The sequence below is a fragment of the Macaca thibetana genome, chromosome 7 (assembly GCF_024542745.1).
Source record: "Macaca thibetana thibetana isolate TM-01 chromosome 7, ASM2454274v1, whole genome shotgun sequence".
Taxonomy (NCBI): Eukaryota; Metazoa; Chordata; class Mammalia; order Primates; family Cercopithecidae; genus Macaca; species Macaca thibetana.
Window position 1 is genome coordinate 161,191,545 of NC_065584.1, and position 1,153,433 is coordinate 162,344,977.

The 1,153,433-nt window shown below is 39.5% G+C and overlaps 7 protein-coding genes, 1 long non-coding RNA gene and 1 pseudogene across 45 annotated transcripts in view; 4 read left to right on the forward strand and 5 right to left on the reverse strand.

Moving 5' to 3' along the window:
• Window positions 1–2,210: 2,210 nt before the first annotated feature.
• ISL2 (ISL LIM homeobox 2) lies at window positions 2,211–7,919 on the forward strand. The gene is made up of 6 exons (XM_050799895.1): window positions 2,211–2,379; window positions 3,249–3,438; window positions 3,713–3,975; window positions 5,727–6,010; window positions 6,583–6,750; window positions 7,170–7,919. Exons 1-6 carry the CDS (start codon window positions 2,322–2,324, stop codon window positions 7,284–7,286), a joined length of 1,080 nt encoding a protein of 359 aa, XP_050655852.1. The 5' UTR covers window positions 2,211–2,321; the 3' UTR covers window positions 7,287–7,919.
• A 5,687-nt stretch (window positions 7,920–13,606) lies between these two features.
• SCAPER (S-phase cyclin A associated protein in the ER) lies at window positions 13,607–584,967 on the reverse strand. 11 transcript variants are annotated; one of them, XM_050799824.1, is made up of 33 exons: window positions 584,946–584,967; window positions 564,815–564,879; window positions 547,278–547,395; window positions 542,041–542,111; window positions 526,434–526,631; window positions 478,507–478,607; window positions 474,177–474,293; window positions 469,160–469,320; window positions 447,148–447,410; window positions 444,011–444,241; window positions 438,950–439,120; window positions 437,609–437,684; window positions 437,382–437,499; window positions 437,006–437,117; window positions 425,856–425,996; window positions 405,720–405,875; window positions 400,322–400,464; window positions 380,400–380,481; window positions 378,485–378,637; window positions 377,412–377,519; window positions 344,438–344,574; window positions 296,104–296,169; window positions 247,088–247,214; window positions 179,388–179,503; window positions 139,692–139,815; window positions 105,710–105,942; window positions 71,352–71,507; window positions 47,943–48,180; window positions 42,647–42,796; window positions 35,560–35,640; window positions 19,380–19,571; window positions 16,601–16,652; window positions 13,607–14,147 (listed from the first exon to the last, which is right to left on the reverse strand). In XM_050799824.1, exons 2-33 carry the CDS (start codon window positions 564,818–564,820, stop codon window positions 14,044–14,046), a joined length of 4,302 nt encoding a protein of 1,433 aa, XP_050655781.1. In that variant the 5' UTR covers window positions 564,821–564,879; window positions 584,946–584,967; the 3' UTR covers window positions 13,607–14,043. The 11 variants fall into 11 exon arrangements, with proteins under 11 accessions (XP_050655781.1, XP_050655780.1, XP_050655782.1 ...); XM_050799823.1 differs by lacking the exon at window positions 584,946–584,967 and adding an exon at window positions 584,840–584,898; XM_050799825.1 differs by lacking the exon at window positions 584,946–584,967 and adding an exon at window positions 584,507–584,646.
• Window positions 171,080–637,661, forward strand: RCN2 (reticulocalbin 2). Its single transcript, XM_050799899.1, has 8 exons — window positions 171,080–171,083; window positions 619,009–619,239; window positions 619,613–619,718; window positions 623,091–623,287; window positions 631,560–631,673; window positions 634,885–634,981; window positions 636,169–636,311; window positions 636,831–637,661. The coding sequence occupies exons 2-8, from the start codon at window positions 619,096–619,098 to the stop codon at window positions 636,981–636,983; spliced, it is 954 nt and encodes a 317-aa protein (XP_050655856.1). The 5' UTR covers window positions 171,080–171,083; window positions 619,009–619,095; the 3' UTR covers window positions 636,984–637,661.
• Window positions 637,662–667,235: 29,574 nt separating this feature from the next.
• On the reverse strand, window positions 667,236–668,694 carry LOC126960015 (keratin, type II cytoskeletal 8-like; annotated as a pseudogene).
• A 14,387-nt stretch (window positions 668,695–683,081) lies between these two features.
• PSTPIP1 (proline-serine-threonine phosphatase interacting protein 1) lies at window positions 683,082–725,315 on the forward strand. 3 transcript variants are annotated; one of them, XM_050799877.1, is made up of 15 exons: window positions 683,082–683,593; window positions 705,970–706,070; window positions 706,284–706,358; window positions 713,229–713,263; window positions 713,438–713,544; window positions 715,784–715,846; window positions 716,469–716,567; window positions 717,449–717,494; window positions 718,527–718,606; window positions 719,210–719,308; window positions 720,285–720,381; window positions 720,859–720,949; window positions 723,493–723,548; window positions 723,789–723,922; window positions 725,032–725,315. In XM_050799877.1, exons 1-15 carry the CDS (start codon window positions 683,558–683,560, stop codon window positions 725,161–725,163), a joined length of 1,251 nt encoding a protein of 416 aa, XP_050655834.1. In that variant the 5' UTR covers window positions 683,082–683,557; the 3' UTR covers window positions 725,164–725,315. The 3 variants fall into 3 exon arrangements, with proteins under 3 accessions (XP_050655834.1, XP_050655835.1, XP_050655836.1); XM_050799878.1 differs by having other exon boundaries at window positions 723,798–723,922; XM_050799879.1 differs by lacking the exon at window positions 705,970–706,070 and having other exon boundaries at window positions 683,527–683,593.
• Window positions 725,316–735,151: 9,836 nt separating this feature from the next.
• Window positions 735,152–760,710, reverse strand: TSPAN3 (tetraspanin 3). 2 transcript variants are annotated; one of them, XM_050800007.1, is made up of 7 exons: window positions 760,374–760,710; window positions 745,539–745,730; window positions 745,263–745,337; window positions 743,640–743,741; window positions 742,214–742,366; window positions 741,823–741,906; window positions 735,152–736,052 (listed from the first exon to the last, which is right to left on the reverse strand). In XM_050800007.1, exons 1-7 carry the CDS (start codon window positions 760,434–760,436, stop codon window positions 735,960–735,962), a joined length of 762 nt encoding a protein of 253 aa, XP_050655964.1. In that variant the 5' UTR covers window positions 760,437–760,710; the 3' UTR covers window positions 735,152–735,959. The 2 variants fall into 2 exon arrangements, with proteins under 2 accessions (XP_050655964.1, XP_050655965.1); XM_050800008.1 differs by lacking the exon at window positions 760,374–760,710 and having other exon boundaries at window positions 745,539–745,612; window positions 745,645–745,708.
• A 36,099-nt stretch (window positions 760,711–796,809) lies between these two features.
• PEAK1 (pseudopodium enriched atypical kinase 1) lies at window positions 796,810–1,100,380 on the reverse strand. 23 transcript variants are annotated; one of them, XM_050799937.1, is made up of 12 exons: window positions 1,099,629–1,099,798; window positions 1,038,577–1,038,639; window positions 992,106–992,215; window positions 986,786–986,835; window positions 961,100–961,181; window positions 953,944–954,034; window positions 935,254–935,309; window positions 932,755–932,914; window positions 859,389–862,638; window positions 840,858–841,051; window positions 821,520–822,265; window positions 796,810–803,974 (listed from the first exon to the last, which is right to left on the reverse strand). In XM_050799937.1, the coding sequence occupies exons 9-12, from the start codon at window positions 862,523–862,525 to the stop codon at window positions 802,811–802,813; spliced, it is 5,241 nt and encodes a 1,746-aa protein (XP_050655894.1). In that variant the 5' UTR covers window positions 862,526–862,638; window positions 932,755–932,914; window positions 935,254–935,309; window positions 953,944–954,034; window positions 961,100–961,181; window positions 986,786–986,835; window positions 992,106–992,215; window positions 1,038,577–1,038,639; window positions 1,099,629–1,099,798; the 3' UTR covers window positions 796,810–802,810. The 23 variants fall into 23 exon arrangements, with proteins under 23 accessions (XP_050655894.1, XP_050655887.1, XP_050655883.1 ...); XM_050799930.1 differs by having other exon boundaries at window positions 961,100–986,689; XM_050799926.1 differs by having other exon boundaries at window positions 961,100–986,712.
• A 129-nt stretch (window positions 1,100,381–1,100,509) lies between these two features.
• The window catches only part of HMG20A (high mobility group 20A), a 70,518-nt gene continuing 17,594 nt past the window's right edge, over window positions 1,100,510–1,153,433 (forward strand). Inside the window, exons 1-4 of one of the 3 annotated variants that reach the window (XM_050799999.1) lie at window positions 1,100,510–1,100,626; window positions 1,142,992–1,143,084; window positions 1,149,033–1,149,180; window positions 1,151,851–1,152,063. In XM_050799999.1, coding sequence (XP_050655956.1) covers window positions 1,142,996–1,143,084; window positions 1,149,033–1,149,180; window positions 1,151,851–1,152,063 — 450 coding nt within the window. In that variant the 5' untranslated portion in view covers window positions 1,100,510–1,100,626; window positions 1,142,992–1,142,995. Of the gene's footprint in view, window positions 1,100,627–1,128,423; window positions 1,128,604–1,136,200; window positions 1,142,465–1,142,991; window positions 1,143,085–1,149,032; window positions 1,149,181–1,151,850; window positions 1,152,064–1,153,433 lie in introns of those variants that run through there. The other 2 variants (XM_050800000.1, XM_050800001.1) reach the window with 2 other exon arrangements.
• Window positions 1,126,187–1,153,433, reverse strand: part of LOC126960079 (uncharacterized) — a 57,956-nt gene continuing 30,709 nt past the window's right edge. Inside the window, exons 2-3 of the long non-coding RNA XR_007727700.1 lie at window positions 1,127,127–1,127,234; window positions 1,126,187–1,126,263 (exon numbers count right to left, since the gene is read on the reverse strand). This is a non-coding gene — a long non-coding RNA (uncharacterized LOC126960079). The remainder of the gene's footprint in view (window positions 1,126,264–1,127,126; window positions 1,127,235–1,153,433) is intronic.

Here is a 1,153,433-nt window from a genome sequence, read left to right on the forward strand (position 1 = left end):
ACCTCCATTTTACAGATGAGGAAACTGAGGGAAGGAGAATTAAAATAAGATGCCCGAGGTCACACAGGTGGCCTGGCACAGCCTCAGGCATAGATACCCACCCCCTCACTCTTGTCCCCCATTTACATAAACACATTCCTTCAAACGCAGCATCCCCCAACCCCTGACCTGCCCGCACACACTCAGGGTGAGTGCTCTTTGGGGGACTGTTGACTGAAGAAGCAAGAAATGGCCTATTGGCTGAGGGGTGGTAAGCTGTAACAAGAGCCGGACCGGTGGCCGGGCGCGGTGGCTCAGGCCTGTAAATCCCAGCACTTTGGGAAGCCGAGGCGGGCGGATCACGAGGTCAGGAGTTCGAGACCAGTCTGACCAACATGGTGAAACCCGGTTTCTCCTAAAAATACAAAAATTAGCCGGGCGCGGTGGCGCTCGCCTGTAATCTCAGCTGTTCAGGAGGCTGAGGAAGGAGAATCGCTTGAACCCGGGAGGCGGAGGTTGCAGTGAGCTGAAATCGCACCGTTACACTCCAGTCTGGGCGACAGAGCGAGACTCTGTCGCAACAAGAAAAAAAAAAAGAGCCGGACCGGTGAGAAGACTAGACCTTCTAAAGGTAGAGGCGGAGGTCAAAAGCCTGACACTACTGTACGGGACTTAAAGCGCTCGGCCCAGCGCGGGGCCGGTGAGGAACGTTCACCGTGGACCATGGTCAAATAATGTTAGCGTGCACTCGGGGCTTCGCCCTGGCCCTCTGCAAAGCCTGGGCCTGCGATCTTGGCTACACCCGTTTCGAGGCCAACCAACGTCACGCTCTTAGTAGAACGGCTGTAGCGACTGCGCCCTCAGGCCCACAAGCCCGAAGGTCTGGGCCAGGGTCTGGAATGGCGGTGGAGACACTTTATCCGCAGGCGTTTCACCTTGCGCCCCACCCAGGCGCACACCAAGTTCTTGGTACTCCTTTTACTGGGAAAACAAGAACAGACACCATGGTTGGATAAATGTTATTTGTAATTAATGGGCCGGTCTTTGAACCCTTTCAAACAAAACCCACAGCGATTTCTTTGAAAGAAAGAATGCCTGGACTCTGCTCAGAACACTCAGATTTTCTCAGGACCAACGAGCCGCCGCCTCGCAGATAGCACTGTAAATTACCCAGCGTCTCACGTTCGTTTCTGATTATTTGCATTGCAGTGGGTTTGTGAAATGAAGCACAAGAGTTTAGAAAAATCTTTTATTTTGGAAATGGGACGCGCAATCGACCCCAGCAGTGTTCCTAGAAGGAGCTATGCCATTTGGGTGGGGGAAAAATGAGGGAGCGGGGGAGTCCATGTTACATTTAAAACAACAACAAATTAAAAGCAAAACAAAACAACAACAAAAAAAAGGAGGTGGAGGAGGAGGAGGTGGTGGTGGAGGAGAGAGAGGAGGGGCAGCAGCAGCGGCACTAGCAGCAAGGATGGAGTCAGTACCCGTCCCAGTCCCGGGTGAGCGCATTTGGATCTGGGTTCTGGCTCAACCCACTTAATGCCCTAATCGGAAGTTTTCTACAGGTTGTGCGGACAGGAAAGTTTAAATAGAGTTTATCAGAAGCCAGGTGGTCATTCTCTACCCTCTCTCTCTAGCTTGGACCCAAAGAACAAAGGCACATGAGAAGAGAAAGGTGACCAGCTGGACGATGACGGTCACGTCCAATTAGACCCTCTTGTCTTCGGCTCTCTCGTCTTGAGAGTGGGTTTAATTTTTTTTTTTTTTTTAATTTATATAAGAAGGAGCTCTTACAGGAGAGCCACCTCCACCCTCAGGTATCCATCACTCAGCTCCAGCGCGCCTGGGAAAACCGCCCCGAAAGTCCAAGAGGAAGCTCAGAGTTGTAACGGCCGCGGAGACAGCTAGGCGGTGACGCAAGGTCCAGTCCAGATTGCCAGACCCGGGGCGGGAGAGAGGATCCTTGTAGGTTTCGGAGGTGGGGGGGCTGCACTCCATTGTTCATTCCGGGCCAATCAGGGTTGGCCCACTTCCTCCCAGCCAATCTCCCTTCACCCCCAGCCTCCCACCCAACCCACCCCCCCCATCAGCCCCCGGTCCCCATCACCTCCCCCGCCTCCCCGGCAGTTCTGGGGAAGCTTCGTGACGCCACAGGTCCCGCCCCCAGCTCCGGCCCGGGGCGAGTGCGTGTTGACGTCATGCTGCGTGCGGGCCGGTGCGGAATCGCTCCCTCAACTCCGCGGGGCAGTAGGAGTTAGTTAGCAAAGAGCCGAGGCCGAACGCGCGACCCTCGTTCTTCTGCCCCTGGCCGCACACTTTGCGCACATCTCTTTTTCTGCATGGTGGATATTATTTTTCATTATCCTTTTCTGGGTGCTATGGGTGATCATTCCAAGAGTAAGTCTTTCTGTGTGTGTGTGGGGTGGGGTGTGTGTGTGTGCTTAATATGCAAAATTTCTAATGCAAAAAAATGTTTAGTGGATTCTACAAGTGGCTTCTGTTTGTCAGGATAGTTTAAGAGAGGAAAAACGAATGCATATCTCCTGCAGGACTGCTTATCTTTGGGAATCCTGTTGTTTTATTTTATAAGTAAACACTGTTTCTCAAGCCGGCTGGGATGACTTTGGGCTGCGAAATCTGCTTCTGTTTTGCGCAAAGGCAATTAGGTTTGATTTAGGGATGTGGGCCTTTTTTTTTTTTTTTTTTTTTTTTTTTTTTTTTTTTTTTTTTTTTGGTGGTTGGTTGTTTGCCTTTCGGTGTTTCAAAGCTAGGAAGCTTTCTCTCGCTTGCTCTGGGATATTTAAACTAAGAAATGTCTGGGAGGATGAGCCGGGACTGCCGAAAGACGATGTGTCTGTGTTGGGATAGGAGGCAGCCGCTGTGAGTGGGAGTGTGTGAGCGGAAATGCCGGGACAGCACCGTTAGGTGTTGATGTCCAGGCTACCGCAGTGCCTGTGTATTTACTCTCTTCTTAGTTTCGTGTTAGCGTTTAGTTTCAAGACACGTCGACAAAACGACTGTGATTAATGAATGTACTAGCGAAATATTTGGGGGTAGGGGACAGAAGAAACCTTAAGCAATCCAGAAGATACTGGTTTTTCGTTTCCAATGCTCTGGACCTTTAGAGAGCTCATCACTTTTCCTTATGGTCGCAAGTCTTGAAAGAAAGCGAGAGAGCGAGCGGGTTGGGTTGGGGCTGGAGTGGCCGAGGCCGGCCGGGATCCGGGCAGTCAGGCCTGACGCGGCCCCGCGCCCTTCCCCGGCAGAGAAGCCCGGGACGGCCATGTGCGTGGGCTGCGGGAGTCAGATCCACGACCAGTTTATCCTGCGGGTGTCGCCCGACCTCGAGTGGCACGCCGCCTGCCTCAAGTGCGCCGAGTGCAGCCAGTACCTGGACGAGACGTGCACGTGCTTCGTGAGAGACGGGAAGACCTACTGCAAGCGGGACTATGTGAGGTAAGGCCGGCGGGAACGCGGGCTGGGCCACCGCGCGCCGGGGCTGGGGATGGCGGCCTGCCCGCGCGCCCCGGCCCTGCCCGGTGAGAACGCCATCCTCATCCCGCATAGGTGCCGCAGCGCGCCCCCGGGCCCGGGAATGCCCGCAGGCGGGTCACCGCAGTCCCCTGGTGGGCCACAAACTGTCCTGGGCGCGCGCCGGGGCCGGTAGCAGCCGGGGAGATGAGGGCGGCCGCAGGCCCAGCGCTGACACCGCTGCGCCTTGGGCCCGCAGGCTGTTCGGCATCAAGTGCGCCAAGTGCCAGGTGGGCTTCAGCAGCAGCGACCTGGTGATGAGGGCGCGGGACAGCGTGTATCACATCGAGTGCTTCCGCTGCTCCGTGTGCAGCCGCCAGCTGCTGCCTGGGGACGAGTTCTCGCTGCGGGAGCACGAGCTGCTCTGCCGCGCAGACCACGGCCTCCTGCTCGAGCGCGCCGCTGCAGGCAGCCCGCGCAGCCCCGGCCCGCTCCCCGGCTCCCGCGGCCTGCATCTGCCAGGTAAGCGCGGGGCCTGCGCCGGGGTGAGCGGGGTGTGCTTGCGTGCTTGTGTCCCTAACGAGAAGTTGTCAGTTGTGTGTGGTTGGGTCTGCCGGGTTAGTGTTTTTCTGTATTAGTGCGGAACTGTGTGCTGGGAACAAGGTTGTGTGTGTTCTCGTGTGCCCGGGAGAAACTGCGCGTGCATATGAGTGAGCACGGGGAATTGTGCAGAATCGTGTTCTCCATGACCAGGAACATGCAGGGCACAGTGCTAGGAGCAGAATAGTGGATGACAACAGGGAATATTAAGTGGTGTCCGCCTTGGGGCTTGGATTAGGAATTTCTTGGAGGAATATGTGTTATTGTCAGAGGGGAAGGTTTGCTCAGGGGTATTTGTGTAAGTAACGCAGCTCCCAACTGGGAGCTGGGCAGGGGCTTGGTCAGCCAGGAGCCAAGAACCCAACAAAGAGGGGTTTTTGCCGTCTTGTTTTGAGGCCCAGTTTGACGAACAATTTAGCCAGGTTGTTCTGGGGAAGGGGGAGTGTTATCAATGCATATTGGACTCTCACTGGAATATTGTGGGTCCTAATCAGTAGCTGCCCAGAGATGGGGTCTGAGTGTATAATGGGCAGGTAGGGCTGAACAGAAACAGCGGTGCCTCCGCCCCAAGCAGGGCAGTTTCCCCCAGGTAGCCATAGGCCTGCAGCACAGATCCGCAGACCAGGCTGGGCCTCTCGGTGCTGTGTGGCCTTGCCCCACTCCTCCCCTCTCTGGATCTCCACTTCCTCCCTATAGAAAGAGGAAATTGGGCTGGATGGGCTTATTTATAAATATTTGTCCAGATCTAGAAATGCGTAGAGGGGAACATAAACCTAAATGGTGCAGTATAGATCCAAGGTGTGTAGGTCGGGAATGTAGAATGGAGATGTGAAATGGGAGGAAGCGGGTATTCAGTGCACCCCCATCTGGGATCTCGGAGAGGCTCCCCTTTGTTTGTTTCGGGCTTCAGGCTGCAGGCTCTGGAATCAGTCACTGTTTCCCCGGGATGGAGAGAACCTGGGGCCAAGCGAGGAGAGTGCCAGCGGCTGCTCACCAGCGTGGTGGGTGCGAGGCCACTGGGCTGGGGAACCTGGAGCCTTGAGGAAGGAGACCGGGGCGGAAGCCCAAGGGCGGGCAGGAAGGAACTGTTGCAGGCCCTGGAGGCCCGTCCATAACCCTGGATGAGTCTTCTACACATGTACCCTTCTACACATGTGCCCTGTCCAAATGGGCTCTGAAGGAGGGAAGGGCCCTCGTAGGCGCCCAGGATATGTGCACCTCCCACCCAGTCCCCTGAGCAGCACCTCGCCCCCGGTCCACGTCGTTCCCTTTCCCTCTCCAGAGTCCTGGGCGAGCCTCTTTCCTCTTCCTCTGAAACTCCGACTTCTTCCGGAGGGCTTCGCTCGTTCCGAGGGTCCTGTGACTGGAAGAGGCACATCCCTGAGCGGCCACTCACTCCCCGCAGCGGCCTGTCGCCGAGCTTCCTCGCCCTGCTTGAGCTCGGGAGAGATCGCTGCGGGGCAGTCCGGCCCGGGAGCGAGAGAAAGAACGAAAATGCACAGCTCTCTCCTCGTAAGGCGAACAGATGGAGAGGAAGAGGAACAATTAAACGAAATAAACAAAATAAAACAGAAACGAAATCGGGCCCCGGGGTCTCGGCCGCCCTGAGGTTGGGCTCCGGGCGGGTGGGTGGCGGCCCCTCGCTAACCTCTGGCCCCACCCTGTCCTGGCAGATGCTGGGTCGGGCCGGCAGCCCGCGTTGCGCCCGCACGTGCACAAGCAGACGGAGAAGACGACCCGCGTGCGGACTGTGCTGAACGAGAAGCAGCTGCACACTCTGCGGACCTGCTACGCCGCCAACCCGCGGCCCGACGCTCTCATGAAGGAGCAGCTGGTGGAGATGACCGGCCTGAGCCCGCGGGTCATCCGCGTCTGGTTCCAGAACAAGCGCTGCAAGGACAAGAAGAAATCCATTCTCATGAAGCAGCTGCAGCAGCAGCAGCACAGCGACAAGACGGTGAGCGGCCGCGGGGCCGAAGGCTCGAGTTGGGTGGGGCCTGCGCTTCCGACGCGGTATCTGTGTGCCCTTTTGTGGGCGAGCCCTGGGAGATCCAGGGAGAACTGGGCGCTCCAGATGGTGTATGTCTGTACCTTCAGAGCTAGGCTTCCCTTGGATTTGGGGCTTCCTATTTTGTCTGGGATCGGGGTTTCTCCTTGCCCCAGGTGCAGCCCCGCGTTGCGGGTCCCGGGCGCTGGCGGAGCCCGGGGCGGCATGGCTGTGCGCAGCGCCCGCCAGTCGGGCTGGTGGGTTGTGTCCCTCTGTCCGCAGCTGCAGAAGGGTGGGAGTGCAGGCCTTGCCTTTCCTCACCGGGTGGTTGGCTCCCAGCACCGAGGCTGACCTATCGTGGCAAGTTTGCAGCCCCCGCAGATCCCCAGTGGAGAAAGGGCTCTTCCGATGCGGTCGAGTGTGCACCTCCCCACAAAGTAATGCAGACCCTAAATCACTCAGGGCCTGGAGCTCCAGTCTCAAAGGTGGCACAAAAGGCCAGACCTAACTCGAGCACCCAAGGCCTTCTGCTTGCCCCACAGAGCCTTCAGGGACTGACCGGGACGCCCCTGGTGGCGGGCAGCCCCATCCGCCATGAGAACGCTGTGCAGGGCAGCGCAGTGGAGGTGCAGACGTACCAGCCGCCGTGGAAGGCGCTCAGCGAATTTGCCCTCCAGAGCGACCTGGACCAACCCGCCTTCCAGCAGCTGGTGAGGCCCTGCCCTATCCGCCCCGACCTCGGTACTCTGCGGGTTGGGGATTTAGCCACTTAGCCTGGCAGAGAGGGGAGGGGGTAGCCTTGGGCTGAGGGGCTGGGGACAGCCCTAGGCGGTGGGGGAGGGGGAACAGTGGCGGGCTCTGAAACCTCACCTCGGCCCATTACGCACCCTAAACCAGGTCTCCCTGGATTAAAGTGCGCACAAGAGAGGTCGCAGAATTAACCAACCCGCTCCCCCCGCCCTAATCCCGCCCTGCGTGCGCCTGGGGACCTGGCCTCCTTCTCCGCTGGGCTTGCTCTCAGCCGGCGACCGGTCCCCAAGGGACATTCCCCGACTCGGAGCACGCGGCCCTGGAGCACCAGCTCGGGTGCCTCTTCACCTGCCTCTTCCCGGTGTTTCCGCTGCCCCAGGTCTCCTTCTCCGAGTCCGGCTCCCTAGGCAACTCCTCCGGCAGCGACGTGACCTCCCTGTCCTCGCAGCTCCCGGACACCCCCAACAGTATGGTGCCGAGTCCCGTGGAGACGTGAGGGGGACCCCTCCCTGCCAGCCCGCGGACCTCGCATGCTCCCTGCATGAGACACCCATGCTCAGGCCATTCCAGTTCCGAAAGCTCTCTCGCCTTCGTGATTATTCTATTGTTATTTATGAGAGAGGACCGAGAGAAACGGTCTGGACAGCCCAAGGTGCCAGGATGCAACCTGCTTTCACCAGACGGCAGACCCGTGCTCCGAGGACTCTTTACTTTTTAAAAACCAGAATTTGGGATTTACCAGAGTTAGCTCTGCCCTCTCCTCTCCGCGTGGCCGCCGCTCTGTCCCTCCACGCCCCACCTGTATCCCCACCTCGGCCGGCCCCGAGCTCGCCCACGTGGACCCCCGCCCTGCCCCCGCTCCGCGCTCCCTGGCGTCTTCGCCTGGGCTCTAGCGGGGAAGAGGAAGGGGATAACTCAGAGGAACAGACACTCAAATTCCCAAAGCGCATGATTGCTGGGAAACAGTAGAAACCAGACTGGCCTTGAAAATGTTTTAAGTTATTCCACGGAGGACAGAGTGTGTGAGCCTTTGCCGAACAAACAAACGTAAGTTATTGTTATTTATTGTGAGAACAGCCAGTTCATAATGGGACTCGTATTTTGATCTTAATAAAAAATAATAACCCGGTGTGACGCCGCTCCCGTGTGCTGTTGGCGCGGCAGGAGTGCCGGAGGAGGCAAGTCCACAGGTCTGGCTGGCGTCGGCTGCCGGGGCTCCGCGTGCTGCGGGCGGGGCGGGCCGGGTGGGGATTGGGCGCGGTCGAGGGGTGGGCTGGGCGCATGCGCGCTGAGGACCTCGCAGAATCAGGCATGCCCCACTGGCGACCCCTGGGCAACTGGCGGCGGAGGCCCGCGGGCAGGAGGCGGGACTCATTTAGGCGGGAAACCTGCAGCGCTCGTGGCAGCTGAGCGCCGGACTCCGGCCTAGGGTCATGCCGGCAAGGGCGTGCCCCGCTCCTGGAACCGGCCTTGGCATGGCGCCTGCCGAGCTCCTAGCCCCACTCGCGTTCGGCGCTGCCGGCCCTCCCGGCGCTTCCTTCCCCGGCGGTCCGCGGCTCTGGGTGAGGCTCGAAGCCCCGCGCGCTGCCTCTGGCCCTGCGGCCCAGCAGCAAGGCCGACCTCGGCCAGACCGGGCGGCAGTGACGGGCCTTGCTGCGCGCTGTTCCCGGAGTGGATGCGCGACGTGATCAATCCGCGGCATTTATTAATTCCCCAGTCTAGACAGAGGCGGGGCCGGGCGGCGGCTGCTTATCTGCGTTTGGCATCACCTGCAAGCGATACACCGAGGGGCCGCAACGAGCCCCCGCTAAGAGGGCGGCTGCCGGGAAAATAAGTCCACCCAGAACCAGTCTGGCGTGTCCTTGGTTTATTTTCTTTCCAGACCGAAGTGGAGGGGGTCTGGGGTGGCCCGGGTGGGAGGGGGGCTGGGAATGGCCCCTGGATATGCCGTGCCCAGGTCACTTGGTGTGACATTTCAAACCCCTGCTACTTGTTTTCTTGAAAACCGGCTTTAGTGATCGCAGGAAATAACCGAGAGATACTGAATCTCCAGTAGGCCCCCGGGCAAGCGCGCACACACAAAAGCAAAAAACCCAAAAAGAAAGAAAGAAAGAAGAAGAAGAAAAAAAAAAACTCATGGAGGCTCAGGTTTTACTCTTCACAGATATTTAACCCTTTGGCAGCCTGGGACAGTTCTTTTCCAAGACCAGCCTTCACCGCTGTTGTAAGAACCTCTGGCGTTGAGTTGCCGTTTCCTGGTCCCCGAGTTAAGGGACCCACAAGCGTATCCTTTGTCCAAGGTTGTTTTTAAAGTGGGCAACGCCCTCACTGGGTAGGGGATGGTTGCCATTTTAGCTTAGGTAGAGGCTGGCACGGAAAACGTGTCTGGGGGGCCAGGTAGTCTTTAGAGAAGTAGGTGCCTTCTGTTAACCGTGGCTACTTGGATGGCCAGAGGCTACTGTGGGTTTTTCAGCAGCGCTTTTGGCAGAATTCCTTCACACTCCCACCACCTCACTTCCAGATGATAGAAGGCTTGCTGGCAATTACTGAAAGAAAATGGGAGGAGGTGGGAAAATGGAGCTGCATTTATATTTTACTTCCTGAATGTCAAGGTGACGCTAGCACAAATATTAAAGGGGACATTCCCCTTCTTTGGGATATAGGAAATGGTGCTGCAAACTTAGAGATAAGGCAAGAGATACGCAGAGTTAATGAGGACCAGCTTTACCTCTCAAGTGCCCAGAAATGGCTTTAATAATCAGGTCTGGGTTCTTTGAGGCTTCCTTCCTTTAACTTAGACCATTCCTTCCCAAACAAATACAGATTTCTTTTACCTTCTGGCTGGCCATTAGACAGGGGGCTAAAACTTCCACTAAATCTCACTTTCAAAAACTTCTGATTTATCCAGAATATTTGGGTTTTCTCATTTTTTATTAAAAAGGAAATAACAGGTTATTGAATAAAGAATTTCATTAATGGTTAGCTCTGAATTTTTGCTTTTGATAGATTGCAGTGTTTTAACGCTATGAATGGAACCGTCTAACATTAGTTATCTCTTTCCTCATCATCCATGAATCAAAAATCGAATTTCTCTTTTTGATATTTATATGATTGTGTCTTTTTTGAATACTGGGAAGTTACTTAGATAAAAGTGGTTATTGTGTGTTAAGATTCCTGCATCTCTCTGTATCACTGTATAAAACATTACAAGCTTTTCTCTCCCATAGTTGCTACCCACCTAAAGGGGTGCATCGTTTTCTCTCTGGGTTTCCAGGGAAAGGGTTCAACTCTGAAGCCTTATTACAATGGTCCCTAGTGAGGTGTCACATCTACGCTTGGTTAGTTACGTTAATAAATATCAGTTTTACTGGTTTCCAGGTCATCTTTAAACATCTTCTGTAATACAGTAGGGATTTCCCCGTAAATTAAATTACCTGTAACAATTACAAGTGTTGTATTTTATGCTTACTGAACTTTTAACATGAGATACCCAGTTGTGTAGTAAAAACTCAATTCAATAAAAGAGGCCATAGGTGGAAAGTGGGAGTTATTTAGCTAGATTCACTTTAGAATATGATTTTCTCAGAAGACTTAACTATTAATTTGGATAGCTCTATGCAATTGAGGCAGGAAAGGGATTCCCAGACATGGAAAGTTTATGGCTGTAAGTTTTTACACAAAATTTAATACATATTGAAAGACTGCATAATTCTGGGAAATTCAGTCCCTGTGGCAGTATTCCCAACAAACTTTAATATTTAATGGATTGTGGAACAGAAATCAGGCTTTATGTTTTGAATGTGGAATAACAAAGCTCAATTTTGTCAGCTGCAAATACAGCATTTAAATGGATATTGTCTAAGATCGTTCTCTAGAAAATTTGAGGTTCTACCTCTTCTGCCTAGGGGAGGACATAGATGGCCACACATTTAGTTAACTGTGCTTTCTCATGGGTGTTCACCAGAGAGAGCAAGAGAATTAGCCAAATAGCAGCATGCTAGAGAGAGAAACAATGGATGAGTATCTGCAGAGAAGCTCCCAGTGGAGTGGTGATAAAAGCAGGAAATTCAGAGTTTATTAAGCTGATGCGGGAAAGATTAGAGGCTTTTAAATCGGGGTCTGATGGATGTAAAAGTAAACTTTCTTGAAAATACTGGGATTCAGTGCAGTTATGAGGATTGAGTGGCCAAGTACAGACTGGCACCTTGTTGATGGAGACTGTGCATGAAAGATGCAGATGAATAGAGCTAGGTTGAGAGTAGTCATGAGAGCAAGGGCACAACCAGGAAATACTCCTTTGGGATCCAGATGTGGAGTTGGGTGGGGAGCGGCTCAATGTATAAAGCACATTCGGGGCCCCAGCAACAATCCTGCCAGAGAGGCGGGAGTGCGAGGTGAATCCAGCCATCTGCCTCGGTGCCTCCTGGTCCAGAAGGTCAGAGCCAGCGGGGCAGTGGGACAAGGCGTGAGCCCGGGGCCGGCAGGAGCTCAGGAAGGCCGGTTCCCCGTTGGGAAAGAGCGTGTTTAAGGCGTGGTTTGAGAGTAGCCAACTGGAGACCCCCGGGTTCGGGCGTGGGGGTAGGGAGCAGGGACGAGGAAGTGGAAGAACAGGGGATTGTGAGGAGTAATTTCTTCCCAGATTATCGAGACTCAAGACTTCCCAGAGCGTGGCAAAGAGCCCTGGAAGAAATAACCCAGGAAGGCCGCGGTTGGACCGAGGCTTCCCGGGGCCAGGTTCAGGGTTCGAGGTGCCAGCCGCGCGACTGCTGGAGTCTGGAGGGCGGGAGAGTGGCCGGGCCCAAAGCTGAGGCTCTGACGTCCAGTTGCGCGTCTGGGGCTGCGTGTTCCGCAGAGCTCCGGGGGAAGGGAGCCGCTGCCGCTGCCGCTGCCGCTGCGGGGAATTGGCTTGGGCAACGCCGCTGAGCGTTCGAACGTCGCTGCCCCCGGGCCTCGGCAGCCTCTCCTACCTGACTCAAATTCTGGGCTGTAAAGCCCGGGCGAAGTTGTCGCTTTCATGCCGAACACGCCCAGTCGCACCGTCAACTTCACAGTCTGGGCCCAGCAGAGGCCATTCGCCTCCGCCCAGCGGTCTCCGCTGCGGCCCCTCAGCCTCGGAAGAACCGGGGGCGGCCCTCGCCCCGGGAGAAAGCAACCTGTGGCGGCACTGCGTCCTCGCAAGCTGCAACGAGACGCGGCTGCGCTCACCTGGGCGTTGCGCTCCTTCGAGCCCCGGAGAGTTTAGAAGCCGGAAAAGCCCAGGGAGCTGGAGCTTAAATTGTCCGGGCCGGGCCAGGGCGCCCGAAAGCAGCGAACTCGAGACTCCCAGGAACCGCGTGCGCCGGGAGGCACCGGGGCGCTCCCGGGCTGGAGCCGCGCAGGCTCCCGGCTGGGTGGGGCCTGGGTTTGCTTCTCACTCCTCCTCCTCTCCGGGACGAGGGGGCAATGAGACCGTTCAATTAAATGTTTAATTGCGAATTCTGGTATGCTTTCTGGGAGGTTAGTCACAGCTGTCTCAATTATTTATGGCTTCTGGCAAATTTCCGACCAGATAAGTATATTCTATTGTGAAGCGTCTTGCAGGAAATCTTATAAATACTTGATGATTCTTTTCAGCTGCAAGGATGCTGCGTCCACGCCTCGAGAGCGCGGGGCCAGCGAGCTTTGGGAACTCCTGTTCCAGGTGTGGAAGGAGCCTGCGGCCGACACCTGCCTCCTTCCCCGGGGTCGCTCACTGGGCCCGCGGCAGCCCCCGCCCGGGAGGAGCATTGGGGGCGCCAGGGGCCACCCCTCGGCCTCGCAGGCGCGGAGCTCAGCCCGGCCCTGCGGCTCCGGGAGTTGCTGAGCACCCGCGGCCGGCGGCTGGAGTCCTGGGTCCCGCTCCCCGGTGCCCGGCGGCGGAGTCGCCACGCGAGGCGGGAGGGGTGGCCCTAGAGCCCGTCCCTCTGGCTTGGAGCTGCCGGTCCCCGCCCTCGAGCCGGAGCGCTGCGCTGGAGACCCGCAGGGTGGGGTATTGGCTGGGCTGAGCCCCGGAGACGCCAGGGTCCCGCGGCGGCTGGGGCGCCGATCGCATAAGGAGGAGCTCGCTTTTTTTTTTGTTTTTTGTTTTTTTAAACCAGACCTTTTAATTTTCTGTTTTCAAAGAAGTAAAATATAGCAAATATGTAACCCGGCAGCTCTGTGAGGCTTCAAATAAGAAGGGTCCAGAACACTAGGTGGGTAAGTTTGATTTTGAAAAACATAAAACTTCTGTATTTTCCAGTCCCTCCCCGCTCCGTAGTCTCCGAGTCGAATACATTTTCACATCTTTTTTTCCCAACCGGATCTTTTTTCTTGGTAATGTTTGATCATTATCTGACAGAAATTACTACTGATGTCACTCAGTGAACGGCTTAGCACTGACCGTGAGCTTAAGGTGGAGAAACGATGAGAACAAGACATGAAAAGGTCAACATCTCCAGGCAGACACTGAGCAGTGAACAGGAGTTGTGTGAAACTCATTCAGAACCATTTCGATCTTTTGTGTGACTTTTACTTCAGCGTTGCTTCATTTCACAACCATGAGAGAAAATACTCTAGGGTGATTCACTAGGACACATCTTTTTTATCACTAATTTTTACTTAGGAGAATAATTTCAGCTTGGCAATGCCAAGAGAGGTTCTCAGAATTATCTGCTAGGAGAGAGGTTCTCAGGCAGACCAATGAATACAATGCCCTAAGTTGATTTCAAATAGTCCCCAAACATATTATGTAGTCAGAATGTAAAAGTGTTGCAAATATCTTTACCGTAGACCTGTAAAAGTTAAATTTAGAGCAGGTAAACTTTAATTAAGTCTTTATTTAAGATACTTCAAGGGGTGGAGTTAACATTTTTCTTTCAGATTCATATTTCCTTAACATGAAAAGTCAACAATGAAAACAGAATAAGTTATTTTATTACAAGAACACAACAGACTTGCTAATTTTATGTCTACTTTCATCAATATTACAAATGCAAAGTATACATTATCATAAGATGAAAGTTATCAAACTCCAAGATATTTTGCATAAATGAAATACACTCAACTTGCAAAATTAGCAAGTAGAACATTCAAGTATCTACAGTCATTATAAATAGTGTAAAGTACATGCCATATCTACAGTGTGGTGAGAGTATAAACATGTGAAAATGAGTTTTTAAGGAACAATTAGAATGTTTGTTTGAACAATTTAAAATATTAACAAGGGTACTCAAATACAGAATCAACCAAAACATTTATTTTTTCTCTTTTTTCAAGAAAAACTGTCGAGCTTCTTCCCAGGCCTGCTGAGGAAATCTGTTAGCCAGCTCAAGATAGTCTTGGGAACCAAGGCATTTCCCTGAGGGGGAAAAAAAGAGAAAAAAGTGAAATAAAAGAGGGTTAAATTCTTTGAAGATTCATAAATTAAACTTATTTTGATATCTGAGTATAAAATGGAGATATCCACTTCAAATAAACCATGACACATTTTAGGTAAATAAGGTGATTGATCTATGTGTATCAATCTATCTGTAGTATAAAATATATGACATATTTTAACCACAATCCAGTTTGTGCTTTAACATATTCAGACATTAACTCTTACATAAATTACAAAAAAAGATGTTTTTGGACTCCACAATGAGAAAAAAATTAGCAACCAGGCAAGCACAGTGGTGCATGGCTGTAGTGCCAGCTATTTGGAAGGCTGCAGTAGGGGGACTGCTTAAGCCCAGGAGTTAGAGGCTATAGTTTGCTATGATCGCACCTGTGAGTAGTGACTGTACTCCAGGATAGGCAACATAGACCCTGTCTCAAAAAAAAAAAAAAAAAGGTGAACAAACTAAAATGACAGTCCTATATTCTATCCTTAAGTTAGCCATGAAAGGGGAAAACTTTATGTAAATGATGACGTTTTCTGAAAGTCTATTTAATTTAAAACATGAATGTAGTTTAAGTATATCTTTAAAATTATTCAAATCTGGCACTGCCTATCTAACAAAGCAGTAGGAATGAATGACAGGAGCTTTACTGGCCAGTGGCATAGGTAAAGTAAACAATTGCAGCTAGACAGGCAGTGGGTATTTGAAAACCAAAATTCTTCCTGGGCAATAAGAATGTGGTGTTACCAAGAGCTGCTTTTATACTTAAAGGTTTACCTGGACAATGAACTCAAAATATCTTGAGACATTTTATGGGGACTTAATCTAGGCAAAAGGGGAACAAATAATCCAAGTTGCAAACTGGCAACTTAGTGAGGCATCATCATTTAAAAAAAAAAAAAAGCAACATATTATGAGTTGTCATTAACATAGTGATGACCCTTTCTGAGCAAAGGAGAGACCAATTCCCTGTTTGCTGTTCTGTGAGTTAAGCCTACTGTAACTGGGGAAAGCATGAATAGCAGGGAAGATGGTCCCTTGGAAAAGAAAGAAGGTTCACTTCCACAGGCCTCAGTCCACCAAGCAGACAGAGGCGGCTTCTGGGACTGTGTCTTCCAGACCATGTAACAAATTGTGACTCATCTTTATGATCAGGAGAAAGAGTAAGAAAAAAATGCTTATACTTCTTAGTGGCAAACAAAACAAAACAAAACTGCTGTACAACTGAAAATAAATAGATTTTTCCAAGCATTTTAATTTATTCAAAATAAAATTGTAAGAATAGTAACACATTTTGCTGATTTCTCCCAAGTATCCGCCAGTAGTTAAACCAAACAGAACAAAACAAAACAAAAAGGGCTGTGACTGGGTCAGGGCAGAACTGAACTTGCAGACTAATTCTTGCTCAGACAAATGGTACCGACAAGGATGTTGACTTGAATTTCTGAAAAGTCGCATAGCCTTCTGTTTAACTTTTCTGGGTGCCTGAGTCAATAAAATGTCTTTTTTTTTTCTTCATGATATTGTAACAGCTTTAGTTATATTTTCTTTGCACTTTTCAACACCTGTCCACTGTACAGGACTTTTTTTCTGTGTGTGAAAGAGTCCAAGGTAACACCCCCAACCCCCACCAAGTAAGGGTTTCTTGGTGGGTACCCTAAAGGGTCCTGCTGGGAGTGTACCTCTAAATGGCCACTTTAAAGACTATCAAATTAATGGAAGAATTGAAGAAGATCTGGATTAGGGTCTCATTCATCAGAGATGCTGTCATAACCGCCAAAGAGCAACTTGTACTTCTCAATTACAGTCTGGGTAGCAGAATATTTAAAAAAGTAAAAATGCGGTAACAATTCTAAATCTCTGACTGATCACAGCAAACACCCCAGCAGGAATGCTATAGGAAAAAAAAAAAACTTGTAAATCTTTTGCCCTGGACTTTGCCAATTTGATGACTTTTTCTCCATGTAAAACAATTATTTTCAAAACAAAAGTTCAAGTACTCGAACTTAGGGGGAAATTGTGGGCTACTATTACTGATAACTTTATTCTGAACATGGAAAAGGAACCAGACCTATGTGATTTCAGCATTTATGCAAGTAATGTGGGCCAATATTAATGATCTGGCTCCTGTATTACAAAGCAGCTCTTTAGTGATTATTCACCATTTAATATATCTTGCATGAGATGATTATTATACAAAGATATTTGTGCTTTTCTTTTACTCCCATAGATTTCTATACATATTTGGAAGCATTCATGCTTCATGACAAAATTGATTTTTTTACTTACTGAAATATACTTGGTATCTGAATCTCAAATGTTAGGTTATGTATAAAATTGTACATACAATGTAAAAGTTCCAGAGGAAAGGATAAGAAAGATGTCCATTTGACTAACACACACATGAAATTTGATTTCAATAGAGACATACCTTTGGGTTGGTAAGGCTGGTTTTCTGCTTGACCTGGAGTCTGTGCCAAATCCTGTATGAGGAGAGAAAAGTGTTTTTCTATCAATGCTATGAACAGAGAATTTCACTGAGGGTGGTTTTAAATATACTTCTGATTCATGCAACCACTTTTGTATGAATATTTTGGGGCCCAAATATAAATGCTGAAGAAACTGATGTTATGTCGTCCAAGTTCTCATAAATTTAAACCAAACAGTAATGACTTACATCTTGCTAAATTATCACTAGGAGACAGCTTGCTGCCTACTTTGGAAATTATAACTTTTTATCTAATAAACTAGAATTTAAGCCAAATTTGCTATCTTAAAATATCAACAGATTTTGATCATTTTTTAAAAAGTACAAATATAAGAGCCCTATGTATTCTGCAGATAAATCTTAAAGTCTGGTAATTTTGCATGTAGATGGAAAATGAGAAATGTAAATATAATGTGTAAATCTTCAGAAACCTAAGACAATCCGCTCCCATTTTAATATCATTTTCTAGTAACTTAGTTATAATGTAACACATAGAGGCCTTGAGGAACCACTTTATAAACAAAAATCCTATCTATATCCATTCTCTTTAGCACAATTATTTATAGAAAGAAACTTGATTTAACTCCACAAGTCTAATATGCTATCTGAAATAAACTATATAAGAAATTTTTTTAGCATTTACAAAATTTGTGTGTTAAATACATAGTTTTTTTTTGTAATAAAGGTAGACTTAGTACTTTGATCAATATCAGATCAACACAAGAAATATATATATACTCTTTAGATCCTGATATCATTTGTATCATTATAAGTCATTGTCTATGCAGTTGAAAACATAAGGAACTAAGCTGATACAGAGGAAACTGGTTTCGCTCAAACATCACTGTCTTTGTTGAGGGCTCTCTGCCCACACCATAAAAAGCTGCACATCATCTCCCCGAAGTCCCTAGCTCCTTTTCCGGCCTTACTTTTCTCCACAGCACTTATTGCCACAGCACTTAGCATAGCATCTGACATACTATTTGTTTTACTAATTTTTTTTGTCTTTTGCTTGACTGTCCCCCACTTTAATCAAAGATCTGTGGAGGCAGGAATTTTTATCTGTTTTATTTGTTGCTGTATTTTGCAGTGCCTAGAGCAGTCAGTGCCCAGCACACTTTACATACTCAAACATTACCTGTTGAATAAAAGAATGAATAATCTGAATTTAGAAAGAGTACATTCTTAAAATTATCCATAATGTATTTGTATTTTCTTTTCTTTTCTTTTTTTTTTTGATGGAGTCTCGCTCTGTCACCCAGGTTGAAGTTCAGTGGTGCGATACTGGCTCACTGCAACCTCTACCTCCCAGGTTCAAGCAACTCTCCTGCCTCAGCCTCCCGAGTAGCTGGGATTACAGGTGCCTGCCACCACGGTCAGTTAGTTTTTGTATTTTTAGTAGAGATGGGTTTTACTATATTGGTCAGGCTTGTCTCAAACTTCTGACTTCAAGTGATCTGCCCATCCCGGCCTCCCAAAGTGCTGGGATTACAGATGTGAACCACCACACCCGGCCCATAATGTATTTTCTATTTAATTTACTCCTAAGGCTCTAAAAATATATGAAGAATCCTAAGTGTTGATATGATGTTATATACTATAAAATTTCTTAAGATATTAACTATAAGACAGTTTTTGAAATCCATATTTGTAGATCTGAATATCTAATTTAACTTTTTTCCAGAAAATAAAATGTAGATTCAAACAGAACAATTAAGCCGAAAACAAAACTTTTCTAACGTAATTGATCTAGTTGTGTTTATTAATTATCTAATACAGGATAGTTTGGAAAATGTAAACTTCAAAATGCTGTCTAAGATGAAGGCTCCAGGAACTCCTTGGCTATCCTCGAGTTCGCAGCCAGCTGGGCACTATCATATCCTTCTGACAGTGATAGATGTATATTCACCAGAATATGGAAGAATACTAATACAGAACTCTGCTTTCTGTTTCATTATTCTGAAGACCAGAAAGTACTATCTACTCATCACATGTGTGTCATGGAGCAAAAACACATCTTATGGTGGAACATTTGAAAGAAATGGGAGATTTTCAGTACATAATGCTCTACAATGACAAAAAATTTCACAGGATGAGTTAGTAGCAAATGTTAAAGCACAGTCAACTTGGTTTTTCAGTTGACTGAGTTAATTTAGATGTGGAAATAGTACTTTGCTATGGCACTAATTCTGATTCTAGCCCTACAGGATTTAACTGGATCAGAAAAATATAAGGCTGTACTTGAAAGTTGTTTTACATAAAAAAAAATCAATATAACAGGTTTTTATTTTACACATTATGTATATATGAAAATCATATTTATTTAAAAATGTATGACTAGTTTTAATTCATCTTTCTTCAGCAATTATTATCTATTTCCTATAGTTAGAATAAAAGCAAGATAAACACAATAGTTAAAGCCTTAAGGAAATCTGGCAGTCTTTTAAAAACATTTCCTGAGTACGGGTTACCAGTTCATTAACTGGAAAAATATCCTTTCCTTGAATTCCTCCAAGTAGAAATTGTATAACACCCAATTGCGGTTCCACTAATATTTCAGAAACTATGCTGATATTTTAAAAATTAATTTTAGAGCACATAAATATGTAAAGATTTTAAAAGGTAGTATGGAAAGCAAAAATAAACAGCTGGCTTACTTTTATGTTTCTGTTGCATTAGTTTACACATAAAGCTAGACAATTAGGTATAACGTAGAAGGTACCTGAATGAAAGTGGCCAGTAAAACACAGCTCATCTCTTGCTCCAGAATGATCTTGTTCTGATGATTGTTGTAACAAGCAGCGATAAGTGAAGGGAACAGTATTTTGATCAGCCGTGGGTCACTGAAATACTGGAAGGGCAATTGGCAGAGCTTCTGCAGCACTGTGGGGTGGCGGCCGGACTGCACTATCACCTGAAATGGAGGAGCAGCCCAGGTCAGCTGCCAAAACGCCCCGGTCTGTCCGTCACCCGCCTGCAACAGTGTCGACTAGAATCACGGAAAACATGCTGAAGGAGTGTAAAGAAAAAGACTCCTAACTCCATACCAGAGCTTAATTTAAGTGATACTTGAAAACAGCAGAAAAAAAAAAAATCTCATTTCCCAACTTAAGGAAAAGATCCTGAAAGTTTTGCACTCATTTAAAAGTTATTATAATCCATGATGAAAGGTGTAGTTGCCACGGAGTTAAGGACGCCTATGAAATGGATTCAGAATGCACACAGCTTTAACAAAGTGCTCCCCATGCCCCCTTAAAGCAGAGTAGTCATATTCCTTAAAACCTGCAAAGAGCTCACTCACAAGAAAGTAAGGCCCTGCCCACTGCAGTCTTCCCTTAACTTAGCTCACTGAATACACTCAATGCAGATAGATCTATTCTGTATGCAGGTAGGTCCAAGAAAGAAAAGCTAATTCTAAGGAAAATGGGAACAGTTTCAGAAAAAGTTACAGGCTCCAAAAGACCCTTTGTCCAATCTATACTTCTTATCTTTGTTTTCATCAGTGCCACTGAGTCTAAAAGGAGAACTGTTTAGATAAATGAGACTGTTGTCTTGAAGCAGTCTAAGTTTACAACTGTGTACATTTATAGAAATAGGGCAATGCAACGAATGGGCTTGCAGGGAAGCCCTCTTAGTTTACTCCCTAGGCCTCCATGATAAACTAAGAAAGGTCAAAATTAGCTCTGTTTCAAGTAACCTTGATTAGAGAGTTCTAATATGAAAGAGCTGGGTGACCCAAAGCCCACTTCGTGGTATAGGAGGAAGCTCCTAGAAGATTAGGAACACTGTAAACCTAAGGTCAGAACTGTAAATTGTACTTGGAAAAACAATTTTACAGGTACACACCCAGACAGGGCTACATTCAAATTAAAACCAGAAGGACAGAATGAAACAGCAGAGGCAGGAGAAACATAAATTACAGGGATTTACAAGTTTTCAAAGTACTTTTAACAATACTTTAAGAACACACTCTCAGATGATAATGCAGTTTAGTTTAAGAACAAAATCAACAAAGTAATAGTTCACATATTTTCGTTCAATAGCTAAAATGACATCAAAAGCCTTTAGAGACTGTTGATAGGGACTTGTTAATACCTCCAAATCCAGAAGGAATTTTAAAGACTTGCACTGTGTGACAATTCAGCACATGGCTATGTGCTGCCATTTCTGACTCTGGCTGAGAAGAATATGCCCTGTCATTTACTTTATTGATAAAAGCATTTACTTAAATCTTTATTTTAACTATTAGCTACAAATTTTGTAACACAGCCAAATGGTCACATTAGAATTTATGATGATATGATTATTAGAAGTCTTCTTTTTTTCCCCTCCTTGGACAAAAATTAAGAACAAGTTTTTTCTTTACAACTTCATTGTTAAAACGCTATTATTGGAAGATTTGCTAATTGAAAAGATATTATACTAGCCAGTCTGGCTGGCACAGGCACAATGTTAAAGACAACTCCTGGTTCCTGGCATATCAGCACAGAGCATGAAGAGCTTAAATGGAACTTACTCCATTTGGGCTCCTGAACCTCACTGGGGTGAGGCAGAGCCCCTTAGGGACCTGTTGGTTCCCTCAAGGAACAGAGCTAGTTATCAGCTGCTGTTTACAGAGATGACCGGCAGTGCAGTGAGATGACTTGCCAGAAGCCATTACTTTTAAATCCCTGGACTGCAGAAGATGCAAATGGATGTAGGCAGTTTGGTTACCTTGGAGTTCTAAGGAATTTTACCCAACCCTACCATCCCATGGCTTGGTTATGAGCCAGAATGGGACATCTAGTCTATGCTGTTTTTCCAACCACATTTTAGACATTGTGGAGACAGGATCAGGAGGTTCGGGAAGGGGCCAGCCCTCAGCACTAACACTCAGTAGGCTAATTCAGGTGGGCTTGTGGCACAGAGGGTGGCAGTCTGATGTCATGAGCACAGATGAACTGTCAGCTGAATTGGACTAAGCACTACCCTTTGCGGCAGGGGGCAGGGCTGGGAATGCAAACAGCCTGACCTTGATGATCAGGGTTTTGAGTAGGGTTGTCTTGAGAGGGTTGTCTGAGGGGCTTTTTGATAGATGGGGAAATGAGGGCAGGGCTCAGTTTTATTTCATTCCACCATTCACTCTTAGGCCTTAGGTGGTTAAAATGTCACTTGGACTGCTTGAGCTTTCCAAAGTCAGTAGAATCATCATGGGATATGAGAGTCTTGCTCAATGAACAAAATATGCCTAATTAAGAGACATCTCAGATTTACACTATGGTGTTCTCTTCATTTGCCTTACTGATGGAGCTGTTACTAAGTCAATAATTGTCGGTTTGTCACCTTTGTCCAGACAAAGGGCTGCCCATAAGTCCTAAGGCAGGCACCACCATGAGCCTGACCAGCCACCTACCTCACCTTTCAGAGTACACAAGGCCAACACAAACATAAAGGGGCTTTCTACAGAGACTCTTTCCAGAGCACTGCACCAACGGCAGAGAATGGACTACCTGTAGATTTCTTTGATGGCCACACCCATCAGCTAGAGAGAGCAAGTAAGGAGCATGCATGGCTTCAATAATAATGAGAAGCAGTCTTTCAAATATGATGTCCACCTTCAGATGCAGAGTAGGGCTCTGAGGAAATCAACGGAATTTCCAACAATATTCAGATCAAAAGACATTGAAATTGAACCTTGTTCTTGGATGTGATTCTTAAACAGGTGCTAACTAAAGAGCTAGGAGATCTGGGTTCTTGTATTTATTTACCAACTGGTTTTGTGACCCTGGGCAAATTGCTCCATTGCTCTGGATTTTAAGGTGGTGAATTTAAAAAGAAGTAACCTTTTTATTGATGACACACACACACACACACACACCCCTATGGCCACTCACCTACCTCGCTTAGGTGAATAGCTCAGTTTTCACAAAGTGTATACACTGGTGTCACCAAGTACCCAATTAAGAATGAGAATATGACCCAGAATGTTGGATCTTTAAATATATTATTTCTGACATACAAATGGCCAACAAGCATATGAAAAAATGCTTAACATCACTAATCATCAGATGAATGCAAAATAAAACCACAATGAGATACCATCTTACACCAATCACAATGGCTATTATTAAAAAGTCAAAGAATAACAGATGTTGGTGGGGATACAGAGAAAAGAGAATGCTTGTATGCTGTTGGTGGGAATGTAAATTAGTACAACTTCTATGGAAAACAGTAGGAGGTTTCTCAACCGAAAATAGAACTACCACCTGGATATCTACCCAAAGGAAAATAAATCATCATATAGAAAAGACACTCAAACACTTGTATGTTTATGACAGCACTATTCACAATAGCAAAGTGATGGACCAACCTAAATGTCCAACAGATGACTGGGTAAAGAAAGTGAAGTATGTATGTGCATATATAAATACACCATAAAATACTACTCAGCCATAAAACAACAACAACAAAAAAGAAATCATGTCTTTTGCAGCAACATGGATGGATCTGGAGGCCATTATCTTAAGCGAAATACTCAGAAAGTCAAATACCACATGTTTTTGCCTGTAAGTGGGAGCTAAATACTGTGTACACGTGAACATATAGAGTGAAAGAACAGAAATGGGAGGGAAAGGTGGGAAAGTGGTAGGGGAGTGAGGAATGAGAAATTACCTGATGGGTACAATATATACTATTCAGGTGACTGTTACACTGAAAGCCCAGACTTCATCACTATGCAATATGTCTGTGTAACAGTACACTTGTACCCCCTATTTTAAAAACACATGGGAGACATATAAAAATAAATCAGTAAATAAATATAATCTTTCTCACTGAAAATTATATTCCTACATTTTGAATTTGGGAGAAATCATATGGCAACTCTTTGACTAAACAGAAAACACGAGAGAGTACTTCAAGGCTTCCTTGGAGCTATTCCTGATCGTTCTCTGGAGAGAAGACAGTGGGTGCACAGCTCCTCTTTCGGTCTTCAAAGCAGGGGCTAGTGGGCACCTGGAAACCGTAGGTGAATTTTCGGTGGAGGGAAGAAGCTCATAGATTTAACACAAAACTATCTTAGTTGGCTTGGACTGCCATAACAATATACCACAGACTGGGCCACTTAAACAACAGAAACTTATTTTCCACAGTTCTGGAGGCTGCAAGTCTGAGATCAGGGAACCAGCATGGTGGGGTTGGTGAGGGCCTTCCTGGTTTGCAGCTGCCTTCTTGCTATGTGCTCACATGGTCTCTCCTTGGTGAGTGCATTTAGAGAGCGAGATCTCTTCTTTCCTTTTATAAGGCCATCAGTCATACTGGATTAGGGCACTGCATTTAATTACCTTCTAAAGGCCCTATCTCGAAATACAACTACATTGCAGGTTAGGGTTTTAACATATGAATTTTGGGAAAGTAGTTCATTCCATAGCACAATCCTCATCATTTCTCATCAACTTCAGCCGGAATTACGTTCCATTAGCAAGGCTACCATTTCTGGGGCCGGGCGCGGTGGCTCAAGCCTGTAATCCCAGCACTTTGGGAGGAAAAGACGGGCGGATCATGAGGTCAGGAGATCGAGACCATCCTGGCTAACACGGTAAAACCCCGTCTCTACTAAAAAATACAAAAACAAAAAACAAAAAAAACTAGCCAGGCGAGGTGGCGGGCGCCTATAGTCCCAGCTACTCGGGAGGCTGAGGCAGGAGAATGGCGTAAACCCGGGAGGCAGAGCTTGCAGTGATCTGAGATCCGGCCACTGCACTCTAGCCTGGGTGACAGAGCAAGACTCCGTCTCAAAAAAAAAAAAAAAAAAAAAAAAAAGCTACCATTTCTAAGCAGGTGCATTGCAGAGTCAGTTGAGTGGCTTTTCCTGGGCCAATTGTCTCTCAGTGGCCAAAAGCCATGAAGCTACAGCTCAAGAGTGCTGGTGTTAGGCAGCCCCGGGCTCTAGGTCTGGCTCTGCCCCCTGATCTGCTATAGTCACTTAACTAATTTGAGCCTTAGAGTCTTTACAAAATGAGGGTAGATGGCAGCCTTCAGGATTTAGATGAGGATCCAATGAGACAGTGTCTGTGACCGTAAAGTACAGAACAATGTTAGTTATGAGTGTTTGGTTAGCTGACCAGTTCTGCTGCTCTGAGTCTTCTCCTGCTAGACCTGACTTCCACACACTTTCAGGATCAGAATCCCCCTCCCTGTGTGAGGCTTCCTAAATGCTTTCCATCGTCTTGTCCCCCTCCCCCATCGCCCCAGCCCCATCTCTCCATAGGACTACTCTTCAGAACACAGGGTCTGGCAGAGGCAGGCCCTACTCTCTGGCTGGGACTCATCAGCAAGTTTCATGCCACCTGGGAAGCCATTGCTGAGGTCTCTCCCTGGCCTTGCCTGCATGGGAGAGAGCTGTGCAAACAGTGCTGGGGCTGCCAGCCAGGATCTTGCAGTGTCAGAGTAGGAAATGTATTCTGACAGCTCTGAAAAGAAAATCCAAAAAAAGCATGATCCAAGAAATACAGGTAAGTGGTACAAAGAAACAGTGACTTAACTTACTGTGCATGTCTGTTTTGAGGCTGTTGTGTTAGACTTGTCAACCTGAAAACAGAGCAGGAAGAGCCAAAGCTAATAGGCTGGTGTTGTGGACTCCTGATTGAGGGCAAGGATGAGCTTCCCTTGAAGCACTTAAGGAAATCCTTAAGCCCAGTAAGTCTTCCCAGGCAGCACAGCCAAAGGCAGCCTTTCTTTTTCAACCCAAAGACATGGCAGCGGCTATCACATAACTAAGTATATGTAGCTGAATCCCAAGTTCCAGAAGGGCAGGAACTATGTTTTTGGTATTGAATCCTCCATTGCTCTGCTGGGGGCGAGGCACAGAAGGAGGGCCTCAAAGTTACTGGAATGAATGAAATAAAGTGACAAGGGGCCCCTAGTTAACAGACTAATTGGTGCCTTGCCTTGGGGGAGAATCATACCACATCTCATCTCATGAAATACAGATGGCATTTTTTGGATTGAAGGCTTCAGTGGTGTCTACATTACCTTAGGTCTGCACATCAAGTCCCTGAAGAATATATTTTGTGATAAGCTGTCTCTCACCCTAAAAGAAAATTAGGATTAGAATCCTCAGGATCCTGGGCACCAACTCAGGGATCCCTGGTCTGGTTAAAAGAAGAGTTCTGGAGGCCAGGCGCGGTGGCTCAAGCCTGTAATCCCAGCGCTTTGGGAGGCCGAGACGGGCGGATCACGAGGTCAGGAGATCGAGACCATCCTGGCTAATACAGTGAAACCCCGTCTCTACTAAAAAATACAAAAAACTAGCCGGGCGAGGTGGCGGGCGCCTGTAGTCCCAGCTACTCGGGAGGCTGAGGCAGGAGAGTGGCATAAACCTGGGAGGCGGAGCTTGCAGTGAGCTGAGATCCGGCCACTGCACTCCAGCCCGGGTGGCAGAGCGAGACTCCATCTCAAAAAAAAAAAAAAAAAAAAAAAAAGAAGAGTTCTGGAAAAGCTCCTCCCACTTTTTCAGGTGTGGGCAACACTGGTGTTTCACTTGGTATGAAGGAATTCAAGGTCTTCCAGGACAATGCTTTGCCAAAACCTCAGTTAACACAGCAGAAAACCTCTTACTGGCAGAGACAGTACTTAGTAGGCTATAAAGCCCCTCTACCTACATTATCCAAGTCTCTAAACTCTGAAATGGGCAGACATGGATGACTATATTCTTACAATGGGGAAACTAACGCTCAGAAAGTTCAAGAGAGCTTGTCCCGGGTCCTTCAGCTAGTCATTGGCGGAGCTGGGCTTAGCAATCTTATTATTCTGAATGCCGGATTCTTCCTCACCTCAAAGGCCCATCTATGGCCGCTGGACTCATGAGGCCACTCCTTCCTGGGCAGAAGGGCTCTCTGTCACTAGGCCTGAACCCACTTCCATGACTGGCTGCCAGCCAGCTTCTTGCATGGCTCTGCCAGTCCGGATGAAGATGAGGATGACATACTGCCATTCAAATAGACAAACCAGCTGACACAGATTAACACAAAAGACTTTTTCCAAAAAACCTATACTCTTCTTGGCTTGGTATCAAATAACCAGTTCTTGGTTATGTGCTGGCTGTGCCAAGGGTTTGTCTCATATTATCAGATGTAAGAACTTGAAAGAGAGGAAGGGTTGTGATGGGGCTAGATTCTCAGGAGTGAACTGTTGGAACATGTGACTTCAAATTAGCACTGTCTTAGGATGGCCATTTATTTGGATGCCTCTGGAGCAGCCTTGACAAGTTTTGAGTGCCTTGCAAAACTTGTCTTATATTTTTGAAACAAATGCTATCATGTCAAATATATTTGTAATATTACTACTTGGTATTGTATGTAGAGTGTTACCCAAAATTTAACTTTTAAAAAAGAAAGGAAAGTGGAGGTGGGATAGTGAGTGGTCACGAATCTGGATTAAAAATGCAAATTCTCCTGGAAAGAGTTTGCAGATTTCACATTTGTAAAATGATAATTGTCACATTCACTCCATAAAATTCCAAGGAGTGGCTAGGAAGGCCCAAGGAGAGTCTATCACGTTGTATAAATGTAAAACAGCCTGATTCCCTCACCCAGAGGGACCTTTTCCTCCAACTGTGACCACATGGAATTCAGTCAAGAACCCGAAAGGGAGCAAGCAGGCCTCTGAGCAGAGAGATTAGTCCATTCATCAAATATTTGCTGAGCATCTACTCTAGCCAAGCATGGTGTGAGGCACTGGGAATGGAATACTGAACAAATCAGAGGCATTCTTGCCTTCACAGAGTGCCCAGTATTTCCACAAAATCCACGCCAGTTACTTACAAGAAAATCTTCCAAACTCCAACGCAATCTACCAAGTCACATTTCAGAAGCAAGTCTAACAGAAGTGGGCTTTCTGGCCTAGATTAGAATGAAATCAGCATTTAGAAAGGACACTGCTGGTTTAAGTAAATTGACAAGAGGAAGAAGCACCAGCTGACATTAGTAAGTGAAGGTGTGAGAATTAAAATTATTTTAAGCAGACATGAGAATTCAAAAAGTTGCCTAGAACCATTTGGTGTAAAAGTAAGTATCTCTACCCTTTTCAGTTGGTCTTGAGAGAGCATTACTGTATTGTAGTAAAATATCTTGTTATAACCAATTATCCTTACTTAGTATGCTGCACTTTAAAAATCTGCTTCCACATACATAATGATAATAACGTGCCTTAACATCGTAGTAGGAACTCATTTCTTAAGGCATCAAAAATACATAATGTATTCAGCATAATTGGTTTAAGATGAAAGGAGACGTCATAATATTGTAAAAGGGACTGGAAAGTTAATGTTAAACACTTTTTTTTTTTTTTAGATGGAGTGTCACTGTTCTCACCCAGGCTGGAGTGCAATGGCAATCTCTGTTCACTGCAACCTCCACCTCCCAGGTTCAAGCAATTCTCCTGCTTCAGTCTCCTGAGTAGCTGGGATTACAGATGCCTGCCACCATGCCCAGCTAATTTTGTATTTTTAGTAGAGACGGGGTTTCACCATGTTGGCCAGGCTGGTCTTGAACTCCTGACCTCTGGTGATCCACCCGCCTCAGCCTCCCAAAGTGCTGAGATTACAAGCATGGGCCATCGCGCTCAGCCCACATATTGTTTTTTAAAGGTAAATTTGGTCATTTGAAAAATTCACTTATATGGGAATAGTTTATTCCCTGCCCATACCAAACTATGACACTAAATAATAAAATACAATAAAAATTAAAATAAAGTAGTAGTTTCTTGCTCCCTCTTTTTTTTTTTGAGATGGAGTCTTGCTCTGTCGCCCAAGCTGGAGTGCAGTGGTGCGATCTCAGCTCACTGCAACCTCCGCCTGCCGGGTTCTAGCAATTTTCCTGCCTCAGCTTCCTGAGTAGCTGGGATTACAGGCACATGCCACCACGCCTGGCTAATTTTTGTATTCTTAGTAGAGATGGGGTTTCACCATGTTGGCCAGGCTGGTTTTGAACTCTTGACCTTGTGATGAACCCACCTCAGCCTCCCAAAGTGCTGGGATTACAGGTGTGAGCCATTGCGCCCGGCCCTTGCTCTCTCTCTCTATTATATAATCGACATACATAATAGATAAAATCATGATGTCCTATAGTAAAATTTCCAGCTCTCTAGAATTCATTATATTCAAGGAAACAACAGAAAATGGTCAAGTTCTGTTTTACCTACTTATACTCTGCCTCTTCTGGTTTTTCTAAGACCTAAGAGTGATCCTGCATTTTCTCCTTATTTAGGAGAACTCCATCAGTGGTTTTAGAAAGCTCTCCATATTGCGTTATTTTTATTAGTTGTTTTTTTCCCCACAGGGCCCTCTGGCAAGTTTCTAAACACTTACATCACTGGGACCCCAGCCCTGTGCCTGCCACGGACCAGAAGGCAGAACCACATACGGCCCTGCTCCAGATACCAGAGCAGTTGTTTAGGCAAAGACAGACTGCTATGAATCCCCAGTTTCAACAGTCTCAAGACTGTCTGCTCTGTAAGGATAGCCCCCTATATTCACTGCTGTACTCCTAGTATTTGGCATAGTGTCTAGCACAGTGCCTGGAAAACAACAGGTGTTCATTAACTATCTGGGGAATGAATGACTGAGGACCAAATCCCTACTCCAGGGAGCCTGTACCTACCACACCAGAGCTCTGGGCCTACCCATCCCGGGCCTTCAAGGACTCAGATAACACCATCTTTCTATGTGTGAGAACAGTTAGCTGGGTATTTTGGCCAGCACCCTATCTGGTCCAACAGCCAGTGCTACAGAGAGGAGGGGTAGGGTGGGGCAGAAGCAGATTCTTTCTGCTGGCTTTGTAAGCACCTGTCAAAACCTAAGGCCAAACCAGTTCCATTGGTTGGTGTGGTAGGGTGAGTGGTATATGGAGTCAGACAGAAATGTAAATAGTTAAATTTCACCAGGGCAAATTCTTTATGCCTAAGAATTCCTGTTTTACTTTTTCCCTTGTCAGAGACAAGGTGTCCCTAGCAGGGGCAAAAATAGGTGTCTAGACATCTAAATTCATTTAAAAAGACAGCAGAGAGAGTTTGTAAATCATTGGAACAAAGAATATTTTTCTAGCAGAGCAGAAACAAAGTAGTTGCTGCATTCCTCTCCACAAAACTGGTCCTGATACAATGCTATAGTAAAAAGGCAGCAGCTGCAGTGGCCAGGCTAGGCCAGTGCAAGAGCCAAGCATCTCTGTCCACATTGCTCTTGTCAAGTTTGTCACACCTGGAGACCAGGCCCAGGAGCAATATGACAAGAGGGTCCTTGAGGCCAATGACCTCTATGTGTCATAAAGAATATGGCATGCCCCAAACACACACCTTGCTTAATCTGATGCCTTGGGGTTAGGGTAGGGAGGGTACAGAAGTGGCTTTATTTCAAAATCTCAGGAGAAAAGTTTGAAGAGTCTATACATATACATGATCAAGTCAAAATCAGAGCAGAGAAACACAAAGAGTCCCTTGGCTAGCACTGCAAACAAATTGCTATCCTCCCAAATCTGCTTCTTCCATTAGATGATTTCCAAGCTGAGATTAAGTACAGCAACCTTGGCAGACCATATGGGAAGTAGCCCCTTCAAGCACCAGCCTTCTCCCTGGTGGTCCCAGGGATCCACTGCTCTCTAGCACCAGCAAAGTGTCAAGGAGGAGGAGGGATGAGAGAAAAGGAAGAAGGGAAAGAGGAAAGAAAGCCAGGATCACCAGAAGAAGCTAAAAAGCCAGTAGTTGGGGGATTGGCCTTTTACAGGCTTTGGAAACCAGGTGATCCTAGAGAAACAAGGGCTTTTCTCATGTGGTGAGGGGGTGAATGGCTGTTTTGCTGTGTCCCTCCAGGGAAACTGAGTGAGACGGCTCCTGACCAGCTGCTCTCTGCTTCCTATGGGAAAAGGCTGTGCTGGGTACCAACAGCAGAAGGATGCAAAAAAGGCTTTTCCCCTCCTCAAACATCATTCTATTCCTGCAGGGGAGAATAATGCTTCAGAACCAGGGACGCTTGTTTACAGCCCTGGGGCTTCGGTGTGGAAGTCTGATGCCCACCTACCATTCTCCACATTTGGGACTTTGGGACATAGTCTGAGCATATCATTCTCCTGCTTGTAACATTTAGGGGGTCCTTGTCTCCGAGGGGATCAATCCTCAAGTTCTTGGGTCCCTCCTGACCTGGACCCTGCCTGCCTCTTTAGTCTTAGCTCTTGTGTCTCCTACATCCTGAGCTCCAGTCAGAATAAACAGCTTGCAGTCCCCTGAACCTGCCAGGTCATTTTACATCTCAATACCTTTGCTAATGTTCCTTCCAATACCTAGAATGTCTTTCCTACCTTGCTACCTCCTAAGTATCTACTCCACTTACAGGTATCAGCTCAAACATCCACCTCCACTGTGAAACAGTTTCAAGAGGAACCTCTGGCATAGATCCAGGTTTGTTAATTATTTCCCCCAGCCCCGAGAATGTCAGCAACTTGAGGGCAGGGACTTTGTCTATTTTGCTTCCCACTGTATCCTGGATGTCTGGAACAGGGCCTGGCACCCTGCAGGCACTCAGTAAATGTCTGCCGAAGGAAGGAATCAATCTCAGCACTGAAGGCACTGCCCCTGGATGTGGATGTCATAAGGACAAGGTTTGGGTTGTGCTCATTTCTGCATCTCCTAGCACATGGTTCGACACAGTGTGGGCATTTTGTAAAAGTTGACGAATGAGAGAAGGAATGAGTGATGAATGTTCATAGGGACGAAAAGCTAACAATACTGGCATTTCTCCAAGAATGAGTTACCTTCCAGTCTTCTTTTCTGTGTTAGGGCTTCTTTTTCCTTCTTTCATATTGTCTATTCTGTGAGAAGAGTTACCTTTTAAGTGAAGCATATTTTAAATTCTGTTCAAACACAGCACAAGAAAGTTGGGCTAGATTTTCTCAAAGACTTGGCTAAGCTAAAAGTCATGGGCTCTACAGCTAATCAGGGATGATGGCAACAAGTGCTGCTTCCATTTTAATTTACATTTGGGAAAACCCTGTCTATAGAACACTAACCTTGTAAATTATACAGACTCACCATATCATCATAAATTTGAGAAACTATTTTGGATTTTTTTGTGTATATTTGTATTATCTGTGTCTCTTTTACCATTGGGGCTGAGGATGGGAGGAAGGTTGGTCACAGAAAGCCCTGGATAATATATCAGGAGGCCCGGTTCCAGTGACCTGGAGTAAGCCCTTCTCCTCTCTGGAAATGAGGGCAGTTGGAATAGATGATCTCTGAAGGCCTGTGAACCTGCAGACATAATATGATCCATAGCATATATAATTGCTATGGGCAATCATGATCCTATGCTGCCCATACCTGCATAGGTACGATATTTAAACATGGTAAAAAGAGAAGGTGCTTATAATACTTTTTTCTTACAAAGGAAAAAAGTCATCACATAAAATATGCCACCCCCAAATTCTCAATAAGTACCTATTCTGATTTTCTAATCTAGCTTATTTAAGAAAAGAGAACTGATTTCTTATACATTCTCTCTCTCTCTCTCTCTCTTTCTCTCTCTCCCTCCCCCTCCCCCCCCCCCCCCCCCCCTCCCTCCCTCCCTCCTGGAAAGACTATGCCCATTATAAACTAACGGGATATGTGCATGGAGGCACAGGGAGATGGGTAGATGAATGGACAGCATTTAATAATGCCTTAAAATTCAAAGGTTCTAAGTTGGGTTTGGACCTTTCCTGTGAGATCTGAGGACAAACGTGCCTTACCATGGAGCTTTTGGGCGGTATGAGAACAGCAGGGTTAATAAATGAAGCGCACGGGCTGATAGGTTTTCTGGTCATAACCTAATAGCTGCCAGAGAGCATGGATACTTTCCACAGAACATTTATGGGCTCTCCAGCACTAGTCTATGACAATTTTATTTAATCATAAAAATATAATAGTCATCAAATCTTTTTGGAGTTTCCAGTTTACTGCTTTCTCAAGAGAAATAAATGGTCTCTCAGATTTCTTCTGCTTTCATCTCTCTGTTCTAAGTATAGTAGGATAAGGTTCCAATTAAGGCCCATTAAATGTTCACATTGATTCATGTGAGCCATTTTCCAGTTTCTTTTCCTAACACAATCTCAATGCACCTCTGAGTTATCTCTGTGGTGTGTTTTCAGTTTAGCAGTTGCCCATACATAAAAGAATTATTTGGGTATGACGTCTCCTTCCCTCCCACTTCTATAGCCCAAGGTGCTGAGTGGAGATTCTCCTTCACTGTCTTCCAGACAAGAATAGGTTTATCACCTGTCAGGTATGTCCAGGTGAACCAGGCATGCCCCTTTGGGAAGGGGAGCTGGCAGGTGACCAGAACCAGACTGATACTCCAAAGTCCCCTTGGCAGCTGTGTCAAAACAGAGTTTTGAGTGGCAGCCCAGAGATTCTGAGGTGGGAGGATCCTCTGTACTTCTACAAGTTTTGGTCCACAGAGGAACCCTGTAGGCAGAGTTTTCTCACAGGTTCTCCACAGATGGGGAACCATGTTCTGATAGCTGGTCTGGTCATGACTTCCCAATTCATCTTATAATTATATATTCTTCCTCTATCAGAGCTGAAAGGCTTCTTCAGAGCACCCAGGCTAACTCTTTATACAGACAGGAAACTAAAGCTCAGAGAAGGGCAGTGACTTACCCAGGGTCAAACAGCTATAAAGCTGTAAAAGGATCCAACAGTCCTGACTGCTGTACCAATGTCTGTTCCATCGTGATGGGCTTTCTGTAACTTATGAGGGTCTTATATAAAACCTCCTATCTCAGAAGAGGTGTTCCCTGTGATTACAGCCTAAGCCTTTACAGTCTATCTCAGAGGGATTTTTATTATAAACGCCCCCTCCATGGCTGAAGACCAAGGCAAGCCCAGAAAAATTGTATTATTGGTCATGAATTAAACTTTGATAAAAGATTCCTTCTGGCCTCATTTTCTTGTGTTTATTTGATGCCCCAATAGAAGATTTTCAAGTGAGCAAAGGATAACTGAGGTTCGTGCACACTCCTGACCTAGCAGCAGCTCCTTGGGCTGGCTGCTGCCTACCTCAGGTGATGTCCTGGCAACACAGCCACTCAGGCAAGTCAGGAGTTTCTTTTGACGTCTCAAGAGGTTTGTGGAGTAAAAACTGTATCTAGTGTGAGCATGTGGCACTTTTAACTACCCTTGTGTGGAAAAATTCACCAAAACAATGAGGAAAATAGAAGGTATCTTTTATTTGGATTCTGTGAAGTTTAATGCAATTGGCCAAAATTGCTAATTGGCAAATTTCTCCATTCTTATGTCAGCCAGTTCACTCATCAGAAGTCTCAAAATAAATATTTAGGTATAAATTATTTTTAATTGAGAATTTTTGTTCTACTTTTGGAGAAAAAACCCCACATTTTTTTCTTTGGTGCTATAATATTGAGAGTAGCTTGGTTCCAAAATGGTTGCATTGCTGAAACTCAGGCTCTTCCTTAGACATGATGTATTTCTATTTTATGAAAGGAACGTATCCGTCACACAAAGAAAGAAAATATAGAAAGCTGAATGCTTGTGTGACAGCTAAAGAATAAGCTGCCAACTCTGGGAGAACAGAAAGGCCTTGGGTGCTGGAGTTTCCACTCTGAGCCCACCACCGCAGCCTCCATTCACGAACTGGGATGGGGCTAGGGGAGTTTACCAAGTGGGTGTGACCTAGGACTGACCATCTGCCTTTGAGGTAAAGAGTGAAATAAGAATGTTTGAGCAGGAATTAAGCCACCTCTAAAAGTTCTAAATGCTGGAATGGGATTCTGGGAAACTGCCACTCTTAACACACAATGACTCTAGGAAACCACTCCTTGTTTCTGTGCACAGGGAAACAACCGAGGTGAGTACAACAGATTCATTTTCGGAACTTGTAGTCAAATTAATGTTTGGGGTTTCTCACTAAGTCACTGAGTTACAAAAGAGCTGGAAAATGCATGGCATGCAGCTCAGGCAGAACCGAGTTTCACAAGCTTCGCTCTCCAACTTGCTTGCCTGTTCGGATCTGCCCAGAAGCTTTCAGGAGCCTTTGGCAGGGTGTGGTGCAGAGCAGACGGTTACATGATCAGCATGGACTTCACTAGAGAGAGCTCAATGCGGGAGGGGGACAAGGGGATCCTTCCTTTCAGGGATCGCAAGAACCTCCAACTCTGACAACTGCAATCTATGGGGCCTTTCCAAATGAAAAAGCCAGTTGCTAAATAAAATGAGTGAGCAAAGGTGCATATTCCCAATATAGTAATATGCAGGCAGTCAAATCATCTGTCATTTGAGTTAATTTAATTATCATACCACATTTAATTATCTAATACAAAATGTAAATAAAGTGACGGGTTGACAGCACATACTAATTATGTTCATTATAATAATTAAATGGGAAGGAATTTAGAGTCAAGAAAGTGCCATAAAATGCAGGGAATCTTTCGATTAAAACATTTTAATTAGAAACTGCAACCCTATAGGAAACAGAAGATTCATTCCATCAAGGATGGGACATCACTTTTATTATCCAGGTTTCTCTTCTCAAGTCATCCTTGGTATCATGGGGCTCAGTCTTTCCAGTTAATAGACTAAATGGTGGCAAATAAAAAGTGCCAATCCTTTATGCAAAGCAGTTACGTAATCAAACAGTAGGCTGCAGCAGGCTTTCAGGATGTCTTGTTTTATAAAGACACAAGCTGTTTTCCCAGTAGGAAATCTATGATCCCCTGTGGACAAACTGGCTCTGCAAATTAACACGACTTATGACTAATGATAAGGAAACATTAAATGAACTGAGCATCTAATTTCTCCTATGAATTTCCTCTGATTTACAGAAAGTGGCAATAGGCGAAACAGATTCCTTTCTTAAGTACAGAAGTGAGGTGGAAACTCACTGAACTGCCAGTGGCGAGGCTGGGCTCTGCCAATTCTTGCTTGACAATTCCTTTTCCTTCTCTGAGCCTCAGTTCTTCCTCCTACAATATGAGGGAGATGGACTAGGTATCTCTCAGAGCCCTTCTAGGATGAAGGCGCCATGAATCTATGACTGAAGAAGCTAACGCCAGTGCTGAAAACTAAACTTACCACATCCTCTTAGCAAATGCTCACTTAGCAAATTACTGGACTTCGTGGGGTCAGTAGAAGGGCAATTTAATAGAACTAGTTTTAAAAGTGAAAACAAACTAACAATTAACTTTTCAGTTATAGAAAACTTCCCAACTCTATTGGGATATGAGCAGTTATCACCTCGGCAAGCTTGTGGCTATTCCTATACCCTGCCCTTGCCCTGCAGCCTGACTGGCATGGAGCACAGCCATGAGCTGGTGAGCACAGCCTTTAGTGCAGGTAAAACAACTGTGGCTGAAGATGGCATCACAGAGCAAGGTACGTGACATCTCACCTGTAAGAAGTCTGCTTATAAGTATCTGTCATTGGGTTCCCTCTATTAATAGTGAGGAGCCAAAGTATACTGAGGTTTTAATGATAAGTTGCCACACAGTGGGCAGGCAGCTCATTAAGCTGTCTGCTGCAGATGGAATCTGGAGTAGGGTAAGAAAGGTCCGAAAAACCACAAAATAGCTTGGAGTCCCCATGAGATCAAAATGCTGCTCTGTGGTTCTAGTTTCAGCCTTTAAAATGTCACAGACTCATGGAACTTACAGGGGAGGTCATCTAGTATAATCCACTTATTTTTTGTTTACTTCATTGTGTAAAATATGTATAACATAATTTACCTTTTTTTTTTTTTTTTTTTAAAGACAGAGTCTTGCTCTGTCGCCCAGGCTGGAGTGCAGTGGTGCGAACTCGGCTCACTGCAACCTCTGCCTCCTGGGTTCAAGTGATTCTCCTGCCTCAGCCTCCCAAGTAGCTGGGATTACAGGCATGCACTACAGCACCTGGCTAATTTTTGTATTTTTAGTAGAGATGGGGTTTTGCCATGTTGGCCAGGTTGATCTCAAACTCCTGACCTCAAGTGATCTGCCTGCCTCGGCTGCCCAAAGTGCTGGGATTATAGACTTGAGCCACCACGCCTGGCCCCATTTCAACTATTTTTAACCCCACAATTCAGTGGCATTAAGTATATTTACAATATTATGCAATTATCACTGCTATCTACTTCCAGAACTAATTTGCTTCTTTGTAGAGTCAGTGATGCTTAAACCTCGAGAGGGGAAAGAATTTATCTATGATCACACAGCTAATGGCAGAGCTGGGGCTAGAACCCAGGCTTTCTATCTGCTAAACTGTGGTCCATTTCTACTCATAAAACATGTTCATTTACACTTTCCAAGATCTTTATGAGTCTCCCTGAATAAGGCATACAGATAGGCCCTAGAAGCTTTCCAGTCAGCATCTAAGGGGCAGAATGGCAGTTTCTCAAATGTACTGTCTTGGTGAACCTGCATCATCTTCTACATTCACCACCGCTAGCCAAGGTACACTTCAGTGGTCACGAGTGGATGGTACCTGGGACATGCCTGGCTTTCTTAAGCAATGTAAGATGAAATGAAAAGTACACTGAGTTGGGCTTTGCAAAACCTGGATGCTAGTCTTGATCGTTCATAAATAAATGATTTTCTGTGTCATTTCAGGGAGCTTACTTTATCTTTTAGAAGCCCAACTGCTCACCTGTCTGTGAGGTAAGAATAATTCCTGTACTTACGGCCCCACTAAAGTGCTACTGAGGCTCAAGAGACAAGAGATGGGAAGATAGTATAAAGAACTCTACAAATATAAGGTATTTCTACCTTATTTCTCTCTCTCTCTCTTTTTTTTTTTTTTTTTGTTGAAACGGAGTCTCGCTCTGTCACCCAGGCTGGAGTGCAGTGGTGTGATCTCAGCTCACCGCGACCTCCGCCTCCCAGGTTCATGCGGTCCTCCTGCCTCAGCCTTCCCAGTTGCTGGGATTACAGGCATGTGCCACCACGCCTGGCTCATTTCTGTATTTGTAGTAGAGATGGGGTTTCACCATATTGGCCAGGCTGGTCTTGAACTCCGGACCTCATGATCTGCCCACCCTGGCCTCTCAAAGTGCTAGGATTACAGGTGTGAGCCACCATGCCTGGCCTCTACCTTATAATATTTCTAATATATGGCCGGGCGTGGTGGCTCATGTCTGTAATCCCAGCACTTTGGGAGGCCAAGGTGGGCGGATCACCTGACGTTAGGAGTTTGAGACCAGCCTGACCAACATGGAGAAACCCCGTCTCTACTAAAAATACAAAATTAGCCAGGCGTGGTGGTGCACACCTGTAATCCCAACTACTCAGGAGGCTGAGGCAGGAGAATCGCTTGAACCTGGGAGGCGGAGGTTGTGGTGAGCCAAGATGGTGCCATTGCACTCCAGCCTGGGCAACAAGAATGAAACTCCATCTCAAAAATAAAATAAAATAAAAATTTCTAATATAAATATTATGCTTAGTAATATCATCTCCATAATGTGCAGTGTCTCAGCTTCTTACAATTACTATCTTTTCTATCAGCTTCTTACTTCTCTACTTTTTTTTTTTTTTTTTAAATCTTGTTCTTTCTTCTCATAGATTGTTGCATTTTAGCAACTGCCCCAGATCTAAAGTGACCTCTCTAATCTTCCCTCAAATCAGAAGTGGATGTCCAGTTTGGTATTCAATCCTTCTGGGAGGCAAGGTGTTGAAACACAGGGTCTGGCTTTTTTCACTTTTCTAATTTCTTCCTCAGCGTGAGCTTACCTCTCACCAATGATCTTCAAACCTCACTGTATCCTCTTCTTCTCCAACTGACAAGTGACAGGGTCTCAGTCTCTTCCTCCTCCTTGTATTGACCAGTGCTCTCTCCACCCATTTCATCTGCTTTTTTTCTCATCCCAGCATGCCCAGTCATCACCTTCCTACCATGTCCAAGTCAGGTCTTACATGCCATCTCCAAATATGAGTCCCCCATTCCTGATACCCCTTAACTCTGAGCCCAGAGATGCCAAAATTGTGTGTTTTATCTAAAGGAGAGAATTAATATGTGATCCAGCATCAGCAGAAAAACTGTCTGAAATCCCATGAAATTCTGAGTTCAGTAAGTTTATCATAATAGAGTTGGTTTAAGCAAAAAGTTTTAAACCATCCTTAATATGAAACGCATGGAAAGAGCTGAATTTTGTCCTGCAGAACTGCACACAGCAAAATATTATCACATATACAAATTACTCACCTCTTTCAAAGGCAGTAGGCAGTGTCTTCATATATAATAAACAATTTAAGTATAAAATAAGACATTTTTAGGTTAACCATGAATGTCCATACAAGATAAAGCCATATAGTTGTTAAAAATACTTAGCAAAGATTCTGATATAATGTTAAGTGCATAAAGCAGGACACAAGCATTTGTACAGTATGACCTCAGCCGTGTAAAATTACTCATAGAAAAGAGGCTGGAAGGGAATCTGCCAAAATGTTAACAGTGGCTATCTCAGATAGTGAGATCAGGAATAACTGTGATTCCCGTTTTTTTCTTTATACTTGAACTGTCTTTTTCTCTTCCCTTTCCTTTTCTTTTCCTTTCTCCTTCCTACCTTCTTCCTTTCCTTTTTCCTTTTCTTTTCTTCTTTCTTTGAGACAGAGTCTGGCTCTGTCTCCCAGGCTGGAGTGCAGTGGCGGGATCTCGGCTCACTCCAACCTCTGCCTCCCATATTCAAGCAGTTCTCCTGCCTCAGCCTCCTGAGTAGCTGGGATTTCAGGCGCCTGCCACCACGCCCAGCTAATTTTTGTATTTTTAGTAGAGACAGGGTTTCATAATGTTGGCCAGGCTGATCTCGAACTCCTGACCTCAGGTGATCCACCCGCCTTGGCCTCCCAAAGTGCTGGGATTACAGGCATAAGCCATTGTGCCCGGCTGCCCTTTTTCACAATAACTAAAATCAGAAAAATAAAATCAACTTTTAAGATAAAATAAAAAGCAATTTAATAGATTGAATGGATGCACGTGAAGAAAAAAAAATCTACACGGATGATTTCCCTCAACTTTCTTTCCTCTGAGCAGTCTGTAAGAGACCTGTGAGCCTACTAGGCTTGGTCCACAGAGAGGACAGAGCATCCCCATCAGGGAGTGCTTGAAAGGGAAGGACACTGCCTGTGCTGTAGAGGTAGGAGGGGAGAAAAAGCTGCCATCTACTCTCCTGGCAACAGGGTCTGTAAAAGGGGAACTTTTCTGGTATAATACTCTGGTAAGGATCCAAACTGTCTATATTTTAGCCATGGGAATCCTTCTAAAACAGACTGCTTATTCCTGCAGTGCGGTTCAGGGAATGACTGAACATACACTTTGCCTCCATGCTTACTTGAGGTATTAGAGGCATCAACAATCATCTAGGAAATACAGAGCAGGGCTCAGTGTCCCTTTGAACCCAGATGGCTATGACTTCTGAGTTCTTGGGCCTGCCTTATTATTTTTTTTTTTTCTTTTTTCTCCTTCTCAGGAAAGCAATTTCAGCTCTCATTGTGCAGTTTCTTGCCTTGTACTTGGCTCTACCACCACAACCATCTCTTTTATTCCTGCCCAGATCTAGTTTGCTGCAGGCTAGATAAACCTTGCAAACATACTTGTTAGAGATTTGCCTACAATACAAATTAGGAAGTTTAGAGTAAGGCTGGGCACGGTGGCTCACACCTGTAATCCCAGTACTTTGGGAGGCCAAGGTGGGTGGATCACGAGGTCAGGAGTTCCAGACCAGCCTGGCCAAGATGGTGAAACCCTGTCTATACTAAAAATACAAAAATTAGCTGGGCATGGTGGTGGGTGCCTGTAATCCCAGCTACTCAGGAGGCTGAGACAGGAGGATCGCTTGAACCCGGGAGGCAGAGGTTGCAGTGAGCCAAGATCACACCACTGCACTCTAGCCTGGGCGACAGAGTAAGGCTCTGTCTCAAAAAAAAAAAAAAAAAAAAATGAAAGTTTAGAGTAAGAGTTAAGGGGTTGTTCAGAGGCTTTTCTTTCTTAGCTACAATCTATACAATTAAGGTTGGCTGAGTAGGGAGCTTTTTCTTTTTTTTTTTTTTAAGATGGAGTTTTGCTCTTGTTGCCCAGGCTGGAGTACAATGGTGCAATCTCAGCTCATCGCAACTTCTGCCTCCTCCTGCCTCAGCCTCCGAGTAGCTGGGATTATAGGCATGCGTCACTATGCCGAGTTAATTTTGTATTTTTAGTAGAGACGGGGTTTCTCCATGTTGGTGAGTATGCGGCTGGTCTCAAACTCTCGACCTCAGGTGATCTGCCTGCCTTGGCCTCCAAAAGTGCAGGGATTATAGGTGTGAGCCACTGCGCCCGGCCAAGTAGGGGGCTTTAGATAAATGAGGTTGTCAGGAATTACTATTTGATATGCTAGTTATGCCATAATCCCGGCTTCAAAAATAAAGAGAAATAAGGTACTTTATTATTAGTAAAAAATCTATAACAGATTTTCCAACATCTTAAAAAAGCAGAAAGCAGGCCAGGTGTGGTGGCTCACACCTGTAATCCCAGCACTTTGGGAGGCCAAGGTGGGAGGACTGCTTGAGCCCAGGAGTTCAAGACTAGCCTAGGCAACATGGCAAAGCCCTGTCTCTACAAAAATTAGCTGGGTGTGATGGTACCCGCATGTGGACCCAGCTACTCAGGAGGCTGAGGTGGGAGGATCGCTTGAGCCCAGGGGGTCAAGGCTGCAGTGAGCCATGATCATGCCACTGCACTCCAGCCTGAATGACAGAGCAAGAACTTGTCTAAAAAAAAAAAAAAAAAAAAAAAAAAAAAAAAAAAGGCCGGGCGCGGTGGCTCACGCCTGTAATCCCAGCACTTTGGGAGGCCGAGGCGGGTGGATCACAAGGTCAGGAGATTGAGACCACAGTGAAACCCCGTCTCTACTAAAAATACAAAAAAAAAAAATGAGCCGGGCGCGGTGGCGGGCTCCTGTAGTCCCAGCTACTCGGGAGGCTGGGGCAGGAGAATGGCGTGAACCCAGGAGGCGGAGCTTGCAGTGAGCCAGGATCGCGCCACTGCACTCCAGCTTGGGCGACGGAGCCAGACTTCGTCTCAGAAAAAAAAAAAAAAAAAAAAAAAAAAAAAAGCAGAAACCTATTTACAAATGAAATCTTTAAAAAAAAAAAAATCTATGAAATATTGCTCAGAAACCAAATAATTAAAGTAGTTTAAAGCAAAACTACTATGAGTGACCCACGGGAGAGTCCTACCTTCTCAGCCTCCCACCAACACCAAAGGAAGATTCTAAGCACCTAGGCAGAAGCCAGGAGTCAAGAACAGTTTCATAGAACACCAGACTCTAATACTATATGAAAAGTGACCCAACTTGGAAGATGTAAGCTACCTTATCAAAACAAAAACCCTGATAGCTAGAGCAGCAGACTCCACGTGGTAAGGAAGTACATAGTAAAGAATCTACATGGTAAGAGAGTACATGCTTCTCTGTGGCTTAAGAATATTTTATTACAAATATTTTATTTTATAGCTCTAAGAGGAGGCCCTAATGCTAATCTAGTTCTTATCGAATCTATTTGAAGAGGGCCAGGTGTAGTGGCTCATGCCTGTAATCTCAGCACTTTGGGAGGCCAAGGCAGGCGGATCACCTGAGGTCAGGAGTTCAAGACCTGCCTGACCAACATGGTGAAACCCCATCTTTACTAAAAATACAAAAAATTAGCCAGGTGTGGTGGTGGGTGCCTGTAATCCCAGCTACTTGGGAGGCTGAGGCATTAGAATTGCTTGAACCTGGGAGGTGGAGGTTGCAGTGAGCTGAGATTGCACCACTGCATTCCAGCCTGGGTGACAGAGCGAGCCTCTGTCTCCAAAAGAAAAAAAAATCTATTTGAAGAGAAGGAGTTAGAGGCATATTCCTGGCGTCTGGTTAAAGGGCTTTACAGAGGACATTTGGGTTCCAGCCCATTAGCCTGCCTTTTCTCATTCTAATACGTCACACTCTCAGCACTGGGGGAATGTTCTAAGGAACTTTCCAGGGCCTCTTACCTGGTTATCTGGGTGGTTAACAGTGAAGTAGCCCACACAGACGATGACCTCATGAAGGAGGCTTTCACAGGAGACTTGGCTGCAGTGGCCCAGCAGGGAGCTGGCCATGTGCCGGAATGCAAGGGACAAGCCCTCTGCCCCTACAATAGACTGACAAAGACAAGGAGCAGTTAGAAGCCCTCAGCCCAGGGAGAGCCAGGGCTGCAAATCACAAAGCAAGACTGGCCCTGTGCATTTTCTGCCACGGTGCTGGAAAAACATGACATTTCTACAGTACTATACTTAACACTTCAGTTTAGGGGTTCTTTTTCTAATAAATGACAATAATAAATACAATGTTTACCTGAAAAGGGACAGTAGCAGACCAAACGCCTATACCACGTGGATCAAGACATTATCTACCTAAAGCACAGTTATTTATTCTATTTTTAATAACTTAATTTTTCTCATATACAAATATTCTTACTGTAGAAAATCTGGAAAAGCATAAAAAACCTAAAATTCACCTGTAAATCTACCACTTAGCTAAATTCCAACAATTTTTTTTCTGAAGGAGAAAATAGTTTCTTGTACACAGAGTTAAACATATATTTCTAATTATTTATGTTTAAACAAAAATTATAAATAACAACTAGTTATTATTCAAATAAGTAGCTCTATAAACCAAAGGCTCCCAACAGAATGTAAAAAAAAAAATACAAAAAATTCTCCTTAAAACCATGAAACCCCTCAGCTATGGGACTTCTGGGATCCTTTCTCCAGACAGGCAAAGGGCTGTCGGCGGTGGGCGACTCAAGAAGAGAGCCTGAGTCTGTGCAGCTCTATTTAATAAACATGTCAAACAGACAGAGCGACAGGAGGGCAAAGGGGAGAGGCGAAGCCCACAGAATACACTCGCAGCCCACACTGGAATGAAGCACCACTGCTGGCCTGTGGGAAAAGGCAGCGTTTTAAACTCATCTTTTGATTTGAGGTCTGAGTGGGCTTGAACCAGGTTGGATGCGTTGCAGCTTGGACGTTTCAATGAATTCACTTTACCTAACTGGGTGAAACAGAGCCATTTTAGTGAGCATTCTTGAAACAAAATTATTGCTAAATTTTAAGAGTGCCTTTTGTCTGTTTCACAGCCCCAAAACAAACAAAAAAATGTTCTTCAAGCCCCAAAGAGACTTCAGAAGGGCTTTGCTCCTTTAAATCAAGTAGTGACACTTTCTCAGCTCAGCCTTTATTTAATTAGTCACGTCCAGCATGCTGTGACCCAGTGCCCTCTGTTTAACCTTCACTGATAAGAGCAGGTCAAGGGGCATATAAGTTTGAATGTAAAAATTAAACCAATTTTTCAAGGAAACTATATTTCCTTTTTAGCCAGAATTAATTGCCAAGTCAGTACATTGATTTGTTTCCTGAGACCACCTTCAATTGTAAAAACTGTCAAACTGAATGCAATATACAATATCCCCAGTCTCAAGGCCACCCATGCCAATATGAATTCAGAGTGAAATCAGACTCTTTGCTGAAGAGAGAAAAATATTTTGACAGCCTTATTAGTATACAATGAAATGGAACCAGCTAGGAAAATACTCTAATGGATAACCTTTTATACTATTACATGATGGGTTCTCACACAAAATAAGCACACAGGTTTGTGGCTTTGAAGAGGGTGAAGGAGCACTGGGAATGCTGCATTCAGTTTCCAACCTTCTGACTCAGCATCTGCAAGACAGTTTAGGTAAATTCTTCTTCTCAGAAACTGAGTCAGTTCACATTTTCTGAGGGCCTACTATCTGCTAGTGAGCATAGCACTTTTATGCAATCATATTTAATCCTCAAATAGTCTTGTGAGGTAGGTGTTCTTAATCTCTATTTTACAGATGAGGAAATGGAGTCTTAAGTGTTCAAATAACTTGTCTAATGTCATACAATTTGAAGAGGTAATGTGATGGCTCAAAGTCAGGTCATTCTGACTCCAGATCCAGGGGTCTAATGAGGATGTCTCCCTGTAACAGCTCTGTATTCTTGTGATGCATTCAAACCCAAATCATCAACATGTCTTATATCATCTCGTCTAACTCTTCAGCAGGTCAGACAATTTATCTCACTTCAGTTTTTTTCTTCAGTTCCTGTGAGCCTCCCAGGCAATTCATAAATTATCTCTCAGATTTTTCTGAGGTCAGATCATGCTGAGATGTACACCTTCCTTCTTTCCACTTAAAATCTGTTTTCCTGTCCTTTACATACATAGTTCCTAAAACCTCACTTTTGACATGTAAGTTGTTTTGATGAACCAGAACATGAGTTTCTCTGACCATAACTATCACAAAAATAGTACTTTTCTGGAAAACTCATCCATTGCTATACAGTACAAATACTATGTATTTAATTTACTTAAGCTTACAGTCTTGATCACGTCCATCTACATCAATGGTGTCTATGTAGACAGATGTGTTGCTTTACAAAGCTGGTGAAGCCTATGTTTCCCTTCCCTTGAATATGGAAGGCTTATGACTGATTCAACCAATAAAGTATGGTTGATAAATAAGTGTATGACTTCTGAGGCTAAGTCATAAAAAGTCCTGTAGCTTTTGTTGGTTTATCTTGGAACACTTGCTTTCTGGAAGCTTCCTCTTAGGACACTCCCACTCAGAATCGAGACAGCATAGTGTTTTAAAAAGTCCAAGTCACATGGAGAAGCAGTAGGTAGATGCTCTGGCCACCAGTCCTACGTGAATCTTGTCTTTGAGTCATCCCAGGCATCAAACATAAGAGTAAAGAGCCTCCAGATGATTTTAGCTCTTAGCTATAGCCAAGACATCATGGAGCAGAGACAAGTAATTTCCACTGTGATAAGCCCCATCTGAATTCTGAACTCCTAGAATCTGTGATCAGAAATAAATGTTTCCCCTACTAAGTTCATCTGTTTGTTTTTAAATGCATAAAAGTAATTAAGAAAAAACACATAGTCACTGGTATATATTACAGGCCCCAATGCTAGAAATTCTGGGCATTTAGGTCCCCTCACATGCTGATGAGGAGTCAGAAAGAAACATGAAGGGTAAAGGCTACCTGGAAACTATAGCTAGGAAGAGAATGAGAAAGAGTAATGGCGAGACTGATAAAATAAAAGAAGAGAGGAGAGACAGGAGAGAGACAAAAAAGAAGAAAAAACAGGAAGGAAAGAACTGAGAAGGAAATATAGAGTTGCATGAAAAGAAGGAAGAAAAGGTACTGGAGAATTGTGAGAACCAGTCAAGAAAGGGCATTCCAAATGACAGCCAGGGCATTTGATTTTTAGAATAATTGTTTTTTATTTATTTTTTATTTATTTTGTTATTTCATTTCTTTTTATCCCTAGAGACACTGATTTGGAGAACAGTTGAACCCTCTTGAGCCACTCTCGTTTTATTCCTGCTGTTTTTGGCAAAAGTGGCTCAAGTGGGGATAAGTTTCAAGTCGGATATAGCAAGGATCTGGAAAGGAGAAATGTTTTTTTATTTTAGTTGGGCACCAAAGATTCCAGAAATAGGCTTTTGATTTTTCTTTTCCTTTTTTAATGAAATCACTTGACATTATTGCCCATTATTAAGCCCTTTAGGCTTAAAGGCCACTAGGGAGCAGGTCTGGTTGAAGTTCAATGGTGCTCCTTTGTGAGTGAGCCTGCACAGGCCACAAGTTCACAGGAGGAGAGGGGCAGGGAGCAGGGACCTGGGGCTCCCTGACAGAATGACTGACTGAACAGCTGACTTATCCTAGATGCTTGTTTATGATGTGGAGTCCCCTGTAGCAGTATAAATGTTGGTGAAGAAGACCCGTGAAACAGGAAGCTAAGAGACAGTTTTTAGATATTTGCTATTCCATAATCTATTAACAAAAGAAATCACTCCCTTTCGACACAGCTGATGGGTAGACTGGTAGACTCCATATCCTGAGCATGTAAAGTTAAGGTTCCCTGATTTCCAAACTGTTTCCAGACAGAATACAGTGGGCTTAGGTCTTCAAAAAACACAGATGTTATGTTCAACCCTGAGGCGAGAACCACTGACATTTTTTTGAAGCAGATATCTCTCATTTATATGTGACTGTAACCTCCCAGAACTCTTATGTATTGTGAAGTCAGTTACCACCTAAGGCTAGTTCAACTGCTCTGGAGACAGAAAAGCATTAACCCAAAGGAAGGGATTTCTGTTCTCATGACAGATAAACTAATTCTACAAAGTTGAAAGATACTAGATCCAATGATACAACTTAGTCACAAATTTCCTTTTTTGAACAAAATGACAGGAAGACATCAATTAAAGAACTGTACATTTGTCATCAGCTACAATATAGAAGTATTCCTTCCATCTCAGAATGGCAAAGTCCACTATTTTCATACATTTCTATCTCTATAACCTTTTTCCCTCTGAGCAAAGCAATTCATCTAAATTATGGGTTCATCATCTGCCAAGTTTGTTCCTTTTTTAATGAAATCACTTGACAGTTAATAAACTGAAAGAGAAAGTCTATTCCTTGGGGCTTGCTCTGTTCCAAAGGTTCAGTGTTTTTGAAAATTAAATTTCCTACATGAAAAAAAAAAATCTGTTTCCAGGCTGACAGTCTGGTGTTATAGCATAAAGCAATTCTTCTTTCTTTAGCTATAAAAACTTAATAGCTAAAGATGCAAATCCCTGTAAAGCTAGTTACACACTTTACCCTGAACACAAAATCAGTTAAACCATCCATAGAAAGTCATATCAATCAAAGAATTTATCTAAAAAGCTAGTTATATACTTTACATTGGACACAAAATCAGCTAAACCATCCATAGAAAGTCATATCAGTCAAATAATGTATCTAATTTTGGTTCTATTTACATAAGAAACCATTACTTTCCTTAATATTTAAAAGTTGATGAGATGATAATGTCCTGATCTAAAGAATTCCAGACAAAAGGTTTATAAATAGCAGCATGGCAAAGGATGAACATAGGCTTTGGAGTGGGAGAGTCACGGTTACTTGTCCTGGTTCATAAACATGTAACCGTGGGCAAATTTCTTAACTGTCAGCTTCTCTATCTGTAAAATGGGTATAACAATACTTTGCATGGTAGCTATGAGAATAAATGAGAATGCTAGATGTTATAGAGCATCTAATACAGTTCCCAGAAAATAGTAGCTTAATAAATTATAATATATATTATAATTCCATTTATTGTAGTTTATTCCTTATACCCCAATTCAGGAGAAGAACCTGACATCCTATCTACACGAAAATATTAACTCTCGATTGGTTAACATTGATATAAACCAATACTTGGTACCTGAAAAGCAGGCAGATGAAGAGCTGCAAAGCTGTTGAAGAAACGTAAACTCTGAATGGCTACTTGGGTGGTATTTTGGGTGTAATTCTCCTTGGGACTGGCAGTGCTAGGGTCCAAGATGGTGCCATGGAAGAGGACACAGTAGAGCATATGAAGAACTCCAGCCAGGTCGGTTGCCTGAAGAGCAGCTGTCAGCCCTGTGGGATCCTGGCGATTATTGTCAAATATGCTGTATGATCTGACAAAGAAACATTCAATTCTTTGAGAAAAACTACTTAAAGGATGTTAGCAATTTGTATAGGTTAAATGAAACAAGACAATCAGACCATTAAAAACAAACCATCTGAGTTGTGCAATATGGTAACAAAGAACTTCAAGGAATAAATCCCTCCCCACCAACCGCACTGTGGCTTTCTTTTTCTTCTGGAAGACCAGCCTGCTGCAGCAGTGTCAACTGAGCACTCTGCAGCCAGTGCTGAGGCTGCCAACCACCCTTCCCATACTTTGTAGCCTCACGTTGTTTAGTATCCTGGGTCTGGGCAAAGTGGACAGTCTGTGAAAGCTTTTGGGACTCAGAGGCCAAAAACACACTCCTAGCTTCCTTTCTGGATAAAGGCACTCTTCTTAGGGGAGGCAGCTATTAGGAAAGCATGAGGCCTCAAAAACCCAGTAATGTGTTGGTATACTGTGATAGGGAGATTCTTCAGCTGCTTCTGAAGCCCCTTTTCCAACATTGAGGAGTACAGGCGGGACAGGTTGTAGAAGCCAAAGCTCCAAGAACAAGCAAGTACTGGATTAGGTCTACACAAATCAGATGAAGTCAGTTTAGCTACCGTGGCAGGTAATGTTATAGAAGAGCAAGAAGAGACAATGGCAGTGGCAAATGAATTCCTAAAATCAATAGTAAAGCAGCAGGGGTATGCTAAATCTATCTCATCCTTGAACTAAGGTATTTTTTTATTATTATTTTTTGTTGTTGAGATGGAGTCTCGCTCTGTCGCCCAGGCTAGAGTGCAGTGGCGTGATCTCGGCTCACTACAAGCTCTGCCTCCCAGGTTCACGCCATCCTCCTGTCTCAGCCTCCCGAGCAGCTGGGACTACAGGCGCCCGCCACCACGCCCAGCTAATTTTTGCATTTTTAGTAAAGACGGGGTTTCACCGTGTTAGCCAGGATGGTCTCGATCTCCTGACCCTGTGATCCGCCCACCTAGGCCTCCCAAAGTGCTGGGATTACAGGGGTGAGCCACTGCGCCTGGCCGAACTAAGGTATTTTTTATTTTGCTTTTACTTTTATTTATTTTTTAAAAATTTCCCTTCTTTTCACAGGTGTTAAAAAAAAAAGTAAAACCACTCAATGTGAGGGTTGAACCCACTGACTCTGGGATTAAGAGTCCCACGCTCTACCAACTGAGCTAGTCAAGCAATTCTGAACTAAGGTATATGTGAATCATCTAGTGACTAAGAGCAGGCAGTTATAGTAAACATGGCTGCCAAGCATTCACCCTTTTAAACAAAAACTGTACAAAGATTTCTAAGGAATCACCTCTCCTTAACTCATAGCCAATATGCTTCACATAAATTTCCCTCCCTATTTACTCTGGCTCAAGGGTATCCAGGCCTACGGTTAAGCCACACATTTCTCTGGCTGTTGAGCATTACTCAGGGATGGCACATGCCACAATCAGAGCTAATGGGATAGAGGGAGATACTTTTGCTGAGACGCTTGGGAAGAAGTCATCACTTTTTCCTCTACTGGGTTTGAATCTGAGATGTAAGGTCTGGAGTTGCTAGAGCCACTTGTAACCACTGCACAAAACCGCAGGTCTCTTAGTGCTCTTTCTTCATGACACTGATTTTTCTCAGGAAGGCAAGTTACAAGTTTCTACTCAATGTCTTCCTTTAATGTGGCACGATCTACACAACACTGAGCAGGAGTGCTTTTATGTTTCTGGCATGGCATACTACCTTTCCCTACTTTTTAACACTGTGAGTTAGTGTTAAAAATCTGGGTTAGTGTATGTACAGGGGTGTGTGTGTGTGTATGTGTGTGTATATATACATGTATACACACACATATACATATATACACATATATATAGGTTGTCATTTGTCAATCCTTTCAGCTGGATGGGAGGTAGTCCTTGAAGAACTATGCTTACTTCATCATCTTTCCCAGAAGCACTCAAGAGGTGTCACTAATTAAACAAGAATTGAGAGGCGCTGACTGGTAAATTTCTAGTATCTTGTTTAGTTTTCTCAATTCATAACTTAGTTTTTCCAAAGGGATCATTTTATTCATTTTACTAGTTGCATCAAAGCAGTTGTATTCGTAACCACGGTACACATTTATTTCTTGAATGTGCACTATTTCTAATATTTCTAAGAATACAGCCAAGTGGCATGACATCTTCGTATACATTGTTCTCTACTCAAGAAAGAAGCTCTCTTATGAAATACTGTCATCTCATTTATATGGCAGGATCTGCCAAGTACATTCATATGTGTCACCTTATCTCATTCTTACTGGGTTTTCATAGTTGGTAGAGAAGTTATTCGTCCTCTCATTGTACACATGAGGCAAGTGAGACCTAGAGAAATAAGGTGAAGTGTTTTAGGTCATACAAATTTTTAGTGGCAAAAGCAGGAATATCACCCAGGGCTTTTGACTGTTTAGGGTCAGTGCTTTATCCATGGACCAAAACATCCAGGTCAAACAGAGGCTGACCTCCTCTTTCCTCTCGATGCCTTCTTTTAAGTCAAATTTTGTGATTAAGTAAATACTGTTAAGATATACAGAGACTATAACGCAATCTTGTATTGTCGAGGGGAGATATTTTTGTCTCACAGCACTCAATAAAAAGTTTAAGAAATGATATTTATTTGCTTATATGTATATCTGAACTGTTACACAAACTTCTGTTAGCTAATGTCAGCTGACCCTTACTTCCTTCCATTAAAGCCAAAAGAGTTAGGGGTCAGACCCTGACTAGAGACGTGAGTAGAGATTAATGTGTCTGAGTTTATTATATAGGTTCCAAAAAGGGGCCTGTGTTTGTTTAACACTGATTGCCTTTTAGAACCAGTGACAAGTCAGAAGATATTTCTCCCTAAAGCTGATTTCTAATAGGCTTTCAGAACCTTGAGGATGAGTGACATCATTGCTGGTGACAACAGTTTTACTGCTCTGTGATTCAGAATGGTGACTTCCCCTTTACTCTTGTGTTGCTTTTAAACTGATTATCAGTATATTCTAATACAGATATTCAGGAATATAGCTTTGTCATTTAAAACATTTTATAATACTTAGTCTTTCTGAGCATTTATTAAGTGACAAGAATTCACTGCTATTTCCTCTTCCAAAGAATACATACAAAAAATCTTAAGAAAAAAAAAAAAGTGAAGGTTATCAGAACATATTCTCTCCTGCACCATTATTTAGGAAAACACTAATCTGATAGATTATAAAGCAATACAGCCCAGTCTTTTGCAGATATTAGCCTAATGAAATAAAAATGGTAATTGAGGAAAATCTGTTAAATAAGCATTTAAGAACTTAGATGTGGAAATGGTTCAAAACGCATAAAATAGTGCTTCATGGAAAAGACCATTCATGTTGAAGAGTCCACAGGATATATGGGGGCAAGGGGAGGGTTTGACTGTCCCATTTGGCTTCCACAGGACTAATGTAGACCTGAAGGGACCGTAGAGAATGTTTACTTTTGATTTAGCTTGAAGTACAGATAATTTGTCCATGAGCAGGCCACTGGCTTCTGTTGGTCTTAACTGTCAGTTATAATCACTTTAAGCCTAAATGTTTATAAGAAAAAAGTAAAAGGCCTTATTCATATCAGCCATGGGTCACCAAGTTTTCTTTAACAAATACATAGAAGATGTGAAAAATAAGATCTGAAATTTTGCATAGTACATTCTGAGATCTTTGTAATTTTACCAGATTTTAAGGTGTTTTTGTTAGGTCTTCAGGACTAGAGATCTTAGTGAGACATTCATTGCTGTTCATCAAAAGCTAGATTCAATTAGGGAAAAGTAAAATTAGTTTTTCATTAATACTGCACAATGCCTGAAAACCCTACTTTACCTTAAAGGAGAGTACAGCTGGGCAAAAACAGCATGATTTGTGTGGGCATGAAGTGCTGTCCATTCCATCTTCATAAACCACTTATATACCAGGCCTTAGTTGGCCTAAAAAAGCAGCTGTGACAGTTCCAGACTCTATAATCCCTTTTCTTCTGTTTGTTTGCCCTCATTTCCATGGTCCCCAGATTTCCAGCTTGGTAACATTCACTCTGATCTTCAGTGCAGGTGATCTTCTAGATTGTTCTCTTAGCTTCTTGGATTTTGGCTTTGTTCTGGAATCCCTGAGGGATTTTCTGAGAACATCCCATTTTAGCCCTTAAACCCATAGACCTGCACTCAAAGATCTGCAGAGTGTTGGAGTGGGTGAGACTAAGTCATTGTCTCCCCCAATGATGGATGAGAACTTTACTGTTTAAGGAGAAGTAAATTATTTCTCAGCAGTATCCCAGTTTTTGGATATTATGTTCTGGGATATTCTGAGAAAGCCAAACCGTATCCAGTGACAACGTCATTCATCAGGGTTTAAGGTGAGCACAAACAGGCATGATATTCTGTCAGGTATTCTGTCTAAAAAACCAAAGTCCTGTGCTCCAGGAACTCTGAGCACCTGCGATGGGCAAGGTTAAGGAAGATCAAGCCCCTGTTCTAGAGGCGTTACAGTCTAACAGGGGCAGGTGAGTGTATCAGTTTCCTATTGCTGCTGGAATAATTACCACAAGGTAGTGGCTCAAAACAATAAAAAATGAAATATTTTACAGTTCTGAAGGCCAGAAATTCAAAACAGATCTCACTAGGCTAAAATCAAGTTGTCACAAGAGCTGTGTTCCTTTTGGAGGCTCCAGGGGAGAATCCATTGCCTTGCCTTTTCCACCTTCTAGAATATGCCTCAATTCTTTGGCTTATGGCCCCTTATTGCAGCTTCAAAGCCAGCAACAGAGTATCTTCAAATCTCTTTCTAACGCTGACTTTCTTGCCTCCCGTCTTTATTTATAAGGGCCCCCCTGAATTATCCAGGATAATCTCACCATCTAAAGATCCTTAACTTAATCATATCTGCAAGATCCCTTAAGCCAAGCAAGGTAATATTCACAGGTTCTGGAGATTCAAATATAGATACTGTTGTAGGAACTTTATTATGCCTACTCCAGAGAACCTAGTCAATCATGATTCATTCATTCAACAAATATTCACTGATGGCCAACTATGCGGCAAGCCCTGTTCTAAGAACTAGAGTTCAGCAATACAATCTATGACCTTTTTCTCATAAAGCTTACATTTTAGTGCAGGAAGATATAAACGAACAAATATACAATATGTAATGTATGGTGTGATACAGGAGCAAGGGACATGGCTAGGAAATGAAGAAGCAGGAATGTGTGTGAAGCTACTTTACATAGGGTGGTTGGGGAAGCCATTTCTAAGGCATTATTTAAGCAAAATTCTATAGAAAGTGAGGAAGAAAGCCATGTGGACACCTGGGGGAAGGGTGTTTCAGGTAAAAGAGCAGAAAATCCCAAGGCTTGGAGCCAGAAGTGTGCATGACATGTTCAAGAAACAGCAAGAAGGCCAGTGTGGCTAAAGCGAGTTGAGTACCGGGAAAAGTAATAGGAAATGAGGTCAGAGAGGAAGCAGAGAAGATCAGGTAGGGTCTTGGAAACCCTTATAAAACTTTTGGCCCGGCGTGGTGGCTCAAGCCTGTAATCCCAGCACTTTGGGAGGCCAAGACGGGCGGATCATGACGTCAGGAGATAGAGACCATCCTGGCTAACACGGTGAAACCCCGTCTCTACTAAAAAATACAAAAAAACTAGCTGGGCGAGGTGGCGGGCACCTGTAGTCCTGGCTACTCGGGAGGCTGAGGCAGGAGAATGGCGTAAACCCAGGAGACGGAGCTTGCAGTGAGCTGAGATCCGGCCACTGCACTCCAGCCTGGGCGACAGAGCGAGACTCTGTCTTGAAAAAAAACAAAAAAAACAAAAAAAACAAAAAAAACTTTTACTGAGTGATATAGGAAGCCACTGTAAGGTTTTGAGCACAGAAGTTATGTACTCTGACTTCATTTGAACAATGAGCACTGCATCTACTGGGTTGAAAACTCTTTAGAAGAGCCAAGGTAGAAGCAGGAAGACCAATTAGGAGATTGCTTTAATCATCCAAGTGAGAGATAATGGTGTATGAATCAGGATGGTAACCATGGATGTGGGAAGTGGTTGGATTCTGAAAATATTCAGAAGGGCAAGTCAACAGATTTCCTGATAAACTGGATGTGGGTGTGAGAAAGAGGAGTAAAAAATGGCTCAATGCTTTTTGGCCTGAGTAACTGGAAGACTGTGGTTGCCATTCATAGAAATGGGGAAGAAAGTGAAGAGAGCATGTCTCAGAAGGAAAACCAGGAATTCAGTTTTGAACTGGTTAAATGTGAGATGCCTATTATACATCACAGTGGAGACACTGGATTGGAAGTTGTGTGAAATAAGCTTCCCAAGAATAGGGATTTTTGTCTCTTTTGTTTCACAGATATATCCCCAGGGCTTAGAACAGTCTCACATACAGTAGCTATTCAATACATATGTGTTGAATGGCTGAATAAATACACAAGCCCAAATTCAGAGGAGGAGTCTGGGCTTGAGATATTTGGAAACCATCAACACAGAGATGGTATTTAAAACTAGAAACTCATTCTAGTGAGTCTAGAGTCTGAGGATTGATCCTTGGGATACCCCAAAGTTTAGAACCACGAGAGATGAAAAGAAACCAGCAAAAGAAACTAAAAAATAGTCACCAGTAGGGTAAGAAGAAAACCAGGACAGTATGGTACCCTAGAAGCAAAGTGAAGATAGCTTCAAGGAGGAGAAAGTAATCACAACAAGGTTTACCTACAAGGTTTAAACGTGAGGACTAAAAACAGGAGGAAATATATACAAATGACTTAAGTCTTATTTTTAGATTATAAAAACTAATTCCACATGCTTAAGATGGGAGGAGGGTAAGTAATAGGGAATGGAATACAGCTTGTCAACAATAAGACTTAGCAAATTAGGTGCTTAGCAGTTCAAATGAGAAAACAGCAGTGCTTGATTAACAAAGAATGTAAGTCAATTTTGACTAACAGGAGTACAATGTACACAACAAAGAAGGTTTAGTCCTGCTCCAGTGCACTATATGACTATTCTGGAAGTGCTGTGTCCAGCACTGGGTGCAGCTCTAATTCAGGACACAGAAGTATGAAAGTTCCCAAGTAAAGCAATCTGTGTGGTAAAAGCATCTGGAAATAATGTCACACAAGGAATATTTGAAGGAATTGAGAAGTTTAGCTCAGACCTGAAGGACACAAAGGCTATCTTCAAACTGAAGAAGTATTTATTTATGAACCCAGGGGAGACATGTTACTAGAAAGCATATATGAAATAAATCTATGGAAAATGTTCTAGGGCTAGGTGTGGTGGTACACGCCTATAGTCCCAGCTGCTTGGGAGGCTGAGGCAGGAGCATCACTGGAGCCAAGGAGTTCGAGGCTACAGTGAGCTATGATGGCCTCACTGCACTCCAGCCTGGGTAACACAGTGAGATCCTATTTCTGAAAAAAAAAAAAAAAAAAATTCAGTAATGAGAACACCCAAAAGTGAAGTGGGTTGTTTGGTGTGGTATGACATTCTTCTTCATCCTGAAAGAGGTACCTGGAAGGTCACACCACTGTAGTAGCAGAGGGCACTCAAGACTCAGCTGGACATGAGCCTAGATGATGTCTAAGATTCTGTTCAATTCTGGGATGTTACAACGGATATAAATCTACTTTGAAAATTATAGTGAGTCGGCTGGGCGTGGTGGCTCACGTCTGTAATCCTAGCATGTTGGGAGGCTGAGGCAAGCGGATCACAAAGTCAGGAGATTGACACCATTGTGGCCAAAATGGTGAAACCCTGTCTCTACTAAAAATACAAAAAAATTAGCTGGGTGTGGTGGCACACACCTGTAATCCCAGCTAGTCGGGAGGCTGAGACAGGAGAATGACTTGAAACCGGGAGGCGGAGGTTGCAGTGAGCTGAGATCACACCACTGCACTCTAGCCTGGCGACACAGTGAGACTATCTCTCAAAAAAAAAAAAAAAAAAAAAAAAAAATACGGTCAGTCTCTCTCTCACACAGACGCACACACATACAGCACACCCTCCCTCTCTAACCTTTTATGTTATATATACAGTAGATGTGGACAATAGCTTTTTTAATGCAAATCTAATTTGGAGCTCTGTTGAAGAAAATGGGGATGACTTAATGGAGAGCTGAGGGCAAGAGAAAAGTCAAGGTGGAATGTATGTATATGTAAGCACTCCAAGACAGTCAGGACATTTGGTTAGAGAACAGCAAAAATAGGCTGGGCGTGGTGGCTTACGCCTGTAATCCCAGAACTTTGGGAGGCTGAGGTGGGTGGATCATATGAGGTCAGGAGTTCAAGACCAGCCTGGCCAACATGGTGAAACCCTGTCTCTACTAAAAATACAAAAATTAATCAGGCATGGTGGCATATGCCTGTAATCCCAGCTACTAGGGAGGCTGAGGCAGGAGAATGTCTTGAACCCAGGAGGTGGAGGTTGCACTGAGCCAAGATTGCGTCACTGCACTCTGGCCTGGGGAACAGGGTGAGACTCCGTCTCAAAAAAAAAAAAAAAAAAAAGGAGAAAAAGAACAGTAAAAATATAGGGACAATTAACTAAAAAGTGAGAACATTAGGTAGGATGGGCTCATATACCTGGGATAATTTCCAGTTACTTGATTATGAGTTTCAGGTGAACTCAAAGAGGAACCCCCCCCTTCTTTTTTTTTTATTTTTTATTTTTTATTTATTTATTTTTTTTGAGACGGAGTCTCCTCTGTCGCCCAGGCTGGAGTGCAGTGGCCGGATCTCAGCTCACTGCAAGCTCCGCCTCCCGGGTTCCGGCCATTCTCCTGCCTCAGCCTCCCGAGTAGCTGGGACTACAGGCGCCTGCCACCTCGCCCGGCTAGTTTTTTGTATTTTTTAGTAGAGACGGGGTTTCACCGTATTAGCCAGGATGGTCTCGATCTCCTGATCTCGTGATCCGCCCGTCTCGGCCTCCCAAAGTGCTGGGATTACAGGCTTGAGCCACCGCGCCCGGCCTCTTTTTTTTTTTAAAAGGCAGGGTCTTGCTCTGTTGCCCAGGCTGCAGTGTGGTGGCACTGTAACCTTGAACTCGTAGGCTCAAGCAATCCTCCCATCTCAGCCTCCCAAGTAGCTGGGACTACACGCATGTGCTATTACACTTGTTTTTTAAATTTTTTGTAAGGTGAGGAAGATGAGGTCTTGCTATGTTGCCCAGGGTGGTCTCAAACTCCTAGCCTCAAGTGATCCTCCCACCTCACCTCTCAAAGTGTTGGGATTGCAGCTGTGAGCTACTGTGCCTGGCTAAAGAGGAACTCTTGAGAAGGGAACCTTCCTGAGAGGAGAAGTGATAGATGATGAAAATGGTATGGACAGTCTTGCTGTTTGGGATCAACAACCTGGAAGAGGCTGAAGAAAGAGCAAGACCAGAGGGCACCAATAGGAATGGAAGGTAAAGAACAAGGCCACTAAGAAGAAGAAACTGGACCCTGGCAAAGGTCTGAATGGAGACACAACAAAGTGGAAGAGTAAAGAGGCGACAGGCTCAGGACAATCTTAGGAAAACTAAAGGTGAATGGATGAAGGCGCAGGGAGGAGCCTATGAGGTTAGAAGGCAGGCAGCTCTGGATGACTGACAACATATGCTCCTAGATCTTGGAACTGCAGGCTAGGGCTACTGTCCAGTACTGCCTCTCAGATGGGACACTTTTGACCTCTCTAGCTTCAGTTTTCCCATACTGTAAACAGCAAAGGACCCTGTGCTGACACACTGGTTTGGCTAGTTGATACTTTCGGCCTCTCTTATTTTTACAATTTGGAAGTTGGGTTGAAGGAACTCTGCCAGAGGCTATGTTGTGTTGCCAAGTAAACGTAATTGCTTCTGCTGGGAGAGTAACTGGGAGGAGAAAACTGTCATATCAGGTGCTGCATTATGATTCCAGTATCCTCCTAAATGATCTTTCTGGCTACTTTCTTGCCTCTCTAATCCATTCTTCACAGAATAAACAGACGTTTTTTACTTTTTAAGACACTCTCCTGTTTAAAATCCTCCAGTGGCTTCCCTTCACACTTAAGAGAAGAATTCAGATTTCTCATCTTTCTGTCCTCATCTCCTGGCCTTTACTTATTGACTTCATCTTCTACCTCTTTCTTTCTGGCTCTTCACATTCCAATACATCACTTTCTCTGTTTCTGGAACATCCCACCTCAGGGTCTTGCCATTCTTCTCAACTAGAATACTCTTTGCTTGGGTCTTTACATGGCTGGCTCTGTCTTAGCTTATCTCCCCAGAGAGGCCTTTCCTGACTGCTTCATCTGCAGAAACCCTTGACCAAGACATTCAGCTATATTATCAGGCTTTATTTTCTCATGTCACTAGCTAAAATTATCTTATTTGTATATTGGTTGACTTTTTTCCCCCCATTAGACCGTAAATTTCATAAGAGTGGTGTCTTTTTGACAAATTGATCAAGGTATCTTGACAAGGTATGGCACATAGCACATACTCAGTAAATAGGTATGAGTAAATATTTGCCAAATAAATGGAAGGAAGAAAGAAAGAACTGATCTTAGCAAGGCATGCCGAAGGAATGAAGGCCTTGGATGCCTATTTCCTAACGCAGAGAAAGAAGAACATGAGATGTGGGCAGTTCTTCTTCTTAAGTATAGAATAGGCCCAGGAAACGGGATTCTGACATAGGCCAATGATTGTTTACTGGTATTTGCTAGCTCTGCCAATGAACAGCTGTTTCTCAAATTCTTATTTTGTTTTGTTTCAGGTGCTATGTGCCTGACAGGGAGCTGCTAGGATATTTAGCTTTTCTTTCTCTAGGTAAATCTTTTAACTCTAGACACAAGCCAGGTATATAAGGAAAGAGAAATAATGAACTGCATGTTGACAAATATCAAGTAAGTGGCATAAATAGTATGTTCCATCTGATATTTCAGAGGTAAACATCCCTTTGATGGAATCAAATAGGACTGGATTGGATTCTGGGAGAGAAAGGTCAAAGATGACTAAGGCTTTGGGTCTTAAAATCTATTCAGATTCCTGGAATCATGAGCAGAGTAAGGGAGTCAGGAGGGACAGCCAACTTTGGGTGAAAGCCAATGAGCTCAGGATCTAACATATTAAATATAAGTTCCTGGTAGAAATTGCCAGTAGGAATTCCAGGAGGAAATGTCTATCATGGCCTTGTTATGAATAGGGTTTGGGCCTTAACCTTACTTTCTGTGGCTTGATTTACCTTTCCTGCCTATCTCCTTTTCATTTTTAATTAAAAAAAAAAGATGTATATACTTCTATAAGCTATCTCAAGTTTTTGGAACAAAATGGGTTATAATGAATACATGAATATGTAAAAAACAGCATCTTAGACAAGAGATAAGAGTGACAGATGTTAGCCCCCATTTGCTTCTGTCATGTCCCACCCTGTGAGGGAAGAAGTAACACATTCATTTTTATATGTGAGCAACAGCTTTGAAAACCTAAAGAACCAGGGCTAGGCATGGTGGCTCACGCCTGCAATCCCAACACTTTGGGAGGCTGATGCAGGTAGATCACTTGAGCCCAGGAGTTTGAGACCAGCCTGGGCAACATAGGGAGAGCTTGTCTCTACCAAAAAAAAAAAAAAAAAAAAAAAAAATCAAAGAATTAGTGGAACGTAGCAGTGCATCCCCGTAGTCTCAGATACTTGGGCACCTGAGGTGGGAGGATAGACTGAGCCTGGAGGATTGAGGCGGCAGTGAGCCATGATCACTCTTTTGCACGCTGCCACAGGTCACAGAACTGAGAAAGCTGAAACTGAGCCCACATCTTTCTGACTTCCCAACCTGTGCTCTTCAATATAACATTATTCATAGTTTTCCTCTTAAGATCCTGCCTTCTCAGCCTCCTAGAGCCAGTGAGAATCTGACTGCAAATGTATCCTGGACACATTCTGTTCCCCTAAACCCTGCATGTTGAGGTTATCATCCCTTGTCCCCTGTGAGAATGGTAAGTCAGTAGAGACTGTCCTAAACTTTGGCCCTATGGGCTGGGATCCAGCCAGTTCCCTTTCTGCCTAGCACATAGTAAACACTCAAGGTGAAATGTACCAATGAAGTTGTCATCTTTCTGTCCCTTCAAATCAAGTAGGGCTTTATGTCAGCTGGGATGGATCTTTCAGAAGTCCCTCTATTAGCATTCTGCCATTGTGAGTACAGAGATAGTCCGGAAGTTCCTGCTTCTGTATTCTTCTCATTCTCCAGATCTGAAGGATATGGATAGTCACTCCTCCTTATCAGTCTAGAGGCTGTTTTAACTCCTTTGACAGTGTAAGCAGGACTCTTGAATGCTTGTAGGGAGATAGCCCACATGAAACACTCAGCTCAGGGTATATCAAAGGTGCTCAACAAATGTTACTTCTCTTAGTTCTACTTGCCTAGTCCTGTTACATTCACTTCATTGCCCAACTCCCAATACCAACAAACCTTTTGTCCAAAGACAGTAGCTAATGACAACAAAATATTTAGGAATGGGCTGACAGTATCAAATAAGAGACTGCAGAGAGAATAGAAGACAGCTGAAAACAGGAGACTGGGAACTCATTTATCTTTAGGGTAGGCTGGAAAGTAGCAGGCTATATTTTTCAAGTATAACCAGAGCAACATTTCTGGTCCCCTATGCTCTTCTAGAAACTTCATCCTCCCCAGGAAGAGGCAAAGTCTATTTCTCCTTTCCTTGAAGCTAGATGGGACTTCACGACTGCCTTGGTGAATAGAATCCAGTGCAAGTGATGCTGTGTGATTTCTGAGGCTGAGTCATAAAAGGTGATATGGTTTCCAGCTGCTCTCTCACTGCTAGGATGGTTGTTCTTGGAACACAGCCACTATGCTGTAAGGAAGCCAATTAAGCCTATGCAGAGACCCCACATGGAAAGACCCCCAGCTGACAGCCAGCATCAACTACAGATGTGTGAACAAGCACTCAGATGATTCCAACCACCAGCCTTCATGTCTTCTGAGGCCCCAGACATTGTGGAACAAAGATAACCCATCCTCGCTGTACCTTAAAAGAATTCCTGACTCACAGAATCTGTGAGATTAACAGATGGCTGTTTTACGCCACTAAATTTTAGGGTAATTTGTTGCACAGCCATTGTAACCAGAACAAGAAGAAAAGCAAAGGAATATATGAAGTACAGTGAGACCAGGGGAGTTCAGGAAGAAGAGTAGGTTCATATTAGTCTGCATGTTGCCAAGGAGCAAGTAGGCCTTACACTAATATGTAGCACTAGGGAAACAGATATTAGCTTGGTATAAGGAGAGATAGTTTAAGCATCAACAACTCAAGCTCCCCTTAGTAAGTAATGAGTTTCCTGTCACTGGAGGTGTTGAACAGAGACCGAGAAGCTTACTGAAAAGATTCAAGCCTGACTGGATGACCAGATAGGGGACTTTAAGTTTCCTTTCAATCCACAGAATGTGGCGGTAGATTAGATCTGGGGTATCAGGAGGATATTAGAGATGATGAGGTTTGGAGCTTGATGCCCAAGAGATTGGTGATACCATACATAAAAAAGAGTGTTTATGGGAGGGTGTTTCAAAACATTCTTCTTTCCATTCCTTTCGTCTCTTACCCGGACAACTGTTAATGCCCCTTCCACTTTCCACCTTCTAATAAATTCTTCACATGACACCTGACTAGTGCTCCCAAATAGCAGGTCACTTCCCTGCTCAAAGGCTTTAAAAATTCATTTTATGTTTTTAAAATTTTTGTGGGTACACAGTAGGTGTACATATTTATGGGATACATGAGATATTTTGATACAGGCATGCAATGAGTAATAGTCACATCATGGAAAATGGGGTTATCTGTCCCCTCAAGCATTTATCCTTTGTGTTACAAACTATCCAATTATATTCTTTTAGTTATTTTAAAATGTACAATTAAATTATTACTGACTATAGTCACCCTGTTGTGATATCAAATATGTAGTCTTATTCATTCTAATTCTTTTATTTTTTTGTACCCATTAACCATCCCCAGCTCTCCCCCACCCACCCACTACCCTTCCCAGCCTGTGGTACCCATCCTTCTACTCTCCATCTTGATGAGTTTGTTTTGATTTTTAGATCCCACAAATAAGTGAGAACACTTGATGTTTATCTCTCTGTGCTTAGTTTATTTTACTTAACATGATGACCTCTAATTTCATCCATGTTGTTGCAAATGATAGGATCTCATTCTTTTTTATGGCTGAATAGGACTTCATGGTGTATTATGAGTACATTTTCTATATCCATTCATCTCCTGATGGACACACAGGCTGCTTTCAAATCTTGTCTATTGGGAACAGTGCTGCAACAAACATGGGAGTGTGGATATCTCTTTGATATACTGATTTCCTTTCTTTTGGGTATATACCCAGCAGTGGGATTGCTGGATCGTATGGTAGCTCTATTTTTAGTTTTTGGAGGAATCTCCAAACTGTTCTCCATAGTGGTTGTATTAATTTACATTCCTACCAACAGTGTATGAGGGTTCCCCTTTTCTCCACATCCTTTCCAGCATTTGTTATTGAATGTCTTTTGGATAAAAGACATTTTAACGGGGGTGAGATGATATCTCTTTGTAGTTTTGATTTGCATTTCTCCAATGATCAGTGATGTTCGCCATATGCCTGTTTGCCATTTGTATGTCTTCTTTTAAGAAATGTCTCTTCAGATCTTTTGCCCATTTAAAAATCAGATTATTAGAGGTTTTCCTATAGAGTTGTTTGAATTCTTATATATTCTGGTTGTTAATCCCTTGTCCGATGGGTACTTTGCAAATATTTTCTCTCTTCTGTGGGTTGTCTCTTCACCTGATTGATTGTTTCCTTTGCTGTGCAGGAGCTTAACTTGATGTGACCCCACTTATACATTTTTGCTTTGGTTGCCTGTGCTTGTAGGGTACTATTCAAGAAAGTTTTGCCCAGTCCAATGTCCTTAAGAGTTTTCCCAATGTTTTCTTGTAGTAGTTTCATAGTTTTGAGGTCTTAAAATCTTTAATCCATTTCAATTTTTGTACATGGTAAGAGATAGGGGTCTAGTTTCATTCTTCTGCATATGGATGTCCAGTTTTCCCAGCATCATTTATTGAAGAGACTCTTCCCCAATTTATGCTCTTGGCACCTTTGTCGAAAGTGAGTTCACTGTAGATGTATGAATTTGTTTCTGGGTTTATTCTGTTCCAGTGGTCCACGTATCTGTTTTTATGCCAGTACCACGCTGTTTTGATTACTATAGCTTTGTATTATAAAGTCAGGTAATGTGATTTTTCCAAGTTTTGTTCTTTTTGCTTAGGATAGCTTTGGCTATTCTGGGTCTTCTGTGATTCTATATACATTTTAGGATTGTTTTTTCTATTTCTATGAAGAATGTCGTCAATATTTTGATAGGGATTGCATTGACTCTGAAGATTGCTTAGAATAGTATGGACATTTTAAACAATATTTCTTCTTCCAATCCATGAACATGGAATAGTTTTCTATTTATTATGTCTTCTTTAATCAATGTTTTATAGTTTTCATTGTAGAAATCTTTCACTTCTTTGGTTAATTTCTGCATATTTAACTTTATATATGGCTATTGTAAATGGGATTACATTTTTTGATTTTTTTTCAAGATTGTTGTTGGCATATAGAAATGCTACTGATTTTTGTACATTGATTTTGTATCCTGCAACTTTACTGAATTGGTTTATTGGTCCTAATAGTTTTTTGATGGAGTCTTTGGGTTTTTCCAAATATAAGATCGTATCATCTGTAAAAAAGGATAACTTGACTTTTTCCTTTCTGATTCGGATGCCTTTTCTTTCCTTTGTTTGATTGGTCTAGCTAGGACTTCTAGTATGATGTTGAGTAACAGTGGTGAAAGTGGGCATCCTTGTTGTGTTCCAGATCTTAGAGGAAAGGCTTTCCATTTTTCCTTATTCAGTATGCTACTAGCTGTGGGTCTGTCTATATATGGCTTTTATTCTGTTGAGGTATGTTTCTTCTCTACCCAATTTTTTGAGAGTTTTTTTTTTTTTAAATCATGAAGGGATGCTGAATTTCATCAAATGCTTTTTCAGCATGTCCTGAAATGATCATATAGTTTTTGTCCTTCATTCTGTTGATAATGATGTATCACATTGACTAATTTGCATATAATGAACCATCCTGGTATTGCTGGGATAAATCCCACATGATCACAATGAAAGATCTTTTTTGCTGAATTTGGTTTGCTAGTATTTTGTTGAGGATTTCTGCATTAATATTCATCAGGGATACTGGCCTTTAGTTTTCTTTTTTTGATGTTTCTGTGATTTCGACATCAGAGTAATAAATACTGGCCTTGTAGAAAGAGTTTGGAAGCATTCCCTCCTCCTCTATTTTTTGGAATAGTTTGAGTAGGATTAGTATTAGTTGTTCTTTAAATGTTTGGTAGAATTCATCAGTGAAGCCCTCTGGTCATGGGCTTTTCTTTATTGGGAGAATTTTATTATAGCTTCAATCTCATCACTTGCTATTGGTCTGTTTTGGTTTTGGATTTCTTCATCGTTCAATCTTGGTAGGTTGCATGGGTCTCAAAACTTATCCATTTCCTCTAGTCAAAGGGTTTTAATGACACTATTGCCATTACCACATCTCAGCAAATTATTTTATGTAGTTCACAAAGTCTTTTTATATTTATGATCCCATTTGAGCCTCATAAGGATCTGGGAGCATTAAAATACCATCATATATATTTCAAAGTTCAGTTAAGGTACTCTGTTCTTTGTATTTTTCTCCTTTATGTCTTTGTTATGCTATTTTCTTGGTCCACCTTTTTCTCAACTCTGCATGTTCTAATCTTTTCCATCTTTCGAGGGCCATGTTAAATTTTAGCTGCTCTAAAAACCAGCCATCCCCACAGAAAAGTAACAGTCATTTCTCCCTCCTCTGAACTCCATCAGTGATGATGGTGATAATAGTGGCCAACATTTATGAAGCATTTACTATGTACCAGGCAGCATGTTAAGTGCTTTTGTTATCTTCTATCCTCTTGATCACTCTCTGTCTTGTACTGTAGATAGCTGTATAGGCATCTTTTTCCCCCTACTAGCTTATAGAGTCCTTAGACAAAATTGATGTCTGAGCCATTACTGCTTTCTCCCAATCCTAGCACAGGGCCTGGCACAGAGCAAGTGCTACATAAATATTTGTTCAATGAATGAACAGGCAGGCGGGCAGAGTTAACGTTTACCTTTGTTTGAACAAATGGTTTTCAAGCACCCTTAAACGCTTGAAAAGCACTCATTTATAGCCACATAATAAATGGACTAAATCACAAATCATTCTTATCTTTTCATGACATAGGTTTCCAGAACTTTGGCTAGAACACATTTTGTTATTGTCATCTATGGATATGAAAATGAAAAACACAAATATATATAACATCAAACTTGTTTTTGTATACAAATATTCTTGAATTCGCAAGTCTTTTCCAACCAATCAGAATTATCCAGGTTTTATAAGTTCCTCTTTTCAGTGTAGTTGTAAGGATTGCAAACTCTTTTACTGTGGGTCCACTGCTTCCTGGCTTTGTTGCCATAGTTCCTAGCACAGTTAGGAATACTGTAAATCATTACTGATTAAGTTAACAGCCCATGTTGGTTTTAATTTATAATCACTCATTATTATGCTGATCCTATTAGTTCTGCTAAGGAGTCAGCACCTTAAGGGGGACCCAATGAGCCTCAACCAATTACAGCAATTGAGCTCCTGCCCTGAGATTTGAAAACCATCATTTTCTCTTTACTTGTAGGACCAAGAATAGACAACTGTTAATAGTAAAGGCCAAAGAAATAGGCATTTCATTTTTTTTGAGACGGAGTCTCGCATTGTCACCCAGGCTGGAGTGCAGTGGTGTGATCTTGGCTCGCTGCAACCTCCACCTCCTGGGTTCAAGCAATTCTCCTGCCTCAGCCTCCCAAGCAGCTGGGATTACAAGTGCCTGCTACCACTCTCGGCTAATTTTTGTATTTTTAGTAGAGATGGGGTTTCACCATGTTGCCAAGGCTGGTCTCGAACTTCTGACCTCAGGTGATAACGCCCGCCTCAGTCTCCCAAAGTGCTGGGATTACCTGAGCCACTACACCTGGCCAGAAATACCCATTTCTGAGAGTCCCATTACAGACTGTTGAATTTTGCTTAAGTGATTAATAATAATTTTTAACAATATTAAAATTCTGGAGCAATTCTGACATAAAATCAATCCTTTCATCAGAGGATCAGAATTTCAACTTTTACTTAAAGAAATTCAAGTTCATTTTTCAAAACTAAACCTGATACAAGTCATCAGCTATTGCTTTTCTATCACAAATTGAAGCAAAGACTAACAGCACAAATTCTGACGTCCAAAATGTGTTTTGGAAAACCTAGGTAAAAATTTGGCTGGGTGAGGTGGCTCAGGCCTGTAATCCTAACACTTTGGGACGCCGAGGTGGGTGGATCACCTGAGGTCAGGAGTTCGAGACCAGCCTGGCCAACATGGTGAAACCTCATCTCTACTAAAAATACAAAAATTAGCCAGGCATGGTGGCAAGCTCCTGTAATCCCGGCTATTTGGGAGGCTGAGGCAGGAGAATACATTGAACAAAGGAGGCAGAGGTTGCAGTGAGCTGAGATGGCACCACTGCACTCCAGCCTGGGCGACAGAGCGAGACTCTGTCTCAAAAAAAAAAAAAAAAAAAAAAAAAAAAAAAAGAAAAGAAAGAAAGAAGAAAACCTAGGTAAAAATTAGAAGATTAAGGGCACAACAGGAGAGTATTGCAAAGGCAGACTAGCAGTAATCACCATCACAAAGGCTGGGCCACCGGCAGACTGCAGTGTTTACTCAAAGCCCAGTGCTATCAATTAGTCCCCTTAATTATCTCAGGCTCTGCCATCACAAGAGGCAATTTTTGAAGCCCTCTCTAGCTCCTCTTCCTCTTTCATTCCTGTCACAAAAGGGCTATGAGGACAAAGCCTTCCTTGACTCTGGCTGTGGTTAGCTTCTGGTAGCCAAAATAGACATTACGTGAATTACTCCAATAAAGCAAAAACCACACTACCTTTCCTCTTGGACATGCCTATGACCTACAGCAGAAACTCTATTTAACGCATGCAACAAAATGCTTATCACTGTGATTTATAGTTTAGAAATATACTTTTCATGAAGAAATAAGCAGGAGAAAACAATCTGTAAATATCAGAAGTAAACGAATCTGAGGAGGTAGAAGAAACTCCCTGTATACCTGTGGTCTGGTGGTGTTCAGGAAATGTTGGGAGACTGAAGGCTGAGAGGAAGAACAACAATGAGGGGTCATTTTTCTCAGGTCTTTCAAAGAAGCAGCTTACACTGATATTGCAAAGAATTTCCTAGGTAAATTAAGCCAGGAAACCACCTGGACCTTCTTTCTAGAATAATCTGTTTTTGTAGTAAGTCCTAATAATAGAAGTTTGCTAAGCAATTGAGGTTAGAGAAGGAAATTATAATGGAGAAAAATAGATTAAGAATTCTTAAAAACGATCAAGAGTAAATCACTGTTTAAAATCCAGTTGTATGTGTACATAGAAGGAATATTTCATATACATAATAAAATAAATTATATAGTAATTAAAAATTTTAAATAAAATGTATCAGATGTGTAAACATAATTTATCGGATGTATAAATATATAATAAATATAAAATTTTGAGTGGTAGACAGTATAGTCTCCAAGTTTGAGAATATAAACAGTTTTTCTTAGTGGAAATATAAGTTTGGTCCTAGGCATGCCTAAAGATTATCCAAGTAGACCAAAGTTTATACATATACATATATGTATATGTATATGTATATGATAATCTTGTATCATATATAATAACCCTTATGCATGTCTAGGACCAAACTCATATTTCCACTATGAAAAACTGTTTATAAATATTTCCTTATTTGGAGACTGCTATCTACCATTCAAAATTTTATAGTTAGAAACCTGGGAGTCATTCTAGATGCTTCCCTTCCTTTCACCCCCCACACCATGAAACCCTATGCCATCTCCCCTACATTTGTTCTACTCCCTCGTAATGTATTTGCTCATCTCTATTTTCATTGACCTTACTGGCCCTCAACATGTCTCACTTGGATTATGCAAGAGCCTCTTTACTAATCCTTCTGCCTCTAGGCTTGTGCCATTCCAGTTATCTCTATGTTTCTTAGTAGGAGTGATCATTCTGTAACAGAAATTTGATCCTGTCCTCCCTTTCAAGCAACTTTAGCAGCCTTCGACAGCTCTAGTCTAGCTCTTGTAGCCCTTTGCACCTCCCAAGAACTAACATTTATGGAGCTCATTTAATATCTCATGTCCTGCTGCTCTCCCCAGTTGCCCAATTGCACAGCTACATCAAACTAAACATGACACTAAGTCTTGTATGTCCATATCTCTTGGTTTGGGCTGCCCTAAAAGCAGATCCTGAAAAAATAATATGGGTGCAAATAGATTATTGTGAGGATGAAGAGAAGAGAAACAGGGAAGGGAGAAAACTAAATCAAGGATGTGTTAAAGAACCGGTTATGGGCCAGGTGCGCCCAGCACTTTGGGAGGCCAAGGTGATGGAGCACTTGAGGTCAGGAGTTTGAGACCAGACTGGCCAACATGGTGAAACCCCATCTCTACTAAAAATACCAAAATTAGCCGGAGTGGTGGCCTGTGCCTGTAATCCCAGCTACTCAGCTGGCTGAGGCAGGAGAATTGCTTGAATATGGGAGGCAGAAGTTGCAGTGAGCCGAGATAGTGCCACTATACTCCAGTCTGGGCGACAGAATAAGATTCAGTCTCAAAAACAAAACAAACAAACAAACAAAAAACAGGTTAGGGCTGAGGATCCTGTGAGAATTGTACAGAATATACTCAGAATTGTACTACTGAACATTAGGGAGGTGGGGGTATTATCCACCAATTTATTGTTTGAGGGTCACTACTGGAGGCGTTAAAACTCCTCTGCATTCTAGCAAATAGCTCCTTGTGCAGAGAACGTCCTGAGGCAGAGAAATATAGAAAGCCATTGGCAGATGACCTCCAGGTGAACCAAAGGCACCAATAACATCTGGTATACCACATAATGTACATATCATGTCCTTTTTCTCAACTGATTTTTCCTTCCACTTGTCTTGGATTCTGCCTATGGATGCCTTTTTTGACCTCCTCTGTAAGTGCTTTACTTTCTCTTCTGTGCAAATTCTCTTCTGCTATAACTATTACTTTATAAGTCTGACCTCACACTAGACTCTTGGCTCCCTGAGGGTAGTATCTTTATTACCTACCTAACTTGGTGTTTGGCACAGGACAGATGCTCAGTGTCTTGAGAACAAGAGCATGACTGTGTGCATTAAAGAGAAGAAGATCCTATTTCCATGTTCCATATGTAATTGAGAAAATTTTCAAAGAAACGAAATATATGCTCCTACATCCTGAATCATATAAAGTCAAGTGGAAGGAGCACCAAGCTAGAAATCTCAGGTCCTGATTCAAGTCAGTTTGGCTCAGTTGCTTTTCCTACAAAAAACAAGTGATGGTGAATGACCTTTAGGTTTCTTTTAAATTCCATAGATTTCAAGTGACTGAATCTGTGTGAAAGTGAAAGCTGAAGCCCACAGACTGTACAGCAATCACATATGGAAACGCTTATGTTTGTGATATTGATCTGGATTCAAGAAAATACAGGTGACGCAGACTTGAGATGCTGGCAGGTTTGTAATGTAATGTTATGTGTTCAAGAAAAGACAAGGTCAGCACAGGTCTCCTGCCTGAGAGGAGACCTCCAGGGAGGGGCCTGGCCATTGCACAGTAACTAGCTGGGCAGCATGGTGGCCTCCAAGCTGGCAGATGCCACTGTTCCAGATGGACAGTGTTTGGTATGCCAGCCTCTGTGCAGCATGCTACTACTGGATCCTACTTAGGTCACAGACCCACAAACAGTCACTTCCTGAGCTCTCACTGAAGGTAGGCTTGGTCTACATTTCTTGATGGGAAGAGACTAACTTGGAACACTGAATACAGGCATGCTTGGCTTTGCTGACTTCTCTAGACAGTCTTAATTTTATTAGAATGTGACTGGTGGTGAGGGACTGGGTAAGAGTAAGGAAGGATAGGTGGGCTTAGGGGTCCTATGTATAATGAACTAAAAAATGTTGAGGATGTTCATTTCAGAATACAGTTTCCCTCTCTTAAAATGTTCTGAATATAGTTACTGGTATTCTGTGAACATTGAATGTAGATGGATAATATTTCCTTAAGAAGCTTGACTTTAGAAGCTTCAAATTGACAAATTCTTAAAAATACAAAACACATAATTAAAAAATAGGTAACACATATGTGCTGTTTAGAATTAATTATAAGAAATTTGATTGAATATCCTCAATATGCCTAAGGGATATGTCATATTCCTATCAGAAAAATGGAGGCACTATGATCAACAATTCTTACTTGGTGAGGGATGGGTTGGGGAGAAGAAAAGAAGACCCAGAGGGTTACTTGTGTCCTTTCTAGAGAATTATTGTTTCTGAGGACAGTCCACAGGGTGGGATGGGGTAGGATGGGATGGGGTAGTCTAAATAGCCAACCAGGCCAGTAGTAGTCCCTGGTACACTGGCTTTCACAATGCCCATGGGTCATGTGTGACTTCAGGGACCTATTGTTTTAGATGGCTCCCTTCCCTTATTCATGGAAGTACTCTAGAAGAAGGGACAGAGCGAAAATAAATAAACCTAGGAGACTATAACGGAAAGCACATGAATGATGGTAATGAGCACTTTCAGGCTATGCTCTGTAGGGCTGAGGGCTTGGCTTGTTCTGGTCTAGGCTTTGTTTCCTTCAATGACTGAAGGAGAATCACTGGACTCCTCTGGATCTCAGTGGAAGAGGGACTGGATGACCTCTTAGGTCTCTTCCAGCAATGATAGTCAAATTTATGACACCAACAAGAAAAAAAGACTGGCAAGAGTATGTGGCCCAGAAAAATGAGAAAGTAATATACATCTCAATATAGAAAGCCAATGATGGGGAAAGAACAAAGAGGAAAGATGGCCAAGATGACCACTTGAAATCCTATGAAATGACCCTAGAATGGGCAAAATTCAGGAGATGTTCCAAAAGTTGAGTCTAGATTGAGATCAAGTAGATGCCTTACCTTCCAGTGACAGCAAAGCACAATGTGCACATTGCATGTAAGAGTCCTGTGGCATGCTGCAGAAATGTGGCCATCTTGGGATTCTCATCCACTGGGCCTTGCACCGAGAGGAAGCAGGCACACAGTTTGTCAATCAGACCCATGTTCACCACGTAGCTAGATGTGGGGGAGAAATGCATGTTATCAATCTGAATAGGCCAGCAACATCTTCACCTTCAGTGATGAATCTTACAATACACAGGCTTGGACCCCTCAAACAAGCAGACACAACACAAGTTTGAGTAAAGCATCTCAAGTAAGAATTTCCTTAGATTTACTCCTGAATAATCAGCTCTTTCTGTAAGTATTTTTTTCTCTCTTCTTTCTTTTGGTTATTTGAATATTATTTTTCAAGAAAAAATGAATGAAAATGATTGTCTAGTCATTCTTACTGGTTTGAAGAGTCTAACAACAAGTGAAATGATTTATAATGACGTTTATGCTCTTTTATTTATTTATTTATTTTTTGAGACACAGTCTCGCTTTGTCGCCCCGGCTGGAGTGCAGTGGCCGGATCTCAGCTCACTGCAAGCTCCACCTCCCAGGTTTACGCCATTCTCCTGCCTCAGCCTCCCGAGTAGCTGGGACTACAGGCGCCCGCCACCTCGCCCGGCTAGTTTTTTGTATTTTTAGTAGAGACGGGGTTTCACTGTGTTAGCCAGGATGGTCTCGATCTCCTGACCTCGTGATCCGCCCGTCTCGGCCTCCCAAAGTGCTGGGATTACAGGCTTGAGCCACTGCGCCTGGCCCCTTTATGCTCTTAAAAAGCGTTCCTTTTTAAACTACTAGGGAGCCCCAATGCAAGATTTAGAAGATATAGTACAATGATTCAACCCAGACACCCTTGTTACTTTTTTTTCTTTTTTTAGAGACAGGGTCTCACTCTGTCACCCGGGCTGGAGTGCAGAGGCATGATCATAGCTCACTACAACTCTAACCTCCTGGGTTCAAGAGATCTTCCTGCCTCAGTCTCGAAAGTAGTTGGGACTACACCTGTGTACCACCACACCCAGTTAATTTTTTATTTTTTATTTGTAGAAATGGGGTTTTGCTATACTGACGAGGCTCTTCTTGAACTTCTGGCCTGAAGTGATCCTCCTGCCTTGGCCTCCCAAAGTGCTACAATTATAGGCATGGGCCACCATGCCTGGCCACAACTTAAACTTCTAAAGCCAGTTGTAGGTTCCCTATTTTTAAAGACTCCATCACCATTAACAGCATAACAAACAGTGAGAATCTAATTGCTTTTATTGAAAAGTACCAGTCCTGAGAGTTGACAATAACATTTAAGAAATAATTTCCATCTTTTCAGTACAAAAAACAGTTTTCTAGAGCTGTTTGTAAACTGGACTGACAATAGTAACTCTTTTATTAATCCACAGAGCAGCAATCATTGAAAAGAATATTTTAAGACTATAAAAGACCTTGTAGATAAATCAACCTTGGCCTGGAATTCAATGCTACTGCACTGACATGTATGAGAAGGGTAGGACTGCAAATATAGCAGTTCTGCAAATCAACATGTTAACTTTCAGAGATATACACAAAGGAATTGAGGTTTTGGTGTGTAAGTGCACTACAGGCCCCACCACTATTCATTTAACAACACAGGTTTTTGTAAAAGGAAGGAGAAACTGATGAGTAATTCATGTTTAGAGCCATTCCAAGTTTACTACTTTGAAGACACAAAATAATGCCTCCTTTCATCTTTTACATTAGAAAATGTATCTACCTGGGCTACTGAGCACTCCTACAGTTTTTTTTTTTTTTTTTTTTTTTTTTTTTTTTTTGAGACGGAGTCTCACGCTGTTGCCCAGGCTGGAGTGCAGTGGCGCGATCTCGGCTCACTGCAAGCTCCGCCTCCTGGGTTCACGCCATTCTCCTGCCTCAGCCTCCTGAGTAGCTAGGACTACAGGCGCTCGCCACCGCGCCCGGCTAATTTTTTGTATTTTTAGTAGAGACGGGGTTTCACTGTGGTCTCGATCTCCTGACCTTGTGATCCGCCCGCCTCGGCCTCCCAAAGTGCTGGGATTACAGGCTTGAGCCACCGCGCCCGGCCTTACTCCTACAGTTTTAAAATTGGGAAATATGAAATGATGACCACCAGACCTCTTCTAATAAAGGAAATTGATAGACTGATATATGTACACACTGAGAATCTTATTACAATCTGATTTAACAAAATTAGACTTTTAAAAACTCGCTTGTACATTTGCACAGAACTCTTCGATTTAGAAAGTGTTTTGTCTGTAGCCAGACATGGGGGATCACACCTGTAATCCCAGGACGTTAGGAGGCCGAGGCAGGTGGATCACTTGAGGTCAGGAGTTCCAGACCAGCCTGGCCAATATGGTGAAACCCTGTCTCTACTAAAAATACAAAAATTAGCCAGGCATGGTGGCTGGTACCTGTAGTCCCAGTTACTCAGGAGGCTGAGGCAGGAGAATCGCTTGAACCCAGGAAGTCAAAGTTGCAGTAAGCCAACATCATGCCACTGCACTCCAGCCTGGGCAACAAAGTGAGACTCCATCTGAAGAAAAAAAAATCAAGTGTTTTGACTGGGTACAGTAGCTTACAATTGTAATCCCTGCACTTTGGGAGGCTTAGGCAGGAGGACTGTTTGAGCCTAGAAGTTTGAGACTGGCCTGAGCAACATAGTGAGACCCTGTCTATACACACACGCACATACACACATTAGCAAACAAAATAGAATAAAGTGTTTTTCATCTTAATCATCCCAATGAATTATCCCAAGAATACCATTAGGGAGCAGACTGTGAAAGCTTTGGTTTTTATCTGCCCAGCACATTCTCCTCTCCTATTCCATATGGTCCTGGGGGCCTTGTTAAAGATGCTACCCTCTTGCTAATCCAGGAGTGAGCATGTGCTTCAGGACAGTCAAAGTACTCATCACCTTGGCCATAATGACTGGTTCCAGGATGAGTATATGACCTAGGGAGGACCACTCAACATCTTCTGTGGGATTAATATATGACCATAGGAAAAATCTCTTTCCACTGGGGATATCTAAACTAAAACGTGTAACTGTGGGGGTGCTGGTAGTTACCTTGTTACATGGAGAACATCTGCTTAGAGAATATAGCCAAGTAGAGATAAGTAGAACTGAAAGAAACAGAGCTGTAATGGCATATGGGGACGCATTCTGAGAACTGCATTATTAGGCAACTTTGTCATTGTGCAAATATCATAGAGTGTACTTATACAAACTTAGATAGTATAGCCTAACCTAGGCTATACGGAATAGCCTAATGTTCCCAAGCTACAAACATATACAATATGTTACTGCAGGGAACAATGCAGGCAACTGTAACACAATGGTAAGTATTTGTATATCTAAACATTGAAAGGGTACAGTAAAAATACAGTATTGTATTCTTACAGGACCACTATTGTATATGTGGTCTGTTGTTGACTGAAAAGTCATTATGCAGTGCATTACTATACTTAGACCTCGGCATCTACTTCAAACCTTGACCTTCCCAGGTACACAAGTCATTTTACTATGCTGTTTTACTTATGTTATTTCAAGCTAAGATTCTAAAATAGTTCTAACCAGAGTGAAAACTTGTTTTTTTCTGATTATAAGGGTAACATAGGCTCATCAAAGAAATTTATATAGTAAAGAAAAGCAGAAAAATAAGTAGAAAAAGTTGGCCATAATTTCACCTTTCAAAGACAATCCAGTTTGATAATTTTCCTTTCATGTTTTTCTATTTGATTCTTTCTCCACATGATTGACATTATACTGAATTTCATTCAATGACAATTTAGGCCCCTTCTATGTCATTAAAATATCTTGGTTAACCATTATATTTTAAATCTTTAAAAACCGTATTATTGAAAAGTTAACATAAACCTTAAAAAAATTGACAGAAGAGGATAACAAATACCCATGCATTCATCACACAGCCCTGACTACCATCAATCCATGGCCAATCCCATCTGTCCACACCCATCCTGCATAAAGTTTAAGAAAATCCAAGGCATATTTTTTCCTTTGTAAATGTTTCCATTTCTATCTCTAAAAAAAAAATCACTTAAAAAAACAAAACCACATCATTATCACATCTAAAAATCACCATTCCTTAATACCATCAAATAACTGGTGTTCAAATTTCTAAATGTACCATAAATGTCTTTTTTTTTAAAAAAATTAGAATCCAAACAAGAACCACACATTGTGACTGGTTAATATGACTTAAGTCTCTTTTTAATCTGTTAGCTACCCTCCACCTTTTTAAACCCCCTTTGAAAATGTATGTATTTGTTGATGAAACCTGGTTGTTCATCCTATACACTTTCCCACAAGTTGAATTTTACTGATTATATCCCTGTGGTGTCACAAAACATTTTTTTGAACTATTTATTTCCTGTAAAATGATCTAGGTTCTAGAGATCTGACTGGATACATAAACGTAATTTTTAATGATTGAATAATATTCTACCAGTGGAATATTTTTGCAACTTTTGGTTGTTTTCAATATTCCTTATTATAAACCATGCTGTGCCGAACATTTTGAGTAGAAATCCTTGCCAGATTTCAGACTATTTTCCACAAATGGAATTACTGAGTCAAAGGGCATGCATATTTTTAGGGCTCTTGACATAGATAGCCACATTATATTCAAGAAACATTAAATAAATTTATAGTCTCACCAGCACGGTATGAGAAAATCCAGTTCACTATGTGGAAGTTGGTATGACTATCCCCATTTGATAGACAAGGAGACTGATGCTCAAGGAGGGCAACGCATAAGCTCAAGCAAGACAGCTGGAACATTCTATGGTTTTCTGACTCCTGATAAGAGGGTCCTTTGCACTGAATTCACTGCTTTTCTGTGGCATTTTTTTGGTTCTTACTGAGGTCTAGCTTCAAAACCATGTAGTCTCAAGATGAAAATGGCTTAGCTAGGTTTCCCGTACTGACCTTGAAATAGCCAGAAAGGCAGAAAGACTACAAAATGAGTGAAGAGATAAAAAGCATTGTAAAGCCAAGGCAAACTAAAACAACCACTTGTTGAGTAGTTGGTCCTTTCTGAGTATCATCTCCTATGGTTACTGGGCCATCTATGGTGCCTACTAATGAGTCAGACTAATGTTTTTTTAAATTGCCTGTGTCTTGAAAATTACATGGACAATCTTTAAATCACTGGCTAAGAAGATGCTTATACTAAATGGCTCTAAAAGGTCAGTGTAGAGAAATTCATTTTGTCAACCTCACAGTTTTGAGCGAAGAATATGGAATTTTCTAATGAATACTGGGGTCAAAAGCAACATATCTTTTGCATTGTAACTATTAGGTTGAAATTATAATGCTAAGACTATTACCACACCCAGGATGAAAAGCTTTATGTAGAAAACTTCCTAGTCTTGGAACACACATCCTGGGAAAGAGACATGCTGCTGTAAATGCTACAGTAAATGGGTCTCTCCATTTGCTTTGCCATTTGAAATTTAAAATGAGTCCCTTTGCAGCTTTCTGTCATTGAACTTTACAAACAGAAAGGGATATTGAGAAACATATACATATATATGTGTGTGTGTGTGTGTATACAATGTTCACTATTTGGGTGATGGGTTCACTAAAAGCTGAAACTTCACTATTACGTAATATATCCATGTAACAAACCTGTATTATGTACCCCCTGAATCTATTAAAAAAACTAAAGTGAGTTATTGTTTCTTTGTCCATCCTTGTCTACCTATCCACTCTCACATTCCAACCAAAATGTTGCTTATTAGGGTTCTATCCCTGAACTAAATTTAGTAAATTCATGCAATTCCATGGTTTCAACTATCCTCAATATGTTAATAATAATTCCCAAATCTATCTCAAGGCCTACTTTTGTTTTGCTTTTAAAGACAGGGTCTCACTCTATTGCCCAGGCTGGAGTATAGTGATGCAATCATTGCTCACTGCTGGACTCAAGGGTCCTCCCACCTCAGCCTCCTTGAGTAGCTGGGACTACAGGTGCATGCAATCAGGCCTGGCTAGTTTTTTTTGTTTTTTGTTTTTGTTTTTTTTTTGTAGAGACAGGGTTTTGCCATGTTGCCTAGTCTGGTCATGAACTCCTGGACTCAAGCGAGCTGCCCTCCTCAGCCATCCAAAGTGCTGGGATTATAGGCATGAGCCACGGCATCCGGCCTACTTCTTTTCTGAACTTCTGTCTTAAAAGTACTAGTTTATATTTTCCCTTGGGGGTCCCAAGGCACCCCTATATTTGTATGTTCAAATAAAACCTCATTATCTCCTCTGAAATCTCCTTCTCCCACTATTCTTATCCAAATGGATGTCATTATTCACCTCACAGTAATACAAGAAATTTTAAGATAACCATTTGTAATCATGCATTCATCCACTCAATTATTTCTAAGTATGATGCTGATGCTAAACTTAAGGACCTCTTAACATTATAGCTGACACATAATTTCCACGTTACTATGATTAATTCTATAATAGAGGTATGTTCAAAGTATTACTACCATACAGCAGAAGTGCCAAATTTTGGCTTAATGGGTCAGGGTTAGCTTCTCAAAAGAGGTGGCATCTTCATATTTTTAAATGAATTCATCAGGTAGACAAGGCCCAAGGCTGAGGTAGATAGAAGCTAATTCTACCGCTAAAATAGTCCTAAATCTTTCTTGCTTCCACTGTAATTGTTACTGCTATAGTTTGGTCAAGATCACATCCTATCAGGCTAAGTTATTGTGTGATATTAGAAACAAGGCCTGACCTGAGTCTCAGCCTCTTTATATCTACCCCACTAGTAAAGTTGGTTCCTTCATATATGGCTAATGGCTAATGAATGTTTTCCTTCAGTTTAGAAGTGTTCTATTCTTGCTTTTTTTTTTTTTTTTCTATTGTACTTCTCCTGTTACCTTATTTGAGAAGATGAATTATTCACCATTTTAATTCTGTTGTCTATCCTTCACATCTCTTGTCTCCTTGCTAATCACATTTGTGATAACCTTTGTCCTTTCTGCTTTCATTGTGATTAATAATCAACTGCTTTCTCTTAAGATACATTCCAAATAATAAATGCACAAAACCTAAGTGTTTGGTTTGACAAGTTTTGAAGACTACATAAATCTAAATAACCATCAATAAAAACAAGATATGGAACATACTCATCATAACAGAAAGTTCCCTTGTTTTCTATCCAATCCTTTCCTCTCTCCATATAAAGGAAATCATTCCAAACGTTCTCTTTTATATCTGTCTCTGGCTAAGCATGATGTTTTTGAAATTTATTCATGTTGGTGCATGGGACAATAATTCCTTTCTTTTTATTGTTGATTAGTATCCCACTGTATGAACACAGGTTAAGCATGCCCAATCTGAAAATACAAAATCCTCCCAAACCCAAAACTGAGTATCAACATGATGTTCAAGAGAAATGCTCATTGGAGCACTTCAGATTTTGGATTTTCAGATTTGGGATGTTCAACTAGCAAGTATAATGCAAATACTCAAAATCCCCTCCCCACCCAAATCCAAAATCCAAAACACTCTGGTCTCAAGCATTTCAGATAAGGCATACTCAACCTGTATGCTATGATTTGTTTGTTCCTTCTCTTGTTGATGGATGTATATGTTATTTACAGTTTTTGGTTATTATAAATAAGACTGTTATGAAAATCCATGGGAAAGTCTTTTTGTGAACATGTGTTTTCATTTCTATCGGGTAAATACCTAACAGTAGAATTGTTGAGTCATAGAATAGATGTGTTTAAATTTACAAATTGCTAAAGAGTTCTTCGAAGTGGTCATTTCATTTCATTCTCCCAGAAACAATGTATCAGATCTCCAGTTGTTCCATATCCTTACCAACATCTGGTATCATCAGTCTTTTTTTATTTTAGTCATTTTATCGGATTTGAAATAGTACCTTGGTATAGTTTTAGTTTGCATTTCCCTGATAACTAACATACTGAACACCTTTCCATGTGCTAAGTAGCTATTTGTATATCTTTCCACGTGTTAAGTAGCTATTAAGTCTTATGGTCACAACTTTTGTGTTTAGATCTATGATCCATCTCAAATTAATTTTGTATATAACAAGAGGTTACTTTTCTCCTATATGGATATCCAGTTGTTCTAGTACCATTCATTAAAAGACCTTTCCTTTCCCTATTAAATTAATCTGATCCCTTGATCAGAAATCAACTGATGACAGGTTGCTAGAGGTTGTGGGGAAAGGAGGAATGAATGGATGGGGTTATATGATACTGTACTGATGAATACGTCATTATACATTTGCCAAAATCCATAAGATATTTAACACCAAGAGTGAACCTTAATGTAAACTATGGACTTTAGGGTGATAACGACATCAATGTAGGTTCGCTGACAGTAACAAATGTACCACTCTAATGAGGGCTACTGGAGGCTGTACATGTGTGTGGCCAAGGGTTTATGGAAATACTCGATAGTCTCCACTCAATTTTGCTGTGAACTTTAAAAACTGCTCTAAAAAATAGTGTATTTTTTTTCCAAAGCCTAATCAGCTCCCCCACCCCAAATAATTGGACCATATTTGTGTGTGTCTATTTCTGTGCACTCAATTGTTTTGACCTATTGATCAATCTTATACCAATACCAGACTGTCTTGATTAGCGTAACTCTATAGTAAGTCCCCAAATCAGGCAAGTCCTCTGACTTATTATTCTTTTTCAAAATTGTTTTGGCTGTGTTAGAGCCTTTTCCATAGACATCTTAGAGCTGACTTGTAAATTTATATCTAAAGCCTGCTGGGATTTTGATTAGGATCGCATAGAGTCTATAAATTAATTTGGGGAAAAATAATGTTTTAGCAGTATTGAGTCTTCTGATCCATTTACATATATCTCCATTTATTTAGGTCTTCAGTTTCTCTCAGTAATGCTTTGTAGAGGTGTTACTTTACTTTCATGAGATTTACTCAGAGGTATTTGATATTTTCTGATGCTTTTTATAAATGGTATTGTTTTTTAAATTTTGATTTCTATTTTCTGCTATACATAGTGATACAACTGATTTTTGCATAAGTTATATTTGTATATTCAAACTTTGCTTAAATCTTATTAGTTCTATTAAATAGTCTTTTTTTTCTTGGTAGATTACATAGTTTTCTATATGTGCAATCATGAGACTGCAAATAACAATAGTTTTATTTTGTCCTTTACAAACTTTATGCCTTTTCTTTTTCCACTTCTTACTGAACTAGCTAGAACTTTCAATACAATGCTGAATAGAAGTGATGAGGGTAAACAGTCTTTGTGTATTCTTAATCTTAAAGGAAAAGTGTTTATTATTATGGATGATTTAGCTGTTTTTGCCATCTATTCCTAATTTGCTGTTTATTTTATTACCATGAAGTGGTGTCACTTTTTTTTTTTCTTTCATTTTTTCTGCATCTACTAAGATGATCATAGTTTCCTTTTGTTGAGGTCAGTGCCAGGAGATAATCCTCAAAAAGTCTCACATTTTTGCATGTCTTGTGAGCAGATGAACTAACAGCTTTTGTTCTAGACTGTTTTCCAGAATGTTTGTATAGGGAATGGTCTTGGAAAATGGTCATGTCATCCTTTAAAGCAAAGGTCAGGTATGTTGGCTGTCCAGTAGAGTAAAGATAATGTCTACCTCCCAGGCAAATGTTGAACAGGTCTATTTTTAGGCCATTTTAAAGACTGGGGTTTCCTAAGATTGTGGGGGTTTCCTAAGCTGTGATGTAAACTCAATGCACATGCAACATCCATGTGGGCCCACCCTGTGTTGTTTCTGTGGGACCTGGGGGTAAGAAAAACTGATGAGAACATACAGTTCAAATTGCTTGCTGTCTGTGAGTAATAAGGTCCCTTGTCTCTGACTAGGAGTCATGTATCTTTTGCCAGCATCCATGAAACTGTGTGGGCTAACTTGTTAGCCTGCAAAAAGGGTAAAATCTGTGAACTTTCATGGTTCTTGATAAGTTTATATGGCAATTTCTAAATGTTAAAACTAATCTTGCATTCCTAGAATAAATCTCATATTGTCATGATCCTTTTATATATTGCTGAATTTAATTGCTAATATTTTGTTAACAATTACTACATTTATGTTCACGAGGAATGTGATCTGTAATTTTCTTTTTTGGAATATCTTTGTCAGATTTTGGTATTAAGGTTGTACCGGCATCATAAAACAGGCTGGCAAGTATTCCCACCTCTCCTTTGAGAGAGTTTGTGTATTATTGGTGTTTTTCTCCCTTAAGTGCTTTGTAGAATTTAGAAGTAAAGCCATCTGTACCGAGAGTTTTCTTTGTGGAAAGTTAAAGACAGCAGATTTCTGTTTTGGTGGAATAACATCAATTTACCATCCAAATAGCTCAGAAAACCTCAAGCAGAGTAAGTACAATGGGAACTACACTGAAGCTGATCATGTCAAACTGCTGAAACTCAAATATAAAGAAAAAATCTTGAATGCAGGTGGAGGAGAAAAAATACACAACCTACATGGAAAAATGAAAGCTGATTTCTCATAAGAAATGATGGAAGCCAGAAATGGTATCTTTAAAGTGCTTAAAGGAAAAAAAATTGTCAAGGATGGAGAAGACCAAACAGTTATGTGAGAAATTAATATTAAACAAACTAGACTTCAAAGCAAGGAGTATTTAACACGAATAAAGAGGAATAATAATAAAAGGGCCATCTGAAAGACATAACAGTCTAACAGAGTTTCAAAATACATGAAGCAGCTGCATCCATGTCCCTACAAAGGACACAAACTCATCCTTTTTTATGGCTGCATAGTATTCCATGGTGTATATGTGCCACATTTTCTTAATCCAGTCTGTCACTGATGGACATTTGGGTTGATTCCAAGTCTTTGCTATTGTGAATAGTGCCGCAATAAACATACGTGTGCATGTGCCTTTATAGCAGCATGATTTATAATCCTTTGGGTATATACCCAGTAATGGGATGGCTGGGTCATATGGTACATCTAGTTCTAGATCCTTGAGGAATCGCCATACTGTTTTCCATAATGGTTGAACTAGTTTACAATCCCACCAACAGTGTAAAAGTGTTCCTATTTCTCCACATCCTCTCCAGCACCTGTTGTTTCCTGACTTTTTAATGATTGCCATTCTAACTGGTGTGAGATGGTATCTCATTGTGGTTTTGATTTGCATTTCTCTGATGGCAGCTGGAAACCATCATTCTTAGCAAACTATCACAAGAACAGAAAACCAAACACCGCATGTTCTCACTCATAGGTGGGAACTGAACAATGAGATCACTTGGACTCGGGAAGGGGGACATCACACACCGGGGCCTATCATGGGGAGGGGGGGGGGGGGGAGAGATTGCATTGGGAGTTATACCTGATGTAAATGACGAGTTGATGGGTGCTGACGAGTTGATGGGTGCAGCACAGCAACATGGCACAAGTATACATATGTAACAAACCTGCACGTTATGCACATGTACCCTAGAACTTAAAGTATAATAATAATAAAAAATAAATTAAAAAAAAAAACATACATGAAGCAAAAATCATACAAATTAAATGGAGACAGATCCATAGTCACAGTTGGAGATTTTTAACACTCCTGTTTTGCTAATTGTTAAACCTAGAAAAAAATTAAGAACATAGAATTATGTTGTTCAGTATAGTAGTCATTAGCTTTATGTGTTTACTTAAGTTTATTTGATAGAATTTTCTCTTTCAGTCCTTTCAACGATTTTGTAAGCACCTAATTCTCTGTTTTATATCCTTTTCTCCTTAAAATAGCTACAATGGCTTCATTTTCTACAACTAAATCCAGACTGATACAATGACTGACAAACAATGCTCAACCTCACTAGTGATAAAGTCAGTGTGAATGAAGACGACAAAAACAAAACATTGCATAGCTATTAGACTGACAAAAACACTAGCAAGGATATGGCGAAATGGAAACTGAAATTTTTTTGATGATGGGAACTAAAATTTGTACAATTACTTTAAAGAACAATTTGGTGTTAAATTGTTGAATATCTTTATCAGATTTTGGTTTTAAGGTATCAACTTTTTTGGTATTTGGTATAAATTTTTGTCAGCAAATATTTAACAGTATTTTCTGATAGAAGTTGAATATGCATTTATTATATCATCCATAAATTACTCCTTTAGGTATATACCCTTGAGAAACTTTGTACAAGTATAGAAAAAGACTTTTATAAAGACATTTACTACCTCATTGCTTGAAATAGTCAAAAGGAATAAACTATTGCCCTGAGGTAGAAAATGGATAAATTTGGGAATTTATTCACACAATAGAATCTGAAGAGCAGTTAAAATGAATTAGCTAGATCTATAGAATCAACATAAATAAATATAAAAAGAGTTAAAACATGTTACATTTCATTGCATAAAAATAACAATTGGCAAAATAATATCATAGCATTTATGTAAATTTAAAAAACCATTAAAAGTAGAATATGTTGCTTATGGAGATAGATACACACACACATACACACATATAAAAAATACATGAAATGATATACACAAACTCTTAACAGCGATTTACCACTTGGGAGAGAGTAAGGGGAAAGGATAGGGAAGGGGAGGGGGAGGCAGTTGTATCTGCAACAGTTGGTTTCTTAACAACAACAAAAAAGATCTAACCTAAGACAAATATGGAAAATCTTATCAGTTAACAATTGTTGGTACACAGATAACTATAATCTTGTTTTGTGTATGTTGACAATATTTCATAATAAAATAATAGAAAATTTAAATATTAAAAATGGCAATAATGACTAAGGGTGAAAAAGCATTTGCAATAATAAGATGAAGGGTTAATGTTTTGAATATGTAAAGAATTTTTATAATTAAAACATTTCAGCACCTCCAATAGTAGAAAAACGGGTTACGTACATAAGGAAGCAACTTACAAAATTATAAAAATGGCCAGTGAACATTAAAAAATATTCCCCATCACTACCAATATAAAAGTTAAATATTGGCTGGGTGTGGTGGCTCAGGGCTGTAATCCCAGCACTTTGGAAGGCCGAAGCAGGTGGATCACTAGAGGTCAGGAGTTCAAGACCAGCCTGGCCAACGTGGTGAAACCCTGCCTCTACTAATAAATAAATAAATAGTACAAAAATTAGCCAGGCGAGATGGCACATGCCTGTAATCCCAGCTACTCAGAAGGCCGAGGCAGGAGAATCACTTGAACCTGGGAGGAGGAGGGTGCAGTGAGCTGAGATCACGCAACTGCACTCCAGCCTGGGCGGCAGAGCGAGACTCCATCTCAAAAAAAAACCCAAAAAAGTTAAATATATTCATCTCTCAGTTAGACTAAGGTTTAAAAAGAATGATGATACCCAATATTGTCTAGGTTGAGGGTACAAGGACACACTCATGGGTACTCTTTGTGTAGGTCAATCTGGCAATATGGATGAAAATTCTTAAGGTATATTTTCTGACCCAGAAATTCTACTTTTAAACATCTATCATAAGAAAGTAACCAATTGTATGAAAACAGAAAAAAAAGGAAAAGAGGAGCATACAAAGATGTTCTTCAGTGTTATATGAAAAAGTAAAAAACTAAAATACACTTATATGTGTAATAATAGGTTACCTGAAGCAAATCATTCCGTAGTAGTGAAATACTTGGTAAATCAGTAAAAATTAATTTGCAAGTTTCTATTGACTTGAAAAAGTGAATTAGAAAAGTATATGATGTGTTGGGTGTGGTGGCTTGCACCTGTAATCCCAGCTCCTCTGGAGGTTGAGGCAGAAGGACTGCTTAAGGCCAGGAGCTGAGTTACAGTGAACTATGATCATGCCACTGCACTCCAGCCTGGGTGACAGCACACACACCCTGTCTCTAAAAAAATAAAATAAAAAAAGCACATTATAAAACAGTATTTATAGGTATTATATTTAAATAAAATAACTACATATATATTCACTAAAAAACACAAACCCAGTAACTATCTTTGGGTGGTAGAATTAAAGATAGTCTGTGTGTGTTAAAAAAACAAAAACCAAAAAACTGGACTCTTCTGTGTTTTCCAAATTGTTTTTGTCATTGAGCACATAGTAATTTCATAATTAGAAAAAATAACTTATTTTAAAAGGTGGTGGTAGAGAGACAGATACACCATCTGCTGCTGCAAGACAGCTTGAACACCTGAAGTAAAGAAATAGCAATGGAGTGAGGGTAAGAGTTTTAAGAAATATTTACAAGGCAGGATCAATAGGTGCTGGAGGGTTAATCGGATATTGGGTTGATAAAAGACTGAGAGATCTAGCTTAAGTAACTTAATAGGACATCGCTGTCATTGATAAGGTCAGAGGACACAGGAAGAGGAGCTCCTTTGGGTGGACAGATAATGTATTAAGTTTTGAACTATGGAGTCTGAGGTATCTGTGGTACATCCTGGTGGCAAGGTATGTGGTCAGGGTCTGGTGGCCAGGAAAGTGCTAAGCTAAAATTTCTCCTTGAATACATAGATTCTAAAAGGCTGGTTGCTGGGCGTGGTGGCTCATGCCTGTGATTCCAGCACTTTGGGAGGCTGAGGTGGGCGGATCACGAGGTCAAAATATCTAGACCATCCTGGCCAACATGGTGAAACCCCATCTCTAATAAAAATACAAAAATTAGCTGGGCGTGGTGGCTTGCGCCTATAATCTCAGTTACTCGGGAGGCTGAGGCAGGAGAATGGCTTGCACCCGGGAGGTGGAGGTTTCAGTGAGCTGAGATCGCGCCACTGAACTCCACCCTGGTGACAGAGCAAGACTCTGTCTCAAGAAAAAAAAAAAAAATTCAGAGATTAATGTGGTCAAGGGGTGTCAGCAAGATGACCAATTAGAGTTGCCTGGTGGTTGTCCCCCTCCCGTCCAACAAGAAGTGACCAAAACAACAAGCAAACAACGATATTTTGACTGTAGTGACTGATGAAGTACACTGGAGAATACTAGAGGGGCAGCAAAATCCCTGTGGAACATGAAAGCCCAGGATACCACCACAGACAGGGGAGTAAGGTATCCTGCCTCTGCCACACTGTCTTCCCTGCTGGGATTAGCTCAGGGTCAGGGAGGACTTCTTACAGGGAAAAAGTAAGCTGGAGATTCCCAGCAGTCCTCATTGCCACCACAAATGCCAGCAAATCTTGCTACAGGTGAATTTCCCAGTACTCATAGGACCCAAATATAGTTTGGAGAGTAGCTGGGAATTTGTAAACCTGAACTCTCTCAGAGTAGGATCCCATGTTGAGCACTCCCCATCCCTGTAATCTAAGTTGTCACAGCACAGATCATCTTGGAACCAGACCCACTGGTAGAGTATGTCCTGCCCTGGGGGCCAGTAGCAACTGACTCTCTCCATCTCTGAGGCCCTGACATCATTTCACCATGTTCACATGGGTGCTTGCATCACTATAAGTGTAGTTGGCTGGATCCTAGGCCAGACAAAATTACTGAGATGCCAGTGTCTGAACCCAGGTGGCATCCCACCCACCAATGGAACAGGCAAGCCTGCACTGTGGTGAAGCCACCGAACAGCTGGCTGGCCTGCTGTGCCCACATCTGGCATGAGAGCTGGACCAGTGATGGCCCTGCCTCCCCGGAGAGACTACTGCATAGCCACATAGCTGGCCACACTTGCACATGCCTGAACCCAGCCTTGAAGTCAGCCTGGTTGTGGCTGCTGCCTTCCTGGAGAGTCTGCCAGATAGTGTCTCAGACCTCTGTACAAACATGTACCTGGCCCAGCAACCAGCCCAGTGCCACTGCCCATAGGCTATAATGTCTGTGATTGTTTCAAATTCCTGCAGCCTAGGCTACTGAGGCAATCACAGAGATTGCTAATGAGAATTACAGTTTAAGAAACTGTACAGAGACCTTGCTACTAAGTCCACCCAGAACCAAAGCCAACACACCATATCCAATCAACACCCTAGGACCCACCTACAGGAAAAGGTCTCACCATACGAAGCTTATGGCAGAAATAAGTCCTAAACTATCAATAATAACTCTGAATGTAAATGGATTAAATACTCTAATTAAAAGATTTAGAGTGGTTGAATGGATTAAAAAGGACCCAACTATAGGCTGGCTACAAACGATTTACCACATCATTAAAGATAAACATAGACTGAAAATGAAGGGATGGAAAACATAGGAAATAGGTTAAAGTGACTATTCCACCTGATGTTCATATATCAATGTAGAGACACAAAAACATAAAAAAGCAAGGAAATATGATACCTCCAAATGAATACAGCAAGTCTCCAACAATGTACCCAAAAGAAAAGGATATTTACAAAATGTCTAAAGAGAAGTTCAAAATAATGATCTTAAGGAGACTCAGTGAAATACAAGAGAACACAAACAATTTAATTAAATCAAGAAAATTCATGATATGAAAGAGAAGCTGAACAAAGAGATATCACAAAAAAGAACCAAACAGAAATCACAGAGCTGAAGATTCAATGAATAAAATGAAAAAAAAAAAAATACAACTGAGTGCTTCAACAATAGACTAGATCAAGTAGAAGAATTTCTGAACTTGAAGACAGGTCTTTTGAAATAACCCAGTCAGAGGAAAAAAAAAAGATACCAGAATAGAAAAGAAAGAAAAAACCCGTAAGACTTATTAGACATCATTAAGTGGACACATTTTTGCTTTATAGGTATGCTAGAGGGAGATGAGATGGAAAAAGGCACAAAAAACATATTTAATGAAATAATTGCTGAAAACTTCCCAAGTATTGGGAGAGACAACGACATCCAGATCCAGGAAGCTTAAAGGTCCCCAATTACATTCAACCATGAAGATCCTCTCCAAGGTACATCATAATCAAACTGTCAAAAGTTATTTGATAATTCTAAAAGCTGCAAGAGAAAAGCATCAAGTTACTCGCACATAGATGTTTACAGCAGCACAATTCACAACTGCATAAATATGGAACCAGCCCAAATGCCCATCAATCAACAAATGGAAAAAGAAATGTGGTATATATATATATACACACCACGGTATATATATACCATGGATGTATATATATGTATATGTATGTATATAGACACACTGAGTGTATATATATACACTCAGCGATAAAAAGAAATGAAATAACGGCATTTGCAGCAACCTGGACAGAAATAGACATCATTATTCTAAGTGAAGAAACTCAGGAATGGAAAACCAAACATCCTATGTTCTCACTTAGCGGGAGTTAAGCTATGAGGATGCAAAGGCATAAGAATGATACAATGGACTTTGGGGTCTCAGGGGAAAGGGTGGTGTCGGGGGTGAAGGATAAAACACTACAAATTGGGTACAATATACACTGCTTGGGTGATGGGTGCACCAAAATCTCAGAAATCACCATTAAAGAACTTATTCATGTAACCAAACACCACTTGTTCCCCCAAAAAACTATCAAAATAAAACAAAGATTAACAAAAAAAGAAAGAAAAGTATCAAGTCACATATAAGGGAATCTCCATTAGACTACCAAGTTATCACCAGATTTATCAGCAGAAACCTTGCAAGTCAGGAGATAACAGAAGGACAAGTTCAAAGTGCTGACTGCAAAAAAAAACCCCCAAAAACCGTCAGCCAAGAATACTTTATTCAGCAAAGCTATCCTTTAGATATGAAGTAGAAACAAAGACCTTTGCAGACAAGCAAAACCTAAGGGAATTTACGACCACTAGACCAGCCTTACAAGAAATGCTTAAAGAACTGCTATAGCCAGAAATTAAAGGACAATAATTAGAACCATGAAGATGTGTTTGTAATTATTGTTGTAAAAAATTGTTAAAAACAAACCAGCTATAATTAAAAGCTAAGAAACACACAACAGATAAAAAGTAAAATAAAACAGCAAAATATAAATTGACAGGAGGGGGGAAAAGTATTTTTATGTGACCAATGGTAAGTTGCTATCAGCTTAAGACAGTATATTACAACTGTAAGACTCTTTATGGTAGCCCCATGGTAACCACAAAGTAAGAAATTACAGCAGATACAAAAATGAAAAAGAGAAAGGAAACAGAGCTTAGTACCATAGAAAGTCACTAAATTGTAGAGGTAAACAAGAGGGGAAGAGCAGAACAAAGGATCTATTAAGAAAAAAACAAAAAACAGAAAACAATGATCAAAATGGCAAAAATAAGTCCTTACCAATAATAACTCTGAATGTAAACAGAGTAAATTATTTACAAGATTTAGTGTGGTTGAATGGATTAAAAACAGATCCAACTATATGCTGCCTACAAGAGACTCACCACATCATTAAAGATGAACAAACAAAATAAAGTAATGAAAAACATGCAAATGGAAACCAAATGTGAGCAGGAGTAGCCATCTTTATATCAGACAAAATAGACTTTAAGTAAAAAGTTGTAAGAGACAAAGTAGGTCATTATATAATGATAAAAAGATCAGTTCAACAAGAAGATACAACAACATATATGCACCTCATATATCTATGTATATGTAATAAATATATGTATACCTAACATTGGAACACTCAGATATACAAAGTAAATATTAATCATAAGTGAGAGATAAAATGCAATACAATAATAGTAGGGAACTTCAACATCCCACTTTCAACAATGGACAGATCATCAATATAGGAAATCAACAAAGAAACATCAAACTTAAACTGCACATTGACCAAATGGACCTAACAGACATCTACAGAACATTCCATCCAACAGCTGCAAAATATACATTCTTTTCAACTGCACATAGGGTATTCTCCAGGATGGATCATACGTTGGGTCACAAAACAAGTCTTAACAAATTTAAGAAGATAACGATCACATCAAGTGACCATAATTTTATAAAACTAGAAACCAACAACAAAAAAACTTTGAAAACTTTACAAACATATGGAACTTAATATGCTACTAAATAACCAGTGGGTCAAGGAAGAAATCAAAAGGGAAATTTTAAAAATTCCTTGAGACTAGTAAGAATTGAAACACATCATACCAAAATCTATGGGACACAGCAAAAGCAGTCCTAAGAGGGAAATTTACAGCAATAATGCCTACATCAAAAAAGAAGATAAACTTCTAATAACCTGACGATATACCTAAAGCAACTGAAAAAATAAGAAAGAAATAAACCCGAAATTGGTGGAAGGAAATAACACTCAGAGCACAAGCAAATGAAATAGAGATTAAAAATAATTATAGGCCGGGCACGGTGGCTCAAGCCTGTAATCCCAGCACTTTGGGAGGCTGAGACGGGCAGATCCCAAGGTCAGGAGATCGAGACCATCCTGGCTAACATGGTGAAACCCCGTCTCTACTAAAAAATGCAAAAAACTAGCCGGGTGAGGTGGCGGGTGCCTGTAGTCCCAGCTACTCGGGAGGCTGAGGCAGGAGAATGGCGTGAACCCGGGAGGCGGAGCTTGCAGTGAGCTGAGATTGTGCCACTGCACTCCAGCCTGGGCGACAGAGTGAGACTCCGTCTCAAAAAAAAAAAAAAAAAATAATAATAATAATTCAAAAGATCAACAAAATGAAGGGCTGTTTTTTTAAAAGGTAAAACTGACAAACTTTTAGCTAGACTAAGAATAAAAGAGAGAAAACACAAACAAAATCAGAAACGAAAAAGGAGACATAATCATTGATACCACAGAAATACAAAGGATCATAAGAGACTATTATGCACAACTATATACCAACACGTTTGACAACAGAATGAATAAATTCCTGCACACATGCAACATACCAAGATATAAACTATAAAAAGAAAATCTAAGCAGACCAAGAATGAGGGAGGAAATGAAATCAGTCATAAAAAAATCATCCATCAAAGAAAAGCCCAGGGCTGGGCGTGGTGGCTTACACCTGTAATCCCAGCACTTTGGGAGGCTGAGGCCAGTGGATCAACTGAGGATGGGAGTCCGCGACCAGCCTGACCAACATGGAGAAACACCATCTCTACTAAAAATACAAAATCAGCCGGGCCTGTGGTGCATGCCTGTAATCTCAGCTACTTGGGAGGCTGAGGCAGGAGAATCGCTTGAACCCAGGAGGTGGAGGTTGTGGTGAGCTGAGATCATGCCATTGCACTCCAGCCTGGGCAACAAGAATGAAACTGTCTCAAAAACCAACCAACCAACCAACCAACCAACCAACCAACCAGGATCTTGAAGTTTTCACTGCTGAATTCTGCCAAATATTTAGAGAACTAATACTAATTATCAGTCGGGTGCGGTGGCTCATGCTTGTAATCCCAGAACTTTGGGAGGCTGAGGCAGGTGGATCACCTGAGGTTAGGAGTTCGAGACCAGCCTGACCAACATGGAGAAAACCCGTCTCTATTAAAAATACAAAATTAGCCGAGTGTGGTGGTGCATGCCTGTAGTGCCAGCTACTCGGGAGGCTGAGGCAGGAGAATCGCTTGAACCTGGGAGGTGGAGGTTGTGGTGAGCCGAGATTGCGCCATTGCACTCCAGCCTGGGCAACAAGAGCAAAACTCTGTCTCAAAAAAAAAAAAAAAAAAAAAAAAAAAAAAAAAAGAACTAATACTAATTCTCAAACTAAACCTCTCAAAATTAAAGAGGAAGGAACTTATTTTATGAGGCCAGCATTTCTCTGATTTCAAAACCAGAGAAACATGTAATAAAAGAAAATTACAAGCCAATATACTTGATGAACACAGATGCAAAAATTCTCAACAAGATACTAACAAACTAAATTCAATAGCACATTAAAAAGATCATTCACTGTGATTAGTGGGACTCATCCCAGGGATGCAAGGATGGCTTAACATATGGAAATCAATAAATATGACACACCACATTAACAGAAAGAAAGACAAAAACCCTATGATCATTTCAAGAGACACAGAAAAACAATATGACAAAACTCAGCATTCCTTCATTGAAAAAACTCTCAACAAATTCAGTATACAAGGAACATACCTCAACACAACATAAGTCACTTAAGACAAACCCATAGCTAATGTCATAAGATTAGAAACGAGACAAGGAGGCCCACATTCACCCCTCTATTCAACACAGTACTGGAAGTCCTAGCAAGAACAATTAGTCAAGAGAAAGAAATAAAAGGCATTCAAATGGGAAAGAAGGAAGTCAATATGTCCCTGTTTACAGATGTCTTTTCCTTTTTTTTTTTTTTTTTCCAGAGATGGGGTCTATATTGCCTAGGCTGGTCTCAAACTCCTGGGCTCAAGATCCTCTTGCCTTAGTCTCCTGAGCTCCTGAGTAGCTGGGACTACAGATGCATACCACTATGCCTGGCACATGATCTTACATACAGAAAATCCTAAACACTCCACCAAAAAACTCTTTGAATAAATGAATTCAGCAAATTAGCAGGATACAAAAATCAACATACAAAAATCAGTGGTATTTCCATACATTAATAGTGAATGTCCTGAAAAAGAATCAAGGAGCAATTCCATTCACAATAGTAATAATAAAAATAAGATACCTAGGAATAAACTTAACAAGATAAAAGATCTCTACGTTGTAAACTATGAAAAGAATTTTTTTTATAAAGAAATAGAGGACACCAATAAATGGAAAAATAATCCTGTATTCATGGATTAGAATAATTAATATTGTTAAAATGGCCATATTACCCAAAGCAATCTACAGATTTAATGCAATCTCTATTGGAATACCAATGACATTCTTCACAGAAACAAAAACAATCCTAAAATTCACAGGGAACCAAAACAAAACAGAGCCTGAATAGCCAAAGCAATCCTGAGCAAAAAGAACAAAGCTGGAGGCATCACATTAATTGACTTCAAAATTAACTACAAAACTGTGTTCCCAAAACACCATGGTACTTGCATAAAAACAGGTACATAGACCAATGGAACAAAATAAAGAGTACAGAAATAAATGCATGCACTGATAACCAACTTATTTTTGGTAAAGCTGCCAAGAACATGCAATGGGGAAATAAGAGTCTCTTCAATAAATCGCGCTGGGATAATTGGGTATCTACATGCGGAAGAATGAGACTAGAACCCTACTTCTCACCAATACAAAAACCAACTCAAAATAACTTAAAAATGTCAATGTAAAACCTGAAACTATGAATGTACTAGAAGAAAACACAGAGGAAATGTTTCACAAGATTGAGTCAGGCAAGGATTTTAAAAACAAGATCTCAAAACCACAATTAACATACCAAAAATAGACAAAGCGGATTATATCAAACTAAAAAGATTTTACACAGCAAAGTTAACTAACAGAGTGAAAAGACAACCTGCAGAATGGGAGAAAATATCTGCAAACTATACACTGATAATGGGTTAATATCTAGAATATATACAAAACTTAAATAACTCAACAGTAAAAAACTAAACAACCCAATTCAAAAATGGACACAAGATCTTAACAGACTTTTCTCAGAAGACATACAAATAGCCAACAGGTATATGAAAAATTGCTCAACATCACTAATCATCAAGGAAATGCAAATTAGAACCACAATGACATACCAGTCCACTCCAGTTAGAATAGTTATTATCAAAAAGACAAAATAAGATGCTGGGTACAGTCACACATCCTTGTAATCCCAGCACTTTGGGAGGCTGAGGTGGGAGGACTGCTTGAGCCCAGGAATTCACAACCAGCCTGGACAACATAGTGAGACTTGTCTCTATTAAAAAAATTAAAAAATTAGTTGGTGGATCACCTGAGGTCAGGAGTTTGAGAGCAGCCTGGCCAACATGGTGAAATCCCATCTGTACTGAAAATACAAAAATTAGCCAGGTGTGGTACCAAGCATCTGTAATCCCAGCTATTTGGGAGCCTGAGGCAGGGGAATCACTTGAACCTGGGTGGCAGAGGTTGCAGTGAGCCGAGATTGCACCATTGCACTCCAGCCTGGGTAACATGAGCAAAACTCCATCTTAAAAAAAGAAAAAAAAGAAAATTAGCTGGGTGTAGTTGTTTGCACCTGTAGTCCCATCTACTTGAGAGACTGATTTGGGAGGATTACTTGACCCTGGGGGGTTGAGCTGCAGTGAGCCATAATTGTTCCCCTGCACTCCAGCCTGGGCAACAGTGTCTCAAAAAACAAAACAAAACAAAAAAGACAAAACAAACATTGGTGAGGATGTAGAGAAAAGGAAACACTTAAACACTGTTGGTGGGATTGTAAACTAGTATAGCCATCATGTAAAAAGTTTGGAAATAGAATTACTGTATGATCCAGCAATACCACTGTTGGCTATAAATCCAAAGAAATGAAATCAGCATGTCAAAGAAGTATCTACACTCCCATGTTTATTGCAGCACTATTCATAATAGTCAAGATATGGAGTCGACCTAAGTGTTCTTCAGTGGATTAAAGGATAAAGTGTGGTATACATACGTAATGGAATACTATTTAGCCATAAAAAAGAATGCAATCTTTCTTTTTTACAACATGGATGGACCTGGAGGTTTTTATGTTAAGTGAAATAAGCCAGGCACGAGGGCGGAGCAAGATGGCCGAATAGGAACAGCTCCAGTCTCCAACTCCCAGAGCGAGCGACACAGAAGACCAGTGATTTCTGCATTTTCAACTGAGCCTCTGCTGCTGACACCCAGGCAAACAGGGTCTGGAGTGGACCTCAAGCAATCTCCAACAGACCTACAGCTGAGGGTCCTGACTGTTAGAAGGAAAACTATCAAACAGGAAGGACACCTACACCAAAACCCCATCAGTATGTCACAATCATCATCATCAAAGACCAGAGGCAGATAAAACCACAAAGATGGGGAAAAAGCAGGGCAGAAAAGCTGGAATTTCAAAAAATAAGAGCGCATCTCCCCCGGCAAAGGAGCGCAGCTCATCGCCAGCAACGGATCAAAGCTTGACAGAGAATGACTTTGACGAGATGAGAGAAGAAGGCTTCAGTCCATCAAACTTCTCAGAGCTAAAGGAGGAATTACGTACCCAGCACAAAGAAACTAAAAATCTTGAAAAAAGAAGCGGAAGAATTGATGGCTAGAGTAATTAATGCAGAGAAGGTCATAAATGAAATGAAAGAGATGAAAACCATGACACGAGAAATACGTGACAAATGCACAAGCTTCAGTAACCGACTGGATCAACTGGAAGAAAGAGTATCAACGATTGAGGATCAAATGAACGAAATGAAGCGAGAAGAGAAACCAAAAGAAAAAAGAAGAAAAAGAAATGAACAAAGCCTGCAAGAAGTATGGGATTATGTAAAAAGACCAAATCTACGTCTGATTGGGGTGCCTGAAAGTGAGGGGGGAAATGGAACCAAGTTGGAAAACACTCTTCAGGATATCATCCAGGAGAACTTCCCCAACCTAGTAAGGCAGGCCAACATTCAAATCCAGGAAATACAGAGAACGCCACAAAGATACTCCTGGAGAGGAGCAACTCCAAGACACATAACTGCCAGATTCACCAAAGTTGAAATGAAGGAAAAAATCTTAAGGGCAGCCAGAGAGAAAGGTCGGGTTACCCACAAAGGGAAGCCCATCAGACTAACAGCAGATCTCTCGGCAGAAACTCTCCAAGCCAGAAGAGAGTGGGGGCCAATATTCAACATTCTTAAAGAAAAGAATTTTAAACCCAGAATTTCATATCCAGCCAAACTAAGTTTCATAAGTGAAGGAGAAATAAAATCCCTTACAGATGAGCAAATGCTTAGAGATTTTGTCACCACTAGGCCTGCCTTACAAGAGACCCTGAAGGAAGTACTAAACATGGAAAGAAACAACTGGTACCAGCCATTGCAAACACATGCCAAAATGTAAAGACCATTTAGGCTAGGAAGAAACTGCATCAACTAACGAGCAAAATAACCAGTTAATATCATAATGGCAGGATCAAGTTCACACATAACAATCTTAACCTTAAATGTAAATGGACTAAATGCTCCAATTAAAAGACACAGACTGGCAAACTGGATAAAGAGTCAAGACCCATCAGTCTGCTGTATTCAGGAGACCCATCTCACATGCAGAGACATACATAGGCTCAAAATAAAGGGATGGAGGAAGATTTACCAAGCAAATGGAGAACAAAAAAAAGCAGGGGTTGCAATACTAGTCTCTGATAAAACAGACTTTAAACCATCAAAGATCAAAAGAGACAAAGAAGGCCATTACATAATGGTAAAGGGATCAATTCAACAGGAAGAGCTAACTATCCTAAATATATATGCACCCAATACAGGAGCACCCAGATTCATAAGGCAAGTCCTTAGAGACTTACAAAGAGACTTAGACTCCCATACAATAGTAATGGGAGACTTCAACACTCCACTGTCAACATTAGACAGATCAACGAGACGGAAATCTTGTCCAGAAATTGAACTCATCTCTGCAGCAAGCAGACCTAATAGACATCTATAGAACTCTCCACCCCAAATCAACAGAATATACATTCTTCTCAGCACCACATCGCACTTACTCCAAAATTGACCACATAATTGGAAGTAAAGCACTCCTCAGCAAATGTGAAAGAACAGAAATTATAACAAACTGTCTCTCAGACGACAGTGCTATCAAACTAGAACTCAGGACTAAGAAACTCAATCAAAACCGCTCAACTACATGGAAACTGAACAACCTGCTCCTGAATGACTACTGGGTACATCACGAAATGAAGGCAGAAATAAAGATGTTCTTTGAAACCAATGAGAACAAAGATACAACATACCAGAATTTCTGGGACACATTTAAAGCACTGTGTAGAGGGAAATTTATAGCACTAAATGCCCACAAGAGAAAGCTGGAAAGACCTAAAATTGACACCCTAACATCACAATTAAAAGAACTAGAGAAGCAAGAGCGAACACATTCGAAAGCTAGCAGAAGGCAAGAAATCACTAAGATCAGAGCAGAACTGAAGGAGATAGAGACACAAAAAACCCTCCAAAAAATCAATGAATCCAGGAGTTGGTTTTTTGAAAAGATCAACAAAATTGACAGACCGCTAGCAAGACTAATAAAGAAGAAAAGAGAGAAGAATCAAATCGACGCAATAAAAAACGATAAAGGGGATATCACCACCGACCCCACAGAAATACAAACTACCATCAGAGAATACTATAAACACCTCTATGCAAATAAACTAGAAAACCTAGAAGAAATGGATAATTTCCTGGACACTTACACTCTTCCAAGACTAAACCAGGAAGAAGTTGAATCCCTGAATAGACCAACAGCAGGCTCTGAAATTGAGGCAATAATTAATAGCCTACCAACCAAAAAAAGTCCAGGACCAGATGGATTCACAGCTGAATTCTACCAGAGGTACAAGGAGGAGTTGGTACCATTCCTTCTGAAACTATTCCAATCCATAGGAAAAGAGGGAATCCTCCCTAACTCATTTTATGAGGCCAACATCATCCTGATACCAAAGCCTGGCAGAGACACAACTAAAAAAGAGAATTTTAGACCAATATCCCTGATGAACATCGATGCAAAAATCCTCAATAAAATACTGGCAAACCGGATTCAGCAACACATCAAAAAGCTTATCCACCATGATCAAGTGGGCTTCATCCCTGGGATGCAAGGCTGGTTCAACATTCGCAAATCAATAAACATAATCCAGCATATAAACAGAACCAAAGACAAGAACCACATGATTATCTCAATAGATGCAGAAAAGGCTTTTGACAAAATTCAACAGCCCTTCATGCTAAAAACGCTCAATAAATTCGGTATTGATGGAACGTACCTCAAAATAATAAGAGCTATTTATGACAAACCCACAGCCAATATCATACTGAATGGGCAAAAACTGGAAAAATTCCCTTTGAAAACTGGCACAAGACAGGGATGCCCTCTCTCACCACTCCTATTCAACATAGTGTTGGAAGTTCTGGCTAGGGCAATTAGGCAAGAGAAAGAAATCAAGGGTATTCAGTTAGGAAAAGAAAAAGTCAAATTGTCCCTGTTTGCAGATGACATGATTGTATATTTAGAAAACCCCATTGTCTCAGCCCAAAATCTCCTTAAGCTGATAAGCAACTTCAGCAAAGTCTCAGGATACAAAATTAATGTGCAAAAATCACAAGCATTCTTATACACCAGTAACAGACAAACAGAGAGCCAAATCATGAATGAACTCCCATTCACAATTGCTTCAAAGAGAATAAAATACCTAGGAATCCAACTTACAAGGGATGTAAAGGACCTCTTCAAGGAGAACTACAAACCACTGCTCAGTGAAATAAAAGAGGACACAAACAAATGGAAGAACATTCCATGCTCATGGATAGGAAGAATCAATATCGTGAAAATGGCCATACTGCCCAAGGTAATTTATAGATTCAATGCCATCCCCATCAAGCTACCAATGAGTTTCTTCACAGAATTGGAAAAAACTGCTTTAAAGTTCATATGGAACCAAAAAAGAGCCCGCATCTCCAAGACAATCCTAAGTCAAAAGAACAAAGTTGGAGGCATTACGCTACCTGACTTCAAACTATACTACAAGGCTACAGTAACCAAAACAGCATGGTACTGGTACCAAAAGAGAGATATAGACCAATGGAACAGAACAGAGTCCTCAGAAATAATACCACACATCTACAGCCATCTGATCTTTGACAAACCTCAGAAAAACAAGAAATGGGGAAAGGATTCCCTATTTAATAAATGGTGCTGGGAAAATTGGCTAGCCATAAGGAGAAAGCTGAAACTGGATCCTTTCCTTACTCCTTATACGAAAATTAATTCAAGATGGATTACAGACTTAAATGTTAGACCTAATACCATAAAAACCCTAGAGGAAAACCTAGGTAGTACCATTCAGGACATAGGCATGGGCAAAGACTTCATGTCTAAAACACCAAAAGCAACGGCAGCAAAAGCCAAAATTGACAAATGGGATCTCATTAAACTAAAGAGCTTCTGCACAGCAAAAGAAACTACCATCAGAGTGAACAGGCAACCTACAGAATGGGAGAAAATTTTTACAATCTGCTCATCTGACAAAGGGCTAATATCCAGAACCTACAAAGAACTCAAACAAATTTACAAGAAAAAAACAAACAACCCCATCAAAAAGTGGGCAAAGGATATGAACAGACATTTCTCAAAAGAAGACATTCATACAGCCAACAGACACATGAAAAAATGCTCATCAGAGAGCACTGGCCATCAGAGAAATGCAAATCAAAACCACAATGAGATACTATCTCACACCAGTTAGAATGGCGATCATTAAAAAGTCAGGAAACAACAGGTGCTGGAGAGGATGTGGAGAAACAGGAACTCTTTTACACTGTTGGTGGGATTGTAAACTAGTTCAGCCATTATGGAAAACAGTATGGCGATTCCTCAAGGATCTAGAACTAGATGTACCATATGACCCAGTCATCCCATTACTGGGTATATACCCAAAGGATTATAAATCATGCTGCTATAAAGACACATGCAACACATATGTTTATTGCGGCACTATTCACAATAGCAAAGACTTGGAATCAACCCAAATGTCCATCAGTGACAGATTGGATTAAGAAAATGTGGCACATATACACCATGGAATACTATGCAGCCATAAAAAAGGATGAGTTTGTGTCCTTTGTAGGGACATGGATGCAGCTGGAAACCATCATTCTTAGCAAACTATCACAAGAACAGAAAACCAAACACCGCATGTTCTCACTCATAGGTGGGAACTGAACAATGAGATCACTTGGACTCGGGAAGGGGAACATCACACACCGGGGCCTATCATGGGGAGGGGGGGAGAGGGGAGGGATTGCATTGGGAGTTATACCTGATGTAAATGACGAGTTGATGGGTGCTGACGAGTTGATGGGTGCAGCACAGCAACATGGCACAAGTATACATATGTAACAAACTTGCACGTTATGCACATGTACCCTAGAACTTAAAGTATAATAATAATAAAAAATAAATGAAAAAAAAAAAAAAAGAAATAAGCCAGGCACAAAAGGACAAATATTGCATGATCTCACTCAAGTGTGTAATCTAAAAAGAGAAGTTCAGGTTGGTATCACAGAAGCAAAGAGTACACCAGTGGTTACCAGAGGCTGAGGAGGGGGTGGGGGAAGAAGGGAGGAGGAAGAGAGGTTGGTCAATGGGTACAAGGCTACAATTAGATAGGAGGAATAAATCTTGGTGTTCTATTGCATAGTAGAGTAACTATGGTTAACAGTAAAGTGTTATATGTTACAAAATCCCTAGAAGAAAGGCCTCTGAACGTTCTTACCACAAACAAATGACAAATGTATGAGGTTATGAACACAATAGATACCCTGATTAGATTATATTATATATATATATATATATGAAAACATCAAAATGTACTCAGTAAGTTTGTACAGTTACTGATATGGTCTGGCAGTGTCCCCACCCAAATCTCATCTTGAATTCCCACGTATTGTGGGAGGGACCTGGTGGGAGCACTTGAATCATGGGGACAGGTCTTTCCCGTGCTGTTCTCATAATAGTGAATAAGTCTCATGACATCTGATGTTTTTTTATAAAAATGAGTTCACTTGCACAAACTCTCTTTGCCTGCTACCATCCACGTGAGTTGTGACTTGCTCCTCCTTGCCTTCCACCATGATTGTGAGGCCTCCCCAGCCATGTGGAAATGTAAATCCATTAAACCTCTTTTTCTTTCCAGTCTTGGTTATGTCTTTATCAGCAGGGTAAAAACGGACTAATACAGTAAATTGGTACCAATAGAGTGAGGCTCTGCTAAAAAGATACCTGAAAATGTTGGAAGTGACTTTGGAAATGGGTAGCAGGCAGAGGTTGGAACAGTCTGGAGGGCTCAGAAGAAGACAGGAAAACGTGGGAAAGTTTGGAACTTAAGAGACTTGTTGAATGGCTTTGACCAAAAATGCTGATAATGATAAGGACAATGAAATCCAGGCTGAGCTGGTCTCAGATGGCGATGAGGAAACTGTTGGGAACTGGAGCAAAGGTGACTCTTGCAAAGAGACTGGTGGCATTTTTCCCCCACCTTAGAGATTTGTGGAACTTTGAACTTGAGGGAGATGATTTAGGGTATCTGGCAGAAGACATTTCTAAGCAGCAAAGCATTCAAGAGGTGACTTGGGTGCTGTTAAAAGCATTCAATTTTAAAAGTGAAACAGAGCATGAAAGTTTGGAAAATTTGCAGCCTGACTATGTGATAGAAAAGAAAATCCCATTTTCTGAGGAGATATTCAAGCCAACTGCAGAAATTTGCATAAGTAACAAGGAACTGAATGTTAATCCCCAAGACAATGGGGAAAATGTCTCCAGGGCATGTCAGAGGTCTTCATGGCAGCCCCTCCCATCACAGGCCTGGAGGCCTAGGAGGAAAAGATGGTTTAGTGGGGCAGGCCCAGGGCCCCCCTGCTCTGTGTGGCCTAGGGACTTGGTACCCTGACTTCCACCCACTCTGGCCATGGCTAAAGGGGCCAAGATACAGCTTGGGCTGTTGCTTCAGAGGGTGGAAGCCCCAAGCCTTGGCAGCTTCCATGTGGTGTTGAGCCTGCAGGTGCACTGAAGTCAAGAATTGAAGTTTGGGAACCTCTGCCTAGATTTCACAGGATGTATGAAAATCCTTGGGTGCCCAGTTTGCGGCACGGGAGGGGCCGTCATGGAGAACCTCTGCTAGCACGGTGTGGAAGGGAAATGTGGGATCAGAGCCCCCACACAGAGTCCCTACTGTGGCACCACATAGTGGAGCTGTAACAAAAGGGCCACCGTCCTCCAGACCCTAGAACGGTAGATCCACTGACAGCTTGCACCACGTGCCTGGAAAAACTGCAGACACTCAATGCCAGCCCGTGAAAGCAGTCAAGAGAGGGGCTATACCCTGCAAAGCCACACAGGCAGAGCCGCCCAACATGATGGGAACCCACCTCTTGCAACAGCGTGACTTGGATGTGAGACATGGAGTCAAAAGAGATCATTTTGGAGCTTTAAGATCTGACGGCCCTGTTGGATTTTGGACTTGCATGGGGCCTGTAGCCCCTTTGTTTTGGCCAATTTCCCCTATTTGGAATGGGTATATTTGCCCAATGCCTGTACTCCAACTGTATCTAAGAAGTAACTAATTCGCTATGGATTTTATAGGCTCATAGGCAGAAGGGACTTGCCTTGTCTCAGATGAGACATTGTACTATGGACTTCTGAGTTAATGCTGAAATGAGTTAAGACTTTGGGGGACTGTTGGGAAGGCATGATTGGTTTTGAAATGTGAGGATATGAGATTTGGGAGGGGCTGGGGTGGAATGATATGGTTTGGCTGCCTCCCCACCCAAACCTCATCTTGAATTCCCATGAGCTTTGGGAGGGACCCGGTGGGAGGTAACTGAATCGTGGGGGCAGGTCTTTCCCATGCTGTTCTCGTGATAGTGAATAAGTCTCAAAAGATCTGATAGTTTTACAAAGAGGGGTTCCTCGTACAAGCTCTCTCTTTGCCTGCCACCATCCATGTAAGACATGTCTTACTCCTCCTTGTGTTCTGCCATGATTGTGAGGCCTCCCCAGCCATGTGGAACCCTCTTTTCTTCTCAGTCTTGGGTATGTCTTTAACGGTAGTGTGAAAACGGACTAATACAGTTACAATGTGCCAATTAAAAAAATAAATTAAAAGTGAAAGAAATTCAGATATTTAATAGTAAAATAAAATTAGTTGGATATGCTGTAAAAGTCTTTTTAAATTTTTGACACGGCCTTCTACAGTGTCTGGCACAAAATTAGTATGGGTGACCATACTTCGAATTGAAAAATATTTCCAAGAATGGCTTAGATGCAGAAACTTGACTTAAAAAAATAAAATAATAAGAATAAATACTGTAATGATCTCATGTCTCTTAGATATCTTCCTACCTCTTCTATGCCAGATAAGGGGAAGGAAGGGATAGATTTCAGAATCTGCTCCTGCTCTACTTCAGGGATACAGCCAGAGAACAGCTCCAACGACTGTACTGGAGCCCTTTCTACTCAACTTCACAACTGACAAAAATGTCCAGATTGTAACAGGGAGTGGAGTGAGACTTCCTGTCAGTTCATATCTGGGAAGGTGAGAAGGCAAATATGAAAATGATTAACAAAAAAAAATTGCTTTGTTTGCTACACTAGGCAGATGTGAAATATGGTTTGCAGTTTTACACACAGGCTTCACCAAGCCAACTAACAATGCATTATCTGTAAGAAAACAATATTCAACAACAGTGGTTCAAATCAGAGAAAGACTGGCATGGTATTTTTTGAAGCAGTATGGTTGTCAATCATCCTTTTTAAGTCACATGAGTTATTTGGTTTGGCAGATTACCATTGCTCCTTCCTAAAGGAGGAAGGTATTAGGGGAAAAATACCTCCTAAAGGAAGGTATAAAAAGAAGGATTTGGTATTTATAATAATATATGTGAAAAAGTATGTATTTCCCCCTGGAAAGCCCACTGGAATTGTAATGAAGCATTTGAATGGATCTTCTGCTTCATCACAGCTGAAGCACGTGGCTAAGTTGTCTGGATGACAAGAATGCAGGGTTGCTGCATCACAGGGTAGCCCAAGGGAGAATGCAGGGACAGAATGACATTCATCAGCAGAGAGGGCAAAGCTCTACAATAACCAAAAGGACATGGGGAATTGAATGGGATCAAGCAACTGAGAGAAAGGCCAGGGAGGCTAAAAGTCAAGTGCTGTAAGATAAATGGTTGCGGCCCAAAAGGCCTGGTGCTCTCCAGCAATAAATATACTTGAGGAAAGAGGACAGGCAGATAGAAGGGGTAAGTGAACAAAGTAATCAAGGGTAAGGAAGCTACTGAATGAAACAACTGTTCCCAAGAAAGCACTACAAGAAAGCAGAAGAAATTTATGAACTGTGAAAGAAGCAAATACAGAGGAGTCATTCTTGTTCTTCTGTTAAGCAACCATAAGCTTCAGAGAGCAACAAATTGCATGGATTTGGGGAACCAGAGATCAGTGCAGAACACAGAAGAGGTGCTGATAGGCAGAACAGGTAATTGATTAACACCAGATGAAACTCTGTTGGGAAGTAAAAAATTAACGAGGGTAAATGAGTTCAGATGCCAAAGTAGGAGTAAATTTCCCTGGAGAGAAGGTGACCTTAGAAGGAAACAGGGTTGACCTTGAACAGGTGTCAGAAATTGCCACATCTGTGTAGTGGAAAGCATACAGGTGTTGGGAGTCCAGCTAGCCATGAGTTCCAGTCTCAGTTCTCCTACCTACTTTTAATCTTATTTATTACATAACCTTGGGCTAAGCACTGAACACCTCTGAGCAATTTCCTCACCTACAAAGTTTGAGTTAGAAATCCTACAGTTACGGTGCTGCAAAGCCTCTACTATAATTACCTTACACTTACAGGAATTTTCTAGGGTTACTATACTACACTGTAGGTATAACCCTATAAGGTTAACCCTACTAGGTATAAGGTATTGTACTATAATGGGTACTCTGTAAATGGTAGCTATTATTGTTGTTTTAAGTCTGAACCGAATTTATAACCAGAGATGAACTGAGACAGGGGAGTTCTCAGAAATTCCTTCAGTTGGAGAGAGTTGACATCAAGAAAGTTGTAAAAGCTCTAACGGAACACATTCTAACATCACATATCCAAATATCAAGAAAAGCCAGGTGTGGTGACTCACACCTGTAATCCCAGCACTTTGGGAGACTGAGGCGGGCGGGTCATTTGCGGTCAGGAGTTTGAGACTAGCCTGGCAAACATGGTGAAACCTTATCCCTACTAAGAATACAAAAATTAGCCAGGCATGGTGGCATGTGCCTGTAATCCCAACTACTCAGGAGGCTGAGGCAGGAGAATTGCTTGAACCCAGGAGGCGGAAGTTGCCGTGAGCCAAGGTTGCGCCACTGCACTTCAGACTGGGTGATAGAAAACAAAAACAAAAACAAAACAACAACCAAGAATGATACCTGAGCTCTACTTATACTGCTTTTCATTAAAAGAATTTTCTTTCTCTCTACAAAACTGCTTTAAAAAATCCATTGTGCTCTTCTGTGTTTTCCAAATTGTGTTTATCATTGAGCATGTATTCCTTTTATAATTAGGAAAAAGAACTTATTTTTAAAAGGTGGGGGTGAGACAGACAGACATGCTGTCTGCTGCTGCAAAAGAGCCTAAATATCTGAAGTAAAGTATTAATAGCAGCAATGGAGTGAAGGTGATAAATCTGAGAAATGTTTACAAGGTATTTTTGGTATTCTCTACCAGGAATGTGTGAATGACATTGTGAGAACCACTGCCATAACATGGGCCTTGAGATTTAAATTATTTTAATATAGTTTTTTAACAAAGAACAAAGTTTTAAGAACTCTAGCAATTTTACCTGATAAGGTCCTGAACTCGATTGTTAAAAGCATCACCTTGTGAGGGTTTGTTTTTCATTTCCTGTGTTGGTATTTTGGGGGTAGCTGGCTGGCAGTTTCCATCTGGTCGACTGGCAATCAGGCAGCCCAAAACCACAGCACTGACTTTGAGAAGTCCCGTTGTCAAGCCTTCAAAAACTTGTTTATTTGTATTTCTTCCCAAAATAGTATTATTTTCATCTGGAACATAAACCTAGATGAAAAAAAGTACAGTAAATATGTTTCAATAAAACCACCAAAAATGGGCAGAGATAGTTTAGAACATTTCTGGAATCATAAGTAATTTTGACAATCTAAAATGTTCAGAGTGTTGGCTCTGAAATCAGACTGCAAATTCAATTCTGAGCTTTACCCTCAGTACCTGATGTCCCTGGATAAGGTTACTATTTCAAAATTCCAATTTCTCATCTATAAAACAAGGATAACGAGAGTACCTGTATCATATAATTTTTGTGATTATTAAATGAGCTAATACATATAAAATGCTTAGAATATGCACAGGCACACAGTGAGTATTCAATACTTACTTAATAAATTATATTAAAAATTTAAATGAACTCAGAAAAACTGATAAAATGACAGCACTGTTTCTTATCACAGTGTATTAAAAAATATCTAACCTGAATTCCTATATCAGGATGAAATTTGCATTTCCTACTACAAAATGGCAAAACAGTTCTTTCCCTATACATAATGTCACACTCAGCTCTCTTTGTGTATAGTTTACAAGTAACGTGGTTGTTGAACGTTGGAGCTTGGACCATGGCTCTGCAGTATATGATCTGAGACAAGTTCCTTGCTTTCTGTATCTCCCTAGCTCCCAGGACAACTCTGAAATTCAACTAAGAAGATGAATGGGAAAATATTTGGTAAAATATTAAATTCCACAAATGTACTTACTTGGTGACAACCAGTCTTTGCCTCATTTTCACTATTTATCTGTATCAGTTCTACCAAAGATAGAGGCATAAATGATCACTTGGATCCAAAAGGGGATCCTTAGAAAAAACAAGCAACTTATTGGCCAGAACTAGTCACACAAGTCCACCCAACCACAAAGGGAGCCAGGAGCTGTCATCCTATCATGTACTTGGAAAGAGAGAAAGAATCAGAACATCTGGTAAACAGCACTATCGACTGCAGAGTAATAGTTATTGTTTTTTCTATTATGACTATGCAGACATTCACAGCTAATCTACTTAATATTTACCCGTTTGTCTAAAATTTTTAGTTTTACTGAGATAATCATTTTTCCCTATATGTTGAATTTCCTATTTATGTGTCATCAATTAATTGTCTATCTTTCTGGTCAAAATGAAATTTCCTCTCAAGTTTATCTACATCAGGGATTGCTGATTCTTTTTCCTTCTCCAAAGGAGACATTCTTCCTGAAATCTGCCACCCTCCTTCTCTAACCTAGACTGGTAGCTCTCTAGGCTTACTACACAGCTCTAGGTTAGATGCCCTTATTTCTTGGATCACATGTCTTCCTTTTCTTTACATACAATTCTCTCATTTTGGTGTAGGGTCTATTCCATCATCTTCTTAAGAAAGAGTGCACAGGAAGAAACATTTTGAGATTCTGCACGTTTAAAAATATCTTTTATTATCCTTACATTTTATCTACAGTTTGGCTGGATATAGGATTCTTGGTTGGAACCCATATCCTTTAAGTTCTGAAGGATTGCTCCATTGTTTTCCACTTCAAGCATGGCTGTTTAGAAGTCTCTAATTCCTAATACTTCAGTACACATCCTGTAGAACTTTGAAACTCCAGAAACAGAATCTTCTTATGGCTGATTTCCTGTGCCTTGGTATAGATTTTATTTATTGTGTGAAAACTCAGTGGTCTTTTTAACTTGAAAGTTTTATGTTTCATTTCTGGGAAAATTTCTTGCATTATTTCTTTGCTAATTTCCTCCCACTTTCTCTGTTGGATTTTTTGTTTTGTTTTGTTTTGTTTTGGAGACACAGTCTTACTCTGTCATCCAGAAAGGAGTGCAATGGCACGATCTCACCTCTCTGCAACCTCTGCCTCCCGGGTTCAAGCGATTCTCCTGCCTCAGCCTCCCAAGTAGCTGGGATTACAGGTGTGTGCCACTACACCTGACTAATTTTTGTATTTTTAGTAGAGACGGGGTTTCACCATGTTGGCCAGGCTAGTCTTGAACTCCCGACTTCAGGTGATCCGCCCACCTTGGCCTCCCCAAATGCTGAGATTGCAGGCATGAGCCAATGCGCTTGGCCTTCTGATGGATTTTGAACCTAGACTGAGTTTCTAATTTAGAAAATATTTTTTCTCTTGTTTTTCATTGTTTTATGTTTTTTCCTACTTCTTTGGAGACTTCCTTAACTTATTTTCCAGTCCTACTAATTTTTTTGTTTCATCAATTATATTTTAATATTTCAAGAGTTCTTTTTGGCTTTCTATATGTTTTGGTAGTGTCTTGTTTTTATTTCATGGATGCAATATCTTCTCATCTTTGTGAAATTAGACTTTTTAAAAGATTTTCTTTTGTTTCTTCCATGGTCTCTGTTTCATTTGAGGTTTTCCTGTATTTCAGGTTGGAGGCTTTCCTCAAATATGTATTAATCTTGGGCTTTTTGTTCATATTTAAGACTGATGAATGAATGTATCAGTGTATCACAATCTGGATCTAATCAATCAGAAGCTGAATACAAACTTCTGCATGAGGGGTTTCAATTTGGGTGATTAGGTTGAGACTACACTTCTTTCTGCTCGGGGATCCCAGCTTTTAATATTTATAAGTCTATTCTCCCGGGACAGTTAATTTCATGATATAGAATGAAATCTTATATCCTCCACAAACCTGGAGTGTATAACATGGTGCCCATTTTCAGAGGTTCACTGGAGAAGCGGGCTTAGTGCCTTACTGTTCTGAGAATGAGTTTTCTCACTTTGTTTTTATATGGCTGTGCCTGGTGTCCCCATGTTCTATGTAACTTTGATTGAAACTGGTGTCTTTTCTGAGGGTTGGGCAATGACAGTCACTTGGCTATACATATAGTAGGTAGGTTCTAAGGCATCCAGGGCACCTAAACTGCCTTTTATTTAGACTTTCAACCAATTACCCTCTTTGCAGCCCCACTTGTGCCCTCATTTTCTGAGATAGCCAGTAACTCTAATTCTTGAGCCCTGCTGGGATTCTGTGGCACAAATTTTCTTCTGGCGTTCTGCTAATTTAGGCAACTGTCTTTCAATCATGTGCTTTCCAGATTGGGGGGAAAAAAACAAAGAAAAAACACTTGCTTTCCTTTCCTTCCTGTGCTCTTTCTTTGAGGGTTTATGACTTTCATCTATTTACTAGAATATTAGTAAGGCCTCTTGACAGAGAGAATGTAATTTATGTGTTCAACTGGCCACATTCTAAAATTAACTCAATAAATCCTCTAAAATACAACTTTCTTTTTCTTTTACACACTACAGAAAGAACATGAGTAATACATTTCTAGGTAATGTCAGAGTTCTTCATTCATCACAAATTTTCATATTCCTTTTTCTCCAACAACCTTGTACTGTTTTTCATCATGAAGTATTTCAAATAAAACACTATGTATGCATATTGTACTTAGCAATCTTTCATTTATCTAGAAGTTTTTTAATCCAGTAACTGGGACTTTTAAAAATACAGTTGAGAGTCAACAGGAAATAAAAAAGACTTCTGAGATAATAAAATTGATGTCATTGCTCATCTAACATTTGAGTACCTAACACATACATAACCAAGGGAGCAGACTGATGCTTTGCTCATCCTCAGGCTTTGGTTCAGACCCTAAAGACTCTAATTTTATAAAACTAACAAGATGTGGTTTCTTGGTTTATAGAAACAGAAGGAATAATATAAAAGAGAAAAATGGGCCGGGCACAGTGGCTCACGCCTGTAATCCCAGCACTTTGGGAGGCCGAGGTGGGTGGATCACGAGGTCAGGAGACAGAGATCATCCTGGCCAACATGGTGAAACCCTGTCTCTACTAAAAATACAAAAATTAGCTGGGCATGGTGGTGCGTGCCTGTAATCCCAGCTACTTGGGAGGCTGAGGCAAGAGAATTGCTTGAACCTGGGAGTCGGTGGTTGCATTGAGCTGACATCATGCCACTGGACTCCAGCCTGGTGACAGAGAGAGACTCCATCTCACAGAAAAAAAAAAAAAAAAAAAAATAGAGAAAAATGGTGACCATTTTACAGGTAGGCAGTAGCAAAATGTGATACTAGTTCCGGAAGAACAAGAAAAGACAGATATGAGAATACAAAAGGCATTGCGATCTGGGGACAGACTGAATCATCTTTATTTCCTATGAAATTAGGATTTACTACAAATCAGTGTTAACTGCTAATTCTCAAAATGACACCCTTAAGAGGTCAAGAAAAGGTTAAAATATGAGCCACACTTATGAGGGTAGTGGGGGAAGAATGAAAACTAATGTTTACTAAGTTTTCTACCAGGCCAGGTTCTTAATCATTTTCCTTATATTATCTCATTTAATTTTTACAGACTAGAAATCAAAGTTCAGAGACATCAAGCAACGTGTCCAAGTCTTACAACTACTGAATGGAACAGCTGGGAGTTGAACCCAATCTGCTAAGACTCTAAAGCCCATGTGGTTTCCCTTACCCCACAGTGACTCCCTCCCATTGGGCATCTCTTTTACTGAGAGTTGTGTAGAAGCTATGTCTGGGGGAGGATGTGAAAATGGGTCATGGGCTAAAACACTTCCTTACTGATGTCTCTTCCATTAAAAAACTAGGGGTTTCACATGAGCTTTACTCTTGGCCAAAAGATTAAGAATATAGGCTAGGCGTGGTGGCTCACACCTGTAATCCCAGCACTTTGGGAGGCCAAGGCAGTGGATCACGAGGTCAGGAGTTCAAGACCACCCTGGCCAACATTGTGAAACCCTGTATCTACTGAAAATACAAAAAATTAGCCAGGCATGGTGGCAGGTGCCTGTAATTCCAGCTACTTGGGAGGCTGAGGCAGGAGAACTGCTTGAATCTGAGAGGCGGAGGTTGCAGTGAGCCGAGATTGTGCCATCGCACTCCAGCCTGGATGACAGTGAGAGACTCTGTCTCAAAAAAAAAAAAAAAAAAAAAAAAATTAAGAATGTATTTATGGGCTGTTGGGATAGTTCTGGGTGAAACATACTAATCTCATTATTTAGAAACTGTAAATGGGGTTTGGGGACCAAATGCTACCTCCTCGTCTGCTCCAAGAAAATAAGCTCAATGTAAAGCAAATCAGATATATAGTTTTACACTATTCTTATATTCTCTGCCTATAGCTGACTGGCAACTTTGGATTTTCTGTCTCACTGGGGGCTTTGTGCTTAATTTTACAAACACCATTTTGTCAGTTGCTCATAAAGTAAACACAAATGGAGAAACTTCTATAACAATCTAGCAGTTATACAAAGAATCCTTGTGGCCCTGCAGAAGGCAAATATCCCTTGTCAGGTTTGCTGGACCAAATCCTAGGATCTCAGGCCCAGGTCTAAAGGCCTTTACTCTACTGAACGGTCCTACTTGGTCACCATGATCTCCTATTTTCTAACAGTCTCACTGAGTTTCACATCCAGTTCAAGCACCGAAACAAATTTTTTCATAGAAAATTTCATATTTTTCAAGTAGATTGGCCCTTTCATTGTTAAAAATAGTGTTTTTTTGCTTGCAACCTTTGGTAAAATATTTTTTGGTCTGTCTCAGAGGACATTTTATTCAAATGGTCCCAGAAATTCTCCTTGTCCCTTTGTATAGATTTTTCTTTTGCTGGGTTTAAGTTATTTTACAGGAATGTTGTAATAGAAAACCAATGCTTCATCTAGAAAAGAATTTCAAAACTGCCAGAATTAAGGTAAGGAGGGGCTCATCTTCAGTGAGACAAAATGATTTTTTTTTTTTTTTTAAAGATAGAGTCTTGCTCTGTCACCCAGGCTAGAGTGAAGTGGTGCAATCTCTGCTCACTGTATTCTCCACCTCCCTAGTTCAAGCAATTCTCGTGCTTCAGCCTCCCAAGAAGCCGGCATTACAGGTGTGTGCCATCAGGCCCAGCTAATATTTTAGTAGAGATGGGGTTTCGTCATGTTTGTCTCGAGCTCCTGGCCTCAAGCAATCCGCCCACCTCAGCCTCCCAAAGACCTTCTAGTCTTAAAAATGAGATTTGACAAAAAGAAACTTTAAGAAGGTATCTATACTGTAAATGACATTTTATTCAAAGCAGTATACTGCCCTGCTGTCTTTCATGTAGTTGGGTATCATTGTTACTTGCCAGAGGTAAAATAGCTCACTTGTGAGCAGCCTGCTCTTTTGGGACACCTTTAATACATGAAATACACACTTACGTGAGTTCTGATATCTGCTTATAGAGCAACACTTGAGTTTGAACTTACTTTCAGCACAGCTGCTGGGCCAAGGGCGTGTCCTTTGGGCAAGGTGTGCAAGCAGCCTCCTCCCTTCCCCCACTCTGCTCTATTACACACCTGACTTACCTGAGTCTGGAACACATTCCATTCTGGGGTGGGTGGTCTGTGGAGGAGCAGGGGAAGGTTACCTTCCCAGCACGCATCAGTGTTTGTAACTACCACTTGCTGGTATGTACCAAGCCTGGCCTGGGAAAGAGAGCTATGTAGCTTCTGGTCCTTCTGAATCTCTCATCCCTCAGGCAGAAATCTAAAACCATGCTTTCTTTTCAAATGGATGAAAGGTATTTCCTTTAGAATATTTCTTTAGAATACCCTAGAGTGGTCATTATCCTACTCTTATTATACAGTGATTTCATGTACATAATCTTATTGCAAAACTTCCCATTCCCCTCAAAAGATATTTGACCTTTTAAAAATCTGTAGATATTTCATACAGTTTCAGATATAGAAAAAATCTTAGAATCAAATCTTTTCATTTTATCTTTGGGGAAACCAAGGTCCAGAGGAGAAAAAGACTTCCTTGAGGATACAGAAATCATCAGGGCTGGAACAGATACTGGTGCCGATTCTCTAAACTTATTCCAAAATGAAACCCAATGTTTATAGGACCAAGCCCTGAATCAAAATGTTTTCAGCAAAGTTAAATTAAAAGTCATTATAACTTTTAAAAGTCAAGCATGTATTCTTTTTTCCCATTGCCAAAGCAGTTTCAAATACTTTCAACATTCTTGTTTGCAATACAGAAAGATGCTTTTTATTAGTAATATAAATCTATTGTTCTGTAATGTGATTCCATGAGAGAAAATTAAATTAGTAATTACTGGTCATTCTGTATAACTACTTTTTGTATTCTGAAGATAGGTTTACATATTTTCAAGCTGTACAGTGTATACAGAATGGTCAGAATATGAATTAGGTTCACTGAGAACCAATAAGAGATTGTTTAGAAAACTGTCAAGACAGTGTCAGAGTATAGAAAAAAAAGGCAAAAAATGTGCAAAGGCTCCAGCAGCAGACACAAGTTCTTACATTGTTGGCCTCATTTCCTATACCAAATGGTCATTAAACATGAAACAGTCTTTTTGCCATAGATATTTATAAAACGTGTATGCCCATGTTATATTATGCATAAAAACAGAACTGATGCTTGAAAATATAAAAGGAAATCACATAGAAGTGGCTAGTAGTTTTCCACTATTATCTTTTAAAATCCCCCCCCCTTTTGTTTTTTTCAGACGGAGTCTCACTCTGTCGTCCAGGCAGGAGTGCAGTGGCACAATCTTGGCTCACTGCAAGCTCCGCCTCCTGGGTTCACGCCATTCTCCTGCCTCAGCCTCCCGAGTAACTCGGACTACAGGCGACCGCCACCATGCCCGGCTAATTTTTTGTATTTTTAGTAGAGACGGGGTTTCCCCGTGTTAGCCAGGATGGTCTCGATCTCCTAACCTCATGATCCGTCCACCTCGGCCTCCCAAAGTGTTGGGATTACAGGCGCAAGCCACTGCGCCCAGCCTATTCTCCTTCTTTTAATGCCCCAAATAATGTTATGACAATATTAAAGACACTGCAATTAATCCTAAATATCATTACCTTTTCTAACGTATTTATGCCTTTGAGCCTATTTTAATGCAGCCAAAATCCTAACAAGATAAAATGTCAGCAAACTTTATAGTGTATGCCTTAGTGGTCACGATGCTTGCAAAACTCTTTGTTATACATGTTGAATCATATACTTCCTCTGCTCAACACATTCCCTGGTATCTCATTTCCTGCAAACTAAAAGCTCCAAATCTCATGATGCCCAAGGAAGTCCTTCTGATCTATCTTATACCTCCATTACTCTCCAAATTAATATACTCAGTCAGTCTGTCTCTTGCTCGCATTCTGATATTTCCTCTGTCTGGAATGCCCTTCCCCCAGGTAACCTCATGACTAATTTCTCCACTTCTTCTAGGTCTCTATTCAAATGTCATCTTATCCATAAGTTGTGCCAGAGTATCCTATTTAAAGTAACATTTCTCTCCCCAAACCTATCTTCCCTTTCTTACTTACTCAACTTTTTCTTCCAGTGCAATAGCTACCTCCTGACATACTGTACATTATTTCCTCTCTCTCTCTCAATCAGAATATAAGCTCTACAAGGGCAAGACTTTGTCTTGATCACTGCTACAATCCCAGTGCCTAGAACAACATGAGACATGTAGTAGATGTTCAATAAATATTTTTAAAATGCATGTAGACACTGATTTTCACTAAAAAATTCACCAAACCAATAACTGTGACATTTAGAAAGTCCAAGGTAAAGAGAAAACCAGCATTAAATATATATATATATATTTATATATACATACACACACACACACACACACACACACACATATATATATATATATAAATATATATATATATAGTATTTAGTCATCCTGGGCAAAGCTGTAAAGTGAATTAAAGGAAGAAAGGAATTTTGAGTGCAAAACCCTTCTCTATGCAATATCCTATGTGTTCACCTCTTACTCCTGTTTCAGTTATTGTAGTCTATGAGAGGTATCTTTTCTTTTCTCCACCCCCTAAAATAAGTTATGTGCCTCACTGTAATTCCCAAACACCTTGTACATGCTGTGCTTTACTGCAGCACTCATTACACTACATTTTAAATGTCTCTTACTGGTTTCTCCTACTAAACTGTGAGCTACAATTTGTCTCTGTAGTTCCAATGCCTAAATATTTGTCCAATGAAAGAATGAGTAGGTTTTAGAGGCATTTACAAAGCAGCTTTGGCGTGTTGGGAGCACTTTCCTGGGAGGCCTGAGTCTCTCTCATTCTATCTTAGCCACTGCTACCAGCATGACTTGTGTGTATCCAGTTCCTTATGTATAAAATGAGGACATTCAGCCTTAAGCAGTATTTACTGAGAGTCCACTGTAAGATGGCAAGCTAGGTCCCTTTATATATATATATCTCATTAAATGTTTATAGCTACCCTATAGTATATCTATTATTATGCCTACTATGCAAATGGGAAAACAGAGGCTCACAAAGGTTAAGCAACTTACACAAGATCTTGAAGTCAGCAAATAATGGAGCAGCTTCTCAAATTCAAAACATCTGACTCAATGTTAGGTGATATACCCTAACACCATTGTATCTTTCCTGATACAAGGATGGACTTGTTAATCTCTGAGACTTCTTTTAAGTCGCAGATTCTATGATTCTGTAGGTCTTTATTTATGATCATTAAGTTATTCAAGTAATCTATCTGGAATACAGGCAAAACCCAGGAAATAATTTAAAAAAACCAATGAAAAAGGTGGTGGGGCATGTGTATTGATGCAAATGAGAGGACAGATAAACAGCGAAAGTTGGGGTAAAAAAATAACACCACCACCGAGGGAATCACCATCTAATAATAATGCTAGATGGCAGGCCTCGAAGAATGGAGAAAATCAGAGACTCCCAGAGTTGGAAAGCCCCAAGGTGATTATCTAGTTCATCCTCCTAAACAGTGCAGGGGTTCCTTAATACAAGAGATCTTCAAAACATTTGTGAAAAATGTGTATTTTGGAAAAACTATGCATGGATTTCAATTATTTCTGTACCAAAATAAACTTATACTAACTTGTTATAACATGTCTGATGAGGCTCTAGTTGGAGGCACAAAGAAAGATAAGACATCAATTTGAGAAGATCTCCTATAAGAGCAAGATGAATTCTGCTAACATTGAAGCAAGAACAAACATCAAATTTATGGTGAAGCTTGGGTGGAAGAATTGTGAAATCACTGGTATTTAACAAAAAGTTTATGGGGACAATGGCCCAAGGAAATCAGCAGTTTACAAATGGATAACTTGTTTAGGGACATGATGTTGAAGATGAAGCCTGCACCAGCAGACCATCCACATCAATTTATAAGGAAAGAATTCATTTTGTGCTCTAATTGAAGGTGACTGATGATTAACAGCAGAAACAACAGCTAAAGGAGGAACTACATAACCAGAGCAAAGAAACTAAAAACCTTGAAAAAAGAATGGATGAATGGATAACTAGAATAATCAATGCAGAGAAGACCTTAAAAGAATTGATAGAGATGAAAACCATAACATGAGAACTACGTGACAAATGCACAAGCTTCAGTAACCGACTCGATCAACTGAAAGAAAGAGTATCAGCGATTGAAGATCAAATGAATGAAATGAAGTGAGAAGAGAAGTGTAGAGAAAAAAGAGTAAAAAGAAATGAACAAAGCCTCCAAGAAATATGGGATTATGTGAAAAGACCAAATCTGCGTCTGATTGGTGTGCCTGAAAGTGACGGGGAAAATGGAACCAAGTTGGAAAACACTCTTCAGGATATCATCCAGGAGAACTTCCCCAACCTAGTAAGGCAAGCCAACATTCAAATTCAGGAAATACAGAGAACGCCACAAAGATACTCCTTGAGAAGAGTAACTCCAAGAAACATAATTGTCAGATTCACCAAAGTTGAAATGAAGGGAAAAATGTTAAGGACAGCCAGAGAGAAAGGTCGGGTTACCCACAAAGGGAAGCCCATCAGACTAACAGCAGATCTCTCAGCAGAAACTCTACAAGCCAGAAGAGTGGGGGCCAGTATTCAACATTCTTAAAGAAAATAATTTTCAACCCAGAATTTCATACCCAGCCAAACTAAGTTTCATAAGTGAAGGAGAAATAAAATCCTTTACAGACAAGCAAATGCTTAGAGATTTTGTCACCACCAGCCCTGCCCTACAAGAGATCCTGAAGGAAGTACTAAACATGGAAAGGAACAACCGGTACCAGCCATTGCAAAAACATGTCAAAATGTAAAGTGCATCGATGCTAGGAAGAAACTGCATCAACTAGCGAGCAAAATAACCAGCTAATATCACAATGACAGGATCAAGTTCACACATAACAATATTAACCTTAAATGTAAATGCACTAAATGGTCGAATTAAAAGACACAGACTGGTAAATTGGATAAAGAGTCAAGACCCATCATTATGCTGTATTCAGGAGACCCATTTCACATGCAGAGACACACATAGGCTCAAAAAAAAGGGATAGAGGAAGATCTACCAAGCAAATGGAAAACAAACAAACAAACAAAAAAGCAGGGGTTGCAATCCTAGTCTCTGATAAAACAGACTTTAAACCATCAAAGATCAAAAGAGACAAAGAAGGCCATTACATAATGGTAAAGGGATCAATTCATCAGGAAAAGCTAACTATCCTAAATATATATGCACCCAATACAGGAGAACCCAGATTCATAAGGCAAGTCCTTAGAGACTTACAAAGAGACTTAGACTCCCATACAATAATAATGGGAAACTTTAACACCCCACTGTCAACATTAGACAGATCAACGAGACAGAAAGTTAAAAAGGATATCCAGGAATTGAACTCAACTCTGCACCAAGTGAATCTAATAGACATCTACAGAACTCTCCACCCCAAATCAACAGAATATACATTCTACTCAGCACCACATGCACTTATTCCAAAATTGACCACATAGTTGCAAGTAAAGCACTCCTCAGCAAATGTAAAAGAACAGAAATTATAACAAACTGTCTCTCAGACCACAGTGCAATCAAACTAGAACTCAGGACTAAGAAACTCAATCAAAACCACTCGACTACATGGAAACTGAACAACCTGCTCCTGAATGACTACTGGGTACATAACAAAATGAGGCAGAAATAAAGATGTTCTTGGAAACCAATGAGAACAAAGATACAACATACCAGAATCTCTGGGACACACTTAAAGCAGTGTATAGAGGGAAATTTATAGCACTAAATGCCCACAAGAGAAAGCTGGAAAGATATAAAATTGACACCCTAACATCACAATTAAAAGAACTAGAGAAGCAAGAGCAAATACATTCAAAAGCTAGCAGAAGGCAAGAAATCACTAAGATCAGAGCAGAACTGAAGGAGAGAGAGACACAAAAAACCCTCCAAAAAAATCAATGAATCCAGGAGCTGGTTTTTTGAAAAGATCAACAAAATTGATAGACTGCTAGCAAGACTAATAAAGAAGAAAAGAGAGAAGAATCAAATAGACACAATAAAAAACGATAAAGGGGATATCACCACCGACCCCACAGAAATACAAACTACCATCAGAGAATACTATAAACACCTCTACGCAAATAAACTAGAAAACCTAGAAGAAATGGATAATTTCCTGGACACTTACACTCTCCCAAGACTAAACCAGGAAGAAGTTGAATCCCTGAATAGACCAATATCAGGCTCCGAAATTGAGGCAATAATTAATAGCCTGCCAACCAAAAAAAGTCCAAGACCAGACGGATTCACAGCCGAATTCTACCAGAGGTATAAGGAGGAGTTGGTACCATTCCTTCTGAAACTATTCCAATCCATAGAAAAAGAGGGAATCCTCCCTAACTCATTTTATGAGGCCAACATCATCCTGATACCAAAGCCTGACAGAGAAACAACAAAAAAAGAGAATTTTAGACCAATATCCCCGATGAACATTGATGTAAAAATCCTCAATAAAATACTGGCAAACCGAATCCAACAGCACATCAAAAAGCTTATCCACCATGATCAAGTGGGCTTCATCCCTGGATGCAAGGCTCCTTCAACATATACAAATCAATAAACGTAATCCAGCATATAAACAGAACCAAAGACAAAAACCACATGATTATCTCAATAGATGCAGAAAAGGCCTTTGACAAAATTCAACAGCACTTCATGCTAAAAACTCTCAATAAATTCGGTATTGATGGAACGTATCTCAAAATAATAAGAGCTATTTATGACAAACCCACAGCCAATATCATACTGAATGGGCAAAAACTGGAAGCATTCCCTTTGAAAACTGGCACAAGACAGGGATGCCCTCTCTCACCACTCCTCTTCAACATAGTGTTGGAAGTTCTGGTCAGGGCAATTAGGCAGGAGAAAGAAATAAAGGGCATTCAATTAGGAAAAGACGAAGTCAAATTGTCCCTGTTTGCAGATGACATGATTGTGTATTTAGAAAACCCCATTGTCTCAGCCCAAAATCTCCTTAAGCTGACAAGCAACTTCAGCAAAGTCTCAGGATACAAAATCAATGTGTGAAAATCACAAGCGTTCCTATACTCCAATAACAGACAGAGAACCAAATCATAAGTGAACTCCCATTCACAATCGCTTCAAAGAGAATAAAATACCTAGGAATCCAACTTACAAGGGATGTAAAGGACCTCTTCAAGGAGAACTACAAACCACTGCTCAGTGAAATAAAAGAGGACACAAACAAATGGAAGAACATTCCATGCTCATGGATAGGAAGAATCAATATTGTGAAAATGGTCATACTGCCCAAGGTAATTTATAGATTCAATGCCATCTCCATTAAGCTACCAATGACTTTCTTCACAGAACTGGAAAAAACTGCTTTAAAGTTCATATGGAACCAAAAAAGACCCCGCATTGCCAAGACAATCCTAAGCCAAAAGAACAAAGCTGGAGGCATCACGCTACCTGACTTCAAACTATACTACAAGGCTACAGTAACCAAAACAGCATGGTACTGGTACCAAAACAGAGATATAGACCAATGGAACAGAACAGAGCACTCAGAAATAATACCACACATCTACAGCCATCTGATCTTTGACAAACCTGACAAAAACAAGAAATGGGGAAAGGATTCTCTATTTAATAAATGGTGCTGGGAAAACTGGCTAGCCATAAGTTGAAAGCTGAAACTGGATCCTTTCCTTACTCCTTATACAAAAATTAATTCAAGATGGATTAGAGACTTAAATGTTAGACCTAAAACCATAAAAACCCTAGAAGAACCCCGTCCCTACTAAAAAATACGAAAAACTAGCCAGGTGAGGTGGCGGGCGCCTGTAGTCCCAGCTACTCGGGAGGCTGAGGAAGGAGAATGGCATAAACCCTGGAGGCGGAGCTTGAAGTGAGCCGAGATCGCGCCACTGCACTCCAGGCTGGGTGACAGAGTGAGACTCTGTCTCAAAAAACAAAACAAAACAAAACAAAACAAAACCCTAGAAGAAAACCTAGGGAATACCATTCAGGACACAGGCATGGGCAAGGACTTCATGTGTAAAACACCAAAAGCAATGGCAGCAAAAGCCAAAATTGACAAATGGGATCTAATTAAACTAAAGAGCTTCTGCATAGCAAAAGAAACTACCATCAGAGTGAACAGGCAACCTATAGAAAGGGAGAAAATTTTTGCAATCTACTCATCTGACAAAGGGCTAATATCCAGAACCTATGAAGAACTCAAACAAATTTACAATAAAATAAAAACAACCCCATCAAAAAGTGGGCAAAGGAGATGAACAGACACTTCTCAAAAGAAGACATTCATACAGCCAACAAACACATGAAAAAATGCTCATCATGACTTGCCATCAGAGAAATGCAAATCAAAATCACAATGAGATACCATCTCATACCAGTTAGAATGGCAATCATTAAAAAATCAGGAAACAATAGGTGCTGGAGAGGATGTGGAGAAATAGAACACTTTCACACTGTTGGTGGGACTGTAAACTAGTTCAACCATTATGGAAAACAGTGTGGCAATTCCTCAAGGATCTAGAACTAGAAATACTATTTGACCCAGCCATCCCACTACTGGGGATATACCCAAAGGATTATAAGTCATGCTGCTATAAAGACACATGCACATGTATGTTTACTGTGGCACTATTCACAATAGCAAAGACTTGGAATCAACCCAAATGTCCATCAGTGACAGACTGGATTAAGAAAATGTGGCACCATATACACCATGGAATACTATGCAGCCATAAAAAAGGATGAGTTTGTGTCCTTTGTAGGGACATGGATGCAGCTGGAAACCATCATTCTTAGCAAACTATCACAAGAACAGAAAACTAAACACCGCATGTTCTCACTCATAGGTGGGAACTGAACAATGAGATCACTCGGACTCAGGAAGGGGAACATCACACACCGGGGCCTATCATGGGGAGGGGGGAGGGGGGAGGGATTGCATTGGGAGTTATACCTGATGTAAATGACGAGTTGATGGGTGCAGCACAGCAACATGGCACAAGTATACATATGTAACAAACCTGCACGTTATGCACATGTACCCTACAACTTAAAGTATAATAATAATAAATAAATTAAAAAAAAAAAAAAAAAAAAAAGAAAATGTGGCACATATACACCATGGAATACTATGCAGTCACAAAAAAGGATGAGTTCGTGTCCTTTGTAGGGACATGGATGCAGCTGGAAACCATCATTCTCAGCAAACTATCGCCAAGAACAGAAAACCAAATACCGCGTGTTCTCACTCAAAGGTGGGAATTGAACAATGAGATCACTTGGACACAGGAAGGGGATCATCACACACCGGGTCCTATTGTAGGGACGGTGGGGAGGGATAGCATTAGGAGATATACCTAATGTAAATGATGAGTTAATGGGTGCAGCACACCAACATGGCACATGTATACACATGTAACAAACCTGCACGTTGTGCACGTGTACCCTAGAACTTAAAGTATAATAATAATAATAATAAAAAGAAAGAACAGATACAAAATTCTATGGAGACAGCGCATTTCTTAAGCTCTCCGGCTTATTTATTCCCCTCAATAATTCAATTACTGTCTTTACATTGCTGCCTATTGGAAAGAGTATTTTTTTCCCTTCTAAATCTAGTACAATGAAGTAAAAGACGAAGTATATCCTTTACCTAGACTCACCAATTGACAACATTTTGCCACACTTGTAAAAGCATATATATATACATATATATATAGAGAGACGGAGTCTTGCTCTGTTGCCCAGGCTGGAGTACAGTAGCCAAATCTCGGCTCACCACAACCTCCACCTCCCTGGTTCAGGCGATTCTCATGCCTCAGCCTCCTGAGTAGCTGGGATTACAGGTGTGTGCCACTAAGCCCAGCTAATTTTTTGTATTTTTAGTAGAGACAGGGTTTTGTCATATTGCCCAGGCTGGTCTTGAACTCCTGGGCTCAGTGATCCAGCCACCTTGGCCTCCCAAAGTGTTGGGATTACATGCGTGAGCCACTGCACCTGGCCTGCAAAAACATATTTAAAAAATAAATTTTATTTTAAAATGCACCCATTTGAAGAGTACACTTCGATTAATTTTGACATATATGCACCTATGTAAGAACCATCATAATCAAGATACAGAACACTCTGATCATCTCCAAGTTTCCTTGTGCCCCTTTGAAGTCAATGTTCCCTTTCGCCCCTGTGTGTATAGGCAATCACTGATCTGCTTTGTATTATAAATGACTTTGCATTTTCTAGAATTTCAAATAACTGCAATCATACAGTAGGTAGATTTTTGAATCTGGCTTTCTGCAGTATGAATAATATTTCCATGAATTCTGAATAATTCATCCATGTTGTATCAATAGTTCACTCCTTTTTATTGCTAAATTCTCCGCTATGAATATACCTCAATTTATCAATTCACCTGTTCATGGACATGTGTGTTATTTAGGGATTTTACTTATGAATAAGGATGCTAAGATCACTCCTGTACAAGTCTTTTTGTAGAGAAATGTTTTTCATTTTTCTTGGAGAAATAGCTAGGAGTGGGATTGCTGGGATGTAGGGTAAGTGTATGTTTATAAGACACTGCCAAACTTAAAGCACACTTTATAAGACACAGGAGTTTGTTAAACTATATTGTCAAGGTTTAAGAGAAAGCAAGTTATCTTTCAACGAATACAGCTACATACTGAAGTGTGGTCTATGTTAAGACTTTTGTCACGGTCAGAAGCGTTAATGAGACCTAATATTGCTGCTTTTTCCTCTCTAAACAGACTGCTTTAACAGGTAAGAATGAACGGAACAAGAGCAGAGGCCAACCATAAAGAACCATTTCCCACATCTCATAAAACCCCAAGAGGAGTGGGAAAGGGCACAGAAACAGGAACTTAGCTGTGTGTATGACCTTAGAATGTCTGATATTACTATTTTCTTTCATTTACTTGAAAAGACAGTAAATGCTTCATGCCTTGCTATATCTAAATACAAACATGACAACACTGGGATGTAAGCTTAAAGAGGGTAGGCTGTGACTGCATTATTATAGGGTATTGGGAAAGGTCTAACCAGGGTCTATCTGTATTTGCCATTCTAATTTCTACACATACCCCCAGAGCTGATCCACTTCTCTTTTCCTCTCCATTTTATCTCCTTCCTTAACCTCCCTCTTCTCTCTGTCTCATTCTTCTTCTAGTTCCTACTCTTGTCTTCCTTTTAGTCCCACTCTTCCATTTTTTCTCATCTCTCTGCTTTCTGAGTATATGTACACATGTGTATTGTATGAATCTTACCCTTGTTAGGTTTCTTAATTTCAAGATTCTGTTCTCAGTCTTTCCAAATGGCAGTTACCAAGTCTTGTATTTCCAGGCTTGTTAGACACAAAGGAACAGAACTATTCCCTTGCATTGCTGATCCTGGTCTTTGTGCCTTTCAATTGTAGTAATCTTTCCCCTGAAGCTATACTGTGAACATTCTACACAAGACACCTGGGATACTACGGGTTCCCCACCTGGCTACTGGGATTGCCCACTTTCCTAAATCTCCATATTAAATGACATCAGTGTTGTGTTCAAATTGGCACAAAGTATACACTGAATAGCTGTCATCCCCTTTGAAGAATTTTCATAGTATGAGTTAGGTGTTTTACAAATTCCCCTGCAAGGATTTTAAATGTGTTTCAATGATAGAGCTAAACAGTCTACTATGAAAGCTTCACTTTCCTTTCACAAGAACAATCACTTTCCCATAAGGAAAACTTTTTAAGTTGAAGGCCGTATTTCAGCTCCAAGAAATAAGCCCTAGTTTTAAGTTTTTCTGTGTTTCAGCTATTGAGATCAATGTATGTAGCTGACGGAAATGACAAAACTCTTATCAACTCATTCCAGGTTTCCAAAACTTTTATTTCTGTATTTTGCTAAAATATTTGTGTGTTTTTATGTGCATATAGCCCCAAATATTAGAATAACTGCAAGTATAGTTCAAAGAACTTTTTTTTTTTTTTTTTTTTTTTTTTTTTTTTTTTTTTTTAGAGATAGAGTTGGCTGGGGTAGAATGCATTGGTGCAATTATAGCCTACTGCAACCTTTAACTCTTGGGCCCAAGTGATCCTTCTACCTCAACCCACTGAGTGGCTGGGACTACAGGTGTGTGCCACCAGGACCAGCTAAATTTTTAAAGAATGTTTGTAGTGATGGGGTCTTGCTATGTTGCCCAGGCTGGTCTCAAACTGCTGGCCTCCAGTGATTGTCCTGCCTCAGCCTCCTGAGTTGCTGGGATTACAGGTGAGAGCTACCGAACCCAGCTAAAAGGACCTTTTTCCCTGAACCTTGTGAGGATACTCACATGATGCCCCCTCACCACTAAATACTTTTGTGTATTTCCAATGAATGGACATTCTCCTACATTACAATATATTCATCAGTCAGGAAATTAACACTGATTCTTTGTCACCATCTAAACCTCAGAGCCCATTCAAAATTTGCCAGTTGTCCCATTAATGTCATCTAGAGCAAAAGGATCTGGTTCAGAATCGTGTTCTAACAGGTTGTCATGTCTCTTATTACTACCAGTCTAGAAAACTCCTCAGTGACTCCTTGAACTTTCATGATTTTTAGACATTTGAAGATTACAGGTTATTTTGAAGAATGTCCTAAAATTTGGGTATGTTGGATGTTTCCTCATAATTAGATTCAGATTATATTACCTTTGGCAGAAATATTACAGAAGCAATGCTGTGTTCTTTTCATTGCAGCCTATCATGTAGCAGACAGTTCTGATTTGTGCATAACTGATACTCTTTGATCATTTGGCAAGGTGGTGTGTGCCAGGTTTTCTCACTAGAAAGTTGCTCTTTTACTTTGTAATTAATAACAATTTTGTAGGAATATACTATACTTTTAAATTAGGCAAATATCCTGTTTCTCAACAAACATACATTCTTCTTGGGAAATGGGTATGGCACAAGAAAATAAATATTTCTCTCTCATTGGTAAAAAGTGGCAGAAAGATACTTGGAGAATGATCTGAGATACAGGTCTTCCTGCTTAAACTAACAGATCAGTTATTGTTTGTGTCTATTTAAAATACAGGGCATTATTTTCCAAAATGTAGTAGTATAATAAGTACATTATTTCCCCATATTTGAAACCGGAGAGACAAGCAAGCATCTACAGGGCAAGAGCTGAGGCTATGTCCTATTACCACTAACTTAGTATCCTTCACAAGTAGATCCCCACTTATGTCAGCAGCTAGAGCTCTCACCACTTAGCACTCATCCCCCTTCCTTTGACTTGGGTTATAAACCTTGCTAAGGATGATTTTTTTTTCTCATCGTTTTCCTAGATGATCACATTACTACTCATCCTTCAGGTCTCAGATATTAGTAATATTTAGATATTACTTTGTCTAGGAACTTTGACCCCTGAAAATCAGCACTGCCTTGACTCATCATAATCCTTAAATATACTGTATTTGACTGCTTGTTTGAGCTATCCACTGATCATGAATTCCAGGAACACTACAACTGTGTCTTTAATTTTTTAAGTAAAATTTAAATAATTTAATGGGAATAGTATCAATACATTTAATTTATTTTTGGCTCTTCAACTATCTCATTCCCCATCTCCCTAACCTAGTAACCACTATCATGATTTTGTGTTTATCATTCCCTTGCTTAAACAAAGATTTTATCACATAAATGTGTCCCTAGAGAATATAACATTTAGTTTTGCTTGCTTTCACATTTTGCAAAAATATCTCATTTTCATAATTCATTGAATTTACTAATATTTTCAGAATTTTGACATCTTGGTTCATTAGAGAGACTGGCCTGTAATTTTTTTTTTCTTGCACCATCTTTGTCTGGTTTTATTACCAAGGTTATAGTGGTCTCGAAAAAATGAACTGCGAAGAAATCACACGTTTTATCTTCCTGGCATAGTTTAATATTGAAATGATCTTGTTCCTGGAACATTTGCTGGAAGTTAGCTGTAGCATTATCTAGGCCTGGTGCTTTTTTTAATAGACAGATTTTAAATAACTAATTTATTTAACTGTTAAAAAATTATTCAGGCTTTCTATTTCTTCTTGAGTTGGTCTGGTGAGTTATATTTTTCTAGGAATTTAAATTCGTTAAAGCTTTCAAATGCACTGGTATAAAGCTGTTCAAAGTATTTTCTTAACTTTTCAATTCTTCCTCAACCTATAGTTAAATTTCCCATTTTATTCATTATTTGTGCCTCTTGTTTGTTCTTGATCAATTCTAATTTATGAAGCCTAAGTATTTAAGCTTATACCTTTTTTATGGTTTTGCTTTAACTGCATCCCAAACATTTTGATACGCAGTTTTTTCATTGCTATTTCCATTCCTCCAGCTTTACTGGGGTATAGTTGACAAGCAAAAATTGTATATACTTCAGGTGTACAACTCGATGTTTTGATTTCACTATTTTTCCATTTTAAGTTTTAAAAACTTGTGATTTACTCTATCGCTCTTGAGTTTATTATGGGAATCTCTAAATTTCTAAATGTATATATGGATCTTCATCTTCACTGGTTTCTACCTTAACTGCATTGTATTCAGAATGCACTAATTGTATAATACTTCTATTTAAAGGTATAAATTTTCCTCTAAGCACTGTTTTTTTTTAAGAGCTGGGGTCTCGCTATGTTGCCCAGGCTGGAAATCACAGGTATTATCATAATGCACCACAGCCTTGAACTCTTGGGCTCAAGCAATTCCATCTCAGCCTCCTGAAAAGCTGGAATTATAGGTGTACACCACCACATACCTAGTATTTTTTAGCTTTTAAAAATTTTATTTTTAATTTTTATTTTAAGTTCTGGGATACATGTGCTGAATGTGCAGGTTACATAGGTATACATATGCCATGGTGGTTTGCTGCACCTACCAACCCGTCATCAAGGTTTTAAGGCCCGCGTGCATTAGGTATTTGTTCTAATGCTCTCCCTCCCTTTGCCCCCCAACCCCTGACAGGCCCCGGCGTGTGATGTTCCCCCCCACCCCCGCCGTGTCCATGTAATCTCATTGTTCAGCTCCCACTTATGAGTGAGAACATGTGGTGTTTGGTTTTCTGTTCCTGTGTTAGTTTGCTGAAGATGATGGTTTCCAGCTTCATCCATGTCCCTGCAAAGGACATGAAACCATTCTGTTTTATGTCTGTGTAGTATTCCATGGTGTATATGTGCCACATTTTCTTTATCCATTCTATCACTGATGGGCATTTGGGTTGGTTCCAAGTCTTTGTTATTGTAAATAGTGCTGCAATAAACATACGTGTCCATGTGTCTTTACAGTAGAATGATTTATAATCCTTTGGGTATATACCCAATAATGGGATTGCTGGGTCAAGTGGTATTTTTGATTCTAGATCCTTGAGGAATTGCCACATTTTCGTCCACAATGGTTGAACTAATTTACACTCCCAACAGTGTAAAAGCGTTCCTATTTCTCCACATCCTCGCTAGCATCTGTTGTTTCCTGATGATATATTTTCATTGAAAATATTTTTCAGTTCAAAATATTTTCTCATGTCTTTGTGAATTTGTAGATACATAATATTGAGTTCTAACTTCATCCCACTGTCTTCAGAGAACATATTTTCTATTATTTCAAGCTCTTTACATGTATTAAAACTGTCTTATGATCCATCATATAGTGTATCTTGAACATCCTCAGTATGCTCAGAAAGAATGTGTGTATTCTACAGTTGCTAGGTGCAGTGATCTATAAATATCAATTAGGTCAAAGTGGTTGATAATGGTATTGTTCATGTCATGTATATCTTTATTGATTTTTTTGGTCTAGTTATTTTATCAGTTGCTGAAAGAGATCTGTTAAAATATCCATCTATGAGAATGGAAATTCTCATATGGAAACTGTTTCTTTCTTCCTTATATTCTGTCAATTTTTGCTTCATGTATTTTGTACTATACACATTTATGACTATTAGATCTTCCTGTTGATTTGATATCAATAGGCAATGCCTCTTTGCACCTACTAATACAGTGATATTAAATTCTACTTTGATATTAATATAGCTACTTATCTTCTTATGCTTACTATATATGTTTTATCCACTTACTTTCAACTTATATTTATATGGGTTCAGTCTTTGTATTTTAAATGCATCTCATGTAGATAGAGCACATGGTTAGTCTTTTTATCCATTCCAACAATTTCTATCTTGCAACCGGAGGGCTTTACACTTTTTTTTTTTTTTTTAAATACGGAGTCTCGCTCAGTCACCCAGGCTGGAGTGCAGTGGCACGATCTTGGCTCACTGCAACCTCTGCCTCCTGGGTTCAAGTGATTCTCCTGCCTCGGCCTCCTGAGTAGCTGGTACTACAGGTGCCTGCCACTACGCCCAGCTAATTTTTTTGTATTTTTTAGTAGAGATGGGGTTTCACCGTGTTAGATAGGATGGTCTCCATCTCCTGACCTTGTGATCCGTCAGCCTCCGCCTCCCAAAGTGCTGGGATTATAGGCATGAGCCATGGCACCCAGCTGGCTTTACACATTTAATTACTGACACCTTGGGTTTAGGTCTACTGTTTTATTATTTCTTTTCTGTTTGACCTCTCCGTGTTTTATTCTCTAATTCCTCTTTTCCTTTTTCTTTTGGAATATTTGAATATATTTTAGAATCCCATTTTAATTTACCATTGGCTTCTAAGTTATTTTGCTAGTGGTTGCTTGAAGGAGTTACAATACACAACCTTAACTTCTCACAGTCTCCTTAAGCTGGTATTGTAGCACTGTGGCTATACAATCTTTGTCTAGACTAATGTCCAGCAGAATTTCCCCTATGTTTTCTTCTAGCAGTTATATAATTTACCTCTTTTGTTTAGGTCTGTAATCCATTTTGAGTTGATTTTTGTACATGGGGAGAGATAGGGGTCTAGTCCCATTATTCTGCATGTGGTTATCCAGTTTTCCCAGCACTGCTTATTAAAGAGGGAGTCCATTCCCCAATGTATGTTCTTGGCATCTTGTCAAAAATCAGTTGGCTGTAAATAAGTGGATTTATTTCTGGGTTCTCTTTTCTGTTCCATCGATCTGTATGGCTGTTTTTATACCAACATCATGCTGTTTTGGTTACTACGGCCTTGTAATATATGATTTTTTTCTGTTTCTATGAAAAATGAAATTGGTGTTTTGATAGGGATTGCACTGAATCTGTAGGTTTCTTTAGGTAGTATAGTCACTTTATTACATTAATTATTCTGATCCACGAGCATGAATATCTTTCCTGGGTCCTCCTCAGTTTCTTTCTCAGTGTTTTGTACTTTTCCTTGCAGATGTCTTTCACCGTTTTAGCTGAATTTATTCTGAAGAATTTTATTTTTATAGCTGTTATAGATGGAATTTCGTTCTTAACTTTTCAGCTATTTCATCATTGGTGTATAGAAATGTTACTGACGTTTATAAGTTGATTTTGTATTCTTCAAATTTACTGAATTCATTTACCAGATCTAAGAGTTTTTGGTGGAGTTTGGGTTTTCCTAAATATAAGATCATGCCATCTGCAAATGGGGACAATTTAACTTCCTTTTCTGAGCTTCTTGAATCTGCATATTTGTCTTTCACTAAAACAGGAAAATATTTTAGCCATTATTTTTTACAAAAAAAATGTTCATGTCTCATTCTCTCTCTCTTCTCCTTTTGGATATCCAGTGATATGTATGTTACACTGTTTGATATTGTCTTATAAGTCTCTGAGGCTCTATTCCCTTTTAAATTATCTTTCCATTCTTCAGACTACATTAATTCCTATTGATGTAACTTCAAGTTTAATGACCCTTTCCTCTGTCATCTCCAACCTGCTGTCAAACCCATTTAGTGAATTTTTAAAAATATAAAACTTTTGTAAGCAATTTTAGGCTTCTCCTAACTTTCCTTAATGTTAATATCCTACACAACTACAGCACAATTACCAAAACCAGAATATTAACACTTGCTCAAAACAATGAATTTATCTACTGACCTTATAAGAGTTTTGCCAGTTTCCCCACTAATGTTCTTTTTTTCAGTCCAGGATCCAATCCAAGATTCCACAAAGAATTGTCATACCTCTTTAGTCTCCTCTAATCTGTTTTTCAGTCTTTATATTTGAAATAGCTGTGGTTAGTTATTCTGTAAAATGCCCCTCAATTTTTGGTCTGATGTTTTTTCACAATTTGATGGTGGTTATGCATTTTTGGCAAGCATATCATAGAAGTGATGCTGTGAGCTTGTAAACATATATTATTGTCAGAGGGTACTGATGTTGACATAGCAACATCAGTAGTAGTGATGTTAGTTTTGATAACTTGGTTAAAGTGATGTCTACCAAGGTTTTCACTGTGAAGCTACTATTCTCCCCCACCCTTGTTTTTTTTTTTTTTTTTTTTTTTTTTTAACAAAAAAAGATTATTTTGTGGGAAACTATTTTGAAATTATGCAAATATCCTCTTTCTCATCATACATTTGTCCACTAATTTTTGCACCCACCAATGATTCTCTCCTGCAATATTTATTACTTTGATTTTTGCCTAATGGTGATTTTTCTGTTTTTCAGAAACCATGACCTGGACCCTGGTCTTCTGAGTCCCTGACCAGGACTTCCGTTCCTATAAGTTAAAATGATGTGTCCTCATTTTCTTAAGCTGACAAATGAAACAAAGCAACAATTTTGTGACTTTAATTTTATAAGTTTAATAGTATTACTTTGGTAAGATATACTGAAAAACACTTAATTAAAAGATTTTATAACTTCTTGACATGTCATTGTAAATTATTTAACGAATACACTGATAAATTGTATGTATGTATTTTTGGGAACCAAGGAGATTGTTAATTGAAAAATGATATACTAACCTTAAAAATGAGCTGTCCGTTAAGTAAAATAATAGAAAGTTAGCTTAGGATTTAGGAGACCTGAATTTATATCCCAGTTACATTGGTAACAGGCTGTATAACTTGGGCAAGTATCCAACCCCACATATTTCCCATCCCTCTCCTCTTCTGAAGTCCATTATCCTCATCTATAAAATGAGTGGACTGAAATAGACTACACATTATGAAGACCTCCTCTCCAGTTTTGAAATTCTGTGTCAGTAAGACATATGGCACAGTAGACATAAACAGAGTTCACACTTTTATTGAAGGAAAAGGCAATGTGTCCTAGACATGCTGAGCAAGTACCATACTATATAGTGAGGAAAGAAGGGAACAGGATGCAACTGGAAGAGTACTGTTACCTGTAGTGTTGAGGGATTTTTGCTCCTATGTAATTAACTATGGAGTCTATGTTCTGGAAACTCAATATAAAGAAACAATGTGGTGAATGGAGAGTTCTAGGCCTTGCTGCTGTAAAGAAAATCAACAGGCATCTGGACGTCTCTGCACATGACTAAGTGAAAAACAATCCCCTTGTTGTAAGGTTGCACTTAGATTTCCTTTGTTTGTATCCAGGGCTTTCTTGTCACCTTCTGAAGAGCTCACCAGCAGCCTCTCAGATTCAACAGTATCATATCAATTATTTAAGGTTAGTACATCACTTTTCAATTAACAATCTCCTTGGCTCCCAAAAATACATACACACAATTTATCAGCGTATTCGTTAAATATTTCATAAAGAACAGGTCACTATGAATTAAAAATAAGACTGCTAATAAAATATTTAATGCCTTTTAAAATGCAATGAAACATCGAGAAATTGTAAATCTTTTAATTAAGTGCTTTTCAGTATATCTTACCAAAGTAATACTATTAAACTTATAAAATTAAAGTAACAAAATTGTTGCTTTGTTTCATTTGTCAACTTAAGAAAATGAGGACACATCAATTGAGCTTATAGGAAGGGAAGTCCTGGTCAGGGACTCAGAAGACCAGGGTCCAGGTCATGCTTCTGCCACTAGGTAGCTCTGTGATCCTTTTCCATATCTCAATTTGCTCATCAGTATATTGGACTGTTTAGATCTTTCCCAACATTAAAAGCTTATCTATCTATTTTCACAGCACTCAGTAGTACTTTCACTGGTCTTTTTTTTTTTTTTTTTTTGTAAAAAGACATAAATTTTCTTTATCATTTTTAGGTGCATATTACAATATTGTTAACTATATGCACATTGTTGTAAAATGGATCTCTAGAACTTTTTCGTCTCACGTGACTGAAACTCTAAACCTATTACACAACTCTGTTTCCCCCTCTCCTTGGTCCCTGGCAACCACCATTCTACTTTGTTTCTATGAGGTTGATTCTTTTAGATATGTCATTTAAGTAGAATCATGCAGTATTTCTCTTTGTAATTGGCTTATTTCACTTATAACGTCATCAAGGTTTATACATTACAGCATATGACAGAATTCCCTTCTTTTTAAAGGTAGATTAATATTCCATTGTTTGTACTGTTGTCCCTCACTATACACAGGGGATTGGTTCAGCGCTCTCTGTGTATACCCAAATCTGCATATTCTCAGTCCTGCAGTCAGCTCTGTGGAAGCTGCATATATGAAAAGTCAATCCTCCATATGTGTGGGTTTTTGTATCCCATGGATACTGCGTTTTTGATCCATGTTTGGTTGAAAAAAAATCTATGCATAAATAGACCCATGCAGTTCAAACTTGTGTTGTTTAAGGGTCAATTATATATGCCACATTTTCTTTATCCACTCATTTGTTGATGAATATTTAGGTGTTTCCACCTCTTGGCTCTTGTGAATAATGCTGAGGTGAACATGGCAGTGCAGATATCTAGTCAAGATCCCAATTTTAATTATTTTGAATAAATACCCAGAAGCAGGATTGACGAATCATATGGTAGTTCTGTTTTTTATTTATTTTTTTGAGGAACTTCTGTACTTTTTTCCTTAGTGGCTGCACCAAAAGTGCAAACGTTTCCAATTTCAACACACTCCCACCAATACTTATTTTCTGATTTGTTTTATAACAGCCATCCTAACAGGTATGAGGTGATATCTCATTGTGGTTTTGATTTGCATTTTCACAGTGATTAGTGATTTTGGTCATCTTTTCATATACCTGTTGTTCGTTTGTATATTTTCTTTGAAGAAATGTCTGTTTAAGCCCTTTGCTCATTTTTAATTGATTATCATATATTTTTGCTATTGAGTTGTAGTTCTTTACATATTTTGGATATTAACTTCTGACTTATTCCATTTGAGCTGCTATAAAAAAATACTGTTATAAACAACAAACAAAATTTATTTCTCACAGTTCAAGAAGTTAGGAAGTCCTGAGATCAAGATGCTGGCAGAAGTGGTGCTTTCTGGTTCATAGAAGGAGCTTTCCAGTTATGACCTCACCTGACAGAAGGGGTAAGGCAGCTCTCTGGGGCATCTTTTATAAGGGTTCTGATCCTATTCATGAGGGCTTTGCCCTCAAGATTGAATCACTTTTCAAAGGCCCCTCCTCCTAATTCCATCACAGTGGTGATTAGGTTTCAACATATGAATTCTGGGGACACAAACATTCAGCCCATAGCACCCTTTTATCAGACATGGTTTACAAATATTTTCCTTCATTCTGTACATTGCCTTTCTGCATTGTTTATTGTTTCCTCTGATGCGGAAGCTTTTTAGTTTAACATAGTGTCATTTATCTATTTTTGGCTTTTGTTGCCCCTGCTTTGGTGTCATATCCAATAAATCACTGTCAAGATCAATGTTATGAAGGTTTTCCCCTATGTTTTAATTTGGAGTTTAACAAAGTTCAAGTCTTACATTTAAGTGTTTAATCAGTTTTTAGTTTATTTTTGTGTATGGTGTAAGATAAGGGTCCAATATCATTCTTTTGCATGTGGATATCCAGTTTTCCCAACACAATTTATTGGAGACTATCTTTTTCCTGCTGTGTATTCCTGGCAATCTTGTCAAAGATCAGTTAATTGGCACTTTGAAAATATCCCTCCACTCCCTTCTGGCCTGCAGGGTTTCTGCTGAGAAATATGTTGATAGTCTTATGTCTGTTTCCTAGTAAACGACAAGTCACTTTTTTGTTTTCAAAATTCTCTTACTTCTTTGAGAGTTTGACAATTTTATTATAATGTGTCTTGGTGTGTGTTTCTTTATGTTGATCTTATTTAGGGTCCTTCAGGCTTCTTGAAACTGGATGCCCATTTTCTTTCCCAGATTTGGGAAGTTTTGGGCCATTATTTAAGTAAATTTTCTGCCCATTCCTTTCTGTCTTCTTCTTGTGAACTTTCCATAATGTGTATATGGGTTGGCTTGATGGTATGCCACAAATCCCTTAGGCTTTCATCACTCTTTCTCATTCTTTTTTCTTTTTTTTCCTCTGGGTGGATAACGTCAAATAACTTGTCTTGAGTTTGCTGTTTCTTCTGCTTCACTGAGTCTGCTGTTGAACCCCTATTGTGAATTTTTCAGTGCAGTTATTATATTCTTCAGTTCCAAAATTTGTTGGTTCTTTTTTTGTGTGTGTATTTTCTGTCTCTTTGTTGATATTCTCATTTTGCTCATACATTGTTACCTTTAGCTCACAGAGCATCTTTATGAGGGTTATTCTGAATCCTTTGTCAGGTAATTCATGTCTTTGTTTCTTTAGGGTTGGTTTGTGAAGATTTATTTTGCTCCTTTCTTTGGGCCACGTTTCCCTGTTTCTTCCTACGTCTTGAAAGCTTTGTTGGGATCTGTGCACTTGACAAAAAAAGCCACTTCTTCCAGTGTTTATGAACTGGGTTTTGTAGTGTGGAAAACCCTCACTAATCAGCTCAGCTAGGGGTTCCGGGGACCTCTGCAAACTTTGGTGGGGATACAACTTCTCTAGGCCTATGTATGCACTTTCTCAACTAGAGATGCTGGCTGCTTTCTTATTCAAGTGATCATAATCTCTTCCTTCTGCTGGTATCTATCTTTAGCACTGTGATATGGTTTGGATTTGTGTTCCTGCCCAGATGTCATGTTGAATTGTAACCTTCAATGTTGGAGGAAGGGCCTGGTGGGAGGTGATTGGATCACAAGGAAGATTTTCCCCTTGCTGTTCTTGTGATAGTGAGTTTTCACAAGATCGAGTTGTTTAAAAGTGTGTAGCATCTCCTCCTTCACTCTCTTCCTCCTTCTCCAGCCATGTAAAATGTACCTGCTTCCTCTTCGTCTTCTGCCATGATTGTAAGTTTCTCAAGGACTGTACAGCCTGCAGAACTGTGAATCAATTAAACCTCTTTTCTTTATAAATTACCCAGTCTCAGGTAGTTCTTTATAGCAGTGTGAAAATGGACTAATACACATTGTATGTTCTCTAGCTTTATGGCAGCAAGCCTCCCTGCTCTTTGTTCTTCTCACCAGCATCCAAAGTATGCTAGCCCCAAGTCAGGCAAGACAGATAGCAGTCTCTCAGGCAGACTTCCAAAAAGCTGGGATATTGTACACATGCTCCACTCTTCTCTCTCCCTCCCAGAGAAGCTGAGAGTTGGGTGTCTTTTTTTTCTTTCTTTTTTTAAAGACAGGATCTCACTCTGTTGCTGAGACTGGAGTGCAGTGGCACAATCATGGCACACTGTAGCTTTGAACCCCTGGGTTCAAAGTATTCAAGGTATGATCAAATTAAACTTCTTCCCCCACATCCTGGCTAACCCGGTGAAACCCCGTCTCTACTAAAAAATACAAAAAATTAGCCGGGCGAGGTGGCGGGCGCCTGTAGTCCCAGCTACTCGGGAGGCTAAGGCAGGAGAATGGCGTAAACCCGGGAGGCAGAGCTTGCAGTGAGCTGAGATCCGGCGGCTGCACTCCAGCCTGGGCGACAGAGTGAGACTCCGTCTCAAAAAAAAAAAAACAAAAAAAAAAACAAAAAACTTCTTCCCCCAAATATTCCCAATTCCCCCAAGTTAGAATGTATCATTCATTCATCAAATACTGAACAAACACCTATTATGTGCTAGGTACTCTACTAGGTTGTCTGAGCTACTTTGTAGCTCTGATAACATTATAGAACTTCTCACAGCTTCTTATAGTCATTAATATTTGCATATGCAATTTCTTTCTTCCTTAACTGTGGGCTTCTAGAGTGATGGAACTGTGTCCAATTCACCTCTATAACCCAGGCATCTGTACAATGTTTTGGAAATAGTAATTAAAATGAAATACAAGAGTGCCAAAACAAACTCCAAGTGGCTAGAAGAAAAACGTCTCCTAAACCATCTGGGTTTGTGAAACAACCAGAAAGACTGAAGTAGCTGATGATAATCAGTTGTCTTATAAATAACACCAGATCACAATTAATTAGCTTCTTTTATGCTTTTTTCTATTTTTGTTGGAAAATGTATTGATCACTATTTTTTCATCCCTTATTTCAAGGATACTAACAAGTCAGTGGTCCATATTTCAGTTACATGTAAATTAAAACTGGTTAGCAAGAAAAATGAAAATACATTCAAGTGATTTTCAGAAATATAAAAATCACCATCACCAACCACCCCAAACCAGGAAACACATCCTCCTTTACTCACTACCACAAACCCAGTCACAGCAACAATAAGAATCGACGGCGATAAAATAAAGAGCCCAAAAGGAACGAAAAAACTCAGAAAGTGCCATGTATAAGGAAAAAAAGGATAAAATGTGTTTGGCAAACTAATGTCCCAGGATCCCAGTTCCAAACTGAGCAAAATTGATGGGCAGAATAAACATAGAATGTGGTCAAATCCACTGAGAGATTAAAAGCTTTTCTGAAGTCAAGAAACCTTGGGTTACAATGAAGGTTATTCAAAGGGAACTAGGCTTTCAAAGAAGAAAATGATCAAGGTACTTACCAGCTCCAGGCCCACAGTTGGTACTTAATAAATGATAGCTATTATGAGGAGCTGAGAACTCACTCAAACGTCCCTCTTTCATGATGTCCCAGGGAGAATCACTGAATATCTTTCTCTGTGCTCCCAGAGTACTCTATACAGGCTGCCATCATATCATTTACTGTATGTACTAGGGTCCGAATGCTGTGTCCCTCCCAAATTCACATGTTGAAATATAATGCTTAATGTGATGATATCTGGAGACAGGGCCTGTGGGAGGTAATTTGGTCATAAGGATGGAATTCTCATGAACAGGATTAGTGCCCTTATAAAAAGAGGCCAGAGAATTAGCTTGCACTCTTTTCACCATCTGGGGATAAAGTGACAAGTCAGCAGTTTGAAACCTGGAAGAGGGCCCTCACCATAACCTGACTATGGTGGTACCTTGATCTTGAACTTCCAGACTACAGAATGTGAGAAATAAATTTCTGTTGTTTATAAGCCACTCAGTCTATGGTATTTTGTAATAGCAGCCTAGACTAAGACAATATGTCATCTATATTATGACACATGACATCTATATATATGCAGAACCAAGATTCTTTCTTTAAGTCTTCTTGTTCATTCCCTCACATTCCAAATGCCATTCTCTTTCATTACTTGTTCTGTTCAAAGTAATGTCTCTTCTTCCACCACCAACACAGAATAAGCTTCATGGAGTAAATTCTTCCAGATGATGCAGTATAAAATGATAGGAGAGCATGAAGTTTTTTTTTTTTTCATTCTTGTTTTGAAATAATATTAAGTAAACAAATATGTTGTAAAAATAGAGCATTCCTTTAACCCAGTGTCCCTTACTATTAACATCTTACAAAAACGTAGTATAATAATTGAAAGGAGGAAATTAACATTGAGCCGATAAAACAGACTGTTCTATAGATCTTACTTGAATTTCCAAGTTTTCCCATTGATGTCCTTTTTGTGGTCCAGGATCATACATTACATTTAATTGTTATGTCTCGTTACTCTCCTCCATTCTGTGACAGTTCCTCACTTTTTCCTTGTCTTTCATGATATTGACGTATTTGAAAAACATTAGTCAGTTATTGTGCAGAATGCCCCCAACTTGGGTTTGACACACCTAGCTCTGATTCTTGGCTTTCTGACTTAATATCTATGTAGCCTTGGGCAAGTCAACCTCTCTGGGACTCAAGTTTCCTCATCTGTGAAATGGAATAGTAATACTGACTTTAACAAGCTGTTTTCAAAATTAAATGAAGCAAATATATTAAAATGCCTGGGATATAAGGCCATACAAAAAATCTTTTCTCCTTGTGCTGCCTTTCAAATATTTCTGATAGAATTTTTTTTTTGCTAAAATATCTTACTCATATTTTAATGCCTTATTTTTTAGACAAAATCATATATAATGTAGCCTTTGATTGATGACTCACTATCATCACTATAAAAATCCATTGCTATATTGTGCAACAGTTCCAGATCTGTATTTTTGTTGCTTTCCCTTATTGCTATTCCCTCTCAATGTCAATATGTCTGACTGTAAGGGTTTCATAATTCCATTTCTGATTTTCAGCTTGCGATGTATCAAAATTCATTTATTCACCCACACATACAGACAATGATGTACTGAATCTACTAAGTGCCAGGTCCTATGTTAGCATCTTGGAGATAGTGATAACTTACTTCCTGTCCTCATCGATTTTATGGCTAGTGGGGGAAACTGAAAAGAAAATAGTTAGATACAGTTCAATGTGATCAATTCTATCAGAGATGTTAATACCTAAAATCACATAAGAAGTATACTTAACTTGAATTTGGGGGAAGAGTCAGGCTGGGGAAGATTTCATGAAGAAGGTAACATTAAGCCTTGGTTAAGGACTGCAAAATGCATAGGAATGAACGAGATAGAGGCAAAGGCTTGTAGTTTAAGGAAGAGTTATTAGAGCTGTGTGCTGAGTAAAAGTAAATCAGTTCTGAAAAATAAATCTCTTGTGTTATAAACTTGCAGATTGAGAGCTATTTTGTGCCGATACCTCAGGGACTTAGAAACTTCACCAGGAAACTCCTGGCGACTCCAGTTGACATACTTAAACCTTTGGCTGTTATATTGAGCTTACCTCTTTCAACATCTGTGAACTGAAGTAAAATTTAAGGTGACAATTGGCTGCTTGTTCCCATTTCAACAATATAACAAGTTTTCCCCTTTCTAACAGAGGAGTTTTCTTTTCTAAAATAATCTAAATATCCATCAAAAAGTCCTCTTAAACTGACCCTTTTAACTTAACCTGGCAAGAGAGGTTTTGAGGCTTTCCTAACATTCTTCCTTTCTACAGTACTCATTCCTGTGGCTTTAGAGGTTTGGCTTTGCATCCAACTGATTCCAAAGACCCAGTCTAACTATGTAAATCTGTAACCTTAGCAAGTGTTATAAGTCTATTATCCATTAAATATTGGAACTTAAAAGAATTCAGTGCAAAAATTTCAAATTATTAAGTTTGTCTGCCAGTCTCTATTCTCACAGTCATCTTCACTTTCTTCTTTTTTTTCCCCCATCTGGAGAGTAAATAAGTTGAATTCTTTCAGTTTTCTCCACAGGGACTATTTCTCAAACGTCAACTGCTTCTAACTCAAAGCAATAATATTACATACCGTCAACTGGTGTATCAGGAGGTCCATTAAGAAGGTAATCTTGTTACTAAACAGAACATCAGTGCAGTTTTCTGAACAGTTATTGCAGGTGAGGTTGTAAACATTGATTGCATTGCAGAGAGACCTAAAAGAAGGAGAAAAACACCACTTACAAAACCCGAGCAGCTCTTCTTTAAACAATTAAAAATACATAAAATGAATGGTACGAAAGCAACAGGCATGAGATGGAAATCACTCTAAAAAACCAAGCCAAATACTATTAGGTACAAGGCCCATCAGCTAGATATAAAAGCTTATAATTTTCACCCAAAGCCCAGTGTTCATTGGTACGTAATAACTCTTACTAATTTCTATTAGCTGCAGTTGCAGATAATGGAAATATATTTACTAGTCTATGACAGTTTCTGAATACTCTAAGACTAGATGTCATCCAGGAACTTTGGTTCTTCAAATAATACCCAGAAAAAAAAAAGGAAAAGGGCTCTATCAAAGTTTCTGTTGCCAGATCTCCTGCTCCAGGACAAGGAAGATCATGGAAGAAGAGAGCACCCATAAGGAGAAACCAGAGGCTCTCCATGTAAGATAAGACCCCAGAGTTCTAGGGAGTGGACACCACACTGCTTGGAGGCGGAACATGGATGAGTGCCTGAGCAGCTGAGGACATCTTTCCAAGAGCGTAAAAACTGGCCTGTGTGGGCCCAAACAGTTTAAGGTCAAACTGATCAAAGAAATGTTTTTCTCTAGGAGGCTTAAAATATGCTGAAAAAAACTATAAAGCACCCAGAGCCTGAGCAATGTGAAGAAGGGGCAAGAACAACCCCAGCCCAACCAAAGTCTGCCTGCTGCTGCATTCCTGCATCCTTGGCCTATGTCCTGCCGCATCACTGCCATGCCCAAGAAAAAGCTGAAGGGGATGCTAAAGGAGACAGAGTCAAAGTGAAGAACAAGCCAGAGAAGATCCGCAAGGTTGTTTGCTTAACCTGCTCCTCCAAAGCCAGAGCCCAACCCTAAAAAGGACCCCGCAAAGGAGAGAGAGGAGGTACCCAAAGGGAAAAAGGAAAATGCTGACACTGGCAGGGAGGGGAATAACCTTGCAGAAAATGAAGATGCCAAAACAGACCAGGCAGAGGAAACTGAAGGTGCTGGAGATGCCAAGTGAAGCGTGTGCATTTTTGGTGACTGTGTATTTCTGGCGACTGTATAGTTTGAAATACTATTTTTATCAAGTTTTTAAAAAATGCAAAATTTGTTTAACTTTTTTTCCTCCTGCCTCAGCTTCCCCAGTAGCTGGGATTACAGGCACCTGTCACCATGCCCAGCTAATTTTTGTATTTTTAGTAGAGATGGGGTTTCATCATGTTGGCCAGGCTGGTCTCAAGCTCCTAACCTCAGGTGATCCACCTGCCTCAGCTTCTTAAAGTGAGCCACCATGCCCGACCTTGATTTACTTTTTTAAAGCTATGTTGTTAGCACACAGAACACTTTACTGTTGTATTGTGGGAAAGGGTCATAGGTTACTAATAGAATGTCTCTGATGCTGGATTGATGTGGGGAAAACACCTTTCCCTTCCCATTTTGAGAGATTTCCTCTTGACTCCCAGGAGGAGGGATTCCATGACTCTGAGACATGTAGCCACCTTGGCACAAATCCCTTGTGGTATGAAAAAACAAATTGGTTGTTATGTCCTCTTCTCCCTCATCATCTTCAACACAGACTTAACTCCCTTAAACCCAAACTCTGTTGGGCCCTGACCCTCCAGTAATTGGTTACCAGTGTGTCAGGCAATTAGACTTTACAGTGGTGCCACTGAGATGGAGCACCCCAAAGAGTAGAGTTTCCACTTCTAGACTGTGGATTTTCATATTTTCAGATAAATTCTGCCATTTTTATTTCATTTCCTGGAAGTCAGGGTCAGTTCATGAAAAGCTGTTAAACAACATGCTAAATGTGAAATGTCAACCCTCACTCTAACCTTTCTGTTCAGAGCATCAAATGAAGATCTTATGGTGTTTTATAGTGGCTTTTTGATTTTGGTAGTCCATTGAAGAAGGGAGTTTGAAAGTTGTTGTACACTGTTAATGATTATCTGCCCATGTCCTGCCTGAAATACCCTGATTGTTTATGGAAAGTAACTTTAATAAAGCTGGATATAGTTTGGCTTGGAAAAAAAATAATATGTAATTGTTCAAAGAAACTTTTAGAGCAACAAGCTCAATGGGCACGACAGATTCCTGGATGTTTTGAATACTGTGACTAAAATCTCCATTGCTTGAGTGACCAATGTTTATTTTGGTCTGTCTGACTAAATAAATCTCCTGCTTAAGTTCTAGGTTAAAATGTATTGATTTAGTTCTGTACAACCCAGTCTCTAGGACAGTTCTTAAACATGTGATTCACAGAACAGCACTATTGGGAACTTGAATAAATACAAATTCTTAAGCTCTACCCCAGAGCTAGTAAATGGAAGCTCTGGGGATTTTAACAAGTTCTGCAGGTAATTCCGCTGCATATTCAAGTTAGAGAACCACTGCTCTAGGATAGGGGTTCTGTATCTTGACTAGGCATTAGGATCACCTGTAGTTTTATTTTATTTTATTTTTATTAGTTTTTGAGGCAGGTTCTCACTCTGTCACCCAGGCTGGAGTGAGGTAGAACAATCTTGGCTCACTGCAACCTCTGACTCCTGGGTTCAAGCTATTCTCCCATCTCAGCCTCCCAAGGAGCTGGGATTACAGGTGTGTGCCACCACACCCATCAAATTTTATATTTTTAGTAGAGACAGGTTTCCTCTTGTTGGCCAGGCTGGTCTCGAATTCCTGGCCTCATATGATCCACCCACCTCAGCCTCCCAAAGTGTTGAGATTACAGGCATGAGCCACCATGCCTGGTACCTGTAAATCTTCAAAAATATATGCTTGCCTGAATTCTTCCCTTGGTGATACTAGTTGGGAGATGGGGTAGGCTCCTGACATCTGAATGTTTCAAAACCTTTATGGGCAATTTTGATGTGCAGCCAGAGTTACTCGTTCATTCAACAAATATCTAACTTCCTATGATGTTCCAGGTATTGTGCTAGGTGGATAAGACAGGCAAGTTCTCTGTCCTTATGGAGCTGATGCTCTAGTGGGAGAGAGATGGTGAAGAGAGCCCTTGTTATACTTGTGATCATCTGTCTGATACAGCTGTATACTGCTTCACATAATTGATAGGTTCCTGAAAAAAGGGGACAGTAGAATATACTGGTTAAGACTACAGACACTGGAGTAAGATACTAGTTAGAATCCTACTTCTACCATTCAAGATTTTAGCAAGTTAGTTACTAATTTCACATAATAGCATCCATTTTTTCACCTATAAAACTGGAATATCTAAACTTTGTATGACTGTCGTGGGAATTAACTGAAGTAATAGATGTAAAGTACTTAGGACAGTACCTAGTACATGATTAAGTACTTAATAAATGGTAGCCCTTTTTAGGGCTATTAGTCTATTATTTGGGTTATTAATCTTATTCCTAACGAATAAGGTATAAATAATATGTTAATATATAGAATCAAATTAAAGCATGCTACAGATGCTTATTTCCAGGTTAGTAAAGCACAGTGCTTCCCAAATTTTTTTCATGGTATGCTGACATAAATGCTGAAAGGACTAAGTTGATGCGAGCCAGGAGGAGATTAATCTGTTTCCAGCCTTACCGAATTTCTCTGAGCAATGAAAAAAAAAAACCTTGACCCACATCTACCACATTTATGACATATCAGTTGGAGGTTCTATCTAGCAAATTCTTCACAGATGTCAACCAGCAACACTTCATTTATTTGATAACATGTATAAATTTTCAAGAGTATTTTTCTATTTAATTTAAAAATAATGTGTATTTATGCTGATAAAAATAGTTTTAAAAATAATTGTCATAAATTTGGGAAAGAGAACCACAAAGAAATAGTAAAATACTATCAAGAGAAAATTTGGTATTTGTACTTCTAGTCTTTCTTAATAAATTTTAAGAAAATTTATTTTCTTAAAATAAATTTATAAGAATTTATTTATTCTTATAAATTTATATTTTATCCCATTTTCCCATTTCTTAATTAATATGTAATAATGAACAGTTCTCCATGACATTTAATATTCTTCTATAACACTAGCTTTTAATTTTTTTTGTAAGGCAGAGTCTTGCTCTGTTGCCCAGGCTGGAGTGCAGTGGCATGATCCCAGCTCACTGCAACATCTGCCCACTGCAACCTCTGCCTCTTGGGTTCAAACAATTCTCCTGCCTCAATCTCCCGAGTAACTGGGATTACAGGCACATGCCACCACACCCAGCTAATTTTTGTTTTTATTGCCATGTTGGCCAGGCTGGTCTCGAACTCCTGACCTCAGGTGATCAACCTGCCTTGACCTCCCAAAGTGCTGGGATTACAGGAATGAGCCATCATGCCCTGCAGCTTTTAATTTTTAAGAAGAGCAGGGAAATGCTTTCTTCAAACAAAATCTTACTCAGAAGCTTGAACCAAAGAACAGATAAAATCAAGAGTTGCTCTGGCTGAAGCAGAAGCTGGGGACCCAGGGACCTCCCCTGCTCTCCCCTTTCAAAGACCCTTGAAAGCTTCCTTGGAGGCCTGGGGGTGTGTTCCCTTGAGATACAGTGAAAAACTGAGCTAAGATACAAGTAAAATTTAATTTGCTAATTTTTTGAATGGGTGAGGATGACCACAGTACAATTAAGCCAAAATAAAAAGAGTGGAAGATGGCCGAATAGGAACAGCTCCAGTCTCCAACTCCCAGCGCGAGCGACACAGAAGACCGGTGATTTCTGCATTTTCAACTGAGGTACTGGGTTCATCTCACTGGGGAGTGCCGGATGATCGGTGCTGGTCAGCTGCTGCAGCCCGACCAGCGAGAGCTGAAGCAGGGCGAGGCATCGCCTCACCTGGGAAGCGCAAGGGGGAAGGGAATCCCTTTTCCTAGCCAGGGGAACTGAGACACACAACACCTGGAAAATCGGGTAACTCCCACCCCAATACTGCGCTTTAAGCAAACAGGCACACCAGGAGATCATATCCCACACCTGGCCGGGAGGGTCTCACGTCCACGGAGCCTCCCTCATTGCTAGCACAGCAGTCTGTGATCTACCAGCAAGGCAGCAGCGAGGCTGGGGGAGGGGCGCCCGCCATTGCTGAGGCTTAAGTAGGTAAACAAAGCTGCTGGGAAGCTCGAACTGGGTGGAGCTCACAGCAGCTCAAGGAAACCTGCCTGTCTCTGTAGACTCCACCTCTGGGGACAGGGCACAGTAAACAATAACAAACACAGCAGAAGCCTCTGCAGACGCAAACGACTCTGTCTGACAGCTTTGAAGAGAGCAGTGGATCTCCCAACACGGAGGTTGAGATCTGAGAAGGGACAGACTCCCTGCTCAAGTGGGTCCCTGACCCCTGAGTAGCCTAACTGGGAGACATCCCCCACTAGGGGCAGTCTGACACCGCACACCTCACAGGGTGGAGTACACCCCTGAGAGGAAGCTTCCAAAGCAAGAATCAGACAGGTACACTCGCTGTTCAGAAATATTCTATCTTCTGCAGCCTCTGCTGCTGATACCCAGGCAAACAGGGTCTGGAGTGGACCTCAAGCAATCTCCAACAGACCTACAGCTGAGGGTCCTGACTGTTAGAAGGAAAACTATCAAACAGAAACGACACCTACACCAAAACCCCATCAGTACATCACCATCATCAAAGACCAGAGGCAGATAAAACCACAAAGATGGAGAAAAGGCAGGGCAGAAAAGCTGGAAATTCAAAAAATAAGAGTGCATCTCCCCCGGCAAAGGAGCGCAGCTCATCGCCAGCAACGGATCAAAGCTGGACGGAGAATGACTTTGATGAGATGAGAGAAGAAGGCTTCAGTCCATGAAATTTCTCAGAGCTAAAGGAGGAATTACGTACCCAGCGCAAAGAAACTAAAAATCTTGAAAAAAAAGTGGAAGAATTGATGGCTAGAGTAATTAATGCAGAGAAGGTCATAAACGAAATGAAAGAGATGAAAACCATGACACGAGAAATACGTGACAAATGCACAAGCTTCAGTAACCGACTCGATCAACTGGAAGAAAGAGTATCAGCGATTGAGGATCAAATGAATGAAATGAAGCGAGAAGAGAAACCAAAAGAAAAAAGAAGAAAAAGAAATGAACAAAGCCTGCAAGAAGTATGGGATTATGTAAAAAGACCAAATCTACATCTGATTGGGGTGCCTGAAAGTGAGGGGGAAAATGGAACCAAGTTGGAAAACACTCTTCAGGATATCATCCAGGAGAACTTCCCCAACCTAGTAGGGCAGGCCAACATTCAAATCCAGGAAATACAGAGAACGCCACAAAGATACTCCTGGAGAAGAGCAACTCCAAGACACACAATTGCCAGATTCACCAAAGTTGAAATGAAGGAAAAAATCTTAAGGGCAGCCAGAGAGAAAGGTCGGGTTACCCACAAAGGGAAGCCCATCAGACCAACAGCAGATCTCTCGGCAGAAACTCTCCAAGCCAGAAGAGAGTGGGGGCCAATATTCAACATTCTTAAAGAAAAGAATTTTAAACCCAGAATTTCATATCCAGCCAAACTAAGTTTCATAAGTGAAGGAGAAATAAAATCCTTTACAGATAAGCAAATGCTTAGAGATTTTGTCACCATTAGGCCTGCCTTACAAGAGACCCTGAAGGAAGCACTAAACATGGAAAGGAACAACCGGTACCAGCCATTACAAAAACATGCCAAAATGTAAAGACCATCGAGGCTAGGAAGAAACTGCATCAACTAACGAGCAAAATAACCAGTTAATATCATAATGGCAGGATCAAGTTCACACATAACAATCTTAACCTTAAATGTAAATGGACTAAATGCTCCAATTAAAAGACACAGACTGGCAAACTGGATAAAGAGTCAAGACCCATCAGTCTGCTGTATTCAGGAGACCCATCTCACACGCAGAGACATACATAGGCTCAAAATAAAGGGATGGAGGAAGATTTACCAAGCAAATGGAGAACAAAAAAAAAGCGGGGGTTGCAAAACTAGTCTCTGATAAAACAGACTTTAAACCATCAAAGATCAAAAGAGACAAAGAAGGCCATTACATAATGGTAAAGGGATCAATTCAACAGGAAGAGCTAACTATCCTAAAATATATATGCACCCAATACAGGAGCACCCAGATTCATAAGGCAAGTCCTTAGAGACTTACAAAGAGACTTAGACTCCCATACAATAATAATGGGAGACTTCAACACTCCACTGTCAACATTAGACAGATCAACGAGACAGAAAGTTAACAAGGATATCCAGGAATTGAACTCATCTCTGCAGCAAGCAGACCTAATAGACATCTATAGAACTCTCCACCCCAAATCAACAGAATATACATTCTTCTCAGCACCACATCGTACTTACTCCAAAATTGACCACGTAATTGGAAGTAAATCACTCCTCAGCAAATGTACAAGAACAGAAATTATAACAAACTGTCTCTCAGACCACAGTGCAATCAAACTAGAACTCAGGACTAAGAAACTCAATCAAAACCGCTCAACTACATGGAAACTGAACAACCTGCTCCTGAATGACTACTGGGTACATCACGAAATGAAGGCAGAAATAAAGATGTTCTTTGAAACCAATGAGAACAAAGATACAACATACCAGAATCTCTGGGACACATTTAAAGCAGTGTGTAGAGGGAAATTTATAGCACTAAATGCCCACAAGAGAAAGCAGGAAAGATCTAAAATTGACACCCTAACATCACAATTAAAAGAACTAGAGAAGCAAGAGCAAACACATTCGAAAGCTAGCAGAAGGCAAGAAATCACTAAGATCAGAGCAGAACTGAAGGAGATAGAGACACAAAAAACCCTCCAAAAAATCAATGAATCCAGGAGTTGGTTTTTTGAAAAGATCAACAAAATTGACAGACCACTAGCAAGACTAATAAAGAAGAAAAGAGAGAAGAATCAAATCGACGCAATTAAAAATGATAAAGGGGATATCACCACCGACCCCACAGAAATACAAACTACCATCAGAGAATACTATAAACACCTCTACGCAAATAAACTAGAAAACCTAGAAGAAATGGATAATTTCCTGGACACTTACACTCTTCCAAGACTAAACCAGGAAGAAGTTGAATCCCTGAATAGACCAACAGCAGGCTCTGAAATTGAGGCAATAATTAATAGCCTACCAACCAAAAAAAGTCCAGGACCAGATGGATTCACAGCTGAATTCTACCAGAGGTACAAGGAGGAGTTGGTACCATTCCTTCTGAAACTATTCCAATCCATAGAAAAAGAGGGAATCCTCCCTAACTCATTTTATGAGGCCAACATCATCCTGATACCAAAGCCTGGCAGAGACACAACAAAAAAAGAGAATTTTAGACCAATATCCCTGATGAACATCGATGCAAAAATCCTCAATAAAATACTGGCAAACCGGATTCAGCAACACATCAAAAAGCTTATCCACCATGATCAAGTGGGCTTCATCCCTGGGATGCAAGGCTGGTTCAACATTCGCAAATCAATAAACATAATCCAGCATATAAACAGAACCAAAGACAAGAACCACATGATTATCTCAATAGATGCAGAAAAGGCTTTTGACAAAATTCAACAGCCCTTCATGCTAAAAACGCTCAATAAATTCGGTATTGATGGAACGTACCTCAAAATAATAAGAGCTATTTATGACAAACCCACAGCCAATATCATACTGAATGGGCAAAAACTGGAAAAATTCCCTTTGAAAACTGGCACAAGACAGGGATGCCCTCTCTCACCACTCCTATTCAACATAGTGTTGGAAGTTCTGGCTAGGGCAATTAGGCAAGAGAAAGAAATCAAGGGTATTCAGTTAGGAAAAGAAAAAGTCAAATTGTCCCTGTTTGCAGATGACATGATTGTATATTTAGAAAACCCCATTGTCTCAGCCCAAAATCTCCTTAAGCTGATAAGCAACTTCAGCAAAGTCTCAGGATACAAAATTAATGTGCAAAAATCACAAGCATTCATATACACCAGTAACAGACAAACAGAGAGCCAAATCAGGAATGAACTTCCATTCACAATTGCTTCAAAGAGAATAAAATACCTAGGAATCCAACTTACAAGGGATGTAAAGGACCTCTTCAAGGAGAACTACAAACCACTGCTCAGTGAAATAAAAGAGGACACAAACAAATGGGAAGAACATACCATGCTCATGGATAGGAAGAATCAATATCGTGAAAATGGCCATACTGCCCAAGGTAATTTATAGATTCAATGCCATCCCCATCAAGCTACCAATGAGTTTCTTCACAGAATTGGAAAAAACTGCTTTAAAGTTCATATGGAACCAAAAAAGAGCCCGCATCTCCAAGACAATCCTAAGTCAAAAGAACAAAGCTGGAGGCATCACGCTACCTGACTTCAAACTATACTATAAGGCTACAGTAACCAAAACAGCATGGTACTGGTACCAAAACAGAGATATAGACCAATGGAACAGAACAGAGTCCTCAGAAATAATACCACACATCTACAGCCATCTGATCTTTGACAAACCTGACAAAAACAAGAAATGGGGGAAAGGATTCCCTATTTAATAAATGGTGCTGGGAAAATTGGCTAGCCATAAGGAGAAAGCTGAAACTGGATCCTTTCCTTACTCCTTACACGAAAATTAATTCAAGATGGATTACAGACTTAAATGTTAGACCTAATACCATAAAAATCCTAGAGGAAAACCTAGGTAGTACCATTCAGGACATAGGCATGGGCAAAGACTTCATGTCTAAAACACCAAAAGCAACAGCAGCAAAAGCCAAAATTGACAAATGGGATCTCATTAAACTAAAGAGCTTCTGCACAGCAAAAGAAACTACCATCAGAGTGAACAGGCAACCTACAGAATGGGAGAAAATTTTTGCAATCTACTCATCTGACAAAGGGCTAATATCCAGAACCTACAAAGAACTCAAACAAATTTACAAGAAAAAAACAAACAACCCCATCAAAAAGTGGGCAAAGGATATGAACAGACATTTCTCAAAAGAAGACATTCATACAGCCAACAGACACATGAAAAAATGCTCATCAGAGAGCACTGGCCATCAGAGAAATGCAAATCAAAACCACAATGAGATACCATCTCACACCAGTTAGAATGGCGAGCATTAAAAAGTCAGGAAACAACAGGTGCTGGAGAGGATGTGGAGAAATAGGAACACTTTTACACTGTTGGTGGGATTGTAAACTAGTTCAACCATTATGGAAAACAGTATGGCGATTCCTCAAGGATCTAGAACTAGATGTACCATATGACCCAGCCATCCCATTACTGGGTATATACCCAAAGGATTATAAATTATGCTGCTATAAAGACACATGCACACGTATGTTTATTGCAGCACTATTCACAATAGCAAAGACTTGGAATCAACCCAAATGTCCATCAGTGACAGATTGGATTAAGAAAATGTGGCACATATACACCATGGAATACTATGCAGCCATAAAAAAGGATGAGTTTGTGTCCTTTGTGGGGACATGGATGCAGCTGGAAACCATCATTCTTAGCAAACTATCACAAGAACAGAAAACCAAACACCGCATGTTCTCACTCATAGGTGGGAACTGAACAATGAGATCACTTGGACTCAGGAAGGGGAACATCACACACCGGGGCCTATCATGGGGAGGGGGTAGGGGGGAGGGGGGAGGGATTGCATTGGGAGTTATACCTGATGCAAATGACGAGTTGATGGGTGCTGACGAGTTGATGGGTGCAGCACAGCAACATGGCACAAGTATACATATGTAACAAACCTGCACGTTATGCACATGTACCCTACAACTTAAAGTATAATAATAAAAAATAAATTTAAAAATAAAAATAAATAAATAAATACATAAAAAGAGTGCACTATGAAAAGCTTTTCCCTCTTACTCATGTCTCCCAGCCTCATCTTAGAAATCATCATGGTTACTGGTTTACATATCCTTCCAGAGACAATCTGTACATATGAAAGCCTTTTATTCTCCCCTACACAAACAATATGCTACAAGATTTGGAGGTTGAATGTGAGTGAAAGACATCTTCCTGTGGCTCTTGGCTGTTACTAGCAAGGTTTGGAATATGAGGCTTTCCTGCAGCAGCATTCTGGGGTCCATTTTCCAGCTTCCTGGGGATCAAAAATCAGTGGGATAAGTTGTACTAATTTCTCATCTGTAGCTTCGGGTACACATTCTGTGGTTTATTGGGTGTAAGAGATAGTTGTTTGTGTGGCATTAGCCACACATTTCCTCCCTAACATGTGTTGGCCTCAGAAGGAGCAGCCCCCTTGTGAATTTGTTTGGTATTGTTTTAGGAGTCAATCTAGAAGTCTGACAACAATTTTCTTTCTCTCTCTCTCTCTTTCTTTTTTTTTTTTTTTTTTTTTTGACAGGGTGTTGTTCTGTCACCCAGGCTGGAGTGCAGTGGCATGATCATAGCTCACTACAGCCTCAAACTCCTAGGCTCAAGTGATGCTCCCACCTCAGCCTCCAGAGTAGCTGGGTCTACAGGTGCACACCACGACACCCAGCTAATTTTTCTTTTTCTTTTTTGTGGAGACAGGGTCTCACTATGTTGCCCAGGCTGGTCTTGACCTCCTGGCCTCAAGTGATCCTTCCTTCCACCTAGGCCACCCAAAGTGTTGGGATTATAGGCATTAACCAACATACCCAGCCTTCCAAGAATTTTCTAAGTACTTAATGTCTTATAATAAGTTCCTTCTTGGATTAAAATACTTAAACTGAGAAATATTGCATGGTCTTTAAAAGCTAAATAGTGTCTCATCCTGTGGACATAAAAATTTACTTCAATTAATCTCTTACTATTCTGTCCAATTTTCAATGTTACAAATAAAGTTGTTTTAATACAGTCAGAATTCTTAGTTTTAAGCCATGGTGTTGGTGGGGGGAAGCTCAGGTTGATTTAAATAGAAAGGAAATCAATTGACAGGCTACTTGTGTATATAAAAGAATCTGGAAAATTTAGGTGTTGAAGTTATACTTCCACAACTAATATCCAAAGAACACAACACCAAACTGGTCTGCTGGAAAAAAAAAAAACAAACACTGGGCACATATGAGACAGACTGAACTAACATTGTGACTTTGAACACTAGATATAGCTGCCTCAAACTCTCCAAAGAATACAGTTTGAGATGTCTTTGCTTCTTTACTTCATTGCCTTCAGAGTGAAAGTCTAGTGTGAGTATGGTGGATTGTAAAACCTTGGTCATATTCCTGTATCTTAGACACAATAAAGACTAGGAAGCAAATACTTGGCACTCTCAGGTTCTATAGCAGGAGAGCCATCTTACATGCTTGGGAATTCTGTAAATATAGGACAATGGCTGAGATGCTGTGCAGGTTAACAGCACAACCCTTGTTTACAACAGCTGCTGAACAAATCATTCTGTACCACTCTGCCTGCTTACCTAGGATAAATTTCCAATAATGACAATTTGAGTCAAAGAATATGAAAATGAAGCCTTTTGATAGATATTATCAATTTAAACTGTCCCCCAGAAAAAAATTTTAATCAATTTATACCCCCAGAAAAAGATTTTTTCCATGCTTTTACCAACGTTAAATAATATCATTAAAACAAATATTCACCAATTTGACAGCTAAATAAAACTAGTATTTTAAAGGTTATTTTTTTTTTATTATCAGTATGATTAGAGATTTTTCCCAGTGTTTATTTGCCATGTCTATTTATGTTTTCTTGCATTATCACGGTGTGCCTTCTACCCGTTTTCTATTGGGGTGTGTTTTCCTTATTTATTTATAAGGCTCTTTACTGATAATATAGATGTGAACCCTTTTGGTCATATTTTAAAAATAACTTTTCCAGTTTATTGCTATCAATTTTGTTTTTTAGGTTTTTTTGTCATAAGTAATTTTTACATTTTTATTTGATACAATCTGCCAAACTTTTCCTTTAGGACATCTGAGATTTCTGTCAGAAAGGCCATTCTACTTGAATATTATAAAGATATTCTTTTAAATTTACTTCTGGTGCTTTTATGAGCTTTGCCTTTGAATTCACAATATAAACTTGATTTGGGGATAAGGGAAAAAGACATTTACTTTATTATTTTTCTTTAAAATAAAGTTGCTACTTATCGTTATCTTTTTGTTAATTGTTCTAGTTTGCTATTTTAAAATTTGGGGAGGAGGTTTTTATCTTTTAAAAATAATTTATTAAGATTATCTCATTATAAATATGACAAATGGTTAATACATATTGTTAATATTTTTTCCAGCTTTTGTCTTCCATTTTGCTTATGCTATTTTAAAGTTTTTAAAAATATACTGAGACTAAATAATTCTATGTAGTCTAACAATTTTTGTAGTTTTCTTTTTCCTGCTTTTTCTTTTGTGTTTCAAAATTATTTCTCACTCTCACTATGAGATGAGGTAATTATTCATTTGTATCACCTTCTAAATTATTCATTTGTATTTATTTTCCTTGAATTATCACTGTGTATGGTAATTTTATGGTTTTCTAATTCACTGCTGATTCATTTAGAATTTATTTTGGTGTGTTGCGTGAGACAGGAGCCTAAATTTATTTTTCCCATGAAGAGGTATTAAATAAACTCTCCTTTCTCCACTGGTTTGAAATGCCATCTTTATCAGACTCTAATCGATAACTATCTATCTTCGTGTCTGTTTCACATTGTTTGTGTATTGTAGCTTTATGGTAGAGTTAATATATAAAATTGCAGATCTCTAAAGCCTTTAAAAATATTTTGAGGTATTAAGAATAATATGTGGAACATTACAACTGTATAGTTTATCCTATTTTTTCCCTTTGGGTTTGAACTATATTTATATAAACTTTATTTTTAATTTTTTTGTTTGTTTGTTTTATTCAATGGAATTCCTACTACTTGTTTCAAATCTTTTGTGGGTGATCATGAGGCATAAACAAACAACACATGGTATGGGACTAATGTCCTATTGCCCTCCGTGCTTTACATTATATAGAAAAGTCATTTATTGGTAAAGTGTGGAAAGTATATCTACATAATCTTATGCTCACAAAACTCTCCTGAGAAACTTTCACAAAGAAACCACTTTCTGATGAGGAAAATAAAGGAGGAGGGAACCGAAAAACTCAGGGTCAGGAAATACTTGTCCTTTCAGTAAAACTTGTTTGAAAGACAACCTCTATTTGAGGAGTACCTGTCTTAGAAAGATCACTCCTTTGAACCCAGCCTGGGTGGTCTACCCAAGCAGCTTTCCCTGTAATTTTAAACTCAAATGACCAGAAGCACTTTTTAACATCAAACAGAAAGCACCAGATTTTCAAAGTATCTTTTGAGAAGACATTAAAATCTTACTGTCCATCCTGTCAAAACTACACTGTGGTTGGGGGGGTTGAGATAAAGGCTTTCTGCTCCAAAAAATCATAAATATGTGAGTGAATTTTTGTGTAAGTCTTTTCACTGAAAATGTTTCCTCTGAAAAAAAAAACAGAGGATAGGAAAAGCATCATAAAATTGGGTCTTTTGACAATAAGTGCAGGACATATAGAAAAAGGACAGTAATAGAATACAAGTGTAGCACACACCTAAGACATTATGAAATAGTTAAACAGAAAAGCTCCAGGTGATTGCCATGTAGGAAGGTTTTATAATATAACTTAGAAAGTACATAGTTTATATCCTTGTGCAGTTTGCAGTGGTTAAGACTTAAAAAAAAAAAGAAAACCACTGTTCACCAAAATCTATTGTCATACACCTATGTCAAGAGAGCAACCATTTTTAAACAACAATTTCACAAAATCTACATGGGGGAGAGAGAATGGCTTTAAGTTCTGGCACAGTAAAATTCTGTGCCAAGTAGGGATAGCAAGTACTAGGATCACATAAATATGGCTGCAAAGAGAAACTTGGTGTTTTTATCAATTATCGTTTTGCCCTCAAGTAAGAACGGAATTGGCCTGATGGGGATAAATGTAAAAGGACAGATCCTCGCAAAACAAAGAAGATGATTAGCAGTGGATATAGTATTAGTTTGATGAGAACTCTCTAGATCGAACCAAACACCCAGACCTGGAGTTTTCCAATTCCTTAGGAAACGGAGAGACAAATGTTAACACCAGAGCCCCAATGCATATGTAATTTACTGAATATCTTTGGTTTGCACTAAGGATTTAATAAATAGCATACAGTTTATATGCATTTAGTCATTCTCAAATTATGCTTTGTCTTTATAAAGCTCCAAATTAGTTTCTTTAGATATTATTAAAAATAATTGTGTGAAACCAGGGAGCTCTAACTGTGCTTAGAAGTCTAAGGCCTTAAGCGGACCTAAGTCAGTGCCCCGCTCACAGAATGAGATGTGTAATCTAGGCCTGGCCCTCCAGGAATGGCCCACCTAAAAGCACATGCCAGTTCTAGACGCTGAAACTGAGACTTGGGTCAAACCACTGAAAACTATATTCTGTTACATAACCAGCCTAAGTTGCTTCTAGGCAAGATCCTTGTCTCATTCATTCTGTCGGGAGCCCTCATACTGTGCAGCACAGAGTCTGGCTGAGCACACAGATGTCTAATGAAGGGACAACTGTCTTCCTTGTTTCAAACATACAAGAATGTGCAACTGTGGAATATCTTAATACATTAATTAACCACATTCTCCACTATGTTTTTTTTTTTTTTTTTTTTTTTTTTTTTTGAGACGCAGTCTCGCTCTGTCACCCAGACTGGAGTGCAGTGGTGCGATCTCGGCTCACTATAAGCTCCGCCTCCCGGGTTCACGCCATTCTCCTGCCTCAGCCTCCCAAGTAGCTGGGACTACAGGCGCCCGCCACTACGCCTGGCTTTTTCGTATTTTTAATAGAGACAGGGTTTCACGATGTTAGCCAGGACGGTCTAGATCTCCTGACCTCGTGATCCACCCACCTCGGCCTCCCAAAGTGCTGGGATTACAGGCATGAGCCACCGCGTCCCTCCCACTATTCTACTTTTTAATGCTCATTTGATCATGAACATTTATTCTCAGCCAATCTGGTTTATTCTCATTTTTGTAGCTATCGAGAATAAAATCTGGACCCAACAGAGAGAACTGTGAAGTATCTAAAAGTTTTGAAGTGTATTTATAAAGAAGGAAAATTATTTTTGAACTTTGAAAATTAGATTGTGGCTAAATTGCTTTGGAAGGCAAGATTAAAACTTATAAAAGCTATTGTATTAAGCTTTTCACTGTAAGTGGTTTCGAGAGGAGACATAATCTACTGATTCTGTGTAAAAGCTGAATTACGATGGGATTTTATGACTGTTCATTTAACTACTGTTTATTGGGCACCTATTTATGTCTAGGCGCTATGCTAAGTGTAACAGGCAACAATGAAAAAAATTAGATACCTGTCCTGACCTCATATATGCTGCATATATGCATATATAATCTTTTTTGTTGTTGTTAAAAAACATTTTTAATGAAATAAAACACCGATACAGAAAATTACACAAAAGTATAGCTTAGTTAATTGTTATAAGGAAAACATCCTTGAAATCACCACTCAGGTCCAGAATTTTGTTACTAAGAAGCCCCAGACATACTTTTTCTCATTCCAATTATAGCCTCTTCTTCCCTGCAAAGTAGCTGCAATTCTGACATTTACAGTGATCACTTCCTTGCATTTTATTATGCTTTTATCACCTAAGTGTATATCTCCAGCACTGTGCATCCATGCTTAGTCTTACTTACTTTTAACAAAGTCTTTTAAAAATATGTCTGGATATGTCTTTTACATCTCTTTTAATCTGTGAAGTTCCCCCCATTCCTCTATTTTCCTTACAATTTTGCTGCCTGCATATACATGGTGAAATTCAATGTTTCTTTTTCTTTAGCATTTCCAGATAATTGGAAGTTGGATCCGGAGGCTTGATCAAACTCAGGTTTGACCTCTTTTGGCAAGACTATAGGTGGTAGAGCTCTTTAATCAGGAGGCACATAATATCTGAATGTCACTCTTTTTTTTCAGGTTAGCAGTCACTGATGATCAATACCTAGAGCCATGAATTCATCAAGGGTTCATTCTTCAAGGGGTACAAAACTGTGATATTCAAATTCTATTATTTTGTTTCAATTTGTTAGATGAAATAATTTATAAGGAGAAATTCCCTTCATATATTTGATTGCCTAGTGGTATAGTTCCACATAAATGTTTGAGATTTTCCTTTTATTTTTTCAGTTATCAACATACTGGGTTCCCTGTCATGCTTAGAAAGTGACAAGTTAGTTTTTTAGTTTTATTTTAAATATCACTAAAAACTCATGAATTATTAAAGAGCATCTATAAGAAACTATAGCTAATGTCATATTTAATGATGAAAAACCAGATCTTTTCCCCCCAAGATTGGGGACAAGGTTAAGCATGTCCTCTCTCACCACTCCTATATACAGTAAGAAAAGGAAATAAAAGATACACAGATTGGGAAGGAAGAAGTAAAACTTTACTTGTTTGAAGATGATATGATGGTCTATGTAGAAAGTTCCAAAGATTTGACAAAAAGCCTCCTGGAACGAATAAGCAATTAAAGCAAAGTTGTAGGTCACACCTTGATAAAAGTCAATTGCTATCCTACATATTAGCAATGACAAACTGGAATCTGCAATTAAAACATGGTATCATTTAAATTAGCACCAAAAAAAGAGAAATATTCAAGTATAAATCTAACAAATATGTATATACCCTCACTATTCTAGATGAGGGAAAACTATAAAACTCTGATGGAAGAAATTAAAGATCTAAATAAGTGGAAAGATATTCCATATTCATGGGTAGGAAGACTCAATAATGTTAAGATATCAGTTCTTCCTGACTTGGTCAATGCAGTCTCAATCAAAATCAAAGCTAGTTACTCCACTGATACTGATAAACTGATTTTAAAGTTTATATGGAGAGGCAAAAGATCCAAAATAGCCAACATAATATTAAATGAGAAGGATAAAGTTGGAAGACTGACTCTACGTGGCTACTAGTCTTACAATAAAGTTACACTAATCAAGAGAATGTGGTATTGGTGAAAAAATTTGACAAACAGATCAACGGAACAGAATAACGGAGACCAGAATTAGAAGCAAATACAGTCAACTGACTTTTGATAAAGGAGCAAAGGCAACCAAAGAACAGTCATTTCAACAAATGGTGCTGGAACAACTGGACACTCACATTCAAAAAAAAAAAAATCTAGATGATTTTATATTTTTCACAAAAATTAATTCAAGATGGATTATATATCTAAATGTAAATCATAAAACCATAAAACTTCTGGAGAATACAAAGGAGAAACTCAAAATGATCCTGAGTTTGGTAATGAGTTTTCATATACAATATCAAAAACACACTCCATGAAAGAACAAATTGATAAGCTGGAATTCATTACAGTAAAAAACACTGCTCTGTGAAAAGCACTGTTAAGAGAACAAAAAGATAAGCCACAAACTAGGAGAAAATACATGGAAAACACATATCTGATAAAGGAATTGGATCCAGAATATTCAAAGAACTCTTACAACTTAATATGAAGACAAAAAATCTAGTTAAAAAGTGGGCGAAAGATCTAATAGATATATCATCAAAGACACAGTATACAGACTGTAAATAATCATAGAAAAAGATGTTCAATGTTAATGTCATTGAAGGATTACAAATTAAAACAAGATGCCATTACACACCTATTAGGATGGCTAAAATTCAAAGTACTTGACATCAGAAATGCGGGTGAGTATGTGGAGGAACAGGAGCTCACATTCATTACTGGTGGGAATGCAGAACGACAAAGTCACACTGCAAGACAGTTTGGTAGTTTTTTATAAAGCTAAACATAGCCATCATATGATCCAGAATCACATTCCTACACATTTACTCCAATGACTTAAAAACTTATTATCTACACAAAAAAACTGCATGAGTGTTCACAGTTTTATTAATGATTGCCAAAACTTAGAAGCAACTAAGCTGTCCTTCAGTAGGTAAATAGATAAACAATCGATACACATTCACATAATGGATTATTATTCAGCAATAAAAAGAATTGAGCTATCAAGCCACAGACAGACATGAGGGAACCTTAAATGCATATTGCTAAGTGAATGAAGTCAGTCTAAAAAGGGTACATGTTGTGTAACTTCAACTGTGTGATATTCTGGAAATGGCAAAACTATATAGACAGTAAAAAGATCTGTGGCTGACCCCATAGAAATACAACCAGTAGAGAATATTATGAACACATCTATTTATATAAACTAGAAAATCTAGAAGAAATGAAAAATTTCCTGGATACATACACCCTCTCAAAACTGAACCAGGAAAAAATGGAATCCCTGAATAGAACAATAACAAGCTCTGAAACTGAGGCAGTAATAAGCAGCCTACCAACTAAAAAAAGCCCAGGACCAGATGGATGCACAGCTGAATTCTACCAGATGTACAAAGAAGAGCTGGTACTATTCCTATTGAAACTATTCCAAAAAGTTGAGGAGGAGAGACTCCTCCTTAACTCATTCTATGAGGCCAGCATCATCCTGATACCAAAATCTTCCAGAGATACAAGAAAGAAAGAAAACTTCAGGCCAATGTCCTTGATAAACATTGATACAAAAATCCTCAACAAAATACTGGCAAACCGAATCCAGCAGCACATCGACAAGCTTATCCACCACAATCAAGTAGGCTTCATCCCCAGGATGCAAGGTTGGTTCAACATAAGTATACCAATAAATGTGATTCATCACATAAACAGAACTAAAGACAAAAACTACGATAATCTCAATAGCTGCAGAAAAGGCTTTTGATAAAATTTAACATCCATTCATGTTAAAAACTCTCAATAAACTAGGTATTGAAGAAACATACCCCAAAATAATAAGAGCCATCTATGACAAACCCACAGCCATCATAGTGAATGGGCAAAAGCTGGGACCATTCCCCTTGAAAACTGGCACAAGACAAGGATGCCCTCTCTCACCACTCCTATTCAACACAGAACTGGAAGTCCTGGCCAGGGCAATCAGGCAAGAGAGAGAAGTAAAGGGCATTCAAATACAAAGAGTGGAAGTACCACTATTTCTATTTGCAGATGACATGATCCTACATCTAGAAAACCCCACAGTCTTAGCCCAAAAACTTCTTGAGCTGATAACTTCAGCGAAGTCTCAGGATACAAAAATCAATGTGCAAATATCACCAACATCAGTCAAACTGAGAGCCAAATCAGGAACATACTCCCATTCACAACTGCCACAAAAAGGATAAAATACTTAAGAATACAGCTAATTTGGGAGGTAAAAGATCTCTACAAGGAGAACTACAAAACACTGCTTAAAGAAACCAGAGATGACATGAACAAATGGAAAAATATTCCATGCTCATGTTTAAAATGGCCATACTGCCCAAAGCAATTTATAGATTCAATGCTATTCCCATTAAATTACCATTGGCATTCTTCACAGAACTATAAAAAACAATTTTAAAATTCACATGGAACCAAGAAAAGACTCTGAGTAGCCCAGGCAATCCTAAGCAAAGGGAACAAAGTTGGAGGCATCACTCTACTTAACTTCAAACTATACTACAGGGCCACAGCAACCAAAACAGCATGGTGCTGGTACAAAAACAGACACATAGACCAATGGTACAGAATAGAGAGTCCAGAAATAAGACTGCATGCCTACAACCATCTAATCTTCGACACACCTGAAAAAAACAAGCCATGAGGAAAAGATTCCCTATTCAATAAATGGTGCTGGTATAACTGGCTAGCCATATGCAGAAGACCGAAACTGGGCCCCTTCCTTACACCATATACAAAAATTAACTCAAGATGGATTAAAGACTTAAATGTAAAACCGAAAACTATTGGCTGGGCATGGTGGCTCACATCTGTAATCCCAGCACTTTGGGAGGCCAAGGTGGGCGGATGTCGAGGTCAGGAGAGTAAAACCATCCTGGCTAACATGATGAAATCCCTTCTCTACCAAAAATGCAAAAAATTAGCCGGGCGTGGTGGTGAGCACCTATAGTCCCAGCTACTTGGGAGGCTGAGGCAGGAGAATGGTGTGAACCCAGGAGGCAGAGCTTGCACTAAGCCGAGATCACGCCACTGCACTCCAGCCTGGGCCACAGAGCGAGACTGTGTCTCAAACAAACCAACAAACACACACACACACACACACACACACACACACACACCCAAAAACCGAAAAGTATAAAAAACCCTGAAGACAACCTAGGCAATACCATTCAGGACGTAGGCATGGGCAAAGATTTCATGATAAAGATGCCAAAAGCAATGGCAACAAAAGCAAAAATTGACAAATGGAATCTAATTAAACTAAAGAGCTTCTGCGCAGCAAAAGAAACTCAACAGAGTAAGCAGATAACCTACAGAATGGGAGAAAATTTTTGCAAACTATACGGTATCCGAAAAGGTCTAACATCCATCTATAAGGAACTTAAACAGATTTACAATAAAAAAAACAAACACCCCCATTAAAAAGTAGGGAAAGGACATAACACTTTTCTAAAGACGATATACATGCGGCCAACAATCATATGAAAGAAAGCTCTTCATCACTGATCAAATAAAATCACAATGAGATACCCACCAGTCAGAATGGCTATGATTAAAAGGTCAAGAAATAACAGAGGCTGGTGAGGTTGTGCAGAAAATGGAATGCCTATACACTGTTGGTGGGAGTGTAAATTAGTTCAGCCATTGCGAAAGATAGTGTGGCAATTCCTCAAAGACCTAAAGACAGAAATAACATTCAACCCAGCAGACCCACTACTGGATCTATACCCAAAGGAATATAAATTGGTCTATTACAAAGACACATGCATGCATATGTTCACTGCAGCACTATTCACAATAATAAAGACATGGAATCGACCTAAATGCCAATGATTGACTGAATAAAGAAAATTTGGTGCATATACACCATGGAATACTATGCAGCCATAAAAAAGAAGGAGATCATGTCCTTTGCAGGGATATGGATAGAGCTGGAGGCCATTACCTTAGCAAACTAACATAGGAACAGAAAATCAAGTACCACATATTCTCACTTGTAAGTGGCAGCTAAATAATAACACATTGACGCAGAGAGGGGAACAACACACACTGGGGTCTATTGGAGTGTGGAGGTTGGGAGGAAGGAGAGGATCAGGAAAAAAAACTAATGGGTACTAGGCCTAGCACCTGGGTGATGAAATAATTTGTACTACAAACCCCCATGACACAAGTTTACATACGTAATAAACCCACACATGTATACCTGAACTTAAAAGTTTAAAAAACAATCAGTGGCTTCCAGGGGTTGGGTGGGTGGAAAGGAACGAATATATTGAGCACAATGAAGTTTTGGGGTAGTAAAACTGTTCTGCATGATTCTAAAATGGTAGATTCACAACATTATGTATTTGTCAACCCCACAGAACTAGAAAAGGCAAAGAGTAAACCCTAATGTAAACTATGGACTTCAGTTAGTAACAACATATCAATATTGGTTCATCAACTGTAAAAATATACCACACCAATGCAAGATTTCAAGAATAGGTAAAACTGAGGACAGGATGGGAAGAGGAAATACATGGGAACTCAATTTCTGCCCAATTTTTCTGTAAATCTAAAACTAATAAAGTCTGTTAATTAAAAAAAAAATCTAGGATTTAGATTTATTTGATAGGCTTTAATCTCCTGCAGTTCTTTTTTTTTTTTTTTGAGATGGAGTCTCGCTTTGTCACCCCGGTTGGAGTGCAGTGGCAAGATCTTGGCTCGCTGCAAGCTCCGCCTCCCAGGTTCATGCCATTCTCCTGCCTCAGCCTCCCGAGTAGCTGGGACCACAGGCGCCTGTGACCACGCCCGGCTAATCTTTTGTATTTTTAGTAGAGACAGGGTTTCACCGTGTTGGCCAGGATGGTCTCAATCTTCTGACCTTGTGATTCGCCCGCCTTGAATCTCCTGCAATTCTTATTCATATCAGAGATCCATTTGTTCGTCTTAGGCCCTTAGTATCTTCATCCTTTGACTTAACTCTACTAATCTTTGAGAAATTTGCTCTAGTTGGGATAACAAGGTTTGAGAGTCATTTTCTGCTGCATATTTGGAAGCAGCCACTGATTTAATTTGATGGGAAATGATACTTCAAACCTATAACCTGGCCCTACGGATTCTCAATACTACTGGGGTGGTCACTGTTTCTAGACCTTTAGAATGAACAGATCTAGGAACCTCTCCCCATTCCCACTCTCCCACCCCCAAGATAAAATACCTTCTGAATTTGTAATAATATTTCAAATTCAAATTCTAGACTAAGGGAATTTTTTCTTTAATATCTTTTATACAGCTCAAGATAAAATACAGCCCAAGATAAATTCCTTCTGAATTTGTAATAATATTTCAAATTCAAACTCTAGACTAAGGGATTTTTTCTTTAATATCTTTTATATAACAGCTCTCCCTCTTTTCTTTCACATGGAGATCCTGGTGCTCAAGGGCATACAGGATGATAAAAATTGAATACCTACAATTATATAGAATATCTAATTTGCTTTATGCTATATTACAATACATAAGTTTCATAATGACAATATTAATAGTACTGCTACCAATAATGAATACTGAAAACAGTTGGAAATGTTTTGGCATATGTCATACTCAGTCTCCACTAATTTTTTTGTCATTATACTAGTTACATGGTCAGGACGTGCCATTTCATACTATACTCTCTCCTTCAATTTTCTTCAGTTTTAGAACTATAAATAACTACATGCTTTATGCTTACTAAAGTACTTATGTCAATGTATCTGTAGTCATTTGCTTGTCTGAAGCATGTTCTCTAGCAAGTTTCTTAGGAAGGGCTTGTGGGACCAATATTCCCTCAATTCTTGAATGTTGCATCCTGATAACAGTAAATTTTTCCCTTGTTTTTTTTTTTTTGAAACAGAGTCTTGCTCTTTTGCCCGGGCTGGAGTGAAGTGGCGGGATCTCAGTTCACTGCAACCTCCGCTCCCCGGGTTCAAGCGATTCTCCTGCCTCAGCCCCCCAAGTAGCTGAGACTACAGGCGCACATGACCACACCCAGATACTTTTTGTATTTTTAGTAGAGATGGGGTTTTGCCATGTTGGCCAGGCTGGTCTCGAACTCCTGACCTCAGGTGATCCACCCGTCTCGGCCTCTCAAAGTGCTAGGATTACAGGTGTAAGCCACTGCACCCAGCCATCTTGCCTTTTATAAGAAAGGGTCAGTTTTGTTGGATATGAAGTTCTTGGCACATACATTTTGAGAGTGTATTAAAAATGTTACTCAATTTTCTTGTAAGATAAAGCATTGCTATTAAAAAATCTGATATTACATTAATTTTCTTTCCCTTACAAATCATGCATGAGGTTGGTGCAAAAGTAATTGTAACAGAAAAAACCGCAATTACTTTTGCACCAACCTAATACTTTTGCTATGTAATTTTAAAAATTTAAGTACAAATTATACACAATTAACATTCACCCTTTTCTTAAAGAGTTTGAACAAATGCATTCAGTTGTGAAACCACCACAATAAAGATATAGTAGATCAATCATCTCCTTAAATTACCCTTACTGTCTTCTTTCTAGTCAACTCCTCTCTCAACTCGTTTTCTATTCCTGTAGTTTTGCCTTTTTTAGAATGTGATATACATGGAATCGTGCCACATGTAGCCATTAAGTCTGGCTTTTTTCACTTAGCACAACACATTTGAGATTCATCTATGTTGTTGCATGCATCAGTAGTCTGTCCCTCTTTTTAAAATTTTACATTTATTTTATTGTGGTAAAAACACTTAACATGAGATCTACCCACAGCATATTTTTAAGTGTATAATACAATATTGTTAACTTTAGGCACAGTGTTGTAAAATACATCTCTAGCATTTATTCATCTTTCATTACGGAAACGTTATGCCTGTTGATTAGCAACTCCCTATTTTCCCCTCTCCCCTGCTCCTGGCAACCATAGTCCTGCTCTCTGCTTCTGTGCATTTAAATATTTTAGATACCTCATATAAACAAAGTCATGGAGTATTTGTCCTTGTGTGACTGGCTTTTTTCACTCAACATAATGTCTTCATGGTTCAACCATTATGTCACATATTACAGGATTTCCTTCTCCCTTAAGGCTAAATAATATTGCATTGTATGTGTATACATTTTCTTTGTCTACTCATCTCAGTGTCAGTGGACATTCAGGTTGTTTCCCCCTCCTCACAACTGTAAACAGTGCTGTAATAAATACAGAAGTGGTAGTATCTCTTTGAGATTGTGATTTTAATTTTTTTGGATAAATACCCAAAAGTGGAAATGCTGGGTCATACAGTAGTTCTATTTTTAGTTCTTTTGAGGAATCTCCATACCGTTTTCTATAGTGGCTGTACCATTTTGGATTCCAACCAAGAGTGTACAAGGGTTCCAATTTCTCCAAATTTTTGTCAACACTTGTGTTTTGTTAATGACCATCCTAATGGGTGTGGGGTGCTATTTCATTGTGGTTTTGAATCGCATTCCTCTGACAGAGACATTTAGCATCTTTTCATATACCTGTTGGCCATTTATATGTCTTCTTTGGAGAAATATCTATTTAAGTCATTTGTTCATTTTTTAATTAAGTTAATATTTTTGTTACTGAGTTGTAAGAATTTCTTACATATTTTGAACTTAACCCCTTCTCTGATATGGTTTGCAAATATTTTCCCATTCTGTAGACTGCCTTTTCATTCTATCGACTGTTTCCTTTGATGTGCCAAAACTTTTTAGTTTAATGTGTTCCCATTTGTTTGTTTTTGCTTTTGTGGTTTGTGTTTGCTGTAATATCTATGAATTCATTGTCAAGATCAATATTATAAGGGTTTTCCCCTAAGTCGTCTTTCATTCATTTTAGAATTTCAGGTCTTATGTTTGAGTCTTCAATCCAATTTCAGTTGATTCTTGCGTTATAAGATAAGGGTCTAATTTCATTCTTTTGCATGTGAATATCCAGTTTTCTCAACACCATTTGTTGAAGACTATCCTTTCTGTGTTGTGTATTCTTGACAATCTTACCAAAGATCAGCTGACTCCATCTGACTTGGTCTGTTAATGATGTCTCTCCCTTTAAACCCCATTAAGGACTGGAAGAGGCAGAGAGAGCCCTAGAGCCCAGGCTTTGGTGGTCATTATGTTAAATCTTGTGCTGAAAATTTCTGGTGATTTAATGAATAAAGAATAATTTCTAGCTAAAAAAAAAACAAAAAAAAATCAGTTGACTATATATACACAGATTTTTGGACTCTCTGTTCTGTTCCATTGCTCTATATGCCTATCTTTATGCCAGTACAATACTGTTTCAATTACTCTAGCTTTATATATTTTAAAATCAGGAACTGTTATGACTCCAGCTTTGTTTTTCATTCTCAAGATTGCTGTTACATTTATTTCTGAATAGTATGTCACTGCATAGATGTACCACAGTTTGTTTATTCATTCACCAGTTGAAAAATATTTAGATCTTTTCCATTTTTGGGTGATTATGCATAAAACATCCATAAACATTCATTTATATTTATAAATGATATAAATACATACATAAAAATATATGTGAGAACATGTTTTATTCCTTTGAGGTTTAACTACCCAGGCGTGGGATTGCTGGATCATACACTAAGTATATGTTTATCTTTTTGAGATAGTTACATACTATTTCCAAAGTGGCTGTATCACTTTGCATTCCCACAAGTAGTATATGTAGTTCCAACTTCTCTGTGCATGCTCTCCAGCACTTGGTATTACTGGTTTTTTTTTTTTTTGAGACAATCTCGTTTGGTTGCTCAGGCTGGAGTGCAGTGGTGTGACCTCAACTCACTGCAACCCCCGCCTCCTGGGTTCAAGCAATTCTCGTGCCTCAGCCACCTGAGTAGGTAGGATTACAGGCGTTTGCCACCATGTCCGGCTAATTTTTGTATTTTTAGTAGAGACGGGGTTTCACTATGTTGGCCAGGCTGGTCTCGAACTGTTGGTCTCAAGTTACCTGCCTGTCTCGGCCTCCCAAAGTGCTGGGATTACAGGTGTTAGCCACTGTGCTTGGCTTGTTTGGTTTTTTAAACAATTCTAATTAATTGACATGTTGAAGTACCTCAGTGTAGTGTTAGTGTGTATTTCCTAATGATGTTGAGAATCTCTTCATGTGCTTACCTGGCATCTTTGTATCTCATTTGGTGAAGTGTCTATTCAAATCTTTTGCACATTTATTAACTGTTTTATTCTGTAATGTATCTACAGCAGCAACATAAAAATATACCTGACTGATGGAATTAATGAATATAATACTATCTTCCTTTCCCCAAAGAAGTAAAGAAATCACACTTCTCAGCTTAGAAAACATGTGGAAGGCTTATGATCTTTAAAATTTTAAGACGAGCAAAACAAGATCTCATTTACAAGCACAAATGATAATACTAGGCATATGTCCTAGTTCATCTCTACAGAAAGTAGAATTACTAGTAAATACATATTATTAAAACAATGAATTTTAAATTATAAAACAACATGGAGTCCTTATAAACAGAAAAAAATTGCTATTTAATTATGTTTATAAATTTATTTATTGTGGCAAGGGTGAAATTTTTTCCACTGGAGTCTGATTTTAGTTATGCTCATTGGGTCTCTTGTACCAAACATATTTTAAATGTAGAGTACTAATCAGAATAAAATATATTAAACAGAAATAGAGAAAAATAGTATTTGACATGAAAAATGTATTTGTAAGAAGTCCTACATGTGGACTTGCATATATGGAAATATTTTTAATATTATTGTTTCAGTGATAAAACCAGAGGATATTAAATTAGTACAAATAGACGAATAAGTCTTGGTTAATAAGAAAATATCCTCTCAGCAAGAAACTTGGGAACAGATAATAAGAAAATGTCCTCTCAGCAAAAAACCTGGGGACAGAAAATTTTAAAATGTAGAGAAAGAGTTAAAATCTCTTTAAAGAGATTATTCAGTTTTGACATTTTCGTGACCACAGAGAAGTTAGACTTGTAACACAATCTGAGAGTGGTTTTTTGTTGTTGTTGCAGAAGACAATGGGATGGATATTTAGATCAGAGTATGAGTTGTGGACGAAGGGGGAAAATTTCTCCTAGTGGCACTGGGATGACTAGTGTAAACCTACACTACCTACACTGCCTTCTCTGTCTTGTGGCTCATTCTTTGTGAGGCCAGAACACTTAGAGTGGGTGGGGATAATGGGGAGAACCACCATGCTGCAATAGCAAACCAGCTCCAGAGAGGGGTCTTTAAGGGGTGTTAACAATACTTCCTGACAATGGATCTTCACTGTGGGGATATAAATTATATGCATCCTAAACATGAGTTTGCCTCAAGTCAATATAATAATCACAAATGATTATTTCCCTGCACTTCATATCATAAAATATAACATTTTAATAACAACAAAATTAATGTTAAAATTAAACTATTTTCCTAATGATAATGTTGCTTCAGAGTAAGGAGTATGAAATCTTCAACTAGATGTATTATTTCAAGGGTTTTTACTTAATTGGTGAATGTGGTACAAATAGAATAGGCAATTTAATTATTCCACAGAGAATTCTAACTTTAGAAAGGAAATCATACATATTTTAAATATCAACCTAATTAGACTTTCTGTATTTCCTCAAATTAGCCTCTGACTGAGAAAGTGTTATGTTTCAAAGATTACAATAATACAGTTAAAAAAAGTAGGGTGAGCATCAAATTAGTTCATTAATTTTAAACTCTAGTGCTAGAGAATTATTTTCACTGTTAACATGAATTTGTTAATAACAAGACGACTATGACAAGTAAGTCTGTAGATATATTGTTAAGTAAGATCTGGCTATATAATTTTAAATTCACAATTAAACATGTTGCCTCTGGAGAAGACCCCAGGTGGTTTGCAGTGTTAAATAGCAGATTAAAGTTGACACGACTAATTTCTTTACTCTAATCTTATTAGTGGTACAACAGCTGTCAACTGTAACCATCTCTATAAAGCCTTTTGAGACATAAACAAAATGCCTCAATATGTCAAATGGAGAATAGTGTTTATCAATCACTATTGCTAATTAGCTTGCAAAATAATTTTTGCTTTTATTGTCTATTGGGGATAATTATTCACTTTTAGTAAACTTTTATCTAAAAATAGATATTTAAAATTTATTAAAATCATCCTGACTAGAAAAAAATAACTGTTTATTAACAATAGATTATAGTATAAATTTCACCCCAACTGGCAAATACTATTTTATTAGTGCTTACTAGGGGTCTATGATGTGGTAGACACAGGAAGTGATACATAGGTTCCAATTCCATGTCTTCAACTGTTACTTACAAGAAGTAAATTAACTATGATAAGTTCACTCGGTATTTGCTGGCTGATTTAAGCATTAAAAAGTGTTTATATACACAGAAATGTTGTATCTCATTTTTAGACTTCATTGCTGGATCTTATGTGAACATTTTGTCTCACACATACAAACAGCTACATGTGGTTTTTGGTTCACCTTTCTCTTCTGTTAGGTCAGTTCCTCTTTGGTCCCTAGTCTGCTAGGTGGGAAAAATGATTCCACAGATAATTTCCTATACCCACATCAATCAACCAGTACAAAAACACCCAAGTCAAAAATCCAAAACCAATCAACTAAACAATATCTCAATCCTCCAGCAACTCACAGGAATAACAGTATTTTTATATCAATGAAATTATATTTTACTTTTATTAAAATAGTGAAAGTTTCATGTTCACAAATCAGAAAGAAAAGTACAGCTATCATCACCCTGCAAACACTAACTTTGTAAGAGATCCAACCAAGAACGCTCATTGATGCAAACTTTGAACCAAATAGTACTTTTTGCTTACCCTTAAATAATTTGTTTTGTTGTGTAGTACAGAATATCTTATTGATTGGTCTCTTCTTAGCTATGATGTAAACTTTTTGAAGACAAAACTTATCACAGAAGAAATTCAACAAATACTGGCAGACTGATAATATTTCTCTCTGATGATAGCATGCAGGCAATAAGGTACAGAACGAAGACCAGAATGGGATGCTCAAACATAGCTCAGCTACACTGATGATGGAGGGTAAATCATTCAGTCTTTAAAACCTTTGGTTTCTTCATTTATATAGTGTGATAATGTTGTAAACATGCCAAATACTCTGTTAAATAAATGTAATATACCTGACAGCTCTACATGGAAATCAAATGCCTTACCATAGACAGGTTACATTAAAAAAAATCTCAACACTGTGGCTTTTATCAGAAAATATGAACCCAACACCTATCAGTGCAATTTTTTCTTAATACGTTCACTCTCTAGAAGTAGTATTGACACTGGTAAAACAACAACCCAATCTGGAATGAAGTTTTGCATTTCTCATTGGTGAGGGAGAGGGGAATAAGAGATGATGCAGACCAGGCACAGTGGCTTACGCCTGTAACCCCAGCACTTTGGGAGGATGAGGCAGGTGGATGACCTGAGGTCAGGAGTTCGAAACCAGCCTGGCCAACATGGGGAGACCCTATCTCTACTAAAAATACACAAATTAGCCGGGCATGATGGCATGTGCCTGTAATCCCAGCTCCTCAGGAGGCTGAGGCAGGAGAATGGCTTGAACCCAGGAGGCGGAGGTTGCAGTGAGCCAAGATTGTGCCATTGTACTCCACCCTGGGCAATGGAGCAAGTCTCAGTCTCAAAAAAAAAAAAAAAAAAAAAAAAAAAAAAAAAGACGATGCAATGCTCTGAAAATATGCATCTGGTACTTGACTATGTCATTCTTTGGGGTAGATAAATAATATGGAGATACTTCTTGGTTTTCCAGAGAGGAACAAAACTGCAACTCCAAAATAGCTTTGAAATGATATAAACCGATGATTTTCTTCATTCTGTTAAGCACTGTAAAATGACTTAACTAAGAAAAGACCATTTATATTTTTCAAATGCTGTGTTTTTTCCTCTTAGTAGTTGAAACTGCACTGTTAAATGTAAATAATAAAGGCATAATATAGTAAAGCTTTTTCTTGTAGCTGTAGGATTAAAGTTGTGAGCTGTATTATGCTGCCAGGATTTGAGAGGGAGAAAGAGAAAGAAAGCGAAAGAAAGAGAGAAAGACATACATACACACACACACACACACACACACACACACACACACACACACAGAGAGAGAGAGAGAGAAAGAGAGAGAGAGAGAGAGAGAGAGAGATGAAAGCTGAAGGGGGGGAAGGGAGAGAGGGAAGGAAAAAAAGAGGTCTCTGTGGGTATGCTCTTATAATCTCATGCCTTCTGAACACCTTAACCTCACTTTCATAATAGGCAACTGGCTTCTAATTTCAGGAAAATCATTGGTGAAATGATTAAGTTTCTCATTAACAACCTTCTTTTTTATTTATTAAAAAGCTGGACTATAGCCCATTATGATCAAGTCTGAGAGAGTAGGGTCTGAAGAAATACACTTTTCCATTGTTTGTAAATATAAGACAATGCTCTTGGGTTTCAAAGTAAGTGCTCATTATAAAGTTAATGATGAGATAACCAGTCTGGGACACTAAGTTTCCCCTACAAAGTAACATTTGAGAGTTATAAAGAATATGAGCAGTACTGTTATTTGTTCTTACAGAACTTGTATTTTTCTTAAAGAACTATACATAATATATTTTATTTTCTTTGATTCTGAAGATAAGCTCTTCACTGTAGGTATGTTCCTTTTAAATGTGTTTACCTTAGGACCTAGGGATAGTAAGTTTAATGAACGTCATTTTCTATATAGATCATCCAAAGTGAGGTCAACAGAAAAAAGGAAAGTTCAGTCAGTCCCAACTTGTAGTAACAGCATTTAACGTTCATAAAGAAATGTACCCTAGAGAGCTTGTAGAGTATACTTTCTCTCTTCACTCCTACTTTAAATGGTGGGCATTCATTCATTCTTTCTTGACGTGAAGAATTTTGAAAAACAACTATGAGGTCACAAGGAAGGCTCTATGGCAAAGTCAAATATTTTCAAGCCAATCTAGTGTTAAAATAATCTTTAATATTTGTATTTGAAAGTATCAGCTTCATTTGGTTGGAAGGAACAAAAATTTACTCAAAATATTTTAAGTAAAAAGAGCCATTTATTGTAAGGCTATTGGGAACTTTCACATGAGTCCAGGAGAAAATGAACAACCATACCTCAAGAGAGCTGGAACAATGCTAGCTCTGTGGACTAGACTGCTTTCATTTCCAGCCCCCTTCTGTCCCATGAAGCAGTTTTGGTCTCCTCTCTTTTTCCCAAAACGGCCTTCCTTAGTCCTGCAAAACTTGGAACGCACATAGTCCTATAATGGCCATCCCAGAAGTGAATCTACATGATTATTTAAATTCAAATACCCAGGAAAAAAAATGACTCAAAGTTCTGCAACTTCCCAACTGCAAATTCCTGAGAAAGAAACTTGACTGGGCCGGTTCAACTTTTTGTACTGGATTATAAATCCTATCTTGCTGGCTGGTCAGTAGATTGGTTGCTCTTGAGTCAGATGTCCTCTCTTTAGAATTTAGTCAGCTATGGCCATTGAGGGAAGCACCACATGGATGGCATAAAATATAGCTGACAAGGCATGGATGTAATGCCTAGAACAAGTAGTATTCATAAACCACTGAAAAAAAGAAGGACACAACAAATAGGAAGGGAGAAGGTGATTATGGCAGGCCAACAAGAAAGAAGAAAAGGTAACAAGGAAGGAAACTCATAGTAAAAACTGTGAGAGTCTGGATTATGTTGCAAACTGAAGACACAAAGGCAAAGACTTAATAGTAGATGAGTCCCAAAGAGAACAGCCAAGTGAGTCAAGAGACTGGATTAAGAAGTAAGCACACGAGGCCTGGCATCTCAGGAAACTAAGTTGACAGATATTGGCATATGTAACAAAACATTCCCTTAATGAAGAGTCTTCTGTTATATCACCAGGGTGGCTGTTCCACAAAGGTAACACAGTAGGCTACTACTAATAATATTTAGAGTTTAATATGTCTCATTTTCCATGACTGTAAGTTCCCTGAGGACAGGGTCTATTTCAAGTGGTTCCTAGGTATGGCAATCCCATTGCCATGCCCACAAGTGATCCAAAGAAGGAAAATGCTAGAAAATAGTTTCCTAGGAGTAAGGACTGGAAGTCCTAGATTATTTACCTGCTTCTGGAGCACAATGAGTTATCTCTTTTCTACTATAAGAGGAATTGTATCAGCCTCTACATAACACAAAGAGAGGGAAACAGAAGCCTTTGGGGACAAAACCTCAATGAGTAACGGGAGAGCAATTCTGAACATTCTCTCTGCTAATGTTCTCTCTGAACATTCTTTCTGAAAAGAATAAACACTCTTTTAAAGGGGTTATCATAGCTCTGAAAGGTTGTAGTCATACCCCAATGTGACTGCTTCCAACCCTCATCTGGCAGTGAGCCACATACATGGTTGCTGGTGATTGTGAGGAATAAACAAGGTAATACGTGCAGAGCATCTAGCACAGTGCTTGGCACCAAGCACACAATAAGTTAGTTTGTATCGCTTTACCAACTCAAAGGATCAGGTAAATGCAATATTGCCAAGTAAAGTCACAAGTTTTACTTTATTTTACTTTGGAGAATACATTTGATATCTTGTTGTAAATGATCTTCCTAGTGAACAAAGCTCCATTTCATATCATTCTAAATTTTTAAAAATTACATTTGATGAGTATTGCATGGCCTGAGTAGGATGGATTTACTATAGGCAGATAAAGGCATATACTATAAAGAAATAAAAAGCAACTTTACTGATCTATTTGATATGAAAAACCAGGCATACCTTATAAAAAAAGAATTATTTTTCCTGTTAGTTTAAAATGGGGCAATCTTATACCTACTGATGTGCTCTTATTCTAAAACTGTGATAAGGCCAATGACCTTATGAATACAGTTCTAGCATACTCTTTGGCCTTTTGAGTAAGTAACAGTCACAGATACACGACATTCAAAAACTCATGGAAGTTTAAAGACAGACTAAAAAAGTCATTGCCTAAAATCCATGTAACAGAGAAGAAGAAGAATAGGATGCTCAGACCTAGCCCAGCTAAACTGATGGAGGGTAAATCATTCAGTCTTTAAAACCTTTGGTTTCTTCATTTATATAGTGTGATAATGGTGCAAACATGCCAAATGCTCTGATTGTTAAATAAATGTAATATACCTGACAGCTCTATGTGGAAATCAAATGCCAAAATCAGAAGGGTCATATTTGGTAAAAATGAGATCAAATTGTAAGTCTACAGAGTCCAATATTTGAGGCAGTATGCCCTTTTAACGCATTGCTTTTATCTGTTGGAGAAAATTCATTCATATAGTCACACAATATTGACTATTGATGTCCTGTGATTTACAAATAATGTATTTACTATGTGTCATGATCCTAAGGACTTACAATCTACTTGGGAGAGGTGATAGTACAGCAGACGGAGTACTTGGCAATGCAGCACATAATAAAGTGCTAAACCGAACTATTCTCTAACCTGTTTGATATTTTTTTCAGCGATAAGATAAAGACACAAATGTTCTATAGATCAACTTTAGGGCTGACACAAAGTTAAGGAAAATTAAACTGAATAAGTGGCCACATCAGGATCTTGATAGACTGGGCTAAAACTTACCAAGATGAAGTCTGAATTTAGGGTGAAAAAAACAAATGCCCAAGTAAAATTAATAGATTACAACTTCTTAGAAGCCAAAGTGACAAAGACTTAAGGATTTAAAGCTCAGTAATTAGGCAGTATAATATGGAGTCAAAACAATAACTACAACAAAAAACACTGAAAATAACTAAGTGCTTTCTTTGTGCAGGGACTTAAACACGTGCACTTTTAATCCTCATAACAGTTCTGTAAGGTAGGTATTAGTCTTACCATTTAGTTGAGGCTCTGTTAAAACAAGTAGTTTGGCCCAAAGTCATATAGCTAATCAGTAAAAAGCAGAGTTAAGCCTGGATCTGACTCTACAGCCTATACATTTTTCACTATACCATGCTGTCTGCTTTGCTTTGTGTTGATGAATGTACTTCTATATAAAAAACTGTCCACAGGGACTATGAAGAGATAAGCAAGGCTGACAAAGAAGAAATAGGCACCTGATTAGTTCCCCAACAGAACAACCTAAAGTAGCTCACAGAGTTTACTATTTGACCCCTGGTCCTTGTGTAACTGTCAGAAATTATGAATCTTAAGTAAGTAAAAGGCCAGCTGGGGAAGACTCTTTTTGGTGGCCCAAGAGGTTTGCTGGTTGCCTGTGAATTACGAACATCTACTACTGCCTGGAAAGGGCTTGGAGATGTGGAAGGCCAGTTTAGTGCCACCTTTCACTTTAATTATCATTGCTACTATGTACATATACTATAAAAAGACAACACAAAGTTTTGGTACAGCTGCTTCTAGTCACAGCAGATTCATCTTCTTATTTACATAACATGGGCCATTCTTTACGCTCAAAGAAAGTGAAAACTCCTGTTTATTTTCAAATATTAAAAAGCTATGATGAACCACTATTATTAGTCTAGAGTTTTTAAAAGGCTAGAAGATGTCATTCATTTGTCTGTACTTGTTTTTGGCAATTTGTAGGTTTGGAAGGCCAAGGTGGGAGGATCATTTGAGGTCAGGGATTCAAGACCATCCTGGCTAACATGGTGAAACCCTGTCTCTACTAAAAATACAAAAAAATGAGCCGGGCATGGTGGCGTGTGCTTGTAATCCCAGCTACTTGGGAATCGCTTGAACCCAGGAGGCGGAAGTTGCAGTGAGCCGAGATGGCCCCACTGCACTCTAGCCTGGGTGACAGTGAAACCCTGTCCCAAAAAAAAAAAAAAAAAAAAAAAAAAAAAAAAGTTTGTAAGCAGAATAGCATTAGTCTTCCCCAAAGGAGATACAAACTGCCTTGTTTCAGGGCGATCTTTCTTGGAACTAAAGACAATTTTATTGGAGCACATTTGTTTAAATGATTGATTTTGTAATAACACATCCTGACCTAAACCCTTTCAGAGATAACTTGAAAATAATTAAAGCAGTTTTATGGCCTTTCCCTGGTTCTCATAAGAGCAAAACAACCTACTGCAGACTCAGAAAGGTTTCAAAAAGTCACACTTCCAGAAGCAGGTATAATTCTCAATTTCACGTTAAAAAAACAAAAAACAAAAAACAAAAAAAGCTTCTGGAAGCAAATATTCATTCACAGGAAGTTGCTTAGCAATAATCATAGAACAAACAAGACATGCAACTACTGAGGTACTATGTGGAGTAAAAAGAGATATGAACAGTACGGTAAGAAAAGAGGACAGGAAGCTGGTTTATCCACTAACAAAGAGCTCAGGGCTTCAGAAGCAGCGACACATAAGGTTTATAGCCATAAGACTCCAGGTTTCAACAGGGTAACTGTTATGAGACAGTGGCTTAAACTTATCAAATCCTCTATTTATCACTGAGAAAAATTAAACAGGATATTCTAAACTAGCCTCTTTAGGTAAATGCCATGAAATGCCACAGGAGGCAGGAAATAGCAGTAGCTAAGGTGGCAAAAGGTTCATGGAGTTGAGGGGTGGAAACCCACTAGGGATGGAAAGATTCTGGACAGGCTGAGAACAAAGGAGTGCCCAGGGACTATGGAAAGCCCAGGGCCTGGGCAGGGATTTGTGCAGGAGAGTAGTTGGAAGGAAAATGAGAAAGAATATTTTTTGAAGTAAGCCACTGACTCATGCCCACCAGTATGCTCTTATTCTACATTTAAATCTGAAGTGGTTACAAAATTCCCCTTGCTGTTCTTTGAGTAAACAGCATAACACTCTTATGGCTTTAATCCTTTAGCCCTGAAAACTGAAGCTGCTTTAGAAAGTAGAGTTATGGTATTGAGACTGTGCTCAGGATAAAAGAATCTTAGAGTTGATGCTGGATGCCCACAGCTCTGGGTGCTAGACTCACTCAATAAGTAGCACTTAGTTGAAAACACAAATCTATTGTGAATAGTGCCACAATAATCTATAAAAAATAAAAGATCTATAAAAAGTCTATAAAAAATAAAAAAGGATGAGTTCATGTCCTTTGTAGCGACATGGATGAAGCTGGAAACCATCATTCTGAGCAAACTATCGCAAGAACAGAAAACCAAACACCGCATGTTCTCACTCATAGGTGGGAACTGAACAATGACAACACTTGGACACAGGGTGGGGAACATCACACACTGGGGCCTATCGTAGGGTTAGGGGGAGGGATAGCATTAGGAGATATACCTAATGTAAATGATGAGTTAATGGGTGCAGCACACCAACATGGCACATGTATATATATGTAAAAAACCTGCATGATGTGCACATGTACCCTAGAACTTAAAGTATGAAAAAAAAAAAAAAAAAGAAAAGAAAACACAAATTTATTGGCCTAAAGTGAAATGAAGGAACAAACTCTTAATCCTGACCCTGTGGGTCAGCTAGTGCTGACCAGCTATGAGGCACTGGTCTGGACTCTCAAGATTCCACAGCTCCTTTGCAAAGGGAGTGTGCTAATTCTTGCTTAGGTCTTTGTAGGAACTGTGGACACCTCTTCTATTTCCTAAACAAGAGGCAGAGATAAGCACCAGAACAACATACTCTGTTACAATGACAATAGCAGCTTTTGGGAAACAGGCATTTAATCTAGGTTACCAACCAGAGAGCTTAGTGTCATGCATGTTGAAGCCTACCAGAAAACAAAACAAAACAAAAAACAAAAAACCTCTAGGTGAATTTAAGATGAACAATATAAATTATTAACAGTTATCAAAGCACTCTCCCAAAGAATCAGTATCATTTCCTTTCTTATTTCAAATATTTATTATGTTTCATTCCTTTCTTCCTTCCTCCCTGCCAATTAACATACAGTAAGTGAAGACAACCTGCCCAGCAACACCCTATAAATGAAGTCCATTTTGATAAGAAATAGCAACGCTTCTGGGTTATAAAAACCACTATGCATGCTATAACTTGCCTTATGGGGAGCTTTCTGCTCCACAGAAAGATTTCCTGACTTAAAGAATACCTATATCATTCTTCATTAATCTTTGTGAGTAGAGGAAAGGAATCCAAATCATCTTTGTCAAAAGCTTGTACTTAGAAATATCACATGTCAGGTAGCTAGCACTGTCTTAAACCAGGCAAGACTACTTTAAAAACTCTCATTTAACATTTATAATGTAACTTTACATTATAATATACAAATATACATTATAATAAAAGCTTAACAGTTTACAAAGAGCTCTGATATACATTATTTCAACTGGTCCCACAGTAGCACCACGAGGTGAATATGATTACATTTATTTTTCCAAATAAGGAAACAGATGCAATGAAATTAAGGCACTCACTGAAATTCTCTTAGCTAGTAGCCTGGCAGAGGTAAAACCAGAACCCAGCTTTGTCCTACTCCAAAGCCAATGCCATTTCTTTTTAATACAAATGCCTCTCTCAGAAAAAAAAAAGATAACATACTCTTGGAATTTTTTTTTCCTGTTGTATCCAATGGACAAATGAAGCATTCACTTTTTTTTTTTTTTTTTTTTTTGAGACAGGGTCTTGCTCTGTTGCCCAGACTGGAATACGGTGATGCAATCATGGTTCACAGCAGCCTTGACCTCCTGGGCTCAAGTGATCCTTCCTCTCTTAGTCTCCTGAGTAGCTGGGACTACAGGTGTGTGCCACTATGCCTGACTAAATTTGTTAATGTTTTGTAGAGACGGGGTCTCGCTACATTGCCCAGGCTATTCTCGAACTTCTGGCCTCAAGTGATTCTCCTGCCTTGACCTCCCAAAGTGCTGGGATTATAGATGTGAGCCATTGCACCCTGCCTAAATGAACTTTTATTAAAACCTCTTATTTAAACTCCGTAAATAAGTCTCCACAAAATACCCAGAAACTGCGCATGTTACAACCCAGGAATACAATACTTTTGAAATAACATTGCTGCTATACCCCAGGTGGCCAGGGACTTAAGAGAACAGGAAAGCAATTTACCGTTAAAGACCAACGTGCAATTCAGTTCCCAGCAATTTGGCTGGGACTCTAGGCTATGGCACTCTTCGCCTCTGACTCCTCTTCCTGTATGGTAGGAACTTGCTGAAATTTCACAGCTCAGACTTTTGTTAATGTACTTACTCACTTCTTTTTTCACATGTAACACAATGTTAGCTTACTGTAACTATTATTTATTTGTGCTCAATTTTTGGAAGCAGTTAGAATTGCTCAAGAGTTTATCAATTCTTCTTGATTTCTGATTAGAGCACATCACAGACCAAAGAGATTTCCTTTATAAGGCTTTTTAGGCTCAATTTGAGTTTTGCCAAGTGATGTTGAGCACCTCTGTTTTTCTCCCTAATGGGCAGTGTAAGCTTTTGCTATTCAACCCTGAATACACATACAATTTTCTTGTCGTTCTCCATATGGAAACCACAGGGCAGAAATGACTCACAAATGAAACGTAAAAAACAGATTAAGAAACTATACTTACTTAGGAGGAATTCTTAAAACTGTGTTCACATTTGTGGCTGGGACTACTACTTGAAGGATGTGTTCAAGGGCTGTTAATCCACCAGCAGCTTGAAATGCAATCTGATCTGCCACATTCTAGACAGAAATACAAACAGAAGTTAGCCCAATTTCCCAGGCATAAAACTATAACTAAAATGATATCTGTAGTCTGAAACATGCTGATGGTTCAACTATTCTACAAATATTATTTTATAAATATTTGTTGAATGCTACTCACTGCTAATTGTTTCAGTACTAGGAAATATAGGTCAAAAGGAGTGAGCATAAAAGACATAGTTGCTCTCCTCCATGAAGCTTAAAATTTGGTAGATGGCAAGCACCGGCAACCAAAGCAAAAAGGGACAAGTGGGATCACATCAAGTTAAAAAGCTTCTGCACAGCAAAGGAAACAATCAACCAAGCAAAGAGACAACTCACAGAATGGGAGAAATGGGAGAAAATATTTACAAACTATCTATCTGACAAGGGATTAACAACCAGAATATATAAGAGCTCAAACAACTGTAAAGGAAAAAAATCTAATAATCCGATTTTTAAAATGGGCAAAAAATCTGAATAGACATTTCTCAAGAGAAGACAAACAAATGGCAAAGAGGCAAAGGAAAAGGTGCTCAACATAACTGATCATCGTAAAAATGCAAATCAAAACTACAAACATACTATATGATCTAATTTATATGAAAATCTATGATAGACAACATAGTTGTCATCCCAGTTAAAATGGCTTTTATCCAAAGACAGGTAATAACAAATGCTGGTGACGACGTGGAGGAAACGGAACTCTCATACACTGTTGGTGGGAATGTAAATTAGTACAACCACTATGGAGAACAGTTTGGAGATTTTTCAAAAAACTAAAAACAGAGCTACCATATGACCCAGCAATTCCACTGGTAGGTATATGCCCGAAAGAAAGGAAATCCATATATCTAAGAGATATCTGCTTTCCCATATTTACTACAGCACCATTCACAATATAGCCAAGAACTGGAAGCAACTCCATCAGGAGATGAGTGGATAAAGAAAATGTAGTACATATACAGAATGGAGTACTATTCAGCCATAAAAAGGAATGAGATCCTGTCATTCGCAACAACATAGATGAAAGTGGAGGTCCTTATGTTAAGTGAAATGAACCAGGCGAAGTAAGACTTCACATGTGCTCATTTATTTGTGGGAGCTAAACATTAAAACAACTGAACTCATGGAGATAGAGAATGGAAGGATGGGTACCAGAGGCTGAGAAGGGTAGTGAGGGGACCGGGTAGTGGGGAAGGAAGTGAGGGTAGTTAATGGGTACAAAACAATAGTCAGAAAGAATAAGACCTAGTACTTGATAGCACAACAGGGTGAGTATACTCAATAATAATTTAATTGTTCATTTACAAATAACTAAAAGAATACAGTTGGATTGTTTGTAACACAAAAAAATGAATGCTTTAGGTGATGGATACCCCATTTACTCTGATGTGATTATTAAGCATTGTATGCCTATATCAAAATATCTCATGTAAACCATAAATATATAAACTATGTACCCACAAAAAGTAAAAATTAGAGAAAAAATGAGTGCCTAGAAGAACACTAATCAGATAGTTATAAATAAGGTGATTTTAATTATAAGTACCTTGAAAGATAAAAGGTTCTCTATGAGAATAATGGGGGAATCAACTATATAATGGGGAAAGGGTCAGGATAGGCTTCTCTGATAAAATTGAGGTTTTAAGACAAGTAAAAGAAAGGGGGAAGAAAAGAAGCACTCCGGGCAAAGGAAAAAAATTATATATAAATTTTTAGCAATACTTACTTAAAAATCACATCTTTATCACATTGTAATCTTAATTACCACCTAACAATATAGACTTCCACAAAGATTCCCTCTACTAGAATATTTGTCTTCAGCAATAAAAGATAATCTAATATCTAATCATTTTAGCTGTATCCTTTTAAAAAAACACCATTTCAGCTATTTTAGGAGAACATTAAGTAACAATTTTAGAACTAAACCTATGATTATTTCTATGCAATTTACGATCTGTATATAATCCTTGTGGGAAATAACATTTCCAAGTTATTTGCACTTCTTTGGCATGGGAAAGAGAAAAGTAATTCTATGCTACACTGTGTGTTTTTAAGCATAGGCAGAATCAATGCAACATATATGTAAAAAATAAGATAGCAACCTATTGTGCCTTGAATTGTGCCCCCCTCAAAATCCATATGTGGAGGTCCCAACCCCCAGTATTTCAGAATGTAACTGTATTTGAAGAGAAGATCTTTAAAGTGGTAACTAAGTTAAAAGTGAGGCTGTTAGAGTATGCTCTGGTCCAATATGACTGATGTTCTTATAAGAGGAGAAAAAGGCACCGGGGTTACACCTGCACAGTCAAGAAGCCACATGAGGACACAGCAAGAGGTGGCCATCCACTAGCCAAGGACAGAGAAGTCCAGGAGAAACCAGACCTGTTGACACCTTGATCTTGGACTTGCAGCATCTACAACTGAGGGAAAATCAATTTCTATTGTTTAACCAACCCAGTCGTTGGCACTTTGTTATGGCAACCCCAAGCAAACTAATACAACCCCTCTATTACATCACCGCCTTACATTTCTTCTAATAGTATTCCACAGCCTTGAAACTTTGAAATACTGAGGTTTTTTTGAAAAGCGAGTGGGGAGGAGATATTAGTATATATAAGCTCTGTCAAACATATTTGCCTGATTCTTCTGGTGTTCTGAGCATTAATGACATACCAATTATTGTCTCCAGTACATGTCTAGAGTTTAGCAGTGTTATCAAATGCTTATCTTAATCATTCAATTGCTGTTTGTGCACAATAAAATACATTTTGTGACTATAAGAAGTTCATTGTGACAGCTAGACAAGACTCATACATGTAAGATTAAAATTAACAATTTTGTTATTAATGGAAAAATATTTCTTTGCAAAGTTAAAACAATCAAAACCTCCAAAATCCAGGTACTTAATAGTTTATTTAATACTGTAATGCTGTCATTATTCCCTCTTTTTATGTTAGGATGTCAATATACTTAGAATAATAAGCTCTGCGTATTATCATATAATATACATAGAGAAGTGTACTAATCATAATTGTACAGCTCGATGAGTTAAAAAAAAAATTGAACACACTGTGTAACAACTCCAAAATTAAAATACAAAGCTTCATAGCATGCCATAGTATCCCTTGTGCCCATCCTATTCACTATCTCTTCCTTGTGCCAAAATGTAAAGGTTATCCCAACTTTTAAACTCATGAATTCATTTTGCCTTCTTTTCATATCTATATCACACTTTATCCAACTGTGTCTAGCTTTTTTTGGTTGATTGTTTATTTCTAAATTCATCCATGTTGCTGCCTGTAGCAGTATTTCATTCATTTTCTTTGCTGTATATTATTCCTTTGTGACTCTCTATATCCACTTATTTAAATGTTTCACTGCTGATTGACATTTAGCTTGTTTCTACTTTGACACTTTGGACAACGCTCCTTTAAACATTTGTGCACATGTATTTGGCACATGTGACATTCAGCTATGTTGGGCATATCTAGGAGTAGAACTGCTGGGTCACAGAGTATGCATAGGTTCAGTTTTAGTAGCTATGGCCAAACAGCTTTCTAAAATATTTCGAACAATATTGGCGGTATAATGTTAATTTCCGTTATTCCACATTCTCACTAAAATTGGTTTTACCGGTCTTTTTAACTTTGGTCATTGTAATGGGTGTGTACTGGCATTTTATTGAGGTTTTTATTTCCTGTTTCCTGATGACCAGGGAGATTGAACATCTTATGTTTACTGGCTGTTCGTGATTTTAAAAATTTAATTCAGGTATATTTTATAATTGGGTGAAAGGCTCAGATCTTAAATATACTGTTCAATCAAACTTGACAAATGCTTATCAAGACACAACCATTTCTATCACCCTAGAAAGTTCCCTCATGCTCCTTCCATGGTCAATCCTTCCTCTCTGAAGCAACCACTGATTTGTTTCATAGTACCATAAGTTAGTGTTGTCTATCATAGATTTTCATATAAATTAGATCATATAGTATGTATAAATATTTTCTGGATTTAATTTGGTAGGGACTGGCTATCCCACCAGTAGTTTTATACCAAGCCTAGGGAACTGTGGAAACATCTCAAGTGTAGGGAAAATGGTAGAGGGTCAAGATGGGGATGTAAACACATACATACACCTCCTTTCTTATATGTAAAACAAATAAGGATTCCAGATAAAATATTTTAAAACATTAAAAGTCATAACCATATTAAAAATAAATGAAACATCTCTGTGAAACAGGGATGGAGAAGCTCATAGTAATGCATAGGGCAAGGGTCCAATTTTTAGTAGATTCTCAAAAGAACATTTGCTCCTCTAGATTATCCTCTTTTCTTCAGCTTTCACACTGATCCAGCCTCCAAATTCTGGAAATTCTACTTCTGTTACAGTTCTTGCTTCTTCTCTCCATGCCTACTGTTAATAACCATGTCAGAACCATGTCTAGTTAGGCTCTCATGGTATCTTGTTTAAGGTATTATAACAATCTCCTAATTAGTATCTTTGGGTCCAAGTTTACCCTAACCAGCCCATTTTCTAGAGCACTGCTTCCCAAACTCTATAAAAAAAACCCAATTTTTTGTTTTTCACATTTTTACTCCATTATAGACTGACACTTTTGTGAAATACAGATGAAATACTGAACAAATGGGAAAAAATGTACTAAGTAGAAGGCCACATTTTAAAATACTGTGAAAATGACCACACTGCCAAAGGCACTCTAAGAATTCAATGCAATTCCCATCAAAATGCTATCATCATTCTTCACAGAACTAGAAAAAACAATCCTAAAATTCATATGGAACCAAAAAAGAGCCTGCATAGCCCAAGCAAGACTAAGCAAAAAGAACAAATCTGGAGGCATCACATTACCTGATTTCAAACTATACTACAAGGCCACAGTCACCAAAAGCGCAAGGTACTGGTATAAAAATGGACACATAGACCAATGGAACAGAACAGAGAACCCGGAAATAAACCCAAATACTTAACAGCCAACTGGTCTTCAACAAAGCAAACAAAAAACATAAAGTGGGGAAAGGACACCATATTCAACAAAAGGTGCTGGGAGAATTGGCTAGCCACATGTAGAAGAATGAAACTGGATCCTCATCTCTCACCTTATACAAAAATCAACTCAAGATGGATCAAGGACTTAAATCTAAGACCTGAAACTATAAAAATTCTAGAAGATAACATCGGAAAAACCCTTCTAGACATTGGTTTAGGCAAGGATTTCATGACCAAGAACCCAAAAGCAAATGCAATAAAAACAAAGATAAATAGCTGGAACTTAGTTAAACTAAAGAGCTTTTGCATGGCAAAAGGAACAGTCAGCAGAATAAAGAGACAACTCACAGAGTGGGAGAAAATCTTCACAATCTATACATTCAACAAAGGACTAATACCCAGAAACCACAAGGAACTCAAATTAGCAAGAAAAATTAGCAAACAACAACAACAACAAACAAACAAACAATCCCATCAAAACACAGGCTGAGGACATGAATAGACAATTCTCAAAAGAACATATACAAATGGCCAACAAACATATGTAAAAATGTTCAACATCACTAATGATCAGGGAAATGCAAATCAAAACCACAATGTGATACTACCTTACTCCAGCAAGAATGGCTATAAAAAAAAAAAAAAAAAAAAAAATGTTGGTGTGGATGCAGTGAAAAGGGAACACTTCTACATTGCTGGTGGGAATGTAAACTAGGAAAACAGTGTGGAGATTCCTTAAAGAACTAAAAGTAGAAGTACCATTTGATCCAGCAATTCCACTACTGGGCATCTAACCAGAGAAACAGAAGTCATTATAACAAAAAGATACTTGCTCACGCATGTTTATAGCAGCACAATTCGTGATTGCAAAAATGTGGAACCAACCCAAATGCCCATCAATCAACAAGTGGATAAAGAAACTGGTACGTGTGTGCGTGTGTGTGTATATATATATGTATGTCTGTGTGTATATATGTATGTGTGTATATATATGTGTGTGTGTGTGTATATACATATATATATATATGGAATACTACTCAGCCATTAAAAGGAATGAATTAATGGCATTTGCAGAAACCTGGATGGGATTGGAGACTATTATTTTAAGTGAAGTAACTCAGGAATGAAAAACCAAACATTGTATGTTCTCACCGATAAGTGGGAGCTAAGCTATGAGGATGCAAAGGCATAAGAATGACACGATGAACTCTGAGACTTGGGGGAAAGGGTAGGAAGAGGGTGAGGGATAAAAGACTACAAATTGGGTTCAATGTATACTGCTGGGGAGATGGGTGCACCAAAATCTCACAAATCACCCCTAAAGAACTTATTCATGTAATGAAATACCACCTGTTCCCCAAAAACCTATGGAAATAAAAATAAATAAATAAAATAGTAGATGCAAAAAGACAAAATTACTCTGTCAATTTGCAAAATTTACTCTTGATTTGTGTATATATCTCATTATGTTTCATAACAGTGGCCTGGCACTGGCTTATGGACTCCGTTTGAGTAGTCCTGCCCCGGATACACAATGAAGAAATACCCTAAAGAGTAAATGTCATTACATCACTCTTTGCTTAAAACACTCCAGGGACAACTTCTTCACAGTCTACAGAACAAGATCCATAAACCTTAGAATCATTCTTCAGAATCTGATCCCTCTCCAATAGCCTCCTTCCCTGCCAGGATCCTGCCTCTCTTGTAACTAAATTCCTTATATGACCCCTACTTTTTCATGCCTCTGTGCTTTTGCATAAACTGTTCCTTTTCAGGAAGGATGATCCTCTAGTTTTTCATCTTTGTATCTCCACTAAACTCTGAGCTTCCTGATGTCAGAGACCATGTCTGCTTCATCATCATATCCCAAAGACTTAGCACAGGGGACTGCACTTAGTAATTGCTCAACAGTGTTGCTGAATGAGAAGGACGGCTGACAAAGATACTCTTATTTTATATATATATATATATATATATATATTTCATCCATTTGTTTTTTGAGATGGAGTCTTGCTCTGTCGCCCAGGCTGGGGTGCAGTGGTGCGATCTTGGCTCATTGCAACCTCAGCCTCCCGGGTAGCTGGGATTACAGGCACCTGACAACATGCCCGGCTAATTTTTGTGTTTTTTTTTTTTAGTAGAGATGGGGATTCACCATGTTGGTCAGGCTGGTCTTGAACTCCTGACTTCAGGTGATCTACCTGCCTTGGCCTCCCAAAGTGCTGGAATTATAGGCGTGAGCCACAACGTCCGGCCCCATTATACATGGTTGTAACTGCGAAAACAGAAACAGTAATTTCTCTAGTATGACTGCAGGATGAAATCCTCCATTCTTGTTATTATGTTTGCCTTACAGAATAGTTTTTCACTGGAAAACAGCTTCATGACCAAAGAATGAGATTCAGTTTTCCAAGACTGGAGGACACGTTCACCCTGAACTTTCTTAACATCCATCAAGAAAGGAACTAAACTTTCCTCTCATATTCCATTTTAGTGTAAAGCCATTATGTACTGACATCTCTCAACTCAAAAACAGGGCATAGAGTACGTTAAGCCAAGCAGAAACACCGGCTGATCAGTGTGTCCACAGGGAAACCAAGCAGCACCACTGCTGTTCCTGCAGACCCCTCCACAATGGGAGGAAACTGGGTCAGCACTGCAGAATTGGAGGGGAAAAGGACTGAGTAAAAGCAGATCATTTTAATGTATACATCTATGCCTTAAAAAAAGCCTCCAAAAAAACCCTCAAAGCCTTTTCTGCAATGCCAACAACATGGATGCGACCTCTTGAAAAACCTGACACAAGCTCTAACAGATATTAAACAGGACCGAATAAGCCAATTTCAGGAAGATAAAGGCCATTCAGAGCCAACTTCTTACTAATGCACTACTGGAAACTGAAGTTTTAGTTTATTATTTGCAGCTTTTCAAAAAAAAAAAAAAGCAAAAAGTAAAATCAACTGTGAAATAAAGAAATCTCCCAAATCTCTGCCTGGAGCTAAGGAAGATTCTGGTTATGTTTACTTCTGGATTAGAGATGCAACAAGCCACCTCAGGACTCTCTTTCATGGAGCATGGCCAGTTGGAAACACTGCTCAGTATCATCCTAAGTTCTTCATGCCCCACATCAAGCCCTACTCATCCATCACCTCAGCCCTGCCTCACGGCCCCATTCTCTCTTATCTGCAAGCTCCTGAAGAGTGGTATCTGACTCATCTTTGCAGCCTCAGTCCTGGCACAGAGCAGGAATGGTAAACACCTGATAGATAAGTGATAGAACAAAAGAATGAACAAATGAAAGGACTTATTTCAGACAGTAAAAATTTATTTCCTGTGAGATATGATAGGTTAACACAATATAGAGGCATGTTAAATATAACAAGGAGAAATACTGCTCACTGGATCCCATTCCCTAACAGTTTATATATAAAGATGGATGAAACAATCCTGTGATATTAGAGTTGACTTCTTCATCTCATGGGGACAGAAAGGGAAAATCAAGCTGTCTCAATGATGAACCAACCAAATATTAAAACTAAGAGAGAAAAAACCTTCGCAAGCATGTAGCGTTAAAGACCTTATATGCAAATCCAAAAAGAAAATAATCCTCATACAAATCTAGGTGGACTTAAATAACACAGAAAGCTTCCCCATCTCTTGTTCCTCTCTTTTCATACCACACTAACTTCCTGTGCCAATCACTTGGCACTTCTTATACAGTTTTATTACATTTCTGGATGTATTACATTTCTGGATGCCTTAATGCCATAAGAAGAAGACTGGATGCTCTTCAGATACACCATTTTATACTTATCCCTATCCCTCTTAGCATCCAGAAAAAGTAAGTACACTAAAAATCCTTAACCATAATTATCTTCTCCATTCAAACTGCCACCTTTCCAACTTGTAGTGTTCAAATGCTCTCCCAATCCCTTAAGACCAAGATCAAATGCTGCTGCTTCTGTTAAGTCACTCAGATCCCCTCAACTAAAGTCAAAGCTCTCTGTATATTTTTTGTGTGTGGCCCTTACCACTTTCTACTTTATGCAAAGTTATTTGTGTCCATGTAGTAGATGGTAAAGCCTAAACTCTCCTGTGTCTGTGTTCCTACCCAGGGCCAAGCACAGGATGCACATACTGCAGGTATCAAGCAAAGTTTTTTTCAGTGACTGAAAATATCTCATTCTAGAAAGGTGAATTCCCTTTTAAACCCTTTTCCAATTCTCTGCATTCAGACATATGAAACTGGAAAAAACTTTCATAAAAAGCTTGGTAATTCTGATCTGATTGAGAAAAACATACCTTTAAAGATAAGACGTGTAGCTTCCCTTACGTACCTGGCATAATACCTTAAAAGCTCTGCCTTCCCCTGCTCTCACCCACTGTGAGACTGACAACTGACTAATAGGATTAGTGGCTCCATTCTAATAACCCCACTTAGCTAAAGGCCAGCAAAAAATGACAGTCTCAATCTGAATTACACAGCCAGGGAATCCATCCAATTATTAACTAGAGTAACTGTTATTACCTCTCCCAATCAAAGAAGAGGCAGCTGTTAATCTTTGGCGGCCTGCAAAGGCTAGTGGCCTTTGTACTTGACTTTTCTGTAGACAATAATTATGTTCTTTGTGATCAGGGAGGAAGGCCTTCAAAGCTTTTTAGACAGAGGTGGCAGATGGGGAAAACTGTTTGCGTGTTCATTAGCAGTATAGGCTAGATTTGTTCTGAGCATCTGTGGCACCTTAAGACCTGTTTAGAGAAAATACAAGTAGGTTTTGGCAAGTCCATAAATTTAGAACTCAGTAGCCTAATTTATAGAGATGAGAAGGTCCTGAAGTGAAAATTTTTATGATCGTTTTTCCCAATATGGAAAACTTTGTTAACATTTAAAAGACATCATTTCCACTTTTCTACTATCCTTGTCTGTTAATGTTAGTTTAAAAGAAGCAAGCACAATGAGATGATGCTCCTTATTCTGTGTTTCTCCCTTACAAGCTTCCTAACTGCTGGCTTCTTTATATTCCCATAATCTACATAAATATCTATGCTCAGCTTTTCAGCTATAGGCACTAACATGATAGCACTAGGTTTTGGGGTCAGGGATGTCACAAGAACAAAAACATATACTGTGGGAAGGTGATACCAAAAAGAGTAAAATTACAAGCTACAATTTGAAGGCTTAGGCGATACAGTAAGTGGGGCTGAGAGGCTAGAAAAGCTTTCTTAGTATCAGATGAACAATTCCTTTGTGATGCTAATTAGAAGTTGGACTCTTTGGAAGGCGCTCCCTGAGGGAGCTGAATTGTGCCATTTCTGACCCATTTGGACTAAGGAAGGAAAGAATAGAGTGAGTGAGAGAGGGTGGGTGCAGGAACTGAAGGACAGAAGCAGACCACAAGACCTGAGTGCTCCTTCTCTCTCTCTCTCTCTCTCTCTCTCTTTCTTTCTTATTATACTTTAAGTTCAGGGTACATGTACACAACGTGCAGGTTTGCCATATATGTACACATGTGCCATGTTGGTGTGCTGCACCCATTAATTCGTCATTTACATTAGGTAAATCTCCTAATGCTATCCCTCCCCACTCCCTCAACCCCACAACCAGCCCCGGTGTGTGATGTTCCCCTTCCTGGGTCCAAGTGTTCTCAGTGTTCAATTCCCACCTATGAGTGAGAACATGCAGTGTTTGGTTTTCTGTTCTTGCAATAGTTTGCTGAGAATGATGGTTTACAGCTGAATCCATGTCTCTACAAAGGACAAGTATTTTTATGGCTGCATAGTATTCCATGGTGTATATGTGCCACATTTTCTTAATCCAGTCTGTCACTGATGGACATTTGGGTTGGTTCCAAGTCTTTGCTATTGTGAATAGTACCTCAATAAACATACGTGTGTGTATGTCTTTATAGCAGCATGATTTATAATCCTTTAGGTATACACCCAATAATGGGATGACTGGGTCAAATGGTATTTCTAGTTCTAGATCCTTGAGGAATCACCACACTGTCTTCCACAATGGTTGAACTAGTTTACAGTCCCACCAACAGTGTAAAAGCGTTCCAATTTCTCCACATCCTCTCCAGCACCGGTTGTTTCGTGACTTTTTAATGATCGCCATTCTAACTGGTGTGAGATGGTATCTCATTGTGGTTTTGATTTGCATTTCTCTGATGGCCAGTTTATGATGAGCAAAAATCCTCAATAAAATACTGGCAAACCGAATCCAACAGCACATCAAAAAGCTTATCCACCATGATCAAGTGGGCTTCATCCCTGGATGCAAGGCTGGTTTGACATACACAAATCAGTAAACGTAATCCAGCATATAAACAGAACCAAAGACAAAAACCACATGATTATCTCAATAGATGCAGAAAAGGCCTTTGACAAAATTCAACAGCACTTCATGCTAAAAACTCTCAATAAATTCGGTATTGATGGAACGTGTCTCAAAATAATAAGAGCTATTTATGACAAACCCACAGCCAATATCATACTGAATGGGCAAAAACTGGAAAAATTCCCTTTGAAAACTGGCACACGACAGAGATGCCCTCTCTTACCACTTCTATTCAACATAGTGTTGGAAGTTCTGGTCAGGGCAATCAGGCAGGAGAAAGAAATAAAGGGCATTCAATTAGGAAAAGATGAAGTCAAATTGTCCCTGTTTGTAGATGACATGATTGTATACTTAGAAAACCCCATTGTCTCAGCCCAAAATCTCCTTAAGCTGATAAGCAACTTCAGCAAAGTCTCAGGATACAAAATCAATGTGTGAAAATCACAACTGTTCCTATACTCCAATAACAGACAAACAGAGAGCCAAATCATGAGTGAACTCCCATTCACAATAGCTTCAAAGAGAATAAAATACCTAGGAGTCCAACTTACAAGGGATGTGAAGGACCTCTCCAAGGAGAATTACAAACCACTGGTCAATGAAATAAAAGAGGACACAAACAAATGGAAGAATATTCCATGCTCATGGATAGGAAGAATCAATATCGTGAAAATGGCCACACTGTCCAAGGTAATTTATAGATTCAATGCCATCTCCATTAAGCTACCAATGACTTTCTTCACAGAATTGGACAAAACTACTTTAAAGTTCATATGGAATGAAAAAAGACCCTGCATTGCCAAGACAATCCTAAGCCAAAAGAACAAAGCTGGAAGCATCATGCTACCTGACTTCAAACTATACTACAAGGTTACAGTAACCAAAACAGCATGGTACTGGTACCAAAACAGAGATATAGACCAATGGAACAGAACAGAGCACTCAAAAATAATACCACACATCTACAGCCATCTGATCTTTGACAAACCTGAGAAAAACAAGAAATGGGGAAAGGATTCCCCATTTAATAAATGGTGCTGGGAAAACTGGCTAGTCATATGTAGAAAGCTGAAACTGGATCCCTTTCTTACACCTTATACGAAAATTAATTGAAGATGGATTAGAGACTTAAATGTTAGACCTAAAACCATAAAACGCCTAGAAGAAAACCTAGGCAATACCATTCAGGACATAGGCATGGGCAAGGACTTCATGTGTAAAACACCAAAAGCAATGGCAACAAAAGCCAAAATTGACAAATGGGGTCTAAAATTAAAGAGCTTCTGCACAGCGAAATAAACTACCATCAGAGTGAACAGGCAACCTACAGAATGGGAGAAAATTTTTGCAATCTACTCGTCTGATAAAGGGCTAATATCTAGAAATCCAGAACCTGCAAAGAACTCAAACAAATTTACAAGAAAAAAACAAACCCCATCAAAAAGTGGGTGAAGGATATGAACAGACTCTTCTCAAAATAAGACATTTATGCAGCCAACAGATATGAAAAAGTGCTCTTTCTTTTTCTTTTTAAACTGTACTGAGATAGATGACCAAAGATTAGTATGAAGAGTTCATTACTGCAATCCAACAAAGCTCATGATAGTTACTTTGATCTTCCTTACCCTCAAGTTCTCCAAAGCTGCCAAGTGGGAGGCACTGGGCCAGGACCAGCACTCATAGTCTAGTAAGCAGTAGACTTTCAAATAGATAAATGCCATACAGTGAGATAAATGTTATAAAGAGTGGATATAAAAAGATGATCATAGAAGAAATGATTCCTTTGAATAATTCTTTAGAACACAACTGGTGTCAATGTGGACAGTTTTCTAAGCTACTACGCTCTCACATTAGAAGACAAAGGACCTAAGTCAGGAATGTATATATGATGTTCCCTGTACAACTTCTTTATACGCCAACCATTTCCAACTTCCAGGTCTACCCACTACTTTACAGCAGAACCTCATGAGTCTTAACACAGCAGTTCCTTTATTCCTTGCCCCTGTATCTCAAGTATCCTGAATGTTTTAAAGTTTAAAGGTAAAAGAAATTTGGGACTATGAGAGTAAAGAAAATTTGCTTTGGGCAAATGGGTTATATGGACAAGAGCCAGTAACATGGACTACCTCTAATGGGTCCAGCAGCTCCTAGGAGGCAGGACCTTAGAGCTCAGACCCTTTTCTCAGAGGTGGCAATTTCTATTTTCTCCCCATCATAACACTTTTGCTTCTTTACTGATTTTTATATTTATTTGGTTGTAAACTAAATCATAATGATTACCGTATCTGTTTACTTCATTACAAACTAGATTGTGAGGTCTCTAACAGCTGGAATTATGTTTATATTGGGTCTAGCAAAAAGTAGGTATTCAATAAATATTTGCATCAAAGAACAAAGTTACAATTAATTTAATTTCTGGGGCTCTGACATCAGAAATTCCCTTAAGAGGAGAGAGAGCCCATCAATAAGAAAGAAAAGTCTCAGAAACCCACAGTCTTGGAAAAGTCAAGGTAAGGGTACAAGTAAGCTAGAACCTTTGGAAAACGTTACTGGTCCTTGTGTGTGCTGATAGAGAAGGCAGGCCCTTCTGTTACGCCTGCCTGAAGGGAAAGAGGGAAAGGAGAGACCAGAGATGCGGAGGCCAACCACTGTGCCTTTGTCAATCATCCTGCCTTACTCATCTTGGCATCAGTTTTTTTTGCGATATTCTTAGGGAAAGTAGTGACCCAGAACTCAGAACTTTCTTTAAAATATGTATTCTTTAAAAACTTTTTTTTTTTTTTTTTAAGATGGAGTCTTGCTCTGTCCCCCAGGCTGGAGTGCAGTGGCGCGATCTCGGCTCACTGCAAGTTCCACCTCCTGGGTTCATGCCATTCCTCAGCCTCCCGAGTAGCTGGGACTACAGGGGCCCACCACCACACCTGGCTAATTTTTTTGTATTTTTAGTAGAGACGGGGTTTCACCGTGTTAGCCAGGATGGTCTCGATCTCCTGACCTCATGATCCGCCCGCCTCTGCCTCCCAAAGTGCTGGGATTACAGGCTTGAGCCACCACGCTTGGCCTAAAAATTTTTTAAAATTATACTTTAAGTTCTGGGATACATGTGCAGAATGTGCAGGTTTGTTACACAGGTATACATGTGCCATGGTAGTTTGTTGCACCCATCAACCGGTCATCTACATTAGGTATTTCTCCTAATGCTATCCCTCCCCTAGCACCCCATCCCCTGACTGGCCCCAATGTGTGATGCTTCCCTCCCTGTGTTGATGTGTCTCATTGTTTAACTCCCACTTATGAGTGAAAACATGCAGTGTTTGGTTTTCTGTTCCTGTGTTACTTTACTGAGAATGATGGTTTCCAGTTTCGTCCATGTCCCTGTAAAGGACATGAACTCATCCTTTTTTATGGCTGCATAGTATTCCATGGTATATATGTGGCACATTTTCTTGATCCAGTCATTCATTGATAGACATTTGGATTGGTTCCAAGTCTTTGGTATTGTGAATAGTGTTGCAATAAACATACGTGTGCATGTGTCTTTAGAGTAGAATGATTTATAATCCTTTGGGTATATACCCAAATGAGATTGCTGGTGACCTAGAACTTTCTATATCCTGAGGGACAGAGGGGGAAAGCAATTCTTGAGAGTCAAAACAAATTTAAGGAGGAAACAGGAACCCAAATTTTACTTTTATCAAATTACCATCTTGGAGGGCTATTGAGAGCAACATTTCAAGGGCTTACCATGTAGCAGGCCATGGGCTATCTTCACATATAAGTCCTTACAACAATCCTGTGAGGTAGCACTCATCAGCCCCATTATACAGATATGAAGATCAGTCTTAGAACAATCAGTTACTTGCTCAAACGTACAAAGCTAGAGGTAGCAGAGCTGGGGACTGAGTCTAGGTTTATCTGATTTCTGAGTGTGTAATGGGTTTACACCAAGAATGTTGTGGGAAAATCTTGCATGTAACTGCAAGTATGTTTGACTTTTGGCACCCTTATCTCTAAATAGCCCAAATTTGTAAAATCTTGATTTACAAAGCCCAAGATTTTACTCTCTCTCTCTCTCTCTCTATATATATATATACTTTTAAAATATATTTTTAAAACTTTTTATTTTCAAGTAATTTTAGATTTACAGAAGGGTTTCAAGGATAGTAGAGATTTCCTATATGCCTTAGTCGAGCTTTCCTTTGTATTAACATCTTTTTTTTTTCTTTTTTTAAATATGGAGTCTTGCTGTGTCGCCCAGGCTGGAGTACAGTGGCACAATCTTGGCTCACTGCAACCTCCGCCTCCTGGGTTCACGCCATTCTCCTGCCTCAGTCTCCCAGGCAGCTGGGACTACAGGCATATGCCACTAAGCCCAGCTAATTTTTTTGTATTTTTAGTAGATATGGGGTTTCACCATATTGGCCAGACTGGTCTCGAACTCCTGACCTCAAGTGATCCACCCGCCTCGACCTCCCAAAGTGCTGGAATTACAGCGTGAGCCACCATGCCTGGCACATATTAACATCTTATATAACCATGGTATGTTTATCAAAACTAAGAAATTATATTGGTACTATTAACTAACCTACAGCCTTTATTTTGACTTTCTCAGTTTTTCTATTGATGTCCTCCTTTTTCTGTTCCAGGATTGAATCTAGCATACCACATTGCATTTAGCTTAATAGTATTTTAAAGATAAGTAAAGTTACTTTTAGGATTAGAGGAGAGATCCTGAGCTTTCTTATATTAGCTTTCACTAGCAGCCTAAAAAAAAATCTTGAAGTAATCCAGACTCAAAGAATGTAAAGGAATGTTAAGTTTGACTATCACAAGTAAATAAAAAAGGAAATGAAAGAGCTAACTAGATTCTAAGGGACTGAAATATGAGTAGTTCTTTTAACCAGCGGTGCAGTTCTTGAGATTGGCAGGAAATGGGAAGAAATGTGCACACAGCAGGAGGGAAGCAGGCCTTGGGCAAGGCGGGAAGAAATGTGGGAAAATGTGGGACAAGGGTTAGAAGAGACTCCAGGTGGCCCAAGATGGGCTCCCTGCAGCTCAAGCTCCAACTGGCCTTCAATAGTTCCTCAGCCAGGGCATCTTTCAGAACACCTTCCTTCTTGGATATCAGAACTGGAGCTCATCTCTGCAGGCTCTGCTTCCAACTTCAGCACAGATACTGCTTCACAGTCTTTATAGTAAGCCTTTTCCACTTGTGCTATGATAAGGTATTCATTGCAATATATATTTTTTTCTTTCCAAGAAGCAGCTGGGGTAAAAGTCTTTAGATGAGGCACAAGGAAAGTCAAGCACAGCTAATTTTAGAGATGATCCTATTAGAAGCACCGGGTCTGCTTAATTTAGTCTAAAGGAAACGAAGGGAAGGAAACAGCTAGTGATAGGCAGGGTCAGGGTTTTCTCAGATGGGTTATCTGGAGCCTGCTTTCTGGTTTAGACCCTCCTGTTCTCTAGCACCTAAAAGGTTTATGGGAGAAATATAGGAGGCAAAAACATTGCAAAATGTGTTCCTATCAGACTATCTGACACAAAATGTAGTGCAGCAAGGAAGAAGGTAAAGATGAACAGCCCTTCAGCATGGGGACTTCAAGGTACCCACGTTAATCTATACTTTGGTCATGGATGAACACTGTTTAACATTGTTGAGCTTCTGTTCTCCATCATAATGTCACAAATAATACCTTCTTATGTGGAGAACAGTGTGAAAACTTTTTTCAGAATATCTGCTAGTGAGAATAAGACCTTTACTAAAGGCGAACTGAAACATTTAAAAGGCTGCTCATTTAAGGCAAACAAAACTCACAGGAGTTGTTAAGCCTGGAGGACACCCGACCATTAAATAATTTTATGAAAAGGCAAACATAAAATCCCTTCCTATTCACAAGGAGCACTTTTAAGTTCATTTGAAGAGAAATGTGATGATCAATTTATATTTACACAATGCTTTTAATCTGAAATTTAAAATACACTTAGCTTTAAGTCAGCAGGCAAGTTTATATCCTCACTACATGGGCAAGTGATCATATAGAAAATAAATGTAAAGATCCTTAAAAAACTATACCTTTGAAAATATTATTTGTAAATATTAAATGGCATACAACATCAGGAGGCCTTTTTAGCAGGGAAAGGGGGAAGTAGGGATCTGAGAAAGATAGGCAGAAATGATATATTTTATCAGGGGAATCAGGCAGAAAGACCATTTAGGGTTGTTAACTTTGTGATATAAGTGATTTCAAAATAAGTCTTGTCCTAGCAGCTACAGTCCAGAACAATACTGTCCTCTAGACTATGAGCTCCTTATGGGCATGCACTGTGTATCCACTGTTCAGAGGCTACAACAACAGTGGCTAAGAGCATGGCCTATGAAATAATTCTGCCAGAGTTTGGATGTTAACTCCTTCTCTTACTAGCCACATAACATCAGGCAAACTGCTTATCCTCTTGATGCCTTGGTGTTCTTATTCATATAACAGGGCTAATACTTCCTATCTCAAGTGCTTGTTTAGATGACTGAATAATCTGAATAAATGTTAGTGATGATCATATTTAAATTCTGCCCCCTAAACTCCTCTTCTCTAGCTAAATATGTGTCTAATAAATTTTTATGAAACAAATGTTAGTTCCTATTCTAGAGAGATCTTGCTTTTTCTAAGGCTTCACATTTCATTTCTGTTTCATTCAATGCTAAGTGATACTCATAATAGTAGACCCTTAAAAGTTCTTGATGGACATATCCAGGGATCTTTGTAATATCTTAAAATTGTACTACAGTATAGTTTCTCTCATAAAACCTATATTTTGGCTAAGAGTCTAACTACTCACTCATGTTACTTCCTCAAAGGGGCCTTCCGTAACCTCTAGATTGTGTTTAGTCTTCCTACTATATCCATGAACAACTGTGTATTTCCTCAGTTATAATAGTCATCACTCTTTAATGTAATTATTTGGTTGTCTAGAAGGACAGAGCCTGTAACTATCTTTTTTTTTTGAGACAAAGTCTCACTCTGTCACCCAGGCTGGAGTGCAGTGGTGTGATCATAGATCACTGCAGCCTCCACCTCCTGGACTTAAGAGACCCTCCCACTTCAGCCTCTTGAGCAGCTGGGACTACAGGCATGCACCACCACACTTGGCTAGTTTTTGTATTTTTAGTAGAGACGGGGTTTTGCCATATTGCTCAGGCTGGGCTCGAACTCCTGGGCTTAAGTGACCCAACCACCTTGACCTCCCAAAGTCCTGGGATGACAGGCAGGAGCCACTGTAGCCAGCCTATAGCTGTCTTATCACTGGTGTTTTCCATGTGCTTGGTACATTTTAAAAAAATCACTAACATTTGTTGAACTCATACACCCAATCCCCCCCACACACAAACACACCCACGCCCACCAAGTACTCTCCTAAGTGCTGCCTTGCAAGAACTGTCTCATATCACAACAGCATGAGGTTCATACAATTACTATTCCCATTACATGGGGAAACTAAACCTCAGAGAAAATAAGTAGTTGGCTTATGATTATACAAATAGTAAGTGCTGATCAGGAAGTCAAACCCAGATATGTCTGACTCTAGAATCTGAGCTTTCAAACACCATAGTATATTGCCTACCTGCATGGTATACACTGAAAAACAAAATTGTTTAATTGAACTAAAATGTCTATAAAGTGAATGCAATTACATACAGGGTCAGTGTTGGGAAGTTTTCCTAGACAGATTATAGCACTACAGACATGATGAACTAGAAACTTTTAGATTAGAGATGACTCTATGCTACTCCTGAGAGAAAGGTTACTGAAGCTTTGAAAAGGGTCATTATTCAAGTAGCTAAGAATAAATGGTAAAAGACAGAAAATAAGTTCAGAATTCAGGAATTTTAGATTAGGAAGGAACGTGAAAATTATCTCATTTCTTTACGAAAATTAAATCCTATTAGATGAGACAAAGATATGCCTTGGAATATATTAAGATGGTCATTCTGGTTATCTGTATACTTACTAGCTTTTTATGGTACATTTAATAACTCACTGTCTTGGATTCATATATAAACAGGTTTTGTTAATATATCAATTCAGCAAACTAGTATCTAGCATATATAAGGAATGTGTAGTTGGTGCTTTAGAAGACCAAATCTAAGGTCAGGAAAACAAACAAACAAACAAACAAATAATTAGGCTCATGACTGTAATCCCAGCACTTTGTGAGGCTGGGGAGAGAGGATCTCTTGAGGCCAGGAGTTCGAGACCAATTTTCATTAGTTAATAAACTGAAGTGATAAGAACAGTTAGCCCTTCATAGCTGTACTTAGGTTATCCATTTGTGTCCCTGATGTTACCATTAGGTATCACAATAATACATAAATGATATACCTTATATAAAGTGTATACAAAGCTGTTAAAAATATTAACAAAATGTCTAATTAAAAAACACAACTTGTTGAAATACTGGCTTCTATATATTCCTCCCATAATTCCAAAATAGGGTAACTTAACTCTCATGAAGTACTAATGTCTCTAATAAAAGTGGCACACTGCTTTAAATAAATCTATTAAATTTGTTTTAAAAATCTATTAGATTTGTTTCTATGGCAATAGATGCAAAGATAGTAGACGAGTCTCTAAAAGCTTCCATCAGATGAACTCAGCAGTCCTATAGCACTGTGTCCCCACATACTAGGGTACCAGTTTGTTTATCACTGATCTTGAATATAAGGATGTTAATGCATTATTCAGAAATGCATTATACATTTTACTGCTTTTGTACAGAGAATTTAATTCAGAGAATGCTTTGTGCCAGCAAGAATTTAGTGTAAATTACACATAAAAAAGCACGTAATGTTTCTGACAAGTGATTTATACATTCCCATTCATCAAAATAGACTTAGTGTATAATGTTATTTCTCATTTACGTGGGGAATTCTATTCTGAAAAATCCAAAATGCATTGTTACTAACTTTAGTTTTCCAAAAATTGTAAAAACCTATGAATAATAATTTAGGTCAAATTATGAGACAGAGACAGAGAGAGAGCAAGTATCCCAGTATAATTTATTCCAATTTGAATTTGGTGCAGAGATACTTCTTCAATCACTATACAATGACTAATTCACCAGTAGGAAGTCAGTTACAAGATTGCTGATTTCAATTCTATCAATAAAGCAATGGTTCATCTTCAAATAATAAACTAATTTTAAAGTTTTATATTTTGAGGAAAAAGTAAAACTATGATACTCAAATTCTAATTCCGAAACTCATTAGCACATATAGCTGGTAGCAAGATGTGAAAAATATGGACTGTACAGAGATTGCTGAAATACATACATGCATGTGCAAAAGGCAAACTTAAGATTTTTACACTAAGACAGGGTAGGAAATAAGTATTTCAACCATAAAGTGTAAATTTTAACAAAACGTTGCAGGATGGGGACAATAGAGGAGTGACGACTAAGAGGTGCAGAATTTCTTTTTAGGGTAATTAAATGTTCTAAAATTGATTGTGGTCATGGTTGCACAGCTGTGACTATACTAAACGTCACTGAATTGAACAGTTTAAATGGGTGAATTGTATGGCATAAAATTATATCTAAATAAGAGCTGTTAAAAATATTAACAAAATGGTCTAAATTAAAAATACAACTTGTTGAAATACTGGTTTCCTACATATTCCTCCCATAATTCCAAAATAGATTAGCTTAATTCTCATGAAGTATTCATGTCTTTAATAAAAGTGGCATATTGCTTTAACCAATCATGATTCATAAAATTCAAATTAGAAGACAATTTTATAAAAATATTTTTACCTCATAAAGGGGTTCATACTCATTTAAACTAATTGGAGTTATAAAGTTTTAAATAATAGATGAGAAATATATATTTGCATAAAATGAGGAAGACTTGAAATCAGACAAAACTCCATGATTCTAAGTTTGGATATAAACTGCCACATTTTTCTTTCTCAAAGCAGCTAACACATTTCCAATATTGTGGCCACAGAAGTACTGAGCTACTGGTTCCCAGGTCAGTCACTGATTGTCCTTTATGTAAATCTGATAGAACCGACTAATAATCAACAAAGAGATTCGAATCTATTTGCTTTAGAAAAATGAGTAATAATATAAATAAACTTGAGAATCCAAATTCCAAAGGCAATTAAATTACATCTAGGGAATCATTTATTCATTCAATAAACATTTTTGGGCATCTACCCAATGCCAAACACTGAGGTGGGTCTGCTTTAGGAAGACAGTTAAACAATTAACCACAATTGCATAGTACATGTTGTAACAGGAGTACAACCAGAGGGCTCAGAGAGCACAGAAGAGTAATAACAGTTTACTTTTTTTGAAGAAAATACATACTTTATATATGAAAAATAACTACTGCAGCATGTTTCCATGTATGCTTGGAGAGGATGATATGCTTTCCACTTCAGCGTCCCAGTCAGTAAAAAAATGTGCATAAATCAACAACCACAAATCCCAATTGTTGTAACTTTGGTGACTTCACTTAACCTTTCCTACCTTAGTTTTTTCCTGCACACCATGAATTCCTGACTTTCCTAAGACTGAAATAACGGTTAGTACTGAAATAAGACTCTTATGTTAAACTATGATTTAAAGTTCCTTCAAAACACCAACACAATCAGCTTTACACAAATTTTCATTACCTTGATGGTCCAATTACTCAAATACTTTACTTACTTTACCAGCAAATTTGTAAAAATTCCATAGTTTTGCAAGACAACATGCAGCAGTAACATACTATAAAATGCTTTACTCTTACAGTGAAAACAAAACAAAAACAAAAATTCAGATATATGAATCAGCCATGCATGCAACATTTTAATGCTCTGTACAGATGGCACTAGTCTACCTGTGGAGAATGGGGAGCCATGGTAGAAGGCCTTGAGAAGACTAGTGTCTACATAATGAGACAAAAGTGATAAGTAGCTACAAGATAAGGCAAAATTTGGTAGGTGTCTGAAGAAAAGTGCAGACAAAGTGCTTCAGAGTTCAAAGAGAAGATCATCACTTCTTGGAAAATATTTTCATTTAAATTACTAGACATTTATGGATGATTCCATTGGAAACAAGATCAACATATATCTAAGTGAATATTTTTAAATATATTCACTTAATATTTACATCTTACTGCATATTTTTGTCTCTATATTTTTATGACACTCAGAAATAGAAAATAAGGACAGTCCCAAATTCTGCTCAGAAAAGTTCATTCTGTGCTTTAAGATGTTTAAGATAGCCATTACAGCTTCTGGAGCTGTGTTTTTTTGTTCTGTTTTTGTTGTTGTTGTTGTTTTGTTTTTTACCATTCATGTAAAGACTTACCAATACATCAGAGCGTATGCATGAAATGAAACAAGAGTTGAAACCTAATTTTGAAAGATCTAGGGAATAAATATGAATGGTAGGTTTACATACAGAAGATCTAAGTGACCTAACCATTCAAATAATCCATCATATGCCCCTTAAAATGAGAAAAATTAAACATAATTACTAACCATATTAAAACAGACTAAACTGATAATACATGATTGTTAGGCATAATTTATTTTTTGGTAAAGCTGGATTTTCTGTATGTATACTTAAAAAATATATAGGCATTCCTTTGTCTGGGTGCCTATTTTAATTAGCCACTGTTAGAATTTTATCCTGTTAAAGATTTTCACGGGTAGATCAAGTACTTTTATCTTTGCCTTTATGACATCATTAGCCTCATCCTATTATTTAACTGATTTTGAATTCTTGGTCTAGAACACAAACTTTTAATTATGATGTTTTTACTGCATAGTAATTTTGATTCATAGGATTAGTAACCTATTGAAAATCTTCACTCTCCTAAACTCGTATCTGTCATAAGGCCCTTAGCATACTTTAACTCCCAATTATATGCCATCCTACTACGTTATTGTTGTGGACTACAGTGTAAATTTTTTTTCTTTTTAAAATACAAATAAAAAAGTAATTTTATTTTAAAAATTTCAAATTTTATTTTAGATACAGGGGGAACATGTGTGGGTTATATGGGAACACTGCATGATGCTGAGGTTGAGCCCATCACCCAGCTAGTGAGCTCACTACCCAATAGGTAGTTTTTCAACTTTCTCCCCCTCCCTCACCTTCTAGTAGTTCCCATTGTCCACTGCTTCCATCATTATGTCCATGCGTGCTCAATGCTTAGCTTTCACTTATCAGTGAGAACATGTGGTATTTGGTTTTCTGTTCCTGCATTAGTTTGCTCAGGATTATGGCCTTCATGTTGTTGCAAAGGACATGATTTCATTCTTTTTTATGACTGTGCAGTATTCAATGGTGTATATTGTATACCACATTTTCTTTATTCAGTCTACCATGCGTAGGCACCTGGGTTGATTCCATGTCTTCACTATTGTGAATAGCACAGTGATGAATATAAGAGTGCATGTGTCTTTTTGGTATAATGATTTATTTTATTTTGGATATACACCCAAGTAATGGGATTGTTGGGTCAAATGGTAGATCTGTTTTAAGTTCTTCAAGAAATCTCCAGACTGCTTTCCACAGTGGCTGGACGAATTTACATTTCCACCAACAGAGTAGACCCTAGCATTCCCTTTTCTCTCAGCCTTGCCAGCATCTGTGGTTTTTTGACTTTAAAAAGTAGTTGAACATTGTCAATAATTAATAAAATACACTCATGTATTTTTACAATTTCTAGGCTCATCATTTTTATATATCCCATTCCTTCCCTCTGAGCTCATTTTCTTCTTTTTGAAGTATACCTTTTAATTACTTTTAGTGATGACCTGTGGTACTTAGATTTCCTTATCTTTGAATATCTGAAAATAGCTTCATTTTGCCTTCACTCTTGAGTGTTTTACTGTGCATAAAATTCTACACTATAGTTATGCATTTTGAACCTATTGCTGTACTGGTTTTTGGCAGCTCTTAATGCCAAGATGAAGTTTGTTACCAGTCTAACTGTACTTTTTACATAATCTGTCTCTACTCTTGTAGTTTGAAGTATTTTGTCTTCTCTTTGATCTTTTGCAGTTTAACTGTGATGTAAATTCATGCCTTTATTCAATTCTTGAAAATTATCAGGCGTTTCATGTCAAATAGTGCTAATTCTTTTCTTTCCATTCCCTTCATCCAGAACTCCAAATAAACATCAGTGGAGCCCCACAGTTTATACTCTATCATTCTGAACCATTCTTTCACACATTTTATCGGTTCTTCTGCTATTTTTAAGATATATTCCTTAATATTAATACTATGACCCAAGCTATTAATTCTATTTCCAGTCTAGGTTTTTTTCCCTGTCGTTTATTTTTAATTTCAAAGCTATATTTTTACTTCCTAGATTTCAGTTTTTAAATCACCTATGATTTCATTTTTGCCTCTTTTTTCATATTGACCTGTTGTTTTCATTTATCTCTTTGAGAATACTAAAAATATTTCCTGGAAAATCTTTTTCAAATAGCTTTTTTTTTTTTGAGATGGAGTTTTCTGCTCTTGTCACCCAGGCTGGAGTGCAGTCACGCGATCTCGACTCACTGCAACCTCTACCTCCCATGTTCAAGTGATTCTCCTGCCTCAGCCTCCCAAGTAGCTGGGATTACAGGTGCCCACCACCATGCCCAGTTAAATTTTTTTTGTATTTTTAGTAGAGACGGGGTTTCACCATGTTGGCCAGGCTGGACTCAAACTCCTGACCTCAGATGATCCACCTGCCTCAACCTCCCAAACTGGTGGGATTACAGGCAGAAGTCACCATGCCCAGCCCAGATAGTTTTATAAAATTAATTTCACTTGTAATTTTATCTGTTATAAATTCTTGTTCCATTTTTGAAAGTTATGTCATGGCTTTCTTAATATTTGACTTATACATGTTTGTAGTTTTGGTTTGCAGATGCATTTTGGGTGAGAGGCTTTTCGTTTCATTCTGTCTTTTCCTTCCTCTATTATTTAGCAGCTTCACAGTTGCTTTCCCTGGGCATCTAGGGCTCCAGGTCATATAAACGGCAATTCAGTTGTTGGAGTTCCAGCACTGACAATGAAGATATTGCAGAGGTAGTTACTGAGCTGGCAGGTGGCTTGGTTCAATTCTTGGTTGTGAAACTGGGTGCTCTCTCTTCTTCCCTAGGCTTAAAGCTTCCTACTAAGCTGCTGTAATCAGCAGCAGTTTTTATTCCACCTCCTTTTAGGAGAAGAAAAGACCCAAGCTCTGACTGTAGGTTGTGAATATAGCTGCTGTATGTGGCATTTAGCCCCCATTTAGTCCAATCCTAGTCACAACAGTCTGCCTCTGGACCAGGAGCACAACAGAATTATGAATGGCTTCTGCTAATTTTACTATTTTGTGTTTATATTCACTCTATTTCTAGTCCATAGAAATCCCAGTTTTGTTTTTGACAGCCTATGTCCTCTTAGTTCTGTTTACAATTTTTTATTTTTTATGTATTTGGAGCAGAAGGATGTGTCAATGTATAAACTTACTGTGTCAAGACAACCCAAAACTTTCGCCAACTATCTGGAAACCTCGTCTTTCCCATTGGCTTACACAACACTTCACTCTGATTTTCCCCACCACTCTAACATTTATCTTTGTCTTTGGAGGCTCTTCTCTTTTTGCCTTTAAATCAGGGGTCAACGAACTTTTTCTTAAAGAACTGGATAGTTAATAGTACAAGTTTTGCAGGCCAAGAAACAAAATCAAGGACTTTAGATAAAATGTAATCATTAATAAATGTAAAAGCCATTCTTAGTTGGTGGGCAACTGAAAACAGGCAGTGGGCCAGATTTGGTCCATGGGCTATAGTTTGCCAATCTCCACCTTAAATATGTTTTTCTTTTGTTTTTCTTATGTTTTTCTTTTTTGTCCTATCTTCTTCATTCTACAGATTATCACCTATTTCTACTGTTTCCTTTACTGTATCTAAGCTGATGACCCCCAAGCCTGTATCTCAAGTCTAGATCCCTCTTCTCAACCCCATACTTTTACAGATAACTTTCTACTAGGTATTTGGATGTCCCATAAGCACATCAACGTGTCCAGAGAGGAATTTGTTATTTTTCTTATAAGAAATTAAACTTGATCCTGAATGGCACCACCATCCATAGTCCATTTTTAGCTTCTTCCTTTTCCTCACTCTTCACAGCCAGTATTGATTTAGTCTCTTAAACACTTTTCAAATGCGTTTCTCCAGGTTCAAACAATCCCTATCATTGTCAGCTTACTTCGGGCTGCCACCATTTCACTAGAATATCCAAAATAGCTCCTTAGAGGCTTTTCTGCTATAGGTTTGCCTTCCTCCAATCTACTCACCACATTGCAGCCTGAAAGATCTTTCCAAAATGCAAATTTAATCACTTAATTCTTCCTTCAGTGGCTCCCACTGTCTTTATCTGACTCATCACTAACCAGTCCCTGATTATCTCTCTAGTCTCATCATTTACCATTCCCAACCTGGCTATGCTCTAGCCATTATGAATGACTGAAGTACCACACTTTCTTCTGTGCTTCTCTGGGTCTTAGCAAGTGCCATTCTCTGATTGAAACACTGTTAAAAACGTCCTACTCGTATCTGCCAAATATTACCTTCATTGTAACTTAAAAGTCATCTTTGATATTCGTTACTGGATTTATGTGCCCTTATAGAACTTTGTTGTTGTTTGAGACGGGGTCTTGCTCTGCTGCCCACGCAGGAGTGCAGTGGCACGATCTGAGCTCACTGCAACCTCTGCCTCTCAGGTTCAAACAATACTTGTGCCTCAGCCTCCCAAGTAGGATTACAAGCCTGTACCCTCACACCTGGCTAATTTTTTGATATGTTTAGGAGACACAGGGTTTTGCCCAGGCTGATCTCCAACTTCTGGCCTCAAGTGATCCGCCCGCCTTAGCCTCCCAAAGTGATGGAAGCATAGGTGTGAGCCACCATTCCCTGCCAGAACTTTGCATTTAACTTTTATTCACTGATTGATTCAACAAATGTTTAAGAACAGACAAAAATCTCTACTTTTACTTCTAGGAATATTCTAGTTGGGGGAGAAAGTCATTAGCAATATGGTAGTATGTTAGATAGTCAGATGTAGTCCTTATCACCCATTAGGATGACAAAGAAAAACAAGAGAAGGGGGCCTCTGGGCTGTGGAGGTAGAGGGAGATACAATTTTAAATAGCATGGTAAGAGAAGGCCTTCTGAGAAGTTGACATTTGAGTAAAGACCTGAAGGAAGTTAGGAAAAAGCCATGCAACTATCTTGAGAAAGAACTTTCAGGCAGAGAGAAGAGTAAGTGACAAGAGCCTAAGGCAGAAGAAAGCTGACATATCCGAAGAATGGCAAGGGCCATGAGGCTGGAGCAGTTAATGACGAGAGAAAGTAGTGAGAGAACAGGTCAGACATGCAAAGAGTGGGGCAAATCTAGAGCTTTCTAGGTGATCATAAGTACTTTAGCTTTACTCTGAGTATGATGAGGAGTCACTGGAGGGTACTGAGTAGGGAAGTGATGTGATCTGACTTATGGATTACTCTGGAGGTTGTATAAAGAGCAGAATCAAAGTACCAAGGATGGAAGCAAGAAGACCTGTCATTGTACAGCTTATTATATTTTAACCACCTCTTCACTTGACTGAAGCCAGATATTAGATTGAAGTGTCTTATAAGCAGGGTCTGACACATAGTTTAGGCATTCATATTGCTGGAAGAATGATCTACTTCCTAAGTTATATTTTGAACATGGTTTTTAGGAATGCAGGAATGTGCTCTAATAAGAACACACTGCATAATAGTGTTATGCCTTTTAGTGGAGAGATGAGATATCCTTCCAAAGTATTAGTAACAGGCAGAATACATCACAATAAAATATTCATCCATCAACTAAATTATCTGTTTGTTATAACTTAGCCTTATCTTTTAATGACCACATGACTCCTTGGTTTTCAATGAACAGATGAATCCAGCTCTCAGGCATCCAATTTACTTTTTGATTATTGTACCCTTTTGAAAGAGCAGTGTGCACAGTCACCCTGTAAACCATGTTCTGAACCTTTCAAGCCTAAATTATCTAAAATGTGGTCTGAAAATGAGAAAAACTTAAAGGCATCATGTACTGGCCTCCACTGTCCCAAACATCTGTTCCAGAGGCACTATGGGAAATTTATTAACCTCTTTGTGGTCCTACTTCGGACGGTCTTGTTCTTCCTACAGTTTTTCCAAACAACTGAATTTGATGAGTGTGTATCTGCACATGGTTTCTGAGTTTGCACCAGGGAAATGAGAGAACATCTGTTTCCTGTGAATGAGCTATGTCTCTGGAAATTATCACCATCATATATTAATTATGTACAGCACCATGGTTCACAAAACAATTTACAGTGCTGAGGAAGGAAAAAGGAAAGGGAAAGGAAAGGTAGAAAGGGAGAGACAGAGGGAGGGACGTATGTAGAGATTTTTAAAAATCCCCAAGACATATTTCTTATAATCAAAGAACTTTAAAGTTATATTTGTGTGTCTGTCTGTATATGTATATATATGTGTGTATATACATATATATGTATACATGTATATATGCATGTATATGTATATATTTAATCCAAACCACAAAGAGATTAAAAATAAGTTTAAAAAGCAGTTCTTGATTATATCGATAAAAAAATTATTTAATTGAATATAACAAAAATTTAGGGCAGAAGCTTATGAATCTCGAATAAAAAAGTTGATTATAAATCAGTTAACCTCCAAGAATACTGGTACTTCTTATGAATATGTATTAGCAAAAGTTGAGGACATAAAGGTCCTGAAGTAAAACCTGCTACAAGAATCTACTAAAGCTGGAAAACGAAATCAGAAAATCAAACCACTTGGGAAGAGATGCTTGTTTTCTTTACTGGTCTGGAAAAACACTCCCTACAAAAAGATATCTGGGACTGCAACATGACTCCTGGTTGTGGCTTCTGAGTATGTGTGAAGACAGTCTCAGTGCTCTCTCCTGAGGAAACTGGGGACAGTTACATCCTGACGGCTGCTCAAGCAAGAGGCAGCAAGATAGAATACCAACTTGCTTTAGTCGGTACATCATAGTAATTAACTGGTGACAAGCTATCTGTTTTCAAATCATGGTTTACCACTTATTTGCTGTGGGAGTGTGGACATGTGCCTCAGTTTCTTCATTTGTAAAATGAGCATAAGAAAAACAAAAGGGATGATGTGAGGATTAAATGTGTAAATATATGTTAAAAAAAAGAATGGTAACTGGCACAGTGTTAAGTATGATTATTAGCCTGCACTTATTTAATGAAATTGCCCAGAGATATTTTATTTCCCAGTGTCTTCTGACTCTGAGTAAAGGCGGCCTTGAGTATCCCACAGAGAGCTAGTGGTCTACTGAGCAGGCTTCAGTAAAGTCAATGAGTTGTGTGATTGGGTTGTGTCCATTCTTTCACTCAGCAGGTTCCTTGTCCCTTAGGCACCAGGGATTGGCAAAGAAGCACAGATCATCAAAATCCTGCTCTAGCAACAATACAGGTCTTCTCTGATAGAGATGATTAGAATATAAAGTCTCTCCTACTACCCACCAGGTATCCTTGCCCTCATGTCAACTTTTTTTTTAAGATTTTAAAATAGTAGACTTTATATATTTTTCCCCTTCTTTTCACAGGTGTTGATCATCTCAACGCTTACTGGCCCATGGAAAAACCCTAAAACCTACTGCTTCACAGATAATGAAATTGAGGCTGAATAGTTTTGTCATTCATCCAGGCACATCTGGGGCAAGAAGCTGAGGCTTATCATTTCTGTGGCAATGTTCTCCCTCATCATAGAGATGACTATGCTAATGGTAAGAATAAATATATAACTAATATTCAAACTCCTTTAACATTATCCTTCCCTTCTCTTTCCCTCTCTTCCCCTTCCCTTCCCTTCCTTTCCTTTCATTAGCTCTTTCTTGAGACAGAGTCTCGATACGTTGCCCAGGCTGGTCTGAAACTCCTGAGCACAGATGACCCTCCTGCCTCGGCCTCCCAAAGTGCTGGGATTATAGGAATGAACCACCATGCCAGGGCTACTTTCCTCTTTCTTTACCATACTTTCTCTCTTTCAAGACTGCATGCTAATGCTGACTTTTCACTTATCAATTTTTCTATCAGCATTAATTTTTTCAGAAAGTAATCTGAGGGCCTATATTTCTCACTGCAATCTTTATGGCATTAAGGATTAAATTCATCATAAATTTTTTTAAGAAAATTCACCTTAAATATGGTCTTGAAAAGAGCATGCACAGATAAGCAGAGGAAATGAGGGAGTATTACAGAGGTAACATCACAGGGAAATATAGAAAAGATAGATGGTGCAGGCACAATGCAGATGTCGCTTTGATTAACAAATGATGATGCCTTTTGGAGGTGGGAAGTGAAAGTAACAGCAAGGGAGGGCCATGAATGCTAGGGTTCTACAGCAAGAGAAAGACGTCCACAAATAATTTAACACTTATTTAGCCCTACTATATGCAGAACACTCTGCTTTGCACTAGTGACACAGGGTTAAATAATTACCTTTTAGAAACTACAGTTTTGTAGGCAAAACAATCAGGAAAATAAGTAACTATATTATGCAGTACAAATGATCAATTATTATGCAGCAATGATGTAGCTGGGCAAGGATGTTAAACAGTGAACTGGGAAAAGGCTTCCTAAAGGTAGAGATTACTGAGATTGAAGAGTAAGTAGGGGCTGGCTTTGGGGAGTATTTCAGAAAAGGAAATGGCATGTAGGCAGTAAAGAAGGAAGAGCATCGTTAAAAATCAATATGTCAATATTTACATACACTCATGTGCCACATAACGATGTTTCGGTCAACAATTGGCAGCATATACAACTGTGGTCCCATAAAATTATAACAGTGTATTTTTACTGTATCTTTTCTACGTTTAGATACGTTTAAATACATGAATACTTACCATTGTGTTACGAATGTCTGTAGTATTCAGTACAGTAACATGCCGTACAGGTTCGTACCCTAGGAGCAATAGGGTATACCATATAGCCTATGTGTGTAGCAGGCTATGCCATCGAGGTCTGTGTAAGTATACTCTACGATGTTTGCACAATGATGACACTGCCTAAGGACACACTTCTCAGAATGTCTCCCTATTGTTAAGCAATGCATGAGTGTACATATGTATGATCTATGGACATATCTTAAGCAATATTAAAATTATTACACATTTCCTTCACTCTTGCTCAGTAAATAATTGAGTAAATGCCTGAAATTGAAACAATCTTTAACTGGGTGTAAACCAGTCGACATGACCACTGTGCAAGTAAAGGGTTACTCCTCCTCTGTTTATCTGTCAGCACACTGTTCTGACCTAACTTGGTCAGATGATGCTAGGAAAGAATACCACCACAGAAAACACATTCTACATGTGAGTTTCCACATTTCACTATCAGAAGAGGATTATTAACCAAATTAGTAATATTACCATTTCCATTGCTGGAATGGTTTCTTCTCACCCTTCAGCCACTATGATTGTAATATATATATTTTTTGAAAAGATTAATTCAGAGTAATATATAGCAACTAGTATAAAAATTCTATGCTATTCATCTTCTCATGCTGCAATTGGTCACTATAGTGAGCAGGCCTGACAGTTTGCAGATTAAAATGTAAACACTGGGCTTGACTCAGTTCTGTTGAGGCCAGCCATTTCTGACAGTCTCTACAACGTGATAAACACCGTCTGTCTACAGTTCCCCTGTATTTGAAAGTTACGACAAACATTGTGCTGAAATGTAAACAACTGACATCATGACTAGTGAAGCAGTGGGCTGCAAATTTATCTAAAATCAAGAAAACAAAGATCTTGTTTGACACTAGATAAACCATTAGTGGTCACCAAGGGAGCAGCTTGGGGAGGTCATAAGTGTTGTCATCAGTCATCAAAAAATATGCACCAAAGATACTGTCACAATTTAGTTGAGGCAAGAGTAAGTAATATGAGAGGCAAAAGGATTGGAAGCCAGTAGAAAAAGGGTAACATTTTCTCTCTAAAGGACAGTTTTAAATTAGAGCACAAATAAAAATCTGTTAAATTTAGTTTCTGGTTTTTCAGTGATTTTACATGAAAGGGCATGGAATACAATTCGTAATTCTAATTTTCTATAAAATGTAATTAATCCCATTCTTTCATTTCCTCTATTCTATGGGAGAAAATTGTTATTACTCCTTTGTAGAGCTTTCCTGAAAAGTTATAAAAGTCCAATAGGATGAATAATTCTCTTGAAAACGTCAAGATATCTTTTAAATTAAGATGACACTGCAAATCAAACTATTATAATTACAAATTATAAGGTTAAATTAAATTATATTTATAAATTACAAGGTTATAATATTGCTGATTTTTTATGTTAGTCTATAAATGTTTATAATTCCTACATCTTTATTCCTGGGCTAACTATACTTAGAGCTTAAGATGACTTTTAACATAAAGAACAAATATATTTTTATTTCTAAACATATTAAAAATGTTTAAAAATGGAATGGAGGTCACTGCAACACATGGTAATAAATCTATTAAAAGTCAGAGTCCAAAACAAATGTATAGCTTAATGTATAGAGAAACATAGGTCTTAACTTGGGCCACAAAAACATGCTGGAGTTAGACACACTCAGTGGGTCTGTAAAAATGAATTTAACATTTATGATTACAGACTGACAATTTTTCATGCCCATGACACAATTTTATGCCCATGACACATTATCATCCTCTGCTAAGAATATAAGAAATTCTAATTTTGGCCAGGCACGGTGGCTCAAGCCCGTAATCCCAGCACTTTGGGAGGTCGAGTTGGGTGGATCACGAGGTCAGGAGATGGAGACCATCCTGGCTAACACGGTGAAACCCCGTTTCTACTAAAAAAATACAAAAAACTAGCCGGGCGAGGTGGCGAGCCCCTATAGTCCCAGCTACTCGGGAGGCTGAGGCAGAAGAATGGAGTAAACCCGGGAGGCGGAGCTTGCAGTGAGCTGAGATCCGGTCACTGCACTCCAGCCTGGGTGACAGAGCGAGACTCCGTCTCAAAAAAAAAAAAAAAAAAATTCTAATTTTAATCTTTACCGTAAAGGCCCTTGCAAACATGAAGCATCAGCACAGTTCATTCACATATTCCACATTCATTCATGGAAAATTTATGTTGCCCGGATGAGTCTCTAACCTACAGGTATTGCTGGCCTACAGAAATGCACTAAGATTTCACTAATGAAATCTTCATTCAGGCTCTAGGTTCTGCATAGTCTATATGGGCTGAAGGAGTCTTGTTAAGGTAGATCAGTCACTTATAAAGTGGCCATGAGTTTATGAATCATCTCAATACAAGTATGACAGAAGAGTCAAGAGACTTGGGTTCTGGTCTTAGTAGTCATAGTGTCTTAGGAAGGTCATCCAGCTCTGTGGGCCTGTATTATCCCATTTGCTTAAATGAGAGAGTTGGCTTAATAACTGTTCATGTTACTTAAATTTTAACATTCTACGGTTTTCTTCCAGTAATTTGTAGGGTTAACATATACTTACTGAGTAAAAATTTAAAACCATTCTGAAAGTATATGTCTTGAAAGGAATATACATTTCATATATTATAGAGACTACTTCTATATTTTGCAAGAATGTTTTAACTTCTTGTGTAAATATATGATGCTGAAATACTCAATATCTCATTTATGCAATAAACTTATAATATCCAATAAAAATGTTTAAAACTATTTTTGGCCAAGTGCGGTGGTGTGTGCCACTCAGCTACTTAGGAGGCTGAGGCAGGAGGCTCACTTCAGCTTAGGAGTTCACATCCAGTCTGGGCAACATAGAGAGACCTTGTCTTTAAACAAAAACACCCCAGTATTAAAATAATAAATATTGGGGGAAAAAAAAAAAACTTTTGAATCTCAGCTCTGCCACTTGCGGTGTGACCTTGGTCAAATTAGTTAATCTCTGTGTGTCTCACTATTCTTATTTTAAAAATGAGGATAACATTATACAGTTAATGGTAATGAGTTAATGAGACAATATTACAAAGTGTTACAAGAGAATAAATGCTAGGGTTTTTTGGTTATTGTTCACTGACAAAACATTTTCCAGCTTTAAAATGCTTTATCGATCATGCCTAGTTTTAGCAAGGATATGTAGAAATGAAATCTGACAAATTATGATGGGTATATACAATGGTATAGACAGTTCTTTTAGCTGATCTCCACTTTAGCCAAAATGTTGGATTAAGGGACATTTTCCATTCCTCTGTAAAACATGAAGACTGATGCCTGCAACCTAGTGAATGGTCTTGCCTCTAGATGTTAACGCTAATCATGAGTAGGTCCTACCTGTTCCCAAACAAGTTTATATGAATCAACTCTACAATAATTATGTAACTTAACTAAATGCCACGTAAACTAATGTTGTAAGTAAAAAAAAAAGTTTCAACTAAAAAACTAAGCTGAATGTTTTTGAAAGATTCAATAATAGCAACTGCTATGCAAAACTGGCAGCAAATTAGGTGTAGATAAAACAAGTAAAAGGACTAACGGGAAAATGTAAAATTCTAGAGGATTGATAACAAACTAGATTATTTTATGTGCTTGCTTCACTTACAAAAACCTCAAAGTGGAATTTGTAGACAATGTATTACAGGTACGTTTTGTGCAAGAAAATCTAAATGGAACTCCAAAGAAGAGAATCATTCACAAAGAAAAGCCTGGCTCCTACATCAGAATATTGGTGAAGAAATTTCCACTTAAAATGTTTTAAGTTAAAACACTTTAAGGTATTTAGTTATCATTTGTTATGATTTACTTGGTTTGGGTTTTGGGATTAACCAACCAACTACTGATCCAAATTATTTTGGCTACTTTTTAACACATCTGAAGTTTCTTAAAATCAAAAGTTCAATTCCACATTCAGTAAACCTATCCTGGAAAATAAGTCCAAGTCCATAATGGTATATGTACAGGGATGTCTACTGAAACATTGTTTGAAACAGCAAAATCTCTAAAAACAATTCAAAGAAATGTCAATTAATGGGAAAACAGTTAAATAAGTTATCGGTACAAGTATTCCATGGAATACTATTTAGTCTTTAAAAATAATTCCCAGGGTAAAGTAAAAGAAGAATTTCTTTTTCACTGCATTCTCTTTTGGATGGTTTAATTTTTTAAAAACCACATGTGGCCATGTTTTTTAAATTAAAAAATAAATCATGAAGTGGGAGGATTGCTTGAAGCCAGGTGTTCAAGACCAGCCTAGGCAACACAGCAAGACCCTGTCTCTACAAAAAAATAAAAATATTAGATGGGTGTGGTGATACATGCCTGTAGTCCTAGCTACTCAGGAGGCTGAGGCAGGAGAATTGCTTGAGCCCAGGAGTTCAAGGCTGCAGAGAGGTATGATTGTGCCACTGTGCTCCATCCTGGGCAACAAACCAAGACCCTGTCTCTAAAATAATTTTCTTTTACAAATCCAGCTAATCAAAAAAGGATTAGGTAGATCTTCATGTGTTGACATGAGATGTTCATATATACTACTTAGTGAAAATAAAAAACTATATATACACGTTTATATATATTTTTTTAATAAAAAATATGAGTGTATATGTATGTTTACAGAAATACGCATAGAAAAAATCTGGAAGAATACATTCTAAACTTAAAATTGTTATGTCTGAGGAGAGAAAAATGAGTTTTTAACTTCTTCTAATTTATACATTTCTGTATTGTCTAGTTTTTTTTTGTTTTTTTACAATGAACATGTATTATAGTAATACTAATTATTCTTTTCAAAAGGCCTTGTATACCTAAATGTAAACTACAGGATTAGTCCAATAAATTATAGTAGCCTTATATGATAAAATATCATGTGGTTTTTAAAATCATGTTTGTGGATAGGTGCGGTGGCTCACGCCTGTAATCCCAGCACTTTGGGAGGCTGAGGTGGGTGGATCACGAGGTCAGGAGTTCAAGACCAGCCTGGCCAAGACGGTGAAACCCCATCTCTACTAAAAATACAAAAATTAGCCGGGCGTGGTGATGGGCGCCTGTAATCCCAGCTACTCAGGCAGAGAATTCCTTGAACCCGGGAGGCAGAGGTTGCAGTGAGCCGAGATCATGCCACTGCATTCTAGCCTGGATGACAGAGCAAGACTACGTTTCAAAAAAAAAGAAAAAAAAAATCATGTTTGTGAGGAATAATGAGGAAATGTTTATAAGTTATGCATGGTATAACACAAATTAATAGAAAAATAAATGTTTTATTTAAAAATTATATATATATATAAATATACACATATACCTTTGAAATATTTGTAGTTGCAATTTAAAAAGTCTTAAGTGGAAATGAGCTGCTCTAATCAACTTTATATTTTCTGAGAACAATTTGGTATCTATCCTAGGCCATTAGCAGAGGAAAATCAATGCAACCAACTCATACATATTGGAGACCTGTATGGATTTGCTCCTTCTACCCTTCCCCCTACACGATGGTATATTTTTGCTCTCTTTAGGGAAATTCAATTAACAATATTAGTCTCTTACTCTGTCGGTGATGGTCACCATCAAGATTTTCCTCACCACCCAAAGACATGTAAGATGGGCTTACTGATTCCTTGACTTGCTAGTTAACAGGAGAATTACTGCCCACTTCTATAAATGACTCTATATGCTTCTTGTCATAAACACAGCGACAGCTCCTGAAATCAATCTTTCATGACCTTATTGATTAGGACACTTAGAAATAATGAGACTTCACTGGTGGCAGAGTAATGCCTAGAAAAAGAAAAAAATACTCCAATGAGGGCTTGCCTATTAACACTGCCAAATTTATCTTTCCATGGCCCTTTTCCTATTACAGACATTTACCTAGAAACATATATGATAAAAAGTTAATAATCAATTTTGTAGATCATCTGTTTATAAAAAATACTTGCTTGTAACATTTTTTTAAATTAACAAAATAAATTGATTTGAAAACAATTTTTGATCTTCCTAACCTGTCAGGTCAGAATGTAATTTCTAAATGAGGGGAACCCGAGTTTTTCTGAGAATAACTATAAGATAAAAGCTATTTTGGAAAAATCTGGACATTCTAAAAGAAGAAGCATTGAAAACTGTTCTACTCATCTGACTATTTTCTGCTTATATGACCGTATCAAATGATTTTAAAACTAGACAAAACTCTAGATCTAATTCAATCTACTTCTCATATTATAGATAAATTGTAGCCCAGAAAAGGGAAATGACTTGCCAAGTGTTATCAGGGCTGGGATTAGAATCCACAACTCTGGCTGGGTGCGGTGGCTCACACCTGTAATCTCAGCACTTTGGGAGGCCGAGGCGGGTGGATCATTTGAGGTCAGGAGCTCAAGACCAGCCTGACCAACATGGTGAAAGCCCATCTCTACCAAAAATACAAAAATTAGCTGGGTGTGGTGATGGGCACCTGTAATCCCAGCTACTTGGGAGGCTGATGCTGGAGAATCGCTTGAGCCTGGGAGGCAGAGGTTGCAACGAGCCGAGATCACGCCACTGAACTCCAGCCTGGGCGACAAGAGTGAGACTCCATCTCCATCTCAAAAAAAAAAAAACAAAAAATAAAAAATAAAGAATCCACAACCCCTACACAAGTTTTGGGATGAGATGATTTTACAACCTTCCTTAAAGAGAGAGGTGTAGGTACAGCTTAGCTGGTTAAAGAAAACGGAAGACTATATAAAAAAAATTTTGCTTCTTTTACTCTTTATATAAGTCTTGGGGTATCTAAGTCATGGTTATGAAACACAGCTGCGTTTTACTTGAAACACAGACTTATAGACATCATGTGCACCCTTTGTATGGTGCCAACTATGTCACAGGTGCTTGATTAATACAGGCATACCTCTGCAGAAAGTTTCCATGCTTAGTATTTTCCTCATAAAAATGCCTCTTGGTTTTTAATACCCAAACTTTACAGGACATACCTAGTCCTCAATACAAAGTTTTCCAGTTGTTTAGTATGCAGAAAAAAATATATATACCCCAAACTCAGTACATTATTTTAATTTTTAAAAATAATTATGATCCATAATAGTTGTATATCTCCATAGATTTTAAATAGTATGTATGTTGAATTACATTTCTAATACAGTTTGTAGAACGTCACAATCGCATGTAGACATTTTGAAAAAATGCACTGACTGTCAACAAAGGGGAGATGTAATATGTTACTGCATACAAAGCAAACCATTCACAACTGTATGAATTATTTTGATGCTTTAAGCATTTTATATCCTCATATGTATGCTTATTACTTATATGTGCATTTTATCGTGTTTTGGTACAGTTTAGGAAATTGGCTGTAGGTTTAAGGTTGACATGTAATGCATTTTTTTCTTATTTAAAATAACATGAAGTAGACTCTCAATTAGAATTCTCACACAGAATGGATTCATTTCAGGAATGAATGAATGATGGTAAGAGAAAGATTTTCAGTGTACACTCTGCACTTGCAACTGCTGGGCAAAGCACTGTGGTTTGCACTGTGGACAGAAGCTGCATGTCACCCCTAACTCCTACCAATGCTGAAATCTGGAAACTAGATATATCTGCTACCCTTACCAAAATGGATTTTTTGCAGTGTTTTGCTTCTTTACCTCCCTAGACTCTGAAACAAAATCTGGCATGGATGCTTCAAAGTGGAGGAACCTATATCATATGCCTGTGCCACAGCTGCAAGATAGGTTGGAAATAAGGTAGGGAATTCCCTAATGCCATGAATGCTGTGACCTCCAGCTCACGACCATGGCTTAGGCAATGATTTCTTAGATATGACACCAAAACCATCAGCGAGCAAAATGAAAAACAGATAAACTGACCTTTATCACCATTAAAACTTATATGCTTCAAACATATCATCAAGAAGTGAAAAGACAACCCAGACAATGGGAGGAAATATTTGCAGATAACATTTCTAAGGGAGTTATATATCCAGAACACAAAAAGGACACCTACAACTCAAATTTTTATAAAAACCAAGTTAAAAAATGGGTAATGGGTAAAAGATTTGAATAGATTTTTCCAAAGAAGATACATACATGGCTGAAATGTATATGAAAAGACATTCAATATCATTAGTCATTAGGGAAATGTAAATCAAAACTATGAGATACCATTTCACACCCACTAGGATGGCTGTATTTAAAAAGACAGTAACGAGGACGTAGAAAAATGGGAGTCTTCTTCATACACTGCTAATGAAAATGTAAAGTGATACAGGTGCTTAGGAAAAATCTGCCAGTTTCTTCAAAGTTTATACCATACAACTTGGCAATTCCATTCCTAGAAATGTACCCTGAAGAAGACATCTGTTCATATAAAAATTTGCACATGAGTATTTATGGCAGCATTATTAATAGCCAAAAGCATAAACAACTCAAATGTCTATCAACAAAATAAAATGTCTTATACAATGAAATACTACTGTCTATATACAGTGGACTATTATTCAGCAATAAAAAGTATCAGAATGCTGATACAAGCTATAATGTAGATGAGCCCTGAAATTTATCTAATGTGAAAGAAGCCAGTCACAAAAGACCACATATTGAATAACTTTATTCATATAAAATGTCCAGAATAGACAAATCTATACAGACCAAAAGTAGATTCATGGTTGCCCAGGATGGAGAGGTTAGTGGGAAATGGGGCATGACTGGCAATGGGTACAGGGTTTCTTTCTGGGGTGATGAAAATCTTCTAAAATTGATCGTGTTGATGGTTGCACAACTCTTTAAACATACCAAAAATCATAAATTGGATATTTTAAATAGTAACTTGTATGGTATATGAATTAGGTCTCTTTAAGGTTGATATATGGAAGATCCCAATTAGCCAAACACTCAGTGGTTTTAGTATACACTGATGGTTGTTATCTAGATTCATTACTTCATTACAGAATTTACAATATAGTGGTTTCATATCTTTATCAGTCCTTCTGAACTGATTAACATCAATTACTTCGCTACCCTGAAATACAATTTATATAAGCAAGGCATGATAAATACTTGGTTTCTTCCCGTAATTTACCAGTTTTTAGAATAACAACTTAGTATCCTAGTAACCTTCAATGGGGGCCAATGAGATTTTTTTCCTCTTAAATTATCATTATGAATTCATGAATTTTTATATCTTTAATGTGTTTGATGTAAAACTATAGTCATTATTCTTAATGCTCCAATGGTTATTGTGGGCAAATGCAACAACCCCTTTAGGGTAGCTCTTGTGTTCTTTTGACAATAACTCAGCACTTCATAACTTCCTTGTTAACTGGCACAAGCAAATATCTCAGGCTCATCCTGAACATTCTATGCTAGAGATGCAACTGTTTCTCCAACAACATTGGTTCATTTTAAGAAGAATATTTAGGGACCACAATATTGCTACTGGATTGCCTTATAAAGGTTTCTTTGATGCTATTATAGTGTACATGGTTAGAAAACAGACATATTTTAGAAGAGAAAAATATATCATCAATTCCACTTCTGGCCACTGAGAGTAACTGGGACCAGGCTAAGCTTCCTGATGTCAATAATGAGAACCCTGGATAAAACATATGAAACAACTATTTTTAGACATTAAAATAATAGGTATCTCAGGACTGTGATGCCTAGGAAAAGGGAAATAAATGATGGGAGCTTCATAATCACCCTGGCTTTTTGAAGACTACCGTGAAGGGAAGGAGATGCAAAGGACAATAGTCTCACTAAGTTGAGGAGACAGAAACAAGAGTTCAGGAAGGTGAAGTTAGATGGAGTATGTGGGACAGAATACCAGAAAAGATGGAGCAAAACAGAGAAATTAACTACAGAAATTTGCCTGGTGTTCTCTTTAACTCTATTGCTGATATTAAGTTATGCATGTGTGGATGAAACTCCATAAGACAAGGCAAAAAACTGACATAAAAAAAGACATCTCCCATGCCCTAAAAAAATATTCCCAGAGCTCACACAGAGCAGGGAGAAACTGGAGTCCTGATTAGCCAGGGTAAAGTCCTAGTTCAACATCCAGGACACACAGAAGAAACCCAAAAATATCTATGCCTTGATAGTAGGACTAAACTAGACCTAGATTAAAATTTCAAAACAAGTCCCTAAATGCTAGAGTACTGCTTACCAGCAGGTTTAGTACCCTTCCCAGGAAAAATCCACACAACAAGATACACCCCAGGGTAGTGGAAGTATGAAGTACAAATGTTGAAAATATAAGTCCAAGATGTTTTATGTTATTGACTATCAATCCTTTTTAAATTAAAAATATTATCAGATATTTCAAATATACGAAAAAGATAATATAACCAAAATCTATGTACCTACTGTCTACATCTAAAAATGTGTTTTCAGCTGTGCTTTTTAAAAAAGTTTTTTGTTGCCCAGCTGGTCTCGAACTCCTAGGCTCGAGGAATCCTCCCACCTTGACCTCTCAAAGTGCTGACATTATATGCATTAGCCATCATGTCCGGCAATGCTTTATTATTTTTAAAAAAGAAATAAAACAGAATAGGATTAATACCCCTGCCCCCACCCAATTTCCTACTTTTCACGGGGGTAAGGACTATCCAAAATTGGTATTTTTTCTTTTTGATGCTTTTATACTTTTCTCTCTCTCTCTCTGTCACATACAAATGCATTCTTTCTCTGCTAAGAAGTACAGCATTTCCTTAAGTATTTGCAAGTGTTACATAATGGTAGCACACTGTATGCAGACTTCTAGAACTTAAGTTTTACAACTTAAAAGTATTTGTCTTGTTTATCATCATATCCTCAGTATCTAGAAAGGTATCTGGCATACAGTGGATAGCTCATTAATGTTTTTTAAATAAATGAGTCAGTGACCTGTTCGATGGTATTCTATTCTATGACAATGCTACAAACTTACCCCCTTCCCTTCTGTCATTTTTCCACTGATGAACATTTAGGTTGTTTTCAGATTTCCGCTATTAAAATGATGATGCAACACACATCCTTGTACAGATCCCACTACATTCAACTACAAAATTTTCTCCAAAGTATAAGCCTAGAAATGGAAATTTTAGGGTCAAATAGGGAATGCACAGCTTCAACTTTACTAGAACTTGCTCTTCAAAGTGGGTTTTGATTTACACTCTCACCAGCAGTGTACAGGGTTCCCTTTCCCCATATGCTTTCCCATATTTAGTATTTTGAACTTTCAATTTTTGCCAAAGAAGTGGGAGTAAAATGTTCTTTTATTTAAATTCATAGATCTCCAATTATTAATGAGATTAAGTATCTATTGAAATATTTATTAGCCATGTGGATTTATTTTTCTGTGGCTTTTCCAGTTTTCTAATGAGCTGACTTAAAGATTTGTAGGATACTTTTGAATATATTTGTACTAACTCATTTGCCAGTTATATATGTTGTAAATATCTTCTTTATATTCTTTGGTATACAACTTTGTTTATGCTGCATTGCTTCCTGAAGATTTTTTTTAGTTTAATATGATCAATTACATTACCTTAATTAATAGTGATTTCGAGATCTTAAATTCTTTTCTACCTGGTATCATAAAATTTATTTCTTCTAAATTTTAAAAGTTCTGCTTTTTCACTTATAGGTATTTAACTCACTCTGGAGTTAATTTTTGTATATGGTGTGGTTATTCATTTGCTCACTTACTCTATCCATACATCCACTCATTGACTGATTGACGAGAAGGGTCATATATGTTGTATATAAATATATATATATATATGCGTACATAGGTCAAATCATTTGTGGGCTAATATTTTCTACTAATTGATCTATTTGTACTAATAAGAAACTTTTAATTACCAAAGCTTTAAAAAGTCTTGTTTATTTCTTCTTTAAAATTGGTTTGGTTATTCTCACTCACTTATTTTTTTGAACTTTTAGAATCATTTTGTAATATTCCATGAAAATGTCTATTGCTGTTTTGATTGGATTTTATTTATGATTTAATTTAATTTATGGGGACTTGACAGCTTTATTGTATTGAGTTTACCAAACTATGAGCATCCTGGATCTCCATTTCGTTAAATATTCTCTCAACAGAATTTTATAATTTTATTCATAAGATCTTATTTCTTTTAGCCCTTTTCCCATTTAGGAAAAAAAAAGTGCAGCTTGCTGCTAGCGCTCATTTAATTTTACATAAACAAGCTCTTTGAGGCTGAAGCAAATCAAACTGATTTTCAATGTGAAAATAAAATATAGAAACTGTTCATGGAGTTATTTCTTAACAGAACATTAGAATTGAATAATCAGAATTGCCTATTTTGAAAAAATCAGCTTCATCAAATGAATCTTGGGCCAACAACTGTTCAAGAATGATGTTACCATCACAAAAAAATAGAAATGCTACATTTTCTAGGATTTGACATTTTCAGCGATTAAGAATTACTATATTTGGTAGATGGAAATACCACTATGAAAAGAAGAATGCTATAAATAGAATGATGTCTTGTTTCCAAAGTTGATATATTAGAGCAACGTGAAAATAATAATAAAAGCAAGCTATTTCATGGCAAAGTTATCTTGGGGTAAATGCTACATCTGTGAGTGCCACTGGTGAATATTCTCAAGGCAAATGGGAAAAGGGTTAAAAGATTTATTCTTAAGCATAGTTTTTGTTGCTATTAAGGATGACATTAAGGAAACTAGAACCCTATCTCTCATCATATACAAAAATCAACTCAAAATGGATGAAAGATTTAAATACAAGATCTGAAATTATAAAACTACTAGAAAACATACGGGAAATGCCTCATGACATTAATGTAAGTAAGGATTTTTTGAAGAATATCTCAAAAACACAAGTAACAAAAGCAAAATCAGACAAAAAGACAACAAGCTAAAAAACTTCTGCATAACAAAGGAAACAGTTAATAGAGGAAGTGACAACCTAGAAAATGAAAGAAAATAGTTGCCAACTTTGCTTCTGACATGGGGTTAATAACCAGAATGTATAAGGAACTCAAATAACCCAACAGCTTAAAAAAAAAAAAGAAAAAAAAAACCAAATAACCCAATTTAAAAATGGACAAAAGACTTGAACAGACATTTCTTTTTTAACAAAAATTTATTTTAAGTTTCAGGGTACATGTGCAGGACATGGAAGTCTGTTACATAGGTAAGCGTGTGCCATGGTGGTTTGCTGCACCTATCAATGCATCAACTAGGCATTAAGCCCAGCATGCATTAGCTATTTATCATGATGCTCTCCCTCCCCCTGACCCCTGACACGCTCCACTGTATACTGTTCCCCTTCATGTGTCCATGTGTTCTCATTGTTCAGCTTCCACTTATAACTGAGAACATGCGGTGTTTGGTTTTCTGTGCCTGTGTTAGTTTGCTGATGATGATGGCTTCCAGTTCCATCCATGTCCCTGCAAAGACATGATCTCGTTCCTTTTTACGGCTGCATAGTATTACATGGTGTATAGGTACCACATTTTCTTTATCCAGTCTATCATTGATGGACATTTGGGTTGATTCCATGTCTTTTTTATTGCAAATAATGCTGCAATAAACATATGTGTGCATGTATCTTTGTAACAGAATGATTCATATTCCTTTGGGTATATTCCCAGTAATGGGATTGCTGGGTCAAATGGTATTTCTGGTTCTAGATCTCTAACGAATTTCCACACTGTCTTCCACAATGGTTGAGCTAATTTACATTTCCACCAACAGTATAAAAGCACTCCTGTTTCTCTATAGCCTCACCAGCATCTATTGTTTCTTGACTTTTTAATAATTGCCATTCTGACTGGTGTGAGATGTGACATTTCTCAAAAGATGACATACAATTGGCCAACAGGTATATAAAAAAAATTCTCAACATCACTAATCATCAGGGAAACGCAAGTCAAAACTACAAATAGATACATCCTCTGACCCCATCTAGAATGGCTATTATCAGAAACGCAAAAAATAACAAATGCTAACACAGATGTACAGAAATGGGAACACTTTTACACTGTTGGTAGGAATGTAAATTAGTACAGCCATTATGAAAATCAGTACGGAGGTTCTTCAAAAAATTAAAAATAGAACTACTGTAAGGCCCAGCAATCCTGCTAGTGGCTATTCATCCAAAGGAAATGAAATCAGTATGTAAAGAAATATTTTCGGAGATCGAGACCATCCTGGCTAACCCGGTGAAACCCCATCTCTACTAAAAACTACAAAAAAACTAGCCAGGCGAGGTGGCGGGCGCCTGTAGTCCCAGCTACTCGGGAGGCTGAGGCAGGAGAATGGCGTGAACCCGGGAGGCGGGGCTTGCAGTGAGCTGAGATCTGGCCACTGCACTCCAGCCTGGGTGACAGAGCAAGACTCCGTCTCAAAAAAAAAAAAAAAGAAAAAAAAAAGAAATATTTTCACTCCTATGTTTATTGCAGTACTATTCAAAATGGCCAAGATATGGAATCAACCTAAGGGTCCATCAAAGAACGGATGGATAAAAAAATGAGATGTATATACATAATGGAATACTATTCAGCCATAAAAAAGAATGAAATCTTGTCATTTATGGCATCATGGATACACTTGGAGGACATTATGTTAAGTGAAATATGCCAGGCACAGAAAGACAAATACTGTATGACCTCACCATTTGTGGAATCTAAAAAAAAAAACCAGATTTCACAGATGTACAGGGTAGAATACAGGTTACTGGGGAGGGTAGCAGAGAGGAGGGGATGAGAAGAGACTGGTCAATGGTTACAAAATTACAGTTAGATAGGAGGAATAAGTTCTGGTGTTCTATTGCACAGGAGGGTGACTATAGTTAACAATACTCTGTATATAAAAATTAGAAGATTTTGATTGTTCTCATCACAAAGAAACAAGAAATGTTTGAGGTGATGGATATGCTAACTACACTGATTTCATCAGTACACAATATATACATGTATTAAAATATCACACTGTACCCCCATAAAATGTGCAATTATTATGAGTCAATTATATAGAAAATACAACTTCAGCTAGACTTTGTCTCTCATGCCTACATGTCTGTTTCTTGGTCAGTTTCCACTGCTCCTCTTTCTTTGGTCTGGGAGGCCAAGATGGTTCTCCTGTAGCCTCCATAGCCCTGTGACCTGCAGGTTGTAAAGAACAGGAGAGGGAAGCTGGGCGCGGTGACTCATGCCTGTAACCCTAGCAGTTTGGGAGGCTGAGGTAAGAAAACTGTTTGAGCTCAGGAGTTCAGGATCAGCCTGGGCAACAAAAAAAGACCCTGTTTCTACAAATGTAAAAATGAACCGAGCATGGTAGCACATGCCTGTGGTCCCAGCTATTAGGTGGGCTGAGGCAGGAGGATCCCTTGAGCTCCAGAGTTTGAGGTTGCAGTAAGCTGATTGTGTCACTGCACTTCCACCTGGGCAAGAGAATGAGACCCTATCTCAAAACAAACAAAACAAAACAAGAGAGGAATTCAAGATGGACAACTAGACACACCCGGAAGGATAATTTTCCACTAAAGGAATGGACATCTGCAAGACTTGCACACTCCAAGCAGATCATCAGAGGGAAGGCATTGAGAGTGGATGGATGAAGGATGTGGACACTGGACTGAAGGGGGATAAGCTGAGAACCCTATGCAGGGTTGGCCAAACACTGGGACAGGCTCCTGGACCCCGCTGACTCCAGGGAAAAGGTGAGTTGAATAGGTGAGCACTGGCCCCCTCTTGCCATGGACCTTCAGAATCCTAGCTGCAGGAGAACTCATAACCCCCATGGACACCTGAGTTGGCAGGGACAGCTGCATAGAAAAGAAGCAGAGCAGGACTCCAGCCCATACGCAGCCTAGGGGTTTGGTGCAGGAACTGATGCAGTGCAGCATGGCCAGGGATGCCCATGCCTGCCCCCACCCCCACCCCCACTCCCAACCAGGAATGTCAAGCACTGCTAGATGGCTTTAGCCTTTGAGAGACTGTTTAACCTGAACAGAGCAGGGCAGACTTGCCCATGGTTAGTCCGATCACAGCGCTCCCACTACTTGCTAGCCTCTCCAGGGACCCCAGTCTGGCCATGCCTGCTTACTGGGCAAGCTTCCAATGCTCAACCAGAGTGCTTCCCATGGACCCTTATCATAGCTCCTTTGCTGGCAGACCACGTTTACCTGTTGGAGAGCTCTAGCAGATAGGTCCCCAGTCCACTGACAGTTTCCCTCCCATTGAAACTTCCCCTCTGCCACTTTGCTGGCATGTACTTACCCACAGCACTCCCCACCCCCCACTGCTTTGATGGCTATGGACACGGGTGGACCCTGTCTCCCCTCCCTGGATGGTGAACATATGTGCACACTCCTCCCCTGTCCAACCCAGCTGAGGCACGGGCAGTCCACCATGTAGAGCATGCTGCTGCATTGCAAGTACCTGTGCAGATGCCAGAACCCAGCCCCTGCTGGCGCTCCACCTGTGCCGCCTTAGTGTGTATACGGTGCCCCTGCCCCTACCAGCACAAGTACATACATAGATGCCAGCACCTGTCACCACATGGCCAACATGTGGACACCCGGCAATGTCACCACAGATGGCGGGAATGTATGCGTGGATGTTTCTGCCCTAGTCCCGCAGGTGTCCCCTATAGCAGATGCACGTGCATCTTGCTGTGCCACCACAGTTGCTGGCACACATGAATGAGCACAGATCTCGCTGATACTGCCCCTACAAAGCACTTTGGCACAACTCGATGGAGTACTGGGGCCAGAAGACTAGGGAATACCTAGGCCCCTCCAGCACAGCAGGTTCCTAACCTCAAGGGGATAGAGAACAAAGCCAAGGGCTTGGTCCCAGCCCCCAAGAGTAAGAGCACACAGCCATGGAGTCCTGAGCTAAGCCTTGGCCCTCTGAAATCTTCCAGAATCAAAGCTAGTTAACAGAACCCACATTATACCACAGTCAAATCCAAAGATCATCAAAAAAGATAAAAAAGATAAAAACAAAAAAACCTCATTCAAAGGAGCAACTTCAAAGATTAAAGGAACATCAGCCCACAGAGATTAGAAAGAACTAGTGCAAGAATTCTGGCAACTCAGGCTGGGCGCGGTGGCTCACGCCTGTAATCCCAGCACTTTGGGAGGCCGAGGCGGGCGGATCACAAGGTCAGGAGATTGAGACCACGGTGAAACCCCGTCTCTCCTAAAAATACAAAAAATTAGCTGGGCGCGGTGGCGGGCGCCTGTAGTCCCAGCTACTCAGGAGGCTGAGGCAGGAGAATGGCATAAACCCGGGAGGCGGAGCTTGCAGTGAGCCGAGATCGCGCCACTGCACTCCAGCCTGGGCGACAGAGCGAGACTCCGTCTCAAAAAAAAAAAAAAAAAAAAAAAAAGAATTCTGGCAACTCAAAAAGCCAGAGTGACTTCTTAACTACAAATGACTATACCAGTTACCTAGCAATGTTTTTTGACCAGGCTCAAATGGCTGAAATGACAGACATGGAATTCAGAATGTAGACAAGAATGAAGATCAAGATTTAGAAAAAAGTCAAAATCCAATCCAAGGAATCTAAGGAATATAATGAAACAATACAGGAGTTAAAAGATGAAATGGCCATTTTAAGAAAGAACCAAACTGATCTGATTGAGCTGAAAAACACACTACAAGAATTTCATAAGATAACCACCAAGTATTAACAGTACAATCGACCAAGCTGAGGAAACAATCTCAGAGCTTGGAGACTGGTTCTCCAAAATAACTCAATGAGACAAAAATAAAGAAAAACCATTAGAGAATGAACAAAACCTCTGAGAAATATGGGATTACATGAAGAGACTAAGTCTACAACTCGGTGACGTCCTTGAAAGAGAAGGAGAGAAAGCAAGCAACCTGGAAAACATACATTTGAGAATATCATCCATGAAAATTTCCCCAAACTCTCTAGATAGGAATAAAATTAAAATTCAGGAAATGCTGAGAACCACTATGAGACAGTATACAAGATGGCCATCCCTCACGTCACACAGTCATCAGATTCTCCAAGTGTAGTATAGTTTGAAGTTGGGTAGTATGATACCTCCAGCTTAAGTTCTTTCTACTTATCATTGCTTTGGCTATTTTTCATGTCTCCAAGGTAGGCATAAAAAAAAAAGAAAAAAGAAACAGAAAAGGCAGCTAGAGAAAAGGGGTAGGCCACTTACAAAGGGAATTACATCAGGGTAACAGTGAACCTTTCAGCAGAAATCCTACAAGGCAGAAGACATTGGAGGCCTATATTCAGCATTCCTTTTTTTTTTTTTTTTTTTTTTTTGAGACAGAGTCACCAGGCTGGAGTGCAGTGGTAGTGACATGATCTCGGCTCACTGCAACCTCTGCCTACCGGGTTCAAGTGATTCTCCTGCCTCACCCTCCTGATAGCTGGGATTACAGGCACATGCCAACATGCCCAGCTAATTTTTATATTTTTAGCAGAGACAGGGTTTGCCATGTTGGCCAGGTTGGTCTTGAACTCCTGACCTCAAGTGATCTGCCCGCCTTGGCCTCCCAAAGTGCTAGGATTACAGGTGTGAGCCACTGCACCCAGCCATATATTCAACATTCTTTAAAAAAACTACAGTGAAGAATTTCATATCCAGCCAAACTAAACTTCATAAGCCAAAGAGAAATAACATCCTTTTCAGACAAGCAAATTCTAAGGGAATTCGTTACCAGCAGAACTCCCCTACAAAAGGTCCTTACAGGAGTGCTAAATATAGAAAGGCCATTACCAGCCACCACAAAAACACACTTAAGTACACAGACATTAACACTACAAAGCAACTCCACAATTGAGTATGCATAATAACTATCTAACAACAAGATGACAGGATCAAATCTGCCCATATCAATATTAACTTTGAATGGAAATAGGCTACATGCCCCAATTAAAAGGCACAGAGGGGTAAGTTGGATAAAGAAGCATGACCCAACTGTATGCTGTCTTCAAGAGACTCATCTCACATGCAATGACACTCGTAGCCTCAAAGAAAAAAGATGGAGAAAAATCTACCAACCAAGCAAACAGAAAATAAAAAAAGCAGGGGTTGCTTTCTAATTTCAGACAAAGCAGAGTTTAAAGCAAAAATGAAAAAAAAAAAAAGACAAAGAAGGGCACACATAATAGTAAAGGAATCAATTCAACAAGAAGACTTAACTATCCTAAATATATATGCACCCAGATTCATGAAACAAATTCTTAGGAACCTAGAAAGAAACTTACATAATAATGGTGGGAGACTTCAACACACTGCACCACCAGTATTAGACAGATCATTGAGACAAAGAACTAACCAAGATGTTTGGGACTTGAATTCAACATTTGACCAAATGACCCTAATAGATATGAACAGAACTCTCCTCCCCCAAATAACAGAATATACATTCTTCTCATTTGCACATGGTACATACTAGAAAATCGACCACACAATCAGCCATGAAACAATTCTCAGCAAATTAAAAAATCCCAAAATCATACTGACCACACTCTCAGACCACAGTGCAATAAAAAGAGAAACGAATACTAGGAAGGTCACTGAAAACCATATACATAGTATATATGCTGCTGAAGAGACCACAGAAAACCATATAATCACAAGGAAATTAAACAACCTGTTCCTGAACAACTTCTGGCTAAACAATGAAAATAAGGTAGAAATGAAATTCTTTGAAACTAATGAGAACAAAGATATAACATACCAGAATCTGTGGAACACAGTTAAAGCAGTGTAAGAGGGAAGTTTATAGCATTAACCTACCACCACACCAGAATGAACTAGAAAAACAACAGCAAATCAACCCAAAAGCTAGGAGAAGACAAGAAATAACAAAATCAAAGCTGAACTGAATGGAATTGAAATGTGAAAAATCATACACAAGATCAGTAAATTCAGAAGTGGGTTCTTTAAAAGAAAAAATACAATTGATAGATCGCTACCTAGACTAATGAACAAAAAAAGAGATGATCCAAATAAATGCAATCTGAAATTGCAATGGGGACATTATCACTAACCCACAGATGTAAAAAAAACCCTCAGAAATTATTATGAACACCTCTATGCACTCAAACTAGGAAACCTAGAAGAAACCGATAAATTCCTGGAAACATACAACCTCCAAAGATGAACCAGGAAGAAACTGAAAGACTGAACAGACCAATAATGAGTTCTGAATCAGTAATAAGCCAAACCAAAAAAAGCCACAGCAATCAGGTGTGAGAAAGAAATAAAAGGCATCCAAATAGGAAGAGAGTAAGTCAAATTATCTCTGTTTGTAGACAATATGCTTCTATACCTAGAAAATACCACAGTCTCTGCCCAAAAGCTCCTATGTCTAATAACACCTTCAAGGAAGTGTCAGGATAAAAAAATCAATGTATAAAAACCAGAGGCATTTTTATACATCAACAACCAAGATGTAGAGCCAAATCAAGAGTGTAATCCATTCACAATAGCCACAAAAAATATAAAGAATCTAGGAGTATAGCTAAATAGGGAGGTGAAAAATTTCCACAAAGAAATTTATAAAACACTGCTGAAAGAAATCAGAAATGACACAAACAATGGAAAAACATTCCATGCTCATCCACAGGATGAATCAACATTAACATGGCCATAATGCCCAAAGAAGTTTACAGATTCAATGCTATTCCTATCGAAGTACCAATGACATTCTTCTCAGAATTAGAAAAAAACTATTTTAAAATTCATATGGAACCAAAAAAGAGCCCCAGTAGCCAAAGCAATGCTAAGCAAAAAGAACTAAGCTGGAGATATCACATTGCCCAACTTCAATCTACACTACAAGGCTATAGTAACTGATATAGTTTGGCTCTGTGTCCCCACCAAATCTCGTGTTGAATTGTAATCCCCAATGTTGGAGGTGTGGCCTTGTAGGAGGTGACTGGATCATGTGGGCTTCTTATGAATGGTTTGGCCCCAACCCTCTTGGTGCTGTCCTTGAGATAGTGAGTTCTTGTGAGATCTGGTTGTTTAAAAGTGTGTGGCACTCTCTCTCTCGGCTCCTGCTCTGGTCATGTGAAATGCCTGCTCCCCATTTGCCTTCCACCATGAATATAAGTTTCCTGAGGCCTCCCCAGAAGCTGAGCAGATGACAGACTCATGCTTCCAATTAAACCTCTTTTCTTTATCAGTTACCCAGTCTCAGGTATTTCTTTATAGCAATGTGAGAACAGACTAATATCATAACCAAAACAGCATGATACTGGTACAAAAACAGATACATAGACCAACTGAACAGAATAGAGAGCCCAGAAATAAAGCTGCTCATCTACAGCCATCTAATCTTTGACAAAGTCGATAATATCAAGCAATGGGTAAAGGATTCCTGTGCAATAAATGGTGCTGTGACAACTGGCTAGCCATATGCAGAAGATTGAAACTGGACGCCTTTCTTACCCCATATAAAAAAATCAACTCAAAATGGATTAAAGACTCAAATATGCCATCTCAAACTATAAAAACCCTAGTAGAAAACCTAGGACATACCCTTCTGGACACAGACCCTGGCAAAGATTTCATGGCTAAGACCACAAAATCAGTTGTAATAAAAACAAAAACTGACAAATGGGATCTAATTAAACTAAAGAACTTCTGCACAGCAAAAGAAACTATGAACAGAGTAAAAAGACCACCCACAGAATGGGAGATAATATTTGCAAACTATGCATCTAACAAAAGTATAATATCCAGGATCTATAAGGAACTTAATAAATTAACAAACAAAAAACAAAGAAAAAGTGGGCAAAGGACATGGACAGACACCTCTAAAAAGACAACATGTGGACAAGAAGCATGTGAAAAATGCTCAACACCACTAATCATTAGAGAAATCCAAAACAATGAGATACCATTGATCTCATTGATCCAAATCAATGAGTTACATGAGATACCATCTCATACTAGTCAGAATGGCTATTATTAAAAATTCAAAAATGAACCGATGCTGGTGAGGTTGTTGAGAAAAGCAAATGCTTATATACTGTTGGTGGGAAAGTAAGTTAGTTCAGTCACTGTGGAAAGCAGTTGTGATGCTTTCTCAAAGAACTTAAAACAGAACTACCATTTGACCCAGAAATCCCATTACTGGGTATATATCCAAAGGAATATAAATTGTTCTACCATAAAGACACATGCACATGTATGATCATCACAGCACTATTCACAATAGCAAAGACATGGACTCAATCCAGGTGCCCATTCATGGTGGACTGGATAAAGAAAATGTGATATATATATACACATACACACATACACACACACACCATGGAATATTATACAGCCATAAAAAGAATGAGATCGTGTCTGATATGATTAGGCTTTGTGTCTCCACCCAAATCTCATCTTGAATTGTAATACCCATAATCCCCACATGTCAAGGAAGAGGCCAGGTGGAGGTAATTGTGGAGGTAATTGAACCATAGAGGTGGTTTCCTCCAAGCTGTTCTTGTGATAGTGAGTTCTCATGAGATCTGATTTTTTTTTTTGGAGATGGAGATGCTCACATCTCAGCTCACTTCAACCTCCGCCTCCCAGGTTCAAGCAATTCTCCTACCTTAGCCTCCTGAGTAGCTGGGACTATAGGTGCCCACCACCACACCCGGCTTTTTTTTTTTTTTTTTTGGTATTTTTAGTAGAGACGGGGTTTCACCACATTGGCCAGGCTGGTCTCAAACTCCTGACCTCAAGTGATCCACTGCCTTGGCTTCCCAAAGTGCTGGGATTACAGTTGTGAGCCACTGCACCCGGCTGAGATCTGATGGTTTTATAAGGGGCTCTTTCACCTTCGCTCAGCACTTCTCCTTCCTGCCGCCTTGCAAATAAGGTGCCTTGCTTCCCCCTTGCCTTCTGCCATGATTGTAAGTTTCCTGAGGTCTCCCCAGCCATGAGGACCTGTGAGTCGATTAAACTTTCCTTTATAAATTGACCAATATCAGGCAGTTCTTTGTAGCAGTATAAAACAGACTAATACAATGTCCTTTACAGGAACATGGATGGAACTGGAGGCCATTATCCTAAGTGAACAAATGCAGGAAAAGAAAACCAAATACCACATGTTCTCATTTGTAAATATAAGTAAACATGAACACAAAGAAGACAGCAAAAGGTATCAAGGCCCACCTGAGGGTGGACCTTGGTAGGAGGTTGAGGACTGAAAAATTACCTATTGGATACTACGCTTATTACTTGGGTGATGAAATAACCTGTACACCAAATCCCCATGACACACAACTTACCTAAGTAACAAACCTGCATATATGCCCCTAAAACTAAAAGTTAAAGAAAAACAACAACTTGTATATGCATGTGTGTGTATATGTGTGTGTGTATGTTTACTACTTTGTAAAGAAAGTTAAAATAGTTATACTATTTTGACAGAAACATCAAATTCCCACACATCAAATATTTATGGTGTCATTCCCATTGAGTTTTTTTTTTATTTTTTTCTCTTATTAGCTTTCTGCTATGGTCTTAATGTTTGTGTGCCCCTCTCCAAATTTATGTGTAGAAACTTAATCCCCAGTGTGACAGCACTGGGTGTGGGTCCTGTGGGGAAGTAATTTAGGAGGTCTCCAATCTTGGGAACAGAATTAGTACCCTTGTGAAGGAGGCTTAAGAGAGTAATCCTATCCTACTTTTCAAAGGCAGAAACTGAAGCTTACAAAGGTTAATAAAACCTTGGTGAACTCACAGAGCCACTACATGATCTATTTGGAATTTGAATTCAGGCCCGTAACTACAAAGCCTGTACTCGCAACAGATGCATTCATTACATTGTTTCAACACTTGCTGACTGCATACTCATTGCCAGGAGTTTAACATGCAATATTTCATTTAATAGCCACACAATTCTTTGGGATGTGTCAGAATCTTACATTTTACTGATAAGATAAGGAAACTGACACCCAAAGAAATTAATTAACTTGTCCAGGGTCACACAATAACAAAACAATAAGTTCTAGTCCATGCTTTCAATATTGCTCTTAACTGCTTCCCTAAATACCTTCCCAATGATGATCCAAACCCAACCCACATCATTACTTTCAACAATCCTGTTTCTTCATAGTTCCTGGGAACGGAATAGAAAATAAGCTAGATGATTTACTAGAGTACAGATCTCCAAGTATCCATTTATGACTCTGTAATATCAGAGAAAAGGGATGCAGGGCTGGGGGATATACACCTAGTACTAGAAAGAAATACCTTCAAGACTTCTCAATTTTTTCCATGTGGCCCATGTTTATCATAACTAGAAAATAATGTGTTATATTAAGGAGAAAGGAGTTTTCTACCTGCATTAGTTAATACACAGGGTATCTGTCATGGAGTCTACTAATTTAAAAGAACTGAGCTGAACTGAAGACAGTTAGCATCAAGATCCATACATGGGCAATTTCTCTCTCATTTTTTTTAGTGTCGTTATTTCCGAGAACCTAGACTTACATAAATGTGGTTAAAAACAGTAAGTATTTACTCACTGCATGAGGCAATCAATCACTCAGGTGAGCTTAGAGTAGAATATAGCCAGAGAGTTAGCATGATGGAATACTACCAGGCTGTTATAAGCAGAAACCTCAATAAGCACATCTGCTTACTGAGAAATAAAATCACTCAATGTCACATGTTGGGCCAAAAGAGCCTCTTATAATGCATTTACTTAAAATTAAAATTAAATAATTAATGGTACTACTTCTGGCTCTCAAATATCATTTTCATGGTATTTCTTACCTATTGTAATAATTGACATGCCTGGTTGAAATTTTCTTTAAAAATTATTTTACCACAAGTATTTTATATACTACCTTTCTTCAAGAGATATTTTAAGTATCTTTTGCACAGGTATGGACAAAAACTTAGGAGTATAAACATTTCTACCTGCATTAGTTAATAGACAGGATATGTCATGGAGTCTACTAATTTAAAAGAACTGAGCTGAACTGAAGGCAGCTAGCATCAAGATCCATACTTGGACATGGATGTTTTTGTTCCCTGAAATGTTTGAATGAAACCGATACTTGAGGGAAGTGTGCTATTTTACCGCTTTGAGTAACTTTCCTTAGCACTGTTTTAGGGAGGGGTGGTTAATCACAGTGTGTAGGTACAATACAAGTATTAAAACTGGCCTTTTCAATAAACAACACTCAAGAAATTATGCATCTACAAGGGCAAGAAAAACAAAATGAAGTCTCTACCTCACTTTTTTTTTTTTTTTTTTAAGACAGAGTTTTGCTCTTTTTGCCCAGGCTGGAGTGTAATGGCGAAATCTTGGCTCACTGAAACCTTTGCTTCCCTGCAAACTTCGCCTCCCAGTATTACTTTTTTTTTTTTTTTTTTTTTTAATATGAGGCAGAGGCCAGGTGTGGTGGCTCATGCCTGTAATCCCAGCACTTTGGGAGGCCAAGGCAGGTGGATCACCGAGGTCAGGAGTTCGAAACCCACCTGGCCAACATGGTGATCCCCATCTCTACCAAAAGTACAAAAAATTAGCCGGGTATGGTGGTGGGTGCCTGTAATCCCCCAGATACTGTGGAGGCTGAGGCAGGAGAATCACTTGAACCCAGGAGGAGGAGGTTGCAGTGAGCTAAGATTGCACCATTGCACTATAGCCTGGGCAACAAGAGCAAAACTTCATCTCAAAAAAAAAAAAAAAAAAAAATTAATACCAAATGGACAAGAGACTAAAAATACAAGAATATCTTCTTAACTTTGCGATGGGATATTTTAAAAGGAGAGCAAAAACAATCTTTATAAAAGACAATATTGATAAATCTGACACACTAATATTAAGAAATTTTGTTCAAAGGAACCAAAAGACAATAAAAACACAGCTCAATAACAGGAGTAGATGTGTTTAATATATTTGAACAATCTCGGACTAGTGTCCAGAACACAAAGGAAATTCTAACAATCAGTAGAAAAATGTGTAAAAGATTTGAACAGGCATGTCACAAAAGAAGAATCCCAAATGGCCAATAAATATGAAAAGGTGCCTGAACCTATCTGCCAAAAGACAACTGTATGTTAAAATCTCAGCAAGATCTCACTGTCTACATACAGGAGTAGCAAAAATCAAAATGTCTGATAATAACAAGTGCTGGAAAGAAAGGAAGCAACAAGACTTTTATATACTGCTGGCAGAAATGCAAATTGGTACAATTTCTTTGGAAAACTGTTTAGCATTATCAAGAAAAGATAAAGAGAGGCATATGTTATGACCCAGGAACTCTGCTTGCTAGAGAAATTTTTGCACGAATACCAGGATACATGCTTACAGGCACATTTTTCATAAAAATAATCCAAATGTCCATCAACAGTGGAATGGATAAATACCACTGTGACAAATTCATACAATGGCACACTATATAGTAATGGAAACAAAACTGTACAACATAAATTCTCAAAAACATAAGTTTGATAGAAGGAAGCCATCAAAATATAGACAGTAGGATTCCATTTACATGAAGTTCAAAACTAGACATGTTTAACTAACAGATGGTGTTTAGAAACAGATCCTTAAGTGATAAAACCATAAAGAAAAGGAAGCCGTTTCTAAAAAGTCAAATTAATACTTTATCATAAAATGCAGAGAAATGAGTGTGATTAGCAAAATAAACAGGAGCAGACAAAAGCGTTCTGGAATGCTGACAATGCCCTATTTCTCAATTAGTAGTCACTGAGGTTTTTGCCTTCATAGTTTTCATTATTTTGTGCAAGTAAGTATCTGTGTACTGTATTACATAAGGCAAGGGGTTTCAAAGATACATTTTTAAATAGTCCAAAAATAGTTAGTTTATATAATCATAATAGAAAATACCACTGAACCCAGAGAAATACAAGCAACAATGGGAGAATATTATGAATACCTCTGTGCACATAAAGTAGAAAATCTAGAAGAAGTGGATAAATTCTTGGACACATACACCCTCCCAAGACTGAACCAGGAAGACACTGAATTCCTGAACAGACCAATAATGAGCTCTGAAATGCAAGCAGTAATAAATAGCCAACCAACCAAAAAAAGCCCAGGATCAGAAGGATTCACAGTTGAAGTCTATCAGGTATACAAAGAAGAGCTGGTACTATTCCTACTGAAACTATTCCAAAAAATTGAGATGGAGGGACTCCCCACTAACTCATTCTATGAGGTCAGCATTATCCTGATACCAAAACCTAGAAGAGATACAACAAAGAAAACTTCAGGCCAATATCCTTGAAGAACATCAATGCAAAATTCTCAACAAAATACTAGCAATCCAAATCTAGCAGCACATCAAAAAGCTTACCCACCATAATGAAGTAGGTCTCATCTCTGGGAAGGAAGGTTGGTAACCTACAGAATGGGAGAAAACTTTTGCAAACTATGCATCCAACAAAGGCCTAATACCCAGCATCTATAAGGAGTTCAAACAAATTTACAAGATAAAAACCAATAACCCCATTAAAAAGTGGGCAAAGGCCATGAACAGACACTTCTCTAAAGAAGACATACAGGTAGCCAACAATCATTTTTAAAAAGTTCCACATCATTGATCATTAGAGAAATGCAAATCAAAACCACAATAAGATATCATCTCACACAGTCAGAATGGCTATGATTAAAATGTTAAAAAATAACAGATGCTGGTGAGGTTGTGGAGAAAAAGGAATGCTTATACACTCAGTTTGATGAAGTTTGACTGCTGCACACAACTATCTAACCACCACCTAAAACAAAATACAGAACACTTTTTAATCACCCTAGAAATTTCCTTATGCCCCTTTCCAGTAAGTTATCCTTCTCTCAACACCTGCTTTTTGTTGTTTCTTTTTTAAAAATACAAACCATTTATAAGTTAAATCTGTCATATTCATGAAATAACAATTCAATTTTTCTTTATAGTAGTCTTCCAAGGGAGGCTAGCTGAAAAACGTCTGAAAAACGTCTTCATTTTACTTTGGGCTATATACTTGTCACCTTCTGACAAAACATGGGTGTCACGCCAGCTATATTCAGTTATGTATCAGTTGCAATGAGGAAACAACCATGTAAGCTGAGAACATAGTGAAGGGATCAAAATAAGAGATTCCTAGTATTGAATGCTTCCCATTTCTTCAGCTGAAGAATTCCAGCTGAAAATACAAGAAGCAGAACCATGGGGTTTGGAAGATGGGCAGTGTCTAGCAGGACCTGAACACAGTTTTCTGAATATAATTAGGTTGAAAAAGCTCTTAAGGCTTACTGATTTATCTCTCTGAGCCTAGACTATGTAACTATATGTTACACAGTCACAACAGTTGGCAAAAAGAGGAAAATGGTAGGGAAGAGTTTCTACCTTTCTACCTTATACAGGTATCTGTGAATGGAATTTTACAAGATAAGTTTTGAAAATACCAAAGCATGGCATGGTTTGCTATAGGTATTACAATGTAAATTGTGATTTCACATATCGCAATTCACTTCAAATCATCAATGCTGCCAGCTATGTTGTTTGCTTATTCAGATTCAAAAGAATCACAGCTGAATCTCTATTTAAATTTGGCAGGACTCTATAAAGTCAGGAAAGGCAATTGGACAAACTCCATGTCCAATCCATCTGCTTAAACTGTTTACTTATAGTAACAGCATACACATGTCTCATGTTACTGATAAACCACAGAAAAGCTTCTGGGATGCTGTTACTATCCAAACTTAAATGTAATGTTTATCATCACAAAGTAATGAGAAAAGTCAATGCAAATGCAGATCACATTGACTTGGACCAAATTTAACACAATGGTAAGAATAAGGAAAATGCTTTTGCATATGTAAGACTATTTTTTTAAACTCTTTTTTGAAATAATTGAATATTTCGTCAATAAAAGGGTCTTTTATTTGGAGCAATTTATTTTACCTTAAATTCTGAAAATTAATTTTATTGTTAAACATAAACATACAGAAAAGTCAGAAAAAATAGTAAACCTGTATTTTAATTTTACAGAATTTTAAGAATAATTTTAATTTGAACAATGTGTAACCAGTATCCAGTCAAGAAAAAGAAAACTAGAAGCATAGAGGAAGCCACCTATATGACTCTTTCTGACCACACATCTCAACCTTCTCTCTGAACAATCACGATCCTGATTTTTAGGAAATTTCTTTTTCTATTTTCTTTACAGTTTTACCACCTATGTGTTATTCCAAAACAATACAGGTCCTTTTGTCTTTTCTTGAACTTTATATGACTGGAATTGTAACAGTATATATATTTTTTGGTGACTTGTTTCACTAAAGAGAGTTTGTGAGATACATACTGTTATCCATAGATGTAGTTCACTCATTTTTATTGTTGAATAATAATCCATTATATGAACATACCATAATTTGTATCTCCAGCTATTGATGGATTCTTGCACTATTTTCCATATGTGGTGATTATAAACAATGCTGCCATTGAACATTTGTGTATATCTTGCCTGGTGGATATATGCATTGCTTTCCATGGAGTGTATGCCTAAAAGTGAAATATGATACACATGTCTACAAATTTAGTAGATAACAGTAGACTGTTTGCTACATGGTAGGCTCAACTTATGTTATCACGAACATTGTCTGTATGTTCCCATTGCTCTAGTTCTTTGCCAATACTTGGTATTTTCAATCTAATTTTTGTCATTCTGATAAGTGAATCACATTATCACATTGAATTTTTAATTTGAATTATCCTGATTATTAAAGAGGTTGACTATCTACACATTTATTTTTTAGCTATTTGGATTTCTTTCAGAATGCCTATTCTCTTGACCATTATCCTACTGGTTTAGTTTGTTTTTGCATCTCATTAATTTGTAGGAATTCCTTACATACTCTGGATGCCACTCTTTTGTTGATTATATATAAAAAAAAATTCTTCCCTTCTATTGCTTGTCTTGTTACTCTCTTCCTGGTGTCTTTTGATGAACAAAAGTTCTTATTTTCAATGCAGTCCAATTTATCAAGTTTCCCTTTACTGTTAATTTCTTTTGTGTCATTTTCTTGTCCAGGTAAAACTCCGAGGTAAAGAAGAGATTAATCTATATTATCTTCTAAAAATTAGTTTTTTCTTTTTATATTTAGATCCATCTGGAATTAATTTTTTGTTTATGATGTGAGATACAGGTAACTTTTTTTAAAAAACAAGGATATTCAATCATTATAGCCTTTATTCACTAAATAGAGCATACTTTCCCACAGTGTTCTGTGGTGCTTCCTTTTTCCATATGTGCATAGGCAAATACCTCACATTTCACGGATCAAGCATATATATACAAATGGTACTGTTTATGAATTCAATTATGTTCCATTCTTCTTTTTCTCCATCTTATCGCCAATAGTACACTATCCTAATTACTGTGGCTTTATAAAAAGTGTTTATACTTGGTAGAGCAAATCTTCCATATCGTTCCTCTCCCCCTGCGCCACAAGTCTCGCTCTGTTGCCCAGACTGGAGTGCAGTGGCATGATCTTGGCTCACTGCAACTTCTGACTCCTGGGTTTGAGTGATTCTCCTGTCTCAGTCTCCCAAGTAGCTGGGATTACAGGTGTCCACCACCACACCTGGTTAATTTTTTCTATTTTTAGTAGAAACGGGGTTTTGTCATGTTGGCCAGGCTGGTCTTGAACTCCTGTCATCAAGTGATCCGCCCGTCTCAGCCTCCCAAAGTCCTGGTCATATTGTTCTTTTTCAACAGGGTTTTGCACACTGTTTCATTGGATCTTTGAAATTCCGTATTTTACAATCTGCGCCTAAATATTGTTCTTTAGAAATTCTAAATAGTGTTTTGGAATTTCCAAAGAACAAAGTATTGGACTTTTAAATGAGATTTCACTGAATCTACAAATAAGCTTGGGCAGAAAAGAAAAATATACCATAGTGAGTTTTCCAATCCATAAACATTATAGATTTACTCCTAGATATTTAATATTTTGGTAATATACAAATATAATTGATTTTTATATACTGCCCATTGTCTAGTATCCTTGTTAATCTAACTTATTTGTGCTAATATTTATCTGTAAATTATTTTACATTTTTTATGTATATCATTTGCTAACAATGACTATTTTACTTTTTCTCTCAAATCTTACAACTTTTATTTATTTTTCCACTAGTTAGAACCCCCATTTTAAGCAGAAGTGTTGACAGCAAATATTCTCTTTTGTACACAATTTCAAAGGGAAATTTTTCAACATTTCACCAGTAAATATTATTTTGCTATAATTTTTTTGGTAGATTCAATTAGTCAGATTAAGGAAATTCCATTCTATTCCTGGTTTACTATGAATCTTTACCATTAATTGATGCTGAACTTACCAAACGCTTTTGCTGCGTCTTTTGAGATGATATTTTTTCTTTTCTTCTGTTAATATATCATAATTTTCCAATGTTAAAGCAAACTCAAGTATCTTGAATAAATCCAACTTTGTTGTGATATATTATCCTTATTAGATATTGCATGATTCAGTTTGCTAAAATTTTGTTTAGAAATTCTGACTCCACATTTATGAATGAGATTGGTTTACAATTTTACTTTCTTTAGTTTCGCTGTCACATTTGCAAATGTGGATTTCTTTTTATTTACCCTGCTTGGGCATAATTGGGCTTCTTGAATCTGTAAATTGATTTGTAAGTTTTGGAAAGTTCTAAATGATGATCACTTCAAATACTGTTTCTGCCCTATTTTCTTCTCTCTTTTCCTTTTGGAGCTCTAATTACACAGAAATTAGACATTTTCACCATATATTACATCCTTCTTATACTCTTCTCTTTATTTTCCATATCTTTTTCTCTCCATGCTCAGTCTGGATTCTTTCTTATGATCTATCTTCCAGTGCTTGGCTTATTCTACTGTTACCTCATCTATAATTTTTGTAACTTTTATTACTAAAATGTTCAGTTCTCAAATTCCAATTTTTTCTCAAATGTGCTATATATCTTTTAAAACAATTAATATTTATATCTTTGATCATGATAAGCATAGTTCTGGAGCCTCTGCAGGTCTGTTTCTATTGGTTTTTATGCATGTTGTCTTGTCCCTTTGTATGCTTAATTACCTTACTCTACCAAACACTACATTTGAAATTTATTTTGTTGAGATAATTTGAGACTTAGGTTGCTATTATCTTTCTCCAAAATAAATTTTCCAATTGCTTCTGTTAGCCACCTGGTGTATTAGCAATTTAGAATCATTTTAATCTTTTTTCAGTGATTTGGATTTTCCCAGCCACCTACATGATTTGAAACTGAGTTGTCTGTGTAATGACTGGTGTACTTCCTGTCCACCCTTTTTCCTTGTACAGTCCTTTAAGATCCCAAACCAAAACATGAGTTTTTTTTTTTGCCATAGTCCCTACCATTGATTGTCCTAGATGCCAATATTTTTTTTTTCTCATCAGTCCTGCAAACAGTCTCAAAGGAACTAATCAAACTCATGTCCACTTCTTTTGGATCATCAATGGTACCTAGTCCAAAAATGTCAAATTTCTGGATCTTGGTCCAGTAATTATTCATTACCCTGTTTGCAGTTCAGTTTTATTTCATATTTTATCTAGTTTTATTGTCATCAGTGGAAGGACAGTTCTGAATTACCTACTGTCACTACTGCTAAGTCCATTCCTATAGAAATTTTCAAGCTTGCCTTTTACTTCCTCAGAAGATAGCAAGCATAGTTTTGTAATCTGTGACTAGTAATAACAGAGCCTTGCAGTTCTAGTTTCTGCTTACTCATCACGACTTACTTACTTTTGGGCTTATCTTTTCACTATGGCTACTTGTCCTTGTAAAATTGTTTAACAGAAAGTATCTGAGGCCTAGAATGAAGGTGTCTTCTTCCAATGAGGATTTGTATTCTCTTCTAATTGATTCCTAAAGACACCACAAGTCAATCTAGGACAACTTTAAACTCAATTCACCATCTGAAATAATACAGGTGATGTGAATTTGAGCAGCAAATCTATGCCAGGTGTTGGACTATGGGTATAAATTCTGCATTGTGCCAAAGTGCTTTCTTCATAGTCCTGAGAGTGGGATGCAAAGGTTCATCATTATGTGATGGAGTAGGCTGATGTGGTCTTATCTTCATGAAAGGAAAATCGGAAAAATCTCCTATTAGACCTCATACTTAGGCAGCCCTTATACTTTTACTTTCATCACCTTACACGATGACGCCTGTAAACCACAACCCACATTTGCCAATCTGGCACGTTTTTTGGGGCAATTAAGTTATAAGCACAACTTTCTAAATTCTTGCTTTTTCCTTGGACTGGGAATTCTTTAATTTCTTCTTAGCTATTTGATGCTTTTAAGAAAACTGCTTTCTTCCCCACCCAGCATTTTCAGATATTTTTGTCGGAAGAGTTGGTACCAGTACCCTAGACCAAAGTATGTTAGTAAACAGAAGCGGCTTAAGATATTTTTAAAAGCATAACACATAAATAAAGCTTACACACTTTTAATTTCTGAATGAAATCAGAAAACCCAAAAAAACAGAAGGAACCTGAAATGCATAGTAAGTACAACAAAACCCAGGTCTCCTCAGTTTCCTGACCCCTTCCATGACAAGAGCATTTCTATACATCACAAGTTTAATCCATTAGGTCTAAAGTAGTTCTCCGAACTTTAGAAAAATTATCTAAAGAAACACTGTGTCAAGCGATAGTAGAAAGCATCCATGTTTTGAGGTCTAAATTAAGCAAATAAAGACCTCAAGATTCATCTCTCACCATTCCTCCATTAGTGCTTACACTTGCCCAAGTTCTACTGTCTTACCTTGTCTCTTCTAGACTGTCTTCAAATATCCTTCACTGGGTACCTGGCTTTGGCTCTAATGAGTTTGTTACTCCAGGCAGTTTTCCAAACAAAAAGGAATGGCTATTTACAATTCCTAGACTGAAATCATAAATATCATCAGCTGAATTACACTGAAATGTCAGTATTACTCTACAGAAGTCTTCATAACGTGAGTGTGTCTTGGCTAGGTAAAAAGGATTTCAGTTTAAAAGGAGCAAAAGGATCTTATTGTAGGTAAGTCTAAACTCTTAGGTGGTCCTGCAGTGTATACTCTGAGGACAGCTTTACAGCAAGGTTCCTGACACAGACCATTTAGACTGGGAGCCAGACAACATTTTTCTCCCCCAAATTATAAGAAACCAGAGGTATTTCAGTAAATTGCCCCTTTGTGAAGGAAATAACTTTAGGTGAATTTTGATACTGAATACCTTTCTTATATAGATCATTTTGCCTTTTCCTCAAAAGTTCTATTACTTTAACCTAAAACAATATTCATGAGATAAGATACGTGTAGCAGTGTCTTCAAGCAATTGCCTTTTAATTCAAAGTACTCTATCCTTTACAAAAATAATCAGTATATAATAATTTTAAAAAAGATCAGAGATTTTTCCCAAAGCACATTGAATCTTTAAATACTGCATTCTAGCAAATGTGTGACAACTACCAGTTTCTGAACCTCTGGTATCCTGAAAGGGATGTGTTACACACAAGAACTGACTTTACAGCTCTGTCCTATTCAGTGAATAGGCTGCTTTCGGTTTTTTCAGATGACTGTACTATCTGATGCCAAAATGTAGTTGAGCACTACCTTATAAAGTTGGACATTCATATGCCTGAGAACCCCACAATTCCACCATTGAGACATATGCCTTAGACTAGAGCAGTGATTCTCAAAATATGGTCCTTGGACTAGCAGCATCAATATCACTTAGGAACTTCTTAGGAATACAAATTCTCCAGACCCACCCTAAACCTACTTAATCAGAAATCTGGGGCAGGAGCCGGGGGCAGCAATCTGTGTTTTAACAAGTTCTCTAGGCAATTCTGATGCAGACGAAAGACTGAGACCCCCAACTTTAAAGAAATTCTTGTTTATTTACTCTGATACAAGAATGTTTGAGCAGCACTGTTTGCCCATGCTTGTGTGCACTCTCTCTCTCTCTCTCTCACATACATACACAAACTCTCTCTCTCTGAAATGTCCATTGTCAGAACAGATTTAAAAACTGTAGTATTAATACAACGAAGGACTTACTCTACAGCAGAGAAAAGCAATGAAAAACAGCTATAAGGCTAAAAACTTAGAACCATAATTTTGACTGAAAAAATAATTGCAGAAGTCTATCGTACAATATTTTATGAAGGTCAAAACTAACTAACGTTATTTGACAATACATTTACGTGATAAAGCAATAAAGCTATTTCTAAAAAACAATGATACACCTTTAATTCTGTACAGTATTCCCTTTAAAGGAATCAGGAATGGGGTGAGAAACGATCATATTGAGAACCACAAATGTAGTGGTAACAATCTTACTCCTAAATTGGGTGGTGAGTTCACAGCTGTTCACTGTATTTATGTTATTTTTATTACAATTTCTTTTGTATATATCAAATATAACATAATAACCTTTAAACCTAGAAAACAAAACAAAAAACCAAAAACTACAGCTAATAAATGAAAATAGCCATTACTTTAAATAGAAAATTAGAAACCACCTAAATATTATACTTTATGTAAAATGTGATATGTTCATTCCATTAAAGGTTTTTAAAGACATGATAAAGTATTTATGATAAAACAATGTAAAAAAGTCCAGTAAAATGTTTAGAAGAAGATACCATAAAATGTTATCAGTTGATATTACAGGAAGTTTTATTTCTTCTTTGTACATTTAACATTTTCCTATAGTGAATAATAAATACTTTAAAAATCACTGAGGATATTTAAACTATAATTGAGATATTTAATGATTCTAAGTCATTAAAGAAAACTGCCAAATCTGTTGGAATCAGGGGATATTGGTGTTTGTAGAAATTTGGTTGTGATTTATTAGGCTTTATAATTCAAAGTTTTCTATTTTCTGCTATAGAGTCATACATCTTTATTATTGTGATTCCTGACAAAATAATTTCAGTTTGTTTGTGTGGGAAAAATATGACTGAGGAAACCATGATCTAAAGAGGACTTCAATTTAAAAAACCTGAAAATAACTTCATTTAAACAACTGAAAAGAACAAAAGTAAAAAAAGAAAAGTACATCTATTATTAACTAGCTTTAAAAAACAGAAGAAAGGCATATACTGAGTCTGCCTTATAGCTCTATGTACTGTCATAGTGAGAAAGGATCACAAAGATTAAGGTTAAAAAATCAGAGATTAGTTACACACCTCTTTTTCCAGTATTCTAGTGATCTCTCCTAGGGTCCGATCCAAAGCAGACACTTTATTGTTCGCCCATGAGCCACTGTCTTGTACTTGCAGTTGTTTTAGAAGATCTTTGGCTAATCGCTGAAGCCTTTAATACCAAATGAAAGGAAAGAATGACATTAATGAATTAGACTATAATGCTTCATTTCCCAAAATACCTTGAAACACAAGTTACTTTGAGTATTGTATTTGAAAATGCTTCACAGAGCACCTGAGGGGAGAAAAAAGCAGACAACCAATAAAGCTGGTGTTATTTTATATTCATGACCACCAATCCACTCTTCATGGCACAAAACAGAACTAAAGGATAATATTATCAATCTACAGGTTTAGCTAGACCAATTGATGCCTTTAGTTTCTATAAAATTCTTAAATCGGAACAGAATTAGGAATCGGGAGAAGGTGAGAGGATGATAGCAGAGAAAATGCGTATAAGAACCTGAGCAGGTTTTTATACTTTGATTTAAAACTTCAAATAGGTTTGGATATTATTAGCTTTATAAACTCTCAGAAAGCTGAACTTCCAAATGTTTGTTTACAGGCAGTTTGGGGATTGTCTGCTACTGCTCATATCATTTACTTAGACGAGAACACTTATTTGCTTTCCACCAAGAAATACCACATTATACCTAGACTATAAGAGTCTTCATTCAGATCACTGTGTGCATTACTTCTTTCTGGCCCCTACCTGGTTTCATGCACCTCACTCTTGGAGCAAGCCTCCTCTGCTTTCCACTTATTTGCTTGAGAATCCACTAACAGATGCTCACCAGATCTCCCCACTTTTCCCCTATATATCATCCCCGTTGCCTTAAATTTTTATCTGTGGTAGATTTCACAGTACATCATTATAATCATTTTCTTGCAAATGTCCTACATTTCCTCTCTGTTGTTCTGTTTTTCACTCTTCTTAGACAAACCCCAGCAGTGGTAATAACGTTTGTTTAGCTCTTACTATGGGCCAGGCGCCATTCTCAATGTTTTGCAGGCATTAATTTCTTTAGCTGGATTAATGAAAACAACTGCCAGACTTTTCCATTTCTGAATCTGGCGGGTGTAGGGGTGTTGGGGGGAGTCAGACCATGCAAAATACTGGTAGGACTACTGATTCAAGATCTTACTAAATCTCTCTAGGGTGTTCATTCTCCCACTGTCCACAAAGATTTGCTTCATACATTCCCCACTCTCTTCAAAACTCCACCCTTTCCTTTCTCTCTCTTGCTTTCATAAGATGATCCTACATTTCAAAGAGAAAATAGAAGTTATTGGAACAAGAAAATTTTCACTTTGGGCCATAAAATCTACAAGCTTATCTGCATTTCACCCATCTTCTTCTTTGTTCCTCTTATTACAGTCATTCCTTCCAGGCAGGACTAATTTCACCACACAGGATGTATGCATGAGTTCTTTCTGGATCTCAAGCTCTCTCTTCTTCCTGTCTCAGGTCTTTCTGCAAATGTTCTTCATCTTTTCCTTCTGAAATGCTTCCTCCACTTCCACATTACCTAGAACATTACTATTTATCCCTCGGCTCTTAGCACAAACATTACTTTCTCTGATTTGATTATTTCTTCAAAGCACTCATCACAAGAGAATTAAAAATACTTACTGAACTAACTGTTTAATGTGTGCTTCTTCTGTGCAAAGCTTTACAAGGGAATTTCCTGAAGTGACAGAAATGTTCTATATTTGCACTGTCCAACATGGTGGCTAGAAGCTATTGTATTGAACAGTACAGAAGCAGAGTATTAACTTCATGAGAGAGGTGATCGCCTATCTCCTCACTGCTTTATCCTTATCATGTAACATGCTACTTTTACAGAAGTACACTCATTAGATATTTAATAAATTCATGTCCTACAGGGAAAACTTCTTCTTTACATTAATTTTAACAATATCCAGACCAGGGATGGTGGTTCATGCTTGTAATCCCAGCACTTTGGGAGGTCAAGGCAGGAGGTTCACTTGAAGCCAGGAATCTGAGATCAGCCTGGGTAACAAAGCAAGACCTAGTTTCTATAAAAAATAAATAATTAGCTGGCAATGGTGGCGTGCACCTGTAGTCCTAGCTACTCAGGAGGCTTAGGTGGGAGGACTGCTTAAGTTTCGGCATTCTAGACTGCAGTGAGCTTACACCACTGTGCTCCAGCCCAGGCAAGAGAGTGAGACCTCCATCTCTAAAAAGAAAAAAACCCAATAACTTCATAGGTTACAAAATACTTTCATGTACATGATCCTATTTAATCCTCTCAACAATGCTGTCAATTAGTATTAGCCCTATTTGAAAATGCAAAAACTGATGCAGAGCAAGATAGCCAAATGGAAGCCTTCACAGATGTCCTCCATACAAGAACACCAAATTGAACAACTATCCACATGAAAACATACCTTAAAATACTGCATGTTGGAATTGAACAATGAGATCACTTGGACGTAGGAAGGGGAACATCACACACCGGGTCCTATTTTGGGGAGGGGGGAGGGGGGAGGGATAGCATTAGGAGATATACCTAATGTAAATGACGAGTTAATGGGTGCAGCACACCAACATGGTACATGTATACATATGTAACAAACCTGCACGTTGTGCACATGTACCCTAGAACTTAAAGTATAAAAAAAAAAAAAGAACCAAAAGTTGCGTGAATCACCACAGTACCTGGTTTTAACTTCATATCACTGAAAAAGGCACTGAAGAGGTAGGAAAGACAGTTTTGAAATGCTGATGCCACTCCTCCCTCATCCCCCAGCAGTCACCCTGTGGTGCAGACAAAGAGTCTATGCACTTGGGAGACAGGAAGCACAGTGACAGAGGGACTTTGCATTGGAACTCAGTGCTAGCCTGTTACAGTGGAAAGCAACAGGACAGAATTCAGCTGGCCCCCACAGAGAGAGCATTTAGACTAGCCTTAGAGAGCAGGGAATTGCCCATCCTAGCAGTCGGAACTTGAGCTCCAGCAAGCCTTGTTACTGCAGGTTAAAGTGTTCTGGGGACCTAAATAAACTTGAAAGGAGGTTTAAGCCACAAGAACTGCAATTCCTGGGCAAGTCCTGGCGTTGTGCTGGGCTCGGAGTCAGTGAACTTGGGAAGAACGTGACCTATGAGACCAGCCAGGGCAGCCAAGGGAGTGTTTGCACCCACTGCCCCCAACCCCAGGCAGCTCACAACTCTGGTACAGATTCCTTCCCTATGCTTGAGTAAAGGGGAGGGAAGAGTAAAGAGGACTCTGTGCCAGGCACAGTGGCTCATACCTATAATCCCAGTGCTTTGGGAGGCTGAGGCAGGAGGATTGCTTGGGCCCAGGAGTTCGAGACCAGCCTGGGCAACATGGTGAAAGCCTGTCTCTACCAAAAAATACAAAAATTAGCTGGGTGTGGTGGCACACACTTGTAGTCCCACCTACTCGGGAGGCTGATGAGGCAGGATCGATTGAGTTTCAAAAGTCAAGGCGGCAGTGAGCTATGATTTCATGCTACTGTACTCTAGCCTGGGTGAAAAAGCAAGACCCTGTCTCGAAAAAAAAAAAAAAAAAAAAAAAGAGGACTTTGTCTTGCAACTTGGAAACCAGCTCAGCCATAGTAGGACAGAATAACTGGGCAGAATCCTGAGGCTCCCATTCCAGGCCCTAGCTCCTGGATGGTATTTTAAGACATATCCTGGGCAAAAATGGAATGGGCTACCTTAAAGGCAAAGACCCAGTCCTGGAAGGATTTGTCATCTGCTGACAAAAGAGTACTTGGGCCCTGACGAGTTAGCAGTGGTAGCCAGGAAGCACTCGCCAAGGGCCTTGGGTGAGACTCAGAGACATGATGGCTTCAGATGGGATACAGCACATTCCCAGCTGTGGTGGCTACGGGAGAGACTACTTCTGCTTGAGAAAAGGGGAGGGAAGAGTAAGGGAACTTTGTTTTGCAGCTTAGGTATCAGCTTGACCACAGTCAGGTAGAGCAATAAATGGGTTCTTGAGGTCCCTGATTCCCCAGGCCTTGGCTCTTGGATGGTATTTCTGAACCTGACCTGGGCCACAGGGGAGCCACTGTCTTGAATGGAAAGGCCCAGGTCAGGCAGCATACACCACAAACTGAATGAAGAGCCCTTGGGCTTGAGTGAACACTGGCAGTAGCCAGGGAGTACTCACCATGGGCCTGGGGTGGTAGCGGCCACAGAAAGAGACTCCTATGACTATAGAAAGGGGAGGGAAGAGTGGGAAGGACCTTGTCTTATGGTTTGGGTGTCAACTCAACGACAGTAGAACAGAGCACTAGGTTGATTCCTAATGTTTCTGACTCTAGGCCCTGGCTCCTGGATGGCACATCTGGACCTGCTCAGGTCAGGTAGAACTTGCTGCACTGAAGGGAGATACATAACCCTGGCCGGTTTTGCCACCTGCTGATTGTAGAGCCCTAGGGAGACTTCAGCAAACAAAGGTGGTAGCCAGGCAGTGGTTACTGCAAGCCTTGGGAGAGACACAGTAATCTGTGCTTCAGGTCTGACCTAGCACAGGCCCAGTGGTGGGGGCTACAGGGGTGCTTGTGTCAACCTTCATCCAGCTCCAAGTAGCTCAGCACAGAGAGAGAGACTCCATTTGTTTGGGAGAAAATAAGGGAAGAGAACAAGAATTTCTGCCTAGTTGTCCAGAAAATTCTGGATCTTATCCAAGACCACCAAGGCAGTACCTCTACGAGTCTATAAGAGTCATAGTGTTACTGGGCTTGGGGTTCCCCCAAATGCAGATATAACTGCGGTGGCCAATAACTTAGGTTTCAATACCCAAGTCCCTTTGGATACCTGGAAAGCATTCCCAAGAAGGACGGGGACAGACAAGCCTACACTGTGAAGACTACAATAAATACCTAACTCTTCAATGCCAGACACCTACAAACACCCAATACGATCTCACCTAATGAACTAAATAAGGCACCAGGGACCAATCCTGGAGAAACAGAGACAAGTGACCTTTCCGGCAGAGAATTCAAAATAGTTGTTTTGATGAAACTCAAAGAAATTCAAGATAACACACAGAAGGAATTCAGAATTCTATCAGATACATTTAGCGAAGAGATGAAAATAATTAAAAATAATCTTTGGGAGGCCAAGGCAGGCAGATCTACAAGGTCAGGAGATTGAGACTATCCTGGCTAACACGTTGAAACCCTGTCTTGACTAAAAATACAAAAAATTAGCTGGGTATGATGGCAGGCACCTACAATTCCAGCTAGTCAGTAGCTGAGGCAGGAGAATGGCGTGAACCCAGGAGGCGGAGCTTGCAGTGAGCCAAGGTCGCACCACTGCACTCCAGCCTGGATGACAGAGCAAGACCCCGTCTCAAAATAAATAAATAAATAAATAATAATCAACCAGAATCTCTGGAGGTGAAAAATGCAACTGACCTACTGAAGAATGTATCAGAGTCTCTTACCAGCAGAAATGATCAAGCAGAAGAAAGAATTAGTGACCCTGAAGACAGGCTATTTGAAAACAGTCAGAGGAGACAAAGAGAAGGTAGAGAGAAAGACCAGGCAGAAAGTTTACTCAAAGGGATAATAACAGAACTTGGGAAACCTAGAGAAAGATATCAATAATCAAGTACAAAAAAGTTACAGAACTAGATTTAACCCAAATAAGATTATATCAAGACATTTAATATGCAAACTCCCAAAGGTCAAGGATTTTAAAAAGCATTCTATAGAGGCCAGGCACAGTGACTCATGCCTGTAATTCCAGCACTTTGGGAGACCAAGGCAGGCAGATCACCTAAGGCCAGGAGTTCGAGACCAGTCTGGCCAACGTGGCAAAACCCCGTCTCTACTAAAAATACAAAAATTAGCTGGCATGGTGGCACACACCTGTAATCCCAGCTACTCAGGGAGCTGAGGCACGAGAATTGCTTGAACCTGGGAGGCAGAGGTTGCAGTAAGCTGAGATTGTACCACTGCACTCTAGCCTGGGTGACAAGTGAGGTTCTGTTTAAATAAATAAAATAGCATTCTAAAAGCAAGAAAAAAGAAATAACATAAAATGGAGCTCCAATATGGCTGTGGCAGCACACTTTTCAGTGGAAACTTTAAAGGCCAGGAGACAGTGGCATTTTGTTATTTATTTAAAGAGTTGAAGGAAAAAACCTTTTATTTGAGAATATTATATCCAGCAAAAATATCCTTCAAACATGAAGGAGAAATAAAGACTTCCCCAGAAAAACAAAAGCTGAGGAATTTCATCAACACAGGACCTTTCCTATATGAAATGCTAACAAATTATTCAACATGAAAGAAAAGGATGTTAATAAGCAATATGAAATCATCCGAAGGTGCAAAACTCACTGGTAATAGTAAGCACACAGAAAAACACAGACTATTATAACACTATAATTGTAGTATATAAACTATTCATATTGTGAGTAGAAAGACTAAAAGATGAACCAATAAAAAATAACTACGTTTTAAGATATAGTACAAAAAGTGAAAAAGCAGAGGGATGAAGTTAAAATGTAAAGTTTTTATTAGTTTTTCCTTTGCTTGTTATTTAGTTTTTTTATGCAATTGGTGTTAAGTTGTCATCAGTTTAAAATAATGGGTTATAAAATATCAATTGCAAGCTTCGTGGTAACCTCAAACCAAAAACCACACAACAGATTCATATAAATAAAAGCAAGAAATCAAAACACATTGCTAAAGAAAAATTACCTTCACTACGAGAAAGGAAGAAAAGAAGGAAAAGACCACAAAGTAACCAGAAAACAAATAACAAAATGGCATAAGTCCTTACTTATCAATAACTGGATGTAAATGGAATAAGCTCTTCAATCAAAAGACATGCAATGGCTGAATGGATTAAAACAAGAAGATCCAACTATTTGTTGCCTCCAAGAAACACACTTCTCCTATAAAGACACACAGACTGAAAATAAAGGGATGGAAAAACATATTACATGAAAATGGAAACCAAACAAGAGTACAAGTAGCTATACTTATATTAGAAAAAATACATTTCAAGACAAAACTATAGAGACAAATAATGTCATTATACAATAATAAAAGGGTCAATTCAGTAAAACAATATAATAATTATAAATATATATGCACTGAATACTGGAGCACAAAGATATGTAAAGCAAGTATGATTAGAACTAAAGAGAGAGACAGACCCCAATACAGTAACAGCTGGAGACTTCAGCGCCCCACTTTTAGCACTGGACAGATCATCCAGACAGAATATCAACAAAGAAACACTGGATTTAATCTAAACCATAAACAAAATGGACCTAATAGATATTTACAGAACATTTCATCCAATGGCTGAAGAATACACATTCTTCTCCTTAGCACATGGATCATTCTCATGAACAGATCAAGTGTTGGACCACAAAATAAGTCTTAAAAACTTCAAAAACCTGAAATTACATCAATAGTCTTCTCTGACAAAACTAGAATAAAACTAGAAATCAATAAGAGGAATTTTGGAAACTATACAAACACATGGAAATTAAACCACATGGTCCTGAATGACCAGTGGGTTAATGCAGAAGTTGATAAAAAAATCAATAATTTTCTTGAAACAGCTGTGTGTGGTGGCTGATGTCTGTAATCCTAGCACTTTGGGAGGCTAAGATAGAAGGACCCCTTGAAGCCAGGAGTTTGAGGCTAGTCTGAACAGGAAAGCAAGACCCCATCTCTACACATAAAAAAAAAATTCTTGAAAATATTATAATGGAAACATAATATAACAAGACCTATAGTGTTATATTATATTATAAGGATATAGTGAAAGCAGTACTAAGAGGAAAGTTTATACCTATAAGCATTTATACCAAAAAAGTAGAAAAACTTAAAATAAAAAACCTATAGCTACATCTTAAAGAGCTAGAAAAGCAAGAACAATCCAAACCCTAAATTAGTAGCAGAAAAGAAATTACAAAGATCAGAGCAGAAATGAATGGACTTGAAAGAAAATAATATAATCAGTGAAATAAGAAGTTTGTTTTTTGAAAAGACAAAATCAACAAACCTTTAGTCAGACTAAGAAGAAAAAGACCCAAATAAATAAAATCAGAGATGAAAAAAGAGACATTACAACCAAAACCACAGAAATTTAAAGGATCATTAGAGGCTACCATGAGCAACTACATGTCAATAAATTGGAAAGCCTAGCAGAAATAAGTAAATTCCTACACATATACAACCAACCAAGGCTGAACTACGAAGAAATCTAAAACCTGAAGAGACCAGTAACAACTAATGAGATTGAAGCCATAACAAAAAGTCTCCCAGAAAAAAAAAAAAAAGTCCAGGACCTGATGGCTTCACTGCTGAGTTTAACCAGATATTTAAAGAAGTAATATCAATCTTACTCAAACAATTCTAAAAAGTGGAGGAGAAGACAATATTTTCAAACTCATTCTAGGAGGTCAGTATTATCCTGATATCAAAACCAGACAAAGACACACAAAAAGAAAACTATAGGTCAATATCCCTGATGAACATTGATATAAAAATCCTCAACAAAATACAAGCAAATGGAATTCAACAACACATTAAAAAGATCATTCATCGTGACCAAATGAGATTTATCCCAAGGATGCAAGGATGGTTCAACATATGCAAAGCAATGTGATACATCATATCAACAGAATGAAGGACAAAAACAACATAATCATTTCAAAGGATGCTGAAAAAGCAAGACAGAGTCTCGCTCTGTTGCCCAGGCTGGAGTGCAGTGGTGTGACTCAGCTCACTACAACCTCCGCCTCCCAGGTTCAAGCCATTCTCGTACCTCAGCCTCCCGACTAGCTGGAACTACAGGCTCACACCACCATGCCCAGCTAAGCTTTTGTATTTTAGTAGAGAAGGGGTTTCACCATGTTGCCCAGGCTGGTCTCAAACTCCTGAGCTCAGGCAATCCACCTGCCACAGCCTCCCAACGTGCCAGGATTACAGGTGTGAGCCACCGTGCCTGGTCTGAAAAAGCATTTGATAAAATTCAGCGTTCATTCATGATAAAAACCTTCAAAAAACTGTATATAGAAGGAACATACCTCAACACAATAAAAAACATATATGACAGACACAGAGCTAGTATACTGAACAGAGAAATGCTAAAAGCCTCTCCTCTAAGAACTGAAACAAAACAAGGATACCTACTTTCACCACCGTTATTTAACATACTCCTGGAAGTCCTACCTAGACCAACTGGACAAGAGAAAGAAATGAAGGGCATCCAAATTGAAAAATAAAAAGTCAAATTATCCTTATTTGCAGATGATATGATCTTATGTTTGGAAAAACCTAAAGACTCCACCAAAAAACTATTAGAACTAATAAACAAATTCAGTAAAACTGCAGGATATAAAATCAACATATGAAAATCACTAGCATTTCCACATCCCGACAGCAAACAATCTGAAAAAGTCAAGAAACTAATCGTATTTACAATAGCTTCAAATAAAACAAAACACCTAGAAATTAACCAAAGAAATAAATGATCTCTACAATGAAAACTATACAACACTGATGTAAGAAACTGAAGAAGACACAAATAAATGGAAAGGTATTCCATGTTCATGGAATGAAAGAATATTGTTAAAATGTCTATACTATCTAAAGTAATCTACAGTTTCAATGTAATCTCTATCAAAATACCAATGAAATAAGTATTTTTCTATTTCACAGAAATTGAAAAAGCAATTCTAAAACTTATATGGAAGTACAAAGGATGCAAAATAGCCAAAGCTATTCTGAGCAAAAATAACAAAACAGAAGGAGTCACGCTATCTGACCTCAAAAGTATACTACAAAGCTATAGTAACCAAAACAGCATGGTACTTACATAAATACAGATACATAGTCCAGTGGAACAGAATAGAGAATGTGGAAACAAATCCTTACATCTATGGAGAACTCATTTTTGACAATGTCACGAAGAATATACATTGAGGAAAAGACAGTCTCAGGACAGTCCCTTCAATAAATGGTGCTGAAAAAACTGGATATCCATATTCAAAAGAATGAAACTAGTAACCTATCTCTTGTCATATACAAAAATCAAATCAAAGGGAATTAAAGACTTAAATCTAAGACTTCAAGCTATGAAACTATTACAAGAAAACACTAAAGAAATTCTCCAGTACATTGGACTGAGCAAAGATTTCTTGAGTGTAGGCCAGGTGCGGTGGCTCACTCCTGTAATCCCAGCACTTTGGGAGGCTAAGGCGGGCGGCTCACGAGGTCAGGAATTCGAGACCAGTCTGGTCAACATAATGAAACCCTGTCTCTACCAAAAATAAAAAAATTAGCCAGACATGGTGGCATGTGGATGTAGGCCCAGCTACTCAGGAGGCTGAGGCAAGAGATTTGCTTGAACCTGGAAGGTGAAGGTTACAGTGAGCCGAGATTGAGCCACTGCACTCCAGCCCGGGCAACAGAGTGAGACACCGACTCAAAAAAAAAAGAAAGGTGGGCGGAGCAAGATGGCCGAATAGGAACAGCTCCAGTCTCCAACTCCCAGCGCGAGCGACACAGAAGACCGGCGATTTCTGCATTTTCAACTGAGGTACTGGGTTCATCTCACTGGGGAGTGCCAGACGATCGGTGCTGGTCAGCTGCTGCAGCCCGACCAGCGAGAGCTGAAGCAGGGCGAGGCATTGCCTCACCTGGGAAGCGCAAGGGGGAAGGGAATCCCTTTTCCTAGCCAGGGGAACTGAGACACACAACACCTGGAAAATCGGGTAACTCCCACCCCAATACTGCGCTTTAAGCAAACAGGCACACCAGGAGATCATATCCCACACCTGGCCGGGAGGGTCCCACACCCACGGAGCCTCCCTTATTGCTAGCACAGCAGTCTGTGATCTACCAGCAAGGCAGCAGCGAGGCTGGGGGAGGGGCGCCCGCCATTGCTGAGGCTTAAGTAGGTAAACAAAGCTGCTGGGAAGCTCGAACTGGGTGGAGCTCACAGCAGCTCAAGGAAACCTGCCTGTCTCTGTAGACTCCACCTCTGGGGACAGGGCAATAACAAACGCAGCCGAAACCTCTGCAGACGCAAACGACTCTGTCTGACAGCTTTGAAGAGAGCAGTGGATCTCCCAACACGGAGGTTGAGATCTGAGAAGGGACAGACTCCCTGCTCAAGTGGGTCCCTGACCCCTGAGTAGCATAACTGGGAGTCATCCCCCACTAGGGGCAGTCTGACACCCCACACCTCACAGGGTGGAGTACACCCCTGAGAGGAAGCTTCCAAAGCAAGAATCAGACAGGTACACTCGCTGTTCAGAAATACTCTATCTTCTGCAGCCTCTGCTGCTGATACCCAGGCAAACAGGGTCTGGAGTGGACCTCAAGCAATCTCCAACAGACCTACAGCTGAGGGTCCTGACTGTTAGAAGGAAAACTATCAAACAGGAAGGACACCTACACCAAAACCCCATCAGTACATCACCATCATCAAAGACCAGAGGCAGATAAAACCACAAAGATGGGGAAAAAGCAGGGCAGAAAAGCTGGAAATTCAAAAAATAAGAGCGCATCTCCCCCGGCAAAGGAGCGCAGCTCATCGCCAGCAACGGATCAAAGCTGGACAGAGAATGACTTTGATGAGATGAGAGAAGAAGGCTTCAGTCCATCAAATTTCTCAGAGAGCTAAAGGAGGAATTACGTACCCAGCGCAAAGAAACTAAAAATCTTGAAAAAAAAGAGGAAGAATTGATGGCTAGAGTAATTAATGCAGAGAAGGTCATAAACAAAATGAAAGAGATGAAAACCATGACACGAGAAATACGTGACAAATGCACAGGCTTCAGTAACCGACTCGATCAACTGGAAGAAAGAGTATCTGCGATTGAGGATCAAATGAATGAAATGAAGCGAGAAGAGAAACCAAAAGAAAAAAGAAGAAAAAGAAATGAACAAAGCCTGCAAGAAGTATGGGATTATGTAAAAAGACCAAATCTACGTCTGATTGGGGTGCCTGAAAGTGAGGGGGAAAATGGAGCCAAGTTGGAAAACACTCTTCAGGATACCATCCAGGAGAACTTCCCCAACCTAGTCAGGCCAACATTCAAATCCAGGAAATACAGAGAACGCCACAAAGATACTCCTGGAGAAGAGCAACTCCAAGACACATAATTGCCAGATTCACCAAAGTTGAAATGAAGGAAAAAATCTTAAGGGCAGCCAGAGAGAAAGGTCGGGTTACCCACAAAGGGAAGCCCATCAGACTAACAGCAGATCTCTCGGCAGAAACTCTCCAAGCCAGAAGAGAGTGGGGGCCAATATTCAACATTCTTAAAGAAAAGAATTTTAAACCCAGAATTTCATATCCAGCCAAACTAAGTTTCATAAGTGAAGGAGAAATAAAATCCTTTACAGATAAGCAAATGCTTAGAGATTTTGTCACCACTAGGCCTGCCTTACAAGAGACCCTGAAGGAAGCACTAAACATGGAAAGGAACAACCAGTACCAGCCATTGCAAAAACATGCCAAAATGTAAAGACCATCAAGGCTAGGAAGAAACTGCATCAACTAACGAGCAAAATAACCAGTTAATATCATAATGGCAGGATCAAGTTCACACATAACAATCTTAACCTTAAATGTAAATGGACTAAATGCTCCAATTAAAAGACACAGACTGGCAAACTGGATAAAGAGTCAAGTCCCATCAGTCTGCTGTATTCAGAAGACCCATCTCACACGCAGAGACATACATAGGCTCAAAATAAAGGGATAGAGGAAGATTTACCAAGCAAATGGAGACCAAAAAAAAGCGGGGGTTGCAATACTAGTCTCTGATAAAACAGACTTTAAACCATCAAAGATCAAAAGAGACAAAGAAGGCCATTACATAATGGTAAAGGGATCAATTCAACAGGAAGAGCTAACTATCCTAAATATATATGCACCCAATACAGGAGCACCCAGATTCATAAGGCAAGTCCTTAGAGACTTACAAAGAGACTTAGACTCCCATACAATAATAATGGGAGACTTCAACACTCCACTGTCAACATTAGACAGATCAACGAGACAGAAAGTTAACAAGGATATCCAGGAATTGAACTCATCTCTGCAGCAAGCAGACCTAATAGACATCTATAGAACTCTCCACCCCAAATCAACAGAATATACATTCTTCTCAGCACCACATCGTACTTACTCCAAAATCGACCACGTAATTGGAAGTAAAGCACTCCTCAGCAAATGTACAAGAACAGAAATTATAACAAACTGTCTCTCAGACCACAGTGCAATCAAACTAGAACTCAGGACTAAGAAACTCAATCAAAACCGCTCAACTACATGGAAACTGAATAACCTGCTCCTGAATGACTACTGGGTACATCACGAAATGAAGGCACAAATAAAGATGTTCTTTGAAACCAATGAGAACAAAGATACAACATACCAGAATCTCTGGGACACATTTAAAGCAGTGTGTAGAGGGAAATTTATAGCACTAAATGCCCACAAGAGAAAGCAGGAACGATCTAAAATTGACACTCTAACATCGCAATTAAAAGAACTAGAGAAGCAAGAGCAAACACATTCGAAAGCTAGCAGAAGGCAAGAAATAACTAAGATCAGAGCAGAACTGAAGGAGATAGAGACACAAAAAACTCTCCAAAAAATCAATGAATCCAGGAGAGTTGGTTTTTTGAAAAGATCAACAAAATTGACAGACCACTAGCAAGACTAATAAAGAAGAAAAGAGAGAAGAATCAAATCGACGCAATTAAAAATGATAAAGGGGATATCACCACCGACCCCACAGAAATACAAACTACCATCAGAGAATACTATAAACACCTCTACGCAAATAAACTGGAAAATCTAGAAGAAATGGATAATTTCCTGGACACTTACACTCTTCCAAGACTAAACCAGGAAGAAGTTGAATACCTGAATAGACCAATAGCAGGCTCTGAAATTGAGGCAATAATTAATAGCCTACCAACCAAAAAAAGTCCAGGACCAGATGGATTCACAGCTGAATTCTACCAGAGGTACAAGGAGGAGTTGGTACCATTCCTTCTGAAACTATTCCAATCAATAGAAAAAGAGGGAATCCTCCCTAACTCATTTTATGAGGCCAACATCATCCTGATACCAAAGCCTGGCAGAGACACAACAAAAAAAAAGAGAATTTTAGACCAATATCCCTGATGAACATCGATGCAAAAATCCTCAATAAAATACTGGCAAACCGGATTCAGCAACACATCAAAAAGCTTATCCACCATGATCAAGTGGGCTTCATCCCTGGGATGCAAGGCTGGTTCAACATTCGCAAATCAATAAACATAATCCAGCATATAAACAGAACCAAAGACAAGAACCACATGATTATCTCAATAGATGCAGAAAGGGCCTTAGACAAAATTCAACAGCCCTTCATGCTAAAAACGCTCAATAAATTCGGTATTGATGGAACGTACCTCAAAATAATAAGAGCTATTTATGACAAACCCACAGCCAATATCATACTGAATGGGCAAAAACTGGAAAAATTCCCTTTGAAAACTGGCACAAGACAGGGATGCCCTCTCTCACCACTCCTATTCAACATAGTGTTGGAAGTTCTGGCTAGGGCAATTAGGCAAGAGAAAGAAATCAAGGGTATTCAGTTAGGAAAAGAAGAAGTCAAATTGTCCCTGTTAGCAGATGACATGATTGTATATTTAGAAAACCCCATTGTCTCAGCCCCAAATCTCCTTAAGCTGATAAGCAACTTCAGCAAAGTCTCAGGATACAAAATTAATGTGCAAAAATCACAAGCATTCATATACACCAGTAACAGACAAACAGAGAGCCAAATCAGGAATGAACTTCCATTCACAATTGCTTCAAAGAGAATAAAATACCTAGGAATCCAACTTACAAGGGATGTAAAGGACCTCTTCAAGGAGAACTACAAACCACTGCTCAGTGAAATAAAAGAGGACACAAACAAATGGAAGAACATACCATGCTCATGGATAGGAAGAATCAATATCGTGAAAATGGCCATACTGCCCAAGGAAATTTATAGATTCAATGCCATCCCCATCAAGCTACCAATGAGTTTCTTCACAGAATTGGAAAAAACTGCTTTAAAGTTCATATGGAACCAAAAAAGACCCCGCATCTCCAAGACAATCCTAAGTCAAAAGGACAAAGCTGGAGGCATCACGCTACCTGACTTCAAACTATACTACAAGGCTACAGTATCCAAAACAGCATGGTACTGGTACCAAAACAGAGATATAGACCAATGGAACAGAACAGAGTCCTCAGAAATAATACCACACATCTACAGCCATCTGATCTTTGACAAACCTGAGAGAAACAAGAAATGGGGAAAGGATTCCCTATTTAATAAATGGTGCTGGGAAAATTGGCTAGCCATAAGTAGAAAGCTGAAACTGGATCCTTTCCTTACTCCTTATGCGAAAATTAATTCAAGATGGATTAGAGCCTTAAATGTTAGACCTAATACCATAAAAATCCTAGAGGAAAACCTAGGTAGTACCATTCAGGACATAGGCATGGGCAAAGACTTCCTGTCTAAAACACCAAAAGCAACGGCAGCAAAAGCCAAAATTGACAAATGGGATCTCATTAAACTAAAGAGCTTCTGCACAGCAAAAGAAACTACCATCAGAGTGAACAGGCAACCTACAGAATGGGAGAAAATTTTTGCAATCTACTCATCTGACAAAGGGCTAATATCCAGAACCTACAAAGAACTCAACCAAGTTTACCAGAAAAAAACAAACAACCCCATCAAAAAGTGGGCAAAGGATATGAACAGACATTTCTCAAAAGAAGACATTCATACAGCCAACAGACACATGAAAAAATGCTCATCAGAGAGCACTGGCCATCAGAGAAATGCAAATCAAAACCACAATGAGATATCATCTCACACCAGTTAGAATGGCGATCATTAAAGTCAGGAAACAACAGGTGCTGGAGAGGATGTGGAGAAATAGGAACACTTTTACACTGTTGGTGGGATTGTAAACTAGTTCAACCATTATGGAAAACAGTATGGCGATTCCTCAAGGATCTAGAACTAGATGTACCATATGACCCAGCCATCCCATTACTGGGTATATACCCAAAGGATTATAAATTATGCTGCTATAAAGACACATGCACACGTATGTTTATTGCAGCACTATTCACAATAGCAAAGACTTGGAATCAACCCAAATGTCCATCAGTGACAGATTGGATTAAGAAAATGTGGCACATATACACCATGGAATACTATGCAGCCATAAAAAAGGATGAGTTTGCGTCCTTTGTAGGGACATGGATGCAGCTGGAAACCATCATTCTTAGCAAACTATCACAAGAACAGAAAACCAAACACCGCATGTTCTCACTCATAGGTGGGAACTGAACAATGAGATCACTTGGACTCAGGAAGGGGAACATCACACACCGGGGCCTATCATGGGGAGGGGGGAGGGGGGAGGGATTGCATTGGGAGTTATACCTGATGTAAATGACGAGTTGATGGGTGCAGCACACCAACATGGCACAAGTGTATATATGTAACAAACCTGCACGTTATGCACATGTACCCTACAACTTAAAGTATAATAATAATAAATAAATAAATAAATGAAAAAAAAATCTTGAGTGTAATCCCATAAGCATGGGCAACCAAAGCAAAAAATGGACAAATGGGATCACATCAAGTTAAAAAGCTTCTGCATAGCAGAGGAAAGAATCAACAAAGTGAAGAAACAACCCACAGAATGGGAGAAAATATTTACAAACTATCCATCTGACAACGGTGTAACAACCAGAATATATAAGAGCTCAAAGAACTCTGTGGGAAAAAAAAAAATCTAATAATCTAATTTAAAAATGGGCAAAAGATCTGAATAGACATTTCGCAAGAGAAGACATACAAATGGCACACAGGTGTATGAAAAGTGCTCAACATCACTGATAACAGAAAAATGCAAATCAAAACTACAATGAGATATCATCTCACCCCCGTTAAAATGGCTTTTATCCAAAAGGCAATAACAAATGCTGGTGAGGATGTGGAGAAAAGGGAACCCTCATGCACTATTGGTGGGAATGTACTATAAATTAGTAAAACCACTATGAAGAACAGTTCCGAGGTTTCTCAAAAAACTAGAAACAGAGCTACCATATGATCCAGCAACCCCACTGGTGGGTATATACCCAAAAGAAAAATCAGTATATCGAAGAGGTATCTGTTCTCCCATGTTTATTGCAGCACTATTCATAACAGCCAAGATTTGGAAGCAACCTAAGTGTCCACCAAGAGATAAACTGATAAAGAAAACGTGGTATATATACAGAATGGAATATATTCACCAATAAAACGGAATGAGATCTTAGCATCTGCAACAACACATGTGGAACTGGAGGTCATTATGTTAAATGAAATAAACCAGGTGAAGTAAGACAAACTTTCCTTGTTTTCACTTATGTTTGGGAGCTAAAAATTACAACAACTGAATTCATGGAGACAGAGAGTAGATTGACGGTCATCAGACGCTGGGAAGGGTAGTGGGGAAGTGGGAGTCATTAATAAGTACAAAAATATAGTTAGATAGAATGAATCAGATCTAGTATTTGATACCATAACAGAGTGACTAAGGTCAACAATTTATTGTAAGTAACTAAAGGAGTATAATTGGATTGTTTGTGACACAAAGAGAGGATAAATGCTTCAGGTGATGGACATCCCATTTACCCTGAAGTGATTATGCATTATATACCTGTATCAAAATATCTCATGTACCCATAAACATATATACCTACTATGTGCCCACAAAAATTAAAACTAAAAAAATGCAAAATCTAAGGCTCAAGATAGTTAGGTGACCTTCCCAAGGTCATACAGTTGGTAAAATGTACTATAGAACTTGAAACCTAAGCCTTTAATCTTCAAATCTTATGCTTTTGCGATCATACCATATTAGTCAATTTAATTTTTAATTTTTTTTTTTTTTTTGAAAAGACAGGGTCTCACTATGTTGCCCACACTGTTCTTGAACTCCTGGGCTCAAGTGATCCTCCTACCTCAGCCTCCCAAAGTGCTTGGTAATATTACAGGTGTGAGCCCACCATGCCCAGCCTCAATTTAAATAAGAAAGTTCTATTCACAAAAGATTATATTCCTAGAATACAATTTCAACTAAAAATTTATGTAAACGTTAAAATTTTTCAAAGAATACAACAACAAATGCAACTGAAAAAGGCACTGGTGAACTTCAGTTTAAGCCTCAGCTACTTACATGAAGCTTACTTTGATAAGTCAAAGAATAGAAATAAAAACTCTAAAATCAGAAGTACCTATACTTGAATTCTGGCTCCAGCACATACCATGTGTATAAACCCTGGGGAGGTTATTTAACTTCTCTGAATCTCAGTTTCTTCATCTTAAAAGTCAGGACAATATATATTTCCTTTCAGAGCTTTAGGAGGTTCGAAATGATTACTATGACAATCCTGACACCACACACTAAAGTAGACATTCAATAAATGGTCAACTATTACTACTATTCACTGATAGTATATCTCAATCTAACAAATGGAAAAATAGAATATTAAAAATAAAAAAAAAAGAGTAATGGCAGCATACTTCTTTTACCTTCCAATCAAATATGGGCTAGAGTGACATCCAATTAAAGTTACTGACCTTATGTGGAAGATGATTGGCAGTGAACTTCACTGTGTGATAGGTAAGTAGCCAATGTCTGCGTACCATGTAACTAAATATCCAGCCACAGCAACAGGTATATATGAATTTAGCACTATTCTTACCAAGAATGCTGACATTTGACTGAAAATCAGTACTGAGGGAGGCACAAGGACCATTTTAATTCACAGAATACAAGAGGCTTGTATTTCACCCTGAGGTAAATCAATTCTGATCCTATCCTTCAAGGAAGAATGCCAAATCAAAGTGATGCTTTGGTAATATGAGCTACACCCATCTCATTCCCTGCCTTCACAGATATACAACAAATAAAACAGTCCCTGTCAAGAAAAAAAGCACTAGATTTTAATTAATGCAATAAATAATTATAGAATGTCAGAGAAGTCAAGCTCTGAGAGCTATATTTTCCTCACAGTGCAAAAACATGAGCTGCTTAGAGAGTGCAGTTTTTAACACAGAAACTTTTATTTTGATTCCTTCTGGCAGATAATTTTTCTAGCATAAAAAGGAGAAGTGAAGGCATTGTAACTCCCAACCCAGGAATATGAGAAGTATCTGTCAGGTAAATGGCTTTGTGAATAATGCTGTAAGATCAAATATTTTCTTCTTAAAACTGGAACAAATTTCAGCAACTCTAAGCTCAAGTCTGTCATTGGTAAATGTGAAATGTAAAAGTATCTCTCCCAGGATTCCTAACTTTTACCTAACTTTTATCACAGTTAAGTCTGCTTGGGATGGTGGGGTGGTCCACTAGGATCATTTAGAAGATTTGTAAAAGTACAAGAAAAGATACTTGGTCCATTTAGGAACTAAGATTGTTCTTTAGCATAATGGATAGGAAGATATAAATTCATTAACTTTTCATCTCCTCTATTTGGAAGGTACATGGTCTAAATTTAGAGCTATTTTTAGACATTCATATCTGGAATTAATCAAATAAATTTAGGGCTATATTTAGTCATTCAGATCAGGAATTAGCCATTTCCCCAAGAAGTTCTTGTTTCTTTTACTGAGAAAAGGTATTTCAAACCACAAATCAATGAGCACTAGAGCTGCTCTTTGCTACTGAGTTGGGCATTCTTTTCATGCCTTGTCATTGAACAGAGCTAGAAAATAAATATATGTGTATATACACATGCATACATATATATGGGTATATAAATGCATGTGTGTGTATTACATATACAGTCACCCTTGGTATTTGTTTGGGGATGGTTTCACTATCCCCAGATGGATACCAAAATCAGATGCTGAAGTCTACTATACATCAGGGATATTGGTCTGTTCATCAGGGATATTTGTCTGTAGTTTTCTTTTTTGTTAGGTTCTTTCCTGGTTTTGATATTAGGGTGATACTGGCTTCACAGAATGATTTAGGGAGGATTCCCTCTTTCTCTATCTTGTGGAACATTGTCACTAGAATTGCTACCAATTCTTCTTTGAATGTCTGATAGAATTCAGCTGTGAATCTGTCTGGTCCTGGACTTTTCTGTTGTTGTTGGTAATTTTTAAAATCACCATTAAATCTCGCTGCTTGTTATTTGTCTGTTCAGCTTTCTAATTCTTCCTGATTTAAGCTAGGAGGGTTGTATCTTTTCAGAAATGTATCCATCTCCTCTAGGTTTTCTAGTTTATGAACGTAAAGGTGTTCATAGTACCCTTGAATGATCTTTTGTATTTCTGTGGTGTCAGTTGTAATATCTCCCGTTTTGTGATTGAGCTTATTTGGATCTTCCCAATCAATAGAATTAATGGTCTATTAATTTTATTTATCTTTTCAAAGAACCAGCGTTTTGTTTCATTTATCTGTTGTGTGTGTGTGTGTGTGTGTGTATATATATATATATATATATATTTTTTTTTTTTTTGGTTTCTATTTCATTTACTTCTCCTCTTATCTTGGTTATTTCTTTTCTTCTGCTGGGTTTGGGTTTGGTTTGTTCTTGCTTCTCTAGTTCATTGAGGTGTGTGATCTTAGATTGTCTATTTGTGCTCTTTTAGACTTTTTCATGAAGGCATTTAAGACTATGAACTTTCCTCTTTGCACCGCCTTTGCTGTATCCCAGAGGTTTTGATAGATTGTGTCACTGTTATTTTTCATTTCAAAGAATATTTTAATTTCCATCTTGATTTCATTGTTGATCCAATGATCATTCAGGAGCAGGTTATTTAATTTCCATGTATTTGTATGGTTTTGAACATTCCTTTTGGAGTTGATTTCCAATTTTATTCCACTGTGGTCTGAGAGAGTACATGATATAATTACAATTTTCTTAAATTTATTGAGACTTGTTTTGTGGCCTATCATATGGTCTATCTTGGAGAAAGTTCCATGCAACTGACCAATAGAATGTATATTCTGTGGCTGTTGGGTAGAAATATCTGTTAAGTCCCTTTGTTCTAGGGTATAGTTTAAATACATGGTTTCCTTGTTGACTTTCTGTCTTCATGACCTGTCTAGTGCTGTCAGTGGAGTAATGAAGTCCCCCACTATTACTGTGCTACTGTCTCTCTCATTTCTTAGGTGGTGGTAGTAGTAGTAGTAGTGGTAGTTTCATAAATTTGGGAACTCCAGGGTTAGGTGCATATATGTTTAGGATTGTGATATTTTCCTATTGTACGTCTTTCATCATTATATAATGTCCCTCTTTGTCTTTTTTAACCGCTGTTGCTTTGAAGTTTGTTTTGTCTGACGTAAGAATAGCCACTCCTGTTCGCTTTTGGTTTCCATTAGCATGGAATGTCTTTTTCTACCCCTTTACCTTAAGTTTATGTGAGTCCTTATGAGTTAGGTGAGTCTCTTGAAGGCAGCAATACTTGGTTAGTGAATTCTTACCCATTCTGCAATTCTGTATCTTTTGAGTGGAACATTTAGGCCATTTACATTCGACATGAGTATTGAGATGTGAGGTACTATCCATTTGTGCTGTTGGTTGCCTGTATAACTTGTTTGTCCTTTAAATTGTATTTTTGTTTTATAGGTCCTGTGAGATGTATGCTTTAAAGAGGTTCTGTTTTGATGTGTTTCTAGGATTTGTTGCAAGATTTAGAACTCCTTGGCCAGGTGCGGTGGCTCACGCCTATAATCCTAGCACTTTGGGAGGCTGAGGCGGGCAGATCACGAGGTCAGAGATCAAGACCATCCTGGCTAACATGGTGAAACCCTGTCTCTACTAAAAATACAAAAAATTAGCCGGGCATGGTGGCGGGCGCCTGTAGTCCCAGCTACTCAAGAGACTGAGACAGAAGAATGGCGTGAATCCGGGAGGCGGACCTTGCAGTGAGCTGAGATTGCGCCACTGCACTCCGGCCCGGGCAACAGAGTGAGACTCCATCTCAAAAAAAAAAAAAAAAAAAAAAAAATTTAGAGTTCCTTTTAGCAGTGCTTTTAGGGCTTGGTAGTGGCAAATTTTCTCAGCATGTTTGTCTGAAAAGGGCTGTATCTTTCCTTATTAAACTTAGTTTCACTGGAAACAAATTTTTTTTTTGGTTGAAAATATTTATGAATTTGTATTCATTTATTTCATTTTGCTAAAAATATTTATATGATTAGTAGTAGGAACATAGACTATTCACTAATCTACTCAGAAGCAAGGACGTATGGGTTATTTTTCTTTTTTTTATTATACTTTAAGTTCTAGGGTACATGTGCACAAGGTACAGGTTTGTTACATATGTATACATGTGCCATGTTGGTGTGCTGCACCCATTAACTCGTGATTTACATTAGGAAACAAAATTCTTGGCTCATAATTGTTTTGTTTAAGGAGGCTGAAGATAGGGCCCTAATCCCTTTTAGCTTGCAGGGTTTCTGCTAAGAAATCTGCTGTTAAAATGATAGATTGTCCTTTATAGTTTACCTGTTGCTTTTACCTCATAGCTCTTAAGATTCTTTTCTTCGTCTTGATTTTAGTTAACCTGATGACAATGTGCCTAGGCAATGATCTTTTTGTGTTGAATTTCCCAGGTATTCTTTGAGCTTCTTGTATTCGGATGTCTAGATCTGTAGCAAGGCTGGGGAAGTTTTCCTTGATTATTCCCCCAAATATGTCTTCCAAACTTTTAGACTTCTTGTCTTCCTCAGAATGTCAATTATTCTTAGGTTTGGTCATTTAACATAATCCCAAATTTCTTGGAGGCTTTGTTCATTTTTTAAGATTCTTTTTTCTTTGTCTTTGTTGACTTGGGTTAATTTTAAAACCTTGTCTTCAAGCTCTGAAGTTCTTTCTTCCGCTTGTTAAATCTATTGCTGACACTTCCCAGTACATTTTGCATTTCTCTGTGTCCTTTATTTCCTAAAGTTGTCATTGTTTTTTATTTATGCTATCTATTTCACTGAAGATTTTCCCCCACATATCTTCTATCTTTTTTTTATTTCCTTAAATTGGAGCTCACCTTTTTCAGATGCCTCCTTGATTAGCTTAATAATTGGCCTTCTGAATTCCTTTTCAGGCAAATCAAGGATTTCTTCTTGGTTTGGATTCATTGCTGGTGAGCTAGTGTGATTTTTTGGTGGGGGTGTTAAAGAACCTTGTTTTGCCATATTACCAGAATTGTTTTTCTGGTTCCTTTTCATTTGGGTAGGCTATGTCAGAGGGAAGATCTGGCACTCAAAGCTGCTGTTCAGATTCTTTTGTCCCATGGGCTTTTCCCTTGATGTAGTACTCTCCGTCTTTTCCCAGGGATGTGGCTTCCTGAGAGCTGAACTGTAATGACTGTTCTCTTCTGGATCTAGCCACACAGCAGGATTACCAGGCTCCAGGCTGGTACTGGGGGGGTGTCTGCACAGATATCTGTAATGTGAACTTTCTTCAGGTCTCTCAGCCGTGGATGCCAGCCGTGGAGATGGCAAGGGAATGAAATGGACTCTGTAAGGGTCCTTAGTTGTAGTCATTTAATACACTAGTTTTGTGTTGTTTGGCCTCCTGTCAGGAGGTAGCATTTTCAAGAGAGAATCAGCTGTAGTAGCAGGGGAGGATCTGGCAGTGAGTGGGGCCCAAGAACAGCCAACAGAATATGACCTTTGTCTTCAGCTACCAGGGTGGCTAGGGAAGAACCATCAGGTGGGGGCAGGGTTAGGCATGTCTAAACTCAGATTCTCCTTGGGTGGGGCTTGCTGCCACAATGCAGTTATGTTCCCAGGAGGATTATGGCTGTCTCTGCTGTGTCATACAGGTTGTCAGGGAAGTGGGGAAAAGCTGGCAGTCACAGGCTTTACCAAGCTCCCATGCAACCCAAAAGACTGGTGTCACTCCCACTGTGCCCTGGGACAGCACTAAGTTTGTTTCCAGGCAGTGGGCGAGCTGAGCTGAGAACGTGCCTGAGGCTACCAGCCTCCCCGCTGAGAAAGCAAGGAGGGCTTTCACACCTCCTTGCCTGTTGAGCCTGAACACCGGATTCATGCTCTCCCTCAAGTTCTGGCCAGGAGACTTCGCGTTTGGTTGGAATTGTTATAAAGTTCTGCTGGAGGTTTCCTTCTCCCTGTGGTCTTTTCCCAGTTTCTATGGCAGCCCTCTGGAAGGACCCTTGTGAGACAAGTCAAAAATGGCTTCCCTGGGGGACCAGAGAGCCCACAGGGGTTCTCCCGCAGCCTCCTCTACCCCTGTATTTCAAGCTGCTCTCTAAAATGACTCAGCTCTAGGTAAGGTCAAATCCTTCCCCCATGATCTGGAACTTCAGGTTCCCCTGTGTGTGTTTGGGGGTGGACCATCCTCCTTTCCCGCTTTCACAATTTGGGCACTCACTGTATTTGGACTGTCTCCCAGGTCCTGTAGGAGCAATCTACTTCCTTCAGAGGGTCTGTAGGTTCTCTCAGCTTTCCTGGTATATTCCTGCAGTAGTTCGTGGAGCAAAAGTTCACAATGCAAGTCTCCACACACTGCTCTGTCTATCCAAGTAGGACCTGCAATTTAGTCCTGCCTCCTATCTGCCATTTTCAAGAGTGTGACTAGATAGAATTTTATGTTGTAAGTTGGAAATGGAGGTTTGGGTGAAAATTAAGTCTGATTTTTAACTCATGAAGTAAAACACAAGTTTATATATTTGAATAAACAGCCTATGAAAACATGGAAAATGTATTTTTTTCAATAGCATCCTATTTGAGGGAAAGAGAACTGTCATAACTGTTGGCAGAGTATAAACATACTATAAAAACTGCAAGGTTCTATTAAAATCAGAATGCACATAGCCTTTGGCCCAAAATTTTTCATTTCTAAGCAAGAGTGGGTACATAATTTGCATGGCTATTATTAAAAAGACAAAAAAACAGATGTTGATGGGGATGCAGAGAAAAGGGAATACCTATAGAACGTTGGTGGGAATGTAAATAGTACAACCTCTATGGAAAACAGAATGAGTATTTCTCAAAGAACTACAAATGGAACTGCCATTTGATCCAGCAATACCACTACTGGATATCTACCCCAAGGAAAAGAAATCATCTTATCAAAAAGATAGCTGCACTTGTATGTTTATCACAGCACTATTCACAACAGGAAAGATAAGGAATCAACCTAAGCGTCCATCAACAGATGACTGGATGAAGAAAATGTGATACATACACACAAGGAAATACTATTCAGTCATTTAAAAAATGAAATCATGTATGTTTGCAGCAACATGGGTGGAAGTGAAGGCCATTATTTTAAGTGAAATAATTCAGAAACAGACAAATACTGCATCTTCTTTCTTGTAAGTGGGAGCTAAATAATGTGTACACATGGACATAAGAGTGTGGACAATGGACATAGAGGATAGACAATGAAGAATCATAACCGCAAGCAGGGTGGTGAATGATGAGAATGACTTAATGGGTATAATGAACATTATATCAGTGATAGATACACTAAAAGCCCAGACTACACCCCTATGAAATATATCTTTGTAACAAAATTGCACTTGTACCTCAACCCTTAAATTTATACAAAATAAGAAAAAGAAAAATGCAGGGTCCTTCATTCAAATGTATTAACAATTTCAAGATAGCACTAGTCTACAGTGTGGAACCCTTCTGAGCGCAGGGTTGCATGCCTAGGAGGCCAGTTTGGTTTTCTGCCCTGCAAAATTACATATATACAATGTCATATAAACAAAGTTCTTGTCTGTGGCAATAACAAAAACAATAGAAAGGGGAAAAACGTATATGGGCAACAATAGGGTAGTTGTTGAATATATTACAGAATATTCTTTATATATATATATATTTTCTGAGACAGGGTCTCACTCTGTTGCCCAGTTTAGAGTGCAGAGGTGCAATCATGGCTCACTGCAGCCTCAGCCTCTTGGGCTTAAGCAATTCTCCCACCTCAGCTTTCTGAATAGCTGGGATTACTGGCACATGTCACCATGTCTGGCTAATTTTTGCTTTTTTTTTCACATGCCCATAATCCCAGCACTTTGGGAGGCCAAAGTGGGTGGACTGCTTTAGCTCAGCAGTTTGAGACCAGTCTGGGCAACATGGCAAAATCCCATATCTACAAAAAATACAAAAATTATCTAGACAGGGTGGCACGTGCCTGTAGTCCCAGCTACTTGGGGGGCTGAGGTGGGTAGACTGCCTGAGCCTGGTAGCTTGAGGCTGTAGTGAGGTGAGATTGTACCATTGCACCCCACTCTGGGCAACAGAGTGAGACCATGTGTCTCAAAAAATGTGTATCTATCTATCTATCTATCTATCTATCTATCTATCTATCGATTATATATATATCTATGTTATATATATGCAGAGATGTATAAGTAATATATAGGTTATATAGGTTCTATATATAGGTATATAAAAATAGGTAATACTTAGGAATGAAATTAAAATATTTTAAAAATGGTATCTTAGAGGAAAGGAAAATATTTTAGAAATAAAGAGGCATTTCAGTTATGACTTTATGTAATTGTTAAAGCAGCGTTAGGCCAACTACAGCCCACAGCCCACTGCTCAAATAAAATGTTATTTGAACATGGTCACACAAATTCATTTATGTATTCTCTGTGACCCCCTTATGCTACAAAGATAGATAGTTGAATAAGTGAGACTCACAAAGCCTTAAATATAGACCCTCACTTTAGGCCCATAAACCCTAAAATGTTCACAACCTGGTCCTTTCTAAAAAAACGTTTGGTAACTGGCAAGATGGCCGAAAGGAACAGCTCCATTCTGCAGCTCCCAGCGAGATCAACGCAGAAGGCGGGTGATTTCTGCATTTCCAATAGATGTACCTGGTTCATCTCATTGGGACTGGTTAGACAGTGGGTACAGCCCATGGAGGGCGAGCCAAAGCAGGGTGGGGTGTTGCCTCACCCAGGAAGTACAAGCGTTTGGGGAACTCCCTCCCCTAGCCAAGAGAAGCCTTGAGGGACTGTGCCTTGAGGAATGGTGCACTCCAGCCCAGATACTATGCTTTTCCCAAGGTATTCGCAACCCGCAGACCAGGAGATTCCCTCGGGTGCCTATGACTCCAGGGCCCTGGGTTTCAAGCACAAAACTGGGTGGCCATTTGGGCAGACAGCGAGCTAGCTGCAGGAGTTTTTTTTTAATACCCCAGTGGCGCCTGGAACACCACTGAGACAGAACCATTCACTACCCTGGAAAGGCGGCCGAAGCCAGGGAGCCAAGTGGTCTTGCTCAGCAGATCCCACCCCCATAGAGGCCAACAAGCTAACATCCACTGGCTTGAAATTCTTGCTGCCAGCATAGCAGTCTGAAGTTGACCTGGGAAGCTTGAGCTTGGTGTGGGGAGAGGTGCCTGCCATTACTGAGGCTTGGGTAGGCAATTTTCCCTTCACAGCGTAAACAAAGCAACTGGGAAGATCGAGCTGGGTGGAGGCATCACAGCTCAGCAAAGCTCCTGTAGCCAGACTGCCTCTCTAGACTCCTCTCTGGGCAGGGCATATCTGAAAGAAAGGCAGCAGCCCCAGTCTGGGGCTTATAGATAAAACTCCCATCTCCCTGGGGCAGAGCACGTGGGGGAAGGGATGGCTGAGGGCACGGCTTCAGAAGACTTAAATGTTCCAGCCTGCTGGCTCTGAAGAGAGCAGCAGATCTCCTAGCACAGTGCTCGAGCTCAAATAAAGGACAAACTACGGTCTCAAGTGGGTCCCTGACCCCCGTGCCTCCTGACTGGGAGACACCTCCCAGCAGGGGTCAACAAACACCTCATACAGGAGAGTTCTGGCTGGTATCTGGTGGGTACCCCTCTGGGACAAAGCATTCAGGGGAAAAAACAGGCAGCAATCTTTGCTGTTCTGCAGCATCCACTGGTGATACCCAGGCAAACAGGGTCTGGAGTGGACCTTCAGCAAACTCCAGTAGACCTGAAGCAGAGGGTCCTGTTAGAAGAAAAACTAACAAACAGAAAGGAATATGATCAACAGTAGCAAAAAGGACATTCACACAGAAACCCCATCCGAAGGTAAGCAACACCAAAGACCAAAGGTAGATAAATCCAGGAAGATGAGGAAAAACCAGCGCAAAAAGGCTGAAAATTCCAAACACCAGAAGGCCTCTTCTCCTCCAAAGGATCACAACTCCTTGCCAGCAAGGGAATAAAACTGGATGGAGAATGAGTTTGACAAATTAACAGGCTTCAGAAGATGGGTAATAACAAATTCCTCTGAGCTAAAGGAGCATCTTATAACCGAACACAAGGAAGCTAAGAACCTTGAAAAAAGGTTAGAGGAATTGCTAACTAGAATAACCAGTTTAGAGAATAACATAAATGACCTGATGGAGCTGAAAAACACAGCACAAGAACTTCGTGAAGCATACACAAGTATCAATAGCTGAATCAATCAAGCGGAAGAAAGGACATCAGAGACTGAAGATCAACTAAATGATATAAAGCATGAAGACAAGATTAGAGAAAAAAAGCAATGAGAAAAGCCTCCAAGAAATATGGGAATATGTGAAAAGAACAAAACTACATTTGATTGGTGTGCCTGAAAGTGACAGAGAGAATGGAACCAAGTTGGAAAACACTCTTCAGGATATTATCCATGAAAACTTCCCCAACCTAGCAAGACAGGCCAACACTCAAACTCAGGAAATACAGAGAACGTCAGAAAGATACTCCTCTAGAAGAGCAACCCAAAGACACATAATCATCAGATTCACTAAGGTTGAAATGAAGGAAAAAAATGTTAAGGGCAGCCAGAGAGAAAGGTCAGGTTATCCACAAAGGGAAGCCCATCAGACTAACAGCAGATTTATCTGCAGAAACCCTACAAGCCATAAGAGAGTAGGGGCCAATATTCATTATTCTTAAAGAAAAGAATTTTCAACTCAGAATTTCATATCCAGTCAAATTAAGCTTCATAAGCAAAGGAGAAATAAAATCCTTTACGGACAAGCAAATGCTGAGCGATTTTGTCACCACCAGGCCTGCCTTATAAGAGCTCCTGAAGGAAGCACTAAATATGGAAAGGAAAAACTGGTACCAGCCACTGCAAAAACATATCAAACTGTAAAGACCATCAACACTATGAAGAAATTGAATCAACTAACCAGCAAAATAACCAGCTAGAATAATAATGATAGGATGAAATTCACACATAACAATATTAACCTTAAATGTAAATGGGCTAAATGCCCTAATTAAAAGACACAGACTGACAAATTGGATAGAGTCAAGAACCACTGGTGTGCTGTATTCAGGAGGCCCATCTCATGTGCAAAGACAAAAATAGGCACAAAATAAAGGGATGGAGGAAGATCTACCAAGCAAATTGCAAAAGAAAAGCAGGAGTTGCAATCCTAGTCTCTGATAAAACAGACTTATAGCCAACAAAGATCAAAAGAGACAAAGAAGGGCATTACACAATGGTAAAGGGATAAATGCAACAAGAAGAGCTAACTATCCTAAATATATATACAACCAATACAGGAGCACCCAGATTCATAAAGCAAGTTCTTAGAGACGTACAAAAAGACTTTGACTCCCACGCAATAATAGTGCGAGACTTTGACACCCCACTGTCAATATTAGATCAACGAGACAGAAAATTAACAAGGATATTCAGGACTTGAACTCGGCTCTGGACTAAGTGGAGCTAATAGACATCACAGAACCCTCCACCCCAAATCAACACAATATACATTCTTCTCAGTACCACATCACACTTATTCTAAAACTGAACACATAATTGGAAGTAAAACACTCATCAATGAATGCAAAAGAACAGAAATCATAACAGTTTCTCAGACCACAATGCAACCAAATTAGAACTCAGGATTAAGAAACTCACTCAAAACTGCACAACTACATGGAAACTGAAAAAACTGCTCCTGAATGAGTACTGGGTAAATAACAAAATTAAGGCAGAAATAAGTAAGTTCTTTGAAATCAATGGGAACAAATACAAAATGTACCAGAATCTCTGGGACACTGCCAAAGTAGTGTTTAGAGGGAAATTTATAGCACTAAATGCACACAGGAGAAAGCACGAAATATCTAAAATCAATACCCTAACATCACAATTAGAAGAATTAGAGAAGCAAGAGCAAACAAATTCAAAAGCTAGCAGAAGACAAGAAATAACTAGCATCAGAGCAGAACTGAAGGAGACAGACACACAAAAAACCCTTCAAAAAAAAAAAATCAGTGAATCCAGGAGCTGGTTTTTTAAAAAGATTAACAAAATAAATAGACTACTAGCCAGATGAATAAAGAAGAAAAGAGAGAATAATCAAATAGGCACAATAAAAAATGATAAAGAAGATATTACCACTTATCCCACAGAAATACAAACTGCCATCAGAGAATACTATAAACAACTCTATGCAAATAAACTAGAAAATCTAGAAGAAATGGATAAATTCCTGGACACATACACCCTCCCAAGACTAAAGCAGAAAGAAGAAGAAAACCTGAATATACCAATAAAAAGTTCTGAAATTGAGGCAGTAATAGCCTACCAACCAAAAAAAAAAAAAAAGCCCAGGACCAGACGGATTCAAAGCCAAATTCTACCAGAGGTACAAAGAGGAGCTGGTACCATTCCTTCTAAAACTACTTCAAACAATAGAAAAACAGGGACTCCTCCCTAACTCATTTTATGAGGCCAGCATCATCCTGATACCAAAACTAGGCAGAGACACAACAAAAAAACAAAATTTCAGGCCAATATCCCCGATGGACACCGATGGGAAAATCCTCAATAAAATACTAGCAAACTGAATCCAGCAGCCCATTAAAAAGCTTATCCATCATGATCAAGTCGGCTTCATCCCTGGAATGCAAGGTTGGTTCAACATACACAAATCAGTACTATCGATCACATAAACAGAACCAATGAGAAAAACCACAAGATTATCTCAATAGATGCAGAAAACGTCTTTGATAAAATTCAACACCCCTTCATGCTAAAAACTCTCAATAAACTAGGTATTGATGGGACGTATCTCAACATAATAAGAACTATTTATGACAAACCCACAGCCAAGATCATACTGAATGGGCAAAAGCTGAAAGCATTCCCTTTGAAAACCAGCAAAGACAAGGATGCCTTCTCTCACTACTCCTATTCAACATAGTATTGGAAGTTCTGGCCAGGACAATCAGGCAAGAGAAAGAAATAAAGGGTATTCAAATAGGAGGAGAGGAAGTCAAACTGTCTGTTTATAGATGACGTGACTGTATATTTAGAAAACCCCATTGTCTGAGCCCAAAATCTCCTTAAGCTGATAAGCAACTTCAGCAAAGTCTCAGGATACAAAATCAATGTGCAAAAATCACAAGCATTCCTATACACCAATAATGGACAGAGAATAAAATCATGAGTGAACTCCCATTCACAATTGCTACAAAGAGAATAAAATAAGTAGCAAAACAACTTACAAGGGATGTGAAGGACCTCTTCAAGGAGAACTACAAACCACTGCTCAAGGAAGTAAGAGAGGACACACACAAATGAAAAACATTCCATGCTCATGGATAGGAAGAATCAATATCATGAAAATGGCCATACTGCCAAAAGTAATTTATAGATTCAATGCTATCCCCATCAAGCTACCTATGACTTCCTTCACAGAATTAGAAAAAACTACTTTAAATTTCATATGGAACCAAAAAGGAGCCTGTATAGCCAAGAGAATCCTAAGCAAAAAGAACAAAGCTGGAGGCATCACGCTACCTGTCTTCAAACTATACTACAAGGCTACGGTAACCAAAACAGCATGGTACTGGTACCAAAACAGAGATATAGACCAATGGAACAGAACACAGCCCTCAGAAATAATGCCACACATCTACAACCATCTGATCTTTGACAAACCTGACAAAAACCAGAAAGAGGGAAAGGATTCCCTATTTAATTAATGGTGTTGAGAAAACTGGCTAGCCATATGCAGAAAACTGAAACTGGACCCCTTCCTTACACCTTATACAAAAATTAACTCATGATGGATTAAAGACTTAAATGTAAGGTCTAAAATCATAAAAGCCCTAGAAGAAAACCTAGGCAATACCATTCAGGCACAGGCATGGGCAAAGAATTCATGACTAAAATATCAAAAACTATGGCAATAGAAGACAAAATTGACAAAAATGAGATGTAATTAAACTAAAGAGCTTCTGCATAGCAAAAGAAACTATCATCAGAGTGAACAGGCAACCTACAGAATGGGAGAATGTTTTTGCTATCTATCCATCTGACAAAGGGCTAATATCCAGAATCTACAAGGAACTTAAATTTACAAGAAGAAAAAACAAACAACCCCTTCAAAAAGTGGGCAAAGATATATGAACAGACACTTCTCAAAAGAAGACATTTATGCGGCCAACAAACATATGATAAAAGGCTCATCATCAATGGTCATTAAAGAAATGCAAATCAAAACCAGAATGAGATACCATCTCATGCCAGTTAAAATGGCGATCATTAAAAAGTCAGGAAACAATGGATGCTGGAGAGGATGTGGAGAAATAGGAACACTTTTACACTGTTGGTGGCAGTGTAAATTAGTTCAACCATTGTGGAAGACAGGGTGGCGACTTCTCAAGGATCTAGAACTAGAAATGCCATTTGACTGAGCAATCCCATTACTGGGTATATACCCAAAGGATTATAAATCATTCTAATATAAAGACACATGCACACGTATGTTTATTGCAGCACTGTTCACAATAGCAAAGACTTGGAACCAACCCAAATGCCCATCAATTATAGACTGGATAAAGAAAATGTGGCATATATACATCGTGGAATACTATACAGCCACAAAAAAGGATGAGTTCATGTCCTTTACAGGGACATGGATGAAGCTGGAAACCGTCATTCTCAGCAAACTAACACAGGAACAGAAAACTAAACACCGTATGTTCTCACTTATGAGTGGGAGCTGAACAATGAGAATGCATGGACACAGGGAAGGAAACATCACACACTGTGGCCTGTTATGGGGTAAGGGGATAGAGGAGGGACAGCATTAGGAGAAATACCTAATATAGATGATGGGTTGATGGGTGCAGCTTGGCACATGTATACCTACGTAACAAACATGCATGTTCTGCACATGTATCCCAGAAATTAAAGTATAATTAAAAAAAAGAAAAACTTTTGCCAGCACCCAGTTTCTAGCAGTAATAAAATGAATATGTATTAAGCATAATGTTATCTGCTATATTTTTTAAAAATAATAAAAACATACACAAGTATATATTTACAATTCAATAATAAAAAAAGATAATTCACCAAAAATGGCAAAATATCTGAATAAACACTTGCCATATGAAGAAATAAATGGCCTACACATACATGAGCAGACATTCAACACCATTAGGATTATCATGGAAATTCTAAATAAAATTTTTAAATGCCACTACCTACCCACCTGAATGCCTAAAATTAAAAAGATTGACAACATCAAATATTACCAAGGATATGAAACAACAGGAACTCTCACACATTGTTGGAAGGAAGGTAAAATGGTAATAATACTTTGAAAAAAAGGTCTCATGGTTACTTATAAACCTAAACATACACATATCAAAGGACTTTGCATATTCATGCCTAGGTATTCACCCAAGAAAATGAAAACTTATATCCAAAATTTATTTCCAAAATGTAGAAAGAGCCCAAGTATCCATCATTAGTGGAATACACAAACAAATCAAGGCTACATTTACTCATAGGAGTACTGTCCAGTAATAAAAAGGAATGAATTGATAAACACAACATGGGTGAATCACAAAAACATGCTGAATGAAAGAAGGCTTATATAAAAGAGTACATACTATTTGATTACATTTATAGAAAGTTCTACAACAGACGATTCTCATCTGTGGTGAAAGACAAGCTCTACAACAGGCCATTCTAATCAATGATGAAAGAAAATCAGAATAGTGGTTACCTCTTGGGTGGGAGTAAAGGGTTTGACCAAGGATATATAATAACCTTCTGGGATGATGATACTGTGCAAATTTTGAGACACGTTTAAAATACTCAGTGTATGCATTTGTCAAAATTTATCAAATGTCACCCTTAAGATCTGTGCATTTTGTTACATGTAAATTTTATCTCAAAACAAACACACAAACAAGGATAAACAAATAATGAACTTCAGTTAATAACATGCATGTTGAAATACTGGGGGAAGAATACACTGATGTATGCAATTTACTTTCATGCATCAAAATCTGATGGATTGATAATGGATAAAGGGATGGAAAATGAATACATGTGATTAAGTATAGTAAATAATTACAGAATATATGTAGAGGATATATAAGTTTCCACAGTAAAATTCTTTCCAACTTTTCTGAATTCTTGAAAAATTTCATAATAAAATGCTAGAAAAAATACAGAAATATCTATAATGATATTACACACTTTGTACCAAACATATAACATACTTTTCAAAAAATAAGGAATAGTTACAATTAGTAAACTGTATTAAGGAAGAAGATCCCAAATTCCAAAGGCAGAAATCACTGAACAACATATACACTTAAAATTAAGCAAACCTACTAGAAAAATAGTATACTTGGAAAGTATATATATACACACACACACATACACACACACACATATATATATATATTTTTTAGATGAAGTCTCACTCTTGTCACCCAGGCTGGAGTGCAATGGCACGATCTCAGCCTACTGCAACCTCCACTTCCCAGGTTCAAGCAATTCTCCTGCCTCAGCCTCCCAAGTAGCTGGGATTACAGGCACTTGCCACCATGCCTGGCTAATTTTTGTACTTTTAGTAGAGACAGGGTTTCACCATAATGGCCATGCTGGTCTCGAACTCCTGACCTCAGGCGATCTGCCCACCTCGGCCTCCCAAAGTGCTGGGATTACAGGCGTGAGCCACCACGCCCCACCCAGAGAGTATTTTTTAAGAATATTTCTAAATAACTCTTGGATTCAAAATAAAATCAATACCAATTATGTGGAGATGAATAAAAACAAAAACACTCTCTACGAAAACACAATAAGATGGATAAAAGAAGAAATGAAGTCAAAGTGAAAACAAAATAGAAAACAAAAAGATCGAATCTATACATTTTAAAGCAATTTTTGGAAAGGACCAATAAAAAACCACCTCTGAAAAGTTTACTCAAAAAAAAAAAAAAACAACAGAAGAAATTTCTAATACTAGCAAGAAAAACCAAAGAAAAAAATATATTGAGAATTAAAGAAAATGTTAATGTGGATACACAGAATAGAAGTTGAAAATTATGCATTTTATTTAAAAAGTAATGGCAGTATATATATTCCAAAATAAGAACAATGGTGTTCCATCATGAATGGGCGATGGATGTTGTCAAATAAGTTTTTTCTCCATCTAACGTATGTATGTGAGTTTTCTTATTTAGCCTGGTTATTTGATGGTTTTAAATTAGCATTTTATATGATTACATATTCTCTCTTAGCACATCAATTACAGTCATATGCTGTATAAGATTGTTTCACTGACAGACTGCATATATGACAGTGGTCCCAAAAGATTATAATACTGTATTTTTAATGTATCTTTTCTATGTTTAGTTACGTTTAGATACACAAATATTTATCATTTTGTTACAATTGCCTATAGTATTCAGTACAGTAACATGGCATACAGGTTTGTAGCCTAAGAGCTATAGGCCATACCATATAGCTTAAGTGGATAGTAGGCTACACTATCTAGGTTTGTGTATGTATACTCTGATGTTCAAATAATGATGAAATTGCTTAAGGACACATTTCTCAGAACATATTTTCATTGTTAAGTGATGTATGACTGTATATTTCTTATTTCTACTTTCATAGTTGCAAACTAAGTTTGCAGTACACATTTATAATTATTCCAAGCCCAGTTTCAAATAACACTATACTGCTTCACAGGTAGTGCTGTGAAGTACCTTATAATAACAAAATATTCCTCATTCTGCCTTCTTATCCCTTCTATCATTGCTGTCATTCATTTCACTTAGAAATAAATATACAGTCATCCCTTGGTATATGTGTGAGATTGGTTCCAGGACCCCCATGTAAAGCAAAATCTGCACATATTCAAGTCCTGCAGTGGGCCCCTTGGAATCTGCAAATATGAAAAGTCAGCCCTCCATATCCATGAGTTTTATATCCTGAGAATACTGTATTTTCAATCCCTGTTTGGTTGAAAACATCTGCACATCATTGGGCTTGGGTAGTTCAAACTGATGCTGTTTAAGGGTCAACACATAAGCATACATAATAGAAAACATTGTTGCTATTATTGTTTTGAACAAACTGTTATCTGTTAAATTAATAAGAAAAATATGCTATTTTATCTATGTTTATTCATTCTTCAAAATTCTTCCTTTTGTTATACAGATCTGAGTTTCTGACCTGTATCATTTAACTTCTCTCTAAAGAACTTCTTTTAACATTTCCTGCAAGGCAAGTCTAATAGCAACAAATTCCCTCAATTTAGTTTATCTGAAAAAGTTTTTATTTCTTCATTTTTGAAGTATAACTTTGCACAGTGCAGAATTTTAGGTTGGTTTTTTTCCTAATCTTTGCTCCCATATAGGTACGGTGCTTCTTTTCCCTTTGGTGTCTTTCAGGATTTTTCATTTCTCTTTGATTTACTGCAATTTGAATATGATAACGCTCACAGGTAGAATTTTTTGTTTTTATTTTTTTGGGGAAGCATTTATCTTTCTTGGTGTTCTCCTATTCTCCAAACTTCCTGGATCTAGGATCTGGTGTCTGTCACTAATTTGGGGAAAATTCTCAGTCATCATTGTTTCAAATACTGCTTCTGTTCCTCCTCACTTTCTTTTCCCTTCTGATATCCCAACTACATGTATGTTATACCTTTTTGTAGTTGTCCCACGGTTTTAGATACTCTGTTCACTTTTTCCCCAGTCTTCTTTAAATTGCTTTTCACTTTTGGAAGTTACTATTCCTTCCATATAGTAACTTCCATATAGTATTCCTTGACATATCCTCAAGCTGAAATTATTTCCTCAGCTATCTGGTCTACTAATGAGCCTGTCAACAGCATTGTCCACTTCCGTTACCGTGTTTTTAAATTTTGGCATTTCTATTTTTATTGTTTCTTAGAATATTGGGCTGGGCACAATGGCTCTCACCTATAATCCCAGTGCCTTGGGAGGCTGAGGCAAGAGGACTGCTTGAGGCCAGGAGCTCAAGATCAGCCTGGGCAACAATATAGTGAGATCTTGTCTCTTTAAAAAAAAAAAAAAAAAAAAAAAAAAAAAAAAAAAAAACCTGGGCATGGTGGCATGTGCCTGTAGTCCTAACTCCTCAGGAGGCTGAGTTGGGAGTTGCCTGAGCCCAGGTGGCTGAGGTTACAGTAAGCTATGATCATGCCACTGCACTTCAGCCTGGGCAACAGAATGAGATGTTTGATTAAAAGGTCTCACTTAAAAAATTTTTATCTCCCAGCTTATATTATCTATGTGTCATTGCATGTTGTCCACTTTTTCCATTAATGCCCTAGCATACTATTCATAGTTGTTTAAATTTCTGATCCAGTAATTCCAACATTTTTGCTGTATTTGACTCTGAACCTGATGCTAGTTCAGTCTCCTCAAATTGCATTTTTTGCCTTTTAGTATATCCTGTCAGTTTTTTTTTTTTTTTTTTTTTTTTTTTGAGACGGAGTCTCGCTCTGCCGCCCATGCTGGAGTGCAGTGGCCGGATCTCAGCTCACTGCAAGCTCCGCCTCCCGGGTTCCCGCCATTCTCCTGCCTCAGCCTCCCCAGTAGCTGGGACTACAGGCGCCGCCACCTCGCCCGGCTAGTTTTTTTGTATTTTTTTAATAGAGTCAGTTTTTTGAAAGATGGACATGATGTACTGGGTAAATGGAACTATGGTAGTAAATAAGCCTTTAGTAAAATCATGGTAAGAGGTGAAAGCAGGGTAAATGTTCTATAATTCTATGATTAGATTTCACTCTTTTGGTGAGCCTATGCAGCTTGACTGTTACTTTAACCAGTGCTTCTCTTTTTTTTTCCCCTTATGTGGAAGAGCATGGCTAATGAACGTTTAAGAGTTGGGTTTTCCCATTTGACCAGGTAGAATTGGCTATGATAAAACCCCAGAAGGTTAGACTCTGGTGAAATAGCTTTTTCTTTCCTGAGGGCAGGGCTTGGTAAGAACGGAATGCTCTGACATAGTTTAAAATAATTACTTTTCCCCTCCCATGATGCCACTGTGGTGCTCAGTGGCCTACTCTACAGAGGACCCCAAGAGACTCTGCAACTGAGAAAACCAGTACCAGCATAGCCCTGTGTGCCCACTCCCAGCTTTCAACATCACTGACCCCACAGTTTATGTCTTCCCAAACCCCAGCTGAGTCACCCACCATCCTCTACACCCTAATGTCACCCCAGCCAGCACCACCACGCATGTCCCTCAAGAAATCCAGCATGACTATCACACAAGTCCACAATCAGCCCCAGACCTCATGCAAAATAGAAAGTTTTCCTGAAAGATTAGGAACAAGGCAAGGATGCCTACTAACACCATTGCTGTTGAGTACAGTTCTGGAACTCCTAACTGGAGCAATTAAGCAAGAAAAATAAATAAAATGCATCCAATTTGGGAAAGAAGTAAAATAACTGGATATGACAAAATCACACACAAAGAAAACCATAAAGTTTCCAGAAAAAAATCATGATAGTATTAATAAACAAATTCAGTAAAGTTAAAATCAACATACAAAAGTCACTAAGATTTCTATATATAAACAACAAACTATCTAAAAGGGAAACTGGAAAAACAATTCCATTTACATTAACAAGAAAAACAAAAAATTAGTAATTAAAAAGGTAAAAGACTTATATACTGAAAAGTATAAAACACTGATTAGGGAAATTTAAAAAGACATAAATAAATGGATAGATACCCCATGTTCATGAATTGGAAGAATTAATATTGTTAAATTGACCATAATACCCGAAGTGATCTACATATTCAGTGCAACCCCTATAAAATTCCAAAAGCATTTCTACAGAAATACAAATAACAATCCTAAAACGCAAATGGAACAACAATAGTCCCCAAATAGCTAAATCAATCTTGAGCAAAAAGAACAAAACTGGAGGCATCACACTTCCTGACTTTAAATTATATTACAAAACTAATCAAAACAGTATGATAGTGGCATAAAAATAGACCTACAGACCAATAGAATAGAATAGAGAATTCATAAATAAGTCCACACATTCACAGTCAATTGATCTTTGACAAGGGCACCAAGAACATGCAATGGAGAAAGAACAGTCTCTTCAACATGGTGCTAGGAAAACGGAGTATCCTTATGCAAAAAAATGAAATTGAACACCAGTCTCATACAATATACAAAAATCTCAAAACATAAAAAATGTAAGATTCGAAACTATAAAAGTCTTAGAAGAAAACATAAGAAAAAAATGAAAAAGAAATTGATAAATTTCTGGACACATACAGCTTCTCAAGACTGAACAAGAAAGAAATTGAATCTGTGAACAAACCAATAATGAGTTCTGAAATTGAGAGAGTAATAGCCTACCATCCAAAAAAAAAAAAAAAAAAAAAGCCCAGGACCAGAAGGATTCACAGCTGAAGTCTACCTGATGTACAAAGAAGAGCTGGTACTATTCCTATTGAAACTATTGCAAAAAACTGAGGAGGAGGGACTCTGCCTTAACAGATCCCATAAGGCCAGCATAATCTTGATGCCAAAACCTGGCAGATACAACAAAAAAAGAAAGCTTCAGGCAAACATCCATGATGAACACTGATGCAAAAATCCAAAATGAAATACTGGGTAAATGGAATCCAGTAGCACATCAAAAAGCTTATCCACCATGATCAAGTAGGCTTCAACCTCAGAATGCAAAGTTGGTTCAACAAAGCAAATCAATAAACATTATTCATCACATAAACAGAACTAAAGACAAAAACCACATGATTATCTCAATAGATGCAGAAATGGCTTTTGATAAAATTTAACATCCATTCATGTTAAAAACTCTCAATAAACTAGGTATTGAAGGAATATACCTCAAAATAATAAGAGCCATTTATAATAAACCCATAGTCAACATTGTATTAAACAGGCAAAACCTGGAAGCATATCCCTTGAAAGCCAGCACAAGACAAGAATGCCCTCTCTCACCACTCCTATTCAACATAGTACTGGAAGTTCTGGCTAGGGCAATCAGGGAAGAGAAAGAAATAAAGGGTATTCAAATAGGAATAGAGGAGAAACTCAAACTATCCTGTTTGCAGATGACACGATCCTGTATTTAGAAAATCCCAGTCTCAGCCCAAAAAGCTGCTGCTGCCTTTTTTTTTTTTTTTTTTTTTTTTTTTTTTTTTTTTTTTTTATAGACAGGGTTTCACTCTGGTTGCCCAGGCTGGAGTGCAGTAGTGCAATCTCGGCTCACTGCAGCCTCGACCTCCCAGGCTCAGGTGATTCTTCCACCTCAGCCTCCTGAGTAGCTAGAACTACAGGTGAAAGCCACCATGTCTGGCTAAGTTTTTTTGTATTTTTAGTAAAGACAGGGTTTTGCTATGTTGCCCAGGATGGTCTCGAACTGAACTCAAGCAATCCGCCTGTTGTGGCCTACCAGAGTGTTGTGATTACAGGCATGAACCACTGTGCCCAACCCTCCAAAAGTTTCTTGAGCTGAAAAACAGCTTCACCAAAGTCTCAGGATACAAACTCAATGTGCAAAAATCACTGGTATTCCTATACACCAACAGTCAAGCTGACAGTCAAATCAGGAACTAACTCCCATTCCATATTGCCACAGAAAGAATAAAATACCTAGGAATACAGCTAACTAAGAGGTAAAATATCTCTACAAGGAGAACTGCAAGCCACTGCTCAAAGAAATCAGAGATGACACAAAGAAATGGAAAAACGCTTCATGCCCATCCATAGGAAGACTCAGTATCATTAAAATGGCCATACTGCTCAAAGCAATTTATTCAATTCAAAGCTATTCCCATTAAACTACCATTGATATTCTTCACAGAACTAAAAAAAAAAAAAAAGCAAGCTATTTTAAAATTCATATGGAACCAAAAAAGAGCCCAAGTAGCCAAGGTAATCCTAAGCAAAAAGAGTAACATTGGAGGCATCATGCTACCTGACTTCAAACTATACTACAGGGGTACAGTAGCCAAAACAGCATGGTACTGGTATAATACAGATACACAGACCAATGGAACAGAATAGAGAGCCCAGAAATAAGGCCATACACCTACAACTATCTGATCTTCAACAAACCTGACAAAAGCAAGCAATGGGAAAAGGATTCCCTGTTCAATAAAAGGTGCAGGGATAACTGGCTAGCCATATGCAGAAGACTGAAACTGGACCTTTTCCTTATAGCATGTACAAAAATTAACTCAAGATGGATTACAGACTTAAATGTAAAACCCAAAAGTATAAATACCCTAGAAGACAACCTAGACAATACCATTTGGGACATAGGCATGGGCAAAGATTTCATGACAAAGATACCAAAAGCACTTGCAACAAAAGCAAACATTGACAAATGGTATCTCATTAAACTAAAGGGCTTCTGAACAGCAAAAGAAACTATCAACAGGGTAAACAGACAAACTACAGAATGGGAGAAAATTCTTGAAAACTATACATCCCACAAAATATCTGGCATATATAGGGAACTCAAATTTACAAGAAAAAAAAACCCGATTAAAAAGTGGGCAAAGGACATAAACAGACACTTTTCTAAAGAAGATATACATATGGCCAAAAATCATATGAAAAAAAGCTCCACATCACTGATCACTAGAGAAATGCAAATCAAAACCATAATGAGATACCATGTCATACCAATTAAAATGGCTATGATTTAAAAGTCAAAAAATCAAAGATGCTCACAAGGTTGCAGAGAAAAAGAAATGCTTACACACTGTTGGTGGGAGTGTAAATTAGTTCAGCCATTGTGGAAGACAGTGTGGTGATTCCTCAAAGGGCCTAAAGACACAAATACCATTCAACCCAGCAATCTCGTTACTGGATATATATCCAAAGGAATATAAATCATTCTATTATAAAGACATATGCACACACATATGTTCATCACCACACTATTCACAGTAACAAAGACATGGAATCAATTTAAATGCCCATGAATGATAGACTGGATAAAGAAAATGTGGTATGTATACACCATGGAATATAATACAGCCATAAAAAGGAATGAGATCATGTCCTATGCAGGGACATGGATGGTGCTGCAGGCCATTATCCTTAGCAAACTAACACAGGAAGAGAAAACCAAATATCCCATGTTCTCATTTATAAGTGGGAGCTAAAAGATAAGAACACATAGACACACAGAGGGGAACAACATACATTGGGGCCTGTTGGAGGATGGACGGTGGGAGGAGGGAGAAGACCAAGAAAAATAACTAAGGAGTACTAGGCTTAATACCTGGGTGATGAAATAGTCTGTACAACAAACCCCCACGACACAAGTTTACTACCTATGTAACAAACCTGCACTTGTAACCCTGAACTTAAAAGTGAAAAAACAAACAACAAAAACAAACAAACAAATGAAGACTCAATAGATTCACAAAGATAGATGTCATACAATGTGTATTCTCTGACCACAACAGGATGAAGTTAGAAATCTGTAACAAAAAAACCTGAAAAATTCACAAATTTGTGAAAAATAACACATTTTTACACAACCAATGAATCACAAAAGTAGTCAAAGAAAAATCAGAAAATACAGACAAATGAAAATGAAAGCACAACATATCAAAATGTATGGGACACAGTGAAAGAAGGGGGACATTTATAAGCATTTACATTTAACAAAGTAGAAGAAGAAAAATCTAAACCCAAAGCTAAACCCAAAGCTTTATTATTTCCTTCAGAAAGAATAATAAAGATTAGTACAGGGATAAATGAAACAGAATTTTATAATATAGAGAAAAATCAATGAACCAACAGCTGGCTCTTCCATAAGACAATTAAACTGACAAACCTTTAGCTAGATTGACTATGAAAAGAAACTAGTTGCTAAATTGAGAAATGAAAGTGGGCACATTACTACTGATTCTACATACATAAGAAGGATTCAAAGAGAGTACTATTAACAACTGTATGGCAATAAATTGGATAACCTACACAAAACAGACCACTTCCTAGAAACCCAAAATACGTCAAAATCTAATGATGAAGAAATATAAGACCTAAAAGATATATAATTAAGTCGATTAGTAATCAAAATCTCTCATTAAAGAAAAGCCTTGGACTTGATGGATTCACTAGTGAATTCTACCAAGCACTTAAAGAAGATGTAATAGCACGCTGAGTGGGGCAGATTGCTTGAGCCCAAGAGTTCGAAAGCAGCCTGGGCTACATGGTAAGACCCCATCCCTACAAAAAAATACAAAAATTATCCGAGTTGGTGGCACACTCCTGTAGTCCCAAGCTACTTGAGAGGCTGAAGTGGGAGGATCCCTTGAATCCAGGAGGCAGAGGTTACAGTGAGCTGAGATCGCGCCACTGCACTCCAGCTTGGCTACAGAGCAAGAGTTCATCTCAAAAACAAAAATGTGTGTATGTGTATATACATATATAGACACACACACAAATGAGGCCAGGCACGGTGGCTCATGCCTGTAATCCCAGCACTCTGGGACACCAAGGTAGGCGGATCACAAGGTCAGGAGATTGAGACCATCCTGGCTAACATGGTGAAACTCCATCTCTACTAAAAATACAAAAAATTAGCTGGGTGTGGTGGCACACACCTGTAATCCCAGCTACTTGAGAGGCTGAGGCAGGAGAATTGCTTGAACCCAGGAGCTGGGGGTTGCAGTGAGCTGAGATCCCACCATTGCACTCCAGCCTGAGCGACAGAGCGAGACTCTGTCTGAAAAAGAAAAGAGTATACAAATGTCCAAAAAGCACATGAAAAGATGTCCAACACCACTAATTGTTAGGTAAATGCAATCCGAAACTGCAATGAGATACTATCTCAACTATATGGATGGCTACCATCAAAAAAAGCATAAAATAACAAGTACTGATGAGGATGTGGAGATATTGTTACTCTTGTGCAGAGCTGATGAGAATGCAAAAAATGGTATAGCTACTGTGTGCTGGTTCCTCAACATATTAATATCAAAAATAGATCTGCCATATGATCTAGCAATTCCACTTCTGGGTATATACAGAAAAGAATGAAAAGCAGGGACTCAAAGAGATATTTGTATACCCATGTTCACAGCAGCATTATTCATAATTGCTAAATAGCGGAAGCAATCCAAATGCCTAACGATAGATTAATGGATAAGCAACACATATAGTGGAGTATTATTCTGCCCTAGCAAGGATGAATATTCTTATTCTTGGTGCAACATGGATAAATCTTGAGGATATCATGATAAATGAAATAAGCCTATCACAAAAAGACAAATACTGTATATTTACACTTATATGAGTTACCCAGAGTAGTCAATATCATAATAATAGAAAGTAGAATGGTGGTTGCCAAGTGCTAGGAACAGGAGGTATGGGAAATTATTGTTTAATGGGTATAGTTTTAGTTTTGTAAGGTAAAAATAGTTCTGGAGATGGATGATGTAATAGCTACACAACAATATGAATGTACTTAATATCACTAAACTGTGTTAATAATGAGTAAGATAGTAAATTTTGCTATATGTATTTCATCACCATTTTAAAAAATGAAAAAAACATACATTGGTAGCCATCTATGTCTCCTAGATATAGTATAGATATGAAGTATTGATTACTTAATTTGCTTTCCTTGTTGATATATACAGTTTTTGGGAAGATGTATACAGAAATTTGAATTTAAGTAGCATTACTATCCTTTAGGGCCTCTTATGATTTTAATGGAAAAAGCTCATACTGTATCAAAATTAAAAGTTTGCAATCATCATAAGCATTTCCTCACAGCATTAAAATGTCTATAAATATAATTTTTAAAAATCCAATTAAGTAGTTTGGAATTTCAAAAGTAAAACAAATTGGGCCCTTTTAACTTCCTTTTCCTTGTATTACCTGATCATATCCAATATTTTTTCCTACCGATGAATGATCTTGCTCATATTAATTTATACAAGGTATTTATATATAACATGAGCTCTGTATCATTTTTGTTGTAAATATTTCTACCCCTCTTTTTTTTTTTTATGGTATTTAACCAAGCATAAAGTTTTCACTTTGATAGAGTCAAATTCATCAGTCTTTTCTTCTCTGACTCCTGTGTCTAGAAGTTTATTTAGAAGGGACTTTGACATTTCCTCTGTTTTCTTCTAGTGCTTTTACAGTTTCATGTTTTTATCATTACATCTTTGATTAATCAGCAATTTAACTGCTAGAATAAGGAGTGAAAAGAGTATTCAACAACATTTACTGGCTAATCTTATCCTTTCCCTAATGACTTGGAATTCCACCTTTGTCATTGTATCAGTTATTACTTGCTGTGAAACAAACTGCCTCAAAACTCAGTGTCTTCAAACAACTATTTGCTCCGGGCAGTTTGATCTGGGCTCAGCTAGGTAATTCTTCTGGTCTCACCTAACGTAACCGGCTAGGTGCTAACTGGTCCTGGATGGCCTTGATCCCTTGTCTAGGGTTTTCAGAAGGGACAGCTGGGACAACTGAGCCTGTTCCTTCACGTGATTTCTCACTCACAAGGAGGCTGACCCAGGCTTCCTTACATGGCAGTTACCAAAGAATAAGAAAGTGCAGGTGAGAACAGAAACCATAGACCTATGAGGCTAAGGCTTGGAAGTCACATATCACTTCTACAGCTTTCAATGGGCTAAAACAAGTCACAGGTCCAGAAGTTCCAGAGGAAGGGAAACAGAGTCCACTTCTTGATAGGAGAAACAGCAAAGTTATACTGCAAAGGGGCATGTATTCAGAAAGGGCTCAACTTCTTCTGGCCATCTTTTGCAAATACTATATACCACAGTCATATATACTAAATTTCCTCAAGTATTTAGATGTATTTCTAGACTGTTTTAAAAATCTCTCCCAGCCGGGCGTTGACGGCTCATGCCTATAATCCCAGAACTTCGGGAGGCCAAGGCAGGCGGATCACTTGAGGTCAGGAGATCAAGACCAGTCTGGTCAACACTGGTGAAACCTTGTCTCTACTAAAAATACAAAAATTAGCTGGGTGTGGTGGCAGGCGCCTGTGATCCCAGCTACTAGGGAGGCTGAGGCACGAGAATCACTTGAACCCAGGAGGAAGAGGTTGAGACTCTTAGAGTGAGTCTCACTCTAAGACTCTTAGAGATAGAGTGAGACTCTGTCTTAAACAACAACAACAACAACAACAAAAACAACAACAAAAACAAAAGAACACTCTTCCAACAATTTGCATTTTTATTCATGTGTGACTGCAGCTTTAAAATTTTATTAAATATCCATTAGCTGAGTCCTAACTCATATTCCTTCTTTCAAAAATTTTTCTTAGAAATTCTCAGACGTTTCTACATTCTCTTTAGAATGATTTTAGATCTATGAAAAAAAGGTTGCTATTTTATAGGAATTACATTACATTTGTAGGAATATTTATAGCAAACTTACTGTCCTGTGTCTTTTATCCAAGAATAGGATCTGTCTTTCCATTTCCAAAAGTCTTTTATATCTCTTCTTAGCTTTTTAAGATTTTCTTTTAATAGATCCTTCACATTTTCTCTTAAGTTTACTCTTAAAGGTTGGGCATGGTGGCTCATGCCTATAATCCCAGCACTTTGGGAGGCTGAGGTGAGCGGACTGCCTGAGCGCAAGAGTTCGAGACCAAGCTGGGCAACAAGGTGAAACCCTGTCTCTACTAAAATACAAAAAATTAGCTGGGCATGGTGGCACAAATCTGTAGTCCCAGCTCCGTGGGAGGCTGAGGCACAAGAATTGCCTGAACCTGGGAGGTGTAGGTTGCAGTGAGCCTAGATCATGCCACTTCCCTCCAGACTGGGTGACAGAGCAAGACTCTGTCTTCAAAAAAAAATATGTTAAGTTTTCTCTTAAATAATTTACTTCTTTTTATTGCTACTGTAAATATATTTATATTTTCTAAGTGGTTATTGCAAAGAAAGCTATTAATTTTTGTATGCTAGATATGCTGTTGTGTAGCTTCAGGCCAGTTACCCTCTCTAGAGCTTAGTTTCCCTAATTAACCTCAAAGAATTATTGTCAGGAATGAGTTAGCACACATAGAGTCTAGCATAAGGTAATGGCTCAGTAAATGTTACCTATTATTGTTATTATATTAATTTGGTAATCCACCATCCTACTGAATTGATTTCTCTTGTTGCTTCTACTAGTTTTTCACTCCATTCTCCTGGACTTTGTGATGTACAGTATCTTCATAATCTTGATAATTTTCTTACTTCTTTAATGTTTTATACGTATTTATTTTTTTATTGCAATGCCTAATACTTTCAGAACAATAATAAATAAAAGCAGTAAGCTGATGGGTATCTTTTGACAGGCAAGACTATTTCTACTGTAAATGCAAATAATGGCTACATTAACATTCTATAGCATATGTACACCAACAAGTGGTTATGGATATTCCTCAACTTGGGGCACTTAAATTAAATTGTTTCTTGACTTTTTCACTGTTAAAGGTACCAGTAAAAGAGTCATCTATGCAAAATTAATGCAGGAACAGAAAACCAAACACCACATGTTCTCGCTTATAAAGGGGAGTTGAACAAGGAGAACACATAAACAGAGGGAGGGGAACAACACACGCTGGGGCCTGTCGAGGGGTGATGAGAGGAGGGAGAGCATTGAGACAAATAGCTAATGCATGCTGGGCTTAATACCGAGGTGATGGGTTGATAGGTGCAGCAAACCACCATGACACGTGTTTACCTATGAAACAAACCTGCACATCCTGCACATGTACTGCAGAACTTAAAATAAATATTTTTTTAAAAGAGTCATCTATGTATATAAATATCTGAGCACATTTTGCACTATTTCACTGAGCAGTCTTAGATCTGAATAAGACTTTCTAAACTGCTAATGCACACTGCTTTTCAACAAGACCATACTAGTCTGTACTCCCTTCAATAGTGTTTGTGAGTACTTTTCTTACTGCAGCTCTACTGACAGTATTTTTAAGAGAAGCAAAATGATGATGCCTTTGTTTACCTAGCTATTGTTTAATTACATTTACACCTCAATGGTGAAGTCTAAAGTCTCATCTAAAATCTCGTGAGAATTGGCATTAGAGAACGCTAATTCTCTTTACGGACTGGCCTGCGGAACAATCCCTAAAGAGATCTCCTCAGAGCAAGCACCAGCACAGCCTTGCTTTGCCAGAACCTGATCTGTTAGAACAGGGATTCTCAACCTTGGCACTATTAACATTCCTCTCATCCCCGCTCGACAGGCCCCAGCATGTGGTGTTCCCCTCCCTCTGTTTATGTGTTCTCCTTGTTCAACTCCCCAAGTGTGAATACATAGGGTTTGGTTTTCTGTTCCTGCATTAATTTTGCACAGATGACTCTTTTACTGGTACTTTTCACAGTGAAAAAGTCACTGCTCTCTCTGTGAGGGTTGTCTTATACACTGAATAATATATAGCAGAATCCTAGGCCTCCACCCACATGATGCTAGCAGCCTCAAGTTGTGCTCACAAGAACTGTGCCCAGGCGCGGCCAAATATCCTCAGCAAACTCTCCTCTAGTTAGATACTACTGTGTTAACACAATGTTGTTCTAGAAATCAGAAACAAAGAACCTAATTACAGACATAACATGATGGTTGAGATACACTTCTGTTATAGGCATAGACTGAAGAAAAGGAGAACTAAAATGTGGAATACTCACTTTGCTTTATAAGGTGAATCAGATCCAGAATTTTTGGTTTCCATTAAACTCTCATATTCCTTAGCCCTGAAGAGAAAAAAGGTTTTAACACAGTTATTTCACTGCTAATTTTTATAATAAAGCAAAATGTTGGCTGTATTTTTCCCCTATTAAATTTAACACTCAGCCTATTAAATTTGGTGACTGAAGTGGCTGACTACCTATGTACCTCAAGAGTTATACAATGAAAAGATAAATACAGGTAAAGAATAATACAAAAAACAGTCATTTAATTTTAGAAATAACTAAAAAGGCAGTGGAAATAACTTGACCAGATTCTCAAAGATTTGTTTTGTTTTTGTTTTTTATACTGACTAAATACCAAAGGTTCAGAAAATTTGAGATACTTCTCTGCCCCTTTCTAACTAGGCTCCAGCTTGCCTAAACTAGTAGGTGACAGTCATCAAGCTGGTCACTTATCTAAGACAGTTCTCACTATAGCAATCCATTAATGTTGACTTAATTTGTATACTTCTCTTTTTGGAGAAAAAAAAAGAGGAAAATGTCAATTTAAATGTTAACTGCTCATCCAAAGGATCCTGTTGTCAAAGAATTCATCCAGTGATCTATGAAAAAATTACCCACAACGTAAAACAATCTAGAGAGTAATGACAGGTGAAAAAAAAAATACTCCTACCTAAAAAAGTGAGAACGATGCAAATTACAATAGCTTTAATGAGGAAAAAAGCAAACTAGACAGGTGATTCTTTGGAATAAAGAAATATCTAAATGGGAATATGAAATTACACATTTTTTCAACTAAAGTATGCTGATTGCCATCAGCCTAAATATTACGATATTTATAAATATAAAGATTTTTACAAATATAAACATTTTGCATGTCAAAATGGAGAAATAACTACTTGATAGCTGCAAGTAATTGTGACCTCATCTGAAAGGTGGGAAAAGTAACAATTATGCATGCTGGAGTATGTTCCAAGCATTGTGCTGACTATTGTACATTCAACAGTATCACAAGTATCTAAAAATTCAATATGGTATTATCCCTATGATACGATTTCGATATTTGTCCCCTGCACATCTCATGTAGAAATGTGATCCCCAATGTTGGAGGTGGGGTCCAGTGAAAGGTGACTGGATCACAAGGGTGGATCTCTCATGAATAGCGAGGTGCCCTCCTTACAGGAATGAATAATAATGAGTTCATATGACATCCAATTGTTTAAGAGTGTGGCATCTCACCCTGTGAGCATTTTTGTATGTCTCTTGGTTGACTGTACGTCTTCTTTTGAGAAGTGTCTGTTCATGTCCTTTGCCCACCTTTCAATGGCTTTATTTGTTTTTTGCTTATTCAATTGTCTAAGTTCCTTATAGATTCTGGATATTAAACCTTTGGATGCATAGTTTCTAAAATATTTTCTCCCATTCTGTAGGTTATCTGTTCACTCTGTTAACAGTTTCTTTTGCTGTGCAGAAGCTCTTTAATTAGGTCTCGCTTGTCAGTTTTTGTGTTTATTGCAATTGCTTTTGAGGACTTAGTCATAAATTCATTGCCAAGGCCACTGTCCAGAATGGTATTCCCTAGGCTTTCCTCTAGGAATTTTATAGTTTAGAGGTCTTACCTTTAAATCTTTCATTCATCTTGAGTTAACTTTTGTGTATGATGAAATGTAGGGGTCTAATTTATTTATTCTGCATATGGCTAGCCAGTTATTTCAGCACCATTTATTAAATAAGGAGTCCTTTCTTCATTGCTTATTTTTGTCAACTTTACCAAAGATCAGATGGCTATAGATGTGCTGCATTATTTCTGGGTTCTCTATTCTGTTCCACTGGTCTTAAGTGTCTGGTTTTGTACCAGTACCATGTGCTGTCTTGGTTACTGTAGACTTATAGTATAGTTTGAAATTGGGTAATGTAATGCCTCCTGTTTTGCTCTTTTTGCTTAGGATTGCTTTGGCTCTTCAGGCTCTTTTATGGCTCCATATGCATTTTAGAATAGCTTTTCATAATTTTGTAAAAAATGATATTGATAAACAAAGACCATATGATCATCTCAATAGATGCAGAAGCAGCTTTCAATAAAATCCAACATCCCTTCATGATTAAAAAAAAAAAAAAAAAAAAAACCAACCCTCAACAGACTAAGAATTGAAGGAACATACCTCAAAATAATAAAAGTCATCTATGGCAACCCCATAGCCAATCCCATAGTGGATGAGCAAAAGCTGGAAGCATTTCCCTGAAGAACAGGAACATGACAAGGATGTCCACTCTCACCACTCCTACATATTGCAAGTCCTAGCCAGAGTAATCATCAAGAGAAATAAAAGGCATTCAAACAGGAAAATAAGTTGGAGGTGTCCAATCTTTTGGCTTCCCTGGCCACAGTGGAAGAAGAAGAACTGCTTTGGGCCACACATAGAATACACTGACAGTAACGATAGCTGATGAGCTTTAAAAAAAAAAAAAATCACAAAAAAAATCTCATAATGCTTTAAGAAAGTTTGCGAATTTGTGTTTGGCCGCACTCAAAGCCATCCTGGGCCACATGCGGCCTGCAGGATGTGCATTGCACAAGCTTGCTTTAGGTGTCTCCTGTCACTTCGCAGTTGAATGCCAGTATTCTCGGATGATCTGTTCAAAGTGTAATTATCTACTCACTATTTTGGTTCTTTGTCGTGGAGGAGGCACACACTAGATGCCTCTAGTCAACCATCCGGAAGCACATCCCATTTGATTCACTTTTAGCATTCAATTAAATATTTATTTCCAGAGTTTTGACTCTTCATAAACTATAGTATGGGGGGGATACAAAGAGGTATATACATAATGAGCATGTTCAAGAAACTTAGTCTGCAGAAGGAAGAAGATGACATAACAGCATAGAAAGACACATAATTCCAGCCATGTTCAGTGGCTTCCGACTGTAATCCTAGCACTTTGAGAGGCTGAGGCGGGTGGATCACTTGAGGTCAGGAGTTCGAGACCAACCTGGCCAATGTGGCAAAGCCCTGTCTCTACTAAAAATACAAAAATTAGCTGGGTGTGTGGCGCGTGCCTGTAATCCCAGCTAATTAGGTGGCTGAAACATGAGAATCATTTGAACCTGGGAGGCGGAGGTTGCAATGAGCCAAGAATTAGGGCACTGAAAACTTCAAGAGTCCGGAAGGCGGAGCAAGATGGCCGAATAGGAACAGCTCCAGTCTCCAACTCCCAGCGCGAGCGACACAGAAGACCGGCGATTTCTGCATTTTCAACTGAGGTACTGGGTTCATCTCACTGGGGAGTGCCGGATGATCGGTGCTGGTCAGCTGCTGCAGCCCGACCAGCGAGAGCTGAAGCAGGGCGAGGCATCGCCTCACCTGGGAAGCGCAAGGGGGAAGGGAATCCCTTTTCCTAGCCAGGGGAACTGAGACACACAACACCTGGAAAATCGGGTAACTCCCACCCCAATACTGCGCTTTAAGCAAACAGGCACACCAGGAGATCATATCCCACACCTGGCCGGGAGGGTCCCACACCCACGGAGCCTCCCTCATTGCTAGCACAGCAGTCTGTGATCTACCAGCAAAGCAGCAGCGAGGCTGGGGGAGGGGCGCCCGCCATTGCTGAGGCTTAAGTAGGTAAACAAAGCTGCTGGGAAGCTCGAACTGGGTGGAGCTCACAGCAGCTCAAGGAAACCTGCCTGTCTCTGTAGACTCCACCTCTGGGGACAGGGCAATAGCAAACACAGCCAAAACCTCTGCAGACGCAAACGACTCTGTCTGACAGCTTTGAAGAGAGCAGTGGATCTCCCAACATGGAGGTTGAGATCTGAGAAGGGACAGACTCCCTGCTCAAGTGGGTCCCTGACCCCTGAGTAGCCTAACTGGGAGACATCCCCCACTAGGGGCAGTCTGACACCCCACACCTCACAGGGTGGAGTACACCCCTGAGAGGAAGCTTCCAAAGCAAGAATCAGACAGGTACACTCGCTGTTCAGAAATATTCTATCTTCTGCAGCCTCTGCTGCTGATACCCAGGCAAACAGGGTCTGGAGTGGACCTCAAGCAATCTCCAACAGACCTACAGCTGAGGGTCCTGACTGTTAGAAGGAAAACTATCAAACAGGAAGGACACCTACACCAAAACCCCATCAGTACATCACCATCATCAAAGACCAGAGGCAGATAAAACCACAAAGATGGGGAAAAAGCAGGGCAGAAAAGCTGGAAATTCAAAAAATAAGACCTCATCTCCCCCGGGAAAGAAGCGCAGCTCATCGCCAGCAACGGATCAAAGCTGGACGGAGAATGACTTTGATGAGATGAGAGAAGAAGGCTTCAGTCCATGAAATTTCTCAGAGCTAAAGGAGGAATTACGTACCCAGCGCAAAGAAACTAAAAATCTTGAAAAAAAACTGGAAGAATTGATGGCTAGAGTAATTAATGCAGAGAAGGTCATAAACGAAATGAAAGAGATGAAAACCATGACACGAGAAATACGTGACAAATGCACAAGCTTCAGTAACCGACTCGATCAACTGGAAGAAAGAGTATCTGCGATTGAGGATCAAATGAATGAAATGAAGCGAGAAGAGAAACCAAAAGAAAAAAGAAGAAAAAGAAATGAACAAAGCCTGCAAGAAGTATGGGATTATGTAAAAAGACCAAATCTACGTCTGATTGGGGTGCCTGAAAGTGAGGGGGAAAATGGAACCAAGGTGGAAAACACTCTTCAGGATATCATCCAGGAGAACTTCCCCAACCTAGTAGGGCAGGCCAACATTCAAATCCAGGAAATACAGAGAACGCCACAAAGATACTCCTGGAGAAGAGCAACTCCAAGACACATAATTGCCAGATTCACCAAAGTTGAAATGAAGGAAAAAATCTTAAGGGCAGCCAGAGAGAAAGGTCGGGTTACCCACAAAGGGAAGCCCATCAGACTAACAGCAGATCTCTCGGCAGAAACTCTCCAAGCCAGAAGAGAGTGGGGGCCAATATTCAACATTCTTAAAGAAAAGAATTTTAAACCCAGAATTTCATATCCAGCCAAACTAAGTTTCATAAGTGAAGGAGAAATAAAATCCTTTACAGATAAGCAAATGCTTAGAGATTTTGTCACCACCAGGCCTGCCTTACAAGAGACCCTGAAGGAAGCACTAAACATGGAAAGGAACAACCGGTACCAGCCACTGCAAAAACATGCCAAAATGTAAAGACCATTTAGGCTAGGAAGAAACTGCATCAACTAACGAGCAAAATAACCAGTTAATATCATAATGGCAGGATCAAGTTCACACATAACAATCTTAACCTTAAATGTAAATGGACTAAATGCTCCAATTAAGAGACACAGACTGGCAAACTGGATAAAGAGTCAAGACCCATCAGTCTGCTGTATTCAGGAGACCCATCTCACACGCAGAGACATACATAGGCTCAAAATAAAGGGATGGAGGAAGATTTACCAAGCAAATGGAGAACAAAGAAAAGCGGGGGTTGCAATACTAGTCTCTGATAAAACAGACTTTAAACCATCAAAGATCAAAAGAGACAAAGAAGGCCATTACATAATGGTAAAGGGATCAATTCAACAGGAAGAGCTAACTATCCTAAATATATATGCACCCAATACAGGAGCACCCAGATTCATAAAGCAAGTCCTTAGAGACTTACAAAGAGACTTAGACTCCCATACAATAATAATGGGAGACTTCAACACTCCACTGTCAACATTAGACAGATCAACGAGACAGAAAGTTAACAAGGATATCCAGGAATTGAACTCATCTCTGCAGCAAGCAGACCTAATAGACATCTATAGAACTCTTCACCCCAAATCAACAGAATATACATTCTTCTCAGCACCACATCGTACTTACTCCAAAATCGACCACGTAATTGGAAGTAAAGCACTCCTCAGCAAATGTACAAGAACAGAAATTATAACAAACTGTCTCTCAGACCACAGTGCAATCAAACTAGAACTCAGGACTAAGAAACTCAATCAAAACCGCTCAACTACATGGAAACTGAATAACCTGCTCCTGAATGACTACTGGGTACATCACGAAATGAAGGCAGAAATAAAGATGTTCTTTGAAACCAATGAGAACAAAGATACAACATACCAGAATCTCTGGGACACATTTAAAGCAGTGTGTAGAGGGAAATTTATAGCACTAAATGCCCACAAGAGAAAGCAGGAAAGATCTAAAATTGACACTCTAACATCGCAATTAAAAGAACTAGAGAAGCAAGAGCAAACACATTCGAAAGCTAGCAGAAGGCAAGAAATAACTAAGATCAGAGCAGAACTGAAGGAGATAGAGACACAAAAAACTCTCCAAAAAATCAATGAATCCAGGAGTTGGTTTTTTGAAAAGATCAACAAAATTGACAGACCACTAGCAAGACTAATAAAGAAGAAAAGAGAGAAGAATCAAATCGACGCAATTAAAAATGATAAAGGGGATATCACCACCGACCCCACAGAAATACAAACTACCATCAGAGAATACTATAAACACCTCTACGCAAATAAACTGGAAAATCTAGAAGAAATGGATAATTTCCTGGACACTTACACTCTTCCAAGACTAAACCAGGAAGAAGTTGAATCCCTGAATAGACCAATAGCAGGCTCTGAAATTGAGGCAATAATTAATAGCCTACCAACCAAAAAAAGTCCAGGACCAGATGGATTCACAGCTGAATTCTACCAGAGGTATAAGGAGGAGTTGGTACCATTCCTTCTGAAACTATTCCAATCAATAGAAAAAGAGGGAATCCTCCCTAACTCATTTTATGAGGCCAACATCATCCTGATACCAAAGCCTGGCAGAAACACAACAAAAAAAGAGAATTTTAGACCAATATCCCTGATGAACATCGATGCAAAAATCCTCAATAAAATACTGGCAAACCGGATTCAGCAACACATCAAAAAGCTTATCCACCATGATCAAGTGGGCTTCATCCCTGGGATGCAAGGCTGGTTCAACATTCGCAAATCAATAAACATAATCCAGCATATAAACAGAACCAAAGACAAGAACCACATGATTATCTCAATAGATGCAGAAAAGGCTTTTGACAAAATTCAACAGCCCTTCATGCTAAAAACGCTCAGTAAATTCGGTATTGATGGAACATACCTCAAAATAATAAGAGCTATTTATGACAAACCCACAGCCAATATCATACTGAATGGGCAAAAACTGGAAAAATTCCCTTTGAAAACTGGCACAAGACAGGGATGCCCTCTCTCACCACTCCTATTCAACATAGTGTTGGAAGTTCTGGCTAGGGCAATTAGGCAAGAGAAAGAAATCAAGGGTATTCAGTTAGGAAAAGAAGAAGTCAAATTGTCCCTGTTTGCAGATGACATGATTGTATATTTAGAAAATCCCATTGTCTCAGCCCCAAATCTCCTTAAGCTGATAAGCAACTTCAGCAAAGTCTCAGGATACAAAATTAATGTGCAAAAATCACAAGCATTCTTATACACCAGTAACAGACAAACAGAGAGCCAAATCAGGAATGAACTTCCATTCACAATTGCTTCAAAGAGAATAAAATACCTAGGAATCCAACTTACAAGGGATGTAAAGGACCTCTTCAAGGAGAACTACAAACCACTGCTCAGTGAAATAAAAGAGGACACAAACAAATGGAAGAACATACCATGCTCATGGATAGGAAGAATCAATATCGTGAAAATGGCCATACTGCCCAAGGAAATTTATAGATTCAATGCCATCCCCATCAAGCTACCAATGAGTTTCTTCACAGAATTGGAAAAAACTGCTTTAAAGTTCATATGGAACCAAAAAAGACCCCGCATCTCCAAGACAATCCTAAGTCAAAAGGACAAAGCTGGAGGCATCACGCTACCTGACTTCAAACTATACTACAAGGCTACAGTATCCAAAACAGCATGGTACTGGTACCAAAACAGAGATATAGACCAATGGAACAGAACAGAGTCCTCAGAAATAATACCACACATCTACAGCCATCTGATCTTTGACAAACCTGAGAGAAACAAGAAATGGGGAAAGGATTCCCTATTTAATAAATGGTGCTGGGAAAATTGGCTAGCCATAAGTAGAAAGCTGAAACTGGATCCTTTCCTTACTCCTTATACAAAAATTAATTCAAGATGGATTAGAGCCTTAAATGTTAGACCTAATACCATAAAAATCCTAGAGGAAAACCTAGGTAGTACCATTCAGGACATAGGCATGGGCAAAGACTTCCTGTCTAAAACACCAAAAGCAACGGCAGCAAAAGCCAAAATTGACAAATGGGATCTCATTAAACTAAAGAGCTTCTGCACAGCAAAAGAAACTACCATCAGAGTGAACAGGCAACCTACAGAATGGGAGAAAATTTTTGCAATCTACTCATCTGACAAAGGGCTAATATCCAGAACCTACAAAGAACTCAAACAAATTTACAAGAAAAAAACAAACAACCCCATCAAAAAGTGGGCAAAGGATATGAACAGACATTTCTCAAAAGAAGACATTCATACAGCCAACAGACACATGAAAAAATGCTCATCAGAGAGCACTGGCCATCAGAGAAATGCAAATCAAAACCACAATGAGATACTATCTCACACCAGTTAGAATGGCGATCATTAAAAAGTCAGGAAACAACAGGTGCTGGAGAGGATGTGGAGAAATAGGAACACTTTTACACTGTTGGTGGGATTGTAAACTAGTTCAACCATTATGGAAAACAGTATGGCGATTCCTCAAGGATCTAGAACTAGATGTACCATATGACCCAGCCATCCCATTACTGGGTATATACCCAAAGGATTATAAATTATGCTGCTACAAAGACACATGCACACGTATGTTTATTGCAGCACTATTCACAATAGCAAAGACTTGGAATCAACCCAAATGTCCATCAGTGACAGATTGGATTAAGAAAATGTGGCACATATACACCATGGAATACTATGCAGCCATCAAAAAGGATGAGTTTTTGTCCTTTGTAGGAACATGGATGCAGCTGGAAACCATCATTCTTAGCAAACTATCACAAGAACAGAAAACCAAACACCGCATGTTCTCACTCATAGGTGGGAACTGAACAATGAGATCACTTGGACTCAGGAAGGGGAACATCACACACCGGGGCCTATCATGGGGAGGGGGGAGGGGGGGAGGGATTGCATTGGGAGTTATACCTGATGTAAATGACGAGTTGATGGGTGCAGCACAGCAACATGGCACAAGTATACATATGTAACAAACCTGCACGTTATGCACATGTACCCTACAACTTAAAGTATAATAATAATAAATAAATAAATAAATAAATAAATAAATAAGAATTACGGCACTGCACTCCAGCCTGGATAACAGAGAGAGACTCTGTCTCAAACAAAACAAACAAACAAACAAAAACATAATTCCATGGGGTAGAGTAAGTGACAGGTAAGTAATGTGATATGCTCATTTCCAGCTAAGTTTCCTGAAGGAAATGGAATGTGTACTCTCTTGAAAGTCAGAGGGTCTCTGAATACAAAAGACATGGCAGTACTACCAGAGAAAACTGAGTAAACAATGCTGAACATAAGAAAAAATACAAGTTATGCTTAGAACATTGTGGAGACCCATTTGTTCAGAGCAAAAGATTAAAATGTGAGAATAGCAAGAGATAAGGTTGAAAGAATCCTTTCAGATATACTGCCACAATTACAATCTGATGATTTGTTTTTTAGATGATTGTCTACTTTGGTAAGATTTAAAATTTTATTGGTGTAGTGTTGTACACTGCATTTACTCATTATTAATCTCAATATCATCTTGGTTATACTCCCTCTCAGTCATAATGTAGGATATATGTACGCTCCATTTTATTTTTTATTAGCTTTTTTGCAGGCTATTTTACAAATCTTCTTAAGAAATTAAATCTCTATTTTTTTATCTTTATAAAAAATAGTATATTGTAAGTGTCCCATGTGTATCTGTTAAATAAAACTAAGTAAATCCATCTATCTTGTTTTCCATGGGGGTGATAACAATATCATTCTAACTCCTTGAGTTATTTACATCATTTCTACATCAACTGACAACAAAATCATTTAAAGCAAAAATTTCATTCTGAGCAAAGCTTTGGTAACATCCTGTAAGTTTCATATTGTCATAAATTTCAAATAATCTATAGTTTTCACTTTGATTTACTCCTAACAATTCATATTGAAAATGTTTTCTTTTTGTCACCCTTGCTTCCAAAAAAATGTTTTATTCTATGATTTGAAAAAAATTTGGTCAGTTTCATGGAGATATGATTTTCATACAATAAAAATTTTTAAATTTGTGTATAATTCAATGAGTTTTCACTATTATGTACCCCAGTATAACCAAAATCACAATCATGATATGAAAGATTTCCACTACACCACAAAGTTCTCTTTTGTCTCTTTCTAGTCAATCTCTTCCCCTACTTCTTGCTCCTAGAAATCAGCCATCTGTTTTCTACCAGTAAGGCTTTCTAGAATATACAATTATTACAACCATACACCATATTGTCTCTAAATTAATTCATTTAGCATAAAGCTCTTGCCATTCATTTAAACTGTTGAATGTATCACTAGTTCATTTCTTTTAATTGCTTAATAATGTTCAACTGTTCGAACAGGCAACATACAGAATGGGAGAAAATTTTTGCAATCTACTCATCTGACAAAGGGCTAATATCCAGAATCTAAAGAACTCAAATAAACTTACAAGAAAAAGAAACAACTCCATCAAAAAGTGGGCAAAGGATATGAACAGATACTTCTTAAAAGAAGACATTTATGCAGCCAACAGACACATGAAAACATGCTCATCATCACTGGCCATCAGAGAAATGCACATCAAAACCACAGTGAGATACCATCTCACACCAGTTAGAATGGCCATCATTAAAATGTCAGGAAACAACAGGTGCTGGAGAGGATGCGGAGAAACAGGAACACTTTTACACTGCTGGTAGGACTGTAAACTAGTTCAACCACTGTGGAAGACAGTGTGGCAATGCCTCAAGAATCTAGAACTAGAAATACCATTTGACCCAGCCATCCCATTACTGGGTATATACCCAAAGGATTATAAATCATGCTGCTATAAAGACACATGCACACATATGTTTATTGTGGCACTATTCACAATAGCAAAGACTTGGAACCAACCCAAATGTCCATCGATGATAGATGGATTAAGAAACTGTGGCACATATACACCATGGAATACTATGCAGCCATAAAAAAAATGAGTTCATATCCTTTGTAGGGACATGGATTCAGCTGGAAACCATCATTCTCAGCAAACTATTGCAAGGACAAAAAAAACAATCACTGCATGTTCTCACTCATAGATGGAAATTGAACAATGAGACTACTTGGACACAGGAAGGGGGACATCACACACCAGAGCCTGTCATGGGGTGAGGGGGGGGGGAGGGTTAGCATTAGGAGATACACCTAATGTAAATGACGAGTTAATGGGTGCAGCACACCAACATGGCACATGTATACTTATGTAACAAACCTGCACATTATGCACACGTACCCTAGAACTTAAAGTATAATAAAAAAAGATTATAATTTCCCTCACTATTTATCCAGTGAAACAAGTAAACAAAGAGACAACATAGCACACAAAAAAATAATGTTCCACTGTTCAGACACCTGAAAATTTGTTTATCCACTCACAAGTTAGACATTTCACTTTTTTCCAGATTAGGATTACTATGAATAAAGCTACTACGAAAATTTGCAGACAAGTCCTTGGGTGAAAAATGTTTTCATTTGTCACAGATAAATTACCTAGGAGTGGGTCATGTAATAAGCATGTACTTAACTTTAAATGACCAAAGTATTTTCTGAACTTTAAATGAGCAAAGTATTTTCTGAAGTAATCATTCCAATTTGCATTTCTAACAGTAAAGTATGAAAGTTACAGTTGCTTTAGTCCTGGCCAATACTTGGTTTGGCCAATCTTTTTAATTTTAGAAATTCCTGTGGGTGTATAGTAGTATCTCACTGTGGTTCAATTTGCAATTTCCTAATAATGATTTAAACAACCTACTATGTGGGTATTTGCTGTTCGTACATCTTCTCTAGCTAAGTGTATTCCAATTTTTTGCTGTGTTAAAATCATTGTTTATTTTCAGAGGTGGTGGTGAGGTGGGGCTTTGATCTATTGTAATAAATTTCTAGTTTTATTGATTTATGCACAATGAATATATAATTTCCATTTCAGAATTAGAGGAATTAGAATTCTTGGTCTTTTGTGTTTTGTTGTTTGTTCATGTTTTATAAATGTTCCATGGAAATGTATTTTTTAAAATATGTATGGTCTACTGGCAGACATCAAAGCTTGGCAATAAACACCTGGACATATTTCTGGACTCTCAATTCTAATGGACTAGAATAGAATAGAATATAGATTAATAATTTATATGTCTATCCTTATGTTAAGGTAACAGTTAATTACTATAGGTTTGTAATAGTTTTGAAATTGAGTAATTCAGCCCTCTTCTTCTTTTTCAAGATTGTTTTGGCTACTAGGAGGTCTCTTGTAATTCTATGTAATTTTTTTTTTTTAATTTTAAGCTCTGGGGTACATGTGTAGGATGTGCAGGTTTGTTACATTGGTAAATGTGTGCCATGGTGGTTTGATGCACCTATCCATCCATCACCTAGGTATTAAACCCAGCATGCATTAGCTATTTTTCCTAATGCTCTCCCACCCCAAACCACACCCTCTGACAGGCCCCAGTGTGTGTTGCTCCCCTCCCTGTGTCCATGTGTTCTCATTGTTCAGCTCCCACTTATAACTGAGAGCATGTGGTATTTGGTTTTCTGTTCCTGTGTTAGTTTGCTGAGGATAATGGCTTCCAGGTCCATCCATGTCCCAGGAAAGAACATGATCTCATTCCTTTTTATGGCTGCATAGTATTCATTCCATGGTGTATATGTCCCACATTTTCTTTATCCAGTTTATCACTGATGGGTATTTGGTTTGATTCCATGTCTTTTTTATTGTGAATAGTGCTGTAATGAACATATGCATGCATGTACCTTTGTAACAGAATGATTTTTATTCCTTTGGGTATATACCCAGTAATGAGATTGCTGGGTAAAATGGTATTTCTGGTGCTAGATCTTTAAGAAATCACCACAGTCTTCCACAATGGTTGAACTAATTTGCATTTCCACCAACAATGTAAAAGCGTTCCTATTTCTCTACAACCTCACTAGCCTCTGTTGCTTCTTGACTTTTTAATAATTGCCATTCTGACATGAATCTCATTGTGGTTTTGATTTGCATTTCTCTAATGATCAATGACGTTGAGCTTTTCTTCATAGGTTTGTTGGCCGCATGAATGTCTTCTTTTGAGAAGTGTCTGCTTATGTCCTTGGCCCACTTTTTAATGGGGTTGTTTTTATTTCTTGTAGATTCTAGATATTAGGCCTTTATCAGATGCATAGATTGCAAAAATGTTCTACTCTGTAGGTTGCCTCTTTGCTCTGATAGTTTATTTTGCTGTGCAGAGGCTCTTTAGTTTAATTAGATCTCATTTGTCAATTTTTTCTTCTGTTGCACTTGCTTTTTCCAATTTCGTCATGTTTTGCCCATGCCTATGTCCCGAATGGTACCACCCTGGTTGTCTTCCAGAGTTTTTATAGTTTTGGGTTTTACATTTAAGTCTTTAATTTTTGTATATGGTATAAGGAAAAGGTCCAGTTTCAATCTTCTGCATATGGCTAGCCAATTATTCCATCACTATTCATTGAATAGGGAATCCTTTTCCCATTGCTTTTGTCATGTTTGTCAAAGATCAGATAGTTGTAGGTGTGTGGCCTTATTTCTGGGCTCTCTATTCTGTTCCATTGGTCAAGGTGTCTGTTTATGTACCAGTACCACACTGTTTTCGTTACTGTAGCCCTGTAATATAGTTTGAAGTTGGGTAGTGTGATGTCTCCAGCTTTGTTCTTTTAGCTTATGATTGTCTTGGCTATACAAGCTTTTTGGATCCATATGAATTTTAAAATATTTTATTCTAATTCTGTGACAAATGTCAATGATATTTTAATGGGAATAGCATTGAAATTACAAATTACTTTGAGTACTATGGCCATTTGAACAATACTGATTCTTCCTATTTGTGAACATTGAATGTTTTTCCATTTGTTTGTGTCTGCTCTGATTTCCTTGAGCAGTGGTCTGTAGTTATCCTTGAAGAGGTCCTTCACTTCCCTTGTTAGCTGTATTCCTAGGTATTTTATTCTCTTTGGAGAAATTGAGAGTTGCAGTTCATCCATGATTTGGCTCTCTGCTTGCCTAATGTTGGTGTATAGGAATGCTGGTGACTTTTGCATATTGATTTTGTATCCTGAGACTTTGCTGACATTGCTTATCAGCTTAAGAAGCTTTTGGGCTGAGACAATGGGATTTTCTAGATATAGGATCATGTCATCTGCAAACTAAGACACTCTGACTTCCTCTCTTCCTATTTGAATACACTTTATTTCTTTCTCTTGCCTGACGGCTCTGGCCGGAACTTCTAAAACTATGTGGTGAGAGAAGGCATCCTTGTCTTGGGCCAATTTTCAAGTGGAATGCTTCCAGCTTCTGCCCATTCAGTATGATATTGGCTGTGGGTATGTCATAAATGGTTCTTATTATTATGAAGTATGTTCCTTCAATACTTAGTTTATTGAGAGTTTTTGACATGAAGGAATGTTGAATTTTATCAAAGGCCGTTTCTGCATCTATTGAGATAATCATGTGGTTTTTGTCTTTAGATCTGTTTATGTGATGAATTATGTTTATTGATTTGCATATGTTGAAGCAGTCTTGCATCCCAGGGATGAAGTCAACTTGATCGTGGTGGATAAGCTTTTTCATGTGCTGCTGTATTCAGTTTGCCAGTATTTATTGAGAATAATCATCGCATTGGTGTTCATCAGCAATATTGGCTGAAGTTTTCTTTTTTTGTTGTATCTGTGCCAGGTTTTGGTATAAGGATGGTGCTAGCCTCATAGAATGAGTTAGGGAGGAGTCCCTCCCTTTCAATTTTTTGGAATAGTTTCAATAGGAATAGTACCAGTTCTTCTTTGTACTTCTAGTAGAATTCAGCTATAAATCCATCTGGTCTTGGGTTTTTTTGTTTGTTTGTTTGGTTGGTAGGCTATTTATCACCTGCCTCAATTTCAGAACTTGTTATTTGTCTATTTAGGGACTCAACTTCTTCCTGGTTCAGCCTTCAGAGGGCATTTGTGTCCAGGAATTTATCCATTACTTCTAGATTTTGTAGTTTGTTTGCATAGAGGTGTTTATAGTATTCTCTGATGGTGGGGTCTACACAGTATATAGTACCGTGGAAACACAGTATTCTCTATTTCTGTGGGGTCACTGGTGATATCCCATTTATCATTTTTTATTGTGTCTATTTGATTCTTCTCTATTTTCTTCTTTATTCATCTAGCTATCTATCTGCCTACTTCATCGGTTTTTCCAAAAAACCAGCCCCTGATTCACTGATTTTTTTGAAGGATTTTTTGCATCTCTGTCTCCTTCAGTTCTGCTCTGAGCTTAGTCATTTCTTTTCTTCTCCTAGCTTTGGGGTTTGTTTGCTCTTGGTTCTCTAGTTCTTTTCGTTGTGATGTTAGGGTGTTGATTTGAGATCTTTCTAGCTTTTTGATGTGAGTATTTAGCATTATAAATTTCCCTCTTAACACTGGTTTAGCTGTGTCCCAGAGATTCTGGCACGTTGTCTCTTTGTTCTCATTGGTTTCAAAGAATTTCTTAATTTCTGCCTTAATTTCATTATTTACCCAGCAGTCATTCAGGAGCAGGTTGTTCAATTTCCATGAAGTCATGTGGTTTTCAGTCAGTTTCTTAATCTTGAGTTCTAATTTGATTGCGCTGTGGTCTGAGAGACTGTTATTATTTCAGTTCTTTTGCATTTGCTGAAGAGTGATTTACTTCCAATTATGTGATCAATTTTACAGTAAGTGCAATGAGGCACCAAGAAGAATGTATATTCTGTTGTTTTGGGGTAGAGAATTCTGTAGATATCAGGTCCACTTGATCGAGAGCTGAGTTCAACTCCTGAACATTTTTGTTAATTTTCTGTCTTGATGATCTAATATTGACAGTGGAGTGCCAAAGTCGCCCACTATTATTGTGTGGGACTCTAAGTCTCTTTGTAGGTCTCTAAGAACTTGTTTTATGAATTTGGGTACTCCTATACTGGGTGCATAGACATTTAGGACAGTTAGCTCTTCTTGTTGAATTGACTCATTTATCATTACGTAATGCCCTTGTCTTTTTTGATTTTTGTTGGTTTAAAGTCTGTTTTGTCAGAAACTAAGATTGCAACCCCTGCTTTTTTGTTTTCCATTTGCTTGGTAAATTTTCCTCCATTCTTTTATTTTCAGTCTATGTGTGTCTTTGCATGTGAGATGGAGCTCTTGAATGCAGCACACTGATGGATCTTGACTCTTTATGAAGCTTGCCCTTCTGCGTCTTTTAATTTGGGCATTTAGCCCATTTACATTTAAGGTCAATATTGTTACATGTGGATTTTATCCCGTCATCATGATGCTTGCTGGCTATTTTGCAGACTTCTTTATGTAGTCGCTTCATGTCACTGGTCTGTGTACATCAGCATGTTTTTGTAGTGGCTGGTAACGTTTTTTCCTTTCGAAATTTAGTGCTTCCTTCAGGAGCTCCTGCAAGGCAGGTCTGGTGGTGACAAATTCCCTCAGCATTTGCTTGTCTGAAAAAGATTTTACTTCTCCTTCACTAATGAAGTTTAGTTTGGCCAGATATGAAATTTTAGGTTGGATGTTCTTTAAGAATGATGAACACTGACCACCAGTCTCTTCTGGTTTGTAGAATTTCTGCTGAGATGTCTGCTTTTAGTCTCATGGGCTTCCCTTTATAGGTGACTTGGCCTTTCTCTCTGGCTGCCCTTAACATATTTTCCTTTACTTTGACCTTGAAGGAGAATGTGATAGATTATGCATCTTGGGGTTGATCTTCTTGTGAAGCATCTTACTGGGGTTCTCTGGTTTTCACGAATTTGAATGTTGGCCTGTCTTGCTAGGTTGGAGTTCTCCAGGATGATATCCTAAAGTGTGTTTTCCAACTTGTTTCCATTCTCCCCATCTCTTTCAGTTATCCCTATCAGTCACAGGTTTGGCCTTTTAACATAATCCCAGAGTTCTCAGAGGTTTTGTTCATTCCTTTTTTTTCTTTATTCTCTAATCTTGTCTGCCTGCCTTATTTCAGGAGGACAGTCTTCAAGTTCTGATATCCTTTCTTCCCTTTGATCTATTGGGTGACTGATACTTGTGTTTGCATTGTGACATTCTCATGTTGTGTTTTTCAGCTCCATCAGGTCATTTACGTTCCTCTCTAAACTGGTTATTCTGGGTAACAGCCCCTGTAATGTTTTTTTGTTTGTTTGTTTGTTTTTTGAGACAGAGTCTCACTCTGTCGCCCAGGCTGGAGTGCAGTGGTACAATCTCAGCTCACTGCAACCTCCACCTCCTGGGTTCAAGCAATTCTCCCGCCTCAGCCTCCCGAGTAGCTGGGACTACAGGTGCCCGCCACCACACCTGGCTAATTTTTGTATTTTTAGTAGAGATGGGGTTTCAGTGTTAGCCAGATGGTCTCAATTTTCTGACCTTGTGATCCACCCACCTCGGTCTCCCAAAGTGCTGGGATTACAGGCATGAACCACTATACCCGGCCAGCTCCTGTAATGTTTTACCGTGATTCTTAGCTTCTTTGCAATGAGTTAGAACATACTCCTTTAGCTCAGCAAAGTTCATTATTACCGATCTTCTGAAGCCTACTTCTGTCAATTCATCTGTCTCAGTTTCAGCCCAGTTCTGTGCCCTTGCTGGAGATGTGTTATGATCATTTGGAGGAGAAGAGGCACTCTGGCTTTTTGAGTTTTCAGCATTTTTGCATTGATTCGTTCTCATTTTCATGGCTTTATCTACCTGTGATCTTTGAGGCTGCTTTTTTTTTTTTCTTTTTTTTTAATTATTATTATTATACTTTAAGTTCTAGGGTACATGTGCATAACGTGCAGGTTTGTTACATATGTATACTTGTGCCATGTTGCTGTGCTGCACCCATCAACTCGTCAGTACCCATCAACTCGTCATTTACATCAGGTATAACTCCCAATGCAATCCCTCCCCCCTCCCCCCTCCCCCCTCCTCATGATGTTCCCCTTCCTGAGTCCAAGTGATCTCATTGTTCAGTTCCCGCCTATGAGTGAGAACATGTGGTGTTTGGTTTTCTGTTCTTGTGATAGTTTGCTAAGAATGATGGTTTCCAGCTGCATCCATGTCCCTACAAAGGACACAAACTCATCCTTTTTTATGGCTGCATAGTATTCCATGGTGTTCAACCATTATGGAAAACAGTATGGCGATTCCTCAAGGATCTAGAACTAGATGTACCATATGACCCAGCCATCCCATTACTGGGTATATACCCAAAGGATTATAAATCATGCTGCTATAAAGACACATGCACACGTATGTTTATTGCGGCACTATTCACAATAGCAAAGACTTGGAATCAACCCAAATGTCCATCAGTGACAGACTGGATTTTTTTTTTTTTTTTTTTTTTTTGAGATGGAATCTTGCTCTGTCACCCAGGCTGGAGTGCAGTGGTGCAATCTCAGCTCACTGCAACCTCTGCCTCCCAGGTTCCAGTGATTCTCCTGTCTCAGCCTCCTGGGTAGCTGGGACTGCAGGGACGTGCCACCACACCCAGCTCAATTTTGTATTTTTAATAGACACAGGGTTTTACCACATTGGCCAGGCTGGTCTTGAACTCCTGACCTCAGGTGATCCGCCTGCCTTGGCCTCCCAAAGTGCTGGCTGGGATTACAGACATGAGCCAACGTGCCCGGCCTGCTGCTGACCTTTAAATGGAGTTTTTGTGGGGTCTTTTTCATTGATGATGTTGTTGCTCTTGCTTTCTATTTTTCTTTTCATAGTCAGGTCCCCCTTCTGTAGGGCTGCTGCCGTTTGCTGGGGATCTACTCCAGACCCTATTTCCCTGGGTCCCTCCTGCTCCTGGATATATCACCAGTGGATGCTGCAGAACAACAAAGATGGCAGCCTACTCCTTCCTCTGGGAGCTCTGACCCAGAGAGGCACCAACCTGACGCCAGCTGGAACACTCCTGTTATGAGGTGTCTGGTGAACCCTATTGGGACGTCTCACTCAGAAGAAACGGGATCAGGGACCTGCTTAAATAAGCAGTCTGGCTGCCCCTTGGCAGAGTAGGTGTGCTATGCTAAGGGGAATCCCCCTCATCTGGGCTGCCCTGACTCTCCAGAGCCAGCAGGCAGAAAAGATTAAGACTGCTGATCCACCATACCACAGGTGCCCCTCCTCCTAGGGGCTCCTCTCAGGATATCAGAGTTCTGTCCATAAATTCCTGGCTGGGGATGCTGAAATTCCCACAGGGAGGCCTTGCCTGGTGATGGGGAGTGAATTGGGGTCCTGCTTAAAGAAGCAGTCTGGTCACAAACTGTCCCAGCTGCTGTGCTGCACTGTGGGGAATTGCTGCCTGTCCAAAATGCCCAGTCTTACTGGCACCAGCAGCAGGGGAAAATGGCTGACTGGAGCCTCAGTGATGGTGGTCGCCCCTCTCTGCCCAGAACTTGATTAAGTCTTCTAAAGCATGAAACACAGAATGTCCTTCAATTTTTCAGGTCTTCTTTAAATTCTCTTAACAATGTTTGTAGTTGCCAATGTACAAGTCTTACACCACACTGGTTAAATTTCTTATTAATTACTTTATTCTTTTAGATGCCATTGCCAAATGTAATTGCTTTCTTAATTTCATTTTTTGATTGCTCATTGTTTGTATATAGAAATATGACCTATTTTTGTATGTTGATCTTGTTTCTTGAAACTTTGTCAAATTTGTTTATTAGCACAGTAAAATTGGGTGTGGATACTTTTGTGTGTGTGTGTGTATTATTAGGATACTGTAAGTACAGTAAGTCCTCAATGTAGTAGATAGGTTCTTGAAACTGCAATTTTAACAATGTATAGCAAAACTAATTTTAACATAGGCTAATTAATATTAACAAGAATAAGGTTGCTATGGCAGGTTTCTGGTCACAAAAACATCACCAAACTTCTAAATAAAGACTGAAACACTTCTAATATTAAACACTGAAGTAAATCTGAGCTCTATATTCATTTAAGAAAAATTAATGAAGGCAAGATAATTATTTACCCAATTATTCCAGTTCAGGGTCTCTGGAGCCTATCAAAGTCTATAGGCCAGAACCTATCCCAGCAGCTCAGGGTACAGGCCATAACCAATCCTAGACAGGACATCATTTCATCATGGGGTGCACTCAAATACATATCTACATTCACTCATACTCGTACAATTTAGACGTGCCAATTAACCTAATGTGCACATCTTTCAGATGTGGGAGGAAACCAGAGTACATGGAAAAAACCCATGCAGACACAGAGAATGTGGAAATTCCACATAGACAGTGGCCCTGGCCAGGAATTGATTATTTTTTTCATCATTAATGTTACAATGAAACAACATTATTTGAGGACCTGCTGTTTAAGATGTCATCTTAAAACAGAAATAGTTTCATATCTTCCTTGCCAATTTGGATACTTTTTACTAGTTTTTCTTGCCTACTTGCCAGTAGAAATTCTATTACAACAATGGCAAGAAGTGGCAAGAGTAGAGCTTCGTATCTTCTTCCTGATCTTAGAGGGAAAACTTTCATTCTTTCGCCATTGAGTATGGCTGTCAGCTGTGAGATTTTCCTAATTGTCCTTTACCAGATTAAGAAAGTTGCCTTCTATTCCTAGTTTGTTGGGTGTGTTTATTACAAAAGGTGGGATTTTGTTAAATACTTTTTCTGCATGAACTGAGTTGATCATGGTTTATGTTTCCCTTCATTCTATTAATATGATATATTATATTGTGTGACTTTTTTCTATGTCAACTACCCGAATTATGATATATAATCTTTTAAATATGCTGATGCATTCCTAAAATATTTTCTTGAGGAATATTGCATCTATATTCATAAGGGATATTGGTCTGAAGATTTTATTTCTTGTGTTGTCTTTATGTGGCATTAGTAGCAGTGTTATGCTGATTTCGTAAAATGAGTTAGGGCAGGTCTACTAGTGACAAACTAATTCAGTTACTGTTTATCAGGGAATGTATTAATTTCTCCTTCTTTTGTGAAGGACAGCTTTGCCAGACATAAAATTCTTGGTTAACAGGGCTGAAAAAAATTCTTTCAGTACACTGAATGTGTCATCTCATTGCCAAGTGGCCTCCATCGTTTCCGGTGAGAAATCAGTGATTAACCATACTAAGGATCCCTTCCTTATATGCTAAGTTTTTCTTCTCTTTTGCTTTCACAAAGCCCTTATTTCCCAGAGATATCTATTTCTGGCCTTTCTCTCTAAGCTTTTTGGTTAGTCTACTGTTTACCCCAACTGTTCTCCCTTTCCCTGGGAAATAGTGACTAAGTACATTTATCTTTAAATTAAAAAAAAAAAAAAAAAAATCCCCCAGGTGGCCTCCTCAGCCCTAGGAGAATTCTGAGTTAGGTAAAAATAAAAACAAATCATCTGACCCAGTGCTTCAGGTAGCCATCAGACAGGGCAAAACAGACAATTACAATTCTTTGAGAATATGGTCTGTTATGTTGCCTCCAAAAGTAGGTATCTGTACCAGGAATACAGACTGTTGTCTTCAAGGCTGCTGTTGAGGTGGAGAGTAGGAGATGAGACCAAGATAAGTTAAAATGACACAAAACTCTCTTACTGATATTCAGTTAATTTTACTTGATTAAGCATGTCCTTGATTTCAGTGGCCTTTTGATTACTTTCCAGCATTCCAAAAAAGTTGGTTCTCACTTAATTAACTACATTGTGGAGGTACGAACTTTGGTGGTTCCCTACCATACCATTTTAACTCACATAATTTAGGATTTCTGTTTTTTCAATAAGAAATCTTTATAATTACAATGAATAATGTTTAGCATTATTCCTGTCATTTTATTTAAAAAAAAACACAGTTTTGAGATAGAATTCATACACTATATAATCATCCATTTAAAATGTATAATATAATGTTTCTGAGTATATACACAAGACCATGCAGCCACTACCACCACCACCTAATTTTAGAACATTTTTCTCCTCCTGAATAAAACCCTGTACCCATTTACAGCCAATCCTGACTCCATTCCTTCTGATCCCATCTCTACACACCACTAATCTACTACCTCTATAAAATTTTTGTTTGAATATATCTTCAATTCTTGAGGATATATATCTAAGACCAGAATTACTGGATCATATGGAAATCCTACTTTTAACTTTTTGAAGAACTGCCAAACTGTTTTCCCAAGCAGATGCACCATTTTACATTCCCACTATCAAAATATAAAGGTTCCAATTTCTCCACATTCTTGTTACTGTCTTTTTAAATACACTCATCCAACCCGGAGCAGTGGCTCACACCTGTAACACTTTGGGCAGCCAAGAAGGGAGGGTCACTTGAGCCCAGTAGTTTGAGACCAGCCTGGGCAATACAGTGAGACCCCACCATCTCTATACACAATTTTTTTTTTAATTAGCCAGGTATGGTGGTGCATGCCTGTAGTCCTAGCTTCTTGGTAGGCTGAGGCAGGAGGATTGCTTAAGCCAAGTTGTTCAAGATTACAGTGAACTATGATGGCAACACTGCATACCAGCCTGCTTAACAGAGTAAAACCTATATATATATATATATATTCCACTCATTCTAGTTGTTGTAAAGCAGAATCCTATTATGGACTTGATTTAGACTTCCCTGATGACTAATTAGAATGAGTGTCTTTTTAAGAACATACTGCCCATTTGTATGTCTTCTTTGGAGAAATGTCTATTCCCTCTTTGGAGAAATGTCAATTCCTTTGTCCATTTGTTACTGAGTTGTATTTTTATTATTGAGCTGTAAGAATTATTTATATATTCTGGATATAAATCTTTCATTACCAGTATCTTTTACAAATATCTTCTCCCATTCTGTGGGTTGTCTTTTTGCTTTTTTGATGGGATCTTTTGAAGCACGTAATTTTAATTTTGATTTAATCCAATTTATGTTTTTGTTGCTTGCCATTTTGCTTTATGATTTCTGTTCAGTAAGGTCATCTTTTTCTTTTTCTTTAATTTCATTTATTGATCAAATCTTTTATGCTGTTTTCTTTAAGTTGCTCTCAACCAAGAGTTCACAATTTTAACAACCATAAATAACGACACTTTTATTTTTCCCTTTCTGATTCTTACATTTCCTCCTCAATCTTACCAAATTGACCACAACATCCAGTTTAGTATAAAATAGAAATGGCAGTGGCAGATATAGTCTGTCTTGTCTTAAAAGGGAATGCTATCAATAGTTCATCACTAAGTATGATATGTCCTCTAAGGTTTTGGTTGATATCTTTTACCAGATTGAGGAGGTTTCCCTCAATAATTTCACTCTGTTAAGAGGTTTTTCTGTTGAACAGATGTATTGGTTTTTCCAAATCTAATGAGAAAATTAGAATTTTTCTTCATAAATATTTTCTATTAATGTGGTGAATTATAACTCATTCATTTTCAAATAGTCAACCAATTTTATGTTCCAATAAATTCAAAATGATTTTCTTCAAGGACATAAACTATGTTGAGAATGACAAAATATTGGTCATTGCTATATTTTAAAAACAAGAACACTTATGTATTTGGCTATTTCCTTTGAAAATATTCCTAGTGTGGTTCTAAATTCTCGTACAGCATTTAATATATGATAAGCACTTTACATGAATTAATTTATTTAATTTTCATAATAAACCTGCAAGTTAGGTAACCATTTTACAGATGAGGAAACTGAGACACTAACAGGTTAAGAAGCTTGCTCAAGGTTACACGACATAGATGGATTTAAACCTAGTGTATTTAGATTTAGAGTCTAATAGAAAATGCCTGTCTTGTTTTTAAAAATAGAAAGGAAGAGTAAATAGGAGAAAAACATGGTTCTTTTGCCAGAAAGAGACACTTTATATGCTGGAATAAAGAGACTGATCACATACTGAAATTTCACTTTTAACAGAATTGAGTCAAACCTATACCCAAAGTATCTAAATATAAATTATTTTCAAATTCTTGCTTAACTAAATACTCTCTCAACATAAACAGGAACCTGGCTACCTGCTCACCCAGCAGGAACAAGAAAAGGAGGCACTGGGAGTCAAAGTAATTATCACCCAGCATAAACCAATATTTGCATTTGGTAACACCATATGGAATAAGATGCAGCATGATAAAACTGGAGAGCTAGGCAAGAAAGAAGGACAAGGAAAATGGGCAGCCTCTTTTGAGTTGATCATCATCACTGTCATCATCAATACTTTTAAATGACTTTGTTTAAATGAAGAACAACATGATGTCACTGAATATGGACACTAAAGACACAGACAGACTTGATTTTAATTCCACCAATTAATAGCTATGAAGTTTTAGTCAGGTTAGTTCTATGAACCTCAGTTTTGTCATGCCTAAAATAAGCAGGATGATGTTAACTTCCCAGAATTATGATAAGGAATCAATTAGAAAATAGTTGAAAAATATGCTACTCAGATAAAAATCAAACAAATGTTAGCTCTCTTTCCTGCTGAAATGTTATAAAGACCCAAATACAATCTATATTCAGATGTAAATGTACAAACATCATATACCAAGACTATACTTGATACCTTGATTATCCACATTTTCTTTATCTTCTAATCTATCCTAAATTTTCCTACACTTTATTTTTTGACTGTTAATAGTGATCATTTTAAAAACTTATTGATGCTACTTGTTCCACATACTTCAAGGCAGCTACATTACACATAATAGTTAGCAACTGGAAAGGATTACTCAGTAGTTTAAAACTAGTAGAAAGTTAAAAGTACAACTTTTATTTTTACTCTTTATCTTACTTTTTGAATAATCAACATATCATCAAAATATTAATATTACATTAAAATGTATCTTGATTACTTTTTTCCTCACAATTTCATCTACAGTACGCTGTAATATAAGCTTTTATCACTTCATACCTGGATTAGTAAAATAACCTGCTATTCACCATGTTCTCAACCTTCTATATTACCAGCAATGCACAGATGGCAAATTTTCCCAAATGACCAATTTCCTGATGTTATTTCTTTTATCATCTATAATATAATGGTTCCTTTCAAAGGGATCTGCATTCAAGACTCCTTATTTTGACCCTATTCTACTTTTTCAACTTTACATTCTTTAACATCATCACCTACATTGTATACGTTTGGACTTTTAGACTCCAGTTTGAGACATTTTGAGATTTTTTCTTTCCTAAGATTTTTGAGACATTTTTACCATTTAGGGTACTACCACTAGGAGGTAGTAGAGCTTGATTAACACCAGTACATATTCAAAAGGTAGGGTTAGGAGGAAATTATTCCTTTTACAAAAATAGGTTTCAATTAAAAAAGATAAGCAAACATTGAACAGTTTTACAAATTGATGTACTATCTACCAGTTGCTCTGGGATATCCCTTGTAGAGCTCGAACTGACTTACTATAGCCACAGGCACATCACCTATATCTGTGCCCCCTAGTTGAGTCAAGGATATCTGCCTACATGCTACATACTCTAGGGTCAGGGTCACCATCAATTTCTTCCTGTCTCCTTCCCTCACATCAGGACATCCACAGAACCTATTTCAGATTAGTTTCTCCAATCCATCTCCTTCCACATGCCTGTGCCAAACATTCTGGCATTTAACTTTGATCTTTACTGAATACTGTTCAATAAGGATCAAACTTGAACTACTGTTCAACTACTGTTGAACTACTTCCTCATATGAATAACTTACTTCATGTGAGGAAGTGTGGGTCTTTAGAAAGTCACCATCTGGCCAGTCATGGTGGCTCACGTCTGTAATCCCAGCACTTTGGGAGGCCAAGGTGGGTGCATCACTTGAGGTCAGGAGTTCAAGATCAGCCTGGCCAACATGGCGAAAACCCGTCTCTACTAAAAATACAAAAATTAGCCAGGTGTGGTGGCACGCACCTGTGGTCCCAGCTACTTGGGAGGATGTGGCAGGAGAATTGCTTGAATTTGGGAGGCAGAGGTTGCAGTGAGCTGAGACTGTGCCACTGCACTCCGGCCCAGGTGACAGGGCGAAACTCTGTCTTTAAAAAACAAACAAACAAAAAAAAGAAAGTCATTCTTTGTTAACCTAAACTATTCTCATTTGTAACATGAGGGAATTAAAAACTAGCTAAATTTTTAGGGTCTCCTAACTATAAGAGTTCATGATTTTAAATTCCTATAACAGTAGGCATATCACATTGTTAGTAAGAGCTTACCAAAATATAGATTCCTCCCCTAAAACCAAGTGAGTCAGAATCAATAGGCTGCAGGACCACGAATCTACCTTCTAAAAATGATTCCAGATGATTCTGATGCAGGATCTGATCTGATGAAGAACTACAGTTTGAAAATCACTACTATGTTTCATGATTTGATTCCTATCAAGACAATAATTATTATCAAGTCGAAGAATAATTAGTATTATTTGAGTTATTTCTCATAGACTACGCCAGCAGTTTTTAGAGTATGATCTGGCCCCTGGGGTCAGACAGAGTCTTTAAAAGGTATATAAGATCAAAACTTTTTCATTCTCATTCTCTTACAAGCACACAGTAGAGCTGAGGCAACATGGAATTTAATATTAAAACAGATTGAATACAGAAGCAGATGTGAGAATTCAGCTGTCTTTATTAAGCTGGACATTAATTTGCAAAAAGGTAAAATAATATGACTCTTCTCATTAATCTTTTTTTTGTTTTGGGAAAGTTGCTTATATAAAAATATGTTATTCCTGTGAACAAATAATGATTTTATAATATTTCTAAATGTTTGATAAATTTTCTAAAGATTTTCTTACTTTTCATTTCTAACATGATAAATGTTAATAAATATACCCATATAACAAGGGATATTTGAGGTCCTCAATAATTTTTACAAATGTAAAAACCTAAAAGTCTGAGAACTGCTTTCGTACATATAGTACACTCGAGTCCTCACTATTTTTTATGACCATAAAAACAAAAAAAAGTCTGAGAACTGCTTTACACATGTTATCAAAGCCTGTCTCAAAGAGCTTCAACAATTCCCCACAGTCCCCAGTATAAAACCTAAACAACTTACAGGCATCTGAGCACAGTCCTACTTGAAAAACTTTGTAATTGCCTTGCTCTATTTTATTTTTTTATACAGAGATATCACAGCTCCATTAAAGCAAAATATGCACATATATAAACAGAAGAAAATTGTTTTCCTAATTCCATTGCCAAATATACCCTCCCAGACACATACTCATGCTTCTGTTTTCTTTTAGTCTTTTTCTCTGTGCACAATGTGGATTTTTAACAGTAGCCTTATTCTATATAGTCAGCCCTCTGTAACCCTAGGTTCTGCATTCACACAGTCAACTAACAGTGGATTAAAAATATTTGTGGAAAAAAACTGGAATGTTGTGTCTGTATTTAAAACATACGTATTTTTTCCTTGTCATTATTCCCTAAACAATACAGTATAATAACTATTTACACAGCATATGCACTGCATTACATATTATAATTAATCTAGAGTTGATTCAAAATATATGGGAGGATGTGTGTAGGTTATATGCAAATAGTGCACCATTTTTCATCAGGGACTTGAACATCCCTGGATTTTGGTATCTGCAGGGGGTCCTAGAACCAAATGAGGGGTGACTATACATAAAATGTGTGATTTATCAATTTTCACCTTATACATCGTAAGCATATGCCCATTTTACATGAATTCTTCAGCAAATATTATGTGCTATAATTTACTTGATCATCTCTTTATTAATTACCTAAACTTTTATCCTAGTTTTGCTCTTATGAATACCAATACAATGGACACTCAGACTACTTTCATTTTGCTCATAATCATAAATATTGTATCTTAGCACAATACCTGAGGCATAGTTAGAGCTCAGTAAAGATCAGCCTTTTTTGTTTGTTTGTATTTATGCTTGTTATCATTGTCATTATTATAAACAGTCTTTCCTGACTGCCCCAGTCATACTGAAGTTTATCCTCCCTTGAATTAACCTAATACTTACTTGTATCTTTCTTTTGTTACTTTGGACACTGCCTCATAGAAGAGTTATTTACATACAACATTTACCTCTTTTAATATATTGCAAACTTGAGAAGGTTAGAAATTATGTTCTACACATTTTTGTATGCTGATAAGTATTTAAATGTGTTGAATGAATTCCTTAAGGTCACAAAGTAAATAACCAAATATTTTTTAAAAACACATGAATGGGCGTTAAAAATATTTAACAATTAGATTTAACATTAGATTTCACCTCAAAGTTCTGTCAGAATCCTATAATATTTGTTAAAACTTATGTCTTTCCCTGCCTCTCCTCTGTTCAACTTAGGTATCCTACTCCATGGTCAGGCTCTTTGGTCACTTCTAACACAAAAATTTACCCTATGTCAATTCTTGTACCCATGTAAATTTAACACAGACCCGTGTGTTTATCTATATCTAAATTTATATCTAAATATCCATGAAGGATTGCTTCCAGGATCCCCATGGATACCAAAATCTGCAAATGCTCAAGTCCCTTATATAAAAAGACATAGTACAGTTAGCCCTCCATATCTGCAGCCTCTGCATGTGGAACCCACAGATATTAAGGGTTAATTCTGACTGTAGATACACAAACACACACATGCCCCCCTCATTCTTTCATTCCTCTCCTTGCCCCATTTCAGAATACCTTCTCAAAAGTCAATTATGATTAAAGATAGGAAGTCTGTTAGCCTAGTGATTACCACTGGACACTTAAGCTGATGTCCAAGCTGCTAATACTGCAGGCAGAGGTCTAGCTATATACAGTGAAAAACTATGAATTCCCATGTTGCTCTTTCAGCTCTCTCTCCTCTCCTATTCCTACCCCCACACAAACTGCAGCTCAATGGCAATCTATTCCACAAATCTAGTTCCTTTATCTTCATCCTTCTGTACAAAAACCCAGTCCAATGATTAGAACTTTATTGCCTATCTTGCTTTTCTTAGTCCTCTTTGCCAAACTATGGATTCTTTCCACCTAAATTGCAGCAGCAAAGTTCTGACTCATAGCGTCTCCTTTTCCAAATTAAATCTGCCTATCAAAACTTTCAAACAACCACATATACTCTCACAGTTCTTCATCACATATAGGTTATACAAGTCCCTACTAATTAATTTTAGAACATATATCCAGTTTAAAATATATGCTAGTTCTGGCTTTGCTTGTAGAACATTTCCCTCATCCCACTGCTTGGAGAAAAATCAAGTATCTTCAGTTTTAATTCATCTTGAGTCAGGTCCTAAAAGCATTATCTTCACTACCTGTCTGTATCATGAAACCATTCATACTCAAGGCATGATCCTTGAGTATGAATTCCAATTTATGATAGTAATATGCAATTTGTTTCTGCCTTCTTAAGAGGCCAAAGAAATCTTAGTGATAAGAACCACAAAGCTCACAATCCAATCTCATCTAATTTTTCCACAAATTTTTACTGGACACCTACCATGTGCAGAAAACTGAAAACAAAAATCCTCGTGAAATTTATTTTCTAGTAGGAGAAAGATAATGTGTAAACACATAAACAGTTGAAATACACAGTACTATTTAGATGACAGTTAAATGTATTGGTAGAAAATTAAGTTGGGAAAAGAGAAGGTTGAAGAGGAGGTTATTATTTTCTTAAGGCCTTGACAATTTTTGCTTCCAGCCATGATTGAGTAACTAGTATCATATTGTCCTTTCTGTTACAAGCAACTTAGAAATTCTTAAATATATGAATTTTTTTCATGTATGGACAACTGTCAGCACAGGACTAGAATCCCTCAGAAAAAGAAAGCAAGTGAAATAAGTCCTATGATTGTCTCATCCTTTGTGCCTGAAGGCACTTTCCAGACAGCCACATAGCGGGGAAGGAAAGTAACCAAAAGAGAGCACACTTGTAAGTCTGAGCTAAAAAAAAGTTGGAATTTGTGGGGCAGAGTAGCAGAGTGAAAAGATGTATGCAGAGAAGGTCTACAAATCTTCAGAGAAGCCCCACTGAGTCTCTGGCCATATTAATCTGCTGAATGAGCAGGCAAGAATCTCTAAAACTGGGGAAAAAATAACTACCTAGGAACCGAAAGCTGAACAAGTACTGGAGCTTTCATAGAGCTGGGAAATGTTATATTTGAGGATACTCATTGAACATCCTAGTCATTCCGTACAGAGTTCACAAAGGACATACCTTAGAAGGAGGAACAACAGAGCCCTAGGATTAAAGATTACTCTACGTCAAACTAACAAAGTTTAAAACCACATTTTCAGAGACAAAAGCAAACCTACAAGTTTAAAAAATGCATTACAGAATTAAATTCTACATTCTCTTAAAGAAAACAATAAAACCCAGACATAGAGCAATGTAGCATTCATATTGTCCAATATATGAAAAAAATACTAATAACAAAATTACTAAGCATAAAAAGCAGAAAATCTAAGCCATACTCAGAGAAGAATCAGCCAAAAAGCAGGAAAAAGAAAGACAGATATAACGGACTTCAAGTCAATTCATAAACACATTAAGTGAAAACAAAAAAAAAAAAAAAAAAAAAAAAAAAAAAAACAGAAATCTCGAGAAACTGAAATTATAAAACCAAACAATGGAACTCCTGGAGATAGAAAATATAACACACGAAATAAAAAGTCACTGGATGATTTTAAAAGCAAATGAGATACAGTAGATAAAAACGACATAGAACTATCTAAACCAGAGAGAAAAAAGACTCACCTATGGGACAATACAAAATGTTCTGTATTAAGTACAACTGGAATCAGAAAATAGAAGAAAAACAGACGGGCAGAAAAAACTTTTTGAAGAAACAATGGCCAAAATTTTTCCAAATTTGGGGTAAAATATAAACTCACAGATTCAAAAAACTAAATGAATTATCAAGCAGAATAAACACAAAGAAAACCATACCAAGAAGAGTTCCTGACTTGCCTGGGCAACACAGTAATACAGGAGCTAGAAAGAAATTATTCAGGCAGATAGTAAGGATAAGAAAGTCCTCAGTAAGGTTTCCTTTTAATAAAAAAGCAGCCCCGAAATCCATTTCTTTTCTAATAAAAAGCAGCCTGACAAATAAAGCTGCAGGAGTAGATAAGCAAGCTGGAAGCTTGCATAGGTAAATGCCAGCAGCTGTGCCAACAGGGAAAAACGGCTACCTAGGGGCCAGGCACGTTCAACATGGAGGTTCCCTCTTCCCTTTTCTTTGTCACCAAGTGTGCAGTAAGGCAGGCCACATGGCGACAGCCAGGTAGAGACACAATCTGCATAATAAAAGATTAGGGTAGGATAGCCAGCTTCTTCATGCTATGCAAACAGCACACCTGGTCCAACCAAACTCTCACACCCTTTGTAAATGAGACACCACCTCCTCAAGCTTGTCAGTAAAACCCCATGCATTTCTCCATGAAACCAGAAGACCCACTGGAGTGCCCCTCTCTTTTTGCAGGAGAGAGCTATTTTCCTTTCTCTTTCTTTTGTCTATTAAACCTCTGCACTTAAACTCACTCCTTTGTGTGTGTTCATGTCCTTGGTTTTCTTGGCATGAGGCAACAAGTCTCGGGTATTTACCCCAGACAACGACGTCATTTCAATAGTCAGACTCAATCTCTAAAAACATTTAAAAAGTAGCTGAGCATGGTGGCATGCCTGTAGTACCAGCCACTCAGGAGGCTGGGGTGGGAGGATCACTTGAGCCTGAGAAGTTGAGGCTACAATGAGCTGGGATCATGCCACTGCATTCCGGCCTAGGGGACCGAGCGAGACAATCCCCCCGACCCCCATCCCCCCAGAAAACAAAAACCAGCAACAACAAACAAACCAGAAAACCATACCAAGGCACATTATAAAAACATTACTTAAAACCATGATATGGGGAAAAAATATATATATACTTATATATTTTTATATTTATATTAAATAGTTTATATTTATATCTTTACATATAAAATATATATAGCAGAAAAAAAAATAAGAAACATCAGATATAGTAAAAAAGAAAAAAAGAAATGTGTGTTCTCTGCTGATCAGAAACAACCAAAGCCATTTAAAAAAACAGAATAACATGTTTAAGAGATGAAAGAAAAAAAATCTACATCCATTAAAAATTTCATTCAAAAATAAAGGTTAAATAGATGTTCTCAGGCAAACAAATGCTAAGAAAACCTACTGCAGGTAGATCTGAACTATTAAAAACATTAAAGGAAGTTATTCACGTGAAAGAAAATGATACCACATAAAAATTCAGAACTACATGAAGCAGCAAAGAGCAAAACAAATGGTTTCTTAAATTATTTAAAAGATAACTGAAAGACTGGAACAAAATTAAAATGCAGGATTTGTAACATGAAGAAGTAAAATATACGATAACAGTAACACAAAAGGCAGAAGAAAGGAAGATGGACTCATATTGTTGTAAGGTTCTACAATAGTAATTGACGTACTATAATATTATTTGTAGGCATACTGTGATGGTTAAAAGATACATATTTGAAATCAAGCAAACACTAAAAATAAAAAGTGGTAGAGCTAATAAATCAATGAAGGGACATATGTCCAGACTAGGTGAAAAAAGGAGATTCAATTATATGATTATAATAGTTACACATTAAATATAACAAGACACAGTTCAAGTTTAAAGTGAAAAGAAAGGAAAAAGATATTATGCAAAAAACAAATTTTAAAAAACAGAAATAGTGCTGTTAAGATTACACAGAGTAGGTTTTAGGATAAAGAGAATTAGAATAAGATATGAAGAAGGAAAATTGATAATGGGAAAGGGAACAATTTGTCAAGAATATATACTTCTAAATTTGTATATATCTAATAACAAAGTTTCAAAATTTGAAGAAAAACTGGAAAAAGCCTGAAGGAAGAAAATTTTTAAAACATAATAAAGATTGAAAATGTGGACATTCTTTTTGAAGAAACAAATGGAACAATATCATATAGACAATATTACAGACAGAACATTACAAAATATTCTAACAGTACTAACCACATAGACCTAACTGACATAGAAAATACATCTATAATAAGCACAATGTAAGTGTATTTTAAGTAAATAAGCAATATTGATCAAGGCAAACCAGTTGCTGAGAAACACAACAAATCTTAGTATTTTTAAAGGGAATGAAATTACACACAGTATCTTCTCTGACCACAGAAAATTAAATCAGCACTTAAAAACAAAAAGATATCTGGAAAGTTCAAATGTTTGGAAATTCAGCAAAACACTTCTAAGTAATCAATAGGTCAAAGAAATTAAAAGTCAAATTATAAATATTTTGAACTATATCAAAATAAAACTACAACATATTAAAGTATGTTGAATGTAGGTTAAGTAGGTATTAGAGGGAAAGTGATAGCTATAACTACATATATTATAAAAAGAGAGCTTTCAAATCAATAATCTCAGAGGAAATCAGGAAAAACGAAAATATAAATATGAAGTAAAAACAAGTAAAAAAATAATAAAGACCATGAAATAAAAATGAACAAACAAAAATCAAATGCAGCAAAAATTCACTATTTCAAAAGGTTAACAAAATTGATAAATTCTTGGCCAGAGATTGGGGAGAACAAGGGAAGAAAAGACAAATTAAAATTTTCAGCAGTGAAAGAGAAGATATCACTAAAAATCATACAGGAATTAAAAGAAAAACAATGAAATTTTCTTCAATGCAAGCACACAATCTTCCTAACTCAATGCAAGCACAAGATTGAATTATTTTTCTTTCCTGATTGCTCTGGCTAGGACTTCTAGTACTGTGTGGAATAGGAGTAGTGAGAGTGGGCATACTTGTCATGTTTTAAAATTGCATTTTTTCAATGCAAGCACACAATTTCCTAATTCAGTCCAAGTACAAGATTGAATTAGGAAGAGACTGAAATCATGAATAAAGCAGTATTGACGTAGAAATTAAACTAGTAATAAAGAAACAACCAAACAAACAAACAAAACCCTTGACCAGATAGATTCACAGCCAAATTCTACCAGACATACAAAGAAGAAATGATACCAACCCTACTGAAACTATTCCAAAAAAAGCTGGAGATGAGGGACTTCTCCCTAACCCATTCTATGAAGCCAGAATCAGACTGACACCAGAATTTGGCAGAGGCACAATGGAAAAAAAAAAACTTCAGACTAACATCCTTCATGAGCACAGATGCAAAAATTCTCAACAAAATACTAGCAAATAAAATCCAGCAGCACATTAAAAAGTTAATACACCACAAATCAGGTAAGCTTTATTCCTGAGATGTAAGGCTGGTTCAACCAGCAACTCAATAAATGTGATTCACCACATAAACAGAATCAAAAGCAAAATCCATATAACCATCTAAATAGATGCAGAGGAAGCATTTGATAAAATCCAACATCCCTTCATGTGAAAACTTTCAACAGATTAGGCAACGAAGAAACATAACTAAAAATAAGGCCAGGCATGATGGCTCATGTGAGCCTGTAATCCCAGCACTCTGGAAGGCTGAGGCAGGCAGATCACTTGAGGTCAGGAGTTCGAGATGAGCCTGGCCAACACGGTGAACCCCGTGTCTCTGCTTTAAAAAAAAAAAAAATATATATATATATATATATATATATGGATATACACACACACACACATACACACACACAAACACACACAAATTAGCTGGGCATGGTGGGAGGTGCCTGTAATTCCAGCTACTGGGGAGGCTGAGGCAGGAGAATCACTTGGACCTGGGAGGCAAGGTTTCAGTGAGCCGAGATTGTGCCATTACACTCCAGCCTGGGCGACAGAGGGAGATACTGTCTCAGAAAAAATAATAATAATGATAATAATAATAAGAGCTACCTATGACACACCCACAGCCAACATCATACTGAAGGGGCAAAAGCTAGAACATTCTGCTTGGATCTGGAACAAGACAAGGACGCCCACTCTCATCACTCCTATCCAACATAGAACTAGGAAGTCATAGCCAGGGCAATCAGGAAAGAGAAAGAAATAAAAGGTATCCAAATAGGAAACAAAATCAAACTACCTCTCTTTGCTGACAATATGATTCTATACCTAGGAAATCATAAAGACTCTGCCAAAGGGCTCCTAGAATTGATAAATGACATTAGTAAAGTTTCAGAATACAAAATCAACAAACGGAAATCAGTAGTATTGCTATATACCAACAACATCCAGGCTGAGAGTAAAATCAAGAACACAATCCCACTGATAATAGCCACACAAAAAATGAAATACCTAAGAATACAGCTAACCAAGGAGGAGAAAGACTTCTAAAAGAACAACTACAAAACTGCTGGAAAAAAATACAGATTATACAAACAAATGGAAAAACATTCCATGCTCATGGATTGGAAGAGTCAATATGGTAAATATGGCTACACTGCCCAAAGCAATTTACAGATATAATGCTATTCCTATCAAATTGCCAATGTCATTCTTCACAAAATTAGAAAAAAATGATTCTAAAATTCATATGAAACCAAAAAAGAGCCCAAATAGCAAAAGCAATCCTAAGCAAAAGAATAAAGCTGGAGAATCACACTACCCAACTTCAAGCTATACTATAAAGCCACAGTAACCAAAACAACTTGGTATTGGTACAAAAACTGACACACAGGACAATTGAACAGAAAACTCAGAAATAAAGCCATCTATAACCATCTCATCTTCAACAAGGGAGATAAAAACAAGCAATTGGAAAAGGATTCCCCATTTGATAAATGGTGCTGGAATAACTGAATAGCCATATGCAGAAGATTGAAGCTGGACCCCTACTTTTCACCAGATACAAAATTGACTCAAATGAATTAAAGATTGAAAAGCAAGACCTCAAGCTACAAAAATTCTGGAAGACAACCTAGCAAATACTTTTCCCAACATCACCATTGGCAAATAATTTTGGCTAAGTCCCTAAAAGCAACTGCAACAAAAACAAGAATAAGCAACAAGTGGGACATAATGAAATCAAAGAGATTCTGCACATAAAAATAAACTATCAGCCGAGCCAAGATACAACAAACAGAATGGGAGAAGATATTCAGAAACTATGCATCCAACAAAGGCCTAATATCTAGAATCTATAGAGAACTTAAACAAATCAACAAAGAAAATAACCCATTAAAAACTAGACAAAAGACATGAACAGACACTTCTCAAAAGAAGATATATAAGTAGCCAAGAAACATGAAAAAATGCTCAGCATCACTAATCATCAGAGAAATGCAAATCAAAACCACAATGAGCCCAGCACTTTGGGAGGCCAAGGTGGGTTGATCACGAGATCAGGAGATCAAGATCATCCAGGCTAACACGGTGAAACCCTGTCTCTACTAAAAAATAGGAAAACAAAAAATTAGCCGGGCGCTGTGGCGGGCACCTGTAGTCCCAGCTACTCGGGAGGCTGAGGCAGCAGAATGGCATGAATCCGGGAGGTGGAGCTTGCAGCGAGTCGAGATCACGCCAATGCACTCTAGCCTAGGCAAGAGAGCGAGACACCATCTCAAAAAAACAAAACAAAACAAACAAAAAAACCCACAATGAGATACCATCTCATACCACTAACAATGGCTATTACCACAAAGTCAAATAACAACAGATTCTGGTGAGGCTACAGAGAAAAGAGAATGCTTACACAGTGTTCGTGGGAATGTAAATTAGTTCAACCACTGTGGAAAGCAGTCTGAAGATTCTCAAAGAACTCAAAACAGGGCTACCATTTGACCCAGCAATTCCATTATAGGGTATATAGCCCAAATAAAACAATCATTCTACAAAAAAGACACTTGCAGAAATCTGGAAGTGGTTGGCAAGGCCACCAGGCAGCAAATATGAGTGCAACAAGTCCCTGACTCAGGCATCCTGCTTCCCCTGGCCTGGCTCACCAGGTCCTACCAAGGTGGCTTACTCTTTTACGATTTTGGGTCTGGTTGTAGGAGGCCTGAATGTCGTTAGCAAACAAGGCTGGTTGAGTGAATCCACTTTACGCCATGATCAAACCTCCAAGGGCAGCAAAGAAGATAAAAGGAAAAAGGATAGCAACTTCAAAGATTAAAGAAACAACAGCTCACAGAGCTGAGAAAGAACTAGTGCTAGAACTATGGTAACTCAAAGCCAGAGTGTCTTCTTACCTCAAAACAACAGTACTAATTCTTAACAACAGCAATGATTCTTAACCAGGCTGAAATGACAGATACAGAATTCAGAAGATGGAAAGGAATGAAGATCATCGAGATTCAGGACAAAGCATGAACTGAATCCAATGATTCCAAGAAATACAACAAAATAATACAGGAGCTGAGAGACAAAACAGTCATTTTAAGAAAGAACCAAACTGATCTGATAGAGGCAAAAAAACTCACTTTGAGAATTTCATAATAAAATCTCAAGTATTAAGAGCAGAATCAACCAAGCTGAGGAAGAAAATCTCAGATCATGAAGACTAGTTTTCCAAATTAAATCAGACAAAAATAAAGAAAAAAGAAGAAGGAACAAAACCTCTGAGAAATATGGGGTTATGTAAAGAGACCAAATCTATGACTCACTGATGTCCCTGAAAGAGAAGGAGATAAAAAGCAAGCAACCTGGAAACATATTTGAGGACATCATCCATGAAAATTTCCCCAAACTCTAGAGAGAATAACATTCAAATTCAAGAAACTCAGAGAATCCCTGTGAGATACTACACAAGACAACTATGCAGAAGACATACAGTTATCAGACTCTCCAGGCTCAAAGTGAAAGGAGGAATTATCCATTTGTATGCATACAAAATTTCTTAAGAGAGAAGGGACAGTCCCCCACAAGTAACCTCATCAGGCTAACAGTGGATTTTTCAGCAGAAACACTACAAGGCAGAAGAGACTGGAGGTGTATATTCAGCATTATTAACAAAAATTCCAACCAAGAACTTTAAATCTAGAAAAACTAAGCCTCATAAGAGAAGGAGAAATAAGATCCTTTTTAGACAAGCAAATGTTAAGGGGATTCATTACCACAGACCTGCCTTTAAAAAGGTCCTTATATATAGTGGAAAGAGAAAAGACTGTTATGGCCCAAAAAAACAAACAAAGACACTTAAATATGTAGGCCACTAACACTATAAAGCAACTGCACAATCAAGTCTGCATAATAACCAGCTAACAACATGGCAGGATCAGATCTGCATGTATCAATATTAACTTTAAGTGTAAATGAGAATAATGCCCCCAATTAAAAGGTGGAGTGGCAAGGTGGATAAAGAAGCAAGACTCAACCATATGCTGTCTTCAATGGACCCATCTCACAACTAGTGATAGCCACAGGTTCAAAGTAAAGGGATGGAGAAAAATCTACAGAACAGGAAACAGAAAAAAGCAGGGGTTGTTATTGTAATTCCAGAAAAAAAAAAAAAAAAAGAATTTAAATCCACAACAAACCAGACAAAGAAGAGCATTACATAATAGTAAAGGATTCAATTCAACAGGAAGACCTAACTATATTAAACATGTATGCACCAAACACATGAGCACACAGATTCATAAAGCAAGTTCTGAGAAACTTATGAAAAGACTTAGATAACCACATAATAATAGTGGGAGACTTCAGTAATCCACTGACAGCATTAAACAGACTACTGAGGTAGAAAACTAACAATGATATTCGGTACCTGAACTTGACACTTCACTAAATGGACCTAATGACATCTAGAGAACTCTCCACCTCAAAACAACATAATAAAGATTCTTCTCATCTGCACAAGGCACATGGTCTAAAATCACCCACACAAGTGAGCCATAAAACAATTCTCAGCAAATTCAAAAACCCCAAATCATACCAACTACGATCTCAGACCACAGCACCACAAAAATAAGTACCAATTCCAAGAAGAGTGCTTAAAACCATACAATGAAATGGAAATTAAACAACCTGCTCCCAAATGACTTTGGAGTAAACAATAAAATTAAAGCAGAAATCAAGAAATTCTTTGAAACTAATGAGAAAAAAAGGTATGACATACCAGAATATCGGGGACACAGCTAAAGCAGTGTTAAGCAGGAAGTTTATAGTGCTAAACTACCACATCAAAATGTTAGAAAGATCTCAAATAAACAGCCTAACATAACACCCAAATGAAGTAGAGGAAGAGGAATCCAATCCCAAAGCTAGTGGAAGACAAGAAATAACCAAAATCAGAGCTCAACTGAAGAAAACTTAGATGAGAAAAAAACCATGCAAACGACCAATGAATCCAGGAGTTGATTTTTTTTTGACAAAGTAAGATTGATAGACCACTAGGCTAGACTAATAAAGAAAAAAAGACATAAGATCCAAATAAGCCAATCAGAAATGCCAAAGGGAACATTACTACCTGCCCTACAGAAATGTAAACCCTCAGAGACTATTACAAACACCTCTATGCATACAAACTAGAAAATCTATAAGAAATTGATAAATTCCTGGAAACATACAACCATTCAATATCGAATGAGGAAGAAATTGCAATTCTAAACAGCCCAATAACTAGGACTGTAACTGAATCAGTAATAAAAAGCCTATGAACCAAAAAAGCCCAGGACCAGATTTAGAGCCATATTCCACCAAATGTATAAAGAAAAGCTGCACTATTTTCAAAAAATAGTGCAGGAAAGACTCTTTAACTCATTCTATGAGCCAAGCATTATTCTGATATCAAAATCTGGCAGAGACACAACAATAACAAAAACAAAAAAAAAAAAAGAAAGAACGAAAGAAAAAAGAACACAGGCTCAAGTCTGTAATCCCAGCACTTTGGGAGGCCAAGATGGGCAGATCACGAGGTCAGGAGATCGAGACCATCCTGGCTAACATGGTGCAACCCCTTCTCTACTAAAAAAAAAAATACAAAAAAATAGCCGGGCGAGGTGGCGGGCTCCTCTAGTCCCAGCTATTCGGGAGGCTGAGGCAGGAGAATGGCGTAAACCCAGGAGGCGGAGCTTGCAGTGAGCTGAGATCCGGCCACTGTCATCCAGCCTGGGTGACAGAGCGAGACTCTGTCTCAAAAAAAAAAAAAAAAAAAAAAAAAAAAAAGAACACAGGCCATTATTCATGATGGACATGCATACAAAAATCCTCAAGAAAATACTAGCAAACCAAACCCAGCAACACTTCAAAAAACTAACTCACCATGATCAAATAGACTTTATCCCTGGGATGCAAGGTTGGTCAACAAACACAAATCAATAAATAGGATTCACCCATACACAAAACTAAAAACAAAAACCATATGATCATCTAAATATATGCAGGAAAGACTTTCAATAAAATTCAACATCCCTTCATGTTAAAAACCTTCAACAAACTAGGCAGAAAAGGAATATGCCTCAAAATAATTAGAACCGTATATGTCAAACACACAGCCAATATCATACTGAACAGGCAAAAGCTGGAAGCATTCCCCTTGAGAAATGGAACAAAACAGGTTTCCCACTATCACCACTCCTATTCAGCATAGTACTGGAAGTCCTAGCCAGAGCAATAAGGCAAAATAATGAACAAAAGGCATCCAAATAGGAAGAGAGGAAGTCAAACTATCTCTGTTTGCTGACGATATGATTCCATCCCTAGAAAACCCCATAGTTTCTACCCCCAAATTCCTAGATCTGATAAACAACTTCAGCACCATTTCAGGATATAAAATCAATGTACAAAAATCAGTGGCATTTCTACACACCAACATCCAAGCTGAGAGCCAATTCAAGAACGCAATCCCATTCACAAAAGCCACAAAAAGAATAAAATACCTAGAAATACAGCTAACCATGGAGTTGAAAGATGCCTACAAGAATTACTAAACATTGCTCAAAGAAATCAGAGATGACATAAAGAAAGGCAAAAATATTCCATGCTCATGGAGAGAATCTATTGTTAACATGGCCATACTGCTCAAAGCAATTTATAGATTCAATGCTATTCCCATCAAACTACCAATGATATTCTTAACAAAATTAGAAAAAACTATTTAAAAACTCATATGGAACCAAAAAGAGCCCCAGTAGCCAGAGCAATCCTATGTAAAAGAACAAAGCTGAAGACATCACATTACCCAACTTCAAACTATACTTTACAAGGCCATGAACCAGAACAGCATGGTACTGGTACAAAAACAGAAACATAGATGAATGGAACAGAAAGAGTGTGCAGAAAAAATGCCACACACTTGCAACCATCTCATCTTTGACAAAGTTGACAAGAACAAGCAGTGAGGAAAGGAATTTCTATTCATTAAATGGTGCTGGGGTAATTGGCTAGCCATATGCAGAAGCTAAAACTGAACCTCTTATTTACACCATTTACAATAATCAACTCAAGATGGATTAAGTAACTTAAATGTGAAACCTCAAATTATAAAAGCCCTAGAAGATAGCCTAGAAAATACCATTCTGGAAACAGGATCTGGTAAATATTTCATGATGAAGAAGCCAAAAACAATTGCAACCAAAAAAATTGACAAATGAGACCTATTTAAAATAAAGAGTTTCCACACAAGGAAAGAAAATATTAACAGAGTAAACAGACAACCTACGTACTGGGAGAAAATATTTGCAAACCATGAATCTGACAAAGGTTTAATATTCAGAATCTATAAGGAACTTAAAAACAAATTCACAAGCAAAAAACCAACCTCATTAAAAAGTGGCCAAAGGATATTACAGATACATTTTTTTTTTTTAAGTCAGGGTCTTGCTCTGTTGCTCAGGCTGGAGTACAGTGGTACAATCAGAGCTCACTGCAGTCTCGACCTCCCAGACTCAAATGATCCTCTTGCCTCAGCCTCTGGAGAAGCTGGGACCACAGGGGATGCCATCATGCACTGCTAACTTTTTCATTTTTTGTAGAAACAGGGTCTTGCTATATTGCCCAGGCTGATGTCAAACTCCTGGCCTAAAACAATCCTCTTGCCACAGCCTCCCAAAGCATTGGGATTACAGACGTGAGCCACCACACCCAACCTGAACAGACACATTTTTAGGAAGACAAACACATGGTCAACAAGCATATGAAAGAATGCTTAACATCACTATTCATTAGAGAAATGGAAATCAAAACCCTAATTAGATACCATCTTATACGAGTCAGAATGGCTATTATTTAAAAAGTCGAAAAATAATAGATGCTAGTGAGGCTGTGGAAAACAGGGAATGCTTATATAATACTGTTGATGGGAATGTAAATTATTCCATTATTGTGCAGAGCAGTCTGGAGATTTCTCAAAGAAAGTAAAACAGAACAACCATTTGACCCAGCAATTCCATTATTGGGTATATACCCATAGGAATATAAATCTTTCTACCACGAAGACACATGTATGTCTATGTTCATTGCAGCACTATTCATAATGGCAAAGACATGGAATCAACCTAAATGCCCACCAATGGGAGAGTAGACAAAGAAAATGCGGTACATATGTATCATGGAATAACAGGCACCTCTAAAAAAAGAATGAGGTTGTATGCTTTGCAGCAATATGGATGGAGCTGCAGGTCATTATTCTAAGCAAATTAATGCAGGAACAGAAAACCAAATACTACATGTTCTCATAAATGGGAGTGAAAATACTGAATACACATGGACACAAAGAACGAAACATCAGACACCGGGGCCTACTTGAGGGTGGAGGGTGCAAGGATGTTGAAGATCAAAAAACTACCTATCAGGTACTATGCTTATTACCTGGATGACAAAATAATCTATACAACAAATATCCTGTGACATACAATGAACTTGTGTAGTAAAGTTGCCCAAATACCCTTGAACCTAAAATAAAAATTTTAAAAAATAATAAACAAATAATTTAAAAGGTGTGCTCCCCCCCTTCTCTAGGGGGAAAAAAAAAGACATACACTCATGTGGTCATCAAGGCAGTATTTACAATAGCAAAAACATGGTTTTAGGTTGTCTATGGGAACATGGAACATCAATCTATGATGAAAACTCTCAAGAAACTAAGAACAGAAGAAAGCTTCCTTAATCTGATAAAGAACATTTAAAAAAAAATAAAAACAAAAACAAACTACAGCTAACATCATCCCTTAATGGTGAAAAACTGCTTTCTCCCTAAGATCAGGATGAAGGCTTCTGTTCTGTATTTTACTGAGGGTACAAGACAGTGTAGTATGATAATAAAAACAGTATACAAATTGGAAACTAAGAAATAAAACTTTTCACTCCCAGATACCATGCTCATGTACATTAAAAATCTTATAAATTTACCAAAAAAAACTTATTAGAGCTTATAAGTCAATTTGGCAATGTCCCGGGATATAAGGTTAATATGCAAAAATAAACCGTTTCTATAAACTAGCAAGAAACAAGTAAAAATGAAAACAAAATAACATTTTAAATGATATTCCATGTGTAACACTTATACACTAAAAATCACAAAACATTACTGAAATTTTATAAAGAAGCTCTAAGGAAATGCAGAGAATATACCATAATCACGAATTGGTAGACCCAATACAATACTATCACAATGTCAGTTATTACCAAGCTAAGCTATAGCTTCAATGCAATACTAATCAAAATCCCAACAGGCTTTCTTATTTCAGAAAGTAAAAAACTAACTTAAATGTAAAACCCAAAACTCAAAACCATAAAAACCCTAGAAGAAAACATAGGCAGTACTATTCAGGATACAGGGATGGGCAAAAATTTTAAGATGAAATCACCAAAAGCAATTGCAAAAAAAGCTAAAATTGACAAATGAGATCTAATTAAACTAAAGAGCTTCTGCATAGCAAAACAAACTATCTTAAGAGCAGACAGGCAACCTACAGAATGGGAGAAAAAATTTGCAATCTACCCATCTGACAAAGGTCTAATATCTAGAATTTACAAGAAACTTAAATTTACAAGAAGAAAAAACAATCTCATCAAAAAGTAGGCCAAGGACATGAACAGACACTTCTCAAAAGAAGACATTTATGTGGCCAACAAACATATATTAAAAAAAGGTCAATATCAGTGATCATTAGAGAAATGCAAATCAAAACCGCAATGAGATACCATCTCATGCCAGTCAGAATGACGATTATTAATAAGTCAAGAAAAAAACAATGCTGGCAAGGCTGTGAAGAAACAGGAACACTTTTACACTGTTGGTGGAAATGTAAATTAGTTCGACCATTGTGGAAGACAGTGTGGTGATTCCTCAAGGACCTAGAACCAGAAACACCATTTGATCTAGCAATCCCATTACTGGGTATACACCCAAAGTAATATAAATCATTGTATTATAAAGATACACGGACACATATGTTTGTAGCAGCACTATTCACAATAGCAAAGACATGGAACCAACCCAAATGCCCATCAATGATCAACTGAATAAAGAAAATGTGGTACATATACACCATGGAATACTATACAGTCATAAAAAGTAATAAGATCACGTCCTTTGCAGGGACATGGATGGAGCTAGAAGCCATCATCCTCAGCGAACTAATGCAGGAACTGAAAACCAAAGACCACATGTTCTCACTCACAAGTGGGAACTGAACAATGAGAACATATGGACACAGGGAGGGGAACAACACACACCGGGGCCTGTCAGGGTTCGAAAGGAGGGAGAGCATCAGGACAAATAGCTAATGCATGCTGGGCTTAATATCTAGGTGACGGGTTGATAGCTGCAGAAAACCACCATGGCACATGTTTACCTATGTAACAAACCTGCATGTTCTGCACGTGCATCCTGGGACTTACAGTAAAACAAAATTTTTAAAAAATAAAATCAATTACAACAACAACAAAAGAAAGTAAAAAACTGATCCTAATATTTACATAAAAATTGCAAAGTCCTGAGATGAGCAAAACAAGCTCAAAAAAGAAAATAAAGTTGAAGGACTTCTACATTATTTGAAGACTTTCTACAAAGCTAGAGAAATTAAGATAGTTTAAAGATAAACTTATCAATGAAATAGAACTGAACTGAGAATCCAGAAATATATTCAAACTAATAGGGCAGATTTATATTTTTATCAAGGTTTCAAAACAGAAAATTAGACATCAATGGAATGCGACAGAGTCCAGAACAGAATCACACATATATGATAAGATTTTTTAAAATCAAGGTGCTAAGGCATATGGAAAAGAAAAATATTTTCAAAAATGATAGTACAGCAGGCTATCTATAGAAAAATAAACCTGGACCTATACTTTATATCATGCCTACTAATTTATTTTAAATGGACTATAAGCCTAAATGCTAAAGCTAAAATTACAAATCTTTAGAAAAAAAAAATGATAGAGTATCTTTTGACCTTTGAGCAGGCAAAGATCTCTTAGGCATATCCAGAGAGCACTAGACATAAAAGAAAAATACTGATAAAGCAGATATTATTAAAATTAAAACTTTTGCTTATCAAAAGCTATTATAAAGAAAATGTATATGTAAGCTCCAGAATGAGAGAAAACACATCTCAGTACATATATCTGTCCAATAACTTGCAGTTAGAATATATAAATGACTAATAAAATGACAGGCCATTTTTTTAAATTGGGATACTTCATAAAGGAAAATATTGAACAGTTTTAAAGGATATGAAAAGATGATAAATATATGTGTTAGTCACTGGGGAAGTGCAAATGAGAACAACAATGAGATACCACTACATTCCCACTAGAACTAAACTAAAATTTAAAAAACTAATAATAACAAATATTGGCAAGAATGTGAAGGACCTGGAATTCTCAGATTGCTAATGGGAGTATAAAATGGCACAACCATTTTATGGTTTATGGAAAACAGTTTGACAATTCTACTTCTAAGTATTTACCGAAGAGAAATAAAAATATTTGTTCACCCAAAGACTTTAAAGGAGTTTTATTTATAAATGTCCCAGATTGGAAATCTAAATGTCTATCAGTAGAAAGTGGTATATCCATACAATGGATATAGTCAGCAATAAAAAGGGAAGAAATTACATATACACGTCAACACAGATAAATCTCAAAAACAGTATAATCAGTTAAAAAAAAAAGCCAGCTGCAAAAGAGTGGATGTCATTTATATAAATTTCTTGAACTGGAAAAAGTAATCTCCAATTATAGAAAGCATATCAGTGGTTGCCTCAGGCCAGGAGTGGTGGGAGACTGACTGCAAAGAGGAACAAAACACTTTATGGGGCAATGAAAATGTTCTAAATCTTGATAGGGGTATGGATTGTATGACTATCTAGATTTTTCAAAACTCAAAACAGTTTATTTTTGACATCGCCACATTGCACTTAAATAAATCATACATCAATGAAAAAAGTCAATAGATACAGTTAATATGCACAGAATGGACACAAATGGCAAAATATTAGAAGATAAAAGTATTTTTCCTATGGTTATTTACATTTTTAAGATTTTCCTTAAAAAACAAAGCATTAGTTACATTAAAAAATAAATAAATAAATAAGGTCCTCAAAAGCAGCTTCATTGATAAGGTGACATTTGATCAAAGACCTGAAGGAGGCGAGGAAGTCAACTGTATGGATGTATGTGAGAAGAGAAGAACCTTCTAGGAAGAGGAAACCTGAACTATAAAACCCTTGAGGTTTTGACAAGAGCAGTGACAGGCTCTCAGTTACATTTTAACAGGTCCGCTGTGGCTGCAGTGTTTAGAATATACAAGGGCAGAAACAAGGAGACTAGTCAGAAGGCTACTGTAACAATCCAGGTAAGAGATGATTGAAGCTCGGATCAGGGAAAGCAGTGAAGTTAGAGAAACGTCCTCAAATTCCGAATATGTTTAAAGCAAAGCTAACATTTGCAGTTAGATTGGATGTGAGGTGTTGGAGAAAGACAGATCAAGGATGACTTCAGTGGTTTTGGCCTAAGCAACTGGAATAAAGTATTCATTTGCTGATATAGAGAAGACTATGAAATGAGGTAGGTTTTTTGTGGCAAGAGGAAAGAGCAGGTTTGTTTTGGATATACTAAGTTTGAGTAAAGCTGAAGATATAAAATTGGTATCATTGGCAAGTAGAGGTATTTATAGCCACAGAACCAGGGTGATCACCAAGAGAATGTGAACATTAAAAATAGACAGGTTCAAAGAACAGGCCCTTAAAACATTCAAAAGTATCAGGAGGTCTGCAAGTTCTTAGCATAAACTAGAAACGAAGGTCAGTAATGCCCTAAAATACACCGTAAAACTATTCTGAGAAATCTGGACTAACTTCAAAAACTAAAATCAAAAAAGCCTTTTCTATTCTTTGATTAAATGGGCAGTCTGAAGTTATCACTGATTATGTAAGTTGAAATAGACACCTAGATCAATCATGATCTTAACACCGAAACTACTGCACTATTCACCATTATTGTACATTCTATATTCCTATAATCCCATGGGTCAAGCTTCTCCATCTTTGAGACACTTAGTAATAAAAGTATAAGGACATATTCAGAATAGTTGCCCTCGAACAGCAAAGGATTATCTACTAAAGAAGAGCTATCTCTGTGTCCTCCACCGGACTCATCCGTCATCAAATGACACTCAAAGCTTGTGAGGTAATGATGTACTACACAGCTGTCCGATCTTCAGATGACACTTTGGAGGTTGATGATAAACTACAGGTCTGACAACTCACTTTCCATTTTAAGATATTTCTTGAACTTTTTCTTGTTGTGACAGGCAACCAAATTGATTAAGCCTAGTCATGGGATTTGACACTACAGCCAGTAGACTTCTATTTGTTGATTGCTATTGATTTTCTTTGATACTTCATTTAAAAATCAATAGTTGGAAAGAAAAATAGGCTTGGTTTACACATACTTAAACATACTATTGTATGCTGGAGGAGGCACAAGTTTGGCAGAGCTTTGGCATCCAATTATAAGAAGAGCTCTTAACAGGTGAAAGCAAGGGCTTTAGATCGATATGCAGTTTTCTTTCTCAATCAAGGAAAGTGGCTATAAATTAGGCTCATCAGTGTTATTTCCAAGGCTTTCATGAAGCAAACAACTTTAAACTTTTTTTGTCTTCCTTGGATTTACATTAAAAGATACATCACTAAGAATTTTTCTTTTGTTTTTAAGGGTATTTAAAGTACCTGAAGTTCATCCGGGCTTTTATCTTTTTGGCTTTTTTTTTATTTTTTTGCCGCTCTTCTCCATCTTTCAAAGTCTCTGCTGGAGCTGTACTTTCAATCACAATGTCAATAATATACTTCTTCAAGGAAAGATGCTCCTGCAAGATAAATAAATAAAATAATAATAATGAGAATGATTTTTTAAATATAACATAGGATTGCTATAGACTACAGTGAGTATAAGACATTTGATAAAACTAAAAGTAATCTCTGTAATACACTGGTTTCTACAATTGTTTTGGAAAACGTTGAAGAAACTGTTTTAAGATTTTTACACCACTGACTTCACTTCAGTGCATATCAGTTGTGCCTAATACTAAGGATACATGGACATAATCCCTACCATGATATCACACAAGTAGAGTAGGAAAGGTAAAATACATACACAAAACTATAATGCCATCTATAATACCAAGTCAATCGGAGATTTAGAGTGCTGTAATAACTCAAAGACAGAAACAGGATCACTGTTCACTAGGGGGAAAGGGGGGGAAACTTCAGGAAGGAAGCACCATATTTGCTATCCCTTGAAGAAAGGATAAAATGTGAACATACAGATATTAGGTAAGTATGTGTTTGGGCTGGGAGTGGATAAGGTTGCAGAAAGGAAAAAGGAGGTCATCTCAGAAAACACATCCTAGAGATGAGAAAGTGGAATGTGGGTATCGACAGCATAGCTTTGGTTCAGCGAGAGCACAGTGTTTGGTCAAGTTCTCCTCCTTATCCATCTTAGATTTTATGGCCTATCACTATAATCATTCTGTTGCCTGAGCTCAATTCTTTTCCCCCTTTGTTCTTTCATACATGCATGGCAAAATCCCAACCCTAAATCCAACTCTCGCCCTATTCTGAGCCTATGTCTGAAGCAGATTAATGTGGCTATAATTACAAACTTTAAATTTATGAAATTACACCTCAAGTGGCCTCTAGTATTCCCAGGCAGTCAAGCAACCTTACATTAGTTAATCTACACACTCGCCTTGCTAAAAATTATTTTAGACTCTCTCCTTAAATCTCCAATATCCCTCATCTCCTAACCCCATCTCTCAGTTCATGATCATGTTTATTTGATTAAAGAAAATAGCATTATTCAGATGAGCTGCCACACACTCCCACAGCTAAATGTGTCAAACAATCTGTATATGTGCTTGTACACTCTCTTCCCTCCTGTTGTAATATATGAACACATGTTCCTATCTAAGAGCAAGTCCTCCAATATACACTGAATCCCAATCCTTGTCTTGCATTTTTATGGTTATTTCTCCTCTTATCCGGATAATCAGTTTTCCTGTTTCTATTTAAATCATCTCAAAAGGATTCTTGTTCAGATGTCTCCATTTGGCTACTACCCTTTTGTACCAAAATTTGTTGAAACAAAGTGTATTTTGCCTCTACTTTCTTCACTCCCATTCACTCCCAAACTCATTTTAGTCCAGCTTTTGCCCTTACCACCCTTACCAATCTGCAAATTTTCCTTGTCAAAGTCAATAACGCCAGTGGCCAGTGTTCAGTTCTTATCTTTTTCTTGCAACTTTAGTCCTATAGGTCATTTCCTCCTACCCGAGACTCCTCCTTCACTTGGTTTCCTGATATCACATTGTCCTTCTAACTCATTGGCTGCTCCTTCTAAGTCTTCTTTGCTGGGTCATTTTTCTCTTCTTGACCTCTAAATGTTAAAGCATCCCAGAGCTACACTCAGAGCTTTCTTCTTCTCTATCCAAACTCATTCATTTAATGCAGTAACTTGAAATATTATTCATACACAGAAAATTCTCAAATTTTTATCTCTAGTTCTGACCTCTCTCCTGAACTCTATTCACCTGCACAAAAATGTCTCCTCGAATTGCTTGAACCTGGGAGGCTGAGGTTGTGGGGAGCCGAGATCATGCCATTGCACTCCGCCCTGGGCAACAAGAGCGAGACTCGGTCTCAAAAAAAAAAAAAAAAGCTTCCTCGGCCAGGTACAGTGGCTCACACCTGTAATCCCAGCACTTTGGGAAGCCAAGGTGGGAGGATCACTTGAGGGCAGGAATTCGAGACCAGACTGGCCAACATGGTAGACTCCTGTCTCTACTAAAAATACAAAAATTCGCCAGGCATGGTGGTATATGCCTGTACATACCTGTAATCCCAGCTACCTGGGAGGCTGAGGCAGAAAAATCGCTTGAACCCAGGAGGCAAAGGTTGCAATGAGCCGAGATCACGCCACTGCAGTCCCGCCTGGGCAACAAAGCAAGACTGTCTTTAAAAAAAAAAAAGTCTCCTCAAAATCTCCAATTAGGTGGAACATTTCCACAATCAGCATTTCAAAAATAACATGTCTACAACAAAACTCTTATGTTCCTTATATACATCAAATTGTTCTTCTGAGAGTGTTCTCTATTTCAGTAAATGGTACCATCATTTGCATAATTGCTCACATCCAATACATGCGCAAATCCTATCAGTTCTCCTTTCATATATATCCCCAATTCAACCACTTCTCCCTAACACCCTCACCTGCTCTAAGTCACCATCAGCATTCATTTATATTACTGCAATAGCCTCTGGTCTCGCAGTTTCTAATTTGACCCCACAGGTCTTTTCTCTATAAAAATGGCCACTTATTTTTTTAAAACAACAGTCAAATCACATCATTCCTTTTATCAAAACTTACATTCTCATCACACTTAGGGTAAATCCAAATTGCTCACCATGACCTACAAGGCTGAGTCATTGATCTCTCTGATCTATCTCATCTACCATTCTCTTCTTTCTTCACTAAAACTACACCCACAGTGGTCCTCTTGTTCCCCACATTCATCAGAAACGTTACTGCCTCCGGGCTCTATATGTTTTTCCTTTAGCCAAGAATATTCTCTTGGGTATTTGCATGGTCTTGACCAAAATGAATGCTCAGTCTTAACATCCTCTATTATTTGCCATCTCCTTATTCTATGTTTCTTCACAGGACTTGTTTCACATCACTGCCTAATATTACATATTCATTTTCAATTTCCGTCCTCAAACATAAGTTTCCCAAGGGCAATGACTTTGTCGTTTTGTTCACTGATGTTTCTATGTTTAGAACTGTGCCTGGCACATGGCAAACACTCAGTAAGTATGTGTTAGATAAGTAAAAAGAGAGTTAATGTAATAACAACTAATAGTATTTTTCAGCCCTTATTACACAAGATACATTGAGCTAAGTACTTTATATAAAATCATTCATCTCGTCCTTACAACTATACTTAGAACATACTTAGAAGGTATATATTTTTATTATCCTCATTTTAACTATGAGAAAACTTGGACACAAAGTTAACTTTTTCAAAGTTAGAAGGCCAAAACCATGACTGAGTGACATTGCAGCTAGTAAAGTGACAGAGCCTAAATTTAAACCCAGACAGGGTGATTAGGGAATCCACATTCTTGACTACCTTAGAGATACGGCTGGAAGTAGGTTTGAGCTATAGAATTGTGCTCACTTTCCAAATTATGAACCTACCAACAAAAAACAAGCAACAACAAAAAACAAAAACCCCACAGTCAAACGAAGAAAATGTTCTTTCACTGTAGAAGCAATTATTTTCTTTGATAAACTAGGCCTATGGTATACTATACCTTTATACGGTAGCACTAACGCAAAGCAATGATTTAAGTAGTAAGTACACACATATAAAAAACTTAAAATAACCCAGGTTTTTCTTTTCAAAGAAAGAACACAGCGAGTGGCAGGGGGAGAAAACCCTCTTCTCATTATCTCCCAAAGACATATGGAACAAAGCAAGTCATATACGAAAGCACCATCCATACTACCATTTACTGAACACTTACTATGTGATTAGCAAAGGACTGGATCAAGTACATACATTATTTCCTATCATCTTCACAATTCCATAAAGCAGGTGGTAGTATGTGTACATTTCACAGATGGTTAACAAACACAGATGTTTACAGATGCAAACCTCAAAGAAGTTTGGTATAATGCTCATGGTCACAAAGCTCAAGATCAAAACCATGACTGACTTTACAAGATCAAGGTTTTTTACTACTCCATATTCCCTCCTGCCATGCTGCTCAGGCAGGCTAGTCTCCGACATGTTATTTGATCACTGCACTAAGGAAAAGAAATATTCTAAATGATATCTTCAGTTTTGTGAAAGGTCCAAATCATACTATTTTCAGTTGTATATAAATGTTATTTACATACCTAACAGAAACCACTAAGGAACTTATACAGAAATGCAGTCACTATGCAAAAACTTGGACTCTATCCAGAACTATCAAGAATCATACCTTTGTTATAGACAACACCTTTACACACATATTCACATACAAAACTACATACATCAGGCATTCATATTAATGTTAACATTTTTAAAATCTCAAACCAGAGACAAATGAGCATATGTTTTTGTTTGACTTAATAGTAAACTTTTTCTTAACACAAAAATGTGTTAATTATACAAAAAATACACAAATAAAAATTAAGATTAAAATATTTCTAATAACTAGAAAAAACTAATGTTTTGAAGTATATTCTTCTAGACATCATTCTTTGTACATATAGTTCTTTAAAAATAGGCTATCCCATTTATAAAATTTTTAAATTTGCTATATTTGATATAGATACATATTCTTTCCATTAAATAATATCCTACAACATAAGCTAATAGATGTAAGCTATTCCATTTCATGAATATACCTATTTTGCCTAATGCCTTATTGTTAGATATCTGGATAATTTTTAATTTTTCAATGTCATAAATAGTGCAACAAAATATTCCTATAACTCAAATTTAAACAAATAGTCAATTATTCCTTTATGATCAAATCACAGAAATGAAAAACCTGGGCAACAGATTACACATATTTTTAAGACTTTTGATAAGTACTCTCAAACTGAATAATCAAAATGGGAATTAATTTATGTCCCCACAAGTGGTTTGCCAGTATGTGGTGTTCCTGTTTTGTTTCTAAATCTGTTGATTAGTTAACTAAAATATTGGTATATTTTAGTCTGCGTTTTGTTTTCTGTGACTTTGGATGTTTCTTCTGTTCCTTTCTATAAACACATTTCAAGTCTTTACATACTAACTTTTAATGGTTTGCATTATGCTTTTGCTTTTTCTAAGAGAGAGATCACCTTTTGATGATAAAAGAGTAATAATCATCTATCTTTCTATTAAAATAACTACAGTGTTACACAGGAACAAAGTTTTGACATGGTTTCTGAAGATGGAAAGCACGTAAAAAGAAGGGTTTTCAACATTGAGGGAGTGGTTTAGTAAATTACGGTGTATTTCTATGAAGAAGTAATAGTCATTAAAATCCTTATTAAAGGTTGGGTGCGGGGGCTCATACCTGTAATCCCAGCACTTCCGGAGGCAAAGGTGGGTGGATCGCTTGAGCCCAGGAGTTCGAGATCAACCTGGGCAACATGGAAAAACCCCATCTCTACAAAATATCAGCAGGACATCATGGCGTGCACCTGTGGTCCCAGCTCCATGGGAGGCTGAGGCAGGAGGATCACATGAGTCCAGGAAGTTGAGGCCACAGTGAGCCATGACTGCACCACTGCACTCCAGTCTGGTAACAGATTGAGATTATAAAAGAAGATTCTGAGAAGATGGTGGCAGTGGTAGCAGAATTTTGAACTCACTGAATTTCCATATAAAAACATAAAGAGCAATTAGATATTAAAGCAAAACCCATGAAAAATACTTACAACCATACAAAGTGACAAGGTATTCCCACAACCCCCAAATAGAAGTGAGTGTGGACAAACTACCATCAGATAAGTAGCGTTTCAGTGTCTGCAAGAGAAATTAGAGGGAAACATCAGGATGAATAATGAATATCGGAATATAAGAACCCTAAAAAAGGAACAGTTATTCACTGGAGAGTTAACAGGCTAATTTGAGAACAGCCTTTGAAAGTGAGAGGGGCTCTGACCCTTCAAGAGGAGGTGAGTAAATGGTCCTTGCATTAAGAAGGTCTGATCTGACTAGTGGAGGGTAGCCCTTATGACTCTGGAAATAAGCTACCAGGGCTCCCTTCCAGGAGAGGGCTCTAATGGGAGAAACTGCTGGGGAAGAAATTTAAATTGGACAAACTAAGGATAATAGAGACAAAGAGGAAAACAATGCCTAGCTAAAAGCACAATAGGAAAACAGAACCAGGAAACCTCAGAACTCAAGCCACTACATTTTTCACAAAAATAGTATAAGAGGGATCTCTATGAAGTTAGAATGGCTACCCTAAAACATGTCCTTCTAAAAGTTTCATAAAACTAATTCCATGTAAAAATTAGCAAGAGAAAAGTATCAAGGTCAAATGCCAAAGTTATCAGAAGAAAACAAATAAGTAGAATAGCAACCTTACAAACAACAACAAATCATACCAAAAAAATGCATGCACAGGTCAAAAAATTAACTTTCTATTTCAAAATAAGCTGAAACACACACAAAAAATGATATAAGGCATGAGAGAACAACAGAAATCACTATCTTAAAAACTCAATAATTAGGTCTTAAAACTCAAAAAAAGATTGCAATGAAAGAAATCATTTAAGAAATAAAAACAAAACAGAAGATGTATAAGAGTAAATAAACACAACAAATAATGCCTCAAAACGTAAATAAAAAGGATACAATTTTTTCAATAAAAAAATTTGAAAGTGGAATAATTTACTTTCAATAAATAATTTGAAAGTAAGTGGAAATACTGAAGAGGAGCAAAGATGAGATCAAGATAATAGGAGTTCTTGATAAAGTAAACCAAAGCAAGAGAATAGATCAAATATTAAAAACCTTAATCCAATAAAACTTTCAAGAATATAAAAAGAATCACTTCTCGGCCTTTTGGCTAAGATCAAGTGAAGAATATAAATACTGAAAGAGTACACCATACACTCGAAAATACTGACCTAGAGAGGCTAATATTGACTTATCTTATTAAAATTTCTGGGCCTTAAATAAAAAGAAAATTTATTTCAGCATTTAGGGGGAAAAAGAACAAGTAACTTACAAGGAAAAAAACTGGATTATCATCAGACTTTTTGACAGCAACATTTTATGCCAAAAGAAAATAATGTATTTAGCATCATCAAGAAAGAAATATAAGCTAAAGATTTTCTATCTAGTAAAATTAACTTTCAAGCAAAATAAGCACAAATTATTACCAACATTTTAAAAACCTGGAGAATATTATTCTCATAAACCTTTCTGAGGAATCTACATGATTCCTCAGAACATGCCTCAGAAAAGAAAAATGACAGGAGAGACATGGACAAGGACTACTGGTGAACATTACATATACACTTACAGAACTGAGACTAAACTAGGTATAAAAGCTAAAGAATCCAGTGTATAATGCTGGTGTCTCAGATTTATCATCATGTTACTATTTTTAAAAGACGGGGAGAATGGGGAAAACATATGAAAAGAATTTTAAACTGTTCTCGGTAATTACACTGATGGTGGTACTATTAGTAATGTTATTCTCAGACTGTTGCATGTGTTGGGCAGGATAGAGTAAATGTGGTTATATTATAATTCTGTCATCTCCTCTGTCCTTGAGAACCTGATATTTGGTATGGAAGAAAAGAGATACAGGATGCAATACTGAAGAGGTTGAATAGACACACACCTATACACATATTTCATTTCTTCATTTTCTAATTCTGTTCACAATGATCAACCCATACTGCAATGAGCATCTCTTATTATGGTCTTGAAATATCATTTCCCAGTAAAAGTAAGCAGAGTTTCTTACCAAAATGGCTGATAATAAGTCTAACACCTTGTAAACTGGGTAGCAAGGCAACTATCAAATTCGACTGGGCTCATGTCAAAAGGACTTGAAAACAAACTCAAAAAGACTCTCACTGAAGAAAAGATGGCATAATTTGAGATTCAAACAGGAAAACTACAAAAAAAAATGACTGAAACCCATTAAAAATATTTAAATCTATCAGTTCATAATTTATCTATACACACACACACACACACACACCCCCCACATACACCAATCAGATAACTTTGGAGGATAACAGGAAACTAGTTTGTTATCTTGAAAACTGATAAATAATAAAAAATGTGTATTGACTCACATACACATATACAAACTGTACTCAGTAACCAAATAGTAGATGAGGAAACCATTTCTTTATAAATGTATTACAAATAATAAATGAAAATGAAATGCACAATTGGAATATCCCCATATCTATGAATTAGTGGATCTAGGTACTAAGTGTCAATAGCTGATACGTCAATACCACAAAAAGAAAAAACAATCAAACGATATGTTCATCTTGATGAAAGAACTCAACACCAATTACAGTCTTACCAAATGAATCAAACCTGAGTCTAAGACTCTAGGTTCATGTATCTACAAGGGAGGAAATAAAGAGGACAAAGAAAATATTGCACTGCACCAGATTCCATAGTAATAGAGCTTTAAAGCAAGTCACATAAGTCTTTTACTATGAACTGAATTTCCCAGTCCCTCTTGTAGCTTGAGGTGACGATGTGACTGAGTACACATTAATGGAAAATGAATGCATACTTGGTGTTTTAAGGTCCATTTACTCTTCCCTTTCTGCAAATTGCAACAGAAAAGAGCCTGTAACAACAGCTCTGATCATGAAGGGAGGGCATACCTGAGGAGATGGTAAAGACAGAAGATGGGTCCCTGAAAAAACATGTCACATAAAGCGACCCTGAAAACCTGGTCTGCTTACCTCAGAACTGTACTGTAAAAAATAAATTTCTTTGTTCTTAAAATCACTGTATTTTGGTGCTTTTATAGCAGCTTAGACCTTTCCCTAATACAATTATGCAGAAAAGTTTTATACATATTTTGTGTGTATTTACATGTATACATTAGCATGCATAAGGTAACATAAGAAAAGGCAAAAATTAAAATTTCTCACTAGATGATTGTGACAAGTTTTAAATTTCCTCTTTTATAATAAGCATGTATTACTTTCAGAAGCAGAAAGAAAATCTCCATAAAAAATAGCCATAATGAAATGTTATCTGGAATTGACTTCAAGATAGTAGTTACAGAGAGTGGATGGAATGTCAACGAGGCAGGATTTACCACAAGTTTATCACTGCAAGGTTGTATGATGAGTAACTGGAGGTTCATCATACTATTATGTATGTTTTAAATTCACCATAATAATTAGTTTACAAAATAGTCATTTTGTAGAGAAAAATAATATATACATATGAATCTTAAAATTCCATGTTTGGCTTGCCAAATAAATAAAATTAAAATATTTATATCTCTCAAGCGTGTAAGATCTGAACTTAAAACGAAATTAACACATTTGTGCACTATTCAAGCACTGAAAGCATATACTATACTGCAAGTTTGAAATTTGTTATAAGGATAGGAGAAAACAATCTTCTGCAGAAAAGTAAAATTAATAAGGACATGCTTTACTGAAAGAAGAGGTGATATATTTGTATTGACCTCGTCACTGTCTTGCCTGGTTCTCTTATGTCTGAGGCTATGGAACAGGACAAAATTTAACTGGCAATTACAGAAAGATGCAGAAGCTGAACCTTCTAAGTAACAATGCTGACAAAAAAGGGTTAGGCTCTGCTTTCTGGAGCTACTTTGAAATGAAGGTTCTAATGCCCTTCCCCTAATTCCATAGCAAAATCTGCTATGATACAAAGAACACTAGCAGGATCTATACACTAACCTGTAGGTTCTGAAATTACTCTTCCTGCTCTAGGTCCAGAATAAAAACACTTGATCGCTTCTGTACTTGGGCATGCAGCACTCTTCACTCTGTCCTCACGGGTGGGTAGTCCATTCCATGAAACTGGCTTTTTTTTTCTTTTTTTTGAGACGGAGTCCCACTCTGTCACCCAGGCTGGAGTGCAGTGGCCCGATCTCGGCTCACTACAACCTCCGCCTCCTGGGTTCAAGTGATTCTCCTGCCTCAGCCTCCAGAGTAGCTGGGATTACAGGCGCCCGCCACCACGCCTGGCTAATTTTTGTACTTTTTTATTTTTTTTGAGACGGAGTCTTGCTCTGTCCCCCAGGCTGGAGTGCAGGGGCGTGATCTCGGCCCACTGCAAGCTCCGCCTCCCGGGTTCACGCCATTCTCCTGCCTCAGCCTCCTGAGCAGCTGGGACTACAGGCGCCCGCCACCACGCCCGGCTGATTCTTTGTATTTTTAGTAGAGACAGGGTTTCACCGTGGTCTCGATCTCCTGACCTCGTGATCTGCCTGCCTCGACCTCCCAAAGTGCTGGGATTACAGGCGTGAGCCACCGCGTCCGGCCAATTTTTGTATTTTTAGTAGAGTCGGGGTTTCGCCATGTTAGCCAGGCTGGTCTCGAACTCCTTACCTCAGGTGATTCACCCGCCTCGGCCTCCCAAAGTGCTGGGATTACAGGCGTGAACCACTGCACCTGGCCGAAACTGGGTTTCTTAATTTCTTCTTCTCCCTACTCATTGCTCGAGATTCCTGCTGTGATTTGAGCTCTGCTCAGAACCTTAGAATGCAACCTTTGGATCCTGAGCCTTGATGGCATCCTTCCTTAACACCCCACTTCCTTCACCCAGCCTGCACTGGCTGGGATCAGGAAAAACCAGAAATTTTACCTCCTTTTACTTCAAATTCTATTCTCTTCAAGTCATCTACAGCTCTAGCCATCAAAAAGATGGAGGTCTTTGGATACTGGTATACATGCCTCTGTTCTATAGTCACATTTCATAACAATCTACCTTGCTAAACAGTCAACTAGTCTTATACCCCAGTCTATTTAATATTTAGTAAGTGCTCAGTCAAAAAAAGGTACTTTAAATAATTTTATTTCTGAACAATTACCATAATGAAAGAGATGTACAAAAAGATTTCTCTATAAAGATATTCACTGCAGTGAGATTTACAACAAAGTATCAGCAGTGGGAAATTAATTACATAAGTTTTGGCACATGTATTGAGATACTATATAAATTTAATTCTAAACAACATTAATTATATTAAAATTTTATTGTATAATGTTAAATAAAAATTCTGGATTCAAATCTATGCAATGCAGTTTATATATAAATGTATGAGTTTTATATATTTGGGCACAAAAAGCAGAAAATAATTAGATCAAAATGTTAATACAGCAGGCATTACTTTGCTTTTGCTTCAATCTTCTACAATATATATTAATATGTACTTTATTATAAAATTAATGTTATTAAGGAAATGGAAGGAAAAGCAGTATCTTTCAAGTAAAGAGGGTCAATTTGCATAAGGTTATAGTTGTTGTACAGTATCTGTTGTAAAGACATCCCTCATCTTTTTGTATCTACTCTCAAAGCTAATTATTATTATGTCCACAGGCACAAGCAAAAGCAAAGATATACCCTGTGAAACTCAGTAGTTAAGATTTACTTACTCATTTTCAAAATGTGAATCACAATAAAAATCTTCCCAAAAGGTGCCTGGATCTCCTTCCTTCCTAATATAATTTTTAAAATGCAACTTCTAGTCTCACTAAATCCTGCATAATACAATTCCTATCTCCAACTAAGAGAATCAGAAATTAGTCTTAGTTGACCATATTTCATACTGTTAATTCTAATTAAGCCTTAACAGAGACACTGTTTTTATTTTAGGTATAGAAAGCAGCTTGATGCAGTAGAAGCAGCACTAACCTGTGAGTCAAGAGATCCACACCAAGATAAAGTCTGCAACTCATAACAGACTGACTTCTCTAGGCATCAGTTTCCTAATTAGTAAAATTAAGGGATTACATAATAAATTCTAAAGTCCCCCTTCCCTAATATTCTAAAAATCAATGTAACAAGCCCAAAAGTTAATTATGGTGGCTAATTCCACATACACAATAAAATTTTAAGTCTAGTTTTTAAGTCACACCTGTAAAATTTTAAACAACACTGCTATAGTTTAAAATACTAATAATGTGTATAAAGAAATGAATACATATGCAGACATGATCTCATCAAAGTTTACACCCTTCTTATTCTTTTAATTACCTTTTATGGCATACTAGACCAAAGCTCTGGTTTTCCTAACACAATTTACTGTATTCTCTGAAATAATTCATACTCAGGTTTATGACCTTGAAAGTCTATCAGACTCCTCCTAAAGGTTTCCATATTTCCTATTTTTTAAGAGAGATGGGGAAAAAATACTGACCGATAGGTTCATGATCTTTGGAAAAAAATAAAAGTTCTAAAAACAGAATAGGCAGGAAATATAAATGACACAACATAGAATTTTATTAAGCTGCCATTTTTAGAGTTTTGTCAAGTGTTGCCTCAAACACATTCCATAAAACGTGGCACAATGAAGCAAATAATCTCCTTCCCATTATTTTAAAATATAGCAATAGAATTTAGAATATTTAAAGATATTTTTCTTCTGAGATCAAAAGGATTTAAATGAAAAAAAGGATCCAAAGCTTAATTACAGTAATATAAAATTTTTTATTAGAAAATCAGAGCTTTTTTTCAATAAAAATTCAATGTCTTAAGACACTTACTTCTTTACAGTTTATTTTCAAGACCAGGGTGGAAACCAAGTTACAAATCTAAATACATAAAAAATTAGTGCAATGGTTTTCACATGTCATTTGAAAAAACATTTTCCTCTCAGTCTCAGTCTACACTTTATGAACTTCGGAATCTAAAATCCAATTTTATCAGTTTATTGAAAAATCCATTTTTTTCTCACATTTAAAAATATTATTAAGTATACCACTGTTTTAAGCCTGCCCAGCATGACAACAAATAAGATAAATAGGAAGCATTTATAATATTCCCTCACTGCCTTCTACCCAAACTGGGAAGGGGTGAGGGACTGAAGGGTTAAAACTGGTACTTCTTGTTTCTCTGGATGATGAAGAGGGTGAGAGAAGTAAAAGGTGAGGAAGGTATAGGAGGGCAGGAAAGAGATCAAGGTATCTGGAAGAGAAAGAAGAAGGAAAACTGGCAGAACAAGACAGAGAAACAGATGAAAGAAGGGAAAAATAAAGGAACACTCATCTAAAAACAAAGGGCATTTTTAGACATCACTTCATCACATATTTCGTATAGCATCCCCATAGATACAGCATACTGAAGATAATAAGTTAGAGTTTTAGCTCAATTCACTAATATTTAATTCAAAACCTACTATGTATCAAGGGCTTATGCTAACTGCTTAAGTTAAGGAAGAATGATTCTCTGGGGACAGAGTTTTATTCAGACTAAGACCAAAGGAATCTGTAGTAAACTGTTCTTTTCATAGATGATCACTCATCCAAGAAAACATTCCAACAGATTATGTTCCAGAAAGTACACAGACGAACTCTTTAAAGCTGACTGTAATTACTAATGTCTTGGATGGCATTAGTCGTATCAAATAAAGTATCCATGGATAGTATTCAAACACTATTCAAAAATGAAGACAACAGAAAAATTACTTAATTCATATAAAAATGAGTGTGTTTAGAGATTCAAGAAACTGTGAAATTTGTCAGAGATGGGCTCACATGACATCATTTACCTATGTTTCCCTAGCACCTGGCCTAACAGAGATTACACAAGCAAGTGCTCAAGAAATGCTTTAAAAAATAAAAGAAGAAGACTGACAGTTCCATTATATTAAAGTTTAAAATTCTGTCAAACAGTAGATTTGAGAAATTCTGAAAATCTGAAATGCAATGCCTTTTTATCATTTATGCATCATTTATTATTTATGCATCATTTGTGACTGCATCACTTTAAACATATATGGCAATGACAACTTTTGAAAATAAGTATGTCATTTTAATTATACAAAAGATTCAACTCTGCTAAGGTCCCTTTCCACAGATACAGGATATACTTATATTTTTATCAGTGACAATTTATTTGTTATATTGTTTAAAGGGACAGATAAGAAAAAATAAAGCTAATGAAATACTGTGAAACAGACACCACGCAGAAGAGAAAAGCCATCCACTGATAAGGATGACAGTTCACCATCTGTCCCCCCGCCACTCAGTGACAATTACAAATACTCCATCAGTTTTCTGGTAGGTGGCAATGATGAATGAGGTAAAACCTTCTTTTGCAGATTCTGATGTTCCTTTCTGATCTAATCTGAGGTTTAACAGATGACTCAAAGGAAAGCCCACAGTTCAAAAAGGTTACTAATTTATCATGCTGTGAAGAATAAGGAAGGTCTGAGCTCAATATTGCAACAAGGAATGATTCAGTGGTACTGAACCATGCCTTTTAATGAAAGGTGTTTTCTCAGAATTCTCAGATTTCAAATACAGCAACGTGGCTAGTATCAGCTTCATCCTTAGAAAATATTTTAGTAATAGAGTAACAGTAATACCTTGTATCACAAATAATATCAATCTTTCAAACCAAGATCAAAGGGAAAATAATGCTCAGAACCAGAAGTCCTTAGTTTCAAGTAGCTTCCACACCCATAGGTGACAAGGGCTTGAGAGTGTCAGCAGCTTCATCACAGTGCTGTTAACTTCTACATACTGACCAAAAAAATACATGCAAATGTACAATACATAGGTTAAAAGTATAAGGTTAAAAGTACAATGACAGAAAATGATATACTATCCTAACACAACAGAAAAGAAAGCTGAAATGGCTATATTAATAATAGACCAGGTAAATTTCAGAGCAAAGAATATGCACAGGGATAAAGTAGGTCATTTCATGATAATAATAATACTACAGGGGCCAATTAAGAAAACCTAACAATCCTTAGCATTTGCTATACCTTGGATGTTTGTCCACTCCAAATTTCATATTAAAATTTGATCCCTAATGTTGGAGGTGGGGCATACTGGGAGGTTATTGGGTCATGGGGGTGGATGCCTTACGATTAGATAAAGGCCCTTCCTCAGTGGAGCGGTGAGTCCTTCCTCTATTAGTTCCCATGAGAGCTGCTGGTTAAAAAGAGCCTAGCACCTCCCTCTTCACTCTCTTGCTTCCTCTCTCACCATGTGATTTCTGCATGCACCAGCTCCTCTTCACTTTCTGCCATGAGCAGAAGCACCCTGAGGACTTCACTATGTGCTCAATCTTAAACCTTCCAGCTAGCAGAACTGTGAGCTAAAGAGATGTATTTTCTTTATAAATTAACCGGCCCCAGGTGTTCTTCTGAAGCAACACAAAAACATACTAAGACACATTTATACAGCTAATAATACAACTGAAAACTACATGAAGACAAACCCACAATTAAAATAAGAAATTTCAATATCCTCTCTCAAAAACTGGTGAGACAAGAGAAAATCAGCAAGGATACAGTAGATGAGCAAACTTTTGAGGTGATAAATTTGTTCACTATCTTGATCATGGTGATGGTTCCATGGTGTTATGTATATGTCAAAATTTATTAAATTATACACTTAAAAATCAGGGTAAAAATGTATGATAGTTATATCTCAAGGCTCTCCACTGTAACTACACATTTCTAAGAAAAATCTATTCCTAACCCTATAAATGAAAGAACTTACCCAATTTTTGAATTTTCTACAATAAGACACATTGTAAAATAAAATAATTATGCATAATATATTACAATACTATTAAATACTGTGTCCACTTAAAAAAAAATCCTCAACTAAAAGATAAATACCATAAGACTGGTTTAAAAGAAGAAACTCCAGGCACAAGCTATTTATAGGAGACCCATCTAAAACCAAAGGGGATACAAAACAGTGTAATGGCGAAGATGGCCAACTAGATGCAGCCAGGAGGAACATCTATCACCCAGTAACTGGGACATGGAGGTGACTGGCATACTCTGAGTAGACTGTCACGGGGAAGCAGCGAGTGTGAACAGAAGCAGAATGCAGATGCTGGGATGAAGAGGGAGGAAGCTGGAAACACCACATGGGGATACTGAGAACCCTGGCCATGGGGGTGGATGCCTTACGATTAGATAAAGGCCCTTCCTTGGTGGAGCGGTGAGTCCTGCCTCTATTAGTTCCCATGAGAGCTGCTGGTTAAAAAGAGCCTAGCACCTCCCTCTTCACTCTCTTGCTTCCTCTCTCACCATGTGATTTCTGCGTGCACCAGCTCCTCTTCACTTTCTGCCATTAGCGGAAGCAAGGACTAGTTCTTGGCACCCAGAATTCCTGGGGAAGGGGTGAGTTGAGGAGGTGAGGAGTGGCCTCTTCTCTCCACAGATCCCTGGAATCCTAGCAGCAGGAGACATCACAACCCCCAGAGACACTTATGCCAACAGGAAAAGCTGCTTAGAGGGGCGGTAGGGGCAAGACTCCAGTCTGTGTGAAGCCCAGAGGGTTTGGTGTGGGAAGGTCTGCAGTAGAACCTGGCAATGACTGACCATCCCCCAAGGCTCACCATGCTCCTTTAGGAGATTTTAGCCTTAGAGTGACTGTCAGACCTGGACAGGGCAGAGTGGTCTTGCCCATGAGACAGAGGCAGTCCCACCTGGGCACCGCCCTATATGCTAGCCTCTCCTGCAGCCCCAGATGACTGTGCCACTTGGAGCTCTGCCTCAGATGCCCAACCAGGGTGCTGCTGGGGCTCTTCATATGTTCTTTGTCAAAACACTTCACCTGACCATCAGAGAGCTCCATTAGACTGGGCCCTGCTGAAATGTACCAGCCTACCCACAACCTTCCCCAGGCACTTTGCCAGCATGCAGAAGCCCATTGCCACATACCCACAGCTGTGACAGTACACACACAGGCAGAACTCACCTCCCTTCCCTCCCCACCTTGCAGTGCACATGTGAGCAGACCGCTGTGCCACTGCTGCTGGCACAAGCACATCCCAATGATGCCCCCAGCTGACATGGAGGTACCCAGGTGTGCCATCATTGCCAGTTACAATGTGCACACAGACATTGGCGGCCCCGTGCCCATCAACACCCTGCCATTGCAAGCACGAGTGCAAACACAAATGCTGGAAACCCTGCCCCACCCCTGCTAACACAAGCACAAGCAGGAAGGCCACAGTCCAGCTCCCGCTGCTATGCCACCATAGCCAACATAAGCATACCCCAAAATACTGTGGCATTTGCTGACACATACAAGTGAGCATGAATCCCAAGGCACCACCTCGAAAAAGCACTTTGGCTGGCACCACCCATCAGAGTGTTGTGGCCAGTAGACCAGAAATACTTCAGCCCCTCCAGGAAAGCAGGTTCCTAACCTCAAGGGGCCAGAAAACAAAGCAGAGTGCTGGATACTAGCCCCCCAGAGTTACAGCATACAGCCTAGGGGTACTGAGTTGAGCTCTGGCCCCCTAAAATTTTCCAAATATGAAGTTAGCCAACTGAGACCACCTTGTAACACAACGAAACCCCAAGGGCACCAAATAATACTAAAAACAAAACGACCCCATCCAAAGCACAGCAACTTCAAAGACTGAAGGAACATCAGCCCACATACATGAGAAAGAACAAGATCTGTGGCAACTCAAAAAGCCTGAATGTCTTCTTACCTCAAAATTACCACATTAGTTCCCCGGGAATGGTTCTTAACCAGGTTGAAATGACTGAAATGACAGACACAGAATTCAGAATATGGATAGGAACGAAGACCGTTGAGATTCAGGAGAAAGTCAAAACCCAACCCAAGTATCTAAGAAATATGATGAAACAATACGCGAATTAAAAAATGAAGTGCTCATTTTATGAAAAAAAAAATTGATCTGATAGAGCCGAAAAACTCACTTCGAGAATCTCATAATACAATCACAAGTATTAACAGCAGAATTGACCAAGCTGAGGATAGAATCTCAGATCACAAACACTGGTTCTCCAAATTAACTCAGTCAAACAAAATAAAGAAAAAAGAATAAAGAAAAAAGACCAAAACCTCTGAGAAATATGGGATTATGTATTAAGACCAATCTACGATGCATTGGCATCCCTGAAAGACACAAAGAAAAAGCATGAAAATATGGAAAACACATCTGAGGGTATCATCCATGAAAATTTCCCTGATCATGCTAGAAAGGCCAACATTCAACTTCAAAAAACACAGAGAACCCTGCACAATACTATACAAAATGGCCATCCCCAAGACATACAGTCATCAGGTTCTCCAAGGTTGAAATGAAAGAAAAAAAAATGTTAAAGGCAGCTAGAAAGGCGGCACAGGTCACTTAAAAAAGGAATCACTATCAAGCTAACAGCAAACTGTTTAGTAGAAACCTTACGAGACAGAAGACATTGGGGGGCGGGGGTCAACATTCAGCATTCTTAAAGAAAAAGAAATTCCAACCAAGAATTCATACTGAAGAGTTGGGCGGGGTGGCTCATACCTATAACCCTAGCAACTCAGGAGGCTGAGGCAGGAGGATCGATTGAGGCCAGGAGTTGGAGTTCAGTCTTGTAATGGAGCAAGACCATGTTTCTAAAAATTAAAAAGAATTTCACATGCAGCCCAACTAAGCTTCAAAAGCAAAGGAGAAATAAGACCCTTTTCAGGCAAACGAATGCTAAGGGAATTCATTACCACAGACCTGCCTTCAAAGAGGTCCTTAAGGGAGTGCTAAATATGGATAGGAAAGATGGCTACCAGCCTCCACAAAAACACACAAGTATATAGACCATTGACACCATAAAGCAGTCACACAATCAGGTCTGCCTAATAACCAACTAACACCATGATAACAGGATCAAATCTGCACATACCAATATTAACTCTGAATGGGATAAATGTCCCAATTAAAAAGCACAGAGTGGCAAGTTAGATAAAAAAGCAAGACCCAATTACATGCTATCTTCAAGAGACCCATCTCATCTGCAATGACACCCATATGCTCAATGTAAAGGGATAGAGAAAAATCTACTGGAGGTGATGGACACCCCAATTACTCTGATTTGGTCATTACACATTGTATGCCTGTATCAAAACATCATGTGTACCCCATAATTATATGCAACTATTATATACCCATAGTAATTGAAAAATTAAAAATTAAATTTTAAGATATTAAAAACTTAAAAAAAAACTAAGGGAAGACTAAAAATAAAAGGATACTCAAACAGTATTATGACTAAGAAAGGGGTATAACTACAAATGAGGTAGAGACTTAAAAGGTACAAGAACGCTATCAATAACTACATGAAAATATTTTTAAAACAGTGTAAAAATAAATTCCTAGAAAACTCTTAACTTTGCAGAAGGGACTCAAAGGGAAATAAAATATTTAAATACGTTAGTAATTATTAATAATACTAAAGTGTTTAAGAATCTTCCAACCAAGAAAGGACAAGGACCAAATGAGTTTTACAGGGAATTTCTTTCAAAATTTCAAAGAAAAGACAATCCTGGTATTGTACAAATCTTCCAGAAAATAGACAAAAAAGAGTTTCTAACTTATTGTATGAGCATAATCCTGATAACCAAAGATGATGCAAAAAAGAAAAAATCATAAAACTCTATCACTCATAAATGTATATGCAATAGTAGTGAACAAAATATTAGCAAAGAATACACAAAAAAGATAATATACCAGTAATGAATTAGGGTTATTCCAGCTTAGCAAAAATAGTTTCATATTAGGAAATAAATATAAGTCACTATACTAAAAGACTAAACAACAAATAAATAAGCCAATATTTAGAAATTAGAAAAAGAAACTTCCTTAACTAAAAAGACTCGTTATTAAACACCTAAAGCAAACATCATTTTAAGTGAGAAAACTTTAGACTCATACTCTTTAAAATCAGATATGAGACAGAATGCCACCACTACATGTGTTCACCATGGTACTACAGATATGACCCAGTGTGATAAAAAAACAAAAGTAAATTTGAGTTATAAACAATGGAAATAAGCAATACAACCTTATTATTTGCAATGTGATTCTTTACATAGAAATCTCAATCTACAGACAAGTTACTGGAAATAAGAGTTTAACAAGAGGGTAAATATGAACTTGATATGCAAAATCATTTGCATTTCTATAGAGCAACAAAGTAACAGGTAAAAAATACCAGTAGGGGGAATTATAAAACCTTACTTATTAACAAATATTCTTAAAGGCCTAATTGAAATGTAATAATATGACATTCGCAAATAAGAAGAATATCAGGAAGATGTGAATTATTTCCCAAATGATCTGATTTAAAACAATTCTCGACAGTTTTTGATAGAACTTGACAATTCTGTAATGTATAAGGATGAGTAAAAGGACAAGAAGCCACAAGAAACATCTTGTTCTCCTGTGTATGAGAACAAGTTTATTAAGTAAGGTAACATGATAATGGAGCAGACAAACGAGCATAGGGAAGCCATAAACAGTTCATGCATGCATGAAAGGTAGCATAAAACAGAGGTGACATGTGAGATGGTGAAAGAAGAATCCAATAAAAGGAGCTGTAAAAAATAACTGAAAGTGGATTGAAGATTTAAATGTCAAAAACAAAACTTCAAAACACTTAATGGAAAATATAGGTGAAATACATCGTCAGAGAGGATTTTTGAAGCAGAACACAAAAAGTACTATCTATAAAAGACAATATTGGTAAATTTGATTGTTGAAATTAATATTTTTTGCTAACAGACATAAAAATATGAAAATCTAAGTTAAAAACTGTTACAGATATCTCCAATATATATATCTAATAAAAAATTAGTAACAATTTATGAAAAAAGCCTAAAAATAAAAAGCAAAAGTAAACAACCCAATAGAACCCAATAGAAAAGGGGAAGAACAGCCACAGACATTTTTTTTTTTTTTTGAGATGGAGTCTCCCACTCTCGCCCAGGCTGAAGTGCATTGGCACGATCTTGGCTCACTGCAAACTCCGCCTCCCGGGTTCATGCCATTCTCCTGTCTCAGCCTCCTGAGTAGCTGGGACTACAGGCACCCGCCAACACGCCCAGCTAATTTTTTTTTTTTGTATTTTTAGTAGAGATGGGGTCTCACCGTGTTAGCCAGGATGGAACCACAGACATTTTACAGAACAGGAAATACTTTCCTAAAACATGAAGTAATGCTTTATGTCATTAGTGATCATGTAAATAAAAATCAAGCCTATAATGAAATACCACTTTACACCTACTTGATTGGCAAATGTTAAAAACCCATATAATGCCAAGAGTTGTGGAGAATGTAAATCTACATCTTTTATACATCACTGGTAAGTGTGCAAACTGGTGCAATCAATTAGAAAAACAGTATGGGATCGTCTCTAAAATTGAACATTTATATACCATACTACTCAGCATTCCATCCTTAGGTATATACCCAAGGAAAACTCTTATACATGTACAAGTGGTATGTATAGGAATGTTAACACCAACACTACTTACAAACCAAAAACTTAAAAACAACACAAATACCAATCAACAGGATAGTAACAAATTGTGTATAATTACAAAACAGTACAGCAACCAAAACCAACAAACTAAAGCTCTTCATAGTAATTTGGATGAATATAAGCATTATAATATTGAAGGAAAAAGCACAAGTCCATAAAGATTATATACAGTGAGGTATTCTTCTTGTAAAGCAATAAACAACCAAAATAAAAGTATACATTTTAGGAATAGACCTACATGTAAAAAAAATCAAAATATAAATTATGAATGGGACAAGCGGGAAGAGGACCTATTAAGCAACATTAAACAAAACTAGGTTTACAATATTAATACCAGACAAAAATAATATTCAAGGAAAGAGGCATTAAATAGGAAAGACGGATGCTTCATACTCTTAAAAGGTAAACTTCACCAGTAAAAGAGATATAAAAAGTTATGACTGTGATGATAAATCTTTGGAATACATAAATAGCAAATACTGATTTTAAAAACACAAAGAGACGTGAAGAAATAACAATAATAGCATATTGGCATTCTTTCCATTTTGAGTAAAGGATTTAAATGAACAAAAACCAATCGGATAAAAAAGTAAGATTTACATGATAATTAAGACATTTGATCTAATAAATGTTATATATACCCAGAGAGAAAAGAGATTATTCTTAAAATTTTACAATATATTAAACTACAAAGAAAAATTAATAAACTCCTCATAGTGGAACCTATATAAACCATAATCTCTGACCAGAATCCAATGAAAGTAAAAATTAAAAATCAAAGAACAGTCCTCATATTGGCAACACATACTCTTTTTTTAATTATTATATTTTAAGTTCAGGGTACATGTGCAGAACATGCAGGCTTGTTACATAGGTATACACATGCCATGGTGCCTTGCTGTACCCATGAACCCGTGATCTATATTAAGTATTTCTCCTAATGCTATCCCTCCCCTAATCACCCCACCCCCCGACAGGTCCCAGTGTGTGATGTTCCCCTTCTTCTATCCACGTGTTCTCATTGTTCAACTCCCACTTATGAGTGAGAACATGCGGTCTTTGGTTTTCTGTTCTTGCAGTAGTTTGCTGAGAATGACGGTTTCCAGCTTCATCCATGTCCCTGCAAAGGACACGAACTCATCCTTTTTTATGGCGGCAAAATATTCCATGGTGTGTATTTGCCACCTTTTCTTTATCCAGTCTATCACTGATGAGCATTTGGGTCAGTTCCAAGTCTTTGCTATTGTGAACAGTGCCGCAATAAACATACATGTACATGTGTCTTTACAGTAGAATGTTTTATTATCCTTTGGGTATATACCCAGTAATGGGATTGCTGGGTCAAATGGTATTCCTAGTTCTAGATCCTTGAGGAATCACCACACTGTCTTCCACAATGGTTGAACTAATTTACACTCCTACCAACAGCGTAAAAGCACTCCTATTTCTCCACATCCTCTCCAACATCTGTTGTTTCCTGACTTTAATGATCGCCATTCTAACTGGCGTGAGATGGTATCTCATCGTGGTTTTGATTTGCAGTTCTCTAATGATCAGTGAAGATGAGCTTTTCTTCATATGTTTGTTGGCTGCATAAATGTCTTCTTTTGAGAAGTGTCTGTTCTTATCCTTTGCCCACTTTTTGATGGGGTTTTCTTCTCGTAAACTTGTTTAAGTTCTTTGTAGGTTTTGGATATTGGCCCTTTGTCAGATGGACAGATTGCAAAAATTTTCTCCCATTCTGTAGGTTGCTGATGATAATTTCTTTTGCTATGCAGAAGCTCTTTAGTTTAATTAGGTCCCATTTGTCAATTTTGGCTTTTGTTGCCATTGCTTTTGGTGTTTTAGTCATGAAATCTTTGCCCATGCCTATGTCCTAAATGGTATTGCCTAGGTTTTCTTCAAGGATTTTTATGGTTTTAGGTCTTATGTTTAAGTCTTTAATTCATCTTGAGCCAATTTTTGTATACAGTGTAAGGAAAGGGTCCAGTTTCAGTTTTCTGCATATGGCTAGCCAGTTTTCCCAACACCATTTATTAAATAGGAAATCCTTTCCCCATTTCTTGTTTTTCTGAGGTTTGTCAAAGATCAGATGGTTGTAGATGTGTGGTGTTATTTCTGAGGCCTCTGTTCTGTTCCATTGGTCTATATATCTGTTTTTGGTACTGGTACCATGCTGTTTTGGTTACTGTAGCCTTAAATGCCTTTTCTTTTTTTTTTTTTTTTTTTTTTTTCAGACGGAGCCTCACTCTGTCACCCCAGCTGGAGTGCAGTGGCAGGATCTCCGCTCACCGCAAGCTCCACCTCCCAGGTTCACACCATTCTCCTGCCTCAGACTCCAGAGTAGCTGGGACTACAGGTGCCCGCCACCATGCCCGACTAATTTCTTGTATTTTTAGTAGAGACGGGTTTCACCATGTTACCCAGGATGGTCTCTATCTCCCGACCTCGTGATTCGCCCACCTTGGCCTTTCAAAGTGCTGGGATTACAGGCGTGAGCCACCGCGCCCGACCCAAATGCTTCTTTCTTAAAAAGGAAAAAAAAATTAAATTCAAACTGTCTTCAATCAAAGGAAATATGTGGCATTAAATAACATGTCTTAAAACAAGAATAAAAACAAATTAATCATTCAATTGAGACGGGGTAGAGGGAAGGAAAGAGAAAGAGACTGAAAAAAGGTAGAAAGAAGAAAAATTTTAAAAACCATTAGCAAGTTTAAGGCAAAAAGAAAGTGTAAAATATTGAAATCAGAAAATAGAAAACAGATTTTAATGATTTCAAAGAGGCTTACTATGTGTATATACTTTTATTAAAATAAATTAGAAAATCTAATCTAAGAAAGTAATCTTCTAAGAAGATATCAATTATTGACTCAAGAAGATCTGGAAAATCTTAAAAGACAATGAACACAGAAGAAACTGATATGGTAGAGAAAAGCCTCCCCCTAAAAATGGCTTCTAAACCTGAGGGCCTAGAAGCAGTGACACCTCAGTTAATAATGAGCACCCCTTATATCTAGGTCTTGTTTTCTAAGTGTTATCCTTGAAAACAAAAAAAAACAAAGCTCCTTGGAGAAGTGGCTGATTCCAGGGCTAGAAAAGGAAGAATACCAGATAAGGCTGCGGCTTACAAGATTATAAAATGCCAGTAAAGAAGTGTTCAAAAAAAACTAAACAGGGCAATGTCAAAAAGACACAAAAACTGACTGAAAGAGTTCGTAATCACCAAATCTGGAACAGTATTAGCAATAAGATAATGTATACTAGAATATAACTCAAAGTAAAAAAATATATATCTGATATAAAAGATAAATAAATAAATAAGGAATATGGGCAAACCTTCCTTAACAGAAGGATTCCGAAAATTATATATAGATAGTCCTCCTCTGGAAGCTGAAACCTAATCCCTCCCACAGGTATCCCAATCCCTTGAAACCTGCTTCCAAGGTATGGAAAAGAAAAAATAGTCACTTCCCAGTGAAGAAACATTGCAAACACTACTGTGGCAAGAAATAAGTTATAATTGTATGTATCTTTGATATGATGTGCCTAAAGGACATTTCAACTCTATGGTATTCCCACCAAAAACATATAACCCAGGGTAATCATGAGAAAAAAATCTACAAACCTACTTCAGTCATCAGGCGAACCCAAATGAGAGATATTCTGCAAAATGCCTCACCCAGCACTCCTCAAAACTGACAGGGCCATGAAAAACAAGAAATTATAATAGTGATAGCCAGGGTCTGGAGGGAGGCAGGAATGGAAAGTTAATGTTTAATGGGCACAGATTTTCAGATGTTAAAGATGAAAAGAGTTCTGTGGATTAACAGTGGTGACGGTAGCATAACAATGTGAATGAACTTAATGACACTAAACTATAATATATACTTAAAAAGGGTTAAGATGGTAACTATCGCTTTGTATTTTACTTTGAAATCAGGGAGTGTAATGCCTCCAGCTTTGTTCTTTCTCAGGATTGCATTGGCTACTCAGATTTTTTTGTCATTCCATACAAATTTTAGGAGGTTTTTTCTACTTCTATTAAAAATGTCATTGAAATTTTGATGGGGATTACACTGAATCTATACATTGCTTTGGAGAGTATGGACACTTTAACAGTACTAATTCTTCCAATCCATGAACACAGGATATCTTCATTTATTTATATCTTCTTCAATTTCTCTCAGCAGTATCTTACAGTTTTCAGTGAAAAGACTTTTTACCTCCTTGGTTAAATTTATTCCAAAATATTCTACTTTTTGATGCTATTATGAATGAGATAATTTTATTAATTCCTTTTTCAGAAAGTTCATTGTTACTGTATAGAAACACAACTAAATTGCGGCAATCACTACACAGTGTTTGCATTAATATACAAATCATTATGTTGTACACACTGAATGTATACAATTGAATATACACAATTTTTGTCAACTATACCTTAATAAAGTTGGAAAAATAGTTAAGATGGCATATATTAAGTTTTGTGTATTTTACCACAGAAAACAAATTTTTCCCAAAAAACACATAGAGGAACATATAATTTTATAGATATATTAAACAAAACCTTTAAGGAAGAGACAATTTCTATTTTATGCAACATGTTCCCAGTAATAAAAACACAACAGGAAAATCTAGTCAGTTTATATATGAAGATGATACAATCTTGAGAAAGAAAAATAATAAGATATTTCAAAAACAAATTTAACTCTGTACTTTTAAAATCATGACCAAATTAAGTTAAATATTAATATAGACAAGCCATTAATATATCACATAAACAAATTGAAAAAAGAATTTTGCAATTTTGCCCAGAAAATACTTCTTGCTATAATTAAAGGAGAAAAGCAATCATAAGATGGAGAAAAAGTTCAACCCAAATTAATAACAATTTATTATTTTTAAGATCTTATAAAATTAGAGATAAAAAAGGACCTTCTTTAATATGATAAAACATATTTATAAAAACTATAAATCGATTAAATTAAAACTGCAAATTAGAAAGTAACAGGGTAAAACAAAGTCTTAATTTCATTCAGTTTAAAATGCCAAGTTACCAAACTAGCTACTAGTGTAACTCTAAGGTCACTTTGCACTCCGAATTTTACACCTTGACTAACACAGCTAAAAATCTGTTAAGAGTCAACTTAATTATTAATTCTTCTCTTTTGAGTTAATTCTAAAACTCTGAAAAGCAAGTTTGTATTCTTTCCTTTATAAAAATTATTTGTGGTCAGGCGTGGTGGTTCATACCTGTAATCCCAGCACTTTGGGAGGCCGAGGTGGGTGGATCACCTGAGGTCAAGAGTTTGAGACCAGCCTGGCTGACATGGTAAAACCCCACCTCCACTAAAAAAAATACAAAAATTAGCCAGTGTGGTGGCAGGCGCCTGTAGTCCCAGCTACCTGGGAGGCTGAGACAGGAGAATTGCTTGAACCCAGGAGGCAGAGGTTGCAGTGAGCCAAGATCAAGCAACTTCACTCCAGCCTGAGCGACGGACCAAGACTCCCATCTTGAAAAAAGAAAAAAAAAAAAAAAAAAAAAAAACGTTTACTTAAATATTTTTCCTCGACCTAATAAGTGGAATCTAAAAATTTTCCTTCAACTAAATAAAGAAGATCAATAAATCAGCCACAGATACAGAGCCACATATTCTCTGCATATCACAGTGTGAAAACTTAGACTATATAAATTAATAATCAGCTATATATGTGTGTGCATTATATACTGAATACATATACATTTACTTACACACACACACACACACATACCCCTATAAAAATTTTCCTATACTATTAAGGAGAAAAATCAAGTCAATGGAAGCTATGCCTTAAAAGAAAGGACAATATGTTTTAAAATCATTTCTCAAATTGTCTTAAACTTACTAACCCTACTGAGGTATTCGATGGGAAAAAAAACTGAAGATTTAATTTAAATTACTTCTAGTTTGCTCATTCGACTTGATTTCCTATTGAAAGGCAAATAAGATGTTTCATAATGTGATTATAAAATGATAGTGAACACTTCTTCTACAAAGGCAAGCAAAGTAAGGAAATAAATGGGTCTATATGGAATTATCTTTTATTTCCCAGACTATCATAATTCTGGGAAACATCTTGCCACTTCTTTTGATCTCATTGCCAGGCACACCCTGGCCGAAACAGTCAGCTTACCTTTCATTAAATACAGTGATGTCTTTATGTTTTTGCTAATTTAAAATTTCTTTATTTTCCTAATTTAAAATTTATTTTCTCTTCAATCACCTAGTTGGCATATATTGTCCACGGAAACTAATAATGCTATTTGTAAAATCACATATGGTTGTAAACATCCAATACATTACAGTTAATTTAAGATCCTTCAGGAAAGTCCTATTCATATCTTTCAGGAGTCAAATGAAAATTATTATTTTTTTCTATAAGTATACAGGGTAACTAAAAGAGTTTGTACAATTTACATGCGTTTGAAGCTAATGGAATCTCACAAACATAGAAATACACTGATTTAAAATGGAAAAAATATCTTTTAAAATTCATTCTACATATACAATTAAATGTACTTCAAGCAACTTCTAGAAAAGATCCTAGCAGCTTCTTTAGATAATGTGAAAACGGGACCACAAAGATATCAAATACTAAAAATAATACTTCATTGATTTATTTAGCAATGCATGTAAAAAGTTAAATTTTAGAATATATTTAAAACTAGTACCCATTTTTGACCTTTAAAAATCACCTTTTTAATCATTTGAATTCTAAGATGAATGAGAAAAAAAATCAAACATAAACGTCAAACATAGTCCCTTTTGTTAAGTCTCAAGAAACACTAGAAAAACTGCCCAAATTACAATAAAAACACAAAACAATAAAGCTTTCTTACTCAGCAGTGACCTATTATGTTGAACAGGCTTAAAACAAAATGTGTCAAAGATCAAGAGTAAGTTATCTGAGATGTTAAGTTCATAAGGTCAAAGGTACAATTTTATTAGGTCAGAGGTAATATAAATAAAATCTTACATGTCAAAGAAGAAAGGTCACAGAAAAGGTGTATATAATATAAAGACATCATAGATGACAAGTAATAACTTTAAGTAGAACAAGTATGTGTACTATAGATACCCTCTACTGATTAAAAAAATGAACTTCCATGATAGTAACAGAAAATAGCCTTTTTATATCACATAATTCATATGCTATATTATACATTTGTTTTCAGGAAGAAGAGGCTATAACCAAGAATAACGACATGAATTAAGTAAGAACTTTAAGAAAATTTAATTCATTCAAACTGAAACAGTACACAAAATGAACACATCATTCAAATCTCAAATCATAATAGCTAAACATAAGACTGCTATGGCTACAAAAATCAGATAATACTGCACATTTTTCTTCCAAAGTGTGTGAATCCTATTATTTGCTTCTAACCTTTTCTCATTGAAATAAAAACATGTGAAATTTATATTTCAGTTTACTTAATACCATATTCCAGAAAAAAATGATTTTTTGTAAATTAAATAATATTTTTAGCTGTTTTATTAATGGAAATTAACTACAAGTAATTTTTTTTTTGATATCGAGTCTCACTCTGTCACCCAGGCTGGAGTGCAATGGCATGAACTCGGCTCACTTGCAACCTCCACCTTCTGGGTTCAAGCAATTCTTCTACCTCAGCCTCCAAAGTAGCTGGGATTACAGGCGTACATCCACACCCAGCTAATTTTTGTATTTTTAGTAGAGACAGCGTTTCACCATGTCAGCCAGGCTGGTCTTGAACTCCTGACCTCAGGTGAGCCACCAGCCTCAGTCTCCCAAAATGCTGGGATTACAGGTATGAGTCACCGCGCCTGGCCGCAAATAATTTTTATAAAGGAAAGAACATCCTTTACAATGGGAATTATTACAAGTAATTGAGGCAATTAAGGTTTTTTTCAAAGTAGAGTACACAAATACGTGACTATAGTTCTAAACAGAAAACTCATGTAGAAAATGGGGGTAATCATAAAAGATTTAAGTAATAAAAAACTCCATACTATTCTCTCTTACAATACTTACACAATTTGAGTAAAAGGCAGAAAATTATCTGAGGTAAACTAGATTATTAGTTCCACATTCCATTTCACTTATATTAAAAGTACTCAGAATTTACAAAGGTGAAATTGAGAGGTCTACTCCAATGATACCTTCAAGCCACTCTGCATAAACTTTTCATTTCGATTCAACTCAATGGAAATTTATAAATAACCTTAACTATATGTCAAGCATTATATCAAACATGAATATGCAGGGCTCAAACACTGGAGACTTAATTCTAGCTACCGTGAACTGGCTTGTACTGGACTAATCTAACGCCAAAAGTTGCACAAAATACACAAAGCGACTATTTGAAAGGAACAAAAGCCAACACAGGACTTGAAAGACTATGATGCCTAAAAAAAGGCAAGCACATAAAATTAGCTGTACATTCATTCTGGATACTTCCTTCAGGGTTTATGCCAATTTCTGGCATGGGAGCATAGTGCCAGCAGAGTAGCAGTCTTAGTGAGCTGAGGAGACAGAATCTGGAGTTTAGAGTCATCAAAGTGGTTAAAACTTGAAAGGCAAAATTCTTCCAAGTTAAAAAATCACAAAAAAAGTGAGCTCAGACTGGGCTATCTTTTTTGGTTCTATATGAATTTTAGAATAGTTTTTTCTAATTCTGTGAAGAATGTCATTGGTAGTTTGATAGGAATAGCACTGAATCTGCAAATTGCTTTGGGCCGTATGCCCATGTTAACAATACTGACTCTTTCTATCCATGAGTGGGGAACATTTTTGCATTTGTTTGCGTTATCTCTGATATTTTTGAGCAGTATTTTGTAATTCTCATCTGTAGAGATCTTTCACCTCCCTGTTTTGTAGCTTTTTTTATTCTTTTTGTAGCTTTTTTATTCTTTTTGTAGCTAATTTGAATGAGACTGAGTTCTTGATTTGGCTCTCAGCTTTGATGTTGTTGCTGTGTAGAAACGCTACTGATTTTTGTACATTCGTTTTGTGTCCTGAAACCTCACTGAAGCTGTTTATCAGATCTAGGAGCTTTTGAGCAGACCCTTTGAGGTTTTCCAGGTATAGAACTGTACAATCTGCAAAGGGAGAGAGTTTCACTTTTTTCATGCTATTTGGATGCCTCTGATTCTTTCTCTTGCCTGATTGCTCTGGCTAGGCCTTCCAGTACTATGCTGAATAGGAGTGGTGAGAGTGGAAATCCTTGGGGAATGCTTCTAGTTTTTGCCCCTCCAGTATGACGTTGGCTGTGGGTTTGTCATAGATGGCTCTTATTGTTTTGAGCTATGTTCCTTCAATTCCTAGTTTGTTGAGGGTTTTTAACATGAAAGGATGTTCCTTTCATCTTTGAAATTGCTGTCCTTTGGATAAGGCTTTTTGTTTTTATATTCTTTGATGCCCTTAAGGGTTTGACTGTAGTATACACTGCGTTCAGTGAACTGGCTTTGTTTCTGGATGACTTCAGCAGTGCTGGACTGCATGGCCCAGGGGAATGAGACCAGGCCCATGGTTTGGAACCTCAAGGTTAAGCACTTGCTGCACTAGAGTGGCTAAGGTGTTCCCTGTCCGCTGGCAACAATACTTCAATGGCAGGCGCTGGCAAAATCACTTCATCAGCACAGTGGTATCAGGTCCAAGTGCACAGGCTAGCAGTCACAGGTTCCGCATGCATGCAATTGCACTTGGTAGGGTGTGAACACGTATTTGCACACTGGTGATGGCAGTGCAGTGGCAAGAGTCCATACCTGCACCAGTGCCAGTAGCAGCGTGGTGGCAAAGTCCATGCAGCTGCCAGAAAGTGGTGGGGAGAGGCTATGGGTAGCTGCGTGCCAGCAGGGGCCCATCTGCAGAAGCTCTCTGATGGTCAGGCAGGGTCTCGTGGGATAGGAGCTATGGTGGCAGCCACCTAGAAGCACCTCGTTTGGGCATCCAAGTCTGCACTGCAAGAAGGCATGGCCAGGCAGGGACCCTGGGAGATGCCATCAGACCAGGGTGCTCAGATCACACCAGCCCTGTTCCACTGTCAAGACAGCACTGCTGTGTGCAGATCTGACAGACAACAATGACCAAAGCCACCTAGGGGAACACAGTGAGACTTGGGGATTGAGCATCTCTGGCTGCCCTCCACAGCAGCTGTTCCTGTGTCAAACCCTCTGGGCTCTTCGCAAGCTGGACTCCAGTCCCTGCCACCTCTCCAAGCAATTCTCCCTGTCAGCTCAAATGTCCGTGGGAGTCATGGGGTCTCCTGCAGCTAGGATTCCAGAGGTCTGTGATGAGAATGGGTCACTCCTTGCTTAGTTAGCCACCTCTTCCTCAGGAGAGAGTCCTGGTGCTCTGCAAAGCCAGGCGGCATTCCCCACTTTCTCCTGCAGCTTCAGCTCAGGGTGGGCCTTCCCTCCCTCTAATCTCAATGCCTTCCTTAGAAGATCTGCTCGGAGCGTGCTAGCCTTCTTGATGGTCTGGTCTCTGGGTGGGAGAGATGCTCTTCCTGGCTGCATCTAGTCAGCCATCTTGGCTCTTCCTGTTTTCCCTTATTTTAACAAGTCGGTAAACCAAATACTATTCAACTACAGATGTGTTCCTGATGGTACATAGGAAGGCACTGACATAAAGCTAAGAAAAATAACTACAGCTTCACATAGACAATAGGGATCAATTTCACAGGCTTAAGTATGAATGTATGAAGTCAGGCACAAAAGAATACATACTGTATGATACCATTTATATGAAATTCAAGGATAGGCAAGAGTAATTAATGATGCAAAAATTCATAGTAGTTAACTTTTGGGGACACAACTAGGAGGGGGCATAAGAGGAACCCAAAGGGTACAACAAATGGTCTATATTATGATCTGGGTGGTTTTATATCAGTTTATACATATGTAAAAATTCATCAGCTATATACTTGAGATTTGTGTTCTTGACTAACGAATGCCATACCTAAAAAAAAAAAAAGTTAAATATACACATGCACCTACATAAAGGGACCTGCCCTCAAAGAACCCACAAAAACTTTTCCTGGATGGCTTAAGAGTTGCTTAACAAATATGAATTTCTTATTCTTGAGTAGTTTTAAAAATTTACTATAATAAACAGGACAGCAAATTCACAGATTATCTAGCTATGTCATCCAAGTTTCAAAAAGAGTTAAATGAAAAATATTCATATATATATTTATACAAATCTAAATTCCATGTTGACAATAATTATGTGTGAAGAAATAATGAATTTCCAAAAGCTTCTCAATGGTATACTGATGCAAAATTATCCTCTTAAGTGAAATTTATGTGGTTAACTGTTTTCGAAGAAATGTGGCATGTCACTGAGTAATTATTTTCCTGCATTATTAAAATATCAATATACCATAACCTTTCCTTATACTGAAATTATGTAAATAACAGCATTAAATTCTTGTTTCTATCTTTCTTGTTAAATTAATATATACACTAAAATAATGACACATTTGTACACTATATTATAGTAGCTATTAAGTGCTAAATTTAGTTTTAAATAATCATAGAAATAAATACAAACATGGAATTTTTTATAATAAAACAGCACATATTGGGTACTCAATAAACAACTGTAAATGAACAAAAATAAAGTTTACCACTTCTTCATCTGAAAGTTCACGCCCCTGGATGCTGCTATTCTCTCTCACAGCTTGCTGGTGTTTTCTCCCTTTAACATGGCTAAAAAGATATACCTCCGAAGAGATCTAAAAGCATAAAATCAAAGCAATGTAATCAATGTAACATTATATGAATTTTAAACACTACACATTCAGTCCAGTATATGATATGTGAGTTGAGATCCACCTAGTATTTACATATTAGTCTTAAAAATAGTTTCCTCAAACATAATTCTGAGAATCCTCTAGAAGACAAATGGTTAAAAAAAAGACTCAGGAGGCTGAGGCAGGAGAACCGGGAGGAACCCGGGAGGCGGAGGTTGCAGTGAGCCAAGATCGCGCCACTGCAATCCAGCCTGGGTGACAAAGCGATACTTGTCTCCAAAAAAAAAAAGACATGCTATAGTCAGCCTAAGAGGAAATTATTTCCTCTAAGTTTGAAGATTCAAGTCTCAGCAGTGAAAATGTTGTTTTCTTTTTTTAGACCTAATACCCCAAAAATACTGACTTGGGCTATCACATTAAGCAGGTAATCATCCATTTTAATAGTAACTATATTCTTTAGCACTTTTACTGCTATTCCGAAATGCTGATGTTTCATTCAGAATCATGAAAGAAATCCAGGTCACTCAGCAGATGCCTTAGCATGAGTTTTATTTTATTTTTTGAAACAGAGTCTTGCTTTGTCGCCCAGGCTGGAGTGCAGTGGCACAATCTTGGCTCACTGCAACCTCCGCCTCCTGGGTTCAAAGGATTCTCATGCCTCAGCCTCCTGAGTACCTGGGATTATAGACATGCACCGCCATGCCCAGCTAATTTTTTGTATTTTCAGTAGAGACGGGGTTTCACCATGTTGGCAAGGCTGGTTTTGAACTCCTGGCCTCAAATGATCCGCCCACCTTGGACTCCTAAAGTGCTGAAATTACAGGCGTGAGTTGCCACATCTCTCCTGCCTTAGCATAAGTTTTAAAAGACTGGAAGAATATATTTCCATGGTTTCATAAACTTTAGAAGTAAACTGTATCATTACAATATTGATAATAACAACTTACCAGCACATTGCAGAGAGAACACTGCTTCTTTCTTTCATAAGGGGTCAGTTTGGGGGCATAATCAGTATTTGCATGTCGCCCACTGCTTAGCTCAGCAGCTTTTTCTTTTCTTTGTTCAATCTGTTCCATGTGCCTTCGAATACTTTCATCATGCTGTAGATGAAGTCAAAGTGCAAGAATTTCAAAAATTATTCAAATTATGGTGAGAACTCGGAAAAATATATTTCCATTAAAACTTCAAAAATTATAGGAGAATGTCGTTTGTATGGCAACTTACACACTGAAGACAAAGCTTTACAGAAAGCCCTTTAATATCACCCACATGAACAGTAATGTTTATTAAAGTGTGCTCCAGGATAGATATTAATAGGTGTTTTACAGAACAGGTTCCATGGTCAAATAAATTTGAAAAACAGTAAACTAAATCTAAACAGGTTTTTAATGTAGAACTTTACAGAACTTCCAGTACATCACTGTGATCTATAACTCAATACACCTAGCTTTTAGTAGGCATCAACTTACAAATTATTTGCCAATAACATATTTTTGAGAACCACTTCCTGGAACCCACCATGGGAAATGTTAACCTATAGGTAAAGCACATGCTTATCCATACAGCAAGCAAGGCCCATCATGACCAATCCTATAACCTACTCCATTTTTATACCTCCAGTGACAATCCTGGGGGGAAAATACTATTTCAGACCTTTGTCCTTACACTCATCTATTTCAATATGGCTAGGATGGCATCCCACCTACCTATCTATTTTACTCATCCTCCTTTCAAGATCCAGCTCAGGAAGTGTTCTTTAAAAATCACTTCCCTGACCTCTGACACTCCTCATGTTAGACTAAGTGTCCTCTTCTGTGCTTCCACAGCATTTCATGTATGCCTCTCTCTATGTGGAAGTTATGTACTTAGTACCTGAGTTTAAAGTAAATGAAGAGTTTCTTAAAAATCAGAACGATGCCTTATCTCTGCATTCCCCTGCCTACCACAAGGCTCAATAAATACCTGCTACAATAAATTTAAATGAATGATAAATTTCTAGGACTATACAAATAGTAAAATACGGTCTTCTAACTTAAGGGTTTTACTATCCCTGTGAGGAGCCAGCATGTAAATAACTGTGACATAATATGAAACATTCATACTGTTAGAGACTGCCTACAGGTTGTAGTAATACTAAAAATTTTCTAGAAAGTATCAGTTTATCATAATCTCCCAAGCTATGATTATGCAATTCATAAGCACTGAAATCAAGTGAAGCAAATCATAAGAAACATCTTTTAATTTACTTTTGAGTGATTAAAACCTATGAATATAAGAAGCCTACCAGTAATGCCTTCAAGTCATTAACAAATTGCTGGCCGGGCGTGGTGGCTCAAGCCTGTAATCCCAGCACTTTGGGAGGCCGAGACGGGCGGATCATGAGATTAGGAGATCGAGACCATCCTGGCTAACACGGTGAAACCCCGTTTCTACTAAAAAATACAAAAAACTAGCCGGGCGATGTGGTGGGCGCCTGTAGTCTCAGCTACTCGGGAGGCTGAGGCAGGAGAATGGCGTAAACCCGGGAGGCGGAGCTTGCAGTGAGCTGAGATCCGGCCACTGCACTCCAGCCTGGGCGACAGAGCGAGACTCCGTCTCAAAAAAAAAAAAAAAAAAAATTACTTAGGAAAAACAGGAAATGTTAAATAAACTTCCTTAAATTTTTTTCCTCAATGGCTCTACCATATCAAAGTAAACTTAGTTTCCTGATATTGAGTTAGAATGATCATAGTGAAATCATATAAGCTTTGCTGTGCAAAGATTTAGAATACAAATTAATTCAATTTTTGCTCTACAAAATGTTGATCTCATGCTACACTGCAAGCCCTAAAATTTCAGTTTAAAAATATGTAATATCCTTACCTTGAGCTGAATTTTTTTCTGTAACTCTTCCATAGCTTCTTGTTGAGCAGCTGTGAGTGCTGCCAATCGTTCTTCCCTGTCTCTGTAAGAAGACAGTAAAAATTATAAACTCAACTGCTTAAAGTAACAAATCTCATGAGGCTCAAAAATACAATTAGGACACATAGGCTTATATAGTCTAAAGGGCTATTATTTTTTAAAAAAATATTCTTCTTAGAGTGCCTACTAAATCCCAGGTATATTGCTAATTAAACGTTTGGGAAACAATAGAGATTATCAGTTATGAAATGGACTTCAGGACCCAGGCATGGGTTTAAATATTAGCTCAAAGACTGTCATTTGAATATGGCTGTTGAAAACTATATTTATCTCTATTCCCTTCCAAAAACACAATTAAACCACAAAAAAGAATAGAAAAGGCATAAACTCACAAAAACAAAGAAGAGGAAATAATCACAAAAAATGGACATCAATATTTCAAAAGCTGAGAAGCAATCCTGAGAAAGCTGAAATCTAAGCTTTCAGAGGGAAACTAATAAGCAAGGTGACTCTACTAGCAAAATTCCATTAAGAGTTCAGAAATTGAAAAAAACTATTCACTTATGAAGGAAGGGATAAAGGTTGAGGATAAAAATAAGCAGACTCGGAAAGCCTTAAAATACAGCAGGTCTCCAAATCTCCCCACGCCAGCAGAAGATGAAGAGATTACTCCCTAGAGGGGCTGAACAAAAGGACCTGCATTCAGGACAGAAGGCAAATTGGAGGTGAGATAATACACTGAAAACAGGAAGTTTAAGTGAAAATCTACATACTGAAATGGTGAGACAAGTAGCATCCTTCTATTTTAATTCATACAGCATGCATAGCCAGCTTTCCTCACCACTCCCCTCATGTATCCCAGAATTTAAAGTATAATAAATTAGAATAAATAAATAAAAAGAAACAAACTGTTAACACACACACACACAATGTATAAATATATTTTCTCTTTTATTATCTTAGTTCTTTTAAAAATATAGAACTGTATAAAGAAATAATTTATAAGATTAATGTTTCATTTATGACATTTATATGTAAGATATGTGAAAATAGTAACGCAAGGGGAAGAATGAAAGAGGAGGCCAGAACTTTGGTACAAAGTTGTTCTATTTTAACAAAATTAATTTAGTTTTATCCTAAAGTAGAATATAAGTCAAGATGAATACTATAATCCAAAAAGCAACTATTAAAGTAACTAAAATAATATAATTTTTAAATAATGAAGAAAATAATACAACAAAAAGTGGTTTAATAAAAACAAAAGGTAAAGGAGAACAAAAAAGACTTGAGACATATAGAAAACAAGTATCAAAATGGCGGACATAAATTCAGTCATACCAAAAATTACATCAAATGAGAATTGACTAAACATTCCAATCAAAAGGCAGAAATTAGCAAACCAGATAGAAAAGTAAAACCCAACTATGTACAGCCTACAAGAGACAGATATGAGATACAAAAACACAAAAAGGATGAGGGTATAAGAACAGAAGACATACCATGTAAATAGTAGCTAATTTTTGTATTTTTAGTAGAGATGGGGTTTCACCATGTTGGCCAGGATGGTCTCGATCTCTTGACCTCATGATCCACCCACCTTGGCCTCCCAAAGTGCTGGGATTACAGACGTGAGCCACTGCGCCCGGCCAAGAACTTTATAATAAATGAGATCACTTAAGATGAAAAAGACAAATTCCTAGGAAGACATGAATTATCAAAGCTGATTCCAGCAGATATAGAAAAATCTCAATAGACCAAAAACAAGGGGAAAAAAACTTAACTGGTAATTTAAAATCTTCCCACAAAGAAAAACCCAAGCCCTGATGGCTTTACTGGTAAACTCACCCAAACATTTAGAAAGAAATAATACCAATCCTATGGAAATGGTTTCTCAAATAGAGCGGGAAAGAATACTTCCCCTTACATTCCGTAAGGCCAGAATCGCCATAACACAAAAGCCAGACGAAAACATCACAAGAAAACTACAGATAAATACCCCTCATGAACATGCCCTTGGCAAGAAGCCAACAACATATAAAAACTATTACATATCATGACAAAGCAGGAATTAACCCAGGAATACAAGGTTATTTTAATATGCAAAAATTAATGTAACATACCATATTAATAAAATAAAGAGTAAAACCCATAGTCATCTTAATGGACCCACAAAAAGAAGGATTTCACCAAATTCAAAGTCCATTCATGTTAAAAGCTCTCAACAAACTAGAAATAGAAAGAAACTTCCTCAATCTATAAACTTTATCAAAAATCTACAGCAAAGATCATACATAGTGGTGAAAGACCAAATGCTTTCCCACTAAGATTGAGGACAAAACAGGGACACCCAATATCACAACTTCCACTGAACATTAAATACAAGGAGTGAACCAGTGCAAGAGGGCAAAAAGAAAAAAAATAAATTAAAGGCATCCACATTAGAAATAAAGAACTAAAACAAACTTTATTCACAGATGCCATGAGCCTTTATGTATAAAAAGTACTAAAGAATAAAAATAATAATAATAAAAAAACTACCCAAACTAATACAGACAGTCCCCAACTTATAATCATTCAATTTACAGCTTTTTGACTTTATGATGAGTTTATAAGGACTTAACTCCATCATAAGTTGAGGAACATCTGTAAGCAAGTTTAACAAGGTCATAAAAAACACAGTTGTAGAATGAAATAAATTAAAATCTACTGTATTTCCATATACTAGCAAGAAAAATCCAAAAATGAACCAAAGAAAACAATTCCATTTACAGCAGCTTTAAAGAGTACTTAGGAATAAATTTTAAAAAGAATTGCAAGACCTATATGCAAAAAACTACAAAACCTTGTTGTCAGAAATTAAAGGAGATCTAAACAGAGAGAAACATCACATTCATGGACTGTAATATACAATAATGTAAAGATGTCAATCTCCCTAAACTGACCTATAGATTCAATACACTTCCTATCAGAATCCTGCAAGCTATCTTGCAGAAACTGATAAGCTGAACCTAAAATTTATATGGAAAGGCAACTTTGAAAAAGAACAATGAAGTTGGAGAATTTATACTAATTTCAAAATATGCTATAAAACTGTATAGTTTTATAAGACTAAACTAGGAAGAAGTTGAATCCCTGAATAGACCAATAACAGGCTCTGAAATTGAGGCAATAATTAATAGCCTACCAACCAAAAAAGTCCAGGACCAGACAGATTCACAGCCGAATTCTACTACAGGTACAAAGAGGAGCTGGTACCATTCCTTCTGAAACTATACCAATCAACAGAAAAAGAGGGAATCCTCCCTAACTCATTTTATGAGGCCAGCATCATCCTGATACCAAAGTCAGGCAGAGACACAACAAAAAAAGAGAATTTTAGACCAATCTCGATGAAGAACATTCATGCAAAAATCCTCAATAAAATACTGGCAAACCAAATCCAGCACTACATCAAAAAGCTTATTCACCACGATAAAGTGGGCTTCATCTCTGGGATGCAAGGCTGGTTCAACATACGCAAATCAATAAACGTAATCCAGCATATAAACAGAACCAAAAGATAAAAACCACATGATTATCTCAATAGATGCAGAAAAGGCCTTTGACAAAATTCAACAGCACTTCATGCTAAAAACGCTCAATAAATTCGATACTGATGGAACGTATCTCAAAATAATAAGAGCTATTTATGACAAACTCACAGCCAATATCTCACTGAATGAGTAAAAACTAGAAGCATTCCCTTTGAAAACTGGCACAAGACAGGGATGCCCTCTCTCACCACTCCTATTCAACATAGTGTTGGAAGTTGTGGCCAGGGCAATCAGGCAGGAGAAAGAAATAAAGGGTATTCAATTAGGAAAAGACAAATTCAAATTATCCCTGTTTGCAGATGACATGATTGTATATTTAGAAAACTCCATCGTCTCAGCCCAAAATCTCCTTAAGCTGATAAGCAACTTCAGCAAAGTCTCAGGATACAAAATCAATGTGTGAAAATCACAAGCATTCCTATACTCCAATAACAGACAAACAGAGTCAAATCATGAGTGAACTCCCATTCACAATTGCTTCAAAGAGAATAAAATACCTAGGAATCCAACTTATAGGGGATGTGAAGGACCTCTTCAAGGAAAACTACAAACCACTGCTCAACAAAATAAAAGAAGACACAAACAAGTGGATAAACATTCCATGCTCATGGATAGGAAGAATCAGTATTGTGAAACTGGACATACTGCCCAAAGTAATTTATAGATTCAATGCCATCCCCATCAAGCTACCAATGACTTTCTTCACAGAATTGGAAAAAACTGCTTTAAAGTTCATATGGAACCAAAAAAGACCCCGCATCTCCAAGACAATCCTAAGTCAAAAGAACAAAGCTGGAGGCATCACGCTACCTGACTTCAAACTGTACTACAAGGCTACAGTAACCAAAACAGCATAGTACTGGTACCAAAACAGAGATATTGACCAACAGAACAGAACGGAACCCTTAGAAATAATACCACACATCTACAAACATGTGATCTTTGACAAACCTGACAAAAACAAGAAATGGGGAAAGGATTTCCTATTTAATAAATGGTGCTGGGAAAACTGGCTAGCCATATGTAGAAAGCTGAAACTGGATCCCTTCCTTACACCTTATACAAAAATTAATTCAAGATGCATTAAAGACTTAAACATCAGACCTAAAACCATAAAAACCCTAGAAGAAAACCTAGGCAATACCATTCAGGACACAGGCATGGGCAAGGACTTCATGTCTAAAACACCAAAAGCAACAGCAACAAAAGCCAAATTGAGATGGGATCTAATTAAACTAAAGAGCTTCTGCATAGCAAAAGAAACTACCATCAGACTCAACAGACAACCTACAGAATGGGATACCCGTCAGACAAAGGGCTAATATCCAGAATCTACAAAGAACTCAAATGAATTTACAAGAAAAAATCAAACAACCCCATCGAAAAGTGGGCAAAGGATATGAACAGATACTTCTCAAAAGACGACATTTATGCAGTGAACAGACACATGAAAAAATGCACATCATCACTGGTCATCAGAGAAATGCACATCAAAACCACAATGAGATACCATCTCACACCAGTTAGAATGGCAATCATTAAAAAGTCAGGAAACAACAGGTGCTGGAGAGGATGTGGAGAAATAGGAACACTTTTACACTGTTGGTGGGACTGTAAACTAGTTCAACCATTGTGGAAGACAGTGTGGCGATTCCTCAAGGATCTAGAACTAGAAATACCATTTGAACCAGCAATCCCATTACTGGATATATACCCAAGCGGTTATAAGTCATGCTACTATAAAGACATATGCACATGTATGTTTATTCCGGCACTATTCACAATAGCAAAGACTTGGAACCAACCTAAATATCCATCAATGATAGACTGGATTAAGAAAATGTGGCACATATACACCATGGAATACTACACAGTCATAAAAAAGGATGAGTTCATATCCTTTGTAGGGACATGGATTCAGCTGGAAACAATCATTCTGAGCAAACTACCACAAGGACAGAAAACCAAACACCGCATGTTCTCACTCATAGCTGGGAACTGAACAATGAGAACACTTGGACACAGGGTGGGGAACATCACACACCAGGGCCTGTCATGGGGTAGAGGGAGGGGGGAGAGATAGCATTAGGAGATACACCTAATGTAAATGACCAGTTAATGGGTACAGCACACCAACATGGCACGTGTGTGTGTGTAACAAACCTGCACATTGTGCACATGTATCCTAGAAAAAAAATTTAAAAAAAGAAAAATCAATCAACTAATTACCATATTAACAGATTAAAGGAGAAATTTTATAGAATTATTTCCATATTTTAAAAAAAACACCAAAGCACTTGAAAAACTCAACATCCACCCAGTAGCATAACATCCCCCAGCTGAACTGCTGCTATACCCTACCACATAGGGCCAAGTTACTGCAGAAGTGTTGAATTCTAGATGCTAGTGCACCTTCCCCTTAAAACTGAACTGAAGTGGGTTCCCACTAATTGGAGACCTCACGCCTCTAGCACACAGAAACAGTTGACATCTCCCCCAGCCCACATACACTGCCGCCCCCGCCCCCCACCCCCCCCCCTGCCAATACCACTGGTGAGACATCACCTCACACTTCCAGGAGCTTTGAGCCTCTGGCATACCAAAGTAGTTGCACCCCCAGCACCACAGCTGATGCAGTACCCCCCCCCCCCCACCCCAGGGATCCAAAGACTCTACTGACCCAAGTAGTTATGCCTTCTGGGGCTGACCAGATATGGCAACTTGACTTCCAGGGATTCAGAACCACGACTGAGCTGTGTTCTAGGCCAAAGAGACACAGTGCCCCATCTACCGAAAACTGGACGAGTCCCCCTACATTCCAATCTGCTGAGGCACCCTACCTCTCCAAGGAGTGGTCATTGCTGCATTGTTTCCTACCCCAAAGGGCCCAAGATACAGCTGTATCTTGCCATTCCTGGGTCCTTGTTGCCACTGGACCCAGCCTCATAGAGCCTAGGCTATTATATCAAGCCAGGGTCCTAAGTGACCACTGTATACCATGCTCCTCATCACCCAGAGCCTGAGCTACCATGTTACACAGTTGGTTCTGGATGCCAAATGGTGACTCTTCACTGCTCCCCAGGGATTGAGTCTCCAGATACACCTTCTTCCCCAGAATCATGCCAGTGTCCCCTCCAAGGTCAGAAGCATGGCAACATCCCAGCCCCCTGGGCCCAAGCTGCTGGGGTATGCCCCACAGCAACAAACCCTGTGTAGTGGGAGAACTGAATCCACTCATGCCTTGGAGAGAGAACCTATGCCTGAAGTCCCAGGTGCTCCAGTAGTTTCACAGGACCCTAAGCCCAGGAATTTGGCTCCACAGCTGCTCTGAGCCCCTGTGCCCTGCAACCCAGTGCTGCTGTGGCTGCCTGTGTGCAATGTCAGACCTGTTACCAAAAGAGATCCCCTCAATGAAGATTCCCTACTTTGGGGAAAACAAGAACAGGAAGACCCCTACAACCTTTGCCCTAATAACCTCAGCAGCCATCATCACTGATACAGACTCCTACAGTCTAGACCACTGAGGCACTCACAGTGTGCACTCACATTGATCACAACTAAGAAGCTACATGACAACTACACCACTGCACCCACACAGAAGCAGAGCCACTGTGTCCTATACCCAAGCAGTATTCCCAGGCCCATCTTCAGGTGAAAGTCTTCCCCTTCCCACTCTGTAAAGTTGGAAAGATATGACTGCACTATCAGATGTACAAACAAGGCAGGGTCATAAGAAACATGAAAAGGCAAGGAAATATGAAACCACTAAAAAGAACACAGTAACTCTCCAGTAACTGACCCCAAAGAAACAGAAATCTACAAATTCTCTAAAAAGTAATTCAAAATAATGAACTAAGGAAACTCAGTGAAACATAAGAGAATAAAAACAGACCATTCGATGAAACTAGAAAACTAAACCATGATCTGAATGAGAAATTCAATAAAAGAGATACTTTTAAAAATCTAAATAAAAACCTTAGAACTGAAGAATTCAATGAAATAAAAAAATACCACAGAGGGTTCAACAGCAGACTACATCAAGCCTGAAGGCTTCTGAACTGACTCAGAAGAGAAGAAAAAGGAAAAAGAATGAAGAGAGCCTATGGGATACCACTAAGCAAACAAATATTCACATTGTAGGAATTCCAAAGAGGGAAAAAACAGAAAAGGCTTATATAAATAAAATAATTGGTAAAAAAAACTTCCTAAATCTTGGGACTTAGGAAGACACAGATATTTACATACAAGTCAATGAAACTCAAAGATCCTCAGATAAACTTTAGAAGGTTCTCTCCAAGGTACATTATAATCAAACTGTCAAAACTGAAAAGACAATGAAATAATTTTAAAAATAGCAAGAAAAAACTATCAAGTCACATATAAGGGGATGTCCATCAGAGTATCATTGAACTTTTCTGTAGAAACCTTGCAAGCCTGGGGAATGGGATGACATATTCAAGATGATGAAAGGGGGAAAAAAAAATCTGCCGGCTAAGAATACTATACCAAGGAAAACTATCCTTCAGAAATGAAGGAGAAATAAAGTCTTTCCCAGACAAATAAAGTTGAAGTAATTCACTGACACTAGACCTGTGTTACAAGAAATGCTTATTCAAGCAGAAAGAAAATTATAATAATTACCACCATGAATACATGTAAAGTATAAAACTCACTGGTAGACATAAATAGTTAGTCAAATCAGAATACTGTGAAACTGTAAGTGTGGTATGTAAGCCACACATATCTCTATTATGAAGGTTAAAAGTCAAAATAGTCAAAAGTAACAAAAACTACAATAAGTTTTTAAGGAATACATAATATAAAAAGGCAACTATTGTGACATCAAAAACATGACTTTTGGGGTGGACAGTAAAAGTCTAGTTTTTGTATGTGCCAGAAATTAACTTAAAACAGTTGATAACAGTTATCAACTTAAAACAGTTGATAACAACTTAACAGTTGTTAAGTATAACAGTATAAGATGTTTTGTATAAGCTCATAGTAACCACAAAACAAGAAACTATAGCAAATATACAAATAATAAAGAGATCATTATTTAATGATAAAGGGGTCAGTTCATCAATGGGACGTAACAATTGTAAACTTACATGCACCTAACATTGGAGCACTAAAACTATAAAGCAAATATTAACGAACATGAAGGGAAAAATAGATAGCAATATAATAATAGTAGGGGACTTCAATACCCCACTGTCAACAATAGATAAACTAGAGAGAAAATAAATACTAGACTTAATTGTACTTTGACCAAATGGACCTCATATACACAGGTAGAACATCCCATCAAAAGCAATACATTTTTTTCTAGTCCACATAAATCATTATCCAGGATAGACCATATGTTAAACCACAAAACAAGTCATCTTAACAAATTAAAGAAGATTCAAATTGTATCTATTGTTGTTTCAAATCACCATGATATAAAACTAGAAATCAATAAAAGAAGGAATCCTGAAAATTTCATAAATACATGGCTATTAAATAACATGCTCCTGAAAAAGTCATGAGTTAAAGAAGAAATCAAAAGGGAAATTAAAAAATATCTTGGGACAAACAACAATAGAAACACAACATAGCAAAATCTATGGGTTGCAGCAAAAGCAGTTCTAAGAGGGAAGTTTATAGCTTCTGCATAACAAAGAAAAAAATCAATAAAACATTAGCCTAAGGACTGGGGAAAATCTGTACAGCCCATATATCTAATAAAGAGTTAATATCCAAAATATATAAAGAACTAGGCCAGGCATAGTGGCTCATGCCTGTAATCCCAGCACTTTGGAAGGCAAAAGTGGGTGGATCACTTAAGGCCAGGGGTTCGAAAATCAGACAGGCATGATGGCACACACCTATAATCCCAGCTACTCAGGTGGCTGAAGCACAAGAATCACTGGAACCCAGGAAGTGGAGGTTGCAGTGAGCCAAAATCATGCCACTTCACTCCAGCCTGGACAAGAGAACAAGATTCTGCCTCAAAAAGAAAAAAAGCAAGGTAAAAACAAAACAAAACAAAAAACAAACAAAAAAAACAAAACCAAGCAAAACAGATATTAAAAAAAACCTCATAAACTCAATAGTAGAAAAACAAACTGATTTTAAAATGGGCAAAGAATCTGCCTAGACATTTCTCCAAAGAAGTCATAAAAAGAGTCAGTAGATATATAGAAAGGTGTTGAACATCATTAATCATCAAGGAAATGAACATTAAAACCATTATGAAATACTAACTCACAACCATTAGATGACTATTATCAAAAGGTCAAAAAACAAATGTTGGTGAGGGTATGGAGAAAAGGGAACTCTTTTACACTGTTGGTGAGAGTGTGGCTTGGTACAGCCATCTGGAAAACAGTGTGGAGGTTTCTAAAGAAATAGAACTACCATATGACCAGCTGATTCCTCTTCTGACAATACACCCAAAGGAAATGAAATCACCACTATATAAAGATATTTGCACTTCCATGTTTCCTACGGCATTATTCACAGTAGCCAAGATATGAAAGCAAACTAAGTGTCCATCAAAGAAACAATGATAAAGAAATTGTAGTATATATATCATTTAGCCCTAAAAGTAACAAGGCATTGCCATTTGCCACAACATGGATGAGCCTAGAGAACATTACCCTAAGTAAAATGAGCCAGACACAGAAAGAAAAATATTGCATGATCTCACTTATATGTGAAATCTTTTTAAAAATTCAATTATACAGAGATAGAAGACAAGATATTGGTTATCAGGGGTGTGCATAAGAGGGAGAGGGCAGAAACAGGGAGATGCAGATCAGAGGATACAAAACTGCAGATATGTAAGATGAACAAGTCTAGAGATCTAATGTACAACAAGAGGGCTACAGGTAATAAAACTGTACAGTATTGGGATTTGTGATGAATGAGATTTTAGTTGCCCTTGCCACTAAAACAAATAAAATGGGTAACTATCTGAGAAGATAGATATAGTAACCCTTTTACAATCAATATGTATTCTACAACAACATGATGTGTACCTTAAATAAACAACAAATAAAAACTATTTTTTAAAAAACCTAAGGCAGATATCCTTAATAGTTGTGGAAAGCATTCCTTATAAATAAGATGCACACTAACAAAACAAAAGGCATAGAGATGAGGAAGAAAACCCAAACTATATATTGGTAGATGATATGTTTACTTATGTAGAAAATGCTAAAAAAAAAATCTAAGATTAATTATTAGAATGGTTAACAGAACTTATCGAGATTGCTGGAAACAAAATTAATGGTATTTCTAAACACCAGCAACATACAAATTTAAAAAACACTTAAAGAGATTTTATTTATAATTGTGTAACCAGATAAAACAATAACTAAAAAAATCATAAAATGTGTACAAAAAATAAAATAGGAATAAACATAACAAGGATGAGAAAAACAGATGCAATGAAAACTACAAAACATTGTTGAAAGGAACTGAAGACACAAATAAATGGAAAGACATCATGTGTTCATGGACTGCAAAACTCACCACTGTTAAGATGTCCATATTGGCTGCCTCATCCTTTACAAGCAGCCCACCCTGAATTCTCTCTCTTAGCGTATACGTTTACAAAAAAAAAAAAAAAAGCCATACTTCCCAAAGCAATCTATAGATTCAATGCAATCCCTATCAAAATCCCAATGACTTATTTTTTACAAAAATTAAAAAATTCACATGAATCTCAAAGGATCCTCAAACCAAAACAATCTTGAAAAGAAAAAAGAGGCTCACATTTTCTGATTTCAAAATATGCTACAAAACTATAGTAATCAAAACAGTATGGGCTAGCATAAAGACAGACATGTACAGTCCAATGAAACAGAACAGAGAGCCAAGAAAGAGAGCCATCATATGTAAGTCAAATAATTTCGACAAGGATGATAAAAGCATTCAATAGAGAAAGGACAGTCTTTTCAACAAGAGGTGATGGGAAAACTGAGTATGTGCAAAAGAATGAAGTTGAATCCTTACCTTACACCATATACAAAAATTAACTAAAACTGTATCCAAGTTGTTGCATGTGAGATGCGTCTTTTGAAGGCAGTCTACAGTTGGGTCTTGCTTCTTCTTTTTTTTTTTTTTTTTTTAATTTATTTATTATTATTATACTTTAAGTTGTAGGGTACATGTGCATAACGTGCAGGTTTGTTACATATGTATACTTGTGCCATGTTGGTGTGCTGCACCCATCAACTCATCATTTACATCAGGTATAACTCCCAATGCAATCCCTCCCCCCCTTCCCCCTCCCCATGATAGGCCCCTGTGTGTGATGTTCCCCTTCCTGAGTCCAAGTGATCTTATTGTTCACTTCCCACCTATGAGTGAGAACATGCGGTGTTTGGTTTTCTGTTCTTGTGATAGTTTGCTAAGAATGATGGTTTCCAGCTGCATCCATGTCCCTACAAAGGACGCAAACTCATCCTTTTTGATGGCTGCATAGTATTCCATGGTGTATATGTGCCACATTTTCTTAATCCAATCTGTCACTGATGGACATTTGGGTTGATTCCAAGTCTTTGCTATTGTGAATAGTGCTGCAATAAATATACGTGTGCATGTGTCTTTATAGCAGCATGATTTATAATCTTTTGGGTATATACACAGTAATGGGATGGCTGGGTCATATGGTACATCTAGTTCTAGATCCTTGAGGAATCGCCATACTGTTTTCCATAATGGTTGAACTAGTTTACAATCCCACCAACAGTGTAAAAGTGTTCCTATTTCTCCACATCCTCTCCAGCACCTGTTCTTTACTGACTTTTTAATGATCGCCATTCTAACTGGTGTGAGATGGTATCTCATTGTGGTTTTGATTTGCATTTCTCTGATGGCCAGTGATGATGAGCATTTTTTCATGTGTCTGTTGGCTGTATGAATGTCTTCTTTTAAGAAGTGTCTGTTCATATGCTTTGCCCACTTTTTGATGGGGTTGTTTGCTTTTTTCTTGTAAATTTGTTTGAGTTCTTTGTAGGTTCTGGATATTAGCCCTTTGTCAGATGCGCAGATTGCAAAAATTTTCTCCCATTCAGTAGGTTGCCTGTTCACTCTGATGGTAGTTTCTTTTGCTGTGCAGAAGCTCTTTAGTTTAATTAGATCCCATTTGTCAATTTTGGCTTTTGTTGCCGTTGCTTTTGGTGTTTTAGACATGAAGTCCTTGCCCATGCCTATGTCCTGAATGGTATTACCTAGGTTTTCCTCTAGGATTTTTATGGTATTAGGTCTAACATTTAAGTCTGTAATCCATCTTGAATTAATTTTCGTGTAAGGAGTAAGGAAAGGATCCAGTTTCGGCTTTCTACTTATGGCTAGCCAATTTTCCCAGCACCATTTATTAAATAGGGAATCCTTTCCCCCATTTCTTGTTTTTGTCAGGTTTGTCAAAGATCAGATGGCTGTAGATGTGTGGTATTATTTCTGAGGACTCTGTTCTGTTCCATTGGTCTATATCTCTGTTTTGGTACCAGTACCATGCTGTTTTGGTTACTGTAGCCTTGTAGTATAGTTTGAAGTCAGGTAGCGTGATGCCTCCAGCTTTGTTCTTTTGACTTAGGATTGTCTTGGAGATGCGGGCTCTTTTTTGGTTCCATATGAACTTTAAAGCAGTTTTTTCCAATTCTGTGAAGAAACTCATTGGTAGCTTGATGGGGATGGCATTGAATCTATAAATTACCTTGGGCAGTATGGCCATTTTCACGATATTGATTCTTCCTATCCATGGGCATGGTATTTTCTTCCATTTGTTTGTGTCCTCTTTTATTTCACTGAGCAGTGGTTTGTAGTTCTCCTTGAAGAGGTCCTTTACATCCCTAGTAAGTTGGATTACTAGGTATTTCATTCTCTTTGAAGCAATTGTGAATGGGAGTTCATTCATGATTTGGCTCTCTGTTTGTCTGTTACTGGTGTATAAGAATGCTTGTGATTTTTGCACATTAATTTTGTATCCTGAGACTTTGCAGAAGTTGCTTATCAGCTTAAGGAGATTTTGGGCTGAGACAATGGGGTTTTCTAAATATACAATCATGTCATCTGCAAACAGGGACAATTTGACTTCTTCTTTTCCTAACTGAATACCCTTGATTTCTTTCTCTTGCCTGATTTCCCTAGCCAGAACTTCCAACACTATGTTGAATAGGAGTGGTGAGAGAGGGCATCCCTGTCTTGTGCCAGTTTTCAAAGGGAATGCTTCCAGTTTTTGCCCATTCAGTATGATATCGGCTGTGGGTTTGTCATAAATAGCTCTTATTATTTTGAGATACGTTCCATCAATACCGAATTTATTGAGCGTTTTTAGCATGAAGGGCTGTTGAATTGTGTCAAAGGCCTTTTCTGCATCTATTGAGATAATCATGTGGTTTTTGTCTTTGGTTCTGTTTATATGCTGGATTATGTTTATTGACTTGCGTATGTTGAACCAGCCTTGCATCCCAGGGATGAAGCCCACTTGATCATGGTGGATAAGCTTTTTGATGTGCTGCTGGATCCGGTTTGCCAGTATTTTATTGAGGATTTTTGCATCGATGTTCATCAGGAATATTGGTCTAAAATTCTCTTTTTTTGTTGTGTCTCTGCCAGGCTTTGGTATCCGGATGATGTTGGCCTCATAAAATGAGTTAGGGAGGATTCCCTCTTTTTCTATGGATTGGAATAGTTTCAGAAGGAATGGTACCAGCTCCTCCTTGTACCTCTGGTAGAATTCAGCTGTGAATCCATCTGGTCCTGGACTTTTTTTGGTTGGTAGGCTATTAATTATTGCCTCAATTTCAGAGCCTGCTATTGGTCTATTCAGGGATTCGGCTTCTTCCTGGTTTAGTCTTGGGAGAGTGTAAGCGTCCAGGAAATTATCCATTTCTTCTAGATTTTCTAGTTTATTTGTGTAGAGGTGTTTATAGTATTCTGATGGTAGTTTGTATTTCTGTGGAGTCGGTGGTGATAACCCCTTTCTCATTTTTTATTGCATCTATTTGATTCTTCTCTCTTTTCTTCTTTATTAGTCTTGCTAGCGGTCTGTCAATTTTGTTGATCTTTTCAAAAAACCAACTCCTGGATTCATTGATTTTTTGGAGGATTTTTTGTGTCTCTATCTCCTTCAGTTCTGCTCTGATCTTAAATTATTTCTTGCCTTCTGCTAGCTTTTGAATGCGTTTGCTCTTGCTTCTCTAGTTCTTTTAATTGTGATGTTAGAGTGTCAATTTTAGATCTTTCCAGCTTTCTCTTGTGGGCATTTAGTGCTATAAATTTCCCTTTACACACTGCTTTAAATGTGTCCCAGAGATTCCAGTATGTTGTATCTTTGTTCTCATTGGTTTCAAAGAACATCTTTATTTCTGCCTTCATTTCGTGATGTACCCAGTAGTCATTCAGGAGCAGGTTGTTCAGTTTCCATGTAGTTGAGTGGTTTTGATTGAGTTTCTTAGTCCTGAGTTCTAGTTTGATTGCACTGTGGTCTGAGAGACAGTTTGTTATAATTTCTGTTCTTGTACATTTGCTGAGGAGTGCTTTACTTCCAATTATGTGGTCAATTTTGGAATAAGTGTGATGTGGTGCTGAGTAGAATGTATATTCTGTTGATTTGGGGTGGAGAGTTCTGTAGATGTCTATTAGGTCTGCTTGCTGCAGAGATGAGTTCAATTCCTGGATATCCTTGTTAACTTTCGGTCTCCTTGATCTGTCTAATGTTGACAGTGGGGTGTTGAAGTCTCCCATTATTATTGTATGGGAGTCTAAGTCTCTTTGTAAGTTTTTAAGGACTTGCTTTATGAATCTGGGTGCTCCTGTATTGGGTGCATATATATTTAGGATAGTTAGCTCTTCTTGTTGAATTGATCCCTTTACCATTATGTAATGGCCTTGTCTCTTTTGATCTTTGGTTTAAAGTCTGTTTTATCAGACACTAGTATTGCAACCCCTGCTTTTTTTTGTTCTCCATTTGCTTGGTAGACCTTCCTCCATCCCTTTATTTTGAGCCTATGTATGTCTCTGCATGTCAGATGGGTCTCCTGAATACAGCAGACTGATGGGTCTTGACTCTTTATCCAGTTTGCCAGTCTGTGTCTTTTAATTGGACCATTTAGTCCATTTACATTGAAGGTTAAGATTGTTATGTGTGAACTTGATCCTGCCATTATGATATTAACTGGTTATTTTGCTCGTTAGTTGATGCAGTTTCTTCCTAGCCTCGATGATCTTTACATTTTGGCATGTTTTTGCAATGGCTGGTACCGGTTCTTCCTTTCCATGTTTAGTGCTTCCTTCAGGGTCTCTTGTAAGGCAGGCCTGGTGGTGACAAAATCTCTAAGCATTTGCTTATCTGTAAAGGATTTTATTTCTCCTTCACTTATGAAACTTAGTTTGGCTGGATATGAAAATTCTGGGTTGAAAATTCTTTTCTTTAAGAATGTTGAATATTGGCCCCCACTCTCTTCTGGCTTGGAGAGTTTCTGCCAAGAGATCTGCTGTTAGTCTGATGGGCTTCCCTTTGTGGGTAACCCGACCTTTCTCTCTGGCTGCCCTTAAGATTTTTTCCTTCATTTCAACTTTGGTGAATCTGGCAATTGTGTGTCTTGGAGTTGCTCTTCTCCAGGAGTATCTTTGTGGCGTTCTCTGTATTTCCTGAATTTGAATGTTGGCCTGCCCTACTAGGTTGGGGAAGTTCTCCTGGATGATATCCTGAAGAGTGTTTTCCAACTTGGTTCCATTTTCCCCCTCACTTTCCGGCACCCCAATCAGACGTAGATTTGGTCTTTTTACATAATCCCATACTTCTTGCAGGCTTTGTTCATTTCTTTTTCTTCTTTTTTCTTTAGGTTTCTCTTCTTGCTTCATTTCATTCATTTGATCCTCAATCGCTGATACTCTTTCTTCCAGTTGATCGAGTCGGTTACTGAAGCTTGTGCATTTGTCACGTATTTCTCATGTCATGGTTTTCATCTCTGTTCTTTCGTTTATGGCCTTCTCTGCATTAATTATTCTGGTTATCAATTCTTCCACTCTTTTTTCAAGATTTTTAGTTATTTTGCGCTGGGTGCGTAATTCCTCCTTTAGCGCTGAGAAGTTTGATGGACTGGAGCCTTCTTTCATCTAGTCAAAGTCATTCTCCGTCCAGCTTTGATTCGTTGCTGGCAATGAGCTGCGTTCCTTTGCAGGGGGAGATGCGCTCTTATTTTTTGAATTTCCAGCTTTTCTGCCCTGCTTTTTCCCCATCTTTGTGGTTTTATCTGCCTCTGGTCTTTGATGATGGTGACGTACTAATGGGGTTTTGGTGTGGGTGTCCTTCCTGTTTGTTAGTTTTCCTTCTAACAGTCAGGACCCTCAGCTGTCAGTCTGTTAGAGATTGCTTGAGGTCCACTCCACACCCTGTTTGCCTGGGTATCAGCAGCAGAGGCTGCAGAAGATAGAATATTGCTGAACGGCGAGTATACCTGTCTGATTCTTGCTTTGGAAGCTTCCTCTCAGGGATGTACTCCACCGTGTGAGGTGTGGGGTGTCGGTCTGCCCCTAGTGGGGGATGTCTCCCAGTTAGGCTACTCAGGGGTCAGGGACCCACTTGAGCAGGTAGTCTGTCCGTTCTCAGATCTCAACCTCCGTGTTGGGAGATCCACTACTCACTTCAAAGCTGTCAGACAGAGTCGTTTGCGTCTGCAGAGGTTTCAGCTGCTTTTTGTTGTTGTTGTTCCACTGCTCACTTCAAAGCTGTCAGACAGAGTCGTTTGCGTCTGCAGAGGTTTCAGCTGATTTTTGTTGTTGTTGTTGTTGTTGTTGTTTAGCTGTGCCCTGTCCCCAGAGGTGGAGTCTACAGAGACAGGCAGGACTCCTTGAGCTGCTGTGAGCTCCACCCAGTTGGAGCTTCCCAGCCGCTTTGTTTATCTACTTAAGCCTCAGCAATGGTGGGCGCCACTCCCCCAGCCTCGCTGCTGCCTTGCCCCGAGATCGCAGACTGCTGTGCGTGGGACCCTCCCAGCCAGGTGTGCGATATAGTCTCCTGGTGTGCCCGTTTGCTAAGATCTTTGGTAGAGCGCATTATTGGGGTGGGAGTTACCCGATTTTCCAGGTGTTGTGTGTCTCAGTTCCCCTGGCTAGGAAAAGGGATTCCCTTCCCCCTTGTGCTTCCCAGGTGAGGCGATGCTCTCACCTGCGTCAGCTCTCGCTGGTCCGGCTGCAGCAGCTGACCAGCCCTGATTGTCAGGCACTCCCTAGTGAGATAAACCCAGTACCTCAGTTGAAAATGCAGAAATCACCTGTCTTCTGTGTCGCTCGCGCTGGGAGTTGGAGACTGGAGCTGTTCCTATTCGGCCATCTTGCTCCGCCCCCCATGCCCATTCTATTCAGTCTTAAAAAGGAAGAAAATCCTGACACATGCTACAACATGGATGAAACTTGAAGACATTAGGATAAGTCACTAAAGGACAAATGCTGTACGATTCCACTTATATAAGATCCCTAAAGCAGTCAAATTCAGAGAAACATAAAGTAGCATGACGATTGTCTGAGGCAAATGGGAGTGTGGGGGTGCGGAATGGAGAGAATGGGGAGTTATTACTTATTAGATACAGCATTTCAGTCTCGGAAACTGAAAAAAATTTCTGGGTACAGATGGTAGTAATAGTTTCACAAAAATGTCTATGTACTTAATGCCACTGAACTGTAAACTTAAAAATGATTAAAATTATAAATTCCATGTTATTTATATTTTTTGCCACAATAAAAAAGTACACAAAAATCCTTTATAGAAAAAAAATTATATACCTGATATAAAGATGTTTTGAAAGACCTAAATCAGTAGAAAAACATTTAGTAGCATGCTCATAAATTAAAATATTCACCATAAAAATATCAATCTTAACACCTGAATTTAGAGAGACAATGCAATTCCAATCAAAATTTTATAGTTTCTTTTTAAATATAGAATTGAGCAAGCTGATTCTAAAACTAACACAGATGTGAAATAGGGCCAAGACAGTCCTAATAAAAAATAAGTTGAAGGATAGTTCAGACACCAACAATTATTATAAAGCTTTGATAACTAAGGCAGATGACAAAAAAGTGATCACTGGACCAGAACATAAGAGTCCACAAGCAGACCCACACATATATAAAAACTTGGCTTATGTTAGAAAGCCTTGCAGATCAGTAGGAAAAAAATGCATTTTTCAATAAAGCATGTTAGAATAATTAGGTATCCACATGGAGAAAATGAAGTAAGACTCCTACCTCAAAATACACAATAAAATCAATTGCAGATAGATAAAGACCATTAAAGATAAAACTATAAAATTTTGAAGAATGTCTTATGACTTAGGATAGAAAACAGTTTCATAAATAAGACCGAAAGGCATAAATTAGTTTGTTCAGTTCTACTACACTGCAGTCAAGAGTTACATTAATCAAAAGACATCACAAAAAAGAAAAAAGGTAAGACACAACCTATAGGTATATTTGCAATATATGTAACTGACAAAGACTTAGTATCTAGTAAAGATAATCCCTAAACATCAGTAAGATAAAAAAAAGACCCTAATACAGAAATGAACAAAAATTTGAATAAGCACTTTGCATTAAAAAACCCCGAATAGCTCATAAACATGTGAGAAGTTGCTCAGCCTAATTATTAATCAGGGACAAGTAGAAAAGTAAATTAAAACCACAAAGAGCTATCTTTTCACACCTACCAACTTCGCTATAATTTAGAAGTCACAAAATATCATGTCAGTAAGGTTCACACCAATAAAAGGGACTTAGGCTTGGCCAATTACATGTTTTTTCCTGTGTCTTTAAATCTTACACAAGTGATTAAAACTAAGGGATATTTGAAGGTCATACATTATAATCAGAGTGGCAACATGATTATTGGCAACCAGACTATTTTCATCAAAAAAAAAAAAAAAAAAAATCCACTGCTGTGGCTCTTGTGATCTAGCCTTTGATGTCTGACAGAACATTTCCAAACCTGGTCCTCTAACCTTCTATTACTTATGCCCTCAGCATCTTCCCCAAAAGTCCCTTTTGCTGAAGCTATCCAGAATCAAATTACATATTTTTTGATCTGAGTGTGGTGGTACACACCTGTAGTCCAAGCTACTCAGGAGGGTGAGATGGGAGGATCACTTGAGTCAGAGAGTTCAAGATCAACCTGCTCAACATCGCAAAACCTCATCTCAAAAAAAAACAAAAAACCCTACATGACAGTAAATGGCTTTAAGACCTCAACTTGAATACTCACTCAGTGCAAAATGTTCATCAAGATAGCAAATGAGGTACCTAGCTCTTTCCCGGGCTGCATCCTCACGGGCTTTTTCCTTTTCTTGCCTCTGTTGTTCAATTCGGGCTTCTTGTTCTTTCCTCTTCATTAACAATTCTTCTACACGGGCCTGCCGTTCTGCCTCTAGAGCTCTCTTGCGTTCCTAATGTTAGAAATATTTTTTCCAATATTAGAGTTATGTGTAAAATAAAAATGATTCAAAGTAATATACCTTTCACCAAACTTAGATGTTCAAGCCAAGTAGAAAGATGGGCTTGCCACTAGGTACTCTGCTTCTTAAAGTTTAAACAAATATCAAATAGCAATGATATCTGGTTTCTGAAAGTCATTTACCAGTGTTACACATAATTAAGAAAATAATTGCTTTTTGATGCAAACACTATGTTATATTTGTTTTGTGGGAACTTGTGATGGTTAATACTGAGTGTGAACTTGATTGGATTGAAGGATACAAAGTATTGATTCTGGGTGTGTCTGTGAGAGTGTTGCCAAACGAGATGAACACTTGAGTCAGTGAGCTAGGAAAGGCAGATCCACCCTTAATCTGGGTGGGCACAATCTAATCAGCTGCCAACAAGGCTAGAATATAAAGCAGGCAGAAAAACATGAAAACAGAGACTGGCCTAGCCTACCAGCCTACATCTTTTTCCTGTGCTGGATGCTTCCTGCCCTCAAACATCAGATTCCAAGTTCTTCAGTTTCGGAACTTGGACTGGCTCTCCTTACTCCTCAGTTTGCAGACACTGTCGTGGGACCTTGTGATTGTATGAGTTAATACTTAATAAACTCATATATATATATGTATACACACACACACATATATATCCTATTAGTTCTATACCTCTAGAGAACTCTAATACAGAACTTAATATATGTTTTCTGATTAATCACTTCTAAAGCCTTGTGTTAATATATGGCTATAGAAATACCTGAATATGATGAAAAAACCATAGTTAATAGATTTTATTTCTGAACTAAGCTTTCATGACGGAATTAAGACAGCTTGTGAGAAGAAGAGGTAACATAATAGAGCATAGAATGTATAAGAGTGGATATTGGGTCAGATTCCCTGGTTTTGTTTCCTTACCCCATTATTCACTAGCACAGTGACTCTGGGCTACTTAGTTACAATCTCTATGCCTTAGTTTTCTAGAAGATAAATAATAATATGCATTTCTTATGATATTATAAAGTACAGATGAGCTAATATATGAAAAGCACTTACCATAGAGCCTGGCATATATAAAATTCTCAATAATTATCATCATTATCATCATCAAGCCAGAAGATAAATCATCAAAACTGGGTAACTTCATGAAATATCTGTCACTAACATGTTCCTCATGTTATTGATATGTTTCTCTGAATCCATACCCATTCTCCAGACAGCACACACAACCTCTCGCTGGCCTCTCCTTTATAATTAATGGAATACATTGATCTAGGCTCTAGTACCTACTACTTACATAATTTTGGGCAAGGTACTTCACCTTAAAGAGCCTCAGTTGATTGTGAGATGTAAATTACTGATTACAGGTAAGTTCTCAGCATAGAGTTTAGCCATAGTAAGGGCTCAGTAAAGGACAGCAGAAAAAAAAAATAACGCAATTTCTGTTCAGGGAACACAGAAGAGAGATCTGAACATTTCCAATAGTTAACTGAGCTCACAATAGTAACTTCATCTCCACAACAAGCTCTATCTGCCCCAGAGAAAGAAAGTCTTTTAAAAATAGCCAAAAGGATCTCTATTTCCTTCTTTTTTTTGAGGGGGTGGGTAGTATAGGAAGAGGGTAAACTGGAAATTGGAAGGAAATGCCCTGATTTCAGGAGGACATAACAGGCACACTGCAGACTGTTGGAGTCATGCAATTAGATTTTAAAATATATCCTTTACTGTCTGAGCATATTATTCATGAAATAGTTGTAGCTATTTCTCATTACTAATTAAGAATATGTGGAAACTTGTTTGGCCAAAAACTCTCAAGACTAAAAATCAAATCTGGCACAGAAAATTTTCTCCATTAAAAAAAAGTGAACAAAAAAAATTCCTCTTATAGTCCAATTTTTCTGAAGTTTAAAAATTCCATATTATATCTGAAAACACATGCTTCACAATAAAATACAAAGAGCTTAGGCATTAAATACAAAGAATTAAAGCAGAATTTTTCATTTCATATTTTATTAATATAAGACCAAAGGCCTGAGGGAGGCAATTTTTTAAATCCTAAATTGATCTTATAAAATATATATTATGTAAAAATAATTACTTCAGGTATGTGCAATGTAGCCAAGTGTAGACTTGTAAACATAATGTCAACTTGCTGATCATTTTAATGGATATCAGACCAACTCCAACATTGTATGAAAAGAGATAACTGGATGTAAAAAGTTACCTAACCTATTAATTTTCATTTTTAATAACTTGAAAAGAGAATTGGTAGCCATACAGCTAATGAGTAAAATTACTAAAATTCAGTTACCATTTCCCAATCTGAAATTTCAATTCCATAAAGACAGGAAACTTTGTACCCCACAAAGCACCTTGCACAAGGTAGGGATTCCTAAATATCTGTTTAATAAATGAAGCATGACTTTATAAACTCACATACATTATGAATCTATATACCCACAAGGAAAGAACTAAAACCTACAGCAAAGGAATTAGAAATATAACTAATTCTTAAGCCTACAGAAGAACCTCTCAGACCCCTACATATCTTAGCCAGGGAGGTGTTTAAGGCAGCCTAAGAAAGGATTCCGTAGCTCCTCTTTATGCCTATAATTAGTAATATACATAACAATAACAGCAACCTGAGAACATATGATGGCAGCACTTGATATTTTACTTACAAGAAATGAGAATCACATTGCCTTTAATAGTCCATGGGAATGTTTCAAGAGTAAAAATAGGGCTGGGCGCGGTGGCTCACGCCTGTAATCCCAGCACTTTGGGAGGCCGAGGCGGGCGGATCACAAGGTTAGGAGATCGAGACCACGGTGAAACCCCGTCTCTACTAAAAATACAAAAAATTAGCCGGGCGCGGTTGTGGGCGCCTGTAGTCCCAGCAACTCGGGAGGCTGAGGCAGGAGAATGGCGTGAACCCGGGAGGCGGAGCTTGCAGTGAGCCGAGATCGCGCCACTGCACTCCAGCCTGGGCGACAGAGCGAGACTCCGTCTCAAAAAAAAAAAAAAAAGAGTAAAAATAAAATGTATGGAGGGTCTCTGAAATTCTGTATTAGGTTAGGATCTTACTATTATTGTATTTACAGAATACATGGCACTAGTGCCTGTACAGCATGTAATGACTACACATTTTTAAAATTTTAATGTTATATATGTTATCTACCGGTGGATTTTTCTATCTGTCTCAGTATATCTCAAGCATATGTAGACAGGTTTAAAATTTTTCATTGAAATTAAATCCATAGGAAATTTCAGCACTTTTAAAAACAAAAAAAAAAAATTCTGAAGAGCCAAAACAATTCTTAAAGTGTTGGTTGGTGGAGGAAATTCCCTACTAGTTTAGTAAACTGCTTTCCTTGAAGTTTTAATGAATGTTACAAACTGTGAACTGAGAATCAACATTTTTAAATGAAAGATAACTGTTATATTTCAAATCTGCAAAATGCAGAGAAAGGAATCAAAGATGTCTATTTTAAAATATACAATACTACTCATATATTTCCCCCAAAAAAACAGCTAAGAAGTTACCTTTTCCAGACAACTTTCCCTGATACTCTATTTCCACCAACTGAGCTAATTATTCCCTCCTCTGTAGTACCTTTGTACCTTGTACATACTCTAATTATACTCTTTCAAATTAAACTGTAATTTATTATTTGCTATAAAGACAAAAATGTCTTATTTATATGTCTGAATTATTAGTTATTAAAGTAACACATAATTTACAAACCATAATTATTTTTATCTGTCTGTATTTCTGTTTCCCTATAGACATTTATAGCATTTATCCTGTAGAGAAGCAGGATAAATAAACAGGATAAATAATGTTAACGATTCAAATTAAACATTCAAATTTTTTTTATTCATTTAAGAATATAAGTTAATAGATAAATAGCTTATAAATGATAAATACGAAAATTTTTACTGCTTCTTGGAAAGGAAAGGCTAGTTTCTCTAACGGGAGCATTCTGTGTTTTTAAACATGAAGCTAGCTTTGCATTGATTAAAATAGTACATTGGACTCAAATAAAATAGAGATGAGGATGAATATGGGAATACCTGTTAATGCCCACAAACAGCAAAAAGTGATCAATGAACTTAAAAATGTATTAATAATTTACTAAAATCACCGATAACAAGAAGCATGAAACACAACTCGTAATTTTTAAAAATACCTACAAAGCTTTTCATGACCTCCTCCCTAACTCTACATGTACTCCTTCCTCATATCCCCTTGTGCATGAAATGCCCTCCCATACAACTTATCATTTGTATGTTTCATTTTTGAAAACTTAGTAAACATGTCATCTCTACCTGGAAACTTTTCTGGACTTTTTCATGTTCCCTCTGCTCTCTATATAAATAAGGTGTTCTTCTTTGTGCTACTGACAATGCCTTTAGCACCGCATTTTTCCTAATCTTGTTTATGTACATACACGTCTCCCCACTGAGAACACAGATGTATACTTTTCATATCTTCGAGCCTAACACATGACTTGCAGTAACTCAATGAAATGATCACTGAAGGAACAAATAAACATTAGTCACAATAAATACAGCATGTGTGAATTTGTATTTAAATATTGCAAAATTTGTTCTCTACATAAAAAAATATGTCAGGCCTTTAAAGACTATGGGCAAGGCATTTTACTGAGGGAGATCTAAAATAGATTATAAACAGCAGGATAGTGTATGCTTTAACCTTTTCCCCATCTTGCAAATGTAGGGTTTGCTGCAGAGGTTAAAATCTAATTATGGTATCTGATGATACTAAAAAATAACAGATGCCCATTATCTTAGGCATAAAAATTAACCTAAATTTGCCTCCTCATAGGCAAAAAAATTGTTTGAGCCTATATATACTGATTCAAAAACAACCTTTGTTTTTATTGTTGGGACAGGACTATATTCCTGCCCAGCCTGATTAGAAAAGAATAGATAGTAATCTGTCCAAAACAGTTTAATCCTTCACCTAGATGAAGTTGACGATTCTATTGCTATGATTACAGTCTACTGATGAAAGAACTGATGACCGTAACTGAAGGATAACACACTATCTTTTAGAAATCAGACTTTATGTTTCTCGAGTGCTATATTGAACCATGCACCTTTGGGAACAAACACTAGATTACTCCATTTTGGGTCCTCAGCAACTAGCTTTAAGTCTAAAATATGACAGGTGCTCAATCAATGTTTGCTGAATAATATCCTACCTGCACAGCTTCATCACGTGCTTGCTTTTCTTCCTGTCTTCTCTGACGCTCTTCCTGTAGCTCATTAAGCCTCTGTTCATATTCCTTCAATTTTGATAAAACATCATGACGTTTATTCTGGGCTTCAAGGGTATTTATAAAGGCAATTTCATTTACCTTTAAAAAACAAAGAAGGTAAGGTTCAGATCAAGTTAACTCTAGGGCACATTACAAAAATAAGAAATCTCACAACAGTCAGGCTGGGCACAGTGGCTCACGCCTGTAATTCCAGCACTTTGGGAGGCCGAGAACGGCAGATCACCTGAGGTCAGGAATTCAAGACCAGCCTAGCCAATATGGTGAAACCCCATCTCTACTAAAAAAAAGAAATTAGCCGGGCATGGTGGCAGGCACCTGTAATCCCAGCTACTCGAGAGGCAGAGGCAGGAGAACTGCTGGAACCCAGGAGCCAGAGATTGCAGTGAGCCAAGATCGCACCACCGCACTCCAGCCTGGGTGACAGAGCAAGACTCTATATCAAAAAAAAGAAGAAGAAGAAATCTAACAACAGTCTTTATATAATAACTTGAACCAATGGTAAGGCATGGAACAAAAAAATGAGGTACTATGGGTCTTTTCTTTCAATATTTACCTCAAAATGGAAAATAATCCAGTGTGTATAAAAAATCCACAGGCCTTAGAAAGAAGTAATTTAGAGGTCTGCCACTGAAAATATTTTTAAGTGAAGAAACAATTCTAAATTCTTATAGAGACCATCTTACAAAGTTCTACTTAATAACATTGTAATTTGCCACTATACGAATTACACAAACATTGAAATAGGTATGCTCACATTATTCTAATGAGTTTGAGAGGACAAAATGTAAAATAAACAACAAATTACTTTTCTTCAACATATATTGAATGAGTGACAATTAGATACAAGGTACTGAACTATACATTGCATTCTTAACTTCACATATATTGATTCTTAATAGTCAAGTTTTGCTAGAAAGTACAGATATTATGAGTAAAGAAGAGCTAATGATAAAGTTCAAAAATCAGGTAGGATCAACCCTCTCATTCTTGAAAGCCAGAGGAAGGGCATGCTACAGTTAAAATGGTAGAGTGAAGTAGGAAAGCGAACACTAGAGACAACCGTCTTTGACAGCCACAGACTACAGGAATCCATGCTGGATGGAATAAAACCTATGTTAAGATATTTTATAAATCTCAGACAAGTTTGAATACAGATCCAACTAAGCTTTCCCAAATTCCATGCCATGATACCACTTTTATAAGCACTTTAATAAGCAGATTAAGCACAGAAACATCCTTCAAACTGTACTGAAAGTACTCAAAATACAAGATAGGCCAGGCGTGGTGGTTACACCTGTAATCCCAGCACTTTGGGAGGCTGAGGAGGGTGGATCGTGAGGTCAGGAGTGCAAGATTAGCCTGGTCAAGATGGTGAAACACATCTCTATTAAATATACAAAAATTAGCCGGACGTGGTGGCAGGCGCCTGTAATCCCAGCTACTCAGGAGGCTGAGGCAGAGAATTGCTTGAACCCGGGAGGTGGGTATTGCAGTGAGCCAAGATCGCGCCGCTGCACTCCAGCCTGGGCGACAGAGCAAGACTCCATCTCAATTAAAAACAAAAAACAAAAAACCCAAGATACACAAGTATGCTCAAAGAAAATTTATTCAGACTATATCAGAGCACACATATTAAACATAATCAAAATGAAAGAAAAAGTAATGGGTCCTAATGCGCTAAGCAAAATTTTTACAATAAAATAAAACTTACAAGGGAAAGAGTATGCAAAAGTCAGATTAAACAACACAATCTTGGCAGTGTGCAGTGGCTCATGCCTGTAATCCCAGCACTTTAGGAGGGAAGCGGGGGAGGACTGCTTGAGCCCGGGAGTTCAAGATCAGTCTGAGCAATGTAGAGTGACCATCTCTATTTTACATACATAGAGAGAGCAAGGTGTGGTGGCATGCAACTATAGTCCTGGTTACTTGGGAGGCTGAGGTGGGAGGATTGCTTGAACCCAGGAGTTGGAGGCTGCAGTGAGCCATGATCGCGCCACTAAACTCCAATTTGGGCAACAGAGTGAGACCCTGTCTCATTTAAAAGAACAGCAACAATTTGGAAGAAAATAATAACTTGTGGCCGGGTGCGGTGGCTCACACCTGTAATCCCAGTACTTTGGGAGGCCAAGACGGGCAGATTGCCTGAGCACAGGAGTTCGAGACCAGCCTGGGCAACATGATGAAACCCCGTCTCTACTAAAATACAAAAAAAAAAAAAATTAGCCGGGCGTGGCAGTGTGTGCCTGTAATCCCAGCTACTCCGGAGGCTGAGGGAGGAGAATCACTTGAACTTGGGAGATGCAGGTTGCAGTGAGCTAAGATTGTGCCACTGCACTCCAGCCTAGGCAATAGAGAGAGACTCTGCCTCAAAAAAAAAAAAGAAAGATAAGAAAATAACCTAAGAAACAGCAGAAAATTCATTACACAAACTTGGTAACACTGAAGAATTTGACAAAAACATGAATTTAAAGAACATTCCAAGACCCCCAGTGGATGCCTCAAATCACAGACAGTACCTATATAGTCAGCCCTCCATATCTGTGGGTTCTACATCCATGGATTCAACCAACTATAGATAAAAAATGTTTTTTTAATGGGTGACTGTGTTTGTACTGAACATGTACAGGCATACCTCAAAGATATTACAAATTTGGTTCCAGCCCACCACAATAAACTGAGTATCACAATAAAGGAAGTCACATGAATTATCAAATTTCCCAGTACATATAAAAGTTATTTTTACACGATACTATGGCCTATTAATTGTGCAACAGCATTATGTCTAAATAAACAATGCATACACCTTAATTCTAAAACACTTTTTCTAAAAAATGCTAATGAACATCTGAGCCATCAGCAAGTTATAATCTTTTTTTCTGGTGGAGAGTCTTGCCTTAATGTTGATGGCTGCTGACTGATCAGGGTGGTGGTTGCTGAAGGCTGAAGTGGCAATTTCTTAAAGTAAAGGCAATTTCTTAAAATAAGACAACAACAAAGTTTGCCACATTAATGGACTCTTCCTTTCCTCAAAGATTTCTCTGTACTATGTGATGCTGTTTGATAGTGTTTTACCCATAGTAGAGTTTCTTTCAAAATTGGAGTCAATGCCCTCAAAATCCTGCTATTGCTTTATCAATTAATTTTATGGACTATTCTAAATAATTCGTTATTTCAACAATGTTCACAGTGTGTTCACCAGGAGTAGATTCCATCTCAAGAAATCACATCATTTGCTCATTCTTAAGAAGTAACTTGGATATGAGGGCGATCTGGCTGCGACATCTGTCACCCCCTTGATCGCCAGGGTTGATTCAGTTGATCTGGCTGGCTAAGCGGGTGTCCCCTTACTCCCTCACCGCTCCAGGTGCGTCCCTCCCAAAGCTGCATGCTCGGTCAAAGAGGATGACCATCCCTGATAGAGGAGGACCGGTTTTTGGTCAAGGAATATGAGTAGCTGTGTTCCCCTGCTAGAATCTCCAAACAAGTTCTTCAAGAAGTAACTCCTCATTTATTTAATTTTTGTCATAAGACTGCAGCAATTCAGTCACATCTCCAGGCTCACTTCTAATTCTCATACTCTTGCTGTTTTTACCACATTTGCAGTTACTTCCTTAACTGTACTCTTGAACCACCAAAAATCATTTGTGAGAGTTGGAATCAATGTCTTTCAAATTTCTGTTAATGTTGATATTTTGACTTCCATGAATCACCAATGTTCTTAATACCATCTAAAATGGTGAGTCCTTTCCAGAAAGTCTTAATTTCCTTTGCCAAGATCCATCAGAGGAATCACTATCTATGGCAGCTATAGCTTTATAAAATGTATTTCTTAAAAACTAAGATTTGAAAGTTGAAATTACTCCTTGATCCATGGACTGCAGAAAGGATGTTACATTAGCAGACACGAAAACACCATTCATCTCCTTGTACTCTCTCCATCAGGGCTCTTAAGTAACCAGTGCAATGTCAGTAAGCAGTAAAATTGTTAGAAGAGTCTTCTTTTCTGAGTTGGAGGTCTCAACAGTAGACTTAAAATATTCAGTAAACAATGCTATAAACAGATGTGCTGTCATGCTGGCTTTGTTGTTCCATTTATAGAGTACAGACAGAATAGATTTAGCCTAATTCTTAAAGGGCCTAGGATTTTCAAAATGGTTAATGAGCACTGGCTTCAACTTGAAGTTGCCAGCTGCATTAGCTCCTAGTGAGTCAGCCTTGACTTTGAAGATTTGAAGTCAAGCTCTAAATTCTCTATAGCTATGAAAGTCCTAGATGGCATCTTCTTCCAAGAGAAGTTTGTTTCATCTGCACTGCAAATCTCTTGTTTGGTGCAGCACTCTTCATCAATTATCTTAGCTAGATCTTCCTTCAGCTTCTATGTCAGCATTTGTTGCCTTACCTTGCTCTTTTATGTTATTGAGATGGCTTCCTTCCTCAAACCTCCAGAATCAACCTCTACTAGCTTCAAACATTTCTTCTGCAGCTTCCATACCTTTCTCAGACTTCACAGAATTGGAGGTAGTCGGGATCTTACTCTGGATTAGACTTTGGCTTAACAGAATATTGCTGCTGGTTTGATCTTCTATCCAGACCACTCGAACTTTCCCCATACCAGCAATAAGCTGTTGTGCTTTCTTATCATTCATATGTTCACTGAAGTAACACATTTAATCTTTCTCAAAACTTTTCCTTTGCATTTACAACTTGACTGACTAGTACAAGAGGCCTAGCTTTCAGTTTATCCCAGCTTTATTTTGTTCTTTTTGTTTTTCAAGACTGGGTATCACTCTGTCACCCAGGCTGGAGTGCAGTGGCTCACTGCAGCCTCACACTCCTGAGCTCAAGTGACTCGTTCACTTCAGCCTACTGAGTGGCTGAGACGATAAGCATGCGCCACCACATCTGGCTAATTTTTTAAATGTTTTTGGTAAAGATGGGGTCTTGCTAAGTTGCACAGGCTCTAGCTCAGTTTTTGACAAGTCTTCCTCAATAAGCTTTATCATTTCTAGTTTTTTATTTAAAGTGAAAGATGTAAAACTCTTCACTTGAAGACTTAAGAGGCCACTGTGTGGTTATCAATTAATTAACCAATTAGCCTAATTTCAATACTGTTATGTCTCAGGAAATAAGGAGGACTAAGGATAAGAAATGGGGGAATGGCCAGGTCAGTGGAGCAGTCAGAACACATGAAACATTTATCAATTAAGTTTGCTGTCACATACGAGTGTAGCTCATGACAACCCAAAACAATTATAATGGTAACTCCAAAGATCACTTACCACAGATCACCATAATAAATATAATAATTGAAAAATCTAAAATATTATAAGAATCACCAAAGTATAACACAGAGACATGAAGTGAGCACATGTTGTTGGAAAAAATGGCAAAAATAAAGACTTGCTTGATGCAGGATTGACACAAACATTCAATTTTTAAAAACTCAGTATCTTTGAAGCCCAATAAAGTGAAGCAGAATAAAACAATGCATGCCTGTACAGACATTTTTTCTTGTCTTCAATCCCTAGATAATACAGTACAATAACTATTACACAGTATTTACATTGTATTCGGTATAAGTAATCCAGAGGTGATTTAAAGTATACAGGAAGATGTGCATAGGTTATATGCAAATACTATACCATTTTACTATACATGGGACTTGAGCAACCATGAATTTTTGTATCTTTCAAGAGGCCCTGAAACCAGTCCTCCACAGATACTGAGGGATGATGACGTACATTGTACAAATTTATTTTACCTTCTTCACAATGTCACAAATAGAAGATTCATTCTTACCACAGATTTCAGAACCTCAGCATAAGATTTCTTTCCTTTCCTTAGTAAGTTGAGAACTTTCATTCTTTCATTTAAAGGAAGCACTTTACAATTTCTGTCTGGCATATCCAAATTGCTAGCACCACTCTTCTTGTGCTTTGGGACCATTAAATAAAATAAGGGTTACTTGAACACAAGCACTATGATACCATGACACGCCATCTGATAACCAAGATGGCTACTAACACACTAATGATCAGATAGCATATACAGCATGGATATACTGGACAAAGGAATGATTTATGTCCGGGACATGACTATACAAGATTTCATCATGGTACTCACAACGGTACACAATCTGAAACTTATGAATTGTTTATTTCTAGATTTTCCATTTAGTATTTTTGGACTGTGATTGACTAGGGTAGCTGAAACCACAAAGACCAAAACTGCAATTAAGGGAGAACTACTGCCTTATTTGATAAAGGTGATTAGTGAGCTAAGGAAACAGAGCACAAAAGTAACACTATCACAGAATTACTTAAATTAGAAAACGCATGGAACAGAACAAGGATATTGTAAAAACCAACTCCAAATAATGGGCCAAGCACAGCTGCTCACATCTGTAATCCCAATGCTATGGGAGGCCAAAGCAGGAGGATCACTTGTGGCCAGGAGTTCGAGACCAGCCTGGGCAACATAGCAAGACCTCCATCTCTACAACAAATTTAAAAAATAAGTCAAATTTTGTGGCACATGCCTATAGTCCCAGCCACTCAAAAGGCTGACTCAGTAAGATCACTTGAGACCAGGAGTTCAAGGCTGTAGTGAACTATGATCATGCCACTGCACTCCAGCCTGGGTGACAGAGTGAGACCCTGTCTCTATTAAAACAAAGAAATTACTTCTAGAGGAAAAACTTTTGATAATCACAGTTATTGTAGATTTTTACAGTGAAGATGAATGGATAATAAGCCTTGAATATAGAGAACATAGCAAAATGATCTAATATAAAGATAAAGATAAATAGGATCTATGTAGTTAAGAAAGGCAACAGAAAATATTCCAACATAAAATACAGGAAATGTTTAAAGATTAAGAGAGCTTACATTACTTCATAAAACACTGACTCAGAACATCACCATCAAGAATATCCTTATTAAATCATAAAACATTAAGAAAGAATAATAATTTTTCAAGCTTCCATGCAGTAAATGTAAGTCACCTACAAGAAAGAAAAATCAGTGTGGATTCAGGCTTCCCTACAGAAATAATTAATACAATAATGTCTACGAAGTTCTGAAGGAGAGATACTGTGAATCATAAATATGATCTCGAACCAAGATATAATTCAGATAGAAATGCCACAGGCCTAAAATATGCAAGAACTCAAGGAACAGAGCATATATGAGCTTTTCCTAGAAAAAAAGTTTTTTTCTTAATAAAATCCAGCAAACCAAAAGACAAAACAACTCAAATGAAGAACTGGTAAACAATGAGTTGATTTATATATACAAGGAAAACTAAACTGAGGAACTTAAAGTTACAGAGGAAAATATAAATTTGATAAACTTTAACAAGAGAAAAATAATAAACCTATGAATAATTATTGTGGAAAGATTAGGATGATATACGAGTGATAATTTTCTCATCTCTTTTCAGCAAGGTTTCCCTAAAAATGTTCAGAAATTAAAATGAAATTGGATAAATACAACTCCAAACTCTCAATACGTTTCATAATATTACCTCAAAAAATTCATATGAGAATGAATTCTTCTTGTGATAAACAAATACGACAAACTCAAGAATTCCCTCAATTTTACTTCTACTTCATCTCCTTCCCTTAAAATGGAACTAAAATAAAGATTACTACATCTTACTAAGAAGTATCATATATAGAATAATTCTATTTTATGATTATCCATTCATGCAATCTGAATATAACAACAGGAAAATGTCTGAAACAGCGTCTACCTAATGTTAATGGTGGCTATCTCTGAGGATGGGATTGAGTTTCCTTTGCTATATTGCTTAAACTCTTCAAAATAAAAATGAATCACTTTTAAAATAAAAATACGGCCACTATTTTAAATACAACATAATATTAAAGAAATCTAGAGTAATGTATTTACACTTAGGCTTGAAGACCATGAAAAGTCCCTCAAGATTTTTGGACTGACAGGCATTACAATACCCTCCAAAAAGATTAATTTAGAGGGAGGAGGAGCAAAAGGGAAGAATATCAACTGTAAATATTTAGGAGGGAGATAAAAGTAAACCGGTGGAAGCCGCAATGGAAAATGCAGGTGCCTACAGAGTTAGAGAACTGCAGGTTCTCTAACTACATATGACCACATATGACTCCAAAGAAGATGTCAGAAAAAATTAGCTTATCTTTCTGGCTTATACACAAAAAGTTGTCAAAAAGAGATTAAAAAGAAAAGCGAAATGAAGTAAATGAATACAAGTTTTCCAAATCTAGGTGAATGGGTGACTAGCTATTATTATCATTATCTGAAATATGGACTTCAGTAAAGTTGGTTTGGGATAAAGGAGATGGTGAGCTGATGAGTTCCACTGGATACAAGCACCAAACAAGAGGCAACTGAGTCTACAGCTCAGTTGAAGGTAGGGCTAAAGATTCAGATTTAGAAATCACTGCAGAGAAGACAGCTGAAGCAATGGTAGTGACTGTGATACTAAAGAAGAAGAGTAAGTGAAGTGAAACTTCATTTTTCAGTTACATTTAACTGACAAAATAAAGAAGGGAAAACAGTGACGGATTGGTTAGAGAGTAGAGAGAAAATTAAGATAGTACAGAAGTTTTCTAGAAAAAGGTGCCTGATGGTGTTCATATGAAGTGACTCAGAAAAGTCTTTTAAACTCAGTGAAAACAGAAATATTCTCAAAGGTAAATACAGTTGCAGAAAGGGGAAAATGATATAAGGAATTAAGGAAGACGTGGGTGATGAGGTAGTAGAAACAAGCTCAGACCACTATTTCTCAGAAATTCGGGGATTTACAAAAAATACAAAATTGGTAATCTATACAACAGGTGTACAAAAGTAGGCAATCTCGAGTAATAAAGCAAAGGACAAGAATTTAACTGATAAAAAAATTCCAAGAGCAGCAAAGAGGACAAAAATAGGACCCACAGCACAAGCAATAAGAAACAGGTGTCTTTTCCTCAAAAAAAAAAAAAAAAAGAAAGAAAAATAAATGGTAATTATTACTAGACATGTTGCAACTGAAAATGAGTCAATAAGCCATTAAGAAACTAAAAATGAAAGTCAATATTAGACTATTAAATAATGGACTATGATCTAATATAAAATCAGGTTCTGAATAACTCAGGCTGCAATATTAATCACCATCAACTGAGTACTTGCTAATTTATTTTCAACCATCTACCTACCTAAGAAAGAACTAAAGGATTTGAAATGGCCATTAATTTACCCCAAGAACTCACAGAAAGCATACATGGAAAAAAATCATCTTGAGCATGTAACAGGTCTAAAATGGTACATGTTCTCAAGGAAAGTACTCGTATGGTAAAATTTAAATTTAAAAAAAATCACTGGATTATTAATACTTTTTGGTTAGTAACAGAACAACAGAAATACATGACAGACTTCAGAAAAAATTAAGTAGTAGAATATTTCTTCTATAATTCTAATGTTTTACTAAGTGCTTTTGTTATACCAAAGATGACATTAACTGCTTCACAACATGCATAATCTAACTTAATACTTACAGTAATTGAGATGTAGGTAAAATTATTCCCATTTTAAAGATGAACAAATAGGCTCAGAGAGGTAAAATAATACCTAAGGCTATTCAGCTACTAAGTGGTAGAGTGAGAACCTAAATTCAAATTTGTCTAACTCAAGAGACTTCAGTCTTCACTATGATAATAAAAAATACTTTTGAATAAGAAAAAAAAAATACAGTGCCTATTTTCTTTGTAGAAATGGAATACATGTCCAGACAGGATTTCAGTTTATTGAACTGAAAATGGTGACAATTAAGAGCACCAATAGGTGAGCAAGTGGTAGCAAGGTTTTAAAACAGTATTTCATATTAGCAAGAATTTTAGTACAGACTCTTAATTCACTTACCATTAATTATTCTGCCAAAAGGCTACTGGAACTGATAAGCTATTCTGGCAAGGATTCAGGATATAAAAATCAATGTACAAAAATCAGTAGCATTTCTATATACCAATAATGCCCAGGCAGAGAGTCAAATCAAGAACACAATAACATAAAATAGTCAAAGAAAATGGCATACCCAGGAAAATACAGCTAACCAAAGAGGTGGAAGAACTCAACAAGGAGAATGACAAAACACTGCTGAAAAAAATCAGAGATGACACAAACAGAAAAACATCCCATGCACTGTATTAGAAGAATCAGTATCATTAAAATGGCCATAAGCAATTTATAGATTTGATGCTATCCTATCAAACCACAATGGCATTCTTCACAAAATTAGAAAAAAAAAAAAAAAAAACTATTCTAAAATTCGTATGGAATCAAAAAAGAGCCCCAATAGCCAAAGCAATAGTAAGCAAAAGGAACAAAGCTTGAGGCATCACATTACTCGACTTCAAACTATGCCACAAGGCTACAGTAAACAGAACAGCATGGTACTGGTACAAAACAGACACACAGACCAATGGAACAGAACAGAAAATTCAGAAATAAAGCTGCACACCTCCAACCATCTAATCTCCAACAAGGCCAACAAAAACAAGCAATGGGAAAAGTACTCCTTCAATAAATGGTACTAGAATAACTGGTTAATTACATGCAGAATGACAAAACTAGACCCTTATTTTTAACTACATATAAAAATTGACTTAAGATGGATTAAAGATTTAAATGTAAGGCCTCAAACTATTAAAATCCTAGAAGAAAACCTAGGAAATACCCTTCTTGACATCTGCTTGACAAGGCAGTATCTCCAAAAGTAATTGGAACAAAAACAAAAGTTGACAAGTAGGCCCTAATTAAGCTAAAAATCTTCTGCACAGCCAAAGAAACATTCAACAGAGTAAACAGACAACCTACAGAATGGGAAACAATATTTGTAAACAATGTATCTAACACAGTCTAATATCCAGGATCTATAAGGAACTTAAATCAACAAGCAAAAAACAACCTCATTTTTAAAAATGAGCAAAAGACATGAACTGACATTTCTCAAAAGACATACAAGTGTCCAATTAACATGAAAAAATTCTTAGCATCACTAAGCATCAGATAAATACAAATCAAAATCACAATGAGATGCCATCTCACACCAGTCAGAATGGCTATCATTAAAAAGTTAAAAAACAAGAGATGCTGGCAAGGCTACAGAGAAGGGGAATGCTTATACACTGTTGGTGGGAATGTAAATTAGTTCAGCCACTGTGGAAGGCAGTATGGCAATTTCTCAAAGAACTTAAAACACAACTACCATTTGACCCAGCAATTCCATTACTGGGGATCTATCCATTGGAAAGCAAATTATTATACCAAAAAGACACATGCAGTCGTATGTTCACTGCCATGCTATTCACAATAGCAAAGACATGGAATCAACCCAGGAGTCCACTGATAGTGCCCATCAATAGACTGGATTAAAAAAATGTGGTGCATATACACCATGGAATACTATGCAACCAAAAAAGAATGAAACTGTATCCTTTGCAACAACATGGATGGAACTGAAGGTCATAATCCTAATTGAATTAATGCAACAGTAAACCAAAGGACAATTTTCTCATTTGTAAGTGGGAGCTAAACAATAAGCACATATGGACATAAACATGGGAACAATAGATACTGCAGACTACTAGAGGTGGAGAGGGAAGAGAGAGAAGGATTAAAAACTACTTATTGGCCTGTAATTCCAGCACTTTGGCAGTCTAACGTGGGTAGATCACCTGAGGTTAGGAGTTCAAGACCAGTCTGGCCAAAATGGTGAAACCTCATGTCTACTAAAAAAAAAGAAAAAAAATTAGCCAGGCATGGTGGCCTGTGCTTGTAATCACCGCTACTTGGGAGGCTGAGGCGGAAGAATCACTTGAACCCAGGAGGCAGCTGTGTCAGTGAGCCAAGATCGCGCCACTGCACTCCAGCCTGGGCAACAGAGCGAGACTCCATCTCAAAAAACGAAACAAAACAAAACAAACCTCATTACTATGCTCATTACTTGGGTGCAATATATCCATGGAACAAACCTGCACATGTACCCCGCGTATCCAAAATAGAAGTTGGAATTTTAAGAAAAAGAATTAAAAGTACTATAAATGGTAGCTGATATCCTCATGTAAAGATACCAGGGAGTTGACCATCCATCTCTATGGAAATTATTTAAACTGTGACAAACAATTAGGTTAATTTGCTTAAAAGAGTCACTTTGGCTTAATAAAATCATATTGAAAGTAAGTATATTAAGCAATTAGACAAGTCAAAATGTATATAAGTCATATGGTAAAATATCACAAAATGAGAATACTAAAGTAATAAGTACAGTGGTAAAATCAGAACCTTTGGAACCAGAAAGATCTGGATTTAATTCTGCCTTTATGATCATCAATAATCTACCTACAGACTGTTGCTCGAAAATAAACAGATACAAATACTAATAACACATACATCAGAAATTCCACTTCCAGCCATAAGTAACAGGATGAGATTTACCCTTGCACTTTAAACAACTAACAAAATTGGACAAATATATGAAATACCTAAATTCAATTAATGTAATACACCATATCAATAGAACAAGGACAAAAAATATAGTGTAACAGCAATAGATGGAGAAGAAGCATTTGACAAAATCCAATATCCCTTCATAATAAAAACATTCAACAAACGATGAATAAAAATGAACTTCCTTGACCCAATAAAGGACATATAGTTGTCCCTCAGTATCCATTGGAGATTGATTCCAGGATCCACTACGGATACCAAAATGCAGATGCTGAAGTCCCTTACAGTTGATGCTCTGCATTCACAGATTCAACCACCTGCTGATCAAGACTACTACGGATGTGTAGTCTCACTACTTCTATTCAACAATATACTATAGGTTCTAGCCAGAGCAATTAAACAAGAAAAAGAAATCAAAGACATCCAACTGGAAAGCAAAAGCAAAACTAACTATATTTGCAGATTATGTGATCTTGTTTATGAAAACTCCTAAAGAATTCACTAAAAAGCTATTAAAACTAATGAAGGAGTTCAAACAAGATTATAAGACATAAGATCAATACATAAAAATTGATTATATGTTACACATTTGCAATGAATAATCAAAAATGAAATTAAGATAACAATATCATTTATAATTGCATCCAAAAGAATACTTACGAATAAATTAAAGCAGTAAAATACTTGTATGTTGAAAACAAAACAATGCTGAAAGAAATTAAAGAAGACAAATAAATAGAAAGAAATTCCATGTTCATAAATTGGAAGACTAATATTAAGACGATAATACTACTCAAAGGGATATAAAGATACGTAATCCCTAACACAATGCCAATGGGCTTTTTTGCAGATATGAAAAACCAAACCTCAATTCACATAGAATTGCAAGGTGCATTTCATTGGTACATCATGTTCTGTGGGGATAGGGATAACAAAATTGGAGGACTCATGGTTCCATTTCAAAGCTTACTAAAAAGCTACAGTAATCAAAATAGTGTGGTATTGGCATAAAGACAGACATACAGACTGCTATGGTTTGGCTGTCTGTCCCTTCAAACCACATGTTGAAATATGTGATCTGGCCGGGCGTGGTTGCTCTCACCTGTAATCCCAGCACTTTGGGAGACCGAGGCGGGCAGATCACGAGGTCAAGAGATCAAGACCATCCTGGTCAAAATGGTGAAACCTTGTATCTACTAAAAATACAAACCTTAGCTGGTGTGGTGGCGTGCACCTGTACTCCCAGCTACTTGGTAGGCTGAGGCAGGAGAATCGCTTGAACCCAGGAGGTATAGGCTGCAGTGAGCCAAGATCACACCACTGCACTCTAGCCTGGCAACAGAGTGGGACTCCGTCTCAAAAAATATATATATATGTAATCAATATGTGAAACATTAATTGCCAATGTTGGAGGTAGAGGCCTATTGGGAAGTGTTTGGGTCATGGGAACAGATCCCTCATGAATAGATTAATGCCCTCAGGGGAAAGGGGTGAGCTCTGCTATATTAGTTCCTGCAAAAGTTCCCTCAAGAGCTGGTTGTTTATAAGAGTCTGGTACCTCCCTCCTCTCTTACTGCCTCCTCTTTCACCATGTGATCTGCACATGCTGACTCTCCTTCACCTTCTGCCATCACTGGAGTCAGCCTGAGGCCCTCACCAGAAGGAGATGATGGTGCCATGCTTCTTGTACAGCCTACAGAATAGTGAGCTAAATAAACCTCTTCTCTTTATAAATTACCCAGCCTCAAGTATTCCTTTATCACAACACAAATGGGCTGAGACAGACCAATGGGAGGGTTTGTCTCTTCAACAAATGGTGCTGGGAAATATGTATATTCTTATGCAAAAGAATTAAGTTGAACCCCTACCTCAGATCACACACAAAAATTAACTCAAAATGTTTTTATGATTTAAATATAAAAATCTAAAACCACAAAATCTCAGAAGAAAACAAAGAGGTAAATCTTCATGATCTTCGATTTGATAATTATTTCCTAGCACCAAAAACTAAGCAACAAAAAAAGATAAATAAATTGGAATTTGACATTAAAAATTTTTATTAAAAGAACATTATCAAGAAAGTGAAAAGACAACTTGCAAAATTAAAGAAAGTATTTGCAAATCACAAGTTTCATAAGGATCTAGTATCCAGAACATATAAAGAACTCTTATAACTAAACAACGAAAAGATGAACTGCCCAGGTAAAAAGTGAGCAAAGGATTTTGAACAGAGATTTTTTTCCAAGAAGATATACAAATGGCCAAAAAGTACATGAAAAGATGCTCAACAGTATTAGTCTTTGGGGAATAGATAAATTTCTTGAGTGACACAAATTATATAATAGAAACAGATATTAGGAATAGCTCTACGTAAATTAAAGAAATAAAACTTTTAGGCAAAAACCCTCCCACAAAGAAAACCAGATCCAGATAGCTTCCTTGGTGGATTTTACAAAAAAAAAAAAAAATTAAACAATAAATTGTACCAATTCTACACAAACAACTCTAAAGAAACTGAAGATAATGGAAGCCTTCCTAAATCACTTTACAAAGCCAGCATATCCTGTTACCAAAAACAAAGACATTAAAGAAAAAAAACTATAGAACACCCTCGGTCATGAACACTGATGCAAAAATTCCTAAAATTTTAGCAAATCAAATTCACCAATATATAAAAACGATAATATACTATGACTACATGAGGTTTATCCCAGAAATGCACAGTTGATTTAATATATGAAAATCAACCAGTGAAATTCATCATTAAAAAATTTTTTAAATTATATCTTAATTGACAAAACACCATGTGAACAATTTTAAAGTCCAATCATGGTAAAGATTTTCAGTAAACTAAGACTAGAAAGAAATTTCCTCAATTTGATAACAAACATCTATGAAACATCTATAGCTAATATCATACTTAATGGTGAAGAGTAAATGCTTTTCTCCTGAGACTGGGAACAAGGAAAGACGTCAGCTCTCTTCACAACTCTCAACACTGTAGTAGTCCCGGCCATTGCAATACAAGGAGATAAAAAATAAAAAACATACAGACTGGAAAGAAAGAAATAACAATAGACCTAATAAGTGAGTTTATTAGCAAGGTTGTAGAATACAAGGTACATATACAGAAATCAACTGCACTGCTATATATTAGCAATAAACAGAAAAAAAACCATTGAATATACCATCAAACATATGAACTATAGATAAATTTCACAAAATAGATGCAAAGGCAAGAATCTAAATAAGTTGAGATATATATCATGTTCATGGAAATGCTCAATATCATTAAGATGTCAATTCTCCCCCAAATTAATCTATAAATTCAATGCAAACCCATTTTAAACCCAGATAGGCTTTAAAAAACTCTTTGTAGAAATTCAAAAGCTGATCCTGTAATTTATATGGAATACAAAGGATCTAAAATAGCCAAAATAGCTCGGAAAAAAACAACAAAGCTTACGGACGTGTACTTTCTGATTTCAATTTATTATAAAGGTACAATAATCAAGATAGAGTGGTACTGGTATAAAAACAGGCACAGAGATAAAGGAAACAGAATCAAGTTAGAAAGAAAACTCACATATTCATGGCCAATTCATTTTCAACAATGTTATTAAAGCAATTCAATGTAAAAAGAACAGTCTTAAACAACTGGTGCTGGAACAGTACATACCCACATGAAAAAAAAATCTCAACCATAACTCATAATACACACAAGTACAAAACCTAAAAAATCAAATCAAAAAAATTTAGAAAACATGAATTAGACCTGTAACTAGTAAGGACATTGATCAGTAATTTAGTAATCTCCTAAGAAAATCCCTGGACCTTATGGCTTCATGGGTGAATTCTACCAAACACTTAAAGAACTAACACCAAACCTTCTCAAACTCCAAACAACTGAAGAGGAGGGAATACATCCTAACTCATTCTATGGGGCCAGCATTACCCTGATACCAAAACCAGACAGAAACTAAAAGGAAAAAACTATAGACCAATATCCTTTATCAATATTAACGCAAAAACTCTCAACAAAATACTAGCAAAGCATATTAAAAGAATTATACACCATGACCAAGTAGGATTTATTCCTGGAAGGGTTCGAAATACGGAAACTGACCAATGTTTAACATATTAACAGAATTAAAGAGGGAAAAAACATACAGTCTCAATTGATGCACAAGAAAACATTTGACAATTAAACATTTTTCATGACAAAAAACAACAAACTAGGAACAGAACAAACTCAAAAGCGATATATGAAAAAATCTCAACAAATATCATACTCAATGGTAAAAGACTGAGAGCTTTTACTCTGCTATTAGGAACAAGATAAAGATACCTGCTTTCACCACTTTTTTTTTACTGAGACGGAGTCTTGCTCTGTCACCCAGGCTGGAGTGCAGTGGCGCGATCTAGGCTCATTGCAAGCTCCACTTCCCGGGTTCACGCCATTCTCCTGCCTCAGCCTCCCAAGTAGCTGGGACTATAGGTGCCCACCACCACGCCCAGCTAATTTTTTGTATATTTAGTAGAGACGGGGTTTCACTGTGTCAGCCAGGATGGTCTCAATCTCCTGACCTCGTGATCTGCCCGCCTCGGCCTCCCAAAATGCTGTGATTACAGGTGTGAGCCACTGTGCCTGGCCGTTTTCACCGCTTCTATTTAAAGTAGCACTAGAAATTCAAGCCAGAAGAATTAGGAAAGTAAAAGAAATAGTGTCCAAATTTAGAAAATAGTAAGATTATCTTTGTTCACAGATGATATGAACTTATATGTAGAAAACACTTACAGATTCCACCAAACAAAAACTGTTAGAACTAATAAAAATTCAGTAAAGAAGCAGGATACAAAGTCAACATACAAAAATCAATTGCATTTCTATACACTAACAAGGAACAATCTGAAAAGGAGATTATGAAAACAATCCCATTAACAATAGCATCAAAAATAATAAAATACTTAGTAATTAACCAAGGAGGCAAAAGATACATACAATAAAAAGTACAAAACATTGTTGAAAAATTAAAGACAACACAAATAAATAAAAAATTATCCCATGATCATGAACCAGAACACTTAAAATTGTTAAGACATCAACAATACACAAAGTGATCTATAGATTCAATGCAATCTCTATCAAAATCCCAATGATGACTATGCAGGAACAGAAAAGTCCACCCTAAAATTCATATGGAATCTCAAGGGACCCCAAATAACCAAAACAATCTTTAAAAAGAACAACAAAATTGGATGACTCACACTTCCTAATTTCAAAACTTAAAACTACAAACATCAGAACAGTATAGTACTAGCACTAAAACAAACATACAGACCTATGGAATAGAACAGGGAGCTAAGAAATAGACCCTCACAGATATAGTCAAATGATTTTTGACAAGGATGCCAAGACAATTTAATGGACAAAGAACAGTCTTTTCAGCAAATGGCAATGGGAAAACTCGACAGTCACATGCAAAAGAATCAAGCTAAACCTTTACCTAACTCTATATGCTGAAATTAACTCAAAATGGATCAATTACCTAAACGTAAGATCTAAAGCTATAAAACTCTTAGAAGACACAGGATCAAAGTGTCACGACACTAGATTTTGCAATGACTTACTGGATATGACACCAAAGTCACAGGCAACAAAAGAAAAAACAGACAAACTGGACTTTGCGAAAATTAAAATATTTTGCGTGTCAAAAGATGTTACTGTCAAAGTAAAAATGCAACCCACAGAATGGGAGAAAACATTTGCAAATCATATCTTTGATTTAAAAACAAATTGATATCAAGAATATATGAAGAAGTCTTAAAACTCCACAACAAAAAAACAAACAACTCAATTCAAAAATGGGCAAATGACTTGAATAGACATTGCTCCAAAGAGGATATACAAATGGCCAATAAGCACATGAAAAGATGCTCAACACCACTAATCATTAGAGAAATGCAAATCAAAACTACAACGAGACACCAAATAACACACATTAGAATGACTACTATCACAAAAACAAAATGATGGAAGTTAGAGAGGATATGGAATAACTGGAACCCTTGTGCACTACTGATGGGAATGTAAAAATGTTGAACTACATGTAGAAAACAGCATGGTGATTCCTCAAAAAATTAAAAATAGAATTACCATAAGATCCAGACTTTCCAATTCTGGGTATATACCCAAAAGAATTCAAAGCAGGGACTCGAGAGTTATTTGTACATCCATATTTACAACAGCACTATTCACAATAGCTAAAGTGTAGTAATAACTCAAATGTCCATTGAGATATGAATGGATAAGCAAAATGTGGTATATACATACAATGGAAAATTACTCAGCCTGAAAAGGGATGGAAATTCTAACATATGCTATAACACTGAAGACCTAATGCTAAATGAAATAAGCCAGTCACAAAAAGATAAAATTATATCATATCATTCCATTTATAAGAGGCACTTAGAGTAGTCAAAATCATAGATCTAGAAAGTAGAATGATCATTGCCAGGGGCTGGTGGTGAGAATGAGGAGTTACTGTTTAATGAGCACAGAGTTTCAGTTTTACAAGATGAAAAAGACTAATGGAGATACATGGTGGTGATGACTGCATAACATGAATGCATTAAAACCACTGAACTGTATACTTAACAGATGATAAATATTACATTACGTTTTTCCCACAAAAAAAGGAAAAAAAATTAAGACTCTATACACATATTTTAAAAATTACTGAAATTAAAATGTGTAACTGTGTCAAGTGCTGGTCAGAATATAGCACAACTAGAACTCCCATTCACTACTGGTAGGAATGGAAAACCATGTGTAAAACTTAAACATGAACCTATTGTAAGATGCTATACTAATCCACTCCTAGGTTTTCATAAAATAAAAATGAAAGTACACATCTGCACAAAGACATATACATGAATTGCCACAGCAGCTATATTTGTAATAGAAAAAAACTGGAAAGAAAACACACGTCCATCAACAAGTGACTGGGTTAACAAATTACGGTATTTCCATACGTAAAGAAATGGAAGGAATGACTCAGCAATGAAAAGGAAGGAATTATTCACACACACAACAGGATGAAGTTCCAAGTAACTATTATGAGGGAAAGCCAGAGAAAAGAATAGATAATGTATGATTCCACACACATAAGTTCTAGAAAATGCAAACATTTATACTGATAGAAAGCAGATCAGTAATTAGATAATAGAGTTGAATGAAGGAATGAATTACAAAGAGGAATTGTATATTATGTTCATTGTACTGATAGTTTCAAGGATATAATACATGTCAAAACTCATCAAATGGAATAAATTACATATGTGCTGCTTATTATCTATCAATTATACCTTTGTATAATAAAATAATAATAGATGGCTCACAGAATTATCAAAGGGATAAAATATTGCACCTCGTAAGTTTTAAATGAGCCTGTAAAATGCTGTTATCCTAGAACAGAATAAACACTGGATAAACATTATCTTCCATTACTATTATATAACAATTGAAAAAAGTACTTGGGTAATTAAGTTAACATTTAAAGCTCTTATGATATACCTTAGCTTCTTCTTCTTGTGCTTTTTTCACAATTGCTTGTAATTGCACTTCTCGCTTAAACTCAGCATGAAGTAATTTTTCTTCCATCATCCTGCGTCGTTGATCTAGTAATTCTTCCTTCCACTTCCGGACATCCTTCTCCTGTGTATAGTGAATTATCACATCCTTAATTTCAATATATACAATCATTTAAATGAAGTACTAATAAATAAATGGCTTATGAAATATAAACTCTAAGTGTGGAAAAATGTGCAGCAACATGACTAACAATTAAGGACGAGAACTATGAGGCCAGACTACCTAAATTCATAATCTACATTGGCCACTTACTAGCTGCATAATCTAGACAACTTTTTTAGCCTATGTCTCAGTTTCCTTATCTATAAACAGCAAATAAAAATAATAATATTACCTCACAGGATTATTTGAAGGTTCATAAAACTCTCAGAACAGTGGCTTAGATATGCCTCTACAGAAATATTTGCATTATTCTTGTACCGTTATCATGAGTATGTTTAAAATGAATATAGTGTATATTTAACCTTATAAACGTTAACATCTCTATGATGTAACCCACATTCAAGAAAAATAAGTAATTTTATCCTAGAAACTGAAAAATGATATCTAACAAATCACATTATTTGCATAAGAAATATTCTCTGAAGGAACAGAGAGGGTTTCACCTACAAAAAAATATAGACATAATAATTGCTACTTTATGTTGTTTTAAGAAATTAACCCTTAAAATTTTAATTCCTTAAAACAACCTCAAACAGAAGAAGTAAAAGCTTGTTCTGTGCTCTAGGAAATAAGATTCAGCACCATGAAAATAAATTATAGAAAATCAGAAGATGGGTCAATATGAGTGGAAAAAACCTAAAATTTTATTTGAGTTGTTTCTCTCAATAATTGTGTTGAACCATCCAAAAAAGTATGATACAAAAATAGCACTACACGAAGAGCCAGATGACATGTCCTTAAAGCCTCAGCTCTGCAAATTATTGGTTGTGTAACACTGGAAACAACACTTAGCCTCTCCTAGATTGTTTTTACATCTATAAAATGAGGTTCAGCACCTGCCTTGTGTACATCATAGAGTTATTGTGGTGATGTGATGACATCACTCATGTGAAACAGTGTTGAAAACAATAATCCATCATACAAATGGAAGAAGAAAATTGCCATTAAAATTAATTTAAGAGATACCTACATTGATGAGAAAATAACCAGAACACATCTAAAGTCTTGTATACTTTCACTAATCAACGATTTTCTTGCATGAATACTTGGAGATCATGTTTAGATAAAAGAAAATATACTATAATTGTGCTGGTATTTAAAAACACAGTAAGAGAAGAATTGTGATTGTGTTAGAGCACTTCTCTTAAGCTAAAATTAAAATAATACATTGACTCTTGTAGAACTCCACAAGAGACTGCTTTTCATATCTAATCTATTCAGCTACATGACAAATTATTGAGATTCAAGTAAAAATAAAACTCAAATAATTTTCTTATAGTCCTAGTCAACTTTACACTGTACTCAACAGAATCTTGCACTACCTAATGTATTTTTATGAACATTCAAATTATGTGGTCCAACTATTTCTCCCAAATTTAAACTACACAGTAAAAGTAATCCAAATAATATGCTTAACCTATGACTATTTATACTCTTTTCTAATACCAGAAGGTAACAAAAGAGTTCACCTGTAATTACAATATAGTAGCCATACATCTTTCATCATGCTGTGTTAGGTACCTGTAGTATGGAGCCTCTGAGATGGTGCCTAGTGATCTAAGCCACCTGGTTTTAAGATCCTTATGTAATCTCCTCCCATATTGTATCAGAACTGTGACCAAAAGAATACAGCAAAAGCAATGCTATAAAACTCAGCACAACTTCCTTTTATTAACTCTCTAAGGTACTTTTTCCTTTCTCTCCCCGACTCTCTCTCTCTGATTTTCTATGGAGAAACCACTGGCCATGTCATGAAGACACTTGGGCTGTAGAAAGGTATACTTGGCAAGAAACTGAGGTTTCTGGCCCACAGCCAAAGGGGAACAAAAGCCAGCAAATAACCGCACAAATGAGTATGGAAGTGGATCCTCCAGACCCAGATGACTATGACCTGACTGATAGCTTGACTAAAAATTCATCAGGCTGGAAGCAGTGGCTCACGCCTGTTATCCCAGTACTTGGGAGGCAGATCACTTCCGGTCAGAAGTTCGAGACCAGTCTGGCCAACATGGTGAAATCTCGTCTCTACCAAAAATACAAAAAATTAGCCAGGTGTGGTGGCGCATGCCTGTAATCCCAGATCCTCAAGAGGCTGAGACAGGAGTATCACTTGAACTCGGGAGGTGGAGGCTGCAGTGAGCCGAGATTGTGCCATGGCACTCCAGCCTAGGCGACAGAGCCAGACTCCATCTCGAAAAAAAAAAAAAAAAAATCATCAGAGACCCAGAGCAAGAATGATGGCCAGGTATGATGGCTCACACCTGGAATTCCAGTGCTTTAGAAGGCCAAGGTAGAAGGATTGCTTGATGCCAGGAGTTCAAGACCAGTCTGGGCAACATGGCAAGACCCTGTCTCTACAAAAAAATTAAAAATTTAACCAGGCACGATGGCATGTGCCTGTAATCTTGTTTACTCAAGAGGTTGAGGCAGGAGGATGGCTTCAGCCCAGAAGTTCTAGGCTGCAGTGAGCTATGCTGCATCACCGCATCCCATCCTGGGTGACAGAGCAAGTCCCTGGCTCCAAATAAAACAATAAAAGAATCACTATGCAATTCCTGGTTGCCTTTTTCACAGAAATAGTGACCTGATAAATGTTTGCTGTTGTAAGCTAACTTTTTCCGTTATTTGTCATACAGCATAGATAACACAGTACTCAGTTATAAGAGTGACTGTATATTAAGCAACATCCATCCTAGCACTATGTTACTGTTTTACATACTGGCCTCATTTAAGCATCACAACAGGTTAATAACTACAATTGTCATTTTTCAGAAAAAGAAACTGAAATACAATAATGTTAAGTAACTTGCTCAGGGAATCATAGCTTATTATATGACAAAATCAGGATTTAAACTTGGTTGGCTATCTCCAGAGCCCATGTTATTTCCACTTACCACACTGATCAATAGTTATTCTGCTCTAAATACACAGACTCTCTTCTGCAAATATAATTAGTGCTTATCCAAACTTGATCATCTTTCCCTGATGTTGAAAATAATGGTTTTTCTCTTCTAATCAGTTTACATCCCATTACATTCATAGATTTTCTAATGAAGGAATATCTTTGAATTCCAAGAATAAACTCAAAGTTTCCTATGTTTTCAGGTATTTTGTTTTTTGTTAACTACAGTCATGATGCTGTACATTACATCATCAGAAATTATTAATCTTGCATAAGTCAAACTTTTGTACCCTTTGACCAATACCACTCTATCTCCCCTCTCTGCTTCTATGAATGTGACTTTTTCATATTCCACACAGAAGTGAGATCATGCAGCATTTCTGTGTCTCTTTTCACTTAGCTTAATATCTCTAGCTCCATCCACGTTGTCACAAATGTTAAAATTTCATTCTTTTTAAGGCTAGATAATATTGTTTTTATATATATATACACACATATATATATATGAACACACACACACAAAATATATACCATATTTTTTTCTTTCGTCAGCAGACACTCAGGTTGTTTCCACATCTTGGCTATTATGAATAATGTTACAGTGAACATGGGTGCACAGATATCTCTTCTTGATCCAGATTTCAATTCCTTTGTATATATACCCAGAAGAAGAACTGCTGATCATATGATAGGCTCTATTTTAATTTTTTGAGGAAATTCCATATTGCTTACTATAATGGTTATACAAATTTACATTCCTACCAACAGCATACAAGGATTCCATTTTCTCCACATCCTCCCCAATACGTGCCTCCTGTCATTTTGAGAATAGCCATCCTAACAAGCATCAGGTGATACTTCACTCAAGTCCAATTTCCATTTCCCTGATCATTATAGATGCCGAGGACCTTTCCATGTACCTGTTAGCCTTTTGGATTTCTCCTTTTGAGAAGTATCTCTTTAAGTCCTTTGCCCATTTTTGAGTCAGGCTGTTTTCTTGCCATTGAGTTGTGTGAGTACTTCAAATATTTTGGATATTAATGTCTTATTTGATATATTTTTTACAAATATTTTTCTCATTCCATAGCTGTCTTTTCATTTTGATAATTTTTTCATTTGCTGTACAGGTTTTTAATTTAATTCCACATGTCTAATTTTGCTTTTGTTGCCTGTGTTTTTCTGTCATATTCAAACAATTATCACCAAGATCAATGTCAAGGTTTTTCCGAAAGTTTTCTTCTAAAAGTTGTATGGTTTCAGATCCTATGTTTAAGCCTTTAATCCATTTTGGGTTGATTTTTGTGTATGGTGTAAGATAAGCGTCCAATTTCATTCTTTTGCATGTGGATACCCAGAATTCCCAACATCCTTTGTTGAAAAGATTATGCTTTCCCCATTGTAGGTTCTCAGCATCCTTGTCAAAGACCAGTTGCCCATAATTGCATAGGTTTATTTCTGGGTTTTCTATTAAGTTTCATTGGTCTGTGTGTATGTTTGTATGCTAGTGCCAAATTGTTTGATTACTATACTTTTATAACAAAATTTGAAGTTAGAAAGTATTATGACTATAGCCTTTGCTCTTCTTGCTGAAGATTACTTTCGATCTTTGGGGTCTTTTGGAGCTTCACATGGATTTTAGGACTGTTTCTCTATTTCTCTAAAAACAAATGGTTGGGGTTCTGATAGAGATTGCACTGAAACTGTAGATCACTTAAGGCTGTATGGACATTATAATAATATTAATACTTCTAATCCACGAACTCGGATGTCTATTTACTTGCTGCTTTAAATTTTTTTTTCATAAACTTATAATTTTCACTACACAAGTGATTCAACTCCCTGCTTAATTCCTAAGTATTTTATTCTTTTTGTTGCTAATATAAGGAAAACTGTATCCTTAATTTCTCTCTCATATAGATCATAGTGTATGAAAATCCCACTGATTCCTAAGCATGTTGATTTTGTATCTCTAAACATTACTGAATTCATATATTATTTCTCCAAGTTTTCTGTGGAATCTTTAAGGTTTTCCATATTTATGATGTTATCTACAAATAGATAATTTTACTTCTTTCCCTTCCCATATAATGCATTCATTTCTTCTTCTTGCCTGACTGCTTTTCCCAGTATTTCCAGTACTACGTTGGAGAGAAACGGTAAAAGTGGGGATACTTGCCTTTTACCAAATCTTAGAGAAAAAGCTTTCAGTTTTTCCCAATTATGATGTTAACTGTGGGTTGTTCATATATGGGCTGTCTTAGTCTGTTCTGTGCTGCTATAACAGAAAATCAGAAACTAGGTAATTTATTAAGAAAAGAAATGTATTTATCATATAATAGTTCTGGAGACTGGAAGTCCAATAACAAGGTGGTGGCATCTGATTAGGTTCTTCTTATGAAATCAACCCCGGAGGAAAGCAACAGGGTAAGAGAGGGCAAAGGGTGGCAGGGCCACTATGGGGAGCTAAATCCAACCTTTTATAAGGCACCCACTCCTGCAATAAGGACCCACTTCCACAATAATGGTATCAATCCATTCATAAGAGCAGAGCCAATATAACCTAATCTCCTCCTAAAGAACCCACCTCTTAATATGGTTACAATAGTAATTAAACTTCAATATGTGTTTTGGAGGGGATAAACATTAAAACAACAGCATTGGCCTATATTGTATTGAGAAAAGTTCCTTCTATACCTATTATGTTGAGAGTTTTTTTCATGAAAGGATATTGAACTTTGTCAAGTGTTTATCCTGCATCTATTGAGATATTAGTGTTTTTTTGTCTTTCACTGTATTAATACAGTATACTGCATTTATAGATTTTAGTATATTTCACTATACTTACATTCCAGAGATAAATCCCACTCAATCATGGTATGACTGTTAATATATTCTTGAATTTGGTTTGCTAGTATTTTAAAGAGGATTTCTGCATCTATGTTTATCTGGAATATTGGCCTGTAGTTCTCCCCTTTCTTGTGTTTCTGTCTAGATTTGGAATCAGAGTGATGCAGGTCTCATAACACAAGTTTGGGCGGTGTAAGAGACAGGAAAAACTAAATTGTTTTTCCTACTCTCACATACAACACAATAACAATTCTCTTCACCCAGATTTTTATGGGGTTTTTCTCATACTGACCACTTCCCTGACGCCACCTAGCTGTCATATAATTCAATCCAATTCTGACATTATCTACCTGGTCCCACAGATAAGGGCTCAGTCCCACAAGACTGCCCCCACAACTTCAGATGCTAATCACAAGTCCCAAGTTCTGACCCATACTTCTGACAAACCAGCTATAAATTTGGGATTCTCACAACTGTCTCCTCAAGTTTGATTCATTTGCTAGAGTGGCCCATAGAACTCAAGGAAACACTTTTACTTACTATTGCCAATTTATTACAAAGGAACTTTTAAAGGATGCAGATAAACAGCTAGATGGAAAAGACGCCTAGGGCAAAGTGTGAAGAAGGGACATGAAACTTACATGCCCTCTCCAGGTGTGCCACCTTTCAGGTACCTCCACATGTTTAACAACCCAGAAACTCCCCAAACTCTGTTCTTGGGATTTTTAATGGAAACTTCATTACAGAGGCATGATTTATTAAATCACTGGCTTTGGCAATCAACCGAACCTGGAGGTCCAAGTTCTGGTAGCCAGCACCAATTTTGAGGCTATCCAGGACACTACCAAGAGTAGCGTCATTACAACAAAAGATGCTCCTATCACTCAGCAAAGCCCAAGACATTTAGGAACTCTGTTTCAGATGCTCTTATCACTCAAGAAATTACAAAGATCACAGAAATTATCTGTTGGGAACCAGGGTCAAAGATAACATATTGGAAAAACAATATTATCCTAGTGCTTCTATCTACCAGAGTTTTAGGAGCTCTAAGTCAGGAACCAGGGGCAGAGACCAATATAATATTTCTTATTTCACAAAAGTGTTCCCTCTTCTATTTTTCAGAAAAGTTCAAGAAAGGCTGGTACTACTTCTCCTTTAAATGTTTCATAGAATTCATCAGTGAAGTCATCTGGCCCTAGGCTTTTTTTGTTGGTTTTTTGATTGAGTAATTCAATCTCCGTATTTGTTATTGGTCTGTTTAGGCTCTTTATTTCTTCTTGATTCAGTCATGTTGGGTTGTATATTTCTAGGAATTTATCCACTTCTTCCAAGGTTATCCAATCTGGTGCCATAAATTATTGATAACAGTTCTTTATGATCCTTTTTGTTTCTCTGTTATCCATTGTAATGACTCTACTTTCGTTTCTAATTTATCTAAGTCTTTTTTTTCTTAGACTAGCTAAGAGTTTGATTTTTTTTTATCTTTCCACAAAACCAAGCCTGTTTTGTTGATTTTTTCCCCATTGTTTTTCTCTTTTGCATTTAATTTTTTTGTACTCTAATCATTATTTCTTTCCATATAGTAACTTTGGGGTTAGTTTGTTTTTTCTTTTTCTAGTTCTGTGAGTTAGAAAACTAGGTTAAGTGAGATCTTTCTTCTCTTCTAATTTAGGCATGTATTACTATAATCTTCCCTCAGAGTCTTGTTTTGCTACATCTCACAAATTTTAGTGAGTTATATTTGTTTTCATTTGCTTCAAGGTATTATTTAAATTCCCCTTTATTTCCTCTTTTAGCAAATAGTTGTTCAACTGTATGTTTAGTTTTCACATTTTTGCTAATTTTCCCATTTTCTGTTATTGATTTCTAGATTCATTCCACCATGGTCTAAAAGATATTGGTATGATTTCCATCTTCTTAAATTTCTAAATACTAGTGTTGTGACCTAACACATGATCTATTCTGAAGAATGTTTCATGTGCACTTGAGAAGAATGAGTATTCTGCTGATTTGGAGGTAGAAAATCCTATATATATTTCTTAGGCACATTTAGTGTACAGTGTTTTAAGTCAGGTGTTTCATTATTGATTTTCTACCTGAATGTTCCAACCATTATTGACAGTGGAACACTGAAATCTCCTACTATTATTTTATTGCTACCATTTTCTCCCTTCAGATTTGTATTTGTTTTATATAAGATTGCTGGGTGCAAATATATTTAAATTGTTGTATCCTTCTGTTAAACTGACTCTTTTGTCATTATTTAATGGCCTTCTTCCTCTCTAGGGACAGTTCTTGTCCTAAAGTCTGTTTTGTCTAAGTTTAGCCACTTCTGCTCTCTTTTGGTTATAATTTACATGGAATAAGATATTCCTTCGTGTTCAGCCAAGTCTGTTCAAAGCAGCATATGGTTGGGTATTTTTTCTTTAATTCATTGAGTCACTCTATGCCCTTTGATTGGGGAGTTTAATCCATTTATACTTGAAGTAATTATTAACAGTAAGTAAAGATTTATTACTGCCATTTTGCTACTTATTTTCTGCTTGTTTTGCAGGCTTTTGTTCCTTACTCTATTGCTGTCTTCATTTGTTATTTGATTGTGGGGTTTTTTTTTCTAATGGTTTGGTTTGATTTCTCTTTAGCATTTGCGTATTTACAATAGGTTTGCCTTTGTGGTTACAATTGTCTACTTTAATTTGGTAACAACGTAAATTCAATGGCCTACAAAACTCTACACTTTTACCTACCCGTACACTATGTGTTTTTGAAGTCAGAGTTTACTACTTTTCATACTGTAAATCCAATATCAATTTTCTGTCATTATACTTATTTTTAATACCTTTTTGTCTTTTAAGTCCTCTCCCCCACCCTACCTTAGTAACAGGATGCTGCTCTGTTTCCCAGGCTGCAGTGCAATGGGGCAATCCTAGCTCACTGCAGCCTCAAACTCCCAGGTTCAAGTGATCCTTCTGCCTCGGTTTCACAGGTAGCTGAGACTACAGGTGCCTAACACCATAACTGATAATTTTTTTGTTCTTCCTTCTTTTTGTAGAGATGAGGTCTTGCTACATTGTTCAGGCTGGTGTGAGACACCTGGCCTCATGTGATCTTCCCACCCCAGCCTCCTAAAGCAGTGGGATTACAAGTGTGAGTCACCACACCCAGCCTTCTTTAAAGTTTTATATTGGGGTTGCAGTTATTTCTGTACCACCCTTAACAGTATTATGTTATTCTATATTTGACTGTACATTTACCCCTGAGCTTTACATACTTTCTTTCATACGTTTTTACATTGGTGTTTATCATTTTTCTATTCCATTTTAAGAACTCCATTAGCATTTCTTCTCAGGCAAGCCTAGTGATGACAAACTCCCTCAATTTTCATGTGTCTGGGAAAGACTTTATCTCCTTTCATTTTTAAGGATAGCTTTCCAGGGTATAATAATCATGGCTGGTCAGGTTTCCCCACCCCCCGCCCAGTACTTTGAATATATCATCCCATTATCTCCTAGCCTGGAATATACATGTTGAGAAATTCACTGATCATTTCGCGGGGGTAGAGGCCGGCTTCCCTTGTATGAGATGAGTTGCCTTTCTCAGGCAGCTTTCAAAATTCTATCTTTGAGTTTTGACAATTATAATAAGTCTTGATGTAGACTTCTTTAACTGTTGTGGGGTTCTCTGAGCCTGAGTCTGGATATCTCTTTTGCTCTCCATATTTAGGAAGTTTTGGGTTATTTCTTTTAAAAAAGAAAAAAGCTTTCTGCCTGCTTCTCTTCAATCCCTATAATGCATATATTCATTCAATTCTAGTGTCCCATAAGTTCCAAAGACTTTCTTCATTTTTTTCATTCTTTCTTTCCTCTTACTGGGTAATTCCAAATGACCTGTTTTCAAGTTCTCTTGATTATTTCTTCTGCTTCACTAAGTCTGCTGCTGAAGCTCTCTACTGCACTTTCTAGTTTCTTCAGCGTATTTTTCACCTCTAGAATTTCTGTTTGGTTCTTTCTCATGGCTTCACTTTCTTGATGTTCTCATTTTGTTTTTATGTTGTTTTCCTGATTTTGTTACATTATTTATCTGTGTTCTCTTACAGTTCACTGACCTTCAACAGTTATTTTGAATATTTTATCAGGGACTTCATGGATCTTCATTTGTTTGGATTGCTTGCTGGATATTTATTGTATTCTCTTGGTGGTGTCAAGTTTTCCTGATTTTTCATGTTCCTTGTATCCTTGCATTGCTGTCTGTGCACTTAAAGAAGTAGTCACATTCTCCAGTTTTTATGGACTGGCTTCAGAAAGGATAGCCAATTACTCAGATGGGAGCACTGCCTTGGGGGGAACGCAGGAGTATATTATTGCACTAAGCCTAGTGGCACACAGAGTGCCAAAGTGCAGGCAAGTACAACAACTCCTGGTTTATATGTATGCACTGGCGTGGCAGCTCAGGGAGCTACAGTTGGCAATATCAGTAACAGGGCAGTCCTCAGCTCCAAAAGCTACAGGGTGTAGGCAGTGGCTGCCAGCAGCACCTCTGTGTTAAGAAGTGAGCACCCCCGGGTAGGTGGGAGCCAAGGCAGGTGGTGGCAGAGGCCAGGTGGAGTTTGGTTGCAGGCATACATGTGGCAGTGGGGGCCATGGCCAGCTGTGGCCATGTGTGTGCATGGCTATTTGGCCTGCTGCATATGGACATGGATTGACAACAACTGTGGGACAGGGCGGTAGCTTGCATTCCTCCAGCTGAAGGGGTTGGCTGCAGACATATAAACAGAAGTAAAAACCAGAGCCAAGAGCAAGGACCAGGGCTGGCCATGGGCAAACACACTACAAACTGATAGTCTTAGGCTCCAAATTGTCTACCAGGTCATTCTGCTCTTTAGACAAACCTCTCCAAGGAAACCCTCCAATGAAAATGGCAAAAGACAAGTAGAGCTTTAATAATCCATGCTAACCCTGCAAAATATCAATTTACTAGATAATTTGAAAATGATGATTTGTTTATAGTTAACCTTCTTGGATTCAATAGATTAAAATGCCTTTGTTTCCTAGCAAATCTAATTATTTTATGGTTATTTTAGCTTCTCTCAGACCAGAAGTAGAGTTGAAAATAAGCCCACTAACTTCAGACTATCATAATTTCCTAAAAAATAAAAACTCACCCTTTCTAACAATTTCTGAAGCTTTAATGTTTTCTCTTCACGTAACTTTTCCCTTAGCTGCTGTGCTTTCATTTGTTTTTCTTCATGTTTCTTCTTAGATTCTGCAATTGTTCTATTAATACAAACAAATGGACAAGAGACATGAAATGTTTACATGATAAGGCCAGAAAAAGTGTTCTTTAGACTTCATAGTTCTTAAAGTATGCAAAACTAATTTTGGCCCAACACTTCAGGAAAGCTTTGTTACTTTTCAATGGATCTGAAACTGTCCTGAAGTAATGTGCCCAAAAATGCCATGTAGCATTTTTATTTAACAATCAAGAGTGGCTAGTTTTCTTCCTGTGAACCACTTCAAATTAATTTTCAAATGCCAGACCTTTTACGAGAGGGTGAAGAAAGTTTTTCATGCATGTGAATTCCATGCCCTGGAGGTCTAGCAGGTTCTTCTTCTACAATGTCCCCCCAGGATGTATTTTGGCGCCAAGACTCACGAGCTGTTTAGAAAAAAATACTATCATTGTTTAACCACATAGGTCTATAAAACATTTGAGAACAAACTTTTGAACACTGTACTAACACAGCCAATATGCATATACACAATACCTTCATAGTCTGCAAGGACATCGTTCCAGTCCATGGACATACCACAGAAAGATACACTCCCACTGCCCATGCTCGCCTAAAATGTAATAAGGGAAGCTGAAAATCAAATCTTTGAACACAATTACAACTTTAGAAAATGAACCACACATGAAAATTTCCTACCTATTGTTAATATATTCCATTAAACCAACAGTTAAAAACCAGGAAAACGGTACCTACCAGTACACTCATAATAATTACCAAGTTAAAATACACAGCCTATTCATATTAAGAGCCTAGCAGCCATTAACAGTAGAGACAAATGAAGTAAATTTAAGAAATATACTGGTCTTATCCTATTACTACATAAATGCTAACATATACAGACCAAATACTGAAGAACTGAAGATTGTTTGGCATTAAAATTTAATAAACCAATATGTAAAACATTTAAAGTTATTTTATTCTTTAACAAATTCCCATCATTAACATATATATCCTAAGCACTTAGTAAAGGAAGGTAGTGTATCATTTGCTCATTTATTTATTTATTTATTTATTTTTGAGATTGAGTCTCACTCTGTGGCCCAGGCTGGAGTGCAGTGGCATGATCTCAGCTCACTGCAACCTCCACCTCCCGGGTTCAAACTATTCTCCTGCCTCAGCCTCCCGAGTAGCTGGGACTATAGGAGCCCGCCACCACACCCGGCTAATTTTTGTATTTTTAATAGAGGCGGGGTTTCATCATATTGGCCAGGCTGGTCGCAAACTCCTGACCTTGTGATCCACCAGACTCGGCCTCCCAAAGTGCTGGGATTACAGGCGTGAGCCACCATGCCCAGCCTACTTTTTGCTAATAGAATACAAAAGTAAAATGCCTTAGCTTTGTCTTCACTCTCTATAAATTATAATTAGAGTAATGTTGAGTTCTTACTTTATGTCAGACTCAATTTTTTAACTGTTTTTAATAGAGCGGGGTTTTGCTATGTTGCCCAGGCTGGTCTCGAACTCCTGTCCTCAAGCAATCCTACTGCCTTGACCTCCCAAAGTGCTGAGATTACAGGCATACAGCACCACGACTGGCCTAGACTCAATTTCTTGACTGGTAAAATCACAGTAACAACTTCTAATTTGTCAACTGTATCATATATGAAAATACTTAGTAATGGTAAAGTGCTAACAAAAGATTTGCTATTGTTTATTATATAAGTCTAAATCATCCTGAGAATAATAGTTATGATTACTGAACATGATTTTTAAGTAACTAATTTTAAATAGGACTAGATGGACTCCAAGTCTTTCTGGCCCAGATAATTTTGTTTCTAAATATAAATTTTGAATAGTTATGTTAAAAAGTCTCACAGAAAAATCACTGTCGTTGTCAGTTTCAATGTTAATATCATTGTTTTCTTCAGCTTCAATTTCTCTAGTTAACTGTTCTTCTTCAGCAATAGCACTAGCAATGGCTTCTTCATTGGCCTTTTCTAGACGATCTGCTAGCTCTTCTTTTTTAGCAAGGACTTCTGCCATGGACTATAAAGTTAAAAACACATAAACAAAAAGAAAAATCATCACTTGACTGGAAAGTAATCATTTTTTATGTTATAACATGAACTCAACAGTATACATAAAATTGTACTGATCTAGAACCATAAAAGGTGGGGTTCTATATAAGCTCATCCACTTACTAGCTGTGTGCCTTAGAAGCTTCTAAAAACCAAGAATCTACTTGGTATTCCATAAAATGGAACAATAATCAATGATTTGCCTTATTTACCAGACAGCTATGTATGAGAAACTGTGAAGTTATTTATTTAACAGGTATTATTAATGACAAAGTGTGAATTTCATTTAAGTGCCAAAATTTAAAACAATTATAGATTGAATACACTCATTAAATGTAAAATCAAAATAGTATACTATAATGGGAACATGGAAAGAATATATGCTATACTGGTGATGATGCTTTCTGAACATATATACACCTAACTTTAAAAAATGCATTATAAATAACAAAAACACATGAAATTCATTAATTAATAAATCCTCATGAGAAGCTAAAAATGTATACTAGAAACCCTAAATCAAACACTGAAATAACAAAAAACGTGTGGTTAATAAGCCATCAAAGGTGATAAAATAAAATTATTAAAAAATTAAAAATGGAAGGAAGAACACAAGTCAAAGAGAAAACAAATAGTAAAATGGTGGATTTAAACAAACTATATCAATAATTATATTACATGTAAATGTAACATGTAATAGGCAGAGATTATCAAATTAGATAAAAAATAAGACTGAACTATATGTTTCCTAGAAGAAAATAAACAGATTACAAATAAAAGATCTATGCTAATTAAAAGAGAGCTGAAATATTAATATCAGACACAGATTTCAGAGCAAAAAATATCACGAGGAATAAAGAAGACCATTTTATAATAAATAAAAGGGTCAATCCATCAAGACAACAAAACAATACTAAATGTTTATAGACATAACAGAACTTCAAAATATATAAGGTAAAAACTTATTGAAATGCAAAAAAATATAAACCTAATGAGAATGTAAAATGATGCAACCAATCTGGAAAGCAGTCTGACAGTTGCTCAAAGAGTTAAACATAGAGTTCATATAACCCAACAGTTCCACTCCTACACATATATCCAGGAGAAATAAAAAATGTACCCACACAAAAAATTTTATGCAAATACTTAAAGCAGTGCTATTCATAATAGCACAGTGGAAACAACCTAAATGTCCGTCAACTGATGAATAAATAAAATGTGGTATATTCATTCAGTGGACTATACTATTTGATCACAAAAAAGAACAAAGTACTGAGACAAACTAAGATATGAATGAATCTCTAAAACATGCTAAGAAGCCAGTCACAAATAACCATATACTGCATTTCATTTCTATGAAATGTCTAAAATAGGCAAAATTATATATGGAGAAAGCAGTGTAGTGGTTGTCTATGGCATGTGTGGGTGGAGTGAAAGGGAGTAACTGCCAGTGGGCACTGGGTTTCCTTTTCAGAGTGATGAAAGAGTTCTAAAGCTGATTATAGTGATGGTTGTACAACTCTGTGAATATACTAAAAAACAACAGTAAACTTGAAACAGATGGATTGTATTATATGTAAATTATCATCTCAATAAAGTTGTTACAAAAGAAATAGATCCACAGTTACAGTCAGTGATCTCAGTACCCCTCTCTCAACTGACAGAAAAAGTAAACAAAAAACTAGTAAGGATATAGAAGACCTGAACAATACTACCAACAAAATTGATCTAAGTATTTTCTCAAAAGAAATAAAAACATATGTTCACACAAAGATATATACAAAAACGTTCGTGGCATCTTTATTCATTAAAAAAAAGATGTAATTCAAATGTCTCTGGGCAAGTGAATGAACAAACATTGTGTTACACGCATATAACAGAATACTAGCAAAGTCAATTAACAGAATGAAGTATTAATACACACAGCTACATGGATAAATCTCAAAATAAGTATGTTGAGTGAAAGAAACCAAGCAAAGCTTACACAACTCAATTTATATAAAACTGTCATCACAGTGAACAGGCAACCTACAGAATGGAGAAAATTTTTGCAATCTACCCATCTGACAAAGCGTTAATATTTAGAATCTATAAAGAACTTAAACATATTTACAAGAAAAAAAAACAAACAACCCGGCCGGGTGCAGGGGCTCACGCCTGTAATCCCAGCACTTTGGGAGGCCAAGGCAGGCGGATCACGAGGTCAGGAGATTGAGACCATCCTAGTTAATACGGTGAAAACCCATCTCTACTAAAAAATACAAAAAATTAGCCAAGCGTGGTGGCGGGCGCCTGTAGTCCCAGTTACTCGGGAGGGTGAGGCAGGAGAATGGTGTGAACCCAGGAGATGGAGCTTGCAGTGAGCCAAGACTGCGCCACTATACTCCAGCCTGGGCGACAGAGCGAGACTCCGTCAAGAAAGAAAAGAGAAGAGAAGAGAAGAGAGAGAAAGAGACCGGGAGAGAGAGAGAGAGAAAAGGAAGGAAGGAAGGAAGGAAGGAAGGAAGGAAGGAAGGAAGGAAGGAAGGAAGGAAGGGAGGGAGGGAGGGAGGGAGGGAGGGAGGGAGGGAGGGAGGGAGGGAGGAGGGGGAGGGAGGGAGGGAGGGAGGGAGGGAGGGAGGGAGGGAGGGAGGGAGGGAGGGAAAGAACGAACGAACGAACGAACCCCATCAAAAAGTGGGCAAAGGATATGAACAGACACTTCTTAAAAGAAGACATTTATGCAGCCAACAGACACATGAAAAAATGCTCATCATCACTGGCCATCAGAGAAATGCAAATTAAAACCACAATGAGATCCCATCTATCACACCAGTTAGAATGGCGATCATTAAAAACTCAGGAAACAAAAGATGCTGGAGAGGATGTGGAGAAATAGGAATGCTTTCACATTGTTGGTGGGAATGTAAATTAGTTCAACCATTGTAGACAGTGTGGTGATTCCTTAAGGATCTAGAACTAGAAATACCATTTGACCCAGCAATCCCATTACTGGGCATATACCCGAAGGATTATAAATCATGCTACTATAAAGACATACGCACACATATGTTTATTGTGGCACTATTCACAATAGCGAAGACTTAGAACCAACACAAATGTCCATCAATGATAGACTGGATTAACAAAATGTGGCACATATATACCATTGAATACTATGCAGCCATAAAAAAAGATGAGTTCATGCCCTTTGTAGGGACACGGATGAAGCTGGAAACCATCATTCTAAGCAAACTATCACAAGGACAGAAAACCAAACACCGCATGTTCTCACTCATAGGTGGGAGTTGAACAATGAGAACACATGGACACAGAGCGAGGAATATCACATACTGGGGCTGAGGGTGGGGGGCTGGGGGAGGGATAGCATTAGGAAAAATACCTAATGTAAATGACAAGTTGATGGGTTCAGCAAACCAACATGGCACATGTATACCTATGTAACAAACCCGTACGTTGTGCACATGTACCCTACAACTTACAGTATAATTTTAAAAAAAGAAAGAAAGAAAAGAAAAAACAGTTGTCTCATCACTACAGGAATTCTCTGTAACTCTCCACTGGAAACTAAACATTAAGGTGCTTATCACCTTATCACCTTTGGTTTGTCAAAACAAAACAAAAAGTATTCTTAAGACCTCTAAGAATACACTAATATTCACATTAAAGCAGAACTTATTTTCTTTTAAGTATGCAAGTTTGACCCTCAAAATAACCAAAAGGTTTTACGACTCTGCAAGTTTACATATGTGATGGAAATAAAAACAATGAGGTTAAGAATTTTTAATTCTTTCATGCTTATTTAAGTATGGGGGATAGATTTCCTCTTTTAAAATTTGATTCTACAGAATCAAACTGCAAAATATACAATTTGATATACAACTACTAAAACAAATGACCAAATTCCACCCCATACAATAAACTCACTACTTATTTGACCATAATTATGTTCAACATTTAGAAATGTTCATTACTAAAAGACAAGATGAAAATCAATTGTTCTACCTTATTAAAAGAATCTAAACATTTGTTTTTTATATTACTATAACTTTAATTTTCCTTTTTACCCTTAAACAACCCATATCAAGTTTCATCTCTATTGCTATTATCCCTATGAAATGTATAATTTTACCTAATACCATGTGTTGTTAAGATCTTTCAGTATAAGGCATCAAATTTTAGAAGAAATTATAGTGCACAGCAGCCTTTAAAAAATAAAAATTAAGTAATTTTTCACAGCTTTTTATATGTGCCTATTTCTTTGGAAAGTTAGTTTTTAAACAAAGTTAGCATGATTTATTCCAGATTATCCCCAGGTCAAGTATCTTAATACTAAAATGAGCAAAAGGAAGAGATGGGTAGAAATATGTTGTCATCCAAAACCATAAATCTATAAATAATCACAAATCAATGCATTTTTAGAGATTCTGGAATAGGGATGATAAATAAATCTCATCTCAAAGACGAACTCCAAGCAAATGGTAGTGGCTGTCTAAAGTACTCTGTTAAGAAAGTTTTTAAAACTAAGTCTAGCAGACACCATTTCCCATCTATCAGAATGCTAGCATGAAAGACTTTATTGTTACTAGTTTAGATTCTTAACTTTGGGCTAAAGAACATTTGATCAAATCACACACAAACCAAATGATTTTGAACAAGTCACTTAACTCTCAACAGTCTCACTTTCTTCCTCTAAAAAGCAAGAATCTTAACTATATCAAAAGTTTACCATAAGAATAAAATGTTAAAATGAAATAACATACATAAAAATGCTTTAAAAAGTATAAATCATACAAGTTATTATTATTGGGGTTTATGCCTCTTAAATATACTCAGAATTCTGATAAGTTGTTCTTACCAAGTTAGCAGCACTCACATTTGAAATATCTGAAGGGTCCATTTCATTTTCTATCCTTGCTTTCTCTGCTGGAAATTTTTCTTCATTTACTTGTAAAGGAGGTGTACCAGCTTGCAGCATAACTGAAACACACTCTGTATCAATGTGGACAGCAGGTATTTCAGAAGTTCGAACATAATTGTCTTGAATACTGCCAGAATTCTTCACATCATCCAATGTACTCACTGTGAACTAACAAAACGTAGAGAATGAATCAGAGATAATTTAAAAATACAAACTATTCCACTCTAGAAGAAGAGATGATTTTGCTTAACCTATGAAGAGGTACTTGATTGGATGACAGAAAATTTACTCATCTCTTTTGTATGTTTCAAGTGTAACAAAAGGACAGGGACCATTAAACACAAATTTTACTTGCATGCCTACTATGTACTGGGCACTGTCGAAAGTTTTCTAAGAAATTAAGCAATTTATATTGTAATTTTCTTGTAGTAGGCCAATTTGTGATGAGTATTTTACGTCCTTTGCAAAAGAAATCTAGTCACAAGTATGAGGCATTCACTGTATTATGCTCATACAACCAAAAGTATTACATAGTCTTTTGCAAAGACTGTCTAATATCGAATGAGGACATTCAGCACTTTTGAAAAAATCCTGAAACCAATTTTTACAAAAATATATTTGGAGGGCATTTTACAAAAAAAAATTTATATTATTCTCTTCAGATAATACTAACATGATCTCAAAGTATCTTTGTTAAAAATTCATATGGTACATGAACCCAATTCTCAGATCTGAAAGAGAAAAGCATGACCTAAGGGTGAAGATTGAAAGCATGTAGTGTCTCATTACGACATTCATACACCTTAGATTTAGATATCTTCCCTATTCCCCTTTAGGAATATTTAATAACAAACCAACAGAAATGTACATACAATATAAAAAAACAAATACTGGCGTAGGCTAAATACACATCCATTTTTTTAAAACCTTTCAATTTAGTAGAGTCAAGCCTTTATTTTTACTTTGGACAGAGAAGAGAAAGAACAGTACTGTGTTTTCCAATGATACTCCAAGTCAAAGAACTAAAATCTAAAATTATGAATTTAAAACTCACATCACTTCTTAAATAAACATTAGATAAACACTGCAGTGGCCATAAACCTCCCCCCAGTTTGATAAATTATTTATACAAATATCAAACTTGGCTAAGTCTCGTAAACTACTTTAAAAATTCTACTATTAGTCTGAACTTAAAGTGTCCCAAAGTGTTGATTTTAGCATAAGCATTATTTAAATTACATAACATTGTTTATATTGCTATCAACATTATTTATATGTTAGTCGCCATGGTTTATAATCTTCTTGGCAATATTTATATTAGCATTAGTTATGTGTACACTACTCAATCCCACCTATTAAAAAACTCAGTATCATTTATATAACAAAATCAAAGCTAAACTATGAAGTAAAGACATTAATATGCTAATTCCATCTTTAGAATGACAGTGGAGAAAACAAATATCATCAACTTGGCTGCCATCAGCAGTGAACTTTTATACTGAAAAATTTTAGCAACAGTTTTACTTGTTGAAAAGTTCTATGTACAGATTATTCCTGAAATCTCAATAGCATATAGGTTTATTCACTACACACAACTGCATAATTTTTAGACTAAGTTATATTTTTTAGCTAAACACAGCAAAAATGCTGTTTGTTAAGTATTATAAAAAGTAGTTTATTCACTAAGTATCTCTAAAGTAGCTTACAACACTAAAGAGTTTCTTAAAGTTACATCAAACAAATGTATACCAATTAATTCCTATGCATTTAGGACTCTTCCATATTGTGAGAAATTAAAAAGCACATAAAATACTGCCCAAAAAGGAATTTGCAATCTCACACAGGCATAAAACCAATACACATTAAAGAGTTTATAGATCAGAAACAATGTTAAGAGTCATTCTCATCAGTAAAGGAAGATAAGGAATTTGAGGAGCATTTCCAGTTGAAAAAAATCCTACAGGTAAAAAGAGAAAGAATTTCAAAAAGCAGATATTATTCTGGACCAAAAACATTACAACAATTTTACAACTGATCTATTTAGTTCCTGTAGTATGATATTTTTAAAAAAGCTCCTGTATTTTATTAGTCATTTTACATCAAATTACACCAACGGAACATGAACCTTCATATAAACAAATACCTAAAAGTATAAACTAGTACATCAAATAGGTAAAATAAACATCAACTCAACTCACAGAAGAAATACTGGGAATATTAACTTTAAGGAATTATATTAAATATTATCAGCAAATTACACTCAATTTTCAGTAAGTAGAATAAGTTCAAATTTTAACACAGCAAATGAGGCACAAAGACATCACCTTAACCAAGTACTCAAAGTTAATAACAAACCTAGCCAAACTGATATCACACGCCTCTAGATGTGACACTAAGGACAATCACTTTATTCCTATCAAAAATGCGTAAGCTAAATTGAACAATGTTCAATTTGAACATTGTTCAAACAGTGAACAAAGGACGATGTACAAAAAAAAAACCTACAACGTATTCTTCAAAACGATTAATGTCATGAAAGACAGACAGGCTGAGAAACTATATCCAATGAAAAATATTAAAGAAACATATCAAACGAACTGAGTAATTCCACACTGGATCCTGGAGGACATTCTATTTTTAAAAAATTATTGGGAAAACTAAAAAACTTTAAATATAGACTATAAATTAAATAATACATATATATCAAATTCTCTGAATTTTATAATTGTAATGTGGTTATATAAATTTATTTGTTCTTTGGAGATCCATGCTCTAGGATTTAAAGGTGAATGCTTATGATGTTTGCACATTACTCTCAAATGTTAAAGCATTTAACATGTGTGTATAATATGTAACAAGAGAAAAGAAAAAAATATGGTAAATATTAATTTGTGAATGTGCGTGAATGGTATGGGAGGATTTCATTGTTCTATTCTTGCCACTTTTCTATAGGTCTATAGACCTGAAATTTTCACAGTAAGTTAAAAAATAAAGTACAAAACTAAGACATTCCAGTACACATGTACACATACCCCTTTGAAAAAGATAGTAAAAGGATTTTCAGAATGTACTACCTGGGTTTTTTCGGCAAGAGGATGGTCACAAGAGTGTAATGAGTCTTTGGGATGAGATTCTATAGTATTAGAAGATCCATCTCCAACAAATTCACCTTTCTGTATGCTTTCATCAGGTAAAAGACATACATTTTCTTTATCACTATCATCCTTTGATCTTGCAGCTTCTGTTGCCAATGAAACTTTTGGCAACACTGCTATTGATCGAGAACGAATAGGCCTTCCTCTCTGAACAGTCTCCCATCCTTCAGCATCTTTCCGTTCTATGCAATTAAAGCAAAAAACAAATCAAGATTTATTTAGATGATAAAAATATTTGGAAACTCATAGAATAAAGACATTTCCAATTTAATTCCCAACAAATAATATACAAACATGACAGTATTGTACAAAATGTATATTTGTATATACATATTTAAATAAATGTGTGTATAATTATCCCTACTTCACAAATGACAAAACTGAAATTCAGATTAAGGCTGACCTAATGTCAGATAGTCAGTGAGTAATAATAAATATTTAAATAGTGAATACTATGTGTGAGCACTGTTTTAAGTGCTTTATACATAGTATCTCTTTTAATCTTCACAATAATAATATCAGTATTATCATACCCATTTAAGCAAGGAGGAAACTGAGACAAAGAGAAATTAAGTAATTTATCCCAGATCATGCACAGAGTAAAGGTAATGCCAAAATGCTAGTCTAGGTACATTGGTTCTGGTGTCCATCCTAATGGCTATATAAAAACTGTCTCTTCATCTTTCAGAATCCAAACATCTACCTCCAAAGTCCAAGTTCTTCCCTCTATCCCAGCACCCACCAACAGCATACCTTGACTTAAATAAACTGTTTTTAGGATCATTAAATTATAGGATATTAATTGATAGCACCCCAGAGGATCTAGTCCAACATTTCACCACATATACATGGAAACTAAGGTCCTACGTTCAAAGCCACACACCAAAATAGCCTAAAATAAATCACAAAAAAATAGCCTAAAATAAATAAGAATCTTTATCTAAAATATGACAACGTTGAGGTATAGTGGTGCTTACAGCCCCAATTTTAAATTTTTATTGGCTGATTACAGTCTTTCAAAACTAATATAAAGAATTCTAGTTCTGGCCAAAATGAAGTAACCATTCCTTCATTTTGGGCCCTCCATCTTACAATTAAAAACCCTAGTTAAAACACATTAAGCATAGGAAGACTCTAAGAGATAGACTACAGTAGACTGCCTTAGGATTTAGGGGACTTGAAAAGCAGCAAAGTGGTGAGTTCCCTGGGTTTCCTTACTGTCTCCTATATATTCCAGACAGGATGCTGCAACAGTCTCCAAAAACATCAACAGGCAAAGACAAAATAGGCATCAAGAAATGCCTCTTTTGCCAAGACAAAGCACAGAAAAAAGGGTGGCCTAACAAAACAGAAAATCTCTTTAGCAATACCCACTCGACTACAGCCAAACACCAGTGGAACCCCTGTTCCCCATAGTTTCAGTAGGCGTAAACTAGGAGCTTAACTTCCATCTCCTACCTAACACAAATAGATGGTACTCCAATTCCCCTATCCAAATAGCATCAGCAGGGCCCAGTGGTGAACAGAGCCTCCTCTCACTAGCTCTCACCCTCACCCAATATCAGCAGGGCCCTATAGAAAGCTGAGCTTCTGCTATCACCAGCATCAAGGAGGCAGAAAAAGTAGTTGGAGGCAGATTTGTTTGACACTGGGATTCCCCCTTTCCTTTTCCTTACGTCAGTAGAACCCAGCAGGAAGCTAGGATCCCACCCCAACCTACAGCAACAAGGTGGTATGAGTCAGTCCTGCTTCCACTTCTCCCCTCCTTAGTGTGAAGATGATCAAGCAGGGAACCGAGCTTACAAAACTAGTAGGAGGAAAGGAAGTGATACAAGTCGGTTTGATACTTTTTCTGCAAAGTTATCACAAGACCAAGAACAATCTCAGAATCTGTGAGACAATATTTGAGTCTCACAGACAATACTGAAAAAGTATTGAAAAAATAATGGCTGAAAAATTCCTAAATTTAGTGAAACAGAGAAAACTATGAATTCAAGAAAGTAAGTGAATCCCAAATATGATAAACCCAAAAAAGTCCATAGTAAGACACATCATAATTAAAGTTCTCAAAACTAAAGACAAAGAAAAATCATAATTAAACCTCTGAAAACTAAACACACAAAAAAAAATCTTGAAAGCAGTCAGAAGACGTATTACCTATAGAGAAACATCAATTCAAATCATAGCAGATTCCTCATCTGAAACAATGGAAGCCAAGAGGAAGTGGCACATTTAGCAAGGGACTGAAAGAACTGCCCATTGTGAATTTTATTAATATATGTGGTGAACATATCCTGCAGAATGAAAGGAAAATAAAGGCATTCACAGATAAAGGAAAAACTAAGGGAATAAATCACTAGCAAAACTACCTTTAATAAATGGCTAAAGAAAGTTCCCAAAAGAGAAATGAAATAATGAAAGAAGGTTTGAGGCCAGGCATGGTGGCGCACGCCTGTAATCCCAGCACCTTAGAGGCCAAGGCGGGTGGATTACCTGAGATCAGGAGTTCGCAACCAGCCTGACTAACATGGTGAAACCCCATCGCTACTAAATACAAAAAAATCAGCCAGGCGTGGTGGCGCATGCCTGTAATCCGAGCTACTTGGGAGCCTGAGACAGGAGAATCGCTTGTACCTGAGATGGGGAGGTTGCAGTAAGCCCAGATCACGCCATAGCACTCCAGCATGGGCAACAAGAGCAAAACTCCGTCTCAAAAAAGTATACAAATAAATAATAAAAGAAGGTTTGAAACTTCAAAAAGGAAAGAACATTGGAATGGTTAAAAATGGAAGTAAATACAGTTGCTCCTTAACTTACAATGTGGTCACTTCCTGATTAAACCCACAGTAAGTTGGAAATATAAAATCAAAAATGGATTTAATACACTTACCCTACCAAACATAACTAGCCTAGACTACCTTAAATACGCTGAGAACACTAACAACCTACAGTTGGGCAAAATCATCTAAAACAATGCTTATTTTATAATAGAGTGTTAATATAACTCACGTAATTTATTGAATACTATACTGATAGTGAAAAACACTTTCAGCTGTTGGGTAAGATTGCATGGCTACTCAAAATATGGTTTCTATTGAATGCATATTGCTATCACACCATCATAAAGTTGAAAAGTCATAAGTTGGGACTCATTTGTATAATTAGCCTTCTCATGAATTTTTGGATCATCTTTCATAGTAATGCAAAATTATATCATCAATTGAGGTAGTGCTCAATGTACACAGATAAAATATTTGAGATAATGATATTTTAAAAGTAGAGACAGTTAAGGAAACCAATTAAAAGGTAAGGTTTCTAAATGTCACTCACAGTGGGGTATGCCAGTATCAGTAGACTATGATAAATCAGATATGTATAATGTAATACCTAAAGTAACCACTAAGGAAACTATACAAATCAATATTGTTTAAAACACTATGAATAAATCAAAAGAGAATCAAAAAAATTTTCAAGTAACCCATAGACAGACAAGAAATGCAAAGCAGTTGAAAGAGAGAAAACAGAAATAATAAAGTGAACAGATTTATCAATAATTAACTTAAATGTAAATGTTCTAAATAAATAAATTAAATCACAGAGGCTGGGACTCTACAAACTCTTTAATTATTTAAACATATAAGTGTGTATATGTGTATATATGTATATACATACATATACATACATATATACATATACATACATATATACACATATATACACTTATATGTTATATATATACACACTTATATACGTATAGTTTAAGTATGTTTTTAAGTATTAGTTTAAGTATATTTTTAAGTATATATATATATATGTGTGGTCAAGCAGGGAGCTGAGCTTACAAAACTGGTACATAAGTATATACTTAGATATGTATATACTTAAAAATATACTTAAACTATATGTTATCTAACTCATCTAAATACAAAAACATAGGTAGGCTATAAGTAAATGAATAGAAAAGATATACCATGCAAACATTAAGAATCAGTAGAGGGTAAGAAATAGAGAATCCTGAACAAAGAAAATTACTAAAGACAAAAAATACATTGGAGGCCGGGCGTGGTGGCTCAAGCCTGTAATCCCAGCACTTTGGGAGGCCGAGACGGGCGGATCACAAGGTCAGGAGATTGAGACCATCCTGGCTAACACAGTGAAACCCCGTCTCTACTAAAAAAATACAAAAAACTAGTCGGGCGTGGTGGCGGGCGCCTGTAGTCCCAGCTACTCGGGAGGCTGAGGCAGGAGAATGGCGTAAACCCGGGAGGTGGAGCTTGCAGTGAGCCGAGATCCGGCCACTGCACTCCAGCCTGGGTGACAGAGCGAGACTCCGTCTCAAAAAAAAAAAAAAAATACATTGGATAATGATAAGAAGTATCATTCCATAATGAACACAAAACATTCCTAAATGTATAAATACCAAACAAATGAAACTCAAGATACACTGTGGAAAAACAGCAACTGACAGAACTATTGACAGAAAATCAGCAAATATATTAATATAAAAGAAATGAATAAGATCAACCAACAGAAAATGACATATATAGAAAAATCTATCCAACAACAGTAAAAAAAAAATTTCAAATGCTCACAGAACATTAACCATGATAAACCATATCTGTGGCATAAAATAAACTTCTGCAAGTATAAAATTACTGACATCACACAAAGTATGTTCACAATAGGAATGAAACAGGAACATTACTACAGATCTTCCAGCCATTTAAAGTATAAGAAAGGAATACTACAAACAACTTTATGCCAATAATTTCAATGACATGGAATAAATGGAGCAATCCCACAAAAACCACTAGCTACCAAAACTCAACAAAGATAAAACACACAATCTGAATAGCCCTGTAACTGTTAAAGAAACTCAATATGTAATTTAAAAGAAAGAGGTTTCTCTCAGCCCAGATGGTTTCTCTCACAAATTCTACTAAAAACTTTTTTAAAGATTCACACGAGTTCTATGGAAACTATTCCAGAAAATAGAAGAGAAGGGAACACATCCCAGGTTATCCAAAGCTAATATTGTTACCCTGCTTAAAAGAATTACACAGTACAAAAAAAAAAAAAATAAACCGACATACCAAAACCTCTCATAAACTTAGATGCAAACATTTTCAACAAAATAACAGTATATAAAATATACCAATATATAAACTGAATTATAAGCTATGAACAAGTGAAATTTATTTCAGATATGCCATCCCAGTTCACCATTCAAAAACCAATCAATGGGGGAGCTTCAACCAAAACAGGTGAATAGGAACAGCTCCGGTCTGGAGCTCCCAGCGTGATCAATGCAGAAGAAAGGATTTCTGCATTTCCAACTGAGGTACCTGGTTCATCTCACTGGGACTAGTTGGACAGTGGGTGCAGCCCACGAAAGGCAAGCTGAAGGAGGGCTGGGCATCGCCTCACCCAGGAAGCACAAGGGGTCGAGGGATTTCCCTTTCCTAGCCAAGGGAAGCCGTGACAGACTGCACCTGGAAAAATGGGACACCCGGACACTCCAACCCAAATACTGCGCTTTTCCCACGGTCTTAGAAACCGGAAGACCAGGAGATTCTCTCCCGTGCCTGGCTCAGCAGGTCCCACACCCATGGAGCCTTACTCACCACTAGCACAGCAGTCTGAGATCAACCTGCGAGGCTGCAGCTGGGCAGGGGGAGGGGCGTCTGCCATTGGTGAGGCTTGAGGAGGTAAACAAAGTGACCAGGAAGCTCGAACCAGGCGGAGCCCACTGCAGCTCAGCAAGGCCTACTACCTCTATAGACTCCACCTCTGTGGGCAGAGCATACCTGAACAAAAGGCAGCAGAAACTTCTGCAGACTTAGACCTCCCTTTTGACATCTCTGAAGAGAGTAGTGGCATTTGAGCTCAGAGGATGCACAGACTGCTTCCTCAAGTAGGTCCCTAACACCCAAGTAGCCTAATTGGGAGATACCTCCCTGTAGGGGCCGACAGACACCTCATGCAAGTGGGTGCCCCTCTGGGACAAAACTTCCAGAGAAAGGATCAGGCAGCAATGTTTGCTGTTCTACAATATTTGCTATTCCGCAGCCTCCACTGGTGACGCCCAGGCAAACAGGGTCTGGAGTGGACCTCCAGCGAACTCCAACAGACCTGCAGCTGAGGGACCTGACTGTTAGAAGGAAAACTAACAAACGGAAAGGAATAGCATCAACATCAACAAAAAGGACATCCACACCAAAACCTCATCTGTAGGTTACCAACATCAAAGACCAAAGGTAGATAAAACCACAAAGATGAGGAGAAACTAGAGGAGAAAAGCTGAAAATTCTAAAACCCAGGGTGCCTCTTCTTCTCCAAAGGATCGCGGCTCCTTGCCAGCAACAGAACAAAACTGGTTGGAGGATGACTTTGACGAGTTGACAAAAGTAGGATTCAGAAGGTCAGTAATAACAAACTTCTCCAAACTAAAGAGGCATGTTCTAACTCAACGCAAGGAAGCTAAAAACATTAAAAAAAGGTTAGATGAATGGCTAACTAGAATGAACAGTGGAGAGAAGACCTTAAATGACCTGATGGAACTGAAAACCATGGCAAGGGAATTTCATGATGCATGCACAAGCTTCAATAGCTGATTTGATCAAGTGGAAGAAAGGATATCAGTGACTGAAGATAAAATTAATGAAATGAAGTGAGAAGGCAAGATTAGAGAAAAAAGAGTAAAAAGAAACGAAGAAAGCATCCAAGGAATATGGAACTATGTGAAAAGACCCAATCTACATTTGACTGGTGTACCTGAAATGGATGGGGAGAATGGAAACAAGTTGGAAAACACTCTGCAGGATATTATCCAGAACTTCCCCAACCTAGCAAGGCAGGCCAACATTCAAATTCAGGAAATACAGAGAACACAACAAAGGTATTCCTCAAGAAGAGAAACCCCAAGAAACATAATTGTCAGATTCACCAAGGTTGAAATGAAGGAAAAAGTGTTAAGGGCAGCCAGAGACAAAGGTCGGGCTACCCGCAAAGGGAAGTCCATCAGACTAACAGTGGATCTCTCAACAGAAACCCTACAAGCCAGAAGATAGTGGGGGCCAATATTCAACATTCTTAAAGAAAAGATTTTTCAACCCAGATTTTCTTTCTTTTCTTTTTTTTATTATACTTTAAGTTCTAGGGTACATGTGCACAGCATGCAGGTTTGTTACATATGTATACATGTGCCATGTTGGTTTGTTGCAGCCATTTACATTAGGTATATCTCCTAATGCTATCCCTTCCCCCTCTCTCCACAATAGGACCTGGTGTGTGATGTTCCCCTTCCTGTGTCCAAGTGATCTCATTGTTCAATTCCCACCTATGAGTGAGAACATGTGGTGTTTGGTCTTCTGTTCTTGCGATAATTTGCTGAGAATGATGGTTTCCAGTTGCATCCATGTCCCTACAAAGGACACGAACTCATCCTTTTTTATGGCTGCATAGTATTCCATGGTGTATATGTGCCACATTTTCTTAATCCAGTCTGTCACTGATGGACATTTGGTCAACCCAGAATTTCATATCCAGCCAAATTAAGCTTCATTAGTGAAGGAGAAATAAAATCCTTTACACACAAGCAAATGCTGAGAGATTTTGTTACCACTAACCCTGCCTTACAAGAGCTCCTGAAGGAAGCACTAAACATGGAAAAGAACAAACGGTACCAGCCACTGCAAAAATATGCCAAGTGGTAAAGACCATTGATGCTAGGAAGGAACTGCATCTACTCACAGGCAAAACAACCAGTTAACATCATAATGACAGAATCAAACTGACACATAACAATATTAACCTTAAATGTAAATGGGCAAAATGCCCCAATTAAAAGGCACAGACTGGCAAATTGGATAAAGAGTCAAGACCCATCAGTGTGCTATATTCAGGGGACCCATTTCATGTGCAGAGACACACATAGGCTCAAAATAAAGGGATGGAGGAAGATCTACCAAGCAAATGGAAAGCAAAAAAAAAAAAAAAAAAACCAGGGGTTGCAATCGTAGTCTCTGATAAAACAGACTTTAAACTAACAAAGATCAAAAGAGACAAGGCGATTACATAATAGTAAAGGGATTGACTCAACAAAAAGAACTAACTATCCTAAATATATATGCACCCAATACAGGAGCACCCAGATTCATAAAGCAAGTCCTTAGAGACTTACAAAAAGACTTAGACACCCACACAATAATAATGGGAGACTTTAACACCCCACTGTCCATATTAGACAGATCAACAAGACAGAAGGTTAGCAAAGATATCCAGGACTTGAACTCAGCTCTGCACCAAGCAGACCTAATAGACATCTACAGAACTCACCACTCCAATTCAACAGAATATACACTGTTCTCAGCACCATATCGCACTCATTCTAAAACTGACCACATAATTGGAGGAAAAGCACTCCTCAGAAAATGTAAAAAAACAAAAAATCATAACAAACTCTCTCTCCGACCAGAGTGCAACCAAATTAGAACTCAGGACTAAGAAACTCACTCAAAAACGCACAACTACATGGAAACTGAACAACGTGCTCCTGAATGACTACTGGGTACATAACAAAATGAAGGCAGAAATAAAGATGTTCTTTGAAACCAAGCAGAACAAAGACACGATGTACTAGAATCTCTGGGACACATTTAAAGTAGTGTGTAAAGGGAAAGTTATAGCACTAAATGCCCACAAGAGAAAGCAAGAAAGATCTAAAATTGACACCTTAACATCACAATTAAAAGAACTAGAGAAGCAAGAGCAAACACATTCAAAAGCTAGCAGAAGGTAAGAAACAACTAAGATCAGAGCAGAGCTGAAGGAGATAGAGACACAAAAAAACCCTTCAAAAAAAATCAATGAATCCAGGAGCTAGTTTTTTGAAAAGAAAATTGATAGACCGCTAGCAAGACTAATAAAGAAGAAAAGAGAGAAGAACCAAATAGACACAATAAAAAATGATAAAGGGGATAGATATCACCACCGATCCCACAGAAATACAAACTACCACCAGAGAATACCAAAACACCTCTATGCAAATAAACTAGTAAACCTAGAAGAAATGGATAAATTTATGGACACATACACTCTCCCAAGACTAAATCAGGAAGAAGCTGAATCCCTGAATAGACCAATAGCAGGCTCTGAAATTGAGGCAATAATTAATAGCCTACCAACCAAAAAAAAACCCAGGACCAGACGGATTCACAAACGACTTCTACTAGAGGTACAAAGAGGAGATGGTATCATTCCTTTTGAAACTATTCCAATCAATAGAAAAAAAGGGAATCCTCCCTAATTCATTTTATGAGACCAGCATCATCCTGATACCAAAGCCTGGCAGAGACACAACAAAAAAAAAAAAAGAGAATTTTAGACCAATATCCCTGATTAACATTGATGCGAAAATCTTCAATAAAATACTGGCAAACCGAATCCAGAAGCACATCAAAAAGCTTATCCACCCAAAATCAAGTCAGCTTCATCCCTGGGATGCAAGGCTGGTTCAACATACGCAAATCAATAAACATAATCCAGCATATAAACAGAACCAAAGACAAAAACCACATGATTATCTCAATAGATGCAGAAAAGGCCTTTGACAAAATTCAACAGCACTTCATGCTAAAAATTCTCAATAAACTAGGTATTGATGGGACGTATCTCAAAATAATAAGAACTATTTATGACAAACCCACAGCCAATATCTCACTGAATGAGCAAAAACTGGAAGCATTCCCTTTGAAAACTGGCACAAGACAGGGATGCCCTCTCTCACCACTCCTCTTCAATATAGTGTTGGAAGTTCTGGCCAGGGCAATCAAGCAGGAGAAAGAAATAAAGGGTATTCAATTAGGAAAAGACAAAGTCAAATTGTCCCTGTTTGCAGATGACATGATTGTATATTTAAAAAAACCAATGTCTCCACCCAAAATCTCCTTAAGCTGATAAGCAACTTCAGCAAAGTCTCAGGATATAAAATCGATGTGCAAAAATCACAAGCATTCCTATACTCCAATAACAGACAAACAGAGAGCCAAATCATGAGTGAACTCCCATTCACAATTGCTTCAGAGAATAAAATACCTAGGAATCCAACTTACAAGGGATGCAAAGGACCTCTTCGAAGGAGAACTACAAACTGCTGCTCAACAAAATAAAGGAGGACACAAACAAATGGAAGAACATTCGATGCTCATGGATAGGAAGAATCAATATCATGAAAATGGATATACTGCCCAAAGTAATTTACAGATTCAATGCCATCCCCATCAAGCTACCATTGACTTTCTTCACAGAATTGGAAAAAACTACTTTAAAGGTCGTATGGAACCAAAAAAGAGCTCGCACTGTCAAGACAATCCTACACAAAAAGAACAAAGCTGGAGGCAACACACTATCCAACTTCAAACTATACTACAAGGCTGCAGTAACCAAAACAGCATGGTACTGTTACCAAAACAGATATATACACCAATGGAACCGAACAGAGCCCTAAGAAATAACACCACACATCTATAACCATCTGATCTTTGACAAACCTGACAAAAAAGAAATGGGGAAAGGATTCTCTATTTCATAAATGGTGCTGGGAAAACTGGCTCACCATATGTAGAAAGCTGAAACTGAATCCCTTCCTTACACCTCATATAAAAATTACTTCAAGAATGATTAAAGACTTAAATGTTACCTAAAACCATAAAAACCCTTGAAGAAAACTAGGCAATACCATTCAGGACATGGGCATGGGCAAAGACTTCACGACTAAAACACCAAAAGCAATGGCAACAAAAGCCAAAATTGACAAATGGGGTCTAATTAAACTAAAGAGTTTCTGCACAGCAGAACAAACTACCATCAGACTCAACAGACAACCTACAGAATGGGAGAAAATTTTTGCAATCTACCCATCTGACAAAGGGCTAATATTCAGAATCTACAAAGAACTTAAACAAATTTACAAGAAAAAAACAAGCCACCCCATCAAAAAGTGGGCAAAGGATATGAACACACACACTTCTCAAAAGAAAAAAATTATGCAGCCAAGAGACACATGAAAAAATGCTCATCATCACTGGTCACAGAGAAATGCAAATTAAAACCACATGAGATACCATCTCACACCAGTTAGAATGGCGATCATTAAAAAGTCAGGAAACAACAGATACTGGCGAGGACGTGGAGAAATAGGAATGCTTTTACATTGTTGGTGGGAGTGTAAATTAGTTCAACCATTGTGGAAGACAGTGTAGCAATTCCTCAAGGATCTAGAACTAGAAATACCATTTGACCCAGCAATCTCATTACTGGGTATATACCCAAAGGATTATAAATCATGCTACTATAAAGACATATGCAAACGTATGCTTATTCCAGCACTATTCACAATAGCAAAGACTTGGAACCAACCTAAATGTCCATCAATGATAGACTGGATTAAGAAAATGTGGCACATATACACCATAGAATACTATGCAGTCATAAAAAAGGATGAGTTCATGTCCTTCATGTCCTTTGTAGGGACATGGATGAAGCTGGAAACCATCATTCTTGGCAAACTATCACAAGGACAGAAAACCAAACACCGCATGTTCTCACTCATAGGTGGGAACTGAACAATGAGAACACTTGGACGCAGGGCGGGGAACATCACACACTAGGGCCTGTCGTGGGTGGGGGCTGGGGTTAAAATACCCAATGCAAATGACAAGTTGATGGGTGCAGCACACCAACATGGCACGTGTACACTTGTGTAACAAACCTGTACATTGTGCACATGTACCCTAGAACTTAAAGTATAATAATATTAAAAAAAAAAAAAATCAATGGGCTGGGGACGGTGGTTCATGACTGTAATCCCAGAACTTTGGGAGGCCCAGGCAGGCGGATCACAAGGTAAGGCGTTCGAGATCAGCCTGGCCAACATGGTGAAACCCCGTGTCTACTAAAGACACAAAAATTAGCTGGGCGTGGTGGCGCGTGCCTGTTATCCCAGCTACTGGGGAGGGTGAGGCAGGGGAATCACTTGAACCCAAGAGGCAGAAGTTGCAGTGAGCTGAGATCGCACCATTGCACTCCAGCCTGGGTGACAGGGCAAGACTCTGTCTCAAAAAAAAAAAAAAAAATCAATCAATGTAATTCACCACTGTCAATAGGCTAAACAACAAAAGTCATCAGATCATATCAACCGATACAGGAAAAGCATTTCACAAAATCCAACATCCACTCATAATAAAAATTTGCATTAAATCATAATAGAGGATAACTTTCTCAACTTGATAAAGAACATCCATAAAAATACCTACAGCTAACATAATACTTAGTGGTGCAAAATTGCTTTCCTCCCAGATCTGGAACAAGGGAAAGATGTCTCCTATTATCATGCTTATCCAATAGCTTGTTTGATATAGTACTGAGTATTCTAGACAGTGCCACAAAAAAAAAAAAAAAAAAAAATAGGAAAAAAGACATACAGACAGGAAAGGAAGAAATAAAACTGTCCCTATTTTTAGATGACATAATAGAAAATCCCAGAGAATATACACAAAAACTCCAAGAATTATATGGGTTCAGTAAAGTTGCAGGATATAAGACCAACATGCTAAATGTCCATTGCATTTCTATATACTAATAATAAATGTGTGGAAATTAAATTTAAAACTTCTAATCACAAAAAGAAAATGAAATAGTTATAAGTCCAACAAAAAAGTATAGAATGTCTATCTTGAAAATTATAACGTGCTGATGAAAGAAACAGAAGAAGGCCTAAAGAAATGGAGGGACATACCATGTTCACAGGCTGCAAGACTCAGCATAGTAAAAAGATACTCTCTCTAAATTGATTAACTCTCTCTAAATTGATCTATCATTATAATTGTTCTATAAAACTCCCAGTAACATTTTTGATATAAATAAGTTTATTCTAAATAGTAATCAGAAAGACAAAGGACCTAAAATAGCTAAAAACAATTTTTAAAAAGAAAAGAAGCAATCACTCTACCCAATATGAAGTCTTACCACACAGTTAATCAAATCAGTATAGAACCGATGGAACAACAAACATAGAGTCAATGAAACAGAATATAGAACCCAGAAATACACCCATGCTTATATGGTCAGCTAATTTTTTATAAAATTGCAAATGCAATTCAACAGAGAAAGAAAAAAGAATTTTTCTTTTATTTATTTATTTTTAGATAAGGTCTCACTCTCTCCCCCAGGCTGGAATGTGGCGATCCTCCAGAGCAGCTGGGACCACAAACACATGCCACCACACCCAGCTAACTTTTTATTTTTAGTAGGTCTCACTATGTTGCCCAGGCTGGACATGAACCTCTAGGCTCAAGCAATCCTCCTGGCTTGGCCTCCCAAAGTGCTGGGATTACAGGTGAGCCACCAAGCCTGACCAAGAATTTTCAACAAACTGGTAGAATAAATGGACATCCATAGGCAAAAAATGAACCTTGACTTAAAACTCACACTTTATACAAAAAATTAACTCAAAATGGATGAGATTTAGTAATAAAATTTTAAACTATAAAACTTTCAAGCAACATAAGAACCTTCAGAACCTATGGGTAGACAATGAATTCTTAGACTTGACGACGAAAGTATGATCTATTAAAAAAAAAACTAATCAATCGTACTTCATCAAAATTGAAATTTTTGCTGTGCAAAACACCCTGTGAAGAAAAGGACAGACTGGTAGAAAATACCAACACAACACGAGTGTCTAGAATACACAGAGAACTCTCAAAACTGAACTGTATTACTACAAACAGTTCAAGCAGAAAATAGGCAAAGACATGAACAAACATTTCACTGAAGAAGACATACAAAGGGCAAATAAACGCATCACATTCAACAGCATTAGTCATTAAAGAAATGCAAATTAAAACCACAATGCATGTATAAAAATAGGTAAAACAAAATTCTGTGGTAATACCAAAACACCACAGGGCTGTGGAGGATGTGGGGTTACAGGAGTGATAGCAAAAAGTGTATGGAATTTCTTTATGAGATGAAGAAAATGTTATAAAATTGACTGTGGTGATAGTTATACATTATGCGTGAATATACTAAAAACCAATGAATTATATACTTTAAACAGGTAAACTGTACGGTATGTGAATTGTATCTCAATAAAGCTGGTATAAAAAATGAACAGAAAAAAAGACAACTTTTGAGGTTTATTTTTGCAAAACTGAAAAGCTATATTACTACGAAAACAAAATAAATCTGTATATCATAGAACAGTGTGTCATACCATCACATGAGTCACTAAAGGTAAAAAGAAAAATTTAAAAGCAGCAGGTTTTGCTCTGTAGATTTTAACTCATCTTCCCTACAGAGCATACTCAATTATTCTTGGTACTCCAGTGTTAGGCTTTTCTTTATTTGTATATATTTCTCCATATTACTTAAAATGAACTCTGCTTGAGATACATACATTCATTATTATATAAATAAACATGAGTTTTTTCCAAAAAAAAAAAAAAAAAAAAGAAAAATTTATTTCCAGGAGAAAAGAAAACCCAAAATGCTCATTCCTGTAACTGGTATATTAATTCATTATCCTATTTTTAAAAATACAAAACGGTATGTTCGTATGTTGCATGTTTATTTTAAAATAAATATTATCAGACAGAAAGTGTAGTATTTTACTTCACAGATACAGACTTTGAAATTTCTAAGTATGTTTACATCTGTTTTGTAGATTTTTAAAGTTCTTTATTATGAAAGTTCTCAAATACACAATATAGAGAAAACAGTACAATGAACCCCATGTTCCAATAATCCGGCTTTAACAATTATCAACATTTTGTCCCTCTCTTTTTTCATTTTTTTTTTTTGAGACTGGTCTCGCTATGTTGCCCAGGCTAGTACCCATAGGCTCAAGCAATCCTCCCGCCTCAGCCTTCTGAGTAGTTGGGACTACAGAACTACAGCTACCCCGGCCCAATTTCTGACATTCTTTTTTCAATCCATTCCCCTTCCCCATTATTTTTTTCTGAAATAATTTAAAACAAATACATTTCTCTTGCAACTGTTTCGTATGTATCTTTATAAGAATATAAATAGGCATTTTCTTAAAAACATAACAATATTATGATACTGAAAAATAATGTCTTATATAATATCCAGTCTGTGTTCAATTTTCACCTGCTTAATATTATTAAAATTCAGCACATACAACACACTTATGCTTTATCCTTTAAATATATATAATGTAAATTAAAACAAAAATCATAAGATGAATCATACAGAAACCACACATACCAACAGGAAAAAACTAAATTATAAAATTAAGCGTTTAACAAAAGATCTTAGTTTCCAGTTAACTGGCTCACCCTCAGAAGCACTACGCCTACTCATTTTACTTTTTAAAGGAAAGAAAAACACCCTTATTTGAAAGTTTCCTTATAGAAAGAAATACTGCTTAAAATTGGACCTAATCCTTTAACCAATAAAATTGCCAACACAAACACTATCATATAATTTTTTTAATTGAAATAATATTTAAAGCAGTCAAGAGGGGAGTATATCAAACTAGGAATGGTCTCTTTAAAACTGAGAAATTAGTTATAGACAAATTATATTTTTAATAAACCTTTAGTGCAAACTATATTTAAGAAGTATTCCCATAATAAAGAATGTTTAAGAACAGCAAATCATGCAATTAAACTGTCAGAGAACTTTTAAATAATTAGAAGGTTAGGACAGAGTACACAAAACTAAAAATTACATTTCATTTCATAGTTTTTACACTTGTACAATTTTTAAAATTTTACAAATGTCATTAAGAACGTTATACTAAATTCAAGTCAATATAACCAGTAACTGATGTGCACCTGGAATAATCCCAATATTACTGTGAAATATTATTTTTATCACTGTATTTAATTCAATAATATTTTGTTTAAAATATTTACATCAATGTTCAAGAGATAATGTTTTAATTTCCTTGTTAGATTTTGATAGTAAAGTTACGCTTGCAACATTAAAACATGGTCCTCTTTTTTATCCTCAGGAAGAGTTTCTGTAAGATTCATGTTATTTTTACCTTAAAAGTTTGGAAGAAGTAACATGTGAAGCCATCTTGACCTGGAATGTTCTTCATGAAAAAATTTTTAGTTACAAACTCACACTTTTTAAAAACACTTCTAAGTTCTCTCCAAGTTTTTAGATTTCTTACAATGCAAATTTTAACTTGTGTTTTTCAAGGAATGTCAATCCTTTTGTAATTCCAAATTTAGTGTAAAATACTGGTCATAAAAATCCTCTTATCTTTTTAATATCTGTGGTATCTCTAGCAATATCCTCTATTTCATTCCTGGTATTCCTCCTTGTGTCTTCTTTTTCTTGATCAATACTGTATAACAATCACTTCTTAGTCTTTTGGCTAAGATCAAGTGCAGTAATATATAACTAGAGGTCTGTTAATTCTACTGGTCTATTTAAAAGAAAGACTTTTTGGCTTCTTTTATTTTCTCTATTCTCACCTATATAGTTTATTTTGTTCTATATTCTTTGGGTTTTACTTGCTTTTCTTTTCTAACTTCATGAGATGAACAAAGAGTGAATTTTAGCTTTTCTTCTTTCCCAGCGTGTACAACTGAGGCTAGAAATTTTCCTCAAAGGCTAGCTTTACCTTAATCTCACAAGTTTTTAAATGTTCACTTGTTATTCAAGTCACTTTTTCTAATTTTCACTGTGATATCATCTCTAACTCAATGAGTTATCTAAAAGCACATTCCAAAATTCCAAAAATTTGAGAATTATATAACTATATTATTTGTAATTGATTTTTAATTTAATCCCACTGTGTTCAGTAACAAACAGAATAATTTAAATCACCTGAAATTTGTTAAGACATGTCTAATGACCCAGCATGTTTCAATTTTGGTAAATGCTCCAGATGTGCTTGATTATATATTTGGACTTAAGAGTTATAGCCATGGCAAAGGACCTTGTGTTAAAATTTGACCTCTTCCTGCCAAAAACAACTATAAAAAATTAAACAGCATTGAAAAGCAGCCAATGTGGCAAGTTTAAAGGAAGTACAATTCCTGAGAAGAGAGAAGGACAATGAGATCAGATCCACATTCACCATAGTATTTTCTCCTAAAACACCTGGAATTCAGGGTAGCAAGGGAAGTGAGTCCTGGCAGAAACCAGCATTCCCAACCAACTGAAACAGGTATTAGAATTCAGAGAATCTAAAGCAACTGGAACTTCAGGGGAAAAAATCTTAGAGGGGGTGGGAAAGTACTGCAGGGTACTGAATCAAAAAAATCTTCATTTAATCTCTCCTTAAGAAGTCTGACAACTGCTAAAAAAACTTTGCATATACAGGGCAAGACTCCAAGAAACCCAGCAGAAAGCAGCAGGTGGGAAGCTAATGAGCTAAGGTGATATTGTAGCAACTGTACAGTGCTGAGGAAAAAATTTTAATTCAGGAATGCAGTGGTCTTGGCAAACACCCTAGGTTTTCATTTGAGACCCCAAAAGAAATAAGGACAAATTAAAACACATCAAACGCATCAAACTTAATAAAATCTCACACCAAACCAAAGGTCACCCAAGTCCTCCCAAAGGGAGATGGAGAACAAATGATTGGGGTTTTTTTGTCTCACAACATGACAGTGAATAAGCAGATCACACTCTCCTTTGGGAAGGGACTTGGGTGATCTGCTTGTTCTCTATCATCTTGCCAGACAAAAAAAAAAAAAAATCATTTTAGCTGGAGGCTCTATAATCTTTAATACACAGTGTTAAGATTGTGAGTGATGCTTTAAAAAAAAAGGTCAAATAATTGTAAAACTCCAAAAAAAAAAAAGATTTTAAAGTACACCCACAGGAAATTCAGATATAAAGGTAATACTGAGGCCTTTCATCCTCGCTTCTTCCTCCAACCCTCTTCTCCCATTGAACTTTCAAGCTTCCAGATTAAGAAAATTCACACTCAAGGAATACTTTCAAATCTGATATAGATCATGAGATATAGGTCTTCAAGGCTGATACTATAATTGAGTGAGTCATTGGCAGTCTTGGGAGACTCTGGCAATCTAAAGTTAGATTGTGGGCTCTGATAGGTTGTTTACAAAGATGGATGCCATCAATTTCTCCCATCCCAGTGCTTACATGCCACTCCTACTGTCGAGTGGTGGAGACTGTTCACTCTCCCCTTGAATCTCTGGTTGGCCCTGTGACTTCATACGTTCAACTGAATATGATAAGTGATGTCCTATAACTTCCCAACTGAGGACTTACAAGCCTTGTAGCTTTCATTCCTCCTTGTTGGAAGCCAGATGACATTTAAAGAAGCCCAAGAGAGATCACTGAATAATGAGAGACCATGTAAAGAGAAAGAGGCTTTAAGAAGAACTTGGGTTTCTTAGACAAAGCCAGTATCAAGACTTCAATCATGTGATGATATCATGTTGTGTACTTTAGTTTCAGCTCAACTGTCATAGCTGACACCATGTGGAGAAGAAAAGAGCCACTCCACTGAGCACTGCTCAGATTTCTGACTCAAACAATTATGTGGAAATAAAATGGTAACTGTTTTAAGTAGCTAAGTTTTGGGATTGCTACATAGAAATAGATATTAGGAATATTCAGTTGCGCCTCCTCTTTCTAGCACAGGATTCAGCTAGCTCACTCAGTATGTTTGCCAGTTACCACTATCTTTCTCCTTACTAACTTCCAAAAACTTGTTCATATTGTCTCTTCTCCTGTCTCTTTTTCCTTAAGTCCAATTTCTAAATCATTTTATACTACTTTAGCTGGGTTTGGGGTAGAGAACATTAAATGCATGTGGTCACTCTATCATCTTTAACTAGAATTATTTTTTATAACACAAAAATTACAAACTTCAGTTCTATAGCTACTGTTATTATACATTACTTGAAGTGTACACCTGTGATATCGCAAAATATATATTTGGTCTTCATCTCAGTCTCCTGGCATGCAACTCCTAAAACCTTTGGAAGTCCCAAAGTGATGTGTCTTTTTGTATGCTAATGAGTTGACTACTGGCTGGCAGCCCTTATGTGGCTTCAGGATGGGAGCTGGTCACTGGAAAAAATAAGGCAGTATCAGAACACTGAGACTTTCAGCCCCAAACTCCTCAGCCTTCAGGGAGGGAGAAAGGAAAAGAGCTGAAGTTTAGGTTGCTTGCCAATGGTTTAATCAATCATGCCTAGATAATGAAGTTTTATAAAAAAACTTTTTTAAAAACAGGGTCAGGGAATGTTTGGATAGCTGAACACCTGAAGGTTCCTAGAGGGTTGTGTGCCTGGAGAAGGCATGGAAGCTCTTCTTCCCTTTCCATTTAGCTTGCCCTATGCATCTCTTCATCTGTATCCTTAGTAATATCTTTTATAATAAACTGGTAAATGTGTTTCCCTGACATCTGTGAGCCACTCTAGCAAATCAATCAAATCCAAGAAGTAGGTAGTTGGAATCCTGATTTATAGCTAGCTGGTCAGAGCACAGGGAAAATAATCTGGGGCTTGTTACTGGTATCAAAAGTGGGAGGCAGTCTTGTGGTGTTGAGCCCTCAACCTGTGGGACCTGACACTATCTACAGCTCGACAGTGTCAAAATTAAATTGAATTCGAGGACAACCAGCTGGTGTCTGCTGCAGAACTGACTGATTGGTTGTTGGTGGGGAGAAATTCCCACATACTTCATGGTGATCAGAGGTCACAGAAGTCTTCTGTGTTGAATGCTGTGCCATGAGAGCAGAGGAAAAATAGGTTGCTTTTCCCACAGAATGGCATAACTCGCTGTGTGTAACACTGCACTGAAACCCCAAAACAGAAGACAAAATTGATCTAAAACAAAATTTCCCAATACATTAATAAGAGTTATCTTTAGTATAGATATAATCAAGATCTATTATTTCATCTCAACTAGGTGAGTTACTCATGAATAATCTGAAGTGGACTGCTTTAAACAAAACGGTGATATGTATTAATATCATGATTCCTTTAAGCTTTTTGCAATTTTGATTTGTACAACACATTTCTCTTAGAATCTTTCAAGATCCAGAAACTGAGTTTTATGACTGTATATTTTCCTACACTTTCCTAAGAGAACTCTTGCCTACAGTCAATTATCTACTACTAAGTCAGTATGAAGAGGGGCAATATATTGAAGTAAGCCAACACAACTTCCTGAGAAAAAAATGAAAACACACAAAACACATCCGTAACACAGAGACAGCAATGTCTTTTGTTATGTGCAATAAAACATTTCTTTCTGAACCAAAAGGCTCCAATGGCATCTTCTACTGAAGAAAACAGAAAGCAGTGTCTGAAGTTCTCTTGAATTCATGAAACAAAACTCATTATTACCTATTATCATTCTAAAATCCCAGCTTCTATGGATGTATAAAAATCCACTCGGGACTTCAAAAGATATTTACATAAAACATCTATATAATTATTATGAGATATTTTGTAATCTACTCATCTGACAAAGGGCTAATATCCAGAACCTATGAAGAACTCAGACAAATTTACAAGAAAAAAACAACTCCATCAAAAAGTGGGCAAAGGATATGAATGGACACTTCTCAAAAGAAGACATTCATACAGCCAACAGACACATGAAAAAATGTTCATCATCACTCACCATCAGAGAAATGCAAATCAAAACCACAATGAGATACCATCTCACACCAGTTAGAATGGTGATCATTAAAAAGTCAGGAAACAACAAGTGCTGGAGAGGGTGTGGAGAAATAAGAACACTTTTACACTGTTGTGGGACTGTAAACTAGTTCAACCATTATGGAAGACAGTGTGGCGATTCCTCAAGGATCTAGAACTAGAAATAGCATTTGACCCAGTGATCCCATTACTGGGTATATACCCAAAGGATTACAAATCACGCTGCTATAAAGACACAAGCACACATATGTTTATTGCGGCACTATTCACAGTGGCAGGAACTTGGAATCAACCTAAATGTCCATCAGTGACAGACTGGATTGAGAAAATGTGGCACATATACACCATGGAATACCATGCAGCCATAAAAAAGGATGAGTTCGTGTCCTTTGTAGGGACATGGATGCAGCTGGAAACCATCATTCTCAGCAAACTATCGCAAGAACAGAAGACCAAACACCGCATGTTCTCACTCATAGGTGGGAATTGAACAATGAGATCACTTGGACACAGGAAGGGGAACATCACACACTAGGGCCTATTGTGGGGAGGGGGGATGGGGGAGGGATAACATTAGGAGATATACCTAATGTAAATGACGAGTAATGGGTGCAGCACACCAATATGGCACATGTATACATATGTAACAAACCTGCATGTTGTGCACATGTACCCTAGAACTTAAAGTATAATAATAAAAAATAAATAAATAAATAAATAAATATTATTATGGGATAAAATTGTTCCAGGTAGGCCCTCATAATAATCCCTCTTCTAATTATTTGTTTTCCTTAATTATTCTGATGGTATAGAAAATGGATGTGTGAGCAAAGATAAACACAGAATATTATTTTGCAGTACAAAATAGCAATCAAGTATTAAACAGCTGAAGTAGTAAGTATGCTATTTAAAAGTGAATTCTGCCTAGACTAAACTACCCTTTGTTATTCCTACCTGAAGTCAAAAGAATGCTAAAGGATCTTATAAGGAATAAACAAAAGACCTCATTCTCCTTAAAGTTTACACACGGCAAACCTGAAACTAGAATAATCTCCATAAGCTATCTACAGTGCTGAAAAGTAGTTTTGCTCAGCTTTTAAGATAATTTTATGTTTTAATTATGGTAAATTAATATCACATATGTTGTATAAAAAGATAAATAGGACCAATTTTAAACAAAATAAATATCTCTATATATTCACCTATTTGCTACACAAAATGGCTAATTCAAAGTCACTTGCCATTTTTGCGTGAGGCCTTCTGCACTGTCATTGGTGGGCAAGACTGGGCGGGTGTTATGTCTGAAGAAGCAGTAGAGCCTGTATGATGAGCCTTTACCTTGTCAGCCCAACTGACACCTGTGGGAGCCAGACGAGGAGCTGGCACTGTGCCAGTTGAACCTCTATGGAGAAAAGTAAACACATTTAATAAATTAAATATAAAAGAAAAACTTCTGAATGCTAAATGTATTTAAAATTTAAATTATGCATATGAATATCCACATTTATAGAATAATAATCTGCCATGGCAATTTAAGGTAACTATATTTATACATTTATCTTGATCTAATACTTCATTAATTTTATATAGTATAACATATGGGAATAAACAGAAAAGAATAAGGATAAAAGCCCTCGTTGTTTAAAAGAAAAATTCACTTAAATGAGGAAGCTTTTAAAAAATTATGCATCGATACCTTAAAGTTTTTATTTTCACTTACATGTTTTAATAATACAAATATTGGCCAAGCGCAGTGGCTCACGCCTGTAGTCCCAGCACCCTGGAAGGCCAAGGCAGGTGGATCACTTGAGGCCAAGAGTTCAAAACTAGCCTGGCCAACATGGTGAAATCCTGTCTCTATTAAAAATACAAAAATTAGCTGGGCGCGGTGGTGTGCACCTGTAACCCCAGCTACTCAAGAGACTGAGGCATGAGAATTGCTTGAGCCCAGGAGGCGGAGGTTGTAGTGAGCCAAGATTATGCCACTGCACTCCAGCCTGGGAGACAGAGTGAAACTCCAAAAAAAAAAAGAAAAAGATATAAATATGCATTAATTTGTCAATCTTGATAAAGACACTACTAAAATAGGCTTTTTCTTTGTGTACATTTCTTACATGATCCACAAGCCTGATGATGCCTCACTGACAACATCTAAATTTGGTTCCTTTAAAGTGGTGTGAAAATTCAGTGATGTCTATTACATAATTTAATGCACAATTCTCCTTAACCTTAATAATATTTTCCCCAAATTTGTATAGTTGTCCTGTCTACTCCTTATTTGACAGCAACTTTAGCAGTTCCCTTTATCAAAGTTTCCAAAAATTTATCTTAGTTTTCACAACAACGATGACTCTTTTTACACTCATATTTTAATGGTCTACTTAATATTTAAATTATGAGTTAAAATAATGAAAACAATTCACATAAGCCAAGTTTGGTAACTAACAACACATTTGAAGTAAATATATAACTCAACCAGCAGGAGCCGAAGTGAGTAGATGTACAAAATGTAGCCTATGAGCCAAAATTGTTCCTCAAGCTGAAAGACACAGTGTGTTCTATAATGATAATGAAGACTGAATTAACCCAATGACACAGCTACGTGGAGATCAATATAAGAACTTTTACCACACATGAATTAAAGGCTTTGAGGGTTAAAATAAACCATACACTATACAGTACTCTGAACCACACACCAATGAAATGCATTACAGGGCAAGTATCCTTAAAATGGTGCTTGAATATATAAATATTTGTTTTCATTTGCATATCTTTTCCCTACTCCACTTTGGTTCAACTATTAAATGGTCCCAAAGCCCATCAACCTTTAAAGGCAATACTATCTAATAACAAAGGAACTTGAAAGCAAAATTTAGATTCTATTAAATAAACACTTCATCAGCTTTTACCAAGTGCCATACAGTGCTAGGCACTTAGAATAGAGAGATACAGCAGTAATCTTGCCTCAAGGAAGGTCCTAGTGTAAGTACAAAAAAATAGACATTAAAAGAAAAAGTGTAAGACACTGCAAAAACAATAAAACTGTATTCAAGGTTGAGCAGTACAAGAGGTGAAAGCTATTAACTGTGACATGAAGTTAGGAGACAAAAAGCAGTCAAGAAAGGTCAGGTTTTAACAGAGAAAAGAAAATGTCAGTTTTAACAGAGAAAAGAAAACATCAAGCAAACTACTTACCAACCCTTCCATTAAACATCAGATGTTAACATTCACTCTAAAGAAGTAGAGTCCAAAACAACTTAGTTTTAAAAACAATTTTTTTGTTTGTGCAAAACAAATGTGACAATTGTTTAAAATAATACAACTACTAGAGGTTGAAATACCATTTGAGGCAAACAAAGAGCTGACCAAAAAACTTAAAGGGAAAAGCTCAAGAATGAGACATCCATGGGGGACTTTGAGAAGTTCTAGCAAATTCCTGAAAATCAAGAAGGCCACACACATATGCAGGTTGTGTGCATACCTACGAAATACTTGAGAGGACCCTAATCTCTCACCTATGACTGGCCTTGAGAATCTAAGAAAGGAGGAACTGACAAGCAAAGGCAGAGTTATAAACTGCCAGAGCATTCAAAGTATGTCCCAACAGACACACAGAACTAGGTGAGAACTAAGAGATTTATTGGCTCAAGGTATTTAAGGAAACTTCTGTCAAATCATTAGTTGATGTTGACAAAACATACTGCTGAATAGTTGCATACAACATACATCAACATACACTCATACTGTATGTACCCATGAAACAAAGTGTACAGACGTCACAGAATGAGTTAAGTGTAGCACTAAACTAACAGTAACGACAACAGTCACAGTTACAATCCTGGAGAGGGTAGCTATCTGATCTCCAAAGCTGTCACATTTTATCATTTAAAATGCTTACTTTTCAACCAAAAAAAAAAAAAAATCAGAAGATGTGCCAATAAACAGGAAAGTATGGCCCATTCACAAGAAGAGCAGCAACAGGAAGCCCAGACACTGGACTTCCTACACAAAGACTTTAAATCAACTATTAACTACATTTAAAGAACATCAAAGTGGCCAGGCACAGTAGCTTGTACCTGTAATCCCACCACGTTGGGAGCCCAAGAAGGATGGATCACTCGAGGCCAGGAATTCGAGACCAGCCTAGCCAACATGGCAAAACCCTGTCTCTACTAAAAATACAAAAATTAGCTGGGCATGGTGGCACGCGCCTATAATTCCAGCTACTCAGGAGGCTGAGGCACGAGAATCGTTTGAACCCAGGAAGTGAACGTTTCAGTGAGCCGAGATCATGTCACTCTACTCCAGCCTGGGCAACACAGTGAGACTACATCTCCAAAAAAAAAAAAAAAAAAAAGAAGAAGAAGAAAAAGAAAAAGGAACAGATCCTCAAAGACCTAATGGGATAGCATCAAGAGTACAAACAAGTGTACAGTGGAATTTTCAAAGGAGAGAAGAGAGAGAAAGGGGCAGGAAAAAAAAACATTTAAAGGAATAATGGGCAAAAACTCCCCAAATTTGATTGAAAACATTAAATACATATCCAAGAGACTCAACACACTCCAAGTATGATAATCTCAGAAAGCCACACTTAGATATATCATAGTCAGAAGATCAAAAGCCAAAGACAGACAATCTTGAAAGAATCAAGAGAGAAGTGATGGATCACATTCAAGGATTCTCAATAACAGCTGATTTCTCATAAGAAACTATAGCAGCCAGAAGGCAGTAAGGAAACATAAAGTGCTGAAAGAAAGGATTGTTAACCAAGAATTCTACATACTACAAAACTACCCTTCAAAAACTGAAAGATAAATTAAGACAGACACTGAGAAAATCTGTTACTAACAGACCTACCCAACAAGAAATACTAAAGCGAGTCCAGGCTCAAACAAAAGGACAATAGATAGTAACTCGAATTCATACGAAGAAATGAAGATTCCAGTAAAGGACTAGAAAAGAAAACCATACAGGTAACCACAAAAGACAATATAAATGTAGTTTTTCTTTGTAACTCTTTTCTTCTCCTATCTGATTAAAGAGATAACGGCATAAAACAGTAATTTTTAAACTGTGTTGAGCTTGTAATATATAAATAATGTAATTTGTATGACAATAACACACTGTATGACATATATTAATATATAGATCTATTGCAAAGGAAATTGTTAATTCATGTTATAAAATATTTGGCATGAAATATGTGAGTTTTAATCTTTGGATTACTATTTATGATTGAATATATTACATGTCCTAAAAGCTAAACTATAATCTCCTGGATTTTTTTTTTTTTTTTTTTTTTTTTTTTTTGAGACAGAGTCTCACTCTGTTGCCCAGGCTGGAGTGCAGTGGCATGATCTTGGCTCACTTCAACCTCCACCCCCCCTGCCCCCAAGCAGCTGGGATTACAGGCACGTACCATGACACCGCCTAATTTTTGTATTTTTAGTAGAGATGGGGTTTCGCCATTTTTGCCAGGCTGGTCTTGAACTCCTGACCTCAAGTGATCCTCCCACCTGGGCTTCCCAAAGTGCTGGGATTACAGGTGTTTTTACTTTTTATTTAGACAATTTCAAACATATCCACAATGCAGGAAGACAGGTCCCTTGGTAAACCCAGCTCTTCCCTCTCTGGCTTGCAATTTTCAGAAAAAATGTACCAAGAATGCAACATCTTGAAATAAGAAGGAACTGACCACAACAGCTCAGGCTTTGTCCTTATCCCCGTAGAAGAGGACATCCTGCAACCCTTGCACTCAGTAACCTAAGTGACATCGGTGTATAAAATCCAGAGCAGGGTGCTTTTGGGGTCTTTTGGCTGTGGTAATAAATGGAGCTCATACAAATGAAACTCCATTCCCCTAGTTAGCTTTCCTGAGTCCCGGGGGACTATCTTGCCATGGATCCTAGGTTTCTGTTGATTCTTGCTGCCTATCTATGAGTAACAACGTTGCTTTACCTGACTTGTGCAAGTCAGCATATGACTCACCAAACTCCTCCTCTGGCAACTGGGCTTATGCAAAATCTTCCATCAGCTCTAGGAACCTTAGCAGAAATTGATGAGATGTTTAGAATCCTCCCCTGGGATTGCTAACCAACACACAGTGTTCCCCTCCTAAGTGTCAGAACCTGTATACAGTATTCTGCGTAACATATACATGGATATTTTTATAATAGAATATCAGAATCATAATACTATAACTAAGAAAATAATTTACTGTAATGCAAGTCTTAGTAGTTTTTTCTTCGTTCATCTCACCCAAAATTTAAGCTTCGTCGAGCATTTGATGTTACATTTATTCTATCTGTTGATGGACTTGGAATCACATGGCGTCCCGGAGACATCTTCTTTACTTCCCATGCCAATGATGTTGGTCTGCCAATTCAATATATAAACCAGATTAAATTAACAGAGAAAAGGGAGAAACAATCTTTTCTCTTAGTTGTTAGTGGGTGAAAAACTAATCCTACTTTTCAACAACAAAAAAAAATCAGAACATGTGCAAATTTTCCCCTAGAGCATTGATTACCAGAAAGTTATCATACTACCAGTGAGAAATCATAGTTGATAAATGGTTCAGGATTTTCTATCGACTGCAGCACAGCAACACTACTCCAATTACCTCAAAAAGGTCATGGAGTTACAGGGATATGAGATACATTACTTATGATTTATAAGCTTCCACAAGCCCAGCTAAAAAAATATTAAAAAGGCAATGATACTACTACTTCAATCTACTTGTCTCTGATGTCCTGGAGAGTTTGTGAAACACGTATCAAAAGAAAGAATATGGTAAGGGTTAAATGAAGAGTAGGAAAATATAAAATGTCCTTCCTCCACCTCTTAATCACTCATGAGAGTAGGATTTCACTGCTCTTTGCTGGGAAAGCTAAGAAAGATTTCACTGCTCTTTGCTGGGAAAGCTAAGACATGTAACTTAACGTCTACTCCTCCTTCATTGGCCCCACAACCAACTGGCTTACAGGATGCATAATATGCCCTCAATCAGATCCCCATAACTCCCATGGGTATCCCTGTGTCTTACTCTCCATTTCCTTTCAATCTTGCCAACTGTTGATATCTGCTTTTAAAAATTTCACTGGCAAATGGTATTTCACTGTCTTTGTTTTCTAAATTATATGTTTATTATCATTACTAGTGAAACTGAACTTTTTAACCAGTCATCTGAATTTCTTCATTTGGGATTCACATGTTGGTATCTTTCCCTCATTTTTTCCACTGGGATTGGCACCATTTTCTGATTAATTTGAAATAGTTTACTACAACTCTTATGGCTACAAATCCATTGGCATTGGTGATACAACTATTTTGCCTTTAATTTTTCCTCTGTATTTGGAAACATTTGTTTTCTTCCTATTTAATCAGTGTATCAATATTTTTCTTTGTAATGTCTGCCTTTGTCTTACAAAGTCCTCATATGCAAAACAAATATATAAATATTTACCTCTATTTTTTCTTTAAACATATACAACTACAGTTTTTACATTTAAATCTCAAGGCTAGCCAAAATAAATTTGGATGCATGATTTGAAGAATGCAAGATGGATAATGCCATCTACAGAGCATTTTAAGACTGCTTTCCATATACAGGTGCTGTCTCATGAGGCAACGAAGAGAAGTGCTGATAACTGGCAAAAGTAAAAGGGATGCTTCAGCCGGGCATGGTGGCCCATTCCTGTAATCCCAGAACTCTGGGAGGCCAAGGAGGACAGATCACTTGAGGTCAGGAGTTCGAGCCTAGCCTAGTCAACACGGTGAAACCCTGTGTCTACTAAAAATACAAAAATTAGCTGGGTGTGGTGGTGGGTGCCTGTAATCCCAGCTACTTGGGAAGCTGAGCCTTAAAAGTGGAAGGTGGAGGTTGTAGTGAGCCAAGATGGCACCACTGCACTCCAGCCTGGGTTACAGAGTAAGACTCTGTCTCCAAGGAAAAAAAAAAAAAGGATGCCTCAGGTATATTTTTGAACCACAGTGCCAAGAGAGGAATGGTAACCACTCTGTTAAGCTTGGGTTTGGCTTATGTATCTTTCCCAATACAATCCTCAAAACAGTCACTAATAGGTAATCGAATTTTGCAAGCACAAAAAGAATCTATTTTTTTAATGTATTGTTGATTACATTATAGACCTTCTTTGGATACAATAAACAAACTCAATCAAGTTAAATTTAAAAAATGAAAAGAAAAAGAAAATAAAGATTTATTGTAAGGATATAAACTGTACAAGGTCAAAGACATCCAAAAGTTGGGGGAGACTACAATTAGGGCTCGCAAGGATTAGGGCCGGTATAGGCTCTCAAAGGCCACATCATTTCTGTTTCTCTCTGTAAACCTATGCCCTTTTTTTTTCCCCAACCTGTTTTACTCTGCTTGTTGTCACAAGCGACAATATAACCACAAGTCCCAAATCAGCATGATGATCTCTTAGCTTGGTTCAACCCAGTGAAAGAATGAAACCCCAGATCCAATCACCTATTACCAAGGGTAAGGGTAAAATAGCTTAGTACAAACAAAGACATTTAGGCCTGACCCACCCAGGGACTGTGGATGAAGTAGGCACTAAAAAACTATCAAAAATTTTACTGTGAGAAACAAAAATGTTAAAAGGATCAACCTATCTTAGTTTCCCTAGATTTGGTTTCCCGGGAATCCAGCCCTTCTGGATTTCTGTCTTGGAATTCCTTTACCCTACTGGTTCTGCCTGCCTACTGTAGGGCTGACACATTACTATGAGACAAAAGATGCCTTTTTTACTGGATAGTTTCACCCACTAAGATTGAACCAAGATTAAATCCAAGGCAAAGAGGCAGGATAGGCCTATTCGCTCTGGAGGAGGGAAAAAAAAAAAGCAGCCTTGTAGCTCCATGTGACTTGGCAAGTTTACCAGAGTTTAGGAATTACTTAGATGTCTAAACTAAACTGCTATTTTGCCTTTGTACATAACCAAAATAATACTAAGTCCATCTGGTTATCTATCTCTGGAGTATCTAATACTCCTTACTGTTACTACCTTAATCTGAGTAGCCATTATCTCTAAACTACATTGCTGTATCTCAACCTTCCCACATGGCAGCCAAAATGATCTTTTAAAAACATAATTCTAATATGTCAATTCCCTACTTTAAAACCCTTTATTGGCTCAAAGTCAAATCTAAATCCCTTATTATTTCTACAGAGCTCTACACAATGTGGTCCTAGCCTAGCTCTGTAGGTTCATCTCATGCTACTCTCCCCTTGTTCTTTTCACTCCTGCCTTACTAAATTCCTTGATTACACTGTGCTCCCTTCCACTTCAAAGACATCACACATGCTGTTAGCATTATCTCGAATTACTCTTTTCTCTTTGTCTAACTCCTACTTAATAATTCTGTCCCAATTTAAATGTCACCTCCTCAGGTAAGCCTTCCTGGCTGGACTTAGCAAACTGGTTAAGGGTACTTTTTCTCATAGTCATAGAGAAAGCTGTATTTCTTCTTGATGACACTTGGCACATTTATACTTACTTAACATCAGTCTTTCCTATTAGAAATGCACTTAGTCCATCCAGGCTGCTACAACAAAATACCTTATGACTGGGTAATTTATAAACAACAATAAGAAATTTATTTCTCACAGTTCTGGATGCTGGGAAGTACAAAATCAAGGTGCCAGCAGATTCAATGTCTGATACGAACTCTGTTCCTTATAAAGATCATCTTTTAGCTGTGTCCTCACATGGTGGAGGCGTAATAGCTCCCACTTCTTTTATATGTCACTAATCCCATTCATTAATCCCATTCATGAGGGCTCCACCTTCCCAACTTAACTACCTCCTAAAGCCCCCACCTCTTAATACTATCACATTGGTGATTAAATTTCAACATATGAATTTTGGGAAGGCACATTCAGGCCATAGCACGTACTACATACTTCATGAGGGCAGGGACTGCATCTCTCCTCTTGACCACAAAGTCAGAGAGCTTGGCACACAGCACTCAGATACTATGTGGTGATTCCAAATGAATCTTTCTAAAGGAGCTTTGATCTCGTATTATTCCCCTAATCAAAAATCATCAATTTTCCTCATTGCCTAATACATTAAGAAGAAATACTGTATCTTTCCTTACTACCTGGACTTCGCACATGCCCTACGCTTACACAGCTGTTTAAATGTATTCCCTTCACTGAAATGGCCAACCAGCTGGTAAAATCCATCCCATCCTTCAAACAGTTCGAGATCCTCCTGAAATCTTCCCTGATCTATAATCCAAAATACATTTGTCCTTCTCTGAAGAACCATAATAGTCTTTTGCACTAAGTTCTATTTTTATCACACTCAGGCTATAGATTCCATGAGTAGTAAATGTGTCACATTCAACAAATCTCTGTACTGAATAAAGTGATAATACCCAATTAATACCCACTGATAAATATCCAATAAACATTTGTTATTTAATTGAATGAGAAATGCAGCACCTTTTAGATTTTTACAAGTTTCAAGTCAATATGAGGTTAACTTTACTGTCAGTTTCAATGATTGCTATTGAAACTGCTGAATGATAGGAATATTGAGACCAGAGAGCTCATTACCTGCTTTGAGCATCTGTCTTCTCTAGCTTTTCCTGAAGCTGAATCCAGTCAATCAATGCTTTGAAATCTCTTACATAGTTATCCAGCATCATTAGCACCTCCTAAAAGAAACAAACAAAAAAAAACATTAAATTCCACTCTGAGACTAAAACCTTTGAAGAAAAAAAGAGAGTGAACTTAAGAATTAGTTTTTACATTATACTGTTCAATGAAAAAGCTGCATAAGTTACTGATATAGGTTTTTTTTTCATTCTGTTTGGTAAGATAATAAGAAATATAACAGGTTGAAAGTCTAAAGACCAAGAAATGATATTCATGTTCCTTCTCAAAACCTCCCCCAATAGCCATCCTTTCAACCTTTTTATTATGAACTTTAATATACAGAAAAGTACACTAAATATAAATCCAGCTGCACACTTGCAGTCCCAGTCACTCCAGAGGCTGAGGCAGGAGAATTGCTTAAGCCCAGGAGTTCAAGACCAGCCTGGGCAAGATAATAAGATGCCATCTTTAAAGAATAATAATAATATTAAAAATTGGCAATGTTTTTCAAGGTTCGACCATCTGGTAGCATATATCAGTACTTCATTTCTTTTTATGGCTGAATGACTGCATGAATATAGTATATCTGTTTATTCATTTATCAGTTAATATTTGGGTTGTTTCTACTTTTTGTTTATTATGAAAACTGCTGTTATAAAAATTTGTATCCAGGTTTTTCTGTGAACATGTTTTCAATTCTCTTGAGTATATACCTAGAAGTGGATTTGCTGAGTCATATGATAACTCTTAACTACCAAACTTTTTTCCACAGCTGCTGCATCATTTTACATTCCCAGCAGCAATTTATGAGAGTTCCATATTCTTCACATCCTTGCCAAAACTTGCTGCTTTCTGACTTTTTTATTCTAGTCATCCTAAATGAGTGTGAAGTGCTATCATTGGGAGTTATGTGCATTTCTCTGATGACTAATAACTTTGTGCTTTTCATGTACATTAGACATTTGTTTACCTTTTTTTTTGTTTGTTTGTTCGTTTTTTTGAGACGGAGTCTTGCTCTGTCACCCAGGCTGGAATGCAGTGGCGTGCTCTCTCAGCATCTCGGCTCCCTGCAACCTCCACCTCCCAGGTTCAAGCGATTCTCCTGCCTCAGCCTCCCAAGTAGCTGGGATTACAGACAGGTGCTACCACCCCTGGCTAATTTTTTGTATTTTTAGTAGAGATGGAGTTTCACTGTGTTAGCCAGGATGGTCTCGATCTCCTGACCTCGTGATCCACCTGCTTCAGCCTCCCAAAGTGCTGGGATTACAGGTGTGAGAGCCACTGCACCCAGACGACATTTGTATATCTTAAAAGAAATGTCTATTCAAATCCTTTGCCCTTTTTTACTGAGTTATTTGTCCTTTTTATTGTTGAGCTGTAAAGTTCTTTAGACATTCTAGATATTAGACCTTCATCAACCATATGGTTGACAAATATCTTGTCCCATTATGTGGGTAATTTTTCCATTTGATAGTATCTTTTGACACACAAAAGTTTTTAATTTTGATAAAGCTCAATTTATTTTTTCTCTGGCTTTGGGTGTCATAGTCCGAGGTCACAAAGATGTGTATGTTTTCTTCAAAGAGTATTATACTTTCAGTTCTTACATTTAGGCTTTAAACTGTATTCAGTTAATTTTTGTATACAGTGTGAGGTAAAAATCCAAATTCGTTTGTTGCATACAGATATCCAGGTGTCCTAACACCATTGTTGAAAATACTATTCTTTCCCCCATCAAATGGTTCTGGCACTCATGTCAAAAATAAAATTCATACACAGATGTATGAATTTATTCCAAGGATTTAAAATCTATTTCATTGATCCATATATCTATCCTACTGCCAGTACCACAGAATTTGATTATTGTGGTTTTTTACTAAGTTTTAAATTCAGGGGGTCTAGGTCCTCAAACTTTGTTCTTTTTCAAGACTATTTTGGCTATCCTATATACTTGCATCCCCATATGAATTTAAGATCCACTTGTTCATTTCTGCCAAAAAGGGGGAAGGGAGCAATTGGAATGTTCATAGGTATTGCATTGAATCTGGGTATCACTTTGGGAAATACAGCCACCTTAACACTATGAAGTCTTCTGTTCATGAATTTTGAATATCTTTTCCTTTAATTAGGTTTCTCTTATTTCTTACAATGATTTTTCATAGTTTCTTTCAATTATATTTTATAGTTTGTGTGTACATCTTGTACTACTTTAGTTAAATTTATGCCTAAACATTTTATTGTTTTTGATGTTATTTTAATGTAACTGCTTTCTTAATTTCGTTTTTGGATTGTTTATTCCCAGTGTATAAAAATACAACTGATTTTTGAGTGTCCATCTTGTATCCTGTAATTTTGCTAAACTTGTTTATTAGCTCTAATAATTGGGGGGCAGGTGTCTTTTAGAGTTCTTTATATATAGAATCATGTCATCTGCAAGTACAGTTTTACTTCTTCCTTTCCATCTAGATGTTTTCTATTATGTTTTCTTGTCTAATTGCCCTGCCTAGAACCTTTAGTACAATATTGAGTGTAAGTGGCAAGACAAGACATCACTGTCTTGTTCCTGATCTTAGATGGGAAAGCTTTCAGTCTTTCACTATTAACCATGACATTAACTGTGGATTTTTCGTAGATACTCTTTATCAGATTAAGGAATTTCCCTATTGAATGTTTTTATCATGAAATGGTATTGGCTTTTGTCAAATGCCTTTTCTCCACCAACCGAGATAATCTGTGATCTTTTTCCATTCATTCTATTAATATATTCTATTATGTTTATTGATTTTCATATGCTCAACCCACTCTTACCTTCCTGGACTAAATCCCACTGGGTCATGATGTTACAGACCTTTTCATGTACTGCTAGATTTGGTTTGCTATTACTTTGTTGAGAATTTTTATGTCTGTATTTGTAAAAAATATTGCTTAACTAACATTATTTTTAACTTCAGTGTTTAGAAGAATTCACTGGAAAAATCACTAAAGTTGGGAATTATTTGGGGGATGGGTATTTTTAATTATAAACTCAGTTAATAGTTACAAAGTGACATAGGTTTTCAATTACTTATGTCCGTTTTTATTGTTTTTCTAAGAATTAATACTTTTTGTGTAAACTTTCATTGTACAAAAGGAATCCCAGTTCTCCCACTATATGTGGTCCAACTTCACAGATAGCATCCCAACTTCCATGAATCCAAACAGAGAATTTTAGATACCCAAATCACCTAGCTGACAGCAGAAGGGACTCAGTATTCTGAGTCTCCAGGGATCACAGAGAATAAAGAGGTGATTTTCAACGGGTGTGTGAGCACTTTCAGCAGCTACCTCCCTGGGTACAGAAAAGAGAAAACGGGCCAAAACTACTAGCCCCCAGTTTCTCCACAGAAAGGGTTTGTCTGCACACTTTTCCAGCTGCAGCCTGAGGGTTTGGGCTTATAACTAGCCTGCATCTGGAAGCCAGTGGAGCAGGTAAACAACAGGCCTCCAGAAGCCTCAAGGGGCTTATGGGTACCTCCTGCCCCTTCTCCCCTTCATCCCCACACCCACCCCCAGCCTTGCTCCAGCAATAAAACTAGGTCTGCAGATTTTCCCTGGAAGGAGTTTGCATGTACATGGCATGCCCCAACTTTTACAGCTCCCACCCAAAGGACTGGCACCTAAATCACCTAGCCCTGGGAGTTGAGGCTCTGCATTTGTGAATCTCCCTAAACTACAAAGAGCAAAGAGCTGCTTTTTAAACAGGTAGAGTTCCAGCAGACAGCCTCCCAAGGTCAGCACTGAGCTAAAAAGCAAAAACTCCTGACTCCCAGTTTCTCCCTAAAGGAGACTGACTACATACCTTAAAGTCCTGACTTCTCCAGCTGCTACCTGTAGATCAGGCATTACTTAGCCTCCATCTGGGAACTGAAACTGCAGGAAATTAGCAGTCTTCTGGGACCACAAATATGCATGTGGGGACTATCCACAACTTCACCTGCTGGCATGCTCCAGAGATAAAGCCAAGTCTCCAGTTAACCTGCCTATCTCCAAGAGAAGATAGATTAGGCATCTGTCAGGCCCCTGGGAGCAACAAAGTACAAAGCAATGGGTCAAATGACTGTGCAGTCTGAACAAGAATATGGCATCACTGCAGATCCTCTCCCCAGCTTAAACAAAATGAGAGAAAAACTCCAGCTCCTAGCTACTCCCTGAGAAACGAGAAACTGGAACACACATTTAATACCCCCAACTTTTCCAGCTGGATCTTGAGAGATGGATTTCTAACTTGCTTGTCTCAGGATACTAACAGGACTTGGCATACCCTAATCTGGGGGCCACTAAGAACAAAGACTGCAGTTTAGATCAGCACAAAGGTTTGAGAGGCACCTAGAATAACTAGCTGAACTGACAGGTAAGATCCATCTCCTACCCAAGGCCAGTATGACAAGACTAGGAAAGGCAGTTGCCTTACCTAATGCACAGAAACAAACACTAAGCGTCAAAGAAAATGAAGAAACAGGTATATAAGTTCCAAATAAAAGAGTAAGATAAACCTCCAGAAACTGATCCTAATTAACTGCCAATATGTGACTTATCACATAGAGAACTCAAAAGAACAGTCATAAAGAAGTTCATCAAGGTCTGAAGGAGTAATGCATAAAACTAGCTAAAAATTTCTGCCAAGGGACAGAAAATACAAAAAGTACCAAACAGAAATCATATAGCTGAAGAATATAATATTCAACTGAAAATTTTAATACAAGGGTTAAACGGCAGACTAGATTAAGCAGAAGAATAATCAGGAACTCTAAGACAGGTCATCAGAAATCATTTAAGATGAGGAACAAAAGGAAAAAATGAAAAAGAGTAAAGAAAGCTAAAGGGACTTACAGAGCAGCATCAAGCAGAACTAAATATGCATTATTGGAATTAGAAAAGAAGAAGAGAAAGTGACAGAAGGCTTATTCAAAGTAATGATGGTTGAAAACTTCCCAAACCTGGGAGAGGAACTAGAAATCAAAATCCAGAAAGCCCAAGTAACAAACTAGATGAATCCAGAGATATCTACACTGAGACACATTATAATCATATTGTCAAAAGTTAAAGGCAAAGACAGAATTATGAAAGCAGTAAAACAAAAGTTACTTATTACACACACAGAGGCCCCCATAACACTATCAGTAGATTTTTAGCAGAAACTTTGCAACCCATAAAGGCTGAAATGATAAATTCAAAGTACTGAACAAAAAAGAAAGTATCAACCAAAAAAACTATACCCAGAAAATCTGTCCTTCAAAAATAAATTAGTGATAAAGACTTTCAAAGACCAAAAAAAGCTGAGGGAGTTAATCACTACTATACCGGATTTACGAGAAAAGCTAAAAAGGTTGTTCACATTGAAATAAAAAGAAACTAAACACCAACATGAAAGCATAAGTAAGAAATTCACTGGAAAACGAAATATATAAAGAATAAAAGAACATTTTATGACTATAACAGTGGTGGGCATATCAATTATAATCCTATTATAAAAGATAAGAGATAAAATTATTAAAAATATTTATGGAGGGGCGGAGCAAGATGGCCGAATAGGAACAGCTTCAGTCTCCAGCTCCCAGCGCAAGCGACGCAGAAAACAGGTGATTTCTGCATTTTCAACTGAGGTACTGGGTTCAGCTCACTAGGGAGTGCCAGACAATCGGTGCTGGTCAGCTGCTGCAGCCCAACCAACGAGAGCTGAAGCAGGGCGAGGCATCGCCTCACCTGGGAAGTGGAAGGGGGAAGGGAATCCCTTTTCCTAGCCAGGGGAACTGAGACACACAACACCTGGAAAATCAGGTAACTCCCACCCCAATACTGCGCTTTACCAAGGGTCTTACCAAACGGGCACACTAGGAGATTATATCCTACACCTGGCCGGGAGGGACCCACGCCCACAGAGCCTCCCTCACTGCTAGCACAGCAGTCTGCCATCTAACCTCAAGGCAGCAGCGAGGCTGGGGGAGGGGCGCCCGCCATTGCTGAGGCTTAAGTAGGTAAACAAAGCCACCAGGAAGCTCGAACTGGTGGAGCCCACCACACCTCAAGGAAGCCTGCCTGTCGCTGTAGACTCCACCTCTGGGTGGAGTCTGACAGCTGTCTAACAGCTTTGAAGAGAGCAGTGGATCTCCCAGCACGGAGGTTGAGATCTGAGAACGGACAGATTGCCTGCTCAAGTGGGTCCCTGACCCCTGAGTAGCCTAACTGGGAGACATCCCCGACTAGGTGCAGACCAACACCTCACACCTCACACGGTGGGGTATACCCCTGAGAGGAAGCTTCCAAAGCAAGAATCAGACAGCAGCACTCGCTGTTCAGCAATATTTTGTCTTCTGCAACTCTGCTGCTGATACCCAGGCAAACAGGGTCTGGAGTGGACCTCAAGCAATCTCCAACAGACCTACAGCTGAGGGTCCTGACTGTTAGAAGGAAAACTTACAAACAGGAAGGACACACACACCAAAACCCCATCAGTATATCACCATCATCAAAGATCAGAGGCAGATAAAACCACAAAGATGGGGAAAAAGCAGGGCAGAAAAGCTGGAATTTCAAAAACTAAGAGCGTATCTCCCCCTCCAAAGGAACGCAGCTCATCGCCAGCAATGGATCAAAGCTGGACGGAGAATGACTTTGACAAGATGAGAGAAGAAGGCTTCAGTCCACCAAACTTCTCAGAGCTAAAGAAAGAATTACGTACCCAGTGCAAAGACACTAAAAATCTTGAAAAAAGAGTGGAAGAATTGATAACCAGAATAATTAATGCAGAGAAGGCCATAAACGAACTGACAGAAGTGAAAACCATGACACGAGAAATACGTGACAAATGCACAAGCTTCAGTAACCGACTCGATCAACTGGAAGAAAGAGTATCAGCGACTGAGGATCAAATGAATGAAAGAGAGCGAGAAGAGAAATCTAAAGAAAAAAGAAAAAGAAATGAACAAAGCCTGCAAGAAATATGGGATTATGTAAAAAGACCAAATCTACGTCTGATTGGGGTGCTGGAAAGTGAGGAGGAAAATGGAACCAAGTTGGAAAACACTCTTCAGGATATCATCCAGGAGAACTTCCCCAACCTAGTAGGGCAGGCCAACATTCAAATTCAGGAAATACAGAGAACGCCTCAAAGATACTCCTCGAGAAGAGCAACTTCAAGACACATAATTGCCAGATTCACCAAAGTTGAAATGAAGGAAAAAATCTTAAGGGCAGCCAGAGAGAAAGGTCGGGTTACCCACAAAGGGAAGCCCATCAGACTAACAGCAGATCTCTCGGCAGAAACTCTCCAAGCCAGAAGAGAGTGGGGGCCAATATTCAACATTCTTAAAGAAAAGAATTTTCAACCCAGAATTTCGTATCCAGCCAAACTAAGTTTCATAAGTGAAGGAGAAATAAAATCCTTTACAGATAAGCAAATGCGTAGAGATTTTGTCACCACTAGGCCTGCCTTACAAGAGACCCTGAAGGAAGCACTAAACGTGGAAAGGAACAACCGGTACCAGCCATTGCAAAAACATGCCAAAATGTAAAGACCATCGAGGCTAGGAAGAAACTGCATCAACTAACGAGCAAAATAACCAGTTAATATCATAATGGCAGGATCAAGTTCACACATAACAATCTTAACCTTAAATGTAAATGGACTAAATGCTCCAATTAAAAGACACAGACTGGCAAACTGGATAAAGAGTCAAGACCCATCAGTTTGCTGTATTCAGGAGACCCATTTGACATGCAGAGACACACATAGGCTCAAAATAAAGGGATGGAGGAAGATCTACCAAGCAAATGGAGAACAAAAAAAAGCAGGGGTTGCAATACTAGTCTCTGATAAAACAGACTTTAAAGCATCAAAGATCAAAAGAGACAAAGAAGGCCATTATATAATGGTAAAGGGATCAATTCAACAAGAAGAGCTAACTATCCTAAATATATATGCACCCAATACAGGAGCACCCAGATTCATACAGCAAGTCCTTAGAAACTTACAAAGAGACTTAGACTCCCACTCAATAATAATGGGAGACTTTAACACCCCACTGTCAATATTAAACAGATCAACAAGACAGAAAGCTAACAAGGATATCCAGGAATTGAAATCAGCTCTGCAGCAAGCAGACCTAATAGACATCTACAGAACTCTCCACCCCAAATCAACAGAATATACATTCTTCTCAGCACCACATCACACTTATTCCAAAACTGACCACATAGTTGGAAGTAAAGCACTCCTCAGCAAACATAAAAGAACAGAAATGATAACAAACTGTTTCTTAGACCTCAGTGCAATCAAACTAGAACTCAGGATTAAGAAATTCACTCAAAACCACTCAACTACATGGAAACTGAACAACCTGCTCCTGAATGACTACCGCGTAGATAATGAAATGAAGGCAGAAATAAAGATGTTCTTTGAAACCAATGAGAACAAAGACACAAAATACCAGAATCTCTGGGACACATTTAAAGCAGTGTGTAAAGGGAAATTTATACCACTAAATGCCCACAAGAGAAAACTGGAAAGATCTAAAATCTGCACCCTGACATCACAATTAAAAGAACTAGAGAAGCAAGAGCAAATACATTCAAAAGCTAGCAGAAGGCAAGAAATAACTAAGATCAGAGCAGAAGTGAAGGAGAGTGAGACACAAAAAAACCCTTCAAAAAATCAATGAATCTAGGAGCTGGTTTTTTTAGAATGTCAACAAAATTGATAGACCGCTAGCAAGACTAATAAAGAAGAAAAGAGAGAAGAATCAAATAGACACAATAAAAAAATGATAAAGGGGATATCACCACCGACCACACAGAAATACAAGCTACCATCAGAGAATACTATAACCACCTCTATGCAAATAAACTAGAAAATCTAGAAGAAATGGATAAATTCATGGACACATACACTCTCCCAAGACTAAACAAGGAAGAAGTTGAATCCCTGAATAGACCAATAACAGGCTCTGAAATTGAGGCAATAATTAATAGCCTACCAACCAAAAAAAGTCCAGGACCAGACAGATTCACAGCCGAATACTATCAGAGGTACAAGGAGGAGTTGGTACCATTCCTTCTGAAACTATTCCAATCAACAGAAAAAAAGGGAATCCTCCCTAACTCATTTTATGAGGCCAGCATCATCCTGATACCAAAGCCTGACAGAGACACAACAAAAAAAGAGAATTTTGAACCAATATCCCTGATGAACATCGATGCAAAAATCCTCAGTAAAATACTGGCAAACTGTATCCAGCAGCCCATCAAAAAGCTTATCCACCCAAATCAGCTTCATCCCTGGGATGCAAGGCTGGTTCAACATACACAAATCAATAAACATAATCCAGCATATAAACAGAACCAAAGATAAAAACCACATGATTATCTCAATAGATGCAGAAAGGGCCTTAGACAAAATTCAACAGCACTTCATGCTAAAAACTCTCAATAAATTCGGTACTGATGGAACGTATCTCAAAACAATAAGAGCTATTTATGACAAATCCACAGCCAAGATCATACTGAATGGGCAAAAACTGGAAGCGCTCCCTTTGAAAACTGGCACAAGACAGGGATGCCCTCTCTCACTGCTCCTATTCAACACAGTGTTGGAAGTTCTGGCCAGGGCAATCAGGCAGGAGAAAGAAATAAAGGGTATTCAGTTAGGAAAAGAAGAAGTCAAATTGTCCCTGTTTGCAGATGACATGATTGTATATTTAGAAAACTCCATCATCTCAGCCCAAAATCTCCTTAAGCTGATAAGAAACTTCAGCAAAGTCTCAGGATACAAAATCAATGTGCAAAAATCACAAGCATTCCTATACACCAATAACAGACAAACAGAGAGCCAAATCATGAGTGAACTCCCATTCACAATTGCTTCAGATAGAATACAATACCTAGGAATCCAACTTACAAGGGATGTGAAGGACCTCTTCAAGGAGAACTACAAACCACTACTCAACAAAATAAAAGAAGACACAAACAAATGGAAGAACGTTCCATGCTTATGGACAGAAAGAATCAATATCGTGAAAATGGCCATACTGCCCAAGGTAATTTGTAGATTTAATGCCATTCCCATTAAGCTACCAATGACTTTCTTCACAGAATTGGAATAAACTACTTTAAAGTCCATATGGAACCAAAAAAGAGCCTGCATTGCCAAGACTATCCTAATCAAAAAGAATAAGGCTGGAGGCATCACGCTACCTGACTTCAAACTATACTACAAGGCTACAGTAACCAAAACAGCATGGTACTGGTACCAAAACAGAGATATAGACCAAAGAAACAGAACAGAGCCCTAAGAAATAATACCACACATCTATAACATCTGATCTTTGACAAATCGGACAAAAACAAGAAATGGGGAAAGGATTCCCTATTTAATAAATGGTGCTGGGAAAACTGGCTAGCCATATGTAGAAAGCTGAAATTGGATCCCTTCCTTTCACCTTATACGAATATTAATTCAGGATGGATTAGAGACTTAAATGTTAGACCTAAAACCATAAAAACCCTAGAAGAAAACCTAGGCAATACCATTCGGCAAGGACTTCATGACTAAAACACCAAAAGAAATGGCAACAAAAGCCAAAACTGACAAATGAAATCTAATTAAACTAAAGAGCTTCTGCACAGCAAAATAAACTACCGTCAGAGTGAACAGGCAACCTACAGAATGGGAGAAAATTTTTGCAATCTACTTATCTGACAAAGGGCTAATACCCAGAACCTACAAAGAACTCAAACAAATTTACAAGAAAAGAAACAAACAACCCCATCAAAAAGTGGGCGAAGGATATGAACAGACACTTCTCAAAAGAAGACATTTATGCAGCCAACAGACACATGAAAAAATGCTCATCACTGGCCATCAGAGAAATGCACATCAAAACCACAATGAGATACCATCTCACACCAGTTAGAATGGCGATCATTAAAAAGTCAGGAAACAACAGGTGCTGGAGAGGATGTGGAGAAATAGGAACACTTTTACACTGTTGGTGGGACTGTAAACTAGTTCAACCATTGTGGATGACAGTGTGGCTATTCCTCAAGGATCTAGAACTAGAAATAGCATTTGACCCAGTGATCCCATTACTGGGTATATACCCAAAGGATTATAAATCATGCTGATATAAAGACACATGCACATATATGTTTATTGTGGCAATATTCACAATAGCAAAGACTTGGAATCAGCCTAAATGTCCATCAATAATAGACTGGATTAAGAAAATATGGCACATATACACCATGGAATACTATGCAGCCATAAAAAAGGATGAGTTTGTGTCCTTTGTAGGGACACGGATGAAGGTGGAAACCATCATTCTCAGCAAACTATCACAAGAACAGAAAACCAAACACCGCATGTTCTCAGTCATAGGTGGGAATTGAACAATGAGAACACTTGGACACAGGAAGGGGAATATCCCACACCAGGGCCTATCATAGGGTGGAGGTCGGGGGGAGGGATAGCATTAGGAGATATACCTAATGTAAATGACAAGTTAATGGGTACAGTACCCCAACATGGCACATATATACACATGTAACAAACCTGCACGTTGTGCACATGTACCCTAGAACTTAAAGTGTAATAGAAAAAATTTTTTAAAATAAATTAAATTAAATTAAATTAAAAATATATATATTTTAAGCGGCCGGGCGCGGTGGCTCAAGCCTGTAATCCCAGCACTTTGGGAGGCCGAGACGGGCGAATCACGAGTTCAGGAGATCGAGACCATCCTGGCTAACACGGTGAAACCCCGTCTCTACTAAAATACAAAAAAAATTAGCCGGGCGAGGTGGCGGGCGCCTGTAGTCCCAGCTACTCGGGAGGCTGAGGCAGGAGAATGGCGTGAACCCGGGAGGCGGGGCTTGCAGTGAGCTGAGATCCGGCCACTGCACTCCAGCCTGGTCAACAGAGCCAGACTCCGTCTCAAAAAAAAAAAAAAAATATATATATATATATATATATATATTTTACATAAGCACCCTGGTAACCACAAAGAAAATGCCTAAACAAGTTACACAAAAGAAAGAGAAAGGAATCAAAATCTAGCAATACAAAAAAAAAAACACACACACACATAAAAGAAGAGAACAAGTGAGAAAAAGGACAAAAATATCGTAAGACAAACACAAAACAGTTAATTAAAATGTAGTAATAAATCCTTATCAATAACTATTTTAAATGTAAACAAACTAAACTCCCTGATAAAAAAGATACAGTGTGACTGAATGGTTACAAAACAAGCTATATGCTATCTACAAGAAGCCCCTTAAGATTCAAAAACACAAAGAGACAAAGTGAAAAAGATGGAAAAAGGTATTGTAAGCAAATGGAAACCAAAAGAAAGTAGAAATGGCTAAATTATCAAAGTAGAATGTAAGGAAAAAACTGTCTCCAGAGAAATGAAGGTCCTTACATAACAATAAAAGGGTCAATTCAACAGGAAGACACAACAATTTTAAGTATATTTGCACCTAACATCAAAGCACTTAATAAAGCACATACTGATGGATCTGAAAGAAGAAATTGACTGCAATTCAATAATAGAAGACTTCAGTGTCTCACTTTCAATAATAGATAGAATTTACCAAAAAAAATCAAAAAGGAACACCACAAACCAAATAAACTTAACAAACATAGAATTAGCAGTAAAATACACATTTTTCTCACGTGCACACAGAACATTCTTCAGGACAGATCGCAAAACAAGTTAGGTCGCAAAAAAGTCTTAACAAATTAAAATCATACCAAGTATGTCTTCCAACCACAACTGAATAAAACTAGAAATCAATAATAGCAAGGAAAAAAAAGGCAGTGAGGAGTCAGAAATATGGAAATTAAATGAGACACTCTTGAACCACTGGGGCAAAAAAGAAACCAAAAGAAAATTTTTAAAATATCTTAAAAATAGATAAAAAGAGAACTTACAAAAACATGTGATGCGGCAAAGCAGTATAAAAAGGAGGTTTGTAGCTATAAGTACCTATATTGAAGAAGAAGAAATATCTCAAATAAACAACCTAACTTTACAACTCAAGAAATTAGGATAAAAACAAACTGGCCGGGCGCGGTGGCTCAAGCCTGTAATCCCAGCACTTTGGGAGGCCGAGACGGGCGAATCACAAGGTCAGGAGATCGAGACCATCCTGGCTAACCCGGTGAAACCCCGTCTCTACTAAAAAGTACAAAAAACCAGCCGGGCGAGGTGGCGGGCGCCTGTAGTCCCAGCTACTCGGGAGGCTGAGGCAGGAGAATGGCGTAAACCCGGGAGGCGGAGCTTGTAGTGAGCTGAGATCTGGCCACTGCACTCCAGCCTGGGCAACAGAGCGAGACTCCGTCTCAAAAAAAAAAAAAAAAAAAAAAAAAAACTAAACCCAAAGTTAGCAGAAGGAAGAAAATAATAAAGATAACAATAGAAATAAAGCAAATATAGAAAAACATCAATAGCCAGGCATGGTGGCTCACGCCTGTAATCCTAACACTTTGGGAGCCCGAGGCAGGCAGATCACTTGAGGTCAGAAGTTCGAGACCAACCTGGCCAACATGGTGAAACCATGTCTCTATTAAAAATACAAAAATTAGCCAGACGTGGTGGCAGGTACCTGTAATCCCAGCTACTCAGGAGGCTGAGGTGGGCGAATCACTTCAATCTGGGAGGCAGAAGTTGCAGTGAGCCAAGATTGTGCACCCCAGCCTGGGTAACAAAGCAAGACTCCGTCTCAAGAAAAAAATACAAAAAACAAAAATTAGCTGGACATGGTGCCATGCACCTGTAATTCCAGCTAGTCGGGAGGCTGAGCACGAGAATCACTTGAACCTAGGAGGCAGAGGTTGCAGTGAGCCACGACTGTGCCACTGCACTCCAGCCTGGGTGATGGAGTGAGACTCTGTCTAAAAAAAAAAAAAAAAAAAAAAAAGAAAGAAAAGAAAAAGAAAGGAAAACATCAATAAAACAAAGAGTTGGTTGTATTTTTTAAAATGGCAAAACCTTAGGGTGAAAAAAAAGAGATGACTCATCAGAAATGTAAAAAGGGACATTACAACAGATGCCTTGAAAATATAAAAGATCATAAGAGTTGATTATGAACAATTGTATACCAATACATATATAACCTAAAGGAAATGGATATGTTCCTAGAAACATACAACATGCGGAAGTTGAATTAAGAAGAAACAGAAAGCCTAAACATGCCAGTAACAAAATGACTGAAATAGTAATCAAAAACTTCCCAATGAAGAAAAGTCCAAACCAGGTATCTTCAGGGCCGAATTCTACCAAACATTCAAAAAAATTAGTATCAATCCTTCTTAAATACTTCCAGGAAAAAAAAAAAAAGTTAAGGGAAGAGTTTCAGTTTCATACCTGAGATCAATTTCATCCTGATATCAAAGTCAGAAAAAGATAACACAAAAAGTGATGAATATACACGCAAAACTTCTCAATACTAGGGAACCAAATTCAACAATACATCAAAAAGATAATATACCATAACCAAATGAGATTAATCCCTGAGCTGCAAGGATGGTTCAACACATGCAAATCAATCAATGAGATAGAACACATTAGCATGATGATAGGCAATAAAGCATATAATCATCTCAAAAGACGCAGAAAAAGCATCTGGCAGAGTTCAATATCCTTTCACCTAAAAAAAAAACTCAATAAAATAGGTATAGAAGGAAATTTCCTCAATATAGTTAGAAGTCATATATGAAAAACGAACAGCTAACATCATAATCAACAGTGATCAATATCAACATGATAAACACTTTTCATCTAAGATCTAGTACCAGGCAAGGATGCCCACTCTGCCACTTCTAGTCAATGTAGTACTGAAAGTACTAGCAAGAGCAATCAGACAAAAAAAAAAAAGAAACAAACAAAAGGCATTCAAGTCAGAAATAATGAAGTAAAATTATCCATGGTTGCAGATGAATTGATTTTATATGCAGGAAAATGCTACAGGTGTCACACACACCTGTAGCAGAACTTCTAAATGAAAAGTCTTAGCAAACTATCACAAGAACAGAAAACCAAACACCGCATGTTCTCACTCATAGGTGGGAACTGAACAATGAGATCACTCGGACTCAGGAAGGGGAACATCACACACCGGGGCCTATCATGGGGAGGGGGGAGGGGGGAGGGATTGCATTGGGAGTTATACCTGATGTAAATGACGAGTTGATGGGTGCAGCACAGCAACATGGCACAAGTATACATATGTAACAAACCTGCACGTTATGCACATGTACCCTACAACTTAAAGTATAATAATAATAAATAAATTTAAAAAAAAAAAAAAAAAAAAAAAAAAAAAAAAGAAAAGTAGCAGGATATAAAAATCAACATTCAAAAAATCTGCTGCATTTCTTTACATCAACAACCATCTATGTTAAAAATAAATTTTCAAAATCCTGTTTATAATAGCATCAAAAGAATCAAATACTTAGGAATAAATATAATATAACCAAGGAAGTGAAAGATCTGTACACTGAAAACTACACCACATTGATTAAAGAAACTGAAGATGCAAATAAACAGAAAGCTATTCCTTGTTTATGGGTTGTAAAAATTAATACTTTTAAAACATTCATACTGTCTGGGTGCAGTCACTCACATCTGTAATCCTAGCACTTTGGGAGGCCGAGGCAGGCAGATTACTTGAGGTCAGGAGTTCGAGATCGGCCTGGCCAACATGGTGAAACCCCGTCTCTACTAAAAATACAAAAATTAGCTGGGAGTGGTGCCGGGCGCCTATAATCCTAAATACCCGGGAGGCTGAGGCAGGAGAATCATTTCAACCCGGGAGGTGGAGGCTGAAGTGAGCCGAGATCGCGCCACTGCACTCCAGCCTGGGCGACAGAGCGAGACTCCGTCTCAAAAAAAAAAAAAAAGAATTCATACTATCCCAAGTGACATGCTCAATGCAATCACTACCAAATTGTACTGGCATTTTTCACAGAAATAGAAAAAACAATGCTAAAATTTATATGGAACTACAAAAAACTTTAAATAGCCAAAGCAATGTGGAGAGAGAAAAATTAAATTGGAGGCATCACATTTCCTGACTGTAAATTATACTACAAACCAACAGTAATCTAAACTGTAATGACAGGCATACAGACATGAAGACCAACAGAACAATGAAACATAACAGAAAGCCCGGAAATAAACCCAAGTATATATGGTCAACTAATTTTCAACAAGGCCACCAAGAAAACACAATGAGAAAAGGATAAACTCTTCAATAGTGTTGGGAAAACTGAATAACCACATGTAAAAGAAGGAAACTAGACCCTTATCTTACACCATACACAACAACAAACTCAAAATGGATTAAAGACGTAAACATGAGACCTGAAACTATAAAACTTCTAGAAGAAAACAAAAGGAAAAGTTCCTTATTAGTGACCTCAAAAATATTTTTTTTGGTATCACACCAAAAACTCATGCAACAAAAGCAAAAATATCCAAGTGAGACTACATCAAAATGAAAACTTTACTACAAATAAAAACATTTAACAGAATGAAAAAGCAGGCTACAGATTGAGAAAAATATTTGCAAACCCTGTATATGAAAGGGGTTAATATCCAAACTATATAAGGAACTCACACAATTCAGTAATAAGAAACAAATAACTGATTTAAAAATGGCCAAAGAACCTGAAGAAGCTTTTTTCCAAAGAAAACATAAAAATGGCTAACAAGCATAAGAAAAAGTGCTCAACGTCAATAATCATCATGGAAATGCAAATTAAAACCACAATAAGATACCACCTCACATCTGTTAAAACAGCTATTATCAAAAAGATAAGAGATAACAACTGTTGGCCAGGGTATGAAGAAAACCCTTGTACACTATTTGTGGAAATGTAAACTGGTACAACCATTATGGAAAACAGTATGAAAGTTTCTCAAAAAATTAAAAATACAACTACTGTATGACCCAAAAATCCCTCTTCTGAGTATATATCCAAAGAAAATGAAATCAGCACCTCATACAGACATCTGCACTCCTATATTTATTTGCAGCATTATTCACAACAGCCAAGATATGGAAACAACCTTAAGTGTCCATCAATGGATAAATGTGTAAAGAAACTGTGGTGTATATATACACACACACACATACAGTCAAGCATCACTTAACAACAGAGATTTACTGAGAAATGCATCATTAGGCAATTTCATCATTGTGCGACCATCAGAGTGTACTTACAAAAACCTGAATGGTATAGCCTACTACACACCTAAGTTATATGGTATGCCCTATTGCTCCTAGGCTACAAACCTGTAGAGCAGGAACCTGACCCGCACAACAGGAGGTGAGCAGTGGGCCAGTAAGCATTACCACCTGAGCTCCACTTCCTGTCAGATTAGGAGCAGCATTAGATTCTCACAGGAGTACAAACCCTATTGTGAGCTGCACATGTGAAGGATCTAGGTTGAGTGCTTCTTATGACAGTCTAATGCCTGATCATCTGAGGTGGACGAGTTTCTTCCTGAAACTATCCCTACCACACAGATCTCAGTCCGTTGAAACACTGTCTTCCACAAAACCGGTCTCTGTTGCCAAAAAGGTTGGGGACTACTGCTATACAGCATGTTACTATACTGAATACCACAGGAAAGAGTAACACAATGTTAAGTATTTGTGCATCTAAACACAGAAAATGTACAGTAAAAATATGTTGTAAAATATTTTTTAAATGATACACCTGTAGCATTTACCATGAATGGAGTTTACAGGACTGAAAGTTGCTCTGGGTAAGGGAGGGTGAGGGAGGAAGTAAAAGAGAGAATGGTGAGTGAAGGCCTAGGACATTACTGCACACTGCTTAGACTTCATAAACTATACATTTAGACTATACAAAATCCATACAAAAATTTTCTGTCTTCCTAATAAATTAACCTTAGCTTACTACAATCTTTTTACTTTATAAACCTTTTAGTATTTTTTAAACTCTGACATTTGTAATAACACTTAGCATAAAACACATACACATTGTACAATTGTACAAAAACATCTTTATAAGCTCCTTCTATAAGCTTTTTTCTATCTAACATTTTTTTCCTTTTTAACCTTTTTTGTTAAAAATGAAGACACAAACACACACATTAGCCCAGGCCTACACAGGATCAGGATCTTCCACCTCCGCATACTGTCCCAATGCAAGGTCTTCAAGAGCAAGAAAATAACATGTATGGAGCCATCGTCTCCTGATGACAATGGTTTATCCTGGAATACCACCTAAGGACCTATCAAAGGCTGTTTTACAGTTAACTTTCTTTTTGTAAGTAGAAGGAATACATTCTAAAATAACAATAAATAGTATAAAAATACATAAGCCAGTAACATAATTTATTATCATCAAGTACTGTGTACTGTACACAACTGTATGCACTATACTTGCATGCAACTGGTAGCATGATAGGGTTGTTTCTATCAGCATCATCACAAACACTGAGTAATATATTGTGCTGCAACATTAAGAGAGCCATATCACTAGGTGACAAGAATCTTTCAGGTCCATTATAATCTTACGAAACCACCATTGTATATGTGGTCAGCTGTTGACTGAAACACTGTTATGCAGCACATGACTGTACAATGAAATATTATTTCACCTTTAAAAAGGAGATCCTGACATTTGCAACAATATGAATAAACCTCGAGGACATCAAGGACATCATGCTAAGTGAAATAAGCCAGACCTAGAAAGAAAAATAGTGTATGATCTCATTTATACATATATATATAATCTAAACAAAGTCAAATAGGTAGAAAGAGAGGGATGATCAGTGGGTGGTTAACAAAGTCAGGGGGAGGAAGGAAATAGGGAGATGTAGATTAAAGGATAAAAACTTCTAATTAGGTAGAATAAACAGGTCTACAAATCTAATATACAGCATGAGGGCACTCATGAGGGCATTAATAATAATGTATTGTATACTAAAAATTCACTGAAAGAGTAGTTTTGGTACTCTTACCACACACAAAAAGGTAACTCTGTGAGGTGATAGATATGTTCATTTGCTAGACTGCATTAATCATTTCACTACATATATGTATGTTAAAACATGTTATAAATCTCAAATATATATAACAAATATATATGTAAATAAACAGAGTACTATTTACATTAACACCCCAAAATATGAAATACTTAGGTATAAATCTAACAAAATACGTATAAGATCTATATTAGGAAAACAACAAAACTCTGATAAAAAAATTTTAAAACTAAATAAATGGAAAGATAATCCATGGACAGGATGACTCAATATTGTCAAAATGTCAGTCACTTATTTCAAACCTGATTTATAAATTCAATGCAATCTCAATCAAAATCCCAGCAAGTTAAGCTGATTCTAAAGTTTATATGCAGAAGCAAAAGACTCAGTAGAGCCAATACAATTTTGAAGAACAAAGCTGGTAGACTAACACTACCCAATGTCAAGATATACTAAAAAGCTACAGTAATCAAGTGGGTGGTACTAGTATAAAACACCAATAGGTCAATGGAACAAAACAAAGAGCTCAGAAATAGACCCACATAAATACAATCAGCTGATCTTTGACTAAAGTACAAAGGCTAGAATAAATGGGACATCACATGCAAAAAATAATGAATCTACACACAGACCTTACAACTTCACAAAAATTAACTCAAATTGGATCCTAAACCTAAATGTAAAATACAAAACTATACAACTCCTAAAGTATAACTCACAGGGAAAAAACCTAGATGGTCTTGGATGCAATAATGAATTGTTAGATACAACACCAAAGGCATAATCCATGAATGAAAAAATTGATAAGCTGGACTTCATTAAAATCAAAAACTTCTGCTCTGTAAAAGACAATATTGAGAGAATAAGACAAGCCACAGACAGGGAGAAAATATTTGCAAAAGACATATAAGAGACACTGTTATCCAAAACACACAAAAAAACTCTTAAAACTCAACAATAAGAATCTGATTAAATAATAAGCCAAAGTCCTTAACAGACACTTCACCAAAGAAGATATACAAATGGAAAAAAAAATATGAAAACATGCTCCACATCATAAGTCATCAGGGAAATGCAGATTAAAATAACAATGAGATATTATTATACTCCTATTAGCATGACCAAAATCCAGAAAACTGACAACAGCAAATGCTGACGAGGATGTAGAGCAACGGGAACACTCTTTTATTGCAGTGGGAATGCATAATGGTACAGCTACTTTGGAAGACAGTCTGGCAGTTTCTTACAAAACTAAACCTTCTCTTACCATGTGATCCAGCAACTGTACTCCTAGTAAATACCCAAAGGCATTTAAAAACTTACATCCACACAAAAAGCTGCACACAGATGTGTACAGCAACTTTATTCATAATTGACAAAACTTGGAGGCCACCAAGATGTTCTTCAGTACGTGAATGAATAAATAAACTGTGGTACATCCAGAAAATGAAATATTGTTCATGGCTAAAAAGAATGATCTATCAAAGTATTTTAAAACATGGCGGAGGTCAAGTAAGGTGGCTCATGCCTATAATCCCAGCACTTTGGGAGGTGCGGAGAGATCACTTGAGCGCAGGAGTTCGAGACAAGCCTGAGGAACATGGCAAAACTCCATCTCTACAAAAAAATACAGAAAATTAGCCAGGCATAGTGGTGCATGCCTGCAGTCCCAGCTACTAGAGAGGCTGAGGTGGGGGAATCACTTGAGTCTGGGCAGTTGAGGCTGCAGTGAGCTCTGATCAAGCCACTACACTCCAGCCTGGGTGACAGGGCGAGACCTTGTCTCAAAACAAAACAAAACACCACAGTGGGGCCAGGCACAGTGGCTCACACCTGTAATCACAGCACTTTGGGAGGCCAAGGTAGCATGACTGCTTGAGCCCAGGAGTTGAAGACCAGCCTGGGCAACATAGTGAGACTTCATCCCTACTAAAAATTTTTTAAAAATTAGTCAGGCATGGTGCTACATGACTGTAGTCCCAGCTACTCAGGAGGCTGAGGTGGGAGAATTTCTTGAAACCAGGAATTTGAAGCCAGCTTGGGCAACACAGTAAGCCCTCATCTCTAAAAAAAAGTAATAAATAAAAATAGAGGTTACATACTGTACGATTCCAACTATACAACATTCTGAAAAAAGCAAAACTAGAGAGACTAAAAAGATTAGTGGCTGCTGGTGTTAGGGGTGGGGAACTAAGGAAGAATTAACAGGCAGAGCACAGGGGATTTTTGGGACAATGAAACTACTCTGTATATTATTATAATAGCAGATACATTTCATCATACATTGTGGTCCAAAATCATAAAATGTATAAGACCAAGAACTAACACAAATGTAAACGACAGACTTAGGAATGATAATGATTTGTCAACATAGGCTCATCAGTTTTAACAAATATACTACTCAGGTGTATGATATTGATAATGGAGGAGGCTATGCATGTATGGGGACAGGGGTTATATGAAAAATCTCTACCTTCCTCTTAATTTTGTTGTGAACCTAAACCTGGTCTTAAAAAAATAAAGTCATTAAAAAAGAAAGAGAAAGAAGGAAACATGTTTGAAAAAGTAAATGTTTAAAGTTTTACCAACATTTCTTAAGCAGCTAATACAAAGCTAAATATGTTAAGGCAACTCCGCACGATTTAAAACCAGTGTTCAATCATATGATGGGTTATCTGCCTTCTGTCACCAAATGTAACATTTCCACTGACACTGAACTTCCAAAGATAAATTTTAAATTGTCTAGATCTGACAGAAAATCATATTCAAATCAGCTTAACTAGGACAACAGATCATCTGTGCCTATTGCACCATTCACAATGATTACCAATTCTAATTGTCTCCTTTAAATGACCCCAAATTATATTATTGTGACAATACACTCTACACACTTGGCAAGGATAAATTTTTGGTACTGATCACTGATGCAAATAAATGGAAATTAAAATTTTATGGAAGAAAAGATTGTAAAAGCACAGGCCACTAAAATCTAATCACTCCATTCCTCAGAAGAAGAAATTGATATCAAATGCGACAGTGTATATGTATTGGTACAATAGCTAAAGTTGTCATTTAATTGCATTTTTAACACTTTAAAATGTATTTGCTTTATCAGTCTCATACCATTTTCACTTTGCCATAAAGATATACCAGTCTCACCTTACTATAAAGACAACTTTCCCATACTCTCAGAAAATGACAATCAGAAAATACCAACCAGCTATAAAAATGATCATTTATATTATAAATACATTATTTTTCAACAGCTTAGTCTGACTTTGTATTACAAAAACCTCAAAAATATTTTTCACTTATAAGTGTTTTTAAACATAGATACACTTTAGGCTGGGCGCGGTGGCTCACTCCTGTATCCAGCACTTTGGGAGGCCAAGGTGGGAGTATCACCTGAGGTCAGGAAATCGAGACCAGCCCGGCCAACATGGTGAAACTCCATCTCTACTAAAAATACAAAAAATCAGCCAAGCATGGTGGCAAGCTCCTATAATCCCAGCTACTCAGGAGGCTGAGGTATGATTATCACATGAACTTGGGAAGCAGAGGTTCCAGTGAGCCCAGATCACTCCAGCCTGGGCAACAAGAGCAAAACTCTATCTCAAAATAAAATACAATAAAATAAATAAATTAAAACAAAATAAATTAAAATACAATAAAATAAATACAAATAAAATAAAATAAACAAACATACATATACTTTGGAAATCAGACCCAAGACTAATAATGAATATATGCCAAATTATTCACAAATGAAACACAGTACCACCCTTACCTTAGTCATAAAAGTTACATTCTACTTTAAAACAATCTTCTGAACAAAGAAGTATTGTTTATTTCCTTTCAAAAGTAATCCTTGGTGCCAAAAAACTGGTAATAAAAGTCTTCAACAATCAGGAAAAGGACAAATTTAAAAATTTAGTTGGCTTCCTTCCCTCAATTCTACTAATATAATTCAAATTCTTTAATCAAATTCATTTGACTTAAATCACCTACATTAAGGTACAAAAAGACAACTCAGAATAATTTACTTCAGAAGTTTTCTACTGATTTCTTTTTGGGGAAAAAAAAAAAAAAAAAAACACCCTGAAGAACAAGAATATAAGCCGCTATACTTCTGAAACTTGTGGGCAAAGAGAAAGTATATTTGGTGAAATAGGCTTACACAGCCTATTTCAAGGAATGTTTAACTCAATCTTATCAAAAATGATCAGAGTGGTACTACGCAGCTGTAATCCAAGTCATGTTTTATGAACAAGGGAATACAAACAAGACAAGCAGCTGGAGCAACTTCATAGTCACTGATGCACATCTTTCTCCTCAAAGCTATGAAGGCCATTTTGTCAAGCAGGATGAAACAGAACAAAAGTGGCTCTGAAAGTAATGTTATAGGCATTCAGATAACTCCATATAGATGTACAGCTAAAATTACCAATTAGTTTACCAATTGGCTGCAACGGATTTGATTGGTTTGTAATTAATTCTAGTTACTGGCGCACAGAGCAGGAAGGTTGGCGCCACCCCTTTGTCCTCCTGACACACAATACTAGCGCACAGGCCCTAGGGCCCAGGACATCAATACAGCCCTCCAATTCAGCTACAGGAATTAGCACAGTGGAGTACTCCCATAGTGATGAAGGGCTAGAAACATGCACTGCCTGAGAAGTCAGTGACAAAAGGGAACCTTTATGAAAAAAAAAATGAGTTTTACCAAAATGAAAACAAGTTTCTTAAAACATTATTTTTTAAGAACATCTTATCTAGTTTTTTTAATGCTACTACCGGAATAAATAGTTCAACAGGGAAATCATCTAAAAGCAAAACATCAAGTAAACCAGTTGCAAAACTGTCAATATCATTCACAATCTTCTTCAGTTCTCACTCATTCTTTTAAATATCTCTCCTAAATTTTTAATATAATCCATCTGGAAAAAGAATACTTAATATTTTCACCAACCAAAAACTTATAAATTAAAATCTGCTAATGGAAGCCATTCTCCTTTATAATTTAATCCTTACCTGCATCTTTGTGAGTAAATAAAATTTGTAGTTGCCTGGATAGTGATACAAGTATTTTACTGCAATTCCTAACCAATTTTTATCTCAACTCACTTGCAAGTTGGCTTGACTAGATGCTTCTAATAGTATTTCCCACTAAGAAAAATCAGAGACCTACTGCCACTAAGAATAGATAAAAATGCTAAGTTTTAAGGCTCAAAATCAATACACTCAAATTCAAATCCCTCATAGATGCCTGCACAGTCACCTTCAAACAACTGCTTCAAGATCTTTCTTTTGCCTGGAATATTCTCCACAATACCAACTATATGCTTTTATTCAGCCTCAAGGATCTTCAGCCCTCACCTAGTCCAACCTCTTCATTTATGAACACAAAGGTTGAATACAATTTGGTAATTTTTTTTTTAAATCACACAACTAGCTTAGAGGACACACCAACACGACTGTTAACCGATGATAGCTCCTATTCTCCCTTTAAGAGCCAGCACCAATACCACATATACAAATTATTCTATGACCCTACAGCCAGAAGTTACCTCTCCTCCTATGGGCCATATCAAGTATAACAACTAATGTCAATGGATATTCAAGCTCATAAGTGCTATAAAAATGTAAGTCCTTTCTCTTTCAAACCATATGTGTCCATAGTAACACATCTCACTATCTAAGTTATTAGTCAAAAAAATTTTATTCTTAAAATATTTACCTTCACTGAGGCAACATGCATAGAGGAGCAAAAGGTATTCCAAAATCATAAACTGACTATCTTTTCTCCACAGAGATCAAATCTCAAATCACTTCAATAACCCAGAATAACGAAAAACAGAATTATAACCTTTAATACTACACCTAGTGGTCTGGGCACCAAGAAGATCTGTTTTCTTTTTTTTTTTTTAATTTGAGATGGAGTCTCGCTCTGTCGCCCAGGCTGGAGTGCAGTGGGGCGATCTTGGCTCACTGCAACCTCCACCTCCTGGGTTTAAGCGATTCTCTTGACTCAGCCTCCCAAGTAGCTGGGACTATAGATGCACACCACCACGCCTAGCTAATTTTTGTATTTTTTGTAGATATGGGGTTTCACCATATTGGTCAGGCTGGTCTCAAACTCCTGACCTTAGGTGATCCACCCACCTCGGCCTTCCAAAGTGCTGGGATTACAGGCGTGAGCCTCTGTGCCCGGCCACAAAAAGATCTATTTTCTATGTTGCAGTCATTATCTGATAAATTTCTATCATTTCAAAGCCATACTTAAGAAAGAATTTTTAATTAATAAATAGAATTATCTCAATAAAAACTGTAAATAACCCAAGGCGACATCCACAGAAAGAGCAGCATGGATGTTCCCTCCTAAAAGAAAATCTTTAAATAAATTATAAAAGAAAAAAACTGTGGCATCTAAATCAACATGTGTGTTTGATCTAAGGCATTTTTGTTATACTTCACCCAAAACAGCGCATGTTGTAATCTTCATTAAATGTGGTTGAATAAAATGTAAGTCCACTTGTGTTTCCAGTCCTTAGCTCTGAGGCTAACTCATTGGGTAATTTCTGACACATCATTTAGTTTTACAGCTTCCCATCAGTTAGATAAAAACGCTAGATTATATGATTTTTAAGATCACATTCAGATCTCCTGGCTTATTTATTATTCAGTTTCATATTCTGCTATATTTTGGTTTCTATTACCAATCACATACATGATTTTCATTCCTTTTTTTTCTGACAAAGCTAAGTTGTAATGTGTCTAAATTGTAATGAATTAGACAAAAAACAGTAAGGTGGAACTGGATTTCACCCTCCAGTTACTATTTTTCCACCAAATTAATTTGAACAAATGTCCACTTCCCAACATCCCATTTCTCTTTCTTTCCATTTCCTCTCTTTGTCTAAAATCTACAGATGACTGCTACTGAGATTAAGTCCAACAAAATCTCAGGGCTGAGGTTATTTCATCCTGTTGCATTATGCCAGTTCCCAAATGAGAGACACTAATTCATTTTTTAAAAATACGTCTCCACTTCGAATACCAAAGCCTGTGGATTGAGTCCTGAAGACTCAGCTTTCTCAAGCTCTTCTGTAGTGAGTATACAGGCGGCTTATAACGTAACCAAAAAAGTCAACTAAGACCATACAGTAGGAGGTTTTAAAAGCCAAAATGATTAGTCTACTATGGATTCAGAAGACTATAGAGACAGAATTTTTACAAGTTTTACAGCAGGAAAGTAATATGAAGGACTATAAAAAGAAAAAACTAGAGGAGGACATACCAAAAAGATAACACTTCACCGGAGAGTAATAAGGGTCTTCAAAAAGCAGTATCTTGACACTAGGAAAGAGGGAAGGAGTTTGTGAATGGAAAAAAAAATACAATGCAAAAGATGAATGGATAGGAACTTTGTAGTCAACACAATATAGAACACAGGTGACTAAAAGAATGGTAGTTCCATCAACAAAAATAAATAAATCAGGAAGAAATAGTTGAAAAATGAAAGTATGGTATAAAATGGTATAATACCTATGTCTAGAAACTAGGCTAACATAACTAGGGATTTATCCCAGTGCTATGGTTTGAATATTTGTCTCCTTAAAAACTCATGTTGAAATTTAATCCTCAACTGTGGCAGTATTAAGAGGTGGGGCCCTTAAGAGATAACTGGGCCATGAAGGCTCTGCTCTCACGAATGGTTTGATGGGTTAATGGATTAATGAGTTAGCATGGGAATGAGACTGGTGCACTTATAAGAGGAGGAAGAGAGGCCTGAGCTAGTAGGCTCAGCCCCCTCACCATGTGATGTCATATGTTGTCTTGGGACTCTGCAGAGAGTCCCCACCAGCAAGAAGGCCCAAACCAGATAAAGCCCCTCTATAACCATGAGAAATAAATTTCTCATCCTTATAATTATAAAGATAAGATTTATATATATTTATATAATATATAATTATTTTATAAATAATATTTATAAATATACATTATATTTATAAATTACCCAGGTTCTAGTATTCTGTTATAAGCAATAGAAAACAGACTGAGAAAACCAGACAAGTCAAATTTGACAAATCCAACAGTAGTTATGACATGATAATTACAGTCTCAAGTTATTCCATTATTCAAAATACCCAAAAGGAAAAAAATCAATGCTCTATCATACTGATGATAATGTATATGAAAACTAGATATAAGGAACAAAGATTTGTCAACCCAGAAATTGTCAATAAAGTGTCATGTTAAACAGAGTAAAAAATGACAGCTATCTATCTCTACAACTTAAAACACTCATAAGACAATGCTTTAGTAAATGTTACATATACAGAAGAAATTAATTATTTAACCAATCAAACAGTAAAATTTTACTGTGAAGACTACAATGCATGAAACACAACAGGGAATATGCGGAATAAGGCTAAGAAGAAAAGATACAGATACAGATGAAGAAAGGATGGCTATTAATGTAAGACAATGGTGAGGTAACAGAAGCCAACTCCCATAAATGCACAAGTGAACTCTTAGCCTTCTATCCTTGTCCTGAATCTCATGTTCTCTGTAACAAATTTCAATTCCTGAGCTAAAGTATAACAGGCAAACCAAAACAAAAAGATTATAACAGTAATATCAGACAAAACAGAATTCACAATGAAAAGCATTTAAGGGCCAAGCTGGATCAAATGATCCAGCAATCCCACTACTGGGTATTTACCCAAAGGAAACAAAGTCCATATATGAAAAAGACACATGTACACACATGTTTATAGCAGCACAATTCACAATTTCAAAAATATGAAACCAACCTAAATATCCATCAACAAGTGGACAACAAAAAACATGGTATATATATACCACGAAATACTACTCAGCCATAAAACAGAATGAAATAATGACCTTTGCAGCAATGTGGATGGAGTTGGAGGCCATTATTCTAAATGAAATAACTCAAGAATGGAAAATCAAATATTTTATGTTCTCATTTATAAGTGGAAGCTAAGCTGTGAGGATGTGCAATGGCATAAAGAATGATATAATGGATTTTGGGGACTTGGGAATGGTGGAAGGAGGCACGATACATACACTATCTGACAGATCAAGGAGATTAAGAAAACTAGTATTTGGAGGATCCAAGTATTAATTTCAAAAATATAAACATAAACCTAACACTTTCTATCTACAGAGAATCCATCTTACTCACTCCTTCATGTCCAAGGAGTATTTGTAAATACTTAGCATCACTATCAGGCTTCTCTTATAATCATTTCTTTCCCCATCAGCTTAGGTTCCATGGCCCATTACTCCAACTACTCTCTTACCCTCTTCAACTCCTTTTACTCTATTGAAATTCCAATGCATCTGCTTGAAGAATACTAGCCCAAGATTAATCCATATACCCACCATCTTTGTACCTTTTTAGCATATGACTGGCTGCTAAGGATCACTGGGGGAATTAAGAATCACATAACTATGAAGACTAACGTCAGTGCAACTGTGTATGTAGTCTCATGGCTTCACACACCCGTTCAACACCTATTTACTGGGCATTTCCTATGATCCAGTGCCAGTACCAAGTACTGAAGATGGAGGGGTAAACAATACACAGTGTTGTTTCTATCCTGATGGAGCTTAGTATCTAGAAAGGGAGACAGATATTAAACAACTAAATATATAATTATCTCATTTCAACTGTGATATATATTTCCAAAGAGAAGCATATACACTATAAGAGCATATCATAGTCTGAAACATAAGTTAGGCTCCCCTGGGAAAGTGACACTTAGGCTGAAACGTAAATTATGAATAAGAGTTAAGTAAAAGAAATGAGGGAGGTAAGAAGATGTTGGGCAAGAAGAAGGAGGAAAGAGTGTTCTGGGCAGAAAAATTAGAACATGGAAAGGCCAGGAAACATGCAAGGACATGATATGGTTACGGAACCAAAGGAAGTCTAATTTACATGAGGCAGAAGGGAGGGGACAAAAGTGGTGTGAAATGAAGAATTTATGGATCAAGTCACTCAAGATCCTTAATATCACCATGTTAAGGATTTTGATGTTCAGAGTAAAGAAAAACCTTCGAACAACTTCAAAGTAATGAGAGAGACATATTTGGTTTTTTTGTTTGTTTTTTGTGTTTTTTTTTTTTTTTGAGATGGAGTCTCGCTCTGTCGCCCAGACTGGAGTGCAGTGGTGCGATCTCAGCTCACTGACAGCTCCACCTCTCAGGTTCATGCCATTCTCCTGCCTCAGCCTCCCGAGTAGCTGGGACTACAGGCGCCTGCCACCATGCCCGGCTAATTTTTTGTATTTTTAGTAGAGACGGGGTTTTACCACGTTAGCCAGGAGTGTCTCGATCTCCTGACCTCATGATCCGCCTGCCTCAGCCTCCCAAAGATATTTGTCATTTTTAAAGTAGCAATCTGCCTGCAGTGTGGAGAATCTATTAGAAGGACGCAGGGAGTCCTGTTAGAAGGCTTCACTTGTAATCTAAGGATTTTATGAAGCTTGGACTAGGATGGTAGCAGTAGAGTGAGAGACATGAATGGACTGGAAAGATTTAGGAGGTAATTCTGAAAGGAATTAATCCATTGGATAGTGAGTGGTTTTGTGAGGTGAGGGGAGGAACCAAGGATGTCTCCCAGGTCTCAAGCACAAACACCTGGAGGTAGAAGTAGTATGTGCCATTCAAGGAAGAGAAACACATCAGGTTTGAGGTGGGATGGAGAGATCATGAACTTAGTTTTACCAGTTTAAAATGTTGTGAGAGAGGAGAAGAGTCAAAATGACCAACTAGATGTAGCCAGGAAGAAGAGCTTCACCCACCAAGAAAGATCAAAACATCAATTAGACTGGCACATTCCAAGCAGATCTTTGTAAAGAAGGCGTTGAGAGTGGACAGAGGGAGAACACAGACTCTGGGGCTGAAGGGGAAGGAAGCTGGGAACCCTGAACAGGGTTGTCAAGCACCATGACCCGTTCCTGGCCCAAAGTGGCTCCTAAGGAAGGGGTGAGTAAAACAGGCATGGAGTGGTCCACCCTCACCACAGACCTGCAGGAGCCCCTCATGACCTCCACAGGCATTTGAGATGGCAGGGAGAACTGCCCGGGGAGTTGGCAGAGAAAGAACTGCAAACTGCATGGAGCCCAGAGGGTTAGGCATGGGGACAGCTACTATGGAGCGTGGTCATGGGCTCCCATTCCCCAAGACTTGCCATACTCCTATAGAAAGGGCTTTGGCCTTTCTTAGCTGCCAGACCAGGAGAGAGCAGGGCTGTCTTGCCTGCAGTACAGGGCCAGTACGATCTAAATGCTCGCATTTGCTGGCCTCTTCCAGGGTCCCTCCCTGACCACACACACTCGCAACACAGCCACAGTGGCCCCACTGAAATGCTTCTCAGTGGCCACTACCATAACTCTTTCCCAGCCCCCACCCTCCCATAGGAGTGCTTTTGTAGACAGGACCCTGCCGGCACACACACACCCACAACATCCCCTTGCCAGGCTGCACGTGCATGAGGACCCACCACCACTATGCACACCCATAGGGCCCCCATTGTCCTGTTGGTGTACACCAACCCCTCTCCCTCAATCACCCCATTGGTGAGGACTCACCTATGGCACCCCCTACCACCCTACTGGTGCGCAATCACCTGTGGCTGCCCCACCACCACACTGGTACACACTCACCCACAATGCCCCCGCACCACCACCACAGCATACTCTCCCACAACCCCTTCCATCACCCCACCAGAGCATATTTGCTAGCAGCCCATCAGAACGTGGTTGTCAGCTGACTGAGATTACCTCAATCCCTCCAGTGCAGTAGGTGCTTGACCTCTAGGGGACAGAGAACAAAGCTGCAGGCCTAGTTCCAGCCCCCCAGGGTTGGAGTCCACAGCACAGGAGTGCTGTGCTGAGGCTTGGTGGCCTGAAAGCATTCAGAAATGAAGCCAACTGACTAAACCAAATTATATCACAGTCAAACCCTCAAAGGCATCAAAGAATATAAAAGCAAAAAGCTCTATCCAAAGAACAGCAACTTCACAAATTAAAAGAACATCAGCACACACAGATGAGAAACAGCCAGCATAAAAATTCTGGCAATTCTAAAACCAGAGTATCTTCTTATCTCCAAATAACTGCATTAGCTCCTCAGCAATGGTTCTTAAGCAGACTGAGATGGCTGAAATGAAAGACCTACAATTCAGAATTTGGATGGGAAGGAAACTCCACAAGATACAGGAGAAGGCTGAAAACCAAAGCAAGGTAAACAGTGAATCTACGAGTTGAAAGACAACATCACCATTTTAAGGAAGAACCAGACTGAACTTCTGGAAATGAAAAAGTCACTACAGGAATTTCACAATACAATTGGAAACATTAATAAGAGAATACATGAAGCTGAGGAGAGAATCTTAGAGCTCAAAGACTGCTCTTTCAAATCAATGCAGGCATATAAAGAAAAAGGAATTTTAAAAAATGAACAAAACCTCTGAGAAATATGTGATTATGTAAAGAGACCAAACCTCTAACACACTGGCATTCCTGAATGACTTGGAGATATAGCAAGCAATTTGGAAAACATATTTGAGGAATTATACGGTTGGATTGGTGTCTCCTCCCAAATCTCAAATTCAATTGTAATCCCCAGTGCTGGAGGGCCTAGTGGGAGATGACTGAATCATGGGGGTGAATCCTTTATGAACGGCTTAGCACCATCCCTTTGGTGCTGTCCTCATGATAAGAGTTTTCATGAGATCTGGTTGTTTAAAGTGTGTGGCACCTCCCCCTCGCTCTTGGTCCTGCTCCTGCCATGTAAGACGCCTGCTGTTCCTGTTTTGCCTTCTGCCATGAGTAAAAGCTCCCTGAGGCCTCCCCAGAAGCAGATGCTACATGCTTCCTGTATGGCCTGTGGAACCATTTGCCAATTAAATCTCTTTTCTTTATAAATTACCTGGTCTCAGGTATTTCTTCATAGCAGTGTAAGAATGAACTAACAAGCAGAAATTGTCCATTAAAATTTCCCCAACCTCACTAGACACATGAACATGCAAACTTAGGGAACAACTGCAAGATACTATATGACAAGCATCCCCCAGACACATAATTATCAGATTCTCCAAGGTCAATGCAAAAGAAAAAACCTTAAAGGCAGCTAGAGAGAAAGGGCAGGTCACCTACAAAGGAAAACTCATCAGGCTTACAGCAGACCTTTCAGCAGAAACCCTACAAGCCAGAAGAGATTGGGAGCTTATATTCAGTATCCTTAAATAAAATAAATTCCAACCAAGAATTTCATATCCAACCAAACTAAGCTTCATAAGCAAAGGAGAAAAAAAATCCTTTTGACACAAGCAAATGCTAAGGGAATTCATTACCATCAGACTTGCCTTAAAAGAGGTCCCTAAGAGAGTGCTAAACATGAAAATGAAAAAACAACACCAGCCACCATAAGGGCCCACTGACACAACAAAACAATTATATAATCAAGTCGACATAAGAATCAACCAGCTAATAACATGATGATAGGATTAATGCATCACATATCAATATTGACCTTGAATATAATATAAACATTCCACTTAAAAGGCACAGAGTGGTGAGCTGGATAAAGAAGCAAGACCCAGAAAAAAGTGGTGGGGGGCGGAGCAAGATGGCCGAATAGGAACAGCTCCAGTCTCCAACTCCCAGCGCGAGCGACACAGAAGACCGGTGATTTCTGCATTTTCAACTGAGGTACTGGGTTCATCTCACTGGGGAGTGCTGGACGATCGGTGCTGGTCAGCTGCTGCAGCCCGACCAGCGAGAGCTGAAGCAGGGCGAGGCATTGCCTCACCTGGGAAGCGCAAGGGGGAAGGGAATCCCTTTTCCTAGCCAGGGGAACTGAGACACACAACACCTGGAAAATTGGGTAACTCCCACCCCAATACTGCGCTTTAAGCAAACAGGCACACCAGGAGATCATATCCCACACCTGGCCGGGAGGGTCCCACACCCACGGAGCCTCCCTCATTGCTAGCACAGCAGTCTGTGATCTACCGGCAAGGCAGCAGCAAGGCTGGGGGAGGGGCGCCCGCCATTGCTGAGGCTTAAGTAGGTAAACAAAGCTGCTGGGAAGCTCGAACTGGGTGGAGCTCACAGCAGCTCAAGGAAACCTGCCTGTCTCTGTAGACTCCACCTCTGGGGACAGGGCAATAACAAACACAGCCGAAACCTCTGCAGACGCAAACGACTCTGTCTGACAGCTTTGAAGAGGGCAGTGGATCTCCCAACATGGAGGTTGAGATCTGAGAAGGGACAGACTCCCTGCTCAAGTGGGTCCCTGACCCCTGAGTAGCCTAACTGGGAGACATCCCCCACTAGGGGCAGTCTGACACCCCACACCTCACAGGGTGGAGTACACCCCTGAGAGGAAGCTTCCAAAGCAAGAATCAGACAGGTACACTCGCTGTTCAGAAATATTCTATCTTCTGCAGCCTCTGCTGCTGATACCCAGGCAAACAGGGTCTGGAGTGGACCTCAAGCAATCTCCAACAGACCTACAGCTGAGGGTCCTGACTGTTAGAAGGAAAACTATCAAACAGGAAGGACACCTATACCAAAACCCCATCAGTACATCACCATCATCAAAGACCAGAGGCAGATAAAACCACAAAGATGGGGAAAAAGCAGGGCAGAAAAGCTGGAAATTCAAAAAATAAGAGCGCATCTCCCCGGGCAAAGGAGCGCAGCTCATCGCCAGCAACGGATCAAAGCTGGACGGAGAATGACTTTGACGAGATGAGAGAAGAAGGCTTCAGTCCATCAAATTTCTCAGAGCTAAAGGAGGAATTACGTACCCAGCGCAAAGAAACTAAAAATCTTGAAAAAAAAGTGGAAGAATTGATGGCTAGAGTAATTAATGCAGAGAAGGTCATAAACGAAATGAAAGAGATGAAAACCATGACACGAGAAATACGTGACAAATGCACAAGCTTCAGTAACCGACTTGATCAACTGGAAGAAAGAGTATCTGCGATTGAGGATCAAATGAATGAAATGAAGCGAGAAGAGAAACCAAAAGAAAAAAGAAGAAAAAGAAATGAACAAAGCCTGCAAGAAGTATGGGATTATGTAAAAAGACCAAATCTACGTCTGATTGGGGTGCCTGAAAGTGAGGGGGAAAATGGAACCAAGTTGGAAAACACTCTTCAGGATATCATCCAGGAGAACTTCCCCAACCTAGTAGGGCAGGCCAACATTCAAATCCAGGAAATACAGTGAACGCCACAAAGATACTCCTCGAGAAGAGCAACTCCAAGACACATAATTGCCAGATTCACCAAAGTTGAAATGAAGGAAAAAATCTTAAGGGCAGCCAGAGAGAAAGGTCGGGTTACCCACAAAGGGAAGCCCATCAGACTAACAGCAGATCTCTTGGCAGAAACTCTCCAAGCCAGAAGAGAGTGGGGGCCAATATTCAACATTCTTAAAGAAAAGAATTTTCAACCCAGAATTTCATATCCAGCCAAACTAAGTTTCATAAGTGAAGGAGAAATAAAATCCTTTACAGATAAGCAAATGCGTAGAGATTTTGTCACCACTAGGCCTGCCTTACAAGAGACCCTGAAGGAAGCACTAAACATGGAAAGGAACAACCGGTACCAGCCATTGCAAAAACATGCCAAAATGTAAAGACCATCGAGGCTAGGAAGAAACTACATCAACTAACGAGCAAAATAACCAGTTAATACCATAATGGCAGGATCAAGTTCACACATAACAATCTTAACCTTAAATGTAAATGGACTAAATGGTCCAATTAAAAGACACAGACTGGCAAACTGGATAAAGAGTCAACACCCATCAGTCTGCTGTATTCAGGAGACCCATTTGACATGCGGAGACATACATAGGCTCAAAATAAAGGGATGGAGGAAGATTTACCAAGCAAATGGAGAACAAAAAAAGGCGGGGGTTGCAATACAAGTCTCTGATAAAACAGACTTTAAACCATCAAAGATCAAAAGAGACAAAGAAGGCCATTACATAATGGTAAAGGGATCAATTCAACAGGAAGAGCTAACTATCCTAAATATATATGCACCCAATACAGGAGCACCCAGATTCATAAAGCAAGTCCTTAGAGACTTACAAAGAGACTTAGACTCCCACACAATAATAATGGGAGACTTCAACACTCCACTGTCAACATTAGACAGATCAAGGAGACAGAAAGTTAACAAGGATATCCAGGAATTGAACTCATCTCTACAGCAAGCAGACCTAATAGACATCTATAGAACTCTCCACCCCAAATCAACAGAATATACATTCTTCTCAGCACCACATCGTACTTACTCCAAAATCGACCACATAATTGGAAGTAAAGCACTCCTCAGCAAATGTACAAGAACAGAAATTATAACAAACTGTCTCTCAGACCACAGTGCAATCAAACTAGAACTCAGGACTAAGAAACTCAATCAAAACCGCTCAACTACATGGAAACTGAACAACCTGCTCCTGAATGACTACTGGGTACATCACGAAATGAAGGCACAAATAAAGATGTTCTTTGAAACCAATGAGAACAAAGATACAACATACCAGAATCTCTGGGACACATTTAAAGCAGTGTGTAGAGGGAAATTTATAGCACTAAATGCCCACAAGAGAAAGCAGGAAAGATCTAAAATTGACACTCTAACATCGCAATTAAAAGAACTAGAGAAGCAAGAGCAAACACATTCGAAAGCTAGCAGAAGGCAAGAAATAACTAAGATCAGAGCAGAACTGAAGGAGATAGAGACACAAAAAACTCTCCAAAAAATCAATGAATCCAGGAGTTGGTTTTTTGAAAAGATCAACAAAATTGACAGACCACTAGCAAGACTAATAAAGAAGAAAAGAGAGAAGAATCAAATCGACGCAATTAAAAATGATAAAGGGGATATCACCACCGACCCCACAGAAATACAAAGTACCATCAGAGAATACTATAAACACCTCTACGCAAATAAACTGGAAAATCTAGAAGAAATGGATAATTTCCTGGACACTTACACTCTTCCAAGACTAAACCAGGAAGAAGTTGAATCCCTGAATAGACCAATAGCAGGCTCTGAAATTGAGGCAATAATTAATAGCCTACCAACCAAAAAAAGTCCAGGACCAGATGGATTCACAGCTGAATTCTACCAGAGGTACAAGGAGGAGTTGGTACCATTCCTTCTGAAACTATTCCAATCAATAGAAAAAGAGGGAATCCTCCCTAACTCATTTTATGAGGCCAACATCATCCTGATACCAAAGCCTGGCAGAGACACAACAAAAAAAGAGAATTTTAGACCAATATCCCTGATGAACATCGATGCAAAAATCCTCAATAAAATACTGGCAAACCGGATTCAGCAACACATCAAAAAGCTTATCCACCATGATCAAGTGGGCTTCATCCCTGGGATGCAAGGCTGGTTCAACATTCGCAAATCAATAAACATAATCCAGCATATAAACAGAACCAAAGACAAGAACCACATGATTATCTCAACAGATGCAGAAAAGGCTTTTGACAAAATTCAACAGCCCTTCCTGCTAAAAACGCTCAATAAATTCGGTATTGATGGAACGTACCTCAAAATAATAAGAGCTATTTATGACAAACCCACAGCCAATATCATACTGAATGGGCAAAAACTGGAAAAATTCCCTTTGAAAACTGGCACAAGACAGGGATGCCCTCTCTCACCACTCCTATTCAACATAGTGTTGGAAGTTCTGGCTAGGGCAATTAGGCAAGAGAAAGAAATCAAGGGTATTCAGTTAGGAAAAGAAGAAGTCAAACTGTCCCTGTTTGCAGATGACATGATTGTATATTTAGAAAACCCCATTGTCTTGCCCAAAATCTCCTTAAGCTGATAAGCAACTTCAGCAAAGTCTCAGGATACAAAATTAATGTGCAAAAATCACAAGCATTCTTATACACCAGTAACAGACAAACAGAGAGCCAAATCAGGAATGAACTTCCATTCACAATTGCTTCAAAGAGAATAAAATACCTAGGAATCCAACTTACAAGGGATGTAAAGGACCTCTTCAAGGAGAACTACAAACCACTGCTCAGTGAAATAAAAGAGGACACAAACAAATGGAAGAACATACCATGCTCATGGATAGGAAGAATCAATATCGTGAAAATGGCCATACTGCCCAAGGTAATTTATAGATTCAATGCCATCCCCATCAAGCTACCAATGAGTTTCTTCACAGAATTGGAAAAAACTGCTTTAAAGTTCATATGGAACCAAAAAAGACCCCGCATCTCCAAGACAATCCTAAGTCAAAAGAACAAAGCTGGAGGCATCACGCTACCTGACTTCAAACTATACTACAAGGCTACAGTATCCAAAACAGCATGGTACTGGTACCAAAACAGAGATATAGACCAATGGAACAGAACAGAGTCCTCAGAAATAATACCACACATCTACAGCCATCTGATCTTTGACAAACCTGAGAGAAACAAGAAATGGGGAAAGGATTCCTTATTTAATAAATGGTGCTGGGAAAATTGGCTAGCCATAAGTAGAAAGCTGAAACTGGATCCTTTCCTTACTCCTTATACGAAAATTAATTCAAGATGGATTAGAGACTTAAATGTTAGACCTAATACCATAAAAATCCTAGAGGAAAACCTAGGTAGTACCATTCAGGACATAGGCATGGGCAAAGACTTCATGTCTAAAACACCAAAAGCAACGGCAGCAAAAGCCAAATTGACAAATGGGATCTCATTAAATTAAAGAGCTTCTGCACAGCAAAAGAAACTACCATCAGAGTGAACAGGCAACCTACAGAATGGGAGAAAATTTTTGCAATCTACTCATCTGACAAAGGGCTAATATCCAGAACCTACAAAGAACTCAAACAAGTTTACCAGAAAAAAACAAACAACCCCATCAAAAAGTGGGCAAAGGATATGAACAGACATTTCTCAAAAGAAGACATTCATACAGCCAACAGACACATGAAAAAATGCTCATCATCACTGGCCATCAGAGAAATGCAAATCAAAACCACAATGAGATACCATCTCACACCAGTTAGAATGGCGATCATTAAAAAGTCAGGAAACAACAGGTGCTGGAGAGGATGTGGAGAAATAGGAACACTTTTACACTGTTGGTGGGATTGTAAACTAGTTCAACCATTATGGAAAACAGTATGGCGATTCCTCAAGGATCTAGAACTAGATGTACCATATGACCCAGCCATCCCATTACTGGGTATATACCCAAAGGATTATAAATTATGCTGCTATAAAGACACATGCACACGTATGTTTATTGCAGCACTATTCACAATAGCAAAGACTTGGAATCAACCCAAATGTCCATCAGTGACAGATTGGATTAAGAAAATGTGGCACATATACACCATGGAATACTATGCAGCCATCAAAAAGGATGAGTTTGCGTCCTTTGTAGGGACATGGATGCAGCTGGAAACCATCATTCTTAGCAAACTATCACAAGAACAGAAAACCAAACACCGCATGTTCTCACTCATAGGTGGGAACTGAACAATGAGATCACTTGGACTCAGGAAGGGGAACATCACACACAGGGGCCTATCATGGGGAGGGGGGAGGGGGGAGGGATTGCACTGGGAGTTATACCTGATGTAAATGATGAGTTGATGGGTGCAGCACACCAACATGGCACAAGTATACATATGTAACAAACCTGCACGTTATGCACATGTACCCTACAACTTAAAGTATAATAATAATAAATAAATTTAAAAAAAAAAAAAAAAGAAGCAAGACCCAACTGTAGACTGCCTTCAAAAGACGCATCTCACATGCAACAACAACCACAGACTCAAAGTAAAGGGATGCAGAAAGATTTATTAAGCAAACAGAAAACAAAAAAAGCAGGGGTTGCCATTATTTCAAACAGATTTTCAACCAAAAATAATCAAAAAGAACAAAGAAGAGTATTACATATTAATAAAGGATTCAATTAAACAAGAAGATTTAACCATCTTAAACATATATGTACCCAACATTAGAGCACCTAGATTCATGACATAAGTTCTCATAGACCTATGAAGAGACTTAGATAACCACACATAATAACAGGAGATTTCAACACCCTACTGACAGTGTTAGACAGATCAAGGTAGAAAATTAACAAAGATAATAAGGACCTAAATTGACACTTGACCAAATGGACTTAACAGCTATCTACAGAATACTTCACCCAATGACAAATGAATATAAATTCTTCTCATCTGCACATAGCACATACTCTAAGATGAACCACACACTCAGCCATAAAGCAATTCTCAATAAATTCAAAGGGAAATCATACCAACTACAGCCTCAGACCACAGTGCAATAAAAATAGAAATTTATAATAAGATCTCTCAAAAACATACAATTACATGGAAACTAAGCAAACTGCTAATGAATCACTTTTGGATAAGCAATGAAACTAAGATACAAATCAAAAAATTCTTTGAAACTAATAAAAACAAAGAAACAACATAAGAGAATCTCTTGGACACAGCTACAGCAGTGTTTAGAGGAAAGTTTATAGCACTAAATGCATACACCAATAAGTTAGAAAGATCTCAAATTAACAACATCATACCTAGAGGAAGTCAAAAAAAAAAAAAAAAAAAAAACACAGGGGCGGTGGCTCACGCCTGTAATCCCAGCACTTTGGGAGGCCAAGGCGAGCGGATCACAAGGTTAGGAGATCAAGACCACGGTGAAACCCCTTCTCTACTAAAACTACAAAAAAATTAGCCAGGCGTGGTGGCGGGCACCTGTAGTCCCAGCTACTCAGGAGGCTGAGGCAGGAGAACGGCGTGAACCCAGGAGGCGGAGCTTGCAGTGAGCCGAAATCGCACCACTGCACTTCAGCCTGGGGGACAGAGCAAGACTCCGTCTCAAAAAAAAAAAAAAAAAAACAAGGGCAAACCAACCCCAAAGCTAGCAAAAGAAAAGAAATAACCAAACTCAGAGCTGAACTCAACAACACTGATGGGCAAGGATACTTACCACCATACTAATAAGGAAGAGCTGAACTGAACAACGTTGAGACATGAAAATCCATACAAAAGATCAATGAAGAAAAGTTGGTTCTTAGAAAAAAATAAACAAAGTTGATAGACAGCTAGCTAGATTAATAAAGAAAAAAAGATCCAAATAAACACAATTGGCAATGACAAAGTTCACATTACCGCCAACCCCACAGAAATACAAAAAGTCCTCAGAGACTATTACAGACACCTCTGTGCATACCAACTGGAAAACCTAAAAGAAATGGATAAATTTTCGGAAACATACAACCTCCCAAGACTGAACCCAGAAGAAACTGAAATCCTGAACAAACCAATAATGAGTTCTGAAATGGAATCATTAAGAAAAAACCTAAAACCCAAAAAAATCCCTGAACCAAACAGATTCACAGCTGAATTCTATCAGATATACAAAGAAGAGCTAATAAAAATTCTACCAAAATTGCTCCCAAAAATTGAGAAAGAACTCCTCCCTAACTCATTCTATGAGGCCAGCATCATTCTAATACCAAAACCGGGAGGAGACGCAACATCCAAAGACTCCAAGAACTGATAAACAACTTCAGTAAAGTTTCAGGATACAAAATCAGTATACAAAAATCAGTAGCACTTCTATACACCAATAACGTCCAACCTGAGAACCAAATCAAGAACACAATCCCATTCACAATAGCCACACACACACACACACAAAAATGTCTAGGAATAAATTAAACCAGAAAAGCTCAGGCCAATGTCCCTGATGAACACAGATTAAAAAAAAAAAAAAAAAAAACACACACACACACACTCAACAATATACTAGCAAACAGAATCAAGCAGCACATCAAAAAGTTAATTCACTATGATGAAGTAGGCTTTATTCCTGAGATGTAAGGTTGGTTCACACATGCAAGTCAATAAATGTGATCCACCACATAAACAGAACTAAAAACAAAAGCCACATAAGCATCTCAACAGACCCAGAAAAGGCTTTCAATAAAATTCAACACCACTCCATGTTAAAAACCTTCAATAAACTAGGTATCAAAATAACATAACTGAAAATAATAAGAGGCTCCATGACACCATCACACCTAAAATAATACTGAATGGGCAAATGCTGAAACTATTCCCCTTGAAAACCAGAACAAAACAAGGATTCCCACCTCACCACTCCTATTCAATGCAGTAGTGGAAATCCTAGCCAGAGCAATCAGCTGAGAGAATAAAATAAAAGGCATCCAAATAGGAAGAGAGGAAGTCAAGCTGTCTCTGCAGACAATATGATTCTATACCTAGAAAACCTTATAGTCTCTGTCCAAAGGCTCTTAGAACTGATAACTTAAGTTTCAGGATACAAAATCAATGTACAAAAATCAGTAGCATTTCTATACACCAATAACATTCAACCTGAGAACCAAATCAAGAACACAATCCCATTCACATTAGGCACAAGAAAATAAATAAATAAATAAATCTAGAAATAAATTTCACCAGGGAAGTGAAAGAACTCTAAGAGAATTATAAAACAATGCTGAAAGAAATCAGAGATGACACAAACAAATGGAAACATATTCCATGCTCATGGATAGGAAGAATCAATACTGTTAAAATTGCTATACTGACCAAAGCAATTTACAGATTCAATGCCAAACTACCAACTACCAATTCCAAACTACCAACTACCAATGCCAATTCCTAACTACCAATGTCATTTTTCACAGAATTCAAAAAAAACTATTCTAAAATTCACAACCAAAAAAGAGCCCCAATAGCCAAAGCAATCCTAAGCAAAAAGTACAAAGCTGGAGGCAGAACACTACTTCACTTCAAACCATACTACAAGGTTATAGTAACAAAAATAGCATGGTACGAAAATCAGATACATAGAACAATGAAACTAGTTAGGGAACCCAGAAATAAAGCCACACACCTACAATCATCATATCTTCAAAAAGTCAACAATAACAAGCAATGAATAAAGGATTCCTTATTCAATAAATGGTACTGGTATAACTAGCTAGCCATATGCAGAAGACTGAAACTGGACCACTTCCTTTCACCATACATAAAAATCAACTGAAAATGGATTTAAAAAGTAATTGTAGGCCGGGCACGGTGGCTCACGCCTGTAATCCCTGCACTTTGGGAGGCCGAGGCGGGCAGATCATGAGGTCAGGAGATTGAGACCATCCTGGCTAACACGGTGAAACCCTGTCTCTGCTAAAAAATACAAAACATTAGCCAGGCGTGGTGGCAGGCACTTGTAGTCCCAGCTACTCAGGAGGCTGAGGCAGGAGAATGGCATGAACCTGGGAGGCAGAGCTTTCAATGAGCCGAGACCACGCCACTGCACTCCAGCCTGGACGACAGAGCGAGACACCGTCTCAAAAAAAAAAAAAACAAAAGTAATTGTAAACCCTCAAATTATAAAAACCATAGAAGAAAACCTAGACGATATCATTCTGGATGTATGTCTTGGCAACAATTTCATAACAAAATCCCCAAAGGCAATTGCAACAAAAACAAAAATAGACAAGTGGGACATAATTAAACATCTTCTGTACAGCAAAAGAAACAATTAACAAAGTAAACAGACAAGTACCAAATGGAAGAAAATATTCACAAACTATGCATCTGACAAAGATCCAATATCTAGAATCTATAAGGAATTTAAATCAACAAGCAAAACACAAACAGCCCCAATTAAAAAATGGGCAAAGGACATGAACAGACACTTCTCAAAGACATAACACAGTCAACAAGCATATAAAAAATGCTGTATCAGTCTGCTCTCACACTGCTAATAAAGACATACTTGAGACTGGGTAATTTATAAAGGAAAGAGGTTTAACTGACTCAGTTCAGCATAACTGGGGAGGCCTCAGGAAACTTATGATCATGGTGGAAGGGGAAGTAAACACGTCCTTCTTCCATGTGGCAGCAGCAAGGAGAAGTGCCAAGCAAAAGGGGGAAAAGCCCCTTATAAAACCATCAGATCTCATGATAACTAACTCACTATCACGAGAACAGAATGAGGGTAACAACCTCCATGATTAAATTATCTCCCACGACATGTGGGGATTATGGGAACTACAATTCAAGGTAAGATTTGGGTGGGGACAGAGCCAAACCATATCAAATGCTCAACATCACTATTCATCAGACAAATACAAATCAAAACCACAATGAGACACCATCTCACATCAGTCAGAAAAATTATACAACCCCATTTAAAACTGGGCAAAGTACACGAACAGACATTTGTCAAAAGAATGCATACATGGCCGGGCACAGTGGCTCATGCCTGTAATCCCAGCACTTTGGGAGGCCAACGCGGGCGGATCACGAGGTCAGGAGATCAAGACCACGGTAAAACCCCGTCTCTACTAAAAATACAAAAAATTAGCCGGGCGTGGTGGCGGGTGCCTGTAGTGCCAGCTACTCGGGAGGCTGAGGCAGGAGAATGGCGTGAACCTGGGAGGCGGATCTTGCAGTGAGCTGAGATTGTGTCACTGCACTACAGCGTGGGTGACAGAGCAAGACTCCGTCTCAAAAAAAAAAAAAATACATACACAAGCATACGAAAAAATGTTCAACATCACTAATCATTAGAGAAATGCAAATCAAAACCACACTGAGATCCCACATCATACCAGACAGAATGGCTATTGTTTAAGTCAAAAACAGATGCTGACAAGGTTGTGGAGAAAAGGGAATGCTTATACACTACTGTGGGAATGTAAATTTGTTCAGTCACCATGGAAAGCAGTTTGGAGATTTCTCAAAGAACTGAAAACAGAAATAATATTTGACCCAGCAATCCCATTATTGAGTATATACCCAAAGGAATATAAACTGCTCTACCAAAAAGATATATGCACACATATGTTCACTGCAGCACTATCCACAATAGCAAAGACATGGAATCAACCTAGATGCCCATCAATGGTAGACTGGATAAAGAAAATGTGGTACATATACACCATGGAATACTATGCAGACACAGGAAAAAACAAGATCATGTGCTTTGCAGGAACATGGATGCAGCAGGAGGCCATTATCCTAAGCAAACTAATGCAGTAATAGAAAACCAAGTACCAAGTTCTCTCTTATAAGTGGGAGCTAAAGATTGAGTACACATGGAAACAAATATGAGAATAAGAGACACTGGGGCCCAACTCCATCAGAGTTTTACATATACTCACCTAGCCAAGTGTCCCCAGAGGAAGCTCCTATGACTCTAACACCTTCATCTATGCCTATGCTCCTTCCCTCAAATAGATCATTAGATACACTCAGGTCTTCTTTACTTGATCACTGAGAACTATCCTAGAGTCTTCAAGCCCAGCTGGCACAGGTTACTCCGGCAAGTCTACTGTGCTATGAAATCTCTAAGCCAGATGCAGGTGCCAGTCTCTTTATCCAAAGGAGCCCCCAAGCCTCCAGAGACACACATCTAGTTCCCTCCAGATTGAAATGGGAAACAAGGAAAGGAAAATAAAATGTATTCCCAGCATGTTTTCTCCAAACTCTCTCAATACATTCCAGAGACACCAAAATCAGTCCACACAACAAACATTCAACCAGAGAAGAAGATGCCAATCTCCCCTTCCAGCAGCCACACCCACAAATTTCACAACCAACTCTTTCAACCCTTACCTCAAAATTTTGTGAGAACAAATGAGGGAATGGCCATCACTTCATTAACTAAGCACACTCCAAAAAGCAATTCCCCCAACCCACTCTAGCCTACCTTGCAAGAGAGCAAGGAAAATGTAGGGGTAATGCTTAGAGTAGAGTTTTGCTGCAATGTCAGTTCTTAGCAATTTATGTAGTAAAGTAGCCGATGTCATAAACAGGCACAACCTTCAAACTCAAAAAATCAGGAACGTAGCTTCTTTTGATTACAAAGTTAGCATGTACTCAGAAATCCCTGGCAAACAGGAAAGATACTTTTCACATCACGCTATACTTATGTGAATTACATAATGTGTTTTTTTTGTTGTTGTTGTTGTTGTTTTTGAGACGGAGTCTTGCTTTGTCACCCAGGCTGGAGTGCGATGGCACCATCTCGGCTCACTGCAAGCTCCGCCTCCCGGGTTCACGCCATTCTCCCGCCTCAGCCTCCGAGTAGCTGGGACTACAGGCGCCTGCCACCACGCCCGGCTAATTTTTTGTATTTTTTAGTAGAGATGGGGTTTCACCGTGTTAGCCAGGATCGTCTCGATCTCCTGACCTCGTGATCCGCCTGCCTAATGTGTTATTAACTGCATTTTACGTATGAGACACAGAACTGAACTGTGATTATTTTAACTAAGGTTAAAACATAAAAATCACAAATAGGAATAAATCTTTCAATGCATTAACAAAACAATGGCTGAATCCACTTACAAAATGAGGAAAAATTATTGAGTCATGTATCTCATAAAGATACTAACCAAATGAGATCATGGATGGCAGTGCCTTAATAATGAGAATAAAGCAAAACAAAACAAGAAAACTAGTTAGTATATACCCAGCATGTGCTTAGACCAAACGTTAAATTGTATCTTTTATACATCACTACCTGTAAGTCTTGGATAAGGAGAAGAGTTGAATATAAAAATACCTTTTAAACTCCTAGATTTCTCAGCATAAGCCTTTGAGCATCTTGGCACAGTACAAAGAATAGAAAACACATCTCTATTCCTCTCACTTTGTCAAAACTTTCTCCATTCTTTTAATCTACAACTTACACAAAAAATTTCTATTGCTATTAAGCTTTTATAAAGCTTGGAATAAGTGACAGAACCAGAAATAAAATCCACACTTTCTTGTGGCCAATTCTAGCTTCCTAAAACACAGTCGTGTCAGAGAAAGGTGCAAGAGTTTCTGCTTATCACAAAAAGACGTAATTGCAATTGGTCAATCTCACTTTACTCTAAAGAAGTATATATATTTTCAAGCAAATTTGATTTCAATCAGTCATTTGTTATTTTTAATAAAAAAAAAAAAAAAAGAAACTGCTGCTTTGATTAATCTCTAGGGGTAATCTAGAGCTATTCTAAGCCCAAATGCTCAGTTTACAAAGCATAACAGAAAACTAAGTCCAGTAGTGTCTTCTACTACAACATACTGACTCATTATACTCCAAGAATATGATTTTTAAACTTAAAAATATTTTTCTTTAAACATAAAAAGTGGCTGGGCATGGTGGCTCATGCCTATAATCCCACAGCTTCGGAATGCTGAGGTAGGAGGATTGCTTAAGCCCAGGAGTTCAAGACTAACCTGGGCAACATAGTGCGGCCTCATCGCTACAAAAATTTTTTAAAAATTAGCCAGGCATGGTGGCATATGTCTGTGGTCCCAGCTACTCAGGAGGCTGAGGGAGGAAGATTGCTTGAGCCCAGAAGGTCAAGGCTTCAGTGAGCCATGTTTGTACCCCCACACTCTAGCCTGGGTAACAGAAAAAGACCTGCCTCAAAAAAAAAAAAAAAAAAAAAAAGTTTTTACATGCTGATAGTAACAATATTTAAGTATAACAACCACACAACATATATTTAGATGGTTTCAACTAATGTTCATTTTGAAACCTGCTTTTGATAACCAATATTTTTAGCTAGTCTAAAACATATTTTGACTGTTTCCAATTTAAGAGAAAACATAGCTGCTGTCTCAATACGTAACTCTTCTTTAACCCCTCATATATTTCAAAGGTTAAATAATGAATTCCAGGGTTTTCAACCATATTCACCATAAAAACAGAAGTTCTCTCTTTAATATTTCTATAAACATGTATCCCTCTGGTTTTCCTCAAAATAGGTTTATTCAGTAAAAAGTAATATGGTATACAGTCTCTACTTACTAAAAGGCCAGGCTTTTTAGATAGAGACACTCTACACCATGTGTCTGTTTAATATCCTATTACGAACACAAGATTATTTAAAATTAGAAAACACACCTTACAATGACATCCCAATCCCACCCAGGATTGTTTATGGTTAGCCATCAATCTCACTTTTCCCTAACCAAAGTGAATTAGGAGAGTGATAAGTATCTCAATGGAAAGGGAGTAATGTCCAATTAGACATTAAACATGAAACCAAAGAATGTGAAATCTCACTAGTGCCATCTACAGCAACAATGGAGAATACAGATAAGAATTTTTAAAATAATACTGGATGTGTATCCAACCTTTTGATTCCCTGCCCAGAACTATGCATCAAGACAGCTGTCTACCAAATCCTTCACAGAATATAAAATATATAATTAGGTGATGCCAAAATAAAATCTGCAAAATCAAGAAAACCTGAAGCATAATGCTGATGTTAGTGTATGGATCAAAAGAACAACTTTTCATAAGAGGTAATTAAATAAAAAGCATACAGAATTTATTAAAACTAGAAAAAGTGAGATAAATGATCCAGTCAGGGCCAGGCACGGTGGCTCACGCCTATAATCCCAGCACTTTGGGAGGCCGAGGTGGGTGGATCACTTAAGGTCAGGAGTTCGAGACCAGCTTGACTAACACAGTGAAACCCCGTCTCTACTAAAAATACAAAAATAAGCCGGGTGTGGCGGCATGTGCCTGTAATCCCAGCTACTCAGGAGGCTAAGGCAGGAGAATCACTTGAACCTGGGAGGCAGAGGTTGTAGTGAGCCAAGATCATGCCACTACACTCCAGCCTGGGCAACAGAGCAAAAAAAGATCAAGTCAGATGTAGCAAAAATTCCCGAATCTGAATTCAAATGGATTACAAAGTCTCAAAGCAAACCTTACCTTACATTCGACCACACTCTGATCTGATTCGCAAGTTACATAGATTTCATCTACTGCTCGGCGAAGATTGTCAAAAAGAAATGCCCAGTATCGAGCTCTCAGATCAATCTTCCGAGGATGCCTTGTTTTAGTGGGACTTTTATCAAAGTGTTTATCTCCAGTCGTAGATGATGTTATTTTACAGTCCACTGCAGTACTCTGGTGAAGTAAAATAAAACATGAAAATAAATAAATAAAAGGGCTTCCAGGGATTGGATTTTTGTATAAAGATTCAATCAACTACAAACCAAAACTACTCCAGAAATAAAAAGCATCTGTACTGAACATGTATGGACTTTTTTCCTATCATTATTCTCTAAACAATACAGTATAACAACTACTTACACATAACATTTACATTGCATTAGGTATTATAAGCAATCTAAAGATTGTTTAAAGTCTATGGGAGGATATGCATAGGTTATATGCAAATACTACACCATTTTATATAAGGGACTTGAACATCCAAAGATTTTTATATCCATGGGAGATTGATATGGTTAGGCTTTCTGTCCCCACCCAAATCTCATCTTGAATTATATCTCCATAATCCCCACGTGTAAAGGGAGAGACCAGGTGGAGGTAACTGAATCATGGGGGCGGTTTCCCCCATACTGTTCTCATGATAGTGAGTTCTCACAAGATCTGATGGTTTCATAAGGTGATCTTCCTCGCTTCGCTGGGCAGTTCTTCCCGCCACCTTGTGAAGAAGGTGCCTTGGTTCCTCTTTGCCTTCTGCCATGATTGTATGAGTTTCCTGAGGCCTCCACAACCATGCTGAACTGTGAGTCAATTAAACCTCTTTGCTTTATAAATTACCCAGTCTCAGGCAGTTCTTTACAGCAGTATAAAAATGGACTAATATAGAGATCATGAAACCAATCCCCCGTGGATACTGAGGAATAACTGTATATTATAAATCAACTTAACATATCTCTTGACCTGCTTCATACACTTCTTAAAGTATGTATTATTACCTCCACTTTACAGATTAATAAATTGAGGTTCAGAGGCTGAGTTGTTCAAGGTTACATTGCCACAGGAGACCATCTTCTAGTTACAGCTCTACAATTATACTGCTGGTTTACCATTAGACTGTTGGCCGAGGCTCAGTGCTGACAGCTCTTTACCAGATATTCCAGACCACCTCATTTCTTTCTATATACCATTCAAAATTAAAATTAACTTAGGAAGTTTCCTAAATTATACTTCCTTCCCAAAGCTTTTTTCTACATTGATCAGCAAAGGACTAGCAGCTTCCTGTGAATCCAGACTCTAATCTTATGAAATTATCAAAACTATTGCCACTTATCCCCAGCTGTTTATGAATTTATCACACATCCATAAAATGTGGTATATATGTATAGCATTCATAATCATAAGTAATTAAAATCATAAATAACATTTTACCATCCTTCCTTATAATGTACAATGGGCAATAATGCTTTGGGGTTAAACTGTTTCTATCATTACGTGTGACTGCTCTATCCAAGGCTTTTATTTACAAAGATTCCAGAAGGGCAGAAAATATATTTTATAAAGGATTTTTGAAAACATAGTTATCATTTAATCATCACAACAAGCTGTAAAGACAGGACAAATATTATTATTCCTATTTTGTAGATGACAAAACTGAGGCTCAGACTGAATTTCTTGACAAAAGTCAAAAGAATGACAAAACTGAAACTAGAACTCAATCTTCCAATTTCTGCTCCAACGTTCACAGTGTTTGACATGCAGCTAGCAAATAGTAAGTGCCCAAATAATGTAAGATATGATTATCATAAGAAAAACAAAAAGGAGAAAAAATATGCCTATAGAAAAAATGTGCATAAACTAATGGCAATAATTGCCAACTTTGTGAAGAAAGGTAGACAAGACACATCAAATAACAGAGGCTACCCAGGCACAGTATTATACACATGTAGTCCTAACCACTCAGGAGGCTGAGGCAGGAGTATCACTTGAGCCCAGGAGTTTGAGAACAGACCAGGCAACACAGTGAGACCTTAAATCTCTCTTTTTTTAAAAAAAGAAAAAAAGAAAAAAAAAAAATTCATAGAGGCTGGTTAACTAGTAGAGAGTTTTAAAATATAGGGCTCTACTTACTACTGACAAAAATAACAGCAGTGATAACAACAATTGCGCCAGCATCTAACATTCATGATATACTATATGCCAAGCATTGCACCAAGTGATTTACATATACTTAATTTAATCACTGAAGCAATTTTATATTACAAGTACTACTATTATCTTCATTTTACAGAGGAGGAAACAGGTTTAGCTAAATTAAATTATACCCCAAAGCCTCACATTAATTTAAGTGACGAAGCCAGAATTCTTAATCAGGTAACTATACTACTACTATGGCTTACTATGTCTAACTGCTTCCCAAGACACTCAATAGATGACAAAACAATCCAAACTTGCAGGAGAAATTACACACAATTGGATTCCATGAGGTAACAGTGTTTTAATCAAGGATTTTTGAGAGAAAAAGACAGAAAGAGGGGGGGAAAAAAGGGCAGGCCAGGGAAAGAAGGAGGAAGAAATTGAGACTTCTGACTCATCCCTTTCTGAGAGACTCATCGGCTCCCCTAAGAATCTGAGAAAACCTATGGACCTATCCCCCAAAAAATGCACGTGTATGACATTCAACATACATTTTCTTCATGTTCACAGACTCCATCTTCAACCTCAGATTAAGAAGCTCTCCAAGAAAAGAGAGAAGACCCAAATAAATAAAATTAGAGATGAAAAAGGAGACACTACAACTGATACCATAGAAATTCAAAGGATCGTTGGTGGCTACTATGAGAAACTATATGCCAATAAATTGGAAAATCTAGAGAGAATGGATAAATTCCAAGACACATACAACCTATCAAAATTGAACCATAAAGAAATCCAAACCCTGCACACACCAATAACAAGTAACAAGATCAAAGCCATAATAAAAAGTCTTCCAGTAAAGAAAAGCTCAGGTCCTGAAGGCTTCGCTGCTAAATTTAACAAACGTTTAAAAAAGAACTAGTACCAATCCTACTCAAACTATTCCAAAAACAGAGGAGGGGGGAATACTTCCAAAATCATTCTATGAGGCCAGTATTATCCTGATAACAAAATCAGACAAAGACACATCATAAAAACAAAAATACAAGCCATTATCTTTGATGAACATTGATGCAAAAATCTTCAGCAAAATACTAGCAAACTGAACATGTTCAACATTTTCAACATTACATTAAAAAGATCATTCATCATGACCAAGTGTGACTTACCCCAGGGATGCATGGATGGTTTAACAATATGCAAATCAATCAATGTGATATTATACAACAAAACAAATAAAAATCACGCAATCATTCCAATGCATGCTGAAAAAGCATTTAACAAAATTCAACATCCCTTCATGATAAAAACCCTCAACTATTGGGCATAGAAGGAACATACCTCAACATAATAAAAGCCATATACGACAGACAAACAGCTAGTATCATACTGAATGTGGAAAAACTGAAAGCCTTTCCTTTAAGATCTGGAACATGAAATGGATACCTGCTTTCACCACTGTTATTCAAAAGAGTACGTACGGGAAGTCCTACTTAGAGCAGTCAGACATGAGAAAGAAATAACTGGAAAGGAAGAAGTCAAATTATCCTTGTTTGCAGATAATATGATCTTATATTTAGAAAAACCTAAAGACTCCACCAAAAACTATTAGAACTGATAAACAAATTCAGTAAAGTTGCAGGATACAAAATCAACACACAAAAACCAGTTGCATTTCTATATGCCAACAGTGAACAATCTGAAAAAAAAAAAAAAGGTAATTCCATTTACAGTAGACAGAAGTAAAATTAAATACCTAGGAATTAACCAAAGAAGTGAAAGATCTCTACAATGAAAACACTGATGAAAGAAATTGAAGAAGACACCAAAAAACAGAAAGATACTCCATGTTCATGAATTGGAAGACTAAATGTTATTAAAATGTACATACTATCCAAAGCAATCTATAGATTCAATACAATCCCTATCAAAATACCAATGACATTCTTCACAGAAATAGGGAAAAAAAAATCCTAAAATATATACGGAACCACAAAAAAAGCTAGAATACCCAAGGTTATCCTGAGCGAAAAGAACACAACTGTAGGAATCACATTACCTGACTTAAAGTTATACTATAGAACTATAGTAACTCAAACAGCATGATACTGGCATAAAAACAGACACACAGATCAATGGAACATAATAAAGAACCCAGAAAAAAATCCATACACCTGCAGTGATCTCATTTTCAGCAAAGGTGCCAGGAACATGCACCGGGAAAAAGACAGTCTCTTCAATAAATGGTGCTGGGAAAACTGGGTATCCATATGCAGAAGAATGAAATTTGACTTTCTCTCACCATATACAAACCTCAAATCAAAATGGATTAATGACTTAAATCTAAGATCTCAAACTATGAAACTGCTACAAGAAAACTTTGGGAAAATCTCCAGGACATTGGTCTGGGCAAAAAATTTCTTGAGTAATATACCCCATAAGCACAGGCAACGATGCAAAACTGGACAAATGGGATCACATCAAGTTAAAAAAAAAAAAAAACTTCTGCACAGCAAAGGAAACAATCAACAAAGTAAAGAGACAAACAACAGAATGGGAGAAAATATTTGCAAACTACCCATCTGAAAAGGGATTAATAACCAGAATATATAAGGAGCTAAAACAATTCAATAGGAAAAAAATCTCATAAACCAATTTTAAAATGGGCAAAAAATATAAACAAACACTTCTCAAGAGAAGACATACAAATGGCAAACAGGCATATGAAAAGGTGCTCAACATTACTGATCATCAGAGAAATGCAAATCAAAACTAAAATAAGCTATCATCTCACCCCAGTTAAAACGGTTTTTATCTAAAACACAGGCAATTAACAAATGCTGGAGAGGATGTGGAAAAAAATGGAACCCTGGTACATTGTTGGTGGGAATGTAAATTAGTATAACCAATATGGAGAACAGTTTAGAGGTTCCTCAAAAAAAAAAAATAAATAAAGCTATCATATGATCCAGCAAACCCACTGCTGGGTATATACACAAAAGAAAAGAAATCAGAATATCAAAAAGATTTGTACTCTCATGTTTGTTGCAGCACTGTTCAAAACAGCCAAGATGTGGAAGTAAGTGGCCATCACCAGATGAATGGATAAAGAAAATGTACATATACACAATGAAATGCTTGCTATTCAGCCATTTAAAAAAAAATGAGATCCTGTCATTTGCACTAATATGGATGGAACTGGAGGTCATTATGTAAATGAAATAAGCCAGGCACAGAAAGACAAACATCACGTGGTCTTACTTACTTGTGGTAGCTAAATACCACGAAAATTGAACTCAGAGAAAGTAGAAGGATAGTTACCAAAGTCTAGTAAGGGTAGCAGGGGAGTAGGGGGGAAGTGGGGATAGTTCATGGGTACAAAAAAATGGAAAGAATGGGTGCAGCAAACCACCATGGCACATGTATATACCTATGTAACAAACCTGCACATTTTGCACATGTATCCCAGAACTTAAAGTATAATAAATAAATAAATAGTAACAAATAAAAGGATAAAAATACAAAAAAAATGGAAAGAATGAATAAGACAAAGTACTGGGGAACACAACAGGCTGACTATAATTTAATTGTATAGTTTCAAATAACTAAAAGAGTGTAACTGGATTATAATTCAAAGGATAAATGCTTGAGCGGATGAATACCCCACTTTCCACGATGTGATTATTACACACTGCATGCCTGTATCAAATATCTCATGTACCCCATAAATATATAGACCCACTATGTACCCACAAAAATTAATTTTTTAAAGCAGTTCCTCAGCCAAGTGCAGTGGCTCACACTTGTAATCTCAGCACTTCGGGGGGCCAAGGTGAGAGGACTGCTTGAGCTTACAAGTTTGAGAACAGCCTGGGCAGCACAGCAAGACCCTATTTCCACAAAAAATGAAAAAGCTAACCAGGTATGGTGGCACACACCTGTAGTCTCAGCTACTCAGGAGGCTGAGGTGGAAGGACTGCTTGAGCCCAGGAATTCAAGGCTGCAGTGAGCTATGATCATGCCACTGTACTCCAGCCTGGGAAACAGAGCAAGACCCTGCCTCTAAAAACATTTTTTAATTATAATTTAAAAAGAAGCTCTCTCCCTGTATTTTGTAGGTTTTTGAAACGATCTGAAGTACAAAAATAAAGACTTTTTTTTTTTTTTCAAGATGGAGTCTCACTCTGTTGCCCATGCTAGAGTGCAATGGCATGATCTTGGCTCACTGCAATCTCCGGCTCCCAGGTTCAAGTGATTCTCCCACCTCAGCCTCCCGAGTAGCTGGGATTACAGTCACCATGCCTGGCTAATTTTTGTATTTTTGTAGAGATGGGGTTTTACCATGTTGGCCAGACTGGTCTTGAACTCCTCATCTCAGGTGACCCGCCCGCCTCAGCCTCCCAAAATGTTGGGATTACAGGTGTGAGCCACCGAACCTGGCCTAAAAGATTCCTTTTTTTTTTTTTTTTTTTTTTTTTGAGACAGAGTCTCGCTCTGTAGCCCAGGCTGGAGTGTACTGGCACAATCTCAGTTCAGTTCACTGCAAGTTCCACCTCCTGGGTTCACACCATTCTCCTGCCTCAGCCTCCCCAGTAGCTGGGACTACAGGCGTCTGCCACCACACCCAGCTAATATTTTTGTATTTTTAGTAGAGACAGGGTTTCACCGTGTTGGCCAGGATGGTCTCGATCTCCTGACCTTGTGATCCACCCACCTCGGCCTCCCAAAGTGCTGGGATTACAGGCGTGAGTCACCGCGCCCGGGCAAAGATTTCTTTTATGTCTACCCCTTCTGAGTTTCTTATATGTGTATAGTTTCTTATATGTGTATCGAAAGGAACATTAAATAATACACTTAATTTATCAGTGCATGTATCTTACTATATAATTTTTAAAATATAATATGTACTTAAAAATCTATCAACTGGTTTTTTAGTAATTTTTTTAGCACACCACAGCCACCATACAGACAGGAGTGCAGCCCCTCCTCCCTAGAACCCCCACCCCACTCTTCACTAGGCAGGGCCCATGGCTCATGAATGCAGAACAGTCGCCCTAGCCATGGCTGAGCATACCCACTGGTAGTGACACGGAGTTTCCCTGGGAAGAGGCTCCCAAAGGCATATGACAGCCCCTTGGCCACTGCCACAGTAATAGTGCTATTCCTCCTACCCTTGGACTAGGGGAGGACAGAAAGAGCCTAAGGGCTAAACTCAAACTTACAGTACATCACAGCTACTATACAGAGAGGAGACCAACCTCTCCTCCCTGTGAGCCTTCAACTCCCTGCTCCCCAACAAGCAGAACCCGAAGCTCATGCCAGCAGTGCAGCCACCCCATCCCAGTGACTGAACACCCTCGGTAACAGGGGTTCCACATTTCTTGGAGGTGGAGTCCTAGGGGTAACCAAAAACCTCTCTGCCACTACCTCTGCCATGGAATAGTACTTGCTACCCTCAGACTAACAAAGGAACCAAGACCCACAGTACCTTATCCATACCTTCGACAAACTGCAGTCAACCCAAGGAGACAAGGCCAGTCTGTCTCCCATGTGTCCCACCCACCCCCTGCTCATCAACAGACAGGGAACCCCCAGCTTGGGCCCACAGCACAGACCCTTCATCCTGTGATGCCACTGCTAAAGTCCCTTCCTCTACTGGCTCCAAGTTGGGGAGAAACATCACCCCAGAGCTGCAGGGGGCAGCCTGGGAGTGTCAAGTCACAATCCAAAAGCAGTGGGAGAGGAGCCCACACTTTGAGAGCATTGAGAGGGAGCAAGGTTACAACTGTGAAGAAACCACATGACCAAGGAAGAACCTATCAACTGACCAATACACTTAAGCACCATGTACTGGATCACATCCCAAAGCTTCAACACCAAAAATACACTGCTGTATTAGTCCATTCGCACACTGCTATGAAGAAATACCTGAGACAGGGTAACTTATAAAGGAAAGAGGTTTAATTGACTCACAGTTCCACATGGCTGGAGAGCCCTCAGGAAACTTACAATCATGGCAGAAGGCATAGGAGAAACAGGTACCTTCTTCACAGAGTGGCAGGACAGAGTGAGTGCCAGCAGGGAAAATATCAGACACTTATAAAACCATTAGGTCTCAAGAGATTCACTCACTATCACGAGAACAGCATGGGGGAAACCACCCCCATGATCCAATTACCTCCACCTGGTCCCATCCTTGACACGTGAGGATTATGGGGATTACAATTCAAAGTGAGATTTGGGTGGGGACACAGAGCCAAACCATATTGCTAACATACCCATCCCCATGAAATTAAACAAAAGAAGTCAGCAACAAATAAAAACCTTGCACAAAGCTTCCGTCCTATGAAAACATCAAGAAGTCCATTAATTACTCAAATTACACTGCAGTTAAAGGAACACCCACACTCAGAGAAAAGAAAGAACCAATGCAAGAGTTCCAGTAACTCAAATGACCAGAGTGTCATATGTCTTGAAATGACCACATCAGTTCTTTAATAAGGGTTCTTAACCAGGCTGAGCTGGTTGAAATGACAGAAATAGAATTCATAATATGAATAGGGCCTGTAATCCCAGCACTTTGGGAGGCTGAGGAGGGAGGGTCATCTGAGGTCAGGAGTTCAAGACCAGCCTGGCCAACACAGTGAAACACCATCTCCACAAAAATACAAAAATCAGCTAGGCATGATGGCGGGTACCTGTAATCCCAGCTACTTAGGAGGCTGAAGCAGGAGGATCACTTGAACCCAGGAGGTGAAGGTTGCAGTGAGCAGATTGCGCCATTGTACTCCAGCCTGGGCGAAAGAGCAAGACTCTGTCTCAAAAAAAAAAAAAAATATGGATAGGAACAAAGGTCATCAAGATTCAGGAGACAGGCAAAACCCAATCCAAGGAAACTAAGAATCACAATAGAACAATATAGGAGCTGAAAAATGAAATACCCAGTATAAAAAAGAACCTAACAGATCTAACAAGGCTAAAAAAACACACTATAAGAATTTCACAAGGCAATCACAAGTATTAACAGAATAGATCAAGCTGAGGAAAGAATCTCAGAACTTGAAGACTGGCTTTCTGAATTAAGACCGACAAAAATAAAGAAAAAGGAATGAACAAACCTCTGAGAAATGTGGGATTCTGTAAAGAAGTCAAACCTATGAATCACTGGCATCCCTGAAAAGGATGGGGAGTAAACAAACAACTTGAAAAAATACTTCAGGGTAGTATCCATGAAAACTTTCCCACCCTTGATAGAGAGGTCAGCAGTCAAATTCAGGAAATACAGAGAACCCCTGCAAAATTCTACACAAGAAGATCAACCCCCAAGACATGTAATCATCAGATTTTCCAAGATTGAAATGAAAGAAAAAATGTTAAAGGTAGCTTTAACAGAGAGAAAGGGCAGGTCACCTACAAAGGGAACCTCATAAAGCTAACATCAGACCTCTCAGCTACAAGTCAGAAGAGACAGGGGGCCTATATTCAACATTCTTAAAGAAAAAAATCTTCAACCAAGAATTTCATATCCAGCCAAACTTAACTTCCTAAGCAAAGGAGAAATAAGATCCTTTTCAGATAAGCAAACGTTGAGTTTATGACTACCAGACCTGCCTTACAAGAGACCTTGAAAGCAGCACAAAATATAGAAAAGAAGAACTGCTACCAAACACACTTAAATACACAGACCAGGGACACTATAAAGCAACCACACAAACAAGCCAGCATAGTAACCGGCTAACAACAACATGACAGGATCAAATCCACACATACCACTAATCTTGAATGTAAATGGGCTAAATGCCCCACTTAAAAGGCACAGAGTGTCAAGTTGGATTAAAAAAAAAAAAATAAGACCCAATGGTATGCTGTCTTCAAGAGACCTGTATCACACATAAAGACACACATAGGCTCAAAATAAAGGGATGGAGGGAAATCTACCAAGCAAATGGGAATCAGAAAAAAAGGAGTGGTTACAATCCTAACTTCAGACAAAATAGACTTTGAGCCAACAAAGATAAAAAAAAAATGACAAAAAAAGGACATTATGTAATGATAAAGGATTCAATTCAACAAGACCTAACTATACTAAATATATATGCACCCAACACAGGAGAAGCACCCAGATTCATAAAGCAAGTTCTTAGAGACCTACAAAGAGACTTAGACTCCCACACAAAAAGAGTGGAAGACCTCAATACTCCACTGGAAGTATCAGATCATCAAGACAGAAAATTAACAAAGATATTCAGGACCTGAACTCAACATTGTACCAAATGGATCTGATAGATCTCTACAGAACTCTCCAACCAAAAGCAACAGAATATACATTCTTCTCATTGCCACATGGCACATACTCTAAAATCGACCTCATAATTGAACATAAAACAATCCTCAACAAATGCAGAAAGAACTGAAATCATACCAAACACACTTTCAGACCACAATGTAATAAAAATAGAAGTCAAAACTAAGAAAATCACCCAAAACCATGCAACTACATGGAAATTAAACAACATGCACTTGAATGAATTCTGAGTAAATAATGAAATGAAGACTGAAATCAAGGAGTTCTTTGAAACTAATGAGAACAAAGATACAACATACCAGAATCTCTGGGATCCAACTAAGGCAATATTAAAAGGGAAATTCATAGCACTAAACACCCACATCAAAAAGTTGGAAAGATCTCAAATTAACAATCTAACATCACAAGTAAAAGAATTACAGAAGCAAGAGAAAATCAACCCCAAAACTAGCAAAAGACAAGATATAAACAAAATCAGAGATGAACCCAAGGAAATCAAGACATAAAAAACCATTCAAAAGATCAATAAATCCAGGAGTTGATTCTTTGAAAAAATTAATAAAACAGGCCACTAGCTAGACTAATAAAGAGGAAACGAGAGAATACCCAAATAAACACAACTGGAAATGTCATGTTACCCCTGACTCCACAGAAATAAAAATAACCATCAGAAACCACTATGAACACCTCTATGCATACATATTGGAAAACCTAGAAGAGATGGATAAATTCCTGGACACGTACTCCCTCCCAAGACTGAACCAGAAACAAACTGATTCTCTAAATGGAACAACAATAAACTCCGAAATTCAATCAGTAACAAGTAGCCTACCAACCAAAAAAAGCCCAGGACCAGAAGGATTAACAGCCAAATTCTACCAGATACACAAAGAAAAGCTGGTACTGTTCCTATTGAAACTATTCCAAAAAAATTGAGAAGAAAGAACTCCTCTCCAACTCATTCTATGAAGCCAGTATCATCCTGATACCAAAATCTGGCCAAGACACAACACAAAAAGAAACTTCACGCCAATATCTTTGATGAACATTGACACAAAAATCCTCAACAAAATACCTGCAAACCAAATTCAGCAGTACATTAAAAAGCTAATCCACCAAAATCAAGTAGGCTTCATCCCCGGGATATAAGGTTGCTTCAACATAGGCAAATCAATAAATGTGATTCATCACATAAACAGAACCAAAGAAAAAAAAACCACATTGTTATCTCAATGGATGCATAAAAAGCTTTCAATATAACAACATATCTTCATGTTAAAAACTCTCAATAAATTAGGTATTAAAGGAACATACCACAAAATAGTAAGAGCCATCTATGACAAAGCCACAGCCAACATCGTACTGAACAGAGAAAAGCTGGAAGCATTCCCCTTGAAAACTGGCACAAAACAAAGATGCCTTTTCTCACCTCTCCTATTCAATACAGTATTAGAAGTCCTGGCAAGAGCCATCAGGCAAGAGAAAGAAATAAAGGGCATCCAAATAGGAAGAGAGGAAGTCAAAATATCCATTTACAGATGACTTGATTCTATGTATCTAGAAAACCCATAGTCTCAGTACAAAAGCACCTTCAACTGATAAACAACTTCAGCAAAGTTTCAGGATACAAAATCACTGTACAAAAAGTCATTAGCATTCTTCCTGTAATCCCAGCACTTTGGGAGGCTGAGGCAGGCTGATCATGAGGTCAGGAAATCGAGACCATTCTGGCCAATGTGGTGAAACCCTGTCTCTACTAAAAATACAAAAATTAGCTGGGCGTGGTGGCATGCACCCGTAGTCCCAGCTACTCAGGAGGCTGAGGCAGAAGAATCGCTTGAACCCGGGAGGCGGAGGTTGTGGTGAGCAGAAATCGTGCCACTGCACTCCAGCCTGGCAACAAAGCGAGACTCCATCTCAAAACAAAAACAAAAACAAAAACAAAAAAGTCATTAGCATTCTTATACACAACAACAGCCAAGCCGAGAGTCAAATCAGGAATGCAATCCAATTCAAAATTGCGACAAAAAAGAATAAAATACCTAGAAATACAGCTAACCAGGGAGGAGAAACATCTCCACAACAAGAATTACAAAACACTGCTCAAAGAAATCAGAGATGACAAGAACAAATGGAAAAACATCCGATGCTCATGAGTAGGAAGAATCAATATCATGAAAACAGCCATACTACCCAAAGCAATTTACAGATTCAATGCTATTCCCATTAAACTACCAACGACATTCTTCACAGAATGAGAAAAAGCTATTTAAAATTCACGTGGAACCAAAAAAACGCCCAAATAGCCAAGGCAATCCTAAATTAAAAAAATAAAGCACTAGAGGAATGAATGCTACCCAACTTCAAACTATGCTATAAGGCTACAGTAACCAAAACAGCATGGTACTTGTACAAAAACAGACACAAAGATCAATGAAACAGAAGAGACAGCCCAAAAATAAGGCCACACACCTACAACTCTCTGATCTTTGACAAAGCTGACAAAAACAAGATATGGGGAAAGGACTCTCTATTCAATAAATGGTGTTGAGATAACTGGGTTGCCATATGCAGAAGACTGAAACTAGGCCCCTCCCTTACACCATATACAAATATCAACTCAAGATGGATTAAAGACTTAAATGTAAAACCCAAAACTATAAAAATCCTGGAAGACAACTGGCAATACCATCCTGGACACAGGAACATGCACAGGAAGATTTCTTGACAAAGACACCGAAAGCAATTGACACAAAAGCAAAATTTGACACACGGGATCTAATTAAACTTAAGAGATTCTGCACAGCGAAAAAAAAAGTAAACAACTTACAGAATGGGAGGAAATTTTTGCAAACTATGCATCTGACAAAGGTTTAATAAATATCTGGCATCTATAATAAATGTAAACAAATTTACAAGATAAAAACAAACAACCCCATTAAAAAGTAGGCAAAGAACACAAACTCTTTTCTAAAGAAATCATACATGCAGCCAATAAGTATATGAAAAAAAGCTCAGTATCACTGTTCACTAGGGAAATGCAAATCAAAATCACAATGAGATACCATTTCACACCAGTCAGAACGGCTATTACTAAAAAGTCGAAAAGCAACAGATCTTGGCAAGGTTGTGGAGATAAGATAATACTTATATGCTATTGCTGAGAGTGTAAATTAATTCGGCCATTATGGAAAGAAATATGGTGATTCCTCAAAGAGCTAAAAACAGAAATACCATTCAACCCATTACTGGGTATATTACCTGAGGAATATAAATCATTCTACCATAAAGACACATGCACATGAATGTTTACTGCAGCACTATTCACAACAGCAAAGACATGGAATCAACCTAAATGCCCATCAACAACAGATTGGATAAAGAAAATTTGGTATATATATATATGATGGAATACTATGTACCCATAAAAAAAGAACAAGATCATGTATTTTGCTGGAACATGGATGAAGCTAGAGACCATTATCCTTAGCAAACTATTGCAGAAACAGAAAACCAAATACTGCATGTCCTCACTTACGAGAGCTAAATTATAAGAACTCATGAACATAAAGAAGGGATCAACAAACAGACGGGCCTCCTTGAGGGTGGGAGGAAAAAGAGGAAGAGCAAAAATAACTATTGGGTACTAGGCTTAGTACATGCGTGATGAAATAATCTGTACAACAAACCCCCGTAAAACGAGTTTACCTATATAACAAACCTGCACATGTACCCCTGAACCTAAAATAAAGGTTAAAATACATATACATAGATAAGAAATATATACATGTATGTGTATATATGTGCATATATATGTATATATGTTATATGTGTATATTAAACCATATGTGTGTATATATTTTTAACCTTTTTTACAAATATATGCATATAAAATCATTGGTGCCTTTGTGTGTGGGGACGGGGGATTCTTCGTGAACTCACAATGATATCATGATTAGAAGTCCATGTTTTTCTCATATGAAATTTTATTTTACATAATACATACTATATACTTAAAAATATCAAAATAATTGTCCAAAAAATTAAAAATCAGCCAGGCACAGTGGTGTACGCCTCTGGTCCCAGCCACTCTGGAGGCTGAGGTGGGAGAATTACTTGAGCCCAGGAGGTCAAGTGATTCTGTGAGCTGTGATTGTGCCACTGTACTCAGCCTGGGCAACAGTGAGACCTTATCTCAAAAAATTAAATTAAATTAATAAAATAAAATAACAACACCTATGAAAAGTTCAGAGAAAATAACTATGGATTAAAAAACTAACTATAATTATGCTAAACACCTTCAAAAGATAAAGTAGGCTTGTGTTCTCCAAAATTTTATTACAGCAATTCAAAATTTTTGTATTCCAAATATCTTTACTATCCTACAACCTAAAGGCATCATTATATCAAGAAAGAAAATCATAAAAGAACTGGCAAACATGGAAGGCACAGCAGAGGAGTTAAGAGCATAAACTGTGGAAATTAACTGCCAAGGGCTGAACGTGGTGGTTCATGCCTGTAATCCCAGCACTTTGGGAGGCCAACAGGGGCGGATCACTTGAGGCCAGGAGTTTGGGACCAGCCTGGCCAACATGGTGAAACTCTGTCTCTACTAAAAATATAAAAATTAGCCAGGTGTGGTGACACATGACTGTAGTCCCAGGTACTAGGGTGGCTGAGGCACGAGAACTGCCTGAACCCAAGAGGAAGAGGGTTCAGTGAGCCAAGATCACACCACTGCACTCCAGCCTGGGCAACAGGGTGAGACTGTCTCAAAGAAAAAAATAAATAAATAAAAAGAAAAGAAATTAACTGCCTGGGTTCAAATGCTGGCTGTGTCATTTACTAGTAAGCTACATGCCTTCTCTCTGTCTCAGTTTCTTTTTGTAACAAAACTTCAATGTAAGTGAGGATAACTGTGATGCTTACATCAAAGGGTATGAGAACCAAATACATTAATATCTGTGAAGTATTTAGTACAAATCAGTCACACTGATTACTATACACATATTTGTTTTTAAAAAGTACATTAAATTTTTATTTAGATAAATAATATTCAAATCCTGCAAAATAAGATTTTCATAATTTATAATACATTCAGAAATTGAAATTAAAAGTAAATAAGTAAAAAAGTTATAGATGCTGTACCTGTTTAGTAGTTTTATGAGTGCCTTGAATTGTCCTCTTAGATTTTCCACCAGTTTGATATTTAGGTTTTCCTTCAAGGCAAGAAAAAAATAAATATGTAGATATATGGAATGATAGATAATATAAAATTGAACTATAGGTAATTAGATAATGTAAACCTAAACTACTCAAATCATTCAGGCATACTAACATTTAATCTCCTTCCAGAGACCACAGTATAGTACAGTCTGTTCATGGTCAATATAAACCAATATAATTAAAACAACAACCACAAAAAATTTCCAAAGTCCCAGAGACTGTTATTATTGAATATCTTTCTCTGAACAGGAATAAATCAACATCTTAAAGAAGTCAAATACTCTAACAACTTTTAAAAACAAAGTCCAGTTACTGGTACTCCTCAACTTATATACAAATCTGGAAATAGTTCTCTAAGTTCAAATTTCATTTCAACAATAAAATTAAGACTATATGTTTTCTATATAAAACCCCAATATTTTGTTTTAATTTATGATATATGAAATGCACAATTTCATTGTGAAAAGTGAGGTTTCAGTTCTTTGTATTTTCTCACTCATTCTTTTTATAAGAAAGACACTACTGTTTTGTAATTACTATTCTCAACAGCAATTCAAAACAGAAATAAAATTCTTCTTTTTTTTTTTTTTTACTTTTATTTTAGGTCCAGAGGCACATGTGCAGGTTTGTTATACAGACAAATTACGTTTCACAGGGGTTTGGTGCATAGATTATTTCATCACCCAGGTAATTAGCATAAGTAACTGATAAGTAGTTTTTCAATCTTCACTCTCCTCCCACTCTCTACCTTAAAGTAGACCCTGATGTCTTTTGCTCCCTTCTTCGTGTCCATGTGTATGTACTCAATGTTTAGTTCCCACTTATAAGTGAGAACGTGCAGTATTTGGTTTTCTGTTCTTGCATTAGTTCACTTAGGATAATGATCTCTAGCTCCATCCTTATTGCTGCAAAGAACATGATTTCATTCTTTTTATGGCTACATAGTAGTCCATCGTGTATATATGTACATTTTCTTTATCCAGTCTACCATTGATGGCCATTTAGGTTTATTCCATGTTTTTGCTATTGTAAGCAGTGCTGTGATGAACATACACATACATGTATCTTTATGGTAGAACAATTTATATTCTTTGAGTATACACCCAGTAATTAGATAGCTGGGTCAAATGGTAGTTCTGTTTTTAATTCTTTGAGCAATCACCAAAGTGCTTTCCACAATGGCCAAACTAATTTACATTCTCACCAGCAGTGTGTAAGTGTTCCTTTTTCTCTGCAACCTCTCCAGCATTTCAAAATCGGAATAAAATTCTATAAGGTATAACAGAATAATTTTCCTTTCTGCAAAATAATTTTGGGGCCAGGTCCCCTGAAGCAGTATAAATGAGCCATAACACACAGGTACCTAGCTATCAACTTATCCGACATAAGTGGGACACCCTCACCGTTCCACCAGGGGTGAAGGGAAAGAATGCTACAGTAACCTACAGAGCCCCATCCTTTAATTACATAAAACAATGTACCAGCAAGTTTTTTTAGAATATCCAGCAGAAAAACCAGCTTAGAATAAGCACAAGCTGTAATGTACCAGCAGGTTTTTAGAATATGCAGCAGAAAAACCAGCTTAGAAACAAAAATAATATGAAGCAGAGAACTTTTTTAAGTGGAATTATCCTCAGAAGCACTTAAGTATACATTGTAATCATAAAACAGAACAAGTTGCTATTAAAAACTTAGTTTTTAATCGCCTATATGTGGCAAAGCTTTAACAATATAAAATAATCCTTAACAAAAATTGTAAATGTTAATATTCTTCTTTTGTCATCATTACTACGGATATTGAGAAAGTTCTAATTATCTGTGCTTACAGTTTTTTGGTTTTTCTTTCTTTTTTAAGATGCAGTCTCTCACTCTGTGCCCCAGGACGGAGTGCAGTGGCGCGATCTGGGCTCACTGCAACCTCTGCCTCCCAGGTTCAAGCCTCACGAGCAGCTGGCATTACAGGTGCCCACTGCCATGCCCAGCTAATTGTTTTGTATTTTAGCAGAGACAAGGTTTCACCGTGTTGCCCAACCTGGTCTCGAACTCCTGAGCTCAGGCAATCTACCTGCCTTGACCTCCTAAAGTGCTAGGATTACAGATGTGAGCCACTGCGCCCAGCCTGTGCTTACAGTTGTATTATGTTACAATAGTCACAAATGAAGCTTTAAAATTGTACTGGCCAATTATTTATGTTCTTATATGAAAAATCAGATTATGTACACATGTTTATTATATTTTCTTTGTTTTTTGAATAGAAACAACTTTAATAGAAACACCTTTGAACTATTTTATGTTCAGAATAACCCATGGAAAATGAGATAATACAATTTCATATAAAAATATTTATAATACACAGCAACCACAAAATACTTTTTTTTACTTCTATAATAAATCATGTTGATATGTACTTTTATCAAAGAAATGAAGTAAGAGTAAGCTCCTTGTGAAAAGATTAGCTGTTAAGAAGTTGAATTGCAAAAGATAAATCCAATTTTCCCCTCTATTTGATAGTTTTTATGATTCAAAATAACTGCTCTCTAAAAAGAGCTAGGAAAACTAAGAAAGAAAAGCTACAGGGGAAGACAGGTCCAAGCAGGCATTTTAAAATACCATAATACCTCCATAATTAAAATAATATGGCACTCACACATGAATTAGGTAAACAGACTAGTAGAATGGAATACAATTACATATGGAAATTCACTCTACAGAAAAGGTGGAATCTCAAATAACTGGGGCAAAGATAAACTTCATAGTAAGTTATGCTGAGGCAACTTGTTAGCTATAAGGAAAAAGATAAAATTAGATCCATACCACACACTATGTGTAAGAATAAACTACAAATGGGTCAGAGGACCAAATGTAAAAAAGATAAAGATTTAAAACATTTTTTAAAGAAAATTTTTTTTTTTTTTTTTTTGAGACGGAGTCTCACGCTGTTGCCCAGGCTGGAGTGCAGTGGCGCGATCTCGGCTCACTGCAAGCTCCGCCTCCCGGGTTCCCGCCATTCTCCTGCCTCAGCCTCCTGAGTAGCTGGGACTACAGGCGCCCACCACCGCTACCGGCTAATTTTTTGTATTTTTAGTAGAGACGGGGTTTCACTGTGGTCTCGATCTCCTGACCTTGTGATCCGCCCGCCTCGGCCTCCCAAAGTGCTGGATTACAGGCTTGAGCCACCGCGCCCGGCCTTAAAGAAAATTTTAAATAAAATAAAGTGTAAAAATAAATTTAAAAGAATAAAACAGGTGAATTCTTGTTTAGCTTGAAACACTTTGTGTAAAGATGTAAACACCTTGTGTAAAATTCTTGTTTAGCTTGAAACACCTTGTGTAAAGAATGGAAACATGATTAGAACATGCCAAAAGGAACGGGAGCCAAGTTAAAGGGTCTCCCATTTGAAAAATCGAGAACAATCTGAGCATCAAAATAGAGTAATTGTACCCCATTAAATACCATAAGAAGCCACGAGTCCATACAAACTGAAAATATGAATACATACATACATATAAAAATAAAGAGGAGATGCTAAAGCTCTTCCTTATATTAGAAGGCTAACAAATGCAGAAGGAATGATGGAGTTAACAAATCACCACTTTGCAACCACCAGAGGTATAACATAAGCCAAGGATTATCAATAGAAGCTAAAAGTAGTGAGTGTACTGTTTCAACAAAAACAGGATATTTACACAGTTTCAAACTATCTTACCAAAAATTACTCATTAGTTACATAGGAAAAAATTAGTTGCCTGTAATCCCAGCACTTTGGGAGGCCGAGACGGGCGAATCACGAGGTCAGGAGATCGAGACCATCCTGGCTAACACGGTGAAACACCGTCTCTACTAAAAAATACAAAAACTAGCCGGGCGAGGTGGCGGGCACCTGTAGTCCCAGCTACTCGGGAGGCTGAGGCAGGAGAATGGCGTAAACCCAGGAGGCGGAGCTTGCAGTGAGCTGAGATCCGGCCACTGTACTCCAGCCTGGACGACAGAGCCAGACTCCGTCTCAAAAAAAAAAAAAAAAAAAAAAAAAATTAGTTACTTTACAGTAGAGAAATTTGGCAGACAACACTTAAAGCAACTGATTAAATTAATGAGACAGTTATCATGAACTTCCTCTGATAACTAAAAAGGACACATCATTTCTATAGAATTCCTACTAAAAACACATACCCGAATCTAGTCATGAAAAGATATCAGACAAACCTAACTATGAGGAGTATTCTACAAGCCCTCAGAAAATTTCAAAGTGAGGTCTCCTGAAGTGTATGCCAATCTCCTGACTTCTGTATCTCCATCCAATCTTCAACATCCCCAGAAACAGTTGCTTCACATTGCCTCTAGCCATTAAAGGGAGGGGGGAGATTTTATTTTTCTAGTTCAAATAATAATAATGAAAACTAAAGAAGTAACTTCTATTTTCTAAAGTATTACATTAAATTGCACCTAATTATGATACATATGATTTTTTAAAAATCTTTTTATTTTTATAAGAATTTAATAAAAGAAAAAACCTAAATGTCCATTTTCATACTGCTTATAAAGAACTGCCTGAAACTGGGTAATTTATAAAGGAAAGGGCTTTAATTGACTCATAGTTCAGCATGGCTGGGGAGGCCTCAGGAAACTTGCAATCATGGTGGAAGGAGAAGGGCAAGCAAGGCACCTTCTTTACAAGGCAGCAGGAAGGAGAAGTACCGAGTGTAGGGGAAAGAGCCTCTTATAAAATGATCACATTTCATGAGAACTCACTCACTGTCATGAGAACAGCATGGGGGAAACCGCCCCCATGATCCAATTACCTCCACATGGTCTCTCCCTTGACATGTGGGGATTATGGGGATTATAATTCAAGGTGAGATTTGGGTAGGGAGACAAAGTCTAATCATATCACTAAATCTCTTATCACTTTAAAAAGCCCTAATCTGCCAGTCATAACACAATAAACCCAATTTCAAATTTCACTATTACCTGAAAAAGCAAAACTAACTGTAAGGCTTTTATAAAGCCATGTGTGTATAAAAGCAACAAAAAATCATTTCTTATTTAACATACTAATCAGCCCCAAGAGGTCTAATTGCAAACGGTTTTCAGTCTATCTATTTAGGACTAAATACATCCTTTTTATTTACAAAAATGAAACTAATTTTTTAAATACATACCATCATCATCTTTGCTTTCTAGTGGAACACTCCAAGCTATTAGGTTTCTTGCTGTACGACCCTCCTCTGCAACTATTCTCCTTACTTTGTCATGACTATTGGAGCGCTGGAATGAAGCCTATGTATGGAAAAAATGGTACTTATTATATTATTAGATATTACATAAGTCAAAATATATAATATATTTAACAAAGTCATTAGTTCTCACATTTTTCTCAAAAAGAAAACACTTAAAACTAATTTGGGATTTGGTAGGTTGTTAAACAGAGAAGAGAAAGTCACAAGTCTTTTTTAGATCTAAAAACACTGAGTTTTGTAACTCTAAAAAATAAACAAATTATTTAAATAATAAATATAATCTAAGGTTTGAAAAGTGGCCTAAAGAGCACAAACACTGCTGTGGACTAATATCTGCACCATCCCTTACGCATCAACAAGTACAAGTGTGAAAGAGACCAGTTTTCACAAACATCCTATATATTTCCCCTAAAAGACCTCTTCAGCATAAAATATTTTGGAAAATCCTTTTTTTATTCCCTAAAGTAAGTCAACATTCAGTTTTTAGCTACATAATTTTATCTCCTAGTTATTAGGATTCAAATAATAATTGCTGTTAACAGGTAAATTTAAATTGCAATTTTTAAAACTCAAAATACTGCACAGAATATGTGTAATTTCTTGCTTGCTCTAGCCCCGCCTGGCCTAAAAACACGAGCCTACAGGTTCAGCCCCACCAACAACCTGTGCCAGCTGGGAGCCAGGTCCAGTAAAATAAAGGAAATTGCTTCCCCACTAATGAATGTCATATCAAAATAGTCTGTTTTCATAAGCCAAGTATCTGTGAGAAGAAAGAGATCATAAAGCACCCATATGAACACAAGGATACAGCCTGTTTATCTAATCCTTAAATCTGTGTGGGCAATCTGCCTCTTTGTGAAACAAGTTCACCACTGGGCCAGCCCAAAATCCCAGTCCAATTAGTAGGTGCCTCCATGCCCTTCTATAGTTCTTGCCAGCCTGGATTTTTAGATATCCTGGAATCCTAAGGCACAATACATTTAACAAGGTAATTACTATGTGCAAAAATATCAAGAGACTGAGGAGAATATAAAGAAATATAAAGTATTGTGCTTGTCCTCAAAGAGCTAACAATCCAAGCCAATGAAGCAAACATGTAAGAGTAAAAAATAATACATGAATTAACAAGTATAGTAGGTAGTCAGTCTCCAAAGATGCCCCTCTTGGCTCCAGTGAACCACACCTGCTGGTGTTCATGTCCTCATGTAATCCACTCCCCTTGAATATGCCTCTGTGACTTGCTTTCTGACCAATAAAATGAGGCAGAAAGGACACTGCATAACTTCTGAGACTAGGTCATTAGAAGCTTTGCAGCCTCCACCCAGTCTCTTAGAATGCGCCCTCTCTTAAAATCCAGCTGTCATTATCGGGGGAACTCAACCCGGATAATTCAACGTGGGTCCTTTTCTATTTTCCCTAAGTGTCAGCCGGTCTGTGAAATAAAGGGAAATAGTACAAAAGAGACAAATTTTGAAGCTGGGTGTCCGGGGGAGACATCACGTTGGCAGGTTCTGTGATCCCCCCAAGCCACAAAACCAGCAAGCGTTTATTAGTGATTTTCAAAAGGGGAGGGAGTGTACGAATAGGGTGTGGGTCACAGAGATCACATGCTTCACAAGGTAATAAAATATTATAAGGCAAATGGAGGCAGGGCGTGATCACAGGACCGGGGCGAAATTAAAATTGCTAATGAAGTTTTGGGGACACGTTGTCATTGATAACATCTTATCAGGAGACAGGGTTTGACAGCAGACAACCAACCGGTGGGACCAAAATTTATTAGGTGGGAATTTCCTCATCCTAATAGGCCTGGGAGCGCTATGGGAGACCGGGGTTTATTTCATCTCTTACCTACAACCGTAAAAAACAGATGTCCCCAGAGCGGCCACTTTAGAGATCTCCCCCTAGGAACGCATTCTCTTTCTCAGGGATGTTCCTTGCTGAGGAAAAGAATTCAGCAACATTTCTCCTATTTGCTTCTGAAAGAAGAGAAATATGGCTCTGTTCCGCCCAGCTCTCAGGCAGCCAGACCTAATGGTTATCTCCCTTGTTCCCTGAACATCGCTATTATCCTGTTCTTTTTTCAAGGTGCCCAGATTTCATACTGTTTAAACAATTTGTGCTGTTAACACAATCATCACAGGGTCCTGAGGCGACATACATCCTCAGCATACAAAGATGATGGGATTAAGAGATTAAAGACAGGCATAGGAAATCACAAGAGTATTGACTGGGGAAGTGATAAGTGTCCATGAAATCTTCACAATTTATGTTCAGAGACTGCAGTAAAGACAGGCGTAAGAAATTATAGAAGTATTAATTTGGGGAACTAATAAATGTCCATGAAATCTTCACAATTTACATTCTTCTGCCATGGCTTCAGCCAGTCCCTCCATTCAGGGTCCCTGACTTCCCGCAACAGTCATGCCATGAGAAGCCCAAGCCACAAGTAGAGAGACCACACACGGGCAGCACTCTGGTTGACAGGCCCTAGCTGAACTCCCAGAGGACAGCATCCTCTGCCCATTGTGTGAGTGAGCCATTTTGGACATTCCAGCCCAGCTGAGCCCCTAGAAAACTGCTGCCATGCCAGTACCCAAGCCAACATCACATCACAAAAACCACCCAGTCAACTCACAGAATGGGACAATAGGAACTAGATGAATGCACCCTAACACACAATACACACACCTGGAATTATCTGTATACAGATATTAAAAACCGTGAGTTTACACTGATTGATTTCAATCCTATGCCACAGGGCTCATTTCAGCCTTTCTCTTTGCTTGTTTGAAACTTCTTTCTCCAACATAAGATCCCAAGTTTTCATTATCTACAATCTATTTACTTATCTGTTCAATTCTAATATATACACAAAGTAGTTTCAGAATTGCTAACCCATACTCCTATGAGAAACACATTTACTAACTACATTACAGCATTTATGTATGGTTCTTATCTTTAACCTTACAATAAATTAATGTTTGCCAAAATCATGTAATTAGTTCTCATCTTCCCCTGGGAGTATGTTACTATTTGCCTTCCAGTTTGGATTCTCCCCACGTACTGGTTAATTTTTATTCTTTTGGGGAATATGTAAAGAAAAAGCACCACATTATTTTCAAATGAAGGAAATTAATGAGCAGCATCACTTCAGGGAAAGAAAAAAAGTCACTATAGTACACTCTAGAGCAAGGGTCAGCAAAGATTTTCTACAAAGGGCCAGATAATAAATATTTTTTTTACTTTAGGCTTTGCAGGCCATAAGATCTCTGTAACAACTACTCAATTTTGCCATTTTATGTGAAGCAGCATAGTCAATATGTAAACAAATAATGTGGCTGTATGGTAACAAGCCAACTGTGAGATAAACAGATACATATTACTCGTTATTCTGAAATAAATTCAAATTACTGAAAAGTTCTAAATTCACACAAAGAATATCAAACATACCCTCACACATTTTTTCCTGAAGCATTTGAGAACAATCTGCAGTTATATTCCTTGGCAGTAAATACTTCACTATGTATTTTATATATGTAAGGATACTCTCCTATATCACTATACCATAACTAACAAAATCAGGAGATTATCGCTGACACAGAATTATTATTTAAACTACAGCATTTAAATTTCACCAACCGTCCCATTAATCTCTTTGACAGTATAAAATAAAGTTGAGAAAAAGGTATAAGCCCAGTTCTCCCAGAAACTCTGCAAACCCCAAAAAGGATAAATTGTACAAAGAAAACCACACTTAAGCATTGCACAGAAAAACTGATAACATGAAACAAAGAAAAAAATCTTAAGAGTACAAAGGAGAGGGAAAAATCAACTCATTACCTTTAAAGCAATAGCAGTAAGACTGACAGCCTTGCATTGTCCAGGAAGCAATAAAAGTAATAATTTATAATAAACTCTAATAAATTGATAACTTATTGCCTATTTAGTGGTATAGTAGGGTCAAAATCCTGACTGAAAAAGGTTCAAAACAGAATGATGAGAAAAATGGAGAGAGTATTAAGATACTTTGAGTTTCGTCATAAAGGAGAATAAAGAAATAAACAGAATGGATTTTTAAGGTAAGTGATAGTATATCATACTTTCATACTGATTGGAATGATCCAGTACAGAGAGAAATTGTGTTACGATAGGAAAGAGAGAATGACAATAGGTGCTAAATCTGTGAGTGACAGGAATCAGGTTTCGGTACAAAAATGAGTAACTAACCAACTAATATCCAAACTACTAAAAAAAACAAAGATTACATTCTTCTACTCTAATTCTCTGTGATGAGAGTCTAATCCAGAACTTGTCACTTTTTACGTCTTTAACATAAACATCTGTACCCACATTCCTTCATTCCTCTGACCTTACCCTGAATATCCATGTGTCATCTACTTACCTGACTCATTAAGCTTTCACTGAAACTCACTGTCACTGTCCAAACCCCATTTAGTGTCCTCTAAATTTGCAAGTCACTTCTCTACTCATTCCCATACTTTCCAATCAACGTAACACCAGAAAACCTCCTCGTTTAGCTTAAGCACTTCTCCCATTAAGTATTAGTCAGTGCTATCTAACTTACACTGGCATCTATCATTTAGGTTACTTAACCTAAGCATTGTTCTAACCAAGAGTATCACAATTGTTTCCAGGCCAAATGAACAAGTATAAATAGGTGGCCTACTTTTCAGCTCTATTTCAGATAATTCCCTTACACAATCACCGAACATCCTGTGAGAGAGAGAGAGAAAGAGACAGAGTGAGAGTGTGTGTGGGGGGGGGGTCATAAAATTCACTATGCCATACATTATACTCTAAGTCAAGAGTCTTCACAAAATAATGAGTTTCCAAGAACTAAAATGGATAATCACAAAATAGCAATGTTGTAACACTAGACCAGAAAACTTCAAATCTAATATTCTGTACTTCCATAAACATTTCAGCTCCACTATCAATTTTACCAAGTTGGCTCTTTTGTATTTAGTATATATACATAGATACACATTCAAAGAAAAACCACTAGTTCAAGACTTTGATTTTATTCTTAGTTCCCATACTTAATAAGCAAAAACATCATAACTACTCATCTTACTACAAGATCTGATTGAAAATCATTTTTCATTTTAAAGCACAGATGCTTTTTGTAATATATGATGTATGGACTCCTTTCAGTAAAAACCCAAAAATTCTAATGATTTTTAGTAATCCAATTCTTATAAAAATGTCAGTAGTAATGTAAATAAAATAGTTTTAAGCATTTTAATATCAGTATCAGGGTCTGAAATGCAATAAATGGTTCTGAGATACTTCATAAAATAGATGTCTATTTCAAACAGTATTTTTTTTTTAACCTAGGTTATTTTCTCACAGGAGTCTTCAACAAAATATGTGTATTTTCATCCAAAGTCACAGTGTGCCACCTAGTGCTGTATGGAGATTTTACAGAGACCTGTACAAATACTTAATGTTTCGATTAAAAGTACCAGTCTTCAGTGAAAGTTTTTATGTTCAAATCTTACAGTACACAATCTAAGAAAGTAAGTGTTTAGAATAGTCACCAAAGAGGCTAGGTACTTCTAAGACTTGCTCCCAAATAAACTTCTTTCTCTTAGGTTTAAAATATCTAAATAATTTCAATTTTAACAACTTTTCCCACGATCTTGAAAAGGTTACAAGTACTATTTACTAAATATATATCTGTCTCCATAAAACTTTCTACTTTATACAACTTCTTCAAAATCCATTCATACCACTACCTGCCCATAAAATGAAATTCTTATATCTTTTTTCCAATGTTTTTCAGCTTTCTGAATAATTCAGAGAAGAACCTTTCTCTTAAATTCCCACTACTAAAGCCCTTAATACTTTGGGTAGTATGAAGATAAGATTACTAATCATGAAGCTTACCTGAGAAACCATATAATCAGTATAATTTCCCTAATATTACAGAATAAGCTGGAATCCTGTTCAGTAATTTATGATAACTTTATCAGTTTTTACCAATATTTCACACCATCTAAAGGTAAAACCATAGATGAACTAAGGATGGCTAAACTATTATAAGGGGGAAACAACCTCTCTCTTGTATGAGCTACTCTGTTCTGGAGCCTCTGTTAGAGCTCACTAGCCTATACCCTAAATAATATATCAAGTCTTATCGAGTCTATCTCCTAAACACAACTGGAGAATGTAAATCCACTACCATCACCCTAGTCCAAGCCATCATCATCTCAAATCTAAATTATTAATACTGTATCAGCCTCCATGACAGAGACTACAACATGCATCAAAACCACTTGCTTTCTTTCCTGTCACAAAGCTAGACAACACCTTCCAGTCTTTCTTGCAGACAGATGGCCATGTGACTTCTGCATGCTAGAATATAGGGGAAAATGAGGTAAGCTATGTCCAGATCTGATTTATTTTTTTTAAAGTCTCCTGCATCATCGGCTATGCTCTCTCCCTCAGTTCACCACTTACTGGCCAGATGCACAGGATCTAGCAGGACTCTCTAAAGAATGACAGAGTCAAAAGATAAAAAAAAAATTTAGTCCCATCAAAATGTGAAAGGTCACATGCTGAATACCTACACTGAACTATTAAGTGAACAAGAAATAAACTACTAATCTGTTGGTTCCCCTTCCAGTTATGAAACCATAAAAGGCATCCACATTGAAAAGGAAGAAGTCTAATTAGCCTCGTTTGCAGATGACATCTTTTACTTAGAAAAATATAAAGACAGTCAGGTGTGGTGGCTTACACCTGTAATCCCAGCACTTCGGGAGGCAGAGGCAGGGGAACTGCTTCAGCCCGGGAGCTCAAGGCTGCAGCGAGCTATGATCGCACCATTGCACTCTAGCCTGGGTGACAGAGTGAAACACTGTCTCAAAAAAAAAAAAAAAACCAAAAAACCTAAAGACTCCACCAAAATATGTTAGAACTAATTAACAAATTCAGTAAAGGTAGAGGATACAAAATCAAAATACAAAAACCAACAGTGAACAATTTAAAAAAGAAAATCAAGAAAGCAATCCCATTTACGACAGTTACAAACAACATAAAATATCTTGGAATCAATTTAAGCAAAAAAGGGAAAGATCTAGACTGATGAAAGAGAATGAGGCTATAAAAAATGGAAAGGTATTTCATGCTTATGAAATGGAAGAATACTGTTAAAACAACAATACTACCCAAAGCAATTACAGACTCAATGTAATCCCTTATCAAAATATCAATGACATTCTTTACAGAAATAGAAAAAAAAAAAATCCTAAAACTTATATGGAACACAAAATACCCCAAACAGCCAAACCTCAGCAAAAAGAATAAAGCTGGAGACATCCCAGTACCTGACTATAGTAACAAAATCAGCATGATACTGGCATAAAAACAAACACACAGACCAACGGAACAGAATAGAGAACCCAGAAATAAACATATGCATTTACAGCCAAGTAATCTTTGACAAAATTGACAGGAACATACACCAGGGAAAGAACACCCTATTCAATAAATGGTGCTGGAAAAACTGGATAACTTTATGCAAAAAAATAAAATTCCTATCTCTCACCATACCAAAAAATCAAATCAAAATGGATTAAAAACTTCAAGGTAAGACCTGAAACTATGAAACTACTAAAAGAAAACTTGTCTGGGTAAAGATAACTTGTCTAGGTAAAGACTTGTTTGTGTAAGATCTCAAAAGCACAGGCAACGAAAACAAAAACAGACAAATGAGACTATATTAACTAAAAGGATTCTGCACAACAAAGGAAATAATCAACAAAGAGACAATCCACAGAATGGAAGAAAATATTTGGAAACTACCCATCTAATAAAAGATTAATAACCAGAACATATGAGGAGCTCCAACAACTCACTAGCAAAACACAAATAATCCAAATTAAAAATGGGCAAAAGATCTAAATAGACATTTCTCAAAAGAAGGTATACAAAATGGCCAACAGATATATGAAAAAAGACTCATCACTAATCACCACAGAAATGCAAATCAAAACTACAATGAAATATCATCTCACCCAGTTAAAATGGTTTTTATCAAAAAGACAGGCAATAACATGCCACCGAGGATGTGGAAAAACAGTACACTACTAGTGGAAATGAAAATTAGTATGCCATTACAGAGAACAGTATGAAAGTTCCTCAAAAAAACTAAAAATAGACTCGACATATGATCCAGCAATTCCACTACTGGGTATATATCCAAAATAAAGGAAACTTTAATCAAAAAGATATCTGCACTCCCATGTTTACTGCATCACCATTCACATACATGGAATCAACCTAAGTGCCCATCAACAGATGAATAAAGAAAATGTATTACATATACAAAGTCGAATATCATTCAGCCATGAAAAAGAATAAAATCCTGTCATTTACAACAATATAGATGGAACTGGAGGTCATTAAGTTAAGTGAAAAAAGCCAAGCATAGAAAGAGAATTATCACATGTTCTCCCTATATGTTGGAGCTAAAAAAGTGGATCTCATGAAAATATTGAGTAGACTGGTAGTTACCCAAGGCCAGGAAAAGTAGTGGAGTGGGGTGGGAGGGGATAAAAAGTTGATTAACGGGTACAAATATATGGTTGGATAGAAAAAATAAGACCTGGTGTTAGATAGATCAGAGGGGTGACTATAGTTATAATTCTTTATTATGCATTTCAAAATAGCTAGAAGAGAATAATTTGAATATTTCCAGTGTAAAAAGACATATTTAGGTTGACAGATACAACCAAGTATACTAATTTGATCTTAACAAATGATATGAATGTAATCAATTATCACATGTACCCCCAAATTATGTACATCTCTTATGCAGCAATAAAATAAAATAAGTTATTACTGGGCATACTAGAAAACAAGTCCAAAGACTAAAAACCAAGAAAAAATACAAAAAATGAGAATATACCCACACATGAGCCAGGTAATAAAAGTTATCAGAAATAGATTTTAAAGTAACTCTAATTAATATGAACTGAAAATAAAAGGATTGAAATTTTCTGCAGAAAACTAGATACCTTAAAAAAATCAAGTAGAGGCCGGGCGCGGTGGCTCAAGCCTGTAATCCCAGCACTTTGGGAGGCCGAGACGGGCGGATCACGAGGTCAGGAGATTGAGACCATCCTGGCTAACACGGTGAAACCCGTCTCTACTAAAAAAATACAAAAAACTAGCCGCGCGAGGTGGCGGGCGCCTGTAGTCCCAGCTACTCTGGAGGCTGAGGCGGGAGAATGGCGTAAACCCAGGAGGCGGAGCTTGCGGTGAGCTGAGATCCGGCCACTGCACTCCAGCCCGGGCGACAGAGCGAGACTCTGTCTCAAAAAAAAAAAAAAAAGTAGAAATTACAAAACTGAAAAATGAAAAAACTGAAATTAAGAACTCAATGAATGGTTTAACAAGAAATTAGTGAATTAGACTAAAACATCCCAATGAAAACAGGAAAAAAAAATAGAAAAGAGCAAAAGAGACATAAGAAATTTTTAAAAAGATCAAACATAGAAGCAAAAACTGAAATCTGAGGAAAAGAGAAACAAAAATGGGATTAGAGCACATAAAGGCTAAGAACTTTCCAAAACTAACAAAAAAGATCATACCATGAATCAACAGGCACTATGAATAAAATTGTGATTTTTTTAATAAAAAAAGTAAAATAAAGAGACAAACGAAAGACATATTAGGGTAAAAAAGTACTGACAACCAAAACAAAAAAAGAAAGAAAACCTTAGAAGTAATCACAAGTAACCTCAAATTAATAAGAATAAAACTGACAAGTGACATTCTATAATAGAAACAATAAATGCAAGCCAATAAAATAATACCTTCAAAGTGAAAAAACTAAATAACTGCCACACAGAAATATGTCAAAATATCTATTTAAAAACTAATAAAAGGGCCGGGAGCCATGCCTCACGCCTGTAATCCCAGCACTTTGGGAGGCCGGGATATACTTTGTTTTTCGTATCTTTAAAATTTCATAAGATTATAGTACTTTCATATAGTTTGTATTTATACTCTTTTATTCATATTTTTACTGTTTTTTGGTGTTCATTTGCATGCAAACCTAGATTGTTATACTGCATTAGTTATAGTATAATAGTATAATATAGTATATATAGTACATAATGTAGTATAATAGTAGAATGTAGGTTTGCATGCAAACCTAGATTATTATACTATATTATTATACTAGATTAGAAAACTTTTTATACTAGAAAACAGTAATTTTCTTTCAGTACTTTAAAGGTGCTCCACTGTTTAATGACATTTATCATGTCTGTTGGAAAATCAGCTGAGTTTTTTTGTCACCCCTTTGAAGGTAATGAGCTCTTATTGTCTCTGTACACTCTTAAGATTTTCTTTGTTTCAGGTTTTCATCAGTTTTTCTGTGATATACTTATGTTTGGTTTTCTTTGTATTTATCCTGCTTAGGGGTTTGTAGAGCTTCTGGGAGAATTTGGCTGATACCTTTTGTCAGTTTTAAAGCCATTCTCTTTCAAATTTTTTTTCTGCTCCAATTTTTTTTTTGAGACGGAGTCTCGTTCTGTCACACAAGCTGGAGTGCAGTGGTGCGATTTCAGCTCACTGCAACCTCTGCCTCCTGTGAATATAAATTCAATGTTATATTGAAAGTCCTAGTCTGTGTAATAAGGTGAGAAAAAGAATAAAACAGGGAAATTACAAGCTGAACCTACAGCAGCTTGTTACACTAGAAAGTATAGAAATGCTCAAAGAATAACATGGACATACCAAATAAACTTGGCTGGGTACAGTGATTCACAACTGTAATTCCAACACTTTGGGAAGCTGAAGCAGGAGGACTGCTTGAGTCCAGGAGTTTAAGACCAGCCTGGGAAACATAGGGAGACCCCCCATCTCTACAAAAAATTTTAAAAATTGGCCCAGCTACTCAGGACACTGAGGCAGGAGGCTGGTTTGGGCCCAGGAAGTTGAGGTGGCAGTGAGCTGTAATTACACCACTGCACTCTTGCCTGGGTCACAGAGACCCTGTCTCAAAAAAAAAAAAAAAAAAATATCCAAGAGCCAGCTTAAAGTCACCCACTGGCTAATCTGGGACAATCTGAGTATCAAAATAAATAATGATAATGTCAGATTACATTAAATACAATTAAAAATCAGAGTTCAGATAACAGGAGAATGTAAGCTTTTTCCTCACAGATCTTTAACTAATGAGTAAATCATTAATGGATTCTAAACTAGTAAGTGACAGTTTGATAAGGTACTGTATATTTACACAGCCTCAAAGTGCCTCTCCACAAATTACTTACTAATATCAAAAGAGAAAACAGAAACTTTAAAGTAGAAAAGCTTGACACTACATTACACTAACAAAGTGATCAAAGTTAACAAGCAGGACGAATTCAAATCATATACCTCCTATGTGATGTATTGAGAAGGACACATCATCATTAATGTGATACTCTGCCTAAAATGCAAAACCTGAATCTAATCATGTGAAACATCACCTAAATTGAGGAGACATTCTTCAGAATAACTGTCCCGTAGTCTTCAAAAATAGCAGTCAAGAAAGAGAAAGGCTGAAGAATTGCTCCAGATTAAAGGAGAACAAACAGACCTGACAACTAAATGGATCAAGAAGAAAATAACTATAAAATACCTCATTCATATAATGACAAATTTTGAATATCCACTGTGGATTATATAATAATACAGCATGCATGTTAAATTTCCACATTTTGATCACTGAATTGTGGTCATATAAAAGAATGTCCTTAATTCTTAGTAAATATACATTGAAGTATTTAAGGATGAAGGAGTATGTTGGCTTCAAATACTCTCAAATGGTTCAGGGAGAAAAGTATATATTGATCTATGTGTGCAGGTAGATATGTGTATATGGATGGATGTATATTTACAGACACATGTGTGTTTCACACACCCAAAGAGAGAAAGGAAAGAATAAAACTAATGGGGCAAAATTAGCAATTGGTAAATCTAGCAAAAGGATATACAAGAATTCCTCATAGTCTTCTTACAACCTTTCTTAAATTTAAAATTATAATGAAATTAAAAGTTACCAAAAATGATACAGGGGAATATTTTCATGATTTTCAGGTAGAAAGAAATAATCAGGACACAAAAGGCACTAATCATAAAGGAAAAATTTAATAACCAAATTTCATTAAAATTAAGAACAGTTCCTATTCAAAAGACGGTATTAAAAAATGAAAACGCAAGCTACAAAGTAAGAGAAGTGCCAAAGGTGCCAAAGGTCTTAGACTCAAGATAAAGAACTCCTTAAATCAATTGCAAAAAAAGAAAGACACTGAGTCAAGGCCAGGCACGGTAGCTCACGCCAGTAATCCCAGGACTTTGGGAGGCCAAGGCAGGAGAATTATTTGAGCTCAGGAGTTTGAGACCAGCCTGGGCAACATAGTGAGACCCAGTCTCTATTTAAAAAAGAAAAAAAGAGAGGAAGAAGAAGACAGACACTGAGTCAAAAAAGAAGTCTACTGGGTCAATAAAAAAATGAAGAGGAAACTTGAGTACGCACTTCACAAATGATACCTAAATGGCCAATAATCAAATGAAAAAGTACTAAGAATCGGTCATCAAAATTACTAAAAAAAAATTTTTAATAAATAAATGATTATACTGTGTACTGGTGAGGATCTGGGGCAACTCCTCCCATACACTACTGACAGGAAACAAAACTGGCAGCACCACTTTGGAAATCTGGTATTATCTATAAACACATGACCTGGCCTCCAGTCTCATCTTATACTATTCTTTTCCTCCTTTGCCATGCTCCAATATCACTGACTTTCATTCAGTTCCCCATAAGCACCAAGCTCCATCCTAATTCAGGACATTTACACAGAATTATTTCTTCTATGTGGAATAATCTGCCCCTCTATAATGCACGTTTATTGGCTTCTTCCCTAGCATTCATTCTCTACATCCTCGTCTCCTAACTGTTTTTGTTGGGGTCCCTTGTGGTTCTAGATAAGCACATTTTGTCCCTAACTCCAGGGCGCAGCACAAGACCTTCCCTAAGTCAATCTGCTCACCTATCCACAACAACTGATCCAGAGGTGAGCATGTGACCTAAGGTGATCAAAATTGAGGATCTCAGATCTTTTACTGGAATGTTAAAGAAAAGACTCTCCTACTGGCCATATATTAGGGAATATACAGCTTTGAAAACTACTGCTAACCATCTAGGGATCATAAAGACAGCAAGTCTTAAAATAATGGCAACAGAACAGAAGCCAGAGTAAGTGGAGGAAAAGCAATCAAATTCTTGATGACACTGTTGAGCCATTGGATCAACTCTTATCTGAAGCCAACTCTACTTGCTACTGAAAGCATTCTTAGAAGAGTATTCCTCTTAGCCCAGCCAAAGCCTAATGATCTTTTGAATCCCAACTTAAATGTAACTTCCTAAGGCTAAGTTTTCTTCAACCCCAAGACTTGGCCAGGATTCCTTTTATATACTCAAACCAATTTGTACTCCTTTGTAATACTTAACCACAATTATATTTTAAATCATACACTTAATATGTTTATTCTGTCTTTCCATTAGACAGTAAGTTTCTGAAGGACTAGGTTTTGTTCACTACTCTATTCTGTCTAGGATGGCGCCTGGCACATAAATATGTCACGAATGAATGAACTGGCAGAATGATTTTTTTAAAAAATCAATAAACGAACATTATTGGGAAAGGAGGTGTTCTACATAAATTGATAACTGAAGTTTTCCCTGCTAAGCACAAATTCTTTTTGGTTTTACTATTTTGTATGAAAATCTCTAAACACATTTCCTTGACCTCTGCAACAGAGGCTACTAAAGAAAGCTACTCTTTTCTTGATAACTTCAGGTTATCACTATGAACACCAACTTCTATATGATACTATAATTTAATTATGCCTCAGGAGTTATAGAAATACCAAAGATAGTTGTCCTAAAATAAATGGGCACAGACAAAAGTGTTGTTAAAGATTTTTTAGTTCTTTACTTCCTGATGATTAAGTAGGACACAAAAGCTTAATTATTAATTATTTTCTCCTCTTCCCTAACAAGCTATTAGCTGTCAATTCTTATTTGCTAGGCTTATGGGAAATGTACTATTGCAGTTCTGAATAAGGAACTCAAGAATTCTGCAAGTACAGTGAATATACTTACAGTATGTGGACTATCTGTTGTGTATGATCACAGGCATTTTTCATTCACTTTCAGGTTTTTGGACATATTCCTTAGAGTCACAATTGGCAGATAAGAAAAGCTTTACTATATCTTACCTGCTAGAGTTTTAAAACAAAGATCAATAGGAAATAGTATGCAGCTATAAAAAGAAATTAAGATCTTTAACACTCTAGAATATATTGCTGAGTGAAAAAAAAAAAACCTCCCAAGATACTAAAATATATTGTCTTAGGTTCAAAAAAGAAAAACACATGTATATACATATAAATATACACATTCTTCTTTTTGAAAATATAAAGGATAAATCAAACATTAATAAAAATGATTACCCATGCACCCATTAAAATGACTACTATCAAAAAAACAGAAAATAAAAAATGTTGGCGAGGACGTGGAAAAATTGGAACACTTGTGCTCTGTTGGTGGGAATTTTACATGTTGCAGCCACTGCAGAAAACACTATGACAGTTCCTCCAAAAATTAAAAGTAGATTTACCATATTATCTAGAAGTTCCACTTCTGGTTATGTACCCAAAATAACTGAAAACAGTTCTTCACTATTTTATTTATTTATTTACTTTTTGGAGACAAGAGTCTTGCTCTGACACCCAGGCTAGAGTGCAGTTGTATGATCATGGCTCACTGCAACCTCTGCCTCCTGCATTCAAGCGATTCTCATGCCTCAGCCTCTCATGTAGCTGGGATTAAAGACGCATATCACCACGCCAGCTGATTTTTGTATTTTTAGTAGAGCCAGAGTTGGCAAAGTTGGTCTCAAACTCCTGACCTCAAGTGAGCCAACTGGCTTGGCCTTCCAAAGTGCTAGGATTACAGGTGTAAGTCATTGCGTCTGGCCTGAAAACAGTCTTGAAGAGATATTTGTACACCCATGTTCATAGCATCATCATTCACAATAGCTAAAAAGGGGAAACAGTCCAAGTGTCTGATGAATGGATAAGCAAAATGTAATATATACTGACAATAGAATATTAGTCAGTCTTAAAGAGGAAGGAAATTCTGACATATGCTACAATATGGATGAGTCTTGAAGACATTATGCTAAATGAAATAAGCCGAACACAAAAAGACAAATACTGGATGACTTCACTTATATGTGATACATAAAGCAGTCAAAATCTCAGACACAGCAAGTGGTACAGGAGCAGGGGGTAAGGGGAAATGGGAAATTATTGTTTAATGTATATAGAGTTTCAATATTGCAAGACAAGGAGTTCTGAAGATGAGTAATAGTGATAGCTGCATAACAATATGAATATACTTAATACCACTGAACTGTATACTTAAAAATGGTTCAGATGGTAAATGTCATGTTATTTGTATTAGCACAATTTAAATTTTAGAAATTACAATTAAAACAAATTTTAATGTTACCCACAAGGGAAGAAGAGAAAGAAGAGAGAAGAAAGTTTAATTTCTCTAAATGAACATTGTTTTATAGTTTGAATTTTGAACCATGTAAATGCTGCATATTAGGATGGTGGAATCTCTTTTGTCAAGATACTAAGATAGACCAGGCATAGTGGCTCATGCCTGTAATCCCAGCACTGTGGAAGAAGACCAACACAGGAGGATCACTTGAGGTCAGGAGTTCAAAACCAGCCTGGGCAACAAAGCAAGACCCTATCACTACAAAAATATAAAAAATAAAAAATCGGCCAACCGTGGTAGCATAGTTCCAAGCTACTTAGGAGGCTGAGGTGGGAGGACTGCTTGAGCCCAGGTGGTAAAAACTGCAGTGAGCTATGATTGTGCCACTGCACTCCAGACGAGGTGACAAAGAGAGACTCTGTCTCAAGAAGAAAAAAAAAAGATATTAAGAAAAAAAAAAAATCTGTCAACCTAGACTTCTATTCCCTCTAAGACCATCTTTCAAAATTAGGGTAGATTAAAAAAAAAGAAATCTTCTGGCAAACAAAAGCATAGTTTATGACCAAAAGACCCAAAAGCAGACCAACAGAAAATAACCCCAAATGACAAGATACGAAAAATCAAAACCTTAGAACTGAGGAAGAGTATGAAGTGGGGAGGGATGAGATAAGAGCACACAACAAATAGATGCTCTCCTGCTCTTTTTTTTTTCTTTTTTCTTTTTTTGAGACAGAGACTCACTCTGTCACCCAGGCTGGAGTGCAGTGGTGAGATCTTGGCTCATTGCAAGTTCCGCCTCCCGGGTTCACACCATTCTTCTGCCTCAGCCTCTCGAGTAGCTGGGCCTACAGGCGCCCGCCACCACGCCTGGCCAATTTTTTGTATTTTTAGCAGAGACGGGGTTTCACCGTGTTAGCCAGGATGGTCTTGATCTCCTGAGCTCGTGATCTGCCCATCTAGGCCTCCCAAAGTGCTGGGATTACAGGCATGAGCCACCACACCCAGCCCTTTCCTGCTCTTTCAACCAGAAGAAGGGGCTCTGCCCTGAGCCCCACACTTTAGAAGGTTGTACCTATCAAAAACACCAAAATCCAAAAGGGATCAGTAACTAATTGAGTGAACACAAATTAAGAGAGAGGGACTCACAAACTAAACTGGGTCCCCCTAGGCCAGACACAATAAGAGGAGAAGGAAGAAGGCAAATCAGCATCTGTGCTGGAAAAACCAGAGCAAGAATCTGCTTTTGATTAAGGTTAGTCACCCCAACTATCCCAAAGGAAGTATCCAGGCAGACTGGACTCCCTATATACCTACATTCCTTTCTCCTCCTCAATTTGAGTAGTTTAAGAAGATGTTTGGAATTGCCTGAAAAATGTTGAGTTAGAAAAGTAAAGTGTGGGGTACAGAAACCTGTTTTTCCCTGGCTCTCTGGGGAATTTCACATCAGTCCCCATACCAGATTCAAGACCTACCCTAGCCCAACTTCTACCCTACCTGACCCAGGGAGAGCAGATTCCTTTAAGACCCGGCTGGACCCTGGATAGGAGGCCAGGTCAGGCTGTTAGTATCCATTGATTGGTAACTATTTAATTTTAAGACATTTTAAAAGCTGGCTTCCATTTGTATTCCTAAGCTAGGTACCATAAGTGTTAGAGGCAAGCCTGAGGAGCAGCAGGGTTCCTGGGCTCTAAGGTTGAATAGTACATTCATAGTTGCTCACTTTATCACTGTGCTTTATGACAATGTGTTCCACAGGGTATCTTGAATGAAACAACTATTACATTAAAAAAGATAAAAGAAAGGAAGAAAAGAGAAAGGCAAAAAAACTAAGGCTAGTCTTTAAGCTATCACTTACCATCATTCTTTAAATTCTCTTCTATGCCAAGATCATTTATCACATAAACCCATGGAGTATGACTCCTACAATAAAAAAAATATATATGCTTAGTTATAACATTACCAGAAAACCATAATTATTCATAAAAAGATACAAATCTCATCCCCACACTTACATTAAACAACAACAACAAAAGAAAAACTGCTCCTTTATATTACCTGTTGGGGTATAATATAGCAGGCTTTAAATACTCCATGCTGAACAAGACCTCAATGCTCTCCAAAAAATAAAAATAAAATGGAAAAGGAACAGTATTAATTACATGGACATCCTAACCCAGAGGGGTTCCAAACTTTTTTACTACAACCCACAAACACATACACGTTTTATATCTTACCCAGTTCATACACGTTTAACTGAATTAAAAGTTTCGTAAAGTAACAGATGCACTCTAATATTTCCTTCTGTATTCTATTTCGGTTTTTAAATGCTGCTTTCACTGAACTGACTCACTAATGAGTCTCAACTCAGTATAGAAAACCCTTCGTAACTTCCCTTAAGAACATTCATAAACTAAGATTTTATCAGAATATCTTAATTAACAATTACATAAGGCTCTAAGTACAACAGCCCATACCTTTCAGGTAACCTATTTAATATGGCCAAACTTTTACTCAAAGAAATCCAAGTCAGGGAAACCAGACAGAACAGAAAGGGACTGGGAAATTGCTTAACAAGAAAAAAAAAAAAAAGACCTAACCCTGTATGAAGAGTCAGTGAACAAAAAAAAGAAAGTGGTAACTGGAACCAAACCTCCTTCTGGAAGAAAACCTAGATCATTTATCCTTTGTCAATAAAATATGCTCCTTTAAAATGCAGTACCAGTAAACATATGTCCAGAAAAAAACAAATGTTCACAGCAGCATTATTCATAACAGCTAAAAAGTAGAAACAACCCAAATACCCGTCAACTGATGAATGGATAAATAAAATGCATATTCACACAATGAATAAAAGGACATAAAAACGGATAAAAGACCCAAAAAAAGGAAGAAAGTGCTAATACATACTACAATACATGCTAAGTGAAAGAAGCCAGTTATAAAAGAACACAAATTGTATGATTCCACATATGTGAAATGTCCAGAACAGTCAAATCCATAATGTCAGAAAAGAGACATTGCTGAAGGCTGGGGGGTTAGGAGAAAATGAGAGTAACTGCTAATAAACACAGGGTTTCCTTAGTGGGTGATGAAAATGTTCTAAAAGTAATTATGGTGATGGCTGCAAAACTCTGTGAATATACTAAAAAACATTTTTAAATGGGGAAATTATATGGTATATGAATCATTTATCAGTAAAGCTATTCTATTTTTTTAAATGTACTACCTTTGCTCACAAACCTCCAACATCTCTCCATCTCACTCAGAGTAAAAGCCAAAGTCCTCACGGTAGCCTATCATGTCCAAAATTTTCCAATTCCATATACCCCTTCTCCCCAGCATTCATTGTACTCCAATCACACTGGCCTCCTTATGTTTCCCAGCATGCCAGACATATTCTGGCATTATGGGTTTACATGGGAGTTGGACCTCCCATGTGGAACACTCCCAATTCACTTTGCACAAATGTCACTCTCAATGAGGCCTTCCCATATAACATTCGTTAATTCATTCACTCATTTTAAGACAGGGCCTGGCTCTGTCGCCCAGACTGGAGTGCAATGGTGCAATCTTGGCTCACTGCAACCTCTGCCTCCCTGACTAAAGCCATCTTCCCACCTTAGCCTCCTGAGTAGCTGGGACTACAGGTGCACACCACCATGCCTGGGTACTTTTTTTATTTTTTGGCACAGACGGGGTTTCACCACATTGCCCAGGCTGGTCTCGAACTATTGGGCTTAAGCAATCCACCCACCTCAGTCTCCCAAAGTGCTGGGATTAAAGGCATGAGCCACCATGCACACCTGGCCCGATTTAAAATCATAACGCTACCAAACAAAGAAAAGCTGTGGGAGTTTGTCCCACCTTACAAAAAGGCTAAAAGAAGTTATTCAAGTTGAAACAAGAGAAGACTAACCATTCATTTGTTGATAGACACAAGTTGATTTCTTATCTTTACTACTGTGAATACACTGCAATAAACATATAAGTGCAGGTATCATTTTGGCATATTGATTTCCATTGGGTAGATACCCAGTAGTGGGATTGTTGGATCAAATGGTAATTCTATTTTTTAGTTTTTTAAGACATCCCCATAGTATTTTCCATAGAGGGTGTAATAATTCACATTCCCACAAAATTGTACATGAACCCTATAAATTTATACAAATTTTTTAAAAGGATGCTAACAATGTGAAAATGTATAAAAATAAAATTCACAGCTGGGCACGGTTGCTCACTCCTGTAATCCCAGCACATTGAGAGGCCGAGGTGGGCAGATCACCTGAGTTCAAGAGTTCAAGACCAGCCTGGGCAACAGGGAAAAATCCTGTCTCTACTCAAAATACAAAAATCAGCTGGGTGTGGTAGTGAGCTCCTGTAATCCCAGCTACTTGGGAGGCTGAGGCAGGAGAATTGCTTGAAACCAAGAGGCAGAGGTTGCAGTGAGCCAAGATCTCACCACTGCAATCCGGCCTGGGCAACAGAGTGAGACTCTCTCTGAAAAATAAATAAATAAAAATTAAAAAAATCAGATGCTGGCAAGGTTCTGGAGAAAAAGGAACACTTATACACTGTTGGTGGGAGTGTAAATTAAGTTCAGCCATTGAGGAAGATACTGTGGTGATTCCTCAAAGACCTAAAGACAGAAATATCATTCAATCCTATTACTGGGTATATACCCAAGGGAACATAAATCATTCTATTATAAAGACACATACACCTGTATGTTCATTACAGCACGATTCACAATAGCAAAGACATGGAATCAACCTAAATGCCCTCAATGACTGGATAAAGAAAATGTGGTACATATACAACAGGGAATATCATGGAGTCATAAAAAAGAATGAGATCATGTCATTTGCAGGTACATGAATGTAGCTAGAGGCCATTATCCATAGCCAACTAACACAGGAACAGAAAACCAAACACCGCATGTTCTCACTTATACGTGAGAGCTAAATGATGAGAACACATGGACACATAGAGGAGAACAGCATGCACTGGGGCCTTTTGGAGAGTAGAGGGTGGGAGGAGGGAGGGGATCAGGAAAAATAATTGATGGATACTAGGTTGAATACTTGGGTAGTGAAATAATCTCTACAACAAAGTCCCATGACACAAGTTTACCAACATAACAAACCTGCACTTGTACCCCTGAACTTAAAAGTTTTTTTAAAAAGTCAGAGTATGTTCCAAGATGGCCAAATAGGAACAGCTCCAGTCTGCAGCTTCCAATGTGATCAACACAGAAAACGGGTGATTTCTGCATTTCCAACTGAGGTACCTGGTTCATCTCGTTGGGACTGGTTGGACAGTAGGTACAGCCCACGGAGGGCGAGCCGAAGCAGGCCAGGGTGTTGCCTCACCTGGGAAGTGCAAGGGGTCAGGGATTTCCCCTTCCCAGCCAAGGAAAGCCGTGACAGACTGTACCTGGAAAATCGGTACACTCTCGCCCAAATACTGCGCTTTTCCCATGGTCTTAGCAACTCACAGACTAGGAGATTTTCTTCCATGCCTGGCTCAGCAGGTCCCACGCCCACGGAGCCTTGCTCACTGCTAGCGCAGCAGTCTGAGATCAACCTGCAAGGCTGCAGCCTAGTGGAGGAGGGCCATCCACCATTGCTGAGGCTTGAGTAGGTAAACAAAGCAGCCAGGAAGCTTGAACTAGGCAGAGCCCACCACAGCTCAGCAAGGCCTACTGACTATACAGACTCCACCTCTGTGGGCAGGGCATAGCTGAACAAAAAGCAGCAGACAGCTTCTGCAGACTTAAACATCCCTGTCTGATGGCTCTGAAGAAAGCAGTGGTTCTCCCAGCATGGCGTCTGAGCTCTGAGAACAGACAGGCTGCCTCCTGAAGTGGGTCCCTGACCCCCATGTAGCCTAACGGTGAGATCTCTCCCAGGAGGGGCCAACAGACACCTCATACAGGCAAGGGCCCCTTTGGGACGAAGATTTCAGAGGAAGCATCAGGCAGCAATATTTACTGTTCTGCAATATTTGCTGTTCTGTAGCCTCCACTGGTGATACCCAGGCACACAGGGTCTGGAGTGGACCTCCAGCAAACTCCAACAGACCTGCAGCTGAGGGACCTGACTGTTAGAAGGAAAACTAACAATCAAAAAGGAATAGCATCAACATCAACAAAAACAACATCCACACCAAAACCTCATCTGTAGGTTACCAACATCAAAGACCAGAGGCAGATGAAACCACAAAGATGGGGAGAAACAGAGCAGAAAAGCTGAAAATTGTTAAAAACCAGAGTGCCTCTTCTCCTCCAAAGCATCACAGCTCCTCACCAGCAACAGAACAAAGCTGGATGGAGAATGACAAGTTGACAGAAGCAGGCTTTAGAAGATCAGTAATAACAAACTTCTCCAAACTAAAGAAGCATGTTCTAACCCATTGCAAGGAAGCTAAAAACCTTGAAAAAAGGTTAGACGAATGGCTAACTAGAATGAACAGTGGAGAGAAGACCTTAAATGACCTGATGGAACTGAAAACCATGGCACGAGAACTTCGTGACGCATGCACAAGCTTCAATAGCCAATTCAATCAAGTGGAAGAAAAGATATCAGTGACTGAAGATCAAATTAACTAAATGAAGTGAGAAGATTGGACAAAAAAGAGTGAAAAAAACGAACAAAGCCTCCAAGAAATATGGACTATGTGAAAAGACCAAATCTATGTTTGATTGGTGCACCTGAAACTGATGGGGAGAATGGAATCAAGTTGGAAAACACTCTGCAGGGTATTATCCAGGAGAACTTCCCCAACCTAGCAAGGCAGGCCAACATTCAAATTCAGGAAATACAGAGAACACCACAAAGATACTCCTCGAGAAGAGAAACCCCAAGACACATAATTGTCAGATTCACAAAGGTTGAAATGAAGGAAAAAGTGTTAAGGGCAGCCAGAGAGAAAGGTCAGGTTACCCACAAAGGGAAGCCCATCAGACTAACAGCAGATCTCTTGGCAGAAACCCTACAAGGCAAAAGAGAGTATTTGACAATATTCAACATTCCTAAAGAATTTTCAACCCATAATTTCATATCCAGTGAAACTAAGCTTCTTAAGTAAAGGAGAAATCCTTTATAGACAAGCAAATGCTGAGAGATTTTGTTGCCATCAGGCCTGCCTTACAAGAGCTCCTGAAGGAAGCACTAAACATGGAAAAGACAACCGGTGCCAGCCACTGCAAAAACATGCCAAATGGTAAAGACCATCGATGCTATGAAGGAACTGCATCAATTAACGGGCAAAATAACCAGTTAACATCATAATGACAGGATCAAATTCACATATAACAATATTAACCTTAAATGTAAATGGGCTAAATGTCTCAATTAAAAGACACAGACTGGCAAACTGGACAAAGAGTCAAGACCCATCAGTGTGCTGTATTCAGGAGAGACATCTCATGTGCAGAGATACACACAGGTCAAACTAAAGTATGGAGGAAGGTCTACCAAGCAAATGGAAAGCAAAAAAAAGCAGGGGTTGCAATCCTAGTCTCTGATAAAACAGACTTTAAACCAACAAAGATCAAAAGACACAAAGGCCATTACATAATGGCAAAGGGATCAATTCAACAAGTAGAGCAGCTATCCTAAATATACATGCATCCAATACAGGAGCACCAAGATTCATAAAGCAAATCCTTAGAGACCTACAAAGAGACTTAGACTCCCACACAATAATAATGGGAGACCTTAACACCCTACTGTCAATATTAGACAGATTAACGAAACAGAAGGTTAACAAGGATATCCAGGACTTGAACTCAGCTCTGCACCAAGTGGACCTAATAGACATCTACAGAACTCTCCACCCCAAATCAATAGAATATTCTTCTCAACACATCGCACTTATCCTAAAATTGACCATATAATTGGAAATAAAGCACTCCTCAGCAAATATAAAACAAATCACAACAAACTATCTCTCAGACCACAGTGCAATCAACTTAGAACTCAGGACTAAGAAAATCACTCAAAACTACACAAATACAGGGAAACTGAACAATCTGCTCCTGAATGACTACTGGGTAAATAATGAAACGAAGGCAGAAATAATGATGTTCTTTGAAACCAATCAGAACAAAGACACAACATACCAGAATCTCTAGGACACATTTAAAGCAGTGGGTAGAGGGAAATTTATAGCACTAAATGCCCACAAGAGAAAGCAGCAAAGATCTAAAATCTGCACCCTAACATCACAATTAAAAGAACTAGAGAAGAGCAAATAAATTCAAAGGCTAGCAGAAGGCAAGAAATAAGTAAGATCAGAGCAGAGCTGAAGGAGATAGAGACGCAAAAAACCCTTCAAAAAAATCAATGAATCCAGGAGCTGTTTTTTTGAAAAGATCAACAAAATTGATAGACCACTAGCAAGACTAATAAAGAAGAAAAGAGAGAAGAATCAAATAGACACAATAAAAAATGATAAAGGGGATATCACCACAGAGCCCACAGAAACACAAACTACCATCAGAGAATACTATAAACACCTCTATGCAAATAAACTAGAAAATCCAGAACAAATGGATAAATTCCTGGACACATACACCCTCCTAAGACTAAACCAGGAAGAAGCTGAATCTCTGAATAGACCTTAACAGGCTCTGAAATTGAGGCAATAATTAAGAGCCTACCAACCAAAAAAAGCCCAGGACCAGATGGATTCACAGCCAAATTCTACCAGAGGTACAAATAGGAGCTGGTACCATACCTTCTGAAACTATTCCAATCAATAGAAAAAGAGGGAATCCTCCCTAACTCATTTTATGAGGCCAGCATCATCCTGATACCAAAGCCTGGCAGTGACACAACAAAAAAAGGGAATTTTAGACCAATATCCCTGATGAACATCGATGCAAAAATCCTCAGTAGAATACTGGCAAATTGAATCCATAGCACATCAAAAAGCTTATCCACCCACAATCAAGTCAGCTTCATCCCTGGGATGCAAGGCTGGTTCAACATATACAAATCAATAAACATAATCCATCACATAAACAGAATCAATGACAAAAACCACATGATTATCTCAATAGATGCAGAAAAGGCCTTAGACAAAATTCAACAGCCCTTCAAGCTAAAAACTCCCAATAAACTAGGTATTAATGGAACATATCTCAAAATAATAAGTTATTTATGACAAACCCACAGTCAAGATCATACTGAATGGGCAAAAACTGGAAGCATTCCCTTTGAAAATTGGCACAAGAAAAGGACGCCCTCTCTCACCACTCCTATTCAACACAGTGTTGGAAGTTCTGGCCAAGGCAATTAGGCAAGAGAAAGAAATAAAGGGTATTCAATTAGGAAAAGAGGAAGCCAAATTGTCCCTGTTTGCAGATAACACGACTATATACTTAAAACCCCATCATCCCAGCCCAAAATCTCCTTAAGCTGATAAGCAACTTCAGCAAAGTCTCAGGATATAAAATCAATGTGCAAAAATCACAAGCAATACACCAATAACAGAAAAACAGAGAGCCAAATCATGAGTGAACTCCCATTCACAATTGCTACAAAGAGAATAAAATACCTAGGAATCCAACTTTCAAGGGATGTAAAGAACCTCTTCAAGGAGAACTACAAACCACTACTCAACAAAATAAAAGAGGACACAAACAAACGGAATAATATTCCATGCTCATGGATAGGAAGAATCAATATCATGAAAATGGCCATACTGCCCAAAGTAATTTATAGACTCAATGCCATCCCCATCAAGTTACCAATGACTTTCTTCACAAAATTGGAAAAAACTACTTTAAAGTTCATACAGAACCAAAAAAGGGACCGCATTGCCAAGACAATCCTAAGTAAAAATGACAAAGGTGGAGACTTCACATTACCTGACTTCAAACTATGCTACAAGGCTACAGTAACCAAAACAGCATGGTAATGGTACCAAAACAGATATATAGACCAATGGAATAGAACAGAGGCCTCAGAAATAACACCACACATCTACAACCATCTGAACTTCAACTATCTGAACTTTGACAAACCTGACAAAAACAAGAAATGGGAAAAGGATTCCCTATTTAATAAATGGTGCAGGGAAAACTGGCTAGCCATATGTAGAAAGCTGAAACTGGATCCCTTCCTTATACAAAATTATACAAAAATTAATTCAAGATGGAATAAAGACTTAAATGTAAGACCTAAAACCATAAAAACTCTAGAAGAAAACCTAGGCAATACCATTCAGGACATATGCATGGGCAAAGACTTCATGACTAAAACACCAAAAGCAATGGCAACAAAAGCCAAAATTGACAAATGGGATCTAATTAAACTAAATAGCTCCTGCACGGCAAAAGAAACTACCATCAGAGTGAACAGGCAACCTACAGAATGGGAGAAAATTTTTGCAATCTATCCATCTGACTAAGGGCTAATATCCAGAATCTACAAAGAACTTAAACAAATTTACAAGAAAAAACAACTCCATCAAAAAGTGGGCAAGGGATATGAACAAACACTTCTCAAAAGAAGACATTTATGCAGCCAACAGACACATGAAGAAATGCTCATCATCACTGGCCATCAGAGAAATGCAAATCAAAACCACAATGAGACACCATCTCATGCTAGTTAGAATGGTCATCATTAAAAAGTCAGGAAACAGGCCGGGCGCGGTGGCTCAAGCCTGTAATCCCAGCACTTTGGGAGGCCAAGATGGGCGGATCACGAGGTCAGGAGATCGAGACCATCCTGGCTAACCCGGTGAAACCCCGTCTCTACTAAAAAAATACAAAAAACTAGCCGGCCATGGTGGCGGGCGCCTGTAGTCCCAGCTACTCGGGAGGCTGAGGCAGGAGAATGGTGTAAACCCGGGAGGCAGAGCTTGCAGTGAGCTGAGATCCAGCCACTGCACTCCAGCCTGGGCAACAAAGCGAGACTCCGTCTCAAAAAAAAAAAAAAAAGTCAGGAAACAACAGATGTTGGAGAGGATGTGGAGAAATAGGAATGCTTTTACACTGTTGGTGGGGGTGTCAATTAGTTCAACCATTGTGGAAGACAGTGTGGCAATTCCTCGACGATCTACAACTAGAAATACCATTTGACCCAGCAATCCCATTACTGGGTATATCCCCAAAGGATTATAAATCATGCTGCTATAAAGACACATGCACACATATGTTTACTGCAGCACTGTTCACAATAGCAAAGACTTGGAACCAACCCAAATGTCCATCAGTGATAGACTGGATTAAGAAAATGTGGCATATATGCATCATGGAATACTATGCAGCCATAAAAAAACGATGAGTTCATTTCCTTTGCAGGTACATGGATGAAGCTGGAGACCATTATTATCAGCAAACTATGACAAGGACAGAAAACCAAACACTGCATGTTCTCACTCATAGGTGGGAATTGAACAATAAGAACACTTGGACACAGGGTGGGGCCTGTCGTGGGGTGGAGGCTGGGGGAGGGATAGCATTAGGAGAGATACCTAATGTAAATGACAAGTTGATGGGTGCAGCAAACCAACATGGCACATGTATAGCTATGTAACAACCTGCACTTTGTGCACATGTACCCTAGAACTTAAACTATAATAATAATAAAAAAAAAAAGAAAGTCATTGCATAATGATAAAGGGACAATTCATCAAAAGGATATAACCACTGTAGATATGTATGCACCCAACACTGGAGCACCAAAATTTTAACGCCACTGAAGGGAAAAATAGACAGCAATACGTTAATAGTAGGGGACTTCAATATCCCACTTTCAACAAGGGATAGATCATCCAGACAAAAAAAAAAAAATCAACAAAGAAACAGTGAACTTGAACAATTCTGTAGGCCTAATGGACCTAACAGACATATGCAGAACATTCCAACCAACAGCAGCAGAATATACAAAACATTTTCAAGCACACACAATATTCCCTAGGATAGATCATATGTTAGGCCACAAAACTCAAGAAGTTCAAGAATTCAACAAATTCAAGAAGATTTAAATGATAAGTACCTTTTCTGACCACAATGGTATAAAGCTAGAAATAACAGGAAGAAAACTGAAAAATTCACAAATATGTGAAAATTAAACAACACACAACTAAACAATCAATGGGTCAAAGAAAAAAATCAAAAGGGAAATCAAAAAGTATCTGAAACAAGTGAAAATGGTAATACAACATAGCAAAACTTATGGGATACAATAAAAGCAGTTCTAAGGGGCAAGTTTATAGTGATAAAAGCCTACATAAAGACAGACAGGGCTGGGCACAGTGGCTCAGGCCTGTAATTCCAGCCCTTTGGGAGGCCGAGGTGGGCAGATCACCTGTGGTCAGGAGTTCAAGACCAGCCTGGCCAACATGGTGCAACCCCATTTCTACTAAAAATACAAAAAATTAGCTGGGTGCAGTGGCACGTGCCTGCAGTCCCAGGTACTTGTAAGGCTGAGACAGGAGAATCAATTGAACTTGGGAGGTGGAGGTTGCAGTGAGCTGAGATCACACCACTGCACTCCAGCGTGGGCGATAGAGTGAGACTTCAACTCAAAAAAAATGACACAGACAGACCTCAGCCTCGCATGATGTGAACACCTGTAATCTCAGCTAGTCAGGAGACTGTGGTGGGAGGATTGCTTGAGCTCAAGAGTTCGAGGCTGTAGTGTGCTATGATCATGCCTGAAACTAGTCTCTACATTCCAACCTGGGCAACATGGCAAGATCCCAACTATGAAAAGAAAAAAAGAGAAAGATGAAACAACTCAGATAAATAACCTAAGTTTACACCTCAAAGAACTAAAAAAAGAACAAAATAAATCTAAAGTCAGCATAAGGAAGGAAATAATAAGAGCAAAAATCAATGAAATAGAGACTAGAAAAACAGAAAAGATCAATGAAACTAAGAGTTGAAATGAAACTCTTATGAAAAAGATAAATGAAACTGAAAAACCTTTAGCTAGACTAAGAAAAAAGAAGACACAAACAAAATTATAAATGTAAGAGGAAACATTACAACTGATATTACAGAAATAAAGGGATCATAAAAGACTACTTTGAATAATTACATGCCAACAAATTGAATAACTTAGAGAAAATAAGTAAACTCCTAGAAATATACAACCTACCAAGACTGAATCATGAAGAAATAAAAAATCTGACCAGATCAATAACAAGTAAAAAGGCTGATTGTGTAATAAAAAACTCAGGAGAGAGAAGAACCTAGGACCTCATGGCTTCACTGGCAAATTCTACCAAACATTTAATGAAGAATTAATACCAATTCTTCTCAAACTCTTCCCAAAAACTGAAGAAAATATTTCCAAACTCATTTTACAAGGCCAACATTACCCTAATACCAAAGCCAGACATAAACACTAGAAGAAAAGAAAATTACAGGCCCATATCCCTGATGAATATAGATTCAAAAATCCTCCACAAAATACCAGCAAACCAATCCAACAGCTTATTGAAAGCATCATACACTATGATCAGGTAGGAATTATTTGTGGGTTGCAAGAATGGTTCAACATATGCAAATTAACATATCAGATACACCACATTAACAGAACAAAGAATGAAAATCATATGATCATCTCAATAAATGCAGAAAAAGCATCTGACAAAATTCAACATCCTTTCAAGATAAAAACTTTCAATAAATTAGGTACATAAGTAATGTCATAATAAAGATCATAGATGACAAGCCCACAGCTAACATTATACACAACAGTGAAAATTTAAAAGCTTTTCCTCTAAGATCAAGAACAAGACAAGAATGCCATCTCATCCAGTTCTATTCAATATAGTCCTGGAAATTCTAGCAAGGGCAATTAGTCAAGAAAAAAAAATAAAATAAAAGTACCCAAGTTAGGAAAAAAAGAAATGAAATTGTCTGTTTGCAGATGAGATGATCTTATATACGGAAAACCCTAAAGGTTCCACCAAAAACTATTAGAACTAATAAATTCAGTAAAGTTGTAGTATATAAAATCAAAATACAAAATGGAAAAATCAGTAGCTTTTCTACACACTAACAATGAACCATCCAAAAAAGAAATCAAAAAAAAAAACCCATTTAAAACAGCATGAAGGACATGAAAGACAATAAAAGGCTGGCCACAGTGGCTCACACCTGTAATCCCAGTACTTTGGGAGGCCAAGGCAGGCCAATCACTTGAGCCCAGGAATTCAAGATCAGCCTGGGCAATATGGCGAAACCCTGTCTCTACCAAAAATACGAAAACTGGCCAGGCATGGTTGGGTGTACCTGTAGTCCCAGATACTCAGGAAGTTGAGGTGGGAGGATAACCAGAGCCTGGGGAGGTCAAGGCTGCAGTGAGCTGTGATCATACCACTGCACTCCAGACTGGGTGACAGAATGACATCCTATTTTAGGATTGTTTATTTTATCGTTTATTTTAGCAACAAAAATAATAATAATAATATTAAAATACTTAGGATATAAATCTAACCAAGGAAGAGAAAGATCTATACACTGCAAACCATAAAACATTGATGACAAACTGAAAATAACACAAATAAAGAGAAAGACATCCCATGTTCATGAACTGGAAGAATTAACACTGTTAAAATATCCATACTACCCAAAGCAATCTACAAATTCAACATAATCCCTATCAAAATCTCCATGACGTTTCTCACAGAAATAGAAAAAACAATCCTAGACCTGGCACAGTGGTTCATACCTGTAACCCTATAATCCTAGCACTTTGGGAGGCCAACGCAGGCAGACCACTTGAGCTCAAGAGTTTGAGACCAGCCTGGGCAATGTGGAGAATACACTAAAATACAAAATAATACCAGAAATCCACCAAAAATACAAAAATACAAAAACATAGCCAGGCATAGTGGCACACACCTGTAGTCCCAGCTCCCTGGGAGGCTAAGGAAGGAGGCTCACTTGAACCCAGGAGATAGAGGCTGCAGTAAGCTATGATCGTGCTACTGCACTCCAGCCTGGGTGACAGAGTGAGACCTCATCTCTAAAAATATTAACTTTTTTTTTTAAAAAAGAGTAAGTTCTGAAGTCAGACACAAATACATATCCCAAGTCTGCCAATTACAAACTACACAGCCTTTAGACAAATTCTTTAACATTTTTGAATCTCAGGGTACACAGCTATAAAACAAGACTAAAAATATCTACTTTGTAGGGTTATTTTCAAAATCAAAGAAAGTAAACGTGAAGAAATATCTGATGGCAAACAACCAGTACTCAATACTTGGTAGCTGTGCACCAGAGGATTATGGGTAATTTTTTTGTTATTTTCAGATTTTCTGATATATGATTGCACTGCACTACAATTACAGCTTTAAAACCCTGTAATGATTTAAATTTAAAGTACTTCCAAATTACAGATTAAACTAGGCTCTCACTTAAAATTTTTCAGTCCAGAGTTCACAAACTCTTAATTACAGGCCTTTTCCTACAAAAAGGAAAAAGAAAGGTTAGTTCAAGATTAGCCGGGTACAGCAGCTCACACCTGTAATCCTAGCACTTTGGGAGGCTGAGGCGGGCAGGTTGCCTGAGCTCAGGAGTTCAAGACCAGCATGGACAACATGACAAAACTCCATCTCTACCAAAAATACAAAAACTTAGCTGGGTGTGGTGGTGCGCACCTGAAGTCCCAGGTACTGGGACGACTGAGGCATGAGAACTGCTTGAACCCAGGAGGCAAAGGTTGCAGTGAGCTGGCATCACACCACTGCACTCCAGCCCGGGTGACAGAGAGAGACTCTATCTCAAAAAAAAAAAAAGAAAAGACTGAGTTATTATTTCTTAAGTCCCACCAGATACTGATTAACTTCAAATCCTTACATCACCGCATCTTGTGCGTTCAATCAGGCATCTGACAGATTATTGTCTCTGCCTCTGAACTGAAATGCTTAACTTTGTTTTTAAATAAATTCCAGATATTTCCAGGTGCACTTAGGTAAACAGGTACTACAGTGTAAAAATAAACATCAGTAGGAGATGTATACTTCACACTAGATTACCACAAAGGATTTCTGGGGAGCAATTCACTTGATTATATGAATAAAAAGCCAACAGAGAGCAACCAAGAGGAAGAATAAGAACCCATGTCAGGTTAAATAGCATAACTATGTCAGGTTAAAAGGGTTATGTTCTCATTTCTCCAAAAAATGTATACGAATGGCTAATAAGCATATGAAAAGATGTTGAAATCACTAGTCATTAGGGAAATACATATCAAAGCCACAATGAGACGTAACTTGGGCGTACCCACCAAAATGTCTACAGTCAAACAGACAGACAAAACAACTGTTGGAGAAGATGTGGAGAAACTGGAATCCTCACACACTGCAATGGAAATGTAAACCAGTACCGCTGGTTTGGTAACAATCTGGCAGTTCCTCAAAAAGTAAAAGACAAGCCACCATATAACCCAGCAATTCTATTCCTAGGTTTATACTCAAGAGAAATGAAAACACAAGTCCACACAAAAACTTCTACAAGAATATTGACAGCAGCAATAGCCAAAAAGTAGAAAAAATGCAAGATGTTCACGAACTGATAAATGAATAAATAAAATGTGGTATATCCATATGATGGAATATTATTCGTCCATAAAAAGGAATGAAGGGCTGATACATGCTACAACATGGATGAACCTTGAAAACATTATGTTAAATGGAAGAAGTCAGACACAAAAGGCTTCATATTGTACAATTCCATTTATGCGAAATGTCCTGAATAGGCAAATCCATAAAGACAGCAAGTAGATTAGTGGGTGGCTAGAGCTGGAGATAAGATGGGGAAGTGGGGAGGGAGGCCAGAATGGAAAATAGCTGCTAATGCTTATGGGGTTTCACATTGGGGTACTGAAAATGTTCTAAAGTTGATTGCAGTAATGGATCCACAACTCTGTGAATACATTAAAATCACTGAAGTGTACATTTTAAATGGGTGGATTTTATGGTATATGAAGTCAATAAAGCTTTAAATTAAAAAAGAAAGCAAGCTATGTCCTAATCCAAAACGTCCAAAATTGCAATCATTCAGTTACTACCTTCATGATATTTGCCATAACTAAGTACCACCTATAAAACAATTTACATAATTTTCTTTCAATAAAATGACATTTACTCAAAAATCTGTAACACTATCTTAAATGTAAAATCAGTTAATACACAAGAAATATGGATATGGCAAAATACTGACAGGGGTACTCAAGTAAATGAAATTTGAGAAACTCGGGACTGCAAAAAAAACAGTGGCCAAGCAGAAAGTGCAGCACCCAAAAAATCAAAGACAAAAGGCAGTAAACAGGGAATGAACACTAGGTCTGGCTGAGCCCAAAGTGTCTGAACAAGTTCCTGCCTTATTCAGAACTGAAGTCTCACTTGTCTTATTCTGCCCTGCAATTCCGGAATATCTGTGGAGATGCCTAAGAATCCTAGAGATGGAAATGTAAAGATGGGCTCAAGTGCCAGGAAAGGTATATCTTTTCTTTATCCAAGTTTGGGTACACAGGTTGTAAAAGAGCAAGGAGTAAATGGCAGACCCAAAGCAGTGAGAAGCCTGCTGGTAGCCCTACTCCAAAATATAGGGGCCCATCTAACTGAAGCCAGGATAGTATATCTATGAATTATCCACATATTGGTCAATAAATTGTAGAAAAATTGAGGTTTGCAATCACAGTTCCTCTCCAGGGTTCACAAAGTCTGTCACCCATGTTTTTGCCTTTTCCAACGTTTAAGAAAATCTGAGTATTTGCCTTTCTGAGTCTGATACTTTAATGTTGTCGCAGGCATACTCAAAAACTACCAATAATTGTTCACATCTTTGCTAATCAGAAAATACATGTATTATGGTAAAAATGAGTAGTTTGTAGCCAGGTGTGGTGGCAGGCGCCTGTAGTCCCAGCTACTCGGGAGGCTGAGGCAGGAGAACCGCTGGAACCCGGGAGGCAGAGGTCGCAGTAAGCCGAGATCCCACCACTGCACTCCAGCCTGGGCGACAGAGCAAGACACCATCTCAAAAGAAAAAACAGTAATTTGAAGAGCAATATAGACATTTTATAATTCTAAGTTGTTTAATAAGATTTTCAATTCTGATTACTTCTATATATACTGCCATGAATATGTCAACCAAGTTATTTATTTTCTCTCATGAAAGTGGCATGCTCGATTGAAAATACTGAAACTCTCTCTCTTTTCCAATACTGTATTAAAAGCAGTCCTAATGCATACAAAAATCTTGACAAATTAAATACGATGTCTGAAACTTGCTTCAAAACAATTTAGTGGGGAGGTAACTTTTATGGAATAATACTGCCTATGTATAATGTATAGCTAATTTTTGAAATAGATTGATACATAGCAGTTCATCATACTATTCTCTTTTGTGTATGTTTCAAAACATAAAATGAACTTATTACTTTAAGAAGTTATCATTTTGGCAAAACTTCACGAAATCTTTAGTGTTTCATGTCACAGAAGAAAAAGTCTTTCCATAAATAATTTCTTTCTAATAATTTTCTTTGAGACAGAGTCTCGCTGTCTTGCTCAGGCTGCAGTACAGTGGCACGATCTTGGCTCACTGCAACCTCCACCTCCCAGATTCAAGCAATTCTCCTGCCTCAGCCTCCTGAGTAGCTGGGACTAGAGGCACATGCCAGCATGTCCAGCTAATTTTTTGTATTTTTAGTAGACATGGGGTTTCACCGTGTTAGCCAGAATGGTCTCGATCTCCTGACCTTGTGATCTGCCTGCCTCGGCCTCCCAAAGTGCTGGGAGTACAGGCGTGAGCCACCGTACCCGGCCTCTAATAATTTTTAAAGCTAGCTCCATCACTGGACTGCAGATCTTTTCACTCTTTGTATTTCACAAGACTCATAGCCAATCAGTGAAAGCCAAACATGTTTGTGAAAAAGGTTAGCTACAAATGCACCACGGAATACCATGCAGCCATAAAAAAGAACAAAATCAAGCCCTCTGCAGTAACACGGATGGAGCTGGAGACCACTGTCCTAAGTGACTTAACGTGAGAAAAGAAAACCAAATACTGTGTGTTCTCACTTATAAGTGGGAATTAAACAGTGAATACATGATGGTAAAAGTTGCGAACAACAGACACTAGGGATCACTAGACCAAGGGGGGCATGGGCTGAAAAACCACCTGTTGTCTACTGTGCTTATGGCCTGTGTGTGTGATGGGATAGTTGGGACCCCAAGCATCAGCATCAAACAATTTACCCATGTAACAAATCTACACATGTACCCTTTACCATATAATAAAAGTTGAATAAAAGTTGAATTTAAAAAAAAGTTACCATCCAGCAGAAACTGCAAACAGAATTTTATTAAGTTTTGCTATGCCAGCCATTTACAGTTTTCTCTTCTACAATTTCAGAAATGCCAATTACACAATGGATATCAGATTGTACCCTTAGAGAGAATTCTATTAAACTTCTCCCTAAATAATACCACCACTTTCTAAGTGTTTAAATAGCATTCACATGTGATTCCCAAAGAAGTTGTTTCTCCTTTAAAACTAATCTGGGCTGTGGTCAGAGATCAGCATGGCCAGAATGGCGAAACCCCATCTCTACTAAAAATACAAAAAAAATTAGCCGGGCATGGTAGTGAGCGCCTGTAGTCCCAGCTACTCAGGAAGCTGAGGCAGGAAAATCGCTTGAACCCAGGAGGTGGAGTTTGCAGTGAGCCAAGATCGCCCCACTGCACTCCAGCCTGGGTGACAGAGTGAGACTCGGTTTCAAGAAAAAAGAAAGTGAAAGAAATGACAGAATCTCAAGTCCCTTCATCTTACTTATCTTTAAAACATTCCTGCAGCTAATTGAAGAGATTAATGGCCTTACTATCAATCTTTTAGGAGTTCTTAAAATACCTATGAAGCACGAAGGACAAACATTTTTAAAGTCCGTTTAGAATACTTCATCCTTTGGACCCCAGTCACCAAAATTTATTCTAAAACACATTTGTACAATACTGCTGATTACATTTCCATGGTTGTTTGACCTGAACAACCAAGTGATTAACCATAATGCTATGGTCTGCATGTTTGTGTTCTTCAAAATTCGTGTTGAAATTCTAGTTTCCAAGGTCATATTAGGAGGTGGGGCCTTTGGGAGATGACTGTATTACAAGGGCAGGGTGTTAATGAATGGGATAAATGCCCTTATAAGAGGCCAGAGAGAGACCCCTTCACCCTTGCACCATGTAAGGAGACAGCTAGAGGGTGCCATCTATTAACCAGAAAGCAGACTATCACCAAACACTGAATCATCAGACATCTTGATCTAGGACTTCCTAGCCTCCAGAACTGCAAGAAATGAATTTCTGTTGTTTATAAGCCACTCGGTCTGAGGTATTTCGTTATACCAGACCCAAATGGACCAAAGACACATAGAGAATATTTGTAATGCAGCTCAAGGGAGTGTGAAGAAAGAAGGAAAAGAGCATTTGTTGAGGGCTTACCATGGGCCAGGAACAGTCCTAAATATTTAAAAACACCTAATTTATTACTATCAACAAATTTATGAGGTGGATATTATTCCTACTTTACAGATGAGAAAGGCTCAGAAAAATTAATTTGCCAAAAACAAGGGGTGGAGCTGAGATTCAAACTCAACTCAATCTGCCTTCAAAGCCATCAGATTACCTCTCCCACAAAGACAACCTTCCAAAACACATTAAAAATTGACTCTCTGATTGATAACAAATTATTTAGTGAATATCATTCTTCATTTCAAGTGGCATAAATCATCTGCAACCAACAAACTTTGAGGAAAAGTCATAGTTAACAGAAATAATAGAAGGGACAGAGCACCAGAATAGGCCAGAGTAGGACAGTAGTCAGACTACTAACCTTAGGTCAGAAAACTTAATACCAGATTTACCACTCACCAGCTGGTGATCTAAGGCAAATAATAACCTTTTGAGCCCCCGTTTTTCCATTCATAAAATAAGCATTACTCCTAGCCCACCCATCCTTCTACCACAGATTATTTAAGAAGATGAAAAGTTAATGATGAAATTAATCCATAAGCTAAGACAAACTATAATTCATATAAGGAATTAGTATCTGTTTGGTAAAATGACTATTAGTGAAGAGCTATTTTCACGGAAGATAACTTATCACAACTAGAATAAGAGATGCAGTCCACCAGCAACAGGAAGCTGCTCACAAACAGGTGGCCTCATCTCAGCGGGGGCCCCCTTAACAACAGCACATGTTGCTCTGAGGACCAGTTTTGTGTCTGCTTTCTAACAATCCCGTTCCTCCCTGCTGCCGTTCCCACGAACGAGACTGGAAAACGGTGTAGGGGAAGGCGCGAAGGAAGTGCTGGGAGAAGAGCAGCAACAGAGGCAGGAGGCTGGGTCCCACAACTCCCAGGTGCGAGGGGCTCTTCACTCCTCCAGGCCTCAGCTCACGCATCTGGAAGACGGAGAGGCCATTCCTGCCCTGTTTCCTGGGCAGAGCTAAGATCAGAGTACAGGGAAAGTACGGTAAACCCCGCTGAGAATGAAAGATGACGATGACGATCACCTGTCAAACGAAGGGCGGCTCCTCCAGGAGCCCCTCGCATTTAGACATTCCAGAAGCCTCGTCACCCGCGGCCGGGGCTGCCCCCAAGTGAGGTGACGCGGCAGCCCCCTACTCATCCCTCAGACCGCGTAGTGTGCGGGGTCTTACGTCCCTAACACCCCAGATGAGCCCGCAGAGGAGGCCCGGACGCGGCTCACTCCCGCCCCCGTCCCAAGGCCTCCGAGGCCGACCTCTGAGCCCTCCCCAGGCTACCGCGGCTCCCCTCCCCCAGCAACGATCCCTGCCCCGCTCCACCCGCACTCCCAGGTGAGGGGAGGGGGTGAAAGGGTGTACCCCGCCGCCATTTTGTCCCCTAGTCCCCGGAAGGCATTCAGACGGCCCGCGCCCCAGCCCGGACCCGCCCGGGTCTGCGCTACGCACGCCCCTCGCGGACACTCACCCCCCGGCCGCCCTGCGTAGCTCGAAGCGGCTCAGAGCGTCCCGCCGGGAAAGGGGCGGGACGGGGCGGGGCGGGGCAGGGAGGCCTGGGAGAGGCGGGGTGGCTTCTAGACGCACCACGTGATCTCAGCCGCTGCCGCGCCGCTCCCGGCTGCAAGAGCTGTGTAGTCCGCGCGCAGGCGCACGTCGGTTCGCGCCGTTGGGGCGCCCAGAGGGGAGTTCGGACAGTTGATTTGGTTCGATGTCCGGGCGCGGCTTTTCTGAAGCTGTTTCTTTTCCTAGGTTAAGCTTACACCGCCGCTTTTGGTCACACAGGTCCTTCTCGTACTCAATCTCTTCCCTCCGCCTGCCTTATCACCACAGTCAATCCACAGATTAAGGATTCAGAGGCGCGCCTCACAGAAATCTGTACTGGTGAAAGCACTTGGCAGGAACACGCCGGGCTGCGCTGAACACAACTAGGCCTCCTAGAGGCTTTATCAGGGCCTTTCTGTGTGCCAGGCTTGGAAGGTCGAAGTACAGAGACCTAACAAAATACGTTTCATCTACTTCAAAGACAAACGCATGATGAATTAAATACTTTAACATTTAAATTGGTCTAAACAAAATAGAAAAAGATTCAATGCAGACCGTAATTATCAAACGAATATTCCCTGTCCCTTTTCATCCAGCTGGGAAACAGCTCTTTGCACTTCCCTCTCCCTCCTCAGCCGCAGTAGGCCGGAAGTCCTGGACCCACAAGTCCTGTAGGGGCAGGAACCATATGGCTATGTTCTGGCTCCCTTCGTCTCTTGCCTTCTTAGGAAACTCGCTTTTTCATTTATTCAGCAAATGTGTATTGACCACATACTATGTATCAGATGGTATTCTAGATGCTTGGAGTTAATACGTGAGCAAAATAAACAGAAATCTCTAAAAAAGCCTCCGACTTCTTGGAGCAGGGTGAAACCAGGCAAGTGTTACATCAAGTTTAGCCAAAAGCTGAGTCCTTACATATTTTAAGTTCAGCCTGAAACTTTCTCCCTAAATAGTGAACTATAACCTAAATGGAGGTGTAAACAGACTGCAGCCTACTCTTGGGCCAATCACCAAGTTTTGGCCGAAGGCGGCCAGCTGTTCAAACCGTGTTCAAATAAGGTAAAGGTCTAGCTATAACCAATCCGGCTGTTTCCCTACCTCACTTTTCTTTCTCTGTCTATAGACCTTTCTCCACCATGTGGCTCTGCGGGAGTCTGTGTGAACCTACTCTGGCTCAGGAGGCTGCCTGATTCGGGAATAGTTCTTTGCTCAAACTCTGTTTAATTTGGCTAAGGTTTTGCTTTTAACACAAGAAATAGTAAACACAATAAATAAGTAAATTCTATAACATGCTAGGCACGACAGTAAACAAAATGAGCAGGATCAGGGGGATAGAGTAGGGAACGTACTACAATTCCATAAAAGGTGGTCAGGACCTCATTTCTTAACTATCCCCGCCTCCTTTCATACCCATAAGCATGTAAACAACCTGAAGTCTCTCCCGTCTTTAAATCTCTCACCCAACCTACCAGACTCCACTTCAACCTCTGCTTTCTTTCCTATAATACATTTATCCAATTATCTAAACAAGAGTGCCTCCAATTCTTCAACCACTACTCAAGTCTGGACTTACTGCACTCTGATTTCTGCCCCACCAACCCACTGAAACCATTCTTTCCAAAGTCACTAGGGGCCAGCCGCCGTGGCTCACGCCTGTAATCCCAGCACTTTGGGAGGCTGAGGCAGGTGGATCACCCGAGGTCAGGAGTTCGAGACCACCCTGGCCAAAAATGGTGAAACCCCGTGTTTACTAAAAATAAAAAATAAAAAAAAATAGCCAGGTGTGGTGGCGCACACCTATAGTCACAGCTACTTGGGAGGCTGAGGCATGAGAATCCCTTGAACCTGGGTAGCAGAGGTTTGCAGTGAGCTGAGATCATGCCACTGCACTCCAGCCTGGGTGACAGAGCGAGACTCTGTCTCAATTAAAAAAAAAAAAAGAAAAAAAACTTGGGCTGGGCCGCTGGCTCCCGCCTGTAATCCCAGCACTTTGGGAGGCCGAGGCAGGCAGATCACGAGGTCAGGAGATCAGACTATCCTGGCCAATATGGTGAAACCCCGTCTCTACTAAAAATACAAAAATTAGCTGAGTGTGGTGGCATGTGCCTGTAATCCCAGCTACTCAGGATTCTGAGGCAGCAGAATTGCTTGAACCAGGGAGACGGAGGTTGCAGTGAGCTGAGATCGCGCCACTACACTCCAGCCTGTCCAGAGAGTGAGACTCTGTCTCAGAAAAAAAAAGTTATAGGGATTTCCCTACTGTATATCTTATGGACATTATCATCATTACCTAATTTAATTTCTCTTCATGACACTCCTTCCTTCTGGAAATACTTTTCCTTGCCTTCCATTTTTACTCTCTTGGTAGCACTTCTCCATCTCTATCCACTCCCTCTCCATCTCTTTTAAAGTCTCTCTTCTTTCTTCCAGACTTTAAATATTGGTATCCCACAGGAATAGGTGTAAGCCTTCAATCTTTTCCTACTGGACACACTCTCTATGTGACCACTGCCTTTTACATAACTTTGATTAGCATCTATATGCTCTGCATTTCCCAGTATGTATCCCCAGCCCTGATTCCTGCTCCTGGGATCCAGGCCACATGGTTAACTACCTACTGGTCATCTCCACTCGAGTTATTAAAAATAATTATGACAAAAACCATTCCTCTTTCTTATATACATATAAAACAGCTTTATTGAGATATAACATACATACTATACAACTTTCTCACTTAAATTATACAAATCAGTGGTTTTTAGGATAGTCACGGAATTGTGCAATCATCACTGCATTTTCTTCACCCCAAAAAGAAACCCAGTACTCGCGTCTCCATTTTCCCTCAATTCCCTCAGCCATAGGCAACCACTAATCTACTTTCTGTGTGCATAGATTTGCCTATTCCGGACATCTCGTATAAAGGGAGTCATGAAATGTGGTATTTTGTAACTGACTTCTTTCAGTTTGCATATTTTCATGGTATGTTGCCGGGCACAGTGACTCACACCTGTAATCCCAGCACTTTGGGAGGCCAAGGCAGGCAGCTCACAGGGTCAGGAGATCGAGACCATCCTGGCTAACAAGGTGAAACCCCATCTCAACTAAAAAATAGAAAAAATTAGCCGGGCATGGTGGGCGCCTGTAGTCTTAGCTACTTGGGAGGCTGAGACAGGAGAATGGCGTGAACCCAGAAGGTGGAGCTTGCAGTGAGCCAAGATCACACCACTGCACTCCAGCCTGGGTGACAGAGAGAGACTCCGTCTAAAAAAAAAAAAAAAAAAAAAAAAAAGGTATGTCCACGTTGTAGCATGCATCAACACTTCATTCCTTTTTAAGGCTGAGTAATAGTCCATTGTATAGAATATATAATCACCTTTTATTTATCCATCAGTGGAAGGACATACAGACCATCTCTACTTTTTGACTATTATGAACAATGCTGCTATGCACATTCATTTACAAGTTTTTGTGGGGATATATATTTTCATTTCTTTTGGGTATATTCCTAGGAGTAGAATTGCTGGGCTACATAGTAACTGTATTTTAAAATTTTTCTGGAACTGCCAGATGATTTACCAAACCAGCTACACAATTTTATACTCCCACCAGCAGCATATAAGGGTTTCAGTTTCTCCACATCTTTTCCAACATTTATCATTGTCTGTCTTTTTTATTACAACCATCTGAGTGGATGTGAAGTGGTATCTCATTGTAGTTTTGATCTGCACTTCCCTGATAGCATATTTTCATGTGTTTGTTGGCCATTTGTATATGGTATTAGAGAAATGTCTATTGAAATCCTTTGCCAATTTTTTAATCAGGTTACCACTCATTGTCTTTTGCCACAAAATCTATTCCTATTAATGATATGCCAAACAGTCTGGTTCCCCTCCATGATATGCTGCTCCTTGGCCCCACTGATGGCAGACATGTAACTTGCTTCAGCCAATAAAATGTAAGCAGGAATGTCAGTTCCAAGCAGAAGTTTTAAGAGCCAGTTGTGGGTTCACCATATCTCTTTTCTGTCTGCCACAAGCAATTTGTTTTAGAAAGAAGCTATTCCATCAGCATAAATTCCACACTAGAGATGACATGGAGCAGAACCACAGCTGATCCCCAGTGGACATGTAGCATTTGCTATGGTTTGGCTGTGTCGCCACCCAAATATAATCTTGAATTATAATCCCCATAATCCCCACATATCTAGGGAGAGACCTGGTGGGAGGTGATGGGATCATGGGAGCGGTTTCCCCCGTGCTGTTCTCATGACAGTGAGTTCTCACTAGAGCTGATGGTTTTAAAAGGGCCTCTTGGCCGGGCGCGGTGGCTCAAGCCTGTAATCCCAGCACTTTGGGAGGCCGAGGCGGGCGGATCACAAGGTCAGGAGATCGAGACCACAGTGAAACCCCGTCTCTACTAAAAAAAAAAAATACAAAAAATTAGCCGGGCGCGGTGGCGGGCGCCTGTAGTCCCAGCTACTCAGGAGGCTGAGGCAGGAGAATGGCGGGAACCCGGGAGGCGGAGCTTGCAGTGAGCCGAGATCGCGCCACTGCACTCCAGCCTGGGCAACAGCGTGAGACTCCGTCTCAAAAAATAAATAAATAAATAAATAAAAATAAAAAAAAATAAAATAAAAGGGCCTCTTCCCCCTTTACTCCTCATTCATCTCTCTCTCACCTGCAGCCATATGAGATGTGACTCCTCCCCTTTCACCATAATTGTAACTTTCCTGAGGCTTCCCCAGCCATGCAGAACTGTGAGCCAATTAAACTTCCTTCCTTTATAAATTACCCAGCCTTGGGTGTTTGTTTATAGCAGTGTGAAAACAGACTAATACAGCATTTGTTTTTGTAAGCCACTCAGATGCTTGGGGACATTTGTTACTGCAGCATAACCTAGCCTGGCCTAGAGGACACACTTATCCTATGTGACTGGCTCCACTGTCCCTCCAGGCTCCTTGACATGGCCTATGAGGCCCTGAAGATCAGGCTTGTTGACCTATACAGCCTCATTTTTAGGCCATTCCCTCAACCACCCTATCCTCCAGACAAGATAAAATGCATTCAGGCCCTGGAATTTACTTCTTCCTCTCTCTTTCTCCCTCTCTCTAACCTGACTTTGCCCAAGTATTCATTATTACTGGATTAATATAATATTAATAGCTATATTTGCCTAAATATTTTCTATGCACAAGACATATGTGTGCATGCATGTGTACACACACATCTTGTGCATTGTTGTCAGATAAAATACATATGTGTGTGTATGTACACACATACGCACACACACATATATGTATATATTTGGTCTGACAGCAACCCTGAGAATTAGGTGCCATATCCCATTTTACAAATCAACAAAGACCCTAGATTTACTTTTCCTGGTGCTAGGAAGGGGTAGGGCCAGAATTTGAACCTAGGTCTATTTGATTCCAAAGCCCTTCTTTGAGTCATTATGCTATATTAAGAATTAAAAGTAATTGAATGTTATTAAGCATTTGCTATGTGGCAGGCATTATGCTAAATGGATATTAGCATGAACTTTTCCTGGATTATATTTAATGCATATTAAGAAATCCATGCACTCAAAGTATAGAATAGTGGTATCTCACAGCAGTTTAAGGCCCTGAATTTGGAGATAGATAACATAATATGCGACCTTGAGGAAATTACTAAAATTCTATAAACTTCACATTCATCATCTCTAAAATGGAGCAATAAAATACACCTCAAAGGGTTTTGTGAGTATTAATGAATCAATTTTTAGAAAGCACTTAGAAAGCCTTAGCATAAAGAGGTCAAATTATACCAACTATAATGTTTCTTTTGTCATCTAATCTCACAACAAACATATGAGGTGGGTACTACTGTATAACTACCCTCTTTTCTTCAGCTGCCCTGTCTTTTCCCACCTCCTGACTTCCACACCTGAGTCCCTCCAGAATGTCCCTGCTCCTTTTTGCTACCTGATCAACTCCTCCCCACCTCTAGGACTTGCCCCAGATATCCTTTCCTGCACTTTGGCAGCAGGCTTGGTTGCTTCTTCCTCTGGACTTACAAAACATTTTGTATGAACTTCAATAGTTAGACTTCTTGGAAAGCAAGAAACAAGAATCCACTTGGCCAGGCGTGGTGGCTCACACCTGTAATCCCAGCACTTTGGGAGGCCGAGGCAGGCGGATCACGAGGTCAGGAGATCGAGACCATCCTGACTAACATGGTGAAACCCCGTCTCTACTAAAAAATACAAAAAAATTAGCCGGGAGTGGTGGTAGGCACCTGTAATCCCAGCTACTTGGGAGGCTGAGGTAGGAGAATGGTATGAACCTGGGAGTGGAGCTTGCAGTGAGCAGAGATGGCGTCACTGCACTCCAGCCTGGGTGACAGAGCAAGACTCTGTCTCAAAAAAAAAAATATCTTCAACTGTTTACTATACCATGCCCAGCCCCAGACCCACTTCTAAAGTCAAATCTAGTGACTCAGGAGAGAAATGTAAGGTCTATTCCAAGAAAAATAAACTTATACACCAAAACCACTGCAAAAACATGTATTTTCACCAGCAGTAACCTGAAAAACATTTATGGGAGTAGATTCTAAGGGTGTTTTATAAGAAAAGATAGAATATGATAACAGACCAGGCTAAACTTACAATACGGATGTCCTTACCTGAGGTTCTCATTTTAATGTGCTAAATTGAGTGACTGGGCGGAGCACAGTGGCTGACCCCTGTAATCCCAGCACTTTGGGAGGCCAAGGTAGGCGGATGACCTGAGGTCAGGAGCTCAAGACCAGCCTGGCCAACATGTTGAAACCCCATCTCTACGAAAAATACAAAAATTAGCCAGGTGTAGTGGCACATGCCTATAATCCCAGCTACTCGGGAGGCTGAGTCAGGAGAATCACTTGAACCCAGGAGGCAGTGGAGGTTGCAGTGAGCCAAGATTGCGCCAATGCACTTCAGCCTGGGTGACACAGCAAGACTCCATCTCAAAAATAAATAAGTAAATAAAGCAAATGGAAGCATCTCTAATGGTTTGCTTGGATGACTGACTGAAACTAGGATTCAGTAGTGGCCTACATTAAATGAAGCTAAGCTGAGATGCCAGAACATCTCATATAATGTGGAAAAAGCAAAGGTTTGTTTTTCATTTTGTTTTGTTTTGTTTTTTTGAAACGGAGTCTCCCACTGTCGCCTAGGCTGGAGTGCAGTGGCACGATCTTGGCTCACTGCAAACTCCGCCTCCCAGGTTCAAGTGATTCTCCTACCTCAGCCTCCCAAATAGCTGGGATTACAGGCACCTGCCACCACGCCCAGCTAATTTGTTTTATTTTTAGTAGCGACAGGGTTTCACTGTGTTAACCAGGCAGGTCTCAAACTCCTGACCTAAAGATCTGCCTACCTCGGCCTCCCAAAGTGTTGGGATTACAGGAGTAAGCCACCATGCCCGGCACAAAGGGTTTTATTTAAAAAAAAAGTCAAACCATAGGGTCATATAGAAAAGGATCAAGGTTATGAGAAGGTTGGAGTTTATTTGTTATGTGTAACCTGTTCAACCACTTCCTGACTATGTTTCCTGGAAGGACCCAGAGGGCACTAAGACATTGAGAAAACATTAGTCAGAGAAGTGTAGGCATCCTCAAAAGTTCTGCAATGGCTGTCCTCTCTGGACTAAGGATGATTGAAACGATTATCTGATTTCTACGGGAGTGTTGGCATCGTGGCAGGGACCATGTAGTAATACTTAACCAACAGAGACAAGGAGGCACAATTACCATAATGGGCAGCAGGCAGTCAGAAACTTTTGACATTGAGAGATTTGTGGGGCTGCTAACTCAGGACAGGGTCCCTAGGAATACAATAGATGGGCAGCCTGCTGAAGTATTACTTGATATATGCAACTGGCAGAACTATAGGTCAAGTGAGCAGAAACCTGTCTTGAGTTGTCACAAAAGGAAATTGTAGCCTCTCATTTAGTTCCCACACCTAAACTGCTTCACATACTTAGGGTCCAGGGTTTGAAGCAGAAACTGAGTCCCCTTGAGGAAAGAAACTACAACACTGTCACAACTGTATACTATAAATATTTCTCCAAGCCTTTCCCAAAAGGACCTGTGGCTATCATCAGGATGAGTGTGCACTGAGGAAAGGGGCATACCTAGGTTTTGAAGGATTATTACACACTACTCTGAGTTTTTGCTAATCCTTGAGAACCCCTGGATAGATTGAGAGCTTTGGGTGGTCAAGTAGAAAATGAAATTTATAATCAAGTCCATCACTCAGAGGGCTCAATAGGTTCTGTAGACCCACTGTGAAGTTATTTGGACTAGCCATACTTGTCAACTGGCAAAATCCCTGCCTCAGCTCCCTGACCCATAAAGAGAGGACTCTTATGGTTAGGTAGAGCCAAGTAGAAGCCACTGGAACTGCTCTTCTCTAACAAAATGGTAAGCTAAAAACAATACCACATCCCTGTGGGAATTGCAGACATTAACTAGTGCCACCCTTAAAGATTTGATAGCTACAAGAGTAAGGATTCTCATCACACTTCTGCATAATTCCTGTGTTTGACTAGTGGCAAAACTAGATGGTGGCTTCACTTGCAGCTTCCAATTTAGATATGGTGTTGTTGCTGGAACAAATCAACATAGTCCTGATGTCTAGTATGTAGCTATTGATCTGGAAAATCATTTCCCCTCATATCAATTAGCAGGAAAAATCAGAAAGCAGCAAATTTTTACCTATCAGAAATAGCAATTCACCTTCACAGTCTTACTCCAGGGCTATGCCAGCTCTCAAACTCTGTGACTAGTCCACAGAGACCTTGGTCATCTAGACATCCCATAGAACATCATCATGTGATCCACCACATTGATGACATCGTGCTGATTGGCTTGGTGAACAAAAAGCAGCAAATATTCTAGATGCCTTAGTAAGGCACATGCATGCCAGAGACATAAAAATTCAGTGAAAGGAATGTTGGCATATCCCTGTTTAGCAGTGTTTTTCAACCAGGTGATTGTGTCCACTAGGGGACATTTTGCAGGAAATGTATAGAAACATTTTTAGTTGTCACAACTGAGGGTGGGCAAATTAGTGGCTACTGGAATCTTGCAGGTAGGGGCCAAGGATGCTGATAAACATCCTGCAAAGCACAGGATAGCTCCCCACAACTAAGAATTATCAAGCCTGAAATAACAAGATTGAGATCAAGAATCCCTACTATAACTTCTTGTGAGAGACAACTTTCTGTATCTTGCACATCCTAACACTAGGAAAGAGGCACATATACCAGATTTGGGTGTATTTCTCTGACCAACTTACTGATAACCCTTTTCTCCCAGAAAATTAAAGGGCTCTGTAGCAGGTCCAGGGTGCTACGCAAGCTATCTTGCTACTCAAGCCTAATAATTCAGAAAACCCAAAGCATCTATGGCAGGTAAGGATGCTGTATGGATCCCCTGGCAAAATAGGAGTCCAAAGCACAGACTCCCAGAGTTTCGACACAATGCTGTGCTCTTTTCTGCTGGAAGAGCACTGGATTCTAGTAAAGGCTAGGTCTTGATGACATCAAGATCAATGGGATCTGAGCTGGCCATCATGAACTGCCATAAGATTGGGTGTGCATACATAGCAACAATCCATCATCAATTAAAAGTGATACATAAAAGGTCAGGCTTTAGAAGATCAGGAGGACACAAGTAAGTTGCATAGGCAGGTGGCTCAGACTCTATGGCCTCAAAAGAAATTTCTTATAACCAGTTATCAGAGGGGGAAAAAAAACTTAAGGCTGATTTAAAGATGGATCTGTACAATATGTTGGCATCAGCTGGAAGCAGACTACTGCAGTATTACCATTCTGTTGAGAAGTGTCTCTGAACAAATGGTGAAAGGCAATCCTCTCAGTGGAGGAAACTTTGAGCATATATTAGGATGTCCACTTTACCTGGAAGGAGACAGGATTTTTGTATGAGGATTTTTGTGACCCATACGAATGCTTACAAAACAGCATCCACTGAATAGGCTCTCAATAATCAGATGGCAGGCCAGGCACGGTGGCTCATGCCTGTAATCCTAGCACTTTGGGAGGCCGATGCAGACAGATCACAAGGTCAGGAGATCAAGACTCTCCTTTCTAATATGGTGAAACCCTGTCTCTACTAAAAACACAAAAAATTAGCCGGGTGTGGTGGCACATGCCTGTAGTGCCAACTACTTGGGTGGCTGAGGCAGGAGAATCACTTGAACCCAGGAGGCGGAGGTTGCAGTGAGCCAAGATTGCGCCACTGCACTCCAGCCTGGGCAACAGAGGAAGACTCCGTCTCAAATCATCATCATCATCATCATCATCATCATCATCAGATGGGCAAGAAGATCCATTCTGTGGATGTTGGTCAGCTTCTTTATTCAGCTATACCAGTTGCTGTTCAGTAGGCCCATATGTAACTAACCATGGCAACAGGGATGGGGCTATCCATGTGATCAACAACATGGAATTCCCTCTCCAAGACAGAAAACACTGCCTGCCAACAACAGAAGCCAACAGTGAGCTCCTGAATGCACCATTCCTTGGGATTCAGGGGACATATTGATTATGTTGGACCTCTTCTGTCATGGAGGGGTAGAGATTTGTCCTCACTGGAGTAGACACTTTTTTAAACTTTCCCTATTCAAAATGGTTCTGCCAGCATCACCATCTGTGGACTTACGGAATGTCATGATGCTGTGATTCATTTTCTTGATATCCTATACACTGTTACTTCTCTCCAAAGATATCATTTGAAAGCAAGAGAAACTGGCTCATATTCTTGGAATTCACTAATTTTATCACATACCCCATCACCTGAGAACAAGCAACCCGTCAGACTGGTGGACTGGCCTACAAGCCATAATTAGAGCACCACCTGTGAGACAACACCCTGTGAGATCAAGTGCTGTCCTACAGGATGGAGTATATGCTTTGGACCAGTGACCAACAGATGGTGCTATTTCTCTTACAGCCCAAATATCCAGTTTCTGGAACCGATTACCCCTTATGACCCACTGACAAAGTGTATTTTCCTTTCTCCACGCCTAGAGACTCTTATGGTTTATAGATCTTGCTTCCTGTCTTAGTTTGGATTCTTGTCTTAAGACAAGGTGGGTGCAGATAGCTTATCTGGGATGTGATCCCACTAAGCACAAGCAGGAAAAGAGGAAAATGAGTCAGAGAAGGGAGAAAAGCCAATAAGGTGTGTAATGATGAGCAGGTGACTGCTGAGGGCAACTGAAGCTCAATCTCAGCAAGAACTCTCTGAAAAAATAGGACAGTTCCTTTAAGAGGATAGGAAGGCAAAGCATATACCCACCAACTCCAATTTACAGGATGCAATGCATTTTCCTTTGGCAGAGTACCAGAGAAAGCCCACATGAAGAGAGGAGAAATGAGGAAAAGCTGTCATTGTGTAGGAAACTCTCTATCACAGCTGCCAGTGAAGTCAGGTGGGCCAAGGGGACACAGAGAGAGGCATCTGCCTCAGCTGATACAGTTCCCAAGGGAGGTATGCTCTCATCTTGGGGGTACATAATAATGGTCCCATTGAGTGAGAAGTTGAAACTACCACCTGACTGTTTTGGGGTCCTCATGCCACTGAACCAACAGCGAAATGAGGAGTTATAATGGATGGAGTGATAAGTTCCAATTAACAGGGGAAATTTGGGTTGCTGCTACACAATGAGGGCAAGAAAGACCCTATCTAGAACCCAGTGGGAACCACTGGGGCACCATTTTATTCTTCTATTTCCAGTAGAAAATGTTAAAAGAAGAACCCAACAAAGGCAAGATCCAGTAAAGGCAAGACTCAATAAAGGCAAGACCACTAAGGACTCAGATCCTTTAAGAACAAGGATTTGGGTCACTACTCAGATGAAGGACCAGCCGAAGTGTTAACTAAGGACAATGGGAGCAGGGAGTGAGAGTGAAAGAAGGAACAGGTAAGTATCAACTGTACCCTTAGGACCAGTTGTAGAAATGACTATGCATATATTTGTTATGTATATATTAATATTAACCAATTATTTTTCCTCCTTCTTACTATTTTGTACAAAAAGATCAATAGTATTTCATTTTGCCAGTTAGTTCAGATATTACCAGACCATGAAAAGCCATAGTTTGATGGAGAAAACTATAAATTCACTAAACATCTTGGACTCTAAGATGGCAATGATGACTAATCTCCCTATTTGAGGAGACCATGAGGACCTCTTCATTTGTGTGAAGTATAATTACATTGTGTTAGACAGAAACATGAAGTTGTTGTAAGATAGGAGGTAAATATAGAAAAATAGTAAGGGTGTAGACTGGCTGGGCTCAGTGGTTCACACCTGTTGTCCCAGCACTTTGGGAGCCGAGGTGGGCAGATCGCTTGAGCCCAGGAGTTTGGGACCAGCCTGGGCAACATGGTTAAACCCCATCTCTACTAAAAGTACAAAAATTAATGGGGCATGGTGGCACATGCCTATAATACCAGCTACTCAGGAGGCTGAGGTGGGAGAATTGCTTGAGCCCAGATGGTGAGATTGCAGTGAGCCAAGATCGTGCCACTGCGTTCCAGCCTGAGCAGCAGAGTGAGACCCTGTCCAAAAGAGAAAAAAAAAAAAAAGATGTAAACTGTGATGCTTATTTGCCTGTTAGTTCTTGGATCCATTCCCTGATCTTCCCCTATGCTGGTCTAATTTCCAAGGAACTACATTTCCCAGGATCCCTTGACAAATGGCTTCCAGGTATGTTTGGCCAGTGAAAGACCCTGATAGAACACCAGAGTATGGAAGTAAGGAATGAATCATCAAGGCATTTCTCTCACTCCTTTCTCAGGCAGCATCTGCAGTAGTGGCTATGTTTCCTCCCTGTCTCCAGCTCTCACTAACCAGTTCCTTCCTTCATGATCGAAGCACTTGGCCATGATCCTAGCTCATGAGCAGTACCAGTTTCAGCCTCTGGTAACACTACCTCTTCCTGTTGTCCCTCTATCACTAGAAGTGGTAGCAGCCGTGTAATGTTGCTAATGTGTGACTTGTCTAATTGTCTACTATTTGACTTCTCAACCCTTCTATCAACTTGTATAAGTAAAACCCTGAACTAAAATCCCTCTGCTTTTCAGACCTAGGGTGGATTATGTTTTCTTGATAAACCTAACTGATACATAACCTAATGTTAGTTAATCCCATGCCCAGTCTGGTTCCCTATGGGTGTTTATAATCTGCTGGTGGCTGACTTGGCATAGTGACAGGGGTCTGAGCTGTAGTCATCATCTCAGTGGTGAATGCAGGCAGAATTAAGTACCAGAGGTGAAAGCTACAGCTATGGGTTGGATGTGAGGAGCACATGGTCCAAGCTACCTTTGGCCCTTTTAATTTGACAACCCTTTAGACCTGCACTATGCTACATTAAGCACTGACTACATGTGGCTACCAAGCAACTGAAACAAGGTTCATTTGAATTGAGATTTGCACTAGGTGTAAATTACACATCAGATTTCAAAGACTGACTATGAGCTGGGCGTGGTGGCTCACGCCTGTAATGCCAGCACTTTGGGAGGCCAACACAGGTGGATTGCTTGAGACCAGGAGTTCGAGACCAGCCTAGCCAACATGGTGAAACCCCGTTTCTACAAAAAAAAAATACAAAAATTAGCCGGACGTGGTGATGCATGCCTATAGTCCCAGCTACTCAGAAGGCTGAGGCAGGATAATCACTTGAACCTGGGAGTTGGAGGTTGCAGTGAGCCGAGATCTTGCCACTACTTTCCGGCCTTGGTGACAGAGTGAGACTCTGTCCCCCCCCCAAAAAAAAGACTGAGTATGGAAAAAAGGAAAATATTAAATATTACATTAGTAATTTTCATATCAATTACATGTTGATGATATTCTGAGTATATTAGGTTAAACAAACCATATCATTAAAATGAATTTCACCTTTTTTTTTACTTTTTTAATGTGGCTACTAGAATAATTAAAATTATATATGTGGCTCACATTGTATTTCTACTGGACTATACTGCTTTAGATGCCAAATGGCCTAAAAAAGTAGTAAAGATTGGTGACAAAAGGATTATGGTTGGCTGAATTGGCCCCAAAAGATATCCATATCTCTGAAACTTGTGATGCTATCTTATATTGTAACAAGAAATTTGTGGGTGTGATTAAGTTAAGAATCTTGAGATAGGGAGTAATTCTTAATTAGCCAGGTGGTCCTTAATTGTCAATCACAAGCAGGAGGCAGAGGGAGATTTGACAGAGAAGACAATGTGAGGACTGGAGCAGGCTTCAGATGTGAACAAAGGGGCCTTAATCAAGGCACACAGGGAATAACCCTGGAAGTGGAAAAGGCAAGGAAACCGACCCTTCCCTGGAGCTTCCAGAGGGAGTGCAGCCTGGCCAACACTTTGATTTCAGCCCAGTGAAACTGATTTCAGACTTCTGACATCCAGAACTGTAAGAAGGTAAATGTGTGTTGTTTTAAACCACTAAGTTTGTCATAAATTGTTACAGTAGCTGTAATTTGTTACAGTTTTTATTAGGAAACTAATAAAAGAACTAACATTTCTTTTTGTACTTTATGTACCTGCATTATACAAATGTTACCTAATTTCATCCTCCTAACAATACTATGAAGTAGGCATTTTGGAGACAAGGAAACCAAGATATAAAGATACTAAGGAACTTGCTCCAGGTGTTCTATTTAGTAAAGGGGAGAACCTGGATTCAAATTGAGGACCATGTCACTACAAAGCCCATGCTCTTTCCATTATGTTGCACATGTCCCTCATCTCTCTGGACCTTGGTTACCACACCTTTTCCCATTGCTCTGATCCTAGAAGTCACTGAGGTACCCGGCAAATGAGTCAGTATGTTACTGCCACTTCCAGAGGTGGAAAGGTGTAAACTGGCTATGTGACTGCCATTTTCTCAGGCAGGAAACTTCTCAAAGATCAGTGATTCTGGAGCAGTGGAACAACATGCACTTCATCCCATTCTCTGGAAGCACTAACTAAGTATCCTCTAGATTTAACCTCAAGGAGAAGAGGTGCAACCACCTCCATCCAAGGGGAGCATCTTGGTGTCAGAGAGGAGTTGAGGATTGCACATCAGTGTCTAGCTTCAGCAGCTTCATGAATAGAGATGCCATCATGGTATATAATGTGGATTAACTCAACCGCCAATCCACAAGGTGTCTTCCTGCACTGCAAAGACTGGAGAGTTGAAAAGTACACTTTCTGGACTTCTTTGTGACTAAGTTTCTGAATGCAAATTAGTCTTTGATAATATGATGAACTCATGAAATATGACAGGCAAAAGTGAGGTGAAGGAAAAACCCATTTTTAAATACTGTCTAGAAAATTTGCGAAAATGTGAGGGGTTTTTTGGGGGTTTTTTTGTTGTTGTTGTTTTGTTTTTTAAGACGGAGTCTCACTCTGTTGCCCAGGCTGGAGTGCAGTGGTGTGATCTCAGCTCACCACAACCTCTGCCTCCCAGGTTCAAGCGATTCTCCTTCCTCAGCCTCCCGAGTAGCTGGGACTACAGGCATGCACCACCATGCCAGGCTAATTTTTTTTATTTTTAGTAGAGATGGAGTTTCACTGTGTTGGCCAGGCTGGTCTCGAACTCCTGACTTCATGATCCGCCTGCCTCAGCCTCCCACAGTGCTGGGATTATAGGTGTGAGCCACCGCTCCTGGCCGAAAATGTGAGTTTTTTCTTCAGTGGGACTCCAGTGGCCATTTTCCTGCTTTCTGAGTGTGGAAAGGCAGTGCCAGCATCCATAATAGCAGTAGCAGCTGCTTATTCATTAGTTTCCTGACCTTTGGATCAAAGCTATGGTGGTATGTCTTGAATGGTTCAAATAATGACCTTGGAAGTAGGAATGTTTCTGAGTAGTCCAATTCTGTATTTTTCTGAGAATCATTTCTAGTGGTCCAACCTTGATCTTGCTGTGCTAGCCTAAGCATCAATTTCCTGCAATAAATCTATTCCTGTAAAAAAAAAAAAAAATCCTGGAATGGTTTCTACTTTCTGCATTGAACCTTGAATGACATTGCCTTCAATTGAAAAAAAGGTGTATGACAAGTTCAACTTAAATGTATTTTATTTAAATTGCCACTGAAGTGTGCAGATTGAGTTGTTCAACAAATATTTAATGAGTATCTACTATGTGTTAGTCACTGTGATAGTCAGTGAGGAAAGATGAGTGAAAAAGAGACATATATGCCCTTAGTTGGCTTAATTCAAATAGGAGAGGCAGACACACATAAGTAATCAGGAATAGAGAGTTATAAATACACCGGTAGACAGAGTACTCCATGTTTTAATGGTATATAACAGAGCTGTCTAACCCAGAGTTAGGGTCCAAAAGCATGTCTGCAGAGAGTGACACTTGAGACTTCGAATTAGTCAGAGTTCATAGAAGCTAATTCTGATTCATTTAAGAAGTAAACGAATTTGTTTAAATGATATAGGAGCTTGAATACGGAGTGGATTAGATAGATAATAGTATTATATCAGAGTTACATTTCCTAATTTAGATAATTGTATGGTGGTTATGGAAGAAAATATCCTTGTTTTTATGATATACACACCAAAGCATTTACAGGTATAGAACTACAGTGTTTGCAACTTACTCTCAAATGAATCAGAAAAAAAAATGTATCTTTGTGTGGGTATTGCAAGAATAATTAAGGATTCGCATATTCCCTTTATTTAGATGTACTAGTTGTTTACACTTTGCCCAAATTTGCTTTACCATATTCTCTCTTTATATGGTTCCTTGTATATATGATTCCTTGACTATTCTTGTAATTTTGCTCTCAAGTATGAAATTATACCAGAATTAAAAGTTGTCAAGAAACAAAGAAAAATGTAATTCCCAGTGATGGCAGCAGCAGTCCATCTGGAGCAGCCACTGCCATGAGGCAGGCTGTGCGTTCCTAGGAGCTGGCGGAGCACGAACAGGTGGGAGCCCCGCCCCCTTCCAAGTTGGAGGGGCGGGAGCCAGACCAGCTGCGGTTGCGGAACCGTGCATCTCCGCACTCTCAGGGACCGGGAAGCCCCCTTTCCCCGACAGGCTCGGAAGTGCCTGCTCTTGCTGGCTGGCTTCTCCCGGTGGCAGCGCCAGCTCTAATTTCAGAGCAAAGTTGAGGTTGAGTCCAGGCGCTGTCGTGACCTGGCTGGGTGTGCACACTCTTGGAGGAGCACTAACACATCAGCCTCCTACCGCCTCGGCAGGAGAAACACAGGAGGGAGGCCGAGGGCAGCGCAGGCCTGCAGGTCCCTTGGCACGAATAGCCTGGGCACTTTGGGCGCCATGGACGCCATGGACAGCAGGCTGATGGTGGCAGGAAGCAGACAGGCAGTCCCGATGAAGCCCCACCTTCAAGCCAGGGATGGCCTTAAGCCTGCGGGCCGGACTGTCAGTTCCGCAGACCAGAGTAAGAACTTACTGGGCTTTTTCCGGCCGCCCATGGACACCCATGGACCAATCAGCACACACTTCCTCCCATCTGAAGCCCATAGAAGCCCCTGAGTCAGCCGGACTCTGGCAAAGGACAGGACCACCTGCCTGCAGATGGTAGCAACCCGCTCCAGGTCTCCTCTCTGCTGAGGACTGCAGAGATGATGGGAAGACCTGCCTGCGAATTGGAGATACTAGGAGTTACCTACTGCAGGTCTTCTCTCTACTGAGAGCCAGACACTCGTTTTCTCTCTGCTGTGAGCTATGCTTGAGCTGGACCCCCATCTTTTCTCTGCTGGAAGCTACCCACTGCGGGGCTTCTCACCACTAAGGACTGGACACTCATCAGGATGACCCAGACCTGCCTGTGAAAAGGAAAGGAGCTGCTTGCTTCGGGTCTTCTGAGAACTGTTCTGTTGCCTCTCTGCCTTCAGTGAAGCTCCTCTCCATCTATGAGGTAGTCCATGAGGTCCATGGATGTGGGACAAGAACTCAGGACCCACCAAATGGTGGGACTGAAAGAGCTGTAACACAAACAGGGCTGAAACATGCCTCCTTACTCGCCATGTTGTGAAGGCGAGAAGAGCTTTGGCCCTTTGGGGAGCCTAGACCTAGGAGCTTTGGCCCTTTGGGGAGCCTGGACCTAAGGGTTCCCTGAGCCAGGGCTGTGACGCCCTCCTTGGGGTTCTGCTGTTCCTGGTGTCTCCAAGCTTCTGGGCGATACCGCGTTCCTCTCACCCAGACATGGGTGCCTGCAGTGGCAGCTGCATGCAGTACTTCTGGTCCAGCTGCAGCATGGCATGGAGCCGGCACCTGTGCTGGCACCTGGAGCTGCCTGCCCTGTTGCAGCCAGTGTGCCTGGCTGTGTTCAGTGGCTGGACCCGTGCTTGCTCACCCACACACAACCCTTGCTGCTCCGCCCCTGGCTCACATTTGGCAGGTGTGGGATCCGAGCCGGTAGTGCGAACCAAGTGCAGCCTGCCAGGCCAAGTTGGTAGAACAAGCCCAGCAGGAATGAGCCATAGGCAGAAATGAACCGCCAGCCACAGAGGTTTCTAGCTGGCTAAACGACACCCCAAGGATCCTGTGACACCAGAATTTCTAGGAGGGCTGGAGAATCAGTCTCAGTGAGCTCAGGACAATTCAACCAGAAACTATACCCAAAATTCCCACACCAGAATTGGTCCAGTGAAGGTAGCACTGCTACGGGAATTTGATCTTCCCGTGATGTTGGTGCTGTCTGAGAGCTCCTCTCAGTCGTCTTGTGTCTAACTCTGATTCAGAGAATTGGAAGATTGTATTCGGTTAGTGGTGGGTCCTAGATCATATACTCTAGATATAAGAAAGGCTAGGAGAGAGAGTATATGCCATTTTCAGCTTCTAGAGTGGGAGGCATACTTTAAGGTGGGGAGTTCTTCTAACATCAAAAAGAAAACAGATGCTAGATGGAACATAATTTGGCAATATTCACCAGAGTTTACTTCTTTGCTATGCATACCAACATTAACATAAACCCCTCTTCCCATAAGAAAGAAAAATTATTGCCAATTATCATAATGCTACTATTCCTTATAAAAGCACAATGTGCTCATCCCTTCTCTAAAAGGGTGATAAACTCATTGTCAGCTACATCCAGTTTATACAGAATCTCTGGGTGACACTCAGTCCTCTTCTGGTTGCATTATGATCCTATCTCAGTATTCTGTAACACATAAATGAAATTGTAAAATTAACCACCAGTTGCATGCCATGAAGAAAAGGGACAGAAAAAGGAAAGAAAAATTAGTTAAATATATATACATGACTGAACAATGCAGAAAATTAGAGAACCTTCAATCTTTATTTCTGCAAGTAGTCACGAGACTATAATTGGTATTTCTATTTTCCTTCCTCCACCACCCATTTCACGTTCTCTTTACCCAGAGCAGCTGGCCAGGCTTTATTACCTGATACAATGAACCAAATCTTCACTCCTAAAGGATCTGAGCTCTTGATGGTCTTGTCCACGTGAGGTTGTTGTTACTAGAGAACTTTGCCAGCAGACCTTGGCAGTACCAGGAGTCACCCCAAGGAGATCTGTGAGTTCCAGCCATAGTCCTTTTAGCCTCTGCTATTTATCAGCAACTTTATCTCCTCTTTTTTTTTTTTTCCTTTCTTTTTGAGATGGAGTCTTGCTTTGTCACCCAGACTGGAGTGCAGTGGTATGATCTCAGCTCACTGCAACCTCCTCCTCCTGGTTTCAAGTGATTCTCCTGTCTCAGCCTTTCAAGTAACTGGGATTACATGTGCATGCCACCACGTCTGGCTAATTTTTGTATTTTTAGTAGAGATGGGGTTTCACCATGTTAGCCAGGCTGGTCTCGAACTCCTGACCTCAGGTGATCTGCCAGCCTCAGCCTCCCAAAGTGCTGGGATTACAGGCATGAGCCACCACAACTGGCCCCTTATCTTCTCTTGATACTGAGGATTAATCATCTCAGCAAGTACCATTTCCGGCATGTTTTCCTGGTGACATGAGGAACTGTAGGTATCCAAGTGGCACTCTTAGTTTCCAATTTGGTGGGACTATAGTTGTGTCCCCTGGCAGAAGCATTCCTCCCATGCATACTAAGACCTCTAAATGAGCACGTTAAAGAGTTGTGTGGATGGCAAACAAAAAATTTGCCAGTTTGTGCTGTGCGCAAAAAGCTACTTTCTACTTCCATCTTGGATCCTGTATTTTTGCAATGAGAAAAAGACCACATATTTGTTGCTGACTTAAAGCATACAACATATCTTAGAATGGCATCCAAACTTGGAAAATCTCCCTGCCAACATTATTCCTGGGCTTCAGTAAACCATCCTACCTCTCTATATGGTCACTTGTTTCTGAGTGATGGGGTAAATGATAAGGCCAGTCAATTCCATAAGCATCATTCATTGCCTTAATTCTTTCACCATAAAGTGTGTGTTCTTTGTTAGAAGCAATGTTACATGGAATACCATGATGGTTAAGGGCGATGGATGGTGTTATGCTCAGGGGCATGGTGGGCAGGGATATTGAATGGTGCCATCAGACAGCAACCATCCAAACACTCCAATACATACCACTTTAATTCTAGGCATCCTACATTCCAATGCCCTTATTTTCATATAAGAGAATGGCTGTGAATTCATTAAATGCCTAAATTCAGCAACCCACAGGATCAAATTTTAAATTGGGATTTTAGCCACCTACAGATGTAGGAAGTTCATGGTTTTCAGTTCATACCATCAGTAAGAGACACTGCCCAACACAATTCACTGAAGGATCCCACAGGCTAGTGTATGGGTTGTGTTAATGAGCAATGGTTGTTTGCTTAAAGAAAAATGTGTGAAAAAACAAAAGATGAATTTAGTACTGGGTGCTAGAAAGAAAAAATACACATATAAAGTAAATTACTGGAAATAATTTCTTGGTAATTCCTCCAACTAAAAGTGTTTAAAATACCATATTTAAGTTTCATTTTTTGTTTTGTTTTTTTATTTGAGATGGAGTCTCGCTTTGTCACCCAGCCTGAAGTGCAGTGGCGTGATCTCGCCTCATTGCAACCTCCATCTCCTGGGTTCAAGAGATTCTCCTGCTTCAGCCTGAGTAGCTGGGATCACAGGTATGAGCCACCATGCCCGGTTAATCTTTGTATTTTTGATAGAGACAAGGTTTTACCATGTTGGCCAGGCTGGTCTGGAACTCCTGACCTCAAGTGATCTGCACACCTCAGCCTCCCAAAGTGCTGGGATTACAGGTGTGAGCCACTGTGCCTGGCCCCGTACTTAAGTTTCTAGCTACCAATCCAATCCTCTTGATGCCTGAGGAGCCCTCTGTTTAGTCTTCACCAAATGGTCATCCAGCTTGTGTTCAGAAATCTAAGACAACAGGAAATTCAACCTAACCTGAGGCCACTCTAATGGCTAAAAGTTCTTTGTGTTCAATGGAATTTTTTCTCATTGTAACTTATACCCTCGAAACTAATTTCAAATCTTGAAAAAAATCTTTTATATTTCATTGTTAATGAAGTTCCTACAGACACAATCTTCTGTATAAAAAGTGACTCACGGTCTACCAAAATGCCTTTAAAGTGTAAATATAGTCACTTATACCAAGATAAGCTGTGGTCTGATGTTCATGATTTTTATAAAAGTCGAAGTCGAGGAATTGTTTCATACAATAACTTAGGGTCTTGTGGTCTCTCACCTATTAAAAATCCATTGGATGTATAACCTCTTTCTTGCTTTGGAGAAGGCCTTGGGTATGAGTAGTTTATTTGGCAGGTGGTTTAAGTAGGTTTCAGAAACAGCGTGAGATGGGGATTTGTGTGCTTGTGATTTATCAAGGGTGTACTTGGGAGAGACAGGTAAGAGGGAGTGAAGCAGGAAAGGAAACAACGTATGCAAGAATGAGGTTCAGGTGAAATCCAGCTTCAGCCACATCTTACAGGAAGCTCTGGAGTATAAAGTGAATGGCAGAGCCCCTCTTGCATTGGACAAAGGAGTGGAATTTGTGTATTCCTGCCCCAGGCAGTTACTGGTCATGGTCCATGAAATGAGAGGTTAGTGTTACTCCCAGGAATCTCTAGCCCCAGAGACTTCAGACATAAATAGAAAATCATCTAGAGAAAGTTGTGGGTATGACCCATTACCCAAGGTATCTGTGGCAGGTGGGCATTGAAAACAAGAACCAGACTGAGGAAGGGGATCCAGAAGATCTGGGCAAGACATCAACAATGTCCACAAACGTCCACCTCTTGCACCATTCAGGTCCATGTGCTTTTCACATTAGGTTTACTCCACCCTGTTACAGCTTCTCTGGGATTCTGGTTGGTTATAATTTCTGGAACACTTAAGACAGGAAAGTTTGTGAGACAAATTACAAACCCCACTGCTGCAGTTCAACCCAAGGCCCTCACTGATATTTATCACCTCTCTCCACCACACTGTCAGGTAGTACTTCTGCCCATCTGCATGGTTTGTCGGGTGGGTTGCCTCAGACTCTTATCTCTGAGGAGCCTGAGCTCCTGATTACCATGCCACTCGCAGGCTCTGCTTGCTGAATTTTTCCATGTACAGTTAAAATTAGGCATGGGAGGACCAAGATGGTAGATTATCCAAATGCCAAATATATTTCTTCTGCCTGCACCCCTTACACAGCAGCAGCCCTACTTCCTTCTGATAATCAGAGTCAATTTCTCTGCAGAAGGTAACTCCTTTCCACTAGCACAAGGAACCCAAAGTGTCAAGGAAGCAGTTGTAGTATTAAATTTAGTGGTATCCTCTGTTGACTGGTAGAAGTATATCCTTTCCAGAAATCAGAATCTCCACAACTGCAAGACTTAAAATTGTGAGGACAGGCAGAACAAATTCTGGGTCTCCAAGAGTGATGAGAAGTGGGGCCACTCCCACTCCACTCTTTGATTCTCAGACCCGTATGTTGCACTGACTGGAAAGGCAGCACCATACAATGACTGTTGGTTTAAGGATAAAGGATAGTGACCTATCCTCACAACATGTCATTATAGCTAGATGTTCGCTCTTTACCAGGGCAAAATAGCATGCCAGGAGATACTTTTTAAATGGTATAGAGTTCTCTGCTACAGATGTCGTGGCCTTGCTCTAGAATCCAAATGGTCCATGCTATGCCTCTCCTATGGGACTTGCCAAATATTCCAGATGATGCCTTTTTTCTATCACAGAAACTCTAATATTGTAGGATCTTCCAGGTTATATGGTCCTAGTGGCAGGACTGCTTGTACTACAGTTGGATCTGCTATAGAACTCTGATTCTAGACCCCAATCAAAACTGGCAACTTTCTGCGTCTGATAAATGTGTAAAGCAGCATTCCCAAGTGTGAAATATGCTGCCTCCAAAACCTGAAAAGGCTTTCTAAATATTATGTTTATTTTTTCTTAGTGGGTATTTCTTTCCTAGTGGTAGATGGTGCAAGATACAAAAACTTGTCTTTTATCTTGGATAGATTGCCTCAGGCCACTGGACTCCTAAAAACTTTATAGATGTGTCAGGCTCTTATATTTTTGTAGATTTATCTTCCACACTCTGGACTGGATTGTCCTACCAAGGTATCCAAAGTAGACACCATTTATTATCCGTCCAGTATGGTTAACATGATATCACCAGTATAGTGGTCCAATGTGATGTTCCATGGTATGTCCATATGATTTGGGTCCCTTTAGATTAGAGCAACACTGAGTGTATAGTGTATATTGTATACTGTTCTCCATCCCATGTGAAAGAACTGCTTCTGGTCCCAGTTCCTAATGAGTAGTTAAAATAATGCATTCATCAAATCAATAGCTTTATATCATACACCAGCAACCATATTAATTTATTCTAGTAAAGATAGCACATCTAGCACAGCATCTGCAACTGGGACTACTACTTGATTAAGTTTGCAGTGGTCTACTGTCATCCACCATGATCCACTGAGTTAAAATTTTTTTTGTGTGAGATGTGGTTCATATACCATAAAAGTCACCATTTTTAAATTTAAAAAAATGTTTATTTTTCTTATATTGGTAAAATATATGTAACATAACTTTTACTATTTTAGCCATTTTTAAGTGAACAATTCAGTGTCATTAAGCACATTCCCACTGTTGTGTCACATTATGGCTATCCATTTCCAAAACTTTTCATCATCCAAGCAGAAATTCTGTCCTCATTAAACAATAACTACCCATCATCCCTCTCCCAGCCCTAGCCTACTTCTATTCTGCTTTCTGTCTCTGTGAATTTGAATATTCTGGGTACCTCATATAAGTGGAACCATACAATGTTTGTCTATTTGTGTGTGACTTATTTCACTTAGTGTAATGTCCTCAAGGCTCATCCATGTTGTGACATGTATCAGAATATTACTTGTTTTTAAGGCTGAATAATATTCCTTGTATATATATACCACATTTTGTTTATCTGTTCATCTGCTGATGGACATTTGGGTTGTTTCCACCTTTTGGCTATTATGAATAATACTGCTGTGAATATTTGTGTACAAGTATCTGTTTAGATCTCTGCTTTTAATTCTTTGGAGTGTATGTTTAGAAGAAGAGTCACTGAATTATATGGTAACTCTACATTTCACTTTTTAAGAAACTGTCAAACTATTCTCCATAGCGGTTGTACCATTTTCCATTCCCACCAGCAATGCAAAAGAGTTCCAATTTCTCCACATCCTTGCCCACGCTTATTCTTTATATATATATAAAATAATAACTTTATATTTATATTATTTATGTTATATTCTATACATATAAAATAACTGTTCTACTGAGTGTGAAACGATATCTCATTGTGGTTTTGATTTGCATTTTCCTAATGATAAGTAGCGATATTGAGCATCATCTTTCCATGTGCTTATTGGTCATTTCTTCTTTAAAGAAGTATATCATCTTTGTAGAAATGTCTATTTGGACTCTTTGCTCATTTTTGAATTGGGTTATTTTGGTTTCTTTGTTGTTGATTTGTAGGAATTCTTTATACATACTGAATATTAATCTCTTATCAGATATATGATTTGCAAGTATTTTCTCCTATTCTGTGAGTTGTCTTTTTAATTTCTAGACAGTGTTCTTTGAGTTACAGCAATTTTAAATTTTGATGAAATCAAATTTATCTTTTTTTCCTTTGGTTGCATGTGTTTTGCTGTTATATCTAAGAAACTGTTGCCTAATCCAAGCTCACAACAATTTCACTTATTTTTTCAGAGTCTTGTAGGTTTAGCTCTTACATTTAGGTCTTTGATCCATTTTGAGTTAATTTTTGTGTATGGTGTGAGCTAGAGATCCAAATTCATTGTTTTGGGTGGATTCATTCATGTGGATATCTACTTGTCTCAGCATTATTTGCCCAAAATACTATCTGTTCCCCAGTAAGTGGTCTTGGCAACTTTGTCAAAAAAATCAATCAAGCATAAAGATATGGATTTATTTCTAGACTCTCAATTCTAGTCTATTGAGTTAAACATCTATACTTATGCCAGTACCACATTGTCTTGACTACTGTGGATCCATTGGACTTTAGTAAAAGCTAGAAGAGTACATTAAGAGTGTATGTAGGCTGGGCGCAGTGGCTCATGCCTGTAATCCCAGCACTTTGGGAGGCTGAGGTGGGCGGATCATGAGGTCAGGAGATCGAGACCATCCTGGCCAACATGGTGTAACCCCATGTCTACTAAAAATACAAAAATTATCTGAGTGTGGTGGCATGCGCCTGTAGTCCCAGCTACTCGGGGGACTGAGCAGGAGAATCACTTGAACCAGGGAGGCAGAGGTTGCAGTGAGCCGAGATCGTGCCACTGCACTCCAGCCTGATGACAGAGCAAGACTCCATCTCAAAAAAAAAAAAAAAAAAAAAGTGTATATTAGGGACAACAACCTCCATATCCTTTAAATCTTTGAGATAGGTACTAATTTCCCCTACTTTTTTCATGAGCATGTATGAGAGTTCTAGTTGTTCAAATGCACTTGGTATTTTGCTCTTTTAAAGTTTAGCCATTCTGTGATTATGTAGTGGTATCTCATTAGAACTTTAATTTGCATTTTCCCTTTGACTAATGGGGATAAGCACCTTTTCATATGCTTACTGGACATTTGAAAGTCTTCTTCTGAAGGGTATTGTCTATTCTTACAGATTGTTGATTTGTGGAAATTCAATATATATTCTGATTGTGTCTTTTGTCAATTATATGTATTGCAAATATCCTCTCTGGATTCTTGGCAACCTTTTCCCTCTAGTATGTTTTGACAGACATTCCTAATTTTAATATTGTCAAATTTGTGAATTCTTTTCCTTATGTTTGTACTTTTGGTGTCTTGTTTAACAATCTTTGAGGCCGGACGCAGTGGCTCACGCCTGTAATCCCAGCACTTTGGGAGGCCTAGGCGGGCGGATCACCTGAGGATAGGAGTTCGAGACCAGCCTGACTAACATAGTGAAACCTCGTTTCTACTAAAAATACAAAAAATTAGCCGAGACTGGTGGCACGCGCCGGTAATCCCAGCTATTTGGGAGGCTGAGTCAGGAGAATCACTTGAACACGGGAGGCAGGGGTTGCAGTGAGCTGAGATCATGCCATAGTGCTTCAGCTTGGGCAACAAGGGTGAAACTCTATCTCCAAAAAAACAAAATCAAAAATGATAAAAAAACAATCTTTGCCTACCCCAAAGCCATAAAGATATTCTTCTTTTTTTTTTTTTTTGAGATGGAGTCAGGCTGGAGTTCAGTGGCGCCAGGCTAGAGTGCAGTGGTACGATCTCTGCTCACTGCAACCTCCGCCTCCCGGTTTCAAGTGATTCTCCTGCTTCAGCCTCCCGAGTAGCTGGGACTACAGGCACGTGCCACCACGACCAGCTAATTTTTTGTAGTTTTAGTAGAGACAGAGTTTCACCGTGTTAGCTAGGATGGTCTCGATCTCCTGACCTCGTAATCCGCCCACCTAGGCCTCCCGAAGTATTGGGATTACAGGTGTGAGCCACTGCACCTGGCCAGATAATTTTCTATGTTGACTTCTACAAGTTTTATTATTCTAATAACATTTAGATCTACAAATCACCTGGAATTTGTGTGTGTAAAGTAGGGATCAAAGTTTGTCTTTGCTTTAGTTTTTCCCATATGGTCATCTAATTGACCCAGTAACATTTACTGGAAATGCCGTCTTTAGCACACTCTTCTGAAGTTCCAACTTTGTTATAACTCAAGTGGGCCTATATGTGTGGGTTTGTTTCTTGACACTATTCAGTGTCTTAATGACTGTAACTGTGTAATGAGTCTAATATATGGTTGCATAAATCCTCCCACATTCTTTTTCTTCTTCAAGATTGAGCTGGCTGTTTTTGGTCCTTTTCATTTCCAGATGCATTTTAGAATCAGCCATCGATTCCACAAAACAAAACTGCTGGAACTTTGAAAGGGATTACATTTAGTATATACATCAATTTGGGGAGAATTCACATCTTCACAACATTGAATCTTCTAATCCTTGAACATAGTATATACTTTGGAGTTTAAAATGTCTTCTTTCATTTCTCTTTCAAAAGGTAACTTAGGAGAATATCGTCATAGCCTGGCAGGCAAAATGCCTTAAATATAAAACACCAACTTTCAAAATCATTTAAAACTTTCTATGTAGATAACTTGTACAACTTTCATTATACTCAATGGAATATATTTGATTTTTTGAAAGACTATTACGAATAGCATTGTTTTAAAATTTTACTTTCTAACTTAGATTGCTGGAATATAGAAGTTAAATTGATTGACCTTGTATCTAGTAATACTGGCAAACTTATTTAATTATGATAGATTATTTATAGATTCCTTTGGATTTTCTGGCATACAAAACAATGTCATTTGCAAATACTACCAGTTTTATTTTTTTCCTTTCCAATACTTACACCTTTTATTTCCCTTTATTATCTTCTTGCACTAGCAAGAATTGTATTTTTAGTACAATATTGACTAGAAGAGGAAAGAGTGAGCATCTTAGTCTCTTTACTTGCTCTAGTGGGGAAGCATTCAATATTTTACCTTTAGGTAAAATAGATTTGTAGATATTTTTTCTCAGATTAAGAAAGTGGCCGGGTGTGGTGGCTCATGCCTTTAATCCCAGGACTTTGGGAGGTTGAGGCAGGCAGATCACCTGAGGTCAGGAGTTTGAGACCAGCCTTGCCAACATGGTGAAACCCTGTCTCTACTAAAAATACAAAAATTAGCCAGACATGGTGGTGTGCACCTGTAATCCCAGCTAGTCAGGAGGCTGAGGCAGGAGAATTGCTTGAGCCCAGGAAGTGGAGGTAGCAGTCAGCTGAGATCGCACCACTGCACTCCAGCCTGGGTGACAGAGTGAGTCTCTGTCTCCAAAAAAAAAAAAAAAAAAAGAAAGAAAGAAAGAAAGAAAAAAGAGAGAAAAGGGTAAATATGTGGGAAACTCTAAATAAATTTTAATTGTATGAAATAATAATAATAAAATCTTCTAGGCAATAATAATATCAAACAAGGTAGAGTTTACAACAAAAACTCTACTAAAGATAAGAAAACACTTTGTAATGATTAAACTGCAGTCCATGAGGAAGATAAAACAATCATAAATGTGTAAGTCCTGAAAACATAGTCTCAAAATACATATGACAAAAATTGACAAAACTTAATGAAACAAATATACAATCAGAGCAGATTATAAAACATCTCTCAGTAACTGATATTGACAAGCAGAAAAAATATCAGTACAGTGAAGATCTATACTGCACAGTTAACAAATGTTACTAATTGACACATACAGAAAACTATAAACAACAACTTCAGAATATAGATTTTTCCCCCCATTGCACACGGATGGGAACCCTTTCAAAGAAGGCACAGGTAGCAGAAGTCTGAGGTCTGATCTCTCTAGTAGAATAAATAGCAGATACAATAAATGCACGTTTCCATGCCCCCTGTACATTTGCATTCTAATTCCACTATTGAGGGCCAGGTGGGAGTTTGTTTAGCTGGAGGATGTGGGATATCTCTCACTTTGGGTATAATGGGTAGACTCAGAGTAGAGACCAGGAGTTATATTTTGGAGGGGACCCAAAGGTCTAGCTTGCTATATTCAATTCCAAAATAGATTGCAGATTCCCAGGGTTCAGATGGATCCAGGGGAAGCAGTATTTGTGATAAGGGCTACATAAATGCCACCAAAAAAGGTAAGGAAAAGCATACCAGACAACAATTAATTGATACAGAGAAACTCCTGAGATGAAATGTGTGTATTTGCTGAGGATTTTTAAGGGATTCCCAAGCCTTCTAAGTCATTCTGGACAGTTTCTCTGCTTTTCTGAGCTATTTCATTGACAGTAGTAGCTTCCTTTAGATCCTATTTTTGCAAAAGGTGTATCTGCCTGCTATGGTTTGAATGTTTTTGGCCCCTCCAAAATTCACATTGAAACAGAATTCCTAATGTAATAGTATTAAGAGGTGCGGTCTTTAGGAAGTGATTGATTCAGAGCCTTCATGAAAAGGACCAGATGCCCTTATAAAATAACTTGACAGAGGGAGTTAGCCGTTTTTGCCCTTCCATCCCTTCTGCCCTGTGAGGACACAGTGTTCTTCCCCTCTGGAGGGTGCAGCAACAAGGTGCCATCTTGGAAGCAGAGAGCAGCCTTTGCCAGGCACGAATCCTGCCCATGCCTTGATCTTGGACTTTCCGGCTTCCAGAGCTGTGAGAAATAAATTTTTGTCCTTTATAAATTATAAATACAGAATTATAAATCTGTATTTATAAATAAATTTATAAATTATCCTGTCTCCAGTATTTTGTTCTGGAATGGACTAGGATACTGCCTTTAGAAGTGTATATACTGCACACAGAAAACCTCTAGAAAGTTATACCCCAATGTTAATAGCAGTTATTTACGAGAATGGGATTTGGGATCTTTTTTTCCTTTTTCTTATTTGCATATACTGGTTTTCCTAAAATAAACAAGTAAGCAAAAATGAACAAGTAAGCATGCATAACTTGTGTAACTCCTTTGTTTCTACACTGTCACCCAGGCTGGAGTGCAGTGGCGCAATCTCAGCTCACTGCCTCTTCCGCCTCGCAGGCTCAAGCCATCCTCCCACCCCAGCCTCCTGAGTAGCTAGGACTACAGGCACATGCCACTACACCCAGCTAATATGCTTTTTTGTATTTTGTTTTTATAGATCTGGGGTTTTGCCATGTTTCCCAGGCTGGTCTTGAACTCCTAGGCTCAAGCTATCTGCCTGCCTCAGCCTCCCAAAGTGCTGGGATTACAGGCAGGAACCACTGTGCCTGGCCAATTTTTAGTTTTATTTTTTAAAAAGAAATTAACCTCAAAATCCCATAAACTTGAGTTTGATCCTGAATCAAAAAACCAAAGCCCAAATCAATCACAATCCCCTGAACACCATCTGGTGATGCAGTTGCAATCAGAGCTGCATTTTCTCTTCCTCGGTGAGATCTGTGAATACCTAAGACTTGAATGCATGGTGTGACTATAAAGCCATGCCTGAGTTTTCTTAAAACACTCGAGAACTTACAAATTCAAGAAGTGCTGTCTTTCAAAGTCACTCCACTTGTTTCAGCTTTGGATTTCCTCCATGAAATTGTCTTCAGAGCTGGTTTAGTAATGGCAAAGTAAATCAATTTCATTATAATTCATAAGAAACGCTTGCTTAAGCCACAGTCTTATTCCTCTTTTCATGCCCTCTTTCTTAGTGTTCTTTATTTTTATTGCTAATGTGTTTGACTAAGACTTCAAGGTCCTATTGTTGAAAACCTGGGGAAAAGAGTATGGGAAGAGGTTCTGAGGCATAATAAAGCCTGGGGCTTGGGGAGGAGTACAGGGAGGGGGCTGGACAGTTTGAATGTTAGGCCCAAAGGTAAGGTGACCATAAAATTTATCACCCCATTCTGGTATACTTTTGAGTGTGAAATAGTCATGATTAATAATCATATCAGGTCAACCAAGATGTATGGTCACCCTATGTGTATAGGGAGCAAGTCAAGGAAGGCACTCTAATAGCTGTCCACTTGGGCTACCTTTAGGGCAAGAGATGCACCAGTACAACTGGCCAAGGGCCGTAAATGTGAATTGCCGGAAGTGGAGGATGGCTTCTGTTTGAGGATGGAGCTATCACTGGGACAGATCCATCTTTAATTTAGGGAAATCTTACTCAGTGAAAAACAGTTACATTGAATTTCTTGGAAGTACTTCTAATAGGTTATAAAGATTTTGTGACTACTTACACATTCAGCTACTCCTTGGAAATGAAAAGATTTTTAAGGTATTATAATACACCCACCCACCTACACATTTTCTTGTCACCTTTTGAGACTCCACCATACCCCTGGAATTCTCACATTTCCGTCTCCCCTCAAAAGACTGACAAAAGATTAAACAGCCAACAAAATCCCCCTAATTGCATGATCATTCAGTCTAAGTTGTTCTCCCATTCCCTGCCTTATAGTCTGTTCTTTTGTCTTGTGTTTTCCATCTGTGCAGTCTCATTGAGTTTGTTGGCTTTCCCACTTAAGTTGTTTATTGTGCCAAATCTCATTCATTCTGGTGGAAATCAGCCTGCAACACAAGGGTCCACGCCATATATATTAAGTATTGCTTTGTTTTTTAAGCCACTGCTTATTGTAACACACATCTTACCAAACTCAAAAAGCAAGAAATCAAATCTTTCTTTCAATAGTTTCAAAGTTAACTTTACTATCCATAATACATACTTCTAAAAGAATTCCAGAATAGCTGAATTCATACATTTCACAAAAATTTAGGAGAAATCACACAGTTCCCTACCTCGAGGCTCTCACAGCAAACAAATCCAAAAAAATGATCAACTGTATACTTAACATTTGTGTACTTTATGTAAATTATACCTCAATAAAAATATAAATAAAACCAATTTTGCTATGTGCTATGGGCTTTTATAGGTCAAGAAAATTGAACTTTGGAGTCTCATAACACTTTTTTTTCACACAGGTTACTTATTTTAGATATTTATTTTTCCCTGAGTAAAATGGATTAATCACAAGTAATGACATTGGATCAGTCTTGCCTCTTTTAAGCATAGGCCTTTACTGTAATCTGCTTCCAAACAATCCCAATAAAATCATGGATTTTAAGAGTCAAAAAGTTGCTCAGAGCCTTCTTCAGGGACTCTTAACTTTTTCTGCCACATGGATCCTTTGAAACTCTGATAAAAGCAAAGCTATAGATTTTCTCCCCAGAAATATACACATGCACAAAGATTTTGGGATAAACACACCACTGAAAACCATGCAGGGACCCACTTAGGAACCCAAAGATCTCAAATTAAGATCCACTGAGATAACACAATCCTTTTCCTCCAGATGAAAACAATAGACCCAAGGAGCAAAAGCAACCTGTTTAGGGGCTGAAGACAGAACCCAGACTTCTGATACTGTTTACTCCATTGTCTCTTCAGATATCATTAAGTTCCCTTGGCCCCCAAAACTCCCATCTGTGGATTTCCTGAGTTTAGAAGAACTTCCACAGTACCTTGTAGCCTACCTTTTGTAATTGGAGTCACACCGGAAGCTGGTCAAAGTTTACCTTTTACTTATTGGAGAACAACAGGTACAAAGCAGAGTTCCTTATATTAAATTGGGACATTTTTCTCTTTTTTTCCTTAAAATCCAAACGGAAGTGAAAATTAAAATCCAGCAATAAAGGGTTTTCTTTTTAGTTTAATGAAATCAACTCTAAAATTTGCTTTTATTTATACTCTGAAATTTAAAATTTTGTTCTTCGTTGATCTTTATAATATCGGAAAGATTGAACTTACACTTTGCTCTGTGACTCTTTCAATGTTCTGTGACCAAACAATACATTTCAATCCAACCCAGGAAATTTCTGCGACTTGTGCCCACTCAGTTTTGCAGTTTGGAACAGAATTCTTGCTCCCAATCCAGAGACTGAGAGAAATGAAAGAGGACCCAGAAAGCCTTTTCTTCTGTGTGAAAGGCCTGATCCTAAGTGGAGCAATCAATAAAGAAAAGGGCTCAAGCTGCAGCCTACAAATTCCTTAGAGTTTAATGTGTTCAGGATGAGGTGAAGAAATTACATAAACCCGTGAATAGACATGCAATAGAAGCCATGTGTATAGGCATTCTGTCCCTAAAGGTTTTGCTAGGTACTTACCAAGCTATTCCTTCTGTGCAATCATCTTTTGTTTCTGTACTTGCATGGATGAAAGCTGAACACTTATGTGCCAGCTATTGTTCTAAACCCAGGACATTATTTAATCTTCACGACAATTCTTTAAGGTAGTCTTATTACTATGCCCATTTTATAGATGAGCAAACAAGTTTTCAGGGGCCAAGAAATGAGCAAGGTTATGTAACTTGTAAATCACGAAACTGAGCATCAGATACAAGCATCTAGCTGCATTTCCTGAGTTTGTACGTCCTACTCTGATAAAATAAGTAAGTAGAGATACACTGAAGACTGGGAAAGAATACTGTTGGCCGATTCCTCAGGCAATTTTTTTCGATATTGTATTGTTGTCACAGAAACCTCCAGCCTCTCTCATTGATGGACAGTAGGAGCGACACATGGAGTGGACCAGGAGTTTATGGCAGGAACAAGGCTGACGGGAAGACAGGGCAGGAGTGGGGTGGAGGCGTGCTTTTCGAAGCGTGTCGGGGAAAAGAGAAGGCGCGGGTCGTGGGGGTCTCCCCTGTCTGCAGTCCCAGCATGGCTCCTGGAGCTCTCTGGGTGGCTGCTGACCCCGCATCGCGGCAGCCCGCCCCCAGCACCCCGCTGTCCAATCAGCGGCGCGGCCTGGCCCCGCCACTCGGCGCCGGCCATATAGGCCTCCTCCTGGCGCGCCTCCGCACCGCATTGGTGGACCGGCCCCCGGCACGTCCCTGGGCGTTGTGGCCACCACCGCAGGTTCCGCCTCTCGTTCCCTCCGCCTTCAACGTACGCCGCGCCTCCTCTCTGTAGCAGCCCGCGGAGCGTCGCAGCCGGTCGCGGCCCCCGCCCGCCTCCCTCCTCGCATCTCTCGGTGTCCTCCGCGGGCCGGCGCGATGCGGCTGGGCCCGAGGCCCGCGGCGTTGGGGCTGCTGCTGCTGTGCGCCGCGGCGGCCGGCGCCGGCAAGGCCGAGGAGCTGCACTACCCGCTGGGCGAGCGCCGCAGCGACTACGACCGCGAGGCGCTGCTGGGCGTCCAGGTGAGGCGGCCAGGCCGGTGCTGGGAGGGCCGCGCCTCGCACCGCCGCCGCCGCGGGCTTTGTCCCGGGACAAAGAGGGGCGGCCGGGCGAGGCCTGGCCAGGTGGACCTGACAATGGGGGCCGGGTGGCGCAGCTCTCGCTCTTTGGGGGTCCCGGGGCCTGGAAAGCCTGAGGAGATAGCACGGCCCAAGAGCTGGATCTCTTCTACCCTCAGATCATGGAGGGTGTGTAGGGAGTAGGGGCCTTGAAGTGCAGGTGCGGGTGACCCCGAAACCCTTTGGCAAGGGGGTCTTCTAGTAGCCCTGTTTTTCTCCACCATTTTGCCCCACTGATAGTAATGCTTGGCCCTCCTGTATGTCCTTTCCCCCAAAGGAAGATGTGGATGAGTATGTTAAACTCGGCCACGAAGAGCAGCAAAAAAGACTGCAGGCGATCATAAAGAAAATCGACTTGGACTCAGATGGCTTTCTCACTGAAAGTAAGGACTGCCCTACACAACTAACAATGGAGACAAACACAAACATGTTAAGCAGGGGTGTCTGCTGAATGTATAGATTGCTAATGTCCCAAATTGGAAGTCCTGTGAGAAGGAAAAAAGGGGCTGGGCGCGGTGGCTCAAGCCTGTAATCCCAGCACTTTGGGAGGCCGAGACGGGCGGATCACGAGGTCAGGAGATCAAGACCATCCTGGCTAACACGGTGAAACCCCGTCTCTACTAAAAAATACAAAAAACTAGCCGGGCGAGGTGGCGGGCGCCTGTAGTCCCAGCTACTCGGGAGGCTGAGGCAGGAGAATGGCGTACACTCGGGCGGCGGAGCTTGCAGTGAGCTGAGATCCGGCCACTGCACTCCAGCTTGGGCGACAGAGCGAGACCCCGTCTCAAAAAAAAAAAAAAAAAAAAAAAAAAAAAAAAAGGACATGGAGAATAGGTTTTACACCTGCAAATCTTTAGACCCTGAGAACCAAGTAAAACTCGGTGCTTTCTCCAGTTATATATAAACATCATGGACCCTATACTCTATGTGCAGGTCACACCTTGAGACACCCTCTTTCTCACATGACTTTTGTTAGTGTCAACAATATGATTTATTTTAGAGAAATATGCCCCAAAACTTTACTGCAGTAAATAATTTGCTCTTTTGATATATGCTTCATTTAAATTTTAGGAATTTGCTTCTTTTTGTAAGCAAGTAGAAAAAGACCTGTTGCCTGTGAATTACGTTTATTACAACATTATACCAAAATATTAGAGCTGGTAGGGGCCTTAGGATCATCTCGTCCACATCACTTTGTGGAGATGAAGAAATGAAGCACATGAATAAGTGCCTTCTACAAATAAGTGACAAAGCTAGGACTAGAATCCAGGTGTCCTGCTCTTATTTCAGGTTTTAATATCCTTCAGTTAAAAAAAAATCTGAGTGCTCTCAGGTAAATTCTCTAGTCAGAAATGAAATGTGCAGACTATTAAAAGAATGTGCTAAATAAATTGCTGTGCAATTGTCTCTCCCCATTGTTCAATTCAAATGATGTACCCTGTCAGCATTCCAAGTGGGTCCTCAGAAAAATTCAGGTTGTTACTGTGACTCTTAAGTTAGCTGTTTTTCTGTAACTCTAATTTAAACGCTGTTCATCATCAAGGAATGAAGTTGCTGGAGAAAAAAACTGGCAAATTTAAGTTGTGCTGTCAATGACATATTCACATTGGAACCCTCTGGAAGATTAAGGGCTTTTTTGTTCCACTTAATTAGACAATAATAGCAAAACCTTTGGACTCTGATTATCCAATCTAAGAATAAGTCAATCTTTGGTTATACTAGAGTAATCAAAGAACACAACACGTTGATTTGGAAGACTGCATGGTACCTGTCTGGTAAGACCTAGATATGTTCAAATATTTAATAGTAAGGTTTTAAGAAGTTTAAAGTTAGAAAAATTTTAGTCCAAATATTCATTATACAGATGAGAAGAAAAGTTTGAGATGGTAAACTACCCCCTAATGGCAAAGCTGAAGTGTGAACCCACATTTCTTTCTGATCCCTGTTCCATTCTGTTTTCTTCTATGCCATTATGATCTCTTTAAATAAACTAGAAGAAAGACTCATGGTGCTTACAAAAGGCTTCATTCTACTTGAGGACCCTTAAGATAATTTTGGCAATTTACTCTTTGAGGGCTAGGTCTGGAATCAGATGTTAAGAGGTAGCAAAACTCAGTAGGAACTTAGGCTTTGAAGCCAAACAGGTTTGAATCTGGACTCTGCTACTTACTAGTTATGAAGGCTTGGACTTTTCTGAACCTCAGTTTTCTCACCTGTATAATAGTGATGATTATAATTGCATTGTTTTGAAGATTAGAGGCAACAAGTATAGAGGGACCTGATAAATGGTATACTCATGCTGTCCTAACAAATACGTGTTCTTCCCTCCCTGTTTCCTTTAATGTAGTTTAGTAAATATTTCTATGAATAGATTTTTTTTTTTTTTGAGGCAGAGTCTTGGTCTTGTCACCCATGTTGGTGTGCAGTGGTGTGATCTTGGCTCACTACAACCTCTGCCACTCGGGTTCAAGTGATTCTCATGTCTCAGCCTCCCAAGTAGCTGGGATTACAGGCGCTGGCCACCATGCCCAGCTGATTTTTGTATTTTTAGTAGAGACGGGGTTTTACCCGAGATCAGGCTGGTCTTGAACTCCTGACATCAGGTGATCCGCCTGCCTCAGCCTCCCAAAGTGCTGGGATTACAGGTGTGAGCCACTGAGCCCAGCTGAATAGATTTTTTTTTTAAGTTGATTCAGAAGTGGACATTTGAGTTTTAGAAACTTTTTTCCCATGCCTTCAGGTACCAAGTTAAGACAGATAGCTGTTGCAGGAATGGCATAAATCACTACCCATAACTTTGTTAAAATTTCCTCCAGATGTTTTACGACATATATAAAGGTAATATACTGAAGCAGTGTTCTTAGTCACTTGAATACCTTTTCACAATTTAGGCCGTATCTACTTAACCATGTATTATTTTCTTAATATAGTTTTAATTCAACTCACATAAAATTTATTTTAAAGGAAGACTTTGTATCGCCTTCATAAATATAAAACACTATTTTTTATAATACATATTAAAATAAATAGCTATCAAAATATTTATGCTTCCTGAGAGATCTGTGGTAGTTAGCAAAGGTTTTCTGCAAGATTTTGGATAGGTTTTCTGCAAGATTTTTTTAAAGTAAAGTGCTATTTTGGCCAGTTGGTAATTCATTCAACAAATACTTACAGAGCCAGGAACTTTCTAGGCAGTTGATGTACATCAGTGAACAGAACATACCCAAACTTTTATGGAGCTTACATTATTTAGATCATATGTTATAGTATAGAAGCTCCAGCTGGGCACAGTGGCTCATGCCTGTAATCCCAGCACTTTGGGAGGCTGAGGCAGGTGGATCACGAGGTCAGGAGTTTGAGACCAGCCTGGCCAATATGGTGAAACCCCGTCTCTGCTAAAAATATAAAAAGTTAGCTGGGCGTGATGGTGTGCACCTGTAGTCCCAGCTACTCAGGAGGCTGAGGCAGGAGAATCGCTTGAACCGGGAGGCAGAGGCTGCAGTGAGCCGAGATCGCGCCACTGCATTCCAGCCTGGGTGAAAGAGCGAGACTCTGTCTCAAAAAAAAAAAAAAAAAAGCTCCATGAGCTCTTCTAAACAACCTTTTCTTTCCTACCCCATTTCTATTAATACAACTAGGCCAATTCTCAGTATTTGCAAACATCAAAGATTTTGCCTTTTCAGAGGTTTGGAAATCCTTACTCTTAAGTATCAGAATTAACGTCACATACGTTGTGTTCTGGGAAATTCTTATAGGTGAACTCAGTTCCTGGATTCAGATGTCTTTTAAGCATTATGCTATGCAAGAAGCAAAACAACAGTTTGTTGAATATGATAAAAACGGTGATGATACTGTGACATGGGATGAATATAACATTCAGATGTATGATCGTGTAATTGACTTTGATGAGAACACTGCTCTGGATGATGCAGAAGAGGAATCCTTTAGGAAGGTGAGTTCGTGTGCACAAGCTGTTCCTTTTGATCATGTCAGTTCACTTTACCTTCCTGCATGAATGAGCACAAGAGGGCCTGAGGTCGTAGGCTGGATTGTCTTGTTCTCTAGGAAATCACCTGTTCCACTTCAGCAGTCATTTTGATGACTTCCTTTCTGGCCAGATTTAGGACTCTTGTTCTAGATTACCTACATGATCCTTGTATCTTTTTTTCTTAGCTGCATCATTTAATTGTCCTCATTTCCAGAGTTGCTTTTTAAATGTGTTTTGAATGTGTATCTCAATATTTTAATATCATTGAACAATCAGTTTTATCTTTATTAAGAAGACCATTATGGCCCATTCCCATTTTTAAACATGTAGTTTTATATACTCACTTAAAAAAATCTATAGGTTCTACCTCTGTGGATTCAAGCAACTGAGGATCGTAAGTATCTAAAAAAGTAAGTATTAAAAAAAAAAAAACAGGCCGGGCGCGGTGGCTCAAGCCTGTAATCCCAGCACTTTGGGAGGCCGAGACGGGCGGATCACGAGGTCAGGAGATCGAGACCATCCTGGCTAACAGTGAAACCCCGTCTCTACTAAAAATACAAAAAACTAGCCGGGCGAGGTGGCGAGCGCCTGTAGTCCCAGCTACTCCGGAGGCTGAGGCAGGAGAATGGCGTAAACCCGGGAGGCGGAGCTTGCAGTGAGCTGAGATCCGGCCACTGCACTCCAGCCCGGGCTACAGAGCAAGACTCCGTCTCAAAAAAAAAAAAAAAAAAAAAAAAAAAACACTGTGTCTCTACTCAACATGTACAGACTTTTTTCTCTTGATTATCCTTAAATAATATAGTATAACAATGATTTATTTCTCATTTAAGTTGTAATTTGTATTATAAGTAATCTAGAGATGATTTAAAGGAGAGGTCCCCAATCTTTTTGGCACCAGGGACCAGTTTCATGGAAGACAATTTTTCCATAGGACAGTGTGTGGCAGAGGGGGCAGGAATGGTTTTAGGATGAAATCGTTCCACCTCAGATCATCAGGCATTAGGTTCTCATAAGGAATGCACAACCAAGATCCCTCACATGTACAGTTCACAATAGGGTTTGCACTCCTATGAAAATCTAATGCCACCCCTGATCTGACAGGAGGCAGAGTAGAGCTCAGACGGTAATGCCTACCACTCACCGCTGACTGTGTGGGCCAGTTCCTAAAAGGCCACGGACCAGTACCTGTCCGCGACCCAGGGATTGAGGGTCCCTGATTTAAAGTATTCAGGAAGATGTGTGTAGGCTATATGCAAATACTGCACCATTTTATATCAGGGACTTAAGCATTCTCAGATTTTGATAGGGAGGTCTTGGAACCAATTTCCCAGGAATGTGTGAGGGAGGACTGTGTAACAAATTGACCATTGTAACCATTTTAAAGTGTACAGTGCAGCAGTGTTAAGTACATTGATGGTGTTGTGCAACCAATCTCCCCAACTCTTTTCATCTTACAGAGCGAAAACTCTCTACCCATTAAACAATAACTCCCCATTCCCTCCTCCCACTAGCTCCTGGCAGCCACTATTCTACTTTCTGTCTCTGAATTTGTCTACTCTAGGTACCTCATCTAAGTAGACTCATACACTGTATTTGTCTCTTTGTAACTGCCTTATTTTTACTTAACATAGTGTCCTCAAGTTTCCATTTTGTAGCATGCATCAGAATTTCCTTCCTTTTTAAGGCAAAGTAATGTTCTGTTGTATGTACAGGTTGAATATCCCTAATTCCAAAATCAGAATGCTCCAAAATATGAAACTTTTGGAGCACTGACACGACACTCAAAAGAAATGCTCATTGAAGCATCTTGGATTTGGGATTTGCAGATCTCTATGGGATCCTGCTTTCCATTGTTTTGGGTACATACCCGGAAGTGATACTGCTGGATCATATGGTAATTCTATTTTTAATTTTTTGAGAAACCACAGTACCACTTTTCATAGTGAGTACACTCTTTAAAATTACTCCTTTTTTTTTTTTTTTTTGAGACAGTGTATCACTCTGTTGCCCAGGCTAAAGTGCGGTGGTGTAATCTTGGCTCACTGCCTCCTGGGCTCAAGCGATCCTCCCAACATAGCCCCTCAAGTAGCTGGGATTTCACACTGGAGCCACCACGCCCATCTAATTTTTGTATTTTTTTTGTAGAGATGGGGTTTTACCATCTTGCCCAGGCTAGTCTCAAACTCCTGAGGTCAAGCGATCTACCCACCTCAGCCTCCCAAAGTGCTAGGATTACAGGTGTGAGCCACTGCACCTAGCCCCAAATTACTCATTTTTTGAAAATTTATTATCACTATGAGTTCTAATGTGTCTCATGGTTTAATTTGTTGAAATATATGCTTCTTAATTAAGCAGAACTGAGGAAGACTAATTTTATTGGGGAATTAGTAGAAAATTTTTTCAAGACTTTTAGGAAGTCTATTAAACTAAAAGTATATCAACAGAAATGACTGTGAGCTTAAGGAATTGCTGTATCAAATACTTTTTTTTTGAAAACTAATTTTAAAGAATTAAAATATTTTTTATAGGTACATGATAGTTGTATTTACATACAGGGTACATGTAGTATTTTGATATCACACAAACATATAATGATCAAATCAGGGTAATTAGAGTATCACCAAGAATTTTTTAAAGATAGCTTTTAATGTGTAGAAAAAAGTAAAAATAAAATCAAACATGCTGTTGCAAACTGTCCCAAAACATTAGTCAAGGGTGCTTGGAAAATAGTCAAGGCTCTTCTGTTTCTTAACTTATCCTGTTATGGTATATATCTTTTAATTTTTATTGTGGCCATAATTTATCGTATTAAACAATATTGTGTAACAATGATTTACTCCTCATTTAAATTGTAATTTGTATTATAAGTAATCTAGAGATGATTTAAAATATTTGGGAAGATATGTGTAGGTTATATGCAAATACTATGCCACTTCATATCAGGGAATTGAGCATCCTTGGGTTTTGGTATCTGAGGGAGGTTCTGGAACCAATTTCTCACAAATATGGAGAGAGGAGTGTATAACAAATTTACTATTGTAACTGTTTTAAAGTGTACCATTCAGTAGTGCTAAGTACATTCACAGTGTTGTGCAGCTAATCCCCAGAACTCTTTTCGTCTTGCAAAGCTGAAACTCTGTACCTGTTAAACAATAACACCCCATTCCCTCCTTGGTAAATGCTTTCTAAATGTGCTATTTATTTAGAATCATATTGGCCACTTGAACTCTGTAAGCCACCACTAACTCTAAGTTGGTTAATTCTCTGCTAATAACTACACCATCAATGTGGAGGTTTGGGGCTCCATCCTCAGAGCCAGTCTGCTTAGCTTCACATTTAGCTCCAGCACTTCACAGTTGTGTAACTTTTGGTAAGTTATTAAACTTTCATGTGCCTCAGTTTCCTCATCTCCAAAAATGAGGATAATAATTCCCATTCAGGCCAGGTGTGGTGGCTCACACCTGTAATCTCAGCACTTCGGGAAGCCAAGGTGGGAGAATCACTTGAGCCCAGGAGTTCAAGAACAACTAGGCAATGTGGCAAGACACCATCTCTATGGATACATTTTCTCCTTAAAAATTAAATCCTAAGTAATCTAAAGCTGTATAGTTAGCAAATGCCTAAACAAAATTTAAAAATTAGATGGGCATGATGGTCCATGCCTGTGGTCCCAGCTATTTGGGAGGCTGAGGCAGGAAGATTGCTTGAGCCCAGGCAGTCAAGGCTGCAGTGAGCCATATTTATGCCACTACACTGCAGCCTAGGCAACAGAGAGACCCCGTTTCTAAAAAATAAATAAAAATTTCTACTTTATTTAGGATTATAATAGTGTGGATAAATAGTAATAAATGGTAGCAGTTGGAGGGATAAGCAGTTCTGTTTTGATTTAAAAGAATATTGTTGAAGAAAGCATTTACAGTTCACATAAATTTATATTTAATCAACTTTTTAAAACTTTATGCATTTGTTAACTATCACCTTTAGATTAGTTAGGATTTTCTTTTTTAAGGGGAAAATGTATCTTTTGTTTTTATTTGGGTCTTCATTCTATAGTGGACTAAAGTTAGTAAAACTCATTCTTTTTCTACTTGTAAATACTAAAGGAAAAACGAGTGGTGATAATGAGATTTGGGATCATCTGTCTATTAAGTATCCTCATTTACTATAGGAATTAACTTATCTTAAACCAACTTATCTAAAACCAAAGCATGGTATGGTATGATTTCCCTTCCTAGGAACAACAGAGAAGTTAAATACAGTATTTTAAAATCTTGCTGGAATTAGATTCTAATTGTGTTTTCTATTTTTATTTTTTTGTTACTCAAAAGACTTAATTACTCTCCCATTAAAAAATAAAAAGTGCGTGTTCCTGTATTCTTAGAAGGGGGTGATATAATAGATGGTGCTGAGAAGAAAATCTTCACTTTGAAGAGATACATGACTCATAAATTGTTTATGAACAGTTCTTTTAAAAGGTGTCTGGTTCTAATTCTGCATTCCCTACCAGCTACTTAGAACGTGTTGATTATAACACTCTTCTTTTAAAGGATGAATTAGATGAATCTTAACAGCCTAAAGGAATTGATCGATCCCTAAAATGAACACTTCAATGGGAGTCCTTTTGGTTATTTTTTGTTTTGACAGCCTAGGAATATGTCTGTATCTTCATGAAGTTCCAATCATATGTTTTTAGAATTTGCTATAAGTAACTTCCTGTGTGTATGTGTAGTCCCAGCTGCTCAGGAGGCTGAAGTAGGAGAATTGCTTGAGCCCAGGAATTTGAGGCCAGTCTGGATAACATAGTGAAACCTCGTCTCTTTAAAAAAAAATAACAATGTCCTAAAAACTGATGTGGAGTGTAAAGATGAACCCAGTGCATTATTTTTCAAAATAAAAAATAAAGGATGAGGAATCAATCAGTCTCAGTTATAGACTAAACACTATACCTTAAATAAAATAATCATAAAAAGTAATTGGATATGTGAATAAAATAAAGTTTTCTATACGAAAGTCTGTTAACAAAAGTCAGCTTGATATCTGAACTCTTCAACTTTTTTTTTTTTTTTTTTTTTTTTTTTTTTGAGATGGAGTCTCTCTCTGTCACCCAGGCTGGAGTGCAGTGGCACCATCTCAGCTCACTACAGTCTTAGCCTCCCAGGTTCAAGTGATTCTCCTGCCTCAGCCTCCTGAGTAGCTGGTACTATAGGCACATGCCACCATGCCTGGCTGATTTTTTTATTTTTTTTTGTAGAGACTGAGTTTCACCACGTTGTTCAGGCTGGTCTCAAACTCGTGACCTCAAGTGATCTGCCTGCCTTGGCCTCCCAAAGTGCTGAGATTACAGGCGTGAACCACCATGCCCAGTCTGAATTTTATCTTACATTTAGTAAGTTTTCATATAGAGAATAAAGAACCCTTTCAGGCTGTGAAATGCCTGAAGAAGCATTTCTTTATAATATAAAGAACAGTTATAGTCAACATAGGATAATTAAAGTTTGGGGACCCATCTGGCAAAAGTTCAAGTGTTTTTTGTTTTTGTTTTTGTTTTTGTTTTTTGAGACAGAGTCTTGCTTCTGTCACCCAGGCTGCAATCTTGGCTCACTGCAACCTCCGCCTCCCAGGTTCAAGCAATTCTCCTGCCTCAGCCTCCCAAGTAGCTGGGACTACAGGCGTGTGCCACCACGCCCAGCTAAGTTTTTAGTAGAGATGGGGTTTCACCACATTGGCCAGACTGGTCTTGAACTCTTGACCTCAGGTTATCTGCCCTCGGCCTCTCAAAGTGCTAGGATTACAGGCATGACTGCTGAATGTGCAAGTATAAGCAGTATTTATTTATGTACGATATAACCTTGCATATGGCTAATCAGAATTTTTAAGACCTAGTCGTTTGTTCTAGTATCGCACATTATATATTTCCTCATGTAGAATCATTAGTCTACCAAAAGATGGCAGTTTTGTTCCTCATAAGTTTCTGTTGTCATCTAAAAATAAATGATTATGGTAGCTTTTTTATTACTATACATAACACTTACCCTCTACTAGAATACAAGGTTTTTATATAGAAGAAAAAGAGTGTGGAAGTTTTATGAAACTGACCATCTTTTTTGTTATTTTTTTAGGAATTTGCCACTTTGTATAAAACAGTCTCTGTTTTTGGCTTCTTCGATTTAATGTGAGCTATTCTTATTTCGTGTTCTTCAAATGGCCATGAAATGTGAACCAGAGAAAGCTACTCCTTTCACTTTTTTTTTTTTTTTTAAAAGAAATCTCAGCTCGTTGAAAGAGATCCTTTCTTTCCATAGGCAAATTTGGCCAAATTTAGCTCTTCTCCTGGAACATGGACCTTTTTGCTCCAAAGTGAAGGGTTCTTTCATAAGGAAATCTAAGTACTTGGTATTTTGAATAATGGTTTATTCCAAAAGAATTTGATTGACTCAGCAGAATACCTCAAATTCTTGTTTGTCTGCTTTTTCCATGTTAAACCTGAACATAAAATACAAATTATTTGGTCTAGTTATTTAAAATTATGAAACATTAAGTTAAAAGGAGCTATTTGGAAACAAGTTATTATTTTTTTTCTGTCATGATTGGGTGAATATAACTGGCTTGTAGAGTCTAGATGTTAATAAAACAAATTCTTTAGGGAAAGAGGTGAGCCTCTCCGCTGTAAATCAGTAATTGTAAAAGAACTAGTGTTTAGGTAAATGACTGCTACCTGACCTTTATTATTCTAGAAAACTGGAAAGGGCATTTTTATTCAGTAGTGAAACACTTAAAAGCTTCTAAAATATTTGAAATTGTGCTTTAAAGAAATGCACAGTTTAATACATATCAGTTTATAGGAAGGAAAGGTATTCCCAGAAATTCTTAAAACAGAAATTACACAGGATTAGCAATGTAGCATTATTGGCTCCCAAGGCTCTTGGTTACAGAATTACCATTGAAAATTTTATCAAAAGCAGCCTTGTCCCTGATAGCTGCCGAATTATTTAGAAAAAGGGGGGCGGAGGGGAAGATGGGAGAGAAAGTAGAAAAGGATGTGTGTTTATTAAACTTCTACATGGGATCCATTTAAACTTTTGATGTATTTATATCTGAATATATAGAATTAACACTATAAAGAGCCTACTAAGACTAGACTTCCAGGCTGAGCATGGTGACTCATGCCTGTAGTCCCAGCATTTTGGGAGACTGAGGCAGGTGGAGAGCCTGAACTCAGGAGTTTGAGACCAACCTGGGCAACGTAGTGAAACCCCATCTCTATCAAAAATACAAAAAATTAGCTGGGTGTGGTGGCACACGCCTGCGGCCCCCACTACTTGGGAGGCTGGAGTGGGAGGATCACTTGAACCTGGGAGGTGGAGGTTTCAGTGAGCTGAGATTGCACCACTACTCCAACCTGGATGACGCAGTGAGACCTCATCTCCCCACCCAAAAAAAAAGGAAAAGATTTCCAAATATTAGGTACATATGCTAATATTATGAGATTCTCAACATAACAAGACTGTTTTTCTGAAACAATAATGTATTTTTGAAAAGTCACTTAGAGGACCAGAAACAATTTTTAAAAGCCCTACCAAGATTTAATATGTGGTATAAATTTATTGACTTTTGGGCATTCAAAAAAGTATTGAGATTAATTGTTAAAGTAGACTGTATAGTACTGTAGAAAGAATAGGGAGGATCCAAGTTCAGTAGTTTTGTTTGTTTTTTGAGTCAGGGTCTTGCTGTGGTGTGAAGGCTGGCCTTGAACTTCTGGGCTCATGCAGTCTTCCAAAGCGGCTGGAACTATAGGCGTGTGCCACTATGCCATGCTCAGTATTTTTAGCTGTATTTCTGACTTATCAAATCATTTAATCTGCTTTTCTATCAGTGATCACTAAATACTTAATACTTAAGGTTTATTAATTGTGTGGTAAGGATTCTCATCCCAATTGCTTATTAGAGATTTTTACCCCAGTTTGATAGATGGGAAACCAGAGAGGTTAAGCAGTTTGCGCTGACACCACAGCTAGTAAGTGGCATTGCTGGAATTCAGGTCTGGGTCTATATGACTCTAGAGCTTGTGAGTCTATCCTGCCTTTAATACATGTATTTGTGTAGCTTACCTTCAAAGGGATGATGTGAAGATAAATGAGATAATGGATTGGAATGTACTTTAAATTTCACAAAGTTTGTATTTTTCAAAGTATTTAAAATGATGTGGTATACTAATGAGAAATTTTAATTTTCAAAGCTTCACTTAAAGGACAAGAAGCGATTTGAAAAAGCTAACCAGGATTCAGGTCCCGGTTTGAGTCTTGAAGAATTTATTGCTTTTGAGCATCCTGAAGAAGTTGATTATATGACGGTAAGAAAGAAAGAAACATTTTTAAGAGAATTACTGAGTGACCAAAACTTTAAAAAAATATATTTTAAATATTTGTGGGTACATAGTAGGTGTGTATGTTTATGGGATACGTGAGATGTTTTGATACAGGCATGCAATGTGAACTAATCAAATCGTAGACAATGAGGTATGCATCCCCTCAAACTTTTATCTTTTGTGTTACTAACAATCCAGTGAACACTTAGTTATTTTTAAATGTATAATTAGTTATTACTGACTGTAGTCACCCTGTTATGCTGTCAACTAGTAGATCTTATTTATTCTTACTATTTTTTTTGTACTCATTAACTGTTCTTAGCGCCCCCTCCCCCAACACTTCCCAGTCTCTGGTAACCATCCTTCTACCCTCTATGTCCATGAGTTCAATTGTTTTGATTTTTAGATCCCACAAATGAGTGAGAACATGCGATGTTTGTCTTTCTGTGCCTGGCCTATTTCACTTAACATGATCTCCAGTTCCATCCATGTTGTTGCAGGATCTTTCTTTTTTATGACTGAACAGTTCTCCATTGTGTATATGTACATTTTCTTTATCCATTCATCTGTTGATGGACACTTGGGTTGCTTCCAAATCTTGGCTTTTGTGAACAGTGCTACAACAAACATCGAAGTGCAGATACCTCTTCGACATAGTGGTTTCCTTTCTTTTGGGTATATACCCAGCAGTGGGATTGCTGGATCATACGGTAGCTCTATTTTTAGTTTTTTGAGGAACCTCCAAACTGTTCTCCATAGTGGTTGTATGAATTTATGCTCCCAAGTGACCAAAACTTTAAAACTTGTTCATTAAGTTGTTAAAATAAATCGTATAATCAGAATTTTAAGAGATACACAGATTTAAAATGATCCTAATTCTCCGCACTTAAAATTAGGAGTGGTAAGGAGGCTTTCTGGTGGTGGCGAAGTTGCTTATTGGGAGGGAGAAGGTGAAGGACTGAATTTTAAAATCTTTGTACTATGTGTGAGCAGCAGGCTTCCTCAGGCTATTTTCTCTCTCATAACTATGTTACCTTCAGTGCCTTCCTTATCCTTTTGTAGCTTTCAGACTTTTTTTTGGTTTTTCAATGTTAGTAATACTAGGATTTCTGTTTAATTTACAGCATTACTTATGAAAGCTTTTGGTCTGGAAAAACGTCATGTTTGGATTCTTCTTCATAGGGTTGGTAGGGGTGCAGCTGCTTATAACTAGTAATGTTTTTGCAATTTTAAGCATAATGAGTCCTCTTGTCCCTTTAGTATTTAAAAGAAGTACCAGTTTTTCAAAACTTTTGTTGAATTGTAAGTTTAACTCAACAAATATTAACTGAGTCCTGATTGTGACTTGGCCAGGCTTGAAAGCATAAACCATCACGTTGGAAAATAAAGACTAATGTAACAAATAGCTTTTTAAAAAAGAGACTAAACATTTATATTGAAGTCTGTTGCATGACATCAGCCTCCAGCTACGTGGCGTGGTTCCCTGGATATTTCAAGGAGGGGAGATACAGCTTTTTGTTTAATGTGTCATGGTAGACCCTGCTGCCTTGCATAACAAGGCTACAGATACATTTTTCTCCATAGCTCAGTGGTAAGACACTGTTATTAATACTACTTCTCTTGCCATTGTGAAGCTTCTAATTTCTCATTGGCACAGAATACATGACCCAGTTTAAGAACAATGCTGGGTGTAATTTAAGTGCCAAAATTAAGTTGGGACAAGCTAATTGAGCCCAAAGAGTGACAGGCAAAGGATGGTAGATCTTGATTCTCTGGAGAATAAGGAACAATTGAAGACTAAAGAGGGGAATTACCAGTAAAAGCAATGAAATAATTTAGGCATTATGTAATATGGCCCAGAGTTCTATCTGGCAATGGAATGAAATAGATTTGGGCAACATTTTGAAGAAAGCATATGTAGGAATGTTGACTTACTAAATAAGTGTTAAGGGAAGGTAAGAGTCAGAGATGGGCCAGGCATGGTGGCTCACACCTGTAATCCCAGCACTTTGGGAGGCCAAGGCAGGAGGACCTCTTTAGGCTAGGAGTTCAAGACCAGCCTGGACAACATAGCAGACCTTGTCTCTACAAAAAAGTTAGCCAGGTTTGGTGGCATGCACCTGTGGTCCTAGCTACTTGGGAGACTGAGGTGAGAGGATCACTTGAGTCCGATAGTTTGAGCCTACAGAGCCACTATTATTGTGCCGCTGCTCTCTAGCCTGGGTGACAGAATGAGATCCTATCTTAAAAAAAAAAAAAAAAGGTTGGGGGTGCTAGGCAGGGTGGCTCAAGCCTGTAATCCCAGCACTTTGGGAGGCCGAGGCTGGCAGATCATCTGAGATTAGGAGTTCGAGATCAGCCCAGCCAACATGGCGAAACCCTGTCTCTACTAAAAATATAAAAATTAGCTGGGTATAGTGGCATACGTCTGTGGTCCCAGCTGCTTGGGAGGCTGAGACAGGAGAATTGCTTGAACCCAGGAGGCAGAGGTTGCAGTAAGCTGAGATCACACCATTGCACTCCAGCCTGGGCTACAGAACGAGACCCCATCTGAAAAAAAGAGATAGGAAGATATTGAGGAAAGTACTGAAACAGCTGGCCATTGAACAAGCGGTTGTTTGATAAGAAGCTTTGATAAGAGGGAGGAACAGGTTTGGGGGCAGTTTGGGATGGATAGGGCGAGGTTTGCTGAAGGGGAAGCAAGGAGGTTGAGGTATAATGGCAGGCTGGCACATTTTAGATCTGGAGGCAGAACAGCAGTTCTAAGGTAAGGGCTCTTTTAGAGTTGTCTATGGATTAGAGGGCAAATGGAGTTAGAGACAAGGGTAGTACAAGATGTCTTTCTTGAGAGGGAGAGATGTGTAGAAAATAGCCTGAGTGTAAAGCTGAGGTTGTTTATGAGAGTGAAAGTGGAGTTCTTCACAATATCAGAAGCTTAAGGATGTTGAATTTAAAGCTACATAGTACTCTAGGTTTTATTCTTGCTTCTAAATTCCAGTGTTTAGAAGGATTGTCTTGAAGACATGGACAACCAAAATGATTTTTCCTGTATAAGTACCTTACTAGCTGATTGCACCACTAGAACTCCAATAATTATCATTTATTTCTAAAAGTTCTGTAGTACGATTGAATCAGATGGCGGTGAGACTGAACATTTTGTACCTTTTTTTTTTCTTTTCTAATGAATGTGGAATAGGAATTTGTCATTCAAGAAGCTTTAGAAGAACATGACAAAAATGGTGATGGATTTGTTAGTTTGGAAGAATTTCTTGGTGATTACAGGTGGGATCCAAGTAAGTCACCTGGGAGAATGTGAAAGGTGAAAAGGAATTGAAGAAAGAGACAGCCTTGCTCATTGAAAGCTCTCTTCGACAGGAAATGTAATGAGGATCTGTGCCTGATCCTGCTTGTTTCATTAACTGTAATGCAAGTTCAACAAATGGATTTATAGCTTATCTGAGAACACTGTCTTGCTTACTTTTACTTCCATGTCTAGAGTCAAACATTTTTCTTCCTTTTCGAACAAATCTAATTTTATTATCAGTTTAAATGGGGAAGGAAGGAAGGTAGATTTTTTTTTTTTGAGACGGAGTCTTGCTCTGTCTCCCAGGCTGGAGTACAGTGGCCGGATCTCAGCTCACTGCAAGCTCCGCCTCCCAGGTTCACGCCATTCTCCTGCCCCAGCCTCCCGAGTAGCTGGGACTACAGGCATCTGCTACCTCGCCCGGCTAGTTTTTTGTATTTTTTAGTAGAGACGGGGTTTCACCGTGTTAGCCAGGATGGTCTCGATCTCCTGACCTCGTGATCCACCCGTCTCGGCCTCCCAAAGTGCTGGGATTACAGGCTTGAGCCACCGCGCCCGGCCGAAGGTAGATATTTTTAAACAAAATCCTGTGCTGTTGCAGGTGGATCTTAAAAGAGGTAGAAACATAAAATACTACAAATACTGATGTAAACACAGTATCAGAAGCTTAGTAGAAGGTGAATAAGTGTTTGAAGTTAAGAGTTCGCTTTTATATAAGCAGCTGTTTTTTCAGACTGTTGCTTAAAGACACCAAACAATGCCATTTTTAAATTGGTCACCAGTTTTACTTATTCTGATAGTCACTTTAAAATTACACATGGCATTACTTTGTGAAAATATGTAAGAAACTTTGTATAGAAACATGATATACAGTAAAACATTACCCAACCTCACATTTGGGAAAACTAGATATCAGAACAAAGAGCAGTTAACAAAATTACTAGTTTGTGTTAACATCCAGTGATTTTAAAACTGGGTTATTTAGACTTGTGTCACTTTTGAAAATTGCTATATATTTGTACTTATGCCAGGACTTTTCAGTTAAGTAGTTCTGTTTTATTGGGCTTTCTTTAGTAAACTTTAAATTCACTTCCTTTATTCTAGAGATATACCAAACTTTTTTTTGGATACATGTGATATTCTTGTGTATGTATATTTGTGTTTTTTTATATTAAGCTGCAAATGAAGATCCAGAATGGATACTTGTTGAGAAAGACAGATTCGTGAATGATTATGACAAAGATAACGATGGCAGGCTTGATCCCCAAGAGCTGTTACCTTGGGTAGTACCTAATAATCAGGGCATTGCACAAGAGGAGGTAAGTGTTACAGAACAACTGTTTCTCTCCACCCCCTCCTCCAGATTTGGTGCTGGGGTTTTGATAGGAAAAGAAGTTCAAAATCTTAAGCCAAAGAAAAAAGTAATGGAGTTATTTGGGATTGATGCATTGCTGTGTTTTGAATTTACAAAGTGTTTTAGATTGTCAGGGAGACAGAGAAGTTAAGATTGTGTCATGTATTAATTTGAGAGTACAGTGAATAGAATAATAGTTTGTATTTACTTACAGGGACTCAAAGTAGGTTATAATAATTTTTCCTTGCCTTGATATATCCTGGATTGGATTTGAGTAGAGAGAGACAGAACCCAGTAGAAATGAAGAAAGGAGATAATGGGAAAAGCAGTAGACAGACCTGGTTACATGTAACATTTTTAGATACTTAAACAATAATGAGTACTTGTACACCTGGATGATTTTGACAAGTCAGATCACATTAAATTGTGAACATCTTGCTGAAAATACTTATTACACTTGACACTTTTTTGTTTTGTTTTGAAGGCTCTTCATCTAATTGATGAAATGGATTTGAATGGTGACAAAAAGCTCTCTGAAGAAGAGATTCTGGAAAACCCGGACTTGTTTCTCACCAGTGAAGCCACAGATTATGGCAGACAGCTCCATGATGACTATTTCTATCATGATGAGCTTTAATCTCCGAGCCTGTCTCAGTAGAGTACTAGCTCCTTTTATAATTTGTTACCAGCTTTACTTTTGTGATAAAATGTTGATGTTGTATTTTACACTCTTAAGTCTTACCACAGTCAGAATTATCTTAATGTAGATTATAATTTTGGTTTTTTAGGAAAAAAAAACCCAAATACCTGATAATTTATTTCAAAACGTATTGAAGCAACAAAACATTAATATTGTGCCATATGACAACGAAGTCTTTCCTAAATACTCCATCCGTTTAGTACTGTATTGTGGAATATTTGAGTTCTATTTCCATACTTGAAAACATGGAGGATTTTAGAGTTGCCTGAACAATATTATTTAAGTAGTATGTGACTGAGCTATAAATTTTTGTTTTTGTTCTAAGTAGATTTAATTTGGGAACTGACAGGACAGTGTTTTTAGGTTTAGCATTTTGTTTAAAAACCTTTAAAGAAACCTTTAGAAGGACTTAGACCTCACGTATTAATGTTGAGAAGGTCTGCTTAATTTTAAAATGGTTTCTATAAAGGTTTTATTGTATGAAATAGAACTTTATATTTTTGCATATGTATAGATAGTAATTATATTTAATGTATAACTATAGCATTAAGGTGAGTGGAATTTGACATTGTCCAAATCTTTTTCATTTTTGAGTGATTAAAAATGAAATGTCCTATCTTTTTATATGTTTGTTTGCTTTTCTTTAATTTTTCAGATAAATATTGAATTTAGCACAGGTTTTGTGGTATTGTACATTATCTTGCCTCATCCATTCCTTTATGTGGGTGGTTCCCAAAACTGTCAGATTATTCTTGCTGCATTTTCTTTTTTTTGATAAGGCAATCATAATATTGAATGTGCAACTGACACATTTTAATTGGTCTTGTAGCAATTGTGGTTTTGCTGTTTGGGGCTGGAAATAATCTTGAGTAATGCAGGTTGGAATTACAAATATAGCTGGTCACATACCAACAGTAGAGCTCAATATCAGTTTCACTGAAATTAAAATCATACTTGATAAGCATGATAATCAATTTTAACCTAATTCAGTAGGTCAATTTATTTACCTTTGGTGGAGATGGGATAGGGAAAAGTAAAGGGAGGAGTTAATTTTCTTCTAGTTCTGATGTACAGAGATAGTTTTTCTTTTTCTTTCTTTTTTTTTTTGTTTTGAGACGGAGTCTCGCTCTGTCTCCCAGGCTGGGGTTACCAGGCGCCTGCCACCATGCCCGGCTAATTTTTTTGAATTTTTAGTAGAGACGGGCTTTCACTGTGTTAGTCAGGATGGTCTCGATCTCCTGACCTCGTGATCAGCCCGCCTCGGCCTCCCAAAGTGCTGGGATTACAGGTGTGAGCCACCGTGCCTGGCCTCTAGTTCTTTCATTCTTTAAATCACTTTTATTTGTGGGTGAAGAGATCAGCTATGCATTCTCTTAATCACTTTCCAGGCTAAAGTTGTCTCATATACAGCACACTTCGCATTCCGGGGGCTCAGCAAGTACCTATGACTTTGAGAAGACATGAAACTTTTTTGATAGAATCGACTGCACCTATATACCTCTCTACTGCTGCATCTTTGCTGATGTGAGGTGTGCTTGCAAATTGTAAGCTTTCACACCTTAATGAGTGCTTGCTTACTCAGTTATCTAAAGTAGTACATGGTTTTCATTTTAACCTACAATATATGTCTGGCTATAGCAGTTTAAGAATTACAGATTTACCACTATCACTCATCTGTCATTTGTCAGCCTCACTGAAGCTGGCATATTTGAAATCACCAGTTTGACTAGTGTGTTAACTCTTTGTTTTTCTCTCTAGCTTCTCCAAAATCTATGCCAGAATAGATCATCAGATATGGATTCTATTTCAATCCTTTGCAGAAATGCAGTATCTGTACTACTTTCCTTCCTAGCATAAAGAAAACTACACTTGCCAGCCCTCTTGTAGGTAGGCGATGGCTAGTTCTGACCAGCTAAACATGGGTGGAATTAGTGTGTGTCACTATCACACTATCTCATGACAAACCCCTTTCCTCTGCCACAGCACTGTGCAGGAGGCCTCAGCTGAAATGGTGGAGCCACAAAATCAAAGTGGCTTTGATCTTGAGTCTGTGTAGGTCAGCTGGATCCACAGTGGGCTTTGTATGATGAAAAAATAAGCTTTTAGTATGTTAAACCACTGAGATTTGGTTGTGCTTTTTTGTTTTTAGCCACAGCAGAGCCCATCCTGCCGTGACTGAGTGAAGATTTCGCATTTAACAATTGGCTTTTTATAAGCATGCAGAGAAAAAGAATCATCTGCTTGAACAGAGATGCTATATCTACTGCTGAGTCAAAATAGAAAACTTTCTTTTTAAGGCTTTTTTTTTGGATTTGAATTTTAAATAAGACTCTTTTAAAATAAAACTTTTATTTTGGTTTTAATATAATTAGGATAATTTGAATTTATCCTTGAGCATGAGAGTAAAAATAGTTTGAGACTTTCTGAATCATTGGCTGATTCTGCCTGAAGGACTTAATCACTTCCATTATTTGACTTCAGGTACAACTTCAGAGGGGAAAAGTTGATGGGATGTGCACATGTTGGCTCATCCGTAGTTCTGATTGGGCCAATTTGCAGGACAGAAAATGACTGTCTAGATTATGATATAAATTTAAAGGAAGCCAGGACATTTAGAGGAAAAGCCAGCATATCATGTTTGCCTTACTTAGTTCTTTCCTTTGCAGTTTTAAAAATAGGCTTTATTTTTTTAGTGCAGTTTTATGTTCACAGCAAAATTTTATGTTCACAGCAAAAAGTACTACAGAGTTTCAGTGTGTCCCCTGCCCTACATATGCACAGCCTCCCCCACTATCCTACATCCCACACCAGAGTGGTACATTTGTTAAAATCAATGAAACTATATTAACATATCATCATTATCACCCAAAGTGCATAGGTTGCATTAGGGTTCACTCTTGGTGCTACACATGCTCTGGGTTTGGACAAACGTATAATTACATATTCCCACCATTGTAGTGTCATAGAGTATTTCCACTGCCCTAAGGTCTTCTCTGCTCCACCTGTTCATCCCTCCCTTCCCTGTAACCCCTAGCAACACTGATCTTTTTACTGTTCATAATTTTTTAAATTGTAAAATATACATAACAAAATTCATCTTAACCATTTTTAATTGTACAGTTCGGTGGAATGGTATTAAATACACTCAAAATGTTGTGAAATTGTTACCACCTTCCATCTCCATGAACTTCATTTGTAAAACCGCAATTTATATCCATTAAACAATAACACCCCCTTTCCTCTTCCCTTCAGCACCTGGCAAACACCATTCTAGTTTGTTTGTTTGAGATGGAGTCTTGCTCTTGTTGCCCAGGCTGGCGTGCAATGGCGTGATCTTGGCTCACTGCAACCTCTGTCTCATGGGTTCAAGTGATTCTCCTGCCTCAGCCTCCCGACTAGCAGGGATTACAGGCGTGCACCACCATGCCCAGCTAATTTTTTATATTTAGTAGAGATGGGGTTTCACTATATTGGTGAAGCTGCTCTCTAACGCCTGACCTCAGGTGATCCACCTGCCTCAGCCTCCCAAAGTGCTGGAATTACAGGCATGAGCCACCATGTCTAGCCTCCCATTCTAGTTTTTTTCTTTCTTTCTTTTTTGAGACGGAGTCTCTCTCTTGTCATCCAGGCTGGAGTGCAGTGGCTCAATCTCGGCTCGCTGCAACCTCCACCTCCCAGGTTCAAGCGATTCTCCTGCCTCAGCCTCCCAAGTAGCTGGGATTATAGGTGCCTGCCACCATGCCCGGCTAATTTTTGTACTTTTAGTAGAGACAGGGTTTCGCCACGTTGGCAAGGCTGGTCTTGAATTCCTGACCTCAGGTGATCCACCCACCTCGGCCTCCCAAAGTGCTGAGATTACAGGCATGAGCCACTGTGCCTGTCCCCATTCTAGTTTTTGTCTTTATTAAAATAGACTCATATAGTGTTTGTCTTTTTGCATAATGTCCCCAAAGTTCACCCATATTGTTACCAGAATTTTCTTTTTCAGGCTGAATACTACTTTATTGTATATACCACATTTTGCTTATCTATTCACCTTTTGATGGACACAGGTTGCTTCCACTTTTTATTGTGAATAATGCTGCCATGAATATGGGTGTACAAATATTTCTTTGAGACCCTGCTTTCAGTTCTTTTGGATATATATTATACATAGAAGTGAGATTGCTGAATCACATAATTATTCTATATTTTATATGTGTGTGTGTGTGTGTGTGTATATATATATATATATTTTTTTTTTTTTTTTGAGATGGAGTCTCACTTTGTCACCCAGGCTGGAGTGCAGTGGCGCGATCTCAGCTCACTGCACGCACCGTCTCCCAGGTTCATGCCATTCTCCTGCCTCAGCCTCCTGAGTAGCTGAGACTACAGGCGCCCGCCACCGCGCCCAACTAATTTTTTGTATTTGTAGTAGAGACGGGTTTCACTGTGGTCTCGATCTCCTGACCTCATGATCTACCCACCTCATCCTCCCAAAATGCTGGGATTACAGGCATGAGCCACCGTGCCTGGCTAGTAATTCTATTTTTAATATTTTGAGGAACTGCCATGGTGTTTCCCATAGCAGCTGTGTCATTTTACATTTCCACCAATAGTGCACAAGAGTTCCAGTATCGTTACATCCCTATCAACGCTTGTTATTTTCTGTTTTTGTTTTGTTTTTTTAATAGTAGCCATCCTGATGGGTGAGACGTGGTATCTTATTGTGGCTTTGATTTGCATTTCCCTAATGGTCTGTCTGTACAGTTTTTCCTGTTCCAGAATATCATTCCTTTGCAATTTAAATGTGAGGATAAATTTATGCTATTGTTTCTCAAACGTTTTTGTGTTACAATACCTCCTTTTGCGTGAGAAATTTCAACTCAAACTTACAAGATCTTTTTCACTTAGGAAGATGATTTAGGAAAGCCACTTAGAGTAAAAGTTTTTAAACAACTGTAACAACTAATTTGCTTCACTGCAACATTTGAGTTTTGTCGAATAAATATTTGGCCAGATTTCCTGCCTGCTATAAAATTTTTTATAACTAGTAACCAATTACCTAAGGGCCTCCAGTGCAGCTACTAAAACGTCTCTGTTTTATTTGGGGGGAAAAAAAACAAAACCTCAATCCAAGCACAAAGAAAAACAAGTACTGCTAAATACCTAGAGTTTGCCCTATCTTTATCTCAAATTAACCAGTTAGTTCCTGAGCTGTAGAAAGAAAACCATTTGAGCTTATAAAACTATTTTAAAGTGATTACGGGGATTTTTAAAAATCTCATACCTTTCAATCATGATTTTTCATACCTTAAAGAAAAAAACCCTACTTTTGCTTTCTGTTCCATGGAGATATTTTTCTTCTAAGACCAGGTTCCAATGAGCAGAGGGCATCACCATTTTTCTCAGTTATTGTACCATTAGCAGTGATTGGTAACCTAAGTAGAGAGACTGTTCCATTACAATGACATACTAAAAGCATCAACTAAGATCTTTTTGTGCCAGCTGCTGGCCTGTCTGAATTAATGCTTTGTTGTTCCGTCTGCAACAAATGATGTCATGCAAGTGATTTATTTTGTAAGACTACTCTGTAATGAAAAACTTGATTGAAGTTAATTGTGGACTGCCTTCATGGTGGTAAGGAGGCTAGGCTGAGGCTGAGCTATGACTAAGCTACTTTACGGTTATTTTACCTCGCTGTCATATAGCAATTAGTTTTCAGCCCTTCCACTTTATTATGCCAAATGACTAGGCAAAACTCTCCTAAACTCCCAAACAACCCACCAAAGCAAAACAACTATTACTAGGAACTTAGAGAAGGAAAGAGGCAAGAATGATTTACTTTGATGCCACCTTCCTTCTGCTAAATTTAAAGACGTGAGAAAATCTAATTTATAAAATTTCATTTGGCAAAAAGAAAAGGTAAAAAGTTTATCTGGAAACCAATTGTCCTACATTAAAGTGAAAAAGGCCAGGCACAGTGGCTCATGCCTGCAATCCTAGCACTTTGGGAGGCTGAGGCAGGAGAATTGCTTGAGGATAGGAGTTCAAGACCAGCCTGGGTAACACGGGAAGACCTCATCTCCTCAAAAAAAATCAAAAATTAGCGGGACATGGTGGCTTGTGTCTGTAGTCCCACCTACTCAGGAGGCTGAGGTGGAAGGATTACTTGAGCCCAGGAGGTTGAGGCTGCAGTGAGCTGTGATGACAGCCTGGACAACAGAGTAAGACCCTGTCTCAGAAAGAAAAAAAGAAAAAGTAAGATCCTTGAGGGCTGCAACTGTTTCTTCATCACTGTATCTCCCCTGACCAGCATGTGATTAGGACATACTAGATAGTCATTGAATAAATTTACTAATGGAATGATACAAGATGAGAGAGAGCTGACACAATATCAGTTTATTTAGTGACTGTATTTTTTAATGTCTCTTTTAGTCTGTTCCTGTGATCTTCATATTCTTTATCTCTTTGGATATTTAAATATATCTTAAAATACTTTGGGATTATTCTGTTAATTCTTGTGGTGGTCCCATCTGTTAGTTCACTAACTCGCATGTGGTTCACACACTTCGACTGCATCTTAATGAGCTGTTTTCATGGGAGTCGGGTGTGTCCAAGACTGTGGAAGTGTCCTTGCGCAGCATGATTTCCAATTTACTTCTTTGTTAAGCCCTGTGGGTTTTGTCAGTTCTGGACAGGTTGAACAGGAGCTGGATTCCCCATGTAAGGACAAGTATGAATTAGGGGAGGCCCTTGTAAGTCCCATTTAGAAACATATGTGGGTGCAGTAGTTAAGACAGCGTGGTATGGTACTGGCATAAAGATAGGCATATAGATCAATGGATTCAAATTGAGAGTTCAGCAATAAAATCTCACATTTATAGACAAGGGTATCAAGAAAATTCAATGGGGAAAGAATAACCTCTTCAACAAATGATGCTGGAACAACTGGATAGCTACATGCAAAAGAATGAAACAAAAATATAGATAAATTGGACTTCATCAAAATTAAAAATTTTGTGCTTCAAAGACACCACCGAGAAAGTGAGAAGATAACCTATAGAATGAGAGAAAATATTTCCAAACCATATACTTGCTAAGTGATTTATATTTATATATCTAGAATATATAAACGTATAAGAATTCTTATAGCCCAAGAACTAAGAAACAAAACAACAAATCACCCAATTAAAATACGGGAAAATTATCTGAATAGATATGTATCCAAAGAAGATACACAAATGGCCAACCAACACATGAAAAGATGCTCATTAGGAAAATACAAATAAAAACCACACTGAAATACCACTTTGGATCCTTTTAAACATGTGTCTGTAATGAAAAAGCAGACAACAAGTGTTGAAGAGGATGTGGAGAAATTGGAACCCTCATACACTGCTGGTGGGAAGGCAAAATGATCCATTTGCTTTGGAAAACACAGTCTGGCAGTTCCTCAAAAAGTTAAATATAGAGTTACCATATGACCAAGCAATTCCACTCCCAGGTATATACCCAAGGGAAATGAAAACATATCCACACAGAAACATGTACAAGAATGTTCATAGCAGAACTATTCGTATTAGCCCCCAAAATGGAATCAATCTGTACTTTCATCAGGTGATAAATGGATAAAATAAAACGTGGTGTATTCAATGGAATATTCAATGGAATATTATTCAGCCATGAAAAGGAACAAAGTAGTGATACGTGCTACAACATGGATGAACCGTAAAAACATTATCCTAAGTGAAAGTAGCCAATCATAAAAGTCCACATATTGTATAATTCCATTTATGTGAAATGTAGAGACAAAGTAGATTAATGTTTGCCTGGAGCTGAGGATGGGGGTATGGAGTGTTGGCTAAGTACCTGATTTCTTTTTGGGGTGATGAAAATGTTCTAAAATTAGATTATGGTGATACTTGCGCAATACTCTGAGTGTACTAAAAACCACTGGATTGTGCACTTCATTTTTTAAATTTTTTTTTTAATTTTTATGGGTACATAGTAGGTATATATACTTATGAGTTACAAGAGATGTTTTGATACACTTATGCAATGTGAAATAAGCACATCATAGAGAATGGGGTATCAATCCCCTCAAGCATTTGTCCTTTAAGTTACAAACAATCCCCTTACACTCTTTTAAGTGTTTAAAGTTATTTTAAAATGTACAATGAAGTTATTATTGACTATAGTTACCCTGTTGTGCTCTCAAATAGTAAGTCTTAATCATTCTATTTTTTTTTTACTCAAATTGTGCACTGTAAATGGGTGAATTTTAAGGCAGGTGAATTCTATCATCATAAGCCCATTTTAAAAAGTAAAAACAGGCTGGGCGTGGTGGCTCACACCTGTAACCCCAGCACTTTGGGAAGCCGAGGCGGGCGGATCACAAAGTCAGGAGATCGAGACCATCCTGGCTATCGCGGTGAAACCCAGTCTCTACTAAAACAACACAAAAAATTAGCCGGGCGTAGTGGCGGGCGCCTGTAGTCCAAGCTACTTAGGAGGTTGAGGCAGGAGAATGGCGTGAACCCAGGAGGCGGAGCTTGCAGTGAGCTGAGATCACGTCACTGCACTCCAGCCTGGGTGACAGAGCCAGACTCCGTCTCAAAAAAAAAGAAAAAACGTAACTCACATGACTTTCCCACCAGAAAGCCACTCCTCAGAAGGCTTCACTAATCAGTGTGAGCCAAGAATAGTGATGACCACCTGAGAGAGAAGCACATCCTCACCAGAAATGGTCACCACCCCCCACCCCGCGGCTCCATCTGCCCCCCAGCAGACTACACAACTACCCCACCCCACTGCAATCCCCTGAAATTTAGTGCTCAATGAGAGCACCCTTGGGACATTTTGAAAGGATTTAAAGAGCAGGGTCGGCCAGGCGCAGTGGCTCACACCTGTAATCCCAGCACTTCGGGAGGCCGAGGCAGGCGGATCGCCTGAGGTCAGTAGTTTGAGAGCAGCCTGGCCAATATGGTGAAACGCCGTCTCTACTAAAGATGCAAAAATTAGCTGGGCGTGGTAGCACACGCTTGTAATCCCAGCTACTCAGGAGGCTGAAGCAGGAGAATTGCTTGAACCCAGGAGAGGAAGGTTGCAGTGAGCTGAGATCGCACCACTGCACTCCAGCCTGGGCTACAGAGCGAGACTCCGTCCCCCCCCAAAAAAAGCAGGATCAGGAATCCTAGGATGCTGCAATTTATGAGACAGTCTTGTACAATAACTAATTGTCCTCTGTCTTTCATGGTTTTAGAACATTCCAGTGGACATTCATGTAGATCAGCAGTCCCCAACCTTTTTGGCACCAGGGAGGAGTTTCGTGGAAGACAGTTTTTTCAGGGACCCAGTGTTGTGGGGATGGTTTCAGGATGATTCAAGTACATTACATTTATTGTGCTTTTATTTCTATTATTATTACATTGTCATATATAATGAAATAATTATGTTAATACAATTACCATAATGTAGACTCAGTGGGAGCCCTGAGTTTGTTTTCCTGCAACTAGATGGTCCCATCTGGGGGTGATGGGAGACAGTGACAGATCATCAGGCATTAGAGTCTCATAAGGAGCATACCACCTATATCCCTTGCATGTGCAGTTCACAGTAGGGTTTGAATCCTTGGAGAATCTAATGCCATCACTGATCTGACAGGAGACGGAGCTCAGGCAGTAATGACAGTGATGGGAAGCAGCTGTAAATACAGATGCAGCATCACTCCCTCACCCACCTGTCACTCAGCTCCTGATTCCTAACAGGCTGTGAACCAGTACTGGTCTGTGGCCCAGGGGTTGTGGACCCCTGATGGAGATGAAAGGCCTGCTTATGATCATTTGAGCCTAGAATTAAACTCTATTAACCCTAGAATTAAACTCTAAAAAAAAACTATTTTTATACAGTTTTCATGTACATAGCATTTCCAGAAATTCAGCTACTATGTAAATCAAAGGAATGTGATGCTTTGTTTTATTCAGAACATTCTCAAGAGTTATTTGCCATTTAGAAAACCAAGTCATAAATGACATTGCCACTGCCTGCATTTGTCCTTAGCCCATTTGCAGTGCAAACATGTGACCACAGTACTTCAATATGTCTGTGGTAAAGTCATATTCAAGTATTTACATATTGAAATAATACTCCTTTAATAAAAATTACTTTCCTTTTTTTCCTCCTTTCTATTCTAATTAGAGCATTACACTGTGTATCAGTAAGCCCCCACCCCCACCACCATTTCCACAACAGGAAATGGGGGGGTTCAATATTTGCAGAGTAGAGGGCAGGTTTAAGGGAACCAACTGGGCTTGGTGAGACACCCTGGGATAAGCAACAGCAGAAGTCCTTACTGCCCCTTGTCCTGAAGGGGCCTGGGACAGGTATGATGTTGGTGAAGCCCAGCCCCTCCTCCCCCTACCTCCATGAGCTGTGACCAGAGAGACAGGCCTGTATCTTGGTGGGTCAGGGAATAAATGCCCTCATCTCTTTCCTCCTCTGTTGCATCTCCTGTCTGTGCCTCCCACTGGCCTGCTGCACCATGAAGCTGGAGAGCTAGGGAGGTGGGCTGATGCAATCTGTGGAGGTAATCACAGGGCAGACCAGGCCATAGGAGGATACAGAATAGAGAGGGGAAGAGAAGTAAGCAGTACATATTGATCTTTCTAAATTTTTATATGTAGATAAGTTATACTACCCATGAATTTCATTTCAAGATTGTAAAGCAAATGCTACTACATAATTATAGCAAGGGAGCACTGAATCTCTTTAGGATTGACAATCACTGCCTAGAACCACCAGGGCCTCTAAGGGAAACCAGTTTTGAATAGAGACCAGTCAAAAATGAAGAAGACTGTGTCTTAAATACTGTGTTTTAAATAGTGAAATGAGGGAGCTATAGCCACAAAACGACAGGCAGGCAAAGGAATCTGACCAAGATATCCTTAAGGAACCAACTTCCCACTAGGAAAGATAGGCTTAACCTAATCACAGTTGGAGGACAATTATTTTTTAAATGTATCAGTTACACAAAATTGCGTGTATAACGTTAAAGAAAAATAATAATGCAGCCTGGATTTACTCATAGAATATATTATATTTAATATTATTAAGTTATGTACAATTATAATTTTAGGAGAAAGATAAGCAGTGAATCTGGTTCTAGCAGAGTGAGAAAGGAATTCTTTGATCATAGAAGTAAAGGTATAACAAGAAGCAAAATGAATGAGGCAGTCTCCACCGAATAGGCTTAGCTTTGGCAAAGATCACAGGGAGTCCTGGTTTCCCACTGCTGCCGTGCGCTGCGCGCTACCCCCTTTCCCATCACTCTTCCCACCCTTGCTCTTCATTTGTTGCCTAACTTACCCTCAATGAATGACAGTTCTTCTTGGTTTGTTTCTCATCCGTGCTGTAAGCTCCCTGACTTCTTTATGTTTCCTTCAGTTTCCGTCAGACATGTAATAGGGGCTACATGTCTTTTTTTTTTTTTGAGACCTGGTCTCACTCTGTCGCCCAGGCTGGAGTGCAGTGGTGCGATCTCGGCTCACTGCAAGTTCCACCTCCCGGGTTCACGCCATTCTCCTGCCTCAGCCTCCTGAGTAGCTGGGACTACAGGCGCCAGCCACCATGCCCAGCTAATTTTTTTGTATTTTTAGTAGAGACGGGGTTTCACAGTATTCTCCAGGATGGTCTCGATCTCCCGACGTCGTGATCAGCCCGCCTCAGCCTCCCAAAGCGCTGGGATTACAGGCGTGAGCCACTGCGCCCAGCCCATAAATGTCTTATATGCTTGATTATTTGTTCATTTTCCAATTTGTGAAGGTTTAATCAGTGATTCTCAAACTTGGGGCACATTAAAGACCATCTGGGGAGCTTTTCAAAAATATCGATGCCTGGCTCCTCTCCCTGGAGATTCTGATTCAGATGGTCCAAGGTGGCCCAGGTGATTCTATTAGGCGGCTAGGGTCGAAAGCTCGTTCTAGCTCAGGGCTTCTCAGCGGTGGCACTGTTGACATTTTGTGCAGAATAATTCTTCAAGAGGGGCGGGGAGGGCTGTCTTGTGCTTAGTAGTATCTTAGCATCCCTGGCCTCTACTCATGAGATGCTAGTATCTCCCTCCCCCAGCCAAGGTGTGCCAGACAAAAATGTCTCCAGACATTGCCCAAGTGTCCCAGGGGTGCAAAATCACCTTCTATTTAGAACCGTTGGTCTAGTTGCTCTGAGTTGCTTTAAGAGCCTGGTTTTAGGCCAGGCAGGGTGGCTCACGCTTGTAATCCCAGCACTTTGGAAGGCCGAGGTAGGCGAATCACCTGAGGTCGGGAGTTCGAGACCAGTCTGACCAACATGGAGAAAACCCGTCTCTACTTAAAATACAAAATTAGCCGGGCCTGGTGGTACATGCCTATAATCCCAGTTACTTGGGAATGCTGAGGCAGGAGAATAGCTTGAACCTGGGAGGTGGAGGTTGCGTTGAGCTGAGATCCCCTGGGCAACAACACAAAACTTCGTCTCCAAAAACAAAACAAAACAAAAAGCCTGGTTTTGAAAGCCCATCGTCTTGTTTTCTGTGTCTGCCTTCACAGGAAGCTGCAGAACAGTGTCTGGGAAAAGCACTGAGCTGATGTCAGAAGTTCTGACCGCCATTCAGTAGTGGGATGTTCAACATTAAAACTGTTGCCAGGTAGCTCTCTCATATTCCCTGGGTCTGTTTCCCCAGCAGAGAGCTAAGGAAGAGGTCAAACTAGTGGATCTTTCCATTTCTTTCCAGCTCTGACATTTTCTCTCTGCCTGCTTTCCCCTAGTAACCGGTTGGAATTGGAGTGTATTTTGCATTAGATACATTTATTGAAAATAATTTTATATTTCCCAGTTAATTAAGAATGAGTTAATTAAATTGCTTTATGTTTGTGACTTTATTGATTTTCCACCTCTACCTCAATAAGTTTCTTGTACACCCTCCCCCATGCCCAACCTCCCAGGGGACAAACTAAAAGTAAGGCCTGACATTGTTTTCATTCCTAAGTTACATAACCAATTTCAGTGTGGAATATGATTTAAACAGACAGGAAGAAACACTGCCTTTTTATGAGAGGAATTTAAAAGTGGAGATGATGAATTTAACAATTTAACTTTCAAAGACAAAAAAAGTCTGTAGGAATTTTTTAAAAAGTAGATGTTATTTTTAAAAAGGGTAAAGCTAGTACTAAATGAATTTAAATGAGCGATTTCCAGTTTGGGGTGTGTGACTTCAAATGAATCTGTGATAATCCAAAGAGACGCCCGCCCACCTGCCTTTCTTCCTTCAAACGTTGTTTATTGAGCTGTTCACAGGTGAAACATTGTGGTGCAGCAACGCATTGCCCATAGGTTACACTGTGAATGGAGCACCCAGGAGTTGTGCAAAATGGTGGTCCTGAAACACAAATGGCTGCCATGGGGGCCTTGCCCTTTAATAGCTAACTATCAAATCAGAGGAACAGACCTGTATACAACTACCTGTCAAGGAGACAGGTCCCTAAGACCTCCTAGTCAGTCCCAGTGAAGCCTTCCTTACTCTCCCAACCAGAAACCTTGGAGTCTTTGACTCCCCTCTTTCACTTCATGTCCAATCCAGCCACTTCTCGCCATCCCCACTGCCACTGCCTGGGTCATCTCTTGGCTGCATTAACATGATTGCCTCTTCCCCACCCTCCACCTGCTTCTCCATTATTCACTCTCTACAGTGCACCAGAGCATAGAACGCCTGCCACCCTTCCCCATTTCACTCAGGGTAAGAGCCAAAGTCCTTACAATAACTAAGAAGCCCTACAAGATAATCTCCTACTGTTTTCCCCTCATTTACTCCTCTCCCTCCACACTGGACACATTATAGTTCCTCAAGCACACCAAGTTTCTGCCTCAGGACTTTTGCAGGAGCTGTTGCCTTTCCCAAGAATGTTCCTCCCAGATAGCTGTAGGATGACTGCGTTACATCCCTTAGCTCTTGGTGAAAGTCATCTGCTCCACGCAGCTGCCCTTTACCACCCTATTTAATACTGCAAACTGCCACCCACATACTTAATCCCCAGCCCCTAAACCTGCCCTTGTTTTTTCCCCACAGCACACCACCTTCAAACACACTACATAATTTATTTATAATGTCTGTTTCCTTCCACTAGAATATAAGAAGATCCCGGGGGGCAGGTTTGTTTTCTTCTTTCATATTTCCAAGCACCTAGAACAGTTCCTGGAACATAATAGCTGCTCAAAAAAAACCACTTAGTGAATGAGTGGATGGATGGATGAATGAATGGTTGAAGCCCCTTGGTCTTCCACTATAATTTCACACTTCCACCACAACATTTATGGATCTTCACCCATAAACTGTGAAATCTGACCTTGGGCAAGTTCCTTAGCTTCTCTGGGTCTCTATTTTAATTACTGCTAATTGGGGTTAAGTTCCTGTATTTACCTAATGGGGTCATTGTGTGGATTAAATGAGTTCTTACCTGAAGAATAGTGACTGGCACAAAAAGTCCTCAATAAATGTTAGCTGTTATTACTGTTTTTTTAATTATTAGGTTGGTGCAAACATAATTGCAGATTTTACCATTTAAAAGTAATGGCAGAAACCATGATTCTTTTGCACCAACCTAATTAAAAAAAATATTTAGAGGCGGGGGTTTCCACTATGTTACGCAGGCTGGACTTGAACTTCTGGCCACAAGTGATCCACCCACCTCAGCCTCCAGAGTAGTTGGGATTTCAGACCAGCACCACTGCTCCTGACTCTATTACTGTTGTTCTTAAAGCTGTTGCCCAGGAACAGAATAGGGGCTTGATGTGTGCTGAGGGAAGAAACGAATGACTGAATGAGCTCCTGCCTGCCGGAGAGACTAGCAATGGCTAGAAGGGGGCTGGAATAGCAGGTCAGGTGTGCTGAGCTGGGAGTCTGGGCGAAGCAAAGCTGGGAAGGCAGGTCAGGCGGGGACGGAGGCTCTGTAGCACTCTCCAAGGAGGAGTTTGGATTTGATCCTGCGGGTTATGAGAGAGGAACTGGTGCCCAGATCTGCGTTTTGAGGAAAGTGTGTGGAGAACGGATTATTAGTAGGTGGGGAGATCAGTAGGAGGGTGTAGACGCCTCTGAAAGGGAATAATGGGCCCTTGGGTAGAGCAACTGTTGTGGGAACAGAGTGGGCACATTTTGGCGGCAGAACCATCAACAGGACTAGTCTGATATGCTTCATTAAAAAGCAAACCCTGTATCCACTCCTTCAGTGCAAGCTTAGGAAGCTGATCCACTTTTTATGCTCTACCAGGTAGCAAAAATAAGATTAATAATGAATGATATTGATTCATACCTACCATGAATTTCTAAATAAACTTTAATTTTTATTAATGGGCTCTTTGGGCTTATTAGTCAATAGAGAAGCCAACGGCTTTTCTCCTGGGAGAATGTTTAGACTAGAAAAAGAAAAGGAAATTCTTTCCTTGCTAGGTAATAATAGAAGGATGAGGCAAGCATGGCCAAAACACAAAGCAATGGAAAGCTCTGGAACCTGCTGTCATAAAACAATCCTCATCAAACCTCAGCAGGTACTGGCACAACTGCTTTTAAAGGTTAAAATAGGAAATACATACATTCTGGTTAAAGCCCATCTAAGTTCTGATAAGAGCTGATGATGGTTTGAAAACGTTGGCATTTTGGGATCTTGGCAAAGTGACTTTCTAGCGGGGGAGGGGGGAACAAAAAAACAGGGTCAGGGGAGGGGCAAAGCTTTGATAAGGCTGCAAGGTGAGATGAATTCAGCAACTGGAGTTAAGATGCCAAAAGATGAAGGCTCCTTGTCTGCATATATTGGCCACCAATTGACAGCTCTGCCCCTTGAACATAATTGCCTTCCCTCTTGGTCTGGGAAATTTCACAGTTTGTTGTCAGTCTTTGATACTCAGGTGGTGTTAAATATTTTAAAACTAACAGAAACCTCCAAATCCTAACATCTCTTTGCCCTGATGTCAACCCAGATCTGGCTTCTCTTTCTCCAGAGCTGTGATTGTTATTGTTACTTTAAAGTAGTTCTCATCCATTGGATGTCACATATCCTGAAAACCTGTGTTCTCAGAATTTTGAAATTTGCCTTTTTAAGGTCTCTAGGAAATGTCTGCAGGTATTTAACATACGCAGCTGTTTTAAATGCATGATGAGGGCATGACTATGCTTAGGTATTGCCACCTCCAAGACAAGAATGGCTGTTTTCTTGTCAATTCTTTCTTAAGTGGCCAAAATTGGATCCAAAGGAGAAGTTTCCTTTGCTCTCTAAGATAGAATGGTCAGCAAGGTAAGGTTAGATGTGTCGGCTGCTCTGCATCCAGCCCTGTGAGACTTGATTTGTGAGGTGGTGCTGCTGGTAAGGGAGGAAGCCCCTCAGGAAGAAGCCCAGGTAAGCCCAGGCAGCTGTGGATTGCGCAGGCCCAGGCACATGCTTTCCTACTGGGCACTTAGAAACAGTTCTGTGCCTTGCAACCTTGCCCTCTTTGGGGATATTTCTCCATGGCCATTGATAAGGTTTGGCTGCGTCCCTACCCAAATCTCATCTTGAATTATAGCTCCCAGAATCCCCACGTGCTGTGGAAGGAACCCAGTGGCAAGTAATTGAATCATGGGGGGTGGGTTTTTTCCTCTGGTCATCTAGTGATAGTGAATAAGTCTCACAAGATCCAGTGGTTTTATAAAGGGCAGTTCCCCTGCACACACTCTCTTGCCTGGCACCATGTAAGACGTGCCTTTGCTCCTCCTTTGCCTTCCACCATGATTGTGAGGCCTCCCCAGCCATGTGGAACTGTCAATCCATTAAACAAACCCCTTTTTCTTTATAAATTACCCAGTCTCTGGTATTTCTTCATAGCAGTATGAAAGTGGACTAATATAGCTGTGTACTCCAGTGGCTCTCAGAATGCAGTTCCAAGACCAGTAGCATCAGCATCACCTGGGAACAGATAGGAATTCAAATACCCAGGCCCCATCCAGACCTCTGGAATCAGAAACTCTCAAGCGAGCCCAGAAATCTGTGGGGTTTTTTGGTTGTTGTTGTTTGTTTGTTTTGAGATGGAGTTTCGCTCTTGTTGCCCAGGCTAGAGTGCAATGGCACAATCTCGGCTCACTGCAACCTCTGCCTCATGGGTTCAAGTGATTCTCCTGCCTCAGCCTCCCGAGTGGCTGTGATTACAGGCACATGCCACCACGCCTGGCTAATTTTGTATTTCACCAAGTTGGTCAGGCTGGTCTTGAACTTCTGACCTCAGGTGATCCGCCCATGTTGGCCTCCCAAAATGCTGGGATTACAAGTGTGAGCCACCGTGCCCGGCCTGAAATCTGTATTTTAACAAGTCATCTGGGGGATTCTCATGCACAGTCAGAACCATCGATTTCAACATGATTCTATTGGGATGGTTCATCAAATGGCTTTACTTGTAGTTTAGTCTTTATTCTTTGCTTCACAATTCTGTGCACCTGAAGTATCCTCATTGTAAGGCTGCTGTTACCCTGTCAGCAACAAGTGTGACCGGAGGGGAGGGTGGAGTGGGGAGTACTATGAAAGCCTAGGGAGAAAAATCTGAAACCTGTGGGGGGCGGGGGGAAGGTGGGGGAAGCTAGCCTTCAATCTTCACACCTTTAAAAGGGGCAAGAACTCACAAGTGAAAAACAACAACATTTACTCTAAAAAGAAAAGCAATTGCTATTTGGAAACAGTGGCAGAGCAAATTGAGGTGATAACCATAAAACATTTTTACTTCTGACAAGAGAGTCCCTTTAGGGCAGGCAATGGTCTGTTAAATATCAAAGGAGCAGACCAAAGACCTGAGGACACTTAATATGGAGAAGGGATGAGCTAGGGAGAGGGAAGGGATGTGGGCTCTGTCTCAAGGAGCCACAGCCCTGTCATGTGGAAGAGGACCAGGAACAGGAGGCATGCAGTGAGCCATGAAAAAACGGTTGGGGGCTCCTTTTGATAAACAGAGCTACCCAACAATTGGATGGCATCTTAGGAGTAAAAAGGAACTCCTGGCACTGGGAGTATGTAAGTCTGTATGGTTGTGTGACAGAGATGCCATAGTAAAGGCAATTTTTATATTAGGCAAGAAACTGCACCAGGGTCAATATTATTTTGCAGAGTTTAAAAACATGTTTTAAAGCAGAATTCTTTCTTCGAATGAGATAATACACTGTGGTACCACAATTTAAAACAATCAAAGCGGGGCCTCTTTGGTGATCCCTGGGATAGGGATCTGGAGCCCTCCCATGTGGACACCCCTTTGGAATATCCTGGGTGAGTATCAAGTCCTTTCTGACAGGGGCTCCTCTGATTCCGTGGTTCTTTGAGAACTTTCCAAATTGGAAATTCTGCTCCCCTCCCGGGCTTTTCCTGAGCTGCCCACACACTTCCTTGGATGTGGTGTCACCAAGGTGGAGATGTTTACGGGGAAGGGGAAAGACGTGAGTGTGTGCGCTGCTGCAGCCACATACCTCACATGCCCCTCTCCAGGGATGGCACACAGTGAGGGCTTTCCATGCTGGGGTCAAGGATCACAGTGGCAGCAGATGGTAGAGGCTGCAATTTGAGTTTAACTGAGCCTTTCACCACCTTTGGTGCAGACAGGAGAAAAGGCAGGGAGCCCCAAAGCCTGAGCCAATGGGAAGGGCATGGGTAGAATTGGTTTTGCCATGCTGGGGGAAACCCGTCTTGAAGGTAGCCTAGGAGACTGTCAGGGTCTGCCCTGGTGGTGGGATCTCAGAGATGAACCTGGGGGACTTCCCAGACTCTAAAGGACCCAAATGTGAGAAGGCCCATGGACTTGCCACAGAGGGGAGGGCCGCCAGCCAGGGCCTGCCTTTGTCTGCCCAATACTTGCTGGCTCTGAGTCTGTTTTTTCCAACAGAACCAGAACTTTGTCATAAAATTCTTGGACTACTTGAGTTTCTGGATTAGAAAGTCTCCTCCTCCCCCTACCCCCACAATGATGATAGCTCCAGTCTTTCTCATAAACACCTAACAAGAGTAAAATGTTTTCCCTTCAGAAGGATAACAGAAAGAATAACACCAAGGATATTTCATTATAGTGCAGCTGCTTCTCTGGTTGGCAAGAGGCACAGCTGTGACCTGGAGCTGTTTTTGTTTATTTGAAAGGAAAGGCAAGACAAGTATTCATTCATTCCACAAACATTTACTGAGCCCATAGAGCCACTGGGCTTCTGTTGGTCATTAGGGATATATATGTATGTATGTGTATGTGTATATAATATACCTATATATTATATATATGTGTGTGTGTGTATAAAATATATAAAACCAGGTCTTGCTCTCTTGCCCAGGCTGGAGTGCAGTGGTGCCATCTTAGCTCACTGCAGCCTTGAACTCCTGGGCTCAAGAGATCCTCCCACCTTAGCCTCCTAAGTAGCTGGAACTACAAGAGCAGCCACCACACCTGGCTAATTTTTAAATTTTTTTGTAGAGATGGGGTTTTGCTATGTCACCCAGGCTGATCTCAAACTCCTGAGCTCAAGTAATTCTCCAGATTGCGCCTTCCAAAGCACTGTGATTATAGGCATGAGTCACTGTGCCCAGTCACTGGGGATATAAGTCAGCCCCAGCTCTGAAGGTGTCATCAACAAGGAGGAGATGGACATAAGAAAATCACAGCCCAGGTTCTAAAGGCCTCATCTTCTTTAAAAAAAAAAAAGAAAGAAAGAAAGAAAGAAAAGAAAAAACAAAGAAAGAAAATCACAGCCTGGAAATCCATGAATTGACACTGATAAGTTCACACAGCCTACAGAGTTAGCCAGGTGAAGAAAAGAAGGACACCAAGCCTTCTAAGCAGAGAGTAGAGCATGTGTGGGCAGCCAGGGTCAGGAAAGTATGGGCTTTCTCCTGGGTGGAGGGGGCATAGGAGGTGCTAGGTAGAGAGGGCCAGAATGTTACGGGAAAGGGGTCCTGATCCAGACCCCCAGAGAGGGTTCTTGGATCTTGCACAAGAAATAATTCAGGGTAAGTCCGCAGTGCAAAGTAAAAGCAAGTTTATTAAGAAGGTAAAGTGGTGAAAGGACAGCTACTCCATAGACAGAGCAGGACGTTCCCGAAAGTAAGAGGAGGAATGCGTCCACCCTAGGTACAACGCTTGTATATATGGAGAGATGTGCTCTGCTACAAGGGTTTGTGATAAAGAATTAATTTTCTTAATTATGATATTTTGCAAGAATCAATAGTATTATCTTTAAAGCAAAATTAGGAATGCCTTTGTTCTCCAGATATCAGGATATCTGGACATTCCCAAGTCTGGGTCTGTTTAGTAAACATTATTATTTTTTTCCCTTAACTGTAAACATCTAGAGGTCAGGAATGCCTGACTTTCTGAGAATGCAGCCCAGCAATTCCTAGCCCCATTTTCCTAGCCCTCACTCAAAATGGAGGTGCTCTGGTTCAAATGCCTCTGACAAGAAGATAGACCAATATGAGGGGCCAGGCAGGGTCTGGTGGGGGCTGTCTGTTGAGTTGAGTTTGAACTCTATCCTATGAGTGATCAGAAGCTGTTGATGGGTTTTAAGTAGGGGAGAGTCTTGACCACATTGGTAATATAGAAAAACTCTGTGAAATAAGGATGTATAGAATTTGCATCTAAAATGAACTCGGATCAAAATACAAAAGGCAAGCCTGTCGCGGTGGCTCACATCTGTAATCCCAGTGCTTTGGGAGGCTGAGGTGGGTGGATCACTTGAGGCCAGGAATTGGAGACCAGCCTGGCCAACATGGTGAAACTCCATCTCTACTAAAAAAGTACAAAGATTAGCCGGGTGTGGTGGCGTGCGCCTGTAGTCCCAGCTACTCACAAGACTGAGCGGGGAGAATCACTTGAACCCAGGAGACTGAGGTTGCAGTGAGCCCAGATCAAGCCACTGCACTCCAGCCTAGGCAACAGAGCAAGACTCTCTCAAAACAAAACGTAACAAAAAAAGGCAATTAGTTGCAGGACTATTTGTAATGAGAAACAGCCCAAATGTCTGTCATTAAGCTGGCTGAATAAACTATCATACAGCCATGCCAAGAAGTACTAGGCAGCTGGAGAAAGGAGTGAAGACTGTTTCTATATAGAATATATTATTAAGAAAAGGAATGTGTGTCTCATAGTTCTCTAAGGAAGGCAGGGATGCAAATATATAAACGTATCAGTATATCTGCTTATATTTAAAAGCACACAAGCAATGGAAGGATAAAGCAATGAAAAGTGGCTACCTTTAGGAGGAGACAGGGAGCAGAATGGAAGACATAGGGATGGAAGCTGGGCTTATTTGAAGATAGCTTGTTTTGTACATGTGACTTTGGAACTGAGTATTTCATAAAAGTAAAAAAATTACATAAAAATGAAACCTAAAAAGAAGCTAATAAACATAATGTGCATCTGGTTGGTGGAGTCAGCACACAGATGAACTGTTCTAAACACAGTAATTTGACTGTACAACCCCAAAACGATATAGCTTGCAGACAAAAATAACTGCAAATGCACAAACAAAAATCTTAAATTGTTTTCAACAGTCACTTGGCTGATGGGAGACTTGGTATTGGTGTTCTGAGACTGTTGCGTGCAATGGGGAAAGAAGCAAATGAGAAATTATGTGAAATTTTAATTCTGGAATTCCTGGTGTTTTTGAGAAATGAGATTCTGGACATGGGAGAAAGGAGGTGCAGATGGAAGAAGGAAGAGGTTGTGCAAATACCCTATAGACCTAAATTTAATTGAAAGTATCAATATGAACTTATGATGTGCTTTATATTTATATTGAGAAAAAATGTATTTCCTAGTTCTGACCTCAGAAAATACCTAGGAACAATAAGCATTTCAGTAGCTATGAGCACCCCAATGCCTAGATTGTATTCTTGAAATATACCCAGTAAAAGAACTAGTGTTCCCTGAAAAAGTAATTGATTCCAGGTCTGAGACAGGAAATGGACAACAGGGGACTGGAACATTGGCCATATCAGATGGCAAGAAAGTTCTCTAGGACACCTAGGGTGGGGTCCAAAGGACTCAGGAGTCAACTTGAAGAGGCCCCTTCTGGCCAAAGATGGGACCATTTTTGCATCAATAAAGGTAAAAATTCCAAAGGATTGAAGCACATCAAATATGTTTAACTCCATGAGTTCATAATGATACTAAAACATATCTAATTGGTCACCTTTGGGGTATTCAGTGGTTCATAAACTGATAAAGAGAAATAATTGAGCATTTATGCTGCCTGTACTGTACAAACTACTACTGGGTAACCAAATAGTGGATAAGGAGACATTTCTCTTTATAGAAGTAATTCAGCTCATAAATCAAGAAGAAATGGTAGAATTAGAATATCACCATGTGGCAACCCCTAATTAACGGATAGTGGCACTGATCAGCAATATCTGCTAATATCACAAATTGAGATAACCGGACCTCATAGGCCTCCTATGAAGTACTCTTGCCAAAAATTGGACCTAAATCTGGATTCAAATGGCAATTTACAGGAAATACATGAGATAGAAGAAAATATTAAAGGACAAAATGGGTATGCAATCACTCATTCTATACTGTGGGAAGCTCTACAGGATAAATGATCTAGTTTCTTTCTCTTTTTTTTTTTTTTTCTTTTGAGACAGGGTCTCCTCCGTCACCCATGCTGGAGTGCAGTGGCATGATCACAGCTCACTACAGCCTTAACCTCCCAGACTCCAGTGATTCTCCTCCCTCAGCCCCCCTGAGGAGATGGGACTACAGGTGCACACCACCATACCTGGTGAATTTTTGGTTGTTTTTGGCAGAGATAGGGTTTTGCTATGTTGCCCTGGCTGGTCTCGAACTCCTGGGCTCAAGTGATCCACCCTCCTCGGCCTGTCAAAGTACTGGAATTACAGGTGTGAGCCACTGCACCAGGCCTAATTATCTAGTTTCTTAAACAAATAGGCTGTAAAGAAAAGCGAACAGAAATGTGGAGGAAACTCATAGTTAGAATCACAACCTGCAAAACTTATTTAGATCAAGATTCAAACAATCTAAACAAAATAAAAATATTTTTGGTGACATATAAAACACCATTAGAAATTTGAACAGTGGCTGGATATTTGATTACATTAAAATTATTGTTAACTGTTTTTAGGTGTGATGTTGTGGCTATGATTTTTTTCAAGAGTTTTAAAGGGAGAATACTTCTCAAAACTCTCTTCAAAATCATCCTACTTCACCAGTTTCCTCTCTGCTTAGAATAAGCTTGTTATTTCAAACTTAGGGCCAATGCAATGTGAAGATGAAAAATAATTTGAGGAGCAAAATATATCGTGGATATACATATGTAAAAATATAGCATGTATACTTACATTCCCAGTTAAGTATAGTATTCCTAAGTCAATTTATAGAATTTTCAAGCACATTTAAAAAATAGTACTGAATTATTGAAAATACCACCGAAATTCCTTCCAGCTATGTGACTATGCAAAAGTTCCAGATTAAAAAGTCCTTAACATAAGAGAGATGTTATGTAATCATCTCTGCCTATGAAGTTAGTGTCCAGATTTTAGACAAAAACCTTCACCTCATATCCTAAAAATAAGTATTTTAAGTCTTTTCCGTACAGGTGCCAGAGAGTCATGTGTTCGTTTTAACACCAGAGGCAATAACACAATGCTAAAAATAAGCACGTGTCTATGCATGTATTTTTAACGTACAGGAATGGCATTATGTATAATAATCTCACCTGGTTTCCTACTTTTCTCATTAAACACTTTGATTTTAAGATAGAGCCATTATATCCATAATGCGGGTACTTGCAGCACATCAACCCCACTTTCCTTATCTACTCCTAAGATAGATCCATTATATCCATAATCCGTGTGCTTGCAGCACATCAACCCCACTTTCCTTATCTACTCCCAGGCGGGTGGACTCTCCGGCTGCCCCTCACTCCCTCATCACAGGTACAGGAACAGAATTTCTGAGTCATAAGACTGATACGGACGTTTCAGTGTGGAAAACTGCTAGCACGGCAGATGCCAAAACCCCTTTCCTGTGCCTGAAAGAGACCTTCTGAAGGTATGAAGAGCAATAATGTCTCCCATCCCCCCTGTAGCTCCAGAAATAACTCTCGAAACAACAGGATTTGGTGTAGAAAGGTTACAGCTGAGAGGCCACCAGTCCCCACCCGTCTGCTCTGGGAGAAGTTATCTCGAGGTCCAGTTAAGCGGCCCAGCAACTCCGAAGGAGTCGCTGGAAAGTCCTGCACACCAAGCTTGCCCCTTCTCCGTAGCTCGGGGTAGGAAGCAGCCACCTCTTGTCTCAAGACTGAGAAGGCCTGGGGCAGGGCGGGGCAGGGCGGGGCAGGCAGAAGACTTTAGGAGGGACACCCTGGGATGAGGTGGTACCTCGATCTCTGCACCTGCCCCTGCACCTGCCCCTGCACCTGCCCCTGCACCTGGGGTGGGTCTGAGGGAAACAGCGTCACTAACTGTTGGACTGAAGTCACCACAGGAAGCTCAGCCTTCTTGGGCTAAATAAAATTCAGAAATGTCCAGGCTGGCTGTGACACCAGGCTCTTCAAGCCCTGACATAGGGGGTCTAGGGGGCTCTTACTGACTTCTGCTGCCCCACCTTCCTGGCCTCTAGGGGGCGCTGTTCCTCCAGCAGCCAAGAATCAGCCTGAACCAAGGGCAGCTGCCAGGTGACAGCTCAGAGCGGGGTGGGGATGGTAAAGACCATTCAGATAAAGGCTTGGGGAAGAACAATGGAAATTGTTCCAGGCAGTACCCAAACCTGGAAAACTCTTTTGGGGCACAGCTTGGGTATCTCCTGCCTTGATCCCAGTGCCATCTTTCTCCCCTGGCTCCAGGAGTTCTTCCTATTCGTCCAGATTTTCCAAATGCAGACCAAGAGGGATTGAGCTCTCCCCCACCCTGCCTGGCCCAGAAGTTCCATTTCCTACCTCCTTCTAGCAGGGGAGCAGGGGCCTTCTTTAGTGGCCCCCAGGATGGCCCTGTCTCAGAAAGACACAACCACGACATCTGTGTATAATAGACACCACCACACAGTAAGTAGTGGGAGGATGGGGTGCGGAAGGACTTTTATTTGTCCTTTAGGCCCTTAACCCGTGGCATGACTCTGATGGTTAAGGACAGTCTGGGACAAGTCCAGTGAAATCAGGGTAGGACAGTGAGGAGGTGAGTAGAATCCCATGGGGGTGTGAGTGCCTCTGAGGCAACCTAGAGCGGAGGTGGAAGGGGTGGCAGACCCTTAGGAAATAAGCATGACCCCCTGGCTGGGTAAGGGCATCCACTATGAGGGTAATAGTCACTCATTCATCCCACAACCGTTTTTGATGTCTGTATGTGCCAGGTACCATGCTAGTTGCAGGATATAATTGTGAACAAGTGATGTGTGGGTCTTAGTGTTGAAGAGCTGACATTGGAGGATATCAGAGACAAACAAGTAAGCAAATACAGCATTGTTAACTGCAGTAAGAATGAGGAGGACAGACACAGGCCCATATGGAGGGCTGGGTGGCTCCTGGCATCGGGGCCATATGTAGCTCGGCTTGGGATTCAGGGTCCTAACTCCAACTCTGGCAGGCTGGAGGAAGAGTCCCACATCCAGATGCAGTGGCACTTATGGGTCTGAAAGATATAAGCCCGGGTTTAGGGGCTGAGTGGTCCTGTATGCCAGGGGCCATGCCAGGCACTTCACCGTGTTAATGTGCTTCATCCAGAGAGGAAGCCGACCACCAGAAAGGCTTGTGAGATTGACTGCTGGATGCCTTCTTATTCTCCCCTTGGGTCAGGACTGACCCCCTGATGGGGTGAGGCTGAGGCTGGCCAGCAGGGAGGCCAAGCTGTTGGATCAGAGGAAGGCGATGTCAGACGCCAGCCCCTGTCACCCACCAGCTCTTCCCTTCCCACTGTCCCCGGCTGGCCCTGGCCCAGCCTCTACGGCATCCTCATCTTCCTCCCTGCCTCCAGCTCACCCTGCCCACGTATCCACTAGGGGCTGCCGTTGTTTCTCTGATTAGTTACTGTTTTGCTGCCAAATTAATGCTTCTAAACCATATTTTATAACAGCAGCCTTCATCTGCAGAGGATCTTTGAAAATACTTGGCTTGGCATTTAAAGTGGTTCAAAAATGTGGTCTTACTGAATTTTTACAGCTTTATTTCTCCTTTCAGAGGTGCATCCTGCATGTATATCAAACTGTGGGTGCTCATCCCTCCACCACACCTCTGCTCGGTTGTCTTTCTCTCCCTCAATCCCCCACCCCTAGCCCTCCTGCATCCCTCTGGGTAATGAAACAGCCCCTCATTCAGTCAGCCAGTCTTGCATTCAGCAGGCTCTGCAGGCTCCCACTCTGTGCCCGCCATTCCTGGGCAGCACTCGGAACCCCCCTGCTCTGACACCTCATCCACTTGTTTTGTGATCTTATTAATCTTCATTTATTAACTCCTGCATGAGACCTTATCCTTCTGTTCCTCTGAACTGTAATCCTTCAAGGGCAGAGGCTGCATCTTGCCCATTCCATGGCCTCATGGTTACCTGCCTGTGGCAGGGGTCAATAAATATGCCACATGACCTGGACAAACATGGGCTCTGGAAGGAAAGCACTGAATACTGGCCTGGGGGCTGGAACTCAGTCTCAGTTCTGCCACTTAAATGTTGGGTGGTCTCTGGAACATTACTATCTTTTTCTGGGCCCCAGGATCCCAGCTATAACATGCAGCTGCCATCCGTGTCCTGTTTACCTTACTAGGCTAAGGTGGGAGACTGTGCAGGTGCGGGCTGTTATTATAAGGGTTTTCCCTGTGGGTGGGGTGTGTACTGGAGTAGGGGGACATATTGTGTTTCTTGGTGCCTCTTGGCCATAAGACCTGAGCAAAACCAGCATGAAGCCCCTCCACAACCCTCAGATGCCAACCCAGGGGGTTAAGGCAGGGGGATGTGAGGCAATGGCCAGCAACCCCATGCACACCTGTTTATGTGAGTTGCAGATGAGTTACTCTTATGCTCCCAGGGCTTTCTCTCATTGTTGAGGAGGAACAGGAGCTCTTCTCCAGCCAGGTGAACGTGGCCTTGCTTGGCAAGCTTGCAGTCCTACATTCTGGTAGGTTCCAGGCTGCTTCCAGTAATTCAGGGAGGCTGGGGAGGGATGAGTTGGGACATTTTATTATTATGGACTATCTGAGTGGAAATGGATAGCTGAGCCCTCTGAGGACCCGCTGCATCATTACCCAGAGGGGAAACCAAGGCTCACACAGGAGAAGGGGCTTGTCCAAGGTCACTTCTGCAGTCTTGTCTCTAAGACAAGAATATGGATTTTGGAGACAGGGAGATTTGAATTCTGCCAGTTACTAGCTATAAGAGCTTGAGCAAATGTCAACCCCTGAGGCTTAGTTTCCGCAAATGTTAATGAGGAATCACAATTCTGATATTTTATTGCTATGAGGATTAGAGGAAATGATAGATGAAAAGCCTGCTCCTGAGAAGGACCTTCTTGTTTCTCAGGCAACAAAACTGCCAAAGGCTTTAGGAAAGAATCCTAGTGGGCCGTGGGTTGGGGGAACTCTGATTTCAAGGAAGTGAGTGGCTTGGGATCTGGCCCAGCCTTCCCGTCCTTTCCTTTCATCCATCTGCTCATTCATTCCACAGATGTGGATTGAGCATCCACTCAGGGCCAGATTCTGTCCTGGATGCTACTTTATCAAAGAGAACTAAGACCCAACTGCTCCCCACCTTAAATGCTCACAGTCCAGTGGAGAGAGAGAGAGAGAGACAAGGCAAAGAGACACTGTCAGAATAAAATTGCTGTTAGAGGTGTGTGCATGACACAGCGGGAACCCTGAGAAAGTGGAGCTCCTGAAGAGTCACGCTTCTTTTTTTTTTTTTTTTTTTTAACTGCAGAGCACTTTTTTATGGTTGAGACCTACCTTTCTGTATAATTTTATAACCTGCTATTTCTTCTTAATTTTTTTTTAGAAACTCACTATGCTGCCCAGGCTGGAGTGCAGTGGCTATTCACAGGTGCAGTCCCACTGATCAGCACGGGAGTTCTGACCTGCTCCATTTTGGATCTGGGCTGATTCACCCCTCCTTGGGCAACCTGGTGGTCCCCGGCTCCTGGGAGGTCACCTTATTGATATCAAACTTAGTGCAGACACCCAATCAGCACAGCACACTACAGCCCAGAACTCCTGAACTCAAGTGATCCTCCTGCCTCAGCCTCCCGAGTAGCTGGGACTACAGGCACACACCACATCCAGCTATTATTATTTTTAATTAACATGTAGTAATTGTACATATTTATGGGATACAGTGTGCTATTTCAATACATGTATATGATCCATAATGATCAAATCAGGGTAATTAGCATACCTATCACCTCAAACATTTATCATTTCTTTTTTTTTTTTTTGTGATGGAGTCTCATTCTGTCACCCAGGCTGGAGTGCAGTGGCACGATCTCAGCTCACTGTAACCTCTACCTCCAGGGCTCAAGTGATTCTCCTGCCTCAGCCTCCCAAGTGGCTGGAATTATAGGCACTCACCACCATGCCCAGTTAATTTTTTTATGTTTAGTAGAGACGGGGTTTCACCATGTTGGCCAGGCTGGTCTTGAACTCTTGAACTCAGTGATCTGCCTGCCTCAGCCTCCCAAAGTCCTGGGATTACAGGCATGAGCCACCACGTCCAGCCCATTTATCATTTCTTTGTGCTGGGAACATTTAAAATCCACTCTTCTAGCAATTTTTAAATATACATTAAATTGTTAATTATAGTCATCCTAGGGTATTATAGAATGCGAGAGCTTATTCCTCCTATCTAGTTGTGATTTTGTATCCTTTAACCTCTCACTATCCCCCACCCTTCCCAGGCTTTAGTAGCTGCTATTCTACTTTCTACTTCTATGAACTCAACTTTTTTAGCTCCCACATATGAGTGAGAACATGCGGTATTTTTCTTCCTGTCCTTGGCTTATTTCACTTAACATAATGTCCTCCATGCTCATCCATATTGCTGTGAATGTCAAGATTTCATTCTTTTTTCTGGCTGAATAGTATTCCACTGTGTATGTATACCAGATTTTCTTTATCCATTCATCCATTGATAGACACTTAGATTGATTTCATATCTTTGTTATTGTCAATAGTGCTGCAATAAACATGGGAGTGCAGATATCTCTTCAGTATACTGATTTCCTTTCCTTTGGGTGTATACCCTGTAGTGGGACTGTGGGATCACATGTTAGTTCTATTTTCAGATTTTTGAGGAAACTTTATACTGGTTTTCATAATGGCTGTATTAATTTACATTTCCATGAATAGCATATAAAACATCTCCTTTCTCCACATCCTCAGCCTTTGTTATATTTTGTCATTTTTATGGTAGTCATTCTAACTGGAATGGGATGATATCTCATCACCATTTTGATTTGCATTTTCCTGATGATTAGTGATGTCATACATTTTTTCATATACTTGTTGGCCATTTGTATGTCTTTGAGAGATGTCTATTCAGCTCATTTGCCCATTTTGAAATAAGATTTTTTTTTTTTGCTGTTGAGTTATTTGATTGAGTTCCTTGTGTATTCTTGATGTTAGTCTTTTGTCAGATGGATAGTTTGCAAATATTTTCTCCCATTCTGCAGGCTGTCTCTTCACTCTGTTGCTTGTCTCCTTTGCTGTACAGAAGCTTTTTAGTTTGATCTAATTCCATTTGTCTATTTTTTGCTTTTGTTGCCTGTGCATTTGAGGTCTCCATTAAATCTTTGCCCAGACCAATCCAATGTCCTGAAGTGTTTCCTATATGTTTTCTTCTAGTAGTTTTAGTTTTTTCTTTTCTTTTCTTTTTCTTTCTTTCCTTCCTTCCTTCCTTCCTTCCTTCCTTCCTTCCTTCCTTCCTTCCTTCCTTCCTTCCTTCCTTTCTTTTTCTTTCTTTCTTTCTTTCTTTCTTTCTTTCTTTCTTTCTTTCTTTCTTTCTTTCTTTCTTTCTTTCTTTCTTTTTGCATAGCTAGCTGAGGTTTTCTTTTGGAAAAAAAGATCAAATTGCTTTGTAGCTGGAGGCATCGCCAAGGGGGAGTACCCCAGCCAGTTAAGTCTCCCACCACAGGTGGGCTTTGGCTCCCCCACAGGCTCTGGGGCAGCCACAGGAGGGATAGGTTGGGCGGGGCTGCCATGGTCGTTCACTTGGGCAGGATGTCAGAGGACTTGGACACCAGCTTCCCATCGCAGGTCTCCATCTTCTTCACAACCATGGCGCTGGTGGAGCTGGTGTGGCTGAAGGAGCTGGAGCCCCAGCCAGATCCAAAGCTGGAGCCCAGGCCATAAGCTGAGGCTGGGGCTTGTGATGCCCTTGTAGCCTGAGCTCAGCCCATTGGCATAGCCACTGGTGGTCTTCGTATGGATACTCATGTTCTGCATCCCAGATGCCAGCCGGCTCTCCTCGCCCTCCAGCAGCTTCCTGTAAGTGGCGATCTCCATGTCCAGGGCCAGCTTGACGTTCATCAGCTCCTGGTACTCAGGCAGCTGCTGTGCCATGTCCTGCTTGGCCCACTGCAGGGCAGCCTCTGGCTCGGACAGCTTGGCATTGGCGTCCTTAACGGCCAGCTCCCTGTGCTGCTTGGCATCTGCGATGGCAGCCTCCAGGGAAGCCCTCTGGCCTTTGAGGCCCTCAATCTCAGCCTGGAGCCAGCTGATGTTCTGGTTCATCTCCGAGATCTCAGTCTTTGTGTGCTGCAGGTCATCCCCATGCTTCCCAGCCAGCATCTGCAGCTCCTCATCCTTGATCTGGTGCATGCTGTCAACCTCAGCCCTGCTGCGGTTGGTGATCTCCTCGTACTGTGCCTTGACCTCAGCTATGATGCTGTCCATGTCCAGGGAGCGGCTGTTGTCCATGGACAGCGCCACAGACCTGTCCGAGATCTAGGACTGCAGCTCCTGGATCTCCTATTCATACAGCTGCCTGAAGAAGTTGATCTCATCAGTCAGTGCTTCCAGGCCAGACTCCAGCTCTACCTTGTTTATGTAAGCTTCAACCACATCCTTCTTGATGAGGACAAATTCATTCTCCATCTCTGTACGCTTATTGATCTCATCCTCGTACTTGTTCTTGAAGTCCTCCACCAGCCCCTGATTGTTGCCAAGCCCTGCCAACAGCTTCAGCGTCTCCTGGCCCAGAGTATCCAGCTGCTGCCAAAGGTTGTTGATGTAGCTCTTGAACGTGTTGTCCACGTTGCTCCGAGCTGTATTGTGCTGCTGCAGGAGGCTCCACCTGGTCTCCAGCATCTTGTTCTGCTGCTCCAGGAACTGTACCTTATCGATGAAGGAGGCAAACTTTATGTTGAGGCTCTTGATCTGCTCCTTCCCCTGGGTGTGCGTGGTCTGGATGTTGGGGTCCACCTCCAGGTTAAGGGGGCTCAGCAGGCTCTGGCTGACCGTGACAGCAGTAATGCCTCCCATACCACTGGCCCCGCCACAGCCTCCGCCCAGGACACCCTGGAAGCTGCTGCTGCCCACTCAGGAGAAGCTCGAGGAGCTGATGTGGGCACTGGGCCCACTCGTGTAGGAGCAGCTGCTGAAGGCCTGGGGGTCAGAGATGGATGCCTTATAGGGCTTCTAGGTCACCCTGATGGACATGGTGAAGGCAGGCAGGCTGAACCAGGCAGGGATTCAAGAAGGAGCAGAGAAACTGCTTCTAGTTCCCTTCTAGTAGTTTTCTAGTTTGGGGTCTTACATTTAAGTTTTTCATCAATTTGGATTTAATTTTTTAATGATGACAGATAAAGATCTAGTTTCATTTTTCTGCATATAGATATCCAGTTTTCCCCACACCCATTTATTAAAGAGACTGTCCTTTCCCCCAAAGGACATTATTGGCACCGTCGTGGAAAATCAGTTGACTATAAATACGTGGATTTATTTCTGGGTTGTCTATTCGGTTCCGTTGGTCTATGTGTCTGTTTTTATGCCAGTACCATGCGGTTTTGGTTATTATAGCTTTTTTTAGTACATTTTGAAGTCCATTTTTTTAGTACATTTAAAGCTGGAAGTGTGATGCCTCCAGCTTTATCATTTTTGCTTAGGATTTATGTGGCTATTCAGTCTTTGTTAACCTGCTTTTTTTGTTGTTATAGATAGGGTCTCTGTAGCCTCCACCGCCCCTGCCTGCCACACTGTCCCCCCACCACCGCCGCCCTGGGCTTAAGTGATCCACCCACCTCAACTTCCCAAGTAGCTGCGTCTACAGGCACGCCACCACACAGGGTTGATTTTTGTATTTTTTTGTAGAGACTGGGTGTTCCATGTTGTCCAGGCTGGTCTCGAACTCCTGGGCTCAAGCAATAAGCCTGCCTCAGCCCCCTAAATTGCTGGGATTACAGGTGTGAGCCATCACACCCAGCCTAACCTGCTATTTTTATTTGGTATTATATAATAAACATTTGCCCTATAATATTATAAAACTCTTGGTAAACATTTTCAATGTCTGAGATGTATTTTCTGCAATGCAATGCCATAGTTTTTAGGTTTTTGGTTTTTGTTGTTTTTTTTTTTTTTTTTTTGAGGGGTGGTGGTCTCGTTCTATCACCCAGGCTGGAATGCAGTGGTGTGATCATGGCTCACTGCAGCCTTGACCTTCTGGGCTCAAGTGATCCTCCTACCTCAGCCTCTCAAGTAGCTGGAATCACAGGTGTGCAACAACACATCCAGCTAATTTTTTGATTTTTTTTTTTTTTTTTGAGACAAGGTCTTGCTACATTGGCCGGGCTGGTCTCAAACTCCTGGGCTGAAGTGGTCTGCCTGCATCAGCCTCTCAAAGTGCTGGGATTACAGGTGGAAGAAGTAGTCTTGGACATTTAGGTTGTTTTCAGGATTTTTCTTTGACAAATAATACTGTTACAAATATCTTTATACAGAATTGTTTCCCATGATTCTTATTTCCTTGGGGTAGATTTTTTAGTCATGGAAATTCTGGACACAGCGTCTGAACATTTAAAAATCTCTCAATAATCCCGTGATACTTATGGCCTGAGTGACTTCCTGAGATGGGTTTCTGGTGTCTCCAGTCGCAGTTATGGCCTCGTCCTTGCATCTGTGTGGAGATATGGGAGTTACAGAAGAAGAGAAGGTGGGCATGGAATGTTTTGAATCACATGGCTCTGGGGTTCTTACTAATCACATGGCTGTGGCCACATGGCCTCATCCTCCTGAGATTCATTTCCTCGTCTGTGTGATTGAGGTGATAATACTACCCTCAAGCAGTTTTGTGAGGACCAAGGCCAGTGAATGCGCAGCACACGGCTCAGGGCCGGGCACACAGAAGAGCACAGCAATTGTTTATCACGATAGCATGGCATCTCCTTGGTTGGGACTGGTATAAACGTTTGGTCTCTGGAAGTTGATGCTGCAGAGTGAGACCAACCAACCCAGGCATGTGTGTCCCTACATTGACCTAGCCAGGGCCCCCAGGATCCCTTCAGACAGATGGGCAGAAAGCAAAAACCAACACCAAGGTCCGAGACCAGAGAAGGTGAGCAAAGGGCTCTGAGGGCAGAACAGAGTGGGGAAGTGAGTGTCAGGCTGCCTGGGAGAGGAAAAAACGGGGACTGGGAAGAAGTGGGAGGGAGAGAGCTTGGTTGCGGGGAGGAGGAGTGGACAGGAAAGGTCAAGATCAGAGGATGAAGTCCAAAGGGAAAGGTTGGTTCAGTACCAGGACATAAGGTAAATCCAGTTACTAGGTGGCCAGAGGAATAGGCAGGAATGGATCCCAGGAAGTTCTGACACCCAATGCCTGATTCTATGACTAGCTCACTGTGTGACCCTGAACAAGAACCTCACCCTTACTGTGCACTGGTTTACTCATTTGCAGAAGTTCCTGGGTGTCCTTCCGTCTTGGACAACTTCTGGCCTGGCAGTGTCCTGAAGAGATTGATGATCCTCCATCTGGCCCTCCGCATAAGTTTAAAAATCTAGCAGCATAGTTCCTCTGCAGGAGACAGGAGACAAGTGTTGGTATAACCGAGTGTCTTGGAGCAATGGGAAGCCTTTTCCGGAGGATTATTGGAAGAAAATCCAGGGGAAGGGGGCTTGCTTAAAGAGAGTGACCACAGCCAGAGCAGAACAGGGTGTGGGTGAGAGGGGTGCAGAGGGGAGGGGGTGGGGTGGGAGGGGAGGTGGGGGTTGGACAGAGGGATCACGGGTGAGAGGAGTGCAGAGGTGGGAGGTGCCCAGTGGTGAGCCCCAAGGCAGGGCGAGAATTGTCCTGGGCTCCCTGCCATTCACACTGTCCCTTAATGAAGATTAGAAAATGTCGCCTGCTTTGGCTGATGAAGTCTCATGTTTATATCACTTGACTAGAAGAATAAGGTCTCATTTTCAGACTTCATTCGTTCCCTTGGCTGGATACCCTTGTGTTTCAGGCTGGGTTCTGCAGAAGCAGAAACACTGAGACAGAATTTGGGGCACATGATGTTTATTAGCAGTCAACAGCTGTGAAAGGAGGGGGAAGCAGGCTTGGGCAGAGGGAAGTTGACCTGTGCTGCAGCTCAGCAAAGTCTCAGCTAAACCAGCAGTGTTCATCAAAGCTGTCCAGCATCAGGTCTAAGTGGATGGGCCTCTATACTCCTGCCACCATCAGTCACCAGACGTGGGCTACCCCTGAAATGGCATAGCCTGAGGTGAGCTGGCCCTCAGCAGTGGTGGCAGGCTCTGCAGGAACCGAAAGCTGAGACTGTCTGATGGCCTCTCTCCCTGCAGCTGAGCAGCAGGTCCTTCCTTGAAGGGGGAATCTGGGCTGCACATCTCCATGTCTGTCACACTTTAAGCAGTGAACCACCCTCTCAATTGTACATGGCAGAGAGACAAACTTTAGAGAATACAAACATATGCTTTGGACAGATGCTTTGATAAATGTGGATAGGGAAAATAAAACAAGTCATTGTGTTTGTATTAAAGGAGTCCCAATTAGGAGAGTCAGATTCTCTGAGTCCATTGCTTCCTGATATTCTGGCCTGGCAGTTTTAAAATGTCTGGCTTGTCACATCTCACCACTTCCCTCCCCTCATGCTGTGCTAGCTCCTGGGCCTGGTAATATGCTTTCTGCTGCATGAAGGTGCTGCGTCATTCTTTCGTTCTGTTTAAAGCAAAGAGCATTGTTTCCCTTCTTTTCCTATTTCTGTGGGATTTGGCCATGAGGCCTTGAAGTCAGGAGTAGGAGGTAACCCGAAAGACATGGTACCTGAATCCTCAAGAGGAGGATGCATCTGGCTTCAAGGCCTTCAGTGCCCTGCTAGTGCTCTTAGCTTGAAGTCCAATTCCTCAGCCTGGGATGAAGTGCCTGATGAGCTGGGCTGCTTCTTCCCAGCCTGGCACAGAATGGGGGCTCAGTGAGTAAGAATGAGGAAAAATACCGGGCACAGTTGCTCACACCTGTAATCCCAGGACTTTGGGAGGCCAAGGCAGGTGGGTCACCTGAGGTCCGGAGTTTGAGACCAGCCTGACCAACACAGAGAAACCCCGTCTCTACTAAAAATTTAAAATTAGCCGGGCATGGTAGTATATTACATGCCTATAGTCCCAACTACTCCGGAGGCTGAGGCAGGAGAATCGTGTGAACCCAGGAGGTAGAGATTGCGGTGAGCCAAGATCGCACCATTGCACTCCAGCCTGGGCAACAAGAATGAAACTGTCTCAAAAAAAAAAAAAAAAAAAAAAGGAAAAATGCTTATTTCTGTTAATATGATAATAATAAAAGGACACATGTTTCTCTAGGCTCCACCAAACCATAGGTACTCATAGCGGCTCAGTACCAGCGATAAGCTAAAGTTGCTTGGCTCATCTGTTCATACAAAACCTCAAGTGTCGGTCAGGCGCAGTGGCTCACACCTGTAATCCCAGCACGTTGGGAGGCCGAGGCAGGTGGATCACTTGAGGTCAGGATTTCAAGGCCAGCCTGGCCACCATGGTGAAACCCCATCTCTACCAAAAATACAAAAATTTGCTGGGCGTGGTGGCGGGTGACTGTAGTCCCAGTTACTCAGGAGGCTGAGGCAGGACAATCACTTGATCCTGGGATGCAGAGGTTGCAGTGAGCTGAGATCGCGCCACTGCATTCTAGCCTGGGCGACACAGTAAGACTCCATCTCAAACAAACAAAACAAACCAAAAAAATCCTCAACCGTCTCCTCAAGGTCTACTCCAAACAATTTCTAGGAAATAAGAGGTAAAGAATAATGAGTTAAGAGCCAGAGTTCTGGACTCACCACTGAAAGGAACCAGGGATCCTTGGAGAAAAGTTGATTTGAGAACGAGGGGCAGGTAACTTACAAGATGAGCCTGAAAACTTGTGCCAGAAAGTAAAGAAGTGCTCAGTAAATGATGGGGCCATAACAGAAGGAAAGAGAACCCACCCTAAGGGGCTCGCAATGGTCAAATCTGGGATAATTTGAGCATCATAATAAATAATAATAGTAGCAGATTATAACTCATTGGATGACATAGAACTTACCAAACCCACACTAATATAATTAAATGGATAAATAATTGGGAGAAGGGAAAATTCTTTCTTATGGTATAATAAATGTAGATGGAATGATGGAGTTGGAGAATCACCAATGGATGCCAAAACCAGTGAGCGAAGATGCAAAGAGAAACGTGATCTATGTATTTACATAGTCTCAAAGGATTTCCCCACAAGATTCTTACAGATGACTAAGGGAAAAACAGTAACTTTAAGGTGGAGAAAACTGGTGGACACTACCTTAATCAAGTGATCAGAGTTAACAACACCAATAGTGGGACAAATTGACATCACGTGCCTCGTGTTATGATGCACTGAGAAAGATGCAGCATCACATATGTGGTATCTTTTGCCAAAAACACATCATCTGAGTCTAATCATGAGGAAAGCACTTGACACAAACCCAAATTGAGAGGCTTTCTATAAAACAACTGGCCTGCAATCTTCCAAAGTGTCAAGGTCACGAAAGTCAAGGAAAGACTGGAGAACTGTCGCAGAATTAAGGAGACCAAGAGAAAAAAACACAAACTTTTAAAGGACATTACAATTAATGAAATTGAATTTGAATATGGAATGCAAATCAGAAAATAGCATTATATTGATGTTAAATTTCTTCTTCTTTTTTTTTTTTTTTTGAGTCAGGGTCTCACTCTGTCACTCAGGCTGGAGTGCAGTGGCATGATCAAGGCTCACTGCAGCTTCCACCTCCCCAAGTCAAGCAATCCTCCCACTTCAGCCTCCCGAGTAGCTGGGACTTCAGGTGCATGCCACCATGCCTGGCTAATTGCTTGTAGAGATAGGATTTTGCCATGTTGCCCAGGCTGGTCTCGAACTCCTGAGCTCAAGCAATCTACCCACCTCAGCTCCCAAAGTGTTGGGATTACAGGTGTGAGCCACCGCACCTGGCCAATGATAAATTTCTTAATTTAAAAAATTATACTGTGGGAATTTTCTCATTCTTGGGAAATATATACTTGAAGAATTTAAGGGTGAAGGGATACCATGTCTGCAACTTACCCAACTAATAGAAAAAAAATCAATATGCATATATAAAAATAGAGAAACAATAATAAAGCAGTTGAGGTAAAATTTAAACAATCTGATGAATCTCGGTAAAATGGACAGGAGTTTTTGTACTCTTTTCTCTAAATTTAAAATTATACCAAAATAAAAATTTACAAAAAAAAGACAAAAGGAACATGAGAAAGCCTGCCTGTTCTAGATGACCCGAGGAGGTGCTACAAGGACGGCGCTCCGGAGGCAGCTAGAGAGCAAGTGCCTGCACCTTGAGGGTGTGGGCTCTCATGGGGCTGGGAAGTCTGTTTGCTACTCTGGCTTCCAGCCACTCCTCAGCTTGGCTCTATGATTTGAAGTTCTGGGAATGAGGCTTTTCCAGCTGGGCAGACAGGGCTGTCAGGAACAACACTGTCAGGTCTAAGGGTATAGTCATCACCCTGGTTGTGAGTCTACTGTGGGTGAACCTGGACTAAGGTGCCTTTTCATGCTATCAAACACTGGTATAGGCATGTATCTTCCTTCCTTCTTCCTTCCTTCCTTCCTTCCTTCCTTCCTTCCTTCCTTCCTTCCTTCCTTCCTTCCTTCCTTCCTTCGGACAAGTTCTCAGTCACCCAGGCTAAAGTACAGTGGCGCAATTATACACAGCTCACCGCAACCACAACCTTCTAGGCCCAAGTGATCCTGTCCCTCTGCCTCCCAGGTAGCTGAGGCTACAGGAACATGCCATCATGCCCAGTTCATTTTTTTTTTTTTTTGGTAGAGACAGGGTCTTGCTTTGTTGCCCAGGCTGGTCTCGGGCTCCTGAGCTCAAGCGATCCGCCCACATCGGCCTCCCAAAGTGCTGGGATTACAAGCGTGAGCTACCAGGCCTGGCTAGAATCTGGTTTAAGCTTGAAACAAGTAACCTGCTTAAATATGTAGGCTTATCATTTCTGTTTTCCAGATGAGGTAACTGAGTCTCAGTGAGGTGAAGCTGGAGCTCTTCCAACTCTGAGTCCAGGGGTCATCCACCCCCGCCCCCCCACCCCAAGTTCCACTCCTTGGACAGTCTGGGGCTTCCCTGCTTGGAGCCTGGGCACATGCTGCTTCCTTTGCCTGCACACAGGCCTATCACGTGTCTCTGCCTGTGGATTTTCTGGCCCAGCCAAGACTAAAGTTGGGGTCTCCTGCCTCTGAATCCTAGGTTTTCAGGGATAATTAAATACCAGTTGGACGGAAATCAAGCTTTGCCTTACTGTGAACAAGTCGTTTCCCACCTGAATTAAAACCAACCCAATAGGAGAGAGGATGCTAGAAACACATTTTTGAAGCTGTTTTGAGAGATAGCTGCCATAATGGAAACAAAACGAAACAGGCTAGAAAAGGGGTAGGGGGTGGGAGATGGTTATGCCTTTCCTTCCCTGTCAGTGAGATCATTCTACTGGTCCCCCTCTGGGCCCTGCCACCCCCACTTATTGGGCCTCAGTTTCCCCATTTGTAAAATGACAAAGTAAGGCAATAGCAGGAATTCTGCTCCAAGGTGTGTGACTGACTCACGAAACTTAAAATCTATGCAGACTCCCTGGCCCCCCCCAGTCAGTAGGCCAAGGTTGGGACTTGGCCTTTTGGTTTTTTTCTTTTTTTAAACAAAGTCCCACTTCTGTAGGCACGCTTTGTGCTGTTTGAGCACCTCCAGATGGTCCCTGCTGGCTCTTCCATCACTGCAGGCCTCCACCCTCTGACCGGTGAGCAGGTGGCAGTGGATTCCTGGGACTCACTGAGGCCCCTTCCCCATGCCCACCAGTTCCTGGGCCACTTCCCGAAGGGCCACTTTGCACCTCTTTGCTGTCTTTCAAGCATCCTGACCAGCACTCAGCTTCTGACGACTGATAATGCTTGGAAACTCAGAGTCACACTCTTGTGGCTGCAAATTAGCAAACCTGAAAGCTCCTCATCAATTCAGAAGAGCTGTGCGAGTGGGAAGAAGCCTTATCTTTTGCAACTGCTGTCCCTGGGGGCAAACTGAAAAACAGAAACTATATCACATCCTGAAGGCCAAAGGTCACACCCTTAGCCCCAGTGGAGGACTCTGGGGCAAGGATGTTTCCTGGAGTCAGAGGAGGGGAGCCTCCATCTGAGCGCGCCACATCCCCACCCCGCACGGGCTCTGTACTTCCTTCTCAGCGGGGACTTGCTTTTCCCTTCTTCCTCATCCTGTTTCTGCCCCAGGCCCTGGCCCCTCGCTACCAGCTCCACACTCTGGGGAGGAAAGACCCTTGTTAGTGATGGGACTCCGAAAAGTTAACTGACCTGTCTGAGCCTCAGGTTCCTTGTCTGTTGAATGGGGCCATATGCCTCACATTGTTCTTGGGAGGATTAAGTGATACATAAGACAGGTGAAGTGCTTACAACAGAGCCTGGTGTAGCACAGCCCTAGTAGGCTATTAGCGTTATTCTGGAACGCCCTTCCTGCCTCACAGGTGAGCTCTTTCCCATTAATCAAGACCCAGCTCCCCTCCTTTGGGAGGACTTCCCAGGCCAGGCTCCTCAACAGCCTCTCTCTGTTGTCTGCGCTCAGCACATTTTCCCTTCCTAGGCTACCTCCCTCACCACACTGGCCGGGGCTGAGCTTGTTCATTTCCATGTTCCCAGACAGGAAGGCTCAGTCGGTGCTGGTGGGTGTGCTTCAGTGGAGCTTGTTCCATTCTGGGACAGGGTAGGTGGGGTGGACAGAGGGTGCCCCAGGACAGTGGGCACGTGCCTCTGGCCACCTGGAGGGACCCTGCAGGTATTTCCCCCAGCAACAGTGAACCATCATGGCCAGGTGCTGGAACATCCCAGTTCACCCACAGGATGGGTGGACAACCCTACAGCCATGGGCAGCGTCATGACAGTGTGCCCACCGAGGTCTGAATGGCTAACTCATGAATGCCCTTCTGGCCATAGCTGATGGCAGGTTGAGGATTACTCCCGCAGGACAGATGCTCCCCTGCAGAAGGGAGAAGCATGCATCACTTGCCTACTCCTTGGACCAGTGGCAATGCTGTCTCCAAATGAAATTCATGGCAACAGCCTCCTGGCTCTTCGAATGTCACCAAAGAGCTTTCAGACCCTCCTTCTCTCCCTCTTCTTTCCAGCCCCTGCCCTTCTTCAGAAGGCTCGAAGCTCTCGCTTTAGATTCTTCCTGGATAACAAATTAGAATCTTAGGACTCTCAGAGTGCAGTCCTGCCCTCCAGCTTGGTGTCAGCCTCACCTCTGAGGGCTATTCCCTGACAATGTCTTCTCTTCCAGCTCCTGAGAACTTGGCTGAATTCCTTCAAAATGATGTTTATTCGGCCAGGTGCAGTGGCTCACACCTGTAATCCCAGCACTTTGGGAGGCCAAGGCAGGCAGATCACTTGAGGCCAGGAGTTTGAGACCAGCTTGGCCAACATGGTGAAACCCTGTCTCTACTAAAAATATAAAAATTAGCCAAGCATGATGGTGCATGGCTGTAATCCCAGCTACTCTGGAGGCTGAGGCCGGGAGAATTGCTTGAACCTGGGAGGCAGAGTTTGTAGTGAGCCAAGATTGCGTCACTGCATTCCAGCCTGGGCAACAGAGCGAGACTCTGACTCAAAAAAAAAAAAAAAAAGAAAAGAAAAGAAAAGAAAAAGAAAACAGGTGTTTATTTGCCTTCCATCTCGCCTGCATTTTGTCCATTTGTCCATCCATTTATTGGTCAGGGAAGGCTTTCCTGAAGAGGTGACATTTGATAAGAGGCCCAAGGGATAAGGAGTAGTTAGCTGGGCCAAGGCAGGATCTAGGATGGAACGGGAAGAAGCTTCCAGGCAGGGAGATCATGTGCGAAGAACCTGGAGTAGAAGAGAATGAGGCAGAATGGAGGAATTGAAAGAAGGTCCGGGAAGCAGTACCAGAAATTGACGGAAGCATAGTGTGAGTTGAAGTTTTGAAGAGTAGGCTGGGACCAAATTATGCAGGGTCTGTAGGCCATGTAAGGGCAATGGCCATTGTCCTGAGAGTAATGGAAAATCATGGCAAGGTGACAGTGGGACGCTGACATGAACAAATGTGGATCTGAAAATGTCACTCTGCTATGTGGAGAGCAGACAGGAATGAGCAGGGTTGGTTTCATAGATGTGCAACTTGTGTAAGGAAATTGCACTTGGGGTCTAATGCTCTGAGATTGCCATCTTGGAATTCTTAATCACATTATTTTTGAATTTGCTTTTCTTAAGTGCAGTCTGGTGGGACAATGAAGCATACATCAAGGACTTGGTGCTTTGGCTCCTGTGGTCCTGCTTCCAACTGCCTCCCCTGGACTGGTTCTCAGTCTCCTTCTCCACTTCTGCCTAGCAATCACTGCCACCCTCTGCCCCCAGCAGAGACCTGAGTGCAGGCATGGTGACAGTCAGGGTGAAGGGCACACCGGGTAGCATCTGAGGATTGGCCATGGCAGTGTGGCCCCTGCCCCAGGCTGGCAACACCATGGCAAATTCAACAGGTGACTCAGGGGGCTGAGCCTCTCACTCACTTCTGACCCAGGTCCCTAGTGCATCCCGGCCTGGACTTTGCAACACCCCTGGGAACTGCCTGTCCACTGTGGGTTGGTGAGGCAGGTCCATGGGAAATGGCAATGCCTGGCATGACTTCCTCAACCCCCGCTGGGGAATGCAGGACACAGGTCAGCGTGGTGGCTGGCAGGAGGAGAACTCCAAGCAACTGGTGAATTTCAAACAGAACTGAGTCAAGTCAGAGGGTGGGGCGGGGCATGTTGTCCCACAGATATTCCCGTGCCCAAGGGAGTGTAATGTTAAATAACAAATCAAAAACACCATTCCAGGTTGAGCGAGAGACTGCAGTAAAGAAATAAGTTTTATATATTAGTACCTTTAACCACAATTTTGTCCCTGCTTTTTAAGTAAGAGGTCTCACATTTTTATCTTCCACTGGCCCCATAAATTATGTAGCTGTCCAGGCAGTGAGCAATCAGTGTGATTAAGCCTGTGAAACTGGTGGAGGTCCTGTAAATATTGATCCTCCTTCTGTGGCAGCTGGTGTTACTGGTTTTGTTGTTTATGTGGCTCAGAGGAATGGATGAAGTGTCTTCAGGAGCTGAGTCCTGCCAGTTGGTGGTGGGGGCTGTGACAATAAATGTTATAAAACCTGATTTTGCATTTTATTCTTAATCCTTGGAGCTACTGCTTCTTGAATTCTTCAAGCAGATGTGTTCAAATATCATGCAAAACAGGCAGGGGCTTTGCCTGGGAGGTGGATGCCCCCACAGCCTGGCTTGAGGCACAATTGCACAGACCTCAAGGCAAATTGTTTTGAAGCAACTGGAACAGTCACTAAAAAGCGGTGATTTTCAGGACTGTATTCCTCTCTCCAGGGGCCTGGGCGTGGGTGTGGATGGGGCTGCTGGGAATAGGGGCCCCCTAGGACAGTACTCTTTTCTGAGGGGTACTCAGATGTGTCTCAGTCTTGCTCCTCCATCTCCCTGACATCCCACCAATCCACCCAAGCCCCACCCCACCTGCCCCAACCAGACCTCATTCCTGTCTAAGTCATCACAATATCTTCTTCTGGTCTCACCCGCTCTGAGCCACTCCTCATGGAAAAAGAACTTCCTGGAACCTGTCTGTCAGTCTCTGGGCCCCTCAGAGCAAAAACCAAGTTGGCCTCCCCTTGAGGCCCCAGGCCCAGCAGGACCCTGCAGGAGTTGGTGCTCAGCAGTGCTTGTGTGCCTGGGCTGAGGAGAAGGTTGTGGTGGTCACGTGGTTGGCTTTCAGAATCCATGGCTGTCCATTTGCAAGGCCAACCATGGGGAATTATGAGCACATGACCCACTTTGGGCCAAGGAGACACAGGGGAAGGTCTTCTGGGGAGCTGGGCAGAAGGGAGAGTGCAGGGGTTTTGGAGAAAATGAGACACAAGGGCAGGTGTCCTTTTCTTTCTCTGCTTGTGGCTGTGTCTGGGGTTGTAGACTAGAGCTGCTGCAGCTCCTTGGCCTCCAGCCCAAGGAGGAAGATCATAGATGCAGGAGAAACTCAGAGAGACTGAGCTGAAGCCCTCAAGTACCACAGCTGGAGGCTGCCCTGCCTCCAGCCCCTTTGTGTAGGTGACAGCACACATCCTCTGTGTCAGACCCTCTGGTTTATGTTCTTCGCAGCCAAAAGCATCCTCAACTGATGCAAATAACACAGTGACTGCAGAATAGCATGTGCTAAAGGCCCAAAGTGGGTCATGTGCTCATACTTCCCCATGGTTGGCCTTGCGAATGGGCAGCCTCTCATCCCAATAGCACCATCAGCCCCGGTGGCTTCTCTAGACTGTTTTTCTATCTATCAACTTGGGTGAGAGGGTCTCGAGGTAGAACTGGAGAAAGGAACAATGAAACCCATTTTGAATAGAGGGCTGTTGGTAAAAGACAACCGTGGAAGTTAAGAGCATGTGCTTTGACTTCCGACAGATCTCGGACCAAAGCCCAGCCCTCCGCTTATTGTCTGTTACTTGGGTGCATTACTTACACTCTTTAATCACTGGTTTGCTCATCTGTAAAGTGGGGATAATGACAGTGTAAGTGAGGCGGTCCATGTGAAAAGCGGAATGATGTACCCGGTGCTGGGTAAGTACTCCAAAGCCGAATTGGCTGTCTGGTCGCCCAGCCCGGGGAGCTGCAATAGGTAAGGGTGGAAGGGAGGGGAGGAGGAAGATTCTCTAGCAGAGAACTGCAGAGTCTCTCCAGGGGTTCCTCCCATTACTTCCTTCCCCAGTTGCTCCAGCCCATCACCAGCATGGCCCTCCATCCGGAGCTGCTCTGGCTGGACAAGTGCAATTGGGAAACGAAGGCCTCATGTGTGGGAGCCTTGAGGTTGGCTTTGAGGGGTGGGAGGATTTGCCAAGGTAAGGAAGATCAAGGAAAGCTTGCCAGAAGGGAGGCTGGGAACAGAGCAGGTGGGAGTGGGAAAGGTGCCTCTGGGGAGAGGGAAGAGGCCTGGCCGGAGCGGAAGCCTCTGGGAGGTGATGGGAAGGACACCTAGAGAGGCAGGGCAGGGAGCCCAGCTGTGAAATTTTCTGCCAATAAGAGGGCAGGAGACTTCTGTTAAGAGAGGGTCTCTACACTGCTCCAGACCTAGAGGCATCATCCCATCTGATGGATGGAGAAACTGAGCTCAGGGAGGCTGAGCCAGTGCTATCAGAGGTGGTGGTGCCATTGGGAGGGGAGGTGCAGCCTGCCTCACTCTATGGCCTACAAAGTTCAAGGGGATTTTTACACTATTAGTTATCTTCAGCTGCAAGTAACAAAAAACCTGACTAGGGTGCCTTACAGATTAAAGGTTAGCTCAAGTCCAAGGTTTCTGGAGGTGAGGGCCTTCTGGGGGCAGTCCCATTGCTCTGCAATTCTCCCCAGAGTGTTTCCTCTTGGGTGGCTATTTCAGAGCCTGGGTGTGCACCTCTCTCTAAACCCTGGGCATGCATAATGGGCACTTGGGAGCTCAGCTATTTCATCTGCAGCAACTCTCATCTACTTACCACCCCGTCAGCTGTAAGGCAGACATCAGTGAGGGTGGTGATCTGTGGACAATCCCTGACTCATCCCATTTTGCCAGCCTGCCCTGGGCTCAGGACTTCCTGCTGCATCTTCTGCTGAGGGGGCAGGGCCTGGCTCCTCAGGGCTGGGGTAGGGGTTCTAGTCCAGGGCTCTTCCTCAGGTGGTACCACACAGTGCCCCCAGCACCTGCACACCAAACTGGAAATTCCAGAAATATTCTTGACACCGTCTCCTTTCCAAAGACTGGGTGTGGCAGATGAGGAAGCTGAGGCTCAGCGAGTTGGAGAGTCTATTAAGGTCCCTCAGCCCTTGAAGGGTAGGGTCAAAATGAAAAAAAACTGGGCCTCAGGCTGGGTTTCCAAACACCCTACTCTGTACCTTGATAATACTGTTTCTCTCTCCGTCTATTCCCATTCACTGAGCCGGAAGTCTCCATCTTCAGAGGGGGGTTTTCTGCCCCAAACAGTGTCTAATCAGGAGACTTGAGGCGGTGGCGGTGGTGGGGGGTGGGGGGCAGTGCCGGGGCCTCAGGCTGTTCTCCCTCATCTTGCTGCCTGCTCACCTCACCTCTGTGTGCTCACAGCCCCCCAGAGCACAGCTGTGTCTGCCCCCAGACTGTGGGACCCTTGAGGGCAGGACCTGGTTCGGGTCCCGGAGCAGCCGGGTTTTGATGCATGACAGATGCCCTAGGCCTGGGTAAGCCCCTCAAGAATGGTTTGCTTGTGCGGGGTAGAGAGTCTGGCATCTCTGGGCCCAGCCTGGAAGGGCGCTGGGCTGGCTGGCCAGTGACACACCTGGGGTTCCTGGGCCCCTCCTGGCCACACTGTCGGTGGGCCTCAAGCTCCCTTAGCATATGACCTCTGGAATAGTGAGCCCGCGCCTCTGGAGGGGCAAGCAGAGGCAAGAGCAGGATGGCAGGTGGCAGGCGGGGCTGCACAGGGGAGCACAGCAACTCCACTTCCTGTGGGCGAGGGCCCCGCGCCCGCCCGGGGGGAGGTTGCACAAACCTTCCTGCGCAGGCCTCGGGCTGCCTGCCTGCCTGGCCTGAACTCCAGCCTGCCTCTTCCACTGGCCACTGCCTCCCACACAGGGCTGGCATCCCTGTTCCCTGCTCTGGGTCCCAGACTGTGTCCTCCATCACCGCAGGGTCGGCGAGGGGCTGGGCTGGACACCAGGGCCCGCCCTCCCATCACTGAGCTCCACTCCTTCCTCATTTTGCTGCCGATTCTAGCCCCAAACAAAACAGGTTGAGCCTTTTCCTCCCCTCGGCAGCTCCTCTCTGGCTCATGGCTGCCTTCTGAGTGCTGCAGACGGCGCCGGGCGGGAAGGGGGGCCTGGGCCAGCCCTGCCAGGACTGGGACGGTGCTGCTGGCGCCTGGCCCTCCATCAGGCCAGCCTGTGGCAGGAGAGCAAGCTTTGCCGCGGCAGACGCCTGAGGATGATGCCCCAGCTGCAGTTCAAAGATGCATTTTGGGTGAGTGAGGATGGTTGGGGGCACTGAACAAGTGGAGCGGGCAGAGCTAGGCTGAAATCTCCATGCAGGTGATGGGATGCGGCTCTGAGAGGGGAGCTTTCTCATAAAATAGTGGTTGATTCTTGGTCTTAATAGTCATGGAGGTGACCCGGGCCCCCACCCTTCTGGATTGGAAGGCAAGTGGACTCCATGAATGAGGGTCCTCCTTTCTGCTGCCCCAGCTGTATTCTCCTCTGGGAGACCTCTCCCCACAGCAGGAGCTCCTCAGCAGAGGGTAACACATGGGTGGGGGCTTGAGGAGGATGTGTGGGGCAGCAAAGGAGGGGTCACAGATTTAGAGACTAGACAAACTTGGGTTCAGGTCTTGGCTCTGTTACTTATAGGCTGGGCAAGTCATTTCTGTCTCTGAACCTCAGTCTCTCCATCTATATAATGGGGATAAATAAAAATCAACACACCAACTAAAGCATTGGATCAGCAAGGGGATCCAGTGCACTAAAGACCCCAGCCCCTTGCCTCACTCCAAATGGTAATTCTCTTTCCCTCACCCAGCCCCTTGTCCCTTGCAGACCTTAGGGATCCTTCAAGGAGGTAGCCAGGCGGGCAATTGCTTGCTTACTTTCTTAAATTCAACACAGGCTTAAATCAAGTCATTTCCCCCATGAAATAAGGGCGCCCAGCCAGTGGCAGAGGTAAAGTGACTTGGCCCGGGCCACGTAGCCTGCAGCCCAGCTTGGACCCCCGGATCATCTCAGCATTTTTCCAGCTGTCCTTCAACTCCCCCTCTGCCCCTCAGCTCCAGCTGTGCCCAGGGCTCTGGGGAAAAGCTGAGACCTCTCTGGTTGGAGCTGGGGAATATGGCTGTCCTGGGGTGCTGCCTCCAACCCCGAAGAGGACTCTCTGGCCCTCGGCTCAGCCGGCTGAGCCCCAGCCAACTGCCCTGCCCTCCCTGGGCCCTTTCCTGGGGCTGCAGCCAGGAGGATGAGAGCCACGGAGCCAGGCCTTCCTTCCCTTCCGGCCAGCTCCACTTGGGGCCTGTGGCCAGCGTGTGAATGTTCTGCTTCCTCTGCACTGACTGCACAGTAGGCAAAGGACCCCACATGGGGAGGGCACCTTGTGCCTTTCTGGGCCTCAGTTTCCCCATCTCTACAAAGACAGGGTGGGCGCAGCCCAGAGAATCGAATGGAGGCAGAGCTGCCTCAGCCCATCCGGAGGACCAGGCACCAGGATGCTCAGGGCCCAGGCTGGCAGCTGGAGCCCTGGGTGGTGGGGGTTGTGAGTCACCACCTTGCTGCCCTGCCTTGGTATGCAAAGTTGGGGGAAGGGGTAGGGCCTGGAAACCCAGTCCACTCTAGCCCAGGGCAGGCCAGGACCCCTTGACTATCTTATCACCGAGACCTCTGTCCAGGCCCAGAGCCTAGTGCAGAGCTGGGCAAGGAGCAGCCCCTATGGCAGGATCTGGGCACAGGTAGGGGTGGCGTATAAGGGATCAGGGTGTGGCAGCAGCAGCAGAAGCAAGCAGCCAGCGCCTGTGGAGCTTCCTGAGCGGCATCCTGCCCACACTCTGAGCTTGTCGCACCTCTGGGCTTCCTGGCCTCCAAGTGCCTGCTCTCCTCTGTGGCTGGCTCCCTGGGTCTGGGGTGGGCATATAGTTTCCCTAGGGAAGGCCAGAGCAGGAAGGGGAGAGAAGTAGCCAGTGGGAACCTTTCACACTGAGTCTGGGCCGACGCCCCGAAAGGTCACTGTACGCATCAAGGCATCACCTGCCCCAGGGCTCTGGATTCTAATACCTCTTCCTGATGCTCAGCCCATCCCAGTGCATAACAACTAACATTTGCTGAGCACAAAAGATGTGCCAGGCGCTGTTCCCAAGATGAATGCATATTCACTCATTCAATCCTTCAAACAGATGCTACTGTTCTCTCTCTTATTCAGATGAGGAAATTGAGGCACAGAGACATTAAGAGACTTGCGCAAGGTCACACTGCTGGGATTAAACCCTGGCAGGCTGGCTCCAGCACCTGTGTTGTCGCAGGATCCCTCTATCTTTCATATCACTGGATCTTTTGGCTTCGGGGTAAGAGGAAATCCTCTTATCTCCCAGAGGGGTAAGAAGATCAGAGAAGGTGGCTAGAACAATATTTTGAAGCTTCATTTGTAGACAAATCTGTAAAACAGAAAAGGCACACTACTCTGACCGCAGGTGTTATGTTAGGAACAGCCCAGCCAGCTTGGCCCTTGTCTGGGCCTTCCCCCACCCCAGCCCAAGGCACTGTCATTAAACCCTTCAGCCTGCCAGCACACTGTTTAGAAATGACTGGTTTTTAGGCCGGGTGCAGTGGTTCACGCCTGTAATCTCAGCACTCTGGGAGGCCAAGACAGATGGATCACTTGAAGTCAGGAGTTCAGGACCAACATGGCCAACATGATGAAACCCTGACTCTACTAAAAATACAAAAATTAGCCAGGCGTGGTGGCATGCTCCTGTAATCCCAGCTACTTGGGAGGCTGAGGCAAGAGAATGGCTTGAACCCAGGAGGCGGAGTTTGCAGTGAGCCGAGATTGCGCCACTGCACTCTGGTCTGGGTGACAGAGTTGACAGAGTGGAGGGACCCTACTTTGGCTAAACTAGAAAGATCATGTTTGAGATCACAGCCCTTCAGTTATCACCCATATCACCTCACCCATACAGAACACGGGGCGGAGGAGGGGAGCTAGCCCTGCTGTGTCTGGCTTTAGCTCACAGTAAGGGAGGAAGCAAAAGTGGTTTCTCAGGAGCCAAAGATGATTTCCCTAAGAGCTTTCCTTAAAGCTCATATACTACACTCCTAGGAGACGTCCCCTAGCTTTTACTCAGGTCCTGTGAACTCTAATTTCACCCACAATTTTAACGAACTTGGCATGGGGTCTTTTAGCCTATAGATGTAGCAATTGGTGGCAGTCTGCACAGTACCTGATACACAGTTGGTGATGGATAAATGTTGGTGGACCTGGACTATGAGAGGACATTTCACAGGCAGGGCAGTTAGCAGCCTGATTGTAAGGAAGGAGACAGAAACAGTCTGAAAAGCAGTTGTAATGGTACAGAAGTAGTGGGGACACTCAGCGTGGGTGCAGACACAGTCCTGTCCCTCGGTCGATCTGTTTTTGTAATTGTATCAGTGTGACCACACAGTATTTATTTATAGCCTGATTTTAGCTGCAGCTGAGTGTTCAGATGCATGCTGCTGTAGGAGTGAGGCAGGGCAGACCAGCCACAGGGGAGGGAAGGGATAATGTGATTTCTGTGATACATGCAGATGATAAAGAGCATCATCCCTTGGCAGGAAGTTTGTAAATGAGCCTCAGAGTGGGACCTGTCAGTGAGACAAGGTTGAGTCTGCAAATCCCAGCTGTCCGAGCGGAGAGGGCGTTAGACCTCATGTTGTCTAGCCTAGCACTGAGTCTAAGGAGCTGGGAAACCCAGAGAAGGAAGGGTCCTCCCCCTGCCCCCAGTTTGTCACAGCTCCACTCCCAGTAGGCGGCTGAACTATTGCAAGAAATGTCTGTCTGTATCCTCTGCACAGGGCTGATGAGTGGGGTACCAGCTGAGGATGTGTTCATAGAATAAATGAATGGACAGTGAATGTCTCCATGGTCCATCTCCCTTCCTGAACCCATTTTTTACTTCATTTCACTTTTTTTGGAGACAGAATCTTACTCTGTCGCCCAGGCTGGAGTGCAGTGGCACAATCTCAGCTCACTGCAACCTCCACCTCCTGGGTTCAAGCGATTCTCCTGTCTCAGCCTCCCGAGTAGCTGAGATTACAGGCGTGCGCCGCCACATCCGGTTAATTTTTGTATTTTTAGTAGAAGTGGGGTTTCACCATGTTGGCCTGGCTGGTCTCGAACTCCTGACCTCAGATGATCCACCCACCTCGGCCTCCCAAAGTGCTGGGATTACAGGCGTAAGCCACAGTGCCCAGCGCTTCATTTCACTTTTGTTATATTCTGCAAATATTTGGTGAGTAGGGCTCTCTACTAGGTGGTCCACCCTGGACCCCTGAGCTTCTTCACCCTGCAACATCTAATCAGATGAATGAGACTGTCTTGACCTGAAGGAAGCCATGGTCCAGTGCCAGGGCTGGAGGAATAACTGGGTCAGGCAAGGAGTGCTCTGAGAGGAGCAGCATCTCAACTGTGCCATCCCCTCACAGGACCCCCATCCCTCACAATATGTATGTCCATCTAATGGCCTTTGCAAAGATGTCATTAGATATTGTTTTAAGAGGGAAAATCTAGTTCTGGATCAGATTCTATTGAGATCCACATCCTATCCCTTTTAGGGTAGTTAAAAGGAAAAGTAAGGACCTGGGGAGGCTGGGCCACATGCACTACAGTGACTGTCACCCACCTTTTGGGTGGGAACCACCAAGGGGGTATGGGGACAATAGGCGTGAACTTTCCCCTTGACATGTGGGCGTCTCTCCCCTTTAAGGTTGGGCTCTGGCTCCATCTGGAAACCCCTGTGCCACACTGGGAGGAGCTGAGCCTCCCCAAGCCCATTTAACAGGTGACAGCATTGATGCTGGGTGGGGCAGTGACTCACCAGCTTCACACAGTGGGACTGGCCAGGCTGGTCCGCCCCTTCCCTATGTGGCACTCAGCCACTGGTGCCTTTTCCCTCCCCAGTTCTGAGACGCTGAGATGCCCATTTATGAGACTACAGAGAAGGGGACTGAGGGGCGCTACTTTGACCTGTCACAAAGCTGCCTGTCTCTACCCCCAGACTTGTCTACCATGGCCCAGGGGCATTAGGAGAGCCTGACATTTGCTGGGCACCTGTTCTGTCCTGGGCATTTAAAGATATGTGTGTGTGTGTGTGTGTGTATATATGTATAATTTAAAGTGTGTATGTGTGTGTGTATATATATATTTAAAGTGTGTATGTGTATATATATACTGTCTAAAGAAACAAAATCGACTAATATAAAATCCTAAAAGGAAAGTGGGGAAATGGAGAAAACTAGGAAAAGAAAAAGCACCTTTAGTCTAATCACACAACTGCTAAGATATTGCTGTGTTTGGGTGAGATTGCCTTACATAGGTGCAAGCATACTGTGTACACAATTTCGTATTTTCCCTCTCTTTTAAAAATTTTTTATTTTTGCAGAGGTGAGGTCTCCCTATGTTGCCTAGGCTGGTCTCAAACTCTTGGGCTCAAGCAATCCTCCTGCCTTGGTTTCCAGAGTGCTGGGATTACAGGCGTGAGCCACCATGCACGGCCCTCCCTCCTTTTTTTCTAGTATTCTAAATTTTATTTTAAATTGTAGTGAAATACACATAACATAAAATGTACCAGCTTACCCATTTTTTTGGTGTATGGTTCAGTAGCGCTAGTGTTCACAGTTTGCCACCCTCTCCTTTTTTTTAGCGTAACTCACTCCATCAGGAACACTTATGGGTGTGGACATGGGTTCCTCATTTTCGGCCACACCGATGTTCATGGCTGCACAATGCTCTAGCTTGTGAATTTGGTGACTATGCTGTGATTTTTTTGCCCAATCCCCCATGGTTGAACATTTAGGTTACTGACAATTATTTATTATTCTGGACAGTAACACCATGGGTAGATCTTTGACTCTAAAGGTTTTTCACTTGGGGATAATTTCTTTGGGCAGAGGAGGCTAATGGCTCTTTTCCAGGGGAGGAGGCATTTCTGGGTGAAAGAGTGGGGGCAGTTCTTTAGCCATGGGCACTAGCAGCCACTTTGGGATCCCCCATAGTCCTCTGGTTGGGCAGGAGCTTTTTCACACAGAAAGGAGGGACCCCAGAATGGCCTGGAAGGATCAGGGCCTGTGGGTGGGGCCCTGCTGGAAACTAGAGCCTGCTCTGACTTTGTGGAAGGCCTTGCAGCCCAGCAAACTGCTGTGGCTTTGAAGGCCCTGGACATCCTGCCTTTGCTGCCACCAAGTACCTTCTCAGCACCTGCCTGGCTGCATCTGTCAGAAGGAGTGAGGACGGAGGCTCTCCCTTTCCTGATTGGGAAAGCTCTTTAAGACCTGATGTTCCCTGTAAAAAGCAGAGAGTATCTAGCAGTGTGTCTGGTCAGCAACCCATTGTGAAAAGTGGGGAAATAAGCATTTATACTGGCACAGGCTTGTTGTATTGACAACAAAAATCTGTGGACGGATGCACAGGGAGCTCATTAAAGTGGTTGCCTGTTGTGAAAATGAGAGAAAAGAGATGGATGAGGGATGAGGCTGAGCGTCTGTGAATGTTTTCAGGATTGATGTTTTTATACTGTTTGATTTTTGAACCATATGAATGTATTAATTATTCAAAATTAAATCAAACAATTAAAAATGAAAAAGATGACATTTATTTCAAGTCCCATGAAGAATTTTTCCCTGAATCCCAGCTACTTACATCATCCCCTGAGAAGCAGCAATGCTGCCTGTTTGCTGAGTGCCTGTTCTGTGCCAGGCATGGTGCCATTCAGTCCACATGCTCCCAAACCCATCGTCAGTGTCTTCCTGACTCTGTGATGGGACCTAAGGCACGGCAGGATTAGGACCAGACCAGGGTCACCTGTGCAGGGTAGAGCAGGGACTCCCACCCAGGTCTGTCAAACTCTATTGCCCTCTGCCCCTGAATTCTAGAGAGTTTGTTCTTGCTTCTATTTTAATTTGTGTAGGATGAAAGGATGGCTCCCTACATATTAACATTGGTGTCTATGGATTTGGAAGTAGGATTCTCTCCATCCCCCATCTGATTTTCTGCAAGTCAATACAGAGTACCTGTGTCATTAAAAAGAAAATATTTAAAAAGAAAACTAAGTAATTCCTGCTTTCAAGACTGAATTGGTGTTTCTACGCCAAATTTGTGGTTTGCTAGCACGCCCTTTCCACACACTGTGCATACTTTGTGGTACATGGGCCTCTGGTGACCAAGAACTTGGTTCATCTGTGCCAGTTCCACAGGACATGTCTGGCTGCTCAGGTGTTAGAAGATTGCAGAAGTTTGTGGTCTTGCTTGCTCTGCTTTTGCGATGCCTGCAGATGGTCACTGCCAGGATTTGCTAGCTGCAGGGTTCTGGGTCGATTTGGTGTTCTTAATTCAATTTTATTCTTGATAAAAAACAAGATCTGCTTCTTGATGACCTGCTTTGTGCTCCAGTCCCCAGGAACCCACGTGCTTTTCCTGGCTGCTCCTGGCATCTACACAGAGCTAGGGCAGCCCCTGGGATGGAGAAGGAGGGCCTTTCTTTGGGCTTTGGAGGGTGGGTGAGGATTTGAGATGTCAGGAGGACAAACGGCACTCAAGGTGGGAGGCACGGCATGGGCAAAGGTGTGGAAGGGGGTTTGGAAGACAGTTTTCTGGCCCAGAGCATTGTGCAAGGTGACTGGTAGGAAGGGAAGGCACGAGCTGGATTATGAAAGGTCTCTGCCCTAAGTGGTGGCAGGGATACTTTCTTCTGCCTTTCTACACCCTCTCTGGTGGTGGCTGTTTCCTCTCGTGCAAAAGAAAACAGAGGCTGCAGGCTGTGAGTGGGATGCCCTTCCTCCTCACCCAGAGCCTGGCTGACGCTGCAAACCACACAATGGAGGGAACTTTGGGTGGAAACCAAGACTGCCTCTGCTTCCAGCTAGAGAGAATGATGCCCTGGGCCCTGGGCCGCCCACACCGGGACTCCCATTTGGGTTGGCTCTGGAAGGTTCCTCCCTCACAGACTCAGTAATGACCCATCCTCCAGGCTTAGAAGGAAATGGCTTCTTGAGAGGCCGAGGGGAGTGGATCACCTGAGGTCAGGCGTTCGAGACCAGCCTGGCCAGCATGGTGAAACCCTGTCTCTACTAAAAATACAAAAAATTAGTGGGGCATGGTGGCTCGTGCCTGTAACCCCAGCTACTCAGGAGGCTGAGGCAGGAGAATTGCTTGAACCCAGGAGGTGGAGGTTGTAGTGAGCTGAGGTTTCACAATTGCACTCTAGCCTGAGCAACAAGAACGAAACTCCGTCTCAAAAAAAAGAAGAAGGAAGCGGGCTTCTTTGAAGCCTCACCCAGCCCTCACCCACACTTGCTGGATGGCCTTGGAGAATCATTTTCCCTTTCTGAACCTCAGTTTCCTCATCTGTAGGATGTCAGGGTCATCATCACTTAAGATAAGGGCTTTGAGGATGGGGTGGCTCAGGGCAGTACTAAGGGACCACCTCCTCCTGCGGCTCAGGGCAGCGCTAAGGGACCACCTCCTCCTGCAGCTCAGGGCAGTGCTAAGGGACCACCTCCTCCTGCTCACCATAGTGGGGTAGCAGACCAGGAACAGGTCCCAGGGGACCCAGATTTATAATTGGATATGCACCTATAGGGTGAGCCTTATACATAGATCTTGCTGTTTCCAGAATGCCTCCTCCACTGATGTTCAGCATTGCATGTTATACTCCACCATTAGAGAATCATTCCTTTGGTTTCAAATAACAAGATGATCTATGTTATCTCACTGAATTCCAGCAATAGTCCTGTGAGGTCAGTATTCTTATTACTGTTTTACAGAGAGGAAACTGAGCCTCATGGAAGGGATGTGGGCCTGGGAGATGCCACAAGGATGGAATTTCGGACTGGGCTAGGCCTGGATGCCACCTTCCCAGGTCTGGGTCAGAGAGCCCTTTGCAGTTAATGGGAGGGTGTGGTGGTTTTCTGAGGCCTGGCACACTGAGCAATGGGTGATGGAGCAGGCAGGAGAGTGACAGCTCCTCCCACTTGTGTTGACAGGCCACCCACCATTGGGCAACAGGAAGTGCCAGCTGGAACCCTGGAGACCAGCAACCAGTGTGGGGATGCGGTGGTCAGATGGAACTCAGGGCTTCCCAGCTGTGGAAACAGGAACGGGAAACAGTCACACTGGGGAGGAAGTGAGGGGGTGATGGGCTGAGGCAAGAGCATGCCTGCATGGCTAGAGAGAGTGACCAAGGTTGAGAGTAGTTGGAGATAAGGTCAGAAATAGAACAGCGGCCAGGCGGGGTGACTCATGCCTGTAATCCCAGCACTTTGGGAGGCTGAGGCGGGAAGACCACTTGAACCCAGGAGTTCAAGACCAATCTGGGCAACATGGTGAAACCACTTCTCTAAAAAAAAAAAAAGAAAGAAAAAAAAGGTACAAAAATTAGCTGTACCTGGTGGTGCACACCTGTAGTCTCAGGTATTTGGGAAGCTGGAGTGGAAGGGTCACTTGAGGCCAGGAGTTGGAAACTGTAGTGACTGCATGATCGCACCACTGCACTCCAGCCCGGGCAAAAGAGCAAGACTGTCTCAAAAAAGAAAAAACAAAGAAAGAAAAGAAATGAAGCAGAGAGCCAGACTGTAGGACTGTCATTCTAAAAAATCCCAATGCCTAGGCCACACCCAGGTCAATTACATCCCGATTTCTGGGAGCAGGACCTGGACATCAGTATTTTTCAAAGTTCCCCAGTGCCTCCATGTAGAACTTTAGGTTGACAGGCGTCAACATAGATAATTGTGGTAATTAGTTACCATTGCTGGCCGAGCGTGGTGGCTCATGCCTATAATCCCAGCACTTTGGAAGGCCAAGGTGGGAGGATCACCTGAGGTCAGGAGTTCAAGACCAGCCTGGCCAACATGGTGAAACTGTCTCTACTAAAAATACAAAAAATGTAGCCAGGTGTGGTGGTGCGTGCCTGTAATCCCAGCTACTCGAGAGGCAGAGGCAGGAGAATTGCTTGAATCTGGGAGGCAGAGGTTGCAGTGAGCCAAGATTGTGCCACTGCACTCCAGCCTGGGGAATAAGAGCTCAATATCAAACAAAACAAAACAAAAATTACCGTTGCTGACAATGGGCATACATCTGGTTTGTACCATTTTCATGACCTCATTTGACTCACCTGAGTGAGCAGAGGTTAAAAGTTTTGGGAGTGGTGGTAATTATATGTAACATAAAATTGACCATTTTAACCATTTTTAAGTATTGATTCAGAGGCATTAAGAACATTCACTATTTCCTGAACTGCTTCATCATCCTGAACAGAAATTGTACCCATCAAACAATAACTCCCCACTCCTTCACCTCATACCTTGTTCTACCTCGATTCTACTTTCTAGCTCTATGGATTTGCCTATTCTAGTCATCTCCTATAAGTACAATCAGATAATATTTGTCCTTTTGTGTCTGGCTTATTTCAGTTAGCATAATGTCTTCAAGGCTCATCCATGTCATATCATGTGTCAGAATTTTCTTCCTCTTTATAACAAAATACTATTCCATTCTACACATATACTTTATTTTGTACATCCATTGATCCATCGATGGCCACTGGGCTGTTTCTTTGAGCTATTGTGAATAACACTGCCATGAACATCTGTGTACAAGTACCTGTTGAAACCCTGCTTTCAATTCTTTTATATATATACCTAGGAGTGGAATTGCTGGATCGTATGGTAATCCTTTATTTAACTTTTTGAATAACTGCCAAACAGTTTTACATTCCCATCGACAATGCAAAAGGGATCCAATTGCTTCATATCTTTGCCAACTCTTGTTAATTTCTATTTTTTTTTTAATCATAGCCACCTTAGGAGGCATGAAGTGGTATCTCATCGCAGTTTTGATTTACATTTCTCTAATAATTAATGATGTTGAGCATCTTTTCGTGTGTTCATTGGGCATTTGTATACCTCCTTTGGAGAAAGTCTATTTAAGACTTTTGCCCACTTTTGAATTGGTTGTCTTTTTATTGTTGAGCTGTAGGAGTTCTTTATATATTCTGGATACTCATCCTTTATCAGAGATATGATTTGTAAATATTTTCTCCCACTCCGGAGTGTCTTTTCACTCTTTTGATATTGTCTTTTGATGCACAAAAGTTTTTCATTTTGATGAATGCAATGTGTCTACTCTTTGTTTTGTTGCCTATGATTTTAATATCATATCTGAGAAATAATTGCCAAGTTAAATATCATGAAGTTTTTCCCTATGTTTTCCTTTTAAAATTTTGTAACTTTAGGTCTTACATTTAGGTGTTCAATTCATCTTGAGTTCATTTTTGCATATGGTATAAAGTAAGGGTCCAGCTTCATTCTTTTGCATGTGGATATCCAGTTTTCCCAACGCCATTTGTTGAAGTCTGTCCTTTTCTCATTGAATGGTCTTGGCACCCCTGTCAAAAATCAATTGACCATATATGTTAGGGTTCATTTCTGAGCTCACTATTTCCATTCTATTGGTTATATGTCTGTCCTTGTGACAGTACCACACTACTTCAATTACTGTAGCTTTGTAGTAAGCTTTGAAATCAAGAAGTGTGAGTCCTCCAACCTTATTCTTCTTTTTCAAGATTGTTTTGGCTCTTCGGGGGCCTGAGTAGAGCTGCTTTTGTTGTTCCCATTTTATAGGTGAGGAGACTGAGGTCTGGACCCTCCTAAGTTTGCCCAACCTGGACTGGCCACGAGTCCATGACAGACTCCTCATCATATTCCCACCGTAGGCACACATAGGGAGACACTTGCTTTAGAGGGCCCCTGGGTTGTGGGCTCCTCCCTGCGATTGCTCTGCCTTCCAGCTCCCCCAAGAAAGTCCATCTATGACGTCTCGACTTCCTTAAGGCCCACCAGCTCTCACTCTTCTTCAAGGAGGGTCTGGAGGGAAGGCCTGGAGGCTGGGTCACCAACTTCCTCAGTGGATCAAGAGAAGACCCTGCAAGGAATTAATGTCTGTCCCAGCCTCAGCTTGCCTGGACCTGAGGAGCCTTTAAAAATCAGGACTTTTGGCCCTGTGCAGTGGCTAATGCCTGTAATTCCAGCACTCTGGAAGGCTGAGGCAGGTGGATTGCTTGAGCCCAGGAGTTCAAGACTAGCCTAGGCAACATGGCAAAACCCAATCTCTATGAATAATACAAAAATTAGCTGGGGCATGGTGGTGCACACCTGTGGTCCCAGCTACTTGGGAGGCTGAAGTGGGAGGATCACTTGAGCCCAGGAGGTCGAGGTTGCAGTGAGCTGTAATCATGCCACTGCACTCCAGCCTGGGCAGTTGCCGCCCAGGCTAGAGTACAGGGGCGCGGTCTCAGCTCACTGCAAGCTCTGCCTCCCGGGTTCATGCCATTCTCCTGCCTCAGCCTCCCGAGTAGCTGGGACTACAGGTGCCCGCCACCATGCCTGGCTAATTTTTTGGATTTTTAGTAGAGACGGGGTTTCACTGCGTTAGCCAGGATGGTCTCGATCTCCTGACCTCGTGATCCACCCATCTCGTGCCTTGTGTGTCAGGCTGCAGAAATTTCATCCCAGGCCTCAGATAACTCCCAGTCCTCAAGGGAAGGAGCTTGTACTCAGGGTCCAGCCGTCTTTTTGTTTTGTTTTGTTTTGTTTGTTTTTCGAGACAGAGTCCTGCTCTCTTGTCCAGGCTGGAGTGCAATGGCACCGTGTCGGCTCACTGCAACCTCCATCTCCTGGGCTCAAGCAATTCTCCTGCCTCAGCCTCCCGAGTAGGTAGGATTACGGGCACCTGCCACCACACCCAGCTAATTTTTGTATTTTTAGTAGAGATGGGGTTTCATCGTGTTGGCCAGGCTGGTCTCGAACTCCTGACCTCAAGTAATCCACCCGCCTCGGTTTCCCAAAGTGCTGGGATTACAGGTGTGAGCCACTGCACCCGGCAGTCTTGATTTGAGTCCTACCTCTGTGTAGGCTGAGAGTAAAATGTTAAATAATGAATGGTCCCAGAGAGCACCAGACTCCTCACACAGCCCAGCTCCCCAGGCCTGGGGTAGGGGGAGCATCTGACTCTACTTAGAGCCATGTTTCTCCGCAACGTGGCTCTGTGCAACATGTCCACTGGCTGTGTTGGGCAGAGTAGAGCAATTTCCCAGGCTCCAACATAGAAGCCTTTACTTGGCAGGCGCCATCTTTGTCTCTCACTCTGACCTTAGAGCCCAATGGCCCGCTTTGATCCTACTACACTCATGCGTGGCCCTGGGGAACCCCTCAACTCTCTGAGCCTTGGTTCCTTGTCTGTAAACATTGTAGTAGTAAACCAACGTTAGAGGATTGCGAGTGGAGACGTGCAGGTTAACGGCCAAGCAAGGATAAGGAGCCCCGCATGCCGTCCCCTGCAGGTGCGGAGTCCAACTAGCCCCTAGGCACGGAAGGCCTCAGGCTCAGCTCCGAGGTCCTGAACCTGCTGAGGCTGGCAGAGGGGGCTAAAGGGCCTCTAGAGGCTGCAGGGGTCTCTCCCTGCCTTCAGGGAAGGGCATGGGCATAGGAGTGGGGCTCCCCTGAAGCTCTAGGGGCCCATCTCTGTCTCTTGAGCAAGTCCCAAGCCCAAGGGAGCCTGCCAGCCCTCACACCTACAGCAATTCACAGCCGCAAAGCAGGACACCCCATATCAGCCCTATAAGGGCTTAGGAGTCCACATATTCTCCCCAATTTACAGATGAAAAAATTGAGGCCATAGAGTGGGAGCCACTAGTCTAGAGAAGTGTCCCAGCTAGGATGAAACTCAGTTCTTGTAAACGCCCCTTCCCTGGGCTCCTCTCAGTTAACATGCATGAATCCTTTCGGCTGCCCTTCCAGGAGCCCAGTGAGCGTCAAGTGCCCTGCATGAGGCTCCTGCAGATGTTGTCCATTTAGTCCTCAGAGCCCCTGGAAGTGGATGATGCTCTCATCCCCATCTTACAGAGGAGGAATCTGGGCCCAGGAGGTTTGTGACTCATGCAGACTGTATGGAATGGGCCAGAACTAGAACCCAGTGCCTGAGCCCTGTCACGCCCCACTGCCTGGACTCGCTGTGGGCCTGTGCTCCCCTGGGACATCCCTGGCAGGTGTAGGTGGTGTGGGAGGGCAATGCCTGGGGACGGGGGTGTGCAACAACAGTGCCTGGACCACTGGTACCCCTGGCTGGTCACTCACAGGCAGGAACCCATGTAGCAAGGAGCCCTGCTCTTCCTGTGAAGACAGCTGGACCCCTCCTGGCTGGTTATAGGGTCAGTGCCTCCTCCAGGGCTCAGGGTCTCGGGTGGCTCAGCTCCATCCTCCCCTGCATCAGTCACCCCCAAGGGCCCACGGCCTCCCTTCCTCACTTGCCCTCACTGTCGGCCTCTGCCTCCTGCCTCACCCACTGCTGGATCCTAGTGAGCCCCCGACTGCCAAATCAGCTTGGCAAGGGCTGTGCACAGCTGTGTGACCTGGACGAGTCACTGTTATCCTCAGTTCCTCACCTGCCTGAAAGATGGGACAGTAACAGCACAGTACTGACTTGACAGGGTTCCTTGAGGATTGGAGGGCATCATGCGTGAGAGCCCCACCAGGCACCCTACCCACTTAATCCCTTCCCCTGAATCTGGAACCTGGTCCTGGTTCCTATGACCTCCTGGGAAGGTCCTGCCCCTTGCTGTGCATGACTTGGCTCTCCTCAGTCTAGCCTCAGGCCACCTTTACAGACACCTGCTCCATCTCCCTGCACCTGTCTCTGTTACCTTGAAGCAGGCTTGCACAGGAACAGCACTAGCACTGGACTTCCAGGCAGCTGAGCCTGAGGGGCGTGTCTCCATCTACCTCTGGCCATCTTGTGTTTGCTCCTTGCCTCCTCTCTCACTTTTCTTCTCTTTTCTTTTTCTTTTGAGACAGGGTCTTACTCTGTCACCCAGGCTGGAGTGCAATGGCATAATCTCGGCTCGTTGCAGCCTCTGCCTCCCAAGTTCAGGCGATTCTCCTGCCTCAGCCTCCAAGTAGCTGGGATTACTGGCGTGTGCCACCACACCCAGTTAATTTTGTATTTTTAGTAGAGACAGGGTTTCACTATGTTGACCAGGCTGGTCTCAAACTCCTGGGCTCAAGTGATCTACCCCCCTCAGCCTCCCAAAGTGCTGGGATTTCAGGTATGAGCCATCATGTCCAGCCCTCTCTCACTTTTCTGCATGTTTTGGTCTCATGACACAGGAGAAAGAAGTGGGAATTGGGCTGGCCCCATGAGAGTGCAGGAGGGAAGGAGGCAGGGGAACTGAGGTAGCGGGGCACTTTCCTGCCTCGTCATTGAAAAGGCCTATTTAAAAGAACAAAGCTTTCAAGCCAGACAGACCTTGGTCAAAAGCCAGACGCCCCATAACATTAGAGAGAGTCATCTCTCTTGTCGTCACCTTCCTCATCTTCATGACAGACAGCTGCCTCGTGATCAGTATTGCTGAGGGCAGGTGCCACACTCATGCGCAGTGTGTCCTTGTCCAGTGCCTGTATTGTCCCCTTAGTGGGACCCCTGGGAGTCCCTGGAAGCTCACAGGGCTCTGATGGGGCCCCTGTCAGCCATGGGCCTGTGGGCCTCCCAGCACAATGGAGCCCAGCCCAGGCATCTTCGGGGCCCGGCCAGCTGGGCTGCTCAGGTGAGGGGCTCTGTAAGGCCCAGTAGAGGCCATCAGACTGGGACTCGGAGGAGAACCGTGGCACTCTGGAAACTCATTTCTAATCTCAAGGTCCTGTCAGCCCAGGTGAACACAGAGTTACTCATCTGACAACATTAATGCACAATTGTTCTCTAAAAACTGTCTGTCTTTGCCTTCTTGGCCCTCTCTGTTCAACACTTACCCTGGGCCATCTCAGACAGCTGTAAGTCATCCTTGTCCCATATTTATTTGCTTATCCATGGATCCCAGCAGCACTTGGGTCAGGGAACCCCTAGACAGCAAGTCTCTAGTTTCACATCTGAGGCTTGAGTCCTCTCTGTGGAACCAGACCTGCTTACAGACTGTAGTGATGGGCGCTCTCCACCTGTCAAAGCACCCCGCCCTCTTTCCATACCTGCAGCCACTCGGGCTCCTGGGAAGCCTTTCCTTGTATTGACCAGGAGTTGGCCTCCCTGTCTCTGCCCCCATGAGTCCTGGCCTGGGCTGGGAAATGCCAGTCACTAGTGCTCCCTCTGCTCCTGATGCCCTCACAGAGATCTCCAGGTGAGACTGGAACCTCAGCAGTTCCCTCACAGCTTTGGCTTGGAACCCTCCTTCCCTCCCTATCACCTCCTCCCAAATACTCTGGGTAAGCAACTGCCTTGTTTACTGAGGGCTCTGGCCATCCATCCATCCATCCATCCATCCACCCACCCACCCATTCACCCATCCACCCACCCATCCATCCACCCACCCACCCATTCACCCATCCACCCATCCATCCATCCACCCATCCACCCATCCATCCATCCACCCGTCCATCCATCCATCCACCCACCCATTTACCCATCCACTCATCCACCCATCCACTCATCCACCCACCCATCTACCCATCCACCCATCCACCCATTCACCCATCCACCCACCCATCTACCCATCCACCCATCCACCCATTCACCCATCCCTCCATTTGTCCACCCGTCCACCAGTCCACCCATCCACCCACCCACCTATCCACCCATCCATCCATCCATCCATCCACCCACCTACCCATCTACCCGTCCACCCATCCACCGACCCATCTACCCATCCATCCATCCATCCATCCATCCATCCATCCATCCATCCATCCATATTGTACCTGAGTGGTTCTTTGCCTGCCTCAATTTGCCAACCAGTAATGGTAGAGAGGAGTCCCATTGTGGGGTACTAACTGTAGGGCAGTGGAATGAGTCTGGTTGCTACTCATTGACTTAGCATGCCTCAGTTTCCATATCTATACAATGGGGATGATAATTCCTGCCTCAGAGGACTGTTGTAAGAAGTAGAGGAGACCAGTATGTCTGGCTTCCTTAAAGGTGCTGGGTAATGGGTCACTGAATCTGCAAGCAAATGATCTGGTCCCCTCCATGGGGCATCTCAGGAAGCAGCAGTCATAAGGCCTTGTCCTCTTGAGGGCCTCACCGAGGCGCTTCTCCAGCCTGTCACTCAGGGTGTCTGTGAGCAGTGTGGTGTGTAGGCACCAGGTGCCAGGATCCAGTGGGGAACCTGAAAGACCCCCTCTGCCTCCATGGAGCTCAGCCCTTCCTACCCCAGGTTCTCAGTCCACAGAAGACAAGCAACAGGAAATAGGTGCTAGCAAACCCACAGTGTCAGCCACACCGGCTGCAGAAGTCACTGCTGGTATGAGGGAGGAGAGCACCCCAGCACCATGCGGCTCCACAACTGCCATCCAAAACAGCTGGGCCTGACTCCCGAGGCGTCTGAGATGACAGGACGGGCAGGGAATCTACACTCCCTGTTCTGTTTCTTCACCCACCAATAAAAGATAATCTTTTTAAAAGGTTTTTTTAAAAAGGAAGGACCTATCAACCCAAGAGCGTGTCAGCCATTAGAAAGATTTTCAGCAAGAATAGGAAGCCTTTTACCAGATGGTTTTTGAACTTGGTAGGGTGCAAGCAGAAACATTTTTCTTTCCTCTACCTTCCAAATCCGCTGCTAGGTCTTGCCTCCCCACCTGTGGGCCCATGCTGGAGCTTTCCTAGTCGTCTTCAGGTGTAACCCAATCCAGTCCAACCTAGTGTCACAATTTCACTCTGTCATTCAATGTAAAGCTCCCCAGTCCCCCGACTTTTATTGGAAGCCTCTGATGGGGAAAAGAGAACAGGGTCGGTTTCCTCCCTTGCCACGGGGTACCCACACTGCACTGCCAGCTGCCTCTGGGGTCTCCATGGGTGGGGTGGGGCACGGGGCCATGACTGTAAAGGGGAGAAACGTCTCATTGCCCTGGTATTCTTGTAACTGGTGACAGCGAATGCACACAGGCTCAGCCCTTTCTCTCCCTGGCACCTGGGCAGGTTTTTTGGTGACCCTGCCCCGCTACAGTCCCTAACCACTCCGTTCCCTACAGCCTTCCACTTCCAGCCCCTCCCACTGCACCCAAGAGTCTGCTCCACTCAGCTGCTCCTTAGGGTCCCTCTCTCCCTGTCAGGCTGTTCTCATGGACAGAATTACCAGGCAGCTCTTCCTGGCTACCTTCCACAGCCCCCACTTGGTTCCCAGGGAAGATTTCGGTGCCAATTCTTGGACATAGCAGATGGGAACTGGGACCAAAACCCAGGCGTCCCCCTCCAAGGTTGGAGGCTTAGCTGTCCTCTGATGGATGGTGTATTCTGGAGTGCCAGGCAAGCGAGCGTTTGAAAAAGGCTTTGCTCTGCTTTAAATGGACCCTCTGGTGGAGGAAGGTGCGTAAGGCGAGAGGGGAGGTGAGGAGGTGACTCACTTCTTCCAGCCTGGCCCCTGCTGAGGGAAGGTGTTTCTGGTGGGGGAGGTGGCGGACAGGCGGGTAGGGCTCGGGGAGCTGCTGCTCGCTGAACTGCCACTGGGTGACAGGCCCTGAGTGTGGGGCTTTGCAGAGAGGCGAAGTAATGGGAAGTTAACAGCCAAGATCGTGGCTTGGGATATCTGGGTTATATCCTGGCTGCATCCTGCAGGTCCCTGGGCAGACTGGGTAACCTCTCTGGGTTACCCTTTCCTCATCCATAAAATGGCAGTCATCATCCCTAGCCCAGTATCCGCCTTGTGGTGAGCCCTGATCTTGAGTCCACTGTTCTCACCTATGCACACCATTTCACTTGCTTCTCAGGACACCTCTCTGTGGTGAGAACTATTAGGCCCATTTTCACAGGGAAGGAAACAGGCTGAGAAGGGCCAGGGTCACGGGAGGTGTGAACCCACATCTAGTCGGTCAGACCCTTCTCAGCCTCTCAGACAGGCCCTAGGACCCTCTCTGAACTGTGGTCCATACTAACAGGACTGTGCCCTAGAGGGGTGGGCTGTCAGGGCCTGAAAAGGGGTTAGCCTCCTGCCCCCACTTCCACAATGAGGAAACTAGGTCCTGAGAAGTAAAGTGGCTTGCTTCAGGCCCTGATGTCTGTGGTCTCGCCCCTGCAGCCACCAAGAGTGTTATGGGCATGAAAAGGGGGAAGTGGTGGTAGGTACAGAGGGTGCTTCTCCACTCAACCGGTGGGGGTGTGGAGGGCCCTGGTCAGCTCACAGGCCTGGGCCATGGCTCACACCAACACCCACCAGAGAATGAAGCCAGTGGGCTATCTCTGGACAGAACAGGCCACCCAGGCCTTGGCCGCACTGCCTCAAGGCAGAGGCAGGAATATGTTTCCTCCCAAGAGCCTCCTCCTGGAGTTCTGGGATGCAGCCTGGAGCCGATGGCCACACACCATGGATGGCGAGGGCTGGGTCCCACATCTGGCTCAAGTGAGCCTCCCAGAGGAAGGGACTGTGCCCGCTCCCCACCTGGCACCCCTAGTCCAGGACAGGTTGTCCTGGGTGCCACATGGCTGGGCCGTGACCACTGGCTGTTCACTGGTTCTCCAGGGCTGCACTCCTCTGACCCAGCCTGGGCACCAGGCTACCCTCTGTGAATCCACAGTAACCAAATTATAGCCCAAAATACAGCTTTGATTTGAGGTGGAGATAATCTGAGTAATCATTTTCAAGAGTTATTTTTTTGAATCATGTTTGGACGTTCCAAAATAGAAAATGGTTCCTGGGCTGTCTATTAAATGGCTGATGTAGGTGTATGGTTTTGGGGACAGGTTGACCTGGGTTCAGATCCCAAACTCTGCCCTTTGCCCATTGTGTGGCTTTGGGCAGTCTCTTTCCCTGCTTGGGCCTCCTGTCCCCATCTTTGCCTCCCAGGATGTGTGTTATGGTCAGAAGATAACGCTATGATACCCTGTGATACCCTGGGTGCAGTGTGTGCCAGGTGGACTTGATAAATAGAGATTTCACAAAGGGCAGGGCCACAGGCAGCATTCAGATGATGGAGGTCGGACAGGAGGAGGGGAGAGGGAGGTAAGAGTGGGGGACAACTAGGGTAGGGCCCCTGGGGGTGATGCTGATGCTGGGCCTTGGGTGGCAGACCCACACGACTGATTAAGTTGTAGGATGGTGGGTTCATTCATTTCCTAAACACATCCTGAGCCTGACTCTCCCAGCTCAGAGCACTGAGTCAGACCCATGCCCTTGATGAGGTGGCAGGGGTGGGGGTGAAGGAGGAGGACGTGGGCTGGGGGAAGGGGTGCAGGGCTGGGAGCCATCGTGAGCAGCCCCTGGAGAGTCAGGCACTTCCTCGGAACCGCCCAGTCCTTGTGACAGTAGCTCACTCAGCCACAGCCCCTGCCAGCAGCCCAAAGCTCTGAGCGGGGGACTGGGCGGGATCCTGGAGCCTGCAGCCTCTGGGGGCTTGAGCACGGCGGTCGCAGCCTGCAGGGCCTCTCGCTGCTTTCTGACTCCTCCTGAATGGCCAACGTAGGTTCAACTTGCTTCTCTTTCCACTCTGGGGGCCTCCATAAGGACAAAAGAAGGGTTCCCTTGGCGTGAGGGCTGGGTGTGGGCTGGGCTCCAGGCGGCCACTCCAGAGGTATCAGGAATAAATGACAGGTCCCCTGAGAGTCCAGATTCTCGTCCTGACTCTGCAGCCTCAAGCAAGCCATTTCCCTCTCTGGCCTCCGTTTCCTGAGGAGTAAGGGGAGCCGCACAAGGTGGCTCCCGGTTCTGGGGTGGGGGGATCTGTGGCATTCTGACCTGAATGCTGGTATCCCTCCAGGCAGGGGCAGGAGGCTGAGGCCCCAGATTTGTTTTTCTTCCCAGCCGCCGGGGGCTCTGACCTGAGGGTCTGAAGCGAGGACAGAAGCTCAGGGATGGGAAGGGGAGGGCTACGGGCTGCAAGCAGCTGCCCACCATAAACCACAGAAATGGAAGCCTGGCCCAGGCTAGCCCAGTGACACCAACCTGGACATGGCCCAGGCTAGCCCAGTGACACCAACCTGGACATGGGGGTGGAGGCCTGCCTCTGAGGCTGGGGGCACAGCTTCTGGCCTTACAGGCTAGACACCCTGCTTGTTGCTCTGTGGGAGAGCTGAGCCTGGGCCAGGCCCTCCTCGGGAATTTCTAGGGATGTTTATGGAGGGGGTAGGAGCTTGGGGTCCTAAGTGTCCTATAGGCCAGGAGAGTCCACCCTTCTGAGCTTGCTGATGGTGGACTGCAGTTGGTGGGAAGCGGGGGTGCTGTTGGGGCAATTTATGCCATTGCTACCCCTCCCTGCTATTTCTGATTCTCCTTAGACCTTGGAGAATACCTTCTCCTTCCAGCACCTGACTCAAATGCCTCTTCCTGCAGAGAGCTCTCCTTGATTTTGACTCCATCCCTGCTCCCCTCACACCCCTAAGGTGGCGTTTGAGGGGAGACATGGGTCAGGGGAAGGAGCACCAGGCTTTACCTGAGTCATGTTAAGTGTGTGCGACCCTGGAGTGTGTGTGACCTTGGAGACTGTAATGTGTGTGGTCAGGGGAGCTGCGACTTCTTGCTCCAGTCTCTGAGGCTTTAGGGGTCCTCAGGGATAGAAAGGAAGACAGACTAGGTGCAGAATGTCAGGCCTGCCTTGGTTCAGTTGGTGACAAAAATCCTGTCTCCCCTGCACCTCAAGCTGCCCTGGAGTAAGCCCAGGAGAGCTTAGGGGGTTGTGGCGGGGAGCCTGGCCCTGGGACCCATTCCCCAGGCCTGGGAGTGTCCTGGGAGACCTCTGTTCCTTCATAGTCCTTAAAGACTGCCTCCCTCCCCCAACTCCTCACACCAGCTTCCCACACCAGCAGCTCAGACACACACCTGGAACCCACTGCACAGGGAGAAAGGAGAATTGGGTTGGCCAGAACGACAGCCAGGGCAAGCTGGGCAAGTGCCAGGCAGCAGAGGGTAGCTGTCCCTGGAGAGTTCTCTGAGGCTCCCCACCCCACCCCAGTCCAGAGGTGGATGTAGGGTGTGTTTGCGTGTGCTCTGGCCTTGACTGAAGTAACCCTCCATGACCATCTCCCTGGATCTGCATGAGGGGTGTTTCCTGAGCCCACAGAGAGCCCAGCGTGGCATCTGGCACACGGCTGGTGCCCAAGAAACTGCAATTGCTGTGATGGTCATGGAGACTGCACAGTGCTGAGGCAAAGGGCAGGGACTCCAGTCAGACACCCTGGGGTTCAAGGCCAGGCCAGCCACTTTGTAGCTGGGCCACTCTGGATGCGATCATGTGTCATCCACCTGCACCTCGGTTTCCCCACTTAGCTGAGATAGGGATATTGGAAGGGTGGCACCGTGAATGAGTGAATTTCAGGGCTGACTGTCATCAGGGGGACTTAAGGGTGGCCCTTCCCATCTGCTATCTCATGCTGATGTGTGTCTTGTCCTGTGAGCTCTGATGCCAGGCCCGGCACCTCCAGCCCTGTCAGCTGGGTGGGGTTCACTTATGTACCTATCACCTCCGCAGATGTGAGGGGACCTGTGTGCCTGTGTAAAGCCCGGTCTGGAGTCCCAAGAGCTTGCCCTGAGCAGGGGAGATAGAGGCAGGAGAGAGGCTGTTCCTGGAGATGGTGGGAGGGTCCCCACAGGGCTGTGCTTGGTGTTGCCTGGCCGTGGCCCTCATGTGTCCTTCTGTCCTGTGTCACAGTGCAGGGACTTCACAGCCCACACGGGCTACGAGGTGCTGCTGCAGCGGCTTCTGGATGGCAGGAAGATGTGCAAAGACATGGAGGAGCTACTGAGGCAGAGGTGAGCTGCTGGGCAGGCCACAGGGAGCACAGGGCAGGAGACAGGTGCCTTCCACTTAGCTCCTGGGGTAGTGGCCGAGGCCCCCATCCCAGCCAAGCCATGTCAGAACATGTCCTGCTTTAAAAAAACTCTCCTGTGTTCCCTCAAACCTGGGCCTCCCCCAAAGGGGGCAAGTCACTGATGATCTTTCAAATGCCCTTTTTTTTTTTGCAGGGCCCAGGCGGAGGAGCGGTACGGGAAGGAACTGGTGCAGATCGCACGGAAGGCAGGAGGCCAGACGGAGATCAAGTAAGAGCTCCCAGGCCCTTGGGCTCACTCCTCTCCTCTGCTGGCAGTTTCTGGGCCTTTAAATGAGGTTTAGGGCTCCCTGGCATGGGGGAGGCTGGGCAGAACCAGGGTAGGTCTGGATTGCTCATGAGGCGTCGGGACTCCTCCTTGGTGCCTGGTTATCGGGCATTCAGGGTGAGGCCAGGTTCTGTGCGGGAGGAAGCCCGAGAGTCTGAGTGCTGGAAAGGGTCTGGGCGGGGGAGACAGGAGGCCATCCATCCTCAGTCATTTGCAGTACAGCCTGCACCAGCCTGGGTGGCCTCCACTGAAGTCCTGAGGGGCAAGTGACAGGCCTCTCCACTGGTGGCCCAAGCCTCCTGCAGCACTGGCTCAGCATGGGCTTCAAAGATGGAGATGTAGCCAGAGACAGGGGTCCAGAAGGGGACACACCTGGGTTCCGGTGCCAGCTCCTCATCCCCCAGCTGTCTGACCATGGGCTGGCTGCTGACACACTCCGTGGCTCCATTTTCTCATCAGTGATGGGATAGTAACGCAGCCCTCCTCAAAGGAAGAAGTGGGCTCAGGGGCTTAGCTGAGGCCTGGTTAGAGGGCAGGCCATCAGGGGAGTGGCTCCGATGAAGCAGGGGTCTCCAGCCCCGCAGCGCTCTGCACGAAGACCGCTGGGGTGGGAGGAGGGGTGAGGAGATCAGGCTGAGTTCAGGACAGAACCACCCTAACAGTGGAGTGGAGGGGCTGCTCTGGGGAAGGCCCCGACTGTCCCCCTGGGTGAGGACAGAGCCAGGTCCAGGGGAAGACAGACCATCGGCCTCCAAGTTCTTGAAAGGTCTCTGCAGAGTCCTCCTGCCGAGGGGCCCTGAGACCTGACCTTGCAGCTGTTGTGGAACCCCTTCCCCTCCTGCCTGCTCCCCCGAAACAGGAACTGAATGTGCCATACTCTGAAGGTCCCCCAAAGACACCAGGCACCCTGGCGGCTCCTGCTTCCAACCAGGAGCCAGAGATCACAGGAAGGCTTAGATGTGGCATGAGCCATGTGTGAGGCCAGAAAGTGTGCACACAGCCCTGGGAGGACGGAGGGCTCCAGGGAGTCCTTAGAGCTCTGGTCCCAGCTCGGCCGATGTGAGCTGTGGGACTGAGGGCAAGTCGCCTAGCTTCTCCAAGTTTGTTTCTCATCTCCCACTCCAGTGAGCTGCTGTACAGATCAACACGAACATGGTCTGAGGGCCTCGCAAGGGAAGGGCTGAGGGCCGGGTGCAGACTGGGCACAGAGGAGGGCTCAGAACATGGTGAGGAGCGAATGGATGTATGCCTTCTGCAGGAAGCAGTGCCCAGAGCTCTCAGTCAGGTGGGGAGCAGCTGTGGGGGCCTGGCAGCACAACCAAGGGAGCCCCTCCTGGCCTCCTGGCCTCCCGGCCTCCCGGCCTCCAGGCCAACTGGAAGATAACTTTCCCAGAAAGAGAGGGTACCTCATGGGGAGAACTCAGAGACTCAGGAGAGGTGGAGAGGGTGGCCCCGGCAAAGCACGATGGGAGCCAGGCTGGAGTGAGTCTGTGTGATGCAGGCTCAGGGGATTGTGAGTCACAGGGGATTTACAGCAGGGAAGGAGAAGCTATTCACAAAGAAAATACAATGGGGGCGGGGGGCAGGGTGGGTCACGGGAAGGGGGAGGTACACAACATCTTGCTCCATTTGTAGAACTAGGAAGGGGCCAGGTGGAGGCGGCCCTGATTGCGCCGTGGTTATTCAAGGCCAGGTGGGACAGGGTCTGCCCTGACTTACCCTTGTGTGGCCCTGGATGATGCTCCCTGTCTGAGGCCAGGGTCTGTACCTGTGGAAGGGGATGGTCACTTGGAGAGGTGTTCTGGGCAGTCACAAGGACAAGCAGAGAGTGCCAAGCCACAGGGGTTCACTGCACACAGTGGGGCTGTCCATAGTGTTGCTGTTGACCCATGTGGCATGAAGTAGTGTTGGTGAGGCCATGCAGCTGTTCCTTACAGTGTAGGCCAAGCATCCATCTTCCATCCATTTAGACACCATTTAATTGAGGACCTACTATGTGTCATGCCCTGGATGGGTCAGGAGGATTCACTAATTTAAAATAAAATAAAATAAAATAAAATAAAATAAAATAAAATAAAATAAAATAAAATGAGGGCTTTGCCATTCCTTAGCCAGAGTCCAGCACACTGAGGGTGACTTCCTTCTCCTTCCTAGTCCTTTGCATTAGGGTCCATTTATGCATCTCCTCCAGGCCCATCTCCTCCAGGAAGCCCTCCCAGATATCCTGCCTTGCCTCACTGTCAGTCTTGGCTTAGACCCGGTTACCCCTACCCATGCCAACCTGAAGGGCTTTTGGTGGGGAAGTGTGAACAGGTGAACAGTGGCTGTGGACCTGTTTCCTCATCTTGGACTCCTTGGGGGTAGGGAGTGTTGGCCCTCAGGAAAGTTGGCCTGGCTCTTCAGCATGGGGGCTGGTGGCCCACCCTCCAGGGCCCATCTCTGAGTAGGGGAAGCTCCTGGCCTCCCTGAGGCCCACAGCTGTCCCCCAGGTCTGTGGGATGCTCATTCCCGGCCCCTTGGAGAACAGGCAGGGGGTTGGGGGATGGGAAGACTAGGAACAGGGTGCAGAACGAGGACAAAAGTCAGGTGGTTAAGTGACCCTATAAATAGCCTAGTGGCCCCTGAGGGCGGAACTGGCCAGCTTCCCCAGCCCCACTGCCTGAAGGTGTTGCATTTCTGCACAGTCCCCTGACTTCAAACCAGCCAGGAGCCACCCTCAGGCCTGGAGGCTCAGGCCACTGAAATTAACAGGAGGTTACATCTTAAGTGATTTTTGACATGTACCTCCTTCACATGTTAGCTCAGCAAACATCCATGGGGCAGTGGTAATGGAGGATGGACAAGTAAGACCCAGTCCCCAAACTCCAGCAATCCCCACCAGCGTGAAGGTGCATTTTAAAGACAGCATTAGGGCCAGGCGCTATGCCTCACGCCTATAATCCCAGCAATTTGGGAGGCCGACCTGAGGTCAGGAGTTCGAGACCAGCCTGGCCAACATGGTGAAACCCCATCTCTATCAAAAATGTAAAAATTAGTTGGGCATGTTGACGCGAGCCTGCAGCCCCAGCTACTTGGGAGGCTGAAGCAGGAGAATCACTTGAACCCAGAAGATGGAGGTTGCAGTGAGCCCAGGTCGCACCACTGCACTCCAACCTGGGCTGCAGAGTGAGACTCCGTCTTAAAAGAAAAAGACAGTGTTAGTATTTGCAGGGGGCTTACCAATATTGCTGACGTCATATGTCCAGTCCTGCAGAGACTTTGCCTGACTCTCCTTTCCAGCCTCTGGGCCTTTGCTCCTGCTGTCGCCCTGTTGCTCCCCTGTCCGGTCCCACCCATCCCTCAAGGCCTGCCTGAAATGCCACCTCCCTCAGAAAGCTGTCACCTCCACTCCCCTATTGCTCCTCCTGCATCAGGTAAGGTGCTGGGGGTGCTGCATGCCCCCGGAAGTTGCACAGGACAGGGGTTTGGGAAACAAAGGAAAATCAAGGCAAGGCCAGCTTCCTGTAAGTCTTCTGTGGTCACCAGTGAGCAGGCACAGCCCCCAAGGGGTGCAGGTCTGAATCCTCACGTCCCTGCCTCACCCTCACTTGCCACAAACCAAAAATGCTGTGGTTTTCCTGTCAGAGAGATTTTTAATTTTTTTTTCATGGTCTCTCTTCCTCTGAACTCAGAGAGAATGACGACATTGCTGAGGATATTGGCGGGAGACAGCCAGGCCCTGTTCCTGTCAGATGTCCCCTGATGCTGGCTCACTGTGGACACAGCCTCAGCACTGGGAGGCGAGAGGGCTACTCCTCTCAGCTGGTGGGCAGGCAGCAGGGACACAGTGGGGACAGAGCAGGAAACACACTGGAAATCTGGACTGTATATGAGCACAGAATTTCAGACTGAGTTTCCTGAGAGCTGAGTCAAAAAGGGCAATGGAATGAGTTACACATGAAGGCGCTGGTGACAGATGGCAGGAGATAGAGGCCTGTGCAGGACCCTGTCCTTGACATGCGATGGAGACGCAGTAGAGGCACTCAGGGAGATCTTGACAGTTTCCCTGCACAGATGGCGGGGAGGAAGTGGGAATTTCATGGGGCAGAGAATGACTTTATGCGGCCCCCAGACCTTCCACAACATCAGAGCTCAAGGCTGTTCACTTTGGGAGTTCTGGGGCAAAGCTGGGCTCCTCCTCTCATCAGAGAGCTGAGGCTGCCTCCTTGAAATTTTTTCTGGGGCCAAGAAAGGGAGGAGTGTTCTAGGCCTTGTTGTGTGAGCTGAACTAGGGTGGCCTGATGGTTCCAGCAATGGGGACAGGATACCTGGGGCAGGAAGGCCTGCAGCCCAGGTGACAGCAAGAGGGGGCCTGGAGGGACCAGAGCCTGCCTGCCCAGGTGCCCCAGACAGAGGCAGCACCAGCATCTATGCAGCCCCCAAGGCCTAGCCAGGTCATAGGGGCAAATGGGAGTTCAAGGTGAGCACAGACCGTCACTGTCAAGACTGTCCCAGGGGTGGGACAGAGGCCGAATGTCCACCTGGCAGTGCTGTGCATTCAGGCAGGCTCCCAGCTTTCAGGAGGGGGCTGGGAAAAGGCCCAGCAGCTGCCAGAACCTGTGATTCCTTACAGCACCCTGCAGACTGAGACCATGGACCAGGGTGGCCCACAGGTGGGTTTGGGGTTGAGAAAGTCTAGATTATGAGCCTGGGGACAATGAGGAGGAGAGCCGGAGAGCCAGGCATTGCCCCTGTCCTCAAGGGCTCATGGTTCAGCAGGGTGACAGACATCCACTGGGTCAGTCCAAAGTGACATCAGTGCTCAGAAAGGACAGGAGAGGATGCCAGGCAAAGATGCTGCAATGGAGATGAGCACATGCAAAGGCCCTGAGGCAAGACGGAGCCTGGCACCTGGAAGGAATGGGGGGAGGGGCAGAGAGCAGGGCTGACAGGTGGGAGGTGGAGGTGGTAGGGCAGGGGCTGCAGCGGTGGTGGCAGCTCGCGGGGGACAGGCATGAGATTTAGGAGATAAAATAGAAGGTGGAGGCAAGGAAGGGAGAGGACAGAGCCCGGGGTGACTCCTGGACTTCTGGTGTGTATAACTGGTGGACAGCAGTGTCTTTGCTGAGAGGGGAGCCCTGGGAGAGGAGAGGTTTGCAGGACAGGTGCTGAGTCCGGTTTTGGACATGCTGAATTTGAGGTATCTGTCAGATGTGAGGCCCAAAAGCTGAGGGCCGGGCAGTGGATGTGCAGGCCCTGGGCTCTGGGAGGGGCTGGGCATGCTGTGGTCATGAAGGAGGTGCGGCTGGAGGGTGGTGCGTGTGAGGGCTGGGTTGAGGGTGGGGGGACCACGCTGTGACTGGAGGCCTCTAACTGAAAGAAGGGGACTGAGCTGAGAGGCGAACTGACAGGAAGCAGAGGGATTGGAGGTGTCACTGCTGGTGAGGAGTCAGAGAAGAGTCCTAAGTCCCACAAGGGAAGGTGGGACCACCACACAGCCACCCCTCTCCTTCCTCCCCGTGGGTTCTGCCTCTTACTGTAGGGTGGCCACGGGTGCAGCTTCTTCACTCCTGTGACCCTTGGCTTCTCATCTGTGAAGTGGGATAAATAAAGGCACCTGTGCCAGCAGAGTTGCGAGGAGGTCTCGTCACTCAGGCCAGCAGTTCTGACGTCTGGATGGGCATCAGCAGTGCTTGGGGCCGGGCCCCAATCGGAAGCCTCAGACTCAGGAGGTCGGGGAGGAGCCTGAGAATCTGTATTTCTAACAGGCTCCGCGGATGCTGATGCTGCTGGTCTGTGGACCTCACTTTGGGATCCACGAGTTTAGGGCGAGGGGCCTGGCCCCCACAGATCTCCCCTAGACCTGGATCCCCACGCTCCTGCCAGGCTGCTGTTCCTCCTTGGCCTCTGCTTCCCCAGGTGTCTACTGAGAGGAGAAGTCCCCTGAGAAGCCTGCCTGGTGTGCTGCCAGCGCCACCCAGGGCTGTCCGGTGGGCGTCATGAGGTCATGTAGCCGCCAGGGGGCAGCCGAGCTGCTCCACAGAGAGGCTGAAGGGAGAGTCAGATAAATACTGGATGCCCAGGTGAATGTGAATTTCAGATAAACAACAAATACTTTAAAAATAAAAATGCGTTTTAAATACTACAAGGAGCATACTATATTCAAAAAGTGCTCGTTCATCTGAGATTCACATTGCACTCGCTGTCCTGTCTTTATGTGTTCATTCTGGCAGCCCCCACCCATCATTCCCTGCCTCCTATATGTGGTGCTGGGCCCTCCTCTCCCTCCCTCCCTGGCAGACAGTGCCCACCTCTCACCTCCTGCGCCCTACCCTGCTGGCCTCTCCCACGGCCATCCAACCTCCTCCAAACATTCCCTGGGCCACCTACTGAGAGCCCATCTGAACACTGTCCCCTCCCCTGCAGCCTCACCCTGGGGGCATTTGGTACTTGCAGAGGAGGAGAGAGGGCTGTGAGTGTGGGAGAGGAGTTCAGGGGAGGGAGGCAGGGTCCTGAAGACAATCCCCTCTTCTCTAAGAATGCAGCCAGGCGCACAGATGGTTGGGGGGTGGGGCATCAGTACCTCCTTCTGCCACATTGCAGGGGGTTGATCGCTTTAATTTGCAGAGAGCTTTGCCTTCCAGAAATCAGTTTGGGGCCCCAGTGGATGGTCACCATCTGGCTAAAGGGTCCCTTGGTTCTAGAGTGACCCAGGGTCTTCCCACCAAAATAAAAGTACTCCCCACCCCCCTCCCCGCCCCAGCCGGGGACGGCCTGGACTTCAGGTTCCCGCTGTGCTCTCCTCCTCCTGACCTGGACCCGTCTGTTTTGCAGCTCCCTGAGGGCCTCCTTTGACTCCTTGAAGCAGCGTAAGTCCCCCGCCCTGGGGCAATGGGATCTTTTGGGGCTGGTGGAGGGTTTGGGGGGACAGAAGATGAGGTGTTGGGGCTGGGGCTGGGCTGGCCCAGACAGGGGCGAGTTGTGGGTGGCTGAGGCCCATCAGATCTGACACTGGGGACCAGTATCCATGCTCTGCCCCCAAGAAATGGAGAATGTGGGCAGCTCACACATCCAACTGGCCCTGACCCTGCGTGAGGAGCTGCGGAGTCTCGAGGAGTTCCGTGAGAGGCAGAAGGAGCAGAGGAAGAAGGTGAGGCAGGTGTAGGAGGCAGGGGAGCTGCTCCCCCATTGCCAGCCTCTCAGTTGCTGTGGGGGTGGGGGGCTGACCCTCCTGGTAGAGTCAGTGGAGGGTGGCAGGGGGTGGTGGTGGGACAGTACCCCAGGCTTTGGGGCTTGAGGGTAACCTGAAGTGGGTGGGGAGGGCAGAGGCCTGGCCACTGACACCAAGGCCAACTCTTAGTCCCAGAGCCCTGTAGAGGGTCCTTCCCGCCGAGCTGCCTCACACCTAGGAGGATCCTACTACGGAAGACTCTAGAGGGTCTGTAGCGACTTGGTGGTGTCCAGAGGAGGCAGTCTAAGTTGTGGGGGTCACTGGAAACTGGTCTTGAGTCCAAGGATCGGGGCTGATTGTCCTCGAAAAAGGCAGACTTGCAGCCAGTCACCCCACAGGACTGCCAAGGCTGAGGGGTCAGACACAGACGGGTGGGAGAGTTGTGTGGCATTGCTTAGCATCCAAAGGTACTTCTCACCCATATGTAGGGCATGGCCATCCCGAGACAGAGTGACTGCATGAAAGTGAGGTCCCCATCATGGGAGCTGTGTAAGCACAGGCTGGCAGCTGCTTGTCAGGGAGGCTGCAGGGCTGGGGTTGGGGATGGGTTCCCTGGAGGGCAGGCAGGACGAAGGCTGGCTTGGAGGCTGGGCTTGGGCCTGTGAGGATGGGGGCTCAGCCTCTCAGGGCCGTAGTGATGAGGGTGGTGCCCTGCATAGGCTGGGAGGGCAGCACACAGACCCGCTTCTTGCTTGGGGAGGAAGGATCATTGTATACTGGCCGAAGAACTGAAAATGAAGACACAACTGAGCCTTCAAGGGGAGGAAGCTGTATCTGAGGCTGGGGCCAGGCTGGGCCTGGGTGTCCTGGCCATACCAATTCCCATCTCTGTGCCTCAGTTTCCCCCTCACAGGATGGGACACATATGTCTACCTCCCAAGTGCTGAGAACTCAGCCCAAGCCATGCTCCCCTCAGTCTCCAGACAGGGCTTCAGCTCTGGTTAGCGGTTCTGCTGGCAGAAATGTCACGTGGCTGCCTGTGCCACCTGCCCGTCTGCCAGCTGGGTTTTCAGGATTCTAAATGTGGGGTTCTGAGCAGACAGTGGGTCCCCAGAAGCCAGCCCAGGCTTGAGGTGCTGCAACAGACACCCTCTCTGAGTTGGGACCTGCCCACAGAGCCTGCAGAGAGCCTGCCAGGACAGAGGGACTGCAGCCCTGCTATTTTGAGCCATCCTGTGGCCAGAGGAGCTGCGCTGGCTGCAAAGGCTGTTTTGGACAGAGCACTCCTTCCCCAAGCGGCCAGGGCCCCGCAGGCAGAGTGCTGTCTTGTGGAGTGTGCCATGTGTGTCTGAGCCTCTGTGTGTGTGTGTGTGCCACAGAGCAAGGACACATGCTCACAGGAGTGTACACGTATGCCCACGCTCCCCTGCATATGCCTGTGAGCATGTGTCCTTGTCCAGCCCTGCTTGGGTGTTTTAGGGTGTGTGTGTGTGTGTGTGTGTGTGAGTGCCTGTGCCTCGCTGGTCTCCCAGCTGGCACAGAACCCCTCCCCTGAGACCCCAGGCACAAACTGGCTCAGTTCTCCTCCTACCTCATAACCCAGTCGCTTTCCTGCCTGTTTTGCCTTCTGTATCAGAACAGGAAGCCTGGGAGGTGAGGGGAGGCTTGGCCCCAGACCTTGGCACAGGGGCCCAGTAGCCACTGTGCCCGCCTGTGGCCTGAGGTTGTGTGTGGGTGACTGTGGGAGTGTGTACTTGTGAGTGGCATCTGTGGGTGTGCACAGGGATGCCTGTGATTATGCGTGTGCGCAGCTAGGGATGGGGCCGATGTGCCTCCGAGTTAACGTGGAGCTCTGCATGTATGTGTGTGTCATAGTGTGCATACATGTGTGAGCAACTATGATGCCTGCAGAGGCTCTGGGATGCAGGATGAACGACTGTGTGTGCACATGTGTGGGGCTGGGAACTCCCCAGCTGGAGATGAAGCTCTGGCCAAGGTCTGCAGCCAGGACCTCAGGGCACACCGATGCCCTGGGCTTGTCTTCCATTGTGAGGGTCATTGTGAAGCAGCAGACTCTGGGGGAGGGAGGGCAGCCTGTCACCCCCTCTCCAGAGCCAGGAGAGGTGCTGCGCCTCATCCCAGGGACACCCCGTCCTCTTGGCCTAGGGGAGCCTCCCGAGGCCGCTGCCCTCGGCTCAGAACCTCGTGTCCCCTGCAGTATGAGGCCGTCATGGACCGGGTCCAGAAGAGCAAGCTGTCGCTCTACAAGAAGGCCATGGAGGTGAGCGTCAGGGCCCGGGGCCGCGGCCTTCCCTCCAGGAGCTGAGAAGGGCTCAGGGTGCGATCCTGGGCTGTGGACCCAGGCAGGGCATTTGGAACAGGCTGGCCTCGGCCTTGGTCCTGCAGGGCGCACCAACCTACGGGGTGCTTGGGCCTGCGCTGGGCGCCATGGTCCCGTGGGGATGGGCCCGGGCCCTTTCCTTGGGTGCTCGTGAATGAAGGGTAGATGAAGTCGGCTGGGGACTCTAAGGGTGGAGTGAGGAGGGACCCCTGAGCTGGATGCTGCGAGACGCTGGGCAGGAAGGGAGAGGGGCTCCTAAGAGGGGCGTGGCGAGGGGCGTGGCGAGGGGCGTGCCCTCGCTGAGGAGCACAGCCCAGGAGGCGGGGCCCGGGACAGGCCGTGCTGTCCTCAGTGGAGAGGGCCTGGGAGCAGGACTGCCAGTACCCCCACACCTTCTCAATCTCCTTCCGGACCCCCAGATCCCTGTCCCTGGTGAGGATGCCCCCACTCCACCCACAACCCTCGCCAGGCAAAAAGGGAGGCTGGGCTCAGGGAGCCTCACTCCCGGGGCACACAGAGCAGGGCTGTGCAGCCCCCAAGTCACGCCCCTCCACACTCCCAGTCCAAGAAGACTTACGAGCAGAAGTGCCGGGATGCAGACGACGCCGAGCAGGCCTTCGAGCGCATTAGCGCCAACGGCCAACAGAAGCAGGTGGAGAAGGTGCGCTGGGCTGCTGGGCGGTGTGGGTTGCCCAGGGCTGGGGGCAGTGGAGGAGGCACGGAAGGGGTGCCGTAGATACCCCCAGGCAAGGTCTGCATGTGGGACACGCTAGCTGCTCAGCCCTCTCTGACCCCCAGTCTCCTCATCTGTGAAATGGGTTTCCTATAGAGAACCTCAGGGCATGGACAGGCAGGTCAGCTGGATCCCCTTTGCCACCATCAGGTGGCACTCAGGGACCCATTCCTCGGAGCAGGCCCACTGAGGCCCACGGGGCGATGAGAGCAGACGCCAACCCTCACACAACCTCGGAGAAGGGCTCAATAGGCCCATGTCACAGAGAGGAAACTGAGGCTCACAGTAAGTGACTTGTCTAAGGTCTCAGAGCCAGGAAGCTGCAGAGAAGGGACCCCCAACTCAGGTGGTCTAGAGCCCATGCTCCTGAGGCTGTGGCCCCTAGGCCAGAGTGGGGTTATCAGAGCTCCCAGAGCCCAGGAAACACATCACCCATTGCACAGACAGGAAGCCTGAGGCCCAGAGAGGGAAATGGCCCAAGGATGAGCTGGGGGCAGTCAGTCAGGGGCCAGGGCCCAAGTCCCAGCCAGGGCGCTCAGCGGTAGTTGCATCTCTCCTGTGGGTTGTGGTCCCACTCTTCACAGGCATCCTTCTGGGCTCGGTTCCTATCTTCATTCCCTTTCCATGGAGCTAGCCTGTGGTCCGCTGTGAGGGGAGGTTGCTGGTGGATGATGTTATCTGCCCACAGTTGGCTCCTGAACTCCCCCGCAGGGTGGCTGGGGAAGGTGTGACACTCACTTCAGGACTGCCGGGGTGGGCCCGGGCTCCTGGGGCAGGGTCTCAACGCTGCTTCCCCTCTGTTTCCTCAGAGTCAGAACAAAGCCAAGCAGTGCAAGGACTCAGCCGCTGAGGCAGGTATGTGGGCCCTGGCTGCCCCATCCGACCAGGGCAGAGGCCTGGGTGGTACTCCCCACACACACCTCTACACCCTGGGACACACACACTCCCACCTGGCTGCAGAGTCATGGGCGCGGCGCTCTCATTCCAGAAACATGCAGTCAAAGTACACGCTGTGCTCCCCCATTCACCGGCCATTCTTGGCACTTCATGTGTTCAGTCCTCACAGCTGCCCTCCGAGGTGGCTGCTGTTATTATTCCCTTTCTCAACAGATGAGGAAACAGAGGCACTAAAAGGTCCAGTACTTGCCCCAGGTTACAGCCAATAAGTGGTGGGGACTGCATTTGAACCCAGGCCATCGGGCTTCAGAGCCCAGGACTTGCATGGCACAGCCCCAGAAGACAGGGCCGCTATCTATTACATGCATGTGCGCACACACATTCAAGCTCGGGCACACGCACGTGTGCACATAGCCTTCTCTGGGCCTCTGTCCTTCACTTGATGCCCAAATCCTACCAACACCCTTGTCTCTGCTGGTGCCCCACCCACCCACCGGACACAGCGCCCACCCTCCTCCCTTCCCCTGGGAAGGCCTCTCCCTTGTGCTCTGTCTCTATCAGGACCCAGCTACTCTCTTGGCTGGGGGACAGGTGACCTCCAGAGATCTGGGCACAGAAGTTGTGACCCAAGCCTGTGGGACTCCACCCCTCCTCCAGCACCCTCTGAGCTGCCCTCTCTGAACCTCAGTTTCCCCTCTGGAAAGTGAAGTGGGGCGCCCAGAGATGCCCAGACGCCAATATTCTGGACTTGCATATATGAGGCTCCACTGCAGCCCTCAGGCAGCTCAGAGCACAGTTGGGGAGCAGAAGCAGTACCAGCATGGGTGGCCCTGACAGGCATTCAGATGAGGCTCCACCAGCTGCTAGGGCAGGTCCCACAGGGGAGGCGGGGCTCCCAGGGGGGAGGAGGCCTCCAGGATGGGACCCAGCAGGAGCCAGGGCTGGAGGAACTCGTGTCAGGGCCCTCCCTGAGGCTGCCTGCGCTTGCAGAGCGGGTATACAGGCAGAGCATCACGCAGCTGGAGAAGGTCCGAGCTGAGTGGGAGCAGGAACACCGGACCACCTGTGAGGTGAGTGGCCCACGGGGAGCCTCGCTTTCCCCAGCCGGGAAGTGGAAGACACCCATCCCTGCTCCAGCTGCTTCAAGGGGCCCAAGCGAGGCAGTGGGGGAAGGTACACGTTACTCAGTTACTCACTCATTTATTCAGCCTCCTGCTCACAGGCCTGTGCTGGGGCCTGGCCCTGGTGCTTGTCACCTGACCTTGAGTCCCGGGCCCCTTCATTGCAGGCAGGCATTCTTTCACCGTTTTTGTTGAAGCCAAAACTGAGACTTGGACAAAACCCACAGCCTCTCTGGGCGCTGCCGATGGACAGGGCCTGGGGGATAGGGCTCAGGACTCCTGTCCGAGGCTCCTCTCACTACCCCTCTGCCTCAGTGTGGTGCGGCCTGAAGGGAGGCTGGGGTAGGGACCCCCTGGGCAGTTCCACCTCCCTCCCTGAAGCCTCAGGGCTGGCCCAGAGTCGGGATGGGGACTCCAGGGCACTCTTCTTTGGATCGGGCTTCCAGCAGACAGGACTGGCCTGGTCACCTCTGGCTGAGCTGTGAACAGGGCTCAGCCTGGCCAGGCCCTGCAGCACCTCCTCACAGTTCATCTCCCTCCCACTGCCCCTAGGCCTTTCAGCTGCAAGAGTTTGACCGGCTGACCATTCTCCGCAATGCCCTGTGGGTGCACAGCAACCAGCTCTCCATGCAGTGTGTCAAGGATGATGAGGTGGGGACTGAGGGCCTTGGTGGGGTAAGGGAGGGCAGCCTCTAGGCAGCAAAGTGCCCAGGTCCGTCTGAGCCAGTCAACAAGCACCTGGTCCTTTGTGGTCCAAGCTTAGCCCCAGGGGTCTCAGGCCTCAGCAGCTCAGCCTTTGCCCCCAGAACCCCAGGACAGGAGATCAGTACCACAGGGCCAAGGCTTCTCTGCCTGGAAGATGGTGACTCTGTGGTTCCCCTGCCATCTGACTTCCTCCTCATGCCTCAGAGCCACACAGCACCTGCTCCCTCTGCCAGGGATGGGAGGGGAGGTGGACATAGCTCTCAGAGGCTGGCGGAAGCTGGAGGACCCTGGCTTCCTCTGCTTCCCACATCTCCAGGGTGTCCTGGTTCCCCTTACTGAGCCCAACCTGCTGGGTGGGTCCTCCTCAGCAGAGAGGGCCCCCCGCCAGGGGCCCTGAGCTCTGTTGATATAGCCCAGCGCATGGCTCTCCCGGGCAGCCCTGGCCCCCTTGCCTGCTGTGTTTTCTGCCTGACCCTCCTGTCCAGGGCTGTGGGGATCGATTTTCTTGTTGTTTTTGCCCAAGTGACTTGAGCCCCCTGCTGCCTCCTCGCCTCCTCGAGGTGGAAGGGTGAGCTCTGGATCCCCTCTCACTAGCCCCAAGACCTGGCTGTGCTGCATGCTCGCTCTGTGACCTTGAGCAAGTCACTCTCCTCTGAGTTTCCTCATCTATCCAATGGGAAAAGTGGGGTCTACCTCAGAGGACAGGTGTGAGTTAAGTCCCTTGCACAGGGCCTTGCGCATAGAAGGTGTTCAGGAAACAGGAAGCTGTCAGCCAGGGCTGTGACCCCTCAGGATCAAAGACCCTGAGCTGCGCACAATGTCCTGTGAGGAGGCCAGTGGGTGGGGGCCGCTGGCCAGAGTTCAGGCCCACAGAGGGGCAGAGTGGGCATCAGGCTGCAGCCTCTGCTCTTTCCTGCCCCAGCTCTACGAGGAAGTGCGGCTGACGCTGGAAGGCTGCAGCATAGACGCTGACATCGACGGCTTCATCCAGGCCAAGAGCACGGGCACCGAGCCCCCGGGTGAGGACCAGCCTGTGGACAGCACAGCCTCTGGGTGCACTGAGCCCCTGGGAAGGCCTGGCCCTGAGCCTCAAGTGCCAGGACAGGGCTGGGGTAGCTCATAGCTCCCTTTCAGGCAGAGGAGCCCTAGCCAGACCCAAGGGGTTGTGGGGGGTTGGGTCCCAGGCCTGCAGCCTCCTCTCAGGCAAAGCTAAGGGCACGATAGCACTCAGAGGAAGAGGTGGGGATGGGGATTGAGGTGAGGAGCTCCCACGGCCCCCACTCCCCGCCTGTTTGGTTCTGCTGGATCACGGGTCCAGAATATTAGGTCTTGGTGGTACCTACAGTGGGGTCTCTCATGGGAGCAAGACAGGCACCTCCCCAGGCACCAGGGTGGGCCAGGGCCAGATTGGGAACGTAGGGCCCCAGCTGAGTCTCTGGCAGGGCCAGAATGGGGTGTTGGGGGCTGCCCTGGGCCTCACAGCTTGCTGTCTGCAGCTCCGGTGCCCTACCAGAACTACTATGATCGGGAGGTCACCCCACTGGCCAGCAGCCCCAGCGTACAGCCATCCTGCGGCATGATAAAGAGGTGAGGCCCCAACAGACGGTGTGACAGCCTGAGGCTGGGCCAGGAAGTGGGTCAAGCCCCTCCTCTGCACCTGGCCCTTCCTCGTCCACTGAGCACCTACTATGTATCTGTATCTGGTGCCCAGTTAGGTGCTGGGTACCCTGTGGAGACAAGATACATTCAGTTCAGCCTATGGAGTCCTCAGCCCAAGGGACCCAGACACTAAGTGAATAATCACATCCCAATTATTCAGCAGGGGATGTGCTCTGAGCTCTGGGGAGGCCCCTATGCTGGCTTCCTTGTCCCTGGGGCCTCGCGTGAGCCTGGTGCCCTGTCGGGCTGCAGTGGCAACGCTGTCTGGCTGGAGCAGGACTGGGGCATCTGGAGAATTCTCCAGGCTTCTCCAGGGTCCCTTCCCTGGCCTGGCTGCAGTCAAGTGCCAAGGTCCTGGTGCCAGGCCTCAATGTGTGACCTGGGCAAGTCATTCGCACTCTCTAAGGCCAGGGCCCTGAGTGTTGGGGTCAGATTCAGAACCTAAGGACTCTCCTGGTTCAGGCCTTGAGTGACAATGGTGACAGCCCATTGGGAACACTATAGCCGGCTCAGGGAGCCCTCGTAGCCAGGCCTTTGAGGGAGGCCATGTGCCCTGTGTATGAGCATCCACAAGGGTCTGTGGGTTTCACGTGGCGCCTGTGCCCCCACTGCCATGCTGCCACTCCTCTCTCCAGCCAACCTTCAACCAAGAGGGCCCTGCCTCTGGGAGGTAGTGGACTGTGGGGAGGGGCTGATGCAGTTCCTGGCCCTTCGCAAGGACCGGCTCATTCCAGGGCCTCAGGAGCCCCTGGAGCTTCCTACTCCTGGGAGGCAGAGGCTCGTGGGAACCACCGGTGCTGAGAGCGGTACACACACACACCCCTTTGAGAATCTTGTGAAAGCAGTGGCCCCAGGGCGCAGCACATCCACAGCCTCACATGCTACAAAAGCTTGTGAGACTCAGGCTTCCCTGCACCTGGTGAGGACCTGGATCCCAGCAAAGGTGGTCATTTAAGCAACTGGACAAAAGAGCTCACCTGAGGCAGTATCAGGAAGGGGTGGCCCCAGAGAGGATGAGAGAGAGAGAGAGAGAGAGAGAGAGATGTCCTGCAGGGCGGAGGGAGGCCTGGCTGCTGGAGGGGGCTGGTCAGGCCTCTGGATGGGGCAGCTAGAAGCCAGGCAGGGCTGGGAAGAGGTGGGGGTCAGTGGCTGAGAGTCAGAAGTATAGACAGTCTGGGAAAAAGAGGTGTGGGGCAGGCAGCACAATGGCTCAGCAAGCCTTGCACACCTTTCCCCCTGCTCTGGCCGCTTCCTCCTCCCGTCCCCAGCCCCTGCTGGCTCTCACCCTGTCCTTTGCTGCCTGGGGCGCTGGTGCGTGTCTGCCCACCTCTGTTGGTGTCAGGCCCTCCCATGTGCTGGGTCCACGCATGTCCACCCTGTGCATGTGTGTGCACTCCTAGGGCCTTGGCCCTCGGCCCCTCATGTGGGAAAGGTCCCCCACATGCCACCTTGAATTGCAGGGCTGCCTCCCACAGGCCCCTGAGTCATGGCTCAGCCCCTCACCTGCATTCAAGGTCCCTCAGGGTCTGGTCCAGTCCCTATTTCAGTCCTGTCCCCCCCACACCCAAATTGGTCTGGTCCACTCCACAAACCCCACCTGTGCCGTGCCTCCTCCCCTGCACCTGAGTGCTCCCTCTCCTGGTCACCCGCAGTGCCTCGTTCCCCTTCTCTCCTAGGAAAGCTTCACTCACCTTTGAAGACTCAGCCCCACCCCACCAAGAAGGCTTCTGGCCTTGGAGGCAGTGTCAGCCTCTACTTGTTGAGCCCTCACTACTGCCCACTTCAGGGGGTGCCCCCAGCATCTGCCTCTTCTGTTTTATTTTCCTTTATTCAGTAAACCTTCACAACCCCAGCTCAGTCCAGGCCTAAGCCTGGCACGGGGCAGGGATAAAGTAGCCCAGCGCTATCCCAGAACTCCTGTGCACAGGGTGGCTGAGCTGGCCTGATCACTGCGGGCCCACAGGGAGGAGGGCTGGCTCGGCCCAGGCAGTGGAGGCCTCAGCAGGGCACGTGAGCCAGGCTTTGTGTGGCAGTGCACCCCCACCCCTACTGGCCGGGGAAGCTGCTAGGGCAAGCTAGAGCAGGGGTCTGGAGGGTAAGGACTGGGTGTCTTCCCACGAGGCCTCAGCATGGAGGTCCTAGAACCCCCAAAAGGGCCATGGGAGTCTTCCCACGAAGCTGCAGCTTTGGGGGTTCTAGGATCCCCCCAAAGGGCCCTGCAGGGAGCAGGTGCTGCAGAGGGCGCCAGTGGAGGGCACGGCTGGGGAAGGAGGAGCCACCGGGACCACCTTCTGGGGGCCCTCCTGCCTGAGGGGCACCTCATAAATCACATCCATGCCAGGAGGCTAGGGGCAGCCCCAGCCCTGGCAGAGCGTGTGCAGCTCTGAGACTTCTCCGTGTCTAAACCCTCCTCCCGGTGGCACCCTGAGTGTGGAGCGGGGGCACTCACCCTCTTTCCTCCCCATCCCCAGGTTCTCTGGACTGCTGCACGGAAGTCCCAAGACCACTTCGTTGGCAGCTTCTGCTGGTAAAGGGGGTCAGGAGGGGACTCCCAAACACACTGATCCAGGGGGGAAGGAAAGGTCTCCCACGTGGCACAGATGGGGCCACTGAGGCCCCTCAAGGAGAAAGGTGTGTCCCCCAAAAGCAAGTATGGAGAGCGGAAGGAAGAGGCAGGGTCCAGCATGGAGAAACCCTGTTCTAGCAGAACCTCCAGGGGCCAGTGTCCCCAGAAAGGGGAGGGGTCCATGCCTCACCCCGCTCTCAGCCTCCACAGAGACCCTGACCCCCACCCCTGAGCGGAATGAGGGTGTCTACGCAGCCATCGCAGTGCAGGAGATGCAGGGAAACCCAGCCTCACCAGCCCAGGAGTACCGGGCGCTCTACGACTATACAGCGCAGGTGAGGCCCCCACACCCTAAACCCACCTGTGCCACCTCCCCTGCACCTGAGCGCTCCCTCCCCCATTCAGTGCCTCGCATCCTCATCTCTCCTGGTGGTTTCACTCATCTTCCAGCATCCTCTCCTGCTCAGGAGGGCACATGTGCCCGAGAGTTATGTCCACACTAGCAAGGGCACCTGGGAGTGTGCTCGGGCATGAGCTCTGAGAACAGCACCCAGGGCTTGGGGGGCCTCAGCGTGCATGTACTGACTGGAAGCTGGTGTGCAGCAGGCCTGTGTCTGCCGGGGCCTGTACACAGCACACATGTGGGGCACATGGGCCTGTGCCGTCCACACAGGCCGGGCGCTGCGTGGTACACACGTGAGGGGAGCTGGCAGAGCCTGGGGTTGCCTGCAGGTCATAGCTTGAGGGCCAGGCTCTGCGCCTTTGGGTCAGGGCCCTGTCCTCTGTGGCCATGGGTGTGGAAAACTGTGGCCACAATCAGTCTTGCAATCGTGCCAGGATTGATTTTCTGATGTGCATAGGGTGAGGATGTACCAAGGCAGCCACAGGGCAGCTATGAGAGAAGGTCCACTCTGCTCCCTGCTTGAGGGAAGGGGTGCATACCCAGGCCTCACATCCACTGGACTAAGGCTAAGCACCCCCCATGGCCAGGCAGGCTGGGTGTGGGCTCCACTGACAAGGCCAGGGCTCGGGGAGGTAGGGAAGCCAGGTCAGGAGAGTGACGGGGTACTTGGATGGCAGTTGCTACCTGGGGCTGGAGACCACAAAGGGGAGGCTGTTAGGTAAGCTTGGGCGTGTGTCCTGGGCTTGGGGTGTGATGCATACACCTGGCCCCTGACATGCTCCAGTCACTGTGTCTCCAGAGTGGGAGAGGGGAGGTACGGGTGGGGAAGAAACCCAGGTTGGGGGAGGCCTATGATGACAAACTGGGGTGGATGGGAAGCCAGGTCCCTTGGGTTACCCCCATCCTGTGTCTCCAAGGGGCTGCCCCAGCAGGCAGGGACACAGCTCGGCATGCCGCATTTACTGCTGGGTGGGGGAACACCAGGCCACACCCCTCCCCGCAGGCCCTTCTAGCGTCATGTGCTTTCAATCTCTTGGCCAGAACCCGGATGAGCTGGACCTCTCCGCGGGAGACATCCTGGAGGTGATCCTGGAGGGGGAGGATGGCTGGTGGACCGTGGAGAGGAATGGGCAGCGTGGCTTCGTCCCTGGTTCCTACCTGGAGAAGCTTTGAAGAAGGGCCAGGAGCCCCCTCGGACCTGCCCTGCCAGTGGAGCCAGCAGTGCTCCCAGCACTGACCATGCCTTGCTGGGGCCCAGAACCAAGCGTCCCCAGCCCTGAGAGACATCCTGTCTCCCAGAGAATAAAGGAGTGCGTTCTCTTCTCCTTGGTGTGCTGGGGTCTTTCTCTCCTTCTCCTGCTCCAGGGTCCGAGTGCTCAGTTCAGAGGAGGTAAAGGAACAAGGGAAGGAGCCTGGACGGCGGAGCTCCCCAACTCAGCCAAGGCTTCAGCTATAGTTGGAGGAGAAGAGGCTTGGCCCCAGTTACTAGGAGCTCCCAGACCGCCAGGGAGACACATTCACACCTGGACAGAGGATACAGGGTTGCAGGAGGATGTGGCAGGGGCAAGAAGGGGTTCAGCAGGGCTGCAATGGGGAGAGCAGGCGTCTTGGGGACGGAGAGTTGAGCAGGTCCACAGCCGGGCAGCAAAGGCCAGAGCAGAGCAAGTGCGTGGGCAAAGGTGAGGTTGGGGGTACATCCAGGAATATTCTGAGGACTCAGTCTGGAAACAGGAAGCTAGTGATGGATCTGTTGGAGAGGCCATGGTGGAAGCCGAGGAAGGCAGGCTTGTGGCTTATGGGTGCCAAGTGGGGCCTGGGGAAGCCACTGTTGTCCGTGACACTCCTGTCAACATGGCAACCCTGGCCGAGCAGGGCTCCAGAGCCCAGGCAGAGAGGGGCACAGGGGGGCCTTCAGTCCTTTTCTCTTTTTGGTCCCAGGAACATAACTTCCACCACTAGCCAAGCCCTGCTCCAACCATGATAGGCTTCATCCATGCCAAAGGCATTTGGGAGTGGGTGTGGGGGAGAGGGCCCCTGGCCCTCAGTCTTGGGGGTGGCCAAGTCGGCCCACCCCACACCCGCCTGGGATCCCCACCCTGCCTCGGAGGCAGGCAGGTGCAGGACTGTAAGGGGTGGGAGGGGGGACACAGTGGTCCTCCTCTGCTGGGACCATGCTGACGAGCTGCTGCAGGGCACTGCTGTTACCCGCGGACTGTCTTTATCTGGATTGCGAACTGCTCGGCCTCTCCTCATCCATACCCTTTGAGGACTGCTCTCTACGGACACAGCTCTGTGCCAGGCCTAGGGAGGGCCGGATTTGCCCTCAAATCAGAGGAGCAAAGCCTCAGTCTGCTCCATGCAAGGAACTCTTGACCCAGTAAGGGGACCACACGGCCCAGAAAGTTTAAGAACTTTACAGGAAATGTCCCAGTGCACAGAGATGTCACCAAGGTTTCTGGGAAGAGGTGGCCCTGAACACGCAAAGGAGATAGGGGGACTCCTTTCTGCTCCTTCCTGCCTCTGGTAGCTCCACCATGAGAGAGAGAGAGAGAGAGAGAGTGTGTGTGTGTGTGTGTGTGTGTGTGTGTGTGTGTGTGTGTGTGTGGTGTGTGTGAGTGTGAGTGTGTGTGTGTGTGTGTGTGTGTGTGTGTGTGTGTGTGTGACAGAGAGAAGGGAGTGAGGTCACCCCTGGAATTGCACCTCCTGCTACGATGACTCCTGCACCTCCTGCACGATGCCTGCCCCGCCACCTCTGGGGAATGGGCATCCCAGTGGGCTTTAACATCTCTAGTGACAGGGAGCTCATCACTGTCATGAGGCTTCCCCACCAGTCCTGGCTCTGCCAGGCTGGCACCCAGCTGGCATACAGAGGCTCTCCCACATGCCCAGGCTGTCAAATGCCACCATGGCAGAAATGAGGCTTTTCACCAAGCTCTGCTCTAAGAAGAGGGCAAGAAGGGGCTCGCAGAAGGGGACTGCTCTGGTGTTTCACACGAATGCCCATCTTTATACCCTGATCTTTACTTGAGCAAAAAATTGGATTCAGTTAAGCAAGCATGAGACATGGTGAAGGCGGGGGAGGGAAAGCGCCCTTGGGTTGCCACCTCAGGTGCGTGGGCACCTCTCAAGTCTGCAGTGCAGTGAGAGGGCTGTTCTCCCACCAAAGTGTTATTCGTGCTGGGGCCAAGCAGACATGCAAAGGTACAGGCAGCGCCCAGGCTGCAGGTGCAGGGCCCTGGAAGCTGGGCTCCGGAGCTGGGGTCAGGCTAGCCGTCTGCTGAGCGTCACCCATCACTGCTTCCCACCAGAGGGTGTGTGGCAGACAGGGTGGGAAAAGGATTTGGTTCTCTGGAAAAATTCAGTGATGCTTAAATCCTTCCTGAAATGTCATTTTCCCTCCTAAAGCCATCTTGCGAAAGCCAACCAAACGCCCACTCCTGCTCTCATACATCCAAGGTTTCCCAATAGAGATGTTTGGAGAGAAAAATGTCATCTGGTGCTTGGTCTCATACTCTCCTGAAGGAGAGAGAAGTCCGTGAATAAAGCCTTGGATGTGAAAATGCTTGCCGGGGCCAAAAACATTGCCCAGGACACATGTCTGAAGCCCCACCAGGTCCAGCTGGGTCCCAGACCTGTCAGGTGGTCCAAGTAATTCAACCAGGATATTCTGATGACTTCTCTGTGACCTGCACTGTACCTAATGGTGGGGGCGTGGTGCTAAGATAAAGGGGGCCCTCAAAGAGGTCACTGAGCCCAGGAGGACAGACAGGCACCCACTAGGTCCTGAGATGTGAGGCAGTGAACGGGGTGAGTGGGCCCCGGGGGCTGGTGCAGGCCATCCAGCAGAGGGGAGGGTGGCTTGTCTGGGAAGCGGTGACTGGGCTGGGGAACAATTCTGGAAGAACACAGGGAGCAGATGAACTGGACTGGACTTGGTAACTTATGCGATGAGAGACAGGTAGGAAGAGAGGAAAGCGAGGAGGTCAGGAGTGACTTCGGAGCTGAGACTTGAAGATGGGCTTCTCCCTAGGTGGAGGAGCTGGAGGGGAGTGGTGCAGGAACAAAGCCTGGGCAAGGGCTGGGAGAGGCAGGACAGCCGCGTAGGCTTACCACTGGGACGGGCAGGGAAGGGAAAGGAAAGAATAGAAAGTCAGGTATCAATACTTTATTCCTTGAAGATGCCTTGTCATCCTGATTGAACATTCCATTCCACTGCAGACTTTTTTACAAACCTTTGGCCTAGATATTTATCATCATCTCTGACAGGTGCCGCAGTGTCTGTGGGCCCTGGAGGATGATGGGTAACAAGTGTTAGATAACAGAGCCTGTTCTCCAGTCATTCAGGTGGCTAAAGAATAGAACTGAAGGCAACTCTTGGGTCACAATTTATGCCAGGGGGAGAATGCCCACAAACGAATCCAAGTCAGATTCACTGCCTCTGCAGCTTTCTCCATTCTCCCTTCATCCCAGTTGGTTCAGCTGCTGGGAACCAACTGCATGGATGGATGGCCTTCCCAGCAGAGATGGTGCCAGATAAAGAGCGAGTTAGCGTGTAATTGGGTGTATAAATAACTGCAGCCTCTTCCTGACAGAGGGCCACTCAAAGACAGCACGAAGCAGGAGGACAAACATGGTCTCTGAATCAGAACATCAGGGCCTGAATCCAGGCTCACACTTCCCTGGGTGGTCTTGGGCAAGTCACAATTTCTCTGGGCCTGTTTCAGCATCAGTAAGATGGGTGCAATATGCCCCTATGCAAATTGCTATCCCCTAAGGTTCAAATTAGACAATAGTTAGGTGTGACTTATCAGCAAGGGATACCACTTTGAAGGAAAAGGCCCACAACCTCTGAATCTCGGCTACACTCAATAGCAGCTTTGAGCTTGGCATAGACACCCTCGCTCAGCACGCCCTCTGGGACAGCTGCGGTCATGTCAGTGAGTCCTTCACCGTTGTGACGAAAAGCAACTCACATTTGGCCAAACTGGAGGCACGTGCCACTGGTGTGCAACACCTAATTCCAACTGCTCTCTCACAGCCTTTCCTAGGCCAAGGAACCTCAGCATAAGGGTCACCTGCTTGCCTTGGTCTGGCTGTACCCGGGTGTCTGCCTATTTCTCCATCCTGGCATTTGAGCCATCACAAGCCCAGGACAAGGTAACACCAGCAAGTGGGCTCGCTGCCCTCAGCACCCTCATGGGGTTATCAGACTGTGCTCAGTAGAGCCCTCTTAGGGGCCAACGGGAGGAGAAAGGGGGCACCCACTCCACTTTGAGCTCTACTTGGAGAGTTTACATATTGCACGCGCAGTGGTTCTCAACCCAGCTAGCTGCTCAATGGAGTCACCTGAGCAGCTTTTCAAATGCTGATGTTTCAGTCCCACCTCAGACAAACTGAAACCAAATCCCTGCAAACTAAGCTTACACATAAATATTTGAAACATTCTCCTGGTGATTCTGATATGCAGCCGGAGCTGAGAAACCCCTGGCTAACAGGATATTCAGCTAAACATTTTAAAAAGTTTGAAAAACATTTGTGGCACCATAGTGATTTATCTCAGATGATGGTGGGGATGACAAACATCAGCAAGCAGGCTGGGCGTGGTGGCTCATGCCTGTAATCCCAGCACTTGGGGAGGCCAAGGTGGGTGGATCACGAGGTCAGGAGTTCGAGACCAGCCTGGCCAACACGGTGAAACCCCGTCTCTACTAAAAATACAAAAATTAGCCAGGGATGGTGTGCATACCTGTAATCCCAGCTACGTGGGAGGCTGAGACAGGAGAACTGCTTGAACCCAGGAGGTGGAGGTTGCAGTGAGCCAAGATTGTGCCACTGCATTCCAGCCTGGATGACAGGGCAAGACTGTCTCAGGAAAAAATAAAAAAGATCAGCAAGTCTCTTTTCTACCCTGTCATTTCTACATCTGTCTTACTTTCTTCATTGGATAAACTCAGGAGAGCAGGATTTATGTATGACTCCCCGACAACCAGCAATGCAGCAGCACCATCCAAAAAGGTATTCAGTAGATAGGAGATTTCTGCCAGGTCACTGTGTTACACCCTCAGGAGACCTCACAGACCTCACAGGCACTGCAACAGAAAGCCAGGTGCAACACACAAGTTATTTTCAAGAACTGCAAGGATGCACCCAAAAAGCAGGTGCTGTTACACACCAACACCAACCAACTAGGAAATAACTCAGGAAAACCACTGCATTCACAATAGCTACAGACATTAAGCTTCAGAGAAAAGTTTCCCAAGTAAACTCTGTTAAGATCCGAAAGAAAAAAACCCATTAACCAATCAAACCAGGCAGAGGACAGTAACAAAATTCAGAAGATACAAATAGCTGAAACACTTTTAAAAGCATCCTGGCCCTAGCTAACAGTCAAATAAATACATATTTTCATTTCTCAGACTGGAAGAAAAGATGAAAACTGATCATACAAAAAGTGTTGACAAGGGTGTAAAGCAATGCACATTTCACACACTGCTGGTGGCAGCAGAAACTGATATAATCTTTCTGGAGAGCAACCAGATGTATCCATGAAAATGTTTCAACATGACTTTTTTTTTTTTTTTTTTTTTTGAGACAGAGTCTTGCTCTGTTGCCCAGTCTGGAGTATAGTGGCATGATCTCGGCTCACTGCAACCTCTGCCTCCTGGGTTCACGCCATTCTCCTGCCTCAGTCTCCCAAGTAGCTGGGACTACAGGTGCACACCACCATGCCCTGCTAATAGAGATGGGTTTCACCATGTTGGCCAGGCTGGTTTTGAACTCCTGACCTCAAGTGATCCACCTGCCTCGACCTCCCAAAGTGCTAGGATTACAGGCGTGAGCCACCGCGCCCAGCCAAACGTGACTTTCGATCCAGAGTAAATCCGACTATCAAGAATCTACCCTTGGAGTTCATGTAAAAATACATGACACAGGGTGATGAATGTGCTTTGAAACTAGATACAGGCAGTGGTTCCACAGCATGGTGAATGTACTCAAGGCCACTTGTTTACTTTAAAATCGTTAATTTTATGCCATGTGAATTGCATCTCAATAAAAACTTTTAATTTTAAAAACTGTAAATGACTGCAGTGTGTGTATAGAGATGGTCACTATGGCGAGTAGTGGAGGCACTGGAGGCAGCCTGCAGGCCTGCCCTTTATACACCTTGGTTAATCATGGTACTAATGTACTCACACAGCTAACACAACGGAATGACAAATTCTACAGTCCGACATGGAAAAAGCACCAGACTATGTTGGGAAGACAGAGAGAGGACCTTGTAGGATAAAATTCCTATTAGCAAAAAGCAAAAACCAAAACTGACCACCAAGTCTGTTTCTGTGTACGTAGAGTCTGCAAACACACATGCCATTGCTGAACTTGCTTCCCTGTGGGTACTTTGTTCTTTATAGATGTCTGCATTGTTTACATTTTTAAAGCACCAATTACTTTTGTTTAAAAAAAATATAATTAAAAGAGGCAGTAAGACAAGCTCTGTCAATCTATAGGACAAGAAGCAAAGACACCCCAGTTGCAATAAGCGCACCTAGTGCCAAGGACCAGGGCTCCCGGGAGAAACACTGATCCAGGGCTGGCGCCCAGGGGCCCGGAACATCTTGTTAGATCAGAAATTAGGGGAGTGCTTCCAAAAATGCTGGGATATAGGAGGAACTCAAAGGGGCTCTCACTGGCCAAGTCTGCAACTATCTGAGGAACTCTTCTCCCACCCCTAAAGGTCAATGATGAAGTAGACTGTTGAAAAAACGGGAATCCATAGTGGATGTATGAAAACAAGTGAAGGAGGAGGGAGGGATGACCGGCAAATGAGGAAGGAGTGCTGGACTGCAGAAATGTCGCTTGGCAATCATCATAAAGACTGAATCAGGCCAGAATCAGCAACATTTCCTGAACCTGAGTGGGGAGGCGCGGATTCTGACGAGGAACAGGGTATGTACATGGAGACAGTGTGTCTCCAGAGATTTCTTATTAGTTGAAAAGAAAAAAACAGTAACTATGCTATGGAGAAAGTGGACACACCTCGGCCAGGTGTGCCAGGTATTCATTTATTGCCTCTTAGCTCCGAACTCCCCTGACCTTGCCCTTCCTTGTCACACTGAAGAGGGGACGCTGCAAACTCCTTTATCCTTTGCCAGCCTGACCCACAGTGGGCTCTCAAGGGGCCCACAAGGCTAGAGGAGGAAGATGGCCTTTTTCTTCTGTCTCCTTTGGTCTGGCATGGGTCCCAGCAGCATTCCCCACCGTGGCAGCTCTCTGCTCCCGTGGCTCGGCGGGGGGTACCTCCAGTGAGCTGATTCTCCAGCACGGGACAGGCAGCATATCCCAGGCAACCACAGCCACCCCTCGGAGGTCTCTCCCCCTTGGCGAATCTCCTCTGAGTTTCCAAGTTCCTTCTCTGTGTTCTCTTCCCTTAGCCCTAGGGGTGACAGCTGTTCTCTGCTAAGCTGCTTTAGAGCTTTTTTATCCCTTTTAGTAGTTAACTACCTTCTACACAGTTAATTATTTATATTAAAATCTTCCTGTTCACATTTCCTCCTTCTTGGACTAGATGATCAAAACGAACATCCCCACTGAGGGGCAGATGGACACTGTGTGCCTTAAGATGGGATGCCCTGAGAGGCATCCCACGTGATGCAGGTAGTGGTTCAGCCACCTGGAATGCAAAACCAAATCTAATGACAAGGAAATCGCAGACCAACGCAGATAAGCAGCACCACCTAAAACGAACTGTATCCTTACAAACTGTTCCTATCATCAGAGACAAAGCTATGGAAATGATCCAGATTAAAGAAGACCAAGGAGACATGACAACTCAGTTGATTACCTGATCCAGACCGGATCCAGCATCACAGAGGGAAAGGTGCTATCGAGGACACGATGTGGCCAATGGGAATATGAGTGGTGAGGTATTCTATCAGTGTTAGATGGATGCAATTTGACAACTGTACTGCAGTCGTCAGAGAGTATCTTCTTGTTGGTAAGTACTCACTGAGGTATTAGGGTTTTGTAAAAGGCCATGACGGGTGTGGAGGCAGCAGGAGGGAGGGAGAGGAAGAGACGGGTTTGGGGTGAGGGAGAGAGAATGCACACACATTTGAGAACACACATGACAGACAGAATGAGATGAAATGTTAATAGGTATATCTGGGCAAAGGATATTTGAGCCTCACGTGTACAGTTCTTATTCTTGCAACTTTTTTGTAGGTTTGAAATCATTTCCAAGTAAAATTAACTTTTTTAAAAGAGGCCATACGATATAGCAGTGGTCCTCAACCGGGGCTGTGTCCTGGACACACCCTAGACCACCTTAGAAGCTCTGGGAATCTGTAGTTCTCAAAGTGCCCCGGTGCTTCCAATGTGCAGCCACGGGCGGGAAACACCAGCCTAGTGGGTGAGCTCGCTCACTAAATTTCAGACATGACGAGCAGTGCTTTTGCCCTCTGAAGAATAAGCACTGGGTAATGCAAACTCCGAGCCTCAGTTGCACGGGGAAAGGCAGAGACAAGATGTTGAATTTGCATGGCCCTGGCCAACACAGACAACATTCCTCTTCTAGTGGTTCCCAGGCAAGGGAAAAAGGCATTTCCAGGACAACTGTGCCAGGAATTAAACATAATTTAAAGCTGGCAGGAGCCAGAATGGTTTCCCAGACCTCAGAGCTACCTCCCTACCCCCATCTTTTTGGTCTCACTGCTATTATGGCCAGTCTGGGTCCAGCTGGCAGAGCACAGAGGAGGAGGCTGCTCTCTCACCAGGCAAACTGAGGACTGAGTACCGGAAGGGTGTGGAAAATTATCCTCTTGGGCAAGTTCAAGGACAAGGCTACTGCTCGGCATATTTCTCAAAGCCATTTCCCACTCTAGAGGCCCCGTTCTGTCCTGTAGAAAGAGTGGAGGGCAACCAACATCACAGTCCAAATACTGCTCACCTCAGGGCCAGTCTGTGACAGGTTGGCACAGGACGGTTCATATTGAAAACTGGGGGGACCATGCTGGGGGGAGGTGGTAGTAGCGAAAGGTCACAAACATTCTTGCCCACTGTGCAACAGGCAGGGGCAAGAGGTGAGATGGGTCAGTAGCCACATGATTAATCCCTTGGGGCCTCTGAAATCACAAACGTTCTGGTAACTTCCACTTTGTGAAGAGGAGTTAATTTTTACTCCTCTCCTTTCCCGTGTCTTCTCCATTTTCAGGTGGGACAGATTTGCATATTTGGGCATCTCAAAACTGACCATGAGCTCACACCCCCAGATGTGTTCTCTAACTACTCCCTATCTCTGTGACTTTGTTTCCCCAGTTGACTGAGCCAGAAACCTGGGACTCATCCTAGATGAGTCTTCTCTTCTCCCTTCTCTGTCCCACGTCCAATCAGTGATCGAATTCCGCTACCGTCCTGCCTCCAAACAGAATCCACCGCTCACCACCACCCCCAACAGTGCCCTGCTGCCCACTGCTAAGCTCTCTCAACTGCTACGCCAGCCTAACTGAAGCCCAGTCACGCCAATTCATCCTGGCTCCAGCACGGCCGGCTTGCATCACCACCTTCTTCTCAGTTCACCTTCCAAATCAAACCTCTGAAGAGCTGCTTCCACCTACAAGTCAGGTCTCACCTCCATAGGATGTTCCATAAGACACTAGAGGACCTGGGTTTTCCTGCTTCTCCAACTTCTTTCCCCAGCCTTGTATTTTAAGCTCCCTGCACACACAATTTTGTTTCACACTCTTGTGTACCATCTTTCAACAAAGCCTATCCAGCCTCCAAGCTTGCGCATCTCTAGGAAGTCACCCCTGACCTCTCCGGGACTCCCCTTTGGACTCCCATTCTATTACTACCACCACTGCACCGTTTGAAAATTATCTGCTCCTATGTATGTCTCCTATACTAGGACTCCAAACTCCTTGAAGACAAGGACAGTATCGCCACTGTATCCCCAGTGCCTTGCACAAAGTAGAGTTCTATATTTCTAGGATATACTGGACTGAAAGCATTTGTGGTTTTTTGAATATCAAGGCCTTTAGAATCTGGCAACAGCTATAATGAAAACACATGCAAATCATGATGAACTATAGACAGCACCAACAAAGAAAACACGACACTGCTGCTCTGGAACTGAAATATCCCCAAAATAATGAAAAATGACATGTTGGGGGCTGATACAGAGTTTATTGAATTAGATTTTTCTATTTACAACTGAGATCACATCTACATACTATTTTGCTAGTCTACATGGGTACATTATTTCCAACAAGCTTAAGACTTACCATGAATGGGCTCATTCATACAAAAACACACTCACACTAATTCTTTTAAAACAGTAGTGCATACACTCTACTCCTCCTATAAAGCCAGCTTTGATTAAAAACCACTAGTTTCAAAGATCAGTCTCCGATTTTGAAGATGAACCAAGATATACATCGTATGATCCTAAAATCTTTTTTAGTCATTTTGTACAGCTGCTATCTTATTGGACTACAGTAAATATTTTTTAAAAGGACACTGATGAGGGGCACCATCTGGTGTTAACCTTAACCAGATAGCTGGTTTCCTCCTCCTTCCCCGAAAAACCTTTGGCCAAGAGTTCTCCACTGTGAAGACTGAAAGGACCTGGTGACATTTCGGCATCAGTCCTGTTACCACTTGGAGGTAACAGAAGCAGGCTCGTGTCCTCCTTTAATTCTACCACACTACATGACTTGTGATTGGTTCTGAAATTAGAACGTTCACCATCGTACTTAAAATTTTAGGGGCATGAAGAGTCAGCTAGAATAAGGAAAAAGGAAGTCGCAGGTAGGTAGGTAAGTAGGTGGGCACATGAAAAGCCAAGCTGCTCTGTCCAACACCAGTGTACATGTGCTTTAACTAAATGAACTTAGGAGGCCAACAGCAGCAGACCTGCTCAATTCACCTTCCAAATCAGAACAAGACCAAAAAGCTCAGGCTTGAGTTGTCAACTATGCATAGGTTCCACCAGTGATGAGGAGCTCATAAGCAGGATCTCTACTCCTTCTGCACAACACGATGCAGGCACACAGCATGCCCAGCAGCTGTTGAAAAAAAAACAATGGGGAAGAAAGGCTGAAAACCCTCTCATGGCAGGTGTGTATTTCTTTGTTGGTAATAGAGCTGTTTCGAAGTTCAATGACTTCAAATCATCAAAAAGGCAATAACAACAGTGACAGAAGGAATTTCTTATGAGTACATTATTTTTTAAAGAACTAAGTCCTAAGCTTCAGCTTCCCTCCCAGGAACTCTTTGTAAAGCCAGCAGGGAATCAAGTCTCTCTTATTTGGCATCCCCACTACTAGTCTAGCCAGTGCTCTCCAAAAGAACTTTCTGCAGCGATGGAGACATACCACATACGCACTGTCATGTGGCCTCATGTAGCTACTGAGCACCTGAAATATAGTTGCTGCAACTAAGGAGTTGTACTTCTTATCTTATTTAAATTAATTTAAATGTAGACACATGTGACTAGTGGCTACCATTCTCGACAGCAAAGGCCTGGGGAGTAGAATGAGCCAGAATGTGTGTGCTTAATGGGGGTCTTTTCAGGCCCTTCGGTTTTTGGAGCAATAGGCTTTACAACAATCCACAAAATTCACTATATGAATAGCCCTATGGTGGAAAACCAATTCTGATGCCAAAAAAATGTAGTTGGAAGATTTTTGTTTCCTTCACATTTACCATTTTTGAAATCCACAGTTCTGTGGTATTGTATACATATTATTTTTGAAAGGTCACTCTTCCTTCATCATTTTATTTTAATAAGTCCTAATCCTTCTGTGGTAGCATATTGGAGTAGTAATAAAGTCAAGCCATGTTATTTTGGATAAGCAAAACGATTAAGCTGGATTAAAGAGAAAGTGATTCTAGAATTTTTGACCTTCTCACAAAATACATTTTTTTGTGAGATAATTTGCTTTTTAACTTATCATTGATGGGGACAAGCCTCAGTTATCTGATTTTAAAAGACAGGGTCCTCTGTACATACGTGGCTCAATCTAGTTTCTGCAAAATGTACCCAATCCATAAACAGACTCTCCAAGTTTGAAGAGGAAGATTACTACTAAGACAAACATACACATAAGGATGTCCCCAATCTGAATTCTCCACGGTATAAAGTCACCCACTCCAATTTCTACCTTCACATTAACCTATATTCTGCCCATTTGGGATACACATTTCCTGCTCAAATCCATCAGTTTCACTACTTCACAATTTGCTGAGTGCTTACTAGTGCAAAGCACCTTAAACACACTTAAGAGGTGAATATTATTTAAAGTTTACTAAACAATTTAAGTCAATTCTAGACCGATGAAGTACCTAATTCCTAGAGAAACACGTTTCTGTTCTCTGTACATCAAAACATTGTTAGAACAGCTATAAACTCAAACGCAATTATGTTCCCAGGCAATATTAAATTGAGCAATAAAAATGCTAAGCTCAGAAATGACTAATTTGCTAGGGAAAAAAAAATCTCTCTTCCCACCCCCACCTCCCCACATTCCTTTCAATTGGTTAAATTTTATTATAGGAGTCAGCATTTTCAAAATGAGGTCTGAAATAAGTATTTCTTTCCCAATTTGTTTATTTCAATGAAATCAACTTGCATTGATTTTGAAACAATTAAATAAACTTGATAAAATTCTACTCATGCTTGGGAATCAGTCTGCTTAAGAACATTAAGCTCTACACAATAATTTCTTATCCTCACCATTAAGTATTACAGGCTCATTTCCAAAGGCCTGTTATACTGAAATTCCATTGATTTTTGAAATATTCCAACAGACTTAGAAACATTACACAAATATTTTATCTCCAACATTATCTCTTGCAATGAAATACTCTCTTGCAATATTCAAGGCATGAGAACTAAACTTCACTTAGCCCAAATATAACACCTAGCAACTGTAAAAATTGCAAGAAAATGACAAGCGGTGATTTAAAAAACTGACTGGCAAAGTAAAATGTTCTATGATATACCGTGCAGGTGGTGGTAGGGGGAAATAGGCATTCTTATACAAAAGTAAGAACTTTTGAACATTAGAAACACTCTTTTCTGAGAAAAAACTGGAAATACCTATCAAAATTCATTCATACATTCTGATACTGTAATTTCATGGTTATAAGTTTTTGCTATAAACAGCCCATTAATGTTGATTAAAGTATGCCTATAAAATGGAATACTATGCAGACATGAAATTAAAAAGACAGATCTATATCCAAATACACTAATTTGTTTTTAAGAAGGTACAAAAGGTTGCAAACTATATGAGTTCATTTATATAATATTTTGCAATGTTGGCCAGGGTGTGAGGGGAAGGAGAAGGAAGTTACTCATTTTAATGAATAACTGGTAATTAAGGAGGAGGAGGAGGAAAGGGCCCTCTCCACTGGCTTCACATGTGGCATAGAGACCAGGAAAAAAGCAACATGGCCTTGGGAAACAGTTCTCTACGAAGTCTGCTCTTGATTGTTCTATCTTGAGGACATGCCAACTTCATGAGACTCCAAAGTAAAGACTTAGAACATTTTCCCCTTATTGCCTTTGTAGAGAGAGAGCCTTACTCACAGCAGATACTCAGGAGCTTGACAAATCAAAACCCAGATTTTTGTCAATTATTACAACTAGACTCTTTAAATATAAAATTCATAACTGATCATGAGTTAAGAGAGTGGCTACTCTCAAAGAAGTGAAATATCCTGCTAATTAATAAGCAGGATATCAAAAATCAAAAATTTTTAAATCTCATTCTTTTATATCCAAAAGTCCTGTTATAATAATTAATTGGTATTTTTCAGGTTTTTCTTTCTTGGTCACTTTGGTCCTACCCAAATCTTGATTATTTAATGGACTAGAGCAAGAGTCACCAAACATTTTCTTAAAGGGCCATATCATATATATTTTAGGCTTTCCAAATCAAGACAAAAATCAATCTCTATTGTAACTACTCAACTCTGCCATCTTACCTCTCTATTTTATCCAGCTAAAGTGTCAATTAACTGTCAGGTTTCCTGACAAAATTTAGGAATTTAATCTTGTAATTGGAGGCAGAGTACAACAGAGGCAGGGGTCTTTAGTGTTGCCAGTGTGTGTGTGATGGTCATGTCACGCTATCCTTGCTCGCCCTAAATTTTGTGTCTAAACAAAGAGGGCCAAGACTGGAGAATCTCCAACCATCCTCTCCAGTTCTAAATTTCTATATTAGGATTCATGTACAAGCACAAAAGCTCACTGATCTTTCAGTTATTTCTGCCTTTGTTCAGGTTTTCCACACCCAGGGCACCAATCTATCAGATTTTGAATACCAAAAGCTTAGAATGTTTACAGGTACTCTTAAAAACAATTAGGGAAAATTCTTTTATTATTTCAGATAAATTTTCTCCCCTTAAAACCCAAGTTTTTAAAATGTTCAAAACCACTAGGTTTTGAGTCTGTGAAAGTTCTGAATCCCTAAACTTAAGCAGCCTTGCTGAACTGAAAAAAATCAAGCTTTATCAGCTTTTACTTAAGTCAGGGTGACTTAAGTATAAAACACGTATGGCAGTTATATTTAAATTAAGAGACTAGTTATATTTATTAGCCCCTATTGAAAAATTAATAAAGAAATATCTGGCAGGCTAAGCCGCTTAACTAGATGAGGGACATAGCTAAAGTGATTATTTTTATCAGTCTTCTACATACGTGTTGCATATTTCATGACCACAAGTACCATACAGTTCCAAAGCTTTTTCGCTGCATGCTAATACATGTGGCTTTATTTTATTTATTTTATTTTTTTTTATTTTTTTTTTTTTGAGACGGAGTCTCGCTCTGTCGCCCAGGCTGGAGTGCAGTGGCGCAATCTCGGCTCACTGCAAGCTCCGCCTCCTGGGTTTACACCATTCTCCTGCCTCAGCCTCCTGAGTAGCTGGGACAACAGGCGCCCGCCACCACGCCCGGCTAATTTTTTGTATTTTTAGTAGAGACGGGGTTTCACCGTGGTCTCGATCTCCTGACCTTGTGATCCGCCCGCCTCGGCCTCCCAAAGTGCTGGGATTACAGGCGTGAGCCACCGCGCCCGGCATACATGTGGCTTTATTACTGAACATAAAATCATTAAGAATACACAGATCAGAATTCTATTTGGGAAAAGAGACCTTCCTCATATTTCATTATTTTTAGCTAAATGAATGTGTTTGCATAAATAATCAAAATATGAAATAAAACCCTGCTGATCATCAGATTACTGCTATGCAGAGCTGCAAAGTAAATACTTAGAAGGGCAAAGACCATGGCAAATAAAGAGGTAGACTTTTTAATGAATCATTTCAGGGCTGTCTGAATATCAGCAAAGTAAACAATCATCCTTTCACCTTTCCCATTAAATACACTAGCTTCTGTTCAAATATACAAAGAGCAAGCAATTCAAGCAACTTACATTTAAACTAGCAATTACATTGGTTTTATCTAACAATTAAAAGATATCTACATTTTTCTTTTTTAAAACAAAAATTTTTTTTGGTAGAAATGGAGTCTCACTGCCCAGGCTGGTCTCAAACTTTTGACCTCATGGGATCCTACTGCCTCTGTCTCCCAAAGTGCTGGGATTACAGATGTAACCCATCACACCCGGCTCTTTTAGCTCTTGAAATAAGTTTCAGGCTTAAGAAAGCATAAGCTGAGGCTAGGCGCGTTGGCTCACGCCTGTAATCCCAGCACTTTGGGAGGCCGAGGCAGGTGGATCACCTGAGGTCAGGAGTTCAAGACCAACCTGGCCAACACAGTAAAAATCTATCTCCACTAAAAATACAAAAATTAGCTGGGCATGGTAGCGGGCACCTGTAATCCCAGCTACTTGGGAAGCTGAGGCAGGAAAATCACTGGAACCCAGGAGGCAGAGGTTGCAGTGAGCCGAGATCACACCACTGCACTATAGCCTAGGCGACAAGAGCAAAACTCTGTCTCAAAAAAAAAAAAATAAAGAAAGAAAAGCAGAGAAAGCATAAGCTGGGTGCAGTGGATCACACCTGTAAATCCCAGCACTTTAGGAGGCCAAGACAGGAGGACTGATTGAGGCCAGGAGTTTGAGACCAGCCTGGGCAACATAATGAGACCACATTTCTGCAAAAATAAATAAATAAATAAATAAAAATAAAAATAAAAATTAGTCGGGTGTGGTGGGCTGTGCTTGTAGTCCCAGCTACTCGAAAGGTTGAAGTAGGAGGATCACCTGAGCTCAGGAGTTCAAAGTTACAGTGAGCTATTATCATGTCACTGCACTCAAGCCTGGGTGACAGAGTGAGACCCTGTCTCTATCTTTAAAAGTTGTTGCATTTAGTGCAAGAGACCAGTGCTGTAGTACCAGTTCTTGATTTAGATATATGAATACATAAAACCCATGAGGACAGAAAAACAAGAACTAGAGGGAGAACTAGCATACAAAAAAACTGAATAAAGCTTTGTATTCCCAAACTGAAAGAAAGAAGTATAAGTTTTAAAAATTTTGTGACATTCTATTAAAATATCTTCCAATAATACACTATGACAACAGTTCATTTACGTTTTGAACAAGTCACTCACTAATCAAGAAAGACAGTAAGACAAGGAGTTCCCTCAACACATAGTCCCTCCCCATCCAGATTTCTGGTTTCTTTAGACCATTCCGGGTCTAGGTATATAGACAAGAAATGGGACACTGGAGGCCAGTACCTCAGTCACTTCCACATTACCTACATACACAAAGATTCACTGTGATGGGGATTAAAACCATGCAGGGCTGACATCAGAGAACCAACTCACTCTGATAGAACTCCTTGGCAAGCTGTGCTTACCTGAATAGCTGCAAATGCCAGTGCAGCCCAGATCACATGCATCATGATTTCTTGTAGCTTCTTCACAACTAGAGCCTCACACCCCTGTAACAAACACAGTCATCCTCATTAGAAGTCTTCTTTAAAAGTTAAAGCTGCAGATTCACAGGTTACTACCCACTGACAGAAAGGAAAATGACAGAAACTGAAAGAGGGGAAAAAAGATTCCATGATTGGTATAATTTACAGACATGTAATTAAAGCAAAAGACAATGCATTTTATAATTTACAATAAAACAATATGACATTAAAGACAAGCAAAAGGTGGCAGAAAAGAAGTCCCAGATGGTGATAAGACATGGTGAAAAACAGGTTAATCAGGCTAGACTCAAGTCTTGGCCAAGAGACTCACCTCAGCATAGAGGTCAGAAGGGTGGGCCAGGCTGCCATTACAATTGCTGGCAGTCTCTCTGCAGCAGCTAAGAGGGACACTCTGGTTTTTCGTTTCTTTGAACCAATCTGTATTTTCCCAGTCTGAGTAGTTGTGAATTCCACAACAATGCAGCTAGAAGAGAACAGGTATTATTCCTCACAAAACCCAAACACCTGAAGTTCCATGTACTACAGAGCTTTAAAATAAGCCACTCTAGACCAGTGATGTCCGATATAACTTTCTATAATAATGGAAAGTCTGCATGATCCAACATAGTAGCCACTAGCCACATGAAGCTCTACTGAGCACTTAAATTGTGGCTAGTGTGACTAGAAAACTGCCTTTTAAATTTCAATGTAAACAGCCAGACATGGCTAGTGGCTCCAGAACCCCCATACGAAAAGTACATTGCCAGGCCAGGCACAGTGGCTCACGCAAGTAATCCCAGCACTTTGGGAGGCCGAGATAGGCAGATCACCTGAGGTCAGGAGTTCAAGACCAGCCTGACCAACATGGAGAAATCCTATCTCTACTAAAAATACAAAATTAGCTGGGTGTGGTGGCGCATGCCTATAATCCCCGTTACTCAGGAGGCTGAGGCAGGAGAATCATTTGAACCCAGGAGGTGGAGGCTGCAGTGAGCCAAGATCATACCATTGCACTCTAGCCTAGGCAACAAGGGTAAAATTCTGCCGTCTCAAAAAAAAAAAAAAAAAGAAAAAAAAAAGAAAAGTTCATTGCCTGTAAGGCGTAGTTTCTAACTAAGGAAAAACTTCATGTCTTACATGTTAAATATCTGGTTCCAAGTTAAATATTATTTCCAATGACAAGTGTTTAAAATATTTTGTCTTAAAAATTTTGAGATTTGCTTTAAGATAATGAAGCAAAAAATAAGTGGGAGCAATTAAGACTGACAAAAAGTTGATATTATTGAGACAGGGTCGGGGTGCAAACATCTATTATACTATTCTTTCTACCTTCGTGTATATGAAACTGTCCATAACAACTTTTTTTTGACAGTTTGTCTGTTGTCTTTTCTGATCCTGTTTTCTAAAAGTATATATAGACCTCCCACCTCCCCTGGAGTCTATCTGGACTCTCACCTTTCCTGTGACACATACCTCTCTCCTGCATCATCACCCCTTTGGCTAAGTACTTTGGGAGAGTACAGACTGGGGTCAGGGAAGGGGAAGTCAGATGATAAAAAAAAGTTCAAGATGTTTCTTATCTGGGTAGGTGATGAAATAAACTTTTCAAGGGTGAAGGTTGGGGAAAAATATTGGTCACATCAGGATAGCCATGGATGTGAAGCGACATGGCTAATTTACACAGAAATCACAGTTAGTTTAATGTTGACCCAATAGTGATTGGTCCTCAAAAGCAAATCTGCCTCAAGAAAGCTCACCTGTCTCTGTACATAATCAATAGCCCGGCTAGCAGCGTCAGGGTTGGTTCCATTGTAGGTCTTATACACTTTCTGAATACTGCGATCAACCTCATTTTCCACCTGAATCAGAACAAAGAATTCAGTCCCTCAAAAACACTAGCAAAAGTAACATTAGTCAAGGCTCCTACTAAAATACTTACATAAAATGTTTGCAAGTTGCCAGATCTCTATGAATTTCTTGTAACGTTTTCTCCCTTCCTGCCTTCATCTTCATATAGATATAGATGAAGGCAGGAGGGAGAAAAGTGACAGGTAAAAATTCAGACATATACCACACAGATTAAAGCATTCAAAGAGAAGACTGTGTGCAAAATGGCAGGCTAACAATGTATCCAAAAGGGAGAACAGTTGAGGCTTGGGATAGATGTCCTAAATTATAAATGGACGCCTTCCTTTTACAAATAAGTTTCTCAGAAGACTACTCATTTTCCTGTCCTAAAGGAGGTAAAACAAAACAACTCTGAAGCTCCTGTAAGATACTTTTAGGACAAATGCCAACATTATTTCCATTTTATTTATTCTATGTTTAGAGTTGGTTAAATGTGCAAAAGTAATCAGGGTTAAAAACATCAGTCCTTAGAAGTGGCACTTAATGAAAAAGCTGCTGTTCAATGTATTGCAAAAAGGAGACAGGAAACAAGCTGCATAGCTTATTGCTGCCAGTTACTAAAATGGCAAGCAAGTATCATTTAGTAAAGTTTGCTTGTACCAGATCCTCCTTGCCCCTCTGAGGACTGGACTTATCTGGTAATTACAACAGTAATAAAATAAGTCCATAAAATTGATAACCAGATCATAGGTAGGGACATAATCCATTGCATTTTTTTTTTTTTTAGCACAGCTTTACAGTACCTTACGTATCAATGATCTGAAAATTAACTTGGCATATTATGTCCTTGACTTAAAACCATTAAGTTATAATGAGAATGAGTCTATTATGTCTTTACCATGCCTCTAAAATTATGCCCATATTAATTAATTTAAAGCAGCCTATTTAGCCTTAAGTGGTACTAGAGGTAGACAGCAAAATCAGGCAAAATAGAAAGGAAGGAATGGTGAAATGACTAAAAACAATGAAGGGCAAGAAAGGAGTGCTGGCCCCAGCTGCCTTGGTGTTCTAAGTTGGCAGGACCCCTTGTTCCTCAGGACAGGGGTGGAAGGTGGGATCACAACTCACAGCATCTTTTTCTATGTTCAGGACCAAGGCATTTTTTAAAGAGACAATGGAAAACGAAATCCTGAGTTTGGTTCTCTAAAGCAGAAATCAGAAAATTATGCCTCCCCTCATATAGGCAATCTATGTGCTGAGGAAATCTGAACAAACTTCTCAGCTAATTATTCATTTGCAGCTATAAATACCTATAATCAAGAACAATACATATACAATACTCTGCTATATTAAATGTGGTGAGGAGTCTTGATATGTAAATATATGGCAATTAACTTTAGATATTTAAAATACAGATTAAACAAGTGAGGCAAAAGAAATTGTTTACTCTGATAAAATGAATGTGTTCTATTTTAATTGAAACACTTAAACCACCTTTTAAGGCATTATGTGAATTACAGTAGACAACATACCTTTGCTCTGTAAACATATCCCAAAACCACTACAACAACTTCTGTGACAAAAACCAAGAGCAGGATGATGACAAACTGTAAGAAAACATTGTTTAAAATTATATACAAATGAAAAAATAACTTTAAATACACTCTTGATTAAAAAAACTTATCAGAGATAATTGCTAGAAGTTTAAATGCTAACTTTGTTCCAACTGTAAGAGCCAAAGAGTCTCAGGTTCAAGAATAGAGTAGCGTAGACTAAACACTCCCGCGTGTTCTGACAACACATCTTACCGTGGCAAGTCCACAGCGACTTTCCCGGATTGTGGCACAGCAGCCAATTAGCCCAATGATGAAAAGCAGGGCTCCTACAGCTATGATCACTACAGCAGGGATGAGCGTGTACACATCTTCAAAGAAGTGGTCATAGTCATCATAAGTGATGAAGACATAGGCTCCCACATAGCATAAAATGCCAGCTGCCCCCTGTAGAAAACAAAGTCAGTACTGGTCTCTAAGCACTGCTGGTAAAAATTTCCTATTATTGCTTAGTATGGTATAATTTAATGAGAGTTACCGTAACTGTTATAGACTTTTTTCAGTGAAGCTGAAAAGTCTTCTATGATTCCTTATTCAGAGCATTTCTATACTAAAGTTAAAAAGTTATCCACACTTCACCTACTTTTCAATAATTGATGGTTCAGCTAGGACCAAGAAACCATAACCAAAAAATAATGATGATGACACACACCTACACATTCCTAAAGGCTTACTGTAGCTCAATTCCACATCCAATACGGATCAGTATGGTGGCAGGGGGATCCTTGCTCACTGCAGTTACCCTCATTAAGTGGGGAAATGTGGTAGACATGACAGAGCTTGGATTTGAACTCAGGCAATCTGACTCCAGAATCTGCACTTCTAATCTCTATCTACCCCACCTCAGGGAAAAGAAAATAAACCAACTAGTGAGCATGATATCCACCCCACTTCCAAACATCTTGCTGTCCTAGAGACAGTGAAATGGCAAAGCTAGAGGGCTCAGTCATTAAAGAACATTATAAGCCCCTCTATTAATTATTTAGAATGGTGGTTCTCAAACTTTCAAGTATACAGGAATTGCCTGAGGATCTGAATAACATGCAGATTGATTCAGGAGATCTGGGGAGGACCCTGAGAGTCTGCATTTCTAACAAGTTCCCAGGTGATGCTGGTGCAGCTTCTTCTTGGAGCACACTTTGAGTAACAAGGTATTAAAGACCTAAAGGGAAAGTGAACACACAAAGGCATGCGATAGGTGTGCCTTATTTCAGCTGCTTCTCCAGGCTTCACTCTCCAGCTGCAGAGTCTTACTTTCTCCGCTATTGTCAATTTTGCTATCTTTGGGTACCAGCTCTGTGCTGACAGCCCAATGCCACTGGCTTATATGCAAACAAGCAAATGTAGTGTCAGAGTAAGTGTTAAAACATTTGGTTATCATTTGTATAAAAATAAGTTATCATTTATAGAGTACTTTGAAACTTTCACAAGAAGTATTTCATCATCCTTTTAAATTTAACATATAAATCATCTCCAAACTAGAAACAGCTGCCACAATGATATTGGAAATATCATTAACTTCTCTGAACCTGAAAACCCAGCTCATTTAAGTTTATGAAATTCAGTAAGCTTGGGGATCATCAGTATATTTTCTTACACTAGGCCATTAGGATCACTGTCAGATGAGGAAGAAGACTCCATTTATGTAAATTTGGGAAAGTAACTTGGTTTTTTAAAATGTAACATGAACTTTTTAAAGTGAGAAGACAACTAGAATAATGAAGGCAATTTTAAAAAACATCATTTTAAAACTCTCTTCCTCTGGCTTCCAAGAGGCCCCACTGCTGGTTTTCTTCCTACTTCCCCAGCTGATCACTTTTTCATTCTCTTCACGGACTCTGAGATGTTAGTGATCTCCAGGGTTCTGTCTTCAGCCTTATTCTTGAGTCATTCTCTGGGCTCTCTGTGGGCTATAGCAGCTATGGCTTCATTAGTCATTGTAGCTCACTACCTGAGCTATCATCTCAGACCTACACATTTCCATCTGCAAGTTCCAGAGACACGCCATCCTCAACCTGTCTCAAACCCTTTCTGCCTTCCTGCCCAGCCCATCTAATCTTCCCTTACATTCCTATCATAGCAAAAGGTACCAGACATCTAATTTTTCTGGTCAAACATCTGAGGATTAACTTTCCTTGCCCCACCTCTATAGCCCATCAATCACAAAACTTCAAGTTTACTTCCAAAACATTATTTGAATACTTCAACTCCTCTTCAACCCCACTGCAGTGCTTCTGTCTTAATTTGGGCCTATCCCCCTAAATCTTATTTATTGACTCTCCCTGCATCTTAATACATTCTTTATACTACCAGGGTTATTTTTATTAAAAATACAAACCAGATCGACCAGGCGCGGTGGCTCACGCCTGTAATCCCAGCACTTTGAGAGGCCAAGGCGGCCGCATCACAAGGTCAGGAGATCAAGAACATCCTGGCTAACACGGTGAAACCCCATTTCTACTAAAAATACAAAAAATTAGCCGGGCGTGGTGGCGGGCGCCTGTAGTCCCAGCTACTCGGGAGGCTGAGGCAGGAGAATGGTGTGAACCCAGGAGGCGGAGCTTGCAGTGAGCCGAGATCATGCCACTGCACTCCAGCCTGGGCAACAGAGCGAGACTCCGTCTCAAAAAAACAAAACAAAACAAAACAAAACAAAGAACAGACCAAGGCATAGCCTTACTTAAAATCAGGATGAGGCAAGTGAGTCCCCGATGAACCAAGCTGTTCCTCTCTTCAGCCTCAGATCTCATTACCCCTTGTGAACCATGAACAATATAGAACTGTTATACTGAAATGGACCATATATTCTTTCATTTCTTTGCCTCTGCTGTTCTCTCTAGAATGCTCTCTTCAAATGCCTGGGAACTCCTTGTCGCTCATTAAGGTGAAGCTTAAATGCTACCTCTTCCGTTTGGAAGCCATTCTTGACCATTTCAGGCTGGATCAGCTGCCCTTGGTGGACACACACATCTCCCAGTACATGGTTCTAACAGAATATTTATCAAAACGGTTGCAATTATAGCTATACCTGTCTCAACACACCTTGAGAGCACAAATTATACCCATCTGTCCTTCACCCTTGTATCATCTAGAACGGTGCTTGGCAGACAGCAGGTATCAGTTAAAATGTATTGAGTACACCTCATCTTACCCCTTTCCCTTGAAATCACCCTCCCAACTCTATCATAAGCTTTGGTTTGTATTTGCTTTGGTTTATATTTGTATTTGTTTGTATCTGGTTTCTCTTCAGTTCAATGCTTATAGCTTTTACTTCACTATTCAAACATTTGGCAACTTAATCCAGCTTGCTGAATTCTGATGGCCATTACATCTAGAATATATTAATATATCATAAATATCTGTCATAAATATAAATGCTGTACTTACAGCAAACTGTTCAAAGGTTCTCAGAGTTCACTGACATTATTTGCTTTTGGGGCATAGTACTAAAGAATGTACGTGAGCGCAAAAGTTGGCAGGGGGAAGAAGAGAAATAGCTTATTTTAATTTGGGTGCATTTATTACAGAAGTATGTCAACTACTTAACACTCTTACCAAATACCCCTTTTTATTGACTACTTGTGTGATATATATTCACATACATGTACACACACACATTTTGCTAAATAGTATCAGTCCTCAAGCTAAATTAGAAGCAATCCAAAGTGTAAATTAATCAAATTTTGTTATTTGTTTTCACTAGGCATTTCTCTATCCTTTAATGTTATAGCTTTTTTTACTCTAAAAGGCAGTATTTATTTCTTACAAGGCTTGAGTCAAAATGAATTCCATTCCTGAGCCTTCGGTACACTTACCAAAACTTCGCTAGTTTTAGCCTATGTAAATTTGAATGAAAATAAGAGAAAACTGGAGGACATATATACTTAACAATTAACCTGAAGCATAGTTCACTGATGAACTACTTGCATTTTAGACATAAAATGATGAGTTTTCAATCTAAAGAGGTTCCTATGAGACGCACACTTAGTGCTGCTTGGAGATGGGCCAAGGGAAACGTTTCCTCTGCTGCCACCGCCACTCCTCACTAAAAGAGGCACTCATCTGAAACTGAGACTACAAGAAAGCAGAAAAACCAAGAGAGACAACCAGACGTACAACAAATGCAATGGAGGGCTGTGAGGAGATGCCATTTGTAAAGCTGCCTCTTCTTTTCTGATAGACTCTAGAACAGTTTTTTTTTGCTCCCAGGCTGCAACCAGTCAACATCCAAGTCACACAACGAGATGAGAACACAACAAAGGTCAATTTGGCAACATATAGTGAAACGAACTTACTAGTTGCACACACCAAAGAGGAAACTGCACTGATTGCTGATATGAAACTATACACATCAAATTGCTTATAAATAGAGGATGTGTTTCCTAAATTGAAAACAGCTTCAAATTTTGCTTTTACTGAAATATGTATATGGTGCTTATATCTTAAGCTGTATAATGAACAATTATGAAATGACACTGGTTACTCTGAAAATATAGAAGAGGTATCCCAGTAGTTGCTGAAGACCTAAAAACAGCCAAAAGTAACTGCTGTAATGATACCCAACCGTCAATATGAAAAATACGCAAAAGAACATGGGAAACAGTATGGTAAATGGAAGAGAGGTTCTAAGAAATTCCTGACTAGTATGCATAGGGACTTTGTAGTCCCTCAGATTTTTAATGCAGAAATTGTGGCTATCAGAAAAGCTATATAAAACGTGAGCTTAAATTCTTCTTTTGAAGGGCCACGACGGGATTGAGATCTATCAAAGGATCTGAGCTTTGCCAATAAGGCAGCTGCAAAGGAGGGGTATGGGGAGGAGGGAGGTGCAACAGAAGAGGAGATGAAATGTAGAACTTGGAAGCAGCTGAACTGCTTTAGTCACCACTGAGAAAATCTGAGCCTATAAGGAGGATTTGTGCCAGGACAGTATACTAAAAATATTCATCCTTTTTACAAAGAAGTGAAAGGAAATTTAGGCAAAAGGCTGAGGTCTGAAATTACAGAAAGAATAATTTTTTAAAAACCATTCTTTATCTTTTAATAAGCCTATCCTCTAAATTAAGTCACAAAATTTTAAAACTTTAGGAGAGCCAATGCTTTTCCATTGAGCTGTTTCTCTAAAAAATAAAGCCATCTTGTTATAAAATTTTGCAAGTGTATGAGTTCCAAAAGTATGATACTTCATTTTATGCTTTTACCCTTCCTCTACATATGTGCAAATATGAAATCTCTTAAAGAGATTTCATTCTTATATGAGATTGCTTTTTCCATAGCTAAGAAACTATTTTTTTTTGGGGGGGGGGTAATTTTCAAATATTCTATGAAAGAGAAAAGTAGGTAAAATGTTAAAATCTGGGCCGGGCGCAGTGGCTCACACCTGTAATCACAGCACTTTGGGAGGCCAAGCTGGCAGATCATCTGAGGTTGGGAGTTCGAGACCAGCCTGACCAACAAGGAAAAACCCTGTTTCTACTAAAAATATGAAATTAGCTGGGCATGGTGGCACATGCCTGTAATCCCAGCTACTCAGGAAGGCTGAGGCAGGACAATCACTTGAACCCGGGAGGTGGAGGTTGCAGTGAGCTGAGATCGTACCACTGCACTCCAGCCTGGGCAACAAGAGCAAAACTTGATCTCAAAAAAAAAAAAAAGTTACAATCTGTAAAACTATTAAATTCCTTCATTTTCATCAACCACAGTGTAACTTGCCATTGGAATGTGGCAATAATAAAAATGAAACAGATTTGCTACAAGTGGGGAGATAAGGTAGCTCTGTTGCCAAAAGTATACCTATATGGAGATTTAGAAATGTGAAGGTGAAAGCATCCCACAGCACATTTTGGACGAAGCTGAAGCAAAGAATAGAAGTGAGTTTCTTGCAGTGGTATGTAGTAGACTTTGATGATGGTTCATGTCTAGAACTGGCAAGAATCAAGACAATGTAAAGACAAGGCACCATCTGGACTTTATTCACCTAAAAGCATAGTGCCTGACAAATTCTTGCTTGCCTGTGTGAACTGTTCCTTTGGAGCGATTTTTGCCAAAGAATCAATTAGTAAAGTAGAAGTGACTGGAGTGTTGAGAGAAAGGAAAAAAATCAAGAAGCAAAAGACTGAGCAAAAACTGTTGTACTCTAGACTTCGTAACAAAGCAGGTCTTAAAAGCAAAGGGGAAAAACAGGCAGGAATCCATCTTATGCATATGTCTTTTTAACATTTAATCTAGAGTTTCCTATACTGTCCTATTATTTTTCATATACCTCTTTTCTCTCCTGGGAAGAATCATTGGTAATTCCATAGAGTGGATTTCTGAAAGCTTCCCCAGACTCCACCCTTATGCTATTACAAGTATCTTAAAATCATCTTAAATCCTTTAGCATTCTACTTGCCGTAATGTATATTCTCTAATTCAACCAGGCTTTCTTTCACCTCCAACTTAATCTGACAGAATAGTTTATGGCACTAAACACAACTACTTCTTATGTAAGTCCACTACCAGTATATATCATTTACTCTCCTACCAATTCTCAAGGAAAAAAAAAGGCCAAAGACTCCAAATCCTCTTTCAGAAATTAAAGCTACTCTTACCAAGAATTCCTGAAGCTATTAAATAATATCATTTTCTACCTAACAAACTGATCAACAGTAAAGTTAAGGAGTATTCAAAGATGTGTGAGGGTGCAGAGAGAAGGGCCCTCAGACAGGCAGGAACACAAACTAATAGAGAATCATCTTTTTGGAAAGCAATCTGTCAATACATATCTGCCTCAGCATTGATGCCTATATACCTACTTATTCCACTTCCAGGAATCTATCCTTAAGAAAGTTAGTCAGAAACACAGATTTGTATAAAAGGTAATTAATCGAGATGTTATAATGAAATTGTGGCTGCAAAAATGAAAATTAAAAAGCCCAGGTATTCAGAGGTGTGTTTGCATTCAGCCCTGAAATTTTCTTAAAGCATCATTTAATAATATAATTGTGGTGTGATCGGGAAAAAACACATATACCACATATTAGAAACAAACCAAAATGCTAATATTGGTTGTCTCTCGGTGGTAGAACTATGGGTGATATCAGTTTGCTTTTTAAAATACTTTTTAGTGTCTTCTTTAAAATATATTACTTGAATAATTAGAATAATAGTTAAAATTATGTCTGAAATTGAGGCTTTGCTGTTCTCTCACCAATGAATTAATTCCTGGATGTGTCCTTAACCAACCAAACACGGACACCTCTTACATCCTAAATATTTTAGGCACCTCTGCCAATCTCTCCCACTTACCACTTTTCTCAGGTCTGTGTGGCTTTGACTCATCCTGTACATGTTTTCTGATTATCTAACACAATTTTCAATGTACATTATGTTCCTTTTCTCGTATTACTTTTCAAGGAGACAAGTTTTTTTTTTAAGTCCTACTTAAATTGGGGTGTAAAGTTTTGTGTTTTTTTAACTCACCACTACAGTAATGAGAAAATTATTTTATTTATTTATTTATTTTTGAGACAGGGTCTCGCTATGTTGCCCAGGCTGGCCTCAGACTCCTTCGCTCAGGGGATCCTCCCATTTCAGTCTTACTTGTAGCTAGGATTACAGGCATGTGCCACCATGCCTGGCTAAGAGTTTAAGTTTAAAGTTCTGACAAGCCACTGTTACCATCAACATCACTATTACTATTGCCATTATTCTTAAATAAGAAATATTTTAATCATTTTTACTGCTATTACTCTGATGATATGCCAAAGGTCATGCTCCTCAATTCTGCCTTATTTTCACCTTTTCTCTATTTGGTTTTTCATAATCATTATTAATCCAGCTTAACAAAGTTGTTCTATTTCATCCAATATCTACTGGCTGAACAACTCAAAAGTTCGGGTGGCAAAGAAACTGGAGATTAACCAATTGCCATTGCCAAACAGCATGGAAATTGGCTGTTTCCAGATGGTAGGGCTCCAGAGGTTATCTGAGAAGCATGAAATTTAAATATGTATTTTCTCTGAGACCCTCTGTTACCCCACCCTACTCTAACTGTAAAAAGAGTCCACTACAGCATCATAGGAGCCTGAGGAGCTTAACCTTTGTAATGCTAGAGTTCATCCATGCTTGGATTACGTGTTTAATCAATAGCAACAACAATGTAAGTTACAAAATGTCAACATATATTCTAGAACCCCTTCAGTAGATTAAAAACACACATAAAAAAGATAATTTTTCTTATCTATTAACTCTGCCTAACTACTAAAAGGAACACAGTGAGAAGAAGGAAGAGGAAGAAGATACGTTAACATTTTTCAATAAAGACTTACTTGAGACCAGCCATGAGAAAGATTTCTGGGGGAAAGGTGCACATAGAAATTTAATTCGATGAAAAGTCTACCCTCTCTCCCCATTAGTTGTCAGACTACAGGGACTGTGTTTACTCTATTTCTCAAAAACAGGTCAAAGGTAGATATTCAACATGCATTTACTCATGAATGATTCTTAGTACACCTGTTTGGTCTAAGTACAAACTTTATGGAATACATTTTCTGAAAAAAAATCAAACAAGCCTAACCTGAATTAGATCTTATGGAATAAAATTCATTAAATTATTTCAAAGCATGATAAATATCCTAGAAAGCTAATAACCCATTCCTTAAACTGCAACTACAGAGAGAGCCCCTGCTGATTCCAAGTTCTAAATGATTACTCAGGACCACAAGGCTTTTTGGTCAGTGGACAGGTGAGTAAGAATATAGTAAGAGTGGAGACATTCATTTCCTTAACTGTTGAAGACAAACTAAGACACATACACTTCCTATTATGTACTTGCTTCCTGACAAGTTAGATTTTCTTCTAGTGAATTGAAAACAACTATGAAAAAGCAAAGTTAGCTGAAGGTGTGTCCCATGACATATTCTTTGTCAGAGCAGTCATTCATAATAAGAGAAATACAGGAAGTAGAGAAACAAATTCCAGGATATCAGATGCAGGTTCCGGTTTGAAAATATCATATTACCACCTCAAAAGTGTAGGATGTGCTGGAAAACACAAAGTATGTACAAGATTTGTGACAAGGGAGAACCACACTTGAAATATTTCATTATAATGTTGTATTTTTTAAACAAAAGCATGATGGTATAAACCTCTTAGTAATTTGAACATAGCAAGTATACTTTTGCCTTACAGTCTATAGCCTGTTCCTTCAGTTCTGAATCCCCTCAATCTCCCAATCTCTTCCAAATCACCCAAGTCAGCAACTTCTTATACTCCAGATTTTTTTGCCAACATAAAGCACCACCCAATCACTTTATCACATCACCCTTTAATTCTCTGCATAACACATCTCTCTGATCATTTTTCTTCTTTATTTTTGTGTGTCTTGTTTCACCGGAAAGTAAGTTCTATAAGAATACAGATTTTTCACTGTCTTTTCATTGTTTATCAACAATATAAGCACAAAGCAGGTGCTCAAACATTAGTGTTATATTTGTTTAGCAAAGCAAATTTTCCTTAATTATATACATTCACAGACATAAGTTGTGATAAGTTTTATTTATTTATTTATTTATTGAGATGGAGGCTCTGTTGCTCATGCTGGAGTGTAGTGGCTCGATCTTGGCTCACTGCAAGCTCCGCCTCCCAGGTTCATGCCATTCTCCTGCCTCTCAGCCTCCCGAGTAGCTGGGACTACAGGTGCATGCCACCATGCCCGGCTAATTTTTTGTATTTTTAGTAGAGACGAGGTTTCACCATGTTAGCCAGGATGGTCTCCATCTGCTGACCTTGTGATCCGCCCGCCTCGGCTTCCCAAAGTGCTGGGATCACAAGCGTGAGCCACCGTGCCTGGCCGACAAGTTTTATTTTTAAAGGCAGGATAAGTTTTAAAGGTTCCATATGGCTTTCAAATACAATTTATATGTATAAAGTACTTCATATGAATGAATGATGGTTAGTGAAGGTGCCATGTTCCAAAGCTACTTCTAAAGCATTTATTTAAAAGGTATGTGACTTTTTTGTGGTACTTCCCCCCCTCTACAGGTGTCTCCACAGTGTTATACTATCACCTCTCAGATGAAAAGCAGCAACCTAAATAGATATTTAAGATTATAAATTCTATAAGCATGGACAAAGTTTTCTGTTCCAGTCCCTGTAATGCCTAAAATAAATATGAGCAAAATAGGTATTAGTCAATTAGCTTTTCTAATAGGGTTTTAAAAAAAAGTAATTTGTATAACATAGGACTCGATTAAATAATCAATTAATTTACCAGAATAAAAACTTAATGGTAGGAAGTACTGATTTAAACTTGTTTTAGGCGAGCCCTCTTTGGTCAAATTAAATGACTTACCAAATTAAAAATCCTATCTGACCTTGGTACAAAGGTACAGTTTACAGAATAGGCTAATGACTATTTAATACAATAGCCTTGGCTGGGCGTGGTGGCTCACGCCTGTAATTCTAGCATTTTGGGAGGCCGAGGCAGGCAGATCACGAGATCAGGAGTTCGAGACCAGCCTGGTCAATATGGTGAAATCCTGTCTCTATTAAAAAATATACAAAAATTAGCCGGGCATGGTGGCACACACCTGTAGTCCCAGCTACTCAGGAGGCTGAAGCAGGTAGACTGCTTGAACCCGGGAGATGGAGGTTGCAGTCAGCCGAGATCGTGCCACTGCACTCCAGCCTGGGCAACAGAGTGAGACTTCATCTCAAAAAAAAAAAAAAAAAAAAAAAAAAAAAAAAGCCTTTAAAATTTAGTCATTTACCTCAAACATTTCTAACCTTCTTCAATAAATCCTCATGGGTCCAGCATGAATACACTTACATTTAAAGCCTTATCACTCCATAAAAACAGAGATCCAAGTTGATACAAGTTGTACATCCTTTCACTTGTCCAATATTATCTTTCAAGCTACAAATCCTAATATTCTAGAATTTGGTGAGAAACTGTCTTGGACTGTTTTCTGTTACTTAGAACAGAATACCTGAAACTGGGTAATTTAAGAAATTTTTTACATAAATGGAGGCTGAGAAGTTCAAGGTCAAGGGGCCGTATCTGGTCAGAGCCTTCTGCAGAGTCCTGAGGTGGCCCAGGACATCACACATGGTAAGGGGGCTGAGCAAGCTGGCTCAGGTCTCTCTGCCTCTTCTTATAAGGCCACCAGTCCCATTCCCATGAAAACCCAATAATCCATTAATCCATGAATGGATTAATCCATTCATGAGGGTAGAGCCCTCATGACCCAATCACCCCTTAAAGGCCCCACCTCTCAATACGGCCACGTTGGGGATTCAGTTTCAACATGAATTTTAGAAAGGACAAACATTCTAACCATAGCAGGAGTTCCCTATTTCCATTAAAACAAATTTCAGGATTTTAGAAATGACTGTTTCCGCTTTCGGTTTGTGCCTTTCCACAGTAACATTATTACAGCATTGTTCCAAACTATCTACACCAAATCAACAGTAACGATTTTAGCTGTCAGATAATTTACAGCCTGAGTATTTCAGGTATATATCTATCTCCATGTCACAGCTCAATGAACAAACTGACAGCTGAATCAGGATATCAAGACATAAGAAAGTGTAGTTTAAAGGTCTTGCCAAAGCAATTAAACTTTGACCCTTGTTAACAATCAGCCATTACCATCTGACAGTTAAGAGCCAGTGCAACATAGTTTTTATTGCCTACAGTTGCCCAAGGGAACTCAGGTAAACAGTTGATATGCTCTATGGAGAGTGTGTTTATTCTTCCACTTATATATCTCAAGGCATTAAAAGGAGGGAGGGGCCACTATATAAGAATACATTTATTAAAACTGAAGAATGCATTACAAACTCCCAGGAAGAACCTTTTAACATTTTTGAATGTACTTCCTCATATAATGACTTAATTCAAAAGAAAACAAAGTGTCATGTAAATTCTGGTACAGTTTCTAATTTTAGCAATGTTAAAATCGGCATGCTTTAGAGAAGTGATTCTAACAAGTTTCTTCTCTTTACAAATCTTTTGAAATCACACTTTGTCCTAACACCACAGTCTCTGGAGTATGGGACGACCTGGGTTTGAACGCAGGCTGTACCACACCTTGGGTGTGCTTAGCTCAGTCAACCTTAATGTTCTCCTCTAAAATATACATAATATTCCCTGCTAGATGGGAAAGCTGTGAGGATACACCATGTAAAGTGTTTAGCACAGTGCCTGGGGTGTAGTAATTCAAATGTTAGTTGCCATCACCCATCATCATCAGATTCCCACAGTCCATAAACTAATACTTTCTTGGGAGACATACCTAATGCTGTTTCCTCATTAGTTACGTAGCACTGTGCTACATGTGCCCCCAGCGTATCTGCTTAACTTCCTTAACACAACTCACAAAAACTTTACTACCCTACTAACTAAGACAAAGGGTATTTTTACTAAACATTACCACTTCAGTCTTGGCAATAACCCACTATAAAAAGCACCACAGAAGTTCAAAATAACTTTCTTCACTGGAATAATAGTACATATACTTACACAACATCCAGAGATTCAGAGGAATCACTTAGAACTGACATTTGAGTAAATAAAAATCTAATTTAAAGAAAATGGTTCCTATAGTTCCAATATTTTGTTACACGAACAATTCCAGTCCCTGAGCTTGAATAACCTAAAATTCACCTAATATTCTTCAAAATCAAATAGTTATGGCCACAAATTCACAAGGAATTGTAAAGAGTACAGAGCCACATCTTTGCCTCTTAGGTAGCTTACTAGCTAACAAAGTGTTTCTCATTTGGGGACCCCTGAAAATTATTTTTCCTTTTAAAAAAGCCTGTAACTCTACTAAATAAATAAATAAATAAATAAGAATACACGGTGCTTGGTTCTCTGTTCCTGCATTAGTTTGCTGAGGACGATGGCTTCCTGCTCCATCCATGTCCCTGCAAAGGACATGATCTCATTCTTTTTTGTGGCTGCGTGGTGTCCCATAGTGTATATGTGCCACATTTTCTTTGTCCAGTCTACCATTGATGGCCATTTGGGTTGGCTCCATGTTTTTGCTGTTGTGAATGGTGCTGCAGTGAATATATGTGTGCATGTGTCTTTATAACAGAATGATTTACATTCCCTTGGGTATGTACCCAGTAGTGGGATTGCTAGGTCAAATGGTAGGAGAACGTCATATAATTTCTACATGCCAAGAAATAGTATTCTTCTTTTCATTTGTTTTCCAGTCGTTTAGAAATGTAAATACTATTCTCGGCTCTCAGGTTGTAGAAAAACAGGTAGCTAACAGTTTTGTGCTCTTGGACCAGAGACTGCTGACTCCTGGTTTACAACGAGATGCTATGAGAGTTAATGACTTAAGCATTGTAGAAAATATTTCTCTTTATGGAATAAAAAATGTTATGGATGCATAAGTAGCAGTAGGTATATAGATACGTATTAAATTAGCAAAAGATGCCCTTATAATGGTCAGATTCACAAATCATGCCACATCTTCAAGGAGGAGACTGGTACGACTTTTGCTAATGGAACTGGTTCTACACGTGCATTTCATTCTGCACAATAAACTCAAGAAACTGAAAAAATGAAACAAAATAAATAAATAAATAAATAAGCCTGTAACTCAAATTAAAGTATATGAAACACTGCTCTAATTGGAAAAGAAGAAATCACGAAAATCCCAGTGTCGCCTGGGTGGTTGCGAACAGGTACTACCTCTCAGTTAGGACTCTTCTCTTCACACACAAATGCCCTGAAGGACTTTGGCAATACAAGTGTGTAGTAAGTGCTTTTAAATATATAACCATCCTTTTATGAGACAGCTGTTTTATCCCTTGTTGGGGGGTTGGGGGAGGAGGAAAGATTCTTTCCAGAACAGGTGTGCATATGCGTGGGAGGGAGGAGCTGAATGGGGACCAGTGATGATGGGGAGGAGGAAGAGGCACAGAGTATGGTTAACTGGAATGTCAAGGAGTGCTTTGGCGACTCTGGACAGAGCAATCTGTCCAGGGCACTCAAGTGTTTAAGGAAATGACGAGTTTAGAGGGGCAAGGTGATTTGGGATCAGACTGAGAACTTCAGCTGCAAGACCGGGGGAAGGAGCTGAACCTTATTCTACCGCTGAAGCTTCTGTTTTCCTTATTTTTAGATCAAGTGATGTGATAGCAGAAACGTTTTAAAAGATTTATCCGGGTGCAAAGTCCAGATGGGCTGGAGGGTGGAAAGACGGATAGGAACAACATAGGTTACTATAAAAGTCCCTGGTGAGATAAGGACCCAAACTAAGATGACATCGTTATAAACATTCCTTTCTCCGAGGGCGCACCCCCTAAAAATTCATAAGCCACCTTTTATTGAAAGTAAACTAATCACTTTCAAAATCTTGTGACATCTCCATCATATATTTAACCAAGGCTTATAATCTCACGGTTTGGTCACCCCCATGACCAAAACAAATAGACCTATGTTCTTGGTCAATGGATTATTTAGCTCCTCAAGTTGAAACCCTTCATTTTCTGGGCTGGTGACAGCCAGCCGGTTCCCCACACACAAAGGGCGTTAAGTGGAACCCTCGCCCCGACTCCGCGGCGTCCCCGCGGATCTGCCCGCCTCCGGACGGCCACTCGTCTGCGGGGCCCCGACAAAGAGCGCGGAACCTGAGCCTCTGGGGAAGATCCTATTTCGAGCCTGACGTCCTGTTAAGAGTCTGCAATGAGCGCTCTCAGTCCAGCCGGCGACTCTAGGGGGAGACGGGGGCTCCTGGCACCGAGCCAGCCCGCGTGGGCCGAGCGCGAAGGCGCGGGCTGGAGGCCGTGGAGTCCCCGAGGGCCTCCCCTCGCCGTCCTCCGCGCCCGGGCTCCCGGCTTGGTCCGGCAGGGACCTCGCGAAGCGGCCTCAAACCCGGCCTTCCCCTCGCCTCAGCCGCCTGAGGGCTCGAGTGAGGCCCCCGCGCGCCCGCCCAGGCCCAGGCCCGGCTCGGCCCCCACGGGCGCCTTCGTCGCGGCCTCGCCCGGCCCCGCCGCCGGACCCTCGCCCTGCCCGGCCCCGCTCACCCAGAAGATGAGGTTGAGAAAGACCAGCACGGTCTTGGAGGAGGTGATGCCGCACTGGCCCATGGCGCCAGTGGCCCGCGAAGGCCCGGCCCGGAGAGCGGGGCTGCGCTCACCGAGAGAGCGGCAATGGCGGCGGCGCCTCCTCGCTCGGAACTGCACGGCCTGCGCGGCGCTCCCCGCAGCCCCTGCGCCGTCGCGCAGCCCCGACCCCAACTAGCGCCTCGCTCCTCCGCGCAGCCGCCGCAGTCCCCTCACGGCTCCCGCGCCGCTCCCTGGCAACCGAGTCCCGCCCCCCACAGCCGGCCGCTTCAGCCAATCACCTCTGCGGAGGCTGCAGTGAGGCCACGCCTCTTAAAGGAGCCAAGGCCTCAGCCCCTTTTATTGGCCTCTGGCCGCCCTTGGATGCAGATGCTCCGTGGGGAGGTTCTGGTGGACCAAACCCACTCTCCTCCTATGACTTACGTTTACTATGCCACCCTTACAGATGATTCAGAGTGATTCAGAGCCCTCCGAGTGCTATCTTTCTACCTAGCCCATTCTCCCCTAGGAAGGTTGGAAACATCTCTCCCTGACCAGAGATTCTCCTGATGGGGTTAAACTCTTGGCAGCACTGTTGGTGAGAAGTGCAAAGAACAACAACAAATACTTATGGAGAAACTTATTGTGCCAGGCGCTGGGCTAGCTCTCAGAAGAGTCAGAGAGGAGAAAAGGCTGGTGATGGCGTTGGCAAGGCAGACATGTTTGTGTGGGTGAGTGGTTGGGAACAAGGTCTATTCCAGGGTAGTAAGTTTTGGACCAAGATTCGCAACGATTACAGAAACATCTCTTTGCAGTGCAACATTTCACACTCTTCCCCCAATCTCGAATCCGTCATAGCAGTTAATTATTGCGTGCTTACCCGGTACCAGGCTCCATTAGTTCATTTAACCCCCACCACAACCCTGGATGGAAGGCACTATGGTTATCAGCCTCATTTTACTGATCAGGTAATTGAGGCTTAGAAAGGTTAAGAAGCTCGCCCAGAGCCACACATAGTAAGTGGTCTTGTGCAAAAACCACATCATCAGTCACACAATAAACTGCCTGTTTGCTTCTTTCCTGCCATTATAATCCTGCACTCCCTCCTTGACTGCGCCCTTAAGGATATCCATTTACTTGTCTTTAATCAGCTCACTCTCATGCAATACCCCCACTCATCACTTTTCCCAGGCACTCTCAGAAGTACCTGTTCATCTCAGCATCCTGTGCATTTACACCAAGCAGCAGCAACAGCCATTTATTCACTCATCAAACTTGCTGCAAGTGTCACCTCTGTGCCTCACTGTTGTCGGTGGTGGATATTCCACTGTGAGCAAGACACATCCTTCCTTCCATGGCTTACGTTCGTTCAGGCAGAGGAGGCAGACCATAAACAAACAGCAAGTGGGTATATGACATGAGGTAGTGTTAGGAAACAATTCAGAGGAAAGGAATAGAGTGATGAGAGGAGTCCTCCCTGAGGAGAGAACACTGGAGGGGACCCAAGGAAGGTGAGGGGAACAGCCCAGAGATGAGAACAGCAAGGACAAAGGCCCTGAGGCAGGAACATAATCACTGTGCTGTAGGAAGGGGAACACAGAGAGCCTAGTGTGCTGGAGGTCAGCAAGGCCAGACCACCAACAGCCTACTACGCCAGGCGCAAGGCTTTGAGCAGACCAGTAACACCATCTAAGTGTTTCAAGTGCCATTCTTGCAATACCATGTAGGTCCTAATTAAAATTGTTAAAAAGAAAGAAAAATGATGGGCTCTCAAATATGATTCCCTTTGAACGTCTGTTTTCTTGACGCCCCTACCCTCTGTAAATTTCTCTCTGCGCTTTGCTCTGACTGCTTTTCCCCCTTTTCCAAAATGTCTCCTTTGCATTTCTTCATCCTGTCCCTTCATTGTGTCCCTTCTCATTTCCCTGCGGAGGTCTCATCCTGTCCTTGTGCCTTCTTGAGTGGATCTCAGACCACCCCCTCCACATTAGAATCATCTGGGCCACACAGACAAACTCCAGCAGATTCTCTGGGGGTGAGCCTCAGGGAATCAGTTGTTTTTCAAAAACACCCCAGGTGATTCGAATATGCTATTGGGGCTGCAAACCACAGTTCTGAGTTTACAAGAATGGTCATGCCTCTCTTATCCTAAAAAGAAAAACCTCTCACTTAAAAAGTTCCTAAAGGAATAATCTCATCCAGTGCTTCTCAGACTTTGCCTTGCACACAGATTACCCGAGGATGCAGAGTCCAGGTGGTGGGGGTGCAGCTGGGCCCCTCTTTGTAGCAAGGGGCTGGACTTCTGCCCTTGACTCTTGCTTCCCACTCACGTTTTGTTGTTGTTGAGATGGAGTCTCACTCTGTTGCCCAGGCTGGAGTGCAGTGGTGCAATCTCCACTCTCTGCAATCTCCACCTCCCAGGTTCAAGCAATTCTCCTGCCTCAGCCTCCTGAGTAGCTGGAATTACAGGTGTCCACCACCATGCCTGGCTAATTTTTGTATTTTTAGGAGAGATGGGGTTTCACCTTGTTGGTCAGGCTGGTCTTGAACTCCTGACCTCGTGATCCGCCCGCCTCAGCCTCCCAAAGTGCTGGGATTACAGGCGTGAGCCATAGCGCCCGGCCTCACTTTTTGACTCACTGCCACGTGACACCCCTACAGTGCCACCGATATTGCTCTTGTCAATGTTACCAGTGACTTATCTGCTACCCCTCCTCTGAGGTGGCATACATCATGGTTAAGAGCACAGGTTCGGGGACCAGGTAGCCTAGCTGGGTCCTCGCTCTGTGCCTCAGTGTCCCCATCATAGGGAGAAAGTGATGATGACATTACTTCCCTAATTATCATGTGGTTGCTGTGAGAATTAAGTGCATTCATACACATAGAGCTGTCAGAAAAGTACCCGGCACACAGGTGCTTCGTAATCACTGGAGTTTAGTATTTCCAAGACCTAGCAGTATTTGGCTCCATTGACTTCTTCATACTCAGAACTCTCCCTTTCCTTAGCTTCCATAACACCATCGTCTCTTAGTTCACTGTCTGCCTTTGCAGCAGCACCTGTTCCTTGCACCCGTTGGATGTTGGTGTCTCCCAGAGTTCTGGCTCAGGTCTTTTGATTTTCTTAACCAACCTGGGCCAGCTAACCCAGAGCACTGGATTCCGTTGCTATCCACGTGCAGGACTTTCCTGAACCTACAGCTTCAGCCCAGGACTTTCTCTCTACCCGTGTATCTGACTGCCTGCTGCGTTGCTCCAGGTGGATTCATTGATTGATTCAACACATTTATTGGTTACCTACTCTGTGCCTGACCCTATGCCAGGTGCTGGGGGGTGGTTCTAGCAACATAGTGGTTAGACTTGGGTGTGCGATGGCCCCAGGGAGCTTGCAATCCAGAGCAGAGATTCAACACTAATTATGAAATTATTGATCTAATTGCAACTGGGATAAACAATACAAAGGAGACCCTCAGGTTGCTGTGCGAGTTTATAACAGGGACCATACCATAACCTCGTATGGGGTTAACTTATATGTGTGCCAGACCCGGCAGGTCCCAAACTGAACTCCTCATTTTCCCTCAACCTGCCTCTCCTCTACCTGTGTTCCTTAGCTTCATGAATAGTCCACCTATCCTTTAACCTGGGTCAAGACTTGGATATTATGACCCACAGTCTCCCTCACTGACCCCTTCTACCCACCAAGAGGATCCTTCTTACTGGAAAATTAGCCTTTCTGGGTAACTCTTGGAACTCCAAATTCCTACTGACCAGTGCTCAGAAAGTCTGATTTTACCTCCACTGACAAAGTTGCTAAGAAAGAGAGCAACTGAAGGCATGAAGTCCCTCCTAAGAAAACACAGAGCCACTCTGTCTCACTGCATCTGACAGTGGCACACCTGTCTGGGGATGATGGGAGGATGGAGCACTTGTGACTTCGCTTACTGACCCCTGGCCTATAACTTGCCCTAATAAACTCTGTTCTTCAGCCCGTACTGTGTGAAGTAAAATTCACTCTGATCCATGTTGTATGACACAAAGAGTCTATCTTTTACCAAAAAAGATAAGGTTTATTCATTTTCTTTCCATTGTAAAAGCAATGTCTGCTTGTGGTGGTTTGTCCCTTTCTTTTTTTTTTTTTTGAGACAGAGTCTCGCTCTGTCGCCCAGGCTGGAGTGCAGTGGCATGATCTCGGCTCACTGCAAGCTCCGCTTCCCAGGTTCACAGCATTCTCCTGCCTCAACCTCCCGATTAGCTGGGACTACAGGTGTCTGCCACCACGCCCAGCTAATTTTTGCATTTTTAGTAGAGACGGGGTTTCACCGTGTTAGCCAAAATGGTCTTGATCTCCTGACCTCGTGATCTGCCCACCTTGGCCTCCCAAAGTGCTGGGATTACAGGCATGAGCCACCACGCCCGGCCTGGTTTGTGCCTTTCTTAGATCAGCTCTGCAGTGTGATTTGGGCCATTGCAAATAATAATCATAATAACAATGCCTGCTCGTGGCCATTTGTCTTTTTTTGCATTATCCTGCGTTGGATTGCCCTACCTGTTTGGGAAGATCCCCATTGTATGAATTGTGGGGGCACCCAGACTGGAGCCTGACAGTCTTTCTCCCTGCACTCAGGCAGCTAGAACATGGCCATGTGATGGACGTTGGCAAGTCAGATGATCCTGCCCAGAAATCTGGACCTTCAGAGAGTGACGCAAAGACACAGGGACAGTAAAAGAGAGTGTTTACAGTGGCAATGCAGGCATTGAGTCTGGCAGCAGCGCCGGCTGTGTGTGCCGGGGTGGCAGTGCCGGCAGCAGCCTCCTAACCACACCATCCCTGTGGTTTGACCTTGGCTGAGATCCCTCCTGCTAAACCTTCCTCAGCTTTCAGCATTCCAAAGGATGCTGGAACTACCTAATGTTCTTACAATAAATCCTTTCCTGCTCAAGGTAGCTGGAGTCTATTTCTGTAATTTATCGTCAAGAATCCTGACGAATACAATGATTGTTATAGAAAAATCAGAAAATTCCAAAAAGTAGAAGAAAGAAAAATGTTCATTTCTCTACATCCAGAAAAAAAAAAACTATGAACAATTTCTCCCAGTCTTGTACTATGTACACATTTCAATATAATTGTAGTTATATGATTTTATAAAACTTTATATACTCTAACCTGATTGAAAAAGTGTTGTCTGCGTTCAAAGTTTACATATATCCATTATAGAAAATTTGAGTCTACAACGAGAACAACCTAGAGATAACTATTATTAATAATCTGGTGTATTTCCTTAAAACTTTTCTCTGCGTTTTTAGAGAATACACTGATTACTCTGAATTTTTATGCGTAGTTAACTGAGACATTTTAACAGTTCCTAGATAAAAGATGACACAAAGGGGTGATGGGGATGGGTAATACCTTCCATTTGCATCGTGTATTACTCTTTACCAATTAAAAAGCCTTAATAGATTCTGGCCTTTAAAGAGGCAGAAAATCATTATGCAAGTTTCTTGGCAGTGAAAATGTATATCGTGCTGCCCCTCACAACTCCACTTCTACTGACAAAATACAGAAGACCTTTTGTTCAGCTATTTTCCTGGCACCGTGTCCCAAGCTCTTTAAAAGTCTGTCTCTTATCGGCAAGTGCTGGAACACAATAGGAGTCATTATTGTTTTTTGTGTCATCAAACATGGCAAAGATGTGCATGAATTGTGGGATGAATTATGTAGCTTGGGAAACACTTTTCCAGGAACTGGGAAAGGAGTGGAACAGACACACAGCTGACAGGCTGAGTCAGTGGGGTGGCAAAGAGCGTGGGTCCTGGGACCAACTGCTGAGATTTCACTCTTGGTTCTTACTCCTCAGGTGATCTTAGCCAAGTTACTTTAGACTCTCCGGGCCTCAGTTTCCTCATCTGTAAAATGAGGACTAATATTTGCTGGTATAGAATGAGCACAGTGGCTCACCCGTATAATCCTAGTACTTTGGGAGGCCAAGGCGGGTGGATCACCTGAAGTCAGAAGTTCAAGACCAGCCTGACTAATATGATGAAACCCCATCTCTACTAAAAATACAAAAAAATTAGCCAGGCATGGTGGTGCATGCCTATAATCCCAGCTACTCAGGAGGCTGAGGTAGGAGAATCACTTGATCCTGGGAGGCGGAGGTTGCAGTGAGCCAAGAGGGTGCCACTGCACTCCAGCCTGGGTGACAAAAGTGAAACTCTGTCTCAAAAAAATATATATATGTGTGTATATATACGTATACACACACATATATACACATATGTAAACGTGTATATATACACATATATTCATATACATGTATGTATATACACATACACACATATACCTATATACACACATTTACACATATATACATATATACACACATATGCACATATATAATGTGTGTATATAGGTATATGTGTGTATATAATACACATTTACGTATATACACATATATATACAGACACACACACACATACATATATATATTTGTTAGTATGGCGGTCCTTCTTATCCTCAGGGGTAAGTTGCAAGCCCCCCAGTGGGTGCCTGAAGCCAAGGACAGTATGGAGCTCTATGTCTATTGTGTTTTTCATCTAATTACCAAGAGGGCTACTGAGTGACCAACGGGTGGGTGATGTATACAGCGAGGGTACCCTGGACAAAGGGAGGATTCACATCCTGGGCAGGAGGGTGAGAGATATAATCATGCTACTCTGAATGGTGCAAAATTTAAAACGTATTGTTTACTTTTGGAATTTTCCATTTTAACATTTTCAACCCGTGGTTTACCGTGGGTTTCTGAAACCATGGAAAGTACAACTGCGGATAAGAGAAGACTGCTGTATTTTCTTCAAAATGGGAGTGGTGATAAGAATACTACCGATTTCCACCGGGCGCAGCGGCCCACGCCTGTAATACCAGCACTTTGGGAGACCGAGGCGGGCGGATCACAAGGTCATGAGATCAAGACCATCCTGGCTAATACAGTGAAACCCCATCTCTACTGAGAATACAGAAAAAAAAAAAAAAGAAAATAGCAGGGCTAATGGTGGTGGGCGCCTCTAGTCCCAGCTACTCGGGAGACTGAGGCAGGAGAATGGCCTGAACCCGGGAGGCAGAGCTTGCAGTGAGCCGAGATTGCACCACTGCACTCCAGCCTGGGTGACAGAGCGAGACTCCATCTCAAAAAGAAAAAAAAAAAAAAACAAAAAGAATAATACCGATTTCACAGAGTGCATTTAATCCGAGAGGATTACATGAGAAAACAAATACAAAGTAGTCAGGTCTACTGCTCAGCAGCACATGACACAGAGGGCAGCCAGGTCACTGAGTTTGAGAAGCCTTAGAAGTCCTTTATGTCACAATTTGCCACTTCCTACTTTTTTTTTTTCTTTTTTTTTTCTGAGACAGAGTCTTGCTCTGTCACCCAGGCTGGAGTGCAATGGCGTGATCTTGGCTCACTGCAACCTCCGGCTCCCGGGTTCAAGCGATCCTTCTGCCTCAGCCTCCCGAGTAGCTGGGACTACAGGCATGCGCCACCATGCCCTGATAATTTTTTGTATTTTTAGTAGAGACGGGGTTTCACTGTGTTAGCCAGGATGGTCTCTATCTCCTGACCTCGGCCTCCCAAAGTGCTGGGATTACAGGCGTGAGGCACCTCACTCAGCTCCTACTTTTTTAAATTAAAATTCTTACTGGATGAATACATACACTCAGAAAAGTACACAAACCATAAATGCATGGATTCACTGTTACACAGTGAGAGCAATTGTGAAACCACCACCAAGATGAAGAAATAGAGAGTGGCCAGCACCCCAGAAACCTTCTCTCCTGGGCCCTTGCCATGGTTACTTCCCAGCAAGAGCCACCACTATCCTGACTCCTAACACCAGATCAGTTTTATCTGCTTTTGAACTTTTATGAATAAAATCTTACATATGAATGAATCACGAAGAGTCATGATCTTCTTTCTGTGTTTAGCATCGTTCACTCCACATCATGTTTACGGGATTCATGTATGTTGTTGCATGAAGTAGAAGTGTATTCATTTCTTGTGAATATTCGTATTCAATTGTATAATTATAGCACAATGAACTTATTTATTCTATAGTTGAGGGACATTTGGATTATTTGCAGTGTGTGTTTGTTTTTGTTTGTTTTTTGAGGCAGACTTTCGCTCTTGTTGCCCAGGCTGGAGTGCAATGGTGCAATCTCGGTTCACCTCAACTTCCATCTCCCGGGTTCTAGTGATTCTCCTGCCTCAGCCTCCCGAGTAGCTGGGATTATAGGCATGTGCCACTATGCCCAGCTAATTTTGTATTTTTAGTAGAGACGGGGTTTCACCATGTTGGCCAGGCTGGTCTCGAACTCCCGATCTCAGGTGATCTACCCCGCCCCCCAGCCTCCCAAAGTGCTGGGATTACAGGCGTGAGCCACCATGGCCAGCCAGTTGTTTGCAGTTTTTTAAGGCTATTTAGAGTAGTGCTGCTACGAATATTCTTGAGTCCTCTAATACATGAATGTGATATACCCTCTCACCCTTTATTTAGGTCTTCTTTAATTTCTCTCAGTAATGTAGTATGTAGTTTTATGTATCTTTTATTAGATTTATTTCTAGATATGTCTTGCTTTGATGTTATTGTAAATGGTCTCATTTTTAGAATTTCACTTTCTAATTGTTTGTAGCTATTAGTAGAAATACTACTGTTTTTGGCTGGGCGCAGTGGCTCACGCCTGTATTCCCAGCATTTTGGGAGGCCGAGGTGGGCGGATCACCTGAGGACAGGAGTTCGAGACGAGCCTGACCAACATGGCAAAACCCTGTCTCACTAAAAATACAAAAATTAGCTGGGTATGATGGTGGGCGCCTGTAATCCCAACTACTCAGGAGGCTGAGGCAGGAGAATCTCTTGAATCCAGGAGGAGGAGGTTGCAGTGAGCCGAGATCGTGCCATTGCACTCCAGCTTGGGTGACAGAGGAAGACTGTCTCAAAAAAAAAAAAAAAATTAAAATAAAGATATACTACTGTTTTTTTGTATATAGAGAGGATATCCAGAAACCTTGCTAAATTTTATTGATTCTAAGGGTTTGTATGTAGATTAAAAAAAAAAATTCTTTAGAGATGGAGTCTCACTATGTTGCCCAGGCTGGAGGACACTATTCACAGGCATGATTGTAGTGCACTGTAACCTTGAGCTCCTGGGCTCAAACGATCCTCCTGCCTCAGCTCCCAAGCATTGGGACTACAGGCACATGCCTCTGTGCCAGGCTTTATCTGTAGATTTAAAAAAAAAATTCCTATGTATATAATCATGCTGCCTATGCATAACAGCAACTTTATTTCTTTTTTTCCAATACATAAAACATAATATTGTTATTTTTTTTTCCTGCCCTATTGCACTGGTAATATCCAAGCACAATGTTGAATGTAAGTAGAAATAGCATGTCTTCTTGATTTATTTCTAATATCAGAAGAAAACATTCAATATTTCACCACTCAATGTGATGTTTGCTATAGGGCTTTTGCAATGCCTTTATAAGATTATTTTTAAAAATTACTTTGTTTGCTAAGAAGTTTTTTTATTTTTAAACCATGAATGAGTATTGAATTCTATCAAATACTTCTTCTGCAGAGTGAGACTCTGTCAAAAAAGAAAAAAAACAAAAAACAAAAATCCCTCCTTGCAGGGATATAGACACGTTCAACAGCATCTCAGCTGAACTGCCTACTAAAGCAAAAATTCTTCTGTAGAAAGACTACCTGACTTTAATGAATGGCCCTGTAACCTGAGGGGAGAAGGGAGAGGAAAGAAAGGCACTTTGGGGTCCCTTAAAAGAGGAGGTGACCGGCCAAGCATGTTGGCTCACGCCTGTAATCCCAACACCTTGAGGCCAAGGTGGGTTGATCACTTGAGGTCAGGAGTTCGAGACCAGCCTGGCCAACATGGTGAAACCCTGTCTCTACTAAAAATACAAAAAAAAAAAAAAAAAAAAAAAAAAAAATTATCTGGGCATGGTGATGAGTGCCTGTAATCCTAGCTGCTTGGGAGGCTGAGGCAGGAGAATTGCTTGAACCTGGGACACAGAGGTTCCAGTGAGCTGAGATTGTGCCACTGTGCTCCAGCCTGGGCAACAGAGTGAGACTCCATCTTGAAAAAGAAAAAGAAATGTGGAAGAAGGAGAAAAGAATAGATGGGAAGTGTTATTCCAAGAGGGAGGCCCAGGGAGCCCTAATGGCCAAGGTGGGGCACAAATCCACTGGGCACTGGGGATCAAGTAGAGGCAGGGGAGTGAAGGGCACTGCCCAGGGGCCAGGGAAGCCTGAAGCTTGGGTTGGAGACAGAGGCAGGGGCTAGAGACCCTTTCCCCACGTCACCAGTTGCCAGTGACTGTACCAGGGTCTAGGAATCCAGATACGGCTATTTGAGACATTGTGTGTCCACCAGAGCCCAGGGAGAGAGCTGAACTGTGCCTCCCACATGGCCCCGGATGTGCTGAGGGAAAGGGAAATTGCCTGTCCTGGGCCCACATCCCTGGGTGCTGCCCGAATGGAGGCCATGGGTGAGGGAGGAGCCTCAGGAGCAGGGAACAGAGGTGGGCCCAGCAGTACTGGGGACAGGTAGAGACGGGGGAGGTGCAAGGGAGGTTCTGACAATGTTTATGTTTTCACAGCTGCCAACTCGGGGTGGGGGAGCAATTGCTGGGTGAGAGAAAAATAAGCTGAGCAACCTGAGCTGGTTGAGAAACTTGTTTCTGAACCTCACAGGGAGGAGTAGGGGGAAGCTGAGGAGTTGCCCAGGCCAGCAGGCCTTGTAGAAGATAACGGTGATGGACTTTTATCCCTGCCATGACCAAGCCCTAGGCCAGGAGCCTCCTGACTCCTGCAGACACCAGTTGAAGCTTCCTCTACTCAGTTCTCCCCAACAGCAGACAGACCAGAAGCAGCTCTGGACACTGCTGCACTTTTGTCTTACATGAAGTCTCTGGGGCTCATCTCACCCTTTGGGGGGTCAGCTGGTTTCCAATGAATTGACCTTTTGCCTCAAGGGTTCCCAGAGAGACAGTCTCCTGCTTTGGGTTCCCACTTCACTTAGGTAGGGTTTATACAATGTAGGATCTTCTCTTTCTCCAGAGTTTCAACCCCAAGGCGAGGGAAGTCCCCTAGCAGCTGCTCTTCACCCTTGTCTGAGCACAGACCCATTCTCCTGTCACTCCTGTATGTCTCTCTTTCATCTCCCAGCTCCTGGAGAGCACCCACTCCCTCCCTCCCACATGTGACTTACAGTAGACTAGACTGTGCACCTCCAAGCATTGTTGTGGAGAGGAAAAGAAGACTTTTGGAATTTTGGAAATACTGAAATTCCCTAACAAAATTTCTCTTCAGCCTATGGTATCTCTAGTGCAAGGAGCCCAGGACATAATAATTTCAGTGGAATTTAAAATGCATCATTTCAGAGCCAGGCATGGTGGCTCACACCTCTAATTCCCAGCACTGTGGGAGGTGCAGGTGAGAGGATTGCTTGAGGGCAGAAGTTCAAGACTGTACCCTATCTCTACAAAACAAAACAAAAATACATCATTTCATGATATGGAAAGGTCTCTAGGATTGTTAAGTGAAAAAATGCAAGGCACAATGGATGCCTCTTTTTCAAGGAACACAAATAAATGCTCCCTTTGGGCAAGGAGGGTAGAGTAAGAAAATACATTGGGGCCGGGCACGGTGGCTCACACGTATAATCCCACCACTTTGGGAGGCCGAGGCAGGAGGATCACTTGAGGTCAGGAATTCAAGACCAGCCTGGCCAACATGGTGAAACCCCATCTCTACTAAAAATACAAAAATTAGCTGGGCGTGGTTTTAGCCGGGCGTGGTTGCATACGCCTTTAATCACAGCTACTGGGGAGGCTGCGGCAGGAGAATCGCTGAAATTCCCCAACAAAATCGAACCCGGGAGGTGGAGGCTGCAGTGAGCTGAGATCGCGCCACTGCACTCCAGCCTGGGTGACAGAGCGAGACTCTGTCTCAAAAAAAGAGAAGAAAAGAGAGAGAGAGAGAGAGAGAGAGAGAGAGAGAGAGAGAGAGAGAGAGAATATATTGGTATTTGCTTATATCTGCATCAAGAAATGCTGGAAAAGACAGACCAGAAATGAATAAACGTGGTTACCCACGGGGGACTAAAGAATAGGGTGTCTGGGAACTGGAGTGGGAATGAGACCTCCTACGGTATTCCTTTTCATTTGGCTTTGATTTGTGAACCATATAAGCATAACCCGTCATTTTAAAATAAAAATAAATTAATTCTATAATATCTAAATTGAAGGTCACAAAAACCCTCTCATGGGACTCCGTGGGGAAGTGTGTTAATGCACAGACACAGGGACTGCTAAGGCTCATGGGAATGGGAAACTTACAGGGCGGCGGCTGCCTCTGGGGACCTCCTTGCTCTGGTCGGTGCCTCTGCGCCTCTGCCAGCGGGCTCTGCATTTGCATCCGTCCCGGCTTCTCTCCGATCACTCAGGCTTGCCACCTACTCAGTCGGCTTTGCTCAGACTGGATTGGCTCTCCTGGATCGGGTGTGACCCAATCAGCTGCGGCCATGGGGACGTGGTTACTCTGGGCTCTGGGAGACCCTGGCACCCGTCTCCAGCTTCCTAGGCTGTGGGTGGAGACAGTTTCAAAGTAGAGGAGTTTGGACAGGAAGACAATCATAGACTTGCTTGATCCAGGCTGTTGCTGGATGCGTCACTCAAAGGTCGGAGTAAAGATCCAGCCTGCAATGGGGACCCCTAGACATGAGGGAGCAGATGGAAGGTTCTTGGGTGCCTGAAGGAGAAAGGCAAACCAGACGGCTGAGTCAGGCATCCATCCCAAATTGCTGTATGACCTGGCTTCTCCTCTTGGCCTCCGTTTCTCATTTGTGGAAAGGGGATTGGGCTGGATGATACTCCGAAGTCACGTCCATCTCTAAAGTGGGAGAAGCAAAGTTCAGCAAAAAAGCATTGAACTAGGAGTCCAGAGACCTGACTTCAGGTGCCTCTTCCCCGACTCCTAATTAGACCACTTGACCTCCATAAGCCTCAGTTTCCTCCACCAGAGCATGGGGATAACACTCCCTGCACACTACTATGAGAGTTTTCCCGTGCACCAAGCGTCCTGTCGACTGTCCTGTGGGTGTAGAATGGTGAATAGAAAGGCCATCACCCCTATGAAATGGGGATGTGATCCCCTTCCCTGCCCCCTGGTAGGATGACTATGGGCTCAGGTGAGGCAGTATTACTCTGGTGGAGGGATTGAGCACCGGACTGGGACACCAGAGAGCTGGGCTCTGTCATTTGCCAACTGTGTGACCCTGGCCTAGTGTTCTTCCTCTCTGGGCCTGCACTTTTTCTCTGTGGAGTGGGAATGACAAGTCCTGCCTGACAGGGTTGTAGTGAGAAGATGAGAAGGTGAGTGTGAGGGTTGTTGTGTGAACTGTGGAGTGCTTTGTGGTGACAGGAATGATGAATGGGACTGTACCCTGGTTCCCCAGTTCCCACTCTGGCAGCCCAAGCCAAAGGAGGATAAAGTGTGATGTTAATTAAGTTCAGTGACATCCCCCTCCAAAGCCCTGGGAGGGGTACTAGCAATGTATTTACATGGTTCTAATGTTTCTGTAAAACGTATAGGAGTAAAATGTTTCGACTGCAATCAGTGAAGATCACTGTCTCTTCCACTCCAACTTTGGTGTCATATTTCCACACATGTTGGATGGTTTGGAACGGCCATGGGCATTTTGGGGATCTGGCTAAAGGGAAGTTGAGTCAAAGACATATTTATTTGGCTTAGTGGGATCTATTTATGTGGCTTACAGTGTATAGTTATTACTAGCCATTCTGGTTTAGGAATGGTTTCCAGGAATACTCCTCTTATCCACCAATACTCACCATGCTGACTCACCCGTTATTGTGACATGATGCATGGCCAGACGCCATATTGAAATATGAATGTCACTCCCACATATTTCTTCCCAGTTTGTGGAAGAGAAACAAAGTTTGAAATGTACAAATCCAGAAGTTAGTCTGTAGAAAATTCTTATACTATCAGAACATGGGACTCATTTCTCATGCATGCCAGTCAAAATGAAAGTTCTCTCATGTCAGGATTATATGCACTAATGTAGCATACACCATGACACGTGTGCCACACATTAGTTTCTCTTTAATGAGATTCATGCAAAATAAAATTGATCCGAATTCCATTGTTAGGCCAGGCACAGTGGCTCATGCCTGTAATCCTAGCACTTTGGGAGGCCAAGGTGGGAGGATCACTTGAGCCCAGGAGTTTGAGACCTGCTTGAGCAACATGGTGAAACCCTCTCTCTACAAAAAATACAAAAATTAGCCAGGTGTGGTGGTGTGTGCCTATGGTCCCAGCTATCTGGGAAGCTGAGGTAGGAGGGTCGCTTGAGCCTGAAAGTCAAGGCTGTGGTGAGCCGTGATAGCACCACTGCACTCCAGCCTGGACAACAGAGAGCGAGCCTGTCTCAAAAAAAAAAAAAAAAAAAAAAAAAAAAAAGAAAAGAAAAAAAAAGAAATAGAGAAAGAAAAAGAAAATTCACTGCTTATAGTGAGTGCTTGAGTGTTACAGCAGTTCTACAAGCAGCAAGTACTTCTGTGTGTGAAGTTAGATGTTTTATGCACCCCAATATATGGAATCACATCTTGGTGTAACTGATGCATCTTGTCCTGATAAGGTCTGGCAGTTCCGGATGAAATGGCACATGAAATTGCCACGGACACAGCAAGACAGCCTGAAGAAAGAAGTGTTCCTGCAACAAAACTCCTACACATGCTCATCAATAAGTACAGTGTATGTAACTTAAGAGTAATTTTATTACACAATTATGTAGCTCAAAGCAATGTAGCAGCAATTTAAGAATGCATCTGAATTGTTCTCCTTAACGAGCACCATCAATTCAGAGTATTTAAGGTTGGTCCTCAACACAAGAAAACTTGAAAACCCTGAAATCTTACAACTCATTTATAAAAGAAATTTGATAAAGGTTTCCCTCAACTTGACAACAATCCTAAAAATGTACACGACTTTACCAGTAAGTCATGAAGCCAAAATAGATTTTTGTAAACTATCACTAATCAAGTAACAAATTAGTTAACCATACCACAGCAAGCAGTGAATTATCTTTCTATTCTCTCTATAGAAAATGGCAGCACAGGCCGGGCGCGGTGGCTCAAGCCTGTAATCCCAGCACTTTGGGAGGCCGAGACGGGCGGATCACTAGGTCAGGAGATCGAGACCATCCTGGCGAACACGGTGAAACCCCCTCTCTACTAAAAAATACAAAAAACTAGCCGGGCGAGGCGGCGGGCGCCTGTAGTCCCAGCCACTCGGGAGGCTGAGGCAGGAGAATGGCGTAAACCCGGGGGGCGGAGCTTGCAGTGAGCTGAGATCCGGCCACTGCACTCCAGCCCGGGCGACAGAGCCAGACTCCGTCTCAAAAAAAAAAAAAAAAAAAAAAAAAAAAAGAAAATGGCAGCACAAAAGTACTGTCATATGAAAAAGCAGCCAAAAGATATGTAGCAAAAATGAAGGGGAAAAAAAGGTACTACAAATGTTTATTAAGCACTGAATAAAAAATATACTGCTATGGGGGGGGATTTAATAATATTTGTAGTGTCAACTTTTCTGATTTGTAGGTTTTTTTTTTTTTTGTCTCATTCCAAGTAACTATTCATGTTTGTACCTAATATGGTCTTTTTAAAATTTTTTATTCATTTTTTATTTTTTTAGACGGGATCTTGCTTTGTCACCCAGGCTGGAGTGCAGTGATGTGATCTCAGCTCACTGCAACCTCGGTCTTCCCAGGTTCAAGCGCGATTCTCGTGCCTCAGGCTCCCGAGTAGCTGGGATTACAGGCATGCACCACCACATCCAGCTAATTTTTGTATTTTTAGTAGAGACAGGGTTTCACCATGTTGTTCAGGCTGGTCTCAAACTCCTGGCCTCAAGCGATCCACCCACCTTGACCTACCAAAATGCCGGGATTAGAGGCGTGAGCCACCACGCCCAGCTGTTAATTTTGTCTTTATGATTTTTATTATTTTCCTTAAGGAAGACCTTCAGGACCTGTACAAAGTTAGGGCCCACAAAACTTGCATCTGCTGTGGCCTGAGGGGCTTCAGTGATTCACACTCCACAAAAGACCCTTCCAATACCCCAGGCCCTCTTGCTCTCTCCTCTGGCTCCTGTGGGTGAGACACCCCCATCTCTCAACAGAGTGCACTGCAGCTGGCACTGCCATGGATCTGAGCCATGCCCAGCCCTAGGCCCCTGTGCAGGGGACAGCAGCAGTCACCTCCCCGGAGGAATGAGCCGGGCCTTGGGAGATCCCGCCCTCCCACACACTCTTGCAACCAGGCTTCCTAACACTGGCCTTGCTGCTCTCACACCTTCTCTGGCTGCTCAACTCCTCCAGGACAAAAATGGTTGGGCATTTAAGGCCCTTCTGGGTCTGGTTTTATTTTACATTGATAATAAGTTTTTTTGTTTTTATTTTTTGAGACACAGTTTTGTTCTTGTCGCCTAGGCTGGAGTGCAATGGTGTGATTTCAGCTCACTGCAACATCTGCCTCCCTGGTTCCAGCGATTCTCCTGCCTCAGCCTTTTCAGTAGCTGGGATTACAGGCGCGTGCCACCATGCCTGGCTAATTTTTGTATTTTCAGTAGAGATGGGGTTTCATCATGTTGACCAGTCTGGTCTTGAACTCCTGACCTCAAGTGAGCTACCTGCCTCAGCCTCCCAAAGTGCTGGGATTACGGGTGTGAGTCACCGCGACTGACTGAAGATAGGTTTTAAAAATTAGATTTTCTTTCAGAATAAAGCTGATAAACAAGAGAGCAATCTGGTGTCTGGCCACCACAGTAAATTCTTGACTTTTAAAAATATTGACACATAGTAATTGTACATATTTGTGGGGTACAGTGTGATGTTTCCATACACGCACACATTGTGTGATGACCAAATCAGGGTAGTTAGCATATCCATTACCTCCAACATTTATTATTTTTTGCACCACAGTAAATCTCTTAATGATTTCTATTTTCTTTTCAGTTGATTGGGAAGACAAACATGTTATTTGCAAATAGCCACATGGTCTATTCTTTACCAACATTTAGACTTCTGGATCAGTCAGAGGTTTTGTTCGTAAACAGCAGAAATCAACTCTACTTAAACTAACATGGGAAGGCTATTGGGAGAATCCAACTCTGGGAAGGCAAAATAACCAAGGTTTTATTAATTCCGCCTTCTTTCTGTGACTTAGCACTCCTCCCTCAGAAGGTGCAGCCTAACATCTGAAAATATCTTCACTTCTTTTCTCAGTTACTGATATGGCTTGCATGTTGCCTCCAAATCTCATGTCGAGATGTAATTTCCAGTGCTGGAGGTGGGGCCTGGTGGGAGATGTTTGGATCAAGGGGCAGATCCCCCATGGCTTGGTGCTGTCCTCGAGACAGTGAGTTCCAGGGAGATCTGGTTGTTGGTTCTTGCCACGTGAGATATTTGTTCCCTCTTTGCCTTCCACCATGAGCAAAAGCTCCCTGAGGCCTCCCCAGAAGCGGATGTCAGTGTTATGCTTCCTGTACAGCCTGCAGAACCATGAGTCAATTAAAACTTTTTTCTTTATAAATTTCCCACTCACAGGTATTTTGTAGCAGTGCAAGAACAGCCTAATACGGTTACTCCGTACAGCTCCAAGTCCAGTATTTCTGGGTGAGATCCATTCCTTCTCTAATTCTGTCCCACTCCTGTCTCAATATTCTGCAAACAATGTATACAATAGTGGATTAAAGGGAAAGACAAAATAAATGTATTAAAATATATAAATATACCCATGGCACTGCAAGGAAGAACATATAGGCTCTATATGGTTGTGGTTAGGATGTGTGACCTCCCTCCTCATTTATTCCATGTTTCCTTTGCCCTCTGCCCACACCTCGGGTGACAGGCATTCTTTACTGGTAGGGTGACCTAGACCATTATTCCTGAGGGGGCTAAGCCCTGGTGCCCTTGCCTAAATAGGTTTGTTGTACCTTCTTCCATGTTGACCACTGTATACAGCAGGACGAGCAGACAGGACAGAGGGTTCCTGGAGGTCAAACTCACTTCTTCATGCCCCCATTGCAGTGACCTCCCCATTACCTTTGAGAGTCTAAATCAATGCTGTCCAGTAGAACCTTCTGCAGGGACGGAAATGTTCCATAGCTGCTCTGGCTAATACGGTAGCCAGGAGCCACATGCGGATACAGATCACTTGAAAGGTGGCTAGTGTGTCTAAGGAACTGAACTTCTAATTTTGTTTAATTCAAGCTAATTTACATATAATAGCCATGTGTGGCTAGTGGCCACAGTATTGGGCAGCATGGATCTAAATCAGTCATTGAAGCCAAAGCCTTGACCCGTCTTTGGGCCTGTTCGTTCAGTACCATGGAGAGCCCGTAGTGGTGGACTGCCAGTATTAACTTCCTGTTTAGGCAGCCATTATGTTTTACTCACATTAAAGCTTTACTCCTTTGGATATCAAAACCTCAAAACCAGCAAGTGCAGAGCTGTGGGAACAAGTGCATTTATTGAAAAGGGGTTATTTGGCTTGATAGTGAAGGGCACCATTCCCACATCCATGCTTTGGTGCCAAGATTGCTGTGATCACTATAAATTGGATGCTGGTTGTGCTCACATACCAAATGCTGGAGGACAGTGTTCCAAACTCACAAAAATGTTGTCTACCAGGGTGCTGGGACTGATCCTTTTTTTTTTTTTTTTTTTTTTTTTTTGAGACAGAGTCTTGCTCTGTCGCCTAGGCTGGAGTGCAGTGGCACGATCTCAGCTCACTGCAACCTCTGCCTCCTGGGTTCAAGTCATTCTCCTGCCCCAGCCTCCCGAGTAGCTGGGTGTACAGGCGTGTACCACCATGCCTGGCTAATTGTTTGTGTTTTTAGTAGAGACAGGGTTTCGCCATGTTGCCCAGGTTGGTTTCAAACTCCTGAGCTCAGACAATCTGCCCACCTCAGCCTCCCAAAGTGTTAGCATTACAGGTGTGAGCCACTGCACCCAGCTGAGACTGATCCTTTAACAGTCCATTCTACTCTTCTATAGGGCCAGCTGCTCCTATATGTATGAAAAGACCAGTGAATCCCATGACTATCAACAGCTCCACTTCTTTGACTGTATACCTGATCCTTGGGCAGAAACAGTGTTGTATGGGTTGCTATGATGGAGTGGAGGACATTATTCAGTCCACTGATGGTGGTGTTGATGGAAACACAATAGAGGATGCATATTCAACTCCAATATGAGTAGTTATTCCAGTGACGTCAAGTTCGTGCCCCTCCACGATGGAAGGAGCCCCAGTAAAACTAACTTTCCATCAAGTAGCTAACTGGTCCTCCTCGCTGTGGTACAATATCAGATTTGCAGCACTGGTCTCTACTGCTGTTAGACCCTCATTGGGGCCAGTGGCTGCTTCAGTTTTGGAAAGGCCATTAGGTCCTTACTTGGATAGGTGGCTGCCGCCTCCAAAACTACTTTATTCCTGAGTGGACACAAGGGTGACTGAGGAAAGAGACTTAGAGACACTTACTCATCCACTGGGTGGGTCATCTTGCCCACCTAATTATTCAGAACTTGCTCCACAGTGAGGACATTTTGGAGACAATCCATGTGACACACAAATACTCATTGCCTCTGGGTCAGTTCTGGGCGATCCATGCACATTCTCTTCCCCAAACCAGCCTGTTTCCAATCTTCCATCTTGTTCTGGAGTCCTTGTTTGTCCAGCAAAACCATGACCTACTGCCCATGAGCCAGTGTAGATCTATATCTCAGGCCATCTGGCCTTTGGGGAAAGTGTTCAAGATGTAACACTCTAAATTCCGCTCCTGAGAGGATTTGTTCTCCACACTGTCTTTTGTGACCACTTCTGAGTGGGAGAGTAACACTGCAGCTGTGCACTTTTACTGGACCAGTTGGGGTAAACTCTACTCAATGATCTTCTTCTGTCAACTGGCCACAAGGAACACCCCTGAAGCCACAGATGTGGAGCATAGTTTGAGTGAGAGGAAGACAGGACAACAGTAGGTGAAATACCCCACAGCTGTGTTTGGGTGACAGGCCACCCATGTGCCCAAGTGAACACTGCTTGGTGCTTCCAGCGGCAACAATGGCAGTGTGCCCCAGCCTTCCTGCTTGGAACTGTAATTCCCATGTGTGTGTTTTGTGTATCAGATTTTGGTATGCCAGACTTGTGAAAGAGTGTTTTTCCATCTTTATGTTCTACATAGTTTAATAAGATAATCAGTGTGTTGAAAGTTTGTCAGATTTTGCCTTCAGTCATCTAGGTATATACGTGTTTTGGTCGATAGACCCTGAATGATCTTTTCAATTTCTTCTCTAGTAACTGCGCCACTCAGGTTTTGTTGTTGTTGTTATTGCTGTTGTTTTTTGAGACGGAGTCTTGCTCTGTCGCCCAGGCTGGAGTGCAGTGGCACAATCTCGGCTCACTGCAACGTCTGCCTCCCATGTTCAAGTGATTCTCCTGCCTCAGCCTCCTGTGTAGCTGGGACTACAGGAGGGATTACAGGAGCACACCATCACACCTGGCAAATTTTTGTATTTTTAGTAGAGACAGGGTTTCACCATGTTGGCCAGGTTGGTTGCGAACTCCTCACCTCAGGTGATCCACCCATCTTGGCCTCCCAAAGTGCTGGAATTACAGGCATGAGACACCGCGCCCGTCCACCACTCAGGTTTTTAATCTCTTATTGAGCCTATTTCGTAATTTACATATTTCTAGAAATATATCCATTTTTATCCATAATATCTGCTTTATCTACGTTTTCAAATTTTGGAATTTACACATATTATTTGCTTATAATCTACACAATTGCCTCTGTATTTGCGGTTGTGTAATCCCTCTTGTCTTTACTAATGATAAATATTTGTGTTTTCTCTTTTTTCTTAGATGTAATAGAGTCTAATCAAAGCTTAATTTGATCAGTTCTACTTTATTTTTCTAAATCATTAATTTATGTATTTTCGTGTTTTTGTTTCGTTTTGTTTTGAGACAGAGCCTCACTGTGTTGCCCAGGCTGGAGTGCCGTGATGCGACCTGGGTTCCCTGCAACCTCCACCTTCCGGGTTCAAGCGATTCTCCTGCCTCAGTCTCCCAAGTAGCTGGGATTATAGGCGCCCGCCACCACACCTGGCTAATTTTTTTATTTTTAGTAGCGATGGGGTTTCACCATCTTGGCCAGGCTGGTCTTGAACTCCTAATCTCGTGATCCACCTGCCTCGGCCTCCCAAAGTGCTGGGATTACAGGCATGAGCCACTGCGCCTGGCTTAATTTATATATTTTCTTTTGAAATTTCTTTTTCCTTTCTGAGAGTAGTTTATCGTACCTTTCCAGCTTCTTGAATTGAATATTCAGGGCATTCCACTCCCCCACCGCTCCCCCAAATTCTTACCATTGTCAATTTGAATGTAAGCTCTACAAAAAGAATCTCTCTTTCTTTCTGTTCAATCCCCAGCATCTAGAGCAGTGCTGGCCTATAATAGGCACTCAGAAAATATTTGTGGAATGAATGACTTTACACATAAGAGTTTAAGACTATGACCACTGCTCTGAGAAAATCTTTAGTCTTATTATCTAGTTTTTAATATTTCAGTTACTAACAATGATATTCTCATTATCAATAATAATTTCCGACAATCTGTGATTTTTTTTTTTTTTTTTGTAGAGATGGGGTGTCACCATGTTGCCCAGGCTGGTCTCAAACTCCTAGCCTCAAGTGATTCTCCAGCCTTGGCCTGAAGTGCTGGGATTACAAGTGTGAGCCACCATGCCTGGCCTCAATTTTTAACTTTTAATTTAACTTGAGCTGTGGAGAAATGTTTGAAAATTTGTAAGTGGTTAGACCTGGGGTGAAGGTATTATCTGTCTGTTGTTAATTTCTAGATTGATTACATTGTGATCAGGAAATGTGGTTCATTTAATATGATTTCTACTTTTTGGTTACTGAGTTTTTTGTGGACCTGGTATGTAGTCAGTTTTTGTCATTGTTCCATGAGAATTTGAAAAGAAAACAACTAGTCTGCTTTGAGAGTACACACAAAGCTTATTACATTTGATATTCAAACCTTCTCTTTACTCAATTTGAGTCTGAGAAAGTTATGATAAATCCTGCCACTGAGACAATCGCTGGGTAAAAGACCTCTTCATTTCACATCTTCTTGGCACACTGTATTTTATTTGAAAAAAAAAAAAAGTTCTTTATCTTGTTTAATGCATCTTGCCTTGAATTCTACTTTGTCTGATATAAGCATATCCTATCTTGTTTTCTTTATGTAAGCATTTGCCTGAGATATCTTAGCTAGGCCTTCCATGTGACTCTTGTTGTTTTGAGGGAGTATTTTGTAATTGGTATGTAGCTGGAGTTTTGTAAGTCTGCGTATGAGTGCATACAATAATATGTGGGTGCCTGCCCAGTATTAGGGTCTTTCTCATTAAATTGAGGTACTTAGCTAAGTCACAGCTATCCCGCAACAAGGACATGTTTGGCCTTCCTGCCATTTTATACGTTGTTTGTTATCATTCATTTTTGACTGACTTTTTCTAGTCTTTTTGGACTAGTTTTCTATAGGAAGATTGTATGGAGGGCCAGGTGTGATGGCTCACACCTGTAATCCCAGCACTTTCAGAGGCCAAGGTGGGAGGATCACTGGAGCCCAGGAGTTTCAGACCAGCCTGGCCAACATGGGGAAACCCCATCTCTACTAAAAACACAAAAATTAGCTGGGCGTGTGCGCCTGTAATCCTAGCTACTTGGGAGGCTGAGGCAAAAGAATTTCTTGAACCCTGGATGTGGAGGCTGCAGTGAGTCAAGATCGTGCCAGTGCACTCCAGCCTGGGCCACAGAGTGAGGCTCCATCTAAGATAGAAAGAAAGAAGGCAAGAAAGAAAGAAAGAAAGAGAGAGAGAGAGAGAGACAGAAAGAAAGAAAGAAAGAAAGAAAAAGAAAGAAAAAGAAAGAAAAGAAAGAAAGAAAGGAAGGAAGGAAGGAAGGAAGGAAGGAAGGAAAGGAAAGGAAAGGAAGAAAGAAAGAAAGAAAGAAGGCAAGAAAGAAAGAAAGAAGGCAAGAAAGAAGAGAAAGGATGGAGGGAGGGAAAAAAGAGGGAGGGAGGGAGGAAGAGAGGGAGGGAGGGAAGGAAGGAAGGAGGGAGGGAGGGAGAAAGGAAGGAAGGAAGGAAGGAAGGAAGGAAGGAAGGAAGGAAGGAAGGAAGGAAGGAAGGAAAAAAGATAATGAAAGATTATATGGAGGAGGAGCCAGAGGCCAAAGCAGTGAGTTGAGCTGGCGTGCAACTTACATTTGAGCTTTGTCTTGTGATACTTTCTGTGGTAGACTGAATAACGGCCCCAAGATATCAAGGCCTAATCCCTGGAACCTGTGAATGTTACCTTAAATGGCAAAGATTTTTGCATATATGCTTAAATTAAGGATCTTGAGATGGAGAAATTATTCTGGATTATCTGGTTGAGCCCTAAATGCAATCCTGAGTGTTCTAATGAGAAAGAGGCGGAAGCAGATTTGACACACACACAGGAGAGAGGAGGGCAATATGACCACTGAGGCAGAGATTGGAGTGGTGCGGACACAGGCTAAGGAGTGTTGGCAGCCCTTGGAAGTTGCAAGAGGGAAGGAGCAGATTCTCCCCTAAGCCTCTGGAGGGAGCCTCACTGCCAACACCTTGATTTTGACCCAGTAACACAGATTTGGGACTTCTGCTCTTTAGAACTGTGAGAGAATAAATAGCTGGTGTTTGTGGTAATTCGTTTCAGCAGTCACAGGAACTAATATACTTTCTAATCCACAATTTCCCCAGGGTGTGACTTCACCCCAGACTACCAGGGCGCCCAAGGTCAAGCCCCTACAATGTCCCAGGTTTGTGTGTGGTGGTTCAGTCTTTGCTTCTCTTTAGCCATCAAGACCAGCAGTGGCAGGGCTGCCAGTCACCCACCAGATGGTCATCCAGCTTCCTGCAAGGATGGCAACTTACGCCTTCCCGTTTTCAGCGCTCAGCCATGCCACACGGCCAAGCAGCATTCAGGAAAGTGCACAAGCCCATCCAAACACTCTACCTTTGCTGTTCCAACAGAGGGGCCTTTGGTTTTATCCTTCCTGGTCTCTAGGGGTGTATGGTCTTTCAGAATCCTCTCCAGATACTATACTATCTGGAAAGACTCGGATAGTAACCAATTGTTATAGTATCGATACATTATGTTTTGGTGTTATGAGTGTCCAAGTTTCATGCAAAAGAGAATTTCTCTCCTATTTCTCATTCTTGTTAAGGTTTTACTTGGTTTCATAGAGAAGAAAGGGGTGGAGACGCCTTCACTCCACTGTCTTTAATCACAAGTATCACTACTTTGGGGCAGAGCTTATTCTGTAGTTCATTAAATCTCAAGTTTTTCACTTTGACAGCCATGTTGGTCATTTCCAAATTCTCTTTCTCTTTCATTGCAGCCTGCTCCGTCAAGTTTTATCTGTGTGACATCCTCTCGAACCTCACAGTTAGTCTAATTGATTGTACTCATTCCTTTTCACGGGAGGCCATTTCTTCAGCTTTCTCAGCCTTGCCCTCTCTTTTGAGCTTCCCCTTCTCATTGATCTGGTGATTCATTGTAATAGCTAATGTTTTTGTTTCTCCTACTTACAAATAAAGATCTAGATCTTCATTCTCCAAAATAAATTTTACAAAATACTTGTTCCATTATATGTTAAAAGGGATTATATTTTAAAAGTACAGCTGGGCGTGCTGGTGTGCACCTGTAGTCCCAGCAACTCTGGAGGCACAGTGTCGTCAGCCCAAGAGTTTGAGGCCAGCCTGGGCAACACAGTGAAGCTCCATCTCTAAATAAATAAGGAAATACTAAATAAAAAGATTTAGAAGTTCAGTGGCTCAATTAGTGTGGGAAATGCTAAGTTAAACCAATTTTTTTTTTAAAGTTCCTAAAGAAGCAATATGAAATAATGGCGAGGATGTGGAGCAACAGTAACTCCCATACATTGCTTTGGAAAACAGTTCAGCAGTGTGCACACACTTGCAAATTCCATTTCTAGGTACACCTGCCTAGGAAAAAAATGAAACATCTGTTTACAACAAGACTAGCACACAAGTGTTCACAGCAGCTTTGCTCACAGTAAAAACTCGAAAAAATTAAATATTTACCAGTAGGAAAATAGATACACAAATTGCAATAAGTATAATCTTACCAGAAAATATGCTCAACAATGAAAAGTAACTACTGACACATAGCAACATGGAGGCATTGCACAGACACTACGGTGAGTGAAAGAAGCCAGACCCGAAGGGGCACATGTTTTGTGAGAATCCATTTCTGTGAAGCTTCAGAACAGGCAACATGAATCTATCATTATAGAAGGCATAACATGATTGCCTGTGGGGTGGACATGGGGAATTTCTGGAGTGATGAAATGTTCTACATATTGATGTGGGTGTGGGTTATACGGGTGTAATCTTTTGTCAAAATTCATTCTACTGAATGCTTAAGATCTGTAATGGCATGGAATGTAAATTATACAATAAAAGATGCTGCAAGATTTCTTAGAGCCCTTCACAAGCTAAGACATATTATGAATGTCAAGAAGGGGGCTGTAGCACACAGGGTTTCCTGATGTAATTGAACCCTTCTTGAAGGGATGTGGGCAGGAAGTGTTCGCTTTCTAAGTGCATGAACTGGGGGCGAATGGCCGGGGTGAGGACAGGAGCCTTAGGATCCCCTGTGCCTCAAGTCTGAGATGTCAGGGAGTGTGGCTGGCGCTGAGGCTGGGGCTGAGGGGTGGGGGGGGGGGAGTGCCAGGTCTCCACGCGCTGCTTCAGCGGAGTCCCGGCCATGCCACCTGCTTCCCTTCACCTGCCACTGCTGATGGTACCTCAGGGTGTCTTCGTAGGGACCAGGCTGTGACGGCAGTAGCAGCAGGCTATGGTAAAAGCTGCCACTACTGGGTCAAGACCCTCCCCTGCTTTCCCTCCATGGGGATTGTGGAGTCCTATACCCTTTGTCCCATGCAGACTGCCCAAACCCCTCGCAGACTCAGCACACGGTTCTAATCCAGTAAAGCCTGGGACAAAGGCCGGGATGGAAACAGCTCCTGAGGCCTCCCGCAGCCCCTTTGCTTAGCTCTGCTGCCCGGAGTTGGGGAGCTCCCTGGGCTCAGGCAGGGAAAGCAGCCCCCCGACTTGTCTAGCTGTGCAGCATCAATGGGCCTCTCATTTTGCTTGTTCTCATCCGCTTCTCTGCTTCTAGGAATCCCTCAAAATGACTGCTTTAGCAATGATACCCTTTTCTGTTTTCCAACACTGCTAAAGAGATGTTCTTATTTTTCTCTTTTGTCTGTCAATGCAATTGGGGCACAGCAGGCAATTTATGAATGAATCAGAATGATTGTGTATGGATGAGAGGATATGAGTGTGCGGGGTGTGAGCATTTGTGAATGCCTGTGCAGCCTGAGTCCAGGAAAGGGGAAGTGGCTTTGGGGAGCTTCGGGGGGCGGGTGGGCAGCCAGGTAGGCAGTTGACACTCTGCCTCATGAAAGGTCTTTGCTGCACACAGGAATGACATTGCTGTGTAGTGGGGCTGACAGATGCTCCACGGGAGATTAGGAAATAAGTCTGCATCTCCCCTGGGCCCTGATACCATCAGCGGTTAAGAGGCCTGTCTGATTTCATTACAAATCTCCCATTCCCGGGGCTTAGAGCGCAGCCTCCAGGCTTACAGGTGTGGGAGGACAGTGGGCCACAGCAAGGGCATTTTGCTTTTAATTGTGGCCATTAATCTGGCCCCAACAGCTGGTCTGTCCCGCAGGAGAAGGAGGGGGAAGGGTGACAGGAAGCCTATCAATTGGGAACCAGTTAACCCCACTGCTGTTTGCCTTCTAGCAGCAGGGAGAAGAGGGAAAAGCTTCTTAATCCTGCTTTCAGGGCTACTTTCCTGGCCTCCTTGAGAAGGATCTTGGTTTGCTTCCTCCACGGTTTTTTTTTTTTTTTTTTTTTTTTTGTGGGAGTCTCCTGGAGCCGGCACATGACAAGCTCCCAAACCATGTTCCATTTATTTTCCCAGAGACAGGGCCACTGTGGTGTGTAGTGACAGCTTGCCTAGTGCCAGCCTCTGCCCCAAAGTCAGGGTATGTTCCGGTGAGAAGGGTGGGGAGAGAATGTCCCGGGGGCTGGAGGAGCATCCGGAACAGCCTGATGAAGGGTAGGGCAGAGTGGGGGAGAGGTCCCAGAGCCAGACAGGGCAGAGCTAGAGAGAAGGCCAGTTGTGGTCACAAAATGGGAGAGGGACCAGATGTGTGTGTGTGTGTGCGCGCGCGCGCACGCACATGCGGTGGGGAGGGTGAATTTCTTCCCTTCTCTAGCCATCCACAGTCTTCAGCTGGAGCTACCCAGGGGAGGGCTCTGGCAGGCTCTGGGTGAGTCAGAGGCATGAGCCTGCTCTGGGAACTCTCCAGCATCAGAAAAGTGCCCAGTGGCAGAGAAGGGCAGAGTGGGGCCAGATACCCACAGGAAGCACCCAAAGGGCAGGGGGTGGGGAGAAGTCTGATGGGGTTGGGGAGGAGGTGGGCTAGACTGAGGCCTTGAAGGGTGACTATAGTCCTGCCAGGCAGAGATAGTGGAGGCATGTGGATGGGAAAGGATGTGCCTCTGGGGTTCCCAGCAAACTAGGGGTTTGCGGAGAAAGGGGGCCTACTGAAGAAAGAGGCTCTACAAGCAGTGAGCTTGATTCCTGGGTGGCAGGGCCTGGGGGTCAATTTCTGGGATTAGTGGCTGCCCCTGTGAAGACACTTTTCTGTGTCCCGTGTCCTCAAATCCCCTTGGCCTCAAGAGAACCAGGATCAAGGCCCAGGCAGCCTTCATCACAATAGCCATCAACTACCATGTGCCTGAAGTCCTACACATGTGGCTCCCTGGAGACTCCATGGCAGCCCTGGCAGGGGCTGATGCAGACCTGGTCAGTTCCTGAGGCCTGGAGAGGGAAGGGACTTGCCCAGGATCACACGGGAAGTCAGTGAGTTGGAACCAGGCCCTTCTTGCTATACTGTGGGGTCTGCAAAAAAGCAGCCCAGCCTGGACTCCTTGCCTCCTCCCACCAGACAGCAGGGGACCTGGGCATGAATGAGGACGGGATAAGCTACCAAGGACCAAGGCCCCTGTGCTCCTGGGGAATGACGTTTGGTGCTGGAAAGCCTTTTGATTTTTCAAAAGAAAACCTAGACTCTCGTTACCTGTTACAATGGATAATTTGGGGTAAAGAGTCAAGCAAGCCCTATTGGAATGTGGAGCACACATAAATTTGGGGTAGATCAGAGAGACCCTGGCTAGCCTGGGAGAGCTACCACTCTGCTACTTCCTCAGCGTAGTGATCTTGGGCATTAACTATCTCCACGCCCAGGGTTCCTCACTGGTGAAACGGAGTAGGAAAAGAAGCCCCCTTGCAGGGTTGTCCTGAAGATAAAGTTCACGTGTCACATGTAATGGTATCTGGCCTAAGGAAGCGGCTCAGTGTGAGCTGTCACTGCTATTGCAAATCTTGTCACCTCGCAGCACCATTCAGGGGAACACAAGCCATTTCGTTGCCAAAGAACCTAAGAGAGAGGACATCACCCTTCCTTCATCCTCACCTTCTCCCTCTTGGGGCCTCCTCTGGAGGCCTGACCCTCTGGGAAGCTGGGAACTGTTGATTCTACCTCCTAAGTATTTCTAGAGTCTGCCCCTGCTCTTCCATCTCCATGGCAGTGAGCTGGGCTGGGCGCCCAGCCTCTCTCCCCTGGTTCTTTCTATCCCTCATTTCCCACTCTGGTCTCTCCTCCACTTCTACAGCCTGAGACATTGTTCCTACAGTGCAAATCTGAGCATGTCCTGCCTCTGCTGAGGGCTTCCTGTGGCTCTTACATGTTTGCCAGGATGTGCCAGAATGAACTTGGCTTTGCATATACTGTTGTCTCTGTCTGGAATAACGTTCTTCACACTTTGTCCTCCTGGGGAACTCCTATTCATCCTTCAAAACTTAGTGCAGACTCATCCCCTCTCAGAAGGCTACCCAGACTGCCCTTCCTATCCACAAGTCAAGGTAACATGCCTGGCCCCTCACACTGTCTTCTATGTTGTATGGATCCCTGTTTTTTCCGGTTTACACAACATGGCTGTCACTATTTTGCAACCTCCTTGAGGACCTTGGACCTATCTCTACCCTCTCACATAGCCAAGAGTCTGGCTCATGTCAGTGCTGGCTGACCCAAACTGAATTTGTTACTAGTCAGAGATGCTGGGGGATGTAGGTGTTACTGTCCCAGGGCCACACTGTGCGGCCTTGGGCATGCCCTCTCTCTCTCTGGGCTGCGGCTGCAGCATCTCTACAATGAGGAAGCTGCCAGGGTCTGTTGGCTGTTCTGAGACTCAGTACCTGCCCAAGTCCTGCCTGCCTGCTCCAGGGATGGACGAAAAGCTCGGGAGTCTTGGTTGCCTTGCAGACCACATGCCTCTCAGGTCAGCCACACCTGTGGGAACCAACAGCATCATTCCCCAAGGTGACTAGTATCCTTGAGATAAAGGCATGTTTGTAGAACTTAAAACTTCTTTTCCCAAGAGAAATGGAGAAACCTCATTAAGCCAAGATGGAGAACTGGGTCACGCCCCAGTGATGCCAAGCAGAGGCTGCCACTTGGCTCTGTGAGCGAAGCAGGCTATTAAATTTCAGATATAAGAAATAATCTGCTCCTTGCATTCGCCTGATCACTTTATTAGCTGCAAAGATAAATTTAAGCCACAGACTCACAGCAAAAAGAAATAAGTCCACATTCACCTCCTAATTAAACTGAGAGAAGCCAGCTACATCCAAGGACACTCAGCCCACTCAATTAATTAACATTTATTACAATCACAAAACAATCTAATTCAATTAAAATGTTTCCACAAAAAGAGTTTAATGACTTTCCCCAAAATAAAGTACATTCAACTGAAGCATTTATTATGCAAGGCAGTGTCATAAGGCGAGCTGAAATGAGGGCTCTGATGTGGGCAGTGGGCTCCGAGGAAGGGTGAGGGCCTGGGCCAGCCCCTTCCTGAGGGAGGGAGGAGGTGCTTCTGGACACAGACACCCTCTAAATAGCACACTGGCCCAGAGCTGGAGGGGCTCCCGACAACTGCTTTCATTCTCACCCCCCACTTCCCATTGCAGCCCTGCCCCTCGTCAGTTTACCACTGTGCCTGACTCTCCCCCAGTAAAGGGTCCAGGTTGTGTAGGGAGGAAGGCAGGCTTGGATTCAGAGGCGTGGACCCATTTCTGCCTCTGATGTGCTATGTTGCCTTGGGCAGGTAGGAGGTGTTCAGAGAAATGACTGTTAACCAGGCTTTCTGAAATTCAGCCAGGAGATATTTGGAAAGCTGGAGAAATTGCCACTCAAAAGCTGCAAGCAGTTTTCTGACTCTTACGAGGCCGAGATTTGAATTCACAGTGCCTTTGTTCAGCAGAAATCCCCTGATGAGTCCTTGGTTATAAAAACAGAAAGTAAATATTCACTCAGAGTTTGCCTTTTTGATCTAACAATATTTGAGCACTTACTATTGCCTGGCAGTGGACTAAACACACTTGCTGGACTGTGTCCTTTAATCCTGACAATGACCCTCTGAGGTAGGAATCCCCTTCAAAACCAAGGCTCAGAGAGTGGCTGAGGACACAGTTTGTCAGAGGTGGAACCTGGAGCTAAATCTGGATTCAGGCAGAGAGGCCCCTTACAAGCTCAGGATAGCTGAAGGACCCTGGGGAGGAGGGGGTCTTGGAGTCACTGGACTTGGGTGGTCTTTCCTTTTGAAAAGTTCCCTGGTGACTCTGTCACTTTGACCTTGGAGATCTGAAATCTCTATTACCCACCACCACACTGACTACTGGGGTCAGCCCTTGCCCGACACCCCAGGACAGGATGAATCAAGCCCCTTTCCATCGAATTCAATTGCACCAACATTGACTGAACTGTATACACTGTCACCAACATGGAGTATAAGCTTTAAAAAAGCTTTGTTAATTTGATAGGTGGAAAATGAGATGCCAACAATATGATCTTAATTTAAAAAGAAAAAGGCAGAGTAAACAACAGTTGCAGGATATATAGTAAATGTTAATGGTGGTCATTTCTAGATGGTGACCTAGTGGGTCAATTTTACCTTCCACATTTTCTACTGTAAACAGGTATTATTTTTATAATCAATCAGAAAAAGCTGTTAAATTTTTTTTAGATATGCCATCTTAGGATTTTTCTCTTGTTTCTAGAAAGGTTAAACATTTGGGTTCGTCCATGACTTCTCTGTTCTCATCTATTAGTGTTTTATGTTCCTAATGATTTGTATCACCTCTTTATAACTCAGAATTTTAACCCTATATCTGTTGTATGTGTTGAAATCTTTTTCTTGGTTATTTACTTTTCATCCTACAGGAGCTCAGTGAAGGTCTGACAGGGAAAGGTGCTGGCCCTACAGGTAAGCTACAGATCTGACTGCTCAGCCTAGCCAACCCTCTCTTCTCACTCATACTGTCTGCCCACATCAGGAAGCACTCCTTGGCTACCCCAGTCTGTCACAGTTGGAGCAAACACCCATAGGCCTGGGCCTATCCACTGACACAAAAACAAGCCAATAGACAAAGACTTGTATGGTGGTGGGGACAACTGGCTTCAGGCCTAGGTTTGAATCTCAGCTCTGCCACTTACCAGCTATGCAGCTTTGGGCAAGTTTCTTACCCACTCTGAGTTTCCTCTTCTGTAAAATGGCTGTAGTAGAGATCAAATGAGGTAACGTGTGGGAAAGCCTGGACCAGGGCCTGGCCTAGTGGAGCGGCGAGGGGCGGTTCTCTTCCTCCTCTCTTCCTGCTAGTTGAGTCAGACACCAAGGACAGCAGGCAGAGCAGCTAAAGCCATGGCCTCCCTGGAGGAGCTCACAAGAAGGGACGTGCACACACACAGACACACACATACACCAGGCTAGGAGCTGAAGCTGGGCAGTGAGTTGGTGATTTCAGATGGATATCATCCCAAAAGCTTCTTGGCTGAATGGGGCCCTGAAGAACAGGGAGAAAAAGAACAGGAACGATGCGGACGCAGAGAATTTCAATGCATGTTTCCCAGGCCAGCCTGGAGAGTAGGGCTGCTGCAATGTCTGGTCAGCAATAAGCATGAGAGGTGGAGGACATAGACTCAGCAATTGGATTTTCTTCTCTGGACACCAAGAAGCCACTGATACTGGGGTGACAGCCAGAGAGTGAGGGAGGACTGTCCCTCACTCCAGGAAGCTGGGAGGTGGAGTTAGGCTGCTGGAGGACAAATCGTAGTTCCCTTACTAAGGATCTGGGGCAAACAAACCCTCTCTGGCTTGTTTTCACATGGGTAAAATGGGGATGATTCTAGAAACCAGCTCACCGGATTGTGAAGATAAAATTAAGCTGTTAAGCTAGTTCATGGGAAAGCACCCCCAGGCTGGCTTTCTGGAGACAGACTCCTTTACCCTGGAAGAGGAGCATCTCAGCTCCTCAAGGCATTCAACTTTGCCCCTCCCTGGGGGGCCTGGGGACTTTATCCCTCCACATTCTCTTTACCTGAGGTACATTTTGCTTCCCATCCCCCATCCCAGGGCAAAGATGAACCATAGGCTTGGAGGTGTTTGCTCTATCTTTGACTCCAGCTCAAGTGTGGGCTGGTGAGCAATGGGTGGTCCTGGTGGGGAAAACCCGAGTCCCTATACCCTCCACTTCCTGTATGAGAGTTACTTCTCTAGAGGACCCTGGTCCTCTTAATTGCAGATTCCTCAGAAGCCCTCACAGCATTATCACTTAGTTCTGGTTGCTTCCATGTACTTCCCAGACAGCAAGGGAGCCATTAATTGGGGTGTGTGTGTGTGTGTGTGTGTGTGTGCACATACCTGTACAGAGGTTTATCTGGGATCTCAAGGAAGTCAGTTTGTGTCCAAAAAGCCTATTTCCTTTTAGAGGTTTGCAAATTTCAGAGAACTGGATCTTGGCAACAAATTCCCTCCTATCCCCCCCCCCCCGCCCAGTGTGAAATCCAATTTTTAAGTTTCAGCTGTAATTGCCTTGAGCTGCTCTTAACAACAACTTGTGATCTGCCAACTGCAGTTCTTGGCTCCTATGGCACTAATGAAGTTCCTTCCCTTGTAGAACAGAGTGTGAGCTCACTTAAAAGGAAGCGTAATTTTCTAGGCCTTGGAGAGGAGGCAAAGAGCTCCTGGAGCAGAAGGTACACACTTACAACCCCAGGCAAAGGAGAGTTCCCCACACCAATTCTCTCCAGGCAGGAAAGAAATCAAGATTCTCTGTGGCTTAGGTTGAAAGACAACACCCTGCAGGCATGGAGCTGCCACAGGCCCCATCCCAATGTCGGTGGCCCATTGCCTCTGGACAACCCAGAGTCAGACAGGATGGTGTCACTGAGGACCACTAATGGAATCTTCAGGAATGAATCCCATGCTGGGTGACGTAATGGGGAAGGGGAATAGGATAATTTACCTCCAGGCTCTCCAGTTACACCAAAGGACAAAGTAATCCCACTGAAGAATAGAAACTCAATGTTTTTTTCTGGCCTTGTTCCACCTCACGTAGAGTCTGGCTTCGGTAATCCTGAACTGGTCCCACCATCCACTGGCCTGTATCCTTTCAGGGCTCCAGGTGTTCCTGGACCAAACTGGGAGTCAGGCTTCTTATTCTTGCAGCCCAATAACGAGATGCAGATGAACTGGGAGAGAAGGGATTTTTATTTCTGTAACCAGTTACAGGGAGAAGGCCTGGAAGTTATCGCCAGGTCAACTCAAAATTACCGTTTCCCAGATCTTATATACCTTCTAAGCTATATGTCTACGTGTAAGTGTTCATTAATCTAAAGACATAAGTGACTTTTTATTTATTTATTTATTTATTTATTTTTATTTATTTATTTATTTTTTGAGACGGAGTCTCAGGCTGTTGCCCAGGCTGGAGTGCAGTGGCGCGATCTCGGCTCACTGCAAGCTCCGCCTCCAGGGTTCCCGCCATTCTCCTGCCTCAGCCTCCTGAGTAGCTGGGACTGCAGGCGCCCGCCACCGCGCCCGGCTAATTTTTTGTATTTTTTTTAGTAGAGACGGGGTTTCACTGTGGTCTCGATCTCCTGACCTTGTGATCCGCCCGCCTCGGCCTCCCAAAGTGCTGGGATTACAGGCTTGAGCCACCGCGCCCGGCCTTATTTATTTATTTTTGAGACGGAGTCTCACTCGGTCGCCCAGGTTGGAGTGCAGTGGCGTGATCTCGGCTCACTGCAAACTCCGCCTCCTGGGTTCATGCCATTCTCCTGCCCCAGCCTCCCGAGTAGCTGGGACTACAGGTGCCTGCCAACACGCCCAGTTAATTTTTTGTATTTTTAGTAGAGACGGCGTTCCACCGTGTTAGCCAGGATGGTCTCCGTCTCTGACCTCGTGATTCCCCCGCCTTGGCCTCCCAAAGTGCTGGGATTACAGGTGTGAGCCACCACACCCAGCCAACTTCTTTTAGTGTATAACTAAGGTCTGAGTCTTTTTTTTTTTTTTTTTTGAGACGGAGTCTCGCTTTGTCACCCAGGCTAGAGTGCAGTGGCCCGATCTCAGCTCACTGCAAGCTCCGCCTCCCAGATTCACGCCATTCTCCTGCCTCGGCCTCCCACGTAGCTGGGACTACAGGCGCCCGCCACCTCGCCCGCCTAGTTTTTTGTATTTTTAGTAGAGACGGCGTTTCACCATGTTAGCCAGGATGGTCTCGATCTCCTGACCTTGTGATCCGCCCGTCTCGGCCTCCCAAAGTGCTGGGATTACAGGCTTGAGCCACCGCGCCCGGCCAGGTCTGAGTCTTGAAGACCTTCCTCTGGAGCCTCGGTAAGTTTACTTAATCTAAATGGGTCCAAGTGCTGGGGTGATTACCCTTATCTTGTCTCCTGCTAAATCACGGAGGTGTGGGGAGTTCCTTCAGACCCCCAATAAACTTGTTTAATCCTAAACAGGTCCTGTTAAGAATTCCTTTGTTATTTTGTCATGCTTCAAGGCCCAGGAAAGGTCTAGGCAAAACTCCCAGTGGGGCTTTTGTTACATTTCAGCTTTTGTATAAGGGCACTGGCCCCTTTAGCTTTTAATATTTAATGTAATCACTCAGTCAGTACTAAAGCAATTGTTATGGAGTCCTGCGTTAGTGAGATCTGGCCTGGCACACAAGGTGACCACTCAGGCCAGCAGAGTTTCACACAGCAGCCTGGTCCTGGGGCGTTCTGTTTATGTGACCTCCCAACCCCAACTGCCTACTTTTTTCTTTGCTTCCTTTCCCCCAGAAGCCAGTGTGTTGAGCTGACAACTAGAAGGGAAGTTCCCTAGGCTCTTCTCCAGCAAGCAGGCTACACAGCTGCAGCAGGCAGGGCCTGTGTCCCTGGGGATTGTCTAGTCAGTCTTGCCGTTGACCCTTCCTCCTGGGCCCAGGCAACACACAGGGAGCTTCTGGGTCCACACCAACATGGGTTCTGTTATGTTGCTCCTCAGCAACATAAACCTCAAGTCTGGCAGCCACTCTTCTGGGATATGCCTTAAAAACACCATCTGCAAATTCCAGAGTGCTTGCTAGTGGAAAAGACAGTGTCCACTGTAAAGGGTTTGGTGCTCTAAAATCTGCTCTAAATTTAGAATCTACATGTTTGCCTTTTCATCTATTCTCCTCTAATAATGCGGCAGTTGTTGCTACCACTGCTGACTCTTCCTGCTTAAGCCAGGCAGCCTCCTCTGTGCTGCTGAAGTGTCCACACATTAGCTTGTCTGCCTTTGTGAGGCCCCTGTGTATCACTGTGTGTCAAAGGCATGTGAATCTTGCAGATGATGCCCTGCCCCCGCTCACATTACCTGAACAGCTCTGATTTCCACGGAGAGGGTCAGCCAGAGCCATCTAACCAAGCCTCTCAACATGCAGTACAAACCCAGGAAGCCTGCAGGTGACTGCTCACCAGGGGGCGATCTCACACAGCAAACCTGCAGCCTCCTGAGGTCTGGGAAAAGCAGAATGCCTTTGCTTTCTCTTTGGGGCCTGATTTCCTCAGATTAGACAAGGAATAAAGAGAAATATAATCCACGTCAGCAAGGGATGAGGACCCAGAGTGCAGAAGGCACAGTGGCTGAAAGCCATCATTTCCTGCATTATGGACAGGGCACCTACCCTGGGGGGACAAGACATAACCATGTCTGCAACCAAACCCTCCTCAGCATGTCAGTGTGGAAGAGTCGCCGAAAGGACAAGCATTTGTCTGTTTTTTAGTGTGTATTAAAATGAATTTATTTACACAGTAACATGATGCCACAGAGTACACAGCAAAGTACCACAGCAAACCAAAGGGTGGCGCCACTGGTGGCAGAGGGGACCTTTCAATGATAGATTTATACAACTTTACAATATGTAAGTAGAGGGGTGAAGCTCTGGAAAGAGCAAAAACAAGATTTTCAAATATAGAGTGTGGGCAGGGCCAGAGAGAATTAAAGAGAGATTGGAATGAGGACTGTCATGATTCAAATCACTAAGTAGGATGAAATCTTGCTTCTGTATTTGCCTCATGCCAAAATGCCCTGCATATCCTCGACAGAAAATCCCAACCCAGTGTGTTCACACATCACACTCTTTAGCTCTAACTGGTAAAGGAAGGGATAACCAAGTAGTATTTGGAGCAAGTTCCTGAAGCGGTGTGGTTTAACCTTTCAAAAACGAACCCTATGTCTGGTTCAACATTCAAGTTATCACGAGTGCGGACACACACATACTATCCACACACTAACAGGCAAAGTGGGTTTTCTGTACTACAACAATATTCGTAGCAAAATATATGACTCTGTACTTCTGCTAGGTTAAAAAATTTCTGACCTCTTTTGATTCCCTGAAACTTTCTTGATTAAAAAAACAAGCAAAACAAAACCAACCAAACCATGGGGGTGGATGGGACACATTAAGATAAAAAGCTGGAATAAACCTGGAGACTTTCTGGAGTGGGAAACATGTAATGGGATGTTGGGAATGCAGGCCCTCGCAGCCCACCTAGGTGGGGAAAGCTTCTAGCAATGGGTGATGCAAAAATCTATTCTAATTTTAAACAGTTGCAGGGAAGGGGTGTTTAACAGCTGTATAGCACCTTGTACATTCTGGGCACTTATAGATATTAAATGATGGTGATGATGAATGGTAAACAACTCTGTAGGAAGGTTTATAAAAACAATTACAATTTGTTAAGAAGTTTCCCAAGAGTTCTTTAAACAAACCTATTAACTACCATATCCCTTAAAAAAAATCCTCCGTTCTCAGTATTATATTCATATGATGTTCTCAAGCTGAGGTTTGGATAATAGCCACAGTCATGTCAAGGGGAGATGGAAGAATTCCTTCTCCTGAAATACTGAGGAACTTCGTATCTGCCAGGGCTTTCATTATCATCATCATCATCATCTTCTTCTAATACACAAAATGGACTTTTTAAAAAGGTGCTTTTCTGAGGATGGATTTATCAGCTAAATGCCTTGACATGGAATGTATGTGAACTCCCCTCCCACGCCATCTGTCACAGCTCACCCTCATCATCTTAGAAGCATCGGATAAAAAGGCTTGATTTCTTTGGTATAATCTCTCCCAGGATCTTGCACTACAACTCTTCTGGCCTCCCTTACGGCAGCGTTTTTGGTCCACGGAATCCCCACTTTCGGCACTGTTGTAAGCACGGACAGCTGGACTTCAGTGCGCACTTCGGCAGGAGCAGCACTTGGATTTGTCTCGGCACAGCACTTTGGGCCTTTGAGAATATGAGCTTCAATGAGGTAAAACTAATAACCTGGTTTTGTGGGCAGCCATCCTGTTCACTCATTAGCCTGGAGCAGAATTTTCAATCCCTATTAACTAGTGACGGGAAAGAAAAACATGCCAGGGTTGGCCCAGGAAGTCCAGTTTTTCTTACCCCTCTCCAAGAATGTTCATACTATATTTACACATCTAGAATCATTTGAAATATAGTGTAGTATCCTAAATCCATCTCTATTTCTGGGACTAGCCTGTACTTTTTCAGATCACTGCTGGTAAAATCTAGGAGAAAATCCTAATTACAGTGAAATCTAGTGAAAACCCTAATTCCAGCAAAACCAAATGTCAGGTTACTTCCCAGAACCAAAGTATTCGTAACTCAAAATTGAGAAGCTTAGTAGGACCCAAAGATCTTTCCTGGAAATCTTTTTTTTTTTTTGAGATGAACTCTCACTCTTGTCTCCCAGGCTGGAGTGTGATGGCGCAATCTCGGCTCACTGCAACCTCCACCTCCTGGGTTCAAGCGATTCTCTTGCCTCAGCCTCCCGAGTAGCTGAGATTACAGGCACGCGCCATCACGCCCAGCTAATTTTTGCATTTTTAGTAGAGACGGGGTTTCACCATGTTGGCCAGGCTGGTCTTGATCTCCTGACCTCAGGTGATCCGCCCACCTCGGCCTCCTAAAGTGCTGGATTACAGGCGTGAGCCATTGCGCCTGGCCTGGGAACTTTATACTACTAGAAACTTTTAAGATATAATTTTCGGTAGTTTTACTCCCAGAAATATCATGAGTATTTCTAGAGCTTTAGCTCTCTTGGCTTAGACTTTCCCACGTTTACAAACTTATTCTGAGTTTGGAAGCAAAATTGACCCCCCCTTAATCTGACAATGGGAGGCTACTCCAACTGTTAAAATCCTAACCAATATGTTTTACTTCTAGCTCCTCAACAGCAGCAGGGTAGATAGGATGAGTGCTTGTGCCCTCACCCCAACCCATACCTCACCCAGTTCATCTTCTGAGGGCAAATCTTGAAACTCATTGCCATATTCCTGGCTTCCAGTTCTAGCTCAGCCTAGGGGTTGGTGATTCTTATGTTGTCGTTCCACAGGTTACAGTTACTCTTTTTCTCATCCTGCTGTTATTCTTCACGAATTGGCTTCTAGGCATCCCAGTAGCGTACATATACCAAAAGGGCTCACCTCAGCCAGCACAGGAGGCTTCTTGAAGTTCTAGTCCTCTTTGTGAAACATCCACTGAATCGCTTCCAAGACTAGGTTACCACTCTAACAAGGCACTCTGCTATACATTCAGTCTTGCTCTTGGCTACTTTAGCCACTGTTGTGTTTCTCTAGCACCCAAGTGTCACAGAGATTGTTCATGCTCATGTGGCTTAAGGAAAAGTTCCAATAGGAGCTTAATTGTTCAAACTCTCAATATAAATGGAAAACTCTATAGTATAGACTTCAATAGAAAACAATTTCCAATCAATATTGAAGGCAATAACTTCGTGTTACTTGAGAAAACGTAAAGTGCTATACTAGTCACAATTCAAACATATATATATGTATATATATAAAATGTGTGTGTGTATATGTGTCTACAGAGGGTAGGAATTCTTTCCAGTTGATGAACAAATTCAAAGTTCCTACCACAATTAAAACGAAAAATATTTGTGATGTTAAACTGACTGAATTTCATTTTTTTGGAAAAATATTCTGAAGACCAACTCATGTAGTACTTTTTGCCTAGAAATATAGTTTCTTTCTCTATTCTGCTCTAACCTGTAACACCCCCTTCCCTCTCTACCTCACATTCTTTGGCCATCACCCAGAGAAAAATTAATCTAGCCACCTGTCTCTGGGAAGCCTGAGGCTCTTCTCTGGCTAGTTTGTATTCATCTTTTGCCCTTAACAAATCTGAACATAAAAACAGTACTGAAAACATCTGATGTGAAGAGGTGCTTGGTTTACCAGTGCTGTAAGATAATGGTAGTGGAGGTGTCCATGCTTATTATACCATAGAGTTAAAGTAAAGACTGGATCCAAATCATAACAGAAAAAGAGCAAGAAAGAAAGAAAAAAAAAGATATGTAGAGACATAACAAATAGAGGGACCAGGGAACATTCTGCATTAAATATGTAACCTTATTAAATAGTCAACATTCAAATTTACATGGGCAAGGCACCACGAACGTGACATTGAGAAGGTATATCTCAATATGCAAGCCATTGCAAGGTAGGAGGTGGGGGAGGTTAAGGGAATATGCTGGCTGACATGGTCAGTGGTCTGTGTGCTGCCACTTCAGTGCATAATCAGGCAAGGAGTTATGTGCACATGGTCTATGCTAAGATGAACCAAACACCAACCTTCAAGGCAAGGAGCGGCTGTGCCAGAGGATACCAAGAGCGGACTGCTGGCCTGCAGCAGCATGCCCACTCCATGGCCATTCCTAGGAGCAGAGCCCTGCACTCTGGCTAGAAGAGGCAAGACTCTTTGTGGGCTAACCAGCCTTCCTCCCTGTGAATCCTATATTGCTGGCCAGGTGATAAGGACATTCTCCATATAGAGCCTCACATATTCCAATCACTTAAAAAAATAATAAGAGCACAATAAAATACATTATTCTCCTTTCCTGATCCTCTTTCATATACATGAATCACATGAAAGGCTGTTAAAAATGTTAAAAGTTTAGAAATTTCCAAGGCCACTAATGTGCTATGTAAGTAATACTGCACAATCAGTCTTGGCTTTAAGGAAACTCTGCACTGGTAGATGAGGGGCCTCAGGGCTCACTCACTCACTAGGCAGAGAGAACATGTCTGTCAACCCTGCCACAGGTTGCTTCTCTAGAGGCGTGGCCTCTACTTCCAGCATGCGTGTGCACGCACACATGGGCACACAAGTGTACACACACATTGTTCGAGTGACTCTTGGGATTTCAAGGTCAAAGTAAACACATACTCACAGTTTTGAATAAAACAAGCACAGGTGCACATGTGTATACACACACACACACACACACACACACACACACCCCAGTGGAAGGAACGCTCATCTCTTAGCGCAAATATGTGCCAAGGGAAGAAGGGGGAAGGTTTCTGTAGACTCGCTTCAGGTGAAGTTGCAACATAAACACTGTAATATACAGCTAAAAAAATACATACAAAAATTGCACATATATCCATAGGAGGGGAGCACAGGCTGCACACATGGTGAACAGCTCTCAATCACCCACCTCAGCAATCAGAATTCCCGTGAGCTGTCCTCCAGAGCCATTTTAGAGAGAGTCAGAAGGAGCAATGAGCCACTTACACTGGGAGGCAGTCTCTCTAAAAGAGGTCAACATTCTGAGGAGGTCAGCAGTCTCATCAGTGGCCTTCTTCCCCTCCCCTGCCTACGGCCATCCCAACAGCCCACCTCACTGTGCCCTGTAAGATCTTAGAGCTCCACCGACAGCTATTTCATTCAGGGCAATTGTTTACAGCATTTGCTAAACTAGTTAACACTGGCTACTGATAGAAGGGAGCTGGCCAATTACTGCTCAGGGGAAAACTGCAAATGCTGATAGTTCTGACAGTAATCAAAGGGTACTTTAAACTCTGTTCCCTGATGGCCCCTAGAGAATTGCACATGCAAGAAAATCATCTCCTCATGCCCTGCCAGCTATTTATAAGCTCTGAACTGCACTCCACCCTGCTGAGGCATTGGTGACACCACCTTGGGTCAGCTCTGTAATGGGCCACAAGTGGCTGATAAATCCAAACATCACTGGCAAGTGGGGACAGAGTAGAGAATCAGGCAGTGGCAGCAGAGGGGAGACTATTAGGGCTGTCCTCCATGCAGTGCACACACTTACAGATAATGGCAATGAAAATGGGTTGATGACCCAAGGATGGGATCTCTCCTTTTCTTTCTACTCTCTCCTGGAACAAAGGATATAGTCCCTGGTAACCAAAACTGGGCTGATGCTAAAGATGGCAGTTCTGCCTAGTAAGTCAGTTGTTGACACCTTAAAGGAAGAGTCTGTTGTCAGAGTCTACTGGGTCATGGTAGAGACTGGTTAGGTCTGTCTACTGCTAGTGAGAATAAATACTCGGTGCTAAAAAGATATCCAGAATTATAGAGGAAATGGACACAGCTCACTGGCTCACTGAGTTCATACCAAAGAAGCTGTCCCTTCAAGAATATGGATTTTCATTTTTACCTGCATTTTCTTCTATTAGGATAGAAGGTGTTTCAAAGGAAGGCAAACGCAAGTTTGTGCAGCTGAATTTCTGTAAAGTTAAGACAGACTCAGCTTCTCATTCAATTTGGAGCAGTGGATAACCTTTCTGAATGGACCTACTTGTTCATGGACAGGGATAGAGGTTTGTCTTTCTTCTTTCCTTGAATTTGGAGTGAGCACTAGGAAGGGGAAGTGCATGGGTGACATGAAGAAGGTGAAGATGTGGTAAAAGCAGCATCCAGGTACACATTAACGGTGCTGCAGAATTTTCACAATACAACTGAGGGAGTCTGTAGTGGCAAAAGCCAAATACTGAGCACAAAGCCAGTCCTCAAGGCTAATCCCACCTTCCCTGTCCAGGGACTTCTCAGCAAACTTGATCATGAGCAGTGTTCGCTTGATGTCTAGCCAGTTTTGGAGCAGGGTGTTCCTCTGCACTAGGCTAGGGCAGGCGGTGAAAGTCTGGAAGAGATCTTCGCGGGGGCCCCAGAGCAGACACTGGAGGATGCCTTTGGCGTCTGAAATGAGGATCCGCTCAGAAGGGTTGGGATTCAGGAGGCAGCTGGCCAGCTGCTGCAGACCCCGGGAGTAGGGGGAGCGGAGCGGGATGCGAGGCAGGTCTGCTTGTGTGTATTCCCTCTCCTTCAGCTCTGGGTTCTCATCAAAGGGGTTGGGTAGGTGCAGCATCTCATAGATAAGGATGCCTGTCTGGAACTCATCACACTTTTTATACTGGGTAGCTGTTATGATCTCTGGGGCAAGGCGAGACTGGTCCCGGAGGATCTCGGGGTCCACCAGATGGCTCTTCTGTTTGGCCTGAGAGAAGTTGCTCACTATAAGCCTAGTGGGATAAGATGAGGTGGGGCTGGGCTCCGCAGGCCCAAAGCCTTGGGCAGTGCCCCCAGGCTGGTAGTGGACAAGTAGCAGGTTCTCTAGGCGTAGATCGCAGTGAGTGACATGGTAGGGTTTGAGGTGCTCAAGACCAGAGCATAGCTGTAAGAGCAGCAGACACACCTGCCTCTCATACAAATCAGGGCTTTTCCCATGCTGGGCTAGAGAGTCTCGCACAAAATCAGCCACAGTGAGACATGGAACTTCCCTGGTGATGACTACAACATGGCTCCTCTGCTTCTTGCTCATGACTCCCTGGCTGTCTTTCTGGGATGATGCTGCTTCAGAGCAGGGCTTTGGGTTTTTCCCATCCGTTTCTCCTTTGGCTTCTTCTTCAGTCTCTTCCATGTCATCCTCTTCCTTTTCAGGGTCGTCAGGATCCTCCCAGGGAAGCAGACGGTTAGGGACTTCAGCAAGGAAGTGACCACAGTCCTGCTGAATGTTAAAATGGACAGCCAGACTCTGCCGGACAGCCAGGCTGTGATAATACTGCTGAGATTCTTTAGCTTTGCTCTTACAGATCTGAAAGATAATAAAACAATTTAAAACTCACACTCTCATAACCATGTTTATGATGTATCAGGAGGATTAACTAGAAGGTGACTGGTTAGGGACAAACGATCATATAGTAAAGTTGTTAGCAAGGCTTGCCCCATGTTAAGTGACAATAATAATGGTGGTAACCGTTTCTCATGGTTGTCTACACATTCCAGGCTGTGGTGAGCACTTTCTGTGTACCATTTTTAGTCCTCACATTAACCTTTCAAAGTAGATTAAGGATCTAAGAATTTTAAAAAGAAAAAAAGCCCAGGGTTATGTTTGCAAACCTAAGTTTGTGTAATGCCAAAGCCTGCTCTTTCCACTATAACCTTGCAACTCATCAGAACAACAATGAAATAATTTTTCACTTACTTCTGTAGAGGTTTGTAGCCCAGACTGATAGAGCAGGCCAACAGACTCATAATGGAGACCAGAATACCTTATTTCATCACCCATCACCCTTTGTGTCAACATCTCACAGGTTAGGAGAGGGATATAACATTGGCCAGGTAAACTGTGGGTTTTCCTAACTTTTCAGTGAATGTCATTGTGATGGTCACAACACTGGCACTCATGGATCACTGGTAGGGTTGAGAGAGTCACTGGTCTGACCTAGTCAGAACAAAACCATCATTTCAATGGCGGTTGTCTGAGTTTTATGCTTTCTCTTAACAGGCCTCATTTAACACCCGCTATTGAGGCAATAAGACCTTTCCTAAAGAACTTTATTAAGTGGTTATGGATCAAGGAAGAATTTTTTGATCAAAAAAAGTTAGCCAAGAGTTCTAAATACTGTGATGATTGTATTTCTACTCTAAGGGGTTATCAAACCAAAAAGTAAAACCACCCCCAAATGGGCTATCCTCATGCTATAGAGAGGCTGACAGTGGAAGACTCAAGTCTCTAATACTAGTTCATGGATCATAATAGTCTGGCCTGGAGTCTGCTCCACAGCCCTGTTAACTGAGGGTCATTCTCTGCTGTCCCTCCTCAGCAGGGGCACACTGCCACATATTACAAATATCAAAGGCTTCCAGCAACATGCACTCTCTGTAGTGTTTACACTGCGTGTTTATTACAATAATACAGAAAAGCAAATTTTAAAAAAGCAATTTTTAGTAATTTTTATTTAAAAAGAAAAATGTATACATTCTTAGGAGGATTCAGATGGGTCCCCAGTTCTGAGAAGCAGCACATTCTGATTTCCATTCAAATACATTAAAAAAACAAAAACAAAAAAAAATCAAAGGCAAGGGAGTCTCAAGGGAAAAAAGCATCTCTCTCTCTCTCTCTCTCTCTCTCATTCTCTAGTTTATCATATTTATTACAGTTAAAGAGGTTTGATGTCAGTGACCAGTGCCATGGAAATCAATCAATCAATCAATCAATCTATACCTGAGCACAATTTCCTTCAAGTCTTCTACTCTATCTAATTCAGTTTGAGGATATACAAAGTATTTCTTTTTTAAGCAAACTTCTGGTCTTGAACAGACGTCCCCAGCCTGAGTTCAAGTTCAAACATATATCTTTCAGAAAATATTATCTCTGGAAAGCTCTCGAAGTCTTAGTATATGCAGTATAATATATAATCCTATATGCTCATCAATCATAACATTTGTTATTTTTATAACTGCACTGTTGGCAATATTTCACATTTAAGTGTTACCAGGTATTTAAAAATTCTATACTAGTCATTGTTTAGTTGCACAGGAGTTGGATCCAGCACATGGCACCATGAACCCCATTGCCAGTTAAGTTTGCCGAATATTACATCGTCTTCTGGAATGAAAGTTCAAGGGTCTCAACTCTTCAATCTTTGAAAATGCTATCAAATACATCCAAATTTAGCTGGATCAGATTGGATGGTTAAACTCTAGCTGTTACATTATAAAAAAGGACACTCTCCAAGGGCTTGGGAGGCCTGGGATTTAGTTTTGCTACTAGCTGTATAACCTTGGGCATTTCACTAATTTCTCTGGGTCTCAGTCTCCCTATTAAAGGGGACAATATAAAGAACATTGAAATCTACTTCACAGGGCAGTTGTGAGGATTAATTGGGATCAAGCATATACAGTACACCTGTAAACTACAAAGTTGTACAAATGTAACACTGATAATGACTAAAACAGTTAACAACTTGCAAATGTCAAACTAAAGCAATCTTAGAGAATCCTAATTTTTTGAAACAATGAGCAAAACAGAAAAATAGATCTTTATTTTGAGTCCTGACAGCCACCTGCCATAGCAGTGAGGCTCTCTGATCACAGGTTTGATAGAGGACAGGCAAAAAGAAACTGCTAACATTCAGTAACTCCAAGCCAGGGTTAGCCTTGACAAACAAGTTAACACCAGCAGTATGTTAGAAACCAAGAGAGGGCAACCTAAAGCTACAAGAGAGAATTGTTTGGCCAAGTCTAGATTTAACTATGTCAAGTCAGGCTGAAAAACAATTTGTCACCTTGTAGTTTAACATTAGAAGCAGAGAAGGTATTCTAATTGTGACTTGTATTTGAATTGTGATATTCTAATTATATCTAGACATTCACACAGACACATACATTTTTATAAGGTCTTCCAGAGCTTTGTGAGTAGATAAGAGTGTGGATACTACAATAAGAATTTATGTGTAGCTTCACAGATCTACTTGAGATAAAGGATCAAAGTGATTTACGAAGAAGAAATGATAAATTGTTCCACTATTTTGGATGCTCTAAAGGAAAATGGTCTCCCTAGATAGCCAACCTGAGTGGGCAGCACTTTCTTATCTCTTCATTTTATAATACACAGACAGGTTGAAGAATAATGAGTCACTCTAGCTTTAAGAGCAAAGGCAAAAGGGAGAAGACTAGAGTGTAAAAGAGGAGGGAAAAAGAGTGATTTCAGTTGGTTCATAACCCTGAAAACAGTTACAACCCAAACACAGACCAATGGAGATTTCCATAATAGGACTGTCCTTGATGGGTATGTCATCAATCTTTATTATGGAGCCTGCAATGATGTTAATTTAGGTAGGAGTATTATATTATTCTAGGTACCACATTGTGGCCATTTTTCAAATATTAATAACTCCTTTAGTTAAAAAAAAAAAAAACTCAAAATGACCTGACTTCAGATAATAAATTTCTAGTTCAAAAGTTATTTCAGAAAACAAGCCATTTTTTTCAGAACAAATGGATAGGGTTCTTTCTGCCAAATTTTTTCCTTCTGCCCTTACCAGTATTTTCTATATCATGGATTAAAGTAACTTCTTCTTGGCTCTCATTTATCTTTCTTGAAAGGAATTCACATTCCTTCTTTATAAAGAGTAGCTGGCATGAACAGGAGGAATCTCAAGAAAGATTCTACTTGTTCACGCCAGCTACTCTTTAATCTATAAATGATTACTTCAGGACTCCTCCTAGGACCCCCAAAATTTAAAAATAGGAATAAAAATAAACTAGAACTGGAATGGTCCCCCATCTTCATTTAACATTCCCTTTTCTAATAGGAGAAAAATCACCTCATATTTGTCTTGGCTATGTTTGGGAAAATCTACTTAAAATGTGAATTTGGCAGATTCTGTGCTGTCTATATTTTCTGAAAGGAAAGAAAAATGCTATGAGAGACTGAGCCACAGTGACACTAGAGGGAGCTGCAATATCAACATCCAGGAGTCATTTACTTATAAACTGCAGCAGGAGAACAAAACCAGGCTGCTGAAGGTTGAATCTTCTTGTAAAATACACCCTAGGGCCTCTTTCTGGATAAGTTTTTGCTTCTGTGATGGTGGCAATACCAAATGCATGCCAAGGGAACTCCTCATGTGAAGAGCACAGGCAGGAAGAGAAGCCCATCCTGGGCACAGTAACCCTCGCCCATTTGCCGGCTCACAGGAAATGCCTGCTTGAGCTATTCTCCACAGGAGTCAGAGGGACATCAAAAGGGACAGCCAGCCAGCTGGTATACACATATGCACCAACATGAATAACCTACTGTTGCAAAAACAGAGGCTTGAAGGGAAACTGGGTGCTTGTCTGGGTTAATAAAGATCAGTGAGGACAGAGAAGGGAAAGGAAAAATATTAATTCATTATCAATTGAGCATTCAAACAAGTATCTCACGGCTCCTGAGCACTTCCTATCTGTAAGACACAGCACCCTGAAGCATTCTGACCAGATTCCTAAATACAGGGGTGGGGGCCCTCCAACCACTGATAAATCATCTGTTGGAAAACTGGGGGAGAGGGGAAACAACATACTGTCTTCCAGAATCAAAGACAAATTACCCTCTCCTGAGACCTTCTCAGACTCGGGTCAAAGAACCCAACATTTACAATCTTAGCAGGGAAACAGAACTTGAAAATGGTTCCTCATGCACAACCTGAAAAGTTTAATTCTAAACATACATTTCGGTTCAGGGGCTCATTTTCCATGTTGCTCATGACAACTGCCCTGCACATCTTTGAGGCAAATTTGTCATTAAAAAGCATTTATGTTTGTAATAATTTCAACCTAGACAGCTAACTTCTAAAAAGTAGACCATCAGGGGCTTTGACTGTAAAGTCCCATTAAAAACAGCTGGGGAGAAGATAGTGCTGTCTAACACTACCGAACCTTTCAGAATGCCCACGAAGCCTGGGACCTGTGAGGGGACATACCTCTTGATGCAATCTCAACAACAGATACTCTGTTTAAGGCAACTAAGTCAGAGGGCTGGGGGAAAGATGGACCTTTGCAAAACTGGATAATATGACCATGGAATTAATCTGTCATTGAATGGCATGGTGTTACCCATTCTTCTTCACTTGACCCTTTTTCCCAAAGGTTCCTTCAAGTGCTGGTGTTTGGAGGGTCTGCTCTCCATCCTAGTTTTTCATTGGCACACTCTCTTCGGCAAGCTTGCTCATGGCTTCAACCATCTCATATACAGTACTGACTTCCATATCTACATTTGTAATGTACACTTGTCTTTGGGCTTTAGACTCATCTATACAATGACCTGCTTGATTTCTTCCCATATATATCCTAATCCATAGATTACTTAAACTCAACATAACCAAACCTAAACTCTTCTTCCCACCAAACTCACTGGTCTCCCAGTACTCCCTCTCTTGATGAATGACTTTGTACCTGGATGAGAAATCAAATTCACTTTGGATTTCTCCTGCATCTTCACTCCCTATGGCTAATTAATTACCAACTCTTACTGATTTTTCTTGTAAATAACTTTCAAATTATCCTCTTTTCTCCATCTCTATTGCTGCCTTCATCACTTGCCTGGACAACCACAACTGGTTGTCCAACTGGTCTCCCTGCCTCTAATGTGATCCCCTCAAATACATCTTCCACATGGCTACAGAGCCATTAAAAAACAACAGTTGGTATTTCCCGCTTATTTAAATTTCCTAGCGGCTCCACTTTATCCTCATAGGAGAAAGTCCTGGCCTTGCCTCCCTTTCCAGTCCTACTTTCCACCTGTGTTCCATTTGCTCTTACTATATTGAGCTATCTGCAGCCAGCCACCCACTCTACCCTCCAGGTGTTCTCTCAGTTTGGGGCTCCTTGTCACCCCTCATTTGCCTGAGGGATTCCTACTTCTTTTAAAGCCCTTCTCAGGCATTACTTTTGCCAGAGAGAGTAAGTGCTAAATACCCTAAACCCCCTTTCTGTGTTACTTCTATATCTCGTACATATCTCTATTATTGCAGTTATCACATTTATCTTTAAAAAATTTTTGTTTTTTATAATTTTTTTCAACGTTTATTTTAGATTTGGGGGTACATGTGCAGGTTTGTTACCTGGGTATATCTCATGATGCTGAGGTTTGAGGTACGACTGATCCCATCACCCAGGTACTGAACACAGTACCCAACAGTTTTTCAACCCTTACCCCCTTTCCTCCCTTCTCCAACATTTTTTTGTCTATCTTACAAGCGGATAGTTGTATCTTTAGGGCCTAGCACAGAGCAAGGCACGTAGTACATATTCCATATGTCTGTAAAAGATTCTGAGAAAAGGCAACATCTGATCCAGTGCTGCCATAGGGCTTATATACTTGGAACAGGTAGAATGTATGAACAGCTTTTATGAAACAGATACAAGTTGGCAAGGTGATGGGGTGGGGGCAATGGCAGATAAATCTGAATAATAAACACTCATGAATGACTTGGCTACACAAACGAGTGAAATCTGATCAGTGAGGGTTGTCTGTTGAGTCCAGGCTGCCCTGGGGGCTCATTGATTTTGTACTGCACAAAACTATACAAAACAACATGGCCCTTTGTCATTCAATTCAATTTTCTCTCCTTTGCCCCAAAGAAAGCAATAATTACAAAATATAAGACTCTTCAAAAATATTCTACATTAGCTCTGATTTTTCCATTACAGGCTCAGTATGCCTTCAGCTTACTTCCAGTTTATCAGCAGGGAATCTCATTCCCATCTCACTCTATGCATTTTACAGTGCCTCAGTGAACCTTAAGAGATGGATGCTACAGAGAATGAATTGTGGAGGGACAAAAATGAGAAACATTAAAGATCACACACATTACACCATCTGTGCCATTTGGTCACATCACACAAAAGTACAACTGCAAATGGGAGAGAGCGCAGAATGAAACCCTGCAACTTCTAAATTGATATCCAGTATTTGGTATAATCTCACTCTAAGAATACAGGCTGATCACTGATTGACCTCAATTCCTTGATCTGCCTAGGAGGAGTATTGCGATACTTGCTGCTACAGAGCTCAGACCCATATACACTCAATGCTGTTACAGCTATATTCAAAATAGATTAAGTGTTTAATACATAAAATGCTGTGTGGGCCCAAAGTACTCAGGACCCCATGTTGTAGGAATCTGCTATGAGAACTGTCAGGCAGGCCAGGTAATTTACAGCCTGAATTGCTGCAAAAATGTTCACATACCCAAGAAAGTGATTTTGGATCCTAGAAGAGAAATTCAAGAAGGCAACTGTGTAAGATTTTACCATTTTATTTGTGAGTTGTACTCATCAAAGCTTTTCACTCTCCCACTCAGTATGTGTATCCAATGAAAATAACTTGTGTTCCTAAGCCAGTAATTTAGGCTGTCAGAATGATGCCCAGGATGTTCACACTAGAGAAACTGAGGCACAGAGTAGTCCTATAACCAGCTCAGGGCCCACATTAGGAATTCAATTAACTTGAATTCCAACTTGTGATTCTCAACTATATCCTCTCACCTCATTAATTAAAGTCATGCTCCCTTTTCCCACCAGGCAACTCATTTTGATTCCAGGTTTACAGAAACATCCAAAACCTCTCCTTCCTAAATCAGTTCCCAGTTGAGACTCAGGTGCTTCTGTATGCACTGAGCCTGAAATGAAATGGACACCAAACTAGGATGGCCATGAGTATGTGTAGTTGGCTGCTGATCAATCACTTTCTGTAAAGTTTCACTGTTAAAAATATTTACGTTGAATTATGAAAGTGGAAGTGGTCTCCCCTCTACTTTTTTCCTCACCACTAAGCCAGTAATTAATTGCCTGTGTATATAGTCTGAACTAGTTGTAAATTCCTACCTGTAATGCTTTTTTTATTTAGTATCTTGTTTTGTCAGGATCCACTCAAATGAGATAAACGGAGACTCTGGAGTCAAAAATGCAGTAAAAGATGCTGGTCTCCACAGTTCACCTCTACATTATTACAAGCTTTTAACAAGATTCTGGCATAGCTGGAAGAAAGGAAGCAGCCCCACTTTCGTAACAGGGAAGTGTACATCTTTATTGAGTTTTGTATGCTCTATCCTTGAGAACAAAGACTGGGACTACCTTAAAGATACCTACTATCCCAATTCTGGAAGAAAATAATTCAGAAACTTATACTTTTTGCTTATGTGAAATTTTTAGGATCCTCTTCAAAGTAACTGCATCCACATTTCCTCTGTGGTCTCACATGGTAGTACTTTTTATAAAATGATCTCATAAGTGCAGTGAAAAAAACAATACCTCAGTGATACTGAGCCATAATTTTGTCAACCGTCCATCTTGATTCTAAGCAAAAGGCTGTCATTTTTCCATTAAGAAACAACACTGAGACACAGTAAGGTCAGTTTACTGCCTCAGGTATGAAATAATAGGAGAGGTTCTACCTAGGAGTCAGGTTCTACCTAGGAGCCTGCCACAAAGCTGGTGTCCCCATGCAGAAGTGACTGTTCCTCGCTGGCCTTAGTTTCCCACTGTGTAGAACAGTGAAGGCCCTTCTAAAATTGGCTTTAGTCTACTATGAGGATATGAGGATTATGTGTTTGGTCAGTGCCTACCCAGATTCTTTGAAAGGGAAAAAGCAAGTTAGATTTTATTTAGAGGGCAGGGAAGTTAAGTTCAGGCTTAAATTTATGTTAAGTTTTACTTTCAGAGCAGGAATGGTTAAGTTAAGGGCTGGAGGCCAGCCAATATACAGCCCACAGAGACAGACAATGCAATCTGCTGGGTGGTGGCTCACCAAATGGGGAAGAGAGGATAAAAGAAGATATGGACAAGATGGAAAATGGGAGTTGAAAGTTAAATATTGTTTGGAAATCAATTTGGCTCTTCTTTCACCAAAACATTTATTTAAAAAGTAGGCTGTGCTCACTGCCTCCACAGCTTCCTCCTCCTATTCGCGCTTTAAACTGTGTCTAGCATTCACCCCCATTATTACCAACATTGCATTTTCTTGAGGCTTATAAGAGATTAAATTCTTGCCTTCTTCTGAGTCTTCATTCTGCACAAGCCCTCTGCAACCTTGGACTCTTTGGCCTGTAGGGCCCTGCCTTTTGCTACAGATTTTCCAGTTGCTCCTGCTTTGGGTCACTTAGATGTGTGGGCCTTTTCCCACTTTGCAGACTCTTCCATTACAATCTCATGTAGTCCCACAGTTTCAACTAAATCAAGTCTATGACCACATTTCTAGGCTTGAACTCTCTTCTGAGTACCAAACCCACATTTTTACCTGGATCCTGGGGTTCTCTCAACTTGGCTGCCCTATGGGCATATCCCATTGAGAACCCATTTTTCTGGCTTTTCTGATTCATATTTCAACTAATGGCATCACCATTCTCTTAGAGGTTGTTCTACCTTGAAATTTTAGCATCACTGCCCTAGTCCCATACTCACCAGACATGGTCAACTGCCTCCCTCAGCTCTTTAACCATCTGCCCCTTCTTTTCCTTTGCCTTATGTCAGGTCTCATTTTACCTGGACTACTGCAATAGCATAATGACTGGCTTCCTTGCTTCCAGTCCTTCTGACCTCTCTTACGATAGTTGTCATCCAAAATCTTATGTTATTTCTGTTTAAAAATACTTAGTGGCTTCCCACAAAACACAAAATAAAGTCTAACCTCTTAAGTTCGTCACTCAAATCTCTAAATTTGGTCTCTAATCTCTCCATAGCCTAATTTTCCACTATTCTCTCAATGTACTACATTTACCACAAAGAAGAGCAAAGTGGATACAAAAGGCCCTTTCTTATTGGCCCCAAGAGAAGTGCTAATAACTTATTTCATTCATTAATCTTCATTTATCTTTACATCTCTGTATACCACTCCGAACTTTCATTATAATCTGTTTTGTTTAAGAGCTATTATTTATGCCTTTGTCTTTCTCACTGGAATATAAGCTTCTTGAGGGCAAGGCCTTTTTTTATTCATATTTATTTCTGTAAACTACAACAAATATCACAATGTTTTATACAGTAAACACTTTTTGAAAGGTCAAGAAATATTTATTGAATGCCAACTATGTACATGATATTATAATAGATGCTAATGATGTAAGAATTAATAAGCCATGGTCCCCGCCATGTAGAAGGTCAGGTATAATAGTGGGGAGACGGGAGAGGAAGCATGTTCTTGTTTAATTATATAACTGTCTCATGATAATGCAATGGTTAAGAAATCCAGTAGGTATAGCGTGCAACATGTGCTCAGAAAATTAAAGAAGAAAATTCAGAGCTGGATTCTTTAAGAACACATAGGAGCTTTCCAAGTATGTGAAAAGGAAGGAATAACCAACTTTTACTAAATGCTTAACTTTGTGCCAAGTGATGCTCTCAGCACTGTGTGTGGGTGTGTGTGTATATATATCACTGTATACATATTAACTTCTGTGATTTTTTACAATGGTTTTAAGAAGACCTAAAATATTTTTTCCATTTTACAGATAAAGACACTGGATATAGAAAAGGAAAGTAATGGCCAAGGTAACAGCTAATATGTAGCTACAGCACAGATTTAAACCCAGGTCTGTCTGACTTAAAAGCCTAAATTCTTAGCCACTTTGTTAACAGTCCTCACATTTTGTACATAGGAACCACTTGGGGTACTTAGTACAAATGCAGTTTCCAAGGCTTTACTGCCAGCCATTCTGATTCTGTAGGTATGGAATACGGCCAAGGAAATGACATTTTTAATGAGGATCCCTCAGGTGATTCTGAAATAGGTCATAGCAGATCACAATGCAGAAATGCTTTATTGTATTATACTGTCTCCCAGGAGAAGAGCAGTCCAGAGAGAGGAACCAGAGTGTGCAAAAGCCGAGTAGCATTAAACAGGTGCTGTTTATGATTGGTACTAGAGAATGGGACTACAGAGATGAATAACTAAGGATACCTGTTTTAAAGAAGCTTCGTGTCAAATGATCCAAAATCTCTGATTCTTGTTTTTTTAATTGAAAAGACATTATGACATCATTTTATTACTAATCAAAATAACTGTTACTACCTTAGCACAGGAATTATTTGAGTATTACCATTTTGTAGGTCAATTTTCTTAAAGTTATGATCATGTTATTGGCATTCGACTACTTTCACGTGACATTTAAAAAATGTTTTTCATAATTTTATGTAGTCTTCATAATTACCACTTTTAGTAGGTACAAACATTCCATTGGACTTACATGCCATAATTTATTATATTGGTGTCTTAATATAAGGTACCTAGTTTGTTTCCAATTTTTGGAAGTACTTAAATTCTTGAAGCTGTTTGCAGCTTTCTCTCATAATTTTAAGGAAAAACAAAGATGTTTACATCTCTGAAGTAATGAGAAAGAATATCTAAGTGCAGAACCTATCTAAATATGCTCAAGCCAATGCCTAATGTTAAGAAAGAATAGTGAGTGATCTAGAAAATGTTGAGCAGTAATTTTCCATTATTGTTAATAACAATAATGCATTATTTTATATGTACTTTACAGTTTATAAAAGCAGTTTCACTATAGAAACACATGTACTATAACAATCATCTGAGGTAAGTAGGGCAGTTAATATACACTGATGTGAAAACCAAGAGAGGCGCATGACTTGCATAAAAATACACAGTGATATCTTCAGAACTTGGACCCAGGTCAGCTGACTCCAAAGCTCTTTATTCAGTGCTGTGATGCCTTTTCATTTAAGACCAACACAAATAATAAAGCTAATTATGTTGAATGAAGATTAGAATAAATATGAAAGATGAAAACCTTCAAATCCAGGAAAAGTCCTGAGTTAAAACCACTTGCTTTATAACAAAGACAAACATGACACCTTCTGTGGACAGAATTGTCTCTCTCCCCCACCTCTTCATATGTTGAAGCCCTAGCCTACAATGTTACTGTATTTTGGAGACAAGGCTAACAAGGAGGTAATTAAGTTAAAAGAGATCATAAGAGTGAGGCCATGATGTGACAGGATTAGTGTCCTTTTAAGAAGAGACACTGGGGTGTGCTTGCGCATGCTTCTTGTGTTTTTTCTCTCTCTCTTTCTCTCTGTCTCTCTTCCAGCCTCCATAACTGTGAGAAAATAAATTTATCCTTTTCAGTCTATGGTATTTTGTTATGGCAGCCTGAGCAGGATGAGATTTTGATACTGAGAAGTGGTGCGCTGTTGTAAAAATACTTTAAAAGGTAGACGCAGCTTTGGAATTGGGTAGAGGGTAGAAGAGTTTTGAGATGCATGTGAGAGAAAGCCCAGAAAACCATGAACAGACAGTTGCTAGAAATATGGATGTTAGGGGCGATTCTGATGAGGTCACTGATAGTAACAAGGAACATTATTGGAAACTGGAGGAAAGGCAATCCTTGTCATAAAGTGGCAAAGAATTTAGCAGGACTGTGTTTTGTGGAAGACAAAACTTGCAAGAGATGAAATTGAGATTTCTAAGCAAAGTGAAGGAGTGGCTTGGTTCCTCCTGACTGCTTATAGTAAAATGTGAAAGGAGAGAGATGAATTGAAAAAGGAATTGTTGAGCAAAAAGAAACCAGAATGTGAAGACTTAGAAAATTTGCAGTCTATCCATACTGTGAAAAAGGTGAGGCTGGGCGTGCTGGCTCATGCCTGTAATCCCAGTACTTGGGAGGCTGAGGCGGGTGGGTCATCTGAAGTCAGGAGATCGAGACTAGCCTGGCCAACACGGTGAAATCCTGTCTCTACTAAAAATACAAAAATCAGCAGGTGTAGTGGCAGACGCCTGTAATCCCAGCTACTTGGGAGGCTGAGGCAGGAGAATCACTTGAACCCGGGAGGCGGAGGTTGCAGTGAACTGAAATTGTGTCACTGCACTCCAGCCTGGGTGACAGAGTGAGATTCCATCTCGGGAAAAAAAAAAAAAAAAAAAAAGTGAATGCTTGTTCTAAGAGAATACCAAGGGTGTGGCTAAACAACTATTTGGTAAAGAGAAGATGGGTATGACTTATGGACTTAACCAGCCATCTCAACACAAGTCAGGGATAAGAATGGGATTATACCAGCAAAGACATTGCCAGTTTGAATTAAAAGGGAAAAAGTGGGACAAAAAAAAGGAAGGCTACTGAACTTGGATTCTACAGGACTAGCCCACAGAGCTATTTGGCTGCTAACATGTACTATTCTTCAAGGAAAGGGAAGAATGATCCTGAAAGTGATACAGAAACATCAGGGCTGCTTTTCCCACCAAAGGACCAGTAGGCAAGGCTGATCCATCCTCAGTTTCAAAGGGTGAAGTTGCCTCTTGAGATCTGGTAGGCCAGGATAACCATGACCAGTGCCTCAGTATTGGCCGCTATGTGGAGCCATGGTGGTGATGCTGCCACTCCAGTGGGCTTGCAGGGGACAGTATCAAATCAAAGAGGATTATTCTTGGGCTGAAGATTTAATAGAACTTGACTTGCCAGGTTTCAGAATTGCTTGGGATTTATCACTCCTTCCTTCCTTCTGATTTCTTCTTCTTGGAATGGGAATGTCAATCCTATGCCTGTTCACAGTTGTATTTTGTAAGCATGTAACTTATGGTTTCACAGGTTCACAACTGGAGAGCCTCAGGACAAATCATACCTTGATCTCACCCATATCTGATTTAGATGATATTTAGATGAGACTTTGGACTTTAGAATTTAGAGTTGATGCTGTCATAAATAAGACTTCTGGAGCTGTTGGGATGTGTTTTGCATGCTATAAGGACAGATATTCTGAGGCAGGGTGGGTTAGAGGTAGAGTTCTATGGGCTAAATTATGTGTTCCCCACCACCAATTCGTATGTTGGATCCTTAACCCCCAATGTGAGAGAGTACCCATAAAGAGGTAATTAAGGCTAAATTAGGTCATAAGCATGGAGCCCTGATACAATAGAACTGGTGTCCTTATAAGAGATACCAGTGCATAGCCTTTCCCTTGTACTCTCTTCCTTCCTCCCTCCCTCCCTCCTTGCCATGTGAGGACACAAAGAGAAGGTGGCTGTCTGTAAGCCAGGAAGAAAGCCCTCCCCAGAAAGCAAATAAGCTGGAACCATGAACTTGAATTTTTTAGCCTCCAGAAATGGGGAAAATAAATTTCTATTGTTTAAGCCATACAGAATATGATGTGTTGTTATGCAACCGGAGCAAACTAAAATAACATACAGTTAGTACTCTATGACTGCAGTGGATTTGGTATTTAAGGAGGAGGGGTGGTATCCTTTGGCTTTCAAATTGCTAAATTCTACCATTGATTTTTTTTTTTTTTTTTTTTTTTTTTGAGATGTTGTCCCACTCTGCTGCCCAGGCTGGAGTGCAGTGCCTCAGCTTACTGCAACCTCCACCTCCCGGGTTCAAGCAATTCTCATGCCTCAGCCTCCCGAGTAACTGGGATTACAGGTGCCCACGACAAGGACTGGCTATTTTTTTTTTTGTATTTTTAGTAGAGACGGGGTTTCACCATGTTGGCCAGGCTGGTCTCCATCTCCTGATCTCAGGTGATCTGCCTGCCTCAGTCTCCCAAAGGGTTGAGACTACAGGCGTGAGCCACCACGCCCGGCCTACCACTGACTTTTTGTTTGCAACATTTTAAAGAACTTTTAGTCTCTTCAAGAGACAGTTACACTCATTAGACTATTCTAAATTCCCTTAGTATGGGAAGGGAATTTAATAAGACAAACAAAAAAGTTGTTTGTGTGGGCCAACTGGTGGTGTCTTTTGCTTTTCTCTGCAAAGGCAGGGTTCACAGAGCCCTAATAGTTTATTCCTCTAAGGTTGTATAATCAATTGGGCACTTCTGGAAATACCACAGGGTCTTAAAAGAAACATTTATATTTAGCATTTAGTGTAAAATATCCTTTTCCAACCCTGCCAACAACTCCTACTATATAACCACTGGCCACCTGTTCTTTGGAGATTGGTTTGACATCATTATAAGCAAAGAAATCAATACCAGACCACTGATTTGGGAAAGAGACAAGATTGCAAGGCAATAACACATAAAGTTAGTCAAGCCCTACTTCTCAATTGTTTTGAAAGAACAGATAGTTCAATGTCCCTTTCTGAAACAGGTACTCATCCTGCACTGGTGATTTTGCAGCAATAAGGGCCCAAGATAGATAAGGCACCATAACCTCAATTTATATAACAGGTCTTAAGTGCCATGTAGAATCTCAAAATGCCTTTTTAAACTCATCAGTAATGTATTAACTTGAATCCAGATCCCCTCCTTACAGTTTATCCCTCAATTTAATTTAAAAAGTGTGGGCTGGAGCACACGATTACTCTGCCAGTGACATCAGTCAGTCAACTGGTGTAGATACTGTAACTGCAGAGGGCAGCTAGCTGAAGGTCTGTTTCAAACATACATTCTGTCTTGATAGGTAAGGCCAATCATTTACCTTATCCGTTAATTTGCTAAGATACCATCTGGTCTTTCTAAGCCAAATTAACATGTAAAAGTCATTTAGATATGTTAATTGCTTTTGAACCAGTGAATAGAATCAGTAAAAAGGGACTATGGGAATGGAGAACACTACCTTAAGTTTACACAGGGCTTTGTGTTTTTCAAAAACCTTTCACATGCATTATCTCACTTGATCCTACCCCCACTGTAAACATCTGAAAGGAGGAAACTGAGGCTCAAAGATCGTTGCTTTTGTAATGTAACCTAGGGAAGAAGGTAGTGGGTAGTGAATGAAATGAACACTTATTAGGGACATTTTGTTCTCTTTTAACCAAACAACAGTTCCATAAGATGGGTGCCATTATTGACAAAGCTACTAAGAGGCAGAACCAGGATCTGAACCCAAATCTTTTGGACTTCAAAGTCGACACTTTACTTATTATATTGATGAAACCTATGGCTTTCTGTTAGAGTGAATGTAACTGGGCAATAATTCTTGACATCAAGAGTTTAGCTGTCTTGAAGAAGTGGGTTTTCTGAAATAAGCAATCTACATGTAAGAAATTGGTAAGTGGCACAATGGACAAAATGCAGCTACGGAGTCAGAAATATTTGTGATTAAAACTCAGCTCTGGCAGGGCCTAGTGGCTCATGCCTGTAATCACAGCACATTGGGAGGCCGAGGTGGGCAGATTGAGACCATCTGGCCAACATGGTGAAACCCCATCTCTACTAAAAATACAAAAATCAGCCGGGCATGGTGGCCCATGCCTGTAGTCCCAGCTACTCGGGAGGCTGAGGCAGGAGAATCGCTTGAACCCAGGAGGCAGAGGCTGCAGTGAGCCAAGATCTCGCCACTGTACTTCAGCCTGGCAACAGAGGGAGACTCTGTCTCAAAAAACAAAACAAAACAAAACAAAACAAAGCAAAACAAAACAAAGCAAAACAAAACAACAACAAAAAACTCATTTCCACTACTTGCTAGATGTGTGATCCTAACCAAGTCAGCTTACTTCTTGGAGCTTCATTTTCCTCATATGTCAAATGGAGAAAAATATCTTAATCTCATAAAGTTGATGTGAAGATTAAATTACATAACAAAAATAAAGTTTCAGGCACATCAATAAACATTAGTTATCCTCCTCTATAAAAATGTTTCTCTAGGGAGCAAAGGAGTTACAGAGAAGAGGTAGACAAGCATTTCTTAGCTGGTAGAGAGTAAAGTCAGAAACATAAACCATGTATGGTGGCTCCTGCCTGTAATCCCAGCACTTTGGGAGGCCAAGGTGGGAGGATCACTAGAAGCCAGGAGTTTGAGACCAGCCTGGGCAACATAGTGAGACCACCATCTCTACCAAAAACAAAAAAATTAGTCATGTGGTAGTGCACAGCTGAGGCTGCAGTGAGCTATGATCATGCCACTGCACTCCAGCCTAAAAAAAAGACAGAAACATGCAGTGAAAGGTACATAACAGACCTCGTATTTATATGTAGCCCTTGCAAAAAGCAAAGCTCAAGGGTTACCTACTTTTTTTTGAATACAGGGTCTCACTTTGTTGCCCAGGCTATAGTGCAATGACCTGATCATGGCTCACTTCAGCCCTGACTTCCTGGGCTCAGGTGATCCTCCCACCTCAGCCTCCTGGGTGGCTGGGACTACAGGCATGAGCCACCACATGTGGCTAATTTTTTTCTATTTTTTTTTTTTGTCATGTTGCTGAGGCTGGTCTCGAACTCCCGGGCTCAAGCTATCCACCTGTTTCGGGATCCCAAAGTGCTGGGATTACAGCCGTGAACCACCACGCCTGGCCAGGTTACCTACTTTAAAAAGACTTCTTTGGCAGGGCACGGTGGCTCACGCCTGTAATCCCAGCACTTTGGGAGGCTGAGGTGGGTGGATCACCTGAGATCAGGAGTTCGAGACCAGCCTGGCCAATGTGGTGAAACCCCATCTCCACTAAAAATACAAAAATTAGCTGGGTGTGGTGGCAGGTGCCTATAATCCCAGCTACTCAGGAGGCTGAGGCAGGATAATCACTTGAACCTGGGAGGCGGAGATTACAGTGAGCTGAGATTGCACCATTGCACTCCAGCCTGGGCAACAAGAGCGAAACTCTGTCTCAAAAAAAAAAAAAAAAAAAAAAGACTTCTTTGACTTCTAGAGTTTGGGTTAAGGTACCTCCAAGATCCCATAGAATTCTTGTTTACCTCTATCTTTGCATGCAGTATACTGTTGTAATTCTGTTAAGTTACACATCTGTTTTCTCTAAATAATAAATAAGCCCCCTGCTTAATCCAGCATCTGGTAAGAGGTAGATGCTCAATAATTTGCTGAATGGAGGAATGAAGGAAAGAAAGGAGAAAAACAGAATGAATGCATCCCAATAACAATGTACTGGTTAAGACTTAACATGAGATTTATAATATTTTCTTACCTTGACTGCATAGTTATTAAGTGGATCTTTTGCATATGAAGCAGTATAGTAAACTGCATCACCTGCCTCACAACAGGGTTTATCGCTGGTTAGCCTGAAGTCTGACCAGCTGTCCACTCCAAAACGGAGCTGGTCTTTCTGCCCAGCCATGAAAAGGTCTTCGCATTTAACAGCCAGTTTCTTCAAGGCATCTGTATGAAGGCTTCGGATTTTACCCACTACTTCCTCCCGATTCTCAAGTCCTCGATAAAGTGCTTGTCTCTGTGGCTTCTGGATGCCTCGGCCCTGTCTGCAAGAGGGCCCACGCCGGCTAGAGAGGGATTCCATGCTGTTGGAAAATCTATCCTTAATACTGAGAGTGGTTAAGCTGGAAATGCTGTTTGCTGCTGAGGGGACAGGTCTCTCCTTGTGCAATGGCCTTTCCAAGGAGTCGTAAGACTCAATGTCCAGTCCTTTGAGTTCATAGCTGATGGAAGAACCAGCACTGCTGGCATCCCAGTTGGGGTCGATATCATAGGTGGGATTAGCCATGACACAAAGACTACTTTCCATGGATTTCTGGAGGTCCTTGGAGATTGGCTCTGTATTGGCTCTTATGATCATCTTCTTTGGCAGTGGGGGTGGTGTAGGTTGGGAAGCATTGGGTGCTTCTTGGTCTGTTTTCCCTCCAAAGGCAATGGCATCATCCACAGCTCCCTTGGGCTGTCGTGGCTGCTTGGGAGGTATCATGGCTGCTCTAGATTGCCCTGTATTGTTTTTAAAGCAATAAAAAGGAAAGAGTAAGTAAAGTTTTCAATCTCATTTTATAACTGAAACTTAAGCAGAAATGAGTGAGGTAACCATGGGAATGTAAGAATAAGTCAACTCTTTAGTTCAAAATGGGAAAAGAGAACAACCAAAGAACAAATACCTAAACATTGAAGTATCCAAGCCTTGGTGGGAACAATAAATATGCATAATATCTTGGCCCTGTCCAGGAACAGGGCACTGGTTTGGGTGATGAGTTTTTTTTCCAAAAAGGAAACCAGATTCTCCAGTCCTACCCTTCAGAGTGCTGTATTCACCACACCAGAATATTAAGGAATGACAGACACTCAAATATACTTGGATTGTGACAGAGTAGAGATGATAGCATTGTGGATAAAGAAAATACTTGGGAGCATTATTACAAACAGAATTGAAACTAGCAATGCGACCATTAGACAGGGGCTCAGAAGATAGTATTCTGTTCTTTTTATTCCAAAGTTACATTGTATTGTATATAGTACTTGTCAGATATATAACATTTTCCAACACATGAAAACAATTTCAAAAGCAATGATATTTATTTTACTATAGATATGGATTCTGACATTGCTTAAACTGGTCTACATATAAGATTCCTGTGATTGTAGTAAGGGGAATGGTGTATATGAGCAGTCAACTTCTGTTCTGAACACTAATTCCCAAACTCTTATGTGATTCTCTTTTATTTTGGTGGGCATATACATTGTGATTTGACAGATACAATCTTTCAACGTCTTTTATAAGTCCTAGTTAGAGAACAATTCATCTCTGCTTAGTTTCCAGCATTTATGATTAGAAAAAGATAAAACACATGTGTGTTTGAATACACCTTCAGGATTTATTGTATAATAGAGAGAAAACATTATTTTTTAAAGACAGAGAAATATACACAAAACTTCCATAAAGGCTATTAAAATTAGTCTTGTTATTAAAATGAGGTCTCTACTCAAGATTTCAGAGTTATAAGGCTCTGTTATGGGTTGAATTATATCCCCCCAAAAGGTATGTTGAAGTGCTAACCCCTGGTACCTATGAATGTGACCTGTCAGATGTTTTTGTAGATTTAATAGTTAAGATGAGGTCATTAGGATAGGCCCTAATCCAATATGACTGATGTCCTTATAAAAAGAAAAACCACGATGTGAAGACAGGGACAGAGAGGGAAAACACCACATGACATTGGAGGCAGAGTCTGGAGTGACACAGGTGCAGACTAAGGAATACGGAGGATTGATGGCCACTACCAGATGCCAGACAAAGGCAAGAAAGGAATCTACCCAGTGTTTTAGAGGGAACACAGACCTGCTGACACCTTGATTTCAGACTCCTAGCCTCCATAACTGTGACAGAATATATTTGTGTTGTTTTAAGACACCCATTTGTGGTACTTTTTCACAGCAGCCCTAGGAAACTCATACATTCTCCTACTGATGTTCATATAGAGTAGAAGGTGCTGGATGGTGCTGAGGATGATAATGAATAGGGGTGGTGGTTTTGTTTTGTTAAAATCATGTCCTTGTAGCATGTCAATGGTAAGCACCAATATAATCTGGGATTGTAATAGTAAGTGTTGCTTATGATAGGGATGAGTTCTGAGAGAGTTAGGCAATCTCATCATTATGCAAAAATCATAAAGAGTGTACTTACACGAACCTAGATGGTACAGCCTACTACACACCTAGGCTATATGGTATAGCCTACTGCTTGTAGGCTACAAACCTGTACAACATGGTACTGTACTGAATACTGTGGGTAACTGTAACACAATGCTAACTACTTGATATGGTTTGGTTGTGTCCCCACCCAAATCTCATCTTGAATTCCCACATGTTGTGGGAGGGACCCAGTGGGAGGTAATTGAGTCAGCACAGGTCTTTCCCATACTGTTCTTGTGAGAGAGAATAAGTCTCATGAGATCCGATGGTTTTAAAAAGAGGAGTTCCCCTGCACACGTTCTCTCTCTTTGCCTGCTGCCATCCACATACGGTGTGACTTGTCTTCCTTGCCCTCTGCCATGATTGTGAGGCCTCCTCAGCCATGTGGAACTGTAAGTCTAATAAACCTCTTTCTTTTGTAAATGGCCTGGTCTCGTGTATGTCTTTATCAGCACTGTGAAAATGGACTAATACAGTAAATTGGTACCAGTAGAGTGGGGTGTTGTTGAAAAGATACCCAAAAATGTGGAAGCAACTTTGGAACTAGGTAGCAGGCAGAGGTTGGAACAGTGTAGAGGGCTCAGAAGAAGACAGGAAAATGTGGAAAAGTTTGCAACTTCCTAGAGACTTGTTGAATGGCTTTGACAAAAGTGCTGATAGTGACATGAACAATAATGTTGAGGCTGAGGTTGTCTCAGATGGAGATGAGGAACTTGTTGTGAACTGGAGCAAAGGTGACTCTTGTTATGTTTTAGCAAAGAGACTGGCAGAAATTTGGCCCTGCCCTAGAGATTTGTGGAACTTTGAACTTGAGAGAGACGATTTAGGGTATCTGGTAGAAGAAATTCCTAAGCAGCAAAACATTCAAGAGGAGACCTAGGTGCTGTTAAAGGCATTCAGTTTTATAAGGGAAGCAGAGCATAAAAGTTCAGAAAATTTGGCTTGGTGTAGTAGCTCATGCCTGTAATCCCAGCACTTTGAGAGGCTGAGGCAGGTGGATCACTTGAGGTCAGGAGTTTGAGACCAGCCTGGCCAACATGGTGAAACCCTGTCTCTACTAAAAATGCAAAAATTAGCCGGGCGTGGTGGCAGACACCTTTAGTCCCAGCTACTCAGGAGGCTGAGGCAGGAGAATTGCCTGAACCTGGGAAGTGGAGGTTGCAGTGAGCCGAGATCATGCCACTGTACTCCAGTTGGTGACAGAGCGAGACTCCGTCTCCAAATAAATAAATTAATTTAATTAAATATAAAAATCAGAAAATTTGCAGCCTGACAATGCGATAGAAAAGAAAGTACCATTTTCTGAGGAGAAATTAATCCCCAAGACAATGGGAAATATTTCTCCAGGGCATGTCAAAGGTTTTCACGGCAGCCCCTCCCATCACAGGCCCGAAGGCCTAGGAGGAAAAAGTAGTTTCCTGGGTCAGGCCCAGGGTCCCTGTGCTGTGTGCAGCCTAGGGACTTGGTGCCCTGTATCTTGACCACTCCAGCCATTGCTGAAAGGGGCCAATATAGAGCTCAGGCTGTGGCTTCAGAGGGTGTAAGCCCCAAGCCTTGGCAGCTTCCATGTGGCATTGAGCCTGTGAGTGCACAGAGGTCAAGAATTGGGGTTTGGGAACCTCTGCCTAGGTTTCAGAGGATGTATGAAAATACTTGGATGCTGAGGCAGAAGTTGCTTGCAGGGGTCGGGCCCTCATGGAGAACCTCTGCTAGGGCAGTGTGAAAGGGAAATGTGGGCTCGGACCCCCCACACAGAGTCCCTACTGGGGCATTCCTAGTGGAGCTGTGAGAAGAGGGCCACTGTCCTGCAGATCCCAGAATGGTAGATCCACTGACAGCTTGCACCATGCATGTGGAAAAGCCACAGACACTCAATGCCAGCCCCTCAAAGTAGCTGGGAGGGAAGCTATACCCTGCAAAGCCACAGGGGTGGAGCTGCCCAAGACCATGGGAACCCACGTCTTGCATCAGCATGACCCAGATGCAAGGCATGGAGTTAAGGGAGATCACTTTGGAACTTTAAGATTTGACTGCCCCGCTGAATTTCAGACTTGTGTGGGGCATGTAGCCCCTTTGTTTTGGCCAATTTCTCCCATTTGGAATGGCTGTATTTACCCAGTGCCTGTACCTGCATTGTATCTAGGAAGTAACTAACTTGCTTTTGATTTTACAGGCTCATGGGTGGAAGGGACTTGCCTTGTCTCGGATGAGACTTTGGACTATGGACTTTTGAGTTAATGCTGAAATGAGTTAAGACTTTAGGGGACTGTCGGCCTGATAGGTTTTGAAATGTGAGGACAGAGATCTGGGAGGGGCAAAGGGTGGAATGATATGGTTTGGCTGTGTCCCCACCTAAATCTCATCTTGAATTCCCATGTGTTGTGGGAGGGACCTGGTGGGAGGTAATTGAATCACAGGGGCAAGTCTTTCCCATGCTGCTCTCATGATAGTGAGTAAGTCTCACAAGATTTTAAAAAGAGGCTTTTAAAAGAGGAGTTCCCCTGCACAAGCTCTCTCTTTGCCTGCTACCATTCACGTCAGATGTGACTTGCTCCTCCTTGCCTTCCTCCATGATTGTGAGGCCTCCCCAGCCATGTGGAACTGTAAGTCCAATGAATCTTCTTTTGTAAATTGCCCAGTCTTGGGTATGACTTTATCAGCAGTGTGAAAATGGACTAACACACTACTTGTGTATCTAAATGTAGAAAAGGTACAGTAAAAATACAGTATAAAAGATAAAAAAATGGTATGCTTGTATAGGGCACTTACCATGAAAGCAGCCTGCAGGACTGGAAGTAGCCCTGGGTGAGTCACTGAGTGAGTGGTGAGTGAATGTAAAGGCCTTGCATATTATTAGCATACACTACTGGAGACTTTATATATACTGTATACTTAGGCTATACTAAATTTATTTTAAAAATTTTGATTTTAATTATTATTAAGTTTAATTCATTATTGATGAATTAACCTTAGTTTGCTGTAACTTTTTAACTTTATAAACTTAAATTTTGTTTAACTTTTTGAGTCTTATAGTAACACTTAGCTTAAAACACATTGTACGCTGTTTAAAAATATTTTTTCTTTGGGCCAGGCACGGTGGCTTATGCCTGTAATCCCAGCACTTTCGGAGGCCAAGGAAGGCGGATCACTTGAGGTCAGGAGTTTGAGACCAGCCTGGCCAACATGACGAAACTCTGTCTCTACTAAAAATACAAAAATTAGCCAGGCATGGTGGTGCATGCCTATATTCCCAGCTACTCAGGAGGCTGAGGCAAGAGAATCACTTGAAACTGGGAGGCGGAGGTTGCAGTGAGCTGAGATTATACCACTGCACATTAGCCTGGGTGACAGAGCGAGACTCTGTCTCAAAAAAAAAAAAATTTTTTTTTTCTTTGTGTCTTTATGCTACAAATCTTTCTCTATTTAAACACATTTTATTTATTTTTATTTATAAAACTTTTTGTTAAAAACGAAGACACAAACACACATATTACTAGTCCTAACCCCTGGTACCTGTGAATGTGACCTTATTTGGAAATAAAGCCTTTGTAGATGCAATCAAGTTAAGATGAGGTCATTAGAGTGGGCCCTAATCCAGTATGACTGGTGTCCTTATAAGAAAAAACACCATGTGAAGACAGCGACAATGATGACAAAGGCCTACACAGGGTTAAGAATATCAATATCACGGTCTTCCATCTCCACATCCTGTCCCACTGGCAGGTTTTCAGGGGCAGTAACACACATGGAGCTGTCATCTCCTAAGATAACAATGCCTTCTTCTGGAATACCTCCTGCAGGACCTGCCTGAGTCTGTTTTACAGTTAACTTTTTAAAAATAAGTAGGAGTACACTTTAAAATTATGGTAATAGTACAGAAAATGCATAAACCAGTAACACAGTAGTTTATCACAAAGTATTATGTACTATACATAACTGTATGTGCTATACTTTTATATGACTGGCAGCGCAGTAGGTTTGTTTACACCAGCATCACCACAAACATGTGAGTAATGCCTTGCACTATGATGTTACAATGGCTGTCACTAGGTGACAGGAATTTTTCAGCTCCATCATAATCCTATGAGACCAGTGTTGTTTGTGCAGCCCACTGTTGACCAAAACATCATTATATAGCACATGACTATATCCATTTCCCATGCACACCATTTTCTTCAAGAATATCTGAGAATTTATATAAGCTACAGCAATATATACAGCAAACTCAATGACTTCTTTTCTCCACCCATGCCATGTAGTAATATTTTTATAAGGAATAGAACTATATTAAATATAAACAAACAACAACACACACATATACACATATATAATATACATATAATATATATTGTGTGTATATATATATTTAGAGGGAGGGACGGGGAGAGAGAGCAGGAGAGTAAGAGAAGAGAAAAAAATATGAGAATGCTAAGCTTCAAGACGGTCTGAGCTTTTGTTTTATTCATTGCTGTAATCTCTGTGCCAATAACAAGGTCTAGATAGAATCAATAATAACCATTTCTTGAATGAAGGAAAAAATATTTACTACTGAAAGAGAGAAAGTAGTAAAATTGTATAGATACCTATAATAATAAGGAAAGAAATTGAATTAGTATTTTAAAAAATTCACACAAAGAAAAACCCAGGACCAGATGGCTTCACTGATGAATTCTACCAAATGTTTAAAGAAGTATTAAGACCAATCTTTAGAAAACTTTTCCAAAAAATAGTACAGGAGAGGGAATGCTTCCCAACTTGAATTCAATGCAGCCAATATTACCTAAATACTAAAACTAGACAAAGACATAAAAAGAAAACTAGAGACTAATTTCTTTTACGAATACAGATGTGAAAATCTACACAATATGCTAGCAAACAAAATCCAGCAACATATAAAAAAAGATTATACACCACGACAAGGTGGGATTTATTCCAGAAATGCAAGGTTGGTTTAACATCTGAAAATCCATCAATGTAATATACCATGCCAACGGAATAAAGGGGAAAAAAAGTTCATATAATTACCCTTAATAGATGCAGAAAAAACGTTTGATAACATCAAACACCTTTCCATGATAATAACATTCAATGAACTAGAAACAGAAGAGAACATCCTCAGCCTGATAAAGGAAAGGGCATCTTTGTAAAAGAGCTAACATCATAGTTATTGATAAAAGACTGGAGTTTCCCCCATATCAGGAAGAAGATAAGGATTTGCATTCTTGCCATTTCTTTTTTTTCTTTTTCTTTTTCTTTTCTTTTCTTTCTTTCTTTCTTTCTTTTTTTTCAGACAGGATCTCGCTTTGTCACCCAGGCTGGAGTGCAGTGGCACAATCTTGGCTCACTGCAGCCTCGACCTCCCAGGCTGAAGTGATCCTTCCACCTCAGTCCTCCAAGTAGCCAGGACTACAGGCATGCACCACCATGCCCAGCTAATTTTTTGTATTTTTCATAGAGACAGGGTTTCACCATGTTGCCCAGGTTGGTCTCAAACTCCTGAGCTCAAGTGATCTGCCTGCCTTGGCCTCCCAAAGTGGTGGGATTACAGGTATGAGCCACTGCACCTTGCCCATTTCTATTCTACATTGTACAGGAGGTTCTAGTCAGGGATATTAGGAAAGAAAAAGAGATAAAGACATCCAGATTGGAAAGAGGAAAGTAAAACTCTCTTCATTCACAGATAATACAATCCTGTATATTGAGAAGCATAGGGAATCGACACACAAAAAAACTATTAGAATGAATATACCAGTTCAGCAAGGTTACAGGATACAAGATCAGCATACAAAAACCAATTCATTTCTATACATTATAAATGAATGATCCAAAATAAAATTAAGAAGACAATTCTATTTATGACACCATTAAAAAGGATAAAGTAACCAGAAATAAACCTAACAAAACTAGTTTAAGACTTGTACTTTGAAAACTATAAAGCATTGCTGAAACTAAAAAGCAAATGGAAAGACATCTTATGCTCATGGATCAGATACTTTATATTGTTAAAATGGAAATATTCTCTAAATTGATCTACAGATTTAATGTAATTCTTATCAAAATTCCAGCAGACTTCTTGCAGAAACTGGCAGGCTCATCCTAAAATTCATATGGAAATACAAGAAACCTAGAGTAGTCAAAGTCCTTAAAAAGAATAATACACTTTCCTATTCCAAGTTATTACAAAATTATAGTAATCAAGAGTATGTGGTACTGGCATAAGAATAGAAATATAGATGAATGAAATATATTTGAGAGTGCAGAAGTGAACCCTTATATTTAAGGTCAATTGATTTTTGACAAGATTGCCAAAACAATCCAACAGGGAAAGAACAGTTTCAAGCAAAATAATGAAATTGAATCCCTACCTCACACTATACACAAAACTTAACTAAAAATGTATGAAAAATTTAAATATAAGAGCTAAAACTAAAAAACTCCTAGAAAAAAAGTAGGAATAAATCTTTGCAACCTTGGGTTAGGCAATGGTTTCTTAGATATGATACCTAAAGTATAAGTAACAAGAGAAAAAGTAGATTGGAAGTCAATAAAAATTATAAACTTTTATGCCTCAAAGGACATCTTCAAGAAGGTAAAAAAGACAACTCACAGAATGGGAGAAAATATGTTCAAATTACATAACTGATAAGAGACTTACATTAAGAAAATATATGGAACTCTTTTGAAAAAGACAAATAACCCAAGTAAAAATGGGTAAAAGATTTGCATAGCTATTTCTTCGAAGAAAATATATAAATGGCCAGTCCATGTGGAAAGATGTTCAGCATCATCACTCATGAGGTAAATGCAAACTGAGACGTCATTTCACATCTACTAGGTTAGCTGTAATAAAACACACAGGCAAGTGTTGGTGAGGATGTGGAGAAATTCAATGTTTATACATTGCCAGTAGGAATCTAAAATGGTGCCACCACCTTGGAAAATATTTTGGTAGTTCCTCAAAAAGTTAAACATACAGTTACTATTTGACCCAGCACTTCGACTCCTGGGTATATACCCAAGACAACTGAAAACATGTCCACCAAAACTTAATATACAAATGTTCACAAGCGGCACATTTATAATAGCCAAAAAGTAGAAACAAACCAGATGTCCATCACCTGATGAATGGATAAATTAAATGTGGTATACAATTGACTATTATTCAGGCATAAGAGGAGTGAAGTACTGATGTATGCTACAACATGGAAAAACCTTGAAATTATACTAAGTGAGAGAAGTCAGTCAAAAATGACCACATATTATATGATTCCACTTATATGAAATTTCCAGAAATATATAAAGTCATAGAGACAGAAAGTAGACTAGCAGTTGTAAGGGGCTGGGGGAAGGGGAGAATGGACAGTGACTGCTAATGGATTTCTGTCTGGGATGATGAAAATGCTCTGAAATTAGACATCAGTGATGCTTGCAAAATTCTGTGAATATACTAAAATTAACTGAACTGCACACTTTAGGAGGGTGAATTTTATGGAATATAAATTATATCTCAATAAAGCAAATCAACAAGCCATTCTTAGAAACAACCATCAATTCAGTTTTCAGTCTTATCTTCTCATTCCTCTGTGCCCTTAACCAAGCACGTAGGGGCTTGGCATTTACTGAATGTTTCCTGTGATGGTGGGGTCTCCTTCCCAAAGCTGTTCCAGCCCTATTTTCTCTTGGCTAATGTGAGATGTCAGACCATGGTTTATTTACAAGATGACAGAAGTATGCTTTGTAATAAATCCTAATTTTTCAGTTGCTGACCTAGACCTTACAGAGATGAAGCACCACGGAGAAGGTTAGAAGCAGTGAATTGCACCAGCTCAGGCCCTATCATCCTTGCCAGACAACTGTGATAATCTCCTATTATTGCTGTCTCCAGTTTTACCTCCCTCACCACACAAGCCACCAGAGAGATGTTTTTCAAACACCAAAGCTGATCATGACACTTCTCTGCTTTAAAAAATTCTTTCCTAAAGATCAAGTTTAAATCTTCAAGCACAGAAAGTGAGCCTTTCATGATCTGGCCCTGGTATACCTGTTTCTCATCGCATTTCCTCTTATATCTTAAGGCAGAGCCACCAAACTACTTGCGGTTTCTCCAGCACTCTTGGCAATTTTATGCTTCCTTTGTGTCTTGTGTCTTTGCTCATGCTGATCCTCTTCCAAGAATAGTTTCCCACTCCTCTCATCTTTAAACATTCTGCTTCTGGGGAATATTTCTTACTCCACTCCCCAGAATTGACCTTTCTTGGGCCCTAAGATAGACCCTGTGAATATTTCTCTTTAAGCACTTACAACCCTCGACTTGTGTTCCTTCCTGAATGCCCTACTGGTTTGCTCATTGAGGGAACGGACTGTGTCTCATCTGTGTACCCAAGACCAAGCAAAGAATCTGGGCTGAGAGCAGAATGGAATACATAAAAAAACTAGAACATGAACCTATTCTTACCTGTTTCAATGTGGGCCCTATAAGAGGCTTTATGGGCAGCCATGTTCTACCCATTTCTCCAAATTAGAAGAAACAAAAATAATCACGGACATAAGATAAATGGAGAATTCCAAAAGTACCTTTTTTTCTTTTATAACCTCAGAACTGACAAAGGACAGAAGGTCTATCATCATCATCAGCTCTTTAATGCTTATCAGAGGAGGTGAAGAACGGCTGATCATGTGACTTTCTGCCAGCCAGAGAATAAAGTTCAAACTCCTCAGCAAGTTGGTCAAGGCTCTCTGTCTTATCTACCACTATTTCTCATCAACCCTTCCTACAAATCACTCATTTCCTGTTAATATGTTCCATGTTTTTATTTTTACATTTTTGCCTTAGCTTGGGTGTCTGTCCTTGGCCTAGCTCAAATGGCACTTACCAACTGAAGCCTTCCTTACTCTCTACTCCTCCACCTCAAACTGGAAGCCATCGCTTCTTCCTTTGTGTTCTCTTAGCATTTTTTGCTCTACTAGAGCATTTTTAGCCTTTTATAAAGTGTGTGTTTTTACATCCCCTCAGAACCTGATGTGATGTAAGGTACACAGCAGGTGTGAAATAAGTGGCTGGACTGAGGGACAGAGTCAACAGAGTTGGTCATCAATTCAAAATGGAAATGGACAGCCAAAGTAGCAAGGAAATAAAGGTAAGTAACGTGGCTTCTCTTCCCAAATAGCAGGATATGATCTCCTGGGAGCTAAGGAGATTTCCACATGAGAATCAGAAACTTATGCGTTCCAAATGAAACCACAAACATTCCACAGCCCATGTAAGTAGGTCAAGCCATTCTCCTAAGTCTAAAACTGGTTTGTGCTTTTAGTTTTTTTCCTCCAAGAAAGACAAGTTCTCCTAACTGAATTCCAATCATTTCGGCCAATGTTTTAAAAGCTTGGTATCTTAGTTGTTTTTATTTTAAACTTTTAATCCTGTACATTCCTCTCAAGCCCATGGGACCAGACACCAAGCTCAGCTTTCAGCAGGCCTAATATAACATCACATACTCCACATTTTTGTGGCATACCAGTGCTCTAAACAGAAAAAAAATAGATTGTGTTCTAAATCCTGCCTTGCTATATGCTAAAAAAATTCTTTTGGACAAATATGTTTGACTAAACCACACTCAAAACTTACTTTTCTCTTTTTCTGAACTTCCATAATCTACCTCTTTACTTTCTCCCCACTTAAAAATGTCTTCAGGCCGGGCGCGGTGGCTCATGCCTATAATCCCAGCACTTTGGGAGGTCAAAGTGGGCGGATTGCCTGAGCTCAGAAGTTGGAGACCACCCTGGGCAACATGATGAAATCACGTCTCTACTAAAATACAAAAAATTAGCCAGGTGTGGTGGCGTGTGCCTGTAGTCCCAGCTACTCGGGAGGCTGAGGCATGAAAGTCGCTTGAACCTGGGAGATGGAGGTTGCAGTGAGCCATGATCATGCCACTGCATTTCAGCTTGGGCTACAGAGTGAGACTCCATCTCAAAAAAAAAAAAAAAAAAAGTCTTCAGACTGACGGGCCCTATATCATGTTCTGGAAAGCAAACAAATGTTTGCCTGTGACCTGGTAGGTACTCATTACAGTCTTAGGGTGCTGGGGATAAAGAACACTAATAATGACCTGCTTGTGTAGGAGTAGCATGATTTCCTGGTTGATCTCTCTGCCTCCTGTCATCTCATAGGTAGCTCCTAGAATCTTTAAAAACAATCCTGATTGTGCCTCTATTCAAAATTCTTCAGTGGCTCTCCATTTGCTACAAGCAAAAGATATGCCTTTTGTGACCCTCTTCCAGACTCCTCCAAGAAGAGGCTTTCATTAAACCTTTAAATATCTGCATCACAGCAACTATCATGCTCCTAAGAGTCCAGTCCCATGTCTATCTCTCCCAAAGATCAGAAGTCCTTGAAAAATACATTAGTATTCCCAGCACTTAGCCTGGCACCAGGGAGATAGTTGGTGTTCAACAAATGTTTGCTGAATAAAAGCATTAAAGCCCAAATAAATAGAACTTATCTTCCTATTTAAACTGTAATTTCAATCTTCATCCCTAATTTTCTCCCCAGGGCTCAAAACAAGTAATACAGATGAGAAAGAGAAGGGAGAAGACAAAATAAGAGACCATCACCTCCACTAGTGCATAGCGGGGAATACGTAGAGTTTATAAACATAGATGCCACACACCATCACTGTGCAACAGCCTCGTCAAATGAACAGGGTCTCACATTGGCTGAACTTAGTGCTCAGAGCATCATCCCCCTCCAGCAGGCATCAGCAGCTTAGGAGGAAGGGGCCTAATCTACCCAGGCATTATTATTGTGCTGAGGCTTACCATAGTCAAATATAAGCAACAACTAGCAAATCACAGGGGATATCAACTTCATGCCAAACAATAAAATAAACCTGATTTCCAAAGACCACTTTGGGTTTAGCCTCAAATAAACAGATACAAAGACCATTTTAAAGAACGTCAGCGGTATAGCAGCTGGCTGACTTGATTTTTGTAAGTCCTCATTAGTGGAAACCTCTCCCAAAACAGAGATTATTTATTTGGGTGTAATTTATCTATGTAATTTAAATACTGCACTCTCTCAACTAATTCCAATATATGAAAAACTATTTTTAAATGGGAATGCAGCTAACTTCGGGACAGAGTGTATGATTTCTTTTTAAATAGAAATAATTACAATTTTAGGAAGTACAACTGCTCAAACAAATGTTCAAAGCTCTCAACCTCAGTTTTTTTTAAGCATCTAAATGATCTAAAACTGTGCAATTCTTTAGCCCTTGGTTCAGATCATTAGCTATGCAGTGTGTGGAATAATGTCTGCTCAATAATTATTTGTTGAGTAAATGAGTGAATGATAATGTAATCCTCAGAATAATTTTTTTTTAAAAGCTGGCATTTATAATGACATTATTCTATAATTACATCAAGGCCAGCAAAGTAATGACATTCTTTTAAGTATATCCACCCCTTAAAATTTAACACTAACAATCAATATTAATGCCAAAGGAAGTTCTGGAGACAGAAGACTTTTAAGTGTTTTTTTTTTTCAGTATTTGAAGGATAAAGCCTAAAGGAGATGCTCAAAGTAAGTAAAATGAGAAAATGTGCACAGTTTCTTGTGCTGATCTATAGAAAGGAAACAGAGGCATGGTTTACATAATTCCTTAATTAGGAAACCTATGGACGAAGCCTCATATTAGAAAAAGAAAAGCCAGCTGATTAATGGAGCACATAGACTTGAAATTTTCCTAGATGAACTTTCCTGAGCAGAGCCAGATTTTCCTAATCTGGTAATCTTCTAAAGTCAAATCCAAAAGTCATTTTTAGCTCGTTCACTCAAACACATTCTTAGTACCTACTGTGTGTTTTAGATAATGCACTAGGATGTTGGGATGCAGAAAGAGGAACAAGCCAAAAATCGGTTGAATAAAGGGGGATATTATAAGGAATGTAGAAGATATGAGTACTTGGTTACAAAGTGATTGAAGGAGAGCTATTTCATTACATGTTCCTGATTTTAGCAGACTGATAAAGCAAATATGCCACATTAAAAAAACAGTGATCTCTGTCTACTTTGAGATAAACATAGAAACAAAGGGAAAATGTTCGAGGTCTGATTCAAACAAATTTTATTACTTCTTTGGGAAATCATTTTGGGCGACAGATACCCTATAAAATTCAGCTTGGGGTCAGTTAAGGTGTTACAGATCCGAGTTCATTAAGTGATCTTATACTACCACCACCCAGAGTAAAATCACCATTCTGTGAGGGGCAACCTTCTTAAGTTGTCAAGTTGCATAAAGACCAATGTGATTTTTGTGCAACATAGAAGACAATATAAATCCCCCAAATAACACATTCTTTAAAGCAGTGCTGTTCAATAGAACTTTGTGTAACAATGGAAATGTTCTATATCGGCACTAATGCAGTAGCTACTATCTACATATGGCTACTAGGCACTTGAAATGTTGTTAGTGAGACTGAGGAAGTGAATTTTTATCTTTATAAATTTATATTTCAGAAGCCACATATGGCTAGTGGTGACTGTATTGAATCATAATTAATTCAGTTATGAACAAAATAAAGTTTGCATTATTTACATTAAGGACAAGAAGAATGACATCTAAATTAATCCTAGAGGTAGATGCCTAATGTAAAAAAGAAAAATATACGGGTTGCATAAGTCAGTAGCTCTTTGTGGGAATAGTTCAATCACAACTCCTACTGCACCACAGTGGAAGTAATAAGACGGCTGCGAGGGTAGAAAGGACTCACAGGAGATTCTGAAGGAGGGTAATCAAGGCCTATTCCAGTTGAGTTTTTTTTTTTTTTTTTTTTTAAATGGAGTTTTTAAAAACTATACAAGAAATGTGAGAATTACACAAATTGTCCATGTCCCTTTGTTTTGTTGTAATTGGCAGATCTTAAGGAACTGGATCTGCACAGCTATGTTGCTATTTGTCACCTCTCCTCTGTTCCCTGTTAGCTACCTTGGGGATCCTGTAGTCTGCTTTTCATTTCACATCTTTGGTCATGAGTTGTGTAGGAAGCCCACAATTTTTTAGATTTACATTTTGTTGTTCTGCTTATTTAAGCAATCTAATAACATTTTAAATCCTTTCCACTTTACATTTTCTGGCTACCATATCTAACATATTTAAAGGAGAAAGAAGCCAGGTATGGTGGCTCACCCTTGTAATCCCAGTGCTTTGGGAGGCCAAGGTTGGAGGATTGCTTGAGGCCAGGAGCTTGAGACCAGCCTGGGCAACATAGGGAGACTCTATCTCAACAAAAAATATTTAAAAATTAGCCGAGCATGTGGTACATTCTTGTAGACCCAGCTACTTGGGAGGCTGGGAAGGGAGGATCACTTGAGCCCAGGAGTTTGAGGCTGCAGTGAGCTATGATAGTGCCACTGCACTCCAGCCTGGGCAACAGAGAAAGACCCTGTCTCTAAAAAAATTTAAAATTTAAGATATATTTTTTTTTTAAAAGGAGAAAGCAGAGTATATTTTTGGGGAGAAATAAAGGAATTCACAACTAGTAAGGACTTATATGTACCAAGTACTTCTCTGCCACTAGCCCTACAAAGCAGATGTCACTACTCCTTCATTTTGGATGAGGAAATTGAAGCTCAGGGAAGTTAAATAGCCAGCCCACAATCATGCAGGTGGGCAATGACACAGCTGTGATAGAAACCTAAATCCCACTGATCCCCTCAAATCTATCTTTTTTCCTGCTATAGTACATTGCTTCCTAAATCTGCTTCACAGTGTAATTTTCAGAAACAAATTCCACAGTAAAAATGATGGTAAGCGTTGAATTTTTCTCCCTTAGTTTCTTCCACATCTGTCAATCCATCCACTGTCTTATTAAAGAAACAAAGAAAAGAAAAAAGAGAAAGTGATCTTTATGGACTGGTTCTGGAATATTTAAAAGGATCTAAAGCTATTGCATTAGGAGGTTTTGCTGTCTTTTAGTTTTTAAACACACCATTTTTTAAAGTTATCAAGTCTTTAAATCGTAAAACATTACTCAAAGGGGTAGTTTAAACCTGCATGCAAACGACTTGTTGAAAGTATTAAAAAAGGAAAGTTTCAAATGCCATCTAAAATACTTGTTCCATTAGGAAAAATAACAAAATAAAACCCCCTTATCTTACAACTATTGGAGTCAACTTTATTGCCTCTCCAACGAAGCAACTATGTATCATAATGTATCATACCCTATAGAGTCAAGTATATAGATACTTGAGCACTTAAGGAAAACTGGACAATATCTTATTGGCATCACTTTTTTTTTTTTTTTTTTTTTTTTTTTTTTTTTTTTTTTTTAAGACAGCGTCTCCCTTTGTCGGGCTGCAAAGTAGTGGAGCAATCTCGGCTCACTGTGTCCTTGACCTCCTGGGCTCAAGAGATAATCCCAACTCAGCCTCCCAAGTATCTGGGACCACAGGTACGTGCCTCCACACTCGGCTAATTTTTGTATTTTTTGTAGAGATGGGGTTTTGCCATGTTGCCTAGGCGAGTCTTGAATTCCTGAGCTCAAGTGATCTGCCCACCTTGGCATCCCAAAGTGCTGAGATTAGAGGCGTGAGCCACTGTGCCTGGCAGTATCACATACTTTTAAAAGGAAGGCAACAGGTAGAGAGAAAGCTATCTTTCTGATAGGGCATCTATAACCATTTTAAGTTTTTGAATGCAAAGTGATGACAATTTTTTTTTTAAGTCTTAAATTTTATGTCTGAAAGTAGATGACTTCTTTGAGAAAAAGGAAAATAGTAGGAGCCCTTCAGTATTTTACAAGAATTTCATGATTAAAGGCATTAAAGTCTAGTGGCTAAGATGGACTGGATACCAGCTGGTTCAACTCCTACTGGTTCTGTGACTTTGGGCAAGGCACTCTGCCTCACTTTCTTCATCTGAAAAATGGGGATAATAATTCTTAGGATGGTTGTGAGGATTAAATGAGCTAATATATGTAAGGCACTCAGAATATTCACAGAGGCAATGCTTTATTTTTTTTCTACCAGTCTTCATAACTGAGATGATGAAATAAAATAATTTTAACTAATGTCAGCTAATAAAAATTTATAGAGATGCCATCAAATATGGTACAACTAATAAAAATTAAATATTTTACTGAGGCTATCATGAAAGAAATTTTGGTTTAGTAAGAATGTCTAGAAGATATTATAATTCCTGATATATTATGTTGTCTGAGGGTATAAAGTAAACAGTAAATTTTCATTTTATAATATGCCTCACAAAATATCAAATAATGGGAAAAGTCCAATAAGCTATTTGATGATAAAATCTGTTCCAACTTGTAAACAGTATCCAAGATAGCAGTTTGGGTAAACTATAGTATGTTTCCCCTACTCCCAAATCACAGAAAGCTTCTGGAACTTAAAATGGAAGTCTTTTTCTTACAAAATGTATTTTCAACTGCATGTGGGTTGTTATGATTGAGTTTCCCAAAAAGAGATATTAAAGTATTATCGCCCACAGTGTTACCATAATCTTCTGGCCTTCTTAGGGACTCCTTTATTTCCAAATACACTAGCTAGTGTTAGAATTATTTTTCCTTACAATAACCTGACAAAGGAAAAGGACAAAGAAGAAAGGAGATGAGAAACGAGGTAAAAAATACTTCAATGATACATGCCACTGGTTTCCAAAGTCTAAGGATTGGTCAGTGGTTCATATGAATCTTGCTAGTGCTCTGCATATAGTAGTCCAGGCTACTCACCTCTCTCCTGACTTCATGGAAGAAGAGCACTGAGAAATCCTTATTCTGCCTCAGGCTTTGCTTTTCAGAAGGAAGGAAACTATGTGGCACTCAAGGGAGACAGGTAAGAAGTCATTGAGCATTCAAGGAAGAAGAGTAAAGATGATCAGAGAATTGAAGAATCTTTGCATTGGCCGGCGCCTCTGAAGTAATTTAGCTCAACCCTCTTTGCAGTGCATCATCCTCCTCACAACACCTCTGAGAGATGGTCCATCAGCCTCTGCCTAAATACCTCCAATGACAGGGATCTTTACTTTCTTGAGTCTGCTTGATCCAAGTCAGAAATCTGGGATACATTATAGACTCTTCACATCATCCAATCTTGTGTATTTTTCCTCTTAAATAGCTCTCAAATCTGTCTACTGTCCCCCCACCGCTCACTATCTTAGTTGAGGCCTCCCTTTCTCGTCCCTTTGTGTGGTCCTGCAAGAGTATCTAACTACCAAATTTCCTGCTACCAAATAATCCGCATTCGCATGGCAGCCTGCAGGGTGGATGTTTTAAAAAACAAATCTAATTGTGTTACTCCTCTGCTTAAAAACCTTTGATGGCTCACTATCACAAATAGCAAAAAGTCTAAGGTTTTAGCCTGAAAGGCATGATACTGGCTAACTCTCCACTTCACATTTCAGCAACACTAAATGTTTGTGGTGCCTACATGCATCTCCATGATTTTGCTCACATTGTTGCCTCTGATTGGAATATTCTTTCTTCCCTTTGTCAACTAGTTAAACCAGTTCAGGAATTATCTCCAGAAAGGTATCTTTTGACACCCTCCTCTGTGTAATATTAAAAATGTACCATGTATATCTCTGTCACTGTATTTATATTACACTGAAATAATTAACAAATTCACTTCTTTCCCTCTAGGTGAGTCCCTCAAAACAGTGTTAATAACCCTTAGCACTTGGCACACGGCTCATGGTTGCAGGTGTTTAATACATGCCTAGTAAACATCAGAACTTTTTTCTGATGTGACTTAAAATTTATAACTCCAATGGTCCAACTTCTGCTTCATGGAGCAATAAAAACCATCTCTCCAAGAAAACAGAACATTTGGCTAGTACATAAAAAGGTCAAGTTTAAATACTACTTATTGGACATTTGCACTTACCTAAGTTGCTGTATGTTGCACTACAAGGATTTGGGTCCATAGGATCTGAAATGTCTTCTTTTCCATCTTTCCTTTCCAGTTCAGGTAGGGACAATGCTGTTGTGACTGAAGTGCAGCCCCCGCCATCTTGCTTCCCAACAACAGTTCTTGGATCCCGAGGAGAAAAATCCTCTGTTACTTTGTGGGTCATGTGACTGAAACAAATCAGACCACTTGTCACACTGGTATTGAAAGATTCTACTAAAATTTAGATTTATGGAAGGCATATACTTCCCATAAATGTAAATAACTGGTCCTATAGTCACAGTAACGAGTCATAAGCCCCAATACACTTGTCTGAACACAAGGCAGTACTTCACCTAGGCAGATACTTCTATTTACCTTGATTCATACATATTGAGAACCCAATTTGATAGAGCAGGTATGGTAGCCTGCAAGAGAGTTTGAGAATAACAGTCAAGGAATGAAACATTTTATTTAGGTGGGAGGTGGTGATGTTGGTGGTAGAAGGAGCTGAATGTTTAACTGGTTAAAGACAAATATGCTCAAGTATTTAGTAAAGTATTTACCATACTTACTAATTACAGTACTCTAATACTATGGTAAATATCAAATACTTTACTACATAGTTTTAATTTATATATAGTATTTAGTACACACTTTAGTACACACTTTAGTGTGTACTAAATCAGGATCAGGAATAAAGTTGAGATTAAACTATCTATATAAGGAAGTTAAGCCATTATTTAGTAGGTACACTGAGGTCTTGTTGCCAAGAGAACAGAAGCATCAACCTTTGCCTGTCTGTGTGCAGCAGGAAAGGCAAATGGAAAAGAAAGTTCGCAGTCTAGTTAATCTCATTTATTAAAATGAATCTGAAGCATCCTCCTGGCCACATACCAGTATATGACCAATCTTGTTTTACCATTGCCTGCTCATATGCTTATAGCTACTTCTTCCCATCTTCCCCACTCCCCAGTCTGCTTGAAATGTGCCAATTCTGTTGCTGGTAAAGAAAACTGGCCTACTTAGAAAATCTCAATGGACTGGTCAATTAAATGAATTCATGCATCTTTAAAGTTTGCTGGGCCCACTGAAAAGTATTCCTAGTTATCACACATTCATTAGCTATTTTTCCTGGTTTCTTTATGAAAAAAAGAAAGAAGGAAAGGAAACATATATGATTACAGGTTATTTGTGGATTTTCAATTGGCAGTGAGTCATGGTGACATTTACTAGTTTCTTTAAAAGAGGCACTTTGTTTGATCATGTGCCATCAGAACATATATCGCCTGTGGATTTAAGGGAGTAGATCTAAAGGCAAAGGAGTACCCCCTTATCAATTTTTCATTATGGAAATTATGCATGTGCCTGGACAGAAAAATAAGCCTTGATGTCAGCTGGATATACAACTTCAAAAATATCCTTTCAAAGCTGGCAGAGCCAGAGGTCTCTCTATACTGGGAATAAGCAATGAGCTGGAAGTTCCATTAGGGGACCTGGCTCTTGGGGACAGTGGTGAGGCTGGAAGGAATCACTTTTCTAGCAGTCAAGAGAGTAGTACATATAAAGGAGGCCTCACACAGTAAAGCATACTGCCTCTTCTTGATGGGCTGCCCTCGGTCATTAACCCAAAAGAGGGGCTCCACACAAAGCTGGTTTCTCATAATATGGAGCACCATAAAATCAAAGTAACGTGGGTGCTCTATCTCCATGCATTAGCGAAGACAAAACAAAGTGACACTTCCAAGACATTCAGGCACCACTTAATGTCAAGAATGTATATTACTCAGTAGTTATCAACATGTTTCAAGGAAGGGAAAATGTTTTCTGGCAAAAGTTAATAGAAACCATTTTTAGTTTCAAAGCAATAAATATAAAGTCCCTTAAAAATATCAGCCCCCTGGCCAGGTTCGGTAGCTCACACCTGTAATCCCAGCACTTTGGGAGGCTGAGGTGGGCAGATCACAAGGTCAAGAGATCGAGACCATCCTGGCCAACATGGTAGCCCTGTCTCTACTGAAAACACAAAAATTAGCTGGGCATGGTGGTGCATGCCTGTAGTTCCAGCTACTCGGGAGGCTGAGGCAGGAGAATCGCTTGAACCCGGGAGGTGGAGGTTGCAGTGAGCTGAGATTGTGCCGCTGTACTCCAGCCTAGCAATAGAGTAAGACTCTGTCTCAAAACACAATCAGCCAACATGCTTGAAAGAAAAAAAAAATGTTAAAGCTCCAGACAGTTCTTGTTCTAAAGTCAGCTTCAGAGGTTTCCTGAATAGCTGTTTCTTGGCTCCTAATCTCTTCAGACTTACTCTTGCCTTTTTTCTGTCTCCATCTCCTGGTTATTACTAAAAGAAAGCATTCTTTCCATGTGTCAAAAAGGGTTGGTGAAGGGTTCAGAATCTATGATTCCAACCTCACTTGCCTGTTTTCATCCTAGGCAATGGGCTATTAACAACAAAGCTCAGTTACAGTGAAAACCACAGAAAGAGCTGCTGCTATTAACCTATGAGGAACTCCCTGGGTCTGTTGCACACGTGTACATATAACACAGCTCTGTACTCTGAAGGGCTTCACAAAATAAAAAACGAATACTTAAAAGCAAGAAATATTAGAAAACTCACCCACTGTGCTCACTAACACAATTCCCCATTAAATGAAATTTTCACAGGGTCTTCTCGAGTCTGTTAATCATGCTCTGAAACTCAGATAAACCAAAGATTCCACTGAGTTCTGGAGAGCTACAAGTTAGACAAATCATGAGAAAAGGCTTGAATTCTGTTCCTTAATATCACTCACTGCACCTTGACCCTTACCTTACTGGTTTGGTCTGGGAAATGTGCCAAATTACCTTTGGGGAACCAAGCAAAGTGAAAGCTAGTTTTCTTAACTCTTTCCAAACTAAGGCAGTACAGCCTATATTCCAGATAAAGATTGGTTTTCATGAGCACATTTTAAATAAGTGCACTGGTATTAATTAAATCACCAATTAAAGTAATTCTCAACTCTAAAGAACTATGCAAATAGAGTTGATAAAAGTAAAATCACATGGATTTGCAAATGGATGCTAAAATGTTTAATCTGCATTTACAGTGACTTCAGTCTCTAAAAGGAGTAAGAATATTAAAATGCATCAATGAGATGTCATGTCTTAATGCTTGAAGGAAGAATAGCTCTTTGTATGATTAAAATGATAAAAGAGGCCAGGTGCGGTGGCTCACGCCTGTAATCCCAGCACTCTGGGAGGCTGAGTGGATTACGAGGTCAGGAGTTCAACACCAGCCTGGCCAAGATAGTGAAACCCCATCTCTACTAAAAATACAAAAATTAGCTGGATGTGGTGGCAGGTGCCTATAATTCCAGCTACTCAGGAGGCTGAGGCAGAAGAACTGCTTGAACTTGGGGGGGCAGAGGTTGCAGTGAGCTGAGTTTGTGTCACTGCACTCCAGCCTGGGTGACAGAGTGAGATTCCATCTCAAAAAAAAAAAAAAAAAAAAAAAAAAAGATAAAAGAGAGACAGGGGAAAAGGGAGAGGTTCTCACAGTTCAAGGTTAGATATAATAACATACTATGACTAAAAAATAAAAAAAATTGAGAAAAGTATCAGAGAAGGTTGATTCAGCCACTATATATAAACAACATAAACCGACAAATCATTCAGGAAGAAAGAAAAAAGGAAAATCTCTGATTAATTTATCATTAGGCAAATTAATATAGTAAGGGAATTTAAGGCTGGGTGCGGTGGCTCATGCCTGTAATCCTAGCACTTTGGGAGGCCGAGGCAGGTGGATCACCTGAGGTCAGGAGTTCGAGACCAGTCTGGCCAACGTGGTGAAACCCTGTCTCTACTAAAAATACAAAACTTAGGTGGGCGTGGTGGCAGGCGCCTGTATTCCCAGGTATTGGGAAGCTGAGGCAGCAGAATCGCTTGAATCTGGAAGGCAGAGGTTGCAGTGAGCCAAGATTGCACCACTACACTCCAGCCTGGCAACAGAGAGAGACTCCATCTCAAAAAAAAAAAAAAAAAAAAAAAAAAAAGGTATTTACCATTGTTATGTTCCATATTTGGACATAAAATCAGAAAACTCAAATACTAAAATGACACTTCACAAATATCAGCTTTATATCCTAACAAAGTGTTTTAGGTGCTTTATAACCACCAACATTTCATTGGGAGATGTTTAATGTGATGGAGAAAACAATAAAACGGGAATTCGAACCTGGGTGCTGTTTCCTTATTGCTTTGATTTTCTGAACTTGATGGCATCAGGAAAGAGTTAGTGGAAAAAATAAAAATTTCCCCCAGTTCATCCATGAGTCAGATGGTAAACTATTTAGAATGAAAATTACGAGAAATCTGTGAGAATTTCTTATACACTATATGTTAGCACATGTCTTAAAATGGCAAATAATGACCAGTGTATCTAATTTTTTTCAGGTTAAGTACAATTTGATATTCATTACTATGAAACAGAATTGTTAAGTGACAAATGGCCCACTAAGAGGAAGTTATGGCTTTTATATTTCTGCTATTTTAATTTATGTTGAAACACCCCTATTTCTGTAATAACTATGGTGTTGATATCTAGGTCCTTGATCTTCAGGTTGGGTCAAACCTTGACTTGGCCTGCTCTTTGTCCTGAACCTTCAGCATTTCTTCTGTTTCAACAGACAGACAACATAGAAGACAACACATGTGTGACTATACTTTAAATTCTTCAACCAACTTTCCATTAATGACCGGTTTTTAATTGAGATTTGGGATGTCTGACCTGATACTTAAAAAACCATGTCATAATCTCCACAAAGACAAATCATTTTCTGAACATGCAGAATTAATATAAGGTGTTCAAAGGAAATAGTTACATTGTTACAGATTTGTGTTATATAAACGAATCCCTTGGAAGGTTAGATCTCATCAGCTGGCCATATTCATACCTAATTCAAAGCTGCAGAAGCTGTCTCCTATGGGAAGTTCACTTGGTTTACCCAGGTGGTAGGGATTAATCATTACACCATCAAATGAAATGAAATAATCCTTTTTTTTTTTTTTTCTGGCAAATTCATTTAAGACAGATTTTTGTAAAAATTCTATTAAATGTCTGAATGTATTTTTTAAAAAGGCAAATCAAATTCCACATTAGAACAGGTTAAAGGCCTTTAAGTATCCAAGTATTTCCACAATTTCAGTTCAATCCTATCTTCATATTCAACCACCTTCATTCAGCTTCAGAAGGGGCAATAAAGACTTCTAGAGACTACCTGCCTCTTGGGGCAAATGTTATTCTGAATTCTATTTGTTAGCTCTCTTCAGCAGGTACACATGTCTCTAGTTGCCCACGACAGCCAATAAGCAAATATGTGACTTTTAAAACCTCCTTTTACCCCTAAAAATCAGACTAAAGCACATTAGAAACAAAACGTCATGGTTTTGTTACTGGTTTCCAGAGCTGCATATTTCTGGGGTTGCTGGGGATAACAGAACTCTGCAGATGTGGGATCTACATTAACACATGAAAAGGAGAGTTCAAAGTTATCAAATCCCACACCTTCGTAATCTATTGAAAGGGAGAAAAAACAAAACAAAACACTCCCATTTCTTTTTGTGTCTCTACCTCTAGGACCTCCTACGAATATGACATTTCTTAATCCTTGGTTTCCAGGTCATCAATTTGATTTTGCCACACTTTCCAAACATTGACATTCTCAGGTAGAAAAGTGTGTGTCTACTGATCACTATCTAGTATCTCCAATTTCTGCTAAGCCTTCTGTAGTCTTTAACTGAAAACATTGAACTTCTTATCCTGAACTGAGATTAACCTTTATCTGATATCTGATGAGTTCCTGTTAATATTTCTAACATAGTCTGGTCAAACAAAGGTAGCTTTTACTGGTGTGAATGAAGTAGCTAGGTCTCGAGATGGGGAAGACTGGCAGCCATGTGCAAGGTCTTGAATGAACTCTAATTTTCTGAAATTGTACAGATCCACTTTATTTTTTAAAACAGACTCAAACAGCAAATTAAAAGTGTCTTTAAGGCACAAGATTGCAAGACAACAAAGCATATAAAACACAGGCCTCCGTAAATCACTGTCACTTTCACAATACTAAGAAAAATTACAGTTTCAAAATCCTATGAAATACAAAATCAGAATGGCATCTGTGCAAATTAACAGAAAAGATCAATAAATTTTGGAAAACAGCAATAAAATACAGTTGCCATTCTCAATAAGAATAACATTCTCAATAACAGAAGTAGCTCCTTAGCATCACCATTTTGGCCTTGACTCACTTCTAAAGAATGGGGTGAGATACGGATATGCATTTCCTGAGAAGGCAAGGTATTAGAAGAAAACACCCATAGCCTTCTCCAAGGGGACTAACCCAGGAAGGATGTGGAACGGCCTTTTTTTTTTTTTAATTTTGAGATGCAGTCTTGCTCTTGTCGCCCAGGGTGGAGTGCAATGGTGTGATCTCAGCTCACTGCAACTTCTGCCTCCCGGGTTCAAGCAATTTTCCTACCTCCGTTTCCCAAGCAGCTGGGATGACAGGTGCCCGCCACGCCTGGCTAATTTTTGTATTTTTAGTAGAGACGGGGTTTCACTGTGTTGGTCAGGCTGGTCTCGATATCCTGACCTAGATGATCCACCTACCTCAGCCTCCCAAAGTGTCGGGATTACAGGTGTGAGCCACCACGCCTGGCTTTTTTTTTCTTGAGACAGCGCTCTGTGGCCCAGGCTGGAGTGCAGTGGCATGATCTCAGCTCACTGCAACCTCCGCCTCCCGGGTTCAAGTGATTCTTCTGCCTCAGTCTCCCAAGTAGCTGGGACTACAGGTGCCTGCCACCATGCCTGGCTAATTATTTTGTGTTTTTAGTAGAGATGGGGTTTCGCCATGTTGGCCAGGCTGATCTCGAACTCCTGATCTCAGGTAATCTGCCTGCCTTAGCCACCCAAAGTACTTGGATTACAGGAGAGAGCCATTGCACCTGATCCTTGGAACAGCCTTGCTGGGGCCCTGGACTTTTTTCCCGAATGCCCAGAAGCAATGGAGAAGCAAGTCAGTACACCTTTTTTCACTTTCCTCTTATCTCCCTCTGCTCTTTGAGTCCGAGTAGGGAGATGCTGAGAAATGATTACATACACTTAACTCCAAAAAATGTTGCAGGCTGACTGAGGAAATGGATGTAGGGCAGGAATGGGACCTATGAGTACTCAGAATACACCTACTCAGCACCGCACAAGCTGTGCATTTTTCCACTTAATTCATGAAAACTCTTCAGGAGGTAGATACAATTATTCTCATTTTACAGATGAGGAAACTGAGATTGAAAGAGGTTAGATCAATTGCCTAAAATTACACGGGTACTAAGGTGGTGGCAGAGTCGGGATCTGAATAGATACCATGCAACTCTAACGTCCATGTTCCTTCCACCACACTGTTAAGATAAGGCAAGTTTGGCATACTGCAGAAACCCAGCAATACATACTTGATTGGGAAGATGAAGAAGTAAAACTGCTTCTACTTTTAGTTAGAAGAAAAAAACATAGCTTTTATTGAAAAGTAGGGTATTAATGATTACAAATGTATTTTACTTTTGAAAATCCTAAACAAACAAACCAAAAAAATTAATAATATACATTTCCAAAAAAATTTCTTTAAATAGAAGCTGCTCTAGCTATAGAATGACTGTGTTTCTAGATATTTGGCTTCCTAATAATAGTTGCTACCCCCACTATCTACATTTACCGAATGCTAGGCACTGTGCTTAAATATCTTCAAACAATAACACTCTGAGTAAGGCTTATTATTCCCATAACAGCAAATAATAATAGTGGCCAAAATTTACATAGTGCTTATTATGTGCCTGTTTTAAGCCATGCTTATCAGAAGTGGGGCTATTGACATTTTGGGCCAGGTGATTCTTTGTTGTGGAGCGCTATCCACATGGCAGGATTACAACAGCACTTCTTGCCTCTACCTGCTAAAGGCTGGACATTGGAACTAACCCCTGCCTCCCAGTTGTGACAACCAAAAAAAATCTCCAGACATTGTCAAATATGCCCCAGGGGGAAATTCCATCCCCCTTTAAGTCTCCCAACAACCTACTAGGCAGGCTATTTTCTGTGTTTTATAAATGAAGAAATTATAGCCCAGAGAGATTAAGTTACTTGCTTCAGGTAACACAGCTAGTAACTGGTGGAGCTGAGATTCAAACCCTGTAGCTTAGTTCTAGTGTTTGTCCTTTAAGCAGTTACATTATTTGCTTCTCAGTTTCTAGATGAGAAAACTGGTAAGCAGAGCTCAAGTAACTTGTCCAAGATGACACTAATATGTGATAAAAGCAGGATTCAAACCCACGTCTGGGTGCCTTCAAAGTCTATGTTCTAAAATATTATGCCAATGGCTATCAAACTTTCATGTACCTAAGAATTACCTGGGGAGCTTGTTAAAATTGCAGATTCTCAGCTCCCGTCTTTAGGGATTAATTTAACAGCTTTGGGGCATGGCCCAGGAATCTGCATTTATATACTCCAGGTGATGCAGTTGATCCCAGGAACACATACTGAGAAACTATTTTTCACTGCCTTCCTCCTCCAGAAAGAATAGAAGAATAAGTATACAAGCAGCAAGGTGTGAAAAGTGAGGAGAAAAATTTTAAGCAAAGGAGCATCATTCTTCAGAAGTGATATAAGCAGGAAAGGGGAAATAAAATAAATAGTCACAGATGAGAAATTCATAATGAACTATGAAAAAGCAGGGAGGGAATAATAATTTGGGACCATTCCTAACCCTCTGAGGTTTATTCTTAGTCAGTTTACTTCTCTGGGATTATATTACCTCCCAAAAGGAAAAGAAACAAAGCTGTCTGAAGACTACCCCATTCTGGTACATACAAACATAACCACACTGTATCATTCCATGATTACGATAAAGATATTTATCGGCTTTCTCTAAAACATGATTATTTAAAAATGTAACAGTGAGGACTTCATGAACTCGTCTTAACTTTAGGAAAAATGTATCAGCAAATGTAGATGTGATTTTTATAAATGCTGATGGTCCAGAAGTTTCTTTACAGCAAAATAACATGTGATCAGGAGAGAAAGCAGCTATTTTCAGCTTCTGTTTTCAATTATTTTTCTTTATGAGAAGTAGAAGTTTGATCTTGAGACCAGTTTCATCCTAAGCATGAAAAAACTTCGATAGGATTCTCTTAGTAAAAAGGAGAGGTAATGCAACATTTGTTTTCTTTTTCTTTTTTATTATACTTTAAGTTCTAGGGTACATGTGCACAATGTGCAGGTTTGTTACATATGTATACATGTGCCATGTAGGTTTGCTGCACCCATTAACTCATCATTTACATTAGGTATTTCTCCTAATGCTATCCCTCCCCCATTCCTCACCCCATGACAGGCCCCAGTGGGTTATGTTCCCTGCCCTGTGTCCAACTGTTCTCATTGTTCAATTCCCACCTATGAGTGAGAACATGCGGTGTTTGATTTTCTGTCCTTGCAATAGTTTGCTGAGAATGATGGTTTCCAGCTTCATCCATGCCTCTACAAAGGACATGAACTTAAGGGAGAGGTAACGCAAATTAAGATATAACTGGAGCATAAGCATTGAAACAACTGAAGCTTCTAACTGAATTTTCCAGAGAGAAGGACATGACATTTTACCACAGTCTAAGAAGTGTTGGGATTTTCATTTTCCATACCATATGTACACGCACATATGCACGAATGTGCACACACACACACACACACATATATATTAATAGGCCTATGTTGGTTACTATAGAGAGTACCAATCCTTTCCAGTATTTGGCTGGAATGGCTGTATGTCACTAGCATGCCTGACAACCACAGACAAATCTGGTATCATGGCTTAGTCCAGGGGTAAGTGAACTTCTGTAAAAGGCCACACGGTAAGTATTTTAGGCTTTGTGGGCCATATGGTCTCTACTGCAATTACTTAACCCTAGGGTACATATGGTGTAGCTTGTATGTACCATACATACCATACATTGTAGCTTGAAAACAGCCATAGACAACATGTAAAAGATGAGTGTGGCTATTTTCCAGTATAACTTCTTTTACAGAAACAGGTAACAAGTTGGATTTGGCCCATTGGCCGTAGTTTGCCAACTCCTGGATTATTGAGGAATACAGTTTAGTTATGTAAGGTCTTTGAGAAGATCCAAAAGGACTTGGAAGGGTAAAGAAAGGTTGATACAGATAAATAGTGTTCCTAAGTGTGCAAAGGTATGTCAAATCCAGTCTGTCTGTCCAAACCAGAAGCTGGGGTTTGGACAGAATCCCAGCTGTGCTAGACATAGTTGGATTCCTGAGATGATTATGGAAGTCCTAAAGAAATGACTTACATAGTATCCCAGATGTACATGCCTGGGGTCTTTGCTAATTAGGAGCATGAAATTCAGGGGTGGTAGATTTAGAAAGGTTAGCTAAAGGCCATTCAGGCAGCAAATGATATCCTTAACTTTAGCTGGAGTGTTACTTTTATTTTCTTAATGTCTAGATTAGATTTTTCTCATTAGAAAAAAACTGTTTGAATTACATTTTAATTTATATTTTAGAGATGGTGAGAAGGCGGCCTTGCTGTGTTGCCCAGGCTGAACTTCAACTTCTGGGCTCAAGTGATCCTCCTGCCTTGGCCTCCAAGTAGCTGGAACTACAGATGCACACTACCATGCCTGGGTGAACTGAAAATTTAAGCACATGTATGTGATTGGCAATAGATCTTGTCAACCAAGTATGAAAACAATTATTTACGTAAGAGTGAGACTAAATGTCTAAACTGGGCAAATTGTGTTTGGAGGTATTCTAACATTCAGGAACATAATTTGGACACAGAATTTATGCCTGAAAACTAAATTAACATGCAAGTAACTATGGCCCATTGGCCATAGTTTTAATCAATAACCAAGTGTTATTGGTTAAATAACACTAAAATAACCATGATTTTAGTCACTAACCAAGTGTTTACCACCACAGCTTATTGAAAGAACCACTAAAAATGGTATTTGTCAAGAAGGAAATTGAACCCAGAAGGTAGAAGTAAAATGAAGAGGGTACTTGGCCATTCTAAAGAGATTAGGTTACCAGAGGCAAGAGATTAGGCAGAGAGCTCAATCAGCAAATACATTAGTAAACAGGTTAGAGATGATGGTAGTTTGGACCAGGGTAGTAGAAGCAGAGATTGGAGAGAAGTAGATAATTTGGAATATATTTTGGAGGTTGAATCATCCAACATTTTGGATGTCGGGGGTAAAGGCAACAGAAGAATCAAAGATGACCCCTAGTTTTCTGGCTTGAGCAACTGAATGAATGGAGGGCCATTTACCAAGAAGGGAAGAGTTGTGATGGAACAGATTTGTAGGGGAAAATTAAGAGTTCTGTTTTGGATATGTTTCATTTGAAGTGGAGATATCAAGTGGAAAATTGCACATGATTCTTGGGGGAAGAGATCACGGATGAAGATAGTAGGGTCATCCGAATATTTATAGTTAAAAAATTTTTGATACATGATGATGTTTAGCCAGGGGTTAGCTACTAGGGTTTAAAGAACCCCTTTTTGGTATCTGATTATAATGGAAAAAAAAGAGTTGCTTCAAGATAATAGGGGGAAGTGAATAGGGGCAGAGACGGAACAAGATTGGTTATAAATTGGTAACTGTTGAAGTGTGGTTTTATAGTAAATGGTGGTTTACTATACTAGTCTATCTACTTTTGTACATGTTTAAAATTTTCAATCATAAAAATTTTAAAATAAAATGAAAAAAAAAAGAGAGGACCAATTTTAAGATAGTCCCAATTAAAAGGTAATCCAGTAGAACTGACTGCAAAGTCAATATTATAAACAAGGCACTTAGAAGAAAAGGAAGCCAGAATAACTAGAGGTTCATGAATAAGAGGATAAGATTAAGCCCAAAACGTTAAGATTAAAAGGTAGGCAGATGCCACATATGTAGGATCTTCTTCAGTGTGGGGAGTTGGGGGATATAACTAGATTTACATTTAAGAAAGAGTAGGCGGCTGTTCTCAGAATAGATTTCAGGGGGCAAGATATTAAGCAAGGATGATATTAAATTCTGGTTCCCTAGACATAGTTTTGTAATGAGGTCAACTCCTATTGCTAGATATATGCTGATGTTTTACAGATACTATATATTTAGCACTCAAAATACGTCTATAAGGTAGGTATTATTATTCTTATTGTATAGGTAGGGAAACTTTAGCTCAGAGAGATTATGTCAAAAGTTACAACTACTCAGGGGTAAGTCAGAATTCAAATCTTTGACTCCAGTGCTGGCATTCTTCCCACTATGCAGTATTATTCCCCAATGTGATGGGGAACCAAAGACTTGCAGAGATGGTAGGTAGGTATCATTTTAAAAACGATAGCTGGGAAATTCCTAACTGGTCACAGACCAGATTAACCACCAAATTAGTTTCTCTTAATCCAAACTAGCCACATAGAAATGATGTCTGGGTATACATTCTTGAACTAAAATTTGACCCACTAGTATCCCATCTTCTAGTCTATTTTCAATATTACTGCCAGAAAATATTTTATTTAAAAAATCATGCTACTTTCCTGCTTAAAAACTGTTTCCTCTACAAAATCTACAAGATAAAAGCCAAACATTTCAACATGTCATTTACAGCCTGTCTCAGCACTTCTCAAACTTTTTGGTCTCAGGATTGCTTTGCACTCTTAAAAACTGAGAATCACATGGACTCTTATTTGTACAGGTTATATCAATTGACGTTTATATGAGAAATTGGAACTGAGAACATTTGAAAATAATTAATTCATTTTTTTTTTAAAAACTTTTTTTGTGGCAACACGGATGGAACTGGAGGACATTATGCTAGGTGAAATAGTGCCAGGAACAAAAGTTAAACACCACATGTTCTCACTCATATGTGGAAGCTTAAAAAAAAGTAGATCTCATAGCAGTAAAAAGTAGAAGAGAGAATATGAGAGGCTGGAAAGATGGGGGAAGAAAAGGATAGGCAGAGATTTGTCAAAGGACACAAAATTACAGCTATATGGGAGAAATAAGTTCTAGTGTTCTATGGCACTGTAGGATGACTATAGTGAACAGTCATGGATATGCTAATTACCCTGATCTGCTGACTTTACATTATATGCATTGTAGCATCACTATGTACACCATAATTATGTGCATTAGGTATAATTTAAGTATTAAATAAAAATTTAAAAATAAGAAAATAAACCCAGTACATATTAACCTAAATAATATTTTCTCAAATCTTTTCAATATCTGGCTTAACAGAGGACAACTGAATTCCCTTATTTGCTTCTGCATTCAATCTGCTGTGATATGTTGCTTTGATTAAAGTATATGAAAAATATCTGGTCTCACCCAGATTCATAAGCAGAAAAAGGAGGAGTATTTTAATAGCTTTTTAGATAACTGTAGACATTCTTTGGTACCATACCAGAATTTGATAAGTGGTAGTTTCTTAAAGGTTAGTTGCAATGTGAAATCTGAAACCGTATCAATAAACTTTCTGTACTCAGTTGCATTAAAAGCCATTGATCTATCTTGCAGTTTGAATGGATTTTACTCATGTATAATTTTGTAATATGATGGATTGGGTTATTTGGAAATTATTGGTTTACTGAGTTAATGCAGATCCTCTAAATGTTGACATATTTCATTATATAATACTTTTAAAAGTTTGCAAATTCAACCACCAATCTCATCAGAAGAATGTTTAAGTATTAGAAAGCTGTTGAGGTCATGGTGGCAGACATAAGTTTTTAAAAATTCTAATTTCTGCTTGAAAACTTGGATTTTATATCACTGACAACAAATACAGTTACTTGTTTTCCTTGAAGTAATAGGTTTGTTATGTTCATTCTTGAGAAAATATCTGCCAAACACTCTCAGATTTGAATAACTACAGTTTGTCTGTCAGTTGTTCTTTCAAGGTAGTCCATGAAAAATGGGGCTAGTTCAGCTTCACAACTCAAACTATTTCACAAGTACTTTTGTTTGAGAAAACCATCATACTTTGTTACACAGCAGAAGTATTCTATGTGTACTTCCCATTTAATGACGCAGAATTTTTAGGAAGACAGGTACTCCAGGGTTCAGATTTAATTTACTACATCACCAAGGGCATTCTTACAGAGTCTCACCCTGTCACCCAGGTTGGAGTGCAGTGGCGTGATTATGGTTCACTGCAGTTCTTGACCTCCTGGGCTCAAGCGATCCTCCCATCTCAGCCTCCTGAGTACCTGGGATCACAGGCACACACCACTATGCCCAGCTAATTTTTAAAATTTTTAGTAGAGACAAGGTCTCTCACTATGTTATCCAGACTGGTCTCCTGAGCTTAGGTGATCCTCCCACCTTGGCCTCCCAAAGTGCTGGGATTACAGGCATGAGCCACTGTGTCTGGCCCACCAAGGATATTAAGTGAAACTCACTTGAAAACAACAACAACGACGACAACAAACCCTTCTAGTACAATATGGTGCCATGGCTTTGATTTATGCTAAGATGCAAGTAGTTTTAACCACTATTGTTTAAGCACCATCAGTGCAAATGTCAACACATAGAAAAAGACAAGCGTCTTTGTATTATTATAAAACTAGTAATGATGGCATGATCACTATTTGACCTTACACAGATCATACTTTAAGAACAAATGGACTATTTTTAAATTTTAATTAAAAAAATTTAAATTAACAAATAATAATTGTATATATTTATGGGGTACAATGTGATGTTCTGATATATGTATATACTGTAGAAAGATTATTTAATAAAGTTACTAGCAAATCTATGACCTTATCTATTTATCTTTTTTTTGTGGTGAGAACATTTAAAATCTACTTTTTTAGCAATTTTGAAATATGTAATATGTCATTATTAACTATGGTCACCATTTTGTACAACAGATCTTTAAAACTTACTCTTCCTGTCTAACTGGAACTTTGTACCCTTGGCAAACATCTCTCCTTTCCTCATCAACCCCACCTCACCCCAAAGCCTCTGGTTACCATCACTCTATTCTTTCCTTCTGAGTTTGAATGTTTTAGATACACTGGATTATTCATTATCCTTTTCTAGCCACATGTCCTGCTTCTGTTTGCCACCAACCTCACCTTTGTGACTTTGCATATATTGTTCCTTTGGCCTACAATGTCTTTCCCAACCAGCTGGCAAAATCCTATTTGTCTTTAAAGATCTGCTTTGGATTTTATTCCTGAGAAGTCTGCACTAAACTGATTTAATCACTCTGCATGTTGTTTTAGCATTTATCCATTGAGGGTAGAGGGCCTACTAACATTTTTAAGCACTCAATGTGTGCCAGACCCTGGGATAAGCTTTTTATATGTTTTCTAATAAAATGTTTAACTTACTTCTATGTGATAGATATCTTTATAACCTTATACACTGAAGGATCAGACAGACAGTTGAAGTCCAAACCAAGCCCATTATTTCAGGATAATGTTTCCCCCTATTTGTTCCAGGGCCTCATGGCAAATACATGGAACAGTTAAGGCACTCAATTTATATTTCCTAAACAGTTAAATAAATGGACGTAGTAACAATCTAATCCCATAATGAAAGGGTCTATAAAGTTCCTCATCTTTCAGAGCCTGAGGTCTGGCCTTTAGTACAGTATTTTTTCATTTTTCATTCTTCATTCCTTAGATACAGTTTACACTTGAAATATTCATTTACTTATGGAAAAACTGTATTTTCATTTCTTTCAGCAGTGTGCTCCCAGCCGTGGGATGGTAATTTAATGATCACACTGCCATCAAGCCTGAAACACAAATGTTGACATTTGATGGTAATGTTTTCCTTATCAAAGTTGCTCCAAGTAAATACCAATGGTGTATTCAAGTAAATGAGGCAATATTGAAAAAGCAAATGGTATATATTTTTCAATATGAATATTCATGTTTTAAACTTTTCAAAAAGTAAAAAAAAGCTGTCGAATACCTCTTTTTCTACTTAGTCTGGGACATTATGAAATGTGAAAATTCCAATGTGCCTTAAAGAAAAGCTTAATATCTCAATCACTGCTTTACTCAGACTATAGCATGTATCTTTAGAATGGTGGTGAGACCAGCAGTTCGAAGAGTGACCCAAGGGCCAGCAGCATCAGCATCACCCAGGAACTTACTAGATGTGCAAATTATCAGGACCCACCCCAGACCCACTGAATCAAAAACTCTAGGGGTGGGGCTCGGCAATCTGTGTCTTAACAGCCCTCTAGATGATTGTGGAACATGGTTAAATTTAAGAACCAATGGGCAAATGAACTGTGTTATTTGGATTCATGGATGTTAACTAGAAAAAATGGATAAATTTTGGAAGACCTGACTGGTGTTTGTATCACCTAATTGTGAAATAAAAGCTGTATAGTAAGGGGTCTGCCAAGCTCAGGGCCTGGGCTGCCCTCAAAACTGTATACCATGGCATGCAGCCAAAGGAGAGAGTCTCATTCCACAGAAAGAAGCCAGATCATTTCTTGACTGTGCCTTCTAAGATGTGGATAAATACCTACAGTGATAATTAATCAGGAATGACGCCATGTAAGAACTGACTACCATTCCCTCCTATATAACTCCAACCATTTGCTGTTTAAACTGCCCCTTTTCTAAATAAAACAGTCACCTGAAATACATGGTGCTTTTTTTTTTGAGATGGAGTTTCACTCTTTTCGCCCAGGCTGGAGTGCAATGGTGTGATCTTAGCTCACTGCAACCTTCACCTCCCGGTTCAAGTGATTCTCTTGCCTCAGCCTCCCAAGTAGCTAGGATTACAGGCGCCTGCCACCACACCCAGCTAATTTTGTATTTTTAGTAGACATGGGTTTCACCATGTTGGCAAGGCTGGTCTCCAGCTCCTGATCTCAGGTGATCGCCCGCCTTGGCCTCTCAAAGTGCTGGGATTACAGGTGTGAGCCACCACACCTGACCCTGAAATACATGTATTTTATTACTACTGGAGTACATTCTGTCATTGAATACCTTACCTTGGAATATAACATTCAACTACCAATGACAAGACTACTTTTTCTAGGACTATCATCCTAGTTGCTTTGTTACTACACGGATTGAAGGAAAACAGGGACTTGTTAGCATTTTGACAACAATTTGGAGGTATGTGAAAAGCTCATTTTAGTAAAGAATGTATATAAAACTTCCTAGCATTTTGCTAGGAAAAGTAAAAGCATTAAGTGTTCACTTCATTTTTTATTATACTTTTCTAAAGAAAAACGGGTAAATCTGCCCCATCCATCAGAATTTGCGATGTTTTGTCGGAAAGAAGGCCAGGCCAGGTAGAGGTTTACTTTAAGTCAGGAGGGAGAAGGACTCAGAATCAGATGAATGGAGTACTCAGGGCATATCCTTGTTTAAGAATAAAAAGGACAGGAAGTATAGGGAAATCATCCTATTTGTCACAAACTTGGGATAAAAGTTCCTTGTTTTTATTGGCAGTTAATTCATTTTGTTTACAATATAAATAAGAAAGAAAAACTTAGGCTTCCAAAAACATATGTGTTTATGTGAATGATTACAAGTGAGAATATAACAATTTTGACCGATCTTGTGTTTGTTAAGAATGCAACATTATAAGGAGGATACATGCTTTAGAATGAGACAGATTGAGGTTTGAATTCCAGCTCTGACAAGTACTAGCTTTGTGACTCTGTTCAATTGTTAACTTCCCAGGTTTTCAGTTTCCTTATCTGAAGAATATAGCAAATTTATAAGGATTTGAGATAAATATTAATATATACCTTACACAGAACAGGTGATCAATAAATAGCTACTAAGGTGTTAAAGAAAATGAATGCCTAGAGAACTGATTTGGGTATGCAATCTGTCTAGCTGAACCAAGGATTATAGTACTGGGTCTCAGTCTCAATACTCAACTTCTCCTATTTCACCCACATGCTAAATAACTATAAATTGCTTGCTTACCACCCTCCATTTTTTTCCACAACATTTGGAAGGACAGAAAGAGACAGCAATAAAAAAACAAACATTCCCTTAAAATAAGTAATGCATATAGAGATAACACCTTCATAAAAAACAAAAAGAATTGCTGGAAGAGTTTTATTTCATTTACAGTGAGGGAAAGAATAGTATTACCATTTATTCATTTGATCCTGTTTCTTCCTCACACTACCATCACATTTCAAAACAACATTTTATCGCTATTAAGGTGTTACGGATTTGCTTTTCTATGTTAAAGTTCCTCTGCATTCACCACAATGCAGTAGGCTATTTAAGCCAAAGATCCAGGACTATAAACCTTGTTCAGTACAATAAGCTCACTTTAATACTATTCTAATCTTGGAATGCAGTTATAAAGATAGATGATGGCCACAGAGTGCTACTTACAAACAGAAATGGCTCTTATGCAATCTTAAAAGATATAAAAAACTTAGCACCTGAGAATGTGTTAAAAAATTCCCATATTCTGCCAGTCTATTTTACATACCTGAGAATCTTTTTAGGAATCTGTGATGGAGAAGAATGACCCCTCTTCTTCTTCTCTGAGTCCTGTAGTAATGCATTCTCTGCTCTACCCTTCTCCATGACTGCTGCCTGGTCTGCCCCAGCCTTGCTCTGATCCACACTGAGCTGGCCTTGAGCAGGGTCACACCTGTACATGAAGACAATGGCTGGTTTCTCACTGGACTCTCCTTTTGCCTCTGTGAACCAGTGATGGCGCTGAACTGGAGGAGGAGGCAGCATGTGAATGACGGTGCCATCCAGGCCCACCAGTTTCCCTTTCTCTCGCTCTTTCTCTTTGTCATCCTCCTCATCTGTTTTCCGACGGCGGAAGAAGCTTTTAAATGATATCCAGCGCTTAGGCTTTGCATCAGCTGCCCGCCTGCTGCCTTCAGAGTGCAAAACTGATTCAGCTTCTGTTGACCTGGTAGGGCTGGTTGGCTTGGTCCAGTTGGTGAAATGCCTCTGCAAAAGGTTACTTGCATGGTAAGGAGAGGAAGTAGAGCGTGGTGGGGGAAAGGGAGGTGGTGGCTCACTCTGGGGGCTAGTCACTAATTTGGAGGGAGAAGGGGTGACTGGCTTTATGGATGGGTCTTTCTGTACTTTGGTGGTAAGACTGTCTGTGGTCTGAGGCGCTTCAGCCTCACCACTAGGCTGAGATGTAAAGAGAGATTTCGGCCGGACTGGCGTACTCTTAGGTGTACTCTTAGCAACATCAGCATCTGGAGGAATGGCATAAAGCTCTTCCACACTGCAAGCTTTAGGGCCAGATTGAGGTGTTTCTGGAGGAGACTGTGGGGGTTGGATTGAAGCCACGATCTGCGAAAGCACTGTGCTTGCTTTCTCTCTGGTGCTGCTGCTGCCCACCATCTGAGACTCCTGAGTGCCTTCTGTTTTGGCCACAGGCTCTTGAGTGGTTCTCTGGATCTTTGCTGGGGAGCTGTGACTGGAACTATAGCTCCTCTGTGGCGAAGACTGACCTCTGTTGAGACAGTTGTTAAACTCTTGAACCTTCTGAGCCACTGAGCCCCTTTTACGCTCTGTGCTGTTTGAAAACCCTTTAGTTTGAAGACAGTCAGTGGTTTTGCTAGTGGTGTTATCAGGCACTTCGCTTTCAGTTTCTATTTCTTCATAAGTATGGCTTATTACACTTGTGGTTTTTTCCTTCACTGAGAGTTCTCCACTTGTTCCCAGAAAACTTTTGTAGATAGCTAGATTGTCATATGCATTTGGATTGATAACAATGGGAACTTTGATAGCATTTTTGGAACTCCGAGCATAAGTTGGCTCATCATGAATGATAATTGGAAAAGGTGGCATACCAGCATTGTTATAACTATTGAATTTTATTTCAGACAAATTAGGTGACTTAACAGGGATGGTTTTAGAGGAAACGTTTGTAGCTGTGGGTGATGTAGGTGCTGATTTGTGACAGTTTTTCCTTGGAGGAACATTTGGTCCAGTTCCACTAGTAATTAGTTCCACTTTAGGTATCTTTTGTCGTGGACTGGTGCTAGAAGTCCATACTTCCTGGTATCGAATTGCACTGGATTTTTGGAAATGGGCACTTATTTGTCCTGGTGTCAATGAAGATGACGTAACTGGAGAGTTTGGAGTAGATGAGCTTTTTGTCTTGGGGCTGTTAACAGGGCCCTCGAGGTGCTCACTGGCCATGGCTGCTGACACATCCACGACAGTATATGGCTTGCACAATGGCTGTTCCAGATTCACAACTCGGTAGGGTTTTGCTTGCTCTTCTGTGGGGACAAGGTTTATGGTTACTGCTTGCCCAGCAACATCTGTAGAGGCTTTACTTTCTTCCTTCTCAGTTTGTACAGCAATCTTGCCATCCTTCTCTTCTAATCGGAGAGCAAGGACTGCTTTGTGGGTCTCTGGAACTTTTATTGAGCTTTTGGAAGCTTGTGATGAATCTTTATCCTGATTATTACTAGAGGGACTTTCATAATTGGGCTCAATTTCCTTCATGTCCTTAGAATCTCCTGGGTTACCAGGAGATATTCCCCCATTACAAATCTTCTGGGATAAACTACTGGCTGTCTCAGAACGTGATTCTTCTGTTAAAGAAGAATCTGGTGATGTGGAGTCAGATGACACCATGCTCTGAATGCTTCCTTGTCCATAAGAGACCACCGAATTTTCCTCATAACCATTTAGGATTTCATCATAGCTGTCATCATAGTCCACAGCACAGATTCTCTGCAGAGACTTGTTGCGCAGGGGGATGGTATTCCATTTTTTGTCCACAAAGAATCGAACAGGAGACAAAGTGTTTGCTCTGAAGTTGGCAAAGCGAGGTTGCCCTCTCATGCGAATCTCCATGGCCAACAGCTCTTCATCACTCTCATCCCAACTCTCGTGCTCCTCCTCCATGTTACTGAAAAGTGCATCCTCTTCACTCTCCTCGCCACTGGAAAACTCTGGGTAACAGAACCGGCCCCCTTCATTACTAATCACTTCCGTGCTCCCACTCAGAATAACACGCTTGCCCTGAGTATCCTTTATCCCACCTATCATGCAACTTGGTGGAAGCTTTCTTTCCAATGATCGTTTATAGCAATCATTTATTCTTCCCAAGAATGTTTCTCTGGAGTTTGTTTCATTTCCTCTTATCTGAGGGGCAGTATCTAAGCCTGCTATCTCCTTTAACACTTCAGTTAGTCCATTATTGTTATTTGACATCTTCTTTGCAGTATCATTATTGCCGTAAGGCTTAGGAACATGGCTAATTCCTTCGTCATCTTCATTATTATTGTTAAGTGGTTTCTGACTCGAGGCAGCTCTGTTTCGGTTCCACCCTATGATAACAGGTTTGTTCTCACAGTGTTCTTGGATGCCAAACTCACCACATATACTTTGCCCATCTGCCACTATCATAGTGGGCTTCACAGCTATAGTGGGTTTTTTAGCCACAGGAGGCCGGAAATTTCCGGTGTTCCTGATGCGGTGGTTATTACTGTGATTGGCGTTAGTTTTCACATTGCCATGGGTGATGGGTGCCTTCTCAGGGTCTGGGGGGAGCTGGTGCAAACTTTTAGGTTTAAAGCAATTCTTGCATTCACCAGGTTTCCAAACGTGTTCAGTAAAGGTGTTACAAGCAGACATTTTTAAAAACAGAACTTCACAGACAATGTTTTCTTTCAGTGCATGACAAAACTTTCATCTGTTAGTTTTCACTTCCCCTATGTGTTACAGCAGCTCTTCTAAGAATGATCAATCTGTGGAGGGGGAGAAAGAAGAAAAAAGTCTGAATGAAAAAGGCACTATGAGACTTACCATTATTAGTGACTTGAAAAAACTGACCCCACTCCTAAACTTTTCCTTAAATTAAAAGATTGAGAGCTAAACTAATTTGGGTACTTCATAATTTTCCTTTAGTTGATCAGCATATTGGAAAGTGAGCTTTTTAACCATAATTTTATGTACTCTTATCAAACCATACGTAATCTTCAGCTTGATGTCTCTGTTGTAATGATTCTGTGAAATGAATCATTACATCCCTCCCAGAAATGCCTTTGATACCACTCCTTCTGTTATCCACCATTTTCTCTAACACTTCCCAGGCCACTATAGGTTCCTCTTCTTCCACCTACCCTTGTACATTTTAGACATTTCACAGACTCCTCAAACTCAATGCATTGAAAATGAGGCCTCAGGGCTGGGTGCGGTGGCTCACGCCTGTAATCCCAGCATGTGGGGAGGCAGGCCAAGGTGGGAAGATCACTTGACCCTAGGAGTTCAAGACCAGCCTGGCTAACATGATAAAACCCCATCTCTAAAAAAAATATAAAAATTAGTTGGGTGTGGTAGCACACGCCTATAGTCCCCGATACTCAGGAAGCTGAGGCTGGAGGATTGTTTGAGCCTGGGAGGTAGAGGTTGCAGTGGGCAGATTGTGCCACAGTACTCCAGCCTGGGTGACAGAGTAAGACCTTGTCTCAAAAAAAAAAAATGCTGAAAAGGAAAGCAGGGGCCAGATCATGCAAGGCCTTTTAGGCTTTTAAAGATTACAGAGTTTATCCTAAGAGCAGTGGGAAGCCACTGAAGGGTTTGAATAGGGGAAACAACATAATCCAATTTGCATTTTAAAAAGACAGCTCTGACTAAAACCCATGATATTCTTAGGTATGTAAGTCCAACAAAATATGTGTAAAATCTAGAATCTATATGAGCAAAACTACAAAACACTGATAGATGAAGGGAGGAAGAAGGGGGAAAGGTAAGCAAATTATAGCCCAGAGGCCAAATGTAGCTCATTCCTGTTTTCATATCCCGAGGTTAAGGATGCTTTTTATGTTTTTAAATGGTTGGAAACAAATCAAATGGAGAATAATGTTTTGCAACAATTGAAAATTATATGAAATTCTAAATACAGTACCCACAAATAAAGCTCCATTGGAACGCCGGTCACACTCATTTGTTTACATACTCATTTGCCTATGGCTGCTTCTGTGCTACAATGGAGAGATAAGTAGCTATGACATGTGTGACACATAGACTGTATGCTTCACTTTTGCTGCTTTGTGGCACTCTACAAATTGCAGGATTTTCACTGGTGCATCTTCAGCTGTGTGAAATGACATTTTTCAAAGATAATACATAAAATTATGAAATACCTAAAATTTCATTACAGATATGCATTAATAGATGAACATTTGTAATCAATTTTGATGAGAGGAAGTACTAACTTTGAATCCCCATCCAGCAAAATGTTATCTTTCCCAAAATGGAATTTTATTCTTCTCACTAGCAAACCTCTGTTATAAAATATTGTACCTAATTATATTTTGCATTTTATCAAAAAAATTTGCAGAAAAAAAAATAATGATAAGAGAATGAAGACAAGCCCCAGAGTAGGAGAAATTCTGTGAAACATTCATATCTGACAAAGGACTTTGTATCTGGAATATATAAAGAACTTTCAAAACTCAATGAAAAGAAAAACCCAATAAAAAACGGGTAAAAGATCTGAGCAGACACTTAACCAAATATATACGATTTTTGATTTTTTTTTTTTTTTTGAGATAGGATCTCGCTCTGTCACCCGGTCTGGTGTGCAGTGGTATGATCACAGCTCACTGCAGCCTCAACCTCCCTGGCTCAATCAGGCCTCTCACCTCAGCCTCTGGAGTAGCTGGGACTATGGGCGCATGCCACTATGCCTGGCTAATTTTTCTATGTTTTTGTATAGATGGGGTTTCTCTATGTTGTCCAGGGTGGTCTCAAACTCCTGGGCTCAAGGGACCCACCTGCCTTGGCCTCCCCAAAGTGTTGTGATTATAGGCATGAGACACTGTGCCCGGCCAAAGATACATGGATTACATTCAAACAATATAAATATTGTAAATATAATTTACAATATTTACAATATTGTAGTAAATAAAATTTACAATATTTTAGTAAACATAATTAGCCATATGGAAATGCAAATTAAAACTACAATGTGCTACCACTACACGTTTATTAGAATGGTTAAAATAAAATTAAAACAAAAACATCTGATGCTAGCGAGGATGTGAAGCAATTGAAACTCTCATATATTGCTGGTGGGAATGTAAATGGTTCAGGTATTCTGAAAAACAGTTTTGCGGTTTCTTATAGAGTTAATCATAAACTTACCTTGGAGCCCAGCAATCCCACTCCTAGATTTACCCAAGATAAATAAAAACTTTTGTTTACACTAAAACAAATACACAAAGGTTTACAGCCAAAAGCTGGAAACAATCTAAATGTTAGGTGGCAGTGGTTACACAACTGCATACATTTGTCAAAACTCACAGAACCCGCCTGGCGCGGTGGCTCATGCCTGTAATCCCAGCACTGTGGGAGGCCGAGGTGGGTGAATCACTTGAGGCCAGGAGTTTGAGACTAGCCTGGCCAACATGGTGAAATCCTGTCTCTACCAAAAATACAAAAATTAGCCACGCATGGTGGTGTACGCCTGTAATCTTAGCTACTCAGGAGGCTGAGGTATGAGAATTGCTTGAACCTGGGTGGCGGAGGTTGCAATGCGCCAAGGTTGCATTGGGCCACTGCACCGCAGTCTGAGAGTCTGCCTCAAAAAACAAACAAACAACTCATAGAACCACACACTTAAAAAAGGTGAATTTTACTACATGTAAATTTACCCTCAATAAACCTGACTTTAAAAAGACAGCTCTGCTGCTATGTAGAAAATGGACTTGGGAAGAACAGGACAGGAGGCTTAAAGGACTGACATAGGCAAACTAAGATCTGATGAGGATCTAGACTAGGATGTGGTGTCAGGGAAGGCAGAGAAACACGCAGGAATGACTGGATTCTGAAGAGTAAAAGGTATTGAGGTTTTGGGTTTATGTATTCAAATGATTTGTGGAGCCATTTACTGAGATGACAACATTGGAGGAGGTGCAACTTTTGAAGGGAAGATTATGAGTCCATATTTTGTCACCCTGCATACAAGAGAGTATATGAATTTAGAAGCCTGAAACATGGATGGGAATTCTGTGGTTCTCATCTGCTTAGGAATTACTAGTATAGAGATATTTAGGCTGAAAAGAAAATAGTGAGCTAAGGAGGTGGCCTTGGTGGGTGAACCAGGGAGAAGGGGCTAATTCCTCTCCCCTAACTGAAAACTAACAGCCAAGGTGTGATGACACAGAAGCCAGATGAGGAAATGTCGTGAAGGAGAAAGACAATAACTATTTCAAATGCTGCTGAGAGGTAACAGAAAATGAGGACTTACATACATGCCCACTGGACTTGGCAATGTGAGCTCATCAGTGACCTTAGCATGAACTATTTGGTTCAGGTGGGGATGGAAACCAGACTGCAGTAAGTTGAAGAATGAGGTAACAGAGCAATCGTAGATAACTTTTGGAGAAGAGTAGGCAGGAAGGAGAAGCAAGAAGGAGCTAGGAGGATGGGGGTCCAGAAAGGATTTTCTTATTTTAAGATGGGAGGACCTAGATAATGCTGAATGGTAATATTGGGAAAAGATACAGGCCAGGATGAGAGGCTGAAAAAACAGGATAGAGGGAAGAATCACAATACTTAGAATGTTAAAACTGTGCAGGTTGCTAATTCAATTGTGTTTTATGGAAAAAGGAATTGAAGCCTAGAAGAGAAAGTGAGTTTCCTAAGGATGCACAGTAAATAAAAAAGACCCAGAACTGGGACTCAAGGCTACGACTATCTACAATATGTTTTGTTTTTACCTTTTTTGGTAGATATTTTTTTCTTTTGTTGTATATATCACTGTGGAAACTCAGAAAAGCATAAAGAAAACAGAAACCATATGTAAACCTATTATTCAGAAATAACTTCTATTAACAGTTTGGGGCAGTTCCTGTCAGTCACCAATAATTTAAATTAAAAAATTCCCTGTATACTTAGCACTGTGCAGCACTGAATACAAAAAAGAAAAAGGCATCTTGGCATAATATCTTGTTAACTAAGTTAAACAGACCTCTAATAAGAGTGGGATTAAGTTTTCTCTTTGTAAGTTCTACAATGTATTTGCTTTTTCAAAGACTAGCAGGTAATAGTAAAAATAATTCCCCACTTTGAGCAAAAGTGAGTTAATTCAGTCAAAAGATGGCTAAGTTGATTAGCAGCTATCACTTATCAACAGAATAGCCAAATGAGACTCACCAGGAAGACCATTTGATTATGTTAGTGTTGTGTGCACTAGAAACCCATCTTTCATATGACATTAGTTTACAAGTTTGTGTCCATCTGTATTCATCTGGTATAAAACTGAGACATGAACCAAGCAAACACCTTTAGCAAGCACCAGATGGAGCTGCTGTCTAAGCCACAAAACCTTAACTACGAGGGCTTCATTTTAAACACTAACTGTGTTTGGAGACAAAGAGGTGCACTTAAAGACACTGTCAAAACTATTTTAACCTACAACAGTTTCATAGAGGGGGAAGCTGTACCAGATGCAGGTCTGTCCAAAGAGAAATCCTTGGGTTTTACAGCCTTTGTGAAATGACTTCAATGGCAATCAATAACTAGCAGCTTTCCCTGCTCAACACCAACACTCCCCAAACGGGAAACTCCAGTCTCCAAAGTTATGCTTGAGAAATAAGAAATGTGTCTCCTGAGGCACTTACACAAGGAAATAAAACAGTCTATCCTGGTGTCTTCTATTTATTTGCCAGAACAGGTCTGATACAGAGCACCCAAATGGAATGTTTGATAAGAAAAGCTCATTTACCTCCACATTCCTCATAATCTCAAAGCAAATCTTCTAGATGAAATAGTCTATGGGAGAGTTTAATGGCTGAAGCTGCCCCTAGGAGATAGCCAGGATTCCATGATCTAAAATCCTATTTCATATTTGACAGTTTTCGGACCAAAGCTCTTCAGGCTATAGATGAAGCTATTCAAGAGTGGCCTATTTCACTTCAAGTCATGACAGCTTTTTAAGAACCTATTACTGTTTTTTATTCTCTGTACTGCCATACAATGACAATAATTAGTTTGCTTCTAGTCCAGCAGTTTCAGGCAGATTTGATACCAAAACAAACAAACAAAAAAAACCCCACAAAAATACAAAAAACAACAAACAAATCCACAATGGATTTCAGTCTTGAAATAAACTGGCCAGCAGAAAGAGCTGGAGCTCCTCAAGCTGGATTCAATTTCTGTTAGTGAAGAAAAGGCAAGTATGTAGGTGGGAGATTAAACACCATACATACAGCATTTCCTAAAGGCACCCAAGAAGCATCTGTTAATAATAAAGAAGGACGGAGAATGAACTGCTAAGCTCCTTCTCCAATTCTGTGACTCCTGAAGGCCATCATCTCTCTCCATAAAATCTGTCACATTGCCATGGAGGCAGAGTCAAGAATCCTCACTGCTGTATGTGGGCTTTTAAGGACACTCTCAGTGAGGATCTATTGCCTGTATGTCATCCCACATATTAGTCCATCTCCGGGATGGTAGGGGACAATTTACAAGTCAAGGTTCTCACTAGGCTTTTGTTATAGAACATGTGGGTCACTTAAAAAAAAGGAAAGGAAAATGTGACAACCATACTCACGTCACTGTTCCCAACCTTTCCTTCTTCCACAGTGAAAAATGCTGACCTGACACCTCAACCAGCTGCCAAACCCTTCAGTATATGACTAAAAGGGTGGGGAGAGGAAGTGAAAGCAAAGCTGCAGGAAGAAGTTTTGCAGAAGATAAAACACAGCTTAAATTTGGTACACAAATGGAAATTCCATGAGTAAAAGAGACTTTCTTGAGATCTGACCGAAAAAAAAAAAATTATTGTTCCTTGCTATCACAAGAACATGAGGTTCTCCTATCTAAAAAAGAAACCAAAGTAAAATCTGCTTAATTTTGGAAACTTAACGAAATCTCCAGAAGCCCATTCAGTTCCAATTGTTCTAACCACAACAGTTTTTCTAACAATTCACTGCGCCTGTCACATGGTAGTCATCTCAGAATAAGAATCATGTAACAACAAATGCACCGCTGCAAAGCAGCACCTCTCAGTTTCAACTCATTTTTAAATTCAAACTCTTTCATGATTCAGTTAACTACTACTAATAATTATTATAAACTTGGTAATATCTAGTTTTAAGATTAGAAGTTCCAAAATGTTCCCTGAATCCACTTTAGACCCCTACTTAAGAAGGTAAACATCAGAGAAGAGGTTAAAATATTATCTAATAACAGCCAAGACTCCATAGTACTTTATAGTTTTATTTTATTCATAAGCTTTTTCTTCTGCTTGGAATGTATTTCCTCTAACGCTGTTCCATTTGGTGAAACCCTATTTATCCTTCAAGATGCAGTTTAAATTTTACCTCTGTGATGAAGTTTTGCCTAACTCGATTATACCACATTGTTTTGTAATTATGTAAGTCCCCAGAAGGCAGGGCTAAGTGCTTCTCATCTCTATATCTCTTGAATTGTTTGGAATACATTAGATACTAAATAAATGCTTGCTGAGTAAGAATAATTCTAGTTAGCATTTACTACTAAGTACCAGGTCCTTTACCCATAAAAACTCATAATTCAGCCAGGTGTGGTGGCTCATACCTGTAACCACAACACTACACTTTGGGAGGCCAAGGCAGGCAGATCACCTGAGGTCAGGAGTTTGAGACCAGCCTGGCCAACATGGTGAAACTCTGTCCATACTAAAAATACAAAAATTAGCCAGCCATGGTGGTGCGCGCCTATAGTCCCAGCTACTCAGGAAGCTGAGGCAGGAGAATCACTTGAACCTGGGAGGTGGGAGGCTGCAGTGAGCTGAGATTGTGCCACTGCACTCCAGCCTAGGCAACAGAGCGAGACTCTATCTCAAAAAACAAAACAAAACAAACACCTCATAATTCTCACAAAACTCTATAATAGACATACTATTATTTGCCCTACTTTACTGATGAAGAAACTGAGATTTGCCCAAGGTCACATAGCTAGTAAATGGCAGAGCCAGGATAAATGCATGCAAGCATGTATGCATGCATAAATGGTATAGCTTCATGGCATCTGGAGGCTGCTTTAAACATAAACATGGCAGTATCTGAAAGAGAGTCCACACAGCAGCAGCAGCACTGTCCACCATAGTGGAATTCCACCATGAATGAAGAAGTGTAAGAAGTAGGCACACCCACACCTTCCCCTCCTCAGCTTTAAGATGGTCAGTCCAGGTGCTCACTGCAGAATAAGCCAGAAGGAAACAAACAGGTATAAACTTAGCTAGTAGGCTGTCTCAAAGTTCTGTTTTTTGTGCTTCAGAGTGTTGAGGAAGTAATATTACGAGACAAATTAAGCATGATCTTTCATCCAGCTCTCCAAGTCAGGAACCGCTCTGATTTGGAGGGCCACTGAAGTGGCTGGTTGAGAGTGAGTTGGTGAGATGTTGCTATCAGTCACCTTTCTCTTTTCCTCCTCTCCATTGCCCTCAACCTCACAGCCAACTGCCAAGTGAAGAAAGCTGGACTGCAGGCTAAATTAGGGAGTCACAGCTGATTGAGATATGAGAAGACAGGGAATAAAAAAGAGACAAAATAAGGGCAGAGCAAGATTCAAATAAGAGAAGGCGGGAAAAAGGAAATTGGGAAGGAAGGAGAAATAAGAAAATAGTTAATGATTCTAAGAAAAATCCCTCTTGAATGTTTATAGCCACATAATCAGAGTGAGCAATGTCATTTGCTACCACTCCACACTCATTTTTGGAGGCTTTATTGTCTTGTGTTACTTTATGTTTGGCAGGAGGTATTATTTTTCCAATTAAATGAAATTTTACCTTTCCCAGCTATAGAAAAGAGTGAACAATACATACTGTAAAACATTTATAATTTAGACTTTTAAAGGGAAAAAGTACTTCTAAATTAATGAAAGTCTGAATTACACAATACTTTGAAGAAATATTGCTTTTGAGGAAATACCATAATAAACTAGTCTTTCCTAGTGCAGGTATTTGGACCTGTTCTAATCAATAAGTTGGAATTATTTTTGTAACAGTTGTAAATACATAACTTAAAATGCAGTCAAAGAATACTTCTCACACTGGAATCTGGGATGTGTTTTCAAGGGTTTATGAGTTCTCCCAAAGAGCTGAATATTAAACTGAAAGTAAAGTTTACATCTAAAATAAACTAACGTAAACACAGGCAGGATCGTTGCAATGGCCATATTAACTAAGCACAGCAATATAATTTCCAGGACTACAAATACCTTTCTGTTTCTAATTTGAGCTGGCACCAAGCACACTACTTTAACTGTAAGAAGTAATGAGAAAAGAAAGAGGCTCACTTAATATATAGATGATACAGTTCTACCAAGTAAAGACCAAAATGACATCACGGTGCAACCACTGTGTATTTTACCAATCTTGAATTTTCAATACCCTAGAAAGAAATGTGGCGTAAGAAGAGAGCCAATGGTAATGAAAACTGCAAAATCTAGGGTGGCTGGCAGCCCCTTACCCACATAGTAAGCAGCAATTTAGTTTCAGCAAAACTTCGTCTATTGCATTAAATTGTTGTTAATTTGCATTTCATTAGTTTTGCAGGGTTTTTTTTGTGCTTAACTTTCACATTTGTTTTATAGCTAAATGACAAATAAAAGCATAAAGATTTATACCTAACTTTGTTTTTTGTATTTAAGAAAATAATAATAATATATGTCAACACTGAGAGAGTGCAGTTATTTTTTTAAGTTAAAAGAGGTCTATAAATTACTAAAGTTTGAAAAGTAGTGCTTAAAAGCAATATTCTCTTATGTCAGGTAAGCATTCCTCTTGTGATCTTATTCACATTACTAATTTGCTAAGAATATGTTAAAGGAGTATAATAACTATCTATCATCAACAAAGCTCTTGTGAAAATGAATTAAGATAAAATATACAAAGTGCCTAACTCGAAGGCTGATTCATAGTAAGCACTTAATAAATATTAGTTCTTTTCTCCTTTATTAAATCTCTATATCCAGCGGAGGCCAGGAAGGGGTATGATTCCTCTAATCCCCTCCACACATATCCACACCCCATCTTGACATACCAACTGGGCACTTGGGAAGCTATTTCTGTGGGAACACTGTTAACTCTGCTTAGGTTAGACTTCAGTTATCATGGATGATTTAACTGCAAGTTTTAGCTGGCTTGTAAACCTATTTAAGACTTATTGCTTCTACAGGGAAAACATACTCCAAGTTCTGAGCAAGTGACTTGCAAGGAAACTTCAGCATTCCATCTTGGACTTGTGTTTTGCATCAGTTTCAAGAGATGTTGTCAGATTCTATCAGGAAGGAGTTACTGAGCAATAAGGTAATGTGATACTACTTGTGCTTTAAGAATTCAGGTGGAAATAGAAAGAATATATTGACAGGAGGCAAGGTGAAAGGTAATGTAGTTGGTTCAACTAGTATAATACTAGACCAGAGAAGGCTCCAAACTAATATAGTGGCAGTGGGAATTAACAAGCAGGGGCTGATTTGAGAGGCTAAATTGATAATTTTCATCAACTAGTGGGATACTAAGAGTGACTAAAGATGACCCTGAGGTCTGTCTAGATCAAAACCCAGGATCATTTTCCCAGAGGTATACTGAAATGTGGACAATCAAGCCAGCACCAACTGCACTACTTTAACTGTAGAAAATCATGAGACAGATGATGTCTGAAAGGAAACAACAAACATATTCTAAAACCAAGTATGTGATTCAAAATTCTTCCCATTGAGAAATATCCAGATTTTAAATTACTATTTACTTATGTAAACTTGACTCTAAACCTTGACTGCAAGTGGTTTAGTGAGAGCAATAAAGACGATGCAGGAGGCTGAGGGGGATGGGAGGGAGATGAAAAAGGTAAAGTGACAATTCTTTAGTTAGCATTATTTTATTACAGAATAAAGTTAGAAAAATGAGACTTGGGTTTAGTAACCGAAGCAATGAGGCCAGTAATGGACCACGAAGGATGGGAACTGTGACCAGGGCATTCGAGAAGTCCAGATGGGCATGAGCACATGACAACAGGTTTCCACAGGACTGTTCTCAAGAAAACAGCAGAAGCTCAGACTCTGGGGAATTACTGGATATTAACACATAAGGAGGCCACAGTCTGACAGAGGAAAAACTAAACTATTCCCCAATAAAACTACGTTGGGTCTTAATTCTCCTCATCAGTGAGATACCTACCCGTGGTTTGTATCACTGGACTGCTAAAGTGAGCCCAGACACCTCTCAACGGAAAGTGAGAGGTGGAATGCTAGCCATTATTGAAGAGGTGCTAGGCCCCTGGCCCTTGTGGGTGCCAGAGCACTAGGAGTATTCCATTCCTATCGTAACAACTCACCAATTAGGAGAGCCCTCAGAGGCACAAATGAACAACACTCAAGGGCATTACTAATAAGATATGTAAAAATAGACAACTTACTCAAACTCTCCAGGCCGAATGGGCCTTATCTTTTTTTTAAATGAAAAAAAATTTTTTTCTTTATATTATACAAGTAATCAGAAAATAAAAATATGCAAAAGGCAAATGAAGAAACCCCCAAATCTTACTATATACTCTTCTGTGTCTTTTTGCTGTACACAGATCAAGGTGTATACGCACAGACACACAGATATATTTCACAGAATGAACATGCTGTTTGGTAACAAGAGTACCTTTAAAGTCTTTCCCCAAATTTACAATCTATTCAAAACATTATATACATGCAAAGTGGGTTAAAATACCATTTCAAATTATTCAAACACATTTAACAAGAGACAAATGAAGTTGGAGTCAGAGATCTTTAATAACCTGAAACAAAAAGAAGATATATATATATCTCTCTCTCTCTCTTCATATATATATATATCTTCACATATATATATATCATATAATAAGAAACACCTCTTCTCTATGGATATAGTTATCTGGCAAGATTACCTATTCAGGATACAGCTGAAAACTAGACAAAGTAGGAAAGCACCTTTTATAGTTTCATTTATAGACTCATTTTATACACAAATTTAATTTGATCAGCTTAAATTAGTTTTATTGATCTTGTTTGTACAGAAATAAAGGTGAATGCTCTACTTATAATTTAAAGAATTATAGCTGTCTCTCTCAGGCTGCCTTATTTGTATATCCTCTATCCACTTTACTAGGAACCAAATGAGACTCTAATGTTAATTTGTTTGAGTGGAGATACGTGTCCACCGCTCTTTTAAAAAAGGTACCCAAACGTCCTTTTCGCAATTATCCTTTTAAAAAGACTCTAGGCCAGGTGTGGTGGCTCACACCTGTAATCCCAAAACTTTGGGAGGCCAAGGCAGGTAGATCACTTGAGGTCAGGAGTTCGAGACCAGACTGGCCAACATGGCGAAACCCCGTTTCTACTAAAAATACAAAAATTAGCTGTGCATAGTGGTGCGCGCCTTGTAATCCCAGCTACTTGGGAAGCTGAGGTGGGAGAATTGCTTGAACCCGGGAGGCAGAGGTTGCACACTGAGCAGAGATTGCGCCACTGCACTCCAGCCTGGGTGACACAGTGAGACTCTATCTCAAAATAAAATAAAATAAAATAAAATAAAATAAAATGAAATAAAATAAAATGACTCTCTCGCCATCTCTTCTGTGATCTTGTCTATTCCCAAATATTTAAGGGTGGAATAACTTTCCAGAGTTTGCCATATAACATATACTTTATAACCTATATTCCAGAATTATACCTCTTGCTCCTGTTGTCTGAAGCTCCAGACTTTGGCTGCCTACTAGACCTTTCCAAACTCAACTAATTACATCTTTGCTCCAAAACACAGTATGCTCAACCTTTTTCTAGGTACCATAACAGTGAATGGTATCAAAACATTGGCAGACATTCAGACTGGTTCAACTTTTGACTCCTCCTGGTCCTTCTTATGCTATATCCAATCAATTGCCAGGTTTTGTCTTTCCTAATCTGTCCTCTCCCTTTGATCCATCTAGCTATAACTTGAGTCCTAGATTTTCATTGCTCTTTGTCTGAAATACTGAGATAGTATATTTTGTGTCCTAATTCCTCTAAAATACAGCTCCTTACTACTTTAACTCTCCACAAAGCCATTAATTGTTCTAAGTTGCCTACATAATACATTTAAACTCCTTAGAATAAAATTTAATGCTTTTTGTGATCTGTTACTGACTTACCATTTTTTAAAGCGTCATTATCTCCTCCATGTCCACTCATACAACAATTGTTCAAAATCCTATAGATCTTTTGATTCTCCAGTCAAATTTTAATTCCCCTGTGAAGTCTCACATCCTCCTCTTAGAATTAACTGCTCCCTTCCCCAAATTCCTATCATATGGCATTTGCATACCTTACCCCACCCCCTGACCCCCACTAGTCTTAGCTCTTTGAATGCAGGAGATATATCTTATTCAGTCTTGGCACTGTATGTTTCTTGAACAGATAAATAAATGATGCTCTGCTATCTGGTTTCATAGACCAAAATAACTTAGAAGGAGACAGCAGCATTCAGACAGAAGTGGCAAGTGACAACTACCTGACAGCAAAGGGAGAGAAAGAAAAATACAAGAACCAAACTTAAGAACTGAAAAAGCTTTTCCATGTGGGCAAATAGCCCTATATCCCTTAAGGGCATCACCATATTTTAGAATAGCACTGTAATTGATGTTGACACCAATTAGAGTAAGATAGCAAGAAAATGTTAAATTATGTTCGGTGTTCTGTGTTTAAGAAGGGAAGAAAACAACTAAAATGTGAAATGTATTCTGGAAAGATTTTCATACAACTTATTTTATTTACTATAAGTTTATTTAATTATAAAATAATTACTCTTTACAGAAAACTATAAAAATAAAGACAGAGAAAAAAGCACCCTAAATTTTAGTATGCATTTAAAAAACAATTTAAGTCACATAAGCACCAAATGATTACTCAAACTAAAAATATTTTAATGCTTAAGAGTTCAAACCCACAGTTATCCAGAAATTTTGGCTAACTAGAATTCATTCTTTCAAAGGAACATAGAGAGCTAAAATTTTACTGTATCATTAAAGTTATTATCCCAACTCTTCTGTCTTAACCAGTGACTGGAAAATGATGAGGTGGGGAGGAGATGAGGAAGTGGGGAATAATAACAAAAGATAAAATATAGAAGTTGAGAGAAAAAGAAAGGAACTCAAAATAAATAAAAGGTAGGAGGACAATCAAGACAAGTGAGAGGAAGAACAGAAAAACAGAGAAAGCATAATATCTGAGCAGACACATTCAGAAAAAGGACAGCTCTTCTTTCATTTCCCCCTTTCTTGACTTCTTTTGTTCTAATTGACTTCAGGCTGATGTGTGTAACCTTAGATGCATGCTGAATTCCAATGAAGTCCTCCTACATGTATACTTTATACCAAAACAATTCAGTTAAAAGGATTTTAATTGGTGTGCACCATTCCCTGCAATTTCAACATTTTAAAAATGAATAGTCTCACTAAGTACCAGATGGTGACATGTACTAATTAATCAGGCCTATTCAATGAATGAGCATATTAAAATGAATGCACCTATTAGACATGTGTTGCTGACGCTCCATCCTGAGGAAGTCTCCCCTCGAATGAGTGCTCATGGAAGGTGCAGATTTACTGTGCAATACTCACAAGTGTCTCCTGCAATTATTTGCAGTAGCAATGCCATCACTCTTGTGTCTCCCTCCAGATCACTCGATATTTCATGCTAAGCAGCTGGTGAGCCTTGCTATTCCTGTATAATCTGTTTAACCTCTGTAAGCAAGAGCCAGCTAAATATTGGGTCTACAGTGTTTCTACTAAAGTGAAGGTCTTACAAACTCATCAAGGTCATTTGTTAAATGGACAATGGGTGAGGGACAGATCAAATGAGGCTCTTGATCCAACTCTCTTCCTCCTCAATTTGTCTGTCAGTCAGTGAAAGCCTGAGCACTGCTAGCTGAAGGAATAAAACAGTGCAAATGGCAATCCTGCATGACAGGCTGCCATGCTCTGATTTTCCTGAAATGTTGTTAGCATTGGAGAGAAAGGTATATAATAACCTACTGGTAGGTCTCAAAATCCTACTAGGTACTCTTTTTTGAATGTGACAGAAATCTTAGAAGTCATTAGTTTTCTTAGCTCCTCATACTCATCACTCTTCTATTTTATACTATCTTGGATCACCATAATTTCAAATGCATTCTAATAGTAGGAAATTCCCCAAATCTCTCTAAATTTACTGAGAAACACTGGCTTCTTATTTGTTGAAGGCACTGAAAACTGAGCAGCTGACTAGGTAGGGAGACAGCAAGGCATACACAAAACATGGACTTTGGAGAAAAAAGGGGTGTTGTGAGACATGCATGTTATCTGGTACACAGCAAGCACTAACAAATGTTAGAGTTCTCCCCCAGATAATAGCAAACGGTAGGAAAAATAATCAACTTGGAGGGAAGCATCACTGAATAACAGCCTAAATATGATTACTTTTAGAGAAACTGAGAGGTTATAATAGAAAATGTGATTTTTTGCTATACTTTAGAAATTAAAGACAATATACTTTAACCTTCTAAGACAGCTTAATTAATTAATTAGCTAATTTACAGACAGGGTCTCACTCTGTCACCCAGGTTGTAGTGCAATGGTGCGATCATGGCTCACTGAAGCCTCCACCTCCCCAGGGTCAGGTGATCCTCTCGCCTCAGCCTCCTGAGTAGCTGGGACTACAGGTGTCTGCCACCATGCCTGGATAATTTTTTTTTTTTTTTTTTGTAGAGACAGGGTTTTGTCACATTTCCCAGGCTGGTCTCAACTCCTGGGCTCAAGCGATCCACCTGCCTTGGCCTCCCATAGTGCTGGGATTACAGGCATAAGCCACCACGCCCAGACTAAAACAGCTTGGAAGACAGAATTTTGAGACATTTGTGCTTGTTTCTGATGCATGGCAATAGATATTGCTTAAAATTAGAATATCACCCAAAAGAAAGCTTAGGGAGGGGTAGCCAATGACAGAAACAACAACATTAGTAGTTACCAGAAAAGCCTTCATGACAAAGGCGATTTTATTACTTTCCTTGGGATCTTGCCTAAAAACAAGAGGTGAAATTTAGATATTATTCAAACAGAATTTAATTAATTTGGACATAACTGAAAGTCCAAAATAGCAAGAACATATTCATCAAGAGGTTTCTATGCAATGATTAAATAATCTTTTGAAAGTTTCTGTTACTTTGGTCTAATAATTTTTGGTAGATTTCTGTTACTTTTAAATTTTTGGTTCTACCTTTACTTTTTTTCTACCTTAAATAATATTTTGATACAGTATCTGGCATAGATATAGGTCTTTATAGGAGTCTTGCATTCTGAAATAAGATAAAACCCAAGAAAACAAGACATCAAAACCAAGTGTAACTCCTAGCCCAAACATTTAAAAGAAAACATGTTAGGGAATGAAGAACTCTGGCTAACTGAAAGGAAAGTAATGATTTATAATAATCTAAGTAGACCAAGACAATTTTCAGACTACAATTGGCCCTTGAACAACATGGGTTTGAACTGTGCAGTTTAACTTACATATGGATTTTTTCAATAAATATATTGGAGAATTTTATGATGATTTGTGACAATTTGATAAAACTCACAGACAAACCATCTAACCTAGAAATATTTAAAAAGTTATGAAAAAGTTAGCTATGTCACAAATACATAAAATATATGTAGACAGTATATTTTATCATTTACTATCATAGAGTATATATACATCTATTATAAAAAGTTAAAATTTATCAAAACTTAAATATGAGAGAAATGTAAACCAATGTAAAGATGTAGTATTAAATCATAACTGTGTAAGTATATGAATAACTGCATACTATAATACATACTATACTATTGTAATACTTTTGTAGCCACCTCCTATTGCTACTGAGGTAGCTCAAGTATTGTATCACCTTAAAAGGCCATGTGATGCTAATCATCTCCACATGAACAGTTCATCTCTCCAGTAAATTGTGTATTATAGTAAAAAGTGATCTCTTGAGGTTCTTGTGTATTTATCATATCACGTTTGTTTTTAGTGCAATGCTGTAAACCTTAAATAACACCATGGGACCCATATGAAATGCCACCAGTGATGCTGGAGGTGCTTCCAAGAAGCAGAGAAAAGTCATGACACTTTAAGAAAAAGTTGAATTCCTTATTATGTACTGTAGATTGAGGTCTGTAGCTCTAACTGCCCACCACTGCAAGATAAATGAATCTAGTCTAAGGACCGGTATAAAAAAAAAGAAAATGAAGTTCATGAGCCATCAATGCAGCAATGCTAGCAGGCATGAAAATCTTGCACTTTTTGAGAAATATCTTTTTGTATCATATTGAAAACAGCATTTATGTGGGTGTAGGATTGCTATAAGAAAGGTATACCTATAGACTACAATATTATTCAAGAAAAAGTGAGGTTATTATATGACAACTTAAAGCAAAGGGAAGGTGAAGGAGCTAGAGAATTTAATGTCAGCAAAGGATGGTTTGATAATCCTAGAAAAAGATTTGGTTTAAAAAATGTCAAGATAACAGGAGAAGCAGCTTCTGCCAACCAAGAGGCAGCAGATAAATTCACAGATGCTATTAAGAAAATCCTTGAGGAAGGATATCTGCCTTAGCAGGCTTTTAGTGCAAATGAAAGTGCCCTATTATGGTGGTGGGGGGCGGAGGGGAGAAGCCATAAAGGACATTTATTTCATCTATTTGTACGGAAGAGAAGTAAGCACCAGGATTTAAGGCAGGAAGGGATAGGCTAACTTGACTGTTATGCACAAATGTGGTCAGATTTATGATTGGGACTATCCCTATCTATAAAGCTACTTATCCCCAAGTCTTGAAGAGAAATGATAAACCCCAGCTGCCACTCTTGTTTGTACAGCAAGAAGGTCCGAACGAAAGCCTTTTTCTGAATTGGTTCCATCAATGCTTTGTTCCTAAAGTCTGAAAGTACTTTGCCAGTAAGAGACTGCCATTTAAAGTTCATTTGGTATTAGACAACGTCCCTGGCCACCCAGAGTACCATAAGTTCAACACTGTAGATATCAAAGTGGTCTACTCGCCATCAAACACAATGTCTCTAATTCAGCCTCTATATCAGGGGGTAATAGGACCTTTAAGGCTTATCATGCAAAGTACCATGTGGAAAGGACTGCCAACATTGCGAAAGAGAACTCTGATAAGAGAACACCGTGAAAGTCTGGAAGGATTAAACTGTTGAAGATGACATCGTTGTTACAGAAAAAGTTGTGAAAGTCATCAAGCCCAAAACAATACATTTCTCTGGAAAACTCTGTGTCCACATGTTGTACATGACTTCACAGGATTTATGACAGAGTTAATTGAAGAAATCATGAAAGAGACTGTGGATATGGCAAAAATGGTATGGGGTATGTGTGTGTAAAAGATGTCAAGATATGGCTCTTAGCGACATTGAAGAACTAATATACCTCACATCAGAAGAATTTATGGAAGATGACTTGGAGATGACTGCTTCCAAACCAGCACCAAACAATGAAGATGAAGATGTAGAAGAAGCAGTGTCAGAAAACAGACTAAGGTTAGACAATCTAGTAGAAGGATTCTGACGATTCAAGACTGCTTTTGACTTCTTTTACAACATGGACCCTGCTCTATGATACAGGCACTAAACTAAAGCAAACAATGGAAGAAAGATTGGTACTATATAGAAACATTTTTAAAGAAATAAAAATAGCAAAAAATTCAGACAAATTATAACATATTTCCATAAAGTTACATCAAGTGGGCCTGTCTTTCCTGCCTGTTTCCACCTGCTCAGCCTCTTCTGCCTCTGCCATCCTTGAGATAGCAAAACCAACCAATCCTTCTTCTTCCTCCTCCTCCTCAGACTACTCAACATGAAGACAAATAAGATGAAGGCCTTTATGATGATAGTTTCACTTAATGAATAGTAAATATTTTCTCTTCCTTATGATTTTCTTAATAGCATTTTTCTCTAGTTTACTTTCTTGTAAGAATACAGTATATCGTACATATAGAATACAAAATAAGGGTTAATCAACTGTTTATGTTATTGGTAAGGCTTATGGTCAACAGTGGTCAGGTTTTGGGGGAGTCAAAAGTTATATGCAGATTTTTGACTGTTGCAGGGGGGTCAGCATTCCAACCCCTACATTGTTCAAGGGTCAATTGTATATTCTAAAATTCACCACTCAATGTATGGTCTGTAGCCCCAGACTTACTGAATCAGAATCTACATTTTTACAAGATGCCCGGGTACTTTATAAACATATTAAAGTTTAAGAAGCACTCTACTGAAAAACAGCAAGTTTTATCAAACTGTGAATATAGCATAGTAGCTTCACACTGTACAATTTAAAAGTCCCCTCAATTTGAAAACCATATTCAATATCTAAAAGGCTTTTATTTATTTTGAAAATCTACTCATTTCAGAACTACTGACAACAAAATTAAAGAAGGAAATAAACTGAATAAAGGGCATATTCAATAGAAAGTTTAATGTTAGCAGGTGATTGCTTCATGTTTGAAAGATCTTCCATTAGGGTCAAATGTGCTTCATGTCATTCTGCTTGGCAGTGAAATGGTTACATTTCTTCTTTCTTTCTATACTTTTCCTTCTAACCAATTTTAGATAGTTACTACATACAGACTCATACTTTACCGCAACTTACCTCTGGAGTAAAATATATTATTTAAAACGTTTCTTCATATACTTATACTGTGATGTGAGCTCTTTATCAACTATGTAGATGCTACCAAATGTTTTTAGCATTTCTCCTCAGATTTACATGTCATACACTAAATGTATCAAGTTGAGTTCAAGCAACTCAAGATTATTGTTACTGATTTCAGGGAACAGATTCGTAAAAAGGGGTTTTACCACTCAATGTCTTTCCAACTTTAACACATACATCAACCCTTGGTTTTACTGTATAAATTGATAAGCCTTTGTGTCTTTTCTTTTTTTTTTTTTTTGAGATGGAGTCTCGCTCTGTCGCCCAGGCTGGAGTGCAGTGGTATGATCTTGGCTCACTGCAAGCTCTACCTCCCAGGTTCACGCCATTCTCCTGCCTCAGCCTCCTGAGCAGATGGGACTACAGGCACCCGCCACCACGCCTGGCTATATTTTTGTATTTTTAGTAGAGGTAGGGTTTCACCGTGTTAGCCAGGATGGTCTTGATCTCCTGACCTCGTGATCCATCCACCTCAGCCTCCCAAAGTGCTGGGATTTTACCGGCATGAGCCACCACGCCCGGCCCAAACCTTTGTGTCTTAATGCCACTATTTTCCTATTTCCAAACATCACAGTTTGCTCATAAAGAAATGATCATTTCTGCCTCCCTTTGATTAGTCAAAGGCTCTTTCTAGTGTTGATATACTAGATATACTGCTTGAAGTTCTAGCATATTCCAAATATTGACTTTTCATCATTTTGGTATATATCATATGGCAAAAGCTAATTCAGTCTGTTTTTATGTTAATATGTTCATGGCCACATTCCAAGGAATGCCAGGCACCTTGGAATATAGCCTGTCACTTAGCTAGGGGCATAAATGACTAACTCAGCATTGTATCTTAAAGACAGAAGCAGAAGTAGAATTTCCAACCCTGTGTGAGATGTCATACTTAGATCACACTGGCTCGCTCTGTGCATCTGATTCATCTGCTTTTTGTCAAATTTGGTATTCATTTTAGACTCCAATATTGTTCCAAATCAGGCTAAGCTTTAATATTAATGCAGTCTTCTAGTTAAAGCTGCATGTAATCTAAGACTGGGTGCTGTGCCCTTTTTCATGCAGTTTCACATTTAGCTATTTATAACCTCTATATTCAAGAAGCATCATGTTTTCTGCCTGGATTTGTGGGGTATTGCTCAATTGTGCATCTTGGAATTTAGCAATAGATTATTTCTCAGATCCTTGAACGACATGGGTTAGGAGTGCCGACCCCTCATGTAATAAAAAATCTGCATGTAACTTTTGACTCCCACAGAACCTAACTACTAATAGCCTGCTGCTGACCAGAAGCCTTACCCATAATATAAACAGTTGATTAACACATATTTTGTACATTGTATGTACTATATACTACATTTTTACAAAAAAGTAAACTAGATAAAGGAAAATGTTATTAAGAAAATCATCTTTGGAGCTGGGTGCAGTGGCTCACACCTGTAATCCCAGCACTTTGGGAGGATGAGGTGGGCGGATCATGAGGTTAGGAGATTGAGACCATCCTGGCTAACACGGTGAAACCCCATCTCTACTAAAAATATGAAAAAAAATAGCTGGGCATGGTGGCAGGTGCCTGTAGTCCCAGCTACTTGGGAGGCTCAGGCAGGAGAAGGAGAATGGTGTGAACCCAGGAGGCGGAGCTTGCAGTGAGCAGAGACCGTGCCACTGCACTCCAGCCTAGGTGACAGAGAAAGACTCCATCTCAAAACAAAACAAAACAAAACAAAAACAAAAACAAAAACAAAAAAAGAAAATCACCTTTGGGAGGCCGAGGTGGGCAGATTGCTTGAGCTCAGGAGTTCAAGAGCAGCCTGGGCAACATGGCAAAACCCTGTCTCTACCAAAAATATAAAAATTAGCTGGGTGTGGTGGCGTGCACCTGCAGTCCCAGCTACTTGGTAGGCTGAGATGGGAGGATGGCTTGCGCCCAAGAGGCAGAAGGTGCAGAGAGCTATGATCATACCACTGCATTCCAGCCTGGGCAACAAACCCAGACTCTGTCTTGGAAAAAAAAAAAAAAAGAAAATCATAAAAGAAAATGTATTTATGCATTAAGTGAAAGTGGATCATTGTAAGGGTCTTCATCTTCATTGTCTTAATGTTGAGTAGGCTGAGGAGGAGGAAGAAGGGTAGGGGTTGGTTCTGCTGTGTGAAGAGTGGCAGAGGCAGAAGAGGAGGTGGAAGGGGAGACAAGAGAAGCAGACACTCTCAGCGTAACTTTTATTGAAAAAAATCTGCATGTAAGTGGACCCACGCAGTTCAAACCAGTATTGTTTAATAGTCAATAAAACACAGAGATGATAAAAATCTGGGAAACAGTAGCTGTAAAAATTTAAAAATCATTTATATTATTGCTTGAATAAGTAGGCAAAGCAGAATACAATGATGACGTTTTATTCTTGTGTTTTAAAATCAAGAGCACAACCAGAAGAATAAACACAATTTTGATGAAGAGCAAAATTGGAGGACTGACATTACTCAACTTCAAGACATACTATAAAGCTACAGTAATCAAGACAGTGTGATACTGGTAAAAGAACAGACAAATAGATCAATGGGACAGAACAGATAGCCCAGAAACAGATCCATACAAATACAGTCAATTCATCTCTGACAAAGGACATTCAGTGGAGAAAGAATAGCCTTTTTCACAAATGGCACTGAAACAACTGGACATCCAAATAAAAAAAAAATCTCAACACAGATACTATATCCTTCACAGAAATTAACTCCCAATGAATCAATGGCCTCAATGTAAAACATAAAACAATAAAACTCCTAAATGATAACATAGGAGAAAATCTAGACAATGTTGGGTTTAGTGATGACTTTTTAGATTTGACACCAAAGGCATGATCATGATCCTTGACAGAAAGCACTGGTAAGCTGAATTTCATTAAAATAAAAAACTTCTGCTCTGCAAAAGATACTGTGAAGAAAATGAGAACACAAGCCACATAGTGATACGAAATATTTGTAACACGTATCTGCAAAGAGGCTGTTATCCAAAATACAAAAAGAACTCTTAATTCTCAACAGTAAGAAAATGAACAACCAATTTAAAAAATGTGCAAAAGACCCGAATAAACAGATAAAGACGATATACAGACAGCAAATAAAAAGATGCACCACACCATATGTTATTAGGGAATTGCAAATTAAAACAGTAAGGTACCACTACAAACCTATTAGAATGTCTAAAATCTACAGTAGTGACAAAACGAAAAGATAGCAGAATGTGGAGCAACAGAAACTTATCCACTGCTGTCAGGAATGCAAAATGGTACAGATTCTTTGGAAGACAGTATGATAATTTCTTGAAAAACTAAACATAACTCTTACCATACCATCCAGCAATCATACTTCTTGGCATTTACCCAAAAGAGCTGAAAACTTATGCCAAACAAAACCTGCACGTAAGTGTTTATAGGAGCAGCTTGGGTGGTGAGAGGAGCAGCAGTGTCCAGGCAGCCCAGCTTCACAAAGGCTCTCATTGCGCCATAGCCCACACGCACCAGGTCATACCCTCCCCACTGCCAACATGCCCAAGAGGAAAGTCAGCTCAGCCAAAGGGACAGTGAAGAAAGAGCCCAAGGAGATTGGCCTGGTGGTCAGCTAAATCTGCTCCTGCAAAAATAGAAAGGAAGCTAATACCAGCACTTTGGGAGGCCGAGGCAGGCAAATCACGAGGTCAGGAATTCAAGACCAGCCTGGCAACATGGTGAAACCCCGTCTCTACTGAAAATTAAAAAAATTAGCTTGGAGTAGTGGCAGGCACCTATAATCCCAGCTACTCGGCAGGCTGAGGCAGGAGAATTGCTTGAACCTGGGAGGCGGAGGTTGCAGTAAGCCGAGATTGCGCCACTGCACTCCAGCCTGAGCAACAGAGTGAAAATCTAAAAAAAAAGAAAAAAAAAAAAAAAAAAGGCAGCAGGAAAGGATAAATCTTCAGACAAAAAAGTTCAAAAAAAGGGAAAAGGGGAACAAAGGGAAAACAGGCCAAAGCGGCTAATCAAGAAACTAAAGAAGATTTACCTGCAGAAAATGTTAAGACTAAAACCGAGGCGTGTCCAGCCTTTGATGAAGCCGGAGAGAAAGAAGCCAAGTCTGATTAATATCTTATATCATGTCTTATCTATGGTCACTATTTCTCTTTTTGTACAATCCAGAGGAATATTTTTATCAACTATTTTGTAAGTGCAAGTTTTTTAAGTAGCTCTAGACACATTTTCAAGAAGTATGGAATCCCATTTCATCCCACTTTTTTTTTTTTTAAGATCAAATGCCTTTTTTTTTTTTTTTTTAAAAGAAGTTAAATAATTTGCTGGTTAGTTTTTGGTACAACAGAAGATAGTGTGGGATACTGAGTTATGGGAGGCTTTGACTGTCTTGGGTTTCAGCTTAACGTTCCATAGATGAGGTTTTAGTTTTAGGATATAGTTATATCCTATAATACAAAGCACACTAAACAGCAACATGGAGCCACAGTCCTGCATTTAATCTCTTGAACATTTTAAATTACTTCTATTCCCATGTTGTTTTATAGCAGAATTGATTCCTAAAGAAAAATACTCCTTGATCATGGCTCTCCTTATCAGAATTGTGTGCACTCTGTAACGTCTTTGGTTGTGGCAGTCTGTTTCCCTAATAACTCTTAATGTGCTGTGAAAGATGAAAACTTTGAGTATGTAGTATACATGCTATTAAATTGTGAATTGGTAGGATGTATGTAACAGCTTATGAACATGTGAAGATGCTTGATAGCCAGTACTTGATAGCCACATAAGGAAACTCTGCCTCCAAATTTTAAGCTGGAAAGTCACTGGAATAAATTTAAAAAAGAACTGCATCGTTCTTTTTAGATTCTTGATACATATGTTAAGAATTGTGTGCAAATTGAGATGTCTGTGGACTGATCCTCAACACAACCAATAAAATCTCAATTATGAAAGAAAAAATGTTTACAGTCATTTTATTCATAATTGCTAAAACTTGAAGCAAGGAAAGTGAATAGATAAACTGTGGTATACCCACACAACAAATACTATCTAATGACAAAAATGAGTTACCAACCCAAGAAAAGATGAAGACATAGAGGAACGTTAGACGTACATTATTAAGTGAAAGAGGCCAATCAATCTGAAAAGGCTAGATATTGTATGGTTCTAAATATATGACATTCTGGAAAATGCAAAACCGAATGTTGAGATAGTAAAAAGATCAGTGGTTGCCAGGAATAAAGGGGAATGGAGGAATGAATAGGTGGAGCAGAAAAGAATTTTAGGGCAGTCAAACTATTCTATATAATACTATAATGGTGGATACATTACACAGTTGTCATTACACATTTGTCAAAACTCATAGAATGTACAACAAAAAGAGTAAATCCTAATGTAAACTATGGACTTTGGTTGATAAAGGGGTTCTAAGAAGAAAACCATGTTTTACATTTCCAGTTAGGCTTCCAATTTTTCTTTCAAGACTCTCACAGTGCTCCTGCTCAGCTCCAGGCTCATACATACCTAGGAACAGGTTAGGCTAAAAATGGATCTGTGCTACTCTGAAATAAGGGACAAGGCTCTGAGTGTGGCTCTTCCCCAAGACTTTCAACAGAGTTGGTGAGAAAATCCAACCTTAAGCAAACTGTGCTTTGCATCCGCCCATCAACTTAAATCTGTTGCTTTTAGCTTTATAGCTACTATACACTGTGTTTTGAACACTACTATGTATGACACATCTTTAATTCAATACAATAATCTTGAGGGGCAGTAACTATCATCATTTTAGTACATTTTAATAAAATGGCGGATTGAAGATGTTCAATTCCTTGCCCAAGCTATATCACTTTTAAGTAGTATGCTGGGATTTGAACCCAGGCCTAACTCATTACAAAGTCCCACTCAACTCTATGCAATCATGCTGTTTCTGTAATCTTTGGTAACCACATATCTTCTCTAGTTTCTGATCTCAGCACATCCGATTCCCCTCTGTACTTGACCACTCCCTTGTCTAGAGTCACTAGGATCTTTGGGAAAACGATACCGTCACTCTTGGTATTGTTTCCACAGGACTTCTATCAGTGAGGCCAGCAACTTCCTCTTAGGGTGAATATTATGTTCATCTTTTCCTCTATTTTCTTAATTACAATGCTTGCATTAACTAGAAGAACTATGAATTGCAGGCAATGTTATATAGGGAAAAAAACACTGTTCTTCCTGCCAAAGTAAAAAAGCAGGAAAACGACAGAAAAAACCAATCTTCTATTTAGAATAAAACAATATAAAATGATGGGTTATAAAACAGCTACAGCCTAATGTGTGAAATATGTGAAAATACCTGGTTTTGGTAAGACAGAAATATTTAACTGTAGAGAACTAACTCACTGATGAAAAACTGAAAGAATGGCCTAAGAAAAATAGGAAGTTATGACCAATTATTAAATAATAATATTTGTCCTTACCACCTCCATTATACTGCTTTGTACAGCAGCAATAAAACAGAGATGTTACCTAAAGGGTTTCTTTTCATTGTACTAATTTTTGAAGGACTATCACCAGTATGTTCTTAACTATTTTTGGAAATTAGGAAAGATTTGTCTACAGACTAACAAGTAAACTGACAGTATAGATTCAACTACTTACTGGCATAATGGAAAGCCAGGAAATGAGTGTTGAAAAAAGTTCTATAAAAAGAAAATTGAAACCAGATCTAAAAACAGTCTAGTCTAAGATAACCCTTTTATGTCTTTTAATATAAAGAAAAAAATTGTTTGCGACATAGAGGACATAGAAAGCCCAAGATTTCCATATATGTACTTTTAGCTATTGAGTCTAAACACTAGCATATGGAGATTTTCAAAGTAACCCGAATGAAGTCAAGACACTGCATCCATTTTATCCCGGGCTTATTTCTTTATCCTTCAGGAAAATATGTCTCTTATACCAGAAACTATCAAACAAGCTAACAGATGGCAAGGGCACTGAATCAAGTCTAATTTGGGTTGAATTCAAATTTGATTATCTAGAGACATGAAAGCAATATACCTATATTAGCATCAGATGCCTAATGCTGATAAAAATGTTATGGAAGCATGATACAGAAGAGAGTTTTCTGGACTTAAAAGATCCCTTCGGGCTAACTAGTTAGAAAACTCTGGCAAAGTCACAAATTCCTTCTGCCTCAGGATCCTTTACCTACACAATGGGATGACAACTGGTCTTCCTTTCTATAAGATGCTGAGAGGATACAATGGAATATTTTAAATTTCTTTTCTTCACTGGGTATTGTAAGCAGAATAATGACCCCACAAAGACGTCCAAATCCCCAGAACCTGTGAAACTGTTACCTTATATGGATTCTCCCTTAGAGCTGTCTGAAGGAATGCAGCCCTGCCAAAACCTTGATTCTAGCCCAGTGAAACTTATTTCAGATTTCCAGCCTCCTGAACTCCAAGATAATAAATGTATTGTTTTAAACAATTACGTTTATGACAATTTGTTATAGCAGTAATAAGAAAGTAACACATTGAGTTTGGTCTCAGCTCTGACACTTTCCCTGTCCATGTATCCCTGGGCCAGTTATTTATGTCTTTGGACTTTAGTTTCCTCATCTGTCAAATAAGAATTAACAATAGCAACTACCAGCTGTTACAGAGATCGAACAGGATAACCAAGTGCTACAGCATAAGTGATTAAAAATGGCAACTATCCTTATATTTATTGCTTATGTTATACTAAGGAAATATAATGCAATTATTTTTACACAACCTACATTCAACTTATAGTTTCCATATATACCAGAGATGTATATTAAAACTTCTATCACTAAAGTTATTGGTAATATATTGATGTACAAGTCATTAGTTTGTTCTTGCAGATCATAAAGTTGAAGTTCTTTTAGATCTCAAAGTTCCCAAAGGGAAGAAGCAATATATATGTAATTCATTTTAAACCCAGGATTTTAAATCCAGTAAAAAGTCAAGACTCTGCACTGATTTTGTCCTTAGATTACCTCCATACCCTTCAGGAAAAAGTGTCTTTTGGACCAGACAACTTTTGATAACCAAAGATAACACTTAAAATAGGAATCTGAAGGAATAGGAATCCTAAAATAGGAAGAAAAATCATTGATTAAGAAAATAAATTCAGGCTGGGCGTAGTGGCTCACGCCTGTAATCCCAACACTTTGGGAGGCAGAGGTGGGCAGGTCACCTGAGGTCAGGAGTTTGAGACCAGACTGGCCAACATGGTGAAACTCCATCTCTAGTAAAAATGCAAAAATCAGCCAGGTATGGTGACAGGTACCTGTAATCCCAGCTACTCGGGAGGCTGAGGCAGGAGAATTGCTTGAACCTGGGAGGAGGAGGTTGCAGTGAACCGAGGTTGCACCAATGCATTCTGGCTTTGTGTGCTCAGGGCAACAGAGCAAGTCTTTGTCTCAAAATAAATAAATAAATAAATAAATAAATAAATAAAAATAAAAAAAATTTTAAAAATTTAAAAAATCACAAGGAAGTTTAATGATTTGGGTTTTTTAAAGCAATATTCAGCTAGTTTACGTTAGGAATGATTATCTACAGGGTTTTCTACTTCTAGATCTGTGCTATTTTATTACAGTAGAGATCAGCAAACTATGTCCCATGGGTAAAACCTGGTCTTCCATCTCTTTTTGTAAATAAAGTTTCATTAAAACAGGCAAATGCATCCATTCACACATTGCCTATACCTGCTTTTGTGCCACAAAGGCAAACTGAGTAGTTGCAATAGAGACTATGCCCTGTAAAACCTAAAGTACTTAGAATTGGCCCATATACAAGAAGTGTACTATCCCTAGTGTTACAGCATATTACTTCTCAAAGCATGTAAGTTTATTTTATCTTATAAGGTGTTTCAAAACAATAGATTTTTAAAATGAATTTTCTGCAAAGTATTAAGGTTACACAAATAAAGGAATATTGTGGCTTGATGTACCATACAATATTAAATATGGATGAAATTCTGGATAGTACAGGTTCTATGGCTCCACTGAGATACCATGGAGGTGAGTTCAATTCTGGCTAAATAATGTTGATTTATTAACAGCAAAATTACTCAGCATATAAATGCTGAGCAAAATAAAATAATGACTTATTACTGCTATGATTATTATTCAATAAAAGCGACTGCAGGCCGGGCATGGCGGCTCACGCCTGTAATCCCAGCACTTTGGGAGACCAAGGTGGGTGGATCATCTGAGGTCAGGAGTTTGAGATCAGCCTGGCCAATGTGGTGAAACCCCGTCTCTACTAAAAATACAAACATTAGCCAGGCACGGCGGCGGGCACCTATAATCTCAGCTACTCAGGAGGCTAAGGCAGGAGAATCACTTGAACCCGTGAGGCAGAGGTTGCAGTGAGTCAAGATTGCGCCACTGCACTCCAGCCTGGGAGAAAAGAGCGAAACTCCATCTCAAAAAAAAAAAAAAAAAAAAAAAAAGTGACTGTAAACAAGTTTGATCATAATTTATATTCAGAATTGATCATGATTAAAAATGCAAAATACTGTTTCCTTCTCTAGTGTTTTCATAAAACATTTATTCATTATTATTTACTGAGTTCCTCATCTTATCCTTTTACAAGACTCATACAAGTTATGTTTTCTTATGATCAAGTATGGGAAAGAACTAATAACTATTGGATATGAAGATGTTCTAGAAACTAAAATATACAATCATTGAATTTTCAAAATAAACTTATAAAGAAAGATTTTTCATTTCCATTTTATAGATGAAGAAACAGACTCAGGGAAAGTGAACATTCCCTCCAAGGTTAAGCTATTAGAGCCATTAGGGTGGCTAAGCTGGGAATTCAGCCAAGGTTTTCCAGTGGCCAAGGTTCTCTTTTTAGTACTTTTCCTAGTTCATAATATCTCAGATTCAATGACCTCTTTGGTATACTTGGTATTGAACTGTTGGTCCAGTTGACTACCTGTTCAAGTTCTTTGGATTTAAAGCTCCTTTTGAGAAAATAAAAAATTAGCCTTGCTTACTTGGGGAGGTGGAATAGCCCTAACTTTGGGAAAAAAGGTAAGTCAGGCTCCTAACTTTTAAAATAAATATCAACTCTGCTATTTATACAATTGTGTCATCTAAAGCACATGGATCTCCTCTGGACTCAACAAGACAAAATACAGATGTACCAGAGACTCATAAGAGAATTTGACAAAAATTTATTCAATCCATTTTCTTTCTAAAGTTTGCTTGTTCCTATTCAACAGAGGCCAGACAAAGGACATTTTATTTATCTGCTCTCCTCACTAAACTCTATACTTGTATGTAGATCATCTACAAACAACAAATCAGGGCAATGTTATCTCAAAAGTCCTATGAAAAAGTCATAAATTAATTCAGATGTAATGTTATGACCCTGGCTTTTTATAAAGAGTGATGTCAGAAACATCTCATCAGAGAGCATTTCTAGCTCTTTTACAAAATCCCAGCCTGAGATATTTGAATTCTTATACTTGATGTCCCTTATATAAGGATCAATGTAATACCTCTTAAAGTTCAGTATTAGCAAAAGTGATTTTTTCATTTATTAGCAATAAACATCTTTTTAAAGGAACACATAAGCTTGAAATCTGAAAAAAATTCTTTTGAATAAAGAAAATTCTGAAAGATTATGATTCCCTATGCTGAATGTATTCTGAAAGCAGTGTTTGTAGTCAGAAAAGACTGAAATCCAATTAACTGGAACCCTTCATTAACTGGAATAATGTTCTATGCAATGCTTTTGAGAAAAGGAAATAGAACAAGATATGCAAAAATTAGGCTTCGGGAGAATCAAGGTAAAATAAAAAATTGTCCCTATACACAAAGAAATTACTCTAGTAGGGGAGTAGAAATATATAAATAAAATGACAAAACACAGAAAATGATCATTAGGACCCTAAAATTTACAGATAAAGAGTTCTGGGAGTTCAGAGATCATTTCTACATGGCTTCCAGTAGAAAAAATAAAGATTTTAAAAACAGGTGGCTACCAGACGCGGTGGCTTATGACTGTAATCCTAGCACTTTGGGAGGCCGAGGTGGGTGGATCACGAGGACAGGAGTTCAAGACCAGCCTGGCCAAGATGGTGAAACTCCGTCTCTACTAAAACTACAAAAATTAGCCAGGGGTGGTAGCAGGCGCCTGTAACCCATCTACTTGGACAGCTGAGGCAGGAGAATCGCTTGAACCTACACGGCAGAGGTTGCAGTGAGCCAAGATTGCACCACTGCACTCCAGCCAGGGTGACAGAGTGAGACTTTGTCTCAAAAAAACAAAAACAAAAACAAAAAACAGGTGGCACAAACCTGGGCTTACACGATGAACAGGATTTATTTTCCTTCTTGTTTATTAAGACATTATTTACATACAATAACATTCACCAATTTTAAGTGTACAGTTTGATAATTTTTGTTATTTATATACAACTGTATAACCAACATAACAATGAAGATATAGAACAATTCCCTCACTCAAAAAAAGTGTCCTTGTGTCCCTTTGTACTTGATCCCTTTTCCCTAACTCCTGGCCTCAATAACCAGTTTAATCTGCTGTCAGTCACTATTGTTATTCCTTTTCTAGAATTTCATATAAATAGAATTATATATTACATAGTAGTCATGTTTGACTTGCCTTACTTACCATGTTGTTTTTGAGATACATTAATCTTGTGTGTATCACTATTTGGTTCCTTTTTATGGCTAGTATGATTCCATGGAATGGATATACCACAATGTATTCCTCTCCAGTTTTCAGCTATCATGAATAATACTATTATAAACATTCATGAACACATTCCTGGGTGGGCATGTGTTTTCATTTCAGTTGCGTAAACACCTTTGTATCAGTTCATTCTCACACCTCTATAAAGACATACCCAAGACTGGGTAATTTATAAAGAAAAGAGGTTTAGGCCGGGCACGGTGGCTCACATCTGTAATTCCAGCACTTTGGGAGGCCGAGGCGGGCGGATCACGAGGTCAGGAGACCAAGACCATCCCAGCTAACATGGTGAAACCCTGTCTCTATTAAAAATACAAAAAAAAAAAAAAAAAATTAGCCGGGCGTGGTAGCAGGCGCCTGTAGTCCCAGCTACTCGGAAGGCTGAGGCAGGAGAAGGTGTGAACCTGGGACGCGGAGCTTGCAGTGAGCCGAGATTGCACCACTACACTCCAGCCTGGGTGACAGAGCAAGACTCTGTCTCAAGAAAAGAAAAAAAAAAGAGGTTTAATTGGCTCATAGTTCTGCAGGCAGGCTGTACAGGTTTCTGTTTCTAGGGAGGCTTCAGGAAACTTACAATCATGGCAGAAGGCAAAAGGGAAGCAAGCACATATTCATATGGCCAGCAGAAGAGAGAGAAGGGAAGAGGAAGGTGTCACACACTTTACAACAACCAGATCTCTCCTAAGAACTCTATCATGAGAACGGCAATGGGGGAGTCTGGCCCCATGATTCAATCACCTCCACCAGGCCTCCAACACTGGGAATTATAATTTGACAAGAGATTTGGGTGGGGACACGGAACCAACCATTTCAACCTTAAAATGAAATTGCTAGGTCAAATGGTGAGTGGCTTAACTTTATATGGGTATTACCACTATATTGTTTTTCAAAGCTTTGTACCATTTTTGCATTCCCACTTGCGATATATGAGAATTCCAATTGCTCTACAACCTCATCAACACTTGGCATTGTTGGTCTTTTGTTAAAATTTACATTTGTCAGATAAGTGATGTTAAGCATCTCCCCATGCGCTTACTGACCATTCATATATTTACTGTGAAGTTCATGTTCAAATCATTTGCCCATTTTAAATTGGGTTTGCTTACTGAGTTGTAAAACTTCTTCATGTATTCTAAATACAAGATCTTTATCACATGTTTTGCAAAAATTTTGTCCCAGTTTGTGGATTGCCTTTTTAACTGTCTTTTGGAAAGCTAGTTCTTAAATCTGATAAAGTATAGCTATCCCTCAGTGTCTGTGGGGGATTGATTCTGGGACCCCTGAGGATGCTCAAGTCCTTTATATAAAATGGTATAGTAATTGCATATAACCTATGCACATTCTCTTGTATACTTTAAATCATCTCTAGATTACTTATAATACCTAATACAATGTAAATAACTGTTGCGCCATATTGTTGAGAGAATGACAGTAAAAAGTCTGTACATGTTCAGTACAGATACAACCAACCTTTTTAAGAAAAATATTTTCGATCTGTGGTTGGTTAAATCCACAGATGCAGAACCCATGGCTATAGAAGGCCCACTGGACATTTAAACGATAACTTCTTTTAGTTTCTGCTTTTAATTATCTTTTTCTTTTTTTGAGATGGAGTCTCGTTATGTTGCCCCTGCACCTAGTCAATGATCTTTTAAAGAAATCTTTGCCTAACACACGTAACAAACACATTTCTCTGTGGTTTCATGTACAAGTTGAATACCTTTGTTACACTTAGATTTATGATCCATTTTGAGAAATATTTTATATTTATATTTATTTTTGTCACTACCAGACTGTTTTGATTACTACAGCTTTACAGTAAATCTTGAAATCAAGTAGTTTGTCTTCCAACTTTACTCCATCACAATTGTTTTAACTATTCTAGGTTGTTTATCTTCCCATATAAATCTAAAAACAACTTGTCCATATCTTCAAAAAACCTGTTGTAATTCTGATTGGAACTGCGGTGAATTTATGTCTATTTGAGGACTGCCATCTTAACATATTTTTGAGTCCTCTGATCAATGAAACAGTACACTGCTCCATTTATTTAGGTCTTCTTTAATTCCTCTTTGCAACGTTTTGTATTTTTCAGTGTATAAGTCTTTAATATGAGGGATCTTTGAAAAGTTCATGGAAAATGTGTATTATGGAAAAACTGCATGGATTTCAAAATTTTTCTGCACCAAATAAACTCATACTAAGTTGTGATAGCATGTCTGAATGGGATCTAGTTTGAGGTATTAAAAAGAATAAGACATCAGTTTGAAAAGAGTCCTTATCAGAGAAACATTAAATCTGCTAAAATTGAAGCAAGAACAAACATCAACTTTATAGTAAAGCTTGGGTGGAAGCATGGTGAAGGAACTGATGCCTTATGAAAGTTTATGGGGTTAATGCCCCCAAAGAAATCAGTAGTTTACAAATGGATAACTTATTTTAAGAAGCAACAACACGATGCTGAAGATAAAGCCTGCACTGGCAGTCCATTCACATTAATTTGTGAGGAAAAAATTAATCTTGTTCTGCCCTAACTGATGATTAGCAGCAGAAACAATGGCCAATACCATAGACATCTTATATTAGTTCAGCTTACATGATTCTGGCTGAAAAATTAAAGTTGAGCAAACTTTCCACTCAATGGGGGCCAAAACCATTACTCCTAGATCAGCTGCAGACAAGAGCAGAGATTTTAATGGAAATTTTAAACAACTAGGATAGAGATCCTGAAGCGTTTCTTCAAAGAATTGTACAGGAGATGAAACGTGGCTTTACCAGTATGATCTTAAAGACAAAGTACAGGCAGGGTGCGCTGGCTCACACCTGTAATCTCAGCACCTTGGGAAGCTGAGGCGGATCATTTGAGCCTAGGTGTTCAAGATCAGCCTGGGCAACACAGGGAGACCCTGCCTGTACAAAAAATTTTAAAAAAAGCTGGGCATGGTGGCATGCACCTGCAGTCTCAGCTGCTCAGGAGGCTGAGGTGGGAGGATCACTTGAGTATGAGATGTTGAGGTGGCAGTGAGCTTTGCTACTGCACTCCAGCCTGGGTGACCAAGAGAGACGCTGTCTCAAAAAAAAAAAAAAAAAAAAAGGCAGGTTGTAGGGAACACAAAGTACAGTCAAAGCAATGGCTACCAAGACGTGGAAATGGTCCATTCAAAGCAAAAGTGGACTGGTAGCCAGCAAAGGTCATGACAACAGTTTTTTGGGATGCTCAAGGCATTTTGCTTGTTGACTTTCTGAAGGGCAAAAGAATGATACTATCTGATTATTATGAGAGTGTTTTGAGAAAGTTAGCCAAAGCTTTAGCAGAAAAATGCTGGGAAAAGCTTTACCAGACAGTCTTCCACCACAGCAACATTCCTGGTTCATTCTTCTCATTAAACAAGAGCAATGTTTTGACAGTTTTCATTAGGCATCTGCCTCAATGTTCTGATTTGGTTCCTTCCGACTTCTTTTGGTTTCCTAATCTTAAAAAAATTCTTTAAAGGGCAACTCATTTTTATTCAGTTAATAATGTAAAATATACTGCATTGATGTGGTTAAATCCCCAAAACCCCAGGTTCTTTAAGGATAGACTAAATGGCTGATATCACTGCTTATAAAAGTGTCTTGAACTGGATGGAGCTTTTGTTAATTAATAAAGTTTGTATATTTTTTCATTTCCACAAACTTTTGGAAGTCTTTATGTTTTTTGTTAAATTTATCCTAAATACTTTGTTTTTTGATGCTACTGTAAATGAAATTGCTTATTAAAATTTCATTTTCTGAATGTGTACTGCTAATATATAGAAACGAACTGATTTTTGTATATTGACTGTGTATAATGCTACCTTGCTAAATTTTATTATCTTTTAAAAAATTCATTAGAGTTTTCCACATATATGACCATGTCATCTGTAAATAAGGCTAGTTTTAATTATTCCTTTCCAATCTGTAAGCCTTTATATTTTGCCTTATTGCACTGGAAAAGTCTTCTAGAACAATGTTAAATAAAAGTGGTAAGAGTGGACATCCTTGCCTTGTTCCTGACATTAGGTAGAAGGCACTGAGCTATTCATCATCAAAGATGAATATAATGCTATCGGTAGGTTTATTTGGTAGATAACCTCAATCAGGTTGAGGAAATTTCTTTTTTTTTCTTTTTCTTTTTTTTTTTTTTTTTTGAGATGGAATCTCACTCTGTCGCCCAGGCTGGAGTGCAGTGGCTCAATCTTGTCTCACTGCAGGCTCCGCCTCCCAGGTTCACGCCATTCCCCTGCCTCAGTCTCCCGAGTAGCTGGGACTACTGGCGACCACCACCACGCCTGGCTAATTTTTTTGTATTTTTAGTAGAGATGGGGTTTCACCGTGTTAGCCAGCATGGTCTCGATCTCCTCACCTCGTGATCCACCTGCCTCGGCCTCCCAAAGTGCTGGGACTACAGGCGTGAGCCACCGGGAAATTTCTTTATAATACTAAAGTTTCCCCATCACCACTTTGATACAAACATTTTTATCATGACAAGATGTTAGACTTTGTCAAATGTTTTCTCGCATTTATTGAAATAATTTTTTTTTGTGGTCTCCTACATTCTATTAAAATGGTGAATTGTGTTGATAGATTGTTCAGATGTTAAACCAACATTGTAACCCTGGGATGACTGTATTATTCATTTTATTTATTGCTGGATTTAATTAGCTAACATTTTGTTAAGGAAGTATGCCTCTATTTTCATGAGGAATGTTGGTCTTTAATTCTCTTTTCTAATATTTCTTGGTCTGGTTCTACAATCAGGATATTCCAGCCTAGGATACATAGTAAGACCCCATTTCTTGGGGAATACAGTGGTTATTCACAGGCACAATTACAGTGCACTAAAGCCTTGAACTTCTAAGCTCAAGTGATCCTCCTGCCTCAGCCTACTGAATAACTAGGACTAATGGCACACACCACTGCGCTCAGGTATATTTTGCATTTTTTCCCCAGTTTCTCCTTTCTGATTCACTAGACCAGAAAGGCTATACGTTTTTCCATGTGTGGGCCATTGCTACCCATTTCACACTGCACAGACTACACTTAGTTCCTGGTTGCAAGTGAGTGTGCGGGTGGTGTGGAGAGAGAAGGGAATGACATACTAAACTACTCAAGGAAAGGTATGAAGGTAAGAAATCATATGAACAGTGAGATGCAATGAGATGAGCAATAATATAATTTGAAGTTAGGATTAAATCATGTACATTGTTGAATACCAGTTAGATCTAAGAGTATGGCTAATGAAATATATATTTTAGACAGAAGGATAATATAATCATATCTATACTCTAAATTAAGATTAATGTGCATACACTGTATATAATGAACTGCAATACAGGCAATGACTGCAGGTAGGGAGAATAATAAAGAGGCAGTTCCAGAAGTGCAGGTGGGAGGTAGTGAGGTCTTAACTAGGCTAGTGGCAGAAAGAATAGAAAGGAAGGATTGGAAATGAGATGATTCAGCAAATGATTGATGACCCTGAAATTTTTCAATTATCTGAATTATCACAAAAAGATAAGATTTTTATGGTTATTTGGAGGGAGCGTACACATTGTTTATATAATAGTGAGGGCTATTATACAAGCAAATCAATGTAAAATAATTTCTTTATATGTATGAGCATAGTTAATTTGGTGAACAACAGACAATTACATACTGTGATTATAAGGGTTTTAGTATCAGTTACCATATAGTGGGTACTCTTTAGTTAGGATATACCTATATAGGTGCTAAATTAAAAATCAATCTTATATCTCAAATTTACTTCCTAGTAGAGTGTAATGCTGCCATAATTGCAAGCCTAATTATGGGGTTGTCCATACTGCAGTCCCATCAGTACTCATACACCAAAGGGTCGGGCCTGTGAAGACTGGAAAAAGAATAAAGTCTCTTTTGACTGAGATACTACAAAAACAAAAATGACTTTCTGGCTACCATTACTGCAAAGAATAAAACTCAATTGAAAACAATATGTAGCACTTAAAAAGTACTCATTATCTTCAAAGCACCATTTTAAACTAATTGAGACTCTAAATTCATTGGTTCTACTATAATTTTATACCCTAGTAATTTTATATGCTAAAATTCATTTATTAATAGGCCATACTTTAGTTGAATATTTGTTAAATAATTATATTTTGACTCGTGCAAATTTTAAAATACATGTTGAGAAGCATGTAGACATCAACATTTCCTCCCTCTTCCACAAAAACAATTCACAGATGTTAGCAATTTAGGTAAGACAAAAGCAAAAGATAATTGGATTTTTGTTTTTCAAAGTGGGGCAAGACTGGAGGAAGAAAAGATGGTCATAATTAACTAGTAGATAAAAGGGTAAAAGTGTGCTCCTCAATGAAAAGACTGTCAGTTAAAATTCTTCATGAGAAGTTTGGTAAAAAACAATGGAGTCTTGGTAAAATTATTTGGTTTTAGAGAGTTGATTAACAAAAATGTACTATGCATTGAGGTTTGATTTACTTAAAAGTTGCAACTTTTACTCAGAAGCTTCAAGGCATTTCAGAAAAAATTAAATGCCTTTTAAAAGTTGTCTTGTTACCACTTAGATGTTACTTGACTAGGGAATACATCCCTTTTATCAACATATGATTGGAGCTGATAGGTATATGCGAAATTACCTGAGATACTTTAGTAAAAATAATTATAATGTTGCCAATATAATAGCTCACTATAATTCATACAAGTTAAAATTAAAAAAACGGTGGAGAACCAGTTAATCATCCATCAAACTGCTTTTAAAATAGGCAATATGTATCAAAACATCCCCAGGCAAAACACAATGAAACAAAGTAAAAGCAAACAAAGTACATTAAAAATTCACGTCTTTTCATCTTGCAATTAATTTCTAGGAATTTATATTAAAGGAAGGTAATGATATGTTCAATGATTAATCTATATGCACAAATAAGTTTCCTCAGATATTTCTATGTGTTATTTATGACAGGGAAATGACAATCTATATGTCCCGTAGACAGTATAGCAATAGGAGAGAATATTATAGTTATTAAAATGGAGATGATTACTTAGTTGAAAAAATGTTCATAAAATATAACCAGATTTAAAAAAATAGATTAGAAACTAAATACAGAATAATCCTAGTTTTGCTAAAAACAATGTATACAAACTTAATAAAAAAGATTGAAAGACTAATAAATAACAAGATATTGAATGGAAATGTATGTCTTCCAAATATTCTACTATGAAAACAGAATTCATTTAATATTTGTTTTCATAATCAGAAAAAAATAACTTCGAGTTACTAAAAAACTGTAGCATATGCCCTTTACCCACACGTAATGTACTCTAGGTATTCTAGGTCTGATGGTTATACATAAACTTTCTACTCTGTCATTGCAGTTGTGAATGAGCCCAGCAAAGATCATTTTAACATCTATCACGTGGTCAGTCACTTGGGAGGGACTATATAAAATTATTATGAGTTTGGGGACCTAAATGATTGCTCTGTTGTAGACCAACACTAAAGTAAGACTATGGGTGTCCTAGGCAAGATTTGTTCTCTAGAGGTGAGAGGGTAGTGCATTAACCAGGTTTTATATTAAATGTCTTCATCATTTGTGAGCAGCCAGATGGTTGTTAATACGTGTAGATATTTTGAAACATAGGCTGGCTGATTTCAATTAGCTTTGAAGTGAGACAAATGATAGTGAGGATCTGTACTGCTAAGCCCAGGGGTACTGAGAGAATATTTTCTTACAGATGAATATCCCATCAACTAGAGTTCCCATTTACATAATATAGCTAATAGGTTATCCTGGAACACATGTGCTGTTGGAAGAATCTCTTTTATGAAGCACCTAACTGGGCAAACATTTCATGTACACTATAAGAAAACCAGTTAATGTGAGAGAGAAAAGAGAATTTTAAAAAAAACATTATAGCCCATACGCTTGTATTTCAGAATGTACTAAGAAGTTTTGTGAAGGATTTTGGCTGCAAATAAAAATATTTCTAAGATAATCTGCAGGAATTTTGGGCCAAATCAAAGGCTCTGCCTGAAAAGATTACTAACCGAACAAATGTTGGCTTGCCCAGGTTTAGCATGCAATGCCAATTTTAAGCCATGTTCCTCAAGGTGCCAGCTGTGTTCCTGATGATTCTCCTCTACACTATACTCAGAAAAAGAGTACAGCAAGAATGCCACTACTGGGGCATATGTTGGCCTCAAAAATTCAGATGAGTTAGGATGTAATGGAATTAATTCTTTTTAAATTCTTTTTCAAAATAAAGTTGAGGATCTAAAATTTTTCTGAATCACAGGAGTTCTAATGGACATTCAGAAAAATGATTTGACCCAAGTTTTCCAAAGGAATCTAATGAATAACTTTTTTAAACATGAAATAAAGTAGAAACATAAAAAATACAAATGAAAACACACATTTAACCTTTTTCTTTCATAGAAAACAAATCACAAAATTTGTTTCTCCTTTCGCTCTCCTTGTTTGCTGCCTTACAAATGAAATGTCTCACATTGAGAAAATTAAACAGTTTTTAATGATTGTTTCATTCCACTCAGTGACAAGGATGCTTGTTATTAACTATTAAATGCCTACTATAATGCAGACAGTACACTCTCCAAGTGTTTCATATATATTACTGCTAATCACTAATTGTCCCAATGACCTCATGCATTTTACAGACTAAGGAATTTTCATTTTATTTTGATTTTATAGACTAAGGGATTGAGAGTCAAATAAATGAAGTAACTTGACCAAGGTCACACAGGTTCTACTCCAGAATCCATGTTCCTTTCACATAATGATAGTTAAGTGGGAAAATCTCTGTTAATCAGCTGGCCTTGGTGATTCATTTTTCTTGCAAGCAGAAGCAATGAAAGGCTCTTCTGGGTCCCATCCTATAGCCCTCTGGACAAACTCCAGACAAAGCCTGCCAGAACTCCAGAGAAAGCATGGAGTTCCCACTAATAAAAGGGCATGTCTTCCAGAGGCTATTTTCTTTGCCACAGAAAGCACAGCATTAAGAAATAGTTCAAAATGGCAAAATAAAGCTCAAACAAAGCTAATCTTACACGCAAAAAGTCAAACAGAGTAAGAAGACAGGTGACACAGGTAACAAGGACAACTATTTAGACTTTTGCCACTCAAAATGCAGTCCACTAACTAGCAGCATTGGTAATACCTGTGAGCTTGTTAGAAATGCAGTGTCTCAGGCCCCACTCCAGATTTAGAATCACTCCATACTTTAGTATGTATATGAAAATTTGAAAAGCAATAATTTTAATTATAATTAAGCCACTAGTGACCAAATGATGGCCAAAACTGGTCTAAAGAGCTAGAAATTAGCACATAGCCAACAAAGCTTCCAGAAACAAGATATTCTAATGCATTTCCCTCATTTGATTAATATTGTAAATTGTGAATTCACTTTCTATGAGCCCTTCTGAAGCAAACTTGGAAGTCATTATTCTATTATTTCAATTCTACCTGGTAAGTACTTAGTAGCATTTGCACCTTTCACTAACTCACTCATAGTTTCCAACCAAGTATAAGAAAAGCAGGCCGGGCGCGGTGGCTCAAGCCTGTAATCCCAGCACTTTGGGAGGCCGAGACGGGCAGATCACGAGGTCAGGAGATCGAGACCATCCTGGCTAACACCGTGAAACCCCGTCTCTACTAAAAAATACAAAAAACTAGCTGGGCGAGGTGGCGGGCGCCTGTAGTCCCAGCTACTCGGGAGGCTGGGGCAGGAGAATGGCGTAAACCTGGGAGGCGGAGCTTGCAGTGAGCTGAGATCCGGCCACTGCACTCCAGCCTGGGCGACAGAGCGAGACTCTGGCTCAAAAAAAAAAAAAAAAAAAAAAAGAAAAGCAGCAGCACATGTTTAGTCAGAGTCTTACCTTAGAGTAATCAGAGCCAAGATATGTTTTGTGGGGATTAAATACATTTGTAAGCAAGAGCTGTCTTCACCAAAATTCAAGGTTTTCCATATGATTTAACTATCATAGCAAGCAATCTGGATATTACCCCACAAAACACATTTTTGTGTGTGTCAACAGTAGTCTCTAATACTGTGGCTAGTGGAAAGAAGCTATGGATTATTTTGTCAAGACAAAAGGTCTTGTAAAAACAACTTACTTCTCTTAAATAGCATGCCAATACTCAAACAATTAGACTAGTAGGAAGAATGGTAATGCATTTGATCATAGAGAGAATGCTTAATTAAATCTGTTACGTAATTGATTGATGATACTACCACTGTCCTGTTATATAAACTAAAACATAAAATTACTGTTGGATCCCTCCCTTCACTGAAAACAGTAGCTATGCCAGATAGTTAAAAACAATTTCTGGAAATAGCTGACCAGATGATGAGTTAATTTTAGAGGAAAACAATAGCCTAATTTGAGATTTTTTTTTTTTACTTATTTATTGCTTATATTTATTAGGTTTAGAAAACACTCATATGGAACAACAATGAAGACTGTGTCAAAATCTGTCCATTTGGTTATATTTCAAGAGAACCCTTTTTTAAACCAATTTTAGTCATTTTCTTACTTTTTTGGTCAGGGTTATTCTTTATCACTCATAATAATTTAAAATATCTGAATCAAAATCCTCAAAATGTTTACAAAATAAGTAGTAGTTTTTGTTTTTTTTCTACTTTAAGAATCTAACCAAAGGAAAACAAATTCAGACCAAAAGACTGAGATATTTTTTGGTTTCTAATTAGACTCTTCTACTTTATAACCTTGTAAACCGAACATTCTTAACATTCTACAACAAAAAGCATTGAAAAAAGGTTGGTTCACACAGATACTATCATAATGCAGGAAAAGGATTTGTGACAGAATTCAATGTTCACACTAAATAAAATTTTCTTAATTATCTAGTTTTTACTAATACACTGGTCTTTTGTCTGATGGTGCCTTTCTTTCTGTGCTTTCTTTTCTGTTGCAATGACTGTCAACTTTGCTTAAAAGAGGACTGATTTGTCTCTGACTTATCAGATGGCTAAAGTCTGCCTTCTTTGAGTAAGCTCTTTTAAAATGCTGTTTTAGAAAGGTCAATTAGTTCCAAACAAAGATATTCAGTTCAGTAAGCAACTCCTATAGAGACACTTCCTACAGAGATAAGCCAATATTTCCTGTTGTGCTGCAGTATACAAAGGGGCAAAGGAAGCTGTAAGTGAATGCACACTGCATCAGTTGGAGTCCCCAGAATTTATAATTTCTCACAGCACTTACAGGAGATTTCCACTGAGCTGCTACACCAGCATTTTCTAGAATTTTGCTGAATTATTTCATTTGTATGGAGAGAGGTGTTTCAAAATACATCCAATCTATCATAAAATCTGGATGATTTTTTTTCTCTTTGGTGATTTTTGGTTTGGCCCATCTCTTTCCATTTCCACAGTTGCACCTTTCACATCTAGTTTGTTCTGGTGGTCTCCCATCTAATGTCTTTGCCTCTAGGCCTTCCCACTCCATCCATATGCAATCACAAATACAATGTTCCTCAATTAATTTCATCATGTAACTTGCTTGTTCAAAAATTTAAAGTAGTTCCCAATTTTTCAGCATATCAAACCCACTTTTCTTAGCTTAGGTTTCAAAATCCTCCACATTTCAAATCAATGGTTATTTTACAGATGAGAACACGAAGGCACTTTGAAGTAATTTGCCCAGGGTTACACAGTTAGGGGAATTGACATTTCAGCTCAGGAAATCTGATTTCAGAGTTTAGGCTTTCAAGTATCACACTACATTATTTCCGTTAAGAGTTTGGTGTGTAACTGTTATGTTGCAATTGCATTGTATTTGTCTCCAGATATTTCCCCAACCACATTATTCTGAGACAGTACATTTCATTTGTATGTTCACACAAAACCTATATATAGCAGACAATTTATTTCATTAGCTGGTGCTATACTAGAATGGCTTTTCAGATAAACCATAATGCCATGATTGCAACTGCCTGGAGTAAAAGATTGATAAAGATATAGGTGGTTAAAACTGTTTCCATCTATTTATATCCTCATCTGCTGCAATTTCTGCTTAAAAATAGTTGTGACATTAAATTTTCCTATAAGGTGTTCTGGTCCAGAAGTAAGCAATGGTGCCATCTGAGCAAGACTTTCTATAGATATGTGTGTGTGTGTAACTATGTAATTTATGTACATATATGGCAATTCTAGAAAGAAGTAGAAAAGGTACACCAAGCATGAAGTTATGTAATCTCTAACACTTGTGATGTTTAAATTTAAAAGATTTAATATACTCTCTGTTTTTCATATATGACAAAACCAACAGTCATAAAGAAATGGCCCCTTCACTGAGAAAATATTGTGAATGTGTATTTCATAAGAGAATGCAGCTAGCCATAGTCTTGTTAAATGCTAGGCAAAGTTCATGTAAATTAAATGTTTATGCTTAGTTATGCTTAGCATTATGCTCTAAGTATTTAATCAACCCTTAACCAAGAAAATAAAATCAATACTTTCTTCTTAATTCTGTCAAAGTCACAGCCACTGAAAATAAATGGATATATATATGTAATGTAATACAGACAGGAAAGACCATTACGAGGAAACAGAACAATAGTTCTCTTTTCTCTAGTGGTTTTTTGCATTACATTGTCAGTTAAATATTCTAAAGATATTTCAAGAAAAAAAATCCCTGTCTTTGATATTTGATCTGAGATGTTTGAAAAGAAAATCTGAAACATTATCATTTACAAATCCAGACATTGACCACATAAACATATAAAGATGAAGTTATCATAACGAATTAGGTATTCATATGTTTCACTGACAAAAATCCATTGTTCTACGGTTTTGCAACTAGTAAGTTTACGTCCCAAGTTCATGATATACCAATATATCTGTTCTTAATATAAGACAATGAATAAATTTGTAACAGGATCCAGAAATAATTAGCCACTCCAGAGGGTGTTGTGGAATTTGAAAACCAAGATGCCATGTATTTTCTCTGACGCTATTTTCTGAATAGTCCAAATAAAAACTTGGAGGAAAGTTCAAAGCCCAAAAATAAATCTGTCTAATGAAAAGACAGCTTGAGGAAGTTCTGCATATTCTTTTGGATGCAGAAAAGAGCTACTGTGAGAAACACCTCACTCTTCGTAAGTCAAGATGAAAACTGAGGCTAATATCATTCTACCAGAATAACAATAGTTACCACTTAACATAATATGCCAGGCACTTTTCATCTGTTTCCTTTAATCCCTCTACTTCCTTATAAAGTATTACCACTCCTATTTTACGGACAAGGAAGTTGAAGTTCAGAGAGATTGAGTGATTTGCTCATAGACCTAGGACTGGATCATACACTTAGATCATGGTATATCTGAACTCTGGACTTACATCTATCTAGCTCCAGAGTCTATAATTCTTTCTATTTTGCCATATGGTAGTTGTCCTCAACCTTTAGTGCCTGTCACAATCATCTGGAATCTTTATCAAAATACAGATGCATGAGTTGCATTCCCATAGATCCTAAACCGGCAGGTCTAAGATGGGGCTCAAACATCTGAAACAGTTCAGGTGCTTCTGATGTGTATAAAAAAGAGAACTTGTATTTATTACTAGACTGGAAAAACAAAAATGGCAATCTAGAATAAGTTTATCATTTTGTAATTACTTGTTTTTCAGCAAATTTACTAATCTCACTACACACTTTGTAGGCATCCATTAAATCGTCCCATTTTCTAACATATGATATCCCTAAACAAATAAAGGGGATGGAGTAGTATAAGTAAGACAGAGGCATACTCTCTATAGTAGGAAGATCAAACAGGGGCTGACAGTTTTCTACCCATAATATGAAAAATGAACAACATACAGACAAGAGAAGTAGAAGTAAGAGCAATATTGCTCTAACATATTAATATAGCACATACTTAGCATTAGACTGAGAAGAATAAAACCACATAAATATACAGAAAATAACAATTTAAAAGAGTTCTGGGCTTAATCTTCAGAAGTTTATAATTTATAGAAATGAGATTTAAACACTTTAGATAAACCATCTCCAAAATGTTTTATGCTGTTTTGCTGCAGAGAATAAATAAGAAAAAAGTCCTATGATTTGATACTTTTTCTAGTAAATATATTTTTCTCTTAATTAAGAAAATGAGGCTGGGCACAGTGGCTCACGCCTGTAATCCCAGCACTATGGGAGGCTAAGGCAAGAGGATAACTTGAGCCCAGGAGTTCAAGACCTTCCTGGACAATATAGCAAGGCTCCATTTCTACTAAAAAAAAAAAAAAAAAAGCCTGGTATGGTGGTGTTCACCTATAGTCCCAGCTACTTGGGAGGCTACTCAGGAGGATCACTTGAGCTCAGGGGTTCAAGGTTGCAGTGAGTTATGATCACACCACTGTACTCCAGCCTGGGAGACACAGACACTGTCTCGAAAAAGAAAAAAGAAAAGAAGTTGATATTCTACATATATTATCTACTCATAAATATTTGTTGGACACTTACAACATATAAGGTACTTTACTACTTCTAATCTTTTACCAGTTGCATTATAATACCACGATTCTCATGTTCTAACATTTATGAACATGTACTTCTGAGTGGGCTCACAAAAATTATAGGGTGGCTAGCAGGCCTGTTCTGGGTCCATATGGGTCATCAAAGATATGAGTTGACAATAAAATCATGTGAGATAATTTGCTTTAGCCTGGAACTTCCGCAGAGCTTCTGATGCAGGACTTCATTTAATAAAGTTTGACCTGCAAGGGCCCTTAATGTTGCCTGGTCCAAAGTCCTCATCAAACAGATGAAGACACTAAGGTGTAAAGAGGGAGAACAACTGGATCAAAATATCACACCTCTGCCCAGAACTTGCTGCTCTTTCACAGTCTAGCACAAACCCTGAGAGGATGGGTAGGTCCCAGGCAGGGCCCAATTATGACTTTTGTGGGCTTTTGATACTTGTCTTTTTGGTGCTTTCCCCATTAAAAAAATTAAAAACTATACTTTATGACTTTGGTATGAAGACAAATATATTAATGTTATATATTAAAATACTTTGTTCAACAGTAAAAGATATTTTTCTTCTAATTTTAAAAGACATTAAGCATTTTCATGTACCCCTAAAAGTATTGAGGACCCTAGGTTCTAATGGGATAAGCTAGCCCTGGTTTCAGGTCCTTCATTTGACAGTTTAAATCAGCTTTACTCTCCTCTAGAAGACTTGGTTCGGCCATAGGGGACTCTTTATGTGGCTTCTCTGACTCAGGATGTATTGGTCATAGAAAGTTTGGCCTTTTATTATCAGGCTACTCCAGAGGTTCTCATTCCAGCAGCCAGTCAGGACCTACTTCCCCATTCTGAACCAGGCAGTCCCCTAGAAAACCATTCCAAGAGATTGCGGAGTACTCAACAGAGATCACGTACCAAGCCTCTGGGAAAGAAAACAATCTCCAGGACCTCAAATAAGACATACCTTTCTGAAGGTCTTTCTACTACATTTGAAAAAACATTAGGCAGAGCACTTCATTGAAGTTTAGCACCTTTCACGATGCGGCTAGTAATAACCTGCAGATACATCCTTACTGTAAGAACACAATGAAGATTTTCTGCACTAGGTATGATTTTGTTTCCAATACATTCAACTGTGTGAAAAGGTTACATGATTCATAAAATGGCAAGCAGGGAAAAAATAAAATAGCAAATTTCCTCTATTTACCTAATTTCACAAAACTGCCATCTTAAAGCAGAATTTATTATTCTCATGACACTCATCATTCTTTTTTCTTTTTAATTAATTAATTTATTTTTTAAATTATACTTTAAGTTCTAGGGTACATGTGCACAACGTGTAGGTTTGTTACATATGTATACTTGTGCCATGTTGGTGTGCTGCACCCATCAACTCGTCAGCACCCATCAACTCGTCATTTACATCAGGTATAACTCCCAATGCCATCCCTCCCTGCTCCCCTCTCCCCATAATAGGCCCCGGTGTGTGATGTTCCCCTTCCAGAGTCCAAGTGATCTCATTGTTCAGTTCCCACCTATGAGTGAGAACATGCGGTGTTTGGTTTTCTGTTCTTGCGATAGCTTGCTGAGAATGATGGTTTCCAGCTGCATCCATGTCCCTACAAAGGATACGAACTCATCCTTTTTTATGGCTGCATAGTATTCCATGGTGTATATGTGCCACATTTTCTTAATCCAGTCTGTCACTGATGGACATTTGGGTTGATTCCAAGTCTTTGCTATTGTGACTAGTACCGCAATAAACATACGTGTGCGTGTGTCTTTATAGTGGCATGATTTATAATCCTTTGGGTATATACCCAGTAATGGGATGGCTGGGTTATATGGTATTTCTAGTTCTAGATCCTTGAGGAATCGCCATACTGTTTTCCACAATGGTTGAACCAGTTTACAATCCCACCAACAGTCTAAAAGTGTTCCTATTTCTCCACATCCTCTCCAGCACCTGTTGTTTCCTGACTTTTTAATGATTGCCATTCTAACTGGTGTGAGATGGTATCTCATTGTGGTTTTGATTTGCATTTCTCTGATGGTAAGTGATGATGAGCATTTTTTCATGTGCCTGTTGGCTGTATGAATGTCTTCTTTTGAGAAATGTCTATTCAAATCCTTTGCCCACTTTTTTATGGGGTTGTTTGTTTTTTTCTCATAAATTTGTTTGAGTTCTTTGTAGGTTCTGGATATTAGCCCTTTGTCAGATGAGTAGATTGCAAAAATTTTCTCCCATTCTGTAGGATGCCTGTTCACTTTGATGGTAGTTTCTTTTGCTGTGCAGAAGCTCTTCAGTTTAATTAGATCCCATTTGTCAATTATGGCTTTTGTTGCTGTTGTTTTTGGTGTTTTAGACATGAAGTCCTTGCCCATGCCTATGTCCTGAATGGTATTACCTAGGTTTTCTTCTAGGGTTTTTATGGTTTTAGGTCTAATATTTAAGTCTCTAATCCATCTTGAATTAATTTTCGTATAAGGAGTAAGGAAAAGATCAGTTTCAGCTTTCTACTTATGGCTAGCCAATTTTCCTAGCACCATTTATTAAATAGGGAATCCTTCCCCCATTTCTTGTTTTTGTCAGCTTTGTCCAAGATCAGATGGCTTTAGATGTGTGGTATTGTTTCTGAGGGCTCTGTTCTGTTCCATTGGTCTATATCTCTGTTTTGGTACCAGTACCATGCTGTTAAATTCGGTATTGATGGAACGTATCTCAAAATAATAAGAGCTATTTATGACAAACCCACAGCCAATATCATACTGAATGGGCAAAAACTGGAAGCATTCCCTTTGAAAACTGGCACAAGACAGGGATGCCCTCTCTCATCACTCACATTCAACATAGTGTTGGAAGTTCTGGCTAGGGCAATCAGGCAAGAGAAAGAAATCAAGGGTATTCAGTTAGGAAAAGAAGAAGTCAAATTGTCCCTGTTTGCAGATGACATGATTGTATATTTAGAAAACCCCATCATCTCAGCCCAAAATCTCCTTAAGCTGATAAGCAACTTCAGCAAAGTCTCAGGATACAAAATCAATGTGCAAAAATCATAAGCATTCTCATACACCAGTAACAGACAAACAGAGAACCAAATCATGAATGAACTTCCATTCACAATTGCTTCAAAGAGAATAAAATACCTAGGAATCCAACTTACAAGGGATATAAAGGACCTCTTCAAGGAGAACTACAAACCACTGCTCAGTGAAATAAAAGAGGACACAAACAAATGGAAGAACATTCCATGCTCATGGATAGGAAGAATCAATATCGTGAAAATGGCCATACCACCCAAGGTAATCTATAGATTCAATGCCATCCCCATTAAGCTACCAACGACTTTCTTCACAGAATTGGAAAAACTGCTTTAAAGTTCATATGGAACCAAAAAAGACCCCGCATTGCCAAGACAATCCTAAGTCAAAAGAACAAAGCTGGAGGCATCACGCTACCTGACTTCAAACTGTACTATAAGGCTACAGTGACACTCATCATTCTTATGGGTTTTACTTTAGGGTCCCCATGCATGAGGCTCAGCTAAAGTCCTCTCCTCTCCAATAAATCAACATTAATAACTTCTCTCATCACTAGAGGTATCTGATTCCTGACCATTTTTGTCATATACGTTCCTTTTCTTTATCTGTTTCTTTCTTTTCTTTTTTTTTTTTTTTTTTTTGAGACGGAGTTTCACTCTTGTTGCCCAGGCTACAGTGCAATGGCGCAATCTCAGCTCACCGCAACCTCTGTCTCCCGGATTCAATTGATTCTTCTGCCTCAGCCTCCTAAGTGGGATTACCGGCACCCACAACCACGCCCAGCTAATTTTGTATTTTTAGTAGAGACAGGGTTTCACCATGTTGGTCAGGCTGGTTTCGAACTCTCAACCTCAGGTGATCTGCCGGCCTTGGCCTCCCAAAGTGCTGGGATTACAGGTGTGAACCACAGCGCCTGGCCTTTCTTTAGCTCTTTCTAACCTTTGATTCAACAAATACTATTTTGTGATTAATATGTGCCAGCTATGGCATGGTATATACAAAGATTAATAAAACAAGATGCCATTCTCAAAGAGCTAATTTCAAGTGAGGGGGAGAATAATATAAAATATACCAATATTTAAGACAAGGAAAACATTATAAATGCTATTATAAAATACTTATTGGGTGAAGGAAGTGTCTGGAAAGACATCATGAGGTGACAGCATTTGAGATAAGTCTTTTTTTTTTTTTTTTTTTGAGACGGAGTCTTGCTCTGTTGCTCGGGCTGGAGTGCAGTGGCAATCGATGCAACCTCTACCGCCCCTGTTCAAGCGATTATCCTGTCTCAGCCTCACAAGTATCTGGGATTACAAGTGCGCATCACCACACCCAGCTAATTTTTTATTTTTAGTAGAGACAGCGTTTCACTACGTTGGCCAGGCTGGTCTCGAACTCCTGACTCAAACGATCCACCCACCTCGGCCTCTCAAAGTGCTGGGACTACAGGCATGAGCCACTGTGCCTAGCCTGAGGTGAGTCTTAATGAAGACAGATTACTCAGACTTGGAAAGAAGGTGGAAGAGAAACAGCACAGAAGAGACAAACAATGAGTGAGATCTGTTTATCAAACAGCAAGAAGTGAGCTGGGCACGGTGGCTCATACCTATAATCCCACCAATTTGGAAAGTGAGGTGGGATGACTGCTAAAGGCCAGGAGTTTGAGACCAGCCTGGGCAACACAATGAGACTCTGTCTCACTGTGGTGGGAGGATCACTTGAGTCCAGTAGTTTGAGGTTACAGTGAACTATGATTGTACCACTACACTCCAGCCTAGGAGACAGAGTGAGACCCTGTCTCAAACAAGACAAAACAAAAACCAAAAACCAAACTAAACAACAAAAACCCAGTAAGAAACATAATTTTGTTTATAGCATGTAGTACTAATATGAAGAAGTAAAAACCAAAATTAGGGCATAATATAAACATCTAAAAGGAAAAACAAAGATCCAAGACTTTGTGTTTAGTTTGTATTCTCTATAGGACCAGCCCATTGTTGGGTGTAATATATAATATTTGATGACTGATTTAAGCTGTCATAAAAAGCATCAACAATGTATACAATAATTCAAAGGCATCTAATAATCACAGTAAATCAACAGTGATTTAAGGTACTTAAAAAAAAGGCCCCCACCCAATTCATAATAAAATAGCTTCAGTTAATTGAGAATATATGTGGGGGAAACCATTCTTACCTTTCTTGCAATACAAATTCAATAGTTAAAAAAATTATAATAGGCTCCACTAATTTCATGATGTTTCTTCAGTGAAGCTCAGAAATAAATGTTACGTATAAGTGGGTTTCAATAAAAAAGGAATCTCTACTGGTTTAACCTACTCTGTCCACTTTTCATCAAGTCTTTCAAGACAGGTGCAAACTGAATTTAATAAGAAAATTGCAATAGCTTTGCAAGCAAAGGGAAGGAGCTAAAATTAGACAAAAGTTTTACTGAGAACAAGTTGCACTTGCATAATTAGGTATAACTCAGGTAATTAAAGATGACATCTTCACTTTGGTAAACTGCCCAAATTAAAGTGAAAGATCAGAATTTTCTTGTAGTAAAAAAAGTTTTAGAGTATAATTTTCTTTTCAGATATGGGCAAAAATTTCAAATTTGAAAAATATAGATTCAAACTTCCAGAAATAAATGATGGGTTAAATATTTGAGTAATTAATTGCATATGAAATTGTAATATATGGAGGTAGAATGCAACAGCTGTTCATCTAATAATATATTTTAAAAGCTAAATTTATAATAGAGCAATTGTTACACTCATTTCCTCCAAGCAGTAGTCTACTCACTACCGAAGTCTTGATAATCAATATCTTTCTACACACTCACACAAATTCATTTTCTTAAAAGTACTTCTGACTATGTTTAAATAGGTATACTGTGAAATTTGAAAAACAAAACAAAACAAAACAAAACAAAACAGAGGTATTACTTTAATACTACTATTATGACCCAAAGCAATTGTGAATGTTTCTTCAAGAGTGGCCCACAGCCCACAGGAATCATACTTACCTGAGATGCTTGCTTAAAATGTTGAGGCTTACTCCAATAATTCCTGGATCTCACTGAGATAAAAAATCATTGCCCTTATCATTTTAATCAGTATTCTCACTTCCCTCTTTACTCATATTAAAATCCATGAACAACCATCAGTTTTTCATTTTGCAAACACTCTCTTGACCCTCCTTCCCTCTCTTTACTAGTAAAATGCCAACCTAACCATGAGCTTACACCAAACCTGCTTCTGAGCAGATGAACAGTGCCAGGAAACACACACACACACACACACACACACACACACACACACACACACAGTGCCAACTGTGCTCACTTAAAATTTATTACCACAAATCTCAAATGGGGATTTAACACCGTCAGATACAAAATCCAATCAGTTCTTTCTATATATTTACCTTTCCATTTTCCGATAAGTTTTTCACCAATCTTCTAGTCTTCTCAAATCTCCAACATCCCTTCCCCAGGTCACTTGCTACTTAGCCTCATACTTCAGTGAGAAAATAGATCCAACCAGATGAATTTCATCTCATGTTCCCACAAATTCTACCAACCTAACTGTATCTACTCTCACACACATTGCCTTTTCTACCTTTACAATGGAAGTAGTGTTCATGTTTTTCTTTAAAGACAACCTTTCTACTTGTGGCCAGGATCTCATTCACTTGTAAATTCTCAAGGAATGTTCTTGAAATACCTTTCTTCTCTTTTTGTTTTGTTTTGTTTTAAGATGGAGTCTTGCTCTTGTCACCCAGAGCTGGAGTGCAATGGTGTGATCTCTGCTCACTGCAACCTCTGCCTCCTGGGTTCAAGCGATTCTCCTGCCTGAGCCTCCTGAGAAGCTGGGGTAACAGGCACCTGCCACCATGCCCAGCTAATTTTTTGTATTTTTAGTAGAGACGACGTTTTACATTATTGACCAGGCTGGTCTTGGACTCCTGACCTCAAGTGATCCACCCGCCTCGGCCTCCCAAAGTTCTGGGATTACAGGCGTGAGCCACTGTGCCAGGTCCTTTTTTCTCTTTTGCATCATCAGTTTCTCCATTCCAGATAATTCCCACCAGTGTATGAATGTGCCATAATCCCATTCATCTTAAAAAACAAAATAACTTTCCTTTGTACTCAGGTTTCCCTCTAGGTACCACTGCATTTCTCCATTACCTTCGAAAGCAAAACTCCTTAAAAAGAGTGCCCTTCACTTTCTCCCTTCCATTTTCTCCTCAATCCACTTAGTTCAGGTTTTTGTTCCCATCAGTTCACCAAAACTCTGCTAATTAAGGTGTCCAAAGACTATATTTCCCCTAAGGCCACTGGCTAATTCTCTGTTCTCACCTTATCAAACCTATTATCATCATTTCATATAGTTGATCACTCCATCCTTCCTGGAATATTTCCTTCTCTAGCTTCAGGGTTGCCACACTTTTCTGGTTTTCTTTCCAACTCGTTGGCCAGCTCCTTCTTAGCCTGTTTCATTGGCTTCTTCAGTACTAGATTTCTCAATGTTGGAGTGACCAGAAATATCCCTTATCTCTCTTTTCCTGTCTTTATCCATTCTCTTGCCCTAGGGGTTTTATCCAATCCTGTCTGTATATCATCTAATTTATGTTTTATTACTCCCAAATTTTATTTCCGGTCCATTTATCTCTTTTGAACTGTAGTATTTTTTATATAACTGTCTTCGTGACATCTCCACTTGGACATCACACTTAACAACAGTTCCTTCTTATAATTATTAGTTAATTCAGTTTTTACCATTCCTTATTACAATTTGAATAAAACATATTTATTAAAACTTGGTTTTTTTTTTTTTGAAAGACATACGGTCTCACTTTGTTGCCCAGGCTGAAGTGCAGTAGCATGATCATAGCTCCCTTCTGCTTCAAATTGCTGGGCTTGAGTGATCCTCCCACCTCAGTCTCCCAAGTAGCTGTGACTATAGGTGGGTGTCATTGTACCTGGCTAATTTTTAAATTTTTTGTAGAGATGGGGTCTTGCCAACTTGCCCTGGCTTGTCTTGAACTCCTAGACTTGAGTGACTCTCCCACCTCAGGCCCCTCAAAGTGCTGAGATTACAGGCGTGAGCCACCGTGCCCGGACAGCATTCACATTTATTAATGTAAACTTATACATAAAAGTTCTTATAATTTTACAAATGTCTGTATTTTTAGCTGTGCTTCCTTTTTTAATTACCAATATCAATTAATATATTTTCTTTCTCTTTCAGACTTGCCAAGATTTATCTATTTTATTTATCTTTTAATGAACATTGCTGTTGGATTTCTACATTCATCCTTATTAATTTGGTCCTTTATTTTCTTTGAATTATTTTATCATTCTTTTTAAAAATCTTTAATATAATTGTTTACTTATTTAAGCAAATAACTTAATTTTTATAAAATAAAGCATGCTTCCCTGAAAAATGTAAGAAATACATAAAAGCACAAAATAGTAAAAGGAATAAACCAACCAATGTCCCATTACCCAGAAAGAAAAGGTGTTAACATTAGTGGAGTACCATTCCACACATCTCTCTAAGTATATATAGAAATGAATGGATGAACACACAGAATTGGAGAGATACTGAGATTACAGAATATTTTTTTAATTTAAAATTTAAACATTTCTTAAATTTAATTTTTAAAAAATTTGTGCAAGATCAGAGCTCACTGCAGCCTTGAATTCCTGGGCTCAAGAGATCCTCCTGCTTCATCCTCCTGAGTAGCTAGGACTACAGGTATGGACCTCCATGTCCAGCTAATTTAAAAAAATATATATATATTTTGAGACAGGGTCTTGCTCTGTTGCCCAGGCTGGTCCTGAATTCTTGGCCTCAAGAGATCCAATCCTCCCCTGAGGACTGGATCAAGGGGTGGTTTCTCCCATGCTACTCTCATGATAGTGACTGAGTTCTCATGAGATCTGATGATTTTATAAGCATCTGGCATTTCCCTTGCTTGTAACTTCTCTCTCCTGCCACCTTGTGAAGAAGGTGCCTTGCTTTCCCTTCACCTTCCACCATGATTTTAAGTTTCCTGCAGCCTTCCCAGCCATGTGGAACTAGGAGTAAATTAAGCCTCTTTCCTTTATATATTACCCAGTTTCAGGTATTTCCTTACAGCAATGTGAAAACTGACTAATACAATAAATTGGTACCAAGGTAATGGGGGACTGCTGTAAAGATATCTGAAAATGTGGAAGTGATTTTGGAACTGGGTAACAAGCAGAGGTTGGAACAGTTCGGAGGGCTCAGAAGAAGACAGGAAGATGTGGGAAAGTTTGGAACTTCCTAGAGACTTGTTAAATGGTTTTGACCAAAATGCTGATAGTGATATAGACAACTAAGTCCAGGCTGAGGTGGTCTCAGGTAGAGACAGGGCTTGGGAACTGTAGCAAAGCTGACTCTTGAGCATCAAGTCTGTCCTAGAGATCTGTGGAACTTTGAACTTGAGAAAGATGATTTAGGGCATCTGGCGGAATAAATTTCTAAGCAGCAAAGTGTCCAAGAAGACGCAGAGCATAAAGGTTTGGAAAATTTGCAGCCTGAGATGTAATAGGAAAGACAAACCCATTTTCTGGGGAGAAATTCAAGCCAGCTGCAGAAACTTGCACAAGTAACGGACAGCTGAATGTTAATCACCAAGACAGTGGGGAAAATGTCTCCAGGGTACATCAGAGACCTTCACATCAGCCCCTCTCATCACAGGCCTGGAGGCCGAGGAGGGGAAAATGGTTTTGTGGGCTGGGTCCAAGGTCCCCCTGCTCTATGCTGTGTTGAGACATGGGGCCCTGCATCCCAGCTGCTTCAGCTCCAGCATGGCTAAAAGGGGCCAATGTACAGCCTGAGCCATTGCTTCAGAGGGTGCAAGCCCCAAGCCTTGGTGGCTTCCATATGGTGTTGAGCCTGTGGGTACACAGAAGTCAAGAACTGAGGTTTGGGAACCTCTGCTTAGATTTCAGAGGATGTACAGAAACACCTGGATGGCCAAGCAGAAGTTTGCTGCAGGGGCAGAGTCCTCATGAAGAACCTCTGCTAGGGCAGTGTGGAAAGGAAATGTGGGATTGGAGTCCCCACTCAGTTCCCACTGGGGCACTACTTAGTGGAGCTGTGAGAAGAGGACCACCATCCTCCAGACCCCAGAATGGTAGATCCACTGACAGCTTGCACTGTGCACCTGAAGAGTTGCAGACACTCAATGCCAGCCCATGAAAGCAGCAGGGAGGGGGGCTGTAACCCTGCAAAGCTACAGAGGCAGAGCTACCCAAGGCCATGGGAGCACACCACCTGCATCAGGGTGACCTGGATGTGAGACATGGAGTCAAAGGAGATCATTTTGGAACTTTGAGATTTAATAATTGCCCTATAGATTCAGACTTGCATGAGGCCTATAGCCCCTTTGTTTTGGCCAATTTCTCCCACTTGGAATGGGTATATTTACCCAAAGCCTGTTCCCTCCATTGTATCTTGGAAAGAACTAACTTGTTTTTGACTTTACAGGCTCATAGGCGGATAGAACTTGCCTTGTCTCAGATGACACTTTGGACTTGGGCTTTTGAGTTAATGCTGGAATAAGTTAAGACTGGGGAACTGTTGGAAGGGTATGATTGTCTTTTGAAATGTGAGGACATGAAATTTGGGAGGGGCCAGGGATGGAATGATATGGTTTGGCTGTGTCCCAACCCAAATCTCATCTTAAATTGTAGTAACCATAATCCCCATGTATCACAGGAGGGACCTGGCGGGAAGTGATGGGATCATCGGGGCAGTTTCCCCCATGCTGTTCTCGTGATAGTGAGTGAGTTGTCATGAGGTCTGATGGTTTTATAAGTGGGTCTTCTCCTTTCACTTGGCACTTTTCCTTCCTGCTGCCTTGTGAAGAAGGTGCTTTGCTTCCCCTTCACCTTCTGCCATAATTAAGTTTCTTGAGGCCTTCCCAACCATGTGGAACCATAAGTCAATAAATCTCTTTCCTTTATAAATTACTCAGCTGTGAGCCACTGCACCTGGCTAGAAAATAATTTTTTTAAAAGTAGGCTTATACTATGAATGCAGTTTTTAAAATGAGATTTAATTTTACATGAATTAAACAGAAGAAACAAATAAGTAACACTGAAGATATTAATTACTTTTGGATAAATATTTCACTAAAAAAGATTGTAAATCCTAAAATATTTCTGCAAGATAAAGTACAAAAAGTTAAAATATGATTAAAAATTCAAATTTCTCTAATATTCTAAGAAATGCATTAAAAACTATAAATTTCTTCTGAGTACATTTTGACACTATCCCACAGGTTTTCATATGTAGGGCTCTTGGCATCATACATTTCTAAAATGTTTGTTATTTCCCATTTTTACTTTATTTTATTCCTAAAATTTAAACTTTTTTTTCTTTTAAATCTCCAGTTTTACCTTCTATGGTCCGTGAACATGGTGTGTATAATTTTGTTTCTTTTAATATTTGTTTACATTTTCTTGTGTTTTAACATTTGATCAATTTTTGTGAATGTTTCCTGTATATCTGAAATGAATGTTTATCTCTACATATCAATTACATTAAGCTCATTCACTGCTCATGTTACATAAATACATGTGTTTATTTTTTTCTACTTTGTTCTGTCAACTTCTGAAAGATGTGTACTAAAATCCCCCACTATGATCTTGGTTTTTATCAAATTAAAAAATTATTAGCTTTCTCCTCTTTATATCAAAGCTATATTGCTAAATGGATTAATATTTATAAAACAATTTACCAAGATGATAATGAAATGTATCTTCATTTCTTTTAATTGAATGAGTTTTTGCTTTGAATTCTATTGCTACGCCTACATTTTATTTGCCTGATTTATCTTCTTCCTAACCTTCTAGTCTATGTTTTATGTGCTTCTTGTAAACAGCAAACATTTTTTCAAACTGATTTGAGAGGCTACCCTTTAATAGGTGAATGCAACCATTCTACATTGCATTTCTATTTCTCATGTTTTCTTATAGCTTCTATATTTTCTTTTCCTGCTATATGCTACCTTTACTGAATTTTCTATGTTCCATTTTTCTTTCTCCCTAATGGTTTTGAACTTAAATATAGTTTCTTTTCATCTAGTAATTATGCTTATCATGAGTATTGCATGTCTAAAAGAATGTCAGTTTTATAATTTGGACAGGTATTGAACTCTTAAGTACAAAATTATTTTCCCAAAGAATTTTGAAAGATACTATCCCACTATTTTTTTGCATCCAGCATTGGTAATTATAGGATTATTTCTGGTTACTACTCTTTCTATCTATCCTCAGTGTCTCTCAACTCGCCTTTTTTTTCTTCCTAATTGTTTGTCCTTTCTTTTGAATTGTTAACTTCAAAAAGCTCTAAAGTTTTCTTTTTTGATGAATGCAGTGCCATCCTCCATGTCTCTGAGGATAGTAATTATATTTATTCTAAAGCCTTGTTTTGCTTCCTTTATTAGCTCATCCCTTGGGCATTAGTTCTTCCATTTATATAGTTTGGTACTCTTCTTCATGATATTAGTTTTCTTCAAATATTTTGTGATTCTGGGTTGTGACCCTATCTTTGTTTGGACTTTAGAAATACCCTGTTAGTCTGTGACTGCTGTATGTGATTACAGCAGCATGAGTCAGGGGAGAAAGATGTGCCACTAGGTAGTTAAAATGGATAGTGTTCTAGGGGTTTCCTATCCTTTCTGGATATCGACAACATTGGGAGTACTCCCTTGGCTTTTAAAGCACCCAGATTTCCTGTTTTTGCACATCAGACACCAAGAAAAACTGTAAAGGTAGGGAGAGGTAGTTCTACATGTCTGTTTGTCCAGGAGGCTAGACATAAAGCATCCCCAAATAGCCATTCATACCTTTTGCAGTATTCCAATCCTACACATATTTTAGATTATAGTTCTTATCTGTATTCCAGTGCCATTTATCAAGGGCTCTCCATGGTTTTTGGCACGTTTTGCTGTTTCCTATCACAGTTGTATTTAATTGGTACTATATATTCTTTATAGAGGGAGAGGAGGATTATTTTTAGGAATGTGTAGTAGCAAACGGAGGCTGCAGCATGTTCTCAATGTGCCATCTTGTACTGAAGTTTCAAATAGATATGTTTTGGCAGAGATAAATGGACAATATTGTACATACTTTTAAGGGAAAATGTGCTTTTTTACTATACTTTCCCTTCTACTGAAGTATGATCTCATAATAGTAAGCAGGGGGTGTTTATCCAGTAGTTTCTAACTCTAGATGCACATTGCTGTCCTGAGAAGCTGCTCAAACGTCAAAGTGTAACCCCAGAAATTGTATTTTAATTGAACAAGGGTGAGAAACACTGGTACAGCAGAAGAATAACTGCAGGTTAGGGAACAGACTAATTTGAGTTCAAACCACCACTTACTAAATTATGTGACCTTAGGCAAAACACTTTTTGAGCCTTAGTTTCTTCAGCTGTAAACTGGGTTTATAAAATTGTGGTGAGGACTAGAGATAATATAAGAAGAGAGACTAGTATCATGCATGGCAAACAGCATATGCTTATTAAATGTTAGCTGTCCTAATGCTATGTATAAGTAAGTAGATGAAAAACATGGCATAAAGGAAGATCAAGTGAAACAGGACATCCCTTCATACATCAAAATCTTACAATGACTAAAATTTAATTCCAAATGTTACAGGAGCTGACAATCACTACCAGATTTACAAACTGAGCAAGATTATGGGATTTACAGAGTATTTCCTTCACATATTACCATACCTCCTGGGCTCTTTTAACATTCTCCTTTCAATGCATCTTTCAAAGACCACTCTCTAGGATATCACACGATTGCTCAATTCTACATTTCCAAATTTTAGAGAGTAAAATCTGTCAATAATAATGGCAACCTAATTACATGTTGCTGTTTGTATTTTTTCAAATACTATGAAAAATAGATGAGCACTTTTAAGTTGCAGGAAGAAAGAATAACTAGAAAGCTGTGGATCCCAGGAATTAAAGAAACTTTAGTGTCTTCCAGGCAGGAAACAATCCAAATCTAATTACAACCAGCTGGAGACAGCTCCAATTTCAGGACAGCTTAGATACTAGCAAAACACAGTGATGCCCATTTGCTGACAAGTAAATGTTCGTATCTTTGTCATCTGTGTCATTCAGAAACATTCATATGTCACTTGGCAAAACAACTTCTTAATAGGTAATATTCATTGAATTCTTATAAAAGTTTTAATTCATTTCCAAATACAACTATAATACTTCACTATTTCAACATTTGAGAAAAATTATTTTCTCTTGTTTCTTTACAAATGTTTGGTTTGGCTGGGTGTGTTGGCTCACACCTGTAATCCCAGCCCTTTGGGAGCCCAAGGCGGGAGGATCATTTGAGCCCAGGAGTTCAAGACGAGCCTGGGCAACATAGGAAGTCCATCTCTACAAAAAACAAAAAAAATGAGCCTGGTGTAGTGGCTTGTGTCTTTAGTCCCAGCTACTTGGGAGGCTGAGGTGGGAGGGTCTGCTTGAGCCCAGGAGGTTGAGGGTGCCCATGAGTCTGGGCAATAGAGTAAGACCCTGTCTCAAGAAAAAAAGTTTGTGTTCATAAATTATTAATGATCATATACATTAAACAATACAGCCTCAGTTTTAAAAACTTTATTGTAAAAGTAAATCCATGGGTGTAATCACAGTAAAACTGACACCACCACCTTTATTTAGACTTAAACTAAATCTTAAGAGGGCCCAACTCTGGCTGAATTCAATATATATTAACATGGTAAGTCTGACACTAATCCTCAAAAACAAATTCTGTGGCCACTAAGCACATGGAAGAGTGTTCAATGTCATTATTTTTCAGTGACATGCAAATTAAAATTTCAATTCTGAACAGTTTATTCCAGAAAAGGAAGATATACTTCCCATTCATTTTATGAGATCTGCTTTATCATGATGCTAAAATCAGGCAAAATGTTTGGTATAATTTGTTTGGCAGAAAACAAAATTTAAAAAAGGCAAAACAGTACTAAAAAAATCAATAAAAACTATACATCAATATATCTCATAAACATAAACACAAACATCTCAACAAAATGTTCCCATTGTATGTAAAAAGCATAATGCATCACAACTAAGTGGGGTTCATCCTGGGAATATAAGGAAAGTTCAAAAAATTTTTAAAAATCTGTAAATGTAAACCACTATATTAACAGCTCAAAAAATAAAATCCATACGATCATATCAATTGATATGGAAAATTTGACAAAATCCAACAGCCATTCATAATGAAAACTCTCCGCAAACTTGAAATAGAAGGGAACTTCAACATAAAGGGTACCTACAAAAAAACTACAGCTAACATCATATTTAATAGTGAGAGTGACTACTTCCTTCTGAAGAGAGTGCAAGACAAGAATGCCTATACTATCATCATTCCTCTTCTACATATCCTGAAAGTTTTAGTGCAACAGACAAGAAAAACAAGTAAAAGGCATATATTGGAAAGGAAAAAATAAAACTGTACCTATTTGTGTATGACACGATGATGTATGTGAAAAATCCCAAGGAATCTATAAAAAACTTCCTAGAATTAATAAGTATTTTAAGATTGCAGGATACATGGTCAACACAGGAAAGTCAATTATATTTCTATATACAAGCAATGTACTAATAGAAACCAAAATTTAAAACAATAACTTTCAGATCAGCTCCAAATAAAGAAAATTTTTAAAGAAATCCTTGAGTATAAATCTAAGAAAGCCAAGAATAGGAGGAGTATGTTGAGAACTATAAAATGCTAATAAAAGAAATCAAAGACCAAAATAAATGGAGAGATAGACTAGGTTCAACTGGAAGACCCAACATAGTAAAGATGTCAATTTTCTTCAAACTAATCTGTACATTTAATACAATTCCAATCAAACGCCCCCTTTTTTCATTGAATAATATATAACAAATATTTTTCCACATCAATATTTTTCTATAATATCATTTCAAATAGCTCAATTTCTGGATTTATCTTAACATAATTACCCAATCCTTTGAACTTGATATTGAATTTTAGTATTTACAGTACGTTCCATATTTCTCTATTATAAACAGGGTTTAGTAAATATTCTCCTAATTCAATATTTGCACACATCTTTATTTCCTTAAGGTAAATTGTTAGAAGTACAATTTTTGGATCAAACAATACACACACACACACACACATATATTTATGCATGTGTGTGTATATATATATTTAAAGTTTTGATAATACATATTGTTAAAATGCCCTCTAGAAAGGTCTTTCACCTTTTAAATTTTGACTTAAAACTTAACTCCTCTGAAAAGCCTTCTCCAATTAGCCTTTTCCCGCCAATCTCTATTTGGTCTCATTAAATTACGGTATTATTTATTGCACTGTTTAAACAATTACTGCTTTAATAAGACATTAAGCCTCTAGGCTATCTGCTCAAAGTCCATGCCTTTGACGAAATGTAACAGGAGAAAATACATAGGATGATAAACTGATGGGCTATGAAATCGCTAACAAAGGCGGCATGAAAGGATAAAGAATTGGAGTTAAGAGGGTATCACTTTTTTTTTTCCACGAAAGGGGTCTATTCTAATTGTTTTTAGATTTTCCTATTTTCAGTTTGTGTCCATTAAAAGGCAGTAGTTGCAGGTATGGTTTGCATTTTCTGTATTATCTTTGGAATCAGTTACTAAAAAAAGTTCAAGCTATGGAAAATTTGTCAAATTCTCCATATCCTCAAAATCCATGTACGCTTTCTCTAGCTTTCTATCATGCCTCACTTATAACACATGAAATTCAAGTCAACTGATGTCTTCCAACAGGGAAGTACAACAATCATTCAGAAACACTGCCTATTGTGCCTTACTCTACTTATGAAATGAAATCACATATATTAAATAAGAAGAAACTACCAAACTATGCATATTCAGCATTTGACATCACTCACAATTAGCTTGTACCAATTAACTAGGCCCAACGTTGTGAATATGTTTCAATTAAGAAAAATTAATCACCTCTGTTAATTATGAAAGTCATAATGGGATTGTGCTGCTATCTTTTAGGAATTATTTGCTGAGAAATGCTTTCCCTAGTTTATTTCTATGCTTCCAGTATATGATTTTAAAACATGGCAGCCAGTGTATTGCTAGATTCTTGCAAATATTAAGCAAATATACTAAAGCAGGAGCATATTTTACATAACCATGTGTCAGACTAAATTTGATCCAAGAATGAGAATGAATGCAACTCATATCTGATTTATATTTGACAAATACAGAGATATCATAAGCTCCTGTTTTGAATGCCTACATGTTGTTTCCATGGCAACTGCATAAACATTTTCCTCATAAAACACAGCCATCTTCATTCTTTACATCCCATTATTTATTTCTTTCCACTCTCAGGAAAAAGCTTAATTTATTCCCCAGGAAAAATCGATCAATGATTTTCTTAATCAGTGGCATTTGAAGAGTAGGTGGCACAGTTATTTTTATGGAAAAACAATTTCCACCAACGCTCTTGCTATGTGATAGAAGGCCGAGGGAAAATAAAAGTAGTTCTTGCTTTAAGGAAAGTGTGAGTACAAGCTGCAATGAATAATCCTTCAAAGAGAGATGAGAATGTGTATCAGAAACCCACAGATGGGCCAGGTATGGTGGCTTACACCTGTAATCCCAGCACTTTGGGAGGCTGAGGTGGGCAGATCACCTGGGATCAGGAGTTCTAGACCAGCCTGACCAACATGGAGAAACTCATCTCTATTAAAAATACAAAATTAGCCGGGCGTGGTGGCGCATGCCTGTAATCCCAGCTACTTGGGAGGCTGAGGCAGGAGAATTGCTTGAACTTGGGAGGCGGGGGTTGCAGTGAGCTGAGATCACGCCACTGCACTCCAGCCTAGGCAACAAAAGCAAAACTCTTTCTCAAAACAAAACAAAACAAAACAAAGAAAAAGAAAAAGAAAAAGAAACCCACAGATGGTTGGCAAAAGTGATCACATTCAACTCTTACTTCTCTTTTCCACATGTGTAGAATATGATGACAACTCCTTTATGAAAAAAATTATCTTTCATTCCTACAGAGTTTGGTAGTCTTTAATAAAAAACCTTTGCTGTGTGATAGAGACTGTATGGAATGGCTAGCAACTACAGAAAGGCAAGAGAAAGATGAGCCCACTTCAAAGTAGATCAAATGACAGCAAAAGGAGGATAAAAAGAAACTTTGTCTATTCTTTGAGACTGAGGTAATTATCACAGATTTCTGTGGCAGCAGATGGCAAGATATCCCATATTGGAGTTTAGCTACCAAATTAACAATTTCTCAAAGTCCTCAAAGGAACAGTGGATCTATTGACATTTTTCAGTGCTCAGAATACTCTAGCCTTTAGTTCCCTTCTGCACTTGGAGCTCATTGGGCTAGCTGGGGAAGCCAATAGGGATGAGTATAGGTATTTACTGCCCTCTCCTCTGGGCTCTCCTGGTCCAACTATAATAGCATTTATCAGTGTTTTGTTATTACTTATATATGATTTCCTCAAGAGACTTTTTTTTTCTTTTTTTCTTTTTTTTTGAGACGGACTCTTGCTCTGTCACCCAGGCTGGACTGCAGTGGCACAATCTCGGCTCACTGCAGCCTCCACCTCCTGGGTTCAAGCAATTCTTGTGCCTCAGCCTCCCAAGTAGCTGGGACTATAGGCATGCACCACCATACCCAGCTAATTTTTGTATTTTTAGTAGAGGCAGGGTTTCACCATGTTGGCCAGGCTGGTCTCAAAACTCCTGATCTCAAGTGATCCACCTGCCTTAGCCTCAGATGTGAGCCATCATACCTGGCCTCAAAGGACCCTTGTAACATCCTCCCAGTCTAACACAATGTTCTGTGAATTGTAAGGTGCTTAATAAGCAAGTGGAATAAAAGAAAATTTATTCATAATGTATACACATTTTCTACAATACATAATGCCCCTCAGTCAAAACACTGAACTGTCTTTCAATAATTCCCCCTACCACTTCGATGTTTCGATTCTCTTCACAGTCTTATTTCTTCCCCATTTGTACAAAGTGAATCTCTTAATAATCTACTCTTTTTCATTTATTTCCAAGGCCTATGTCAGGTATAGGCCAAGTATCTTTTGTATCTTTTTGTTTTTGGTCTTAAATGGATGTCTATTACCTGGGCATGGTGGCACATGCCTGCCATCCCAGTTACTTTGGAGGCTGAGGTGGGAGGATCACCTGAGCCCAGGAAGTCAAGGTTGCAGTGAACCATGATCATGCCACTGTACTCTAGCCTAGGCAATAGAGCAAGACTCTGTCTCAAACAATTTAAAAAAAAAAAAAAAAGGATGTCTAACTGTTCTTGTACCATTTGTTGAAAAAACTCATCTTTTTGACCAGGCACGGTGGCTCATGCCTGTAATCCCAGTACTTTGGGAGGCCAAGGCGGGTGGATCGCCTGACATCAGGAGTTCAAGACTAGCCTGGCCAACATGGTGAAACCCTGTCTCTACTAAAAATACAAAATAATTAGCCAGGCATGGCGGCACACACCTGTAGTTCCAGCTACTTGGGAGGCTGAGGCAGGAGAATCACTTGAACCTGGGAGGCAGAGGCTGCAGTGAGCCAAGATTTTACCACTGCACTCCAGCCTGGCTTGGGCAACAGAGTGAGACTTCGTCTCAAAAAAAAGGAAAAAAGAAAAAATTCATCTTTTTTCATTAGATGACCTCTGCATCTTTGTTAAAAATCAATTGAATGTGTGTGTCTACTTCTGGACTATCTATTCTGTTTTACAGATCTCTTTATCCTTTTAATGACAATATACTGCTCAAGTACTGCAGTTTGATTAGTAAGTCTTGAACCAGGTAGTGTGAGTCTTCCCACTTTGTTTCTATTCAGAATTGTTTTTGACTTTCTAGTTCCTTTACCTTTCCAAAAAATTTTTAGAATCAGTCTGTTGACTCCTATAAAAAAATATCTGCTATTTTTTTTTTTTTTTTTTTTTTGAGACAGAGTCTCACTCTGCCACCGGGCTGGAATGCAGTGGTACAATCTTGGCTCACTGCAACCTCCACCTCCCAGGTTCAAGCGATTATCCTGCCTCAGCCTCTTGAGTAGCTGGGACTACAGGCGCGTGCCACCATGCCCAGCTAATTTTTGTATTTTTAGTAGAGATGGGGTTTCATCATGTTGGCCAGGATGGTCTTGATCTCTTGACCTCGTGATCTGCCTGCCTCGGCCTCCCAAAGTGCTGGGATTACAGGCATGAGCCACTGCGCCTGGCCCCTGCTGGACTTTTGATAGGGATTTTATTCAATCTATAGAACAATTTGAGAGAGCTGACATCTTAATATTGACAAAGCATGGTGGCTTGTGCCTGTAATCCCAGCTACTCAGGAGACTGAGGTAGGAAGATCACTTGAGCCCAGGAGGTTGAGGCCGCAGTGAGCGGTCTGGACCTCCAGCCTGGGTGGCAGAGTAAGACTTTGTCACAAACCAAAAAACAACTCCAATATTGACTCTTCCAATAGTTGAGTACAATATCTCTTTATTGCGATTTTCTTTATTTTCATGAGTGCTTTGTAGATTATCAGCACAGATGTTGCACATTTAAAAAAATTTGTATCTATGTATTTGTGTTTCATGGTGCTATTGTAAATGTTATTGTAAATTTTATAATTTCAATGTCCAATTATTAATTAATAGTGTATAGAAGGACTGGGCATGGTGACTCATGCCTGTAATCCCAGCAATTTGGGAGAGGTGGGCGGATCACGAGGTCAGGAGTTCGAGACCAGCCTGGCCAACATAGTGAAACCTGTCTCTACTAAAAATAAAAAAAAATTAGCTAGGCATGGTGGTGGGCGCCTGCAATCCCAGCTATTCAAGAGGCTGAGGTTCAAGAATTGCTTGAACGTGGGAGGCAGAGGTTGCAGTGAGCCAAGATCACGCCAGTGAACTCCAGCCTGGGTGACAGTGCGAGACTCCATCTCAAAAAAACATAGTGTATAGAAATATGATAGATTTTTATATAATGATTTTGAATCCTGTGACTTTACTAATTCACAACTTATCATTAGTTCCAGTAGACTTTTTGGTAGATTCTCTGGGATTCTGTGCATAGAAAATGATTTCATTTGCAAATACTGAGAGCTTACTTCTTCCTCTTCAATCTGCATTCCTTTGATTTCTTTCCTTTTTTTTTTTTTTTTATTTCTTTTATTGCTTTACTGAACTTGATATGACTACCTTGTCTTGTTCCCAATTTTAGGAAGAAAGCATTCACTTTTTCACCATTAAGTGTTACATCAGCTATATGATAGTTCTCTTTGCCCTTTACCAGGCTGAGGAAATTCCTTCAATTCCTAGTTTGCTGAGATTTTTTATTATGAATTAATGCAGTATCTAACCACTGAATAATCATATGGGTTTTTAAAATTTTTTCTTTTTTTTTTTTTTTTTGTGAGACAGTCTCACTCTGTCGCCCAGGCTGGAGTGCAGTGGGACAACCTCCACCTCCTGGGTTCAAGAGATTCTTGGGCCTCAGCATGCCCCAGAGTAGCTGGGATTACAGGTGTGTGCCACCGCACCCGGCTAAGATTTTTATTTGTTTTTTCAGTAGAGACAGGATTTCACCACGCTGGCCAGGCTGGTCTCAAACTCCTAAACTGAAATGATCTGCCCGTCTTAGCCTCCCATTCTTTTAATGTCTTGATATGGTGAATTGCATTGATTCATTCTGAAGATTAAAACAACCTTGAATTTTTGGGGATAAAACTTACTTTCATAATGCATTATCATTTTTACATATTGTAGGTTTTGATTTGCCAATATTTTCTAGAAGATTTTTTGTCTATGCCTGTAGTTTTCTTTCTTGTAATCTATCTGACTTATTTTGATATCACAATACTACTGATTTAATAAAATGAGTTGGGAAGTGTTAAACCTTCTTTTATTTCCTGGCATAATTTGTGTAGAACTGATATTATTAAATATTTCCTTAGTAGTATTAAATTTTTTTTTTTTTTGGTAGAGATGGGGTTCTTGCTATGCTGCCCAGGCTGGTCTCAAACTCTTGGCAAGTGATCCTCTCACCTTGGCTTCTCATAGTGCTGGGATTACACGTGTGAACCACCGCACCTGGCCAATCTATTATTTTCTCAAATGAGCTTTGGTAGTTAAGAGATGAGGTTATGGAGTCAGACAAGCTTAGCTGTACCTCTAAATAGTCATTTGATATTGGACAATTTACTTAACTTTGAGAATGATTTCCTCATATATAAAATGGAAATATTGATAACAAGACTTATTGTCAAACAGATTTGTAAGGTTTAAAGATAATCCATATTCCGCTGAATGAATGTTTGTGTCCTCCTCAAAATTCTTATGTTGAAACCTAATCCCCAGTGTGTTGTCATTTTGAGACGGAGCCTTTGGCAGGTGATTATATCATAAGGCCAGAGACCTCATGCATGGGATTAGTAAGAATCCTTATAAAAGAGACTCCAGAGAGCTCACTTGCCCCTTCTGCCATGTGAGGACACAGTGAAAAGACACCATTTATGAACCATAAAGTAGATGCACTTACCAGATACTAAATAAGCTGGTACTTTGGGACTCCCCAGCCTTCAGAACCATGAGAAATACATTTCTGTTGTTTTCAAGCCACCCAGTTTAGGCCCAATGGACTAAGCATATTAAAAACTAATCCCAAAGTTTCATATACAGTAAGCACTTAGTACACATTACTACTACTATATGTTATGTTATGTTATGTTATGTTATGTTATGTTATGTTATGTTATTTTTGAGATGGAGTCTCACTCCGTCACCCAGGCTGGAGTGCAGTGGCACGATCTTGGCTCACTGCAACCTCTGCTTCCTGGGTTCAAGCGATTCTCCTGCCTCAGCCTCCCAAGTAGCTGGGATTACAGGCACGCGCCACCACATTTGGCTAATTTTTGTTTTGTTTGTTTGTTTGTTTTTTGTTTTTTAAAGACAGAGTCTCACTCTGTTGCCCAGACTGGAGTGCAGTGGAGCAATCTCAGCTGACTGCAAGCTCCGCCTCCTGGGTTCATGCTATTCTCCTGCCTCAGCCTCCCGAGTAGCTGGGACTACAGTTATCTGCCACCATGCCTGGCTAATTTTTTTGTATTTTTAGTAGAGATGGGGTTTCACTGTGTTAGCCAGGATGGCCTCGATCTCCTGACCTCATGATCTGCCCTCCTTGGCCTCCCAAAGTGCTGGGATTACAGGCGTGAGCCACCGTGCCCCGTCCAAGATATTTTTAATCAAGGTTAATGTTAGTACAGGGAAGAATAATTAGAATATTCATTCTTTGCTATATACTTTCTCCTGCCTTATACTTATCAACAGGAAACAGGTTCTGCATTCCTTAGAATCATTAGAACTAGTACATGATGCTATTTGATTGACTTTTCACATCTCCTGCATTTCAAAGCAAGAAACTAGTTTCGGTCCATCATATCCATTCACTATCAAGACATAGTGACTCAAGCAAACAAATGATTATCTCTCAAAATCAAATTAACAGAAATCCAATAAGTAAGAGTTATAATTGTTCACTAGGATTTCATTTAAAAATTGGAAATATTTGAATCTTTACAAAACATGCATTGACATAATTCTAGCCTAAGACTAAGAGGATCTAAGAATGATAAAGAATCTTAAGCCTTAATATAATTGCTTTCTACTCCACTTGAAATCAAATAGTATTTTCAATTTCACAAGAAGAAAAAATCTTATAATCCTTTAAAATTTCCCTCTCCTTTACTATTCTGGATTCTTGCGCATTTTATAACTCCCAATTCTTTCAAGATGATTTTCAAAAGGTAGAAAGAGAGGCAAAAGAGTAAATAAAGATTGTATTAAAATAAGATATCTAGAGACTAGATGTCAAGTAAGGAAAACAAAACATGAAATAAAGTTCAAAAAATAACACCAAAAAACCCTTTGTATATTGAATAGGAACTACTACCTATGTTACTTGATTATTTCTATGAAACGAAAAAGTAATTGTTGAAGGATGAGAGGTAGGAGGCGGGACTTGACTCCAGAGGTGGGGCTCAGACACTGGACAAGATAGAGGACTAGCTAAAATGGTGATGTCAGGGGGAACAGCAGCCTTCAATCATGCCATGTGAATTTACTGTTGCCATGGCAACACCCAGACGTTACTGCCTCTTTCCATGGCAATGATCCAATGATTACTACCCTTTCCCAAGAAATTTCTGCATAAATCATCCCTTAATCTCCATGCAGTTAAAAGAAGGTATAAATATGACTGCAAAACTGTCCTGAGCTGCTACTGTCTGCCTACAAAGCACTCCTGCTCTGCAGGAGCAGTCAAAGAGCTGTGATACCATTGGAGCTGTAACACTGCCTGTTCAGCAAAGCTGTTTTCTTCTACCTCTGGCTTGCCCTTTAATTTGCCTTCACGAAGCCAAGTTCCCTCATGGGTTAAGCTCTGCTTTGGGGCTCACCTGCCCTGCATCAGATGGACTTCTAAATATACTAATATTTTCCATATTCTTTCTCAAATAATCTTACATTTCTAAATTAAGTTTATAACTAGGGAAAAAAACTCTTGTGAGCAAACATTAAGGACCAAAGTCTGATTACGCTAAGTAAGTTATAAAATTTTAAGCTTTATCTATAGTTTGGCATGTAAGTTAAACACTTAAACTTAAAAATAAATTCTTTCCAGTCATCTAAAATTCTTGGTGGAAATGTAACATGTTAGGAGAATTCTGCTTACCGTTTAAATCTGAAACACTTCATTCATTCTGGTGACAAAGGTGGTTTTAGCAGTTGGCATAACATTCCTTCCAAATTTCAAGGTGCTTTGGGTCTTTCCAAGATGAATGTCCTTTCTTCCTTGCCTCTCATTCCTTAGTTTCTGAAGATAGCAATGTTAACTGCAAGAGAAAAAAACAGAGCAAAACTGGAGAGTAATATCGTTTCAAATGTACTGGACATCTTTTCTCAGATATTCCTAATATCATCCTCACTCAACAGTTATAATTCATCTAATTCATTTAAGAAATATCGTCTTTACTTAGGTGGAGATACGCATGGAATCTCACACACTCAAGACCTCCCCATGGCATACCAAAGTATCAGTAACTTACAAGAACCCAAAGAGCACGGATGCACTTGAGATTTTCTAAGTCTTCATTTGATTGTTTTTGTAGAGGCTTATTCTACTAGAAGTTTATGAATATTAATTGAATGACAAGTCATTAAACTCAAACATTATAAAAATATGATTCTAAGGGCCACAATGTCCAACTTCGGTATAACCTTTCTAAAATATTGAAAGCAGGGATCTCCAAATGTAAATACTTCACTAGCCACTTTGCAGTTTTAGTTTAGGCTCAAGTACGATTTTTAATTTGGTTTTTAAAAATATCACCCAAAATTAAATACATGTCTACTTATTTCTGATTCTTGGGCATCCATTTTATGCATGTTCAAAACTGACCCAACCCCTAATTTGTTTCACTATAACACCAAACACAAGGAAAATAACTGAGTTACTGTATACTATATACAAGAGGATATATATAGATTATATGCAAACACTACATTTCATAAAGAACCTGAGCATCTGTGAATTTTGGTATGCATGGGAGGTGGTCCTGCAGCCAATCTCCTGAGGACACACTAAGGATGACTGTAATTCCATTTATTATATTCTTTTGCTAGTGTGATCATATATTATACCTCTACATATATTACAAAACCTCATAATGATACCATTCAACTTTTGTTTTAAAAAGTCAGTTTTTTTTTTTTAAAGAAAGTGACAGAGGGGGAAAAAAAAAAAAGAAAAGTCATTTGTATTTATCACTCTTGGTGGTATTCATTTCTTCCTGTAGAACTGAGTTTCCATCTGGTATCATTGCCTTTCAGCCTTAGAAACTCTTAGTAGTTCTTATACTGTATGTCTATTAACAATAAATATCTAAGTTTTTAAAATCTGAAATTGTCTTACTTTACCTTCATTTTTGAATGATATTTTCATTGGATATTGCATTTTGACTTAAAGTTTTTCTTTTCTTCTTCTTCCTTACAACTCTACTGATGTCATTCCATAATTTTTTGTCTTCGATTTTTCTGTCAGCTGTCAGTAATACTATTGCTATCCCGTATTTAATGCTTCTTTTGTTTTCTGGCTATTTTGAAGATTTTCTCTTTATCTTTGAACTTTATTTCTATTTTTTTTGAGATGGAGTTTTGTTCTTTTGCCCAGGCTCAGGTGGCACGATACTGGCTCACTGCAATATCCACTCTCTGGGGTGAAGCAATTCTCCTGCTTCAGCCTCCTGAGTAGCTGGGATTATAGGCGCCAGCCACCACGTCTGGCTAATTTTTGTGTTTTCAGTAGACATAGGGTTTCACCATGTTGGCCAGGCTGGTCTCAAACTCCTGATCTCAGGTGATCCACCTGCCTTGGCCTCCCAAAGTGCTAGCATTTCGGGTGTGAGCCACCACGCGTGGCCTAACTTTGGACGTTAGTAGTATGACTATTATATGTCTAGATTTTATTTTCTTTGTATTTATTCTACTTGGAGTTTATTGACCTTCACTCTGAGAGTTATGTTTTTGGCCAATATGGGAAATTTTTAGCACTTATTTCTTAAAAAAAATTGTTCTGTCCCATATTCTCTCTTCCTCTTGGGGATTCCAATATATACATAAGTTTGACTGCTTATTATTTCACAGGTCAATGAGGATATGTTCTTTTTTAAAATTTTTTTCTCTTTATTCTTATTTTTTATTTTCTAACTAAGTAAGCAGCAATAAGTATTTATTATTTTGTTTGTTTGTTTGTTTAAGAGGCAGGGTCTCACTCTGTCATCCAGGCTGGAGTGCAGTGGCATGATCACAGCTCACTGCATCCTTGACCTTCTAGGCTCAAGCAATCCTCCTGCATCAGCCTCTTGAGTAGCTGAGACTACAGTCACACGCCACCACGCTCTGCTAATTTTTACATTTTTTGTAAAAACTGGGTCTCACTACATTGCCTACGCTAGTCCTGAACTCCTGGGCTCAAGCTATCCTCCTGCCTCAGCCTTTCAAAGCACTAGAATTACAGGTGTGAGCCACCACGCCCGCTGACATACTTTTATTTATGCATCTTTCTAGTCAACCACATATGAATTATATACTTAGGAACTGCTGTGTGAAAGGGAGTGTTCTAAGTACTAGAGAGACAATAAAAACGCAAGATCTCTGCTCTCATAGAGTTTACCTTCTAGTACAGATAGATGGACAAATAATAAACTGATTTCAGAGATATTCAATGTTCTGAAAAAAAATAAAATTGAGTGTTACAAAGAGAATGGGAAGGTGAAGATGCTGTTTTAGATAGCATATAAACTAAAACTCTCTGAGGAGATGATGCCAAGTTGAAATTGAATAAAATGAGCCAGACACACGTAAAGATTTAGGAGTAGAATTTTCCAGATATAAGGCACACATGTCATAAGACAGGTAGGAGTATATAATGCTCTTAGAAAAAATGTTTCTAAATTATCAAAACAATTAATTAACAATTTGTGAGAAGATATCTTAAATATCATACCATTACCATGCCCAAAATTTAAAAATTGGCCTGATTTTAAACCTATTTACTAATTATTCCTGTGTAATAACAACAATGAAATAACCTTTTTAAATTGTTAACTTATTTTACTAACAATGGAAATTGTGTTTGGGTTCTGACTTGCCATTTATTCAAAGCTTCTACCAGTACCAATCTTTATTTTTATTTCATATTTGAAAACAAAAGTTCTTCTCTCCCTACATTAGAAAAGAAAGAAGTTGCCTTTCTGTTTTATTTCTTGACAGTGTTACGATGTTTTGGGAAAACATCATGAAGACATGCAAACAAGAAAAGTATTCCCCAAATATGCAGCCACATGCTGCTATGTCACCAACCATTTATGATGCAATAGCAGCACTCACCTAAATTAAACCTAAGCAGTTTCTTCCAGAACTTTCATGGTACTGGATTTTGGCTACTGGTAAAGAACAACATCAACTATACACCTTAAGGAGGAAGGAAAGAAAATACACTTATGGTATAAACTATGAAATGCATAATAATTCTTCTAAAGTAGGACTTGAATTACCATTATGGATATAGCACCAAACAAAACAGTAGGGCATATATTTCAATCCTGCTTCAGATAGATATTAGAAAACAAATTCTGAGCATTCTAACAGGGGACTGACCAGTACGCTAAAGGATATCAGGTAGAATAAAGAAAATATGCTTTGAAATGTATTTTGTATTCTAACTGGCTAATAGGGTTATGTGAAAGACATTATAGAAACATAGGTAATGCAGAAAAGAGGCTATAGTCTCAAGATTGTGAACTAAGAGGAAAAAAATCTAGGATCTTGTAGGTGGGGACAGCATTAAGTTAAATATAAGGTGAAGGGACTTTCTGTTCATGAGTAACCAGCCAACTTCATCCAAAAATGACTAAATTCAGGATAAAGAACTATGTACTAATTTGGGAACATTAATAAGATAAGCATAATAAAACAAAAATAGGGAGGAAGGAATTTAGCCTTGCATGATTGAAAAATATAAAATGTGCAGGCTTGGTAGTAAGATAAATTAGACACTAGCTTCAATTCCCCAGTTGGTTGAAGAAACTCAGACACTATAAATTATTTCAAACCTTTGACACTATATAATCTTTCAAAGCCCCACAGGCTAAAATTTGTGTGATCTTATTTACTTTGCTATTTAACTTAATAGTAGGGAATAGTTTCAGGTAAAAAAAAAACAAAACAACATCATATAGAATGGAAATACAATGGTCTACTAGGAATCTGACAGCTTACTGAGGAGATTTTTAAATCATAAAGTAGGGGTTGTCAAGCCTTTACCCACAGTTCAAATCCAACCTGCCACCTGCTTATATATGGCTTGCTAGGTAAAAATAATTTTTACATTTTTAAAGAGTTGAAAAAAATCAAAAGGAGAATATTTTGAGACATAAAAACTAGATGAAATTCAAATTTCATGGTCCATAAATAAAATTTTATCAGAACACAGCCAGCTCATTTGTTTATATATTGTCTACGACTGATTTTTTACCATAAAGGCAAAATTAAGTAGTTGTTACAGGAACTAAATGCCTACAAAGTCCAAAATATACATTATTTGGCCCTTTACAGATAACATTTGCCAAATTTCTAACACAAACTACATTCCACATGGCTATTCTCTAAAATTTTAGAATTCCTATTTTAAAAGACTAGATCAAATGATTTATTTTGGTCCTTACACTCTGATAATGCTATTCCTTCATATTTCCAATCAATGTTAATAATTTTATATTTAAAATTAGTATCTCATAATAGAGACAATTTTCATATTCTCAAGAAATCAATTTTCCTGATTCATAAAATTTATTAAGTATGATATATCCTTTTCTTCTGATCAGTTTCTGATTTAGAGTTTGTAATGGGCTCTCTGATTTGAAAAATAAATAATAGTTCCCATAGCAGACACAGTTCATTTATAACAATACTGAGAAAAAGTACATCAATGCATAAGTGTTAAGAAACAATTTCCTGGGAGCTTCTGAATTCTGCAAAGGTGTTAGCATTAAAACCTATTCTAGAATGATTCAACTTCTGCTTCTGACCATGAGGGAGTAAGCAGTGCCAGGACAATCCTCTCACCATAAATAATTAGAATACAGCATAAAATACTGGAAAGGACTATTTTCAGACACAGGCAGTGCAGTACTATGATCCCTAAGAAAACAGAAATAAGGGGAGTCCTACCATCAACTCAGGCTCTCAGCCAGAAAGAAATTTACCACTTCAGTACCAGGAGGAAGAACTTAAACAGAGCCTGGCAATCTTGTTTACTTGGAGAGATAGAAAAAAGTGCAAGGAGGCCAAGAAGGCTAGAATTTATGGGGCAGAATTCCAGAGAAGAGGGAGACAGCTAAAGTAATCTGAATAAGGGTTCTCCTGAGCATTTAGCTGATAAAAACGTTACATGAAGTAGGGCAAAAATTTTTTTTTGAGACCAGAGAAGAACATCTAAGGAAAAAATGTTACCAGAGAGTTGCAATACAAAGATTCTCAGAGCTGACACAGAACCAAGAATTTAACAAGCTCCCTTCAGCAAGAAGGGAGAAACCCAAATATACAAAGCAATTAGCAGGGACCCCAGAAGGGCCAAACCACTGAGATAGGGGCCCTAGTATAAAGGCTACTCTAGATATGCCTGAAAGGAGTGTTTAAGCCTAGAACTGAACAAATTAATCTGTACTTAACAAAAATGCTTTCTGGGAATAAGTCCAACATTCTTTAAAGATACACAACGAGATTAAGGATTCAAGTATTTAAATTCATAAATATTTATCATTTAATAAAAAAGTTACTGGACATAGTAAGAATCAGGGAAATGTGGCCCATAACCAGAAAAATATCAGTCAATAGAAAGAAACCCAGAAATGATAGAAATGATAGAATTGGCAGGCAAAGACATTAAAAGGGCTGTAATGACTATGCCCTATATTCAAAGACATAAATGAAAAAAGGAATATAGTAGAGAGAGAAATAGAGGATTTTCAAAAAGAACCAAAAAATAACTTCTAGAGATAAAATATATATAGAGAAGTGAATATTTCACTAGATAGAAAAGCAGTAGTTTATACACAGAAGAAAAAGAAGGTAGTGAATTTGAAAACACAGCAATATAATTTACCAAAAACGGTCAGAGAGAAAAAAAATGACTGTGAGACAATGGAAGAATACTGTTGAAAAGGTCTTAATTATATGAGAAATAGTATAATATTATGTAATGGTAGATTATAATAAGTTAAAGAGGCATATATAATTATAAAGGAATCAGTAAAATAAGTAGAACAAAGCCAATAAGGAAATGACTGAGCCAATAGTGAAGGTTAGATAGAATGCCAAAGCATACTTAATTCAAAGGAAGGGTTAATAGAAAACAAATAGAAAGATGGTAGATTTAAACTCAATCACATTAGCAACACATTAAATGTAAATCATATAAATATTTCAATTAAAAGACATAAAAAAGTAAGAACCAAACATATGCCGTCTATAAGAGTCTCACACTAAAAACAAGAAAATAAGTTAAAAGTAAAAGGATAATTAGTCAGGCATGGTGGCGGGTGCCTGTAATCCCAGCTACTCGGGAGGCTGAGGCACGAGAATCACTTGACCTGGGATGCGGAGGTTGTAGTGAGCTGAGATCATGCCATTGCACTCCAGCCTCTGTCAACAAGAGCGAAACTCTGTCTCAAAAAAGAAAAAAATTAAATAAGAAGTAAAAGGACAGAAGATATGCCATGCAAACTGAAATCTTAAGAAAGCTGGAAGAGCTGTAATTATACCAGACAATTATACTAAATTAAAAAAGATATATATTATCAGAGATACTGAGGGACATTTCATAATGATCAAGGGGTAAATTCATTAGAAGACAGAACAATTCTAAATGTGTATGCACACAATGCTAGACCTACAAAATACACAAAGCAAAAACTGACAGAACTGAAGGGAGAAACAAACAATAACAGTTGGAGACATCAACATTCTCTCATTAACTGAAAGAATAAATATGATGACAAAAGTGCAGCAAGGATAAAGAAGACTTAAGCAGCACTCTCAACTGAATTGCAATCTATAAAATATTCCAATCGACAAAAGCAAAATATAAATTTTTACAATGCCCATGAAACATTTGCCAAGACAGACTATGCACCAATTGATAAATAAGTCTTACAAATTAAAAGAATTGAAACTATACACAGTGCCTTATCACAATGGAATTAGAATTCAATAAGTGAAAGATATCTAGAAAATTCCCAAATATTTAGAAATCAAGCAGGGGCCAGGCACGGTGCCTCACGCCTGTAACCCCAGCACTTTGGGAGTCTGAGATGGGCGGATCACCTGAGGTCAGGAGTTCAAGACCAGCCTGGCCAACATGGAGAAACCCCATCTCTACTAAAAATAAAAAATTAGCCGGTGTGGTGGCGCATGCCTGTAATCCCAGCTACTTGGGAGGATGAGGTAGGAGAGTTGCTTGAACCCGGGAGGCGGAGGTTGCGGTGAGCCGAGATCATGCCACTGCACTCCAGCCTGGGCAACAAGAGCGAAACTCGGTCTCAAAAAAAAATAAAAAATAAAAAGAAATCAAGCACCATATTTCTAAAATAATCTATGGACAAAATAAGAAATTATGAGAGAAATTAGAAAATATTTTGAGCTAAATGAAAAATCAACATATAAAAGTTTGTAAAATGCCGTTAAAAAGGTGCTTTGAGGAAATTTATAGTTTTCTATTCCTTTATTAGGGAAGAAAAGGTCTAAACTCAGTTATCTAACCTCACACCACAGGAAGCTAGAAAAAAGGAGGAAATTAAGCCAAAGTAAATACAGAGTAACAAAATAACAAAGAAGGGAAATTAAAAAAAAAAAGATACCTGAAAAATAGAGAAAAATCAATGCAACCAAAAACTGTTCTTTGAGAGAAAATTAATGAAATTGGTAAACTTGTAGGTAGACTGAACAAGAGAAGAAACAGAAAATCACCAATATTAGGAATAAAAGGAGAGACTATCACTAAAGAATCTACAGACATTAAAAAAAAAAAGACTACTATAAATGATTTTATGCCAATACGTTTGACAACTAAGATAAAATGGACAAATTCCTTAAAAGACACAGATTACCAACACTGACTTAAGAGGTAATCTGAAATCTACGAAACAAATACTACAACTATTAAATAATTTTAGCAAGATTGCAGAATAGAAAGTCAATACACAAATATCTATTTTATTTCTATAGCAACAAGCAGAAATTTAAAAAATTCAAGTACCATTTATAATAACATTAAAAAATGAAATATTAAATTTATCATAGAATTAGAATTTGTAAAACCTTCCCACAAAGAAAACTCCGGGCCAGGCGCGGTGGCTCACGCCTGTAATCCCAGCACTTTGGGAGTCCAACGCAGGCAGATCAGGAGGTCAGGAGTTTGAGACCAGCCTAACCAACTTGGTGAAACCCTGTCTCTACTAAAAATACAAAAATTAGCTGGGTGTGGTGGCGCGCACCTGCAATCCCAGATATTCAGGAGGCTGAGGCAGGAGAATCACTTGAACCTGGGAGGCAGAGGTTGCAATGAGCCAGGATTGCGCCAGTGCACTCCAGCCTGGGCGATAGAACGAGACTCCATCTCAAAAAAAAGGAAAAAGAAAGAAAACTCTAGCTCCCAAAAGATTTGTTGGTGAATTCTATCAAACATGTAAATGAAAAATACCAATCCCACATAAATTCTTCCAGAGAGTAGAGAAGGAAACACTTCCAAACTGACATTATAATAAACAGTATTGGATTGATTCTAAAACTAGAAAAAAAATTCAAGAAAGAACCCTAAACCACACATCAATATCCCTCATAAACACAGATACCAAAAAAAAAAAAAAAAAAAAATCCTTAGAAATAGCAAATCAAATTCAGCAATATATAAAAAAGAACACAAGGTTGATTTTACATCTCAAACAAATTAATGTAACCATTGTATTAGTCCATTCTTGCATTGCTATAAAGAACTACCTGAGACTGAGTAATATATGAAGAAAAGAGGTTTAATTGACTTGCAGTTCCACATGCTGTACAGGAAGCATGGCTGGGTAGGCCTCAGGAAACTTACAATCACGGCAGAACATGAAGAGGAAGCAGGCACATCCTCACATGGCAGAGCAGAAGAGCAAGAGAGAAGGAGGAAGTGCTACACACTTTTAAATAATCAGATCTCGTGAGAACTCACTATCACGAGAACAGCAAGTGGAGAAGTCAGTCCCCATGATCCACTCACCTCCTACCAGGCCACTCCTCCAACAGTGTTGGAGCATTACAGTTTGACAAACTGGAGGATTACAATTTGACATGAGATTTGGGTGGGGACACAGAGTCAAACCATATCAGCCATATTAACAGAATCAAAGAGAAAACCAATATTTTCATTTCAACAAATAAAGATAAAAAAGCATTTAACAAATTTCAATACTCATTCATAACAAAAACTTTGGGAAATGCAGAATAGAAAATAACTTCATTAATTTTAAAAAGGGCATCTGTAAAATATACACAGCCAACATCATACTTAGTGAAAAACCAAATGATTTTCTCCTAACATCGGGAACCAGGCAAAGATGTTCACTTCTGTTCAACATTACAATGGAGGTCATAACTAGTGTAATGAGACAACAGAAAAATAATGAAAAGCATAAAGATGGGAAAGAAAGAGGTTAAAATGTCTTTATTTGCAGAAGACATGATTATATGCATAGAAAATCCTAAGGAAACCTACAAAAGAAATACCACAACTCTTGAGTGATTTTAGCAAGATCACAAATTAGAAAGTCAACATACAAATATCTGTTCTATTTCTATATCTAACAACAAGTAAAAATGTTAAATACCATTGATAATAGCATTAAAAAACATGAAATACTTGAGTTTAACAAATTATGAATCTAACAAAATATGAGAAATGCTTATAAAATGCTATCTTAAAAAAACACTGCTAAGACAAATCAAACAAAACTGAAATAAATGAATATATCAGGTTAACGGATTGGAAGACTCAACATTATTAATGTGGCAATTCTTCCCAAATTAGGTCTACAGATTCAATCTGACACCAATCAAAATCCTAGGTTTTAATCATAGAAACATACAAGCTGGTTCTAAAATATATATGGTATTTGTCTTTCTGTGCCTGGCTTATTTCTCTTAACAGAATGTCCTCCAGTTCCATCTATGTTATTACAAATGAGAGGATTTCATTCTTTTTTATGGTTGAATAATATGCCATTGGGCATATGTAGCACATTTTCTTTATCCATTCATCTACTGATGGAAACTTAACGTTAAGTGAAATGTGCCAGCCACAGAAAGTCAAATATTGCATGTTCTCACTGTTACATGACAGTTTAAAAAACTGATCTCAAGGAAGTAGAGAGGAGAATGATGGTTACCAGATGCTTGGAAGGGTAGTGGAGGGTGGAGGATGGATGGTTGGTTAATGAGTGTAAAAATATAGTTAGAGGCTGGGCGCGGTGGTTCACGCCTGTAATCCCAGCACTTTGGGAGGCCAAGATGGGTGGATCACTTGAGGTCAGGAGTTCAAGACCAGCCTGGCCAACATGATGAAACCCGGTCTCCATTAAAAACAGAAAAATTAGCCAGGCATGGTGGCGCATGCCTGTAATCCCAGCTACTCGGGAGGCTGAGGCAGAGGTTGCAGCGAACCAATATCACGCCACTGCCTAGCCTGGGCAATAGAATGAAACTCCATCTCAAAAAAATTTTTTTTAAACTCCAAAATATAGTTAGATAGTAGAAGTAAGATCTAGTGTTTGGTAGCACAAAAGGGAGACTATAGTTAACAATAATTTAATGTATATTTCAACATAACTATAGGAGTAGATTCAGAATGCTACCCACACAAAAAAAATGATAAATGTTTTGAGTTGATGGAGATACCAATTACCCTGATTTGATCATTACACAATGTATGCTCGTATCAAAATATCACATGTACCCCAGAAATATGTACAACTGTTGTGTATGCATAACAATTTTTAAAAATGTATATGAAAATCCAAATGAAAAACTTATTTTGAAAATAAAGAATGAAGTATGAATACTTCTAATAACTGATCTCTAGATTTATAACTAAGCTAGAGCAATTGAGATAGTTTGATCATGGCCTGCAGATAAACATACAAATGGAACATAATAGAGAATACAAAAATAGACCTACAAATATATGCTACATTGATTTTCAACAAAAGTGTCAAGCTAATTCAATACAGGAAGATAATATTTTCAACAAATGGTGTAGAATAGGATATTTACCTGGCATGAAAATGAACTCTCCCTTTACCTCACACCATACATATAAACTCAAAATGCATCATAAACCTAAGAGTGAAACTACAAAACATCAAGAAAAAAGAAAAAGGAAATGATGTTATGACCTTAGGATAAAGAGAAACCATAAAAACACAAAACAGAACTCACCTCATAAACTGTAATTTATAAAAATTAAAAAATTCTGCTGTTTTAAAAACAGAATTAGAAAAATTAAGTGGCCAGTAAGTACATGAAACAATTAAAACCATAAGATACCACTTCATACACATAGAAAAGATAAATTTAGAAAGACTGACAATTTCAAATATTAGCAAGAATGTCGAGCTGTGGTGTCTATGTCAGTAGCTACTATATTGGATGATGCAAATATGGAAAATTTTTTATTACTGCAGAAAGTTCTATAGGACAACAATGATGTAGAGTATCTGAAATGCTCATAAATTGCTGCTAGGAATGGAAAATTTTATCAACATTTTTAAAAAGTTCGGCAGCTTCTTCCAAAGTTTAAAATAAAATTTAAAAACTTACCAAAGAACCAAATAGTTTCACTCCTAAGTATTCACTCCACAGAGTTGGCATCATCAGAGGCCTAGTAGGAAGCTGAAACTCCCACCCCTGCCCACAACAGGTGCCTCCTACCAAGTGTCACTGGAGGATGATTAGGACCCTGAACTTATTCCTCTACCTGACAGTAATGAGGCAACATCCTTTCCCCCTGCCAGTATACTATCAAAAGAGACCTGCCAAAACAGAAGACTTAAATGAAATGCAAAATCTCATGACATAATGTCCAAAATGTCTAGGTTTTGATTGAAAACCATTTGCCATATCAAGAATCAGGAAAATCATAACTTGAATGAGAAAAGACAATCAATGGATACCAATACCAAGATAACAGACATAAGAATTATCTTAGAAGGGAGGAAAAATGGCAGATAGGGGCCAGTACTAACTTCAGCTCCCAGTTGGATGGATACAGTAGCATGTGGAGACTCACATCATGAACTTCTGCTCCAACAACTACCGCAGGAACATACCAGGAAAGCCGAGATAATCCACAGACCCTTTGAAGGAGCTGGATTGCTGCTGTAGGCTCTGTGGGACAGCCAAGGAACTGTGAGTCAGCTAGTTTTCTCAGTGGGGAGGCTTATAGCCTGGGACAAAGTTCTCAGCCCTCCTCACTGGCTGCCTGGAAATCAACTCCGTGTTGTTGGTTGGGGGGCACAGTGGGAGTGGGACCAGCCTTTTGGGTTGTAGGCTGCATGGGAGCTGTATGAGGACTCTGGCTGCAGGCATTTTCTACTTCCCTGGCAACCTGTGTGATGCAGCAGAGGCAGCCATAATCTTCCTGGGAACATAATTGCATTGGCCTGGGAAACACGCCCCCATCCTCTACAGCAGCCACATCAATTCCTGCCCAAGGAGAGTCTGAGCTCAGACACACCTAACCCTGTCCACATCTGATGGTCCTGCTGGTAGCTGAAGACCAAGGATATACCCTCTTGAGAGGTCTATGGCCCCAACCTCCACCTCATCCTCCCTATACTACCACAGTTCATATGTTCTTTAAAGCACCACCTCCTATCTGGAGGCCAACCAACACAAAACCAGCTCGGGTAACAAAAATACAACCAGGAACCCTCACAGTATCCACTTCATGCCCCTGCTACCTCCACCAGATCAGGTGTTGGTATCCATGGCTGAGAGACCTGAAAACAGATCACATCATAAGACTCTGCAGATACTCCCCAGTACCAGTCCAGAGCCTAAGAGCTCTGCTGGATGGCTAGATCCAGAAGAGAAACAACAATCACTTCAGTTCAGCTCTCAGAAATTCCCATCCCTATGGGAAAGGGAAGAGCACCACATGAAGGGAGCAACCTGTGGGACAAAAGAATCTGAACAGCAGCCTTTGAGTCCCAGATCTTCCCTTTGATACAGTCTACTCGAATAAGAAGGAACCAGAAAAACAATTTTGGCAATAGACAAAACAAGGTTCTTTAACACCCCCAAGAGATCACACTAGCTCACCAACAATGGCTCCAAACTAGGAAAAACAATCTCTGAATTGCCAGAAAAAGAATTCAGAAAGTCAATTATTAAGCCAATTGAGTAGGCATCAGAGAAAGGTCAAATCCAAGAAATCAAAAAAAGATACAGGATATGAATGGAAAAATCTCCAGTGCAATAGATAGCATAAATAAAAACTAATCACAACTTCTGGAAATGAAGGGCACACTTAGAGAATTGCAAAATGCACTGGAATGTCTCAGAAATAGAATTGAACAAGTAGAAGAAAGAACTTCAAGCCTGAAGACAAGGCTTTTGAATTAACCCAATCTGATAAAGACAAAGAAGAAAAAAGAATTTTTAAAAAATGAACAAGCCAGGCACAGTGGCTCATGCCTATAATCCCAGCATTCTGGGAGGCCGAGGAGGGCAGATCACTTGATGTCAGGAGTTTGAGACCAGTCTGGCCAACATGGGGAAACCTTGTCTCTACTAAAATATAAAAATTAGCTGGGTGTGGCAGTGTGTGCCTGTAATCCTAGCTATGTGGGAGGTTGAGGTAGGAGAATCACTTGAACCTGGGAGGCGGAGGATGCAGTGAGCCCAGATTGCACCACTGCATTTCAGTCTGGATGACAGAGCAAGACTTCATCTCAAAAAAACAAAAACAACAACAACAACAACAAAAAACTTCCAAGAAGTTTGACATTATGTTAAATGATCAAATTTAAGAATAACTGGTGTTTCTGAGGAAGAAGAGAAATCTAAAAGTTTGGAAAACATGTTTGAGAGAATAATTGAAGAAAACTTTCTTGGCCATGCTAGGGATCTAGACATCCAAATACAAAAAGCTCAAAGAACTCCTGGGAAATTTCATTGCAAAAAGATCACCACCTAGGCACACAGTCATCAGGTTATCTAAAGTCAAGATGAATGAAAGAATCTTAAGGGCTGTGAGGCAAAAGTATCAGGTAACCTATAAAGAAAAACCTATCAGATTAACAGCAGATTTCATAGCAGAAACCCTACAAGCTAGAAGGGACTGGGATCCTATCTTTAGCCTCCTTAAACAAAAATAATTATCAGTCAAGAATTTTGTATGCAACAAAACTAGGCTTCATAAATGAAGAAAATATATGGTATTCTTCAGACAAACAACTGCTGAGAGAATTAGCCACTACCAAGCCAGCACTACAAGCACTGCTAAAAGGAGCTCTAAGTCTTGAAACAAATCCTCCAAATACACCCAAATCGAATATCCTTAAAGCATAAATCTCACAGGACCTATAAAACAACACCACAATGAAAAAAAAAAGGTATTCAGGCAATAAATAGAGCAATGAATAGAATAGTACCTCACATCTCAATACTAACGTTGAAAGTAATGGGCCTAAATGCTCCACTTAAAAGATAGAGAATGGCAGAATGGATAAGAATTCAGTAATTAAGTATCTGCTGTCTTCAAGAGACTCACCTGACACATAAGGACTCACATAAAGTTAAGGTAACGGGGTGGAAAAAGATACTCCATGCAAATGGGCACCAGAAGCAAGCAGGAATAGCTATTCTTATATCAGACAAAACAAACTTTAGAGCAACAGCTGTTAAAAAAGATAAAGAGAGACACTGCATAATGATAAAAGGTCAAATACAACAGGAAAATATCACAATCCTAAATAGGTATGCACCTAACACTGGAGCTCCCAATTTATAAAACAATTACTACTAGACCTAAGAAATTAGATAGGCAGCAACAAAATAATAGTGGGAGACTTCAATACTTCACTGACAGCACTAAACAGGTAATCAAGACAAAAAGTCAACAAAGAAACAATGGGCTTAATAGACGTTTACATAACATTCTACCCAACAACTACAGAATACACATTCTATTCATCAACACATGGAACATTCTCCAAGACAGACCATATGACAGGCAACAAACTCTCAACAAATTTAAGAAAATCGAATTATACAAAGCACTTTATTAGATCACAGTGGAATAAAATTGGAAATCAACTTGAAAAGGAACCCTCAAAACCATGCAAATACACGGAAATTAAATAACATGTTCCTGAATGATCACTGAGTCAAAAGTGAAATCAAGATGGAAATTAACAAATTATTTGAACTGAACAATAATAGTGACACAACCTATAAAAACATCTGGGATATAGCAAAGGCAGTGCTAACAGGAAATTCATAGCATTAAATGCCTACATCGATAAGTCTGAAAGAGCACAAACAAGACAATCTAAGGTCACACCTCAAGGAGCTAGAGAAACAAGAACAAACCAAACCCAAGCCCAACAGAAGAAAATAAGCAACCAAGATCAGAGCAGAACTAAATGAAATTGCAACAAACAAAAAAATACAACAGATAAATGCAATAAAAAGCTGGTTATTTGAAAAGATAAATAAAATTGATAGACCAGTAGTGGGATTAACCAAGAAAGAAGAGAGAAGATCCAAATAAGCTCAATTATAAACAAAATGGGAGATATAACAGCCAATACTACAGAAATACAAAATATCACTCAAGGCTACTATGAACACCTTTATGTGCATGAACTAGAAAACTAGAGGAGATAGATAAATTCCTGGAAATATACAACCCTCCTAGGTTAAACCAGGAAGAAACAGAAACTCTGAACAGACCAATAACAAGAAATAAGACTGAAATTGTAATTTAAAAGTTACCAACAAAAAAAGTCCAGGACTAGATGGATTCACAGCTGAATTCTATCAGACATTTAAAGAAGAACTGGTTACCAATCCTATTGACACTACTCCAAAAGACACAGAAAGAGGGAATCCTCTTGAAATCATTCTATGAAGCCAGTTTCACTCTAATACCAAAACCAGAAAAGGACATAACCAAAAAAAGAAAACTACAAACCAATATCCCTGATGAACATAGATGCAAAAATCCTTAACAAAATACTAGCTAAACGAATCCAACAGCAGATCAAAAAGATAATCCACCATGATCCAGTGGGTTTCATACCAGGGATGCAGGGATGGTTTAACATCGGCAAGTCAATAAATGTGATACACCACATAAAAAGAATTAAAAACAAAAATCACATGATCATCTCAATAGATGTGGAAAAAGCATTTCACAAAATCCAGCATCCCTTTATGTATGATTAAAACCCTCAGCAAAATTGGTAAAGAAGGAACATACCTTAAGGTAATAAAAACCATCTATGACAAGCTCACAGCTAACACTATAATGAATGGGGAAAAGTTGAAAGCATTCCCCCTGAAAACTGGAATAGGACAGGGATGCCCACTTTCACCACTTCAACACAGTACTGGAAGTCCTAGTCAGAAAAATTAGACAAGAGAAAGAAATAAAGGGCATCCAAATTGGCAAACAGAAGTCAAACTGTCGCTGTTTGCTGATGACATAATCGTATACCTAGAAAACCCTCAAAGACTCATCCAAAAAGCTCCTGAACTAGTAAATGAATTCAGCAAAGTTTCAGGATACAAAATTAATGTATACAAATCAGTAGCCCTGCTATACATCAACAGCAACCAAGCTGAGAATCAAATCAAGAAATCAATCCTTTTTATAATAGCTGTTAAAAACAAAAACAAAAACAAAAAACTTAGGAATATACTTCATCAAGAGGTGAAAGTGAAAGACCTCTGCAAGGAAAACTACAAAACACTGCTGAAAGAAATTATAGATGACAAAACAAATAGAAACATATCCCATCTTCATGGGTGGGTAGAATCAATATTGTGATAATGACCATACTGCCAAAAGCAATCAACAAATTCAATGCAATTCCCATCAAAATACCACCACCATTCTTCACAGAACTAGAAAAAAACAATCCTAAAATTCACATGGAACCAAAAGAACCCACATAGCCAAAGCAAGACTAAGCAAAAAGAACAAATTTGGAGGCATCACATTACCCAACTTCAAATGATACTATAAGGCCATAGTCACCAAAACAGCATCGTACTGGAATAGAAACAGGCACACAGACCAATGGAACAGAATAGGGAATCCAGAAATAAAGCGAAATACTTACAGTCAACTGATCTTTGACAAAGCAAACAAAAACATAAAGTAGGAAAAGGAAACTATCTGCAGCAACCTAGATGGAATTGGAGACCATTATTCCAAGTGAAGTAACTCAGGAATGGAAAACCAAACATAGAATGTTCTCACTCATAAGTGGAGGCTAAGCTATGAGGACGCAAAGACATAAGAATGATACGATGAACTTTGAGGACTTGGAGGAAGAGTAAGAGGGAGATGAGGGATAAAAGACTACGTATTGGGTACAGCGTGTACTTCTAGGGTGATGGGTGCACCGGGAGACGGAGGTTGCAGTGAACTGAGATTGCAGTGCAGCCTGGGCGACAGAGTGAGACTCTGTCTCAAATAAATAAGTAAATAAATAAAATTAAAAAATAAAAAAATAAAAAGGAAAAGAAAAAAATGTATTTTTTAAAGAAAGAAAAAGAATTATCTCACAAGGATTTTAAGGCAGCCACCATTAAAATGCTTCAATGGGCAATTACCAACATACTGGAAATAAATGAAAAGAACAGAAAGCCTGAGTAAAAAAAGTCTCAGCAGAGAAAAATAGAATGTAAATAATGAAATTACAAAACCAAAATTACAATAACTGAAATCAATGTCAGTGGATGGGTTCAATAGCAGAATGGATGTGACAGAAGAAGGAATCAGTATACTAAAAAATAAAACAATAGAAATTTGCCATTCTGAACAATAGGAAGAAAACAAACCAAAAAATAACAAACAGAACTCTGGTGACTCGTGAAACTATAATAAAAGACTAACATTCCTGTCATCAGAGTCTCAAAAGGAGAGGAAAAAAAGGACAGAACTGAAAAATAATTTGAAAAAATATGACTGAAAAGTTCTCAAAAGACATAAACCTACAGATTCAAGAAGCCAAGTAAACCCCAAACAGTGTAAACCTCAAATCAATCCATGCCAAAACACATCAAAGTCAAACTTCTGAAAACTGAAGACATAGAAAAAATCTTGAAAGCAGCATCAGAAAAATAACATTTTCCCTAGAGGGGAAAAACAGTTTAACGACAGTAAATTTCTCATTAAAAACCATGGAAGCCAGAAGGAACTGGCACGATTTATCTTTCAGGTGCTAGGAGAAAAGACTTGTTAACTCAGAGTTCTTTATCCAGCAAAAATATCCTACAGCAATGAAGAAAAAAATAAAAATATTTATAGAGAAAGGGTAATTTCTCACTAGCATACCTGCTTTAAAAGAATAAAGAAAATTCTCTAAGCAGAAAGGAAATGAAAAAAGATCTCAAATAATCCAGGAATCGTGGATAACGAGGAAGGAAGGATGACAGAAGGATGAAAAATATGTACAAATACAACAGATTCCTGTTCCACTTGAGTTTTTCAAATTATGTTTGATTGCTGAAGCAAAAATTATAATGCTGTATGATATGGTTCAAAATGTATGTAAAGAAAATGAAACCATTAATACACATAAAATATATATATAAACATGCACATAATATACACATATACATATATTAGAAACATTTAAAAATGTTAAGATAATTAAATGGGGGAGAATAAAGGGAGCAAAAGTTTCTATACTTTACTGGAAGTGATAAAATGTAGGATCACCAAGTAGCACTGTAGTACAGCCAACTATGATTTGTTACATACAAAATGTAGTATCTAGAGTGATGAAAAAAAGCCATACAAAGAGATATACTTTAAAACACTGAATGCTAAAAAGTATTCAAGTAACCTGCAGGAAAGCCAGAAAACAAACAAACAAACAAACAAACAAAGTGTGACACACCCATACTGTGGAAAACTAACTATATTGGCAATAAATAGGAATGATTCTTGACATCTCAACTTAGATGGATCTCAAGGGCATTATGCTGAGTAAAAAAAAGCCAATCTCAAAGGTTTTATACTATATGATTCCATTTATATAACATTCTCAAAATGACAAAATTATAGAGATGGTCACCAAGGGTGAGGAATGGTGGAAGGGAGTGGGTGTGCGTGAGACTATACAGAGGCAGCAAAGAGACATCATTGGGTTAAGGAATTCTGTATCTTGGGTGCAGTGTTGGTTACATGAATCTACACATGTGATAAAATACCAAAGAACGATATACTACTTGCTTTACAGCAATGTCAATGTACTGGTTTTAATATTGTTCTATAGCTACATAAGATGGAACTAACAGGGGAAACTCGGTGAATGGTACAGTAAACATGGTACTTCTCTGTACTATGTTTTCAACTTTCTGTGAATTTATAATTATTTCAAAATAAAAAGTTTAAAAAGTGAATTAATTTTGTGAACTATTTAAGAGCTCACTAATAGGATCACCATATCTGTAAGTAAATATTTTTGTTCTAATAGAAAAAAATTATAGCAACTTTATTCGTAATAGATAAAACCTGAAAATAAGAAACTAATCTGAAAAGGCAACATATTGTATGATTCCAATTATATGACATTCTGAAAAAGTTAAAACCATGGAGAGAGTAAAAGGTTCAGTGGGTTGTCAGGGGCCAGAGAAGGAAAAGGGATGAACAGGCAGAATGCAGAGGATTTTCAGGGCAGTGAAAATACTCTATATGATACTAGAATGGTAGACAGCTGTCATTACGCATTTATCCAAACCCATAGAATGTACAACACCAAGAGTGAACACTAATATAAACTATGGCCTTGCGGTGATTATGATGTCTTAATGAAGGTTCATCAATTGTAGCAAATGTACCATTCTGGTAGGGATGTTGATAATAGGGAATGCTATACACTTGTGGGGACGAGGGTGTGTGGGGTATCTCTATACCTTTTTCTCAGTTTTGATGTTGAACCTAAAATTGCTCTAAAAAAATGAAGTCTTTTGAAGAAACATTGGAAACGAAATGTTCATGAACAGGTGATTAAGTATACTGTGATACAGTCATACAATGGAATACTATTCAGCAATTAAAATAATGAACTACTAATACACACAACATATGAATTTCAAAAAATTAAGCTGAGAGAAAAGCTAGATTCAAAAAGAGTATATAATAATTCAATTTATAGGAGCAGTGTGAAGAAGCAGCAGCAAGAACCATCCCCAGACTGACCAAAGCCCACACAATGCACCTATGTCCTGCCAGCATCACCACCACCATGCCAAAGAGAAAGGCTGAAGGGGATGCTAAAGGAGATAAAGTCAAGGTGAGGGACAAACCCCAGAGAAGATCTGCGAGGTTGTTTGCTAAACCTGCTCCTCCAAAGCCAGAGACTGATCCTAAAAAGGCCCCTGCAAAGAATGGAGAGAAGGTACCCAAAGGAAAAACGGGAAAAGCTGACACTGGCAAGGAGAATAAGCCTGCAGAATATAGAGATGCCAAAATAGACCAGGCACAGAAAGGTGAGGGTACTGGAGATGCCAAATGAAGCATGTGCATTTCTGATAACTGTGTACTTCTGGTGACTATACAGTTTGAAATACTATTTTTTATCAAGTTTTATAAAAATGCAGAATTTTGTGGGTTTTTTTTTTTTTTTTTGAGACGGAGTCTCACTCTATCATCCAGGCTGGAGTGCAATGGTGCGATTTCTGCTCACGGCAACCTCTGCCTCCTGGGTTCAAGCCATTCTCTAGCCTCAGCCTCCTGAGTAGCTGGGATTACAGACTCATGCCACCACACCCGGCTAATTTTTGTATTTTTAGTAGAGATGGGTTTCACCATGTTGATCAAGCTGGTCTTGAACTGACCTCAAGTGATCCGGCTGCCTCGGCCTCCCAAGGTGCGTATGTGTGTGTGTGTGTGTGTGTGTGTGTGTGTGTGTGTGTTTTCAAAGCTATGTTGTTAGTACACAGAACACTTACTGTTGTTTTTGGGGGAAGGGGTATATGTCACTAATAAAATGTCTCCAAAGCTGGATTGATGTGGGGAAAATACCTTTCCCTTCTAGTTTTGAGAGACTTCCTCTTGGATCTCAGGAGGAGGGACTCCCTGACTTAGACACACACGGCCTCCTTGGCACAAAAGCCTATGGGATGGAAAAACAAATTTGTTTTTACGTTCTTTTCTCCCTTTCCACCTTTCAGCATAGACTTAACTTCCTTAAACCCAGACATCTGCTGGGATCTGACCCCCAATCATTGGTTACCAGTGTTTCAGACAATCTGGATGTTCCAGTGATACCACTGAGATGGAGCCCCTCAAAAGAGCAGTGGTTCCATTTCTAGACTGGATCTTCAGATAAATTCTGCCATTTCATTTCACTGCCTGAGTCAGGATTGGCTTGTGAAAAGTTGTTAAACAATATTTAAATGTGAAATGTCAACCTCACTCTAAACTTTCCCTGTTCACAGCATCACATGAAGACTTCATGGGGTTTATAGTGGCTTTCTGATTTTTGGTAGTCCATTGAAGAAGGGAGTTTGAAAGTTGTTGTATGTATACTGTTAATGATTCTCTGCCCATGTCCTGCCTGAAATACCATGATTATTTATGTTAAGTATCTTTAATAAAGCTGGATACAGTTTGGCTAGGAAATAAAATTCCATTTATACAATATTCTGGAATAGGTAAAACTATAATGATGAAGTAGAGATGGATCAGTAATTGTTAGATGTAGGGACAGATTTTGACTAAAAAGGGACAGCCAGAAGTTTTCTAGGGTGATGGGACTGTTTGTTTCCTGTTTGTAGTGGTAGTTTATATGGATCCATACATGTGTTAAAGCTCACAGAACTTATTTAAAAAGTCAGTCTTGGGCTAGGCACGGTGGCTCATGCCTGTAATCCCAGCACTTTGGGAGGCTGAGGCAGGCAGATCACTTGAGGTCAGGAGTTCGAGACCAGCCTGGCCAACATGGTGAAATCCTGGTCTCTAGTAAATACACAAAAATTAGCTGGGCATGGAGGCAGGCACCTATAATCCCAGCTACTCAGGAGGCTGAGGCACAAGAATCGCTTGAAAATGGGAGGCGGAGGCTGCAGTGAGCTGAGATCATGCCACTGTACTCCAGCCTGGGCGACAGAGTGAGACTTCATCTCAAAAAAAAAGGGTTAGCTTTACTGTATATAAATTTTAAAAACTAACAACAAAATAAAATAATTTCCCATCACAACTTTTCAAATTCTATCTTCAATTATTTAATAGATATGTAAAGTGTATTCTAATCTTAGTTCTGTTGCCACCTATATAACACTTGAGGAGGTAGCTTCACACCCTTAGTTTCACTTTGCAAAATGAAAGGGGATAATCAAATGATTTCTGAAGCCTTTTCTTATTCTAAAACCTGTTCCTATTCCATATTTCTGTTAAATTTTTATTATTTTAGAATTAGCAAGGAACACAAAATATTTTAATGCACTCAAGTGGACTCTATAAACTTCTTTCACACAGTGTGGGCTGGCTTGCAATATTCTTGTTATTGGTTTTATGTGATCTTTTATGGGCTCTAAACATTTGACCTTACTTAGTAGCTTTGTGTAGATGATCACTAGATAGCACTCTCATCTCTGGAATAATCAGGTTTCTGACTATAAGAGCTGTACAAGATTTCTATTTCCTGGCTGGGCATGGTGGCTCATACCTGTAATCCCAGCACTTTAGGAGGCTGAGGCAGGTGGATCACTTGAGGTCAGGAGTTTCAAGAGCAGCCTGGCCAACATGGTGAAACCCTGTCTCTACTAAAAATACAAAAATTAGCCAGGTGGGGTGGCATCTATAATCCCAGGAGGCTGAGGTTAGAGAATCGTTTGAACCCAGGAAGCGAAGGTTGCAGTGAGCCAAGATTTGCCATTGCACTCCAGCCTGGGCAACAGAGCGAGACTCCATCTCAAAAAAAAAAAAAAAAATTACATTTCCTTTATCATATCAGACTTTGTCTATAGTTTGCTGTAAAAAGAGTATGTGAAATGCTATTTCTGCCAGCCAAATGATGCCTATTGTTATTAATTTTTATAAGACATGATATTCATATTGCTGGAGAAAAGAAAGTCATTTTTACTGACTTCATTCAATATAATAAAAAACTTTTTTTTTAACCTTACATAGAAAATCTGGAGTCCCCAAATCTTTTGCAAAGATCTTCATTTCTCCTATAGAAGAGCTGCAGACTGGCAACATACTATACTACCAAATCTTATATTAAAATGTTCTGTTTATATATAAGTATAAGCAAAGCTATTGAGGAAGTTCATACAATTCAAGAATCAAATTTAATAACTTCATAGAAAACCCTCATTGCAATTAGCAACTTTTCAATTTTTTTGGAGATGGGTTTTCATAAAAGAAATAAAAAGACCCAAGAGCAAATTATTATCTCTTTCAACAATACTCTCAATTTTGTACAGCAGAATAATTTTTGAATATTTATGAAAATCATCCAAATTTCTCACATTGGGAATTAAGAAAACTAAAGGTGGCATATATATGTTAATGAAATATTCAATAACTATTTGAATATTTATACTTACTTGGTACTATTTTTCTCTGATAAATTCAAATAACTGGGCAACTCAAGGTGGACTGATCTTACAAATGCAGGCCAACAGATTCTGTAATTCTCCTTTATTACCTATACTTCTATTTCTTAAAACTCTGAATCAACCCATTTAATTCTCTCAAATACAACACAAAGAAATAAAACAAAGCCCTGAGCTACATTTAATCATTTAATTGTTAAGTAGCAATACACTTGCAAAAGAAAAAACCAATCAATATTTCCAAATAATTCTATCACCATGCTAAACTTTAAAATAACTTGGTCAAGAAAGAAGCTATAAATCAAATTTATTTCCTGGGTGTTTAGATCACAAACCCAAATATACACATACATACATATACACATAAATCAACAGCTCCATATTTCCCTTATTGCCATCCTGAGGTTTACTGAATATGACATCGAAGAGTTCCTCAAATTTCCATACATCTAAGAACTTATCTCATTTTTAGAAAATATCCTGGCACAGAAAGCAGACTACATAGAAATAAATCTACATTAAAACTAATCAATAGCTAGGAAAAACAATTTAATGCTAACGAATTTGTCAACAAGACTTGTTAAAAAAAAAAAGTTACTGTTTCAGCAATTTCTTCATTGGAATAGTTTAAAAAGTTAAAAGGCTTTGGGTATTAAAACCATGCCTTCTGAATCACAAGGCCATACACGTGTAAAAAGGGAATGTTTTAATACGAATGGGACACCAGCCTGGAAGCCTGGCTTGCTTGCAGTTGACTCTAGATCAGGAATTCTTTAAGCCTAAAGCCAAACAAGAGAAACTCACAGATCACAGGAAAAAGCCCAGTCATCTTGAAAAATTCTAAACCCTCAGTTAAATGTCGTAACCTTTTTATGAACACTAAATCACAATGGGCCAATGAGAAACTAACAGTAGTCCTTAAAACTGACTATAGTCTGGGTTAGCAAGACACAATCGTATTACAATAGGTACAATTTAATGAAACTGTGTTAGGAATTTGAAGTTTCCAGGAAACTAGCTCCTTAGTTATCTCAAAACAAAAATCAAAAAATTAATTACTATGAAGGGGCCTCTTCATCTTTTCCTTTAAAGCACCATTAAAAAGTGGCTGTAAAAAAAACCTTTACACATGTTTTGAACTCAGACATAGAGTTGAGAATTAAAAACTAGCTCTATTCAAGTCTGCATCAAATATCATTTTGAATTCCATGGATCTGTGATGGCGTGAGAATGGGTACGCAATAAGAGGTGGAGCTCTGTAGAGCAGGGCATAAGGAAAGAACATCAGCAGCTGGGCAAGAGAATATTATAATGGACTCTTAAGAAAAACAGACTTCAGAAAGGACATAATACATTTTTCTTCTCTAAAATAAGTCAAATCTCATAATGTTGCTTTCAAATTTTGTTGTATATCAACTCCATCCTTTGCTGTTTTCCTTATTTGATTAGAACCATCTGGGAGATCCTCCTTTCTTTTATTAGTTCTACAGAATACATGCAGTTAATCATCTTAAAAAAAAACATTTTAATATAGAACAACAACTAGAGATTGTATTAATGATCAAATTTTCATATCTGCAGAGAAAGCACCATCATACCACGTAATCTAGAAAGTCAGTTCCTTTTAAAGGAGAGACAATTTGGGAAAAAAATTGTATAAGAAAAACTGCTCATGCCTACATACTAGTTTTAAAATTATTTTCTTTCCAATTAAAAAAATACTAAAAAGTTACAAAAAAGTTGTAGCTCTACAACTACAAAGTGGAAATAAAAAAGAAAACTCACTTCAATAAAGGCAATGAAATAATCAAATAATTTTACATAAAGCTTAGCTTCCCAGGCTTATTTATTTGTTTTCAAAGTATCTTTTCAAATTAACTGTTTGAAATTTTCCTTAGCTCACCTACAATTTATGAATACTTTATTATAAAGTATGATTTCTCCTTGCATTATTTAGTCAGGATAAAGTATGTTATTGATAAACACAAGGATATTAAAAGTCAATTATGCTTATTCTTAAGCCAGGAATAAATGAAAACCAAAATTAAATCAACTCATAGACCTTATTACTTGCCACTTCCTTTCCTCTTTGTTACTGCTATTTACGTAGCTGTAGTCATTACTACTTTCATGTTAGAAAATGTTTTGTTTCTTCTGCTTGGATTTTTTCATAAATCACTGAATTCTCACTTTCTCACAAAATAGTACTTCATTGAAGGATGTAATTAGTCTCACTAAAGCAAGAAAACATGATAAACTCGGTTGAGAGTCACAGAGTCAACTTCATCTAGCCCAGCTATATGACTAATTCAATCTGGTCTTGTATACAATGAAGAGAATAGTATTTAACCCACAGAGTATGGTGATGAGGCTCACATGAGATTAACGTATGTAAAAGAACAAAGAGCTTTGAAATGTTTACAGTGCCATACAAACGTGAAGGTCTCAGTCTCTTCATCTGTCACCTGGGAGGAATTAATGAAGTGATCTCTAAAGACTTATCTCTCAACCAAAAATTCTTAGCTATTCACATGTAAAAAAATTCACATTTTAAAAATCTACTGATAGGATAATTGTATCATTGTAAGGGACTTAGGGAACAATGAAGTCAATCTTCTCATCTTACAAAACATATGAAAACAGGTTAAGATACTTGTAGAGCACATGAGTCACCAGGAAAGCTGGGAATTGAAAGAACCCAGATCTGAGCCCCACCTCAAAGTCCTTTCTATCATATGTTGCTGTTCACTATTCTGTGAATTTAAAATCTCTCTTCACCACAGGATCATGTAACCTAAATTACTTTTTCAAACTGATTACAATGAAAAGCTTGTTAAGATGTAAGTATTATTTTGGTAAGGTGATTTAACTGCTAATAGTTGAATTAAGATGTTTACAAATGACACTAATAGCAACAGAGCTCAGACTAAATTGTCCAGCTATTTGTTTGGTTTGTGTAATATTAAATTTTAAGTTGGCTGGGTGCAGTGGCTCAAGCCTGTAATCCCAGTACTTTGGGAGGCCGAGGCGGGCGGATCATGAGGTCAGGAGATTAAGACCATCCTGGCTAACACAGTGAAACCCCGTCTTCTCTACTAAAATACAAAAAAAAATTGACCAGGCGTGGGGGCACACACCTGTAGACCCAGCTACTCGGGAGGCTGAGGCAGGAGAATTACTTGAACCCAGAAGGCGGAGGTTGCAGTGAGCTAAGATTGTGCCACTGCACTCCAGCCTGGGCGACAGAGAGACTCCATCTCAAAAAATAAAAAATAATAATAATAAACAAAAAAAAGATTAAGTCAATAGACATGGTGTAAACCTTATCTAACCTTTCCCAATACACGGTTTTGAATCTGCTTTTGGTACTTACTAGCTATGTGATCTCGGGCAATTTGCTTATTTCTTTGTTTTAAAGATGAGGGATAACACCAAGTATGTCACCTGGCTGTTGTTAATTAAATAAGTTAGTTCATGTTAAGTCCTTACAATAGTGTCTAGCACATAGTAAGTGCTTACAAATGTTAGTTCCCGTCTCTAATCTTCTAAACTTCTGAAGAATAGAGAATACGCTCCCCCTTTTTACTTCATCAGAAAGTAAATGAAATAAATTCCTTAAATGAAAGTAAATTCCTTAAATGAAATACATATGATCTCCACCTTCTACTTCAGTAATCAGCTAGTTGCACAACAACTAAACCTAAATAAAATAGGGAACATTGTGACATAATGGAAGGCAAATACGGTTTGGAGTCAACAGATATGAGTCTGAATCCCACCTTAACTCTTTAAGAGCTTCTGACCTCAAGCAATTTACCAAACCTCACAGAACTTTCCATGTTAAAATGAGATTGCTATCTAGCTTTTTATAATTTTGTCTTTCATATTCATAGTTAAGTTGCAAATAGTTTGATATCCCCTATGTCATTTTTTTTTAATTGCATCTATTTGATTCTTCTCTCTTTTCTTCTTTATTAGTCTGGCTAGCAGTCTATTTTGTGATCTTTTCAAAAAAACAGCTCCTGGACTCATTGATTTTTTGAAGGGTTTTTTGTGTCTCTACCTCCTTCAGCTCTGCTCTGATCTTAGTTATTTCTTGTCTTCTGCTAGCTTTTGAATTTGTTTGCTCTTGCTTCTCTAGTTCTTTTAATTTTGATGTTAGGGTGTTGATTTTAGATCTTTCCTGCTTTCTCTTGTGGGCATCTATACACTGCTTTAAATGTGTCCCCGAGATTCTGGTATGTTGTATCTTTGTTCTCAAAGAACATTTGGTTTCAAAGAACATCTTTCTTTCTGCCTTCATTTCGCTATTTACCCAGTAGTCATTCAGGAGCAGGTTGTTCAGCTTCCATGTAGTTATGCGGTTTTGAGTGAGTTTCTTAATCCTGAGTTCTAATTTGATTGCACTGTGGTCTGAGAGACTGTTATGATTTCTGTTCTTTTGCATTAGTTGCAAATAGTTTGAAAAGGGCATGTCTTACTCATCTTTGTCTCCTCCATACTATTATGACAAGGTTTGAAATTATTAGATTTTTGCTGGAATATGACAGGCGATTAATAAAAGAGATTCAAGACCAGAATAAATATGTTACATTATGGAAAGAAAAAGTACAAACCTGGTTTAATTGGCTCCAACTCTGGGCATTATGTCATTGCTTCCTTTTCTCTCCTTACAAATGGATCTCAAGTATTATTTTCCTTTTAGAACATGCAAAGTGGGGAAGATATCTTAATAAAGGGCATTTGAATCACTCTTTAAAACTAAGCATTCTTTAATTCACCATAAGGCAGAATCAAACTCTTACTTATTCTATTTGATGAACTTGTTTTTAAGCTATAAAATAACTAGGAGGCGTTTTAATTGGTTAATATAACAGAAACATTATAGGCTTAAGTAGCCAAAAAGTAAACATATATTATAGTGCATTAAAATAAATTTGTTCCTTACTTCAAAAAATTACTTTCAAAGAATAGCAATACCTCTGTTAAAGACAACTTCACTATTCAGGGGTTGCATGAAACAGTGTAGTTTATTATAATACATTACACAAAAATATTTCCGGTTCCTATAGTTTTTAACCTTTTGGGTGGAAGGTGAGTGGTGAGTTATATAAAACTTTGATAATCCAAAAGAAGCTATAAATTGCATCCTCATAAAAATGTATATATATGCATCATATCTTGCATATAATTTCAGCTGAGTCATGAAACCCAGTCATGTACCCTGTGGATCTCTAAAACCTGTTGGTAGACACTGTTCTTGAGTTTTAAAAAATGAACAGACTTAAGAAAAATGAAGAAATAGTGACCCAGAGAGATGAAAAAGATTAAATAAGGCCACACTGTACTCAGGAAGAGGAGGATGTTCAACTATCATATTAATCCACATAAGACTGACCATGCAAAATTTAGTGCAAATCAGTGCCTTCGGGTCAGAGTAACTCTCACAACAAAACCAGAATAGGAGACTTCATGGTGCCTAGTACATAGCAGCTCATGAAATGATATGAATTAAAAAATATTTGTTAAGTAATGAAAATGGATAAAATATAAAAACACAATTTCCAAGTAAATGAAATGTTTTCCAGCTGAACAAAATAAGTGGCAAACTTAAACATTTATTATCTACTACATAACATTATATAATATCCTACTATTCAAGAATGCTTAAAGAGTTTTCCAAAAAGGATAAAGTTGTCCTCCTTTTAAAAGTAATTAGGCAAAGACATAGAGTTTTTCCTTCCTAGTTTCCTTTTTGTATTCCTCTTTTTCCCATTCCTCCTAGGGTTCAGGGTTTTGTCTACTTCACACTCTACTCACATTTTCAGTATTCCTCCCAGGACTGGGAGGAACTCAAATGAATACCCTGAATCCTGACCTTTCACCTGAGCCTCAGACTCCTACATCCAGTTGTTTGTTGGATGTTTCTAACTGAAGATACTATAGGCAAAAACTCAGTATATCCCAAACTGAGCTGTTCATCTTTTCCTAAAATCTGTTCCTTTTTAAAGTCCCTGTCACAGCAGAACCACAGCCCCTAAACTTCTTAGGCCAGAAGTCTGGCAATCATCTCACACTTCACCAGTCATCTTCAACTCTTACTGATTTCTACTTTAAACACTTTCCAAGTCTATTTCCTCAATTCCATCCCTATTAATAGTATCCAAATCCAAGTTATCTTTCAATATGACCAAATCAGTAACCTAACTCATCTCCCCATCTCTACTTTTATCCTACCTCAAATTTGTTTACATACTTCTGCCAACATGATTGATTTAAAATAAAATTTTGCCACATCAAGCACTATCATATATCAAACCCTCATTATGTCAAACTCTTCAAAGCAACCCAACACTAACAGAATAAAGTCCCTTATTCAACGAATAAATGTCCAAGTGTGACATATAAAGTCCTCAATGACCAGGCTCATACCTATCTCTTCAGCTTTATTTCCTATCTCCCACTTTACTGCACCACAGCCATACTGAACTATTTGTCAATCCCATGTATTCTCACACTGTTCTCTTTGCCAGTATATCTTTACCTACCTTCCACACATGGGAAATTCTTATTCAGGTACAAGATCACTTTCTCTGGAAACCCTGACCACAGCATACTTCTCTACACCACCAAGCTCACACATCATTGCAATAAGCACTCAGGAGATATTTAACTGAATATTAACGAAACTAAGCAAACTAATGACAAAGCAGCATATAATTTATATACATAAAACCAGTGAGAAGGGAAACTAAATGGATTTTAGTAAGTCTCCTTGGAGAAAATGTCTTAACCTGGCAGATCCAAGGAGTAACTGTTCAGATTGTTGAAGAGAAGAAATAAAAGTATTTGAATGAGGCCGGGCGCGGTGGCTCACGCTTATAATCTCAGCACTTTGGGAGGCCGAGGCGGGCAGATCATGAGTCAGGAGATCGAGACTACAGTGAAACCTTCTCCCTACTAAAAATACAAAAAAGTAGCCGGGCGCGGTTAATCCCAGCACTTTGGAAGGCCGAGGCGGGTGGATCACGAGGTCAGGAGATCGAGACCCTCCTGGCTAACACAGTGAAACCCCGTCTCTACTAAAAATACAAAAAATTAGCTGGGAGTGGTGCCAGGCACCTGTAGTCCCAGCTACTCGGGAGGCTGAGACAGGAGAACGACGTGAACCTGGGAGGCGGAGCTTGCAGTGAGCCTAGATCCATCTCAAAAAAAAAAAAAAAAAAAAAAAAGAGGCTTACATACTACAATCAATAATTCACCAAAGACCCTCAAGTATTTTTTTCTGAAACCATATGGCAAAGGTGACATTTAGGTACTATCCTGTACTTCCAATAGAGATACATTAGAGAAATATTTTCATCTTTTAGTCACTTCCCTGCATCCTTATAGATTTAAGAAGGTATTCCCACTGAATTAGCACTTACCAAAGAACTTTACACAAAACTCTCAAATTATAACACATCTCTATATTGCATAATAGTTTATTGAGATTGGAATAAGGTAACATACGACTCTCTTTCAATTAGATCAAGAGCTGATTAATCTTACAAAACAGTCTTTAATACTAGAACATTAGGTTGCTCCAAGTAAGCAGGGAAAGTGAAAATATAGTATGCTTGATGTTAAATTCACAGAGGATTTCAACTGCAAATACTTTGCTTTCTAAATGCAACATAATTAAAAAGCATCAATCCTTAAATACACGACCAGATACAGTGCCTCATGCCTGTAATCCCAGCACTTTGGGAGGTCAAGGCTGGTGGATCACCTGTGGTCAGGAGTTCCAGTCCAGCCTGGCCAACGTGGTGAAATCCCATCTCTACTAAAAATACAAAAATTAGTGGGGCATGGGGGCAGGAGCCTGTAATCCCAGCTACTCAGGAGGCTGAGGCAGAGAGAATTGCTTGAACTCAGGAGGCGAAGGTTACAGTGAGCCGAGATTGTGCACTCCAGCCTGGGTGAGAGAGTCAGACTCTGTCTCAAAAAAAAAAAAAGAAAAGAAATCAAAACACTTAAAATAATACACTAGTCATAGTGCGGAAGAATAAATCTATGAATTATTTCCATGTGAAGAGTGAATATTAAGGTCATCTACCAAAAATAAGGAGAAAAAGATGCTGTTATAATTACTTTTTTTTTTTTTTTTGAGACAGAGTCTCATTCTGTTGCCCAGGCTAAAGGGCAGTGGCATGATTCAGCTCATTGCAACCTCTGCCTCCCAGGCTCAAGCAATTTTCCTGCCTCAGCTTCCCCAGTAGCTGGGATTACAGGAGCCTGGCATCACACCCAGCTAATTTTGTTTTGAGATGGAGTCTCTCTCTGTCGCCCAGGCTGCAGTGCAGTCCACAATCTTGGCTCACTACAGCCTCCATTTCCTGGGTTCAAGCAATTCTCCCAGCTCAGCCTCCAGAGTAGCTGGGATTACAGGTGCCCAGCACCATGCCCAGCTAATTTTTGTATTTTCAGTAGAGATGGGGTTTCATCATGTTGACTGGTCTCAAACTCCTGACCTCAAGTGATCCACCTGTCTTGGCCTCCCAAAGTGCTTGGATTACAGGCATGAACCACTGTGCCTGGCTAATTTTATATTTTTAGTAGAGGCAGGGTTTCACCATGTTGGCCAGGCTGGTCTCAAATTCCTGACCTCAAGTGATATACCCGCTTCAGCCTCCCAAAGTGCTGGGATTACAGGCATAAGCCTCCTTCTCCTTCTCTTCTCCTTCTCCTTTTGCTTTTGCTTTTTTTCACTCAGTTGCCCAGACTGGCAGACTGGAGTGCAGTGGCGTGATCATGGATGACTGCAGCCTCCACCTCCCAGGCTCAAGCAATCCTCCCACCTCAGCCTCTCTGGTAGCTGGGATTACAGGTGCATACTGCCATGCCTGACTAATTCTTTTCTTTCCTTTTTTTTTTTTTTTTTGTAGAGATGGGGTGTTGCCTTGTTACCCAGGCTGGATAACTACTCTTGATGACATAAAATCTACTGTTTGCAGTAAAGACAGAAAGCATTCACCCTAATACCTTAGTTAGAAGCCTACAGAATCACTCAGAAGAAGATCAAGTCAGAAACATAAGCAGCACAAATAAATCAGCCACCCCAAACTGAAGAATCTCTAAATGTAGGTCTATATTATTTTTATTTTAAGCATTTAACTATATAGCCATATAAGACAATAACAAAGGCATATTTTCTATACCAAGGAAGATGATGATTAGGAAACAGACATATGTTAACAAGCACAGAATCACTTTGAAGTATAACAGTCAATGCATGGGGTTGTATGTTGGCTTGTCCTTGACTTTGTAAATGCCAATTCCCTGCTTTCAGATTTGCAGACAATAAAATGTGAGATACAAAGCTGAATGTTAATTTTCAACATAACACTGATATGTCAGAAAGTATGGGTAATTCTCATTCTCACATAATACCTGTCATTTTAAAACACCCCTACTGATATGAATCAACATTTGTGAATGAAAGGTTAAAAAATGCTTTTGAGCTGTCATATTCAAGCAAATTGACAGATATGAATGCACACACACACTAGTCTTCGATTATGAACTCTCCTCACACATAAACACTATTATAAAATAAATTTCTTTAAGAGAAAAGGGACTGATAATGTTGCAAGCTTGCTAAAGAGAATAACATCAACCATAAAAGAAACTGGCGGTCCACCAATATGATGCTGACAACCACATTATGCTCAAGTGTGCTATAGGTGATCATTTAAATGCTGTCAGTCAATGTCACATGTACTTCTTCAATATTCCATTTTATGAAAAACCTTCTGACTTAAGGAATATAGAATCATCCATCTGATCTAAAATAGCAAACTGTTTTCATCTTGTATGCATTTATTTTTCACTAAAAAAGACAGTTATGGCCAGGCGCGGTGGCTCACGCCTGTAATCCCAGCACTTTGGGAGGTCAAGGTGGGCGGATCATGAGGTCAGGAGATCGAGACCATCCTGGCTAACACGGTGAAACCCCGTCTCTACTAAAAATACAAAAAATTAGCCCGGTGTGTTGGGAGGTGCCTGTAGTCCCATCTACTCAGGAGGCTGAGGCAGGAGAATGGTGTGAACCCAGGAGGCGGAGCTTGCAGTGAGCCGAGATTGTGCCACTGCACACCAGCCTGGGTGACAAAGCAACACTCTGTCTCAAAAAAAAAAAAAAAAAAAAAAAAAATTCAAGCATAAATTGGGACTAATGCTTACATTGTACAAATATAAGGGTTATTTATAAAAGAGTAGCAAATTTTCTACACATGCAGACGCACACATTGATTCTTGTTATCTGTGGTAGTTATGGTCTATTAAATTGCCACAAACACTGAGTTACTGAACACTGAACCATTGCTTCTAGGGGAAACAGGAAAGATGGTTAGGTTTCTAGGAGCCTCTGGTCACAACATTTTCATCAACCAGCCAATACATAACCTTGTTTTATCTGTATTTCTGTTTAAAGACATCTTACTTAATATATATTTACTCATTAACACTAAAATAATGGCTGAAAGCATAACTCATGATTGAGAGAAGCTTACCTAACATACATATTTCTTGTATAGATATATCACAGCTTTCTTGCACTTAGGAATATTACACAGCACTCTGGCACAACACTGGGGGCCATTTGCTTAAAAAAGCAAAATTACCCAAAAAAAGCACAGAAAATGTGAAAAATGTGGCATTAAGTAGACTGCAAAAGGGATGCTTGTTTACAGTATAAGAACCAAAACAAGAAGGCAGAGTATCTAGAGTATCACCCTGTTCGACTACAGCTGAGAATCTGCACATCAGGTGACTCAAATTTTTTTTACCACTGCAAGCATGCCTGCAAATTATTACAAAAACACCACAAGTACTGATTTAGGGATTACAAATAAACTTTAGGAAGTGGGCCAATTTGCAAATATGCAATTAGTGAATAATAAGGATTAACTTGTGTATGTACATGTATGTATATGAATACTTACATATATATAGTCTTATATATATATGAACTTGTGACGTATGACATATTTAGCAGGAAAGGCAAGTTATAGAACTCCCTAGTGTGAGATTCTCTTATGGTCCAGTTCTATATTTCCACTTGGCACAATGAATACTCTACCTGAATGACCTATCAGCACTACAAACTTAAAATACCAAGCTCATCATATGCCCTTATTCCAAACCAGTCTTCTGCTGTATTACTTTAATCCTGGCATCATCATATCTACTCAAGTCATTCTACGACTATCTCCCTTTTCCACATCCTCGCCAGGCACCAAATCATGTTGATTCTTCCCCTGAAATCTCTCTTAATCTTATCTCCTCTTGCCTAAAATGACTATTGCTATCACCAAATGCTTTTCTAATTACTTGAACCATTGGCCCAGTTTACTGCCTTCCCTCTTCATCCCATACTCCAAAAATGTTACTGTCACTGTTCTGTTTTAAAAACTCAAAACTAATCATATTCTTCATTTCCTGGTACCTATGTAATAAGCACCAAATTTCTTGATACGATATATACATGTCCATTCATGATTTGGCACCAAGCCATCTTTTTAGAATCATATACTGACACTCATACATGATAATCTCTATATTCCAGCCACAGTAATCTATTTCCCCTTCTTTGAATATGCCATGCTTTTAAAAACCCTTTTGTACATGTTAGTCCTCCCACTAGAAATACTCTTTCCATTCTCTACTTGACCTTAAAGTTTCTGCCAATGCTACCTCCTCTTTGAAGACCCTTCAATGCTGGCCACGTTTAGTCACTGTCTTCCATGTGTTTCCACAGTATTTTCACACACTTTTATGATAGAGTTACTTTAACATAGTTATAATTACTAAGAGAGAAAGTACAAGAATGGAAAAGGTTAGTTAAATATTGATTAATATTACAACTAGGTGATGTGGATTCGTTACATCATTCTCTAGTCTACTGCATGCTAAAAGTCCATTATAAGTAAAAAATATAGAGACAGAAAATATTTGTCTACAATTAATTGAAACTCTGATTTATGTATGACTTTAAAAAACAGAGCATTACTTTATTTCCCCCCAAACAAAATGTCCAGAGGTAGGTAGTCTAGGATTAGTACAGAGGTTGAAGGGGTTCAAGTCCAAGGCTCTTTCTTTTTGCTAAGTGTGTTGATTTGTTGCTTCGAAGCTGTTTGCTGTAGATATGGGCATTACTTCTGTATTCATGGTAGGAAAAAGGACAGTGCCAGTCACACATTTACTCCCAAAACAGGAGAAACAAAAGCATTTTTCCAGTGCCCTCAGCAAACTTGACCTATATCACACTGTCCATGTCTGTTGGGTAAGACAACAGTGTCTTGCTGGCCTGATCTCTTTGAAAGCTGAGATTGGCTTTGTACTTTAGCAACCAATCCAGTACCTAGAACACAGAGGTACTTTGTATCTACTGAATGTGTGAGTCTAATAAAGGAAACTACAGTAAATATATAACAGAAGAACTCTGCTTTTATAATTTTCTTTTAAATATAAAAGGCATTTAAAAAATTATAAGTGCTATGCAAATAAAGATTTATACAGCAGTTTGACATCTACTATTATGAAATAATATACCATTTTACTGCTCTTTGTAGAGTATCAGATAGAACATTAACAAGTTATCAAGAGGTCTGAATTTTTGTCTAGGCAAAACATTCAATCTTCCTGAACCTTGGTTTACCTAAAAGATAATGCTTATTTATTTCTCAGGTTTGTTCTGAGAATAAAGGAAATACAACAATATGAGTGCACACTGAAATGTGCAAAATGAAACAAACACATGCATTATAAACACAACAGCCCTTTTAGGTCCTGAAAGGAAATTTGCAGTCTTATGTAGTATGCATAGAGCATCTGGCATACCAATAATATGAATTAAAAATTAAACACTATCAATAACCTAGTATAGATGCTGGACATTATAATATGTATGGTTAGATGAGTTTTTGAACTTGGTCTTTTTTCTTTAATGACTATAGGAAACTAAACTAACTGTAACTGATATTTATACTTCATTAAGGAAAAAATGCTTTATAACATAAATCTGGTTTCTCATTGCAATGATACAATATATACAATTTAAAAAGCAGAATATGAAAAACAAAATAAATGGGTTAATACAGAACAGCTGACATCAAATCTCAATTCATCGATTAATATTTACTACCAATGAATGAACGGCACTGAAGTAGGTCAAGGTCCTAAAGTACTTCTAAATTAAATCGAGTAATAAATAAAACAGTAGAAGCACTAAATATTAGTTTTCCTTTGGCTTTAATAACCTTGACTAAGCTTATAAAAAGTACCACTTAGGGTGACCTTATGGCTCATATATACGCACAGGCCACAGTGGTAGTCAGAACTAGTTCTATAAATGACAACTATGATGGCCTGTTACTCTAAGTTTTTAATTAAGCCGTGTATGTCTTCATTTATAAGAGTGTTATATTAAAATGAGCATAGCATATACAACATAAAACAGTTGCCAATACTAAGGAAGAGACAAAAAGACATTTTAAAGCAAAAAAAAATCCTTATAGACTATTACAGTGAGAAGTGATCTTCACTTTTACTAGATTTGGAGACTACGGATGCTTTGAAGAACATGGTCTTTTCTCAAGTTTCTTAAATTAACTCTCACTTCCCAAATATTCAACTATCTCAACCTTATTAATAAAGCCTCATCATACTCTGATTCATTTAAGCAGAAACTCTTTCCCATGTAGATTACCATGGAATTATTTAATACTGAAAATGGACTCATCTTAATGCAAAACACTACCTCAAGACTGTAGGCCGGTAAATTCCAACACAGTACTACATAAGGCACCATCAACTGAAAAATTCCAAACAGTGGATCAGACTTATCATCTTATAGTTGTGGAACATCTATTTCAACAAGAAGTAAAATATGTCCAAACTTTAAGAATGAGCTTATGTTTTATAGCTATAGCCACCCAGGTTCAACTACATAGATTTTTGTTTATAAACGAGGGGAGAAGAATGTCTCTCTTCCTGTTTTATCAGCACATATAGCTTCATCAGCTAAAGCTTCAACAGTGAATATCTGTTCTACAAAGAAAATTTGGGGTACCTGGAATAAGCAATAAATGATTTGTCAATGTGCTGACGTTTCTAAAATTAAAAGCTGTAAGTGGTATTTTAATATGAAGAGCTATTTCAAATATTTAACTTTGTAGATGGAAAAGGAAAATATTAATTTAAATATTCACTGCTGTTTAAAATATTCCCCTTATTTTCTTTCAATAAAAACTAAAAAGAGGAGGGGAAAGAAAGGCACCAAGAGAGCAAACTAGACAGTGAAAATGAGTCACTAAGGAATAAAGAGGTAAGGATGCTTTATCTTCTTTGGCTTATGAATTACTCTTACCTAAAATGGTAAAGGAGATTTGGAATATTGAATTATTACATGTGCCCTGAAATTATGTACATCTGTTTCAATAAAAATAAATAAATGGGGCCAGGCACGGTGGTTCACGCCTGTAATCCCAGTACTTTGGGAGGCTGAGGCGGGCAGATCACTTGAGGTGAGGAGTTTGAGACCAGCCTGGCCAACATGGTAAAACCCAGTCTCTACTAAAAATATAAAAAATCAGCCAGGTGTGGTGGCAGGCATCTGTAATCCCAGCTACTCGGGAGGCTGAGGCAGGAGAATTGCTTGAACCCAGGAGGTGGAGGTTGAAGTGAGTCAACATCATGCCACTGCACTCCAGCCTGGGCGACAGAGCAAGACTCTGTCTCAAAAAAATAAATGAAATAAAATAAATAAATGTCAAATTGAAAAAAAAGGAAAATGCAGGTATCTAATTCTAAGAATTGAAATAAAATAAAATAAAATGGTAGACGATGAGTTTATCCTAGCGCAGATTATTAACTATGATCTAGTATTGTTCTTAGGAGGTCTTATGTTTAAAGAGGCCCATATTTTTCGTTTAAAATTGAAAAATGAAGAAAATATTAAAAATGAAGAAAGGGATATAGGGAGAGCACGAGACAAAGGAGGGAAGAGCACACACACAGAACTTTGGCCCAAAGCACCAAGTACTACAGCATAGAGAATGCCCCCAGGAGATCAATCACTGTCACATTATGACATCAGAGATCAAAATTCCCGTTTAGTCTAAAATGACCAAAATTGGACTTAATCAGAAGTAATCAGCTGTAAAATATGCAGATCTGAAAGGTTCAGACTATGCTCCACCATCATTCCCAGTTAGGATATCAAATTGAATTGGGAAGAGTTTAGATGACTTGTATTTGCTAAAATGAGGTCTCAGGATACACAGAGAATGTGAAATGCTCCCTGAAGCAGCTGACTTGATATATACTCTGAGGAAGTACTATTGCCACTCACAGAAAAAAAGCATGTATTTCATAGCAGCTACTTTAAAATAAATGTTTTCACTGCCTCTGATAGTAAGAGAAGTAAAATATTTTTATTTCAAACTCACTCCAAGCTGAAAATTTTTAAAAATGAATCTTCTTATAAATTTGTGTTGGCAAGTATATGTTACTAACACCTGTGACTGCCTCTTCCCCAAAGCATGTGTCACTTCAGTTGACGTAACAGCTTGTCCTCCTTGGAGGAATTCAATCACCTCATCAATAGTGCTGGTCAAGCAGATGAAAATATTTCTCGTGAGGCAATTTCTCTTAGTGCAATAAGATGTTTCTACAACTCTTTAAAATCTGTAAGCATGTGAAATCTGGTGAAACCCTGTTTCTACTAAAAATACAAAAATTAGTTGGGCGTGGTGGCATGCACCTGTAATCCCAACTACTCAGGAGGCTGAGGCAGGAGAATCGCTTGAACCTGGGAGGCGGATGTTGCGGTGAGCCAAGATGGCATCACCGCACTCCAGTCTGGGCGACAGAGTGAGACTCCGCCTCAAAAAAAACAAAACAAAACAAACAATGTCACAGTATTTTAGGTCAAGTCACAGCAAATAATCTGCCCTTTGATCTTTATTATTAATGAAAACATGTCCTATAGCTTCTTTTGTTTGGTATCCTTAATTCCAACTTTGAGGAGACACAACTATCTCTTATCACATTTCTTATCTAGACTCAAATTGCTGGACAAAATAATAAGTCAAATGGTCCTTTAAAGATTATCCTTTCTAAAATTCTTAATTCATAGAGTCCACATGCCTTGAGATGTCAAGGATCACAGTTTAGGGGTAGGAAAATGGTACAGTTGGATTTATTCTATAAATTCTATTGTATAATTTTCTTTTCCTCATCTCTGGCAGGTTCTCCTAAGTTAATGTACAAAATCAAGTTCCTTCTACACCTCTAAAAAACTGTCCCTCCTCTGTTTCCCTAGCGTTACCAGTGCCTAGCAGTAGCTAAATTTCCACCCCATCAAGCAGCACCTAGGCAGAGGTGCCTACGTGGGGAGAAGGCCAACTAGCACCACCATATACCCTCGTGTGGGTACAAGGTGGTGCTAGTTGGCTCTCTGCCCTCTAATCCCTGTGAGACCCAGCTGGATGCTAAACTTCCACTCCCACACTTGGCAATGCAACGGGTCAACAAAAAGCAGTAACTACCAAATCTCATCCAATATAAAGTTTCCAAGGTTATTTATAAGATTTTTTCTTACAAGAATTCTTTCCACAATCTCTTTCTTCTAGAATTGATTTTTTATCATCATTATTTCCCTTTAATAGCTTGAATTTTCTTCCAGGTCTGGAGATATTTCATTGATCAGAAGTATTCTTAATGAATTTCTCCTCTTATACACTCAACTCACAATGGCTTTTATTGAAAGCTTTAAAAATTAATTTTAAAAATAATTTCAAACAGGAAAGTTCAAGAATAGTTTTTTCCTCAATTTGAAAGTTGCTGCCATTATGTCCCATCATCCCTAATAACTTGTTCATAATTCCTCTAAAATTATTCTCCCAAATAACCATAATACGACCATCAAAATCGACAAATTAACAATGATACATTACTAGTCTGTGAAGTTTCACCAATTATTCCACTAATGTCTTTTGTAGCAAAAGCATCCAATAGAGTATTACGAGTTGCATTTAATCATCAAGTTTGTCTCTTTAAATCTGGAATAGTTCTAACGTTTTTCCTTGACTTTCATAATCTTTATAAATTTGAAGGTTACATGTTGGGTATGTTGTAGAAAGTCTCTCAATTTGGAATTTTCTTTTCTTCAAAATTAGATTTCAGTTATGCATTTTTGAAAGAAGTGTCAAAGAAATGCTGCTATGTTCCTGACTGCATCCTATCAGCTAGGAATCATGGAATTAAGAAAGATCACTGATTACAATAGTTTGCAAATGGTGATCTTTCCAGTTCCATTATTCCTTTTTTTCTCCCCACTAATTTATTAGATCACTATGGTCTCATGAGTTCCTATTTTATTCAAGGAGCTATGATTTGATAGCATGACTATTTAGTCTGATGCTCAAACTGTTCAAGAATTGGCCAGTGAGTGCCCCTTCAAGGTGGCTTCTGCATCCTTTAGATATAATCCCCTCATTCTTCGAGCTCTACTTTACTTTCTGGTACAGGGAGATGTGTCCAGCACATCTTGTCCTATGCTTTCCCTGTGCCAGCCCTAGAATGAGTCATTGTCCAAGAAACCCTAGCACATACACCTTCCTGGGCCCTGTCTTAAAACTTTTAGACTGAATTATTCAGGAAGGAAGGCCAGTAGTATGAAAGCCAAAGGGCTAATTTGTTTAGAATGAATAATTGCACAGATTTCTGCTGTAGCTGAAGAGGTCTGTTTTCCCAGTGGTCTCATCTGCCTTGAACAGCAAGGTTGACCACAGGATGTTTGAGGAAGAGAGGAGTACTGTTAGTAGGCAGGCTTCCTCCAACAGACAATTGCCAAAGAAAGAAAACCCTTGTTTTTGAGGGGTGGAATATTCTGGTTTCATGTTATTCCCAGGACAGATATCTATTCCTTTTCATTCTTTTTTAAAACAATACACCTTTCATTTTAGAGCAGTTTTAGATGTATAGACAAATTGTGAAGATAATACACAGAGTTCCCATGTGTCCTACACCCAGTTTCTCCAATTATGAACATTTTACACTAGTATGATACCTTTGTCACAATTAATGAAACAATATAAATACATTATTAACTAAAGTCCGTATTTTACTCAGGTATCTTCAGTTTTTCCTTAATGTCCTTTTTCTGTTTCAGGGTCCTATCTAGGGCATCACATTATATTTATTCTCCTTAGGCTAGTCTTGGTTGTGACAGTTTCTTAGGCCTTCCTTGTTTTTGATGAGTGTATTTGTTTGCTGTGGCTGCTATAACAAATTACCATAAATTTGATGGCTTAAAAAAACAGCAAATTTATTTTTATTTATTTATTTTTTTGAGATGGTATCTCCCTCTCTCACCCAGGCTGGAGTGCAGTGGTGCAAGTTTAGCTCACTGCAACCTCCGCCTTCCAGGTTCAAGCGATTCTCCTGCCTCAGCCTCCTGAGTAGCTGAGATTACAGGCACGTGCCACCACGCCCAGCTTATTTTTGTATTTTTTAGTAGAGATGGGGTTTTGCCATGTTGGCCAGGTTGGTCTTGAACTGCTGACCACGGGTGATCAGAAATTTATTTTTATATGATTCTAGAGACAAGAAATAAAAAAATCAAGTAATGAACAGGGCTGCACTCTCTTAGAAGTCTCTAGGGAAGAATCACTCCTTGACACTTCTAACTTCTAGTGGCTGTACGGATCCCTATGCTTGTGCCTATATCATTCTAATCTCTGCCTGTCTTCACATGGCTTTCTCCTCTGCCTATAACCTTCTGTGTCTCACAAGGACATGCCTCATTGGATTTAGAGCCCCACAGATAATCCAGGATGATCATCATCTCAAAATCCTTAATGTAAAGACATCTGCAGAGGCACTTTTTACAAATAAGATCACATTCACAAGTTCTAGAGGTTAGGATGTGGACATAATCTTTTAGGGGAGCGGAGATCATCATTCAACCCATTATGATGACCTTGACAGTTCTGAAGATTACTAGTCATATGTTTTGTAAAATTGTGATTTGATCTCTCATTAGACTAGGACAATGTGTTTTTGGGAGAAAAACCACACAGGTAAAGTGTCATTTTCATCATATCATATCATATCATATCAAATCAAGGATGCATGACATCTCTGTTGATGCTGACCCTGATCATCTGTCTTGAGGTAGAGTTTATCAGGTTTCTCTATTGTAATGTTACCCTTTCTGTACTGCACTCATTGAAGAAAAGTCACTATCAACAGCCTAACATAAGGAGTGGAGAGTTATGCCCCCACTCCCTTGAGGGTGGAATATCTAAGTAAATCATTTGAAATTCTTTTGCAAGGGAGATTTATCTATTCCCTCCCAAGGTCAACATCAACCATTTGTTTATATCAGTAAGGGTTCATAGATATTTACTTTATACATTGGATTATGATCCAACAATACTTTTATTTTGTTGCTCAAACTGTTCCAGCTTTGGTCATTGGAGAACTTTCAGTTGGCTCCTGTGTCCCCCTGACATACTCTATCATTGTGTCTTGGGTTTTTTTTTTTTTTTTTTGAGTCCTTTCTTATTTTCTGTCACTACAGAGGCTCCATAGATCTTGTATATTTCCTATCCCAGGGTTAGAATCAGCCACTTCGCCAAGGAATCCTGATTCCTAACACTAGATAACCCTGACTCCTGACTCCTACTCCTCAAGATTTGAGGACTAGGTATGACAATTGCTACTGGAGTTTCATTGCTTCTACTACACATTGATTTAGTGTACATTGTAAATATGTACCCTAACCTGTGCATATACATATATCTATAAACATTTCCATATGCAACCATCTGTATCTACAAATTAAGCTAAATGAGTTCATATCAATGTCTCCAACTTGAATCCATTACCACATGGATCATTTTAGCCTCTCATTGCTTACCTGTAACCAACACTACAACAGTGAAAAACCTGGCTTCTAACAACTGCCACCCATTTTCTTAATTGTTCAATTCCAGTATACATGCATGGTAGTTTCAACATTATTAACCCATACCTTCTTCCCCATGGGACAGAACTTCATCAATAGAGTACCAGGCTTATGGATAGTTCCTTTAGCTTAAAGTAAGTACAGTAAGACTAAACAGTCATACAGATGCCACTCATTTCCAAAGTTACTTAGATTAGCAACTTGTTTCTTCACTCCCTTCAGTGAGATTATTGGATACATTTATATTTAGACTCTTTGCCACATTTTGCATTCCATCCTGGAATCTCTGACCTCCTAAATGAGTTTTCAAAAATTTGTACACATTAAGATCCACTCTTTCTGCTATAAAGTTCTCCGGGTTTTGACAAATGCTTAATATCTTATATTCATCACCGTAACATCATACTTATCACCCTAAAAAAGTCCTAGTTCTTCACCTATTCAACTTTCTCCTCATCTCCTTGCTCCCGAGTCCCTGGCAACCATTGATCTTTTTACCAACTCTCTAATTTTGCCTTTGTTAGAATGTCATATAACTGGACTCACAGTGCATTTTCAGGCTGATCTCTTTAACTTGGCAACGTGCATTTAAGATTCATCCATGTCTTTTCATGATTTCATAGCTCGTTTCTTTTTAGTACTGATTAATATTTCGCTATATGAATGTACCACAGTTTACCCATGCACCTACTGAAGGACATATTGGATGCTTCCAGTTTTGGTAATTATAAATAAAGCTGCTATAAATGTTTGTGTACAGGTCTTGTGTGAATAGAAGTTTTCAGATTAGTTGGGTAAATACCTAAGAGCATAACTGCTGATTTGCATGGTATGATCATGTTTAGTTTTGTAAGAAACTGCCTGCTTTCCAAAGTGGCTGTAACATTTTACATTCTCACAAGCAATGAATGAGAGTTCCTGTTATACCACATCCTCGCCAGAATTTGGTCAGTGTTTTGAATTTCAGCCAATTGGTGAGTAGTAGTACCACATTATTATTTTAATTTGCAATTCTCTAATGACATACAACGTTGACCATCTTTTTAAGTGCTAATTTTGCCACCTGCTTATTTTCCTTGATGGGGTATCCCTTCAGATCTTCTGCCCATTTTTAAATTGGGTGATTTTCTTATTGTTGAGTTTTAAGAGTTCTTTGTATATTCTGGATTCAAGTGTTATATGTGTGTTTTACAAATATTTTCTCCCCATTTATAGCTTGTCTTTCCATTCTCTTAATAGAGTATTTCACAGAAGTTTTAAATTTTAACTAAGTCACAACTTATTAACATTTTTCTTTCATGTATCATACTGATGTTGTATTTTAAAATTTATCACCAAACTGAGTATATGTTTTCCTCAATAAGTTTCATGTGGTATATTTAGGTCTATGCTCCATTTTGAGTTAATTATTGCATAAATTATAAGGCCTGTGTCTTGGTTCTGTTTTGGGTATGGACATCCAATTGTTCCAGCACCATTTATTGAAAATATCATCTTTTGTTAAAAATCAGTTGACTATATTCGTGTGAATTTATCTTAGACTCTCCATCCTGTTCTATTAATCTATGTGTCTATTCTTTCACCAACACAATAGTATCTTGATTACTATGGCCTTATAGTAAGCCTTGAAACCTGGTAGTGTGAGTACTACAACTTTGCCAATTTTCTTCAGTATTCCATTGACTATACTAGGTCTTTGGCTTTCCTTATAAGCTTTAGAATCAGTTTGTTGACATCTATGAAATAGCTTGCTGGGATTTTGATTTGGGACTGTGTCAAGTCTATAGATCAAATGGGAAAGAACTGACATCACAACAATATTATTTCAATCCATGAACACAGAATCTCTCTCCATTTCTTTAGATCTTGTTTGATTAGTGCATTGTAGTTTTCCACCTATAGATATCTGTATGTATATTTTTTATCAGTGCTTTATAGTTTCTAACCGTAGATCCTATATACATTTTCTTTCTCTTTTTTTTTTTTTCTGAGGCGGAGTCTCGCTCTGTCTCCCAGGCTGGAGTGCATTGGTAGCACAATCTTGGTTCATTGCAAGCTCCGCCTCCTGGGTTCACACCATTCTCCTGCCTCAGCCCCCCTAGTAGCTGGGACTACAGGTGCCCGCCACCGTGTCCAGTTAATTTTTTTTGTATTTTTAGTAGAGACGGTGTTTCACCGTGTTAGCCAGTATGGTCTCGATCTCCTGACCTCATGATTCGCCCGCCTCGGCCTCCCAAAGTGCTGGGATTACAGGCGTGAGCCACTGTGCCCAGCCGATCCTATATACATTTTCTTAGATTTATACCTAAATATTTCATCTTTGGGAGTGCTACTGTAAATGGTACTTCCTGAGACTAAAAAGTTTTAGAACAACTTTCATATACAAATCACCTAGCCTACTTGGACTTGAGGCTTCCTATCTGTACAATGTGGATCATTCCTGCACGCACTACTGTAAAGGGCACAAAGATGAAGTGCAGCCTGGGCAACAGAGTGAGACCTCATCTCTACAAAAGGTAAACAAAATTAGTCAGGCATCTTTGTGTGTGCCTGTAGTCCCAGCTCTTCGGGAGGCTGAGGTGGGAGGATCTCTTGAGCCCAGGAGGTCGAGGCTATAGTGAGCTGAGATTGCACCACTGCACTCTAGCCTGGACAACAGAGCAAGACCCTGTTTCAAAAAAAAAAAAAAAGAGAGGAAAGAAGGAAGGAAGAAAGGAAGGAAGGAAGGAAGGAAATAGCAATATATGGAAAAATTATAAATAAATTAGAAATCACTAAACAAATATAATGGCCATTAAATCTACTGTCCTCCATATAACAACAAGGAAACAAAAGACCAGAGAAATTAAGTCACTTGATAAAATTTTATTAGCGGCATGGAACAACTGAAAGTCCACACAGCAGCTAAAGGATATTAAGGGAATAAAATTGGCCAGAGGGGAAGGTCTATAAAGAGGGGTAGAAAGGTATTTAGAGAACCAGAGCTCAGACTGAATTACATATGTAATGAGGAGCCACTAAAAGTTCCTGACCAGGGCAAAAGAAGAGATAATTACTATGGAGTTTTTTGGAAATTAATCTGACTGGTGGATAGGGTGGAATAAAATAGAGAATGAGTAGGGCACAGGGAGGGCGTGCTATGGTTATCTCTCATTATCTGTTGGGGATTGGTTCCAGGACCCCTGTGAACACTAAAATCTGCAGATGATCAAGTCCCTTATATAAAATGCCATAGTATTTTATATAACCTGTGCACATCTTCTCGTATACTTTAAATCACCTCTGGATTACTTGCTATGTAAATAGTTGTGATACTGTATTTCTATTTGTGTTATTTTTATTACTGTACTGCTATTTTTTATTTTCAAATTTTTTAATCTGTGGTTTGTTGAATCCACAGATATGAAACCCACAGACATGCAGGGCTGACTATTAGGTTAGCGTAGAACCCATTGTGGTTTTTGCCATTACTTTTAATAATAGATTAGGGTCTCGGCAAGAATTTCAGAACATGAAAGGTACTTAGACATATAACACCATGATTTTATATATGCTGTAGGTTATTCTTACTAGCAAAGATTAGTACATATGGCACCACCCATTTTGCTCTCCTTGTAATGGCAGTTAACATGCATTTTTGCTTAGTTATGTCTCTTTTTGGTCCTGAATTTTTAAAAGTATATTAAGAAAGATGATGGAGGAAGAGTAACTAGTCAGGAAGAGTTTAAAGGACTAAGACTTTAAAGGACTCAGTAAGACATCTTAAACAATTCAAGTTCTAAACTCTCCTTTGGACATAACTATGGAAATTCTGAGAACACTTTTGTCCTTTCACTCTTATAACACTTGCATTGTTTTTCAGAAATTATTTGGTTCACCTGCATACACTATTTCCTGGATAAGGCAACTAGAAAAAGGCTGACAGTAGATGCAGGAGACTTTCCTATGCAATTCAGAATTAAAGTGTATTTCTAGTTCCAGAGAAAGAATAGTTATAACCATTTAAAATCCCAGGAAATAGCTGTGTGATAAAATTTGGCATTTACATTTCGAACTGCCTAATCATTCCTTTTATAGACTGGCTGAAGGTTATTTTGTCTCTGGCATTTTCTTATGTCTCAGCTGCTTTCCTCTGTCATCCAGGGCTCAGTTTCAAGGTTGAAATACATTATGATAATCACAGTCAACCAAAGGCATCCCAATTCCAAACTCTCCATAACTTCATGCTTTTCCCATCAATTTTACTTCAGTTAAAAGGCCAGTTAAAAGAAGAATGTATGAATAAATCTGAGCTTACAAGTGCTATTGCCAACATTACCTCACAGAATAAGGCTTTTTATTAAATTTGCTATCTTTCCACTATATTATACATTAGAAAGATGGCATGTACATAAATATCTTTCGAAATTAAGTGACTGCTCTTTAGAAAGCTGAACCTTCTGAATTAAAGGTTCCATATGTTTTACCTAAATAAATTATTGCCCATAAGACTATGTCAGTTATTTCTATTGCTTCATATTTCTTCAATCACTTCTCTCTTAAAGCCAATGAAGAAAAATAGCAAATGGAAACATAAATTATTTTTATTATTAAACCATAAGTAACTTCATGCATTTTTCAACTAGAGATTCAGGACAGAAACCATGACTAATAGCCAAGCCAAGTCCCAGGTCTGATGCTTACCGTATCTGACATTAAGCGTATGACAGCTTATTTGGACCTTAGCTTCTTTATGTGTAAAATGAGGGGACTGGACACAATGTTTGGTTAAACTGCCTTAAGTAATCGTCAACAACTGAAGCTTTTAAACTTCTAATGCTGACATTTCCACAAAGAACATAGAGTCCTTTTGAAAACATTACCAGAATAAAAGATCTACAGAGTGATAGTAGATAACAAAGGAAAGAGAAGTGTAATCAATCAAAAGATATAAACATTTGGGTTAATAAAATATTAGAATCATCACAAAAGCCTTCCCTTAGCTTCCTTACTAACCAGCTTTCCTTTGCCTTCTCTCAACAGTCAGTTTATTTATAAAACCTCTCCTCTTCAGGAGGTCTTATGCTAACTACCTCCTCTTGGTTTCCACTGTATACAATTTTCTCTCTATCAGGGCATTTCAACAAGACTACAAACTCGTTCCTTATTTGTGCTTGTAAGCTGGATCATATTGAGTAAATTGGATTATGCATTTGAGCTTTTGCATGTACTTCCCCCTCTCAACAGAAGGGATACAATTTGGAAAGGGTCTGGCAAATAGTCCAAGTATTAGAAAAGAGAACCTTGCTCTCTTTGATTCTGTTCTCAAATTTTGAGTGTATAGGCTAGGGTATTTACCTGGTAAACTCTGAGGAGGAAGACTGAGTGGGAAGGAATCAATAAGACTTCTTCAACAACTCAAGTTTAAATCTTCCTTTAGACTTAACTATGGAAACTCTGAGGATACTTTTGTCCTTTATTTAGTTACAGTCTTCATAATACTTAGTGTTAGGAATATACTAGCTGCTTATTAAATGTTGAAAACAGAACAAATAAAAGGTTAAAAATTTAAGAATTAACATGGCACAATTGAGCTTTTCAGGTATACTAATAGATATTCAACAGAAAAAATATTTTAAAGGCTATTTTAATACAAGCTTTCATCTAATAAACAGTTTGAAGTACTAGAAAGAGCATAGGCATTATCAGACACATCTGTGTGACTTTATCTCTCTGAGCTTCCATGTTCTCATTTGTAAAACTGGAACCAACTTAGTTTACAGAGTTGCTATAAAGATTTAAGCTAATGGATGGAAAGCATCTATTTGTCCATGCCCATGTAGGCGTTTGAAATATATATGGCAATATTATGTGACTTATTCCTCTGTATAACTTCAGGGTTAATAGAGATAAAACCTTATCCTCCGTGCTTTACTTTCAACATACCCCTCATTTGTATTTAAGTCCCTTCTGATCACATTCCAGTTAATAAATTTCAGTTACGTATGCTTCTCCAAAATGTCAGCTTCATTACAAGTTCTATTAGGAGGAAAGCTTTCCATACTTTAACAGTAGGGAAAAATCAGTTTTGATATTTCATTGCTTTTCTGAAGTCCTAGAACAGTAATAATATTTATGACACTGAGCACTGAGGTTTACGAAGCAGTAAATAGCTTTTGTGGCTGATTAAGCATCTCTGTTTCACTTCACATACTCTGGTACCATAGGCATTACCCCTCAATTAAATGCTTGCTTATGTTGCACAAGGACCTTTCTTGGTCCTGCACCTTTCAACAAATGTTACAATGAGGGAGAAGAAAAAACAAGCTAAACTACTGAGACGCTGTGGATACTAAAACTTCTGCTCAAAGCTGGGTCAACAAGATGACATCATGCAAAAATTTTACTGTATACAATACAAAATCAAAGCCAAAAAAAAATAAAATCCAGAAAAAGCTGTACATTGGAAAGATTCCATTTGAAATGTCTGCATTTCAGGAGTAGGAGTAAAACCACAAACATCAGGTAAAAGAATATTCCTTTTCCAGTGTTTGCTGCAAATAAAATAATTAGTATAAAGTCATTTTATAATTTTCTTTGATATTAATACTTTAGCACCTGAGTGGCAAAACATCAGAAAGAAACAAGTTTGTGTCATTACCAAAGATGAGTATGTCTTTTCTCATTTATGGAGGTTTTATCCCAAAGTAAGATAAAGGAAAAGTTAAAAGAGAAACCTTAGAAACCCCTGACAAATTATGCTTAGGACTTTGAAGTTCATAGAAAAGTTCGGCTGCCACCATTGCTTTTGACTCTCCTAATTGAAGCAGCAAGTAGTAAATCTGTATTCTGCACAGACAGAAGGAAGGACATATAAGGCTGCCACAAGTTTTATAATTAATGACAGATTGTGTATTTTCCAGCAAGGGGAAAAAAAAGAAAAAAACACCTTCACAGCTTCCAGAAAATCAACAATCTACATGTGGTGGTTGCAAAATGTTGAATACATTGCATTTATAAAATAAAACAGCTGATGACAGATTGAAAGTGATAGTAATATGCAAATGTAATGGTGTAAGAAAGTGAAGGAAGCGGTCACACATTACATAAATCATCACCTATTCCAGTTTCCTTCAACTATCCTCTGTCCCCACCCTTTATTTAATCCACCAAAAATGCCTAAATAGCTTTTTAGATCTGTGAGCTAAACACCAAGTAGTATTTCATAATCTCACAACTAATTTGCCATTGCATATTTTTTATTTGCCATAAAAAACTATTAACTTGTTTTATATACAATCACCTTTATTATTTATACTAATGGAAAAGGACATAGTGGTGAGTAATGCAAAACATTCAAACAATCAAAACTTTAAATATTCAAACAGGACAATAAAAGAACATATGAGGAACTGTGGCTATTCTTCCTGGAGAAAAACTATTTAGGGAGAACATGGTAGCTGTCTTCTCATGCCTAAGTTGTCATTTCACAAACAGTGCTAAGAACCCACACTAGTGGACTAAATTTGTAAGGAGACAGGTTTCTGCTCACTACATGGAAAGCAGACAATCTCTTATGTATGGGTGGTAGAGAACATTCAGAAACCAACTGACATTGAATAGAGGTGGCTGGACTAAAACTCAGTAACTCTAAAGCCTCTTTGAACGCTTGAGCCTACGACTTTGTGATATATGTTTAAACTTATGGCCAAATCTGGATGTTTTTCAGGAGTTCATGAAATCATACAAAAGTTCAAACTAATAGCTTTAAGTCTGGGGTCCCTGAGTCACTCCTTTTACAAGTCTCTTTTGTTCCTAGCTTGGTCATAGCACTGTTTAAGCAGAACTTAAATTACTCAGAACTTTTCTGAACAAAGTAAACAACAGCTTTCTCTGCAGGTTTCATATCAAAGCACAAAAAATAAACCACAACTAAAAACCGGAGAACAAATGGCTTGGGTCGTAAAAAAGGTTTTGTGCAAAGGAACCTAGGGTGCTGACAAGAGCCACATTTAAGTAGTTTGGACCCTGAAGTCCAAACGGGACAGGAGTCGAATGAGATGAGTGAAATGACCAGTTGTATACAACTGAAGGTTTCTAGAATGGCACATGCAGAAAAGCTACTTTTAGATGGGAGTTACAACCATTGTTGAAAATTAAATGCAACTATGTGTTTGTCAGCTTGCTCAACTATATAAGTTTATGCAAAAGACATGGAAAGTAAAACATATAACAAAGGAATCTGACCTAGACCTGGCTTGCGGATAGCCTGAAGAAATGTTGAGATCTGAAGGATGAAATCTAACTGATAAATGTTTCGGACAGGGGAATGCCACGTGCAAAGGTTCTGAGATGAGAGGGAACATGTTATGTTTAAAGAACTAAACAAACAAACAAAAATTCAATGAGGCTTGAGAAGTAGGTAGGTAGGAACAAACCTATGCAGGACATTTTAGGTATTAGTTTGCAGCCTAAGATCATTAGGAAACCAGAGAACATTTTTTAAACACAGGACCATAATTATCAGATCTGTAGTTTGAAAAATCACTGGATACTGGTTAAAGAATAGATTTTACAAGTTATCAAAGTAGGTGCAGACAGATTATTTAAATAGGTTATTATGATGGCAGCCTAGAACAAAGTGGTGGTAATGAAGACGGAAGTAGATGAATTCAAGAGGCATCTCCAGTATGAAAACTGCCATAGTTACTATGCAATAACAGAGGCTGGGTACAGGAATTCTTGACAGGGATAGGTTGAGAATCCAGAAGTTTTCTGAATGACCAGCTCTAAGTCTTAATTAAGGCCTAAAAGGCATTGGGAGTAGTAAGAATTTCAGGGTTGAAGGAATGTCTGGAAATAAATGAGGACATAGAAAACTAAAGGCAGGCCGGGTGTAGTGGCTCACACCTGTAATCCCAACACTTTGCGAGGCAGAGGCAGGCGGATCACTTGAGGTAAGGAGTTCGAAGTCTAGCCTGGACAACATGGTGAAACCCTGTCTCTACTAAAAATACAAAAATTAGGCATGCTGGCAGGTGCCTGTAATCCTAGCTACTCGGGAGGCTGAGGCAGGAGAATTGCTTGAACCCAAGAGGCGGAGGTTGCAGCAAGCCGAGATTGCACCACTGCACTCTAGCCTGGGAAATAGAGCAAGATTCCAATTCCCAAAAAAAGAAAAAAAGAAAAAGAAAAGAAAAAAAAAGAAAACTAAAGGCAGAAGTTGTTAAATGTTTGGAATGAGATAAGGTGTGTGTCTGGTGGGGGAACTGTGTAATGGGGATAATGCCATAAGGTGGAGGTGGATAGCCAGGCAGGTTCAGATCCTGAAGGGCTTTCACAAGAGAAAAAATTTGAACTTTACGCTAGAGACTATGCAGAGCCAATATACAATTTTACTGAAGAGAGAAACAAGATTTTAAAGTGCCTTTAGAAAGACTGTCTAGTCAGTAGTGTGGAGAGGGATGAATACTAGGAATAGTGTTACTGGGTATGCAGAGTTGTATGAACAGTGTGAGAGAAATTTATGATGGTCATAATTAATGCAGGAGTAAGGGAAATAAAGAAAATGGGACCAAAAAATTTTTACAAGCTAGGAAAAACAGGGCAAGGGGAGTTAAGAGAAAATAAAGGGACTAGTACTACTCCTGGGTTTCTGTTCTGAAACTAGGTAAATAGTGAAACCTTTTGCTGATACAGAGAACACAATAAGAGAAATATATTACAGTAACAGATGACAGGTAACTATGACCAACTAAGTGACACATATTACTATATTCCATTTTTAATTATAGTTACTCATGTAATTATCCTATTCTGTACATCATTATCAAACCTGGGTTCAGAGAGTATGGAGCCAATACTGACTGATAAGAGCTTCTTTCTTTGTGTTCCAAAGACTTACGCATGGTAGGTCTTCAACAAGTATTTTATAAATAAACGAATAACAATTCTGCCAACCAAATAAATAACTGAATTGGCTAAGACTATGTGTGGGGCTACAATTACAGAAAAACCAGGTAACAACAATTTAAACACACAGGATTTTATTTTAGGCAATCAGTAGTCTGGGGCTGGGCAGACCAGGAATGGTTCGACTGCAGGTCATCAATGACATCACAAAACAAGGGTCCTTCTATCCATCTGCTGTGCATTCCTTCGAATTTGTTTTCATACTCATGATGAACCTCCAGGCATCATTTCCATATTCCTGGTGGGAAGAAGGCTGAAGGCCTAAAAATATCTCCCATAAGGTTTTGATTTTTGATTACGGAAAGAAAGCTCTTCCCAGTGGACTTGTACTTACATGTCCCTGGCCAGCACTGTGTCACAGGGCCAACCCTAGCTGAAAGATGTCTAAAGGGAGAAGGAAGGGAAAGACAAGGTAGTTAGAAATGGATATTTAATGAGCCAAAATACATTTAACATGGCAGAATTTATATTTGGCTTATCAGAAGTCTTTTAAAATAAATGGAAAAACCAGAAGTAGGACAAGAATATTAAGCAAAAACAAAATAATATCTAGATTTTGGTTTCTTACCCTATTCTCTAATAAAAGGAAGGCTCTTTGGCAAAAATGGCTATTTCTAGGTCTATCGCAGGAGATACACAAGATAAATCTGGGGCACTTTGTAGTGTCAGAAAATTTTTTAAATGCTTAAATACACACACAAAATCTTGTTGATATGGGTATGTCAAAGGGGCACAGGAGGCAACCGAAAGAACTTCCAATGGTTAAAGCTGAAACAATATGAGCAATAAAATAAAGTAGTACTGTATTAAAATCCAAAGTATAAAATGAGTCTTCAAGTTCATACCAATATAAATAATTGAGTAAGTAAATAAATGAGGAAGAATAAACAAATCTCCTAGGCAGAATAATCAAATACTTTATTCACCTCCTCTAGGAAGTACAGCCTAACATAGGCTGTGCATAAAGACTTCCTTTTATTTTATTTATTTTTTGTATATTTTGAGATGGCGTTTCACTCTTGTTGCCCAGGCTGGAGTGCAATGGGGCGAGCTCGGCTCACCGCAACCTCTACCTCCTGGGTTCAAGCGATTCTCCTGCCTCAGCCTCCCGAGTAGCTAGGATTACAGGCATGCGCCACCATGCCTGGCTAATGTTGTATTTTTTCTTTCTTTCTTTCTTTTTTTTTTTTTTTAGTACAGACGGGATTTCTCCATGTTGGTCAGGCTGGTCTCGAACTCCTGACCTCAGATTATCTGCCCACCTCGGCCTCCCAAAGTGCTGGGATTACAGGTGTGAGCCACCGTGCCTGGCCAAGACTTCCTTTTAAAGAGTAGTATACGGAAAAGGGGAAAAGAATAACTTTACAATGGAGAAACCTGGCAAACACTACCTCAGCCAGTGATCAAGGTTAACATCAACAGTGATAAGTCATGCTGACAGTATATACCCTTGATATGATCTGATGAGAATGGTACTTTAGTTCTGTGGTCTTCCTTTCAAAAACACATATGAAAAAAATAAAAAATAAAAATCAACAACAACAACTACTATATACATATGTACAGGAAAAAACCCATGAGGCTAATCATGAGAAAAACACTGGACAAATCCCAAAAGAGGGACATTCTACAATATCCCTCACCAGTACTCCTCCAAATTGTCAAGAACATAAAAAATAAAGAATATCAGAGAAATTATCACAGATAAGAGAAGAAGAAGAAGACCTGAAAACTAAATGTAAGTGTGGTATCCTGAATGAGATCCTGAAACAGAAAAATGATATAGGTAAAAACTAAGGAAATTTGAATAAACTATGAACTTGAGCTAATAATAATGTATCAATATCGGTTTATTCACTGTAACAAATACACCATAAAATGTAAATAAAAGGGGAAGCTATATGATAGGATATGTGTGTATTGGGGGGAGGGCATATGGAAACTCTTGTACCATCTTCTCAATTTTTCTGTAAATCTAAAACTGCTCTTAAAAACCCTGTTTAAAAAAATCCAATAGCTAACTGTAATGCCACCACAGTATTAACACTGTGAGATATATTTTATCAGTTTTGTTTTTCTTTATGTGCATGTGTATTCACATACCCAACAGGTTTAGTTTTTCTATTTTAGTCAAATGATAAACACATGTTCACCATAGAAAAATTAGAAAATAGAGACTTTTAAAACTTCTGTAATGCCATCACCCACAAATAAATGATTGCCATTTTGACATACAGCCTTCTATTTATCTATGTACTATTCCTTCATCACCCATTTCCTAATTCTTACATAAACGTACTTCAATTTTATCACAAAGTTATTTTCTCTGAAAAATTCTCTCTGGTTCCCAAAGCAGGTTAAGTCTTTCTAATAGGCACTTAACATAGCTCCCTGTACTGCTCTTTCCTAGCGCTTATAACATTTGTAATCAAATGGTCAATTGAGAAATTAATCGTTATTAATGCCTGTCTTCCCACAAAATTGTAAGCTTCATATATTATTCATCGTAGTTTCCCCACCATGGTGCCTTAAACGCAGCAAGTATTCAATGAATAATAGCTGACTAAATGCATGAATACTACATGTACACAGTGAAGTAACAATATAGGTATTGGAAACTAAATGTATCCCTATGGAAAAATGTTCAGGATAGCTTAGTGAAAAATAAGATGTGGCCGGGAGCAGTGGCTCACACGTGTAATCCCAGCACTTTGGGAGGCTGAGGCAGGCAGATAACCTGAGGCCGGGAGTTCGAGACCTGCCTGGCCAACATGGTGAAACCCCGTCTCTACTAAAAAATACAAAAATTAGCTGGGAGCGGTGGCATGCGCCTGTAGTCCCAGCTACTTAGGAGGCTGAGGCAGGAGAATTGCTTGAACTCGGAAGGTGGAGGTTGCAGTGAACTGAGATGGCACCACTGCACTCCAGCCTGGGCAACAGAGCAAGACTCTGTCTTAAATAAATAAATGAGATGCAAAACAATATGCACAGCAAATTCTCATTTTCTGTTTCAATAATAACAAAAGCTTACTATGTGCATAGAAAACAAATACAACAAAGAGTTCAAAATCGTTAGTCTGGGTGGGGAATTTCAGTAAGTTATTTCCTAGTGTACATATCCATCATGTTTCAATGTTTAGTAAGTATGCATTATTTTTATGAACGGAAAAACAAAGATAAAATATGCCTTCATTATGGAAAAATTAGAAAATAAAGGTAAATTCTTTTTTAAAAAACTAAACAACCTATTGTTATCAATCTCATTATACCAGACACAATCACAATGAATACTTCGGTATATTTCCTTTTCATTTGTACCTTGTACATTTATTTTTGTTTGACATGCTATAGGTAAATTTATATTTTGACTTTCATGTCTCATTTCATCCTGACAACTACCTTATCACGGAGACAACCCTTGGCCACATTAGCAGCAGCACAAATGAATTGAATCATGAGTATGTGTTCCCAGAGCTGGTTAAAAACAGACAGAAGAATGGGGTCTCCTGACTCTCAGTCTTCCACTCCTCATTAACCCTCACAGCTCAGCAACAAATTATCAAAGCTGAGATATCCTATGCACTGTAAAATGACCGAATTCAAATTGAACAGCTCTACAAGTTTAATCACTTTTATAATATTTCAAATGTTCATATAGTTAGGCAAATGTTTATTGAAGTCTTAGAAGGAAAGATATCTGTAATTATTAAAAAGAACACCAACCAGCGTAACTACTGATATACGTAACAATTTGGATAGATCTCAAGGGAATCATGTTGGGTGTAAAAAGCCAATCTAAAAGGCTATATACAAATACTGTATGATTCCATTTAAATAGCATTCTCAAAATGATGACATTTCAGAAATGGAGAGCAGATTAATGGTTGCCAGGGACCAGGAATTGGCAGGCGGAGGGAAGACTGACGGTAACTATAAAGGGGTTGCATAAGGGAGATCTTTGTAGGTATGGAACAGTTCTGTATCTTGACTATTTTGATAGTTAGACAAATCTACACAGGTAACAAAATTGCATGCATGCATGCATACACACACACATACACACACACACAAATGTATATAAACTAGTGAAATCTGAATAAGGTTTATGCATTATACCATTGTCAATTTTATGGTTTTGCTATTATAATATTGTTTTGCAAGATGTTATGATTGGGGGTAACTGGTGAAGAGTAGACAGGAGATCTCTGTATTATATTGGCAACTTCCTGTGAATATTTAACTTAAAAGTTTTCAAATGGGCAAAAAGGATAAATGACACAAAATCTCATAATTAATCCTTGCCAGAAACCCCTTACATTAGGGTTTCATAAATGTTCGATACACACAGTAATAAATGTATGGGAAGAAAAATTATACTACAGGGGAGAATTTCTAACATAGCTGTCCAACGACAGAGTGGGATCTCAGGCAGGCAGTGAGCTTCTCACTGGAGGTATGTGAACAGAGAGAATGATTATCTGAAGAGGGATATGGTAAGAATGACTCATTAATTTATAAGTGGGATGAAATACCTATTCTAATTCTCCTTTATTAATTTAGCAAACATGTGGCATAAGTAACACAAAACCCACTCACTCCCTTCCTAGCTTGCAATCATGCCAGATGCTAACAGATGACACCCCTCCTTACCAAATGTCCCCTACAATCCTCCTAATCCTCAACAGGTGCTTCAGGTAGCTACTACAGTCAGAGTTAGTATTTGCTTTCCTGAACCACGAACCACCTAACAATGTGGTCATTGTTCTACAAACTCTCTGAAGATGGCAAAAATATAAAATGCTAATTCAAAAGTAAAGCTTTGCCACACCTTGCACTAGAACCAAGAAGACAACCTAATAGGATCCAAAGAAGACTGCCTCCAGCTGTAACAATATTCATAATCATTATGATATAATACTTTGAAATTTAGTGATTACTCTGATCTAATGTCCTACTAGCACTTACCTTTTAAACTATTCTTACAGAAAAGGTGGAGAAATTATTCTGGTCTATAACAGGTGAAATTCTGGCAAATGGAAGGTAAGAAATAATTTGCCCCAAATGTAGTTTAAAAAACGAAAAAAAGCATGCCCAAGCAGCACTTACAAAACTCAAGGCTTTAAATCTTTTGAGTGATCTACAAACACCTTTTTTTAAAAAGGAGCAGAATTGTTGAAGAAAATCTCAAATAAAAGGAAAAATAAGTGTATATTGATTATACTCATTATCTCTGAAGTAACCAAAGAGTTTATCACTGATTTTTGAAAGTTCTTAAACAAAAGAAAGTAAAGTAAACCAAAACTGATTGTAACTGCCAGACAGGAAATTTTTGTTGGATGCAGAGAAGATTCTAAGAGTGGCTTGTGATAATAATGGAAAAGGGCACTTTGGCTAATAGACAGACCTAGAACACTGAGATAAAAGGTTCTTTGAAGTGTTTTACTTTTTGATAGGTTTTAAGGAATAAGAACACCAACCACTTCAACTAGCCAATATATAAAATAAAAATATTGAATGTGGACCACTGTTTTCTAATTTTGTGCACCATCAATCCCTCTTAAGTAGTTCTACCCTACAAGGCTATCTGTTCTAATGTTATAGACCTTCTAATACCAAATTTATAGACTAACCCATTTAAAGCAGAGCAAACTCACCGCTGTTTCTGGCAGTATCACTATGGATGATCTTTTACTCGTTCTTTGTTTACTTTCTTCATTTGCAAAGTGGGAAGCTGCTCCCAATGAAAAATTCGTTAAAAGGTCAACTGCAAAGCAGAACCAACATGAGATTTTATTATAAATAACAAAATGCCTTCTTTGTAACAAAGATATTCTTGTGCTTTAAAATTTACTTTTGTTTTTCTCTTGGTAATCATCATTGAAATTGCTAATACACGATGTAAAAGTAAAGAGCTTCTGAAAGACTCTCCTAGGCAAAACTGGCTGCTTCCTTCAGTCACCTAGGATTTTTGGCCTTGTGACCTTAGTTTCTCTTTATTGCCCAGTGTCACTGTTACCTGACCTCCTTAGTCCCTCTTTACTCCCTAGTGTCACTCCTACCAATAGAAATCACTTGGTACAGAATTCAATGATACAATGTCTATCCCCACCATACTGTAATTATTTGCATATATAGCTGTCTCCCCCGCTGACCTGCTCAAAAGTAAAACACTCTATCTCATATATTTTATATCTCTAGTGCTGATCATGATGCTTACAAATAGTAGACCCTGGGGAAATGTTTATTAAAACATTGAGTAATGACTACCAAATTCTCTAAGGAGAAACAATTCCACTGTTTACTAGAATCTTATTTCCAAGGTTTTCCAGACAAAATAAAATAGATTATCAACACCAACAATTTGTGCTTTGCCTTGGTAGTTCATTGTTTTTCATATCTGGGAGTTGAATGACCTTATCTAGACCAGCTAATTGAGCCTCACATTTCTCTGTGCTAAAGTTTAAGACTTTAGAGACAGACAATGAGACCCTCAGGGCAGGAAACATCTCTTATTTATCTCTGTATTCCTAATTCTTGGTTATGGAATATGTGCTTAATAAAAGTTTGCTGAGTGAATGCATTATTAAATTGATCCACATTGCTGGGTGTGATGGCTCACACCTGTAATCCCAGTACTTTGGGAGGCTGAGGCGGGCAGATCACTTGAGGCCAGTAGTTCCGAGACCAGTATGGCCCACATGGTGAAAACCCCCATCTCTACTAAAAATACAAAACATTAGCTGGGCATAGTGGTGGGTGCCTGTCATCCCAGCTACTCAGGAGGCTAAGGCACAAGAATCACTTGAATCCAGAAGGCGGAGGCTGCAGTGAGCTGAGATCACACCACTGGATGACAAAGTGAGACTCTGTCTCAAACGAAAAAACAAAATAATGTTTTATTTTGTTTTGTTTTGTTTTGAGACAGAGTCTTTGCTCTGCCACCCAGGCTGGAGTGCAGTGGCGTGATCTCGGTTCACTGCAAGCTCCGCCTCCTGGGTTCATGCCATTCTCCTGCCTCAGCCTCCCAAGTAGCTGGGACTACAGGCGCCCGCTACCACGCCCGGCTAATTTTTTGTATTTTTAGTAGAGACGGGGTTTCACCGTGTTAGCCAGGATGGTCTCAATCTCCTGACCTTGTGATCCGCCCGTCTCGGCCTCCCAAAGTGCTGGGATTACAGGCGTGAGCCACCGCGCCCAGCCAAAATAATGTTTTTATACCAGCTAAAAACAATGTATTAGGCTGTTCTCACATTGCTATAAAGAAATACCTGAGACTGGGTAATTTATAAAGCAAAGAGGTATAACTGGCTCACAGTGCTGCAGGCTACACAGGAAGCACAGCAGCATCTGGTTCTGGGAAGGCCTCAGGAAGCTTACAATCATGGCAGAAGGCAAAGGGTGAGCAGGCATCACACATGGCAAAAGCAGGAGCAAGAAGGGATAGGAGGTGCCACATACTTTTAAACGACCAGATCTTGCAAGAACTCTCTCACTATTGTGAAGACAGTACCAAGAGGATGGTACTAAACCGTTCATGAGAAATTTGCCCCCATGATCCAATCACCTCCCGCCAGGCCCCACATCCAACACTGATGATTACAATTCAATGTGAGATTTGGATGGGGACACAGATTCAAACCATAACAAACAACCTCTAATATCAGACCCACAATCCATGTAAAAAAAAATCTAGACATATTTATCTCACTAGTGTTTATACAGTAATTTGAAGCAAACAGTGATATATAAAATTGAATTCAGTTCTTAGGTCCCAAGTAGAGTGAAATCTAAAGATAATGTGGAAAAGAAACAAAAACAAAAAAACAGCTAGAATACATTCTCTCAAAACCCTTCCCTCGGCTGGGTGTGGTGGCTCATGCCTGCAATCTCAACAATTTGGGAGGCCAAGGTGGGAGAATTGCTGAGACTGGGAGTTTGGGACCAGTTTGGGCAATATAGGGAGCCCTGTCTCTACAAAAAATAAATTAGCCAAGTGTGGTGGCACACATCTGTATTCCCAGCTATTCAGGAGGCTGAGGCGGGAGGACAGCTTGAGCCTGAGTGGTAGGCTACAGTGAGCTTTGATCTTGCCACTGCAAGAGCTTGCCTGTGTGACAGAGCAAGATCCCATCTCAACAAATAAATAAATAAATAAATAAATAAATAAATAAAATAATTAATAAAACACTTTTTCCTTGGTGTGACCATGGCAAATAGGTGGAACTCAGCTGTCAAGGGCTTTTATATAGAGAGGGTAAATTAGCAGTTATGGGGCCACTGAAAAGCCAGAAGCGGTTCATCTCCTTGTAAAGTTTCCATTTTCTTGGTACTTGAAAGTTTCCAAGAGGAAGTGCTACCTTTCTATTTTGGAACTGATCTTAAAAAAGATGTTTGTGAAGTCTTTGGATTTAGTTTCTCTCAATAATATACAAACCAAATTTCTCAGCTGATATATTTAATGATGATTTTCTAACTGGGATCTGAAAATCCACCTGCGCCATACCCACGCTTTCTTATGCCTCTCCCTCTTAGTGACTAAGATTCTTTGATATGAATTTAGGTCATCCTGAAATATAATAAATTTTGGTTACCTTATGTAAAGTTAAAGTTGGAGAATGGATTAAGATTTTAAAATAGCTACACATATAAGGTGATCATATAACAGAGAACTAGTACAAATTAAAAAAAAAAAAAAACATAACCGTAGACTAATCTAACTTCTGTGATTTAGAATCCAGCACCATATAGTTTGAATTTGTTTACTAAATGTTCTAAATTGTAAGAGAAATCTGATCTCAAATAATCTCCATAGACTATAAGCAGTTAAGTCTCCCCACTTGCTAAGCCATTTTAGCCATCTATCTTGAACAATTAACTTCTCCCTCCTGCTACTCCCTTCCCCCAACACACAGATTCTTCTTGGGATTTTAAAGAATGACATAATGAACTTTCATATTAGTGGTCTATTAACTTTGATAAAGGAGACGCTCAAAAACATAACGAACACTTTCAACTACCAACTTGTGATGACAAACCATAATACTCGGTCTTGATAATCTTTCAAATAGATAAGTAAAGCCAGAAATTTTAAATTAGGAGAAATAAAAGAAAGGACACAAAATATCTCCAAAGAAACAGAAATGCCAAAATCATTTTAAAACATTCGTTAGAATGAGAACACACATTTCCTACTGTCATAAACGTAACAAAGCTAAAAAGCTCTCTTCCGAGACTCCCTCTCCTTATTTCAATCTGTACTTTCCATCTGATGACAGCATTTTCTGGATACAAGGAATATTTCCCTCATCACAGAAACTGCCTGACTTGTAATCTAAGAGAAACAAAAATAATTCTTAGCTCTTGGATCTAATATCCTAGCAGTGTTGGAAAAACAATTCCCTAAGATGTTAAGATGGTTCTGAAACTGATTGTCTCTCATTTTCCACCCAATACAGAATTAATTAGGGTCTATATTCTTGATACTGTTCTATATAGGAAACAGCTTGACATGTGGGACATATTAACAACAAAAAAAAAATACTGGTGACAAAGAACTCGTGCTATAGGCAGGCAGACAGAAGAAAACCTGTCTCATGTACCATATTTAAAATCTTCAGAAATTAAGTTCAGCAAGGCAAAATAATCCCAAAAGGGCCCACTATTATTTGCCTCAAGTAAACATTCAACAACAAACCACATCCAAAAATACTTAGCAGCCTATGATGCTTGACTATCATTTAAAGCAAGCCTTTAGAATATGTAAAGAAAATCCAAACATTTCTGATACTTATCTGCTTTCCAAAGTAACTAATAATACCACTGGATAAACTACACTTTGAAAAGAGCATAAATGAGTAACCCGGATTTTAGAAGTAAGAAAATATTCAAAGTTTTCATACTAAAAAGTATTCCCAGATGATTGTCAACATGATGTTAATTAGTATATTAATATTTTAATAACTACAAAATCAAAGATTTGGATGTTAGGTTGAGTTTGTCTCTGCACTCATCAGATTGTGGTTCTAAATAAAGTAAATCACTGTTGGGGCAAGGGTATGTTTAAACTGGAATCAGCCAGTTACATAAAGAAATAACCCAATGAATCATTGTAAATTCCTATGCCAATAAGATAAAAACTCAAACTTGGCACTAATGTATTCTAAACATTTGTCTGTATTTCTTTAACACTCATATTTCATGTAAATAAGAAGCAGATAATTGTGAAGCAAGTTCTCTTTTATAACATATATAAATATATATGAGAAAAGATCAATATTAAGCATTAGTGGAACATTATATCAACAATAATAAAATATACTAAGACCTAATCTTCCTTTCTAACAGAAAAGAAGAACTAGGTATAGATCATTGTTTTGTTTTTTTTAAATGTGAACCCTGAAAAACTAAAACACTAAACCAAATGTAAAAAAAAAAAAAAAAAAAATCCATACCCATGCTAGATTTTCCTTTTGATATAATTAGAATCATTACAAAGACTGTATAAGGGGGAAAAATGCAATGTTATTGCAATAGCCAAAGATAAAGTGGTGAAAATTAAGGAAGATACTCACATTTTGAAGATTTAAGAATTAATTGACAAGCCACATTATGGAAGAAGACGGAAAAAAAGAAAAACACCTTGGTCAAAGCACGCTGAAATGGCAACAGTGCATACTGACTTCAAGGATGCCTCAAATATCACAAATAACTGCAGTAGCTCAACTCCCTCACAGCTTCTTGACAACCACTACTCTGAAGCCCCAATGGAGACTACTCTGATCTGATAATGGAACCTTCACTCTCCAATGGCAAAAGATCATTTTACAGTATACCACATGTATTTTAATCCACTGATTGGCCCATTAGTACATAAACGTTTTTAAAAGCTTTCCTGATATGATCCTCAATTTGCTCTTCAATAAAAAAGAAAGTATATCTACCTTATAGAGTTATGAGGATTAGACAAGGTATACAAAGCTTCTAGCACAAGGATCTTGCAGGATATTCTGGCACAAGTACTTATTTTGAATGTGCCACAAAACTGTGTAATAAGCATTTTTTGAAAGAATGGAAAAAAGCAAGGCCTTGACTGAAGATCAGACGCCATGCAGACCAAATTTAGTAACTGACAGTCTTTTCATTCACCATTAAAAGTGCTCTTTATATAAATTACCTTAAACTATAACAAAATTACCAAAGGTTCTATTCGATAAAGAAGACAAACAAAATATAAAGGAAAGAAAATAGAAAGAAGTAATACTTATTGGCTGCTTACCATATACTAGGCATAATGCTAGAGGAACATTATAAGAAATCCATAATGTAGTTTTATTGGTGAGGAAACTGAGGCTGTCACAGCTATTCATGCAACTATTACATGACAATGTTGGGATTCAATCTGGTCTGTGTGAAGGCAAAGTCTAGTTTGTTTCCACAGTGCCACACGCAATTCACAGAAAAGTAATGGAAAAATTCAAAAAACATAAGCATTATAAACCAGATAGTTGTTTTTGGAGCAAAGGAATTATTTTCACTGAAACATTTAGGAAGCAACAACAAACACATCCATCCTGGATCATTAAAAAACTGAACTGAAAATCTACATGCCAATTAAAAACATGCCAACATCCACATGCCAAAGAAAAACAAGTCAAACATAGTAAAACATTTATCCACCACATAAATTGCTTAGTAGGCATAGAAAGATACATAAGGTATAGAAAGCTTTAGATTTAGTTCAAGTATTACATTTCTTTAGAATCTACAGTCTAAGATGATATATAATTTCTCTATTTTCATGAAAATGAAACAAAGCACATTTATTTTTAATTAATGGGCTAAGATACAACCAACAGGCCATGAAGTAATTTTGTTGTTTATAGAACAAGTCCCACTACAAATTTGCAATTTACTTGTAAAGCATGATTTGGAACCAAAATGCAGAGCAAAACAAAATTTCATCTTGTCCTCTCCTCATATCACCTGGAGAGGTTCTTCTGAGAGTAAAAAGCCAGAATCTCTATTTTCTAACTAATATTACAGGATTCAACCTTGCCAGTGAAAGCAAGGATTACTATTCCTGACTAACAGAACACTCAAGTTAGGCTTCCAGATAATGATGGGTTTTGTTTTGTTGATTTGTTGTTTAGGAATGGAATCAATTCCAGATTGTCTATAGCCATGTCTGAATTCCACCCTGACTTTTAATCCCCTCTCTGCCAACCAGCACGCTCTGGACCCCTGGACCTCACACCTAAGTTAGAGTAAGCAGGTTTATGAGTGTCTTACTATTTGGTGTAATCAAGCAAATCAGAAAGATAAGTCGCAGGAAAAAAATCATAATATTTTCTAATGATACATACAAATGATTTTCAGGAAATCAATGATACACCTCTCATTCATTAGCAAGGATGACCTGGACACGACCATTCTGTTAAACTACACTGCACAGTTTTTCATCACTGAGTTATTCTGCATTAGTGATGAGGTAAGAACAGCAGAACACATAAGAAAAAATTGTTCCTTACAGCATTGAATTTATCAATATATGAAAGTGGGTTTCTAGAGTTTACAGAGGAAAACACGAATGACAGGGAAAATGCTGAATACAGTCCTCTGTAGTGGGGAAAAAAGTGTAATTTCCTTCCTTGATCAATTACACTAGTCAGTTAACTAATATCTTGGTTCTAATTTAAGAGCTGGACCTATTCACCCTCTGAATCACAAGACAGAAGCGACTGCCTAACATTAAAAAAAAAAAATTCTTAAAATTTTAAATACACATTATACTTTGAAATCAAGAAAAAAAATACAATAAAAGTGGAAGTCACTTTTAGTTGTTTTTTACTGTTTTTAAAAGTAATAATATAGAAATTCTGAAAAACATTGGTCTACATAAAGAAACACAAATCACTAGCAATACTACCAAATAGAGATAACTATTGACACGTTGATGTATGTATTTCATTATTTCCTTAAACAAGGCTTTGTGGGCAAGAGTTGTAAATCCAGAATCAAACTACATCTCATCATTGGTCTAAGCTACTGTCATCTCTTGACAGGGTTATTACAATCACCTCCTATTTCCATGATTCCATAACAGCTCCTCTCCAGTCTATTCTACACCAAACAGCCAAAAAGATCTCTTAAAATGTCAGTCATATTTCATCCCTCTGCTCAAAACCCTACAATGGCTTCTCATCTCATCAATGTGTAAGTCTAAAGTGCTTACAAAGGTCCTACAAGGTCCTCCATCTTTACCCCTAACCTCCACTTCTCTCACCCTGTTTCCCATACACTCTCCTCCCTGGTTTAACTGTGCTGGTTAAGCTGACCTCCTTACTCTTGCTGGAACACACACAGTTCCCTCCACAAGGAATACTCTTACCCCAGATGTAAACATTGCTCTCTTCCTCCCTTTCTTCAGCTCTTTATTCAAATATCATTTTTCAGACACTTCCCTGACCTACCCTTTCCCTCCCTTGGTACACCTTATCACCCTATTCTGTTATATTTTTCTCCAATTATCACCAACTGACAAATTATTTGTTCACTGCTCTATCTCTACTAACTAGAATGTAAGTTCCATGAAGGCAAAGAAATGACCTGTTTTGTTTTTTCCTCACTCAGTGCTCTATCTCTTGGTTCTAAAACAATTCCTGGGATACAGTAGGTACGAAGTATTTGTGAGTGAATGGCTGAGTAATTAGGATCAAAGTGTACCTAAAATTTACACTCAACTTTTGTCATTTACTATTAGCATTCCTAATTATTGCATGGCATTCCATTATAGATACATACTATATAGTAGATTGAATCAATTTTCTATTTTATTATGTTTAAAATTTTTACTTATTTATTTTGAGACAAAGTCTTGCTCCGCTGCCCAGGCTGAAGTGTAGTGGCACGATCTCGGCTCACCGCAACTTCCACTTCCTGGGCGCAACTGATTCTCGTGCCTCAGACTTCCCAATAGCTGGGACTACAGGCATGTGCCAACAAGCCCAGCTAATTTTTGTATTTTTAGTAGAGACAGGGTTTTGCCATGTTGGCCAGGCTGGTCTTGAACTGCCCTCAGGTGATCCACCTGCCTCGGCCTCCCAAAGTGCTGGGATTACAGGCATGAGCCACCAAGCCTGGCCAACTTTCTATTTTAAATATTTAGGTTGTTTCTACATTTTCTGTATCATAAATATCCTTGTATACATAGAATACCTTTGAAATATATGTCTTCCTGCACAGCTCTGATAATTTCCCTAGGATAAATTATTTTAAGTACAAATGTTGGATCAAAGAGTATTTAGATCATGAATGTTTTTATTTTTTATTTATTTTTTTTGAGATGGAGTCTCGCTCTGTCGCCCAGGCTGGAGTAAGTGGCACGATCTCAGCTCACTGCAACCTCTGCCTCTCGGGTTCAAGCGATTCTCCTGCCTCAGCATCCCGAGTAGCTTGGGAATACAGCCTTGCGCCATCACGCCCAGCTAATTTTTGTATTTTTAGTAGAGATGGGGTCTCCCCATATTGGCCAGGCTGGTCTTGAACTCTTGACCTTGAGATCTGCCTGCCTCGGCCTCCCAAAGTTCTGGGATTACAGGCGTAAGCCACTGTGCCCGGCGCTCATGAATGCTTTTAATATATTTTCTAAACTGCTCTAGAGGCTGGGCGAGGTGGCTCACGCCTGTAATCCCAGCACTTTGGGAGGCTGAGGCGAGCGGATCACTTGAGGTCAGGAGTTCAAAATCAGCCTGGTCAACATGGCAAAACTCTTGTCTCTACTAAAAATACGCTACTGCACTCCAGCCTGGGCGACAGAGCAAGACTCCATCTCAAAATACATGTAAAAATAAATAAAAAAATAAGCTGCTCTAGAGAATGGCTAGTAATATAAGCTTACATTTCTCCTCACTAACAATGCATATGTGAGTCCTTTTTTGACAAAACCACAAAAAGTTGATTTTCTTCCCCCTGAACCTAAACAGGAATATCTAGTCACCATATATTTTTTGTTTGTTAAAAAATATTTTGGCCAGGAGCGGTGGCTCACGCCTGTAATCCCAGCACTTTGGGAGGCTGAGACGGGAGGATCATGAGGTCAGGAGATCAAGACCATCCTGGTTAACACAGTGAAACCTCGTGTCTACTAAAAATACAAAAAAATTAGCCGGGTGTGGTGGCAGGTGTCTGTAGTCCCAGCTACTCGGGAGACTGAGGCAGGAGAATGGCACAAACCCAGGAGGTGGAGGTTGCAGTGAGCCGGGATCGCGCCACTGCACTCCAGCCTGGGCAACAGAGCGAGACTCTGTCTCACTAAAAAAAAAAACAAAAAACTTTTAATTGGAAAGTTAGAGGAAAATATAAATTTTATTAGTTAATGACAGTGATTGTTTCCAAGCACCCTGTCCCATAGTGGCATTATTATTTTTAAAATCTGGTAGATTTTAAAGGGTACTTCATTTTTCTTTAACGGTACCTTATTGTTTTATTTTCTACTTCTCTGTTTACTAATGAAGTTGATGATGCTTTCCCACATTTATTGGTAGATTTTAAAAGGTACTTCATTGTTTTTTAACGGTAACTTATTGTTTTATTTTCCATTTCTTTGTTTACTAATGAGATTGATGATGCTTTCCCACATTTATTAGTTGATTTTGCTTTCCATGACAAACTGCCCTATTCATGACTGCTTCTTTTCCTATTCAGGTATTCATTTCTTATTGACTTATAAGTGCTCTTCATACATTAAAGATGTTAAATTTTTATCACATGGCATAAATATTCCTTCATATTTGACATTTGCCTTTCAATTTTGTTGATGGTATTTGATACATAATTTTTGTGCAACTAAATCTATTTATTTATTTATTTTTAATAGCGAAGAGGGTCTCACTTTATTGCTCAGGCTGTTCTTGAACTCCTAGGCTCAAGCCATCCTCCTGTCTCAGCCTCCCAAAGTGCTGGGATTACAACGCACAAGTCACTGTGCCGGATTCAATCACTTTTTATGTTACTCTTAATTTTGCATTTAGAAGAGCACTTTTATATACAACCAACATGCTATCAAGTTAGAAACCAATGGTGGTTTTGTGGTTTCTAACTGGGTAGAAGTCTGGGTATTTTTTCTTCTTTTTGCTTGTATATTTCTTTTCTCTAACAACTATATAAGCTTATCTAAGAAGAAATATTTTCTTAAACATTAAAAATAAAAAATAATTTCTCCACTACTTGATTATAAACTTATACACACACATTTCCTTATGTTTTTATTCTATTTTAAAATGTTTTCATTATTTCAACCATCTGAAATCTTAGCTCATGGTGTGAAGTACAACTCTAGTTTTATATTCTTGTGATTTTTAAGTCAATATTCTTACCACTTTTGTTTACTAATTCATTCTCCTAATGAATTGAAATGGCTTCACTATCATACATTAATCTGTCTTTTTTTAGGACTCTAGCTTGTTCCATTCTTAGTCAACTTCATATGGCTTTAATTATTGCAGATTTATAAAAATCTTCTAATACATGGTGGTAAAATTCCAACTTCATAATGCTACTCCTTCAAAAATTTTCTTTTAAACTTATTCTAGAACAATTTCAGACCAATTTTGTTAAATTTCCCTATTTCACCCCACTTCTGAATCAAAAATGTTAATTAGATTTTGATTAGAACTGCATCAAATTCATACATTTGGGAAGAATTAATATAAGACTGAGTCCTGCTTATTAGAAACATGTTTAATCTTTGTACTTATTCAACTCTCTTTATGTTATCCTGTACAGTTAAGTTTTTAAAAAAATAATTTCTGTACTTTTTATATAGTCTCTAAATACTTAGGAGATTTTTTTCTCCATTGTAGTTTCCAACTAGGTATTCCTTGAATATTGAAAAAGTACTGACTTCAGTACATTTAGACTGTAACTAACTACATAATTTTAGTTCAAATACGCTTTCAGGTAATTTTCCTAGATTTTCTGATAGATAATTGATCACTTGTGAATAACAGTAATGCTGTCTTCTCTTTTGAAACGACTGCCCAACCATGCAGTCTTTCTGCTCCTGACATCAGAAAGAAGGCCTTTTATTATTCCGGGAAGAAGAAATATTTTCCAGATGAAGGTCTCCCATCTTGCCAGGTTTCTACTTGTACCTGCATATCCTTGTTACTGAGAAGTAGAGGAGATTTAGTCAGATTTATTCAGCATCTCCTCCACTCACGACCCAGGCAGTTTGTTCTTTCACGCAAGAATTTACAGGTTGGTTCTCTATACCTCCATCAACTCGATTCCTTTCATATTGTCTCTAGCATAAATGCCTCCAATTATGAAAAGTCCACCAGGAAATATTTTCATATTTTTTGTATGACTTTTGGATCAGCATCGTTTCCATCTTTTTTTTTTTTTTTTTTTTTTTTTTTTTAACAATGTGTGTGCTCCATCTCTCTCTTTCTGATATTCTTGCTATTGGTACAATATATTTTATCTCCTGACCTATCTTCCTTTTGTCTTATTTTGTCATTTTGACTTCTTTCTGCAGTGTCTAATTTGGTATTCACTGCATCCAGAGATTTTAATTTGGCAACTGTATTTTCGTGCCTTCAGAATCCTGTCAGATTGCTTCCTTTTTATTACTGATATCCAGCTTCCCCAGGTTTAATAACTAAACCTTTTTGAGAACACAAATCTCAACAGATTGCTAGTTGAGCTATCCAGCAATCTGAACAGGATTTGAGGCAGGAGGGTTGGTAGCTGGGAACTTAGTGACTAGGCCACCTATGTGGACAGGTTCCTTCTAGGGAGGTGCTATAAGCAAAGTCTAGATCTATAAACAGTGTTCACAAATGCTTCTGGTCAAAGAGCCAAGAGAGGAATTTAAACACTGTGCTTTGTAGGAACATGCATTAAGTTTACTGTCCCTCCCAACTTAAGAGTTCTCTCTCAGAAAGATTCTCCTTGAGGGGCTCCTCCTCAATTACCTTCTTTCATTCCAGGCCCATCAGCAATGCTGCATAACAAGGATTATTCTGGGTTTTCTGGCATGCGTGGCATTAAGCTCTAGCTTCTGATACACATGCAGTGTTTTTCCCATTCATCTATGTATCTACTGGTCTTTTTAATGGAAATTTAGATGGGTGAAGATAGGAAACTTTTTTCTGCTATTTTGCCCAATATTGTTATCTGTATTCTTATACATTACGTTTATGTTGATGCTTACTACTTTTTTTCAAGAGATAGGGTCTGGCTCGTTGTCCAGGTTGGATCGCAGTGGAATGACTGTAGCTCACTGCAGCCATGAAGTCTGGGCTTAAGCGAACCTCCTGACACAGCCTCCTGAGTATCTAGGACTACAGGCGTGCACTACTACGTGCAGCTAATTTTTTGTTGCTATTGTAGAGACAGGGTCTTGCTCTGTTGCCCTGACTGGTCTCAAACTACTGACCTCAAATAATCCTCCCACTGCAGCCTCCCGAAGTGCTCAGATACAGGGGTGAGTCACTGTACACAGCCCTCTCACTACTTGTATTTAATCCATGTTTCTAGGTAACAGTTTCCAATCTCTATTTTACCAAGTCAAAGGGACTTAACAACATGCCATTCCTCCCACCCCAATCATTGCACTTCAGGAAACAAATGCCACAATAAGAACACCTATCTCTTTCCGGGAAATCTTTTACCAGGTTAAATATAATGATGGACTAGTAGGACTCCAAATGGTCAGAGTTAATAGGCCCAGGTATCTCTGTGTCTTAATTTTTGAAGGTAAGATAACAAGAATAACAGTGTCATTAAAAGACTGCTATGAAAGACTAAACAGTGAGTGCCAGCTTCTCTGAGATGAAGCAAAAGGGTCTCTCCAAAAGACAGATGAGCACAAGTCCTGCACCGACTTGTTCTACAACTATAGAGCTTCAGGGGCAGAGAATCAGCCTCATTCATGTTTGCATTCCAAGAATCACAATGGGCACAAAGAATCTAATCATTTACATCTTGCAGAACTACACTGTCCACATGGCTAGTAGGCAGAGTTACTTGCAATGAGGGCTCACCCTCATATTCTCTCACCAAAAAGCTCTCATTATAGAGACCTTTACTAGGAACCAAGGCAGCTTTTCCACTCAGGAGTCCCTTCTGAGTGAGGTGGCTAATAGTAACCTACTTTGGTTTTATATTACTCACACATAAATAATTTGGAAGTTTGCTAATCATGTCTATAAAAGCAACTCTTCAGTCCATTTTGGTTGCTTGTTGCCCACATGAAAAATAGTCTGTGAATCCTCGTGCACCGCTCAAAGCAGTAAAAACTATCTAGTCATTCTACAGAGCAATCTGGCAATACTTAGTGAACTTAATAATGGACATCCAACAACCAATCAATCACATTCTTGATTATACCTCTATAAAACAAAATGAAGATTATCACTGCAACATTATTAATGGCACATGGAGTTGAATACATCCAAGTGCCATCAGAAGAATATATAAATAAGATAAATACATAGTATACATGGATAAGAGTGTGCACATGATATAATACTGTATAGCAGTCAGAAGTGATGAACCAGAATTGCATATAGCAACAAAAATAGATTGTTTAAATATAGGGCTAAATGAAAAAAAAAAAAGAACAAAATAGGATGTACAGACTAAGGCCATTTGTGAAAATTACAAACCTATATGTATATGTACGAAACACTATATAATATTTTCCAAAGATACACAAATATCCAAAGACATAAATTCACTAGATTATAGTAGGTGTTTATAGAGCAAACAGAAGGAGTAAAGATAGGAAAATGAGAAAAAAGACAACAAAGTAACCAATCAAGATGCGGGACTAGCCCTCAAGATGCCAACCGTAAGAAGCATGATTATATCCTACCTGTGCCCATGAAGTTTGAGAAGCATGTAGAAGAGTAAAAGAAGTCCAAATAAACTCAACCAAGACAAGATAATACAGACATGAAAGCTCCACTGGGGAAAAAAAAAATGTTCTAAGTATGCCAAGACAAAATTAATACAGTTTATTTTGAAAGGTGCCAGGAATGGTATTTCATTTATTTGAGAGGAGAAACCATTAGTGAATATTCATTTTAAAAATCAAGAAATAATTGTTGAAGATTATAATTAATAATGTAAAGTAACTACATGATCAAAATAAGAATTTGATGATTTCTCTGAAATTAATAGGTCTGTAGCATCATCCAGAGATTAATCTGAATTCATCATCCTGGCATATAAAGATCCTGAACACAAAATACCAAACAGAAGATAAGACATAGTCTGGCAGAGATTCCACACCAACAGAATTTTTAACTTTCACTTACCTCAGAGATATGCTACAAAACCTTTACCACGGATTAATTCCCATGAATGAGATGAAATCTAAAACCATGGCATATGCAAAAAATTAACACTGAAAAAGTCATTTGCCGGTAACCCTTTATTATTATAGCACAGTTATGAACATAGTGTCACTAGAAGAAGAGATGGGGAGACAAAATCTGGAACACATTTCATCCTTGAGGAAGACAGAGGCGGAAAAGCTACTTTAGCATTTCATGCAATAGAGCTAAGTAAGAAGAGCAAGGACTTAAGAAAAAAATCAATTCTCTTGGCATATTAGTCTGTTCTCATTAAATTACAGCTGAATCTGTCAATAATTTGGGGTGCTGATAGAAAAAAACAATCTGGACTGGAAGTACCATCACACCACTTTCTGGAACCTATAATAAACTATCTTGAGGTAAAAAGAGGTCATTATTTTTCAAATGTGTAAAGCAGTAAAAATTTGAGCTTTTTTAGCTATTGGACTCAAACTCTATAGCAATGAAAGGATAAATAAGCAATGATAATCAAATCAGCAGTGACAGATTAGCATGCACAATTAATATAGCAGACAATGGGAGTAGCCTCCTCTAAAGACTGCAATCCTGTATGGTTCAGATTTAATTTAGGCCACAGAGGATTCTGCAAACATCTGACAGCTTCCGCTTTTACTGGATGAAACTTGCTGCATTCATCAGCATAAATAATTAGATTCAACTCATCCCATCTCAGGCAAAATCAAGTCCTTTCCTCTTGCTGAGAGAGGAAGCTATGGCTTTACCTCCACCTTGAATTGCACAGATTATCTGATTAAATCTATAAATGGTGCTCTCAGAAACTGATGCTTAAAGAAAATCTGTGACTTTAAAAGAGCCCCAGAAAGAAATCTATAAAAGACACACTCTCCAACTAACAGCACATTTTTTAAAAATTAAGTCTTTCTACAATAGCTTCTGTTGAGTATGCTTAACAGACTACCTATGGAACATCTTATTAACAAATCTAATCTCAATTGTACATACATTCTAAAAAACACACACCACATGAAAAATCTTAAAAAAAAAATACATATATATATATATATAGCTATTTAGAACCAATTTAGTAAGCCTCTACAAAATGAATCCCACAATAAAATTTAAATATATGTCTTTAAAGGATTGAAAAACTTAACCTTCAGGTCAGAACTAAAGCATAGTAAATTCCAGAAAACCACGCATTTCTATCTAGGCTAATGTAAGAAACCACGATAAAATTAACACTTATAGTAAATTGATTCTTTAACATTAAATTGCTTTAAATTAAAATTTTTCCTTACAGTAAAAAAAAAGTCTTCTAAATCTCAAAAACAATGCTGAATTTTGAAATCAGTTGCAGAAATACATGTAAAGACGAAATTTCAAAATTTATAAATTGGTTATTTTTGAGAAGGGGAGAGGGATGAGATAAGGAGGAATTCACAAGGGTCTCAACTGCATTTCCAATCTGTAGATTAATAAGGTAAAATGTTAAGACTTTTTTGTTTTTTTTGAGATGGTCTCATTAGGTCGCCCACGCTTGAGCACGGTACTGCAATCATGCCTCACTGCAGCCTCAACCTCCTGGGCTCAGGTGATCCTACCATCTCAGACTCCTGAGTAGCTGGGACTACAAGCAAACGCCACCACACCCAGCTAGTTTTTTTGTAGATATGGGGTTTTGTCACGTTGCCCAGGCTGGTCTAAAGCTCCTGGGCTCAAGCGACCCACTGCCTTAGCCTCCCTAAAATAAGACTTGATAAAGCCATTTGGTAAGTACTTTAGATAAAGGTCCTTATATCAGTGTTTATATCTAATTGTATGTTCTAAATATTTTATAATTTTTAAAATGTAAAACAAAATTCACACAAAATTACATTTATACATAATTAACTAAAAATGGATTATACACCTAAATATAAAACATAAAACTATAAACATTTTACAAGATAACACAGAAAAACATCTAGGTGACTTGGGTTTGATGATGACTTCTTAGATTCAACACCAAAAGAACTATCCAAGAAAAAAAAAAACTGGTAAGTTGGACATCATTAAAACTTCTGCTCTGAAAAAGACATTGTTAATGAAAAGACAAGTCACATACTGAGAGAAAATATTTGCAAAAGACGTATCTGAAATCAGGATGTTATCCAAAATATACATAGAACTCAAACTCCACATTAAGAAAACAATCTGATTAAAATGTGGGCCAGTGAACTGAGTAGACACCTTGTCAAAGAAGATATACATATGAAAAACAAGCATATGTTAAGAGGCTCAATACCACATATTATTAGGGAACTGCAAATTAAAACAATGAACTACCATACCATACACTTATTAGAATGGCTAAATTCAAAACACAACACCAAATGCTGGCAAAGACATGGGGCAACAGGATCTCTCATTCAGTGTTGCTGGGAATACAAAATGATGCAGTAACTTTGGAAGATAGTTTGGCAATTTCTCACAAAGTTGAACTTAGTCTTACTGTATGATCCAGCAATTGCATTCTGATTTGAGAACCAATGTCCACACAAAAACCTGCATGCAAATGTTTATAGAAGTTTTATTTCTTAACTGTGAAAACTTGGAAGCAACCAAGATGTCCTTCAATAGGTATGGATAAAGTGTATTAAGTCCACTCATTGGGATATTATTCAGGAATAAAAATACATGAACTATCAAACCATAGAACATACAGGAAGCTTGAACTAACACAGATAAGTGAAAGAAGCCATCTGAAGAGACTACATACTATATAACTCCAACTACATGACAGTCTGAAAATGGCAAACTTACAAAAACAGAAAAGATGAATGGTTGCCAAGGGTTCAGGGGTGAGGAAGGAGGAATGAATGAATGGAGCACAGATGACTTTTCTAGCAATGAAAACATTCTGCTTGAATGGTGTATCTACCATTACCACTGTAATCACAGATAGATGATATTATGAATTTGTCAAAACTCATGAAACTGTACAATATAAAGAGTGAGCCACAGTGTAAATTATAGACTTTATTTTAAAATAAGGGATTTACATTGGTTCATTAATTGAAGGTACCACCATTCTGTTTCAACCATAACTGTGTATATTGTAATTCAATTCTAGCACTAACTATCCCGAGTTAGTGTAGACCCTACAAGTTAAAGGGTATGATCCCAAACTAAATTGCCTTTACTTTAGAAACCAGCTGGACTTCAGGAGTCTCCAGACTACCTGCACTCTGACCAACTAGCCATAAATTCAGGTTTCCATGACTCCCTCAAGTTCAGAAATTTGCTAGAGAGATTTACACCACTCAGGAAAGTACTACATTTATAACTATAGCTTTTTTTTTTTGAGACAGCATCTTGCTCTGTCACCAGGCTGGACTGAGGTGGCACAATCACAGCTCACTGCAACCCTTGATCTCCTGGGCTCAAACAATTCTCCCACCTCAGCCTCTTGAGTAAGTTATAACTTTACCATAAAAAATACACATATGACAAGGTATTAGAGGGTCTGAAGTGCAGAGTTTCTGTGCCCTTTCCCCCATGAATCAGGGCACTCACCCTCCCAGTACATCACTGTTTTCACCAACCAAAAAGCTCTGTTTGGCTGGGCATGGTGGCTCACGCCTGTAATCCCAGCACTTTGGGAGGCTGAGGTGGGTGGATCACCTGAGGTCAGGAGTTTGAGACCAGCCTGGCCAACATGGTGAAACCCTGAATCTACTAAAAATACAAAAATTAGCTGGGCATGGTGGCACATGCCTGTAATCCCAGCTACTCAGGAGGCTGAGGCAGGAGAATCACTTGAACCCGGGAGGCAGAGGTTGCAGTGAGCTGAGATTGCGCCACTGTACTCCAGCCTGGGTGAGAGAGCAAGACGGCATCTCAAAAAAAAAAAAAAAAAAAAGCTCCAGTGAGCTCCGGTGTCCACAGTTTTTATTGAGGGGTTATTACACAGGCATAATTGTTCAAATCATTAGCCACATGACTGGACTCAAACCTTCCTACTCCCACCAGGTCAGGCTGGCCTAAAGTCCCAACTTTCTAATCACATGGTTGTTCTTTCTGGTGACAGCTCCCATCTTGAAGCAATATAGAGGCCCACCATTAGTTACCAAGTTTACATAACAAAGATACACCTATCACTTCAGAAATTGCAAGGGTCTTATAATTTCCATGTAAAAAAGTCTAAGACAAAGACAAGACAAATTCTTTATTCTACCACAACCATAGTATAAGGGAAACCGTGTATGGGGGTGGGGAGCTCTGTACTGTCTGCAGTGTCTGTAAAAATCTAAAACTGTTCTAAAAATTAAGACTTTATTATTTTTTAGAACAGTTTTAGATTTTTACAATAAATAAAATTTTAAAAATAATATTATACATCAATGCAACTGCACATTAAGTTACATTGATTTAAAGGACTTAAGGGCTTTTAGTAATCTTTATATCTCCTTAGCCCAGCAGTATGCAGAACACAAAACCACCATTTAATGAACAGTGATTGAATGACTGGCTTCATTTCTTTTATTATGGAAAAAAAAAATTAAGTGTATAGTTCAGTAATGTTAAGTATATTCACATTGTTATGAAACACATCTCCAGCATTTTTCATCATGCAAATCTGAAACGTATACCCATTAAGAATTCCTCTTCCCTCTCCCTTCAGCCCCTGGTATTCTACTTTCTGTTTCTATGAATTTGACTACTTCAGATACCTCATATAAGTGGATTCATACAGCATGCCTTTTTTTTTTTTTTTTTTTTTTTTTTTGAGACAGGTTCTTGCTCTGTCACCTAGGCTGGAATGCAGTGACATGATCACAGCTCACTGCAGCTACAATCTCCGGGCTCAAGTGATCCTCCCACCTCAGCCTCCTGAGTAGTTGGGGCTACAGGCAGGAACCACCATGCTTGGCTAATTTTTAAAAATTTTTCTGTAGGAACAGAGTCTTACTATGTTGCCCAGACTAGTTTAGAAGTCCTGGGCTCAAGCAATCCTCCCACCTTGGCCTTCCGAAGTGCTGGGATTACAGGAGTGAGCCACCACACCTGGCTTGCATATGTCTTTTTGTGACTGGATTATTTCACTTAGCATAATGTCTTCAAGTTCTTTCATGTTGTAGCATGTAACAGGATTTCTTTCCTTTTTAAAGCTAAATATCCTACTGTATGTATATACCTCATTTTGTTTATCCATTCATCTGATGATGGACATCTTGGGTACCTTCCACCTCCTGGCTATTATAAATAGTGTTGTTATGAACATGGGTGTGTACATATGTCTTTGAGAATTTACTTTCAATGCTTTTGAAAACTTACTCAGCAGTGGCATTGCTGGATCATATGGTAGTTCTATTTTTACCTTTTTGAAAAAATACCATACTGTTTTCCATAGCAGCTGCACCATTTTATATTCCCATCAACAACAATGCACAAAGGTTCCAATTTATCCACATCCTTCCCAACACTTGTTTTCTGTTTTGTTTTCTTTTTCCTTTTTCGATAACAGCTATCCTAATAGGTGTAAAGTGGTATCTCATTGTGGTTCGATTTGAATTTCCCTAATGATTAATGATGTTGAGCACATTTCATATGCTCATGACTATTTGTATCTTTGGAGAAATGCCTTTGATCATTTTTTAATTGAATTGTTTGGTTTTTTTGTAGTTGTGAGTTATAGGAGATTTTTTTATATTCTGGATATCAATCCCTAATCAGATATGTGATTTGCAAATATTTTCTCCCATTCTTCACAGGTTGTCTTTTCACTCTGTTAATAGTGTCCTTTGATGCACAAAAGTTTTTAATTTTAGTAAAGTCCAACTTACAACAGTCTCACTCTCTTGCCTAGGCTGGAGAGGAGTGGCACAATCTTGGCTTACTGCAACCTCTACCTCCTGAGTTCAATGATTCTCATGCCTCAGCCTCCCAAGTAGCTGGGGTTACAGGCACACGCCACCATGCCCGGCTAATTTTTCTATTTTTAGTAGAGATGGGATTTCACCACGTTGACCAGGCTGGTCACGAACTCCTGACCTCAAGTGATCTGCCAGCCTTGGCTTCCCAAAGTGCTGGGATTACAGGTGTGAGCAACCGTGCCAGCCTTATCTATTTTTTCTTTTGTTACCTGTGCATTTGGTGTTATATCTAAGAAATCACTACAAATTCAATGTCATGAGGATTTTCTCCTAAGAGTTTTAGTTTTAGCTTTTATGTTTAGGTCTTTGATCAATGTTGGGTTAGTTTTCTGTATGTGGTATAAGGTAAGACTCCAACTTCATTTTTTTTTTCATATGGAAATACAGTTTTCCCAACACGATTCATTGAAAAGACTGTCCTTTCCTCTCTCGCCATCCTTGTTGAAAATCATTTGACTATATATGCAAGGATTTAGTTCTTGGCTGTCCGTTTTTTTTTGTTGTTGTTTGTTTTTGTTTTTTTTTTTTGAGACAGAGTTTCGCTCTGTCGCCCAGGCTACAGTGCAGTGGCGCGATCTCTGCTCACTGCAAGCTCCGCCTCCCGGGTTCACGCCATTCTCCTGCCTCAGCCTCCCAAGTAGTTAGGACTACAGGCACCTGCCACCGTGCCCGGCTAACTTTTTATATTTTTAGTAGAGATGGGGTTTCGTCGTGTTAGTCAGGATAGTCTCAATCTCCTGACCTCGTGATCCACCCGCCTTGGCCTCGCAAAGTGCTGGAATTATAGGCGTGAGCCACCGCACCCGGCCGGCTGTCCATTTTATTCCACTGGTCTATACATCTGTCTTTATGCCAGTATCACACTATTTTGATAACCATAGTTTTTGTAGTAAGTTTTGAAATCAGGAAGTGAGAGACCTCCAACTCTGTTCTTCTTTTCAAGATTGTTTTGGCTATTTGCAGTTCCTTGAGATTCTACATAAATTTTAGGATAAATTTTCTATTTTTACAAAGAAGTCATTGGGATTTTGACAGGGATCTAATTGAATCTATACATTGCTTTGGGTAGTATTGGCATCTTAACAACATGTGTCTTCCAGCCCATGAACATGGACTGTTTCCATTTACTTATGTCTTAATTTCTTTCAGTAGTGTTTTGTACTTTTCAGTGTTCAGGTGTTCCACTTTCTTGATTAATTTATTCATATGTGTTTTATTCTTTTTGATAGAATTTTCTTCATTTCAAATCCATTTTTGGATTATTCATTGTTAACGATTAGTAATACAACTGATTTTTGTGTGTTGATTTGTATCCAGAAACTTCACTGAATTGTTTTAATTCGAACATGTTTTATGAAATCTTTAGGGTTTTCTACATATAACATCATGTCATCCGCAAACAGAGATAATTTTACTTCTTCCTTTCTAGTTTGGATACATTTTTTTCTTTGTCTAATTGCTCTGATTAGGACTTCCAATACTATGGTGAATATAAGTGGTAAGAGCAGGCATCCTTGACTTGTCCCTGGATCTTAGAGAAAAACCTTAAAGTTTTCCACCACTGATTAAGATGTTAGTTGTGGCTTTCCATATATGGCTTACATTATGTTGAGGTAGTTTTCTTCTACTCTTAGTTTGCTGAGTGCTTTTTTTTTTTTAATCGTGAAAGGGTGTTAAATCTTGTCCAAGGCTTTTTCTGCATCTATTGAGACAGATTGTGTATTTTTTCGCCCTTCATTCAACTGGATAGCTTTGTAAGGCATATCTCATTCATTCAGAAACAAAATGAATAACCTCGTTTTGCATAGAGTTTCTCTTAATTTTTGTAACAAAACATTTAAAACAGAATTTAGTGACACAAGCTCTTTGAGTTTTATGAAAGACCAGAGGTTTCGAAAGGATAAAAAGGAGATATTGAGTAGAAGGCAGCTTTTAAAGGGAGAACACTGCACAACTAGCTCAGACTGGGAATCACATCAGATAAAACCTACCAAAAAGGATCAAGGCAAACCAACACTTCATTTCATATCACTGCAGCATACATCAATATACAACCCAGAATTGGTATACTGTTTATATAATACCCATTGATCAATAGCACAGTAGGGAAGTTAGAGTTAACAACAATTTACTGTATATTTCAAAATAGATAATTTTTTTTTTGTATTCTCAACGCACACAAAAAGATAAATGTTTGAGGTGACGGATATCCCAATTACCCTGATTTGATCATTACACATTGTATACAGGTATTAAAGTATTACATGTACCCCCAAAATATGTACAACTATTACATATCAATAGGTAATTTTTAAAAAATCAAACTCATTTAAAGCCTGCATATACATATTAATTATACCACATAGCAATGGCAAAGGTCTATCATGGTCAAAAAGAACACAACTGAATAAATTAATATCTGGGGAAATGAAATGGAAAGGAAATCAAGTAGTATTCATTCAAAATTGCCTGCCCCTTTCCATAGAGTTAATTGAAGGCACAACAACTATGCCATAAACCAAAGTTCCAACCAAGAGTCAAAGCTATATTTTATAGAATTGTCACTTTCCTCACCAATACCAATAAATAAGTTATTAAATCTACCCTTTTGGCATAATAAACTCATTTCAATAGAACTAAGAGTGCCACAGTTTCAATGTCATCTCTTCTGAAAATAAATGTTGCTGTCTTGACTCAGAATTCAAATTTCAGCAGCAGGTCATTATTTTGTTCTATTCTGTTGACATATTTTAACTCATTTTGTAAACCTAGAATTTGTTCCTGTTCTATAATCCCAGAAAGAAAAATGTTCATGAGAAGGCAATTTCATTTGGCTAGGTTGACAGTGATAGTCCCTTGGGGGAGAGGCCAACTCAAGCAGGACTGAAGAGGCTGTTAGAAGCCAATTTTCCTACCTGCTAATTGCTTTTATGACTAAGATGTATGGCCTCAGACACCCACCCAGCAAGCAGAAGATAGACGGAAACAGTCACATCTCAAGAGGTTTTTCCCTTCTTCTAAAAGAATTCAACTAGGAGACAAAACAGCGAAGAAACAGAAAAATGTCAAAAATATTAATTGCAAAAACATTAATTGTATCTTCCTGACTACCAAAAGGAAAAATGAAAAATAATGAAAAGACATTTATACGAATAGCCAGTAGAAAAAATATTCATTCACTGGTCACTCAGTAAATATTTACTGAAATGCCTATTATGGCAGACACTACTGTAGGTGCTGGAGATACAACAGTAAACTAGACACAATGTCCCTTTGTCTCCATCAGAGGAGATTAATGAGAAATAACAGCTACCAATTAGTGATCTGGTACTAAGAGGAAAACAAAATGCAGCCATGTAATAAAGTGAGTTGGGAAGCACTAATTTACAGTGAGTTGTCAAGGAAGCCTCTTTGAAGAGTGGACATTTAAGCTGAGACTTAAATGACAAGAAGGATCCAGTAAACCACCAGTCTGAGGGAAGACCATTCCTTGCAGAGAGACAAGGAGTAGAAGATTTGGAAATTGGAATAAACTTGGCACATTCATAGAAGACAAAAGAAGGCCATTGTAGCTGGAGTTTTGTGAACAACATTAACAATGGCAGCAGATAAGATCTCTTCAAAGTGCCACAGCCATTTCAAAATTATCTACTAAGAAGATAAAAATAAAACTATGACCCATGAACTATTCGTGGAAATTCACTTTTGTATTCTCAACGCACACAAAAAGATAATGGACTAGTAATGTCCATTACTAGTAATGACCACTAGTCATTTGGACTAGTAATGACCACTAGGAAACTTTCAACAGAAAAAAGATAAGCATGAGTTGAGAAATGCCATAGAGGAAGAGGTTTCTGAATCAGGGAGAATCAGCATCAGAGTACTGGCTGAATCAGTGCTGTCAGGAACCCCAAAAGCAATATTGTTCTAGATAAGATCAACATCTAGGGCTGGCACGCCTGGACAAGGGGATATCTGAGGCTTATAACAGGAACTGTTAAAGCACAGCACTCATAAATGAACTCCAACCACAAAGGAATGTTTCTGGACATACTTGTTCTAATCCTTGTTTGACCTACACATTTGAGATAGCCCACAGACTTTTACAAAATTTTTAATGTAAATAACAAATAAAACAACATAAAACAACACCCTCCTAAAACAGAAATTTTTAGAAATTACAGGAAATTTTTCCACGTTTAAAACTCTTCCTAGGTTACAAAATAAATTAGGAGTTTTTTTAAAAGAAAAAAATTTAGTGAGTATATGGATCATCTGTTTTCCTTCTATAGCAAACACAAAACAGTGTTTAAGTTCAAAAGCATATATAACATTAAACAATGCTACATTTAAAAATAAAACATACCTACTAAAAAAGAAGTAGCTCACCTTAATTGAAGGATAAACTTTATTTTTAAGCACTGAATGATTCCCAAACATACTGTATATGTTGCATAATGCTAACATTTTGTCATAGTGCTATAATGTTAAAATTCCCAAGCCATGCACGTGGCTATCAAATATATGCACTTTTCTACAAAAACATTATGGTCAGACATTATTCATCTAGAGAAAAAAAGAAACAAAAAGCAATGGAGATCAAAAACTTGCTCTACATGAGGTATATGGCAACAGCAATGTGTCTTCACTTAAGCCACATGCTAAAAAAAAAAAAAAAAAAAAAAAAAAAGACTGGGATCAGAGACCTATACTGGAATCCCACCTCTCACACTAATTAGCATACACCATCCTTGAGCCTCAATTTTCCTCATCAGTAAAATGAGTCCCACGCCACCTACTCTTACAAGATTGATAGGGATATTAAATAAAATAAAACAGGTTAAGTTTAAAGGAATCCAGTCTTATTAATTGGTAATTACACTATAAGCAAGGGAAATGTCTTTAAAAAACAGTTGATTTTTTAAAAAGAAAAAATTATAAATAATAGGTTGTAAGAGCTAAACACAATGTAAACAATACTCAAGTTGAATACACAGGCCAAACTCCTTTATTTTACCTATGAAGAAATAAAAGCTTGGCGAGCTTAAGTGACCAGCCCAGAGTTGAAAAAGCAGGCAGAAAAAAGGCTAAAATCTTGCTTAATTCCTAAATGTGGCATATATTTTATAGAGCACTTTCATATATAAGATCCAACTGATGTCCATGATAAAACAGTTAATACGACTCATGAGAAAACCCAAGGCACCAAAGTCAGCCAGCTACTTAGTGATAGAACTGTGACTAAAACCTGGTGATGAATACTGTCTCTCTCTGTTTTTTGGTGGGGGGAGGAAGTGGGTAGAGTTGGGGTCTAACTGTGTTGCTCAGGCTGGTCTTGAACTCCCAGGCCCAAGCAATCCTCTTACCTTGGCCTCATAAAGTGCTGGGATTATAGGCATGATTTACCATGTATGGCCTATGTCTCTTAAAAATTAAGATTTAAAGCCTTTCTTACTTATAATTTAACTGATACAAAAAAATGCCTTAGCAAGCAATCACTATTTTATTCAGTCAATAATTTTTTTTTTTTTCTGAGGCAGCGGCACCATCTCGGCTCACTGCAAGCTCCGCCTCCTGGGTTCAAGCCACGCTCTTGCCTCAGCCTCCCAAGTAGCTGGGACTACAGGCACCCGCCATCTTGCCCAGCTAATTTTTTGTATTTTTAGTAGAGACGGGGTTTCACCATGTTACCCAGGATAGTCTCGATCTCCTGACCTAGTGATCCACCCGCCTTTGCCTCCCAAAGTGCTGGGATTACAGGCGTGAGCCACCACGCCCGGCCTCAGTCGATAATTGTTTTTTAGGGTCACACTACAAAGACATAAATGTTTCGATGTTGTATTTAAGAGACTCGATCAGCTTAACATAAAAATGTTCATAATAGGAGCAAATTAAATTTTCAAAGATACATTTTTAGACCTATTTCCCAAAGCTCAATTGATATCAGCTTAATACAATGTAGCAAGACTTACTTTTATTCTGTTTGTTCATAGATTATTTAAACCAGATAGTTGGGTTAGTGAGTCACTGAGTACATGCTTAAGTATGATACTGAATCCATGTTTCTATCACTGATGATTCTAATATTCACATACTTTACAATTACTTAATCCTTTACATTGTCCTTTCTTCACGTAGGATTTTCAAGTTAACCCTTCTATAAGTGGGTCAATGGTTCTTAGACTTAAGTTGAGATGATTCACTTTCACAAATAATTATGTTACAAATACTGCATTGTTTTGCAGCTTAGGGGACAGCCAGGCTGGAAAACTAATTAAAAGGAAAGGATTCAAGTGGAGAGGAGCCAACTCAACAATATAGCATCTAAAAAACAAACACATTTACAATACATGTTTCTGAGTGTCACTAAGAAAATACACATCTGTTCGATATTCCAAATTCTGCCTTTAAAAAGGATCAAGCATTGTAGGAAGATTTCTAGGTTTAACAAGAAGACATGGAACAGCAATGTAGGAAGTGAGGGCTCAGTCACCATAATAGTTCTCAGATCATTTGTGCAAACATAATAAGAGCATACCCCCAAATAGGCCTCTGTTCAAAGCCACTTCGAAAGATGTGAAAATGCATGCACAAAAGTAATATCTGAGTTTTGCAACTACTAACTGGCAACACTGTTGTTGGGTAGGTGAGAACACAAAAGAACAATAAATCAATACACAAATTAACAGTAACCACTCACACTAATTTCATATGAATTAGAAGAATCAATATATAATTTGGGTGGTAATCCAGCACCCTTGAAATAGTCATGGCCAGACAGTATCATCAAATTAACTACTTAGCTCAAGACTTCACTTGTGCTCAGCAAGGACTATCACTGAATAGGGAACAGCCTGAATGTAGCAAGCTTTCCACTGAATTAAGATAGTATATATACCTTAAGGTATGTTGCTTGTCTGTCTTCTGAGAATTTTTTAAGCTACATTTGAAAAAAAAATGATAATACAATTGTGAGTCTCCTTAGTGTTAAATTTATAATGTATTCTTTAGATAGACAAAATAGTAAGTGTATGTGTGTTAGAGATTCAAGTAAAAAAAAAAAAAAAAAAACCAAGGCCCAGCTTGTGACAAATCATCGCTACAGACTCCCCTACAGCTCAGTTCCCTATAGCTTCCTCAGCTATAGCTCTACAAAAGCCACAGAAATCAGAATGATCATGCTAAAGCATCTTATGGATTAATAAAGACAGATCAATTCTGTATAACCTATTTTGTTTTTTATTCAAATTATCTAAAATTGATAATTTGTAATTGGCTGTTAAGAAACATAATTCCTGGAACACTGCATTTCTCAATCACCTTGGATACGCAGGCATTTGCAAACATGGCCCTCTATTTAGAGCAATTCACATGTAAAGCACTCCATTAATTACACTCTTCATTCAATACACATCTATTAAGCACTATTGTGTACTAGGCACTATTGGTATTAGAGAAATACCATGCTGAATCAAATTAGCCCCTGCCTTCAGAGGCAGAAGGCTTTGCTTACAGACATGCAAACATTACATAATGAGACAAGTGCCATAACAAGATGTATACAAACCACTATGGAAATACACAAAGGGAAGGACTTAATTCTTCCTGGGGAGGTGAAGAAAGGCTTGTCAGATTACTTAATATTTAACTGAGTGTTAAAGGGTCAGTATGAGTTTGTTAGGTAGACATACTAGAGGTTGTTCATGAGAGAGGATGTGACAGACCCACAGCCTGTGCAAAGTTGGGAGGGCAGAAAAGAGTACTTGCTTGGAAAGACAACAGAGCTCGGTAAAAGGTAAAAATGACAAAGTATGATCAGAATGAGGCAGGAAAATACGGTCTGGAGGCAGGGAACATAAAGCCAATTCACACTTTAGCTATAACAGGAAAGATCCTCTCCATAGGGTATATGCCGTAAATGACTTTGTAACTTTACTTCATCCTCTTCATTTACATAGGGCATACTCCAAGAAAAGGGTATTTAAACTCATGGAAAACTCTGTAACAGGGCCTTTGAGCCCCTATGCTCAGGCCCACTCCCACACTGTGGCATGTACGTTCATTTTCAACAAATCCCTTCATTCCTTCCTTGCTTTTTGTGCGTTTTGTCCAATTCTTTGTTCAAGATGCCAAGAACCTGGACACCCTCCACCGTTAACAAGAATAGGGCACGAAGTTTCTTCAACAGGCCATGTTAAGACTTTATCTTGACGAAAATGTGGAGCACTGAAAGGTTTTGAACACAGGTGTGGTAACAGTTTGAGTTTTAGACAATTATTTCTGGGCATACAAGAAAAGGACAGACCAGAAAGAATAATGTCTAAAGCTAATGAAGTCTGGTAGACCTATAATAATATTATTAAAATTAGCCAAGTGCGGTGGCTCATGCCTATAATACCAGCACTTTGGGAGGCCAAGGCAGGAGTATAGCTTGAGCCCAGGAGTTCAAGGCCAGCCTTGATGACATAGGAGACCCCATCTCTACAAAAAAATTAAAAATTGGCCAGGCACGGTGATACATGCCTGTGGTTCCAGCTACTCGGGAGATTGAGGTGTGAGGACTGCTTGAGCCTGCAGTGAATTATGATCACCACTGCACTACAGCCTCCAGCCTGGGTAACAGAGCAAACCCTATCTCAAAAAATTGTTAAAATCACTACTATCCTTAGATCAAGGCAATAGGACTTGGTCCTCCTAGCCACACCTCTCCCCCAAGAAGTGAGCAGAGTAGAGGGCCAAATCGAAGTGCCTTACTGGATCTATCTCCAGAAATCACTTTCTATCTACCTAAAACCCCAGAACTCTGCTCAAATGGCCCTGAGTCCACTTCCAAGACAGGTCCTCGTTCAGATATATGTACCACTTGGCCTGAAGGGGAGATGAGGGACAGCTGTTGAGAGGAAATGGAGGCTATGGAGACAGCTTGGACATTTTGCCAAAATTTAAAAATATATACATTTTAAACAAAATATATATACTTTAGAAATATGTCATATTTTTAATATATATAATTATAAATTGAGAATTAGCAACTTCATAACATACTCATGAATAACTGAATATTTGTGCCTAGAAACTTAAGGTTGTTTATGATATAGAGTATTAACCTGAAATTTCAAAAAATTTAATGTTTCAAGAAGATTAGAAACAATTATTTCACATACAAAAAATATTTTCCCTGTAAGACAGACATACAAAAGTCAGGATCAACTTCTCAGAAAGTCAAAGCAATTTGAAGACAGATATGCCAAACAGGTGTTGATAACAACTTTGTTAAAAAAAAAAAAAAGACATTTAGTGAAGGATCAATGTGTGGACTAATGGCAGATATTTGTTATACACAAATGAGCTAATGTATTGTACTGCTCTTCTCATTAGTACAGAGATGCATTACCCTCACATTAAATACTCAGTGAGTAAAACACTCTGGCAAGCATCTGTTGGCTAATGACAAAGAAAACCATGGACCCTCTGAGGCCAATTTCCATCCAGCTGCAAGCATGGAAGCAGCAAACACATGTGCTGCTCTTCAATATCAACCCCAAATAACCATGAAAAAGAAACTCCTCAGCTATTTTGTGGCAAAGGCATTCCAAGTATCGATCATATATGCTAAACAAGACACTTGGAAAAAGTTAACTCCCTAAATCCTGGCTGGCATTTAACTTGCTTGTTACCAACAGACTGTGGTAGAAGTGACATTGAATGACTTCCAAAGTTATATCAAGAAAAGTCATGCAGGTTCTGGGACTAAGTTTGGGGTGGCTGCTACACAGCAATGTTGCCAGACAGAATTTGGTACGTGAAACTGGGGTGCTGACGTAACAAAAATCTAAAAGATGCGACGCTGGTTTCAAGACTGGGTAGTGGACCGAAGCTGGACCCAGGCTTGAAAAGCCTGGCAGAAACTATTTAAAAGGAATTAAAGGAAAGTTAAATGTTTTCAGAAAGACCTTGTTATAAAGTGGCAGAAAACTTAGCAAAACTGTTGCCTGTGGTAAGGTAAAAAACAGAAAATGCTGGTAATGAACTACTACTTCTAACTAAGGTAATTTCAAAGCAGAATGTCCAAACTGTCAACTGGTTTCTTTTATATATATAATATAAGGTACAAAAAGAGATGACCTAAAGAAGAAAGTACTTTTCCAGCAGAATTTAGGGGGAATACAAAGAAGTCAGCAATTGCTGGGTCCAAAAATAAAACTATTTCTCATCCACAATGTCTCCCAGCAGAGAATGCTCAAAGTAAGAAAAGGTCTGAGGACAAAGATCAAACATAGGACACAGAAAAGAAAAATCTCATCTCAAGGTAGAGATAAAAGCTAAAGGTGTTACTGTGAAATCCTTTGTTACGTTTCTCTCCTGATTTCTTCTTCATGATCTTCTTCCCAGTTCCTTTTTCTGTACTTGTCCACTAAATCTAGATGTCCCTGAGGATTTTGTTCTCAATCCTGGGCAATTCCTTCTTCAATCACTCACTAAAATCTATTAACCTTAAAATCTCTTTCTCCCTTTCAAGCCTCCACCTCCCTCTAAGAACAGCAGACAGATCTGCACATCTCCACTCAACTATCTCAGAGAAACATCAAACTAAATATTACAAAATTCTATCTTCCACTGCAAAAGTTCCTTCTATACCTGAATACACACTGGAAAGGAATGACTGGAAACAAATACTACCACACCCATTAAATTGCCCAACTTGAGAGTCATCTCTGATTTCTACACTTCCTTCTCCTCACCCAACACCAATATTTAATTAGTCACCAATTTCTATGGATTCCACCTGCTAAACCTTTTGGGCATCTCCCCTTCTTCAAGTGATCTCCTATCTGGACTATATATAGCTTTCTAAGTGGTCTCTCCATTCCAAAATATCTTTCATACTACTCTAGAAACCATCTTCTTAAAGTAAAATATTAGCCATGTTTATCTTCTGCTGAGAATCCTTCAAGAGCTCCCAATCAAAACCCTTTGATACAGCTTACAGGTAGGTACTTTGTGATCTGGCCTTTCCCTGCAAACTGTCCCCACATATCATTTATTCCAACCATGCCAAAAAACAGGACTTATATTCATGGTGGTTATGAATACATACTTTTCTCTCTGCCTAGAAAGTGTTGTCTCTTGTTATGAATACGAAGTACATTTTTGTCTATTAATTTAACAGTTTAGAACACCTACTCTGTGGCAAATCTGGCAGGCACATGAAAATAAATGAGAAACACTACCTGCCTCTTCTCTGGAAGCACACTGCCTAGAAAGAAAGAAAATAAGTACAACACAGGGATTTATAATGGAAAGTAGCATGACGTAGTGGACTGATTTCTTGCAGGTGGTGGAGAGATATGATAGACAGTAAGCAAAACAATGGAATAAATACAATACGATCTCCTGGATCAGCAAGTTTCCTTGATATAAGTAATTTAAAACATTTTAATACTATTATACATACTTACTATAAGTAAAATACAAATTTACATGAAAGATGCAACGAAAGACTTAAAAATTCATGGGCCATTTTGGGCAAGAATGACTGTTCAGATTAGAATTTAAAGTAAAATCAGTAAGCAGAAGAGGAGCCACTTTAAGTCAGAGAGAGACCCTTTTATAATTGAGCAAGTCACACCACACTTCGGCCCCACCTATTCAAAAAGCCAACCCTAGTTCAGTTCAAGTTCAAGTTCAGTGAAGCAATACTGAAAAATCAACAAGATTCTGTAGGACCCTTTGCTGCGGCCAGCTCATACCTCTATACAGCCTCTATACAGGGCTACAGACTTGGCATGGAAGAAGGCTTACTGATGACCAAGGAGTCTTGAACTCATCCATTTTGGGGGGTCCAGATTAAAGTTGCCTGTAATTATGTAAATCAGGTCTAAGAAGGCTGAGAAAAAGTTTACCCTGATTCCAATTCCCACAGAATCAGAATTATAATAGAAAAACTGCTGTTCCCCTCCCAGAATATCAGCCCTGGAAAGGTTACAGCCCTGGAAAAATGCAGAGAACTAAGAAAAACCCTTGGGTTGACTAAGACCCACTTGGAATTGATATGTGTGGAATGGTGGCTTAGGCCTGAGACAAGAGGCAGTCCAGCAAAGCTGTGGGATAACAAACGAGAAAAAGAACTACTAAAGTTCTGTTTTGCTTCTCTTGTATCCCAGCACCCATATGCACATGACCTGGCCCCAAATGTGCATTACTTAGTTATAAAAATTCAGAACAGTGGTTCCCTCTGGTGAGGGATAAGAATGTCAAGGAAGAAGTCTGAAGGAACTTAAGGGGTAATAAAATGTTTTGAATTTTTATAGGAGAGTAGCTACATGAGTATAAGCATTCATCAAATCTCACTGAACTGTATATTTAAGAGCTGAGTATTTTATCGTAAAATTGAAATTTATACCTCAACTTTTAAAAGTTTTTCTTAAAAGATCACAATAGATACTACTTTAGATCATTCAACTAGCAAAATTTAAAACTCTGAAAAAAACAAGTATTAGAGAGGCTGTAAAACGACAGGATCTCTTATACATCGATGGTAGGAGAATAAAATTGCATAAGCCCTTTGGAAATAAACTTTGTATTATATCTTTAAGTTTAACATTCATTGCCCTATGACCCAGCAATCACATTCATAGGTGTATACTCAACAGAATCTCTTGCACATGTATAAGAGATTGACAAGAGTCATGGATAGTAATGTTTCTTGCAGCAATATTAAAAATTGCAAACATCTGAAAATAAGATTCTTATTCTTAATCCCAGGAATAAATTCAGCATGATCACTTTCAAATATTTAAGTTGTGTTTATGTTTCAACAATAACCCAGTTTTTATACATATTATAGTTTATTCAAGGTGTACATATACAGAAATCCAAAATTAAGGCACAGAATTAAGGCATTATAATGATTTTTGTATTTTTAAAAGATGGAATTTATTTATACAACATGACTTTTACAGGAGTAAAGATAGAATTCATCTAAATGCTGGTTACATAAATTATACTATGACCACACACAAAATACCCTGTGGCTATAAACATGAATGAAGTAGATCTACATATATGGAAAAATCTCCAAGATACAGAAGTAAGTTTAAGCAGCAAAAAGTAGGCTGGGTCCAGTGGCTCATGCCTATAATCCCAGCACTTGGGAGGCTGAGGTGGAAGGATTACCTGAGCCCAGGAGTTCAAGACCAGCCTTGACAACGTAAGAAGACCCAGTCTCTAAATAAAAAACATACATTAGCAGTGCATAGTGGCACATGCCTGTGGTCCCAGTTACTTGGGAGGTGAAGTGGGAGGATCACACGAGACTAGAAGTACAAAGCTGCAGTGAGCTGTGATCATGCCACTGCACTTCAGCCTAGGAGACAGAGCAAGACACTGTTTTTGTTTTGTTTTGTTTTTTTAAATGAGACAAGTCTTACTCTGTTACCCAGGCTGGAATGCAGTGGCGCAATCTTGGCTCACTGCAACCTCTGCCTCCAGGGTGCAAGCAATCTTGTGCCTCAGCCTCCCAAGTAGCTGAGACTACAGGCGTGTGCCACTATAACTGGCTAATTTTTGTATTTTTAGTAGAGATGGGGTTTCACCATGTTGGCCAAGGTTGGTCTCAAAAGCCTGACATCAAGTGATCTGCCCACCTCAATCTCCCAAAGTGCCGGAATTACAGGCATGAGCTAAGACCCTGTCTTAAAAAAAGAAGCAAAAAGTAGAACAGTAAATTCTCACAGATCAAAATAAACTCCATATATATTGATGCATACGTATGTTTGCAAAAATAATTTAAAAGTAAATAAACTGCTAATGTTAGTTTCTTCTGAAAATAAAGACAGAGGATCTAAGGTGAAAGACTTACTTTTGTACGTTTGCACTATCTATGAATCATTTTGTACTATCTAAATTTCTGACCACATACCTTTTCTATTTTTTCAAATTACATAGAAGGAGAGACAGAGGCCCTCAAAACCTTTTTCTATTTCTAGTAAGCAAACTCTTCCAAGACCCACAATAGTTATTCCAAACCTTTACCACTCCCCTCAAATCCCATATCTCAGTCCTGTTGCCCTTTCCCACAACATGGCCAAGCCAAGGACTTTGTCCTTGCTTCAGAGGAAACAAAAACTCCCTATATTTCCTAATTCACATCCACAAATTTGTCACTAGCTGTAGCCATGGACACCTCCTTCCCTCAGAAGAAAGAAGCCATTCAGGCAAATCTTCTGTTCTATCAAGTGTTCTACATGCAATCTGCCATTTCTGCAAGAAGCCTGTTCTATTATTCTCCTCTCTCCCTCTCTCCTTCCACAATTTTGCTCTTACCTGTTTCCTTGTTCCCCTACCTCTGTATACACGCATGTTCAAGCCTCTCCTATATTAAAAAGTACCCTATATTCCCGTCTATCTAGCACCCTAAACTCCTTCTTTCTGTTCACAGTTTAACTTCTTACGAGAGTAGTCTATACTCTTTGACAGTCTCTTCTTCATCTCCCATTCACTGCTCGACACACAGGAATCTATCCTGTCTCCACTGCTACTAAAAACAAAAAACCAATCTTATTAAGGTTACTAAAAGACCAAACCAAAAGTCATGCTGTAAACTTTATTTTACTTGATCTTTCTCTGTAGCATCTGACACTAATGACCACTGCTACCCTTTTTGAAACACTCTAATCTCTTTGCTTCTGTGATGTTTCTCTCTCCCGGCTCTCCACTGAGCATTGGGGGATTCAAAAATGAAAATGACAAAGTCCCTGAATTCAAGAAGCATAGTTTCTAAAATGAGAGAAACATCTACAAACAATCACAACATAGTGAAAAAGTACAAAGTGCGGTGATAGCTTAGCAATCAACTTTATATGGGGCAGCGGGAGAGCACTTTAGGAGGAGCAAACTAGCATGTACAAAGTAACATATAAATCAGTATGGTTTGTACAGAAATTTTAATGGATAACAATTGAACACACAAGTTTTGAAATCAAACAATCTGACTGTATCTATTCTATCTGAGGATAAAATAAGTCTTTACCTCATAGGACTACCGTGAAGATTACATGAAATGCTAAATATAAAACACTTAGCATAGGGTCTGGCATATACAGAAAGATCTCAATAAGCATTATCTCATACACTTTCTGACAAAAACATTCAACAAACTATGACTAAAAGAGAACTTCCTAAACCTGATAAAGGGCAGTGATGAAACACCCATAGTTAACATCTTACTTAATCCTGAAAAACTGAATGCTTTCGCCCTAAGATCAGACACGAGACAAGGGCTGGGCACAGTAGCTCACGTGTATAATCCCAGCACTTTGGGAGGCTGAGGCGGGAGGATCACTTGAGCCCAGGAGTTTGTGGCCAGCCTGAGCAACGTGGCGAAATCCCATCTCTTCAAAAAGAGTTTACTGTAGCACTACTGACAATAGCCAAGATATGAAATCAACCTAGATGTCCAACAAAGGATGAATGGATAAAGAAAATGTGGAATATATAGACCAGAGAATGCTATTTAGTAACGGGGGGGAAAAAAAAGAAAGAAATCCTGTCATTTGCAGCAACATGGATGAGACTGGGACATTATGCTAAGTAAAATAAGCCAAAAATAAAAGTTAAATAAACACTTCATGTTCTCACTCATTGGTAGTGGAGAGGGAGGGACAGAGAGAGATTTGTTACAGGATAAAAAATTACCAATAGATAGGAGGAATAAGTTCTAGTGTTCTATACCACAGTAAGATGACTATAGTTAACAGGAATATAGTTTCAAATAGCTAGGAAGAAAATCTATAGTTAACAGTAATACATAGTTTCAAATAACTAGGAAGAAGATATTGAACGTTCTCAACATAAAGAAATGATAAATGTCTGAGATGATGGATATGTTAATAACCCTATCTGATCACTAACATATATGTACTAAAACATCACTATGTACCTATGAATATGTACAATTATTATTTGTCAATTAAAAACTAAAATTTTAAAAAAGAAAATGTTCAAATGGCCAATAAGCATACAAAAATTAATGTTCATCATAAGTCACTAGGGAAATACAAATCAAAACCACCATATACCACAGTGGCTATATTAAACAAAACAAAACAAACCCAGACAATAGCAAGTATTGGCAAGGATATGGAGAAATTAAAACCTTCATATACTGCTAGTAGGAATGTAAAAAGGTACAGCCTTTTTAGAAAATAGTTTGGCAGTTCCACAAAATGTTAAACACAGAGTTACTAAATGACCTAGCCATTCTACTGTTAGGTATACATCAAGAGACATGAAACCCTATGTCCACACAAAAACTTATACACAAATAAGTGTTCACAGCAGAATTTTCATAATAGCCAAAAAAGTGGAAACAATCCAAATGTCCAACAACTGATAAATAGATAAATGAAATATGGCATATAGATATTGTGGATGAAAAAAATAAAAAGTAAAAAACAAACTAACTTTTTTTTTTTTTTTGAGATGGAGTCTCACCCTGTCTCCCAGCAGGAGGGCAAAAGTGCAATATCGGCTCACTGCAACCTCCGCCTCCTGGGTTCAAGCGACTCTCCTGCCTTAGCCTCCCAAGTAGCTGGGATTACAGGTGCTTACCACCACACCCAGTTAAATTTTATAGTTTTAGTGGAGATGGGGTTTCAACATGTTGGCCAAGCTGGTCTCAAACTCCTGACCTCAGGTGATCCACCTGCCTCAGCCTCCCAAAGTGCTGGGACACAGGCGTGAGCCACCATGCCAGGTCACTTTTTTTAGCTTGATCATAAACAATTACAGACCATAAACAATCTTTACCTGGCAGGCTTCACAGGAGAAAACTGCCCTCCCCACACCAGATTTGATGCATACCCAGTGCACTGACATCTCTAAAGCAAGCTGCAATCAAGACTCAGGTATTTCTAAATGGCCATGCTCTTTACCATATCTACATTAGTAGCCCAGGTACCTTCATTCAGAAGTCTCTGTGGCCTTTAACTGTGGCCTTTCCTTAGGCAACTCTGGAGAGGCCTCCTCAACAGAGGGAAAACACTAAAAACACTTTCCTCTCACTCTGACTCAGTATCTTCCTCCACTCCTAGCCTTTGTACCTTTTCCTCCAATCCACCCTAGATGTATAAAACAGCAGGAATCTTTTGCTGGGGGCTCCGTCAGCATTGAGAAAACCCCCACCTCTGTGTTGATCCACTTGACAAAAGGCAGCCTGCACTTTCTCAAGTTTAACTTCTTGCTTATCCTAATTCAGTAAATGATTAAAGTAGCTCAGCTCTGTGTCCCCAGCTAAGCTCCTGACACTACGGAATATTATTCAGCCATAAAAAGGAATCAAGGTTCATCCATGCTTCAACATGGATGAAGCTTAAAAACCTTATGCTAAATGAAAGAAATTAGTCACAGAAGACAATATATTGTGCAACTCCATTTACATAAAATGTCCACAATGGGCAGAAAATAAATTAACAGCTGAGGGGAGGTTGGAATGAGTAGAGACTGCTAATGAGTACTTTTAAGAGTGATGAAAGGCAAAGCAGGTGGCTCACGCCTATAATCCCAGTTTTTTGGGAGGCCCAGGTGGAAGGATCACTTGAGGTTAGGAGGTTGAGACCAGCCTGGACAACATGGTGAAACTCTGTCTCCATTAAAAATACAAAAATTAGGTAACAGTCCCTGTCTGACAGCTTTGAAGAGAGCAGTGGTTCTCCCAGCACGGAGGTTGAGATCTGAGAATGGACAGACTGCCTGCTCAAGTGGGTCCCTGACCCCTGAGTAGCCTAACTGGGAGACATCCCCCACTAGGTGCAGACCAACACATCACACCTCACACGGCTGGGTACACCCTGAGACAAAGCTTCCAGAGCAAGAATCAGACAGCAACACTCGCTGTTCAGCAATATTCTATCTTCTGCAGCCTCCGCTGCTGATACCCAGGCAAACAGGGTCTGGAGTGGACCTCAAGCAAACTCCAACAGACCTGCAGCTGAGGGTCCTGACTGTTAGAAGGAAAACTAACCATCAGAAAGGACACCCACACCAAAACCCCATCAGTACGTCACCATCATCAAAGACCAAAGGCAGATAAAACCACAAACATGGGGAAAAAGCAGTGTAGAAAAGCTGGAAATTCAAAAAATCAGAGCGCATATCCCTCTCCAAAGGAACACAGCTCATCGCCAGCAACGGAACAAAGCTGGATGGAGAATGACTTTGACGAGCTGAGAGAAGAAGGCTTTAGTCGATCAAACTTCTCAGAGCTAAAGGAGGAACTACGTAACCAGCGCAAAGAAACTAAAAACCTTGAAAAAAGAATGGATGAATGGATAACTAGAATAATCAATGCAGACAAGACCTTAAAAGAACTGACAGAGATGAAAATCATAACACGAGAACTATGTGACAAATGCACAAGCTTCAGTAATCGACTCAATCAAATGGAAGAAAGATTATCAGTGATTGAAGATCAAACGAATGAAATGAAGTGAGAAGAGAAATGTAGAGAAAAAAGAATAAAAAGAAATGAACAAAGCCTCCAAGAAATACGGGATTATGTGAAAAGACCAAATCTATGTCTGATTGGTGTGCCTGAAAGTGACGGGGAAAATGGAACCAAGTTGGAAAACACTCTGCAGGATATCATCCAGGAGAACTTCCCCAACCTAGTAAGGCAGGCCAATATTCAAATTCAGGACATACAGAGAACGCCACAAAGATACTCCTCGAGAAGAGCAACTCCAAGACACATAATTGTCAAATTCACCAAAGTTGAAATGAAGCAAAAAATGTTAAGAGCTGCCAGAAAGAAAGGTCGGGTTACCCACAAAGGGAAGCCCATCAGACTAACAGCAGATCTCTTGGCAGAAACTCTCCAAGCCAGAAGAGAGTGGGGGCCAATATTCAACATTCTTAAAGAAAAGAATTTTCAACCCAGAATTTCATATCCAGCCAAACTAAGTTTCATAAGTGAAGGAGAAATAAAATCCTTTACAGATAAGCAAATTCTTAGAGATTTTGTCACCACCAGTCCTGCCCTACAAGAGATCCTGAAGGAAGCATTAAACATGGAAAGGAACAACAGGTACCAGCCATTGCAAAAGCATGCCAAAAATAAAAGTCCATCAATGCTAGGAAGAAACTGCTTCAACTAACGAGCAAAATAATCAGCTAATATCATAATGACAGGATCAAGTTCACACATAACAATACTAACCTTAAATGTAAATGGACTAAATGGTCCAATTAAAAGACACAGACTGACAAATTGCATAAAGAGTCAAGACCCATCAGTCTGCTGTATTCAGGAGACCCATCTCACATGCAGAAACACATATAGCTCAAGATAAAGGGATGGAGGAAGATCTACCAAGCAAATGGAAAACAAAAAAAAGCAGGGGTTGCAATGCTAGTCTCTGATAAAACAGACTTTAAACCATCGAAGATCAAAAGAGACAAAGAAGGCCATTACATAATGGTAAAGGGATCAATTCATCAGGAAGAGCTAACTATCCTAAATATATATGCACCCAATACAGGAGCACCCAGATTCATAAAGCAAGTCCTTAGAGACTTGCAAAGAGACTTAGACTCCCATACAATAATAACAGGAGACTTTAACACCCCACTGTCAACACTAGACAGATCAACGAGACAGAAAGTTAACAAGGATATCCAGGAATTGAACTCAACTTTGCACCAAGCGGACCTAATAGACATCTACAGAACTCTCCACCCAAAATCAACAGAATATACATTCTTCTTAGCACCACATTGCACTTATTCCAAAATTGACCACATAGTTGGAAGTAAAGCACTCTTCAGCAAATGTAAAAGAACAGAAATTATAACAAACTGTCTCTCAGACCACAGTGCAATCAAACTAGAACTCAGGACTAAGAAACCCAATCAAAACCACTCAACTACATGGAAACTGAACAACCTGCTCCTGAATGACTACTGGGTACATAACGAAATGAAGACAGAAATAAAGATGTTCTTTGAAACCAATGAGAACAAAGATACAACATACCAGAATCTCTGGGGCACATTTAAAGCACTGTGTAGAGGGAAATTTATACCACTAAATGCCCACAAGAGAAAGCAGGAAAGATCTAAAATTGACACCCTACCATCACAATTAAAAGAACTAGAGAAGCAAGAGCAAATACATTCAAAAGCTAGCAGAAGGTAAGAAATAACTAAGATCAGTGCAGAGCTGAAGGAGATAGAGACACAAAAAACCCTCCAAAAAATCCATGAATCCAGGGGCTGGTTTTTTGAAAAGATCAACAAAATTGATAGACCGCTAGCAAGACTAATAAAGAAGAAAAGAGAGAAGAATCAAATAGATGCAATAAAAAATGATAAAGGGGATATCACTACCAACCCCACAGAAATACAAACTACCATCAGAGAATACTATAAACACCTCTACGCAAATAAACTAGAAAACCTAGAAGAAATGGATAATTTCCAGGACACTTACACTCTCCCAAGACTAAACCAGGAAGAAGTTGAATCCCTGAATAGACCAATAGCAGGCTCTGAAATTGAGGCAATAATTAATAGCCTACCAACCAAAAAAAGTCCAAGACCAGACGGATTCACAGCTGAATTTTACCAGAGGTACAAGGAGGAGCTAGTACCATTCCTTCTGAAACTATTTCAATCAATAGAAAAAGAGGAAATCCTCCCAAACTCATTTTATGAGGTCAACATCATCCTGATACCAAAGCCTGGCAGAGACACAACAAAAAAAGAGAATTTTAGACCAATAACCCTGATGAACATCAATGCAAAAATCCTCAATAAAATACTGGCAAACCGAATCCAGCAGCACATCAAAAAGCTTATCCACCATGATCAAGTGGGCTTCATCCCTGGGATGCAAGGCTGGTTCAACATACACAAATCCACACACGTAATCCAGCATATAAACAGAACCAAAGACAAAAACCACATGATTATCTCAATAGATGCAGAAAAGGCCTTTGACAAGATTCAACAGCTCTTCATGCTAAAAACTCTCAATAAATTCCGTATTGATGGAACATATCTCAAAATAATAAGAGCTATTTATGACAAACCCACAGCCAATATCACACTGAATGGGCAAAAACTGGAAGCATTCCCTTTGAAAACTGGCACAAGACAGGGATGCCCTCTCTCACCACTCCTATTCAACATAGTGTTGGAAGTTCTGGCTAGGGCAATCAGGCAAGAGAAAGAAATCAAGGGTATTCAGTTAGGAAAAGAAAAAGTCAAATTGTCCCTGTTTGTAGATGACATGATTGTATATTTAGAAAACCCCATCATCTCAGCCCAAAATCTCCTTAAGCTGAGAAGCAACTTCAGCAAAGTCTCAGGATACAAAATCAATGTGCAAAAATCACAAGCATTCTTATACACCAGTAACAGACAGACAGCCAAATCATGAATGAACTCCCATTCACAATAGCTTCAAAGAGAATAAAATACCTAGGAATCCAACTTACAAGAGATGTAAAGGACCTCTTCAAGGAGAACTACAAACCACTGCTCAGTGAAATAGAAGAGGACACAAACAAACGGAAGAACATTCCATGCTCATGGATAGGAAGAATCAATATTGTGAAAATGGTCATACTGCCCAAGGTAATTTATAGATTCAATGCCATCCCCATTAAGCTACCAATGACTTTCTTCACAGAATTGGAAAAAACTGCTTTAAAGTTCATATGGAGCCAAAAAAGACCCCGCATTGCCAAGACAATCCTAAGCTAAAAGAACAAAGCTGGAGGCATCACACTACCTGACTTCAAACTATACTACAAGGCTACAGTAACCAAAACAGCATGGTACTGGTACCAAAACAGAGATATAGACCAATGGAACAGAACAGAGCCCTCAGAAATAATAACACACATCTACAGCCATCTGATCTTTGACAAACCTGAGAGAAACAAGAAATGGGGAAAGGGTTCCCTAATTAATAAATGGTGCTGGGAAAATTGGCTAGCCATAAGTAGAAAGCTGAAACTGGATCCTTTCCTTACTCCTTATACGAAAATTAATTCAAGATGGATTAGAGACTTAAATGTTAGACCTAAAACCATAAAAACCCTAGAAGAAAACCTAGGTAATACCATTCAGGACATAGGCATGGGCAAGGACTTCATGTCTAAAACACCAAAAGCAATGGCAATAAATGCCAAAATTGACAAATGGGATCTCATTAAACTAAAGAGCTTCTGCACAGCAAAAGAAACTACCATCAGAGTGAACAGGCAACCTACAGAATGGGAGAAAATTTTTGCAATCTACTCATCTGACAAAGGGCTAATATCCAGAACCTACAAAGAACTCAAACAAATTTACAAGAAAAAAGCAAACAACCCCATCAAAAAGTGGGCAAAGGATATGAACAGACACTTCTCAAAAGAAGACATTCATATAGCCAACAGACACATGAAAAAATGCTCATTATCACTGGCCATCAGAGAAATGCAAATCAAAACCACAGATACCATCTCACATCAGTTAGAATGGCAATCATTAAAAAAATCAGGAAACAACAGGTGCTGGAGAGGATGTGGAGAAATAGGAACACTTTTACACTGTTGGTGGGACTGTAAACTAGTTCAACCATTGTGGAAGACAGTGTGGTGATTCCAGAAGAATCTAGAACTAGAAATACCATTTGACCCAGCCATCCCATTACTGGGTATATACCCAAAGGATTATAAATCATGCTGCTATAAAGACACATGCACATGTATGTTTATTGCAGCACTATTCACAATAGCAAAGACTTGGAATCAACCCAAATGTCCATCAGTGACAGACTGGATTAAGAAAATGTGACACATATACACCATGGAATACTATGTGGTCATAAAAAAGGATGAGTTTGTGTCCTTTGTAGGGAAATGGATGCAGCTGGAAACCATCATTCTCAGCAAACTATCACAAGAACAGAAAACCAAACACTGCATGTTCTCACTCATAGGTGGGAATTGAACAATGAGATCACTTGGACACAGGAAGGGGAACATCACACACCGGGGCCTATTGTGGGGAGGGGACAGGGGGGATGGATAGCATTAGGAGATATACCTAATGTAAATGAGGTAATGAGGTAATGTAAATGAATTAATGGGTGCAGCACACCAACATGCACATGTATACATATGTAACAAACATGTTGTGCACATGTACCCTAGAACTTAAAGTATAATAATAAAAAAAATTTTTCAAAAAAAAGAAAGAAAAGGCTACTCGGTAGAAGGACTGGTTATATAGATATACAAAAATCTATAACCTTTTATATAGCAACGTTGAAGGAACAGTATTTACAATAACAACAATGTAAAATGCCCAGGCATAAACATAACAGAAAATGTAGAGAAACTGTAAAATTCCACTGAGCAATATGAAAGAAACCAAAAATAGATAAATTCCATATTCTTAAAAAGCAGAATATTTAAACATGAATTTCTTCCCAAAGTATTATATAATTTAACATGTTGGGGAAAGTGGGCAAACTATTATACATTTTATCCAAAAGAATTGTAAAAAACTAATATTGGGTGATTTGTTTTATCACACATTAAAACATACCATGAAACCATAATCTTTTTTAAATGGGTACAAAAATATACAAGCAAATCATTGAAATGGTACAAAGTTCTAGAAACAGACCCAAATAAATAATTTTATTATACTCATATTTTTAATAGCCTGATTGATTCTGTTGTTTGGATGTACGGCACCATTATGAAACCTGCAGAGTTTGGATTTTCAGCCTCCACAATCACATGAGTCAATTATTTATATTTCTTAAAATAATGATACTAACTCCTGATCATATACAAGGTGACCACTGTTATCCCGGTGTGCCTGAAACAGGCTTGGTTTATGTTTCTTGTCTTGGTATAATTATTAATAGAGCCTCCTGGCTGGGCACGGTGGCTCACGCCTGTAATCCCAGCACTTTGGGAGGCCGAGGCGGGTGGATCACGAGGTCAGGAGATCGAGACCATCCTGGCTAACACGGTGAAACACCATCTCTACTAAAAATACAAAAAATTAGCTGGACATGGTGGTGGGCGCCTGTAGTCCCAGCTACTCAGGAGGTTGAGGCAGGAGAATGGCCAGAACCCGGGAGGCAGAGCTTGTAGTGAGCCAAGATCGTGCCAATGCACTCCAGCCTGGGCGACAGAGTGAGACTCCGTGTCAAAAAAAAAAAAAAAAAAAAAAAAAAGATAGAGCCTCCTTTTACTCCCAAAAGTATTCCCTTTTGAATGATATGTTATATGGTCACCCAATTTATGTAATTACTTTTATTTTTCCTTAATATAAACAGTACAGCAATAAATATACTTGCAGTTAAGTCTTTACATAGAATTTTTATATAACTGGATCAACGTTTGTGTACATTTTAATTTTTTTATATACTGCCTTCCAGAGAAATTGTTTACACTCCCACCAGTAATTATAAAGAGAGCCATTTTTCCAAAACCTGAAAAAACTGGATAGTACTATTCATTATTAAGAATCCTTTCTAGTTTTATAAGTGAAATTGTGTCTTACTGCCTTAATATGTGTTTAGTTCATTACTGTTTTAAATGAACATTTGTACAGATCAACGTTCTTTCATTACAAACAACAGAAAATGATTCTGGGTGGGTTAAATCAAGGGAAATGCAGGGAAAGGACATTAAAAAAAAATACAAAAATTAGCCAGGCATGGTGGCACACACCTGTCATCTCAGCTACCAGGGAGGCTGAGGTAGGAGAACCGCTTAAACCTGGGAGGCAGAGGTTGCGGTGAGCCAAGATGGTGCCACTGCACTCCACCCCGGGTGAAAGAGACTCCATCTCAAAGAAAAAAATGAGTGATGAAAATATTCCAAAATTAGACTGTGGTGATGGTTGTATATCTCTGTAAATACAATAAAAACTACTGAATTTTACATTTTAAATGGGTGGAATTTATGGCATGGGAATTATTTCTCAGTAAAGATATAATATGAATACACGATGCTAGTGTTCATATCATATCTAGACCACTACTGCTCTGTAAAGGAGTTTGTAAAATAATCCTTAAGGAATGTAGATACTGAAGGACTCCGAGTAGTAGACTGACAGGCTGACATTCTTTTAAAGAAAAAAATAATCTGTTGACAATGATTAAAATGGCTTACAGAACAGTCAGACTGAAGGTGGAAAGACCAGATGAGAGACTTACAAGGGTGCATTTGGAAAAACTTTAACAAGAAGAGGACTTGAGCCAAGACAGGTAAGAAACTGGCAAAGGCTATGATCCTACCTTTAGAGTGCAATGCTATCTATAGAAGCTTTCTATAAATGGGAGGCTTTCCTATAGAAGCCAACTATTAACATACTGATGTGTATATATCCTTATTACAGAGGCTCCCAAACAGGGAACTACAGAAAGTCATTAAGTCCAAGAGAGCAGAGTGGTAGAAAGTTCTTAATAACTGGCCCATTAAAATAGTTAGCAGCCATTTTAATCTATGATTTAACTAATGGAAGATTTGTCTTCAAGAATATGAGATCATAATGCCAATACATTCTCAAGTGTATCAGAGAATAGCAGTATGAATTTCATCTTTGAGTATTAAAGATAAAGACAAAATTCACTCAAAAGTATTTTGTCACTAGAACAAGTTTCATTTATTTCAAATGTCTTATAAACATGCTTAAAAGTAAGCATACTATATATGTAGTTTTATAAGTTTCCTATTAAAACACTCAGAGGAAAAGATACTTGGTATTGCCTTAAATTTTTTCAGAAACAATTCTTTCTCATTATAAAATATATATTAAAAGGCAAATGCATTCATAAATTATCTCACCTTTGGTTTTTAGACAAACCACAAAGAAATGTCTACAGCATAAGTTCCAGTTTGGGCAGATACCTGAATTGTAAAAAACAAACAGAAAAAGACATGGTTAATATGGTTGAATCTGAGTAGGAAATTTATTTCAACAGAACCCTTACTTGACCCATTTACCTCCTAAATTTTTATGTTCAAGCTGTTCTTTAGGTATCTGTAGAATGTCAAGAATTAAGAAATTCTCCTGGACTTTCTATTATCTTTGATTAATGTTGATATTTCTTGAAATTAAAAGTATATCAAAACAGGCCGGCCATGGTGGCTCACGCCTGTAATCCCAGCACTTTGGGAGGCCAAGGTGGGCAGATCACCTGAGGTCAGGTGTTTGAGAGCAGCCTGGTCAATGTGGCAAAACCCTGTCTCTACTAAAAGTACAAAAAAATTAGCTGGGTATGGCGGCGTGTGCCTATAGTCCCAGCTACTCGGGAGGCTGAGGCAGGAGAATCGCTTGAACCCAGGAGGCAGAGGTTGCTTGAACCCGGGAGGCAGAAGTTGCAGTAAGCCAAGATCGTGCCACTGCACTGCAGCATGGGCAATACAGCAAGACTCTCTCAAAAAAAAAAAAAAAAAGGATATCAAAACAGGTACCACATTAACAGGAGAAAACAATCGATTTCCCTCATCAACTCAATTCTTCAAAAGAAAGTATTTTCTAAAGTTTACACTCCCTATAATAATATATCATGATTGCTCATCCTCATAGAAAATACAGAATTTAAAAATCTGGAAATGTAAAAGTAAATCAATAGCACATGTTTATAAAACATAAGCAAATACATAAATTAAATAAAACCAATGTCTAATAAGTATGAAAAATGGAAAAATGTTCTCTACATTAGCAAAGAAAATAAAATTAAAATGAGATACCATCTTTGATCAATGAAATTATAATTATTTTAAAAATAAGATTATAGTCATTGGTGCCCTTCCAGTTCTTCTCCTTACCAGACTCATGGTGAGATTGTACCTCATTGCCCTCTTTCAATTTAGGTGTAGGCACATGACTTGCTTTAGCCACCGAAATGTACATGGATGTGATGTTACACATTTCTAGGTGTAAGTTTTAAGACCAACTACACAACTTACAGACCTCTCAGCTACTCCAGTCATTATGGAGTTCACTAAATGGCTCTGAAGAGAAAAAAATAAACCCTGCTGATATGTATTAGACATGTACCATGAGCAAGAAATAAATTTTGTTGTATTATGTAACTTAGATTTTTAGGACTGTTACTACAGCACAATGTAGGCTATACTGACAGCTACAAGTGATAATGTAATAATATATATAAAATAATAATGTAATATAACAGGCATTTTTGTACACTGTTCATAGGAATTTAAATTGGTAAATTTGTTTTTGTTTTTTGGGTTTTTTGAGACAGGATCTCACTCTGTCACCTAGGCTGGAGTACAGTGGCGTGATCACAGCTCGCTGCAGCCTAGACCTCCCAGGCTCAAGTGATACTTCCACCTCAGCATCCTGAGTAGCTGGGACTACACAGGTGCCCATCACTAAGACCTGCTAACTTTTGTATTTTTTGTAGAGATGGGGTTTTGCCATGTTGTCCACCCAGACTGGTCTTGAACTACTGGGCTCAAGCAATCCACATGCCTCAGCCTCCCAAAGTGCTGGGATTACAGGCATGATCCACACGCCCAGCAATTGGTAAAATCTTTCTGGAAAACAATTTTGCAACGTGCATCAAGAGCCTTAAAAAGTTCAAATCCTGGCCAGGCGCGGTGGCTCATGCCTGTAAACCCAGCACTTCAGGAGGCCAGGGTGGGTGGATCACGAAGTCAGGAGCCTGGCCAAGATGGTGAAACCCCGTCTACTAAAAATACAAAAATTAGCCAGGCATGGTGGCAGGTGCCTGTAGTCTCAGCTACATGCGAGTCTGAGGCAGGAGAATTGCTTGAACCTGGAAGGTGAAGGTTGCAGTGAGCCAAGATCGCACCGCTGCACTCCAGATTGGGTGACAGGGCGAGACTCCGACTCAAAAAAAATAAAAAAAAGAAGAAGTTCAAATCCTTGATCCAGTAACTTCTAGTAATCTGTCCTAAATAATCAAAAATTCAAACATTTATATCATAGCTCATTTATGACTGTAAAGAGCTAGAAAGGCTGGGCACAGTGGCTCACACCTGTAATCCCAACACTTTGGGAGGCTAAGACGGGCGGATCATGAGGTCAGGAGATGCAGACCATCCTGGCCAACATGGTGAAACCCCGTCTCTACTGAAATACAAAAAATTAGCCAGGTGTGGTGGTGTGCACCTGTAATCCCATTTACTCAAGAGGCTGAGGCAGGGGAATCGCTTGAACACTGGAGGCAGAGATTGCAGTGGGCTGAGATCACGCCACTGCACTCCAGCCTGGTGACCAGGCGAGACTCCATCTCAAAAAAGAGCTAGAAGCAAACTAAACATACAAATGATTTGCTAAATAAGTTAGAATATTAAGCAATCATTAAAACTGCTTATCAAAGATGCTTAGACTAACAGAGGAAACTGTAAAGGGCATACATAGGAACTCTCTGTACTGTCTACTCAATGTTTTCATGTATACGATTCTAGAACAGTTAAAACTGATCTCCACTGACAGAAAGCAGGTAAGTTATTGCAGGAGCCAAAGGTTGTATGAAAGAATTGACTGCAAAGGGGCTTAAGAGAAGCTTTTAAGAGTGATTAAAATGTTCTATATCTTGATTATGGCAGTTGTCAACAGGATATACACGTTAGTCAAAACCCCTCAAACTGTACTGTGCATAAATCATTTTACTAAAGTGGATTTTAAAAGTAAAATAAAAATGCTTAATGATAGGAAAATGCCCATCTATTGGGTAATTTCAAATGTGTAATACATAAATTTGCATAGAAAAGACTAGAAATACATACAATGTTAATAGTGCTTTGCTTTGCATAAATATTACACAGGTAATTTTAATTTTTCCTTAAGTTACATACTTTCAAAATGCTCTAAGTAGGTATTTTTATGTTTATTCGGTGGTATTTTGTTGAGAACCAGAGCTTAAGTCTAGAATAAGCTTGAGGTTTTAATAATTCATTCATTGAGTATTTATTACATGCCTCCATGTACAAACTGCATTCTAAGTGGTAGAGGGATACCTCCAAGCTTGGGTATGTTTCTCCAAGGTTCAGCTAGATGGGCCTTTTAAGAGATCACCATTGCCAGTGAATGTGGAAGCATCAACTATCATCTGTAAACCACATCTGTTTATAATCTTTACACTGGCAAATGAGAGGTAAGTTGTGACTATAAAAACTGTTTGGATTCATGATTATCTGTTTACCTAATCTTCCTGAAAATAAGGTTAAATTTTCTACAGTGCTTAATATGTAATATATAACATATATTTAGAATGTATTACAATGTGTGAATGTGTTTATAAGAATCTGTATTGATAACTACTCATTTTTAAATGTTACGAGTTTTGAGCATTTATTTACTTAAAAAATTAAAAGTTTTGGGCTGGGCATGGTGGCTTATGCCTGTAATCCCAGCACTTTATGAGGCCAAGGCGGGCGGATCACCTGAGGTCAGGAGTTCCAGACCAGCCTGGCCAACATGGTAAAATCCTGTCTCTATAAAAATACAAAAAAATTAGCTGTGCATGATGGCAGGTGCCTGTAATTCCAGCTACTCGGGAGGCTGAGGCAGGGGAATCACTTGAACCTGCGAAGCGGAGGTTGTGGTGAGCTGAGATCACGCCACTGTACTCCAGCCTGGGTGACAGAGCAAGATACCATCTCAAAAAAAAACAAAAAAAAAAGTTAAAATTTTACCACTATAAAAACTGCTTGAGTGTTTAAAACTCTAAGAAATTATAGAAAAATATAAATGAAACATAGAAAGCAATAAGTATGACAACGGAGACAGAGCATTAAGCAAAGAGCAAGAAGTGTTTGATTAATCAAATAGAAATACCGGATACATATCATTAACAAATTGTAATCAACAAATAAAGTGAGAAAATATTTGTTTTGATATTTGTTTTGTGTTCAGCAGTGAGTGTAGCAATTCAAGATACTGGGGACAAGGGATTATGACTATATGCAGGGGACTATATGCACTAATGTTTCATGACAGAAAAATCTGAGATAACTACTCCATTATAGGGAATGTACATGAGCAAAACAGAAAGAACACATATAGAAGAATCTAATCCAGACAAGATTTTAAACCAGTGATCACTGAAATTAAATCACTGTTTAATTATAACTATAAAATATGTTGCTTTCTCATGCATGTGCACGTTGTATTCAAAAAGTATAAAACTTCATACTTTACAATAAAATACAAATGCATTATTTATACTAATAACCATTAAGAAGTACTAAAATAATGTGTGCTAATCAGGTTACAGCTAGTAAAGATGAGTAAAATAGTCTCAGACATTAAGGATACAACACAGAAAATATTTGTATGTGAATCAGGGTACAGATAGTAAAGATGAATAGTCTCAGACACCAGGGAGTTTTCACAGCACTTAGAAAGATAGCACAAACCCGAAACACAAAATTACCAACACTGCAGGAATGCAAATGGAGAGTTCTTGGTAAGTATTAGCTTCTCGACCCTTAGAAAATACAACCTATGAGTCGTCACTGAAAATACAGACAGATGGAAAAACACTATCACCAAGTTGGTCTTGGTTTTCTATATTCTAGAAATCATATGTGCAGTAACAAGTACCCTAATCAACTAAATCAGTGGTCAAACTATAGCCTAAGAGCCAAATCCAGCCTAGGGCCTGTTTTTGTCTGATTTATGAGCTAAGAATGGTTTTTACATATTTAAAGGGCCATAAACAAACAAGAATATGCAACAGAGGTAGTATATGGCCACAAAGTTTAAAAGTTTAAAGGGGATCTTTAGAGAGGTCTACTGACTTCTGAACTAGATAATTCAAAAATGGATGAAACAGGTCTTAGTGGTGGCTCTGATCCAAAGATTTGAACTGTGCCATGGCATCACAGTGTATCAGAACTAGAAGGAGGCACGAAGACCATCTTTCCTTCCCATGATATTGCAAAGGCGCTGACTATGGCTCATAGGTTTCTGTTTTCCGGATCTACTGTATCCTGGGTTGAAAGCACTTTACATCTCACCACAATATTGGTTCCCTTTTCCTTTAGTGAAGTAATCTGGGAATTAAAAAAGAGGTACAATAGAGTAAGTACACTCTCCTCCAACTCTCTAGTAAGCCTTTCCTACACACAACTAATCAACTAAAAGTGAAGTGCTGATGACCTTCATATTTTACTAACTCAGCATCAAAGATCATTTCCTATTTTCCCCACTTCATCTTCCTCTACCCTACTTACATATTCCCTAAACCCAGCCAATCAATCTACTAGCATTTCTGAAAAAGCATTTGTTTTGTCTTATGGACCTTGGTCTATGTGGTTTCTCTCCTATGGACATGACTTCCTTTCTCCACCTATCCAAATTCCTTCCATCCTTCATGGCCCAATTTGACATCCATGATACCTTCAGGAAGCTTATAATCCAACAGGAAACATAGCTCAGGTATGCACAAAAAAGTTTAAAGAATCTTGAAAGTGCCAGGCGCGGTGGCTCACGCCTGTAATCCCAGCACTTTGGGAGGCCGAGGCGGGCGGATCACAAGGTCAGGAGATCGAGACCACGGTGAAACCCCGTCTCTACTAAAAATACAAAAAATTAGCCGGGCGCAGTTGTGGGCGCCTGTAGTCCCAGCTACTCGGGAGGCTGAGGCAGGAGAATGGCGTGAACCCGGGAGGCGGAGCTTGCAGTGAGCCGAGATCGCGCCACTGCACTCACTCCAGCCTGGGCGACAGAGCGAGACTCCTTCTCAAAAAAAAAAAAAAAAAAAAAAAAAAAAAAAGAATCTTGAAAGTTGTAATAGATAAAATGTTATACAATTCCAAGGAGCAAAATGTCACCTCAGGGGAAAATGTTTAGGTACCACCTTGGGAAAGTCTTTGAGTAAGATATGAAAATGAGCAGAGAGAAGAAAAAGAGATGTTCCAGGCAGTGAAATGAGCAAAGGTACAAAAGGGATAACTTGTTATAGTAGTGACTCTCATCTTTTTGTTCCCCTAGATTTGCCTCCAACCAAGTGATAACACAGAGAATGCCCTCAATTTCTAAAGTCCCATGCCCACCCCTAATTTTGAATGTTACCAAAAACCACAGATTTAATATGCTAATCAGGTAACCAAAATTCAATGTAGACAGTCTACTTCTGCATATGTCTTCAGATAAATTTTGTGAACATAAAAATCCAACACATCGGGCCAGGCATGGTGACTCATGCCTGTAATCTCAGCACTTTGGGAGGCTGAGGCGGGCGGTTAACAAGGTCAGGAGATGGAGACCATCCTGGCCAACATGGTGAAACCCCATCTCTGCTAAAATACAAAAAATTAGTCAGGCGTGGTGGCCCACGCCTGTAGTCCCAGCTACTTAGGAGGCTGAGGTAGGGGAATTGCTTGAACCCGGGAGGTGGAGGTTGCAGTGAGCTGAGATCGCGCCACTGCACTCCAGCCTGGCAACAGTGCAAGACTCTGTCTCAAAAAAAAAGAAAAAAAGGAAAAAAAATCCAACACATTTACAAAATCAAACATAAATTCTGTGACTTTAAGGCTGAATTATGTTATTTTCATATCATTAATCAAACTAAAAGGGCTGAAAGTAAAAAATTCATTATTTTGGTTTCCTTTCTACTAAGTAATTTTATTCTATGAATAGCAACCTTTCACATTCTGGTTCACTCCAAACCTAGGGCCTAGTAGATGCTACCTAAATACCTGTTGAATTAATAATATTGAAACATAATATATATTTCACTGAAAATATTCCTTCAATTATGCAATATAACAGAAAGTAGAGAGAAGATAAGGAACATTAATTGAAAGTGTTGTAAAAGTGAAGCCATCAAAAAACTTAAAACAATTATTTCAAAACCATCTTTGAAGCAAATAATCTATTCACATGTAACTCAGACCTTTATTGTAGCCTTTGTTGTAACACTACACACATACCACCACCACCACCACCATCATCATGACATTTTTTTCTAAATACAGCTTGATGGAGGAAATCATATAATTTGATTAACAGAAGCCCGGCACAGTGGCTCATGCCTGCAATCCTAGCACTTTGGGAGGCCAAGGCAGGCAGATCACTTGAGGTCCAGAGTTCAAGATCAGCCTGGCCAACATGGTGAAATGCCGTCTCTACTAAAAATACAAAAGTTGGCCAGCCACAGAGGCACACACCTGTAATTCCAGCCACTCGGGAGGCTGAGACAGGAGAATCGCTTGCAGGAGGTGGAGGTTGCAGTGACCTGAGATCGTGCCACTGCACTCCAGCTCGGGAGACAGAGTGAGACTCTGTTCCAAAAAAATAAATAAAAATAAAAACAAAACAGAAAACTGCCACTTATTCATCTTTGTATTTCACATAATTCCTAGCACATAATGGGTGCTTTAAAATCACTCATTGAGTTGAACAGTCATAGAGAAAATGTTTTCTCTGCTCTCCATGACTTCACTATATTTCAAAGGTATAAGGCATCAACTCTGGCAATAAAAGCAGAACTTACGCTACTATGAAAGCCTGACCTATTTCAAGAGTTCTCTGATACGAGAAGAGATATCCAATAAATGTGCTCCCTAATTATACAAGTATAAGAAGATGGATTGCTCCACTGTTGTCGATTTGCTGTATTTAGTAGGCTCTGAATTGAATTATTCATGCATGTACAAATATAACCTTAACGGGGTCCACATACTTGCTCCTACCAATCTGGATACAAAAGTTGCCATTCAGATAAAAGATGACAGGCAACAAGAATCTGACAGGCCAGCAATTTACTGCTTTTTCTGCACATTTGAATTTGTAGGCCTCCATAGCCATTAAGCAAAATTAGTTTCATGATGTCAGCCAAAAAGCTTCATGGGCAACGGTTTTATCTCATTTAAAAGACTACCATCCTCAATCTGTCTGAATCTGTGTTTGTTCATTAGAAGCCTCTCAATGAATCAGAAGCGAGGGTTTAATCGCACTCTTGCTCTATGAATGTTTAGTATTAGCCCTGAACTATAACAAATTCCTATTCTCCCTTTCCCTGTACCTAAAATAGTTTAGATATAGTTGAAGAACCTAAATATCAGACAGGCTAGCAGTTCTCGACCGATATGGTTTGGATCTGTGTTCCCGCCCACATCTCATGTCAGATTGTAATCCCCAGTGTTGGAGGTGGGGCCTGGTGGGAGGTGACTGGATCATGGGGGCAGTTTCTAATGGTTTAGCACCATCCCCCTAGTACTGTTCTCATGATAGAGTTATCATAAGATCTGGTTGTTTAAAAGTGTGTAGCACCTTCCTCCTCTCTCTCTCTCTTTATGCCTGCTTCCTTTGGCCTTCCGCCATGATTGTAAGTTTCCTGAGGCCTCCCCAGAACCCTAGCAGATGGCCAGCATTATGCTTCCTATACAACCTGGGGAACCATGAGCCAATTAAACCTCTTTTCTTTATAAATTACCCAGTCCAGGTATTTCTTTATAGCAGTGCAAGAATGAACTAATACATCTATCAAAAATGGAGCTATTTCAAAACTATAAATATGATCTTAAAATGTATTTATCCAATTTATAAAGCAAGTGTCAGAGAAAAATTTCATCTTCTCCTGCTCCTAACTGTTGATCTCTGAATCCACTATGCTCTCTTATGCCCCTAAGCCTTTGAAATTGCTATTTTCCCCTTTGCTTGTTTAGAATCTCCTCCTTAAACCTGCCTGGCAAGTTTCTACTCATTATGGAAGTCTTCCCTGGTTTTCCCAAAAAAGATGCTGCAATCTTCCCCTATGCATGTTTTATATACTTACATAAGTACCTCTCAAACTATAACTGTCTCTTACAGTTAGAGAACAGTAAGCTCTCTAAGGACAATGACTGAACACCTCTTGGCAGAGCTAATATTGAGCTGGTACACACCAACAGAGCCTGAAGGGTTGTACTTCAGTACTGAAATACTTCTGTAACATAGTCTGGTAAAGTCACTGCCTCAAACTCCACCAGTCCTAAGGTGCCTACTGATGGTCCAGTCTCCCTACCATCACTACAACCCAGTGGGTAAAACAAGAAAGCCTGACACAGCATAAAGGATGAAGGGGTTCTTCAAGACCCTGATCCAGCGCTACAGCCATCTTAACTGGTTGGTGCCTATTTTGTACTTACTCATAAACACTTTAAATACCACTCCTGCCTCTTCATAGCCAAAGCACAGGACACTGCCTAGCTTATCAGACTTTTAATTCTTTAGCAAAATAATAAATGAAGACATACCAGGTCTATCAATGGCCCAGGGTCAATGGGCATGCTGTCAAAACTATGCAGACAGTGATCAGTGATCAGACTGGCAAGAAAAATCCAGATACTAAAGTACTAGAGAGGAAAAATGGTCAAGTCTGTCTATTCTCTGTTTGCCTTCAGCATCTGATAAAATAAATACTTATCTTGATAATGTGCAAAAAAAAATCTTCAATGTGATACTTTATAGAGAATATAATTCAAGTATTTTAATGTTTTTAAAGTTTAAAAGCAAGGTTTCTATAAAATAAGTCTCCATAACATATCACAAACACTGATCACTAAACTCTAATCAGTGTCTTGGATAGGAACACAAGTATCACTAAAGGAAGAGCACAGTGATTAATTCAAATAGAGAGGAAAAGGCAAGAATGAGAAGAGTCAGTTAATTATAAATGGCATGTCTAATTACAAATTTTGCTAGGGGCTTCAGATACTTCTAATTAGTTTGACTTGGTATATTAATTATAAATAGAATACCATGAGAGAATTTTCTAATCACAGAAATGTACCTAGAATATAAAATCAGAGTTTAAGTTATCTTTGTAATTTAATAATTAAATGTTCAATAATGTATAATTATTTTGAAAGTCATCAACAAAATATATATCACATTAAAATCGAGTTACTCAGAATATTGCTAAGGTGGTGACAGTCTTTAAAACATCCATAAGGTAGCAAGCGTGTAGCTGAAGGATGAATATATAGCTTCAGTAATAAGAATTTTGAACTTATAAATGGTGATATAACAATCTTTTTAGGCTACTTCCTTTCTGGTAGAAAAATTGTCTTTCATTCATGCTGTAGGGAGTTTCAGAGAGCCATATGATTAAAATGTTAAAAATAAAGATGGAAGAGATAAATAGTAGCAAGAGAAGCTTACCTAATTTCAACACTATCTCATTAAGATCAATCTTTAGTTTAAAACAAAAACAAAACCCTGCTGTGCTATATACTATATTAATGAAAAATTCCACAAGGTAACAAAATCTCAAACAGGAAGCATAATGTGTTTACTAAGGACAAAATAAGAAAAATCATTCTGATTTTTTGGTATTTATATTAAAGTAAAAACTTAGAAAAGAAGAGAAACATTAAAGACCATGATGTATTTCAACTTTAAGAAAAGCTTTTAAAGTCTCACTAATCTTAAATTAAAACACTCATGTAAATTATCTTGGTTATTAGTACTAACATGAATTTAAGCAGAAAATATATACAAAGAAAATGTAAGTAATAGTTAACAGTCTCTACCATTTATTGAACACCTATATACTATCCCAGGCAGAATGCAAGGTGCTTTAACTAAATTGTTAATTTTCACAACCATGTAACTTGGCAGATACTATCATCCCTACCTTACTGATGATGAATTGATATTAAAAATAATCTCGCCACAGTCAGTTAGTAAGTGGCAAAGATTCAAACCCACAGTTGACTACCCAACAGCCTCTGCGCTGGCCACTACACCCCACTAACTGACCAGATGGCCTCAAAATGTAGTTAAAGTAAGCCAATGTAGCACTGAAGTTCCACAGTGTATTAGTTGTTCTAGACGGATGAAGTTAAGGCTTCAATCTACTATTCCAATGAATATTCCTACTATTCCTATCTGAATATCTAAAGAAAACAATATAATTTAGTAATTACACTTCTGACCTTGATTTGGGAAATCAAGGATGTGGCCAGTTGGCTTAAGGGCTATCACAAAATTCTATTTTCATTAAACTCACTTTGATCCAAATGATCAAAAATTATTAAGCACTTAGATACACAAGTAAAAGGATTCAATCAGGACCGATATAAGTTAAAAACAAATGTAATAATAAAAATAAATGAGTTTGATTAATAGAATGTATTGGGGAAAAAAACCTTTCTCCAACTTTTGTGAACACATATAACAAAAAAGAAAATACACAGTTCACTTAAAAAAACCAGGCAACTTGAAACTCTTCTGAATAAATGAGCATGAATTAAAAAATTACCACATACCTAACAAAGGCACACAACAAACATTTAACAAACAAGTTAATGACTTGGCTAAATGAAGATTAAAAAGTGAATATGGGGAAAGCAAGGAAAATTAAGGGAAGAGTTGACCTTTCTCCAAGTTCCTTCTCACATAAATACCACCTGCTCTATATTTCCCAGAAAGCTGGTTAGGGGAGGGGGGAAGTACCTGCTCTTGAGGTTCTTTACTAAAAACAGTCCTTCAGAATATACCTACTCTGGCAGAACTCTCCTCCTCATATTGAGGCTAAGGAAATATCACCTCTCTCCTAAGAGAAGGTCTAACATCCAAAGTAATATACTTCCTTCTCCTGAACAGCCTCTTTCTGGAAACATTTTCAATCCCTCTACATTCCATAGCATATTTTGAAGATATAACTTTCTGGTTTTCTAAATTGAATATTATTTATTATTTAATCAGCATAATGAAAAATGTAAAGAATGGTTTATGATATACAGAAACTCTGACACAATAAGGATATCTTATAGTGCAAATATAATTCTCATTTTAAAAACACAGGCACACTTCACAAAGATTGTTCCATGTGAAAATAATTTTTAAGGCTTTTTTATGTAAGCTATTTTCTACTTTTTTATTTGAAAGAAACCATGGCTTTAACAAAAGCTGTATTACAGTTACACATCTCTTACCAATGGGGATACATTCTGAGAAATTCATCATTAGGTGATCATTGTGCAAACATCGTATATCTGATATATCATATATCATATATATCATATATCAGATGTATATCAGATATATGATATAGCCTACGGCTCCTAGGCTACAAACCTTTACAGTACGTTACTGTGTTGAATACTGTAGGCAATAACAATGGTATTGGTGTATCTAAACACAGATAAGGGGCTGGGGGCAGTGGCTCATGCCTGTAATCCCAACACTTTGGGAGACCAAGGTGAGAGGATCACTTGAGTCCCGTTTGAGATCAACCTAGGCAACGTAAGGAGACCCCATCTCCACAAAATGTTTTAAAAATTAGCTGGGCATGGTAGCACATGCCTGTGACCCCAGCTACTCACGAGGCTGAGGTGGGAGGATTGGTTAAGCCAGAAAGGTGGAGTCTGCAGTGGGCAGTGATTGAGCCACTGTATTCCAGCCTGGGCAACAGAGTGAGACTCTGTCTCAAAAAATAAAATAAAGCACAATTACAAATAAACATAGACAAGGTATAGGAAAAATACAATGTTATATATACTCTTTTTTTTTTTTTGAGATGGAGTCTCAGTCTGTTGCCCAGGATGGAGTACAATTACACAATCTCAGCTCACTGCAACCTCCAGCTCACTGCAACCTCCACCTCCCGGGTTCAAGTGATTCTCCTGCCTCAGCCTCCTGAGTACCTGGGAATACAGGTGTGCGCCACCACACCTGGCTAATTTTTGTATTTTTAGTAGAGATGGGGTTTTACCATGTTGGCCAAGCTGGTCTCAAACTCTTGACCTCAGATGATTCACCTACCTTGGCCTCCCAAAGTGCTGGGATTACAGACGTGAGCCACCATGCCAGGCCAACAATGTTACACTCTTAAGTGGTCCTCGTTGACCAAAACTTTGTCATTCCGTGCATAACTGTATTTACAACTCTTACCTGGTTAGTGCCTGGAATAACTTCCCGAATCTCATCTACTGTATCACCTGCTGATTCAAAAATCACCTTAGAGCCCAACTCCTTTACTTCACCTAATAAAACTTACTGAGCTTGGACATGTGAAAATCCCATGTGGTGTATTTTCTTCTAGTGCAACAATGCCTATGAGACTGGGCAAGGTGAGACCAAGAGTGATCTCTCCTCTTCATACCAAACAACTAGCCTATCATTTGAATATGCTACTATTTTACACATAAGTTTAAAAAGAAAACTATGCCTATCACATTTGCTAAAACTGTAAGTTTCTAAGGACTTTACTGACTCTGTATAGCAATATTTTATATATATATATCCCCCATAAAAATAAAGCAAGTAAGCATTTTGTAATTCTTATTTTCCCTGTAAAAAGCCAACCACATAACAATTTTATGAAGCATCTCATTTCTTTAGTAAACTATTGAAAGATCATCTCCCTCTCTTTGACATATATGGACAGTGGAAGTCATAAGCAAAAGCTAAATGAAATGATCCTCAAAAGTTCTTGCTTCTTATAGAGTACGGAATTCAATAGTTTAACTGCCAGGAATCTTGCTATTTCAAGGTATTATTTACATATTACAAATTATATTTAATTAGAGTTTGTTATTTGTTACATTTTAAAGGTATTGGAAAATAAAATATTTCCCTTTGCGGACATACTAACACATTTTTAACCCTACTGTATACTAAAACTTTATAACATTTTATGTCTTAGTGGCTTTTGGAAGGTCAATACCATTGCATACTCATATGCTGAAATAAATCCTTTTAAAAATCACATTGTCAATTCTCTTTGGCTTCAGAAAATAGACATGTCAAAAACTCAACTGGAAAGCAAATAAATCACAATACATGTGAAGTGTTATTAAATAATTCTGAAGACGAAATCTGAGTCAAACTACAAAAAGGCCCTCAATCTCTGCTACCAAGAATTGTGTTGGATTCATTCATATATCATTTATAGAAAAGACTTAATCAGCATGTCCTTAGCCAAGCACAAACATGTTTGTTGAGATGGTCTGTGTAAGTCCGAGGATTTTGCTCACCACCTCCATATTTCCTTGGTCAAAAGAAACAACTGTAGTTCAGCTGAGACTCTCTTTAACTGGTTTGTTTTTAAAGAGCTCTATCTGCTGAAATGAGATTGCCTAAAAGCACTGCAATCCTCTCCAGTGGGATTACAAGTTATATTGGTAATAAATGTGTTCACTTAGGTAACAAGAAAGAAGAAAAAGGCAACCTACAAATAGTGCTGAAAATCTGAGGTTATACATTTTCTCCAACGACATAAAAGTAGTTGAATACCATATATTTCAAACAGAAACTCAAAAATCTGGGGATTTCCACAGTAAGACCTTCCCATAAGGAGCAAAATTATCTAGCAGCCCTTCTAAGAGGAACCTGAATTAGCATTCTCTATGGAATTAAAAAGTCTTAAGAGAATGTGAGTCACTTTTGAAGAGCTCATTGAAGAATAAAATGAGACTAAGTCTTTATAAAGAAACTATCTAGAAATATATACAAATCCTAAGTTGAATACAATGTAACAAAAATAACACTTATCAAACACCCTCATACTTACAATTCTATACCCTCTGGGAAGAATCTGGCAAGAATGGTATACATGGAGGAAAGCCATTTTCTAGCTGGACATATTAGGCTAGGGTTCCCAACACTCAATATATACAGATTCAGGGGTTTGCCGCAAGTATTCTAGGAGTGTATATCTAGAGTAAGAACTGTTCACTGCCAACCCAAGGGCCCATCCAACATTAGACCGCACCAACAGGGACCCTTAAGAGGATTGGTTAGGTCCAGGACCTTCATAAGAGACCTAATTAGCTTTAGAAAAGGAGCCAGAAACTCTTGTAACAGGAAACTTCCATTTACAGCAGGACTTGCCTACAAGATACCAAGACTAAATGCTGTTTCACTAGAATGGGACTTATTTTACCCAATCATATACAGATCTATGAACTCATGCCATCCTATCCAAAATGCTGGTTTTCAATCATTAATTTGGATAACCACCCCAACCCTATGCTAACCCCTGCTCTTTTCTAGTACTAAAATCCAGACTTTTCTTCCTCAACAATTACTCAGTAAATTTCCTTACTATATTTCCTTCCCTGGCAAATGTAAAATCCTTACTATATTTCCTTACCTGGCAAATAAGTAAACTCAGCTATGTTTCGTCTTGTTGTTGTTGTTGTTGTTTGGCTCCACTGGTCTGGGTTATATTCTTTGACATACTGACTTTCAAGAATATTTTCATTCCTTTTCTTCCACCAATAGCAAATTAATACTGGCCTGGGAGCTAGAATCGGTCAATGGCATGACCTGCCCTGGTAAGCAATAATACAGGCTGGTTATGTAATAATACAGGCTGATGGTTAGGTCATGCCATTGGTGTACCTGAAAATCTGCCAGATAATGATAATCACCATTTCAGCAAAAACAGCAACTCTCTGAGTACTCTGGTGGTACTGACCAGTGCAGTTTTGGGAGGCTGGACATAACTGATCTTTAAAGGCAAGATCCCTTTTTATTCCTTTTTCTGCTTATTATGTGCATGGTCCACTGTCAAAGAGATATGAGAAAATCAGTTTTTTGAGTTTCTTGAGACAGGTTCTTACTCTGCTACCCAGTCTGGAATGCAGTGGCATGATCACAGCTCACTGGAGCCTCGACCTCCCAGGCTCAAGTGATCCTCCACCTCAGTCTCCCAAGCAGCTGGGACCACAGGCAAGCACCACTATGCCCGGTTATTTTTTGTACTTTTTGTAGAGATGGGATTTCACTACATTGCCCAAGCTGGTTTCAAATTCCTGGGCTCAAGTGATCCACCCACCTTAGCCTCCCAAATTGCAAGGACTACAGAAGTGAGCCACCATGACTGGCCAAAAATCAGTTATTATGCAAGAACTATTTGCTTGACAAGCATCCCTCTCTCTCCCAAATGGCAGATAAATAAGTGTTGCTGGAAACCCTGGTATGCCACTTTCACCAACCCAAAACCATCTACATTTAATATACAATCTTTTAGGAGGGACTTATTCCTCAGGTAATTTCAGAGTGAAGTATAACAGCCAGGTAAAATAAGTTTTATTTAGACAATATGAGCTAATAATATGATTTGCCTTATTAGGTCAGCCTTGGCTCCCCAGCACTTCCCAAACCCTGCTCTCCCTTTTCACAGAGAATATCTCAGAGGCTTTGTGGAACCCAAACAGCAAAATGCTATTATGGAGTTTTAAATAATGGAGTAACATGTTAAAAATCATGTTTTAAGATTAATAACCTGACAAGCTAATCTAGGACTACAGTTGAGAGACAATGGAAGCAAGGAAACCAACTCCGCATGACGTAATTGATCCTTAAAGAATATGGCAATGGCCAGATGCAGTGATGTGTACTTGTAGTTCAAGCTACATGGGAGACTGAGGCAAAAGCACTGCTTGAGGCTAGTAGTTAATGGCTGCAGTGTACTATGATGGGGCCTGTGAATAGCCACTGCACTTCAGTTTGGGCAACATAGTGAGACCCTGTCTCTTAAAAAAAAATTTTTTTTCTTTAAAAGAATAAAACAACGGCTCTAAGAACAGTAAAGAAGTACTGAATCTGACATTACCAGCAAACTTTATCTTTCCTATTACAAATTCAATTCATCGAGTAAACTGAAAGGGTTCACTTGTAAGGTACAGAGTCATTTTTATCCATCCGGGTTACAGAGTGTTGAAATTCAACCACCAGAAAATCATCCTTTTCAATTACAACACTCTACTCTCCCGACATTTTCTCCAAAAACACCCGAGAAGGAGCAATTTCAGAAGTACTCATTTAGCCATTATTGCTGCTTTGATGGCAATCAGCTTGCCTGCTTGCCTTCTCCAGGCACCCTCACCTCTACCCCAACCCCAAAGCACACCATAATATCCCCCAAAAGCCACCCGGATGAAAAGGGATACAGCAAAAACAAGAATCTAAGAATCTAATTGTATCTGACCTGGAAGTGGGACTAAAAGAAATTAGATGCTTTGCCAAAATTTGGAATACCACCAGAGTTAAGTTTTTAAAAATCTAATGTCAGGGTTTTAAGATAACCTTCACATTTTCTCTGCCTTTGGATACAATACACCAAAAAACAAAAATTCTTGTAAAATTAAAAATCACAGAAAAGTTTCAAGCTAGACTCCATCCATGTCTCTCTCTCTCTCTCTTTCTCTCACTCTCATTCTCTCATACCCTCCCTCCCCACTCTCTATCTATCTCTATCTCTATCTTTAACTTTAGTGGGGACAAGAGTGGTTAATAGAAACAGATAATAAATCAAATAGCTTCCTTCAGGGATTCCTTGCCATCATCAGGGCAAAGTTCTGACTTGATAGCCTGGTAACATAAGGCCCATAATATTTGACATCCAACAATCCTTTCCAATCCAATCCTTCACCATACTACTTTCCATTTCCTCATTCACCAATCATTTCTACTGAATGTCTATAGATCCCCAGTGTTTAATGTTGTCTAATACTTCCGTACGCTGGCTCATTCTTTCACCTTGTCTAACACTCTTTTGCCTTGTCTGTGTGGCTATGTGAGGCTCAAGTTCTTGTCTTAGAAATATTTCCTGACATCCTTCCTCTTGGGCCCTTCAATACACCCCTCCCTAACCCACACCAAATCTGCATTAGGCTCCCTCCTTCATACACACCTCTATCAAACTTCTTACAGGGTACTGTCAATTCCAAAACTAGGGAATGCCTGCCACATTATAGGTACTAAAATGGTCATTAGTTCCCAGTTCTGTGCTCCTCCTAGAGCAGAGTCATTTTTCTTTCTCTTCTTTTTCTTCTATTTTGTCTAAGAATCCTCTGTATTATTCCTATTAACTTGACAGTTTTATGCACATTTGGAAAATGGCTAAAGCTTCTTAAAGGGGAATCCAAACGAAATTAAATACACAAGGAAGTTTTTTCATACAGGGCTCAATGAATCAATCTGACCTAAAAATGAACTTTTATGAACATTCAGACTACTAGTAAAACAAAGGAAAAAAATAACTTTTCTTAACATGTTTATGATCTAATACATTTGAAAATGTATTAATACATCAGCTTCTGAATGATCAAAATGTTGAAATATGAAATCAGTTTGTATCACCTTTTTTTTTTCTGACACGAAGTCTTGCTCTGTTGCCCAGGCTGCAGTGCAAGTGGCATGAGCTCAACTCACTGCAACCTCTGCTGCCCGGGTTCAAGCAAGTCCCCTCTCTTAACCTCCCGAGTAGCTGGGTATACAGGCTCCCGCCACCACGCCCAGCTAATTTTTGTATTTTTAGTAGAGATGGGGTTTCACCATATTGGTTAGGCTGGTCTCAAACTCCTGACCTCAGGTGATCCACCCACCTCAACCTCCCAAAGTGCTGGGATTACAGACATGAGCTACCGTGCCCAGCCAGTTTATACTATTGTTTTAAATAGAGAATAATATCCACACTGCAATAGGAAATCTGCCTTGAGAAGAAACATCAGAGTTAAAACTTGCAACATCTGACTCCATCTTCCTTTGATCTTTTTAGGTAGGATAATTGTTGAAGGATACATAAAAATGTGATAACCCTACTTGTCAGAACTCTGTTCAAGATCTTCCTACTAAGGATTCAGATTGAGGACTGCATGACATCCTTATGCTATCAGTGTGAAAAACGAAAAGAAAGCTTTGAGCAAAAACACTACCCAAGCCTCAAACTGGCATCACCCCCATATACAATATCATTTTTATAATAATACGTACTAGATTTAGGAATTCGACCATATCAATGGTTCCAATAAAAGCACAGAAATGTGATCTAACATAAAATACTCATGGGGGTCTTGCTTTGCTTTTTAGAATGACTTTGGTCAATCTAACTTTTTCTATTTCTTAATCTCCAAGATGTAGCATTTATAAAGTCACTATTATAAAATGTTTTCTAAGCTACCTGGTGCACCTTAACTCAATTACTCTCTCTAGCTTTAAAAATCAAACTACCTGTTCATGGAAACATACTTAGAATTAAACACTGTAAAATATAGATTGCAAATAAAAACACCAGTCAACTTGAATCAAAAGATTAAACTCTAACAAAATAATTTACAATTATACCTCAATAATAAAAATGTTAGTGAATTCAATACCAATTGTAATATAGTGGGGTTTCCCTTATTTACTTGAGGGAGGGTATGGAATGTAGAAAATAAATTAGGTATTCTAAAGATCAGAGTGAAACAAAACATAACCTAGCTAGATCTGAAATTTAGTGCAAAAAAAAAAAAAAAAAAACAAGCTCACAAACTATTATATTTTTGTCCTTTACCTTTACTCCTTCCCTGCTGCCAGCCACCTGTTTTAGATGTTCTCATGCAGAGAAAACAGCAACAATGCCATTTTCCTTCCAAATGCAATCAGGTTTTGGCAAACTTAAGTCAGTATGTCAGTTAAAAACAGAAACAACCCAAAATGTGATCTGGCAAATAACTACCTAAGTATTGAGTAGTTCCTCCCTTGAATGGTATTGCACTTTCCATTTATCATTTTTAAATGTACAAGAAAATTGAAAATCTGCACGTGTAGCTGGACAAATAATAGATTCCAAATTAATAATACATTATGCATTACTCTATTAAGCATACATTAAGAGCAAAATTATGCCATTTTGGAAACATAACTCCTTGTGAGAGTGGTCCTTAGTGTTGTGATATTTCAAACCACTGCTTTTATCTTCATATAAACCCTATTGACTCCTTTATAAGTTAGTATTCAAATTTGCCAGAAGCTTAAACAACTGTTTTCAACAACATGTGTGCCAACTGCCTTCCCTGGGCCCTCCACCGGATCCATTTAGGATTCTCAAACTAAGCCTGCCTAAATAAAGTTTTATTTAAATAGTCACACCCATTCGGTTACAAGTTGCCTATGGCTGCTTTTGCTCTATGTCAACAGAGTATAGTAGTTGTGACAGATCATCTGGCTCTAAGGAAAATGCCAGCCCAGGACTTTTTACAAATAAACTTCATAAAATTCCCTCACCACTGTCTTCACTGTTCATCTATGAAATAAAGGTGAAAGAGTGCTTACAGAATTTCTCAGAGCATATGCAATTAACTTTTTAATATTTACACTACTTGGAACCCATGTATAAGATACCCTCCTGAAATACTGAGTTGATTCAGCAACTCAGGTGAACCTAAAATCTTCTTAGATTCAAAATGTAAAATGCCTATACCCAAAACCACCCTAATTACTATTACTCAGCAATAAGTGTAACACTGTCATAAGGAAGTTGAGCAATGACAGAAGCCTATTTGTGTGTCATTATTTCTGCTAAAGAATTTTCAAGTAAAGATAAAAAAAAAAAAGCGGTGGTTAAAACAAATGTACTTAAAAGTTTTGCAAATAGAAGACAATTGTTTTATTTTCAATGATGCTGTTTCACTCTAAAGCCATTTTAAAATTTTCCAGCAAAAAATAAAAGGACTAAACTTCAGATTAAAATGTCAGATAGCTAAATATTAAATAAATACCTGAGGAATAAAGGGAGGTATGGGGATGCTTTAGTTGTTAACTTCATTGTAATTATTTTGTGTATTACAATTTTCACTCTGTAAAGATAAGGACATAGATAGGGCAAAGGAGTCTTTTTTCTAACCCAGCCCAGATACTTCAAGGCCACTGTTACATGGAAGGCTATCTGGGGACTGGGTGTCAAGGCTGCCTCATCCTGTAGAGAAGATGAACAAAAGGAAGTTACACTGTATGAAAATAATTCATGGAAAACCCTGAAGTCTGAAAGGCACATTTCTAAAGAAGAGTCACATCATTTTATCATGGTGATTAAGAGAGGCTCTTATTTAGATGCTACCTGAGCCTTTGGTCTTCTAACACCAACTGCCTTCTGACTAACAGCATTGAGAATTTCCAAAGGACCAGGCTTAGGGCAGAATATATGAAGAAGGAAGGAGCCTTAGTTTTAGAATGAGTCAGATAAACCTGGGTTGAATCTAGCACCCATTTTGTTTTATATATATACTTTATATATATATAGGGTATATATATCTAGGGTACATGTGCACAATGTGCAGGTTTGTTAATATATGTATACTTGTGCCATGTTGGTGTGCTGCACCCATCAACTCGTCAGCACCCATCAACTCGTCATTTACATCAGGTATAACTCCCAATGCCCTCCCTCCCCCCTCCCCCCTCCCCATAATAGGCCCCGGTGTGTGATATTCCCCTTCCAGAGTCCAAGTGATCTCATTGTTCAATTCTCACCTATGAGTGAGAACATGCGGTGTTTGGTTTTCTGTTCTTGCGATAGTTTGCTGAGAATGATTTTTCCAGCTGCATCCATGTCCCTACAAAAGACACAAACTCATCCTTTTTTATGGCTGCATAGTATTCCATGGTGTATACATGCCACATTTTCTTAATCTAGTCTGTCACTGATGGACATTTGGGTTGATTCCAAGTCTTTGCTATTGTAGCATCCATTTTACATGTGATCTTGGGCCAATTATTTAGCCTCTCTGAGTCTTGGTCTCTTCATGAGGATAAAAATGATACTATTTTCATAGAACTGCTATGAGGATTAATGGAGCTGTTATAGGAGGCACTGACTCCTGGCATGTAAAAGTAATTAATAACAGCAGCTAAACATATGTAGAACTATAGGCCAGACATATATTCCTCAGCATTTATTCCTCAGAAAATCTATTTAGTAGGTATTATAACTTGTGCAAAGTCACAAAATGAGCAAGTGGCAGAACCAGATGTGGACCCAGGAAGTATACCTCCAACGTCTTTGTTCTTAATTACCTCTTATACTGAAGTTATTATTAGAATGAGCATCCCAAGTATTCCTAAGAATGGCTCTATGTACAACAAAGTATGTGAAGCCTTCTTTATCAATATTTGAATTTTCATAGATTTCTAGTTTGGAAACAATCCTGCTTTGCTGTTAAAATGTTGTTGGTAGCACAAAGCTATTAACATTATGGTCATAAATTCAATATCTGTTTAGGTCACTTAATTACAATCAGAGGGAAAAAAGTTTCCAAAACCCCAATCCATTTAGGCTGGCTTTGTTCATACCCATAAGAGCAAGGACTACATTAAAAAAACAGAAAGGGCTATGGAACAAACACCTCTCCATGAGGAGCTCAGAAGGGATTTTGGTCACATCATAAAATGAGAGACTCAGAGATAGAAGGGCCCTTGATGTAACTCTTATTTTACAGAGTGAGAAATGAAGCCAAGAGAAGTGTTGTTTTCCCCGGTCCCACAGTTGGTCATCCATCACACCAGACCATACGCAAGAGGATCTTCCCATGACACCACTACGTCTAGATTCCTACTGAACTGCAAACTCATGCCTTGTTAATACCTCAGTCGACAGGCATGCATAGCTGGCTGTTGCACAATAGAAATATATTGGAAATCAGCAGATGGAGAGGGATCCTCTTACCAAAGATCTTTAAGGAATTTCTCTAATACAATTATTGTGTATCCATAATAAAAAAAAATCTATTTAAACAAGACATAGTAAACTTGTTAACTCAATAAAATGCAGACATATAAGTTTGTAAACACTCCTAATGCACTTCTGAACTATTTCTGTGTTCTCAACACAGAATAACTCTCCAACAAAAATTATCTCCCTCCTTCTAGCATTTCTCACAAGAAAACTGCCATTGAGGCCTGATTATACTCTTGATAATCTTTTCTACAAAAACACTTGCTCCCTTAAATTAATAAATTACTAAATTCTCTCTTCCTGGAAACAAACACATCAATAGATTTTTAAAATGGTAAGTTATCTGATGCTTTACTATCTTCAAAGACTGGCTGTTCATTGCCCAGGTGTAAATATAATTAGCCTGCTCCCAAAATAATTTTGTAGGGTAAGAATTCCCTCATACTAGGTTACAAAAATACTTGTCTTTATGCATATCTTACCTTTTGTTTAAGGTAAAACAGATGGATTTGTTGTTCAAATTCAAAACAAATCACATAAGCAAAGTGATTTGCTAACAGCTGATGTTTTCAACTCCTTTTATGACAACCCTAACTAATGTGTATGATCTCCTCTCTTAGCAGAACTGAGAATTACATTCCCAATAGGGAAGTAGCTCTCCAGTGACATACCTAAGCAGCCAAACTAAGGTTACATAACTAAATTAAGAAAAAATGAAAAAGCATTATCCAGGAAAATGCATTACAAAATTACTTGAGGAAGTTATGAGAATTCCCAAAAAACAAGCAATAATTATCTTTCCCTCTATAGCAAAAAGAATCAAAAATTAAAAATAAATAAAATAGTGACAGTGAAGAGAAACGAACAAGCTACATATTCCAAAGGAAGAACTACCAGACTTGGTCAGATATAAAAATAAAGCACTCAATGAATAAAAAGTGACCTCAGCATCTTGGTATCTGGCCAACTATGTGGATGGCAGCCTTCTTGACAAACCTAGAAGTCAGAGGAGAGCCGGTTGGTAAGGAGGGGAAGGCAGGCCAGTTTTATCCTGTTGAAGTGAATGTTAGCAAGTTGGTATACTTAGTATGTTCTAAGTATATATAGCTGAAATTAGCTGGGTGTGGTGGTGCACACCTGTGGTTCCACCTACTTGTGGGGCTGAGGCAGGAGGATCACTTGAGCCCAGGAGGTAAAAGCTGCAGTAAGTCATGGTAGCAACACTACACTCCAGCCTAGCCAACAGAGCAAGATCCTGTCTCAAAAAAATAAAAAGAATTTGAACAGTATATGCAACTGGATCATGCATAAACTGAAGGTACAAAACTTGAGCATCTTGTAGAAGTTTAAACATGTGAAAATGTTTAATTATCAACGTGGGTTTCATAGGTAAAAGGTAAAGCCTCAGAGTGACAGATATGACATGCTAACATGCAGCTAATGAAATTTGTATCTGAACTTTTAGTGTATTACAACACTTCCTCAGATAGGTGCAGTAGCTATTCAGTGTTTGCCTTCTTTTCCCCTGCTTAAACACTCCAAATAAAAGAAGCCTCACGTTGGCATCTCATTTACAGAAAAATATAATTTAATACTATGGCAACTAATTCAGGAATTAACTCCAGAATACTTACCTGAATCTTCTCTCCGTGTATCAAATAATACATGCAATTTACCTTCTCTGAACCATATCTACATATAGCTATCATTAAGAACATGTATCTTCAACATTTGATGTCGATCATTGTTTTCTGTTAAATATATATAACGTTTCTATTTCTACATTTTCCTTTCAACTGCTAATATTGTCTTCATCCTCTCTTCTATAGTTTCAAGTTTGAATTCTAAGTCTCCAAGTTAAAACTTCACACTACAAAAAAAAAAAAAAAAAAAAAAAAAAAAGGCCTCCATCAAACAGGCCTTATATGAATTGTTTACCAGAGATGCTTGAATAAATTTGTTTCCATCCTATCTTTTATGTTCCACATTTATTAACTTAACTTTCTTCATATCTTCTTTCTGCCTGTTTACCTTCTTTTGCTTATTCTTTTTTTTTTCTTTCTTTCTTTTTTGAGATAGTGTCTTGCTCTGTTGCCCAGGCTGTAGTGCAGTGGTGCTACCTTGGCTCACTGCAACCTCTGCTTCCTGGGCTTAAACGATCCTCCCACCTCAGCCTCAGCTAAGACTATAGACGTGCACCACCAACTTTGGCTAATTTTTAAATTTTTTGTAGACACAAGGTTTCACTATATTGCCTAGGCTGATCTTGAACTCCTGGGCTCAAGGTGATTCTCTTGTCTTGGTCTCCCAAAGTGTTGGGATTACAGGCATAAGGCACTGCATACATTCTCTTTGTTCAGTTTATCACTGACAAGTTTTTATAGGAAAAATTTTGACCCTAATTTTGGGATTCAGCTTTCTAATTCTGAGCAAAAAGGAAAAAGCTGTAGGGTGAATCAATGCTGTGTGTCACTAGACAGGTGTGCAACCTTAGGCAAATTATTTGACCTTTCTAAGTCTTGCTTTCCTGATTTGTAAATGGGAGATAATACCATCTTTAATGGAGGGATGTTTTGCAAGTCAAAGAAAAAGAAACGTAACAAAGCTAGTATGATAACTTGTGGTTATACATGAAAATTTGTAGGTTATTATGAAAGTAATTATCTTAGAGGCCATTTCAGAACTTTGCTACCAAACGTACTGGATGCATTTCCTAATTCTGTCTTCAATTCCAGGACAGAGTACAAATTAGATTACTGCAGTTTTATGGGAGGAGGCATCAAGGGGTGCGTGTAATAGAAATCTAGGTTACTACCTCTGGGTAGCAAGGCTAGAATACAAAGACAGGAAAGCCAAATCTCAAGGTTTACTATGTTCCACCATCCCTGTATACCCTAGAAGGTAGTAAAGTCCTGACTGCAATTGGAAGATTTACGGTATATTTCAAGCAGGGAACTGCTATATTTCATTTAGACTCACAATTCCAAGCAGAAATGGGATTAGTGTAGTCCGTATTTCATTGCTGATTTGAAACAGAATGACGATAATGGATATATTAACTTTACAACTAATATTACATGCCAGATACTATGTTAAGTGTTTTGTATTCATTACTAATCCTCACAACAACCGTATGAGGTGGATACTTTTATCCCATTTGACAAATGAAAGAAAACTGAAGCCTGGGAAAGCTGGGATTCAAACCCAGATAACAGTAAAAATTTCAAAACAGTGAAAATTTCAATAACACTGCAACAAGTTATGTGCTGACAGTAAGACACCAATATTTCAGCAGTCAGAGCTATTTGGGTATCTGTGTGGGAAGTGGAGCATCATATTCACCTAACTGCATAAGTAAAAGCCAGAGAGAGGAAGAAGAAAAAGAAAGGATTACATCCAGAGTAGCAATTCTGGAATTTTCAAATATTAAAAATCATGACACTGTCAAATTGAGCATGGTCTGCTTTGAGGATAATTAGAGCTTTCCAGAGCTAAAGTTCTCACCTCCTTTCCACCTGACACGTGGTGATGGATGACAGCACTAGAAGCTGATGTTATGTGCTATTATATGCTCAACACACCTCAATGGGCACAGGTAGGCCTCTGTAAAATTTCCAGAACATCAGCTGCACCTCTGTGACTTCTCTTCTTCCTCAAGAAGCATATTAGAATGAAAATGAGCAAAAGAGGTATGAATTTTCTCTGTATCAAATGCGTAAATGTTAATATCTACTGAATATTGGTACTGTGTGCTAGGCATGTTCTAAGCCCTTTGCCTATATTAAACCACAAATTCGACTATAAATTGGTACTATTTTCATTTTAGAGATGAGATAACTAAGAAACAAAATAAGTAATTTGCTGAAGATCACAATAAGGGAAATTACAGTGCCAAGATTTCAACAAGGTGGTCTGGTTGCAGATCCCCAGTTCTTAAACAGGACAATAAACTGTCAACTTTTCCTGGGGCACAATCCAGATGCCCTGGGAATTCCAGGAACTCCTTGCAAGATGACACAACCAAAAAGGTAAGAACTTTTGCCTCTGCAGAATAAGTTCAAAGGGCTCCCTAGGACTGTGAGGGTACACTGTCCCCATCAGGATTTCAGTTTAAAGTCACAGAGACCTTGAATCCCAGCCCCACAGACTTAGAAGACTCCATTTATGACTCTCCTTATACCTGGATAAGCTGGGCAGTAGAAATCTTCTTAGTTACCCTAGCAAATGATACTGGTTGAGGCAGCCCAGATCCATGGTGCTACTGCTGAGCTACACAGTATCCACACAGTTTCACATAAAGAACAGAAATACAACTCCTTGCTCTGAAACAAGAACTGCGCATTAAAGATTCAGTCTTCTGGGCAGCACTGTTCACATACCATTCATTCAACAGTATTTACTGCAAGCTGCTACAGACCAGGCACTATTCTAAGTGCTATAATACCTCTGTGAACAAGACCACCCCTGCTCAGAAAGTTTATATTCTAGCGGGACAAAAATATAAAGGTCAGATTCAAATACAAGAGGAAAGGGTACTGGCACCAACCTAACTCAGGGCAAAAAAAAAAAAGAGATACCAGGGAAAGGGGGCACTATTTACTCTCTATGGTACAAATGCTAGAATCTTTTCAACTCGAGAACACCAAGCCAGACTATTGCACTGCTATTAAAGATGCTGCCAAATTGAAATGAAAAGCAATATGATCGGATGGCACTATTTCTGGTTCAGGCTAAGATAACAGTACCCACCAGCAAGTATCCAAAAGAAAAAGTGTAAAGCACAAAGATATAGAAGTTTGAATCACTGTTTTTTAGTATCCCTTCCCAAAAAAGGGAAGAGAAATCACTATCAAAGGATCCTAAATTCTGCCAACTCTTGACATTGTATACTAACAGTGTGCAAACTGTTAGTTATACAAGGAAATAAGATAGCGAATAAGTTAAAGAGTTCTCTTTTCAGCAGCAAGTGGAAGCTGAGGTTAGGGAGGAATCCACATGCCAAGAAATTAAAGAGAGGAGAAGAGATCATCACATACATACTAATATCCAATTATTTACCTGGAAGTTCTTAAAAAGTGATAATACCAGAATGTGAAGTGTGATGAACCATTAGAAATAATTTAAACTCTTAGCCTATAAACTGTCTCTAGATAAGAATAGTCAAATTAACACCAAAGTGCAAAATTATGGTCCTGTATACACCCCTATAATTGTATTTGACATGTAGCAATGAAATCATCTTCCTGGGCAGTGAGATACAGGAAGGCCAGACTGTAGTTCATTCATTTTTGTACCCGCAGCATTTAGCACCAGGCTTGTCACAAAGAAGGCACTCAGAAAATGCTCGCTAAACTGAACTTAAAATGAGAATCTTCAATATGGAAATAATAGAACCACTGGTGGGATACACACTAAACAATATTCATCATAGTTGTTCACTCTGAATGGTGTGGCCAAAGTTACCTGTGTAGCTTAGATCATAACTTAGATAATGATAATCTATGTGAAAAAAGAGTAATACCTCTAATAGAATAAAGTAAAATACAGCAAGAGAACAAAAGAACTCAAATTTCTGATAATTTATCAAAGAGCTTAACTGCTCAGTATTACAGATGTATTAACGCCAGTGCAATTCAAGGCAATCTCTGCAGCCTTAACTGCCAGGTTATTTTCAACTCATGGCCCAAAGATTAATATGCATCATATATATGGCATTTATACATTCATCTATTCCTACATCTTCATGTCTATGCCATATTAGATATAAAGAGAGGTACAGGAGATCTAACTTTGAATAGGAAAACACAGGTTTTCTACCCTCATGGATGGTCTTCTTTACTGCTCTCATTCATCAAAAAAGATCCAGCTTTTGTTGAGGAGGAGGCAGAGTAAGATGGCCAAATAGAAGCATCCACAATCGTCCTCCCTGCAGGAACACTAAATTGAACAACTATCCACACAAAACAGCACCTTCATAACAAGCAAAAATCATCTGATTTTTTAACTTCTTATCACTGAAAGAGGCACTGAAGAGGGTAGGAAAGACAGCGTTTAATTGCCGACACCACCCCCTCCCCCCTTCCCCATCCTGTATGGCGTGGAGAGGGAAGCTGTGCACTTGCGGGAAAACAGAGCACAACGCTTGTGGGACTTTCCTTTGGACATCAGTGCTGCCCGGTCACAGTGGAAAGCAAGACCAGGCAGAACTCAGCTGGTGCCCACAGAGGGAGCATTTAGAGCAGCCCTGGCCAGAGGGGAATTGCCCATCCCCGCAGTTGGAACCTGAGTTCCAGAGAGCCTTGCCACCATGGGCTAAAGTGCTCTGGGGTTCTAAATAAACTTGAAAGGCAGTCTAGGCCACAAGGACTGCAATTCCTGGGCAAGTCCTGGTGTGGTGCTGGGTTTGGAGCCAGTGGACTTTGGGGAGTACACAATCTAGTGAGACACGAGCCAGGGCCACCAAGGCAGTGCTTGAACTCTGCTCCCCACAATGCCCCCCACAACCCTAGGCAGTGCAGCTTGCAGTTTGGGGAAAGGCTCCTTCCTTCCTTCTGAGGAGAAGAGAGGGAAGAGTAAAGAGGACTTTGTCTTGCAACTCAGATATCAGCTCAGCCACAGTAGGACAGGCCACCAAGCAGGCTCCTATTCCAGGCCCTAGTTCCTGGATCACATTTCTAGGCACACTCTGGGCAAGAAGGGAACCCACTGCCTTGAAAGGAAGGACCCAGTCCTAGCAGGATGCATCACCTGCTGACTAAAGGACCCCTGGGCCCTGAATAATCAGCAGTGTTAGCTAGGTAGCACTTGCCAAGGGCCTTGGGTGAGACTTGGCTTCAGGTAAGACCTAACACCTCACACATTCCCAGCTGTGGTAGCTACAAGGAGAGACTCCTTCTGCTAAAGGAGAGGGAAGAGTAAAGGAGACTTTGTCTTACAGCTTACCAGTGCAGCCACAGTGGGATACAGCACCAAGGGGGATATTGTGGGGTTCCAAATTTCAGACATTGGCACTTAGATGGCATTTTCAGATATGCCCTGGGCCAGAGGGGAGCCCACTGCTCTGAAAGGAGAGTCCTGGGCCTGAAAGCATTCATCACAAGCTGACTGAAGGGTCCTTGGGCCTGAGTGAACACCAGCAGTAGCCAATCAGTACTCACCATGGGCCTGGGACAATGGGGGCTATGGGGACAGAATTCTCTGCTTGCGGAAAGGGGAGGGAAGAGTACGAAGGACTTTGTCTTGTGGCTTGAGTGCCAGCTCAGCTGCATTAGAATAGAGCACCAGCTAGATTCCTAAGGTTTCCAACTCCAGGCCCTGGCTCCTGGATGGCATCTCTGGACCTACCCAGGGCTAGGAAGACCTTGACACCCTGAAGGGAAAGACACAAACTTGGCTGGCTTTGCTACCTGCTGATTGTAGAGCTCTAGTATCTTGAGCAAACATAGTCAATAGGCAGGCAGTGGTTACCATGGGCCTTGAGTGAGACCCGGTGCCATGCTGATTGCAGGTCTGACCCAGCACAGTCCCAGTGATGGTGGCCAGAGGAATGCTTGTGTCACCCCTCCTCCACTTCCAGGCAGCTCAGCGCAGAAAGAGATTCCATTTGTTTGGGAGAAAGTAAGGGAGGTGAACAAGAGTCTTGGCCTAGTGACCCAGAGACTTCTTCCGGATCTTATCCAAGACCACCAAGGCAGCACCTCTATTGAGTCTGCAAAAGCCAGTGTTACCGGGCTCAGGGTGCCCTCTAATGCAGACATGCTTGCAGTAACTAAAAACTTAGATTGCAACACCCAAGTCCCTTCAAATACCTAGAAAGTCTTCTCAAAAAGAACGGGTACAAATAAGCCCAGATTGCAAAGATGACAATAAATACATAACACTTCAATGACCAAACGCCAACGGACATCCAGAAGCATCAAGACCATCCAGGAAAATATAACCTAATTAAAACAAACTGAATAAGGCACCAGGAACCAATCCTGGAGAGACAGAGATAATGTGACGTTTCAGACATGTAATTTAAAATAGCTGTTTCAAAGGATAAATGTTTGAGGGGATGAATACCCCATTCTCCATGATGTGACTATTACTCATTCCATGCCTGTATCAAAACATTTACTGTACCCCATAAATACATATAACTCCTAATTAAAAGTTAAAAATTTAAACAAACTAAAATTGCTATTTTTGAGGAACACAATAAAATTCAAGATAAAATAGAGGAGGAATTCAGAATCCTATCAGATAAATTGAACTAACAGACTAAAATAATTAAAAAGAATCAGGCAGAATTTCTGAAGTTGAAAAATGTAACTGACATACTGAAGAATGCATCAGAGTTTCTTAACAACAGAAGAAAGAGTCAGTAGGCTTGAAGACAAGCTCTTTGAAAATACACAGTCAGAGGAGAGCAAAGAAAAAAAGAATAAAAGACAATGAGGCACACTTATAAGATCTAGAAAATAGCCTCAAAAGACCAAATCCAAGAGTTATTGGACTTGGTGGGGGCGGGGGGCGGGGGTGGGCAGGGATAGAAAGTTTATTCAAAAGGATAACAGAAAACTTCCCAAACCTAGAGAAAGGTATCAATATTCAAGTACAAGAATGTTATATAACACCAAGAAGATTTAACCCATATAAGACTACCTCAAGACATTTAATCATCAAACTTTCCAAGGTCAAGGATAAAGAAAGGATCCTAAAGCAGCAAGAGAAAGATAACAAATAACATACAATGTAGCTCCAATAAAACTGGCGGGACACTTTCTGTGGAAACTTTACAGGCCACGAGACAAGAGGCATAACATATTTAAAGTGCTTAAAGAAAAAAAAACTTTATCCTAGAGTAGTTTGTATCTAGTAAAAGTATCCTTCAAACATTAAGGAGAAATCAGGGCTTTCCCAGACAAACAAAAGTCAAACAATAGGGATTTTATCAACAACAGACCTGTCCTATGAGAAATGCTAAGGAGTTCTTGAATCTGAAAGAGAAGGACTTTAATGAGCAAAAATAAATAATCTGAAGGTACAAAACTCACTGCTAATAGTATAGAGAAAAGCACATAATATTACAACACTGTAATTGTAGTGTTTACTCATATCTTGAGTAGAAAGACTAAAAGATAAACTGATCAAAAATAATAAGAAAAGCTGGAAATTCAAAAAATAAGAGCGCATCGCCCCCGGCAAAGGAGCGCAGCTCATCGCCAGCAACGGATCAAAGCTGGACGGAGAATGACTTTGACGAGATGAGAGAAGAAGGCTTCAGTCCATCAAATTTCTCAGAGCTAAAGGAGGAATTACGTACCCAGCGCAAAGAAACTAAAAATCTTGAAAAAAAAGTGGAAGAATTGATGGCTAGAGTAATTAATGCAGAGAAGGTCATAAACGAAATGAAAGAGATGAAAACCATGACACGAGAAATACGTGACAAATGCACAAGCTTCAGTAACCGACTCGATCAACTGGAAGAAACAGTATCAGCGATTGAGGATCAAATGAATGAAATGAAGCGAGAAGAGAAACCAAAAGAAAAAAGAAGAAAAAGAAATGAACAAAGCCTGCAAGAAGTATAGGATTATGTGAAAAGACCAAGTCTACGTCTGATTGGGGTGCCTGAAAGTGAGGGGGAAGATGGAACCAAGTTGGAAAACACTCTTCAGGATATCATCCAGGAGAACTTCCCCAACCTAGTAGGGCAGGCCAACATTCAAATCCAGGAAATACAGAGAACGCCACAAAGATAATCCTCGAGAAGAGCAACTCCAAGACACATAATTGCCAGATTCACCAAAGTTGAAATGAAGGAAAAAATCTTAAGGGCAGCCAGAGAGAAAGGTCGGGTTACCCACAAAGGGAAGCCCATCAGACTAACAGCAGATCTCTCGGCAGAAACTCTCCAAGCCAGAAGAGAGTGGGGGCCAATATTCAACATTCTTAAAGAAAAGAATTTTCAACCCAGAATTTCATATCCAGCCAAACTAAGTTTCATAAGTGAAGGAGAAATAAAATCCTTTACAGATAAGCAAATGCTTAGAGATTTTGTCACCACTAGGCCTGCCTTACAAGAGATCCTGAAGGAAGCACTAAACATGGAAAGGAACAACCGGTACCAGCCATTGCAAAAACATGCCAAAATGTAAAGACCATCGAGGCAAGGAAGAAACTGCATCAACTAACGAGCAAAATAACCAGTTAATATCATAATGGCAGGATCAAGTTCACACATAACAATCTTAACCTTAAATGTAAATGGACTAAATGCTCCAATTAAAAGACACAGACTGGCAAACTGGATAAAGAGTCAAGACCCATCAGTCTGCTGTATTCAGGAGACCCATCTCACACGCAGAGACATACATAGGCTCAAAATAAAGGGATGGAGGAAGATTTACCAAGCAAATGGAGAACAAAAAAAAGCGGGGGTTCCAATACTAGTCTCTGATAAAACAGACTTTAAACCATCAAAGTTCAAAAGAGACAAAGAAGGCCATTACATAATGGTAAAGGGATCAATTCAACAGGAAGAGCTAACTATCCTAAATATATATGCACCCAATACAGGAGCACCCAATACAGGAGCACCCAGATTCATAAAGCAAGTCCTTAGAGACTTACAAAGAGACTTAGACTCCCATACAATAATAATGGGAGACTTCAACACTCCACTGTCAACATTAGACAGATCAACGAGACAGAAAGTTAACAAGGATATCCAGGAATTGAACTCATCTCTGCAGCAAGCAGACCTAATAGACATCTATAGAACTCTCCACCCCAAATCAACAGAATATACATTCTTCTCAGCACCACATCATACTTACTCCAAAATTGACCACGTAATTGGAAGTAAAGCACTCCTCAGCAAATGTACAAGAACAGAAATTATAACAAACTGTCTCTCAGACCACAGTGCAATCAAACTAGAACTCAGGACTAAGAAACTCAATCAAAACCGCTCAACTACATGGAAACTGAACAACCTGCTCCTAAATGACTACTGGGTACATCACGAAATGAAGGCAGAAATAAAGATGTTCTTTGAAACCAATGAGAACAAAGATACAACATACCAGAATCTCTGGGACACATTTAAAGCAGTGTGTAGAGGGAAATTTATAGCACTAAATGCCCACAAGAGAAAGCAGGAAAGATCTAAAATTGACACTCTAACATCGCAATTAAAAGAACTAGAGAAGCAAGAGCAAACACATTCGAAAGCTAGCAGAAGGCAAGAAATAACTAAGATCAGAGCAGAACTGAAGGAGATAGAGACACAAAAAAACCCTCCAAAAAATCAATGAATCCAGGAGTTGGTTTTTTGAAAAGATCAACAAAATTGACAGACCACTAGCAAGACTAATAAAGAAGAAAAGAGAGAAGAATCAAATCGACGCAATTAAAAATGATAAAGGGGATATCACCACCGACCCCACAGAAATACAAACTACCATCAGAGAATACTATAAACACCTCTACGCAAATAAACTGGAAAATCTAGAAGAAATGGACAATTTCCTGGACACTTACACTCTTCCAAGACTAAACCAGGAAGAAGTTGAATCCCTGAATAGACCAATAGCAGGCTCTGAAATTGAGGCAATAATTAATAGCCTACCAACCAAAAAAAGTCCAGGACCAGATGGATTCACAGCTGAATTCTACCAGAGGTACAAGGAGGAGTTGGTACCATTCCTTCTGAAACTATTCCAATCAATAGAAAAAGAGAGAATCCTCCCTAACTCATTTTATGAGGCCAACATCATCCTGATACCAAAGCCTGGCAGAGACACAACAAAAAAAGAGAATTTTAGACCAATATCCCTGATGAACATCGATGCAAAAATCCTCAATAAAATACTGGCAAACCGAATCCAGCAACACATCAAAAAGCTTATCCACCATGATCAAGTGGGATTCATCCCTGGGATGCAAGGCTGGTTCAACATTCGCAAATCAATAAACATAATCCAGCATATAAACAGAACCAAAGACAAGAACCACATGATTATCTCAATAGATGCAGAAAAGGCTTTTGACAAAATTCAACAGCCCTTCATGCTAAAAACGCTCAATAAATTCGGTATTGATGGAATGTACCTCAAAATAATAAGAGCTATCTATGACAAACCCACAGCCAATATCATACTGAATGGGCAAAAACTGGAAAAATTTCCTTTGAAAACTGGCACAAGACAGGGATGCCCTCTCTCACCACTCCTATTCAACATAGTGTTGGAAGTTCTGGCTAGGGCAATCAGGCAAGAGAAAGAAATCAAGGGTATTCAGTTAGGAAAAGAAAAAGTCAAATTGTCCCTGTTTGCAGATGACATGATTGTATATTTAGAAAACCCCATTGTCTCAGCCCAAAATCTCCTTAAGCTGATAAGCAACTTCAGCAAAGTCTCAGGATACAAAATTAATGTGCAAAAATCACAAGCATTCTTATACACCAGTAACAGACAAACAGGGAGCCAAATCAGGAATGAACTTCCATTCACAATTGCTTCAAAGAGAATAAAATACCTAGGAATCCAACTTACAAGGGATGTAAAGGACCTCTTCAAGGACAACTACAAACCACTGCTCAGTGAAATCAAAGAGGACACAAACAAATGGAAGAACATACCATGCTCATGGATAGGAAGAATCAATATCGTGAAAATGGCCATACTGCCCAAGGTAATTTATAGATTCAATGCCATCCCCATCAAGCTACCAACGAGTTTCTTCACAGAATTGGAAAAAACTGCTTTAAAGTTCATATGGAACCAAAAAAGAGCCCGCATCTCCAAGACAATCCTAAGTCAAAAGAACAAAGCTGGAGGCATCACGCTACCTGACTTCAAACTATACTACAAGGCTACAGTAACCAAAACAGCATGGTACTGGTACCAAAACAGAGATATAGACCAATGGAACAGAACAGAGTCCTCAGAAATAATACCACACATCTACAGCCATCTGATCTTTGACAAACCTGAGAGAAACAAGAAATGGGGAAAGGATTCCCTAATTAATAAATGGTGCTGGGAAAATTGGCTAGCCATAAGTAGAAAGCTGAAACTGGATCCTTTCCTTACTCCTTATACGAAAATTAATTCAAGATGGATTAGAGACTTAAATGTTAGACCTAATACCATAAAAACCCTAGAGGAAAACCTAGGTAGTACCATTCAGGACATAGGCATGGGCAAAGACTTCATGTCTAAAACACCAAAAGCAACAGCAGCAAAAGCCAAAATTGACAAATGGGATCTCATTAAACTAAAGAGCTTCTGCACAGCAAAAGAAACTACCATCAGAGTGAACAGGCAACCTACAGAATGGGAGAAAATTTTTGCAATCTACTCATCTGACAAAGGGCTAATATCCAGAACCTACAAAGAACTCAAACAAATTTACAAGAAAAAAACAAACAACCCCATCAAAAAGTGGGCAAAGGATATGAACAGACATTTCTCAAAAGACGACATTCATACAGCCAACAGACACATGAAAAAATGCTCATCATCACTGGCCATCAGAGAAATGCAAATCAAAACCACAATGAGATACCATCTCACACCAGTTAGAATGGCGATCATTAAAAAGTCAGGAAACAACAGGTGCTGGAGAGGATGTGGAGAAATAGGAACACTTTTACACTGTTGGTGGGATTGTAAACTAGTTCAACCATTATGGAAAACAGTATGGCGATTCCTCAAGGATCTAGAACTAGATGTACCACATGACCCAGCCATCCCATTACTGGGTATATACCCAAAGGATTATAAATTATGCTGCTATAAAGACACATGCACATGTATGTTTATTGCGGCACTATTCACAATAGCAAAGTCTTGGAATCAACCCAAATGTCCATCAGTGACAGATTGGATTAAGAAAATGTGGCACATATACACCATGGAATACTATGCAGCGATAAAAAAGGATGAGTTTGTGTCCTTTGTAGGGACATGGATGCAGCTGGAAACCATCATTCTTAGCAAACTATCACAAGAACAGAAAACCAAACACCGCATGTTCTCACTCATAGGTGGGAACTGAACAATGAGATCACTTGGACTCAGGAAGGGGAACATCACACACCGGGGCCTATCATGGGGAGGGGGGGGGGGGGGGGGGGGGAGGGATTGCATTGGGAGTTATACCTGATGTAAATGACGAGTTGATGGGTGCAGCACACCAACAAGGCACAAGTATACATATGTAACAAACCTGCACGTTATGCACATGTACCCTACAACTTAAAGTATAATAATAATAAATAAATTTAAAAAAATAATAATAATAATAATAACTACAACTTTTAAAAACACAGTACAATAAAATATAAACAGAAACAACAAAAAGTTAAAAAGCAGGTGGGATGACAATAAAGTGTAGAGTTTTTATTAGTTGTTTTCTTTGCTTGTTTGTTTATGCAATCGGTGTTATCACCAATTTAAAATAATGGGTTATTTAAAACCCATTATCAAATGTCTATCTATAGGTAGGTAAGTAGGTAGCTAGATAGATATTATTTGCAAGCCTCATAGTAGCCTCAAACCAGAAAACATACAACAAACACACAAAAAATTAAAAGCAAGTAATTAAAACATAACACCAGAGAAAAATTACCTTCACTAAAAGGAAGACAGAAAGGAAGGAAAGAAGGAAGCAAAGACCACACCAGAAACAAAAATATGGTAGGAGTAAGTTATTTACTTACCAATAATAATATTGAAAGTAAATGAACAAAACTCTCCTATCAAAAGACATAGAGTGGCAGAAAGGATTAAAAAACAAAAACAAAAACAAAAACAAAAAAAACACAAAGTCCCTACTATCCGTTGCCTATAAGAAACACACTTCATCTATAAAGACACACATACTAAAAATTAAAAAAAGGAAAAAGATATTCCATGCCAATGGAAACCAAACAAGAGCAGGGGTAGCTATACTTATTTCAGACAAAACAGATTTCAAGACAAAAACTATAGACAAATAAGGTGATTAAATAATGATGAAGGGGTCAATTCAGCAAGAGGATATAACAATTGTAAATATATATGTACCCAACACTGGAGGACCCATATATATAAAGCAATATTATTAGAGCTAAAGAGTGAGAGTGAGAGTGAGTGAGAGAGAGAGAGAGAGAGAGAAAAGTAGAGTTAAAGAGAGATCTAGATCCCAAGACAATAATAGTTGGAAACTTCATCCCATTTTCAGCACTGGACAGATCATCTAGACAGAAAAGAAACATCAGAATTAATCTCACTTCTATAACAAATGGACCTAATAGATATTTACAGAACATTTTATTCAATGGCTGCTGCATACACATTCTTCTCCTCAGCACATGGATCATTCTCAAGGATAGGTCATACATCAGGCCACAAAACCATTCTTTAAAATTCAAAAAAAAACCAAAATTATATCAAGAAGAAATTAAAATTAATACTGCAGAAATTCAAAGGATCATTAGAGGCTACTATGAGTAACTATTTGTCAATAAATTGGAAAATCTAGACTGGACAAATTCTAACACACATACAACCCACAAAGACTGAATCATGAAGAAACCCAAAACCTGAACAGACCAATAACAAATTATGAGATCAAGGCCAGGCACAGTGGCTCACACCTGTAATCCCAGCACTTTAGGAGGCCAAGGTGGGCGAACTCCTGAGGTCGGGAGTTCGAGACCAGCCTGACCAACACAGAGAAACCCTGTCTCTACCAAAAAAAAAAAAAAAAAAAATTAGCCGGGCATGGTGGCACATGCCTGAAATCCCAGCTACTCAGGAGGCTGAGGCAGGAGAGTCGCTTGAACCCAGGAGGCAGAGGTTGCAGTGAGCCAAGATCACACCATTGCACTCCAGCCTGGGCAACAAGAGCAAAACTCCATCTCAAAAAAATAAATAAAATAAAACAAATAATGAGATCAATGCTATAACAAAAAGTCATCCAGCAAAAAAAAGCTCAGGACTCAATAGCTTCACTGCTGAATTCTACAAAATATTTAAAGAACTAATACAAATGTTACTCAAACTATCTAAAAGATAGAAGAGGAGGGACTGCTTCCAAAGTCAGTCTATGACACCAGTATTACCTTGATACCAAAACCATACAGAGACACATTTTAAAAAAAGAAAAGAAAAGATACAGGCCAACATCTCTGATGAATATTTATGCAAAAATTTTCAACAAAATACTAGCAAACTGAATCCAAGAACACATTAAAAAGACCATTCATCATGATCAAGTGGGATTTAACCTGAAGATGCAAGGATGGCTTGACATATGAAAATCAATCAATGTGATACATCATATTAACAGAATGAAGGACAAAAACTACATGATCATTTCAATGGATGCTGAAAAAGCATTTGCTGAAATTAAACATTCCTTCATGATAAAAAACATTCAAAAAACTAGGTACAGAAGGAACATACCTCAACACAGTAAAAGCTATATATGATGGAACCACATCTAGTATCATACTGAATGGAGAACAACTGAAAACCTTTCCTCTAAGGTCTGGAACACACAGATGCCCACTTTTACCACTGTTATTCAAAATAATACTGGAAGTCCTAGCTAGAGCAATCAGACAAGAGAAAGAAAGAATATCCAAATTGGAAAGAAAGAAGTCAAATTATCACTGTTTGTAGATGACATGATCTTATATTTGGAAAACCTAAAGATTCCACCAAAAAACTATTATAACTAATAAACAAATTCAGTAAAGTTGTAGGATGCAAAACCAACATACAAAAAAATCAGTAGGATTTCTACACGCCAACAGCAAAAAATCTGAAAAAAAAATCAAGAAAGCAATCCCATTTACAATAGCTACAAATAAATAAAATACCTAGGAATTAACTTAACCAAAGAAGTGAAAGATCCTTACAATGAAAACTATAAAACAATGATGAAATAAGTGGAAGAAGACACTAAAAAATGGGAAGATATACCATGTTCATGGATTGGAAAAATCAATATTGTTAAAGTGTCCACACAACCTAAAGCAACCTATAGATTCTTCATGGACTGGAAGAATCAATATTGTTAAAATGTCCATACTACCCAAAGCAATAGACAATTCAATGTCTATCAATATACCAATGACATTATTCACAGAAATAGAAAAAACAATTCTAAAATTTACACAGAACCACAAAGACCCAAAATAGCCAAAGCTATCCTGAGAAAAAAGAACATAACTGGAGGAATCACATTACCTGACTTCAAATTATACTACAATGCTATAGTAACTAAAACAGCATGGTACTAGCATAAAAAATAGACTCACAGACCAATGGAACAAAATAAGGAACCCAAAAACAAATACATACATCTACAGTGAACTCATTTTTAACAAAGGTGCCAAGAACATACACTAGGACAGTCTCTTCAGTAAATGGTGCTGAGGAGACTAGCTATCCATATGCAGAAGAATGAAACTAGACCCCTATCTGTCACCATATACAAAAAATCAAATCAAAATGAATTAGAGACTTAAATCTAAGACCTCAAACTATAAAACTACTACAAGGAAACTTTGGGAAAACTCTCCAGGGCATTGGACTGGGAAAACATTTCTTGAATATTACCCCATAAGCACAGGCAACCAAAGCAAAAGGGGACAAATGGGATCACATCAAGTTAAATAGCCTCTGCACAGCAAAGAAAACAATCAATAAAGTGAAGAGACAACCCACAGAATGGGAGAAAATATCTGCAAACTACCCATTTGACAAGTGATTAACAACCAGAATATATAAGGAGCTCAAACAACTCTATAGGAAAAAAATCTAATAATCTGATTTTAAAATGGGCAAAAGATCTTATTAGACATTTCTCAAAAGACATGCAAATGGCAAATAGGTCTATGAAAAGGTGCTCAACATCACTGATCATCAGAGAAATGCAAAATCAATCAGATATCATCTCACTCCAGTTAAAATGGCTTTATCCAGACAGGCAATAATAAATGCCAGCAAGATTGTGGAGAAAAGGGAACCCATATACATTGTTTGGGGAAATGTAAATTAATTAGTACGATCACTATGGAGAACAGTTTTTGAATGTTCCTCAAAAAAACTAAAAACAGACCTACCATATGATCCAGCAATCCCACCCTCAAGTATATACCCATAACAAAGGAAATCATGTATCAAAGAGATACCTCCACTTCCATGTTTACTGCAGCATTATTCACGATAGCTAAGATTTGGAAGCAACCTATGTCCATCAACAGAAACAGATAAAGAAAATGTGGTACATATACACAATGGAGTACTACGCAGCCATAAAAAAGAATGAGATCCTGACATATGCAACAACATGGATGGAAATGGAGGTCATTATGTTATGTGAAATAAGCCAAGCAGAGAAAGACAAACTTTGTATGCTTTCACTTATTTGTGGGATCTAAAAATTAAAACAATTGAACTCATGGGGATGAATTTTTAGGATATAATCCCATTATAAGTTGAGGAGCATTTATATTTAATATTGAGATGGGAAGTAAAATGTAGAACAACATATGCAATATGTTAAAAATACAGACACAAAATAAAACTACATATCTACACTACAATGCTTGGAAAGATATCAAGCTGACTGCAATGATTACCTCTGGAAGGGAAATAGAAAAATATCGAAGGAAGATTTGTCCTATTTTTCAATATATTGTTTGGATTTTTCTGAGATATTATTCGTCCATCACTTGCTAAATTTAAAACATTTTTCTAAGGTCTAAAATGAAATAATCAAGATTTTGCATTTGGTCCTTACTATTTCAAACACTACATAACAATCTTGTGTATTGTTTATGTCAGAATAACTGACAAAACATTTAGATCCAACAAAACCCAATATATACAATAAATGGCATGAACTTATAAATTTTAAATTTTAAAAGGGGTATATCAGAAGAAAAAAAAAACTTACACTTCCAAAACTTACATTCTACCCACTAGAAGTAGGCTGGATACTATAAAAACTGCTTTCGTACATACCCTGTAACTCACTTATAATAAATGTGTTTTACAGATTAATGGTTCACAATAACATCATCAAACTGCAAACTACCTCCAAAATAATCACCATATAAATGAGCAATTTTTCTTCTCCCTTGGTTTTGCTATACATACGATTTCCTTTCCTGATAAATGTCTAATTTGCTGGCAATTTAAGCAGCAGTTTAATTTTAGCACTAGTTAAGAGTATATTTTTCTTGCTCTTTCAACATTTTCCTAGAAATGATACCCAAGGACCAGTCACCATGACAGTCAATCTGCACCAGTCATAATACAATTGTTAAGAGTATAAGAAGCACAATACTCCCCTAAAATCACATTTCTTTTGTTTCTTAAAAAACTCAACACAAAAATTGTAGCTCATAGCTAAATTAAATTCCCAAATCAGCTATAAACATATCTTTGATTTTCCACAGACTATTATTATTCATTGGAACTTCATTGGACATTGCCACGAAAGAACTCAAAATTAATACACAGCAAAATGTCAAATGCAAAAAATGCAATTTGGCATACATTAAAGGTGCCAGTTTTACTTTCTTAGAGAGCTTTTGCTGATTTGTATTGGAATTTTAAAGTTCCAATAATAAAAATTATTTACAACATAATTCCAAGTAGTCATTAGGTACATCTTGCTTTATTATATTTTCTATGCTAAGAATGAGCAGAAGCAAGATACAGAAGTAGTAAGACTAAAGAAAAGGAGGGCTGGGGGCGGTGACTCACGCCTGTAATCCCAGCACTTTCGGAGGCCGAGTTGGGCAGATGACCTGAGGTCAGGAGTTCAAGACCAGTCTGGCCAACATGGTGAAACCCCAGCTCTACTAAAAATACAAAGATTAACCACGTGTGGAGGCACGCACCTGTAATCCCAGCTACTATGGTGGCTGAGACAGGAGAATTAATTCAACTCGGGAGGCAGAGGTTGCAGTGAGCCGAGAGGGACATTCCATCTCAAAAAAAAAAAAAAAAAACAGATTTCAATCCTCTTCCCTTGTGCCTAAGCACAACAACAAACAGTAAAATTCAGAATGGAACAGAAACAAGCCGAGGATTTTCAGTAATAGAATTGCTTTAAAATACATATCTAGACATCAGGGAGAAAAGAAGATCAAGGGAATAAATCAAGGGAAAAAAGCAAGTTCCCTCCTCTCCTCTTTAAATGAGACCAATTATTTCATTCAATCAACATATCACCCATTTAGCCAAATGGTCTTCAATGTCACTGCATATCTTTTAGTAACATGTGCTATATTTTCTCAATATTTAAAATATTACATATTAAAATTATTAGTATATAATTACCATGTAAAGAAAAATAGGAAAAAAATAAAGTTTAATCCGATTATCTTTCTGTCATCAAATACTGAAAGATATGCTCCAGTTTTGAGTGAAGGTACAAGTGGGGGAATATAATGAAAACAAAAAACTGCCAACTACTCCCAGAGTGTATCATTTAGTTTAATGGTTCCTAGTACACTGATAATATTCAACTGCTTCCTAAAGTTCTTCATTTATTCCCAGGAAACAATAAAGCAGACTTTCATACTGCACATGCCATTTTATATGAATCTTGCTTACTTCATTCAGGATAGATAAAAGCCACATTGTATGAAAAAAAATACCCTAACAAATGGGAAATATCTAAACTTTCAATTGCTATAGATGACTCAGTGAGTGGGCAGTTGCAGAAACTCATAGCTGAGGCTAGAAAAAGCTAATGTTTTCATGAAGATCACTTTGAAATGCAGTTCTGCGTATACATTATTTGCTCCTGCATTATGATTTTGTTATACTTCCACTCTAAGCAATGATGAAATGTTGCATCCCATTGCAGAAGAAAAAGATGGAGTTTTTCTCATCATTATAGAAATAAGAAATCCTTTCAAAATTGGAGCCTTTTCTGGTTACTAGAACCATATTCCAGTATTTAAAATATTGCTACTTTGCCTCTATCATCTTGGCCTCCAATGACATTGTATTTGTCTCTCAAATACTGCTGATTGGGTATGGTGAAAGCAGTCATCTCTCTCCCAATACCAACAAGATTTTAAATTGTTTACTCTGAAGAAAAGCAGAGACATTTATTTTAAGTATGAAATATCTTTTAAAATAAGATAATAACATATTTTTAGAAATATATTTATCTACAGACAAGATTCAATGAATAAAATATTACAGGTAAGTAAAAATACAACCACAATAGGCAATCTTACTTTTTGATTGTACAGGCAAATAATTATTAAAGAGTTCTCATATTCCAGTAAAGAATTTAAATAATAAGAAATAGTACAAATCAAGTACAGTAATAACAGTTTCCACTGGTAGCACATTTATTTTGAAAGTTCTTCCATATATATTCAGCCTCTGAGTCCAATATTTATTGGATGTTCACATATCGAACCCTATACTAAGTCCTGGGGACATGAAGATGAATAAAACACATCCCTTTAGTTTCCATTCATCTCATTCGACGATCAAAATCATATTAAGAAAAAAGGGCAGGATTATCTCCATCTTACAGAACAAAATAAAGCCTAAGATGTTAAGGAATATTTTTCACATGACCACAAACTCAATTAAAAACAAAGCTTATTCAATTCTATTCTATTACATTCAGTTTATATCACTAACCTTTATGACCATGCCACATATTTATTACAATGCCACAAATTCATTTCAGAAACAGAATGACATTTTTTTTCATTTCCAGTTTTTAGGTTCAGAGGTACATGTACAAGTTGGTTACACGGGTAAACTGCATGTCACAGGGGTTTGGTGTACAGATTATTTTATCACCCAGGTAATGAGCATAGTACCTGGTAGTTAAAAACAGAACTTTAGAATATAGGATCAATTTTACTGACCATTCTAAGATATATCCAGTAGGCCTTTAGACAACTACAAATTTAACACTTGCGTGACATGAAGATCCATAAATACAGAAATATCTAATTTTACTGAGGCAAAGGTTTAACATCTTATGAGACAGCAAAGTGAGTGTTCAGGATCCATGGTGTAACTTGGCTTTGCTGTTTTCTTCTCATATAACTCTCCAGAATACCTGCAAAATGATATTTTACTGCATCTTCTGGGGGGAAATTCTATGTTCTAGGACTGTGCTAATACTAGCCACCTGTGGCTACTAAGCATCTGAAATGCAGCTAGTCTGAAGTGAAATGTGCTTTAAGTGGAAAATATACATTGGATTTGGAGGACAGAAAAAATAGAATGTAAAATATCTCAGAAATTCATTATATTGACGGCATGTTGCAATATACTATTTATACTAGAATAAAATATATCATTAAAATTAATTTCACCTGCTTCTTTGTACTTTTTAAATTGTGGCTACTAGAAAATTTGAAACTACATATGTGGTTTGCACTATTTCTGTTGGACAGCACTGCTGTAAGATATACCCAAATATTTGAGACATATTCTTTGAGACTATAGAGAATCTGCTCTACTAATATATTCTGTATGATTGCCAGTTCTCAATACACTGGAGAATGATCACAGGAGGAGGTAGGATTTATTAATGATAAAGTCTATGATACATTATCAGAAAAAAAGAGCAAGTTATCAGATTATTAAAGGTACGTACACTGCTTCAGTATGTATTCAACTTATCGAGTGTGCTTAGCAACATGAAAAAAAGAAAAATGCCAATTCCTGCAATGAACATAAACCTGCTCTCTCCTCAGTCAGTCTCAGCTCCTGTATGCCTTTCACAGTGTGACCACTTTACTGCATTTATTATAACTGATAAACTATATCCCTATTATAAGTAGTATGAGGTCAATTCGATTTTTTTTTTTTTTTGAGACGGAGTCTTACTCTGTCACCAGGCTGGAGTGCAGTGGCGCAATCTCGGCTCACTGCAACCTCTGCCTCCCAGGTTCAAGCAATTCTCCTGCCTCAGCCCCCTGGGTAGCTGGGACTACAGGTGCATGCCACCACTCCCAGCCAAGTTTTTGTATTTTAGTAGAGACAGGGTTTCACCATGTTGGCCAGGATGGTCTCAATCTCCTGACCTCGTGATCTGCCCCCCTCAACCTCCCAAAGTGCTGGGATTACAGGCGTGAGCCACCGCGCCCGGCCGAGGTCAATTAGATATTTTCACATGCATATATACACAAAAAGACTGAGGAGAAGGGCACTACGTTATTAGCACTAGTTATCTCTGGATGGTAGCATGACAGATTTTCTCCTTTTTACCTATTTTACGTTTTCCAACTTTTCAACAATAAAAATGAACTATATTCCTATCATAAAAGCTATTAATTTTTAAAAGATGTGTGGTATAATATGTAACATTCAACTCCACGTGAGATCTTCAGCCAAAAAGGACAGAGAAAATTAGAGGGAAAGCGTTGCATATAGCAGGAGTCAGTCTCCTAGTAAGACAGCAAGCCCATAAAAATCCAGATGATGCAGGCCCATAGAAGATAAGAGAAGATCAGCATTCACGCCTTAATAAAGTCCTGCCATTGCCTTTTACAAAAGAATACAAAACATATCCTTTCCTAGATGACAAGATTTTTTTGCTAGACATTTGGAATACAAAACTGACAACTACAAGTTGCATTTATAAGATTCAAATTTTATTTATATATATTTAACTTTAAAATATGTGAAATAGGCCGGGCGCGGTGGCTCAAGCCTGTAATCCCAGCACTTTGGGAGGCCGAGATGGGCGGATCACGAGCTCAGGAGATCGAGACCATCCTGGCTAACACGGTGAAACCCCGTCTCTACTAAGAAATACAAAAAAATAGCCGGGCGAGGTGGCGGGCGCCTGTAGTCCCAGCTACTCGGGAGGCTGAGGCCGGAGAATGGCGTGAACCCGGGAGGCGGAGCTTGCAGTGAGCTGAGATCCGGCCACTGCACTCCAGCCTGGGCTACAGAGCGAGACTCCGTCTCAAAAAAAAATAAAATAAAATAAAATAAAATATGTGAAATAAAATCTAAGTCAATAATTAAGGAATTCAGAAGTCTAACTCCCTACATTAGAAACCATTGTATCTATAAATTATTTCTATGCTGCTGATGGTGTGATTTACATATTCACTGATAATATCATTTCACAAGCTGCATTTGTATGGGCAGAGGTATATAAGAACCACTTAAATTTGCTGTTATACTGTATAGAATAAAATAGGTTTTTCATTTTTCTCATCACTCTTAGATTATAATACCTTCCTCACTGAATCTGGAAACGAACAAGCTCTTTTAACTTCAGAACCAATAGCTGAATTAAGACCCAGCAGTTTACTTGAAGTATTTAGTTTTGAGGTTTAGCAGTATGGATGCAGCCAGATTCCAAAAGGCAAATAATGAAAAACAGCCTAGCCTAGCCAGAGCAACCAGGTAAGAGAAAGAAATAAAGCGCATCCAAATTGGTAAAGTGGAAGTGAAACTGTCACTGTTCACTGATGATATAATCGTATACCTGGAAAACCCTAAAGACTCATCCAAAAAGCTCTTAGATCTGATAAATGAATTCAGTAACGTTTCAGGATACAAAATCAATGTACACAAATCACTAGTACTACTATACACCAACAGCGGCCAAGCTGAGAATCAAATCAAGAACTCAACCCCTTTTATAATAGCTGCAAAAAATAAAATAAAATACTTAGGAATATACCTAACCAAGGAGGTGAAAGTCCTCTACAAGGAAAACTATGAAACACTGCTGAAAGAAACCATAGATGACACAAACAAATGGAAACACATCCCATGCTTGCGGATGGGCAGAATCAATATTGTGAAAATGACCATAGTGCCAAATGCAATCAACAAATTAAATGCAATTCTCATCAAAATACCACCATCATTCTTCATAGAACTAGAAAAAATGATCCTAAAATTCATATGGAACCAAAAAAGAGCTCAGATAGCCAAAGCAAGACTAAGCAAAAAGAACAAATCTGGAGGTGTCATATTACCTGACTTCAAACTATCCTATAGGGCTACAGTCATCAAAACAGCCTGGTACTGGTGTAAAAACAGGCACACAGACCAATTTAAACAGAATAGAGAATCGAGAAATAAAGCCAAATACTATAGCCAACTGATCTTCGACAAGGCAAACAAAAACACAAAGTGGAAAGAGGACACCCTATTCAACAAATGATGCTGGGATAATTAGCTAGCCACATGTAGAAGAATGAAACTGGATCCTCATTTCACCTTACACAAAAATCAACTCCAGATGAATCAAAGATGTACATCTAAGACCTGAAACGATAAAAATTCTAAAAGATAACATCGGAAAAACGCTTCTAGATACTGACTTAGGCAAAGACTTCATGTCCAAGAACCCAAAAGCAAATGCAACAAAAACAAAGATAAACAGGTGGAACTTAAATAAACTAAAAAGTTTCTGCACAGCAAAATAAATAACCAGCAGAATAAACAGACAACCCACAGAGTGGGAGAAAATCTTCACAAACTATGCATCCGACAAAAGACTAATATCCAGAATCTACATGGAACTGAAACAAATCAGCAAGAAAAAAAAACAAACAATCCCATCAAAAGTGGGCTAAGGACATGAATAGACAATTTTCAAAAGAAGATATACAAATGGCCACCAAACATATGAAAAAATGCTCAACATCAAAATCAGGGAAATGCAAATCAAAACCACAAAGGAATACCACCTTACTCCTCCAAGAATGGCCATAATCAAAAAATCAAAAAATATTAGATGTTGGCACAGATGTGGTGAAAGGGAACACTTTTACACTGCTGGTGGGAATGAAAATTAGTACAACCGGCCAGGCGCGGTGGCTCACGCCTGTAATCCCAGCACTTTGGGAGGCCGAGGCGGGCGGATCACGAGGTCGGGAGATCGAGACCATCCTGGTTAACACGGTGAAACCCCGTCTCTACTAAAAATACAAAAAATTAGCCGGGCGAGGTGGCGGGCGCCTGTAGTCCCAGCTACTCGGAGGCTGAGGCAGGAGAATGGCTTGAACCCGGGAGGCAGAGCTTGCAGTGAGCCGAGATCGCGCCACTGCACTCCAGCCTGGGCAACAAAGCCAGACTCCGTCTCAAAAAAAAAAAAAAAAAAAAAAAAAAAAAAAAAAAGAAAATTAGTACAACCACTATGGAAAACAGTATGGAGATTCCTTAAAGAACTAAAAGTAGATTTACCATTCGATCCAGCAATCCCACTCCTGAGTATCTACCCAGAGGAGAAGTTATCATATGAAAAAGACACTTGCATGTCCATGTTTATAGCAGCACAATTCACAATTGCAAAAAAAATATGGAACCAGCCCAAATGCCCATCAATCAAGTAGATAAAGAAAGTGTGAAATATATATATACACTAAAAATATATACATACACTAAAAATATATCTATACACACTAAAAATACACACACACACACACACCCCCTGGAATATTACTCAGCCATAAAAAAGAACAAAATAATGGCATTTGCAGCAACCTGGATGGAATTGGAGACCATTATTCTAAATGAAGTAACTCAGGAACGGAAAACCTGAGAACTTACAAGTTTTCACTTCTAAGTGGGAGCTAAGTTATGAGGATGCATAGGCATAAGAATGATAAAATGGACTTTGGGGATACAGGGGGAAGGGTTGGAGGGGGTAAGGGGTACACATTGGGTACAGCATACACTGCTCGGTGATGCGTGCACCGAAATCTCAGAAATCACTACTGAAGAACTTATCTGTGTAACCAACAACTACCTGTCCCCTGAAAACCTACTGAAATAAAAATAAATAATTATTTTTTAAAAACACAGTCTAGGAATACTGCTGCAGAAACAGTTTTTCAAAATGAAGGAGAGAACTGGCATTAGGAAGATACTCTCTCCTGTTTCTCCAATGCCTTAACTCTTCTTTCACACAAACCTCCACAATTAAAAAACTACTTCATACCCATATAAAATCTACAAATATTGTAGCATGCCTAGAAAGAAGGCAGTTTTTCAGCATTTGAAATATTCAACTAATTATTCCAAAATATTTAAGAGTTGAAGCAGGATGTAGTGGCTCATGCTTGCAATCACAGCACTTTGGGAGGCTGAGGCGGGAGGATTACCTGAGCCCAGGAGTTTGCGATCATCCTGGGCAACACAGGGAAACTGTCTCCAAAAAATAATTTTAAAAATTAGCCGGATATGGTGGCATGCACCTGTGGTCCCAGTTACTCAGGAGGCTTAGGTGGGAGGATCGTTTGAGCCCGGGAGGTCAAGTCTTCAGTGAGCCACGATCATGCCACTGCACTCCAGCCTAAGTAATGGAGTGAGACCCCATCTCAAAAACAAACACAAAAATATTTAAGAGCGGTACCATGGCATCTTCCCTTGCAATAACAAAACTGAATCTACTTTGAAAATTAAGGGGGAACCCTAACTTTAAACAATAAAAGTGCTCTTGTCAATGTGGGTGAAAGTATAAATATACTGGAAAATTAAAATCTTTACTTTTTTTATTTTTATTTATTTTTATTTTTTTGAGATGGAGTCTCGCTCTGTCGCCCAGGCTGGAGTGCAGTGGCGCGATCTCAGCTCACTGCAAGCTCCACCTCCCGGGTTTACGCCATTCTCCTGCCTCAGCCTCCCTAAAATCTTTATTTTTAAATAATGTAATATTTCTATCATCTTTTACATTATTTAGCACACACATGATACTATGCTTCAAGCATTATTTTAAGTACTTTTCAAATATGAGCTCATTAAAAACCCTCTGAGGTTGATGCTATCACTTCCCCCATTTTACAGATAAGAAAACAAAGGCACCAAGAAAGTGATTTTCCCAAGGCCACACAGCTAGTAAGTGGTAAAAATGAGATTCAACTCCAGGCAGTCTGGGTCCCAAATCCATGCTCTTAACTACAATGTTGCTTACTCTCAGAAAGTAATATGCTCATTAAAGCCCAGTGTTTGACTCATAGTTGAGTATTTAATAAAAATCTGCTCAACAGGGCCGGGCGCAGTGACTCACGCCTGTAATCTCAGCACTTTGGGAGGCCGAGGCAGGTGAATCAGAAGGTCAGGAGATCGAGACCATCCTGGCTAACATGGTGAAACGCCATCTCTACTAAAAATACAAAAAATTAGCTGGGCATGGTGGCGGGCGCCTGTAGTCTCAGCTACTCGGGAGGCTGAGGCAGGAGAATGGCGTGAACTCGGGAGGCGGAGCTTGCAGTGAGCTGAGATCGTGCTGCTGCACTCCAGCCTGGGTGACAGAGCGAGACTCAAAAAAAAAAAAAAAAAAAAAAAAAATCTGCTCAACAAATAAAAGAAAAAGTGGAGATGGCGAAAAGCAGAAAACCCATTATTCACTGTCTCAACATATCATTATGAGTATACTGGTATACTTTCTGTCAGTGTTTTTTCTTGTTCACAGAGGGATTTGTTTTTCTTTAACACTCAGCATATGCAATTTTGAGAAAATAAAAAACCCTAAGATACTAGCCTCTTAGCATTTTTAGAATAACAGTTAAAAACTGAACACTTGTATATATGCATGACATATATTCTAATTTCATCTCACAACCCCATAAAGTAAGTACAAGTATTATCCTTAATTTACAAATGAGGAAACTGAAGCACGGTTAAGAAACTAACACAAAGTCGCATGGCCAGGAAGTGGCTGAGTTGGTAAATTCAAATCCAGGTAGTGTGACTTCTGAACTAGAATTCTTGACTATTCTTGGAGGGCAGGTTTATCAGTTACTTGAAAGACAGTAATCATGGTTTGTGTTTTTTTGTTTGTTTCTTTCTTTCTTTCTCCATGTTGATCAGGCTGATCTCAAACTCTCGACCTCAGGTGATCTGCCCGCCTTGGCCTCCCAAAGTGCTGGGATTACAGGTGTGAGCCACCACACCCATCTGTGATCATGTTTTCACAGAGTGGTATGATTTGTTTGGCTTGGCCTAAAATGAGGATGTTACCTTACAGATTTATTTTGTTTTGCACTAACTCTGACTTAAACAATGAAAATTTTTAATATCTTAAGCTTTCTTTAACAAGCTAAACAAATCTTCATGTCTTAAATTTTATAAGGGTCAAGTACCTTCTTGAAATCTTTCATTCAACAAACATTTGAATATCCACTACTTGTTAGGAACTGTGCTAGGAAGATACAGTCTTTGCACTCAATGCATAGGCTCTTTCCACTCAGCATATAAATATGCTCAGATTTCTCACAACTAATAAATACAACACACTGGTCCTTAAACATGGATAATAGCTTTGTCAACCACTCGGAGGTAGGAATAAGAATGGAATTCTGCAATTATCTGCCCCCTATCCTACAAAGTAGGTACACCTGTTATTTTTCTTGTAGTTCCTAAAGAGTGACTGACACTTAAATAATTACTAGATAGGTGCTATTTGCCTGCCTCATGCCATACTACCACCTCTTATCAGCTGGCAATGAAAGTCTACCTATTTTTAATGCAAAGTGGTTGAAATTAAAATGTTTTACTAAAACATTGGCTTACCAGGCTACATGTTTTAACTATTTTTAAAATTCTAAAATTGTTATTTTGGGTTCTACTTTAATAACCAGATGACAAATGTGAATGTCTAAGACCACATGTGAAAGAAATAGTTAAAAAAAAAAAAAAAAGGGCATATTCACAGAAGATGGTAAGGCCAATCCTGCTTGATTTACAACCCTGCTTGTAAATGGAAACATTTGATTGTATGCAGTCCCAAGTCAAATCCTATTGATTGTGAAAAGGTAGCAGACAGCCAAAAGTTAAACAGTCGAGGGCAGCAGAAACACTCCTTGCCAGTTCACTGAGTGGCTTAATTGACAGCCAATGACTACAGGCACAATTACCAACTCAAGACCTAATAATGGAAAGGAAGCAAGGACAGAAACAACCTCCAAAACCAAGGTTCACATATGGAGAAACTTCTACTGGTTGACAATTAGTAGTGTGTACATAAAGCCTTGACAAGTTTCTTGACTGACACATGCTTACATCAGCGTTTAAATATAGCTGGCGCATATTTGAGTTCATAGTTTCTTACGTCCACATTCTCTAACAAGCCTCACTAGTACTTCATACCTTTTTTTTTTTTTAATAGAGACAGTCTTGCGATGTCACCCAGGTTAGAGAGCAGTGGTGCGATCATAGCTTACTGCAGGCTTGAACTCCTGGACTCAAGTAAACCTCCTGCCTCAGTCACTTGAATAGCTAAAACAGGCATGGGCCAGCACACCCAGCTAATATTTTTTTACTTTTTGTAGAGATGTGGGATAGGGGTGGGTCTCACTATATTGCCCAGGCTGGTCTCAAATTCCTGGCCTCAAGTGATCCTCCTGCCTCATCCTCCAAAAGAGCTGGGATTACAGGCATGAGCCACCACACCCAGCCCCTAGTACTTTATATCTTTATCAGGTATGTGGCCTTCTACTGCTATTCTCAAGTCTGTAATTTGTCTTATAAATTTATGGAGGGAGTGATGTTAACCCCAAACACAACTTGGTATCTTGCAAATAATAGATACTAAAGTGTTTATTAATGATATGAAATCCACTCTATAACTACACCTCAGCCCTTATCAATATGCAGAACTGCTCCTCCTTATCTCTCTGACTGGAATGCCCCATGGGCCAGTCCTTAAATCTCTTCTCTTCTCTAGCTACCCTCACTCCTCAGGTGATCTAATCTACACTGACAAGTTCCAAATGTAACCTGGACCATTCTTCTCTGAACTCTAGATTCCCATGTTCAACTGCTGACTTAATATCTCTATTACTTAGCATGTCTATTAGACATCTCAAAAACTTAACCAGTTTAGAACAGAACTCCTAAACTCTCCCCAGAAACCTGCTCTGCACCATCCTTAAGTCTTCCTCATTTCCATTAATGACAACTCTATCTTCCAGTTGCTTAAATCAAAAACCTTGGAGTGATCCATTACTCTTTTCTTTTCCCATTCTACATCCAATCCATCAGCAAATCTATTTGTAACAAAACATAATCCAGTTAGAGTCACAATCAGTATATTTATATTTTTATACACAGAAATACAGATTCTAATATAATTGTACGTGGATACATGGATTAGTATACATACATGCATTTCCTAGTTCTTTCCACTGACAAAGTCTAGGAGCAATGACACTCCACAGCAATAAGCACATTTAGCATCCAGATCCTGGCTTCAAAATACCATCCTCCACTGAAAGGAACCAAGGTTCCTTAGAGAAATAATTGATTCTAGTGCTAGGGCCGGAAAAAAACCAAGATGAACCCGAAGCATGTGGTAATGTCAGAGAGTAAAGAAGTGTGCATGTACATACATATTAAAAAAATAGAAATATGCCAAAAGGACACAGAGGTAGACCTAAAAGAGATCCCAAGGCCCAAAACGGGAATAATTCGAGCAACAAAATAATGATAGCTTTTAATTCTAACACTAAGAATTAAATAAATATCTATGAATTTGAACTGAGATAAATGATTAGATAGAAGGGACAAACCTTCCTTATAGAAGAATTCCAGTTAATAAATGTAGAAAGAATGAGGAAAAAAAAAAAAAAGTAGCTTCAGAACCCATAGCAATAATTGCTGCAGGCAAGATCCACTAATGAATGCTGAAATTAGTGGGCAGAAACAGGATACTGGCAAAGCCTCAAAGTAGCTCTCTCAAAATATTTACCAATTACTGTGGTGGTTTTAATATATATCCACAAATTCTTTACTACTTCTCCCTCCAGGAAGTGGAGTTTGATTCCCATCCCTTTAAGTGTGGGCTAAACTTAGTAACCTGTTTCTAATGCACAGAGTATGGGAAACGAAAAATGGTAACTTTACAGTGGACAAACCTGGCAGAAACCACCTTAACAGAGTGATCACAAGTGATAAATTATTTGATATCATGTACCTCCCGTATGAAATAATAAGGGTACTTCACCTCTATGGTACTCTCCTCCAAAATCCATAACCCCAATCTAATCATGAGAAAACATCAAACCTAAACTGAAGAACATTCTACAAAATACCTGTGTCAAGGTTATAAAAGATAAGAAAAGACCAAGAAACCGCCACACATTGGAAGAGACAGGACAACTAAAGCAATGTAGTATCATGGTTTGGATAACAGAATGCAAAAATAATATTAGAAAAACTGGTAAAATATAAAAGAAGTTTGAAGCTTGGTTGAAGCATCGTACCAATACTAATTTGTTAGCTTGATAAATGTACCATGGTTATGTAGGATGTCAACATTAGAGGAACCCAGGTGAAGAGTACATAGCAGCAATTTTTCTGTTTGTTTTTTGAGACAGGGTCTTATTCCGTTGCCCAGACTGGGGTGCAGGGGTGCGATCATGGCTCACTACAGCCTCTACCATCCAGGCTCAAGTGATCCTCCGACTTCAGCTTCCTAAGTAGCTGGGCCCACAGGCACATGCTACCACGCCCGGCTACTTTATTATTGTTTTTAGAGATGAGGCCTCCCTATGTTGCCTAGGCTGGTCTTAAACTCCTGGGCTCAGACGATCTTCCCACTTCAGCCTCCCATAGTGCTGGGATTACAGGAATAAGCTACCACACCTGGCCTGCATTATCTTTCTTTCTTTCTTCTTCTCTTTGAGACAGGGTCTTGCTCTATCACCGAGGCTGGAGTGCAGTGGCACAATCACAGTTCACTGCAGATTCAACCTTCCAGGCTCAAGTGATCCTCCCACCTCAGCCTCCTGAGTAGGTGAGACTACAGGTGTGCACCACCATGCCCAGCTAATTTTTTGTATTTTTTTTTCTAAGAGACAGGATTTCACCACGTTGCCCAGGCTGATATTAATGTCCTGACCTCAACCCACCTTGGCCTCCCAAAGTGCTGGGATTACAGGTGTAAGCCACTATGCCAGGCCCAATTACTATATTTTCTATCTTATCCTCTGACTTGAAATGAACATGGTTTGGACAAGAAAGAATGAAACGAACATGGTTTGGACAAGAAAGAATGAAACGAACATGGTTCGGACAAGAAAGAAATGAACATGGTTTGGACAAGAAAGAATGGGCTTTGAATCCTGGTTCCATCACCTGACAGGGTGTGTCTGGATATGTTATTTAACCTTTCTAATCCTCAGTTTCTTCATCTGAAGGAGAAAAAAGGAAATAATATAAGGTAAATAACAACATTGTTGAGTTAGTGTTAGGATCAGAATTAGGTATTAAAGTGTCTAGCACATAGGAGGTACTCCATAAATAGAAGCTAGTATTATTTGCTCTTCATTTGCTCTTCAGCTTCACACTGACTTCTAGCATTTCATGCTCCTCATTTTCTCCCAACTGGATCACCTCCTTACAGGCTTCCAGCTCATGATCCAGAAGGACTCCATAGTTCTTCAGCAGAGTTGCAATACTCAATATCATTAATTCCCTCAACCAACTGTCCTTCAGATATCTCTACCAAACAGATATCTACAAAGCAGTGGAGAACAGCCTGGGCAGGATTTAAACCCGAGCTGTTCATCTTACAAACAAGGAGAGTAATAGTAACAATACGTATTAACTCATAAGGTTCTTGTGAGTATTAAATAGTTTCTTCAGATAGTCTGATCACTCATTGCTGGAAAAAAATCAACCATGCAAATTGGTGGTACTGCTACAAATACGAGGTCTACAATCTGAAATAAACAGGCCCTTAATGCTTAACTAACAATCCTTCTTCAGTTTCCTAGTCATGTGTCTGTCTGTCTACCTCTCTCTCCCTTACCTCCACCCCTATCCCCTCTAGCTATTCCTTGGAAGCTGTTTACAAAGAGTATGTATAAACTACAGACTGTCTTTTTTTTCCATTCCTTTCACAGGGATGGATTAATTTTACCTGGCTTTTGTGTGTGTGTGTGTGTTTTCTAAGAGATAGGGTCTCGTTATGTTGCCCAGGCTGGCCTTCAACTTCTGGGTTCAAGCGATCCTTCTGCCTCTGCCTACTGAGTAGGTGGGACTACAGGCACGTGCCGCAGCACTTGGCCTCACATATTGTTTAAAAACCCCTATTCTATCACGTTCCCTTCACTCTTAGCAGATGATTAAAAATTATACAAGACATGTCATCAACTCTTCCTTCCTGCCCTGTCAGTTACAAACTTATTTACACTGCCATCCATCTCCTTCCTTTCTGCTCACTGGAAAAGTGAGACTACCTTCTATTTAAGGCCAACTTCTCTACCTACGCCCTGGATCTCATTCCCTATTACCTTCAAATCCTTGCCTCCATCCACCAGCCAGTTTCCCACGCCCATCAAACACACACATATACACTCTTCTTCAGTTTCTCCTCTCCACTGGCTCTTTCCAAGCTCACATTAAGCATGTCCAAGATTCCATTTGTAAAAAAGGCAAACTTCTCTAAATCCCAAGCATCTCCCCCTACTTACAGACTCCGTCAGAGTCCTTTGTTGAAAACATTGTATCCCTCTCAATTAGCTACACTTACAGTTGTTATTCACTTTTCAACACCCACCCCCATGCATTACAATGTAGCTAAGTGCTCTAGCTGAAGTTACAAAAGACATCCTAATCATCAAGTCTCAGAGACTTTATTCAGTCTTAATCTTACTTTTCCTTTTGGAGGCAGGATACAGTGTTGACCACTCCTAGTCCTTGAAATAATATTCTCCCTCAGCTTTCATGACAAATCTCTATGTCCTTTTTTCATCTTTGGTCTGTCTGGCACAGACGGTTGGCTTCTCTTCCGCTGCTTGCCCAATCTACTCAGCAGATCACAACAGAAATGTAGGAATCATCCAAAATCTTCAGTCTTGCTCAATTCTATAATCTAAATATATTTTTCCTGTCCCATTAATAATACTTCCTAAATCTCTCATAGAACCATTCCCTCTTCTACACTCTTCATCATTTCTCGCCAGGAATAGCTTCCTAACTGGTCCTTGCTTCCAGTTTTGTTTCTAATTCAATATTCACTTTACTGTCAAAATGACGAGTCTAAAATACAAATCTGATTCTACCACAGCATAGCTTAATTTTTTCCCCACTAAATCCCCACAAACTTCAGAATTAAGTTAAAGTTCCTTAACTTGGTTCACAAGACAATCATTGATTTGGCTTATTACTTCATCCACACCTGTTCTAAAGCTGTGTTATTGCTGTCCACTCACCTGCAGTCATTGAGTATGTGACTGTAGTTGTCCAAATTGAGATGTGCTATAAGTGTAAATTACATACTAGATTCTGAAGACAGTAGAAAATTATGCACGGGATTCTGAAGACAGTATGAAAATGGAAAAGTCATATTTCAATATTACTTTTTATACTGAATGCATGTTGAAATGATATTTTGGATATACTGAGTTTATATTATTAAAATTAATTTCACTTTTTACTTTTCAAAATGTGGTTACTAAAAAATTTTAAGTTGTATATGTGACTTATATTTGTGGCTTGTATTAAATTTCTATAGGACAGCACTGGTATAAGATGTACTTTCCCTCTTTCTGGACCTAGTTAACTTTTACCTATTATTGAAGATTAGCCCAGGTAACACTCTAAGATGCATTCTAGACACCCTCCCCCCACCCCCCCAAGTCTGAGTCAGCTACCCTTCCTCTGTGCTTCCATCCATAGGAATGTGTGCACAGCCCTGTCATACTATAATTATTGGTTATCACCTATCTTTTCCTCCTCAACTGTAACCTCCTTGCAAAAAGGAATATCATATTCTATAATACTCAGGTACTACCTACCACCATGCCTGGCACTTAAAAGGTACTCAAACATTTGTCAAACAAATGTAAACTATCTATTCCTGGCCTAAAGATTACTAGAATTTACAATTCACGAAGGAAAACAAATCAGCCTTGAGGGAACCTAGACTGTACCAGGAGTTTCAGTAATGAAAGGACTGGAAAGGAAAGTGGGGTGGGGGGTGCGGGGGGTGGGGAAGATTGTAGGAATCACAGTAAAGAGATGAGCAAATGACAGAACAATGCTCATCATACACATCTGCCTCTTACAGTGAAAACAGCGATTTGCAACACTGATATGGAGCCTTGTACCCACACTTGGCATGCCAGGGGCCACAGTTTGGTTCCTAAATTACTTAAACAACCCATCCAACAAAAGGGTATGATTTGGCAGGTATCAACACAAATGGCTAGGGCCCAGCACCTGTTCCACTTAAACAGCACATCAGTACAGTTAAAAAGAACAACAAATCTCTCTCATGAAGCAAATGCTAATCTCATGATGCTTCACCACGGAACAATTTAGAAGAGTTATTACATGAAATGTGCCAAAGCATGAATTTATTGCTGATGCTTATTTGGCAAATATGGTTGGCACTTTTAGATGTTGAAAAACATGTATGCAAATAAGCAAATAAAAGTTTTTAAGCTCTCAAGCTTAAATATTTACATTACCATAAATGTACAAAGATAAATGTTTATATGAGTACATGTATAATGCATTCCAGGAACACATTTTTTAACGTGATTGTCGGGAAACAGTTATGAAGTGGCATTATTTCTTAATGGGCCTTCAGGGTAGACTCTTAAAAATGAATTTTGAACGTTAACAGGCTACAAACATTATTGTGAAAGTTTCTGTGTACTATCAACTGGATAAAACGAATAGTTGAGGTATCATAATAGTTCAAAGTGATCTTATATTTTTCTTTCACCAAAACACTTCTCTTCCAACCCTAGAATACAGCCACACATAAATTTTAGCCCCTAAGTTGGGGCGGGAGTAGGGGGTAGTGAGGGAAGAGAAGGAACACACATTAAAAAGCCTTAAAGAAAATAATTTGACATTTTCCCCACATAATACAGTCATGTTAGAGAATCCAAAACAAAGACATAATAAAATATTCCCCCTTTCCTCCCTGACAGCAATGAAAAGGGGATGTTTGTTTTTTCACATAGTTTGTGAGTTGGTCATATCCAAAATTCACTAGCAGTGCTATGAATTCTACTTCCATTGTTCATCTCTGGGCTGAGGCTACAACCCTCAACTTTGAAGCCAAGAAAATGTACCATATCTGCCATTATAGTTTACTAAACAAGTCACCAAAGAGAAGTCCCAGGCAAGTCAGAAAGTAATTAGGGTAGCCAGTGAATTGAGCTATCTAGAAATGCTCTGAGATTACAGGAGAAGCCATCATGAAGTGAGTATTCAAGATTGCTCATGGAAAGTTTTACCCCTGTGGATAATTCACGTTTTTCACTTCCATACTGCAGAGAGCAGTATGGGTTCTCTGACTACACACATCACTACATCACTTCATTTATCGGGAAAAGACGACGCTGTGGCTGAACAAAAATCAGTAGGTAGGCCCCAAAACAGAATCCTCAAGGCAATCCCAGTTCAGGTGAAAAGCTGTTCTCGTACATCATCCAATGACCTAAAAATAGTCTTTTATGTAAGTCTCTAAGTATTTAATTCAACGTATGATCTTACCACACTCAATAGAGGCAGAAAAAAAAAAATGAATTAGGTTTTCTATAGCAAGGCCAATAAAGATGAAATCATAGTTTTCCTCTAGCTCATCACTACCCCCTCAACGCCAGCCTTCCAATAACTCCATTCCACAGCTCTCAAATTCCTGAACTTGGATCTTTAAAAAACAACGAATTGCAAAAAGTAACATTTAACAGGCCAGAGGCAGGCGGGGTAGGAGGGTCGCTCCCGGTGCTCTCAGCAATCTTGAACGCAGCCAAAGGAGGAAAAAATGAAATCAAGCTCCCAGACCGATGGTGCATACGACGAGGGGGAAGGGGACAGACGCGGTTCAGACGGCAAGTCCCCATCGAGGGAGGAAAGAAAAGTTGCAAGAACGGATGAGTCAAAGGGCAGAGAAGAAAAAAACTGAGCAGCCGAACCACTCACAACCCCCAAACGACCCCGCCAGCCCACACGTTCGCAAGCTCCCCAGCCGCGGCGCGAAGGGAGCAGGCAGGGAGCCACCCGGCGCTGCCGGCGAGGCTGCACCGATGCTCCCGGGTGTGGGAGCGGACTGACCGTGTGGACCCGGCAGGAGCCAGAGAAGTCCTTTCTACCCTGGCCTCCCTGCGTCCAGCTCCTCCAGGCTTCGCTTTCCCCCGCAGCCTCCCTGCCGCGCCGGGGGGCGTCCCTCGCGGCGGGTCCCAACTTTCCTTCCTCTGGGGGGCGCCGCGCTCCCGGGGCCGCCGCCGAGGGAGGGGGCAGGGGAGGCGGGGGGCGCGCGGCACCAGCGGGGCGCGGGGGTGGCCGGAGAGCGAGAGCCCGCGCCGGGCTGGACGCACTGGCCGCCAGAGCCCCGGCAGCGGCGCCACCCAGAACCCGCGCCGCCCCGCCCGGATTCCCCCGGGTCAGCGCCCTCAACCCGCGGCAACCCTGGTCCCACAGCCGGCGCGTGAGTAAAAGGCAACCGAGGGGACACAGACAGCCTGGCCGCTGTTACCTGAGGGGCGCACTCGACGCCGCGGCGACCACCATCGCCGTCCGTCCCGTCCCTTTCCTGGTGACCACGGCCGCCGCCGCCGAGCAACTGACACTAAGAACAACTAACTAACTACTCGCCGCGGCCGAGTCCACCGCGCGCTCCCGGCCGCTCGTCGCCCGCCCAGCCCACCAGCCTGCCCGCCTCCTCTCGGCCCCGCGCGCCGCCCCTCCGCGCGCGCCCTCGCCCGCTCGCCGCGCTCCTGGAGCCGTGAGCACGCGCGCGCGCGCGCACAAGCTCCAGTTGTCTCCCAGGTCTCCCTCAGCCTAGCGGGAGGAGTCGCCGCCAGGCCCCTCCTCTCTGCGTTCCAAGCTCCAGAGGACGAGACCTAAAGGGCGCCTGATTGGCTGTGGAGGGCGGGGCCAAGACAAGGGGCGGGGCTGCCGAGACCTTGGGCCCGCGAGAGCGAAAATTTGGGTTCGATTAAGCCGCATAGGAAAAGATCAGGGAAGTCTGGGCCCATCTGGGCGTCGGAGCCCGCTAGGTCAGCCGTCATCGAATACAGAATATGTTTTCGAGGACGCTAATATATAGTCATGACCAATTTCAGTTCCTCTACTTTCTGCGGGCCGTGGCAATAAAAAAAAAAAAACTACATCTCCCAGAAACCTCCACGAAAATAAGGCTCACCTTGCGTAACCGCGTAGTCCTTCGCCGCATTGGGGCAAAATAATCCCTTCATTTTTCTGAAGGGACCGTGGAAAATATTTCATTTTTCTCCTCACCGGAGCAATTGTAAATGCTGTGCGGTAAGAGGAGTTACCTGTGGAAAGGTGGTTAAGAGATTAGGTAAAGAAAAGGAAAGGACACCAAAATAAAGTGCTGCGGAAGAATTTTTGTCCAGCTGTGAGACGACGAGTGCGTGAAGTGAAGGCGATTGAGAGGGGCTGAGGGAATTGTCCTCTGTGCAAGGGACTTTCTTTAGGCCCCAGGCCCCTTCCTGCCCCTGTCGTCAGCAGGTCAGTAAGCAAGGCGAGCTTGGGGGTGGCCCCAGTCGAGCTGCCTTTCACCCCTTGAAGATCACCCCTCTTTTGGTGGTGGTGGTATTGGTTTGTCTTGGTTGGAGGCCGGCTGAATGGGGGCGCCTCAACTTCCGGTTGGGGGAGGGGAGGAAGGCCGTCCTGGGAGAGGGGGGACACCCTCACTTCCTGTTGGGGGGGTGGTGATGGTTTGGGGGTGTCCAACCCACTTCCAGTGCTGGTGAGGGCTTGAAAAGGTGGTGCTTGGTGCCATTCGCGGAGACCGTATCTTGCAGCTTGGGGGTTGTGTTTTATGTGAAAAGTTAGGTTATTCCAAGTTGTGCTGAACACCAACCTACAGTCAGAATTTATGAGTTTGTTTCCACGTGGAAGATGGAGCATTTCCTCCCCAGCAAAATTGTCTCAGTGTTTTCTTCAAAGAATTCGAAAGCCCTTGTTAAAAAATCTCTATTCACCTCTGCAAGACCACATAGCTTGTGTGACTGATGAATTGCCAACACCTGCACCCCTACTCAAGTCCAGCCTCGGATGGGTGAAGTGTGGTGCCCTCTGCCTTGACATGCAACAGGAAATCTAGCTTCTCTTTTAAGGAGATAACTTTTTATTTAGGGGACTGAATATTTTACATAAAATCCGGGGCGTTTTCTTCTTAGCAGAATGAAAATATCACACTAAAGTACTCGAATTTGATGTTAGCTTAACTGATAAAATTGACGTCTTAAATTATTAGTCCTGTTGATTTTGGCTACAGGTTTTGCCCTGTGCCTGAGAACAACTTCCTCAGCCTTAAAAATTCTTATGCGTAGCTTACACGTAACATTTGTGAAAGTTGCATTTTATTACATTTTCCTCCTTTGTAATTTAATTCATCACTGATTTTTAAATGGTATCTGTTCTTTGTGGTATTAAAGTATAACACAAGGGTCATGAGACTCAGCTCCGATTCTAAACAGGAAAAAGCTGGCTCACAAAGGACAAAAGATCAATAAGAACTTTCTGGTTTTCAATATCTCATTTGTAATAAACTGTATGTGAGGTGGTAATAAACACTCAATAATTTTGATTCCTTGGCTTCTGTTGTCAGATAACACAATACTTAGAGGGGTGTGTGTCTGTGTGTTGAAGGAATCAATCTATTTGAAGCTTACTTTGTGAAATCTGAATAATGTTAGTAATTTTAGGATATGTTATCAGTGAACCTAGAACTGTATTTTGAAGTAATAAGGCCTGTGTACTTTTACTTTTGGGATTGTACTTAATCTAGCCTCAGACTCTGCAATTATTTTAATTCTATAGTAGTTTTTTTAAAAAGCTGTTTGGTCACGCCTGTAATCCCAGCACTTTCGGAGGCCAAGGCTGGCACATCACGAGGTCAGGAGTTGGAGACTAGGCTGGCCAGCATGGTGAAACCCCGTCTCTTCTAAAAATGCAAAAATTAGCTGGACATGGTGGCGCACACCTGTAGTCCCAGCTACTCAGGAGGCTGAGGCAGGAGAATTGCTTGAACCCGGGAGGTGTAGGTTGCAGTGAGCCGAGATCCCGCCACTGCACTCCAGCCTGGGCGACAGAGCGAGACTCCGTCTCAAAAATAAATAAATAGCCGTTTGGTTTAGAGTTCATTAGAAAATATGTTTTAAACCAAATATTACAGTTAAAAAAAAAAAACATGTTTTAACCTTCTGTTGTCACTTTAAAAAAAAAAGTCTAAGACCTTAAAATCAAGTATGATTTATATTTTGAAAGCCCACACAGGCCGGGCGCGGTGGCTCAAGCCTGTAATCCCAGCACTTTGGGAGGCCGAGGCGGGCGGATCACAAGGTCAGGAGATCGAGACCACAGTGAAACCCCGTCTCTACTAAAAATACAAAAAATTAGCCGGGCGCGGTGGCGGGCGCCTGTAGTCCCAGCTACTCAGGAGGCTGAGGCAGGAGAATGGCGGGAACCTGGGAGGCGGAGCTTGCAGTGAGCCGAGATCGCGCCACTGCACTCCAGCCTGGGCAACAGCATGAGACTCCGTCTCAAAAAAAAAAAAAAAAAAAAAAAAAAAGACCACACAATTGCAGTAGTTGACTGAAAAGACAAAATATTGGCTTCGTGGTTATTAATAGGTTAGGAACATGTAGACTGCCCCAAGTATTAATTGATTAAAGAAAAAGTGTTCACTATCTTCTGTATTAATGTAATATAGAAGAAAATATAGTCACCCTGACAAATGAAACTATAGTGTTAGGAAATATTGAAGTATGGAAAGATTGTAGAACTAAATGAAAAAAATAGAGAATATCATGTTAAAATACTGATTGAGGTAGAGTAATATTGCCTTTTGGAAACTGTCTTTATTAAATTGGTCTTTATGATACTCCATGGAAGAAATACAGTATAATAGAAATAAGAAAAATTGCTGCAGCTGAAAGACTTGAGCAGCTTGAAGAACTGTCTGTTTAGAAGAAAGCAATATATAAAGTACATATCTGAAAGAAGGTATTTTGTGATAAGTGGCAGTTATTCATTGGTTCCATCAAAGAAGAAATATTAGAAAAGCCTGTGAAAAATAGAGAGGGAAAGTCCATAGAACCTGTTTTTATTCTTTTTAAAAATGTTTCTTTGGAGAGGCTTGCTGTCCTCCAAAGTTTTGGTTTTTTTTCTTTTTTTTTCTTTTTTCATTAATGCCCTTTGTGCAGTTTTCTTTGCATGTTTAATGGAAATATAATATCAAAATTTAAAGAATTAAGATTAAGATTTTTGTACATGTACTGTTACTTCAAGTTAATGAATTTGAGGTTTCATTCCATTACTTGCCAGCTATATAATAAAGAAATTGTCAATTTTTTTTTCAAATACTTGGATTAGATAACCATTTTGTTTCTCAAAGACTCATTGGATACACTGCTTACAGCAGTTTGAAATATTAAAACCGTAGGTCACAATTCTGGCTTCCATCTGACTGAAATTCGATTATCCACAGAGATGTTATACATAATACAGAAGTGTCTTTTCATTCTTTCATCTACTTTTCTTTGTAAAATCAGGCTAATGTTTTGCAACTATTGCTTTCTTTGTGTGTCGTTTTGATGGTGGTTTATTTTTGTTGTTGTTGTTTTTGCCATAGGGTTGAGGATTAAAGGAAGTATCTTAAGAACTTGAATGGGTTTTCAACTTACTGCTTTGCTGTCTTTATTTCATAGTCTTCACGGGTATTCAAATGAGAATACCCCTTACATAACTTTTCATTATTTCAGCAAAAGTTTAGAGTGTCTACTATGTGCCAGTCACTGCTCTCAGGTCTATGAATACAGTAAATATGGCCAAATATTCGTATTCTCTTGTAGTTTACTCTCTAATTTACAAATTAAAACTGGAAATTTGCTCACTTGGTATTCCTAAATGAGCAAATGATCGGTGTTCAAACTGGATAAAGAAGCAGCCCTAAACCTGATCTCTCCTGGTCTTAATCTCTAAGCCATTCTAAACCCAGATTTGAATGTTTCATGCTAATTTTTCTCCAGACCATAGAAGCCCCTGTGTTAAATATTCAGCCCCTTTCATTGAAATATGTATCATTTTCCTACCATCCTAGCTTCGTTTGTATTGTGAAAACAAATAAGAGTTAACAACGGGGAAAATATGGGATCAGATAGGCCCAAATTCAGCAGTGGTTTCTACATTCTACTAGCTGAGCTTACTAGCTTGGTAACCATGAGCAATTTATTTGACCTCCCTAAGCCTCAGTTTTCCTAAATCCAAATGGGGTTGTTTGGTGGAATCAGAATGTTTTATGTAAATCTCCTGGTCCAATGCCTGGTGCTAGAAGCTTCATTAATGCAATTATCTTACCCCCAATCTTGCTTCTGCTTTTCTGACTATTGTGATTTGCCCACATGTCTGTTTTAAGCTGTACATTTTCCCCACAGTATGGGATGCAGTGGTAGACTGATTGAGCTTCAGCCTTGTCCCCCATCAGCATGCTCACATAGTTGTCAAGATTTAATTTTTTTTCCTTGTGGGAAGGATAAATCACTAATTTCCATGATTAGAAGATATACAAAATAGAAAAGTTTCAAGGAAAGATTAAGGAATCTTAATCTTGGCACAAATCACTAAGGTAATTTGAATTGTTACAGGCAGACTTTCAACTCATTCTCCTAAACTTATTTAAATACTAAGACCAACAATGAAGACCTTTCACACTGTGATCATACTTCTCATTACTCATCTACACATCCAAATGGGACAGCCTCTGGGAGGAAAAAAGAATCTGTACTGCACCCAGCTTTAATATTTTTGCTCATGCTATTTTCTGCCTGAAACACTCTTTTTTTCCTTGGAATCCCCGTCTATCAACATGCCACTTTCTTTCAGGTTGTTTATTGAAGAAATATTTTCTGATATCCATTCTCTTCTACACTCTCCCAAACTGTACATATTCTGTCCATTAACTCTCCAGAGCATTATACCTTTCTTACAGCATTTACTGTCCGGTGCTCCTCTTGTTTGTTTTTATTGTGTTATTGTGGTAGGTAGAGTTTATGCCTTCCCTAAAAGGCTGCAGACTAGATCTTATTCCACTCTGTGCTGTCATACCTGGCACAAGACCATTCACATCATAGGTATTCAGTAAATATTTGTGGAGGTGAGCTGGTTCTTGGAGTATGATGAAACTGATCAATAACTTTTGTCCACAATTACGCCCAGCATCAGCACAATGGCTACCATACATTAAACACTCAAATATCTATAAAATGAAAGAGTAAATAGTCATCATTCTCTCATTTGGGAGCTTCTTAGGGTGTCAAATAAGCATATATTAAGTACCTACTATATAACTGGAGCCATAAGAACTGATCTCTGCTCCCCAATTTAATTGGAAAAAAGTAAATCATTACTAGTATCTGCAGACTTTGAAGATGGTAGGTGTTTGAGTAGGGATGGCATGGAGAGCTCAGTATAGAGTTGTTTGCATTGTGAGAGATAGCCTCTGTTACCTGAACTCAGAAACCAAATAGATTTTGATATCAAGTATTTAGACACGTAACTTGTATTTCCACTCCTAGGTATATGTCCAAGAGAACTGAAAACATGTTCGCGCAAAAACTTGCATACAAATATTTGTAGCAGCCTTATTTGTAAAAGGCAAACTCAAATGTCCATTAATTATTGAATGACTAAACAAAATGTGATCTAGCCATACAATGGAATATTATTCAGCAACAAAGGGAAACAAAGTAGCAATACCTGCTGTAACATGGATAAATCTTGGAAATATTAAAGTGAAAGAAGTCACATACAAAAGGCAACATATTGTGTGATTCCATTTATTTGAGATGTCTAGATTAGGCAAAACTAATAGAGACAGAAAGCACATTAGTGGATGGGAATGGGAGTGACTGCTAGTATGGAGTTTCCTTTGAAAGTGATGAAAATGTGCCAGAATTAGATAGTGGTGGTGGTTGCATAACTTTATATACTAAAATATCTTGTGTACCAATGTACAGTTGACACCTGAACAACGAGGGGGCTAGGGGTGCTAACCCCTGTGTTGTCAAAAATCCATGTATAACTTTTGACTCCCCAAAAAGTTAACTACATAAATAGCCTACTGTTGACTGGAAGCCTTACCAATAGCATAAACAGTTGATTAACATATGTTTTGTATGTTACATGTACTGTGTACTGTATTCTTACAAAGTAAGCTAGAGAAAAGAAGTTGTTACTAAAAAAATCATAAGGAAGAAAAAATATGTTTACTATTTATTATTCATTAAGTGGAGGTGGATTATCATAAAGGTATTCATCCTTGTCATCTTCACATTGAGTAGGCTGAGAAGGAGGAAGAGGAAGGATTGGTCTTACAGTCTCAGGTCGTGGAGGCAGAAGAAAATCAGCATATAAGTGGACTCATGCAATTCATCCCATGTTGTTCAAGGGTCAACTGTACAAAAAAAAAATCCTGAAGTGTACACTAAAGGGGTCAGTTTTATGGTATGTGAATTATATCTAAAAGAGAGATACTTAGACTTGAAGAATAGGGGATTTTGAATGGGGCCAGAAGAAAGAAGCAAGAGGTATGAAAGCAAGGAAATGATCATTCTTTCTCAGATCCTAGAGAGAAATGTAAGCAGCTAGGTACAGGGCTGAAGGTATGTTAAAGATCAGGTGAGGATGGATTTGAGGATAGCTTCTGGCTTTTTGTCTTAATGTAGCAGGGATTGTGGTAAATGCTTAGACTACAGAGGTATTAACAAAGGAGAAAGACATCTTATGACCTTGAAGGAAGCTTCAGATTTCTTCTTGACTAGGTCAAGGATGTGGTATATAGTCTTTTTGGTTTCTGTGTTACAGTCAGCTGAGTTTAAAGAGTGGAAGTATTCTAAGTTAAGGAGTCTAGTAGCAATCAAAACAAAGTTACTAGGGAAGATGGGAGAGCAGGGACTAGACAAAGATGTTAGAATTTGATTCTAAAGCTCTCCCCAGGTAATGAAAATAGATAAATCTTAATGAGGAGGAACCAAGAGCAGTGATTTGGAGAAGTCAGTACAAATAAAGGTATTCATTTGGAGAAATATTTGAATGCCTTTTATGTGCCAGGCACTATTAAATAAAACTATAGCTATTTTCGTTATTTGACTTTTTTTCTGAAAATAAAATCTTATGAGTGTGATTAATGGTTCTACAAGCATGGGTAGTTCTAGATATGATACCTACGTTTCCCTAAAAGATTGTACTGATTTTTGATGATACCAGCAATGTATAAGGATGTTGTTTTCTCCACAATTTTGCCAGCAAAGTTTTTTGGCTAATTGAGCAGACATAAAATTATTCTTCTCTTTGCTTATAATCTGATAAGTGTTTCCATACCATGGAACCTGGATCTGTTGGAACATGAAGGAATTCAAGCCCCTTATAAGTGTTACCCCATATGGCTTCTTTAAAGGATATGGATTTTTAAGGATCCTAGAAATCAAAATTCTGTGATTTTATTCAGCTCAAAAAAATACTTTTATTCAGTACTGCTGTCCTTATTTTCTGAATATTAGTCAGATTCAGACCACACTGAGCCATAATTCCAATTCCCATTTGACTAACATTTATTTAGTATTGTGCTGGGCACTACATATTATCTTAATTCAAATAGTTTGGCATTTTTCCATGTGAGAAAAATTAAGTTTAGAGAGATTGGGTTACTTGCCCAAAATCACTTAACCAGTAAGTGGTAGAGACAGGATTTGAATGCAGATCCTCTAAGGCCAATGTTTATTCTCATACTCCATAATCCTTCAGTATCACCACTAACATTTACTGGAGGATAATGAAAGTTGGAAAATAAATCTGAACTGGAACTTGGGACAATCAAGCACTGACTTACCTCTGTACATAATGAAGCATTTAGCAGAGATGTTGTTTGTTGTTTTGTTTTGTTTTGTTTTTACTGGGGAGGCTATAGTACATAAACAGAGCAAAAGATCTTGGTATAGTTAAACCCACATTTTCAAGGCCTTCTGTATTCTGCCTGATGATCAGGTACCTACTACCCCAAAATCTGTGATGTTAACAAAGAAGGAGGAAGGCAGTGGTAGAAAAGCAACTGCCTTTGGGTATACACAGTAAGATTTATGTGATTGTAGAAAGAGCAGGCAAATGATGTGGCCTTCAGAGAATCCCACAAAGTAACCTTTTAAAATAGTAACTTAAAGTCTGACATAAGATTCATAACAGGTTATTCATCACAAGATAAGATATTCAAAGCATAGCATGTAAGATACTCAAAGCATATCAGCAAAAAAGGAGAGATTCCTTCGTTTTTATTCGGGTATGGTATACTCACAAAGCAAATTTAATATCAGGAATATAAAACAAGAGATACCATGTTCCAATTCTGGCTTTAGTCGGATATTATAAAATTTAATCCCAATTTACAGATAAGGCAATTCAGGGCTCAAGATTACACACCAAATAAGTGGACTGTAGGCTGGGCGTGGTGGCTCCTGTAATCCCAACACTTTGGGAAGCCAAGGCAGAAGGATCACCTTAGCCCAGGAGTTTGAGACCAGCTTGGGCAATGTAGTGAGATGCCATCTCAACAAAAAATAAAAAATAACCAGACATGGTGGTGTATACACATGTAGTCACAGCTACTCAGGAGGCTGAGGCCAGAGGATTGCTTAAGCCCGGGAGTTGAAGGCTGTGAGCTGTTATTGAGCCACTGCACACCAACCTGGGCTGCAGAGCAAGACTCTGTCTCAAAAAAAAAAAAAAAAAAAAAAAAGGATGCGGGGGGCGCTGTAGAACGTAGGTCTTTATGTGGTTGTTTTGCAGTTTATAGGTATAATTTTTAAATAATATGTTAGCCAGGCACAGTGGCTTGTATCTATAATCTCAACATTTTGGGAGGCTGAGACAGGAGGATTGCTTGAGGCCAGGAGTTTGAGAGTAACGCAGGCAACATAGCAAGACCCCATCTCTATTAAACAAAATAATAATAATTTAATATGGTTTTTTTTTTTTTTTTTTTGAGACGGAGTCTTGCTCTGTCTCCCAGGCTGGAGTGCAGTGGCGCTAGTGAGCTCACACGATTCTCCTGCCTCAGCCTCCCAAGTAGCTAGGATTATAAGCACCTGCCTGCTTCAAAAGAAATGATATCCAGCACTCCATTTTTTCTTTTTCAGCCTCAAAATTCCTATCTCCTTTTTTTTCCCCTTGTCCACATATCCTTCATTCCTGTACTTCATAGCTTTAATTCCTATTCTCTTGACACAAACCTTCATTTTGGTTGCTGGTGGCATCGTAATTACCATAACTTTTTGGCTTAATAACAGTAGCAGTTATATCAACAAATAATAACATGTTCATACTCTTAAGCCAATAATTCCACATATAGAACTTTATTCTAAGAAAGTATTTTAAAGAAGAAAAATAGTTAAAGGTACAAAATGTTAATAGCACTGATACCTATACTATACTGTCTAAAGACTTGAAATCTTCTAAACATTCAACAATATAATAATGCTTAAGCAAATTATTGCCTGTCTACTCAGTGGGCTATAAGACATTCATTTTTCACAATAGCATCTTTAAGAATACATTGAAAGATGTTGTAAGAATGTTTTTGCAAAAATGAAAAGGAGAAACAAATCAGAAGGAAACAAAGTAGAAAAACTAATGTAATTGGTGTCTATTTCTAAAGCATTTATATTTTCTGTATAATAATAATTTATATTTATTGACAACTTACTGGTGTCAGGAACAATACTCAAGCAACATTATAGAAGTAACATTGTGTAGTTATTGAAAACTAGTGTTCTAGAGTCAAATCTTAGCTTCATCACTTACTAATATGTGATCTTGAAAAGGAAATGGAAGATAACTATGTCTACAATAAATCATTAAATCTGTATAAAGTATTTGGCACATAGAAAACCTGCAATAAGAATGTTTTTGTTATCAGACATTTTATAAATATGTCTCATTTAATCTTCACATCCTCACAATAACCTCATTAGATAGTGTTATGTTCATTTTACATGAAAGAAAATTGAAACTTCAAATGTTTAAATACTCTAGGTTAAATAACTTGCCAAATCACTTAACTAATAAGCAGCAGAGTTTTGATTCAGAGCCCAAGCTGTGATTTCCACTTATGACTCTGAGAGATGAGGTTACTGCAGACTAATGCTTTTGCTAAGAACAGGAAAGATGAGATTTAAAAAGAAAAGTGAGGTCATCAAAGACCTGCTGAGGCATCCAGGACTTAAGAAACCACAATTGTAGAACCAAAGGAGCTTCAGAGAAGTGGGCTGATGTTCCATGCTTCTCTTTTTTCCTAGGAATTTGCTAATTCTTAGAGCATGACAAGATGCTATGAAACTTAGCAGAGGGTTTCTTCTAAAAGCAGAGAAGCTGTTAGTTTTATGGGGCTGAGCAGACAGAACTTGGATTTTAGAGATCCCCAGGTAGCTAGTACTTAGAGAAGGATGGTACCAAGAAACTATTTTTTAAAACTTGTTTTCCCCTCACAATGTTTGCTACGCAGAGTCTATAACTGTAAGAAAGTTAATTTGTATTGCTTTAAGCCAATAGCTTTAAATAACTTGTTACAGCAACAATATGAAACTATTACAGAGACATGAGGAAATGATGAAGAAGTCTAACATATATATGACTGAAGGAGAGAAAGTTAGAAGCAGTAATATATATATGTATACATATATACATGTATATACACATATATACATATATATACACATACATGTATATATTTTATATATATATATATTTTGAGACAGTGTCTCACTCTTGTCTCCCAGGCTGGAGTGCAGTGGCGCCATCTCGGCTCACTGCAAGCTCCGCCTCCCGGGTTCACACCATTCTCCTGCCTCAGCCTCTGGAGTAGCTGGGACCACAGGCACCCGCCACCACACCAGCTAATTTTTTTTTGTATTTTTAGTAGAGATGGGGTTTCACCATGTTAACCAGGATGGTCTCGATCTCCTGACCTCGTGATCTGCCAACCTTGGCCTCCCAAATTGCTGGGATCATAGGCATGAGCCACCACGCCCGGCCTAGAAGGAGTAATATTTTAAGAGACAGTGATTGAGAATTTTCCAAAATCGATGCAAATATCAAGACATGGATTTGAAAAGTGCAAGAAACGCCAAGCAAAATAAATACAAGGAGTACCACACTTTCATTCTTCATAGTAAAAATAAAACTGCTGAAAGTAACCAGAGGAAAAAAGACATATCATCTTCAAAGGAACAATTAGACTGACATCTGACTTGTCAACAGAAATAATGGGGGCCAGAAAACAATACAATGTAACTTTTTTTTTTTTTTTGCTTTTACCTACTTGGTTGGTTGGTTGGTTGGTTTGTTTGTTTGTTTGTTTATTTTGAGATGGAGTCTCCCTCTGTCACCCAGGCTGGAGTGCAGTGGCATGATCTCATCTCACTGCAGCCTTTGCCCCTTGTGTTCAAGTGATTCTCCTGCCTCAGCCTTCCAAGTAGCTGGGATTACAGGTGCATGCTACCACACCCAGCTAATTTTTGTATTTTTAGTAGAGACGAGGTTTCACCATGTTGGCCAGGCTGGTCTCGAACTCCTGACCTCAGGTGATTTGCCTGCCTTGGCCTCCCAAAGTGCTCGGATTACAGATGTGAGCTACCATGCCCGGCTGCCTTTTTTTTTTTTTTTTTTTAATTGACAAAAATTATATGTATTATGTACAGCATGGTGTTTTGAAATATGTATACATTGTGGAATAGCTAAATTGAGCTAATTAACATGTGTATTACCTCACACAATTTATGTAAGAACACTGAACATCTACTCTCTTAGCAGTTTTCAAGAATATAACACATTGTTATTAACTATAGTCAATATATTGTACAATAGCTATCTCAAACTTATACCTCCTGTCAAACTGAAATTTTGTATCCTTTGACCAACATCTTCCCAGCCCCACCCCACCCGTGGTAACTACCATTCTACACTCTACTTCTATGAGTTCAGGTTTTCTAGGTTCCACGTATGAGATCATGTGGTATTTGTCAGTACCAGGCTAATTTCACTTAACAGATAATGCCCTCCAGGTTCATTCATTTTGTTGCAAATGACAGGATTTCCTTCCTCTTTAAAGCTGAATAGTATTCCATTGTGTATATATACCACATTTTCTGTGTTCATCTGTTGATGGATACTGAGGCTGATTCCGTATCTTGGCTATTGTGAATAATATGGCAATAACCCTGAGAGTGCAGATATCTTTTCAACATAGTAATTTCATTTCCCTTGGATATATTCTCAGAGAACGCAACCTTTAAGTTCCTTAAAGAAAATAACTGCCAATCTAGAAATCATGATGGCAATTAGAACACATTTGCAACAGAATAATGAAAATACATATGAAAATGTGTGAATCAGTTAAAGCTATACTCAATGAAAAATGTGTAGCCTTAAATGCATATATTAGAATAGAAAAAAGGAAAAATCAGTTATCTAAATACCCATCAAGGTAGGAAAAGAACAGCAAATTAAACCCAAAGTAAGTAGAAGAAAGGAAATAATAGAAAATAGAAATCAATGAAATAGAAAACAAATTGTCGGCCAGGCACAGTGGCTCATGCCTGTAATCTCAGCACTTTGGGAGGCTGAGGTGTGTGGATCACCTGAGGTCAGGAGTTTGAGACCAGCTTGGCCAACATGGCAAAACCCCATCTCTATTAAAAATACAAAAATTAGCTGTGCATAGTGGCGGGCGCCTGCAATCCCAGCTACTCAGGAGGCTGAGGCAGGAGAATCACTTGAACCGGGGAGGCAGAGGTTGCAGTAAGCCGAGATCGTGCCATTGCACTCCAACCTGGGTGACAAGAGCGAAACTCCGTCTCAAAAAATAAAAGAAGACAACAAATTGGCAGTAGGGAATAACAAGACCAAAAGTTGGTTCCTTAAAAAGATTAGTAAAATGCGTAGACCTCTAGCAATATTGATAAAGAAAAAAAAAAAAAAGCATAAATTACCAATATCAGGAATGAAAAGGGAACATTTCTTTACAGATTCTACAGATGTCAAAAAGGTAGGAAGATAATCATGAACAATCTTATATAGACAGATTTGAAATTTTAGATGAAATGGACAAATGGTTAAATACTTTATTTAAATTGGCATAAAAAATTGACGTGAAGAAATACAGTATCTGAAAACTGTTTTTATCTGTTAAGTAAATTGAATTCAGTATTTAAAATTTTGGCTGGGCATGGTGGCTCATGCCTGTAACATCAGCACTTCAGGAGGCCAAGGCTAAAGAATCATTTAAGGCCAGGAGTTCAAGACCCTGTCTCTACAAGAAAATTTTTAAAATTAGCCAGGCATGGTGATGTGCACCTATAGTCCTAGCTACTCGGGAGGTAGGAAGATCGGTTGAGCCTAGGAGTTCGAGGTTGCAGTAGGCTGTGATTGTGCCACTGCACTCCAGCCTGGGTGATAAAGAGACCCTGTCTTAAAAAAAAAAAAAAAAAAAAAAAAAAAATCTACAAAGAAAACCAGGTCTACCTGACTTCACTGATGAATTCTTACAAATCTTTAAGGAAGAAATAACCCCAGTGTTACTCAAACTCTTCAATAGAATACAAGTTGTTTTACGAGATCATCTAAGCCTTAATGCCAAGACCTGGCAGCTATATTTTGAGAGAAGATATTTACAGAGCAGTATCTTTCATGAACCTAAATGTGTTACTTGGGAATATAGGAACTCTCAAAGAATCTATAGACAAACTATTAGAATTAATAAGCAAACTTATACGAGCAACCAACAGTTAGAAAGTGAAATTTTTAAAATACCATTTACAATAGAATCAAACAAATCAAATTTAAGTCTTATAAGATCTTTACACAGGAAACTGTAAAACAGAGAGAAGCAAGATGTAATAGGTAGTCATAGATTGGAAGACTTGGTATTGTAAAGATACCATTTCTCTCCAAATTGATCTATAGATTAAATGGAATCCTAATAAAATCTCAGGATTTGTGTACATGATGGAAGGAGGGACTAACAAGTTGATTCTAAAATTCACATAGACTTGAAAAGGACTAAATAGTCAAGACAATCTTGAAGAACAAAGTTGTAAGACTTTATCAGATAACAGGATTTATTATAAAGCTACAGTAATTACAGTGTAGTAATGGCGCAAGGACAGACAGATCTGTGGAACATAATTGAGAGCCCAGAAGCAATCCCATATGTATATAATTAATTAATGACAACAGTAGCATCCACCACAGTAGGTGAGGGATGGATTTTTCATTGAATGGTGCCTGGTTGTGTGTAGAAGGGGCAGGGAATGAATCCTTGACCCCTTACCTCACAACATATACAAAAACCACTTCTAATAAGTTTCTAGTTGGATTATAGAGCTAAATGTGAAAGAAAAATTTAAGGAGAAACTGGAAAACACCTTTATGATCTTGGAGTAGGTAATGATCTGAAAAGGAAGGAGAAGGTTGAATAAATTGGAGTTTATGAAATTAAAAACTTCTCTTCATTAAAAGATATTATTATGAGAATGAAAAGACTAGTAGACTAGTTGCAGAGTGAGAATACATATTTGTAATACATGTATTCAACAAGGGACTTGTAGAGCTCTTACAGATCAATAGGAAAAAACAAATAATCAAATTTCAAAAAGGACAAAATACTTCAATAGGCACTCCACAAAAGAAACTATCCAAAGGCCAATATGCATCCACCTATTTTATTTACATCAAATGAGTGCAAATTAAAGCCACAATGAGATACTTGAGACCTCTCAGTATCTTGAGAAGCCTCCCTACATCCCCACTGAAATGGCTAAAACTAAAAAGACTTAGAATATCAAGTATTGATGATGTGAAGACACTGAAACTCGTATGTTTCTGGTAGGTGTGTATATTTTTACAGCCGTTTTGGAAATCAGTTTGGCTGTGTGTTCCAAAAGGTGATCATACACCCTCTGACCCTCTGACCCAGCTGTTCCTAGGTATACACCCAACAGAAATTTATATATATGTTCACCAAAAGACACAAATGGACAAGAATGTTCATAGTAGCATCATTCTTTTTTTTTTTTTTTTTTTTTTTTTGAGATGGAGTCTCGCTCTGTCGCCCAGGCTGGAGTGCAGTGGCCGGATCTCCGCTCACTGCAAGCTCCGCCTCCCGGGTTTACGCCGTTCTCCTGCCTCAGCCTTCCAAGTAGCTGGGACTACAGGCGCCCACCACCTCGCCCAGCTATTTTTTTGTATTTTTAGTAGAGACGGGGTTTCACCGTGTTAGCCAGGATGGTCTCAATCTCCTGACCTCGTAATCCGCCCGTCTCGGCCTCCCAAAGTGCTGGGATTACAGGCTTGGCCACCGCGCCCGGCCGTAGCATCATTCTTAATAGCCCAAATGTCCATCGAAATAGAATGGGTAAGCAAATGTTTCTTGTATCTACATGGATGATCATATATCGAGCATAATATCGAGCAAAAGAAGCCAGATAAGTGCATGTAAGTACAAATAATTACATAGTATATGAATAAAGTTAAAAAACAAGCAGAACAAATCTTAGAAGTCACAGTAATTACTTTTACTGGGATAGCGAATGGGAAGGGGCATAAGGTGGGGGACTTCTGCTTGTTGTAATAATCTGTTTATTCTGGTAGGGCTACAGGTGATACAGTCTATGAAAAGTTGTCAAGCTGTACACTTACAATTTGCATAATTTTTGTTTTATACTCTATTTATTTTGGAGACAGTCTTCTCTGTCACCCAGGCTGGAGTGCTGTGGCATGATCTTGGCTCACTGCAGCCTCCACCTACTGGGCTCAAGCAGTTCTTCTGCCTCAGCCTCCCAAGCAATCCCATATGTATATAATTAATTAATGACAACAGTGGCATCCACCACAGTAGGTGAGGAATGGATTTTTTATTGAATGGTACCTGGTTGTGTGTGAATGTGCCTGGGACTACAGACACATGCCACCATGCCTGGCTAAATTCTTTTCTTGTATTTTTTTAAGTAGAGATGGGGTTTCACCATGTTGGCCAGGCTGCTCTCAAACTCCTGACCTCAAGTGATCTGCCCACCTCAGCCTCCCAGAGTGCCAGGATTACAGGTGTGAGCCACTGCACCCAGCCATTTGTTTTGTACTTTAAGTTTTCTTAAGCCCTTCACTCCCTCAACGACTTGAAGGACTGTATTATTTTTCTCTACATTCCCTATATGCAAACCATGTAGATGGTATGCTTCTACCCCCGCCACTCCATCAAAAGGGCTCTACTAGGTCACTAATAACTTCCATGTTGTCAAAAAACTTGGACATTTTTTGCATTCTCATTTAATCCCAGTAACATATAGGTACATCCTTTTTTTTTTTTTTTTTTCCTTGAAATAGCCTGACACCATGCACTCCTGGCTGTCTGCCTACCTGTGTTCATGTCCTCTTTGCAATCTCCTCCTCTACTCATCTTCTAACTGTTGAGTTCCTCAGGACACAATTCTAACTCCTTTTAACCTATTATCTCTCCCTAGGTTATACCTTACATTCATGCTTTAAAATACCATCGACTATACTTGCTGGAAACTCTACTATACTTGCTGGAAACTCCTAAACTCCTATCTCCATCTCAGACTTTTCTTCTGTGTACAGGGTACAACTTGATATTTTATCTCAAAGCCATCTTAAAATGAACATGCCTAATCTTAATACTTTTTCTACTTCTACATTTCGAGTATTCCTTATCTCCATAAATGACGACTCAATCTACTGATTTCTTCGTTAAAAATCTTGGGCTCATTCTTGAGACCTCTTACTACTGCCCTTATCCCTTCAACACACACCCCTATCCAGACCACTGCACGATTCTATTGATTCTACCTCCTAAATATATCTTGGATTCACCCTCTTTGCTTCATCTTCCCTGTTGTTATCCTTTTCTAAGCCACCGTCATGCTAAGGAGGACTGGTGGACGATTGGAGTAACTTCCCTACTGATCTTTATAGATCCATTCTCTTTTTTTTTCCTCCCCCAAGACAGAGAGTCTCACTCTGCTGCCCAGGCTGGAGTGCAGTGGCATGTTCTCGGCTCATTGCATCCTCTGCCTCCCAGGTTCAAGCAATTCTCCTGCCTCAGCCTCCCACATAGCTGGGGCCATGGGTGTGCACCACCATGCCCAGCTAATTTTTGTATTTTTAGTAGAGACAGGGTCTCACCATGTTGGCCAGGCTTGTCTTGAACTCCCAATCTCAAGTGATCCACCTGCCTCGGCCTCCTAAAGTGCTGGGATTCAGGTGTGAGCCACCACACCTGGCTTCTAGATCCATTCTTACACATTCATTCTTTACACAGAAGTCTGAATGACCCTTTAGAAAGCATAAATGTCACATCATGCCCCTCCTTAAAATTCCTCAGAGGTTTACTCTTATACTTTGGGGAAAACCCGGATTTCTGACATAGCCCCAATTCTGTTCAGGATTTGGTTCCTGTCTACCTGCCTTTGTTGCTTTCCTCTCTGGCTCATTTTTCTCCAGCCACAAGCTGCCTTTCACTTCCTCCAAAGCATCAAGTTCTCTCTCACCTCTGGGCCTAATAAGCTAGTTCCTCAGTATGCAACGTACCTACTTAACGTTTAACTCTCAGGTTACGTGTTCCTTCTTCAAAGAAGTCCCCTGTCTAAATGAAATCTCCCCTGTTATTCAATAGCTTTCTGTTCTTTTCCTTCAGGGCATTTTAAACAAATTTAAAGTTTATTTATTGGTATATTTGCTGAACATCTTTCACCTCCAACTCGAGTTTTTCACGAGGGAAGAGACAATTTGTTCACCATTGTATTGCTGGTATCTTAACCATGTACCTGGTAGATATTATTGGAAATATATAATGAGTAAGAAAATAGATCATGCCATCCTAGGTAAACTACAGGTAGGCAAGTACTTCATAGGTGTGTCCTGTGCCCTGAGAGCATGAAGGAGTTGCTTGTTTCCTCTGGTTTGGTACTTTATTTCTTAAAAATTCCTCTCTGAAAAAGGGACCAAGTAATCACTGTACTACCTAGAGACAAGTTTTTGATGATTAGTCAGTCTTCTCAGTGCTAAGCTAAATTGGCCGCGTGTGCAGATTTTATTTAAGCCCCCAGAGAGGAATGCACCTGCCTATATTTTTTAGATTGAAACTTTTTTTTTTTTCTTTTTTTTGAGATGGAGTTTCACTCTTGTTGCCCAGGCTGGAGAGCAGTGGCGTGATCTTGGCTCACTGCAACCTCTGCCTCCCGGGTTCAAGAGATTCTCCTGACTTAGCCTCCTGGGTAGCTGGGATTACAGGCATGCACCACCATGCCTGGCTAATGTTTGTATTTTTCTAGTAGAGTTGGGGTTTCACCATGTTGGCCAAGCTGGTCTTGAACTCCTGACCTCAGATGATCTGCCCGCCTCAGCCTCCCAAAGTGTTGGGATTACATGCGTGAGCTACTGTGTGCAGCCCTAGATTGAAACTCTTTAAAAGTAAAGGTAGAGAGTTCTCAGTAGCAGTCTTGAATAACTTGTCTTCTTTTCTAGAACTGCAATTTTGTTCATTTTTTTGAGACAGGATCTTGCTCTGTGGCCCAAGCTGGAGTGCAGTGGCACGATAACTCACTGCAGCCTTGAACTCCTAGGCAAAAATGATCCTCCCGCCTCAGCCTCCTGAGTAGCTTAAGACTGCAAGCACATACCACCACACTAAGCTAGGTTTTTAGTTTTAATTTCTTTTTTTTTTTTTTTTTAGAGACAGGGTCTTGCTATGTTGTCCAGGCCAGTCTCAAACTCCTGGGCTCAAGCGATCCTACCACCTTAGCCTCCCAAAGAGCTGGGATTATAGGTGTGAGCCACTGCACTCAGCCAAACTGCAATTTTAAAAAAACATATAAGGGCCCTACAAAGGAAAGGTAGTCTAATCGCATTTGGTTACTCTTGAGATTTACAATATTATTTGTAAGTATTATTAGCTATTTTAGTCACTTAAATATGCCATAATGCAACCAGAGTAAGTATATGACATGTCTTTTAATCACAATAATCAGAATAATGCAAAAAATGACCATACTTCATAATATTAATGTATTCATGTGTTTTATAAGTTATACACATCTATTATGATTTGATATTGCAAGATACTCTGCATTTTCTTATATAGCTTATGTTTGCTTTCTTCATCCTATAGTTTTTAATTAAATTATTGTTTTTGAAGCTGATTTTAGTACAATAAGATGTTTAATTGCACATTTGTGAGAAAATTATAAACACAACAATTTGAAACAGCTTTCAGGCTACTAGCATTTCCCAAAACCCATTTAAAAAGGTCTGTTTACTACCAAATTTAAACCAGATAAATTTCATTTCAAGAGAAAATGTTTTCGAGGTTTTTTTTTTTTGTTTTTTTGTTTTTTTGAGACGGAGTCTCCTCTGTCTCCCAGGCTGGAGTGCAGTGGCGCGATCTCGGCTCACTGCAAGCTCCGCCTCCCGGGTTCACGCCATTCTCCTGCCTCAGCCTCCTGAGTAGCTGGGACCACAGGCACCCGCCACCACACTGGCTAAGTTTTTTGTATTTTTAGTAGAGACGGGGTTTCACGGTGTTAGCCAGGATGGTCTTGATTTCCTGACCTCGTGATCCACCCACCTCTGCCTCCCAAAGTGCTGGGATTATAGGCGTGAGCCACCGCACGTGGCTGTAGGTTTGGAGTTCATTATAAAGAAAAACTTTCCAATTGTCAGAGCTATTGAAAAGTGGGAGTAGACGTTCCCGAGAGACTTTCAGGTTGGGGGCTGAGCCTTGGTTGTATGGTTGGACTCAGTGATCTTTGTGGGACCTTCTAATCCTGGAATTATCTTAATCAATGCTGCTTTTTAAAATTTTACTTTCTAAAACTGTGGCATATACAGTAAAGTATAAAAATCAATGAATTTTTACATAGATATATATATGTGCCTGTGAATATTTTCATCACTCTGGGAGGCTCTTCAGTCATTACCTTCTTTCTCCCCACCAGAGATAACCACTATTCTGATTTCTGTCACTATACGGTTGTTTTACTTGTTATTGAGCTTCATATAAATGTATTCATAGAATATTTATTCTCGTGGGTCTGGCTTCTTTTGTTCATGATTATATCTATGAGCTTCATCCGTGTTGCATGTAGCAGTAGTTCAATCTGTATAGTATTCCACTGATTTCATTGTAAGACTATATCATAACATAGCCATGCTACTGTTGATGGACACATGGGTTGGTTCCACTTTGAGGTTATTATTTAAAAAGCTGCCATGAACATTCTCATACATGTCTTCGGTTGGTTATATACACTCATTTCTCACTAGGAATGGAGTTGCTGGTTCATAGGATAGGTGTGTTTTAACAGGTATTGCTAAATAGTTTTCCAAAGTGATTGTCCCCATTTAGATTCCCAGTAGCATCCTAAGAGAATTTCTGTTCTTCTTCATCCTTGGTACCTCTGTGTATTGTCATTTTTTTTTTTTATTTTAGCCATTCTGGTGGGTATATAATACTAACTCTTTTTCTATAGCTATCGATAATTTGGATAGTCTCTTTATGAAGTGCTTGCTTTGTATTTAACCCCCTTTTTTTAAAAAAAAGGGATAATTTATTTTTAATCTTAGTGATATTTAGGAGTTCTTTGTATATTCTAAATATGAGTCTTTAGGGAATATATGTATTACAAATACAATTTCCCAGTCTGTGGCTTGCCTTTTTACTCCTTTAACATGATCTTTTGATGAACAGACATTCTTAACTGTAGTGGACTCCAATTTGTCACTTTTCTCTAATGTGGTTAGTGCTTTGTCCTCTTCAAGAAACCTTTGCCTAGCCTAAGATCATGAAGACATTTAGACCGGTAATTCTTAAATTGTAGTATTAAACTAGATAATAGCGAACTTTTGTTGGTTTACACACACAAAAAGAACTATATGGATAGAAATGTACTATTTTCTTCCATAATTTATTTTGAAACTTTGGGTATTAACTATAAACAAGTAGATAATGATACTTAAATCTGAAATTTATTAACTGAGAAAGTGTCAGTTAGGATAGGCTAGATTATTGCTATTTATATTGCTGTGGTAATAAACAACCATAAAATCTCAGTGGCTTTCTTTCTTCACTTATGCTATTTGTACAAAGTGGGTCAACATGGGGCTATGCTATTTGTGGTCACTCAGACAACCAGGCTGATGTAAACTCCATCACAACATATACTTTCACAGTCACTGTATTCAGGGGAGGGAAACATGGCAAATTGCTTATAGACTCAGATTTTCTGCCCAGAGGAATCATATGTCACTCACTGTCATTGCCCATGAGTTACATGGGCCTTGTGTCTTCTCTGAGGCAGTGAGGAAGTTTCCTCTTATGTTTCTGAAAGGAGATCTAAATATTTTTGAATAGCCATAGTGACTATCACAGTTAAACATGAGTAAGTTACTTAACCCCTCTGTGGATCAGTTTGTTCACTATAAAATAGGAGCTAATGATAATATCTACTTGATATGGTGGATGTGAGGATTAAGTGGGATCATACATGTATAGCTCTTAAAATAGTGCCTGGTACTTAGTAAGCAATAAATTCTTGCTGCAATTATTGCTATCATTGTTGTTATTAGGCTCTTACTATATGATGACACCATACTACCTGCTTTATTTACACAGATTAGTTCTTGAGATAACTTCTTTATAGTATATACTATTGCTCTTCTCATTTATAGGATAGGAAAACATTGGTTCAGAGCTTTTGACTAGCTTGCCCAAGTTCCACAGCTAATAAGTAAAATATGAGATTGGAATCTAGGCAGTCTGACTCCAGAGCCCTCAATATAAACTGAGACTCCCTCCCAGATAGCAAATAAATATGAACAGAATTCAGAAATGCATACCATGCTTAGAGAACTCTGTGTTTGTGTACATATATGTTTATGGTTGTGATTTTGTATTGAATTTTTAATATATTCCTATTTTCTGCTAGTTTGTTAGTATTTCTATTTCATATAATTAAATATACTGTTTCTCGGTATTCTATGTAGTCTAACAACTAAACAAATTTGAAGTTGATTTTGTTCTTCATTAACAGGTGAAAAAACTTCAGCCAGAGTCGTTTAGTGATCCCAGAAACCAGTTAGTTGGTAGCATATCCTGAACTCAAAGTCAGATTTCCTGACTTCGATTCAGAGCTCTTCCTACTGCCTCAGGTTGTCTCCTTGTAGTTTATGCTGCACATCATCCTTTATCAAATATTTGAGAGGCTTTTTCTCCCCAGATTTTGAGTGAATTCGTTGTAGAAATCACAGGTAAGCTATTTTTCTTCATAGCTCACATTACTATGTCTTGATTGTAATTTATCAATTTTGTCTTTTAAATATTCTAATGTTACTAAACACCCAGGGCCAAATTAAATATTTGGAGAGAGTTTCTAGTAAGAATAAATGCCTCCAGAGAAGATTCTGTGGAAAAATGTTGTAATGATGAGCTTAAGAGTACCAATAACTTTTCTTTTTCATGTAAGGCAGTTTAGAGTCCAATTTCTGAAGGCACAGAGATGCCACTGGAATTAGAGATGAATCAAACACATTACATTTTAGGTTTATCTTAAGGTATATTGGCAAGAAGTAAAACAACAACTTATCAAAAGCTTGTTACTTTTCCTGCCAGTGGCATAAGAATGTACATATAACAGTCTCAGATGTGTTGTAATTTTCAGAGTTAAACCTCTTAAGGAAATGTTCATTTTCATGGTCTGTTTTCCCATAATTAAATGGTATTCTTGTTTGGTAATTTCAGTGTATTTTCATGTAACTTATCTGGAAAGTTAACAGGATATAAATTGAGTTACAACTTCTCAATCTATTGCTATATAGTGGAGATATTCAATAAGGAAGTCACAGCACTTTTTTCCCCTCAGTATCAAAATATGTCGGTTATCTGTCAAGAAAATGAACCGAATCTGTGCTGTGTGTTATTGCACTCATGGGGAAATATTGTTTTGAGGCTACATGATCCTTGTTCTGGCCTCATGCAATTTAAAACATTAATTTTTGTTAAAATAAATACTGCTTTATAAAACTGAATGAAGAATTTAAGGGAATTTTTAATATAAAGCATGAGGTTTATAAATTGTGCCCTTACTCTGCCTGTTAAACATGCTTATTTACTCTTCTCTGCCCTGTAGTGCTAATTCTGATGAGAGAGAGAAAGAATATATCATTAGCAACTATCTTTAAGGCATTTTTTCAGCAATAAGCTAGAAACTCTTCTGTTTGTTTGTTTGTTTTTGAGACGGTGTCTTGCTCAGTCACCCAGGTTGGAGTTAGAACCCCTTCTAATGGTGTTTGTATGGAAAGGGGAGTATGGAGAGTCTGGCAAAAAGGGAATTTTAGCTCTACGTGTAGCCATATTTTTTTGAAAAGGAAACTATCCAAGTATTGCATGTGAAATTAAAATTTAATTTTAAAACATCTGTGATCTTTGATGGCACTTTTCCTCTTTCTTTAAAGTAACATAACCATACTGCTGAAGGTTGAGTTTAAAACAAAGATTGGAAAGTAATTATTCATAATTTCACCACCCTGACGTAACTACTTTGAACTTCTTTTTTTTTTTTTTTTTTTTTTTTTGAGACAGAGTCTCGCTCTGTCACCCAGGCTGGAGTGCAGTGGTGCGATCCCAGATCACTGCAACCTCCACCTCCTGGCTTTAAGCGATTCTCCTGCCTCAGCCTCCAGAGTAGCTGGGATTATAGGCTCCTGCCACCACACCCGGCTAATTTTTGTATTTTTTTGTAGAGACAGGGTTTCACCATGTTGGCCAGACTGGTTTTGAACTCCTGACTTTAAGTGATTGCCCACCTCAGCCTCCCAACACTTTGAACATTTTGATGTTTTTCCTTCCAATCTTTTTTTTTTTTTTTTTTTTTTTTTTTTTTTTTTTTTTTTGAGACGGAGTCTCGCTCTGCCGCCCAGGCTGGAGTGCAGTGGCCGGATCTCAGCTCACTGCAAGCTCCGCCTCCCGGGTTCACGCCATTCTCCTGCCTCAGCCTCCTGAGTAGCTGGGACTACAGGCGCCCGCCACCGCGCCCGGCTAGTTTTTTGTATTTTTTAGTAGAGACGGGGTTTCACCGTGTTAGCCAGGATGGTCTCGATCTCCTGACCTCGTGATCCGCCCATCTCGGCCTCCCAAAGTGCTGGGATTACAGGCTTGAGCCACCGCGCCCGGCCCCAATCTTTTTTCTTATGTGTCTGTTGTTGTTATTATTATTATTATTTAGGGTCTCACTCTGTCACCCACACTGGAGTGCAGTGGCATGATCTCAGCTCACTACAACTTGCACCTCCCGGGTTCAAGCCATTCTCCTGCCTCAGCTTCCAGAGTAGCTGGGATTACAGGCGCCCACGACCATGCGTGGCTAATTTGTATTTTCTGTAGAGACAGAGTTTCACCATGTTGGCCAGGCTCGTCTTGAACCCCTGACCTCAAGTGATCCACCCATTTCTGCTTCCCAATACTTTGAACATTTTGATGTATTTCCTTCCAATCTTTTTTCTTATGTATTTATTTATGATGATGATGATGATGATGATGATGATGATGATGATGATGACAGGGTCTCACTCTGTCATCTAGGCTGGAGTGCAGTGGCACTATCATGGCTCACTGCAGCCTCGACTTCCCGGGCTCCAGCAATCCTCCCACCTCAGCCCAGCCTCCCTAGTAACTGGGACCACAGGCACGTGCCACCATGCCCAGCTAATTTTTGTATTTTTGGTAGAGATGAGGTTTTGCCATGTTGCCCCAGCTGGGCTCAAATTCCTAAGATCAAGCAATTCACCTGCCTCAGCCTCCCAAAGTGTTGGGATTACAAGTATGAGCCAACATGTCTGGCCTGTATCTGTTCTTTTAATATAATCCATATACTTTCTCATAAATATTTCATTGATAACTTTGTAATATAATTTTTAAAATAGCTTTCACATACTTTTATTGTTTGTAGAGCTTGTAAAGAAATATTTGATCCTCACGGTATCCCTTTGAGGTAAATAGAATAAGTTTTAGCCCCATTTTGCATATAAGGGTATTGAAGCAGATGCTCCTATAATGCCTCTACTTGGTACTGTAGTAGACTTCTGTTCATGACAGAAGTACTTGCTAACACAGGCAAGTGAGTGCATTTAATGTTGAAAGAACAAAACAAATCGTTCTGTAGACTCTTACTCCCTGGATTTAGTCCTTCCTTCCTGGGCTAAGTGAACCTTTGAACAGCAGTAGGCAATGCTGAAAATACAGATTTTGTCAGATTTTAGTAAGTGCTCTAAACACCCAAGAATCTTGAAGTGATATAATGAAAGTTACAGCAAATGTGGTTTTAAACTTGTTTTTTCTTTTTTGTTTCACCTTGAAAAAAAGAAACAATCAGTAGCTTTTAAATATAAAAGATTAAATCTAACTACTTGTTCTGAATTACTATGGTAGGGTGAGTGAGAACTGAGGCTCTGTGTATGACAGTTGAAGTCTTATCATACTGAGTAGGTTATCAGTGGAGAAATGTTCCTAGGAAACTGTCTTGTAGAACTTAAATGTGTCAAATTTGAATTCTGTGGCTATTTGTAACTTTCTGAAGTCCTGAGCATTGTTACTAGGTTTCAAAGGCAAAATATAGCAAAATAATTCTGAGTTTTTAAATTTCTTTCAGTTTAAACTGTAAGGCATGTTACAATTGTGCCTATTCATCTTGTGAGGAAAGCTCTAAATTTCATCTTACTGTTCAGAGTAGTAAAGACCACTAGCTGCTTTGCATCCCTGTGACTAAAGTTTTCTGTCTTCAGCTTTTGGCTGAGGAAATTCCTCTGCCATCGAGTGTCCTCTGTTTTTCTTTTAGGAAATCTTCCTAGGAAGCAAATTTAATTTGTAAGTCAGTTGATTAAAATGAAAAACACTTTGATGGGATTAATTTCCGTTTATTATATTATAGTTTTTATAAATGTTCTTCAATTTTCCTTCTCAAACATGTTGTCTTTTACTTGCAGTCTTCATTGGCTTTTGAAAGGGTAAACGATTTAGGATTTGTTGCCTGTAAAAGAAAGAAACATTCTTTCTACCTCCTCTCTTCAGTGTTGTCTCACAGCTGCAGGTTTGAGCTGAAGAGCCATGTAAAATGTAAGAAAATAGAGGAGCAGTGTTCCTTGAACTAATAAGGACCCTTTCCCTGGAATTATTAACTATGAATTTTATGTTTGAGTTCAGATACTAGGGACCTTTGTTACTTCTGCTTTCTCATACAGTAGTTCCCCTTTATCCATGGGGGTATATCTGAAGACCTCCAGTAGGATGCCCGAAACCATGGATAGTAACAAATCCTATACATATGGTATACATGAATTTCTCTTTCTTCACAATTTCACAGATTTATCTTTACTGTAGATCTTAGCAACCTCAGCATTTGTATTTTTTTCCTTTTGTTAAGTCGGGAACTTTTACCTTTTCGCTTGAAGAAGCACTTTACAGCTTCTCTTTGGCATATCCAAATTGGCAGCCTTACTGCTCTTCTGCTTTGGGACCATTGTGAAGTAAAATAACACCAGCCCTGCGATACTGCCACAGTCGATCCGATAACCTAGAAGGCTGCTAAGTGACTAATGGGCAGGTAGTGTATACAGCATAGATATGCAGGACAAGGGAAGGATTCCCATCCTGGGTGGGATGGAGCAGGATAGCATGGGATTTCATCACACTACTCCAAACAGTGTACAACTTAAAATTTATGAATTGTTTATTTCTGAAACTTCCCATTTAATATTTTTGGACTGTAGTTGACCACAAGTTAACACACCTGCCAAAGAAAAACGACAGATAAGGGGGGAAATACCATGTATGCTGATTACGTTGCTTTTCGCACACTCCAGCCTTGAATTATATTGTTTTAGAGCTACCTACCTTAGTATGAATCTGGATTTCCAAACACGTAAGGACCCAGAGCTGTGTGGTCCTTCTCAGGTGTTTTCTCAGATGGTGTTTTCTGTTTCCTTCAGCTTTCTAGTGCATCTATGAATTTATTAGGATAATTAACAGTTACTTTAGCCGGTTACCCCACCCATTCAATTCCTGTTTCTCTGTTTTTCTCATGTATTTAAATAAATACCATTACACACATCAGCCATTACCCTCTTTCCACGTCCCCTACTAGATTATGAACTGTAAAATAATAAGGGTTGTTGGGTTTTTTAAATCTTATTTACCTCTGTATCTTTGATGCCTAACACAGTGACACATGATAAACTGAAAAACATTGTTTTTCAGCTTTAAAAAAAAACTCATAACTCTTCTTGATAAATACATAAATTCCCTTTTCTGATATACCCTGCATGATATACCTTTCATGATATACCTTGGTGTGGTTTTACTCGCACCAAGATGTGAGTAAAAAGTATACATATGTATCTTTACCAAACAAGAACATTAACTTTTTGTACTTTGTGTACTTAACAAGCTTGGTTATGTTTTTTGCTTTTTCTCCAAATACAAAATTGACTGTCACTGAAAACACCTTTTCATATATCACATGGCCTCCTAGAGGGAATAAGGCTTTACTGGCATTCCCTATTCCAGCTTATATGTACCCACCTTTTTACTGTTTCATAGTACACCCATGTCCCAGGAAATTGGGTAAGTACTTTACACTAAGGAAATAATTCCAGGTTTTATTGGATTACTTTAACTCTTAGTTCAGGCACTGGTCCAGAAGTCGTCTTACTTGGGCAATCACCTTCTTGTTTACTAATAATAAAAGCAGTGCTTAGATTGCCTCTGTAGGAAGGGCAACTTGTGACCAACAGGCACCATGAAAAAGCCAACGAGGTGGACTGTGACCTCAAAAGGCAGCACTCTGGTTGTAAAACGACAACTTTTGCTTTGGAAGAGAAAGTGTTTTTTATTTTCCCTGTGTTACACCGTGCTTTACAAAAACTGATATAAAATACTATTCCTCGATGTTTTGGTTTTGTGGAGTTTTTTTCTTCACAACACATTTTGTGTCCTAACATTGACGGTTCTCCATCAAGGTTCAATTGAGGGGGCAAAAGGCATATACAGTGATCCAGTTGCCTAGCAAAAAATCTGAACTGTACCAGTTTCTCTTTTGATGATCTAGTACTTCTGTGATTTTTAAGAAAATACCTGATTTAAGTTTCTAAAATTTTTACTTCAAAAAAATCATATAGTTTCACATAAGGAATTTGGAGAAGAAAATCACAAAGATAGAAGATTAATTTTTGTTTCTAATTCTGGCCTCTTTTTCTCACTTTTTATTTTTCGAAAACAGAGTCTCTACAAGGAAGATAACAGACTGTAAAATTCTACAAAGCAAACCTACACATCACTTAACACCAGACACCATCTGGGTTACATAATGAAGGTGATCAACAAATGTTTGTTGAAATATAAACTCTCTAGGCATTTGCATTAGATGGAGGCTGGATTATTTCTTTTGTGGCCAAAATCCCCCACTATATTTAGCTTCAAAAAATTTGTAAGTAGTATATTGTTAGTACAACTCACCCTTTTTTACTAAACTGATTGTAAGACTACAGTTAAAGTATATGCAGGCCACAGTTTATAGATTCTAGTCCTGGTGTTTTTCCCAGTTATTTTGAACTTAGAAACTAGCTTTACCTTCAAAATATATTAAGAATCTGACCACTTCTCACCATATCTACTACTGCTATTCTGATCTAATTCTTTCAGTTGTTTTGTTGCAGTCGCTTCCCAAATAATTTCCTTACTTTCTCTTTTCCCTCACCACCTTCATTCAGTCTGTTCTCAAAATAGCCAGCCAGAATGATCCTATAAACTGTTAAATTTTATGCCTTATCTGCTGAAAACCTTCCAGTAGCCCTAGTTAGCTTTCAGACCTCATCTCCTTTTGCCACTAGTTTAGTCCAGCCACATTCGCCACCTCCTCAGTCACACCAGGTGGACTCCTTTGCTCTAGTTGTTTCCTCTGCTAGGGCCACTCTTTCTCCACATACATGCATAGTTCTTTCATCTCCTTCAGGGCTTTCCCCAAAGATTATCTCAGTGAAGCCTTTCATGGCCTCTGTATATAAAAAATTGCAGACACCCCCTTTCCTTGAACTGTTCCTAACCTCTTTCCCTGCTCTGTTTTTTCTTGGTACTTCAAAGTATGTATCATTATTCATTTTACTTATTTTATCTTGTTTTTTTGTCTGTTCTAGTACACTGTGAGCTCTATGAGTGCAAGAATCTTTGCCTGTTTTGATGACTACTGTATTCCCAATGCATAGAAAATGCCCAGGATGGTAGATAATATTTGTTGAATGAATGGATCAGTTTCTCTATAGTTTGGTTCCTAGGGTAGCCTACCAACATTTTAAAATAAATAATAAGGCTGGGCGTGGTAGCTCACGCCTGTAATCCCAGCACTTCGGGAGGCTGAGGTGGGTGGATCATGATGTCAGGAGTTCAAGACCAGCCTGGCCGTGATGGTGAAACTCCATCTCTACTTAAAAAAAAAAAAAAAAAAAAAAATTAGCTGGGCGTGGTGGCAGGCACCTGTAATCCCAGCCACTTGGGAGGCTGAGGCAGAGAATTGCTTGAACCAGGAGGTGGGAGTTGCGGTAAGCAGAGATCAAGCCACTGCACTTCAGCCTGGGCGACAGAACGAGACTCATATCAAAAATAAATAAAATAAAATAAAATAAAAATCAATAATAGTCATAGGAGTCTGGGCTATCAGTTTTAGGTCTAGAGAGCCATATTTTCTGTCCACCCCCACCCTGGTGCCCAGCCAAACACACCCCTCCTTATGCCCTTCTCTTGAAGCAGCAAGCCTTATGTTTAGACCCTAATTGTCTCTCCGTACCCCAACCCTCCCCCAAAACCTAAGTATTTAATTACTCCCAAATTGCCTCTTCTCTCTCCTCATCTTTTTCCCTCTCATCTCTCATATAAAAACCTACGGTGAAAGAGTTTTTAACTGAACCCCAGTTAACTGCCTGGCAGGATTAGCCAGTGTTCTCATTCCCACTGTAAAACATATTGATTAATGTCCACAGCCCACTGATTGCTTTTAGCTAAACGTTCACAGCTGGTAGACTACTCTGTAGTAAGCCTCTTTTCCTTCCTCCAGTTAAATTGTATGCATATCAAAGTCAGTTGTGTTTATTCCCAAACCTCTTTATACCAGTTCTCTAGCATAATAAAATATATAATTATAATATTCTAAATATATAATATGGTAATTTAAAAATGAATGAATGTTATATTTTAGAGTGCTTTTAGATTCACAACAAAAGTGAGCAGAAAGTACAGAGACTTCCCATATATTCCCTGTCCCCCCGCACACACACAGCCTCCCCAACTATCAATATCCCTGGCACCAGAATGCTGCATTTGTTACAATCAGTGTACCGGTATTAACACATCATCACCATAGTTTACATAGTGTCCATCACTCTTGGTGTTGGACAATCTGTGACTTTTGACAGATTTATAATGACATGTATCCACCATTGTATCACATAGAAAGTTTCACTGCCCTAAAAATCAGGTGTTCCACCTATTCATCCTACTCCCCTGGCAACCACTAGTCTTCTTACTGTCTCCATAGTTTTGCCTTATCCAGGATGTCAAATAGGTGGATGGATTTACAACATGTGGGTGGGGTTTTCCTTATCCAAAATGCCTGGGACCAGAAGTGTTTCAGGCTTCAGATTTTTTCAGATTTTTGAATATTTGTATACACAGAATCAGATAATGTTGGGAATGAGACCCAAGTCTAAACAGGAAATGCATTTATGTTTTATCCATTTACCTTACACATGGCTTGAAGGTAATTTTATAACAATGATTTTATTAATTTTGTGTATGAAACAAAGTTTGTGTACATTGAACCATGAGAGAGCAAAGGTGTCACTCAGCCACCCACATGTACAGTCTGTGATTGTTTGGCATCACCATTATTCCTGATTCTGAATTCATGTGCTACCAATAAGCAAATCATTTTCTTACACTGATTTGCACATAAGCACTTAACAGTAAAAAATGTGACATACCATTATTACAGTGAAAAATAATGTGTTCAGGGTAAGCAGCACAGTAGTATCACCAGTGCACCTGTGCCAGCTGTTAACAACAAACAATGGCAAGTTGAATAAACTAAATAGCATGTGCCAGTGTTTTTATTGTGACCCATGAGGTGAAGTCCCATGTGGAATTTTTGTGTTTTGTATTTTCATACAATGAAGGAGAGCTCTTGTTCCACATCCTTGCCAGCATTTGGTGGTATCAGTGTTTGGGATTTAGGGCATTCCAATAGGTGTGTAGTGGTAACTCGTTATTGTTTTAATTTCCTCTTGGGTCATCAAGTGGGCCCTCAGGAAATTTCAGATTTTGGAGCATTTTGAATTTCTGATTTTCAGATTAGGGATGCTCAATTTTTATAGCCTTTTCAGATTGACTTCTTTCACTTAGTGTAATATGCACTAAGTTTCCTCCATGTCTTTTCATGGCTTCATAACTCATGTCTTTTTAGCAGTGAATAATATTCTGTTATCTGAATGTATCACAGTTTAGCACTCACTTACTGAAGGACATCTTGGTTATGCCCAAGTTTTGGCAATTATGAATAAAGCTACTATAAACATCTGTGTGCAGGTTTTTGTGTGTACATATGTTTTCCATTCATTTGGGTAAATACTAAGCTAAGAAGTGCAATTGCTGGATTGTATGGCAAGAGTGTGTTTAATTTTGTAAGAAACTGCCAAACTGTTTTTTGAAATGTCTATACTGTTTTGTATTCCCACATAACAAAGGAGAGTTCCTGTTGCTCCACATCATTGTCAGCATTTAGTGGTGTTAGTGTTTGGGATTTTGGCCATTCTAATAGGTGTGTAGTGGTAGCTCATTATTGTTTTAATTTGCAATTATAGTTGGCCCTATGTATCCTTGGGTTCTGCATCCACAAATTCAATCAATTTGGGGTGGAAAATACAGTATTCGAGAGACACAGAACCTGTGGATACAGGGCCGACTTTTTGTAGTCATGGGTTTTGCAGGGCCAATTGTGGGACTTAAGCATCTACAAATTTTGGTATACACAGGAATCCTGGAATCAATCCCAAATGGGTATTAAGGGACAACTACACCTAATGACATATGATGTTGAACATCTTTTCATATGCATAATTACTATCTGTATATCTTCCCTTTTTTTGAAACAGTGTCTCACTCTGTTGCCCAGGATAGAGTGCAGTAGCGCAGTCATGGCTCACTGCAGCCTCGACCTCCCAACCTCCTGGGCTTAAGTGATCTTCTCACCTCAGTCTCTCTAGTAGCTGAGACTACAGATGCATGCCACCATGCCTGGCTAATTTTTGTGTTTTTTGTAGAGATGGAGTTTTGCCATGTTGCCCAGGCTGGTCTCAAGACCCTGGGCTCTGCCTGGGCCCTGGGCTCCCTCACCTCCACTTCCGAAAGTGCTGGGACTACCGGCATGAGCCATCATACCCAGCCCAAGTATCTGTATGTCTTCTTTGGCGAAGTCTGTTCAGGGCTTTGGCCCATTTTGGGTTATTCATTTTTTTGTCTAGATTTAAGCATCCTTTGTACATTTTGGATAACAATTATTTATCAGATGTGTCTTTTGCAAATATTTTCTCTCAGTATGTGGCTTATCTTCTCATTTCTTGATGTGTCTTTCTCACAGCAACATTTTTTAATTTTAATGAATTCTAATTTATCAATGTTTTTTTCATGGATTGTTCCTTTGTTGTCATATCTAAAATAACATTGACATAATCATCTGGGTTATCTCCTATATTATTATGTTATCATCTAGGATCTTGTAGTTTTGTGGTTAACATTTAGGGCTGTGATTCATTTTTAGTTAATTTCTGTGAAGGGGGTAAGGTCTGTGTCTAAATTCATTTTTTTGCATATAGATGTCCAGTCGTTCCAGCACCATTTGTTGAAAAGACCATCTTTGCTCAATTGTATTGCCTTTATATTTGCTCCTTTGTCAAAGATCAGTTGCCTATATATATGTGGGTCTACTTCTGGGCTTTCTGTTCTGTTCTATTAATCTATTAACATTTTCTTTCACTGATACTACATTGTCTCGATTATAGTATGGTATGTCTTTAAGTCAGGTGGTGTCAGTCCTCCAACTTTGCTCTTCTCCTTCAGTATCGAATTGATTATGCTGAGTCTTTTGCTGCTCCATATAAACTTTAGCATCTGTTACCAGTAGCCACAAAATAACTTGCAGAGATTTTGATTGGTATTGCATTGAATTGTTATTGCATTAAATTGAATTGATAGATTAAGGTGATGAGAACTGACATCTTGACAATATTGAGTCTTCCTACCCATCAGCATGGAATGTCTCCACTTACTTAGTTCTTCTTTGATATCTTTCAACAGAGTTTTGTAGTTTTCGTCATCTAGATCTTGTATATATTTTGTTAGTTTATATATAACTAAGTATTTCATTTTGGGAGGTGCTAATGTAAATGGTAATATGTTTTTATTTTCAAATTTCACTTGTTCATTGCCGGTATATAAGAAAGCAGTTGACTTTTGTACCTTAAACTTTTATCCTGCAACCTTGCTATAATTGCTTATTAGTTCTAGGAAGTTTTCCCCCCCCCCCCAATACTTTCAGATTTTCTCCATATAAACTCATGTCATTTGCAAGCAAAGTGAGTTTTGTTTGTTTCCAATCTGTATACTTTTTATTTCCTTTTCTTTTTTCTTTTTCTTTTTTTTTTTTTTTTTTTTTGAGACGAAGTTTTCGCTCTTATTGCCCAGGTTGGAGTGCAGTGGCGCTACTTCAGCTCACTGCAACCTTCACCTCCCAGGTTCGAGCGATTCTTCCACCTAAGCCTCCCGAGTAGCTGGGATTACAGGTGACTGCCACCACATCCAGCTAATTTTTTATATCTTTAGTAGACACGGGGTTTCTCATGTTGGCCAGATTGGTCTCAAACTCCTGACCTCAGGTGATCTGCCCGCTTCAGCCTCCCAAAATACAGGGATTACAGGCATGAGCCTGGCCTTTTATTTCCTTTTCTTATCTTACTGGATCAGCTAGTACTTCCAGTACAATGTTGAAAAGCAGTGGTAAGAGGGGACATTCTTGCCTTAATGGGAAGCTTTGAATTTCTTGCCTTTAAGTATGATGTTAGCTAGAGGTTTTTTGTAGAGATTCTTCATCAAATTGAGAAAGTTCTCTTTTCCTAGTGTGCTCAAGTTTGTCTGTTTTTAATGAATGGGTGTTGATTTTTGTCAAATGCTTTTTCTACATCTATTGATACGGTCATGTGACTTTTTTTCTTTAGCCTATTGATGTGATGGATTACATTAATTGAATTGTAAAATATTATAGGAAAAAGAATCCTGGAAAGATTCTGCACTCAGATTGCTTTTTAAGTTCTTGTTATATTTTAAAAATCTGAAACTAGAAATTATAGGCAGGACATTCTGGATGTGGAAAATGCAATGTTATAGGACTCCGATTAGTGGATGAATACGCGAAGGAAAGGCTTTGGACCTACATAAAAAGATTGGTGAGTGGAAAAATATTAATGTTTTTAATTAAAATATTTAAGTGCATTTTTTTTTCTGATTCCTTCAATCAACTTTTTCAGTTAACCAGCAGCTAATTGTTTGGCTAAGTGAACTTCTACTTTACTTCCTCCTATCCAGCTGGATCTCTGATAGTGGGTGTCTACTTGGTTGAACTTCTGGGTTTTTGCTTTCAAAGAGTTTGCTAGTAAGGCAGTAGAATCTTAGTTGATGAAATTTTTAGGCAGTATAAAGAAGTGAAAAAACTTTCGACTAAAAGCAAAAACAGTTGCAGGGAAAGGTTCTGGGGACTCACTGAGAAGACTTGCCTTACCAAGCGGTCTTTCACAAAAGTCTCTTCTTTCTTTTTCTGCTTAGAGTGTTCTCCTGTCCCCAACCATTCCTTTTTGCTTAACCTACTACTACTCCTATTCTTAGAAGAGATCCCAATCTTATATGTCTATAAAACAGCACAGGTAATGTAAATGAGTGAAGTGAGCAGAGTGGAGACTATGTTAGAGACAGCTGTTACCCAGGACCAACCAAATGTTGCCTTTGTTGGATGTAGGCTGGTTTGGGCAGATTTTTTTTAATAAAGGAATTCAAAGATTTGTCTTATAACTGCCCATTTTTCTATATTGGCAACTTACTCAAATATTTTAAAAAATACATTGCAGACTCCCCCAAAAATGTGCATGTTGAATGAGGCCTGTGGGCTTCCAGTTTATAGACTCTACTTTTTAAAGCACTCTCAGGCAGCTTTTTCCTGTCGTAGTATTTGTGTATATTTGTGTACGTCAGTATTGCATTTAGCATGTTTTTTAATGATTATTTCCCATCTACTGAAAGTGAATTATACCTTGAGGGCAGTATCCATATAGACAACATACTACTCATATTTAAATTTCCAGCCCTAGTATAGTGCCTAGTATTTGGTTAATTTCAATCAGTGTTTGGGTAAATGAACAAGCAGACACATTTGTTAGTTTTCCTCTTTTTTTTTTTTTTTTTTTTTTTTTTTTTTTTTTTGAGACGGAGTTTCGCTCTTTTGCCCAGGCTGGAGTGCAATGGCACAATCTCGGCTCACCACAACCTCCGCCTCCCAGGTTCAGGAGATTCTCCTGCCTCAGCCTCCCAAGTAGCTGAGATTACAGTCATGTACCACCACGCCAGGCTAATTTTCTGTTTTTAGCAGGGTTTCTCCATGTTGTTCAGGCTGGTCTCGAACTCCCGACCTCAGGTGATCCACCCGCCTCGGCCTCCCAAAGTGCTGGGATTACAGGCGTGAGGAGCCACCGCGCCCGGCCCAGTTTTCCCTTTTTTTTTTTTTTTTTTTTTTTTTTGAGGCAGAGTCTCGGTCTGTCGCCCAGGCTGGAGTGCAGTGTCGCGATCTTGGCTCACTGCAAGCTCTGCCTCCTGGGTTCATGCTATTCTCCAGCCTCAGCCTCCTGAGTAGCTGGGACTACAGGCGCCTGCTACCACGCCCGGCTAATTTTTGTATTTTTAGTAGAGATGGGGTTTCACCGTGTTAGCCAGGATGGTCTCGATCTACTGACCTCGTGATCCGCCCGCCTCGGCCTCCCAAACTGCTGAGATTACAGGCGTGAGCCACTACACCTGGCCCAGTTTTCCCTTTTTTACTGGGTAAGAGATTGAAGTCACTTGAGTAAATGTTGAGCAAAATTGATGTTAAAGATTCAATACTTAGACATGAATATCTAACATAAATGGAAAGTTGAAAATTCTAGTACAGAATATACATCAATTAGCCATGTTCACTAAAGTAGACATGAACACTGACTCCATTTTTTGAAGATAGTCTCGCTCCTTACAAATAATAAAGGAGAATGTATATATGAGGAAACATTTAGAGAGTGTATTGAGTGTCCCCCAGTTTCAGAGTTAATCCATTTAAAAGATACATAATCTGCAAAAGTGCCTGCTTGAGCAATAAATAAATACTAATTGAATGAGGAGCCACCTTCAGTTGAGGGGTAAGGTGTGGCTTTAGGCAAAGTCTGGCCACAATATTATGATGAAGCTATGAAATCAAATGTATATTTAACAAACGCCCATGATATGCTCAAAACTGGAGTGGGGGAAATTTAAAGGTAAACAAGGCACTGTTCATAACGTAACAAAACATATAACTAAGGTTTAGAAAAGGCAAGTGTAGTACAGTGAGTCAAGTATTATGATGGGTGTTTAGTACAGAATGCTCTGGTAGTACATAAAAGAGGCATCTGATACATTCTTGATTGATCCAAGAACACATACTGAAAGAAGACACATCTAAGGTGAGATGTGAAGGATAAGAAAGTATAATTGGCCAGACAAGAGAGACTGGGGTAGTAGGAAGTATTCCAACCAAAGACAACAAGTGGCAGTTGCAGATGTAGAGGTCAGAGAATATGGTGCGTTTTCTCAGAATGAATCAAAGACATAAATGTAAGAGCTGAAATTATAAAGCTCTTAGAAGAACACATAAGGGTAAATCTTCACAACCTTTGATTAGGCAGTAGTTTCTTAAATATGACACCTAAAGCACAAGCAACCAAAGAAAGAAAAATAATTTGTACTTTAAAGTTAAAAATGTTTATACTTCAAAGAATACTATCAAAGTGAAAAGACAACCCAGAGAATGGGAGAAAATATTTGAAAATAGTATATCTGATAAGTGTCTAGTATCTACAATATAAAATGAACTCTTGCAATTTTGCAATAACAATACAATTTTTTAAATGGGCAAAGGAGGGCGAGTGTGGTGACTCACACCTGTAATCTCAACACTTTGGGGGACTGAGGTGGGTGGATCTCTTGAGGCCAGGAGTTTGAGACCAGCCTGGCCAACAGGGCGAAACCCTGTCTCTACTTGAAATACAAAAATTAGCTGGGCATGGTGGTGCATACCTGTAATCCCAGCTACTACTTGGGAGGCTGAGGCACAAGAATCGCTTGAACCCAGGAGGTAGAGGTTGCAGTGAGCCAAGATCACACCAGTGCGCCCTGGCATGGACAACAGAATGAGACTCTATCTAAAAAAAAGCACACACACAAAACACAATTTAAAATAGGATTTGAATAGACAGTTCTCCAAAAAAGATATACAAATGCACAATATGCATAAGAAAAGATGCTTAACATCAGTACTCATTAGGAGAATACAAACCAAAATCACAATGACATACCACTTCACATCTACTAGGATGGCTGTAATAAAAAAGACAATACCAAGTGTGCTGAGGATATGGAGAAATTGGAACCCTAATACATTACTAGTGTGAATGTAAAATGGTAGAGGTGCTTTGAAAAACAGTTTGATTTTTCCTCAAAATATTAAACATGGTGGTACCAGATGTTCCAGCAACTCCACTCCTAGGTATATGCCCAAGAGAATTGAAAACATGTCCACACAAAAATTTATACACAAATATTCATAAGCAGCAGCATTCATAATAGCCAAAAATTAGAAACAACCCAAGTCTATCAACTGATATGTAGATCAACAAAATGTGCAATAGCCATCCAGTATAATATTATTCAGCCATAAAATGAAATGAAATACTGATACATGCTACAATGTGAACCTTGAAAACTTTATGCTAAGTGAGAGTAGCCAGACACAAAAGGCCACATATTGTATGATTCTGTTTATATGAAATATCAGAATAGGTACATTTATAAAGACAGAAAGTAGGCAGGCATGATGGCTAACACCTGTAATCCCAACAGTTCGGGAGGCTGAGGCAGGAGGATTGCTTGAGGCCAGGAATTCAAGACAGCCTGGGCAGCATAGCAAAACCCTATTTCTACAAAAAAAATTAAAAATTAGGCAGGCATGGTGGCACAAGCCTGTGGTCCTAGCTACTCAGGAGGCTGAGGCAGAGAGATCACTTGAGACAAGCAGTTTGAGGCTTCAGTGAGCTATGATTGTGCCACTGCATTCCAGCCTGGGTGACGAAGCAGGACCCTGTGTCTTTAAAAAAAAAAAAAAAAAAAAAGGTAGATTAGTAGTTGCCCAGGCCTAGGAGGACTAGTAGGAAGGGAGAATTGGGATTGTTTGCTAAAGGATATTGTGTTTCTTTTTGGGATGATGAAAATGTTCTAAAATTGGTTAGGGTGTTGGTTGCACAACCTTGTAAATACATTAAAAACCACTGAGTTGTATGTAGTAAAGGGGGGAACTTTATGGTATATCAATTATGTCTTCTAAAAAAGGCAACTTAGTATGCTTTTTGGCATGAGTTGGGGTTGAGGAATATGAAAAGATAATGCTGACTGAGTTGGAAGGATTTGGGTGAGTTTGGTTGAAAAGCTTTGACAGAGATAATATGGCAGTTGGGAAATATCCTAAGAACATATAGTGATTACTAAGAGCATAGAGGGCCCAGTTGTGATTGGATGCCATACATTTATAGTAATACTCTCTATTTTGTCTTTTTTTTTTTCTGCATCATCTTGAGCCAAAACTTAAGAGTTGATCTACTTCTGGTGTATAGAAAGATATAGTACAAGAGAATTGAGTGCTGGCAAAAGAACATTTGCAATGTAGCCGTCGAAGCTAAGCTGGACAGAGAAGGGGAAATCAAGGGCCATAAGAATAGAGGTTTGCATGTTTAAAGGTCAGTTGTAATAGGAGAATTAAGAGAGCTGAAATGATGGGAGATGGTGGTAAGAGATTTTTGGCTATGAGGTTGATAAACCAAGCAACCTGATGTTTTAAAGGAACCAAGGGTTTTGCATAAAGCCTGTAGCATGGAAAATGAAATGGGCAGAATCTCACCTCTCAATTCTGAGGTGTATGGTTGGAGAGGGAGTGGTGGGGAAGGAATATGCTGCATCTCTATGAAAAGACTTAGGGAAGTGGGGTTAGCATGTGTAAACTAAGAAAAGGGCGCTTGAAAAGAGCCAACCCCAGAAACCAGAAGTACAAATATGCTTCCAGCACTGTCCAACACATTTAGAATAACATAGTCACATTGGTGTGATCATCCCTATTACTGGGAAAGATTACTAGAGCAATCTTAGTTGAGGAACATTTCTTCAGTTCCACCTAATTTCCTTTGTTCTGGCCATATATTGACCATAGCAATGTTCTGATTATGATCTGGCCTACTAGATGACTACAGAGAGAGAATGTGTTCACTGGTCAGTAAGTATCTGGTGCGCTTAATATAATTCTCATTACAATCTTTGTAATCATTAAAATATTTTAAATTGGCACTCTTTTATGTATCAATTTTTTTCAGTGAGTGGTTAGTGTTAGAGGGAATTTTGGGATTTCCAAAGCTCAGGACTAGACCCTGGTTCAAAGTGTAAGTGGCAAAGTAATACCATTTTTGTGAGGCTTCCTGGTAGAAGCTGGATAAGTCCCCTCTACTAAGAAACATCTGCATGATAGACCTGTTTATATAAAGTGCAGTGAAGAGCCAAAGTTGTATATTGCTTTGCCTTTGAACAAATTTCTCTTCTTTCCCCTTCTAGAGCAGCATTCATCACATTTCTTAAGTGCTTTGCATAAAATTTCAAAGTTCACTGTGACCCCCGTACTGGGACATCATCAGGCACAGATGCTACATGTGAAGGGCTTTTGGCAGTCAGTGGCTTGGTAGCCATGATTCCATTTGAATCACTCCCTCGTGGACCATATGAAACACATTGTCCCAGGATCCCAGACATATTATTGGGAATCATTGTATTTTCCAACTTACTGGACTAGTTTAGAGGCTTTTGGGTTTCACTGCACTTTTCTTCATTTCCTTCTTTTGTTGATCTTGGCCCCTTAACCTTCCACCCACTTTATTACTCATCTCTTAGGGACCTGACTACTCAGTAACACTGAGAAAAATGTATCTGAAACCATATGGGTTTGAGTACAGCAAACTTAAGAGAGGGGAAATAAAAAAGGAAAAAATGTGTGTTCTCTGAACTTCCTTTGTTTATATGATCTGTTTATATGTTGTTAAGGTTATGTTATCCAGCTGCCTCCCCACATTTCAGAAATGACTAAAGATATCTGGAAAACACTCTAACAGGGTCATGTTGGCATAGTGAATGAAAAGACACTTCATTTGTCCCCGCACCAGATAATATATCTTCTTTTGAGGCATAGGAGCAATGCCAAGAGCTTTAAATGCTGAATCTCAAGGTTCTTGAAAGGCCATTGACTTCTAGGGATTCTTTTAGAAAGAAACCAGTCAATGCCAGGCGCGGGGGCTCACACCTGTAATCCTAACACTGTGGGAGGCCAAAGCGGGCAGATCACTTGAGGCTAGGAGTTCAAGACCAACCTGGCCAACATGGTGAAACCCCATCTGTACCAAAAATACAAAAATTAGCTGGGCATGGTGGCACGTACCTGTAATCCCAGCAACTTGGGAGGCTGAAGCACAAGAATCACCTGAACCTGGGAGGCGTGGGCAACAGAGCGAGACTGTGTCAAAAAAAAAAAAAAAAAAAAAAAAACCGCCAGTCAAGTGAGTTCCTTAAGGTATATACCTGGTCATTTGAATGTTTGCTCACTATGGATAGTCTATATGATCTAACAGATATTACAGTTTTCTTTTTGTAGAATGAACATTGGCATTGGTGTGAGGTGATGTTAGCAGCCGTTAAAGCCCAGGCTTTAATCTGGTATTTGTATAATGTGAATTAAAACTTAAGTACACTTGAGTCAGAGTTATTCAGTAAAACATGTAGAATGGAATTTTGTGGCATTTATTAGAGCTATTCCACTTGTTAACACCTTATCTTGAAGGAACTGAAAAGAGGTAGCAAGTGTTCCTGCAGTAGAATAAAGTGCTTACTCTGGTTGAGTGAGAAGTTCCTCTCTACCTTGCATGCTCTACCCACTGTAATGGGTAATATTTGTACAAAGATGTGTTTTTCCCATCAAGCTATTTATGGAACTTGGCCTGCTAAATAATAAACTTAGAAGTGAGAATAAGTAAGAATAAGGAATAAAACATCAATGTTATCTTTTGGAAATAAATCACTCCATTGAACATGGAGAATGTGGTCTTCGTGTCATCGGCATTTTCTTCATATTTCCGCTTCAGTGGAATGATCCTGGCTCTACTTTGCTGCTGTGCATTCCTTTTAATTGCTGTTTCACTAGGTCTCCTTAGCAGCAGCACCTGAAATAACTCCTGAGGAAGCTCCTAAGTGAATTCTCATAATTTGCTTCTCAATTCTCCCAGTTGATTGAGGCACTCTTTTTCTTGAGTGCTTTGCAGTTCTACGTAAGTGGCTGATGTTTGGGGTCACTGCTGAATGTTTTGTTTGAATATCCCTTTCATGATGAAGGGAAGGCTGCTGCTTTTAACTACATGGGATGATGCCCTTGGTGGTAAGCCTTGAAAGGCAAAAATCGTTTGTCATAGTGATATGCTAAATGAAATTATTCTTTGTCACTTTGTCCTTTTGTCCGTTCAGTCTGATAACCTCAGTTCTTGTGATTTGTTTGTTTTCTTCAATTAAGCTTAGTTGTTTCCTGTACCCAGGTGCATGCTATTTCTGCTCTTGGTTATGATGGTATGTGGAGCATATTTCTGACCTGGAAGTGTGGTTTCTTTGACTCAGAGCCACATCAGCATGCCTTCCATCCTGTACTTCCTTTGCATTATTTCCTTTTGGAGGGCTCAGTTTGCCACCATTTAATCTACAGATGATTCATCTGGGACTGAGAACTGGTAATGCTGTAATAACAATACCTTTCTTTATATAATACTCAATGCACTTACTACCTTAGACTTTCTCTGTTTATGAAGCACTTTCATTTTAATCCCTCACAGTAACCCTTTGCGTTAAGTCAGCAATTTTGTCTTAGTCTAAGATGGTGAAATTGTAGCTCAAAGAGCTTAAATAACTTGCTCAGAGTGGCAGTGCTTCTGAGTTACCCTGCTTAACAATTTCTACAGGAAATGAATACTTTTGAAGATACTCTGGATAAATAAAAAGGAATTTTCCAAACCACATCCCAGTTGTTAAAACCTAACTTGTTTTCAGTCTGGTCAGTTGATGAGACCAAGATTAAAAGGCCCATTCACCATACAGTTTAAATTGATGTGTCCAAGTCAAGAAAATAAATATTTAGGTCAGTTTTTATTCTGTTGCTTATGTGATAAAGTTCAGGAAGGCTGGCTCTTAAATTAGTGGAACTTGAAATGGAAGTAATTAAGCCATTAATCTTTTTATTACTATTCTCTTTTCCTTTCAGAGAGATGGAAAACTTGATGACTAGCTCCACCCTACCGCCCCTTTTTGCAGATGAAGATGGCTCCAAGGAGAGTAATGATCTGGCTACCACTGGGTAAGCAGCTGCTTTGGGACATTGGACTTCTCCATAGGCCTCAAAACAAAACTTCTAACAAAGGAAGAAGTCCTAAAGAGGCAGTTTTATATCATAAGAATAGAGGGTGCATTTGTTTCACTTTGCAGAGAGAGTGACAGCCATCATAAACCACTTTGTAATCTGCATTCAATTATCTTTTGCAGTGCTCTGGTTTTTGTGAACTGATACAACAATATGTGGAATCTAGCAAACATTGGTGACTCCAGTTAAGAAAATTATATAGTCACCATTAAGGAAATACCTGCCACAGAGCTAGCTCTAAAAAACAAATGCATTTTCTGTTCAAATTGCCATAGATATTAAAATAGTTTTTTCCCAAAGATCAGATTTTTTAATGTGGTTCTTTATTCAAAATGCTTAGTAACTTCAGCTGACTTCTGTTCTTTTCCCCATCCCACCTCGTTCTCCGTTCTGTGGGATCTTTTGAGAAATATGTAAAGAGATACAGAAAAGGGTTAATAACAGTAGTCTACCTCTTCCCTTAAAATCTCTGTTCCACTTGAATTTTTGTCCTTTCTAGATATTTAGAGGTTATTTGGCAAAGAGAAAATGTGTTCACTAATAGACTGAAGTGCTAGCTAATCCCTAAGATGAATTATTTTAATATTCTTTGGAGCTCTTTAAAAAATAGGCTATACTTTGTAATTCTGTTTCCTTCCCTCACATTTATTTCTCACCTCGTTGATATCCGCCTTTGACCTCACTACTCAGATGAAAGTATTCTCCAAGACTTTTCTAAAGGCTGCTTAGTTACTATATTCATTCAGTAAAAACTTTCTGAGTATCTACTATGTGCCATTGTTCCAGGCATTAGATAGAAAGCATTGATCAAAACAGATAAAAATCATAGGCCCTTTAAAGTTCAAATTCAACTTGTTGAATCAGACAATAAACAGGATAAATAAGTAAAACACATATTATGTTGATAAGAACTATAGTTTTGTTGTTTTTTTTTTTTTTTGAGACGGAGTCTCGCCCTGTCGCCCAAGCCCTGCCTCCCGGGTTTACGCCATTCTCCTGCCTCAGCCTCCCGAGTAGCTGGGACTACAGGTACCCGCCACCTCGCCCGGCTAGTTTTTTGTATTTTTTAGTAGAGACGGGGTCTCACGTGTTAGCCAGGATGGTCTCGATCTCCTGACCTCGTGATCCGCCCATCTCGGCCTCCCAAAGTAGAACTATAGTTTTAAAAAAGAAAAAAGTGGAGAAAAGGGATAGGAAGGGTTTGGGGATGCAGTTTTAGACAGGATGGCCCAGAAAGTGTTTAATGAGAAAGTGACTTGAATAAAGACCTGAAGGAAATAAGGCAACTAGCATGCAGTTTTCTGGGGAAGATTATCCTAGGCAGAGGGAGCAGTAGGTGCAAAAGCCCTGAGGCAGGAGAGTTTCCATCTTACCGAAATAGCCAGGAGGCCGGTGTGGCTAGAGCACACATAGCAGCAGAAGAGGCAGTAGAGGATTACATCAGTGCTTCTCAAACATGAATTGCCAAGAGAGCTGATGAAAATGCAGATTCTGATTTAGAAAATATGAAGACCAGAGATTCTACATTTCTAACAAGCTCCCAGAGAATGCCAGTTCTGTTGGTATGAGACCCATACTTTGGGTAAGAAGAGACTAGATCATAGGGATCAAAATGTTTTTTAGAGATCAAAATAAACCCTTTAACTTTTACTCTGAAGTGGGAGAGCATTGGAGGGTTTCAGGCAGAATTATATGATCTGACTTACGGTTTAATAAGATCCCTCTGACTGTTGTATTGAGAATAGAGTGAAGGGAGCAGGAGCTGGAACGAGGAGACCAGTTAGGAGGCTCTTAAAATAATTCGGGAGACAGATGATAGCCTGAAGAACCATCATCGGGTGACTTTCACAAGAGTGTTTTTGGTGGAATAGTAGGGGCAAAAACCTCATTGGAGTGTGTTTCAAAAATAATGGGAATGAGGGGTAGTGAGAAGTATAGAATTCTAGATATATTTTGAAGGTATACCAAACAGAATTTGCCTGAAAGAAAGGATGAGGAATGTAAGAAAGGAGAAAAAAAGCAGTCAAAGACAACTCAAAAGTTTTGGCCAAAGCAACTGGAGGGATGGAGTTGCCGTTAGCTTAGTTGGGGAAAACAGAACAAGTGTGGGAGGGAGTTGTAGGAGCTCAGTTTTGGAAATTTTACATTAGAGATGCTTATTAGATATCTAAGTGGAGATGTCACATATGCACTTTGATATCAGGTTCTGCTATTAGGGGGATGTTTAGGCGAGACAGAAAGTTGGGATTTATCAGCATATAACATTCAAAGCCACGAGACTGAGTGAGATCACCAAAGAAATGAGCACTCTATGGATGGAAGAAAGAAGAGATCTAAAGCCTGAGCTCTGGCATACTCCAGCATTTAAAAGTCAGACAGAGGCCAGGCACAGTGGCTCATACCTGTAATCCCAGCACTTTGGTAGGCTGAGGTGGGTGGATCACTTGAGGTCAGGAGTTCGAAACCAGCCTGGCCAACATGGTGAAACCCCCGTCTCTAATTAAAAATACAAAAATCAGCCAGGTGTCGTGGCACGTGCCACCACACCCAACTACTTGGGAGGTTGAGGTGGGAGAATTGCTTGAATCCAGGTGGCAGAAGTTGCAGTGAGCCGTGATTGTGCCACTGCACTCCAGCCTGGGTGACAGAGCAAGCTCTGTCTCAAAAAAAGAAGAAAAAAGAAAGAAAGAAAGAATAGGAAGAGTCAATAGAGTCTAAAACAAGTTGCTAGAAAGGTAGCAGAAAAGCCAGAAGAGTGAAGGGTCCTGGAACCCAAGTGAAAAAAAAAAGTATTTCAAGGAAGGGGAAAAGATCAACGTGTCAGATGCTTCTGGAACATCAGGTAAGATGGGGGCTGAGAAATGACACTGGATTTAGCATGGGTGTCATTGGTGGCTTTGACAAGAGTTGTAAACACAAATCTCCTTTGAAGTGGGCTTAAGGGAGGAGAAGTCAGTAAGTATAAACAAGTTATTTCCAGGGGTTGTGCTATAAAGGAAAGGAGAAAAATTGGGACCTTAACTGGAAGTGGGATTGAGTTTTTTTCTTTTCATTTTGTTTTGTGTTAAGAGAATTAATGTCATACGTATATGCTGATTAGACTGATCTTGTAGAGAGAAAAGAATTTATATTGCCAGAAAGGACAGAATTGCTGAAAATCTGCCCCTGGGTAAACAAGAGTATGTGAGATCAAGGGTGCAAATAGAAGGGTTGTTGGCTTTAGCTAGGAACATGGATAGTTTATTCATGGTAACAAAAGATCCCCCTTTTTTTTTTCCAGTCTTCGTCCAACTTGTCATCAAGAAGGCATGTGCTGCCTTGGCCATTCCTGTTCACTTAAGTCAGGGATTCATGGGATTCTGTTTTCCCGTGTGAATTCCCAAGTGATTCCTGTCCACTTAAGTCAGGGATTCATAGGATTGCTACTCTTTCCCAAACCTAGTTCTTATATTTTACCGAAATAAGAATGTACAAGAATTAGTAACTTAAAAATTGATGGCACAGTTGAAATGAAAATCACAGTGAAAGAACAAGTTGTCTAACACATCCAAAATGATTGAAATATTTGGAAAACAGCCCTGCAGAGATCAAACTGGATCTCGATGGTACCTCTTTTCAGCGAAAATGATTGGCATTGATTTCATAGCTTCTTTTACTTAACCTTTTTTAAAGGACCTCAAAAATGTAGGAATCTCCTGCTAAAATCATCTATTATGTTTCCTAGAAAGGGTCAGAAAAGTATAATTGCTTTCAGTCCCAAGACAGTCTGCTTCCTGTTTTCATCCATTTCTCGGTCCACTGTAATCTGGGATTTATTCTCATAATTCCACTAAAACTATACTTAACTAAAATTGGCAGTGACCTTCAGGTCTTCAAATTTAGCAGATACTTTTTGGCCTATCTTATTTAACATCTGCAACTTTTTACTTGATTAGCCACTACCCTTCTCAAAAGTCTTCCTGCCTTGGCCTCTGCAGTCGTCTTCTCTCCAGTTATCTTAATGCCCTTCTCAATCTCCTTCCTAGTTTTTTTACCTTGCTCATACAATGATATTGCTTCAGCCGAGTTCTATCCTGACTTTTCCTTCTTACTGTCTTTCTGGAGAATATCTAGCACTGCCCATTATTTCCATGGGCTAACGCCTCTCAAGTCTATCTTTATGCCCTTTTGTTCCACTTCTGTTTTCCTGGGGCATGTTTCCAGTTGTCTGTAGTACATTTCTACTTAATTATATTACAAGTGTTTCACATTTATCATTTTCTTGTCTGTCTGTCCACACACACATACATACCCCTGTTCTTACCTTGGTTAATATTAAGTACATAACCATCAATTGGAAGCCTCAGAATTACCTTTGACTCTTCTTTTCTTTCACTATTAAAGTCAATCAGTTATTAAGTTCTCTCCATTCTACCTTTTTTTTTTTTTTTTTTTTTTTTTTTTTTGAGACAGAGTCTTATTCTGTCATCCAGGCTGGAGTGCAGTGGCGTGATCTCGGTTCACTGCAACCTCCATCTCCCAGGTTCAAGCGATTCTCCTGCCTCAGCCTCCCCAGTAGCTAGGATTACAGGCACTGCCATCATGCCCAGCTAATTTTTTTATTTTTAGTAGAGACAGGGTTTCACCATGTTGGCCAGTCTGGTTTTGAATTCCTGACCTCAAGTGATCCACCTGCCTCAGCCTCCCAAAGTGCTGGGATTACAGGCGTGAGGCACCACACCTAGCCATTCTGCCTCTTAAGTATCTCTTAGCTTTCCTTCTGCTCGGAATCCTGCCTGCCTTTGTCTCTCACTTAATCTATTACAGTAACCTCTTGATAGTCTCCCTTTCTCCTTTTATACCCAGTTCTATCTGGAATGGTGTTGTTTACCTTGATGAATACATACTCATCTTTTAGGACCTCCTCTATAAATTCTTTCTTCACATCCCTCCATACATACAAAATTCATCATACACTCTACCATACCTTTATGGTACTTTTAACAAGCCTTTATTTTAGTACTTATGTTGCATTGTAATGATTCTCTATAACACTATGGGTTGTGCATTCTTTCAGAATAATGACTGAATATTACTCTATTATCCATCTTTCTACCACTCTTGCTTTCCCAACTCCTCCCTCGGTCAAAAACGAAAACAAAAATACTCACTAGCACATGGCGTTACCTTTCCTTCTATTCCTTTGTCCACGTGTAATAAGATAAGTCCACCTAAGACCCTACCATCATCTGTAGCTTCTTGTGTTCGCTCTTCAGAAGGGTGAAATCTGGTTTGCTAACTCATCTGGAACAGTATAGTGGGAGCAGGAAATAAGTACATCTGTCTGATTTATTAACATGTATACCTGAACTTACTGAACTTGATATTGTTCTTAGATGATCTAATTGTCAGTAAACGCTATAATCCAAGAAGAAATAGCCAATGAAATGTACCATTAAGAGATTTTTTCTTACACCCTTTAAGAACTCTTTTGTGATAGTTGGCAAACTGCCTCTACAACTCCCATTGCTATTCACTTTTTTCGTTAATAGTGTTTTCCCTTTACATTGGAGATACATGAAAGGTAGCATGTAAAAGTCAGATTCTACTGCATATTCAGAACTAAAACATGAAGTCTGTGTTTAGAGGAGATCATCTTTTTGAAGAAGATTATAGTTGGTTTTGGAGGAGATGTCTTCATGGAACTGACCTGGCTTAATCAAGCACTGAAACCAGTTTTTTAAAACACCCTGTAACTTCTGTGAAGACATTGTTTACATTTATACAGATTACTGGGGGAATTAATTCAAGGACTGGCATGTGCTTTTGCTGGCAGGGAAATTTATCTAGAACCTTAGTAAACAGGTGGAGTTTTTGTGTTGTTGATACTTCTGCCTATTATTCAGGTTAAATCACCCAGAGGTTCCATACAGTAGTGGCGCCACATCATCCACCAACAATCCAGAATTTGTGGAGGATCTCTCCCAAGGTCAGTTGCTTCAGAGTGAGTCTTCAAATGCAGCAGAAGGCAATGAACAGAGGCATGAAGATGAGGTAAGCTGAAGTATCTCCTTCTGTTCCTATCCTCTGAAACTTCTGAAGAAGCAGTCACAAGGAAGGTGTGTTGATCAAGGTGCTGATCATCTAACCTTCTTATATTCTTAGGCTGATACCTGCAAAATTTTCTGTTTTCTATTTCTTGTTTTATACGGAACCATATTAATAATTTTAATGGCATAGACAGGTAGACTCTTCTTTCCCTGTTCCCTAAGAAATACCTACCTCATATTAGATGTTCAACAAATACTTGTTGAATGAGTGAATGATTTAATCATTAATAAGTAAGTAATAAGAAGTGTACATGCCCTTACTCAAGGCCACACTCTGCTCACCAAGCCCTGCTGCCTGGAGCCCTATGTGCCCAAAGGATTCATACTACTTACCAAATCCTTCACCCTCCCATAGGGAGTACCTTTCCCTAACTCACACAAAGGCATATGAGCCTGGGCAGTCATGCCCTTGTTGGACTTTCAGTGTTTCTTACAAATAACTGATTACATTGTCAGTGTTTTAAGGCACTCTTTTTTTTTTTTTTTTTTTTTTTTTTTAGCCAATAAAGAGTGCCACCATTGATTTTTGTCTTTTTTCTTATTTTAAAAAAGCTGGCTGGGCCTGGTGGCTCATGCCTGTAATCCTAGCACTTTGGGAGGCCAAGGCGTGCGGATTACCTGAGGTCAGGAGTTCAAAACCAGCCTGGCCAACATGGTGAAACCCGTCTCTACTAAAAAATACAAAAAATTAGCCAGGTACAGTGGTAGGTGCCTGTAATTCCAGCTACTTGGGAGGCTGAGGCAGGAGAATCTCTTGAACCTGGAGGTAGAGGTTGCAGTGAGCCAAGATACTGCACTCCAGCCTGGGCTACAGAGTGAGACTTTGTCTCAAACAAAAAAAAATTAATTTTTTATCTCTCCTATTGGCATTTTAAAAGATTATAATGAATGCTTAAAGCTTCTTAAATACCTTAAACCCAAATTGTTTTTTTTGAGATGGAGCCTTATTCTGTTGCCCAGGCTGGAGTGCAGTGGCACAATTTCAGCTCGCTGCAAACTCTGCCTTCCCAGGTTCAAGCTATTCTCCTGCCTCAGCTTCCCAAGTATCTGGGATTACAGGCGCATGCCATCATGCCCGGGCAATTTTGTATTTTTAGTGGAGATGGAGTTTCCCCATGTTGACCAGGTTGGTCTCGAAATTCTGACCTCAAGTGATCCGCCTGCCTTGGCCCTCCAAAGTGCTGGGTTTACAGGTGTGAACCACTGTGCCAGCCCATAGTAACTTTAATGTAACTAGGTAAAAAAAAAAGAAAAAAAAACTAATACCAAATACATAATTTGCCCAATGGTGAATTATCATACCATTTTATTTTATATACATTTGGAGGAGTAGAGTACTACAGTTAGTATTTAGATATTTTTGTCCTTGTTTATTTATCTTTTTCCTGTCTGAAATAAGAATTATTGTTTCCATGAAACATTAACTGATAGGGCTGTGTGTATTTGTAAAATTATGAAGTGAAAATATGATGTACCTTACATCTTATTTAAAGGGCCAAGAAAAAGGGCTCTGGTGAAACATCAGTGGTACCTCAGTCCTTTTCATTTCTTTAGTTTTTTTTCAGAGGTGATTCAATCTTTTGATTTAACTGGTAACTCAACATATAAAGACCTCTGACTACGAAATGTACATCTAGGCTGGGTGCAGAGGCTCATGCCTATAATCCCAGCACTTTGGGAGGCTGAGGTGGTTGGATCACCTGAGGTCAGCAGTTCAAGACTAGCCTGATCAACATGGCAAAACCCCATCTCTGATGAAAATACAAAAATTAGCTGAGTGTGGTGGTGCCTGCCTGTAATCCCAGCTACTTGGGAGACTAAGGCAGGAGAAACGCTTGAACCTGGGAGGCAGAGGTTGCAGTGAGCCGAGATAGCACCATTGCACTCTATCCTGGGCAAGAAGAGCAAAACTCTACCTCAAAAAAAAAAAAAAATTAAAATTAAATATACATCTAAAGGAACAAATTGTCAAGCCAAAGACCTCATCTTCATTTCAGATATACTTACTGAAATTTTTCTGAGACTTAGATATTAATGTAATATTCCATTTGCTATCTGCTATGGGAAATAAGCTAGTCTTTGAAAGTTATCAATGAGCAGCTCCCTTTGTGAGTTATTTTTAATCTCTGCTACAACTTGTTTCTTCCTTTGCCTGGTGCGTGTGACACCATCTCACTCTGATCTGACAACGTCTGCCTCTCTACCACAATGCTGCATGTGCTGCTGTATTTCCCATTTGGACACTCTCCTGTCAGGAATCAGGACCTGACAGTTGTCTGTGGGACAGTCATATGCATATGAAGGTCAAAGCTGAGTGATCATGGCACCTTTTATTCTCACACATTGTGGTTAGCACAAAAATAGCCCTTTAATGCAAGATTTTGTAGTGTGGTATGTAAAAGAGTTTGCAAGTGAAGCATTTGGGGTTCCTCGAAAATTGCATTGCTGTCATTTATAATAGCTACAACAGATATGGAGAGCTTTGAATATCCAGGGCCAAATTGCAACTCTTAATCCTGTTTTGTTGGTTGTTGTTTATTTTTGTTGTTGTTGGGTTATTTTGGGAGATGGTTGTTGTTTGGTTTTTGGTTTTTTATTTTGTTTTGTTTTGTAGCAACGAAGTAAACGAGGAGGTTGGTCCAAAGGAAGAAAGAGGAAGAAACCTCTTCGAGACAGCAATGCACCCAAATCCCCTCTTACAGGATATGTTCGGTTCATGAATGAGCGTCGAGAACAGCTTCGAGCAAAGAGACCAGAAGTCCCATTTCCAGAAATCACAAGGATGTTAGGCAATGAATGGAGTAAACTGCCTCCTGAGGAAAAACAGGTAATTGTTCTTATTCCTGACTCTTTGTTTGGTTTTGATTATATCTCAGAAATAACTTCCAAAAGAAAAGCAAAGAGGATGGACAGTTGATTCTGCAATTTTGTCACAGTGCCTAGGCGACCAGAAAAGCAGGGTCCATCATAGCAGTTTTCTCTAACTTAGTGATTTTTAAACTATTTGTTCGAGGGGTGTGAGCAGGGAAGGAGTCTAGGACTCCCCTCAACCAAAGCAGTACCACTTTTTATGCGCTGAGGTCACATAAGATTTTTGTAAGTGGTTCAGTATTAAGAAATCTACCAATAAAATATATTCCACTGAGTTAAATGAAAAGTTGTGAATTAAATGAGAAAAAGTCACTTGACACAATTCTGCAGTTCACATAAGATTTTTAAGAAAAAAATGTTACTGCTTTAATACATTTTTTAAACTAGAGTCTGGCAAATTAACCTGCTATTGAAAATAAAGCAAGAACAACTTGAATTCTTTCTCCTCTAAGACAGAAACTAACCTGATTGGCAAACTGAAATGAATCCATTTGTTAGAGATTCGAGAGGAATTAAGGACAAGATAGCCATGAGCTGGTTGAAATACCACTAAATGGTCATGATTGTGGGAGTTGCTTTGGGTTAAAAGTTCCCAGCATTCCCAGCATCTGAAAGATATCTATATTTCTTTTATGTCTTAAACTCTTTTATGACTTACACTTTTTAGAAAGGATTCCAGACACACTAAAACCAAATTGAAAAATACTCCCCTGGGAATTAATTGACTTCAGAAATTTTCAAAGAGATCAGATTCAGTTGCAACTTTTGAAGCTCTGTGTTAGTAGTAGCAAGCTAGCAGAAGGCAGTGAATATTATCCATTGTTTTGGCACTACTGTAGAAAAGGATAGTGGGCTGTACATACTATGTTATTCTTTTCTTTTTTATTTTTCTTTATTTTAAAATTAATGTGTGCTCATTATTTAGATCCTTTTCAGAGAATACAGAAGTGTATAAACAAAAATGTAAAAATAACAGTGGTTATTTCTTGGGATAACCACTATTACGTAGGACAAAGGTTTTGTGTTTGTTTTTGTTTTATTAACTTTTTTGTGGAAATAATTTCAAATGTACAAAAAGTTACAAACATAAAAATAGTACAAAGAACATCCAAACACTCTTTGCCCAGATTCACCTATTGTTAACACATTTTATTCCATTTCTCCATTTCAATATGCACTTATAATATGCTCAGTCTTTCTTACACTTTTGCGTGCTCAGTCTTTCTCTCTCTCTCTCACTCTCACACACACACACTTGCATGTGTACACCCAGACACACAAAATTTTGTTTTAATCATGTGAGGATAAATTATATACATTGTAGCC

Bases quoted from the DNA above. Each gene is read 5' to 3' on its own strand.
- TSPAN3 (XM_050800007.1), bottom strand. From the start codon at position 760,436: ATGGGCCAGTGCGGCATCACCTCCTCCAAGACCGTGCTGGTCTTTCTC. The intron at 745,731-760,373 runs GTGAGCGGGGCC...TGTTTTCTACAG, and splicing joins TTCTCAACCTCATCTTCTGG to GGGGCAGCTGGCATTTTATG. The intron at 736,053-741,822 runs GTAAGCACAGCT...TTTTTTCAACAG, and splicing joins TGGCATTTGCAGCTATTCAG to CTGCTGGGCATGCTGTGTGC.
- PEAK1 (XM_050799933.1), bottom strand. From the start codon at position 862,525: ATGTCTGCTTGTAACACCTTTACTGAACACGTTTGGAAACCTGGTGAA. The intron at 841,052-859,388 runs GTATGTAAAATA...GATTTGTTTCAG, and splicing joins ATTCCTAAAAAGATTCTCAG to TCACATGACCCACAAAGTAA. The intron at 822,266-840,857 runs GTAAGTGCAAAT...AAAACAATACAG, and splicing joins TGCAACATACAGCAACTTAG to GGCAATCTAGAGCAGCCATG.
- PSTPIP1 (XM_050799877.1), top strand. From the start codon at position 683,558: ATGATGCCCCAGCTGCAGTTCAAAGATGCATTTTGG. The intron at 719,309-720,284 runs GTGGGGACTGAG...TTCCTGCCCCAG, and splicing joins AGTGTGTCAAGGATGATGAG to CTCTACGAGGAAGTGCGGCT. The intron at 720,382-720,858 runs GTGAGGACCAGC...TGCTGTCTGCAG, and splicing joins CACGGGCACCGAGCCCCCGG to CTCCGGTGCCCTACCAGAAC.
- RCN2 (XM_050799899.1), top strand. From the start codon at position 619,096: ATGCGGCTGGGCCCGAGGCCCGCGGCGTTGGGGCTGCTGCTGCTGTGC. The intron at 619,240-619,612 runs GTGAGGCGGCCA...TTTCCCCCAAAG, and splicing joins AGGCGCTGCTGGGCGTCCAG to GAAGATGTGGATGAGTATGT. The intron at 623,288-631,559 runs GTGAGTTCGTGT...TAATTTTCAAAG, and splicing joins AAGAGGAATCCTTTAGGAAG to CTTCACTTAAAGGACAAGAA.
- ISL2 (XM_050799895.1), top strand. From the start codon at position 2,322: ATGGTGGATATTATTTTTCATTATCCTTTTCTGGGTGCTATGGGTGAT. The intron at 2,380-3,248 runs GTAAGTCTTTCT...CTTCCCCGGCAG, and splicing joins TATGGGTGATCATTCCAAGA to AGAAGCCCGGGACGGCCATG. The intron at 6,751-7,169 runs GTGAGGCCCTGC...CCGCTGCCCCAG, and splicing joins AACCCGCCTTCCAGCAGCTG to GTCTCCTTCTCCGAGTCCGG.
- SCAPER (XM_050799824.1), bottom strand. The intron at 425,997-437,005 runs GTGAGTTTTTAT...CACTATACACAG, and splicing joins TTCAGAAATTGTTAGAAAGG to GAGAAGGATGTCCGGAAGTG. The intron at 35,641-42,646 runs GTAAGAGGCCCT...CTCATATTGTAG, and splicing joins TTAACCACCCAGATAACCAG to GAGGAAGAACTGAGGCTCAG.